General features: G+C 43.2%; 2 long non-coding RNA genes across 2 annotated transcripts; both read right to left on the bottom strand.

Moving 5' to 3' along the window:
• Positions 1-462,637: 462,637 nt before the first annotated feature.
• Positions 462,638-765,510, bottom strand: LOC144785395 (uncharacterized). The gene is made up of 3 exons (XR_013601854.1): positions 765,339-765,510; positions 526,222-526,390; positions 462,638-462,876 (listed from the first exon to the last, which is right to left on the bottom strand). It is a non-coding gene; the product is annotated as an uncharacterized LOC144785395 (long non-coding RNA).
• Positions 765,511-783,290: 17,780 nt separating this feature from the next.
• Positions 783,291-1,031,344, bottom strand: LOC144785394 (uncharacterized). Its single transcript, XR_013601853.1, has 3 exons — positions 1,031,173-1,031,344; positions 854,392-854,572; positions 783,291-783,558 (listed from the first exon to the last, which is right to left on the bottom strand). It is a non-coding gene; the product is annotated as an uncharacterized LOC144785394 (long non-coding RNA).
• Positions 1,031,345-1,153,433: the final 122,089 nt, after the last annotated feature.

The following is a 1,153,433-nucleotide window of genomic DNA, read 5'->3' as shown; positions in this document are numbered from 1 at the left end:
ACTACACAAATGACACGGAGTCAAATAGAATATCAGAACAGCCTCCTCACCTGCATTGAGCACTATTTTCAACGCTACCTATGTATATTTATGTCTATGAATGCAATTAGACTTCTGTATTTGTTCTCCACAGAACTTAACTGCACATGAAGTTTTTCTAGTGGGTTGAAAGCACAATCCACACACTTGCTGCATGTCTTAGTGTGCATGCATGCTTCTATTGATCCTGAAGAAAGCCATTTGACCCTACCAGGCACTTCAGAACATGGCTGAAACATGTAGACCAATCACAGGATATGAAGGATCCAAGTAATATCCTTCCATATCCGCCACCCATTTAATATTGAGCAATACTCTCAATAATAAAATTGAGTTTATAAAAACGAGAGTATTGAGCCAATTTTGAATCGCAACATACTTAAGCACATCTCACACACAATCACAATCTCACCCGAAAAAACAACCAGCTATGCTGTAATCAGGCGTCGTAGCAACCCTGGAAACATTCAGTGACCAGGGTGGGAACCCAATTATGAAGCATGTCACCTCCTAGGTAGGTAAGTAAGGGTTCTTTTTCAAAACCTGATGGTTTTCTAGGCAATACACACTCCAGGTACATCTTCCTAAATTCTATGTATAAGTGTGTGCCTTTTGGGCAATCCGGTCTTATTGTTTAGACATAATTACCCTAGACATTCTGCATTACTTTGTCCCTCAAATATGAATTTATCTTGAAGCAACAAAAGGCCTTTGTTAAAACAGGAACAGTAGGTTTATTTAAAAGCTGCGGCAGGGAGTACAGTTACAGAGCGGGTCTAAGGACTGATTTAAAGTACAATTGATGTGAACAAGGTTTGATACATTTCTTTGGGCATCATAAACAGTTTCTGTTGATCTTATTTTTTTATAAAGAATGCAGTTCTTGTCTTTGGAGTCACAAAGTAGGCCCCTTATAACAAATGCAGGTGGGTCTCGACCTTGCATGACATATTATGGGCCAGTAGGTAACGTGTACAGATATCCGGCATGAGGGATGCGTGATCACTGTGTGTACTGTGTGTGTTGTGTTCTGATTGGCTGGGTGTTCCTAACTTCAAGTGGCATTTGACTTATGATGTCCACCCCTTTGACAATGTGTGCCTTATTGGGGCACATCTCCCTAGACCTTTGGGGTGTTGCTGTGCCTATCTGTGGGATTGATCTGAGTTTTTTGTTTACACATTTTTTTGCCAGCTACGTGCCACTCCACCTGTGACCTATCAATCAATAACCTCAGGCCTAGGCCTTACAGCCTGCCTGACCACATATTTTTGAATCAGTGATTGCGGAAAATTCATGACGTGCAAATTTAAAAAAAATGATGCAATCTCTGTCTTATACATACATGTATCATTGAGTACATTGACTTTCCCGGGGAAAGGAAATTTCAAAGGATTTCTAATACATGTTGTTTTAAGCCTTGTAGTAATCAGGGTAAGGAGTACTATACAAATAATTGCACTTCTGATATGTTTTATGTTGTTTTAGTCTTATGGTATGTATAACATAGAAAACTATTTTTATATAATCCAGTGTGGAGTCTCTTTTGTGGTGTATTCACTGTGTTGCTGCGTGAGTGTGTTGTACAAACTCTTTACACATTGCCTCTAATGATAAGCCTGCCTGCTCTGTATAAAGCTAACAGAAGGTTAGCACAGGTTATCTTTGCTGTATACCTGACTTACCCTGACTAAAGTGGTGGGTTTTGCCTGGCTTAGGTGCATTCCCTTGTCATGAGGCACAAATCATTTGACATTTTGTATCATTTTTTCAACAGTTGAAAAAATCAATGTTTTGATGAAAAACGATGACCCTGGACCTGTTATACTGTCATATAGATACGCTTTGCCTATATGCTGTGTTAAGTTAGCATGAGCTTATTCGAAGTTTAAACGCCATTTTACCTTTCTGCTGCTTCTGCACACGACACATAACTGTTGTTTTTAGCTTTGAGCCTAGTAGAGTGTTTTGATTCACACGAGAATAATACGTTATTACTCTGATATCAGCTTTGCTTAGTGAGCTGTGTCTGTACAGTGAGTGCTGAAGCCTTCAAGGATAACTCGACACAGTGGTTGTTGTGAGGTCTGATCTTCGCACCTTCCTAGACATAACATACATGCATTGTCAGTCAAATTCTGGCTTTAGGCACGTTTTATATTACTTCACACAGAGCATACTTACACACTTTAAGGTGCTTCGCATGCAGAGAGCTGGTGAAAGATGATGTGATCCCATACCACTAGGATCTTGAGGTATGGGGCCGCCCTGCTAAAACCCAATGAGACCTTCTTAGTTATAATATAATATACTAGCTAGGGAGGATGAGAATTAGGTGTTGTTTAACCCTATTCATTTTAGCATTTTAGCATGCTGTCACCTTTTGTATTCTATGGACTAGGAACAATGCTGATTACTTTGCTTCTTATAATATGTTTGCTTGTACTAGCGAAGATACTGCGTTTGAGAACACTGCATTAGTAAATAAACATTTCAAATATGCGCGCGTCCTCATTTACTCCTTGTTCTGGATCGAAATGATTGTATAACGAATGAGTGTTCATGTGTTCCACGTTACCTGAGGTGTACTAAGTCCATGTTCTGGTTTGTCTAAGCATTGGGAGTTTGTGATGACCAATGAGACACTGTAACTAGTCTGGTAAGGGATTTTGGGTACTAAGGTGAGTTTTGGACAACCTAATTCACTGAGGTTCCAAGTTCTCTATGCACAGTTCTGTAGGAGAACGGAATCCCTGTGACATGGCGCCCAACCGTTGGTGGTCTTATTACATGCCACTTGAGTAGTACAGCATTCAGTCCTTAAAACCTTCACTATTGTTTCCGGTTAACGGTGGTGTCGGACAAACCTACCTATATTTACATAGGTCTTTTCAAGCTTGGATCTTTCTAAACGGTTTCCTTGAATTAGTACCCAGTTGTGCTACAATGTTTACTTTGTACCTCTTTTCTTTCTGTGTTGCTTAGGCCGCGGTGTACATTCCGCAACATAGTCGCATTGCGGTGCGCAATCATTTGCAGACTTATAATGTTCCCGTGGATGGCATGGCCGTGATAATGGTGGTGAGTACTGAGGTGGCTTACCCTTACGAAATTATGTAATCGTTGGTGAACTTCCCAGCTGTGAACGCAAATTCTAATGTGTTCGAGACGTACACTCCCACGGCTGTGCCACTGGAATATACTCCATATAGGGCACAGGAAATTCCTATAGATACTTGGCAGCACCGCGTTTGGTTTGATGGCGCCCTACCCTACTCTTTGACAGCTCCGAGGTTAGGTCCTTTGTCCATTCCGGGCGCGAATTGGCCTGTTTTGGCAGGATTTACAACTCATCCTCAACACGGGGCATGTACTGTAGTTGAGTTAAGATGACTACATGTGGTCGCAATTAACGTGATTAGGTCGTTAGTGCAATACATAACCCGTAATCTCCCGGGCGGGGCCCCGGGTGGTGCGGCACTTCCTGCCGGACAGGGAGGAATGAAGCTCAGTCCCGTTATGGTCAACGCTGTGATGGTCAAGCGTCCCCAGGATAAGGATGATTTTCCTTTCTGGCTTGCCGAGAAGTTTGACCAGCTTGAAGCAGTATTTCCTAACATGACTCCTGGTGAAAAACACAGGATTCTGACAATAAGCTTACCGAAAGACTTGACTCCTGAAATTGGTGACTGTGAGACCTGGGGTAGAACATTTGCAGCAGTCAATGCGAGGTGTTACAGCCTCCGTCTATGACTGTCCTGCCAACGGTCCTTAAGCGTGTTCAGGATGAGCACGGATCTGAGGCTGCGGTTGAATTGGGTATGCCCCTATGTGGCACCTTTGATGTGGTTTGCGATCTCATTCTTGCTAATGTCAAGGGGGATGCAGTGAACTTTCAGGTAGTCAATGCTTTGCAGGCGCTTCCCGATGCCGAGAAACCCCAACAGCTGGCGAGGATTATTGTGGCGGCTTATAAAACTGTGGGCCGCAATAGTAGGGGTCTCAAGCCTTTTTCTACTAAGGAGAAAAACCAACCCCTAGGGCAGAAGTCAGAGACTGACGTCCAGCCCAAGACCAAAAAACAAAATTGGCCTAAAAACAAAAGCAGGGAAAGCAACAACAACAGAAACAGGAGTCTCGTCCTGAGTCTCCATTGCCTGCCCCCCCAGAACGTGTTTATGACTTGCGCGATCGCGCGAAGATAACATCACCTGATCGATTTCAGGTTTCTGATCAACGCTCTCCTTGTTCTTTTCAGGATTCATCGGCCTCAGTGACCGGTGGTGGAGGAGGCGGCAGGGGTCGGGGTGGCCAGCAAGTATGCGACCAGCCCCGCCCGAAAGACAGTACAGGCAAGCAGAAAGGATCTACACCGAAGAGACCCCAGTTTCAAAAGAAGAAGGTCGCTGCTTTGACAGCGAGATATGCCACAGATAGTGAGAACGTGGCTTCGGAATCTGACATAGGCTCTGACCTTGGTGGACAGCGCGGCAGAGATTACCATTGTACGGGAGGCCCTGCGTCCACTACTGAAGGTGACAGCGACTGACCGTTATGTTGTGGTAAAAACAGCTGACACTAGAGTTGCTCCCCCTGACAGACTTTATGAAATAGTCCTGTTATTAGAAGGTGACATACAGCGTACCATTAAAGGGATATTTTGGGAAAATCATACGACTAGTTATGACATTTTGTTAGCGGAGGCTGACTGGCCCCCACCTTTTGTTCTCGCAGCTCCGAGAGGGGAGGAGGTAATACTCCCTAGTTTCGCGCACACAGTCTCTAAGGAGCATGCGCTGAATTTTGCAGAAGAGTGGGCTAAGACTCTAGCGCCGGCTCTGTACCGTACTCACTGTGGGAGGGATACATTTTCCCCACACCACGAAATACCTTTGCGGTCTCAGCCACAGCCTCAACCTCAATATCCCATAAGACGTGAAGCTAAGGCTTCCGTTGCGGAAATCCTTGAACAATTGGAATATCAAGGAGTCGTTGAAACATGTGTGTCACCGATGAATAACCCTCTTTTTACTGTGACCAAGCCTGACGGTTCATATCGTTTGGTGTTGGATTACCTGCATTTAAACTCGCATTGCCGTACCTGTGCAGTACAGAATACTCACGGCTCTGCCTTAGTGGATTGTCTTATGCGTAAGCGGTTTAAGACCACGCTTGACATTTCCAACGGTTTTTATGCCCACCATTTGGATGGTCTAAGTTCCCAATGGACCTCCTTTACTGGCGGCGATGTGCAAAAACAATTTCGACATTTACCTCTGGGCTATAAAATAGTCCTGGGGTATTTGCTGCCCGCATAGTCTCTCTCTTGGAGAGAATCGACCCTGATACATGCTCGTATGTGGATGACATTTATCTCACAGACGACGAACGTTGGGAGCATCTGTGTCGAGTTGACCGCTTAATTTGTAGCTTTGCGGACTTGGGTTACAAATTCAACTTTTCAAAGTCGCGCATTGCAGAGTATACAGTGTTGTTCCTGGGCTACGAGCTCAACAATGAAGGTCGAGGGTTAGCCCCTCACTCCTACAACTACAATTACAGTCTTTGCTGGGTTTTTTAAATTTCGGAAGGACATACATCCCGGAATATGCCCAGCGTATCAAGCCTTCGTATGCTTTGATACAACCTACTTTTACCAAATCATGCTGGCTTCCTGAGCACTCGGCTATTCTGCAATCTTTGCAGGCTGATCTGCTCGCTTCTAAATACTTGCTGACTCGTGACAACCACACCAACCTGGTGATAAGAATCATCCCTGGGACGGTGGGTTTCACTTACCTAACTTTTAACGAAGGAGACACAGTACCTATTGCTTACAAGTCACACTTGTACACTTCGGCTGAAATGCGATTTTCCACTGTGGAGAAAGTTTTGACGGCTGTACAGATGGCAATTCTTAAGGAACGTGCTCTGTCACAGGGAAAGCGCATGTTGGTTGTTACCCGTGTCCTGCTTTGGAGGCAGTTACGAAAGCCAGTGTACCTAATTCAAAAGCTTTGCACCCTCTGTGGATTCAATGGGCTGCTTCATTGACGTCCTCGAATGTCACGTTTATTTTTTATGCCTTCTTACGGTCGCAGGAGTTTTTGCAATATGAATTTGTTCATCCTGCTCCTTTGGCTATGCGGCCTTTGGAGGATTTCCATTGCATCATATACACTGATGGCTCGGCGCAGGTTGCGCATGGCTCTAAACACGCCTACATTTCCGCATGCGCCATTGTGGTCGGTGCCATGATGAGCGATGAGTTCAAGTCCAGAGTCGTGCACACGCAGACTCTTGGGGACTGCACCGCACAATTAGCAGAGCTTCGTGCTCTGATGCTTGCAGTGGAGTACGCTGATCCTAGTGTGACGACACTTATTGTGAGTGATTCTTACTACTGTGTTCAGTCTTACAATGAGAACTTGTTCTTTTGGATTCAGAATGACTTTCGTGATTCCAAAGGTAGCACAATAAAACATAAAATGATCTGGGTCAGAGTGGCTGAGCTTAAAGAGAAGTTGCCACTTGTGTTTGTAATTCATACTCTCGGTCATCAGCTTGTTGGAGTTCACTGCGGTCCATTTTCTCCTGATACTGCATATAAGTACATCTTAGTCGCAGTTGATTCATGCACACGCTTTGTTTGGGTCTGGCCCCACCGCAGCGCTGATTCACGGACTGTCATAAGAGATTTGCGTGTCTTTGTAGGGATTTTTGCCTGTGGTACCTTCCATTCGGATGAGGGTCCGGCTTTTGCCTCTAAGGCGTATAAGGATGCCATGTTTTCGATGGGGGTCCAAGTCAAGTTTTCGTCTCCATACAGACCTGAGGGTAATAGTGTAGTGGAACAAATGAACCGTGACTTAAAGCAATCACTGACAGCTCGAGTTATAGGCACTGGCAGGAACTGGCTGGCCCATCTCAATGGCGTGCAGCGTGCTCTTAATAATCTCCCTAGAAGGTATCTGGGTGAGCGGACCCCATACGAAATGCTCTTTGGTATCAAGATGTATGTACCGGACCTTGACGGTCTAGACTCGGTGGCTGGCGCTACCTCCTTTGACGCAGATGAACATTGCACTGTTTTACAGAATCTACAAAAGACAAGAGACAGTCTTGCAAAGGAACATTTGCCCTCCACTTCGGATGATGCGTTGCAGATCCCGGTAGTTGGCTGGCTACCCCAAGTTAGACAACTGGTTCGGGAGAAGATCAAGAACAAGAATGCCTGATTTGCAAACTCGTTTGGCCACAGAATCCAGATTTTCATTTGACACTGTTTCACATACCTCAGGAAAGCCCTCACGTTTTGCAGTTTATCCAAGTTTATTTAAAAAACATTATTTTGATTCCCCCTTGGACATATATTTGGTTGGTACTTTTTTCAATTTACCTTTTTATGTCAATTGGTTTTGTGTTTTATTTTTTCCGATTCGTCAATGGAGACTATGTCGAAGAGAGAACATGCATTCGACATCTGAATGGAACATTGGCTCCCCTTTCCTCCTCGCATTCAGCACACAGATTGAAGAGAGACTTGGCTTTTGTTAACATCACTGCTTGGCCTGTCCTGGATGGGATTGTATGGGATGCTGTTAAATTTCAAATCCATGGCCCGACTGAAGTTATTAATGTCCATAATGTACTCAGAGTAAACATGGGGGATGTAGTGAAACAAAACATACGTTCTGATGATTGGGATGTTCAGGCCCTAGAGGCATTGTTTTCTGATTTTAAATATTATGCTGCCTTTGATGCTGAAGATTTGTACCTAGAATCAGCTAATTATGGGGATTTATTTTGCTTCCAACATTTTGGCAACCACTACTTACATAAAACTAATTCCAGAAGGAGTACTGTAAAATATACACAATGGGAGCATTGCCCAGCTCCTTACAAGGCAGTTTGAGTACGTTTTTGAAAAAGTACACTTATTTTACAGACTTCAATCAGTCCAATCCCGCTTCATTTTATTTTAAAATGACAGAAAAGTCCATGTCCAAGGTTAAACTTACCGATACTAAGTTATTGTACTCAAAGTCCTTTCTAGACCAGCTAGCTGTTGGAGGCTACGAGTTATGGAAGGAAACAGTTGACCTTAAATCAGTTTGCGGTTCTAAAAGTTGGCAGGTACAAGGCACTGAGGCTTTGCACCGTGCATGTCTCATCCCGAATCATATGTTGTTTACCATTTCACAGACAACTTGCTTTGGATTGGCTACTTCTAAAAAATTAAATACTCCTTCCTTCCCTGATTTGGAAGAATATTCAGGTTGGAGTAATACTACAAAATTTTCGATTAGAGAGTTGCAAACTCTGTTGCAAAATTCGTCCTTTAAGATATCCAGTTTGGATCACAATGGTTGGCTGATGTGGCACAGAGGTGCTGATTCGTGCCAACATCGTTTTCTGGGTTTGACTTATGGGTTAACACAAGTCAGAGTAGATCCCCATTTTGATAATGAACATTCAGTCACCACTTATTCTGTGGGCAAATGATGTCAGAATTGGCTCAAACATTACATCTTGGCATCTGTTAAACGGTTTCTATCTAGGCTGACTGACGATGTTGATTTAAATGATTTCATACAAGGCCCGGCTAGTGGTAGATCAAAAAGATGGATATATGCTATTTATAATGAAATATGGAAAACATCACAGATTGAGGCGGCTACCCGCCTTAAAACTATTGATCAGGCTAATTTAGAGAAAGTGCTTGCAGTCGTGGATAATAGCATTAACGCACTTTCTTCCCGCATTTACAGGTTGGATAATATTGTGACATCTGTTGTTGATATTGTGCAATATGAAGTGTCTGTGTTATACCATGGTCAAAATCAATTGCGTTCTATTATGCAGTTTGCGTGGACCCTGCAGACGCTTAAGGGTGGAAAAGAGCCTTGGACTTACATGAATGTCTCTTCTCTCTTTGCCCCGTTTAATTTGACTGACAAGCAGCGGTTGCTTTCAATGAGGGATGCTTCTTTTTCCATGCTACACATTGAGCGGTTAGAGTCTTTGCCATTCTCTGTGGCTGAGGCCACTGCTGCAACGTGGCTTATACACGGGTTAATTACTTTACCATTTGCTTTATTCAAATTTACAAATTGTATGAAATATTTTGCCATTGGTAGATACGAGCCTCTTGGTAGCTCCTATCTCCATGAAGCCTGGTTGCTTCCCTTCACATACAGATGCCTTAGGGAAGGAAAAGAAGTTTATCTTAAAGGTGAAGAGTGCACCGAAACACCAGATCACTCATTAATGTGTAGACACATTCAATTGCACAGCTCTTTCAACCAAGAACAGCCTAATTTAGCCTGTATTTTGAAAGGTACTCCAGTTCCCGCAATCGTCCCCACATTCACATTACTGGCAAACGGCAGTTATTTACTTTTAAATAATGAAGATTGTTGTGGGTTAATAAAAGGCATCGCTTATGTGGTTACAGTCAGTGAATGTGTGGTTTGCTGTAAAAATGTTTTGTATCCACCCCTGCATGGGAACTCGGATGTTTCCATCTGGCCGAGAATTCTAACCTTGAAGGCAGAGTTCAATGGAATGAGTAGAATAAGAGCCCTATTGTCACAAAAAGAAGTTGCCCTGACTTCGGCTCGTGAAACATTTGTCCTTCACGTCACCAACACCCGCACAGAGGTGAAAGCCTTATTAAATACTGACCTACCATTGCATTTCAGTGAACTGATTCACACAATCTTCAACCCGTCCTCCACTTCGGGGCTGGCGCATTTTTTTAAAGTAGTTAGCAGCGGTCTTGTGACTTCATTTGAAAAGATATTTGGAGGTATTCCTGCTTTCTTCCATTCAATCTTTTCCAGCCTGTTTGGTGGATTTCCCGTCTTACTGGCGCTAGCTGCAGGCGTTCTGGTGATATTTTGTTTTGTTAAAAATGGATGCCCGTTCTGTGTTACAAGACGCGCAGTCCCGACTGGCACTGTTTTGCAACAGGATGCTTGAATACTATGGCACGCTGCCGCTCGCCAGTTTAAGTGCAGCGTATGGATTATCGTTTCGATTTTCCTATTTCACATGTGTCCAGCCTGTCTTTCATTGCCTGAGCTGCGATTACGACTGGGCCCTGGATTTGTGTCTCTGCAATAGGGTATCTCCTGACGTGGATTTTAATCAACTGATGAGTCCCTTAGTTGCTCATGAGTTGTTTTGTTCTGACAAAAGGATTATGGCCTTCGCAGCGATGCTTGGAGTACTGGGTCATTGGAATATATTCGCAGCGGAGCAAGATTTCTTGGCACACAGCTTCATTGAGAACGCACCGAGTTGTCCTCTGATGGTGCTAGAGGCTCCGGTGCTTGAGGAGCATGTATGTTCTTTCCCGCTATTAAATTGGATGGCTGAATTGTTTTCGGATGATAACAGTGACTTCCTCTTGGAAGCTGTTGCAGCTTATTTTGCATATTCAGTCCTGGCCTGAGGACATTCAAGGCCTTTGATGACATCACATTTTTGTTATTTTTTTTGGAAATTATGAAAAACATTTTAAGTCCCAGACCTATTGACTTGGATTGGAGTGAACACTAAATTGTCATGTTGATGACATTTTCGGTTTTTGGGTGAGGAAAACATTTTTTTCTTTCCCCTCACTATCTCAAATTTGTACTGGCTAATCATTCTTGAACTCTGCTTTCATAGTTGAGCCCCTTGTGTTATCTTATCTTATCTTATCCGTGCTCGGATCATGGGGGGATGTCATATAGATACGCTTTGCCTATGTGCTGTGTTAAGTTAGCATGAGCTTATTAGAAGTTTAAACGCCATTTTACCTTTCTGCTGCTTCTGCACACAACACATAACTGTTGTTTTTAGCTTTGAGCCTAGTAGAGTGTTTTGATTCACAAGAGAATAATATGTTATTACTCTGATATCAACTTTGCTTAGTGAGCTGTGTCTGTACAGTAAGTGCGGAAGCCTTCAAGGATAACTCGACACAGTGGTTGTTGTGAGGTCTGATCTTCGCACCTTCCTAGACATAACATACATGCAGCGGCAGCCAAATTCTGGCTTTAGGCACATTTTATATTGCTTCACACAGAGCATATTTACACACTTCATGGTGCTTCGCATGCAGAGAGCTGGTGGAAGATGATGTGATCCCTTACCACTAGGATCTTGAGGAATGGGGCCGCCCTGCTAAAACCCAATGAGATCTTCTTAGATATAATATAATATACTAGCTAGGGAGGGTGAGAATTAGGTGTTGTTTAACCCTATTCATTTTAGCATTTTAGCATGCTTTCACCTTTTGTATTCTATGGACTAGTAACAATGCTGATTACTTTGCTTCTTATAATATGTTTGCTTGTACTAGCGAAGATACCGCGTTTGAGAACACTGTATTAGTAAATAAACATTTCAAATATGCACGCGTCCTCATTTACTCCTTGTTCTAGATCGAAATTATTGTATAACGAAAGAGTGTTCATGTGTTCCACATTACCTGAGGTGTACTAAGTCCATGTTCTGGTTTGTCTAAGCATTTGGAGTTTGTGATGACCAATGAGACACTGTAGCTAGTCTGGTAGGGGGTTTTGGGTACTAAGGTGAGTTTTGGTACACCCTAATTCACTGAGGTTCCAAGTCTCTATGCACAGTTCTGTAGGAGAACGGAATCCCTGCGACAATACTTTCTCCAGATGGTCAGAAATTGTCATTTTTTTATGTTTTCACTTTAGACTGTAAATGACTATTAAATGTGAATTATCACTTTTGCGCTAAAATAAGGGTGTTTAGAGTCAAATTTCAGCCAAAAAGTGGTCAAAATAGAAGTTTCTGAGTAGGACTTAAAGTCTTTAAAAATTGCAATTTTAGTAACTGTGGGGCTTTAAAAAGTGGTTATTCAACATGAGGCACAATCTAATTGACATTTTTAGTCATTTTTTCTACAGTTGAAAGAATCAATTTTTTGTTGAAAAACGATGATCCCGGACCTATCGAATTTTCTTCAGAAGGTCAGAAATGGTCATTTTTTAATGTTTTCTCTTTAGACTGTAAATGACTAATACATGTGAATTATCACTTTTGGAACTAAAATAGGTGTGTTTAGAGTAATTTTTGTGCCAGAAATTGGATAAAATAGAATCTTCTGAGTAGGAGGAAAAGACTGTAAAAATTGCAATTTTGGACACTGTGAGGGTTTAAAAAGTGGTTATTCAACATGAGGCACAATCCAATTGACATTTTGAATCATTCTTTCTACAGTTGAGAAAATCAATTTTTTCGATTTCAAAAGTCTTTACTGGTTGTTTCAAAACATAGCATAAGAGAAGTAATACAAATACATAAATACAGTATACAAAATCATTTAATAAATTATGGTAACAATATTAATGGCAATATGCCTGCAAAGTAAGGAAACAAAGACAGTAGGTGCATTTGTGGGGAAAGACAGCAGAAGATCAATATGAGAGCAATGGATAAGCAGAACCGACCAGTATAACGTATAGGCATCATCCCCCAAGTACAGTGATCTGTAGGTAAACACATAATACAGCTGCATACATTGTGTATGTAAGGTCATATGAGTACAGCGGCCTGATGAATAAACATGTGCATAGGAGCTGTTGGGCTCGGGGGTCTAGCACCAGAAGAGAGGAATGGGGCGTGATGAGTTAAGGTGAGTAGGGGTTCAAGGGGGCATGACAGCTAGAAGCGGTGTAATGGGTGTAGAATTCAAGGAGGTTTGTGAACACTGAAGTAGTTGTCGAGAGTGGCCCACATTTGTCTGTGGGGGGCGCCAAGGTGTGTTTTGAAGGGAAATATTATCAGCACCTCTCAAGTTGGTAATCCAATTCACCTAGCATTTATTTCCACGTCCTCTAATATCGAAAGGAAGAGTGAACAATTTTATGTCATCTTAGCGACATACTATCACAAGAAAGTCTCAAAAAAATACCTACAACTTAAGAGGAAATGAAGAGTCAAAATACATAAATGACTATAACCCAGTCATTTTGTCCATGTGGAATGCTAATATGGATATTCAATATGTTGCGGACAATTCCATTGCTGTTGCTCGATATGTAACATCGTACATAACAAAATCAGAAAAGACGGAATTGAAGGAAATGTGGGAATAGATTTCACGCGAGAAGAGTCTAAGTAAGAAATGATATACTTACAGCTTGAAGATGTTATCTGATTGAGAAATCGGAGCGTATGAATGCTCGGATCGCTTTTCATCTGCAAGTCTATACTCCAAATCTAGAAGAATCATTTGGGTGAGTCTAGGTCTTGCTGCAACACGAAACCGAGTACCTAAATCAGTACAAGAAATTGAATATTTAGCTGAAAAAGAGCCAGAAAGTACAGATATTGTGAAAACAAATATGTTGGATACATATTATCCAAATAGAAGTCCTCCTCTTTTGAACATTTGTCTCTATGAAGTGCTCCTTTACTATATTTTTAAACGTAATATTATAAAAAACATCAATAATGGTATATATGCCGTGATTGGTTCTGAAGGATGTCTGGTGAAACAAAGAAAAGGACATTTGATTAATCATTGTAAACTGAGTTGCGAAACACCTGACAAAAGGGAATTTTACTATTTAGCTCTTTTGCAACTTTTCAAGCCATGGCGTTCAGAATCGGAAACAAATATATGAGCAAGTGAGAAAACAGATCAACCATGGATTACTACATTAAAAGAAAGAGTGCTCTTGCTCATCGTTTTAACCTATCCGATTGTACGTGAGTAGGCAAGCTGAAACAGGAAAACGTTTTTTAATTAAAGTAATTTTAACTTATCTACAGAACACAACTCAGTCGCATTTGTCTTGTGTTGTCACTGCTCCAACTGGGTTGGCGGCTCACAATATTAAAGGAATTACTTTACATTGTTTATTAATGCTACCAGTAGAGCATGAAAACAAATTCGAATACCACAACCTATCTGGAGAAGCTTGTTGTGAAGTTTCAAGAGTCTTGAAGGAAATGAAACTTCTCATTATTGATGAGGTAAGGATGGTATCAAACTTAATGCTTGTCTTTGTGCATTTAAGAATGCAGCAAATTCTTAAAACAGAGTATGACGTATTATTTGGAGGAAAACATGTCATAGTTTTTGAAGATCTACTACAACTTACTCCTGTAAAAGGACAACCAGTGTTTAAAACACGGGCACATGAAGATACCAGAAATTCTTTGGGGAGTATTGGAAATGTTAACATTTGGTCATTTTTTTAATTTAAGGAACTTATTACAAATATGCGTCAGGCAAATGATGCAGATTATGGAAATATTCTTCAAGATATAAGAATTGGAAAAGTGACAGAACATGGCAAACAAGCTTTACAGAGACGATTACTTTCCAATTTGCTTCCAAATGAAAATATTGTTCCTGAGAAAATATATATGAGAATTGCAGAAAACAAATCTGTAATCTGCTTAATGCCAACACTGCGTGAATGTTCTATATTCAATGAAGAAATGTTAAAGTTGGAAAATGAAGACATTATAAAATTGGAAGCTATTGATGAAATAGAACATGAAGGAATCACAATTTTTTTGACTAAAAAGTTGAAGAGGAAATTGGATTCTTTAGAGAAATCGATAAGTAAAACTGCTGGTCTAGAAAAGAATTTGTATGCGTATGTAAACTGTAGGGTAATTTTACGACGTAATTTGAATGTTATGTTATGTTATGTTATATTATGTTATGTTATGCATTTTTTATTAGGCGCACAGCTGCTCCAGCGAAGGAGCGTCCTGGCGCCGCGACAGGGTAGCAGCACAACACAACAAGATAAAAACAACAGTGGGGGTGGACTAAGGAAACAGGAAAGTTTTCACCGCTCGGCGGAATGAAAGCAAGTCCCTAAGGGCGCAAATCGCCAGGGGGAGGGAATTCCACAGCATAGCCGCGCGGACTTGAAAAGAACGTCCGCCGGCTCTGCTGCGCTTGACACGAGGGACAGCCGCTAGTTCCAGATCAGCAGATCTTAATGCTCGCGCAGGGGTGTAGTGGGCCAGAAGTTTGGACAAGATCATGGCTGGGGATCCCTTAAGTATTTTGTAGGCGACACAGAGGACCTTAAACTGAATCCGCTGGGCCACCGGTAGCCAATGCAGCGATCGCAGAGTGCTTGAGGTCGGACAAGATCTCGGTAGTCCAACCACCGCTCTCACAGCGGCATTCTGAATCCGCTGCAGGCGACCAATTTCTGCTTGGTTTAAGCCAGCAAATAAAGAGTTCGCGTAATCCAGCCTGGAGATGACAGTTGCTTGGATCACGAGTTGCCGGGTAGCGGCATCAAAAAACTTAAGCACCGGACGTAGCCCCCGTAGAATGCCAAAACAGCAGGCCGCCGTACGTTTAGTATGACATACGAACGTAAGGGTGGGGTCCAACCAGACTCCGAGGTTTTTAAGCTCGGAGACTGGAAGAGGTGTAGGACCCAAATCCCCCGGCCACCATCTGCCTCCCCAGAGTTCCGGTTGCTTCCCAAAAATCATGACCTCGGTCTTACTAGCGTTCAGCTGGAGACAGTTGGACGTCATCCAGCCAGCGACCGCCCTCAGTCCATGTTGGAATCTGGGTGCATCCACATCGGCATCCCCGCTGATCGTGACCGCTAGCTGGGTGTCATCGGCGTATGACACCATTGTCATACCCCATTGACGAACAACCTCAGCCAGCGGCCTTACGTATAGATTAAACAACGTAGGACTCAGCGAGGAGCCTTGGGGGACCCCCAGATCCAGCAGATGGGGTTTGGACTGGTAAGGAGGGACTGTCACGCTAAAGGTCCGATTGGCTAGGAAAGACCGGAACCATTGGAGAGCGATGCCAGTGACACCAGCCTCCTCTAATCGACGCAGAAGGATGGGGTGAGATACGGTGTCGAAGGCGGCGCTCAGATCTAATAGCACCAGCGCCGCCGTTTGACCCGCATCGAGCACGGAGCGCAAATGCTCTACCATATACAGCAGAGCCGTCTCCGTGCTGTGGCCCGCTCGAAACCCATTCTGCGTCGCGTCGAGGATATCGGCTTGGTGAAGATGTTCCGAGAGGACCGCGTTGACATGCGCCTCAGTCACCTTGGCAGGCCACGGCAGAAGTGAAATTGGCCGTGGAATTGTGGAAAAAGGTTTAGTAAATGGAGCAATGGGTAAAATTGTTGATATTGTTAATTATATAAATAGAGATGGTATTGAATTTTTGAAAATCAAATTTGGTGAAATTGCTGAAGTACAACAATTTAGTCGTTGTTCAGCTCGGATTTTGCTTGTAAAAGATTTATATGTACGCAGAAAACAGTTTCCTATTTCTTAGGCATATGCGGTGACCATTCATAAATCCCAAGGTTTAAGTGTAGATAGTGCTTTAGTGAATATTGGAAGTACCGTGTTTGATTTTGATGAGACAAAGGTTAGTGCAGATGCAAATTTTGTGAAAGAGTATGATAGGTTAAGAAGAGAATATGCACCCAATTTAGGTCAATATCCAGTATTTGAAAAGCGTGTGGTAGGTAGAAAAATAAGATTTGAGAATATCTGTAGTGAAACAGAAGAGAAAGAAAAAAAACAAGATGAAGTTGCGCTTGCAAGCAGAAAGAAAAAGGACAGTGTTCAAGAGAATGTTGGTTATCGGTTTGAAAATAGTTGTGGTTTCAACTGCCATGCTAATGTAGTTGTTAATGTTGTTTTTTTCTAGAAAGTTTGCAAAATCAAATTGTTGAAAATCGGGACAAAAGATTCTGTTCATTGTTGTATTCTGTTTATGAGAAATGTAGTAGTGATAACAGTAAAATACAAAGTGTTTCTGATATTCGAAGTGTTTTGGATATATGTTCTGGTTCTACTCAATTTATGAAGAATATTCAGCAAGATTGTCAGGAATTTTTAATGTTTATGCTTGGTGTACTGGAAGATGAAAGTATAGATAGTGAAAACCATTTTGGCCTTTCTTATAAATGGCAACATGACTGTGAAAATTGTTTGTTTACATGTAGCACTAACATAGACACTGAAAGATTCATATATTTGACTTTACCAGACTGTGAATCAGTGTCTTTTAAAAATCTAGTTAGAGGAGCAAGTCAAAACATGGAGTGTAGCCAATGTAAATCAATCAATCATAACATTTGTATAGCGCACTACTCACCCGTGAGGGTCTCAAGTCGCGGGGGGGGGGTGCTGCTACTGCTCGAACAGCCAGGTCTTGAGTTGTCTCCTGAAGGCGAGATGGTCCTGGGTCAGCCGAAGTTGGATGGGGAGGGAGTTCCATGTCTTGGCCGCCAGGTAGGAGAAGGATCTTCCTCCGGCGGTGGTTCTTCGGATGCGTGGTACTGCGGCGAGGGCAAGGTTTGTAGAACGTAGCTGGCGGGTGGGCGTGTAGAAGGTCAGGCGGTCGTTGAGGTACTTGGGGCCTAGGTCGTGGAGAGACTTGTGTGCATGGGTGAGGAGCCTGAACGTGATCCTCTTGCTGACGGGGAGCCAGTGCAGGTCCCTCAGGTGGCCGGAGATGTGGCTGCGTCAGGGGATGTCCAGGATGAGTCGGGTGGAGGCGTTCTGGATGCGTTGGAGTGTTTTCTGTAGCTTGGCTGTGGTTCCGGCGTAGAGGGTGTTTCCGTAGTCTAGTCGGCTGGTGACGAGTGCCTGGGTGACCGTCTTCCTGGTTTTGGTCGGGATCCATCAGAAGATCTTGCGGAGCATGCAAAGGGTGTTGAAGCATGATGAGGAGACGGCGTTGACTTGCCTGGTCATCGAGAGGGAGGAGTCCAGGATGAAGCCCAGGTTGCGTGTGTGGTCTGTTGGCTTGGGAGTGGCGCCCAGGGTGGGGGGCCACCAGGAGTCGTCCCAGGCGGAGGGCGATGGTCCCAGGATGAGGACTTCCGTCTTGTCTGAGTTCAGTTTCAGGCGGCTGTTCTTCATCCACTCGGCGACGTCTTTCATCCCTTCGTGTAGGCTAGTTCTGGTGGTGGCGTGGTCTCTGGTGAGGGAGAGGATCAGTTGGGTGTCGTCGGCGTAGGAGATGATGTTTAGGTTGTGTTGACGTGCGATGGCTGCAAGAGGTCTCATGTAGATGTTGAAGAGGGTGGGGCTGAGTGATGATCCTTGCGGTACGCCGCAGATGACTTTGGTGGCCTCGGAGTGAAACTGGGGGAGGCGGACTCTCTGTGTTCTTCCGGTGAGGAACGAGATGATCCACTCCAGTGCCTTCTCTTGGATACCGATGCTGCTGAGGCGTTGAACTAGGGTGCGGTGGCATACAGTGTCGAACGCTGCAGAGAGGTCCAGGAGGATGAGGGCCGCTGTTTCCCTGTTGTCGAGCAGGGTTCTGATGTCGTCGGTGGCTGCGATGAGGGCGGTCTCGGTGCTGTGGTTGGCTCGGAAACTGGACTGCCAGGGGTCGAGGGATCCGTTCGTCTCAAGGAAGGCGGCAAGCTGTCTGTTGACGGTCTTCTCGATGACTTTGGCAGGAAAAGGGAGGAGCGAGATGGGGCGGAGGTTCTTGAGGTCGGTGGGTTCCGCTGTTGGTTTCTTCAGTAGGGCGCTGAGCTTGGCATGCTTCCAGCTCTCCAGGAAGGTGGCAGTGTTGAAGGAGGTGTTGATGATTTTCCGGAGTTGGGGTGCGATGGTGGAGTCGGCCTTGTTGAAGACGTGGTAGGGGCAGGGGTCAGTTGGAGATCCGGAGTGGATGGTGTTCATCGTGCAGGCTGTGTCTACGGTGGTCACCGTGGTCCAGGTGCGAAGGGTGGCGGTGGGGGGGCGTTGGTTTGACGGTTGGGTGCGTGGATGCTGCGCCGAAGCTGTTGTGGATGTCGGCAATCTTGCGGTGGTAGAACGAGGCGAGAGAGTCGCAGAGATCTTGTGAAGGAGTGATGTCGTTGTTGCCGGTGCTGGGGTTGGAGAACTCCTTGACGATGCTGAAGAGTTCCTTGCTGTCGTGGGCGTTGTTGTCCAGTCGTTCCTTCAGTGATTTCTTCTTGGTGGTGCGGATAAGCTGGTGGTGCTTGCGGGTGGCTTGTTTGAGGGCGGTCATGTTGTCTGTGGTCTGGTCGAGGAGCCAGGCTTTCTCGAGGGTGCGGCATTTCTTCTTGGAGTCCTTGAGTTCGTCGGTGAACCAGGAGGCTTTCTTGCTTCTTGGTCTGCTGGGGGGGTTCTTCAGTGGCGTGAGGTCATCGGCGCAGGTGGTCAGCCACTGCGTGAAGTTGCGGGCTGCTTCGTTGGTGTCCGTTGTGCTGGCGGGTTGGTTCTGGCTGAGGGAGGTGGTGAGCTGTTCGGCGGTGATCTTGATCCAGCTCCTGTGAGGAACCTGTTGCGGGTGGTGGTGGGTCGTGGTTCTTCTGAAGCTGAAGTGGACGCAGCTGTGGTCGGTCCAGTGAAGTCCGGTGGAGTTGCTGAAGGTGATGTGCTTGCTGGATGAGAAGACGGGATCAAGCATGTGGCCGGTGTAGTGAGTGAGGGTGTTGACCAGTTGATTGAGTCCGAGGTTGGCGAGGTTGTCCAGCAGGGCGGCGGTGTTGCGGTCCTTGTTGTTCTCCAGGTGGAAGTTGAGGTGTCCTAGGAGGATGTAGTCGGCAGAGGGGAGGGCGTGCGGGCTGATGAAGTCCATGATGTCTTTGCTGAAGTGTGTGCGTGGTCCCGGGGGTCTGTAGATGAGGGTGCCTCTGTGGGTCGTCTTTGAATCGGTGTGTATCTGGAAGTGGAGGTGCTCGGCGGCGGAGAAGGTGTCATTGGAGTCAGTCGTGATGCGGATGGTGTTCTTGTGTACGATGGCGATGCCTCCTCCAGTCTGGTTGACGCGGTCCCTCCGGGTGATCTTGTATTCGTCTGGGATGGCGATGTCGGGTGCAGAGGAGGCGTTCATCCAGGTTTCTGTGAGGAAGGCGACGTCTGGTGAAGTTGTGTCGAGCAGGTTCCAAAGTTCGATGGCGTGTCTGTGGATGGAGCGGGTGTTGAGCAGGATGCACTTGAGGTGGCTGTTGTTGGTACTCGGCTTGGTGTGTGTGGTGCAGGTCCGGAGGCAGGTGAACTTGCAGGCTTGACAGGTGAAGGGTCCGTGGGTGCGTCTCGGGGTGGCTCGGTAGCAGGTGGTGTTTCGGTCGGGTTTGAGTGCGATGAGGGTGGCGGCGTCGTAGGTCCATCGTGTGGGCTGGCATCATTGGGGGCCAGGGGTCCTGGCGCTGGGCGCGGTCCAGGCGCGGACGGGCGCAGACGGGCTTACCTTTGGCGCGCCTTCGGCGCACAATCAGCGTGCCCGCTGCGCGCGTCCGCCGTGCGGCCTCCATATGAGGGGCTGAGGGAGGGAGGAGCAGCTGGGAGCCGGGAGCGGGGTGGCGAATGGGAACAGCGGGGGGGCGGGCCGCAGGGTGCAGCGGCGGGAAGCGAGAGGGCAAGGCGGGAAGCGAGAGGGCGAGGCAGGAAGCGGGGGGGCACAGAAGGCAAGAGGGAGCGAGGGGCAGAATAACAAATAAGTTACAAAGGGTAATGACGAAATTACAGGCACAAGCACAAGGATACAATGGGGAGAAAAACGAAAAAATTACAAAATGCTAGAGGGTAATGACAAAAATACAGGCACAAGCACAAGGATACAGTGGGGAGAAAAACGAAGATTTACAAAAAGTAAAAGGGTAATGACGAGATTAGAGGCACAAGCACAAGGATACAGTGGGGAGCAAAACGAAGATTTACAAAAAGTAAAAGGGTAATGACGAAATTACAGGCACAAGCACAAGGATACAATGGGGAGAAAAACGAAAAAATTACAAAATGCTAGAGAGTAATGACGAAAATACAGGCACAAGCACAAGGATACAGTGGGGAGAAAAACGAAGATTTACAAAAAGTAAAAGGGTAATGACGAGATTAGAGGCACAAGCACAAGGATACAGTGGGGAGCAAAACGAAGATTTACAAAAAGTAAAAGGGTAATGACGAGATTAGAGGCACAGCACAAGGATACAGTGGGGAGCAAAATGAAGAATTACAAAAAGTAAAAGGGTAATGACGAGATTAGAGGCACAAGCACAAGGATACAGTGGGGAGAAAAACGAAGAATTACAAAAAGTAAAAGGTGATGATGAGATTGCAGGCACAAGATCCGATGGAGAAATGAAGGAAGTACAGCATCACAGGTCACGGGTGCAGGCCGGTTAGGGCACAGCAGGGCAGCACGGGGAGGACCACGCGTGGCTGGGGGGGCGACCTACCTGGTGACAGGGTCAAGGGTCGCTCCAGTGGGAACCCTGGCTATAGTATGCAGTCTCAGAAAGCAAGTTCCCGGGGGGAATCAGAAATGTCCTCAACATTATTTATACAAAGATATGGACAGTATGTAATTTTAACGCTGCAACGTTGTAGAGATGATGGAAGAAAATTTGAAACTTTAATTAAAAATGTTGTAGCTACTCAACTATCAATATCAGGAAGAACGTTTGTAGCTGTTGCAATTATTTTTTATGATGGACCTTCTACAACATCTGGACATTACACTGTTTAATTAAAATGTCTGAAAGGTTGGATACATTGTAATGATAGTCAATTGGTTTTTAAGCAACGTTTGCCTAAAGGGTTACCAAATTCTTACCTAATATTTTTAAAGTCAAAATTTTAAGAACAAAATTTGGTGTTTCAGGATTACTGCTGTTAAGGTAGATTAGTGTGGTGTTGTAGAGTATTTTGTAAGTGAGGGTGAGGAGCTTGAAGGTGATCTTTTTGTTGATGTTGAGGCAGTGTAGGTGTATCAGGTCGTGGGTGATGTGGCTGCAGCAGGGAACATTAAAGATCAGTCAGGTGGAGGTGTTTTTGATTTGTTGTAGTTGTTGTAGGTGTTTGGCAGGAATTCCTGTGTAGAGTGTGTTGCCACAGTGTAGTCTGCTGCTGATGAGGGCCTGTGTTACTGTTGTTCTTTTTTTGGTTAAGATCCACATGTACATGTTGCGGAGCATGTGGAGGGTGTTATAGCTTTATGAGGAGATGCTGTAGACTTGATTACACATGGAGAGGGAGAAGTTGAGGATGAATCGTAGGTTGTGTACATGGTTAGTAGGTGTTGGTACTGTTCACAGTGTAGATGGCCTGTGGGAATCATCTGAGGCTCAGTGGGTGTATCTGAAGATGAATACCTCCATGTTGTGTGAGTTGGGTATGCTCAGACGTGAGTTCCATGCTCTCCACACCACTGGAATCAAGCTATCCAGGCTGATGAAGGCTGATAGCCAGAAACCGGTCCTTGGATGCTTGATTCCGGTCCAAGAAAGAAATGGCTTTGCAGTTCGGGCTGGGCTGTTCCCATGAGGCACAGGGTCAAGGCTGATTTGCATATGACCATGTCTGACCTGGGGTGGTGTGGAGTGCAAAAAAATGATGGATTTAGGCCCAGATATCTGTACTTGGGTGAATGTATGACATTGTTCTGCATTCTGTCCATCAATTGTTGTTTTTGCATTTGTCACCCCCAGTGGGATGGGTATGCTCAGACGTGAGTCCCATGCATGCTCTCCACACCACTGGAGTCAAGCTATCCAGGCTGATGAAGGCTGATAGCCAGAAACCGGTACTTGGATGCTTGATTCCGGTCCAGGAAAGACATGGCTTGGCAGTTCGGGCTGGACTGTTCCCATGAGGCACGAGGTCATGGCTGATTTGCATATGACCAGGCATGGGCGGATTTCACGGATCCACGATCTGCGGATTTTGCGGATTTGCGTATTGTTGATCCGCAAAATCCGCGGATTTTTTTTTTCCCGCTTGCGCTCGTGAAAGTCAAGGATGCAAAGGCCTCTATCCAGCATCACAGCTGATTTTCGACCGTAGATTTGGGAAGGAAGCACACCTGCCCAGCCTCGACAATGCTCACGATTGTTTTTGGGCAGATGAATGCGTCACTGAATTGGAGCTTCAAGTGTCCATCATAGTGGGTAAATGGCGGGAAGATGGTGCACACAGCGAGTGTGTGGGCGGGGCCAAACGGGCGGGGCTTCCATGCCAGTTCACATGCCTCTTGTGTGTATAAAACGTCAGAGACCGATCAGAGCAGCAGATGAAGAGAAAGAAGCTTGTGAAAGTCAAGGATGCAAAGGCCTCTATCCAGCATCACAGCTGATTTTCGACCTTAGATTTGGGAAGAAAGCACACCTGCCCAGCCTCGACAATGCTCACGATTGTTTTTGGGCAGATGAATGTGTCACTGAATTGGAGCTTCAAGTGTCCATCATAGTGGGTAAATGGCGGGAAGATGGTGCACACCGTGAGTGTGTGGGCGGGGCCAAACGGGCGGGGCTTCCATGCCAGTTCACATGCCTCTTGTGTGTATAAACCGTCAGAGACCGATCAGAGCAGCAGATGAATAGAAAGAAGCTTGTGAAAGTCAAGGATGCAAAGGCCTCTATCCAGCATCACAGCTGATTTTCGACCTTAGATTTGGGAAGAAAGCACACCTGCCCAGCCTCGACAACGCTCACGATTGTTCTTGGGCTCCTTTAACTATTTTAGGATGGCGCCGGCAAGCTGCCAGCGCCATCCTGAAATAGTTACTAAGTTAGCTTTAACAGGAAGCACTAATAGATAAAATAAAGCAGGTGCTCGAGCACCTGCTTTATTTTATCTATTAGAGCTTCCTGTTGAAGCTAACTTAGTAACTATTTCAGGATGGCGCCGGCAGCTTGCCGGCGCCATCGTAAAATAGTTACAACAACAGGCTTCAACTTTTGCCCCCGGATCAGCTGCTCGCGGATTTGCAAATTCTCGGTAAATTCGCGGGAGTTCGCGGATTGCGAATTTAACAAAAATTCGCAAAATCCGCAAGCGGAACGGATTTTGCGCTCACCCTTAATGACCATGTCTGACCTGGGGTGGTGTAGAGTGCAAAAAAACGATGGATTTAGGCCCTAATCTCTGTACTGGGGTGAATTTATGACATTGTTTTGCATTCTGTCCATCAATTGTTGTTTTTGCATTTGTCACCCCGATTGGGATGGGTACGCTCAGACGTGAGTCCCATGCTCTCCACACCACTGGAGTCAAGCTATCCAGGCTGATGAAGGCTGATAGCCAGAAACCGGTCCTTGGATGCTTGATTCCAGTCCAGGAAAGACATAGCTTGGCAGTTCGGACTGGACTGTTCCCATGAGGCACAGGGTCAAGGCTGATTTGCATATGACCATGTCTGACCTGGGGTGGTGTGGAGTGCAAAAAAAGATGGATTTCGGCCCAGATCTCTGTACTGGGGTGAATGTATGACATTGTTCTGCATTCTGTCCATCAATTGTTGTTTTTGCATTTGTCACCCCGAGTGGGATAAGTATGCTCAGATGTGAGTCCCATACTCTCCACATCACTGGAGTCAAGCTATCCAGGCTGATGAAGGCTGATAGCCAGAAACCGTTCCTTGGATGCTTGATTCCGGTCCAAGAAAGACATGGCTTGGCAGTTCGGGCTGGGCTGTTCCCATGAGGCACAGGGTCAAGGTTGATTTGCATATGACCATGTCTGACCTGGGGTGGTGTGGAGTGCAAAAAAACGATGGATTTAGGCCCAGATTTCTGTACTGGGGTGAATGTATGACATTGTTCTGCATTCTGTCCATCAATTGTTGTTTTTGCATTTGTCACCCCGAGTGGGATGAGTATGCTCAGACCTGAGTCCCATGCTCTCCACACCACTGGAGTAAAGCTATCCAGGTTGATGAAGGCTGATAGCCAGAAACCGGTAATTGGATGCTTGATTCCGGTCCAGGAAAGACATGGCTTGGCAGTTCGGGCTGGACTGTTCCCATGAGGCACACGGTCAAGGCTGATTTGCATATGACCATGTCTGACCTGGGGTGGTGTGGAGTGCAAAGAAACGATGGATTTAGCCCCAGATCTCTGTACTGGGGTGAATGTATGACATTGTTCTGCATTCTGTCCATCAATTGTTGTTTTTGCAGTTCAGGTTTAGATAGCTGCTCCTTATGCAGTTGGTGAGATCTTTAATTGCGTCATGGACGTTTGTTTTTGTGATGTGTGTCTCGTTGGTGAGGAAGAAGATGAGTTGGGTGTCGTTGGCGTAGGAGATGATGTAGAGGTTGTGATGGTGGGCTACTTGTGTAAGGATGACCATGGAGATGTTGAATAGCGTTGGGCTGAGGGATGAGCACTGGGAGACGGTGCAAATGATGTCAGTGGTTTTGGATCAGAAGGCTGGAAGGCAGATGCTCAGAATTACTATTGAACAACTTTCAAAGTAAGAATTTCACACATTGGCCATGTGGAAAAGTATATGAAACCATTAAGCACTTTTTGTTGTATATTTTGTCAGCATACATTTATAAATAACTTTATTTGCAGTGTATGAAAACTGATGATAGTGTTTTGTTATTTCAAGATTGTTTGACATATCTCATAGTTACCTAGGAAATTGGTGTTAGAAAAAAACATTTAACATATGTTTTATTTCTAATATTTCGATTGTTATTGAGAATGTTGAATGGTTTTTTTTAAGATTATCTTCTTGATTGTCTTTTTTTGTCCCGCTGTTATGTGATGAGTACTATTGAACTTAATGTTTCTAATGAAATTCAATATATTCTGAGAACAGCAAACAAGGCAAATTAAATGCTTTACAAATTATTTTGTTTTGTAAAAGATATATTGTAACTGTATTTTTTTTTCTTCTACAGATACTAATTTTATAATATTTTTTTTAAATGTATTATTTTTAAGGTAAGTATAAGTAACTGTAAAAAATGATCGATGGGATGTACTTTAACAGACCTGAAGTTAAAGGATGTTGCTGGTATACATAAGTGTGTAAAGATGGTGTGTATCTTTTAAACACATTTGAAGAAATTAAAATATGTAAACTGAGTGTACCTGTATTCTTTGCATTTTACTACAACATATCTACTACTTTGGAACTGGTAAGGTGAATAGAGATTTTTTTTTTTTTAGTGCTGCATTTTTTTGTAATAGCTTTAGTTTTTTTGTATAGTGATAAGGAGTGACTGGTTTGAAAATGTAAGAACATTTTTATAATTAATGTTATTTATTTAATCTTATAAAGTAGTTGAGAATGGTATATGTATAATATTTTTTAAAGGGCAAAATTGTTGGTAAAACTAGTTTTGTATTATGTAATAGGAAAATATATAAAACAAAGTGTTTATGTTTTTGTACAAGGATCTGCAAGAAATTCAATATGGAAGAAGAACACAACATTATTGAAGACGGTTTCGAAATTATAATACTCTCAAAGAAGAGTTAAATATACCTTTAATGGGCAGTGAGAATGAAGAAGAAAATATTAGTGCTGCAGATATTAGCTGTGATTTTTTAGATGAAACCTTGGATGCTGATTTGTGCAAGCAGTAGAAGACATTGAATTTCATCATATGACTTCAGAAATTGCTGATGAAGAAAATGAAATACCTGATGAAGTTATTTTAGAAGCTCTATTAAATTATGAAATGTTACAAGAATACATTTGTTATTATATAATAATAATGGTTTGAGAGACTCTTTTTTCAGAATTGTAATCATTCAGGTAGTACCCAAGTACTCATGGTGCAAAGTGAGACTTAGGGCATGGACTGCTTCAAACCCCTATAGATTTGGTATGCACTCTTCTGTGCACCAGGAAACTTGTCTTTTATAGATTTTATTTCTAATCTATATCCTTTCAATTCCAGTAAAGTTTCTGTGATTGCTGATTCTGTATTGTACTGAGCTATTCAGCAGAATGTCCTAATCTATGCAGTGTGCTAAAAAGGAACCTATTTTAAATTCAGTCAGACACTCTCCTTGCAGAACTGTAATCATCCAGTGAGTACCCAAGTAATCATAGAAAGTTGGCCTTCGGCCATAGACTGCTTTAAACCCGTATAGACTATGCATGCAGTTTTCTATGTACCTACAAACTTGTTTTTCATACATTTAATTACCCATTCTGTATCATTAGACTTTCAGAAATCACTCTCACTCTACTGTTTCAATATTGTAGTGAGCCATTCAGCTGTTTTTCCTTATGTATGTACTATGATAAAACTGAAACTGTTATAAATTGAGGAAGGGATTTTCTTTCAAGAACTGTAATTATCAACTCAGTGTCTAAGTAGTCATACATTAAAATAGGGTTTAGGTCATAGACTGCTTCAAACTCCTGTAGACTTTACATGCTGTGTTATATGCACTGGTAATCTTGTCTTTTATACCTTCAATTTCCCAGTCTGTATCCTTACACTTCCAGCAAACACTATCACACTACTGTTTCAGTATTATATTGAGCCATACAGCACTGTGTGCTTATCTATAAACTATTCTGAAAGTGAAACTGGTATACATTCAACTAGACAGTTTCCTTGCAGAATTATAATCATTCAGACAGTATTTAAGTACTCATGAGGTAAAGTGGGCCTTAGGGCATGGAGTGTTTGAAACCCCTTTTGACTATGGATGCACTGTTCTATGTACCAGTAAACTTGTGTTTTATACCTTCAATTTCCCAGTCTCTATCCTTACAGTTGCAGCAAACACTCTGTCATTGCTGAATCAGTATTTTACAGAGTTATTCATTGGAATGTCCTTATGTTTGCACTGTGTTAAAAATGAAGCTCCTATGAATTCAGTCATTTAGTCTGTTTGTAGAAGTGTAATAATACAGCCAGTACTCAAGTAATTATAGAGCAAAGTAGGCCTTAGGCCATGGAGAACTTTAAAACTCCTATAGACTATGCATGCAGTCTTCTATGCACCTGCACACTTGTTTTTTATACCTTCAATTTTCCACTCTATATCATTATACTTATATCACACTACTGTTTCAGTATTATATTGAGCCATACAACACTATGTGCTTGTCTATACACTGTACACAAAGGGAAGCAGTTATACATTCAGCTCTACACTCTTCTTGTAGAAGTGTATTTATTCTGCCACTACCCAAGTAGTCATGCAGCAAAGTAGGCCTAAGGGTATGGACTGCTTCAAACACCTATATATAGTAAATACACTTCTCTAAACATCTGCAAACTTGGCTTATAAACTTTGAATTGCCTAGTTTGTATCCTGACACTTCCTGCAAACATTCTGCTACTGCTATTTTAGTATTGTAGTGAGTCTTACAGCAGTATGTTATTAAGTATGCACTGTTCTAAAAGTGATGGTGCTATATATTCAGCTAGACAATTTGTTTGTAGAAGTGTAAGCATTCAGTCGGTTCCCAAGTAGTCATGCACCAAAGTAGGCCTTAGGGCATGGACTGCTTCAAATCTCTATAGACTATGCACCCACTGTTCTATACACCGGCTAACTTGCCTTTTATACCTTCAATTTCCCAGTCGGTATCGTTAGACTATCACCAAACAGTCTCACACTACTGTTTCAGTATTATAGTAAACTATACAGTACTATGTGCTTATCTATACACTGTTCTAAAAGTTAAGCTGCTATACATTCAGCTAGACACTCTCCTTGCAGAATTGTAATCATTCAGGGCCTCATTTTAGACGCTCCTTGCGCTATTGGAATGTCACTTTTTGTGATGTTCTGTTGCGCAGCTATCTGCATGATATTTATCAGGCAGCCCTAAGGCACTTTTTTTGGCGTACTGCTGCCTGATAAATATCAGCCCCTTTAACGCAGTGTTCTGCGTTAAAGGGGTGTGCAATGGGTGTTGCTGGGGGTGTTCCCAGCAACACCCATGACCTTTTCACACTGCCCCACATTTATGAGAAATCGTAAATCTGAGGCAGTGCCAAAAGCTTACGCCTCCCCAGGGGAGGCGTAAGGAAGGTGCAACAGGGAAAAATAGTTTAATTTCTCCTAGTTTTTCCTTTTTCTATGTGTGCTGCATTCTGCAGCACACATAAAAAAAGGAAAAGTCTGTGTTAATTATTTTTGTACAGAAAGGTTTCTCTACCTGTGCAAAAATAATCATCCTCGCAACACAGTCACCCTTGCACCATTGTGCAAAGGTGCCTGCGTTGGTGCAGGCATACCATTGTGCGGCGGTGTAGGAGACAAGGCTAAGAATGGGCCGTATCCATTAGATATGGCACCTTCCTGTCTTTTTCTCTTGCCATAGGGAAGCGCAGCAGGAAGACCTGCTTCACTTCCTTACGGCAAAGTATCATAAATGAGGCCTATGTCAGTAGCCAAGTACTCATGGTGCAAAGTGGGCCTTAGGGCATGGAGTGCTTCAAACCCCTATTGACTATGCATACACTATTATATGCACCTGCAAATTTGCCTTTTATATGAAGAATTCTGCAGTCTCTATCTTTACACTTCCACCAAACACTCTGTTACTCTGCGTCCCCAAAGTGATGTAACGGCTGTGTAAAAGAAGCCAAGGGGGTTTTAAATCCGCCCCTAACACATAGAAATTCATCCAGGCAGTTTCACCCGTAGTGCAAATTGAAGCATAGACTATTAACATATTTATGTGCATATGTTACATTCAAGTGCTTCGGAGGTACTACAGTATACTATAGGTAAACACCTTATAGATTTAAGCTGTAGCACTTCCTTATAGTTCTGCACTTTCACAATCACCATACACTACTAATGCATTCATTCATTCATTTATGAACTACGCATTCATTCTGACAAACTTTTATACACTAACATAGAAATATAGTTATTTTTTTGACCAGTGAACGTAGGTCTTTTTAGTTTTGTATTTTTTTGTATGTTTTCAACAAGTTTTGTTGGTGTTTTTTTTTGTTTTTTAAACCAAAAAAATGAAACTTTTTAAACAAAAAAACTGTAGAACAGGAACAAAAAAGTAAAAATATATATATATTTTTTAGGGCAACGGTGCTTTTCTTGCCTCTTTACAATGAGTTGAACAGATTGCTCTCCATAACAAAGCAAGTCTTTGCAGTATTTGCAATGAAAACTAAGTTCTGAAAACTGTGGAACAATTATGGGATGCGGACTGCTTGCAGGAGGTGGTTTTGCAGTTGAGGTGCTAGCCACTGCAGGTGGAGGATTGTCTTGCAAGCTTCGAGTTGCCTCCCTTGCATAGTTGTTAGGATGCAAGTTTTTTACATGGCGATCCATGCTCGCAGTACCGAATTAATACTTTTTAGACGGGTCACCTCTTGATAAAGTAACATCACATATTTTGCACGTTACTTTTGGTGCATTCACTTTCTTCTGCCCCTCATGAAAAGTAAAAAATTTCCATTAAAAAACTTCTTTCTTCTTTTTTTGTGGCGGTTCAAATCACAAAATCTTCATCAGAGGAATGGTCAGATGGTGTTTGAGGAAGACCAGCCATTTTAAAGATTTTGCTTCTAAAGGACTATAGCTCCCCAGAACAGATGCTACTCCTGAGGAAGTCAAAGTAGAATGATCAAAATGGGAGGGGTCTTTCAACAGTTGGAGTAGGAAGTGTTATGAACCAATGAAATCTCTTCTTTTTAAGTCACATGGCTGTGCGTACTCTTACGGTGCGCTTACGGAGCTATTACGCTGCGTTTACGATGCTCTTACAGTGCGAGTACGTACGACGTACAGCTGCGATTTGCGTAATTGCTTTTAAAAGTAATATACGCTTATTTAAAGTTTAAAAAAACTTGTTTCATGATTATCCCAGATAATGTCTTCCCTTAATATGTACATTAAATACATAAATATCCGTGACTTCATGAGTGATGTCACTGACCATGTCATGAGTGATGTAATATGTGACGTCATCAGCAGTGGATTGTAGGAGCGCGAGTTATAGTTAGCTGAACTAACTATAACGGGGGAATTTCAATGGATTTGTAGGAATGAAATGTCCAGCTAACTATAACTTTTGTGAAACCTATGGTTTTTTCAGTGAATATATATTACCTACTGGAGGTCACCAGTAGGTAGTTATAGTTAGGACCTAGTTTCCATAGGAAATTCACAATATTCTATTGGTAATAACTTTGGCGCCGGTTGATGAATTTTCGTGAATTTCTCAAACAAGATGGCCCGCTCTGCTGCGCTCCTTCCATGAAAGTTTTGGGGGGATTTGTCAAGTGGGGGCTGAGAAAAAAGGGGGGTCCCAAAACATGTTTTCCCCATGTTATTTTCCATAGGACGATTAGACACGGCTACAGCCCGAACTGCTGAACGGAATTACAAGAAATTTGGCAAAATGGTGGAGTCTGATTCGCAAATCACGCTGTTGCTTAAATGGTGTAAAGCCCTCCAGTAGAAAATCAAAAGAAAAAAAAATATATATATATATATATCTAGGAGCGCACACCGTACGCGTACCCGTGCGTGTACTGTGCGTGAATCGGGTGTGCACGAGCGGAATTCTGATTTGCTGTTAGACATCTGTCAACATTCCAATCGGTCAAAACCAGGAAGTGTTGGCCGCCATTTTGTGTCTCCGAGGAAGAAGATAGTCAAAAACAAAAGTGGAGAACGTGAAAAGGGGGCAGGGTAGAGACCCCCTGACCCCCTAGGCCTTCTCAAGGGGTCCCTGAAGGACCCCAAAGGCCCAAAAAAACATTTTTATTTTTTTTAAATCACTGGGAGCACGCACGGTGCACGCACCGGTACGCGCACGGTGTGTGCACGTCGGCAAGCAAAAGAAAAAAAAAATGCTGTTAAATATCAAGTTTGAGTGTTTAGATGTTGGTTGGCTCAAAAAAGAGCCGTTGTGTACATTGAGTGTTTTTTGTACCTACAAGTAAGTACCGAAGCAGAGTCTAAAGTTGAAGAGGAAGACTCTGTTCCCCTCATCTGTGAAATGTACACCGTATCCTCTATAAATGCCTTGCATGTTGTAACGCAAGTATTTATATATATAGAACCCATACCATAGTCTCTGAGGAAAGCAGAAACAAACTTATTCACATGTTTCCTTGCTTTCTTAATCTGCGGACAATATTGGTTGGACCAGTTCCATTTTTGCCTTTGGCATATATTAGAATATACAAAGGCAGTTTGGGGAAAAAGTGACATCAATTGCCCAACGGTATCCTTTAAAAGCATTTCCATACCTACCCCAGTCAAAGTGCTTAGGTCATTGCCACCACAGTGCACAATTATGAGGTCAGGGAAAGGGAGATGCAAAAAGGATTTTACCAAAGGCATCAATTGATGACATCTCAATCCTCTCTGGCCAATCCACATAATATCCACATTTGGTAAATCAAGGTTGAGAAAGCATCTATTTGCTGCATACCTTTCACTCCAGAAAATATAGCTGTGCCCCACAATCCACACTCTAAGCATCTTGATGGGAGATCTGGTTGTACTCAGATGGGTTCTGGAAATGAAATGGCAGTTTGTAAAGTAGGAGTTTAGAAACAAATGTGGATGAGATTCAGTGCACTTGAAAAAAAAGAAATGATTGGTGGTTTCTCAAAATTCAACGTGGAAAACTAGGGAGCATGCTAGTGTTTTTTGAAAGGAGTAATGCTAATGGTTGAGAAAAAGTCATTGAAAGTAACATTGCACAGGATAAGCTGGTATATTGAGAAGTCAAACACCCATGCTGGGTTCATTTGCAACATTCTGTGATGAACTTTTCACCTGTGTGTTCAGTTAGGTGTTCTATGGATTGTTACCATGGTAACAGGCAGGGAGAGCAGTGGGGGAAGGTTGAACATTATGTGAGTTTGAAAGTGTTGAAATGTAGAACCAATTAAAATGTTAGTTTGGTATTGAATTCTTGTGGGAAGAAATTCCATTGGTTATCTACATGAATATGTGTGGAAAATGGGAGGGAAGCAATGCCATTCTAAGGTTGCAGTCACTGGTGCACAATTCAGAGATTCTGCTTAAGAAAATCTGGTGTGTGATTGACACTATTCTAAATCTACAAAAGCATTTTTAAAGGTGATTTATTAATTTGCAAGGGATCTATGTTGTGCACTTTAAGTTAATAAGAAAAGTGTGTTGTAATGTGGAAGCAGGAGTTTATTTGTTTAGAGTCTGATTCTGAATCTGTTTGCTTTGGGAAAAACATTGTGAAAGGAGCATTTGGTATGTTAATGTGTTTGAGGAGATATTTTTTTGCAGTACAGTGCTGTTGTTAAAAATGTAGAGTGTGTACATGAAGTGGTCTAACCACTTACATACTTGTATATCAGGGTTAGAATTCTCAGATAGTCTCCTTGAAGTCTAGTAAACATTCTGGGTGTGATGCACAAATGCCATAGAAAATCTTTCAGTAGCAGATAGTAATCATTTCAGTGAAACGCAATGGATATTTTTATTTGTCTAGAATCACAGTGTGAGTCAGTGTGTTTTTGGGAATATTGTGACAGAATCACTTGCTCGGTGCATGTGTTTGCAAACATGGGAATACATGTACTCATGGAGTGAGTCAGGCTTTAGGACATGTAGTGCTAGAAAGTCCTATGCAGTATGTGTGTCAGGCCTCTTAATTCCCAAATAGTCTCCATGTTGTGTAGTAAAGATCATGGGAGTGCTGTAGAAATGCCATAGCAACTCTCTCTGTAGCATGTAGTAATCATTTCAGTGAATTGCAAGGGAAATTTTAATTTGTCTAGAATCAAAATGTGAGTCAGTGTGTTTTGGGGAATATTGTGACAGAATCACTTGCACAGTGCACGTGTTTGCAGACATGGGAATAAATGTACTTATGGAGTGAGTTAAGTTTGAGGACACGCAGTGCTTAATATTCCTAACCCCTGCATGGTACCATGCACTGCCCAAACATAACTGCACTGTTCTAAACTCAGAAATACCAGTCCCACCATGACCCTTTACACTGCCCTAACACCACTGCACTGTCCTAAACCCTGAATCACCATCCCTAGCAAATCCTGCTAAACTTTTTCAACACTACTGCACTGCTCTAAACCTTGAAACATCATCCTCAGCAACTGCGCCTATAATGTTAAAACACCACCGCACTGCCCTAAACCCTGAAACAGCACTCCCTGCATGATCTCCAACACTGCCCGAACACTGCTGCTGTGCCTTAAACTCTGAAAAAACACCCCCTGATATACCACCCAACATAGTATTGTAGTTTTCTAAAGCCTGCAACAGCAATTCCAGCAAGACCCTCTTTCATTGTAGTAATCATTTTTCTGAATTGCAAGGGATACTGTCATTTGTCTAAAATCACAGTGTGTGTCGGTATTCATTTCAGAAATTTGTGGCAGAATAATTTGTTTAGTTGATGTGTTTAAAAATATTTTGTTTGTAATACTTTATTCGATATAAATAATATCATAAACGTACATACATTTTGACAGAGGAAAGGAGAATTAAAAAGAGGAAAATCGATTGACATTGCATATGTTAAAAGACAGTAAAAAGCAGTAAAAATACATATGTACAATTTAAAACAGGTTTTTTTAGTAGTCTATCATACAGTAACAGTGGTGATCATACAGGGATTCTGCTCCTACAGGCTCTATACATTGTTGCAGTTTAGCAGCTTAGAACGGGTGAGCCAGGCACTTGATAGGTACTTAGCGACTCCGCATACAACAACCAAAGATGTTGTATCAGTTGAAAGGATGCGAGGGCTGCCCTAAAATCTCTGACCCCTAACTCCCTGCATACTGGTTTCAGCCATCGTGCTCTCGCCTTCTTGTATGCTTTGCATCCAAACAGAAAATGCCGTAGGGATTCGATCTGACATGGGCAGCTTGGACAGGTGCCATGTGGGGCCCGCCTTCCGTTCCAGCCCTCCACGAATTTGTTAAGTGGAAGTGTCCCATACCTAATTTTTAAGAAAATAGCTCTAAAAACGGTTCAAACCTCCCAATGGGCTTATGCTCTAAAAATTGAGAGGTTAGCGCTCCCCATTTTGGGCTCCTAAGTTCCTCAGTCTGGATCCACTCCTAGTAAATTTTCTTGATAACTTGCTTTGGGGGATGGGACTGCGTGGTCCACGCTTCAACCAACCCCAGTTTTATGACCAACTGCTTCAGTTTGTTTACCCACTGTATCTTATTTGCACAATTCAAGGCAATAAGTTTGTCCAGCACCAGTGCGTAGCTTGCTAGTTCTGGGGTCCTCCTTAGGCGCACCCAGAACAGCAAAGGGCGGAGACGAACTATATCTGATATCGAGCGTTTGCCCATATCGTGGAATAGGGGCTCTAGTGGGGTTGAGATGGGGAGAGCAACTAAGTCCCTTATAAACTTGTTCTCAGCTCTAACCAGGTCTGTTACATTTTCACTGCCCCATAGTTCAGACCCATAGACTGCGGAAGTCAGCGCCTTCCCTTCGTATACTGCAAGCGCGGGGGCTATAGGCCTGCTAGCAGACATACGCTGACTCCTCAAGATAGCGCCTGATACTCTCTTCAAATTTATCAGCATCTTAGCGATGTGGGAATCCCATTTCATTCTATTATTTAATTTAATTCCCAGATAATCAAAGTTCTCTACCACTTCCAGGGGTGTGCCCTGAAGAGTGATATTAATTTTCTTTGTCTTTTTTGAGGGGGGCAGGACCATTAACTTAGTTTTAGATGTATTGATGGTCAGCCCACGTTCATCACAGAACAAGCTGAATCTGTTCAGCAATTTCTGGAGTCCAGAGGGGGTTTTGGACAACAAAAGCGTGTCATCTGCAAAGAGGAGTGTGGGTGTTTTTTCCCCCACCAGGACCGGGGCATCAGCATTGTCCGCCCTCAAATAGTCTACCACCCCATTAACAAAGAGGGAGAACAATGTCGGGGCCATCACACAGCCCTGGCGTACTCCTCTATTCACAGTCCCCTTACCTGTTAACTGACCCTGCCTGCCCCATCTGATCCTGGTGAAATTGTCCTGATGGAGTTTAACTATAAACTCAAGTAGGTACCACGGGAACCCCATATCCAGCAGCACCCTCCAGAGTTTATCGCAGGGCACCAGGTCGAAGGCGCTTTTAAGATCAATAAAGGCCAGGTAGAGGTTCCCCCTCTTGATGGTTACCATCTTCCAGTACGTGGCCCAAAACCTGAAGACCTGGTCCATTGTACCTACATTCTTTGGGAATCCTTCCTGGAAATGGGACAGAATGTTCCCTCCCTTTAGCCACGTGTCTATTCTGGTTACAATGACCCTGCCGACTATTTTTGGGACGGCATCGATTAAACTAATTGGCCTATAGTTTGCAGGGTCCTCCCTGTCGCCTTTTTTATGGATTGTCACGACTTCAGCCCCCTCCATGAATCAGGAACAGGGTGGCCATGGAGGATTAGGTTCATTAACGGGGCAATGAAATTAGACCACAGTTTATAATCGTGCAAGTATAGGTCGCCCGGTAACCCATCAGGTCCAGCAGCTTTAGAGGGGATAATGGTCCTGATTGCATCAGAGACTTCTCATGCTAAAAAGGGCTCTACAGATGCTAGCTCCTCTATGGAGAGGTCATACGTTTGTTCCCTTCCGGGTTGGCATCTATCATCTTCAACACAGTACAAACTAGAGAAATGGGAATGCCATTGGTACTCGGTTATGTGATTGGAGAGAGGCTCTGCTCCTTTCCTGTCATATTTATTTATCAAGGACCAGAACAGGATAGGATTCTTTAGATTGGCAGCATCCTTAAGCTGCTGCCAATATACTTCCTCCCATTCCTTCTTAGCATTTATAATGCAGACTTTATAATCCCTTCTAGCCGCCCGCACGGCGGTGGTGTCCTTCTTCCTAATTGCATCGCCTATGGCCCTTCTCTTTTTCCTGAATTCTCCAGTATACCATGGTGTGCCTATTTTTGGTGTATTCTTCTTATTGCCTGCTCTAGTGTCTCCTATGATAAAGAACGATCCAATTTTCTCTATTAGACTCTTATAGGAGACCATAAAATTAGCACTCTGTTAAGTGGTGTGCACCAGGTTACAGGATGCGTGTTCCATGGTTCCCGCTTCTACTAAGTCTTCAATGCAGGTTAGGCTCTCTTCTTGGCACACCACCCTATTCCATTTTAATCTACGCTTGCAATTAGACACATCTACATCTTTTGTGGTCATTAGTGTACTGGTTGTCACTGCCCTTTTATTACCCCATCTAAAATCCATGCACAGTGGATTATGATCACTATCATGTGTCTCCCTAACTTCCATATCGACTAGCCTGCTCCATGATCCAGTGTCGAGCAGGATATAGTCGATGCGGGATGGGCAACTAAGTCTATTATATGTCATCGCGCCGTTGGGATCTGAGATGGTTCTACCATTCAGGGCGCGTAAGTTGTGTTGGCATTTAATTGGACCGCTCTAGGCGTCCATCTTCTAATTGGCGGTAATGTTAGGGACAGGATAGACTGTCTAGAGTCCTCTTCATTGAATCCTGGGAGGCCTTCCTCACTAAGGGGTTCATATGTACAGTTAAAATCTCCCGCTACAATGACTCCAGACATTGGAGGAATGGCTGCTAGTTCCACATCCAATACGGCTATAGTGGGTGAGGTCTGGCCTCCCGGAGACCCTCTAGCATACACATCAAATAGCTCCAGTGAGCTCCCGCATTTGGGAGTCTTAGCAGAGATATGAAGTATGTCCTGAGATGGTAAAGTGTGCACAGACACTGTCCAGTTCAGGGCCACACTAATCCATACAAGCTATCCTCCTGATGGGCGACCCCTCCCTGCGCTAGAAGCGGGAATGAAGTAAGTAGATTATCCACATTTATACAAAGGGGATATGCTCCAAGTTTCCTGGAACATGCAGATGTCGAACTTATCTATGAAAACGTTCCATTCAGGGTTTGCCATATTTTTTTGGAGCCCCGCTATGTTCCAGGAAAATAATTTAATTATATTTGTTTTTGTGTTTGCAACCCCGTCCGTATTAGCTGATGCTGATGCTACTCTTTCTACTACTATTGAATGGTAATTTACAGCTTTGGCCACTTCAATGGTCTTTTCTCCCCCAGATAAGGCAACCTCGTCATTTGGCTTTGTGGCTGCCATATCTAAAGGGTTTATAATAGAGTTGGTCTGGTGATGTGTTTGCAGAAGATTATCCCTATGATTATCCTCTGCCAGTCAATCTATGTTATTAAGTCCTGACTCTTCATCGGGCCTGGGTTTGGACCATAATGGTGTATGTCTAATTTGAATGTTAGAGTGCCTTGGGGGGCATGTCCTATACTCCAAGACTGCTAGGTTTTCTGCAATTTTTTTGTTAGCAAACTGTAACTCGATGCAGTCAGCTGTCGAATTGGATAAGGAGAGTCTTTTAACATTAATCATATCCTCCCTAATCACTGACCTGCACCCTCTTACATTGTGAAGCCAATGGATGGCCTTATTACATAAGGACTCGCTGTTCTCATTAGAGTTGGTCGGACCAAGCTTTGGGACCCCGGTCATATAAACAATACCACGAGAGAGTCTGTGTAATGTGTTTGGATGATTGTTATTCCAATTGGTTCTTCCAACCATTTCATTGTTCCCCTGCACGTCCCTGCACTGTGATATTGGCCTAGTCCCTTTTGCTATATCAGCATATGAACCCAAACTTTTTTGCCTGACGGACACTTTGGCTGAGCGTGTCTGGCCATGGTTATAGGTCGTGACTCCCCCACAGCTTTTATGACTCCCGGTGGGGCTAGCTGAGTGTTGTGTTTGGGCAGAGCCTCACCTCCTAGGTGTTTTGATGCGACTATTCGTATAGGGGGAGCTTTTGCCTGAATGGGCACTGGCGCTACATGTAAAGGCTTTATTTTGTTTAATTCCTCTAGTTTTATAAAATCTAATGCAGTTTTCTTTATAAAAGCTATATCCCTTTCCAAACTTTCTAGTTTCTTCATAAGTAAAACATTAACATTCGAGCATCTGGAACAATCATCTGAACTGGTCTTCCTAGCCTCTGTATCCTCCCCCAGCTCTTGCGATAGGACCTCAGCTAATTCTCTTGTTTCCCCTTCCAGCACTGAAAAGCGATTAAAGCAAGTGATGCCTACTTCGCATGCGGTCGACTTAGGAAGCCCATCAGCATCCCCCATTGGCAATACCGACAATTCATCAGTGATACTCGTGGTTACCCCCTTTTGTACCTCTATAACATTTACCTCAATAGGGTTTATGGGGATGACAGAGTTATAAAGTGTTTCAACTACTGTGCATTTAGATTTTCCTTTCTTAGAAAAAATAGCTGGGATCACTTTATCTTTGTTCCTCAGTACCCCTTCACCTACGGGAACAGGGTTCTCCATATCTCTTGGGTGGGTGCCATCAATAAAATATTTTCACACTCATCAACAATATTTTCAATATTGGTCATCACACAGTTAGCAGCGGGATGCAATGTCTTTTTCGAGCTTTTCCTCTTTTTAGTTGTGATGACAGGGGCACCCCCACCTTCCATTGCCTTCCTCTTGCCCATTGTTATCTTAGAGGTTACTTGCTAAATGGAATATATCCAACATTCCTAAGGGATCCCCGCTATTTTGTGAACCAAGGGGCGGTCAACCTATCTAAAAGCACAGTACCTTTTCAAATGGATAGACAGTATTCACATGCGTTGGAGGGGGGGCCCAGCCCAACCACGACCGACCGCAGATGGCCCCGCCCTTGTCCCGGGCTTCTCCCGGGCTCGCCTGCGCGTGGCCCGTGACGCGAAGGAAGGTCCGGTGTTTTAAGGGCCTCGGGCGCACAATGGTGACGGTGGTCGGCGGCGTCCTGCCGCAAAGGCTCTTGGGAGCCGTTGTTCGCTCTCTCCCGGCGGCGGCACTGCGATGGTGAGGCAGTGGCTGGCGGTGGCAGGGGGGAAGCTGCAGGCTACGGCGTCCAGCTGGGTCACGGTCTGTTGGCAAAAGGAGCTCCCCGCTCCACCAAGGAAGGTCCGGTGTTTTAGGCGCCTCTGGGCACACAATGGTGACGGTGGTCGGCGGCGTCCTGCCGCAAAGGCTCTTGAGAGCCATAGTTCGCTCTCTCCCGGCGGCCGCACTGCGATGGTCAGGCAGTGGCTGGCCGCGGCAGGGGGGAAAGCTGCAGGCTACGGCGTCCAGCTGGGTCACAGTCTGTTGGCAAAAAAAATATGCGAATACATGTACTCATGAAGTGAGTCAGGCTTTAGGACATGTAGTGCTAGAAAGTCCTATGCAGTATGTATGTCAGGCCTCTTAATTCCCAAATAGTCTCCATGCTGTGTAATAAACATTCTGAGTGTGCTGTAGAAATGCCATAGCAACTCTCTCTGTAGCATGTAGAAATCATTTGAGTGAATTGCAAGATATATATTTATTTGTAAAGAATCACAATGTGAGTCACTGTGTTTTGGGGAATATTGTGGCAGAATCACATGCACGATGCATGTGTTTGCAGACATGGGAATTCATGTACTCATGGAGTGAGTTAGGCTTTAGGACATGCAGTGCTTTATACTCTTAGCCCTTGCATGACACCATACACTGCCCAAACATAACTGCATTGCTCTAAACTCAGAAATATCAATCCCACCATGATCCCCTACACTGCCTGAACACCACTGCACTGCCCTAAACCCTGAAACAGCACTCCCTGCATGATCTCCTACACTGCCTGAACACTGCTGCTGTGCCTTAAACTTACTTATGGCGTGAACTAGACTTTACAACATGTAGTGTTTCTAATTGCTATACCTTTGTTGGACTTGAACTGTCCCAGAGCACCTTAAATCACAGGTGTAACTATCCATAAGACAGCATAAACCAGTGATTGCTCTACAGAAATTCTGCCAGAGCCTGAGTCAGGTGAGCCATATTTCCATCCTCATTGTGCAAATCAGAGTTCTATACATAACTCTTCGCAGATATCATATTATTTAAATACATCCATAACAGACCAAGAATTAAATTCACTGCTACTATAACAAAGGCTGCCTATTGACCATTAGCCCCAATAGCAGGCCAAACATCTAAGGAAGTCTCTGTTTCCAATAGTTTTTTTATAAATTACTGGGAAGACCATCTTCCACTATTTAGACAAAAGACAGGAGAGTATGCCATTCAAGTACCTTATCCTCTGTATCTACAGACCCGATATTTTAATATTTCTTATATTTTTTCTATCCTGAACTCTTGGTATTCTTCATATTTGTTTAATTTCCCTCTTTCTTTTTACGCTTACTTCTAACCTGTAATCATAGCTTTTTGCAGGTACACAGAAACGGTTTTGATGTATCTTTTAAAACAATGTTAATGTTGTTCCCAGACAGAAATATTTGCTGAAATGTTAAAAAAGTAATTTGGAATATGTATCTTATAATGTCTATCTTCTTTGTAGATTGTTTTAAAAGCTTCTAGATGATAATTTCCTGACGAAGACACTTGTTGTCGAAACGCGTAGAGAAGAATTCGTCATTACCTCATTTGTATTATTTTTTATTGTTTCCTATATAAAATTGTTGTCAATGCAATGTATTTTTATTATGTATAAATTTTCGAATGTAAAACTTTTATTCATATGTACATGATAATTATTAAAATCCTACAAAATTGTTTTTAACAATAAGATAGCATCTTGCAGTTTTAAGTTATTTCAGTAGTCTGGGTCTCAACACATTGTATATCTAGGTTGCGTGCCTGGGTGTGTTATTTTTAATGGACCATACATTGCCCAAACATAACTGCATTGCTCTAAACTCAGAAATATCAATCCCACCATGATCCCCTACACTGCTTGAACACCACTGCACTGCCCTAAACCCTGAAACAGCACTCCCTGCATGATCTCCTACACTGCCTGAACACTGCTGCTGTGCCATAAACTTACTTATGGAGTGAACTAGACTTTACCACATGTAGTGTTTCTAATTGCTATGTAGTATGGTAGTAGTGGTCTATAATTGTAAAAAAAAATTACATGTTTTTTTTTCTTCACAACAGATTTTAATTGTCTACAGAAAGAAAAACCATCATGCCTTCAAAGAGTGAGAAAAGAAAAACATATAAACAGGCTTACATTTCCAAGAAAAAACAAGTACAAGATTTATCTAAATAACAATTTGAGGAGAAAAAGAGGAAAGCTCCTGCTAAGATAACAAAGGATTTTATAAGAAAGATAACACAAACTAAAAAAAGTGTGAAGAATCTTGAAAAAATTATATCTGTAACTACAAAGAGAAACCAGACAAAAAAGATAAATGATGGAAAAGTATGTGGTAAAGGAATTGTGTATAGTAAAAGAAGTAAAAATCAGTTTGTTGAAATTCGCAAGCAAATCTTTTATAACAGATTTGTTTTAAATTTATTAAAAAATATAAAGAATTGTAAAAGAAAAACAGCTGTTTCTAATAAAAATAAAAATATTGAAACTATTGTTGAGAAGGCTTTTGAATTAAAAAATAAATTGTTTATTTTAGTAATCAATAGAATTTGATCACTAGATTAGCCAATGAAAGTTATGAAGGCCAAAAGTAAGTGGAAAAGACTAATTAATAGAACTCATTTTTGTAATGTTTTTTCTGGAGAATGGAAACATAGTTCAAGTAGTGAGCCGTTTTTTAATGAAGAGAGTTACCTTCAGAGAAATGGTTTGTTGCATGCAGTTGACACCAGTGGTCGTGCTTATGAGGTTAAGAATGGTGGTCCGATTGAAAAAGTGAAAATTGTCCCTAGAAATGCAAAAGACGTGTTAGCTGATGAAATTTTAGGGATACTTCCTAAGGCTCCAGTGTACACTTGGAATTGTAGTAGTATTTGTAGTGTACGACAGGATTCAATAGATTTTTTTTCGCAATTTCTTACGTAAGTATACTAAGAAAAGTGTTAAACAAAAGATTCAGATGTTGCAAGAATTAGACCCTTGCAGAGTGAGAGAAAAAACGGGTTTGCAAGGTCATTCTCTGGCTTGCCTTTCTAAAAAAGTATGTCAGAGTGTTTTTCACCATTTCAGGATGTTAGCAGTACATCATACTGAAATGAGGAAATTAGTGAGAAGGTTGTATTATGCAAAAAGTCCAGCACTAATGTTAAAAAAGTTAAACAGTGCTCTTTTGCATAAATCTGTATTAGATGTAATCAACATTTGTGAAGAAATTGAGGTTAGTTACTTTGGTCCTGAAGAAGACAGTGCAGAAACTGATACATTAATAGAAGGAAATGTGGAAGAAAATGTACAGAATTTTAGTACAGAAAATTTTGAGCAAGAAATTACCAGGTTTAAGGTCATTTCAGGTGAAAGGCCTACCTTTTCTTGTATTTTTTGTAGACAAATTCATTATAAAAATCAGACCAGGTTAGTTGATCTATATTTAAAAAGTGAAAAGGAGAATAATAATCAGTGGAAAAAATTTGCAACTTATTTGTTGGTAGAGAATTGTTTTGATTTGGGTTCTGATCAACGTATTTGTAAATATTGTTATAATAAATTAAATGAAAACAAAATGCCTGCTAGAGCTGTACATAATAATGTTGAGTTGGTAAATATTCCTTTGGAACTGATGGATTTAAATACTTGAGTCTATTCTTATTCAATGTGTGCATCCATTTCAGGCTATTGTTCGTATGGAGTCTAAGATAGGGAAATGGCCTCCTACAGATTTGCACAGAGGATTAAAGGGAAGAGTTGTATGTTTGCCTCTAGATTTAAAGAAAAATGTTGAAACAATTGGTGTAGAAAATGTGGAAGAGGAACCTCAAGTTATTATAGTTAATGGCGCCCCTACGAAGAGTAAGAACATCTGGCAAGAATTAGTGGATGTTAGGAAAGTAAAAAAGGCAACGTTGTATTTGGTAAAAAATAATCAATACTATAAAAATGTATATGTAGGAGAAGAGGAAACAATTGTAGAAGAGGACAAATTGAAAAAGTGGATGTGTCCAGAACTGAAGAAATTTATGAACATTATAGTGTGCATCCACTTCACTCTAAAGAAGTGATGGGGAATACTATTGAGTTATTCCAAATGAAAGAAGCGAAAGGAAGTCCCATTAGTGTATGGGAAGAAACCTTAGAAGCTCGTTGTTTCCCTCAGTTGTTTCCAACAGGCAAAGGTGGACAATATGATGAACGTCCTGTGCAGATTCCTGCATCTGAATACCGGACAACAAGATTGTATGCAGAAGATCCAAGATTTCGTCAATGTATTCCATATTTGTTTCATCTTCTGTTTGAGAGTGACGTTTCTGGACTTTCTTATGCAGTGAACCATATACTAAAAAGTGGAGTACATCTGCAAAATGTTTCGGCAAAGGGCTTTATGGATATAGTCCAACAGAAAGATACTGTTTTGGGGTCTTGAGCAAGATGGCGGTCTGGCTGTAGGACCGCACAGCAGCGTCCTGTCTGAGCTCCGTGAAAGTTACATGGAGTAGAGAGTTATCATCAGCGAGAGACTAGCCGAGGCTTAGTTGAAAAGATTCATTTCAGTGGCGTAAAGAAATCGCTAGCCTGGAGGCTCTACACTGCAGCGGGAGTGGCGATGGCGGCGATGGCGGCAAAAGTAAGAGGATGCTACAGATCCTTCTAGCGGGCTAAATTACATATAGATTAGCCCATTGGAGACGGTTGACGAGTGAGAGAAATTGGGAAGGCGGGAAAACGGTAACGGCAACCGGAGCGAAAGTCGGCTACCAAAATAATATGAGCTCACTTGCTACCGTTACGCAGCCTTCTCCCTATGAAAGCGGCTTACCGGAGATCGGCTCATCAGCCTGTAGAGAACTGGTTGTTTTGCTTTGGTGGGCTGTCTCTAGGGCTACGCCGACAGTTTCTCAGCAGCAGTACCTGCAGTACCTGCGGGAGCAGAAGCAGGAGCATTGGCGTAGTGACTTCGTGGAGCTCAGGGCGGGGCTCAGAGCGGAGCAGAGTGTGGAAACATCGACGGTGTATGGCAAGTCACAGGAGCTGAATTCGGAGGACCTTGATCATTTTAGCGGGGAGTTTGATTTCAACAGCCTGTGTCTACGATTGGGGAGAGCAGTTTTGGAAATTTTGAACTTAGTGGAACTATCACCGTTTGAAGACTCAGCCAATTTAAGACTAGCTCTGGAAATGACGGCTAAGTCAGCTTCGTCAGCAGCTGCAAGAGCAAGACTTGCGAAAGCAGCTAGAGCACTCCGCGAGGCAGAACTGGAGGAGCAACAGCTACAACAAGCTGGAGAAGGCAGTCAAAGCGCTGGTGTGTTCACTGCTCCTATAATTGGCGCCAAAACGAGGAAACAAGTCCAGAAGACACCAACCACTTGTTTACAACGCCAAGAGGTCTTAGCCACCAAGCGGAAAATGAATAGCACTTTAGAGGTAGCAAGTCCCGGTAAAACAGTTATGGATCTACTCAGAAGAAAGCAAGGGGGCCAAGGGGGCCCGGGGTACGTAGGAAATACAGAGGATACCCTAATACATTCGCCTAGCATGCCTATCACGGGGGCACTCCTCGAGGTTCTACTATCCCCGCAGCAACTAGAAAAAAGTGGTCCTGCCCCTGCCCCTACACAAGCTACACCGGCGGTGAGTCCGGAGGAAAATCTAACTGTGAGTACTTTAAATGTTACTAATGGTGTTGCTGGCATTAACATTAACCGCCATTTAGATCCTAATACTGCTCCAACCGCCTCACCAAGAGCTATTAACATATCTCCTAACACTCAAAGTGATTCAACCTCTAAATTTTCAATGTCATTTTCTGGGACTGGTGAGAACATAATGGGGGTAGTGGATGATAATCAACCCCTAGATAATCAAGCAGCTCAAAACTCTTCACTACCTATGAAGGACTTAGCAAGTGGCCCTTCTTTAATGACGGCGATGGAAGAAGGCCATGCAAATCTTGACCCTCAATCATTATTGATAGACAGTAATGATGAGAATAGGGGAGCACCTGCAACCCAGGGATCTTCCCTTCCCGAAGCTGAAAAAGAAGGGAATATATTCTACTCTTTTTCTGATGAGACAGGAGTAGAAACGGGAGTAGAGGTGGAGACTGAGGACGGAGAGTCAGATAAAGTTAACTCTAGTATAGAGTATGATGAAGATGACCTGGAATATGAAGAAGATGGCAAATCCCTTCTTTTTACTTCTTCTGCAGAAGAGAGTATAGAGGAGGAGGCGCAAATAAATACAGTCAAATCTAAACCTAAACCCTTGTCCAAGATTAGACAACGAGCCCCCTGCAGCACAGATCTGTCTAACCAACATGTACTTCCCTCTAATGCAGTAGAAACCATCCTGCAGACCATCGCGGGCCATAGGGAACAGACGGAGGAGGACAGTAAACGATCAAGAATAGCTTTACGCAAGATCCAGGGGGTGGTTAAAAAATTGACCAAAACCTGTAAATCAATTGGTGAAAGGGTTACGGAAGTTGAGGCAAGAGTAATGACTACGGAAAATGAAACTCAAGCAAACGTAGAGAAGATCAAACTCCAAGAAGCTGAGCTAATGGATATGAAATGGAAGCTCGAGGATTTTGAGAATCGTCAGCGCCTCAATAATCTACGCTTATTGGGAATTCCGGAAAAAATGGAGGGGGAGAATGTACGCGCATTTGTTATTAAACTATTCAAAGAGTCTATGCCCAATTTAACTAATTGGAACTGGGAACTTGAGATTCAACGTGCTCACAGGATGCCATTTAACCCTGCTAAACCTGGCCCCTATCCACGTGCTATCCTAATTTACTTTGGGAATTTCTTATTGAGACAATCAGTGGCCGAGAAGGCTAGGCCCGATCATACACTTACATGTAATGAGGTTTCTTTTTTTACTAGACCTGACTTCTGCCATGCTACAGTGGAGAGGCGGTGGCGGCTGCGATCTTTAATTAAACCCTTTCAGGAAAAGGGGGCCCAGGCTTATTTAAATAACCCCGCCAAACTAAAGGTTGTATGGGCAGGGCAGGCTAAATTTTTCGTTTCAGAAATTAAAGCAAAGGCTTTCCTCGATGAGATTAATAGATAGGGGCTAGTAATGTTGTAAAATAGAATATATAGTTTCTCGCTAAGCTATTACCATCGATTGATTATTGCTTGATTATTATTATTATTATTTTTTTTTTTGGTCTATTGTTTAGTATGTAACTCTCTATCCCTATCAGCTTAACATGTGCTATATTATTAAAATTGATACGGCAGCTCAGACGCTGCACTGCTAGCATCACCAGGACTCTGGTAGAGTCCGATTGCTCATTAATTGTAGGGGGGGGTCCCTAGAGGGGGAGGGACCTGCAGGGGGGAAGGGGGGTGGGCGGGGTTTGCGGGGGAGTTTGCAAAAAAGAAAAGAACCTGATCCAGAGGGTGAAATCTTGTTTTGTGTAGATTCTAAGAATTGTATGAATAAAGTAAATAAAGTAAGCAACTGCATGATGAAGAAATCAAAGATCCTTGATAACTACAATGAAAGAAATGGAGAGTTTTCTATACATACCGATTCATTGACTAATGGCTAGATTGAAAATCCAAACCTGGAATATTGGGGGTCTATTGAACAGGGAAAAACAACGCCGATTGTGTGAATTAATAAAGCTTAATCCTGTAGACATTCTATGTCTACAAGAGACGCATGTTTCATGGGACAAAAGATCACAATTGAGGCTAAGAGGGTATAATCTGTTAGCCGTCTCTACCCAAACATCAAATATAAGAGGGGTGGCGATTCTCGCCAAAACTTATCTTGGTCAACCAATACGTGCTGCCTCTGATTCACATGGTAGATGGGCAATAGTGAAATTACCAAACGGTTTGGTTATCTGCACGATCTATGGTTCTAATCAGGACGATCCGACAGTATTTTCACTACTCGAAGTTGAGCTTGCAACCTGGCAAGGCTCACTAGTGATCTGTGGATACTTTAATATTTCATTAAAAACACATTTGTTTAACGACCACAGCAACCATAACCATAATCTGCAGAGCTATATGGGACGCAAACCCAAAGTATATAAGGCTATCAGGAGACTCGCAAATAGTTTGGGACTAATAGATATATGGGGCGTTAAGAATCAGCAGGACTCAGGATGTACATACTTTTCCCACCCACATCAAAAACATGTCCGTATAGATTATTTTTTTTCTACTAGGGATTTAGTGGCTCAGGCGGTAATTACAAAACATCCTAAGATTTTATCTGATCATAATGCTCTGGTTCTCACACTGACAGTTGGCAATCAAAGGCAGCTGAGACTGTGGTCGTTTGATCGAAAACTGTTGGTCGATAATGAATACATTAAACACATTAAAAAATGGACGGAGGAATTCTTTGATATCAACCGCTTCAGTGCCTCCAGAAACACAGTATGGGATTCCTTTAAATCTGCTCTTAGGGGCGAGACCATTAGCTACCAAGCTAGAGCGAGAGAACTAAATAAGAATGATTTTAATGCTAAAGTAATAGCCTTGGCTAAGGCAGAGGAAGAGCATACCACAGCTATTTCCCATGGGGCAGATGCTACACAATCAATGTATTTAGTTACTCTATTAAAAAATGAGCTAAACAATAGTCTTAGTTAGAAAGCAGCACAGATCTACAGTGCTCATAGGAGAGATATTTATGAAAATGGGGAAAAAGTGGGGAGGCAGTTGGCGTTACACACCCGTCAAAGGAATGTTTCTAATCAGATCAAATTGATAACTGACAATGGTAAATCATATACGCAGGCAGATTAGATCATTTCGTTATTCCAGCAGTATTATCAGAATCTACCGTTTTATCAAATACAGAATATGAATTTTTGAATAACTTTGTCAACAACACCGAGGGTATAAAAGAATTAGACGATACTACACGTCAGGACTTGGAAAGAGAAATCACCCTAGATGAGGTATTACTATCTCTAAACTCACTTACATCGGGCAAAGCAGCAGGTCCTGATAAACTACCTATAGACCTATATAAAATTCTGAGCCCTCAGCTGGGACCAATACTTCATGATCTGTTTTTAGGTATTCAGTGGAATGGGCTAACCCCGGATTCCTGGAATAACACAAATATAATTGTTTTCCCCAAAAAAGAGAAATCACCTCAGCAATTAACATCATACCGTCCCATATCATTAATCAACGCGGATTCAAAAATATACGCCAAGGTGTTAGCCACGAGACTTAGCAATGTTATTGAGCAAATCGTCTCCCCGTGGCAACATGGCTTTGTTCCTGGCAAAGGAACAACGGACCATACATCTAGAGTAATTGCCTTGTTTGATGCCATGACGGTCACGGGGGGCCGAATGTCAATGATACTATTAGATGCCGAGAAGGCATTTGACCGCGTCTCGTGGAAATTCCTGTGGGCAATTATGCAACTAAATAATTTTGGCCCCAAATTTATTAAGGCGATAAGATCAATGTACCTGTCTCCCAAAGCTAAAATACAACTGATGGGATTGGAATCTGATGATATCAGTATAACTAGAGGTACAAGGCAAGGTTGTCCCTGCTCCCCCTTATTATTTGCTTTATATATTAACCCTTTGATTTTAAAACTTATTGAGAGCCCTAGTATTAACCCAATTGTTCTTGGCCCGTTTTCTACTAAAGTATTAGCATATTCTGATGATATCGCGATCTTAACATCAAATGCGACTGAGGCTATGGAGGAAATTGAGGCTATAACTACAGAATATGGCATCTATTCTGGATACTCTTTAAATAAAAGTAAGACAATTGTATTATGTACTGACAACATCAACTTTAATGATCAAAGGAGAGCTGCAAATGCTACCTATTTAGGAATTGTTATTGCTCCTAATGTTAAAACCTTAATTGACCATAACTTCATCCCATTGATTCAAAAAATTACAAAAGATCTGGATAGAGTAAATGGGCTCAACTTGTCTATTATAGGGCGGGCTCATTTCCTTAAAATGAATATACTTCCTAAATGCCTTTACTTGTTTCGAGCAATTCCACTCGCTATAGATCCTAAGATCTTAAAAACTCTTGAATCCCTTATGATTAAGTTTGTTTGGCAACATGGAAAAATCCGAAGGTCTCATAAGTTAATGTCTCTACCTAGTGAAAGAGGTAGGTTGGCAATACCTAATATTAGTATGTATCACTGGGCCGCACTTCTTAAACAAATGACCCCACTGATTAGCTCCAATGTAAGGGTACTAACCCCTGATAATAATATTCCACCATCAATATATGAGCTATTATTAGGGGATAAGGCCAATGGATTGTTTTTACAACAGATTGAGGCACGAGATTACAACATTGATCGGAAATATGAAATCATAAATGGGGCATTAAAGGTTTGGGGCAAAGTTACCAAACACTTGCACATTACTAAATGGAATAGGTATACCTCTTTGTGGTATACGAAGGCTACCCTGCCATTTTCAAATGATATTATAGCAAGGAAATGGCAGAGACTTGGAATTCTGCGTGTTAAAGATTTTCTTGTACATGAGTTACAAACTACTTTCTTAGATGTTAAGGATAAATATCATCTCTCTAATGGGGACTATATTAAATATGTGCAAATATATACAATCCTCAAGGCTAAGAGACCCACCCTCGAGCTACAGAAAATAGATCTTTTTGAGGCTATCAATAGATCCTATACAAGAATTGGTGTTATATATAATCTTCTCCTTGTTAATATACAAGATGATCTGGAAAAAACAGAATCTAGCTGGGCAGCCAAACTTAGCAATCCCAATGTTGATATATATAAAAGTTTAGAGTTGAGCCAAAGACTTTTTAGGGCTAGCAACCTTAAAGCTCAAACATATAAAACCATTTTTGGTCTCTATTATACACCCGCTAAACTGTATTCCTGGGGTAGAAGGGAAAATGATTTATGCCCAAGATGTACACAAGGACCAGCTAATCTAATACATATGCTTAGCAGTTGCCCCAAACTTGTTCAAATCAAACATATGATTGAGGATTACTGGGAGGTGCTGTTTGGCCATAAACTTCCAGAAACAGATTCATTGTTTATTTTAGGACATGATTCATCGATCGCTCTATCAAAGAATGAGCAAAATGTATTATTTATAGGTACGGCGGTACTTAGAATTATTTTATCGGCCCGCTGGAAAGAAACTGAACCACCAAGCTTCCAGATGTGGCTGGCTCGTTTTTTAGCTGTTTTCAGCTTTGAGAGAGCAATATATTCTACAAGAGGGCTTAAATGGAAAAGAATGGGAGAATCAATTTGGTCTCCAGTGTTGAGCTGGAAAGCAGGATTAAATACATTTATCTAGATTTACTTTGATGGGACGGAAGGTAACATATAAACTACAAAATATGTAATAGGTTATTATCTAAAAAACAATTGTTATTCGATATAATTTATTTTGTGAATTATTGGTATAAATCTCTGATATATCAAGGTCTTGTATTACCTATTGTATCAAATGTTGTTCTATCTTATTATTTTATTGTTCCTTCTTTCTTATCAATGAGAAACCTTTGAATATGAATATGAATATCATTATGATTATGTTTATAATTATGATGGTTTATGTTTTACTTTGTATTCTTTTTAATATGCTTTCTTCTTTTTCTTTTCATTGCTCTGTTATGTACCTGTCTTAATTGAGTTCAATAAAAAAAAAAAAAAAAAAGAAAGATACTGTTTTGGAATCTCAGCTAATTAATCTCATGGCATGTCAGCGTGGTACTAATGAGTATTTTTACCGTCGTATTGGGGAATTGAAATGTATGCTAAGAAACTTAGGAACTCCTACATGGTTCCTTACTCTAAGCTGTGCTGAGTATGCTTGGGAAGATTTACTTCAATTTCTTCGAGAGGCAAATGCAAACATATAACATATAGAATACAAGACACCTGGAGAACTGTGCTCTTTTGATCCAGTTAATATATGCAGGTATTTCAATCATAGATTTGAAGCTATGATGTCTTTTATCACCAACAAAAAAAATCCTCCTCTTAGATAGGTTTTGAATTTCTTTTGGAGGAAGGAGTATCAAGCAAGAGGTGCTCCTCACATACATATGCTGCTATTGATCAAAGATGCCCCCAAATTTGGAACAGATTCAGATGATACAGTGATGAGTTTTATTGAACAACATTCTACATGTGCTGTACCAAAAAGTACAGAACAAAAGAATTTAAGACATCAAGTGTAATGGTTTCAAACCCATCGTTGTGGAAAATACTGTCGTCGAAAGTACAAGTCTAAGGATAAGTTCTACACAAAATGTCGTTTTGGATTTCCACGTCCAGTAATATCAAAAGGTAGAGTGAACTATTTTATGTAATCTTTGCAACATACTGGCACAAGAAAATCACCGAAAAATACCTACAACTTAAGAAGAAATGAAAAGTCAAAACATATAAATGACTATAACCCAGTCCTTTTGTCCATGTGGAATGCTAACATGGATATTCAATATGTTGCAGACAACTCCATTGCTGTGGCTCAATATGTAACGTCTTACATTACTAAATCTGAAAAGACGGAACTAAAGGAAATGTGGGAAGAAATTTCTCATGAAAAGAGCCTAAGTAAGAAATTGTACAGCTACAGTTTGAAGATGTTGTCTCATCGAGAAATCGGAGCATATGAATATTCAGATCGCTTATCATCTGCAAGTCTATACTCTAAATCTAGAACAATCATTTGGGTGAGTTTAGGTCTTGCAAGAACACGAAACCGAGTTTTGAAATCTGTACAATAAATGTAGTATTTAGCAGAGAGAGAACCAGACAGTACAGATATTTTGAAGACAAATATGTTGGATACATACTATCCAAATAGAAGTAATCATCTTGAGAATGTTTGTCTCTATGAAGCACTGCAAAGCTATACTTTTAAGAGGAATATTACAGAAGATATCAATAAAGGAGTATATGCTGTGATTGGATCTGAAGGATGTTTAGTGAAACAAAGAAAAGGACATTTGATTAATCACCGAAAACTGAGTTGCGAAACTCCTGACAAAAGGGAATTTTACTATTTAGCTCTTTTGCAACTCTTTAAGCCATGGCGTACAGAACTGGAACTACTTGGAGATTTTAACAGTTAGGAGGATTCATTCAACACAACTAAAAATAGTATAGAATGTCCTGTTTTTACTAATTATCTGAAAATGTTGAATGATGAAATACAGCAAGAAGCTACAATTGCAGCAGAGATTGCTAGAGACCGTTCTCAAGACAGTCAAAGTTCTGCTTCGTTGAGTCAGGATCCACTAGGAGAACCAATTATCCAAAATGAAGCACCAGCTGCCATGGATGAGGTGGAAAGAGGATGTTATAAACTTAGAAGGATTGGAAAAACAACTAAATGTTGAGCAAAAACAAATATATGATCAAGTGACAGAGCAGATTGAGCATGGTTTATATCATGAGAAAAAAGAGTGCTCATTTACGTCATTTAAACCTGTCCGACTGTACATGAGTGGAGAAGCAGGAACTGGAAAAAGATTTCTAATTAAAGGAATTGTAACTTATCTACAGAAAAGAACTGAGTCGTCACTCTCTTGTGTTGTTACTGCTCCAACTGGGTTGGCAGCACATAACATTAAAGGGATTACTTTACATCGTTTATTGATGCTGCCAGTAGAGCATGAAAATAAATTATAATACCACAAGCTATCTGGAGAAGCTTGTTGTGAAGTTTCTAGAGTCTTTAAAAAAATGAAACTTCTCATTATTGATGAGGTAAGCATGGTATCAAATGTAATGCTTGCCTTTGTGCATTTAAGAATGCAACAAATCCTTAAAACAGAGTATGATGTGTTATTTGGAGGCAAACACGTCATAGTTTTTGGAGATCTACTACAACTAACTCCTATGAAAGGACAACCAGTATTTAAAACAGTTACATATGAAGACACCAGAAAATGCCTGGGAAGCATTGGAAATATTAATATTTGGTCATATTTCGAATATACAGAACTCATTACAAATATACGACAGGCAAAGGATGCTGATTATAAAAGTATTCTTGAAGATATAAGAATTGGAAAATTGAGTGAACATGGCAAAGAAGCTTTACAGTCATGATTACTTTCAAATTTGTTTCCAAACAAAAATATTGTTCTAGAGAATATATATATACAAATTGCAGAAAAGAAATCAGTGATATGCTTGATACCAACTCTGCAAGAATGTTCAATATTCAATGAAAAAAAGTTAAAGTTAGAAAATCAAGAAATTATAAAATTGCAAGCTATTGATAGAATAGAGCATGAAGGAGCTACTATTATTTTGTCAGAAAAGTTGAAGTCAAAATTGAAATTGGATTCTTTAGAGAAATCAATATCTAAAACTGCTGGTTTAGAAAAGAATCTATATGCATGTATAAATTGCTGGATCATTTTACGACGTAATTTACATGCTGAAAGAGATTTAGTAAATGGAGCAATGGGTAATGTTGTTGATTTTGTTAATTACCCAAATAGAGATGACTTGAATTTTTGAGAATCAAATTTGATGAAATTGAAGAAGTACAACATATGAGTCGTTGTTCAGCTCGATTTTTGCTTGTAAAAGATTTATATGTCAGCCGAAAACAGTTTCCTGTTTGTTTGGAATATGCGGTGACTATTCATAAATCTCAAGGTTTAAGTGTAGATAGTGCTTTGGTTAATATTGGAAGTACTGTGTTTAAAAAGGGTATGGCATATGTTGCTTTGTCTCGAGTCAGAATTTTATCTGGATTATACTTGATTGATTTTGATGAGACAAAGATTAGTGCAGATCTAAATTGTGTAAAAGAGTATAATAGTTTAAGAAGAGAACATGCTCCAAATTTACCTCAATATCCTTTATTTGAAAAGCAGTGGTAGGTCGAAAAAGAAGATATGAGAACAATTGTAGCGAGGTTGTAGAGAAAAGAAAAAAACTAGAGGAACCAGTGATAGTAAGCAAAAATAAAAAGGATTCTATTGAAGAGGTTGTTGGTTTTCAGTTTGAAAACAGTTCTGGTGTCAACTGTATGCTAATGTAGTGGTTAATGGTTTTTTTTCTTGAAACTTAACAACAACAAATTGTTGAAAATCGGTCAAAAGATTTTGTTGTTTGTTGAATTCTGTGTTTGAGAAATGTAGTAGTGATAAAACTAAAATAGAAAGTGTTTCTGAAATTCGAAATGTTTTAGACATATGTTCTCGTTTAAATCAATTTTCACAGAATATTCAGCAAGATTGTCAGGAATTTCTAATGTATATGCTTGTTGTATTGCAAGATGAAGGAATAGATATTGAAAATCGTTTTGGCCTTTCTTATAAATGGCAACATGACTGTGACAATTGTTCGTTTTCAAGTAGTACTGAAATAGACACTGAAAGATGTATATATTTGACTTTACCAGACTGCAAATCAGTGTCTTTTAATAATCTAGTTAGAGAAGCCAATCAAAACATGGTCTGTACCCAATGTAACTCACAAATGTTATCAACATTATTTATACAAAGATATGGACAGTATGTTATTTTGATGCTGCAACGATGCAGACCTGATGGAAGAAAGCTGACAACTTTAATAAAAAAAGTTGTTGCTTCTCAACTATCAATATCAGGAAGAACTTTTGTAACTGTTGCAATTATTTTCCATGATGGTCCTTCTACAACATCAGGACATTACACAGCTTATTTAAAATGTACAAAAGGCTGTACACATTGTAATGATATTCAATTGATTTTTAAACAACGTTTGCCTTATGACTTCTTACCTAGTGTTTTTACAACCCAAATTTTAGGTAAAATAATTGGCCTGGGAAAATTACTGCTATTAAGAAAGGGTAGTCTGGTGTTGAAAAGTACTTTATGAGTGACGGTGATAAAGTTAAAAAAAATTCTTGTAGTTGACGTAGAGGTAGTGTAAGTGTATCAGTTAGTGGGTGATGTGGCTATCACAGGAGATGTTGATCATCAGTGAAACTAAGCTGTTTTAGATTTGTTGTTGTAGATGTTGCTGACATTTTTTTTATTCCCTTGTAGAGGTTTCTTTTCATGGTATACAGTTCCTTGCTAAGATAAAGGATGAGCAGAGTGTCATTGGCATACCAGATGATGTTGAGATTCTGATAGCATGCTAGTTGTTTAAGGTTCTATATACATGATAAATAGCATCGGGTGGAGGTATAACCATTGTTAGATGGTACAAAAGATGTTGGTGCTTTTGCTTCAGAAGGTTGGGAAACGGACGCTTAAGAGTACTATTAAGTAACTTCCACAGTAAGGATTTCACAGATACTATTTGGCCATGATGAAAAGTATCTGAAATAAAAAATGACTATTTCAGGTAAATGTTTGTACATAACTTTATTTAGAGTGTATAAAAAAGAAGTAAGAAAGTTTTGTTACTTTGTGATTGTTGGAGATGTCCCATATTTACGTAAGAAATTGCTGTTTGAAAAAAACATTTAAGATATGTTTTATTCTAATTTTTATATTATTAATGAAAATGTTGAATGGGTTTTTTAAAGACAATCTTATTGATTGTCTTTTTTTTGCCCGCTGTTATATGATGAGTACTATTGAACTCTCTGTTTTCAGTGAAATTCAATATATTCTGAGAACAGCAAAATAAGATACATAACATATTGCACAAATTATCTTGTATTGTGAAATATATATTATAACTCAATTTCTTCTTCTCTTCCACAGATTAAGCATGGGCGGATCTAGCGGATCTCGCGTACGCGAATTTGCGTATTTACGGATTCGCAATCCGCAAAAATACGCGAACTCTCGCGGATTTGCGGATTTTTACGTTTTTTGTGTTGGCGCGCGTTCGCGAGGATTTGTGGACCATTTCGCAATTGCGAACTTACTTTTCGGCTCGCAACGGCCGCGACTATGTTGTTTCTACGTCTGGTTTATCATCACAGGTTCACAGCACCCTCTGTTTCACCACTGCCACCCTCTGGTACACCCATGCCACCCTCTGGTACATCCTCACTGCCACCCATTAGGTTTGTTTATCACTGTATATTATGGGGGTGAAAAAAAGCAACCACACCTGCCCTGCTTCAACTGCCATGAATTATTTTGGTGTTGATTAATGTGTCAGTAATTTTGAAACTTCCAGTCTGGCTGGCACCTGCTTCCTTCCTTATCTGTAATTTGCTTTCTGTTGCAGTGAAAGCAAGCACACCTGCCCTTCTTCAACTGCCATGAATTAATTTGGGGGTGATTAATGTGTCAGTAATTTTGAAACTTTCAGTCTGGCTGGCACCTGCTTCCTTCCTTATCTGTAATTTGCTTTCTGTTGCAGTGCTATTTTTTTTCACAGGACCTTTATGGTCTACTTGTAGCTATTCTATGAGCCTGCTGTTTGGATCATAGCAGGGTCATAGAATAGTTGCAAATAGGCAACTGAACTCTGGAGGGGCCCCTCAGGAAGCACTAGAGTGAATGGTTACTAATGTTAAGTTTGAACTTTTGCACCTGGTGATTGCTTTCAGTTTAGCAAAAATCGTTTTTCTGCAATTTCGCGCTATTCGCGGGGCGCGAATCCGTGCGAGATCGATTTCGGAAGCCGCGAATGCGTGCGAATACATTAATTTTTTGTTTGCGGCGTGTATGTTCGCGTGATTTTTTGCATGTTCGCAAGGCGCTTGTAGTGATACGTTTGCGAACTTACCCACGCGGTCGTACACGGGCGCGGCCAGCTTGTTTGCGTGACGTAATTCCGTTTCCGGCCGCTATGTGTAATCTCGCAAAGTGTGCTGCTCGCTAGTACAATTTCGCACGTGATCGCGAGGAAAATCTCACGCGAACTTACCCACGCGGTCGTGAATGGGCGCGGCCATCTTGTTTCTCATTCATTGCTATGGTTCTGGGCATGCTTTCTGTATCCTCTCTGAATCTCTGCCATCCTTTGCTTGTTTGAAGTTTATTTGATCTATTTTACTTATTATCTATCCCTCTATTATTCTAGCTCTATATTTTTGTGTTTTCTGCTACTTTTAGTTAATTTTAAACTACTTTTTTAAACTCTTTTCTTTTCTTCTTCACTATTCTATTTCTTCTTTATCATTTAACTTTATTTCTGCCCAGACCATGGTAAAGGGAGCCGGGAAGCACCCTGAGAAGGGGAAGGGTCCCGCACCCCGTGCCCGGCTCCCGTGCGGGCGTTTGAGGGGGGAGCAAGTGGTGCCACGGGAGATCTTTAGCGCGGAGGAGGTGGCCGCACTAATCTTCTACGTCCAGCGCCGCCTCCCCAAGACCATCCTGGGAGGCGGCAAGATCTCAACCGGCTATGGCATCCGGGAGCGCCGGAAGCGGTGGGAGAAGGTGTGCCGGGCCATGTTTAAGCTCTCTGGGGTCCGGCGCACCTATAACCAGGCCACCCACCGCTGGACGGATGTCATGGACCGGGAACGGGACTTGCTGGACGCCCTCGGCGTAGAGGTCCCCGGGCTTGGTGAGTAGTAGTAGCTATTCATCACTACTCTGTTTTATCCGGCTCTGTTATTTGCAAATCTTTGTTCTTTACCAAGAGCAATAATGCTGCCGATTACATTAGGTAAATTATATTTCAAAATCTTCTATGCATTTCAGGTGCACTGCTCTCCTTCTCAGTAGCCTTGCTTGCTACTATGCCTATTTGTTTTGTATTTTGTGTTCATTTCATTGGCCTGAGAAATTATGTATGAGTGTAGTGTAAAGAACTGCGTAATGAGACACTAAGGGTCATATTTTCAATTACCGGCGCATCCCTGCAAAGTAGCAGGGATGCGGCAGTAATTGTGCGCCATGCCACCACCACCCATTGGCCCAAAACGTCACAGAAGCCTTACGCATCTGTGGTGTAAAGGCGGCGCATTGCTGGAGTTGCGTGCCAACGATGGCGCAGCTCCAGCAATGCTCTGGGGTGCCCTATCTCCCCAATGCTGCATCAAGCCGTACGTCGGCTTCAAGCAGGCGCAGGGTTTGAGTCACGCATCATTGTCCTAAAAGTGACTGATTGACATCTTGTAGATTTCCCTCAGCTACTTTTAGGATTCGTTCCTGCGCAGGAACGCCCTCCCTTGCGCCGGAACGCCCCCTGATGGTGCAGGGCTTTACAACGTGATGCATCTCCCATATGCGTTTTTTTATAATATATACGTCGCACCATGGCGACTCTTTTGTTCTGCCGCTGCGTCACAAAAGTCACGCAACAATGGAGGAAAATGAGCCGCAAGGGACTTCTAAATCAGCCCCAACAGACTGAAGTCCAGTCCTTCCTTTAGACACATGGCTATAAGAAGAAATAGTGGTGGTGGTCGGTGGATTGATAGTTTGAGTATTCACTGATCTGCAAGCAGGGTTGACTTTGTCTGCCTGCCAGGCCTAGGCAAACCTTTTTAGTAGTCTGTTTATTGAGTTACATAGGAACTTTGAAAGTCAACGGTCCGCAAATCAGGCAATACGAATAACGTAGTATACCATATGAGATAGGTCAATATATCCCGTGGAATAGTTGTCTATCTATTTGCTATTTCTCCAAAATATTTTGTTATAGTTCTTTTGAAATGTTTGATTTGGTTGACAAATCTCATCCATGTTTTCTGGTCTTTCTTTCTTTCATGTTGTACATCAGCTCCCCCCAAGGGCAAGAGGACACAGGAGGAGGGTGCTGTTCAGGAGGATGCAGGCCAGGATCGGGCAGGCGAGGGCTCCTTTGCTGGCCCCAGTAAGGTTTAATTTTAATAAAGAGTACCTATTTTTTGCTAGCGTTCCTCATTCGATTTTTTCTAAATCGCCTTTGATCTTCTTGTAGACTGGATCTAAATTCTTATCCTGCCTCGACTATGACTCCCTGTGGTATTACTAGATTATTCTTATTAGTCTGTGAACACTAAATAGTGCATTGTTTATCAATTATAATAGGCGCAGGTAGACTTTCTTTCCACATACCTCAGTGATATCAGACTTTGAAGAACCCCCAATCTCCTTACTGACTAGATAGTGTGGCAGAGTCATTTAGCTCCCTAAGTCACCGATGATTGATCCCCAATGATCATTAGATTATCCTACGCAGGGCAAGAGTACGGAGTCACAGTCAAGAAGTGTCAGAGGCACTCATGCTTGCAAAAATTCCAAAACCTTTAGCTCATCCACTCTAGTCTGGAGGACCAAAAACCACAGAGTCTATTTAAGTTTAAAAGCTTTATTAAAACTAAACACATTTATTAAAATCAACTTTGTCATAAAAGTAAACGTTTAACTGAAAATGGAAAAGTGCTTAGTGCTAACGATTAATTGGACACATTTCTTGTGGTCGAGCTGAGCTCTCACCTGGTTTGAACTTGAGCTTGACCCTGATCGTGTTCTTAGAAGTCAAGCTTCTGTTAGGAGAAAAAGTGTTGTGTGTTAAAAATAAAAAGCAAGCATTCATCAGTTGTGCCAAAAAGTGCAGCAAGACAACAGCCTTCCCTGGAAAAAGGGACATTTTTACTGTAGAGTATACAGTTACAAATTATTACATTGTATTTAGTTTTTTTTAACTTTCTTTATTCCTCCTAGACCAAATATTATACAGTAGTGAGTGGTGTATTCTAACATTCTAAAAATGTACTTTGTAGGTGGAACATCTGGTGGCGGGGCCAGTGCGGAGGTGGTGGATGAGGAGGACAACTCTTCTGGGGAGGAGGCGGTGCGAGTGGCGGATGACACCAATGTGCCTGTGAGGGTTGACACGGTGGTGGCGGGCACAGGTAAGCTATATATTCGAAAAGCGAAAGAAGGGTGTAAGAAAGTTTGGAAGGACGAGAAATTTTATGATGGCTGGCAAAGAAGAATGATATGTGTTTGCTTGGCCCCCGAGGTGGCTGGGAAGGAAAGAATATGGTATGGTGCATGGCTGGGTCAATGATGAAGCAAGGATGGGTGGAAGGACAACAGCCTGGGTGGGTGAAACATAAACTGTATGTGTGCATATACTTTGAATGGATGGATGCCTGGAGCATGGTATTATCTGACTCTTAGATAGCACATGTGTATCTAGAGAGAGTAGATGGTCACTGGATGAACTAAGTGTTACCTTGAAGAGCATGTAACACCGCACCCGCACGTCCGTTCCAGTGTAGGGAAGGCAAGGAAAAGAAATTGTAAATTTGTCCAATACTACCATGAATAGTAGCAATAGTTTGTATTGCAACAGCAAGCACAGCATATATCCGGTTATTACAGTGGACACTCCGTACCTCTCTTAATAACTTTAGTTTAGTAGTAGTACGTCATTCATGTGTGGGTGTATCACTGTTCACTCAATAATAAGCAAAGCACCTAAAGTCATCCCATATGTCATCAAATACATCCCATGTGAAGTGATAGATAATCTAATTATTTTGCTTCTTCATTTTCCTTTTCTAGTACTTATTTGCACTGTAGGGTGAAAGGTAAATTAATTAAGCAGTAGCCCTTGTAACAGAGTATTCTCAGTGCCACCCGTAATAGAAAAGTAATACCTTCACCACCTGCATGTACTGGACCGGTACAGTAACGCAAGTCTGTCTCACTCATCATGGTGTGCGTCTGTTTTTCTCGGGTGCAAGTTCACTGCGCTGGCATTCTGCCGGCTTGCATAAGATAACGTACCAATTTTCCGAAACAAGAGAGAAGAAGAAGAATAAGACTGGTGTACTGTCATAGTCGACTGTAATGGAAGTCCATAGTGGTCGTAGAATTTGTTCATTAAACTACCACTAATGTTAGAGCAAGGATGCAGAAGTGGGAGGTTAGATAGATACTGTCCTCAATAGTTATGTACTGTGCTTTCAATTTGCTACTTGTACTGTGACACAACTTTCGGCTCAATCACTTTGTGTTATTAATGTTAAGGAGCATTGGTTACAGACTATGTCTTTCTTTCTTCATATAGTTGCTCCTTCCAAATCGACATCCCGGAGGGAGCAGGCTCGAATGGCCCGGCAACGGAGGCTGGATGCCACTGTCGCGGAATATCAGCGGCTGGTGGCTCTGGAGGAGTCGGAGGACACGCAGTCGACGGTGCAACCACAACATCCTCGACTGGGAGAGCTGCATCCTCCTCCGTGACCCCACGGGCTGCCAGCCAGCGCAGTGCTCCAGCGGTACGGAGCCGGGCTAACAAAGCCAACCGCCACCGCCAAGCAGCAAAAAGACCAGCTGCCCCCCACAGGAGCTGCAAGGCACGCCAGCGCCGCCTAGGAGTGAGAATGTCCTACCTGGAGCAGGAGGTCCATAGGTACAAGAACTTGGTGGAGGGCCTCCGCTTCGAGCATGCCACCCTCCGCAAGGAGTATGATGCCCTGGCCGCAAAATTCACCAGCACCCTCCAGTAGTGGAGTGTCCCTTGCCCTTTTTTTAGAGACTTTTGGGGGGTGGGATTTGGGAGTTGGGTGCTTTTTGGGACTTTTCAAAGACAATCGTTGGGGTTAGGGAGGGTCTTGAGGGAGATTATTTTGTTAGGGCTACATAAATATACTTTTTTAAACTTTATCTGACCATACCTGTTTTTTACTGCTTTTCAGTCTGGTGGGTGGGGGTGTAACAGTAAGTTTGTTTTCCTGAAGAGTCCTAGGACTTTAGTAGTACTACCGTCAATCTCTCGTCTAGTCCTAATACTCCATTATACTACCTCCCACCAAACGCTTATCTTACCTGTAATTTGTGTTAGAAATTAGGGCTAGGCCCAGGGCTGGCTCCACATGAAATGGGGAATAAGGTTGGCGGATGAAATTTCCTCATTGCGGTGGTACTAGTGGTGTGACACAGTGGCAGTTGCATGCCTATGGAAAAAAAGAAAACGAAACCTGGTTTGTCCTTACTGTAGCATTACAACGGTTACGGTACGCTCGAGAATATAGCAGGTGACAGTACACTAGAACAGTGCCACAATGTAGCCTAACAAATGGTAAAGTATTGCAAGTATAACTAGTACTTGCGTTGAATTTATTTGACATTGGCTCCTACTACTACAAGAAATAGTACTAAAGCTGAGTAAGTCTAGAATATATCCTCGTATTCCTTCACCAGCCTGTTGCTATGACCTTATCCTCCCCAGCAAGTGTGTGGAATTATTGATGTCATTTAGTCAGACATCAAGCAAAACCACACAGCCCGGGGGAAGAGGGTTAGGGTTTGGAAAATGGATGGGAATGGGGGTTTCTTTTTGGGTAGGTTTTGTTGAGAGAAGAAAAAAAAAGCACAGCATGGACAAACAATAATTGAAGATAAAGAAATCTTTGGGTACAAACTAAAGCTAACCAAATGCAGTCACACTCATAGAAGAAAACAATGGATACTGTATCTGTATTCTGTATGTTGTTGGAGTTGTCCTGTTGAATTTGGTAAGTAAGTTGCATGCAGCAAACAATTCCTCTTATTAGCGGCACTCCTCCATTCCAGCTGACGCTTCGTCCATCAATGTTGGTCACCACTGACAGAAGACACCCTGTCCACTGCCTGCCTGGCGGATGTTGACTCAAACCCGGCCTGTAAATATTGAACGGAAAACAGGAAGTACTATTACAATACCACTGATAAATAAATATAAGGTATGTACGCTGTGTGGTGCAAAAAGTCACACTTTGATTTCCCTAATAGACAGTACAATATTTTTTAAATTGCGTACTCTGTCAGAGTCACCTTTTTAAGGATAAATAAGTATGGCCAAAATATTATAGCGGATCTTTCCCCTCAAGGTAGGTGTACTGTAAACTGTGTTTTAGAACAAAATTTGACCTTCCCAGCAATGCTCCCACCAAGACCCTTACTAAAGCCAGTCGCAAATGTAGAAGACCCCCAATCAGATCTCAAAAAACGAGGCCTAGCAGAAAAATGGTGACAAAACGTACTTTAAAAGTAAAAGAAGGCCCAAATACACCCTTACCCACCGTGGATTGTATTCAAACCACTTGCAAGCAAGCAAAAGTATCCATAGCCAGCATCGCTCCAAGAGGGCTCTAAAACCCCGGAACTGAGTTGCAATAGAACACCCCGAAACACATGCAATCCTGCTGCTAGGGCTAACCCTAACGAACCCTAAGTGCCAAAAGGTTTTGCCTTATGGATTTTGTCATCATAACTCCAGTTTTCCACCACGGATTTCCTGAAAAGGAAATACAATCAAGATTAGACTGTCGCAGCAGTGCTACGACAGAGACCCCGCAACCCACCCACAAACACCAGGAAGCCCCCCAAAACGCTACATTGAGCAAGTTGTCAGAAGAAATAGCAAAAAAAAGGCTTTTCCTTATGGATTTTGTCCAAACCACTTCTATCCGGTATTAGACCTTCACAGGAATGCCCCAAGAGACCCGCCAACCCACCCGCAAAAAAGCACGCGACAACACCCCCAAACAGCCAAAAAGCAAAATCTCATACTTACAATATCTCTCGGCCTTCGGTCCAAACGCGCTGTGCAGCTAGGTCATCATCATCATAACTCCAGTTTTCCACCACGGATTTCCTGAAAAGGAAATGCAATCAAGATTAGACTGTTGCAGCAGTGCTTCGACAGAGACCCCGCAACCCACCCACAAACACCAGGAAGCCCCCCAAAACGCTACATTGAGCAAGATGTCGGAAGAAATAGCAAAAAAAAGGCTTTTCATTATGGATTTTGTCTAAACCACTTCTATCCGGTATTAGACCTTCACAGGAATGCCCCAAGAGACCCGCCAACCCACCCGCAAAAAAGCACGCGACAACACTCCCAAACAGCCAAAAAGCAAAATCTCATACTTACAATATCTCTCGGCCTTCGGTCCAAACGCGCTGTGCAGCTAGGTCATCATCATCATAACTCCAGTTTTCCACCACGGATTTCCTGAAAAGGAAATGCATTCAAGATTAGACTGTCGCAGCAGTGCTCCCAGACCCCAAAACTCACCCACAACCACCCGGAACCCCGCCAAAGAGCACCTCAAAGGCAAGCAAGTCAGCAAAAACGGCAAGAAATTTCAGCCTCATATTTGGTCCTAAACACTTTTATCCGTTATTAGAGCTTCACAGCAATGGGCCCAGAGCCGTCAACTCACCCGCAAAGAAGTAGAACACCCCCACAAGTGCTGAGTCTTTCTTCATTGGGCGTAATCCAGCCCTATGCTTTGAGGGAAATAGGAGGAGGAGGATAGAGGAGCATGTTCTTCTGAACTTGTGAACCTGAGGAATGTAGACTGCGGCACCTTCAAATCAATAAGCAAACAAGTGAAGACAGTTCTGCTGATGGGCTTGTTTTTGGGATTAGGTGATTAAAGTTTGAATTAAATTAACTTAACTGTGCAAAACAAAGAAAGACAGACACACAGGAATAAAAGTGAATAAGGACGAAAAAGAAAGTTATTGATTCATTGTCTCATTTTCACGGCTCGGTGTCAGGGAATAAGAAGAAGATTTCGCCATCATACTCTGCGAATTCAGGCAGGATGAGGTCAGTCTCACCGAACAGAGGACAAATCCCCTCATCTACGTTGCCGTCCTCCTCGTCTTCATGCGGCGTGCTTTCTCGTACTTTGTAATCTGGTGGTATGAGGTGCTGATTCATCTTGATCATTGTCAGCCGCTCCACATTTTTGGGCGAGAGGCGGCTCCGTTTGGGAGTTACAATGCCACCAGCAGCACTGAAAACACGTTCAGAAGACACACTTGCGAGTGGGCAAGACAAATAGTTTATAGCCAGGTTGGAGAGCTGTGGCCACAATTGTTTTTTTCCATGCCAATACTGCAATGGCTCATCAGTAAGAAAGACCTCTGTTGAGTCATTCAGATAGTCCTGCACCATCGACTCAAGGTCCCCAACGGTTCCTCCACTTTGCTTACTTCTTGCTGTGCCTGTGACATTTTTTCGAGAACCATACCCAAGCAAAGTTAGCCAATCCTCTACAGCAGCCACTGTTACTGTTGTTTGTGGTGCAGATGATCCGGTTGCCGGTGTCTTTAACGGCTGAGAGGTCACTTGTGCCACAGCCACAGGTGCAGAAGTGGATTCTTTTGACTGGGGATGGCCTGCTGATGCTGATGCTGATGTACTGCCTTCTCCTTCAATATCCTGCCGTTCTTTTTCAAACCTCTTGGCTGACCAGCCTAGCCAACGTTTGTACTTTTTTACATCTTCATCAGCAAAAGGAAAGAATGCTTGGCCTGCCAGCGCCTTTTTGTAGCGTGGATCCAGAATAGTAGCACAAATGTAATGCTGTTCTGAGTTGATCTTTTTAAGACGTTCATCACCACGTAGGCGCTCTAATAATTTCTCCGACAAAAGAAAAGGGTCTTTGTTTTTTTCATCTTTTTCTAACTCAGAAGACACCGCCTTCAGTTGGTGCTCCAGCATGCACAACAATGGGATAGCTTGTCCCAAATTACAGTCCTCCTGGCTGACTGCACGCGTGAAGAACTCAAAAGGACGAAGCATGTCTGTCAGGCTTTTAACTATGTCCCATTGCGCCGCACCCATCCGCAGGTCCTTCTGAGCTGTACCCTCTGTTAAGAAATAGTGATTGAGTACCGTATACTGCTCATACAGACGCTCAAGCATGTAGAAGGTTGAGTTCCAACGTGTTGCCACCTCCTGGATGAGTGCTTTCACTGGCATTCGACGTTCAAGTAGCAGCCTCCTCAGATGCTTCCGGGCCTTAAAAGAATGGCTGAAATGGTTGCACATTTTGTGGCAGGTGGCCATTACCTCGAACGCTGTACTGTCTCTATCACTCAAGAATTTTTGAACTCCCAGGTTGATACAGTGCGCCAAACACGGCACTCTGAAATATGCACCCATCGCCATGGCCTTAACTACATTGGCGCCATTATCCGTGGAAACATAACCAATCTGGTGTTTTTTTGGGGACAGCCAGTGAAAGACCTTTTTGTTAAACTCATCCAAAATGTTTTCTGCTGTGTGACTTTTCTCCAAGCCAAACATGGCTAGTGTTGCATGTTTCCGAGCAGCTTTAAAAACTTGGTCCGGGTCAACACCTGCGTTTAGCTTTGCTTTAACACCTGAAAAAGAGAATCAGTGTGCAGTGATGCACATGTAATCAGCGCCTGCGCCACTGGTCCACATGTCCGTTGTCAGATGTATAGTGTCAACAGCACTCTTCTGCAAAGCTGCCCCAATCGCCTCCAGCACATCTTCATGTAGTGCTGGAACCGCAACTCTGGCCAAATAGAACCGGCTAGGAACCTTCCATTTAGGGCAGAGCGTTGCCACTAATTCTAGAAAATCTACCGCTTCTACAAAAGAAAAAGGGAGAAGGTCCACAGCTAGCATTTTAGCCAGCTTAGTGTTATACAGACGCGTCAGTGGGTGGTTGCGTTCATATGGCGCGTCTGAAGAAAACATGGTTCTAATGTTGCCCTGGACCAAGCATTTATGGGATGATAATGACTTCGTTGACCCAATTATGCTCGCTGGTGAACTTTTGCGCGTTGGTGTCTCACTCGCTCCAACACTCTTAGTGTACCTCACACGGGGTGTGCTGCTGACAGGGGTACTGGGTGTAAGTGAAGTGTTTGACACGTCTTCTTCCTCCTCGTCATCATCAGATGCAACATCAACGTTTTCTTGACTTCCAATTCGGGCTTCCTTGATCGCATCTAGGTGCGCAAACCATTGGACAGTGTGCTGTCTCTCAAGATGACCTCTCTGGCCTCCGGTACCATAGTTGGTACCTGACTTACCACGACTAACTGCAAGCTTACAAAGGGTACAAATGGCGAACTTTTCCCTTTTTGGGCAAACAGTAAAGAAGTCCCAAACTGGGGACTTGAAGTGTCTGTGGGGCCTGGAGGAGGCGGCGATACTGGTGGTGGTGGTCATGCTGCTAATGCCAGATGAAGTGGAGGATCTGGATTGCCCAACTTTTGTACGTTGTGCACTTTCACCGCCACTAATTAAGGTCGAGGTGGATGGAGGTCCCTTCTTGTGAGAAAGAAATATGGAAGCGGTACGAGTTGGTGTACTTAACTTCAATGATTGTGGTGTTTCCACTGCCTCCTCGTCGACAACATCATCATCATCACGCTCAGCAGCTTTTCGGGCAAGGGTCAAAATGTCTGTTTGCTGCATGCCCGCTGGGGCTGCAGTGACCTTTATGATGACTGGGTCGTCGTTGTCAGAGTCTTCATCAGCAGCAGTATCCGCCACTTCTTGTTGAGCCTCATCATCACACTCCATAACTCTGAGACTTTGGACGAGCTTCCTTTTACGCTTAACTACCTTTGTCAGATCATGTGCCTCACTCTCAGACGGCAGTGGTGCTGGTTCCCAATTTTGATCCGTATCATCAGAAGGAGGTGTGCTTGAAGAAGATGTAGACACCACCCTTGATCTCTTCCTTGCTAGGGGTGTGGAAGACAATGAATGATCATCAGGAGGAGTGTCTTCCTCAAATGAACCAGGAGCGCGACAACCAGAGGGAGACGAGTTTGATCGTGAACCTATCAAAAAGAACCCTCTCTACTACAGAGAAGAGTGTCCTGGAAAAAGGCCATGGATTTGTCCCCACCCCGATCCCTGACTCCTTTCAGGAAATGATTGAGCTAAAGCAGTTCTTCAGAAAGATACGTCTCCGAGCCTTTTTTGATAATCGGCCAGAAATCCCCAGTGAGGACACAGGCCTAAGGAAACCTTCGGCCTTCACCCCGTCTGACGGGATGGTACCACCAGAGGTCCTGACTTTTGAAAGAGCAGTCCTGAGAACCATGCAGAAGAAACCTTCAATCAAACCCTTTAACAATCTGTCCAATGCTGAAAGACAGGCAGCCACCTCCCTTGGCAGGGACACCTCAATCGTCATCAAGCAAGCTGACAAAGGGGGAGCTACGGTCATACAAAATTATGACGACTATGATCGGGAGTGCAGACGCCAATTAGCCAACACAACCCACTACAGACTACTGACTGAGGATCCCACCAATCGACTGACTACTACCGTGATGTCTCTTGTCATTGAAGCAGAGACTAATGAATGGATCAGCAAAAAAGAGGCAGAATTCCTGGTAACAACGGACCCGGTCACACCGTATTTTTACACTCTGCCCAAAATACACAAGGGCACCACCCCAGTCCCAGGAAGACCGATCGTGTCCGGAATCGGTTCTATTTTAGAACCCTTGTCCCAATTTTGCGATGCATTTCTCCAGCCTCTGGTCAAATCGATCCCGTCTTATCTTCAAGATACCAGAGATGTGCTACGTCTCATTGACGACATGGATGGCAGAGAAGACATCGATCTCCTCCTTACCCTCGACGTGGAAGCGTTGTACACAAACATTCCTCAACAGGCCACGCTGGAAGCAGTGGACTCCCTTCTACGACAAGAGGAGTGGCTGTCTCCCACCCCGATATCTTTCATAATGGAGTTGGCACACATTGCACTTACTGAGAACTTTTTCAAATATGAATCCAACTTATACCACCAAGTCCGTGGAACATCGATGGGCTCGACCTTTGCGCCGAGCCTGGCATGTATCTATATGGCATCATTTGAGAAGAAGTGCATCTACCCCCCTGAACACAATCCATACCGTGAAAACCTCACGTGTTGGCGTCGGTACATCGACGACATCCTGGTGTTCTGGAAGGGTGACCGTATGACATGTGAGGCCTTCTGTACGTGGATAAACCAACAAGACCAATTTCTAAAGTTCACGGGCACGATCTCCAATCTATCCATACCTTTTTTGGACCTTACTATATCACTGGACCCAACCACTATCAGTACCACTCTATACAAAAAGGACACTGACAGGAACAGTCTATTGCCTTATACCAGCCACCACACTAGATCCCTAAGGGACAATTTACCTTTCGGCCAATTCCTCCGCCTACGGAGAAATTGCAGTTCAATCACTGATTTCAAACAGCAAGCGCAGTCCTTACAAACCAAGCTTCTGGACCGGGGCTACCCCACTCGTCTTTTGAAAACCTCCACCAAAAGAGCCCTTAACAACAATAGAGAGGCTCTGCTCGAAGTACATCCCAAGGAGCAAGACGACACGATTACCTGCGTGACCTCGTTCACGAAACACTCTTCATTCTTCAAAAAAACAATCAATTCACACTGGGGCATTCTCAACTCTGCTGGGATGGAGATACCGCGCCCCCGCTTTGCCTTTAAAAGGACGGCAAATCTTAAGGACACTCTGATTCACACCCGTCCTAAGAAAACTAACACCCAAGTTGTCAATACCCTCTGGGACCTTCCTCCAGTTACTGGGCACTATCGCTGTGGGTCCTGCGTTGTATGCCCCCAGACCATCCAGGGCAAGACCATTGTACTCCAAAGCAACTACACTTGGACAATGAACAAACATACCAACTGTAACAGTTCTAGATGTATTTATGTGTTGATTTGCCCGTGCGAGTTGTTGTACATTGGGATGACCATGCGCCCAGTTAAACATCGAATAATGGAGCACAACAGCAACATTCGGTGTCACAAATCACACACCAAGCTGTATGAACACTGCAAAGAAAACCATCATCTCCCAGAAAACATTAGGTGGACTGTCCTTGAATGTTTACCAAACTTCAACCAACAAGCCCTCTTCAGACTCGAACAAAGATGGGTACATCGACTACAGTGCGACGAACTGGGATTGAACGATGGGGTGCCCTGGACAACACTCGCCAGATAGTTATCATTCTGGACTTCTTTTGTCCATCCCTATACGATTACCAATATGACAGACCAGATCACTCTGCCCGTTCCAAGATGGCCCCCGCATTGCAGTGTGCTGGCCTCGCTGTTTTGAGCTAACCCCTCTTTGCTCTCCATTCCCGCGTGCCGGTGCCTAGCAACCGGAGGGACACGCCCCCTTGGTGCGCGCTCAACTCTCCCTTATCTGCACCGGACATTGCCTAACTACCCTGCTGGCTGTCCTGACTTCGGTTCACCGTGGGAGGGGTAGGTGCTGAGATGCCTGCCATCAGCGACCTTTGAGGTAAGGTGTTGAGCAAATCCTTGAAACCCCGCGTGCTCCCTGCCAGACGCGCGGAAAGTCACTACTTAGCTGGGCTCCTTCACGCGGGGTTCCGCGTGAAGGCTCGTATTTTTCTAACGATCCCGCGGGATGCCTTACTCTCCCTGTAGGAACTCCTCACTCGCTGCTGGCCCCACCTGGACAGCTCGTGAGGCCTTCAGGAGAAATTACAACGGGTAAGCGTATCCTTGATTCTGACATTGTCCTCGCTCACGCGCACTTGTCGAGCAGGGCACTTTGTTTGTTTTTAATACTCGCTGGTGATCACGACCTCCACGCCAGCACCGACCCCACCTAGAGACAGAGTGTCAAACTATACACGATCGGTTTTATCTTTGCGGTTTTTTGTTTGTATGGCTAAACTCCTTAGTCTACATATATATTCTTAAACATAGGCTCCTCACGCCACCTGACTGTGTTAGGGTGTAACATTATCACTGGCTTTGAATTTTGGTTGCACACCCTACTCAGCACGTTGTACAGCCGTGAGCCCAGCCTCTTCACTAAGATGCATGCTATAACGAAACAGCATGACAGCCCAACACAGAACGTGTCCTTCACGCGCTCTGGATTTTTTAACCACTTTTCTCTCACAGTACCACTAAACTCTGTCATGAAACAGGCAGTTTTTACTCACTGGGCACGCATTAGAAGTCACTTTGAATACAGGCACTATATGATGTATTCTGTACACAACGCGCTTTAACATCATTAATGTCTGCTTATTTCTCTCTAGTTCCCAGGAGGTCCTCCGCATGGAACCATTTCTGGACGACACTACACAGGTCGTATACCGGGGTACTCTTAGTTAAGAGGATTCCAGCAATCATATGAGCACTAAGGTCCTGACGAATTGCCCTTATGGCAAGAAACATGTCGACCGCATTCACATCAAGGGTTGAATAAGGATTGGTCCCATTGCCCATCACTCCTTAATACCCCTTATTTTTAATAAAGCAGCGAGCCTGACCATTAAAATAATGCCCAATGGACTCGACTGACTTTTTTTAGAAACACACACCCCCATGCTCACTATTGCACTTTATAGGCCCCTCACACACACACACCCATTGGCTCGGAATAAAAGATCTCCACTAAAGTGCAGCTCCCCTTGCTGCCCGACGGGCATTGCACCGCCAGCCTGCCGTAGGAGCAGGATACCGATGATGACGCTGGACGGCCATCGGCTGGGACAACAGTTGTTGTCCTGTCGGTAACCTGTGTGAGGTATCCTTATATTCTGAAAAGGGTCTACACCATGCACTTATCCCTTCATAACTACTGAGAGAAAAGACTAACTGAGCTAAACCACTAGCTCCCACTGGGGAACTCTGTACAATACTCTTTGTTTGCTCTTCCTCAAATGATACCTCGCCTTGATTGTCGATTTCCTGATGTGTCCCTACTTCGGGAGGAACAACTATTGTGGGCACTTGTGACCCTCCATGCACCTCTGCTTGCGCATCTCCTTGCGCTGCCTCTCCTTCCACATGTACTTGGGCTTGTACTTGCACATGTGGTTTTTGTTGCGGCTGTGGTTGTTCAACACTCGTCAGATGAGTTACAACAACCTGTGTTGATTGAGGGACATTGCTGCTACTTTCTTGCGATGAGCCAACATCACTGGTCGATGGTGATTGAACAACTAGACTAAGTGCCTCTGCAGCACTGAAGGGCTTGGACTTAAGTTGGCGTGGTGGTGGTGGTGGCACTGAGCCCAATGGAGCGGGGGTGCTGCTCCCAGCTTGGTCCCCAGCAGATTCCGCTGCTGCTGCAGGCATACTTTTTTTTTTACTCCCAAAAAAAGGGGCGGCCGGCACACCAGTCTCCTTGGTAACTTGCTTCTTCTGCTCCTTACTGGCAACTTTCTTGCTAGAGGAGCTACGGGTAACTTTTTTTGGGGCCATCTTCTTCAGAACAGCAGGCAGCAGTTGCACGAGTTGCAGAGTTGTCTGTGTCCAGACGTGACGTCGCGTGACGTTATGCTGCACACACACCCCAAGCCAGTCCACATCAACAGTACACCCCAAAAAAACAGAAAAACACCCACAAATCACCACAATCCAATGCCATCCAGGATGTTTACATTAAAGAGAGTGAGACCACACTACAGGCACACTCAGTCCAAGCACCACTACCCCTGGGCAAAAGGCCACACCAGCAGCCCCCCAAAAAAGACAAAAACCACAATAAACAGCACAATCCCAGCCCATCCATGGCCTCAATGGTGTTTAAATTCAAGAGGACACCCCACAGAAAGACTAGGCCCATGCAACGCTCACCACCCCTGAGCAAAGGGCCCCACCAGCAGCCCCAAAAAAACGACAAAAAACAATAAAATCAGCACAATCCCAGCCCATCCATGGCCTCAATGGTGTTTAAATTCAAGAAGACACCCCACAGAAAGACTAGGCCCATGCAACACTCACTACCCCTGGGCATAATGGATGAAAAGTAGGCAAAATAAGTGCAGGCCTCAGACACTGCCTCTCTTCAAAATGGCCCCCACTTACACCCCAAGCCAGTCCACATCAACAGTACACCCCAAAAAAACAGAAAAACACCCACAAATCACCACAATCCAATGCCATCCAGGATGTTTACATTATAGAGAGTGAGACCACACTACAGGCACACTCAGTCCATGCACCACTACCCCTGGCAAAAGGCCACACCAGCAGCCCCCAAAAAATGACAAAAACCACAATAAACAGCACAATCCCAGCCCATCCATGGCCTCAATGGTGTTTAAATTCAAGAGGACACCCCACAGAAGACTAGGCCCATGCAACACTCACCACCCCTGGGCAAAGGGCCCCACCAGCAGCCCCAAAAAAACGACAAAAAACAATAAAATCAGCACAATCCCAGCCCATCCATGGCCTCAATGGTGTTTAAATTCAAGAAGACACCCCTCAGAAAGACTAGGCCCATGCAACACTCACTCCCCTCAGAAAGACTAGGCCCATGCAACACTCACTACCCCTGGGCATAATGGATGAAAAGTAGGCAAAATAAGTGCAGGCCTCAGACACTGCCTCTCTTCAAAATGGCCCCTTGCACCCCAAGCACATGTTGCCTGTACCAGCCAGCACTCAAGATGGCCACCACCACCACCCACATGGCCTGTCCACATCAACAGTACACCCCCAAAAAACAGAAAAACAGCCAAAAATCACCACAATCCAATGCCATCCATGATGTTTACATTAAAGAGAGTGAGACCACACCACAGGCACACTCAGTCCATGCACCACCACCCCTGGGCAAAAGGCCCCACCAGCAGCCCCAAAAAAACGACAAAAACAACAAAAATAAGCACAATCCCAGCCCATCCATGGCCTCAATGGTGTTTAAATTCAACAAAACAGTTGTATCATGCACCCATAACCAACCCTGGTCCTACTGGATACTGTGGCTACCCACAATATAATTTATTTAATGTTCTGAAAAAGTTCCAAAATTGTAGTTGCAGCAACTGTAATGCCCCAAACAAACTTACTTGTGAAAGTTGATTTCTAATCCAAAAGTGATCCAAAGAAAGTCAAAAAGGCCTCAAATCCAAATATCCAGCAGCACCCACAAAAAGTAATCCTTCCAGCTCCAGATCTAAATGAAAGTGACCAGGAGATGGACAAAGCACTGGGAGGAGCCTGCTGGACAAGAACAGGAAGTTGGAGACTGTGGGGCACTTCCTTCCCTCTCCCCCCCCAAAAAATGGACTCCTTGCAAAAAAAAAGGCCATGCAAATGTCAACCTGAGGAGTGATTCTGATAAAAATCATCATTTTCTGAAGGTTTATCCTGTTTGCTGGTGGATTTCTTGTGCAGAATTGCAAAATCTCTATTTCGCGAGTGCGAGATTGTTGCTTTCCGCCGCAACTACGTGTTCGCAATTGCGAACTCTCGCGAGGTGTGCTGTGCAAGGTGGCAAGCCGCGATTACGTATTCGCGGGCGCCAAACTCCCGCGGGATCACGCAGCAAGATCCAAAATGGCGCAGCACTCGCAAAATATGATCGAGAAAAACAACTCGGCAAACGCTTAATGACGGAAAGTGAACGCCGTGCACCACGCCGCGCGCCGCAACCAAGCAAAAAATCCGCCGCGAGCGGATTCACGGATTTTCGACAAATTCGCGAGAGTTCGCGGATTGCGAATTTGCCGAAAATCCGAAAAATCCGCGAGCGGAGCGGATTTTACGCCCATGCTTACCACAGATACTATATTTATAAAAAATGTATTATTAACTTGTCATTACTTATAAGGTAAGTATGACAAACAAAAAATACTTTTTCATCGCTCTCTTACTTCTCTTTGCCTCTTTCCCTTTCTTCACTCTCTCCCCTACTCCCCTTCCTTTACTCATGTTACTCCCCTTCCCTCACTCTCCTTACTCCCCTTCATTCACCCTCATACTCCTTCTCTCACCATCAGTACCCTTTTCTTACCCTCACTCACCTTATCCTGCTCCTTCTTTCTTCTCTCTGTCCCTCATTTCTCTTTCCTTTCTTCCTCCATCACTACCCTTGTCTTGCTCAATCCTTCACTCTCTTCTCACTCCCCCTCACTCTTTTTCCTTCACACATCCCTCACTCTCCTTCACTCACTCCCCTTCTCTCACTCCATCACTCCCTTTTGCTCACTCCCCTTGTTTTATTTCCTTCCTTCATCCGTCTCTAAGTCATTTCTTCTGTCTCAGTCACTATAACTAGCGTGGGGACACGCCGTTGTGCGTCACCAAGCGCTCTATAAAACCCCCTATTATTATTATTATTATTATAACTGCCTCACTCCCTCACAGTCCCTCACTCTCCCTCTCTATCTATCTCTCACTGTCTCACTCTCTCTCTACCACTCTTCCTTTTCTTTCCTCTCTCTTTCCATAAATCCTTCTCTCTCACTCACTCCTTTTTCCTCTCTCTTAATATGCTTCTTTTTCCTTCTCTCCCCTTCCCTCACCCTCATATCCCTTCACTCACTGTCACTGCCATTCACTCAATCTCACTCCTCTTCCCCCACTTCATGTTCTCCTCTCTGTGCCTTACTCCCATTCTCTTTCTCCTGGTCCCATTCACCCACTTCCCCTCACTCTCTTTCGCTCACTCCATCCGTCAGTCTCCTTCCCTTACTCCCCTTTCCTCACTCCCTTTTGCTTACTCCCCTTCCTTTACTCCCTCACTCCCCTTCACTCCATTTCTCTCTCCCTGTCTTCCTCTGTCTCACTCAGTCTACCCGCGTCACTCCCTCTCAGTCACTCCGTCTTCCTCTCTTACTCTCTCACTCTCTCCCCCTCTCCCTCACCCTTCCTCTCTTTCCCTTTCTGTTTCCTTCACTCCTACTTTATCCCTCAGTCCTCTTTCCTCTCTCTTAATGTCCTTCCTTCTCTCTCATTCCCCGTTCGTCACCCTCATACCCCTTCTCTCACTGTTACTGCCTTCACTCCTCTTTCCTCACTCCCTCACTCCATCTCACTTACTCCCCTTCGTTCACTCCCTCCCTCACTTTTTCCCCCCATGTTTCTCTCCCTGTCTCCATCTGTCTCACTCACTCTAACTGCCTCACTCCCTCTCAGCCCCTTGCCCTCCTTCTCTCTCCCTCTCTCTCCCTTAACCTTAATCTCATTTCCTCTCTCTTTCTACCACTCCTCCTGTCTTCCTCACTCACTTTCCCTCTCTCTTAATTTTCATCCTTCTCCCTCATTCCCTTTCCCTCACCCTCATACCCCTTCCGTAACTGCCACTGCCCTTCACTCACCGTCACTCCACTTCCTTCTGTCTGTATCTCATACCCCTTCCCTTTCCCGCTCGCTTTCCCTCACTCTCCCTCACTCTCCTTCCCTCACTCCCTCCATCCCCTCACTCCCCTTCTCTCTCACTCACTCCCATTCTCTCACTTTCCCTTACCCCCCTTTTCTCATCCTCATACCCCTTCCCTCACCACTTCCCTTACATTCACTCCCCTTACCCTGCTCTACCTCCCCCTCTACATCCCTTACTCCCCTTCCCTGTCTCCCTCCCCCGCTCCCCTTCTCTCACTCCCCCTTCCTCACTTTATTTATTTTACTGCCCTTCCCTTACTCTTTCACTCCCCTTACCTCATTTCCCTACTCATAGTCCCCTTCTTTCACTCATTCCTTGACTCCCCTTCTCTCACTCACCATACTCCCCTTTCCTCACTCCTTCACTTAGTCCTTTCTTCCACATTCACTCACTCATTTCAGTCATTCATTTATACACTACATATTCATTCAAATAAAGTACGACACAGTATATAAGAAATATAGCTCTTCTTGGAAAAGTGAAGTTAATTCTTACAAGAACGTTTTTTTTGTCTTTTTTGTTTTAAATTTCTTTTTTTTTTTTTAACAATTTTATATTTTTGGGGGATTTTTTGAAGATTAAAAAATAAACAGGTAGCCAAAAACTGCTCAACAGGAACAAACAAAATAAAAGAAAAAAATTACTGATGGGAGCATCTGTGTTGCCTCTCCTTTTGAACAATTAAATCAATGCTCTGTTCACCTTAACACAATAGTTCATTGCAAAATTTGCAATGGATTTTTAGGTTTGCAAATTCTGGCCGGATGTCTAGGCCAGCAGATGCTGGAGATGTACCCGGTACTGCAGAAGAGTTGCTGGGGACAGCAGCTGCAGGATTGTCCCTCATGTGTTGAGTCGATGCCTGAGCATAATTATTGGGGTGCAATTTCTGAAGGTGGCGAGTCATGCTCACAATCCCAAAAGAGTAGTGTTTTGTGGGACCTCCTCTTGATAGAGTGGTGTCACAAATCCTCCAGGTGACCTTCGAAGCGTTGACTTTCTTCTGGCCTGCAGGATAAGTAAAGAATTTCCACACAAAAGATTCCTTAACTTTCTTCTGTGGTGGCTCCTCTGCAAAAAACTCCACCTCAGAATTAGATGAGGACTGTTGTTGTTGTTCTGCCATTTTAGCAATGGTTTTCAGCACGATGTCTCTTAAGTGTCTCCCAGGAAAGTGAAAAAGATAGTGAGGGAAATGGGTGGGTGTTTGATGATTTGGAAAACAAACTACTATGAACCAATCAAAACTGTTGTTTTAAAGTCACATGACTTTAGGTGCGCGCAGGGTGCTCGCACGCAGCGCGACCCGGGGCGAGCATGAGTCTCGTATCGATGACGTTTTACCCGATTTCCGTAAATGTGTTTAAAGCTAATATACGGTTTTTAAAAGTGAAAAATACTATTTTTATAGTTATGTCACAGAATGTCTTGGGTTATTATGTACATTACATGTACAAAAATGACTTTTTGGAATGAACAAATTTTCGCGGAGTGCGTGCAGCGTGCGCGCATACGTGTGAACACCGTTGGCGCACCTTTAAAAACTACTACTACTACAAAAAAAGGCCAGAATAATTAAAAATAATAATTTGTAAATAATAATACATAAATGAAAATTAAAATGTAAATATTGTAAAAAATATAGAACATTTGAATAATAACAAATAAATATAATAATTGATACATTTTAAAATTAGCATTTAAAAAACCTTTGAAATTCACTTAAAAAAACCACAGGTTTCACACACGTTATAGTTAGGAATTAGCATTTAAAAAACCTTTGAAATTCGCTGAAAAAAACATAGGTTTCACACCAGTTATAGTTAGCTGGACATTTTACTCATAAAAAACCATTGAAATTCCCCCATTATAGTTAGTTGTACTCACTATAACTCACACGCCCCCAATCCACTGCTGATGATGTGACATATTACATCATTCATGACATGGTCAGTGACATCACTGATAACATCACTGATGACATCTCAGATGACATCACTGATGACATCATCCAGTGGATGTGGTTTGCTTTGATTTTTAAATATGTTTTATAAATACACTACTTTGCATTGAAGAATGAGTGGATATATAAATATAAATGTCTGGATGGTGGATTTAGTAACAGTGTCATTGATTGTTTCATTGACTAATTTGTAGAGTCTCACTATATATAATGTGTAGTTACTAAACTGTGTGAAAGTCTTTATTGCTTTGTCTTAATTGCTATGTTAAAGACTATATTTGTCATTGGTTTCTTTTTTTTTTTTTTGTCCTCATTTGCCATTACCTCCATTTGGGAAGATACCAACCACCTAGCGAGTCCTTCCCTTAGCGTCCTCTCAGAAGTCCCCTCGAACCATTGCCTGGACTCGAGCATGTAATGGGTGGGAGATAAGACCCAAAGAAATACGAGGCAATCAAACTGACTCCATCTAGGTGCGTTACCACTAGTAGGACCATTGTCGGAACGAGGCTATATCCAGTCCAGGGAGTATTTTTGGCATAATCATAGGACCCGGGGAAAAAAAAACCACAAAAAAAAACCCGGATTCTATCTCCAATCGATAAGCAATTCCCAGAATGTCAAATTTCGCCTACTGCCTGATCTATTAAGGTCTGATTTAGATGTTACATATAATGATGTAAGCCATGCAGAGTGCAAGGGGGCTGCTTTCTCCAACCATTGTATACATATTTGCCTTCTAGCCAGCAAGATAGCATAGTAAAGGAATGACCTTGCTTTCCCTGTGATGTTGATGTCCAAACCAAAAATGATAAGTGGTAGTGTGATTGTGAGTAATGTATTCATAATGGAATTTAGAGTTGCCTCTACTTCTGACCAAAACCGCCTTATGTCAGGGCATTCGAAAAACATATGTACATCTGATGCTCCTGTGACATTGCACTTATTGCATTTTTTATCCGGAAGAAATTTGGAAAGCTTAAGTGGCGTAATATATGCACGATGTACAGTAAAAAGGTGGTTTCTTCTTAACCACGAGGGTTTTACAATCTTATACAAAAGTGCGAAAGAGGTTTGCCATGTCTCCTCATTATGAAAGCCCATTACTGCCCCCCACAGTTGGTCTGGGAGAGAGAATTCTCCGTCAAATTCTTCAAGCAGTTGCCAGTACCAGAATGCTACCTCTCTTTTCCCGATTGGTTTCTCCGCTAGTTGTTGTTCTAAGGGGCTTACATTCCCCAGATTTTTGTCTTTTTTGCTCTGGGCCCTTGTCCAGCTATCCAGCTGCATATATTTAAATCTAGACAGTCTGGGGCCTACTTGATCTTTTAACTCATCCCATGTGATTAGAAGTCCTTCGTTTACTAGCTGTCCCCATCTTATAATCCCTGCTTGTTCAAGTACAGCTGACAGACTATCTCTCATGTATAATGGGAGCCCGGGTGAATCCCAAATTGGGTCAAAGTTAGAGTAGTATGATAGCCCGAGTTTCTTCCTTATACTGAGCCATGTCTTACACCAAGATTGTAGTATTTTAAGTTTGATTTTTTTGAAAAATTTCTGACTGGCAAATTTGGACATAAATCCGTCTGATGGTAAATTTGCTCCAATTAACATGGCTTTGTACATTGATCCATTCAAAAGATTTGTTGGGGTTTTTAAAAGCATCCTCGAATGTGTCATTTGAAATGCCCATGCATAGTACATTAGGTCAGGCAGACCCAGACCTCCTTTCTCCCTTTTCCTCCTGAGCTTCTTCCAAGCAATTCTTGTTGACTTATAGTTCCAAAGAAAGGAGTTGATTTCTTGCTGACTTTTTTCTATTGCCTTGGGATCGAAAGCCAAAGGGATAGTGCTAAATATAAAAGTGTATTTGGGGAGGATGCACATTTTGACTAAATTTACTCGACCTAATATCGAGAGTGGCAAGTGTGTCCAAGTTTTCAGCAGCTTTTTAGTCTCTTTATAGATTCTATCGAGATTGGTTTGACAAATATTGCCCACATCCTGGGTAACTCGGATTCCTAGGTACCTCATAGATGGTGAAACATTAATACCCAGATCTTGTTCTGGAATGTTCCAGGTCATGATTTCCGTCTTGCTCGAGTTGATGTCATACCCGGAGATAAGCCCAAATTCTTTCGCTCGCTGAATAACTATGGGTAATGCGTTTTTTGGGTCAGATGTTAAGATCAGGATGTCGTCGGCATATAGTGCAACCCGTCTCTCCCACTCCCCAAAACGAAATGATGGAATATTCGCTTCTGCTCGCAAAACCTGAGCAAATGGCTCGATATATAAATTAAAAAGGAGTGGGGAGAGCGGGCAGCCCTGTCTGGTGCCTCTGGTGATTTGAAATGCCTCAGTCAAGATGCCGTTAACCAAGAGCTTGGCTGAAGGAGCACTATATAGCTGAAATATTGCTTTACAAAATCTACTTCCAAAGTTAAATTTTGTAAGGACGTCTTCTAAATAGGGCCAGTTAACCCGATCAAACGCCTTGGTTGCGTCTAGTGTGAGCGTGGCCAGGGGTAGGGAGAAGGCGGATGCGATGTCTATGGCTCCTATCAGATCGTGTGTTAATTCTGAAAGTTGTCTCCCTTTAATGAAGCCCTTTTGATCTTGGTGTATTAGGCTAGGTATTACGCCGCTCAGTCTAGTTGTTAGTATAGTGGTAAAAATTTTATAGTCGTTGTTGAGGAGGGATATGGGTCGATAAGATCCACAGTCCCTAGGCGATTTGCCTGGTTTTGGGATAAGGACAATTGTCGCCTCCCCCCATGATTTCGGTATTGGGTGTCCCTCTATTAAGATGTCATTAAATAAACCACACAGGACCGGAGTTATAGCTTCTTCCAGAGCTCTATATACCTCACCTGGGAGACCGTCTGGGCCTGCCGCCTTTCCTTTTTTGCAACGCCGTATTGCAGTCCTCACCTCTTCCTCTGTAATCTCAATCTCTAGAGCTTTACTCTGTGACATTGAAAGGGCAGATAACAGAATTTCTTTGAACCAATTTTCCCTCGCCCCCCGGATTGTTAGGGAGATCTTCTTTGTAGATTAGTTCAAAGAAGTCATGAAAGGCATTACCAATATCTGAATTAGATGTTCTTACTGTTATTTCTCCCTCTACCTGAATCTCTTTGATATAATTGAGGGCTTTGTCTGATTTTATTTTCCACGCCAGGACTTTGCCGGCTATCTCACCGAATTCGAAGTGTGATATCTTACTTGCTTCCCATCTTTTATTAAGCCTATCTTGTAAGATCCCCTCTAATTGTGTCTTCTTTTCAGCTAAGCTCGTCTGTTCTTGTGGACTTGCCAAGCGCTTATCGGTGTTTAGCTCTATTAATCTCATTTCCTGCTCCAAATTACCTATTTTCGCTCTGTATATTTTTCGCCTGTACGAGGCCCTGTTAGTAATCTGACCTCTCAAGTAGGCTTTAAACGTTTCCCAGAGCATCGCAAGGTTGGAGGAGCCTAGGTTTAGGTCAAAGAAGGTTAAAGACTCTTGTACTAAGAGCTTGACCTCCTCTTCCTCAAGCAAAAGTGTGCGATCAAAAGACCACGTTGTGAATGCGGTTTTATTATCTGACTTCATAGAAAAATATAATGCGGAATGGTCTGAGAGGTGTGAAGGGAGGTAGTCTATTGTTAGCAGAGTGCCTTTTAGTGAGTAACTAAAAAAAGCATAGTCAATTCTTGACTTATGTTTATACAGACCATTTCAAAAGGACACCCCCATTTTATTACCCATTTTTCCTCTCCACAGGTCTGCCAAGCCAAGATGTTTCATTATTGTGATCAGAGTTTGCCTTGATTTGGGTGAACTAGGAATTTTAGATCTTGTGGATTTATCTAGTTTGGTGTTGAGTACGATGTTAAAGTCACCCATCCAGATCACTGGGTCCTGCATTACTGTCAAATAATTCCTGACTGCATCTAGGTGCGACGGATCGTCTACATTAGGACCGTAATAGCCCACCAGAGTTCGAATTTCGCCTTCTAGCGAGACTCTGACTATCAGCCATCTCCCTGAGTGGTCTTCTTTGTATTCTAGTATTCGGGCTTTAACTGATTTCTTAAAAATGATAATTATCCCCCTGGTATTTGCGTTGTGGTCTGTAGAGCAGAATTTGTCAATCCATTTATGTTTCTTTAGTATCTGTTCGGCTTCTGACTTAACTAGGTGTGACTCCTGAAGGACAATTATCTGTGCCTGGGAGTCCCTTAAATATTGAAAGATGCGCTCCCTTCTGCCCTTCACCCTTCACCCGTTAACGTTCCAAGATAAATATTGGTACAATGTCATCTTGTTATTTCTCTGTCACCCTCACATTCCTTCATAGTAGTTTTTTTTTTTTCTTTTGGTTCCAGTGAATGCTAGACTTAAGGTTATGGAGGTCAAATTTAAGTCAAAAGGAGACGCTAGAGTACAGTTTTGTTTTGGCTTATGAGGACTTTTTATGTTATCACCCCCTCTGTCCCCCCCCCCTCCACCCCCCTGGGAAACCCCCCCCTACTTACTGTGGCCTGATGACTAGCCACCTTTACGCCCATTGCAGGTTGCTCTTATTTCCTCCGCTGCAGCTGCCTTAATAAATCTGGGGCTGTTATCTACCCGTGTAAAGATTAGCTATTCCATGGTTTAACCTTTTTTTATTTTTTTTTCCCATGAGAAAATCTTTCTAAAATATTTTTAAATCTTAATCTTCATCTGGGAAATATATATATATTTTTTTGTTTTTGTTTTTGTTTTTGTTTTTGTTTTTGTTTTTGTTTTTTGATTTCAATATTTTTCCATATTTTGTATATTTACCTTTCCCCTGCTTTAAATCTCTTTTTTTTTTTTTTGTTTGTTCTGTTTTCTTTTGTCGTGTTATATATTTAAATTTTTTTTTCCTTATTCTATAGTATTTTGTTCATCGTGATGATTATATATTTGTATGTATGTATTTATATGCTTTACTATATTTGGTCAATAAGGGTTTTTTTTTTTCCTTTCCTTTTTAATTCAATTTTCCTCCCTACTTTTTTTTTTTTTTTTTTTTTTTAGTGGTCTACTGTCTGGACTGTTTTCCATTGTTATCCTTCTTATACTAGGTTATTTTGCTTTCTGAGCCTGCACGTGATCTTGTATATTTTGCAACAGATCATCTGCGTCCTGTATAGAGCGAATGTTGTGCATTTGGTTGTTGTACATGATTTTTAAGAATGCGGGGAATCTCATCTGGACGTTAGCGCCCAATGATCTAAACTTTTCCATGCGCTGTCCTAACTCCCACTGTCTGTCAAGAGTAGTTTTGGAAAGATCTGAGCGGATCTCGAAGGGGAAGTCAGGACCCTGTGTGGTTTTGGCCTTTAGCGCAAGGTTTAGAACCCTTTCTTTTAGCGCATATGTCAGAAAATTAACTAGTATTTTCCGGGGTTTACTTCTGGCAGGGTTCAGGCGAAATGGGTCTCGATGTATCCGCTGTATATCTTTTTCGAGGGACTCTGCGGACTCTTCCAGGTTAAGAGATTCCCTCAATAATTTAACTATGAAACTCTTAAGGTCACTCCCCTCTTTCCCCTCCGGAATCTTCAAAATTCGGATATTGTTTAGTCTGGAATAATTTTTCAACACCTCAATTCGATCCCGCATACTCTCTCCGTCCTTCTGGAGAGTGTTAATTTTGGCTCTTGCTGATTCAAGGTTGGAGGCCATTGCTCCCACGGAGCATTCTAGTGTCTCTGTTCTTTCATACAGACCGTCCACTTTTTTCTCTAGGATATCGCAGGATGCTCTTATATCTGCTTGATTGGCTTTAGAGACTGTGAAATTGTGTCTAATTTCTTGTCTCATCGCTGTAATCGATCCCACCAATGCCTCGAGGGTGCTGCTCACTCCAGGTTCTCCCTGCCAATTACCCAATTCTAGCTTTTCACGGAGGGTGGATGATTCTCTAACAAAGCCTGTTCTCAGGAGGGGCTCCACTGCGTCCTCTACAGCTAACGTTGATTCAGGGGCTTGTGTAATAGTTTCTAACAAATCTGGAGATAGTATCTCAGAAACACTCTGAGTAAGGTCTCCTCCTGCCCCCATGGTGACTTTTAACTTTTCTTGTAGATTAACTTGCTCTCCGGACGTAGCCATGTCTTGTGAGATTTGCAAAATCTGGGGTATGGGCTTGAAAAAAGACCGTAACGAAGGAGTTATGACTTTAGGGTCTGTTACGGGTTTGTTTTTACGTTGCCTTGTCTGCTTAGTATTTTTTGCACATTTGCTTAATGCAGGTCTTCTTAGTTCCACCACTCCTGCTTTATGTCTTAAATCCAGCTCCTTTGCTATGCCCTCCCCCACATTGCACTCTGGGACTTGTAGTTTGTGTGCTTTCCCTGCTTTGGCCCCTCTGTAACCAGCCCTCGCTTTGCTTCTTGTGATGCGAGGTTGTGACTGTACCCCTCTAGCTGTCTCCCATACTCCCTCAGAGCTTAATGTATTGCTTTCCAGGTTAGAGTTTGATATTTCCAGATGAGAGCTTCTTACCGCTTCCTTGCAGCTCGCCTCGACGTTTACTGCTAGTGACTCTGAAGACAGGTGTCCCGCAGACAGCGAGCGTCGGAGCCCTCTCTCACCGCCACCGCCTGTAGAGAATCCTCTCATGCCCCCTCTAACTGCGGCCGTCCGGCCGCGTCGAAGCTCCACGGCTGCCCGCCTCCAGGTCGGGTGAGGGGCGGGTGCCGGGGAGACAGCAGTGTTCGGCAGACACATTTGCCGATAGCCGGACCTTCAGTGAACAATAGCGCCGCTTTTCCGATCACTTTACCAGCCTCATGCAGATCAGGTCAGATAAAGAAAAACAGCCTAATTCGGGAAAAAAACGTTAGGCTTTCTCTCTGCAGCGAGGATCTAAGAGCGCTGCCTGGTGCGTGCGGTCCGCTCTAGCCGGCGGCCGCCATGTTTTCCCTGCCTGGTGCGTGCAGTCCGCTCTAGCCAGCGGCCGCCATGTTATTGGTTTCTTAACTGAGTATTTGTATGGGTAAATGAATGTCTATGTGGTTTGGTGGGGGGGTGTGATTGCCCAAATATTTTTGATTAGTTCATTCAGTAGGTATAAAAGGTTAGGACTACATGTTATAACAGTTTTTTCAGTGACTGTATATGTTTATGGGTGTGGTGGTGATAAAATATTTTTCTCAAAGGTACATCTCCATTAAACTTGAAAAAAAGGGATTGTCTGTGACAGTTATATCTAATTAAGTGTGCCTAAGGCTTAGTGATTGTATGAGTCACTATATGGATAACTGTATACTTGTAACAGTGATTTTATAACACACTATGTGTGAGTTACTATCTATATAAATAGATGAAGTGTTGTTTGTATAAGTGTGTAGATGAGGAAATGTAAGTATAATCAATTGTTTGCATAAGTCAGAAGGATGTCTTTATAAGTGAATACAATGTGTGCTGGTGTGTAATGTTGAAATAGGCGTATAAGTATATTTGACAGTGTTCTTTTAATTATTCACTGCATATAACTCTGAATCTATAGGTAAGTGAAAAAATGTGTTTATAGATCAATGAATCACTGAGTGGGTGTTTAGAAATTACTATAGGTGTGTCAATGGTTTCAAGTATGGCACTTTCTTTTTTACAATGAGTAATGAAATATTATACTAGTGTGTGATGAGGTGTATTTCATTGTCACATGGATGATGTCATCAGTGATGTCATTTGAGATGTCATTAGTTATGTCATCAGTGATGTCACTGACCATGTCATGAATGATGTAATATGTCACATCATCAGCAGTGGATTGCGGGCGCATGAGTTATAGTGAGTACAACTAACTCTAACGGGGGAATTTCAATGGTTTTGTATGAGTAAAATTAAAATGTCAGGCTAACTATAACTGGTATGAAACCTATGTTTTTTTCAGTGAATATATATATATATACATATATATATATATATATATATATATACATATACATATATATATATATATATATATATATATATATATATATATATATATATATATATTACCTACTGGCGGTCGCCAGTAGGTATATATAGTTAGGATTTTTTCTCTATGGGTTTTTTGAAAATTCTATGTCTAATAACTTTGGCGTTTGTGGACGGAATCGGCTGAAATTTTCAGGAAAATGGCACATTTTGTTTCTGAGCAGCCCTTGAAAATTTGGGGGGGGTTCGTCCAGTGGGGGCCGAGAAAAAAGGGGGGTCCCAAAACGTGTTTTTAACATTGAGTTTTCCATAGGGCGGTTGGCCTCACTTTTAGCCCGAACGGCTGAATGGATTTGCACGAAACTTGGCAAAATTGTAGGGACTGGTAGCCCGATGTGCCTTTTGTAGGTCTCAATATATGTGCTCCAGTGGATTTTGAGAAATTAACGTTTAAAAAAAGATATATATCTGTAACAGCGGACCGGTTAGCGCTCTGGTTCGCGGACTTTTCGCGCAACGGAGCTTTGTGAAGCGAAGCTGATTGGTTCTCCGGCGTCTGTCAACATTCCAAACAGTCCGTAGCGGCCGCCATCTTGTCTCTCGGTAGGATCGAGAGACAAGAGGAGGTCAAAACAAAGGGGGAAATAACTATAAGGGGGCATAGTAGATCCTCGCTGACCCCCTAGGTTTGATGTGGAGGTTTTAAAAGGGCCCCGCGGGGCAAAAAAAAAACAAAATAATAATAATCGAACGGCTGAATGGATTTGCACGAAACTTGGCAAAATATTAGGGACTGGTAGCCCGATGTGCCTTTGCTAGGTCTCAATATATGTGCTCCAGTGGATTTTGAGAAATTAACGTTGAAAAAAAGATATATATCTGTAACAGCGCTCCGCTTCGCGTACTTTTCGCGTTACGGAGCTTTGCGAAGCTGATTGGTTCTCCGGCGTCTGTCAACATTCCAAACAGTCCGTAGCGGCCACCATCTTGTCCCTCGGTAGGATTGAGAGACAAGAGGAGGCCAAAGCGAAGGGGGAAATGACCATAAGGGGGCATAGTAGATCCTTCCTGACCTCTTAGGTTTGATGTACCATTTTGCCAAGTTTGGTGTAATTCCGTTCAGCCATTCAGGCTGTAGACGTATGTAAATGTCCTATGGAAAATTGCATGGGGAAAACACATTTGAAAGTGTTGAAATTTAGAACCAATTAAAATGTTACTTTGGTTTTGTATTTGTGTGTGATGAAAGTTAATTGGTTATGTATATATGTCAAATGAGAGGAAACCACAGCCATTTTGTGATACTACTGTCTGAGGTACATTTGTGAGGAATTTTTGGTGGTGAATTTCTGGTGTTTGATTTACACAGTACTAACACTTCTGCTACTTTTAAAAAGGTGAGTTGTTAATTTGTATGGGGAACTATGTTGTACACTTGAAGATAATTTGAAAAATGTTTTCTGTTATTTATTTGCAGTCCTTCTGTTATACTAAATACTTGATAAAGTTAGTTTTATATTATGTATTACTAAAGACGATAAATGAAAGTGATTATTTTTTTCTGCAATTTACAGCAAGCAATTTCAAAATAAAATGGCTCACAATGAAGAGACCGTGGCAATTTCTTTTGAATTGTCCAACACATTGATTGAAATTGAGAGCACCAATAATGAAATATTGTCACAAGGAGGACATGACTTGTATGATTCCATTAGATTGATTGAAATGGACAGCACCAAGAATGAAATATTGTCACAAGGAGATGACTTGAATGATTCCACTACATTGATTGAAATTGAGAGCACCAATAATGAAATATTGTCACAAGGAGGAGATGGCTTGTATGATTCCATTAGATTGATTGAAATGGACAGCACCAATAATGAAATATTGTCACAAGGAGGAGATGACTTGAATGATTCCACTACATTGATTGAAATTGAGAGCACCAATAATGAAATATTGTCACGAGGAGATGACTTGAATGATTCCACTACATTGATTGAAATTGACAGCACCAATAATGAAATATTGTCAGAAGGAGGAGATGACTTGAATGATTTTTTTGATCAATCTCTTGATGGCGAATTTATCGAGTGTTTGGAGACCATAGAGTTACAAGAATCATCATTGGAGACTTTTAATGAGGACATTGCTGATGAGGACATGTTACTAGTTCTTTCAAATTTAGAAAATTCTGAAGAATAAATTTATATTTAGAAATCAAAAATTGTTTGAGACATTATTCATTTTTATTTTTAATTTATGAGGTTGTAGCGAAGTGATTGTAGTATAAAATGAGACTTATAGTATAGAGTGCAACATTTTTATGTTACATGGTAAGTTTACTCATATTTACTTCCCTTCTGCCACTATATTATCTCCAATGTGTATTTGACATGTCTTCTTCATCTCCGGCCTCCTTTCTCTCACTGTGTGTCTCCGATGCATCTTATCGCTGCTATTTTGTGTAATTACAGAAGAGAGTAAAATAAAATAGTTCGGAACGTGAAAAGGGGGCAAAGTAGAGTACTCCTCACCCCCTAGGCCTTTTTAGGCGGTCCCAAAAGGATCAGTTTCTGCTTTCCTGAGAGATTATGGTATGAGTTCCATATACCACAATAACTTGCATTACAACATGCAAGATATCTATCTCCTATTACCAACTTTTGGAGATATTCGCGCTAAGCGCGAATATCTCCAAAAAGTAACACCTGCCCTGAGCAGTTCTTAGCCATGTTATCCAATGGGAGGTGGATAACATGGCTAAGAGTATTAGCTCGGTAATGCATGAATATCGCTGAGTTTTTAGCGATATTCATGCATTGCGGCCGTTTATTATCGCATTTGCGATAAACCTTGATAATAGTAAGGTTTATCTTCGATAATTTCTGACGATGCTTAGTGGTAAAAAATTGGTTGGTAAGCATCGTTAGCGATAAATATCGCTTAACTTTGGTAATATGCCCCAACGTCTGTTAACGTTCGATTCGAAGGAAATGAGGAAGTGTTGAAAAACATTGTCTGCGCCATCTTGCCTTTTTTGAAATGCCACACTTTTGTCGTGTACGGCAGCCATTTTAGATGTCTTGACCAGACCCACTCTCTGCACGCTGTCGATTCGTAGCATGGCTCCTCACCCTCGTAAGCATCTCCCCCAGGCACTGGTCACCACCGCTCTCTGTCTTATGCATGGGCAATAAACCTTCCCCCATCTGCGCTGCTCTTCCCTGAGAATCACACTCTGTGCCCGCCCGACACCTCCCTTTCGCCCTATTCACTACCGCACCCTCTGACACTCCTCTTCCTCTGTGTCCGATTGTCCAGGCTATCAGCTAGCCCTGCAGATGTAGTTTATGGCTCCAGCTGTAAAGATTCACCCCTCTTCAAAGGAGTTATAGTAGATCAAGGCCCACACCCGATGAGATCCGTCACACCACACGTGTTCCTACTATCTGAAAACCATCCTGTATTGTGATTGGTGAGGGGACCGAGCCTGAAGCGGAAGATTCTAGGAATGACTCTTTGTACATCAAAGTTTTTACAATTATGTGTCACATTAAAAATATATAGCACTCCAACAAAGTAGTAGGAATATAAAACTTTAATAACATATAAATATATACAACAAAACAAAAACAGTAAAAACATTTAAACAACGAAGAGACCGTGGCAATTTCTTTTGAATTCCTGATGAGGACATGTTACTAGTTCTTTCAAATTATGAAAATTCAGAAGATGTTGCCTGGGGGTGGGTCGTCAGTAGCAGTCTGTTGTGCGAATAGTTCCAAGGCAGCAGAACGCGCTGAAATCTAGATGGCACGAAAGTGATGTCTAGTAAGTTGCCGCCCAGCAAATAACGGCGTGGGGCGCCGCGGGGGTGAGTGAGTCCAGTAGGCACCACAGCTATTCTTACCGGCATTGCAGAATTACTGCTGGGGACAATGCCTGTGCTGTAGCAGGGTCACAGCAGAAACAAAAAGGATTCTGTTGAAGATGTTGTTGGTTTTCAATTTGAAAACAGTTCTGGTGTCAACTGCTATGCTAATGTAGTGGTTAATGTTTTGTTTTCTCTAGAAAATGTAAAAGAGGGGGAGGCAGTCCAAAGTTCCGTTAAAAGGGCAAAGGAAAGGATCGGTGGTTTGAACTATCAGTCAAAAAGGGGAGGGGGTGCAATAATTTTTCCTACCGGGTCACACTGTGCTTTCACCGGAAGTGAGGTCTGCAGGATTGTAGTAATTCAAAGTGAGGCTGGCGCCAGCATGGGAGCGCCGACGTCCCGCGGATACAGTTTCGTCACTCCACGGGCGATCATGGCAGTCATTCCCCATCGGGGGTCGGAGACTCCCGCGGCTCCTCTAGAATCTTCAAGGTCGTGGAGGACTACGGTGGTGGAGTCAACCAGTGACCGGGCCATTTCTTTATGTTGGGCCCGCTCTTGCCAGGTCGACCGCCATTTTGAGAGTTCGGCAGCTACCGGCGATCGCGGGGTCACATGAGCGGACGGGCTCCACCCTGCCGGGCGAGACGTTGCAGCATGGCCACAGTGGAAGAACCGTTATCTAGGTCGTTCCGAAACTGTGCAGCACTGTAGTTGTTAGGATGCCACCGCCTGGAGCGCTGAGGGTGCAGCTGGGAAGCCTCCACCTGGGGAGGCGGGAGAGGCCTGTTCGCACCGTCTCTCCCTCCCAGTGCACCCCACGGCGTCTCGCTTGAGATTTGTTATGGCCGGACCAGGCGATGAGGACGAGGGGGGGGTCGGAGGCATGTGCAAGACATCCCCCTCCAGTGTTGTCGCAGCCATTATAAAAGAAAGAAGTGTCCCGTCCGTCTTCGGGCCGGGCTTCCGGTGGATGTCGGCCGGACGCCCCTGGCTCTGGCCCCATGAACGGGTTTCTTGGTTTATCGGCTGCAGCCGGATCCCGTCGGCCTCGGCCCCCCGACCGTTGGTGGTCGGACCGGAAGAGCATGTGGCGGGACTACCTGCAACTCTCAAGGGCCACCGCGGCCGGACTGGGAGAGAGAGGGGAGGGTCGAGGAGACATTCCCCCCCCCTGCAACTGTTCAGCGTTGTAAAGGCAATCCCCTGGCCGGGTCCCGCTGGTCTCGGCCTCTCCTCCGGCTACACCCTACGTTAGGATCTCCTGGCCGAGGCGTGGCAGCAGGACCTGCCTTATATGGGCTGCTCCCGGCTGGGCGTAGCCGGAACCCTGCCCCACCTTGGAAGTTTCCAGAGTGGGGGTGGATGTTCTACTGACTTGCATTTTCCCTAGTCTATCGATTTTTTTGGCGTGGCAGGCGGTGGGACAGCGAGGGGTGATTTGGTTTCTCTTACTGTTTTTCTGGTCTCTCACCACTGGCATATTTTAACGTTTTCTTGTTTCTAGGACATTAATAGGTTTTATCATTACGTTATGTTATCGTTTCTTTGTTCGTTGTTTAATAAAAGTTCATGTTCATCAGTGGCCTACTGATTTTCGTTTTCCTATTTTTTTCTTTCCAGGTTGTTTCATGGTAAAGTTTCTGTTAACAGGATACAGTGATCACTTCGTTATTATTGCATATGTCCTTTTCACTAGGGGTGCTCTCTGGTCGGGCCAGATGACGTATCTCTAGTAAATGGTCCGGGTGAAAAAGGTGCATCAATCAGTGGGGAGTAGATAGGCATGACAGATTACAACGGGGGAGAAAGGTCCGCATTACATACCCTTTCACTACTTGCAAAGATTTTCCTACGTTTATTTGCAAACAGGGAATACCTCCAAAAAGAACTAATTCCCAAACAGTCAATGTTCGGACAATCAATCAATCAATGAGGAATGAAATAGGTACGACGTGTTAAAGGCTTGCGTTACCTACCCTTCACTATCTGCAAAGGGAGATAGAATATTCCTATTCTTCCTCGTTTGCAGGTAGAGAAGATCGTTAAGAGAATTAACTTCGAACAATTCAATGCTCGATTGAAACAATCAACAAGGGGTACTGTGAACACAAATGAACGCCGCTTATATACATACGCATTGCTATTTTCAACAGGTTGTTCCTAATGTTTCTATTTTAGCGAGGTCAAAAGAGATCCCATTAGTGGCCTACTGATTTTGCTCGATTCCTTTTGTTTTTTTACACGATTTTTCGCTATCTGCAAAGAGTAAACAGAGTATTGCGACTCTGTGCTTGTTTGTAAATAGAGAATGAACCAAAGAGAACAATCAATCAAATGGAGAGAGAAGCAGGCACGACGGATTACAAAGGGGGAAAGGGCTGCGTTAACTACCCTTCACTATCTGCAAAGAGAGAGTACTCCTAATAGAAATGAGGGGTGGGGGGCAGCAATCAAAGCAGATCAGTGTGCATAAACACGAAAAAACAAATTCTTACCACGTACTTGACATTCGACAGCTTATGATATTTGCTATTAAAAAACCATTGAAATTCACTGAAAAAACCATAGGTTATAGACCATATATAGTTAGGAATTAGCATTTACAAAACCTTGAAAATTCACTGAAAAAACCATAGGTTATAGACCATATATAGTTAGGAATTAGCATTTAAAAAACCTTATTTTACTCACACAAAACCATTGAAATTCCATATATAGTTAGTTGCACTAACTATATATTGCGCACCCGCAATCCACTGCTGATGATGTCACATATTACATCATTCATGACATGGTCAGTGACATCACTGATGACATCACTGATGACATCTCAAATGACATCACTGATGACATCACTGATGACATCTCATTTGACATCAATGACCACATCACTGATGATATCATTCATGTGACAATACAATGCATCTCCTCACATTTTAATATAACCTCTGTTTCACCCAGTGTTAAAAACAGAGTATAATTTTTGAAACCATTGACACACCAATACTAGTTACTACATACGTACTCACTGATTCCTACGTCTACACACACATTCACTCATTCACCCATACAATCATTCATACATACAATCACTCATGTTTACAACACAATCATATGCACTCATACACCTATACAGACACTCACACTCTGCCACTCATCCATGGAGTTACTCACACACCTAGTCAGTCCTGTAAAGAATCAATCACACTTCCATTTTCTACTCTATACAGTTAAACATAGAGCACCTTACGTTTTCAACCATATACTAACACATACTTACTCTCTTATACAATCATTGATACAAGTACACATTGATCTGTACAGAGTCACACACCTCCCAGCCAGCCACACACACACTCAGTCTCCCATGCAAATACTTGGGCAATCAATCAATAACCCATATAGTTACTCATATAGCTACTGATCAACACATGCAGCAGTTTACAGAACAACAGACATAATGATGCACAAATTAAGACAGTTTAGTCACTAACCCATGCACTCAGTGAGACACATTTAATCACTCACTCATACATTCAGTCATGCACCTACTAAATCCTTCGTCAAGACACTTATACATCCACTCATTCTTCAATATGTAAGACATATTTTAACTTTACAGAAACATAGTCACTGGATGTTGTCATCAGTGATGTCATCAGTGATGTCATTTGAGATGTCATCAGTGATGTCATCAGTGATGTCACTGACCATGTCATGAATGATGTAATATGTGACATCATCAGCAGTGGATTGCGGGTGCGCAATATATAGTTAGTGCAACTAACTATATATGGAATTTCAATGGTTTTGTGTGAGTAAAATAAGGTTTTTTAAATGCTAATTCCTAACTATATATGGTCTATAACCTATGGTTTTTTCAGTGAATTTTCAAGGTTTTGTAAATGCTAATTCCTAACTATATATGGTCTATAACCTATGGTTTTTTCAGTGAATATATATATATATATAAATATTCAAAATAGGATATCTGTCAGGAAATCCTATGTTGCGCCTGCATTGCTGAACACTCTAGGTGCAAGCGCGATGTAAAAACTACATTACCCAGACTCCCCGGAAAAAGGGGAGTGTTTGTACCACCCCAACACGCTTCCTGTTGCGTGTAATTCGTTTTGGTTCCAGGTTCCGGGAACCATTGTGAGACGCCGTGCAGCCGGCTTTTCGGGTGTCTTGGACTGAGCTTCGCTGGAGTCCTCGTGACTTTGATACAGGTAGGATCGGAACAGCAGGGCTGGCCTGATGAGAATACCGGCGGGTTTTCCTATTCGCCGTGTTCTGTTTGTTTTCTGAGTTGAGCGGAGCGCTGCGGTTAACTGCCGCGCGTTGCCGTTCTAGCCTCGTTGGGAGTGAAGTTAACTTCCAGGAGAACTTAAAGGGTCCTACCCTTTGTTTTGGACTTAGCTGGCTTGCAGCTATCAGTCCGCGGAGCGCAGTTGTGGTCGCATCTACACGCTACCGTGCACTGTCTGTTTCCTGACTGTCACCTTTTTATTTATATTCAACAAGAGCTGGGAGGTTGCTGTATATGTTTATGTCCTGATTACATGTAGAGCGGAGTGTAGTGGTTCTTGCTTCCCACGCACTGCCGTATCTATGAAAAAGGTACCCGTGCTTTTATGTAATGTATGTATACTTGTAAAGCGCACTGTTACCTCGTTACGTGGTGTCCTGGCGCTGTATACCGCTGGGGAACGCGTCCTGGCTTTCCCTGTGAGAGGGCACCCCAAGGTGAAGCCAGGCATCCCCGGCGTTGCTGGGGCCGTTGTGGAGATTAAGCAAGCTATTGCCCAGAGTTGCAGAGTGGGACCCATGATTAGCGTAGGCACCTAAGCGAGAATTATCGAGTCCGGGACATTGACCCAAGACCCTGCCGCGTCGGGAATTGAACCCTGGTCCCAGGCCGACCTCTGCTTCAGGGTCTGCCGCTTCTAACCAGTGAGCCACACTTCTCCACAAGATTTCATTAATGTGGAACTTTATCATTTGTGCTAACCCAGCTAGGAGCTGTGTGCATCTTAGAACCCAGTTTTTCACCTCTCTTGCTTTCTGCCATGGTATGCTAATGCAGGGGTGTGATATATGTGGTCTGAGTGTTCGAGAGAGTGTGCTTTTTCCCTGACCTATGTTTGTGTTCCAATAGGATTCATAGAGTGGCAGAAAGTGATTGAGGAGTTGTCGCCAAGGATGTTTACTTCCATACCAAAAGGTACTGAGGCCTGTTTAGTGAGACCATATGAGAGACTGTTTTCACTAAGAGCAATTCTAAGTATAAGTTTTGTCGTTTCAGGTAAATCCCTTCCCAGCTGACCCTTCCCTTTCCCTTCCCTGTTCTTTTTATCCCTCGCCTGATGGTTCAAAACCTCTGTGTTATATTTTAAGAGAGTTTGGACATTGGGAGGTGGACACTTATGAGCATCAATCGGATTCCGTGGAGCAGATCCGGACAATATCCATTCCATTCCATTACACAAGGAAATCATCCGGCACTCGAGCAAGGGTATCGTTAGTTCAGGCTTATTTATTTATTTAAAGTTACATCCATCAACGCATTTCGGGAGTCAAGCTCCCTCGATCACGATGTTTGAGCCGCCATTACAGACTGGTAAAAATACAAAAAGGGTAGCAAACAGTGTAAAAGGACATTCAGATCCTGGTCAAGCCGTCTCCTAATGCGGTGGCCATTTTAGCACTTGCAAATAAAGAAAATTTTGTTCAGCAATAACAGAGACAATTCATGTTTAGGACAAACACCAATAACAAAATATAAACATTCCTTTATCAATTTTTTTTCGTTTTCAGAACAAATACATAAAAGGATATTCTTGATACCACGCAAGTGCATTTAGTCATCAATTTCATTAGTTCAAACGAGAAAGATTCCACCTGTATTTGGGCAAGTGCCCGTAAACCACTAGAACCTTTGGAAAAGTATTCATAGGATTTTTAACATTTTTTTATCGCGTGCTGAACAACTAATGTTTTCAATTGATCACTATCATTAGACCATGGGCAGCTGACTCAACAATTGTATTAAATTATATCACGTGGCTTAGTCTGTGTCACTATCTGTTCTAATCAGAATGGAAAAACATTTCCTAGTAATGCAGTTTTACTCAAAAGTCCTTATTATTTTTATAAAGTGCAAGTGCCTATTTGTAAACAATAATACTCTCTTACTGTAAACATCTCCTCTATATACTGCTGTGACGGGGTCCCTCCTCCAGACACTGAACTGAACCGCAATTGGTGGGAAGACACCCCCCTTTCACCCACTGCCTTTCGTTCCCAACAGCTGCCTGTCCCGACATGGAGGGAAGAGCTAGAAACAGGTTGGCTGGAGGAGACGGAGGTCGGCGGTCCCTTTAATGCCTCGGCATGGACGGACGAGGTCCCGCCCATCAACAAGCCGGAAACAGGAAAAAGGAGCCCGGCCCCGGAGAAGACGGACGGCGTATCCCTGGAGGAGTTAGGCGGATCGAGAGCGGAGAGCAGAGGAGAATCCTGTGAATACCCCCCGAGACGAGAACAGCGGAGCGGAGAAGCGGAGAACAAGCCCGGAGGCCAACGTACCCTCGAGTCGCCCCGCCACGCACCCAAGGGAGGGGCGTGGCTGCAACAGGTACGGGGCTGGGTAGCGGGTTGGGTGTCTCAGCACGTACCTCCGCCTGTATAGTTGTACAGCCCCCTGTATTATAGCCCCTCCAAGACCCTTCCCTACACGAGCACTCCCACGCGGCGTGTAGAATCTGAGCACTAGCACTGGTTGTTTTGCCTCCTCACCCCCGGCCCTATGAACTGCAAGACAGCGTGTGGCTGCCTGACACCCGTTTCTCTTTTGTTTTTGGGCTCCCCGGGAGTGCTGGAAGAAGACGTGGCGAAGAGAGCCCTGTGGACCCGGTGAAGCAAACTGGAGCCTCCGCGAAAGCCACCCTTTGACACTGCAGCCTTTGCCCGGGAGAGAATAACAAGTAGACAGAGACGTTGCTATATAAAAATAAAACCATCTTTAAGAGCTCTAATCAAAGACTCTGGCTCTATCGTTCATTCTACCTCCCAGGGTAGTCCCACAGGATCCGAAGTAGACCTAGAGAGTTCCCCTGAACTGGGACAACTGCACATAGTCCCAAATAAATAATAAAGTGCTAGTGCTTGGATATGCTACAATTCTACTGTAAACTATTCACTCCTCTTTTACGTCAAAATTGAATATCCCATAGATAAAGTGCTAATGCTTAAACGGAAACAGTAGTACTATATACTATTTATGTAAACAATCCACTGCCTTGCTTGCCGTGAGGGGAACGGCTGTCTGCTACATCGGGTCCCGCACTCCAGCGCCAGCATCCACGCCGTGAGCGGAACGGCTACCTGCCATACCGGGTCCCGCACTCCAGCGACAGCACCACCGTCTCCGCGAGGGCTGGGACTTCAATCCCCAGGTGCCCCGGCGGCTGTGGCGCGCGAGTGACGACACCAGAGCGCCCTGAGGCGCGTAAAGGGAGAGGAACGCCTCTCGCCCCACGAGTCGTACGCGGGAGCACCCGGGAGAAGCCCGGGACAAGGGCGGGGCAGTCTGTGCTTTCCGGGCAAACCGAGGCAGGGCAGGGCCGCCCTCCCTGGTCGTGACTATACCTGAGAAGTAAGCATCTGGACATATAGTCATTACTGTTCTTTCATGTTTTTAATAGTATCATTTGTTTTATACCATAGATAGGAAGTACTTTGTAAGGTTATAGTTATCATTTCGTCTGCCTATCCCCAACTAGCCGTGATTCCAACGGTACAAATGCTCTTGGGGTTTAGATTCAGTTATTACTAATGGCTAAGAACAAATCAACCATGGACAACTATTTAGTTAAAAGGGGGGCGCTAGAGGGTGCACACGCGGAATGGCTGCTTAACGCTGCAGCTCCCGCACCTTGGCCACTGATCCTCCACTATCCTTCACCTCAGACGACCGGCATCGCCCCTGACCCAGCCACTCAAAGCGTAGTACTGTCCCCCGCACTCGTCCCGGAGCCTGACCCGTTACCAGCATCAGAGGCGGAGATCTGGCCAGGTGAAATCGAGCCGGCGGTAACCCTGGTGACTGCCGGACGAAGAGGCCGGCTACGAGGCCCCACGCAAGGTCGGTGCTCGCCATGCGGCGTTAGGCCTGGTCTGCCCCGGAGTTTGCGGTTTCTGTGCGCACCCGCCCGGACTTTGGTTCACTGTGCAGCATTGAAGTCCGCTGCTTGACCACTAGCCTCCTACTGCGGGCGGGTGCCGGGAGTGCCCACATAGAGAAGTCTGACTGCTGAGCCCGCCGAGGAGTTGCAGGGCCGGGCGGTGCGGAAACCTACTGCTGGCGGCTGCCGGAGGCTGCTGCTGCGACCTCGAGCGCGGTGAGTGGCGCTCTCCCCTCGGCAAATTGCCTCCCGAGATTGCCCTTCGCATACCCGCTACTGCAGCTGGTGTGGAACGCGGGGCCCGCGCCACTACTGAGCCGGTCTGCGTGGGCCCTGGTGCCTGCCTGCCCACCTGATTGCCTTTGGGCGCTTGCGGGGACCCCTGGACGCTTGTAGCCGCACCGCTACACAGAGCCTGCCGCTGCTGCCTGATACTCTGGCTTGGCCTGCCTGGTACTTACGCTACGGCAGCCTGCATCCCTGCTGCGGTCCTGCGGGCTGCGCATTCTACCCTGCACGCTGAACCGGCGCTGGGCCTACCACCCTGGGGGGCCCCCACGCCATGGCGGTCCTGCCTGCGCCCACTGGTGCTTCTGCTCCTTCGGATCTGTGTGGCTACTTACTGGGACTGCCAGCCTGAACCCTCCTGCTAGGTACCATCGTGGGTACGAGTGCTGCACTGCCTTCCTGTACTGCGGCTGGACACCTCTGTGCAGAAGTACTTGTGGCTGGTTTCTTTAATCGCGTGCATAGTCCTGCTAGTTGACTGGACCTGGCTGGTGCCACACTGGTGAGGACTGGGCGGGCAGCGGCGCCGGTCTGGGAGGCCAGGATGGTGCGTCCAGAGAACCGCCAAACAAAAATCAGCTTCGACGGCACCAAGAAATCCACGAAGGCAGTCCCTACTGACCCTGGCCCTGGTGCTGCTTCCACCTCCACTGTTTCCTCCTCTGCCAAGGAACTCGACCTGCACCACCTGTTTCAGGAAATGCGACAGGGGTTTGCCACCGTGGTGGAAAAGGTGGATGGTGTGACCGCTAGACTAGACGCTTTGGCCCATAGGGTGGACCAGCATGAGGAACGACTCACGGCCACGGAGCAACGTATCTCCGATGCAGACGACGTCGCTTCCACTCACACCACTCAATTAGCCCGCATGGACAATCTACTCAGGGTTATAGCGGCAAAGAACGAAGATTTGGAAGCCCGTAGCCGACGCAACAACATCCGCGTCACGGGCATTCCGGAGTCCACCAACACGGGCAGGATGGAGCTCTATGTCGAGAAGATCCTCAAGGGGTCCGTAGGCAAGGATGCCTTCTCTCCACAATTCATTGTTGAGCGAGCACACCGGTCGCTAGCACCTGTCCCTAAACCCGGCTTGCCGCCCAGAGCAATCATCGCTAAACTGTTAAACTATCGCGACCGTGATGTAGCGCTGAGAGCTGCTCCCACTCAACGATCCCTTCAATATGATGGCGTCACTTTCTCCATCTATCCGGATTACACCCCAATGGTACAGGAGGAGCGGCGTAAATTTATCCCTGTGAAGAAGAAACTACGCGAAGCGCAACTAGACTATGCCCTACTCTACCCAGCGAAACTACGGATTACGCATCAGGGGAAACAACGTTTTTTCACTAACCCCCAAACAGCCGAAGACTATTTGAAATCACTCCGCAGGGCCAGAGGAGGCGATCACGCTGCTGCTGCTGACCTGGGGGATGATGATCCTTCTGCTGCGGGGAACGAACACTGACTGTGAGCGCTTACCTGAACTGAACCTTTGACTACCTAGCGCCGGTGTACTACCTGTTTGACCTGCGAACTCTGAAGTGGCTGCCTCTTCAACATGACATGGCTGTGTCTGGTCGTTTCTGTGGTAATGTATACCAAGATCCGCTTGCCTAGCCCTGGCCTCCACCGAGGGCGGTACAGTTTTGGAGGCCATTGGCGGGTAAAGTGGCTGTGTGCCCTTGATGCTGTTACCCTATCGGGTGTACCGCACGCTACCTGTTAACATGTTAGAATTGGATGTTGGGGGAGGGGGTGGGGGGGGACCGAGGGCGGGATTGGATGGCTGCAGACATGTTTGGGGTGCTGTAGTGGGTGGGGGGGTTCGTTGGGGGCGAGAGGCCTACACATCGAATGTTGCTTTGGACTATATCGTATTGTGTTGCTTTCATGGACTCAAATCATTTGAGAATGGCTGACTCATTCTGCTCAGGAAGTTATGTTCCATTACTCTACACTCAATGGCGGTCTTCAGGTCTGCAGTACAGCTACACTGTCTGTCGTGGAATGTCCGTGGGCTCAATAATGCTAGGAAGTGTCGTGATGTCCTCGCTTACCTTACCAGGCATAATGTGCATGTTGCCATGCTCCAAGAAACACACCTGTCACCACAGGTGCGGACCACATTTGCATGTAAGTGGGCTGGCACTCGCACTTTCTCATCCTATTCTACGTATGCCAGGGGGGTTGCCATCCTACTTCGGGGTACTGTCCCGTTTCACAAATGCGGGGAACTGATAGATGGGGGTGGCCGCTATGCACTACTTTGGGGGGAGAATGGGTCACGACACTATCACCTTTGTGAACTGCTATGCACCTAACATAGACACGCCTACCTTCTTCACTACTCTTTGGGGTAAAATTCTTGACGTGGGCTCCCGCCATATTATCTGGGGTGGGGACTTCAATTTAGCATTGGTACCCAGCATGGATAGAGCAGATGGGGCTAACCAATACAAACCCAAGGCAAGGGAGGCCCTTGAAGGCATTGTCGCTGAGGGGGCCCTTGTAGACATATGGCGGTCCCTACAGCCGGCCAGACAGGAAGGCACTCATTTCACTTCACAGACGGGCACATGGGCACGACTAGACTACTTCCTTGTCACCCCTGGAATCGCATCGGGAGTATCGACAGTCACACACCTACGGAGGACGTACTCTGATCACAGCCCTGTCCTGATGCATACACGAATACCTGGGTGGGATTGCCCTAGACCTCATTGGCGCCTACAACCGGCAGCCTTGTTGGATGCCTTGTTCCGTTCTGAGCTGGGGGAGGAAATCGCGGACTTCTTTCCGAGGAACAAGGGGTCGGTTGATTCAGTGGAACATATCTGGGAAGCATTCAAGGTCACTGTCAGGGGATATTGTATAGCTAAAAGTTTTGGGGTCCTTCGGGACATACAGGCCACTATCCATAGACTACATGGGGAGCTGCGAGCATTGGAGAATCGCATGGTCACAGAGGATAATCCTGCATTACATGCTGAGTTCAGGGTCACATTGACCAAATATGAAGAGGAAGCTGACAGGGAGGCGAAGTTCAAGGGAAAGCTCTGGCAGGCTCGGAGATATTGTGAGGGGGATCGCCCGGGTAAGGCTCTGGCAGTGTTGACGCGGGTTCCGCGTGATCGCAATGTCATTCTGGAGCTCACTGATGACCAGGGACACACTGTCAGGGATTCGGAGGCGCTACTTGCCACCTTCACCTCACATTACCACACTCTATCCACCAACAATGCTTCAGCGGATGTACCTTACACTGACTACCTGGATGATGTGGCACTCTGTTGGCTCAGCGATGGTGACAGAGCCTTCCTGGCGGCTCCGTTTGAACTAGACGAAATCCGTGAAGCCATTATGTCCCTTAAGAATGGCAAGGCGTCCGGGCTGGGCGGTCTACCGGCCGAATTCTATAAAACATACATAGACATTATGGCCCCGGTCCTTCGTGAAGTCTATGAGGAATCGCTCGCTGATGGCATCCTCCCAGGCTCTATGCGCGAGGTAGTTATCACCTCCCTCCTTAAACCCGGTAAAGACCCTGGCTCCTGTGGTTCCTATCGCCCTCTTTCCCTTCTGAATTGCGACGTAAAAATACTAGCCAAGGTTCTAGCTACTATGCTGTCCCTACTCATGACCAGGATTGTACTGCCTGACCAGTCGGGGTTTGTCCCTGGTCGCTCCACCTCTCATAACCTGCGCACCTTATTTTCGCTCCTCCGCACGGTTCATCCTGACCTCCCAGTCGCTGCTGTATTTTTGGATGCTACTAAAGCATTCGGTCGAATGGCCCTACTTATTTTCAGTACTGTCGAGCATGGGTTTCCCCAAACTTTTTCTCTCCTGGATACAGCTCCTCTACACGCAGCCGACGGCGAGGATCCTCATCAATGTTCGCCTCTCTCACTCGGTAGCCATCACGAGAGGTACACGTCAGGGGTGTCCTCTGTCCCCCCTCCTTTTCGCGATTGCGGTTGAGCCTCTGGCTTGTCGGCTCCGTCAGCTACATCGGGAGAGTGCCGTGCGGTGCCTACAACGCCAAATAGATGTGTCCCTATACGCGGACGACATCACCCTTTATGTCAAGTACCCTCACCTTCACCTCAACCCTTTATTGAGAGAATTTGTGGCCTTTGGAGGCATGTCGGGGATACACATAAATTGGTCCAAGTCGCAGTTCTTCCCCCTCACCGACTCCGTGGTCGGCTTTCCCCTTGACTATCCACTCGAATGGTGCCGTTCGGACCTCCGTTACCTAGGCATACAAATCTCACAGGATCGGGAGGAGACAATTCGCTCCAACTACAGAGTAGCAATCACAACAGCCACGGTCGACCGCTGGATCGCACTACCGCTCTCCATGGGTGGTAGGGCTTCCCTCATCAAGATGGTAGTGTTGCCCCGCTTCCTCTACCTCTTTCTGAACATCCCGTATTACCCGGGTGCTTTCTTCTTCAAGACCCTAAAGTCGGAGCTCTGTCGCCTGTTCTGGGGGGCAAGGCCCCACGGCTGAAATGGGCTACACTCATATTACCTAACGAGGCTGGAGGCTATGATGTCCCCGACCTTGAAGCCTACTACCTTTGCGCCCAGGCCCACTATGCATTTCACTGGATGGCTCCCACGCCATTTATGCCGCAGCTCGCGGTGGAGCACTGGATAGTACACCCCATACCGCTTAATGGCTTACTCCATTGTCCGGAGTCGATGATCCAGACTCCAAACACGTCTGTCTCCTGCACCTTGGATGCTTGGCGCCGCCTGGCCAGGAGGCTCTCCTGCTCTTTCCCTTACTCCCCCCTCCTCCCCCTGGCATTCCATCCCTCGCTCGCACTATTGCAGGAACGTGGCTTCCGGCTGCTTTGCGAACGGTTACATATTGGCACCTGGGGTGATCTTTTCGCAAATAAAGTTTTCAAATCCATGGAAATCTTCTTTGCCACTCACGACCATTCCCCACTCGACGTATTCTATTACCTTCGCCTCCGACAGGGGATGAAGGATATCCTTCCAGATTATCCTAATGAACCAGAACTCTTGTGCCCTTTGCATTTTCTGCTTAACTCGCAAGATGGGGCGCATTTGGTCTCTGGCCTGTACCGCCAGCTTCGGTCAAACATTGACCCTCTTGCGACGGGTGCTAGAGCGTCCTGGAGCGCGGATCTGCCTTCTGCACTCACTGACGAAAAATGGCAATACTGCTGCACCCTCACAGCCAGGACATCAGCCAGTAGCAGACTTAAGATGATCCACTATAAGTTCCTCCAACGGCTATATTACACTCCGGTCAAAAAATACAGGTTCCATCTTGCCGATACTGACAAATGCGAACGCTGTCAAGCTGATCATGCAGGCTTCTTGCACCTTGCTTGGGAGTGCCCGGCAGTTCGGGCGTACTGGCAGCAGGTGACCGATGCTCTCACAGCGATGACTACGGTCACTGTTGAAGCGGAGCCATGTATCACAATGTTGGGACACACGCCGCATATTCCGAAACCCAGCAGGAAATTCATTGATACTGCTCTGCTCCTGGCTAAACGATGTGTGGCATGTCGTTGGGGCCGTGGCAGGGCACCGAAGTTTAAGGACTGGCTCTCAGATATGACTTATTGTCAGGTCCAACATATCACTTATTCAGAACTGTTGCCGCTCCCAAGCAGGCCCAAAGACATCTGGGAACCACTGGATTCCTACCTGCTGGCTCAGGCTGACGACGACACAGCCTCGGAATGACAGCGGGAGGGTGACCGATCGGGCTATCTGCCCCGGTGACTAAGAAGCCTTGGTTCCTGGCGCACGCATGTCCTGAGTCCCCGATCTAACGCATGCTTCCTTCCTGTTACTCTGCTTACGCTGCTACGACACATAGTGCGAGTGGCTGATTTTCCACCATCCACTGCGCATCACATTCCCACATTTTCTTATAACTAACACTTCCCTTGGGACACAACACACGACCCCTACCCTATTATTGTACATGCATAACTGATGCCACGACCGCTACCACAGTGCCATGTTGCGGCCTATGAATATTATTCCATGAGCAACCGTATAGATCTGAACTCTTTTTTCTCACTCGGACATGTGTATAAGGCCTCTTTTTTCTTATTGTTTACTGTTATGGGTTGATAAGAATTGGGGGAAAGCAATGAAAAACCTGTTCTACTGCTGTAAATCCTGAAAGTGCATACTCCCCCCTCATCCTCCCTTCCCTTTTTTTTTTTTTACTCCCCTCCCGTTCCGGTCCACTCCTTTGCTCTCCCCTCCCTCGCCAGGCACCCCTTTCTAAATACGATTTGTCGTCGCCGGGCCTCGGGATGCCGGTAACAAGGCTGTGTCTATCACTGTCAGCTTTTGTTCCTTATTGCTTTGGCTCTGACGCTGCCGGCCTCCGGGATGTGGGCGTGCACAGCAGTGTAATTTCCTAATTATGCAATAAAGCAGTTTGAACACCAAAAAAAACCACAAAAAAAACAAAACTATTTAGTTAAGATGATGAGCAAGATTAATAACGATAGAAGGAAATCACTGGGTCGGGAAGATCCACCTGTGATAATTACTACACCCCCTGGTGCCAGTAGTGGTTTGATTTTGGCCTCTCCTCCTATCTCTGATGTTCATACTGATGTCCCACTAGTGGAGATTCCGACAGTATTAGTAGTAGATCAGGACGTACCAGATCAGGATTTACAAGATGACTCCATGGACGCATCACTACGGTGCTCTCCAGTTAAGAGAGCGGTAAGGAAATGCAGGAAAACACAGACTAAGCGGGGAGGAACGCACCATAAGAAAACACCTGATATAGTGCAGAGGAGCACCATTGGTCACAAGGAAACCATGACTATTATCAGTTACACCAATATGAATTCTGACCTTCTGGATCATATAGCCAAGATGCTTGAGGCTAAATTAGAAACTGTTGTTAAGCCTTTAGTGGCAAAAATAGATCTTCTGACAGCTGAAGTGTCTAGATTGGGAGGTCTTCTAACCCAGACAACTAGCGATGAGAGCTCGAAACCAAGGAAAAGGGACATTCTACCTAATAATGCTGTACAGAAGCCATTGGTGGGGAGAGTAAGCACGGCTAAAGTTGGGGAGACGGGCCGATCGGATGGTCAGACTTCACAGATTAAAGTGGTCCCAACGAATATAGTGGGGTCACCAGCTCAACCGAGGAAAGTACGCCCAATTAATCTCCCACCAGATTGTGAACCATATGTTGTCGTACTTTCCAATGTCCCACCCTTAGACACTACGCAGCCCAATTTCAGCTAGGAATCACATGATTTGCTTAAGCATAAAACTGTTTCGTGGCTGAATAAGAACTGTGGGTTCCCGATAAACTATTCAGACCAGATATTAACAACGAGACGGGTACCCTGGATTGGTAATGCCAGGAAAACTTGTAGGGGCGAATGTATTGTTATCAATTTTAGATACCCCCAACACGTTGCAACTGTGCTACTTAGAGCAGCATCCCTGAAACTGGGTGAGAATAGTGTGGGTGTGCATCCCTTGGGATACTTTTATAGCCATTTAGCCAAGTGTTCTTTGCATAATACCACAAGTAGGCATCCAAATTCTAGCATAAGCCCAAACTTTGTGATCCCAACTCATAATAGATATCATGCATTGAGTAGCTTGGATCAGAACGATTGACTCTTGTCAGTTGGTAGTCTTGGTTTGGGGACATGTCCTAATACTCAGGTTGGGAAGGTACATATAAATAATCTAGAGTTTGAGCAATTACAGATAGTGGTGCCCACCTTGACCAATAATGATAGCCCTAGACTTGGTCCTGCTTTGATGGCAGTGGTGAGCGATCAAATTCCTAAATGTGCTGGGGATAGTAATGGCAGCCCAGGAGATGTAGGACTATGCTGTACCAGTAGTACCGCACCTGAGGGTAATATCACCGGAAACATTCCAATGGAAGGAATAAGTACTGTAACTATTCCCCTAGATAGTACATCTATAAAAGATACATTGTTGAATGCAGCCCCACTCAGTCCCAAGGAAAATCTACCCGTAAGATTAATATCATGGAATATAGCAGGCTTAGCTAGAAATCTACGGGACCTGGTCTGGTGCACCTACATTGAGGATTATGATGTCATCCTCCTCCAGGAGACTTGGGCCTTAGATATCCCGCATAGGCTTGGGTATAAAACCTTGCACTGTGACGCAATTCCGTCAGTAAGAGGGAGAGCGTCGGGGGGGTTGGTGATCTGGGTAAGAGTCAATTTAGAAATAGAAGTTACTCAACTGCCCATTCCTTCCCTGGATTTATTGGCATTAAAGATGGTGACAAGAAAAAAGGAATCTGCATATCTAATAAATATATATAATAGACCACATCCACTTAATAAGGAATCAAAGGTAGTAGAGCTACTGGATTCCTTTTTAGATACGCTAGGACCAAATGCGTTAGTGGTAGTAGGGGGGGACTTCAACTGTAAATATGAACCAGTGTTGGGCCTCGATAACCTACTAGATGAACAGGATATAGCAAATGATATCCCGACTTTAGATTCCACTGGGTTAGTTAAATGCACCGTAGCAGCAACCCAAATTTTACAGTTGACCGTGGGGCATGACTTAAGGGCATGTAATGGCCATTTACAGTCTGATAGACCAGCAGCCCCAACCTTTTGTAAAGGTAATTGCAAGTCTCATATAGATTTTATATTGGTCTCTCTGAGTCTATGGTATTTAATTATTGACTTTAAAATAGATATCAGGACAGAGAGTGACCATCTTCCACTTCAACTATGGCTAAACCCTCAGCCTTTCATATCTAAATCAGCTGAAGAGGTCGCATTGAATAATTCTTTTGGGGAACTGCAGGTATCAAATAATAGACGTGCTCTGAGATGTCCTTACATCCTGGGTAAAGATTTGACAATGCTAAACATTTACAATGCTTTCTCTGACACCATTGCATCATGCCAGGAGCCCTTATTAGGTACCCAGGGTGTGTTAGACCTACACTATCAACTGGTAAATGCTCTAACTCCCTTTTTGAGTAAAATTTGTAAAAGGGATAAGAATCCAAATGAAAGTCACTTAGAGTTAGCTAATCCTTGGTACAATAAAGAATGTCGTCTAGCAAAGTCCCACTTGATTCAGGCTGTTAAATCTAAGAAATCCCAGTACATAAGAGAAAGTAGGTATGCATATAATAAAACCCTGACTCAGGCGAAAAAAGTGTGGGATTATGCAATATGTAATGATCTACTAACTGCAGCTAAATTGAGAGATCAGAGTACCTTTTGGAGTTTAATATCGAAGGGGAATAGAAAGGGTAGATCACCTAAGGATATCTATCTAGACGAAAAAACATGGTGTGACCATTTCACTAAACTCTACTCACATGACGAAGAGGGGTTGGCCACACAAGTCCAAGAGAGCAACTTAGCATTGAGTATTGTTCCTTTACGATTTAGTATAGAGGAGACTATGCAGGCATTACAGGCCATCAAAGCAGGCAAAGCCCCAGGACCTGATAAGATCCCCGGCGACTTATTAAAGCACGATGTGGAAGTATGGGGCCTTATATACATTTTTTATGTAACTCCATAGTGGCTGGAACACCGATTCCCGATATTTGGAAAGGGGCAGAAATTGTAACAATTTTTAAAAAAGGGAATCGTTATTAGCCGGGCAATTATCACCCAATTAGTTTAATTGATCTTTTACAGAAGGTTTTTGCCAGACACATTTTAAATAGACTTTTAGAATGGATAGAGGAGACCCAGATATTGACCAAATATCAAGCAGGGTTGATCAAGCACGGTGGATCAAGTATTTAGATTCACGTGCATCTGCTGGAAGTCTATTAATATAAGAAAGGGCAGCCTGTATGTGGCGTTTATAGATCTGAGGGCCGCCTTCGACCTCGTCCCACGTAATCTCCTGTGGACCACACTAAGAAATATGGGGGGTCCCCGGTGAGCTACTCCAAGAACTCATCAGACTACACACAGGGAACTATGCCAAAGTCAGATGGGGAAAGGGAGGTGAAGTATCAAAGCCCATTCCTGTGAGTCGTGGCGTGTGCCAAGGCTGTGTGCTGGCGCCTACGCTCTTCTCACTATATGTTAATGACATACCTACATATCTGAGGGACTGCAATCATGACTCCCCGAAGCTAGGAGACGAGGCAATCACGGCACTTCTTTTTGCCGATGATACAATCCTCATCTCTCAGAGTGTAGAGAAGGGGTTAGAAATAAATTAGTCTAAAACAAAATATATGTCCATAAACCCGCAAAAGTCCTTTAGGAAGAATTTGGCCTTAAATAATCAAACATTGGAGTATGTGGAGAGTTTCAATTATCTAGGTATTATGTTGGATAGTACCCTTTCATGGAAGGGGCATCTGGTAAAAAGTAGATTGTCTTTCAAACAAAATTCGATGCCCATACTAAAAGTGCATGGCGCAAGTCATTCTAAAGCTATCACGCCGGCACTTGAAGTATTTAAGGCAAAGGCCCAATCAGCGGCACTTTACGGTGCTCAAGTTTGGGGGCATTGCTGTAAAAGCAATTTTGAACGGGAAAAAAATCATTTCATACGTAGGTTGTTAAAAATACTAACTAGAACTCCCTTAGTTCCAGTGTTCCTGGATATTGATCTCAAACGGACAGACTACCAAGCAATTTTAAGGCCATTGTTGTATTGGGTAAGGCTCTGGACGACCCCGGAGCTGTGTAATTATAAAAGTGGATTGATAGAAGTTATTCAGATTGATGAGTACAAGAAAATTGCATGGTTGAAACATATTTCTTTTTGGTGTACTAGGTTAGGGTTATCCCATTATTGGGAAGAGCATCAGAATATGACACCCGCATGTAAAAAACTCCTAAAGTCCACTTTCTGGGCTTATGTCAATGGTGAGCTACTTCATAGTTCATCAATTGGCATATTGACCCAGAAATTCCTGAATGTAAAGGATATTGTTGCATTTGAACCGTTTATGGACGAGATAGGACCACCACTAGCAAAAATGTTAATTTGCAATTTAGATATGGGGTGCTCCAGACGAATGCAAATACCTGTGGGTTGGGGGGTAAAAACGATAGCGGCTTTTGTATTCTCTGCTCTCAAAAGGTAAAAGAAGATGATGTCCATCTAATGTTTTTTTGTCCGGTCTATAAGTCACCTAGAGACCGTTGAATCAGACCCCTCTGTAAAAACATGGGTGTTAGATCCTATAAAGAAGCAGAGCGTATAATTAAGTCTAATACCTCTCAACTGGTAGTGGTTTGTATAAGCAGGTTTCTATTCAACGTGTACCTGATTAGGAAACAGCTCGGACACAAGCTGTAATGTAATAATGGGGTCCGTAGTCTTCTTCATCCTGCACAAGTTACCATAGATAGCACTGATTTTATCTATTAAACATGGTATTTAAAGGTTTTAATCTGGCTTTTAAAACATGAATAATAATTCTTTTATTTAAATTATAAAATGAGATCCTGATTTTAATGTTATTTGTAAAATTATTGATATGGATTAATTGTTCGATTGCCCCGTTTCATTCATTGTAACCTGATTATGTGACTAATTGCTGGTATAGGGTACTGTATATAATTGTCTGTAAATGTTTTTCTTTGAACTTCCTGCTTTTATGGCTATATTAGCCGAAATAAAGTTCAAACAAACAAACACTCCTATTGCACATAAAAATAAAGTGTCAGTGCATAAATAGATAAAAAAGCATTATCCATTCCATTCTATATCTTCAATGCCACTTCAGTTTTACACATTATACTACCCCTCATGTATTTAAAGAAAAAAGAGATAAAAAAGTTATTTGTCAATTAAAAACATTAACAATTCATAATTTAGATATGCAGTTTTGATTTGCTCGAGGCAGTTCTATCACTTCTTTGAATACATATGTGATCAGTTCAGACTAGTATGAAGATCTTCATCTACATTTAAGCCCTGTGGCTCTTTACAATTAAATTCTAGAATAAAATAAGTCTCCAACCTCCTTAGTTCCCTCTTCCTGTCACCTCCTCTCTTTTTCTTTAGGACTTCTGCGATACAGGAATATTGTCGTGCCACAGGGTAGGATCTGTCCTGATTCACAATTGCACGTCTCTGCTGAAGGATTCGCTGGTGCACTGGTAAAATGGTGCTACCAATGTATATCATGGGGCATGGGCATTGTAGTAAATATACTACATATTCACTTTTACAGTTTATAGCACTCCTGACTGTAACTGTCTTATTAAAAGATGTTCTAAAATTGGTACGATTCATTCCATGTTGGCAAGCTTTACACTTAAAACATCTTTTAAAACCAAGTTTCGGTTTCAGCCAGTCGGTGTTGCTTTTCTTTTTTTCTGTGAACTCACGCAGGGAGCAGCGGCAGGAAACGAGGGCAAGGTGGGGGCACAGAAGGCAAGGGGGAGCGAGGGGATGCTAAAGAAACAAAACAGGGGTAAAAACGGCGAACTCACAGCGGGATAAAAATGGCGAGGGAGGACGAGAAATGCAGGAGGAAACCAGCGGGCAGAGCGCAGCATGCGGTACGAAGAGGACCATGCGGTGGCTAGGGGGGCGACCTACCTGGTGACAGGGTCAGCGGTTGGTCTCTTCTCTCCTCAGGGGTGGTTTGGTCTCTTCTCTCCCCTGGGGGGGTCGGTCTCTCCTCCCCTAGGGGGAGGGTTCGGTCTCTTCTCCTCCTTCGGCCGCAGCTGGTTTCAGCCTCGAGGCTGCTCAGGGTCACTGCAGCCTGTCTGGCTCTAAAGCAGCTCTGCTGACCTGGTTCTCTCTCTCTAGAGCAGCTCTGCTGACCTGGTTCTCTCCCTATAAAGCAGGTCTGCTGACCTGGTTTCCATGGCTCTACAGCAGCTCTGCTGACCTGGTTCTCTGGCTCTAGAGCAGCTCTGCTGACCTAGTTCGTAGGCTCTAGAGCAGCTCTGCTGACCTGGTTTTCTGGCTCTACAACAGCTCTGCTGACTTGGTTCTCTGGCTCTAAAGCAGCTCTGCTGACCCGGTTCTATGGCTCTAAAGCAGCTCTACTGACCTTGTTTCTCTGGTTCTACAGCAGCTCTGCTGACCTGGTTCTCTGGCTCTAAAGCAGCTCTGCTGACCTGGTTCTCTCCCTATAAAGAGCTCTGCAGACCTGGTTCTCTGGCTCTACAGCAGCTTTGCTGACCTGGTTCTTGGCCTCTAGAGCAGCTCTGCTGGCCTGGGTCTCTGGCTCTAGAGCAGCTCTGCTGACCTGGGTCTCTGGTTCTAGAGCAGCTCTGCTGACCTGCTTCTTAGGCTCTAGAGCAGCACTGCTGACCTGGTTCTCTAGCTCTACAACGGCTCTTCTGACCTGGTTCTCTGGCTCTAAAGCAGTTCTGCTGACCTGGTTTCTCTGGCTTTACAGCAGCTCTGCTGACCTGGTTCTATGGCTCTAAAGCAGCTCTGCTGACCTGGTTCTCTGGCTCTACAGCAGCTTTGCTGACATGGGGCTCTGGCTCTACAACAGCTTTGCTGACCTGGTTCTCTGGTTCTAAAGCAGCTCTGCTAACCTGTTCTATGGCTCTAAAGCAGCTCAGTCCACTCCTACAATCATCCTAACAGATGTATGTCCTTATCTAATCAACCTGCTGAAACATAAGTGCATATAAACGTATCTTGCTCTCAACTACTAGCACTCTAGGAACCCAGTCACTGTCTATGCACTTACAGGATGACTCAGGCATTGAGACAAGCAGTGTTACAGTCAAATGTGCACAATGTATGCGGTCCCTTAACCCCTTGCAGACTACTGAGTCAGTCCAGCAAAAGTCCAGGTAATAGTCATGCTTGTCTGGAATCACACTGTGAGTCTGTGTCCACTCCTGCAAACATCCTGACAGAAGTATGTCCTTATCTAATCACTCTGCTGAAACATAAGCGCTTTTAAACTTATCCTGCTGTCAACTACTAGCACTCTAGGAACTCAGTCACTGTCTGCACTTGCAGAATGACTCAGGCATTGAGACAAGCAGTGGTACAGTCAAATGTGCGCAATGTATGCGGTCCCTTAACCCAGACTACTGAGTCATCCTGCAAATGTCGAGGTAATAGTCATGCTTGTCTGGAATCACACTGTGAGTCTGTATCCACTCCTACAATCATCCTGATAGAAGCATGTCCTTATCTAATCACTTTGTTGAAATATAAGCGCTTATAAACTTATCCTGCTGTCAACTACTAGCACTCTAAGAAACCAGTCACTGTCTATGCACTTGAAGAATGACTCAGGCATTGAGAAGTAGTCCCTTCCTGCACAAAAACAATCTCCCCATGACACAGATATCCTTGCACCATGGTGCAAGGGTGCCTGCATCACTGCATGGCTGCAGTTTGTGTGCTAGTGCTGAGGGAGCACAGAATTGCGACATATTCATGTAAATATGTCACATCCCTGTGCTTCAGAAGTGCCGCATGCGGTGCATCTAAAGGGCTTGCAGGGTCTCGCTGCAGCATTTCCTCATAGATCTGCCCCTATAAATTCCCCATACAGTACTAATCCATTCTTTTAGTCAATCATGCTCTACACATACATTCAACCAAACTTTCAGACATTACCATGCAATTATAGGTCTTTTTTTAAACCAGATAAGGTAGTTCTGAACTTTTTTTTTCTTCTGTTTTTTGTTTTCTATTTTCTTTGTACTTTTGAAACAATGTTGTACTTTTTAGTGTTTTTTAAAAATTTAACAAAGAAAACGAACTAAGTAAACAGTTAGTTTTTGGAATTCAACATCATTCCAAAATAAAAAAAAACAACATTTTTGCATTTGTGGTTCCGTTGAACTGCACAAATAGCGTCCACTGACTGTTCACCATAACAGATGATGGTTTTGCACTTTGTGCAGTGCTGCTGCTGAAAAGCAAATTCTGGGTGAGCGTCTACTAGTGGTGCTGAAGTGGACGCTCCGGAGGTGCTAGCAATGCCTGGTGGTGGACTTATTGCTGCACGCCTCATTTCTTCTTGTGCCAGATTCTTCAGGAGAATGGTCCGCAGATGTTTATACATACTCACTGTTCCACAGTAGTATTTCTTGTCACTGCCTCGCGACAGGACCCCGTCTCACATAGCAAGCATGTGACTTCTCTTGCGTTTACCTTTTTTTCTCCGGCAGGAGAGGTGAAAAATTTCCATACCACTGATTCAGGCCTCTGCTTGGGTGGCAATTTTTTAAAAACACCCAAAAAATTCCAAAACCAGCTCTGGAAGAAGAATAGATGTCTCTCATCAACTGCTCCGAACAGAATAATTAAAATGGGTGGGGTCCTTCAATAGTTACAGTGGGAAATGTTATTAACCAATTAAATCTTTTTTTAGGTCACATGGGATCCACAGACCGTGCGCTCACGAAGCGCGCACCTGACAAGACTTTGCGAAAATATATTTAAAAATAATATGTTTATTACAAGTAGAAATATATTATTTTTATGAATATCTTAGATAATCTTTTGCCCTACTATGTACATTAAAGACACGTACATATCATTTTAGAACATAATCATTTTTGCGGGAGTCGTGCACCCAGCGCGCCCCAGCACGTATATGATGTCACGTGGGGCCCGCGACCGCGCAAGTGTTGCGTACCGTAATACGCATGTGTCACAAATGCGTGGGAGCAGGAGTCGCGGACCGGTCGCGCACACCACATGACATTGTACGCATATGACGTAACTGAAAAAAAAACATGCACTCGTCCTTCACCATACGCGGATCCCTCATGACTCTTCCAAAATGGAAGCTAGAATACGCAGACACGCTGCGGTAGGTATGCTTTGGGTGCGCGAATCCCATAAAAAGTTTGCATTTTTTTTAAAAATACTTTTTTTTGCAATTTTCAGAAAAATATATAATGCTGTTTAATAAATAAAATATTTATAAATAAACAGTTAAAAAACCGTAAAAATTCAGTACAAAAAAAAGGTATAACTACCATTGCACTTAAAAATTTGCATTAAAAAAACCTTTGAAATTCACTAAAAAAAACATAGCTTTCAGAGACGTTATAGTTTGAAATTAGCATTTAAAAAACCTTTGAAATTGACAGAAAAAACAATAAGTTTCTGAGCCATTATAGTTAGGAATTAGCATTTAAAAAACCTTTGAAATTCATAAAAAAACCATAGGTTTCATGAGTTTTATAGTTAGCTGGACATTTCACTCGTACAAAACCATAGAAATTCCTCGGTTATAGTTAGTCACTGACGGCATCATCCACGTGACAATCTGATACTCCTCATCACACACTAGTAGAACCTTTGATCACTCACTGTAAAATACAGAGTACCATATTTGAAAGCATTGGCAGACACATATCAGTTACTACATACGCACTCACTGATTCCTAAGTCTACACATACAACTGTCCATTCACCCACAGAATAACTTATACATACAGTCACTGATCAATGGTAATAATATCAAATGTACTCATATACCTAGATAGACATTGACATATCAGCAGTCATCCTAGTCGGTTATGCAGTGATGCTACTCACTCATGAAAAGAATCAATCACACTTACATTTACTCACCTACACAGTTATACACACAACACCTGAATTATACATACACATAGTAAATCATAGTTACTATGTTAAAAAATCCCTATTACAATTATACACTCCTTCATACAGTTACTCTCACAATCACTGACTCTTACGTATACTTATTTATATACACCAACTCTCATATACAATTCCTTTTATTTTTCTACTTTATTGGAGATGTACCACTGACACATATATTCACTTACCAACACACAAATACACACACTCAGACACCCAAACAACTGTTTCCATAAACACTCCTCAACCCATATGCCTAGACAATCAACCACTCACACATCTATGCAGAGAGTTACAACTCTCCCACCCAACCACAGATACACTCAGTCTCCCTTACAAATACTCAGCCAACTAATCGATAACTAATAAAGTCACTCATGTAGTTACTGACCAATGGATGCAGAATGTTTTACAACAACAGAGAAAGTGATACACACATTCACATAGTTTGGTTACTAACCCATATATTTAGTGAGACACATTTAATTACTCACTTAAACAGTCAGACAGCTAGTAAATCCCACATCCAGACAGTTATATATCCACTCAATCTTCAATACAGATTGGTATATATATATAGTAGATTTTTAAATTTCAAACAAAACCACATTCACTGGATGATGTCATCAGTGATTTCATTTGAGATGTCATCAGTGATGTCATCGTGATGTCACTGACCTTGTCATGAATAATGTAATATGTGACATCATCAGCAGCGCACTGCGGGCGCACGAGTTATAGTTAGCACAACTAACTATAACGGAGGAATTTCTATGGTATTGTACGAGTGAAATGTCCAGCTAACATCTATGGTTTTTTCTGTGAATATATATATATATATGTATATATTACCTACTGACGGTCGCCAGTAAGTAGTTATAGTTAGGACCTAGTTTCCATAGGAAATCCGCAACATTCTATTGGGAATAACTTTGGCGCCGGTTGAGGAATCTTTGCGAATTTCTCAAAGAAGATGGCCCGCTCCGCTCCTTCCTTCAAAGTTTTGGGGGGTTCGTCTAGTGGGGGCTGAGAAAAAAGGGGGTCCCAAAACGTGTTTTCCCCATGTTATTTTCTATAGGACGATTAGTCACGGCTACAGCCCGAACGGCTGAACGGAATTACAGGCAATTTGGCAAAATGGTAGGGTCTGATTCGTAGATTACGCTTTTGCTTAAATGCTGTAAATCCCTCCAGTAGTTCTTGAGAAAATCAAAAGCCACAATATATATATATCTAGGCGCGCGCACCGTGTGCGCACCGTGCGTGCACCGGGTGTGCGTGAGCGGAATTCTGATTTGCTGTTAGACAACTGTCAACATTCCAATCGGTCAAAATAAGGAAGTGTTGGCTGCCATTTTGTGTCCGAGGCAGAAGAGAGCCAAAAACAAAAGTGGAAAAAGTGAAAAGGGGGCAGGGTAGAGACCCCCTGACCCCCTAGGCCTTCTCAGGAAGCCCCTAAGGGACCCCGAAGGCACAAACATTTTTTTTTTTTTTTTTAAATCACAGGGTGCGCGCACGGCGCACGTACCCTTTAGCCACCATTTTGTGTCTCTGAGGCAGAAGAGAGCCAAAAACAAAAGTGGAGAACGTGAAAAAGGGGCTGGGTAGAGACTCCCTGACCCCCTAGGCCTTCTCAGGGGGTCCCTGAAGGACCCCGAAGGACAAAAAAAACATTTTTTTTTTTTAAATCGTGGGGTGCGCGCACGGTGTGTGCACTTCGGCAAAAAAAAGACAAAAAAAATACAGTTAAATAACAAGTTTGAGTGTTCATATGTTGGTTGGCTATAAAAAGAGCCGTTGTGTTCATTGAGTGTTTTTTGTACCTGTAAGTAAGTACCAATGCAGAGTCTAAAGTTCAAGAGGAAGACTCTGTTCCCCTCATCTGTGAAATGTACACCATCTCCTCTATAAATGCCTTGCATGTTGTAACGCAAGTTGTTGTGGTATATAGAACCCATACCATAGTCTCTGAGGAAAGCAGAAACAGACTTATTCACAAGTTTCCTTGCTTTCTCAATCTGTGGACAATATTGGGTGGACCAGTTCCATTTTTGCCTTTGGCATATATTAGAATATTCAAAGGGAGTTTGAGGAAAAAGTGACATCAATTGCCCAAAGGTGTCCTTTAAAAGCATTTCCATACCTACCCCAGTCAAAGTGCCTCGGTCATTTCCACCACAGTGCACTATTATGAGGTCAGGGTGTGGGAGATTCAAGAAGGATTTTAACAATGGCATCAATTGGTGATATCTCAATCCTCTCTGGCCAATCCACATAATATCCATATTTGGTAAATCAAGGTTGAGAAAGCATCTATTTGCTGCATACCTTTCACTCCAGATAATATAGCTGTGTCCCACAATCCACACTTTAAGCACCTTGAAGGGAGATCTGGTTGTATTCAGATGGGCTCTGGAAATGAAATGGCAGTTTGAAAAGTAGGAGTTTAGAAAAAAATGTGGATGAGATTCAGTGCACTTGAAAAAAAAGAAATGATTGGTGGTTTCTGTAAATTCTACATTGAAAACTAGGGTGCATGGTACTGTTTTTTGAAAGGAGTAATGCTAATGGTTGAGAAAAAGTCATTGAAAGGAACATTGCACAGGATAAGCTGGTATTTTGAAAAGTCAAACACCCTTGCTGGTTTGGTTTGCAACATTGGGTGATGAACTTTTCACCTGTGTGTTCATTTAGGTGTTCTATGGAGTGTTACCATGGTAACAGGCAGAGTGAGCAGTGGGGGAAGGTTGAACAATTTGTGAGTTTGAAAGTGTTGAAATGTAGAACCAATTAAAATGTTTGTTAGTTTTTTTGTTTTTTTTTTCAGGTCCTCATCTCACCTATCAAGCCTCTGAGGGTCTTACGGAGCTGCTCTTACAATCTGTGGCCCCTCTGGCTTACCGCACTCGCTTGGGTCGTCCGACCGATCCCTTTTAGTGAGGGAGTTTGGTGTAATCATTAGACCAATTATATTAATCTTAAATTTTGGCCCCAACTCACAAAAGGATACCAGATAATTAATGGCTTATCTTCTGTGCTCTCGTAGTCTAGGCGAGCCATGGCGAATGAGGCCTTGAGCCAATCCTCCCTTTTTGGTGGTAGGGAGTCTTTCCACCTCTTACAAATTTCCCTTAGGGCCAGCAATACCAAGTAGATTATTAAACCTCTGTTTTTCTGAGAGAGGGTCTGGCTGAGTCGGCCATCATCTCCGAAAAATACCAATGACATGTTGATATCTATAGTGGTGTTAAGAATATCTCGGATAGTGTCGCCCACCTCTGTCCAAAATGTTGCCAGTACTAGACACTCTAGAAAGACATGTAAGTCATTGGCTAGGAGTAGCAGACATCTTGGACATTTAGGGGGTGGCTCCGGGGCAAACTTGACGATCTTAGCGGGAGTATAGTAGAGCTTGTTGATAAACGAAAAAAAGAGTTTTTTTTCAAACAAGCAGGCTTAACATATTTATACAAAACATTTAAAGAGGGCTCATATAAGGACTCTATTGATGGCCCAAATGGGGTTTCGGTCCATGCTGCAGCTAGAGGGGGGACCTCAAGATCATCAGCTTCCAACAGGTTATTATACCACACTGAGATTTCCTTCTTAATTGGGAGGATATATTGCCACAGCCCTTCAATCTCTCCATTCCCACTAACTTCCCCCTTTTCTGCGTCATACCATGACACCAGCTGTAGATTTTTAAATCTAGAAAACCCTGGCCCAATCTTTGCTCCCAGGTATTCCCATGGGTGTATCCCCCCAGAGTCTACAAGCTCGGCCCAGATAGTGATGCCCCCCCTTCTTATATTAATGAATGAATTTGTACTTGTAAAGGGCACTGCTGCCCCAGCAACGGGGTGTCCTGGCGCTGTACTCATACCGCTGTGGAACCCTTCCTGGCATTTCCTTGTGAAATGTCCACTCCTGGGCACCCCCAAGGTGAAGCCAGGCATCCCAGCGCTGTTGGGGCCATTGTGGAGATTAAGCAAGCTATTGCCCAGAGGTGCAGAGTGGGACCCATGATTAGAATAGGCACCGAGGCGAGAATTATCAGGTCTGGGGAAATTGAGCCCAAGAACCGCCGAGGCAGGAATTGAACCCTGGTCCCGGGCCAGGCCTCTGCATCAGGGTCTGCCGCTCTAACCATTGAGCCACACTTCTCCACATTATAGGCACCGCCAAACTGTCTCTGAGGCATCCCGGTGTTCCGGGTGCATTCCAAACCGGGGCGCTGTCCGAATAGTATCCTATGCCCCAGCTGCATCTGAGCCTATACCATAGCTCCAAGGCCGCCCTCAAAACCTTCAGACGTACCCGCTTAAAAATGTTTGGCGACCCAAACATATATAGAAAAGCCTCACCATCTCCTCCTCCTTCCGCTCTCGCAATTTCTCCTAACAGCCTGCCCCAAGCTGACTCCTCTGGTTTAACAAGTAGCATCCGGAAGCTTTTAAACTGGAATGCTGCTGCATATAACCTCACATCAGGAAGGGCTAGCCCGCCTTTCTTTAATCTGCGTCTAAGTTTTTTCCACGCCAATCGGACCCCTTTTTCTCCCCACACAAAGCTCCCAATCTTGCTCTGTATCTTACTTAAGCTTTTTTTCATGACTGTTAATGGTATGGAGGAAAATAAGTAAGACAGCTTGGGAAGAATGACCATCTTTACCAAATTGGTTTTTCGATAAATGGTTAAGGGAAGGTTCCTCCATCTACTAAAGAGGCTATCTATTTCTTTAATGACCCTGTTGAGATTAATCTGAGATATTTTCTCCAAGTACTTTAAGATATAAATCCCCAGATATCTCAGCTCTGCGCTGACTCTTCCTGACCACTCCAAATTCCAGCACATCACCTCTGTCTTTGTTTTATTGACTAAATACCCAGATAAGGACCCAAATTCACCCATAAGCTCCTCTACCCTCGGGATCGCCACCTCGGGGTCACTCGTGTACAATATTAGGTCATCAGCATAAAGGGCTGTTTTAGAACTATATCGTTCAGATCTAAAGGGATGAATTAGATCGTCCAATCTCATCACCTATGCCAATGGTTACATATATATATTAAATAAAAGGGGCGAGATCGGGCAACCCTGCCTGGTCCCTCTCTGGATATTAAAGCTCGGTGTAAGTAGCCCATTTAGCAGGATTCAGGCAGAGGCACCCTGATAACAGTTCTGCAAGGTTTGTATAAAGATGGAACCAAACCCCATTACCTTCAAAACCTCCCAAAGGTACACCCAACAGACTCTGTCAACGGCCTTGGCCGCGTATAAAGCAACTACGGCCAAGGGTTCAGTCCTCTGAATGGCCATATCTATATTACCTATTAAGAGCTGCGTCTGTTCCTGAATATGTCTCCCTGCAACGAACCCTTTCTGATCCGGGTGTATTAACTTCGGATTCAATTTTGCCAATCTCCCCGCCAATATGCCCATAAAGATCTTATAATCAGCATTCAGCAGGGAGATTGGACGGTAGGAGTCTGCCTTTTTAGGGTCCTTACCTGTTTTTTAAGATTGTTGCCTCCTTCCAGGACTTGGACACCTTTCCGGTTGAACAATAGACTGAGCTAAAGGTAACCCCCATTACAGTTATCAACTCCTCTTTGAGGAGCTTATAAATGTCCGAGCCTGCAGCTTTTTTGTTCTTGGACTTTTTGATTTGATCGGTTATCTCCTCTAAGGTAAAGGGGGCATCTAATTCATTCTTACTTTCTTCCAACACGGAGGGGAGATGTTTATTCCTCAGGAATGACTGGATAACACTCAGTAGAGGTGCAAGATCCTCTTTATACAGTTCCGAAAACATGCAAAAGGAGACAGGACTGCATATCCTTAATCCTGCTTGAGGTGTCCCTGCTAGCATTGATGGTTAGTTCTTTTATATCATTTCTAGAGCGATCAGTTCTCGCTTTCCAGGTCAAAGGGGCGCCTGCCTTCTCCCCAATTTCAAAATTCTGCATCTTTCTGATGTTCCACTGCGCTCTACATTTGGCATCTAACTTCCCTCTATATTCCGATCTTGCCTCATCCAAATCCTTCAAGACTTGTGAAAGCCGCTCCGACTTCCTGTTACTTAATCCATTTCTTTCTTTCTCCAGTTTGTTTATCTTCCCCTCGACACCCTTTAGTGCCTCTGCTTCAACCTTGTTCTTAAAACAAATTATTCCATGAAGTTTCCCCCTTAGCCAGGCCTTATATGCATCCCATATAACATCCAATGTCGTGGAGCCTATATTCAATGAAAAAAATTCCAGAGAAGGGGCCTGCACTGCCTCAATGACCTCAGAATCTAAAAGCTTGGCCCTATTGAGAGTCCATCTTGACGGCTGCCACTGCACCTCTTTGCTCTGATATATAAATTGTAGAAGTGCATGGTCGGAGAGGTGACTCAGAAGAACTGATATCCCCCTAGGTTATCTGTTAATGTTCTGTCTGAAAAGACATAGTCAATCCTAGAGGAGTGACCATTCTTTTTGCTATAGAAAGTATAGCCCTGTTGGTCACCTTTTTGGGCCCTCCATAGATCAATCAGATCCATTTTGTGTATCATGTTCAGTAGTGCTCGACGTATCTTAACTGCTCCTACATAATGACTCAAATTGGATCTGTCTTTTAACGGATCCAACAGAACATTGAAGTCCCCCCGATAACATAGGGCGGAGATTCCAATATCAATGCTGACTGTAATTTATATATGTAGGTCAGATCATCCATGTTGGGGCCATAAAATGAGGCACATATTAAGTCTGTGTTCTCAAATGCCAATTGGGCTACCAACCACCTTCCCGTGGAGTCCAATTGTGTTTTTTTTATAATGTAGGGAACTCTTTGTTTAATTAAAATTGCCACCCCTCTACTTTGAGATGTCTGACGTGAAGCACTAAAGCTTTTAACCCAAGGATTCTTGGAGAAAATTACGCTACTTTACTCAAAGCTCAGGTGGGTCTCTTGCAACATACAGACTTGGGCAGTTGAAAGCTCTAGATATGTAAAGATTAGCCTCTGTCTCCAGGGGCACCTTAACCCATTGACATTCCAAGAGATAAAGATGGTCTTTCCATCCTTCAGGCCCAGGCTTCCCGTCATTCCCTTGTTCTACCTGGAAGAGTTGACACCCCTGCATGGCGTAAAAGTCCGTACCTAAGTTTGAGATGAGGTTGAATATTTATTCTTTTTTTCCCACTGCTCCCCACCCTTGTGCCCCCCTGCCCCCCACCCCTAACCCCAGTGCCCCCATGTCCCCTCTGCCCATGAGGAACCATCCCTTCCGATAGGCAAAAGCCTATTTACCCCTCACCCCCTATGAAATCATATTAAAATTTTCAAATTTAACTAAATTCCTGCTAAGTGCATATCATATGTGCAAAAAAAAAGCCCCCCTAGATCTACTTCCCCCCCGCCCGTCTCTGATCTTTGCTATGAGAGCATTCGCCTCTTCTCAAGTTTTAATTTGGAACATGTGGTTGTTCCACATGACCCGTAGCAATGCTGGGAATTTCAACTGAGCCTTGGCCCCAATACTGTTCAGCTCCGCCAACCTTCTCCCCAGCTCCCACTGTCTCGTAGCTGTTATATGTGAGATATCTGATCTTATTTGGAAAGTAAAAGGGTTAGAGCTATTGAAGAGTATGGAGCCTTCTTTCAAAGCGGAAGACAAGAGCTGCTCCTTCAAAGAGTATGTTAAGAAATTCACCAGGATCTTTCTAGGTTTCTGTTTCGCGGGATTTCTTCTAAAGGGGTCACAGTGAACCCTCTGAATAGCGTGTATAAGGTCTACTTCTGGCGAATCTTTTAGCACTGTACAATTCAGTAGAGATATTACAACTCTCTTAATGTCAGCCCCCTCCAGAGCTTCCGGAACATTCAAGAGTCTCAAGTTGTTCTGGCGCGAATGGTTTTCTAAGCGCTCAAAATCTTCTTTTAGTTCTTTGTTCTGGGAAGACAACTTGATTACCTTTGCTTCGGTGGTACACATGGATTCCTTAATTTTAGGGATTTTTGTCTCAATTGCCTCAGTTCTAAGAGTGACCTCGTCCAGTCTCTTAGCTAGCACTTCACATGATGCTTGAATTACTGCCTGATTAGCCTCAGAAGTTAAAAATCTATTTCCGCTTGGTTGGCTTCAGACATCGTGAATCTACTGGTAATTTCATCCTTCATAGCTAGAAGTATATCGGCCAATGAGCGTGAGGTTGTGTCTGATTTATCTGCAATGTCCTCCATGCCCGCATTTTCAAAGGAGGCGGAGTGATGTACTTGATCTGGTTGAGCTGTATTTGGAGCGTCAACATTTTTTATTAATTCCATGGAATCCATAGAGATATTTTCTGTTCCATCTGCCCCTAGTGCTGAATACCTATTTGACAGGCTGACTGCTGGATGCATCGTAACCTACGCCTCCACCAAGGCTGATGGTTTATCTGAGCTCCCCTCTTTAACAGGATTCGTGGGAATCTCCAACTAACCTCCCGGTGCTAGTGCCCCCTTTGCATTTACTACCACGGTAGCGTGGGTAGGCTGGGTAGGCAGGGGGGAACAGGTGGTAGTGGAAGTGGTGGACATAACTTTGTAAAAAGTTTTGAGTGAAGGGGTTACTTTTATGTTAGGGGTAGCTCCCTTTATGCTTTTACTTTTGCCCTTACTTTTTACACGTTTAACACTTAGGTACTCTTCAGAGGTGTTCCCCTTAGCTTTGCCCCTCTTTACGCGCACCCTCACTTCAGAGACTGGAGGTGAAATGCGTGTGGGTGAAACGGGCTTACCTTTGGCTGGGTCAAAGACTGCCCTGGCTCGCAATGCGTACCTATTTATTTTAATTGAATCAAAGCTATTTTCTTTGTCACCAGGGCTACCAGGGCTAACCACACTGCCTATTCCAGCACCCCCACCAAGCACTCCTTCTATATCCATACACCCAGCTGGAGCGCTGATAAACTTTGCCTCTTTTCCTTGTGGCAGATTTAGACCTCCATAATCAAAAACATGTATGCCACTATCCAACGGGTCCCTATCACATGATTGCCAGGGCTGAAATCCTTGATGACACCACGGGGCGGGAAAAGTGAAAATTGCCGACCCCCTACATTGGAGTCCGCTTCATCGCTTACTCAGTTTTCATTTTCATTTTTGCCCAAGGCTGGAGCCCCTCTCACCGGTCAATTCCACAGAGACTTCCGCTGGCTCTCCCCCCGACAACCCGGAACAGAAGCAAGGCCAAGTCGGGCCTCTTCCGTGTCCGAGCCGCCTCCTTCCAGAGCCAGCGTCGATCCCTGCAGGCGCTGTCCCGCTCACTCTCCTCACGCTTCTCCCAGCCCGCTCCAAGGATCTGCAGGGAGTCTGAAGAAACCCAACCCAACTCCGGGGGCATACTCATCAAGGACTACAAGGTATTTTTCGAGACTGTGTGGCTATAAGAAAGGCACAATTTTGTGTAAAATAACCTGCGAGGTTAGCAGGAAAATCATCGATCCATAGAGGGAGTCCGGCTGCAGCCGTTTAGCTGGCGGCCGCTATGTTCCTCCTCTTCCAATGTCTGCCGTTATGCCTCTGTGACTTTTCACCTGTGTGTTCAGTTAGCTGGTCTATGGAGTGTTACCATGGTAACAGACAGAGTGATCAGGGGGGAAGGTTGAACATTATGTGAGTTTGAAAGTGTTGAAATGTAGAACCAATAAAAATGTTAGTTTGGTTTTGAATTTGTGAGGAAGAAAATTCATTGGTTATCTACATGAATATGTGTGGAAAATGAGAGGGAAGCAATACCATTCCATGGTTCCAATGACTGGAGCACAATTCAGAGATTCTGCTTAAGAAAATCTGGTGTGTGATTGACACTGTTCTAAATCTACAAAAGCATTTTAAAGGTGAGTTGTTAATGTGCAAGGGGATCTATGTTGTGCACTTTAAGTTAATAGGAAAAATGTGTTCTAATGTGGAAGCAGGAGTTTATTTGTATAGAGTTTGACTCTGAATTTGTCTACTTTGGGAAAAACAGTGTGAGTCAGTATTCATTTCAGAAAATGCTGGCAGAATAATTTGCTCAGTTGATGTGTTTAAAAATATGGGAATACATGTAGTCATGAAGTGAGACAGGCTTTAGGGCATTTTGTGTTTGAAAGTCCTATGCAGTATGTCGGTCAGGCCTCTTAATTCCCAAATAGTCTCCATGCTGTGTAATAAAGATTCTGGGTGTGCTGTAGTAGCAACGCACTCTGTACCATGTAGTAATCTTTTGAGTGAATTGCAAGGGATATATTTTTTGGTAAATATTCACAATGTGAGTCAGTTTGTTTTTGGGAATATTGTGACAGAATCAAATGCAAGGTGCATGTGTTTGCAGACATGGGAATACATGTGCTTATGGAGTGAGTTAGGTTTGCGGGATACCATACACTGCCCAAACACAACTGTTTTGCTCTAAACACAGAAATCTCAATCCCACCATGACCCCCTACAGTGCCTGAACACCACTGCAGTGTCCTAAACCCTGAAACACCATCCCTAGCAAAACCTGCCAAACTCTTTCAACACTACTGCACTGCTCTAAATCATGAAGCACCATTCTCAGCGAATACCCTATAATGTTGAAATACCACAGCACTGTCCAAAACCATGAAACAGTACTCCCTGCATGATATCCTACACTGCCAGAACAGTGCAGCGGTGCCTTAAACTCTGAAAAAAAAAACCTGCTATACCCCCTACACTGGGTGACTGCTATTGTAGTTTTCTGAAGCCTGAAACAGCACTCCCAGCAAGACCCTCTTTCACTGTAGTACTCATTTTACTAAATTGCAAGGGATACTGTCATTTGTGTAAAATGACAGTGTGAGTCAGTATTCATTTCAGAAAATTGTGGCAGAATAATTTGCTCAGTTGATGTGATTAAAAATATGGGAATACATGTAGTCATGAAGTGAGTCAGGCTTCAGGACATGTTGTGTTTGAAAGTCCTATGCAGTATGTCTGTGAGGCCTCCTAATTCCCAAATAGTCTCCATGCTGTGTAATAAAGATCCTGTGTGTGCTGTAGAAATGCCATTGCAACTCACTCGGTAGCATGTAGTAATCATTTGAGTGAATTGCAAGGGATATATTTTTTGGTAAAGATTCCGAATGTGAGTCAGTGTGTTTTTGGGAATATTGTGACAGAATCACATGCACGGTGCATGTGTTTGCAAACATGGGAATACATGTGCTCATGGAGTGATTTAGGCTTGCATGATACCATACACTGCCCTAACACAACTGTTTTGCTCTAAACTCAGAAATATCAATCCCACCATGACCCCCAACAGTGCCTGAACACCACTGCAGTGTCCTAATCCCTGAAACACCATCCCTAGCAAAACCTTCTAAACTCTTTCAACACTACTACACTGCTCTAAACCATGAAACACCATTCTCAGCGATTGCCCCTATAATGTTGAAACACCACTGTACTGTCCTAAACCCTGAAAAAGCACTCCCTGCATGATCTCCTACACTGCCAGAACAGTGCTGCGGTGCCTTAAACTCTGAAAAAACACACCCTGCTATACCCCCTACACTGGGAGACTAGTTCTGTAGTTTTCTGAAGCCTGAAACAGCACTCCCAGCAAGACCCTCTTTCACTGTAGTAATCATTTTACTGAATTGCAAGGGATACTGTCATTTGTGCAAAATGACAGTGTGAGTCAGTATTCATTTCAGAAAATTGTGGCAGAATAATTTACCCAGTTGATGTGTTTAAAAATATGGGAATACATGTAGTCATGAAGTGAGTCAGGCTTTAGGACATGTTGTGTTTGAAAGTCCTATGCAGTATGTCTGTCAGGCCTCTTAATTCCCAAATAGTCTCCATGCTGTGTAATAAAGATCCTGGGTGTGCTGTAGAAATCCCATAGCAACTCACTCTGTAGCATGTGGTAATCTTTTGAGTGAATTGCAAGGGATATATTTTTTGGTAAAAATTCACAATGTGAGTCAGTGTGTTTTTGGGAATATTGTGACAGAATCACATGCATGGTGCATGTGTTTGCAGACATGGAAATACATGTGCTCATGGAGTGAGTTAGGCTTGCATGATACCATACACTGTCCAAACAACTGTTTTGCTCTAAACTCAGAAATATCAATCCCACCATGACCTCCTACAGTGCCTGAACACCACTGCAGTGTCCTAAACCCTGAAAGGACATCCCTAGCAAAACCTCCTAAACTCTCTCAACACTACTGCACTGCTCTAAACCCTGAAACACCATTCTCAGCGAATGCCCCTATAATGTTGAAACACCACTGCACTGTCCTAAACCCTGAAACAGCACTCCATGCATGATCTCCTACACTGCCAGAACAGTGCTGCCGTGCCTTACACTCTGAAACAACACCCCCTGCTATACCCCCTACACTGGGTGACTAGTACTGTAGTTTTCTGAAGCCTGAAACAGCGCTCCCAGCAAGACCCTTTTCCACGGTAGTAATCATTTTACTGAATTGCAAGGGATACTGTCATTTGTGTAAAATGACAGTGTGAGTCAGTATTCATTTAAAAAAATTGTGGCAGAATAATTTGCTCAGTTTATGTGTTTAAAAATATGGGAATACATGTAGTCATGAAGTGAGTCAGACTTTAGGACATGTTCTGTTTGAAAGTCCTATGCAGTATGTCTGTCATGCTTCTTAATTCCCAAATAGTCTCCAGGCTGTGTAATAAAGATCCTGGGTGTGCTGTAGAAATCCCATAGCAACTCACTCTGTAGCATGTGGTAATCTTTTGAGTGAATTGCAAGGGATATATTTTTTGGTAAAAATTCACAATGTGAGTCAGTGTGTTTTTGGGAATATTGTGACAGAATCACATGCACGGTGCATGTGTTTGCAGACATGGAAATACATGTGCTCATGGAGTGAGTTAGGCTTGCATGATACCATACACTGCCCAAACAACTGTTTTGCTCTAAACTCGGAAATATCAATCCCACCATGACCTCCTACAGTGCCTGAACACCACTGCAGTGTACTAAACCCTAAAACACCATCCCTAGCAAAACCTGCAAAACTCTCTCAACACTACTGCACTACTCTAAACCCTGAAGGACCATTCTCAGCTAATGCCCCATTAATGTTGAAACACCGCTGTACTGTCCTAAACCCTGAAAAAGCACTCCCTGCATGATCTCCTACACTGCCAGAACAGTGCTGCGGTGCCTTAAAATCTGAAAAAACACCCCCTGCTATACCCCTACACTGGGTGACTAGTACTGTAGTTTTCTGAAGCCTGAAACAGCACTCCCAGCAAGACCCTCTTTCACTGTAGTAATCTTTTTACTGGATTGCAAGGGATACTGTTATTTATGTAAAATGACAGTGTGAGTCAGTATTCATTTAAAAAAATTGCGGCAGAATAATTTGCTCAGTTTATGTGTTTAAAAATATGGGAATACATGTAGTCATGAAGTGAGTCAGACTTTAGGACATGTTGTGTTTGAAAGTCCTATGCAGTATGTCTGTCAGGCTTCTTAATTCCCAAATAGTCTCCAGGCTGTGTAATAAAGATCCTGGGTGTGCTGTAGAAATCCCATAGCAACTCACTCTGTAGCATGTGGTAATCTTTTGAGTGAATTGCAAGGGATATATTTTTTGGTAAAAATTCACAATGTGAGTCAGTGTGTTTTTGGGAATATTGTGACAGAATCACATGCATGGTGCATGTGTTTGCAGACATGGAAATACATGTGCTCATGGAGTGAGTTAGGCTTGCATGATACCATACACTGTCCAAACAACTGTTTTGCTCTAAACTCAGAAATATCAATCCCACCATGACCTCCTACAGTGCCTGAACACCACTGCAGTGTCCTAAACCCTGAAAGGACATCCCTAGCAAAACCTGCTAAACTCTCTCAACACTACTGCACTGCTCTAAACCCTGAAACACCATTCTCAGCGAATGCCCCTATAATGTTGAAACACCACTGCACTGTCCTAAACCCTGAAACAGCACTCCATGCATGATCTCCTACACTGCCAGAACAGTGCTGCCGTGCCTTACACTCTGAAACAACACCCCCTGCTATACCCCCTACACTGGGTGACTAGTACTGTAACTTTCTGAAGCCTGAAACAGCGCTCCCAGCAAGACCCTTTTCCACGGTAGTAATCATTTTACTGAATTGCAAGGGATACTGTCATTTGTGCAAAATGACAGTGTGAGTCAGTATTCATTTCAGAAAATTGTGGCAGAATAATTTGCCCAGTTGATGTGTTTAAAAATATGGGAATACATGTAGTCATGAAGTGAGTCAGACTTTAGGACATGTTGTGTTTGAAAGTCCTATGCAGTATGTCTGTCAGGCCTCTTAATTCCCAAATAGTCTCCATGCTGTGTAATAAAGATCCTGGGTGTGCTGTAGAAATCCCATAGCAACTCACTCTGTAGCATGTTGTAATCTTTTGAGTGAATTGCAAGGGATATATTTTTTGGTAAAAATTCACAATGTGAGTCAGTGTGTTTTTGGGAATATTGTGACAGAATCACATGCACGGTGCATGTGTTTGCAGACATGGAAATACATGTGCTCATGGAGTGAGTTAGGCTTGCATGATACCATACACTGTCCAAACAACTGTTTTGCTCTAAACTCAGAAATATCAATCCCACCATGACCTCCTACAGTGCCTGAACACCACTGCAGTGTCCTAAACCCTGAAAGGACATCCCTAGCAAAACCTGCTAAACTCTCTCAACACTACTGCACTGCTCTAAACCCTGAAACACCATTCTCAGCGAATGCCCCTATAATGTTGAAACACCACTGCACTGTCCTAAACCCTGAAACAGCACTCCATGCATGATCTCCTACACTGCCAGAACAGTGCTGCCGTGCCTTACACTCTGAAACAACACCCCCTGCTATACCCCCTACACTGGGTGACTAGTACTGTAGTTTTCTGAAGCCTGAAACAGCGCTCCCAGCAAGACCCTTTTCCACGGTAGTAATCATTTTACTGAATTGCAAGGGATACTGTCATTTGTGTAAAATGACAGTGTGAGTCAGTATTCATTTAAAAAAATTGTGGCAGAATAATTTGCTCAGTTTATGTGTTTAAAAATATGGGAATACATGTATTCATGAAGTGAGTCAGACTTTAGGACATGTTCTGTTTGAAAGTCCTATGCAGTATGTCTGTCATGCTTCTTAATTCCCAAATAGTCTCCAGGCTGTGTAATAATGATCCTGGGTGTGCTGTAGAAATCCCATAGCAACTCACTCTGTAGCATGTGGTAATCTTTTGAGTGAATTGCAAGGGATATATTTTTTGGTAAAAATTCACAATGTGAGTCAGTGTGTTTTTGGGAATATTGTGACAGAATCACATGCACGGTGCATGTGTTTGCAGACATGGAAATACATGTGCTCATGGAGTGAGTTAGGCTTGCATGATACCATACACTGCCCAAACAACTGTTTTGCTCTAAACTCAGAAATATCAATCCCACCATGACCTCCTACAGTGCCTGAACACCACAGCAGTGTACTAAACCCTGAAAAACCATCCCTAGCAAAACCTGCAAAACTCTCTCAACACTACTGCACTACTCTAAACCCTGAAGGACCATTCTCAGCTAATGCCCCATTAATGTTGAAACACCGCTGTACTGACCTAAACCCTGAAAAAGCACTCCCTGCATGATCTCCTACACTGCCAGAACAGTGCTGCGGTGCCTTAAACTCTGAACAAACACCCCCTGCTATACCCCCTACACTGGGAGACTAGTTCTGTAGATTTCTGAAGCCTGAAACAGCACTCCCGGCAAGACCCTCTTTCACTGTAGTAATCATTTTACTGAATTGCAAGGGATACTGTCATTTGTGCAAAATGACAGTGTGAGTCAGTATTCATTTCAGAAAATTGTGGCAGAATAATTTGCCCAGTTGATGTGTTTAAAAATATGGGAATACATGTAGTCATGAAGTGAGTCAGACTTTAGGACATGTTGTGTTTGAAAGTCCTATGCAGTATGTCTGTCAGGCCTCTTAATTCCCAAATAGTCTCCATGCTGTGTAATAAAGATCCTGGGTGTGCTGTAGAAATGCCATAGCAACTCACTCTGTAGCATGTAGTAATCATTTGAGTGAATTGCAAGCGATATATTTCTTGGTAAAGAAAAACAATGTGCGTCAGTGTGTTTTTGGGAATATTGTGACAGAATCACATTCATGGTGCATGTGTTTGCAGACATGTGAATACATGTGCTAATGGAGTGAGTTAGACTTGCATGATACCATACACTGCCCAAACACAACTGTTTTGCTCTAAACTCAGAAATATCAATCCCACCATGACCTCCTACAGTGCCTGAACACCACTGCACTGCTCTAAACCCTGAAACACCATTCTCAGCGAATGCCCCTATAATGTTGAAACACCACTGCACTGTCCTAAACCCTGAAACAGCACTCCCTGCATGATCTCCTACACTGCCAGAACAGTGCTGCGGTGCCTTAAACTCTGAAAAAACACCCCCTGCTATACCCCCTACACTGGGTGACTAGTACTGTAGTTTTCTGAAGCCTGAAACAGCACTCCCAGCAAGACCCTCTTTCACTGTAGTAATCTTTTTACTGGATTGCAAGGGATACTGTTATTTATGTAAAATGACAGTGTGAGTCAGTATTCATTTAAAAAAATTGCGGCAGAATAATTTGCTCAGTTTATGTGTTTAAAAATATGGGAATACATGTAGTCATGAAGTGAGTCAGACTTTAGGACATGTTGTGTTTGAAAGTCCTATGCAGTATGTCTGTCAGGCTTCTTAATTCCCAAATAGTCTCCAGGCTGTGTAATAAAGATCCTGGGTGTGCTGTAGAAATCCCATAGCAACTCACTCTGTAGCATGTGGTAATCTTTTGAGTGAATTGCAAGGGATATATTTTTTGGTAAAAATTCACAACGTGAGTCAGTGTGTTTTTGGGAATATTGTGACAGAATCACATGCATGGTGCATGTGTTTGCAGACATGGAAATACATGTGCTCATGGAGTGAGTTAGGCTTGCATGATACCATACACTGTCCAAACAACTGTTTTGCTCTAAACTCAGAAATATCAATCCCACCATGACCTCCTACAGTGCCCGAACACCACTGCAGTGTCCTAAACCCTGAAAGGACATCCCTAGCAAAACCTGCTAAACTCTCTCAACACTACTGCACTGCTCTAAACCCTGAAACACCATTCTCAGCGAATGCCCCTATAATGTTGAAACACCACTGCACTGTCCTAAACCCTGAAACAGCACTCCATGCATGATCTCCTACACTGCCAGAACAGTGCTGCCGTGCCTTACACTCTGAAACAACACCCCCTGCTATACCCCCTACACTGGGTGACTAGTACTGTAGTTTTCTGAAGCCTGAAACAGCGCTCCCAGCAAGACCCTTTTCCACGGTAGTAATCATTTTACTGAATTGCAAGGGATACTGTCATTTGTGTAAAATGACAGTGTGAGTCAGTATTCATTTAAAAAAATTGTGGCAGAATAATTTGCTCAGTTTATGTGTTTAAAAATATGGGAATACATGTAGTCATGAAGTGAGTCAGACTTTAGGACATGTTCTGTTTGAAAGTCCTATGCAGTATGTCTGTCATGCTTCTTAATTCCCAAATAGTCTCCAGGCTGTGTAATAAAGATCCTGGGTGTGCTGTAGAAATCCCATAGCAACTCACTCTGTAGCATGTGGTAATCTTTTGAGTGAATTGCAAGGGATATATTTTTTGGTAAAAATTCACAATGTGAGTCAGTGTGTTTTGGGGAATATTGTGACAGAATCACATGCACGGTGCATGTGTTTGCAGACATGGAAATACATGTGCTCATGGAGTGAGTTAGGCTTGCATGATACCATACACTGCCCAAACAACTGTTTTGCTCTAAACTCAGAAATATCAATCCCACCATGACCTCCTACAGTGCCTGAACACCACTGCAGTGTACTAAACCCTGAAACACCATCCCTAGCAAAACCTGCAAAACTCTCTCAACACTACTGCACTACTCTAAACCCTGAAGGACCATTCTCAGCTAATGCCCCATTAATGTTGAAACACCGCTGTACTGTCCTAAACCCTGAAAAAGCACTCCCTGCATGATCTCCTACACTGCCAGAACAGTGCTGCGGTGCCTTAAACTCTGAACAAACACCCCCTGCTATACCCCCTACACTGGGAGACTAGTTCTGTAGTTTTCTGAAGCCTGAAACAGCACTCCCGGCAAGACCCTCTTTCACTGTAGTAATCATTTTACTGAATTGCAAGGGATACTGTCATTTGTGCAAAATGACAGTGTGAGTCAGTATTCATTTCAGAAAATTGTGGCAGAATAATTTGCCCAGTTGATGTGTTTAAAAATATGGGAATACATGTAGTCATGAAGTGAGTCAGACTTTAGGACATGTTGTGTTTGAAAGTCCTATGCAGTATGTCTGTCAGGCCTCTTAATTCCCAAATAGTCTCCATGCTGTGTAATAAAGATCCTGGGTGTGCTGTAGAAATGCCATAGCAACTCACTCTGTAGCATGTAGTAATCATTTGAGTGAATTGCAAGCGATATATTTCTTGGTAAAGAAAAACAATGTGCGTCAGTGTGTTTTTGGGAATATTGTGACAGAATCACATTCATGGTGCATGTGTTTGCAGACATGTGAATACATGTGCTAATGGAGTGAGTTAGACTTGCATGATACCATACACTGCCCAAACACAACTGTTTTGCTCTAAACTCAGAAATATCAATCCCACCATGACCTCCTACAGTGCCTGAACACCACTGCACTGCTCTTAACCCTGAAACACCATTTTCAGCGAATGCCCCTATAATGTTGAAACACCACTGCACTGTCCTAAACCCTGAAACAGCACTCCCTGCATGATCTCCTACACTGCCAGAACAGTGCTGCGGTGCCTTAACTCTGAAAAAACACCCCCTGCTATACCCCCTACACTGGGTGACTAGTACTGTAGTTTTCTGAAGCCTGAAACAGCACTCCCAGCAAGACCCTCTTTCACTGTAGTAATCTTTTTACTGGATTGCAAGGGATACTGTTATTTATGTAAAATGACAGTGTGAGTCAGTATTCATTTAAAAAAATTGCGGCAGAATAATTTGCTCAGTTTATGTGTTTAAAAATATGGGAATACATGTAGTCATGAAGTGAGTCAGACTTTAGGACATGTTGTGTTTGAAAGTCCTATGCAGTATGTCTGTCAGGCTTCTTAATTCCCAAATAGTCTCCAGGCTGTGTAATAAAGATCCTGGGTGTGCTGTAGAAATCCCATAGCAACTCACTCTGTAGCATGTGGTAATCTTTTGAGTGAATTGCAAGGGATATATTTTTTGGGAAAGATTCACAATGTGAGTCAGTGTGTTTTTGGGAATATTGTGACAGAATCACATGCACGGTGCATGTGTTTGCAGACATGGAAATACATGTGCTCAAGGAGTGAGTTAGGCTTGAATGATACCATACACTGCCCAAACAACTGTTTTGCTCTAAACTCAGAAATATCAATCCCACCATGACCTCCTACAGTGCCTGAACACCACTGCAGTGTCCTAAACCCTGAAACACCATCCCTAGCAAAACCTGCTAAACTCTCTCAACACTACTGCACTGTTCTAAACCCTGAAACACCATTCTCAGCGAATGCCCCTATAATGTTGAAATGCCACTGCACTGTCCTAAACCCTGAAACAGCACTCCCTGCATGATCTCCTACACTGCCAGAACAGTGCTGCGGTGCCTTAAACTCTGAAAAAACACCCCCTGCTATACCCCCTACACTAGGTGACTAGTTCTGTAGTTTTCTGAAGCCTGAAACAATACTCCCAGCAAGACCCTCTTTCACTGTAGTAATCATTTTACTGAATTGAAAGGGATACTGTCATTTGTGCAAAATGACAGTGTGAGTCAGTATTCATTTCTGAAAATTGTGGCAGAATAATTTGCCCAGTTGATGTGTTTAAAAATATCGGAAAACATGTAGTCATGAAGTGAGTCAGACTTTAGGACATGTTGTGTTTGAAAGTCCTATGCTGTATGTCTGTCAGGCCTCTTAATTCCCAAATAGTCTCCATGCTGTGTAATAAAGATCCTGGGTGTGCTGTAGAAATGCCATAGCAACTCACTCTGTAGCATGTAGTAATCATTTGAGTGAATTGCAAGGGATATATTTTTTGGTAAAGAAACACAATGTGCGTCAGTGTGTTTTGGGGAATATTGTGACAGAATCACATTCACGGTGCCTGTGTTTGCAGACATGTGAATACATGTGCTAATGGAGTGAGTTAGGCTTGCATGATACCATACACTGCCCAAACACAACTCTTTTGCTCTAAACTCAGAAATATCAATCTCACCATGACCTCCTACAGTGCCTGAACACCACTGCAGTGTCCTAAACCCTGAAAAGACATCCCTAGCAAAACCTGCTAAACTCTTTCAACACTACTGCACTGCTCTAAACCCTGAAACACCATTCTCAGCGAATGCCCCTATAATGTTGAAACACCACTGCACTGTCCTAAACCCTGAAACAGCACTCCCTGCATGATCTCCTACACTGCCAGAACAGTGCTGCCGTGCCTTACACTCTGAAAAAACACTCCCTGCTATACCCCCTACACTGGGTGACTATTACTGTAGTTTTCTGAAGCCTGAAACAGCACTCCCAGCAAGACCCTCTTTCACGGTAGTAATCATTTTACTGAATTGCAAGGGATACTGTCATTTGTGTAAAATGACAGTGTGAGTCAGTATTCATTTAAAAAAATTGTGGCAGAATAATTTGCTCAGTTTATGTGTTTAAAAATATGGGAATACATGTAGTCATGAAGTGAGTCAGACTTTAGGGCATGTTGTGTTTGAAAGTCCTTTGCGGCATGTCTGTCAGGCTTCTTAATTCCCAAATAGTCTCCAGGCTGTGTAATAAAGATCCTGGGTGTGCTGTAGAAATGCCATAGCAACTCACTCTGTAGCATGTAGTAATCATTTGAGTGAATTGCAAGGGATATATTTTTTGGTAAAGTTTCCCAATGTGAGTCAGTGTGTTTTTGGGAATATTGTGACAGAATCACATGCACGGTGCATGTGTTTGCAGACATGGGAATACATGTGCTCATGGAGTGAGTTAGGCTTGCATGATACCATACACTGCCCTAACACAACTGTTTTGCTCTAATCTCAGAAATATCAATCCCACCATGACCCCCTACAGTGCCTGAACACCACTGCAGTGTCCTAAACCCTGAAACACCATCCCTAGCAAAACCTGCTAAACTCTTTCAACACTACTGCACTGCTCTAAACCATGAAACACCATTCTCAGCGAATGCCCCTATAATGTTGAAACACCGCTGTACTGTCCGAAAACCTGAAAAAGCTCTCCCTGCATGATCTCCTACACTGCCAGAACAGTGCTGCCGTGCCTTAAACTCTGTACAAACACCCCCTGCTATACCCCCTACACTGGGAGACTAGTTCTGTAGTTTTCTAAAGCCTGAAACAGCACTCCCAGCAAGACCCTCTTTCACTGTAGTAATCATTTTACTGAATTGCAAGGGATACTGTCATTTGTGTAGAATGACAGTGTGAGTCAGTATTCATTTAAAAAAATTGTGGCAGAATAATTTGCTCAGTTTATGTGTTTAAAAATATGGGAATACGTGTAGTCATGAAGTGAGTCAGACTTTAGGACATGTTGTGTTTGAAAGTCCTATGCAGTATGTCTGTCAGGCCTCTTAATTCCCAAATAGTCTCCATGCTGTGTAATAAAGATACTGGGTGTGCTGTAGAAATGCCATAGCAACTCACTATAGCATGTAGTAATCATTTGAGTGAATTGCAAGGGATATAATTTTTTGGTAAAGAAACACAATGTGCGTCAGTGTGTTTTTGGGAATATTGTGACAGAATCACATTCACGGTGCATGTTTTTGCAGACATGTGAATACATGTGCTAATGGAGTGAGTTAGGCTTGCACGATACCATACACTGCCCAAACACAACTGTTTTGCTCGAAACTCAGAAATATCAATCTCACCATGACCTCCTACAGTGCCTGAACACCACTGCAGTGTCCTAAACCCTGAAACAACATCCCTAGCAAAACCTGCTAAACTCTTTCAACACTACTGCACTGTTCTAAACCCTGAAACACCATTCTCAGCGAATGCCCCTATAATGTTGAAACACCACTGCACTGTCCTAAACCCTGAAACAGCACTCCCTGCATGATCTCCTACACTGCCAGAACAGTGCTGCTGTGCCTTACACTCTGAAAAAACACCCCCTGCTATACCCCCTACACCGGGTGACTAGTTCTGTAGTTTTCTGAAGCCTGAAACAGCACTCCCAGCAAGACCCTCTTTCACTGTAGTAATCATTTTACTGAATTGAAAGGGATACTGTCAGTTGTGCAAAATGACAGTGTGAGTCAGTATTCATTTCAGAAAATTGTGGCAGAATAATTTGCCCAGTTGATGTGTTTAAAAATATCGGAAAACATGTAGTCATGAAGTGAGTCAGACTTTAGGACATGTTGTGTTTGAAAGTCCTATGCTGTATGTCTGTCAGGCCTCTTAATTCCCAAATAGTCTCCATGCTGTGTAATAAAGATCCTGGGTGTGCCGTAGAAATGCCATAGCAACTCACTCTGTAGCATGTAGTAATCATTTGAGTGAATTGCAAGGGATATATTTTTTGGTAAAGAAACACAATGTGCGTCAGTGTGTTTTTGGGAATAATGTGACAGAATCTCATTCACGGTGCATGTGTTTGCAGAAATGTGAATACATGTGCTAATGGAGTGAGTTAGGCTTGCATGATACCATACACTGCCCAAACACAACTGTTTTGCTCTAAACTCAGAAATATCAATCCCACCATGACCTCCTACAGTGCCTGAACCCACTGCAGTGTCCTAAACCCTGAAAGAACATCCCTAGCAAAACCTGCTAAACTCTTTCAACACTACTGCACTGTTCTAAACCCTGAAACACCATTCTCAGCGAATGCCCTTATAATGTTGACATGCCACTGCACTGTCCTAAACCCTGAAACAGCCCTCCCTGCATGATCTCCTACACTGCCAGAACAGTGCTGCGGTGCCTTAAACTCTGAAAAAACACTCCCTGCTATACCCCCTACACTGGGTGACTAGCTCTGTAGTTTTCTGAAGCCTGAAACAGCACTCCCAGCAAGACCCTCTTTCACTGCAGTAATCATTTTACTGAATTGCAAGGGATACTGTCATTTGTGCAAAATGGCAGTGTGAGTCAGTATTCATTTCAGAAAATTGTGGCAGAATAATTTACCCAGTTGATGTGTTTAAAAATATGGGAATACATGTAGTCATGAAGTGAATCAGGCTTTAGGACATGTTGTGTTTGAAAGTCCTATGCAGTATGTCTGTCAGGCCTCTTAATTCCCAAATAGTCTCCATGCTGTGTAATAAAGATCCTGGGTGTGCTGTAGAAATGCCATAGCAACTCACTCTGTAGCATGTAGTAATCATTTGAGTGAATTGCAAGGGATATATTTCTTGGTAAAGAAACACAATGTGCGTCAGTGTATTTTTGGGAATATTGTGACAGAATCACATTCACGGTGCATGTGTTTGCAGACATGTGAATACATGTGCTAATGGAGTGAGTTAGGCTTGCATGATACCATACACTGCCCGAACACAACTGTTTTGCTCTAAACTCAGAAATATCAATCCCACCATGACCTCCTACAGTGCCTGAACACCACTGCAGTGTCCTAAACCCTGAAAGAACATCCCTAGCAAAACCTGCTAAACTCTTTCAACACTACTGCACTGCTCTAAACCCTGAAACACCATTCTCAGCGAATGCCCCTATGATGAGTTAGACTTGCATGATACCATACACTGCCCAAACACAACTGTTTTGCTCTAAACTCAGAAATATCAATCCCACCATGACCTCCTACAGTGCCTGAACACCACTGCTCTAAACCCTGAAACACCATTCTCAGCGAATGCCCCTATAATGTTGAAACACCACTGCACTGTCCTAAACCCTGAAACAGCACTCCCTGCATGATCTCCTACACTGCCAGAACAGTGCTGCGGTGCCTTACACTCTGAAAAAACACCCCCTGCTATACCCCCTACACTGGGTGACTAGTACTGTAGTTTTCTGAAGCCTGAAACAGCACTCCCAGCATGACCCTCTTTCACGGTAGTAATCATTGTACTGAATTGCAAGGGATACTGTCATTTGTGCAAAATGACAGTGTGAGTCAGTATTCATTTCAGAAAATTGTGGCAAAATAATTTGCTCAGTTGATGTGTTTAAAATATGGGAATACATGTAGTCATGAAGTGAGTCAGACTTTAGGACATGTTGTGTTTGAAAGTCCTATGCAGTTTGTCTGTCAGGCTTCTTAATTCCCAAATAGTCTCCAGGCTGTGTAATAAAGATCCTGGGTGTGCTGTAGAAATCCCATAGCAACTCACTCTGTAGCATGTGGTAATCTTTTGAGTGAATTGCAAGGGATATATTTTTTGGTAAAAATTCACAATGTGAGTCAGTGTGTTTTTGGGAATATTGTGACAGAATCACATGCACGGTGCATGTGTTTGCAGACATGGAAATACATGTGCTCATGGAGTGAGTTAGGCTTGCATGATACCATACACTGCCCAAACAACTGTTTTGCTCTAAACTCAGAAATATCAATCCCACCATGACCTCCTACAGTGCCTGAACACCACTGCAGTGTCCTAAACCCTGAAACACCATCCCTAGCAAAACCTGCTAAACTCTTTCAACACTACTGCACTGCTCTAAACCCTGAAGGACCATTCTCAGCGAATGCCCCTATAATGTTGAAACACCACTGCACTGACCTAAACCCTGAAACAGCACTCCCTGCATGATCTCCTACACTGCCAGAACAGTGCTGTGGTGCCTTAAACTCTGAAAAAACACCCCCTGCTATACCCCATACACTGGGTGACCACTACTGTAGTTTTCTGAAACATGAAACAGCACTCACAGCAAGACCCTCTTTCACTATAGTAATCATTTTACTGAATTGCTAGGGATACTGTCATTTGTGTAAAATGACAGTGTGAGTCAGTATTCATTTCAGAAAATGTTGGCGGAATAATTTGTTCAGTTGATGTGTTTAAAACTATGGGAATACATGTAGTCATCAAGTGAGTCAGGCATTAGGACATGTTGTGTTTGAAAGTCCTATGCGGCATGTCTGTCAGGCTTCTTAATTCAAAATTGTCTCCAGGCTGTGTAATAAAGATCCTGGGTGTGCTGTAGAAATGCCATAACAACTCACTCTGTATTATGTAGTAATCATGTGAGTGAATTGCAAGGGATATATTTTTTGGGAAAGATTTCCAATGTGAGTCAGTGTGTTTTTGGGAATATTGTGACAGAATCACATGCACGGTGCATGTGTTTGCAGACATGGGAATACATGTGCTCATGGAGTGAGTTAGGCTTGCATGATACCATACACTGCCCTAACACAACTGTTTTGCTCTAAACTCAGAAATATCAATCCCACCATGACCCCCTACAGTGCCTGAACACCACTGCAGTGTCCTAAACCCTGAAACACCATCCCTAGCAAAACCTGCTAAACTGTTTCAACACTACTGCACTGCTCTAAACCACGAAACACCATTCTCAGCGAATGCCCCCATAATGTTGAAACACCACTGTACTGTCCTTAACCCTGAAAAAGCACTCCCTGCATGATCTCCTACACTGCCAGGACAGTGCTGCGGTGCCTTAAACTCTGAACAAACACCCCCTGCTATACCCCCTACACTGGGAGACTAGTTCTGTAGTTTTTTGAAGCCTGAAACAACACTCCCATCAAGAGCCTCTTTCACTGTAGTAATCATTTTACTGAATTGCAAGGGATACTGTCTAAACTTTTTCAATACTGCCCGTACACTGCTACTGTGTCTTAAACTTACTTATGGAGTGAACCAGACTTTACAAAGTATAGTGCTTCTAATTGTAGTATGCTAGTAGTGGTATATAATTGTAAAAAAAAACATGTTATTTTTTCTTCTCAACATATTTTAATTATCTACAGAAAGAAAAACCATCATGCCTTCCAAGAGTGAGAAAAGAAAAACATATAAACAGGCCTACTTTTCCAAGAGAAAACAAGTACAAGATTTATCTAAACAACAATGTGTGGCGAAAAAGAAGAAAGCTCCTGGTAAGACAACAAAGGATTTTATAAGGAAATTAACACAAACTAAAAAAAGTGTGGAGAATCTGGAAATTTTTTTTATCTGTAACTACAAAAAAAAAATAGACACAAAAGAGAAATGATGGAAAATTATGTGGTAAAGAAATTGTGTATAGTAAAAGACGAAAAAAATCAGTTTGTTGAAATTCGCAAGCGAACGTTTTATAACAGAGTTGTTTTAAATGTATCGAAAAATATAAAGAATTGTAAAAGAAAAACAGCTTTTTATAAGAAAAAGAAACATATTGAAAGTATTGTTGAGAAGGTGTTTAAATTAAAAAAGAAGTTGTTCATTTTAGTAATCAATAAAATTCGGACACTAGATAAGCCAATCAATGTTATGAAGGCCAAAAGTAAGTGGAAAAGAATAATTAATAGCACTAATGTTTGTAATGTTTTTTCTGGAGAATGGAAACATAGTTCAAGTTGTGAGCCATTTTTTAATGAAGAGAGTTACCTTCAGAGTAACGATTTGTTGCATGCAGTTGACACCAGTGGTCGAGCTTATGAGGTTAAGGATGGTTGTCCGATTGAAAAAGAGAAAATTGTCCCTAGAAATGCAGAAGAGGTGTTAGCTGATGAAGTTGTACACTTGGAATTGTGGTAGTATTCGTAGTGATTGACAGGATTCAATTGATTTTCTGTGTAAATTCTTATGTAACTATACTAAGAAAAGTGTTAAACAAAAGATTAAGATGTTGCAAGAATTAGACCCTGGCAGAGTGAGAGAAAAAAACGGGTTTGCAAGGTCATTCTCTGGCTTGTCTTTCTAAAAAAAGTATGTCAGTGTATGTTCTACAATTTTAGGATGTTAGCAGTGCATCATACTCACGTGAGGAAATTAATGAGAAGGTTGTAATATGCAAAAAGTCCATCATTTAAGCTAAAACTGTTAAACAGTGCTCTTTTGCATGGATCTGTATTAGATGTAATCAACATTTGTGAAGAAATTGAGGTTAGTTACTTTGGTCCTGAAGAAGACAGTGCAGAAACTGATGCATTAATAGAAGAAAATGTGGCAGAAAATGTACAGAATTTTAGTACAGAAAATTTGTTAGGAAGAAATTACAAGGTTTAAGGTCATTTGAGGTGAAAGGCCAACCTTTTCTTGTATTTGTTGTAGACGAATTCATTATAAAAATAAGACCAGGTTAGTTGATCTATATTTAAAAAGTGAAAAGGAGAATAATAATCAGTGGAAGGAATATGCAACTTATTTGTTGGTAGAGAATTGTTTTGATTTGGGTTCTGATCAACGTATTTGTAAATATTGTTATAATAAATTAAATGAAAACAAAATGCCTGCTAGAGCTGTACGTAATAATCTTGAGATGGTAAATATTAATTCTGAACTGATGGATTTAAATACTTATGAGTCTATTCTTATTCAATGTGTGCATCCATTTCAGGCTATTGTTCATATGGAGCCTAAGACAGGAAAATTGCCTCCTTCAGATTTACGGAGAGGATTAAAGGGAAGAGTTGTATATTTGCCTCTAGATTTAAAGAAAAATATTGAAACAATTGGTGTAGAAAATGTGGAAGAGGAACCTCTAATTATTCTTGTTAACGGCGTTCCTACGAAGAGTAGGAAAATCTGGCAAGAATTGGTGGATGTTAGGAAAGTGAAAAAGGCAACATTGTATTTGGTAAAAAATAATCAATACTATAAAAATGTATATGTAGGAGAAGAGGAAACAACTGTAGAAGAGGATAGTGATTTGTCAACTGGACAAATTGAAAAAGTGGATGTGTCCAGAACTGAAGAAATTTATGAACATTAAAGTGTGCATCCACTTCACTCTAAAGAAGTGATGGGGAATACTATTGAGTTATTCCAAATGAAAGAAGCGAAAGGAAGTCCCATTAATATATGGGAAGAAAGCTTGGAAGCTCGTTGTTTCCCTCAGTTATTTCCAACAGGCAAAGGTGGATGATATGATGAACGACCTGTGCAGATTCCTGCATCTGAATACTGAACATCAAGATTATATGCAGAAGATCCAAGGTTTCGCCAATGTATTCCATATTTGTTTCATCTTCTGTTTGAGAGTGACTTGTCTGGACTTTCTTATGCAGTGAACCATATACTAAAAAGTGGAGTACATCCGCAAAATGTTTTGGCAAAGGACTTTATGGATAAAGTCCAACAGAAACATGCTGTTTTGGAATCTCAGCTAATTAATCTCATGGCATGTCTGCGTGGTACTAATGAGTATTTGTACTGTCGTCATGGGGAATTGAAATGTATGCTAAGAAACTTAGGAACTCCTACATGGTTCCTTACTCTAAGCTGTGCTGAGTATGCTTGGGAAGATTTACTTCAATTTCTTCGAGAGGCAAATGCAAACATAGAATATATAGAATACAAGACACCTGGAGAACTGTGTTCTTTGGATCCAGTTAATGTATGCAGGCATTTTCGATCATAGATTTGAAGCTATGATGTCTTTTATCACAAACAAAAAAAATCCTCCTCTTGGAGAGGTTCTGGATTTCTTTTGGAGAAAGGAGTATCAAGCAAGAGGTACTCCTCACATACATATGCTGCTATGGATCAAAGATGCCCCCAAATTTGGAACAGATTCAGATGATACAATGATGAGTTTTATTGAACAATATTCTACATGTGCTGTACCAAAAAGTACAGAACAAAAGAATTTAAGACATCAAGTCTTCCGGTTTGAAACTCATCGTTGTGGAAAATACTGTCTTCGAAAGTTCAAATCTAAGGATAAGTTTTACACAAAAGGTTGATTTGGATTTCCTCATCCAGTGATATCAAAAGGAAGAGTGAACAATTTTATGTCATCTTTCTGACATACTGTCACAAGAAAATCATCGAAAAATACCCACAACTTAAAAAGAAATGAAGAGTCAAACTACATAGATGACTATAACCCAGTCATTTTCTCCATGTGGAATGCTAACATGGATATTCAATATGTTGCAGACAACTCTATTGCTGTGGCTCGATATGTAACGTCTTACATTATTAAATCTGAAAAAACGGAACTAAAGGAAATGTGGGAAGAAATTTCTCATGAAAAGAGCCTAAGTAAGAAATTGTACAGCTACAGTTTGAAGATGTTGTCTCATCGAGAAATCAGAGCATATGGATGTTCAGATCGCTTATCATCTGCAAGTCTATACTCCAAATCTAGAACAATCATTTGGGTGAGTTTAGTTCTTGCAAGAACACGAAACCAAGTTTTGAAATCTGTACAAGAAATTGAGTATTTAGCAGAGAGAGAACCAGACAGTACAGATATTTTGGATACATACTATCCAAATAGAAGTAATCATCTTGAGAACGTTTGTCTCTATGAAGTAATGCAAAGCTATACTTTTAAGAGGAATCTTACAGAAGATATTAATAAAGGAGTATATGCTGTGATTGGATCTGAAGGATGTTTAATGAAACACAGAAAAGGACATTTGATTAATCACCGAAAACTGAGTTGCGAAACTCCTGACAAAAGAGAATTTTACTATTTAGCTCTTTTGCAACTCTTTAAGCCATTGCGTACAGAACTGGAACTTCTTGGAGATTTTGACAGTTAGGAAGATTCATTCAACGCAACTAAAAATAGTATGGAATGTCCTGTTTTTTACTAATTATCTGAAAATGTTGAATGATGAAATACAGCAAGAAGCTACAATTGCAGCAGAGATTGCTAGAGACAGTTCTCAAGACAGTCAAAGTTCTGCTTCGTTGAGTCAGGATCCACTAGAAGAACCAATTATCCAAAATGAAGCAGTAGCTGCCATGGATGAGGTGGGAAGAGCAATGCAACATGCTCAAGAGGATGTAATAAACTTAGAAGAATTGGAAAAACAACTAAATGTTGAGCAAAAACAAATATATGATCAAGTGACAGAGCAGATTGAGCATGGTTTATATCATGAGAAAAAAGAGTGCTCATTTACGTCATTTAAACCTGTCCGACTGTACATGAGTGGAGAAGCAGGAACTGCAAAAAGTTTTCTTATTAAAGGAATTGCAACTTATCTACAGAAAAGAACTGAGTCGTCACTCTCTTGTGTTGTTACTGCTCCAACTGGGTTGGCAGCACATAACATTAAAGGGATTACTTTACATCGTTTATTGATGCTGCTAGTAGAGCATGAAAATAAATTAGAATAGCACAAGCTATCTGGAGAAACTTGTTGTGAAGTTTCTAGAGTCTCGAAAAAAACTGAACTTCTCATTATTGATGAGGTAAGCATGGTATCAAATGTAATGCTTGCCTTTGTGCATTTAAGAATGCAACAAATCCTTAAAACAGAGTATGATGTGTTATTTGGAGGCAAACACATCATAGTTTTTGGAGATCTACTACAACTAACTCCGGTGAAAGGACAACCAGTATTTAAAACAGTTACACATGAAGACACCAGAAAGTGCCTGGGATGCATTGGAAATGTTAATATTTGGTTATATTTCGAATATACAGAACTCATTACAAATATGCGACAGGCAAAGGATGCTGATTATAAAAGTATTCTTGAAGATATAAGAATTGGAAAATTGAGTGAACATGGCAAAGAAGCTTTACAGGCACAATTACTTTCAAATTTGTTTCCAAACGGAAATATTGTTCTAGAGAATATGGGGCAGATTTATGATAACTGGCGCATCCCCAGGGATGCGCCAGTTATTTTGCGCCGCTGCTCTGCCACCCATGGTGCGCCGCATTTACAATGCGGCGCACCATGGGGCAAAAACGACACATATCCGTGACGCATCTGTGCCGTAAAGGTGGCGCATTGCTGGAGTTGCGTCGCACACGCGACGCAGCTCCAGCAAGGCCGGGGGTGCGCTATCTGACCAATGCTGAGTCAAGACCTACGCCTGCTTCAAGCAGGCGCAGGGTTTTGACGCAGCATCGGCCTGAAAGTGACTGAGTGAAATCTTAAAGATTTCACTCAGCCACTTTTGCGAGGCGCACCTGCCCTGGAACGCCCACTAGTGGCACAGGGCTTTACAACGTGACGCATCTGCCTAGATGCGTCACGTTGTAAATGGGTCATAGGGATGTGCCACATTTACGCCGCAGTTGCGTGACGCAAACGTGGTGCTTTACCAACATAAATCTGCCCCTATATATAGAAAAATTGCAGAAAAGAAATCAGTGATATGCTTGATGCCAACTCTGCAAGAATGTTCAGTATTCGATGAAAAAATGTTAAAGTTAGAAAATCAAGAAATTATGAAACTGGAAGCTAATGATAGAATTGAGCATGAAGGAGCTACTATTATTTTGTCAGAAAATTTGAAGTCAAAATTGGATTCTTTAGTGAAATCAATATCTAAAACTGCTGGCTTTGAAAAGAATCTATATGCATGTATAAAATGTCGGATAATTTTACGACGTCATTTACATGTGGAAAGAGGTTTAGTAAATGGAGCAATGGGTAATGTTGTTGAATTTGTTAATTACCCAAATAGGGATGACATTGAATTTTTGAAAATCAAATTTGATGAAATTGATGAAGTACAACAATTGACTCAACTCGATTTTTGCTTTATAAAAGATTTATATGTCTGCCGAAAACAGTTTCCTGTTTGTTTGGCATATGCGGTGACTATACTGTCCTGTACTGTGTTTAAAGAGGGTATGGCATATGTTACTTTATCTCGAGTCAGAACTTTATCTGGATTATACTTGATTGATTTTGATGAGACAAAGATTAGTGCAGACGTAAATTGTGTAAAAGAGTATATTAGGTTAAGAAGAGAACATGCTCCCAATTTACCTCAATATCCTTTATTTGAAAAGCGTGTGGTAGGTTGAAAAAGAAGATATGAGAGAAATTGTTGCGAGGTTGTAGAGAAAAGAAAAAAACGAGATCAACCAGTGATAGTAAGCAAAAAGAAAAAGGATACTATTGAAGAGGTCGTTGGTTTTCGGTTTGAAAACAGTTCTGGTGTCAACTGCTATGCTAATGTAGTGTTTAATGTTGTTTTTTTTCTTGAAACTTTACAAAAAAAAATTGTTGAAAATCAGGACAAAAGATTTTGTTGTTTGTTGAATTCTGTGTTTGAGAAATGTAGTAGTGATAAAACTAAAATAGAAAGTGTTTCTGATATTCAAAATGTTTTAGACATATGTTCTGGTTTAAATCAATTTTCAGAGAATATTCAGCAAGATTGTCAGGAATTTCTAATGTATATGCTTGTTGTATTGCAAGAAGACGGTATAGATATTAAAAATCTTTTTGGCCTTTCTTATAAATGGCAACATGACTGTGACAATTGTTCGTTTTCAAGTAGTACTAACATAGACACTGAATTATTTATATATTTGACTTTACCAGACTGCAAATCAGTGTCTTTTAGTAATCTAGTTGGAGAAGCAAATCAAAACAAGGTCTGTACCCAATGTAATCAACATTATTTATCCAAAGATATGGGCAGTATGTAATTTTAATGGTGCAACGATGCAGACCTGATAGAAGAAAACTGACAACTTTAATAAAAAATTGTGTGGCTTCTCAACTATCAATATCAGGAAGAACTTTTGTAACTGTAGCAATTATTTTCCATGATGGTCCTTCTACAACATCAGGACATTACACAGCTTATTTAAAATGTACAAAAGGCTGGACGCATTGTAATGATACTCAATTGATTTTTAAACAACGTTTGCCTTATGACTTACCAAATTCTTACCTAGTGTTTTTACAACCCAAATTTTAGGGAAAATAATTTGCCTGGGAAAATTACTGCTGTTTAGAAAGTGTAGTTTGGTGTGGAAAAGTACTTTGTGAGTGAGGGTGATCAGGTTAAAAAAATTCTTGTAGTTGACGTAGAGGTAGTGTAAGTGGATCAGATAGTGGGTGATGTGGCTATCACAGTAGATGTGTCATCGGCATACCAGATGATGTTAAGATTCTGATAACATGCTAGTTGTTTAAGGTTCTATGTACATGATAAATAGCATAGGATGTAGGTATAACCATTGTTACATGGTACAAAAGATGTTGGTGCTTTTGATTCAGAAGGTTGGGAAACAGATGCTTAAGAGTACTATTAAGTAACTTCCACAGTAAGGATTTTGCACATACTATTTGGCCATGAGGAAAAGTATCTGAAACAAAAAATTACTATTTCGGGTAAATGTTGTTAGCATATGTTTGTAGATAACTTAATTTAGAGCGTATAAAAAAGAAGTAATAATGTTTTGTTACTTTTTGATTGTTGGAGATGTCCCATATTTACATAAGAAATTGCTGTTCGAAAAAAACATTTAAGATATGTTTTTTTCTAATTTTTACATTATTAATGAAAATGTTGAATGGGTTTTTTAAAGACAATCTTATTGATTGTCTTTTATTTCCCTGCTGTTATATGATGAGTACTATTGAACTCACTGTTTTCAATGAAATTCAATATATTCTGAGAACAGCAAAATAAGATACATAACATATTGTACAAATGATCTTGTATTGTGAAATATATATTATAACTACATTTTTTCTTCTCTTTCACAGATATTATATTGAAAAAATATATATTATTAACTTTTCATTACTTATAAGGTACGTATGACAAACAAAAAAATACTTCCTCATCACTCTCTTACTTCTCTTTCCCTTTTTCACTTTCTTCACTCTGTCTCTTACCCCACTTCCTTTGTTCAACTTACTCCCCTTCCCTCACTCTCTTTATTCCTCTTAATTCACCTTTACACTCCTTCTCTCACCATCAATACCTTTCCCTCACCCTCACTTACCTTCTCCTGCTCAACTCACTCCATCTCACTTACTCCCCTTCGTTCACTCCCTCCCTCACTTTATTTTCTCCATGTTTCTCTCCCTGTCTCTCTCTGTCTCACTCACTCTAACTGCTTCACTCCCTCTCAGTCCCTTGCTCCCCCTCTCTCTCACTCTTTCCCTCTCTCTCCCTTACCCTTAATCTTTTCTCTGTCTTTCAAAGGTATTGTATGAGTGAAATGTCCAGCTAACTATAACATGTGTGAAACCTATGTTTTTTTAGTGAATTTGCAAGGTTTTTTAAATGTTAATTCCTAACTAAGCATGGGCGGATTTTGCGAATTAGCAATCCGCGAACTTGCGTATTTACGGATTCGCAATCCACAAAATCCGCGAACTCTCGCGAATTTGCGGATTTTTTTTTTTGTGTTCGCAATGGTTTCTGCCAGTTCGCGAGGGTTGTGTACCAGTTCGCAATTGCGAACTTACTTGTCGGCTCGCAACGGCCGCGACTATGTTGTTTCTACATCTGGTTCATCATCACAGGTTCACAGCACCCTCTGTTTCACCACTGCCACCCTCTGGTACACCCATGCCACCCTCTGGTACATCACTACCACCCTCTGGTTGGTTTATCACTGTAGATTATGGGGGTGAAAAAAAGCAAGCACACCTGCCCTGCTTCAACTGACATGAATTAATTTGGGGTTGATTAATGTGTCACTGAATTTAAACTTCCAGTCTGGCTGGCACCTGCTTCCTTATCTGTAATTTGCTTTCTGTTGCAGTGCAATTTTTTTTCACAGGACCTTTGTGGCCTACTTGTAGCTATTCTCTGACTCTGCTGTGAGGGTCAGAGCAGGGTCATAGAATAGTTGCAAGTAGGCAACTGAACTCTGAAGGGGCCCCTCAGGAAGCAATACAGGGAATGGTTACTAATGATAAGATTGAACTTTTGCACCTGCTGAGTGCTTTCAGTTTTGTCTGTAATTGCTTTCTGTTGCAGTGCAATTTTTTTAACAGGACCTTTGTTGTATACTTGTAGCTATTCTCTGAGCCTTCTGTGAGGGTCAGAGTAGGGCCATAGAATAGTTGCAAGTAGGCAAATGAACTCTGAAGGGGTCCCTCAGGAAGCACTACAGGGAAAGGTTACTAATGATAAGATTGAACTTTTGCACCTGCTGAGTGCTTTCAATTGTGCAAAAATCCAAATATCCAGCAGCATCCACAAAAAGTAACCCTTCCAGGTCAAGATCCAAATCAAAGTGACCAGCACATGAAGAAAGCACTGGGAGAAGCCTGCTGGACAGGAACAGGACGTTGAAGACTGTGGGGCACTTCCTTCCTCCCACCCCCCCCCCCAAATGGACTCCTTGCAAAGAAAAAGTGCAGGCAAATGTCAACCTGAGGAGTTATTCTGATAAAAATCATAATTTTCAAGGTTTATGCTGCCTGCTGGTAGATTTCTTGTGCGAATTTGCAAATTTTTCAATCTCGCAATTGCGAGATTGTCGCTGCCCGCCGCATCTACGTGTTCGCAAGTGTTTACTCCCGCGAAATTGTATAGTATTCTAGTTGGCAAGTGCGACCAAACAAAAAATTTTCGGCAAGTTCGCGAGAGTTCGCGGATTGCGAATTTGCCGAAAATCCGCGAGCGGAACGGATTTTACGCCCATGCTTATTCCTAACTATAGCGTGTGTGAAACCTATGTTTTTTTCAGTGAATCTATATTCATTGAAAAAACCATAGGTTATAGACCATATATAGTTAGGAATTAGCATTTACAAAACCTTGAAAATTCACTGAAAAAACCATAGGTTATACACCATATATAGTTAGGAATTAGCATTTAAAAAACCTTATTTTACTCACACAAAACCATTGAAATTCCATATATAGTTAGTTGTACTAACTATATATCGCGCACCCGCAATCCACTGCTGATCATGTCACATATTACATCATTCATGACATGGTCAGTGACATCACTGATGACATCACTGATGACATCTCAAATGACATCACTGATGACATCACTGATGACATCTCAAATGACATCACTGATGACATCACTGATGACAACATCCAGTGACTGTATTTTTCTGTAAAGTTAAAATATGTCTTACATATTGAAGAATGAGTGGATGTATAAGTGTCTTGATGAAGGATTTAGTAGGTGCATGACTGACTGTATGAGTGAGTGGTTAAATGTGTCTCATTGAGTGCATGGGTTAGTGACTAAACTGTCTTAATTTGTGCATCATTATGTCTGTTGTTCTGTAAACTGCTGCATGTGTTGCTCAGTAGCTATATGAGTAACTATATGGGTTATTGATTGGTTGCCCAAGCATTTGTATGGGAGACTGAGAGTGTGTGTGGGTGGCTGGGAGGTGTATGACTCTGTGCATAGATGTATGGGTTCAAAAGTGCATGTGGAAACAGCTGTATGGGTGGTTGACTGTGTGCATGACTGTATTGGTGAGTGAATGGATATCTCAGTGCTACATGTCAAAGTAAGTACATATGTAAAACACAGTACATGTGAGAGTTGACATATATAAATAACTGTGCATAAGAGCCAGTGAATGTGTGAGTGGCTGTATGGATCATTGTGAACTTGTATCAGGGATTGTATAAGAGAGTAAATATGTGTTAGTATATGTTTGAATAAGTAAGGTGTGTATAACTGTATAGTTGAGAAAATGGAGGTGTGATTGATTCTTTGCATGACTGACTAGGTGTGTGTGTAACTCTATGGATGAGTGACAGTCTGTGAGTGTCTGTTTACACTTACTGTATCTAAGGTTATATTAGAGTCTGAAGAGCTTCATCGTATTATCACATGAATGATGTCATCAGTGATGTGATCAGTAATGTCAAATGAGATGTCATCAGTGATGTCATCAGTGATGTCATTTGAGATGTCATCAGTGATGTCATCAGTGATGTCATTTGAGATGTCATCAGTGATGTCATCAGTGATGTCACTGACCATGTCATGAATGATGTAATATGTGACATGATCAGCAGTGGATTGCGGGTGCGCGATATATAGTTAGTACAACTAACTATATATGGAATTTCAATGGTTTTGTGTGAGTAAAATAAGGTTTTTTAAATGCTAATTCCTAACTATATATGGTGTATAACCTATGGTTTTTTCAGTGAATTTTCAAGGTTTTGTAAATGCTAATTCCTAACTATATATGGTCTATAACCTATGGTTTTTTCAATGAATTTCATTGGTTTTTTAAAAGCTAATATCTATAGCTGTAAAATTTATTCTTCTTTAAATCCAAAAATATATTTTATATGTTTATTAATAATTTTTTTTTAATATTTTTTTTGTTTCGCTCCCGGTCCGCGAACCGGGAAGCTTCCCGTTAGCTCAATTTGATTCCGCGATCCGGTCCGCGAACCGGTAAGAAATCAACATAGTGACGGTATCGCGTTGCCGCGTAATGCGTCTTATGACGTACTGCGTTAGCGCACCCGGAAGTGCCCCGGGGCGCGGACCGAGGCGCGAAACGCAACTCCCCGGAAGCGATCCGCGGCGCGAAAGCGCGACGTATCGCGTTGCCGCGAAATGCGTCTTGTGACGTATCGCGTTAGCGCACCCGAAAGTGTCCCGGGGCGCGGACCGAGGCGCGAAGCGCAGCGAACCGGAAGCTAACCGGGGAGCGTTCCGCAGCGCGTAACATGAGCGTTAGAGGTCATGTGACTTGTTAATAAAACTTTTCATTTGTTCATTTCACTTTTAGTTTCATAATTATGGAAGGCTAGGTCAGGTGACCTAAAAATAACACTTTTCATTGGTTGAGAAGTATTGTTTTTTCCAAATGATGAAAACCACTCCTTCTTTCCTCACTCTGACTTTCATTATTGTGAGAGGAAGACCTATTTTGCTTCTTGGAAGACCTATTTTGCTTGTGTGAAAATGGCTTCATTGATTGCTGCAGCTGGTGCACCCCCACCACCACCTCCACCTCCTCATGGGAAGAGAGGACCACCTCCCCAGGTGGTTACCAACACTGAGGAGGAAGATGAAGAAATGGATGAGGAGGGAGAACAACCACAATTCCTGGAAGAGTTGCCCCGGGTTTCAAGAAAGAAAGCCAGTTTCATCTGGCAGTTTTTTTCCATCCCTCCTGGCCAAAAAAAGGTCAATGCCAGGTACGCAACATGCCTCATATGCAAGGAACAATTGTCCAGAGGGACGGACAAAAAATACAGTTATGGTAATCACACCATGCATAGGCACATGACGAGGAAACATCCCCTAAATTACAGCCGGGCGGAATTAAGGGATATGATGGACAATCCTAGACCAACTCCTGTGGCGAGACCAACAACATCGGTTTCTTTAACACCAGAGGAGGCACGGGAAACTGTGCCAAATATCCAACCAAATTTTGGGCATATGATACATTTATGTATGCACTGTCGTGCATTATTAGCTTGTGGCAACATGAGCATCAATGCACTCAACCTTGCATATGAACACCATGATTGCCCTAACCGCCCCCAGTAATTTTTTTTTGCTCCTGTTGAGCCCTTTTCAACGCCTGTTTTTTGTTGTTTCCCCCCCCCCAAAAAAACCAAAAAAAATATAAAATCGTTCAAAAAATACAAAAAAAACAAAAAATGTTCAAAAAATACAAAAAAAATATAAAACAAAAATATAAAAAAAAAAGTTCTTTTCAGAACTACCTTCCCTTTCAAAAAAAATTGATACAATGTTTAGCACTCTGGCAAGCTCTATTTCTTTTGGTTCGCTCCCGGGTTAGCTTCCCGGTACGCGGACCGGAAGCTAACCAAAAAATTTTTTTTTTTTTTAAAAAAAGTGTAAGTATAAGGAAAGTAAACAGAGAGTGATGTTAAAAGAAAGACAGCTATAGGGAGTAAAGAAGAGATACTGTTTAATAGATCTATTTACCGAAGAAAAGACAGAAGAGGGTATAATTGTGAAAAACAAAATAGATAACGAAGTGAAAGAAAAACAAGCATTGGCATAGCCAATAGGTCTCGCCTTTGGGACCTTCTAAGTATTTAGTTATGCAGCATAATATCCTTGGTGCAGCAACATCAACTGTTGCATGGCTAAACACGTATAAGGTCCCAAAGGCGAGACCTATTGTCTATGCCAATGCTTGTTTCTTAAGTAGAATTGCAATACGTCTGACTCTTCCATGTGAAAAGATCTTATCTTGTGCTCTAAAGATTGCTAAAGTCTCGACAGAGAACAGGCTAGGCTGTAAGTAGGGTAAATTGCGCTTGGTGATCTGTTTGAGGGAGCGTCTGCTTTGCCTGGTGTCTTTGGAGAGCAATTTTGATTGTTATACTGGACAATATAGCCCTAATGTAAATAACATAGGGGCATATTATCAACATAGGCAATAAAAGTTTTGCAGCTTTTATCGGCAGAAATGTGTCGCTAAAGCTGCTTTTGCGGCAGAAAACTGCCGCTAAAGCCGCTTTTGCACCAGTTTTCTGCCAATAAAAAGAGCAATAATTTTATTGGCTGTATTCATAATATGCCACTTAGTGTGCTTCAACTACACAGAGAAAGCATTATGAACAAATAGTGATACAGTGATCAGTCAAAGACACTAAGAGTAATAGAGACGGAGTGAGTGAACAAGAGTGAGGAACTATGAGAAGAGAGGGACTGAGAAAAAGAGTGGAAGGAGTTGAGTAAGTAGGTAATAGAGAAAGGAATGAGGGAAGTAGCAAAGGCAGGAAACTGAGGATTAAAGAAATGAAGCTGTGGAACTAATAGTAGTTCAATGTGATAGAAATGTAACGAAAAGAGTACAAAATATTTACCTTATAATTGTCGTTAAATTACTCACTTTTTGTTTTTATACTTTCAATCTGTGAAAGAGAGAACAAACATTTGAAAAATATAAAAACATGTATTAAAAAATTACAAAAGACAAGGGCAAAGATTGAAGGACAAACAGTTTTTCAACAACTTTGACACTTACAGAAGCTACACAGTCCTAAAGATATACATTTTAAACTAACACTATCTTGATGCAGATGAAGTGAGGCCTATCTTAAAACATGGTGCATATTTTGCATTGCTGTTGTTTCAGAAAAGTGTTGCAAGACACTAAAATTTTAAATAATTGCTTCAGGATGCCAATAAGATGTCTACTATCCAGAGTTTTGTTTCAGGTGAGGCCTACTCAGGGTTGCAGATGAAATTTCGAGTTGTTGAAGAGAATAGAGGACATAATACATGTGAAGGTCTTCCAATGAAGTGAGTCATGTCCACTGCAATCTTCAACAAAGTCCAAACCTCCTATGTTTCCCTGGACAGACCTAAACTTGATCTGCACAATGTGATTCGTAATGATAGGAAACACAGGTGATGTAATTGAAATACATGCAATTTATTTTGCTCATTTCACAATCACATCACTTGTGTTTCCTTTGCTTAGGTATCTCATTGTGCAGATGTAGTCTAGCATATGAAAGAATACGCAGAAGTGCAGCACTGCATGCAACAACTTTGACACTTACAGAAGCCTCACCTTCTCCATGCCTCCTACACAGTTCTACATATACATCATAAATGCAAACAGTACAGAATTAATTATACATGTTAAATGGTTTATTTTTGCTGTTCTCAGAATGTATCAAAATTCACTAAAAACAGTGACTTGAAGGTATTCATCATGTAACAGCGGGGAAAAAAAACACAATCAAAATGATTGTGTTTAAAAAACCCATACAACATCAGAAATCAAAATTCAGAACTCCTTAAAGTTAACTTACTTTCCATGACGTCCAAGGATGTCCTATGAACAGCTTACACTCTGTTGTGCTGTTATTACTTTCAGCCCGCCACTTTCTGAAAGAAAATCTCCATCGTTTTTAAAAACATGTTACATACAATAAATGACTTCTTGCTCTCTACCACAAGATTCCACAAGGCCAAATCTTGTCAGAGCCATGTATAACTCTTGGATTTCTTGTTAGCCAATCCCGTCTTTTCGCATTTCCGCAACTTTCAGAATTAAAATGTTGAAGATCATTTTCACAATCCTGGAATAGTAATATCTTCCCCTTCTTGCTCAGTCATGTTCTACATTTCCTATGACACTGATACTGCTTACTATGAAACAGACTTACACTAACTCTATGACTACTACAATTATTTAATTCTCTACATCACTTTTAATCACAAAGCAATGTAAAACAGTAGACAGCATTGCAGACTTACATTCCCTCTACTCCATGTTTTGATTGGCTGCTTCAATTAGCTTATAAAAAGAAACAGTTTTTCTGAACTCATTCAAAGTGCACTTATTTCTCCATGATGTCCAGTCTTATGGTTAGAAGTTATGTCTCTGAACTACACTTATCCTCAAGGCCAAATTGTGTAGGAGCCATTAGAACTTCTTGAAATTCCACAGAGCACATCCCGAGATTATTTCCCTAAAATTTTGGTTTTAAAAACACCAGGTAAGAGTTTTTAAGGTCATACGGCAATTTTTTTTTGAAAATTAAAACAGAATCATTGCAGAATGACCAGCCATTTCTAGACTTTAAATAAGCTGTGTAATGTCCTGATGTTATTGAAGGGCCGTCATGATATATAATTGCTGCAGTTACAAAAGTCCTTCCTGATATTGACAACTGCGAAGCTACAAAATTTTTAATTAAAGTTGTCAATTTTGTTCCATCAGGCCTACATCGTTGGAACATTAAAATGACGTACTGGCCATATGTTCGTATAAATAATGTGGACGTCATTTCAGATTTACATTGGCTACACTCCATGTTGTGATCAGCTGCTTTTACTAGCTTATTAAAGGAGACTGATTTACTGTCTGGCAAAGTTAAATATATAAATCTTTCTGAGTCTACACTAGTAGTACTTGATACCATACAGTTCTCGCAGTCATGCTGCCATTGATAAGAAAGCCCAAACAGCTGATCTACATCTACACCTTCAGCATGTAATACATCAAGCATATACATTAAAAACTCCTGACAATCTTGCTGAATATTTTGAGAGAATTGTGTTTGGCCTGAACATCTGTCTAACAGATTTCGAATTTCAGACACACTTTCTATGTTTCTTCTATCAGTGGTACATTTCTCTAACACAGAAAACAAAACATTAATCACTACATTAGCATAGCAGTTGACACCAGAACTGTTTTCAAACTGAAAACCAACAACATCTTCAACAGAATCCTTTTTGTTTCTGCTTGTAATTTTAGGTTCATTGACTTTTTGTCTTTTTGCTACAACCTCCCCAGTATTGTTCTCATTTCTTCGTTTCCGGCCTACCACACGTTTCTCAAACAAAGGATACTGAGGCAAATGTGGCACATACTCTCTTCTTAACCTATTGTATTCCTTAACACAATCTAGATCCGCACAAATGTTTGTGACATCACACTCAATCAAGTACAATCCCGATAAAGTTCTAACTCGTGACAATGCCACATATGCCATACCCTCCTTGAACACAGAACTGCCAATATTCACCAATGCACTGTCTACACTTAAACCTTGCGATTTATGGATTGTCACTGCATATGCCAAGCAAACAGGAAACTGCTTACGGCGAACATATAAGTCTTTTACAAGCAAAAATCTAGCAGAACAACGAGCAATTAGCTGTACTTCCTCAATGCCATCAAATTTAATTTTTAAAAATTCAATTCCATCTCTATTTCTGTATTTTACAAAATCAACAACATTACCCATTGATCCATTTACCAGACCTCTTTCAACATGTAAATTCCTTCTTAAAATTATACGGCAGTTCAAGCACACATTCAGAGTCTTTTCAAAACCTGCAGTTTTAGATATACTCTTCTCTAATGAATCCAATTTTGTTTTCAGATTCTCAGACAAAATAATTGTTGATCCCATATGCTCTACTCTATCAATAGCTTCCAGTTTCACAATCTCTTGCTTTTCTAAATGCAACATTTTGTTGTTAAATTTGGCACATTCTGCAAGAGTTGGCATCAAACATATTCCAGATTTCTTCTCAGTAATTTTCTGAAAAATATTCTCAGGCACAACATCTTGTTCTGGATATAAATTTGACAGTAATCGTGCATGTAAAGCTTCTTTCCCATGCTCGGTCACTTTTCCAATTCTAACATCTTGTAGAATAGTCTTGTAAACTTCATCCTTCGCCTGACGCATATTTTCATGCAGTTCAGCATAATTGAAGTTTAACCATATATTGACGTTGCCAATGCTGCCTAGGCACTTCCTGGTATCTTCATGCGTGAGCATTTTGAACACAGGTTGCCCTTTCACTGGTGTCAGCTGCAGAAGATCTCCGAAAACAATGATGTGTTTGCCACCAAATAACACATCATACTCTGTTTTGAGAACTTCTTGCATTCTCAAATGCACAAAGGCAAGCATGACATTGGAAACCATGCTTACTTCGTCAATGATAAGAAGTTTCATTTTCCTCAAGATTCTTGAAACTTCAAAATAAGCATCTCCAGATAGCTTGTGATATTGTAATTTGTTGTCATGCTCCACTGGCAGCATCAGTAAACGATGTAAAGTAATCCCTTTAATATTATGTGCTGCCAGTCCAGTTGGAGCAGTGACAACACAAGACAGCGATGACTCTGTCCTTTCCTGCAAATAGCATGAAATTGCTTTAATGAGGAAACTTTTTCCAGTTCCCGCTTCTCCACTCACGTACAGTCGGACAGGCTTCAACGACGTACATGAGCACTCTTTCTTATCATGACTTAATCCATGATCAATTTGCATGGTAACTTCGTCATATATTTTCCTCTGCTCAACGTTGAGTTGTCTTTCCAACTCTTCTAAGTTAACCGCATCCTCTTGAGCATGTGCCATGGCTCTTTCCACTTCATTCATAGCAGTGGCAGCTTCATTTTCGATAACAGGTCCTCCTAGTGGATCCTGACTCAATGAAGCAGAACTCTGACTGTCCTGAGAACTGTCTCTGGCAATCTCGGCTGCAATCGTTGCTTCCTGCTCAATTTCCGCATTCAACATTTCTACATATTTGGGAAAAGCAGGACATTCTATGGTCTCCTTGGCGGCATTGAAAGAGTCTTCGTAACAGAGGAAATCTCCAAGCAGTTCCTCTTCTGCACGCCAAGGCTTGAAAAGTTGCAAAAGTGCTAAATAGAAAAACTCCTTTTTTTCAGGAGATTCGCCACTCAATTTTCGATGGTTTACCAAGTGGCATTTTCTTTGCTTGACCAGACATCCCTCACTTCCTATTACAGCAGACACTCCTTTCTCAGTATCTTCTTTGATGTTCCTCTTGAATATGTAATTTTGCAGAACCTCATACAGACAAACATTCTCGAGGTGACTGCTTCGATTTGGATAATATGTATCCAACATGTTTGTCTTCAAAATGTCGGTACTGTTTGGCTCCTTTTCCGCCAAATACTCAATTTCCCGCACAGGTTTGAGAACTCGATTACGCGTTGCAGCAAGACCAAGACTCGCCCAAACGATACTCCTGGACTTGGCATAGAGACTTGCTGAAGACAACCGGTCAGAACATTCGTACGCTCCGATTTCTCGATGCGACAACATCTTCAGACTGAAACTGTACAACTTCTTGCTGAGGCTCTTTTCATGGGAAATGTCCTCCCACATATCCTTCAATTCTGTCTTCTCTTTTTTGGTGATGTAAGACGTCACATACCGAGCCACAGCCATACAGTTATCAGCCACAAACTGTATATCCATGTTAGCATTCCACATGGACAAAATCACCGGGTTGTAGTCGTTGATGTACTTGGACTCTTCGTTCCTCTTCAAATTGTAAGTGTTTTTAGGTGATTTCTTCATGACATTGTGTCGCAGCGAAGACATCAAACTGTTTACTCTTCCTTTAGAAATCACCGGTCGTGGAAAGCCGAAACGACATTTAGTGTAGAACTTGTCTTTGTTTCGGAATTTACGACGGCAGTACTTTCCACATCGATGGCTTTGGAAACGCAGAACTTTTTCTCTTAGGCTTTTCTTCTCCTTTGCGTTTGGAACAGCACACGTAGAATACTGTTGGATGAAACTCATCACTGAGTCTTTTGGATCCGTTCCAAATTTAGGTGCATCCTTGATCCACAGCAACATATGTATATGAGGAGCACCTCTTGCTTGGTACTCCTTTCTCCAGAAGAAATCCAACACCTCTCCAAGAGGTGGATTCTTCTTATTCATGATGAAAGACATCATAGCTTCAAATCTATGATTGAAGTACCTACATACATTGACTGGATCCAAAGAGCACAGTTCTCCGGGTGTCTTGAATTCGATGTTATCTACGTTAGCATTTGCCTCTCGTAGAAATTCAAGTAAGTCTTCCCAGCCATACTCGGCACAGCTCAGAGTGAGGAACCATGTGGGAGTACCTAAGTTCCTCAGCATACATTTTAAATCACCATGACGACGGTACCAGTACTCATTAGTACCACGCTGACACGCCATGAGATTAATCAGGTGAGAATCCAAAATACTATCTTGGACATTGACTTTATCCATAAAGTCACTTGCCGAGATGTTTTGCATGTGTATACCACTTTTCAAGATGTGGTTCACTGCATATGACAGTCCAGACAGATCGCTTTCAAACAGGAGATGAAACAAATAAGGAATGCATTGTCGAAACCTAGCATCTCCTGCATACAATCGCAAAGTCCGGTATTCAGAAGCAGGAATTTGATGAGGTCGCTCATCATATCTTCCTCCCTGACCTGTTGGAAAAAGCTGTGGGAAACACCGAGCTTCCAAACTTTCCTCCCAAACACTAATGGGACTCCCTTTGGCTTGTTTCATTTGAAACAACTCAATAGCATTCCCCATGACTTCCTTGGAATGCAAAGGATGAACACTAAAATGTTCATATATTTCTTCACTAGTAGAGGGTTCTACTTTCTCAATTTGACCAGCACACAAATCGCTATCCTCTTCCTCACTTACTTCCTCTTCTGCAACATATACATTCTTATAGTATTTATTATTTTTTTTCAAATACAATGTTGCCTTTTTGACTTTCCTAACATCTACTAAATCTTGCCATATTTTCTTATTCTTTGTCGGAACCCCATTAACTAAGATAACCAGAGGTTCCTCTTCCACTTTTTCTACTCCAATTGTGTTAATGTTTTTCTTCAAATCTAGAGGCAAATAAACAACTCTTCCCTTTAATCCTCTCTGTAAATCTGATGGAGGCAATTTCCCTGTCTTTGGCTCCATTCTTACAATAGCCTGAAAGGGATGGATACTTTGAATCAAAATAGATTCATAAGTATTTAAATCCTTCAATTCAGAAGGAATCTCAACCAATTCCAGATTATTATGAACTGCTCTAGCAGGCATCTGGTTTTGATTTAATTTGCAACAACAATAAGTACACACACGTTGATCCAATCCCAAATCAAAACAATTTTCTACCATCAAGTATGTTGCAAAATCCTTCCATTCACTATTATTTTCCCTTTCACTTTTTGCATATAAATCCACTAACTTAGTCTGATTCTTATAATAAGTGAGTCGACAACACACACAAGTGAAATTAGGCCTCTCACTTGATTTCACCTCAAACGTCGCAATTTCCCTCTGGAAATTATCTGTACTGGAAACCTGTACACTATCTTCCACATGACCCTCTTCTTCTTGCTCAATTTCAACATTCTCCTCTTTACTTCCAAAGTAACAAAACTCAATTTCTTCACATATATTCTTCACATCTATTTCAGAACCATGCAAAAGAGCAGCGCATAATTGTTTCAGCATAATTGCTGGACTCTTAGCATAATACAACATTCTAACTAATTTCCTCACTTTGTTATGATGCACTGCTAGCATCCTGAAATGATGAAAAACACTCTGGCATACTCTCCTGGAAAGACAAGCCAGTGAATGACCATGCAAACCTGTCACTTCTCTTACTCTGCAAGGATCTAATTCTTGCAACAACATCATTTTCTGCTTCAAACTTTTTTTATTAAATGACCGTACAAAATCACAAAGCAAATTGATGGAATCCTGTCGCACACTGCAAATACTACTACACTTCCAGGTGTACACAGGACCCTTACCACGTCTTCCTAAAACCTCATTACCTAACACCTCTTCTGCCTCTGTTGTCACAAGTTTTTCTTTTTCAACTGGACAACCATCTTTCACTTCATAAGCACGACCACTGGTGTCAACTGCATGCACCAAATCATTATCCTGGAAATAACTCTCCTCATTAAAAAATGCCTCACAGCTTGAACTATGCATCCATTCTCCAGAAAAAACTTCACAAAAATTACTACGATTAACTATTCTCTTCCATCTACTATTTCTTTTGAAATCAAAAATTGCCTTGTTTAGCTTCCTAATTCTATTGATTATCAAAATAAATAACTTACGTTTAATTTCAAATGCCTGATCAATAACTTTCTCAATTTTTTTTTTCTCTTATAAAAAACTAGTTTCTGTTGACCTTTCTTAATATTTTTTAACAAATTGCCAATTATCCTGTTCCGGAACATTCGTTTACGAATCTCCCTAAACTGTTGTTTCCTTCTACTATCATGCACAGATTTATCTCTTGCTCTAGCAGTAACATTTTTCATTGTCCTTTCCTTTCCATTTGATTTCCTTCTCGTTTTATGGACTGAAACATTTTCTGTAGTAATATTTTTTTTACTACAAATATTTCTTATGAAATATTTAGAGCTCTTACCCGGTGCTTTCTTCGTGGCTTGAGAAATCTTTTTGTTAGAGGACTGCTGCGTTTTTTTTTTCACCTGCTGTCTTTGACGTTTTGCAGCCTTTATCTGTCTTTCTATTGTAGGCATGGTGAAATCTTGAAATGATCTGCAGTTGAATCTGTGGAAAAATATAATAAAAAATGTTATTAACCATTATTACCAAACAGTAAATCAGTAACAGTGATCAAAAACTTAACACACTACTTGACATTTTAATTAGAAGATTTTTTAGTCGTTGGCAAATTTACAATACAGAAATACCAGAAAAGAAATGACATTTATATTTATGTTACCTATGCTATTTTATATGTGAATCTGATCTAATTTTATGAGCATATTTTAATATTTTATTGAAGACACTACACATAACCTGTTTTTGAAGGTGTCTTTATTTTTAAATTAAACAGTTTACCTTTTTACTTTTTATTAATTATAAATTTTAAAAATAAATGTTTATATTTCCAAAGGCTCAAGCAGGTCAGCTTCCCATCCTATATCATATAGTTCGGACAAATCTGCATCCTCATCACGCTCTTCTTCATCCTCAGGATTTAAATCATCCAAAGGATCAACATCCACTGATGTTTCAATTACAAGTTCAATGATGAGGTCAAAATCAACTGATTGCAGATTGTCGCTCATGTTGAGGTTGTCTTTATCTTTAAAGAAAGATAACAACAATGAGATGTTGCAAGGTAAGAGACAAATCTCAGAGATTATAATAGTAAAATTGTTTAACAAGAGTAACATTTTGCAGCTATTATTTAGCCATGTCCAGCGATGCTGAGCAGGTGAAGCCTATGTCTAATTTTTCACTGAACAGGACTCATCTCTTCTTAACCTTGGATAAGCCTCACCGACTCTGTGTCCCCTGCACATACTTAAATGTAAAGGGGCAGATTTATGTTAAATAGCACATCCCCAAGCATGCACCAGTTAACGTGCACCACTGCTCTGCCACCCATGGTGTGCCGCATTTACAATCAGATAGGAGAAAGCTGCGTCAAAACCCTGCGCCTGCTTGAAGCTGGCATAGGTCTTGACGCAGCATTGTGGAGATGGGGCACCCCTGAGCCTTGCTGGAGCTGCATCGCACTTGCGATACAACTCCAGCAATGCGCCACCTTTACGGCACAGATGCGTCACACATCTGTGCCGTTTTTGCCCCATGCTGCGCCGCATTGTAAATGCAGCACACCATGGGTGGCGGAACAGCGGCGCAGGATGACTGGCACATCCCTGGTGATGCGCCAGTCATCATAAATCTATCCCTAAGCTTCTTATCTTGTTAGAGATGAACTGCCATATGTATCATCAAACTATTTTGCATTTCCTAAATAGCGAATTTTAAGGAATAAATAGCGATTCTTTACCATTCCTAATTTGCGATGAGCAAATTGCTAATTGCAAGTTACCCATTCATTTCCATGGGCTAGGAGGCTCATAGGAATGAAGGTTTCATTTGCGATTAGCAATTTGCTCATCACAAATTAGGAATTTTTCCAAGGGTGCAGGGGTGTCTCAAGAACACCCTGCTGCACCCCTGAAAAAAAAATTTGGGGGCATATGGCACACATACATGCCCTAAGGGCATGTGTTGGCGTCATATGGAACCTTTTGTTTTTTTGAAAAAAAGCTTTTTGAAAAGAATTCACAAATTACCACCAATTTACCACAATAGTTTCCAAATCCTTAATGTCATTTTTTACATAGTTTTTGTTTGATACATTGCATTTAAGTAGTCACAAAATTTGCAAATCCTTCAGTGCAATTGCAAAATAAGGAATAGCAAATTTTGCTACTCCTTATTTTGCATCAAACTTGTTTGATACATACCATTTGTCTAATTAACATTCGCAAAGGCCAAAATTCGTAGAATTTTGATCTTTGCGAATGCTAATTAGCTTGATACATATGGCCCCAAGTGAGGCCTGTCTTGCGACATGGTGCATCTTTTGCATCACTGCTGCATCGGTTTCATGTGGTACGTTTTTTTTACACCATGACATATCTGCCTAAATGCATCAATTTGTAATGTTGTCGCCTCATAGCAAATCTTTTTCACCGCCGCTGCATCAAAAAAGTGACGCACAATAACAGAAAAGAAGCATACACCTATCATAAATCTGTCCCTAGCATTTTAAATGATTAATCCAGGATGACAATAAGGTGTGGCCTATCCAAAGGTTTGTTTAAGGTGAGGCCTACTCAGGATTGCAGATTAAAGTTACGCTTGATGAAGAATACAGAGGAGATAATACATGTAAAGCTCTACCAATGAAGTAAGTGATGTCTACTTCATTGCGCCAGTCAGCATAAATGAATCCATAAGCTTCTTATCTTGTTAGACATCAACCGACATATGTATCATATAACTATTTTGCATTTCCAAAAAAGCGAATTTTAAGGAATAAATAGCGATTCTTTACCATTCCAAATTTGCGATGAGAAAATTGCTAATTGCAAATTACCCATTCATTTCCATGGGCTAGGAGGCTCATATAAATGAAGGTGCAATTTGCGATTAACAATTTGCTCATCACAAATTAGGAATTTTTTCCAAAGGTGCAGGGGTGTCTCAAGAACACCCTGCTGCACCCCTAAAAAAGAAATTTGGGGGCATATGGCGCACATAATTTTTAACAACATTCCTTTACCTCAAAAACGATTTTCAAATCATAACTTCAAAACACTACACATGGGAAAATTACTTAAAATGTCCTTAAGACACATAAAAGCGTTTTTTGATTGGCTTTCCTGCATGGTAGGGTCACTTTTACCATGGCTATGTAACACAAACATTCAAAAACAAAATTTTCCATGCACATGTGGGAGCATATTTACAAGCAATTTGCGCCACAGAGAAAGGTCTTACACTAAAATGAGAAAAATAACATCAGGGACAGTCAATTGCCTTATAAAGAAGCATACACCATTATGTCCTTGTCATGAATTTAAAAACAATTCCTTTTCCCCAAAAACGATTTTCAAATCATAATTTCAAAACACTGCACATGGGAAAATGACTTAAAATGTCATTAAAACACATGAAAGCGTTTTTTGATTGCCTTTCCAGCATGGTTGGGTCACTTTTAACATGGCTATGTAACACAAACATTCAAAATCAAAATTTTCCATGCACATGTGGGAGCATATTTACAAGCAATTTGCGCCACAGAGAAAGGTCTTACACTAAAATGAGAAAAATAACATCAGGGACAGTCAATTGCCTTATAAAGAAGCATACACCATTATGTCCTTGTCATGAATTTAAAAACAATTCCTTTTCCCCAAAAACGATTTTCAAATCATAATTTCAAAACACTGCACATGGGAAAATGACTTAAAATGTCATTAAAACACATGAACGCATTTTTTGATTGCCTTTCCAGCATGGTTGGGTCACTTTTAACATGGCTATGTAACACAAACATTCAAAATCTAAATTTTCCATGCACATGTGGGATCATATTTACAAGCAATTTGCGCCACATAATTCATAATTTTCTCCTTAAAGCACACTATTCTCTATCTAAATTAAAGAAATATTTTCTCACCTTAGCAAATACTTTGAGTTTGAAAACAGTCTCAGAAACACACCAATTTGTCTTCAGCAGAGCAAAAGGTATGCACTCCAGAGTCTGCAGCTATCAAAAGCACAGAAATGCTGTAATTCTTCACACATATTTCTCATGTCACCCAATCAAAACTCTTCCCTCACTTTTTTTCAAATGAAAACCCTTCCCCCCTCTGCCCTTTCTGCCTATTTTGCATAGCAACCACCTCTTGGAAGACTTCTGGTGTTTGCAAGTTCACACAACTTTGTTGCAATTGAACTCTGAACTCTCAGTGCACCTGCATATCCAGTGCATTCTTTCATTTAATGATTTTTTATTGACCATTCAAAATACATCTTTCAAAGAACACATCCGTGCACCCTAACTTTCTGTTTTCATCAATCAAAATCCACCAATCACTGTTACTGCTTCATGAACACAGAAACTCCACAGTTTTTTTTTCATTTTACACTCTCATTTTTTCAACTGCCATTTCATTGCCACACTTCATCTGACTGCAGGAGAACCTTCTCTCACCATGTTTTCTGTCTGGATTGTTGGACATAGTTATATTCACTGGGCTCAAAGGTACGTTGAAAGCAGGAATTTACCTAACCTCAATTTACAAGATGTGGAAATTAAGTGGTTTGGCCACAGAGGATTAAAATGTCACCAATTGATACCATTGGTGAAAACCTTTATGCATTTGCCAAAACCTGACCTGTTAATTGTGCACTGTGGAGGTAATGACTTGGGCACTTTGACTGGTGTAGGTCTGGAAATGCTTTTAAAGGACACCTTTGAGCAATTGATGGCACTTTTTCCTCAGACTGCCTTGGTATATTCAAATATATGCCAAAGACAGAAATGGAGGTGGTCAAACCAATTTTGTCCACAAATTGAGAAGTCGAGGAAGCATGTAAACAAATCTGTTTCAGCTTACATGAGAGACCATGGAATGGGCTCCCTGTACAACAATAACTTGCGTTACTACATGCAAGATATCTACAGAGGAGATGGAGTTCACTTCTCAGATGAGGGCAACAGAATTTTCACTCTGAATTTAAGAATGTGCATTGGTACCTACTTATAAGTACCTAAATGTACCATAAACCCAAAAGCTCTTCTCAGAGCTACCCTACATCTGATCACTCACAATTATTATTTAACTCTAACATTTTTCACTAATTTTCAACAAAGTACGCTACCGGGGCCGCTACCCGGTACGCGAACCGGGAGCTAACCTCGCGAATTTTTTTTTAAAAATGTTTTTTTTTCGCACATATAAGCCTCCTCAGCCACCCTCAGAAAACCTAGGGGGTCAAGATAACTCTACCGTGCCCCCTTCTACCCATTCTGAACATTATTTGCCCTCCATCTTGTATCTTAATTCGACCGAAACACAAACTGGTGGACTCCCGGAACGCTTAAGGTCCGCGAACCGGGGCGCTCAACGGTTCGCGTACCGGGTCGCTCCCTGGGAAGCGCACCATCAAAAAAGGTGGGAAAGTAGTTCACAGAAAAGCCACTGAAGACAATTTCACCAAATATAGATTAGCTCATACTACATACCAATCCCTACCATTTTCACAAATTTGATTGGAATTCCATTTAGCCATTTAGCCTGTAGACCTCTCTAAATACCCTGAGGTAAATTACTTCACAAAACACATCTGAAGTGTTGGAATTGACAACCAATGAAAATGTTACTTTCATTTTCTACTTTTTTTACCTGACATTTGATTGGCTATGTACCTGAATATAAATAAAGGAAGAGAGAGAAACACAGCCATTTTGACTACTACTTCCTGAACTACATTGCAAGATCATTTTCACTCACAACTTAAACTTCTTTTTAGAAGGTGAGATATTATTTTATAAATTTGAAAACATTTTCAGATAGTTATATACTATCCCTCTGTAAGAGTTAGACATTGAGAAAGGCTTCTTTATTATAATTATGGATTGATTTAGGTTTCTGTGGTATAATTATGAATTTACTTAGGCTTCTTCACAGGCACTTTTTAATAGTACTACTTCACGCCTGAAACCATACAGTGCCCATAGATTACTTCTCTGTTATAAACTCACAAGTACCTGTCTGAACTTAAACCCAACAGTGCCCTATCTCTACTGATATATTTATTTTTTATGCAAATTACAGCAATAAAATGGAAGGTGAGCAGAATGTTTCCTTCGAAATTGTTCTGGAGAACAACACAGAAAAAGATATTGAGGACAATGATGACTCAGATTTCATGGATGAATCACGGGACCATGAATTAGTTCAATGTGTAGAATCTGTGGATCATTTACTTCATTATGATGACGGTCAAATGTGGGAACTTATGTTCACTCAACAAGAGGACATATCGGACAGTCAAATGCTAGACGTTCTATTAAATTTTGAAAAACAATCCGAAAAATAAAATTGTATGTAATATTAAAAAATTGTTTGAGTCTTTAATCATTTTTATATGTAATTAATAAACTAGTTAAATGTTAGAAATGTTATTAAATTTTCAACCACAATCACAATAATAAATAATTGCTTAAAAAAGTTAAAAAAATAAAAAATAATCAACAAAACCAACAATCAATTAACATACTGCATTTGAAAAGTCTCTCATTCATTTTTCATTGCAGTACGCTGCCCAGAACGCTTCCCGGTTCGCGGACCGGGCGCTACCCACGAAAAAAAACAAAAAAAAAATTATTTTTTTTGCCCCGCGGGGCCCTTTTAAAGCCTCCACATTAAACCTAGGGGGTCACGGAGGATCTACTATGCCCCCTTATGGTTATTTCCCCCTTTGTTTTGGCCTCCTCTTGTCTCTCAATCCTACCGAGAGACAAGATGGCGGCCGCTCCGGACTGTTTAGAATGTTGACAGACACCGGAAAGCCAATCAGCTTCGCTACGCGAAGTTCTGGTACGCTCCCCGGTCCGCGAACCGGGGAGCTGCCCGGTCCGCTGTTACAGATATATATCTTTTTTTAAACGGTAATTTCTCAAAATCCACTGGAGCACATATATTGAGACCTACAAAAGGCACATCGGGCTACCAGTCCCTACAATTTTGCCAAGTTTCGTGCAAATCCATTCAGCCGTTCGGGCTAAAAATTAGGCTAACCGCCCTATGGAAAAATAAATGTTAAAAACACATTTTGGGACCCCCCTTTTTTCTCGGCCCCCCCTTGACAAACCCCCCCCCAAATTTTATGGGGCTGCTCAGAAACAAAATGTTCCATTTTCCAGAAAATTTCAGCCAATTCCGTCCACAAACGCCAAAGTTATTAGACATAGAATTTTCAAAAAGCGTTAGCGCACCCGGAAGTGTCCCGGGGCGCGGACCGAGGCGCGAAGCGCAGCGAACCGGAAGCTAACCGGGGAGCGTTCCGCAGCGCGTAACATGAGCGTTAGAGGTCATGTGACTTGTTAATAAAACTTTTCATTGGTTCATTTCACTTTTAGTTTCATAATTATGGAAGGCTAGGTCAGGTGACCTAAAAATAACACTTTTCATTGGTTGAGAAGTATTGTTTTTTCCAAATGATGAAAACCACTCCTTCTTTCCTCACTCTGACTTTCATTATTGTGAGAGGAAGACCTATTTTGCTTCTTGGAAGACCTATTTTGCTTGTGTGAAAATGGCTTCATTGATTGCTGCAGCTGGTGCACCCCCACCACCACCTCCACCTCCTCATGGGAAGAGAGGACCACCTCCCCAGGTGGTTACCAACACTGAGGAGGAAGATGAAGAAATGGATGAGGAGGGAGAACAACCACAATTCCTGGAAGAGTTGCCCCGGGTTTCAAGAAAGAAAGCCAGTTTCATCTGGCAGTTTTTTTCCATCCCTCCTGGCCAAAAAAAGGTCAATGCCAGGTACGCAACATGCCTCATATGCAAGGAACAATTGTCCAGAGGGACGGACAAAAAATACAGTTATGGTAATCACACCATGCATAGGCACATGACGAGGAAACATCCCCTAAATTACAGCCGGGCGGAATTAAGGGATATGATGGACAATCCTAGACCAACTCCTGTGGCGAGACCAACAACATCGGTTTCTTTAACACCAGAGGAGGCACGGGAAACTGTGCCAAATATCCAACCACATTTTGGGCATATGATACATTTATGTATGCACTGTCGTGCATTATTAGCTTGTGGCAACATGAGCATCAATGCACTCAACCTTGCATATGAACACCATGATTGCCCTAACCGCCCCCAGTAATTTTTTTTTGCTCCTGTTGAGCCCTTTTCAACGCCTGTTTTTTGTTGTTTCCCCCCCCCCAAAAAAACCAAAAAAAATATAAAATCGTTCAAAAAATACAAAAAAAACAAAAAATGTTCAAAAAATACAAAAAAAATATAAAACAAAAATATTAAAAAAAAAGTTCTTTTCAGAACTACCTTCCCTTTCAAAAAAAATTGATACAATGTTTAGCACTCTGGCAAGCTCTATTTCTTTTGGTTCGCTCCCGGGTTAGCTTCCCGGTACGCGGACCGGAAGCTAACCCCAAAATTTTTTTTTTTTTAAAAAAAGTGTAAGTATAAGGAAAGTAAACAGAGAGTGATGTTAAAAGAAACACAGCTATAGGGAGTAAAGAAGAGATACTGTTTAATAGATCTATTTACCGAAGAAAAGACAGAAGAGGGTATAATTGTGAAAAACAAAATAGATAACGAAGTGAAAGAAAAACAAGCATTGGCATAGCCAATAGGTCTCGCCTTTGGGACCTTCTAAGTATTTAGTTATGCAGCATAATATCCTTGGTGCAGCAACATCAACTGTTGCATGGCTAAACACGTATAAGGTCCCAAAGGCGAGACCTATTGTCTATGCCAATGCTTGTTTCTTAAGTAGAATTGCAATACGTCTGACTCTTCCATGTGAAAAGATCTTATCTTGTGCTCTAAAGATTGCTAAAGTCTCGACAGAGAACAGGCTAGGCTGTAAGTAGGGTAAATTGCGCGTGGTGATCTGTTTGAGGGAGCGTCTGCTTTGCCTGGTGTCTTTGGAGAGCAATTTTGATTGTTATACTGGACAATATAGCCCTAATGTAAATAACATAGGGGCATATTATCAACATAGGCAATAAAAGTTTTGCAGCTTTTATCGGCAGAAATGTGTCGCTAAAGCTGCTTTTGCGGCAGAAAACTGCCGCTAAAGCCGCTTTTGCACCAGTTTTCTGCCAATAAAAAGAGCAATAATTTTATTGGCTGTATTCATAATATGCCACTTAGTGTGCTTCAACTACACAGAGAAAGCATTATGAACAAATAGTGATACAGTGATCAGTCAAAGACACTAAGAGTAATAGAGACGGAGTGAGTGAACAAGAGTGAGGAACTATGAGAAGAGAGGGACTGAGAAAAAGAGTGGAAGGAGTTGAGTAAGTAGGTAATAGAGAAAGGAATGAGGGAAGTAGCAAAGGCAGGAAACTGAGGATTAAAGAAATGAAGCTGTGGAACTAATAGTAGTTCAATGTGATAGAAATGTAACGAAAAGAGTACAAAATATTTACCTTATAATTGTCTTTAAATTACTCACTTTTTGTTTTTATACTTTCAATCTGTGAAAGAGAGAACAAACATTTGAAAAATATAAAAACATGTATTAAAAAATTACAAAAGACAAGGGCAAAGATTGAAGGACAAACAGTTTTTCAACAACTTTGACACTTACAGAAGCTACACAGTCCTAAAGATATACATTTTAAACTAACACTATCTTGATGCAGATGAAGTGAGGCCTATCTTAAAACATGGTGCATATTTTGCATTGCTGTTGTTTCAGAAAAGTGTTGCAAGACACTAAAATTTTAAATAATTGCTTCAGGATGCCAATAAGATGTCTACTATCCAGAGTTTTGTTTCAGGTGAGGCCTACTCAGGGTTGCAGATGAAATTTCGAGTTGTTGAAGAGAATAGAGGACATAATACATGTGAAGGTCTTCCAATGAAGTGAGTCATGTCCACTGCAATCTTCAACAAAGTCCAAACCTCCTATGTTTCCCTGGACAGACCTAAACTTGATCTGCACAATGTGATTCGTAATGATAGGAAACACAGGTGATGTAATTGAAATACATGCAATTTATTTTGCTCATTTCACAATCACATCACTTGTGTTTCCTTTGCTTAGGTATCTCATTGTGCAGATGTAGTCTAGCATATGAAAGAATACGCAGAAGTGCAGCACTGCATGCAACAACTTTGACACTTACAGAAGCCTCACCTTCTCCATGCCTCCTACACAGTTCTACATATACATCATAAATGCAAACAGTACAGAATTAATTATACATGTTAAATGGTTTATTTTTGCTGTTCTCAGAATGTATCAAAATTCACTAAAAACAGTGACTTGAAGGTATTCATCATGTAACAGCGGGGAAAAAAAACACAATCAAAATGATTGTGTTTAAAAAACCCATACAACATCAGAAATCAAAATTCAGAACTCCTTAAAGTTAACTTACTTTCCATGACGTCCAAGGATGTCCTATGAACAGCTTACACTCTGTTGTGCTGTTATTACTTTCAGCCCGCCACTTTCTGAAAGAAAATCTCCATCGTTTTTAAAAACATGTTACATACAATAAATGACTTCTTGCTCTCTACCACAAGATTCCACAAGGCCAAATCTTGTCAGAGCCATGTATAACTCTTGGATTTCTTGTTAGCCAATCCCGTCTTTTCGCATTTCCGCAACTTTCAGAATTAAAATGTTGAAGATCATTTTCACAATCCTGGAATAGTAATATCTTCCCCTTCTTGCTCAGTCATGTTCTACATTTCCTATGACACTGATACTGCTTACTATGAAACAGACTTACACTAACTCTATGACTACTACAATTATTTAATTCTCTACATCACTTTTAATCACAAAGCAATGTAAAACAGTAGACAGCATTGCAGACTTACATTCCCTCTACTCCATGTTTTGATTGGCTGCTTCAATTAGCTTATAAAAAGAAACAGTTTTTCTGAACTCATTCAAAGTGCACTTATTTCTCCATGATGTCCAGTCTTATGGTTAGAAGTTATGTCTCTGAACTACACTTATCCTCAAGGCCAAATTGTGTAGGAGCCATTAGAACTTCTTGAAATTCCACAGAGCACATCCCGAGATTATTTCCCTAAAATTTTGGTTTTAAAAACACCAGGTAAGAGTTTTTAAGGTCATACGGCAATTTTTTTTTGAAAATTAAGACAGAATCATTGCAGAATGACCAGCCATTTCTAGACTTTAAATAAGCTGTGTAATGTCCTGATGTTATTGAAGGGCCGTCATGATATATAATTGCTGCAGTTACAAAAGTCCTTCCTGATATTGACAACTGCGAAGCTACAAAATTTTTAATTAAAGTTGTCAATTTTGTTCCATCAGGCCTACATCGTTGGAACATTAAAATGATGTACTGGCCATATGTTCGTATAAATAATGTGGACGTCATTTCAGATTTACATTGGCTACACTCCATGTTGTGATCAGCTGCTTTTACTAGCTTATTAAAGGAGACTGATTTACTGTCTGGCAAAGTTAAATATATAAATCTTTCTGAGTCTACACTAGTAGTACTTGATACCATACAGTTCTCGCAGTCATGCTGCCATTGATAAGAAAGCCCAAACAGCTGATCTACATCTACACCTTCAGCATGTAATACATCAAGCATATACATTAAAAACTCCTGACAATCTTGCTGAATATTTTGAGAGAATTGTGTTTGGCCTGAACATCTGTCTAACAGATTTCGAATTTCAGACACACTTTCTATGTTTCTTCTATCAGTGGTACATTTCTCTAACACAGAAAACAAAACATTAATCACTACATTAGCATAGCAGTTGACACCAGAACTGTTTTCAAACTGAAAACCAACAACATCTTCAACAGAATCCTTTTTGTTTCTGCTTGTAATTTTAGGTTCATTGACTTTTTGTCTTTTTGCTACAACCTCCCCAGTATTGTTCTCATTTCTTCGTTTCCGGCCTACCACACGTTTCTCAAACAAAGGATACTGAGGCAAATGTGGCACATACTCTCTTCTTAACCTATTGTATTCCTTAACACAATCTAGATCCGCACAAATGTTTGTGACATCACACTCAATCAAGTACAATCCCGATAAAGTTCTAACTCGTGACAATGCCACATATGCCATACCCTCCTTGAACACAGAACTGCCAATATTCACCAATGCACTGTCTACACTTAAACCTTGCGATTTATGGATTGTCACTGCATATGCCAAGCAAACAGGAAACTGCTTACGGCGAACATATAAGTCTTTTACAAGCAAAAATCTAGCAGAACAACGAGCAATTAGCTGTACTTCCTCAATGCCATCAAATTTAATTTTTAAAAATTCAATTCCATCTCTATTTCTGTATTTTACAAAATCAACAACATTACCCATTGATCCATTTACCAGACCTCTTTCAACATGTAAATTCCTTCTTAAAATTATACGGCAGTTCAAGCACACATTCAGAGTCTTTTCAAAACCTGCAGTTTTAGATATACTCTTCTCTAATGAATCCAATTTTGTTTTCAGATTCTCAGACAAAATAATTGTTGATCCCATATGCTCTACTCTATCAATAGCTTCCAGTTTCACAATCTCTTGCTTTTCTAAATGCAACATTTTGTTGTTAAATTTGGCACATTCTGCAAGAGTTGGCATCAAACATATTCCAGATTTCTTCTCAGTAATTTTCTGAAAAATATTCTCAGGCACAACATCTTGTTCTGGATATAAATTTGACAGTAATCGTGCATGTAAAGCTTCTTTCCCATGCTCGGTCACTTTTCCAATTCTAACATCTTGTAGAATAGTCTTGTAAACTTCATCCTTCGCCTGACGCATATTTTCATGCAGTTCAGCATAATTGAAGTTTAACCATATATTGACGTTGCCAATGCTGCCTAGGCACTTCCTGGTATCTTCATGCGTGAGCATTTTGAACACAGGTTGCCCTTTCACTGGTGTCAGCTGCAGAAGATCTCCGAAAACAATGATGTGTTTGCCACCAAATAACACATCATACTCTGTTTTGAGAACTTCTTGCATTCTCAAATGCACAAAGGCAAGCATGACATTGGAAACCATGCTTACTTCGTCAATGATAAGAAGTTTCATTTTCCTCAAGATTCTTGAAACTTCAAAATAAGCATCTCCAGATAGCTTGTGATATTGTAATTTGTTGTCATGCTCCACTGGCAGCATCAGTAAACGATGTAAAGTAATCCCTTTAATATTATGTGCTGCCAGTCCAGTTGGAGCAGTGACAACACAAGACAGCGATGACTCTATCCTTTCCTGCAAATAGCATGAAATTGCTTTAATGAGGAAACTTTTTCCAGTTCCCGCTTCTCCACTCACGTACAGTCGGACAGGCTTCAACGACGTACATGAGCACTCTTTCTTATCATGACTTAATCCATGATCAATTTGCATGGTAACTTCGTCATATATTTTCCTCTGCTCAACGTTGAGTTGTCTTTCCAACTCTTCTAAGTTAACCGCATCCTCTTGAGCATGTGCCATGGCTCTTTCCACTTCATTCATAGCAGTGGCAGCTTCATTTTCGATAACAGGTCCTCCTAGTGGATCCTGACTCAATGAAGCAGAACTCTGACTGTCCTGAGAACTGTCTCTGGCAATCTCGGCTGCAATCGTTGCTTCCTGCTCAATTTCCGCATTCAACATTTCTACATATTTGGGAAAAGCAGGACATTCTATGGTCTCCTTGGCGGCATTGAAAGAGTCTTCGTAACAGAGGAAATCTCCAAGCAGTTCCTCTTCTGCACGCCAAGGCTTGAAAAGTTGCAAAAGTGCTAAATAGAAAAACTCCTTTTTTTCAGGAGATTCGCCACTCAATTTTCGATGGTTTACCAAGTGGCATTTTCTTTGCTTGACCAGACATCCCTCACTTCCTATTACAGCATACACTCCTTTCTCAGTATCTTCTTTGATGTTCCTCTTGAATATGTAATTTTGCAGAACCTCATACAGACAAACATTCTCGAGGTGACTGCTTCGATTTGGATAATATGTATCCAACATGTTTGTCTTCAAAATGTCGGTACTGTTTGGCTCCTTTTCCGCCAAATACTCAATTTCCCGCACAGGTTTGAGAACTCGATTACGCGTTGCAGCAAGACCAAGACTCGCCCAAACGATACTCCTGGACTTGGCATAGAGACTTGCTGAAGACAACCGGTCAGAACATTCGTACGCTCCGATTTCTCGATGCGACATTTTTTTTAAAAATGTTTTTTTTTCGCACATATAAGCCTCCTCAGCCACCCTCAGAAAACCTAGCGGGTCAAGATAACTCTACCGTGCCCCCTTCTACCCATTCTGAACATTATTTGCCCTCCATCTTGTATCTTAATTCGACCGAAACACAAACTGGTGGACTCCCGGAACGCTTAAGGTCCGCGAACCGGGGCGCTCAACGGTTCGCGTACCGGGTCGCTCCCTGGGAAGCGCACCATCAAAAAAGGTGGGAAAGTAGTTCACAGAAAAGCCACTGGAGACAATTTCACCAAATATAGATTAGCTCATACTACATACCAATCCCTACCATTTTCACAAATTTGATTGGAATTCCATTTAGCCATTTAGCCTGTAGACCTCTCTAAATACCCTGAGGTAAATTACTTCACAAAACACATCTGAAGTGTTGGAATTGACAACCAATGAAAATGTTACTTTCATTTTCTACTTTTTTTACCTGACATTTGATTGGCTATGTACCTGAATATAAATAAAGGAAGAGAGAGAAACACAGCCATTTTGACTACTACTTCCTGAACTACATTGCAAGATCATTTTCACTCACAACTTAAACTTCTTTTTAGAAGGTGAGATATTATTTTATAAATTTGAAAACATTTTCAGATAGTTATATACTATCCCTCTGTAAGAGTTAGACATTGAGAAAGGCTTCTTTATTATAATTATGGATTGATTTAGGTTTCTGTGGTATAATTATGAATTTACTTAGGCTTCTTCACAGGCACTTTTTAATAGTACTACTTCACGCCTGAAACCATACAGTGCCCATAGATTACTTCTCTGTTATAAACTCACAAGTACCTGTCTGAACTTAAACCCAACAGTGCCCTATCTCTACTGATATATTTATTTTTTATGCAAATTACAGCAATAAAATGGAAGGTGAGCAGAATGTTTCCTTCGAAATTGTTCTGGAGAACAACACAGAAAAAGATATTGAGGACAATGATGACTCAGATTTCATGGATGAATCACGGGACCATGAATTAGTTCAATGTGTAGAATCTGTGGATCATTTACTTCATTATGATGACGGTCAAATGTGGGAACTTATGTTCACTCAACAAGAGGACATATCGGACAGTCAAATGCTAGACGTTCTATTAAATTTTGAAAAACAATCCGAAAAATAAAATTGTATGTAATATTAAAAAATTGTTTGAGTCTTTAATCATTTTTATATGTAATTAATAAACTAGTTAAATGTTAGAAATGTTATTAAATTTTCAACCACAATCACAATAATAAATAATTGCTTAAAAAAGTTAAAAAAATAAAAAATAATCAACAAAACCAACAATCAATTAACATACTGCATTTGAAAAGTCTCTCATTCATTTTTCATTGCAGTACGCTGCCCAGAACGCTTCCCGGTTCGCGGACCGGGCGCTACCCACGAAAAAAAACAAAAAAACAATTATTTTTTTTGCCCCGCGGGGCCCTTTTAAAGCCTCCACATTAAACCTAGGGGGTCACGGAGGATCTACTATGCCCCCTTATGGTTATTTCCCCCTTTGTTTTGGCCTCCTCTTGTCTCTTAATCCTACCGAGAGACAAGATGGCGGCCGCTCCGGACTGTTTAGAATGTTGACAGACACCGGAAAGCCAATCAGCTTCGCTACGCGAAGTTCTGGTACGCTCCCCGGTCCGCGAACCGGGGAGCTGCCCGGTCCGCTGTTACAGATATATATCTTTTTTTAAACGGTAATTTCTCAAAATCCACTGGAGCACATATATTGAGACCTACAAAAGGCACATCGGGCTACCAGTCCCTACAATTTTGCCAAGTTTCGTGCAAATCCATTCAGCCGTTCGGGCTAAAAATTAGGCTAACCGCCCTATGGAAAAATCAATGTTAAAAACACATTTTGGGACCCCCCTTTTTTCTCGGCCCCCCCTTGACAAACCCCCCGCCCAAATTTTCAGGGGCTGCTCAGAAACAAAATGTTCCATTTTCCAGAAAATTTCAGCCAATTCCGTCCACAAACGCCAAAGTTATTAGACATAGAATTTTCAAAAAGCGTTAGCGCACCCGGAAGTGTCCCGGGGCGCGGACCGAGGCGCGAAGCGCAGCGAACCGGAAGCTAACCGGGGAGCGTTCCGCAGCGCGTAACATGAGCGTTAGAGGTCATGTGACTTGTTAATAAAACTTTTCATTGGTTCATTTCACTTTTAGTTTCATAATTATGGAAGGCTAGGTCAGGTGACCTAAAAATAACACTTTTCATTGGTTGAGAAGTATTGTTTTTTCTAAATGATGAAAACCACTCCTTCTTTCCTCACTCTGACTTTCATTATTGTGAGAGGAAGACCTATTTTGCTTCTTGGAAGACCTATTTTGCTTGTGTGAAAATGGCTTCATTGATTGCTGCAGCTGGTGCACCCCCACCACCACCTCCACCTCCTCATGGGAAGAGAGGACCACCTCCCCAGGTGGTTACCAACACTGAGGAGGAAGATGAAGAAATGGATGAGGAGGGAGAACAACCACAATTCCTGGAAGAGTTGCCCCGGGTTTCAAGAAAGAAAGCCAGTTTCATCTGGCAGTTTTTTTCCATCCCTCCTGGCCAAAAAAAGGTCAATGCCAGGTACGCAACATGCCTCATATGCAAGGAACAATTGTCCAGAGGGACGGACAAAAAATACAGTTATGGTAATCACACCATGCATAGGCACATGACGAGGAAACATCCCCTAAATTACAGCCGGGCGGAATTAAGGGATATGATGGACAATCCTAGACCAACTCCTGTGGCGAGATCAACAACATCGGTTTCTTTAACACCAGAGGAGGCACGGGAAACTGTGCCAAATATCCAACCAAATTTTGGGCATATGATACATTTATGTATGCACTGTCGTGCATTATTAGCTTGTGGCAACATGAGCATCAATGCACTCAACCTTGCATATGAACACCATGATTGCCCTAACCGCCCCCAGTAATTTTTTTTTGCTCCTGTTGAGCCCTTTTCAACGCCTGTTTTTTGTTGTTTCCCCCCCCCCAAAAAAACCAAAAAAAATATAAAATCGTTCAAAAAATACAAAAAAAATATAAAACAAAAATATAAAAAAAAGTTCTTTTCAGAACTACCTTCCCTTTCAAAAAAAATTGATACAATGTTTAGCACTCTGGCAAGCTCTATTTCTTTTGGTTCGCTCCCGGGTTAGCTTCCCGGTACGCGGACCGGAAGCTAACCAAAAATTTTTTTTTTTTTTTAAAAAAAGTGTAAGTATAAGGAAAGTAAACAGAGAGTGATGTTAAAAGAAAGACAGCTATAGGGAGTAAAGAAGAGATACTGTTTAATAGATCTATTTACCGAAGAAAAGACAGAAGAGGGTATAATTGTGAAAAACAAAATAGATAACGAAGTGAAAGAAAAACAAGCATTGGCATAGCCAATAGGTCTCGCCTTTGGGACCTTCTAAGTATTTAGTTATGCAGCATAATATCCTTGGTGCAGCAATATCAACTGTTGCATGGCTAAACACGTATAAGGTCCCAAAGGCGAGACCTATTGTCTATGCCAATGCTTGTTTCTTAAGTAGAATTGCAATACGTCTGACTCTTCCATGTGAAAAGATCTTATCTTGTGCTCTAAAGATTGCTAAAGTCTCGACAGAGAACAGGCTAGGCTGTAAGTAGGGTAAACTGCGCTTGGTGATCTGTTTGAGGGAGCGTCTGCTTTGCCTGGTGTCTTTGGAGAGCAATTTTGATTGTTATACTGGACAATATAGCCCTAATGTAAATAACATAGGGGCATATTATCAACATAGGCAATAAAAGTTTTGCAGCTTTTATCGGCAGAAATGTGTCGCTAAAGCTGCTTTTGCGGCAGAAAACTGCCGCTAAAGCCGCTTTTGCACCAGTTTTCTGCCAATAAAAAGAGCAATAATTTTATTGGCTGTATTCATAATATGCCACTTAGTGTGCTTCAACTACACAGAGAAAGCATTATGAACAAATAGTGATACAGTGATCAGTCAAAGACACTAAGAGTAATAGAGACGGAGTGAGTGAACAAGAGTGAGGAACTATGAGAAGAGAGGGACTGAGAAAAAGAGTGGAAGGAGTTGAGTAAGTAGGTAATAGAGAAAGGAATGAGGGGAGTAGCAAAGGCAGGAAACTGAGGATTAAAGAAATGAAGCTGTGGAACTAATAGTAGTTCAATGTGATAGAAATGTAACGAAAAGAGTACAAAATATTTACCTTATAATTGTCGTTAAATTACTCACTTTTTGTTTTTATACTTTCAATCTGTGAAAGAGAGAACAAACATTTGAAAAATATAAAAACATGTATTAAAAAATTACAAAAGACAAGGGCAAAGATTGAAGGACAAACAGTTTTTCAACAACTTTGACACTTACAGAAGCTACACAGTCCTAAAGATATACATTCTAAACTAACACTATCTTGATGCAGATGAAGTGAGGCCTATCTTAAAACATGGTGCATATTTTGCATTGCTGTTGTTTCAGAAAAGTGTTGCAAGACACTAAAATTTTAAATAATTGCTTCAGGATGCCAATAAGATGTCTACTATCCAGAGTTTTGTTTCAGGTGAGGCCTACTCAGGGTTGCAGATGAAATTTCGAGTTGTTGAAGAGAATAGAGGACATAATACATGTGAAGGTCTACCAATGAAGTGAGTCATGTCCACTGCAATCTTCAACAAAGTCCAAACCTCCTATGTTTCCCTGGACAGACCTAAACTTGATCTGCACAATGTGATTCGTAATGATAGGAAACACAGGTGATGTAATTGAAATACATGCAATTTATTTTGCTCATTTCACAATCACATCACTTGTGTTTCCTTTGCTTAGGTATCTCATTGTGCAGATGTAGTCTAGCATATGAAAGAATACGCAGAAGTGCAGCACTGCATGCAACAACTTTGACACTTACAGAAGCCTCACCTTCTCCATGCCTCCTACACAGTTCTACATATACATCATAAATGCAAACAGTACAGAATTAATTATACATCTTAAATGGTTTATTTTTGCTGTTCTCAGAATGTATCAAAATTCACTAAAAACAGTGACTTGAAGGTATTCATCATGTAACAGCGGGGAAAAAAAAACACAATCAAAATGATTGTGTTTAAAAAACCCATACAACATCAGAAATCAAAATTCAGAACTCCTTAAAGTTAACTTACTTTCCATGACGTCCAAGGATGTCCTATGAACAGCTTACACTCTGTTGTGCTGTTATTACTTTCAGCCCGCCACTTTCTGAAAGAAAATCTCCATTGTTTTTAAAAACATGTTACATACAATAAATGACTTCTTGCTCTCTACCACAAGATTCCACAAGGCCAAATCTTGTCAGAGCCATGTATAACTCTTGGATTTCTTGTTAGCCAATCCCGTCTTTTCGCATTTCCGCAACTTTCAGAATTAAAATGTTGAAGATCATTTTCACAATCCTGGAATAGTAATATCTTCCCCTTCTTGCTCAGTCATGTTCTACATTTCCTATGACACTGATACTGCTTACTATGAAGCAGACTTACACTAACTCTATGACTACTACAATTATTTAATTCTCTACATCACTTTTAATCACAAAGCAATGTAAAACAGTAGACAGCATTGCAGACTTACATTCCCTCTACTCCATGTTTTGATTGGCTGCTTCAATTAGCTTATAAAAAGAAACAGTTTTTCTGAACTCATTCAAAGTGCACTTATTTCTCCATGATGTCCAGTCTTATGGTTAGAAGTTATGTCTCTGAACTACACTTATCCTCAAGGCCAAATTGTGTAGGAGCCATTAGAACTTCTTGAAATTCCACAGAGCACATCCCGAGATTATTTCCCTAAAATTTTGGTTTTAAAAACACCAGGTAAGAGTTTTTAAGGTCATACGGCAATTTTTTTTTGAAAATTAAAACAGAATCATTGCAGAATGACCAGCCATTTCTAGACTTTAAATAAGCTGTGTAATGTCCTGATGTTATTGAAGGGCCGTCATGATATATAATTGCTGCAGTTACAAAAGTCCTTCCTGATATTGACAACTGCGAAGCTACAAAATTTTTAATTAAAGTTGTCAATTTTGTTCCATCAGGCCTACATCGTTGGAACATTAAAATGACGTACTGGCCATATGTTCGTATAAATAATGTGGACGTCATTTCAGATTTACATTGGCTACACTCCATGTTGTGATCAGCTGCTTTTACTAGCTTATTAAAGGAGACTGATTTACTGTCTGGCAAAGTTAAATATATAAATCTTTCTGAGTCTACACTAGTAGTACTTGATACCATACAGTTCTCGCAGTCATGCTGCCATTGATAAGAAAGCCCAAACAGCTGATCTACATCTACACCTTCAGCATGTAATACATCAAGCATATACATTAAAAACTCCTGACAATCTTGCTGAATATTTTGAGAGAATTGTGTTTGGCCTGAACATCTGTCTAACAGATTTCGAATTTCAGACACACTTTCTATGTTTCTTCTATCAGTGGTACATTTCTCTAACACAGAATTTAACAAACTGCAAAATCTTTGATCAGAATTGACCACAATCTCTTCTTTTACATTTTTTAGAGAAAACAAAACATTAATCACTACATTAGCATAGCAGTTGACACCAGAACTGTTTTCAAACTGAAAACCAACAACATCTTCAACAGAATCCTTTTTGTTTCTGCTTGTAATTTTAGGTTCATTGACTTTTTGTCTTTTTGCTACAACCTCCCCAGTATTGTTCTCATTTCTTCGTTTCCGGCCTACCACACGTTTCTCAAACAAAGGATACTGAGGCAAATGTGGCACATACTCTCTTCTTAACCTATTGTATTCCTTAACACAATCTAGATCCGCACAAATGTTTGTGACATCACACTCAATCAAGTACAATCCCGATAAAGTTCTAACTCGTGACAATGCCACATATGCCATACCCTCCTTGAACACAGAACTGCCAATATTCACCAATGCACTGTCTACACTTAAACCTTGCGATTTATGGATTGTCACTGCATATGCCAAGCAAACAGGAAACTGCTTACGGCGAACATATAAGTCTTTTACAAGCAAAAATCTAGCAGAACAACGAGCAATTAGCTGTACTTCCTCAATGCCATCAAATTTAATTTTTAAAAATTCAATTCCATCTCTATTTCTGTATTTTACAAAATCAACAACATTACCCATTGATCCATTTACCAGACCTCTTTCAACATGTAAATTCCTTCTTAAAATTATACGGCAGTTCAAGCACACATTCAGAGTCTTTTCAAAACCTGCAGTTTTAGATATACTCTTCTCTAATGAATCCAATTTTGTTTTCAGATTCTCAGACAAAATAATTGTTGATCCCATATGCTCTACTCTATCAATAGCTTCCAGTTTCACAATCTCTTGCTTTTCTAAATGCAACATTTTGTTGTTAAATTTGGCACATTCTGCAAGAGTTGGCATCAAACATATTCCAGATTTCTTCTCAGTAATTTTCTGAAAAATATTCTCAGGCACAACATCTTGTTCTGGATATAAATTTGACAGTAATCGTGCATGTAAAGCTTCTTTCCCATGCTCGGTCACTTTTCCAATTCTAACATCTTGTAGAATAGTCTTGTAAACTTCATCCTTCGCCTGACGCACATTTTCATGCAGTTCAGCATAATTGAAGTTTAACCATATATTGACGTTGCCAATGCTGCCTAGGCACTTCCTGGTATCTTCATGCGTGAGCATTTTGAACACAGGTTGCCCTTTCACTGGTGTCAGCTGCAGAAGATCTCCGAAAACAATGATGTGTTTGCCACCAAATAACACATCATACTCTGTTTTGAGAACTTCTTGCATTCTCAAATGCACAAAGGCAAGCATGACATTGGAAACCATGCTTACTTCGTCAATGATAAGAAGTTTCATTTTCCTCAAGATTCTTGAAACTTCAAAACAAGCATCTCCAGATAGCTTGTGATATTGTAATTTGTTGTCATGCTCCACTGGCAGCATCAGTAAACGATGTAAAGTAATCCCTTTAATATTATGTGCTGCCAGTCCAGTTGGAGCAGTGACAACACAAGACAGCTATGACTCTGTCCTTTCCTGCAAATAGCATGAAATTGCTTTAATGAGGAAACTTTTTCCAGTTCCCGCTTCTCCAATCACGTACAGTCGGACAGGCTTCAACGACGTACATGAGCACTCTTTCTTATCATGACTTAATCCATGATCAATTTGCATGGTAACTTCGTCATATATTTTCCTCTGCTCAACGTTGAGTTGTCTTTCCAACTCTTCTAAGTTAACCGCATCCTCTTGAGCATGTGCCATGGCTCTTTCCACTTCATTCATAGCAGTGGCAGCTTCATTTTCGATAACAGGTCCTCCTAGTGGATCCTGACTCAATGAAGCAGAACTCTGACTGTCCTGAGAACTGTCTCTGGCAATCTCGGCTGCAATCGTTGCTTCCTGCTCAATTTCCGCATTCAACATTTCTACATATTTGGGAAAAGCAGGACATTCTATGGTCTCCTTGGCGGCATTGAAAGAGTCTTCGTAACAGAGGAAATCTCCAAGCAGTTCCTCTTCTGCACGCCAAGGCTTGAAAAGTTGCAAAAGTGCTAAATAGAAAAACTCCTTTTTTTCAGGAGATTCGCCACTCAATTTTCGATGGTTTACCAAGTGGCATTTTCTTTGCTTGACCAGACATCCCTCACTTCCTATTACAGCATACACTCCTTTCTCAGTATCTTCTTTGATGTTCCTCTTGAATATGTAATTTTGCAGAACCTCATACAGACAAACATTCTCGAGGTGACTGCTTCGATTTGGATAATATGTATCCAACATGTTTGTCTTCAAAATGTCGGTACTGTTTGGCTCCTTTTCCGCCAAATACTCAATTTCCCGCACAGGTTTGAGAACTCGATTACGTGTTGCAGCAAGACCAAGACTCGCCCAAACGATACTCCTGGACTTGGCATAGAGACTTGCTGAAGACAACCGGTCAGAACATTCGTACGCTCCGATTTCTCGATGCGACAACATCTTCAGACTGAAACTGTACAACTTCTTGCTGAGGCTCTTTTCATGGGAAATGTCCTCCCACATATCCTTCAATTCTGTCTTCTCTTTTTTGGTGATGTAAGACGTCACATACCGAGCCACAGCCATACAGTTATCAGCCACAAACTGTATATCCATGTTACCATTCCACATGGACAAAATCACCGGGTTGTAGTCGTTGATGTACTTGGACTCTTCGTTCCTCTTCAAATTGTAAGTGTTTTTAGGTGATTTCTTCATGACATTGTGTCGCAGCGAAGACATCAAACTGTTTACTCTTCCTTTAGAAATCACCGGTCGTGGAAAGCCGAAACGACATTTAGTGTAGAACTTGTCTTTGTTTCGGAATTTACGACGGCAGTACTTTCCACATCGATGGCTTTGGAAACGCAGAACTTTTTCTCTTAGGCTTTTCTTCTCCTTTGCGTTTGGAACAGCACACGTAGAATACTGTTGGATGAAACTCATCACTGAGTCTTCTGGATACGTTCCAAATTTAGGTGCATCCTTGATCCACAGCAACATATGTATATGAGGAGCACCTCTTGCTTGGTACTCCTTTCTCCAGAAGAAATCCAACACCTCTCCAAGAGGTGGATTCTTCTTATTCATGATGAAAGACATCATAGCTTCAAATCTATGATTGAAGTACCTACATACATTGACTGGATCCAAAGAGCACAGTTCTCCGGGTGTCTTGAATTCGATGTTATCTACGTTAGCATTTGCCTCTCGTAGAAATTCAAGTAAGTCTTCCCAGCCATACTCGGCACAGCTCAGAGTGAGGAACCATGTGGGAGTACCTAAGTTCCTCAGCATACATTTTAAATCACCATGACGATGGTACCAGTACTCATTAGTACCACGCTGACACGCCATGAGATTAATCAGGTGAGAATCCAAAATACTATCTTGGACATTGACTTTATCCATAAAGTCACTTGCCGAGATGTTTTGCATGTGTATACCACTTTTCAAGATGTGGTTCACTGCATATGACAGTCCAGACAGATCGCTTTCAAACAGGAGATGAAACAAATAAGGAATGCATTGTCGAAACCTAGCATCTCCTGCATACAATCGCAAAGTCCGGTATTCAGAAGCAGGAATTTGATGAGGTCGCTCATCATATCTTCCTCCCTGACCTGTTGGAAAAAGCTGTGGGAAACACCGAGCTTCCAAACTTTCCTCCCAAACACTAATGGGACTCCCTTTGGCTTGTTTCATTTGAAACAACTCAATAGCATTCCCCATGACTTCCTTGGAATGCAAAGGATGAACACTATAATGTTCATATATTTCTTCACTAGTAGAGGGTTCTACTTTCTCAATTTGACCAGCACACAAATCGCTATCCTCTTCCTCACTTACTTCCTCTTCTGCAACATATACATTCTTATAGTATTTATTATTTTTTTTCAAATACAATGTTGCCTTTTTGACTTTCCTAACATCTACTAAATCTTGCCATATTTTCTTATTCTTTGTCGGAACCCCATTAACTAAGATAACCAGAGGTTCCTCTTCCACTTTTTCTACTCCAATTGTGTTAATGTTTTTCTTCAAATCTAGAGGCAAATAAACAACTCTTCCCTTTAATCCTCTCTGTAAATCTGATGGAGGCAATTTCCCTGTCTTTGGCTCCATTCTTACAATAGCCTGAAAGGGATGGATACTTTGAATCAAAATAGATTCATAAGTATTTAAATCCTTCAATTCAGAAGGAATCTCAACCAATTCCAGATTATTATGAACTGCTCTAGCAGGCATCTGGTTTTGATTTAATTTGCAACAACAATAAGTACACACACGTTGATCCAATCCCAAATCAAAACAATTTTCTACCATCAAGTATGTTGCAAAATCCTTCCATTCACTATTATTTTCCCTTTCACTTTTTGCATATAAATCCACTAACTTAGTCTGATTCTTATAATAAGTGCGTCGACAACACACACAAGTGAAATTAGGCCTCTCACTTGATTTCACCTCAAACGTCGCAATTTCCCTCTGGAAATTATCTGTACTGGAAACCTGTACACTATCTTCCACATGACCCTCTTCTTCTTGCTCAATTTCAACATTCTCCTCTTTACTTCCAAAGTAACAAAACTCAATTTCTTCACATATATTCTTCACATCTATTTCAGAACCATGCAAAAGAGCAGCGCATAATTGTTTCAGCATAATTGCTGGACTCTTAGCATAATACAACATTCTAACTAATTTCCTCACTTTGTTATGATGCACTGCTAGCATCCTGAAATGATGAAAAACACTCTGGTATACTCTCCTGGAAAGACAAGCCAGTGAATGACCATGCAAACCTGTCACTTCTCTTACTCTGCAAGGATCTAATTCTTGCAACAACATCATTTTCTGCTTCAAACTTTTTTTATTAAATGACCGTACAAAATCACAAAGCAAATTGATGGAATCCTGTCGCACACTGCAAATACTACTACACTTCCAGGTGTACACAGGACCCTTACCACGTCTTCCTAAAACCTCATTACCTAACACCTCTTCTGCCTCTGTTGTCACAAGTTTTTCTTTTTCAACTGGACAACCATCTTTCACTTCATAAGCACGACCACTGGTGTCAGCTGCATGCACCAAATCATTATCCTGGAAATAACTCTCCTCATTAAAAAATGCCTCACAGCTTGAACTATGCATCCATTCTCCAGAAAAAACTTCACAAAAATTACTACGATTAACTATTCTCTTCCATCTACTATTTCTTTTGAAATCAAAAATTGCCTTGTTTAGCTTCCTAATTCTATTGATTATCAAAATAAATAACTTACGTTTAATTTCAAATGCCTGATCAATAACTTTCTCAATGTTTTTTTTTCTCTTATAAAAAACTAGTTTCTGTTGACCTTTCTTAATATTTTTTAACAAATTGCCAATTATCCTGTTCCGGAACATTCGTTTACGAATCTCCCTAAACTGTTGTTTCCTTCTACTATCATGCACAGATTTATCTCTTGCTCTAGCAGTAACATTTTTCATTGTCCTTTCCTTTCCATTTGATTTCCTTCTCGTTTTATGGACTGAAACATTTTCTGTAGTAATATTTTTTTTACTACAAATATTTCTTATGAAATATTTAGAGCTCTTACCCGGTGCTTTCTTCGTGGCTTGAGAAATCTTTTTGTTAGAGGACTGCTGCGTTTTTTTTTTCACCTGCTGTCTTTGACGTTTTGCAGCCTTTATCTGTCTTTCTATTGTAGGCATGGTGAAATCTTGAAATGATCTGCAGTTGAATCTGTGGAAAAATATAATAAAAAATGTTATTAACCATTATTACCAAACAGTAAATCAGTAACAGTGATCAAAAACTTAACACACTACTTGACATTTTAATTAGAAGATTTTTTAGTCGTTGGCAAATTTACAATACAGAAATACCAGAAAAGAAATGACATTTATATTTATGTTACCTATGCTATTTTATATGTGAATCTGATCTAATTTTATGAGCATATTTTAATATTTTATTGAAGACACTACACATAACCTGTTTTTGAAGGTGTCTTTATTTTTAAATTAAACAGTTTACCTTTTTACTTTTTATTAATTATAAATTTTAAAAATAAATGTTTATATTTCCAAAGGCTCAAGCAGGTCAGCTTCCCATCCTATATCATATAGTTCGGACAAATCTGCATCCTCATCACGCTCTTCTTCATCCTCAGGATTTAAATCATCCAAAGGATCAACATCCACTGATGTTTCAATTACAAGTTCAATGATGAGGTCAAAATCAACTGATTGCAGATTGTCGCTCATGTTGAGGTTGTCTTTATCTTTAAAGAAAGATAACAACAATGAGATGTTGCAAGGTAAGAGACAAATCTCAGAGATTATAATAGTAAAATTGTTTAACAAGAGTAACATTTTGCAGCTATTATTTAGCCATGTCCAGCGATGCTGAGCAGGTGAAGCCTATGTCTAATTTTTCACTGAACAGGACTCATCTCTTCTTAACCTTGGATAAGCCTCACCGACTCTGTGTCCCCTGCACATACTTAAATGTAAAGGGGCAGATTTATGTTAAATAGCACATCCCCAAGCATGCACCAGTTAACGTGCACCACTGCTCTGCCACCCATGGTGTGCCGCATTTACAATCAGATAGGAGAAAGCTGCGTCAAAACCCTGCGCCTGCTTGAAGCTGGCATAGGTCTTGACGCAGCATTGTGGAGATGGGGCACCCCTGAGCCTTGCTGGAGCTGCATCGCACTTGCGATACAACTCCAGCAATGCGCCAACTTTACGGCACAGATGCGTCACACATCTGTGCCGTTTTTGCCCCATGCTGCGCCGCATTGTAAATGCAAAAAACAACAAGTGATGGACTGAATGTGGATCAATGTCACACACTCCCCCAGTCAAAAGATCTGGGCCCAAATCCATCGATTTTTTGCACTCCACACCACCCTGGGTCAGATAATGGCTTTATGCAAATCAGCTCTGACCCTGTTGCCCCATGGGAACAGTCCAGTCCGAACTACAACAGCCATATCTTTCCCAGACCGGAATCAAGCATCCGAGGACCGGACCGGTTTCGAGGTAACACCTCTCTTCAGCCCGGCTAGCTTGACTCCAAGTGGTGTGGAGTGCCTGGGACCCACGTCTGGGCATCCCCAGCGCACTTAGGGCGGCAATTGCAAAAAACAACAAGTGATGGACTGAATGTGGATCAATGTCACACACTCCCCCAGTCAAAAGATCTGGGCCCAAATCCATCGTTTTTTTGCACTCCACACCACCCTGGGTCAGATAATGGCTTTATGCAAATCAGCTCTGACCCTGTTGCCCCATGGGAACAGTCCAGTCCGAACTACAACAGCCATATCTTTCCCAGACCGGAATCAAGCATCCGAGGACCGGACCGGTTTCGAGGTAACACCTCTCTTCAGCCCGGCTAGCTTGACTCCAAGTGGTGTGGAGTGCCTGGGACCCACGTCTGGGCATCCCCAGCGCACTTAGGGCGGCAATTGCAAAAAACAACAAGTGATGGACTGAATGTGGATCAATGTCACACACTCCCCCAGTCAAAAGATCTGGGCCCAAATCCATCGTTTTTTTGCACTCCACACCACCCTGGGTCAGATAATGGCTTTATGCAAATCAGCTCTGACCCTGTTGCCCCATGGGAACAGTCCAGTCCGAACTACAACAGCCATATCTTTCCCAGACCGGAATCAAGCATCCGAGGACCGGACCGGTTTCGAGGTAACACCTCTCTTCAGCCCGGCTAGCTTGACTCCAAGTGGTGTCAAGGACATGGCTTTTGTAGTTCGGACTGGACTGTTCCCATGGGGCACAGGGTCAGCGCTGATTTGCATATCGCCATTGTCTAACCCAGGGTGGTGTGGAGTGGAAAAACGATGGATTTGGGCCCAGATCTTTTGACTGGGGTGAATGTGTGACATTGATCCACATTCTGTCCATCACTGTTGTGTTTGCATTGTAAATGCAGCACACCATGGGTGGCGGAACAGCGGCGCAGGATGACTGGCACATCCCTGGTGATGCGCCAGTCATCATAAATCTATCCCTAAGCTTCTTATCTTGTTAGAGATGAACTGCCATATGTATCATCAAACTATTTTGCATTTCCTAAATAGCGAATTTTAAGGAATAAATAGCGATTCTTTACCATTCCTAATTTGCGATGAGCAAATTGCTAATTGCAAGTTACCCATTCATTTCCATGGGCTAGGAGGCTCATAGGAATGAAGGTTTCATTTGCGATTAGCAATTTGCTCATCACAAATTAGGAATTTTTCCAAGGGTGCAGGGGTGTCTCAAGAACACCCTGCTGCACCCCTGAAAAAAAAATTTGGGGGCATATGGCACACATACATGCCCTAAGGGCATGTGTTGGCGTCATATGGCACCTTTTGTTTTTTTGAAAAAAAGCTTTTTGAAAAGAATTCACAAATTACCACCAATTTACCACAATAGTTTCCAAATCCTTAATGTCATTTTTTACATAGTTTTTGTTTGATACATTGCATTTAAGTAGTCACAAAATTTGCAAATCCTTCAGTGCAATTGCAAAATAAGGAATAGCAAATTTTGCTACTCCTTATTTTGCATCAAACTTGTTAGATACATACCATTTGTCTAATTAACATTCGCAAAGGCCAAAATTCGTAGAATTTTGATCTTTGCGAATGCTAATTAGCTTGATACATATGGCCCCAAGTGAGGCCTGTCTTGCGACATGGTGCATCTTTTGCATCACTGCTGCATCGGTTTCATGTGGTACGTTTTTTTTACACCATGACATATCTGCCTAAAGGCATCAATTTGTAATGTTGTCGCCTCATAGCAAATCTTTTTCACCGCCGCTGCATCAAAAAAGTGACGCACAGTGGCAGAAAAGAGGCATACACCTATCATAAATCTGTCCCTAGCATTTTAAATGATTAATCCAGGATGACAATAAGGTGTGGCCTATCCAAAGGTTTGTTTAAGGTGAGGCCTACTCAGGATTGCAGATTAAAGTTACGCTTGATGAAGAATACAGAGGAGATAATACATGTAAAGCTCTACCAATGAAGTAAGTGATGTCTACTTCATTGCGCCAGTCAGCATAAATGAATCCATAAGCTTCTTATCTTGTTAGACATCAACCGACATATGTATCATATAACTATTTTGCATTTCCAAAAAAGCGAATTTTAAGGAATAAATAGCGATTCTTTACCATTCCAAATTTGCGATGAGAAAATTGCTAATTGCAAATTACCCATTCATTTCCATGGGCTAGGAGGCTCATATAAATGAAGGTTCAATTTGCGATTAACAATTTGCTCATCACAAATTAGGAATTTTTTCCAAAGGTGCAAGGGTGTCTCAAGAACACCCTGCTGCACCCCTAAAAAAGAAATTTGGGGGCATATGGCGCACATAATTTTTAACAACATTCCTTTACCTCAAAAACGATTTTCAAATCATAACTTCAAAACACTACACATGGGAAAATTACTTAAAATGTCCTTAAGACACATAAAAGCGTTTTTTGATTGGCTTTCCTGCATGGTAGGGTCACTTTTAACATGGCTATGTAACACAAACATTCAAAAACAAAATTTTCCATGCACATGTGGGAGCATATTTACAAGCAATTTGCGCCACAGAGAAAGGTCTTACACTAAAATGAGAAAAATAACATCAGGGACAGTCAATTGCCTTATAAAGAAGCATACACCATTATGTCCTTGTCATGAATTTAAAAACAATTCCTTTTCCCCAAAAACGATTTTCAAATCATAATTTCAAAACACTGCACATGGGAAAATGACTTAAAATGTCATTAAAACACATGAAAGCGTTTTTTGATTGCCTTTCCAGCATGGTTGGGTCACTTTTAACATGGCTATGTAACACAAACATTCAAAATCAAAATTTTCCATGCACATGTGGGAGCATATTTACAAGCAATTTGCGCCACAGAGAAAGGTCTTACACTAAAATGAGAAAAATAACATCAGGGACAGTCAATTGCCTTATAAAGAAGCATACACCATTATGTCCTTGTCATGAATTTAAAAACAATTCCTTTTCCCCAAAAACGATTTTCAAATCATAATTTCAAAACACTGCACATGGGAAAATGACTTAAAATGTCATTAAAACACATGAAAGCATTTTTTGATTGCCTTTCCAGCATGGTTGGGTCACTTTTAACATGGCTATGTAACACAAACATTCAAAATCTAAATTTTCCATGCACATGTGGGATCATATTTACAAGCAATTTGCGCCACATAATTCATAATTTTCTCCTTAAAGCACACTATTCTCTATCTAAATTAAAGAAATATTTTCTCACCTTAGCAAATACTTTGAGTTTGAAAACAGTCTCAGAAACACACCAATTTGTCTTCAGCAGAGCAAAAGGTATGCACTCCAGAGTCTGCAGCTATCAAAAGCACAGAAATGCTGTAATTCTTCACACATATTTCTCATGTCACCCAATCAAAACTCTTCCCTCACTTTTTTTCAAATGAAAACCCTTCCCCCCTCTGCCCTTTCTGCCTATTTTGCATAGCAACCACCTCTTGGAAGACTTCTGGTGTTTGCAAGTTCACACAACTTTGTTGCAATTGAACTCTGAACTCTCAGTGCACCTGCATATCCAGTGCATTCTTTCATTTAATGATTTTTTATTGACCATTCAAAATACATCTTTCAAAGAACACATCCGTGCACCCTAACTTTCTGTTTTCATCAATCAAAATCCACCAATCACTGTTACTGCTTCATGAACACAGAAACTCCACAGTTTTTTTTTCATTTTACACTCTCATTTTTTCAACTGCCATTTCATTGCCACACTTCATCTGACTGCAGGAGAACCTTCTCTCACCATGTTTTCTGTCCGGATTGTTGGACATAGTTATATTCACTGGGCTCAAAGGTACGTTGAAAGCAGGAATTTACCTAACCTCAATTTACAAGATGTGGAAATTAAGTGGTTTGGCCACAGAGGATTAAAATGTCACCAATTGATACCATTGGTGAAAACCTTTATGCATTTGCCAAAACCTGACCTGTTAATTGTGCACTGTGGAGGTAATGACTTGGGCACTTTGACTGGTGTAGGTCTGGAAATGCTTTTAAAGGACACCTTTGAGCAATTGATGGCACTTTTTCCTCAGACTGCCTTGGTATATTCAAATATATGCCAAAGACAGAAATGGAGGTGGTCAAACCAATTTTGTCCACAAATTGAGAAGTCGAGGAAGCATGTAAACAAATCTGTTTCAGCTTACATGAGAGACCATGGAATGGGCTCCCTGTACAACAATAACTTGCGTTACTACATGCAAGATATCTACAGAGGAGATGGAGTTCACTTCTCAGATGAGGGCAACAGAATTTTCACTCTGAATTTAAGAATGTGCATTGGTACCTACTTATAAGTGCGTAATCAAGAGAGAGAGGTAGGACCAGAAAGCTAGTCCATGTCCCCGGTTAATATATGATTAAATCAAAAAGAGACTAGCTCAAGTTACTTTAGGGGAGGGGGAAGACTCTGATATGTTTTGTCACGGAGTGTGAACACCCAGCAGGTGTGTTCAAAAAGCCCTCACCCACCAACCTAGTTGGTGGCATGCTTCATCATCGGGCCCACCCAGTGGCACCTAGCGTGCCCCGGGTGTGCTTCAACGCCTGACTACAGCGGAGCTGGTATTTTACTGAGTGTGCGGTGAAGATAGTTAAGGAAGTGATGTTAAAACGGCTGAACGGTGGTCCCAGTACCCGAAGGTAAAATTAGACTTTAATACCTGGGCCTCCGTCAGCGGTTAAAAATAAGGCAAGGGGATGTAAGGGGCGAGTTACGACCTCTCACATCCAATGGGTCAACATGTTTCAGCCAGTGCCTTATGACTAGACTGGCTTTCTTCAGGACCTAAAATAAGTGAGTGCAAATTACCTAGTGGGGGTGTAGAGGAGACTATGTGTCTACACGCCCTAAAGTGTATCTACGTGTGAGAGGGGGATTCCCTTCTCAAGACCACCTGTACACATAACATGGAAGGACAAAACAAAACACACAGGGAGAAGGTAGAGTCATTAGGATGTACAGTTTTACGCACATCTGATGCCGTCACTATAGCGAGTGCTGGTGGGCTATAGGCGGCTATGGTGTGATGGTATTGGTGGTACCATCACAGTGGGAATCGCACTGATAACTCGGGAGTGAGGTGATTTAAGAGACGGAGTAAAACAGGGTGCATTAGTGAAAATGCGGCGCAAGGAGGGATTCTTACGCAAGTTATTTGCTCAGTCTGACCTCAAGGTTGGGAGGTGGCAAAGGCTTGACCCTGGGGGGACAAACATTTACCATACTGATTAGGGAGACCTGTTAGGAAAGAAAATAGCGCTTACCAGGAGTCGTGATGGTGGTTTCTCATACTCACAGTACTTCTGGGTTGAGCCTGCTCTGGACCTGTAGTGCCTCCTTCGCATACCGGTGGGGAATGAGTGTTTTCCCAGGTCTTAAGTAGTCTTGTTAATTGGTCTAATTAAGTGCACCTGTGATGTGGAGGGCAATGGTGAAAAGACTCACAGGCCTGAGTCATGCTGCCTGGAGTAAGTATGGGCGCCTTAGGTGCGCGCGCGCTCTAGCGCCCTGTCGCGCTGGGAGGCATCGTTATGGGCCACTGGGGAACCACCCAGGCGCTCGCGTCTATAGTTAGCGCATGCGCGATAGGTCCAAGTGCATGCTCCTCAGGGGAACAGCCTGGAGGGTAGTGTTAGTTGTACGCGCATGCGCATTATGACCGGGCTGGTCTGCGCATGTGCGGCGTATGACGGGTGATCGCCCGCGCATGCGCGGTGTGTTGTTCACCGGGCACATTTGTTCTGGTCCATTGAGTGGACCTGGGGCATATAAATAATTTCGTTTCGTCCATTTCATGGACGTCGGGCATATAGAAACATTTAGACAAGTGTATTGTGAATAAATGGGGGACAATCTTTAGCAATTTTCAGGAGAAAGACTGCTTAGAGGACGTAGTCGTTTCAGTGATACTGCGCCCAACCATATGTAGTTTGATGATGGGGGTAGTGTGATCACTGACGGGTCAAAGAATTCCACGGGATGGCATCATTCAATCCCTGGGTGGATGTGGAAAGGCGGTAGATCCACCGTTGTTCAGCCTGCAGTAGTTTTTGGTCATTGTCCATAGCGCCTGAGGTGATCTGCTCTATCACCGTCCATGATAGGTCATTTGGTGTGTGGCCTTCGGTGATGAAATGGTTGGTCATCTTGCTTATGTTCTTTTTGCATCTGATGGTACTGCGGTGTTCGGTTATGCGGGTTTTTATTTTCCGTGTGGTCATCCCAATGTATCGGAGTCCACATCTACATGTAATTAAGTAGATGATATTGCGGGAGTTGCAGTTAGTGTGGCTACGTTGGGTCCACATCTTGTTTGGTTCCAAATCCAAGGTTTTGGTGTGGGAGGTGAGGTGGCACACGCTGCAGTCATTGCACGGATAGTGCCCGCTGACATTGGGGAGGCCCCATATGTTGCGGAGGGTGTTGGTGGCAGGTGGGGATGGTGGTCTGGGACGGGTATTGACAAGGCGGTCTTTTAGATTGGAGTTTCGCTTGTATGCGAATCTTGGAAGGTCCCATTTCCTCTGTCCTGAAGTGATGATTTTCCAATGTGACCAACAAGCTGTCACAACGGGGCTATCCAAGACCAATCATCAACAAAACACAGAAAAGAGCAAGAAACCAAAATCGGGAGGCCCTCCTCGAGACTGTCACCAAAGTCCAAGATAACCCACCCATCACCTGCGTTACGACCTATAACACAGCATCGAATGAGGTGTCGAAAATTATAAAAAAACATTGGAAAATCATCACTTCAGGACAGAGGAAATGGGACCTTCCAAGATTCGCATACAAGCGAAACTCCAATCTAAAAGACCGCCTTGTCAATACCCGTCCCAGACCACCATCCCCACCTGCCACCAACACCCTCCGCAACATATGGGGCCTCCCCAATGTCAGCGGGCACTATCCGTGCAATGACTGCAGCGTGTGCCACCTCACCTCCCACACCAAAACCTTGGATTTGGAACCAAACAAGATGTGGACCCAACGTAGCCACACTAACTGCAACTCCCGCAATATCATCTACTTAATTACATGTAGATGTGGACTCCGATACATTGGGATGACCACACGGAAAATAAAAACCCGCATAACCGAACACCGCAGTACCATCAGATGCAAAAAGAACATAAGCAAGATGACCAACCATTTCATCACCGAAGGCCACACACCAAATGACCTATCATGGACGGTGATAGAGCAGATCACCTCAGGCGCTATGGACAATGACCAAAAACTACTGCAGGCTGAACAACGGTGGATCTACCGCCTTTCCACATCCACCCAGGGATTGAATGATGCCATCCCGTGGAATTCTTTGACCCGTCAGTGATCACACTACCCCCATCATCAAACTACATATGGTTGGGCGCAGTATCACTGAAACGACTACGTCCTCTAAGCAGTCTTTCTCCTGAAAATTGCTAAAGATTGTCCCCCATTTATTCACAATACACTTGTCTAAATGTTTCTATATGCCCGACGTCCATGAAATGGACGAAACGAAATTATTTATATGCCCCAGGTCCACTCAATGGACCAGAACAAATGTGCCCGGTGAACAACACACCGCGCATGCGCGGGCGATCACCCGTCATACGCCGCACATGCGCAGACCAGCCCGGTCATAATGCGCATGCGCGTACAACTAACACTACCCTCCAGGCTGTTCCCCTGAGGAGCATGCACTTGGACCTATCGCGCATGCGCTAACTATAGACGCGAGCGCCTGGGTGGTTCCCCAGTGGCCCATAACGATGCCTCCCAGCGCGACAGGGCGCTAGAGCGCGCGCGCACCTAAGGCGCCCATACTTACTCCAGGCAGCATGACTCAGGCCTGTGAGTCTTTTCACCATTGCCCTCCACATCACAGGTGCACTTAATTAGACCAATTAACAAGACTACTTAAGACCTGGGAAAACACTCATTCCCCACCGGTATGCGAAGGAGGCACTACAGGTCCAGAGCAGGCTCAACCCAGAAGTACTGTGAGTATGAGAAACCACCATCACGACTCCTGGTAAGCGCTATTTTCTTTCCTAACAGGTCTCCCTAATCAGTATGGTAAATGTTTGTCCCCCCAGGGTCAAGCCTTTGCCACCTCCCAACCTTGAGGTCAGACTGAGCAAATAACTTGCGTAAGAATCCCTCCTTGCGCCGCATTTTCACTAATGCACCCTGTTTTACTCCGTCTCTTAAATCACCTCACTCCCGAGTTATCAGTGCGATTCCCACTGTGATGGTACCACCAATACCATCACACCATAGCCGCCTATAGCCCACCAGCACTCGCTATAGTGACGGCATCAGATGTGCGTAAAACTGTACATCCTAATGACTCTACCTTCTCCCTGTGTGTTTTGTTTTGTCCTTCCATGTTATGTGTACAGGTGGTCTTGAGAAGGGAATCCCCCTCTCACACGTAGATACACTTTAGGGCGTGTAGACACATAGTCTCCTCTACACCCCCACTAGGTAATTTGCACTCACTTATTTTAGGTCCTGAAGAAAGCCAGTCTAGTCATAAGGCACTGGCTGAAACATGTTGACCCATTGGATGTGAGAGGTCGTAACTCGCCCCTTACATCCCCTTGCCTTATTTTTAACCGCTGACGGAGGCCCAGGTATTAAAGTCTAATTTTACCTTCGGGTACTGGGACCACCGTTCAGCCGTTTTAACATCACTTCCTTAACTATCTTCACCGCACACTCAGTAAAATACCAGCTCCGCTGTAGTCAGGCGTTGAAGCACACCCGGGGCACGCTAGGTGCCACTGGGTGGGCCCGATGATGAAGCATGCCACCAACTAGGTTGGTGGGTGAGGGCTTTTTGAACACACCTGCTGGGTGTTCACACTCCGTGACAAAACATATCAGAGTCTTCCCCCTCCCCTAAAGTAACTTGAGCTAGTCTCTTTTTGATTTAATCACCTACTTATAAGTACCTAAATGTACCATAAACCCAAAAGCTCTTCTCAGAGCTACCCTACATCTGATCACTCACAATTATTATTTAACTCTAACATTTTTCACTAATTTTCAACAAAGTACGCTACCGGGGCCGCTACCCGGTACGCGAACCAGGAGCTAACCTCGCTAAATTTTTTTTAAAAATGTTTTTTTTTCGCACATATAAGCCTCCTCAGCCACCCTCAGAAAACCTAGGGGGTCAAGATAACTCTACCGTGCCCCCTTCTACCCATTCTGAACATTATTTGCCCTCCATCTTGTATCTTAATTTGACCGAAACACAAACTGGTGGACTCCCGGAACGCTTAAGGTCCGCGAACCGGGGCGCTCAACGGTTCGCGTACCGGGTCGCTCCCTGGGAAGCGCACCATCAAAAAAGGTGGGAAAGTAGTTCACAGAAAAGCCACTGGAGACAATTTCACCAAATATAGATTAGCTCATACTACATACCAATCCCTACCATTTTCACAAATTTGATTGGAATTCCATTTAGCCATTTAGCCTGTAGACCTCTCTAAATACCCTGAGGTAAATTACTTCACAAAACACATCTGAAGTGTTGGAATTGACAACCAATGAAAATGTTACTTTCATTTTCTACTTTTTTTACCTGACATTTGATTGGCTATGTACCTGAATATAAATAAAGGAAGAGAGAGAAACACAGCCATTTTGACTACTACTTCCTGAACTACATTGCAAGATCATTTTCACTCACAACTTAAACTTCTTTTTAGAAGGTGAGATATTATTTTATAAATTTGAAAACATTTTCAGATAGTTATATACTATCCCTCTGTAAGAGTTAGACATTGAGAAAGGCTTCTTTATTATAATTATGGATTGATTTAGGTTTCTGTGGTATAATTATGAATTTACTTAGGCTTCTTCACAGGCACTTTTTAATAGTACTACTTCACGCCTGAAACCATACAGTGCCCATAGATTACTTCTCTGTTATAAACTCACAAGTACCTGTCTGAACTTAAACCCAACAGTGCCCTATCTCTACTGATATATTTATTTTTTATGCAAATTACAGCAATAAAATGGAAGGTGAGCAGAATGTTTCCTTCGAAATTGTTCTGGAGAACAACACAGAAAAAGATATTGAGGACAATGATGACTCAGATTTCATGGATGAATCACGGGACCATGAATTAGTTCAATGTGTAGAATCTGTGGATCATTTACTTCATTATGATGACGGTCAAATGTGGGAACTTATGTTCACTCAACAAGAGGACATATCGGACAGTCAAATGCTAGACGTTCTATTAAATTTTGAAAAACAATCCGAAAAATAAAATTGTATGTAATATTAAAAAATTGTTTGAGTCTTTAATCATTTTTATATGTAATTAATAAACTAGTTAAATGTTAGAAATGTTATTAAATTTTCAACCACAATCACAATAATAAATAATTGCTTAAAAAAGTTAAAAAAATAAAAAATAATCAACAAAACCAACAATCAATTAACATACTGCATTTGAAAAGTCTCTCATTCATTTTTCATTGCAGTACGCTGCCCAGAACGCTTCCCGGTTCGCGGACCGGGCGCTACCCACGAAAAAAAACAAAAAAATAATTATTTTTTTTGCCCCGCGGGGCCCTTTTAAAGCCTCCACATTAAACCTAGGGGGTCACGGAGGATCTACTATGCCCCCTTATGGTTATTTCCCCCTTTGTTTTGGCCTCCTCTTGTCTCTCAATCCTACCGAGAGACAAGATGGCGGCCGCTCCGGACTGTTTAGAATGTTGACAGACACCGGAAAGCCAATCAGCTTCGCTACGCGAAGTTCTGGTACGCTCCCCGGTCCGCGAACCGGGGAGCTGCCCGGTCCGCTGTTACAGATATATATCTTTTTTTAAACGGTAATTTCTCAAAATCCACTGGAGCACATATATTGAGACCTACAAAAGGCACATCGGGCTACCAGTCCCTACAATTTTGCCAAGTTTCGTGCAAATCCATTCAGCCGTTCGGGCTAAAAATGAGGCTAACCGCCCTATGGAAAAATCAATGTTAAAAACACGTTTTGGGACCCCCCTTTTTTCTCGGGCCCCCCCTGGACGAACCCCCCCCCAAATTTTCAGGGGCTGCTCAGAAACAAAATGTTCCATTTTCCAGAAAATTTCAGCCAATTCCGTCCACAAACGCCAAAGTTATTAGACATAGAATTTTCAAAAATCCCATAGGGAAAAAATCCTAACTATATATACCTACTGGCGACCGCCAGTAGGTAATATTACCTACTGGCGGGATGGTGGGATGGTGCCTCCAGAGGTCCTAACTTTTGAAAGAGCAGTTCTGAAAACCATGCAGAAGATACCTACGACCAAACCCTTCAATAATTTGTCCAATGCTGAGAGACAGGCAGCTACCACCCTTGGCAGGGACCCCTCAATTGTTATTAAGCAGGCTGACAAAGGGGGAGCGACGGTCATACAGAATCATGACGACTATGATCGGGAGTGTAGACGCCAACTAGCCAATACCACCCACTATAGACTACTAACTGAGGATCCCACCAATCGACTAACTACTACCGTCTAGTTATTGAAGCAGAGACTAACGAATGGATCAGCAAGAATGAGGCAGAATTCCTGGTAACAACTGACCCGATAACACCGTATTTTTATACATTACCAAAAATACACAAGGGTACCAGTCCGGTCCCAGGGAGACCAATTGTGTCGGGCATCGGATCTCTTTTAGAACCCCTCTCCCAGTTCTGTGATGCTTTCCTGCAGCCTCTGGTTAAATTAATTCCGTCTTATCTCCAAGACACCAGAGATGTGTTACGTCTCATTGACGATATGGATGGCAGAGAAGACATCGACCTCCTCCTTACCCTCGATGTGGAAGCATTATACACAAATATTCCACAACAGGCCACGCTGGAAGCAGTGGAGTCCCTACTCCGAAGAGAAGAGTGGCAGTCTCCTACTCCAATCTCCTTCATCATGGAGCTCGCACACATTGCACTTACTGAGAACTTCTTCAAATACGGGTCGAACCTATACCATCAGATCCGTGGAACATCGATGGGTTCGACCTTTGCGCCGAGCCTGGCCTGTATCTATATGGCATTGTTTGAAGAGAAGTGCATCTACCCCCCTGAACAGAACCCGTATCGTGAAAATCTCACGTGTTGGCGCTGATATATCGACGACATCCTGGTGTTCTGGAAGGGTGACCGCTCGACTTGTGAGGCCTTTTGCTCGTGGATAAACCAACAGAACCCTTTTTTAAAATTCACGGGCACGATCTCCAATCAATCCATACCTTTCCTGGACCTCTCTATATCACTGGAACCTACGACCATCAGTACCACTCTATACAAAAAGGATACTGATAGGAACAGTCTATTATCTTACACCAGCCACCATACTAGATCCCTCAGGGACAATTTACCTTTCGGCCAATTTCTCCGCCTCCGGAGGAATTGTAGCTCGACTACTGATTACAAACAGCAAGCCCGATCCCTGCAGACCAAGCTCCAGGCTCGGGGTTACCCCACTCATCTCTTGAAAACCTCCACTAAGAGAGCCCTCAACAACAACAGGGAGGCCCTGCTGGAAATACACCCCAAGGAACAAGAGGACACGATTGTTTGTGTGACTTCCTTCACGAAACACTCCTCGTTCATCAAAAAAACGATCACCTCACATTGGGACCTTCTCAATTCTGTGGGGTTGGAACTTCCACTTCCTCGCTTTGCTTTTAAGAGGACGGCTAATTTGAAGGACACGCTGATCCACACCCGTCCTAGGAAGACCAATACCCAGACTGCCAATACTCTTTGGGACCTTCCCCCAGTAACTGGACACTATCGCTGTGGGTCCTGCGTTGTCTGCCCCCAAACTATCCAAGGCAAGACCATTGTACTCCCTGGCGACTTCACATGGACAATGAACAAGCATACTAACTGCAATAGTTCCAAGTGTATCTATGTGCTGATCTGCCCCTGCGACCTGGTATACATTGGGATGACCATGCGTCCGGTGAAACAACGTATAATGGAGCACAACAGCAACATTCGGTGCCAAAAATCACACACTAGACTGTATGAACACTGCAAAATTAATCAACATCGCCCAGAAAACATCAGGTGGGCAGTACTAGAGTGTGTACCTAACTTCAATCAACAAGCCCTCTTCCGACTTGAACAAAGATGGGTACATCGATTACAGTGCGAGGAACGGGGACTGAACGAGGGGGTGCCCTCGACTGCCCTCGCCAGATAGGCATGATTTTGGACTTCATTGTCCATTCCTTAATGAGTACTGAGATAACAAATCAGCTTTTACTATACGTTCCAAAATGGCCCCCGCATTGAAGGGCATTCTAGCTGCTGCCTCGAGCTAACCCCTTCTCACTTTTCACTCTTGCATGCCGGGGTGGAGTAACCAGAGGGACACGCCCCCGCTGGGTGCGCGCTCGATTTCGATTTCTCTTTAACTAGACTGTAGACTCCCGGGCAACCTGCCGGCTGTCCCTGCTACTTGCGACCGTGGGACGGGTAGGTGCTGAGATGCCTGCCTTCAGCGACGCTTGAGGTAAGGTGTGGAGCTACTCACCAAAGACCGCGCGCTCTTTGTTAGACGCCCGGTCAGCCTCCACCCAGCGGATCCCCTTCACGAGGGACGCTGCGTGAAGGTGTTTATTACTTCTGTTAACCCCGCGGGTTGCCTTACTTTCCCCATAGGAACCCCTCACTCGCTGTTGGCCCCACATGGACAGCCCGTGAGGCTCCCGGATCAACACTAGCGGGTAAGCGCATCGTCATTATTGTAGACATTGCTCGCACTCACGCGCACACGTCAATTAGGGCACTGTCCTTGTATTGTGTTTCTTTGACTTTGTGCCGGTGACCGCGATCACCACGCAAACACCGACCTTGAGCTAATGACAGAGTGTCAGACTGGATTTGAGCGTTCAGATTTTTATATATATGATTTGTGTTTATATCTGCGTTTTCTTCCCCCTTTTTTTCTGGACTGTTTGGCTGAACTATTCAGTCTGCATACATGTATATTCATAATTTTGTAATGGATACACGGGCCGCCCTTACCGACTTACTGGGTTGGGGCGTTACATCACCAATGGTCCGGCATATTGGGTTCATACCGGACTCGGCAAGTTGCATAGTCTTGAGTCACGCCCTTTGCACTGAGATGCATGCTTTAAGCGTTACAGCATGACTACTCACACACAGAGCGTGTTCGACCGCGCGCACTGGTTTTATCAACCACCTCTCTCTCACAGTACCATTCAAATTGCGATGACATAGCGTTTGGATTCACGGGACAAGCACGGTCAAGTCACCTTAATACACAGGCACCTGCTGATGTAAACTGTCACCATCGTACTCTAACATCATGTATGTCTGTTTATTCAATTTTTCAGTTTCCAGTAGGTTTCCCGCCTGGAACCACTCCAGTACGATACTATTCAGGTCGTATATGGGGGTCTTCTAAATCTAGTAGACACCCAGCAATTATATGAGCACTAAGGTCCTGACGAATTGCCCTTACGGCAAGAAACATGTCGACCATTTTCACATGAAGGGTTGAATAAGGATTGGTCTCATTGCCTATCACTCCTTAATACCCCTTAATTTTAACAAAGCAGCGAGCCTGATCATTAAAGTTATTCTTAATGGACTCGACTGACTTCTTTTAATTCTACACACACACCCCCTTGCTCACTATTGCACTCCCTAGGCCCCTCACACACATACACCCGCTGGCTCGGAATAAAAGATCTCCATCAAAGTGTGGCCCTTCGGGCTGCCCGACGGGCATTGCACCGCCAGCCTGCCGTAGGAGCAGGATACCAATGATGACGCTGGACGGACACCGATTGGGACAACAGGTGTTGGCCTGTCGGTGACTTGTGTGAGGTATCCTAAAATTCTGAAAAGGGTCTACACCCTGCACTTGTCCCGCCACCATAACTGAGAGAGAAAATTGACTGAGCGATATCACTAGCTCCCACTGGGGAACTCTGTACAACACTCTTTTGCTTGCTGCGAGTGAACATAAGTTCCCACATTTGACCGTCATCATAATGAAGTAAATGATCCACAGATTCTACACATTGAACTAATTCATGGTCCCGTGATTCATCCATGAAATCTGAGTCATCATTGTCCTCAATATCTTTTTCTGTGTTGTTCTCCAGAACAATTTCAAAGGAAACATTCTGCTCACCTTCCATTTTCTTGCTGTAATTTGCATAAAAAATAAATATATCAGTAGAGATAGGGCACTGTTGGGTTTAAGTTCAGACAGGTACTTGTGAGTTTATAACAGAGAAGTAATCTATGGGCACTGTATGGTTTCAGGCGTGAAGTAGTACTATTAAAAAGTGCCTGTGAAGAAGCCTAAGTAAATTCATAATTATACCACAGAAACCTAAATCAATCCATAATTATAATAAAGAAGCCTTTCTCAATGTCTAACTCTTACAGAGGGATAGTATATAACTATCTGAAAATGTTTTCAAATTTATAAAATAATATCTCACCTTCTAAAAACAAGTTTAAGTTGTGAGTGAAAATGATCTTGCAATGTAGTTCAGGAAGTAGTAGTCAAAATGGCTGTGTTTCTCTCTCTTCCTTTATATATATTCAGGTACATAACCAATCAAATGTCAGGTAAAAAAAGTAGAAAATGAAAGTAACATTTTCATTGGTTGTCAATTCCAACACTTCAGATGTGTTTTGTGAAGTAATTTACCTCAGGGTATTTAGAGAGGTCTACAGGCTAAATGACTAAATGGAATTCCAATCAAATTTGTGAAAATGGTAGGGATTGGTATGTAGTATGAGCTAATCTATATTTGGTGAAATTGTCTCCAGTGGCTTTTCTGTGAACTACTTTCCCACCTTTTTTGATGGTGCGCTTCCAAGGGAGCTACCCGGTACGCGAACCGTTGAGCGCCTCGGTTCGCGGACCTTAAGCGTTCCAGAAGTCCACCGTTTTGTGTTTCGGTCGAATTAAGATACAAGATGGAGGGCAAATAATGTTCAGAATGGGTAGAAGGGGGCACTGTAGACTTATCTTGACCCCCTAGGTTTTGTGAGGGTGGCTGAGGAGGCCCATATGTGCGAAAAAAAAAAATTTTTTTTAAAAATTTCGCGAGGTTAGCTCCCGGTTCGCGTACCGGGTAGCGCCCCAGGGAGCGTACTTTGTTGAAAATTAGTGAAAAATGTTAGAGTACATAATAATTGTGAGTGATCAGATGTAGGGTAGCTCTGAGAAGAGCTTTTGGGTTTATGGTACATTTAGGTACTTATAAGTAGGTACCAATGCACATTCTTAAATTCAGAGTGAAAATTCTGTTGCCCTCATCTGAGAAGTGAACTCCATCTCCTCTGTAGATATCTTGCATGTAGTAACGCAAGTTATTGTTGTACAGGGAGCCCATTCCATGGTCTCTCATGTAAGCTGAAACAGATTTGTTTACATGCTTCCTCGACTTCTCAATTTGTGGACAAAATTGGTTTGACCACCTCCATTTCTGTCTTTGGCATATATTTGAATATACCAAGGCAGTCTGAGGAAAAAGTGCCATTAATTGCTCAAAGGTGTCCTTTAAAAGCATTTCCAGACCTACACCAGTCAAAGTGCCCAAGTCATTACCTCCACAGTGCACAATTAACAGGTCAGGTTTGGGCAAATGCATAAAGGTTTTCACCAATGGTATCAATTGGTGACATTTTAATCCTCTGTGGCCAAACCACTTAATTTCCACATCTTGTAAATTGAGGTTAGGTAATTTCCTGTTTTCAACGTACCTTTGAGCCCAGTGAATATAACTATGTCCAACAATCCAGACAGAAAACATGGTGAGAGAAGGTTCTCCTGCAGTCAGATGAAGTGTGGCAATGAAATGGCAGTTGAAAAAATGAGAGTTTAAAATGAAAAAAACTGTGGAGTTTCTGTGTTCATGAAGCAGTAACAGTGATTGGTGGATTTTGATTGCTGAAAACAGAAAGTTAGGGTGCACGGATGAGTTATTTGAAAGATGTATTTTGAGTGGTCAATAAAAAATCATTAAATGAAAGAATGCACTGGATATGCAGGTGCACTGAGAGTTCAGAGTTCAATTGCAACAAAGTTGTGTGAACTTGCAAACACCAGAAGTCTTCCAAGAGGTGGTTGCCATGCAGAAAAGACAGAAAGGGCAGAGGGGGGAAGGGTTTTCATTTGAAAAAAAGTGAGGGAAGAGTTTTGATTGGGTGACATGAGAAATATGTGTGAAGAATTACAGCATTTCTGTGCTTTTGATAGCTGCAGACTCTGGAGTGCATACCTTTTGCTCTGCTGAAGACAAATTGGTGTGTTTCTGAGACTGTTTTCAAACTCAAAGTATTTGCTAAGGTGAGAAAATATTTCTTTAATTTAGATAGAGAATAGTGTGCTTTAAGGAGAAAATTATGAATTATGTGGCGCAAATTGCTTGTAAATATGCTCCCACATGTGCATGGAAAATTTTGATTTTGAATGTTTGTGTTACATAGCCATGTTAAAAGTGATACAAACATGCAGGAAAGGCAATGAAAAAATGCTTTTATGTGTCTTAAGGACATTTTAAGTAATTTTGCCATGTGCAGTGTTTTGAAATTATGATTTGAAAATCGTTTTTGGGGAAAAGGAATTGATTTAAATTTATGACAAGGACATAATGGTGTATGCTTCTTTATACGGCAATTGACTGTCCCTGATGTTATTTTTCCCATTTTAATGTAAGACCTTTCTCTGTGGCGCAAGTTGCTTGTAAATATGCTCCAACCTGTGCATGGGAAATTTAGATTTTAAATGTTTGTGTTACATAGCCATGTTAAAAGTGACCCAACCATGCTGGAAAGGCAATCAAAAAACGCTTTCATGTGTCTTAATGACATTTTAAGTCATTTTCCCATGTGCAGTGTTTTGAAATTATGATTTGAAAATCGTTTTGGGGGAAAAGGAATTGTTTTTAAATTCATGACAAGGACATAATGGTGTATGCTTCTTTATAAGGCAATTGACTGTCGCTGATGTTATTTTTCTCATTTTAGTGTAAGACCTTTCTCTGTGGCGCAAATTGCTTGTAAATATGCTCCCACATGTGCATGGAAAATTTAGATTTTGAATGTTTGTGTTACATAGCCATGTTAAAAGTGACCCAACCATGCAGGAAAGGCAATCAAAAAACGCTTTTATGTGTCTTAAGGACATTTTAAGTAATTTTCCCATGTGTAGTGTTTTGAAATTATGATTTGAAAATCGTTTTTGAGGTAAAGGAATGTTGTTAAAATTTATGTGCGCCATATGCCCCCAAATTTCTTTTTCAGGGGTGCAGCAGGGTGTTCTTGAGACACCCCTGCACCTTTGGAAAAAATTCCTAATTTGTGATGAGCAAATTGTTAATCGCAAATTGCACCTTCATTTATATGAGCCTCCTAGCCCATGGAAATGAATGGGTAATTTGCAATTAGCAATTTTCTCATCGCAAATTTGGAATGGTAAAGAATCGCTATTTATTCCTTAAAATTCGCTTTTTCGGAAATGCAAAATAGTTATATGATACATATGGCGGTTGATGTCTAACAAGATAAGAAGCTTAGGGATACATTTATGATGACTGGCGCAATGAAGTAGAAATCACTTACTTCATTGGTAGAGCTTTACATGTATTATCTCCTCTGTATTCTTCATCAAGCGTAACTTTAATCTGCAATCCTGAGTAGGCCTCACTTTAAACAAACCTCTGGATAGGCCACATCTTATTGTTATCCTGAATTAATCATTTAAAATGCTAGGGACAGATTTATGATAGGTGTATGCCTCTTTTGCGCCACTTAGAAAACATTGTCCATGGGGAAAGGACTTAAAATGTCCTTAAGACACATGAATGTGTTTTTGTAAAATGTTTGCAATTTTTTTGGGTCACTTTTAACATGGCTATGTGACTCAAACAGTCAAAATCTAAATTCGCCATGCACAGGTGGGAGCATATTTACAAGGAATGTGCTCCATGGGGAAAGGTCTTATAATGTAATATGGGAAAAATGACATCAGAGACACTGAAATGCCTTATAGAGAAGCATACACCATTATGTCCTTGTCATAAATTACTTTTCCCCAAAAACGATTTTCAAATCATAATTTGAAAACACTGCACATGTGGAAATGACTTAAAATGTCCTTAATTCAAAATTTGCGATTCCTTAAATGCAATGTATCAAACAAAAAATATGTAAAAAATGATATTAAGGATTTGGAAACTACCACCAACTTCTAGTTTGTGGTAAATTGCGAATTCTTTTCAAAAAGCATTTTTTTCCAAAAAACAAAAGGTCCCATATGACGCCCATACATGCCCTTAGGGCATGTAGGTGTGCCATATGCCCCCAAATGTATTTTTCAGGGGTGCAGCAGGGTGTTCTTGAGATACCCCTGCACGCTTGAAAAAATTCCTATTTTGTGATGAGCTAATTGCTAATCGCAAATTGCAACCTTCATTCCTATGAGCCTCCTAGCCCATGGAAATGAATGGGTAATTTGCAATTAGCAATTTGCTCATTGCAAATTAGGAATAGTAAAGAATTGCTATTTATTCCTTAAAATTTGCTATTTAGGAAATGCAAAATAGTTTGATGGTACATATGGTGGTTCATCTGTAACAAGATAAGAAGCTTAGGGATACATTTATGATGACTGGCGCAATAAAGTGCACATTACTTACTTCATTGGTAGGCCTTTACATGTATTATCTCCTCTGTATTCTTCATCAAGCGTAACTTTAATCTGCAATCCTGAGTAGGCCTCACCTTAAACAAACCTCTGGATAGGCCACACCTTATCGTCATCCTGGATTAATCATTTAAAATGCTAGGGACAGATTTATGATAGGTGTATGCCTCTTTTGTGCCACTGTGCGTCACTTTTATGATGCAGCGGCGGTGCAAAAGATTTGCTATGAGGCGACAACATTACAAATTGATGCATTTAGGCAGATATGTCATGGTGTAAAAAAAACGTACCACATGAAACCGATGCAGCAGTGATGCAAAAGATGCACCATGTCGTAAGACAGGCCTCACTTGGGGCCATATGTATCAAGCTAATTAGCATTCGCAAAGATCAAAATTCTACGAATTTTGGCCTTTGCGAATGTTAATTAGACAAATGGTATGTATCAAACAAGTTTGATGCAAAATAAGGAGTAGCAAAATTTGCTATTCCTTATTTTGCAATTGCACTGAAGGATTTGCAAATTTTGTGACTACTTAAATGCAATGTATCAAACAAAAAATATGTAAAAAATGACATTAAGGATTTGGAAACTATTGTGGTAAATTGGTGGTAATTTGTGAATTCTTTTCAAAAAGCTTTTTTTAAAAAAAACAAAAGGTCCCATATGACGCCAACACATGCCCTTAGGGCATGTATGTGTGCCATATGCCCCCAAATTTCTTTTTCAGGGGTGCAGCAGGGTGTTCTTGAGACACCCCTGCACCCTTGGAAAAATTCCTAATTTGTGATGAGCAAATTGCTAATCGCAAATTAAACCTTCATTCCTATGAGCCTCCTAGCCCATGGAAATGAATGGGTAACTTGCAATTAGCAATTTGCTCATCGCAAATTAGGAATGGTAAAGAATCGCTATTTATTCCTTAAAATTCGCTATTTAGGAAATGCAAAATATTTTGATGATACATATGGCAGTTCATCTCTAACAAGATAAGAAGCTTAGGGATAGATTTATGATGACTGGCGCATCACCAGGGATGTGCCAGTCATCTTGCGCCGCTGTTCCGCCACCCATGGTGTGCTGCATTTACAATGCGGCACAGCATGGGGCAAAAACGGCACAGATGCTTGACGCATCTGTGCCGTTAAGGTGGCGCATTGCTGGAGTTGTATCGCAAGTGCGATGCAGCTCCAGCAAGGCTCAGGGGTGCACCATCTCCACAATGTTGCGTCAAGACCTATGCCTGCTTCAAGCAGGCGCAGGGTTTTGACGCAGGTTTCTCCTATCTGATTGTAAATGCGGCACACCATGGGTGGCAGAGCAGTGGTGCACGTTAACTGGTGCATGCCTGGGGATGTGCCATTTAACATAAATCTGCCCCTTTACATTTAAGTATGTGCAGGGGACACAGAGTCGGTGAGGCTTATCCAAGGTTAAGAAGAGATGAGTCCTGTTCAGTGAAAGATTAGACATAGGCTTCACCTGCTCAGCATCGCTGGACATGGCTAAATAATAGCTGCAAAATGTTACTCTTGTTAAACAATTTTACTATTATAATCTGTGAGATTTGTCTCTTACTCTGCAACATCTCATTGTTGTTATCTTTCTTTAAAGATAAAGACAACCTCAACATGAGCGACAATCTGCAATCAGTTGATTTTGACCTCATCATTGAACTTGTAATTGAAACATCAGTGGATGTTGATCCCTTGGATGATTTAAATCCTGAGGATGAAGAAGAGCGTGATGAGGATGCAGATTTGTCCGAATTATATGATATAGGATGGGAAGCTGACCTGCTTGAGCCTTTGGAAATATAAACATTTATTTTTAAAATTTATAATTAATAAAAAGTAAAAAGGTAAACCGTTTAATTTAAAAATAAAGACACCTTCAAAAGCAGGTTATGTGTAGTGTCTTCAATAAAATATTAAAATATGCTCATAAAATTAGATCAGATTCACATATAAAATAGCATAGGTAACATAAATATAAATGTCATTTCTTTTCTGGTATTTCTGTATTGTAAATTTGCCAACGACTAAAAAATCTTCTAATTAAAATGTCAAGTAGTGTGTTAAGTTTTTTATCACTGTTACTGATTTACTGTTTGGTAATAATGGTTAATAACATTATTTATTATATTTTTCCACAGATTCAACTGCAGATCATTTCAAGATTTCACCATGCCTACAATAGAAAGACAGAGAAAGGCTGCAAAACGTCAAAGACAGCAGGTGAAAAAAAGATACGCAGCAGTCCTCTAACAAAAAGATTTGTCAAGTCACGAAGAAAGCACCGGGTAAGAGCACAAAACAATTTATAAGAAATATGTGTAGTAAAAAAAATATTACTACAGAAAATGTTTCAGTCCATAAAACGAGAAGGAAATCAAATGGAAAAGAAAGGCCAATGAAAAATGTTACTGCTAGAGCAAGAGATAACTCTGTGCATGATAGTAGAAGGAAACAACAGTTTAGGGAGATTCGTAAACGAATGTTCCGGAACAGGATAATTGGCAATTTGTTAAAAAATATTAAGAAAGGTCAACAGAAACTGGTTTTTTATAAGACAAAAAAAAAAGTTGAGAAAGTTATTGATCAGGCATTTGAAATTAAACGTAAGTTATTTATTTTGATAATCAATAGAATTAGGAAGCTAAACAAGGCAATTTTTGATTTCAAAAGAAATAGTAGATGGAAGAGAATAGTTAATCGTAGTAATTTTTGTGAAGTTTTTTCTGGAGAATGGATGCATAGTTCAAGCTGTGAGGCATTTTTTAATGAGGAGAGTTATTTCCAGGATAATGATTTGGTGCATGCAGTTGACACCAGTGGTCGTGCTTATAAAGTGAAAGATGGTTGTCCAGTTGAAAAAGAAAAAATTGTGACAACAGAGGCAGAAGAGGTGTTAGGTAATGAGGTTTTAGGAAGAGGTGCTAAGGGTCCTGTGTACACCTGGAAGTGTAGTAGTATTTGCAGTGTGCGACAGGATTCCATCAATTTGCTTTGTGATTTTGTACGGTCATTTAATAAGAAAAGTTTGAAGCAGAAAATGATGTTGTTGCAAGAATTAGATCCTTGCAGAGTAAGAGAAGTGACAGGTTTGCATGGACATTCACTGGCTTGTCTTTCCAGGAGAGTATGCCAGAGTGTTTTTCATCATTTCAGGATGCTAGCAGTGCATCATAACAAAGTGAGGAAATTAGTTAGAATGTTGTATTATGCTAAGAGTCCAGCAATTATGCTTAAACAATTATGCGCTGCTCTTTTGCATGGTTCTGAAATAGATGTGAAGAATATATGTGAAGAAATTGAGTTTTGTTACTTTGGAAGTAAAGAGGAGAATGTTGAAATTGAGCAAGAAGAAGAGGGTCATGTGGAAGATAGTGTACAGGTTTCCAGTACAGATAATTTCCAGAGGGAAATTGCGACGTTTGAGGTGAAATCAAGTGAGAGGCCTAATTTCACTTGTGTGTGTTGTCGACGCACTTATTATAAGAATCAGACTAAGTTAGTGGATTTATATGCAAAAAGTGAAAGGGAAAATAATAGTGAATGGAAGGATTTTGCAACATACTTGATGGTAGAAAATTGTTTTGATTTGGGATTGGATCAACGTGTGTGTACTTATTGTTGTTGCAAATTAAATCAAAACCAGATGCCTGCTAGAGCAGTTCATAATAATCTGGAATTGGTTGAGATTCCTTCTGAATTGAAGGATTTAAATACTTATGAATCTATTTTGATTCAAAGTATCCATCCCTTTCAGGCTATTGTAAGAATGGAGCCAAAGACAGGGAAATTGCCTCCATCAGATTTACAGAGAGGATTAAAGGGAAGAGTTGTTTATTTGCCTCTAGATTTGAAGAAAAACATTAACACAATTGGAGTAGAAAAAGTGGAAGAGGAACCTCTGGTTATCTTAGTTAATGGGGTTCCGACAAAGAATAAGAAAATATGGCAAGATTTAGTAGATGTTAGGAAAGTTAAAAAGGCAACATTGTATTTGAAAAAAAATAATAAATACTATAAGAATGTATATGTTGCAGAAGAGGAAGTAAGTGAGGAAGAGGATAGCGATTTGTGTGCTGGTCAAATTGAGAAAGTAGAACCCTCTACTAGTGAAGAAATATATGAACATTATAGTGTTCATCCTTTGCATTCCAAGGAAGTCATGGGGAATGCTATTGAGTTGTTTCAAATGAAACAAGCCAAAGGGAGTCCCATTAGTGTTTGGGAGGAAAGTTTGGAAGCTCGGTGTTTCCCACAGCTTTTTCCAACAGGTCAGGGAGGAAGATATGATGAGCGACCTCATCAAATTCCTGCTTCTGAATACCGGACTTTGCGATTGTATGCAGGAGATGCTAGGTTTCGACAATGCATTCCTTATTTGTTTCATCTCCTGTTTGAAAGCGATCTGTCTGGACTGTCATATGCAGTGAACCACATCTTGAAAAGTGGTATACACATGCAAAACATCTCGGCAAGTGACTTTATGGATAAAGTCAATGTCCAAGACAGTATTTTGGATTCTCACCTGATTAATCTCATGGCGTGTCAGCGTGGTACTAATGAGTACTGGTACCGTCGTCATGGTGATTTAAAATGTATGCTGAGGAACTTAGGTACTCCCACATGGTTCCTCACTCTGAGCTGTGCCGAGTATGGCTGGGAAGACTTACTTGAATTTCTACGAAAGGCAAATGCTAACGTAGATAACATCGAATTCAAGACACCTGGAGAACTGTGCTCTTTGGATCCAGTCAATGTATGTAGGTACTTCAATCATAGATTTGAAGCTATGATGTCTTTCATCATGAATAAGAAGAATCCACCTCTTGGAGAGGTGTTGGATTTCTTCTGGAGAAAGGAGTACCAAGCAAGAGGTGCTCCTCATATACATATGTTGCTGTGGATCAAGGATGCACCTAAATTTGGAACGGATCCAGAAGACTCAGTGATGAGTTTCATCCAACAGTATTCTACGTGTGCTGTTCCAAACGCAAAGGAGAAGAAAAGCCTAAGAGAAAAAGTTCTGCGTTTCCAAAGCCATCGATGTGGAAAGTACTGCCGTCGTAAATTCCGAAACAAGGACAAGTTCTACACTAAATGTCGTTTCGGCTTTCCACGACCAGTGATTTCTAAAGGAAGAGTAAACAGTTTGATGTCTTCGCTGCGACACAATGTCATGAAGAAATCACCTAAAAACACTTACAATTTGAAGAGGAACCAAGAGTCCAAGTACATCAACGACTACAACCCGGTGATTTTGTCCATGTGGAATGCTAACATGGATATACAGTTTGTGGCTGATAACTGTATGGCTGTGGCTCGGTATGTGACGTCTTACATCACCAAAAAAGAGAAGACAGAATTGAAGGATATGTGGGAGGACATTTCCCATGAAAAGAGCCTCAGCAAGAAGTTGTACAGTTTCAGTCTGAAGATGTTGTCGCATCGAGAAATCGGAGCGTACGAATGTTCTGACCGATTGTCTTCAGCAAGTCTCTATGCCAAGTCCAGGAGTATCGTTTGGGCGAGTCTTGGTCTTGCAGCAACGCGTAATCGAGTTCTCAAACCTGTGCGGGAAATTGAGTATTTGGCGGAAAAGGAGCCAAACAGTACCGACATTTTGAAGACAAACATGTTGGATACATATTATCGAAATCGAAGCAGTCACCTCGAGAATGTTTGTCTGTATGAGGTTCTGCAAAATTACATACAAACACAACAATGATGGACAGAATGTGGATCAATGTCACACATTCACCCCAGTACAAAGATCTGGGCCCAAATCCATCGTTTTTCCACTCCACACCACCCTGGGTTAGACAATGGCGATATGCAAATCAGCGCTGACCCTGTGCCCCATGGGAACAGTCCAGTCCGAACTACAAAAGCCATGTCCTTCCCAGAACGGAAACAAGCATCCGAGGACCGGCCCGGTTTTGAGGTAACACCTCTCTTCAGCCCGGCTAGCTTGATTCCAGTGGTGTGGAGTGCCTGGGACTCACGTCTGAGCATCCCCAGTACACTTAGAGCGGTAACTGCAAACACAACAATGATGGACAGAATGTGGATCAATGTCACACATTCACCCCAGTACAAAGATCTGGGCCCAAATCCATCGTTTTTCCACTCCACACCACCCTGGGTTAGACAATGGCGATATGCAAATCAGCGCTGACCCTGTGCCCCATGGGAACAGTCCAGTCCGAACTACAAAAGCCATGTCCTTCCCAGAACGGAAACAAGCATCCGAGGACCGGCCCGGTTTCGAGGTAACACCTCTCTTCAGCACGGCTAGCTTGATTCCAGTGGTGTGGAGTGCCTGGGACTCACGTCTGAGCATCCCCAGTACACTTAGAGCGGTAACTGCAAACACAACAATGATGGACAGAATGTGGATCAATGTCACACATTCACCCCAGTACAAAGATCTGGGCCCAAATCCATCGTTTTTCCACTCCACACCACCCTGGGTTAGACAATGGCGATATGCAAATCAGCGCTGACCCTGTGCCCCATGGGAACAGTCCAGTCCGAACTACAAAAGCCATGTCCTTCCCAGAACGGAAACAAGCATCCGAGGACCGGCCCGGTTTCGAGGTAACACCTCTCTTCAGCCCGGCTAGCTTGATTCCAGTGGTGTGGAGTGCCTGGGACTCACGTCTGAGCATCCCCAGTACACTTAGAGCGGTAACTGCAAACACAACAATGATGGACAGAATGTGGATCAATGTCACACATTCACCCCAGTACAAAGATCTGGGCCCAAATCCATCGTTTTTCCACTCCACACCACCCTGGGTTAGACAATGGCGATATGCAAATCAGCGCTGACCCTGTGCCCCATGGGAACAGTCCAGTCCGAACTACAAAAGCCATGTCCTTCCCAGAACGGAAACAAGCATCCGAGGGCCGGCCCGGTTTCGAGGTAACACCTCTCTTCAGCCCGGCTAGCTTGATTCCAGTGGTGTGGAGTGCCTGGGACTCACGTCTGAGCATCCCCAGTACACTTAGAGCGGTAACTGCAAACACAACAATGATGGACAGAATGTGGATCAATGTCACACATTCACCCCAGTACAAAGATCTGGGCCCAAATCCATCGTTTTTCCACTCCACACCACCCTGGGTTAGACAATGGCGATATGCAAATCAGCGCTGACCCTGTGCCCCATGGGAACAGTCCAGTCCGAACTACAAAAGCCATGTCCTTCCCAGAACGGAAACAAGCATCCGAGGACCGGCCCGGTTTCGAGGTAACACCTCTCTTCAGCCCGGCTAGCTTGATTCCAGTGGTGTGGAGTGCCTGGGACTCACGTCTGAGCATCCCCAGTACACTTAGAGCGGTAACTGCAAACACAACAATGATGGACAGAATGTGGATCAATGTCACACATTCACCCCAGTACAAAGATCTGGGCCCAAATCCATCGTTTTTCCACTCCACACCACCCTGGGTTAGACAATGGCGATATGCAAATCAGCGCTGACCCTGTGCCCCATGGGAACAGTCCAGTCCGAACTACAAAAGCCATGTCCTTCCCAGAACGGAAACAAGCATCCGAGGACCGGCCCGGTTTCGAGGTAACACCTCTCTTCAGCCCGGCTAGCTTGATTCCAGTGGTGTGGAGTGCCTGGGACTCACGTCTGAGCATCCCCAGTACACTTAGAGCGGTAACTGCAAACACAACAATGATGGACAGAATGTGGATCAATGTCACACATTCACCCCAGTACAAAGATCTGGGCCCAAATCCATCGTTTTTCCACTCCACACCACCCTGGGTTAGACAATGGCGAGATGCAAATCAGCGCTGACCCTGTGCCCCATGGGAACAGTCCAGTCCGAACTACAAAAGCCATGTCCTTCCCAGAACGGAAACAAGCATCCGAGGACCGGCCCGGTTTCGAGGTAACACCTCTCTTCAGCCCGGCTAGCTTGATTCCAGTGGTGTGGAGTGCCTGGGACTCACGTCTGAGCATCCCCAGTACACTTAGAGCGGTAACTGCAAACACAACAATGATGGACAGAATGTGGATCAATGTCACACATTCACCCCAGTACAAAGATCTGGGCCCAAATCCATCGTTTTTCCACTCCACACCACCCTGGGTTAGACAATTGCGATATGCAAATCAGCGCTGACCCTGTGCCCCATGGGAACAGTCCAGTCCGAACTACAAAAGCCATGTCCTTCCCAGAACGGAAACAAGCATCCGAGGACCGGCCCGGTTTCGAGGTAACACCTCTCTTCAGCCCGGCTAGCTTGATTCCAGTGGTGTGGAGTGCCTGGGACTCACGTCTGAGCATCCCCAGTACACTTAGAGCGGTCACTGCAAACACAACAATGATGGACAGAATGTGGATCAATGTCACACATTCACCCCAGTACAAAGATCTGGGCCCAAATCCATCGTTTTTCCACTCCACACCACCCTGGGTTAGACAATGGCGATATGCAAATCAGCGCTGACCCTGTGCCCCATGGGAACAGTCCAGTCCGAACTACAAAAGCCATGTCCTTCCCAGTACGGAAACAAGCATCCGAGGACCGGCCCGGTTTCGAGGTAACACCTCTCTTCAGCCCGGCTAGCTTGATTCCAGTGGTGTGGAGTGCCTGGGACTCACGTCTGAGCATCCCCAGTACACTTAGAGCGGTAACTGCAAACACAACAATGATGGACAGAATGTGGATCAATGTCACACATTCACCCCAGTACAAAGATCTGGGCCCAAATCCATCGTTTTTCCACTCCACACCACCCTGGGTTAGACAATGGCGATATGCAAATCAGCGCTGACCCTGTGCCCCATGGGAACAGTCCAGTCCGAACTACAAAAGCCATGTCCTTCCCAGAACGGAAACAAGCATCCGAGGACCGGCCCGGTTTCGAGGTAACACCTCTCTTCAGCCCGGCTAGCTTGATTCCAGTGGTGTGGAGTGCCTGGGACTCACGTCTGAGCATCCCCAGTACACTTAGAGCGGTAACTGCAAACACAACAATGATGGACAGAATGTGGATCAATGTCACACATTCACCCCAGTACAAAGATCTGGGCCCAAATCCATCGTTTTTCCACTCCACACCACCCTGGGTTAGACAATGGCGATATGCAAATCAGCGCTGACCCTGTGCCCCATGGGAACAGTCCAGTCCGAACTACAAAAGCCATGTCCTTCCCAGAACGGAAACAAGCATCCGAGGACCGGCCCGGTTTCGAGGTAACACCTCTCTTCAGCCCGGCTAGCTTGATTCCAGTGGTGTGGAGTGCCTGGGACTCACGTCTGAGCATCCCCAGTACACTTAGAGCGGTAACTGCAAACACAACAATGATGGACAGAATGTGGATCAATGTCACACATTCACCCCAGTACAAAGATCTGGGCCCAAATCCATCGTTTTTCCACTCCACACCACCCTGGGTTAGACAATGGCGATATGCAAATCAGCGCTGACCCTGTGCCCCATGGGAACAGTCCAGTCCGAACTACAAAAGCCATGTCCTTCCCAGAACGGAAACAAGCATCCGAGGACCGGCCCGGTTTCGAGGTAACACCTCTCTTCAGCCCGGCTAGCTTGATTCCAGTGGTGTGGAGTGCCTGGGACTCACGTCTGAGCATCCCCAGTACACTTAGAGCGGTAACTGCAAACACAACAATGATGGACAGAATGTGGATCAATGTCACACATTCACCCCAGTACAAAGATCTGGGCCCAAATCCATCGTTTTTCCACTCCACACCACCCTGGGTTAGACAATGGCGATATGCAAATCAGCGCTGACCCTGTGCCCCATGGGAACAGTCCAGTCCGAACTACAAAAGCCATGTCCTTCCCACAACGGAAACAAGCATCCGAGGACCGGCCCGGTTTCGAGGTAACACCTCTCTTCAGCCCGGCTAGCTTGATTCCAGTGGTGTGGAGTGCCTGGGACTCACGTCTGAGCATCCCCAGTACACTTTTGTAGTTCGGACTGGACTGTTCCCATGGGGCACAGGGTCAGCGCTGATTTGCATATTGCCATTGTCTAACCCAGGGTGGTGTGGAGTGGAAAAACGATGGATTTGGGCCCAGATCTTTGGACTGGGGTGAATGTGTGACATTGATCCACATTCTGTCCATCATTGTTGTGTTTGCAATTACCGCTCTAAGTGTACTGGGGATGCTCAGACGTGAGTCCCAGGCACTCCACACCACTGGAATCAAGCTAGCCGGGCTGAAGAGAGGTGTTACCTCGAAACCGGGCCGGTCCTCGGATGCTTGTTTCCGTTCTGGGAAGGACATGGCTTTTGTAGTTCGGACTGGACTGTTCCCATGGGGCACAGGGTCAGCGCTGATTTGCATATTGCCATTGTCTAACCCAGGGTGGTGTGGAGTGGAAAAACGATGGATTTGGGCCCAGATCTTTGGACTGGGGTGAATGTGTGACATTGATCCACATTCTGTCCATCATTGTTGTGTTTGCAATTACCGCTCTAAGTGTACTGGGGATGCTCAGACGTGAGTCCCAGGCACTCCACACCACTGGAATCAAGCTAGCCGGGCTGAAGAGAGGTGTTACCTCGAAACCGGGCCGGTCCTCGGATGCTTGTTTCCGTTCTGGGAAGGACATGGCTTTTGTAGTTCGGACTGGACTGTTCCCATGGGGCACAGGGTCAGCGCTGATTTGCATATTGCCATTGTCTAACCCAGGGTGGTGTGTAGTGGAAAAACGATGGATTTGGGCCCAGATCTTTGGACTGGGGTGAATGTGTGACATTGATCCACATTCTGTCCATCATTGTTGTGTTTGCAATTACCGCTCTAAGTGTACTGGGGATGCTCAGAAGTGAGTCCCAGGCACTCCACACCACTGGAATCAAGCTAGCCGGGCTGAAGAGAGGTGTTACCTCGAAACCGGGCCGGTCCTCGGATGCTTGTTTCCGTTCTGGGAAGGACATGGCTTTTGTAGTTCGGACTGGACTGTTCCCATGGGGCACAGGGTCAGCGCTGATTTGCATATTGCCATTGTCTAACCCAGGGTGGTGTGGAGTGGAAAAACGATGGATTTGGGCCCAGATCTTTGGACTGGGGTGAATGTGTGACATTGATCCACATTCTGTCCATCATTGTTGTGTTTGCAATTACTGCAAAATTACATATTCAAGAGGAACATCAAAGAAGATACTGAGAAAGGAGTGTATGCTGTAATAGGAAGTGAGGGATGTCTGGTCAAGCAAAGAAAATGCCACTTGGTAAACCATCGAAAATTGAGTGGTGAATCTCCTGAAAAAAAGGAGTTTTTCTATTTAGCACTTTTGCAACTTTTCAAGCCTTGGCGTGCAGAAGAGGAACTGCTTGGAGATTTCCTCTGTTACGAAGACTCTTTCAATGCCGCCAAGGAGACCATAGAATGTCCTGCTTTTCCCAAATATGTAGAAATGTTGAATGCGGAAATTGAGCAGGAAGCAACGATTGCAGCCGAGATTGCCAGAGACAGTTCTCAGGACAGTCAGAGTTCTGCTTCATTGAGTCAGGATCCACTAGGAGGACCTGTTATCGAAAATGAAGCTGCCACTGCTATGAATGAAGTGGAAAGAGCCATGGCACATGCTCAAGAGGATGCGGTTAACTTAGAAGAGTTGGAAAGACAACTCAACGTTGAGCAGAGGAAAATATATGACGAAGTTACCATGCAAATTGATCATGGATTAAGTCATGATAAGAAAGAGTGCTCATGTACGTCGTTGAAGCCTGTCCGACTGTACGTGAGTGGAGAAGCGGGAACTGGAAAAAGTTTCCTCATTAAAGCAATTTCATGCTATTTGCAGGAAAGGACAGAGTCATCGCTGTCTTGTGTTGTCACTGCTCCAACTGGACTGGCAGCACATAATATTAAAGGGATTACTTTACATCGTTTACTGATGCTGCCAGTGGAGCATGACAACAAATTACAATATCACAAGCTATCTGGAGATGCTTGTTTTGAAGTTTCAAGAATCTTGAGGAAAATGAAACTTCTTATCATTGACGAAGTAAGCATGGTTTCCAATGTCATGCTTGCCTTTGTGCATTTGAGGATGCAAGAAGTTCTCAAAACAGAGTATGATGTGTTATTTGGTGGCAAACACATCATTGTTTTCGGAGATCTTCTGCAGCTGACACCAGTGAAAGGGCAACCTGTGTTCAAAATGCTCACGCATGAAGATACCAGGAAGTGCCTAGGCAGCATTGGCAACGTCAATATATGGTTAAACTTCAATTATGCTGAACTGCATGAAAATATGCGTCAGGCGAAGGATGAAGTTTACAAGACTATTCTACAAGATGTTAGAATTGGAAAAGTGACCGAGCATGGGAAAGAAGCTTTACATGCACGATTACTGTCAAATTTATATCCAGAACAAGATGTTGTGCCTGAGAATATTTTTCAGAAAATTACTGAGAAGAAATCTGGAATATGTTTGATGCCAACTCTTGCAGAATGTGCCAAATTTAACAACAAAATGTTGCATTTAGAAAAGCAAGAGATTGTGAAACTGGAAGCTATTGATAGAGTAGAGCATATGGGATCAACAATTATTTTGTCTGAGAATCTGAAAACAATATTGGATTCATTAGAGAAGAGTATATCTAAAACTGCAGGTTTTGAAAAGACTCTGAATGTGTGCTTGAACTGCCGTATAATTTTAAGAAGGAATTTACATGTTGAAAGAGGTCTGGTAAATGGATCAATGGGTAATGTTGTTGATTTTGTGAAATACAGAAATAGAGATGGAATTGAATTTTTAAAAATTAAATTTGATGGCATTGAGGAAGTACAGCTAATTGCTCGTTGTTCTGCTAGATTTTTGCTTGTAAAAGACTTATATGTTCGCCGTAAGCAGTTTCCTGTTTGCTTGGCATATGCGGTGACAATTCATAAATCGCAAGGTTTAAGTGTAGACAGTGCATTGGTGAATATTGGCAGTTCTGTGTTCAAGGAGGGTATGGCATATGTGGCATTGTCACGAGTTAGAACTTTATCGGGATTGTACTTGATTGAGTGTGATGTCACAAACATTTGTGCGGATCTAGATTGTGTTAAGGAATACAATAGGTTAAGAAGAGAGTATGCGCCACATTTGCCTCAGTATCCTTTGTTTGAGAAACGTGTGGTAGGCCGGAAACGAAGAAATGAGAACAATACTGGGGAGGTTGTAGCAAAAAGACAAAAAGTCAATGAACCTAAAATTACAAGCAGAAACAAAAAGGATTCTGTTGAAGATGTTGTTGGTTTGCAGTTTGAAAACAGTTCTGGTGTCAACTGCTATGCTAATGTAGTGGTTAATGTTTTGTTTTCTCTAAAAAATGTAAAAGAAGAGATTGTGGTCAATTCTGATCAAAGATTTTGCAGTTTGTTAAATTCTGTGTTAGAGAAATGTACCACTGATAGAAGAAACATAGAAAGTGTGTCTGAAATTCGAAATCTGTTAGACAGATGTTCAGGCCAAACACAATTCTCTCAAAATATTCAGCAAGATTGTCAGGAGTTTTTAATATATATGCTTGATGTATTACATGCTGAAGGTGTAGATGTAGATCAGCTGTTTGGGCTTTCTTATCAATGGCAGCATGACTGCGAGAACTGTATGGTATCAAGTACTACTAGTGTAGACTCAGAAAGATTTATATATTTAACTTTGCCAGACAGTAAATCAGTCTCCTTTAATAAGCTAGTAAAAGCAGCTGATCACAACATGGAGTGTAGCCAATGTAAATCTGAAATGATGTCCACATTATTTATACGAACATATGGCCAGTATGTAATTTTAATGTTCCAACGATGTAGGCCTGATGGAACAAAATTGACAACTTTAATTAAAAATTTTGTAGCTTCGCAGTTGTCAATATCAGGAAGGACTTTTGTAACTGCAGCAATTATATATCATGACGGCCCTTCAATAACATCAGGACATTACACAGCTTATTTAAAGTCTAGAAATGGCTGGTCATTCTGCAATGATTCTGTTTTAATTTTCAAAAAAAAATTGCCGTATGACCTTAAAAACTCTTACCTGGTGTTTTTAAAACCAAAATTTTAGGGAAATAATCTCGGGATGTGCTCTGTGGAATTTCAAGAAGTTCTAATGGCTCCTACACAATTTGGCCTTGAGGATAAGTGTAGTTCAGAGACATAACTTCTAACCATAGGACTGGACATTATGGAGAAATACGTGCACTTTGAATGAGTTCAGAAAAACTGTTTCTTTTTATAAACTAATTGAAGCAGCCAATCAAAACATGGAGTAGAGGGAATGTAAGTCTGCAATGCTGTCTACTGTTTTACATTGCTTTGTGATTAAAAGTGATGTAGAGAATTAAATAATTGTAGTAGTCATAGAGGTAGTGTAAGTCTGCTTGTATCAGTGTCATAGGAAAAGTAGAACATGACTGAGCAAGAAGGGGAAGATATTACTATTCCAGGATTGTGAAAATGATCTTCAACATTTTAATTCTGAAAGTTGCGGAAATGCCAAATGACGGGATTGGCTTACAAGAAATCCAAGAGTTATAAATGGCTCTGACCAGATTTGGGCTTGTGGAAAATTGTGGTAGAGAGCAAGAAGTCATTTATTGCATGTAACGTGTTTTTAAAAACGATGGAGATTTTCTTTCAGAAAGTGGCGGGCTGAAAGTAATAACAGCACAAAAGAGTGTAAGCTGTTCATAGGACATCCTTGGACGTCATGGAAAGTAAGTTAACTTTAAGGAGTTCTGAATTTTGATTTCTGATGTTGTATGGGTTTTGTAAACACAATCATTTTGATTGTGTTTTTTTTCCCCGCTGTTACATGATGAATACCTCCAAGTCACTGTTTTTAGTGAATTTTGATACATTCTGAGAACAGCAAAAATAAACCATTTAACATGTATAATTAATTCTGTACTGTTTGCATTTATGATGTATATGTAGAACTGTGTAGGAGGCATGGAGAAAGTGAGGCTTCTGTAAGTGTCAAAGTTGTTGCATGCAGTGCTGCACTTCTGCGTATTCTTTCATATGCTAGACTACATCTGCACAATGAGATACCTAAGCAAAGGAAACACAAGTGATGTGATTGTGAAATGAGCAAAATAAATTGCATGTATTTCAATTACATCACCTGTGTTTCCTATCATTACGAATCACATTGTGCAGATCAAGTTTAGGTCTGTCCAGGGAAACATAGGAGGTTTGGACTTTGTTGAAGAGTGCAGTGGACATGACTCACTTCATTGGTAGACCTTCACATGTATTATGTCCTCTATTCTCTTCAACAACTCGAAATTTCATCTGCAACCCTGAGTAGGCCTCACCTGAAACAAAACTCTGGATAGTAGACATCTTATTGGCATCCTGAAGCAATTATTTAAAATTTTAGTGTCTTGCGACACTTTTCTGAAACAACAGCAATGCAAAATATGCACCATGTTTTAAGATAGGCCTCACTTCATCTGCATCAAGATACTGTTAGTTTAAAATGTATATCTTTAGGACTGTGTAGGGGGCCTGGAGAAGCAGAAGCTTCTGTAAGTGTCAAAGTTGTTGAAAAACTGTTTGTCCTTCAATCTTTGCCCTTGTCTTTTGTAATTTTTAAATACATGTTTTAATATTTTTCAAATGTTTGTTCTCTCTTTCACAGATTGAAAGTATAAAAACAAAAAGTGAGTAATTTAACGACAATTATAAGGTAAATATTTTGTACTCTTTTCGTTACATTTCTATCACATTGAACTACTATTAGTTCCACTGCTTCATTTCTTTAATCCTCAGTTTCCTGCCTTTGCTACTTCCCTCATTCCTTTCTCTATTACCTACTTACTCAACTCCTTCCACTCTTTTTCGCAGTCCCTCTCTTCTCATAGTTCCTCACTCTTGTTCACTCACTCCGTCTCTATTACTCTTAGTGTCTTTGACTGATCACTGTATCACTATTTGTTCATAATGCTTTCTCTGTGTAGTTGAAGCACACTAAGGGGCATATTATGAACACAGCCAATAAAATTATTGCTGTTTTTATTGGCAGAAAACTGGTGCAAAAGTAGTTTTAGTGGCAGTTTTCTGCCGCAAAAGCAGCTTTAGCGACACATTTCTGCCAATAAAAGCTGCAAAACTTTTATTGCCTATGTTGATGATATGGCTCTATGTTACTTACATTTCTTTGCTGTTTCAATTAATCTTTTTCTGTTATTTTTTGTTTTCTGTTTTCTATTTTTTCTCTCTGTTATTCCCCATGTTTTAATCTTATTTTGAACATTCACTCACATTCTCCAAGAAACTCTTCTTTGTTAATGTTATACTCTCTTTTTTAGGTCGAGCGACCTATCTCAATGCGCATGTGCGCATTGAGAGCGGGAGCTCGATCTATTGCAGCTTAAACAGAGCTTACCGAGATCAGGCGATTCCCAGGCGATTTCTTCCAGTGCACGTGAAAGCGCGTGCACAATGCCACCAGCCGCTTGCCTCGCATTACCACATCAAAGGCAAGGCGGCCTCGTCTCAGGCCCCTGCTGCTTCACACCCTCATGCCGCTCTCCCCGCTCCGCCCCCTCCCCTGCCCGCCGTGTCGCATTTCTCCTCCGCCGGCCGTACTTTCACTTTGACGGCCGCAGGCCATCTCTCGTGTTTCTCCTTGTTATTGTTTGAGTGTTTCCCTGGCTCAGCGTGGTGCCCGATTCATGGACATTTACAGACGCTCTGGTCTCTGTTATTGTATTTCCAGGACATGGTGCCATTCTGCCGCAGCAGCATTAGGGCTGTACATAAAATGCCATGCGATAATTCACTCTAGTTTTACTTAGGCTCTCACAATGTTTTTAAGTAACGTGACAGCTGCAACATATTTAAGTGCCCAGACAGCTACAACCACATTTGTGAACAGCATTTCTTACCCCGCTCGGTAGGCGGGGTCATGACTTCACTCAAATGGTGAACAATGGCATGGGAGTCAAGAACATCGCAGAGTAGGGTTATAAGCTGGCCGGTGCTTGTTCTACATTGGCATGCAGCTCTCCCTTTGAAGACTAGATTCCTGTTTGTATTCCCCAGTCTAATATAAACAAGCATTTTTTATACTGCAATCAAAATAAAATAAAGCGGAACAGGACCGTAAATTACGTGTGACGTACATTGCATACAAACTGAGGATTCACGTGTGTTTGTCTATACACTCCAGCACCCGCTTACACATACAGTGGTACCTACACAGCAGCACACACACACTAACAAACATAGATAGATACACAGCACAGCGTGGGACACGCACACAAACACAGTGGCTCACACACGCACACTCACAGTAGGCCACATACAGTAACTCGCTGTACACACACGCGCACACACACGCAGTACATCACGCTCCACATACACAGGCACTCAAGGTTAAATGCACACGCATAAAGTGGCACAGACACAGAGTGAGTCACACACAACTGCAAGGTCAGTAATTGTCAGGTACAAACCCACTCGCAAACAGCGTGACTCACAAGCGCAGTAGTGCATACCCTCACACTGTTACATGCTTAAAGTGGCACACAGTCTAAGATGCAGTGACACATAGACTATTACTATGAAGCACACACACTTAGATAGACATACCTAGGCACGTGCACACGAGCACTCCTAATTTCAGATTTGGACGTAGCATTCGCTGCGTTTTGTAGTCTGAGAGGCATTTGAAACACACAACCACCTGCCTTTAGCTCATACACTCAGAAGGTGTCAGCACAGGGCTCCCTCCTATATCCGCCTTAATGCGCTCTTGTTCTGCCAATTAATTAGCCTCCGAGGGTGGGAGCGGTCGCTCTTGTGATCCCCCCGCCTGCCGGGAGGCTCGGGCACATTACAGACGGAATAGCAGTGGTCCCCACGCCACCAGCTGCCTAATAACTGAGCTGCCTGCAGCCCGGCAGAGCACAGCTGGGACCTGCCCCACCAGGCTCGGCACCAACAGCTCCCCTAATCAGCCGGGCCAGCCGGCCACTGCGAGCCGCTCTTTAGTGGGCAGATGGTGTGACTTTAGACACTTTTACCTGCGTTAAAGTATTGCATGCCTCCCTCGCCCCCCCCCTCACTCCCCTCAAACTATACACCCCTGCTTTCAAGTGGAGGCTGGAGGGCATCTTACTCATTCTAGAGACTAATTACAACTCTGATTTCTAGTGTTTATTTGGAAGGGGCACAGAAGTTGCAATTGTGTGTTGCATTATTTCTTATCAAGCACGTAGCAGCAAACACCTGGGTAGGTCAAATGCATGAGAGTATTTTTCTAGGGTTTATCCCAAGCTCAAGCATTTAAAAGTACTTTGAGATGTGATAAATGTCCAAGATCACACAGGGTGTGCCTGCAATGACACTGTAATTGTGCCCAGCTATCAGGTTTTACAATTTGCACTTCAGCCGCTGGATGGTAGGTAGGATTTGTAAAGTGTGCCCAGGATCACACAGTGTGGTCATGCAGCAGTTTAATTGTCTACTGGACCAATAAAACTAACATTGTCCAGTATACCAATCAAAATTGCTCTCCAAAGACACCAGGCAAAGCAGACGCTCCCTCAAACAGATCACCAAGCGCAATTTACCCTACTTACAGCCTAGCCTGTTCTCTGTCGAGACTTTAGCAATCTTTAGAGCACAAGATAAGATCTTTTCACATGGAAGAGTCAGACGTATTGCAATACTACTTAAGAAACAAGCATTGGCATAGACAATAGGTCTCGCCTTTGGGACCTTATACGTGTTTAGCCATGCAACAGTTGATGTTGCTGCACCAAGGATATTATGCTGCATAACTAAATACTTAGAAGGTCCCAAAGGCGAGACCTATTGGCTATGCCAATGCTTGTTTTTCTTTCACTTCGTTATCTATTTTGTTTTTCACAATTATACCCTCTTCTGTCTTTTCTTCGGTAAATAGATCTATCAAACAGTATCTCTTCTTTACTCCCTATAGCTGTCTTTCTTTTAACATCACTCTCTGTTTACTTTCCTTATACTTACACTTTTTTTTTTTTTTTTTTTTGTTTTTGGTTAGCTCCCGGTCCGCGTACCGGGAAGCTAACCCGGGAGCGAACCAAAAGAAATAGAGCTTGCCAGAGTGCTAAACATTGTAGCAATTTTTTTTGAAAGGGAAGGTAGTTCTGAAAAGAACTTTTTTTTAAATATTTTTGTTGTTTTATATTTTTTTTTATTTTTTGAACATTTTTTGTTTTTTTTGTATTTTTTGAACAATTTTATATTTTTTTTGGTTTTTTTGGGGGGGGGAACAACAAAAAACAGGCGTTGAAAAGGGCTCAACAGGAGCAAAAAAAAATTACTGGGGGCGGTTAGGGCAATCATGGTGTTCATATGCAAGGTTGAGTGCATTGATGCTCATGTTGCCACAAGCTAATAATGCACGACAGTGCATACATAAATGTATCATATGCCCAAAATTTTGTTGGATATTTGGCACAGTTTCCCGTGCCTCCTCTGGTGTTAAAGAAACCGGTATTGTTGGTCTGGCCACAGGAGTTGGTCTAGGATTGTCCAGCATATCCCTTAATTCCGCCCGGCTGTAATTTAGGGGATGTTTCCTCGTCATGTGCCTATGCATGGTGTGATTACCATAACTGTATTTTTTCTCCGTCCCTCTGGACAATTGTTCCTTGCATATGAGGCAGGTGACATACCTCGCGTTGACTTTTTTTTGTCCACGAGGCATCGAAAAAAACTGCCAGATGAAACTGGCTTTCTTTCTGGAAACCCGGGGCAACTCTTCCAGGAATTGTGGTTCTTCTCCCTCCTCATCCATTTCTTCATCTTCCTCCTCAGTGTTGGTAATCACCTGGGGAGGTGGTCCTCTCTTCCCATGAGGAGGTGGAGGTGGTGGTGGGGGTCCACCAGCTGAAGCAACCAATGAAGCCATTTTCACACAAGCAAAATAGGTCTTCCAACAAGCAAAATAGGTCTTCCTCTCACAATGATGAAAGTCAGAGTGAGGAAAGAAGGAGGGGTTTTCATCATTTGGAAAAAACAATACTTCTCAACCAATGAAAAGTGTTATTTTTAGGTCACCTGACCTAGCCTTCCATAATTATGAAACTAAAAGTGAAATGAACCAATGAAAAGTTTTATTAACAAGTCACATGACCTCTCACGCTCATGTTACGCGCTGCGGAACGCTCCCCGGTTAGCTTCCGGGTCGCTCCGCTTTCCGCCTCGGTCCGCGCCCCGGGACACTTCCGGGTGCGCTAACGCGATACGTCACAAGACGCATTTCGCGGCAACGCGATACGTCGCGCTTTCGCGCCGCGGATCGCTTCCGGGGAGCTGCGTTTCGCGCCTCGGTCCGCGCCCCGGGGCACTTCCGGGTGCGCTAACGCAGTATGTCATAAGACGCATTACGCGGCAACGCGATACCGTCACTATGTTGATTTCTTACCGGTTCGCGGACCGGATCGCGGAATCAAATTGAGCTAACGGGAAGCTTCCCGGTTCGCGGACCGGGAGCGAAACAAAAAAAATATTTAAAAAAAATTATTAATAAACATATAAAATATATTTTTGGATTTAAAGAAGAATACATTTTACAGCTATAGATATTAGCTTTTAAAAAAACAATGAAATTCATTGAAAAAACCATAGGTTATAGACCATATATAGTTAGGAATTAGCATTTACAAAACCTTGAAAATTCACTGAAAAAACCATAGGTTATAGACCATATATAGTTAGGAATTAGCATTTAAAAAACCTTATTTTACTCACACAAAACCAATGAAATTCCATATATAGTTAGTTGTACTAACTATATATCGCGCACCCGCAATCCACTGCTGATCATGTCACATATTACATCATTCATGACATGGTCAGTGACATCACTGATGACATCACTGATGACATCTCAAATGACATCACTGATGACATCACTGATGACATCTCAAATGACATCACTGATGACATCTCAAATGACATCACTGATGACATCACTGATGACAACATCCAGTGACTGTATTTTTCTGTAAAGTTAAAATATGTCTTACATATTGAAGAATGAGTGGATGTATAAGTGTCTGGATGAAGGATTTAGTAGGTGCATGACTGACTGTATGAGTGAGTGGTTAAATGTGTCTCATTGAGTGCATGGGTTAGTGACTAAACTGTCTTAATTTGTGCATCATTATGTCTGTTGTTCTGTAAACTGCTGCATGTGTTGATCAGTAGCTATATGAGTAACTATATGGGTTATTGATTGGTTGCCCAAGCATTTGTATGGGAAACTGAGAGTGTGTGTGGGTGGCTGGGAAGGTGTATGACTCTGTGCATAATGTATGGGTTCAAAAGTGCATGTGGAAACAGCTGTATGGGTGGTTGACTGTGTGCATGACTGTATTGGTGAGTGAATGGATATCTCAGTGCTACATGTCAAAGTAAGTACATATGTAAAACACAGTACATGTGAGAGTTGACATATATAAATAACTGTGCATAAGAGCCAGTGAATGTGTGAGTGGCTGTATGGATCATTGTGCTCTTGTATCCAGGATTGTATAAGTGAGTAAATATGTTTAGTATATGTTTGAATAAGTAAGGTGTGTTTAACTGTATAGTTAAGGAAATGGAGGTGTGATTGATTGTTTGCATGACTGACTAGGTGTGTGTGTAACTTCATGGATGAGTGACAATCTGCGAGTCTGTGTTTACACTGAGTGTATCTAAGGTTATATTAGAGTCTGAAGAGGTTCATCGTATTATCACATGAATGATGTCATCAGTGATGTGATCAGTAATGTCAAATGAGATGTCATCAGTGATGTCATTTGAGATGTCATTTGAGATGTCATCAGTGATGTCATCAGTGATGTCATTAGTGATGTCATTTGAGATGTCATCAGTGATGTCATCAGTGATGTCATTTGAGATGTCATCAGTGATGTCATCAGTGATGTCATTTGAGATGTCATCAGTGATGTCATCAGTGATGTCATTTGAGATGTCATCAGTGATGTCATCAGTGATGTCACTGACCATGTCATGAATGATGTAATATGTGACATGATCAGCAGTGGATTGCGGGTGCGCGATATATAGTTAGTACAACTAACTATATATGGAATTTCATTGGTTTTGTGTGAGTAAAATAAGGTTTTTTAAATGCTAATTCCTAACTATATATGGTCTATAACCTATGGTTTTTTCAGTGAATTTTCAAGGTTTTGTAAATGCTAATTCCTAACTATATATGGTCTATAACCTATGGTTTTTTCAATGAATATATATATATATATATATATATATATATATTACCTACTGGCGGTCGCCAGTAGGTATATATAGTTAGGATTTTTTCTCTATGGGTTTTTTGAAAATTCTATGTCTAATAACTTTGCCGTTTGTGGACGGAATTGGCTGAAATTTTCAGGAAAATGGCACATTTTGTTTCTGAGCAGCCTTTGAAAATTTGGGGGGGGTTCGTCAAGGGGGGGCCGAGAAAAAAGGGGGGTCCCAAAACGTGTTTTTAACATTGAGTTTTCCATAGGGCGGTTGGCCTCACTTTTAGCCCGAACGGCTGAATGGATTTGCACGAAACTTGGCAAAATTGTAGGGACTGGTAGCCCGATGTGCCTTTTGTAGGTCTCAATATATGTGCTCCAGTGGATTTTGAGAAATTAACGTTTAAAAAAAGATATATATCTGTAACAGCGGACCGGGCAGCGTCCCAGGACGCGTACTTTTCGCGCAACGGAGCTTTGTGAAGCGAAGCTGATTGGTTCTCTGGCGTCTGTCAACATTCCAAAAAGTCCGTAGCGGCCGCCATCTTGTCTCTCGGTAGGATCGAGAGACAAGAGGAGGCCAAAGCGAAGGGGCAAATGACCATAAGGGGGAATAGTAGATCCTCGCTGACCCCCTACGTTTGATGTGGAGGTTTTAAAAGGGCCCCGCGGGGCAAAAAAAACCCAAAATAATAATAATCGAACGGCTGAATGGATTTGCACGAAACTTGGCAAAATATTAGGGACTGGTAGCCCGATGTGCCTTTGCTAGGTCTCAATATATGTGCTCCAGTGGATTTTGAGAAATTAACGTTAAAAAAAAGATATATATCTGTAACAGCGCACCGCTTCGCGTACTTTTCGCGTTACGGAGCTTTGCGAAGCGAAGCTGATTGGCTCTCCGGTGTCTGTAAACATTCCAAACAGTACGTAGCGGCTGCCATCTTGTCTCTCGGTAGGATCGAGAGACAAGAGGAGGCCAAAGCGAAGGGGCAAATGACCATAAGGGGGCATAGTAGATCCTCGCTGACCCCCTAGGTTTGATGTGGAGGTTTTAAAAGGGCCCCGCGGGGCAAAAAAAATAATAATAATAATAATCGAACGGCTGAATGGATTTGCACGAAACTTGGTAAAATATTAGGGACTGGTAGCCCGATGTGCCTTTGCTATGTCTCAATATATGTGCTTCAGTGCATTTTGAGAAATTAATGTTCAAAAACAAGATATATATCTGTAACAGCGCTCCGCTTCGCGGAGATAAAATTATATCTGTATTACCTAGCTGTTGCTAACACCAGTTAGCGACGGCTAGTAGGAGATAGCGACCATCTTGGGTCCCACTTTGCATGTGAGTGATATTTATCACTAATGACATGCAAAGTGGGCATGCCAAGATGTTAGCGACTGGAAACAGTCGCTAACATCGCTATCTCCTATTATCAACTTTTGGAAATATTCGAGATAAGCGCGAATATCTCCAAAAAGTAACAGCTGCCCTGAGCAGTTCTTAGCCATGTTATCCAATGGGAGGTGGATAACGTGGCTAAGAGCATTAGCTCGGTAATGCATGAATATCGCTGAGTTTTCAGCGATATTAATGCATTGCGGTCGTTTTTTATCGTATTTGCGATAAACCTTGATAATAGCAAGGTTTATCTGCGATAATTTCTGACGGTAAAAAAATCTTTGCAATGCATCGTTAGGGATAAATATCGCTTAACTTTGGTAATATGCCCCAACGTCTGTTAACGTTCGATTCGAAGGAAATCAGGAAGTGTTGAAAAACATTGTCTGCGCCATCTTGTCTTTTTTCAAATGCCACACTTTTGTCGTGCACGGCAGCCATTTTAGATGCCTTGACCAGACCCACTCTGTGCACGCTGTCGATCCTTAGCATGGCTCCCCACCCTCGCAAGCATCTCACCCAGGCAGTGGTCACCCCCGCTCTCTGTCTTATGCATGGGTAATAAACCTCCCCCCATCTGCGCTGCTCTTCCCTGAGAATCACACCCTGTGCCCGCCCGACACCTCCCTTTCGCCCTATTCACTACCGCACCCTCTGACACTCCTTTTCCTCTGTGTCCGATTGTCCAGGCCGGTCCTAGGCTATCAGCTAGCCCTGCAGATGTAGTTTATGGCCACAGCTGTAAAGAATCACCCCTCTTCAAAGGAGTTATAGTAGATCAAGGCCCACACTCGATGAGATCCGTCACAGCAGAAGCGTTGCTATTATCTGAAAACCATCCTGTATTGTGATTGGGGAGGGGACCGAGCGTGAAGCGGAAGATTCCAGGGATGACTCTTTGTACATCAAAGTTTTTACAATTATGTGTCACATTAAAAATATATAGCACTCCGACAAAGTAGTAAGATTATAAAACTTTAATAATTTATAAATATATACAAGAAAACAAAAATAGTAATAACATATAAACATTTTTAGGGAAAAACAACGAAGTAGCGGTCGGCTGTGCGAATAGTCCCAACGCAGCACAACGTCCAGATTTCCGGCGGGGGGTGGGTCATCAGTAGCAAACTGTTGTGCGAATAGTTCCAAGGCAGCAGAACGCGCCGAAATCTAGATGACACGAAAGTGATGTCTAGTAAGTTGCCACCCAGCAAATAACGGCGTGGGGCGTCGCGGGGGGTGGGTCATCAGTAGCAAACTGTTGTGCGAATAGTTCCAAGGCAGCAGAACGATGGCACCAAGGTGATGTCCAGTAAGTTGCCGCACTGGTTTTGGTATCCTACAATGCTGCTCCGAATAACGGCGTGGGGCGCCCCGGGGGAGGCGGCGTGAACGGGCCTCTCCAGGTGGAGTCTCATCTGTTTTAGTGGGGCGCCCCTTTACCGTTTCAGTTGCCATTCCGTCCGCTTTTGGTCCACTGTGTCAAAATCCGCCATTCAGCTGAGTTGCGCCCACTCTTGCGGTGCAGCGATAGGCGGCTGCCACAGGACTCTCAAAATGGCGGCAGGCTCTTTCCTTTTTGGGCGTGGTCCACTGAAATGGCCCTGGGACACCTTGGAAATCGGACGCTTGTCTGCTAGGTCTTGGACCCCATTCTCGAAAGCGTCCCCTCCGCCTTGAGAATTCATCAAAAGTTTTGGGGGCCCCGACTCCTGCAGGCTTCTGGTGGGGAGCGGCTGCCATGATTGCTCGCGGAATGACCACGACGGAGCTACGAGATGGTGGTGCTCTCATGCTGACGCCAGTTTAGTCTGAAACATCCAGAAACAAGGTGGGGCTTTCATCGTTTGGGGGGAAAAAAAAGTTTTCATCCAATGAAAAGTGTTGTTTTTAGGTCATATGATCAAGTCTTCCATCATTAGGAAACCAAAAGTAAAATGAACCAATGAAAAGTTTTATAAACAAGTCACATGACCTGTTATGCGGCATAGGGTATAAAATGCGGAGAAAATACGTTGGCACGTGAGGCGGCGTCAGTAGCGGACTGATGTGCGAATAGGCCGAAGGCAATACAACGCGCCAAGATCCGGATGGCACCGAGGGGGTGTCCAGCAAGTTGCAGCACTGGTGTGGCCATCCTACAATGCTGAAAGTCGGCGTGGGGCGCCCCGTTGGCCTGTGAGTTTGCGTCAGTAGTGGACCGATGTGCGAATAGGCCGAAGGCAGCACAACGCGCCAAGATCCGGATGGCACCGAGGTGGTGTCTAGTAAGTTGTCGCACTTCTGTGGCCATCCTACAATGTTGAAAGTCGGCGTGGGGCGCCCCGTTGGCCTGTGAGATGGCGTCAGTAGCGGACCGATGTGCGAATGGGGCCAAAGGCAGCGCAACAATATTTTCTGACTGACACCACAAGGCGCTGAGATGCCAAGATCCGGATGGCACCGAGGTGATGTCTAAGTTGCGGACTGATGTGCGAATGGGGCCAAAGGCAGCGTAACAATATTTTTTGTATGGAAGATACCACTAGGCGTTGAGATGCCAAGATTCGGATGGCACTGAGGTGATGTCTAGCAAGTTGCTGTACTGGTGTGGTCATCCTACAATGCTGAAACTCGGCGTGGGTCGCCCCATTAGCCTGTGAGATGGCGTCAGTAGCGGACCGATGTGCGAATAGGCCGAAGGCAGCACAACGCGCCAAGATCCGGATGTCACCGTGGTGGTTTCATAGTTGAGAGGCACTTCATCTGCAGTGGGGCGCCGAGATCCGGATGGCACCGAGGTGATGTCTAGCAAGTTGCTGTACTGGTGTGGTCATCCTACAATGCTGAAACTCGGCGTGGGTCGCCCCATTAGCCTGTGAGATGGCGTCAGTAGCGGACTGATGTGCGAATAGGCCGAAGGCAGCACAACGCGCCAAGATCTGGATGTCACCGTGGTGGTTTCATAGTTGAGAGGCACTTCATCTGCAGTGGGGCGCCGAGATCCGGATGGCACCGAGGTGATGTCTAGCAAGTTGCTGTACTGGTGTGGTTATTCTACAATGCTGAAAGTCGGCGTGGGGCGCCCCATTAGCCTGTGAGATGGCGTCAGTAGCGGACTGATGTGCGAATGGGGCCAAAGGCAGCGCAATAATATTTTCTGAAGAGAAGACACCAAAAGGTGCTGACATTCCAAGATCCGGATGGCACCGAGGTGGTGTCTAAGTTGCGGACTGATGTGCGAATGGGGCCAAAGGCAGCGTAACAATATTTTTTGTATGGAAGATACCACTAGGCGTTGAGATGCCAAGATTCGGATGGCACTGAGGTGATGTCTAGCAAGTTGCTGTACTGGTGTGGTCATCCTACAATGCTGAAACTCGTCGTGGGTCGCCCCATTAGCCTGTGAGATGGCGTCAGTAGCGGACCGATGTGCGAATAGGCCGAAGGCAGCACAACGCGCCAAGATCCGGATGTCACCGTGGTGGTTTCATAGTTGAGAGGCACTTCATCTGCAGTGGGGCGCCGAGATCCGGATGGCACCGAGGTGATGTCTAGCAAGTTGCTGTACTGGTGTGGTCATCCTACAATGCTGAAACTCGGCGTGGGTCGCCCCATTAGCCTGTGAGATGGCGTCAGTAGCGGACCGATGTGCGAATAGGCCGAAGGCAGCACAACGCGCCAAGATCCGGATGTCACCGTGGTGGTTTCATAGTTGAGAGGCACTTCATCTGCAGTGGGGCGCCGAGATCCGGATGGCACCGAGGTGATGTCTAGCAAGTTGCTGTACTGGTGTGGTTATTCTACAATGCTGAAAGTCGGCGTGGGGCGCCCCATTAGCCTGTGAGATGGCGTCAGTAGCGGACTGATGTGCGAATGGGGCCAAAGGCAGCGCAATAATATTTTCTGAAGAGAAGACACCAAAAGGTGCTGACATTCCAAGATCCGGATGGCACCGAGGTGGTGTCTAGCAAGCTATGCAGTTGAGTTGTGTGCGCACTTGCGGCGAATAGGTCGAAGGCAGCATAACAATGTTTTCTGAATAGGAGACACCACAAGGCGTTGAGATTCGGTTACCACCGAGGTGATGTCTAGCAAGTTGCCACACTGGTGTGGCCATCCTACAATACTGCTCCGAATAACGGCGTGGGGTGCCCGAAGGGGGGGGGAGCCGGCGTGAATGGGCCTTCCTAGGTGGAGGCTCGTCTGCTGTAGTGGGGCACCCCTTTACCGTTTCAGTTGCCATTCAGCTGAGTTTCGGCTGCTCTTGATGCTACAGCGACAGGCGGCTGCAAGAGGACTCTCAAAATGGCGGCCTGTTCTTTGGATTTGGGCCTGGTCCACTAAAATGGCCCTGGGACACCTTAGAACTCGGACGCTCGATTTTTTTTTCCTTTCCTGTACATGCAAAAAAAGGTAAATGCCCGGTACGTTACACGCTTCATCTGCCACGATGAACTCTCCAGAGGAACCGAAAAAAAATATAGTTGTGGTAACTATACCATGCATCGTCATATGGAGAGGTGGCACCAATTAATTATAGTGCTGCATAAAAGAGAGATTTGGAGGAGAACCCCTGACCTGCTAGTACATTCATCAAAGAAGTGGCACTGAGAGCTTCAGAGGCAAGGGAAACGGTCCCAAATATTTAGAAGAACTTTGGAAAGATTAAAATGACATGTTTAGATTGTGGCAAATTAATTTCATGTGGACAGATGAGTGTTACTCTAATAAATACAGCATATGAACATCATCATAGTCGATGGTTGGTAGAGACATTTTGACTATATCCTGGACCTGCCCGTCCTCGCCCAAAATGGCGCCGGAATAAATGGGACTCGTAACTCCTTGTTGTGTACTGGTTGCAGAACCTTGAAATCACGAGATACGTATGCAGTTTGGAAGCACATGGCGGGCGGGGACGAGAATTGATTGAATATTTCGACATCCCTATTGATATTAAGTTCTGATGTGTTATTGATTACTGTACTGTTGAAAGTTCGAATTAACGTCACCCATGGTACTTGCCCGCAAATGTATATCTAGATAATTTTATTGTAACTGGCCCTGTCGTATTATAAAATGTACGTCCACCGATTCCGTAACTGTTAGACACCTTAGTTCTTGCAACCTAATGGCTCGCCCGTTACGTTCCTCTACAGTGTAAATGTCTATTCATCATATACGATTACAGTTTGCTCTGTGGCAGGCCCACGTGGTTATAGGCTCGTATTTGTATAATGAAATTTTCACAATAAAGGTTTTTAAAAGAAAACATGGTAGTAGTATATACATTGGTAAAGTTTTTAATAATAGTGACTGTTTTAGAATCATTAAAAGGCAAGTGAAATAAAGCAGACCAATTACATGAAGGGTAAAAGGTATAATACGAAGGAACGCAGTAAAGATAAATGGTCAAGGGCTGTTGTGTTTTCTATTCCTGCAACATAAAGTGATCGATAAGAATCTCATATTCAGGCTTATCGGCGACTAAGACAGCAGGTCGACCCTCTTTTGCTCAACGGCTCCGTCATGGGACGAAGAAACGCTCTTTTTCTCGAAAAAAGAATATATTTTACTTGCAGGACAGTTGTAAAATTTCCGGGAAAGTACATTAGCCTGGAACATTATAACATATATTTAAGAAAAAATAATGTTCGGAAGTAATGAAAAGCGTAATTTTTAGGTCATATGACCAAGCCTTTCATCATTACAATAAGAAAAGTAAAATGAACCAATGAAAAGTTTTATTAACAAGTCACATGACTTGTTATGCTTACGTTACGCGCTGCGCGCCCCGGATGACTTCCGGATGCGCTAACGCGGCGCGTCATATGACGCATTACGCGACAACGCAGGTACAGAATATAGTCAAAATGTCTCCACCAACCAGCGGTCGGAACACAACCCCTTTCAGCAGGCTAAATAGTTCTGTTAAATGACAACAGAAGGGACAGGCAACAAGAACCATCAGTCAAAGAGGGGAGGGCTAGTTCTTCTCTACCGGGTTACATTGGGGCGCTACCGGAACTGATCGAATTGGTAGTCTACAGTGTTTCTGGATGTTTCAGACTGAAGCTGGGGTTAGCATGAGAGCAGCACCATTTCGTAGCTCCGTCGTGGTCATTCCGCAACCAATCATAGCAGCCGTTCTTTATCGTTATTTTGGGCGGGGTGGGTGGCGGAGCCGAGCTGTTTTGCAGCCATCATTGTGTGGAGTTCAGTTCATCTCACTAGTTTTGTATTTGTCATGAGGGGTTGTTCCTAATGTTTCTATTTTAGCGAGGTCAAAAAGAAATCCCATTAGTGGCCTACTGATTTTACTCGATTCCTTTTCTTTTTTTTTACACGATTTTTCGTTATCTGCAAAGACTAAACAGAGTATTGCGACTCTGTGTTTGTTTGTAAATAGAGAATGAACCAAAGAGAACTAATTCTAAAACAGTAAATACTTGGATAACAATCAATCAAATGGAGAGAGAAGCAGGCACGACGGATTACAATGGGGGCAAAGGCCTGCGTTAACTACCTTTCACTATCTGCAAAGAGAGAGTACTCCTAATAGAAATGAGGGGGGGGGGGCACCATTCAAAGCAGATCAGTGTGCATAAACACGAAAATGTTTTCACTTACCACGTACTTGACATTCGACAGCTTATGATATTTGCTATTAAAAAACCATTGAAATTCACTGAAAAAACCATAGGTTATAGACCATATATAGTTAGGAATTAGCATTTACAAAACCTTGAAAATTCACTGAAAAAACCATAGGTTATAGACCATATATAGTTAGGAATTAGCATTTAAAAAACCTTATTTTACTCACACAAAACCATTGAAATTCCATATATAGTTAGTTGCACTAACTATATATCGCGCACCCGCAATCCACTGCTGATCATGTCACATATTACATCATTCATGACATGGTCAGTGACATCACTGATGACATCACTGATGACATCTCAAATGACATCACTGATGACATCACTGATGACATCTCAAATGACATCACTGATGACATCACTGATGACATCTCAAATGACATCACTGATGACATCACTGATGACATCATCCAGTGACTGTGTGTTTCTGTAAAGTTTAAATATGTTTGATATATTGAAGAATGAGTGGATGTATAAGTGTCTGGATGAAGGATTTAGTAGGTGCGTGACTGACTGTGAGTGAGTGAATAAATGTGTCGTACTAAATGCATGGGTTAGTGACTAAACAGTCTGAATGTGTGCATCAGTATGTCTGTTGTGATGTAAACTGCTGCATGTGTTGATCATTAGCTATACGAGAGGCTATATGTGTTATTGATTGGTTGCCCAAGTATTTGTATGGGAGATTGAGTTTGTGTGGGGGTGGCTGGGAGGTGTGTGACTCTGTGCATAGATGTGTCAGCAGTTGATTCACTAGGTGTATGAGTTCAAGAGTGCATGTGGAAACAGCTACATGGGCAGTTGACTGTGTGCATGAGTGTATTGATGAGTGAATGGATATCTCAATGCTACATGTCATAGTAAGTACATATGTAAAACACAGTACATGTGAGAGTTGGCATATATAATTAACTGTGCATGAGAGCCACTGAATGTGTGAGTGGCTGTATGGATCATTGTGAACTTGTATCAGGGATTGTGTAAGAGAGTAAATATGTGTTAGTATATGCTTGAATAAGTAAGGTGTGTATAACTGTATAGTTAAGGAAATGGAGGTGAGATTGTTTCTTTGCATGACTGACTAGGTGTGTGAGTAACTCCATGGATGAGTGACAGTGTGTGAGTGTCTGTATACACTGAGTGTATCTAAGGTTATATTAGAGTCTGAAGAGGTTTATCGTATTAGCACAAGAATGATGTCAAATGAGATGTCATCAGTGATGTCATCAGTGATGTCATTTGAGATGTCATCAGTGATGTCATCAGTGATGTCACTGACCATGTCATGAATGATGTAATATGTGACATGATCAGCAGTGGATTGCGGGTGCGCGATATATAGTTAGTGCAACTAACTATATATGGAATTTCAATGGTTTTGTGTGAGTAAAATAAGGTTTTTTAAATGCTAATTCCTAACTATATATGGTCTATAACCTATGGTTTTTTCAGTGAATTTTCAAGGTTTTGTAAATGCTAATTCCTAACTATATATGGTCTATAACCTATGGTTTTTTCAGTGAATATATATATATATATATATATATATTCACTGAAAAAACCATAGGTTATAGACCATATATAGTTAGGAATTAGCATTTACAAAACCTTGAAAATTCACTGAAAAAACCATAGGTTATAGACCATATATAGTTAGGAATTAGCATTTACTAAACCTTATTTTACTCACACAAAACCATTGAAATTCCATATATAGTTAGTTGCACTAACTATATATCGCGCACCCGCAATCCACTGCTGATGATGTCACATATTACATCATTCATGACATGGTCAGTGACATCACTGATGACATCACTGATGACATCTCAAATGACATCACTGATGACATCACTGATGACATCTCAAATGACATCACTGATGACATCATGACACACCAATACCAGTTACTACATACGCACTCACTGATTCCTACGTCTACACACACATTCACTCATTCACCCATACAATAACTCATACATACAGTCACTTATTATTACAACACTATCATATGCACTCATACACCTATGCAGACAGTCACACACTGCCACTCATCCATGGAGTTACTCACACACCAAGTCAGTCCTGTAAAGAATCAATCACACTTCCATTTCTTCATCTATACAGTTAAACACAGAACACCATACTTCAGTGACATCACTGATGACATCACTAATGACATCTGAAATGACATCACTGATGACATCTCAAATGACATCACTGATGACATCATGACACACCAATACCAGTTACTACATACGCACTCACTGATTCGTACGTCTACACACACATTCACTCATTCACCCATACAATTACTCATACATACAGTCAGTTATTATTAGAACACTATCATATGCACTCATACACCTAGTCAGTCCTGTGAAGAATCAATCACACTTCGATTTCCTCATCTATAGTTAAACACAGAACACCATACTTTTCACACATATACTAACACATACTTACTCTCTTATACAATCACTGATACAAGTACACATTGATATGCACAGAGTCACACACCTCCCAGCCAGCCACACACACACTCAGTCTTCCATACATCCAGTCATTCTTCAATATGTAAAACGTATTTAAACTTTACAAAAACACACAGACACTAGATGATGTCATCAGTGATGTCATTTGAGATGTCATCAGTGATGTCATCAGTGATGTCACTGACCATGTCATGAATGATGTAATATGTGACATCATCAGCAGTGGATTGCGGGTGCGCGATATATAGTTAGTGCAACTAACTATATATGGAATTTCAATGGTTTTGTGTGAGTAAAATAAGGTTTAGTAAATGCTAATTCCTAACTATATATGGTCTATAACCTATGGTTTTTTCAGTGAATTTTCAAGGTTTTGTAAATGCTAATTCCTAACTATATATGGTCTATAACCTATGGTTTTTTCAGTGAATTTCATTGGTTTTTTAACAGCTAATATCTGTAGCTGTAAAATTTATTCTTCTTTAAATCCAAAAATATATTTTATATGTTTATGAATAATTATTTTTTTAAATATTTTTTTTTCTTCGTTCCCGCTTCGCGAATCGGGAACCTTACAGTAAAAAAATGTTCAGAAAAATAAAAAAAAAAGTTCTTTTCAGAACTACCTCCCCGTTATTAAAAAATTGGTACAATATTTGGAACTGTGCCAACCTCTATTTCTCTTAGTTCGCTTCCTAGTTCGCTCGCTGGTACGCGAACTGGAAGCGAACCAAAAACAGTAAGTATAAGGGAAGGAAACACACACTTATGTTAAAAGAAAGACAGCTATAGGGGAGTAAACTAGAGATACTATTACCCATAATCCACTACTGATGATGTCACATATTACATCATTCATGACATGCTCAGTGACATCATCAGCAGAGGATTGCGGGTTTTTTGGCAACATGCCTTATCGACGGTTTAATAACGCTGCCTTTTGCTTTATATAAGTTTTCAAATTGTATGAAATATATACCAATAGGTCTTTATGAACCTTTAGGTAGTGCTTTTGTTCATGAGGTCTGGTCGCTTCCATACACATACAGATGTTTCAAAGATGATCAAGAAGTTTATCTGAATGGAGAGGAATGCACTGAGACGCCAGATCATTCACTAATGTGTAGGCACATACAGTTACACGATTCATGCAACAAACAGCGACCAAATATGGCTTGCGTGATGCAAGGCACGCCAGTTCCTGCTATCATCCCCACGTTCAAGTTGTTGGAAAATGGTAGTTATTTGATGCTCAATAATGAAGATTGTTCTGAGTTAATTAAAAGTATTCCTTTTATCGTAACAGTAAGTGAACGGGTTATTTGCTGCAGAAATGTTCTATTTCCTCCCACACATGAACATAGGGAGTTTTCAATCTGGCCACAAATACCAACCTTGGGACACGTTTCAACAGCATGACAAGAATAAGAGCTCTTTTGTCTCAGAGAGAGGTGGCCTTGAGTTCGGCCCGTGAAACTTTCGTACTTCACATAGCGAACACCCGTACACAGGTTTGCCTTTCAATTTCAGCAACATGTTTCCGACTATCTTTAACGCATCCTCCACAAAATCCCTGGCACACTTTTTTAAAGTTGTTACCAGTGGTCTCGTGACTTCATTTGAGAAAATCTTTGGAGTCATCCCTGCTCCCTTTCATTTCATTTTCTCCACTCTGGTTCGTGGATTGCATTTTTACTTGCATTACCAGCGGACGCTCTTGTACTTTTTTACATTTTTAAATATGGATGTCCCTCCTATGCAACCTCCGACCCTGCAGCTGCTGACACTGTTCCGCAATCGCATGCTAGAATATTATGGCACAATGCCGTTGGCGATATTAAGCACGGCATATGGATTATCTTTTCGGTTCTCCTACTTCACCTGTGTCCAGCCTGTATTTCACTGCCTGACCTGTGATTTCGATTGGGCCATTGATTTGTGTCTCTGCGGACCGGTTTCTCCTGACGTCGACTTTAATCAGCTGATGACTCCTATCATTACTCACGAGTTGATTTGTCCTGGCGAAAGGATTATGGCTGTGGCATTGATGCATGGACTACTTGGTCCCTGGAATTTACTGGCGGCAGCACAGTCTTTCTTGGAACACAGCTTTCTTGAAAACCCACCGAGCTGTCCTCTGATGGTGATAGAGGATCCGGTGCTGGGAGAGCACGTATGTTCTTTTCCGCTTTTAAATTGGATGGCTGAACTGTTTTCGGATGAAGACGGTGACTTCCTGTTGGAGGCTGTTGCAGCTTATTTTGCATACACAGTTATGTCATAGACCTTTTTCATGTTTCATATGCTGAGTACTAGCATTTCATTGACAATTCATTGACTTAATTGTCAAGTTTTTATTATTTACCTTGCCTATTGGCTTAAGACTCGATAAAGTACTTGGCTGTTTTATTTTTCTTTAGCATTGAATTTTCCTAGTTTTTAATGCTTTACCTTGCGGACCGTCCACATATAAACTTGCAATCTGCTCTCATGAGATGGCACTTCTATTATCTTATTCAGTTCGTTTCCGGATCATGAGGAGGTGTCATCTAGGTCCTGGATATCTTTACACCGTGTTAAGTTAGCATGGGCTCATTACCGGTTTAAACGCCATTTTTCCTTTTTTGCAACTTCTGCACACGACATTTAGTTGTTGCTTTAGCTTTCCACCTAGTAGTTCATCGTGGTTTACATGAGAATAATATGTTATTGGTCTACTATCTGCTTTACTTGTTAAACTATATCTGTACAGCGAGTGCTAAAGTTTCAAGAACAACACGGTACAGAATTGTTATGAGGTCTGATCTCCACGACTTCATACTCATAACATAAGTGCAACTTCTGCCAATTCTGGGCATGAGGCGGGTTTTATATTGCTTTGCCGAACACACATACACAACAGTTGATGCGGTTCACATGAAGAGAGAGCTGGTGTATGCTGATGTGATTCCTTCAAATCTAAGACACTAAAGTATGGGCACGCCCTAAACCAACACAAAGAGACCTTCTTAGCAAATAATATAATATGTGTATTAGGGAGGGTGAGATATAAGCAGCCGCGGGCCGTGGAGGGAGTTACGGTGAGGCAGGGAGGCGGGGAGGGGGAGAAGCAGGGTGGAGCCCTCTCTACCTTGCCCCTCCCCCTCCCCGCCTCCCTGCCCCACCGTAACTCCCTCCACGGCCCGCGGCTGCTTATAAGTGTTGCTAACTCTTATTCATTTACAGCATGTTAACATACTGTCACCATTCGCTTTTTATGTACTAGTAACTATGCTGGTAATTTTGCTACTGATAATATGTGTACTTGTATTCTCCACCCTGCTTCTCCCCCTCCCCGCCTCCATGCCTCACCGTAACTCCCTCCACGGCCCGCGGCTGCTTATAAGTGTTGCTAACTCTTATTCATTTACAGCATGTTAACATACTATCACCATTCACTTTTTATGTACTAGTAACTATGCTGGTAATTTTGCTACTGATAATATGTGTACTTTTATTATCTAAGGTACTACGCCTGAGAAGACGGCATTAGTAAATAAACATTTCAAATACACATGTGTTCTTCTTAACTCCATGTTCTGGTTTCTAAGAAATATATAACGACCGACTGTTCATGAGTTCCACGTATCCTGAGGTACTATAAGTTCATATTCTGGATTGTCTAAACATTGAGAGTTTGTTATATCCAATGTGACACTGTACCTAGCTTGCTAAATAGTTTTTGATTACTAACGTGAGTTTTGGGACACCCTAATTCGCCGAGGTTCCAATCCTCTGTCCACAGTTCTGTGTGAGAACAGAAACCCTGCGACAGGGGCACCCCCGACCCTTGCTGGAGCTTCATCACACTTGCGATACAACTCCAGCAATGCGCCACCTTTACGGCACAGATACATCACGCATCTGTGCTGTTTTTGCCCCGTGATGCGCCGCATTGTAAATGCAGCACACCATAGGTGACGGAACAGCGGCACAGAATGACTAACACATCCCTGGTGATGCGCCAGTCATCATAAATCTATCCCTATGCTTCTTATCTTGTTAGAGATGAACCGCCATATGTATCATCAAAGTTATTTGCATTTCCTAAATAGCGAACTTTAAGGAATAAATAGCGATTCTTTACCATTCCTAGTTTGCGATGAGCTATTTGCTAATTAGCCGAATGTAGCCCAATGAAGCCCAATGTAGCCCAATGTAGCCCAAAGATGGCCGCCAGACACACAAAAAAACAAATGTAGCCCAAATATCAGCCAGATGTAGCCCAACTATAGCCCAGTGACAGAATGACCAATCAGCTTCGCAAACCTCCGTTACGCGAAGCGGAGCGCTGTTACAGATATATATCTTTTTTTGAACGTTAATTTCTCAAAATCCACTGGAGCACATATATTGAGACCTAGCAAAGGCACATCGGGCTACCAGTCCCTAATATTTTGCCAAGTTTCGTGCAAATCCATTCAGCCGTTCAATTATTATTTTTATTATTTTTTTTTGCCCCGCGGGGCCCTTTTAAAACCTCCACATCAAACCTAGGGGGTCAGCGAGGATCTACTATGCCCCCTTATAGTTATTTCCCCCTTTGTTTTGACCTCCTCTTGTCTCTCGATCCTACCGAGAGACAAGATGGCGGCCGCTACGGACTGTTTGGAATGTTGACAGACGCCGGAGAACCAATCAGCTTCGCTTCACAAAGCTCCGTTGCGCGAAAAGTCCGCGAACCAGAGCGCTAACCGGTCCGCTGTTACAGATATATATCTTTTTTTAAACGTTAATTTCTCAAAATCCACTGGAGCACATATATTGAGACCTACAAAAGGCACATCGGGCTACCAGTCCCTACAATTTTGCCAAGTTTCGTGCAAATCCATTCAGCCGTTCGGGCTAAAAGTGAGGCCAACCGCCCTATGGAAAACTCAATGTTAAAAACACGTTTTGGGACCCCCCTTTTTTCTCGGCCCCCCCTTGACGAACCCCCCCCAAATTTTCAAGGGCTGCTCAGAAACAAAATGTGCCATTTTCCTGAAAATTTCAGCCAATTCCGTCCACAAACGCCAAAGTTATTAGACATAGAATTTTCAAAAAACCCATAGAGAAAAAATCCTAACTATATATACCTACTGGCGACCGCCAGTAGGTAATATGTATGTATATATATATATATTCACTGAAAAAACCATAGGTTATAGACCATATATAGTTAGGAATTAGCATTTAAAAAACCTTATTTTACTCACACAAAACCATTGAAATTCCATATATAGTTAGTTGCACTAACTATATATCGCGCACCTGCAATCCACTGCTGATGATGTCACATATTACATCATTCATGACATGGTCAGTGACATCACTGATGACATCACTGATGACATCTCAAATGACATCACTGATGACATCACTGATGACATCTCATTTGACATCAATGACCACATCACTGATGATATCATTCATGTGACAATACAATGCATCTCCTCACATTTTAATATAACCTCTGTTTCACCCAGTGTTAAATACAGAATATAATTTTTGAAACCATTGACACACCAATACTAGTTACTACATACGCACTCACTGATTCCTACGTCTACACACACCTTCACTCATTCACCCATACTATCATTCATACATACAATCACTCATCTTTACAACACTATCATATGCACTCATACACCTATACAGACACTCACAGTCTGCCACTCATCCATGGAGTTACTCACACACCTAGTCAGTCCTGTAAAGAATCAATGACACTTCCATTTTCTTGTCTATACAGTTAAACATAGAGCACCTTACATTTTCAAACATATACTAACACATACTTACCTTGTTATACAATCATTGATACAAGTACACATTGATCTGCACAGAGTCACACACCTCCCAGCCAGCCACACACACACTCAGTCTCCCATACAAATACTTGGACAATCAATCAGTAACCCATATAGTTAATCATATAGCTACTGATCAAAACATGCAGCAGTTTACAGAACAACAGACATAATGATGCACAAATTAAGACACTTTAGTCACTAACCCATGCACTCAGTGAGACACATTTAATCACTCACTCATGCATTCAGTCATGCACCTACTAAATCCTTTGTCCAGACACTTATACTTCCACTCATTCTTCAATATGTAAGACACATTTTAACTTTACAGAAACATACAGTCACTGGATGTTGTCATCAGTGATGTCATCAGTGATGTCATTTGAGATGTCATCAGTGATGTCATCAGTGATGTCACTGACCATGTCATGAATGATGTAATATGTGACATCATCAGCAGTGGATTGCAGGTGCGCGATATATAGTTAGTGCAACTAACTATATATGGAATTTCAATGGTTTTGTGTGAGTAAAATAAGGTTTTTTAAATGCTAATTCCTAACTATATATGGTCTATAACCTATGGTTTTTTCAGTGAATTTTCAAGGTTTTGTAAATGCTAATTCCTAACTATATATGGTCTATAACCTATGGTTTTTTCAGTGAATTTCAATGGTTTTTTAATAGCAAATATCATAAGCTGTCGAATGTCAAGTACGTGGTAAGTGAAAACATTTTCGTGTTTATGCACACTGATCTGCTTTGAATGGTGCCCCCCCCCCTCATTTCTATTAGGAGTACTCGCTCTTTGCAGATAGTGAAAGGTAGTTAACGCAGGTCTTTGCCCCCATTGTAATCCGTCGTGCCTGCTTCTCTCTCCATTTGATTCATTGTTATCCAAGTATTTACTGTTTTAGAATTAGTTCTCTTTGGTTCATTCTCTATTTACAAACAAACACAGAGTCGCAATACTCTGTTTAGTCTTTGCAGATAACGAAAAATCGTGTAAAAAAAAAGAAAAGGAATCGAGCAAAATCAGTAGGCCACTAATGGGATCTCTTTTTGACCTCGCTAAAATAGAAACATTAGGAACAACCCCTCATGACAAATACAAAACTAGTGAGATGAACTGAACTCCACACAATGATGGCTGCAAAACAGCTCTGCTCCGCCACCCACCCCGCCCAAAATAACGATAAAGAACGGCTGCCATGATTGGTTGCGGAATGACCACGACGGAGCTACGAAATGGTGCTGCTCTCATGCTAACCCCAGCTTCAGTCTGAAACATCCAGAAACACTGTAGACTACCAATTCGATCAGTTCCGGTAGCGCCCCAATGTAACCCGGTAGAGAAGAACTAGCCCTCCCCTCTTTGACTGATGGTTCTTGTTGCCTGTCCCTTCTGTTGTCATTTAACAGAACTATTTAGCCTGCTGAAAGGGGTTGTGTTCCGACCGCTGGTTGGTGGAGACATTTTGACTATATTCTGTACCTGCGTTGTCGCGTAATGCGTCATATGACGCGCCGCGTTAGCGCATCCGGAAGTCATCCGGGGCGCGCAGCGCGTAACGTAAGCATAACAAGTCATGTGACTTGTTAATAAAACTTTTCATTGGTTCATTTTACTTTTCTTATTGTAATGATGAAAGGCTTGGTCATATGACCTAAAAATTACGCTTTTCATTACTTCCGAACATTATTTTTTCTTAAATATATGTTATAATGTTCCAGGCTAATGTACTTTCCCGGAAATTTTACAACTGTCCTGCAAGTAAAATATATTCTTTTTTCGAGAAAAAGAGCATTTCTTCGTCCCATGACGGAGCCGTTGAGCAAAAGAGGGTCGACCTGCTGTCTTAGTCGCCGATACGCCTGAATATGAGATTCTTATCGATCACTTTATGTTGCAGGAATAGAAAACACAACAGCCCTTGACCATTTATCTTTACTGCGTTCCTTCGTATTATACCTTTTACCCTTCATGTAATTGGTCTGCTTTATTTCACTTGCCTTTTAATGATTCTAAAACAGTGACTATTATTAAAAACTTTACCAATGTATATACTACTACCATGTTTTCTTTTAAAAACCTTTATTGTGAAAATTTCATTATACAAATACGAGCCTATAACCACGTGGGCCGGCCACGGAGCAAACTGTAATCGTATATGATGAATAGACATTTACACTGTAGAGGAACGTAACGGGCGGGCCATTAGGTTGCAAGAACTAAGGTGTCTAACAGTTACGGAATCGGTGGACGTACATTTTATAATTAAAATACGACAGGGCCAGTTACAATAAAATTATCTAGATATACATTTGCGGGCAAGTACCATGGGTGACGTTAATTCGAACTTTCAACAGTACAGTAATCAATAACACATCAGAACTTAATATCAATAGGGATGTCGAAATATTCAATCAATTCTCGTCCCCGCCCGCCATGTGCTTCAAAACTGCATACGTATCTCGTGATTTCAAGGTTCTGCAACCAGTACACAACAAGGAGTTACGAGTCCCATTTATTCTGGCGCCATTTTGGGCGAGGACGGGCAGGTCCAGGATATAGTCAAAATGTCTCTACCAACCATCGACTATGATGATGTTCATATGCTGTATTTATTAGAGTAACACTCATCTGTCCACATGAAATAAATTTGCCACAATCTAAACATGTCATTTTAATCTTTCCAAAGTTCTTCTAAATATTTGGGACCGTTTCCCTTGCCTCTGAAGCTCTCAGTGCCACTTCTTTGATGAATGTACTAGCAGGTCAGGGGTTCTCCTCCAAATCTCTCTTTTATGCAGCACTATAATTAATTGGTGCCACCTCTCCATATGACGATGCATGGTATAGTTACCACAACTATATTTTTTTTCGGTTCCTCTAGAGAGTTCATCGTGGCAGATGAAGCGTGTAACGTACCGGGCATTTACCTTTTTTTGCATGTACAGGAAAGGAAAAAAAAATCGAGCGTCCGAGTTCTAAGGTGTCCCAGGGCCATTTTAGTGGACCAGGCCCAAATCCAAAGAACAGGCCGCCATTTTGAGAGTCCTGTTGCAGCCGCCTGTCGCTGTAGCATCAAGAGCAGCCGAAACTCAGCTGAATGGCAACTGAAACGGTAAAGGGGCGCCCCACTACAGCAGACGAGCCAGGCCCAAATCCAAAGAACTGCTATCTCACAGGCTAATGGGGCGACCCACGCCGAGTTTCAGCATTGTAGGATGACCACACAAGTACAGCAACTTGCTAGACATCACCTCGGTGCCATCCGGATCTCGGCGCCCCACTGCAGATGAAGTGCCTCTCAACTATGAAACCACCACGGTGACATCCGGATCTTGGCGCGTTGTGCTGCCTTCGGCCTATTCGCACATCGGTCCGCTACTGACGCCATCTCACAGGCTAATGGGGCGACCCACGCCGAGTTTCAGCATTGTAGGATGACCACACCAGTACAGCAACTTGCTAGACATCACCTCGGTGCCATCCGGATCTCGGCGCCCCACTGCAGATGAAGTGCCTCTCAACTATGAAACCACCACGGTGACATCCGGATTTTGGCGCGTTGTGCTGCCTTCGGCCTATTCGCACATCGGTCGCTACTGACGCCATCTCACAGGCTAATGGGGCGACCCACGCCGAGTTTCAGCATTGTAGGATGACCACACCAGTACAGCAACTTGCTAGACATCACCTCGGTGCCATCCGGATCTCGGCGCCCCACTGCAGATGAAGTGCCTCTCAACTATGAAACCACCACGGTGACATCCGGATCTTGGCGCGTTGTGCTGCCTTCGGCCTATTCGCACATCGGTCCGCTACTGACGCCATCTCACAGGCTAATGGGGTGACCCACGCCGAGTTTCAGCATTGTAGGATGACCACACCAACTTGCTAGACATCACCTCAGTGCCATCCGAATCTTGGCATCTCAACGCCTAGTGGTATCTTCCATACAAAAAATATTGTTACGCTGCCTTTGGTCCCATTCGCACATCAGTCCGCAACTTAGACATCACCTCGGTGCCATCCGGATCTTGGCATCTCAGCGCCTTGTGGTGTCAGTCAGAAAATATTGTTGTGCTGCCTTCGGCCTATTCGCACATCGGTCCGCTACTGACGCCATCTCACAGGCCAACGGGGCGCCCCACGCCGACTTTCAGCATTGTAGGATGGCCACACCAGTGCGGCAACTTGCTACACACCACCTCGGTGCCATCCGGATCTTGGCATCTCAGCGCCTTGTGGTCTCTTCTACACCGGAAATATAGTAGAAAATATTGTTGCGCTGCCTTTGGCCCCATTCACACATCAGTCCGCTACTGACACCATCTCACAGGCCAACGGGGCGCCCCACGCCGACTTTCAACATTGTAGGATGGCCACAGAAGTGCGACAACTTACTAGACACCACCTCGGTGCCATCCGGATCTTGGCGCGTTGTGCTGCCTTCGGCCTATTCGCACATCGGTCCGCTACTGACGCAAACTCACAGGCCAACGGGGCGCCCCACGCCGACTTTCAGCATTGTAGGATGGCCACACCAGTGCGGCAACTTCCTACACACCACCTCGGTGCCATCCGGATCTTGGCGCGTAGTGAAGCTGCAGCAGCTGCAAATAAGCTTCAGACAGTGTTACAACCGCTGCTCAGAACTCTCAACTATGACACCACCTCGATGCCATCCGGATCTTGGCGCGTTGTATTGCCTTCGGCCTATTCGCACATCGGTCCGCTACTGACGCCGCCTCACGTGCCAACGTATTTTCTCCGCATTTTATACCCTATGCCGCATAACAGGTCATGTGACTTGTTTATAAAACTTTTCATTGGTTCATTTTACTTTTGGTTTCCTAATGATGGAAGGCTTGATCATATGACCTAAAAACAACACTTTTCATTGGATGAAAACTTTTTTTTCCCCCCAAACGATGAAAGCCCCACCTTGTTTCTGGATGTTTCAGACTGAAGCTGGCGTCACCATGAGAGCACCACCATCTCGTAGCTCCGTCGTGGTCATTCCGCGAGCAATCATGGCAGCCGCTCCCCACCAGAAGCCTGCAGGAGTCGGGGCCCCCAAAACTTTTGATGAATTCTCAAGGCGGAGGGGACGCTTTCGAGAATGGGGTCCAAGACCTAGCAGACAAGCGTCCGATTTCCAAGGTGTCCCAGGGCCATTTCAGTGGACCAGGCCCAAAAAGGAAACAGCCTGCCGCCATTTTGAGAGTCCTGTGACAGCCGCCTATCGCTGCACCGCAAGAGTGGGCGCAACTCAGCTGAATGGCGGATTTTGACACAGTGGACCAAAAGCGGACGGAATGGCAACTGAAACGGTAAAGGGGCGCCCCACTACAACAGACGAGACTCCACCTGGAGAGGCCCGTTCACGCCGCCTCCCCCGGGGCGCTCCACGCCGTTATTCGGAGCAGCATTGTAGGATACCAAAACCAGTGCGGCAACTTACTGGACATCACCTTGGTGCCATCGTTCTGCTGCCTTGGAACTATTCGCACAACAGTTTGCTACTGATGACCCACCCCCCGCGACGCCCCACGCCGTTATTTGCTGGGTGGCAACTTACTAGACATCACTTTTGTGTCATCTAGATTTCGGCGCGTTCTGCTGCCTTGGAACTATTCGCACAACAGTTTGCTACTGATCACCCACCCCCCGCGACGCCCCACGCCGGAAATCTGGACGTTGTGCTGCGTTGGGACTATTCGCACAGCCGACCGCTACTTCGTTGTTTTTCTCTAAAAATGTTTATATGTTATTACTATTTTTGTTTTCTTGTATATATTTATAAATTATTAAAGTTTTATAATCTTACTACTTTGTCGGAGTGCTATATATTTTTAATGTGACACATAATTGTAAAAACTTTGATGTACAAAGAGTCATCCCTGGAATCTTCCGCTTCACGCTCGGTCCCCTCCCCAATCACAATACAGAATGGTTTTCAGATAATAGCAACGCTTCTGCTGTGACGGATCTCATCGAGTGTGGGCCTTGATCTACTATAACTCCTTTGAAGACGGGTGATTCTTTACAGCTGTGGCCATAAACTACATCTGCAGGGCTAGCTGATAGCCTAGGACCGGCCTGGACAATCGGACACAGAGGAAAAGGAGTGTCAGAGGGTGCGGTAGTGAATAGGGCGAAAGGGAGGTGTCGGGCGGGCACAGGGTGTGATTCTCAGGGAAGAACAGCGCAGATGGGGGGAGGTTTATTACCCATGCATAAAACAGAGAGCGGGGGTGACCACTGCCTGGGGGAGATGCTTGCGAGGGTGGGGAGCCATGCTAAGGATCGACAGCGTTCACAGAGTGGATCTGGTCAAGGCATCTAAAATGGCTGCCGTGCACGACAAAAGTGTGGCATTTGAAAAAAGACAAGATGGCGCACACAATGTTTTTCAACAATTCCTGATTTCCTTCGAATCGAACGTTAACAGACGTTGGGGCATATTACCAAAGTTAAGCGATATTTATCCCTAACGATGCATTGCAAAGATTTTTTTACCGTCAGAAATTATCGCAGATAAACCTTGCTATTATCAAGGTTTATCGCAAATACGATAAAAAACGAGCGCAATGCATTAATGTCGCTGAAAACTCCGCGATATTCATGCATTACCGAGCTAATGCTCTTAGCCATGTTATCCACCTCCCATTGGATAACATGGCTAAGAACTGCTCAGGGCAGCTGTTACTTTTTGGAGATATTCGCGCTTATCTCGAATATTTCCAAAAGTTGATAATAGGAGATAGCGATGTTAGCGACTGTTTCCAGTCGCTAACATCTTGGCATGCCCACTTTGCATGTCATTAGTGATAAATATCACTCACATGCAAAGTGGGACCCAAGATGGTCGCTATCTCCTACTAGCCGTCGCTAACTGGTGTTAGCAACAGCTAGGTAATACACATATAATTTTATCTCCGCGAAGCGGAGCGCTGTTACAGATATATATCTTGTTTTTGAACGTTAATTTCTCAAAATGCACTGAAGCACATATATTGAGACATAGCAAAGGCACATCGGGCTACCAGTCCCTAATATTTTACCAAGTTTCGTGCAAATCCATTCAGCCGTTCGATTATTATTATTATTATTTTTTTTTGCCCCGCGGGGCCCTTTTAAAACCTCCACATCAAACCTAGGGGGTCAGCGAGGATCTACTATGCCCCCTTATGGTCATCAGCCGTTCGATTATTATTATTATTTTTTTTTTTGCCCCGCGGGGCCCTTTTAAAACCTCCACATCAAACCTAGGGGGTCAGCGAGGATCTACTATGCCCCCTTATGGTCATTTGCCCCTTCGCTTTGGCCTCCTCTTGTCTCTCGATCCTACCGAGAGACAAGATGGCGGCCGCTACGTACTGTTTGGAATGTTTACAGACACCGGAGAGCCAATCAGCTTCGCTTCGCAAAGCTCCGTAACGCGAAAAGTACGCGAAGCGGTGCGCTGTTACAGATATATATCTTTTTTTGAACGTTAATTTCTCAAAATCCACTGAAGCACATATATTGAGACCTAGCAAAGGCACATCGGGCTACCAGTCCCTACAATTTTGCCAAGTTTCGTGCAAATCCATTCAGCCGTTCGATTATTATTATTATTATTTTTTTTTGCCCCGCGGGGCCCTTTTAAAACCTCCACATCAAACCTAGGGGGTCAGCGAGGATCTACTATGCCCCCTTATAGTTATTTCCCCCTTTGTTTTGACCTCCTCTTGTCTCTCGATCCTACCGAGAGACAAGATGGCGGCCGCTACGGACTGTTTGGAATGTTGACAGACGCCGGAGAACCAATCAGCTTCGCTTCACAAAGCTCCGTTGCGCGAAAAGTCCGCGAACCAGAGCGCTAACCGGTCCGCTGTTACAGATATATATCTTTTTTTAAACGTTAATTTCTCAAAATCCACTGGAGCACATATATTGAGACCTACAAAAGGCACATCGGGCTACCAGTCCCTACAATTTTGCCAAGTTTCGTGCAAATCCATTCAGCCGTTCGGGCTAAAAGTGAGGCCAACCGCCCTATGGAAAACTCAATGTTAAAAACACGTTTTGGGACCCCCCTTTTTTCTCGGCCCCCACTGGACGAACCCCCCCCAAATTTTCAAGGGCTGCTCAGAAACAAAATGTGCCATTTTCCTGAAAATTTCAGCCGATTCCGTCCACAAACGCCAAAGTTATTAGACATAGAATTTTCAAAAAACCCATAGAGAAAAAATCCTAACTATATATACCTACTGGCGACCGCCAGTAGGTAATATATATTACCTACTGGCGATAGCCAGTAGGTATATATAGTTAGGATTTTTTTCCTATGGGATTTTTGAAAATTCGATGTCGAATAACTTTGGCGTTTGAGGACAGAATTGGCTGAAATTTTCAGGAAAATGGAACATTTTGTTTCTGAGCAGCCCCTGAAAATTTGGGGGGGTTTCGTTAAGGGGGGGCCGAGAAAAAAGGGGGGTCCCAAAACGTGTTTTTCCCATGCAATTTTCCATAGGGCGGTTGGCCTCACTTTTAGCATGAACGGCTGAATGGATTTACACCAAACTTGGCAAAATTGTAGGGACTGGTAGCCCGATGTGCCTTTGCTATGTCTCAAGATATAGGCTCCAGTGGTTTTTACGAAAATTAACTTTGAAAAATATATATTGGGCTACATTGGGCTATATATATGTTGGAGCCCAAATGTAGCCGAATGTAGCCCAATGTAGCCCAATGTAGCCCAATGTAGCCCAAAGATGGCCACCAGAGACAAAAAAAACAAATGTAGCCCAAATATCAGCCAGATGTAGCCCAACTATAGCCCAATGACAGAATGTCCCAGAGTGTTCTAAAGAACAACTAGAGTGCTAACAGTCCTACTTATTACAAAGGTATGGCACACCTGAAGCCATCTTGATTGGAATAAAGTGGTAACTCTTAAAACATTTAATTTAAAAAGGAACAAAATGAGGGGGTTCATTTTGCCATAGAAAGCATGATTAGCGAATATATGACGAAATCCCGCATACCATCAGTCCGCAAAAAAAATCCCGCATGTACTATTAGGCCGCAAATTAAAATAACGAAAACTTTTAGAACGAATATGCCTTTAGCATACACTAAACAACTAAACTACCCTAAACCCTAATACACTACCCCCAGCATGACCCTACACTACACAAACAGTACAACACTACCCTAAACCCTAAAACACTACCCCCAGCATGACCCTACACTACACAAACACTACAACACTACCCTAAACCCTAAAACACTACCCCCAGCATGACCCTACACTACGCAAACACTACAACACTACCCAAAACCCTAAAACACTACACCCCAGCATGACCCTACACTACGCAAACACTACAACACTACCCTAAACCCTAAAACACTACCCCCAGCATGACCCTACACTACGCAAACACTACAACACTACCCTAAACCCTAAAACACTACCCCCAGCATGACCCTACACTACACAAACACTACAACACTACCCTAAACCCTAAAACACTAGCCCCAGCATGACCCTACACTACGCAAACACTACAACACAACCCTAAACCCTAAAACACTACCCCCAGCATGACCCTACACTACGCAAACACTACAACACTACCCTAAACCCTAAAACACTACCCCCAGCATGACCCTACACTACGCAAACACTACAACACTACCCTAAACCCTAAAACACTACCCCCAGCATGACCCTACACTAAACAACTACCACAACTCTACACTACACTAACACAACACTACACTACACAACACTACACTACACTACACAATCACTAACCCATGAAAAAATTAACACAAACCCACTTACCTCTCTCGTCATCGTGGTTTTCACAACGCAAATGCATTTACCATACATGCCTTTAAAACGTAATTCTTTGTAAAGGCATGCGCGATAAATGCACATGCGTTTTGAAAAAATGCGGGATAATGGTATGCGAGGTCAATGACCTTGCGGGATAATGGTATGCGGACTGAAAGTCTGCGGGATAAAAAATGCGGGAAAATGGCTGCAAACCATGATTAGCAGCAGACTTCCCTGGTGAGCACTAGCTTTACTACAGTGATCTAATGAGCAACTAGAGTGCTAACATTCAGAATGTATGGCAAATGTGTGACACATCTGAATGCCTTCTTGATAGAACCAAAGTAAACAAGCATTGAAAATGCAATAGATCTCGCCCTCGTTTAAGTTAAAGCCATTCTGTTTGTAATGAGGTGGCTTTTTAGCTTTGCTTTTATTAGTGTTTTTAAAACTTTCATGTAAATAACATGCATATGTATGCATATATGTATATGTATGCATGCATTTATATTTATATAGATATGCAGATTATATATGTTTATATATGTATATTACCTACTGGCGATAGCCAGTGGGTATATATAGTTAGGATTTTTTCTCTATGGGATTTCTGAAAATTCTATGTCTAATAACTTTGGCGTTTGTGGACGGAATTGGCTGAAATTTTCAGGAAAATGTTTTTGTTTCTGAGCAGCCCCTGAAAATTTGGGGGGGTTTCGTCAAGGGGGGGCCGAGAAAAAAGGGGGGTACCAAAACGCGTAGAGGCGCTTCCTGGTACGCGAACCGGGCAGCTAACCGGCAGCGTAACGGGAGTCCGCCATCTTGTGTTTTTGGAGCGTCCGGTTCGCGTACCGGGTAGCGTCCCGGTAAGCGTAACAAGGGGAAAACCAAGAGAAACAGTAAAAAAAAAATTAAGGGAATAGATTTCCAGCAAACTTGGCAAAATTGTAGGGACTGTTTGTTTGATGTGCCTTTGCAAGGCCTCAAGATATGTGCACGTGTGGATTTTGTCTAATTAAGGTTAAAAAAAATATATATATCTGTAAGCGTGCTCCGGCACGCTTACGTTACGGGTTTTGTTTGCGCTGCAGAGCCGATACGTCACGGTTATGCGACGCGTCATGAGGCGTCTCACGTGGCTACGTGATACGTCACGTAATAAAGAATATATTTTACAGCTATAGATATTAGCTTTTAAAAAACCAATGAAATTCACTGAAAAAACCATAGGTTATAGACCATATATAGTTAGGAATTTGCATTTACAAAACCTTGAAAATTCACTGAAAAAACCATAGGTTAGAGACCATATATAGTTAGCTGGACATTTTATTGACATAAAACCAATGAAATTCCATATATAGTTAGTTGCACTAACTATATATCGCGCACCCGCAATCCACTGCTGATGATGTCACATATTACATCATTCATGACATGGTCAGTGACATCACTGATGACATCACTGATGACATCTCAAATGACATCACTGATGACATCACTGATGACATCTCAAATGACATCACTGATGACATCATGACACACCAATACCAGTTACTACATACGCACTCACTGATTCCTACGTCTACACACACATTCACTCATTCACCCATACAATCACTCATACATACAGTCACTCATTATTACAACACTATCATATGCACTCATACACCTATGCAGACACTCACACACTGCCACTCATCCATGGAGTTACTCACACACCTAGTCAGTCCTGTAAAGAATCAATCACACTTCCATTTCCTCATCTATACAGTTAAACACAGAACGCCATACTTCAGTGACATCACTGATGACATCACTGATGACATCTCAAATGACATCACTGATGACATCTCAAATGACATCACTGATGACATCATGACACACCAATACCAGTTACTACATACGCACTCACTGATTCCTACGTCTACACACACATTCACTCATTCACCCATACAATCACTCATACATACAGTCACTCATTATTACAACACTATCATATGCACTCATACACCTAGTCAGTCCTGTGAAGAATCAATCACACTTCGATTTCCTCATCTATACAGTTAAACACAGAACGCCATACTTTTCACACATATACTAACACATACTTACTCTCTTATACAATCACTGATACAAGTACACATTGATATGCACAGTCACACACCTCCCAGCCAGCCACACACACACACTCAGTCTTCCATACATCCACTCATTCTTCAATATGTAAAACATATTTAAACTTTACAAAAACACACAGACACTAGATGATGTCATCAGTGATGTCATTTGAGATGTCATCAGTGATGTCATCAGTGATGTCATTTGAGATGTCATCAGTGATGTCATCAGTGATGTCACTGACCATGTCATGAATGATGTAATATGTGACATCATCAGCAGTGGATTGCGGGTGCGGGATATATAGTTAGTGCAACTAACTATATATGGAATTTCATTGGTTTTATGTCAATAAAATGTCCAGCTAACTATATATGGTCTCTAACCTATGGTTTTTTCAGTGAATATATATATATATATATATTCACTGAAAAAACCATAGGTTATAGACCATATATAGTTAGGAATTAGCATTTACAAAACCTTAAAAATTCACTGACAAAAACCATAGGTTATACACCATATATAGTTAGGAATTAGCATTTAAAAAACCTTATTTTACTCACACAAAACCAATGAAATTCCATATATAGTTAGTTGTACTAACTATATATCACGCACCCGCAATCCACTGCTGATGATGTCACATATTACATCATTCATGACATGGTCAGTGACATCACTGATGACATCACTGATGACATCTCAAATGACATCACTGATGACATCACTGATGACAAAATCCAGTGACTGTATGTTTCTGTAAAGTTAAAATATGTCTTACATATTTATGAATGAGTCGATGTATAAGTGTCTGGACGAAGGATTTAGTAGGTGCATGACTGAATGTATGAGTGAGTGATTAAATGTGTCTCACTGAGTGCATGGGTTAGTGACTAAACTGTCTTAATTTGTGCATCATTATGTCTGTTGTTCTGTAAACTGCTGCATGTGTTGATCAGTAGCTATATGAGTAACTATATAGGTTATTGATTGGTTGCACAAGCATTTGTATGGGAGACTGAGTGTGTGTGTGGGTGGCTGGGAAGTGTATGACTCTGTGCATAGATGTATGGATTCAAAAGTGCATGTTGGAAACAGCTGTATGGGCGGTTGACTGTGTGCATGACTGTATTGGTGAGTGAATAGATATCTCAGTGCTACATGTCAAATTAAGTACATATGTAAAATACAGTACATGTGAGAGTTGACATATATAAATAACTGTGCATAAGAGCCAGTGAATGTGTGAGTGGCTGTATGGATCATTGTGAACTTGTATCCAGGATTGTATAAGTGAGTAAATATGTTTTAGTATATGTTTGAATAAGTAAGGTGTGTTTAACTGTATAGTTAAGGAAACGGAGGTGTGATTGATTGTTTGCATGACTGTCTAGGTGTGTGTGTAACTTCATGGATGAGTGACAATCTGTGAGTCTGTGTTTACACTGAGTGTATCTAAGGTTATATTAGAGTCTGAAGAGGTTCATCGTATTATCACATGAATGATTTTATCAGTGATGTCATCAGTAATGTCATTTGAGATGTCATCAGTGATGTCATCAGTGATGTCATTTGAGATGTCATCAGTGATGTCATCAGTGATGTCACTGACCATGTCATGAATGATGTAATATGTGACATCATCAGCAGTGGATTGCGGGTGCGTGATATATAGTTAGTACAACTAACTATATATGGAATTTCATTGGTTTTGTGTGAGTAAAATAAGGTTTTTTAAATGCTAATTCCTAACTATATATGGTGTATAACCTATGGTTTTTGTCAGTGAATTTTTAAGGTTTTGTAAATGCTAATTCCTAACTATATATGGTCTATAACCTATGGTTTTTTCAGTGAATTTCATTGGTTTTTTAATAGCTAATATCAAAACCTTTACAATGTATTATTCTTTAAAAAGAAAAATATTTTTTACATGTTTTTTATACAATTTTTTTTAATTTTTTTTTGTTTCGCTCCCAGTACGCGTACCGGTTAGCTTCCCGTTAGCTCAATCCGGAGGCGCGACCCGGTACGCGAACTGGTAAACGTTCCTTTTGCGCACCTCCCGCGTTACAAAACAACATCGTGACGCTTCGCGTCAGCATGACGTTTCGCGTTCTCGCGTAATACGTCATATTACGTGCTACGTTCGCGTACCCGGAAGCGCAGCGGTACGCGAACCGGAAGCGATCCGCGGCGCGGCGCCGACCGCGTAACGTAAACATAGCAGGTCATGTGACTCGGTAATAACACTTTTCATTGGTTCATTTCACTTTTGGTTTCCTAATGATGTAATACAAGGTCATGTGATCTAAAATGGACACTTTTCATTGGTTTAGAACTTTTGTTTTTCCCAAATGATGAAAACCCCTCCTTCTTTCATCACTCTGACTTTCATCTTGGTGAGAGAAAGACCCTTTATTGAGACTTTGAGATGGCTTCATTAGTAGCTTCAGCTGGTGCTAGCCCACCACCTCCACCAAATCCAAGAAAGAGAGGACCACCTGCAGAAGTAATTTTGCAAGAAGAGGAAGAACAGGAAGAGGAGGAAGAGGAGGAAGAGCATGAGTTTTTGCCAGAGGAGCCCAGGAGGTACAATCGAAAGGATAATTATATCTGGCAATTCTACAGAATTCCTGAGGGGCAAAAGAAAGTGAATGCACGTTACGTGTTTTGCCGCATATGCGGTGATAGATTGTCAAGGGGCACTGATAAAAAATACAGTTATGGCAATCATACTATGCATCGCCATATGAGTAGGTGGCACCCAAATAATTATAGTGCTGCCCAGCTACGTGACGAACAACAAAATCCCCTCCCAATGGCAAGAAGATCGGTGGTTCCAGAGGTGTCGGGACCAGAGGCGAGGGAGATGATCGCAAACATCCAAATGTTGTTTGGGCACGTAAAGCAAGTGTGCGTGGAATGTGGCACTTTCATCTGCTACAGAGAAAGTAGCATCACTTTGATTTTGCGAGCAATTCAAAATCATATTAATGTTTGTACGAAACGCACCAAAAAATAAATTCTTTTTTTTTTTTTTGCTCCTGTTGAGCCCTTTATAATGGATCGTTTTTGTTTCCCCCCCCCCCAAAAAAAACCAAAAAAAATTTAAAAACGTTCAGAAAATACAAAAAAAGTAAAAAAATACTAAAAAAATACTAAAAAAAATATAAAACAACAAAAACATAAAAAAAAAGTTCTTTTCAGAACTAACTCCCCATTATAAAAAAATTGGTAGAATATTTGGAACTCTGCCAACCTCTATTTCTCTTAGTTCGCTCCCGGAGCGCTACCCGGTACGCGTACCGGAAGCTAACCAAAAAAAATATTTTTTAAAAAAAAGAACAGTAAGTATAAGGTAAGCAAACAGACAGTTATGTTAAAAGAAAGACAGCTCTAGGGAGTAAACTAAGGATACTGTTACCTACAATCCACTGCTGATGATGTCACATATTACATCATTCATGACATGGTCAGTAACATCAACAGCAGTGGATTGTAGGTAACAGTATCCTTAGTTTACTCCCTATAGCTGTCTTTCTTTTAACATAACTGTCTATTTCCTTCCCTTATAGTTACTGTTCTTTTTTAAAAAACATTTTTTTGATCAGTCATAAACAGTGACATTAATAGAAACAGAGAGAGTGAACAAGAGTGAAGAACTATGGTCCTCCTCAGCCACCCTCAGAAAACCAAGGGGGTCAAGATACATCTACCGTGCCCCCTTCTACCCATTCTGAACATTATTTGCCCTCCATCTTGTATCTTGATTCGACCGAAACACAAAATGGTGGACTGCCATAACGCTGCTGGTTTGCGAACCGGGCAACTTCCCGGGAAGCGGTCCAAAAAAAAAAAAGTTGGGAAAGTAATTCACAGACACTAAGTGTAATAGAGATGGAGTGAGTGAACAAGACTGAGGAACTATGAGAACAGAGGGACTGAGAAAAAGAGTGGAAGGAGTTGAGTAAATAGGTAATAGAGAAAGGAATGAGGAAAGTAGCAAAGGCAGGAAACTGAGGATTAAAGAAGTGAAGCAGTGGATCTAATAGTAGGTGAATGTGATAGAAATGTAACGAAAAGAGTACAACTATTTACCTTGTAATTGCCGTTAAATTAATCACATTTTATTTCTATACTTTCAATCTGTGAAAGAGAGAACCAACATTTGAAAAAAATTAAAATATGTATTTAAAAATTACAAAAGACAAGGGAAAATATTGAAGGACAAATAGTTTTTCAACAACTTTGACACTGACAGAAGCTTCTGCTTCTCCAGGTCCTCTACACAATCCTAAAGATATACATTTTAAACTAACAGTATCTTGATGCAGATGAAGTGAGGCCTATCTTAAAACATGGTGCATCTTTTGCATTGCTCTTGTTTCAGAAAAGTGTCGCTTCAGTATGCCAATAACATGTCTCCTATCCAGAGATTTGTTTGAGGTGAGGCCTACTCAGAGTTCAAGATGAGATTTACACTTGTTGAAGTGTACAGAGGAGATAATATCTGTGAAAGTCTACTAATGAAGTGAGTCATGTCCACTGCACTCTTCAACAAAGTAGAAACCTCCTATGTTTCCCTGGACAGACCTAAACTTGATCTGCACAATGTGATTCGTAATGATAGGAAACACAGGTGATGTAATTGAAATATGTGCAATTTATTTTGCTCATTTCACAATCACATCACTTGTGTTTCCTTTGCTTAGGTATCTCATTGTGCAGATGTAGTCCAGCATATGAAAGAATACGTAGAAGTGCAGCACTGCATACAATAAATTTAACACTTACAGAAAACTCACCTTCTCCATGCCTCCTACACAGTTCTACATATACATCATAAATGCAAACAGTACAGAATTAATTATACATGTTAAATGGTTTATTTTTGCTGTTCTCAGAATGTATCAAAATTCACTAAAAACAGTGACTTGAAGGTATTCATCATGTAACAGCGGGGAAAAAAAAACACAATCAAAATGATTGTGTTTAAAAAACCCATACAACATCAGAAATTAAAATTCAGAACTCCTTAAAGTTAACTTACTTTCCATGACGTCCAAGGATGTCCTATGAACAGCTTACACTCTTTTGTGCTGTTATTACTTTCAGCCCGCCACTTTCTGAAAGAAAACCTCCATCGTTTTTAAAAACACGTTACATGCAATAAATGACTTCTTGCTCTCTACCACTATTTTCCACAAGGCCAAATCTAGTCAGAGATATTTATAACTCTTGGATTTCTTGTAAGCCAATCCCATCATTTGGCATTTCCGCAACTTTCAGAATTAAAATGTTGAAGATCATTTTCACAATCCTGGAATAGTAATATCTTCCCCTTCTTGCTCAGTCATGTTCTACATTTCCTATGACACTGATACTGCTTAATATGAAGCAGACTTACACTACCTCTATGAGTACTACAATTATTTAATTCTCTACATCACTTTTAATCACAAAGCAATGTAAAACAGTAGACAGCATTGCAGACTTACATTCCCTCTACTCCATGTTTTGATTGGCTGCTTCAATTAGCTTATGAAAAGAAACAGTTTTTCTGAACTCATTTAAAGTGCACATACATCTCCATGATGTCCAATCCTATGATTAGAAGTTATGTCTCTGAACTACACTTATCCTCAAGGCCAAATTGTGTAGGAGCCATTAGAACTTCTTGAAATTCCACAGATCATATCCCGAGATTATTTTCCTAAAATTTTGGTTTTAAAAACACCAGGTAAGAGTTTTTAAGGTCATACGGCAATTTTTTTTTGAAAATTAAAACAGAATCATTGCAGAATGACCAGCCATTTCTAGACTTTAAATAAGCTGTGTAATGTCCTGATGATATTGAAGGGCCGTCATGATATATAATTGCTGTAGTTACAAAAGTCCTCCCTGATATTGACAACTGCGAAGCTACAAATTTTTTTATTAAAGTTGTCAATTTTGTTCCATCAGGCCTACATCGTTGGAACATTAAAATGACGTACTGGCCATATGTTCGTATAAATAATGTGGACATCATTTCAGATTTACATTGGCTACACTCCATGTTGTGATTAGCAGCTTTTACTAGCTTATTAAAGGAGACTGATTTACTGTCTGGCAAAGTTAAATATATAAATCTTTCTGAGTCTACACTAGTAGTACTTGATACCATACAGTTCTCGCAGTCATGCTGCCATTGATAAGAAAGCCCAAACAGCTGATCTACATCTACACCTTCAGCATGTAATACATCAAGCATATACATTAAAAACTCCTGACAATCTTGCTGAATATTTTGAGAGAATTGTGTTTGGCCTGAACATCTATCTAACAGATTTCTAATTTCAGACACACTTTCTATGTTTCTTCTATCAGTGGTACATTTCTCTAACACAGAATTTAACAAACTGCAAAATCTTTGATCAGAATTGACCACAATCTCTTCTTTTACATTTTTTAGAGAAAACAAAACATTAATTACTACATTAGCATAGCAGTTGACACCAGAACTGTTTTCAAACTGAAAACCAACAACATCTTCAACAGAATCCTCTTTGTTTCTGCTTGTAATTTTAGGTTCATTCACTTTTTGTCTTTTTGCTACAACCTCCCCAGTATTGTTCTCATTTCTTCGTTTCCGGCCTACCAGACGTTTCTCAAACAAAGGAAACTGAGGCAAATGTGGCGCATACTCTCTTCTTAACCTATTGTATTCCTTAACACAATCTAGATCTGCACAAATGTTTCTGACATCACACTCAATCAAGTACAATCCCGATAAAGTTCTAACTCGTGACAATGCCACATATGCCATACCCTCCTTGAACACAGAACTGCCAATATTCACCAATGCAGTGTCTACACTTAAACCTTGCGATTTATGAATTGTCACCGCATATGCCAAGCAAACAGGGAACTGCTTACGGCGAACATATAAGTCTTTTACAAGCAAAAATCTAGCAGAACAACGAGCAATTAGCTGTACTTCCTCAATGCCATCAAATTTAATTTTTAAAAATTCAATTCCATCTCTATTTCTGTATTTCACAAAATCAACAACATTACCCATTGATCCATTTACCAGACCTCTTTCAACATGTAAATTCCTTCTTAAAATTATACGGCAGTTCAAGCACACATTCAGAGTCTTTTCAAAACCTGCAGTTTTAGATATACTCTTCTCTAATGAATCCAATTTTGTTTTCAGATTCTCAGACAAAATAATTGTTGATCCCATATGCTCTACTCTATCAATAGCTTCCACTTTCACAATCTCTTGCTTTTCTAAATGCAACATTTTGTTGTTAAATTTGGCACATTCTGCAAGAGTTGGCATCAAACATATTCCAGATTTCTTATCAGTAATTTTCTGAAAAATATTTTCAGGCACAACATCTTGTTCTGGATATAAATTTGACAGTAATCGTGCATGTAAAGCTTCTTTCCCATGCTCGGTCACTTTTCCAATTCTAACATCTTGTAGAATAGTCTTGTAAACTTCATCCTTTGCCTGACGCATATTTTCATGCAGTTCAGCATAATTGAAGTTTAACCATATATTGACGTTGCCAATGCTGCCTAGGCACTTCCTGGTATCTTCATGCGTGAGCATTTTGAACACAGGTTGCCCTTTCACTGGTGTCAGCTGCAGAAGATCTCCGAAAACAATGATGTGTTTGCCACCAAATAACACATCATACTCTGTTTTGAGAACTTCTTGCATCCTCAAATGCACAAAGGCAAGCATGACATTGGAAACCATGCTTACTTCGTCAATGATAAGAAGTTTCATTTTCCTCAAGATTCTTGAAACTTCAAAACAAGCATCTCCAGATAGCTTGTGATATTCTAATTTGTTGTCATGCTCCACTGGCAGCATCAGTAAACGATGTAAAGTAATCCCTTTAATATTATGTGCTGCCAGTCCAGTTGGAGCAGTGACAACACAAGACAGCGATGACTCTGTCCTTTCCTGCAAATAGCATGAAATTGCTTTAATGAGGAAACTTTTTCCAGTTCCCGCTTCTCCACTCACGTACAGTCGGACAGGCTTCAACGACGTACATGAGCACTCTTTCTTATCATGACTTAATCCATGATCAATTTGCATGGTAACTTCGTCATATATTTTCCTCTGCTCAACGTTGAGTTGCCTTTCCAACTCTTCTAAGTTAACCGCATCCTCTTGAGCATGTGCCATGGCTCTTTCCACCTCATTCATAGCAGTGGCAGCTTCATTTTCAATAAGAGGTCCTCCTAGTGGATCCTGACTCAATGAAGCAGAACTCTGACTGTCCTGAGAACTGTCTCTGGCAATCTCGGCTGCAATCGTTGCTTCCTGCTCAATTTCCGCATTCAACATTTCTACATATTTGGGAAAAGCAGGACATTCTATGGTCTCCTTGGCGGCATTGAAAGAGTCTTCGTAACAGAGGAAATCTCCAAGCAGTTCCTCTTCTGCACGCCAAGGCTTGAAAAGTTGCAAAAGTGCTAAATAGAAAAACTCCTTTTTTTCAGGAGATTCGCCACTCAATTTTCGATGGTTTATCAAGTGGCATTTTCTTTGCTTGACCAGACATCCCTCACTTCCTATTACAGCATACACTCCTTTCTCAGTATCTTCTTTGATGTTCCTCTTGAACATGTAATTTTGCAGAACCTCATACAGACAAACATTCTCTAGGTGACTGCTTCGATTTGGATAATATGTATCCAACATGTTTGTCTTCAAAATGTCGGTACTGTTTGGCTCCTTTTCCGCCAAATACTCAATTTCCCGCACAGGTTTGAGAACTCGATTACGCGTTGCAGCAAGACCAAGACTCGCCCAAACGATACTCCTGGACTTGGCATAGAGACTTGCTGAAGACAACCGGTCAGAACATTCGTACGCTCCGATTTCTCGATGCGACAACATCTTCAGACTGAAACTGTACAACTTCTTGCTGAGGCTCTTTTCATGGGAAATGTCCTCCCACATATCCTTCAATTCTGTCTTCTCTTTTTTGGTGATGTAAGACGTCACATACCGAGCCACAGCCATACAGTTATCAGCCACAAACTGTATATCCATGTTAGCATTCCACATGGACAAAATCACCGGGTTGTAGTCGTTGATGTACTTGGACTCTTCGTTCCTCTTCAAATTGTAAGTGTTTTTAGGTGATTTCTTCATCACATTATGTCGCAGCGAAGACATCAAACTGTTTACTCTTCCTTTAGAAATCACCGGTCGTGGAAAGCCGAAACGACATTTGGTGTAGAACTTGTCTTTGTTTCGGAATTTACGACGGCAGTACTTTCCACATCGATGGCTTTGGAAACGCAGAACTTTTTCTCTTAGGCTTTTCTTCTCCTTTGCGTTTGGAACAGCACATGTAGAATACTGTTGGATGAAACTCATCACTGAGTCTTCTGGATCCGTTCCAAATTTAGGTGCATCCTTGATCCACAGCAACATATGTATATGAGGAGCACCTCTTGCTTGGTACTCCTTTCTCCAGAAGAAATCCAACACCTCTCCAAGAGGTGGATTCTTCTTATTCATGATGAAAGACATCATAGCTTCAAATCTATGATTGAAGTACCTACATACATTGACTGGATCCAAAGAGCACAGTTCTCCGGGTGTCTTGAATTCGATGTTTTCTACGTTAGCATTTGCCTCTCGTAGAAATTGAAGTAAGTCTTCCCAGCCATACTCGGCACAACTCAGAGTGAGGAACCATGTGGGAGTACCTAAGTTCCTCAGCATACATTTTAAATCACCATGACGACGGTACCAGTACTCATTAGTACCACGCTGACACGCCATGAGATTAATCAGGTGAGAATCCAAAATACTATCTTGGACATTCACTTTATCCATAAAATCACTTGCCGAGATGTTTTGCATGTGTATACCACTTTTCAAGATGTGGTTCACTGCATATGACAGTCCAGACAGATCGCTTTCAAACAGGAGATGAAACAAATAAGGAATGCATTGTCGAAACCTAGCATCTCCTGCATACAATCGCAAAGTCCGGTATTCAGAAGCAGGAATTTGATGAGGTCGCTCATCATATCTTCCTCCCTGACCTGTTGGAAAAAGCTGTGGGAAACACCGAGCTTCCAAACTTTCCTCCCAAACACTAATGGGACTCCCTTTGGCTTGTTTCATTTGAAACAACTCAATAGCATTCCCCATGACTTCCTTTGAATGCAAAGGATGAACACTATAATGTTCATATATTTCCTCACTAGTAGAGGGTTCTACTTTCTCAATTTGACCAGCACACAAATCGCTATCCTCTTCCTCACTTACTTCCTCTTCTGCAACATATACATTCTTATAGTATTTATTATTTTTTTTCAAATACAATGTTGCCTTTTTAACTTTCCTAACATCTACTAAATCTTGCCATATTTTCTTATTCTTTGTCGGAACCCCATTAACTAAGATAACCAGAGGTTCCTCTTCCACTTTTTCTACTCCAATTGTGTTAATGTTTTTCTTGAAATCTAGAGGCAAATAAACAACTCTTCCCTTTAATCCTCTCTGTAAATCTGATGGAGGCAATTTCCCTGTCTTTGGCTCCATTCTTACAATAGCCTGAAAGGGATGGATACTTTGAATCAAAATAGATTCATAAGTATTTAAGTCCTTCAATTCAGAAGGAATCTCAACCAATTCCAGATTATTATGAACTGCTCTAGCAGGCATCTGGTTTTGTTTTAATTTGTTACAACAATAAGTACACACACGTTGATCCAATCCCAAATCAAAACAATTTTCTACCATCAAGTATGTTGCAAAATCCTTCCATTCACTATTATTTTCCCTTTCACTTTTTGCATATAAATCCACTAACTTAGTCTGATTCTTATAATAAGTGCGTCTACAACACACACAAGTGAAATTAGGCCTCTCACTTGATTTCATGTCAAACGTCGCAATTTCCCTCTGGAAATTATCTGTACTGGAAACATGTACACTATCTTCCAAATGACCCTCTACTTCTTGCTCAATTTCAACATTCTCCTCTTTACTTCCAAAGTAACAAAACTCAATTTCTTCACATATATTCTTCACATCTATTTCAGAACCATGCAAAAGAGCAGCGCATAATTGTTTCAGCATAATTGCTGGACTCTTAGCATAATACAACAGTCTAACTAACTTCCTCACTTTGTTATGATGCACTGCTAGCATCCTGAAATGATGAAAAACACTCTGGCATACTCTCCTGGAAAGACAAGCCAGTGAATGACCATGCAAACCTGTCACTTCTCTCACTCTGCAAGGATCTAATTCTTGCAACAACCTTATTTTCTGCTTCAAACTTTTCTTGTTAAATGTCCGTACAAAATCACAAAGCAAATTGATGGAATCCTGTCGCACACTGCAAATACTACTACACTTCCAGGTGTACACAGGACCCTTAGCACGTCTTCCTAAAACCTCATTACCTAACAACTCTTCTGCCTCTGTTGTCACAAGTTTTTCTTTTTCAACTGGACAACCATCTTTCACTTCATAAGCACGACCACTGATGTCAACTGCATGCACCAAATCATTATCCTGGAAATAACTCTCTTCATTAAAAAATGCCTCACAGCTTGAACTATGTATCCATTCTCCAGAAAAAACTTCACAAAAATTACTACGATTAACTATTCTCTTCCATCTACTATTTCTTTTGAAATCAAAAATTGCCTTGTTTAGCTTCCTAATTCTATTGATTATCAAAATAAATAACTTACGTTTAATTTCAAAAGCCTGATCAATAACTTTCTCAACTTTTTTTTTTCTCCTATAAAAAACTAATTTCTGTTGACCTTTCTTAATATTTTTTAACAAATTGCCAATTATCCTGTTACGGAACATTCGTTTACGAATCTCCCTAAACTGTTGTTTCCTTCTACTATCATGCACAGATTTATCTCTTGCTCTAGCAGTAACATTTTCATTTGTCCTTTTCTTTCCATTTGATTTACTTCTCATGTTATGGATTGAAACATTTTCTGTACTAATATTTTTTTTACTAGAAATATTTCTTTTGAAATATTTAGAGCTCTTACCCGGTGCTTTCTTCATGGCTTGAGAAATCTTTTTGTTAGAGGACTGCTGCGTTTTTTTTTTCTCCTGCTGTCTTTGACGTTTTGCAGCCTTTATCTCTCTTATTTTTGTAGGCATATTTAAATCTTGAAATGATCTGCAGTTGAATCTGAGGAAAAATATAATAAAAAATGTTATTAAACATTATTATCAAACAGTAAATCAGTAATAGTGATCAAAAACATAACACACTACTTGACATTTTAATTTGAAGATTTTTTAGTCATTGCCATTTTTACAATACAGAAATACCAGAAAAGAAATGACATTTATATTTATGTTACCTATGCTATTTTATATGTGAATCTGATCTAATTTTATGAGCATATTTTAATATTTTATTGAAGACACTACACATAACCTGTTTTTGAAGGTGTCTTTATTTTTAAATTAAACGGTTTACCTTTTTACTTTTTATTGATTATCAATTTTAAAAATAAATGTTTATAATTCCAAAGGCTCAAGCAGGTCAGCTTCCCATCCTATATCATATAATTCGGACAAATCTGCATCCTCATCACGCTCTTCTTCATCCTCAGGATTTAAATCATCCAATGGATCAACATCCACTGATGTTTCAATTACAAGTTCAATGATGAGGTCAAAATCAACTGATTGCAGATTGTCGCTCATGTTGAGATTGTCTTTATCTTTAAAGAAAGATAACAACAATGAGATGTTGCAGAGTAAGAGACAAATCTCACAGATTATAATAGTAAAATTATTTAACAAGAGTAACATTTTGCAGCTATTATTTAGCCATGTCCAGCGATGCTGAGCAGGTGAAGCCTATGTCTAATTTTTCACTGAACAGGACTCATCTGTTCTTAACCTTGGATAAGCCTCAACGACTCTGTGTCCCCTGCACATACTCAAATGTTAAAGTGCAGATTTATATTAAATGGCACATCCCCAGGCATGCACCAGTTAATGTGCACCACTGCTTTACCACCCATGGTGTGCCGCATTTACAATCAGATAGGAGAAAGCTGCTTCAAAACCCTGCGCCTGCTTGAAGCTGGCATAGGTCTTGACGCAGCATTGTATAGATGGGGCACCCCTGAGCCTTGCTGGAGCTGCATCGCACTTACGATACAACTCCAGCAATGCGCCACCTTTACGGCACAGATGCGTCACGCATCTGTGCCGTTTTTGCCCCATGCTGCGCCGCATTGTAAATGCAGCACAACATGGGTGGCGGAACAGTGGCGCAGGATGACTGTCACATCCCTGGTGATGCGCCACTCATCATAAATCTATCCCTAAGCTTCTTATCTTGTTACAGATGAACTGCCATATGTATCATCAAAATATTTTACATACTATAAATAGCAAATTTTAAGGAATAAATAGCGATTCTTTACTATTCCTAATTTGCAATGAGCAAATTGCTAATTGCAAATTACCCATTCATTTCCATAGGCTAGGAGGCTCATAGGAATTAATGTTGCAAGTTGTGATTAGCAATTAGCTCATCACAAAATAGGATTTTTTTCAAGCGTGCAGGGGTATCTCAAGAACACCCTGCTGCACCCCTGAAAAAGAAATTTGGGAGCACATGGCACACCTACATGCCCTAATGGCATGTATGGGCGTCATATGGGACCTTTTTTTTTTTTTTTTTTTTAAAATGCTTTTTGAAAAGAATTCGCAAATTACCACAAACTAGAAGTTGGTGGTAGTTTCCAAATCCTTAATATCATTTTTTACATATTTTTTTTGATACATTGCATTTAAGGAATCACAAATTTTGAATTATTGACATTTTAAGTAATTTCCACATGTGCAGTGTTTTCAAAATATAATTTGAAAATCGTTTTTGGGGAAAAGTAATGGTTTGCAAATTTATGACAAGGACATAATGGTGTATGCTTCTCTATAAGGCATTTCAGTATCTCTAATGTCATTTTTCCCATATTACATTATAAGACCTTTCCCCATGAAGCACATTCCTTGTAAATATGCTCCCACCTGTGCATTGCAAATTTAGATTTTGACTGTTTCAGACACATAGCCATGTTGAAAGTGACCCAAAAAAATTGCAAACGTTTTAAAAAAAAACATTCATGTGTCTTAATGACATTTTAAGTCATTTCCCCATGGACAATGTTTTCTAAGTGGCACAAAAGAGGTATACACCTATCATAAATCTGTCCCTAGCATTATAAATGATTAAATCAGGATGACAATAAGATGTGGCCTATCCAGAGGTTTGTTTAAGGTGAGGCCTACTCAGGATTGCAGATTAAAGTTACGCTTGATGAAGAATACAGAGGAGATAATTTATTGTAAAGGCCTACCAATGAAGTAAGTGATTTCTACTTCATTGCACCAGTCATCATAAATGTATCCATAAGCTTCTTATCTTGTTAGACATCAACCGCCATATGTATCATATAACTATTTTGCATTTCCAAAAAAGCGAATTTTAAGGAATAAATAGTGATTCTTTACCATTCCAAATTTGTTTGAGAAAATTGCTAATTGCAAATTACCCATTCATTTCCATGGGCTAGGAGGCTCATATAAATGAAGGTGCAATTTGCGATTAACAATTTGCTCATCACAAATTAGGAATTTATTCCAAAGGTGCAGGGGTGTCTCAAGAACACCCTGCTGCAACCCTGAAAAAGAAATTTGGGGGCATATGGCGAACATAAATTTTAACAACATTCCTTTACCTCAAAAACGATTTTCAAATCATAACTTCAAAACACTACACATGGGAAAATTACTTAAATTGTCCTTAAGACACATAAAAGCGTTTTTTGATTGGTTTTCCTGCATGGTAGGGTCACTTTTAACATGGCTATGTAACATAAACATTCAAAATCAAAATTTTCCATGTACAGGTGGGAGCATATTTACAAGCAATTTGCGCCACAAAGAAAGGTCTGACATTAAAATGGGAAAAATAACATCAGGGACAGTCAATTGCCTTATAAAGAACCATACACCATTATGTCCTTCTCATGAATTTAAAAACAATTCCTTTTTCCCAAAAACGATTTTCAAATCATAATTTCAAAAAACTGCACATGAGAAAATGACTTAAAATGTCATTGAAACACATGAAAGCGTTTTTTGATTGGCTTTCCTGCATGGTTGGTTCACTTTTATCATGGCTATGTAACACAAACATTGATAATTAAAATTTTCATGCACATGTAAGAGCATATTTACAAGCAATTTGCGCCACAGAGAAAGGTCTTACACTAAAATGAGAAAAATAACATCAGGAACAGTCAATTGCCTTATAAAGAACCATACACCATTATGTCCTTGTCATGATTTTATAAACAATTCCTTTTCCCCAAAAACGATTTTAAAATCATAATTTCTAAACACTGCACATGGGAAAATGACTTAAAATGTCATTAAAACACATGAAAGCGTTTTTTGATTGCCTTCCCAGCATGGTTTGGTCACTTTTAACATGGCTATTTAACACAAACATTCAAAATCTAAATTTTCCATGCACATGTGAGAGCATATTTACAAGCAATTTGCGCCACAGAGAAAGGTCTTACACTAAAATGAGAAAAATAACATCAAGGACAGTCAATTGCCTTATAAAGAACCATACACCATTATATCCTTGTCATGAATTTAAAAACAATTCCTTTTCCACAAAAACGATTTTCAAATCATAATTTCTAAACACTGCACATCAGAAAATGACTTAAAATGTCATTAAAACACATGAAATCATTTTTTGATTGGCTTTCCAGCATGGTTGCGTCACTTTTAACATGGCTATGTAACACAAACATTCAAAATCAAAATTTTCCATGCACATGTGAGAGCATATTTACAAGCAATTTGCGCCACATAAATCATAATTTTCTCCTTAAAGCACACTATTCTCTATCTAAAGTAAAGAAATATTTTCTCACCTTAGCAAATACTTTGAGTTTGAAAACAGTCTAAGAAACACACCAATTTGTCTTCAGCAGAGCAAAAGGTATGCACTCCAGAGTCTGCAGCTATCAAAAGCACAGAAATGGTGTAATTCTTCACACATATTTCTCATGTCACCCAATCAAAACTCTTCCCTCACTTTTTTTCAAATGAAAACCCTTCCCCCTCTGCCCTTTCTGCCTATTTTCCATAGCAACCACCTCTTGGAGAAACTCTGGTGTTTGCAAATTCACACAACAATGTTGCAATTGAACTCTGAACTCTCAGTGCACCTGCATATCCAGTGCTTTCTTTCATTTAATGATTTTTTATTGACCACTCAAAATACATCTTTCAAACAACACATCTGTACACCCTAACTTTCTGTTTTCATCAATCAAAATCCACCAATCACTGTTACTACTTCATGAACACAGAAACTCCACAGTTTTTTTCATTTCAAACTCACATTTTTTCAACTGCCATTTCATTGCCACACTTCATCTGACTGCAGGAGAACCTTCTCTCACCATGTTTTCTGTCTGGATTGTTGGTCATAGTTATATTCACTGGGCTCAAAGGTACGTTGAAAGCAGGAATTTACCTAACCTCAATTTACAAGATGTGGAAATTAAGTGGTTTGGCCACAGAGGATTAAAATGTCACCAATTGATACCATTGGTGAAAACCTTTATGCATTTGCCAAAACCTGACCTGTTAATTGTGCACTGTGGAGGTAATGACTTGGGCACTTTGACTGGTGTAGGTCTGGAAATGCTTTTAAAGGACACCTTTGAGCAATTAATGGCACTTTTTCCTCAGACTGCCTTGGTATATTCAAATATATGCCAAAGACAGAAATGGAGGTGGTCAAACCAATTTTGTCCACAAATTGAGAAGTCGAGGAAGCAGGTAAACAAATCTGTTTCAGCTTACATGAGAGACCATGGAATGGGCTCCCTGTACAACAATAACTTGCGTTACTACATGCAAGATATCTACAGAGGAGATGGAGTTCACTTCTCAGATGAGGGCAACAGAGTTTTCACTCTGAATTTAAAAATGTGCATTGGTACCTACTTATAAGTACCAAAATGTACCATAAACCCAAAAGCTCTTCTCAGAGCTACCCTACATCTAATCACTCACAATTATTATTTTACTCTAACTTTTTTCACTAATTTTCAACAAAGTACACTCCCTGGGGCGCTACCCGGTACGCGTACCGGGAGCTAACCTCGCGAAATTTTTTTAAAAAATGTTTTTTTTTCGCACATATAAACCTCCTCAGCCACCCTCAGAAAACCTAGGGGGTCAAGATAAGTCTACCGTGCCCCCTTCTACCCATTCTGAACATTATTTGCCCTCCATCTTGTATCTTAATTCGACCGAAACACAAAATGGTGGACTCCCGGAACGCTTAAGGTACGCGAACCGGGGCGCTCAACGGTTCGCGTACCGGGTCGCTCCCTGGGAAAAAAAGGTGGGAAAGTAGTTCACAGAAAAGCCACTGGAGACAATTTCACCAAATATAGATTAGCTCATACTACATACCAATCCCTACCATTTTCACAAATTTGATTGGAATTCCATTTAGCCATTTAGCCTGTAGACCTCTCTAAATACCGTGAGGTAAATTACTTCACAAAACACATCTGAAATGTTGGAATTGACAACCAATTAAAATGTTACTTTCATTTTCTACTTTTTTTACCTCACATTTGATTGGTTATGTACCGGAATATATATAAAGGAAGAGAAGGAAACACAGCCATTTTGACTACTACTTCCTGGTGTACATTTCAATAGGATTTTCATTAATAACTTCAACTTCTTTTTAAAGGTAAGTTGTTATTTTTAAAACTGAAGTATATTGTGCACTTTAAGTTAATATGGCAAACTTTTTCTGTTAGTTATATACTATCCCTCTGTAGTACTTATAAATTTAGATACACTTTTTTATATTCCTACTTCCACTCTGATACTATACACTGCCCAAAGATAAATTCTCTGTTAAAAACTGCCTATCTAAAATTAATCCCAACAGTGCCCTACCTCTACTAATATATATTTTTTTTATGCAAATTTCAGGAAAAATGGAAAGTGAACAAAACATTTCATTTGAAATTGTCCTTCCAGAGTCCAACACAGAAATCATTGATCCAAATGAGATTGAATTTATGGATGAAACTTGGGACCAAGAACTACTGCAATGTGTACAAGCAGTAGATAACCTCCTTGCAAATGAGGACATTTTACAACCTCAGAGACTACAATCTATATTCCATGATTATTATGAAATTTCTGACAATGAAATGTTAGAAAGTTTAATAAATTATGAAACACAATAAAAAAAGCTTAATCAACAAAACCAACAATCAATTAACATACAGCATTTGAAAAGTCTATCATTCATTTTTCATTGTGATACGCTCCCCAGAACGCTTCCCGGTTCGCGTACCGGGCGCTAACCACGAAAAAAAACAAAAAAAAAATTTTTTTTTTTGCTTAGCGGGGCCCCTTTAAAGCCTCCACATCAAACCTAGGGGGTCAGGGAGGATCTACTATGCCCCCTTATGGTCATTTCCCCCTTTGTTTTGTCCTCCTCTTGTCACTCGATCCTACCGAGAGACAAGATGGCGGCCGCTCCGGACTGTTTAGAATGTTGACAGACACCGGAGAGCCAATCAACTTCGCTACGCGAAGTTCCGTTACGCGTCAAGTACGCGTACCGGGGCGCTGCCTGGTCCGCGCTTACAGATATATATCTTTTTTTGAACGTTATTTTCTCAAAATCCACTGCAGCACATATATTGAGACCTACAAAAGGCACATCGGGCTACCAGTCCCTACAATTTTGCCAAGTTTCGTGCAAATCCATTCAGCCGTTCGGGCTAAAAGTGAGGCTAACCGCCCTATGGAAAACTCAATGTTAAAAACACGTTTTGGGACCCCCCTTTTTTCTCGGCCCCCCCTGGACCAACTCCCCCCAAATTTCCAGTGGCTGCTCAGAAACAAAATGTTCCATTTTGCTGAAAATTTCAGCCAATTCCGTCCACAAACGCCAAAGTTATTAGACATAGAATTTTCAAAAAACCCATAGAGAAAAAATCCTAACTATATATACCTACTGGCGACCGCCAGTAGGTAATATATATATATACATATACCTCAATCCGCAAAGTACGCGTTACAGAGGGGCCCACACAGGTAAGTCTGGCATTCAGATTTAATGGAGGCTGCTCAGTGTTTGACAGGGAGATGCCACAAACATACTCGATAAGTCCTACCTGCCGACGTGTTTCGTGCTTTCCGCACTTCTTCTTGGGCTTGGCTTTGTTCGAGGAATGCAGCTGCAAAATTTCATGAAGCAGCAAAGTGTCTCCGCATAGGTTGCTGGTATTTGTAGTGCTCCATTTTTTCTCCAGTGAGTTTTGACATGCATACTTATATATTCAAACGTTAAATTAAACCACAGTGGGTTGTTGTGCCTCCTCTTGCCTCTCACCAGCACCTTAGTACCTCCATTTTATGCTCCTGTCCCACATAGCGGAACTGCCAATTGCGTCACCGCGGGTCTGCCTCCATGCAGCGGGCCGTCCTCCAGGGCCCAGGTCATCCGTTTAAATCTCAATCCGCAAAGTACCCATTATAGAGGGGCCCACACAGGTAAGTCTGGCATTCAAATTTAATGGAGGCTGCTCAGTGTGTGACAGGGCACAAACATACTCGAAGAGTCCTGCCTGCCGATGCGTTTAGTGCTTTCCGCACTTCTTCTTAGGCTTGGCTTTGTTCGAGGAATGCAGGGGCAACATTTCATGAAGCAGCAAAGTGTCTCTAAAAGCCTGCCCTTGTGGGCGGGGCGACCGCATAGGTTGCTGGTATTTGTAGTGCTCCATTTTTTCTCCAGTGAGTTTTGACGTGCATACTTCAATATTCAAATGTTGAATTAAACCACAGTGGGTTGTTGTGCCTACTCTTCCCAATCACCAGCACCTGAGTACCTCTATTTCATGCTCCTGTCCCACATAGCGGAACTGCCAATGGCGTCACCGCGGGTCTGCCTCCATGCAGCGGGCCATCCTCCATGGCTCAGGTCAGCCGATTAAACCTCAATCCACAAAGTACCCGTTACAGAGGGGCCCACACAGGTAAGTCTGGCATTCAAATTTAATGGAGGCTGCTCAGTGTGTGACAGGGTGATGGCACAAACATACTCGACGAGTCCTGCCTGCCAACGCATTTCGTGCTTTCCGCACTTCTTCTTGAGCTTGGCTTTGTTCGAGGAATGCAGCGGCAAAATTTCATGAAGCAGCAAAATGTATCTAAAAGCCTGCCCTTGTGGACGGGGCGACTGCATAGGTTGCTGGTATTTGTAGTGCTCCATTTTTTCTCCAGTGAGTTTTGACGTGCATACTTCAATATTTAAACGTTGAATTAAACCACAGTGGGTTGTTGTGCCTCCTCCTCCCACTCACCAGTACCTTAGTACCTCCATTTCATGCATATATATATATATATATTACCTACTGGTAGTTATAGTTAGGATTTATTTTCCATAGGAAATCTGCAAAATTCTATTTGCAAACACTTTGGCGCCGATTGACGAATCTTCGCAAAATTTTCAAAACTCGTGGGGTGCCCCATTCCGCTCCTATTCTGAAAGTTTCGGGGTGAATCATCAAGCGGGGGCCGAGAAAAAAGAGGGGGTCCCAAAACGCGCTTTGCCCATGTTATTTCCCATAGGAAATTTTAGATATGGCTACAGTCCGAACTGCTGAAAGGAATTACACCAAAGTTTGCAAAAAGGTAGCCCTTGATTCAGAAAGTGCCCTCTTTTTAAATGGTGTAAATCCTTTCAGTAGTTCCTGAGAAATTCAAAAGATAGTGGTGAAAAAATCATTTTCTCATAGGGAACTTTAGACACTGTTATAGAAAAAACTGCTTAACGGAAATACACCAAATTGGGCGAAAAGGTACTGCTTGGCTTAGAAAGCAATCTTGTAAAAAATGGTATAAATCCGTTTGGTAGTTTTTGAGAAATTAAGGAATAAAGCTAGTGATATCTATGGCTGCGGTGGATCCGCGCACCCTGTGCGCACCCTGTGCGCACCCTGCGCTCAACCTGCTGATCACGAGCTGTATGCTAATTGGATGTCAACACTCCAAACCAGGAAGTGTTGGAAGCCATCTTGCGCCTCGGTAGAACCGAGGCACAAGAAAGCAGAGAAAAAACACGCACAAAATGCAAAAAGTGGGCAGGGTAGAACACCCTAACCACCTAGGCCTGCTAAGGGGGTCCCACAAGGAGCTGAAGGGCCAAAGAAAATTATTGTTTTTTTAAAAAACATCAGCAAAATCCGCACAGGGTGCGCGGATCCTGCCGATAAAAAAAAACTAAACGCGGGCTTGCGCGCTTCATTAATATTCAGCCCCGTGGTGGGCCAAATCCTGGGGGCAATGTTAGATTTGGGTGGGTGGCCAAAAGGGGCCCCCCAGCCCTGGGGACCGCCACCCCGGGGCTTTATAAATAAATGTGCAGGGGGGCTCAAAGGCCCCCCAAGCCCCAGGGACTGCCATCCCCCGGGGCTTTATGTCAATATATGCAGGGGGCTCACGGCCCTCGGCAGCACTGGGGACCGCTACGCCCAGGACTTGTGTTTATTATTAAAAAAAATCTGTGTGGGGGTCTTGAGCACCCCCACATGCCCCGGGGACCACCACCTCCCCAGGGCTTTATGAAAGGTGGGAGGGGGGCTGCGCGGCCCCCCTCCTGGATCCCTATTATGGCCCTGGGGACTGCCACCCCTCAGGGTCGGCTCCTGCAGTATCCCAGGGTGCCCACCCTGGGACACTGTAGTTTGCTATGGTGGGGCGGGAGCCTCGCGGCTCCCACCCTGCCACAGCAAACTGCTTTGGTATTTGGAAGAGAGAGCAAAAAGCAGGAAACCTACTCTCTCTTCCAAATACCAAAGCAACTTGCTTTTCCACAGGGGGAGCTGCATCTTAGCAGCTCCCCGTGTGAAAAATTGGTGAAGGGAGGGGATGGGGCGTGAAGCGACTTGTGCAAACATGCCCTGTGACACGTTTTAAGTTGGGGAAATAATTCCCCTTCAATCCTGAGGGACCCTTGGGGCCAACTAGCCCACCGGGTGCTTCCGCCGCCGTTGCAGATAGGTGGTGCAGGCCGTGCCCCTTTTTACACCTCTCTGCAATGGCGCTTACTGGAGGTACCTAGTGGGTAATTTGCCGCGAGGGACCATCAGGATTCAAGGGGACTTTTTCTCCCAACTTAAAATGGCCGCAGGGTGCGTTTACATAGTGGGGAAGGGAGGGGACGGGGCCTGCGGTGACTTGTGCAAACACGCTATGTGGCGCGTTTTAAGTTGGGGAAATAATTCCTATTGAATCCTGAGGGACCCTGGGGGCTAACCCACCAGGTGATTCCAGTAAGCGCCACTGCGCTGGTTTGCAGAGAGGTAGTCCAGGCAGTGCCACTTTTTACACCTCTCTACAACGTAGCTATGTGGTGCTTACTGGAGGTACCTAGTGGGCTAGTTGGACCCTGGGGACCCTCAGGATTCAAGGGGACTTAATCTCCCAACTTAAAACGGCCACAGAGCGTGTTTGCACAGTGGTGAAGGGAGGGGATGGGGCCTGAGGTGACGTTTGCAAACACGCCGCATGGTAGTTTTTTTTTTTTTTTTTTTTTTATAGTTCAACTGCTTTTATTAATGTTGACTTCAATACACTGTTTCGCACGCCTACAACCCGGAGGCCGGCGGCTACCCTGTAATCAGCAGAGAGTAATCAATTATTCAGACACAGCCTTAAACCGGCATCCCTGAGGCCCGGTGGCGATAGGACGGAGGTGTGAGAGGAGCACTAATCAGCCTGTACCATTGAAGTTGTAGCGTATTGAAGGATGTCGTGCAGTGGAACAAAGGGAGCATCGTAACAAACCCAACTTCTGAACCCTTCCCCCCCCCCCCCACCCACTCGTAACCTAGAAACAAGAAAACCTGGTCAGTGAGTTTCATCTTCCACAGCACAGTACCAGCGCCATGAGCGCCGTGGCAATAAACACATTCATCTGATATTCCCATTTGTCAGGGATCTTAGTCTATGTCTTCCTGCCCAGCCTGTGTAGCCAGGGGGGGTTCACATATATTACCTCTAAATTCATTCCAGCAGGACCATATATCATTCCATTTGCGGGGGCAGCCTCTTGTCTCGTAGACTGTCTTTTCTTGCAGCATGCACCAGTCCATGTCGCTCTGCCACTCTCTCAGTGTCGGGGAATGAGGGGCTCCCCAGAGTCTCGCTATGTTTCTCTTTGCCACCATCTGTCCAAGTGTTACCCAGACCCTCCCTTTGGAAGACAGGTCCGTGGGTTCCCATATGTTTAGGAGGCATCGTTTGGCCTCAGGGCGAAGTGCTACCTCCATAACCTCCTGCATACAGTGGACCACTTTCCTCCAGTATCTTTGCACCTTTGGACACTCCCATAGTATGTGGAAAAAGGTGCCATTCCCGCCACAACCCCTTCTACAGAGACCATCTCCACCCCTCCCCATCGCCGCCAGCCTAGTGCAAGAAATGTAGACTCTATGGAGGATTTTTAGTTGGACTAGCCTTAGTCGGGCCGAAATCGCTACCTCCCTAGGTGAGGCTAGTGCCTGAGACCATCCCTCCTCATCTATCTCCAGCCCGTCAGTGACCCATTTGTCCCTAAGAGGAAGTAAGGAGTCAGGGGGGTTGTTAATTAATTTACGATATGTGAGGGAGATGGCGTGTTCTGGGAGGTGCCCATCAAGTAGTCTATCCTCCAGTGGAGAGGCTAGGGGCAAGGCGGTGTCTGGTGGGATATTCGCTTGTAGTGAATGTCGGACCTGTATGTATCGGAAGTACTCAGTGCGCGCCATGTCGTATGTGTCTCGTAGGTGCGCAAACGTGTGGACACCCTTTGGACCCCAGAGGTCTCTAATGTGCGAAATCCCTATCAGGTCCCAGCCGCGGAACCCTTTGGTGCGTCCCAGAGTGCCCAGCTTTTCAGAGGCCCACAGAGGCGTGGACATGGTGAGGACATTAGACCATCCCAGCTTTTTGTGAGCAGTGTGTCAAATTTGAACTGAGTGCTGGGTCGGCCCGGTAAGTCGGTACCTCCCCGGCCTTGAGTAGAGCGCAGCCTCGTAGTTCCCCCCAGGGAGCTGCCACCTGTCCATCCCGTATCCGGGGTCATCCCCACTGCAGTATGTCCCTTGGTTTATGGCTGCAAGGTGTGCTGCCCAATAGTATTTTCGGATGTCGGGAAGGGCGATCCCACCATCGTACCACCCTAGTGTGAGTTTGTGTAGTCCGATCCTGGGCGTACCCGCCCACAGGAGTTCACGTTGCGCCCCCTCCACCGCCACAAAGTACGCATTGGGCACTTTGTCCGGGTAGTTCTGTAGCGCATAGAGAAATCTAGGCAACGCCACCATTTTAAATAGGGCCGCCCGGCCCAACAATGACAGTGGAAGAGTTTGCCAGGATTTCGCCTCCCGCTGGAGCCGTCTGAGGGGAGGGAGTAGGTTGCGCTCATATAGCAAGGTCTTGTTAGTGGAGACAAAGACTCCCAGGTATGTGAAGCCGTCCGTTGCCACTTGTAAGGGGCAGGTGGCCGGTAGTCTCGGGGGGTCCCCGCGTAGCACGTATAGATTTGACTTATTCCAGTTTATTCTAAACCCTGAGTTCCGGCCGAAGCTGGTGAGGATGTCAAGCACCGCCAGGATGGATCTACGCGGTTTGGACAGGTACAGGAGGATGTCGTCGGCGTACAGGGATATCTTGTCTTCCCATTCTTCCGTCCAGGCTATACCTCTAAGGTATACGTCCTGCCTTATCCAGGCCGCGAGAGGCTCGAGTGATAGCGCGAACAGGAGGGGAGAGAGAGGGCATCCCTGTCGGGTCCCCCTCTCAAGGGTGAAGACTGCCGACGCCTTTCCGTTCACTACCACCTGGGCCAGAGGTTCGGTGTAGAGGAGACGCACCCACGAAATGAAGTTTGGACCGAATCCCAGTTTGCGCAGCACTGCTATCATGTACGGCCATTCAAGGGTGTCGAATGCCATGGTGGCATCGAGGGAGACCACCACGCGTCCTCCTGCAGTTTATGCCTCTGACCGAGCACCCCGTGCAGGCGGCGGATGTTGAGCGCCGTATTACGGCGGGGCATGAACCCTGACTGGTCCGGGTGGACCAGGGTAGCCAGGACCGGCTGGAGTCTATTTGCGAGCGCTTTGGCAAGGATTTTCGGCTCTGCGTTGATCAACGAGATCGGCCTGTAGGAGGCACACAGGTCCCCAGGTTTGCCCTCCTTAGGGATCGCCACAATAGTGGCCAGCCGCTGTTCTTTGGGCAGGATGCCATTCTCCCGACTTTCGTCGAACATGGGCTTAAGGCGCTTACTGAGGGCGTCTGGTTGCAGTTTGTAGAGCTCGATCGGGAGGCCATTCGGCCCCAGGGCCTTGCCCGGGCGTAAGTCTACGATTGCGCGCTGCAGTTCCGAGGGAGCGAGCGGGCTCTCAAGGGATTCTCTTTCCGTCTCTGACAAACAGGGCATGTGGATGTCCGCCAAGAGGGCCATAGAGTCCTCTTCCGGGCGGTCCGATACCCGGCTGTACACTTGCCTGTAGTGACGCGCGAATTCCGCCACTATCTCCCGGGGTTCTGTTACCGTCGTCCCCTCAGCCGTCAGGATTTCGGGGACCACTCTAGTGGCCTGTTGCTTTTTTTCCAGCCACGCTATCAGTTTCCCGGCCTTGTCGCCCTGGTCGTATATCCTGCCCATCGTGTGTCTGGCTGCCCTTTGAGCGTCTTGCGTGACTAGTTCTTTGTACTCAGCCGTTTTGAGCCTAAGCCTATGGTGAATAGCAGGCGCTCTAGTTGTACTCTCCTCCTTTTCTAGGGCCTCCAGGTCCGCTTCTACCGCAGTGACCTGGCGCTCTTTCTCCCTCCGCTTCCCGGCTATGTTCGACAGTGCCTCCCCCCTGATTACTGTTTTAAAGGCCTCCCAGAGGATGACCGGGGAGTCCACTGAACCCGCATTACTATCGAAGTACTGGGTAATCGCTTTTGTGAGCGCCTTCTTAGTCTCCTCCGATTTAAGGTGCCATGCGCTGATGGGCGCTATACAGCCCTCTCGCCGAGTCCCGAACGTGAAGTGGGCGAGCACAGGTGAGTGGTCAGATATGCCGCGCGGTAAGTGCGTCGCGTCGTGTACCGTCATGTCTTGGGTTAGTTGGGTGAGGATGTGGTCCAGTCTGGAGAATGTGCCATGGGGACCGGAGAAGAAGGTGTATTGTTTGTCAGTCGGGTGCCGCAGCCGCCAGGCATCGGTAAGCCCGAAGGCTTCTAGAAAGGTGGATAGCCATTGCTGCCCTTGTGGTGTGTCACTGGGAGGGTGTCTGTCTAAAGTGCCCGACGAAACAGCATTGTAGTCCCCCCCCAGCACGAGTCGACCATGAGGAAGAGAAAGCAGCAATTTGCCCAGATCAGCGTAAGATTGGGTTTGGAGGCCTGGCGGGATATAAACCGACAGTAGATTAAGGTGTTGCCCTTCCCACCTGCCGGACAGCACTGCAAAGCGGCCCTGCGGGTCTGACTCAGTGTTTGTGATATGAATGGGAAGTGACCGGCGTATCAAGATCCCCACCCCCCTGGAGCCGGACGTGAAGCCCGCATGCACTACAAGGGTGTATCCCAACCTATTGAGGGCCTGACATGTGTTTCCCAGGAGGTGAGTTTCCTGCAGCAGTACTGCGTCAGGTTGGTGCCTTCTAATGAACTGGAGGACTATGGTGCGTTTGAGTTTATCTCCAAGCCCATTTACATTCCAGCTCAGGATCTTGAGGTTTTTTTCCCAGCGTCTAGCCATAACCGTGACTATGTGAGGTAAACTGTGGCCGCCTTCCGGCGCTCGGGCCAAGTCCGACAGTAAGAACTACACATGACCATAAAACACTCCCCCTCCCCCAATTGCCCTCCCAACAGTAATATGTGAAGCAAACAGAATAATCGTGTGCGGAACATTGTTTCTCAATCCCTTTCCCGGCCCGTAGAACCCCCCCCACAGTGAACTAGCCCCCCACCCTGCCCCCTGCTCCGTAGGCTTCGAACTACCCACAACCCCAATTAGCAGAGCGCCTGTCGTCCCCATCCCACCCCGGAGAGAGTAAACCACTTCCCCCCCGAGGAACTCTGGTAGTAGGCACGTGTGCCAGTCCCAACTCCAGCCGCCATTCCTGTGTCCCCGACATGTAAGTCCCTTTAGTCTATGGAAATGCGGCGTTCAGCCCAGTATTACATCAATCATGGGCAGGTGTGCCCGCACCCCAAAGCAGTGTAGGAGTCTTACCGCTGTTGACGCCAACGCAGTCATGGCCAAGTGGCGGGTAGGTACTGTTCGCTGCCTCACCGTGCTGCATTGTCTCGAGGGGAGTCCCAGCGAGGACTGTTGGATCTGGAGCGCCACGACCTTTGGCTCTGTTCGCCCCCTGCAGCTCCCCCGTCCGCCGACCCGGGGGAGGGGGCCCCAGGCTCCCTCCAGACGTCCCGATTCTGCGTTGTCGGTGTCTCCGTCGCCTGCTCGTCGAGCCACTCCTGGACCGCCTCCGGCGAGGTGAAGAAGCGGGATTTCCCTCCAAATATGATCTTGAGCTTCGCGGGAAAGAACATCATGTATTTGATTCCTCGCTCTCTGAGTGCTGCCTTCACCCCCATGAAAGAGCGGCGTTCCTGCTGGACCTGCAAGGTGAAGTCGGGGAAAAATCTGATGGTGGTCCCCTCATACTGCAGGTCCCCATGCTGTCTGGCCGCCTGGAGGATGGCATCCCGGTCGCGGTAATTCAGTATTTTTGCGATGATCGTGCGCGGCGGGGCGCCAGGCTTGGGCTTGGGGAGCAGGGCCCGGTGGGCCCTCTCGATGGTGAAAAACTTGGAGAGCCGCTTTGGTCGCAGATGGTTCAGGATGAGGTCCTCCAAGAACAGCTCAGTACTTTGCTTCTCCGAATCCTCCGGCACACCTACGACGCGAATGTTACTGCGCCTGGCCCTCCCTTCCTGGTCTTCGAGTCTCAGAGCCATTAGCCGGTGTCGGTGGACAAGTTCATTTACCCGGCCTTCCAGTTGCTTTGAGGAGGCCTGGAGCGTCGCTATGTCAGTTTCGTTGGCCTTGGATCTTTCGGTGGTCTTGCCCAGGTCAGTACGCAGCAGATTGACTTCAATCGTAACTTTGTCCATCTTGGATTCCAGAGTGGTGCCGAGCGTCTGTATTGCGGCCATTATGGACGTCAGGGAGGGTTCAGTTGCGTCCGAGGTGCTTCCTCCCTTTGCTCCCGACTGCGCGGGCCCTGTAGCCACCGCGTATTTGTCTAGTTTGTTCGTTTGGGTCTGGACTACCGCTTTGGGCCTCATGGTGGATCAAGACCCCGTCTCCTGTGGCCAACAGTCGGCGATGGTCACCCCTGTCCCGGGCCGGCGTGTATCGGTTGTGCCGGAGACTGTCCTTCACATCAGGGGGATCCCACAGCTCCTGCCTGGTGTAGACGTCCGGCCCACGTGTGTCACTCGGCAAATGAGTTTGGCCGTCCAGGTAGGCCGTGTCACGCAGTCAGTCCAAGAGCGTGCTGGGGAATGTAGTCCTTCACTGTAGGCTGCCCGGCTGGGCCCTGCAAGAACGCCCCCGGCGAGGCCTGAGGCCGATCGGCCCCCTCTCAGATGGCGGCAAGTGTGGAAGACTGGCCGTGAGGTGGGTTGGTGGGCTCCCCTTCACAGCGGCCGGCGCTTCGGCGCCTTTCCCGAATGCCCGGCGCTCACCTCCGGAATATGGACGAGGGTCGGTGTCACTTGGCAGCAAGCAGCGCTGCAGACTCAGGCTGTCGCGGCACCTGCGTCGGGCTCTCCGCCCCCCCTCAGTGCCCGTGTGCGGGAGCCATGCTCGGCCAGGCGGCGTCCAGCTCGAGGCCACCCCCCTCTGTAGTAACGGGGATTAGGCCCGATTCCGGCCGCCGAGGTGTAGGCCGCAAGCCGGGGCCTCGATTTTTGGCAGCCCCGAGTCCGGGCTCCAGCCGCCACCACAAGCCCGCCCGCGAGACGAACGCTGCGGCGTTTCGCCTCTGCGGGGAGTGCACTCTCCGTTCAAGAAGCGGATCAGCCGCGGAACTGGTCTGGGGGCCGGTGCGCTTATCCGAGGGCGCTCCGGCCAGGATTTAAATGCGGATTTCTTCGGGGACAGCAGTCGTCCCGGCGGAGCTACGGAACTAGGCGGCCATCTTCGTTGGCGCCTGGCCACGCCCCGCTGCATGGTAGTTTTAATCCCCCTGCCCTATTATATACTAGGGGCTTACAGAGGAGGTCATGCTAATCACAGAGGGACACCAATGCATAATGTTCCCTAGTGTATGTAGGTGTTTTCACTGAATTCTAAGTGTCTTTTAACATAGCACTGGCTCTAGGACTGGTTAGTCAGACTCCGTTACCATCAGTATCCGTATGAAAAAGTTGAGGGTACAGGATGATTTTGCAACAAGGCTTCTTTCTGCTCTTCTGTTTGTTCTTTCTGCACGTTTTCCTTCTACCTGCACTTTTCTTCGTCTTTGAGGACTTCTGTTGTGTCAGGTTATACTCCGCGGAGTCCAGATGCAGCATGAATGGTCCATCTCCTGACCTCACCAACACCCTGATAATATATATATATATATATATATATATATATACAGAGTATTCAAGCGTTCAGGCGAGGGAAGGATAGGAAGGGAACAGAGGGTAAAGGAACCTGTAACAACAAGGTACAATATTAATACTAATGCACATACACAAACTACTCTCATAAATTCTCGCTAAGTATGGTATGCACCTTGAGTGATCCCTATGAGACTTCTGACCTCTAAGTTCAACAGGCATTCCCTGATCACTTCCATATCACTATAAGGTAAAACATACAAAGGTAATGTAGTACTACCTCAATCTCTAAACAACTATATAGTGTGTTTAGGAAATGCCCACATACCCCCAGGTTCCTCTAAAGCAATTTGAATTGTGAAGAGGGAATGTCCTCCCCCTGACAGTGTTACTCCAAATGCTGGAAAAAGCACAATGTCACCCAGAAAATAGCAAATGAATATGTACACAGGAATACAACTTCCTTTTCTTTATTTCCCCCTTGAATCTTGAGTATCAGTGTAACGTGAAGATGTGTTACCTCACCACCGTCTTCCGCTCTCTAGGTCACGAGTCCTGTGGCAAGTAAACAGCAATGTCCTCCAAACACGGTAAGCCGTGGTGCTACCACCACTTTCCGTTTTGGCATTTATAATCCAAAAGGTTCACCACAGAGAATTAATTAAGGGACACCTTCCCGTTCTTCGTAACGGCTATGCGTGGTGTTATACCACCGCATCCCGCTCTCTACAGCCCCAAGTTTTACCAATAAAAATAAAAAACGGTGCTTCCGAATGTACTGTGTGCTTGTGGGAAGCCTCACCGCCCACACACCACTCACCTTTGAGCCTCAAAGAAACAAACTCCTGCCACCAACAGCGGAACTGGAGATCCTACGATAGTTTGTGCACTCCAGCAAACATGACAGGACAGCCTCGTACTCTTCCTCAGCCGAGGAAGAGAAACCAACAAAATCACACACGACATCCTGCGTGCCATCACACATTAAGTATCGTGCTCCCTGCCCTTTGCCTCATGGGAGTTGTAGTTTTCTAGGGCAATGTAGGCGTAGCTACGCTAGACCCTGACATGTTGCTTCTTTCTGCATTTCTGTTTTTTCTCTTCTTTCTTCACATGTCCTATCTCTGTAGGCATAGTTAGAAATTATCATTGAAAAAATCTTTGAAATTTACTGAAAAAACCATAGGCTTCAGGCACGTTATAGTTAGGAAATAGCATTTAAAAAACCTTGGAAATTCACTGAAAAAAACATAGGTTTCAGGGGCGTTATAGTGAGCTGGACATTTCACTCAAACAAAACCATTGAAATTCCCCCCTTATATATAGTTCAGCTAACTATAACTCGCGTGCCCACAATGCACTGCTGATGACTGACCTCAACGTCCACCTGGACCTGGTAGAACCGAGGCACAAGAAAGCAGAGAAAAAACACGCACAAAATGCAAAAAGTGGGCAGGGTAGAACACCCTAACCACCTAGGCCTGCTAAGGGGGTCCCACAAGGAGCTGAAGGGCCAAAGAAAATTATTGTTTTTTTAAAAAACATCAGCAAAATCCGCACAGGGTGCGCGGATCCTGCCGATAAAAAAAAACTAAACGCGGGCTTGCGCGCTTCATTAATATTCAGCCCCGTGGTGGGCCAAATCCTGGGGGCAATGTTAGATTTGGGTGGGTGGCCAAAAGGGGCCCCCCAGCCCTGGGGACCGCCACCCCGGGGCTTTATAAATAAATGTGCAGGGGGGCTCAAAGGCCCCCCAAGCCCCAGGGACTGCCATCCCCCGGGGCTTTATGTCAATATATGCAGGGGGCTCACGGCCCTCGGCAGCACTGGGGACCGCTACGCCCAGGACTTGTGTTTATTATTAAAAAAAATCTGTGTGGGGGTCTTGAGCACCCCCACATGCCCCGGGGACCACCACCTCCCCAGGGCATTATGAAAGGTGGGAGGGGGGCTGCGCGGCCCCCCTCCTGGATCCCTATTATGGCCCTGGGGACTGCCACCCCTCAGGGTCGGCTCCTGCAGTATCCCAGGGTGCCCACCCTGGGACACTGTAGTTTGCTATGGTGGGGCGGGAGCCTCGCGGCTCCCACCCTGCCACAGCAAACTGCTTTGGTATTTGGAAGAGAGAGCAAAAAGCAGGAAACCTACTCTCTCTTCCAAATACCAAAGCAACTTGCTTTTCCACAGGGGGAGCTGCATCTTAGCAGCTCCCCGTGTGAAAAATTGGTGAAGGGAGGGGATGGGGCGTGAAGCGACTTGTGCAAACATGCCCTGTGACACGTTTTAAGTTGGGGAAATAATTCCCCTTCAATCCTGAGGGACCCTTGGGGCCAACTAGCCCACCGGGTGCTTCCGCCGCCGTTGCAGATAGGTGGTGCAGGCCGTGCCCCTTTTTACACCTCTCTGCAATGGCGCTTACTGGAGGTACCTAGTGGGTAATTTGCCGCGAGGGACCATCAGGATTCAAGGGGACTTTTTCTCCCAACTTAAAATGGCCGCAGGGTGCGTTTACATAGTGGGGAAGGGAGGGGACGGGGCCTGCGGTGACTTGTGCAAACACGCTATGTGGCGCGTTTTAAGTTGGGGAAATAATTCCTATTGAATCCTGAGGGACCCTGGGGGCTAACCCACCAGGTGATTCCAGTAAGCGCCACTGCGCTGGTTTGCAGAGAGGTAGTCCAGGCAGTGCCACTTTTTACACCTCTCTACAACGTAGCTATGTGGTGCTTACTGGAGGTACCTAGTGGGCTAGTTGGACCCTGGGGACCCTCAGGATTCAAGGGGACTTAATCTCCCAACTTAAAACGGCCACAGAGCGTGTTTGCACAGTGGTGAAGGGAGGGGATGGGGCCTGAGGTGACGTTTGCAAACACGCCGCATGGTAGTTTTTTTTATTTTTATTTTTTTTATTTTTTTTTATAGTTCAACTGCTTTTATTAATGTTGACTTCAATACACTGTTTCGCACGCCTACAACCCGGAGGCCGGCGGCTACCCTGTAATCAGCAGAGAGTAATCAATTATTCAGACACAGCCTTAAACCGGCATCCCTGAGGCCCGGTGGCGATAGGACGGAGGTGTGAGAGGAGCACTAATCAGCCTGTACCATTGAAGTTGTAGCGTATTGAAGGATGTCGTGCAGTGGAACAAAGGGAGCATCGTAACAAACCCAACTTCTGAACCCTTCCCCCCCCCCCCCCACCCACTCGTAACCTAGAAACAAGAAAACCTGGTCAGTGAGTTTCATCTTCCACAGCACAGTACCAGCGCCATGAGCGCCGTGGCAATAAACACATTCATCTGATATTCCCATTTGTCAGGGATCTTAGTCTATGTCTTCCTGCCCAGCCTGTGTAGCCAGGGGGGGTTCACATATATTACCTCTAAATTCATTCCAGCAGGACCATATATCATTCCATTTGCGGGGGCAGCCTCTTGTCTCGTAGACTGTCTTTTCTTGCAGCATGCACCAGTCCATGTCGCTCTGCCACTCTCTCAGTGTCGGGGAATGAGGGGCTCCCCAGAGTCTCGCTATGTTTCTCTTTGCCACCATCTGTCCAAGTGTTACCCAGACCCTCCCTTTGGAAGACAGGTCCGTGGGTTCCCATATGTTTAGGAGGCATCGTTTGGCCTCAGGGCGAAGTGCTACCTCCATAACCTCCTGCATACAGTGGACCACTTTCCTCCAGTATCTTTGCACCTTTGGACACTCCCATAGTATGTGGAAAAAGGTGCCATTCCCGCCACAACCCCTTCTACAGAGACCATCTCCACCCCTCCCCATCGCCGCCAGCCTAGTGCAAGAAATGTAGACTCTATGGAGGATTTTTAGTTGGACTAGCCTTAGTCGGGCCGAAATCGCTACCTCCCTAGGTGAGGCTAGTGCGTGAGACCATCCCTCCTCATCTATCTCCAGCCCGTCAGTGACCCATTTGTCCCTAAGAGGAAGTAAGGAGTCAGGGGGGTTGTTAATTAATTTACGATATGTGAGGGAGATGGCGTGTTCTGGGAGGTGCCCATCAAGTAGTCTATCCTCCAGTGGAGAGGCTAGGGGCAAGGCGGTGTCTGGTGGGATATTCGCTTGTAGTGAATGTCGGACCTGTATGTATCGGAAGTACTCAGTGCGCGCCATGTCGTATGTGTCTCGTAGGTGCGCAAACGTGTGGACACCCTTTGGACCCCAGAGGTCTCTAATGTGCGAAATCCCTATCAGGTCCCAGCCGCGGAACCCTTTGGTGCGTCCCAGAGTACCCAGCTTTTCAGAGGCCCACAGAGGCGTGGACATGGTGAGGACATTAGACCATCCCAGCTTTTTGTGAGCAGTGTGTCAAATTTGAACTGAGTGCTGGGTCGGCCCGGTAAGTCGGTACCTCCCCGGCCTTGAGTAGAGCGCAGCCTCGTAGTTCCCCCCAGGGAGCTGCCACCTGTCCATCCCGTATCCGGGGTCATCCCCACTGCAGTATGTCCCTTGGTTTATGGCTGCAAGGTGTGCTGCCCAATAGTATTTTCGGATGTCGGGAAGGGCGATACCACCATCGTACCACCCTAGTGTGAGTTTGTGTAGTCCGATCCTGGGCGTACCCGCCCACAGGAGTTCACGTTGCGCCCCCTCCACCGCCACAAAGTACGCATTGGGCACTTTGTCCGGGTAGTTCTGTAGCGCGTAGAGAAATCTAGGCAACGCCACCATTTTAAATAGGGCCGCCCGGCCCAACAATGACAGTGGAAGAGTTTGCCAGGATTTCGCCTCCCGCTGGAGCCGTCTGAGGGGAGGGAGTAGGTTGCGCTCATATAGCAAGGTCTTGTTAGTGGAGACAAAGACTCCCAGGTATGTGAAGCCGTCCGTTGCCACTTGTAAGGGGCAGGTGGCCGGTAGTCTCGGGGGTCCCCGCGTAGCACGTATAGATTTGACTTATTCCAGTTTATTCTAAACCCTGAGTTCCGGCCGAAGCTGGTGAGGATGTCAAGCACCGCCAGGATGGATCTACGCGGTTTGGACAGGTACAGGAGGATGTCGTCGGCGTACAGGGATATCTTGTCTTCCCATTCTTCCGTCCAGGCTATACCTCTAAGGTATACGTCCTGCCTTATCCAGGCCGCGAGAGGCTCGAGTGATAGCGCGAACAGGAGGGGAGAGAGAGGGCATCCCTGTCGGGTCCCCCTCTCAAGGGTGAAGACTGCCGACGCCTTTCCGTTCACTACCACCTGGGCCAGAGGTTCGGTGTAGAGGAGACGCACCCACGAAATGAAGTTTGGACCGAATCCTAGTTTGCGCAGCACTGCTATCATGTACGGCCATTCAAGGGTGTCGAATGCCATGGTGGCGTCGAGGGAGACCACCACCGCGTCCTCCTGCAGTTTATGCCTCTGACCGAGCACCCCGTGCAGGCGGCGGATGTTGAGCGCCGTATTACGGCGGGGCATGAACCCTGACTGGTCCGGGTGGACCAGGGTAGCCAGGACCGGCTGGAGTCTATTTGCGAGCGCTTTGGCAAGGATTTTCGGCTCTGCGTTGATCAACGAGATCGGCCTGTAGGAGGCACACAGGTCCCCAGGTTTGCCCTCCTTAGGGATCGCCACAATAGTGGCCAGCCGCTGTTCTTTGGGCAGGATGCCATTCTCCCGACTTTCGTCGAACATGGGCTTAAGGCGCTTACTGAGGGCGTCTGGTTGCAGTTTGTAGAGCTCGATCGGGAGGCCATTCGGCCCCAGGGCCTTGCCCGGGCGTAAGTCTACGATTGCGCGCTGCAGTTCCGAGGGAGCGAGCGGGCTCTCAAGGGATTCTCTTTCCGTCTCTGACAAACAGGGCATGTGGATGTCCGCCAAGAGGGCCATAGAGTCCTCTTCCGGGCGGTCCGATACACGGCTGTACACTTGCCTGTAGTGACGCGCGAATTCCGCCACTATCTCCCGGGGTTCTGTTACCGTCGTCCCCTCAGCCGTCAGGATTTCGGGGACCACTCTAGTGGCCTGTTGCTTTTTTTCCAGCCACGCTATCAGTTTCCCGGCCTTGTCGCCCTGGTCGTATATCCTGCCCATCGTGTGTCTGGCTGCCCTTTGAGCGTCTTGCGTGACTAGTTCTTTGTACTCAGCCGTTTTGAGCCTAAGCCTATGGTGAATAGCAGGCGCTCTAGTTGTACTCGCCTCCTTTTCTAGGGCCTCCAGGTCCGCTTCTACCGCAGTGACCTGGCGCTCTTTCTCCCTCCGCTTCCCGGCTATGTTCGACAGTGCCTCCCCCCTGATTACTGTTTTAAAGGCCTCCCAGAGGATGACCGGGGAGTCCACTGAACCCGCATTACTATCGAAGTACTGGGTAATCGCTTTTGTGAGCGCCTTCTTAGTCTCCTCCGATTTAAGGTGCCATGCGCTGATGGGCGCTATACAGCCCTCTCGCCGAGTCCCGAACGTGAAGTGGGCGAGCACAGGTGAGTGGTCAGATATGCCGCACGGTAAGTGCGTCGCGTCGTGTACCGTCATGTCTTGGGTTAGTTGGGTGAGGATGTGGTCCAGTCTGGAGAATGTGCCATGGGGACCGGAGAAGAAGGTGTATTGTTTGTCAGTCGGGTGCCGCAGCCGCCAGGCATCGGTAAGCCCGAAGGCTTCTAGAAAGGTGGATAGCCATTGCTGCCCTTGTGGTGTGTCACTGGGAGGGTGTCTGTCTAAAGTGCCCGACGAAACAGCATTGTAGTCCCCCCCCAGCACGAGTCGACCATGAGGAAGAGAAAGCAGCAATTTGCCCAGATCAGCGTAAGATTGGGTTTGGAGGCCTGGCGGGATATAAACCGACAGTAGATTAAGGTGTTGCCCTTCCCACCTGCCGGACAGCACTGCAAAGCGGCCCTGCGGGTCTGACTCAGTGTTTGTGATATGAATGGGAAGTGACCGGCGTATCAAGATCCCCACCCCCCTGGAGCCGGACGTGAAGCCCGCATGCACTACAAGGGTGTATCCCAACCTATTGAGGGCCTGACATGTGTTTCCCAGGAGGTGAGTTTCCTGCAGCAGTACTGCGTCAGGTTGGTGCCTTCTAATGAACTGGAGGACTATGGTGCGTTTGAGTTTATCTCCAAGCCCATTTACATTCCAGCTCAGGATCTTGAGGTTTTTTTCCCAGCGTCTAGCCATAACCGTGACTATGTGAGGTAAACTGTGGCCGCCTTCCGGCGCTCGGGCCAAGTCCGACAGTAAGAACTACACATGACCATAAAACACTCCCCCTCCCCCAATTGCCCTCCCAACAGTAATATGTGAAGCAAACAGAATAATCGTGTGCGGAACATTGTTTCTCAATCCCTTTCCCGGCCCGTAGAACCCCCCCCACAGTGAACTAGCCCCCCACCCTGCCCCCTGCTCCGTAGGCTTCGAACTACCCACAACCCCAATTAGCAGAGCGCCTGTCGTCCCCATCCCACCCCGGAGAGAGTAAACCACTTCCCCCCCGAGGAACTCTGGTAGTAGGCACGTGTGCCAGTCCCAACTCCAGCCGCCATTCCTGTGTCCCCGACATGTAAGTCCCTTTAGTCTATGGAAATGCGGCGTTCAGCCCAGTATTACATCAATCATGGGCAGGTGTGCCCGCACCCCAAAGCAGTGTAGGAGTCTTACCGCTGTTGACGCCAACGCAGTCATGGCCAAGTGGCGGGTAGGTACTGTTCGCTGCCTCACCGTGCTGCATTGTCTCGAGGGGAGTCCCAGCGAGGACTGTTGGATCTGGAGCGCCACGACCTTTGGCTCTGTTCGCCCCCTGCAGCTCCCCCGTCCGCCGACCCGGGGGAGGGGGCCCCAGGCTCCCTCCAGACGTCCCGATTCTGCGTTGTCGGTGTCTCCGTCGCCTGCTCGTCGAGCCACTCCTGGACCGCCTCCGGCGAGGTGAAGAAGCGGGATTTCCCTCCAAATATGATCTTGAGCTTCGCGGGAAAGAACATCATGTATTTGATTCCTCGCTCTCTGAGTGCTGCCTTCACCCCCATGAAAGAGCGGCGTTCCTGCTGGACCTGCAAGGTGAAGTCGGGGAAAAATCTGATGGTGGTCCCCTCATACTGCAGGTCCCCATGCTGTCTGGCCGCCTGGAGGATGGCATCCCGGTCGCGGTAATTCAGTATTTTTGCGATGATCGTGCGCGGCGGGGCGCCAGGCTTGGGCTTGGGGAGCAGGGCCCGGTGGGCCCTCTCGATGGTGAAAAACTTGGAGAGCCGCTTTGGTCGCAGATGGTTCAGGATGAGGTCCTCCAAGAACAGCTCAGTACTTTGCTTCTCCGAATCCTCCGGCACACCTACGACGCGAATGTTACTGCGCCTGGCCCTCCCTTCCTGGTCTTCGAGTCTCAGAGCCATTAGCCGGTGTCGGTGGACAAGTTCATTTACCCGGCCTTCCAGTTGCTTTGAGGAGGCCTGGAGCGTCGCTATGTCAGTTTCGTTGGCCTTGGATCTTTCGGTGGTCTTGCCCAGGTCAGTACGCAGCAGATTGACTTCAATCGTAACTTTGTCCATCTTGGATTCCAGAGTGGTGCCGAGCGTCTGTATTGCGGCCATTATGGACGTCAGGGAGGGTTCAGTTGCGTCCGAGGTGCTTCCTCCCTTTGCTCCCGACTGCGCGGGCCCTGTAGCCACCGCGTATTTGTCTAGTTTGTTCGTTTGGGTCTGGACTACCGCTTTGGGCCTCATGGTGGATCAAGACCCCGTCTCCTGTGGCCAACAGTCGGCGATGGTCACCCCTGTCCCGGGCCGGCGTGTATCGGTTGTGCCGGAGACTGTCCTTCACATCAGGGGGATCCCACAGCTCCTGCCTGGTGTAGACGTCCGGCCCACGTGTGTCACTCGGCAAATGAGTTTGGCCGTCCAGGTAGGCCGTGTCACGCAGTCAGTCCAAGAGCGTGCTGGGGAATGTAGTCCTTCACTGTAGGCTGCCCGGCTGGGCCCTGCAAGAACGCCCCCGGCGAGGCCTGAGGCCGATCGGCCCCCTCTCAGATGGCGGCAAGTGTGGAAGACTGGCCGTGAGGTGGGTTGGTGGGCTCCCCTTCACAGCGGCCGGCGCTTCGGCGCCTTTCCCGAATGCCCGGCGCTCACCTCCGGAATATGGACGAGGGTCGGTGTCACTTGGCAGCAAGCAGCGCTGCAGACTCAGGCTGTCGCGGCACCTGCGTCGGGCTCTCCGCCCCCCCTCAGTGCCCGTGTGCGGGAGCCATGCTCGGCCAGGCGGCGTCCAGCTCGAGGCCACCCCCCTCTGTAGTAACGGGGATTAGGCCCGATTCCGGCCGCCGAGGTGTAGGCCGCAAGCCGGGGCCTCGATTTTTGGCAGCCCCGAGTCCGGGCTCCAGCCGCCACCACAAGCCCGCCCGCGAGACGAACGCTGCGGCGTTTCGCCTCTGCGGGGAGTGCACTCTCCGTTCAAGAAGCGGATCAGCCGCGGAACTGGTCTGGGGGCCGGTGCGCTTATCCGAGGGCGCTCCGGCCAGGATTTAAATGCGGATTTCTTCGGGGACAGCAGTCGTCCCGGCGGAGCTACGGAACTAGGCGGCCATCTTCGTTGGCGCCTGGCCACGCCCCGCTGCATGGTAGTTTTAATCCCCCTGCCCTATTATATACTAGGGGCTTACAGAGGAGGTCATGCTAATCACAGAGGGACACCAATGCATAATGTTCCCTAGTGTATGTAGGTGTTTTCACTGAATTCTAAGTGTCTTTTAACATAGCACTGGCTCTAGGACTGGTTAGTCAGACTCCGTTACCATCAGTATCCGTATGAAAAAGTTGAGGGTACAGGATGATTTTGCAACAAGGCTTCTTTCTGCTCTTCTGTTTGTTCTTTCTGCACGTTTTCCTTCTACCTGCACTTTTCTTCGTCTTTGAGGACTTCTGTTGTGTCAGGTTATACTCCGCGGAGTCCAGATGCAGCATGAATGGTCCATCTCCTGACCTCACCAACACCCTGATAATATATATATATATATATATATATATATATACAGAGTATTCAAGCGTTCAGGCGAGGGAAGGATAGGAAGGGAACAGAGGGTAAAGGAACCTGTAACAACAAGGTACAATATTAATACTAATGCACATACACAAACTACTCTCATAAATTCTCGCTAAGTATGGTATGCACCTTGAGTGATCCCTATGAGACTTCTGACCTCTAAGTTCAACAGGCATTCCCTGATCACTTCCATATCACTATAAGGTAAAACATACAAAGGTAATGTAGTACTACCTCAATCTCTAAACAACTATATAGTGTGTTTAGGAAATGCCCACATACCCCCAGGTTCCTCTAAAGCAATTTGAATTGTGAAGAGGGAATGTCCTCCCCCTGACAGTGTTACTCCAAATGCTGGAAAAAGCACAATGTCACCCAGAAAATAGCAAATGAATATGTACACAGGAATACAACTTCCTTTTCTTTATTTCCCCCTTGAATCTTGAGTATCAGTGTAACGTGAAGATGTGTTACCTCACCACCGTCTTCCGCTCTCTAGGTCACGAGTCCTGTGGCAAGTAAACAGCAATGTCCTCCAAACACGGTAAGCCGTGGTGCTACCACCACTTTCCGTTTTGGCATTTATAATCCAAAAGGTTCACCACAGAGAATTAATTAAGGGACACCTTCCCGTTCTTCGTAACGGCTATGCGTGGTGTTATACCACCGCATCCCGCTCTCTACAGCCCCAAGTTTTACCAATAAAAATAAAAAACGGTGCTTCCGAATGTACTGTGTGCTTGTGGGAAGCCTCACCGCCCCACACACCACTCACCTTTGAGCCTCAAAGAAACAAACTCCTGCCACCAACAGCGGAACTGGAGATCCTACGATAGTTTGTGCACTCCAGCAAACATGACAGGACAGCCTCGTACTCTTCCTCAGCCGAGGAAGAGAAACCAACAAAATCACACACGACATCCTGCGTGCCATCACACATTAAGTATCGTGCTCCCTGCCCTTTGCCTCATGGGAGTTGTAGTTTTCTAGGGCAATGTAGGCGTAGCTACGCTAGACCCTGACATGTTGCTTCTTTCTGCATTTCTGTTTTTTCTCTTCTTTCTTCACATGTCCTATCTCTGTAGGCATAGTTAGAAATTATCATTGAAAAAATCTTTGAAATTTACTGAAAAAACCATAGGCTTCAGGCACGTTATAGTTAGGAAATAGCATTTAAAAAACCTTGGAAATTCACTGAAAAAAACATAGGTTTCAGGGGCGTTATAGTGAGCTGGACATTTCACTCAAACAAAACCATTGAAATTCCCCCCTTATATATAGTTCAGCTAACTATAACTCGCGTGCCCACAATGCACTGCTGATGACTGACCTCAACGTCCACCTGGACCTGGTAGAACCGAGGCACAAGAAAGCAGAGAAAAAACACGCACAAAATGCAAAAAGTGGGCAGGGTAGAACACCCTAACCACCTAGGCCTGCTAAGGGGGTCCCACAAGGAGCTGAAGGGCCAAAGAAAATTATTGTTTTTTTAAAAAACATCAGCAAAATCCGCACAGGGTGCGCGGATCCTGCCGATAAAAAAAAACTAAACGCGGGCTTGCGCGCTTCATTAATATTCAGCCCCGTGGTGGGCCAAATCCTGGGGGCAATGTTAGATTTGGGTGGGTGGCCAAAAGGGGCCCCCCAGCCCTGGGGACCGCCACCCCGGGGCTTTATAAATAAATGTGCAGGGGGGCTCAAAGGCCCCCCAAGCCCCAGGGACTGCCATCCCCCGGGGCTTTATGTCAATATATGCAGGGGGCTCACGGCCCTCGGCAGCACTGGGGACCGCTACGCCCAGGACTTGTGTTTATTATTAAAAAAAATCTGTGTGGGGGTCTTGAGCACCCCCACATGCCCCGGGGACCACCACCTCCCCAGGGCATTATGAAAGGTGGGAGGGGGGCTGCGCGGCCCCCCTCCTGGATCCCTATTATGGCCCTGGGGACTGCCACCCCTCAGGGTCGGCTCCTGCAGTATCCCAGGGTGCCCACCCTGGGACACTGTAGTTTGCTATGGTGGGGCGGGAGCCTCGCGGCTCCCACCCTGCCACAGCAAACTGCTTTGGTATTTGGAAGAGAGAGCAAAAAGCAGGAAACCTACTCTCTCTTCCAAATACCAAAGCAACTTGCTTTTCCACAGGGGGAGCTGCATCTTAGCAGCTCCCCGTGTGAAAAATTGGTGAAGGGAGGGGATGGGGCGTGAAGCGACTTGTGCAAACATGCCCTGTGACACGTTTTAAGTTGGGGAAATAATTCCCCTTCAATCCTGAGGGACCCTTGGGGCCAACTAGCCCACCGGGTGCTTCCGCCGCCGTTGCAGATAGGTGGTGCAGGCCGTGCCCCTTTTTACACCTCTCTGCAATGGCGCTTACTGGAGGTACCTAGTGGGTAATTTGCCGCGAGGGACCATCAGGATTCAAGGGGACTTTTTCTCCCAACTTAAAATGGCCGCAGGGTGCGTTTACATAGTGGGGAAGGGAGGGGACGGGGCCTGCGGTGACTTGTGCAAACACGCTATGTGGCGCGTTTTAAGTTGGGGAAATAATTCCTATTGAATCCTGAGGGACCCTGGGGGCTAACCCACCAGGTGATTCCAGTAAGCGCCACTGCGCTGGTTTGCAGAGAGGTAGTCCAGGCAGTGCCACTTTTTACACCTCTCTACAACGTAGCTATGTGGTGCTTACTGGAGGTACCTAGTGGGCTAGTTGGACCCTGGGGACCCTCAGGATTCAAGGGGACTTAATCTCCCAACTTAAAACGGCCACAGAGCGTGTTTGCACAGTGGTGAAGGGAGGGGATGGGGCCTGAGGTGACGTTTGCAAACACGCCGCATGGTAGTTTTTTTTATTTTTATTTTTTTTATTTTTTTTTATAGTTCAACTGCTTTTATTAATGTTGACTTCAATACACTGTTTCGCACGCCTACAACCCGGAGGCCGGCGGCTACCCTGTAATCAGCAGAGAGTAATCAATTATTCAGACACAGCCTTAAACCGGCATCCCTGAGGCCCGGTGGCGATAGGACGGAGGTGTGAGAGGAGCACTAATCAGCCTGTACCATTGAAGTTGTAGCGTATTGAAGGATGTCGTGCAGTGGAACAAAGGGAGCATCGTAACAAACCCAACTTCTGAACCCTTCCCCCCCCCCCCCCACCCACTCGTAACCTAGAAACAAGAAAACCTGGTCAGTGAGTTTCATCTTCCACAGCACAGTACCAGCGCCATGAGCGCCGTGGCAATAAACACATTCATCTGATATTCCCATTTGTCAGGGATCTTAGTCTATGTCTTCCTGCCCAGCCTGTGTAGCCAGGGGGGGTTCACATATATTACCTCTAAATTCATTCCAGCAGGACCATATATCATTCCATTTGCGGGGGCAGCCTCTTGTCTCGTAGACTGTCTTTTCTTGCAGCATGCACCAGTCCATGTCGCTCTGCCACTCTCTCAGTGTCGGGGAATGAGGGGCTCCCCAGAGTCTCGCTATGTTTCTCTTTGCCACCATCTGTCCAAGTGTTACCCAGACCCTCCCTTTGGAAGACAGGTCCGTGGGTTCCCATATGTTTAGGAGGCATCGTTTGGCCTCAGGGCGAAGTGCTACCTCCATAACCTCCTGCATACAGTGGACCACTTTCCTCCAGTATCTTTGCACCTTTGGACACTCCCATAGTATGTGGAAAAAGGTGCCATTCCCGCCACAACCCCTTCTACAGAGACCATCTCCACCCCTCCCCATCGCCGCCAGCCTAGTGCAAGAAATGTAGACTCTATGGAGGATTTTTAGTTGGACTAGCCTTAGTCGGGCCGAAATCGCTACCTCCCTAGGTGAGGCTAGTGCGTGAGACCATCCCTCCTCATCTATCTCCAGCCCGTCAGTGACCCATTTGTCCCTAAGAGGAAGTAAGGAGTCAGGGGGGTTGTTAATTAATTTACGATATGTGAGGGAGATGGCGTGTTCTGGGAGGTGCCCATCAAGTAGTCTATCCTCCAGTGGAGAGGCTAGGGGCAAGGCGGTGTCTGGTGGGATATTCGCTTGTAGTGAATGTCGGACCTGTATGTATCGGAAGTACTCAGTGCGCGCCATGTCGTATGTGTCTCGTAGGTGCGCAAACGTGTGGACACCCTTTGGACCCCAGAGGTCTCTAATGTGCGAAATCCCTATCAGGTCCCAGCCGCGGAACCCTTTGGTGCGTCCCAGAGTACCCAGCTTTTCAGAGGCCCACAGAGGCGTGGACATGGTGAGGACATTAGACCATCCCAGCTTTTTGTGAGCAGTGTGTCAAATTTGAACTGAGTGCTGGGTCGGCCCGGTAAGTCGGTACCTCCCCGGCCTTGAGTAGAGCGCAGCCTCGTAGTTCCCCCCAGGGAGCTGCCACCTGTCCATCCCGTATCCGGGGTCATCCCCACTGCAGTATGTCCCTTGGTTTATGGCTGCAAGGTGTGCTGCCCAATAGTATTTTCGGATGTCGGGAAGGGCGATACCACCATCGTACCACCCTAGTGTGAGTTTGTGTAGTCCGATCCTGGGCGTACCCGCCCACAGGAGTTCACGTTGCGCCCCCTCCACCGCCACAAAGTACGCATTGGGCACTTTGTCCGGGTAGTTCTGTAGCGCGTAGAGAAATCTAGGCAACGCCACCATTTTAAATAGGGCCGCCCGGCCCAACAATGACAGTGGAAGAGTTTGCCAGGATTTCGCCTCCCGCTGGAGCCGTCTGAGGGGAGGGAGTAGGTTGCGCTCATATAGCAAGGTCTTGTTAGTGGAGACAAAGACTCCCAGGTATGTGAAGCCGTCCGTTGCCACTTGTAAGGGGCAGGTGGCCGGTAGTCTCGGGGGTCCCCGCGTAGCACGTATAGATTTGACTTATTCCAGTTTATTCTAAACCCTGAGTTCCGGCCGAAGCTGGTGAGGATGTCAAGCACCGCCAGGATGGATCTACGCGGTTTGGACAGGTACAGGAGGATGTCGTCGGCGTACAGGGATATCTTGTCTTCCCATTCTTCCGTCCAGGCTATACCTCTAAGGTATACGTCCTGCCTTATCCAGGCCGCGAGAGGCTCGAGTGATAGCGCGAACAGGAGGGGAGAGAGAGGGCATCCCTGTCGGGTCCCCCTCTCAAGGGTGAAGACTGCCGACGCCTTTCCGTTCACTACCACCTGGGCCAGAGGTTCGGTGTAGAGGAGACGCACCCACGAAATGAAGTTTGGACCGAATCCTAGTTTGCGCAGCACTGCTATCATGTACGGCCATTCAAGGGTGTCGAATGCCATGGTGGCGTCGAGGGAGACCACCACCGCGTCCTCCTGCAGTTTATGCCTCTGACCGAGCACCCCGTGCAGGCGGCGGATGTTGAGCGCCGTATTACGGCGGGGCATGAACCCTGACTGGTCCGGGTGGACCAGGGTAGCCAGGACCGGCTGGAGTCTATTTGCGAGCGCTTTGGCAAGGATTTTCGGCTCTGCGTTGATCAACGAGATCGGCCTGTAGGAGGCATACAGGTCCCCAGGTTTGCCCTCCTTAGGGATCGCCACAATAGTGGCCAGCCGCTGTTCTTTGGGCAGGATGCCATTCTCCCGACTTTCGTCGAACATGGGCTTAAGGCGCTTACTGAGGGCGTCTGGTTGCAGTTTGTAGAGCTCGATCGGGAGGCCATTCGGCCCCAGGGCCTTGCCCGGGCGTAAGTCTACGATTGCGCGCTGCAGTTCCGAGGGAGCGAGCGGGCTCTCAAGGGATTCTCTTTCCGTCTCTGACAAACAGGGCATGTGGATGTCCGCCAAGAGGGCCATAGAGTCCTCTTCCGGGCGGTCCGATACACGGCTGTACACTTGCCTGTAGTGACGCGCGAATTCCGCCACTATCTCCCGGGGTTCTGTTACCGTCGTCCCCTCAGCCGTCAGGATTTCGGGGACCACTCTAGTGGCCTGTTGCTTTTTTTCCAGCCACGCTATCAGTTTCCCGGCCTTGTCGCCCTGGTCGTATATCCTGCCCATCGTGTGTCTGGCTGCCCTTTGAGCGTCTTGCGTGACTAGTTCTTTGTACTCAGCCGTTTTGAGCCTAAGCCTATGGTGAATAGCAGGCGCTCTAGTTGTACTCGCCTCCTTTTCTAGGGCCTCCAGGTCCGCTTCTACCGCAGTGACCTGGCGCTCTTTCTCCCTCCGCTTCCCGGCTATGTTCGACAGTGCCTCCCCCCTGATTACTGTTTTAAAGGCCTCCCAGAGGATGACCGGGGAGTCCACTGAACCCGCATTACTATCGAAGTACTGGGTAATCGCTTTTGTGAGCGCCTTCTTAGTCTCCTCCGATTTAAGGTGCCATGCGCTGATGGGCGCTATACAGCCCTCTCGCCGAGTCCCGAACGTGAAGTGGGCGAGCACAGGTGAGTGGTCAGATATGCCGCACGGTAAGTGCGTCGCGTCGTGTACCGTCATGTCTTGGGTTAGTTGGGTGAGGATGTGGTCCAGTCTGGAGAATGTGCCATGGGGACCGGAGAAGAAGGTGTATTGTTTGTCAGTCGGGTGCCGCAGCCGCCAGGCATCGGTAAGCCCGAAGGCTTCTAGAAAGGTGGATAGCCATTGCTGCCCTTGTGGTGTGTCACTGGGAGGGTGTCTGTCTAAAGTGCCCGACGAAACAGCATTGTAGTCCCCCCCCAGCACGAGTCGACCATGAGGAAGAGAAAGCAGCAATTTGCCCAGATCAGCGTAAGATTGGGTTTGGAGGCCTGGCGGGATATAAACCGACAGTAGATTAAGGTGTTGCCCTTCCCACCTGCCGGACAGCACTGCAAAGCGGCCCTGCGGGTCTGACTCAGTGTTTGTGATATGAATGGGAAGTGACCGGCGTATCAAGATCCCCACCCCCCTGGAGCCGGACGTGAAGCCCGCATGCACTACAAGGGTGTATCCCAACCTATTGAGGGCCTGACATGTGTTTCCCAGGAGGTGAGTTTCCTGCAGCAGTACTGCGTCAGGTTGGTGCCTTCTAATGAACTGGAGGACTATGGTGCGTTTGAGTTTATCTCCAAGCCCATTTACATTCCAGCTCAGGATCTTGAGGTTTTTTTCCCAGCGTCTAGCCATAACCGTGACTATGTGAGGTAAACTGTGGCCGCCTTCCGGCGCTCGGGCCAAGTCCGACAGTAAGAACTACACATGACCATAAAACACTCCCCCTCCCCCAATTGCCCTCCCAACAGTAATATGTGAAGCAAACAGAATAATCGTGTGCGGAACATTGTTTCTCAATCCCTTTCCCGGCCCGTAGAACCCCCCCCCCACAGTGAACTAGCCCCCCACCCTGCCCCCTGCTCCGTAGGCTTCGAACTACCCACAACCCCAATTAGCAGAGCGCCTGTCGTCCCCATCCCACCCCGGAGAGAGTAAACCACTTCCCCCCCGAGGAACTCTGGTAGTAGGCACGTGTGCCAGTCCCAACTCCAGCCGCCATTCCTGTGTCCCCGACATGTAAGTCCCTTTAGTCTATGGAAATGCGGCGTTCAGCCCAGTATTACATCAATCATGGGCAGGTGTGCCCGCACCCCAAAGCAGTGTAGGAGTCTTACCGCTGTTGACGCCAACGCAGTCATGGCCAAGTGGCGGGTAGGTACTGTTTGCTGCCTCACCGTGCTGCATTGTCTCGAGGGGAGTCCCAGCGAGGACTGTTGGATCTGGAGCGCCACGACCTTTGGCTCTGTTCGCCCCCTGCAGCTCCCCCGTCCGCCGACCCGGGGGAGGGGGCCCCAGGCTCCCTCCAGACGTCCCGATTCTGCGTTGTCGGTGTCTCCGTCGCCTGCTCGTCGAGCCACTCCTGGACCGCCTCCGGCGAGGTGAAGAAGCGGGATTTCCCTCCAAATATGATCTTGAGCTTCGCGGGAAAGAACATCATGTATTTGATTCCTCGCTCTCTGAGTGCTGCCTTCACCCCCATGAAAGAGCGGCGTTCCTGCTGGACCTGCAAGGTGAAGTCGGGGAAAAATCTGATGGTGGTCCCCTCATACTGCAGGTCCCCATGCTGTCTGGCCGCCTGGAGGATGGCATCCCGGTCGCGGTAATTCAGTATTTTTGCGATGATCGTGCGCGGCGGGGCGCCAGGCTTGGGCTTGGGGAGCAGGGCCCGGTGGGCCCTCTCGATGGTGAAAAACTTGGAGAGCCGCTTTGGTCGCAGATGGTTCAGGATGAGGTCCTCCAAGAACAGCTCAGTACTTTGCTTCTCCGAATCCTCCGGCACACCTACGACGCGAATGTTACTGCGCCTGGCCCTCCCTTCCTGGTCTTCGAGTCTCAGAGCCATTAGCCGGTGTCGGTGGACAAGTTCATTTACCCGGCCTTCCAGTTGCTTTGAGGAGGCCTGGAGCGTCGCTATGTCAGTTTCGTTGGCCTTGGATCTTTCGGTGGTCTTGCCCAGGTCAGTACGCAGCAGATTGACTTCAATCGTAACTTTGTCCATCTTGGATTCCAGAGTGGTGCCGAGCGTCTGTATTGCGGCCATTATGGACGTCAGGGAGGGTTCAGTTGCGTCCGAGGTGCTTCCTCCCTTTGCTCCCGACTGCGCGGGCCCTGTAGCCACCGCGTATTTGTCTAGTTTGTTCGTTTGGGTCTGGACTACCGCTTTGGGCCTCATGGTGGATCAAGACCCCGTCTCCTGTGGCCAACAGTCGGCGATGGTCACCCCTGTCCCGGGCCGGCGTGTATCGGTTGTGCCGGAGACTGTCCTTCACATCAGGGGGATCCCACAGCTCCTGCCTGGTGTAGACGTCCGGCCCACGTGTGTCACTCGGCAAATGAGTTTGGCCGTCCAGGTAGGCCGTGTCACGCAGTCAGTCCAAGAGCGTGCTGGGGAATGTAGTCCTCCACTGTAAGCTGCCCGGCTGGGCCCTGCAAGAACGCCCCCGGCGAGGCCTGAGGCCGATCGGCCCCCTCTCAGATGGCGGCAAGTGTGGAAGACTGGCCGTGAGCTGGGTTGGTGGGCTCCCCTTCACAGCGGCCGGCGCTTCGGCGCCTTTCCCGAATGCCCGGCGCTCACCTCCGGAATATGGACGAGGGTCGGTGTCACTTGGCAGCAAGCAGCGCTGCAGACTCAGGCTGTCGCGGCACCTGCGTCGGGCTCTCCGCCCCCCCTCAGTGCCCGTGTGCGGGAGCCATGCTCGGCCAGGCGGCGTCCAGCTCGAGGCCACCCCCCTCTGTAGTAACGGGGATTAGGCCCGATTCCGGCCGCCGAGGTGTAGGCCGCAAGCCGGGGCCTCGATTTTTGGCAGCCCCGAGTCCGGGCTCCAGCCGCCACCACAAGCCCGCCCGCGAGACGAACGCTGCGGCGTTTCGCCTCTGCGGGGAGTGCACTCTCCGTTCAAGAAGCGGATCAGCCGCGAAACTGGTCTGGGGGCCGGTGCGCTTATCCGAGGGCGCTCCGGCCAGGATTTAAATGCGGATTTCTTCGGGGACAGCAGTCGTCCCGGCGGAGCTACGGAACTAGGCGGCCATCTTCGTTGGCGCCTGGCCACGCCCCGCTGCATGGTAGTTTTAATCCCCCTGCCCTATTATATACTAGGGGCTTACAGAGGAGGTCATGCTAATCACAGAGGGACACCAATGCATAATGTTCCCTAGTGTATGTAGGTGTTTTCACTGAATTCTAAGTGTCTTTTAACATAGCACTGGCTCTAGGACTGGTTAGTCAGACTCCGTTACCATCAGTATCCGTATGAAAAAGTTGAGGGTACAGGATGATTTTGCAACAAGGCTTCTTTCTGCTCTTCTGTTTGTTCTTTCTGCACGTTTTCCTTCTACCTGCACTTTTCTTCGTCTTTGAGGACTTCTGTTGTGTCAGGTTATACTCCGCGGAGTCCAGATGCAGCATGAATGGTCCATCTCCTGACCTCACCAACACCCTGATAATATATATATATATATATATATATATATATACAGAGTATTCAAGCGTTCAGGCGAGGGAAGGATAGGAAGGGAACAGAGGGTAAAGGAACCTGTAACAACAAGGTACAATATTAATACTAATGCACATACACAAACTACTCTCATAAATTCTCGCTAAGTATGGTATGCACCTTGAGTGATCCCTATGAGACTTCTGACCTCTAAGTTCAACAGGCATTCCCTGATCACTTCCATATCACTATAAGGTAAAACATACAAAGGTAATGTAGTACTACCTCAATCTCTAAACAACTATATAGTGTGTTTAGGAAATGCCCAAATACCCCCAGGTTCCTCTAAAGCAATTTGAATTGTGAAGAGGGAATGTCCTCCCCCTGACAGTGTTACTCCAAATGCTGGAAAAAGCACAATGTCACCCAGAAAATAGCAAATGAATATGTACACAGGAATACAACTTCCTTTTCTTTATTTCCCCCTTGAATCTTGAGTATCAGTGTAACGTGAAGATGTGTTACCTCACCACCGTCTTCCGCTCTCTAGGTCACGAGTCCTGTGGCAAGTAAACAGCAATGTCCTCCAAACATGGTAAGCCGTGGTGCTACCACCACTTTCCGTTTTGGCATTTATAATCCAAAAGGTTCACCACAGAGAATTAATTAAGGGACACCTTCCCGTTCTTCGTAACGGCTATGCGTGGTGTTATACCACCGCATCCCGCTCTCTACAGCCCCAAGTTTTACCAATAAAAATAAAAAACGGTGCTTCCGAATGTACTGTGTGCTTGTGGGAAGCCTCACCGCCCCACACACCACTCACCTTTGAGCCTCAAAGAAACAAACTCCTGCCACCAACAGCGGAACTGGAGATCCTACGATAGTTTGTGCACTCCAGCAAACATGACAGGACAGCCTCGTACTCTTCCTCAGCCGAGGAAGAGAAACCCAGAAACCAACAAAATCACACACGACATCCTGCGTGCCATCACACATTAAGTATCGTGCTCCCTGCCCTTTGCCTCATGGGAGTTGTAGTTTTCTAGGGCAATGTAGGCGTAGCTACGCTAGACCCTGACATGTTGCTTCTTTCTGCATTTCTGTTTTTTCTCTTCTTTCTTCACATGTCCTATCTCTGTAGGCATAGTTAGAAATTATCATTGAAAAAATCTTTGAAATTTACTGAAAAAACCATAGGCTTCAGGCACGTTATAGTTAGGAAATAGCATTTAAAAAACCTTGGAAATTCACTGAAAAAAACATAGGTTTCAGGGGCGTTATAGTGAGCTGGACATTTCACTCAAACAAAACCATTGAAATTCCCCCCTTATATATAGTTCAGCTAACTATAACTCGCGTGCCCACAATGCACTGCTGATGACTGACCTCAACGTCCACCTGGAGAACATCAAGGACCGCAACACCGTCGCCCTGCTGGACAACCTCGCCAACCTCGGACTCAAGCAACTGGTCAACGCCCCCACCCACTACGCCGGCCACACGCTTGATACTCCACTGGACCGACCACAGCTGCGTCCACTTCAGCTTCAGAAAAACCACAACCCACCAATACCCGCAACAGATCCCTCACAGAAGCTGGAGCAAGATCACCGCCGACCAGCTCACCACCTTCCTCAGCCAGAACCCACCCACCAGCACAACGGACCCCAACGAAGCAGCCCGCAACTTCACGCAGTGGCTGACCGCCTGCGCAGACGACCTCGCACCACTGAAGAACCCTCCCAGCAGACCCAATGGGCAAGAAGGCCCCCTGGTTCACCGACGAACTCAAAGACTCCAAGAAGACCTGCCACACCCTCAAAAAAGCCTGGCTCCTCAACCAGACCGCCGACAACATGACCGCCCTCAAACACGCCACCCGCAAGCACCACCAGCTCATCCGCACCACCAAGAAGAAATCACTGAAGGAACGACTGGACATCAACGCCCACGACAGCAAGGAACTCTTCAGCATCGTCAAGGAGTCCTCCAACCCTAGCACCGGCAACAACGACATCACTCCCTCACAGGATCTCTGCGACTCCCTCGCTTCGTTCTTCCACCGCAAGATTGCCGAAATCCACAACAGTTTCGGCGCACCATCCACGCACCCAACCGTCGAACCAACGCACCCTACCACCATCCTCCGCACCTAGACCACGGTGACCACCGAAAACACAGCCCGCACGATGAACACCATCCACTCCGGATCTCCAACCGACCCCTGCCCCCACCACATCTTCAACAAGGCCGACTCCACCATCGCACCCCAACTCCGGGACGTCATCAACACCTCCTTCAACACCGCCACCTTCCCGGAGAACTGGAAGCATGCCGAGCTCAGCGCCCTACTGCAGAAACCAACAGCAGACCCCACCGACCTCAAAAACTTCCGCCCCATCTCGCTTCTTCCTTTTCCTGCCAAAGTCATCGAGAAGATCGTCAACAGACAGCTTGCCGCCTTCCTCAAGACGAACGGATCCCTCGACCCCTCGCAGTCCAGTTTCATAGCCAACCACAGCACCGAGACCGCCCTCATTGCCGCCACCGACGACATCCGAGCCCTGCTCGACAATGGGGAAACAGCGGCACTCATCCTCCTGGACCTCTCCGCAGCGTTCGACACTGTCTGCCACCGCACCCTAGTCCAACGCCTCAGCAACACCGGCATCCAAGAGAAGGCATTGGAGTGGACCATCTCGTTCCTCGCCAGAAGAACACAGAGAGTCCGCCTCCCCCCGTTCCGTTCCGAGGCCACCGAAGTCATCTGCGGCGTCCCGCAAGGATCATCACTCAGCCCCACCCTCTTCAACATCTACATGAGACCCCTTGCGGCCATCGCACGCCAACACAACCTCAACATCATCTCCTATGCCGACGACACCCAGCTGATCCTCTCCCTGACCAGAGACCCCCACACCGCCAGAACCAGCCTACACGAAGGGATGAAAGACGTCGCCGAGTGGATGAAGAACAGCCGCCTGAAACTGAATTCAGACAAGACGAAAGTCCTCATCCTGGGACCATCACCCTCCGCATGAAACGACTCCTGGTGGCCCCCAGCCCTGGGCACCGCCCCCAAGCCAATAGACCACACACGCAACCTGGGCTTCATCCTGGACTCCTCCCTCTCGATGACCAGACAAGTCTCCTCATCATGCTTTCACACCCTTCGCATGCTTCGCAAAATCTTCCGATGGATCCCGACAGAAACCAGGAAGACGGTCACCCAGGCCCTCGTCACCAGCTGACTGGACCACGAAAACACCCTCTACGCCGGAACCACAGCCAAGCTACAGAGAAGACTCCAACGCATCCAGAATCCCTCCGCTCGACTCATTCTGGACATCCCCCGACGCAGCCACATCTCCAGCCACCTGAGGGACCTGCACTGGCTCCCCATCAACAAGAGGATCACGTTCAGGCTCCTCACCCACGCACACAAGTCTCTCCACGACCTGGGCCCCAAGTACCTCAACGACCGCCTGTCCTTCTACACGCCCACCCGCCAGCTACGGTCTACTAGCCTCGCCCTCGCCGCCGTACCTCGCATCCGAAGAGCCACCGCCGGAGGCAGATCCTTCTCCTACCTGGCGGCCAAGACAAGGAACTCCCTGCCCATCCACCTTTGGCTGACCCAGGACCACCTCGCCTTCAGGAGACAACTCAAGACCTGGTTGTTCGAGCAGTAGCGGACCCCTTCCCCCAAGCGCCTTGAGACCCTTCCGGGTGAGTAGTGCGCTATACAAGTGGTTGATTGATTGATTGATTGATGACGTCACATATTAGATCACTTATGACATGGTCAGTGACATCACTTAGGACATCACTCATGATATTTCAAATGACATCACTGATGACATTATCCTTGTGATAGAGTGGCAGACCTCCTTTCACCCTAATCTAACCTTTGATATACACATACAAAAATAGAAACTAAAATTTTCAAAACAATGGACATACCAATACCAGTTACAACAACCTATTCATGAATTCTAAGATCTACATACACATCCACTCATTCACCAACAGCCCTATATAGTCACTCATACATGTACTAACTCATCATATGTACTCATACACGTATACATCCTGTCACACACCGCCATTCATCCATAGAGTTACTCACACACATAGTCACTAATGCTTATAAAGAATCAAACATTGATTTACTTGCATATACAGTTATACACACACCACCACACTTACTTCTACAAAAACGTACACATACTTACTCTTTCGAAATTTCACTTATAGAAACACATAATTATGCATACAGGAACTCTTCCAATCCCTCACTCTCACATATACTCATTTATATACACCAAAACTCACATATACTAGTTTAAAATATATGAAGTTACTTATAAATTCACTATTGAGACAGTCATTCACTCACTAACACATCCATACACACACTCATCCACCCGTACAGTCCTGCACAGATACTGTCTTCAAAACATACAAATAGTGACTCACTCATTCATGCTTGTATGCACTAAGTAATACCCCCACTGAACCATACAGACACTCAGACACTCATACTAAAACTCAAAAAACCAAGTAATAACCCATATAGACACTCATGTAGCTACTACCAACCCATGCACCCACTTATACACAAAGGGAGAGACTGATACAAATATTAATATATTTAAGCATTACTCACTAACCCATGTATTCACTAAGATATGCTTAATTAGTCAGTTATACAATCAATTTTTCATTTAAAAAAATCATCCATTTAGACACTTATATACCCATTTATTCTTCCATCGACCTTGAGATGTACATATATAAAACATATTTAATTTTCAGAAAAACTCACATTCACTGGATGATTTCATCAATGATGTCATTTGAGATGTCATCAGTGATGTCATCATTGATGTCACTGACCATGTCATGAGTGATGTAATATGTGACATCATCAGCAGTGCATTGCGGGCGCGCGAGTTATAATTAGCTGAACTAACTATAACAGGGGAATTTCAATGGTTTTGTGTGAGTGAAATGTTCAGCTAGCTAACGGGCCTGAAACCTACTGTTTTTTCAGTGAATTTCTTAGGTTTTTCAAATGCTAATTCCTCACTATAATGGGCCTGAAACCTATGTTTTTTTCAGTATATATATATATATAACTGTGTGGTTTTTTGACTCGAGTATGATGTGTAAATTTAAGGAGAAACAATTCCTATGTGTGGATATGTGCAGAGGGCCACCTGGCCGGCACGTTTAATTTATTTAAGTAATTTACTCAAATTAAGCTGTTTAACCAGTATATTTTCCATGTTTAAACTGCAATGTAATATTGTAGAAAAAGTAGTCATCATGCATATATTTATATATGAAATATGAATTTATTTTCCCTTCTGATCACATCAATGAGTCTTTCCTTTATATTTCTTGTAGTCCACACACGTTTTTTAGTTCTAACCTTGGGATATGGTCCTATGTCTGTGTTCACTAAATTCCTGGTGCACTTTAAAATGGTGATTGTATGTTTTGTTTGGTTGGCTATCGAAGAAGACCGTCAGGTCGAAACGCGTCGCCAATAAACGACTCCTACACGGACCCTGGAGTGCGAGTCTTTTGTGTTCTCCCCAGTTACGTGTGGTGACCTATTCTGACATTTACTTCCGGGTTTCCGACACCCGTGACTCGCACCAGTCTCAAAAGGACCGGAACGGACAATTCGGAAACTTTTCTAAACAATCCGGCGTATGCCAGGTCCTGCTCCGACCGCCGAATCCTAAGCAAAGTAAACCTAACTTGCCGCTGAGAAGATCTTGGCGGGTGCTGACAGTGGAGATGCGCTCCGTAAGTTGCGTGTTACCGCGTCGGGCGCCTGCCGATTTTGGACACACGCGGCAAGGGAAGCCGAGAGGCAGTGCTTGTAATGAGGATTTGCTGGCAGAGACACGGCGCTACCGATTGGAAGGCAAGTGCGGCAGGGACTCGTTTCCCGCGTTTTCCACAGACGTTGTGCAAACAAGGGACTGCAACGAGGGGTGACGACATGACAAGGGGTAAACAAACGGTGGCGGCCCGCAGCGTCAACACCCATAGCTACCAAAACGACGACAGTGACGGATGTCACCACAACGCAGAACCGCCGTGCATGTAGGGTGGATGAAGCGAAATCACTATTCTGTGAAGGTGAAGACGTAACAGTGAGTACCACTGAGGGGGCAACTGCATCATCGGATAAAACATTGAAGCAAATGCTGTTCCAATATGAGAAACAGTTAAAGAAAGAAATCAACTGCTGGTGGGAGGTGACCTCATTGGAGAATTATATTGAAGTGGGTAGGGTCCCCAGAGGTTTGAGAATAATGATAACACCAACCTACCAAAATCCCCACCCTAAATTAATAGCAGATTGGTCCGAGCTGATGGCAGGGACATGCAAGAACATGCTGGGCTTACTTGCAAAATACGCTGCCATGGAACTGGAACAGGTTATTAAGGAAATTGGCAAATTAAAAGAAGAACTGGATAAACACAACGCCAAAGATGAAATAACCAAAGCAATGGAACAAATGGAAAAAAGGCTTGCCAAATATGAAGAGGAAATTAAGCAGAAAAAGAAAGGCAAATTCCTAAGGGGCAAGCAGGATTATGCCAGTGGGCGGATCCTAACTTTTGGTAAGAAATATGATGGAGCTATAAGACAGTTTAAGCAGTTTGGAGCGAATGCACAGCAGCGCAATCTCACCGTTTCAGAATCAGGCTCAGAAAATTATTCGGATCTGGATGAATTGGTGGATGTAATGTAATGTAATGTAATGTAATGGACACTTATAACGCGCTGCTACCACTCCAAGGAGTATCTTGGCGCTTCACAACCCAGATGGCGGAGTTGGATAGGGAGAAGAAGTCCTAATTTCTACACGTCCACTACACTAAGGTCCTACACAGAGCGTCAGGCAATGAGAAAATCCAGGTTTTCAATGCTTTCCTGAAGGGGGCTTCCTGGGAAAAAGACCGCAGGGAGAGGGGAAGTTTGTTCCAGGCCTTGGTGCCTAGTACAAAGATGAATTTGCCACCCTTCGTAGCCAGTTTAAAGCGAGGGGTAGTAAGTAAATTCTGGCTAGCGGATCTCAAACAGCGCACTGGGTGGTATCTTTGGAACCCCTTTCGTAAGTAGATTGGGCCACGTTGGTGGAAAGCCCTGAAGGTAATCAAGAGAAGTTTAAACAAAATTCTCTTTCCTATTGGCAGCCAATGTAAGGTGTTCAGGGCTGCAGAGGCTGATGATCTACGGGGCAGACGCAGTACGAGGCGGGCAGCCGCATTTTGGACCATCTGCAATTTGTGGAGCACGATTTTATTTGCTCCAGCATAAAGTCCATTGCAGTAGTCCAGCCTAGAATTTATTAAGGCCACTGCGACTGTTTTCCTCGCCGACAGAGGAAGAAGATCAAAGAACTTCCTGAGTGCTTTGATGATTTGGAAGCACATGCCTGCCACTGCTACAGCCTGGGGTTTGAAGGATAAGCAATTGTCAAATTTTATGCCTAGACTTCGGGCAGATACAATTGTGTTGGGTGGGGCTTCAGCATCTGATGGCCAGCATGCTTTGGGAGAGAAAGGGTTATTGATCCCTATGGGTAGGATTTCCGTTTTTCCGGCGTTGCACTTTAAATGGTTGTTGTTCATCCATTTAAATGTTGCTGCAAGGCAATCTCTGAGGTCTTCTTCGGCACCTGGTCGCTCCCTGTCCAACACCAAAATCAGTTGGGTATCGTCAGCGTATGAGATAGAACTGATCCTGAATGACGCGATCAAGTTCATCAGAGGTGCCATATATAGGTTGAAAAGGACAGGGCTCAAACTAGAGCCCTGTGGCACCCCTGAGCTGGCGTTTTTGGCCTCAGATTGATATGGGCCAAGCACTGTTATTTGGCGTCTGTCAGTGAGAAAATTCCTACACCAAGCCAACACCTGTCCTCCCGCCCCTGCGGCAGCCAACCGGTCCAATAAGATGTTGTGGGACACGGTATCAAAGGCTGCCGACAGGTCAAGTAGGATAAGGACAGCCTGTTTTCCTTGGTCCATTGCTGCTCTTAAGGTTTCAGCAGTGTATAGTAAAGCTGATTCGGTAGAATGTTCTGACCGAAAACCTGACTGATTCGGGTGGAGAACGTTATTCTTCTCCAGGAAGTTAGTCAGCTGACTATTGACAAACTTTTCAGTCAGTTTGGATAGAATGGGTAGCAGGGAAATTGGGCGTAGGTTGGAAAGGGTAGTCGGATCGGCTAGGGCCTTTTTTTGGAGTGGCTTGACAGCTGCAAGTTTCCAATCATTTGGGATACTTGCTGTTTCTAGAGAGGAATTGATGATACTGTTAATCATAGGATTAACCATCTCTATTAAGTGGTGCAGCACCGGAGGGGGGCAGGGGTCAAAAGGGGAACCTGATTTGCTGGCTAATATGGCTTTAGCAGTTTCCTCCAAGGACACTGGAGCGAATTCGTCAAGACGGGGGGAGGAAGTCAGTTTCACTATCTCTTCGTCATCCATAGTTGTGGTGATTCCTAATGGAAAGGTGTTAGTAATAGTTAGGATTTTGTTGTCAAAGTAATCAGATATCGCATTGCATAGATCTTGCGATGGAGGGATCCCCTGCGATAGAGCTGAAGGATTCATAAAATCCTTAACAATCCTAAAGATAGCTTTTTGTTCTTGGCCAGCTGAAGAAATGGCCTGTAGATAGTGATTCTTTTTTGCTAATTTTAATCCTGCATGATACTTCCGTCTGGCTGCTATGTAAGTGTTACGTGCGGCGGTGTCGTATTTACGACGCCACCTCCGTTCTAACGTTTTCACTTCGCCTAATTCAGACTTAAGAGCTGGTGAAAACCATGGAGCATTTTTTTTCTTATTCCTAGGTTTCAAGTTTTCATTGCTAGGTGATATGAGCAGCGTGCCCGCTTCAGCAATCCAATCACAGAAGATCTGATAGTCTGAGGAGGTACAGTCAGTGAGGGCTGGTAACCCATCTTTGAGTTTTTCAACGATATCAGCTCTCCTGACTAATGACTTCCAGTCCGGAGTGGATTTTGTACAAGGTTTATCCTTGTGTTTTAAAGAATTTAAGGAGGAATTCCGAGTTTCTTTTATGAGAAAAGGAATTAAAAAATGATCTGTCCATACCTGAGGGCAGGGGGATTTAACTGTCAAACTGGAAAAATTGGAGCATATGCCATCTAATAGATGCCCTGCCTGATGAGTGGGTTCGTGATTCACAAGAGTGAGTCCCAACACTTCAATTGTCTCCAGGAAACAGCTGACTCCAGGATCAGTTGGGGACTCAAGGTGCAAATTGAGGTCACCCAACACTGTAAAGTTCGAGAACCTGAGAGTTAAATCACTCAGCACATCACCTACAGAGTCCAAAAATGTGGAGTGGGGGCCTGGGGGACGATAGATAAAAGCTCCAGAGAATACAAGGGAGTCATGGATTGTTAATGAAAAAGCCAATGCTTCTGCCTCTTTTAGTTCCGTCAATTCTTCTATGGAGCATTTAAAAATATTTCGATATATAATTGCAAGACCCCCTCCTCGTTGTTCCTGTCTATCCAGACGTAAGATGTGGTAGTCATGTGGTAGGGCTATAGCTAAGGCCGGATTGGACCATGGCTTCAGCCATATTTCCGTAATGAAAAGGCAATCCAGCCGAGATTCGGTAATAAGGTCGAAGACGTTCTGAGCGTTTTTTACTAAGGAGCGTGCATTAATTAGCCCGCCTCGAATCAGAATAGCATCAGTGGATATCTCGGGAAGTAGTTCGGAAATTAGAGTTTGATGACAATGCGCACAACATGCCGGGCCGTACCAGCTGTGAGGAGCTAAAGCGCAGTGACAGGAGACATAAGGGCCGTGAAGTGATAATAAATGCCAGCAGGAGGAATTTACTCTCTTTCAAACCACTAGAGGAATATGATTTTTTACAATCAGCCATGACACTAAGGGCGAGACCACCGGAGCAACCATATGGAAGAGGCAGAGGCGGAAACGCAAGAGGAAAGCCACGAGGCGGGGAGGAAAGAAACACAAGAGGTGCAATGTCGCATGGGAAGACAACACGACAGGCCAAACAACAATGATGGGTGAGCCCAATCTGACTATTATAAACATTTCTTCACACACTCTAACTTTGGCTGAGAGGTCGGTATTGGAGTTGGGCTTGACTTTCTGCCCAATGGCCAATTTCGACTAGAGCCGGACCAGAATAGACATTTTTCTGTTTGTACGTAAACTTAAACTAATGAAAATGTTTATGTTAAAGAAAAAAAGAGCACTAGAACAGAAGAGTAATGAACCAGATTGGACCACACAGGTGTCAAATGTTTTGTGTATACAGGATGTAGAAAGCCTTGCGTGTGCTATGGAACTGTGTGGCGAGGATATCAGTGGTTTAAGTGATTTTGATGTATTAGATAGAATGGGTCTGACTTTGGGAGGACGGAATGTGACCAACCATAGACCCAAATCCACCTTCAATCCCATCACTCCACACGACCACCTGGAGACATTTCATGACATTGTTGTCAGGGACCTGCTATTCCTTTGGGGTAACAGTAAAAATAAACATGCACGCAATCTTACACCAGAGCAAAGGGAAGCCCTTGGCACACTTAACAGGGATCCCTGTTGTGTGATCAAACCTTCTGACAAGCTGGTATCGTTGTCCTATGGGATGTGAACCTTTACATACAGGAGGCCAAGAAACAACTTGAACTCTCAGGCAACTATAGAAGAGCTAACAGGGAGGAATATGGCGCTAGTATCACCATTTTCCATGACAAACTTAAGGCCTGGAGGGAGAAAAATCTGATTGCAGAGTCAGAATTTAGATTCCTATGTGTCAAACAGCCAGTTTCCCCCTGTTTCTACATGCTGCCTAAGGTGCATAAGGACAAAGAAAACCCCCCTGGCAGACCTATTGTTTCTGCTAATGGCAGTCTCCTAGAGAATGCATCCATTTTCCTAGATACCTTTCTCTTTCCCTATGTCCTTAATCTCTCGTCCTATTGCAGGGACAGTACAGATTTCATTACTAAGATTGATGGTATCAGGTGGGAGGACAGTCACTGGCTAGTTACTGTTGACGTGGTATCACTGTACACCTGTATCAGATGTGCCGATGGTTTGAAGGCATGCAGACACTTCTTAAGGGACAGATCTGTCTTTTTTCTTCATCAAACAGAAATGCTACTTGAAATGTTGGAGTTCTGTCTTCTGAACAATTTCTTTCTGTTCGATGATGTGTGGTATAAACAGGAGGTGGGCACGGCTATGGGAAGTTGCTTTGCCCCAAGTTTTGCCTGCATGCTGATGGGGTGGTGGGAGGAACAAGTACTATGGTCAGATGCAAATGTCAATCTCACCCGCCACATTGCCTTCTATACGAGGCACATTGACGACATTTTTAAAATCTGGGATGGCTCTAAAATGGAACTGAACAAATTCCTTGCCTCCCTTAACAGGAATGATGTGAATCTGAAATTTACCAGCAAGACAGATCAGACAGAAATGGACTTCCTTGACATAAAAGTTAAAATTGAGGAAGGGGCCATACAGACCAGCCTTTTCAGGAAACCGACCTCAGGCAACACCATTTTCCATGCTAAAAGTCACCATCCTAACAGTCTCAAGGAGAGCATCCCCTATGGGGAATTCTTAAGGGCCAAACGGAACTGTAGTTCAGAAACCACATACAAGACAGAACAGGCATCTATGAGACTGAGATTTAGAGCCAGGGGTTATTCTGACCAGGTACTTGCAACAGCTAAAGAGAAAGCCAAAGCCAGGGACAGGAAGACTCTCTTGACCCAGAAAGGACAAAGAACTAGACAGAACCAGGAATCCAACAATGTAAGGCTGATAACATCCTACAATGTAGAGGCAGGTAATGTACGCGAGATCCTGAAAAGGCACTGGCACATTGTCAGGGGTGATCCGGTGATTGGCAAAACAATCAATAGACAACCCCAGATAACATACAGGAAGGCTCGTTCCTTGAAAGACATGCTAGTGAGGAGTTACTTTAAGACACCGAAAAGAACGAAGGATTAGCTAAAAGAGCAAAAAGGCTTTTACAAATGTGGTAAGTGCAAAGCCTGTGCCAATAGCAAGAATGTCAAAACATACTCTCTACCCACAGGCAGAAACGAACAAATTGGGAAGTTTATGAATTGTAACACTGACTTTTGTGTGTACGTGATTGTTTGCCCCTGTACAAAGTTCTATGTTGGCAGTACTATCTTTCCAATTAAGAAACGGATATTGGAGCATATGAGGGACATCAAAAATGTTGATATGAACTATGCCACTGCACGCCACTGGTTACGTTTTCATAACAGCAATGTTAACCAATTGTCTTTTTTTGGTATTGACAGAATTCCCGCGAATCCAAGAGGGGGCAACAGACTCAAGCAACTACGCATACTTGAATCCCAGTACATCATCCATCTAGATTCAAGGAACCCCTTTGGTATGAACGAGGATGAGGAGCTACATGTGCACATTGGCTGAAGACCTTATGTTAGGCCCTAATTGACTTTATTTCATCTCTGCAACTGTACCTCTCGTCACCTCCCCGTCCAGCTGTTGTGTATGCTACATCCAACGCACACTAATTCATTGGAGAGGGCTCTCTCTAATAGTAGATGCTGAGTTAGGAGCTTCACCATGCAGCATAGATTTTTGATTTCGCTAGAAGCCACATGATCATGCACGCAAGGTAGTTTGCACTTTGCAAATAACTTGTCACCATCTCACCTGCGGTATCGTCTATTTCCCTTGGAACACACAACTTATATCACACCACTTTTTAACTACACAATCACACCTACAATTATACCTTGTGGCGCTGGTCTGAGCAGGCCGCCCATAGTCAGTATAGGGCTCACACCCTGCACTATTCACAGTGCTAAAAGACCTAATTTTAGCACCATTATTGTTTTTACCTAAAGCCATATCTTGAATTGGTTTCACTCCGCTCACTCTCCCTCTTTGCCCCCACACCCCCCTTAACACAGTGCGACCTCCCAGTTTACCTATGAATTTGGAGATTTCCTCTGGTAGGGTGAGACTAAACTCTTGCAGATAGTCCCCAGAACGCCCCAGTCATCATGCATATATTTACATATGAAATATGAATTTCTTTTCCCTTCTGAAAACAATGTTATGACATGATCACATCAATGAGTCTTTCCTTTATATTTCTTGTAGTCCACACACGTTTTGTAGTTCTAACCTTGGGATGTGGTCCTATGTCTGTGTTCACTAAATTCCTGGTGCACTTTAAAATGGTGATTGTATGTTTTGTTTGGTTGGCTATCGAAGAAGACCGTAAGGTCGAAATGCATCACCAATAAACGACTCCTACACGGACCCTGGAGTTCGAGTCTTTTGTGTTCTCCCCAGTTACGTGTGGTGACCTATTCTGACATATATATATATTACCCACTGGCGGTCTCCAGTAGGTAGAAATAGTTAGGACCTAGTTTCCATAGGAAATCCGCAACATTCTATTTGGAATAACTTTGGCGCCGGTCGACGAATCTTCGCAAAATTGTACAAGAACATGGCCTGCTCTGCTCCTTCCCTGAAAGTTTGGGGTGATTCGTGAAGAGGGGGCTGAGAAAAAAGGGGGTCCTAAAACCTGTTTTCCCCATGCAATTTATCATAGGAACTTTAGCCAGGGCTACAGCCCGAACGGCTGAACGGAATTACACCAAATTTGGCAAAAAGGTAGAGTTTGGTTCGCAGATTACTCTTTTTGTTAAATGGCCTAAATCCGTTCAGTAGTTGCTGAGAAAATTAAAAGTAAAATCATGGATATATCTATAGACGAAGTACCGTACGCGTACGGTAAGCGTACTGTAAAATGTACAATTACGAGCACGAGCTGCATGCTGATTGGCTGTCAACTGTCTGTCAATACTCAAAACCAGGAAGTGTTGGCAGCCATCAAGTGCCTCGGTAGAACCGAGGCATAAGAAAGCAGTGAAACAAACGTGTAAAACATGCAAAGGGGAAAGGGTAGAAACACCCTGAACCCCTAGGCCTGCTCAGGGGGTCCCACAAGGACCCCAAGGCCAAAAAGATTATTATTTTTTTTAAAATCACGGGATACGGGTTTGGTACACGTACCCTGCCAATCCCATAAAAAAATTAAGGCACCACTCTGCAAATGCGCCCTCTTGCGCGTCTGCAGAGGGGGAAATAATTCCTCTTGAATACTGGGGTCCCTGGGGGCCAAGTAGCACACCAAGAACCTCCAGTATGCTTCAGGGGGCTGCCTTGCAGAGAGGTGTAAAGAGGCCATGCCCCTTTTTACATCTCTCTGCAACGCAGCCCCCTAGCGCATACTGGAGGTTCCTGGTGGGCTAGTTGGCCCCCAGGGACCCCCATAATTTAAGGGGAATTAGTTCCCCCTCTGCAAACACGCCAGGGGCTGCCTTGCAGAGACGTGTAAAGTGGCCGTGCCCCTTTTTACACCTCTCTGCAAGGCAGCCCCCTGGCACATACTGGAGGTTCCTGACCCCCTAGACCTGCTCTGGGGGTCCCACAAGAACCCCCAAAGCCCCAATTTTTTTGGGGAAAAAACTCCGGTATATGCGTAGGGTACGCGTACCCTGCCGATCCCCCAAAAAAACATTAAGGCACCACTCTGCAAACACGCCCCCTGGTGCGTTTGCAGAGGGGGAATTATTTCACCTTGAATATTGGTGGTCCCTGGGTGTCTAGTAGCTCACCAGTAACCTCCAGTATGCGCTAAGGGGATGCCTTGCAGAGACGTGTAAAGAGGCCATGCCCCTTTTTACACCTCTCTGCAACAAACCCCCCTGGCGGCCCCCAGGGACTCCCAGTATGCAAAGGGACTTTATCCCCCAACTTAGAATGCATTACAGGGCATGTTTGCACAGTGGTGAAGGTATGGGGCGGGGCTTGAGGTGATATGTGTGCAAACATGCCCTGTGGCACGTATAAAGTTAAGGAATTAATTCCTCTTCAATCCAGAGGTCCTCTAGGGGCCAACTAGTCCAACAGGTACCTCTAGTAAGCGCCACGGAGCTGCGTTGCAGAGTGTTGTAAAAAGGGGGCGTGCCCTCTGAACACCTCTCTGGAACGCAGCTCCCTGGCGCATACTGGAGGTACCTGGTGGGCTAGTTGGCTCACAGGTGACCTCAGGATTGAGGAGGAATTAATTCCCCAACCTAAAATGCGCCACAGGGCGTGTTTGCACACGTCACATCAGGCCCCGCCCCCTTCCTTCACTATTGAGTGAATTATTCCTCTAAAATCAGCCGAACTACGAATTCCGATTTACTCACTTGTTATGATGAGAGAAGTCTGTGCTGCATCTTTGAGCCCAGGACGGACCCTGAAACGTAAATGTAACCATAATTACAGTAACTTGAATTTCCTTCCATAGGCTAACATTGACTGGTTTCACTTGGAAATATTTCGAAGTGTGGAGTTTTGGAAATTTAAAAAATTCCTCAAAAATCAGCCGAACTACGAATTCCGATTTACTCACCTGTTATCAGGAGACCTCAGTGCTGCATCTTTCAGCCCACTACTGATCCTGAAAAGTAATTCTAATCGTAGTTACAGTAACTTGAATTGCCTTCCATAGGCTAACATTGACTGGTTTCACTTGGAAATGTTTCTAAGTGTGAAGTTTTGGAAGTTTAAAAAATTCTTCTAAAATCAGCTGAAGTACGAATTCCGATTTACTCACCTGATATCACGAGAGACGTCAGTGCTGTATCTTTGAGCCCAGGACGGACCCTGAAAAGTAAATGTAACCATACTTACAGTAACTTGAATTTCCTTCCATAGGATTTCATATCCTGCGATATAAAATATATATAAATTAAAAAATATATCTTTAAAAAAAAAAATATTACAAATTCAATATTTTTTTAAACTATTTTCTTTTCAATTTATATTAAAAAATATGTAATGTAATTTAAAAAATAAAATATCTAAAAATAGTTTAAAAAGTGTAGTCAATCAGTATAAAAAAAATAACAATTAATACATTTAAAAATTGTCATTTACAAAACCTTTGAAATTCACTAAAAAACCCATAGGTTTCAGGCCTGATATAGTTAGGAATTAGCATTTAAAAAACCTTTGATATTCACTGAAAAAAACATAGGTTTCAAGCCTGATATAGGTAGGAATTAGCATTTAAAAAACCTTTGAAATTCACTGAAAAACCATAGGTTTCAGTCCTGATATAGGGCCCGATTAGGACTCAAGTCCGTCCGCGACCCCTGAGGAGGAGGGAACGTCCGCAGGGGCTGCGGTGTTCCCTCCGAGCAGATTAGGATGTGACCGCCAGGGTGGCGGTCACATCCTCTATCTTTAACATTGTGGCGGGTGCAGCTGCAAGCTGCGCCCACCGCACGGTTAAAAATGCATGCATCGCATTTGCATGCACAAATCAGCAGGCACCGCGCAGTGCCTGCTACTTTGTGCACGCAAATGCAGGGGAGTACCATAGGTACCCCCATGTGCACCCCCACCCCCCTTCACCCAGGGGGCCCGCAACGGGCCCCCGAAGTGAAAGTCTGTATGCTTTTCCATGGCGGAAAAGCCGCAGCGGAAAAGCATGTCTTTCCCACCATCCTAATATGGCTGGCGGTGTCTGTTAGACACCGCCACCATATTAGGGCTATTCCGCCGTGGTTGTAATGCGACCGCGGCGGAATAGCGGCGGGGGGAATTCCAGACCCACCAGCCATCCTAATATGGCGGTGGGTCTTTGGAGGCTCCGCAGCGGTTTTTCCGCATCCTCCGGGCCGGCGGTGGCTTCCGCCGGCCCGGAGGATGCGGAAAAACCGTAATCATAATCGGCCCCTTAGTTAGGAATTAGCATTTAAAAAACCCTAGAAATTCACTGAAAAAACTATAGGTTTTTGGGGTGTTATAGTCAGCAGGATATTTCACTCATACAAATCCATTGAAATTCCTCCGATATAGTTAGTTGTACTAACTATATCTCACGCACCCGCAATCCACTGCTGATGATGTCACATATTACATCATTCATGCCATGGTCAGTGACATCACTGATGACATCTCAAATGATATCACTGACGACATCACTGATGACATAATCTATGTGACAATCACATACACCTCTTCATACATTAGTAAAATCTTTCATCACTCATTGTAAAATACAGATTATCATATTTGAATCCATTGACACAGCAATACAAGTATCCAAAAACCCACTCAGTGATTCCTAGATGTATACACACATCAAATCACTTACCTGTAGATTCACTCATACATGCTGTCAATGAACAATAGAACACTATCAAAAATACTTACACACCTATATCGACATTATACACCAGCGAACATCCTATTCACTTATGAAGTCATCCTACTCACTTATGCAAACAATGGATCATACTTACATTCTTACTTAGCTACACACTTATACAAACACCACTTCATCTATTCATTTAGATAGTAACTCATACTTAGTGTATTATAAAATCACTATTACAAGTATACAGTTATCCATACAGTCACTCATACAATCATTGAGTCTTATGTATACTTATTTATATACAACAACTGACACATACACTCCCTTTTATTTTTCTAGTTTGTTGGACATGTACCATTGAGAAATATATGTGCTTATCACCACACCCATAAAGACATTCACTCACCCAAACAACTGTTAGAACATGTAGTTTTAACTTCATATACCTACTGAATCAACTATTCACACATCTTTGGGCAGTCACACCCCCCCACCGAACCACACACATTCACTCTCCCATCCAAATAATCAGTTAATTAATCAATAACTAATATAGACTTTCACATAGCTAGTAACCAACTGGAGAACCAGTTTACACAACAAAGTGATACAGATATTCACACAGTTTAGTCACTATCCACTATATTTAGTGAGACACTATAAATTAGTCAAGGAAACAGTGAATTACACTGCTACTAAATCCTCCATCCAAATATTTATATTTATATATCCACACATTCTTCAATGCAAATTGCTATATATATAATACATATTTAAATAACGAAGCAAACCACATTCACTGGATGATGTCATCAGTGATGTCATTTGAGATGTCATCAGTGATGTCACTGACCATGTCATGAATGATGTAATATGTGACATCATCAGCAGTGGATTACGGGCGCACGAGTTATACTTAGTATAACTAACCATAACAGAGATATTTCAATGGTTTTGTACGAGTGAAATGTCCAGCTAACTATAACACCCCTTAAACCTATGTTTTTTTCCGTGAATTTCCAAGGTTTCTTTAAATGGTAATTCCTAACTTTAACATGTCTGAAACCTATGTTTTTTTCAGTGAATTTCAAAGTTTTTTTTAAATGGCAACTCCTAACTATAACATGTTTGAAACCTATGTATTTTTTTAGTTAATTTCAAAGGTTTTCTAAATGACAATTTTTAAATGTATTAATTGTTATATTTATTTTTTTGATACTGATTTACTAATTCTTTTTACACTATTTATTTTTAGATATTTTATTTTTTAAATAACATTATAATTACATTATACATTACATTACAAAATATACTTTCTCTCAGAATGAATGACTTTAGTTTAAATACTTTGCAAATAGGCAATAGACGTTTAAGTAGAGTAGTTACAGTTGTTTCAATGGGCAACACAATTTCAAACACGATGCAACATTGAGCTGAATGGGAATTTCTAGTGAAATGCAATTAGTTACTTTATGGATTACTTTTCTAACCACAGGACTGGATCCTAGATTCAGTCCTGGGACATCTCCTGTAAACAGTTGAGTAAACGCGCTTTGGTTACAGTAGTGATTTTTTATTAATATTATTGTATTTTAAAAGTTTACACTTAGAAACTTTTTCATATAGAATCACCAATGTTATCCTATGGGAGGAAATTCACTTAGCAAGTAAGTAGTGTTATTGTAACTTTTTCTTACTCAGTGGTGGATCCTGGATCGAGCACTGGCGCATCTCCTGTAAACATTTGAAAGAATGCGTTTAAGTCATACAGGCGATTTTTAAGGAATATTTGTAGTTTGTGAAAATAGACACAGAACCTTTTCTGGTGAAAACCAGACAATGAATTCCTATGGAAGGAAATACAAGTTACTTGTAAATATGGTTAGAATTACTTTTCAGGGTCAGTGTTGGGCTAAAAGATGCAGCACGGAGGTCTCTCCTGATAACAAGTCAGTAAACCGGAATTCGTTGTTCGGCTGATTTTAGGTGAATATTTTAAAGTTCCAAAACTCCACACACAGAAAAATTTCCAAGTGAAACCAGTCAATATTAGCCTATGGAAGGAAATTCAAGTTACTGGTAAGTATGTTTAGAATTACTTTTCAGGATCAATACCGGGCTCAAAGATGCAGCACTGATGTATCCCCTGATAACAGATGAGTAAATCGGAATTCGTAGTTCGGCGGATTTTAGAGGAATATTTGTAAGTTTCAAAAATCAACAGTTAGAAACTTTTTCAGCAAAAAGCAGGCAATGATATCCTATGGAAGGAAATACAAGTTGCTGGTAAGTACGGTTAGAATTACTTTTCAGGATAAGTACTGGGCTCAAAGATGCAGCACTGAGGTCTCTCCTGATAACAGATGAGTAAATCGGAATTAGTAGTTTGACTGATTTTACTTTGGTCCACTACATATAGAGCAAATTTCCTACACTATCCCCTCCCTTCACCACTGTCTAAATGCGCCCTGTGTCCGTTTTAATTTGGGAGATTAAGTCCCCTGAATGCTCAGGGTCCCTGGGGTCCAAGTACCCCACTAGGTACCTCCGGTAAGTGCCATAGAGTTGCGTTGCAGAGAGATTTAAAAAGGGGCACGGCCTGGGCCACCTCTCTGCAATGCAGCGCAGTGGCGCTTACTGGAGGTACCACCACCCACCGGGGCTTTTATTTTTATTACATTCCTGTGTGGGGGGGCTCGAGCCCCCCACACGCCCTGGGGACCGCCACCTCTCCAGGGCTCTAATTATTAAAATTTGGGGGTCCTCGATGAACCCCCAAGGCCGGGGACCACCACCCCCGGGCTTTGTAAATGTTGGGAGGGGGCCGAGCAGTCTCCCTCCAGGAGCCCTTGATGGCCCTGGGGACCGCCACCCCAGGACACTTCTGTTTGCTATGGCAGGGTGGGAGCCCTGCGGTTCCTGCCCTGTCATAGCAAACTGGGGTTTGGTTTTTGGAAGAAAGAGCAGGGAAACCTGCTCTCTCTTCCAAAAACCAAAGCCGATCGTTTTTCCCAATGGGGAGCTGCATGTTAGCAGCTCCCCATGTGGAAAAGCAATGCCGGCTCCTGGAGGACGCTTGGGGGCAATGGGGCTCCCCCCACAGTCCCCTTCATTGTATGGAGCCAGGTTGTTTTTACACAAATATTTGGAGCGCGACCCCGTGGTGTGAATGTGCTGGGTGCGTGACTCCCAGCACGGCCCCCTTGTGTGAACGCGCTGGATGCGCGACTCCAAAACGCGCTGGGTGTGCGACTCTGTACCTTTGTTTTTAATCATAAAAAATCATTCTTAAAATTTGGAGTTAGTGATATATTTTCAAACGAAAAAATATTTTTTACAGTTTTTTGTAATGTGTTTAAATGTTGTTTAATATACAGATTGTATATTATTATGTGTCTTTTGCAATAAGTATTGCTGATTATGACTGATTGTTTTAATTTGTGCATTTGTACATTGGTATTATAGCGCATAATTTTAGGTGTTGATATGAAATTGAAAATGTTTATGTTGAGTTAAGGTATTAGTGATGAGAGTAGTTTTTATAACTGTCTACAGAGGTATAGTTTAAATATATGACACAATGTTTGGTGTTAGGTTTCAAATTGAAGCTTGGATTGTGAATTTATGTGGTGTACATAAGGGGGCATATTATCAAGCCCCAGCGCTAATTATCGCTAAGCGCGCTTAGCGCTAGGATAATTATCGCCGGGTAGCGTGGACTTTTATCACTGAGATAGCGTGCTATCAGCAACGCTTATTCCAGAAGTGATAAAAATCCTCGCGCTAACTTTCAAATTAGAGATTATCGCTGGAAAACCAACGATAATCTCTCGAAGTTTGGCGTTAGCTTGATGATAGGGGCACACAAACTTAGCCATGATATCCACCTTCCATAGGATATCATGGCTAAGTCAGGAAAATACCAGGGGGCATATTATCAAGCCCCAGCGATAATTATCGCTAAGCGCACTTAGAACTAGGATAATTATCGCCGGGTAGCGTGGATTTTTATCACTGAGATAGCGTGCTATCAGCAACGCTTATCTCAGGAGTGATAAAAATCCTCGCGCTAACTGCCAAATGAGAGATTATCACTGGAAAACCAACGATAATCTATCGAAGTTTGGCGTTAGCTTGATGATAGGGGCTCACAAATTTAGCCATGATATCCACCTTCCATAGGATATCATGGCTAAGTCAGGAAAACACCAGGTGTAAAAAAAGCAGCGCTAACCGCGGTTAGCGCTGCTTTTTTTATCACTAACAGGGTTAGCGATATCCTTGATAACAGGAGAAATGTCGCTAAATAACATTTCTCCTATTATTTTTCTCTGGAACGCCCCCTTTGCATCTCATTAGAGATGCAAGGGGGAGCATAGAGAAAAAGGGTGCTAGCATTGAAAATTGTGTGTTTAACACCCTGTTGCTGATAGAGAGATAATTTTATCTCTGCTTTCTTGGCTTTTTTCTGCCAAAAAAGCGGAGATAAATCCCTTGATAATATGCCCCCAGGTGTAAAAAAAGCAGCGCTAACCACGGTTAGTACTGCTTTTTTTATCACTAACAAGGTTAGCGATATCCTTGATATTAGGAGAAATGTCGCTTAACAACATTTCTCCTATTATTTTTCTATGGAACGCCCCCTTTGCACCTCATTAGAGATGCAAGGGGAAGCGTAGAGAAAAAGGGTGCTAACATGCGAATTTGCATGTTAGCACCCTGTTGCTGATAGGGAGATAATTTTATCTCTGCTTTCTTGGCTTTTAAAGCCAAAAAAGCGGAGATAAATCCCTTGATAATATGCCCCAGAGTTCGTAGTTGTAGAAAGGTTATGTAGCAGTAGAGATTTATGCAGTAGTTTTATTCTATAAAGAGTTTATTTGCTGAGCAGTTATTGCCTTGTAAGTAGTGAAATGTTATGTTATGTTATTTTTGACTTATATAGCGCACGGCTACTCAAAGAGTGTCCCGGCGCTTTATTGTAAACCTGTATCACAACATAACGGACAGAGAAAAACAAAAGTGGAAAGAAAACTCTAACTAACAATATAGCAAATATCTACAGGGTGAAAAGCCAAGTTTTAAGGCCCTTCCTGAACGCCAACAAATTGGAGCTACTGCGCAGTGTCACTGGCAAAGTATTCCACAGCTGCGGGGCCAGCAATCTGAAAGAACGACCTCCAATGCGTGCTTTTTTTATGCGAGGGACCATGGCAAGAAACAGAGATCCGGACCTCAAAGACCTTGCGGGATGATAATAGGCTAGCCTTTTCTGAAGATATTTTGCTCCTGAAGCATATAGAGCTTTATGAGCCAAGGTCAGGGCCTTGAAGACTATCCGCTTCCGGATAGGGAGCCAATGGAGCGACTGCAGGAGGCCCGAAACTCTAGCCCGGCCAGATAATCCAAAAATGGCCCGTGCTGCAGAGTTCTGGACCACCTGCAGTCGTTGTAACAGATACTCTGGCAGGCCGAGATAGAGGATATTCGAGTAATCCATTCTTGAACCAAATATGGCCTGAACCGTTATTCTCCTATGTTCCTCCCGTAGTATAGAAAGAAACTTACGGAGCATCCGGAGAAGCCCGAAACATGTGCCAGTGAGCTCTAGAATCTGGGAGCGCAGAGTCAGGCCACTAGCTATCTTAATTCCCAGGTTCTTGGCTAACCGGGAGGAGCCTGCAGGAGGAAACATATTCGCAGGCCACCATTCCTGCCAGTCTGGGTCCGTTTTACAGCCAAAAAAGAGTACCTCCGATTTATCCGAGTTGCACTTGAGGCTGTTAAGCTGGAACCAATTGAAAACAGCCCCAAGGCAACCCTGGATACTCTCTCCATCAAAATCCGCTCCTTTCCGGCACGTAAAAGGAGCTGGGTATCATCGGCATAGGAAACGATCTGGGCCCCGAAAGACTCCGCCAGTGCCGCCAGAGGGGTCATAAAGATGTTAAAAAGAGTCGGGCTCAGCACGGAGCCCTGAGGGACTCCGACACCCAATGACGGCATCACAGCGGAGCTAGAGGAGGCCCAGACCGTTTGTCGACGGCCGGCCAAGAAAGATCGAAACCAGCTGAACACCGTCCCCCTCAGACCGATCTCAAAAAGTCTGGCGAGGAGACCCTCATGGGGGATGGTGTCAAAGGCAGCCGACAAATCGGGCATCACAAGCATCGCTTTGCCACCTGAATCCAGCACCTCCTTCACTGCCTCCAAAACTTCCAGAAGCGCTGTCTCGGTACTTAGGTTGGTGCGGAAGCCGGATTGAGTGGGGTGCAATAAATCATGAGATTCCAAATAATTGGAGAGCACCTTATTCGCGTGCTTCTCGAGAATCTTGGCAAAGGCGGGCAAAAGTGAAATAGGCCTGTAATTAGCCAACACTTCCGAATCCAGGCCGGGCTTTTTAAGTAGAGGGATGATCATCGCCTGCTTCCAGACCTGAGGAACCACCCCTTCACTAAGAGAGCGGTTCAAAATAGGATTCACGATGGGTTTAATGACTTCAGCCATTTTAGCCAAAAATGTGGCCGGGCATGCGTCAAGAGGTGATCCTGATTTAAGGCAGGCCATCAGTTCCAAAGATGAGGATGCAGAAAGTGGAGGAAAGTCTGCCAGAACCGGATCTGCACTAGCTGGTAAAGCAGAAGCATCCTCCGAATAGTAAGAAGCTTCAGGGCTCTTCAAAGGAAAAGAGTCCTGGATCAACTTGATCTTGGAGGTGAAAAAATTGGCAAGGGCGCTCACCCATGCCTCCGTAGGGGGTGCCTGGGTCGGAGAAGCACGGGGAGCCATAAATTCCCTTACGATGGCAAATACCTCCTTGCAGGAATTGGAGGCAGTCTCAATTCTCCTAGAAAAATAGCCTCTTTTCTCACTGAGAATGTCACGATGATATGCTTTGACAGAGGCTCTGTAGGCAAGTTTCGCCGCGGGATTATGTTGCGAGTGCCACGCTCTCTCTGCCACCTTGCACTGCCTTCGTGCGACCACCAGTGCTTCCGTAAACCAGGGTGCGGACGCCCCTTTTACAGTATCGCGAGGGGGCTTCACCGGGGCCAGATCATCCAGCCTCTCCGTGAGCCACAATTGCAAAAGCTCTGAGTCCCTTTCTAGGTCCCCAGTCAAGAGGCAAGGGTGAGCCAAACATGCCTGAGCCAGCAGTTCCGGAGTCACCCGATGGAACGCCCTCAATCCTTTGCAAAGCTGCCGAGAAGGCGCACTGGATGGTTTACTTATTTCCGACACATAGTACTTGACCAGCCTGTGATCCGACCATAGCACCTGTAACGGTGCTGACATCTCTATAGAGATCGTCGAGAAGACCAGATCCAGGATATGGCCCTTTTCATGCGTCGGTCCACAATAATATGGAGAAAGGCCGAGAGGAGCCGTCACGTCCATCATTTTGATCGTATCTCCACCCATTTCATCATCCATATGGATATTGAAATCGCCTGCCAATATACAATGCTCAGATCGAAGCACCAATGATGAAATTATCGACTGGAGCTCTTCAAAAAAGGTGCCCGTCGGCCCGGGGGGTCTATAGACAAGAAGCCCTTTGAGAGATTGATGCGGCGATAATACTATGGAAAAAGCAAGGGATTCGCATCCCTTGATAGCATCCGTAGGAACAATGGTACAAATAGCTCGTTTGTGTACCATAAGTGCTACACCCCCCCCTCGCCCTTTCAGCCTATCTTGCCTAAAAATATTGTAGTCAGAGGGGATAGCTGCCGCAATATCGGGGTTAGAAAGCTCCCCTAGCCACGTTTCATTCAACATCAGGCACAGCGGCTTTTCTGTTTCCAGAAGATCGTAGATATCCAGAGCATGCCGGCTAAGAGATCTAGTATTTAAAAGCAAGCAAAGATGCTTAACGCTATGTGCCTTCCTATCTGACAGGAGAGCGCACCTTTTCTGAGGCAACCAGCCACAGTCAGGGCACCGATTCTTTCCCTTGTAGCGGGCAGGAAATACCTTACGACAGGAGCCCCCCATCTTTTGTAAGGACCGAAGCTCCAGCGCCGAGTACTGGAGCATGATGATAGAGAAGAATAGCGAGGCCCCAGGAAAAACCTGTCCAGCCCGTCGCCCAGGTCGCCTCCGGGATGCTGACGGGCGCAGACGGGCTGGACTCTGGCGTGACTCCGGCGTGACTTCGGCGAAAACGCTGCGCAAAAACGCTGCGCGTAAGGAGGAATGCTTTATATGCAGGCCAGCGTGTCCTTGCGACAGCTGGTCTGCTTGCAGAGCCGGCGCCGCGAGGCGTCCAGAAAAACTACCCCCAATATGGCGCCCAAACCTGCAAAAGACCGGGGAAACCAGGGAAACCAGGGACCCGCGAAGAGCGGTGGCAAACCGATTATAGTGCAAGTGAGGGAGAGGCGCTCTGCCTAAAAACAAGGTACAACGAACCAAAAGTAAATCAAATATAAAACGGGATCAGTTTAAAAAACGCTGCTGCGTTATTCTTGCTAAGCGCTGCAAAGCAGTCTTGCGTCTCAGGTAGCTGTAATAGATGGTAGGAAGGAGCCCGCCTAAAATGCACCCTTATATGCAGGCCAGCGTGTCCTTGCGACAGCTGGTCTGCTAGCAGAGCTGGCGCCGCGAGGCGTCCAGAAAAACTACCCCCAATATACTCCTATATATATATCCTCCATATAAAATACTCCTCCAATCACCCACTGATCACCATATACTAATTATTTCAGTGTAGTAATGCCTATGTACTTAAAAATTCTCTCTGCCCTGTGTTTGTGTACAGTAAAATGTGCACAATGTGTGCGGTCCTCTAACCTCTTCCAGACTACTGAGTCGCTCCTGCTAAAGTCCAGGGAATACTCTTGCCTGTCTGGAATCACACTGTGAGTCTGTGTCCACTTCTACAACCATTCTGACAGAAGCATATGCTTATTTAATCTCCCTGCAGACACATAAGTGCTTATAAACTTATCCTGATGTCAACTACTACCAGTATCAGAATTCAGTCACTGTTTATGCACTTGGAGAATGAGTCAGGCATTCAGACAAGCAGTGGTATAGCTAAATGTGCACAATGTATGCGGTCCCTTAACCCCTTCCAGACTACTGAGTCTCTCCTGCTAAAGTCCAGGGAATACTCTTGCCTGTCCAGAATCACACTGTGAATCTGTGTCCACTTCTACAACCAATCTGACGGAAGCGTGTGCTTATTTAATCTCTCTGCTGACACATAAGTGCTTATAAACTTATCCTGATGTCAACTACTAGCAGTATCAGTACTCAGTCACTGTTTATGCACTGGGAGAATGAGTCAGAGATTCGGACAAGCAGTGGTATAGTCAAATGTGTAGAATGTATTCGTCCTCTAACCCCTTCCAGACTACTGAGTCTCTCCTGCTTAAGTCCAAGGAATAGTCTTGCCTGTCTGGAATCACACTGTGAGTGTGTGTGCACTCCTACAATAATGCTGACAGATGCGTGTGCTTATTTAATCTCTCTGCTGACACATAAGTACCTATAAACTTATCCTGATGTCAACTACTAGCAGTATGAGAACCCAGTCACTGTTTATGCACTTGGAGAATGAGTCAGGCATATAGACAAGCAGTGGACTATTCAAATGTGTAGAATGTATACGGTCACTTAACCACTTTCAGACTACTGAGTCCCTCCTGCTAATGTCCCGGGACTTGCCTGTTTTTGCACAGAGTGTCTGGAGTGAGGTGTTCCTGACCTGCATCGGCCCTCTCCGCCTCTTGTCATCTGCTGTTACTGTTCGCCGGATCCGCTCCGCGGGTCCCGCTTCACTAGGGAAGCTAGCGTGGGCTGCGGCAGCTCAACGGGGCTGCGAGCGTGAAGGGCAGGGACTCCATTGACCAGGAGTCCCTGCGAGGCCAATTGGAGACACCTGGCCCGCTCTCCCCGGAAGCCACGCCCCCAGCCCACCGGACCTGTGATTACCAGCCCTCCTTTGCCCAACTGGTGGGACTTGCCTGTTTTTGCACAGAGTGTCTGGAGTGAGGTGTTCCTGACCTGCATCGGCCCTCTCCGCCTCTTGTCATCTGCTGTTACTGTTCGCCGGACCCGCCCCGCGGGTCCCGCTTTACGAGGGAAGCTAGCGTGGGCTGCGGCGGCTCAACAGGGCTGCGAGCATGAAGGGCAGGGACTCCATTGACCAGGAGTCCCTGCGAGGAGCAGGAGTCCCTGCGAGGCCAATTGGAGACACCTGGCCCGCTCTCCCTGGAAGCCACGCCCCCAGCCCACCGGACCTGTGATTACCAGCCCTCCTTTGCCCAACTGGTGGGACTTGCCTGTTTTTGCACAGAGTGTCTGGAGTGAGGTGTTCCTGACCTGCATCGGCCCTCTCCGCCTCTTGTCATCTGCTGTTACTGTTCACCGGACCCGCTCCGCGGGTCCCGCTTCACGAGGGAAGCTAGCGTGGGCTGCGGCGGCTCAACGGGGCTGCGATCGTGAAGGGAAGGGACTCCATTGACCAGGAATCCCTGCGAGGCCAATTGGAGACACCTGGCCCGCTCTCCCCGGAAGCCATGCCCCCAGCCCACCGGACCTGTGATCACCAGCCCTCCTTTGCCCAACAGTCACTGTTTATGCACTTGGAGAATGAGTCAGGGATTCGGACAAGCAGTGGTACAGTCAAATGTGTAGAATGTATTCGTCTTCTAACTCCTTCCAGACTACTGAGTGTCTCCTGCTAAAGTCCAAGGAATAGTCTTGCCTGTCTGGAATCACACTGTGAGTGTGTGTGCACTCCTACAATAATGCTGACAGATGCGTGTGCTTATTTAATCTCTCTGCTGACACATAAGTACCTATAAACTTATCCTGATGTCAACTACTAGCAGTATGAGAACCCAGTCACTGTTTATGCACTTGGAGAATGAGTCAGGCATATAGACAAGCAGTGGACTATTCAAATGTGTAGAATGTATACGGTCACTTAACCACTTTCAGACTACTGAGTCTCTCCTGCTAATGTCCCGGGACTTGTCTGTTTTTGCACAGAGTGTCTGGAGTGAGGTGTTCCTGACCTGCATCGGCCCTCTCCGCCTCTTGTCATCTGCTGTTACTGTTCGCCGGAACCGCTGCGCGGGTCCCGCTTCTCGAGGGAAGCTACCGTGGGCTGCGGCGGCTCAACGGGGCTGCGAGCGTGAAGGGCAGGGACTCCATTGACCAGGAGTCCCTGCGAGGCCAATTGGAGACACCTAACCCGCTCTCCCCGGAAGCCACGCCCCCAGCCCACACGTTCATATTCTGACTCATACCCGTGCACGCGGGACGCGCTCGGGACGCGCGCGGTACGAAGCGCAGAGCGAAGCCCGGGCAAAGGGCGGGCCGTTTGTGGCCGTTAGAGGCCGAGAGAGACCGGACCGGGGCACCCCTCTTGGCTTTTAACTCTGTAATACCAATCCTTGCCCTGTTCTTATTAGCTCATCGTTGGAACCAAGGAACAATGTCCACGCGCGAAAGCAGAAGCAGGGTAGCTAAAGGGAAGCAGTTAAATGGGACCCTCGACGACTTCATAACCAGGACTAATACAGCTATAGATGTGGAGATTAAAAAAATGCAGCAGAGAGATCCTATGGAACTTGATGCAGCTAGAAGAATATCACAGGAGCTGGCTATGGCTAAGAAATCATCTTTAGGTCACATTGCTTCTGTTAAAACCCCCGAGCGTCGGAACGGCCCTGTATCACTTTTGACGCAGGCAGATGTTCATCAGACATTGGACATAACTTCCCCCTTGCCAGTCCCTAATTTGGGGTTACCCCTGCCTTCTTCCAATCTAAGTCCATCTTTGGGTGGGGCGGATTCGGCAAGGGGGGCTCCTATAGAGATAACTCCCAAGGGAAAGGGGGCGTGTGGGAGGAATCTGTTTGCTATCAAAGAGGGTGCTATCCAAAAAAGAAACTGCAACACTACATCTGCCTACTCTAGAGAGAAGGCTAAAGTAGCAAAGGCCCAGTCCTATATGGGTGGAAAGTCTACTGTAGGGGGGGTGGTATACCCCTTCATGTACCCCCAGCTACTGAGACCAACAGTCCGAATGCCGATGAATCTAGCCTGGTTGTAACAGAAGGGGAGCAAGACTTAGTAATTGAAGGTGAGAACGACGGGGTACCAGTGTGTGTGGTAGAGGGAAGAGATGTAGAATTTTTGAAGATTGTTTGGGAAACGTTAAAAAAACTCCTAATCCCTCTTGAAGTTAGACTATCGCGCATAGAAAACCAGCTGCTTGAGGCAGAAAAGAGTATTCTAACCTTAGCAACTCTTAGTATAGCTGAAAACAAATCTAATAGCACGCCTGGTGCAAATCACACTACACCAGCTCCCGCAGTTATCTCATCCACCACTCCTGTGATTAAACCCATACCTAAACCCCGGTCTACTGCTTTTGAAATCAAAGTTAACTACACAGTAGCGGAGGTATCTAAACAGCTGCCTGTACAATCTGTATCAGCTCCGAAAGATACGGCAGCCCTGAGGGTTAAAGAATCTAAGACACACCAGCATAACCTACAGGGGGTAAAATCTAGTGAGAAACAGCGTGGGGGCTTCATAGATCTTCCCCCAGATGTAAGGCCATATGTAGTGGTGCTAACAGGAGTTCTGGAAATTGCCTATCACCAACAGGAAAACTTTGGGTCATTGAGAAATAAGGTAACACATTGGCTGAATGAAAACAGGCCGTTACCCAATCAACTGAGAAGTAAAATTCTTATGGTGCGAAGGGTACCATGGATAGGTACTTCACACAAATCTATCCCAGGTGATTGCATTATTGTCTCCTTCGAAGACCCTAATACAGTACACCATATATGCTCATGGAACAACTATGGGGGGAACTCGCCTATTGAAGTTAGACCTCTTACTTACTTTTATCCACCGCGAATACGTTCTAACTACGGGGGGAATTGGGCATGGGCTAGCAACTATGCTCGGGTGGGACTGTAGACGGTTGGCAGGGCGGCCAAGGCTGGTGGAAAGGGGCACCCACCTATAATAGATTTGGCTGCCTTGAAGAAGTAGATTGACTCACCCCAAGGGAAGCTTGCACAACTTGTTTTGATGACATATTCTCTATATCCCGCCCTATCCCCATGCTAATCTCATGCATCCCTGAAAATAGCAATCTACCGGCTAGTATGGTTTTGACCACAGGGGGGGAGCATCCAATTATCTAGATACTGTCACAGTCCCCCAGCTCTCCAGTGATAAGATTGGCCTAGAAGTCCCAGTTGAACACGGCGTGAAGGGTAATCCCTTTCAAAGGGAGATGAACGAATTATGTAGGTTCCCCCATGACAGGCTGACTTTTCCGGAGCCACCTTTATCGGATGTAGCCACCCGAGGTGAAGGATCTCCTGGTAGCAGTCCCAACCCGTTGTTGCCATTGGCTATGGGGGGAGCTTGCCCGGTCCCCCGTGGAGGTTTCTGGGGGGGAAGTCCTATCCTCGACTCTGGTTGAGGCCCCTAGCTTGGATCTATGATGTTACAACGCGTTATTTTACAACGCGTTCCGTTACAACGCAGATTTTACAACGCGGGATCCATTACAACGGATGTCATATATATAGGTAAGTTGACTTTTTTTTTAAAATGTTATTTAGTTTATTGTAATTAAATTTTTTTAAATATTTTAATTAAAAGACATTTAAAAATTGTCATTAATTTAATTTAATAAAATAATATCTATTTAATAAATGTAAATATAATAAAAATTGTAATTAATTTAATTTAATTAAAAAATGTAATTAATGTAAAATAATTAATTTAATTTATTAAATATATTTCATTTAATTTAAAAATGGTAAATATAATTTAATTATCCCTAAAGCCAAACCCTGCCCTAAAACCTAAAAACACCCCTGTACCCCAAAACCCAAACCTTGTCCTAAAACCTAAAAACACCCCTGTACCCCAAAACCCAAACCCTGCCCTGAAACCTAAAAACACCCCTGTACCCCAAAACCCAAACCCTGCCCTGAAACCTAAAAACACCCCTGTACCCCAAAACCCAAACCCTACCCTGAAACCTAAAAACACCCCTGTACCCCAAAACCCAAACCCTGCCCTGAAACCTAAAAACATCCCTGTACCCCAAAACCCAAACCCTGCCCTGAAACCTAAAAACACCCCTGTACCCCAAAACCCAAACCCTGCCCTGAAACCTAAAAACACCCCTGTACCCCAAAACCCAAACCCTGCCCTGAAACCTAAAAACACCCCTGTACCCCAAAACCCAAACCCTGCCCTGAAACCTAAAAACACCCCTGTACCCCAAAACCCAAACCCTGCCCTGAAACCTAAAAACACCCCTGTACCCCAAAACCCAAACCCTGCCCTGAAACCTAAAAACACCCCTGTACCCCAAAACCCAAACCCTGCCCTGAAACCTAAAAACACCCCTGTACCCCAAAACCCAAACCCTGCCCTGAAACCTAAAAACACCCCTGTACCCCAAAACCCAAACCCTGCCCTGAAACCTAAAAACACCCCTGTATCCCAAAACCCAAACCCTACCCTGAAACCTAAAAACACCCTGTACCCCCAAACACCTATACATATACTCCTATACTCATATTTATTTAAAAAATTACTTAAAATAATAAATATTAATTTATAATACTTAAAATAATAAATATTAATTTATAATATTTAAAAACATAAATAAATATTTTTATTTATTTTTATTTATAATTAATATTAATTAAATCATTTATATAATATTAAATAAAATAAAATAAATTATATACTTACCAATACTTACGATGTAATGGTATGCGTTGTAATAGTATCTGCGATGTAATGCCATGCGTTGTAATGCCATGCGTTGTAATGGATCCTGCGTTGTAATAGCTGCGTTGTAACAGCATTACGACGTAAAAGTTGCGTTGTAAGTGATACACACCCCCTAGCTTTGTCTCTGACCCTCTTACGAGTGATTGTGTGCCGGGTCTGGAGGGAGCTGGTGGCGAAGAGCTGAAGGTGCTTAGTTGGAACATAGCAGGCCTTGCACGGAATATTAACCTACCCGAATGGAATTCATTTGTTGAATCCTTCGGGATATGCCTATTCCAGGAAACCTGGTGCTTGGAACCACGCCACAAGGTGGGCTTTACCACCTACTTTGTGCCTGCGTTACAATCACCCGGAGGGCAAAGTATTTCACTGGGTCTCTCTATCAGGCCTATTGCTACTAAATCGCCTGACCTACAGAGAATCTCAGTTAGAGGGCCATGTGGGGTTAGGAAGCTTGAAATGTTTAACATCTATGTTAGAGGAACAAGGAGCGGGTCCTCCACACTTTCTCTTACAGGCATCGAGGAGGGCCTTAGTTCTTGTGGTTCTGACTCCCTTGTCATACTAGCCGGGGACTTGAATTGCACATTTGAACCCCTGGCAAGGGAGGATATATTGGGCACCAGGGAGGATGATGCAAGGAGAGGTATCCCCTCTCTCACATTGGCCCCAATCAGAAGCTGGACACAAAATGCCATCGACCTTAATGCTCTCTGCTTGGAACATGGCCTCAGGGCGACCAACGGTAGATCGAACTCAGATCCCACAGGAGCACATACGTTCAATAGAGTGGGTCATTCTTCGCGAATCGACTTCATTCTATTAAACTACAGTCTTTGGGCCCACCTGGTAGATATGGAGGTCTTACAGTCTTCTGCTAGTGATCATAACCCTCTATTTCTGTCCTTGTCCTCCCTGTGGACGGGCGCGACCCTAGCCCAAACCCCACACGTGTGGAAATCAACGCATGAAGTAATCCCCTCTAATTGTGGCAGGCGTCTAAAATGGAATACCATTGCGGAAAACGAGGAAAAGATCCTGGGTGTCAAATCCATAATGTCTAATACTGCGTTGCGTTTAGACTCTCTTGGAGCCAGCATGCTTGAGGTTCCAATTTTGTTTGCCGAAACAACAAACGCGTTAGGCGAATTGTTTATGGCTCACTCTACAGGTTCAAGGGGCAACGCAAGAGGTAGACCCATGGGCAATGCGGGCTGGTTCTCCCCTGCCTGCCGTGTTGCCAAAAGGAAGCTAATTAAGGCAGTGAAAGCAAAGGATGGGGCCCAGATTAGCTTCGCTAGGTGCAACTACAGAAAGACTATATCGAAGACAAGGGCCGAGCACGAGAATCTGTTTTGGCCCGATTTGAAGGCGGCCAGCTCAAGGAAGGACTCCAAGGGTTTTTGGGACCTAATAAGAACTAGGGACAAACCCGCAGACTCCCTTATAACATGCAACATAACTGAGGGAGTGTGGTTTGATCATTTTTCCAAGCTTTATGCAATGGTTACGGGCCCCGAGGCTACCCCGATGGAACAATACCCCTTGGTTCGCACAGAGCCCAGTGAGGAATTCCTATTTACACCTAAGGAAGTAGAAGGGGCGATTAAGTGCCTTGTACCTAACAAGGCAGCGGGCCCTGATGGCCTTCCGGGAGACTTGCTCCGTGTCAACCCAGTCGAGTGGGGGAGACTTATTGCCTCCTTAATGAATGCTGGCTTGGCTGGTGCGGCTCTCCCGGACTCATGGAAGGGCGCAGAAGTCGTCCCGATCTTTAAGAAAGGGAGTTGGGATGACCCTGCTAATTATCGTCCTATAAGCCTCCTGGATTCCACGCAGAAGGTGGCAGGCAAAGTGGTCCTAGGAAGGGTCTTGCAGTGGGTCGAGGAGAATCATATTCTTTCAGACTTTCAGGCCGGCTTTAGAACTGGCATGGGGACGATCGAGCAAGCATTTCGGCTGATGATGCTTTTTTGGAAAGTGGTTGTACTGGGCAAAGGCAGTTTGTACCTTGCATTTATAGATCTAAGGACTGCCTTTGACCTGGTCCCACGTAACCACCTCTGGAGTGTACTCGATGCGTTAGGTATTCCCCCATATTTACTGGACATGCTGATAAGGTTCCATGCAGACAATTTTGCACAGATCAGGTGGGGTAACCAGGGAAAAAAAACATCACGAATACCTGTAAATAGAGGTGTCCGCCAGGGTTGTGTGCTATCCCCCACTCTGTTTTCTTTGTATGTCAACGGAATGGTGGAGCACCTGCTGCAACATCCTGCAGACGCACCATCCCTGGCTGGCAGGAGAATACCTACCCTCTTATTTGCAGACGATACCCTCCTGATCTCCAAGTCACCAGCAGGTCTGCAGAGCCTCCTAAGCAGCTTTAAGACCTTCTGCGACTCAAGGGGATTAGTTATAAATACAGGGAAGACTAAGTTCCTGGTTTTAAACCCCCCGAAGAAGTCAGTTAAACCACCTACCCTAGATTCAGTCACACTCGAGAGGGTCAAGGAGTTTGATTACCTTGGCATCCGTCTCTGTGACTCCATGAGTTGGAAATTCCACCACCAAAAGATGCTGCTGACCCACAAGAGGGTGGTGGGGGCCCTCCTTAAGGAACAACGTGCCTCTTCCCTCAAACCAATTGCACCGGTTCTCGATATTTACAGGGCACGAGGTGTCAGTGCAGCTCTCTATGGGGCAGAACTATGGGGTGTGCAGAACGTGGACCAGCTGAACCGCTCCGAAAGTAAATTCCATAAGGACCTAATGGGCCTCCCTCATAGCACCCCAACACTTCCTCTTCTTCTAGACATGGGCACCCGCCCCATTAGCGATCAGGCAAGGCTGCGCCCACTCCTTTTGTGGGCACGTGTTTGGAGAGTCCCTGAAATGTCCAGCTATGCAGATGGTTTAAAAGAGATCCTTCTAATGCCTGGCTGGGCGAAGATTCAGTGGCTAAGGGAAGTCAAGCGCCTTCTTACAGACCTGGGCATTGAAGATGCCTGGATTACTAGATCTGCCCCGCCCAAGTCAATTCTGAAGAAACTATTTTGGAGTTGGGTGATCGACGGCAGAAACAGTAATGCCAATCTGTGTAGGTCAACGGTGGAATTTCTTTTGGCTAAGGAGGTGCATTTCTGCGAGCCGTACCTGGATACTTTCCTAGCCACCTGGGACAGGGCTCTATATTTGAAATTTAGGGTAGGCGTACTTCCAGTGGGAAAACTGACTGCCAATTGGAAGGTCCTGGTGCAGACAACCCATTTCTGCCCTTGTTGCTCGAACAGATTAGAGTCAGTTTCGCACTTATTGTTTGAATGCCCGGCCTACGCAGTCCCTCGCCGCAGATGGCTGAAGCCACTCTGTAGAGAACTCGGGACTAGATCCCACAAGGAGGCCTTAAGAATTCTAAAAATGGACCCTCGGCCCCTGTTTGCAAGTGGACTGGCTAAATCTTTAGGCTGGGCATGGCGTATTAGATCTAACAGACTTTCGTACCTTACCTGAGATGTATTTTAGATTGCTTTTATGTAACTTCATATGTAAAAAATCATATGTTACTACTTATGCACTGGCTTTTACTGTTTTTTAATGTACATGTATTGCTTTTTATGATATGAATTATATCGAAATAAAGCTATTTACTACTACTACTACTCCTGCTAATGTCCCGGAAATACTCTTGCCTGTCTGGAATCACACTGTGAGTCTGTGTCCACTTCTACAACCATTCTGACAGAAGCATGTGCTTATTTAATCTCCCTACAGACACATAAGTGCTTATAAACTTTTCCTGATATCAACTACTAGCAAAATGAGAACCCAGTTAACGTTTATGCACTTGGAGAATGAGTCAGGCATTCATACAAGCAGTGGTACAGTCAAATGTGCACAATGTATGCGGTCCTCTAACCCCTTGCAGACTACTGACTCAGTTTTGGAAAAATTCAGGGAATGGGCATGGTTCTCTGGAAACACACTGTGAGTCTGTATGTACTCCTACAATATAATTTCTCTGCTGAAACATAAGTGCTTATAAACTTATTGGGCTGTCAACTAGTAGCATCCTGGTATCCCAGTCACTGTCTATGCTCTTGGAAAATGACTTAGGTATTCACACAAGCAATGGTACACCTTGCTGTGAACTACTAGAGCTCTAGGTACTCATTTACTGTGTATGCATTTGTAAAAAACGTATTAATTCTAATAATTATTCAATTAGTACCTGTGTACTTCAATAAATTACAAAAGGAAATGTTTAAATGTTTTTTTATATAAAATGTGTTTGTTTAGTAACAGAAAAGTATATTTTATAGATTTATTTAAATAATTTTATATATATTTATTTTCAACAGATATTGTTCATTATCACAAAAATAAGCTTATCATGACTAAAAAAACAGAAAAGAGAAAACAACAGAAAAAGGACTATTATTTGAAGAAAATTCGCAAACAACAAGTATTGGAAGACCAACAGCATGTGGGGAAAAAGAATAAGTCTTGCGGTAAGAGAACAAAAGAATGTATTAAATAACTTTCAATGCCTAGAAACAGTGTGCAGATTGTGGAAAGTACAAAGAATGCCTCAACCAGAAAAAAGAATACAAAGGAAAAAAAATTCAAAAATGGGAAATTATATTCAAAAGAAACAATGTATGGTAAAAGGAGGCAGAGTCAGTATAAAGAAATAAGAAAAAAGATGTTTTACAATAGAGTTGTCATTAATTTGTTGAAAGATGTGAAGAAATACAAAAAAGCACCATTTTATAAAAAGAAGTAAGAAATTGAAATTATTGTTGAGAAGGCTTTTGAATTAAAAAGGAAATTATTCATTTTAGTTTTAAACAGAATTCGATCACTAGATAAACCAATCCATTTTATGAAGCCTAAAAGTAAGAAGAAAAGACTAATTACCAGAACTAATGTTTGTGATTTATTTTGGTTGAAAGGAAAACCAGTTCAAGTTCAGAGCCTTTCTTTAATGAAGAGAGTTATTTCAGACCAATACTTTATTGCTATCAGTTGATACCAGTGATCGAGCTTTTGAGGTTAAAAATGGTTGTCCTATTGAGAAAAAGAAGATGATGTCTAGAAATTTAGAAGAACTAATAGCTGATGAAGTTCTAGGGAGATGTCCTAAAGCCCCAGTGTATCCTTGGGATTGCAGTAGTATTTGTAATATGCGACAGGATTCTATTGATATTTTATGCAATTGTTTACGACAATATAGTAAAAAAAAGTGTTAAACAAAAGATTAAGATGTTGCAAGGACTAGATCATTGCAGAGTGAGAAAAAACTACTGGTTTGCAAGGTCATTCTCTGGCTTGGTTTTCTAGGAAAGTATGTCAAAGTGTTTTTCATCATTTCAGAATGTTAGCAGTACATCATTCTCAAATGCGGAAGTTAGTCCGAAGATTGTATTATGCAAAAAGTCCAGCACTACTGTTAAATAAGTGTGAACAGTACTCTTTTGCGTGGGTCAGTATCAGATTTGAAGAAGGTTTGTGATGAAATTGAGTTTCGTTACTTTGGTCCTGAACAAGAGAGTGCTGAAACTGACACATTAATGAAAGAAGATGTTGAAGCGAATGTGGATACTACTACAAAAAATGTTGAAGAACAAATTACAAAGTTTATGGTGATTTCTGGTGATAGGCCAAATTATTCTTGTATTTGTTGCCGACAAACTCACTATAAAAATCAGATTAGGACTGTTGATCTATATTTAAAAAGTGAATGAGAAAATAATGATCAGTGGAAGGAATTTGCAACGTATTTGTTGGTAGAGAATTACTGCCCGCTAGAGCTGTCCATAATAATCTAGAGTTGGTAACTATTCCTCCAGAACTGATAGATTTAAATACGTATGAGTCTATTCTGATTCAATGTGTGCACCCATTTCAGGCTATTGTTCGTATGGAGCCTAAAACGGGTAAATTGTCTCCTACAGATTTACAGAGAGGATTAAAAGGAAGAGTTGTATATTTACCTCTAGATTTAAAGAAAAATATTGAAACTATTGGTGTTGAGCATGTAGAAAGTGAACCACTAGTTATTCTAGTTAATGGTGTTCCTACTAAGAGTAAGAAAATCTGGCAAGAATTAGTGGATGTTAGGAAAGTGCAAAAGGCAACATTATACCTTATAAAAAACATTGATTACTACAAAAATGTGTATGTGGAAGAAAAAGAAATACTTTTAGGCGATCATAGTGAAATGTCAAGTGGTCAAATTTAAAAAGTGGACATGCCCAAAAGTGAGGAAATCTATGAACATTATAGTGTACATCCACTTCATTCGAAAGAAGTGATGGGGAATACTATAGAATTATTCCAAATGAAGAAAGCAAAGTGGACACTCATGAGTGTAATGGAAAAAAGTTTGGAAGCTCATTGTTTTCCGTAGCTGTTCCCAACTGGAAAAGGTGGACGATATGTCGAACGATCAGTGCAGTTTCCTGCATCAGAATATCGTACAACAAGATTGTATGCGGAAGATCCTAGATTTTGACAATGTATCCCATATATATTTCATATTTTGTTTGAGAGTGACTTGTCTGAACTTTCATATGCTGTTAACCATATATTAAAAAAGGGAGTACATTTTCAAAATGTTTCTGCAAAGGAATTTATGGATAACGTACATCAGAGAGACGATCATTTAGAATCTCAGCTGATTAATTTAATGGCATGTCAGTGTGGTACTAATGAGTATTGGTACGGTCGTCATGGAGAACTCAAATGTATGCTAAGGAACTTAGGAACTCCTACGTGGTTTGTTACCTTAAGCTGTGCTGAATACTCTTGGGATGATTTACTTGAATTTCTTCGAGAAGCAAATTCAAATATAAAAAATATTGAATACAAGACAACTGGAGAATTGTGCTCTTTGGATCCTGTTAATGTATGCAGATATTTCAATCATAGGTTTATCTGCAATACAAAGAATCCTTCTCTTGGAGATGTTGTGGATTTCTTTGGAGAAAGGAGTATCAAGCTAGAGGTGCTCCTCATATACATATGCTGTTATGGATCAAGGATGCACCCAAATTTGGAACTGATTCAGATGACACTGTTTTGTCTTTTATTGAAGAATATGTCACATGTGCTATACCAAAAAGAACAGAAGAAAACTCCTTAAGGCAACAAGTCTTACGATTCCAAAGTCATCGATGTGGCAAATACTGTCGACGAAAGTACAAATCTAAGGAAAAGTTTTATACCAAATGTCGTTTTGGATTTCCACGTCCAGTATTATCCAAAGGTAGAGTAAACAGTTTCATGTCAGCTGTGAGACATACCATTACTAGAAAATCTCCTAAAAGTACATACAATTTGAGAAGAAGTGAAGAATCAAAGTATATCAATAATTATAATCCTGTTATTCTCTCAATGTGGAATGCTAATAAGGATATCCAGCATGTTACGGATAATTCCATTACTGTTGCCCGGTATGTAACATCTTATATAACTAAATCAGAAAATACGGAGTTGAAAGAAATGTGGGAAGAAATTTCTCACGAGAAGAGTCTTAGTAAGAAATTGTTCCGTTTCAGTTTGAAGATGTTATCCCATCGAGAAATTGGAGCGTATGAATGCTCATATCGGGTATCATCTGCAAGTTTATACTCAAATTCCAGAAGAATCATTTAAGTGAGTCTAGGTCTTGCTGCAATGCGAAATCGAGTACCTAAATCTGTACAAGACATTGAATATTTAGCAGAAAAAGAACTGGAAAGTACAGATATTGTCAAAAGAAACATGTTGGACACATATTATCCAAATAGAAGTCATCATCTTGAGAACATATGTCTCTTTGAAGTGCTGCAATATTACACTTTTAAAAGGAATACTATAGAAATCATAAATGAAGGAAAATATGCAGCGATTGGTTCCGAAGGAAGTTTGGTGAAACAAAGGTAAGGAAATTTGATTATTCACAGAAAACTGAGTTATGATACTCCTGATAAAAGGGAATTTTACTATTTAGCAACTATTCAGACACTGGCGTACAGAATTGGAATTGCTTGGAGAATTTCAAAGCTATGAAGATTCCTTCAATGCTTGTAAAGATAGCTTAGAATGTACAGTTTTTGCAAATTATCTGAAAATGTTGAACAATGAAATTGATCAAGAAGCTACTATTGCAGCTGAGATTGCTAGAGACAGTTCTCAAGACAGTCAAAGTTCTGCTCCACTGAGTCAAGATTTACTAGGACAACCAATTTTTGAAAATGAAGCGGCAATCGCAACGAATGAAGTGGAAACAGCAATGCATCAAGCTCAAAGAAGATATTATGGACTTAGGAAACTTGGAAGAACAACTAAATGTTGAACAGATAGAAATATATCATCAAGTGAGACAACAGATTAACCATGGATTTCTTCATGAAAAGAAAGAATGCACATGCATATCATTTCAACCTATCCGGATGTATGCTAGTGGTCAAGCTGGAACAGGAAAACGTTTCTTAAATAAAGTAATGACCAGTTATCTACAGAAAACAACTGACTCACATTTGACTTGTGTTGTAACTGCTCCAACTGGGTTGGCAGCACACACCATTAAAGGAATTACTTTACATTGTTGTGAGAAGTTAGCCTGGCATATGATGTCCTCTAGTTCTAGTGGGCACCTTACACCAGTCTAATCGACCCTTATTGATGATGATTGTAAAGTCAACCTTATAGACAATCTATCCTAGTGGTAGCATGGACCAGCAGTTTTAGGCTTAGACTTCAGAGAGCATGTTAAGCTGATTGTTTACCATAGGTAACCCCTTGAATACCAAATGAAAGGACACCACACAAGGTATATTTAAAATATATATGTATTTATCTAAAACACAACCCCTCTGAACTCTTTATGTGTTAAGACGCAAAAGTACATTTCAAGATTCTCAATTAGCATTCGATACGTTGCACGAATACAGTTTAGCCCTAGGGGCGTCTGAAACCATATACAAAAATAGTGGGATAAGAACCACAACAGAAATAGAAAGTAGGTCTAGGGCCCAGGGAATCGCTGGGGCTACACTAAACAACCCAAGTTCAGAAAGTAGGAGGCCCACGGGAGATGCGTGCAGTGCTTAAACACAGCCGCGGGTTACCATTGACTTTCTATGGGAAACGTAAATGTTACAAAGTTACAATTTAAGGACACTTCCGGATGGACTACGAGGAAACCCATTTAGACTAGGACACTTCGAGAGTCAAGACCCACGGGAGCACCAGAGTATTCGTGTTGCCTCACCCAGGGAAGCCGGGTGCATAGGTGCCTTTTGGTGTCAGGTTTCGTCGTCGTTTTCAATGGAGAGCTGCAAAGAAGTGCTGCAGGCGACCAGAGGAAAAGTGTTTGGATGGATCCAAGGGTGGATTGGAGATGTGAAGAACCTGAAAGCAGAAGTGACAGAGTCTGGGTCACTAGCCAGTGACCAGGAAGGAACCAGGCGATGTTGGGTGATTTCAGGTGAAGATGCAAAGTTTGTCTCTGCAGCCACGAGGACCAAGAGGCGTCGACAATGACCAGAAGCTGGATTCGAGCTGTCCCACAAAGGAGCTAGTTGACTGCAGTATCGGTATCCAGATTGGACCCAACAAGCCTCGGCAAACACAACCCACACAGGAAATGAAGATTGGCTTTGGTGCAGACCAGCAAGGTCTGAGGTGCCTCTCCTTTGCAGGAAAGCTGGAGCAAGCATGGAGAAATCAAGAAAGCAGTTTAGTTTTAAAAGTAAGACTTCAGACGGCTCACTAGCCAACAGATTAGGAACCAGGAAGACGCATTGACCTGAAATGCAGAAGCAGGCCCCACGTACCTCTTGTGGAGTGTGGAGGGCTAAGCTTCAGTGCAAATAGTGCTCCGGTCTGGAGCTTCCTATACCAGAATGCACAACTTCAAGATACCTCAGGAGTTGATGCAGCTAGCAAAATGCAGGATGTCCAGCAGTTCCGATCCCACGTCTCTCGTGTCTGCCACAGGCCTCAGCTTTGCTGGAGTTGTCAAGCAGCGTCCAGGATAGCTGGGAATCTGTGTCCTGAGTCGCAGAGTCTCTGGAATCCAGCAGGAGCCTCGACAATGCAGACCAGCAAGTCACTGGTGGTGCCCTTTTGCACAGGGGGGTCACTCCTTGACCACAAGGGAGATGTCTTCTGTCTTCTAGTCAGAATAGAATGTAAAAAAGGCCAAGAGTTCTGTATCAAAGTTTCGTTCCAGGATAATCTAAAGTCCCAGGGACACCGTTCCTATACTTATACTGAAATAAGGGGATGGATTACCTGCTAGGTCCCTCCAATGGGTGGACCTGGGAAGGGGGTGGTTACACCCCTTTCCCTTTGTCCAGTTTCAAGCCAGAGCGGGGCTGGAGTGCCCCAGCAACTGGTTTGAACTGGCCTATGCATGGAGCACCTTGTGTGCCCCAGGCAGTGGGGCACACAACCCCCCCCAAACGCAGGGACATTAAACTAACCTTGACCAGTTGAGTCTTCATGTTCTAAGTGGAAATATCTGGATAGTTCATCTGCATTGGCATGGTCACTCCCAGGTCTATGTTCCACTGTAAAGTCCATCCCCTGTAGGGAAATGGACCACCTGAGTAGTTTTTGACTTTCACCCTTCATCTGATTTAGCCACAAGAGGGGCTTATGGTCTGTCTGAATCTTGAAGTGAGTACCAAACAATTATGGCCTCAGCTACTTCAGTGCCCAAACCACAGCAAAGACCTCCCTCTCAATAGCTGACCAACATTTCTCTCTTGGGGTCAGCCTTCTGCCTATAAAAGCTACTGGCTGGTCTTGACCATCTTTATTCAATTGTGAAAGCTCAGCCCACACTCCCAACTCTGATGCATCTGTTTGAACAATGAACATTTTGGAGTAGTCTAGACTTTGCAGAATAGGTGCAGTACACATGGCCTGCTTCAGATCATCAAATGCCTTTTGACAGCTTACTGTCCACTGAACTTTCTTTGGCATTTTCTTTGAAGTTAAGTCATTGAGGGGTGTCGTCACTATGGAACCATGCCCCTTGACAAACTTTCTGTAGTACCCAGTCAGGCCCAAGAAAGCTCTGACCTGAGTCTGGGTGGTGGGAGCAGCCCAGTGCTTGATAGTCTGGATCTTGCTCTCCAATGGTTGAACCTGGCCTCCACCTACAAGGTGGCCCAGGTACACAACCTTACTCTGCCCTATCTGGCACTTAGTAGCCTTGATAGTTAGGCCTGCCTTTTGCAGGGCCTCCAAAACTTTCTTCAGGTGGATCAAGTGATCCTCCCAGGTGGAGCTAAAGACAGCAATATAATCAAGATAAGCTGCACAGAAGCCATCCAGGCCTGTAAGGACTTGGTTCACCAACCTTTGGAAAGTGGCAGGTGCATTTTTTAAACCAAAGGGCATCACTACAAATTGATAATGCCCACCAGGGGTTGATAATGCAGACTTTGGCTTTGCAGAATCAGCTTGTCTAATCTGCCAGTAGCCAGCTGTTAGGTCAAATGTGCTCAAGAACTTGGCAGAAGCCAATCTGTCAATGAGCTCATCTGCCCTAGGTATTGGGTGGGTCTCTGTCCTAGTGACAGCATTGAGACGACCCCTGTAATCAACACAAAACCTCATCTCTCTCTCACCATCTTGGGTGTGAGGTTTACGTACAAGGATTACGGGACTAGCCCAAGGGATCTCTGAGGGTTCAATGACTCCCAACTCCAACACCTTTTGGACCACTGTCCTGATACAGTCCCTGACATAGTCAGGTTGCCTCTAGATTTTACTCTTGATAGGAAGCCTGTCTCCAGTGTTCACTTCATGAGTGTGCCAGGTAGTCTGACTTGGAGTAAGAGAAAATATATGTTTGTATGACTGTAGAACCTGTCTGCAGTCATTCTGCTGTTGGTCAGTGAGGCTGTGCGCCAAGACTATACCATCTTTTTTGCTAATTTTAATCCTGCATGATACTTCCGTCTGGCTGCTATGTAAGTGTTACGTGCGGCGGTGTCGTATGTACGACGCCACCTCCGTTCTAACGTTTTCACTTCGCCTAATTCAGACTTAAGAGCTGGTGAAAACCATGGAGCATTTTTTTTCTTATTCCTAGGTTTCAAGTTTTCATTGCTAGGTGATATGAGCAGCGTGCCCGCTTCAGCAATCCAATCACAGAAGATCTGATAGTCTGAGGAGGTACAGTCAGTGAGGGCTGGTAACCCATCTTTGAGTTTTTCAACGATATCAGCTCTCCTGACTAATGACTTCCAGTCCGGAGTGGATTTCGTACAAGGTTTATCCTTGTGTTTTAAAGAATTTAAGGAGGAATTCCGAGTTTCTTTTATGGGAAAAGGAATTAAAAAATGATCTGTCCATACCTGAGGGCAGGGGGATTTAACTGTCAAACTGGAAAAATTGGAGCATATGCCATCTAATAGATGCCCTGCCTGATGAGTGGGTTCGTGATTCACAAGAGTGAGTCCCAACACTTCAATTGTGTCCAGGAAACAGCTGACTCCAGGATCAGTTGGGGACTCAAGGTGCAAATTGAGGTCACCCAACACTGTAAAGTTCGAGAACCTGAGAGTTAAATCACTCAGCACATCACCTACAGAGTCCAAAAATGTGGAGTGGGGGCCTGGGGGACGATAGATAAAAGCTCCAGAGAAAACAAGGGAGTCATGGATTGTTAATGAAAAAGCCAATGCTTCTGCCTCTTTTAGTTACGTCAATTCTTCTATGGAGCATTTAAAAATATTTCGATATATAATTGCAAGACCCCCTCCTCGTTGTTCCTGTCTATCCAGACGTAAGATGTGGTAGTCATGTGGTAGGGCTATAGCTAAGGCCGGATTGGACCATGGCTTCAGCCATATTTCCGTAATGAAAAGGCAATCCAGCCGAGATTCGGTAATAAGGTCGAAGACGTTCTGAGCGTTTTTTACTAAGGAGCGTGCATTAATTAGCCCGCCTCGAATCAGAATAGCATCAGTGGATATCTCGGGAAGTAGTTCGGAAATTAGAGTTTGATGACAATGCGCACAACATGCCGGGCCGTACCAGCTGTGAGGAGCTAAAGCGCAGTGACAGGAGACATAAGGGCCGCGAAGTGATAATAAATGCCAGCAGGAGGAATTTACTCTCTTTCAAACCACTAGAGGAATATGATTTTTTACAATCAGCCATGACACTAAGGGCGAGACCACCGGAGCAACCATATGGAAGAGGCAGAGGCGGAAACGCAAGAGGAAAGCCACGAGGCGGGGAGGAAAGAAACACAAGAGGTGCAATGTCGCATGGGAAGACAACACGACAGGCCAAACAACAATGATGGGTGAGCCCAATCTGACTATTATAAACATTTCTTCACACACTCTAACTTTGGCTGAGAGGTCGGTATTGGAGTTGGGCTTGACTTTCTGCCCAATGGCCAATTTCGACTAGAGCCGGACCAGAATAGACATTTTTCTGTTTGTACGTAAACTTAAACTAATGAAAATGTTTATGTTAAAGAAAAAAAGAGCACTAGAACAGAAGAGTAATGAACCAGATTGGACCACACAGGTGTCAAATGTTTTGTGTATACAGGATGTAGAAAGCCTTGCGTGTGCTATGGAACTGTGTGGCGAGGATATCAGTGGTTTAAGTGATTCTGATGTATTAGATAGAATGGGTCTGACTTTGGGAGGACGGAATGTGACCAACCATAGACCCAAATCCACCTTCAATCCCATCACTCCACACGACCACCTGGAGACATTTCATGACATTGTTGTCAGGGACCTGCTATTCCTTTGGGGTAACAGTAAAAATAAACATGCACGCAATCTTACACCAGAGCAAAGGGAAGCCCTTGGCACACTTAACAGGGATCCCTGTTGTGTGATCAAACCTTCTGACAAGCTGGTATCGTTGTCCTATGGGATGTGAACCTTTACATACAGGAGGCCAAGAAACAACTTGAACTCTCAGGCAACTATAGAAGAGCTAACAGGGAGGAATATGGCGCTAGTATCACCATTTTCCATGACAAACTTAAGGCCTGGAGGGAGAAGAATCTGATTGCAGAGTCAGAATTTAGATTCCTATGTGTCAAACAGCCAGTTTCCCCCTGTTTCTACATGCTGCCTAAGGTGCATAAGGACAAAGAAAACCCCCCTGGCAGACCTATTGTTTCTGCTAATGGCAGTCTCCTAGAGAATGCATCCATTTTCCTAGATACCTTTCTCTTTCCCTATGTCCTTAATCTCCCGTCCAATTGCAGGGACAGTACAGATTTCATTACTAAGATTGATGGTATCAGGTGGGAGGACAGTCACTGGCTAGTTACTGTTGACGTGGTATCACTGTACACCTGTATCAGATGTGCCGATGGTTTGAAGGCATGCAGACACTTCTTAAGGGACAGATCTGTCTTTTTTCTTCATCAAACAGAAATGCTACTTGAAATGTTGGAGTTCTGTCTTCTGAACAATTTCTTTCTGTTCGATGATGTGTGGTATAAACAGGAGGTGGGCACGGCTATGGGAAGTTGCTTTGCCCCAAGTTTTGCCTGCATGCTGATGGGGTGGTGGGAGGAACAAGTACTATGGTCAGATGCAAATGTCAATCTCACCCGCCACATTGCCTTCTATACGAGGCACATTGACGACATTTTTTAAATCTGGGATGGCTCTAAAATGGAACTGAACAAATTCCTTGCCTCCCTTAACAGGAATGATGTGAATCTGACATTTACCAGCAAGACAGATCAGACAGAAATGGACTTCCTTGACATAAAAGTTAAAATTGAGGAAGGGGCCATACAAACCAGCCTTTTCAGGAAACCGACCTCAGGCAACACCATTTTACATGCTAAAAGTCACCATCCTAACAGTCTCAAGGAGAGCATCCCCTATGGGGAATTCTTAAGGGCCAAACGGAACTGTAGTTCAGAAACCACATACAAGACAGAACAGGCATCTATGAGACTGAGATTTAGAGCCAGGGGTTATTCTGACCAGGTACTTGCAACAGCTAAAGAGAAAGCCAAAGCCAGGGACAGGAAGACTCTCTTGACCCAGAAAGGACAAAGAACTAGACAGAACCAGGAATCCAACAATGTAAGGCTGATAACATCCTACAATGTAGAGGCAGGTAATGTACGCGAGATCCTGAAAAGGCACTGGCACATTGTCAGGGGTGATCCGGTGATTGGCAAAACAATCAATAGACAACCCCAGATAACATACAGGAAGGCTCGTTCCTTGAAAGACATGCTAGTGAGAAGTTACTTTAAGACACCGAAAAGAACGAAGGATTAGCTAAAAGAGCAAAAAGGCTTTTACAAATGTGGTAAGTGCAAAGCCTGTGCCAATAGCAAGAATGTCAAAACATACTCTCTACCCACAGGCAGAAACGAACAAATTGGGAAGTTTATGAATTGTAACACTGACTTTTGTGTGTACGTGATTGTTTGCCCCTGTACAAAGTTCTATGTTGGCAGTACTATCTTTCCAATTAAGAAACGGATATTGGAGCATATGAGGGACATCAAAAATGTTGATATGAACTATGCCACTGCACGCCACTGGTTACGTTTTCATAACAGCAATGTTAACCAATTGTCTTTTTTTGGTATTGACAGAATTCCCGCAAATCCAAGAGGGGGCAACAGACTCAAGCAACTACGCATACTTGAATCCCAGTACATCATCCATCTAGATTCAAGGAACCCCTTTGGTATGAACGAGGATGAGGAGCTACATGTGCACATTGGCTGAAGACCTTATGTTAGGCCCTAATTGACTTTATTTCATCTCTGCAACTGTACCTCTCGTCACCTCCCCGTCCAGCTGTTGTGTATGCTACATCCAACGCACACTAATTCATTGGAGAGGGCTCTCTCTAATAGTAGATGCTGAGTTAGGAGCTTCACCATGCAGCATAGATTTTTGATTTCGCTAGAAGCCACATGATCATGCACGCAAGGTAGTTTGCACTTTGCAAATAACTTGTCACCATCTCACCTGCGGTATCGTCTATTTCCCTTGGAGCACACAACTTATATCACACCACTTTTTAACTACACAATCACACCTACAATTATACCTTGTGGCGCTGGTCTGAGCAGGCCGCCCATAGTCAGTATAGGGCTCACACCCTGCACTATTCACAGTGCTAAAAGACCTAAATTTAGCACCATTATTGTTTTTACCTAAAGCCATATCTTGAATTGGTTTCACTCCGCTCACTCTCCCTCTTTGCCCACACACCCCCCTTAACACAGTGCGACCTCCCAGTTTACCTATGAATTTGGAGATTTCCTCTGGTAGGGTGAGACTAAACTCTTGCAGATAGTCCCCAGAACGCCCCAGTCATCATGCATATATTTACATATGAAATATGAATTTCTTTTCCCTTCTGAAAACAATGTTATGACATGATCACATCAATGAGTCTTTCCTTTATATTTCTTGTAGTCCACACACGTTTTGTAGTTCTAACCTTGGGATGTGGTCCTATGTCTGTGTTCACTAAATTCCTGGTGCACTTTAAAATGGTGATTGTATGTTTTGTTTGGTTGGCTATCGAAGAAGACCGTAAGGTCGAAACGCATCACCAATAAACGACTCCTACACGGACCCTGGAGTTCGAGTCTTTTGTGTTCTCCCCAGTTACGTGTGGTGACCTATTCTGACATATATATATATATATATATATATATATATATATATTACCCACTGGCGGTCTCCAGTAGGTAGAAATAGTTAGGACCTAGTTTCCATAGGAAATCCTCAACATTCTATTTGGAATAACTTTGGCGCCGGTCGACGAATCTTCGCAAAATTGTACAAGAACATGGCCTGCTCTGCTCCTTCCCTGAAAGTTTGGGGTGATTCGTGAAGAGGGGGCTGAGAAAAAAGGGGGGTCCTAAAACCTGTTTTCCCCATGCAATTTATCATAGGAACTTTAGCCAGGGCTACAGCCCGAACGGCTGAACGGAATTACACCAAATTTGGCAAAAAGGTAGAGTTTGGTTCGCAGATTACTCTTTTTGTTAAATGGCCTAAATCCGTTCAGTAGTTGCTGAGAAAATTAAAAGTAAAATCATGGATATATCTATAGACGAAGTACCGTACGCGTACGGTAAGCGTACTGTAAAATGTACAATTACGAGCACGAGCTGCATGCTGATTGGCTGTCAACTGTCTGTCAATACTCAAAACCAGGAAGTGTTGGCAGCCATCAAGTGCCTCGGTAGAACCGAGGCATAAGAAAGCAGTGAAACAAACGTGTAAAACATGCAAAGGGGAAAGGGTAGAAACACCCTGAACCCCTAGGCCTGCTCAGGGGGTCCCACAAGGACCCCAAGGCCAAAAAGATTATTATTTTTTTTTAAATCACGGGATACGGGTTTGGTACACGTACCCTGCCAATCCCATAAAAAAATTAAGGCACCACTCTGCAAATGCGCCCTCTTGCGCGTCTGCAGAGGGGGAAATAATTCCTCTTGAATACTGGGGTCCCTGGGGGCCAAGTAGCACACCAAGAACCTCCAGTATGCTTCAGGGGGCTGCCTTGCAGAGAGGTGTAAAGAGGCCATGCCCCTTTTTACATCTCTCTGCAACGCAGCCCCCTAGCGCATACTGGAGGTTCCTGGTGGGCTAGTTGGCCCCCAGGGACCCCCATAATTTAAGGGGAATTAGTTCCCCCTCTGCAAACACGCCAGGGGCTGCCTTGCAGAGACGTGTAAAGTGGCCGTGCCCCTTTTTACACCTCTCTGCAAGGCAGCCCCCTGGCACATACTGGAGGTTCCTGACCCCCTAGACCTGCTCTGGGGGTCCCACAAGAACCCCCAAAGCCCCAATTTTTTTGGGGAAAAAACTCCGGTATATGCGTAGGGTACGCGTACCCTGCCGATCCCCCAAAAAAACATTAAGGCACCACTCTGCAAACACGCCCCCTGGTGCGTTTGCAGAGGGGGAATTATTTCACCTTGAATATTGGTGGTCCCTGGGTGCCTAGTAGCTCACCAGTAACCTCCAGTATGCGCTAGGGGGATGCCTTGCAGAGACGTGTAAAGAGGCCATGCCCCTTTTTACACCTCTCTGCAACAAACCCCCCTGGCGGCCCCCAGGGACTCCCAGTATGCAAAGGGACTTTATCCCCCAACTTAGAATGCATTACAGGGCATGTTTGCACAGTGGTGAAGGTATGGGGCGGGGCTTGAGGTGATATGTGTGCAAACATGCCCTGTGGCACGTATAAAGTTAAGGAATTAATTCCTCTTCAATCCAGAGGTCCTCTAGGGGCCAACTAGTCCAACAGGTACCTCTAGTAAGCGCCACGGAGCTGCGTTGCAGAGTGTTGTAAAAAGGGGGCGTGCCCTCTGAACACCTCTCTGGAACGCAGCTCCCTGGCGCATACTGGAGGTACCTGGTGGGCTAGTTGGCTCACAGGTGACCTCAGGATTGAGGAGGAATTAATTCCCCAACCTAAAATGCGCCACAGGGCGTGTTTGCACACGTCACATCAGGCCCCGCCCCCTTCCTTCACTATTGAGTGAATTATTCCTCTAAAATCAGCCGAACTACGAATTCCGATTTACTCACTTGTTATGATGAGAGAAGTCTGTGCTGCATCTTTGAGCCCAGGACGGACCCTGAAACGTAAATGTAACCATAATTACAGTAACTTGAATTTCCTTCCATAGGCTAACATTGACTGGTTTCACTTGGAAATATTTCGAAGTGTGGAGTTTTGGAAATTTAAAAAATTCCTCAAAAATCAGCCGAACTACGAATTCCGATTTACTCACCTGTTATCAGGAGACCTCAGTGCTGCATCTTTCAGCCCACTACTGATCCTGAAAAGTAATTCTAATCGTAGTTACAGTAACTTGAATTGCCTTCCATAGGCTAACATTGACTGGTTTCACTTGGAAATGTTTCTAAGTGTGAAGTTTTGGAAGTTTAAAAAATTCTTCTAAAATCAGCTGAAGTACGAATTCCGATTTACTCACCTGATATCACGAGAGACGTCAGTGCTGTATCTTTGAGCCCAGGACGGACCCTGAAAAGTAAATGTAACCATACTTACAGTAACTTGAATTTCCTTCCATAGGATTTCATATCCTGCGATATAAAATATATATAAATTAAAAAATATATCTTTTAAAAAAAATATGTTACAAATTCAATATTTTTTTAAACTATTTTCTTTTCAATTTATATTAAAAATATGTAATGTAATTTAAAAAATAAAATATCTAAAAATAGTTTAAAAAGTGTAGTCAATCAGTATAAAAAAAATAACAATTAATACATTTAAAAATTGTCATTTACAAAACCTTTGAAATTCACTAAAAAACCCATAGGTTTCAGGCCTGATATAGTTAGGAATTAGCATTTAAAAAACCTTTGATATTCACTGAAAAAAACATAGGTTTCAAGCCTGATATAGGTAGGAATTAGCATTTAAAAAACCTTTGAAATTCACTGAAAAACCATAGGTTTCAGTCCTGATATAGGGCCCGATTAGGACTCAAGTCCGTCCGCGACCCCTGAGGAGGAGGGAACGTCCGCAGGGGCTGCGGTGTTCCCTCTGAGCAGATTAGGATGTGACCGCCAGGGTGGCGGTCACATCCTCTATCTTTAACATTGTGGCGGGTGCAGCTTCAAGCTGCACCCACCGCACGGTTAAAAATGCATGCATCGCATTTGCATGCACAAATCAGCAGGCACCGCGCAGTGCCTGCTACTTTGTGCACGCAAATGCAGGGGAGTACCATAGGTACCCCCATGTGCACCCCCACCCCCCTTCACCCAGGGGGCCCGCAACGAGCCCCCGAAGTGAAAGTCTGTATGCTTTTCCATGGCGGAAAAGCCGCAGCGGAAAAGCATGTCTTTCCCACCATCCTAATATGGCTGGCGGTGTCTGTTAGACACCGCCACCATATTAGGGCTATTCCGCCGTGGTTGTAATGCGACCGCGGCGGAATAGCGGCGGGCGGAATTCCAGACCCACCAGCCATCCTAATATGGCGGTGGGTCTTTGGAGGCTCCGCAGCGGTTTTTCCGCATCCTCCGGGCCGGCGGTGGCTTCCGCCGGCCCGGAGGATGCGGAAAAACCGTAATCATAATCGGCCCCTTAGTTAGGAATTAGCATTTAAAAAACCCTAGAAATTCACTGAAAAAACTATAGGTTTTTGGGGTGTTATAGTCAGCAGGATATTTCACTCATACAAATCCATTGAAATTCCTCCGATATAGTTAGTTGTACTAACTATATCTCACGCACCCGCAATCCACTGCTGATGATGTCACATATTACATTATTCATGCCATGGTCAGTGACATCACTGATGACATCTCAAATGATATCACTGACGACATCACTGATGACATAATCTATGTGACAATCACATACACCTCTTCATACATTAGTAAAATCTTTCATCACTCATTGTAAAATACAGATTATCATATTTGAATCCATTGACACAGCAATACAAGTATCCAAAAACCCACTCAGTGATTCCTAGATGTATACACACATCAAATCACTTACCTGTAGATTCACTCATACATGCTGTCAATGAACAATAGAACACTATCAAAAATACTTACACACCTATATCGACATTATACACCAGCAAACATCCTATTCACTTATGAAGTCATCCTACTCACTTATGCAAACAATGGATCATACTTACATTCTTACTTAGCTACACACTTATACAAACACCACTTCATCTATTCATTTAGATAGTAACTCATACTTAGTGTATTATAAAATCACTATTACAAGTATACAGTTATCCATACAGTCACTCATACAATCATTGAGTCTTATGTATACTTATTTATATACAACAACTGACACATACACTCCCTTTTATTTTTCTAGTTTGTTGGACATGTACCATTGAGAAATATATGTGCTTATCACCACACATATAAAGACATTCACTCACCCAAACAACTGTTAGAACATGTAGTTTTAACTTCATATACCTACTGAATCAACTATTCACACATCTTTGGGCAGTCACACCCCCCCACCGAACCACACACATTCACTCTCCCATCCAAATAATCAGTTAATTAATCAATAACTAATATAGACTTTCACATAGCTAGTAACCAACTGGAGAACCAGTTTACACAACAAAGTGATACAGATATTCACACAGTTTAGTCACTATCCACTATATTTAGTGAGACACTATAAATTAGTCAAGGAAACAGTGAATTACACTGCTACTAAATCCTCCATCCAAATATTTATATTTATATATCCACACATTCTTCAATGCAAATTGCTATATATATAATACATATTTAAATAACGAAGCAAACCACATTCACTGGATGATGTCATCAGTGATGTCATTTGAGATGTCATCAGTGATGTCACTGACCATGTCATGAATGATGTAATATGTGACATCATCAGCAGTGGATTACGGGCGCACGAGTTATACTTAGTATAACTAACCATAACAGAGATATTTCAATGGTTTTGTACGAGTGAAATGTCCAGCTAACTATAACACCCCTTAAACCTATGTTTTTTTCCGTGAATTTCCAAGGTTTCTTTAAATGGTAATTCCTAACTTTAACATGTCTGAAACCTATGTTTTTTTCAGTGAATTTCAAAGTTTTTTTTAAATGGCAACTCCTAACTATAACATGTTTGAAACCTATGTATTTTTTTAGTTAATTTCAAAGGTTTTCTAAATGACAATTTTTAAATGTATTAATTGTTATATTTATTTTTTTGATACTGATTTACAATTTTTTTTTACACTATTTATTTTTAGATATTTTATTTTTTAAATAACATTATAATTACATTATACATTACATTACAAAATATACTTTCTCTCAGAATGAATGACTTTAGTTTAAATACTTTGCAAATAGGCAATAGACGTTTAAGTAGAGTAGTTACAGTTGTTTCAATGGGCAACACAATTTCAAACACGATGCAACATTGAGCTGAATGGGAATTTCTAGTGAAATGCAATTAGTTACTTTATGGATTACTTTTCTAACCACAGGACTGGATCCTAGATTCAGTCCTGGGACATCTCCTGTAAACAGTTGAGTAAACGCGCTTTGGTTACAGTAGTGATTTTTTATTAATATTATTGTATTTTAAAAGTTTACACTTAGAAACTTTTTCATATAGAATCACCAATGTTATCCTATGGGAGGAAATTCACTTAGCAAGTAAGTAGTGTTATTGTAACTTTTTCTTACTCAGTGGTGGATCCTGGATCGAGCACTGGCGCATCTCCTGTAAACATTTGAAAGAATGCGTTTAAGTCATACAGGCGATTTTTAAGGAATATTTGTAGTTTGTGAAAATAGACACAGAAACTTTTTTGGTGAAAACCAGACAATGAATTCCTATGGAAGGAAATACAAGTTACTTGTAAATATGGTTAGAATTACTTTTCAGGGTCAGTGTTGGGCTAAAAGATGCAGCACGGAGGTCTCTCCTGATAACAAGTCAGTAAACCGGAATTCGTTGTTCGGCTGATTTTAGGTGAATATTTTAAAGTTCCAAAACTCCACACACAGAAAAATTTCCAAGTGAAACCAGTCAATATTAGCCTATGGAAGGAAATTCAAGTTACTGGTAAGTATGTTTAGAATTACTTTTCAGGATCAATACCGGGCTCAAAGATGCAGCACTGATGTATCCCCTGATAACAGATGAGTAAATCGGAATTCGTAGTTCGGCGGATTTTAGAGGAATATTTGTACGTTTCAAAAATCAACAGTTAGAAACTTTTTCAGCAAAAAGCAGGCAATGATATCCTATGGAAGGAAATACAAGTTGCTGGTAAGTACGGTTAGAATTACTTTTCAGGATAAGTACTGGGCTCAAAGATGCAGCACTGAGGTCTCTCCTGATAACAGATGAGTAAATCGGAATTAGTAGTTTGACTGATTTTACTTTGGTCCACTACATATAGAGCAAATTTCCTACACTATCCCCTCCCTTCACCACTGTCTAAATGCGCCCTGTGTCCGTTTTAATTTGGGAGATTAAGTCCCCTGAATGCTCAGGGTCCCTGGGGTCCAAGTACCCCACTAGGTACCTCCAGTAAGTGCCATAGAGTTGCGTTGCAGAGAGATTTAAAAAGGGGCACGGCCTGGGCCACCTCTCTGCAATGCAGCGCAGTGGCGCTTACTGGAGGTACCACCACCCACTGGGGCTTTTATTTTTATTACATTCCTGTGTGGGGGGGCTCGAGCCCCCCACACGCCCTGGGGACCGCCACCTCTCCAGGGCTCTAATTATTAAAATTTGGGGGTCCTCGATGAACCCCCAAGGCCGGGGACCACCACCCCCGGGCTTTGTAAATGTTGGGAGGGGGCCGAGCAGTCTCCCTCCAGGAGCCCTTGATGGCCCTGGGGACCGCCACCCCAGGACACTTCTGTTTGCTATGGCAGGGTGGGAGCCCTGCGGTTCCTGCCCTGTCATAGCAAACTGGGGTTTGGTTTTTGGAAGAGAGAGCAGGGAAACCTGCTCTCTCTTCCAAAAACCAAAGCCGATCGTTTTTCCCAATGGGGAGCTGCATGTTAGCAGCTCCCCATGTGGAAAAGCAATGCCGGCTCCTGGAGGACGCTTGGGGGCAATGGGGCTCCCCCCACAGTCCCCTTCATTGTATGGAGCCAGGTTGTTTTTACACAAATATTTGGAGCGCGACCCCGTGGTGTGAATGCGCTGGGTGCGTGACTCCCAGCACGGCCCCCTTGTGTGAACGCGCTGGATGCGCGACTCCAAAACGCGCTGGGTGTGCGACTCTGTACCTTTGTTTTTAATCATAAAAAATCATTCTTAAAATTTGGAGTTAGTGATATATTTTCAAACGAAAAAATATTTTTTACAGTTTTTTGTAATCTGTTTAAATGTTGTTTAATATACAGATTGTATATTATTATGTGTCTTTTGCAATAAGTATTGCTGATTATGACTGATTGTTTTAATTTGTGCATTTGTACATTGGTATTATAGCGCATAATTTTAGGTGTTGATATGAAATTGAAAATGTTTATGTTGAGTTAAGGTATTAGTGATGAGAGTAGTTTTTATAACTGTCTACAGAGGTATAGTTTAAATATATGACACAATGTTTGGTGTTAGGTTTCAAATTGAAGCTTGGATTGTGAATTTATGTGGTGTACATAAGGGGGCATATTATCAAGCCCCAGCGCTAATTATCGCTAAGCGCGCTTAGCGCTAGGATAATTATCGCCGGGTAGCGTGGACTTTTATCACTGAGATAGCGTGCTATCAGCAACGCTCATTCCAGAAGTGATAAAAATCCTCGCGCTAACTTTCAAATTAGAGATTATCGCTGGAAAACCAACGATAATCTCTCGAAGTTTGGCGTTAGCTTGATGATAGGGGCACACAAACTTAGCCATGATATCCACCTTCCATAGGATATCATGGCTAAGTCAGGAAAATACCAGGGGGCATATTATCAAGCCCCAGCGATAATTATCGCTAAGCGCACTTAGCGCTAGGATAATTATCGCCGGGTAGCGTGGATTTTTATCACTGAGATAGCGTGCTATCAGCAACGCTTATCTCAGGAGTGATAAAAATCCTCGCGCTAACTGCCAAATGAGAGATTATCACTGGAAAACCAACGATAATCTATCGAAGTTTGGCGTTAGCTTGATGATAGGGGCTCACAAATTTAGCCATGATATCCACCTTCCATAGGATATCATGGCTAAGTCAGGAAAACACCAGGTGTAAAAAAAGCAGCGCTAACCGCGGTTAGCGCTGCTTTTTTTATCACTAACAGGGTTAGCGATATCCTTGATAACAGGAGAAATGTCGCTAAATAACATTTCTCCTATTATTTTTCTCTGGAACGCCCCCTTTGCATCTCATTAGAGATGCAAGGGGGAGCATAGAGAAAAAGGGTGCTAGCATTGAAAATTGTGTGTTTAACACCCTGTTGCTGATAGAGAGATAATTTTATCTCTGCTTTCTTGGCTTTTTTCTGCCAAAAAAGCGGAGATAAATCCCTTGATAATATGCCCCCAGGTGTAAAAAAAGCAGCGCTAACCACGGTTAGTACTGCTTTTTTTATCACTAACAAGGTTAGCGATATCCTTGATATTAGGAGAAATGTCGCTTAACAACATTTCTCCTATTATTTTTCTATGGAACGCCCCCTTTGCACCTCATTAGAGATGCAAGGGGAAGCGTAGAGAAAAAGGGTGCTAACATGCGAATTTGCGTGTTAGCACCCTGTTGCTGATAGGGAGATAATTTTATCTCTGCTTTCTTGGCTTTTAAAGCCAAAAAAGCGGAGATAAATCCCTTGATAATATGCCCCAGAGTTCGTAGTTGTAGAAAGGTTATGTAGCAGTAGAGATTTATGCAGTAGTTTTATTCTATAAAGAGTTTATTTGCTGAGCAGTTATTGCCTTGTAAGTAGTGAAATGTTATGTTATGTTATTTTTGACTTATATAGCGCACGGCTACTCAAAGAGTGTCCCGGCGCTTTATTGTAAACCTGTATCACAACATAACGGACAGAGAAAAACAAAAGTGGAAAGAAAACCCTAACTAACAATATAGCAAATATCTACAGGGTGAAAAGCCAAGTTTTAAGGCCCTTCCTGAACGCCAACAAATTGGAGCTACTGCGCAGTGTCACTGGCAAAGTATTCCACAGCTGCGGGGCCAGCAATCTGAAAGAACGACCTCCAATGCGTGCTTTTTTTATGCGAGGGACCATGGCAAGAAACAGAGATCCGGACCTCAAAGACCTTGCGGGATGATAATAGGCTAGCCTTTTCTGAAGATATTTTGCTCCTGAAGCATATAGAGCTTTATGAGCCAAGGTCAGGGCCTTGAAGACTATCCGCTTCCGGATAGGGAGCCAATGGAGCGACTGCAGGAGGCCCGAAACTCTAGCCCGGCCAGATAATCCAAAAATGGCCCGTGCTGCAGAGTTCTGGACCACCTGCAGTCGTTGTAACAGATACTCTGGCAGGCCGAGATAGAGGATATTCGAGTAATCCATTCTTGAACCAATTATGGCCTGAACCGTTATTCTCCTATGTTCCTCCCGTAGTATAGAAAGAAACTTACGGAGCATCCGGAGAAGCCCGAAACATGTGCCAGTGAGCTCTAGAATCTGGGAGCGCAGAGTCAGGCCACTAGCTATCTTAATTCCCAGGTTCTTGGCTAACCGGGAGGAGCCTACAGGAGGAAACATATTCGCAGGCCACCATTCCTGCCAGTCTGGGTCCGTTTTACAGCCAAAAAAGAGTACCTCCGATTTATCCGAGTTGCACTTGAGGCTGTTAAGCTGGAACCAATTGAAAACAGCCCCAAGGCAACCCTGGATACTCTCTCCATCAAAATCCGCTCCTTTCCGGGACGTAAAAGGAGCTGGGTATCATCGGCATAGGAAACGATCTGGGCCCCGAAAGACTCCGCCAGTGCCGCCAGAGGGGTCATAAAGATGTTAAAAAGAGTCGGGCTCAGCACAGAGCCCTGAGGGACTCCGACACCCAATGACGGCATCACAGCAGAGCTAGAGGAGGCCCAGACCGTTTGTCGACGGCCAGCCAAGAAAGATCGAAACCAGCTGAACACCGTCCCCCTCAGACCGATCTCAAAAAGTCTGGCGAGGAGACCCTCATGGGGGACGGTGTCAAAGGCAGCCGACAAATCGGGCATCACAAGCATCGCTTTGCCACCTGAATCCAGCACCTCCTTCACTGCCTCCAAAACTTCCAGAAGCGCTGTCTCGGTACTTAGGTTGGTGCGGAAGCCGGATTGAGTGGGGTGCAATAAATCATGAGATTCCAAATAATTGGAGAGCACCTTATTCGCGTGCTTCTCGAGAATCTTGGCAAAGGCGGGCAAAAGTGAAATAGGCCTGTAATTAGCCAACACTTCCGAATCCAGGCCGGGCTTTTTAAGTAGAGGGATGATCATCGCCTGCTTCCAGACCTGAGGAACCACCCCTCCACTAAGAGAGCGGTTCAAAATAGGATTCACGATGGGTTTAATGACTTCAGCCATTTTAGCCAAAAATTTGGCCGGGCATGCGTCAAGAGGTGATCCTGATTTAAGGCAGGCCATCAGTTCCAAAGATGAGGATGCAGAAAGTGGAGGAAAGTCTGCCAGAACCGGATCTGCACTAGCTGGTAAAGCAGAAGCATCCTCCGAATAGTAAGAAGCTTCAGGGCTCTTCAAAGGAAAAGAGTCCTGGATCAACTTGATCTTGGAGGTGAAAAAATTGGCAAGGGCACTCACCCATGCCTCCGTAGGGGGTGCCTGGGTCGGAGAAGCACGGGGAGCCATAAATTCCCTTACGATGGCAAATACCTCCTTGCAGGAATTGGAGGCAGTCTCAATTCTCCTAGAAAAATAGCCTCTTTTCTCACTGAGAATGTCACGATGATATGCTTTGACAGAGGCTCTGTAGGCAAGTTTCGCCGCGGGATTATGTTGCGAGTGCCACGCTCTCTCTGCCACCTTGCACTGCCTTCGTGCGACCACCAGTGCTTCCGTAAACCAGGGTGCGGACGCCCCTTTTACAGTATCGCGAGGGGGCTTCACCGGGGCCAGATCATCCAGCCTCTCCGTGAGCCACAATTGCAAAAGCTCTGAGTCCCTTTCTAGGTCCCCAGTCAAGAGGCAAGGGTGAGCCAAACATGTCTGAGCCAGCAGTTCCGGAGTCACCCGATGGAACGCCCTCAATCCTTTGCAAAGCTGCCGAGAAGGCGCACTGGATGGTTTACTTATTTCCGACACATAGTACTTGACCAGCCTGTGATCCGACCATAGCACCTGTAACGGTGCTGACATCTCTATAGAGATCGTCGAGAAGACCAGATCCAGGATATGGCCCTTTTCATGCGTCGGTCCACAATAATATGGAGAAAGGCCGAGAGGAGCCGTCACGTCCATCATTTTGATCGTATCTCCACCCATTTCATCATCCATATGGATATTGAAATCGCCTGCCAATATACAATGCTCAGATCGAAGCACCAATGATGAAATTATCGACTGGAGCTCTTCAAAAAAGGTGCCCGTCGGCCCGGGGGGTCTATAGACAAGAAGCCCTTTGAGAGATTGATGCGGCGATAATACTATGGAAAAAGCAAGGGATTCGCATCCCTTGATAGCATCCGTAGAAACAATGGTACAAATAGCTCGTTTGTGTACCATAAGTGCTACACCCCCCCCCCTCGCCCTTTCAGCCTATCTTGCCTAAAAATATTGTAGTCAGAGGGGATAGCTGCCGCAATATCGGGGTTAGAAAGCTCCCCTAGCCACGTTTCATTCAACATCAGGCACAGCGGCTTTTCTGTTTCCAGAAGATCGTAGATATCCAGAGCATGCCGGCTAAGAGATCTAGTATTTAAAAGCAAGCAAAGATGCTTAACGCTATGTGCCTTCCTATCTGACAGGAGAGCGCACCTTTTCTGAGGCAACCAGCCACAGTCAGGGCACCGATTCTTTCCCTTGTAGCGGGCAGGAAATACCTTACGACAGGAGCCCCCCATCTTTTGTAAGGACCGAAGCTCCAGCGCCGAGTACTGGAGCATGATGATAGAGAAGAATAGCGAGGCCCCAGGAAAAACCTGTCCAGCCCGTCGCCCAGGTCGCCTCCGGGATGCTGACGGGCGCAGACGGGCTGGACTCTGGCGTGACTCCGGCGTGACTTCGGCGAAAACGCTGCGCAAAAACGCTGCGCGTAAGGAGGAATGCTTTATATGCAGGCCAGCGTGTCCTTGCGACAGCTGGTCTGCTTGCAGAGCCGGCGCCGCGAGGCGTCCAGAAAAACTACCCCCAATATGGCGCCCAAACCTGCAAAAGACCGGGGAAACCAGGGAAACCAGGGACCCGCGAAGAGCGGTGGCAAACCGATTATAGTGCAAGTGAGGGAGAGGCGCTCTGCCTAAAAACAAGGTACAACGAACCAAAAGTAAATCAAATATAAAACGGGATCAGTTTAAAAAACGCTGCTGCGTTATTCTTGCTAAGCGCTGCAAAGCAGTCTTGCGTCTCAGGTAGCTGTAATAGATGGTAGGAAGGAGCCCGCCTAAAATGCACCCTTATATGCAGGCCAGCGTGTCCTTGCGACAGCTGGTCTGCTAGCAGAGCTGGCGCCGCGAGGCGTCCAGAAAAACTACCCCCAATATACTCCTATATATATATATCCTCCATATAAAATACTCCTCCAATCACCCACTGATCACCATATACTAATTATTTCAGTGTAGTAATGCCTATGTACTTAAAAATTTTCTCTGCCCTGTGTTTGTGTACAGTAAAATGTGCACAATGTGTGCGGTCCTCTAACCTCTTCCAGACTACTGAGTCGCTCCTGCTAAAGTCCAGGGAATACTCTTGCCTGTCTGGAATCACACTGTGAGTCTGTGTCCACTTCTACAACCATTCTGACAGAAGCATATGCTTATTTAATCTCCCTGCAGACACATAAGTGCTTATAAACTTATCCTGATGTCAACTACTACCAGTATCAGAATTCAGTCACTGTTTATGCACTTGGAGAATGAGTCAGGCATTCAGACAAGCAGTGGTATAGCTAAATGTGCACAATGTATGCGGTCCCTTAACCCCTTTCAGACTACTGAGTCTCTCCTGCTAAAGTCCAGGGAATACTCTTGCCTGTCCAGAATCACACTGTGAATCTGTGTCCACTTCTACAACCAATCTGACGGAAGCGTGTGCTTATTTAATCTCTCTGCTGACACATAAGTGCTTATAAACTTATCCTGATGTCAACTACTAGCAGTATCAGTACTCAGTCACTGTTTATGCACTTGGAGAATGAGTCAGAGATTCGGACAAGCAGTGGTATAGTCAAATGTGTAGAATGTATTCGTCCTCTAACCCCTTCCAGACTACTGAGTCTCTCCTGCTTAAGTCCAAGGAATAGTCTTGCCTGTCTGGAATCACACTGTGAGTGTGTGTGCACTCCTACAATAATGCTGACAGATGCGTGTGCTTATTTAATCTCTCTGCTGACACATAAGTACCTATAAACTTATCCTGATGTCAACTACTAGCAGTATGAGAACCCAGTCACTGTTTATGCACTTGGAGAATGAGTCAAGCATATAGACAAGCAGTGGACTATTCAAATGTGTAGAATGTATACGGTCACTTAACCACTTTCAGACTACTGAGTCCCTCCTGCTAATGTCCCGGGACTTGCCTGTTTTTGCACAGAGTTTCTGGAGTGAGGTGTTCCTGACCTGCATCGGCCCTCTCCGCCTCTTGTCATCTGCTGTTACTGTTCGCCGGATCCGCTCCGCGGGTCCCGCTTCACTAGGGAAGCTAGCGTGGGCTGCGGCAGCTCAACGGGGCTGCGAGCGTGAAGGGCAGGGACTCCATTGACCAGGAGTCCCTGCGAGGCCAATTGGAGACACCTGGCCCGCTCTCCTTGGAAGCCACGCCCCCAGCCCACCGGACCTGTGATTACCAGCCCTCCTTTGCCCAACTGGTGGGACTTGCCTGTTTTTGCACAGAGTGTCTGGAGTGAGGTGTTCCTGACCTGCATCGGCCCTCTCCGCCTCTTGTCATCTGCTGTTACTGTTCGCCGGACCCGCCCCGCGGGTCCCGCTTCACGAGGGAAGCTAGCGTGGGCTGCGGCGGCTCAACAGGGCTGCGAGCATGAAGGGCAGGGACTCCATTGACCAGGAGTCCCTGCGAGGAGCAGGAGTCCCTGCGAGGCCAATTGGAGACACCTGGCCCGCTCTCCCTGGAAGCCACGCCCCCAGCCCACCGGACCTGTGATTACCAGCCCTCCTTTGCCCAACTGGTGGGACTTGCCTGTTTTTGCACAGAGTGTCTGGAGTGAGGTGTTCCTGACCTGCATCGGCCCTCTCCGCCTCTTGTCATCTGCTGTTACTGTTCACCGGACCCGCTCCGCGGGTCCCGCTTCACGAGGGAAGCTAGCGTGGGCTGCGGCGGCTCAACGGGGCTGCGATCGTGAAGGGAAGGGACTCCATTGACCAGGAATCCCTGCGAGGCCAATTGGAGACACCTGGCCCGCTCTCCCCGGAAGCCATGCCCCCAGCCCACCGGACCTGTGATCACCAGCCCTCCTTTGCCCAACAGTCACTGTTTATGCACTTGGAGAATGAGTCAGGGATTCGGACAAGCAGTGGTACAGCCAAATGTGTAGAATGTATTCGTCTTCTAACTCCTTCCAGACTACTGAGTGTCTCCTGCTAAAGTCCAAGGAATAGTCTTGCCTGTCTGGAATCACACTGTGAGTGTGTGTGCACTCCTACAATAATGCTGACAGATGCGTGTGCTTATTTAATCTCTCTGCTGACACATAAGTACCTATAAACTTATCCTGATGTCAACTACTAGCAGTATGAGAACCCAGTCACTGTTTATGCACTTGGAGAATGAGTCAGGCATATAGACAAGCAGTGGACTATTCAAATGTGTAGAATGTATACGGTCACTTAACCACTTTCAGACTACTGAGTCTCTCCTGCTAATGTCCCGGGACTTGTCTGTTTTTGCACAGAGTGTCTGGAGTGAGGTGTTCCTGACCTGCATCGGCCCTCTCCGCCTCTTGTCATCTGCTGTTACTGTTCGCCGGAACCGCTGCGCGGGTCCCGCTTCTCGAGGGAAGCTACCGTGGGCTGCGGCGGCTCAACGGGGCTGCGAGCGTGAAGGGCAGGGACTCCATTGACCAGGAGTCCCTGCGAGGCCAATTGGAGACACCTAACCCGCTCTCCCCGGAAGCCACGCCCCCAGCCCACACGTTCATATTCTGACTCATACCCGTGCACGCGGGACGCGCGCGGTACGAAGCGCGGAGCGAAGCCCGGGCAAAGGGCGGGCCGTTTGTGGCCGTTAGAGGCCGAGAGAGACCGGACCGGGGCACCCCTCTTGGCTTTTAACTCTGTAATACCAATCCTTGCCCTGTTCTTATTAGCTCATCGTTGGAACCAAGGAACAATGTCCACGCGCGAAAGCAGAAGCAGGGTAGCTAAAGGGAAGCAGTTAAATGGGACCCTCGACGACTTCATAACCAGGACTAATACAGCTATAGATGTGGAGATTAAAAAAATGCAGCAGAGAGATCCTATGGAACTTGATGCAGCTAGAAGAATATCACAGGAGCTGGCTATGGCTAAGAAATCATCTTTAGGTCACATTGCTTCTGTTAAAACCCCCGGGCGTCTGAACGGCCCTGTATCACTTTTGACGCAGGCAGATGTTCATCAGACATTGGACATAACTTCCCCCTTGCCAGTCCCTAATTTGGGGTTACCCCTGCCTTCTTCCAATCTAAGTCCATCTTTGGGTGGGGCGGATTCGGCAAGGGGGGCTCCTATAGAGATAACTCCCAAGGGAAAGGGGGCGTGTGGGAGGAATCTGTTTGCTATCAAAGAGGGTGCTATCCAAAAAAGAAACTGCAACACTACATCTGCCTACTCTAGAGAGAAGGCTAAAGTAGCAAAGGCCCAGTCCTATATGGGTGGAAAGTCTACTGTAGGGGGGGGTGGTATACCCCTTCATGTACCCCCAGCTACTGAGACCAACAGTCCGAATGCCGATGAATCTAGCCTGGTTGTAACAGAAGGGGAGCAAGACTTAGTAATTGAAGGTGAGAACGACGGGGTACCAGTGTGTATGGTAGAGGGAAGAGATGTAGAATTTTTGAAGATTGTTTGGGAAACGTTAAAAAAACTCCTAATCCCTCTAGAAGTTAGACTATCGCGCATAGAAAACCAGCTGCTTGAGGCAGAAAAGAGTATTCTAACCTTAGCAACTCTTAGTATAGCTGAAAACAAATCTAATAGCACACCTGGTGCAAATCACACTACACCAGCTCCCGCAGTTATCTCATCCACCACTCCTGTGATTAAACCCATACCTAAACCCCGGTCTACGGCTTTTGAAATCAAAGTTAACTACACAGTAGCGGAGGTATCTAAACAGCTGCCTGTACAATCTGTATCAGCTCCGAAAGATACGGCAGCCCTGAGGGTTAAAGAATCTAAGACACACCAGCATAACCTACAGGGGGTAAAATCTAGTGAGAAACAGCGTGGGGGCTTCATAGATCATCCCCCAGATGTAAGGCCATATGTAGTGGTGCTAACAGGAGTTCTGGAAATTGCCTATCACCAACAGGAAAACTTTGGGTCATTGAGAAATAAGGTAACACATTGGCTGAATGAAAACAGGCCGTTACCCAATCAACTGAGAAGTAAAATTCTTATGGTGCGAAGGGTACCATGGATAGGTACTTCACACAAATCTATCCCAGGTGATTGCATTATTGTCTCCTTCGAAGACCCTAATACAGTACACCATATATGCTCATGGAACAACTATGGGGGGAACTCGCCTATTGAAGTTAGACCTCTTACTTACTTTTATCCACCGCGAATACGTTCTAACTACGGGGGGAATTGGGCATGGGCTAGCAACTATGCTCGGGTGGGACTGTAGACGGTTGGCAGGGCGGCCAAGGCTGGTGGAAAGGGGCACCCACCTATAATAGATTTGGCTGCCTTGAAGAAGTAGATTGACTCACCCCAAGGGAAGCTTGCACAACTTGTTTTGATGACATATTCTCTATATCCCGCCCTATCCCCATGCTAATCTCATGCATCCCTGAAAATAGCAATCTACCGGCTAGTATGGTTTTGACCACAGGGGGGGAGCATCCAATTATCTAGATACTGTCACAGTCCCCCAGCTCTCCAGCGATAAGATTGGCCTAGAAGTCCCAGTTGAACACGGCGTGAAGGGTAATCCCTTTCAAAGGGAGATGAACGAATTATGTAGGTTCCCCCATGACAGGCTGACTTTTCCGGAGCCACCTTTATCGGATGTAGCCACCCGAGGTGAAGGATCTCCTGGTAGCAGTCCCAACCCGTTGTTGCCATTGGCTATGGGGGGAGCTTGCCCGGTCCCCCGTGGAGGTTTCTGGGGGGGAAGTCCTATCCTCGACTCTGGTTGAGGCCCCTAGCTTTGTCTCTGACCCTCTTACGAGTGATTGTGTGCCGGGTCTGGAGGGAGCTGGTGGCGAAGCGCTGAAGGTGCTTAGTTGGAACATAGCAGGCCTTGCACGGAATATTAACCTACCCGAATGGAATTCATTTGTTGAATCCTTCGGGATATGCCTATTCCAGGAAACCTGGTGCTTGGAACCACGCCACAAGGTGGGCTTTACCACCTACTTTGTGCCTGCGTTACAATCACCCGGAGGGCAAAGTATTTCACTGGGTCTCTCTATCAGGCCTATTGCTACTAAATCGCCTGACCTACAGAGAATCTCAGTTAGAGGGCCATGTGGGGTTAGGAAGCTTGAAATGTTTAACATCTATGTTAGAGGAACAAGGAGCGGGTCCTCCACACTTTCTCTTACAGGCATCGAGGAGGGCCTTAGTTCTTGTGGTTCTGACTCCCTTGTCATACTAGCCGGGGACTTGAATTGCACATTTGAACCCCTGGCAAGGGAGGATATATTGGGCACCAGGGAGGATGATGCAAGGAGAGGTATCCCCTCTCTCACATTGGCCCCAATCAGAAGCTGGACACAAAATGCCATCGACCTTAATGCTCTCTGCTTGGAACATGGCCTCAGGGCGACCAACGGTAGATCGAACTCAGATCCCACAGGAGCACATACGTTCAATAGAGTGGGTCATTCTTCGCGAATCGACTTCATTCTATTAAACTACAGTCTTTGGGCCCACCTGGTAGATATGGAGATCTTACAGTCTTCTGCTAGTGATCATAACCCTCTATTTCTGTCCTTGTCCTCCCTGTGGACGGGCGCGACCCTAGCCCAAACCCCACACGTGTGGAAATCAACGCATGAAGTAATCCCCTCTAATTGTGGCAGGCGTCTAAAATGGAATACCATTGCGGAAAACGAGGAAAAGATCCCGGGTGTCAAATCCATAATGTCTAATACTGCGTTGCGTTTAGACTCTCTTGGAGCCAGCATGCTTGAGGTTCCAATTTTGTTTGTCGAAACAACAAACGCGTTAGGCGAATTGTTTATGGCTCACTCTACAGGTTCAAGGGGCAACGCAAGAGGTAGACCCATGGGCAATGCGGGCTGGTTCTCCCCTGCCTGCCGTGTTGCCAAAAGGAAGCTAATTAAGGCAGTGAAAGCAAAGGATGGGGCCCAGATTAGCTTCGCTAGGTGCAACTACAGAAAGACTATATCGAAGACAAGGGCCGAGCACGAGAATCTGTTTTGGCCCGATTTGAAGGCGGCCAGCTCAAGGAAGGACTCCAAGGGTTTTTGGGACCTAATAAGAACTAGGGACAAACCCGCAGACTCCCTTATAACATGCAACATAACTGAGGGAGTGTGGTTTGATCATTTTTCCAAGCTTTATGCAATGGTTACGGGCCCCGAGGCTACCCCGATGGAACAATACCCCCTGGTTCGCACAGAGCCCAGTGAGGAATTCCTATTTACACCTAAGGAAGTAGAAAGGGCGATTAAGTGCCTTGTACCTAACAAGGCAGCGGGCCCTGATGGCCTTCCGGGAGACTTGCTCCGTGTCAACCCAGTCGAGTGGGGGAGACTTATTGCCTCCTTAATGAATGCTGGCTTGGCTGGTGCGGCTCTCCCGGACTCATGGAAGGGCGCAGAGGTCGTCCCGATCTTTAAGAAAGGGAGTTGGGATGACCCTGCTAATTATCGTCCTATAAGCCTCCTGGATTCCACGCAGAAGGTGGCAGGCAAAGTGGTCCTAGGAAGGGTCTTGCAGTGGGTCGAGGAGAATCATATTCTTTCAGACTTTCAGGCCGGCTTTAGAACTGGCATGGGGACGATCGAGCAAGCATTTCGGCTGATGATGCTTTTTTGGAAAGTGGTTGTACTGGGCAAAGGCAGTTTGTACCTTGCATTTATAGATCTAAGGACTGCCTTTGACCTGGTCCCACGTAACCACCTCTGGAGTGTACTCGATGCGTTAGGTATTCCCCCATATTTACTGGACATGCTGATAAGGTTCCATGCAGACAATTTTGCACAGATCAGGTGGGGTAACCAGGGACAAAAAACATCACGAATACCTGTAAATAGAGGTGTCCGCCAGGGTTGTGTGCTATCCCCCACTCTGTTTTCATTGTATGTCAACGGAATGGTGGAGCACCTGCTGCAACATCCTGCAGACGCACCATCCCTGGCTGGCAGGAGAATACCTACCCTCTTATTTGCAGACGATACCCTCCTGATCTCCAAGTCACCAGCAGGTCTGCAGAGCCTCCTAAGCAGCTTTAAGACCTTCTGCGACTCAAGGGGATTAGTTATAAATACAGGGAAGACTAAGTTCCTGGTTTTAAACCCCCCGAAGAAGTCAGTTAACCCACCTACCCTAGATTCAGTCACACTCGAGAGGGTCAAGGAGTTTGATTACCTTTGCATCCGTCTCTGTGACTCCATGAGTTGGAAATTCCACCACCAAAAGATGCTGCTGACCCACAAGAGGGTGGTGGGGGCCCTCCTTAAGGAACAACGTGCCTCTTCCCTCAAACCAATTGCACCGGTTCTCGATATTTACAGGGCACGAGGTGTCAGTGCAGCTCTCTATGGGGCAGAACTATGGGGTGTGCAGAACGTGGACCAGCTGAACCGCTCCGAAAGTAAATTCCATAAGGACCTAATGGGCCTCCCTCATAGCACCCCAACACTTCCTCTTCTTCTAGACATGGGCACCCGCCCCATTAGCGATCAGGCAAGGCTGCGCCCACTCCTTTTGTGGGCACGTGTTTGGAGAGTCCCTGAAATGTCCAGCTATGCAGATGGTTTAAAAGAGATCCTTCTAATGCCTGGCTGGGCGAAGATTCAGTGGCTAAGGGAAGTCAAGCGCCTTCTTACAGACCTGGGCATTGAAGATGCCTGGATTACTAGATCTGCTCCGCCCAAGTCAATTCTGAAGAAACTATTTTGGAGTTGGGTGATCGACGGCAGAAACAGTAATGCCAATCTGTGTAGGTCAACGGTGGAATTTCTTTTGGCTAAGGAGGTGCATTTCTGCGAGCCGTACCTGGATACTATCCTAGCCACCTGGGACAGGGTTCTATATTTGAAATTTACGGTAGGCGTACTTCCAGTGGGAAAACTGACTGCCAATTGGAAGGTCCCGGTGCAGACAACCCATTTCTGCCCTTGTTGCTCGAACAGATTAGAGTCAGTTTCGCACTTATTGTTTGAATGCCCGGCCTACGCAGTCCCTCGCCGCAGATGGCTGAAGCCACTCTGTAGAGAACTCGGGACTAGATCCCACAAGGAGGCCTTAAGAATTCTAAAAATGGACCCTCGGCCCCTGTTTGCAAGTGGACTGGCTAAATTTTTAGGCTGGGCATGGCGTATTAGATCTAACAGACTTTCGTACCTTACCTGAGATGTATTTTAGATTGCTTTTATGTAACTTCATATGTAAAAAATCATATGTTACTACTTATGCACTGGCTTTTACTGTTTTTTAATGTACATGTATTGCTTTTTATGATATGAATTATATCGAAATAAAGCTATTTACTACTACTACTACTCCTGCTAATGTCCCGGAAATACTCTTGCCTGTCTGGAATCACACTGTGAGTCTGTGTCCACTTCTACAACCATTCTGACAGAAGCATGTGCTTATTTAATCTCCCTACAGACACATAAGTGCTTATAAACTTTTCCTGATATCAACTACTAGCAAAATGAGAACCCAGTTAACGTTTATGCACTTGGAGAATGAGTCAGGCATTCATACAAGCAGTGGTACAGTCAAATGTGCACAATGTATGCGGTCCTCTAACCCCTTGCAGACTACTGAATCAGTTTTGGAAAAATTCAGGGAATGGGCATGGTTCTCTGGAAACACACTGTGAGTCTGTATGTACTCCTACAATATAATTTCTCTGCTGAAACATAAGTGCTTATAAACTTATTGGGCTGTCAACTAGTAGCATCCTGGTATCCCAGTCACTGTCTATGCTCTTGGAAAATGACTTAGGTATTCACACAAGCAATGGTACACCTTGCTGTGAACTACTAGAGCTCTAGGTACTCATTTACTGTGTATGCATTTGTAAAAAACGTATTAATTCTAATAATTATTCAATTAGTACCTTTGTACTTCAATAAATTACAAAAGGAAGTGTTTAAATGTTTTTTTATATAAAATGTGTTTGTTTAGTAACAGAAAAGTATATTTTATAGATTTATTTAAATAATTTTATATATATTTATTTTTAACAGATATTGTTCATTATCACAAAAATAAGCTTATCATGACTAAAAAAACAGAAAAGAGAAAACAACAGAAAAAGGACCATTATTTGAAGAAAATTCGCAAACAACAAGTATTGGAAGACCAACAGCATGTGGGGAAAAAGAATAAGTCTTGCGGTAAGAGAACAAAAGAATGTATTAAATAACTTTCAATGCCTAGAAACAGTGTGCAGATTGTGGAAAGTACAAAGAATGCCTCAACCAGAAAAAAGAATACAAAGGAAAAAAAATTCAAAAATGGGAAATTATATTCAAAAGACACAATGTATGGTAAAAGGAGGCAGAGTCAGTATAAAGAAATAAGAAAAAAGATGTTTTACAATAGAGTTGTCATTAATTTGTTGAAAGATGTGAAGAAATACAAAAAAGCACCATTTTATAAAAAGAAGTAAGAAATTGAAATTATTGTTGAGAAGGCTTTTGAATTAAAAAGGAAATTATTCATTTTAGTTTTAAACAGAATTCGATCACTAGATAAACCAATCCATTTTATGAAGCCTAAAAGTAAGAAGAAAAGACTAATTACCAGAACTAATGTTTGTGATTTATTTTGGTTGAAAGGAAAACCAGTTCAAGTTCAGAGCCTTTCTTTAATGAAGAGAGTTATTTCAGACCAATACTTTATTGCTATTAGTTGATACCAGTGATCGAGCTTTTGAGGTTAAAAATGGTTGTCCTATTGAGAAAAAGAAGATGATGTCTAGAAATTTAGAAGAACTAATAGCTGATGAAGTTCTAGGGAGATGTCCTAAAGCCCCAGTGTATCCTTGGGATTGCAGTAGTATTTGTAATATACGACAGGATTCTATTGATATTTTATGCAATTGTTTACGACAATATAGTAAAAAAAAGTGTTAAACAAAAGATTAAGATGTTGCAAGGACTAGATCATTGCAGAGTGAGAAAAAACTACTGGTTTGCAAGGTCATTCTCTGGCTTGGTTTTCTAGGAAAGTATGTCAAAGTGTTTTTCATCATTTCAGAATGTTAGCAGTACATCATTCTCAAATGCGGAAGTTAGTCCGAAGATTGTATTATGCAAAAAGTCCAGCACTACTGTTAAATGAGTGTGAACAGTACTCTTTTGCGTGGGTCAGTATCAGATTTGAAGAAGGTTTGTGATGAAATTGAGTTTCGTTACTTTGGTCCTGAACAAGAGAGTGCTGAAACTGACACATTAATGAAAGAAGATGTTGAAGCGAATGTGGATACTACTACAAAAAATGTTGAAGAACAAATTACAAAGTTTATGGTGATTTCTGGTGATAGGCCAAATTATTCTTGTATTTGTTGCCGACAAACTCACTATAAAAATCAGATTAGGACTGTTGATCTATATTTAAAAAGTGAATGAGAAAATAATGATCAGTGGAAGGAATTTGCAACGTATTTGTTGGTAGAGAATTACTGCCCGCTAGAGCTGTCCATAATAATCTAGAGTTGGTAACTATTCCTCCAGAACTGATAGATTTAAATACGTATGAGTCTATTCTGATTCAATGTGTGCACCCATTTCAGGCTATTGTTCGTATGGAGCCTAAAACGGGTAAATTGTCTCCTACAGATTTACAGAGAGGATTAAAAGGAAGAGTTGTATATTTACCTCTAGATTTAAAGAAAAATATTGAAACTATTGGTGTTGAGCATGTAGAAAGTGAACCACTAGTTATTCTAGTTAATGGTGTTCCTACTAAGAGTAAGAAAATCTGGCAAGAATTAGTGGATGTTAGGAAAGTGCAAAAGGCAACATTATACCTTATAAAAAACATTGATTACTACAAAAATGTGTATGTGGAAGAAAAAGAAATACTTTTAGGCGATCATAGTGAAATGTCAAGTGGTCAAATTTAAAAAGTGGACATGCCCAAAAGTGAGGAAATCTGTGAACATTATAGTGTACATCCACTTCATTCGAAAGAAGTGATGGAGAATACTATAGAATTATTCCAAATGAAGAAAGCAAAGTGGACACTCATGAGTGTAATGGAAAAAAGTTTGGAAGCTCATTGTTTTCCGTAGCTGTTCCCAACTGGAAAAGGTGGACGATATGTCGAACGATCAGTGCAGTTTCCTGCATCAGAATATCGTACAACAAGATTGTATGCGGAAGATCCTAGATTTTGACAATGTATCCCATATATATTTCATATTTTGTTTGAGAGTGACTTGTCTGAACTTTCATATGCTGTTAACCATATATTAAAAAAGGGAGTACATTTTCAAAATGTTTCTGCAAAGGAATTTATGGATAACGTACATCAGAGAGACGATCATTTAGAATCTCAGCTGATTAATTTAATGGCATGTCAGTGTGGTACTAATGAGTATTGGTACGGTCGTCATGGAGAACTCAAATGTATGCTAAGGAACTTAGGAACTCCTACGTGGTTTGTTACCTTAAGCTGTGCTGAATACTCTTGGGATGATTTACTTGAATTTCTTCGAGAAGCAAATTCAAATATAAAAAATATTGAATACAAGACAACTGGAGAATTGTGCTCTTTGGATCCTGTTAATGTATGCAGATATTTCAATCATAGGTTTATCTGCAATACAAAGAATCCTTCTCTTGGAGATGTTGTGGATTTCTTTGGAGAAAGGAGTATCAAGCTAGAGGTGCTCCTCATATACATATGCTGTTATGGATCAAGGATGCACCCAAATTTGGAACTGATTCAGATGACACTGTTTTGTCTTTTATTGAAGAATATGTCACATGTGCTATACCAAAAAGAACAGAAGAAAACTCCTTAAGGCAACAAGTCTTACGATTCCAAAGTCATCGATGTGGCAAATACTGTCGACGAAAGTACAAATCTAAGGAAAAGTTTTATACCAAATGTCGTTTTGGATTTCCACGTCCAGTATTATCCAAAGGTAGAGTAAACAGTTTCATGTCAGCTGTGAGACATACCATTACTAGAAAATCTCCTAAAAGTACATACAATTTGAGAAGAAGTGAAGAATCAAAGTATATCAATAATTATAATCCTGTTATTCTCTCAATGTGGAATGCTAATAAGGATATCCAGCATGTTACGGATAATTCCATTACTGTTGCCCGGTATGTAACATCTTATATAACTAAATCAGAAAATACGGAGTTGAAAGAAATGTGGGAAGAAATTTCTCACGAGAAGAGTCTTAGTAAGAAATTGTTCCGTTTCAGTTTGAAGATGTTATCCCATCGAGAAATTGGAGCGTATGAATGCTCATATCGGGTATCATCTGCAAGTTTATACTCAAATTCCAGAAGAATCATTTAAGTGAGTCTAGGTCTTGCTGCAATGCGAAATCGAGTACCTAAATCTGTACAAGACATTGAATATTTAGCAGAAAAAGAACTGGAAAGTACAGATATTGTCAAAACAAACATGTTGGACACATATTATCCAAATAGAAGTCATCATCTTGAGAACATATGTCTCTTTGAAGTGCTGCAATATTACACTTTTAAAAGGAATACTATAGAAATCATAAATGAAGGAAAATATGCAGCGATTGGTTCCGAAGGAAGTTTGGTGAAACAAAGGTAAGGAAATTTGATTATTCACAGAAAACTGAGTTATGATACTCCTGATAAAAGGGAATTTTACTATTTAGCAACTATTCAGACACTGGCGTACAGAATTGGAATTGCTTGGAGAATTTCAAAGCTATGAAGATTCCTTCAATGCTTGTAAAGATAGCTTAGAATGTACAGTTTTTGCAAATTATCTGAAAATGTTGAACAATGAAATTGATCAAGAAGCTACTATTGCAGCTGAGATTGCTAGAGACAGTTCTCAAGACAGTCAAAGTTCTGCTCCACTGAGTCAAGATTTACTAGGACAACCAATTTTTGAAAATGAAGCGGCAATCGCAACGAATGAAGTGGAAACAGCAATGCATCAAGCTCAAAGAAGATATTATGGACTTAGGAAACTTGGAAGAACAACTAAATGTTGAACAGATAGAAATATATCATCAAGTGAGACAACAGATTAACCATGGATTTCTTCATGAAAAGAAAGAATGCACATGCATATCATTTCAACCTATCCGGATGTATGCTAGTGGTCAAGCTGGAACAGGAAAACGTTTCTTAAATAAAGTAATGACCAGTTATCTACAGAAAACAACTGACTCACATTTGACTTGTGTTGTAACTGCTCCAACTGGGTTGGCAGCACACACCATTAAAGGAATTACTTTACATTGTTGTGAGAAGTTAGCCTGGCATATGATGTCCTCTAGTTCTAGTGGGCACCTTACACCAGTCTAATCGACCCTTATTGATGATGATTGTAAAGTCAACCTTATAGACAATCTATCCTAGTGGTAGCATGGACCAGCAGTTTTAGGCTTAGACTTCAGAGAGCATGTTAAGCTGATTGTTTACCATAGGTAACCCCTTGAATACCAAATGAAAGGACACCACACAAGGTATATTTAAAATATATATGTATTTATCTAAAACACAACCCCTCTGAACTCTTTATGTGTTAAGACGCAAAAGTACATTTCAAGATTCTCAATTAGCATTCGATACGTTGCACGAATACAGTTTAGCCCTAGGGGCGTCTGAAACCATATACAAAAATAGTGGGATAAGAACCACAACAGAAATAGAAAGTAGGTCTAGGGCCCAGGGAATCGCTGGGGCTACACTAAACAACCCAAGTTCAGAAAGTAGGAGGCCCACGGGAGATGCGTGCAGTGCTTAAACACAGCCGCGGGTTACCATTGACTTTCTATGGGAAACGTAAATGTTACAAAGTTACAATTTAAGGACACTTCCGGATGGACTACGAGGAAACCCATTTAGACTAGGACACTTCGAGAGTCAAGACCCACGGGAGCACCAGAGTATTCGTGTTGCCTCACCCAGGGAAGCCGGGTGCATAGGTGCCTTTTGGTGTCAGGTTTCGTCGTCGTTTTCAATGGAGAGCTGCAAAGAAGTGCTCAATGGAGAGCTGCAAAGAAGTGCTGCAGGCGACCAGAGGAAAAGTGTTTGGATGGATCCAAGGGTGGATTGGAGATGTGAAGAACCTGAAAGCAGAAGTGACAGAGTCTGGGTCACTAGCCAGTGACCAGGAAGGAACCAGGCGATGTTGGGTGATTTCAGGTGAAGATGCAAAGTTTGTCTCTGCAGCCACGAGGACCAAGAGGCGTCGACAATGACCAGAAGCTGGATTCGAGCTGTCCCACAAAGGAGCTAGTTGACTGCAGTATCGGTATCCAGATTGGACCCAACAAGCCTCGGCAAACACAACCCACGCAGGAAATGAAGATTGGCTTTGGTGCAGACCAGCAAGGTCTGAGGTGCCTCTCCTTTGCAGGAAAGCTGGAGCAAGCATGGAGAAATCAAGAAAGCAGTTTAGTTTTAAAAGTAAGACTTCAGACGGCTCACTAGCCAACAGATTAGGAACCAGGAAGACGCATTGACCTGAAATGCAGAAGCAGGCCCCACGTACCTCTTGTGGAGTGTGGAGGGCTAAGCTTCAGTGCAAATAGTGCTCCGGTCTGGGGCTTCCTATACCAGAATGCACAACTTCAAGATACCTCAGGAGTTGATGCAGCTAGCAAAATGCAAAATGCAGGATGTCCAGCAGTTCCGGTCCCACGTCTCTCGTGCCTGCCACAGGCCTCAGCTTTGCTGGAGTTGTCAAGCAGCGTCCAGGATAGCTGGGAATCTGTGTCCTGAGTCGCAGAGTCTCTGGAATCCAGCAGGAGCCTCGACAATGCAGACCAGCAAGTCACTGGTGGTGCCCTTTTGCACAGGGGGGTCACTCCTTGACCACAAGGGAGATGTCTTCTGTCTTCTAGTCAGAATAGAATGTAAAAAAGGCCAAGAGTTCTGTATCAAAGTTTCGTTCCAGGATAATCTAAAGTCCCAGGGACACCGTTCCTATACTTATACTGAAATAAGGGGATGGATTACCTGCTAGGTCCCTCCAATGGGTGGACCTGGGAAGGGGGTGGTTACACCCCTTTCCCTTTGTCCAGTTTCAAGCCAGAGCGGGGCTGGAGTGCCCCAGCAACTGGTTTGAACTGGCCTATGCATGGAGCACCTTGTGTGCCCCAGGCAGTGGGGCACACAACCCCCCCCAAACGCAGGGACATTAAACTAACCTTGACCAGTTGAGTCTTCATGTTCTAAGTGGAAATATCTGGATAGTTCATCTGCATTGGCATGGTCACTCCCAGGTCTATGTTCCACTGTAAAGTCCATCCCTTGTAGGGAAATGGACCACCTGAGTAGTTTTTGACTTTCACCCTTCATCTGATTTAGCCACAAGAGGGGCTTATGGTCTGTCTGAATCTTGAAGTGAGTACCAAACAATTATGGCCTCAGCTACTTCAGTGCCCAAACCACAGCAAAGACCTCCCTCTCAATAGCTGACCAACATTTCTCTCTTGGGGTCAGCCTTCTGCCTATAAAAGCTACTGGCTGGTCTTGGCCATCTTTATTCAATTGTGAAAGCTCAGCCCACACTCCCAACTCTGATGCATCTGTTTGAACAATGAACATTTTGGAGTAGTCTAGACTTTGCAGAATAGGTGCAGTACACATGGCCTGCTTCAGATCATCAAATGCCTTTTGACAGCTTACTGTCCACTGAACTTTCTTTGGCATTTTCTTTGAAGTTAAGTCATTGAGGGGTGTCGTCACTATGGAACCATGCCCCTTGACAAACTTTCTGTAGTACCCAGTCAGGCCCAAGAAAGCTCTGACCTGAGTCTGGGTGGTGGGAGCAGCCCAGTGCTTGATAGTCTGGATCTTGCTCTCCAATGGTTGAACCTGGCCTCCACCTACAAGGTGGCCCAGGTACACAACCTTACTCTGCCCTATCTGGCACTTAGTAGCCTTGATAGTTAGGCCTGCCTTTTGCAGGGCCTCCAAAACTTTCTTCAGGTAGATCAAGTGATCCTCCCAGGTGGAGCTAAAGACAGCAATATAATCAAGATAAGCTGCACAGAAGTCATCCAGGCCTGTAAGGACTTGGTTCACCAACCTTTGGAAAGTGGCAGGTGCATTTTTTAAACCAAAGGGCATCACTACAAATTGATAATGCCCACCAGGGGTTGATAATGCAGACTTTGGCTTTGCAGAATCAGCTTGTCTAATCTGCCAGTAGCCAGCTGTTAGGTCAAATGTGCTCAAGAACTTGGCAGAAGCCAATCTGTCAATGAGCTCATCTGCCCTAGGTATTGGGTGGGTCTCTGTCCTAGTGACAGCATTGAGACGACCCCTGTAATCAACACAAAACCTCATCTCTCTCTCACCATCTTGGGTGTGAGGTTTACGTACAAGGATTACGGGACTAGCCCAAGGGATCTCTGAGGGTTCAATGACTCCCAACTCCAACACCTTTTGGACCACTGTCCTGATACAGTCCCTGACATAGTCAGGTTGCCTCTAGATTTTACTCTTGATAGGAAGCCTGTCTCCAGTGTTCACTTCATGAGTGTGCCAGGTAGTCTGACTTGGAGTAAGAGAAAATATATGTTTGTATGACTGTAGAACCTGTCTGCAGTCATTCTGCTGTTGGTCAGTGAGGCTGTGCCCCAAGACTATACCATCAACTGAACCATTATCAGGGTTCTGAGAGAGCAGGTCTGGGAGAGGGTCACTCTCTTCCTCCTGTCCTTCATCAGTGGCCATGAGCAAGCCCATGTCTGCCCTGTCAACATATAGTTTCAAATCTGTTGACATGAAGCACCCTGTGGGGGCTCCTGGGAGTTCCAAGATCAACCAAATAGGTTACCTCTCCCTTCTGTTCAACAATAGTGTGGGGTCCAGACCATTTGTCTTTGAGAGCTGCTGGGGCCACTGGCTCCAACACCCACACTTTCTGTCCTGGCTGGTACACAGTCAGTACAGCCTTTTGGCCATGCCAGGCATTTTGCAATTCCTGGCTAGCCTCAAGGTTTTTGGATGCCTTTTTCATGCACCCAGCCACCCTGGAGCGAAGACCAAGTACATGGTCCACAATGTCTTGCTTGGAAAGTTTGAGAGGTAACTCCCATCCTTCCTTCACAAAACAAAGGGGTCCTCTAACAGGATGCCCAAACAGAAGTTCAAAAGGGCTGTAGCCAACACCCTTCTGTGGGACCTCTCTGTAAGCAAACAAAAGACAGGGCAGTAGGATATCCCATCTCCGCCTGAGCTTTTCAGGGAGACCCTTAATCATGCCCTTTAAGGTCTTGTTGAATGTTTCAACTAGACCATGGCACTGAGGATGATAGGGTATGGTGAACTTGTAATTCACTCCACACTCCTTCCACATTGCAGTTAGGTAACTAGACATAACGTTTGCACCTCTGTCTGATACTACCTCCTTGGGAAACCCCACTCTTGAGAAAACTCCCAAAAGGGCTCTTGCCACAACAGATGCTGTTGTGGTCCTAGGTGGAATAGCTTCTGGGTATCTGGTGGCATGATACACTACCACCAGAATAAATCTGTGCCCAGATGCTGTTTGGGGATCAATTGGTCCAACAATGTCAATCCCAACTCTTTCAAAGGGAACCTCCACCACAGGTAGTGGTATAAGGGGGGCCTTTGTAGTGCCACCTGATTTGCCACTGGCTTGGCAGGTGACACAGGAGTGACTCTTTTATATCTTCTGACATATGGGGCCTGTGAAAGTGAGGGCAAGCCTGTCCCAAGTCTTGTTCTGTCCAAGATGTCCTGCAAGGGGAATATCATGGGCTAAGGTAAGAAGGAAGCTCCTGAATGCCAAAGGTATGCCCAACCTCCTGGAAGCACCAGGCTTGGGGTCTCTAGCCTCTGAATAAAGTAGCCCTTCATCCCAAATACACTTTATGGGTACCAGTAGCATTCCCTGCACCCTCAGCAACAGCTTGTTGTCTCAGGGGTTCAAGAGAAGGACAGTCCAACTGCGCCTGCCTCAGATCTGACCTGGAAGGTCCCCCTGTCCCAAGAAACTTGACCTGATCAGGCTCAAGCTCTTCTGGGACAGTTCCTTCTTCAGGCTCACAATCAGCTTCCTAGGAAGGCTGATCCACATCCTGAGGCAGGGGGAAGGCAAAGCCTTAACCCTACTGCTTCTCTTCCTGTTAGGCAACTGGTCCATTGTTCCAGGATCCAGAGTCTGTTCAGTGTTGCAATTTCTGCCCTGTGACCTAGTCACAGCAAGCACATGTGCTGAGATGCCTAACATTTCTGCATGTGTCCTATACTCCACTTCAGCCCAAGCTGAAGTCTCTATGTCATTTCCAAGCAAACATTCCACAGGGAGGTCTGAGCTAACAACAATCTTCTTTAGGCCAGTTACCCCTCCCCAGGAGAAATTAACAACTGCCATACTGTGTACGGTAGTGACATTGCTAGCATTGGTCACTAGGTTATTCTCACCTAGTATGATCTGTCCAGGGTCCTCAAAGCTGGGTGTCACCATTGTGACACTAGCACATGTGTCCCTGTAGGCCTGAGCCATCTTATCATTAATTAAAGGATTCTGTCTGTACTTGCACAAGTTACTGGGACTCACAGTAGAGGACATAGCCATGTCCACATCACAGACAAGAACAGCTTGAGTTGGTATCCTGACTAGGCCAGAATCCATCTCAGTTGCCAGGGTTAACCCTACTACACCCTTCTGTTGAGAACCACCACTATTAGCTCAACTAGGGGGAACAGTTGCCTTAGCGGCAATGGTGGATGGAGCTGTCTCATTCTTGGGGCACTCATTGGTCCAATGAGTATTCACTTTACAAGTTTTGCACCAAGGTTTTCTAGGACCTTCTTTTTTCTTAGATTTTTGGGAACCCCCACCAGTAGAAGCTTTTTGGAGACCTTGAGAAGACTTCTGGTATTTTGTTTTCTCCCCACCCTTTTGGTCTTGCTTCTTCTGATCACCACATTGGTTCTGAGCCTTCTGCTTCACCTTGGTTCTGACTCATTTGTCTTCCTTCTTACCCAATTCTTGGGGAGAGGTCAAATCAGAGTCAATCAGGTGTTGATGCAATAATTGGTTCTGACAATTATTAAGAATCTGTTTTCTCATAATAAGGTTATACAATCCTGTATAGTCACTTACTTTACTGCCCAGGAACCAGCCCTCTAGAGCCTTAGTAGCACAATCTACAAAGTCAGTCCAGTCCTGAGTCTGTGCTTTATGGGTGTCTCGGAACAGAAACCTGTACTGCTCAGTGGTTAAGCCAAACCCATCTATCAATGCACTCTTCAGGACATAGTAATTGTCAGCATCCTGTTCATTAACTGTAAGGAGCTTATCTCTGCCTTTATCTGAAAAGGAGAGCTAGAAAATTGCTGCCCATTGACTCTGGGGTACCTGCTGTACTTTGCAGGCCATCTCCAAAGCAGTAATCCACTTATGGATATCATCCCCTATCTGGTAGGAGGGGACGCTTTTGTTCAGGTTTCTATGGTCATGTGACCTTTCCCTATCTCTAGGTATGTTGCTGCCACCAGTGGTTTCCAACCCACTCAATTTTCTCTCTCTTTCTAGAGCCAGGGTCTCTTTGGCAACAGCAATTTCTTGCCTCATGATCCTAATCTTGGATTCCCTCATCCTAGCCTTATGCTCCCTTCTCCGAGGTGAAGTCATTCTCCTTAGAGCATCTGAGGCATTTGACCCTATTGATGCATCAGAATGTTCAGATCCGCCAGAATGTGACCTGTGTCTTCCGTGTACATCATTAGTCCTACTTGGGGGTCTGGATTGGATACTTCCTTCTTCAGTCTCATGGAGGACTAAATTAACCTGGTTCAGTTCCCTGACTATTACCTGGTTATCATCCTCTTCATCATCAGTGCATCCTTGATTTTCATCATTAGGGTCTTCTGCTGAGGGATGTCCCCCCTCCGGACTACCCTGGTTACCTGGATTAGATGCTCTTTCTGGATCATAAGCCACTAAGATATCCACAAGGTGGTTAAAGGTTGGACTTTGTCCTTGTCTCGGTTTCCTGACTGGGCATAAACTCCTCAGCTCTTGAAAAGTAAATGCATCAAACTTAGAAGGCACTCTTATGGTTTCTTCTGGCAGGGACCCACTAGGTCCTGCTTCCAAGGACATGCTTAGTGAGGTGTGGTGTGTGCACCTACCTACACTACTTGTTTCCTATTAGAACCTCTCTAGGAGTTGTAGTCAGGGTATGCTAGGCCCTTAACACCTACAACAACTAAGTTCAGTAGAGCTTATGTATTATAAGAACTTGATTTATATGTACCTACAGGTACCTTAATGTGATCTTTCAAATGATATTTGAGATTACTTGGCAAAACAATTGCAAGCTGTTATCCCATCCGCTGCACACCAAAGTGAGAAGTTAGCCTGTCATATGATGTCCACTAGTTCTAGTGGGCACCTTGAACCAGTCTAAATCGACCCTTATTGATGGTGGTTGTAAAGTCAACCTTATACACAAGCTATCCTAGTGGTAGCATGGACCATCAGTCTTAGGCTAAGACTTCAGAGAGCATGTTAAGCTGATTGTTTTACCATAGGTAAGCCTTGAATACCAAATGAAAGGACACCACACAAGGTATATATCAAATATATATGTATTTATCTAAAACACAACCCCTCTGAACTCTTTATGAGGTCAGAGGCAAAAGTACATTACAAGATTCTCATTTAGCATACAATAAGTTGCACAAATACAGCTTAGCCCTAAGGGCGTCTGAAACCATATACTAAAATAGTGGCATAAGAACCACAACAGAAATAGAAAATAGGCCTAGGGCCTAGGGAATCGATGGGGCTACACTAAACAACCCAAGGTTAGGAAGTAGGAGGCCCACGGGAGATGCATGCAGTGTCTAAACACAACCGCAGGTTACCATTGACTTTCTATGGGAAACGTAAAAGTCACAAAGTTACAATTTAAGGACACTTCCGGATGGACTACGAGGAAACCCCTTTAGACTAGGACTCTTTGAGAGTCAAGACCCACGGGAGCACTGGAGTACTCGTGTTACCTCACCCAGGGAAGCCGGGTGCATAGGTGCCTTTTTGTTTTGGGTTTCGTCGTTGTTTTCAATGGAGAGCTGCAAAGAAGTGCTGCAGGCGACCAGAGGAAAATTGTCCGGATGGATCCAAGGGTGGATCGGAGATGTGAAGAACCTGAAAGCAGAAGGGACAGAGTCTGGGTCACTAGCCAGTGACCAGGAAGGAACCAGGAGATGTTGGGTGGTTTCAGGTGAAGATGCAAAGTTTGTCACTGTAGCCACGAGGACCAGGAGGCGTCGACGACAACCAGGAGCTGGATTCGATCTGTCCCACAAAGGATCTAGTTGACTGCTAGTTGACTGCGGTGTCGGTTTCCGGATTGGACCCAACAAGCCTTGGCAAACGCAACCCATGCAGGAAGTGAAGATTGGCTTCGGTGCAGACCAGCAAGGTCTGAGGCACCTCTCCTTTGCAGTGAAGCTGGAGCCAACAGGGAACGAACAGGAAAACAGTTTAGTTTCAAAATTAAGTCTTTAGAGGGCTCACTAGCCAATGGACTAGGAACCAGGAAGATGCGTTGAGCTGAAATGCATGAGCAGGACCCACGTGCCACTCGCAGAGTGCGGACGGATGAACTTTGGTGCAAATGGTGCTCGGTTCTGGGGATTCTTGTACCCCAATGCACAACTTCGAGATACTTCAGGAGTGGATGCATCTAGCAAAATGCAGGACATCCAGGAGTTCTCGTTCCACGTCTCTCGTGTCCTCCACAGGCCTCAGCTTTGCTGGAGTCATTGAGCAGTGCCTGAGATGTCTGAGAATCCATGGCCTGAGTTGCAGAGTCTTTGGGATCTGGCAGGAGCCTCGACAATGCAGACCGGCAAGTCACTGGTGGTGCCTGTTTGCACAGGGTGGTCACTCCTTGACCACAAGGGAGATGTCTTCTGTCTTCTAGTCAAAATAGAATGTCGAAGGTCCAAGAGTTCTGTATCAAAGTTTTGTTCCAGGATAATCTAAAGTCCCAGGGACACAGCTCCTATACATATACTGAAATAAGGGGCTGGATTACCTGCTAGGTCCCTCCTAAGGGTGGACCTGGGAAGGGGGTGGTTACACCCCTTTCCTTTTGTCTAGTTTCACGCCAGAGCGGGGATGGAGTACCCCAGCAACTGCTTTAAACCAGGCTATGCATGGAGCACCTTATGTGCCAGAGGCAGTGTCTGGAATTGCATCTTTCAATGTAGCCCTCCCTGCCCCAATACACTAAACGTTCATTAAACACAAATTTTTCCCTTAGGGTATGAAGATTTATATCATAAGGTCCTCTCACCACACTTCGCCATGAATCTTTCAATTTCAGTCATACATCCTGATGCTCTACAGTGAAAATTTCACAAAAAGATTAGGTTATCCCAAAGAAGTTTTTTTGAAAACTATATATATATATGATTATATATATATATATATGTTATTTATTAAAAAAGGTTTAAAAACACATATTTAAATACACAGTTATCTATACAACAAATCAATACAACAAAATAATAATACGACAAAACATACAATAGTGCAGGAGAAATCACAGTAACAAGACAATAAAATCTGTCTTATGTTCACTTAATTTATAAACAGTTGGTTCAGCAAAAGGTTAGGTAACATTTCCTGATCCCCTCATGGGTGTTGACCACTCTAAATTTAACTTGCAGTAAGGCGTCGACGCGTTTCGGCGGTTTTATGAATAATTTTAACCACCTTCGTCAGGACAATTTAATGTTACTTCTCCTTTTCAATCAGCATTACCTAATGCAGAAACAAAAATATTCATTGTTCTAATAATCCTAAAACAATATACCATCATACAGTAAAAATGTATCCTATTATTTCACTATCTGCTAAAAAGGGTTGTCACATAGCCCTTTGGCATAGTCCCAATATTCCAAACAGTGCTTTATCTACAATTTTACATCATGTACGAGTTGTTGCTATATAGTCACCTTTCCTATTTCTCTTAAGTGTCACTCAATGAAAGCAGACTGTTGTCCATTTATTATTGTCATGAATAATTCGTATTTTAGCGCCAAGAGCTCTACCTTTATTTGGACTCTTAGTTATAGACATTACTACAACGCACATTTCAAAGTAGTTCCCAATTTTTTATACATTCCTCATTTTTTATATATGTACACCCATGTTTTTACGAAAGTTTCACCGAGCTCATCTTGTCCATACATACAGATTCATACCATTCTCTCAAGTTGGTTAAAACGGTAGTGTCTTGACACTCACCCGTATTTTCGCACCTATGTGTCGAGAACTGGTCATAGGTTTCCTCTTCTTTCTATATGGAGGACCCTGTCTCTATTTTAAGAAAGTGATAAAATAACATGGAACAGCAGGTATTAGCAATAGCGTTCCTCCCCCGCTTAGTTTTAATAAATTGAAATTTCACGTTTATACCTACTAAGTTTTATTCCTTTGTGGTTCCTGGGGTTGTTTTCTTATTCAACCTTCAATCCCCAATTTCTAGACAAGATGTTCCTTGATAAACACACAGCAACAAGAGCTTTTAAATTATTTAGTGTTATCTCTTGTTTTCAGATTAATACAAACAACATATGAAGCGTTTATCTGGTACCTTGTATTATTATATTTGTGGATGCTGGGCTGTTTATCTTTCCACTGGGATTCAGGGCCACTTCTTGGTTTAAGGGTCCTTCCTAATACACCCAAAGAGACATGTGTTGATCACCCCTTATAGCGACAAGTATTTTCAACATCTTATTCCCACCATTGTTAGTTATCAATAACCTAACCCCCGGATTTTTATTGTCTCACCTTTACGGTTTGATCCCTTTTCCGTTCATATGGGTTCTGGCCAATACACTAAAGCCTGTCTGGGGTGGTGCTGGTATCTCCCCTGACAGGAAACCTAGTGTCCAAGCCTCCCTGGCCGGAGATTCATCCAGCAGCAGGAGGTCAGACTCGTGTCTGTGGCAGCAGCATCCATTTTGTGATGCTGAGGCTCTGTTTAAACTTAACCGGGTGTGCTAGTATTAACATGTCTTCTCCCTCTAGAAAGGTGGATTGCTACCCCCGCCGCCAGGACTGGTGGGGGAGGTAGTATTCCAAAGTGTTTGACACCTTGCACAACATGTTTTGATGAAGCCAAACCAAAGTTAGCATTAACCGCGAGGATTATAATGCACTTAAGAGTATAAGGTATGGTTATATCATAGCACAGCTATAAGGAGATGGTTCTGAAAGCTGCCTAGGGGCTCAGCTCATGCTAGGGCACCCTCTCACATAAAACCAAGCACTCTGCCTCCAGGATTGTTAAGGCCTGCTATAGGAATGACTTATAGGTTACTATGTGTCTATATATATAGGCGGGTATAGGTACACTATATCCCAGTAAGGGGTGATTACACCACCTTACCCAGGCTGAGTGATCAGTGATCAGACCTGTGGTGTCAGTTTGGAGGCCCAACCAGGGGTGGCATAGTACATGCTGCAGCCCCTGGTAGGCCTTGGGTGCACCTATGCCCTGGGTACCTGTAGTACACTATACAGGGGCTGACAAGGGTGACCCAGTAACCAATCTGGTATGTACGTAAAGTACATGGTATCAATTTAGAGAGAGAACAGCTGGGCTGCGGGCCTGATTAGCAGGACCAAAGCCGCACCAAAGTCGAAAAACAAGAAAATCACAGCAAAAAGTGGGGGTGATCATAGGAAGCAGACCCTACTCTCCAACAATTGTTTACTTATGCTACCTGCAGAGCATGAAAATACATTGGAATATAACAAACTATCTGGAGAATCTTGCTATGAAGTTCTAAGAGTGCTAAAGAAAATTAAATTCTAACTATTGATGAGGTAAGCATGGTCTCAAACTTAATGCTTGCGTTTGTGCATTTAAGAATGCAGAAAATTCTTAAAACGATATGATGTCTTATTTGGATGAAAACATGTCATAGTTTTTGGAGATCTACTGCAACTTACTCCCGTAAAAAGACAACCTTCTACATGAAGACACCAAAAAGTCTTTGGGAAGTGTTGGAAACATTAACATTTGGTCATATTTTGAATACAAAGAACTAATTAAAATATGCGACAGGCGAATGAAGCTGATTGTGGAACTATTCTTCAAGATATAAGAATTGGAGTATTGACAGAACATAGCAAACAAGCTTTGCAAAGTCGACTACTTACAAACTTGTTTCCAAATGAAAATATAGTTCCTGAAAAAAATATATTAAAAAAATGCAGAAAATACATCTATAATCTTCTTAATGCAAACAGTGCACAAGTGTTCTATAGACAACAATAACTTTTAAATCTAGAAAATGAACAAATAATAAAAATGGAAGCCCTTGATAAAATAGAGCATGAAGGAATCACTATTATTTTGATGGAGAAATTGAAAACAAAATTGGATTCTTTAGAAAAATTTATATCTAAAACTGCTGCTTTTGAAAAGAATTTGGATGTATGTGTAAACTGTCTGGTAATTTTACGGCGTAATTTGGATGTGGAAATGATTCATATAATGTTAAAATTATGTCGTGTTGTAAAAAATATTATATTATATAATATAACTGTCCCGTTATTGCTGACTACCTAATTATATCTACTGCCTGCCAGCCAGTGATCGGTCCGAGGAGACCGCAATGCTCTGACTCACCGCTCCCGTTTTCTTGGTGTCCCTGCTGCCATCCTCGCACCAAGGGGAACCACAGCATCCAGATTTCCCTTTTGGCGCACAGCCACCCAAGTAAGCAGGAAGCGCCAGGAGGCTCTTCAAATGGCAGCCGCGGGGTCCCGCTCATCGGGTCCCGGTATTGCTGACTACTTAATTATATCTACTGCCTGCCTGCCTATGATCGGTCCGAGGAGACCGCAACGCTCTGACTCACCGCTCCCGCTCCTGTTTTCTTGGTATCCCTGCTGCCATCCTCGCACCAAGGGGAACCACAGCATCCAGAATTTGCTTTTGGCGCACGGCCACCCACGTAAGCAGGAAGCACCAGAAGGTGCTTCAAAAGGCGGCCACGGGCTCCCGCAGCGCGGGACGTGCAGAGGCGTGCCCGGGCAAAGCCACAGTATCTGGAAACTGAGGGCCCCATTATTTTTGTCCATTTCTCCGATGACGTCCCCTCCCATGTGACATCGTCACATGTTTTCACCAGGGAGGTCTATCCAACTTTGGTTCAGCATATACTGGAAATGGCCGGGAATTGCTTTACCAAATGGATGATATAAAAACCCTTCCATTAAGGTTTTTTTACAAACCACAGAGCGCACATAGGTTTAGTGGGTGGCGGAAATTGGCTAGACCACATATACATCAAGATTATACAGTGCCCAGAAGTAATTGCTTTGATATTTTTACATCCCTGGAGGAAGTCGATTAACTGGGAACAACCTGTACAACCGTTGCGGTGTCTGAACCCAAGGGAGTTACTAAGGATACTAAGGTGTGTAGTCTTACCAGTGAAGAGATGGCAGGTTTATCCTTGTCGGAAAAAGGCCATAGTGATATGGTAAATATAACTACTTAAAGAGTAGTAACATGTCCCGGTCGAATAAATAGTATCCCTAGTTATGGTTCACTAGAACAGGGTCAAATAATAGATCAAGAGGTATCCACTATTCATAATAGGATGAGTATTGAGAATCCAAAAACCCATATGATCATAACCTCATGGAATATCGCATGGCTAACATCTATAATTGCGTCCAGTGATTGGTCAACATACATTGATGGCTTTGATGTCTGGATATTCCAGGAGACTTGGTCTGTGATTAAAGTTTACCACCCTGGTTTTTTAAACTTTTCAAAGCCTGCTATAGAGACAAAGAGAGGAAGACTGATTGGAGGGCTGATATGTTGGGTTAGACAGCAGGAAGGGATAAGGGTGGAAGAGGTACCTATTAATAACACGGATATTATGGCCGTATGAGTCTGTTCAACTCATGGTCCAGACAATTTGATTATCAATGTGTATGCGAGAGGGCTGCCGGGTGGTAAGGGATCTAGTGTGGTTACTCCCCATGATGGCTATTTGGAAAATTTAGGGGGTTCCTGCAACACGATCATAGCAGGAGATTGTAATTGTTGTTTTGAGCACCTGGAGTACGAGGATGGGAACCTGACTAAAGAGGAAGATGCACAATGGAATATTCCAAAGTTATAGCTGGGCCCCATAAAAAAATGCACAGAGGCTGCATTACAACTGAAGGGCTTCTGTCTGGAAAGGTGAATGAGGGAAGAGGGCAGTAAATGGGAGGACGAAATCAGATAAGCAGGGTGCAAATATCTTTGACAATGGATTAAGAAGTAGTCTTATAGATTTTATATTTATTAAGGTAGAATATTGGTCAACCGTCCTGGACATGGAGGTCCAGAAACAGACGGAAAGTGACCACCAACCATTGGTCATAAAAGTACAGGATGTGGGATTTTGTAAACTGAATCCCAGGAAGGTTGAGTATAGCACGGAAGAGATAACATTAACTAACGACATGAGGAGAGTCAAATGCGCTAAATCACTAAAAGATCATAATGGCTAAGCTGTCGATATGTTCCATTAATGTCTGTGGGTTAAACGATAAAAGAAAAAGGGGAATAATGGCTCAGATGCTAAAAACTATGCGGATGGACGTAGTCTGTATACAGGAGACTCACATTGCTTGGTCTAATAGAGGGTGGCTAAAAGATCTTGGATTGGAAGTTGTAGGGCGCTCTCGTCAGAGCTCTACAATACGAGGAGTTGCAATTCTTAAGAGATTTGGATTGGGGGAAATTAAAAAAGTCAAAGAAGATTTATTAGGCCGATGGGTCATTGCCGAACTTAAAGTTGGAGGATTGACTATTACTATCTGCTCATTATATGCACCAGTAGTTGATGACCCCACTGCCCTTAATCATCTAAGTGTGGAGCTAGCTCAATGGTCATCCAACATTGTACTATGTGGAGATTTTAATTTACATATGGAGGAAACGTTTGACATTTATGGTAGTACCCCATATAAAGGTAGGAAGAAAAAGGTATTTAGGGCACTTAAAGAGACAATTCAAGAATATAGAATGTTAGATGTAGGGTATGAGAAAAGGGGGGGAATGTTTGGATATACTTTTTTTTCTGCCCCGCACCAAAAATCTTTTAGATTGGATTACTTTTTTGTATCTAAGTGCTTATACAATGAATTTACACAAGTGGAATATGGGGTGTTACCCAAAATTATTTCGGATCATAATCCTATTTCTTTTAAATTTGAATTAATTACTTCATGTACCCCTCGAGCATGGTCATTTGACCGCAAATTATTGTATGACCCATCCTACGTTGACCACATGAATATCTGGAGCCCCGAATTTTTTTCTAATAATAAAGGCACTGCACCTTCTGAAATAGTTTGGGATGCCTTTAAATGCGGGGTTCGGGGAGAAACATTGAGCTACTCAATAAGAAAACAAAAGGAGGTCAGAAGGCGAGAAGAACTAGAAATGAAAAATTTAAGAGTGCTAGAGATTCAGCTGATGCAGGCGTGTAACAGAGGATTAGCTACTGAAAGTATTATAAAGGAGCTAGTGATTCTTAAAGCTAAGATTCATCAGGGGTATGCGACAAAGTTTGCTCAGCAAGTTACTGCCTTTAAGACAGAGGTTTATGAAGTTGGTGAGAATTCTGGCAAACACTTGGCTAAGAGGGCTAGGCAGAAAGCGGCATTTGCCAGCATTGATAAAATAAATAATTTGACAGGGACAACAGTTAATAAAATGGAGGATATTCTTAAAGTATTTAGTGACTTTTATTTTAAACTATATACTGAGGATGCGAGGCCAGATTGTTTAGATCAGACTACTCAATTTATCGAATCAACTTTAAATATCACCTTATCTAGCGAAGAGAAGGAGAAGTTAGATTTACCTCTTACTTGGGAGGAAATTGAACTCTCTCTAATGTCTTTAGCCTCAGGAAAAGCAGCTGGTCCAGATGCTATCCCTTTAGAGTTCTTTAAACAGTTTCGGAGTGCTTTAAAAATAGAATTAGTAGATTTATGTTTGAGAGCTCAACAAGGTATTGCCCCTCAATCATGGCATGATTCAATAATAACTGTGTTTCTTAAAAAAGGGAATCCTCCGTTATTACCCTCATCTTTTCGTCCCATATCACTTATAAATGCTGATAGTAAAAAATTTTCAAAAATTTTAGCTTTAAGATTATCTAATATTATTTCCCCCTTAGTTTCCATTTATCAACACAGCTTTATCCCTGCTAGAGACACTGCTGATCATATTCGACGGGTGATTTCGTTCCTGGACTGGTCCCAAGCAACTCGGTCTAATGTTGGATTAATATTTCTAGATGCTGAAAAAGCTTTTGACCGAGTTGCCTGGGACTATCTGTGGGAAATTCTATCTAGGAAGGGATGGGGCCCAGGAATTATAAAAGCTTTAAAAACATTGTATATCGATCCTAAAGCGTGTATTCGAATTAATGGACAAATCTCCCCTCCTTTCTCAGTGACCAGGGGCACTCGACAAGGTTGTCCCTGCTCTCCCTTACTTTTTGCTTTTTATATTGATCCTTTAATTAATCGGTTTTTTTTGGAACAAAAAATTAAACCTATCTATTTAGCCAATATTAATTATCGAGTTTTAGCCTACGCTGACGATATAGTGATAACTACTACTGATGTTCAGACAGCTTTACCAGTGATAGATGATCTTGCTAAACAATTTGGTTTTTTTTCCGGCTACAAGCTCAGATAATCCATCTCCAGACATATCTACTACATTAGAGGTCACATATTTAGGAATAAAGATTTGCCTCCCCATAGAGAAGATACCAGAACGTAATATAAATCCCATAATAACTCAAATTAATGCTTTACTACAGCGCTTGGATCATCTACACTTATCATTATATGGCAGACTTAACATTTTAAAAATGATGATCTTACCAAAAGTACTGTATATCTACCGCACAATACCATTAGAGTTTCAGCCGCTTTGCTTTAGAAATTTAGAAAGAAGTACTTTTCGCTTTTTATGGGGCTATAAACGTCATAGGAGAGCATCAAAGAAAATGATATTAAGTAATGAACAAGGTGGGTGGAATGTTCCCTATTTTCTTTTTTATTATTTATCTGCTGCATTGCAATACATAAGTCGTTAATTATGGGAGATAGGGTAGAAATTCTGGAATGTCAAACTCCTTCTATTTATGAAATGATTTTGGGCGAGCAAGTTAAAGGCAGCTTCTTGAGGATGGTAGAGCCCAGTTATTACAAGAAAACAAAATATAAGATACTTAAGACAGCTTTTGGAGTCTGGCAAAAAATTTGTAAACACATAAAATTATATAAATTAAATGCTTATACTCCCCTTATATCAAATGGCCTTTTACCTGAAATTTTTTGTGACTTAACTATGTATAGATGGCAGCAGAAAGGAATACGATACCTGGGAGACTTATATAGTGAAGATCAATTTATGTCATTTCAGGATTTAATGAATATATTTTCTATTGGTAGAAACGATTTTTTTAAGTTTCTCCAAATTCGAAGCTTCCTACAGAACCAATCCTTACTTTCCCCAGTTAAAATGACGAAAATTTCATTGTTAGAAATCTTGCAAAAAAAACCCCGTATAGGTGCTATCTATTCAAGCTTAATTCAGGAATTTGGGGATGATTTGGGACAATGTCAGCGGAAATGGGCTAACAGTTTAGGTGTATCTGATGTGGATATTTTGTTATCGATCAAAATGGCTTCAGATTGCCTAATGACAGGGATGATGAAATCCCAACATTTTATGTGCATTCATAATCTATATTACACCCCAAACAAAGTTGCTAAATGGAGTACAACGATAGGTACGAATTGTAGCCGCTGTGGGCTATATGCAGCTGATGAACTGCATATGTTTTTTTCTTGCCCCAAACTTTCTATTTTGTTTCAACATGTGGAAAATTTCTTAACTATTGTTCTTAAGAGTGAGATTAAGTTAACGGCGGAATCAGTGCTGTTGGGTATTGATCATACTGTTGTTAGGTCAATACCAATCTCTTATTTTCTATTTTTATGTATGGCTGCAGTTAGATCCTGTATTACTAAGGAATGGATTAGTTCGGATCCGCCGTCTTTTTTTATGTGGCGGGAAAAATTACTGTTTATGTACAATATGGAATCTGCTATATATAAGTTAAAAGGAATTAAAAAGAGAATATTGGGGGAGAAAATTTGGGCACCAATTGCCGAATGGATTTAAACTTTTTATGTTGTTTGAATTAAATTTATGTTATAAATTGTTATGTACCTTAAGAGGATACTGACTTATTCTGGTAATCATGTACTGCTGTATTTCCTTGCAATAAAATAATAAAATTTAAAAAAAAAATGTAAAAAAAATGAGGAGAGTCAAATGGGGAAGGATCGAAAATAATGAGGATGAATTGGCACAGATGAGGGACTTGGTTATTGGTTCAACAGCCAAATTTCTCAACTGTGACACACAGGAGGATAATAATTGTATTATTTTGCAGGTCCATGAAGATATGTTTGATAATCTAAAATCATTTTTTATTAAAAGCAGCGTTTTTAAGAAGCAGCGCATTGTGAAAGGAGGCTCTTGGTATAACAGTTCCTGCAGACAGGCTTATAAAAGCCTATCGAGGACTATTATATCTAAAGCTATGGGTAGCATCAGAAAGGCTAGAGCAAGGTATAGGAAAGTGCAGTTGTTAGCAAAAAAGGAATGGGACGAGGATCGATGGCAAGATTTGTTGACGGGCCGCAAAGGAAGGAATATGACACAATTTTGGCAGCTAGTTAAATGGGGTAGTGGTGAGATGAAGCAGACACCAGCTAACCATGGAGTTCCTAAACAGTGGGCCGCATATTATGATGCACAGTTTCAGTCCACTAATTGCAATGAGGAGATCCCCCTATGGCCAATTTTTAAGGGAACCCCTGCGTTTTACTAACACGAAAGTTGAGTTTGCGTTAAAGTTAATTCCGAGAGGTAGGGCCCCCGGCCTTTACTGTATACCTGCTGACCAGTTTGTAAGGAAAAAAGAGTTTTGGGTACCGTATATTAAGCTATTGGCGAATGCCGTAGCTAGTGGTGTTTCGATTCCTGATACCTGGTCAGGTGCCAAAATCCTATCAATATATAAGAAAGGCGATCGGTTACAACCAGGAAATTATCGCCCAATCAGCCTGGTAGATTCTATTCAGAAGATTGTAGCGAGACTAGTTCTGGGTAGAATTCAGGCTTGGACTGTCGAAACAGATATTCTGACACCATTACAGGTGGTTTGGCCACATACAAGTACCCTTGATCAAGTTTTTCGGTTTGTGGTAATTTATTGGCAGGTGGTCATTATTGGAGGGAGCACAATCTGCGCGGCTTTTGATCTGAAGTCCGCATTTGACTTAGTTCCCGTGCAAAACTATGGAGCGCATTGGTGGAAATGGGGATGCCCCCGGGATTGGTGGCAATTTTGGTGAAACTACACAACTCAACATATGCCCAAGTTTGCTGAGGTAAGCCTGGGGATGTAACCGAGAGGTTTCCGGTTTACAAGGTGGTACGCCAGGGGTGCGTACAAGCCCCCCCTGTTTTCATTATTTATAAATAAGGTGGTTCAATACTACGCCGATCACCCTACTGATGCTCCATCATTGGCAGATATGAAGATACCTCTGCTCATGTTCTCGGATGACACCCTGATACCAGACAGGGTTTGCAGGCCGCCCTGTCATGGTTTGAGGTGTTCTGCCACGACCATGAGCTGAGGGTTAATGTGGAGAAAACAAAGTTCATGGTGCTTCATAAATCCAAAGCTATTACCATGAGAGTATACATGAACAATGTTCTCTTGGACCAGACAGATATATTTACCTACCTGGGCATAACCTTAAGCAGGAAGTTGAGTTGGAAACCCCAGGTTGACATGTTGCCTTTAAAACATGCGCATTTAGCGGGTGCATTGATTAAAGGGCATAGGCTCTCTTACACTAAGCCCATTGCCCCTGTTCTGCAAATTTATAATTAAAAAATTAGCCCAGCTATACTATATGGTGCTGAACTCTGGGGCTTCGAGAATCTAACACCATTGGTAATATCGCAAAATAAGTTTGTCAGGTCACTAGTCGGCCTTCCGCAATCCCCCCCCTTATGCCACTCTACTTAGATCTGGACTGTCAAAGTATTGAGGATGTGGCACGATTTAGGCTATTGGCATTCTGGATAAGACTCTGGACCACTCCCGAGCTTTCTCTGTATGCCAATGCCTTATTGGATGTAAGGAGGTCGGGACGTTTGCATGACATTTCATGGTTGAACAAAATCAAAACCACATTGTATGCTATGGGGATGAGCACCTTATGGGAAGATCCAGTTTCATCATCATTTCCCCCCAAAATGATTTTTAAGATAAGTTATTGGGAAATGGTTAAACTTAAGAGGTTTTCATCAATTAAAAGGTCGACACTGACAAGGGAATACCTAGAAGTAAAACATGGGACCAAATTAGAAGGTTTCCGGGATCTCACTTCCAGGCCCCTTGATCAGAAACTGTACCACCAATTTAGGGTGGGCTCACTCCCCATAAGAGCATTCACTAGTAGATGGTCCGCACTAGTTGAAGAAAAATGTATTTTTTGTTTTGGCCACATTGAGTCCATAGCCCATATTCTATTTGTCTGTCCAGGTTACAATCTCCCTAGGATCAAATGGCTAAAACCTGTTTGTAAGAACTTGTGTATACGATCAGCTAAGGAGGCCCTTAGGCTCCTAAGGTCAGAAACAACGGATTTCATTGTGGTTGCAATGGTGATATTTTTAAGATGGGTGTGGGCAATTCGAGCTAATACAATGTGGGTAGATTCATTATTTTATTGTAAGTGGGACCAGTACCTGGTCATGGGTTTATAGCAAATGACCACTAGATATATTGCTGTTAGACAAAGATTTTTGTTGTCAATAGAGTGGTTTTTACTTTGGTTTTAGTATATGTGCTTTGAAAATAGATGAAAGATCTATTGATTTTTAATAACCTATTTTACTGTCCATTTGGTTAACCACATGTTTTATTAATGGCTAAATATTTATTAATTGTTTTTATGATTGTGGATTGTTTGTTGGCCTTATCAAAAACAGAAATATATAATGAGCTGACTTTTTTTTTAAATATTGTAATATCTGTCTTTTATGATTGAGAAATCAAAATAAAGACTATGTTGAATTGTTATTATAACTGTATTGTTTCTTCTCTTTCACAGATCCTAATTGTAAAGTACAACATTTTCAGAAATTTAAATTGTAAAAAACAACTAAAAAATTGCTAAGCGTTTTTTGATATGTACTACTGTCAAGGTAAGATTAAGAAATGCAAAGACTATCATTGCACTACTACATTGAGCTGTGCACTATATATATAAGCTGTAACCAACTACTACGTAAAGTAGTACCTAAGCAATCTAGAAATCCTCTTGTCTATGTCATGCACTTCTCCAATCACCCATCCAGCACTATCTACATATTCTATCACTTCACCAAAACCTAAGCATTTATCATTTTAGCATACACTCTCTTTGCAGCACTAAAATTACTCCAGTTACAAGTCATATACTTAAGAAATGGCCTAGTCACTAACAAAAGTGCAAGTACAAAATGTATTACAGTTTACATGTTTAGTCTAAACTGTTACATACTATTAATACACTCTTCTTAATACTCAATTAATAATTATGCAACGTAGAAATCCTTCTATCAGTCCCATGTATTTCTCCAATTATCCATTCAGTACTATCTACATACAGTATAACTCTGCAATACATATTCACTTATAGATTCAACATGTACTTTATATGCAGCACTGAAATTATTCTTGTTACTAGTTATGTTGGTAAGGAATTGCCTACCAGTATAACTAGTACAGCTATAATAGTTTGTACACTATGCATGCAGATTTTTAAGCAGCTACATATTATTGATACATGCTTCTAAATACTCAGTTCGTACCTACGCAGTGTAAGAATCCTCCTGTCTGTCCCATGCATTTCTTCAATTACCCATCCAGCACTATCTACGTATCCTATTAGTCTGCCTAAACCTAAGCACCTATAAATTCAGCATGTATTCTCTTTACAACAGTGAAATTATTCTATCAAGTAGTCAAGTACCTAAGGACTGGCCTAATTAGAAAAACTAGTACGGCTACAATATTCTGTGCAGTATGTAAACTTCAAACCAGCTAAATAGTATTGATACACTTTTAAATACTCAGTTAGTACCTATGCAGTCTAGGAAACCATGCATTTGTCCATTCACCCATCCAGCACTATGTATGTATCCTATCACTTTGCCAATACCTAAGCATTTATAAATGTAGCTTGCATTCTCTTTGCAGTACTGAAATTAATCTAGTTATTAGTCATATACTTAAGGATTGGCATAGCGACTAACCCTGGTATAGGTGCATTTCTTTATATACTATGCATGCAGACCTGCAACAAGCTACATACTATTAATACACTCTTCTAAGTACCCAATTAATACCTATGCAATGTTGCAATCCTTCTGCCTGTGCCATGTTTTTTCACAATCCTCCATCCAGCACTATCTATGTATCATATCACTTTACCAATACCTAAGCACTTCTAAATTCAACATATACTGCCTTTGCAGCTCTGAAATTATTCTAGTTACTAGTCAAGTATCTAAGGAATAGCCTAATCTGAATAACTAGTACAGCTTTAATATTTTGTGAACTATTTATGCAGACCTGTAATCAGCTACATAGCATTGAAATAGGGCCCGATTACCGAACTAACTTAAGACAAAATCCTAAACTTACTACCATTTTGGTATTCACAGAAGGCGCTTACTCATTTTGGTATTCACAGAATGCACTTCCTAATTTTTCCTCTTGTATTGCATGCTGCATTTCACAACATACATTGAAAGAGGAAAATGCCTTTACTGATTGTTTACGTACAGGAAGGTGTCCCTTCCTGTACAAATACAATCTCCCCACGACACACACGTCCTTGCACCATGGTGCAAGGGTACCTGTGTCAGTGCATCGCTGCAGTTTTTGCAGCAGTGCAGAAGGAAGCATAGAGTTGCAACATATTTATGTACATATATCACATCTCTGTGCTTCGGAAGTGCCACAGCGCAATGCAGCTAAAGAGCTTGCACTGTGACACTGCAGTACTTCCTCTTCACCTATAAATTCACCATACACTACTAATACATTCTTTCAGTCATTCATGCTCTACACATATATTCAACCAAACTTTCACAAATGACCATACAATTATAGTTCTTTCTTTAACCAGATAAGGTAGTTCTGATAAGAACTTTTTTTTTCTTCTTTATTTCTTTTATACTTTTTTGTATTTTTCTGAACAATTGTGTATATTTTTGGGTGTTTGTTCAAAAAACAAAAACAAAAAGAAAGAAAAAACAGGAAACTTTAGGAATTATTTTTCATTCCATAAAACAAAGCAAACAAAAAATTAGCACCGATGGGTCCATTGCGCAGCACAAACTGCTTCCACTCACTGCTCTCCAAAACATCTCCGTTTCTTGCACTTCACGCAGTGCTGCTCTAGGAAGGCAAACTCAGGCCTAATGTCTGGTGCAGGTGTACCTGATGATGTACCGGAGGTACTAGCAACCGCAGTTGGAGGGTTCATTTCAGCTCACATACATTCCTCTTGAGCCAGATTGAGAGGATGTATTGTCTTCAGATGTTTGTACATCGAGGCAGCTCCACATGAGTATTTCTTCTCACTACCTCTAGACAATATTTTCTGACAAATTCGACAGGTCACCTTCGTGGCATTCACCTTTTTCTGCCCGGGTGGAAAGGTGAAGAATTTCCATGCTATTTATTCAGGCCTTTGAGGACGTGGAGCCTCCTGCAAAAATTCTTCTTCTGAAGAATGTTCCTCCTCCTGCTGCTGCTGTCCAAAAGCCATGTTCTTGTATTTTTTTTGATAAACACCAAAAAAATGATGAAATAAGCTATCTTGTAAGGACAGAGATGTCTCTCCAAAGATGCTCCAACAAGAATGATTGAAATTGGTGGGATCCTTCGATAGTTACAATGAGAAATGTTATGAACCAATAAAATCTTTTTTTTGCAGTTCACATGGGATCCGCGCACCGTGTGCTTACGAAGCACGCACCCAACGCGACTTCGCAAAAGTACTTTTAAAAGTAATGCAAGTTTATTTTTGTTTTTCAGAACAAAGAATGCAAGTTTATTTTAAGTACAAATATATTATTTTTAAAAGTATCTTAGATAATCTCTTGCCCTAATATGTATATTAAAGATATATATATATATAATTTTAGACATAAAAAAAATTCACGGGAGTCGCGCATCCAGCGCACACCAGCACATATATGACATCACGCGGGACCCGCCACCGCGCAAGTGTCGCGTACCATAATGCGCATGTGCCGTGAATGCATGGTACCAGGAGTCGCGGATCCGTCGCATACCTATCGCGCACATCACGTAATATTAAATGTATAGGCCTCTTGCGTTCTTGGCCGAACAGGCTGGTCTAACAATTTATTCCTACGCTGATGACACACAGGTCATCTACTCACTTTCCACTAACAAAAACCTCCCCTCCTCCTCTCTTCAAACTGGATTAAAGCATATATCGGACTGGATGTTGAAGCACAAACTAAAGCTCAACGGGGACAAAACAGAGCTGCTTCTGTTTGGACCCGACACCTCTCTTTGGGGCCCTCACCATTGGCCTCCGGAGATGGGTCCTCTACCTATTCCATCAGTGTCTGCGCGCAACCTCGGTGTGATCTTCGATAACCAACTCACTTTCAAACATCATGTTGTGAAAGTTGCGGCCACCTGTACTACCATCATCAGGTGGCTGAGGAAGATCACTTGGATGCTGCCTACAGACACTTTGAGGACCGTGGTCCAGGCCCTTGTCATCTCACGCCTGGACTATGGGAACATCCTGCTCTTAGGTGCTGCCAAAGAGGTTACCAGGAAATATCAAGTGGTTCAAAATATGGCAGTCCGTCTGATTTGCCAACTTCCCGCAAGATCATCGGTCACTCATCACAGGCGCAACCTGCATTGGCTGCGCATTGAAAGCAGAGTGCACTTTAAAGCACTCTGCTACATGCATAAAATCATGACTGATAGAGCCCCGTGCTATCTTGCTGCCTTAGTCCAACAATATGTTCCCCCCCGTACACTCAGGTCCTCGTCACAAAACAAATTTAAAATTCCACGCATTAACAGAGCCAAAATGGGTGGCCGCTCGTTTGCCCTGTTGGCCCCATCCTTATGGAATTCTCTCCCTCAACCCTTGCGCACGGAATCGTGCTTTCTGAAATTCCGTAAAGGAATAAAAACATGGCTTTTTAACAATTAATGTCCCTCCCTCTTTTCACCGATCAGTTTGCTTTAGCGCCGGGAAACCTCCGGGTAGCTGTGCGCTTAATAAATGTAATAATAAATAAATAAATATGACGTAACTGAAAAAACACGAAGCCGTCACTCAACGTACGCGGATCCTTCAGGACTTTTCTAAATTGGCAGCTAGAATCCGCACGCCCATCATGATGGGTACGCTTTGGGTGCGGGACTCCCAAAAAAACTTGAAAAAAACATAAAGAAAATAATTACAATATATTAAATAAAAAAATAAAACAAAAAATAAACACTATTTCAGTTTGATCTTTTTTGCAATTTTCATTAAAACAATATATAATGTTATTTAATAAATAAACTAGTTAAAAATAACCAGTTAAGTTTAGAAAATCAGTACCAAAAAATTTATATAACTAATATTAAACTTAAAAATTACCATTTAAAAAACTTTAGAATTTCCCTGAAAAAAACATAGCTTTCACAAACTTTATAGTTAGAAATTCGCATTTAAAAAACCTTTGAAATTCACTGAAAAAACTATAGTTTTCAGACACGTTATAGTTAGGAATTAGCATTTAAAAAACCTTAGAAATTCACTGAAAAAACCAAAGGTTTCAGGGGTGTTATAGTTCGTTGGACATTTCTCTTGTGCAATACCATAGAAATTCCCCCGTTATAGTTAGTTCAGCTAACTATAACTCGCACACCCGCAATGTGCTGCTGATGACGTCACATATTACATCACTCGTGACATGGTAAGTGACATCACTTATGACTTCACTGATGACACCTCAAATGACATCACTGATGACATCACTGATGACATCATCCTTGTGATAAAGTGGCAGACCTCCTCTCACCTAATATAACCTTTGATACACATACTCAAAAATAGAAACTAACATTTTCAAAACAATGGACATACCAATACCACTTACAACACACCTATTCAATAATTCCAAGATCTATACACACATCCACGCATTCACCAACAGTCCTACACAGTCAGTCATACATGAACTCACTCATCAAATGTACTCATACACCTATACATCCTGTTACACACCGATACTCCTCCATAGATTTACTCACACACATAGTCACACATGCAAAGCAGCAAACATCCATTTACTTGCATATACAATTATACACACACCGCCACACTTACTTCTACAGAAACTTACACATACTTACTCTCTTAAACCAACACTTATAAAAAAACATACTTATTTATACAGGAACTCTTCAAATCCCTCACTCTCTCATATACTCTCTTATATACACACATACAAACATATACTATTTTAAAACATATGTAGTTACTCATAAAGACACTATTGAGACAGTCATTCACTCACTAACACACTCATACACACACATCCACTCATACAGTCCTGCACACATGCTGTCTTCAACACATACCAATAGTGAGTAACTCATTCATGCATCTATGCAGTAAGTAATACCCCCACCGAACCATAGAGACACTCATACACGCATACTGATACTCAAAAAACAACTAATAACCCATATAGACACTCATGTAGCTACTCACCAACCCAAGCAGCCACTTACACATAAAGTGAGAGACTGATACAGATATGTACATATTAAAACATTACTTACAAACCCATGAATTCACTAACATACACTTAATCAGTCAGTTATACCATCAAATGTTTTTTTAAATCATCCATTTAGTCACTTACATACCCATTTATTTTGTTATTGACCTTCAGATATGAATATATATAAAACATATTTAATTTTTTAGAAAAACACACATTCACTAGGTGATGTCATCAGTGATTTAATTTGAGATGTCATCAGTGATGTCATGAGTGATGTCACTGACCATGTTATGAGTGATGGAATATGTGACGTCATCAGCAGTGCATTGTGGGTGCCCGAATTATAGTTAGCTGAACTAACTATAATGGGGGAATTTCTATAGTTTTGTAGAAGAGAAACGTCCAACTAACTGTAACACCCCTGAAACCTATGGTTTTTTTCAGTGAATTTCTAAGGCTTTTTAAATGCTAATTCCTAACTATAACATGTCTGAAACCTATGGTTTTTTTCAGTGAATATATATATTTATATAAAGTATAAATAGATGTTGTGTTAAATTAAATTATTTCAAATAGTAAGAAATATAAATAAATGTAATTTAATGGAAAAAAAACTAAAAAGAATACGGATTAATCATTTAATTATCAAATAGTTTAGTAGCTTTTTAATTTACAAACTTCAAAGGGGACTCCAGGTTCCAGACTGCCCAGATTGTTTGAGACCAGCTGGTGGAGGCCACACACCTGGGAAACGGCATCAGGCATATTTAAGCAGCCCTGCGTTGCCACAGTGCAGGACCAATACGAGGGGGACTCCAGGTCCCAGATTACACAGATTGTTTGAGACCAGATGATGGGGAATGAACACCTGGGAAACGCCATTGGGCATATTTAAGCAGCCCAACTTATCCACAGCATGGGACATGCTTTGAGGGGGACTCAAGGTCCCAGATTGCCTGGATAGTTTGAGACCTGCTGGTAGGGGCTGAACACCTGGGAATTGCCACCGGGCGCACTTAAGCAACCCTGCTTCACCGCAATGTGGGATGTGCCTGTGCAAAGCCTGGGCTAAGCGTGGGCCAGACTTCGCCCATCAGCGCCAGAAAGAGGCAGGGCCACCTCCTCCCCTAGCTCAGGAATTTGAGCCCAAAAGACTTTAGTGTTCCAGATAACTGAAGGCACTGCTGCTAATATTGTTTAAAGCCTGCACAGGTATGAAAAGAATGGGGAAATGAAAAGTCCAGTGGATAAGGCTGTGCAATCCAAACATCCAAAACTTCCCAAACAGTCAAGCTATGCCACAATGAACTGTTTAACAAATGAGATTGATACTTGGATAGAAAAAGTGGAGTCTGTTCTAGGCAACAACGCTAATACTCACGCTAAAGCTACTAAAGTTAACAGTGAGGGGGACATTCCAGATTTATTTAAATTGAAACCAAGGCCTCAGAAAAACATAATCGCTCCAGCTGGTCTGCCTGCAATTTGATGTTTGTTGTTACATTAGGCCAAGATGGGAGCCCTACCTGAACTCTGGTCGCAAGGATGATACTCAAACATGCATAAATGTAGTATGTTCTAACAGGTTTGTGGTGCTACACGAAGTATGTCGCTCTGCTTCTCCTTCGCTGATACTGTCTTAACCTGCCTAGAAAGCTTACCTCCACAGGCACCCTCAATTCTTAGTGAAGCAATTGGTTGGATATTAGCTGTAAGAGAAGAGGTTGCTAACCTGAAGTAAATTCTCCTAGATGTGGCTAGGGTCTTTAAATTTCTCATCACAGTGGAAGCATAGTGCCTGGACTCTGCAATACTAACAAGGCCAGGGCGCTATGACGAGCTTTTCTACGACTCCTATTGAATCCTTAATTCATGTCCTGAATAACTATTCAACGTCAACAGGTGATAACTATGACAGTTCAGGCTGTGGCTTGGATACAAGTCTGTTATTGTGCCCTTCAAGTGCCCACCTGCTAACCATGTATCCTATGTTCACAAGGCCTAGTGTAGCTTGTTATATTTATGGGGTGCACAATTCCAAACATATGCCTTCTTCAGTAACTCTTCCCACAGGGAGACTGCAGGGGAGCTCTGACACCCAAGAGGGATATTCCGTATTTATGGTGAGAGTACCGAAGCTGCCTTCCGGTTCCTTTGAAAATAGCGATTCCCTGAAGAATAAGTCTTTACATTGGATTAGGCATGTTAGGAAAGGTTAGTCAATTTTCTACTCAGATATTAGTTATGCAAAACACCTTGTAGAGCCTGTTGGAGTAAAAGATTCAATTGAATTAAACCTAACCTCCTTTGAGCTGTTCGAGGGCTTGATCTCATTAGACCAACAGACGCTCCCCCCAAATGGCTCAGAAATGTGTTCAAATCAAGTCCCCCAGTTTTGGATATGCTTGTGCCTACGAATGAGGGTGGATGTGTGGTTTCTACCAAGGAGAGAATGAAACCGGCAAGAAATGTGGGATTAAGTTTGATATTTCTCAAGAGAGTACATTGACAGTGGTCGATTGACTTCTGGATTTGCATGTTGTTTTGCCTGCTCCAATGACTCAATCACCTTCTTTAACAGTAAAAAAAGAGCATTTTGAACCCAGCTTGGGGGAATTGGCTCGAAATGTAGATATGAAGAAGGGCATTCATGTAGCTCACTCAATAAATAATAGTTTGCAGCCAATGTTGACTCCTACAAATATGAATTGTATGCACTAAAACAATATGTCTTCTCGGCACTTAGCTTCACGAAATATTGCTGGAATTTATTCCAAATTAGATGATGAAGATTGTGGTTCTTTTATAGATACATTTCATATATGGATTTTCCAAGAGACATGGGCCCTTATGGAAATTCATAGGCAGGGCCTTACAACTTATAGCGTTAAGGTTATTCCATCAGGAGCAGGTAGACCTTTGCAAGGTCTCATTATTTGGCAGAAAATATCTTTATATTATGCTTTTAAGAGAATCAATATTGCTTCTCCAGATTATTTAGTACTCAAGATATCACCTAAATTAGGTTCCCCATAGTTATTGAATACAATCTACAGCAGGTTGACCCCTTTTAAAAATCTTTTCAGACCATAAGAATCCTAAATACCTTCATAGAGGGCCTTTGTGCTAATCATAATGAGATCATTGAAGGTGGTTTTAATGTATATTTTGATCCCTACACGCCCTTAAGGATTTGTTTAGGGATGAAGACAAATGTTGGGGGATTCCCTCCCACACTGATCAAAGAAAATCACCTGGAATGAATCTAGCTGCACTTCAGATGGTCGGTATTGTGGTCTCACGTGCCCTGGGACTGTGTAATGGTTGATTCATATCATGATTCATATGGTACATAGATGTTAGGCCAACATTGATGAGGGCCAACTGTCATTTTGAAATTGACGAAAAAAGCCTTGGAGGATGGGGTAATTTCGAAACTTGAACATCAGTTTCTTAACAACAAGCATCCGCGAATGCCGACCATTTATACCCTCCCAAAGGTTCATAAAAACTTGGAGGCACCCCCCGGCAGACCGATTATATCGGGATGCGTGTCACTGTTGGAACCACTATGCAAGTATGTGGATGTGTTTTTAAAACCCATTGCCATCTGCACACCCACATACATAAGGGATACAATGCACACTATCCAATTGGTCGAAGGACATCCATATGACCATAATAATTGTTTTCTATCGACAATGGATATTACGTCATTGTACACGAACATCCCCCAACAAGCGGCACTAGAATGTATTGAATGTGTGTTTATTGTCGATTTACTCTCAATTGCTATGTCAAAGAATTTCTTTATGTTTCAGGGTAAATACTATATTCAAACTAAGGGGGTGGCTATGGGGGCAAGTTTTGCTCCAAACTTAGCCATTATCTTTATGAGTGAATACGAGAGCACGTATATCCTAAACCAACTTAACCCATACCGGAATAATATCTTACTATGGGCTAGGTATATTGATGACATCCTTCTCATCTGGGAGGGAGGTGATACAGGACTAACGGAATTCCATGCATGGCTCAATGGTTGCTCAAACGATATAAAATTTACGATAGACTTCGATACCTCTTCTATCAATTTCTTGGATTTACAGATTAAAAGCCAAGCAGGATTTTTGTACACTAGCTTGTACAGGAAAGGGAGTGAGAGAAACACACTGTTGAGATATACGAGCCATCACCCCCGCAATCTCACGGATGATTTGCCCTTCGGACAATTCCTGAGGTTGCGGAGGAACTGCTTTAAGAAGGAGGCCTATTTTGATGAGTCCTCTCTACTGATAGCCAGATTAGGTGAACGTGGCCACCCACTAAGACTATTGAAAAAGGCACGTAAGCGTGCCTGCATAACCATCGTGAATATCTGCTAGAAGTGAAACCAAAAACAACTGAGAATAGACTGGTATGTGTTACAACATTTAACACTCACAGCAATGCCATAAAAAAGTGCATAAATAGACATTGGCATTTAATCAGTAAAGAACTAGGGGAATTGCTCCTCCAATACATGCATTCTGCAAGGGTAGGAATATCAGGGAGCATGTGGTAAAATCACTATTACCTGTGAAGCAGTCAGCAAATCAAACAACCCTTTGGGGCCTTCCGGCTGTAGTTGGTCACACGAAGTGTGGCAATTGTAAGGCCTGCCCTATGACAATAGAAGGGACTACGTTTACCCATAATGATCATACATATAATTTGAAAGACCACAGCAATTGTAACACCTCAGGGGCAATATATGCCATCCTTTGTCCCTGTGGATATTTGTATATAGGGCAGACCATACAGAAGGTTAAGTGCCGGATACTGCAGCATATGAGTCGTATACGCTGTGGAATCGCTGGCGCACCTTTGGTGGATCATTTCACCAGGTTTGAACACTCTGAAAATAGCCTTAAATGGTGGGTTGTGGAGAAAGTTTCGGCAAACCCACGAGGTGGAGACTTCCACAATAACCTTAACAGAAGGGAATGTAAATGGATATATGCCCTTGACACAGTGAATACTGGTCTAAACGAATTGGAGGAAATTAACAGACAAGTGTCACTCCTCGGGGTTTAAAACACCTGGTTGTATGCCGGCATAATCCCTGAGTACATCATAAATCTGGTTGATAATCATGTATGCACTAATGTCTAAACTGTACTGCTCCCTTGGCAACAGGATTGATAACCATGGTTTAATTGTGTTGTTTGATTTTTCTTCCTTGGTGTAACTTGATGAGGAGACTGTAATGTGTTTACATCAATTTCTATGAATATATGAAAAATGTTTTATTGTAGATTACACATTTGATGAGGACACTGTAATGTGTTTACAATAATTCCTATGAATATATGTAAACGATTTTATTGTAGGTTGCACGAATGTTATCTATTACAAGTTACTGCTCTGAAATCAAGTTTCAAGTTTCAAGTTTATTTATTTTTATTTGCTTTGGTACTCAACTGAGGACCACAAATATTTTAAACATAAAATTCAGGTTATTTACAACAGTAAAATTTCTTGTGCTAATACAAAGTTAAAAAAGATTTTAAAAATGTATAAAAGTTATAACAGACAAATTTATTTGGCGGGAATTTACATAGAGTGATCAGTTACTTTGCTGAGTTAATCCTACATTTAATGTATATGGCTTGCAAGTACCGCTTCCTTGCCGTTACCACCTTTGGATTTAAACAGGCAAACATTAGATGCTTGACATCTTGCTCTCCTCCATTACACAGATTACATTTAGAGTTTTCCTTTAAGTGCCATTTGGCTGTTACAGTTTTGACTGGTAAAATACCGAACCGGAGCAGAACAATCGCTCTCCTGACAGAATGATTTAGGTTGAAAGCAATGTACTGTTGAATTTTCTTGTATGTTATAGTTTCAGTGAAATTCCTATATGTAGATAGTTTAGAACAATGCAAAAGGTCTAGATCAAAGCTCAGCCTTGAGGTGAAATGTTTCAAAAAGAGTTTAAGTTGGGATGGTGTCCAGGCTAGCAGCAAATCAATATTAATCTCCGCTAGCTTAAAGGCAACTGACATGTTTTTCTTAAAAACGTGTTTGGATGAGTCACAATCAATTGTTTCTGTTTTGAGCAGAGATCGAAGAGTTCCTTCCTCGGCGTGCAGGAGATTATATGCCCACCTGATGACATTAGCAATTCCTCGGGAGTAGGAGCTGGTTAATGAGAACTCGAGGCGGAGAGCTTGTACAGGACGGCCTGTGATACCTTCATTAGTCTCCGTAATATGTTTCCTTCTTTTAGATCTAGGAAGTTCCACTGGTTTATGGGAATATATTCCAAGGCGTATGATAGTACAGGCGGTATCTTAACACTATATACCTTGAGCAGAGAAGAGAAATGCCTGTATCCTGACGCTGCTTATAGTCTTGCAAGAGCTCCCGCGTGTACATCAACTTTTCTAGTCAGGTTCACAGTGTGTGGCCGATTTTGTAGAGACTTGGTGAAGATCCTACCTAGATAGGTGTATTCATTTACTTCTTCCACTTTGTCTCCACCAAGGGTCCAGTTATATTTAGAACTCTTTTTCTTTCCTGAAAAAGAAACTATTTTTGTTTTGGTAATGTTAGGGATTAAGTAATTTTCCTCCGTATATTTGTTCAGTGCCTGGAGATTGCTTTGTAGTCCAAATGGTGTTAAATCTAATATGACAATATCGTCTGCGTATAACAGTGTATGTATGTTATGGAAGGCAACTTTTGGTGGAAAATTGTGTGCTTGCTGGAGACATTGAGGCATATCACTGAGATAGAGTGAAAAGAGTAGGGGAGCAAGGAGACATCCCTGTTTGAGGCCATTGGGGGTCAGGATAGGGCTGGTTAGGCCCCTTTCTCTCCTCTTTTGTACCTGGCACCAGGTGTCTGTATACAGTGATATTAATATTCGTAGTAACTGGTCAGGGATACCCATTTTACTAAGTTTTTCCCAGAGTATTCTCCTGTCCACCCTATCGAACGCAGTCAAAAAGTCAATAAAAGCTGCGTAAACAGCCTGAGATTTGATGGACACATATTTATCTAGGATAGTTCGAAAGATGGCAATATTGTCCGTGACTGAATGCTTTGGTCTGAAGCCAGCTTGATATCGAGGGATCAGTCCAGATGAGAAGGCCCAGTTTTTAAGTTGATCCAGGACTTCCGCCGTGAAGATCTTTCCAGTGGCATCCAGCAAAGTAATTTGTCTGTAGTTACCAGGTTGTAGTCTTGATCCCTTTTTATGTATAGGTATGATGATACTCCCCTTCCACGACTTTGGGATTACCCCAGTACTAAGAATGTAGTTGAAGAGGGGGGAAAGCATCCTGCTCCACCCTTTTGGATCGATCTGGAGGACTTTGATTGGAATATGATCTGGGCCAGTTGCTCCTGTTGATCTCGCTCTTCTTATGTGTATCTCAATAGAGAGGGGAGTGGATGTTCCAGTGTTTGAAATTTCAGTTTCTGAATTACTAGAGAACTTATAAACCATTTCTGAATTATTGTTTAATTTGTATAGATTAGTGAGATAGGTTTCCCATTCGTTTGGGGGCACAGGAATACTTTGTAATGTTTTTTTCGTGCCCGTTTCTTTGGCGATTATGGTCCAGTAGGCACGTTGGTTGTTCTGTTTAGCTGCTATCTGCAGATCCACCCAATTTTGATCTTGGGTTATTCTCTCGTGTTTTTCTTTTTCTCTCCTCCGTTGATTCTTTAGTTTGTTAATCTCTGCTTGCCTAGATGGTGAAGCTTCTAAGAACTGTGCTCTTATCAGTTTATTTAGCAGCTTTATTCCAGTATCTGATTTTGGATTTTTGTTTTTAGTCTTTGTAGATCTTGGTTGCGTCAGCTTTTTCTGCAATTTGTGCGTCAGTTCTTTTATGATCAGTTCAAAATTCCTTATTGGGTTTACAGAGTGTGTTGTTTGAAGAAGCTGGTTAATGGCTATAATATTAGTTATCTTATTAAGTGTCGCTGAGTTCCAATAAATCCGCCTTTGGTTTTGATTTACCATGACTGTACTGTGCTTGTACATGATTTGAGTAGGTGAACATGGTAGTATTTTCCACTCTGTAGATAACTGTAGGATAGCGTGATCGCTTCCGTGAACAAAATTTATTTTTAGTTGTAGGGCGGATCCGAACAAGTCTAGACTGGATATCATATAATCCAAAAGTGTGTTGCTATTATTCCCCTGTCTCGTATTCGAAGCGGGTATGTCGCCTTCCACATTCCCGTTTAATATTATTCCATTAGGCGTTGGGAGCGATGCTAGTAGAATTTTTCCCCTTTGATCCGCCTTGTTCCCTTTGGGGAATAATGGTGTGGAAATATCTAACGCCTCTTCTTTATACCAGTTAGACCATTTTGATATTTCTTTGTTGGAAACTTTTCCATTTAGATCCCCCATGATGAGGAACGATGGAAAATCATGCCTTTCAATTATTTGATCTATGTCATCCAGGATCTCTGTCATCATTCCGTCCATTTTTGCTCCAGGCCGGATATATACATTAAAGATTAGTACGTTATTTTGGGAGTCTAAGAGGTTTGTCCTGCACCTAACCTTGATACATTGATAATTATAAGAATTCGTAGAGATTATTTCTTGGGCCCAGTCATACTCTTCACTTAGTAAAATTGCAATCCCACCCTTCGCATGCCCCCGCTTGACCCGCAGGGCAGGGATGTCATATATGAAGTATCCCTCAAGATTGAAATTTTGTGTACTCCAGGTTTCTTGTAGGGCCACGATAGCGGGAGAGTTTTTGACTAATTCTGCCATTTTTTCTTTAGTTTTTCCCGCCATATTCCAAGAAGAGATTACTGAGCCTGTGCTAAACTGAAGAGCTAGTGTCCTTCGTTTGTTTGTTACTGTTCAGGGTCTCAGAGATCCAGTCCCAGTCTGTGTTGTTTCCTTACTGCAAGTGCTTTTGCTCCAAATTTCCCTTTCGCCATTCTTCACTGAAACAAATAGATTTGCTGCTGATTGATCTAAGGGATAGGTTTTTTTATTTATGGTTTGGTACGTTTTTTGAGAGGATTCGAGCGGATACATCATATAGTAGACTTCATTTTTTAATACTGGAATCAAGTCATAGCCACATTTGTGGAGATTTTGCTCTCCTTAAGGATAATTCCTGGTAAGGCTGGGGACCAGAATTCTACAATTGCAATTTTTGTTTTCGCTTTATCCGGAAACATTACTAGTTTGATCTCATTTTGCGCTAAACATTTTAGCGACTGGATCTGTTGCAGTAGGTTAATGATTCGGCCGCGATTGAGTGGAGCTTCATCAATAGGGAATAACTCTGTGATTTGTAAGTAGTTGTATCTTATCTCCTCTACTTGGGATTCTTTTCTCTGTGATTCTGGATATCCTACGAGTGTTCCTCTTAAAGTTGCACTTTCCGAGCTGTGTATGAAATGAGTAGCCTTTGGATTTAATGTGGAATATTGGTAAAGATTTTTGCTGTTGGTTTTCACCTGTATCTTCTGGTGCATCATACTCGGTGTCAGGGGCAGTGTTGGTCTTCCTTCATAACCTGGTGAGGCGTTAAGTAGGGGAGTGGTAATCTGAAATTTGATTTTTGTGGCCTTCTTCTTTTTGAATCTTCTAAGCGCCTTTCTCTTTTTTATCTTTCTTTGCCGTTGTTCCTTCTTTGTTTTTTCCGAGTCTTGTACTTCTTCACTAGTTAACCCAGTGTTTGTTTCAGGATCAGGTATTACAGGATTGGTCATGTTTAATTTGGATTTGCTTTGTGCAAATATTGGATAGTACGTCAGAGATTGTTGGTGTGGTTCTAAGTTAGTTTGCTCTTTAAAGAGTTTTCTGAGGGAATATACGGTGATATCAATCTGCTTTCCCACACTTTCGCCAGATGATTTCTTCCCGGTTTGTGTTGCAATTTCTTTTTTCGAGGGAGGCGGCATAGTGTCCTTTTTTATTTTAAAGGTGTCACCAGGTATCTCTTGGCATTTGCCACAGATTCCTGTTATTTTTGTTGTTTTTGATGACCGAATTTGTTCTTTCTTCTTTTTTTCCTCAACCAGAAATTTTAGAATTCCAATTTGTACGTCAAGTGTTTGATCAGAATTTTCCAATATGTTACCTAAATGGTTGAGGACTGATTCCAGGATATCTTGTAAAACAAACATTGATTTAGAAACTGGAGTGTAATGATTGATCAGGCTGGTGGTTTTAAAGATAGAAAGATCTAGTGAATTTTCGAGATGGCCCTGCATATCTATTGGTTTTTGTGGAGTACTGATCTGTATGTTGTAGATCCTACTTTGGTGTTTCATTTGAAATATTCCATCCTTGGTGCTGGTATCTGGGGAAATGATGTTGCAGTCGAAAGACTGTTGTATTTTGGAAAGATCCGGTGTTATTGATCCGGTTGCCATTATATCTGAGGTTGAGTCCACTTGTTCCATAAAGGTATTTTTTTCCCCTGCTTCTGGGATTATTTGGGTGCCGTTTCCAACTTCTGTGACACCTACTGTTTCCGAGTTTGCCTGTTCTTTTACTATATGGTCCTGGTCATCTGAGTTTTCTTTTACGAAATACTTTCTGATTCCAGGGGTTGCTATTGTCTTTCCGTTTCTTACTGCCTTATTGGTGCTCTTCCTGATTGCGTCGTCCGTTCCCATTCTTTTCATGAAGATGGTTCTGGATCTGAGCTTCTTATAAGCCATTGCACTATTTTAAGTCAGTTAGAGGTGACACGTTGTTGTCCAGAGGTCCAGGTGGGGCGGAGACTATATATATTTTCCCCTTCTATTCCCTGCTTTTGACCCACGATAAAAGTGCCTGCTTCCAATAAACACAGTCGGGTAGTTAGACTTCGGGGCCAATGCCCGGCGCGCCGCTCGTGCAACGCCAGCACCAGCGCCCAGATCCAATTCCCCAAGTTCGTTCCTATAGGATTATGCAGTTTTTTGGGACCTGCTCTGGACTTGTCGCCACTTCCGCTTAAAGCAAGGGGACTGACTTAAAGGAATGCTTTCTGGTGAGTTATTACTATGTATAAAGAGTGGTCAGGCGAAGAGGTAATACGACTAGTTGGCTCACCTTATTTCCCTTGCTGTACTCTACTGGAGCATCCCACTCGGTGCAGTGGCACCGCAGCTCTTGTCTCCTTGCCCAGGAGAGTACTGTAATGCCGGTCTATTCGATATGGTCCTCCATGTTGCAAGCTCCAAACACCGTAACACCAGAGCACCCTGCTCGCACACCTCCTATACCGGCGCTGGTGCAGTAAGGTCGGCTGCCAGAGATGCAGAGGGAGCAGGAGTGCAAGAGGGGTCCTCCTGTCTTTAAACATGCTGGCCACTGCTGCCGCCCGCCGCCTTCTATTCACCTCTGCGGCAGCGGTAACAGCCTCTCAAAAATGCAGGGAGTACGGGCGGGGTCCTCTGTGTTGAAGTCTTGCCGGTGCCGCTGCACGCCGCCTTCTCTTCACCACGGCGGCGGCGGCGGCAACATCTGCGAGTTAATCGGTTTCGCTCGGAGATGCGGAGAGGGGGTGCGGGAGGAATCTTCTGTGCCGAATCTGATGTCTGCCTGCCGGTACTTGCCGCTCCCGCAGCACGACACCGTCTCTTCAACTCGGCGGCGGTGGCGGCGGTGGCAGCTACGGATTTTTCTGCGTTTTTTTTCAGCTTCTCGGCTCCTTTAGAGTTCGGCTCTGCTCCTCCGTACTGCTGCACCCTCCGCTCCTGCTCTCCTGCTCTGAAATCAAGTATAACATCATAAATGAATTACACTTCACCTACAAGGTAGTGTGAAACTAATGGATTAATGTTTACCACTCTTGTATAATGTTCCAATTTGCCCTATTACAAGATGGTTGTTGCCTTGAACAATTGTGTTCCCTTCAGGCACCTTCTGTAAATGTTCGAATTGTCCCTATCTAAGATGGCGCCCGCGACTTTAGCACGGCGGCCGTAAACAGGTCATGGTCTGTTTTTGGTTTTTTTGTGGGTTACTCACTGTTTTGAATTAGGGATTGTCCTTAATTGAGTACCGCTTCTAAAATTTAATAAATGAGACGTCAGACAATGAATGAATATTATTTGGACATATAGTCGTTCGTCCATGTTTACCACCTAACCATAGAGAACCCAGCTGAGGCTGAGGTATCTGGTGTCACCTTCCGACACGCGGAAGATTTCGAAAACTTTTGCGAACTTGGGAATTTGGAGTACTGGCAACATAGTCAGCAGGGTTAGACACCCCGGTCGTGTTTTTCGGATGTTGGTGGTATCATGTGAGCTGTTAGTCGGCTGACTATGTGAACCCCTTTTTTAAAGAGTCATCAATTCTCTTTTTATACAGCTTCCTGATCGGTGCGCGACAGGAGCGTTTTCACAATTGATCTATCGATTTTAAGGTAACATGCCTCATGCACTGTGACCGCTAAGTGTTTAAAATAATTACCTGTTTGGTCAACCTTAAATCACCCCCCCCCCTTTTTCTTTGAAAACAGTTTCCCAATCCATGAGTCCTGGATATGTCCGAATGAAATAATTTCAGCATAGGACACTGGATGATACCTTGATGGATGATTGAATCACCCTCTCAGAAAAAGGTAATTTAATGGACCGACCCTTGTGATGATTCGGCACATAAGGTTCAATAGTACTTGTGGTCCACATTCTGCATTGTTATGTTTTGCAGGAGTTAATTCTACTTGGCTGATTCGAAGATACACTGTTTTGGCCTTACACCCTTGGGTAAGCACACTGCCCTTTTGTGGTTTTTAATTGCTTTACTATATATCACTACAACAGGGTAATCCCCTTTCATTCTTCATAGGGTCATCTTTAACCCTTGGTTGCCCGACCTTTTGTCCTGAGGAAGACTCGCACGGTCCAGGTCTAACTTACCGGATGACCATAAGTCGAGTCGAAACGTCGACGATATCTTTCCTACCTAGGATCCACATTTGCGATATGAAAGTGCACACAACAGACATGGTTGTCTGTGTTTAATTTATACTGACATTGGTTGTTTTTGAGTATTACTTTGTGGACCAGGTTTTTTGACCTGGAAAATTGTGAGACCGTGATTACAGAATTTAAATGTGAATACTTTTGTCTATCCATTATCTTGAATTCCCTTCTTTTCCTTGCTCACTGTACACACCTTTGATCACTTCTTTTGTGCACGCTCTTTTGGGCAACTTTTTACTCTAAAAAGAAAAAAAACATTTTTGTAGATCTTCATCCACTTGTGTAGAGACAATGAATTAAATATTGTACTCTGAGAGACAATGAATTAAATATTGTACTCTGAAATGATACACTGTTGTTGTAGTGATATTCCTTGTTTATGTGAAATAACTGAGTCCATATATGTGTTGGAGCGGATTCTGTAGGAACGCCCAGGAACATTCTTACTGTATGAACATATACTGATTGAATCAGGCAAAAAAGAAATAGGTTCTGGACCATTGTTTATTCTTATGGCCAACTGTAAAAGCCACACCAATTATGTGAGAAGTTAGCCTGGCATATGATGTCCACTAGTTCTAGTGGGCACCTTGCACCAGTCTAATCGACCGTATTGATGGTGGTTGTAAAGTCAACCTTATAGAAAGCTATCCTAGTGGTAGCATGGACCAGCAGTCGCCAGGCTAAGACTGAGAGGCGAGTTAAGCAAGTTGTTTTACCACTTATAATCCCTTGAATACCAAATGAAAGCACACCACACAAGGTATATATCAAATATATATGTATTTATTCTAAACACAACCACACTAAACTCTAGATGAGGTAAAAGTACAATACAAGGTACTTAATTGGCATACGATAGGTTGCACAGTATACGTTTCCCCTAGGGGCTTCACAAACCATATACTGGTATAAGAACCATGAGAGGATTAGAAAGCAGGCCTAGGGCCTGGGGAATCGCTGGGGCTAGTCTAAACAACCAAAGGTTAGGATTCAGGAGGCCCACAGGAGACGCCTGCAGTGACTAAACACAGCCAAAGTTATAGTTTAAGGGCACAAAGGAGTGACCTACGATGGAGCCCTTGTAGACTAGGACACTAGGAGAGTCAATACTCATGGGAGCACCGGAGTACTCGAGTTACCCCAACCAGGGAAACCGGGTGCATAGGTGTCTTTTCGTGTCGGGTTTCGTCGTCGATTCCAATGGAGAGCTGGGAAGAAGTGCTGCAGGCGACCAGAGGAAAGTGTCCAGATGGATCCAAGGATGGATCGAAGATCTGAAGAACATGAAAGCAGAAGGGACAGAGTCTGGGTCACAGGCCAGTGACTAGGAAGGAACCAGGCGATGTCGGTAGTTTCCAGGTGAAGAAGTGAAGCTTGTCTCTGCAGCCATGAGGACCAGGAGGCGTCGATGACAACCAGGAGTTGGATTCGAGCTGTCCCATGAAGGATCTAGTTGATTGCAGTATCGGTATCTGGATTGGACCCAACAAGCCTTGGCAAATGCAATCCACGTAGGAGATGAAGATTGGCTTCGGTGCAGACCAGCAAGGTCTGTGGAACTTCTCCATTAGGAAGAGGTTGGAGCAACCCTGGAGCAAGTAGGAAAGCAGTTTCTTTTTAAAGAAAAGTCTTCCAGGGGCTCACTAGCCAATGGGCAAGGAACCATGAAGATGCGTCAAGCTGAAATGCAGGAGCAGGCCCCATGTGATACTCGTGGAGTGTGGGGATCTGAGCATCAGTGCAAATGTTGCTAGGGGATGGGGCTTCAAGCAGCCCAAACCATGACTTGCAAATACTTCGGGAAGTGAGTGCAGCTTGCAAAATGCAGGATGTCCAGGGGTTCCGGTCCTATGTCTCTCGTGTCTGAGTCTCAGCTTTGCTGGGAACATCGAGCAACATCAGAGATGTCTGGAAGTCCATGTCCTGTGTCACAGCGTCTTTGGGATCCAGCAGGAGCCGCAACAATGCAGACTGGCAAGATGCTTCTTGGTGCCTGTTTGAACAGGGTGGTCACTCCTTGACCACAAGGGAGATGTCTTACGTCTTACAGTCAAAATGGAACTTCAAAGGTCCAGTATATATGTTTCAAAGTTTCATCCAGGGTAATCTAAAGTCCTAGGGACACAGCTCCTATACTTATACTAAGTTTTGGGGCTGGACAACCTGAAAGGTCCCTCCTATGGGTGGACTTGGGGAGGGGGTGGTTATACCCCTTCCCCTTTGTCCAGTTTCACACCATAGCGAGGCTGGAGTGCCCCAGCAACTGGTTTGAACCGGCCTATGCATGGAGCACCTTGTGTGCCCCAGGCAGTGTCTCGAAAATGCATTCTGAATACAGCCCTCCCTGCCCCATACACTAAAACCTGTCTGGGGAGGTGACAGCACCTCCCTGGGCAGGAAACCTATTGGCCAAGCCTCCCCTGCCAGAGTTTCGTCCAGCAGCAGGAGGTCAGACTCGTGTCTGTGGCAGCAGGATCCATTTTGTGATGCTGAGGCTCTGTTTATTTTTAACCGGGTATACCAGTAACTACATGTCTTCTCCCTCCAGAAGAGTGGAATGCTACCCCCGCCACCAGGACTGGCGGGGGTAGTATTCCAAAGTGTTTGACACCTTACACAACATGTTTTGAAAGAGCCAAACCAAAGTTAGCATTAACCCCGAGGATTATAATGCACTTAAGAGTATATGGTATGGCAATATCATGGAACAGCTACAAGGAAATGGTTCCGAAAGCAGCAGAGGGGCTCAGCTCAGGCTAGGGCACCCTCTCACATAAAACCAAGCACTCTGCCTCCAGGATTGTTAAACGCCTGCTAAAGGAGTGACTTATAGGTTACTATGTGTCTATATATAAGGTAGATATAGATATACTACATCTAAGTAAGGGGTGATTACGCCACCTTACCCAGGCTGTGTGAAGAGACCTGTGGTGTCAGTTTGGAACCCAACCAGGGAGGGTACAATACATACTGCAGCCCCTGGAAGGCCTTGGATGCCCCTATGCCCTGGGTACCTATTGGTACCCTATACAGGGACTCACAAGGGTGACCCAGTAACCAATCTGGTATGTACCTAAAGTACATGGAATAAAATTAGAGAGAGAACAGCTGGGCTGTGCGCCTGATTAGCAGGACCACAGCCACACTAAAGTCAAAAAAACAGAAAATCACAGCAAAAAGTGGGGGTCACCATAGGAAGCAGACCCTACTCTCCTACACCCCCCCCGTGCAGGGACATTAAACTAACCTTGACCAGTTGAGTCTTCATGTTCTATGTGGAAATATTTGGAGAGTCCATCTGCATTGGCATGGTCACTCCCAGGTCTATGTTCCACTGTAAAGTCCATCCCCTGTAGGGAAATGGACCACCTGAGTAGTTTGGGATTGTCACCCTTCATCTGATTTAGCCACAAGAGGGGCTTATGGTCTGTCTGAATCTTGAAGTGAGTACCAAACAAGTACGGCCTGAAATTCTTCAGTGCCTAAACCACAGCAAAGGCCTCCCTATCAATAGCTGTCCAACGTTTCTCTCTAGCGGTCAGCCTTCTGCTACTGGCTGGTCTTGACCATCTTTATTCAATTGTGAAAGCACAGCCCCCACTCCCAACTCTGAAGCATCTGTTTGAACAATGAACAATTTGGAGTAGTCTGGACTTTGCAAAATTGGTGCAGTACACATGGCCTGCTTCAGGTCATCAAATGCCTTTTGACAGCTTACTTTCCACTGAACTTTCTTTGGCATTTTCTTGGAAGTTAAGTCATTAAGGGGTGTCACAATGGAACCATACCCCTTGACAAATTTCTTGTAATACCCAGTCAGGCCCAAGAATGCTCTGACCTGAGTCTGGATGGTTCGAGCAGTCCAGTCCATTATGGTCTGGATTTTGCTCTGCAATGGTTGAACCTGGCCTCCACCTACAAGGTGGCCCAGGTACAAAACCTGACTCTGCCCTATCTGGCACTTGGTAGCCTTGATAGTTAGGCCTGCCTTTTGCAGGGCTTCCAAAACATTCTTCAGGTGGATCAGGTGATCTTCCCAGGTGGAGCTAAAGACAGCAATATCATCAAGATAAGCTGCACAGTAGTCATCCAGACCTGTGAGGACTTGGTTCACCAACCTTTGGAAAGTGGCAGGTGCATTTTTCAGACCAAAGGACATTACTACAAATTGATAGTGCCCACCAGGGGTTGAAAATGCTGTCTTTGGCCTTGCAGCATCAGCTAGACTGATCTGCCAGTAGCCAGCTGTCAGGTCAAATGTGCTCAAAAACGTGGCAGATGCCAATCTGTCTATGAGCTCATCTGCCCTGGGTATTGGATGAAAATTGCAAAAAACACAGTTGATGGACAGAATGTAGAACAATGTCATACATTCACCCCAGTACAAGGATCTGGGCCTAAATCCATCGTCTTTTTGCACTCCACACCACCCTGGGTTAGACACTGGCTATCTGCAAATCAGCTCTGACCCTGTGCCTCATGGGAACAGTCCAGTCCGAACTACCAAGCCATGTCTTTCCCAGACCGGAATCAAGCATCCAAAGACCGGTTTCTGGCTATCAGCCTTCATCAGCCTGGATAGCTTGACTCCAGTGATTTGGAGAGCCTGGGACTCACGTCTGAGCATCCCCAGCACACTCGGGGTGAAAATTTCAAAAAACACAGTTGATGGACAGAATGTAGAACAATGTCATACATTCACCCCAGTACAAGGATCTGGGCCTAAATCCATCGTTTTTTTGCACTCCACACCACCCTGGGTTAGACACTGGCTATATGCAAATCATCTCTGACCCTGTGCCTCATGGGAACAGTCCAGTCCGAACTACCAAGCCATGTCTTTCCCAGACCGGAATCAAGCATCCAAGGACTGGTTTCTGGCTATCAGCCTTCATCAGCCTGGATAGCTTGACTCCAGTGGTGTGGAGAGCCTGGGACTCACGTCTGAGCATCCCCAGCACACTCGGGGTGAAAATTGCAAAAAACACAGTTGATGGACAGAAAGTAGAACAATGTCATACATTCACCCCAGTACAAGGATCTGGGCCTAAATCCATCGTTTTTTTGCACTCCACACCACCCTGGGTTAGACACTGGCTATATGCAAATCAGCTCTGACCCTGTGCCTCATGGGAACAGTCCAGTCCGAACTACCAAGCCATGTCTTTCCCAGACCGGAATCAAGCATCCAAGGACCGGTTTCTGGCTATCAGCCTTCATCAGCCTGGATAGCTTGACTCCAGTGGTGTGGAGAGCCTGGGACTCACGTCTGAGCATCCCCAGCACACTCGGGGTGAAAATTGCAAAAAACACAGTTGATGGACAGAATGTAGAACAATGTCATACATTCACCCCAGTATAAGGATCTGGGCCTAAATCCATCGTTTTTTTGCACTCCACACCACCCTGGGTTAGACACTGGCTATATGCAAATCAGCTCTGACCCTGTGCCTCATGGGAACAGTCCAGTCCGAACTACCAAGCCATGTCTTTCCCAGACCGGAATCAAGCATCCAAGGACCGGTTTCTGGCTATCAGCATTCATCAGCCTGGATAGCTTGACTCCAGTGGTGTGGAGAGCCTGGGACTCACGTCTGAGCATCCCCAGCACACTCGGGGTGAAAATTGCAAAAAACACAGTTGATGGACAGAATGTAGAACAATGTCATACATTCACCCCAGTACAAGGATCTGGGCCTAAATCCATCGTTTTTTTGCACTCCATACCACCCTGGGTTAGACACTGGCTATATGCAAATCAGCTCTGACCCTGTGCCTCATGGGAACAGTCCAGTCCGAACTACCAAGCCATGTCTTTCCCAGACCGGAATCAAGCATCCAAGGACCGGTTTCTGGCTATCAGCCTTCATCAGCCTGGATAGCTTGACTCCAGTGGTGTGGAGAGCCTGGGACTCACGTCTGAGCATCCCCAGCACACTCGGGGTGAAAATTGCAAAAAACACAGTTGATGGACAGAATGTAGAACAATGTAATACATTCACCCCAGTACAAGGATCTGGGCCTAAATCCATCGTTTTTTTGCACTCCACACCACCCTGGGTTAGACACTGGCTATATGCAAATCAGCTCTGACCCTGTGCCTCATGGGAACAGTCCAGTCCGAACTACCAAGCCATGTCTTTCCCAGACTGGGTATTGGATGGGCATTTGTCCTAGTGACAGCATTGAGACCTCTGTAATCCACACAATTCAATTCATGAAGCTTTATTCGGTACATACAAGATGACCATAAAAGCACAAAACATGTAGTAAAAACAGATAACACATTATTACACTTAAGAGTTAGAACACATGATACTTAAAATAACATACTTTTACGTGCCCTACTAGACTGGTTTAAAAAAGTAGCAGTAAAAAAACAGATATCAGCAGTTTCCAGATTAAATAACAGACTCATAGCCTGATACACTGTACATACACCATGTTTAACAAACAGGGGCTTCAAGTAGGCAATCCTAAAATTCATATACAATTTGCAGATCAATAAAAAGTGCAAGGTGCTTTGTTTGGTGATGCCGTCACACTGGCACGGCCCAGTTGGATGTTTTTTAATACTCGGCTGGGCCACTAAATGGTGTGCTACTCCAAACCTCAGTCTTGTTAGCACAAACTCATGGGAAGGTCTTGTCACCAAACTTAAATATTGTGGGAAACCTTCATTGATTTTATATTTGCTATAGAACATGACTGTGGACAGGAATGCATTTGTTAACCCCCGTTTCCCAGCCTGATGCACCATAAAAGTTGCTTTCAGCTCGGCTTTTGGGATCATAGAAGCGGCACCCGGGTCAGTCAGTACATTTAAAATAAATATTTCTAAGAAACAGTCAGCTACATATCTTAACCAAGGGATATTACGATATTTATCCAAAGATAAACAGTCCTCAATAACTGATCTATTAAACAACTTCTCATCCTGAAGCCAAATTGACCGCCAAATCATAAGTGGGCTCAGGGATAAAACATCAGCTAGGTAGTTAAAATCCAGTTCCCGGTGTATCAACTCAGTAGGAGCAGAGGTCGGTAGGCATAAAAGCTTTTTTAGGAAGGTATTTTCCTCCACCTGTAGCTTATGGTCATAAGTATGTCCCCATACTCCCGCTCCATACATAGCAATGGTGACACATCTAGCTTGATAGATATGGAGCATGTCCTTAGTACGTCTATCCCCGATTTTTGCCGCAAATCTAAAAACACCATGTGCATTTGTAGCCATTTTATTGCTAATATTCGTGAATTCGTTAGTCCACTTCCTGTCCTTTGAGAAAGTAATGCCAAGGTAACAGAATTTACCTACATCTTGTACCTTATTGCCCTCAATAAAAAAGGCCTTAGAAGCTTTATTTCTGTGTCCATAGACCATGGTATGCGTTTTCCCCTTGTTAATGGACAGTTTCCTATCCCTAATGAAGGTAGAAAAACTGTCCATCAGACACTGTAGTCCTATAGGAGTTCTAGAGAGCAGGACAGTGTCATCAGCATACAATAACACTGGGACAGAAACGCCTTTAATCGTGGGTGCATCTGCGTTTACAGTTTTTAAAATAGTATCTACTACGTTAATAAACAGTATGAAGAAGGTGGGCTAGTACACACCCCTTCCTTATCCCACGCTTAACACTGAATTGAGGAGTGCATTCACCTTTAGTGCCATAGCGCACACAGGTTTCTAACTTTCTGTATAACCTGGCAAAAAAGAAGATTATACCATCCGGCGCTACAAGCTGTAACAATGTTGGCCATAATATTGAATGGTCCACCATATCAAAGGCACTACTTAGATCGGCGAAGCAAAGATATAATGAGCCCTCCTTTGCTTCAGTATATTTACCAATCAGTAGTTCAAGGTTACTACAATGGTCAAGTGTACCCCGTCCCTTCCTAAATCCATACTGGCTGTCTGCCAGAATGCCTTCTTGCTCAACCCACTCTTCTAATCGAACCAACATGACTCGGCTCATGATCTTAGCTGATGAGTCAAGAAGAGAGATTGGGCGATAATTCTTTGCATCTGCCCGACTGCCCTTTTTAAATATTGGGATTATAATGGATTCCCCCCATGTATTTGGCGCCTCTGCACACACAGCGGTATTAAACACTTTGGTCAACACAGGGCTCCACATCTTTGGGGCGGCTTTGTATACATCAATCGGCACCCCGTCGGGTCCCTGAGCCTTGCCCCCCTTACTAGCTCCTATACCAGATTCAACCTCTTGAACAGTAATGTCCAGTGAAATAACAGGCCAGTCATAAATGCTACTAGCATCATTATTAACAGAACCAAAAATCAGAGAGAAGTGGGTATCCCAACCCTCACTAGAGACATTAGATGTTAATTCGGGTATATTATCCTCTTTGAGGAAGCCTGAGTTTACTGTTGCCCAAAACAGGTTGTTATCAGATAGCTCTGCGGCCTGGTTGAGTGAATCCCAGGCCTGCTGCTGTAGTTCTCAATTTTCTCCTTTTCAGAGCATGCTTGTAGTCTGACCTTATTTTGATGATATGGTCTGTGTCCCTAGGCTTTTTTGCAAGAGCCTGTTTTAACTTATTTATTAGGCTAGTACACGCCTGGTCAAACCATCCCCGGCCATTTCTACAATTGGCATTTTTAGGTTTAGTGAACCTAGCATTAATAGATTTATTGATAGAATTAAAAGCAGCTAAAACCCGGTCGTTGTCTGTGCCGTGATCCAATATGATGGTAAAATCCGTCAGGCTCTCAACAACAATGGAGCTTAGTAATTCACTAGCTTTCTCCCCTACCCATCTAAGCCTTACACCATTTGGTCTATTAGGCTCCACGTTAGTAAGTACAGTACCTACTTTGACTGTGCTACTCCCCCATAAGGTACAATCCAGGACTATGTAATTGTGGTCGCTTAAAGAGCTGACCTCTATCCTAGGAGAAGCACAGTGAGAGGTGATGTTAGATGAAACAATCATGTGGTCTATAACCGAACTACTCTGCCTGTTTTTAAAAGTAGGGATTGTCTGACCAGATTCTTCTTTAACAAAGTCCAAACTTTCCAGGTCATGACATCCCATGAACTTATTCAGTATTTCGCCGTAACTGTTATGTCTAAAATGTAAATCATCCACGCCATCATTATTAAGGACCCCACAAACTTTTTGGGTAGACAGTTCACACAAAGGTAGATTAAAATCGCCCACCCAGATAAAATCAAAAACAATATTAAATTCAGTAATGAAATTATCAATAGCGCTGGCCAAATTATGGACTACAGTCGACCTGGAATTATCAAACAAATTATTATAATAATTACCCAGTAGTACATTACGTCCCCGGTCCGCAATTAGCCAGAGGATCTGTACATGCGCTCCCACACACCAATACCTTTTCACTGTAATCTGTCGCCTGATAGAGACTAAAATCAGGAGACCCCCCTTGGCTCTCCCCGAGGTAGAACCTTGTGCCAACAAACTGTACGAGACATAACCATCATAATTTACTTCCTCCCTGCACCATGTTTCCTGAAAGTAGAGTATTTCATAGCTGTTAATAAAGTCGTTCCAACCCAAAACGTTCCCCTTGGACTTAAGTCCAGCAAGATTCTAACTTACAATTTTAATAACATTGGTTTGCGTTATAGTATGGACAGCACTATCCCCCGCCATTGCATTCCCCATTAATATACCCCCACATCTGTTGATCTCATATCGTTCCCCCGGCTGAATTTGCTCCAGATCTAGATGTATGTTATGTAATTCAATCTCTGGGCTTACTGAAATTACCACTGCAGATAACCCACGCCCCTCGGCAAGTCAGTCGTTAGAATCCAACGAGCTTAGGGCTTGGTATCTATTCTGCATGGGAATTTCAAAGCCAGGGTGTTGTACAGGTAAATGGGGACTATAGTGTCTTCTTCTATAATTATTGGGGGATACGTTATTAAATTGGCTATAAAAATACCCTAATGGGCGTACACAAACACTATTCTCAGCATAGGCTAGTGAAGCTGCCCTTAGCAAGACGGTAGCTACATGTTGGGGATGTTTAAAATTTACTATAACGCAATCGCCCCTACAGGTCTTTCTAGACTGACCTATCCAATTTGCCCTTCTCATAGATAGGATTTGGTCTGAAAAATTTATCGGAAAGCCACATTGCTTATTCAGCCACGAAACTGTCTTATTTTTAAGTGAATTGTGGGTTTCCTGTTGGGGCTGGGTTGAATGACTTTCCAGGGGGGGGATGTTTGTCAATACAACCACATATGGGGCACAGTCAGGTGGCAGGTTGGTGGACATTGCAAAAACAACAAGTGATGGACTGAATGTGGATCAATGTCACACACTCCCCCAGTCAAAAGATCTGGGCCCAAATCCATCATTTTTTTGCACTCCACACCACCCTGGGTTAGACAATGGCGATATGCAAATCAGCTCTGACCCTGTTGCCCCATGGGAACAGTCCAGTCCGAACTACAAAAGCCATGTCCTTCCCAGAACGGAATCAAGCATCCGAGGACCGGACCGGTTTCGAGGTAACACCTCTCTTCAGCCCGGCTAGCTTGATTCCAGTGGTGTGGAGTGCCTGGGACCCACGTCTGGGCATCCCCAGCGCACTTAGGGCGGCAATTGCAAAAACAACAAGTGATGGACTGAATGTGGATCAATGTCACACACTCCCCCAGTCAAAAGATCTGGGCCCAAATCCATCGTTTTTTTGCACTCCACACCACCCTGGGTTAGACAATGGCGATATGCAAATCAGCTCTGACCCTGTTGCCCCATGGGAACAGTCCAGTCCGAACTACAAAAGCCATGTCCTTCCCAGAACGGAATCAAGCATCCGAGGACCGGACCGGTTTCGAGGTAACACCTCTCTTCAGCCCCGCTAGCTTGATTCCAGTGGTGTGGAGTGCCTGGGACCCACGTCTGGGCATCCCCAGCGCACTTAGGGCGGCAATTGCAAAAACAACAAGTGATGGACTGAATGTGGATCAATGTCACACACTCCCCCAGTCAAAAGATCTGGGCCCAAATCCATCGTTTTTTTGCACTCCACACCACCCTGGGTTAGACAATGGCGATATGCAAATCAGCTCTGACCCTGTTGCCCCATGGGAACAGTCCAGTCCGAACTACAAAAGCCATGTCCTTCCCAGAACGGAATCAAGCATCCGAGGACCGGACCGGTTTCGAGGTAACACCTCTCTTCAGCCCGGCTAGCTTGATTCCAGTGGTGTAGAGTGCCTGGGACCCACGTCTGGGCATCCCCAGCGCACTTAGGGCGGCAATTGCAAAAACAACAAGTGATGGACTGAATGTGGATCAATGTCACACACTCCCCCAGTCAAAAGATCTGGGCCCAAATCCATCGTTTTTTTGCACTCCACACCACCCTGGGTTAGACAATGGCGATATGCAAATCAGCTCTGACCCTGTTGCCCCATGGGAACAGTCCAGTCCGAACTACAAAAGCCATGTCCTTCCCAGAACGGAATCAAGCATCCGAGGACCGGACCGGTTTCGAGGTAACACCTCTCTTCAGCCCGGCTAGCTTGATTCCAGTGGTGTGGAGTGCCTGGGACCCACGTCTGGGCATCCCCAGCGCACTTAGGGCGGCAATTGCAAAAACAACAAGTGATGGACTGAATGTGGATCAATGTCACACACTCCCCCAGTCAAAAGATCTGGGCCCAAATCCATCGTTTTTTTGCACTCCACACCACCCTGGGTTAGACAATGGCGATATGCAAATCAGCTCTGACCCTGTTGCCCCATGGGAACAGTCCAGTCCGAACTACAAAAGCCATGTCCTTCCCAGAACGGAATCAAGCATCCGAGGACCGGACCGGTTTCGAGGTAACACCTCTCTTCAGCCCGGCTAGCTTGATTCCAGTGGTGTGGAGTGCCTGGGACCCACGTCTGGGCATCCCCAGCGCACTTAGGGCGGCAATTGCAAAAACAACAAGTGATGGACTGAATGTGGATCAATGTCACACACTCCCCCAGTCAAAAGATCTGGGCCCAAATCCATCGTTTTTTTGCACTCCACACCACCCTGGGTTAGACAATGGCGATATGCAAATCAGCTCTGACCCTGTTGCCCCATGGGAACAGTCCAGTCCGAACTACAAAAGCCATGTCCTTCCCAGAACGGAATCAAGCATCCGAGGACCGGACCGGTTTCGAGGTAACACCTCTCTTCAGCCCGGCTAGCTTGATTCCAGTGGTGTGGAGTGCCTGGGACCCACGTCTGGGCATCCCCAGCGCACTTAGGGCGGCAATTGCAAAAACAACAAGTGATGGACTGAATGTGGATCAATGTCACACACTCCCCCAGTCAAAAGATCTGGGCCCAAATCCATCGTTTTTTTGCACTCCACACCACCCTGGGTTAGACAATGGCGATATGCAAATCAGCTCTGACCCTGTTGCCCCATGGGAACAGTCCAGTCCGAACTACAAAAGCCATGTCCTTCCCAGAACGGAATCAAGCATCCGAGGACCGGACCGGTTTCGAGGTAACACCTCTCTTCAGCCCGGCTAGCTTGATTCCAGTGGTGTGGAGTGCCTGGGACCCACGTCTGGGCATCCCCAGCGCACTTAGGGCGGCAATTGCAAAAACAACAAGTGATGGACTGAATGTGGATCAATGTCACACACTCCCCCAGTCAAAAGATCTGGGCCTAAATCCATCGTTTTTTTGCACTCCACACCACCCTGGGTTAGACAATGGCGATATGCAAATCAGCTCTGACCCTGTTGCCCCATGGGAACAGTCCAGTCCGAACTACAAAAGCCATGTCCTTCCCAGAACGGAATCAAGCATCCGAGGACCGGACCGGTTTCGAGGTAACACCTCTCTTCAGCCCGGCTAGCTTGATTCCAGTGGTGTGGAGTGCCTGGGACCCACGTCTGGGCATCCCCAGCGCACTTAGGGCGGCAATTGCAAAAACAACAAGTGATGGACTGAATGTGGATCAATGTCACACACTCCCCCAGTCAAAAGATCTGGGCCCAAATCCATCGTTTTTTTGCACTCCACACCACCCTGGGTTAGACAATGGCGATATGCAAATCAGCTCTGACCCTGTTGCCCCATGGGAACAGTCCAGTCCGAACTACAAAAGCCATGTCCTTCCCAGAACGGAATCAAGCATCCGAGGACCGGACCGGTTTCGAGGTAACACCTCTCTTCAGCCCGGCTAGCTTGATTCCAGTGGTGTGGAGTGCCTGGGACCCACGTCTGGGCATCCCCAGCGCACTTAGGGCGGCAATTGCAAAAACAACAAGTGATGGACTGAATGTGGATCAATGTCACACACTCCCCCAGTCAAAAGATCTGGGCCCAAATCCATCGTTTTTTTGCACTCCACACCACCCTGGGTTAGACAATGGCGATATGCAAATCAGCTCTGACCCTGTTGCCCCATGGGAACAGTCCAGTCCGAACTACAAAAGCCATATCCTTCCCAGAACGGAATCAAGCATCCGAGGACCGGACCGGTTTCGAGGTAACACCTCTCTTCAGCCCGGCTAGCTTGATTCCAGTGGTGTGGAGTGCCTGGGACCCACGTCTGGGCATCCCCAGCGCACTTAGGGCGGCAATTGCAAAAACAACAAGTGATGGACTGAATGTGGATCAATGTCACACACTCCCCCAGTCAAAAGATCTGGGCCCAAATCCATCGTTTTTTTGCACTCCACACCACCCTGGGTTAGACAATGGCGATATGCAAATCAGCTCTGACCCTGTTGCCCCATGGGAACAGTCCAGTCCGAACTACAAAAGCCATGTCCTTCCCAGAACGGAATCAAGCATCCGAGGACCGGACCGGACCGGTTTCGAGGTAACACCTCTCTTCAGCCCGGCTAGCTTGATTCCAGTGGTGTGGAGTGCCTGGGACCCACGTCTGGGCATCCCCAGCGCACTTAGGGCGGCAATTGCAAAAACAACAAGTGATGGACTGAATGTGGATCAATGTCACACACTCCCCCAGTCAAAAGATCTGGGCCCAAATCCATCGTTTTTTTGCACTCCACACCACCCTGGGTTAGACAATGGCGATATGCAAATCAGCTCTGACCCTGTTGCCCCATGGGAACAGTCCAGTCCTAACTACAAAAGCCATGTCCTTCCCAGAACGGAATCAAGCATCCGAGGACCGGACCGGTTTCGAGGTAACACCTCTCTTCAGCCCGGCTAGCTTGATTCCAGTGGTGTGGAGTGCCTGGGACCCACGTCTGGGCATCCCCAGCGCACTTAGGGCGGCAATTGCAAAAACAAAAAGTGATGGACTGAATGTGGATCAATGTCACACACTCCCCCAGTAAAAAGATCTGGGCCCAAATCCATCGTTTTTTTGCACTCCACACCACCCTGGGTTAGACAATGGCGATATGCAAATCAGCTCTGACCCTGTTGCCCCATGGGAACAGTCCAGTCCGAACTACAAAAGCCATGTCCTTCCCAGAACGGAATCAAGCATCCGAGGACCGGACCGGTTTCGAGGTAACACCTCTCTTCAGCCCGGCTAGCTTGATTCCAGTGGTGTGGAGTGCCTGGGACCCACGTCTGGGCATCCCCAGCGCACTTAGGGCGGCAATTGCAAAAACAACAAGTGATGGTCTGAATGTGGATCAATGTCACACACTCCCCCAGTCAAAAGATCTGGGCCCAAATCCATCGTTTTTTTGCACTCCACACCACCCTGGGTTAGACAATGGCGATATGCAAATCAGCTCTGACCCTGTTGCCCCATGGGAACAGTCCAGTCTGAACTACAAAAGCCATGTCCTTCCCAGAACGGAATCAAGCATCCGAGGACCGGACCGGTTTCGAGGTAACACCTCTCTTCAGCCCGGCTAGCTTGATTCCAGTGGTGTGGAGTGCCTGGGACCCACGTCTGGGCATCCCCAGCGCACTTAGGGCGGCAATTGCAAAAACAACAAGTGATGGACTGAATGTGGATCAATGTCACACACTCCCCCAGTCAAAAGATCTGGGCCCAAATCCATCGTTTTTTTGCACTCCACACCACCCTGGATTAGACAATGGCGATATGCAAATCAGCTCTGACCCTGTTGCCCCATGGGAACAGTCCAGTCCGAACTACAAAAGCCATGTCCTTCCCAGAACGGAATCAAGCATCCGAGGACCGGACCGGTTTCGAGGTAACACCTCTCTTCAGCCCGGCTAGCTTGATTCCAGTGGTGTGGAGTGCCTGGGACCCACGTCTGGGCATCCCCAGCGCACTTAGGGCGGCAATTGCAAAAACAACAAGTGATGGACTGAATGTGGATCCGGTCCTCGGATGCTTGATTCCGGTCTGGGAAAGATATGGCTGTTGTAGTTCGGACTGGACTGTTCCCATGGGGCAACAGGGTCAGAGCTGATTTGCATAAAGCCATTATCTGACCCAGGGTGGTGTGGAGTGCAAAAAAACGATGGATTTGGGCCCAGATCTTTTGACTGGGGGAGTGTGTGACATTGATCCACATTCAGTCCATCACTTGTTGTTTTTTGCAATTGCCGCCCTAAGTGCGCTGGGGATGCCCAGACGTGGGTCCCAGGCACTCCACACCACTTGGAGTCAAGCTAGCCGGGCTGAAGAGAGGTGTTACCTCGAAACCGGTCCGGTCCTCGGATGCTTGATTCCGGTCTGGGAAAGATATGGCTGTTGTAGTTCGGACTGGACTGTTCCCATGGGGCAACAGGGTCAGAGCTGATTTGCATAAAGCCATTATCTGACCCAGGGTGGTGTGGAGTGCAAAAAAACGATGGATTTGGGCCCAGATCTTTTGACTGGGGGAGTGTGTGACATTGATCCACATTCAGTCCATCACTTGTTGTTTTTTGCAATTGCCGCCCTAAGTGCGCTGGGGATACCCAGACGTGGGTCCCAGGCACTCCACACACCTTGGAGTCAAGCTAGCCGGGCTGAAGAGAGGTGTTACCTCGAAACCGGTCCGGTCCTCGGATGCTTGATTCCGGTCTGGGAAAGATATGGCTGTTGTAGTTCGGACTGGACTGTTCCCATGGGGCAACAGGGTCAGAGCTGATTTGCATAAAGCCATTATCTGACCCAGGGTGGTGTGGAGTGCAAAAAAACGATGGATTTGGGCCCAGATCTTTTGACTGGGGGAGTGTGTGACATTGATCCACATTCAGTCCATCACTTGTTGTTTTTTGCAATTGCCGCCCTAAGTGCGCTGGGGATGCCCAGACGTGGGTCCCAGGCACTCCACACCACTTGGAGTCAAGCTAGCCGGGCTGAAGAGAGGTGTTACCTCGAAACCGGTCCGGTCCTCGGATGCTTGATTCCGGTCTAGGAAAGATATGGCTGTTGTAGTTCGGACTGGACTGTTCCCATGGGGCAACAGGGTCAGAGCTGATTTGCATAAAGCCATTATCTGACCCAGGGTGGTGTGGAGTGCAAAAAAACGATGGATTTGGGCCCAGATCTTTTGACTGGGGGAGTGTGTGACATTGATCCACATTCAGTCCATCACTTGTTGTTTTTTGGCAGGTTGGTGGAGTCATTATTCCTTCTTTCTCTTACGGTAGGAATACTCTCTCGAGCTACAGTACTCTGCTTATTTGGACAGATTAATGGAATCGGGTCTGGCATAACACGTTCAGTTTCAGTTAGTGTATTACTAGGTGGCTTGGATACATCTTTAGGAATGCCCTTATTTATTTCCACTATACCCTTAGCACCACATTTAGGTATTTCAGTCCGTGTCAGATGTGTCTCCATAAGGTCTCCTAGTCTTTTAACTTCAGCAGAAATGGTATCAAGTTTGGACACTAGGGGTTTAATGAGCTCTTCTAGCTTTGCATCAATGATACTGGCTAGAAGGTTTAATTGATCAACATTAATGTTACATGAGCCTTTACTCACTACCGGCTCAGATTCCCCCTGTGGGCGTTTCGGTGGTGTCTCTAGTCTTTTTCTACTACGGTTTCCTCCTCGTTTGGCTTGGGTCTTCCTACATGCCCTTACAGCCCTGGATGTTCTAGGGGGGGATAAACACTGGTCCTTTATGCCGTTGTTTGAGGTATCGTGAATATCATTATTTGATATGGCTGAGATGTCCTGAACATTTTCCGCATGAACCAGAACGTCCACAGATACCACCGCCTGGTTCCCCGTGCCACAGTTATCTGATAGTGTTGGTGCGTCCGCTAGGATGGGTGAAATTGGGGTAGTACCAGGGGAACTCCCCCGCCCTAATGACGCTCTCCTATCACTATTAATTTTATTAACCATTTTCACCAAATAGCTATCTAATGTGGCTACAGCAGTGGGAGTCTTATCAGCTTTATGTTTAGACATGGTTGATATTTATGATTAAAACCACAAAGTTATTTATCTAAAATAGAATAAAGGCAATCATGAATTACCAGAGACTTATAAACTATACTCTGCTTACTCTCCTGTAGGCACAGTATTTTACATATCTTACGAAAAAATCAAGGTCCAACAAATGAATTAATATAATAAAAGTCTCACTTCCAGGGGATCAGTGTCAACAACGAGGACCAAGATCTGTTGCCCAGCCCGGCCTCGTTCGGCCCCGGACGGCCCGCCCTTTGCCCGGGCTTCGCCCGGCGCCGCCCGTGCGCGTCCCGCGATGCGAGGTCCCCCGCTGGTTATGAGTGCCTCCGGGCGCGGACAGGGCGTCGGCGGCTGCCTGCCGCTAATGCTGCTGGGACCTGTAGTCCCCCCCACACAGCGGCCGCGCCAGGTGTCAGGAGGCTTGCGGCGCCGGGGGGAGACCGGCCCGAGTGCAGGGAACTGGATGCACGGAGCTCAACACGTGGCTAAGCAGTCCTCCACAGTCCGCCAACAAAAAAGAAGGATTCAGGAGCACCAGCCCCGCAGGTAATGGCAGCATCAGATAGTGTAATCCACACAAAACCTCATTTCTCTCTTACCATCTTGGGTGTGAGGTTTAGGCACAAGGACTACTGGACTGGTCCAAGGGCTCTCTGAGCCTTCAATGACTCCCAATTCCAACATCTTTTGAACCTCTTTCCTGATACAGTCCCTGACATGATCAGGTTGCCTGTAAATTTTACTTTTAACAGGCAGACTGTCCCCATTGTCCACTTCATGAGTGCACCAGGTCGTCTGACTTGGAGTCAGTGAAAACATATATCTGTATGACTGCAAAACTTGCCTACAGTCATTCTGCTGTTGGTCAGCGAGGCTGTCTGCCAAGACTACACCATCAACTGAACCATCATCAGGGTTCTGAGAGAGCAAGTCTGGGAGAGGGTCACTCTCTTCCTCCTGTCCTTCATCAGTGGCCATAAGCAAGCCCATGTCCGCCCTGTCAACATATGAGTTCAATCTGTTGACATGAAGCACCTTGTGGGGGCTCCTGGGAGTTCCAAGATGAACCAAGTAGGTGACTTCTCCCTTCTGTTCAACAATAGTGTGGGGTCCAGACCATTTGTCTTGGAGTGCTGCAGAAACCACTGGCTCCAACACCCACACTTTCTGTCCTGGCTGGTAAGCAGTCAGTACAGCCTTTGGTCATGCCAGGCTTTTTCTAATTCCTGGCTTGCCCCAAGGTTTTGGGATGCCTTTTTCATACACTCAGAAAAGAAAAACCAAAGGTGATGATGGACGGAGCGTTGACAATACAAACACTCACCTTCAGTCAACTGATCTGGGTTTAATCCATCACCGTTCTTTAGCTCACTCCGCCACCCCAGTTCAGACATGGCCATATGCAAATCAGTCTGACCCTGTGCCTCATGGGAATAGTCCAGCCCGAACTGCCAGGCCATGTCTTCCCTGGACCGGAATCAAGCTTCCCAGGACCGGTTTCTGGCATTACAGCCGTCTTCAGCCGTGCTTGCTTGACTCCAGTGGCAAAGTGAGCAAGGGACTCACGTCTGAGCATACCCTGCCAACTTAGGGCGAACAAAGAAAAACCAAAGGTGATAATGGACGGAGCGTTGACAATACAAACACTCACCCCCAGTCAACTGATCTGGGTTTAATCCATCACCTTGCTCACTTTGCCACTGCATTCAAGCAAGCCGGGCTGAAGAAGGTTGAAATGCCAGAAACCGGTTCTCGGGAAGGCATGGCTTGGCAGTTCAAGCTGGACTGTTCCCATGAGGCACAGGGTCAGACTGATTTGCATATGGCCATGTCTGAACTGGGTTGGCAGAGTGGGCTAAAGAACGGTGATGGATTAAACCCAGATCAGGTGACTGGGGGTGAGTCCTTGTATTGTCAACGCTCCGTCCATCATTTCCTTTGGTTTTTCCTTTTTCATATACTCAGCCATCCTGGAGCGGAGACCAAGTACATAGTCCACAATGTCTTGTTTGGGAAGTTTGAGAGGTAACTCCCATCTTTCCTTCACCAGACAAAGGGGTCCTCTTACAGGATGTCCAAATAAAAGTTCAAAAGGGCTGTAGCCAACCCCCTTCTGTGGGACGTCTCTATAAGCAAACAAAAGGCAGGGCAGTAGGATATCCCATCTCCGCCTTAACTTTTCAGGAAGACCCTTAATCATGCCCTTTTTAGATCTTGTTAAATCTCTCAACTAAACCATTGCATTGTGGATGATAGGGTGTGGTGAACTTATAGTTCACTTGAAAAGATTCGGCCAGGGAGATCCTTGTACCGAAGAATGTATGCACTATTTATTTGGAACTATTCTCGTTCCTTCATATACTTGTACCGATTTTTTCTTCCAAATAAATCCAAATTCAAAGATGTGATTTTGAGGTTTTTATTCCATTATTATGTATGCTTCTCAATTTGCAATTTTTGCGATCATTCAAATTCCGTTTTTTTTAACAAATAATCAATTCATCTATGACAAAACCCAATGCATTTCGAGTCCTTTCGATGAACTCTTCCTCAGGGGTCTAGAAAAATAAACGGAAAAACAAGACTAATCAGTCTTATACTGTGAAAGACAGTTCTGCATAATCATGTCAATTTTTGCTCAATAAAGTTTAAAAAAACATGCATTGATTTGCTATGATAGTAGGTTACATAATCTCATTTAACATAATTCAAATTCATAATGCCCCAAAATTCGGTGGAGTAATAGTTCACTCCACACTCCTTCCACATTGCAGTTAGGTAACTAGACATGAAGTTTGCACCTCTGTCTGATACAACATCCTTAGGGAAGCCCACTCTTGAGAAATCTCCCAGGAGGGCTCTTGCCACAATAGGAGCTGTTGTGGTCCTAAGTGGAATAGCTTCTGGGTATCTGGTTGCATGATCCACTACCACCAGAATAAACCTGTGCCCAGATGCTGTTTGGGGATCCATTGGTCCAACAATGTCAATCCCTACTCTTTCAAAGGGAATCCCCACCACGGGTAGTGGTATAAGGGGGGGCTTTGTAGTGCCATCTCATTTGCCACTGGCCTGGCAGGTGAAATAGGAATGACAACACTCCTTGGTGTCTTCTGACATGTGAGGCCAGTGAAAGTGTGGGACAAGCCTGTCCCAAGTCTTGTTCTGGCCAAGATGTCCTGCTAAGGGAATATCATGGGATAGTGTTTATAAGGTAGCCCCCGAATGACAAAGGTTTGACCAAACTCCTGGAAGCACTAGGCTTGGGGTCTCTACCCTCTGAATACAGGAGCCCTTCATCCCAATAAACTTTATGGGTACCACTAGCATTCCCAGCAGCCTCAGCAGCAGCTTGCTGTCTGAGGGGGTTCAAGAGAAGGGCAGTCCAACTGCGCCTGCCTCAGATCTGACCTGGAAGGTCCCCCTGTCCTAAGAAACTCAACCTGATCAGGCTCAAGTTCTTCTAGGACAGTTCATTCTTCAGGCTCACAATCAGCTTCCTCAGAAGGCTGATCCTCATGATCCTCATTCTGAGGCAGGGGGGAAGGCAAAGCATTTACCCTACTGCCCCTTGTCCTGGTAGGCAACTGGTCCATTATTCCAGAATCCAATGACTGTTCAGTGTTGCAATTTTTGACCTAGTCACAACAAGCAATTGTGCTGAGATGCCTAACATTTCTGCATGTGTCCTATACTCCTAGCCCAAGCGGAAGTCTCCAGGTCATTGCCAAGCACACATTCTACAGGGAGGTCTGAGCTAACAACAACTTTCTTTAGGCCAGTTATGCCTCCCCAGGAGAAATTAACAACTGCCATACTGTGAGTGGTAGTGACATTGCTAGCATTGGTCACTAGGTAATTATCACCTAGTATGATCTGTCAAGGGTCCACAAAGCTGGGTGTCACCATTGTGACACTAGCACAAGTGTCCCTGTAGGCCTGAGCCACTTTATCATTAATCAAAGGAGTTTGTCTGTACTTGCCCAAGTTATTGGAACTCACAGTAGAGGACATGGTTATGTCCCCATCACAGATCAAAACAGCTTGAGTTGGTATTCTGACTAGGCCAGAATCCATCTCAGTTCCCAGGGTTAACCCCACTACACCCTTCTGTTTAGAACCACCACTTGGAGCTGAACAAGGGGGGACAGTTGCCTTAGGGGCAATGGTGGCTGGAGCTGTCTCCTTCTTGGTGCACTCACTGGTCCAGTGGGAATTTACTTTACACACTTTGCACCATGGTTTCTTAGGACCTTCTTTCTTTTTGGATTGTTGTGTACCCCCACCATTAGAAGCTTTTTGGGGACCTTGAGAAGACTTCTGGTCTTTTGCTTTCTCCCCACCCTTTTGGTCTTGCTTCTTCTGATCACCACCTTGGTTCTGTACCTTCTGCTTCACCCTGGTTCTGACCCATTTATTTGCCCTCTTACCCAATTCTTGTGGAGAGGTCAAATCAGAGTCAACCAAGTGCTGATGCAATAACTGGTTCTGACAATTATTAAGAATCTGTTCTCTCATTATAAGGTTATTCAATCATGTATAGTCACTTACTTTACTGCCCAGTAACCAGCCTTCCAGAGCCTTAGTAGCACATTCTACAAAGTCAGTCCAGTCCTGCGTCTGTGTCTCCTGGGTCTCTCTGAACAGCAACCTGTACTGGTCAGTGGTTAAGCCAAACCCATCTATCAGAGCACTCTTCATGACATAGTAGTTGTCAGCATCCTCTTCTCTTACAGTGAGGAGCTTATCTCTGCCTTTGTCTGCAAAGGAGAGCCACAAAATTGCTGCCCACTGACTCTGGGGTACCTGCTGTACTTTGCAAGCCCTCTCCAAAGCAGTTATCCATTTGTAGATGTCATGCCCAACCTAATAGGGAGTACACATTTTGTTCAGGTTTCTATGGTCATGAGACCTTTCCCTACCAATAGGGACATTGCTGCCACACACAATTTCCTCTCTCTTTCAAGAGCAAGGGTCTCTTTGGCCAGGGCATCTTCTTGCCTTCCGATCCTAAGCTTGGCTTCTTCCATCCTCGCTTCATGTTCCCTCTTCTCTGTAGAAGTTCTCCTCCTCCTAGAGGAGTTTCTCCTTCTCCTATGAGCAGAGGCAGAAGACCCTATTGATGAACTGGAATGGTGAGACTCTCCTGATGAGGACCTCCTCCTTCCAGGTCCACCAGTAGGCCTAACTGAGTGAATAGAGGAAGGCCCATTATGGCCCTCTCCACCACCAGATAGTCCTGTGTTCCCCAGGTGATGTCCAGTGACACTCTCCTGGTCTACATCCTTATCATCAGCCTCCTGTTGCGGCAACCCAGTAGGGTCTTCTACTGATGAAGGATGGCCCCCCTTCCTGCGACCTTGATTTCCTGGGTCTGATGCTTTTGCTCAGTCATCTGCCACTAAAATCTCTATCAGGTGGCTAGTGGTTAGACTCTGTCCTTGCCTTAACTTTCTGGCCACACACAAGCTTCCCAGATCCTGAAAAGTGAATGTGTCATACTTTGTTGTCTGCAAATTGCTGACATCTGGCATTGAGCCACTAGCTCCAGCTCTTAAAGCCATGACTAGTGAGGTGTGGAGTGTGCACCTACCTACACTACTTGGTGTCCTACTAGAACCTTACTAGGAGTTGTAGTCAGGGTGTGCTATGCCCTTACCACCTACAACTGCTACGTTCAGTAGAACGTATGTATTATAAGTCTTTTTTTTTTGTATCCTCATCCACATTCATGGTTTCTAGCTGCCATGCTCCAAAAGCAGGTAGTGAGGTACATAGAGTACAGTCGTGCTGACTCAGTCGAAACTGTTATCAAAAAACAATGGTCCTAAACCTATAAATTATAAACCTTATATATTTCAATAACTTTGCTCATTTACTTCTTAGGAGCACCTACAAACAGTATGCTCTGATTGTACTGAAAACTTAGTACCACAAGATTAACATAAAACCACGGTTAGGAGAAAACATATTTAATTTCGTTTTCCATTTTCTACAGAAAGCATTTTTTAGAAAGCATTTTTTATATACAACATCATTATTGAATCAATAAAAACAAGGTGATCGCCCAAACAAAGAGGAAAGAGTGCAAGAGGAACCGTGCTCAAGAGTGTAAAGTGAATAATCCGAAATGCGAAATCATAGAGGTGCTCAAAAAGTAATAATATTCAATAAAACAATATCCAGCATATATATTGTAATATTAGAAACCTGGCCAAAGAATAAGGTCAAAAAACAATGTTATTGCATCTAGGCATATCAGTCCTAGGATTATTTAGCACTATATACAATGTCAATTGGTCCAAGGTTAAATACAAATGGCGTCGACGTTTCGACTCGTCTTATGCCCATATGGAGATTTGAACCTGGGGAATGCGAGTCTTCATCAGGACGAAGAGATACAAGGGCAACCAAGGGATAATGATAACCCCTACTGGTTGGGAGGTACGGATAGGTGCTGGTGTCAATTCCAAATGTATGGCTAATACAATCCTCACTGGTGATTGATAGCGAATTATCACATAGATGATACCCTACTGATTGAGTAATGTCAATTGCCAGCTGATATAATTCTCACTGGTGATTAATATCCGAAGTAATACATACATGGTACCTGGTCGCAAAAGGGGGTTATCGTGTTAGTGGGGAGGCTCACATCGTTCGCTCCACTTCACTTGTACAAATACACTCCCACGTTGTTGTGGAAACCTAGTTGATAGCGCCAGGCACTAACAACTCTCAAAAACGGTAGGTAAGGCTCCTCAATATTGAAACCCGGTAGCCCTACACGACTTTTTAGCTCATCCAACCGCAACCTGATTCCGCAGTCAAAACAGTGGCCACTTAATCTTGTGGTACTAAGTTTTCAGTACAATCAGAGCATACTGTTTGTAGGTGCTCCTAAGAAGTAAATGAGCAAATTTATTGAAATATATAAGGTTTATAATTTATAGGTTTAGGACCATTGCTTTTTGATAACATTGTACACCCAGGTCCATGCCTTAGGGTTACCCCATTTTTCTTAAGGGTGACTCAGTCGAAACTGGCTGGGACGATAATCGGGTGGTGGTGACATATCCCTTCAGCAACATCTGTCTCATTCCCAACAAACCAACCTTTGTTACACAAGTAGCAGATGACACCAATAAGCCAGATGCTATTATGGCTAATACCAACAGTTAGTTGGGTATAAGCAAAATGATTAAACCATGGCGGTGTAATCATCGGACCTGGGGGAAAAAAAAAACCCAGGTTCAATTTGACCAGCCCAACAAATGCCAAAAGGCTCTTTTCTCTTTCTTCCCCGCTCTAGCCAGGTCTAGTTTCGAGATCTGTACAATAGAGTTACACCAATCGCTAAACATAGGGGGGGGGGGGCATCTTTCAATCAATCAATCAATCAAGGCATTTATAGAGCGCACTACTCACCCAGAGGGTCTCAAGGCGCTGGGGGGGGTGGGGGGGGGTGCCGCTACTGCTCGAACAGCCAGGTCTTGAGCTTCTTCCTGAAGGAGAAGTGGTCTTGGGTCAGGCGGAGGTCGGTAGGGAGGGTGTTCCAGGTCTTGGCGGTCAGGTAGGAGAAGGACCTTCCTCCTGTTGTTGCTCTTCGGATGCGGGGGACGGCGGCGAGGGCGTGGTTGGTCGATCGGAGGTGGCGTTTGGGAGCGTAGAAGTTGAGGCGGTTGTTGAGGTAGCTCAGGCCTTGGTCGTGTAGGGCTTTGTGTGCGTGGGTGAGGAGACGGAAGGTGATTCTCTTGTTGACGGGGAGCCAGTGCAAGTCTCTCAGATGTCCGGAGATGTGGCTGCGTCGGGGGATGTCGAGGATGAGTCTGGCTGAGGCGTTCTGGATCCGTTGGAGTCTCTTCTGGAGCTTGGCGGTGGTTCCGGCGTAGAGGGCGTTGCCGTAGTCTAGTCGGCTGGTGACGAGGGCCTGGATGACCGTCTTCCTGGTCTCGGTGGGGATCCACCGGAAGATCTTCCGTAGCATGCGCAGGATGTTGAAACAGGACGCGGAGACGGCGTTGACTTGTCTGGTCATGGAGAGGGAGGAATCCAGGATGAAGCCCAGGTTGCGTGCGTGGTCTGTCGGTTTGGGTGAGGTGCCCAGGGCGGGGGGCCACCAGGAGTCGTCCCAGGCAGAGGGCGAGGAGCCCAGGATGAGGACTTCCGTCTTGTCTGAGTTCAGTTTCAGGCGGCTGGTCGTCATCCACTCGGCTACGTCTTTCATCCCTTCGTGGAGGTTGGTTCTGGCGGCGGCGGGGTCGTTGGTCAGGGAGAGGATCAGCTGGGTGTCGTCGGGGTAGGAGACGATGTTGAGGTTGTGCTGGCGTGCGATGGCCGCAAGGGGGCTCATGTAGACGTTGAAGAGGGTGGGGCTGAGCGAGGAGCCCTGAGGAACGCCGCAGATGACTTCCGTGGCTGCAGATCTGAACGGTGGTAGGCGGACTCTCTGTGTCCTTCCAGCGAGGAAGGAGATGATCCACTCCAGTGCCTTCTCCTGGATTCCGATGTTGCTGAGGCGCTGTACTAGAGTGCGGTGGCAGACAGTGTCGAACGCCGCGGAGAGGTCTAGGAGGATGAGGGCCGCTGTTTAACCGTTGTCCAGCAGGGCTCGGATGTCGTCGGTGGCAGCGATGAGGGCGGTCTCGGTGCTGTGGTTGGCTCGGAAGCCAGACTGTGAGGGGTCGAGGGATCCATTCGTCTCGAGGAAGGCGGACAGCTGCTTGTTGACGGTCTTCTCGATTACTTTGGCTGGGAACGGGAGGAGCGAGATGGGGCGGTAATTCTTGAGTTTGTTGGGGTCCGCTGTTGGTTTCTTTAGTAGAGCGCTGAGTTCGGCGTGCTTCCAGCTCTCCGGGAAGGTGGCGGTGTCGAAGGAGGTGTTGATGATGTCCCGCAGGTGGGGTGCGATGACAGCGTCGGCCTTGTTGAAGACGTGGTGGGGGCAGGGGTCGGTCGGAGATCCGGAGTGGATCGAGTTCATCGTGCAGATGGTGTCTTCTGTGTTGATCTGGGTCCAGGCGCTGAGGGTGGTGGTGGGGGGCGTTGGAGCGGTCGTGGGGAGCGTTGTTTGTGGGCTGAAGCTGTTGTGTATGTCAACGATCTTGTTGTGGAAGAAGGAGGCGAGGGAGTTGCAGAGGTCTTGCGACGGGGTGATGTCGTTGCTTCCGGCGTTGGGGTTGGAGAGCTCTTTCACGATGTTGAAGAGTTCCTTGCAGTTGTGTGCGTTGTTGTCCAGCCGGTCCTTGAATGCTGTTTTCTTGGTGGCGTGGATCAGTTGATGGTGCTGCCGGGTGGCGAGCTTGAGGGTGGTCATGTTGTCCGGTGTAGGCTCCCTTCTCCAGGCTTTCTCGAGGGCTCGGCAGTTTTTCTTGGAGCTCTTGAGTTCGTCGGTGAACCATGGGGCCGTCTTGCTGCCGGGTCTGCTCGGCGGGGTCCTCAGTGGGGCGAGGTCGTCTGCGCAGTTGCTGATCCACTTCGTGAGGTTGTCGGCGGCCTGGTTGGGGTTCGCTGAGCTGGCGGGAGGGTGCTGGCTCAGGGAAGCGGCGAGCCGGTCTGCTGTGATCTTGTTCCAGTTTCTTCGAGCAACCTGTTGCTGGTGGTGGTAGGTCGTGGATCTTCTGAAGGTGAAGTGGACGCAGCTGTGGTCCGTCCAGTGGAGTCCGGTGGCGTGGCTGAAGGCGATGTCCTTGCTGGATGAGAAGACAGCGTCGAGTGTGTGTCCGGCGAGGTGGGTGGGGGTGGTCACCAGTTGCTTGAGTCCGAGGTTGGCGAGGTTGTCAAGCAGGGTGGTGGTGTTGCGGTCGTTGTTGTTCTCCAGGTGGAAGTTGATGTCCCCCAGGAGGATGTAGTCAGCGGAGGGGAGGGCGTGCAGGCAGATGAAGTCGGCGATATCTTCGCTGAATTGTGTGCATGGTCCCGGGGGTCGGTAGATGAGGGTGCCTCTGAGGGTGGTTTTGGGGTCCGTGTGGATCTGGAAGTGCAGGTGTTAGGCGGTTTTCAGGGTGTCGTTGGTGTTGGTCGTGATGCGGATGGTGTCCCTGTGGATGATGGCGATGCCTCCTCCAGTCTGGTTGCCGCGGTCTCTTCGGGTGATCTTGTAGCCCTCTGGGATGGCGATGGCGATGTCGGGCGCTGAGGAGTCGTTCATCCAGGTTTCCGTGAGGAAGGCGACGTCAGGAGCCGTGGTGTCGAGGAGGTTCCAGAGTTCGATGGTGTGTCTGTGGACGGAGCGGGTGTTGAGTAGGATGCACTTGAGGTGGTTGCTGCTGGTGTTCAGCTTGGCGGGCGCTGGTGCGGGGCAGGTCCGGTTGCAGGAGAACTTGCAGGCGTGGCAGCTGAAGGGTCCGTGGGTTCGTCTCGGGGTGGCTTGGTGGCATCCCGGGATTCGGCCGGTGTTGAGTGCGTTGAGGGTGGCGGCGTCGTACATCCGGCGAGTGGGCTTGCATCTTCGGGGGCCAGGGGTTCTGGCACTGGGCGCGGTCCAAGCGCGGACGGGCGCAGACGGGCTTACCTTTGGCGCGCCTTCGGCGCGCCTGCTGCGCGTTACCGCTGCGCGTGCGCACGGTCGCCATTTATGGCGAAGTGCAGGGAGGGAGGGGCAGCTGGGAGGCGGGAGCGGGGAGGAAGGGGGCATGGCTACACTCCCCGGCGGCGGGAAACGGCAGCGGGGAGCGGGTGCCGGGGTCGGCTGGTGCTGGGGGGGAAACCAGGGGCAGCACGGGGAAAAAGTATCAGGCCACAGTAAAACAAAACACTACAGCAGGAACAGGCAGGCAGAGGAGAGGCAGAGGAGCACAACGCGGAGAGAGCAGCAGGCGGGGGGCGGGGCCTGAGGGCGGATCCGAGGGCGGGAAGGCTCTGTGAGGCAGGCTGATTCGGCAGGCGGGGGCACACGCAGCAGCTGGTGGCCGTGCGGCGCGGGGGTGTCCTTTCCAATGTTTACAGATTTCTCTTCGGGCTGCCGGGATGGAATAAAATAATAAGTTATTTGCCGGACTGCGAGTCTGATCCACAACACCAAAAATGACCATACAGAGATTAATCCCTACATTGCAGCCCAGGGAAGATGAAAGTTTGCTACTTATTGAGTCCCAAAAGATCGTCAACTGGGGGCAATCGCAGAACATATGGGTATCCGGGGCCTCTTTAAATCCACACCTTGGACAGGCCACAGGGCCTCCAAGAGAAAACTTTGACAGCCTCTGTGGGGAGTAGAATGCCCTATGTAGGGTAAAAAGATGGTTTCTACGCAGCCAAGCTGGTTTAACTAAATCCCAAAATGGGATAGTTTACTGCTCTCCCATCTTTGGAGGATACGCTGATTCAAGACCGTGGCCAATTTCTCTTTCAGAATGCGCAAGTTGTTCTGTAGGTGTGTAGAATCCTGACTAGAGGCGCTATGCATAGCTTCTATTTCTGCTTGCACTCTACCAAGATCAGATTCAATAGATGCGATTTCTTGGGTGTACTGCTTTTTACGAAACACCACCTTATTTTTAATTACACCTCAAAGGAAAGCTTTGTATGCATCCCAAACTGTAGAGTGGTCCGCTGAACCAATGTTTAGATGCATAAACTCTCGGGTGTCAGTCTTTATAGATAAGATATCATCCGATGATGTGAGGAGTGAGCGATCAAAAGACCAAGTTCTTGAAGGCAAAGAAAATAATCTGTGTAAGGTCAATAATACTAAGGAGTGGTCAGACAAATGCAAGGGCAGATACCTTACATTTTTTACCGAATCAATCAAGTTACGACTAACTAAGAAATAGTCGATTCTGGATTGATGCCTATATTTGACATTTCTAAAAGAGAATCCAGTTTCCAATCCTGCTCTCACCCTCCATATGTCTGCGAGACCATATTGACTCATGCAGTTCAGAAGTAAGGCTCTAGTTTTTGGAGAAGTTAACTGCCTACTACTTGGGGATCAAGCGAGGGATCCAATACGATGTTGAAGTCCCCAGCTATAATAATAGGCTCTGGAAAATTTAGAAGATGAAAAAAATAGTGCTTCAAGAGCTGAGGAATCATCCCGGTTTGGCCCGTAATAACCTGCAAGTGTCAAACGAGACCCCCCTTGTGTCTATTGAGGCAATGGCCCATCTCCCTCCAGAATCAACCTCCTGCGAGATAATTCTTGCATTTAGTTTTTTTTTTATAAGAATGGTCACCCCCCTTGTGTTCGAAGTTTGGGAGGAGGATATTGAGGTATCAATCCACCTATTGTTTTTAACCACTTCAAGCATCTAAGCCTCGATTAAATGTGTCCCCTGGAGTATAATGACCTGCGCATCTATATCACGCAGGTATTGCATAATCCTATTTGCTCTTGGCTTAGTGCGCAGGCCATAAACATTCCAGGAGAGGATCCTGAGATTACTCATAACTCAAAGACCCTATTATAAGCGTATCTTCTAGATTTGGTGCCACGAGAGTCAGTTCTTACTCCTGCTGTTTTTAGAATTACTAGAATCACTACCCACATATTAGAGTAAAAAAGAAATAGCCAGAAATCTAAACGTAGATGAGGAAATTTTGTGTTTAAAAGCCACCCCCTAGCACCCCCAGTGCTCCAACCTACCCCCCCCCTCCCCATAGGAACCCTTGTGCTATCTAACCGGAGCAAGTCCGGCTGATGGCACTCCCTCCTCTCCCCAAGCCGCCTGCAGAGTGATGCTGTGATTTTTTTTTTTGTTATTTGGGATTTTGTGTTTATTTGTTATATCCCTTATTTTATATATTTTTTCCATTACAGTGACCCCCCCAGGAGTTGTTTTTTTTCCTTTACTCTTTATTATTTTTTTTCAATTTTGTACATTTCTGTCCTTAAACTTTTACTATAATTAGTTAGCTTCATTTCCACTGCTATATATATAGAGACTCTACAATCATTTTATTCCGACTGAAGCACTGCACTAAGATAGGAAAATAGATAGGAAAATGGGAGGAGTACAGCCAGGAGGAACGACTGGTATTGCAAGACCAGATGTTATTCTACCAGAGAAAGCTTACTCTTGAGTTAGCCAGTGGCCCCCTTTTTCCCCCCAATAGACAGCAACAGCTCGTCTGCCGCCTGAACTGAGCGAACGTTAAACATCTTGTTGTTGAACATGATCTTTAAAGCTGCTGGAAAGCCCATTTGTACTGTAGCACCCAGATCACGAAATGCCTCCGTCCTCCTCCCCAGTTCCCATTGTTTCTCAAGGGTGATCCTGCTTAGATCTGATCGTATTTGAAAGGTGAATCCTTTACAGGTTAAAGATTTTTCCTTTAGCGCTAGGTTGAGGATCTGTTCTTTTAGTGTATATGTATGAAAGTTCACTAAAATCTTTCTGGGCTTTGTTCTTTGGGGGTTTCGCCTAAAAGGATCTCTGTGAATCCTTTGAATATCCTTATGGAGCTCTTCTTCCGATATTTCGAAATTGAGGGACTGTTTTAAAAGTGGAATAATAAAGCCTTTGATATCCGACCCCTCACTTCCCTCTGGCACATTCAAAATTCTGATGTTGCATCGGCTTGCATTGTTCTCCAATGTCTCCATCCTCTCTGCTAATGACAAATCTTCTCTCTTGAGTTTTGATATTTCAACCTTAGTGTCTTCTAGATGTAAAGATAACCCGCCCACTGTTTCTTCTAGAGCCTCTGTTCTTGCTGTGAGTCCATCGATCTTAGTGTCAAGAGACTCACAATAGTCTCTGATCTCTCTCTGTATTGATGCAGACTCTTCAAAGCCTCTCTTTATGTCAGCTGACAGAGATGAAAACATAAGCTGTAGAGAAGCCATTGTAATGCTGGAGGAAGGGTCAATAGTTGGGGCGGTATAACTGCTGGCTATTAGCGTGTCTTTTGCAGTCAGAAGCATATCCAAAGTTATTTGTGGTGAGGGGTCTGGGTCATCTGAATTAGGATGCTCAGTTGAAGTCCCACCCTTATGACCTGCATGGTCTCCCTCTATATCGCTGCTAATAGGTGGGGTTAAAGGGGAATCTCCCGTTAAAGGCTGAGAAGAGCCCTGTTTACTGCTAGTAAGGAGGGTGCAATTGAGCTCCTCAATTTCTCCGTTTTGCGCCGTCAATACTGCAGAGGCCATAGTATGGTTATCTGGTTCACTATGGTCTGGTACAGCAATCCTCTGCACGGGCTGGGGAGATTGCGAGGCGCCCTCCATATTTAGAAAAGAAGCTGGTTCAAAAACAAAAGGGTCCACAGGTTGTAGAGCAGATACAGAAGCCAGCGGAGATTCGACACCAAGATTTTCTAGAAGATGTGACTGTTTCGAGGTTTCAAAAGGGCCGGAGGGAGAAAAGACGCACTCAGATGGATAGTTATCCTGGACTAAGTCCAATACCTGGGGGACTACTTTAAAGAAGGAGCGTAACGAGGGTGTTATCTTAAAGCTAGGAATGGGTGCTGTTTTAATGGGTACTGCTTTGATTGCCCTGCTTCCCCTGTAAGTGCGCTTGGCCTTAACCTCAGTTACTAAATATGAGGATGGTTTACTGGGTACTAGACCCCCAGATGTTGTGGAAGCAGGTTGCGAGAAATCCCTCTGGTCCTGTTCCTGCTCGCAGAAGGGCTTTATGGATTGAGTTATTGAATGAACTTTCACCCCCTTCTTTTTGTGATTATTTTTTGATCTGCTAACTCCCCTACTCTGCGGTCCTTTAGCTGCGAAGGTTACTACAGCAGGGGGGGTCGGAACTGCTTCTTGGGCTTCTTGGGCTCGGACAAAATCCCCCCCCTCCTCAGTCCCCTTCACCTCACTCTCCAGGGTTTCATCTGCTGTGTCTGCTTCTTCCGCGCCTGTTTTCTCCACGGCAGCCTCTGCCAACAGCACAATACTGCTACTGCGAGTGGTAGATTCCCCAGGGCGAAAGTCTCTTCGGAAGCTCCGCAGACGCCGTCCATGCGGAGCTCCAGGGCGGCTCGAAGCCACAGCCACACGCCACCAGGCGCCTCTCTCTGCGAGGGTATTGAGAGTATTGAGACTATTGGGACTCTGGTGCTGGTGCAGGAAGCCGCCGAACCTGCCCGTGGATAGGTCTGCACCACGCCCCCAGGCACGCAGCACATCAGCGTGAGCGTTCCGCAGGAAAGGCCGGAGAAAGAGATAGAAAAAAAATGCGGTGAGGCGGAGGTGGACTCGGCGTGATAAGAGTGAGAGTGAGAGTTTTTACCGTGATTGCGGGAAAGTCCAGAAATCGGGTTATGGGAAGCTCATTACCGCGACGGTTACCGCGGTGGTTAAATCATCCCGCCGAACTCTCTCTGCTGGGGGGCTCGGGACACGGAGCTTCGGAGTGCCGCGGCCGCTAACCTGCCGCCATGTTCCTCGTAACCACGCCCCTCGCTCTTCCTCGTAACCACCGGGATCGAGGCGGCAATCCTATGTATTATAAGTCTTGATTTATATGTACCTTCAGGTACCTTAATGTGATTTTTCAAATGATAGCTCAAGATTACTTGGTAAAACAATGCAAGCTCAAATCCCACACGCTGCTCACCAATGTGAGCAGTTAGCCTGGCATATGATGTCCACTAGTTCTAGTGGGCACCTTTCACCAGTCTAATCGACCCTTATTGATGGTGGTTGTAAAGTCAACCTTATAGAAAGCTATCCTAGTGGTAGCATGTCCCAGCAGTCGTCAGGCTAAGACTTAGAGGCGAATTAAGCAAGTTGCTTTACCATTTATAATCCCTTGAATACCAAATGAAAGCACACCACACAAGGTATATATCAAATATATATGTATTTATTATAAACACAACCCCTCTGGACTCTTTATGAGGTCAAAGGTAAAAGTACAATACAAGGAACTTAATTGGCATACGATAAGTTGCACAGTATACGTTTTGCCCTAGTGGCCTCACAAACCATACACTAAAACAGTGGTATAAGAACCACGGGATAATTAGAAAGCAGGCCTAGGGCCTGGGGAATTGCTGGGTCTACTCTAAACAACCACAGGTTAGGATGCAGGAGGCCCACGGGAGACGCGTGCAGTGACTAAACACAGCCGCGGGTTACCATTGACTTTCTATGGGAAACGTAGAAGTTACAAAGTTATAGTTTAAGGGCACAAAGGAGTGAACTACGATGGAGCCCTTTTAGACTAGGACACTAGGAGAGTCAATACCCATGGGAGCACCGGAGTACTCGAGTTACCTCACCCAGGGAAACCGGGTGCATAGGTGTCTTTTCGTGTTGGGTTTCGTTGTCAATTACAATGGAGAGCTGCAAAGAAGTGCTGCAGGCGACCGGAGCAAAAGTGTCCGCATGGATCCAAGGGTGGGTCGAAGATCTGAAGAACCTGAAAGCAGAAGGGAGAGAGCCTGGGTCACAGGCCAGTGACCAGGAAGGAACCAGGAAGGAACCAGGCGATGTCGGGAGTTTCCAGGTGAAGAAGTGAAGCTTGTCTCTGCAGCCACGAAGACCAGAAGGATTTGACAATAACCAGAAGCTGGATTCAAGCTGTCCCATGAGAGATCTAGTTGACTGCAGTGTCGGTATCGGATTGGACCCAACAAGCCTTGGCAAAGGCAATCCACGCAGGAGATGAAGATTGGCTTTGGTGCAGACCAGCAAGGTCTGGGGAACTTTTCCTTTGGGGAGAAGTTGAAGCAAGCCTGAGCAACCAGGAAAACAGTTTAGTTTCAAAGAAAAGCCTTATAGGGGCTCACTAGCCAACAGGCAAAGAACCAGGAAGATGCGTCAAGCTGAAATGCAGGAGCTGGCCCCACGGGACACTCGTGGAGTGTGGGGACCTGAGCGTCAGAGCAAATGTTGCTCAGGGGTGGGGCTTCAAGCACCCCAAAGCACGACCTCCAAATACTTTGGGAAGTGAGTGAAGCTTGCAAAATGCAGGATGTCCAGGAGTTCCGGTCCCATGTCTCTCGTGTCTACCACAGGTCTCAGCTTTGCTGGGAACGTTGAGCAGTGTCAGAGATGTCTGGAACTCCATGTCCTGTGTCACAGAGTGTTCAGGATCTGGCAGGAGCCTCAACAATGCAGACTGGCAAGATGCTTCGCGGTGCCTGTTTGAACAGGGTGGTCAGTCCTTGACCACAAGGGAGATGTCTTCCATCTTCCAGTCGAAATGGAACATCAAAGTTCCAGGATTTATGTTTCAATGTTTTGTCCAAGGTAATCTAAAGTCCTAGGGACACAGCTCCTATACATATACTAAGTTTGGGGGCTGGACTACCTTAAAGGTCCCTCCTATGTGTAGACCTGGGGAGGGGGTGATTACACCCCTTCCCCTTTGTCCAGTTTCACGCCAGAGCGGGGCTGGAGTGCCCCAGCAACTGGTTTGAACCGGGCTATGCATGAAGCACCTTGTGTGCACCAGGCAGTGTCTGGAAAATGATTTCTGAATGCAGCCCTCCCTGCCCCAATACACTAAAGCCTGTCTGGGCAGGAAACCTATTGTCCAAGCTTCCCCTGCTGGAGTTTCGTCCAGCAGCAGGAGGTCAGACTCGTGTCCGTGGCAGCAGCATCCATTTTGTGATGCTGAAGCTCTGTTTAACTTTAACCGGGTATACCAGTAACTACATGTCTTCTCCCTCTAGAAGGGTGGAATGCTACTCCCGCCGCCAAGACTGGCGGGGGGTAGTATTCCAAAGTGTTTGACACCTTACACGACATGTTTTGATAAAGCCAAACCAAAGTTAGCATTAACCTCGAGGATTATAATGCACTTAAGAGTATATGGTATGGCAATATCATAGAACAGCTTTAAGGAGATGGTTCTGAAAGCTGCAGAGGGGCTCAGCTCATGCTAGGGCACCCTTTCACATAAAACCAAGCACTCTGCCTCCAGGATTGTTAAGGCCTGCTATAGGAGTGACTTATAGGTTACTATGCGTCTATATATAGGGTAGATATAGATATACTATATCTAAGTAAGGGGTGATTACACCACCTTACCCAGGCTGTGTGAACAGACCTGTGGTGTCAGTTTGGAAGCCCAACCAGGGGTGGTACAATACACGCTGCAGCCACTGGTAGGCCTTGGATGCCCCTATGCCCTGGGTACCTATGGTACACTATACAGGGACTCACAACGGTGACCCAGTAACCAATCTGCTATGTGCCTAAAGTACATGGTATCAATTTAGAGAGGGAGCAGCTGGGCTGTGGGCCTGATTAGCAGGACCACAGCCACACTTAAGTCAAAAAACCTGAAAATCACAGCAAAAAGTGGGGTTGACCATAGGAAGCAGACCCTACTCTCCTACAAATTATATTCTCATGCATATGCAGATGTGGCATGAAAACAGACAATGAAGTTATTGGCCATCACAAGAGCAACCACCTCCTGATCACACTATACTGGGAATGGGTAGGATACAGAACATGGAGTGCTAAGACCCAATTTAGTTGTCTTGCCCCATTGTTTTGACCAATAACAAGCGGAATGATGGTTGGGAGGTCGTCTCTAAATCTGAGATAGCCATATTTGAGCTTTATAGCATTGTCTTTAGTGAATTGAAAGTTTTTGAGCATCAGACCTTGAATCCCTTACAGATTATGATTGTTCATAAAAGCCTTTTTTAACAATCTAGGGGGATCTATTTATGAAAGACTGTAAACACAGCAGGGACTCATGTAAAATTGCTAAGAATGATTTGTTAATTGCTCTGAGGAGTAACTAAAGAACAGAGATTGTAGCATGGAGATTGAATATGGTAAAAATCTCAAAACCAGTAAAGTCTAGTGGGAAGCCAGCATCTGGGATGAATTGTTGGTTGCTGTTATATAAAGGCATAACAAGCGCTTTTGGCACCTGGTTGCACATAATGGGTGCAGAGTTTTCACTCACACCTACTGTCATATTGTTCCGGAGGAGAGGGTTATACCCTTTACAGCCTTTTATGCAGACAGACGTTTAGTTGAAGATATAACAGACATTCCTTATGTTGCTCCTAATGATACATTTGATGATGAGAAAATGCCTTTTACAATAGACGAAAGTAATGCTGAAAACCAACCACAGAAACCAGGAAAGGCACTGGCTGATTTTCTTTGCTCTGAGCCCAAGATTTGGGGACCGTATGTGAACTCCCTGTCAAATGCTGTATTAGCAGGGGCCCCTGTCCTGAGCTCTGGGAAAGGAGCTGTAATCATCCCCATATTCAAAAAGGAAGATGGGCTGTTCCCGGGAAATTACAGGCCTATAAGCCAAATTGCTAATATACAAGAAGTCTGTTGTAGGCAGATTTTGATACGGCTATAGGAGTGGATGTCCTCGAGTCAAGTGTTGTCCCATCTTCAGGAAGGATTTTGGCAAAATATTAGTTCAATAGACCATATAATGCGTTTTTATCCATTAAATGGGAAAATGTAGACATTAATCAGGATATAAATCAACAAAAGAGTGACTAGAAGATAGTGATTCAGTGAGTTAAAAGAAGTGTGGACTACTCCCCAGAAAAAAATATTTTATTTAGGGGGTAGCTCTAACTTCATTAAAATCTAAGTGTAAACTCGGACGGATTGGTGATTATGTTAGTTTGAACCACTCAGTCCTAAACATAGAAAAAATTGGTCGACATTTTTCTGCTGTAAAGAGCCAGGATCAGCTCAGCATTCATCAGGACCATCACAAATATGTCACATGGGTGAAGCACACTAAGGCATCACTGCCATCTGAGGTAGGAAAAATATAATTAAAAGGAATACGACCTTATGTGTATCCAGCGCACTGGAACTTTCTAGTGCTTCTCCTCCTATATGTGAGGAATTTCGTATGTGCGTCTATTGAGCAATACAACATGGGCTCACGGCAGGGGAAAATTCTTCAGCCTGGAACTCAGACTACCGGCGGCTCTCCGCCTGTAAACCTGCTTTTAGCCACGTCTGCGGCCCACAGATTTTTTCTTTGTTCTCATGCAACTTCACTCCTTCAACTGGAACTTTTGAGATTTTTATTCGAAATTCTACAGGAAGCAAAACAAAGGTCCAGCCCCCACCAACTCAGCTCCCTGAATTTAGAAAAGATATTTTTCCTTGAATACCCTCCAATGGTCCCCATAACCAGTCATTTTGTGAATTATACTATACACTCTCTAATGATGATCCCAATATTTGTCCAGTGCAGAAATGTGCTGATTATTTGCCAGCGAACAGATAATTCCTCTGTCTCTCCAATTCAATCTTTATTTTCACCACAGCCTTAGCTGTGGTATTTCAAAGTTCCAACCTGAATGACAACCATTCTTACAGACAATTAACCAAATTTGATTTTTTATTAGGAGCAATGATTTCTGCTGCAAACAAATTATATATGCAAGAATAATTTACTTTTTATAGATGGATAGACACACCATAATTGTCATTTCTTTAGATTATGCATGCTTTTAAAATGAACTTCATTGACAATTTATTCTGTTGCCTTGATCAGGGTATCACTTTAAAATTTCAGATATGTCTCCACGTTTTGTTTCATTTGAGGGCTGAGGCTCTTCTCATCCATGGCCTTCAACAATACATCTTCATAGTACTTGAAAAGAAAAAGGCAAGAAAGAGTTCAACACCAATTACACTACCATAGTCTAGTTAAATTAAAATGTTCTTTGCTTAACAATATTCCTTTGGATTTACATCCGCGATTGAGCATTTTTATCCTCACACAACCAATCTCTTCAGATTGTCTGAATTTGTTTATATGAAAATATGCAAATTAATATACAGGAGCCTCACAATCCAATGATTGCGCTGGTGCTTAGACTCACTGAAGTACATCAGCAGGTTTAAAATACTGTAGTTGGATACCAAAAATAGGCTTCGCCTGCACTGCGCTTGTGATGTGCTTGTGAAATCTCTTATATTTAATATATCTTCAAAGGGGCTCTTATCTGTTCTCCAAAATCGAATTAATGTGTTCATTCGCTTTTGTGTGGAACTTTTTTTTTTTTAACTGCCTCTGTCTGCACACATTTACGATACTTCTACTAAATGTGTTCACACTGTTTAAGCCAAATTCACTGTCAAGATAAGATCCTTTCCCATGGAAAAGGTAGACAGCTTCTAACAGTACTCTGGAATGCTTGATTTGTATTACTTAGTTGTGTAAAGCAAATGCTGTAGGCTTAGAACGTTTGTGGCATTTCCTATTTATGCCTCAGTACCTTTCTTTGCACTTTGTACGCATTATCAGATTGATTTTTTCAACCTAACAGATTTGGTCATTATGATCAAATCCTAAATGTCTTAATAAACATTGCAAGTCAAAAATAAAGTTAATATACAAGAGCTATGTTATGTTTTACTACTAAACAAGCAGCCACAAGTGCAGTTACCTTGCCGAGAACAGGGTCATGATTTGAATGGTGCAGCAGGTGCAGGTGCACCAGCCCTAAACGTTGTCAGAACTCCTCTGAACACATAATACTGCCACATGTGACTACTAACAGGCAGTCACAATTGCAGTCATCTTGCAGTTAAAAGGGGCTTGATTTGAATGGTGCAGCAGGTCAGAGGCACCTGGGCCAAAAACTCCAGGGACCCCATTAAACCCAGATTATTACTAACATTTCAAACTGAACAGGCAGTCACAAGTGCAGTTACCCTGCAGACAACAAGGTCATGAATTCAATGATGCAGCAGGTGCAGTGACACCAGAACCAAAAGCTCTAGGCACCCCATTAAACATCTAAAATTGCTAAGTTATACTATTAAACAGACAGGCACAAGTGCAGTTACTTTGCAAACAACAGGGTCATGATTTGAATGGTTCAGCAGGAGCAGTAGCACCGGGCCCAAAAGTTGTCATAACTCCTCTAAACCCCTAATATTGCAACATTTTATTACTATATAGGCAGCCACAATTGCAGTTACATTGCAGTTAAAAGGGGCTTGATTTAAATGGAATGGTGCAGCAAGTGCACTGGCACGGGCCAAAAGATGTTATAACCGCACTAAACACCTAATATTTCAATATTTTATTACTATATAGGCAGTAACAAGTGTGGTTATCATGCAGGCAATTGGTCCCTTAATTGAATTGTGCAGCAGGTGCAGTGGCAACGGGCCAAAGAGCTCCAGGCACCCCATTAAACACTGATTATTGCTATATTTTACAACTATACAAGCAGTTACAGTTAGGCACTAGGGTCATGATATGAATGGTGCAGCAGGTGCAGTGGCACCGGACCAATAAGTTGTCCGAACTCCTCTAAACACCTAATATTGATATATTTGACCAGTAAACAGGTAGTCACAAATATAGTTACCTTGCAGTTAAAAGGGGCTTGCTTTAAATGATGCAGCAGGTGCAGTGGGACCGGGACCAAAAGTTGTCATAACTCCACTAAACACCAAATATTGCTATATTTTACTATTAAATAGGCAGTCAGAAGTGCAGTTAACTTGCAGACAACAGGGTCATGATTTTAATGGCGCAGGAGGAGCGCTGGCACTGGGCCAAAAAGTTGTCAGAACTCCTCTAAACACCTAATATTGCAACATTGTATTACTATATGGGCAGTTACATTGCAGTTAGAAGGGGCTTGATTTGAATGGGGCAGCAGGTGCAGTGGCACCGATCCAACATTTCTCATAATTCCACTAAACACCAAATATTGCTATATTTTACTACTCAACAGGCAGTCACAAGTGCAGTTATCTTGCAGGCAATAGGTGATTATTTGAATTGAGCAGCCGGTGCAGTGGCATTGGGCCTAAGAGCTCCAGGCACCCCATTAAACACTGATTATTGCTATATATTACATCTATACAGGCAGTTACAAGTGCATTTACCTTTAAGGCACTAGGGTCATGATTTGAATGGTGCAGCAGGTGCAGTGGCACTGGGTCCAAGAGTTGTCAGACTCCTCTAAACACCTAATATTGCAATAATTGACTACTAAATAGGCAGTCACAAATGCTGTTACCCTGCAGTTAAAAGGGGCTTGATTTAAATGATGCAGCAGGTGCAGTTGCACCGGGACCAACAGTTGCATTAACTCCACTAAACACCAAGTATTGCTATATTTTACTATTAAATAGGCAGTCAGAAGTGCAGTTATCTTGCAGGCACTAGGGTCATGAATAGTGCAGCAGGTGCAGTGGCACCGGGCCCAAAAGCTCCAGGTAGTCCCACTAAACACCAAATATTGCTATATGTTATTCCTAAACAGGCAATCACAAGTGCCGTTACATTGCAGACAGCAGTGTCAAGATTTGTATGGTGTAGCAGGTGCAGTAGCATTGAGCCTAAAGTTGTCAGACTCCTCTAAACACCTAATATTGCTATAGTTGACTACTAAACAGGCAGTCACAATTGCAGTTACCTTGCAGTTAAAGGGGACTTGATTTTAATGGTGCAGCAGATGCAGTGGCACTGGGGTCAAAAACTCTAGAGACTCCACTAAACCGGATTATTTCTATTTCTAAATGTTCCTACTAAACGAGACATTCACAGTACATTTGTCCAGCATGCAATAGGGTCATGATTTGAATAGCAGGTGCAGTAGCAACAGGACCAAAAGCTTTAGGCACCCCACAAAACACTTAATATTGCTATATGTTGCTACTAAACAGGCAGTCACAAGTGCAGTTACATTGCAGACAATAGGGTCATGATTTATATGGTGCAGCAGGTGCAGTGGCACTGGGCCCAAAGGTTGTCAGACCTCCTCTAAACGCCTGATATTGCTATATTTTACTACTATACAGGCAGACAAAATTGCAGTTATCCTGCAGGCACCAAGGGCATGATTTGATTGGTGCAGCAGGTGCAGTGATGCCGGGCCCAAAAGTTATCAGAACTCCTCTAAACACATAGCATTGCTATTACGTCAATTAATTCTATTATTTCCCTTTTTCATTTCATGTTTTGAAATATTGCTATTGCTTACCCACACTATACCACTAGTAACAGCACAATATATTGCCTTTTTGCATATAAACAAGTCACGTGACTTTAGCAAGCTTTCTGCAACTTATATTGAACAACTACTCAGCAAGCTACAACTTACAACAAAAAACAGCTTCTTAGGAATCACATGGGCGAAACCAACTGCATTTAGCAATGCTTGTTTTAAAAATGCATTTCAAAACCTAATAGGGATGGCACATCACTCTCTGCCCCTGGAGGCGTTTGAACAATAATTAATGTGCCATGAGAGGAGAGCCTTACCTGTGAAGATGGTGGCCAATAATCATAACAATTCATTTTTCTGGCTGTCTTACAAGGTCATAACTTAAGAGTTATCGTGACAGACTGAATACATCACACACCCACTATAGTAAATAGTAGTATCAAATTGCAAGGTAACTACCTGATACCTAGTAGGTTCACTCAATTTTAAAAAAAAGTTTTAGGGACATGGCTGCACAGATAAGAGAGGGAGTTTAAAATGTTTTGTTATCCTAGACATTATTTTCTAAATGTTTACAATATAATGCATCTGCAATGATATTTTGGATACTGAGCAGGGCCACATGCAATTGCATGTCTTCTGCTTTGCAGTGGTATGGTTTGTTGTAAATGTGTTCCCTTGGACAGACATCCATATTTCCAATTCAGGGTCATCACCCTCCCTCTAAAATCTTTAACCAGGAAATCGACCCCAAATGGTGACCTACAGTCCCATAACTGTAAGAACTTTAAAGAAACCATTGGGCATATGCTCTTTGCTTGCCCAGGATATAGTGCACCTGGCCAGAAATGGCTCCTACCCCTTTGTAGACTTTTAGGGATCAGTAGCAGCTGGTCTCCACTGATAATACTAAGGGCAGACCCAAACTCAACTTACACCTGTGCAAATGGGATGTTACTGGGATGGATCTGACTGATTAGAGTAAGATCTAAATGAATACATTTGTTTAGCTTTATTTTGCATCATATAATACTGGTTTTAAATTGTGATTAGCAATGAACTGTGTTTTAATTAAGGCCTCTTATTGGTCAACCTTCCCCAAATTAAGTTGTCCTGACATTCCTATTTTCCATTTTTCCCTGTTGAGCTCTTTCCCACTCCCGCCTATTTCAATTGTCTTATTTCCCTTACGTGGATCATGATTTATTGTTTCCTATTCTTTATGTCAACTTGTTGTGGTGCATAGAATACCATACAAGTTGTTCATTTGCACATTCATATTTTACTGTGGCTATAAATATATGTATTGTGTTTACCTTTTATGTGCTGATATGACTAATTTGTCAAATAAAGCTTGCCAAACTGAAATTGTAACTTTGTATGCATTGCAAAGTGACATGATTGCAAAGTAAAAAAAAAAAAAAGATGAGGTAGGCTGAACAATTTCCTGCAGATAAATGTCTTTTCTATTCCAGTGACATAATTTCCTCATACTTCCAGAGGTAGGGGAAGAGATATCATATAGTCTTTCGCCTTTGACCTTAAAGACATTACAGGAAGTGGCATCATATGAAGTTTGACCCAGATTATTTCCAGGAAGGTATGTCAAAAGACCTGAACTCTACAATTAGCATTGCTGAAGTTTCCTAATAACTGCATGTAACAACACACCACAGAAAAATGTCTAATTTAGCCCACGACCTATATTATGGTGCTGACTTGATCTTTTAAAGATCTAGGGCGTAATACTTGCCATGAATTTTAAAAGAAGATTGCAGCTAGTATCTATTATTTTTCAAATTGTGCTATGTGTGCCCCAATGTATTATTTATTAACCCATTATTGTGTTATAGGTGTCTGTCATGCTAAGAACTGTCTCAAGTATGCCAGCACCAGTTTTTGCTCTCGGTGTTGCCATAAAATAATAATTACCTTCAGTAAGTACCTTCAATATGAGTCAAACCACTGTGAACCTATACAGCTGCCTTGCGCATTCCAACAAATGGATGACCTCTAATTGCCTGAAATTACACATTGACAAAAGGTAATTGTGGTCAGTAATACCCCCATCCCTCTGGGACTATTTAATTTGACGGTCATTCCCAGGAGACTGTCCATCTCCTTCACCAAAAATCATGAGCTTGCGAGTTCTTTTGGATAAAGATCTCCCCATGCCCTCCCAGGTGAAGAAAGTTGCAGGGACTTGTTTTGGCCTTTTCAGAGCTTTGACGAAGATACTTAAATGGTTACCTGGTGAAACCTGAAGAACAGTTTTCCAAGGTCTCTTACTCTTACAGTTGTACTACAGTAATTTGCTTTACCGAGGCAGCACCGCCTGTGTCCTAAAGAGGTTGCAGACTATTCAAAATGCTGCAGTTTGTTTTTTGTTGTGCCTTCCAAAATGTCAGTCTGAACGCCTGACCTTGGCCAGCCTTCACTGGCTGCCAGCAAATAAAACAATTGACTTTAAATTACTCTGCATTGCACACAATATAAAGCATGCTCAGGGGCCTCATATCCTGTATCCTCTAATTGTTTATTATAGCAATGCACAAGATCTGAGATCAAATAACTGTTTTCTTTTGACGGTCTCCAGGATACTCCTGGACACCAATACGTATATTCTGTAAAGCTGCATTTGCGGGACACAGCTTTGTTGATCCTTTTTCCCATTGCAGAAGAGGGAACTTTAGTGCCCTATTCTCTTCACCCACATGTACAATGGTGATAGGTTGCTGGAAATCAGGAAGTTTTGTGCTTTTGTGGAAACTATAACCAAATATTTCCTGACGTATGTGGTCATTTTTGCCAAATTTCATAAAGTATGACCTTGTTTTCACAAATACTTATATCTTCATAGCATCAACATCACACCCTGTGCAGTTTGTGGAGGGAGAAATTCTTATGTCTGATTTGTATGGATCTTACATCCCCTCAACCGACTTAGGGAAAATACTTGAAGATTTCCCGCCCTAGAGAACATAAGGTAATAAAGTATGTGCTAGATCCTTTATTGAAAATACACAATTTAAATTGATATACTATAACAGTCCATACAAGACTTATTTGCTGACCCTGCATATGTAGAAAGTAAACCTGGTTACTAGTGAAAACTTCCATAATTGTGGTAACACTATGGCAGTAAAGCTGTGAGCATGTGAACAGAAATTACATATAAGCTGTCAGAACTGACATATTTTGCATTGACATCCACCTCAAATTCTATTTATTAGGAATAGTCCTGGTCAAGAAGCTTGGCAAAATGAGAACTACATTGATATTGCTGAATATTATACTTGTTCAGGAGTGTATCGCTATGAATGGTAAGCCTGTACTGGGCCATCAAAATACCAGTATTATCTGGAACTGCGTAGGTGAGTACATCCAAAGTGTAACTTTAGATTACAAGGTCTTTGTTGAGAAATGGGAGGAGGACATTAAAGTGTCTGCGAAGAGCAACAAGGACCTTACTGGATAGCTGATCTGACAACCACCTGCCATAAATAGTGGATGGAATACATCATATTTCATTGCTGTATATTGTCAATCCTGGAAGCTATAGAGAGAATACTTCTTTTGATTTTGAACGTATGTCTCTCGTTTGTAGCAATTCCAGTGTCTGTGTTACCTGCTGTGTGGAACATGTGCCATATTATTGTGAAAACTGGAATGTGAACTGCTTTTACATCAGATGTGTTACACTCCTTTGAGGAGCCTTAATACTGAATATAATGAAGTTGAAAAAGATGAACAGTATATTGCACAACTACTTGGTACCTAATTTAGAGCAAAACTAAATACAAAAAATGGTTTGTTTATGCCATGCACTGCCGGTTTGAGTAATTTTCAGGTTTGATGGTTTGTGCCCCTGTGAGAAACTGCGTTGTTGATAGAGTTGGGTGAAACCCTACTCAAGCTACAACCACAGCCCTCCTCAGGATGAACCACAAAGAGACACCAAATTAACATATGCTTACCCTCTGGTAGCTTGGCACAAAAGCAGTCAGACTTAACTTAGAGGCAATGTGGAAAGCGTTTATGCAGCACTTAAACAAGGATAAAGTGCAAACACAAGACAAAAAAATCCCACACAAAGTTAGAAAAATAGAGTTACATTTTATGTATTATCTGACACCAAAATGAAATCAATCAGTAAAACCAGAGATATGCAATTTTAAAGATTTCAGGTGTGTATAGCACCTAAATGCACAAAGTGCCACTCATGCTTATCTTGTAGTGTGAGACTAGATAAAAAAACATGTTCAGGCCACCGTGATGGAGCGCAGGTCAGATACAGGGACCAAGTATGTCCCACTGGAAAAGTTACCTGGGAAAGTCCAGAGTGAAGATTTCCATTCATGGGGAAGGAGGCTACGAGGATCAGGGAGAGAGTTCCAGGTGGGTGTCACTGTAACACAAAGTACAGATCTCGTGTTGCTGATCACTGCTGGAGGTCTCTGTAACACAAAGAATGAGATTTACCGGAGCTTCTCGTTGGTGGATATTGGTGGGAACTGGCCTATATGTGTTCTTGAAGAGCCGAAAACGTCAAGATTTCTCCATTTCTTCATGGTGGAACTCAACTCACCCTGGGTCCAGGACCAGTGAGACACCTCTTGGGGATCAGGAAATAACTCCATCAGGAGCCTGCAGGGCTCAGGCAGGTCCAGTTGCATATCCAGGTGAGACCAGTTGCAGCAGGTCAGCTGGGCAGTCTGCATAGAGGCCTCTTGAGCTTTTGGTATCGCTGTAGCTCAGAACCGGGAGTCATTAAGCTGACCCTTAGAGTCAGTTCTGCCTGAGATGAAAAGTACAGTCCCAGTTTTCCATCGCAGCAAACAGTACAGCCTCAAGAAGCAAGGCAACAAAGCGTCAATCTGTAGTCCACAGATCCAAGAGTTTACTGAAGAGTGGATCTGTGAGTCCCCTTGTTACAGCGGGTGCCCATTTTGAAGTGGGAGAAGATTCTGGAGTTTCTCCCTACAGAGGTGTCTGGACTTTCCTGCCTCCCTGCCCTGGCCCCAGTCTGTCTGGGGAGCACAATAGGCTAGTGTGAAGTCTGCTGATGCGCCCCGAGCCAGTGCTTTTGATGTTCAATTGTGGTAAGTGAAAGATTAAATTCCCTCTCATCCTTCCAGAGAGAGCCCATCCTACCAACACCCTGACCTTCTATTGTGATGCTGTCTTGGAGGAATACACAAAGACCAACTGCCAGCTACACCTTGAGATTTGACCCAGAAACAGGCTTAGGACAAGAAAATAGCAACTTTCTACAAGTAGCATACACAAAATGGGCAAACCAATAGACCCTTGGAAGCTTGGGTAATGTACAAGTTCAGGTAAAGATGCCCTCAAGGGATTATTTTTGAGGATTTTTATTTTTTCATAATTTCAAAAAAATAATTATCTAGAGCCCTGAATAGTGGCTTCTTAACAACAAATGTCAAAGTAAATTGACAATTATCCAGCAACATAGAACTACATTTTTTTAGGAAATTCAACTGAGATACAATTCAATTTGGGTGCCACAAAGATCCATAACATAATTTTGTTAGTCAAAAGTTGGAAGAACAAATGAATCACCATAGATGAAGCTAGTGTTAGTAATGTCGGTAAGCATGAAAAAGTACATTTGCTTTCATAAGGTATATTGCGGAACCTTGTAGTTTTTTGACAATATAGCTTGAATTAGATATTGCTACAGAGGGGTAAAATAGTTATCACATTTCAAGCGTTTTATGGGATGTTCTTAATAAACAGACTATTCCTCTAACTGAAAAAAATATCAATCAAACATCAGAAATATATATATATATATATATATATATATATATATAATAACTCTTGCTCAAAGTTAATAGGGGTAGCAATATCTCTTCCGCGGTTCCCATTGATATGGGAGCTTTGCTGGCCCTTATTTATGAGTCATCTAAAATGCTAAGTGGACTAAAAATAACTGTACATAGTATCGAGGAAATACATTTGTTCAAATGAAGTTCCTCATTAAGATCTTTGGAAGAGATGCCTCCCATGGATAATATATAGATTATAGTTAAATACATCCAAACCTGAGGTATTACATTATAGATATCAATGTGTGCCACTCTACAGCTGTATTGAGACCTTTGTTTACATTGTCTGTACTGCAGATCCAATGATTTTCCTTGATTGTCAATACATGTTCAACATTAGGTTTTCTAATACAGGGTTTTGCTACTTCGATAACCCACCGTAGCATATCTTTTTCACCATGTTTGTACTTAATGTAATGTTCAACTAGGGGGGCCTTCTCGACGTTGCAATGTATTCTGAGCTGATGTTGCAGAATATGTTTTTTTACTTGTTGGGTAGTCTTTCCTATGGAGTGTAGCCCACAAGGACACGTAATACAATGAATTACATTGTTTGTATTGCAGTTGGAAAATTGTTTCAGTATAACCTGCTGGCCATTAATCTGCGATGTCTTAACAGTTTACATAGTGTTGCATTTATAATGCCCTACTATGGGTAGTCCTGAAAACAAGTTGTTCACAATGGCTGGTAACAGCGCACCAAAGGCATGCACTAAATGATCTCGAAGGTTTGAACCTCCTTAGAATGCAAATAATGGTTGTTGTTTAAATTCAGGTAATCTGTTGAGCAATGTCTAATGTTTTTTGAGTATTTTCTTGATTTTGTTGGAATGAGTTCCAAAAGTGGAAACACATACCAATTGTGGTACTTTAGTTCATTTCCTGATCTCAAGGAGGCCATTTTGATTGTTATACCATGCTCTTTCAAGGGATTATTTTAATAATCTTGCTGGATAGCCACGGACTTTGAGTTTATCTTTAAGTTTTTTTGCTTCCAAAAAATAGTCCTCCTTTTTGGTACAGTTCCTGCGTAACTGACAAGGTTGTGTCATGGATCTTTGTGGCAGCCTTAACTTGACTTTCCATCTCGTTTTGCTGGATTTATCTATCTTGATTCACAATCTGAAGCCATTTCACTTCTTTCTTTTCGAATAAGTTGAAATGGCCACAGTTGTCCTTATGTGTTAACCCATGAATTCTTAACCCTACATATTTCGGTGAGTCCTTTTTTGTTTTTTTGACTCAGTTAAGATGGACGCCATCATCTCCATTTTCCAACATAATGGCATACCTTTTATATACTGACGTTCTGTGGTCTGTTTTTAACTTTAATTTGTATTGACATTAAAAATATGCATGCGTAACTTCCAGATTCATTTTTAACTTTCTCACTATTCCTTCCGTTTGTATGATTTTGACCAGACCAATATGGCGGATAGTGTTCAACAAAGATATCAGGCTCCTACACTTCCCATTTAGAATGGCCCAGAAGTATTTATACTTTTCCGCCAGGTGATCTTTCCCTTTAATTTGATCCTACAAAGTGCAGACAATGAAGATGCCGGCAACCTATGACTAAGTATGTGTTAATGTGGGTGTTCAATTCATCAAAATAGCCATAAGAGCGGTAGCGTTACTGTTCTTTTTTCTTTATATTTACTTTTCAGTGCAAGAGTTGCCCTCTGTGATGCAGATAGAACAGGGTTTGGGGCAAGACAAAATTGCACCTATCTTTAGTGATTTTTTTTATCTAAACAGGCAAGGTGCCTCGGACCGGAGATCCAAATCCCCTAAATCTCCTAAGGCACGGACTGTCTCAATTTACCATAGACAACACACAATGGTCCAGCACTCTAATTTTAGTTGAGGTTCACAACAAGTAATTCGTTTTATATACAAATTTGTAAATCACATTTTGTCAAAGGAATGGCAGTTCAGCTGAGTTGTTTTCATCAAATTCTTTATTCATAGCTTCTTTTTCAGCAAGATAAAAAGACCGTAGCCAATGCGTTTCGTCCCCTCGGACTTCTTGTCATGGCTAGGCGGAGATAGGTACATGGGGCACATACACAGGACCCTGTATGAATGAATGGGTACAGAACTACAGCTTCCAAACTCTCAGGGAAGGCTGGCTGTCACACCTGAATGCTGGTACATAAGCCCCGCCTTTGTTTTGCTCGGGGCTTGTCACTCGAGTATTTCCGGTGTAGGAGAAATTGCGTGAAGCAGCAGTGTCAGACAAGCTGCTGAACTTTGGATTTTGGTGTACCTGTGGCATCCGCCTTCTGGATGGCTGCCTTTTTTATTGATTCGAGACATTTTCCCCAGAGAAGCATTGCCGTACTGGCAGTCAGGCGCCCTGGTGCTGTTAAACCCCCCGGAGCAGTGAAATGCCTTACTAAGTGCTTGGTAGGCGTGTCTGTGACGCGCTTGATAGGATCAAGCACAACGGAAGGAACTGCAAAGGATACCGGGCATCTTCCGCTCGATAACCAAACACTGGAGAAACGCTGCAAACTCTGAGCAGCCTTATTGAAGCGGGGATCCCCTTCGCTTCCTGGAAGCCTCCCGAGTGAGGTTAATTCAGTGCTGGTGAAATGTTTCTGTTTACCCTGCCTCAGCTATGCCAGGTTCACACAGGAGAGAGAGAGAGCGGGGAATACTCCTCGCCTCATGGAATCCTCCGGAGTGAGGCTATTGAAGCGCTGGTGAAGCGCTTTAGTTTTCCTTACCTTAGCCTTGCCAGATCCGCTCAGGAGAGCAAGAGAGAGCGGGGGACAAGTCTACTTGAAGTTTCCAGAACTATTTCAAGGCTCTGAGCAGCCATATGGAAAGATTATAATTATTTATGATTCTGAACACAGCCAGAAGCATTCAGGAGCTGATGCAAACAGGATTCCTTGGAACGTCAAAGAACATTTTCCATTTCCAGAGGATTATCTGCAGTAAGATAAGTACCTCACACCTTGACTGTATAATTAAGGGATGCTTCCTTGTTACATGTACACACCAGGCAACTCCCACGTGGAACAGAAATGTATATTTTTTATTCTTTATTTTTCCCTTTTGTGCCTTTTCTGCTGGGAGATGTGCAGCTGCAATATGAGTAAGTACGTGACACATAGAGGAATATTGTGGTTAAACATATAGGGGGGAACTTCATATGTGTGTATTGTGTCTCACTTACAGGGTAGACTGGGTGGATCGTAGGAGAGAGGTCTGCATATCCCGAAGACATCCCTATTCTGTGTTAAGCAGCTGCAACGGTATTGTTTCTTTTGTCCCTTTTTTCCCTTTACCCTATGGTGGAATTATCTGTGGAGCATGACATATATATATTCACAGGTATCTCCATATAGGGGAACAGATTAATTAGCCTCAACCATCATTCTTGCTGTTTCCGACTGTAAAGGTTAGTGTTTAACCTTCCTCTGTATGACAGTGATAAGCCCACAGTAATCTACGGCTTGAACAATCAACACTGTTCTTACATCAGTGTTGGAAACATTGACCACCCTAAAGATGGAGGTAGATGCTTTCAGGGGTGAGAATTTAGAATTACAAAATGAAATGGGCACCATGAGTTGTGAAGTTGCAGGTTTGTCTCGCTCTAGCCCTACGGGTACACGGGGGGCCCAGTACATTAGGAATTGGACACTACCTCCGCCAGCGTCTCAAGATGTGGATGCAGGGCTATTGACTCATACCTTGGGAGGGGGCACAGGTCCTTCCACCATACCGGTGATACAGCTCGCACAATTACCCTTAGCTCCCCCTGAAATATTCTTTGGGGATCCAAAGAAGTTTGGTATTTTTCTGGGGCAGTGTAAACTACTCTTTATGTGCAAGCCAGAAGTGTTTCTTACTGACTAGGCTAAAACGGCTTTTGTGATGTCTTATCTTGGGGGTAATGCAGCTCGTTGGTCTTTTCCCCTCATAGAGAGAGACAACCCTGTCTTGCGTAACTTCGACACCTTCTGTGAGGAAATGCGCAAACTGTTTGATAGGAAGGCACTATTGTAAAGAGTGGTGCGTGATAGCACTATCACGACCCTACCTCGCGCACAGCTGAGTCACACCAGCTCTCGTTAGGCACGGAATTGATTACGTTAAAACTAGGTACTCAAGACTTATTAACATACATAACCACCTTCAATAGGCTTATGGCTGAAATGGACTGGCCTATGGAGAAAAGGACATCTTTGTATTATAAAGGATTGAGAAGTGAACTAAAAGACGTCTTGGCTCAGGTGGTGCCACCCGTGATGAACTCATTAACCTCACCGTTCAATTGGACCATAGACCAAGAAAGAAAAGGAGATAGACAGCGTACTGAATCTAGATATATACCACCCCGCCCAAGAGCTATAACAGAAGGACATCCACCAGCTTCTGATGGGACAGAACCCATGCAGATAAGTGGCATACGAGGTCCACTAAGTCAAGATGAAAGAGAGCGAAGGCAGAGACAACAGCTATGTATGTACTGTTGAAACCCTGGGCAATTTATCAAAGACTGCAAGGCAAAAACCAAAACAACCTACAAAGAGTTCAAAGGGAACCGGAACGTGCCAGTGGTGGAATACCTTCTTGAGAACTCGGTACACTAAAGTGCCCAAACAAGTTACAGATCCCTTGTTTGAGGTCAACAGATGAAGAGGTCTGCCCAGCTGTGGTCAACACAGTCCAAAACACAGTGGCCCATATGAACGTATGTGTTTCATTGGATATACCTGGGGTAGGACTTGTGCTAGTACATGCCCTGTTAGACTCAGGGGCTACGGGTAACTTCATCAACCAAAGTTATGCACAAGAAATCTGTATACCCTGCGTAAAGAAGAAGGTCCCAGAACTAGCAAAGGCTGTAGATGGTACAGAACTGACGTCCGGCCCTGTACGATACCACACCCAGCAGATTCAAATGCAGGTGGGCATGAACCATTATAAGTACATCCAATTTGATTTAATAGATGCCCCTCATTTCACTCTTATATTGGGCACGCCCTGGCTTACACTGCATGATCCCTTCGTGCAATGGGCAGCTCGGACAGTCACGCTGAATTCTTCATATTCTATGTATTCCTCATATTGTATTGTATTGCTGTTTTTAAAAAGTGCCAGAGCCCTAACTTCTCTTCAACTACGATGGTCATTGTTTTTTGCGGACTTTGACTTTGTGATCAAATACAGACCAGGACCACAAAACGAGAAAGCTGGTGCACTTTCTTGACCATTGCCTAATCCTGCAGTCAGTGCCGATCTTGTGGAAGAACCGCCCATCATACTACAGAAGGCTTCCTTTCCAACAGAGACAATAGCCTTAATCACCACTGATGACTTCTTGAAAGAGGTAATGAAACAAATCACTGGCCTCGATAAAGATGCATGGGTCATAGAAGAACCACAACATCATTCTGTCAGGGATCAATCAATCAATCAATGACACTTATAGAGCGCGCTACATACCCGTAGGGTCTCAAGGCGCTTGGGGGAGGGGGGGGTGCCGCTACTGCTCGAACAGCCAGGTCTTCAGCTTCTTCCTGAAGGAGAGGTGGTCTTGGGTCAGGCGCAGGTCGGTCGGGAGGGAGTTCCAGGTCTTGGCGGCCAGGTAGGAGAAGGACCTTCCTCCTGTAGTTGCTCTTCGGATGCGGGGGACGGCGGCGAGGGCGTGGTTGGCTGAACGGAGGTGGCGTTTGGGAGCGTAGAAGTTGCTCCGGCTGTTGAGGTAGCTCGGGCCTTGGTCGTGTAGGGCTTTGTGTGCGTGGGTGAGGAGGCGGAAGGTGATTCTTTTGTTGACGGGGAGCCAGTGAAGGTCTCTCAGATGTCCGGAGATGTGGCTGTGTCGTGGGATGTCGAGGATGAGTCTGGCTGAGGCGTTCTGGATCCGCTGGAGTCTCTTCTGGAGCTTGGCGGTGGTACCGGCGTAGAGGGCGTTGCCGTAGTCCAGTCGGCTAGTGACGAGGGCCTGGGTGACGGTCTTCCTGGTCTCGGTGGGGATCCACCAGAAGATCTTCCGTAGCATGCGTAGGATGTTGAAGCACGCCGAGGAGACGTTGTTGACTTGCCTGGTCATGGAGAGGGAGGAGTCCAGGATGAAGCCCAGGTTGCGTGCATGGTCTGTCGGTTTGGGTGCGGTGCCCAGGGCGGGAGGCCACCAGGAGTCGTCCCAGGCGGAGGGTGAAGAGCCCAGGATGAGGACCTCCGTCTTGTCCGAGTTCAGTTTCAGGCGGCTGGTCGTCATCCACTCGGCTACCTCTTTCATCCCTTCGTGTAGGTTGGTTCTGGCGGTGGCGGGGTCGTTGGTCAGGGAGAGGATCAGCTGGGTGTCGTCGGCGTAGGAGATTATGCTGAGGTTGTGTTGGCGTGCGATGGCCGCGAGGGGGCTCATGTAGACGTTGAAGAGGGTGGGGCTCAGAGAGGATCCTTGAGGGACGCCGCAGATGACTTCGGAGGCCTCTGACTTGTACGGTGGTAGGCGGACTCTCTGTGTTCTTCCGTCGAGGAAGGAGATGATCCATTCCAGCGCCTTGTCCTGGATTCCGACGTTGCTGAGGCGCTGTACTAGGGTGCGGTGGCAGACAGTGCCGAATGCCGCGGAGAGGTCTAGGAGGATGAGGGCCGCTGTTTCTGCGTTGTCCATCAGGGCTCGGATGTCATCGGTGGCAGCGATGAGGGCGGTCTCGGTGCTGTGATTGGCTCGGAAGCCGGACTGTGAGGGGTCGAGGGATCCATTCGTCTCGAGGAAGGCGGCCATCTGCTTGTTGACGGTCTTCTCGATGACTTTGGCTGGAAACGGGAGGAGCGAGATGGGGCGGTAGTTCTTGAGTTCGGTGGGGTCCGCTGTTGGTTTCTTGAGTAGAGCGCTGAGTTCGGCGTGCTTCCAGCTCTCAGGGAAGGTGGCGGTGTCGAAGGATGTGTTGATGATGTCTCGCAGGTGGGGTGCGATGACAGCGTCGGCCTTGTTGAAGACGTGGTGAGGGCAGGGGTCGGTCGGTGATCCGGAGTGGATGGAGTTCATCGTGCGGATGGTGTCTTCGGTGCTGATCGGGGTCCAGGCGTGGAGGGTGGTGGTGGGGGGTGGTTGTTCGGTCATGGTGTGCGTTGGTTGTTTGTTGAAGCTGTTGTGTATGTCCGCGATCTTGTTGTGGAAGTAAGAAGCGAGGGAGTCGCAGAGGTCTTGCGATGGGGTGATGTCGTTGTTTCCTGCGCTGGGGTTGGATAGCTCTTTCACGATGTTGAAGAGTTCCTTGCTGTTGTGTGCGTTGTTGTCCAGCCGGTCCTTGAATGCAGTTTTCTTGGCGGCGCGGATCAGCTGGTGGTGCTTCCGAGTGGCCAGTTTGAGGGTGGTCCTGTTGTCCGGTGTAGGTTCCCTTCTCCAGACTTTCTCGAGGGCTCGGCAGTTCTTCTTGGAGCTCTTGAGTTCGTCGGAGAACCACGGGGCTTTCTTGCTGCCGGGTCTGCTGGGCGGGGTCCTCAGCGGGGTGAGCTCGTCCGCGCAGGTGCTGATCCACTTCGTGAGGTTGTCGGCGGCCTGGCTGGGGTTCGCTGAGCTGGCAGGAGGGTGCTGGCTCAGGGAGGTGGCGAGCTGGTCTGCTGTGATCTTGTTCCAGCTTCTGCGGGCGGCCTGTTGCTGGTGGTGGTGGGTCGTCGTTCTCTTGAAGGTGAAGTGGACGCAGCTGTGGTCCGTCCAGTGGGGTTCTGTGGCGTGGCTGAAGGCGACGTCTTTGCTGGATGAGAAGACGGCGATGAGTGTGTGTCCGGCGAGGTGGGTGGGGGTGGACACCAGCTGCTTGAGTCCAAGATTGGCGAGGTTGTCGAGCAGGGTGCTGGTGTTGCGGTCGTTGTTGTTCTCCAGATGGAAGTTGAGGTCCCCCAGGAGGATGTAGTCAGCGGAGGGGAGGGCATGCGGGCTGACGAAGTCGGCGATGTCCTCGCTGAATTGTGTGCGTGGTCCCGGGGGTCGGTAGATCAGGGTGCCTCTAAGGGTGGTGTTCGGGTTGGTGTGGATCTGGAAATGCAGGTGTTCGGCGCTGGTCAGGGTGTTGTTGGTGCTGGTCGTGAGACGGATGGTGTTCCTGTGGATGATGGCGATGCCCCCTCCCATCTGGTTGGCGTTGCGGTCCCTCCGGACGATCTTGTAGCCCTCTGGGATGGCGATGGCGATGTCGGGGGCTGAAGAGGCGTTCATCCAGGTCTCCGTGAGGAAGGCAACGTCAGGGGCTGTGGCGTCTAGGAGGTTCCAGAGTTCGATGGCGTGTCTGTGGACGGAGCGGGTGTTGAGCAGTATGCACTTGAGGTGGATGCTGCTGGTGTTCGACTTGGCGGGTGCTGGTACGAGGCAGGTCCGGATGCAGGTGAACTTGCAGGCGTGGCAGCTGAAAGGTCCGTGGGTGCGTCGTGGGGTGGCTTGGTGGCATTCCGGGAGTCGGCTGGTGTTGAGTGCGATGAGGGTGGCGGCGGAGTACGTCAGGCGGGTCGGTCGGGGTCTTCGTGGGCCAGGGGTCCTGGCGCTGGTCGCGATCCGGTCGCGGACGGGCGCAGACGGGCTTACCTTTGGCGCGCCTTCGGCGCACAATCGGCGCGCCCGCTGCGCGTGAACGCTGCGCGTGAACGCTGCGCGTTCGCACGGTCGCCATATAAGGCCAAGTGCGCGGGTGGGCGGAGCAGCTGGGAGGCGGGAGCGGGGAGGGAACACAAGGAAAAAAGGGGCGGGGTCTGCGGTGGTGGCGGGAAGCGGGGGGGAAGACGGAGGGCAGCGAGGTAGGCGGGCAAACAGGAAGGAGAAACGCTGACACGGCAACAAAATAATAATAACAATACAAAAGGGGTTTAAGACGCTAACACGGGCACAAAAGAACAAGAAAAACAGGCACAAATGAAGGTCAAAACAAGGCCAAAACAACCAACCAACAGCGGAGTCAGCCGTCAGCCGGCAGCGAGGCAGGCAGCGGGGCAGAGGGCAAGGCAATGGGCACACGCAGCAGCTGGTGGCCGTGCAGCGCGGGGGTGTCCCACAAGTGGGTCACACTCACCTGCGTCGCACGGTCGCCATATAAGGCCAAGTGCGCGGGTGGGCGGAGCAGCTGGGAGGCGGGAGCGGGGAGGGAACACAAGGAAAAAAGGGGCGGGGTCTGCGGTGGTGGCGGGAAGCGGGGGGGGAAGACGGAGGGCGGCGAGGTAGGCGGGCAAACAGGAAGGAGAAACGCTGACACGGCAACAAAATAATAATAACAATACAAAAGGGGTTTAAGACGCTAACACAGGCACAAAAGAACAAGAAAAACAGGCACAAATGAAGGTCAAAACAAGGCCAAAACAACCAACCAACAGCGGAGTCAGCCGTCAGCCGGCAGCGAGGCAGGCAGCGGGGCAGAGGGCAAGGCAATGGGCACACGCAGCAGCTGGTGGCCGTGCGGCGCGGGGGTGTCCCACAAGTGGGTCACACTCACCTGCGTCGCACGGTCGCCATATAAGGCCAAGTGCGCGGGTGGGCGGAGCAGCTGGGAGGCGGGAGCGGGGAGGGAACACAAGGAAAAAAGGGGCGGGGTCTGCGGTGGTGGCGGGAAGCGGGGGGGAAGACGGAGGGCGGCGAGGTAGGCGGGCAAACAGGAAGGAGAAACGCTGACACGGCAACAAAATAATAATAACAATACAAAAGGGGTTTAAGACGCTAACACGGGCACAAAAGAACAAGAAAAACAGGCACAAATGAAGGTCAAAACAAGGCCAAAACAACCAACCAACAGCGGAGTCAGCCGTCAGCCGGCAGCGAGGCAGGCAGCGGGGCAGAGGGCAAGGCAATGGGCACACGCAGCAGCTGGTGGCCGTGCGGCGCGGGGGTGTCCCACAAGTGGGTCACACAAGGGATGAGTTGTTGTTTCATGATGAAAGACTGTACGTTCCTGAAGGATCACTCCAGCAACAGGCCTTACAATGGATCTACGATATGACCTTGGGCGGACACATGGGAATGCAGAAAACGCTACAAACCATGCCTCGTTACTTTTGGTGGGTGTCACTTTGGAGAGACACTACAAGAAACGTTTCTGAATGTTCTATTTGCACACAAGCCAAAGCACAGCATCAACCACCCAGCGGTTTACTTAGACCTATACCCACACCACCAGCTCCTTGGCACACGATGTCCATGGACTTCATTTTGGAGATGTCTCTTAGCTCTGGCCACGACACCATAGTGGTTATTGATCATCTGACCAAGATGGGCTATTTTGTTGCTCTAACGAAATTGCCAACCTCGGCAGAACTGTCTTCTTACAAAACATAGTTCAACTACACGGAATCCCTTCAGTCATCATCACAGACAGAGGGACCCAGTTCACCTCCAAATTCTGGAAAGCGCTATGTAGGGTCATGAAGATTGATGCCCGTGTGTCTACGAGTTATCATCCACAAACAGACGGCAAAACAGAATGATTGAAACAGACATTATAACAATACTTGAGGTGTTTTACATTGTTACAAGAAGACGACTGAAGCACACTCTTGTGGACAGCAGAGTTTGCCTACAACAATGCAGATCATTCTTCTTTAGGAGGTTCTCCCTTCTTCTGTCTCAATGGTTTTCATCCCAATATGTTACCCTTTGAACGTCCTGTGGCCTCTAATCTTCCTTCTATTCAAGAACACCATGCAGAGCTTAAGCTAGTATTAGCCAAGGCCAAAACACACCTAGAAGGGGCATGAAGGCGGGATAAACAACAGGCAAATAAAAAGAGAACACCAGAACCCTCCTATAAGGTAGGAGATAGGGTGTGTCTTAACTCTAAACACCTGAAACTCAAAAGGAACAACAGGTTGCAGCCAAAGTTTGTAGGTCCCTATCCTATCCACAGAATAGTAAACCCTGTCACCATGAGACTAACACTTCCCCCTGCTTGGCGAATTCACCCAGTGTTCCACGTTTCCCCTTCTTAAACCCTGTCTCCAGGGTACCCGCTTACCAGTGAGACCACAATCTGTGGAAATAGATGGGGAAGAGGAGTATGAGGTGCAGAGCATTTTGGATTCCAAATACATTCGGGGACACGTGCATTATCTCATTGACTGGAAAGGTTATGGCCCTGAAGATCGCTCATGGGAACCAGTGGCTAATCTACATTGCCCTGGTCTTCTGAGGCGCTACCATTCATGATTTCCCACCAAACCTGGCAGATCGCCGAGACGTCCGTCAATGAGAGGGGGTACAGTCATGGCTAGGCGGGGTAGGTACATGGGGCACATACACAGGACACTGTATAAATGAATGGACACAGAACTACAGCTTCCATAACTCTCAGGGAAGGCTAGCTGTCGCACCTGACTGCTGGTACATAAGCCCCGCCTTTGTTTTGCTTGGGGCTTGCCACTCGAGTATTTCCGGTGTAGGAGAAACTGCATGAAACAGCAGCGTCAGACAAGCTGCTGAACTTTGGATTTTGGTGTACCTGTGGCATCCGCCTTCTGGACGGCTGCCTTTTTTATTGATTCAAGACATTTTCCCCAGAGAAGCATTGCCGTACTGCGCCTAAAGCGCCCTGGTGCTGTTAAATCCCCCGGAGCAGTGAAACGCCTTACTAAGTGCTTGGTAGACGTATCCGTGACGCGCTCGAAAGGATCGAGCACAACGGAAGGAACTGCAAAGGATACCGGGCGTCTTACGCTCGGTAACCAAACACAGGAGAACCGCTGTAAACTCTGAGCAGCCTTATTGTAGAGGGGATCCCCTTTGCTTCCAGGAGAGAGGTCTACATCTCCCAAAGACATCCCTATTCTGGGTTAAGCAGTGGCAACGTTAATGTTTCTTTTGTGCCTTTTTTCCCTTTCTCCTATGGTGGTATTATCTGTGGAGTGTGACATAACTATACTCACAGGCATCTCCATACAGGGGAATGGATTAATTAGCCTCAACCATCGTTCCTGCTGTATCCGGCAGTAAAGGTTATTAGTGTTTAACCTTCCTCTGTATGACTCTTCTTCAGGGCAAAAAACACATTTTCTTGCGGTCTGTGCTGAATTCGTTCATCGGTGTGGTTTCTCCTTTTAAAATCTGATAAAATCTGATTGTATCCGAGATTTCAAATGCAGTATATGACGTTTATTTTATATTTGATTGCTAAATTATCATGGTAAGCATCAGTCAGTATCACCCTTCCTCCATTTTATTTCCTGATTTTAGACGATCGGTTGTCCGGCACGGTAGCGTGGCTTAGTCCAACGTTTTCTCTACTTTGAAATTACTGGAGTGGGAATAGCAAATTTTACCCTTCTACAGTCAGAGACTTTCCTGACTGTTGCACCGACTGGAGTGGGAATAGTACATTTTACCCCTCCTGAACGCAACGCTTTCCCTACTGTTGCAATGACTGGAGAGGGAATAGTAAATGATACTCTTCCTGAGTCCCATGCTTTCCCTACTGTTGCAATGATGTGAGTGGGAATAGTACACTTGACCCTCCTGAGTCCAACATTTTCCCTGCTGTTGCATAGACTGGAGTGGGAATAGGAAATGCTACCCCTCCTGTGCCCAATGCTTTCCTTAATATTACACAGACTGGCAGACTGGCATGGGAATGGCCATTTTTACCACTCCTGAGTCCAACTCTTTCCCTAATATTGCACCGGCTGGACTGGGAATGGTATATTTATTATTTCTAAAATGTAATAGTTTGGTTAGTATTGTTAAAATGTATATTATTATGTTTTCGTTTCATTAATTTCATATTTTTGGATTAGCAAATGTGCTATTTGTAAGATATTTTTAGTAAAACATATTTTTTTGTTTGTTTACTGTTTATATATAATTACATTGGCAATGTTTTTAAATTTGTTCCAGGTTAGTTTTTATTTTTATATATATGTATGTGTGTGTGTGTGTGTATTACCTACTGGCGGTCGCCAGTAGGTAGTTATAGTTAGGACCTAGTTTCCATAGAAATTCTGCAACATTCTATTTGGAAAAACTTTGGAGCCGGTTGACGAATCTTCGTGAATTTGGCCAAGAATATGGCCTGCTCCACTCCGCTCCTTCCCTGAAAGTTTGGGAGTGATTCGTGAAGCAGGGGCTGAGAAAAAAGGGGGGTCCAAAAACATGTTTTCCCCATGCAATTTTCCATAGGACCTTTCGCCAGGGCTACAGCTCGAATGGCCTAACGGAATTACACCAAATTTGGCAGAGAGGTAGAGTTCGGTTTGCAGATCACCCTTTTTGTTAAATGGTGTAAATCCATTCTGTAGTTCCTGAGAAAATCATAGATATATATCCGAAGTTGTACCGTACGCGTACCATCAGAGGACAGTACGCGTACCATTACGCGCACAAGCTGCATGGTCATTGGCTGTCAACTGTCTGTCAACACTCCAAACCATGAAGTGTTGGCAGGTATCTTGTGCCTAGGTAGAACTGAGGCACAAGAGAGCTGTGAAACAAACGTGTAAAACACGCAAAGGGGGCAGGGTAGAAACACCCTGACCCCCTAGGCCTGCTCAGGGGGTCCAACAAGGACCCCCAAGGCCCAAATGTTTTTTTTTTAAATCGCGGGGTACGCGTATGGTATGCGTACGTGGTGTAAAAGAAAAAAAAAACAAAGTTTGGTTTATTCTTAATTAGCCCCCGGGGGGCAAAATCCCGATTTTTTTTTTATATAATCGGCCCCCATGCCCTGGGGCTTTTTTGAAAAGTATGCGGAGCGGCTCATGGCCCCCTCGCAGCCCCGGGGACCGCCACCCCCCAGGGCCTCTATTTGTTAAAAAAAAATGCTGTGTGTGGGGCTTAAGCCCTCCCTCTTGCCCCGGAGACTGCCACCTCCCTGGGGCTCTAATATTAAATATAGGGGTACGTGATGGTCCCCCCAGCTCCGGGGACCACCAACCTCCGGGGCTTTTCAATGTTGGGAGGGGGGCCGCGTGGCCCCCCTCCTTGAGACTTTGATGGCCCTGGGGACCGCCACCTCCCCAGAGCCGGCTCCTGCAGTGTCCCGGGTACCTACCCCGGGATACCAGTTTGCTATGGTAGGGTGGGAGCCTCATGGCTCCCACCCTACCATAGCAAACTGCTTTCCTATTTGAGAGAGAGCAGGAAATCTGCTCTCTCTTTCAAATAGGAAAGCAGATTGCTTTTCGTCAGAGAGAGCAGCATGTTAGCTGCTCTCTCTGATGAAAAGCAATGCCGACCCCCGAAGGACGCTGGGAGCCGGCTGGGATCGTGGGTTCTTTGGGGCTCCCCCCACGGTCCCAACTTTATATTTTAGCCCCGGGGGATGGGGTCCCCGGGGATTATAAAAAAATTGTAATAGAGGCTATTTTTTTTTACGGGAGATTTAGCGTACGCGTACCATGCACGTACGTACGACGTACAGTGCAAAGTCTGTAAGTCGTCCCGTAAGCGTACCTAAGCAAGAAAAATAAAAATATTTTTAGATATTTATGAAGTGTATGTGTTTACATGTTTTTTTTTTTTTTTCTTCCTCATTTGCCACCTCGCCACCCATACTTCTATCTTAATCCACCACTGGGCTTTTTTATCTCATAGGCTGGTTTAGAGCAGTGGGGCGTAGACATCACCTATTTTTGAATCCGGCCATTCTCCAAAGTGCCCATCTTGGCCACCTGACTCAACAAGTGTGTCCTCCTCCAACTCTATTATTCGTCCTGAGAAACCATATACCAGCGAGATAGGCACGGGCTTAATCATCGGAAATCCAAAACAAAATTATTCAACCACAACATAACAGAAAGGGTATCCAAAATCCCCGATTTCTCTTGGAGTGGTCTAGAATATCAAGCTTAGCCATATACCTCATGGCTATAATCCAATCCATTAAATTAGGACTAAGTGGTGAGACCCATAGCTTGCATATCTCCCTGCGCGCTAGCAACATAGCATAAAAAATAAGTCTAACATTGTTATTCATATTTTTGTTTTCTAAATCGTATCTACCTGTAATAATTAATTCTGGGCTTACCTCAATATGTAGATGCAAAGATTTGGAGAGAGAATTACTTACATCTATCCAGAATTGCATTATTTTTGGGCAGGAAACAAACATATGCAAGTCATCCACATTTGGAGCCTTACACTTTGGACACCCAACAACTCCACCGGCTTTAAATTTGGATAGTCTATATGGAGACCAATATGCCCTGTGGATAGTAAATAAAATGTTTTGCCTTAAGTTTGCGGGTTTAACAATACTGTATAACATAGACATAGTTACTTGCCATTGATTTTCTGTCGCGATCCTTGGCAAGCTATCCATCCACAGGGACTCTGGCAAAACGAATGGTCCATCTTCCATTTCTAGTATCGCCCAATACCAGAAGGCAACTTCTTTCTTAAAGATCCCTGTCTCCAGCTTCAACTCAAAATCATTTTCAATTCCAATCTCTGCTTCCAAACCATTAGCCCAGCTTTGGATCTGTAAATATTTGTATTTCGAAAAAACCCGTCCGCACCTATGTTGGCAAAGGTCCCATGATATAAGTTTACCATCCTGGAACAGATATTTCCATCTTTGCAGAGCAGGTTCCTTTTTCAAATAGAGTGCTAGCGCGTCTTTTGTCCAGGATGGAGCCCCAGGAGACTCCCATATTGGCGCCATATAACTACAATAAGGCAATTTTAATAACTTTCTGATTTTGTACCATGTCTCAGCCAAGTCCCGCAAAATCTTAAGTCTCACCTTTTTAAAAAATTTAGGGTCTGCAAACTTATATAAAAAACCAAAATCATGATATCCAGACCTTTTCAACAACATACCAAAAGTTTCTCCAATCGTGGATTTAAGTAGGGTACCCAACAACATCCTACAGTTTTTTAAGCAGAAGGCCCATGCATAGATTTGAATATCTGGGGGCGCCAACCCTCCTTTATTCATTCTCCTCCTTAGTCTCTTCCATGAAATCCGAGAGCCCTTTGACGCCCAGATAAAAGATGTTATCTCACTCTGTAATTTGGCCAGCCATTCCTTTTTGAAGCCAAGTGGAATAGTCTCAAACAAAAATGTGATTTTTGGTACTATCACCATTTTTACAAGATTAGTTCGTCCATATATCGAGAGAGGTAGATTCATCCATCCTTTTAATGTAGCAACGACTTCTTTTTTGATCTTATCAAGATTAGTTTTAGCTAATTCTTCAATCTTTTGTGTAACCCTAACCCCGAGATATCTCATTTCTGATGTAGTTTTTGCCCCCCCCGTATCAAGATTCCAGGCCATTATTTCGGTCTTATCCTGATTCATCTGGTAGCCAGAAATCTTTCCAAATTCCTTCTATTTGAGAGAGAGCAGGAAATCTGCTCTCTCTTTCAAATAGGAAAGCAGATTGCTTTTTGTCAGAGAGAGCAGCATGTTAGCTGCTCTCTCTGATGAAAAGCAATGCCGGCTCCCGAAGGACGCTGGGAGCCGGCTGGGATCGTGGGTTCTTTGGGGCTCCCCCCACGGTCCCAACTTTATATTTTAGCCCCGGGGGATGGGGTCCCCGGGGATTATAAAAAAATTGTAATAGAGGCTATTTTTTTTTTACGGGAGATTTAGCGTACGCGTACCATGCACGTACGTACGACGTACAGTGCAAAGTCTGTAAGTCGTCCCGTAAGCGTACCTAAGCAAGAAAAATAAAAATATTTTTAGATATTTATGAAGTGTATGTGTTTACATGTTGGGTGGCTCTAAAAAGAACCCTTGTGTTTATTGCGATATTTTAGTACCTACAAGTAAGTACCGATGCAGAGTCTAAAGGTCAAGAGGAAGCCTCTGTTCCTTTCATTTGTAAAATGTACACCTTCTCTCCTACAGATGCCATGGATATTGAAGCGCATATTGTTATGGTAAATGGACCCTATTCTATAGTCTTGGAGAAACGCAGAAACAGATTTTTTCACATGCTTCCTAGCTTTCTCAATTTCTGGACAAAATTGATTGGACCAGTACATTTTTTGCCTTTGACATATATTAGAATAGACAAAGGTAGTTTGGGGGAAAAGTGACATCAGTTCTGTAAAGGTGTCTTTCATTAACTTTTCCAGACCTACCCCAGTCAAAGTGCCTAGGTCATTGCCACCACATTGCACAATTATGAGGTCAGGGTGTTGGAGATGCATAAAGGATTTCACCAATGGCATCAATTGGTGGCACTTTAACCCTCTCTGTCCAATCCATTTAATGTCTACATTTGGTAACCCTAGGTCTTTGTGAATTCCTTTCTGTTCTGCGTACCTTTCACTCCAGAAAATATAGCTGTGTCCCACGATCCACACTCTAAGCATCTTGAAGAGAGGTCTGGATCTGCATGCACTCAGATGGTTTCTGTAAATGAAAGGGCAGTTTGAAGATTTGTTTCTAAAATGGTGGATAAGTGGACTTTTGAAAAAAGCAAAGAAGTGATAGGTTGTTTGAAAAGTTATTAGCTACAAAACTAGGGTGCAATTTTCTGTTTTTTAAAAGCCTGTTATTTATTGGTTACGAAAAAGTGCTAGAAAAGAACATTACTTAAGATAAGCTGTTATATTGACAAGTCAAGCAAACTTGCTGTTTTGATTTGCAACAATGTATGATGAACTTTTCACCTGTGTTTTCAATTAGGTGTTCCCTGAAGTGTTTCTATGGTAACTGGCAGAATGTGGAATGGGGGAATGGTTGACAGTTTTGTCAGTTGGAAAGGGTTCAAGAGTTCAAGCAATAGAAAGTGTTTCATTTTTATTTAATGTGGGAATAAATGTGATTTGTTATTTATTTGTATTTATGTGTAGATTGAGTGTGTCGAATGTTTGCTGTTTGCTACAGGAGTTCCTTACCCCCTTGGGTTGCTTAGGGTGTTTTATAATGATCCCCAAGGTCAAAATCCTTTTTTTCTTGCTTAGGTACGCTTACGGGACGACTTACGAACATCGCACTGTACGTCGTACGTACGCGCATGGTACGTGAACGGTAAATCTACCGTAAAAAAAAAACCTCTATCACTAATTTTTTATAATTCCCGGGGGCCCCATCCCCCAGGGCTTCTTTAAAAATAAAAACTATTATAAAAATACCTGTGTGGGGGGGCTTAATTACCCCCCCTACACACCCCGGGGACTGCCACCTCCCTGGTGCTCTAATATGGAAAATAGGGGGGTCCGTGATGGTACCCCCAGCCCTGGGGAGCACCACCCCCTTGGCTTTTGAATGTTGGGAGGGGGGCCGCGCCGCCCCCCTCCTGGAGCCTTTGATGGCCCTGGGGACCGCCACCCTCCTGGGCCGGCCCCTGCAGTGTCCCGGGGTACCTACCCCTGGAACACAGCTGTTTGCTATGGTAGGGTGGGAGCTTCGCAGCTCCCGCCCTACCATAGGAAACTGCTTTCCTATTTGAAAGCGAGATCAGGAAACCTGCGCTCTCTTTCAAGTAGGAAAGCATATTGCTATTCGTCAGAGACAGCAGCATGTTAGCTGCTCTCTCTGACGAAAATCAATGCCGGCTCCCAAAGGACTCGGGGAGACGGCTGGGACCGTGGGGGCTTTGGGGCTCCCCCCATGGTCCCCAACATGATATTTTAGCCCCGGGGAATGGGGTCCCAGGGGATTATGAAAAATGTGTAATACCTGCTATTTTTTTTACAGTAGATTTACTGTACGCGTACCAAGCGCGGACGTACGACGTATGGTGCGAAGTCTGTAAGTCGTCCCGTAAGCATACCCAAGCAAGAACAAAATCAATTCAAAAAATATATTTTACAGATATCTATTAAATGTATGTGTTTATGTGTTGGTTGGTTCTAATGAGACCTTTTATCTTTATTGGTACTTAAAAGTTAGTACTTATGCATAGTTTAAACTTGTTGAGGAGCAGTGTTTTATAGAGTGGTGAACTTTTGACCTCTGTTGACAGTTCACTTTTGCATGATCTGTTGGGGTTGGGTGGAAAGCTATGTCAGTTGGAAAGGTTTGACATGTTGAACCAATAGAAATATGTGTTTGGTTTTGAATTATTGTGTGAAGGAATTTGATTTGTTATTAATGTGTATATATGTGTAAATTGAGAGGGAAAATTTGCCATTTCTTGGTTCTGCTGCAAGCACTGAAGCAGAGAGATTCTGTATAAGAGTATCTGCTGTGTGAGTTGCTTTCTTCTTAAGCTACCAATCATTTTGAGAGGTGAGTTGATAATTTGTAAGGGACTGTATGTGGTGCATTTTATTTTTAGTAAGAGTAATGTGTTTATCCTTGTTAAGTTTGTAGAATCATATTCAGAGTTTGTCTGCATTTGGATACATATTGTGATAAAATCATTTGGTAGGGTAATGTGTTTAGTGAGTCACCTTTGTGCAATAATGCGCAGTACTAAAAAATGTAGAATGTGTGCAGTCACTTTGTTAGTTATAGAGTAGTTAATAGTGTTGGTTTTTTTTAATTAGGCTTGTGTTCTAAATGTACAATTTTGTAGTCAGTATACATAGACTGCTGCATACACTCTTAGGCAGATTTACAAGCCCTTTGGGCCTCTTTCTTATTGTATTGTGTCACATTTTTGGATGTAATGTTGGCAAAAAATAATTCAGCAAATTGGTAATGTATTTGCAAAATGAGTCAGGGCTGTCCACTGAAATGTAGTACTTATATATGTAGAATGTGTTCAGTCAGTTGGACGTTTTAGTGTACTATATGTGTTTTGGAAAAATGTATGGTTTTAAATATTTTGTCTAGAATCACACTGAGTGTCTGTGTACATTAAGGAATTATAGTTGCCCCATTTTCAATGATCTCTCCTGTCTTTCCTCACAGTCTACCTCTCTCTGTTTATAGAGTCTCCTCTCTGCTGATGTTTCCTTATTCTCACTTGTTTTTCCTCATAGTGCTGCTTGTTCTCAAAGTCCCTCCAGTCCTCATAGTGCCCCTCTGTGCTCATTGTCTCCTCTGTCTCCTAATGCTACCCCTTCTTTTTATGCTCACTCCTCAGACCTCTTAATCCTCCCTCTCTCTTCATACCTCCCTTTTAACAATTCCCCAGTCAGTGTACATAGACTGCTGCATACACTCTTGGACAGATTTACAAGCCCTTTAGGCCTCTTTCCTGTTCTATTGTGTCACATTTTTGGATGTAATGTGGGCAAAAAATAATGCAGCACATTGGTAATGTATTTGCAAAATGAGTCAGGGCTGTCCACTGAAATGTAGTACTTATATATGTGGAATAGGTTCAGGCAGTTAAACGTTTTAGTGTACTAAATGTGTTTTGGAAAAATGTATGGTTTTAAATATTTTGTCTAGAATCACACTGAGTGTCTGTGTACATTAAGGAATTATAGTTGCCCATTACTCTATATTCTCTCCTGTCTCTCTCCACAGTCTACTTCCCTCTGCTTATGGTGTCCCCTCTCTTCTGATATTTTCACTCTTTCCTTTTTCTCACTTGTCTTTCCTCATAGTGCTGCTTATTCTCATAGTCCCTCCTGTCCTCTTAGCACCCCTCTGTCCTCATTGTCTGCTCTGTCTCCCAATGCTCCCCCTTCTTTTTATGCTCCCTCCTCTGACTTCTTAATCCTCCCTCTCTCCTCATACCTCCATCTTAACAATTCCCCAGTCAGTATACATAGACTGCTGCATACTCTCTTGGGCAGATTTACAAGCCCTTTGGGCCTCTTTCTTATTGTATTGTGTCACATTTTTGGATGTAATGTTGGAAAGAAATAATTCAGCAAATTGGTAATGTATTTGCAAAATGAGTTAGGGCTGTCCACTGAAATATAGTAGTTATATTTGTGGAATGTGTTCAGTTACTTAATCGTTTTAGTGTAGTATATGTGTTTTGGAAAAATGTATGGTTTCAAATATTTTGTCTAGAATCACAATGAGTGTCTGTGTACATTAAGGAATTATAGTTGCCCCTTTTTGAATAATCTCTCCTGTCTGTCCTCACAGTCTACCTCTCTCTGTTTATAGTGTCTCCTCTCTTCTGATGTTTCCCCTCTTTCCTTATTCTCACTTGTCTTTCCTCATAGTGCTGCTTGTTCTCATAGTCCCTCTAGTCCTCATAGTACCCCTCTGTCCTCATTGTCTCCTCTGTCTCCTAATGCTCCTCTTTCTTTTTATGCTCCCTCCCCTGACCTTTTAATCCCCCCTCTCTCTTCATTCCTCCCTTTTAACAATGCCCAAGTCAGTGTACATAGACTGCTGCATACACTCTTGGGCAGATTTACTAGCCCTTTCGGCCTCTTTCTAGCTCTATTGTGTCACATTTTTGGATGTAATGTTGGCAAAAAATAATGTATCAAATTGGTAATGTATTTGCAAAATGAATCAGGGCTGTCTACTGAAATGTAGTACTCATATATGTGGAATGTGTTCAGTCAGTTAAACGTTTTAGTGTACTAAATGTGTTTTTTGAAAAATGTATGGTTTTAAATATTTTGTCTAGAATCACACTGTGTACATTAAGGAATTATAGTTGCCCCTTTCTCTATAATCTCTCCTGTCTCTCCTCACAGTCTACTTCTCTCTGCTTATATTGTCCCCTCTCTTCTGATATTTCCCCTCTTTCCTTATTCTCACTTGTCTTTCCTTATAGTGCTGCTTGTTCTCATAGTCCCTCCTATCCTCTTACTCCCTCTCTGTCCTCATTGTCTCCTCTGTCTCCTAATGGTCCCCCTTCTTTTTATACTCCCTTCTCTGTTTTCTTAATACTTCTTAGGATGTAGTAGTAAATAGTAATATGCATGGTGTCATATTTTTTTGTCTAATATTACACTGTCTCTCTGTGTACATTAAGGAATTATATTTGCCCTTTTTTTATATTTTGTACACTCTCTTATTATACTCCCTCTTCTATCCCCTTTCTCCTTCCTCTCTGATTATACTACCTCCTTTTTCTTATATTTTTCTCTCTCCTTATACTTCTCTTTTCTCTTCTTATTTGCCTTTCTTTTTGCATAGTTCCCCATCTCTTCATAATCTCTCCTGTCTTCATTTTCATCTCTGTTATCATAGTTTTTACTGTATCCTCATAGTATCCTCTCTGTCCTTATACACTCAGTCTTCTCTTATATTTGTTTTTTCTCCACATTTTTATTTCTGTCTCTCTTTATATTCCTTCTTCTTTTTTCATATATACTCTTTTTCCTTATATTCTCCCTTTCTTCTTATTCTCGCTCTTCTTTGCACATACTTTACAGTCTTTTCTCTTATTTTTGTTTTTCTTCTTATACTCTCCTCTCTCTGCTCACACTTTTTGTCTCTTTTCTAATACTTCCGACTCTGTCCTGATATTCTTCTCTTTTCTTATTGTCATATTTCTCTCATCTATATACTATCTGTTTATACTCCATATTTTGTCCTCATATTATTTCCTCTGTTTTTGTACACCCTTTTTATTCTTATGCACCTCTTTTTCTCACATTATCCCTGCTCTCCTTTGGTACTCTACTGTCCCTTGTTGTATTCACTCTTCTTTCCTTATCTATTTTTTTCTCCTTATACTAGTGCCAGTTTTCACATGTTTCTTGTTTTCTGTATATAGTCCTTGTCTGTCTTATTATACTGCTCTCCTGTGTCCTCACAGTCTGTTTCTTTCTTCTTATACTGTCCGTTCTCTCATCATACTGCCACCTTTGTCCTCATACTCCTTCTTATCTCTTCATACTTTCCAGTCTTTTTATAGTCTCTTTATGCCTTTATACTGCAGTGTCTGTTAATATTCTTTTTTCTATTTAAATTTCTCATTGACTCATAGTCCTCTTTCTCTTGTTATAACTCTTTCTATTTTCATGCTCACGTTTGTTGTGATAATTTCCCTTCTCTTCATATACGTAATATAATAGTGTATTTCATATATTTATTTTTCTAAAGTGATATATATTTTTTATAATAGATTCTTTTGATCAACACTGTAAAAAAGTCATCATACCTACAAAAATTGAAAAGAGGAAGAACGAAAGATAGCAGTTTATTTAAAGAGAAGTCATCTACAAGATTTACCTGAACAAGAATGTGTTAAGAAAAAGAAAAAAAGTCCTGGTAAAAAAAGTAAGACTTTTCTGCGAAAATTGTTAAACACTAAGTGTAGTGTGCAGAAAGACAAAAATAGTATTACTGTATCTGCATCTAAGAGGAAAGAGAAGAACCATGGAAAATCATCTGTTGAAAAAATCGTGTATAGCAAAAGGAGGAAAAACCAATAGAAGGAAATAAGGAAGAAGATGTTCTATAATAGAGTATTGACTAATTTGACTAAAGTCGTAAAGAATTGTAAAAAAAAACTGTATTTTATAAGAAAAAGAAATGTATTGAAAAAGTTGTTGAGAAAGCTTTTGAGTTGAAAAAAAAACTTTTTTGTTTTAGTCATCAATAGAATTTGATCACTAGATAGGCCAATCCATTTAGTGAAGGCCAAAAGTAAGTGGAGAAGAGTAATTAACAGAAGTAATTTTTGGGGTGAATGGAAACATAGAGGCACATTACGATGAAGGATTTTCCGCATCCTCCGGGCCGGCGGAAGCCACTGCCGGCCTGGAGGATGCGGAAAATCCTATGCCGACCCACTAAAGACCCACCGCCACATTAGGATGGCTGGTGGATCCTGGTTTCTGTCCGCCACTTTTCCGCCGCAGTTGGCTCACAACCGCGGTGGAAAAGGCCTCATATGGTGGCGGTGTCTCTCAGACACCGCCAAACATATTAGGATGGCTGTGCAAACATGCTTTTCAGCGGCAGATTCTCTGCCGAGGAAAAGCATGTGGATCTTCACCTCGGGGGCCCGTAGCGGGCCCCCTGGTTGAAGGGGGGTGTGGGGAGTGCACATAGGGAGGTACCATAGCCTTTGCGTGCACGAAGCGGCAGGCACCGCGCGGTGCCTGCTGCTTTGTGCATGCAAATGCACTGCTTTAATTTTTTACATTGCGGCGGGTGCTGCTTCAAGCAGCACCCGCTGCAATGTAAAAAATACAGGATGTGACCGCCAGGGTGGCGGTCACATCCTGATTGCCATAGAGGGACCGCCGATGCCCATGCGGACGGGGTGGCCTCTTACGCAGGGGTGGCGGACGGACGCAAGTCCGTCCGCCATCATAATAGGGCCCCAAGTTCAAGTTCTGAGCCTTTTTTTAATGAAGAGAGTTATTTTCAGAGTAATGATTTGTTGCATGCAGTTGACACTACTGGTCATGCTTATGACGTTAAAAATGGTTGTCCTATTGAGAAAGAGAAAATTGTTCCAAGAAATGTAGAAGAGGTGTTAGCTGATGAAATTTTAGGGAGACGTCCTAAAGGTCCAGCAATTTCTTACGTAACTATACATAGAAAAGTTTTAAACAAAAGATTAAGATGTTGCAAGGACTAGACCCTTGCAAAGTGAGAGAAAATACTGGTTTGCATGGTCATTCTCTGGCTTGTCTGTCTAAAAAAATATGTTGAAGTATTTTTCACCATTTCAGGATGTTAGCAGTACATCATACTGAAATGAGGAAATTAGTGCGAACGTTGAATTAATCGCCCTTTGCGCTCGGCCAATCTGTGCCAAATGACTGTCCCCAAATTTAAATATTGCAGACTTGGTGGCCAATCAATCTCAGTGAGAGCAGCGAAATCCTGGAATACTTTACCTCTTCATTTAAAAACTGCACCGACTCTTGGTTCTTTTAAGAAGGGCCTTAAAACCCATCTTTTTAATATTATAGTCTAAACCTCCCTACTTTCTGTATTCCTAGTTATTTACGCTCCCCCAGTCTGCTCTGCCTTCAACGCGCCAGGATACTATTTTTTTAGTAATAGAGCGCGATATAAAAGCCTTTAATAATAATAATAATAATAATAATAATGAAAAAGTCCAGCACTAATGTTAAAAAAGTTGAACAGTGCCCTTTTGCGTGGATCTGTATCAGATGTAACGAACGTGTGTGATGAAATTCAGGTTAGTTACTTTGGTCCTGAAGAACAGAGTGCAGAAATAGATACGTTAATAGAAGGAAATGTGGAAGAAAATGTACAACATTGTAGTACAGAAAAATTTGAGCAAGAAATTTCAAAGTTCAAGGTGATTTCCGGTGAAACACCAAATTATTCTTGTATTTGTTGTCGAGGTACTCATTATAAAAATAAGACCAGGACTGTTGATTTGTATTTAAAATGTGAAAAGGAAAATAATAAGGAGTGGATAGAATTTGCAACGTATTTGTTGGTAGAGAATTGTTTTGATTTGGGTTCTTAACAGAGTATTTGTAAATATTGTTATAACAAGTTAGACAAGAATAACATGCCTGCTAGAGCTTTGCATAATAATTTTGAGTTGGTGAATATTCCTTCTGAACTGATGGATTTAAATACTTATGAGTCTATTCTTATTCAATGTGTGTATCCTTTTCACGCTATTGTTCGTATGGAGCCTAAGACAGGGAAATTGCCTCCTTCAGATTTGCAAAGAGGATTAAAGGGAAGAGTGTTATATTTGGCACTAGATTTAAAGAAAAATATTAAAACAATTGGTGTAGAAAATGTAGAAGAGGAACCTTTAGTTATTCTTGTTAATGGCGTTCCTACTAAGAGTAAGAAAATCTGGCAGGAATTAGAAGATGTTAGGAAAGTGAAAAAGGCAACGTTGTATCTGGTAAAAAATAATCAGAACTATAAAAATGTGTATTTGGGAGAAGAAGAAATAAGTTTAGAAGAAGATATTGGCTCGTGTACTGGACAAATTGTAAAAGTGGATGTGTCCAGAACTGAAGAAATCTACGAACATTACAGTGTTCATCGACTGCATTCTAAGGAAGTGATGGAGAATACTATAGAGTTATTCCAAATGAAAGAAACAAAGGGAGGTACCATTAGTGTATGGGAAAAAAGCTTGGAAGCTCGTTGTTTCCCTCAGTTGTTTCCCACAGGAAAAGGAGGGCGATATGATGATTGACCTGTACAGATTCCTGCATCTGAATACCGGACATTAAAATTGTATGCAGAAGATCCAAGATTTCGACAATGTGTTCCATATTTGTTTCATCTTTTGTTTCAGAGTGATTTGTCTGGACTTTCTCATGCAGTAAATTATATATTGAAAACAGGTGTACATCTGCAAAATGTTTCGGCAAAGGAATTTATGGATTAAGTATATCAGAATGATAATGTTTTGGAATCTCAGCTAATTAATCTCATGGCATGTCAGCGTGGTACTAATGAGTACTGGTACCGTCGTCATGGAGAACTTAAATGTATGCTAAAGAACTTAGGAACTCCTACATGGTTCCTTACTCTAAGCTGTGCTGAATATGCTTGGGATGATTTACTACAATTTATTCGAGAAGCAAATCCAAATATACTCAATATTGAATACAAGACACCTGGAAAATTGTGCACTTTGGATCCAGTTAATGTATGCAGACATTTCAATCATAGATTTGAAGCTATGATGTCTTTTATCAACAATAAAAAAACTCCTCCTCTTGAACAGGTTCTGTACTTCTTTTGGAGAAAGGAATATCAAGCAAGAGGTGCTCCTCACATACATATGCTGATATGGAGCAAAGATGCTCCGAAATTTGGAACAGACTCAGATGATACTGTGTTGTCTTTTATTGAAGAATATGCTACATGTGATGTACCCAAAAGTATACAAGATAAGGACATGAGATAACAAATCTTCAATTCCAAAGCCATCGTTGTGGGAAATACTGTCGTCGAAAGTACAAATCTAAGGACAAATTCTACACCAAATGCCGTTTTGCATTTCCACGACCTGCAATATCGAAAGGAAGAGTGAACAGCTTTATGTCGTCTTTGCGACATACTATCACAAGAAAGTCTCCAAAAAATACCTACAACTTAAGAAGAAATGAAGAATCAAAATATATACATGACTATAACTCAGTCATTTTATCCATGTGGAATGCTAATATGGATATTCAATATGTTGTGGACAATTCCATTGCTGTTGCTCGATATGTAACATCGTACATAACAAAATCAGAAAAGATGGAATTGAAGGAAATGTGGGAAGAGATTTCTCATGAGAAGAGTTTAAGTAAGAAATGATATACTTACAGTTTGAAGATGTTATCTCATCGAGAAATCGGAGCGTATGAATGCTCAGATCATTTATCATCTGCAAGCCTATACTCCAAACCTAGAAGAATCTTTTGGGTGAGTCTAGGTCTTGCCGCAACTCGAAACCAAGGACTTAAATCTGTACAAGAAATTGAATATTTAGCTGAAAAAGAGCCAGAAAGTACAGATATTGTGAAAAAAAATATGATGGATACATATTATCCAAATAGAAGTCATCATCTTGAGCACGTTTGTCTCTATGAAGTTCTGCAAAACTATATTTTTAACCGAAATATTACAGAAAACATCAATAATGGTATATATGCTGTGATTGGTTCTGAAGGTTGTTTGGTGAAACAAAGAAAAGGACATTTGATTATTCACCGTAAACTGAGTTGCGAATCACCTGAAAAAAAGGGAATTTTACTACTTAGCTCTTTTGCAACTTTTGTAGCCATGGCGTTCAGAATTGGAATTACTTGGAGATTTCGAGAGCTATGAAGATTCCTTCAACGCATGGAAAGATACTATAGAATGTCCTGTTTTTGCTAAATATGTGAAAATGTTAAACAACGAAATTGAACAAGAAGCTATATTTGCAGCTGAGATTGCTAGAGACAGTTCTCAAGACAGTCAAACTTCTGCTCTGTTGAGTCAGGATCCATTAGGAGAACCAATTGTTCAAAATGAAGCAGCAACTGCTATGGAAGAGGTGGAAACAGCAATGTATCAAGCTCAAGGAGATGTAACAAACTTAGGAAACATGGAAGAACAACTAAATGTTGAGCAGAAACAAATATATGAGCAAGTGAGAGAAGATTCACCATGGATTACTTCATGAGAAAAAAGAGTGCTCTTGGTCATTATTTGAACCTATCCAAATGTACGTGAGTGGACAAGCTGGAACAGGGAAAAGTTTTTTAATGAAAGTAATTTCAACTTTTCGACACAAAACAACTGAGTCACACTTGTCTTGTGTTGTCACTGCTCCAACTGGGTTGATGGCACACAATATTAAAGGAACTACTTTACATCGTTTATTAATGCTACCAGTAGAGCATGAAAACAAATTGGAATACTACAAGGTAACTGGAGAAGCTTGCTGTGAAGTTTCAAGAGTGTTGAATAAAATGAAACTTCTCATTATTGATGAGATAAGCATGGTATCAAACGTAATGCTTGCCTTTGTGCATTTAAGAATGCAGCAAATTCTTAAAACAGAGTATAATGTATTATTTGGAGGAAAACAAGTCATAGTTTTTGGAGATCTACTACAGCTTATTCCTGTAAAAGGACAACCAGTGTTTAAAACATTGGTGCATGAAGATACCAGAAAGTCTTTGAGAAGCATTGGAAATGTAAACATTTGGTCATATTTTGAGTATAAGGAGCTTATTAAAAATATGCGACAGGCAAATGATGCTGATTATGGAACTATTCTCAAGATATAAGAATTGGAAAAGTGACAGAACATGGCAAAGAAGCTTTACAGAGACGATTACTTCCCAATTTGTTTCCAAATGAATATATTGTTCCTGAGAAAATATATATGAGAATTGCAGAAAACAAATTTGTATTCTGCTTAATGCCAACAGTGTGTGAATGTTCTGTATTCAATGAAGAAATGTTAACGTTGGAAATTGAAGAAATTATAAAATTGGAAGCTATTGATAAAATAGAACATGAAGGAATCACTATTATTTTGAATGAAAAGTTGAAGAGGAAATTGAATTCTTTAGAGAAATCAATAAGTAAAACTGCTGGTTTAGAAAAGAATTTGTATGCATGTGTAAACTGTAGGGTAATTTTACGTCGTAATTTGCATGTGGAAAAAGGTTTAGTAAATGGAGCAATGGGTAAAATTGTTGAATGTGTTAATTATGTAAATAGAGATGTGATTGAATTTTTGAAAATCAAATTTGATGAAATTGCTGAAGTACAAGAATTTAGTCGTTGTTCAGCTCGGTTTTTGCTTGTAAAAGATTTGTATGTACGCAGGAAACAGTTTCATATTTCTTTGGCATATGCGGTGACTATTCATAAATCTCGAGGTTTAAGGGTAGACAATGCTTTAGTGAATATTGGAAGTGCTGCGTTTAAAGAGGTTATGGCATATGTTGCTTTGTCTCGAGTGAGAACTTTATCTGGATTGTACTTGATTGACTTTGATGAGACAAAGGTTACTGCAGATGCAAATTGTGTGAAAGAGTATAATAGGGTAAGAAAAAAATATGCACCCTATTTATGTCAATATCCAGTATTTGAAAAGCGTATGGTAGGTAGAAATAGAAGATTTGAGAATATCTGTAGTGAAACTTTAGAGAAAGGAAAAAAACAAGATGAAGTTGTGACTGCAAGGAAAAAGAAAAAGGACAGTGTGGAAGAGAATATTGGTTATCGGTTTGAAAATAGTTGTGGTTTCAACTGCTATGCTAATGTAGTTGCTAATGTTGTTTTTTTTCTTGAAAGTTTGCAACAGCAAATTATTGAAAACTGGGAGGAGAGATTCTGTTCATCGTTGTATTCTGTTTATGAGAAATCTAGTAGTGACAGAAGTAAAATACAACGTTTTTCTGATATTCAAAATGTTTTGGACATATGTTCTGGTTCTACTCAATTTACGCAGAATATTCAGCAAGATTGTCAGGAATGTTTAATGCTTATGCTTGGTGTATTAGAATATGAAGGTATAGATATTGAAAACCTTTTTGGCCTTTCATATGAATGGCAACATAACTGTGAAAATTGTTTGTTTACATGTACCACTAACATAGACACTGAAAGTATCATATATTTGACTTTACCAGACTGTGAATTAGTGTCTTTCAACAATCTAGTTAGAGGAGCAAGTCGAAACATGGAGTGTAGACAATGTAAATCAGAAATGTCATCAACATTAATAGAAAGATATGGACAGTATGTAATTGTAATGCTGCAACGTTGTAGAGCTGATGGAAGAAAAGTGGAAACTTTAATTAAAAATGTTGTAGCTACTCAAGTATCAATATCAGGAATAACTTTTTTAGCTGTTGCAAATAGTTTTCATGATGGACCTTCTACAACATCTGGACATTACACTGTTTATTTAAAATGTGTGAAAGGTTGGATACATTGTAATGATAGTAAATTAATTTTTAAGCAACGTTTGCCTAAAGAGTTACCAAATTCTTACCTAATATTTTTAAAGCCAAAATTTTAAGAACAAAATTTGGCATTTCAGGATTACTGCTGTTAAGGTAGATTAATCTGGTGTTGTAGAGTATTTTGTATGTGAGGGTGACGCACTTGAAGGTGATCCTCTTGTTGATGTTGAGGCAGTGTAGGTGTATCAGGTCGTGGGTGATGTGGCTGCAATAGAGGACATTTTAGATCAGTCAGGTGGAGGTGCTTTGGAGTTTTTGTAGTCGTTGTAGGTGTTTGGCTGGAATTCTTGTGTAGAGTGTGTTGCCACAGTGTAGTCTGCTGCTAATGAGGGCCTGTGTTACTGTTCTTCTTCTTTGGTTAGTATCTACTTCTGAATGTTGTGTAGCATGTGGATGGTGTTATAGCAGTATGAGGAAATGCTGTAGACTTGTTTACACATGTAGAGGGAGGAGTTGAGGATGAATCGTAGGTTGTGTACATGGTCAGTAGGTGTTGGTACTGTTCACAGTGTAGTTGGCCAGCAGCAGTCATCTGAAGCTGAGGGGGTGGGTCTGAGGATGAGTACCTTCATGTTGTGCGAGATCAGGTTATACAACCTTTACAACGAAACTTTCACAACGACCTACCATTACAACGCAACTTTTACAACGCAAACTATTACAACGCATTGCGCTGGGGGGCGCTCTAGGATAGGGAATAGGTTAATTTACTATCCAATAACCTTCCCTACTATCCACGGGGACTGGAGTTGGAATAGTAAATTAAACTATTCACTAACCAGCACCCCAAAGCGCTATGCGTTTTAATGGTATGCGTGGTAAATACCGCGTTGTAAAGGTAGGCGTTGTAAAAGTATGCGTTGTAACGTCATACATCCGGTTTAAAGAGCCGCTCCTTTTCCAGTTGGTGATGTCCTTTATTGCGTCATGGAGGAAGAGGATGAGCTGGGTGTCATCGGCGTAGGAGATGAGATTGAGGTTGGTATGGAGGGCCACTTATGTGAGGGTGGCCATGGAGATGTTGAATAGCATCGGGCTGAGGGATGAGCACTGGGGGACAGTGCAAATGATGTCAGTGGTGCTCAGGGTTACTTTTGAACAACTTTCAAACTAAGAATTTCACACATACTATTTGGCCATGAGGGAAAGTATCTGAAACCATTAAGGACTTTTTGTTGTATATTTTGTCAGCATATATTTGTAAGTAACATTCTTTATAATGGAAGAAAATTAATTATAGTGTTTTGTTATTTTAAGATTGTTTGACATACCTCATAGTTACGTAAGAAATTGGTCTTAGAAAAAACATTTAACATATGTTTTATTTCTATTTTTTAGATTGTTATTGAGCTTGTTGTTTGGTTTTTTTTAAGATAATCTTCTTGATTGTCTTTTTTTTGCCCGCTGTTATGTGATGAATACTATTGAACTCACTGTTTCTAGTGACATTCAATATATTCTGAGAACAGCAAAAAAGGCAAATAAAATGCTTTACAAATTATTTTGTGTTGTAAAAGATGAATTGTAACTATTTTTTGGTCTTCTACAGATGCTAATTTTATAATAATTTTTTATTTTGTTTTTATTTTGAAGGTAAGTATAAGTAACTGTTAAACATGATCGATGGGATGTACTTCTACAGAGCTGAAGTAAGATAACATGGATGGAGAACACAAATATGTAAAGATGGTTTGTATCTTTTAAACACATTTGAAGCAGTTAAAAAATATATATTCTCAGTGTACCTATATTATTTGCATTTTACTACAACACATCTACTACTTTGGAACTGGTAAGGTGAATAGATATATTGTACCTTTTTTTTTAGTACTGAATTTTATTATAATAGCCTTAGTTTTTTCCTATAGTAAGAAGGAGTGAGTTGTTTGAAAATGTAAGAAAATGTTATAACTAAAAATTCATATAAGCAATTTTATAGATATAATCTTATAAAATAGTTAAGAATGCTATTTGCATAATATTTTTTAAAGGTCAAAATAGTTGATAAAGCTAGTTTTGTATTCTGTAGTAGGAAAAACGATAAAATGGAGTGTTTATGTTTTTGTACAAGGAACAACAACATAAAAAAATTCATTATGGAAGAAGAACAGAACAATATAGAAGACAGTTTCGAAATTTCTAACACTCTCATAGAGGAGCTAAATAAACCTTTCATGGGTAGCGAGAATGAAGATGAAAATATTGATGCAGATATCAGCTGCGATTTTTTAGATGAAACATTGGATGATGATTTTATGCAAGCATTAGAGGACATCGAGTTTCATGATATGACTTTTGAAATTGATAATCAAGAAAGTGAAATATCAGATGAAATCATGTTAGAAGCTCTATTAAATTATAAAATGTTACAAGACTAAATTTATGATTAAAAATAAAAAATGGTTTGAGAGACTCTTCTTGCAGAACTGTAATCATTCAGCTAGTATTCAAGTACGAATGGTGCAAAGTGGGCCTTAGGGCATGGACTACTTCAAATCTCTATAGATTATGTATGCACTCTTCTATGCATCAGCAAACTTATCTTTTATAGCTTTTATTTCCAGGTCTATATCCTTTCACTTCCAGCAAAGTCTTTGTGATTGCTGATTCCATATTTTACTGAGCTATTCTGCAGAGTGTACTTATCTATGCACTGTGGTAAAAAATTAACCTATTTTAAATTCAGTCAGGCATTCTCCTTGCAGAACTGTAATTATCAGTCAGTACCCAAATAATCATGGGGGAAAGTAGGCCTTAGGCCATAGACTGCTTTAAACCTGTATGGACTATGCATGCAGTCTTCTATGTACTTTCAAACTAGTCCTTTATAGATTGAATTCCAGAGTCTTTATCCTTACACTTCCAGCAAACACTATCACAGAACTGTTTCACTATTGTACTGAGCCATATAGCAATATATGCTTGTATGTATACTGTAGAAAAAGTGAAGCAGTTAGACATTCAGCTACACACTCTCCTTGCAGAATTGTAATCATTCAGGGCCTCATTTATGAGGCTCCTTGCGCCATTGGAACGTCACTTTTTGTGATGTTCTGTGGCACAGCTGTCTGCGTGATATTTATCAGGCAGCACTAAGGCACTTTTTTTGCTGTACTGCTGCCTGATGAATATCAGCCCCTTTAACACAGTGTTCTGCATTAATGGGGCGTGCAATGGGTGTTGCTGGGGGCGTTCCCAGAAACACCCATGGCCTTTTTACACTGCCCCACATTTCTAAGACAACGTATATCTGAGGCAGTGCCAAAAGCTTATGCCTCCCCAGGGAGGCGTAAGGAAGGCACAATGGGGAAAAATAGTTTTATTTCTCCTCGTTTTTTCTTTTTCTATGTGTGCTGCATTCTGCAGCACACAGAGAAAAAGGATAAGTCTCTTGTGATTATTTTTGTAGAGAAAGGTTTCCCTACCTGTACAAAAATAATCATCCTTGCAACGCAGGCACCCTTGCGCCATTGTGTAAAGGTGTCTGTATTGGTGCAGGCAGACCACTGTGCGCCAGCGCAAGGGAAAAGGACAGAAATGTGCCGTATCTTATAGATATGGTGCATTCCTGCCTTTTTCTTTTGCCATAGGGAAACGCAGCAGGAAGGCCTGCTGCACTTTCCTACGGCAAAATCTCATAAATGAAGCCTATGTCAGTAGCCAAGTACTCATGGTACAAAGTAGGCCTTAGGGCATAGAAACCCCTATAGACTGTGCACACACTGTCCTATGCACCTGCAAATTTGCCTTTTATATGTTGAATTCCTCAGTCTCTATCTTTACACTTCCACCAAACACTCTGTTACTCTTGGTATAGTTTTCTAGTGACTCATTGATCAGTGTGTAGTAAGGCATTCACTACATTAAAACGGTAATTAGTAGATGTACAATAAGTGGTACATCTCCAGAGATATACCAGTTATTGTGCACTGTGACATCACCACCACGGATGCACTGTATGTACAATGTGGTGCACTATGAGGCAAAAATGGCACAGATATGTGATGTATCTGTGCTGTGAAGATTGCGCATTGCTTGACTTGCGTTGGAAGCGCAATGCAGCTCCAGCAATGCTTTTTGGATCCTATGCTCATAATGCTGTGTCAATCCTTACACCTGCTTCAAACAGGTGCAGGGTTTTGACACAGTATAAGTATAAGCCCAAAAGTAACCGAATGAAATCTTATAGATTTCACTTAGTCACTTTTAGGAAGCGTTTCTGCGCCAGAATACCCCCCACCTGCGCAGGAAAGCCTCCTTCTGGCGTAGGGCTTTACATTGTGATGTACCATCCAAATGCGTCACATTGTAAATACCACACACCATGGCACATCTTTTGCACCACTGCTGCATCACAAAAGTGATGCAACGGCTGTGTAAAAGAGGTATAAGGGGGTTGTAAATCCGCCCCTAACACATACAAATTCATCCAGGCAGTTTCAACATTGGGGCAAATTGAAGCATAGACGTGTAACATATTTAGATGCATATGTTACATTCAAGTGTTTCGGAGGTACTACATTATACTATAGGTAAACACCTTATAGATTTAAGCTGTAGCACTTCCTTATAGTTCTGCACTTTCACATTCACCATACACTACTAATGTATTCATTCATTCATTTATGAACTACACATTCATTCTGACAAACTTTTACACACTAACATAGAAATATAGTTCTTTCTTTGACCAGTGAAGGTAGTTCTGAAAAGAACTATTTTTTTTGTCTTTTTAGTTTTGTATTTTTTTTTCTATTTTTCAACAAGTTTTTTTATTTATTTTTTTTAAACCAGAAAAATGTAACTTTTTAAACCATAAAACTGTGGACCAGGAACAAAAAAAGAAAATAATTAGCGAGTACAGTTGTGGTTCCTCTTCTTGCGAAGAATCAGTTCTATGGATTGTTCTCCATAGGCTATAAGTTTGTTGCAAAAGTTACAACGAATTGTGAGGTCTCTAAATTCAGGTTGGATATTTGGAATCATAGTGCTTGGTGGTGGTGCACTTGATGTACTTGGAACAGCAGAGCCCTGCTCCTCCTCCAATCTTCAGGTTACTGCTCTAGCCCAATTATTGGGATGTAAATTATTTACATGGCGCACCATGCTCGCAGTGATAAATGAATATTTCTTTCAGGGGTCGCCCCTGGACAAAGTAGTTTCACATATCTTACATGTGACCTTAGGGGCATTCACTTTTTTTTCACCTTTAGGGAAGGTGAAACATTTTCATATAACTGCCTCTTTTCTTTTTGGTTGAGGCTGCTCAGGAACAAATCCTTCCTCAGAAAAGTGCTCAGAAGATGATTCCAAGAATTGAGACATGGTGCAGGTTCTTTCGGACTGTATCTCCACAGAAGATATCCTTCTCCTGAGAAAGTCAAAGAAGAATGATTAAAATGGGAGGGGTCTTTCAACAGTTAGAATAGGAAGTATTATGAACCAATCAAATGTCTTCTTTTAAAGTCACATGGCTTTGCGTACTCTTACGTTGCGCTTACGGTGCTCTTACGGTGCAAGTACGTACTACGTACTGCGCAATTTGCGTAATTGTTTTTAAAAGTAATATACGCCTATTAACAGTAAAAAAAAACTTGTTTCATGATTATCCCAGATAATGTCTTCCCTTAATATGTACATTAAATACATAAATATATGTTTTTGAACAATTAGAAACTTCGCGAGGTGCGCTTACGGGTCGACGTACATGACGTCACACGGAAGCGTTAATGCGACGGCAACGTCAAAGCGTATCTGTAAAGAGTGCGCGGGTATGCGCAGAGGACAATTTACCATACAAAGTATGGTGCGATGACCGTACGCGTACGGTGTGATACCCCCCAAAAATAAATAATTATTTAGCATTTAATTTTAATATATTGAAAAAAAAATTAAATACTTTTAAAAAAAGAATTTCGTTTTGTTATTATTTTACATAAAAAATATGAAATATAATTTATAAAATAAAATAAATATAAATATTTATAATAAAAATTTAAGAAATTAGTATAAAAAGAAAGAAATATAATAATTAATACATTTAAAAATTATCATTTAAAAAACCTTTGAAATTCACTGAAAAAAACACAGGTTTCACACACGTTATAGTTAGGAATTAGCATTTAAAAAACCTTGCAAAGTCATTGAAAAAACCATAGGTTTCACACATGTTATAGTTAGCTGGACATTTCACTCATAAAAAACCATCGAAATTCCCACGTTATAGTCAGTTCAGCTAACTATAACTCACGCGCCCGCAATGCATTGCTGATGACGTCACATATTACATCACTCATGACATGGTCAGAGACATCACTCATGACATCACTGATGACATCTCAAATGACATCAATGATGTCTTGAAGGTTTCAAGGTGATCAAACACACGGGGGCTGAGAAAAATGAGGGTCCCAAAACGTGTTTTCCCCATGTAATTTTCAATAGGAAACTTTAGACCCAGCTTCAGCCCAAACTGCTGAACGGAATTACACCAAATTTAGCAAAACGGTAGGTCTTGTTTCAGAAAAAGCCCTTTGTGTTTAATAGTGTAAATCCATTTAGTAGTTCCTGATAAATTTGAAAAAGAAAAAGTTTTAATACCTCCCGAGCACAAGCTTCACTGTGATTGGCTGCCTACACTCTATGCCAGGAAGTGTTGGCAGCCATCTTGTGACTCAGTAGAACCGAGTCACAAGAAAACAGTAAAAGAAAGTTGAAAAACAAGAAAAGGGGGCAGGGTAGAAACACCCTGACCCCCTAGGCCTGCTCAGGGGGTTCCAAAAAGCTATTTTTTTTTTATTTCTGCAAAATTCGCGCTGGGGTTGAGAATCCCGCCGAAATTTAGAAAACAAAAATGAAGTGCGGACTCCTGCAATTCATTTAATTGAGGCCCCCGCGTGTGCCAGGTCCCGAGGTCATTGCAAAACAATATTAGCGGGCCCATGGGGGCCCCCGCAGCCCCAGGGACCGCCACCTCTCCGGTCCTATGTTTATAATATGCACAAGTGCACGCAGCCATCCCAGTCCTGGGAACTGCCACCCCCTGGGGCTTGTTTAATTCGTGGGGGCCTCCAAGGCCCCACCATGCCCCGGGGACTGCCACCCCCGGGGCTTTTCGTAAATATTCATGGGGCACACAGCCCCCCGCAGCCCCTGGGAGTGCCACCCCCTGGGGCTTTTTTTTAAAATAAAATATGTGGGTGGCACACAGCCCTCCTGCAGCCCCAGGGACTGCCACCCCCGGTACTTGTTTAATTTGTGGGGGGCCTCCACAGCCCCCCCAGGCCCTGGGGACCGCTACCCGGGGGCTTTTCGCAAATATTCGTGTGGTGCGGGTAAAGCTGAAATATGTTTTATATATATTCCAAGGTATATTGAAGAATGAGTGGGTGTATAAGTGTCTGGATGGAGGATTTAGTTGGTGCGTGACTGACTGTATAAGTGAATGATTAAATGTGTCTTACTAAATGCATGTGTTTCTGTCTCAGTCTGTCTATTGATGTGCAAGCTGCTGCATGGGTTGGTCAGTAGCTACATGAGTATCTATATAGGTTATTGATTGGCTGTCTGAGTATTTTGGGGGGAGATTGAGTGTGTGTGTGGGTGGGTGGGAGGTGTGTGACTCTGTGCATAGATGTGTGAGTGGTTGATTCACTGGGTGTATGGGTTCAAGAGTGAATGTGGAAACAGCTGTATGGGCGCATGAGTGTGTGTATGGATGTGTTGGTGAGTGAATGGATTTCTCAGTGGTACATGTCTAAGTAACTATATATGTAAAAGGCAGTGTATGTGAGAGTTGAAGTATATAAATGACTCTACATGATAGTCAGTGATTGTGAGACTGGCTGTATGGATGAGTGTGTACTTGTATCACTGATTATATAAGAGAGTAAGTATGCATTAGTATCTGTATGAAGAAGTAAAGTGGTGTGTGTATAATTGTATAGGTGAGTGAATGGGAGTGTGATTGATTATTAGCATTACTGACTAGGTGTGTGAGTAACTGAATGGAAGAGTGGCGGTGTGTGAGTGTCTGTATAGGTGTATGAGTGCATATGATAGTGTTGTATTGATGAGTGACTGCATGTATGAGTGATTGTATGGATGAATGAGTAGATGTATGTGTAGACCTAGGAATCAGTGAGTGCATATGTAGTAACTGGTATTGGTGTGTCAATGATTTAGAAAATGATAGTCTGTATTTTTACAGTGGGTGTATCAAAGGTTATATTAGAGTGTGAGGAGGTGCATCAGATTTACACGTGGATGATGTCATCAGTGATGTCATCAGTGATGTCATTTAAGATGTCATCAGTGATGTCAATAGTGATGTCACTGACCATGCCATGAATGATGTAATATGTGACATCATGAGCAGTGCATTGTGGGTGCACGAGTTATAGTTAGCCGAACTAACTATAACGGTGGAATTTCTATGGTTTTGTGAGAGTGAAATGTCCAGCTAACTATAATGTCCCTGATATATATTTATAATTAAATACTATTTAAACATATTTAATTAACATTATATTGATGTTAAAACTAAGAAAGTTTAACTATTTTTAACTATATATATATATTTTCAATATAAGTGTGAAACAAGGTTTTTTTCTCAATATTTTTGGCCCTACCATACATGTATACAAAAACAATCTTTTTGACACAATATGTATATCACAATATTCAGGGATTAGATATTATGTTAGTGAACCATTCTACACAGCTCTACTCTACAGCACTACAGTTAATGTCACTCCACTCTACTGTACGCTATTTCAGTGTATGGTACTAAAGTGGACGTTATTCCAATGTGTGATAATCCACTCAACGCCACTCCCTACACACACCTCCTCTTTACCATATTCCAGTGTATGTCAACCCAATTCACCCCATTCCACTCTACGCCACTCTACTCTACATCACTCCACTTTGTGCTATACCTCTGTGTGCCACTGCACTCTATGCCACTGCAATAGCAGTGTATGCCACTCCAGTGTATAACACTGTAATCTATGCGATTATAACACACTTAACTGCATGCGATTTCACTCTGTGAGACTCCACTCTATGCGATTCCACTGTATGCTACTCCAATCAATAGCCCTCTACTCTACTCAAATTCACGCCTTACCACTCTATGATGCTCTGATCAGCACAAAACTCCACTCAACATCAGTCAACGCATCTCCACTGTACCGTGCTATACTTCACTGCATGGCACTAATCTGTACAAGGGTTTATTTCGCTCAATGCATCTGTACAACACCCTACGTTACACTGTAGCACTTTATAACACTCTCTTCCACATTACGACACTCTACCCAACTCCCTTTGCGTCGCTCCATCCCAGTTAATATACTTTTCTCTAGCAGACACTAATCTACTGTTCTCTATTACTGCACTCTATAATACTCAACTGTATGCTACTCTATGCCATTCAGTTGTATGACAATCTGTTCCATTCCACTCTACCATACTGAACCACACTCTAATGTACTTTACCTCATTCCACTGTTTTATTTGCTCTATGCCACACTATTCTACTCCACTCTATGATACAATCTGACACTACAACACAGAAGCCCAGACCCCACACCACACCACTCTACAACACATTATTCTATTATACCCTATGCCACTCCACTCTAATCGATTCCACACCACTGTATTCTAGAACATGCCACTCCACTCAATGGTATGCCATTCCACTGAACTACATTACACTCTACTTCAATGCATGACACTTTACCCCACTCTACGGCACTGTACAACACTCCACTCTACACCACCTCACTGTACCACACTGTACTTCACTCTTTGCCACTTCACTCTGCAAGAATTGGCTATGTTGTGTGCCACCATACCAATAAATGAGGAGGGAGCTACCCTTTTGTCAGGAAAAGGATTGGGTCAACAATCATAAACAACAAAAAAACCTCCTTATCCTGATTTTGACATCAAGACTTATAATGCTATCCTACCTTAGGCAGAGATTGCACAAGTCGGGAATACAGCCTAAGCGGGGGTTACCAAATTTACAACTTAATTAATTGCGGATAAGTTTTGACATGAACAAATATTGCAAACACAAAATAAAAAATCTCATTCATTTATTAAAAAAAAAATTGTTAAAAATACAAATACATTGTTTCATATGTATTATGCAAACAATTCTATGCACATTAGTATAAAATGTTTTTCAACTCTATTTAAAAACCGATTCCTAAATACTCAATATACATCATATTTCTCAAACATACAGAACAAACTGTCTCATTCCATCAATGTACAACTTGTTTATTACGCATAAAGAACAAACTGTCGACGTGGCGTTTCGGTGCCTCACACAATCTTGCACCTTCTTCAGGAATTGTTCATTAACATTGTATCCAGGTTTATACTTCCTTCCTGGCACTCCCTTGTCACTTTTCGGAGTGGGTTGTTTTCAGCTATTATGCTATCAAACAGTATTTAGGATGTGTCATCTTGTTTATTCTTAAAAGTAGCTATGCTTAGTCCACATCCAGGTTGATTAAAAGAGAGGGACCAACTTCAATCCGGTCCTATTTCTTGATGTCTTGTTATGTTAGGAAGACGCCTCGGGAGCTTACTGGTCACTGCTCTTCTCACACAATTTAATCTTTGGTTAGTGCAAGAACCTGCTTTTAAACTTGATCTCCACCTTCTTATTTCTTTTAGGTATGGAAATAAGGGCCACTATGTTGCAGTCTTCTCAGAAGACACGTAAAGCAGGAAGACGCCGCGCAGTTCAGCTACTTCAAACAATTGGTAGGCAATCCACAAAAAACTGAAACATAGTGGCCCTTATTTCCATAACTAGAAGAAATAAGAAGGTGGAGATCAAGTTTAATATTATTATTTTCCAAGTTGTGTATAAATACATCAATATAAATAGCAAATAGGAGGGGCGAGCAGGGGAAGCCCTGTCTTGTACCCCGCGTGATGGCAAAGCTTTCTGATAGAGCCCCATTGATTAATACGTGGGCGCTGGGGTTTACATAAAGTTGTTGGACTGCTGTTAGATAATTTCCGCCTATCCCACAGTTTGATAGGGCCGCCCATAGGAATTTCCAGGAGACCCTATCAAACGCTTTCTCTGTGTCGAGCAATATAAAGGTCATAGGGTCTCCTGTCACCCCCCGTATAATCAAAGAGAGAAATAACCCTTTGTATATGATCAATCGTAGACCTTCCGGGAACAAAGCCATGTTGTCGTTCTGAGTCAATATTATGAATTACGGGAGCCAGTCGATCTGCCAGTATTTTTGTAATATATTTTAGAATCCCCGTTAATCAATGTGATCGGTCGATATGAGCCCAATTCTTTCTCATCTTTGTTTTTTTAGGGAAATACTATCATCTTGGCAATGGACCATGACCTAGGCGGGTTCCCTCCGGAGAAGATAGTTTGAAAAAGGAGGGTTATGATACTCTCGAGTTGAGAGGCAAATTTAAGGTAGAATTCAGTAGGAATCCCGTCCATGCCCGCAGCGTTTCCATTAGCCAGGCCCTTAATTGCTAGAAGTATTTCATCAAAGCTAATTGTACTATCTAATATCTCCTGATCAGCAATTTCCAAGTGTGATGGGGTAAATGATTCCAAATAAATATTGGGATCACCGCATTCTGCATTATCCTCGTGATAGAGGTGTTTATAAAATCTCTGAAAGGATGTTCTTATTTCAGATGGATCTGACCTTAGACCCAAATCCGGGTCCCTAATTTCTTTAATTAGAGCAGAAGATATCTCTTCGCGGGTTCTAACAGCTAATTGGTGGCCCATTTTTTCCCCAAGCTCATATATTTTAGCTTTGTTGACGTTAGCCTTACTAGCTGCTCTATCAGTTAATATTGCCAAGATGTTATTTTTTGCGATAGCCACTTTGCGCTCTGCATTAGCAATTGGGTTACCTTCCTGTATTGTTTTAATAAGTCCTTCTTCTGCTTTACTCAAATCTTCTTCCAGTAAAGCCATTTTTAGTTTTTCTGTTTTGTTGTGGTGAAATGAGAATTTCATCGTTTTGCCCCTAATCCCTGCTTTCAAAGTGTCCCAGACTATGTCGATGGAGATAGACCCGATATTATCTGATAGAAAAGCTGGAATCCATGTTTTCATATGGGAATTATATGCGTTATTGTATAGCAAAGCTCTTTCGAATGTCCATATATTTATATTAGATTTTTCGGGACCCTTCATTAGATTAAGCTTAAGCGGGTTGTGATCTGACAGAATTCTAGGTAGTTTGCTGATTTGACATGTAGAGCGTAAGCTATTCGAAACAAGCATATCATCTAATCTTACATGTTTTGAATGTGGAAATGAGTAATAAGTGTAACCAGGATCACCCGGGTGACTCATGGCCCAGCCGTCTAATAGGCCGTGTTGAAAACATAAGTCTTTAAGAGCGACATAGACCTTCGGTTTCCTGCCTTGATAAATAAACCCAGGATCTGTGGACCAATTATAGGGTAAATGAATATTAAGATCTCCACAGAGAATCAATGGGAGAGGCCAGTGAATTAACTCGTTGGACACCTTAATCAATACCTCCGGATCGTCAATAATATCCCCATATATTGTACATAGTGTGAATTTACCTTCACCATTATTAAGATGGCATTCTGTAATTGCAAATCTACCTAAAGTATCCGCTTTGGACCGTGAAAATTGTAGCCCCCCACCCTTTGCTAAAATTGCGACCCCCCTGGTGCGTGTCCCCTGTGATGTAGCTGCTATAAGTCGATATCCTAGGGATTTCAACAGATATTGCTGCGAACCTTCAATATGTGTCTCTTGGAGACACACGATATTCGGCCCAGATGTTCTTAGACCCTCTTCGACTTTCTGTCTTTTCTTTATATCATTGAGGCTGCATATGTTTATTGACAATATGCTAATCTTAGCCATTGGAGTTTTTCTCATGTACTCTGAAAAAAAATCCTTTGCTGTTTTATTTCTTTCTATTTTGCTAAGGTTAGTATGATCTGTATCTCCAGTGTAAGTATTTTCTAACCTGTTCTGCCCCCCTACCTAGCTGTCCCTGCTTGTATGACCCCCCCTTTCCATCCGTTGAGGCACCCAAGGTGCCATGGTACACGGGTGTGGGTGTCCATGTGATCCTCCCGCATTAGCACCCTCCCTATTCTAAGCCTGTGTATCTTAAATGTGATAGTTAAACTTTAGGTGGTTATGTATTGAATAGATTCAACAATTCTTATATTTATCAGCCCCCCCTGCACAAATTTCCCCTCAAAATATATTTTTGTTAGAGGCACCAGTTCACAATGCTAGTTGTGCATTATCAGTCTATATTTGTACTCTTGCTGATTTTTCCAGACTTCCTAGCCCCAGGCTCTGTTACTTCTCTCAGGTAATCTTGGGCTTGAATCTCGCTAGTGAAGCTTCTCGTTGTTCCTTGATATAAGATTTTCAGTCTCGCTGGGTTCTGAAGATAGACAGTGGCTCCAAGTTTTTCAAAGGGCTTGAACAGTTGGCGCATTTTCCATCTTCTTTCCACAGTCGGATGTGCAAAATCCGGTCTAACAAAAAATTTAAACCCTTTGTATTCCCGCTGACTAGTTGGTCTTGCAAAATCATATATGGCTTCTCTCAGAAGATAGTTTCCAAAATTGATTAGCATAGCTCTCGGATATTGTGGTGGCTTCTGAGAGTATTTGGGTAGCGTTAAGGGAATTCGATGGGCCCGTTGTACCTCCTTGTCCATATCCCAAGCCTCAAGTTCTGGAAATGCAATTTTTAGGAGGCCAATCATAGATCCTCTTGCATCATTTGCCTCAACACCTTCCGGAATTCCGAGAAATCTCAGGTTATTCCTTCTGGATCTATTTTCCTGGTCCTCAACTTTTAGCATGAGATCCCTTATGATTCCGTCATGTTCTTTTTCTTTCTTTAGAAGTTCGGTAACATCTGTTTCCAGATATTCGGTACGCGATTCTACCGAAGCCATTCTTTCTGAGATTTCTATACATGTGTTGCCAACCTTCTTAATTGTGCCCTGTAGTTTTTATATGGCCACATGGTTTCTCTGTCTGTCTTTTTTCACATCAGCGTGAAAGTTCTTGATAGAATTTAAGACTTCGCCCAACGATGGTTCTGGTAAGATACAAGGGATTCCCTTCGGCTTCCGATTTCTTTCCTCTATTTCCTTCATATTGTGAGGTTCTTCTATCGATTTTCCCGTATTTCTCTCGGATGGATTTTTCCGTGAGTGTTCTGTTCTTGTTTTTTTAGTATGATCGGTATTAATACCTGGGTCGGTAGTATCTTCCGCTGAATAATTTCCTTGACGTTTGATCCTCCTTTTTGCCAGATATTTCTTTGAATTTGTGCTAAGTCTGGTTTTACCGGATTTACGAGAATCGTAGGAATCTTGCCCATCATGTGTTTCTTCGTCTGGTAAATCTTCATTGCTCTCCGAGCTCTCCGTCAATTCACTTGGTTCACTAGAAACGGACATCCCAGTCTCATAGATGTCTGAGTCCGATTCCTTCTCAATCGCTAAATTATTTAGCGGTGACTGGCGATTCTCTGACAATAATGCATGATCTTGTACTTCTGGTATTTCTGGTGTCACAATAGTCTCTATGTTGTGCGCTACCCCTGGTGATGATGATTTGACCTCACCGGGTAGCTCATTTGTTATGTTTTTTTTACCATTATTGCTGACACGGTATCTTCCTTTCTAAAATTGGACTCCGAAGTAGAATTATTCGCTTCTTCACCTTCAACAAAATCTGAATTGATGTCTTTGCTTAGTTTTTTTGTATAACTTATGTCACGTTTATCATATGTCTTTATATTCGTTGTTGATTTCAGAAATACTAGGCTGAGAGATTGATGGCACGCCAGTGGTTTTTGATGAAGCTTTCAAATTTTTTATAGCCTGTAGACGTTGCGCTTTTTTGACTAGCAAGTCTATTTCTGTAGTATCCGCAGAATCTCTGCTCTTATCTACTGTGCTTTCTTTCTGTTTGGTTCTGCCTTTATCCTTTTCTTTTTGTGAGTTTTTTTTTAGCTCGCTCTGGGCCTTCAAGCATTTCCTGCCCTGAGTTTCTTTCAATGTTACACTCAACGGTGTTTTCTTTAGCTTTGGCTCCTCTGGTTTCCGGTCCAGGCCCGGGCCCCTGTCCAATGTGTCGATTCCTGTTTCTCTTTTTTGGAGAGGCAGGTGCGATCTGAATATGCGAGTCTCCTTGGTTGCCTGTGGTGCCTTGGGAGCTTTTGACTTTAATTTTTGGGTTTTCCCCATTCGCTGGATGGTCGAGCCTTAGAGTACTGGGCACAGATGTACCTATAAGTCCGTCTTCATTCCCTTTCTCAATTCCTAGGGTGCATGTTCCAGGGGGTTCATCCTTCGTTAACCCCATTTGTTCTTCTGCTCCAGGGTTTCCAGGACTCCCATCACTACCGGCCATGCTCTGAAATTGGGATTGTACAATTGGTTTTGTGTGTTCAATATGCCCAGTTGGGTCTCCCAACGTTGGCTCTGACTCTGATAGTCGATCAAAGATCTGATTGATTCTTTTTTTGTTTTCGTTTTATCTATAGCCACTTTTTTGTGGCCGCTGCTGTAATTACTGCTGTATTTGAGGTTGGTTTTATGTTACCAACTGCTACTGCTCGAGCACCCTTTATTTTCTGAATGTTTTGCAGGCAAAGAGTCCAGTCTGTCTTGGCTTTAGAATTTTTTGCCTCATAGATAGCGCCAAAAATTAGGATAGCTTGATTCCAGTGGCATGGAGAGCACAGGACTCACGTCTGAGCATACCTGTCCCACTTGGGTTGACAAATGCAAAAACAACAGTTGATTGACAGAATGCAGAACAATGTCCCCCAAGGCTCATCCCTAAGTCCGACACTATTTAATATATATGTGTCGGACCTTGCTAGTGTCATCAAAGCACATGGGATGGGCCTAACCTCATACGCCGACGACACTCAGTTGGTGCTGGCTATAAAGGACGATGGACAGAGGGTGGCAGAGAGATTCCAAAGTGGGATGATTGCTATCGGCGAGTGGATGGCAAAGAATTGCCTAAAGCTTAACTCCGATAAAACGGAGGTGGTCATCTTCGGTAATCTCTCCCCAGCGTGGTCGGCAACCTGGTGGCCATCGGCCTTGGGCACACCCCCCAGCCCCACGGTCAAAGTCAGAAACCTAGGGGTTACTTTCGATGACCAGCTTAACTTTATGGCGCATGCAAACAAGGTGGCAGCTAACGCCCATTTCAAGCTTAGAATGGTAAGAAAAATCACACCTTATCTACCAGACCCAGCAGCAAAAACCTTAGTCACCTCCCTAGTGCTTACATCGCTAGACTACTGCAACGGTCTGCTGCTCAATGCTCAGAGCAGAGTTACCAAAAAACTACAGACCGTGCAGAATGCTGCCGCTCGCGTTCTGTCAAAAAAAAACAAGTTTGCACCTATTTCGGACACGCTTAAAAGCTACCACTGGCTGTCCATCCACAATAGGGTAAAATTTAAATCTTTGTGCACAGTATATAAATCCCTACAGGATCAAGGACCTCGATTCCTCAAAAATCAACTGATTCCCTACAACCCATCCAGAACTCTCAGATCCACTTCTCTTAACCAACTAGTGGTTCAACGAAGCCGAACAGTTTCCTGGGGCGATCGCCGCTTCTCAATCGCGGCCCCTAGACTTTGGAACACTCTACCTAACCATATAAAAGCAAGTCCCACACTTCTCCAGTTCAGAAAAAAACTGAAAACATGGTTATTCAATCAGTGATCCACATCTCCGTACTTCCTGATCAAGGTGAGACATCAATGCACTTTTTAGCGCCGAGACGCCCAAGGGTAATTGTACGCGCTCTACAAATGGCATTAATAAATAAATAAATAAATACATTCACCGGGGTACAGAGCTCTGGGCCTTAATCCATCGTTTTTTTGCTCGCCATTCCAGTTTGAACCCAGCCATATGCAAATTAGTCTTGACCATGTGCCCCATGGGAACAGTCCAGCCCGAACTGCCAAGCCAGGTCCTCCCTGGACTGGAAACAAGCATCATAGGACCAGTTTCAGACTTTCAGCCCTCATCAGCCAGGATAGCTTGATTCCAGTGGCATGGAGAAAACAGGACTCACGTATGAGCATACCCGTTCCACTCGGGGTGACAAATGCAAAAACATCAGTTGATGGACAGAATGCAGAACAATGTCATACTTTCACCCCAGTACAGAGATCTGGGCCTAAATCCATCGTTTTTATGCACAACATACCATTCCAGTTTGAACCCAGCCATGTGTAAATCAGTCTTGACCCTGTGCCCCATGGGAACAGTCCAGCCCGAACTGCCAAGCCAGGTCCTCCCTGGACAGGAAACAAGCATCCTAGGACCAGTTTAGGGCTTTCAGCCCTCATCAGCCAGGATAGCTTGACTCCAGAGGCATGGAGAGCACGGGACTCCACGTCTGAGCTTACTCGTCCCACTCGGGGTGACAAATGCAAAAACAACAGTTGATGGACAGAATGCAGAATAATGTCATACATTCACCCCAGTACAGAGATCTGGGCCTAAATACATACTATTTTTGCTCACCATGCCATTCCAGTTTAAACCCAGCCATATGCAAATCAGTATTGACCCTGTGCCCATGGGAACAGCCCAGCCCGAACTGCTAAGCCAGGTCCTCCCTGGACTGGAAACAAGCATCCTAGGACCGGTTTTGGGCTTTCAGCCCCCATCAGCCAGGATAGCTTGACTCCAGTGGCATGGAGAGCACGGGACTCACGTCTGAGCATACCTGTCCCACTCGGGTGACAAATGCAAAAACAACAGTTGATGGATAGAATGCAGAACAATGTCATACATTCACCCCAGTACAGAGATCTGGGCCTAAATCCATAGCTTTTTTGCTCACCATGCCATTCCAGTTATACTTTACATGATTTTGTGCCATGTATTAATTACTTACATATATCAAAGACTGTACTGGATTGTAGAGTAAATTGATCAGCAGTATAGAGGATGATGTAATCAGTGAAGTCATTAATAATGTCACGTGAGTCGTGATCAGTGATGTAATCAATTATATCATTGAAGATGCCATGAGTGATGTGATATGTGCAGTCATAAGCAGTGCATGGTGGGGGCACATGTTATGGTTAGCTATGTAAAATGTAACTGGTGAATGTCAGGGTTTTGCTTGTTAACATTTTTATTTTGACTGATATTTTCACCCAACTATATTATCACTTTATTCTTTGTTTATTTCAGTGTATTATTGCGTTTTTAACATAAAATTAGATCATAAAATTAAACCTATATATAATCCAACTGTAACCTTTTTTTACTTGAATTTCTGAGGTTTTGTAGCATAAAGTAAAATCGTATAACACTACCTAACTATGACATCACTTTACTCTTTGTTTTCCTGAGTGAATTGTTAGTTGTCAATGCAAATTATGATCTTACCAGCATACCTAACTATAACATCACTGGCATGTGGTTGACAGGCCCCATGCCTAGCCCCACCTGGGCGGCCAACCCACTTTGCAAGGCAAGCCAATTGGTCCACTCATCCCAAAATAAAGGGATTTCATTATAAAGTGGGTCTTATGACTTTCTCAAGGGTTCACCACATCAACATATGAAAGGCAGGCTGATTGGCTTTGTCAAGAGGTGACCACATCAACATACAAGGCAAGCCTATTGGTTTTGACAAAGGTAGACAACATCAATATACAAGGCAAGTATATTGGCTTTGTCAAGGAGTCACCACATCAATCTATGTAGGCAAACCTATTAGCATTGTCAGGGGATATCTACATCAATGTATAGGGACCATCTAATGGCTATGACACTTTGTCACTACATCATTATATGAAGATAAGCCAATGGGCTTTGTCAAATGGTGCCCACATTATTACATAGCACAAGTCTATCAGCTTTGCCAAAGAATCACCACATTAACATATGCAAAGCAAACTTACTAGCTTTGTCAACCACATGAAACAAGTGCCAGAAAACTCCTCAGGTCAAATAATGGAATCATAATGCCATTAAAATGGGGGGGGGTCATAATCACCTGAACAGCAAAAGCTCGGTCAGGTAGTTTACACCCCAGGAAACATAGTATTACTTAAAACAATTATTTCTGTGGGACTGCTGCATTTGCCTTGGCCCCAACAACATTTTTAACACACGTGTGGTGACCCTTCCAAGACTAGGGCACCTCAAAGGAGGAACACATATGTAAATTAGCTTGTGAAAGACATTATGGGGCACTCCTCGCCAGAAGCAATGAATAATAAATAAGCATCTTGGCCACTCATTTATTATTTAATTTTAATGACTTCTGTCTGCATTTTTTTTGTTTGGGTGTCTAGTCCCACCGGGACACCCACATCTGTTAATACTTTTTAGGGGTGTGAGGGGAGCCCTGTGGCCACTCCAGCCCCACCAGTTACCTGACCAGCACCCATCCTGGGTGCATGAGAGCTGGCAAGCCGGCCATTTGTTTTGGTCAGTTCCCTGGCCCATTCTGGGATGCCCATAACAATCCCATCCTATGGGGGAAGCAGGTGGAGGCCCATGACTCTGCAGCCCTGACAGCTCCCCTGCAACACCCATCAGGGGAGTGTATCACATTGAACAGGTTCAATGAGACTGAGTTTCATGAGGTTGTCGAGTTCTTGTTCAACCTGTTTGATAAGTCTCTATGACCACAGCACTCCCAATTCAGTTTTTTTTTTTTAGATTGTTCATTTTATAAGGGCGACAAATCAGATGACCTTCAATGACCTTAAAGATCCTAGGTGTGTAACGTTCTCCTTTAGCTGGTGATGAGTACAAGATGTGCATTTCAATCACTCTTTCACAGCTGCTCTGTCACCAGAGATTGGAGTCACTTGTGAATTAACGCATTTTCCTTCTTACTTCAACATAAGGATTGACAGCGAGACTTCTTGACACAATTTTGTCACTTATCTGGAACAAGTGTGTTTGCCATCATCTTTCAAGGGAGCATGTATCTACAACCTCAGATTCACAGGCAGTAATGATTTGTGATCTTAGTGCCTCCTCGTTGTTGTGATTATGGAAATTGCAGTGCAACACTCGATCTTTTATTCTTATCATTATTCTTTTAGCCGCATGGAGTGGAAAAGATTTCTTTCATAATCAAGGTTTTGTTATGAAAGAAATTTCCCCATCAGCAACCGGTTCAGACAATCATGTGAAAAATGTCCATAGTTATCAGATTGATATATGCGTGTGAGGCCCCACACAGTACACAAGTAAGCATATCAATCTCTTCTTGTTCTCAATGTCTGTAGCCCTGGTGAGCACATCACTGTCTTCGATCCATCAGCATCATCTTGGGCTTAAGTTGTTCATGTCAGCCAAACTGAAGGGCACAGGAACGCTCAATGTTAATTGCTCAGATAATTACTCATTTTTCTGTGTTTTATTAGACTCATCTGTACACTATTCGCTAGCGTCTTTCACCCTATGTTACTGTCAAGGAAAGCTATGTGGTTTCATTAAAATGAAATACATGTAAAAAGTGAATTTGCAAATTTACTATACCAGCACAGACAACCACTAAACATAATTAAGGAAATATATTTTCCTGCATCTGTATGTTTTACGGAATATTTTCACTCAGCAACTTCCATTTAGAAACTATGGGCCACATGCATCAAACTAAAAATCGGTCGCAAACGGGCAGATTCTCAGAATTTGCCCCTTTGTGACCGGTATTTTTGCATTTGGAATGCATTATCCCAAATGCAAAAATCGCATATTGCGATTGCATTTAAGGAATCGCAAATTGCGATTCCTTTAATGCAATACTAGTAGCAATTTAAAATAGCGATTTCACCGAAGAGGTCACAAATTACCGAAAAATGATATAGGTAGGTAATTTGCAAAAACTTCTAAAAATTACATGTTACTTGGGGCATGTGTGTGTGCAACATGGGTGCACATTACAATTTCAGGGGTGCAACAGGGTGTCCTTTTGGCACCCTTGAAATTGCATGCACAATTTGCAAGTACCTAATGGGTACTCGCAAATTGCGCTTGCAATTCCCATTTATTCCTAAATGCTTGTAGGCCCATAGGAATGAATGGAAAGCCATTCCTTTATTGCGACTCACAATTTGTGAGTCGCAATTAAGGAATTTGTAAGAATCGCAATTTTTTTTAGCGATTCTTGCATGCATAGGCTTTTGCAATTCTTTATTAGTGAATCCTTATTTTCCCTAATAAGGAATCTCAAATGACATTTTTGATGCATGTGCCAGTATACTATTTGATCCCTGTCAAGATATGGAATAAACAACTGGTAATATTGGATTACAAACCTATCAATATGACAATCAGATCTGTCATTTGATTGCAAAGCCATTTCATTTATAGATGTAAGCAAGAACCAGACAAAGAAGCTGGTGCACAGACACAATATTGAGTCTACAATATCGAAGTGCCAGAATATTGAGTTGGAAATATCGGAGTGGCAGAACATTGACTTCAAGAATATCGGTGACGAAAATATTGACTTTTTAGGTAAGAAATATCGTTTTCTGTAATATCAAAGTTAGTAATATCGTTTGTCAAAGTATCGCTGTTAATAATATTGATATTTATAATAGTGTTCTGTATTTTAGTATGTTTGTTAAAAGTATGTGATCTAATATTTTTTGTATAAGTATAGCTGTTTTTTCAATGTATGTGTGAAATTTTTGGAAGTGATTAATTTAATGGTAATTACATTTTGCGTATTTTAGTTCTGTAGCTGGTTGTGGGTTTATAGGGGAATAGGGTGGAAGTAATTTAATTATAATAAAGTAATGAATAATTTGAATTTGTTAGTATTTATAAATATTTTTTATTAATTACTTATTAATTGGTTATCACATTTTATTAATTCATTAATTTATAGTTATGTACATTGTGTTATTTGTTTTAGGAGTAGGTTGTGGGTTTATAGGGGAATAGGGTGGGAAGTAATTTATTTTGAATAAAGTAGTTTTCTATTAGTATTTATTTTATATTTTGATTTTATAGTGTGTGTGGTAATTTATTTATTTTTAATTAATTACTAATTGTTTGTTAATTATAATGAATTAATTGTTAAATATATTTATTGTGTCAATTATGTAGGAGTTGTTTGTACATTTATGGGGGAACATGGTGAGAAGTAATTTCCTTTGAAATCATTAATAATTGTTGGGGGGATTGTAATTAATTTATATTAAATATAGTTATTTGTTTGTAAAATGTTTTTTTAAACTACTAAAAATTAAGGTTTGTAGTTAATGTTTAGTACTTTTTAACATTTAAATAGTTTTCTGTTTTTTTTATTTATTATATTCGTATATGTTTTTTATTTTTGTGTTATTTACAATGTTTGTATAGTTGTTGGTATTTTGTTTCTTTTTTATTTACATTTTTGGGAAATATTAATTTTAATCCTCTGCTATCCAATACTTTCCCTACTATTGCACTCACTCGAGTGGGAATAGTATTTTTTATTCCTCCACTCCTCCGCTATTCATCACTTTCCCTACTGTTGCACTCACTGGAGTGGGAGTAATACATTTTACACTTTGCTATTCAACACTTTTCTTACTCTTGCACTCACTGGAGTGGGAATAGAAATGTTTTCCCCTTCGCTATCCAACACTTTCTCTACTGTTGCACTCACTGGAGTGGGAATAGTAATGTTTACCACTCAGCTATTCAAAGCTTTCCCTACTGTTGCACTCTCTGTAGTGGGAATAGTAAATTTTACCCTTTGCTATCCAACACTTCCCCTACTGTTGCACTCACTGGAGTGGGAATAGTAATTTTTACACCTACACTATCCAACACTTTCCCTACTGTTGCAGTGTATGGAGTCGGAATAGTAATTTTTACCCTTCCGCTATCCAATATTTTCCCTACTGTTGCACTCACTGGAGTGGGAATAGTAATGTTTTACCCCTTCGCTATCCAACACTTTCCCTACTGTTGCACTCACTGGAGTGGGAATAGTCATTTTTACTCCTTTGCTATCCAACACTTTCCCTACTGTTGCACTTTCTGGAGTGGGAATAGTACATGTTACCCTTTGCTATCCAACACTTTCCCTACTGTTGCACTCTCTGGAGGGGGAATAGTAATTTTTACACCTACGCAATCCAACACTTTCTCATCTGTTGCAGTCTCTGGAGTGGGAATAGTAATGTTTTCCACTCCCCTATCCAACAGTTTCCCTACTGTTGCACTCAGTGGAGTGGAAATAGTAATGTTTTTCCCTTCGCTATCCAACACTTTCCCTACTGTGGCACTCACTGGAGTGGGAATAGTAATTTTTACCCCTACGCTATCCAACACTTTCCCTACTGTTGCAGTAATTGCAATGGGAATAGTACATTCTTACCCCTACGCTATTCAGCAATTTTAAAAATGTATAAATATTTTAGTATTTTATGTTATAATATAATGTTTTTATTATTATATTTTATGTTTTAGGGGTATGTATATATATATATATGTTTTAGTTAAAATATATGTTTAATATTTTAAAATTAATTAAAGGTATTAGATTATTTTTTTAAATATACATTTTTATATTTAATTATGTATATCATTGTTTAAGTTTTGGTACACAAAATGTGTTTATTATGTTTTTTTAATGTTTATTATATCTAATTAAATATATTTTTTACTTTTTACTTAATTTAATAATATAAGTGTTTTAACATTATTATTTTTTATATATAAAAAAACGATATTTTGGACTTCGATATTTTTGACATCTATATTTCTTTTTCGATATTTTTGTCATTTACATTTTAAATATAGGATGTCGATATTTTAACTATCAATAATTTTACATCAATATTTTTGACATCTATATTTTTGTCAATGATATTATGTCAGTGACTCAAGAGGCTAGTGCATGGTCAAGATAAACATTTTAGGGTACCTTTAAGTTTGCAGCTTTTTTTTAAACCTTTAGAAAATTCCCACCTTTTTCTGGAATTAATCTCTTTCTTCTCTGGATTTCTTTTCTTCAACAGATTCCCATACCATTTTCAAAGGTTCAAAAGCAGCCCTCCTGGCAGCCCTCTTGGCAACTATAGTATCCTCATCGTCTGCCCAAACAGATCTCGTGTCCCACGGTGAGTTTGCCGCCCTTCTAGCAAGGCAAAAAACAAAATATAACAGGAGAAAGTTCTACTAATATCGGTGATGTATCAAACCTTTATATTAACATGGTGAAGGGTGTCTCCTGCAGCTAAACAATCATTTACCATAATACAAACTGGATAGCACAAGCCAATGAAGCCATCCACTCTAGAGCCAGTGATTAAATACAGCTGGTGCTTGCCAGGGCTGAGCCCTGGAAATGATTTCATGACACAGTGGAACTAAACTGAGTGGCTTGAATCTATCATTTCAATGATTTGGAAACTTGCAATGATTTTCAAACTCCTTTGATAGAGAATGTGATGGTGTCGCACTGCGAATGCTTAACAGTGGAATTACAAGCCTTTTATCTGCATGCCATGCAGTTTCTGTCATCAGTAGTTGTCCTCCCTTTTTTCACAAGAGCAGGTCAAACATTAATGGAAAATATCCTAGTTTACTAATGTTGCCACATAATTGTGGCTCTGCCATATTTACCACATAATACATCATCTGCTGTATAATCTGATGATTTTAACAAAAAAAATTGTTTGTAGCTCAAAATGATCAAAAGTTACAAAAAATGTGACTTGTGTTGCTGCAAAGTGGAGAGCCCTTTGCAAAGGTTGACTGATCACCTTTCACACTGCTGCATTTGTATGCCACACTAGTTCTGAGGCAAAATCTTTGCAGTGACTGTTAGTGTCTGTAAAAATGTAAAAATAATAAAGTATCAGAAAATGTACTACATATGCCGCAGCCTTTTTTTCCTGAATAATTTAGTCAGAACTTTGACAAAAATGTTGTCCTCCGTTGCTCTAAAATTCCAGTGGCCATAAAGCAGTCAACACATGTTAAAAGTGCTTGGCAATGAAGCCGAGAGACCGTGAAATTTGTGAACTTAGGGGTCGATTAGGATGGCGGTTAGAAAAGCATTCCGACCGCCTTGGGAGTGGAAATTAAGTGTCCGCATGTACCCCAGGAATTCTAGTGGACAGATACTGCAGGAATTCTGGCAGACAGATAAGGATGAACTGCCTGAAAAATCTGACCGCAGTGGACGGATTTTATGAAACTCCAACGGGACAATCCGGAACAGCTGAAAATCTGTCTGCGGCGGTCGGATTTGCTGTGGAAAAAAACAAAACCGCCATTCAATTAGCGGAATGACTACACATGAAATTACGATATGATGGTAGCGCCAGTGGAACGATCAGTTGTTTCTGACTGCTGCGATTGCAACAAATGATGAATGGGAGAGCAGGCAGAAAGACTGTTGCATTCCCATCACCGCGGTCGAAAGCAAACACACAACAAAGCTACCAGGTGTGGCTTTAAATCTCGCTCAGCCTCAATAAACACCTAACACACCCCAATGACACATCCCCATCGCGAGTAAAAAATACAAATCCCAGGTCAACCTACCCAACACACCTGACATGGATACTCCATTTTGACCCACCCACATAGTTGAGTATGAAACCAAGCAGTTCCCTGCCCAGAATCCTTTGCACAACTCCAAACTAAAGGGCCCAACCCCACAGCACAAAGGAGAGGCAAATCAGCACACATCACATCCACACACACACACCACACACATCAACACCACCACCTTCACACTTGCAATTTTCACCCATTTGCATATCACACACCATGTCACAGAAGAAGATGCCCAAATTCACTGACAATGAGTTGTGAGTGATGGTAGATGAGGTAATCAGAGTAAAAACAAATTAGTTAGGAAGCATGGTCCAACAGATACCAGTAGCCACAAAAAATCAACTGTGGGCAAGGAAAGTCAACAAAGTCAATGCAGTAGGGACCACCCCACGCACCCTGAAGGACATCAGGAGAAGGTGGCATGACCTCAAGACCAGGGTGAAAGAGCATGCTAACAAGAACCATGAGCTGGCTCAGAGGACTGGCGGTGGCCCTCCCATTACACCACTAACATTCACCGAATGGGAGGAGAAGGTTCTTGCCACACTGTATCCAGAGAGTCTCACAGGAATACCCGGGGCAGGGGTGGCTGGTAAGCACCAACAAATGTCTACCATTACACTGCTATGTACTGTCTTGTTCAACTAGAAAGCTACACTTCCTAGACACAAATGCTCTTGCGTACAACACACTCTTCCCAACACATGTTTACATATCTAACATTTCCTTACTCTGAACCACCCCAAAGGTAGCTAGCAATATTTTCATGGGGGCATTTGTACAGGCAGCCAGCACTACAACTCTTACCAGGCACCCTTGTCCCACAGCTGAGCTGGATGGAACACTCCCCACACCCACAATAATGTGTCAGCCATTGCACTGCTCTCCCCAAACTTACGGGTAGGTCACAATCTTAACAGGGAGGGGTGTTTGTGAGTGGGAAGCGAGCATTACAACTCCCACCAGGCACCCTTGTCCCACAGCTGAGCAATATGGAGCACTCCCCCACCCGCAACCATGTGGCAGCCATTCCATTCTTCACCTTCACCTAACAGGTAGGTAGCTATCGTAACAGGGAGGGGGGTGTGTGGGTGGGAAGCCAGCACTACAACTCCCACTGGGCACCTTTGTCCCACAGCTGAGCAAGAAAGCGCACTACCCCCACGCACAGCCATGTGGCAGCCATTCCATTGCTCACCTTCACCTAACAGGTAGAAAACCATCTTAACAGGGAGGGGTGTTTCTGGGTGGGAAGCCAGCACTAAAACTCCCACCAGGCACCTTTGTCCCACAGCTGAGTAAGAAGGCGAACTCCCCCCACCAACAACCACGTGGCAGCCATTCCATTGCTCACCTTCACCTAACAGGTAGGTAGCCATCTTAACAGGGAGGGGTGTTTGTGGGGGGGAAGCCAGCACTACAACTCCCACCAGGCACCCTTGTCCCACAGCTGAGCAGGATGGAACACTCCCCCCACCCACAACCATGTGTCAGCCATTCCATGGCTCTGTCCAAACTAACAGGTAGGTAGCTATCTTAACAAGGAAGGGTGTTTTGGGTGGGACGCCAGCACTACAACTCCCACCAGGCACCCTTGTCCCACAGCTGAGCAGGATGGAACACTCCCCATACCCACAACCATGTGGCAGCTATTTCCCTCCACTGTGTTACCGAACAGGTAGGGAAACAGTGCATACACCTTGCCACCCTTCTCAAGATGCATAGAGCCATATGACTACACCAGCCCTCACATGTCATCCAACTTGGGATAGATTGAAAAGCCACATCCAGTGTGCAGACACCTAAGCGTTCATAATTTTCACAGAAATTAAACTTTGAACCACCAAGTGACATGTTGAACAAATTCAGGGCCCAGTCATGCACCTCACAGAATACAATGTGTTAGTGCCACGGTGTCAGACATGAAGGCCCATATGAACACAAAACATTCATGGTCAATCAGACAAACTAACTAAAGTACATGATATGAAAAAGGGTATGTATGACATCACAATGGCTAGTCCTTGCTTAGCTAAAAGTGATTACATGCAGAGCAAACCAAAAAGACACATCACATAAAGTTGATGTGCCGCAAGTCGTTAGATGACAACATGTCCTTGTATTCACACAATCTGCACGTAGCACATGGTTTCTATTTACATGTCACACTGTGGACAAGTAATGTAAGTACCTCAACATCATGTCATGATGTTCAGTATCTTACAGCCATACCAAGTGATTGCAATGTAAAGTGTGTGGTGTATCGCATGTAACACCCAAAAGTTGAACACCAAGTTTGTGGAGTGCACTTCAATGACCATTTCACCTCTGTGTAAGAGGAGATCCACAAGCAACTGCTGCAGCAGACAACACCAACCTGCAGAGCCAGTCTCCCCCGACCATGAACTCTCGGATGCAGACTCCTTACATTTCTCGGTTGAGGAGCAACAATCTGGTGTAGTAGTGAGTAAGTGATATTTTTTTTATTTAATTATTTAGAGTTTAGAAGTCTATGCATGTCATTTCATTCTACTGTATGTCATTACCATCAAATGCTTATCCGTTGTGACATTATTACTAAGAGACCTGATTCATGACTAGATGAATGCCGTTTTCATCCAATAAAGGATACTGAATTCAACATCAAGTTGGCGTATTTAATGAAGAATACTACACCTGGCCCGTCCGGACTGCCAGGGCGCACCACATCTCAGGCCCTCATTTTCCCATCGCCGCCTCTAACTCAGCCACAACCACAGTGGTGATCCCTGCTGCAATGACCTGTGCAGCCTCAACCATCACCACCACCACTGCTGCCTCAACACTCTTGTGTGGGTGCGCTGAGTGCCAATGCAACAGGTCCGGGTCAGTAGCGCAGGTGGGAGGGCAACTGGGGGAAAAATACAGGAGGATACTGGGACCAAAGCCCTGGCCAACATCGAAAGAGTCCTTGGGGCATATGAGCAGACCAAGGGACACATGGGCCAGGTTGTAGAAGATGTGCATGAGCTCTGTCTGCTGCTGAGGTCCATGGACACATGTATGGGCCAACTTATCCATGTGCATGCTTGTGGTACACTATGACTCCATGTTCACTTGATGACTGCTGTGGTGTCTATGTCTGTGTTAGCTGATTTGTCCCATTGATTCTAGTTGGTGTTCATGATTGGCATTTGTTGATGCAATTCTTGGTTGTGTTGGGGTATGGTGTCTGTGCATTGGTCCAGAGTGACAATGTTGTGTATTCCTGTTCTGTCTAGGGTCACATTGCCTTACCACTGTTTGACTGCACATGGCTGGGCTTGCTGGACTTCTGTGGATGTTGTTTGTGAGATTTGTGTTTGACTATTGTTTTTAGGTCTGCATTGACATCCCTGAGTGTGAGTCTGACATTTGTAGATGCACACCAGGGTGTGTGATTGGTTGTCAGTAAACTCACAGGACCTTATTTGCACCTTTAGGTGTGTTTCTCACAGGTGTTAAGTGTTGCAGGTGTGAAATGGGTAGACGAGGGGTATGTGTGAAGGTCCTACATGAGTTTGTCAGTCAGGGAGGTTGACAATGAGCCATGTGTGTTGTGCTGGCGGCATACACATGTCAAGTAAGTTGACACAGATGTGCGGCTGGTCACTGTATGGCTTCTGACACTTCCTATCATTCCTGTGCCTATCCATAGCTTGATTTGATGTATCCCAGAGATGTTCCACAGAGGTCACTTTGGTTTAACTGCAATCACAGTGCCACCCATGTCTGATTTGAGGGCCTGAGGGTAGTGTGATATGTTCTTCCTCTTGCATGTGATGTACACATGCTATGAGGCTTGCTCCATGGTTTTCCAGGACTGTGCACTTCACTTTGGGCTAGCCAATTTCTTCTCCTACATTGCTGCTGACCTATGGTATGTGTATGTGGCAGAGTGTCAGTGTGGGATCTTTCTGAATGACTTGACAAGCAGTGTGAACGGTTCAGTGGTTGTTCATATGCAGTGTGAGTCTTCATTTCTTAATTATACTCAGTTTTATTCACATAAGTGGAAGGTAGGTATGAGGAGGAGGGTTGTCCAGCACCATAACTTCTGTGCATGGTGTTCATCTTCACCTTCCCAGTCAATATACCATGCCCTTTGATGTGTGAGCTGCCAGGTCTAGCCAATCCTGGCTGATGAATTGTGCATGGAGGGGGGCACAGGAGGGGCACACCGCATGTGCAGAAATGGGTGTGGGACGCGTACTGTGGATAGGGTGAAGGTGGAGTCCTGGGAAGCTGCCCAGAATGCCCATCCCTGGCTACTACTTTGTGCACAGGTTTTCCCATGTCTTCACCACTGCAGTTACTTACCTGCGACATTGCAGTGAGTTTCGCTCTCCGCAGTCTTGCTTCCACCATCTACGAGGGGCTGATTTCTCCACTGCATTCTAATAGGCTGTTTGAGGCATTGCGATTTCTCCTGCGGTCTTGAAGTCATTCTGCACAGCGGTCTTTCTCTATTGCTCCCTCCGCCACCATTGCAGAAGGAAATTTCTGGCGGATCCCAAAACTCCACAGCGGACGGAAAATGGGCTATCTTTGCCCATTGTTATATGGCGGGCGCTAGGACCTCCGATGGTGTGCAGATAATACATTTTCCACTAGCACATTGGATGTGCCCACGACCTCCATCCTAATGAGCCCCTTAGTTTGGTGTGCATGAAAATCCTACATTGCCGATCCCTGGTGAGTTGCACTACTATTGCTGAAACAAGGCAAATGGAGGTCTCAATGGGTGAGGCGGACCGGCCTCATGGGTCATGTGACCTCAGTTACAGAGTCAACGCCGCTCTAGGGTGTTCTGCTTCATAGGCCTGCCCGCAAGCCTGGAGGTGAACTTCACTATGGATTGTGGTGGCCAGAACTTCATGGTTAACCCACACTTGCCACCACTAGGATCCACCTGCTGATGCTAAGACACAATGGCTTCTAAGGTCTAGCGGGGCCTTTTAAGGTCTAGCATAGAAATGTGCTCCCTCAAAACAGTGGTCTGGTGGACTGGTCATGAAGGCTGAACTTGGTTCCCCAGCTCTGAATTCGGCAGCTCTGGCCATATTGCCACATCATCTCCCTCACTGAAAACCATACTGCCACGCTGAGAGAAAATGGCAATGCATTCAACTACAACACAATTGTTCCCCCGCTATTAACACTTGGATGTGACTCATTTCAAAATATGCACTAAACTAGAGTAATATGCTGCCTGAAAAAAGAGTAACAACATCCTGTAAAAAGTAAAAACTCATAAGGAATACAGGATTAGGTAAAGCATGTGAAATGTAAGCAGGAACAACATGGTTACCGTAATGCTTTTATACTTATAATTCAGAAATCAATTACTGTTTTTGCCTGAAAAGTTAAGGACATGACTACAGGGCCTGGAAGGGATCCATTGAAATGTCCATTGCTTATATCCTTACAAAATGTATCTCTAAACACAGAGCTGCGGTACACATATTATAAACTGAAATAAGGAAAACAGCTGATAAGGATCACATATAACGTTTTCCACTTGAGGCATCAACCAGGTGTTTCAGTACCTCCAGGAATGGTGCACTTTTCCACCTGGGGAAAACAATGTTGTTCAAAGAAAGACGAGAAAATGAAAGTAGGGCTTCACTGGAAAACTCTTTAAAGTGGTGCTAATATGTTTGTGAATAAAACTAATGTAGACATTTTGCAACCACTATTTCTTGCTTTAGTAAAGTTTCATATTTTTAACCTTTTTTTCTCTTCTTTACGAGGATGCACGTTGGAATAGAAAATGCCAGAAAAAGGCGACATTTCCAGCAAAAGTGTTTCTTTATTTTTTGGATCAAATTCAAAGGGGGACAAATGAAGGAAACAAGAGGAACAAGAGGGTGAGAGCTGGTTCTTGAAGTGACGTTTTTCAGCAAGTGAGGAGGATCAAGGCACAGACAGAAAGAGAGGGAATAAGAGGGTGAGAGCTGGTTCTTGAAGTCACGTTTTTCAGCAAGTGAGGAGGAGCAAGGCATAGACAGAAAGAGAGGGAATAAGAGGAAGAAAGAGAGAGAGGGATGGAGGGCTGCTGACAGCAGCAGAGGAGGAGAAGTGGGCACTGTGCTTGTCTTCTCTGGGAGACAGAGTCCTTTCCTTCTCTGTCCACCCGGTCCCCGAACAACAAAGAGCAGCTGAGTGTTATCTATAGGTATTAGCTATTTCTGCCATACTGGGACATATTTTCAAAATAAAATAAGTAGGGTAAAAGATTCTATTAAATTAAAAAAGTAGGGGCTCGCCGTACTCTGCTGATTCCATCTACTTCCACCACTGGGGGTCAGCAAGAATCTGCTTCACAGAACGACCCCCAGAACTGCCTCATCTGGTGAAGCTGGGGTGCAGCGGCCTTGACTGTACGGAGAGGGGCTGAGACTTGGAGGTCCAATGGTGCATGCTTCTCGGACTGGCCTGGGAGACATGTGCATTGCTTGATTTGGGTTGTTTGGGCCACAACAATGCGCTGCTCACTAGCTGAAGGAAGCCAGTGTTCTGACTGCTATTTGGCCCAGGAGACTACTGCTGCAGAGCTCCAGCATAGTGGGGTGCTCTGAGGGTGCCTCAAACACCAAGAGGCCTGTACCAGGGACAACTTTAAGAAAAGTGGGCACCCCTATATTACATAAGGAGGCCAGTGAGGAGTCTCAGGTGAGGGCAGTGTGAGGGGCTTAGTACCAGCTGTTCTGTGAGTGCAAAGGAGAGCGTGCTAACCAAAGAATCTCTCCTGGGCCTCAGATTACTAAAAATATTTGTGCTTCACGAAGTGGGTCAACCCCGTTCCTGTGCAGAACTCTGTTACAGTCTATGCCATTCCAAATACTTTGTGAGAGAAGGCCGATCATGGTGGTAACGACAGTTCCGGCGTGGACATTGGTCTGGACACTGAATGGTCAACTCATGACAACCCCATGGGCAGTCTGGCTGCCTGTGAACCATTAAGGACTCATCGCTCAAGCAATCAAATTGCCGAAGACAGGGCAAATAGTTGCAGGTGTAATGGCTTGGCAGCATTGGCTACCAGAGCTCAAAGGAGTGGTATTGTAAAGCATGCTAAAGCCTCAGGGATGCCACCAGGCCAGGAGTAGATACCTACTGTGAGTACGATGAAAGCCAGGCATGAAGAAGCTGAGGGAGAGAGCTAGAGTATTGGCAAGTAGCAGGCACCTGGGGGCTCCTCACAAGAGCGTTATGAGATTCAAGAAGCTCTTGAGGCTTAGTTGCACTTTCAGTGGCCTGTAGCCAATCAGAGGCAGAGGAGGAGAATATGGAGTAGATTGATGGTGTTCAAGGCTCACAGACCAAGGGACCACCTTTGTCAGATAATACTACTATTCAACTTGAAATGGCACTCCAGAAAGATAGGCCTGGTCATGCTGCTGGTCCCAGTGCACCCAGGGCTGCTACTACATTATCAACTGGAAAGGTAAAGAAGTTGCAGTCGCAGGTTTTTGAAGGTGGCTCCTTAGACCTAGTCTGGTTTGGTGAAGAGGAAGAGCTACTATGGGACCTCAAAGGAGTTGAGCTTACCTCAAAAAGTGAACAATACCAGCAGCCTGAGAAACACTGATAAAAACATCAAAAGCAGGGGTGAAGTGTGGGGCATGGCTGCAAAGCGAATCATGGCGGCTGCTTGAGCGAGGTGCTCCACAGCGGCCTAACATTAATCCTGACAAAACAGCCGCTGCCAATACCAAGACGATATTACCACACATCACCGAGGGCCGACAAAGCTGAAGAGCAAGTGGATATATGGTAAAGCGGAGGAAAACAGTGTGCTGCCAGATGCCGCGAGTGGCCTGAAAGCCGCGGGCCACAGTGTACACACGCCCAGACGAATGCAGTTGGGGGTGCGCTGCTCCTCAGCATAAACTGAACCCACACTGGTCTAGGAAGAAACAGAAACTCCGCCCTGGGGACACAATCCGGCTGGACCAAGTGAGTCGGGACACCCTGGCGGGGGGACTGAGAGGACAGATCTCGGCGGCCGAAATGGGACAAGTGAGAGTCGGACCAAGGAGCGCCAGTGGCCCATGAGATAGGCCCAGCACCGGGAGTTCTTTGAAGCATTGGACAGTACCTCTAGGAGCAGGGGACACTGGGAACGGCCTCCCCCCATGGCTCAGAGGATATCCAGCGGGCCATGCACCAGTGACATCCTCGGCCCTGTGAGGCAGGATTCGGGGAGGACGTACGGTGCAAGAGTGATCAAAATTGCACTGGGCCCCTGGGGGAATACCTACATTGTTCAGAGACTGAGGATTAAGAGGTCAGAGCAATCCGTGGAGACCCTGGAGAAATGCCCTGTGGCCAGAAGCGAGCATGGGAGATGACATTAACTGTTGCAGACCATGGGAGGCACGCTTGGCTCCTGGTACACCCCTCTCTCGCCCTTCCGGGTGATGGGATCAATCAGGGCAGGTGCCACTGGGACCCAATGTGGATACTGGGGGGCAGAAATGAGAGAATGACATACCCAAGTATGGGGCAATTTTGTCTCATTATACAACCGAACACTCCTTGTTGACAGTCTCCCACAGGGCAAAAAAGAGGGAAAGCCCAATCGGACCACTGCATGCTGGTTACGTTGCATGAGTGGAGGCGGATTACTTCTAAGGTGGGAAGGGGTAGTGTACCGGCAAAACTGTGCCACAACATGAAGGAGGAGCTGAGGGCTCCCAGAGAAGGAGCTTGCAGGCTCATCAAGCCCCAGGGAGATACCCACCTAGAACTTAAACACTCCCTCGCCACAGGCAAAGCGCAGCAAAAGCAGGGTGCGTGCCTGCAAAGGAAGGAGAAGTTGTCATGGTAACTGAGGACTTGGGACAATCATATCAAGCCCTCCACAACCGCCTCAATAAAATATTAGCGGCTATAGCAGACACAAAAGCAGCCCTGCAGCAAGATATAGGGGCTGTGTCTGTTAGCCTCAGATCACTTCAAGTGGAACACCACAAACTGGTGGACAGGATGAAAAAAGTGAAACAATCAATTGAAACAATGCTACCACATTGCACGAACCACATATAACAAACTGTAGAGTCTGGCAGCAAGAGTTTCTACTCTGTAAAAACAGGTAGAAGATGCTGAGGGATGTAACAGACGCAATAATATACGCATTGTAGGATTACCTGACAATAAAGAAAGCACAGATATGGTGACTTTTTTAGAAGAATAGTTGAAGTCCACTGTGACCCCGAGTTGACTCACACCCTTCTTTTCTCTAAAGAGAGTGCACAGAGTCCCCTTGTGCCCACCGGCAGCAGGGAGGCTCTCCGGCCGGTGGAGGTACTCCTCTTGCATAACAAAGACCGCAGCATTTTAATACGACAGGCCTATAATAATGGACCTTTTGCCATGGACAACAAGATGGTGTCTATTTTTCCAGAATTTACAGCCAAAGTGCAGGCCCAGTACACCTCCTTTTTAGAGGCCAAGAAGGCATGGAAAGGGAATCCTTAATGTTCCCAGCAAAATTAAGAATCACTCTAGACGGAGCTACGTATTTCTGCCACTCACAGGAGGATGTGTGCACCTTGTTGGAGACTTTCAGAAAATGTGGTCCAATGGCTCAGGAAACACGGCTCTAAGCTGCCCAAACCACAGCAAAAAAGACTATCACGCTCATCCAGGAGAACCCCGCTACAGAAACCCTCTGCTTCGCTGACGGTACAGGAGAGCAAAGCTGCCCTGCAAGCTGTGGCTGAGGTCCTAACACAACAAACGGAGAAGAGTAGCTTTGAGAAAACTTCAGAACACAGTGCGGAGTATTCTGAATCAGAGGCCTCAGCCAGAAGCGAGATGTCTATACCAGTTGTAACTCCACAAACTGCTGATAATATCATCTGTACTGGTCACAGCGACCTGGTGAAGAAGCACACGAGTACAAGATTGATAAGATGTATGGGTTCCCGACGGCAGGAGGGAAACGTTTCCCAGCCAGGAGATATAGAGGCCTATGTCGATAAGACATTCAGTGACTAAAGCCTTTGCACCCCCAACATGATAGTCCTGGCTGGATGGGAAACAGGGACAATCTTGCAATAATTGTTTTCTGTTTTTACAGGTTTGGGAGGCCAGCAGATGCAACGCTGCCCGGGGGAAAGGGAGTTAATTGTTGGGGTAATGTGGTGCTATCTGAAGGGTTGTTGTTGTTGCATGCCAAGATGTCCACCAGAGGTTGGAAGACCTGGGGGGAAAAAAGGGAGATATAATCCAAGACAATCCCTGTCATGTCGCTAGTACACAAAGATGTTAAGATGCTCTCCTGGAATGTAAGAGGCATGGGGTCAATGGCCAAACAACACAAAATTCATAGCTACCTCACACGCCGAGGCATACATGTGGAGATGCCAGGGGAAACATACCTTTCTCTGGAAGAGAGTGCCCGACTGAGACCCAGATGGCGCGGTCAATTGTACGGTACGGTCACTTGTATGGTCACTTGTACGCCAGCACATACTCTGCATTCTCAAGGGGCACCTTAATATGGATCAGAGCAGGCAGCCCCATTGAGGTGAGCAAAGTTCTCACAGACCCAGAGGGCAGATATGTCCTGATACAGGAAAAGATCCTAGGTAAGGAACTCAACCTTGGAAACATTTATGCACCAAACCATGATCAAATCTAGTTCCTATACCACTTGTCAAAACAGTTCTCTATACTCGACACTTCCCACATGTTGCTCGAGGGGATTTCAATATCGTAGCTGACATAGAAATGGCTAGGTTGACTTCCCGTTGAATGACATCCCGGTAATTAAGGTGACTAAGGAGTTTTTAGAGTGTCTGGATGGATGGGATATGGGGGATATTTGGAGACTACAGCATGGACATAATCAATCAATCAATCATGCCATTTGTATAGCGCACTACTCACCCGGGAGGGTCTCAAGGCGCTTGGGGAGAGGGGTATGGTACTCCTCGAACAGCCAGGTCTTGAGTTGTTTCCTGAAGGCGAGATGGTCCTGGGTCAGCCGAAGGTGGATGGGGAGGGAGTTCCAAGTCTTGGCAGCCAGGTAAGAGAAGGATCTTCCTCCGGCGGTGGCTCTTCGGATGCGTGGTACGGCTGCGAGGTACGGCTGCGAGGGCGATGCTGGTGGACCGTAGCTGGCGGGTGGGCGTGTAGAAGGTCAGGCGGTCGTTGAGGTACTTGGGGCCCAGGTCGTGGAGAGACTTGTGTGCGTGGGTGAGGAGCCGGAACGTGATCCTCTTGTCGACAGGGAGCCAGTGCAGGTTCCTCAGGTGGCTGGAGATGTGGCTGCGTCGGGGGACATCCAGGATGAGTCGGGCGGAGGCGTTCTGGATGCGCTGGAGTCTTTTCTGTAGCTTGGCTGTGGTTCCGGCGCAGAGGGCGTTTCCGTAGTCCAGTCGGCTGGTGACGAGTGCCTGGGTGACAGTCTTCCTGGTCTCGGTCGGGATCCAGCGGAAGATATTATTCATAATACTCCCATTTGTATAAATTGCACACCAGGCTAGACATGTGTACCTGCTCAAATACTCTGGGACAGTCGATTACCCTCACGGAATACCTGGGGTGCACTATATCGGATCACAGCTCTTTGTTGTTGTGTATTCACCCCTTATCAGAGCCCACGTTAACCCCCCACATAGACCCTGGACCCTGCTCTCCTGGAAGTTGGCTTGTTTTGTATGTCATTACAAAAGGTCATCACAGAACACTTCATGTTTAACCAGGACTCTGCCTCTTCCAGGGCGACAGAGTGGGAAGCCTTTAACGTGGTTGTACAAGGACAATGGTTGGGCCACAAAGTAGGAATGAGGAGGGAAATCCTGGTGGAACTCAACCCAACTACATGAGAGGGAAGCCCACTTAGCCACATATGGGGATGCTCAGGAAGAATCAAGTGACTTAAGACAAAAATACGATGAAATGTTAGAACGATTGAAATGCTGACACCCGAGAATATTAGTGGCGGGTGCACATGGAGGAAGGTAGAGTGGGCAAATTGCTTGCCTGCCAAATCTGCCCTGAACACAAGGGAGAACCCCTAGTCCCCAGATACAACTGACAGGGGTGGAGATTAGCGAAGTAAATTGTACATTTCGGTTCTATTATGTCAAATTGTACTGTGAACCTCAATCGCAACTGAGACCATAGCAAACTACTTGGCACCCCTTCCCCTAATGGTTATACTGACCAACGCAAGACTTTAGGGGGTTGGTAACCAAAATGGAAATCAGGGCAACATTGAAAGAGATGGCTAGAGGGAAAACACTTGGCCCTGATGGTTTGCCAGTGGAGTTCTATACCACCTACACTCAAACCCTGGCACCGAAATTAGAGGAGCTGTATGTAGAGACCTGGGAAAAGGGGAAAATGCCCTTCTTGACCAGGGATACGCTAGTCGTGCCTCTCCACAAGACTAAAAAGCCACACCCACAGGTATCAGACTTTCGCCCACTATCGATGTTCAACACAGATTTAAAAATTCTGAGAAAATTCTTAGCCACACATCTTGTGCCAAATATGACCAGTTTAATACATACAGATCAAAATGGGTTTGTGCCGACCAGATCCACCTCATGGAACATGCGGTCATGTTTTCTGTGCTGCACCATTCAGACCAAGACCATTACCTGGAGGCACTTATAATATCCATAGACTTAGAGAAGGCATTTGATTCAGTGAGGTTGAGCTTTCTTGAAAGCACAATGGAACGAATGGGACTAGGGGAAGAATTGATTAGATGGATGAATATACTATATATGCACCCATCTGCTTGAGTTAGGACAAACGGAGTGATCTTGGAACCCTATAATATACATAGAGGCACTAGAAAGGAGTGTCCGATGTCCTGGTTTTTGTTTGCTATTGCAACAGAGCCTTTAGAGACAATCTTTCGGCAACAGGCACACCTTATTGGTATTCAGCTGTGACATATGCCTCACATGATTTCTCTCTATGCAGATGATCTGTTGCTATATTTAAGAGAGGGAGTGGGAGCACAGCGGGCTTTGGACATGCTGGATGAGTATGCAAACCAAGCAGGGCTCAGAATTAATAAATCTAAGACCTGTGCTTTCCCCTTAAGGGGAGACCAAGTGCAGCCAGGGACTCTCCCGACGGGTCTGGTGTGGGCCTCCCATTTGTTCAAATACCTGGGAGTCCAGATCTTCCATAGGTTAGAAGACTTGCAAGAGGGCAGCCTTAACCTAATTATTAGATCACTGAGGACATCCATACAGTTTTGACCCTCCCTCAGGCTGTCACTGATGGCCCGAGTAGCACTCTAAAAAAAGATCATGTTACCCAGATTGTTGTACCACTTTGTGAATCTTCCGGTGGTGATAACCCTAAGCTGGTTCTCGAACCGGAATCAATATCTCCGGTATTTGATTTGGGATGGGAATGAAATAAGGTAGCCTTGGAAATAGTAAAAATGGCAGCTGAAAATAGAGGACTAGGATCCTCAGTCTGTACTGACAATCTATGGTTAGGATCATATTTACCGCCAACTAATCTAACCAGTTTTAACTCTGTTTGGAGATCATACACTGACAGCAGTGCGTGCATAAAGTGAATGTATTTGGCGCACTTATTCCCCATCCTATTTTGGCAACTACAGCACCTCTCCCCTGCTCTGAATGAGTGTAAATAAGTTGGACGAGATGCCATCGACCATCTCATTATTGAGAACAACACAATAACTATGTTTTCAGGTCTGTCTATGTATCGTCTGTGTGTTTTCGATCTTCTCTTAAATGAGCTGACGCCACCCTGTACATTACAGAAGTGGGACCACTCTTCCACTTCTAAAACAGGGTTCTTTATGAAATGCTTGTTTGTTTGAATTTCATATTTTAACACTAACCTTTTTGGTCCTGATGAATCGCCAAGGATCTTTATGACCATCGTGGGGCGCAAAACATGTCAACCTAATGTTTACTAGAATACATTTTTACGAAATCAGTAACACATAACCTACAGGTTTTTTAACCTGAGAGGGGAACCAACATTTAAGGAAATCTTTATGGCATCCCCTAGCCAGTTTTTATCATTCACTCACTCACCTTCCTCTCACAACCCCTCTTAACTGAAAATCTCATACCCTCACTCATCATACGGCGTACTTAAAAGACCTCCGCCAAAGTGACCATTCAGGGGACCCATAGGTATAAGGTATACATTTTAATTTGCATAGTTAATTAAAACTTTTGCAAAAAGCCAACATATTCAAAAAGCCAAATAAATACATATATTACACATTCCTTCATGGATGTTATGTTAAAAAGTTTCAAATTATTATTATTTTTTCTGGTTAAACAGCTTTACAGTTAAGAAGTCTGTTTTCCGTCTGCGTGCTGCAGGCAGCATCCCAGGCCATCAGCAGATTTCCCTCTCCCTGTTTTACCTTGGCAGTTAACCCCTAAGTTAAAGTACCATCAGCTCCATGTGGCGTGTTCTCAACTGCTGTGGAGTCTGACTACCTTGTCCAATCCGAAATGAAGTTCTTTTCAATGGGGAGAATTTCTTCGCTGTGCCTTAAGGTGCCGCTCATATATTTGCCACCTGGTTTCCTTAGATCAGCATTTCCGGCATTTTACTTCCACACAGTCTCAGGTACTTCACTAAGCAGCAGTTGAGTTGTGGATCATCGGATGCGAAACATGCCAGCAGAGCTCGCCTCCTGGTACGAATCCCCAACTGGTCAAAATGTCGCTTCAGCAGTTGTTTCCGTTCCTTGGGGAGTTTTTTACAGGAACACAGCAGATGCAGCACATTTTCATGAGCTGATCTGCATAACCGGCACAAAGGACCCGCTTTCTCTCGCACTGTTTTGGCCTCTTTTGGGGCATAGCCCGTCCTCAGTTTCAGAGCTACCCTTTCCCACTTGCTCTGTAGTTCCTGCTTGCGTATGTTGGACCCTATCTGTTCCATTTTCCTTGTTTCCTTGCAGTTTTGTTCCTGGACGGATATGGTTGGGCTCCTGAAGTGACCCAATGTTGGTGTCATGTATTTGGAGGTTGGCTGACCTGTTGTTCAGAAGCTGCCTGTCTATTGCCTTTGCATCTTCCCTATTGTTGAAGTGACTGTGAATGGGGTTGATTGAGTTCCCCAGAGTAGTGTTCCTCACTTCAGACATGGGTACAAGTGGAGGCCCCAGATTTCCATTGCCTGAGGTCCTGCTTTGTCTCAATTGATTGGGTTCTAGTTGTTGTTTTTTCTTCATTTCTATTTTTGGGTCGGTTTACGGAAATAATTCCAATGGACTTTCCATTTAAATGTGACTGGGGAGAGGCATCACCCTCTGCCTCACAGCTAATCTCAGACCCAGTGCCTTCTTGCTTCCCAATTGGAGAATTTTGGATCGTGCTAGACATCTTGGCAATGCACTTTGTGTTCGTTGCTACTTATAGTGAGTTATTTTGACCTGATGTCTCTTTTGGCAATGCCGTTGGCCCGAAAAGTCATTTAAAACTATCTATTCATATTGAGGGTTTGTTTCTGATTCCTGCTCTTTCGTTTTTGTGCCTTTCTTTGTTTTGCGTTCAATTTCATTTCCCCCTTATCTGCCTCAGCAGGTTCCCACCTGTGACTTTGGCTAAGTGTCATGGTTGATGGTTGCACGCTTTTCTCATTTTGGGCTTAGATTTGTAAATTCTGGTTCATTTGTGCAGAGTGATCCATTGGTGCAAGCGCACCCCAGTGGGTAACTATATCATCACCAGTCCCCTTCGGTGTGTGCCCTCCTCTAGACTGTGTTTGGACTTGATTAGATGCTTTCTTCAGTTGTGATCAGAGGTTGGTCAGCATCGAAGGCAGGGTTGCTAATTTGTCCACAATTGGACAGCATCCGCAGGCATGATGCTCAACTGATGGGTGCTCCTGGAGGTTTTTTAGGGTAGTGTTTAGCGTTTCCAATTTGCCATTGATAGCTACCACCAAAACTGCCAAGGTGTTTAGAAGTGTTAGTTGCATTTCCATTTTGTCGGTTTGGTATTGCAAAGCCTCTACTAGAAGCTGCACGTTTTTTTGCAGGCTTGCCCAGTCATCTTCACGGTCTAATTTTTGCTTGTTGTCTTTGAGGTTGCCCAGGTGATGACTGTCGGCTGTTTTTTCTATATCAGTTTGATGGGTTCCAATTTTGTGCATTTAACATTTAGATGAGCCATTAAGATGTTTGTGTGGCCCTTCAGCTGCCTGGGGGACCTTGATTCTTAAGTTTTCTGGGGATTTACACCTGCATGACTCCTCCTGGTAGGTTGCCAAGAGTGCCTCCCGCTCTTGCTTTTCTAAAGATGAGTACTGCTCTGACTCTTCCCGATCTTCCATCATGCAGGTTTGGGTCGTCAGTCCATTCATTTGACAAGGGACAGTCCATATTCTGAGCTCTGATTTTCCTTGATGTTTTCCGGTGTGCCCCTGTGGTCTTCAGTTCCTCCGAGCTGGCCGTTATTGCCAGTATGTTTCCTGTATGATTTCCAAACTCGTGTATAGCTAATGGGTCAGTTGAAACGCAATTGCCCCCATCATATTTGTATTGGTTCGCAGGTTTAGGCTTTAAGGCCTTTGTGGCCATCGGGGCTGTCTTGCACTGATCCCTTTGTGTTGCTGTGAACGTTTCCCATATTTCCAATAGTTCTTGCTTTAATTCCCAGTCTTGGTATGTTTCTTGAGTGGCCCCAAAGTGTCGTTTCTGGGGCTTTTTCTCCGCCGTCTCCGGTGACTGTAGGACTCGGTTAGCAGGGGCACATTGGCCATGTGGAGCTAGGCTTGGGGCTGTCAAATCCAGCCTTTTCGTCCATGACTCCAATGCCTTCATCTTCTGTCCCTTCAGTCGCCACAGCGGTCGCTGTCTTGTCACTGTCCTCTTGGCATATAAGCGGGAGTGGGGTTGGAAGACCTGCGGCCGTGGTAGGGCACGAGAGCAAGGTGTCACCTGCATGCTTTAGAAAACAGAATTTTGTCAAAATGTTGGGCTGAAATAGGTGATGCTTGACCGTTAATCCCCTCTGCATTGTGTTTCTTGGTTCTGGTGTTAATGCAACTACAGTGTCCACTTCCTGTGCCACAGGTCTACTTTTTGCCTGAGGCTCGCCCTCAAGCTCAGCAGGTGTTTTTGGCTTCCTTTTTCGCTTGCTCACACTGCTTACGCTGTTTGTTCCTCTGGCAGTTTTGGTTGCCCCGCATACCCACCCTGACCTCATGGTTTATTGTACTAGTAGGTCCTGAGTTGTCCTTGGAGGTCTTTATTTGAGGTCTTCATTTGGGGCGCTGGGAAAAATACTAGTGTTATGAAAGAGATTGAACTAGAATGAATTGCCAATCTGTGTGGCGGAAATGAAGTGAAGTCAAGTGAAGTGAAGGTATTGTTTGGCCCCCGCAGTGAGCCCGATAGACCAATGGACTGGTTGTCCAAGTCGATTATCAGGGGCTATTTTCAGACTTAAAACAGTTTGCCCTGGTTGATTGGTTAATTGATTAGACAGCTTGCTGCCTTCTTGTTCCTCGCACGTTGTAACCTCCACGGCTCGCCGGACCCGCTGCGCGGGTCCCGCAGCGCCATCTCATCAGCGGGAGTCGCTGGGGGTATTGTGTGACTTCAAGGTAATTCCTGGGCTGAATTGGCGTGGAGCAGGGCTGCGAGTGTGAGACAGGGACTCCGTATCCCAGGAGTCCCTGTGCGCCCAACAGTCTACACCTGGGCCGCTCTCCCTGCAGGACACGCCCCCTGTTCATCTCTACTCCTATTAAAGGCTGACATTACCCCCGCTGCGCGGGAGCGACCGGGAGAAGCCCGTGACAAGGGCGGGCCCTCTGTGGCCCTCCGAGGCATGAGGAGACTGGACTGGGCATAACCCCTTGACCGATTTTTATCCTTGTGCAAGCTTTAAGTAAGTCCACCCTGTTCTAACATTTATAGCCGGCTGACTTTTACAAATGTCATTGCCACCTTTAAGTAAAGACATAGCCATGTCGGACAAGTCAGGGGGTACGCTTAATGGAACCCTGGACAATTATTTTACAAAGACTGCGGGTGATGTCCCCAAGGAAATTGCTTTAGCAGAACGACGAGCGGAACGCCGTCGTTCTGTAGAAAGTATGAAGAATAGGTCAGTGTCACAGTCACCTTTACCTGTTGCCTCTATTGATGAAGGGAGCCAAAATGACAATGAAAGTTTACTACTATTGGATAGCTTGCCTCTAGTATTTAGAGATTGCCCGTCGACATCCAGTACTTGCCTTAAGTTAAATACAAATGGTCTTTCGCCCACTAATCATAATAGTTCTTCTAGCATAACTAAGGCACTGACCACTCCTGCACCTACGTTATGCAAAAATACACGGAACAGGGCAAAAAAAATTATGCCGCCTCCTAGAAATTATGGCCCACCCCCTACCAAAAAAAGGCGGAAAAGGGGGGAACTCCACCAACAAAAGTTGAGCCACTCTGACTTTGCAAAAAGGCAAAGATTGCCACTAGGAGTGATAAGGCCCTAACAGCTGCACCTGAGGTTACAAATTCAATGTCCCTACCGTTAGCTACCATGCACATAGATAGGGAGGCCAGTACTGATACCCGCCCAGTTGCCATTGTGCCCCAAGCAGCCCAAAACCCTGTCACATTGGATAGCATCAAAAGCTTAATTAGGAGCTATTCCCTAGCAATCATAGAGAGACTGAACAAGGTGAAAGAAAGACTAGGGAAAATTGAGCAGGAACTGGGGAAAAAGGAAGTCTCTACTAGGACAGCTGCAAATAATGCTACGCAAATTATTACACTGTCTACCCAACCCACTACATCTGTCCCGATTCCAGCTTCAAATACGAATCCAATTAACTTGAAACCCCTCGACAATAAAAATTATAGACAACATAATCCATCTCTTAATTTGCCAAAAAGCAAACCCGACCAGACTCCGGCTGCTTTAGTCAGTAAACCATCTAAGGGCCTAGGTAATACATCACAGGGGAAACCAATAAGGGAAGGGGAAAGTACTAGGCATATCTGGGGGAGATCAAATCGGGCCCCACTTCCAGAACTTCCACCGGAAGCAGTACCTTTCGGTGTAGTCCTTACAGGGGTCCCTGTGTTGGAAGAAAATAAGCGGGAAGGTTTTGCTCAACTGAAGAACAAGATCATTCATTGGCTTAGGTTAAATAGGCCAATCGCAAGCAACATCAATGGCGACATTGCACATGTTTGCCGCATTCAGTGGTTGGGGGGCAGACCTAAGGATATCGAGGGTGATGTGGTGGTAGTGAACTTCAGGGATCCTAATGCTGTTCACTTTATATTAAATTGGCCCTCAGGTAATGCCAATAATCGCATTATTCCCCGACCACTGACGTACTTCTATCCAAGATCAGTGGTTTTTCCATCCCAGCACCAACCCCCTCAATATATGCAGATACAAGCTCATCCTAATACCTATCCTTCAACTACACAAAATGTCAGGAACTCTCTATATGCGCCCTATCCCTTGCTGGTCCCTGATCACTATGGGTGGAACCTTGTACCAACCAGGTCCAATACCACCTCCAACAGGAGAATGGACCACTTAAAACCATTCACGCCATTGGAGACCATAAATAGGTTCGACATTTTTAATGGCCTAGATGACTGTGATTGACGTTTTGTGAGCTTGGGGGATGATGCAAGTGGAATTCATTCCCTCAGTATGGATGGCATTAATATTGGAGCTGAAGGGATGGGGACTCCTGGGGTCAACTTCTCAACTACTGCAATAATCTCAAGTAGTCCGATTGTAAGTACAGAAACGGTAGCTCCGAGACTGATTGACAATATCCAGAGGCCCACGGGGTGCGATGAGCACCCAGGTCCCATAAGCATATATGGGGAAGGTTGCTTACAACATAACTTGGCCCTAATGGTACCCCCCAATGAGTCTGAAGACCGGAGATCCTTGGGTTATTGTCAAGATCAAGCTACAGGAGTTATCCCAGGGTGTCTAACTGTAGCAAATTCACCAATGGCCAATATGGCACTGAGGGACGAAAGTGCAAGGGGGGAGAGTGGAAGAGGTCCTAATGCATTAGGAGCAGCAGAAGAAATGTTGACACGAATGTCAACAATTGAGGAGACAACATTGGTGGCTCAATCTGAGACCCTGGCCGATGTGATGGAGCCTCTAAAGTTAGTCTCCTGGAATATAGCTGGAGTTTCAAAGAACCTAAGGGACCCCGAATGGGGAAGATTCATTGATACCAATGATTTGTGTCTGTTACAGGAGACCTGGGCGGTGGTAACGCCCCATAGACTAGGGTTTAAGTCTTTTGGAATAGGCGCCACCCCATCCAAAAGTGGAAGGCCCTCGGGGGGCCTATTAATTTGGGTGAAAGTTAACTTGAGGTTACAGATTGAGGTGGTAGACGTAAATTCTCCTGACATATTAGCGCTAAAAATCATCATATGCGAAGGGAAAAAATTCCTCCTAATAAATGTCTATAATAGACCAATATCTCTATCAAAAGAATCACCCACACTAGCCAAATTAGACTTTTTTCAAAGTAGATTAGATGGCAAAGAGGATCACGTCATTTTGGCTGGTGATCTAAATTGCAATTACGAACCAGTCCTGGGGCTCAGTGACATTTTTGAAGATGAGGACCCAGCTAACAAAATCCCAGCACTGGAGAATGTCAAACCGGTTAAATTTTCGGTTTTGGCAGTCCAAATAACAAAATTATGTGCGGAGTATTGTCTCAGGGCCTGCAATGGACGGCTTCCGTCTGATAATCTGAAAAGACCAACCTTCAGTAGAAATAATTACAAGAGCAACTTAGATTTTGTGATTGTCTCTTTTCCTATTTGGTCGAGTATCCTGGACCTCGAGGTAAAGGACAGGTTAGAAAGTGATCACTTTCCCCTGAGCCTTTTAATAGAAGCTTCCTTGTTTCAGGGAGTAGCGGGCACATGATCAGCAGATGTAAATAATGGAGATAACACTGAGATACATATCAGTAATAATAGACGAGTACTCAAATGGCCTTTTATATTGGACCATGGTGAGATCCTAGCTGATATATATACACTTTTTGCAGGGACCTTTGGTTCATACATAGGTTCTAAAGTAGACGAGGAAAATTCTGCTTATTTTATGTCACTGCACAAACATTTTTTTTAATGATTTAAAAATGTTAGTTACTAAAATGCCCAAGAAAAACCAACAAAAGATACAGAATCGGTCCCACAGTAAACCATGGTATGATAGAATCTGTAGGGAATCTAAAAGGGCGCTTATATCAGCTATTAAATCTAAGACATTATCTGATATAAAAATGGCAAGGAAGACAGTACAAAAGGCCACCAAAAAAGCCTGGGAGGAAGAAAAATGGGCTGCCATGCTGCTAGCTGTTAAAACTAATGATAGCATAGGTTTTTGGAGGTTAGTAGCCAATGGGAACCATGTAGGGAGAGTGGTCAAGGATGTCCACTTGGACGAGCTAACATGGGTCAACCATTTCACTAACCTCTACAAAAAGTATGATGATGCCCAATCCGATGTGGATGCTCTATACCTTGAATACCCCACTGACTGCCTGGACTTCACACTAGTCGAAACAGAGATGGCAATTAACCTAGTAAAAACTGGCAAAGCTCCAGGCCTGGATAAGATCCCCGGGGATTTATACAAACATGATCTAAAAGTTTGGGCACCATATATAAACTACTTGTGTAATATGTTATCCCTTAGCTTAGATTTCCCCGAAAGTTGGAGGGGAGCAGAAATTGTTTTAATTTTTAAAAAAGGGGATCGGATGGACCCCTCTAATTACCGGCCAAATAGCCTGATGGATATTCTCCAGAAAATCTACTCACGACATATATTAACTCGTGTCAGTGACTGGATGGAGGAGAATGCAATCTTAACCAAATTTCAAGCTGGTTTCCGATGTAAAGTAAGCACAATAGATCAGATATTTAGATTCTGCTGCCTCTATTGGAAATATGTACATATTAAAAAGGGACATCTATACGTTGCTTTCGTTGATCTGAGAGCAGCGTTCGATTTAGTGCCACGCAATCTTTTATGGAAAACATTGAATGATGTAGGGTTGCCAAATAGCCTATTGGTCCAGATAAAAGAGCTGCACAAAGGGAATTTTGCAAAAATCCGATGGGGCCCAAGTGGGGAACTGACCCAAAAAATTCCTATCGAGCGTGGCGTTCGCCAAGGTTGCGTAATGGCCCCCACACTTTTTTCCCTTTTCGTGAACAACATCCCTACACATCTAGAGGGGTGTATAAACGATTCACCAAAATTGAATGGAGAAAGGGTAACATCACTATTGTTTGCAGACAACATTATCCTGATTTCCCAAACTAAAAAAGGTCTCCAGGCCCTACTTAATTCCTTTAGTGATTATTGTAGCAAGAAAGGCCTGGAAATAAATGGGAAAAAGACAAAATGTATGACCCTTAATCCACCAAAAACTAACAAAGGCTGTTTAACACTGAATGGCGTTAAATTAGAATCTGTCTCACATTTCTCTTATTTAGGGGTTACCTTAGACTCTAAATTCTCTTGGAGAGCCCAAATGGAAAAAAGCAAGCTGGCATTCACTCAGAATGTAAAGCCAATTCTTAGGAAACAAAGTCTGAGTACTAGTAAAGCAGTGTCCCCGGTAGTTGAGCTTTTTTAAATTCAAGGTTCAACCAGCAGCGTTGTACGGTGCAGAAATCTGGGGGTCAGGGTCAAAAGATACTTTTCGTGTTTTGGACAATAATTTTATGAGAAGTCTGGTAAGGGTCCCAAGAGGCACTCCTTTAGTGCCCCTTGAATTGGATCTAAATGTCAAAAGAACTGACCATTACACCATAATTCGCCCACTGATGTTATGGGTTAGATTGTGGCGGGTGCCTGAATTGCAGGACTACAGGGATGGTTTAAAAGAAATCATGGGGTTTGATAATTCAATAACTATCCCATGGCTAAAACATGTTAAAATTTGGCTTACCAAAATAGGTTTAAAATATTTCTGGGAGAATCCAGAACATCTACCGTCCAACCCAAAACTAATACTAAAAAGGGACTTTTGGAGTTTTATGGTTAACACGGCAACAAATGTTTCGGCTGCTGGAACCTTAGTAACAAATTTTCTCAGCTTCAAGGATGAGCCACTATTTGAGACTTTTCTTGATGAGATAGAGCCCCACCACTTGCTAAAACTTTATTTTTAAAATTAAGATATGGTAATCTTTTGACCAAAACAACCTTAGCACGCTGGTCGAGGAGGTCTAATGCTTCATCCCTAGAGGCTGATGAAATTTGTGCTATGTGTGACTGTAGCCAGATTGAAAACGAGACTCACATCTTTTTTTTCTGCCCCGCCTATGTATTAGCTAGAATAAGATGGATCAAACCACTATGCCTATTGTTAGGCCTGAGATCATGCAACCAGGCCCTGAGAATACTTAAAACTAATACAAATCAAACAATAATATTTAGTGTTAGTCGGTTTTTACACTCAATCTTTTTCCTAAGAAAAAAAAAGGGGCAACAGCTATAAATGAAGTATATCCTTAAAAACAGAACTAGAATGTGCCCTAGTAACTATAGGGGGATCTTTGGTACATACAAATGGTTGTGCTTAGATTTATTTGTATTAAGAAATGTACTTTTACTGATGTTTTAAAACCTTTTGACAAAAATGTTTATATTATGTAATGAATTGTGCTGTGACTCTTTTATGGCATTCATGCCGAAATAAAGAATTTTGAATTTGAATTTGAATTAGACAGGCGGACAGGCAGACAGCTGAGCAATTTTAGGCAAGCAACGCTCTGAACGCGCAGCTCCGACCCTTGTGAAACCAGGAGCAGATCCTCAATGATGGTGGGCTGTGCAGATGCCCAAGCAGGAGAGACTATAGCAAGCACTGTTTACCTTCCTGGTGTTACATTAATTTAGTTGAGTTTATACACCGCTTACTTTTCAAGGAGTTGAAGCGCTTTACGACTCTGCAGGAGCAAGCAGTTAGGTGGTAACTGCGTGACAGCCCGCAGACCCCGCAGACCCCGCAAGATCCCCACAGACCTCGCAGACCTGTGAGCCCGGAAGGCACAAGGGCTATAGCTTGAGCCTTAACCCCTTGCGAGCTAGCGGTTTTCCCGCTGTGCGCTGGATTTTTCAAAAACCCGCGTTACATGACGAGCTCAGCTCGTCATCAGCACACGAGCGCCGTAGCTGATGACGAGCTGAGCTCGTCATCAGCATCGAATGGGTTAAGCGGGAATGGGAGCTGGAGCACGAGCTGCAGGGGCTCTACCGCTTTATCGCTCTACCACACCTCATCTGTTCTGGTCTCTGCCTCCTCCTTTCGCCGGCACAATGGAGCGGAGTGGCTTCACTCTGATGCTGTGCAACTGTCAAAACCCAGACCGGTGGCAGGCACTCAGAAGCCCGAAGTCAAGAGGTCAGATGACCGCACCTGCGGACTTCGTTCGGGAAAGCGGCTCCAGCCACGTTATGAAATGACTCGCGGCTCCTGCCGCGTTATGAAATGACTCGCGGCTTCTGCTGCGTTAGGCAAATGTTTTTCGCCTCCTGCCGCATTGGAAAGCAACTCAAAGCTTTCTGCCATGTTTGGCAAATGTTTAGCGTCTCCTGCCGCGTTGGAAAGCAACTCACAGCTTTCTGCCTCGTTCGGCAAATGATGTGCGGCTCCTGCCCCGTTTGAAAGTAACTCACGGCTTCTGCCGCATTAGGCAAATGTTTTGCGGCTCCTGCCACATTGGAAAGCAACTGACGGCTTTCGGCCGCGTTCGGCAAACATTTTGCGGCTCCTGCCGCGTTGAAAGGTTATCGTGGCTCCTGCCGCTCAATGGAGAAACACTCGCAGCTCTGCACAGGAGTGATCCTCAGCGCCTGTCGGAAAAGAAGAGAAAAACACTACTACCTGGTCCAACATTCTAAGGCCTTGTTTAACCCAGCGACAGTATTCAGTGGGCATTGCAGTGCCAGCCTGATGAGGAGCAACACCCAATGATGAAGTATGACATCCCTTGGAATGTGTGAGGGCGACAAGAGACAACATCTGTGATTGTCTCTATCTTTGAGAACAGAACCTAGACTCCTCTGTACCCCCTTTTCCTTTTCTGTGCGGACATTAATTGTGTCCCTATAGGAACAGTGACTCAGCAATTAACTATCCCTTACGTGAGTCTTCAGAAAGAGGTTTGGGATACAGTTTAATGGAGATGGCGCACAAAACAGGTCTCTGTTTTAAAAACAGTGAAGAGATGAGACGGATTCTCTCTTTTCAGATTAGAGATAGACAATCAAAGAATGTAATTCCTAGCATTCGGTATTTGTCAGGGCAGGTGCATTGTGGCTCCGCCACTATTCTATCTGTCTTTCGGAAGTTCTATGCAGTCCTTTATCATGAAGAAAGCCCCCCTTCTTTATTAGATATAACGGAGTATCTGGAAGGGATAAACTTACCATACTTAATGCTCATTCAAACCCAGATGTTAGAAGCCTCCGTTACGCATATATGGATAAATATCCATTGGCTCTGAGGTGAATTTTAAACCATGTTTAACTGAGGTTATTCGGTGGATGCAATCTAACCACCTGAAGAGTAATACCGACAAGATGTAGTTAATGCTTTTAGGCAAGGACAGCAAAATGAAGCCTCTATTATGGTGGCCTAGTCCCCCCCCAACACCGTTGGCATAGTAAATTTCCTGGACGAGAAATTTGACTCCTCCATATGATTCCGTCCGCAAGCAGTGGCAGGAATGTGATTTAACTTAATAAAATCACAAAAAAATGATTTGACTACCTTCCCCTTTTCAGCAAGAAAATCAGTGGCATTTGAACTGATTACGTCCAGATTGGACTATTGTAATAGTATATGTGCAGGTACCACTGAAAGGAAACATCCATTACAATGCAGTCATTACAACACACTACCTTTAAAATGTGGCTGTTACAACGCAATTGCCTTTACATCGCATGCCATTACAACGCAGCCATTACAATGCATGTCACTAAAACACATGCCATTACAACGCATTATAAGGTAAGTACTGGGGATTTTTTAAGTTTAAGGGTGTGTATGGGTTATGGTGTACATGATGATAGTTATTTCTACCCCTACACTATCCAACACTTTCCCTACTGTTGCACTCACTGGAGTGGGAATAGTAATTTTTGCCCCTACACTATCCATCACTTACGCTATTGTTGCACTCACTGGAGTGGGAATAGTAATTTTTACCTCTACACTATCCAACACTTATCCTACAGTTGCACTCACTGGTGTGGGAAGAGTAATTTTTAGCCCTACACTATCCAACAGTTACCCTACTTTTGCGTTCACTGGAGTGGGAATAGTAATTTTTACCCCTACACTATCTATCACTTGTCCTACTGTTGCACTCACTGCCGTGGGAATAGTAATTTTTACCCCTACACTATCCAACATTTACCCTATTGTTGCCCTAAAAGTATTATGTGTTGTAATGGTATGCGTTGTAAATGTAGTTTCCAAAAATACATTGTGATGGCATGCATTGTAAAATCATGCGTAGTATTGATATTCAGGCACAGTTGAGACCGCGCAGCAGACGCGCGCAGCGGGCGCGCTAAAAGGTAAGTCCGTCTGCGCCCGTCCGCTCTGGACCGTCGCCAGTTGGCAGGACCCCTGCGCATTTTGCAGCGGATTCTATCAGGTATTCGCGTGAGGAGCTCCTGACGTTGGAAACCAATTGTCCTTCTTTACCTTGGGCCCCGCAGGATAGCTCCTTTAATTGTAAATTTTGTGCATTTAAATTGCCGCTAGAGGAGTCAGTCTTATGCCCATCAGACTATAGGGAGTACAAGTTCCTCTGTTTGAACTGTCGTTCACTTGAACAACATCATGCTGAGGTGTTTGATCTTTTAGCCGATGAGTCTCCAGATGCTCAATTCCTAACGGAGACTTGGCTTACTCAAGACTCGGTGGCAGAGCCCTGACTGGCTCTTCCTCAAGGCTATGTGCTGAAGACTGTAAACAGAGGGGGTGGTAGAGGGGGCGGTATTGCAGTAATTGTTAAGGATGTCTATACCTGTAGCTTGAGTAAGGAGAACATAGTGGACTGCGAAAGTGCACTATTTAAAATCATATTGAACCACAATTTTACTGTGTCCGGCCTCCTCATCTACCGGCCTCCAGGTCCCTCGAGCATGTTCAGGGAAGATCTTCTGAATCAATTCGTACTACTCGCAAGTAGGGCTGCGAATTTTACTATCTTAGGGGATCTCAATCTCCATCTTGAGAATTGTGGGAAGGCTGAGATCTCCAGCTTTTTGGCCGATCTAGAGGTCTATCAGTTGGCGCAGCGTGTTCTCAAGTGCACGCATGTGGCAGGCCATCTATTGGACCCCATATTCACTAATCTTAGTCCTCTAAAAGTCTTCCCGCCGCTCCCGCAAGCTTGGACTGACCATTTCTGGTCTCGTTCTCACTGTTGCAGGAAAAAGCTGACTTGATGAGTCCCGCCCCAGTTTTCAAACACCCGTGGCATAAGTTGGATTTGGTTATTTTTTCTGCCTGGGGGGGACGAGTCGAGGGCCATCCAATCCTTCGTTCAACAACTCGCTAACCTTAGCTAAAAAGGTGTGAGCAGCTCGAGCGTGCCTGGAGACGCTCGTATGATGCGGCAGCAAATATTGAATATCGGGTGGCCGTTAAGCAGTACCATATGCTTATTCGGAGAGCACAAGCGGAGTACGTGGCCAATAAAATCTTGGCTAGTACTAACCCTGCTTAGACGATCTTCTCCCTGCTTAAGGGTATGAAGAGTGCTGGTGCTACTGGGGTTTCCCCTATCTCCTCCAATCATCAGTGTGGTGAGCTGGTGCAGTATTTTGTGAATAAAGTAGAGAAGATATACCTGGGCCCGCCTTCGGTGGTCCTGCCTACTGAGGGGGAGGTACCGTGGGCCATTGGCCCTACGGTGGGACACAGTCTGTCATCTTTTCCTCCTCTGTCTCCCATGGAATTCGAGTCACTTTGTTCAAAAATCAAATCGGGCTCGCCGGCCGACCCATTGACACCTGCCCATTTTCGCCAGTTTCACTCCCTTATCTCTCCCTTGAACATAGACCTGGTCAACCTGTCTTTGTCGTCAGCTTCTGTACCGGGGGTGTGGAAACACGCCAAAGTCATTCCACTGCTAAAAAAACTTCCTTGGATCCTGTTGAGCCAGGCAATTATCGTCCTATTTCCCAGCTGCCGTTTCTGGCAAAGCTGGTGGAATCGCACGTGAATTCCTTTCTGTCCAAGTTCATCAAGCAGAATGCTATCCTGGACCCGTCACAGCACGGTTTTCGAGCGCGTCATAGCACAGAGTTCACGTTGTTGGTAGTGACGGAAGCTATCCTGGGTAGCTTGGATGTCGGTGACTCAGCGGCCTTGGTCCTGTTAAACTTAAGCGCCGCGTTTGATACAGTTTCCCAAGCGATTCTTTTAATACGCCTTCAGGTAATTGATATCAGGGACGCGGCCTTGGACTGGATTCGGTCTTTTTTGGAGGGGAGGGCTTTCCAAGTCTCTGTGCCACCTTTTCATTCACAGGGGTTCGCTCTGCATCAGGGAGTGCCGCAGGGCTCAGTACTGAGCCCTTTATTGTTCAACATCTATGTTAGACCCCTGGCTCTGGTGGCAAAGGGGAGGGGGTTGTCGCTGGTGTCGTATGCCAGCGACACCCAATTGGTGATCGCTTTCTCTAAGAAATGCGGTACCAACTTGGACAAATTTGAAGAGGACCTTCTAGCAGTCTCTGACTGGATGGCAGCAAACTGCTTACAGTTGAACGCTAGCAATTCAGAGATCCTATTGTTTGGGAAGGAACGGGATCTATGGTCCGAGCTATGTTGGCCGGGTCGTCTTAAACCTGCTCCCCGGCCCAAGGAGGTTGTGAAGAATCTGGGTGTGTGGGTCGACAATGGCCTGACTTTTGATACTCAATTGAAAGCTGTGGCAGGGGTCTGTTTTGGGCTTTTGCGTGGTTGGAAACCGCTGCTGGTTTTTTTCCTCCTAAGGTGCGACAAACGATTGTCCAGGCATCAATTTTGTCCAGACTGAACTATGGAAATTCCCTCTACCTGGGCGCAAACAAGGCCAGCATCAAGCGCTTGCAGAGGGTTCAGAATGCGGCTGCTCATATTCTGGTTGCTCTTTTGAGATCCAGCTCAGTTGCGCATGTGCTCCCTAAACGTCATTGGTTGCCTGTCGAAAAGCGCATTCAGTTTAAGGCTCTGTGCGTATCCCGTAAGACCTTGACTCGCCAGGCACCTTTGGGGTTATCCAACTTGTTAGAGTTCTATGTGCCAAGGCACCCTCTGAGATCCGCTGACCTAGCGTTGGTCCGTACTCCTCAAGTCTTGAAAGCCAGAGCTGGCGGGCGGTCATTTCGCAGTCTGGCGTTGAATTTTTTGAACTCGTTCCCTGCGCCCATTAGAGCAATCCAGAATCACTTGGCTTTTCGAAAAGCCATAAAGACTTGGCTCTTCCCTGTTCTTTCTGTTTAACACCGATGTTCCACTCCTTGGGCTCACGTCTTCGGTCTTTGGTGGCGCTGGTACGCTCCGTCGCTGGGGCAGCCATGCGCAATACAAATTCGACATAAATAAATAAAAATAAAATAACGGATGCTGCGATGTAAAAACCGCATAGTGAAAGCACATATTGTAAATTTTTGCTTTGTAATGTCATACATTCACCACTGAACAAACTCTGCACAAACTTCACGTAGCACAACACGCAGCTCCAAGGTTAATGCTAAAATTGCCATGCCGTTCATCTGCCTCAGCAGCCCTTAAAACGATTCATTGGCTGCCAATCCACAAGAGTCCTCTTTAAAACCATTCCACTTACCACAAAGCCTACAGAGCAGTAGGACCTAGGTACCTTGCTGCCAAATCCACTCATTAAACTACCTCTCAGTTTTTAGATCTTCATCTGCTAAGCGTAAACCTCCTACTTTTAGGCTCAAGACTATAGGAGGCAGATCTTTCGTGTTTTTAGGGTTAAGGCCTGGAATCGACTTTCCATGCAGTTGAGACACCTTGATTCGGAATCCCTTTTAGGAAACTATTGAAGATGTGGCTTTTTATGGCCTCAGTCTCCATGTGTCCTTCGTTAATTTGATGAATCCACTGTAGGTGTATCTCGCTGATACTGAGTTCCAGTTTCTTTTAATTAACTGTTATGTACTTTTTGATTGTTCTTTACCGCCTATTGCCAGGATGTTCTCTTTGGAGTGGCAGTAGCGCTCTATAAATGCTAGATTCATTCATTACAAAAGCCCTGGGTGAGTTAGCCTCTATTCCTCTTGAGTTTTACAAAACAGTTGCTGACATTTTGGTGCCTAGATTTGAAGAGTTGGTCAATTCTCAAGCTTTTGTGCAGTCAGTGCCTATGTCCCAAAGAAGCATATAGCTCGATTTAAAAAAAAAAAGTTAAAGATCCGCTTAATTGCAGGGCCGTATCATCCAATTTCTTTAATGAATACGGACACTAAAATGTAAACTAATGTCCTGGCAAATCGCCTTTCTGCAGTTGTTACAAACCTAGGAGACAATCAGCAGCATGATTTAAATCTGGGACAGGATACCGCAGCCCTTGTTAATACAGCCATCTGTGTTTTGGATGTAGCTGAAATAAGAGGCAAGCCTGTGGGCCTGATCCTACTCGACCCTGAAAATGCCCTCTATAAGGTGGCTTAGGGCTTTTTCTATGAGGTTTTCCCAAAAATTGGGTTTGAACAAAAGATATAAGGTTGATTAAAACACTCTCTACTTCTCGATCTACTAGTATTTTCAGTTTGGTGCAAATATTGAACAGCCTGTCACTTCGTCGGTGTACTTGGCAGGTCAGACACCTGTCCCCACTATTGTTTGCATTATATTTGGAGTTCTTTATCCAGAGACTTAAGCTTCTGGATACTATTACTCCATTGCACCTGAATCCGCTTATCATCAAGGTAATGGACTATGTGGGTGACATTGCCATTTTTCGTCATCCCTGAATTTGGCACAGTCTCTGGTTATAAATTGAATATTGGCAAAACCAAATTATGACTAGATCAACTGTAGTCTCTAGTGAACACTGCAATGTTAATGAGGCACTTTCCTAGGGGTCTGCAATTCTCCACGCACAGAGCAGGTGATTTAGCGTATTTACTTGGGACTATACTGTGAATCTGTGACACTCTTTCTTAAATGGTATAAAAACATCGGTTAGGGCTGATAGGCCGCTGCAACCTCATCAACATGGTTATTCTGCCTCGGTTCTAATACCTTTCTTCAGAATATACTGTTACTCTTCCCAGGAAATCCTTCAAAACGGTAGAGATTAGTTGACAGGGATTCATATGGGGTTATAAGAAAATGTGTTGCGCTATATGCAGTTTCCTCAAAATATGGGTAGCCTGGCTCTTCCCTCTTTGCGGCTGAATTTCCTTTCTTCATTTGGGCTTCGATTTAGGACAGTCATGAGGAGGACAGAATAGCAGCTATCCTATATATTTCTAGAGAACCGGGTTTTAAATAAGCAGCACCATTAACATTGGTTTTGATTGGTACAGTCCATTTAAGACGCATAAGGTTAAAGACACTGGTATTTTATTATAGGGTTGTTCTGCAATTAAGATATACAACCCCAACTTACCTGTGCCCTTGGAAGGTTATTCACAATTTTGCATCAGATCAACATTAAGCAACTTCGCCAACAGTTCAGAGGAAATACTACGTCTGTATGGGGCACATCAACAGAACTTTTTTAAATACCTAAAACTTAGGGAGTTTGTACCAACTTCCCAGTTAAAGGTCTCTCTATGTGCCCTAATCTATTTTCGCTTTGTTCGCCCTAAGTGTGGCAGGGTATGCTCAGACATGAGTCCCTTGCTCACTTGGCCACTGGATTCAAGATAGCCTGGCTGATGAGGATTATGAATCCGAAACCGGTCCAAGGAGGCTTGTTTCCGGTCCATGGAAGACATGGTTTGGCAGTTCGGGCTGGACTGTTCCCATGAGGCACAGGGTCAGACTGATTTGCATATAGCCATGTCTGAAATGGGGTGGCTGAGTGGGCTAAAGAATGGTGATGGATTAAACCCAGATCAGTTGACTGGGGGTAAGTGTTTGATTTGCTCAAACGCTCCGTCCATCATCCCCTTTTGTAGCGCTAATCTATTTCTGGAGCAGCACTGCTGCCTCCCCAAATCTCAGTCCATTTGCACTTTGTATATTACTTTTCACTCAGCCCTGATCAAAAAATCTTTACTTGGCACAAACTGTCCAAGCCATAAAAGCACAAGATATTAGAATACATTATTACAGTGTTGTTAAAAACAGTGATCTCCTAAAACCAGAATTCAAACAGTGTCAAAGCAGTTAAAATATAACATAAATGTGAATAAAATGGAATTATGTACAAACGTCATTCGTAAATACAGCATATCAAATAGTAACCACAAGGTTACAATTAAGTTCTACTGACACTGTTTACATTTAATCATGAAGCCCTAATGCAATCACCAATAAAGCAAAGCACGTTGCTAAAATTAGCACATTAACCCGTATCAACTTTTCCTGTATCATCTAAGAGAGCCCTAATATGGATTACTCTGGGAAACAGGGCAACTCTATAGCATACTCTGGAGCCCCTAATTCATACAAAAATGTAAAAGCCGCCTGATGTTAAACAATTCTCGCTTGCAAAAATAATGGTGCTTGGTGGACTGTTCCGATCTATTATCACGGGAACATTTTCTGGTAATTGTGCCCTAGCTCTAATTTTTTGGGATGAAAAATTAGAAGGTGGAAGCAAGTTAAAAGATACCAGTGCAGTGTATTGGTAACTATAGTAAATTACAGTTTACACCCTGGCTGCTCATCCCATCCTATGTACTGCCCCACTGTAATGTTAGGAAAGCCTACTTGTTCCCTCTTCTCACAAAAGGCTTCCAGAACATGCTCTCTAATTTCTTTTTTTTAATACCTTAAGATATCCTCTGGATAAGACCGCGAATGTCTCTACGCCTGTTCCAGGCCCAACAGGGCCTGTTTTATATGCTGTAATCACAGGATTTATTTTAGCCTGAAGGTATCGGAGCGCTTTACAACATTGTATCAGAATATCATCAGACACAAGAAGTGACAATAAGAACATATTAATTTGTGACGAGTACAGTTCAAACATAAAGAGTGACAAATAAACACATTGAGTTTGTGACGAATCACGTTCGGGGAGGGGGGAATTAAGGAATGAGGCAAGGGGTAGGTGCAGTATAGGTCCTCTTAATAAAGTGATTGTGTGCTGCCCTGGGCGAGGTTCAATGTAGAGCGTCAGCTATCCATTCGGGAGAGATCGGTTGAGAAAAAGGTCTTTGAGCTGGCTTTTGAATTTAGGAAAGGAGGGGTTAGTCCTGATATGGACTGGGATGGAGTTCCAAAGATTGGGCGCATTTCCAGAGAAGGCACGTGATAGGGCTTTTTGGTTGCGAGTTTTTGACAGAATGAGAAGTAGAGAGTTAGTACTCCTGCGGTTCCTAGTCTGACCAGCTTTGTTATGTTTAGAGACCAGGTATGCGGGTGTACCGGTATGCAGGCTTTGTGCATGAGACAGGCTGTTCTGAAGCTGGCGCGCATGTCTGTTGGGTTCCATTTTAGCTCTCTGAGAGCAGGAGAGCTGATATCGTATTTTTTTATTCAAGTGACCAACCTGGCTGCTGCATTTAGAGTTGTTCTGAGGGGATCTAAGTGGGATTTAGCTGTGCGTGTGAGGGTTGCGTTCCCGTAATCCAATCTGGACAGTACCAGGGATTGAGTAGCTTGTTTGAGGTGACTGGGAGGGATGAATGGTTTTATTTTGTTGAGCAGTTTTAGGTTAATAAAAGAGCTCTTAGCGGTGTTCTTGATGTGTTTGACCATGTCTAAGTTTGAATCCAGAGTGATTCCCAGTGATTTTATGGAGTCTGCCGGGGTGAGACTGCAATTGAGAGCGTCCGTGGGTTTTAACGATTCTGTGACTTAGGGGGTCTTATCTTTGTTGGCAATCATGAGGATTTCCGTCTTGTCCTAGTTGAGTTTCACTTGGTTGAGGGATAACCAATGTTGGATTTCTTTTAGGGTGATGTTTAGTCTCTGTATGTCATCAATGGAGGAAGTTTCTAGGTAGATCTTGGTATCGTCTGCATATAGGTGGAAAGGGATGTTAGCTTTTTAGAGTATCTTGGAGAGGGGCTCCATGTAGATGTTGAATAGTGATGGGCAGAGAAATGAACCTTGTGGAACACCCCTGTTTACGGGGCGTAGGTCTGACGTGCAGTTTTTATTTTTTTTTCTTTGGGTGTGGTTCTTCAGGAAAGAGGAAAACCACTGTAGGACCACCTCATCTCCTCCGACCCTTTCCCGCAATACATTGATGAGCAGTTTGTGGTCAACCGTGTCGAAGGCTGATGATAAATCCAAGTGAATGAGTAGACAGCATTGATCAGTGTCTAGTGATTTAAGAACATCATCAATGACATTCAAGATCACTGTCTCAGTGCTGCAATCTTTTCTGAAGCCTGTTTGATAAGGGTCTAGGATGTTGTTCTCGATGTGTTGGGTTGGTTGCAGGAGGACACATCTTTTCAAGATTTTTGCTAAAAATGGGAGATTGGAGACAGGCCTGAAGTTGTTAAGATCGTTGGGGTCAGAACCCATTTTTTTTAGTAGTGGCGTAACTTGATCAATTTTGAGACAGTCTGGCATTACTCCGGTTCTTAGGGAGCTATTTATAATCTTGGTCCAGAGCGGGGCTAGTTTGAGTTTGAGCTGCTTAACCAGTCGCGCAGGGATAGGGTCCAAGAAGTGTGATGAGGGTTTGGAACTGGTAATCAATTTCATGATAGCTGCTTCTTAGATGGGAGCGAAAGATTTCCAGTTGATGGGGGGTGCCTGGGTGGGTTTTGGTCTTTTCTACTGGTGGGCAGGCTTATGTTGGGCATTCTGCGGTTGTCATCCAAGGAGAGCTCGATCTTGGTGATCTTCTCATTAAAGAAATTGGCAAAGTTGTTACATAGTTCTTTGGAGGCCTTCAATGAGAAAGAGAGGGGCTTGGAAGTTTGTTGTCTAATGATATTAAAGAGTTATTTGGATTGATTTTTGGCATTGTTTAGAGCATCACAGAAGACTGAGTTTTTTTCATTCTTGATGTGTTTTTTATATTCCCTATGTTTGGATTTCAGTGGGTTGAGGTGGATAATGGTCTGGCTGTTTCTCCAGGATCTTTCTGCAGCTCTTAGTTTTCTTCTTTCCGAGTTTAGGTCATTGTTGAACCAAGATCTCAAAGAGATAGTTCTGGCTTTTTGTTGTTTCCAGGGGGCAATCTGGTTGAGAATGGAAGTCATTGTTGCATTGTAGTGCGAGGTGAGTTCAGCTGTCGAAAGGTCGCATGCGGTGGTGGGAAGGAGTCAGGTTACCCTTTCTTCCAGGTCGGCAAGGGGGATCTGTCTTAGATTTCTCACCCAATGGGGAGATTACTGTGTACAGGGTAGGTGGTGGCATGTCTGATTGATGTGGAATAGAATGATATGGTGGCCTGACCATACAACAGGAAGGATATGGTCAAAGTGATTGTGTCTTCGTGAGCTATGATGGCATCTAGAAGTGCACCTATGTTGTGGGTTTGTTCGGTGCAGTGCTGGGTAAGATTGAGGTTGCGAAAAAGTTTGTTACGGGATTGGATCAGAGAGTTGTTTTCATCTTTCCAGTGTAGGAAGAGGTCACCCAGTATTATGTTGTTGGAGTCTAGGAGAGAGCAGTGGGTTATCAGGCCTGAAGGTGTTCCCCGAATGGAGGGGTGTTGCCTGGAGGATGGTAGAGGAGATGGCAGTTTAGGGTTTTGTTGTTACTCGTCTTAATCGTGGCGGTTGGATATTCAAATGAGTTATATTTGAAGGAGTCTGATTCCATGAAGGAGATGTTGCTTGTGTGGATGATTGCAATGCCCCCACCTCAGTTGTTCATTCTGTCTTTATTGATGATTGAGAACTCCAGGGGGACAAGCATGTCCATGATTGAGGAGGAGGACTCATGTAGCCAAGTTTCTGTAATGAAGGTGATGTCTATGTTGTTGGTGAGGATGGGTTCTGCCAGTTCAGTGGCATGCTTTGTGGCGGATCTACAATTAATGAGCATGCATTTGGTCCACCCCTGGTTGTTGAGTTTTTTCGTTGGGGGGATCAAGGGGATATTAGAGAGGACATCTGGAGGCCTTGGAGTCTGGGTGGAGAGTGTTCTCTTCCAAATCCTGTGATCACCTGGATTTTGGAGCCGGAGTTGACGGCTGAGGAAGCGTCATAGGAGTTGGCAAGATCAATCGGCATACTCATGGACATTGCTGCAGTTGTTCTTTTGGGTCTTCCAGGGTTGTTCAGGAGCCCAGCTGTGCCTTGAGCCTTGGGGGGGGGGAGTCTTATGAGTTTAGTGTGGGTAACTGTGGGTGAGAGGTGAATGTGTTAGGAAGGCTCCAGAGGCGATGAGAGGTACAATAGGGTATTGTTGTTGTCCTGTATTATAGTCTCTAGTTGGTTTTTTAGTGTTGTCAGTCTCTGAGTCACGATCAAAGGTGAGGGGGTAGTGGAGTCTATTCATCATATCTAGGTACATACAGTCCTTAAGAATTAACATAGTGAATAGAGTTTCTTGTTTGAACCAAACAGATTGCCACAATAATAGGGGTTTAGTTTCAAGGATAACTCGAAGGAAATCAACACCCAATGCATAATAGATGCCAGGGTAGAGCAGGGTACTGAGAACATTCTCCTTCAAAAGGTATTTTCTGTTATCTGTAGGACACTCTTCTCCCCTAAAACTCACATCCCTGTGCCATAAAATTCAGTTGAAATTGTTTTAGCATTATATAGGGTAGGCATCTGGGCAATAGGTCTGTTGCCCAACCTAGAGGTAAACCTCTTCAGCCATTAATTAGTCCTGATCATGTTGGAGACACAAATCTCCCTTTTGCCGTGCCAGTCCAGTTCTGTCAAACCCCTCTAATTATACCAAAAGGTTCTGTTAGTTAGCCCTGTCTTCCAAATTTAACTTTTGCCTCTAGATGTTTGTACAAATGGGCAAAAAATGAAATAATCTCCTTAGGGACCCCTTTTTGACTATACGTTCCCAGAGTTTCCTGTGATTAACTAAATCAAAGGCACTACTAAGATCAATGAAACAAATATATAGTGATCCATCCATGGCTGGGTATACTTCCCCATTAATAGGGTGATGTTGAGCGATTGCTCAACTGTCCCCAAACCTTTCCAAACCCCATACGGGGCACTGGAGAGAATTTGGTTCTCAGCAGCCCATAGTTCTAAACTGTCTATCAAGACTCTCCCCAACAATTTGGTGGTGGAGTCTAGCAGTGAGATGGGCCGGTAACATTTTGGATAATTTCTGGAACCCTTCTTAAAAATGGATATAATTAGAAGATTGACCAGGTAGGGTGTACAAACCTGGTTCCTGCTGCATGGAGAGCCTTGCTTAGAAAAGGGGCCCATAAATTGTGATCAGATCTTAACACATCCATTGGGACCCCATCTGGTCCTACGTCCTTACCCTTCAGGCTGTTGTTAATAGCACTCACTACCTTCTTGAAAGTAAATGTTATACATATGGGTTGCTCAGCTTCCCAAATGCAGAGGTCACCCTCATCTGGGTCAGACCTAGAAAATATCAAACAAAAATGGTCCGCCCTAGCGGGCCGGAGTAATTGCAGATTCCATATTGGGGTTTATTCCCTTGGTAACCAGGAAGGTGTTAACGGTTCTCAAGAACAGATTACTATCTTTAGATTTGGCGGCCTGTACCAGGTTCACCCAAGCCTCCCCTGTAGAAATTTCTTCCCGGTCTTTAAAGCATTGTTGTAATTTACTTTAACTGCCCTGGCTGCCTTAATGCCCCTGGGTTATTGGTTTAGGATTTTAATCATCCTGTTTCTAGCCTTTGTGCATTCTCCATTAAACCACCAATTCTTTTCTTTCCCAACGAGATTTAACCCTTGTTGTCAATGATTGATTAATGGAGTTAGATATTGTTATGTGGGCATCCCATGTCTCCCTATTATTGGTTTCAGGCTCCAGCCCAATAAGCAATTGGTCCATGCTCTTTGCCAACAGGTTCTTTATAAAATCAGCTGGGTTAACACCTGCCCATTTAATCCTAACACTATTCTGACCTACAGGGGCAATATTACATGTTTTTCCTTGAATCCAGGATCTTTGAAAGGTTGAGATTCAATATAAGGATCACAGGTTTGTAGTCACTAATATAGTTGGACCCTACCCATAGAACTAGGATTGATCCCTTTTTGGATTCTGTAATGAGAATGTGGTCAATATTACTATCATAGCCTCCCCCCATGAATGTAGGTAAGTGGTGGTGGTCGCCAGTATCACCATGTTTGGCTACTTTCATGTTTAATTTTAACATCAATTTATTGAGTGCTAAAGCACATAGACTGTGTAAAAAGTGTACTAAGGTGTTCCCCTCAAGATCATGTTACCTACATACTGGATTGGATGTAATTTCATGTTCTGAGATGTTAAAGTCTCCTGCCCAAATATTAAAGAATTCTGGTCAATAAAGGTTTCCAAATATGTTTAACGTGCATTACGCATCTCCAGCCTTGATGAATTTTCACTCTTTTGGAACCAAAATACAACACATACAACTGCTGGCACATAAGTGGACTAAAAATCTACGCTCACTGGTGGCCGAAAAGGATATCGGTTTTAGTGATCAGTTGGCTCAAGTAATACTTAATGTGTTTTGATTGGATGCTTATTTTTTCAGGTGCTATTTCATATATACCACACAACTCATTGATTGTTTAAAATGGGCCTCTGGCCATGCCCTGACTGCTTGAGGTGCTTGATGCCAGGAGCAGATGCCACCCATATCTTTCCACTTGCCCCTCTCTGAGTTTATTTTGATGCCTTGGCATTTGATAGATCCAATAATGTGCTATGAGGCTTAGTGTGCTTGGCCATTGGACCTCTATTTCATACAATCTCACTCTGACTTATTTTTATGTGATGACAGTGGCCCGATAGTGTATTGCTAGAGCATAGCTGCAACGTGAATCTCCTTACCCTAGGGATTGCTGGTATGAGTTTATCTTTCCGTCCTGACCCGAGCAGAAGCGGTCGCTCCCCTCACTCCTCCTGGGTATCGTAGCGCTATTCTAACGCTGCCTGTGCTCTGTGCTTGCATCTTACATAATTTAATAGCGCCGCATTGTGCTTTTTGTGATCTAGTCATAGCGCTGCTTTGCAAGTTTTCATTGTACTTATAATCGCAGCGCTGCATTGTGCTTTGTTGGTGATCGGATCATAGCGCTGCTCTGTTATCCTCCATAGCGTTTAAGTTTAATCACTGCTGCTGGGAACTTAATTGTTAGTTATAGCGCCCCACTGCTCGCCCCAACCTCACCCTGCTCACTTTTGTTTTCTGTTGCTGCCATTTTGTGGTTTCCCAGCCAGTCCCTACAACACGCTCCCACCTCCCAGCTGACCCTCCCACCCACTGATAGTATAGCCCGACCCCACCCCCTCAGAGAGCTGTGACTGTCCTGACCCGAGCAGAAGCGGTCGCTCCCCTCACTCCTCCTGGGTATCGTAGCGCTATTCAAACGCTGCCTGTGCTCTGTGCTTGCATCTTACATAATTTAATAGCGCCGCATTGTGCTTTTCGTGATCTAGTCATAGCGCTGCTTTGCAAGTTTTCATTGTACTTATAATCGCAGCGCTGCATTGTGCTTTGTTGGTGATTGGATCATAGCGCTGCTCTGTTATCCTCCATAGCGTTTAAGTTTCATCACTGCTGCTGGGAACTTAATTGTTAGTTATAGCGCCCCACTGCTCGCCCCAACCTCACCCTGCTCACTTTTGTTTTCTGTTGCTGCCATTTTGTGGTTTCCCAGCCCGTCCCTACAACACGCTCCCGCCTCCCAGCTGACCCTCCCACGCTCCGCCCCCTCGACTATCCATTTAATGACAGATGTCCCAACGTGCAGCGTCCACGCGCAGCGGTCGCGCCGAAGGTGCGCCAAAGGTAAGCCCGTCTACGCCCGTCCGCGCCTGGACCGCGCCCAGCGCCAGACCCCCTGGTCCCCGCCGTACCCAGCCCACTAGAATCACATATGATGCCGCAACTCTCCTCGCCCTCAACCCCGGACACGCACCGCAATGCTGCGACGCCACCCCAGGACGTACCCACGGCCCATTCGCCTGCCTCTCCTGCAAGTTCAACCGCTTCAGGACCCTCATCAAATCCACTTCCTCCACACACAGCTCCGACTCTAACCGCCTGAAGTGCATCCTGCTCAACACCCGCTCGGTCCACAGACACGCCATTGAACTCTGGAACCTACTCGACACTGCGTCACCGGACATCGCCTTCCTTACAGAAACATGGATGAACACATCATCAGCACCCGCCATAGCCATACCGGACGCTTACAAGATTACCCGTAAAGACCGCACCAATCAAACAGGAGGAGGCATTGCCATCATCCATAAGAACACCATCAAAATCACGACCAGCTCCTAGGATAATCTTGCAACCGCCGAACATCTCCACTTTCAGATCCACACCGACCCTAGGACCACACTTAGAGGCACCCTCATCTACAGGCGTCCAGGTACCCGCAGTCAATTCAGCGATGACATCACCGACTTCATCAGCCCACATGCCCTCACCTCCGAGAACTACATTCTCTTAGGAGACTTCAACTACCACCTTGAAAACAAACACGACAGCAACACCACCACCCTTCTGGACAACCTGGCCAATCTCGGACTCAAACAACTTGTTGACACACCCACCCATGTAGAAGGACACACGCTCGACCCTATCTTCACCTCCTGCAATCACATCTCCTTCGATCGCACCACAGCTCTCCACTGGACGGACCACAGCTGTGTTCACTTCAGCTACAAAACCACCCTGATCCACAACCGCCCACAACCTATTCCTCGGAGAAACTGGAACAAAATCACCTCCGACCAACTCCTCACATCACTCAACCAAAACCCTCCCACCCTCTCATTGGACCCAAACCAAGCGGCCACCAATCTCAAGCAATGGATCACCCACAGTGCTGACGAATTAGCACCCCTGAAAAAACACCAGATCAAATCAGCCAGCAAAAAGGCTCCCTGGTTCAATGATGACCTTAAAAAATACAAGAAGCTATGCCGTACCCTGGAGAAAACATGGAGAAAAAACCCAACCACCGACAACATGTCCACCCTCAAGGCAGCCACCCGCAAACACCACCAACTGATTCGATCCGCCAAGAAATCAGCATTCAAGGATCATCTCGACAACAACACTCACAACAGCAAGGAACTTTTCAACATCGCCAAAGAATTCACCAACCCCACCGCAGCATCTAACGACATCACTCCCTCCCAAGACCTCTGCGATGCGTTATCCTCCTTCTTCTACAACAAAATTGCCGACATCCACAACAGCTTCGAGAATACTCCCGGCGCTCAACCCTCCCCACCCCCCTCAGATCCTACTCCGCCAACTAACAACCTCACCGCCTGGAACCCAATCACCACTGAAGACACCATCCGCCTAATGAACTCCATCCACTCTGACTCGCCAACTGACCCCTGCCCCCACCACATCTTCAACAACGCGGACTCCATCATCGCACCCCATCTCCGTGATGTCATCAACTGCTCGTTCAACTCTGCCACCTTTCCAGAAAGCTGGAAACACGCCGAACTCAGCGTCCTTCTGAAGAAACCCACAGCAGACCCCTCCGAACTTAAAAACTACCGACCCATATCCCTCCTCCCATTCCCGGCCAAAGTCATCGAGAAAGCCGTCAACAACCAGCTCGCCGCCTTCCTTGAGTCCAACAACTCCCTCGATCCATCTCAATCCGGGTTCCGAGCCAAACACAGCACCGAAACCGCCCTCATTGCAGCGACTGACGACATCCGAACACTACTGGACAACGGTGAAACAGTGGCCCTCATTCTACTCGACCTCTCCGCCGCTTTCGACACAGTCTGCCACAGCATCCTTATACAACGCCTCAGCAACATCGGAATACAAGGTAAAGCCTTGGACTGGATCACCTCATTCCTCGCTGGAAGAACTCAAAGAGTCCGACTTCCCCCATTCAACTCTGAGGCCACTCAAGTCATCTGTGGCGTTCCACAAGGATCGTCACTCAGTCCCACCCTCTTCAACGTCTACATGAGTCCACTCGCCTCCATCGCACGTCAACACAACCTTAACATCATCTCTTACGCCGACGACACCCAGCTAATCCTTTCCCTCACCAAAGACCCTAACACCGCCAAAACCAATCTTCACGAAGGCATGAAAGAAGTAGCCGAATAGATGAAACATAGCCGCCTAAAACTCAACTCAGACAAAACGGAGGTGCTCATCCTAGGATCTTCCCCCACTGCCTGGGACAACTCTTGGTGGCCTTCCGATCTGGGCACAGCACCCACACCCACAGACCACGCACGTAACCTTGGCTTCATACTAGACTCCTCTCTCTCGATGTCCAAACAAGTCAACGCAGTCTCATCCTCCTGCTTCAATGTACTTCGCATTCTCAAAAAGATCTTCCGTTGGATCCCCCTCGAGACAAGAAAGACTGTCACCCACGCACTGGTCACGAGTCGACTGGATTATGGTAACACACTATACGCCGGAATCACAGCAAAATTACAAAAAAAACTCCAACGCATCCAAAACGCATCAGCGAGAATCATATTAGACATCCCTCGCCAAGATCACATCTCCGGACACCTAAAAGACCTCCATTGGCTTCCCGTCAACAAAAGAATTACATTCCGCCTTCTCACCCACGCACACAAGGCCCTCTACAATCTAGGACCCGAATGCCTCAACACCCGACTGTCCTTCTACAATCCCACCCGCCAACTAAGATCGTCCAACCAAGCCCTCGCCGCTGTCCCGCGCACCCGAAAATCCACCATTGGTGGCAGATCCTTCTCCTTCCTTGCTGCCGAGACCTGGAACTCACTCCTCACTCACCTCCGCCTTACTCAAAACCACATCTCCTTCAGAAAAGAACTTAAAACCTGGCTATTCGACAAATAATGAACCCCTTACCCAAGCGCCTTGAGACCCTCTGGGTGAGCAGTGCGCTATACAAATACCTGAACTTGAACTTGAACTTTCCCTGTGATTTTGAATTCACAATTATTCACTCCAACACTAAAAGACATAAACTGGGAAAATTGTGGGCTCCAGTTAGGGAAAGCTTTGTTCTTGGCATGCCAGAAAACCTTTCGGAGATCTTATATAACTTAGAAACTTTATACATTTTACTTGCTATGTATGTATGACACTCCACTTTATCATTATTTATGGATTTGAGACATATTTGAATGTAGTATTATTGTCTTTGCACTAAATGTATTTTACCTTTTTGATACTTAAAAAAGCAATGATTTAGAAGAGGCCAGGTAGCTGTGCATTTTTCATAAATAAAGGGTTACCATTCAGCAAGATAAATGATTGAGTGACATATATGTTTTATTTCAGAAATACCACTGCTACCACAGCCTACAAAGAACGTAAGCAGGAAAAGACACTGTTTTATGTTGTTATGTTGCGTTGCATTGGCTTATCTAGGGCAGAGTGCACTAGGCCAAGGCAATATTTATATGACACCTTGCACTGAACATCAGCTCACTTACCAGTGAACCAGGCTACACAAGCCCACCACTTTAATGTTAGGCTGTTAGGCAATGCGGGCAATGCTCACTGCTATTCTGTGTATATATTTTCAATTTAAACCCCAGGCAAAACAAATATGAACTTTCAGGTTGAGCAATATAGGCAAGTCCTTCTAGTTTATTTTCCTTCATAATGTACAACAAATAACAGAACAGAGACAAAAAAACTGCCATGTGTTATATACTCACAGCAGGTTCGAAACAATACAGGGGGAATAATTGTTTGCATTATTGTGGAAAGCTGATTCTTTCAAATACATTTCAAAATTAATTGTATGAGATGGTATATATATATTGTTGCACAAATCTAAATGGATGTCGATGCTGCACATGTCAATATGGCTGACATATCTACCATGCCAGAGAAAGAGACAATATAGTAAGGGATGACTCTAGTGGTAGCAAAAGGCAAACATCTTTAAGAAAGCCTTTTGTCCCTAGCACTTGCATTTGTTTTTGTTAATTAAGCAGTGGTTAAAGCTTCTCCCCTGTATGTTTTATCTGTCCTGAACTGCTCTTCTTCTGTGCCCAGTATCATTGCTTTTGGTATTTCAAAGCATAATGGAAATCACTTATTGTGAAGCCCTGGAGTGACATCAGTAACTATTGCATTGTTTTCTAACCTAAAGGACAATCTACCCCTTTGCAATGTGCACCTCCTTCCACTTTTCTCCAATCAGGAAGCAACAAAAGGGGTCAAAGCAGGTTGGTATAGGTATCAAAGGGAACAATATTGTAGTTTTGTGTGGACTCACTGTGTGGACAACCAATAAAGACTAACCAACTTTCTGAAGCATGCTGAAAAAGATTACCAAATGCTTAGTTATATTCATGTCTATGTAGCACTCAGATCTTCCAAGTTCTACAGCTTGGTTCTGTTGTCTGGAACTAAAGCCATGCATTACACCGAGCATTATCACTGCTTGTCTTGCCTTGGAGTAAGACAAGCACCAAACACGGCGGCTCACAGGGACTGCAACAAATGCCCCTAGAAAATATTGGCAGCAGGGGCTTAAAATAAAACCAATAGGGAATAATGTAAAATACATTAAAATGTTTTTACTTTCAAAGTATTTATATTCATTTTATTTAATGTTAAAATATTATACATTATCATTAAATGACTTTTATTATTTTGTAATTTAACAATAAACTTAATTAAAAAACATAATGAAATTAAACTGTTTGTAGGATATGTGCTTCAGCATTTTGAATGACTTGAAGTATTGTTATGATGGACTTAGGACTGCTAAGGTACAAAGAATTCCAAAAATCAAGTCGGGAAATTACCAAACCTTGGGGTATATTATCAACAACTAGCGATAATTTTTGTCTCTAACTTGTTTAGAGACAAAAATTATCGCCGCACATCGGCGATTTTTATCGCAGATAAACCTTGCTATTAGCAAGGTTTATCGCAAATGCGATAAAAAACGCCCGCAATGCATGAATATCGCTGAAAAGTCCGCGATATTCATGCATTATCGAGCAAATGCTCTTAGCCATGTTATCCACCTCCCATTGGATAACATGGCTAAGAACTGCTCAGGGCAGGTGTTAGCTTTTGGAGATATTCGCCCTTAGCGCAAATATCTCCAAAAGTTGGTAATAGGAGATAGCGATGTTAGCGACTGTTTCCAGTCGCTAACATCTTGGCACGCCCACTTTGCATATCATTAGTGATAAATATCACTGACATGCAAAGTGGGGCCCATGATGGTCGCTATCTCCTATTAGCTGTCGCTAACTGGTGTTAGCGACAGCTTGGTAATAGGGAGATAATTTTATCTCCGCTTTCTTGGCTTTTAAAGCCAAAAAAGCGGAGATAAAACCCCTTGATAATATACCCCCTTGTTCTTCTATGCGACGCAATGCCTCTGGTAACCATCTGAGTAGATTTCTTAAGGTTCCTAGGCCCAGATGTATCAAACGTTTTACCGTTTGTGAATGGTAAAAAGCTTTTTGGGATGTATCATCCCAAATGGCATTAGCAAAATATGGAATCGCAATTTTTGCTTTTACCTATTTTGCTAATGAATGTAGGGAATCGCAATTTGTGATTCCTTAAATGCAATGCAGGAAGCAAGAAACAATTGTGACCTTGCTTTAAGGAATCGCAAATTGCCACCGACTTCAAGTTGGTATGCAATTTGCAAATTCCTTGAAAAATTCAAATTTTTGCATTTTTCCCAAGTGCTATGTGGCACACACATATGCCCTTAGGGCATGAATGTGTGCCACTTACCTTTTTTAGGGGTGAGTCAGGGTGGCATTTTGGCCCCATATCACCCTTCAAATTGCATTCGCAATTTGCGATTACCAATTTGGTGATCGCACATTGCAAATGTCTTCCCATTCATTCCTATGGGACTCTAGGCCCATAGGAATGAATGGGAAGGCATTCCTTAATAGCGAATCAAGGATTATGTAGGAATCACAATTTTATTTGCGAAACCTACATACATTGCATTTTGCGAGTCCATAATAGCCAATCGGCAACATTTGCTATTAAGGACTTGCAAAATACTATGTTGATACATCTGGCCCTTAATGTCCCGAAGCCGGTTGCTGTCAGTGTCATTTTTTCATCAAGCCAAAAACCAAGGCTTTTGACTTCTGGAATAGGATGCTTGCCAAGGGGTTCAGGTCAATTCAGTTCCATCCATCTCGGGGGGTGGGGGGTTTCTTCCACCAACACCTGTTTTTTCTCTGTTAAGTTTAATGCTACTTGCTGTCATCCACTGCACAACATGTTTAAGACAGACGTTTAGGGGGGTCATGGTTTTATCTGTTTGGTGGGAAGGATATAGCAATGTGAGTGTCATCAGCATATGATATTGAGGCTGTTTATGATTTCTGCCAATGCTATAACATGCAGATTGAACAGTGTTAGGCTCAGTGAGGACCCTTGAGATGCCCCACAGCTAAAAGAATAGTTGTTTGACAAAGTAGTCTCCCACAGACTTGAAAAGATCTATTACGCAGGAACAAAGTTAGCCATATAAGTCCGGATCCAGACCAATCGTCAAAAGACTAATAATTTCCAGATTCAATTATCTCCCTGAGTTTTTGCCAATTTTAATGGCTAAGTTTATTTTCTTCTGTCATAAGAGATTGACGAGATGTAGCTTCAAACTTTCCTATGACTTCTTATCTGGAAGGTCACCACTACACTTCCAGTGCCTCTCAGCTAGCTTCACATTTAAATGCAAAACAGAACAATCTTTGTCAAACCAGACCTTATGTACCAAATGCCCTGTTGTTGCCCATTGGTAGTGTAGCAGCATCATTTTGGCTCCATCCTCAATATTATTAATTTGGCCACATATATGTTTATTTAGTGCCTTAGACATTCATGTGGTATGATGTGACTAATGAAGTGAAGTGCACTCAAAGTCATATAGAAAGTGCAATTACCATGTAACCTCAACATTTGTATACGAATTGCCATTCTCATCACGTGTGTGTTTTAATAACATTGATTAATTTTCATGTGTTCATGTATTTCTTTAAAGTATACTGCATTTACTGTATAACGGAACATGTACCTATTAGAATTGCATTTTACACTTAGAATGTGATCATTTATGTATCTTTATTCAGGCAGTTACAACCTGCATTCAAATCTTAGCTTTGCTAACTTGACCAAAGATCCTAAGTATTTGGGTTTTGCAATGTTTAACCTTCAATGTGAGTGTTTTATTTGGTTGCAGTATTTTTCTATCCACTGCAGGTGCCTGGTGCATGATATCATGAATGGAGAAAGGCACATTGTGTGAATAAGATAGGGAAGCATGAAGGGAGTTGAGGGTGATAACAATTAACAAACAGGGAGGACTACTGTCTGTGTAGAACGAGGAGAAGGACGCTTCCAATATGTCGATCAAGGAAAAAGAATTCGGAGTGTGTCAGCCAAAGAGTATCATTTGAAGGTGGTCATTAATTGAGCCTTTGATACTGCTGTTAAAAGGGTCTTGGGTTATGGGTATTACTTGGGAATACTATTTAGCTTTGTTCAGTTTCCTTTCAGGCTAGGAAATTACAGACCTATTTGCGCTATTCTCTTTATGTTATGCGATAATTGTGCTTTAGAGAAATTCTACAGAACTTATTTTATTCTGACACTGTTCTATTTTAAATGATCTAATCAAGGTTTCATTTAGCTCTCTTTAGTCTGGGTTAGTTGGAGATATTAGTATCTGTCATGCATTATAGGCAGGATGAGCAAAACTTTCAATCTCACCACCAGATTGTTTTTCCTTGTAATGCTATACTATGTTTCTGAGAGTGCTTTATAATACTTTGTCTTTGAAGTTGCAATAAATCCATACTTATTCATACCTATTGACTCTGAGCTACACTTGTGCCACTAAATGGCTTGCACAGTAATTGCGATTTGAAATTGAGCATAACACTCTTATTCCTCAAGTACTCTAAAAAGTTCCATCGCAGGGGGTAAGAAAAGGGGCCCAACTCCTCTATGTTAGCAGTAGCTATGTCAATAGCAATGTGTTCCGAAAAGTGATGCATGTAATCATACTCGAAATTAAGCTGGAATGCGATTCACATATTTCCTCGGTTGATTGATAAAGCAAAAATGTAGAACTTTTGATCTATAAAATATATATAGATTAATGAGAACCACTAGGAGTTAATTGCTAGTCCCTGTAGGGATCCTCTAGGGAATGCCACCAAGAGAAATGTTCTATTGACAAGCACATCTCTGTCAATAAAAAAACTACCCTCATGGGTTTTATCTTCAAAATTGGCAAAAAACTAGATGAATATAACTATTAAGTCAATAGGAGCCAATGAGACACCACTGCGAAAAATTATTTGAGCAGGGGAGTGATTGTAGATGCGACCATTTAGACATACTAAACATACACTAGACAACATGTTCCCAGTTACGTTCACAGGGCTAAACCCCTCGCTCTCACTAGACAAAATAGGCAAGATCGTAAAGAATAAGCTGACAATATCAGTCTGCACTATCTTCATACTCAGAACAAAAATGTTGCCTGTTGTAATCATCAACTACCACCAAGAGCGCCTGAGGATAAGATAAAACAAGATTTACTCAATCAGATTCTAGGAAATTCAGGTGTAGCTAGCCAGAATTTATTCCATTCAGATATATATGCCCTAGCGTAACTATAACTCAGGCCCTCGCCATGCATTACTTGTACCCTCACATTTACCTCAAACATGACATCTTAATTTAATGCATTGATAACACCCCTAATGATATCTGGAGGAAAATGATTGATAACAACACTGAATATGTCGAGAGAATGAGTTGTAGTTACTTCAGTGCACAGGTTATGGTTATTTGAGATAACCTTAACTGGTGGAATTCAGTGAATTACTTCTTCATTAATTTAAAAAGGTATTTTCACTTAAGTGTAACGTCGATTTAACCATTGTTTTTTAGTATATTACCTACTGGCGGTCGCCAGTAGGTATATATAGTTAGGATTTTTTCTCTATGGGTTTTTTGAAAATTCTATGTCTAATAACTTTGGCGTTTGTGGACGGAATTGGCTGAAATTTTCAGGAAAATGGCACATTTTGTTTCTGAGCAGCCCTTGAAAATTTGGGGGGGGTTCGTCCAGTGGGGGCCGAGAAAAAAGGGGGGTCCCAAAACGTGTTTTTAACATTGAGTTTTCCATAGGGCGGTTGGCCTCACTTTTAGCCCGAACGGCTGAATGGATTTGCACGAAACTTGGCAAAATTGTAGGGACTGGTAGCCCGATGTGCCTTTTGTAGGTCTCAATATATGTGCTCCAGTGGATTTTGAGAAATTAACGTTTAAAAAAAGATATATATCTGTAACAGCGGACCGGGCAGCGTCCCAGGACGCGTACTTTTCGCGCAACGGAGCTTTGTGAAGCGAAGCTGATTGGTTCTCCGGCGTCTGTCAACATTCCAAACAGTCCGTAGCGGCCGCCATCTTGTCTCTCGGTAGGATCGAGAGACAAGAGGAGGCGAAAGCGAAGGGGCAAATGACCATAAGGGGGAATAGTAGATCCTCGCTGACCCCCTAGGTTTGATGTGGAGGTTTTAAAAGGGCCCCGCGGGGCAAAAAAAAATAATAATAATAATAATCGAACGGCTGAATGGATTTGCACGAAACTTGGTAAAATATTAGGGACTGGTAGCCCGATGTGCCTTTGCTAGGTCTCAATATATGTGCTCCAGTGGATTTTGAGAAATTAACGTTCAAAAAAAGATATATATCTGTAACAGCGCTCCGCTTCGCGTACTTTTCGCGTTACGGAGCTTTGCGAAGCTGATTGGTTCTCCGGCGTCTGTCAACATTCCAAACAGTCCGTAGCGGCCGCCATCTTGTCTCTCGGTAGGATTGAGAGACAAGAGGAGGCCAAAGCGAAGGGGGAAATGACCATAAGGGGGCATAGTAGATCCTTCCTGACCTCTTAGGTTTGATGTACCATTTTGCCAAGTTTGGTGTAATTCCGTTCAGCCATTCAGGCTGTAGACGTATGTAAATGTCCTATGGAAAATTGCATGGGGAAAACACATTTGAAAGTGTTGAAATTTAGAACCAATTAAAATGTTACTTTGGTTTTGTATTTGTGTGTGATGAAAGTTAATTGGTTATGTATATATGTCAAATGAGAGGAAACCACAGCCATTTTGTGATACTACTGTCTGAGGTACATTTGTGAGGAATTTTTGGTGGTGAATTTCTGGTGTTTGATTTACACAGTACTAACACTTCTGCTACTTTTAAAAAGGTGAGTTGTTAATTTGTAAGGGGAACTATGTTGTACACTTGAAGATAATTTGAAAAATGTTTTCTGTTATTTATTTGCAGTCCTTCTGTTATACTAAATACTTGATGAAGTTAGTTTTATATTATGTATTACTAAAAACGATAAATGAAAGTGATTATTTTTTTCTGCAATTTACAGCAAGCAATTTCAAAATAAAATGGCTCACAATGAAGAGACCGTGGCAATTTCTTTTGAATTGTCCACTACATTGATTGAAATTGAGAGCACCAATAATGAAATATTGTCACAAGGAGGACATGACTTGTATGATTCCATTAGATTGATTGAAATGGACAGCACCAAGAATGAAATATTGTCACAAGGAGATGACTTGAATGATTCCACTACATTGATTGAAATTGAGAGCACCAATAATGAAATATTGTCACAAGGAGGAGATGGCTTGTATGATTCCATTAGATTGATTGAAATGGACAGCACCAATAATGAAATATTGTCACAAGGAGGAGATGACTTGAATGATTCCACTACATTGATTGAAATTGAGAGCACCAATAATGAAATATTGTCACGAGGAGATGACTTGAATGATTCCACTACATTGATTGAAATGGACAGCACCAATAATGAAATATTGTCAGAAGGAGGAGATGACTTGAATGATTTTTTTGATCAATCTCTTGATGGCGAATTTATCGAGTGTTTGGAGACCATAGAGTTACAAGAATCATCATTGCAGACTTTTAATGAGGAGATTCCAGATGAGATGATTGAAGAGGAAATTACTGATGAGGACATGTTACTAGTTGTTTCAAATTTAGAAAATTCTGAAGAATAAATTTATATTTAGAAATCAAAAATTGTTTGAGACATTATTTATTTTTATTTTTAATTTATGAGGTTGTAGCGAAGTGATTGTAGTATAAAATGAGACTTATAGTATAGAGTGCAACATTTTTATGTTACATGGTAAGTTTACTCATATTTACTTCCCTTCTGCCACTATATTATCTCCAATGTGTATTTGACATGTCTTCTTCATCTCCGGCCTCCTTTCTCTCACTGTGTGTCTCCGATGCATCTTATCGCTGGTATTTTGTGTAATTACAGAAGAGAGTAAAATAAAATAGTTCGGAACGTGAAAAGGGGGCAAAGTAGAGTACTCCTCACCCCCTAGGCCTTTTTAGGCGGTCCCAAAAGGATCAGTTTCTGCTTTCCTGAGAGATTATGGTATGAGTTCCATATACCACAATAACTTGCATTACAACATGCAAGATATCTATCTCCTATTACCAACTTTTGGAGATATTCGCGCTAAGCGCGAATATCTCCAAAAAGTAACACCTGCCCTGAGCAGTTCTTAGCCATGTTATCCAATGGGAGGTGGATAACATGGCTAAGAGTATTAGCTCGGTAATGCATGAATATCGCTGAGTTTTTAGCGATATTCATGCATTGCGGCCGTTTATTATCGCATTTGCGATAAACCTTGATAATAGTAAGGTTTATCTTCGATAATTTCTGACGATGCTTAGTGGTAAAAAATTGGTTGGTAAGCATCGTTAGCGATAAATATCGCTTAACTTTGGTAATATGCCCCAACGTCTGTTAACGTTCGATTCGAAGGAAATGAGGAAGTGTTGAAAAACATTGTCTGCGCCATCTTGCCTTTTTTGAAATGCCACACTTTTGTCGTGCACGGCAGCCATTTTAGATGTCTTGACCAGACCCACTCTCTGCACGCTGTCGATTCGTAGCATGGCTCCTCACCCTCGCAAGCATCTTCCCCAGGCACTGGTCACCCCCGCTCTCTGTCTTATGCATGGGCAATAAACCTCCCCCCATCTGCGCTGCTCTTCCCTGAGAATCACACTGTGCCCGCCCGACACCTCCCTTTCGCCCTATTCACTACCGCACCCTGTGACACTCCTCTTCCTCTGTGTCCGATTGTCCAGGCTATCAGCTAGCCCTGCAGATGTAGTTTATGGCCCCAGCTGTAAAGAATCACCCCTCTTCAAAGGAGTTATAGTAGATCAAGGCCCACACCCGATGAGATCCGTCACACCACACGTGTTCCTACTATCTGAAAACTATCCTGTATTGTGATTGGGGAGGGGACCGAGCCTGAAGCGGAAGATTCCAGGAATGACTCTTTGTACATCAAAGTTTTTACAATTATGTGTCACATAAAAAATATATAGCACTCCAACAAAGTAGTAGGAATATAAAACTTTAATAACATATAAATATATACAACAAAACAAAAACAGTAAAAACATTTAAACAACGAAGAGACCGTGGCAATTTCTTTTGAATTATCCAATAGATTTATTGAAATTGACAGCACCAATAATGAAATATTCTTGTCAGTAGCGGTCTGTTGTGCGAATAGTTCCAAGGCAGCAGAACGCGCTGAAATCTGGATGTCACGAAGGTGATGTCTAGCAAGTTGCCGCCCAGCAAATAACGGCGTGGGGCGCCGCGGGGGTGAGTGAGTCCAGTAGGCACCACAGCTATTCTTACCGGCATTGCAGAATTACTGCTGGGGACAATGCCTGTGCTGGAGCAGGGTCACAGCAGAAACAAAAAGGATTCTGTTGAAGATGTTGTTGGTTTTCAATTTGAAAACAGTTCTGGTGTCAACTGCTATGCTAATGTAGTGGTTAATGTTTTGTTTTCTCTAGAAAATGTAAAAGAGGGGGAGGCAGTCCAAAGTTCCGTTAAAAGGGCAAAGGAAAGGATCGGTGGTTTGAACTATCAGTCAAAAAGGGGAGGGGGTGCAACAATTTTTCCTACCGGGTCACACTGTGCTTTCACCGGAAGTGAGGTCTGCAGGATTCTAGTAATTCAAAGTGAGGCTGGCGCCGACGTCCCGCGGATACAGTTTCGTCACTCCACGGGTGATCATGGCAGTCATTCCCCATCGGGGGTCGGAGACTCCCGCGGCTCCTCTAGAATCTTCAAGGTCGTGGAGGACTACGGTGGTGGAGTCAACCAGTGACCGGGCCATTTCTTTATGCTGGGCCCGCTCTTGCCAGGTCGACCGCCATTTTGAGAGTTCGGTAGCTACTGGCGATCGCGGGGTCAAATGAGCGGACGGGCTCCACCCTGCCGGGCGAGACGTTGCAGCATGGCCACAGTGGAAGAACTCTTTTCCGGGCGCCTGGACCGCTGAGGGTGCAGCTGGGAAGCCTCCACTGGGGAGGCGGGAGAGGCCTGTTCGCACCGTCTCTCCCTCCCAGTGCACCCCACGGCGTCTCGCTTGAGATTTGTTATGGCCGGACCAGGCGATGAGGACGAGGGGGGGGGGTCGGAGGCATGTGCAAGACATCCCCCCCCAGGGTTGTTGCAGCAATTATACAAGAAAGAAGAAGTGTCCCGTCCGTCTTCGGGCCGGGCTTCCGGTAGATGTCGGCCGGACGCCCCTGGCTCTGGCCCCATGAACGGGTTTCTTGGTTTATCGGCTGCAGCCGGATTCCGTCGGCCTCGGCCCCCCGACCGTTGGTGGCCGGACCGGAAGAGCATGTGGCGGGACTACCTGCAACTCTCAAGGGCCACCGCGGCCGGACTGGGAGAGAGAGGGGAGGGTCGAGGAGACATTCCCCCCCCCTGCAACTGTTCAGCGTTGTAAAGGCAATCCCCTGGCCGGGTCCCGTTGGTCTCGGCCTCTCCTCCGGCTACACCCTACGTTAGGATCTCCTGGCCGAGGCGTGGCAGCAGGACCTGCCTTATATGGGCTGCTCCCGGCTGGGCGTAGCCGGAACCCTGCCCCACCTTGGAAGTTTCCAGAGTGGGGGCGGATGTTCTACTGACTTGCATTTTCCCTAGTCTATCGATTTTTTTGGCGTGGCAGGCGGTGGGACAGCGAGGGGTGATTTGGTTTCTCTTACTGTTTTTCTGGTCTCTCACCACTGGCATATTTTAACGTTTTCTTGTTTCTAGGACATTAATAGTTTTTATCATTACGTTATGTTATCGTTTCTTTGTTCGTTGTTTAATAAAAGTTCATGTTCATCAGTGGCCTACTGATTTTCGTTTTCCTATTCTTTTCTTTCCAGGTTGTTTCATGCTAAAGTTTCTGTTAACAGGATACAGTGATCACTTCGTTATTATTGCATATGTCCTTTTCACTAGGGGTGCTCTCTGGTCGGGCCAGATGACGTATGTCTAGTAAATGGTCCGGGTGAAACAGGTGCATCAATCAGTGGGGAGTAGATAGGCATGACAGATTACAACGGGGGAGAAAGGTCCGCATTACGTACCCTTTCACTACTTGCAAAGATTTTCCTACGTTTATTTGCAAACAGGGAATACCTCCAAAAAGAACTAATTCCCAAACAGTCAATGTTCGGACAATCAATCAATCAATGAGGAATGAAATAGGTACGACGTGTTAAAGGCTTGCGTTACCTACCCTTCACTATCTGCAAAGGGAGAGAGAATATTCCTATTCTTCCTCGTTTGCAGGTAGAGAAGATCCTTAAGAGAATTAACATCGAACAATTCAATGCTCGATTGAAACAATCAACAAGGGGTACTGTGAACACAAATGAACGCCGCTTATGTACATACGCATTGCTATTTTCAACAGGTTGTTCCTAATGTTTCTATTTTAGCGAGGTCAAAAAGAGATCCCATTAGTGGCCTACTGATTTTGCTCGATTCCTTTTGTTTTTTTACACGATTTTTCGCTATCTGCAAAGACTAAACAGAGTATTGCGACTCTGTGCTTGTTTGTAAATAGAGAATGAACCAAAGAGAACAATCAATCAAATGGAGAGAGAAGCAGGCACGACGGATTACAAAGGGGGCAAAGGGCTGCGTTAACTACCCTTCACTATCTGCAAAGAGAGAGTACTCCTAATAGAAATGAGGGGTGGGGGGCAGCATTCAAAGCAGATCAGTGTGCATAAACACGAAAATGTTTTTACTTACCACGTACTTGACATTCGACAGCTTATGATATTTGCTATTAAAAAACCATTGAAATTCACTGAAAAAACCATAGGTTATAGACCATATATAGTTAGGAATTAGCATTTACAAAACCTTGAAAATTCACTGAAAAAACCATAGGTTATAGACCATATATAGTTAGGAATTAGCATTTAAAAAACCTTATTTTACTCACACAAAACCATTGAAATTCCATATATAGTTAGTTGCACTAACTATATATGGCGCACCCGCAATCCACTGCTGATCATGTCACATATTACATCATTCATGACATGGTCAGTGACATCACTGATGACATCACTGATGACATCTCAAATGACATCACTGATGACATCACTGATGACATCTCATTTGACATCATTCTTGTGCTAATACGATAAACCTCTTCAGACTCTAATATAACCTTAGATACACTCAGTGTATACAGACACTCACACACTGCCACTCATCCATGGAGTTACTCACACACCCAGTCAGTCATGCAAAGAAACAATCTCACCTCCATTTCTTCAACTATACAGTTAAACACACCTTACTTATTGAAACATATACTAACACATATTTACTCTCTTATACAATCCCTGATACAAGTTCACAATGATCGATACAACCACTCACTCATTCAGTGGCTCTCATGCACAGTTATTTATATATGCCAACTCTCACATGTACTGTGTTTTACATATGTACTTACTATGACATGTAGCATTGAGATATCCATTCACTCATCAATACACTCATGCACACAGTCAACTGCCCATGTAGCTGTTTCCACATGCACTCTTGAACTCATACACCTAGTGAATAAACTGCTCACACATCTATGCATAGAGTCTCACACCTTCCAGCCACCCCCACACAAACTCAATCTCCCATAGAAATACTTGGGCAACCAATTAATAACACATATAGCCTCTCGTATAGCTAATGATCAACACATGCAGCAGTTTACAGAACAACAGACATAATGATGCACAAATTAAGACAGTTTAGTCACTAACCCATGCATTCAGTGAGACACATTTAATCACTCACTCATACAGTCAGTCATGCACCTACTAAATCCTTCATCCAGACACTTATACATCCACTCAAGACATATTTTAACTTTACAGAAAAATACAGTCACTGGATGTTGTCATCAGTGATGTCATCAGTGATGTCATTTGAGATGTCATCAGTGATGTCATCAGTGATGTCACTGACCATGTCATGAATGATGTAATATGTGACATGATCAGCAGTGGATTGCGGGTGCGCCATATATAGTTAGTGCAACTAACTATATATGGAATTTCAATGGTTTTGTGTGAGTAAAATAAGGTTTTTTAAATGCTAATTCCTAACTATATATGGTCTATAACCTATGGTTTTTTCAGTGAATAAATATATATATATGTATCCAAGTCACATCCTCCAACGAGGAGAGTGAAGAGGCCACATCAGGGGAGTAAGAGGAAACAACTTTATTCCTTTACAGCAGGTAAGGAATGTCCACATCATCCGTTATTAGGCGAATGCATTTCAGCTTCTGTATGGCCTTCCTCAGCGCCACGGGTGTGTGTAAATTAGGTGGCGGCAATTCTCACAGATGTAATATCACGCCCCACCTAATTGGATTAAGCTCTGCTCCGCCCCTACAGGTTAATACCAATAGCAGATGTCCTTGGCTAGTCCCTTGATGCACGGCGACTACCAGTTCCAGGATGCAATGTTTTCAGTCTTGCCTGGTGGATACTGCACGGGGTGGAATAGAGCTGTACTGCTAGGGAACCCCCAAAACCTGATGCCATAGGAATGCGCCGTCTCCTCCAGTCCCCAGACCGTTTCAACCTCCATAGTCCTGGTGTCATCTAGGCGGGGACAAGGATGAGACTCATACCTCGCCCAGCGTGAAATCATGTGACCCCAACACTGCTGCAATTTCGTCCAGGATAGAAGGTGGGCTCTGGCAATTCCAGTAACCCGGATCCAAGAAAAGTACCACCGAAGTAGCAACCAGCGAACCAGAGCCAGCTTGACGAAACGGGGGCCTCTTATTCGCGGCACTGGAATCCGCGTTGCAATATGTATCCACGTCACCTCCTCCAACGACGAGAGTGAAGAGGCCACATCAGGGGACTAAGAGGAAACAACTTTATTCCTTTACAGCAGGTAAGGAAAGTCGACATCATCCGTTATTAGGCGAATGCATTTCAACTTCTGTATAGCCTTAATCAGAGCCACGGGTGTGTGTAAATTAGGTGTCGGCAATTCTCTCAGATGTAATATCACGGCCCACCTAATTGGATTAAGCTCTGCTCCGCCCCTGCAGGTTAATACCAATAGCAGATGTCCTTAGCTAGTCTCTTGATGCACGGCGACTACCAGTTCCAGGAAGCAAAGTTTTCAGTCTTGCCTGGTGGATACTGCGCGGGGTGGAATAGAGCTGTACTGCTAGGGAACCCCCAAAACCTGATGCCATAGGAATGCGCCGTCTCCTCCAGTCCCCAGACCATTTCAACCTCCATAGTCCTGGTGTCATCTAGGCGGGGCAAGGTTGAGACTCATACCTCGCCCAACGTGAAATCATGTGACCCCAACACCGCCGCAATTTCGTCCAGGATAGAAGGTGGGCTCTGGCAATTCCGGTAACCCGGATCCAAGAAAAGTACCACCGAAGTAGCAACCAGCGAACCAGAGCCAGCTTGAAGAAACGGGGGCCTCTTATACGCAGCACTGGAATCCGCGTTGCAATATGTATCCAAGTCACCTCCTCCAACGACGAGAGTGAAGAGGCCACATCAGGGGAGTAAGAGGAAACAACTTTATTCCTTTACAGCAGGTAAGGAATGTCCACATCATCCGTTATTAGGCGAATACATTTCAGCTTCTGTATAGCCTTCCTCAGCGCCACGGGTGTGTGTAAATTAGGTGGCGGCAATTATATATATATATACACACATATTTGTATTGTTACTTACTGGCAGTCGCCAGTAGATTGCTATAGTTAGGACCTATTTTCTCTAGGGAAAGCATTTTTTTATTTGCCAGTAACTTTGGCACAGTGATGAATCTTTGCAAAATATTCAAGACCAATGGGATGATTAGGTCAGCTGCTGTGTTGAAAGTTTTGAGTGCTTCGTGAAGCGGAGGCTGAGAAAAAGGGGGTCCCAAAACGCTTTTTCTCCATGCTAATTTCCGTAGGAAACTTTAGACACGGCTATAGCCCAAACTGCTGAACGGAATTACACCATATTTTGGCAAACAGGTAGCTTTTGGTTCGGAAAGTACTCTTTTTGTTTAATGGTGTAAATCCAGTCAGTAGTTGCTGAGAAATGTAAAGAAATTACAAATAGTATATCTAGGGATGCAAAGGATACGCAAACCCTCCTGATCTCGTGCCTGAAATCTGAATGGGGGCAACACTTGAAACCAGTAAGTGTTGACAGCCATCTTGTGACTCAGTTGAACCGAGTCCCAAGAAAAAAGGTAAAAAAAACATTAAAAAACAAGAAAAGGAGGCACAGTAGAAACAACCTGACCCACAAGCCCTGCTCGGGGTGTCCCACAGGGACCACCAGGGCCAAACAAATTATTATTTTTTAAAATTTTCAGCAGGATGTGCGCTGGGTATGAAAATCCAGTTGAAAATTAATAAAATGTAAGCCCTTGGGTGGGCTAGGTCCCAGGGGCAATGATGTAAATGGGTGCGGGGGTCTGTGCAGGCCCCGCAGCCCCAGGGCCTGCCACCTCCCTGGGGCTTTCATCATTAAGGGTGAGGGGGCCACTTGGACCCCCCACAGCCCCAAGGACCGCCACCTCCCCAGGGCTTTATCCATGGGGAATGTTGAAAAAATTTAGTGTGTGGGTGCTTGAGCCCCCCACAATGCCCCGGGGACCACCATCTACCGGGGCACACTTTAATTAAATGTGGGGTACCTCATCACCCCACCAACAGTGTGCCAAGGGTGTGTTTGCTGAGTAGTGGAAAAAGGGGCATGGCATCCTACCACCTCTCAGCAATCCCACTGTGTAGGGCTTACTGGAGGTAACAAGTAGGCTAGTTGACCCCTAAGGACGCCCAGCCCCCCAACCAAGAGCATACCAGGAGGCACATTTGCAGAGTGATGGACATAGGGGGCATGGCCTGGTATCACAACTCAGCAATCCTATTGTGTGGGACTTACTTGAGGTAATAGGATGGGTAGTTGGCTGCCAAGGGCGTCCTTGTAAGTCCCACACAGTGGTATTGCTAAGAGCTTTTCGGAGGCCATGCTCCCTTTCTCCACTACTCTGCAAACATGCCTTGTGGCCCACTACTGGATAGGGGATGACGTTCTGTTTACTCCTGAGGGACCTTGGCGGCCAAGAAGCCCTCCTGGTACCGCCTGTAAGTCATACGCCTTAGAATTCCTGAGCCCTGGTTCCAGTGACTTGTGAGTGTTTTCTTTCCTAAAGTTTATGAGTGTTAAATATATATTCAAAAAACAAACAGTGTGGAGGGTCAAGGGGATAGTTTACCGACCTGTCTACTCACTCCCCAGAATGCGAATATATAACAACACAAGAGTAGACCAAGTCTAGAAGGTGGTGTGGATAACTGAGCAAGTGAACATGCAACCATAGAATATGCATGCAGGTGGTGCCGAATACTGTTAACTACCCGAGGTTTTGAATAAAACCCATCAGACCGCCCCTTTGGCGGAGATTCATCATTTTAGGGCTTGGTACATATTCAAAACCTCTACCTGGCCATTTTAGTGCCAGGGTAGCATAGAACCTATGTGTACAATGTTCCTCACTGTAATGATGTTGGTAAAGTGCAGTGCTCAAATAATAATGGTGAGTAAAATTAACTACTGAACCTTAAGAACATTTCAAAAAGGTCAGAGTGTCAAAGGTTTAAAAACACGCCCTGTAGTTGAAGATGGATACTACTCTGTGGCGCTGAGCAAGGTGGTCAACATGTTTCAGCCTACAGGGGAACTACCCCGGCTTTCTTCAGGACCTTTTCACGTCAACTTGCTACTGCAACAAACAATAATATGTGATTGTGAGGAATAATAAGAAGTAGTGCTTGTAAAAAGTCACATAGCTACCAGGAACTTTACATTCCAACGTTCACTGGAGGATGAAAGACAGGACTTCTTCCTATCGTGAGACAAAAGTTCACACAATCAAAACAGGATTAGGTCACCTCCATGCACCCGCATGATCACAAATACACCACCCAGATTAGCACACACACATGAAGACAATTATATTCCGATTAACTAGAACAAATTATATCCCGTTTTACTAAGACAAACAAGCATATTAGCCACATCACTCAGAGGCATTTCCCCTAGTGATACTCACCCAGCTTTGTGTGGGTGACGACCCCACCTCACCCGGCAACCGCTCGGGAGAATGAGGCCCCGCTCTACAGTGTAGACAAAGGACACAGTAAGTGAACAGCATCTTCTGTGTCCAGCCAAATAGCGCTACACAAAAACCCAACAGACGTGCAACAAGAACCCAAATATCAGCCCACTGAGTTGCTTGCTCTAAGTAAAGTCATGAGATCGCAAGGGACCACAGACACCAGAGGATTAGCTTCAGAATACTCCTATAGGCACTGCTGAACAGCTATAGGTGATCACATTGTCAATCACAAAGGAGGCATTGATAGATAACCCCAGGTATAGAGTATAGATGTGCACAATAGATTTAGACCATCATTCTATACACCATGTCATTGATACAATGCGTAAGTACTGTGGAGCTCTATTAGTCAAAATTACCAAGCCCTTGTAGTATATAACGAGTGACTCACATTAGAATATGAGGGCATTTTTTGCTGGAAAAACGAGTAGTAGCTAACAAGTATGAGCTCAATCAGTGCAGCGACCTACTTCGTACCTGTCCGTCGGTACCCCTGATGTTAAACGAGCGGAAGTGGAGGTATGTCTCCTACCGCCCGCCTTCTTTTTATAGAGGAACTGAATATTTGTTAATTAGTCACACGGGGACTAATTGCTCACCACGGCAAGCTCGTGATGGCCAAATCTAGTTGTATAAAGAGTTCTAAGAAGAGCGCCTCTGCGCCGAGTGGGAGACCATTGCCTTACTCGGCGAGCACGACTGCACATGCGCAAGGCAAAAGTCACTGCTCGACCGAGTTTGCGCACTGGACGCGGGGCAACCGGTAATCAAAACAGAAGCTCAGCGCGAAGGACACGCCAACAGATCTCATTGGTTTACACGGCGGGCAAAAATGTCCAAACCGAAATACACTGTTGCCAAATGAACTGAGTACCAGAACCCAAAAATATATACGGGCTGAAGGTGCCACAATCAATTAATTGGAAACCGATCGGAGCAAGTCATTTTGTGTACATATAACAAACCATAATAGGTGATTGGGATGGACTGGTTGTAGATCGCAATAGCTGTGAAAATAATCCTCAATGTGGTGCAAAATTGTCTGAAGGCCAGGGAAGGTTAAACTGGACTGTGTCGGGTATTGTCGCATTTAAGTTAGGTGAGCTACATATGTATGCGAGGGTGCGCATACATCAAACCAATGACCCGCAGCCATACAAGCTGCACTAGAAACTCAAAAAACAAACAGTGTGGAGGGTCAAGGGGATAGTTTACCGACCTGTCTACTCACTCCCCAGAATGCGAATATATAACAACACAAGAGTAGACCAAGTCTAGAAGGTGGTGTGGATAACTGAGCAAGTGAACATGCAACCATAGAATATGCATGCAGGTGGTGCCGAATACTGTTAACTACCCGAGGTTTTGAATAAAACCCATCAGACCGCCCCTTTGGCGGAGATTCATCATTTTAGGGCTTGGTACATATTCAAAACCTCTACCTGGCCATTTTAGTGCCAGGGTAGCATAGAACCTATGTGTACAATGTTCCTCACTGTAATGATGTTGGTAAAGTGCAGTGCTCAAATAATAATGGTGAGTAAAATTAACTACTGAACCTTAAGAACATTTCAAAAAGGTCAGAGTGTCAAAGGTTTAAAAACACGCCCTGTAGTTGAAGATGGATACTACTCTGTGGCGCTGAGCAAGGTGGTCAACATGTTTCAGCCTACAGGGGAACTACCCCGGCTTTCTTCAGGACCTTTTCACGTCAACTTGCTACTGCAACAAACAATAATATGTGATTGTGAGGAATAATAAGAAGTAGTGCTTGTAAAAAGTCACATAGCTACCAGGAACTTTACATTCCAACGTTCACTGGAGGATGAAAGACAGGACTTCTTCCTATCGTGAGACAAAAGTTCACACAATCAAAACAGGATTAGGTCACCTCCATGCACCCGCATGATCACAAATACACCACCCAGATTAGCACACACACATGAAGACAATTATATTCCGATTAACTAGAACAAATTATATCCCGTTTTACTAAGACAAACAAGCATATTAGCCACATCACTCAGAGGCATTTCCCCTAGTGATACTCACCCAGCTTTGTGTGGGTGACGACCCCACCTCACCCGGCAACCGCTCGGGAGAATGAGGCCCCGCTCTACAATGTAGACAAAGGACACAGTAAGTGAACAGCATCTTCTGTGTCCAGCCAAATAGCGCTACACAAAAACCCAACAGACGTGCAACAAGAACCCAAATATCAGCCCACTGAGTTGCTTGCTCTAAGTAAAGTCATGAGATCGCAAGGGACCACAGACACCAGAGGATTAGCTTCAGAATACTCCTATAGGCACTGCTGAACAGCTATAGGTGATCACATTGTCAATCACAAAGGAGGCATTGATAGATAACCCCAGGTATAGAGTATAGATGTGCACAATAGATTTAGACCATCATTCTATACACCATGTCATTGATTCAATGCGTAAGTACTGTGGAGCTCTATTAGTCAAAATTACCAAGCCCTTGTAGTATATAACGAGTGACTCACATTAGAATATGAGGGCATTTTTTGCTGGAAAAACGAGTAGTAGCTAACAAGTATGAGCTCAATCAGTGCAGCGACCTACTTCTTACCTGTCCGTCGGTACCCCTGATGTTAAACGAGCGGAAGTGGAGGTATGTCTCCTACCGCCCGCCTTCTTTTTATAGAGGAACTGAATATTTGTTAATTAGTCACACGGGGACTAATTGCTCACCACGGCAAGCTCGTGATGGCCAAATCTAGTTGTATAAAGAGTTCTAAGAAGAGCGCCTCTGCGCCGAGTGGGAGACCATTGCCTTACTCGGCGAGCACGACTGCACATGCGCAAGGCAAAAGTCACTGCTCGACCGAGTTTGCGCACTGGACGCGGGGCAACTGGTAATCAAAACAGAAGCTCAGCGCGAAGGACACGCCAACAGATCTCATTGGTTTACACGGCGGGCAAAAATGTCCAAACCGAAATACACTGTTGCCAAATGAACTGAGTACCAGAACCCAAAAATATATACGGGCTGAAGGTGCCACAATCAATTAATTGGAAACCGATCGGAGCAAGTCATTTTGTGTACATATAACAAACCATAATAGGTGATTGGGATGGACTGGTTGTAGATCGCAATAGCTGTGAAAATAATCCTCAATGTGGTGCAAAATTGTCTGAAGGCCAGGGAAGGTTAAACTGGACTGTGTCGGGTATTGTCGCATTTAAGTTAGGTGAGCTACATATGTATGCGAGGGTGCGCATACATCAAACCAATGACCCGCAGCCATACAAGCTGCACTAGAAACTCAAAAAACAAACAGTGTGGAGGGTCAAGGGGATAGTTTACCGACCTGTCTACTCACTCCCCAGAATGCGAATATATAACAACACAAGAGTAGACCAAGTCTAGAAGGTGGTGTGGATAACTGAGCAAGTGAACATGCAACCATAGAATATGCATGCAGGTGGTGCCGAATACTGTTAACTACCCGAGGTTTTGAATAAAACCCATCAGACCGCCCCTTTGGCGGAGATTCATCATTTTAGGGCTTGGTACATATTCAAAACCTCTACCTGGCCATTTTAGTGCCAGGGTAGCATAGAACCTATGTGTACAATGTTCCTCACTGTAATGATGTTGGTAAAGTGCAGTGCTCAAATAATAATGGTGAGTAAAATTAACTACTGAACCTTAAGAACATTTCAAAAAGGTCAGAGTGTCAAAGGTTTAAAAACACGCCCTGTAGTTGAAGATGGATACTACTCTGTGGCGCTGAGCAAGGTGGTCAACATGTTTCAGCCTACAGGGGAACTACCCCGGCTTTCTTCAGGACCTTTTCACGTCAACTTGCTACTGCAACAAACAATAATATGTGATTGTGAGGTAAGAAGTAGGTCGCTGCACTGATTGAGCTCATACTTGTTAGCTACTACTCGTTTTTCCAGCAAAAAATGCCCTCATATTCTAATGTGAGTCACTCGTTATATACTACAAGGGCTTGGTAATTTTGACTAATAGAGCTCCACAGTACTTACGCATTGTATCAATGACATGGTGTATAGAATGATGGTCTAAATCTATTGTGCACATCTATACTCTATACCTGGGGTTATCTATCAATGCCTCCTTTGTGATTGACAATGTGATCACCTATAGCTGTTCAGCAGTGCCTATAGGAGTATTCTGAAGCTAATCCTCTGGTGTCTGTGGTCCCTTGCGATCTCATGACTTTACTTAGAGCAAGCAACTCAGTGGGCTGATATTTGGGTTCTTGTTGCACGTCTGTTGGGTTTTTGTGTAGCGCTATTTGGCTGGACACAGAAGATGCTGTTCACTTACTGTGTCCTTTGTCTACACTGTAGAGCGGGGCCTCATTCTCCCGAGCGGTTGCCGGGTGAGGTGGGGTCGTCACCCACACAAAGCTGGGTGAGTATCACTAGGGGAAATGCCTCTGAGTGATGTGGCTAATATGCTTGTTTGTCTTAGTAAAACGGGATATAATTTGTTCTAGTTAATCGGAATATAATTGTCTTCATGTGTGTGTGCTAATCTGGGTGGTGTATTTGTGATCATGCGGGTGCATGGAGGTGACCTAATCCTGTTTTGATTGTGTGAACTTTTGTCTCACGATAGGAAGAAGTCCTGTCTTTCATCCTCCAGTGAACGTTGGAATGTAAAGTTCCTGGTAGCTATGTGACTTTTTACAAGCACTACTTCTTATTATTCCTCACAATCACATATTATTGTTTGTTGCAGTAGCAAGTTGACGTGAAAAGGTCCTGAAGAAAGCCGGGGTAGTTCCCCTGTAGGCTGAAACATGTTGACCACCTTGCTCAGCGCCACAGAGTAGTATCCATCTTCAACTACAGGGCGTGTTTTTAAACCTTTGACACTCTGACCTTTTTGAAATGTTCTTAAGGTTCAGTAGTTAATTTTACTCACCATTATTATTTGAGCACTGCACTTTACCAACATCATTACAGTGAGGAACATTGTACACATAGGTTCTATGCTACCCTGGCACTAAAATGGCCAGGTAGAGGTTTTGAATATGTACCAAGCCCTAAAATTATGAATCTCCGCCAAAGGGGCGGTCTGATGGGTTTTATTCAAAACCTCGGGTAGTTAACAGTATTCGGCACCACCTGCATGCATATTCTATGGTTGCATGTTCACTTGCTCAGTTATCCACACCACCTTCTAGACTTGGTCTACTCTTGTGTTGTTATATGTTAAATATATATACCAGGATGTATTGGTGAATCAGTGGGTTTAGAAGTGACTGTATGGATGACTCAGTGTGCGCATGACTTACTGTATAAGTGAATGATTAGGTATCAGTGAATGTATGGGTGAAGGACTGGTTGTATGAGTGTGTGTATCTGTCTGTCAGTTAATGTCTAAGTAAGTGTATGAGTGTGTTAGTGGGTACATGCAATGGCTATATGGGTGATTGATTGGTTGTCTGACTACATCTATGGTTGTCTGGGTATCTGTGTATGTGGGTGGGGAGGTGTGTGACTGCCTGTATGGATCAGTGAGGGAGTGAGTCAGTAGCTGTATGGGGTACTGTTGAGTGTGTGAAAAGTTGTATGAGTGAGTAAGTGTCTGTATGGCTGTGTCAGTGATTGAGTGCATGTGTCAGTATGGGTGAGTAACTGTGTATATGAAAGGCAGTATACGTTATTGACGGGGTAAATGAGTAACTGTATGTGTGACTGAGTGAATGTGAGAGTGGCTATATAGATGAGTGCATGCTTCTGCCAGCGACTGTGTAGCTGAGTGAGTATGTGTTCCTATTTCTATGAGTAAGTACGTGGATGGGTCTATAACTGTTTGGGTGAGTAAGTGGCTATATGATTTACTGTATGGGAGAGTGTCTAGGTGTGTGAGTAGTGTAATGGGTGACTCACACAGTGTGTCAGTGCCTGTATGCCTCTTTGAGTGGATATGTAAATGGCTGTATTAGTAAGTGAGTGGGTCTATGATTGGCAGTTGGGGTAAGCGAATGAATGTATATATAGATCAATGAATCAGTGAGTGGGTGTGTAAGTAATGGTATGCCTTTGTGAATGGGTTTGTGAATGGTTTTGTGGGAGCGGCAGTGGGTGTATAAATGAGTTTACAGTGATGTGAGTGGGTGCGTCTTCAGAGACAGTGTGAGACTTACAACAGTGACATGGGAAGGGATGTTGTTTTATATTTGGCTAGGCACAACATTCTGAACAGCCGGTGAAAATTTAAGCTGCAAGAAAAAGTGAGGTTTAATACATGTTGACAGAGGGATTAGGGATTAGGCTACTTTGCATGAGTCTCTGAAAATACCCAAGCACTTATGCAATGACCCAGGCACTACCTTTGTACCTCTCTTGCTTCTTTCTGCACCTCTCTTGCCTCTTTCTGCAACTCTCTTGCCTCTTTTTGTGATTCTCTTGCTTCTTTCTGCATCTTTCTTCCTCGTTCTGCACCTCTCATGCTTCTTTCTGCAATGCTCTTGCTTCTTTTCAGCACCACTCTTGCTTCTTTCATCACTTCTCTTGCCTCTTTTTACACCTCTCTTACCTCTTTCTACACCGCTCTTGCTTTTCCTGTACGTCTCTTGCCTCTTTCTATACCACACTATCTTCTTTTGCACTTCTCCTGCTTCTGTCTGCACCTATTTTGCTTTTTTCTGCAGCTCTCTTGCCTCTTCCTGCACTTCTGTTGCCTCTTTCTGCACTTGGCTTGCTTCCTTCTATACTTCTCTTGCTTCTTTCTGCACTTCTCTTGCTTCTTTTTGCACCCCTATGCCCTCTTCCTGCATCTCTCTTGCCTTATTCCACACTTCTCTTGCCTCTTTCTGCACCTCCCTTGCCTCTTTCTGCACATTTATTCCTCTTTCTTCACCTCCCTTGCTTCTTTCTGTACTTCTCTTACTTCTTTCTGAACCACTCTTGCCTCTTTCTGTAATTCTCTTGCCTCTTTCTACACCTATCTTACCTCTTTCTGCATATTTCTTCCCCTTTCTGTACCTCTCTTGCTTCTTTCTGTACTTCTCTTGTGTATTTATGGACCTCTCTTGCCTATTACTGCACCTCTCTTGCCTCTTTCTGTACCTTTCTTGCCTCTTCTTTTTACACTTCTCTTGAATTTTTATGCACCTCTCTTGCTCATTTCTGCACCTCTCTTGCCTCGTTCTGCACTTCTCTTGCCACTTTCTGTATCTTTCTTCTTCTTTCTGCACCTCTCTTGCTTCTTTCTGCACCTCTCTTGCTTATTTCTGAATCCCACTTGCATATTTCTGCAACCCTCTTGCCTCTTCCTGTATCTCTCTTGCTTCTTTCTGCATATCTATTATCGCTTTCTACACCTCTCTTGCCTCTTTCCGCACCTCTCTTGCTTTTTTCCGCACCTCTTTTTCTTCCTTCTGCACCTCTATTGCCTCTTTCATCACTTCTTTTGTTTCTTTCTGCACTTTACTTGCTTCTTTATTCACCTCTTTTGCTTCTTTCTGTACCTCGCATGCTTTTTTCTATACTTCTCTAGCCGATTTCTGTACCCCTCTTTCTGCACTTCTCTTGCTGCTTTCTGCACCTCTCTTGCTTCTGCAACCCTCTTGCCTCTTTCTAAGTTTCTCTAGCCACTTTCTGTATCTCTCTTGCTTCTTTCTGCACCTCTCTTGCTTCTTTCTACACTTCTCCTGCCTCTTTATGTACTTCACTTACCTCTTTTAGAACTTCTCTTGCTTCTTTATGCATATTTATTCCTCTTTCTGCAACTCTCTTGCTTGTTTCATCACTTCTCTTGCCTCTTTTTGCACCTCTCTTGCCTCTTTCTATACCTCTTTTGCTTCTTTCTGAACCTCTCTTGCTTCTTTCTGTACCTCTCTTGCTTCTTTCATCAGTTCTCTTGCTAATTTTTGCATCTCACTTTTTTTGTTATGCATCTCTCTTGTTTTTTCTTGCTCTTCGCTTGCTTCTCTCTGCAACTCTCTTGCTTCTTTCTGTACCCTCTTACTTCTTTCTGCACTTTTCTTGCCTATTTCTGTACCTCACTCTCTTCTTTCTGCACCTCTCTTGTTACCTTCTGCAGCTCTTTTCCTTCTCCCTCCACTTCTCTTGCTTCTATCTGCACCATTCTTCCTCTTTCTGCACTTTCTTTATCTCTCTGCACTTTTATTCCTCTTTCTGCACTTCTCTTGCCTCTTTCTGCACTTCTCTTGCCTCGTTCTGCACCTCCCGTGACTCTTTTTGCATATTTCTTCCTCTTTCTGCAACACTTATGCTTCTTTCTGCACTTCTCTTTCTTTTCTTTGCACCTCTCTCACTTCTTCCTGCACACCTCCTACCTCTTTCTGCAGCACTCTTCCCTCTTTCTGCACCTGTCTTGCTTTTTTCTGTACCTGGCTTGCCTCTTTCTGCACTTGTCTTGCCTTTTCTGTACCTCTGTTGGTTCTTTCTGTACTTCTCTTGCCTTTTCTGCACCTCTCTTGCCTCTTTCATCCTTTCTCTTGCTTCTTTATGCACATTTCTCCCTCTTTCTGAAACTCTCTTGCTTCTTTCACCACGGCTCTTGCCATTTTGCACCCCTCTTGCCTCTTTCTATACCTCTCTTGCTTCTTTCTGCACCTATCTTGCTACCTACTGAAGCTCTTTTGCTTCTTTCTCCACTTCTCTTGCGTCTGTCTGGACCATTCTTCCTCTTTCTTACCTTTCTTCATCTTCCTGTACTTTTATTCCTTTTTCTGCAGTTCTCTTGCTTCTTTCTGTATTTCTCCTGCCTCTTTCTGTACCTCTCTTGCTTCTTTCTGCACTTCTCTTGCCTCTTTCTGTACCTCACTCTCCTCTTTCTGTGCCTCTCTTGCTACCTTATGCAGCTCTCTTGCTTCTTTCTCCACTTCTTTTGCTTCTATCTGCACCATTCTTCCCCTTTCTGCACCTTTCTTCTTCTTTATGTACTTGTATTGCTCTTTCTGCAGTTTTCTTGCTTCTTTCTGCAGTTCAATTGCCTCTTTCAGTGCTCTCCTGCTTCTTTCTGTGCTTCTCTTGTCTCTTTTTGCACCTCTCTTGCCTCTTTCTGCACTTATCTCTCCTCTTTCTGTACATTTCTCTTCTCTTTCCGCATATCTCTTGCCTTTTTCTACACCTCTCTTGACTCTTTCTGCATATTTCTTCCTCTTTCTGTAACTCTTTTGCTTCTTTCTGTACATCTCTTGCTTTTTTTGCACCTCACTTGCTTCTTTCAGCACTTCTCTTGCCTTTTTCTGCACATCTCTTGCCTCTTTCATCACTTCTCTTGCTTCTTTCTGCATCTCACTTTCTTCCTTCTACATCTCTCTTGCTTCTTTCTGCTCTTCTCTTGCTTCTTTCTGTACCTCTCTTGCTTCTTACTGTACCCTCTTACTTCTTTCTGTTTTTCCCTTGCCTCTTTCTGCACCACACTTCCTTCATTATGTACCTTTCTTGCTTCCTTCTGCACCTCTCCTGCTTCTTTCTGCTCCCCTCTTGCTTCTATCTGCACCTTTCTTCTTTTTCTACATCTTTATTCCTCTTTCTGTACTTTTCTTCCTCTTCCTGCAGTTCTCTTGCTCCTTTCTGTACTTCTCTTGCCTCTTTCTGCACTTCTCTTGCCTCTTTCCGCACCTCTGTTGCCTCTTTCATCACTTCTCTTGCTTCTTTCTGCACCTCACTTTCTTCCTTCTGCATCTCTTCTGCTTCCTTCTGCTCCTCTCTTGCTTCTTTCTGAACCTTTCTTTCTCTTTCTGTACTTATATTTCTCTTTTGCACTTCTCTTGATTCTTTCTGCACTTTCCTCTTTCAGTACCTCTCTTGCTTATTCCTGAACTTCTCTTGCCTCTTTCTGCACCTCTCTAGCCGCTTTCTGCACTTCTCTTGCCTCTTTCTGCACCTCTCTTGCCTCTCTCTGTATTTCTCTTGCCCAGTTCTACACATTGTTCACCCTCTTTCTGTACCCCCTGCTTCTTTTTGCACTTTTCTGGCTTCTTTCTGCACCTCTCTTGCTTGTTCCTGCACCCATCTAGCCTCTTTGGTACCTCTCTTGCCTTGTTCTGCGCCTCTCTTGACTCTTTCTGCACTTCGCTTGACTCTTTCTTCACCTATGTTGCTTCTTTCTCTTACTTCTTTCTGGACCTCTCTTTCTTTTACTGTACACTTGTGCTTCTTACTGCACCTCTTGAACTGCTTTCTGTACCTCCCTTGCTTCTTTCTGCACTTCTATTGTCTCTTTGCTCAACTCTCTTGCTTCTTTCTGCACTTTTCTTATCTCTATTTATACATCTCCTGCCTCTTTATGCTCATTTCTTCCTCTTTCTGCACCTTGGTTGCCTCTTTCTGCACTTATGTTGCTTCTTTCTGTACATCTCTTGCCTCTTTCTGCATCACTCTATCCTCTTTCATCACTGCTCTTGCTTCTTTCTGCACCTCACTTTCTTCCTCCTGTATCTCTCTTGCTTCTTTCTGATCATTTATTGCTTCTTTCTGTACCTCTCTTGCTTCTTTCTGTACCTTCTTCATTCTATCTGCACCTCTCTTGCCTCTTTCTGCACCTCTCTTGACTCTTTCTGCACTTCGCTTGACTCTTTCTGCACCCATGTTGCTTCTTTCTCCATTTCTCTTTCTTATTTCTTGACCTCTCTTGCAACTTTCTTTAATTCTCTTGCCTCTTTCTATACCTCTCTTTCTTTTACTGTACACCCATGCTTCTTTCTGCACCTCATGAGCTCCTTTCTGTACCTCTCTTGCTTCTTTCTGCACTTCTATTGTTTCTTTGTTCAATTCTATTGCTTCTTTCTGTACTTTTCCTATCTCTTTTTGACCTCTCTTGCCTCTTCATGCTAATTTCTTCCTGTTTCTGCACCTTGCTTGCCTCTTTCTGCACTTATGTTGCTTCTTTCTGTACATCTCTTGCCTCTTTCTGCATCACTCTATCCTCTTTCATCACTGCTCTTGCTTCTTTCCGCACCTCACTTTCTTCCTTCTGTATCTCTCTTGCTTCTTTCTGCTCATTTCTTGCTTCTTTCTGTACCTCTCTTGCGTCTTCTGTACCTTCTTCATTCTATCTACACCTCTCTTGCCTCTTTCTGCACATCTCTTGCTTCTATCTATATCTTTCTTCCTCTTTCTGCACCTTTCTTCCTCTTTCTTCACTTTTATTCCTCTTTCTGCAGTTATCTTGCTTCTTTCTGCACTTCTCTTGCTTTTTTCTGCACCTCTCTTGCTTCTTTCTACACACCTCTTACCTCTTTCTGCAGCACGCTTCCCTCTTTCTGTACATCTCTTGCTTTTTTGCACCTCGCTTGCTTCTTACTGTACCCTCTTACTTCTTTCTGTTTTTCCCTTGCCTCTTTCTGCACCACACTTCCTTCATTCTGTACCTTTCTTGCTTCCTTCTGCACCTCTCCTGCTTCTTTCTGCTCCTCTCTTGCTTCTATCTGCACCTTTCTTCTTTTTCTACATCTTTATTCCTCTTTCTGTACTTTTCTTCCTCTTCCTGCAGTTCTCTTGCTCCTTTCTGTACTTCTCTTGCCTCTTTCTGCACTTCTCTTGCCTCTTTCCGCACCTCTGTTGCCTCTTTCATCACTTCTCTTGCTTCTTTCTGCACCTCACTTTCTTCCTTCTGCATCTCTTCTGCTTCCTTCTGCTCCTCTCTTGCTTCTTTCTGAACCTTTCTTTCTCTTTCTGTACTTATATTTCTCTTTTCCACTTCTCTTGATTCTTTCTGCACTTTCCTCTTTCAGTACCTCTCTTGCTTATTCCTGAACTTCTCTTGCCTCTTTCTGCACCTCTCTTTACTGTACACCCATGCTTCTTTCTGCACCTCATGAGCTCCTTTCTGTACCTCTCTTGCTTCTTTCTGCACTTCTATTGTCTCTTTGTTCAATTCTCTTGCTTCTTTCTGTACTTTTCCTATCTCTTTTTGACCTCTCTTGCCTCTTCATGCTAATTTCTTCCTCTTTCTGCACCTTGCTTGCCTCTTTCTGCACTTATGTTGCTTCTTTCTGTACATCTCTTGCCTCTTTCTGCATCACTCTATCCTCTTTCATCACTGCTCTTGCTTCTTTCCGCACCTCACTTTCTTCCTTCTGTATCTCTCTTGCTTCTTTCTGCTCATTTCTTGCTTCTTTCTGTACCTCTCTTGCGTCTTCTGTACCTTCTTCATTCTATCTACACCTCTCTTGCCTCTTTCTGCACATCTCTTGCTTCTATCTATATCTTTCTTCCTCTTTCTGCACCTTTCTTCCTCTTTCTTCACTTTTATTCCTCTTTCTGCAGTTATCTTGCTTCTTTCTGCACTTCTCTTGCTTTTTTCTGCACCTCTCTTGCTTCTTTCTACACACCTCTTACCTCTTTCTGCAGCACGCTTCCCTCTTTCTGTACATCTCTTGCTTTTTTGCACCTCGCTTGCTTCTTACTGTACCCTCTTACTTCTTTCTGTTTTTCCCTTGCCTCTTTCTGCACCACACTTCCTTCATTCTGTACCTTTCTTGCTTCCTTCTGCACCTCTCCTGCTTCTTTCTGCTCCTCTCTTGCTTCTATCTGCACCTTTCTTCTTTTTCTACATCTTTATTCCTCTTTCTGTACTTTTCTTCCTCTTCCTGCAGTTCTCTTGCTCCTTTCTGTACTTCTCTTGTCTCTTTTTTGTGGAGAAGCGTGGCTCACTGGTTAGAGGAGGCAGACCTGGAAGCAGAGGTCAGCCCGGGACCAGGGTTCAATTCCCGGCTCGGCGGGGTCTTGAGTCCTAAAAAATGTCCATGGACTCGACAATTCTCGCTCCGGTGCCTACTCGATTCACGGGCTCACACTCTGCGACTCTGGGCAATAGCTTGCTTAATCTCCACAACGGCCCCTCGCGGCGGGATGCCTGGCTTTCACCTTGCGGATACCCTGCCGGGGTTATCTCATAGGGGAATACCAGGACGGGTTCCCTAAGCAAGCGCTTAGAAACCGCTCGGTGATTTGCGCTATATAAATTCCTGTACATTTACATTTACATTTACATTTACATTTACATTTCTGCACTTCTCTTGCCTCTTTCCGCACCTCTGTTGCCTCTTTCATCACTTCTCTTGCTTCTTTCTGCACCTCACTTTCTTCCTTCTGCATCTCTTCTGCTTCCTTCTGCTCCTCTCTTGCTTCTTTCTGAACCTTTCTTTCTCTTTCTGTACTTATATTTCTCTTTTCCACTTCTCTTGATTCTTTCTGCACTTTCCTCTTTCAGTACCTCTCTTGCTTATTCCTGAACTTCTCTTGCCTCTTTCTGCACCTCTCTAGCCGCTTTCTGCACTTCTCTTGCCTCTTTCTGCACCTCTCTTGCCTCTCTCTGTATTTCTCTTGCCCAGTTCTACACATTGTTCACCCTCTTTCTGTACCCCCCTGCTTCTTTTTGCACTTTTCTGGCTTCTTTCTGCACCTCTCTTGCTTGTTCCTGCACCCATCTAGCCTCTTTGGTACCTCTCTTGCCTTGTTCTGCACCTCTCTTGACTCTTTCTGCACTTCGCTTGACTCTTTCTGCACCTATGTTGCTTCTTTCTCCGTTTCTCTTTCTTCTTTTTGGACCTCTCTTCCAACTTTCTTTAATTCACTTGCCTCTTTCTATACCTCTCTTTCTTTTACTGTACACACGTGCTTCTTCCTGCACCTCTCTTGCCTCATTATGCCAATTTCTTCCTCTTCTTGCACCTTGATGCCTCTTTCTGCACTTATGTTGCTTCTTTCAGTACATCTCTTGCCTCTTTCTGCATCACTCTATCCTCTTTCATCACTGCTCTTGCTTCCTTCTGCACCTCACTTTCTTCCTTCTGTATCTCTCTTCCTTCTTTCCGCTCATTTATTGCTTCTTTCTGTACCGCTATTGCTTCTTTCTGTACCTTCTTCATTCTATCTGCACCTCTCTTGCCTCTTTCTACACCTCTCTTGCTTCTTTCTGCACATCTCTTGCTTCTATCTGTATCTTTCTTCCTCTTTCTGCACCTTTCTTCCTCTTTCTTCACTTTTATTTCTCTTTCTGCAGTTTTCTTGCTTCTTTCTGCACTTCTCTTTCCTCTTTCAGTACCTTTCTTGCTTCTTTCTTCACTTCTTATGCCTCTTTCCGCTCCTATCTTGCCTCTCTCTTAATTTCTCTTGCCTCTTTCCGTAACTCTCTTGCCTCTTTCCGTACCTCTCTTGCCTTGTTCTGCACCACTTTTGCCCTCTCTCTGCACCCCTCTTGCTTCTTTCTGCATGTCTCTTGCTTCTTTATGTATTTCTCTTGCTTCTTTCTGTACCTCTTTTTTCTCTTTCTGTACCCCTCTTGCCTCTTTCTGCACCTCGCTTTCCTCATTCTGTACTTTGTTTGCCTCATTCTATACCTCATGCTTTTTCTGAACCTCACTTGCTTCCTTCTGCATCTTTCTTGCTTTTTTGAGCACCCCTCTTCCCTCTTTCTGTATCTCCCATGCCTCTTTCTGCCCCTCACTCTCTTCTTTCTGCACCTCTTTTGCTTCCTTATATCCCTCTCATGCTTATTTATGTACTTCTCTTGCTTCTATCTGCACCTTACTTCCTCTTTCTGCACCTTTCTCCCTCTTTCAGTACTTTTATCTCTCTTTCTGTATTTCTCTTGATTTTTTTCTGCACTTTTATTTCCTCTTTCTGTACCCCTCTTGCCTCTTTCTGCACTTCTCTTGCAACTTTATGCACCTCTCTTGCCTCTCTCTGTACTTCTCTTGCCCGTGCTACACTTCGTTCACCCTCTTTCTGTACCCCCTTGCTTCTTTCTGCACTTCTCTTGCTTCAATCTGAACCTCTCTTGCTTCTTTCTGTACCCGTCTTGCCTCTTTCTGTGCCACTCTTGCCTCTTTCTGCCCCTCTCTTGCCTCTATCTGCACTTTGCTTGCCTCTTTCTGCACCTATGTTGCTTATTTCTGCACTTCTCTTGCCTCCCTCTGGATGTCTCTTACAACTTTCTTCACTTCTCCTGTCTCTTTCTACACTGCTCTTCCTTTTTCTGTATACTTGTGCTTCTTTCAGCACCTCTTGTGCTGCTTTCTGTACCTCTCTTTCTTCTTTCTGTACTTCTATTGTCTCTTTCTTCAATTCTCTGCTTCTTTCTGCACTTCTCTTACCTCTTTTTGTACCTCTCCTGCCTCTTTCTGCCCATTTCTTTCTCTTTCTGCTCCTCCCTTGCCTGTTTCTGCACTTGTTTTGCCTCTTTCTGCACCACTGTTGCTTCTTTCTGTACTTCTCTTGTTTCTTTCTGCACCACTCTTGCCTCTTTCATGACTTCTCTTGCTTCTTTCTGCACCTCACTTTCTTCCTTCTGCATCTCTCTTGCTTCTTTCTGCTCCTTTCTTGTTTCTTTCTGTACCTCTCTTGCTTCTTTCTGTAGCCTCTTGTTTCTTTCTGCACCTCTCTCGCTTCTTTCTGTATGTCTCTTGCTTCCTTCTGCAACTCTCGTGCTTCCTTCTGTACTTTTCTTGCTACTATCTGTACCTTTCTTCCTCATCCTGCACTTATCTTTCCTCTTTCTGTACCTCTTTTGCTTCTTTCTGCACTTCTCTTGCCTCTTTCCACACCTATCTTGCCTCTTTCTAAGCTTCTCTTCCCTCTTTCTGCACCTCTCTTGCCTCTTTCTGCATTTCTCTTGCCTTGTTCTGCACTCTTTCGCCCTCTCTCTGCACCCCTCTTGATTCTGTTTGCACTTCTCTTGGCTCTTTCTGCCTATCTCTTGCCTCTTTTAGACTTCTCTTTCCTCTTTTTTTACCTCTCTTACACATATCTGCACTTCTCTTTCCTCTTTTTTACCTCTCTTACACATATGTGCACTTCTCTTGCCTCTTTCTATACCTCTCCTCCTCTTTCTGCAAACTCTTGCTTCTTTATGCACCTCTCTTGCTGCTTTCTGCACCTCTCTTGCTTTGTTTTGCACTTCTTTTGCCTCTTTCTGTAACCCTCTTGCCTCTTTCTGCACTTCTCTTGCATCTTTATGCACCTCTCTTGCCTCTCTCTGTACTTCTCTTGCCCATTCTACACTTCGTTCACCCTCTTTCTGTACCCCCTTGCTTCTTTCTGCACTTCTCTTGCTTCAATCTGAACCTCTCTTGCTTCTTTCTGTACCTATGTTGCTTATTTCTGCACTTCTCTTGCCTCTTTCTGGATGTTTCTTACAACTTTCTTCACTTCTCCTGCCTCTTTCTACACTGCTCTTCCTTTTTCTGTATATTTGTGCTTCTTTCAGCACCTCTTGTGCGGCTTTCTGTACCTCTCTTTCTTCTTTCTGTACTTCTATTGTCTCTTTCTTCAATTCTCTGGTTCTTTCTGCACTTCTCTTACCTCTTTTTGTACCTCTCCTGCCTCTTTCTGCCCATTTCTTCCTCTTTCTGCTCCTCCCTTGCCTGTTTCTGCACTTGTTTTGCCTCTGTCTGCACCTCTGTTGCTTCTTTCTGTACTTCTCTTGTTTCTTTCTGCCCCACTCTTGCCTCTTTCATGACTTCTCTTGCTTCTTTCTGCACCTCACTTTCTTCCTTCTGCATCTCTCTTGCTTCTTTCTGCTCCTTTCTTGTTTCTTTCTGTACCTCTCTTGCTTCTTTTTGTACCCTCTTGTTTCTTTCTGCACCTCTCTTGCTTCTTTCTGTATGTCTCTTGCTTCCTTCTTCAACTCTCGTGCTTCGTTCTGTACTTTTCTTGCTACTATCTGTACCTTTCTTCCTCTTCCTGCACTTCTCTTTCCTCTTTCTGTACCTTTTTTCTTCTTTCTGCACTTCTCTTGCCTCTTTACGCACCTATCTTGCCTCTTTCTGAGCTTCTCTTCCCTCTTTCTGCACCTCTCTTGCCTCTTTCTGCATTTCTCTTGCCTTGTTCTGCACTCTTTCACCTTCTCTCTGCACCCCTCTTGATTCTTTTTGCACTTCTCTTGGCTCTTTCTGCACATCTCTTGCCTCTTTCTAGACTTCTCTTTCCTCTTTTTTACCTCTCTTATACATATCTGCACTTCTCTTTCCTCTTTTTTTACCTCTCTTACACATATCTGCACTTCCCTTGCCTCTTTCTATACCTCTCCTCCTCTTTCTGCAAACTCTTGCTTCTTTATGCACCTCTCTTGCTGCTTTCTGCACCTCTCTTGCTTTGTTTTGCACTTCTTTTGTCTCTTTCTGCAATTCTCTTGCCTCTTTCTATTCTTCTCCTACCTCTTTCTACACCTCTCTTGCCTCTTTCTGCACATTTCTTCCTCTGTTTGTACTTCTCTTGCTTGCTCCTGCACTTCTTTTGCTTCTTTCTGCACCTCTCTTTCTCTTTTCTGTACCCCTCTTGCCTCTTTCTGTACCTCCCTTGCATCTTTCTGCACTACTTTTGCCTCGGTCTTCAATTTGCTTGCTTATTTCTTCACTTCTCTTACCTCTTTTTGTACCTCTTTTGCCTCTCTGCCTCTTTCTGTAATTCTCTTGCCTCTTTCTACACCTATCTTATCTCTTTCTGCATATGTCTTCCCCTTTCTTCACCTCTCTTGCTTCTTTCTGTACCCGCTTGCCTCTTTCTGTGCCACTCTTGCCTCTTTCTGCCCCTCTCTTGCCTCTATCTGCACTTCGCTTGCCTCTTTCTGCACCTCTGTTGCTTATTTCTGCACTTCTCTTGCCTCTTTCTGGATGTTTCTTACAACTTTCTTCACTTCTCCTGCCTCTTTCTACACTGCTCTTCCTTTTTCTGTATACTTGTGCTTCTTTTAGCACCTCTTGTGCTGCTTTCTGTACCTCTCTTTCTTCTTTCTGTACTTCTATTGTCTCTTTCTTCAATTCTCTGCTTCTTTCTGCACTTCTCTTACCTCTTTTTGTACCTCTCCTGCCTCTTTCTGCCCATTTCTTTCTCTTTCTGCTCCTCCCTTGCCTGTTTCTGCACTTGTTTTGCCTCTTTCTGCACCACTGTTGCTTCTTTCTGTACTTCTCTTGTTTCTTTCTGCACCACTCTTGCCTCTTTCATGACTTCTCTTGCTTCTTTCTGCACCTCACTTTCTTCCTTCTGCATCTCTCTTGCTTCTTTCTGCTCCTTTCTTGTTTCTTTCTGTACCTCTCTTGCTTCTTTCTGTACCCTCTTGTTTCTTTTTGCACCTCTCTTGCTTCTTTCTGTATGTCTCTTGCTTCCTTCTGCAACTCTCGTGCTTCCTTCTGTACTTTTCTTGCTACTATCTGTACCTTTCTTCCTCTTCCTGCACTTCTCTTTCCTCTTTCTGTACCTCTTTTTCTTCTTTATGCACTTCTCTTGCCTCTTTACGCACCTATCTTGCCTCTTTCTAAGCTTCTCTTCCCTCTTTCTGCACCTCTCTTACCTCTTTCTGCATTTCTCTTGCCTTGTTCTGCACTCTTTCACCTTCTCTCTGCACCCCTCTTGATTCTTTTTGCACTTCTCTTGGTTCTTTCTGCACATCTCTTGCCTCTTTCTAGACTTCTCTTTCCTCTTTGTTTACCTCTCTTACACATATCTGCACTTCTCTTTCCTCTTTTTTTACCTCTCTTACACATATCTGCACTTCTCTTGCCTCTTTCTATACCTCTCCTCCTCTTTCTGCAAACTCTTGCTTCTTTATGCACCTCTCTTGCTGCTTTCTGCACCTCTCTTGCTTTGTTTTGCACTTCTTTTGCCTCTTTCTGCAATTCTCTTGCCTCTTTCTATGCTTCTCCTACCTCTTTCTACACCTCTCTTGCCTCTTTCTGCAAAATGATTCCTCTGTTTGTACTTCTCTTGCTTGCTCCTGCACTTCTTTTGCTTCTTTCTGCACCTCTCTTTCTCTTTTCTGTACCCCTCCCGCCTCTTTCTGTACCTCCCTTGCATCATTCTGCACTACTTTTGCCTTGGTCTTCAATTTGCTTGCTTATTTCTTCACTTCTCTTACCTCGTTTTGTACCTCTTTTGCCTCTCTGTCTCTTTCTGTAATTCTCTTGCCTCTTTCTACACCTATCTTACCTCTTTCTGCATATGTCTTCCCCTTTCTTCACCTCTCTTGCTTCTTTCTGTACTTCTCTTGTGTCTTTATGGACCTCTCTTGCCTATTACTGCATCCCTCTTGCCTCTTTCTGTACCTTTCTTGCCTCTTTCTACACTTCTCTTGAATTTTTATGCCCCTCTCTTGCTCATTTCGGCAACCCTCTTGCCAATTTCTACACTTCTCTTGCTTCTTCCTGTACCTCTCTTGCCTCTTTCTGCACCTCTCTAGCCTCTTTCTGCAACTCTCTTGCCTCATTCTGCACTTCTCTTGCCACTTTCTGTATCTTTCTTCTTCTTTCTGCAACTCTCTTGCTTCTTTCTGTACCTCTCTTGCTTTCTGATTCCTACTTGCATATTTCTGCAACCCTCTTGCCTCTTCCTGTACCTCTCTTGCTTATTTCTACATATCTATTGTCGCTTTCTACACCTCTCTTGCCTCTTTCTGCACCTCTGTTGCTTCTTTCTGGATTTCTTTTTCCTCTATCTAAACATCTCTTGCCTTTTTCTGTATTTCTCCTGCCTTTATGCGCACCTCTCTTGCTTTTTTCTGCACCTCTATTTCTTCCTTCTGCACCTCTATTGCCTGTTTCATCACTTCTTTTGCACTTTACTTGCTTCTTTATGCACCTCTTTTGCTTCTTCCTGTACCTCGCATACTTTTTTCTATACTTCTTTAGCCGATTTCTGCACCCCTCTTTCTGCACTTCTCTTGCCTGCTTCTGCAACTCTCTTGCCTCTTTCTAAGTTTCTCTAGCCACTTTCTGTACCTCTCTTGCTTCTTTTTCCACCTCTCTTGCTTCTTTCTACACTTCTCCTGCCTCTTTATGTACGTCACTTACCTCTTTTAGAACTTCTCTTGCTTCTTTATGCACATTTCTTCCTCTTTCTGCAACTCTCTTGCTTGTTTCATCACTTCTCTTGCCTCTTTTTGCACCCCTCTTGCCTCTTTCTACACCTCTTTTGCTTCTTTCTGAACCTCTCTTGCTTCTTTCTGTACCTCTCTTGCTTCTTTCATCAGTTCTCTTGCTAATTTTTGCATCTCACTTTCTTTGTTATGCATCTCTCTTGTTTTTTCGTGCTCTGCTCTTGCTTCTTCCTGCAACTCTCTTGCTTCTTTCTGTTACCTCTTGCTTCTTTCTGCACTTTTCGTGCCTCTTTCTGCACCTCACTCTCTTCTTTCTGCACCTCTCTTGTTACCTTCTGCAGCTCTTTTCCTTCTTCCTCCAATTCTCTTGCTTATATCTGCACCATTCTTCCTCTTTTTACACCTATCTTACTTCTTATCCTCTTATCCTCTTATGCGGTTATCCAGCGAAACGCTGGATAACCGCATCTTACAAGCGCTCGATCACACAGCCCCCTGGACCAATAATAGACCATGGAGGCAATCTAAATCGGCACCTTGGTTTGGGCCCGAGCTTGTTAAGGAAAAGGCGGCCTGTAAACACCTTGAGAGACGCTGGAGGAAAGGTTATTCAGCGGCAGACAGGATGACCTACAAAACTAGGCTCAAGGGCTATCATGCTCTGATTAGGAAGTATCGGACGGCCCACTATAAGGACAGGATAGAGGAGGCAGATAACTCAGCTAAAGAACTGTTTGCTATGTTTAAGGAAGTTGGCTCCCTCTCCAGCATTGCCGCTCCTCTGCAATGCTCGGTGGAATCCTGCGACCGGGTGGCCCAATTCTTCGCTGACAAAGTGGGGAAAATGTATTCCTCATTTCCGGTGGAGGCTAGAACTAAGGGCATGAGAGAAGATGCTACTCTAAATTCCGAAGGAACTGAGTTACTAGTATCCTTCAGTGCTCCCCAAGAGGACATCTTAATCGACATAGCATCCAAAATTAAAACAGGCTCCCCCAATGATCCGGCGCCCACAAAAATACTTAGCGAAAGTATAAATATATTGGAACCTCACATACGCCATCTGCTGGATCTATCTTTTGGTTCAGGGAGTGTCCCGTCAGCATGGAAAGAGGCAGTAGTACTCCCGCTGAAGAAAAAATCCAATATCAGTGCGAAGCAACTAGATAACCTACGACCAATCTCCTTCCTCCCCTATTTCTCAAAAATGGCAGAGAAAGTTGTCAATAAGCAATTGACGGAGAACATCAAAACCTGTAAACTTCTACACCCAACCCAATCAGGTTTCCGGGCGTCATATTCGACCGAATCTGCCTTACTCCTGTCAACAGAAACCATACGCAAGCTGGTGGATGAAGGCCATACCCCAGCACTGATCCTTTTGGATCTGAGCGCAGCTTTCGACACTGTAGCACATCACATCTTGCTGCAGTGTCTGAAAAAAGGAGGAGTTAGCGGCAGAGCTCTGGAGTGGCTAGAATCGTTCCTTCGGGATCGGAGTTTTCGAGTTGCCCAGGGCCCACATCGGTCGAAACGTGTTAGACTAAATCAGGTAGTGCCCCAATGGTCTAGCTTGAGCCCCACCCTTTTTAATCTCTATGTAACACCTATAGCAGAGATTACTGAAAGGTTTGGGGTTCAAGTAGTAACCTATGCAGACGACACCCAACTTGTGATTTCCCTTGCACAGTCAGACGGGGCAGCAGCGAGCAACTACTCGATGTGCCTTCAAGCTATAGCAGCCTGGATGGCCAATAATTGCTTGAAATTAAATTGCAGTAAGACAGAGGAGTTGGTGGTGGGACATGCACCATCTGTGTGGACATCGGCATGGTGGCCGCAGGTGCAGGGGCCTTTACCCTCACCCAGCGAACAAGTGAGGAATGTAGGTATTTGGCTGGACAGCAAAATTTCCTTTGAGCAACATACTACTCGGGTGGCTGGTCAATGCTTTGGTATTTTGAGAAATATGCGGAAAACATTGGATTTACTCCCCACGACGACCAGGAAGACCCTGGTTCATGCTCTTGTTACCTCGAGATTGGATTATGGGAACGTCTTGTACTTAGGAGCCAATCTCAGATGCATCACCAGGCTCCAGCGGATACAGAAAAAGGGGGCCCGCATGATTTTGAAGCTACCTAAAAGAGCATCATCTAAGAAAGCCCTGGAATCCCTCCACTGGCTCCTGATAAAAGAACGGGTGCTCTATAAAACCTTGCTGATTAGCCATCGCATCATGCAGGGGAAGGGGCCATACTACCTTCTGGAACTACTGAGCCCATATGTCCCTGGCCGTGAATTGAGATCTTCCGGGAAAGGGCTGGTGAAGGTTCCTAGGTTTAGAAGAGCTCAGATGGGTGGGCGCTCCTTCCGAGTCCAAGCTGCTCAACATTGGAATAGACTCCCACTTGAAATGCGTCCAGAGATTCCGGAACGCACTTCCTGGAAACAACTGAACACCTACCTCTGTCCTCCGGTTAGAGAGTGAGGGGGTTAGTAGGAGAATCAGGTGGGGATGAATTGTCTGATTGACTGGTGCTAGCGACACTTAGCGCGGGGACACACTGTCCTCAGTGTAACCAGGCGCTCTATAAAACTTATTAATATTATTATTATTATTATTATTATTATTATTATTATTATTATTATTATTTTCTGCACATTTCTTTATCTTTTTGCACTTTAATTCCTCTTTCTGCAGTTCTCTTGCTTCTTTCTGCAATTCTCTTGCCTCTTTCTGTACCTCTCTTACTTATTTCTGCACTTCTCTTGCCTCTTTCTGCACTTCTCTTGCCTCGTTCTGCACCTCCCTTGACTCGTTTTGCATATTTCTTCCTCTTTCTGCAACACTTGTGCTTCTTTCTGCACTTCTCTTTTTTTCTTTGCACCACTCTTGCTTCTTTTTGCACAGCTCCTACTTCTTTCTGCAGCACTCTTCCCTCTTTTTGCACCTGTCGTACCTCTTTCTGCACCTCGCTTGCCTCTTTCTGCACTTGTCTTGCCTTTTCCGTACCTCTGTTGTTTCTTTCTGTACTTCTCTTGCCTTTTCTGCACCTCTCTTGCCTCTTTCATCCATGCTCTTGCTTCTTTATGCATATTTCTACCTCTTTCTGCAACTCTCTTGCCTCTTTCTACACTTCACTCCCTTCTTTCTGCACCTATCTTGCTACCTACTGCAGCTCTTTTGATTCTTTCTCCACTTCTCTTGCGTCTGTCTGCACCATTCTTCCTCTTTCTGTACCTTTCTTCATCTTCCTGCACTTTTATTCCTTTTTCTGCAGTTCTCTTGCTTCTTTCTGTATTTCTCCTGCCTCTTTCTGTACCTCTCTTGCTTCTTTCTGTACTTCTCTTACCTCTTTCTGCACCCCACTCTCCTCTTTCTGTGCCTCTCTTGCTACCTTCTGCAGCTCTCCTGCTTCTTCCTCCACTTCTTTTGCTTCTATCTGCACCATTCTTCCCCTTTCTGCACCTTTCTTCTTCTTTATGCACTTGTATTGCTCTTTCTGCAGTTCTGTTGCTTCTTTCTTCAGTTCAGTTCTCTTGCCTCTTTCTATACCGCTCCTCCTCTTTCTACAAACTCTTGCTTCTTTATGCACCTCTCTTGCTGCTTTCTGCACCTCTCTTGCTTCTTTTTGCACTTCTTTTGCCTCTTTCTGCAATTCTCCTGCCTCTTTCTGTACTTCTCCTTCCTCTTTCTACACCTCTCTTTCCTCTTTCTGCACATTTCTTCCTCTGTTTGTACTTCTCTTGCTTGCTCCTGCACTTCTTTTGCTTCTTTCTGCACCTCTCTTTCTCTTTTCTGCACCCCTCTTGCCTCTTTCTGTACCTCCCTTGCATCTTTCTTCACTTCTCTGGCCTCGGTCTTCAATTTGCTTGCTTATTTCTTCACTTCTCTTACCTCTTTTTATACCTCTTTTGCGTCTCTGCACATTTCTTCTTCTTTCTGTACCTCTCTTGCCTCTCTGCACATTTCGTCCTCTATCTGCACCTCTCTTGCTGTTTCTGCACTTCTCTTCCTTCTTTCTGCACGTTGCTTGCCTCTTTCTGCACTTGATTTGCCTCTTTCTGCACCTCTGTTGCTTCTTTTAGCACTTTTCTTGCCTCTTTCTGCACCTCTCTTACCTCCTTCATCACTTCTCTTGCTTCTTTCTGTAACTCACTTTCTTCCTTCTGCATCTCTCTAGCTTCTTTCTGCTCCTCTCTTGCCTCTTTCTGCACCTCTATTGCCTCTTTATGTACCTAACTATCTTCTTTCTGCACCTCTCTTGCTTCCTACTGCACCTTGTGAACTTCTTTCAGTGCTTCTCATGCTTCTATCTGTACCTTTCTTCCTCTTTTTCCACATTTCTTCCGCTTTCTGCACTTGTATTCTTCTTTCTGCAGTTCTCTTGCTTCTTTATGTACTTCTCTTTCCTCTCTCTGTACCTCTCTTGCCTCTTTCTGCACTTCTCTTGCATCTTTCTATACCTCTTTTGCCCTCTCTCTGCACCTCTTTTGCTTTTGTCTGCACCTCTCTTGCAGCTTTCTGCATTTATCTTGCCTTTTTGTGTATCTCTCTTGCTTCTTTTTGCACCCCTCTTGCCGCTTTCTGCACCTCTATTACTTCTTTCTGTATTTCTCTTGCTTTTTCTGCACCTCTCTTTCTTCTTTCTTCTCCCCTCTTGCTGCTCCTATCTTGCCTCTATCTGCGCCTCTCTTGCCTCTTTCTGTACTTCTCTTGACTTTTTCTGCATTTCTCTTACCACTTTCTTTACCTCCCTTGCCTATTTCTATATATTCATTCCTCTTTCAGTTTCTCTCTTGCCTCTTTCTGCACCTCTCTTGCCTCTTTATGTACCTAACTATCTTCTTTCCGCACCTCTCTTGCTTCCTACTGCACCTTGTGAACTTCTTTCAGTACTTCTCATGCTTCTATCTGTACCTTTCTTCCTCTTTTTCCACATTTCTTCCTCTTTCTGCACTTGTATTCTCCTTTCTGCAGTTCTCTTGCTTCTTTCTGTACTTCTCTTTCCTCTCTCTGGACCTCTCTTGCCTCTTTCTGCACTTCTCTTGCATCTTTCTATACCTCTTTTGCCCTCTCTCTGCACCTCTTTTGCTTTTTTATGCACCTCTCTTTCAGCTTTCTGCATTTATCTTGCCTTTTTGTGTATCTCTCTTGCTTCTTTTTGCACCCCTCTTGCCGCTTTCTGCACCTCTATTACTTCTTTCTGTATTTCTCTTGCTTTTTCTGCACCTCTCTTTCTTCTTTCTTCTCCCCTCTTGCTGCTCCTATCTTGCCTCTATCTGCGCCTCTCTTGCCTCTTTCTGAACTTCTCTTGACTTTTTCTGCATTTCTCTTACCACTTTCTTTACCTCCCTTGCCTATTTCTATATATTCATTCCTCTTTCAGTTTCTCTCTTGCTTCTTTCTGCACTTCTCTTGCTTCTTTCTGTACCTCGTTCAGCTCTTTCTGTACCTCTTTTGCCTTTTTCTGTACCTGCTTGCCTCTTTCTGCATATTTCTTCTTCTTTCTGCACCTCTGTTACCTCTTTCTTCACTTCTCTTGCTTCTTTCTGCACCTCTCTTGGCACCCCACTTACCTATTTCTGTAAGCCTCTTGCCTCTTTCTGCACCTCTCTTTTCTCTTTCTGCACTTCTCTTTCTCCTTTCTGTCCCTTTCTTACTTGAATAGGACAAGTTAAAATGCATGCGATACATTGCAAGCCATTACACTGTGGTCATTGCAACGACCATGCTGTTGCATTGCATACCATTACAATGCAAGTTGTTACAATGACTTGCTGTAGGTGGCACTGGATATTGGAATAGTATAATTTACTATTCCAACTCTAGTCCGTGCAACAGTAGGGAAAGTGTTGGATTTTAAATCCAATTCCTTCTGTCCCTTTCAGCATGTCTTTGAAACGACTTGCGTTGTAATGGTTTGCAATGTGGACCAGTCATTGCCGGGGCAAGATGGCCGCCGTAGCATTGTAGAGAGAGGTCGCATCTCAACCCCTCTCTGACCCAAAGCCCAGATCAAAGCCCAGTCCCAAGATACAGATGACCCTCAAAAAATAGTATGCAGCTTATCCTCCGCTGGATAAAGGACCAACAAGGTGAAAGCAGCAGGACATTTTTACAGAGGAAGATCAGAGTGTTTTACAGAGCTGCATGCATATGGGGAAGGGCAAAGTCATTAACTATATCCCTGGGTGAAGCACTCCGCAGCAACGTATTGGTGAAGGGGATGGCACAACGAGGAAGGGAGAAGTACCAGCCGATGCCTAGCAGCCTGAGTATGGAGGCGAGTCAGAGAGACACGGGGAAATCTGGCGCCATTCCTAAGACTAAAATGCCTCCGCCGGCTAAGCGCTCCACACCAGCTGTCTCAGCGGCGACCAAAGCCCAGCAGCGCAAATTGGATAAAGCAATCGAGAAGGAGAAGGAGACCAAGCAAGACAGGGATGTGGCTGCTCGAAGCAATGGGACCCAAGAAAAGCCGGCGTGGGATTTAACAGCGAAGAAAAAGGCTGAAAAAGAGTGTACCTTTAGACAGCCATCAGTGTCAGAAGTGTTCGGGCCGAAAACGGCTGTAGGAGCAACAGGAACATCCACGGCAAGCCAGCCGACCAGGGGAGCAAGCGGCAACGTCCTTGAGGACGCAAGCGGCAGCGCTGCTAGGCAACCAGAGCACGCAGACCTCACGCTTCCCACGGCAATCTCGGCAGTATTGACTGACGGCCCTGAGAAGGAGCAGGGGCAGGAGAGCCGAGGAGAGTTGGAAAACACCGATCTGAGGGTGAGCGAGGCTGCTGCTGGAGCAGAATGCCATAACACTGCACAAATGTTAGACGCACTAAAAGAGGTGGAGGCAGAGAGGCTGGGAGAACAGGCTCAGATGAGGGGGGCCAAGGAAGCAAAATGGGGAAGTCTGGTGAGTCTTGGCTCTCAGAAGGGGCAGTCAAAGGCGGAACACACTGAGGGGCCCGAGGGAGATAGATTCTTCTCGGTTCCAGAAGAATCTGAATCCACTATTGCCAGTAGTGATGAGGAGAAAGATACTTCAGACTTAAGCTTGAGCTCCGAGGATAGTGGAGGCTCCAGGGGGAGATGTACTCAAAAAAGGCGCAAGGCTGTAACAAGACGAACAGGCTCTCCCCTGAGCACCCATAAGAAATTATTATGGGACTATTCAGCCACATCCAGTATGTATAGAGAGGAAGGTCAAGACGGGCATGGTGAAGGGGGGAAATTGGACATTATGTTTGCCACTCTAAAGCAGATACAAGTAGAAGCTAGAGCAGAAAGCCGGAGAGCAAGGCACGACACAAAAAAAATCCAAGCCTCAATCAGGAAAGTAAATAAAAAATATGAAGAGGTTGAGGGGAGAGTGGTAGAAGTTGAAGAGAGAGCTGGTAGGCCGGAAGATGAAGTCACGGACTGGCAGACATTCAGAGGGGAACAGACAAAGGTCGTGGAGGACTTACAACGGAAGGTTGAGGATTTGGAAACTCGTCAGCGGCGAAATAACGTCAGACTCCTTGGGCTGGAGGAAGGAGTGGAGGGGCAAGACCCAAGAGGTTTTGTCATTAAGCTCCTAAAGGGGACCTTTCCAGAGGCACCATGGCAATGGGAGCTCGAAGTCCAGAGAGCACACAGGTTTCCACTGTCACTGAAGAAAAGGCGGGACGGGGGCGCAGATACGCTCCCAAGGGCCATGTTGGTCTTTTTTGGGAACTTTCTAGCAAGACAAGAGTTGATGGAGAAAGCCAGGCCAGACTCCAAGAAATCTTTTGAAGGTGTAACATTTTTTGCTAGACCTGCCTTTTGCCACGTGACAGTGGAAAGGCGATGGCGACTTAGACAACTAATTGCTGCATTTCAGAGACAAGGGGCAGAGGCTTATCTAATGTTCCCGGCAAAGTTAAAAGTTATCTCTGCAGGACGCACAAGAATGTTTTTTTGCGAGATAAAGGCGGGTGAATTTCTCACAGAGTTAACAGAACAAGGGGGAACTAGGAAAAAGTAAAAGGGAATATATGGAAAAGAGGAAGAATGATAGGGGGGATGTGGCTGGGCCTTGTAATCTGGGTCTGGGAAGAAAATGGTGGATAGAACAGAGGTGAGGGAAGGAGAGGGGGGGCGACACTACAATGCTCAATGGTCACGCATAGGTCTGTGGTGACCTATTTGCCTGTGACAGGGGGGTGGGTCAGCAGAGGGGAGGGGGGTGGGGGTGGAGGGGGGGCAAAGGGGGGGTGATGGTGTAGGGGTTGGTATAGGAGTTGGGGGTTAGAGATTTACAGTACAGATTTCTAAAGCTTATAAAGGAGTGAGGCAGTGGTTGGTCAATCTCATAGTAGTTACTGGAAAGTTGGCAAAACTAAGCATGAATAAATGTCAGTTAGGTTAATTACGATCAATATTTGCGGGCTAAACAATGGAGAAAAAAGGCAAAAGCTAGCTGCGCTGCTTCGATTTTGGAGAATCGATATAGTCTGTCTACAGGAGATGCATGTGGCTAGCAAAGATAAATTCATGCTGGATCAAATGGGGTTTGAGTTGCTTGCGTACACAGGACAAGATGCTAGAAATAAGGGGGTGGCGATATTAGCCAGGAAAGGTGTTGTAAAGATCAGAAACAAAAAGGAGGATCAAGAGGGGAGATGGGTTATACTGGATGTGGAAACCATGGCTGGGTGATTTACACTTATCTCACTGTATGGGTCAACTGAAGATGAACCTGAGATGATTGAATTTTTGGATGGGGAACTAGCATTATGGACAGAGCCCATAGTATGCTGTGGGGATTTTAATATTAGTGGTCTGGATGGCCTAATTGACAGAGGTGGGGGTAGATATCGGGGGAGGTAGAGAAAGACACACAAAGCAGTACAGAATTTGGTACGGCATAATGCGCTGGTGGATATGTGGATGGAGAAAAACCCAATAGGCACAGGCAGTACCTACTACTCAGCTCCACATAAAATGGTTGCGAGGTTGGACTACTTTTTCATTTCGAGTTCACTGGTGTCCGGGGCCGCAATAGAACGACTTCCCAGGATAGTCTCGGATCACAATCCATTGGTTTTAAGCATGACTTTGTCAACAAATAGGGACAGGACGACTAATGCATGGACATTTGAACGGGGGTTGCTGAAGGAGAAGGAGTACGTTAGAAGGATGCAGGATTGGATAGCACAATTTTGGGACATGAACAGGTATTCGGCTTCAGCAGATATGGTATGGGACGCATTTAAAGCCAGAGTGAGGGGAGAGACACTAAGCTATACTATATTAAGAAGCAAGAAGGAGAAGGAGAGGATAGAAAAGAGGATTAGAAGGCTGGCGTGTTTAGAGGAGGGTCTAGTAGATGCAACAAGTAGGCAAGAACCTATTGAACAGATCCTGTTGGACCTGGAGATACAGAAGGCAGAGGCAGGTGTCAGTCTGGCGCAAAAGGCAGCAGGGAACTTCCTAGCAAAGAAAGAAAAATGTTATGAATTTAATGAGAGGGTGGGTCATTTGTTGGCAATAAGGACTAGGCAGACACTAGCAGCAGGCGAAATAAAAGAAATCAAGGATAGTACAGGGACCATAGTCAACAAGGTGGAGGAGGTACAGGAAGTGTTCAGGAGGTTTTACGAAAAATTATATGAGCAGGACTCAAATAATGTAGAGACAGGGATTACAGAATACTTGGCACAGGTACCACAGGTAGGGCTATGTGCGGAAGAGAGGGAAAAGCTAGATCTGCAGCTAACCATTCAGGAGGTAAGGGAGGCGACATTCAGTCTCCCCTCTGGCAAGGCGACAGGACAAGATCAAATTCCGGCAGAGTTCTATAGGACTTTTTGGGATGTGTTAGGAACGGACATGTGGGCAATTTGCTGCTTGGCACAGGGGGGTAGGATAGTCCCACAGTCCTAGGCCAGGGCGGATATAATTGTGATATTAAAAAAGGACAAACCTCCAACAGAGCCAGGGTCCTACAGGCCAATAACACTGCTGAACGCAGATGCAAAAATATTTTCTAAAGCCTTGGCAAAAAGGCTGAGTAAGGTTATTGAGGGGTTGGTATCCCCGGCACAGCATGGCTTTATTCCAGGTAAAGGGACTACCCATCATATAAGACAGATGATTACCATCCTAGATGGAGCTGAGGTTGCAGGAGACCCTGTCGCGGCTATTTTTTTAGATGCCGAGAAGGCCTTCGACAGGGTCTCCTGGGACTACTTGTGGAAAGCCATGGAATGGGCGGGTATAGGCATTGGCTATATAAAAGCAATCCAGGCATTATATAAACATCCGTCGGCCAGAATAAGAATTAATAAATCCTATACGAAGGCAGTACAGATTAGGTGGGGGACTAGGCAGGGATGCCCAGCTTCGCCTCTACTGTTCGCTATATATCTGGACCCATTGTTAAGAAGGCTCACCTACAACTATAGGATTCCCCCAGTTAGGCTGCATGAGAAGGAATACAAATTATTCACTTATGCGGACGACATAGCCATTACAACACCAGAACTGGGGGGGGCATTGAGCGAAATAGATGAAGAGGCAAGGAATTTCGGGGTGATTTCAGGATACCTTATAAACAGAGGAAAGACACAGATAGTGCAGAATAGGTTCACAAGATTTCAGGACACGAGGGTAGTTACAGAAGCAATGTATTTGGGGATTAGGGTGTCAGCGGATCTGGACAGATTAGTAGAGATTAATATGGAGCCTCTTTTGGGGAAGGTTAAAAGAAATTTGGAGAGAATCAACAACTTACATTTGACATTAATGGGGCGTATTAATATGATTAAAATGGTTACTTTTCCAAAATTTTTATATATGTTCAGAGCGATTCCCCTATACTTTGATGGCACTTGGTTTAATAGATTAGAAGCAACATTGAACAGGCTAATATGGGCACAGGGGAAGACACGTAGAGCATATCGATTCTTGACACTACCGAGGGAGAAGGGGTGATGGGGGGCACCTGATTTTAGGTTGTATTATTGGGCAGTAGCTCTCCAATTCTCTCAAGGGTTATTAGGAGGCAGTAGCCAGTACGGTGAGAGATTGGGCAGCAGGAACGTTTATGAAGCGGTTATGGGCAAGGAGGCAGAGAATGCCTTACTAAATACAGTGGATTATGCCTACTTTAAACACACTAGGTGCAAGACACTAAGTGCGATATATAAAATCTGGAAGCCCGTCGGGAAAAAATTAGGTATTGGGAGGTATAATAGATATCTGAGGCTTTATACAAACAATGATTTTCCTGCAGAGATTTTTAGGGATGCAGTTATGAAAGATTGGGCTGGCAACGGGATCAAGAAATTAGGGGATCTGCTGGATGTAAAAGGGGTGTTCCTACTGTTTCAGGATATCCAAAACAAATTCAAGATACCAGGGAGCAATTTTTTTAAATATCTACAAGTAAAGAGCTATTTTTATAAGAAACAGGGTGGGCCAGCAGGGATGGCTCACTGTAGGATAATGGACTATTTGGGGCGTAGCACTTGTGGTACGATTAGGCAACTGTACCCAGAATTCTATGCACTAAAAACAGATGATAGAGAGAAATTTGCTAACAAGTGGGTGGAACAAGTAGGGGCGCACCCCGAGGGATTACAAGCCTCACTAGATCTAGGCCGGTCGGTGTTATGCTCGGCAACGTTACAGACTCAACACTATAAGACAGTTTACTCCCTGTATGATACACCTGCTAGAATTGCCCAGTGGGGGGGGTAATACTGGAATAACCTGTCCACGCTGTAACTCAAGTAGTGCCAATATTACACATATGTTTGCACATTGCCCACAACTCTATACACTTAAACTGGCAATTGAAAAATTCCTGGAGGGATCTCTAGGGTTGAAGATCAAATTAACAGATGAGTTGATAATGTTAGGGGTGAATATAGGAGATAATAGTGAATATCCAGAATTTATGTTTATGGTTACGGCAGTTTTTAGGATTATTATCGCAAGGGCCTGGCTTGATAAGTCGGCACCAACATTTCAGTCATGGATAGCAAGGCTTCTTGCTACATACAACTTGGAGAAAGCCATCTATGAGAGGAAAGGTAGAAGGGCAAGGGTACTGGGGGGTAGGATATGGTTTCCCATTGAGCAATGGAAGAATAGGGGAAAATAGGGGTAAAAAACTGTGTTTTCAGGTTATATTTTGTATTTTTATTTTTTCTTGTTTTTTTTTTGAATGTCTAACTTTTGGCGTATGTAATATCTGTACTGTAAAAATGCATTGGATTTCTTGGAAAAATTGGGGGGGGGGAAACTCAATAAAAATATATTTAAAAAAGTAATGGTTTGCAATGTATCAATGCGGTTGTTGTAAATGCCGCATTGTAATGGCATGTGATGGTTTGCATGCAATGTAAACAATGTTTCCACTCTTGCTTATTTCTGCACCCCACTTGCCTCTTTCTGTACCTCTCTTGCTTCTTTCTATACTTCTCTTGCTTTTTTCTACACCTCTCTAGCTTCTTTCAGTACCCCCTCTTGCCTCTTGCCTCTTTCTGTACCTCTCTTTCCTCTTTCTGTACCTGTCTTGCCTTTTTCTGTACTTCTCTCGCCTCTTTCTACACCTCTCTTGCCTCTTTCTGCACATTTCTTCCTCTCTCTGCACCTTTCTTGTTTTTTTCTGTGCTTCTCTTGCCTCTTTCTGTACATCACTTAGTTCTTTTTTGCACCTTACTCTCTTCTTTCTGCACCTCTCGTGCTTCTTTCTGCAATTCTCTTGTTTCTTTATGCACCTTGCTTCCTCTTTCTGCACCGTTCTTGTTTATTTCTGTATCCCCATGTCCTCTTTCTGCATATCTCTTGCCTCTTTCTGCACCTCTCTTGCCTCTTTCTGCACCTTGCTTGCCTCTTTCTGCATATTTCTTCCTCTTTCTGTACCTCTCTTTTTTCTTTCGGCAACTCTCATGCTTCTTTCTGTACCACTTTTGCCTCTATCTGTACCTCTCTTGCCTTTTCTGCAACTCTCTTGCCTCTTTCTCCACTTCTCTTTACACTTTCTGTATCTTTCTTCCTCTTTCGGCACCTCTCTTGCTTCTTTCTGCACCCCCTTGCCTATTTCTGCACCCCTCTTGACTCTTTCACTACCTCCCTTGTTTCTTTTTACATCCCCTTACCGCTTTCTGCACCTCTATTGCTTCTTTCTGTACTTCTCTTGCTTTTTCTGCACCTCTCTTTCTACTTTCTTCTCCAATCTTGCCTCTTGCTGCACCTATCTTACATCTTTCTGCACCTCTCTTGCCTCTTTCTGCACCTCTCTTGACTTTTTCTTGATTTCTCTCATCTCTTTCTGTACCTTCCTTGCCTCTTTCTACATATTTATTCCTCTTTCTGTATCTCTCATGCTTCTTTCTGCATTTCTCTTGCTTCATTCTGCACCTCGCTTGTTCCTTTCAGTACTTCTCTTGCCACTTTCTACACTTCTCTTGCTTCGTTCAGCACTTTCCTTGCTTCTTTCTATTCCTCTCTTGCTTCTTTCTGCACTTCACTTGCCTTTTTCTGCAATGTCTCTTTCCTCTTTCTGTACCCTGTTTCCTCTTTCTTCCTCTTTATGCAACTCTCTTGCTTCTTTCTGCAACTCATGTGCTTCTTTCTGTACCCATGTTGCCTCTTTCTGTACATCTCTTGCCTCTTTATGCAACTCTCTTGCCTCTTTCTGTGCTTCTCTTTCCACTTTATGTACCTATCTTCCTTTCTCTGGACCTCTCTTGCTTCTTTCTGCACTTCTCTGCTTCTTTATGCACCCCCTTGTCTATTTCTGTACCTCTCTTGCCTCTTTATGCATATTTCTTCTGCTTGTTACTCCTCTGTTACCTCTTTCTTTACTTCTCTTGCTTTTTTCTGCACTTATCTGGCTTCTTTCTGCACCCCTCTTACCTATTTCTGTACCCCTCTGCCTCTTTCTGAACCGTTCTCACCTCTTTCTGTACCTCACCTGCCTATTTCTGCACTTCTGTTACCTCTTTCTGTACCTTTGTTGCATCTTTCTGCACTTCTCTTGCCTCTTTCTGCAGCTCCCTTGCCTCTTTCTGTAAATGTGTTCCTTTTTCTGCACCTCTCTTGTTTCTGTCTGTGGTTTTCTTGCCTCTTTCTGTACATCACTCTCTTCTTTCTTCACCTCGCTTGCTTTTTTCTGGACCTGACTTGCTTCTTTGTTTGCACCTTACTCTCTTCTTTCTGCACCTCTCTATCTTCTTTCTGCAATTCTCTTGTTTCTTTCTACAACTTTCTTCCTCTTTCTGCACCATTCTTGCTTCTTTCTTCACCCCTGTGAACTCTTTCTACATCTCTCTTGCCTCTTTCTGCACCTCTCTTTTTCTTTCTGCATATTTCTTCTTCTTTCTGTACGTCTCTTTCCTCATTCTGCACATCTCTTGCTTCTTTCTGCAAACCTCATGCTTCTTTCTGCACTTTCCTTGCCTCTTTTATCACTTCTCTAGCTTAGTTCTGTACATTACTTGCTTCTTTTAGCACCTCACCTGCTTCTGTATGCACCCCTCTTGCCTCTTTTTACACCTCTCTTGCCTCTTTCTGTAAATTCCATCCACTTTCTGTACCTCTCTTGCCTCTGTCTGCAGTTCACTTGCCTTTTCCTGTACCTCTGTTGCTCCTTTCTGCACTTCTATTTCCTATGTCTGCACCTCTCTTGCCTCTTTCTGTACTTCTCTTGCCTTTTCTGCAATGTTTCTTTCCTATTTCTGTACCCCTCTTTTGCCTCTTTCTGTATATTTCTTCCTCTTTCTGCACCTCTCTTGCCTCTTTCTGCACCTCTCCTGCCTCTTTCTGTGCTTCTCTTTCCACTTGCTGTACCTTTCTTCCTCTTTCTGCATCTCTCTTGCTTCTTTCTGTACCTCTCTTGCTTCTTTCTGCACCTCTCTTGCTTCTTTTTGTACCCCCTTGCCTATTCCTGCACCTCATTTCTGTTGCCTTTTTCTATACTTCTTCTTTATACTGTACCTCCCTTGCCTCTTTGTGCACATTTCTTCCTCTTTTTGCATCTCTCATGCTTGCTCCTGTACTTCTCTTGCTTCTTTCTGCACTTCTCTTGCTTCTTTCTGTACCTCTCTTGCATCTTTCTGTACCTTTCTTGCCTCTTTTGTACTACTTTTGCCTCTTGCTGCACCTCTGTTGTTTCCTTTTGCACTTTCCTTGCATCTTTCTGCACCCCTCTGGTCGTATTCTACAATTCTCTTGCCTCTTTCTGTACCTCCCTTACCTCTTTCTGCACATTTGTTCCTCTTTCTACACATCTCTTGCTTGCGCCTGCACTTCTCTTGCTTGTTTCTGCACCTCTCTTGCTTTTTCCTGCACCCCTCTTGCCTCTTTCTGCACCTCTCTTGCATCTTTCTGCACTAATCCTGCCTCTTTATGCATCTCTCTTGCCTTTATCTGCATTTGTCTTTCCTCTTACTGTACCTCTGTTGTTTCCTTCTGCCCCCTTCAGCAAGTCATTGTAACGACTTGCGTTGTAAAGGTTTACGATGTATCAACGCAGTAGTTGTAACGGCCGCGTTGTAATGGCATGCAATGTATTGCATGCGATACAAACAATGTTTCCCTCTGTTGCTTCTTTCTGCATCCCTCTTGCCTCTTTCAGTACCTCTCTTGCTTCTTTCTACACCTCTCTAGCTTCTTTCAGCACCCCCTCTTACCTCTTTCTGCACCTCTCTTGTCTCTTTCTGCACCTCTCTTCCTCTTTCTGCAAAGTCTTGCTTCTTTCTGCACCTCTCATGCCACTTTCTACACCTCTCTTGCTTCTTTTTGCAATTCTCTTGCCTCTTTCTGTACTTCTCTTACCTCATTCTACACCTCTTTTCCTATTTCTTCAAACTCTTGCTTCTTTCTGTACCTCTCTTGCTGCTTTTTTCACCTCTCTTGCTTCTTTCTGCAATACTCTTTCTGTACTTCTCTTACCCATTTCTATACCACTCTTGCCTCTTTCTGCACATTTCTTCCTCTTTCTGCACCTCTCTTGCTTTTGTATTCATCCCTCTTCTCTCTTTCTGCATATTTCTTGCATCTTTCTGCACCACTCTGCCTCTTTCTGTACCTCTCTTGCATCTTTCCGCATTTCCCTTGCCTCTTCCTGTACCTCTATTGCTTCTTTCTGCACCCCTCTTGCCTCTTTCTGCACCACTATTGCTTTTTCTGTACTTCTCTTGCTTTTTCTACACCTCTCTTTCTTCTCCACTCTTGCTTCTTACTGCACCTATATTGCCTCTATATGTACCTCTCTTGCCTCTTTCTGCACCTCTCTTGACTTTTTCTGCATTTCTTTTTATCTCTTTCTGTACATCCCTTGCCTCTTTCTACATATGTATTCCTCTTTCTGTATCTCTCTTGCTTCTTTATGCACTTCTCTTCCTTCTTTCTGTACTTCGCTTGCCTCTTTCTGTACTTCTCTTGCCTCTTTCTATACCTCTCTTGCCTCTATCTGCATATTTCTTCCTCTTTCTGCACCTCTGTTATCTCTTTTTTAACTTCTCTTGCATCTTTCTGAACCTCTCTTGCATCTTTCTGCACCTCTCTTACCGTTTTCTGTACTTCTGTTACCTCTTTCTGTACCTTTGTTGCATCTTTCTGTACTTCTCTTGCCTCTTTCTGCACTTCCTTTGCCTCTTTCTGTAAATTTCTTCCACGTTCTGCACCACTCTTGTTTCTTTCTGTGATTCTCTTACCTCTTTCTGTACCTCTCTTTCCTCGTTCTGCACATCTCTTGCTTCTTTCTGCAAACCTCTTGCTTCTGTCTGTACTTTTCTTGCCTCTTTCATCACTTCTCTTGTTTCACTCTGTACATTACTTGCTTCTTTTAGTACCTCACTTGCTTCTTTATTCAACCCTATTGCCTCTTTCTGTACTTCTCTTGCCTCGTTCTGCACCTCTATTCCTCTTTCTGTAAACTCATGCTTCTTTCTGCACGTCTCTTGCTTCTTTCTGCACTTCTCCTGCCTCTTTCTGCAAGATCTCTTTCCTCTTTCTGTACCCCTCTTTTGTCTCTTTCTGTACATCACTTCCTCTTTCTGCAACTCTCTTGCTTCTTTTTTCACTTCTCTTGCTTCTTTCTGCATCCCTTTTGCCTCTTTCTGCACCTCTCTAGCCTCTTTCTGTAAATCTTTTGCCTCTTTCTGCACTTCTCTTTCCACTTGCTGTACTTTTCTTCCTATTTCTGAATCTCTCTTGCTTTTTTCTGCACATCTCTTGCTTCTTTCTACACCCCTTGCCTATTTCTGTACCTCTCTTGCCTCTTTCAGTATCTCTATTGCCTCATTCTGTACCTTTCTTGCCTTTTTTTCTACTTCTCTTGCTTCTTTCTGTGCCTCCCTTGCCGCTTTCTGCACATTTCTTCCTCTTTCTGCAACTCTCTTGCTTGCTCCTGTACTTCTCTTGCTTCTTTCTGTACCTCTCTTGCCTCTTTCTGCACCTTTCTTACCTCTTTCTGTGCGTCTTTAGCCTCTTGCTTTACCTCTATTTTTTCTTTTTGCACTTCTCTTGCTTCTTTCTGCACTTCTCTTGCTTTTTTCTGCACCCCTCTTGCTTCTTTCTGTGCCTCTTTTGCATCTTTCTGCAATAATCTTACCTCGTTCTGCACATCTCTTGCTTCTTTTTGCAAACCTCTTTTTTCTGTCTGTACTTCTCTTGCCTCTTTCATCACTTCTCTTGCTTCATTCTGTACATTACTTGCTTCTTTTAGCACCTCACTTGCTTCTTTATGAACAGCGTCAATGGGTAACGTCTTGGTTAAAAACAGTCCAGAAGATCAAGAAACATGCACATGGCTAACAGCTAGGAAGGGATTTTACAGATGCTCCAGCTGTAAGGCCTGCCAGTTTGGAATAAACAAGACGTCCTACAAAACAGCTTTTAGTGACCATACCCATTAGATAAATCAATATCTGTCCTGCAAAACAGAATTTGCGGTAAATGCATTAGTTTGTAGCTGCAACCTGTATCATATAGGCCGCACAAAACTGGCAGTACACAAAAGGATACTGCAACATACACGTGTCATCTTAAACAACAATCCAAGCTACCCAGTTGCCAGACATTTTAAAGATAAGCATAATAGCAGTCTTAAACATTTTAATTATTTTGTTTTAGATGCAGTGCCACCCAATAGAAGAGGGACAACAGGGAGGCTAAATTAAGGTGCTTAGAAACAAGGTATATCATTGAAATTGATACAAAGCACCCTGGAGGACTCAACACTAGTGAGGATATTTACACATATCCTTAGATATCCGCATGGAGATAGCAATACAGTAATTATAACTCAATATCCGAATCACCAACCTGTATATATCATGAAATTGTATATCGACATTTCTTACATATACACCTGCAATTTTACACTTGTATATATATATATATATATATATATATTACCTACTGGCGGTCGCCAGTAGGTAGTTATAGTTAGGATTGATTTCCATAGGGAAATCGCAACATTCTATTTGGAATAACTTTGGCGCCGGCTGAGGAATCGGCCTGAATTTTTAAGCAACTTTGCCTCGTGGCGCTCCGCTCCTTCTCTGAAAGTTTGGGGGGGATTCATCAAGTGGGGGCTGAGATAAAAGGGGGGTCCCAAAACGTGTTTTCCCCATGTTAATTTCCATAGGGCGATCAGTCGCACTTTTAGCTCGAACGGCTGAATGGATTTTCACCAAACTTGGCAAAATTGTAGGGACTGGTAGCCCGATGTGCCTTTGCTATGTCTCAAGATATGTGCTCCAGAGGATTGTGAGTAATTTAGGTTAAAAAAAATGTATATATCTATGGCAGCGCCCCGGTACGCGCACCGGGGAGCGCTCCGGGCGCGCCACGCGACTTGCGCACAGGAAGCTGATTGGCTCTCGGGTGTCTGTAAACATTCGAAACAGTCTGGAGCGGCCGCCATCTTGTGTCTCGGTAGGACCGAGACACAAGAGGTGGCTAAAAACAAAAGGGGAAAATGACCAAAAGGGGGCAGGGTACACCCCCCTGACCCCCTAGGTTTGATGTGGGGGTCATAAAAGGGTCCCACGGGACAACCTTTTTTAAAAAAAATTTTTCGATTTTTAGGGGGGGAGCGCCCGGTACGCGCACCGGGGAACGTACCGGGGAGCGTACTTTGGTGAAAAATAGTGAAAATAATAGTGTAAAATAATCATTTTGAGTGATTACAGGTAGGGTAGCTCTGAAAAGAGCTTTTGGGTTCTGTGGCTGTTTTAGGTACCTACAAGTATGTCCCACACACACCCACATGCACACAACCCCACACCCCCACACCCACACAATCCCCACACACACGTCACACACGCACACCTCCACCCACACCGAAACACCCCACACCCCCACACCGACACCTTACACATCCGCACCCACACCCACATCCCACACACCCACACTCACACACACACCTCACCCCCCCAACATACACACACACGCACACAGAGATACCTCACAGACACACCCCACACATCCCACACACACACCTACCCCCCCAACACACACACACACCTCACAGACACATCCACACATCCCACACATACATACACATTCTACACACATACCCCCCACACCCACACACACCCCACACACACCTCACATACCCACACTCCCACCTATACCCACACACCCCACACACCCCACACCCACACACACACCTTACACACCCACATCCCCAGCCACACCCACATACCCCATACACCTATACACATCATCCCCCCAGACACACACACACACACACATACACACCTCACAGACACACCCCGCACACCCCCCACACACACCTCCCCCCCACACATGGGGAGCGTACTACGGGGAAAACAGAGTGAAACAAGAAAATAATAATTCAAAGTGATTAGAGGTAGGGTAGCTCTGCATAGAGTTGTTGTGTTGTTTGGGTGTTTTAAGAACCAACATGTAGGTACCAATGTTGAGTCTTAAATTTAATGTACACTGTCTCCTCTGTAGATAATTTGCATGTTGTTATAGAAGTTATTGTGGTATATGGAATCCATACCATAGTCTGTCAGGAAAGAAGAAAGAACATGGAGGCAGGAGATGAAAAAGAGATGTCAAATACACATTGGAGATAATATAGTGGGAGAAAGGAAGTATCTATGAGCAAAATTACTATGTAACACAAAAAAGTTGCACAGTATACTATAAGTCTGACTTTACATTATAATCAATTTGGTACTAGATTAAGAATTACTTATAAAAATGAATAATGTCTCAAACAATTTTCAAATTATTAAATATAAATTTATTTTTGAGATTCATTTTCCAAATTAAATATAACGTCTAACATTTGTCCGAAATGTCCTCATTTTGAAGGAGGAAATCCACAGATTCTACACATTGTAGAAGTTCATGGTCTCGTGATTCGTCCATGAATTCAATGTCATTTGGTTCAATGTTTTCTTCATTGTTCTTTTCAAGGACAATTTCAAATGAAACTTTTTGTTCTCCTTCCATTTTGGCTGAAATTTGCATAAAAAATATATATATCAGTAGAGATAGGGCACTGTTGGGTTTAAGTTTAGATAGGTAGTTTTTAACAGTGAATTTATCTTTGGGCAGTGTATGGTATCAGACTGGAAGTAGAAATATAAAAAAGTGTATGTGATGAAACCTAAGTAAATTCATAATTATACAAGACAAGCCTAAATCCATCCATAACTATAACAGAGAAGTCTATATAAATCTATAACTATTACAGAGGGATAGTATATAACTATCAGAAAAAGTTTTCCATATTAACTTAAAGTGCACAATATACTTCCGTTTTCAAAATAACAACTTACCTTTAAAAAGAAGTTGAAGTTATTAGTGAAAATCCTTTTGAAATGTACACCAGGAAGTAGTAGTCAAAATGGCTGTGTTTCCCTCTCTTTCTTTATATATATTCATGTACATAACCAATCAAATGTCAGGTAAAAGAAGTAGAAAATGAAAGTAACATTTTAATTGATTGTCAATTCTAACACTTCAGATGTGTTTTTGTGAAGTAATTTACCTCAGGGTATTTAGAGAGGTCTACAGGCTAAATGGCTCAATGGAATTCCATCGAATTTGGGAAAATGGTAGGGATTGGTATGTAGTATGAGCTATTCTATATTTAGTGAAAGTGTCTCCAGTGGTTTTTATGTAAATTAACTTTTAACATTTTTTAAGAGCGCTTCCCGGTGCGCGCCCCGGTACGCGTACCGGCAGCGCTACGGCAGTCCTCCATTTTGTTTTCGGTAGATTTAAGACAGAAAATGGAGGACAAACAACGTTGGGAATGGGTATAAGGGGGCATCGTAGGCACTCCCTGACCCTCTAGGTTTTCTGAGGGGGTCTTAGGAGGCCCAAATAGGCAAAATAATATATATATTTTTCGCGGGGGGAGCGCCCGGTACGCGCACCGGGAAGCGTACCGGGGAGCGTACTATGGTGAAAAATAGTGAAAAAAGTTAGAAAAAGATAATCATTTGGAGTGATCAGAGATAGGGTAGCCCTGAAAAGGGCTTTTGGGTTATGTGGCTGATTTAGGTACCTACAAGTAGGTACGAATGCACAGTCTTAAATTCAGGAGGAATATTCTATTCCCCTCATCTGAAAAGTGCACACCATCTCCTCTGTAGATATCTTGCATGTTGTAACGCAAGTTATTATTGTATATTGAACCCATTCCATAATCTCTCATGTAAGCAGAAACAGATTTATTCACATATTCCGTGCTTTCTCAAATTGTGGACAGAATTGATTGGACCACTTCCATTTCTGTCTTTGGCATATATTGGAATATACCAAGGCAGTTTGAGGAAAAAGTACCATCAATTGATCAAAGGTGTCCTTTAAAAGCATTTCCAGACCTACCCCAGTCAAAGTGCCCAAGTCATTTCCTCCACAGTGCACAATTAAAAGGTCAGGGTGTGGAAAATGCTAAAAGGTTTTCACCAATGGTATCAATTGGTGACATCTCAATCCTCTCTGGCCAATCCATTTAATCTTCACATTTGGTAAGTCAAGGTTGTGAAAATGTCTGGTAGCTGCATACCTTTGAGCCCAGTGGATATAGCTATGCCCAATAATCCAGACAGAATACATGGTGAGAGGAGGTTCTGGTGCAGTCAGATGAAGTGTAGAAATGAAATGGCAGTTGGAACAGTAGGAGTTTGCAAAAAAAAACTGTGGAGTTTTAGTGCTCTTGAATCACAAGCAATGATTGGTAGATTGAGATAGTTGAAAACTGAAAGTTAGGGTGCATGGTTGTGTTCTGTGTAAGAAGTAATTTGAATGGTTAAAAAAAAGTTATTTAAAGAAACATTGCACCAGATAAGCTGGTGTATTGAGTGGTCAAACACCCTTGCTCATTTGATTTGCAACATTGTAGAATAAACTTTTAACCCTGGGAGCTCAGTGAGGAGGGAGTTGCTAGGGTAACAGGTAGAAAGCGCTGAGGGGGGGGAAGGGTGTTGATTTGAAAATAGAGAGGGAAGAGTTTTGATTGGTTACCATGAGGAATATGTGTGTACAATTAGAGGTTTTCTGTGCCATTAATGGTTCCAGTGCCTGGAGAACATACCTTTTGCTCTGCTAAAGAAATATTGGTGTGTGTATCTGACACTGTTGTGAATCTCCTAGAGCATTTGTAAAGGTGAGTTATGATTCATTTAATAAACATAGAGACTTGTATACTCTATGGAGAAGATTTGGAAGCAAATTGTGGTTTTTTTATGTTGCTTTGTGTCATGCTTTTTGATAATGCTTGGTAAAAAGTTTTTACTGCATAGAGGAATTGTATTTTGTAAAATTGTGAAGTTTTAGTAGTGACATGGAATGCTTGTACATAAGACCTGTGCTGTGTTTCTTAAATGTGATGTCAAAAACGATTTTGGGAAAATTGAATGGCTTTTACATTTTTTAAAAGGAATAAAGAATGTGTGCATGTTTAAATAAATAAATTTGACTCTTTACAATGATGTTACCTGTGTTAACTCAGTGTAGGAAGCATATTGAGTTTGTTTGCATAGAGGAATTGTATTTTGTAAAATAGTGAGGTTTCAGTAATGACATGGAATGCTTGTACATAGGACCTGTGCTGTGTTTCCTAAATGTGATGTCATACACGATTTTGAGGAAAATGAATGGCTTTTACATTTTTGAGTATAATGTGGTGCAGAGGTTTAAAAATTGACGCATCTACCTACATGCGTCACTTTTTAAATATGGCAGAAAAAGGTACATGTTTGGGCTTTCCTGGGGAGCATAGGTGGTGAGGCTTGTGTCTAAGAGTGCAGTGGACTACGCTTCAGCCTATCCCCGACTGCACTCTTAGACACAGGCGTCAATTTGACTCTTTACTATGATGTTATCTGTGTTAACTCAGTGTAGGAAGCATATTGAGTTTGTTTGCATAGAGGAATTGTATTTTGAAAAATAGTGAGGTTTCAGTAATGACATGGAATGCTTGTACATAGGACCTGTGCTGTGTTTCCTAAATGTGATGTCAAAAACGATTTTTGGGAAAATGAATGGCTTTTACATTTTTGAGTATAATGTGGCGGGCGAGGTTTAAAAAGTGACGCATCTACCTACATGCGTCATTTTTTAAATATGGCGCAAAAAGGTACATGTTTTATGCCGCCGATGCGTCACAAAAAGTGACGCATCAGGAGTGCAAAACTGACGCAGGGCCTCATAAATGAGATTCTTTTTTTTTTCCACACTACTCCAGTTTAGTCCTGTCCACTGCACTCTTGGACACAAGCCTCACCTTTTGTGCTCCCCTGGACAGTCTTCATCTCATCTGCACTCCTTCTTAGGTGTCAGAATCCTATCACATGGGGAAAGCTCCATGTGAAAGCGTTTGCCTCAGTCTTATCCCTGCTGTGAGGCAGATGCTTGTACATAGGACCTGTGCTGTGCTGTGCATCTGAATAGGGATTATATGCTGAAGATCCAAGGTTTCGTCATATACTGAAAAGTGGAGCACATCTGCAAAATGTTTCGGCGAGGGACTTTATGGAGAAAGTGAATCTGCAAGATAATATTTTAGAATCTCATCTAATCAATCTCATGGCATGTCAGCGTGGTACAAATGAGTATTGGTACCGTCGTCATGGGGAATTGAAATGTATGCTAAGAAACTTAGGAACTCCTACATGGTTCCTCACTCTTAGCTGTGCCGAGTATGCATGGGACGACTTACTTCAATTTCTACGAGAGGCAAATGCAAATATACAAAATATAGAATTCAAAACACCTGGAGAACTGTGTTCTTTGGATCCAGTGAATGTATGCAGATATTTCAATCATAGATTTGAAGCTATGATGTCTTTTATTACCAACAAAAAAAATCCTCCCCTTGGAGAGGTTTTGGATTTCTTTTGGAGAAAGGAGTATCAAGCGAGAGGTGCTCCTCACATACATATGTTGTTATGGATTAAAGATGCACCCAAATTTGGAACAGATTCAGATGAGACAGTGATGAGCTTCATTGAAAAGTATTCAACATGTGCTGTTCCGAAAACTACAGAGGAAAACAGTTTAAGGCAACAAGTTTTACGCTTTCAATCCCATCGTTGTGGAAAGTACTGTCGTCGAAAATTCAGAAACAAGGACAAGTTCTACACAAAATGTTGTTTCGGCTTTCCACGACAAGTGATTTCTAAAGGAAGAGTAAATAATTTGATGTCTTCTCTGCGACATACTGTGACGAGGAAATCACCAAAAAATACATACAATTTAAAAAGAAACGAAGAGTCCAAGTACATCAACGACTACAACCCAGTGATTTTGTCCATGTGGAATGCTAACATGGATATTCAGTTCGTTGCTGACAACTCTATTTCTGTGGCTCGATATGTGACGTCTTACATCACAAAAAAAGAAAAGACAGAACTGAAGGAAATGTGGGAGGACATTTCACATGAAAAGAGTCTAAGCAAGAAATTATACAGTTACAGTCTGAAGATGTTGTCGCATCGAGAAATTGGAGCATATGAATGTTCTGATCAATTGTCGTCAGCAAGTCTCTATGCCAAATCTAGAACCATCATTTGGGTGAGTCTAGGTCTTGCTGGCGGAGAAAGAACCAGAAAGTACAGATATTTTGAAGACAAACATGTTGGATAAATACTATCCAAATAGAAGTCCTCATCTTGAGAACGTTTGTCTCTATGAAGTTCTTCAAAGCTATATTTATAAGAGGAACATCAGAGAAGATATCAATAATGGAATATATGCTGTCATTGGATGTGAAGGATGTCTAGTGAAACAGAGAAAAGGTCATTTGATTAATCATCGAAAATTAAGTTGTGAAAATCCAGACAAAAGAGAATTTTACTATTTGGCTCTTTTGCAACTCTTTAAACCATGGCGAGAAGAAGAGGAACAACTTGGAGATTTTCTCTGTTATGAAGACTCTTTTAATGCTACTAAGGATACCATAGAATGTCCTGTTTTTCCAAATTATCTGCAAATGTTGAATGAAGAAATAGAGCAAGAAGCAAAAATTGCTGCAGAGATTGCGAGAGACAGTTCTCAAGGCAGTCAGAGTTCTGCTTCATTGAGTCAGGATCCACTAGGAGGACCAATTATCCAAAATGAAGCTGCCACTGCCATGGATGAGGTGGAAAGAGCTATGGAGCAAGCTCAAGAGGATGTAATTAATTTAGAAGATTTGGTAAAACAATTAAACGTTGAGCAGAAACTGATATATTACGAAGTCACAGAACAGGTTGAACATGGATTGAGTCATGAGAAGAAAGAGTGCTCATGTACATCATTTAAGCCTGTCCGACTGGACGTGAGTGGAGAAGCGGGAACTGGAAAAAGTTTTCTGATTAAAGCAATTGCATCTTATCTGCAGAAAAGGACTGAATCACCGCTGTCTTGTGTTGTTACCGCTCCAACTGGGCTGGCAGCACATAATATTAAAGGGATTACTTTACATCGTTTACTGATGCTGCCAGTGGAGCATGATAACAAATTGCAATATCACAAGCTATCGGGAGATGCGTGTTCCGAAGTTTCGAGAGTCCTGAAGAAAATGAAACTTCTTATCATTGATGAAGTAAGCATGGTGTCAAATATAATGCTTGCTTTTTGTGCATTTGTGAATGCAAGAAATTCTTAGAACAGACTATGATGTTTTATTTGGAGGAAAACATATTGTTTTTGGAGATCTTCTGCAGTTGACTCCAGTGAAAGGACAACCTGTGTTCAAAATGCTCATGCATGAAGATACCAGGAAGTGCCTAGGAAGCATTGGAAACGTTAATATATGGTTAAACTTCAAATATGCAGAACTGCTTCAAAATATGCGGCAGGCAAAGGATGAAGATTATAAAAATATTTTACAAGACGTAAGAGTAGGAAATATAAGTCAGCAAGGGAAAGAAGCTTTACATGGATGGTTAATTTCAAATTTGTACCCAAATGAAAACATTCTTCCAGAGAATATTTTTAAGAAAATTAACGAGAGGAAATCTGCCATATGTTTGATCCCAACTCTGAAAGAATGTTCCATGTTCAACAACAAAATGTTAAATTTAGAAAATTAAGAGATAGTGAAATTGGAAGCTACAGATAAAATAGAGCATATGGGAGCAACAATTGTTTTGTCTGAAAATTTGATTCATTAGAGAAGAGTATATCTAAAACTGCTGGTTTTGAAAAGACTCTGAATGTGTGTTAGAATTGTCGTGTCATTTTGCGAAGGAATTTAAATGTTGAAAGAGGTCTGGTAAATGGAGCAATGGGTCATGTTGTTGGTTTTGTGAATTACAAAAATAGAGATGGAATTGAAATTATAAAAATTAAATTTGATGGCATTGATGAAATAGAACAAATTTGTCGTTGTTCAGATAGATTTTTGCTCGTGAAAGACTTATATGTTCGCCGAAAACAGTTTCCTATTTGTTTGGCATATGCAGTGACAATTCATAAATCTCAAGGTTTAAGTATAGATAGTGCTTTGGTGAACATTGGAAGTTCTGTGTTTAAAGAGGGCATGGCATATGTGGCTATATCACGAGTCAGAACTTTATCAGGATTGTACTTGATTGAGTGTGATGAAACAAAGATTTGTGCTGATCTAGATTGTGTTAAAGAATACAATAGGTTAAGAAGAGAGTATGCTCCACATTTGCCTCAATATCCTCTGATTGAAAAACGTGTGGTAGGCCGAAAAAGAAGAAATGAGAGTAATTGCAGTGAGGTAGTAGCAAAAAGACAAAAAGTAGATGAAACTGTAATTGTAAGCAGAAGGAAAAAGGATTCTGTTGACGATGTTGTTGGATTTCAGTTTGAAAACAGTTCTGGTGTCAACTGCTATGCTAATGTAGTAGTTAATGTTTTTTTTCTTCAAAATTTACAAAAACAGATTGTCGAAAATCGGGAACAAACATTGTGCTATTTATTGAATTCTGTGTTAGAGAAATGTAGTAGTGATAGAGGAAAAATAGAAAGTGTTTCAGAAATTAGGAATCTTGTAGACATATGTTCAGGTCATAATCAATTTTCACAGATAATTCAGCAGGATTGTCAGGAATTGTTAATGTATATGTTTGATGTATTGGAAGATGAAGGAGTAGATATAAAAAATCTTTTTAACCTTTCTTATCAATGGCAACATGACTGTGATAACTGTGCTTCATCAAGTAGTACTAGAATAGACTCTGAAAGATTTATATATTTGACTTTACCAGACTGCAAATCAGTGCCTTTTAATAATCTAGTTAAAGCAGCGGATCACAATATGGTGTGTACCCAATGTAAGTCTACAATGCTGTCCACATTATTTCTACAAAATTATGGTCACTATGTCATTTTAATGTTCCAACGATGTAGACCTGATGGAACTAAATTGACAACTTCTATTAAAAATGTTGTGGCTTCTCAGTTATCGATATCAGGAAGAACCTTTGCAACTGCAGCTATTATTTTTCATGATGGTCCTTCTACAACATCAGGGCATTACACATGCTATTTAAAAACTTCTAAAGGTTGGACCCAATGTAACGACACTCATTTGACTTTCAAACAACGTTTGCCTTTTGGCTTTATAAATTCATACCTAGTGTTTTTACAGCCAAAATTTAGGTAAAAGTAATTGGCTAATGAAGACGGGAGCAGTTAATAAAGGTTATTTTGCTGTTTAAAAATATATTCTGAGTAAAAGTGATCCAGGCGTTATAAAAAATTGACTTGTCATATAGGTACTGTAAGTGGATGTCATAGTAAGTGATGTTAGTATTATACAAAATGATGAACATGAGTGAGTCAGAGATGGTTTTACAAATACTTAAATATTGTGAAAATGTTGTAGAGCCTTTCTTTCAGAACGTCGGGAAAAAGGTCATTTCAGAGTGCCTTAGAATTAATTTGAACATATACTCATACATCTGACACTATTTGGCCAAATGGAAAGGTGCAGGAATGAGTAAAGAGTCATGACTGAAAAAAAGGAGTATATGAAAATATTGAAAATATTTCAGATGTTCTTGGAGCTTTTCTTATAGAAAGTCGATGAAATGGATTTTTAAGTGAACAGCAAAGTACTTTCCAATGAGAAAAGGACCACCCTGATACAGTATTTGGCCTCAAGGAAAAGTAAGTCAATCTAACTTTAGCCTACATTTGTCATTTGTCAGTATTTAAGTTTTTTTTTAAAACACAATCTTTTAGATTGTGTTTTTTTTTCCGCTGTCATATGATGAGTAATTTGAACTCACTGTTTTAAGTGAAATTCAATATATTCTGAGAACAGCAAAAATAAACTATGTAACATGTTGTACAAGTTATTTTATACTTTGGATTGTGTAAATTAAATTGTATTCCCATTCTGTGACACTTACTTTCCTTTTTCCATCCTCTTTCAGCTATTTTTACTCATTTATAATGTCTTTCTCTCACTCTCTGTAACCCCGTTCCCTTACTCCCCTTCTTTGATAACCCCTCATTCTCATTTCAACTGTGTGTATCCCGTCTCTCCCTTGCATAACTTTTCAGCTTTCAGTCTCTCTGCTTTACTTCTCTTTTCCGTATTTTCCTCCTTTGCTCTTTTAGTAATTCCTGTTTACTCACTCAGCAGTTTTATTGCACTCTATCACTATAAATCACCCACTCTCCCTAGCTTATCTTTGTTTGCTCCTTACTTTTGACCTCTTCTCTCTATTTTTCTTTCACTACTTCTATGTCCTCAGTGCCTCACTCTACTTGTGTTATTTTCACTTGTGTTTATCTACCTTCTATCACTTCTTTTACAACAACTTCACTGCTCCTCTCTCATCGTTCTTCATCCCATTTCTTTTACTCTGGTTCCATTACTATCCCTCATTTCCTTTCTTTCAATGTCCTTCGCTTTACTTTCATCACCAAATTATTTTCTCTCAGTACCACTGTTTTAGTCGGCTTCTCCTCTCTTTCCTTCTTTTTGCTCACTTACTCATTTTCTTTTCGCACTCATTGTACTCCACCTCACTCAGTTTTTGTCTTAGTGTGTCTACCTTATAACTTCCTCAGTCCATTTCCCTCAATTGTTGTATATTATCCTGTCTCCCTTCATCCTTTCACTCTATGACTGTTCTTCACTTACTCTCAGTTATCTTCTATTCCTCATTCTTCTAAATGCATCCTTAATTAGACTGTTTTCTGTCTCAGTCATTATCTTTTTACTTACTTCTGTTTCCTGATTTAGTTTTGCTAACTCACATTGTTTTAGTATCTTTCTTACCTTCAGTTAATTTCTCTGTTCTTCTCTCTCTTTTTGTCAGTGAATCTATATGCCTTACTCTTTATAATTTCCTCTTCTTCTATTTCTTTTTCTCTCTTTTTGTCCTTCTACCTTAGTTTATTTCCCTTTCTGTGTTCTTCACTCTAACTTTATTTCTAAATAGAGCGTTATGATTTTTAACCTCTTCATTTGTATCTTTTAATTTAAAATACATATTTTACTAATTATAACTTATTTTTTCTTCTATCTTTCACAGATACAAAGTGTAGTTAAAATTTTTTATTAAAGTTATATTTATTATATGGTAAGTATGACTAAAAAAATTTAGTTTGTCATCACCCTTTGCTTTAAGTTCACTAACATTTTCTCAATCTACCATACTCCTGTCTCTTTTCTCTACTTCCCTCACTTATTCTTATTGTACATGTTTACTCCCCTTTTGCGATTTCCCATCTCATATTCAACTTCTTTCAATCCCTTTTCTTTACTTCACTTACCCTCTGTTCCCTTCCTTTGCTTCTTCACTCATTCTCTTTTTCTTAATTATTTACTTTACTCCTACACATACACCTCATCCCCCTTCCAACACATACACACACCTGTAACATACACCCCACACACACCACACACACACCTCATACACATAAAAAATCCTCCCACACACACTCTTCAAACACACACACACACATTCCATACACACACATACATCTCACACATATACACCCCATACTCATACACTCCTCACACATATTTCACACACTCTCACCTCCACCCACACCAAAATACCCCACACAGCCACACCCACAGACACACCTTACACACCCACACCGTGACCTACACCCACTGACTCCCTATAAGTCACACACACTGCATTACTTATTTTTTTTTGCTGTTTTACTCAAGCCCATTCAGGTACTGTTTCCTTTACTCTCTTTGTCACTCCCAATGTGTTATCCTAATTCGATTTTTCTCCCTCTTTCACTCCTCTTTACTTATACTACCTGGTCTTTTCTCACTTTCCCTCATCGTTCTTCATTTATTGTGGTTCAGCCACTACCCTTCATTCTCCATTTTTTACTGTCCTTTCTTTTTCTTTTAACAGCCAATCACAGTCTCACACTATCTCTACTTTAGTGTTCTTCCTCTCTCTTCCTTTCTTTCGCTCCTTTAGTCATTTTACTTTTCTCACTTTCATCCAATTACACCTTCTCTATTTTTTACTATGTAATAAACAATCCCTCTGTGGTCATCTTGTAGCTCTTTTTTTCTTAACATAACTCTGTTTGTGTCCTTCCGTCATGCTAACTGCTTCATTAAATTGTTTTTTTTCTTTTTGGGGGGGCGCGCCCCGGTACGCGTACCCTAAGGACAGAAAATTGACAGAGATCCTTTAAAAATATAGGTTTAATTTTATAAATGTGAGGTAGTTCTGAAAAGAACTTTTTTTAAATTGTTTTTGTTGTTTTATATTTTTTTTATTATTTTACTGAACATTTTTTATTTTTTTATTTTTGAACAATTTTTTTTGTGTGTTTTTTAAGGGAACAAACAAAAAACAGGGAAGTGGAAATGGCTCAACTGGAGCAAAAAAAAGAAAAGAATTAGTGCTTCCTTTTCTTGTTGCATTGGTGGTTGTCCACAGCATTATTTATTAAGGTGACACTAAGTTCACCATACATAACGTTTTGCCACAGAAAATGCAAACATGTTTTATGGTGCCAAATTTTTGTTGTATATTTGGCACCATTTGGCGTGCTTCAGGACCAGAAAGTGAGTCTTCAGTAGAGGAGGTGCTGGCCACAGGGGGTGGGTTGTTCTGAAGTTCCTGTACTTCAGCGTGGGCTAAGTTATTGGGATGAAACCTCTCCATGTGGCGGATCATGGTAAAATTACCAAATGAATATTTCTTTAGGGGATTGCCCCTGGAGAGGACTGAGCCACAAATTAGACAGGTGACTTTGGGGGCGTTCACCTTTTTTGGGCCTTCAGGGATGGAAAAGAATTGGCAAATATAGTGCACTTTAACGTGCCTTTGCCTTGGTTCTTCAGGCAGGAAGCGCCTTGATTGTTCCTTCTCCTCCTCTTCTTCTTCTTCTTCTTCTTCTTCTCCTCCAAGGAACTGTGGTGGTGGACCTTCTTTTCTTGGTGGTGGTGGTGGTGGTGGGGGTGCACCAGCTGCAGCTACAAGTGATGCCATTGCAGTGATCAAAAATAGCTCTTGCTCTCTCAATGAAGAAAGTTAGAATGAGGAAAAAAGGAGGGGGCTTTCATCATTTGGAGAAAAAAAATGATGACAACCAATGAAAAGTGTTATTTTCAGGTCACATGACCCGACACATGACCCGGTGCACTTACGTTACGCGCTCCGGCGCGCTTACGCTATGCGCACCGGGCCGCGCCGCGGAGCGCTTCCGGGTGCATTTACGAAGCGCGTCATAAGACACATCGCGCGGCAACGCGATACGTCGCGCTTACGCGACGCGCCATAAGACGCATCACGTGGCTACGCGATACGTCACGCTTACGCGACGCGTCACGATGTGGTTTTTTCAATCGCGGCAATAGCGCTAACGGGACGCTCCCCGGTACGCACCCCAGGGCGCGCCGTAACATTGCGCTTACCCGTGCGTTCACCGGTACGCGCCCCGGGAGCGCCCCAGGGCAAAAAATAAAAAAAATGAAAACAATTTCATAATTATTACCTACTGGCGGTCGCCAGTAGGTAGCTATAGTTAGGACCTAGTTTCCATAGGAAATCCGCAATATTCTATTTGGATTAACTTTAGCCCCGGTGGACGAATCTTTGCGAATTTCTCAAAGAAGATGGCTCGGTCCGCTGCGCTCCTTCTGTGAAAGTTTTGGGGGGATTGGTGAAGTGGGGGCTGAGATAAAAGGGGGGTCCCAAAACGTGTTTTTCCCATGTTATTTTCCATAGGACGTTTAGACACGGCTACAGCTCGAACGGCTGAATGGATTTATAAGAAATTTGGTAGAAAGGTAGAGTGTGGGTCGCAGATCACGCTTTTGTTTAAATGGTGTAAATCCGTTCAGTAGTTGCTGAGAAAATTAAAGTTGAAATCAGTTATATATCTGTAAGCGAGCACGGGTGCGCGCACCTATGCGGGTGTGCGCGAGCGGCATTGTGATTTGCTGTTTAACGTCTGTGAACATTCGATTTGGAGGAAATCAGGAAGGGTTGTCCTCCATTTTGTTAGTGCGAGTGAATATATAATACAGAACAAAGTGTTAGTACATGGAAAGGGGAGAAGGTAGAGATTGTCTGGCCGGGTAGGTTTTCTAAGGGGGTGCAGTATGGACCCTGAACGCGAAAAGACCATTTTTTTGGGGAGAAAAAATTTGCGGAGTGCACGCATTCGGTCGCGCACCCCTATTTACAAGACTGTGAAAATCTATAGTGGTGAGAATGGAAAGGGAGCAGGGTGGAGAGTGTTTGATTTGGTAAGTTTCTTGAGGGGTTTATTAAGGATGACGAAAGTCTAAAAGTAGCTTTTTTTCTCAAATAAGTTACGTGGTGCGCGCACTCAGTCGCGCACGGCGATCAAAAAACATAAAGAAAGATGGAGATAAATTACAAGTTTGAGTGTTTAGATCTAAGGTGGCTCTTAAAAGAGCCCTTGTGTTAATTGAGTTTTTTCTGCACTTATAAGTAAGTTCTGATGCAGAGTCTCATGTTACAGAGGAAAACTCTATTTTCCTCATCCGTGAAATGAACACCATCTGTCCGATAGATGCCTTCCATGTTGAAACGCAGGTTGTTGTTGTATATAGAACCCATGTTATATTCTCTGAGGAAAGCAGAAACAGATTTATTTACATGTTTCCTTGCTTTCTCAATCTGTGGACAACGTTGATTGGACCAATTCCATTTTTGTCTTTGGCATATATTTGAATACACCAAGACAGTTCGAGGAAAAAGTGACATCAATTGACGAAAGGTGTCTTTTAGAAGCATTTCCAGACCTACCCCTGTTAATGTGCCTAGATCATTCCCACCACAGTGCACAATTATCAGGTTAGGTTCAGGGAGATGCATAAAAGTTTTCACCAATGGTATCAATTGGTGACATCTTAATCCTCTTTGGCCAATCCACGTAATTTGCACATTTGGTAAGTCAAGGTTAGAAATTCGTCTGTTTGCAGCATATTTTTCACTCCAGTGAATATAACTGTGTCCTACAAGCCAAACCTTCATTTTCAAGGCAGATGCAGTAGTACTCCGATGGGTTCTAGAAGTGGAATGGCAAGTAGATGGTGAAAGTCACGATAAAAAAGTGTGTGAGGTTTGGTGTTGATGAAAAATTGAACATGATTGGTTGATTGTTATACCTCAAGATTCAAGACTACGTTGTATGTTACTGTTTTATTAAAACCAAATCTTCTATTGGTCGTGGAAAAAAAAGAAATGTAAAAAAACAGTGGATAGGCAGGTGTGTTTGCAGGGAATTGCGCCCTTTTGCTTTGATTTAGAACGTTGAGATATGAACTTTTGACCTGTGCCTTCAGCAAGGTGCAGAATGAGCTGTTACCATGGTAACAGCCAGAGAAGGCAGAGGGTGAAGGGTGACCTTTATGTGACTTTGAAAATATTGAAAGGATAACCAACTGAAATGTTAATTTGATTATGAAATTGTGCGGGAACAAATATGATTGGTTGGAGAGACATATATGAGTCTGTATTGACAGGAAATCTATGCCATTATTCTTTGGTTGCAGTGATAGAAGTATTATTGAGAGCTCCGTCAAACGGCTATCGTTTTGCTACTATTATTGTTCTACATTTGATAAAGCATTGGTAAAGGTGAGTGTATAACTGTTTGTTTATGATGTACAGTAAAATGTGGTTTGATCACTATATTTGATTATTTGACTTACTGTGTCTAAGGAACCACATTTTTGACTTTGATACGGTTTTATATGTTTTCAACTACTGTTCCATTTTATTACATCAATGTTTTTAAACATTGTTTCTTTGTAATTATTAGTTTAAAATTATGATTAATTAATTTGATTAAGGTTAGTGGACTTCAGTCATGTTTTTATGCTATCAGCTACTGTTAGGTCTATGAATTAAATGTCAGTTAGAGACGGGTCTGCAACAAAATTTGGGGGGGGAAGAAAAAAAATTATTTTTTGTAGGGGGACATGAACGTGTAATCAGTAGGTAGAGTAAAGGTGGAGGGGCTGTTAGAATAGGTAAAACAAGTGCGAGGCCTAATTAATATTGAAATGGTTCTTTATAGAGATGTGAAACGTTCAGGTGCGGCTCTGTGTGTATCTGGGATGTATGTTATCTTGGGCTTCCACAGCAGACGTGAGAGGGGGGAGGGGCTGAAGTTCTGTTAAGTTAATGGGGGTTGTGCGCCGTTTCTTCACTTTCTTTCAAGTCTGAATTATAGTTTTGAATGTATTTGTGGTAAACTGAATAAACAGAATATAAAATGTAATAAAATAGACAGAAATTAATTGAGATTTGGGAGTGTTTGTATATAATTTGTAAAGTTGGTTACAGATCAAAAAAAAGGAATTTGCAGAGACACAGATAATGCAGGTAGAGAGAAAAATAGTTGATTATATGTGATATTGTCGACAAAAAGTGGGAATGCTTTAGGTCTTTTGGGGCAGATTTATGAAGGCCCTGCGCCGCCGGTGCGTCACTTTTTCCCATGTTAAAAGTGACGCACCGGCGGCGCAAGGCCTTCATAAATCTGCCCCTTTAAACTTTAAGTTTGAGGAAAAAATTACAGTGTGGTTTGTGGCCGAGGGATGCAGTGGTTGCGGTGGGGTGAGAAGGAGAGGTGTCCCAGTACAATCAAATGAAAAATTGTGACCATGAGGTTGTACACAGGTTCGTGGAGTATATGCCTTCATAAATTGATGTAGAAGACCGAATATATATAGAGGTTTCTGTGTTCCGCTGTGTGACTCCATTTTCATCTCACTCCTGTTTTCCATATCAGTTGCTTTGTGTTATCTTAGTGTGTGTATGTGTGTGTGTGTGCGTTCAGTCTGGGCTGAGGAAGTTTGTTCTGCAGGCAGACACAGATAGTCACATCAAAGTACTTGGCAGGTTTCGAAAATATTATTTATATAATTGAGATGGTTTTTGGAAGCGTTAGTCAGTGTATGTCGAGTTTCAGAATTACCGGTCGGTGGGCTCCACAGAACTGAGGGTTTGTTGTGTTTCTGTCTTAGTCAGTTTGGTTTTTCACTTTGTTGTCTGATGGCTGGCAAAGAAGTGTTTGTTATAGTGGAGATGAAAGGGTGATAAGTACTGAAATACGAGATAGCGTGTGCTCTGTGGAAGCGGGGGAGCAGTGATTAACAGTCTGAGTGAACCACAACTGCGGCGGTGCTTCGTTACAGTGATAAATTATTTTTTTCCAGAGGTACGATTGATGCTATGGTTCACAAGACGCAAAGAAAGGCTTGACTGACCGTCGCAGGCCAGCGGGTTGAACTATGAAAAATTCCAGTTGGGAAAAGAAAACATGAACTGAGTACAGCTGAGATTACGTCAAACACATGAATACAGTTTTAGTATACATTATTTCAGTTGTGAATATGGGTTAAAAGAGGGAACGTATATATTTCAAATTTTTATTCAATGATCCAGTGCTTTGAAGGGAAGTTTTTTATCTAATACAAGTAAACATAATATAAAGAAAGTAGTGGGTATAGTTACTAGTCCATACAAAACAAATGATGGAAATGTAGTATGAAGCAAAATGAATAACGTTTAAAAAACATATTGTACAGCCCCGCAATCAAATATATTTAATTATATTGCATGCAAGAAGGTGTCTTTTGATTTTAAGTTCAGTAATCATATATGAAAATGCTAATGGTTAAACATCACCTCATTAACAGTTAGTTTTCAGAATACGAAGCAGTAACAATTGTATGGTATTGTGAAAGGAAATGAAAAACGCGCCAAAAGCGAGAATTTGGCTGGAGGTGCATGTATGTTATCTGCAGGGACGTTCGAAAATCAGTACTCTGAACAACTATTGTATTGAGATAATTTTTTGCAAGGTTTCAGTACTCGATGTGACATACAGGTTGATAAGCAAGGATAATATCAGGGTAATCATATACTTTTCAGTTATGAATCAAAAATCTTTCAATAGGCATAAAACAAAAGCAGCACATGTGTGTGAGGCGGAAATAAAGAGCAGAAAGGGAGAATGGTGATAAACGATATAAAAAGTCATTGTAACTATACACATTTATCAGGGCACATTTAGCCATATTTTACTCAGCCTCGCTTCGAGAATATTTCAAATGAGATAAGATCACATAAGGTAGTGATTTGTTGAAATTAGAGCATCATGAAATGTTTTGAACAAAATCGAGTAGGTGTGGAAAAACAAATTAACTCCACATAAATTAAAAAATTGTCAGCAGCAGGAAATTGCAATGTCCAATGTTATTAAAGCCAATAGGTCAGTTTATATAAAATATAAAAATAAAAAAATAATAAGAAAAATTAGGAAGGGAAAAAATAGTCAAGATATCAATGGTTTGCAGAACAGTTATCCTTCCATTGAATAGGCAAAGTAAGTGGCAACTGCTTCTAAAAGAAAGCCATTGTTATCATCCGAAAACAAGTCAGCCATCCAATTGAAAAGAGGAAATGAACATACATGGTCATTAATTACCGGAGCCTCTAGTAGCATCAGAGGAGAACTCGGTGAATTTTCAATGTAGCTGTGTGCCAAGAAATCTTGCTCCGCTGCGAAAATATTCCAATGACCCAGAACTCCATGTATCGCTGCAAAGGCCATAATCACTCCGTAGGAACAAAGCTGTTCATGATCAAGTAACGGATTCATGAGATGATTGTAATTCACTTCAGGAGGTACTGAGTTGCAGAGACATAAGTCCAGGGCCCACATGAAATCACAGCTCAGGCAATGAAATACAGGTTGCACACAGGTGAAATAGGAAAATCGAAACGATAATCCATATGATGCACTCAAAGTCGTGAGTGGCAGAATGCCATACTGGTCAAGCATCCTGTGGCGAAATAGTTCTAAGTGCTCCAGCTCGTTTGCGAAGGCAGGACGGACATCCATTTTGTAATAACGAAAATAGGAATACAAAAGTTGCAGCTGCTGGTAGTAGATGAGGAAGTTCAGAAACAGAGATCTGAAAGTATCGAGTGAGAGTAGCAGAATGCCTTTAAATGATTTGGTGCAAAAAAAAACACCAAACCATTGGTTAGTAGCTGCAAAAAAAATAGTGCAGCTGGGAAGTGGAGGAGCGTTAAAGATTATGAGAGTCACCTTAGAAAATTGTAAAGGAAGGTCACTATTTAATAAGGTATGCAGTTTTCTGCGAGTGTTAGCTAAGTGAATGAGATATGTTTGTGAACAGATGCTCGGGTTGCTTGATTTTGGGACAATAAGGCTGTTGTTCAAGTCTAGGGATGGAAGTTTGAGTTCAAGGCCGTATTTCGCGGCCAGATGCAAACAACAAGGTTCCCATGTGTCGGTGGATGAAGTTCATTTTTACAGAGAGGCATATGCAGAGTGACTATTACAGACTAAAGTTTGTCGTTTAAAAAGTCATAGTAATTGACATTGCTTGAAAATAAATAATTACTGCTGAGTGTTAAGGTAAAATTCGGCATTATAGGAGATACCGGTGTACCTTTGAAAACACATGCAACATTACAGCGTTTCATGTAAAATAAGTCATGCAATTGGTAGTGCCTGGATGTGAACGATTATGTGCGGCATTGATATTTTTGACACTGTGTGCTTATGAATAGTGGAGAAGTGACGCAATGAAATGATGTTAGGTGAGTGTAGTGTAGTTACGGAACGGAAAACGTTTACAGAGAGTTACATTTAGTATGGAATACTTTTTATTTTTTTCACAAACTTAGGTATGAGAATATTTTTACAGTGTTAGCGGGACTGTAAGTTGAAGTTTTATAAACATTAGTGAGATAAGTAAATTAAGGTTTATTTAACATGTGCAGCTAATAATCTGTGAGAAAAGGTAATAGTCCACTGTCTTGTAAATAGGGGTGCGCGCCCCAATGCGCGCACCACATAACTTTTTTACGGAGAAAAAAAAAATTCTTTCACGTTCAGGGTCTATACTGGACCCCCTGAGAAAACCTACTCGGTTAGATAATCTGTACCTTCTCTTCTTTCCATGTTCTAACCCTTTGTTCAGTACAATATATTCACTCGCAGTTACAAAATGGCGGCCAACACTTTCTGATTTCCACGGATTCTAATGTTGACAGACGTTAAACAGCAAATCAGAATTCCGTAAAGTGTATATTTTTGCAATTTTAAACAATAGGCAAAATAAGTAAACTTAAAGTCCTGAAACAATCTTCAAGTGTCGTGTGCCTTTGCACCATTAAATTTTATTTATAAAGCATGTGAATCACAGTCTTGGAAATAGGGTTGCACGACCGAGTGCGCGCACCCCGTAACTTTTTCAGAAAAAAAAAGTTGTTTTGGCGTTCAGGGTCTATACTGAACCCCCTGAGAAAACGTACTCGCTTAGATAATCTGTACCTTTTTCTCTTTCCATGTTCTCACCGTTTGTTCGGTAGATTATATGCACTCGCACTAACAAAATGGCGGCAACACTTCCTCATTTCCTCCGAATGGAATGTTGACAGACGTTGAGCAGCAAATTATAATTCCGCAAACTGTAAATTTTTGCATTTTTGAAAAACAGTCAAAATTAAAAAACTTTAAGACTTATAACTATCTTCATGTCTCCTCTCCTTTTGCACCATTAAATTTTTATTACAAACCACGTTTCCGTTTCATTACACAGGATTGTTTGTCGGTTTTGTACATTCAATACATAGACACTTGTTCTTGTGTGTGAATGGCATTGTGATTTGTTGTTTAACGTCAGTAAAGGGGGCATATTATCAAGCAATAGTGATAATTATCGCTATTGCTTGGTTAGAGACAAAATTTTACTGGTGAGCTGCGGGGATTTTTATTGCAGATAAACCTTGGTATGACCAAGGTTTATCGCAAATGCGATAAAAAACGGCCGCAATGCATGCATATTGTAGAAAAGTCAGCGATATTCATGCAATACCGAGCTAATGCTCTTAGCCATGTTATCCACCTCCCATTGGTTAACATGGCTAAAAACTGCTCAGGGCAGGTGTTAGCTTTTGGAGATATTCACGCTTAGCGCTAATATCTCCAAAAGTTGGTAATAGGAGATAGTGATGTTAGCGACTGTTTCCAGTCGCTAACTTCTTGCCACGCCCACTTTAGGATATCATTAGTGATAATTATTACTGACATGCAAAGTGGCACCCAAGATGGTTGCTATCTCCTACTAGCTGTCGCTAACTGGTGTTAGCGACAGCTAGGTAATAGGGAGATAATTTTATCTTCGCTTTTTTGGCTTTTAAAGCCAAAAAAGCGGAGATAAATTCCCTTGATAATATGCCCAATTCGGGGGAATTCAGAAAGTGTTGACCGCCATTTTGTTAAAAAACACCCTGCACATAATCTATATATATTTAGGTAATAAATATAGAAAGTAAGCTTGTGTAGCAGTGCATATCAAAAATATTGCATGTAGTATCCTGGTAATGTATGGTAGATTATATTGTAAATAATGATTGATTTAAAAAATATGTCGGGGGAAAAATCTGGTAAATAAATGTGGTTCACAAAGAAATCTTAAACTTAGGCTTTACGATATATATTGGATAGAAAATTAGGGAATGTATCTGTTAGGCATGATATTTGGTAGAATGGGTGTATGTTGTCTAATACATATGTCTGTATTATGTTAACTAAAATCATGTTGTGTACTTTTTTTTTAAATAGTGTTTGGTGCTGAAAAGCAACAACCTGAACTGAGCGTGAGAGTATACAAACAGAAAATCCTTTTTAACAGGTGAGTTGATAATTTTTAAATGATAATTTATTTTTGAGAAGATTACCATAATATGCATGTTATTTAAGAAAAATTACACTGCTTCTCTTTTACATGAGGATTTTAATTTCTATTTTAAACATGTCTGAACATGCTTGTAGTACATATGTATTTTGAAATACGGTTCTATTGTTTATTGGTACAACCTTTTTATGGGCCGGGTCCATGTGTTATTTTCTATGCAGTTTGGGCTCATCTATTTTTTGACTGTAAGAGTTTGCTGTTTACGTTGGTTAATTTTTGCTAAGTCATCATTATCTCTCTAACTTATGCTGTATCATTTGTGTACAGGAATTTTTTAGAAATTATAGAGGTGTATTATGATATGGCTGTTGGCGTGATGGCCATTTCGGATGCATTTTTGTGGCTGTTGTATCTATTTGCACTCTATTATATGCATTTGCACAGGTGTATTATGATGAGGTCAGTCGGATGCCATGGAGGGAGTAACGGTAGGGCAGGGAGGGACGGAGGGGGAGGTGTAGGGTGGAGAGATCTAAAATGTGGTGTATAGATAAATGCAGGAAAGTATATAATTTAATTAATAAAATAATTTTTTTAGTGTACACAGCATCGCATTTTGGAATGCAGTGCACACTGCAAAATTCATTTAAATAATTAAATTACGTATTTACTACAAATTATCTGTATCCTGGTTTTTAGGTCCCTCCAGCAAAGATCTTCCCCTCCTCGTCTTCCTGCCCTACCATAATTCCCTCCACGAGTCGCGGCTGATTGTGGTTTCATATGATTATGATGACATGTTTTACATTAGATGAAATTTATATGATGAGTATGCTATTAAAGGTAAAAGCAACTGTCTCTGTGGGAAGTAGCAATCGGTTTAGTGAATGTTTAATTGGTATATTGTGAGTCATTCCTTCAGTTTGCATACAGTTTGAATCACAGTTTGTAGTGGTGAAGTTAGAAATTAGATCTCTACAATAAAATTAGAAAGTGTATAAATAGTTCTACAGCACGAAATGCAGAAAGCAAATGTCTCAGTGAAATGTGTTTTTACAGCACAATTTCAATTTAAGAAATTAAATAGGAAACTGTTAATGTCTAGGATGAAAGTATCTGTTTTTTTATAAAATAAAGAGGAAGGTCTTATATTAATCACTGTAGTTAATGTCTTTAAAAGTATGAAAATGTATGTAGTTGAAAGATTACTCAAGGTAATCATTGGTTAACTAATCATAAACAATATATAATTTAGTCTTTATATTTTTTTAAAAGGACACAGAAGATAGAAAAAGAAAAAAAATATGGAAGATTACTGTGAAAATAAGAATGTCCATTTTGAAATGGCAAAAGAAGTCCTTGAAGAATTAATGGAAGGACTATTTGAGGATGAAAATTCAACCAAAAATGAGGACTTTTTGGACTGCAGTTTTGATACTGCATACTTAGAGATGGTGGAAGAAGAGAATTTGCAAGATCAAAATAATAATGAAGTATCAGATGAAATTATGCTAAATGTGCTTCTGGAATATGAATTATTAAATCAATAAAATTATTTTTGTTTAAAAAAAAAAAATTAAAATATTATTGTTGTACTGTTAATCAGTATTCTCTTTTTTAAGAATGACAGTAAAAGTTGTGATGAGGTGCATAAAAAAAATAAAAAGCATTAGGAACACCGACAATGCTTGAAAGTTAGAATAGTACTTATATGTCTGAAAAATTACATTCATAGAATACATGTGTAAGGATAACATAGATATGGAGTGTCACAAATTTAGAAACAATAATCAGTGTAGGATTTCCTACTCTGACCAGAAACTGTTTCTTTGTCTTTAATCAAGTTATAAAATCAAGCATTGGTTATAATATGTATGTTATATGGTAGTAGGGGTCTATAATATTTTTTAACTTTTTTCCAAACAGATTTTCATTTGTATCAGAAACATCAATCACTATGCCGACGAGAAATGAAAAAAGAAAGCTGTATAAAAAGACATACCATTTGAAGAGAAAAGAGGCACACGATTTACCGAATCAACAAAGGACGGAGAAAAATAAGACTGCTTCTGGTAAGAGCAGCAAGGAATTTTTAAAAAAATTGTGTCAGAGGAAAAGTCAATTGGATAATGTTGAAAAGGAAAAACAGTTTTCAGGATCTTCAAGGAGAAATGGACAAAAAAAAATGTGTCTGAAAAGAGTGGTGAGGAAAATATGTACAGTAAAAGACGTACAAATCAGTTTGCGGAAATAAGGAAACGTATGTTTCATAAGAGAGTTGTTATGAATTTATTCCAAAAGGAAAAAGTTTCTAAAAGGAAATCTGCTTTTTATAAGAAAAAAATATATATAGAGGAAGTTGTGGATGATGCATTCGAGACGAAAAAAAAATTGTTTATTTTAGTGCTTAAAAGAATAAATACACTAAATAAGGCAATCAGAGTTTTAAAAGCTAAGAGTAAATGGAAGAGACACATAAATAGAACTAATTTTTGTAAAATCTTTTCTGGTAAATGGATGCATACTTCAAATTCTGAGCCATTTTTTAATGAAGAGAGTTACTTTCAAAGTAACAATTTGTTGCATGCAGTTGACACCAGTGGTCGAGCGTATGAAGTGAAGGATGGCTGTCCTATTGAGAAAGAGAACATTGAGGTTAGAAATACAGAAGGGGAAATAGGTGGAGAGGTTTTACAGGGACGTGTTCATGCTCCTGTTTATAGTTGGAATTGTAGCAGTATTTGCAGTGTACGACAGGATTCAATTGATTTCTTTCGCAATTTCTTACGTAAGTACACTAAGGAAAGTTTTTAAAAAAAAATTGTAATGTTGCAAGAATTAGATCGTTGCAGAGTGAGAGAAAAAATAGGTTTGCAAGGCCATTCTTTGGCTTGTCTTTCAAAAAAAATATGCCAGAGTGTTTTTCATCACTTTAGGATGTTAGCAGTGCATCATACCAAAATGAGAAAATTAGTTAGAAATATGTATTATGCAAAAAGTCCAGCACTTAAACTTAAAGAGTTAAATAGTGCTCTTTTGCATGGATGTGTATTAGATGTGAAGAATATTTGTGCAGAAATTGAGGTAAGTTATTTTGGTCGAGATGAAGAGAATGTAGAAACTGATATAGTTATAGAAGGAAATGTGTTAGAAAATGTTGGACATTTTAATACTGAAGAATTTGAACAGGAAATAACAAAATTTAAGGTCATTGCAGGTGAAAAACCAAATTTAACTTGTTTGTGTTGTTGACGCATTCATTACAAAAGTCAAAGTAGGTTAGTTGATTTATATTTATAAAGTGAAGATGAAGATAATACTCAGTGGAGAGAGTTTGCAACTTATTTGCTGGTAGAAAATTGATTTTGATTTGGGTTTTGAGCAACGTATTTGTAAATATTGTTATAATAAATTAAATGAAAATAAAATGCCTGCTAGAGCTGTTCATAATAATCTTGAGTTGATAAATATTCCATCGGAACTGAAGGATTTAAATACTTATGAGACTATTTTGATTCAATGTGTACATCCTTTTCAGGCTATTGTTCGTATGGAGGCTAAGACTGGGAAATTAAATCCTACAGATTTACAAAGAGGATTAAAGGGTAGAGTTGTATATTTGCCACTTGATTTAAAAAAAAATATGGAGACAATTGGTATTGAAAATGTAGAAGAGGAACCTCTTGTTTTTCTAGTTAATTGTGTACCTACAAAGAGTAAGAAAATCTGGCAAGATTTAGTGGATGTTAGGAAAGTGAAAAAGGCAACGTTGTATTTAGTCAAAAATAATAAATACTATAAAAATGTGTATGTAGAACAAGAAGATGTAAGTGATGAAGAGAATAATGATTTCTCTATTGGACAAATTGAAAAAGTCGACATGTCTAGAAGTGAATAAATTTATGAACATTACAGTGTTCATCCACTGCATTCCAAAGAAGCAATGGGGAATGCAATTGAGTTATTTCAGATGAAAAAAGCAGAAGGAGGTCCTATTAGTGTTTGGAAAAAAAGTTTGGAAGGTCGTTGTTTCCCACACTTATTCCCAACAGGTGAAGGTGCGCGATATGATGATCGACCTATGCAGATTCCTGCATCTGAGTACCGGACAACAAGATTATATGCAGAAGATCCCAGATTTCGTCAATGTATCCCATATTTGTTTCATCTTCTGTTTGAGAGTGACTTATCTGGTCTTTCTTATGCAGTAAACCATGTCTTAAAAAGTGGAGTGCATCTGCAAAATGTTTCAGCAAAGGATTTTATGGATAAAGTGCAACAGAAAGATAGTGTTTTGGATTCTCATCTAATTAATTTAATGGCATGTCAGCGTGGTACTAATGAATATTGGTACCGTCGTCATGGAGATTTAAAATGCATGCTACGAAACCTGGGAGCACCAACATGGTTTGTAACTCTAAGCTGTGCAGAGTACGCCTGGGAAGATTTATTGGAATATCTTCGAGAGGCAAATGTAAATATTGAAAATATAAACTACAAGACACCAGGAGAATTGTGTTCGTTGGATCCGGTTAATGTTTGCAGATATTTTAATCATCGATTTGAAGCAATGATGTTGTTTCTTACAAACAAGAAGAATCCACCGCTTGGTGAAGTTTTGGATTTTTTCTGGAGAAAAGAGTATCAAGCTAGAGGTGCTCCACATATTCATATGTTCCTATGGATCAAGGATGCTCCTAAATTTGGAAAAGACTCCGATGACACTGTACTGTCTTTCATTGAGGAATATGCCACTTGTGACATACCTAACAGTACAACTGATAAAGACTTAAGAGGAAAAGTGTTACGGTTTCAAAGACATCGTTGTGGAAAATATTGTCTGCGAAAATTCAAATCAAAGGATAAGTTCTATACAAAATGTCGTTTTGGATTTGCACGACCAGTGCTTTCAAGAGGAAGAGTGAACAATTTGATGTCATCTTTGCGACATAATATCACAAGAAGATCACCCAAAAATACATACAATTTAAGAAGAGGAGAAGAGTCCAAATATATAAATGACTACAACCCTGTCATTTTGTCCATGTGGAATGCTAACATGGATATACAATATGTTACAGACAACTCTATTGCTGTGGCTCGATATGTAACGTCTTACATCACGAAATCTGAAAAGACGGAACTGAAGGAGATGTGGGAAGATATTTCTCATGAAAAGAGCCTAAGCAAGAAATTGTATACATACAGTTTGAAGATGTTATCACATCGAGAAATTGGAGCATATGAATGCTGTGATCGATTATCATCAGCAAGTCTTTATGCAAAATCTCGAAGTATCCTGTGGGTGAGTTTAGGTCTAGCAGGAACACGAAGCCGTGTTTTGAAAACTGTGCAAGAAATTGAATATTTAGCACAGAAAGAACCAAACAGTACAGATATTCTGAAAACAAATATGTTGGATACATACTATCCAAATAGAAGTTCTCTGCTTGAAAATATTTGTCTGCATGAAGTCCTTGAAAAATACACTTTTAAAAGGAATATTAGAGAGAATGTTGAAAAAGGTATGTATGCTGTAATTGGACAGGAAGGATGTCTGGTGAAACAAACAAAAGGACATTTGATTAATCACCGAAAACTGAGTTGCGAAAATCCAGACAAAAGAGAATTTTACTATTTAGCTCTTTTGCAACTCTTTAAACCATGGCGTACTGAAGAGGAACTACTTGGAGACTTTGTAAGTTATGAAGATTCTTTTAACGCATCTAAAAGTAGTATAGAATGTCCTGCTTTTAGTAATTATCTCAAAATGTTGAACGACGAAATAGAGCAAGAAGCAACAATTGCAGCAGAGATTGCTAGAGAAAGTTCACAAGACACTCAAAGTTCAGCATCGTTGAGTCAGGATCCACTGGGAGAACCAATTATCCGAAATGAAGCAGCCACTGCCATGGATGAGGTGGAAAGAGCAATGCAGCAAGCTCAAGAGGATATAATAAACTTAGAAGAATTGGAGAAGGAATTTAATCTTGAGCAAAGACAGATATATGATGAAGTGACAGAGCACATTGAGCATGGTTTTCGTCATGAGAAAAAAGAATGCTCATGTATGTCATTTCAACCTATTCGACTAAATGTAAGTGGAGAAGCTGGGACAGGGAAAAGTTTTCTTATAAAAGGAATTACTACATATCTACAGCAAAAAACTCAGTCACCATTGTCTTGTGTTGTGACAGCTCCAACTGGATTGGCAGCACATAATATTAAAGGTATTACTTTACATCGTTTACTGATGCTGCCAGTTGAACATGAAAACAAATTACAATATCACAAGCTATCTGGAGACGCTTGTTATGAAGTTTCAAGAGTTTTTAAAGAAATGAAACTTCTTATTATTGATGAGGTAAGCATGGTATCCAATTTAATGCTTGCTTTTGTACATTTAAGAATGCAGCAGATACTTAAAACTGACTATGATGTTTTATTTGGAGGGAAACATGTCATAGTTTTTGGAGATCTACTGCAACTAACTCCTGTAAAAGGACAATCTGTATTTGAAACTGTTGCACATGAAGACACCAGAAAGTGCCTTGGCAGTATTGGAAATGTTAATATATGGTCACATTTCAAATATACTGAACTGATTCAAAATATGAGACAGGCAAAGGATACTAAATATGGAAATATTCTTCAAGATATAAGGATTGGAAGATTAACTGAAGATGCAAAAGAAACTCTACAAACTTGATTACTTTGTAAGTTGTTTCCCAATGAAGATAATGTACCTGAGAAAATATATAGTAAAGAGGTAAAAGATAAGTCAGTTATATGCTTGATGCCAACTCTAAAAGAATGCTCAGTTTTCAATGAGAAAATGTTGAAGTTGGAAAATCAAGAAATTAAGAAACTGGAAGCAAAAGATAAAATAGAGCATGAAGGAAGTACTATTGTTTTGTCTGATAAATTAAAGTTAAAATTGGATAGGCTACAGACATCTATATCTAAAACTGCTGGTTTAGAGAAGAATCTGTATGTATGTTTAAATTGTCAGATTATTTTACGGAGAAATTTACTTGTAGAAAGAGGTCTGGTGAACGGAGCAATGGGTAATGTTGTTAGTTTTGTAAATTACCCAAATAGAGATGAGATTGAATTTTTACGAATAAAATTTGATGGAATTGAGGAAGTTCAACAAATCATTCGCTGCTCAAGTCGTTTTTTACTTGTAAAAGACTTGTATGTCCGTCGGAAACAATTTCCAATTTGTTTGGCATATGCAGTGACTATTCACAAATCGCAAGGTTTAAGTGTAGATTGTGCTTTGGTAAATATTGGAAATAGTGTATTCAAAGAGGGTATGGGATATGTTGCTTTATCACGAGTTAGAACTTTATCTGGGCTTTATCTAATTGATTTTGATGAGACAAAGATCAGTGCAGATTTAAAATGTGTAAAGGAGTATAATAGGTTAAGAAGAAAATATGCTCCAAGTTTACCTCAATATCCTTTAATTAAAAAGAGTATAGTTGGTCAGAAAAGGAGAAATGAGGAACAATGTACTGAAGTAGTAGAGAAACGAAGAAAAAAAGATGAGACTGTCATTGATAAGAGTAAGAAAAAGGTTAGTGCTACAGAGATTGTTGGATTTAAATTTGAAAATAGGTCTGGTGTCAACTGCTATGCAAATGTAGTGGTTAATGTGTTTTTTTTAAAAAAAAGTTTACACCAACAGATTAGAGAAAATCAAGAGCAAACATTTTGTTCTTCTTTAAATTCTGTGTTTGAAAAATGTGCCAGTGGTAATAGTGAAGTAGCAAGTGTTTCAGAAGTAAGGAATGTTTTAGACATATGTGCAGAACTAAATCAATTTTCTCAGAATATTCAGCAAGATTGTCAGGAATTTATTATGTATATGCTTACCGTTTTGGAAGAAGAAGGTGTAGGTATTGATAGTCTTTTTGGCCTTTCTTATAAATGGGAACATATTTGCCATAATTGCTCATTTACAAGTAGTACTGACATACATACAGAAAGATTTATATATTTAACATTACCAGATCGTAAAACAGTGTCCTTTAATAAACTAGTTAAAGATGCGTATCAGAACATGGTCTGTTCTCAATGTAATTCAGAAATGTTATCTACCTTATTCATCCATAGATATGGACAGTATGTTATTTTAATGCTTCAACGATGCAGAGCTGATGGAAGTAAATTGTCAACTTTAATTAAAAATTATGTGGCTTCTCAAATATCTATTTCTAGAAGAACATTTGTCACTGTAGCAATTATTTTTCATGAAGGGTCATCTATATCATCAGGACATTACATAGCTTATTTGATGAGTCCAACTGGTTGGACGCTGTGCAATGATAGTCAATTAAGTTTTAAGAAACGTTTGCCTTGTGAGTTAAGAAATTCTTATCTGATATTTTTGCAACCAAAATTTCAGTGAAATTACTTGGTGGAGTCAGAGTAATACTGTAAAGATATGAAAATGTGTTCTTTAGGAATATGATGTGATTAAGGGTGTTCAAATATAGAAATGAAACTTTTATGTGCCAAAGTGATAGCATCAGGTAAGGTTTCCTTAATGTTTCTGCTACAGGACATGTTGGAATTAACTTATACTATTTGGCCACGCGGAAAACAATGAGATATGAAAATGTTGACTTAAGATAAATGTTTTTAGAGTATACTTACTTGGAAGTTTGTTGAGAGGTACTCAAAAAAAACAAATTAACTCATACCATTTGGCCTTGCGGAAATGTATGAGATATCTAAATGTGGACTTGAGATAAATGTTTCTAGAACATACTTACTCGCGAGTTTGTTGAGAGGTACTCAAAAAATAACGACTTATCTCATAGTATTTGGCCATGCGGAAAAAAATGAGATATCAAAATGTTGACTTGAGATAAATGTTTTAAGAACATAGTTGCACGGTTATTTGTGGAGCGGTATTTAAAAGTAACTGGTATACTTTAGTTAGTTTATAATTGTGGAATATGTGCTGTGCTTACTCAAGAAATTGCGAATTAGAGAAAAACATTTAAGACATGTTTTTTTCTAGGTATTTATAGTATGTATAGAGATCTTGTACGGGTTTTTTAAATACAATCATTTTGATTGTGGTTTTTTTTCCCCGCTGTCACATGATGATTACTATTGAAATCACTGTTTATAGTGAAAATCAATTTATCTGAGGACGGCAAAAATAAACCAGTAAATATGTTGTTTAAGTTATTTTGTTACATTGGATTTAGAAGTATGTATTATAACAGATTTCTTTATTGTCTTCCACAGATATTACATTTTTAAGGTAAGAACAATTAATCATATCTGAGTGTTTCGTGTATCTGTCTCTTATCCTTATTTTTTTCATCCTCTTCCTTTGTTAATGGTGTTTAGATATGGTTATTCTCTTTAACTCATGCTTTTACTTTTACATCTTTTTTGTTAGTATTCTATTCAGTCTTTCTTACTCTTCAGTTTCTTACTTACGTTGCTTTATAGAGAGTCACCTTTATTGATCCATTATCACCTTTGTTTCCTGAATCTTAACTTCTTTGTCTTACTGTACCTTACAATTTGTTCCTTTACTTTGTTTCCTTTATTTATGTTCAATTTCCAATCTAAAATCTATAGTTTAGTTTTCTCACCCTACTTCATTTCTGTCTATCTGTCTCTCTTATACTCCATGTCTGTTTGTATTCCATTCATGTTCTGTTACTCTACCTTTTTGACTCTTTTTCTCTTAGTATTCTTTCTACATTTTATCTAGTTCTCTAGGACATTTAGGTACTCTTAGTCTGTTTATTTGATAGACTGTTTGTTTCGTGTATTATCACTGATCATACTGTCATTTTGTCTGTCACTTCACTTTCCTTTAGACAGTCATTCTTTGAGTGCTTTTATTTCTTTCAAAATATTCTGTCTCGGTCTCTTTCTGTTCCTCAGTCTTCTTTTCTTTCACTTTCTGCTTCAATCACTTCTACTTTGTTTTGTTTTACTATAACCATATTTTTATTTTTCTTTCACAGATAGCATGTTTTTCAAATATTTAAAGTTTTTCTTTATTACTATTTGTTAGGTAAGTATAAATAATAAAAACACTTTTTCAACCCTGTGTTATTTCTTTGAGTATCCTGGTCATACTAGTGTTGTGTTTTATGTGAGCATTTCCATGGAGGATTGGCTGCACGGTCACAAGGAGCCTCTTAAAAATTAATATAAGAAATCAGCAACATTTCAGTCTGTCAGTTCACTAATGTGGATGTGTGAAAATATTGCAGGTAAATGATATGTGTTACAGAACTTTTGAGCATATTATCAAGGGAGTTTTATTCTGCATTTTTTATTTTAAAAGGCATTATAGTGCAGATAAAATTGTCTCTCTAGTATGTAGCAGACGCTAACACCAGTTAGTGATAACTAATAACAGATAATAACTATATTGGGATTTGCTTTGTTTGTCTGTGAAATTTAATATAATTGACATACAAAGTTAACATTGCATGATGTTAGTGATTGGAAACAGTTTCTAACATTGCTATCTGTTTTTACCCACTTTGGAATATATTTGTGCCATATTCGAAAATGTACAAAATCGAATAGCTGCCCCTGAGTAGTTCTTAGGTATATCATTTAATGGTCGGTTTATAACTTGACTAAGACAAACAGCTTTGTAATGGATGAATATTTTTGACTTCACAATAATATTCATTTATTTGGACAGATTTTTTTTCACTTAGGATAGTGGTTCGCATAAAATGTTCACCTGTGGGTTTCTTGACCTACTCAGCAGTTTACAGTGGTTACACACCATTTTATCTAACGGTTGGTAGGTGGTATGTACGTCCTGTTACCTTTCTTAAATTAATTGGGACACTTTCTATCACTCATTCAATCATTTGTTCACTGATCCAGTCATCCGTTCTCTTAACTATCCACCCTTTTACTTTACTGATGTATTTATGGTTTTGTCCATATACCCCCTGTCGTTTACTAATTAATCTTTGTAATCTCCCTTTCAGTTAACCATTCTTTCACCTTTTCACATATCAATTTATCTATCCACGCATTTATTTGACCATCATCTACACTTTCAATTATTTATCTATGTATCCTTTCAAACATCCATTCACTAAATTACTGATGCATCACGTGCTCTTTTACTCATGCATCCATCCTTTAACATATCCATCCATCCTTCTAGCCATTCAAGCAGCCTTTCAGGCATACATACATCAATTTATCTTTTCTGACATCTTTACTTGCTCTCATTCATTAATTCATCCATGTTTTCTGTGATTATATAACTATTCTCTTTTCATTCATCCTTTCACTAATCGATCTAGTCATTTAGACATTCCAAACTTATTTGCTCACCCACCATTGTAATTTATGACCTGACTCTTTCTCTGTAGAGTTGTAGGAAGAAGAGGCTTGTAAAGAACAACCTACAGCAAAGGGTGGGGTGCGGTGGGTGAGAGTTTACAATATCTCCTTACATAGGCAGACTGAAAACGTAGAAGTTATCAGTTATACATGATGTTCAGTAACAGCATGTGAGGTTACCTTTAAATGTTGTTCTTTCCATGGTTTTAAGCAGGGTTGGATTGGGATCACAATTCGGCCCGGGCACTGACGAAAAAAGTGGCCCACATTCAAGAGGCGTGGCCCATATTTAATGGGTGTGGCTCACATTCAAGGGGCGTGCCCTTTCATAAAACACCATTTGCACATACAAGGAATGAAAGTGGGAAGATACTGTTCTTGCACAGGACACAGGGCCAAGGTGCCAATGGCGTACATGCTGAGCAACTAAAAAAAATAGCAAGGCCCCTTTCTGTCACAAAATTATTCCAGCCCTCCAGCACAGGAGCACCTGAAAAGCAGCAAAGCTGCTGCTATTAGTAACCTTAGTCCTTCACAGGCCTTCAGCTCAGGAGCACTTGAACAGAGGTAAGGCCCCTGCAATTAGTAAATTAATCAGCCCTCCAGGCCTCGGGAAAATGTCCTGGCAGGGGAGCACAAAACACAGCCAGGTAGCCAGGGGGAGGTTGATGTGAAGCTGGTGCATGGGAAGTGCACTCCCAGTGTGTTCTGGCAGTTTGAGTGTTTACCATTTACTGTAGTATTATTGTTGTACCTGTGTATGCTACTCTTTTGTAACTTGCACACGTCACTTTTCTGTGGTATCACACTGTATGCTATCTCTCACTTTTGTTTGCTTTAGATACTTGCTGCATGGGCTGCATGGGGCCCAGGCGGGCCGAGGTGAAAATGGCTCAAAGGCCTGAGAAACACCTGGCCCCCAGGGAGGCCGATTCTTGCAAACAATCACCCCTCCCCAGCCCAGCCTTAGCTTCATTGCTTGGCAGGCCAGGGGTGTCCGGCCGCACAGCGAGGCTGCTTTCATTTTCTCTGTCTGTCTCTGTGCACTCTGTGGGCCGGTTTTTTTTTCTCCCCTTTCCAAGTCCACTCTCTGTGGTTTGGGACAGGGGAGAAAAAAACGGCCCACAGAGGGCACTGAGGCACCGGCCCTTCGGCCCATGCCCGAATGTCCGCCTTGCCAATCCGCCTCTGACTTTAAGCACTGTTTAAAAAAAGGGAGGAGTCTTTTCAAAGGAGGTGTTGGATGTTATTCTGTGGGCAGATTAAAGCACCTAAACTACAAATATGTGTGTAGTATAGTGTGGTGCTCGACTGGAGGTATGTTGTATGTCTGATTGCATGCAGATATGTAGATCAGCAAATACCTTCACACAAACAACAAGCAAAGACTATTGGCTTTGAAAATAGGTGCTACTTCCTTTAAGTACAAAAGCAGTAACCATGGTATTGTTGAATATGTTAATGAAAATACTGCTGTTTAAAATTCATGAGACAATGAAAGAACGTTAATCTGATTTCTTAATTTTCTTTCATAGCCTTTTTTAAAGAAACTGTTTCATAATATGCCATGCTGGTGGTTTTACTTTTTTTATGTAAGACAATGTCTTCTGTTCATTGAGGCAGGAAGCTCCTTTGAGAATTCCAATGGGCGGGTTGGGTGCTCCTGCTGCAGTACAATTCAAGGCCGTTTCAGCAGGGTCTGTCAGCGTTATCACAGGGGAGGAGCGCGCAGCTCTCTGAGATGGATACAGTTACACATAACAGAGTAGTGACGTCTGTGGAATTTACGGACGATTAGGCAACCTAGTGTGCTCCGTGCCCTTGGTACCTCATTACGGCGGACTGGGGAGCCGCGGTGTACAGTTTGGGAATCACTAGTTTTAGAATTAAACTTTGATAATTCTATCACTCCTAAGCGTTAAAATTGGCCGCTGGTCTACGAAAAAATATTGGAAGTAAGCCAACATAGTGATAATTTTTGCTAGTTGTTTACGGTTACTAGATTTCTAAACATAAAAAACGGGACATTAAATGAAAATAGAAGAAGGATTATGATTTCACTTCTAGTGATGAGAGTGCATGTTAGCAGAGAATTACAAAAGAGGCAGTCTGAACATAATTTGAATACATATGTGATAGTACCCCTGTGACAGCCTGCGGCAGTTGACATTACCGCGTGAAAACACACGTTGTTTTTATGCACTAATGTGTGCTTTGTAAGTAAGATAGGGGGTTGATTTAGTTTTATTTTCCACACCTCCACGTTAACGCTGCCAAATGCTTCATCAAAGCTGCTCGTGGCACTCGTACGATAAACAAGTTTATTTAAACTGTTTTTCTAACAGCCGCCGTGTACGAGATAGTATTTTCGCCTTTAAACAGATTTTGCTTGTAGTTTAACATATGCCTACTATGCATGTCATTAACTGTGTGTGCAGCACACATGCAAATTGCTTTTAGCGCAGACGGTGTTATGACGTTCTCACAAAGATGTTCAAGAACATTTACAAAGATTCAAAAAATTTTATCGCCGCTTTCAACGGCAGGAAGTTGACGATATAGCGGCGAAAACGGCGTCCATAATATGCTTTATAAATTGCAGTCGAACGTAATGTTAGATATAAAGGCATATAACATACGTTACAATTTGAATTTTGAAAAACAAAGCGGCATATTATAAAGGACGTTCGATATATTTTCGCCGCTTTCATCGACAGGAAATTGGCAATAAAGCGGCGATAATGGGTTTCATAATATGCCCTATGGAAATCCTATCAAAGCCCATGTGAGATGCGAAAACATGTAGTATGGGCTACGATAGGAATTTCATACAGCATATCATCAAGTCCATTATCGCCGCTTTATCGGCAGTTTCCTGCCGATAGAAACGGCGATATTGTATCGTCCATCCATGATAATATGGCTCATATTATGAAGGCGATTATCGGCGCTTTTGTTACTGCGTTATGCCAATAAAAGCGACGTGAAATTATCACGTCTTCTTCATAATATGCCCTAAGTATTGCCGCATTCTATTATTATTGTTCTGAAAATGCGGCGATACTTTAGCTTATTAATAGAGCTCTTTTTGGAACAATGAGGTAGTTCTGGAAAGAACTGTTTTTTTGTGAAGTTTAAAAAAAAAAAAAAGTTTTTTATTCTTTATAATTTGTAAAACTGGAACCAAATTTTTGAACTTTAAAACATGAACATTTGAAGTTGTTAAAAAATTAGATGCATTCGAATCTTTTATGGTCATGAAATCTTTTTTCAATAAGAATGAGGCTCTGCTCCCCGTATACAATCAATCATTTGCACTTGTTGCATTTTATATGCACTTTTGACATAAATGGTTTCAACTCCATATGTTCAGTCGATGGAGATGTAGGTCGTCTGGTCGATGAAGTACTGGCCTCAGATGGTGGCAGTTCTGTGGCCAGAGCTCTTGTCGCTGCCTGTGCATATTGCACAGGGTGGACTTGGCTCATATGCCTCTTCATAGTATGAATTGAAAAGGAATATTTTTTGGTTGGATTTCCTCTTGAAAGTACGGAGCCACAAATTGTGCACGTTACTTTCGGAGCATTTACTTTTTTTTGCCCCTCAGGAAAGGTAAAAAATTGCCAAATAAAAGATTCCTTTTTTTTTTTTAAAGGAAGATGAACATTTTCTTCGGATTCCGAAGAAGAATTGCGTGCGGCCGCCATTTCACCAAAGTCTCTGGAAAGATGAAAAAGGTTGTTCTCTCTTCAGCGCCTAATAGATAGTGAGGGAAGTTGGTGGTTTCTGGAAAATTGCAGAATAGAAACTACTATGAACCAATAGGAAGTGTTCTTTTCAAGTCATATGATTTTATATGCGCGTATTAGGACGTATACGCGGTGACGGAATCCGGACACGTACGTGAATTAGAAGTATCGGTCTAATGTAATGAAGTTTTAAAATGTGAAAAGGAGGAAAGGTATACATTCTCAAATGTTAAATACCTTCATATGGGGTCACAAGAACAATGCCGATAAAGTATCAAACCTTTTTTATTGTTTCAAAATACCAGGGTGCGCACACTCGGTCGCGCACCACAGTACGTTTTTCAACATTTAGTGACAAGTCTGAAAATGGTAAAATGAAGGTAAGGTAAACAGTTTGTAAAGCTTTTGAGACTTACAAGGAGTCCCTAAGCAATTCTAACAGTGAAGAAAAGTTTGTAATACTATGAAAAAATTTCTCGAAAATCTAAATTAAAACTATAGAATACATTAAAAAAATATTTTTTATTTCGCAATTAATAAAAACAATGAAATATAATGAAAAAATATAATTTATAAACAGCTTATAGTTAGAAAATTGCCTTTAAAAAACCTATGAAATTCACTGAAAAAACCATAGGTTTTACACACGTTATAGTTAGGAAGTAGCATTTAAAAACCTATGAAATTCACTGAAACAACCATAGGTTTTACACACGTTATAGTTAGGAAGTAGCATTTAAAAAACCTATGAAATTCACTGAAAAAACCATAGGTTTCACACCAGTTATAGTTAGGAATTAGCATTTAAAAAACCTATTAAATTCACTGAAAAAACCATAGGTTTCATACCAGTTATAGTTAGCTGCAAAATTTTACTCGCATAAAACCATTGAAATTCCCACGTTATAGTTAGTTCGACTCACTATAACTTGCGCGTGCAATGCACTGCTGATGACGTCACATATTACATCACTCATGACATGGTCAGTGACATCACTCATGGCATCACTGATGACAGCATCCTTGTGACATAGTGACAGACCTCCTTTCACTGTAATGTAACTCTTGAAACACATATTCAAAAATAGAAACTAACATTTTCAAAAAAATGGAGATACCCATATCAGTTACAACAACCAATTAAATAATTCCACCATCTATATACACATCCACTCATTCACAAACAGTTTTATATAGTCACTCATACATATACTCACTCATCATATGTAGTGATACACCTATACATCCTGTTACACACCGACAGTCATCCAAAAGTTACTCACACACATACTCACACATGCAAATAAACTATTGAACATCCATTTATTTGCATATACAGATATACACACACTACCACCTTACGTCTAAGGAAACTTACACATACACATATACATCAATATTCACATATATTAGATTAAAACATATGTAGTTACTGATAAAGACACTAGTGAGACAGTCATTCAGTCACTAACACACACATATATACACTCATCCACCCATACAGTCCTGCACATATGCTGTCTTCAAAACACATACAAACAGAGAGTCAGTCACTCATGCATCTATGTGCTAAGTAATACCCCCACCAAACCATACAAACATTCATACTGATACTAAGAAAAACATCTAATAACCCATATACCTACACATGTAGCTACTCACCAACCCATGCAGCCACTTATACACAAAGTGAAACACTAATCCATATATTTAAATATTTAAACATTACTCACTAATATATGTATTCACTAACATACACATAATAAGCGAGTTAACCAATCAATTTTTTTTTAAAAAAACATCCATGTAAATACTTATTTAAACATTTATTCTTCCATCAACTTTTACATATACATATATAACACATAATTATTTCTTAAAAATACACACATTCACTGGATGGTGTCATCAGTGATGTCATGAGTGATGTCACTGACCATGTCATGAGTGATGTAATATGTGACGTCATCAGCAGTGCATTGCACGCGCAAGTTATAGTGAGTCCAACTAACTATAACGTGGGAATTTCAATGGTTTTATGCGAGTACAATTTTGCAGCTAACTATAACTGGTGTGAAACCTATGGTTTTTTCAGTGAATTTAATAGGTTTTTTAAATGCTAATTCCTAACTATAACTGGTGTGAAACCTATGTTTTTTTTCAGTGAATTTCATAGGTTTTTTAAATGCTACTTCCTAACTATAACGTGTGTAAAACCTATGGTTTTTTCAGTGAATACAATATAAAATTCGTTATAAAAAATATTACTTTTCATACCTTTAGAGATTTGCTATTAAAAAACCCATTGAAATTCACTGAAAAAACCATTGGTTTCACACCAGTTATAGTTAGGAATAAGCATTTAAAAAACATATTAAATTCACTGAAAAAACCATAGGTTTTACACCAGTTATAGTTAGCTGGAAATTTTACTCGCATAAAACCATTGAAATTCCCACGTTATAGTTAGTTGGACTCACTATAACTTACGCATGCAATGCACTGCTGATGACGTCACATATTACATCACTCATGACATGGTCAGTGACATCACTCATGACATCACTGAGGACACCATCCAGTGAATGTGTGTTTTTTTGAAAAATAAATATTAGTGAGTAATGTTAAAATATTTAAATATATTAATTAGTGTTTCACTTTGTGTATAAGTGGCTGCATGGGTTGGTGAGTAGGTACATGTGTATGTATATAGGTTATTAGATGTTTTTCTTAGTATCAGTATGAGTGTTTGTATGGTTTGGTGGAGGTATTACTTAGCACATAGATGCATGAATGACTGACTCTCTCTTTGTATGTGTTTTGAAGACAGCATATGTGCAGGACTGTATGGGTGGATGACTGTGTATATGTGTGTGTTACTGAGTGAATGAGTGTCTCACTAGTTTCTTTATCAGTAACTACATATGTTTTAATCTAGTGTATGTGAATATTGATGTATATAAGTGAGTATATCTAAGAGTAAGAGATTGTAAGAGTTCCTATTTAAATTAGTATGTGTTTCTATAAGTGATTGTTTAAGAGAGTAAGTATGTGTAGGTTTTCTTTGAAGTAAAGTGGTAGTGTGTGTATAGCTGTATATGCAAATAAATGGATGTCCAATAGTATATTTGCATGTGTGAGTATGTGTGTGAGTAACTTTTGGATGAGTGTCGGTGTGTAACAGGATGTATAGGTGTATCACTACATATGATGAGTGAGTATATGTATGAGTGACTATATAGAACTGTTGGTGAATCAGTGCATGTGTATATAGATGGTGGAATTATTCATTTGGTTGTAGTAACTGGTATGGGTATCTCCATTTTTTTGAAAATGTTATTTTTTATTTCTGAATATGTGTTTCAAGGGTTACATTTCAGTGAAAGGAGGTCTGTCACAAGGATGGTGTCATCAGTGATGTCATGAGTGATGTCACTGACCATGTCATGAGTGATGTAATATGTGACGTCATCAGCAGTGCATTGCACGCGCAAGTTATAGTGAGTCCAACTAACTATAACGTGGGAATTTCAATGGTTTTATGCGAGTAAAATTTCCAGCTAACTATAACTGGTGTAAAACCTATAGTTTTTTCAGTGAATATATATCTATCTATATATATATATAAGCGGCTGCCATTGAGGAAGGGACTCTATGTACCCGAAACGCGTCTGGCTTTGGCTTTTGTACTATGGATGCCTGTGCTTTTTCAAGCTGCTTGGGTGCAAGATGCTGCCATTAAAGATTGGAATTGAACTTTGTTTCTGCCGGTTGACGTCCTTCCATTGTGGGCAAACCTGTGTGAGAATGTGGAGCGGCTGTGTCCGGCCGCGGATGGAGGCACGCCACTGGTTAGTGGTCCCGTGTTGGAACCTAAAGTGTATCAACATTTGCGGGCGGCGGAACTCCAAAGACAGCATCTGCAAAGCGTAACAAGCAACAGTGAATAAATCTGGCATCAACCCACATGGGTAAAATATTGCTTTTAATTGTTTCGACATAACAAACTCACTGAAGGAAAACTAACACGAGACTTCAAGAACCAGTAGGCAATGCGAATTGCCACGCCCATTGGGGCGGGACTTTTGAACATTTAAAGTGAATCGTGTAACTTGTCATGTTGATAACTAAGCGGCTGCCATTGAGGAAGGGACTCTATGTACCCGAAACGCGTCTGGCTTTGGCTTTTGTACTATGGATGCCTGTGCTTTTTCAAGCTGCTTGGGTGCAAGATGCTGCCATTAAAGATTGGAATTGAACTTTGTTTCTGCCGGTTGACGTCCTTCCATTGTGGGCAAACCTGTGTGAGAATGTGGAGCGGCTGTGTCCGGCCGCGGAAGGAGGCACGCCACTGGTTAGTGGTCCCGTGTTGGAACCTAAAGTGTATCAACATTTGCGGGCGGCGGAACTCCAAAGACAGCATCTGCAAAGCGTAACAAGCAACAGTGAATAAATCTGGCATCAACCCACATGGGTAAAATATTGCTTTTAATTGTTTCGACATAACAAACTCACTGAAGGAAAACTAACACGAGACTTCAAGAACCAGTAGGCAATGCGAATTGCCACGCCCATTGGGGCGGGACTTTTGAACATTTAAAGTGAATCGTGTAACTTGTCATGTTGATAACTAAGCGGCTGCCATTGAGGAAGGGACTCTATGTACCCGAAACGCGTCTGGCTTTGGCTTTTGTACTATGGATGCCTGTGCTTTTTCAAGCTGCTTGGGTGCAAGATGCTGCCATTAAAGATTGGAATTGAACTTTGTTTCTGCCGGTTGACGTCCTTCCATTGTGGGCAAACCTGTGTGAGAATGTGGAGCGGCTGTGTCCGGCCGCGGAAGGAGGCACGCCACTGGTTAGTGGTCCCGTGTTGGAACCTAAAGTGTATCAACATTTGCGGGCGGCGGAACTCCAAAGACAGCATCTGCAAAGCGTAACAAGCAACAGTGAATAAATCTGGCATCAACCCACATGGGTAAAATATTGCTTTTAATTGTTTCGACATAACAAACTCACTGAAGGAAAACTAACACGAGACTTCAAGAACCAGTAGGCAATGCGAATTGCCACGCCCATTGGGGCGGGACTTTTGAACATTTAAAGTGAATCGTGTAACTTGTCATGTTGATAACTAAGCGGCTGCCATTGAGGAAGGGACTCTATGTACCCGAAACGCGTCTGGCTTTGGCTTTTGTACTATGGATGCCTGTGCTTTTTCAAGCTGCTTGGGTGCAAGATGCTGCCATTAAAGATTGGAATTGAACTTTGTTTCTGCCGGTTGACGTCCTTCCATTGTGGGCAAACCTGTGTGAGAATGTGGAGCGGCTGTGTCCGGCCGCGGAAGGAGGCACGCCACTGGTTAGTGGTCCCGTGTTGGAACCTAAAGTGTATCAACATTTGCGGGCGGCGGAACTCCAAAGACAGCATCTGCAAAGCGTAACAAGCAACAGTGAATAAATCTGGCATCAACCCACATGGGTAAAATATTGCTTTTAATTGTTTCGACATAACAAACTCACTGAAGGAAAACTAACACGAGACTTCAAGAACCAGTAGGCAATGCGAATTGCCACGCCCATTGGGGCGGGACTTTTGAACATTTAAAGTGAATCGTGTAACTTGTCATGTTGATAACTAAGCGGCTGCCATTGAGGAAGGGACTCTATGTACCCGAAACGCGTCTGGCTTTGGCTTTTGTACTATGGATGCCTGTGCTTTTTCAAGCTGCTTGGGTGCAAGATGCTGCCATTAAAGATTGGAATTGAACTTTGTTTCTGCCGGTTGACGTCCTTCCATTGTGGGCAAACCTGTGTGAGAATATATATATATATATATATATATATATATATATATATATATATATATATATATATATATATATATATATATTTAACTTTGAATCCTTCTGCCTCCTCTCCTTCCAGCAAGAAAGTCACGGCACCTCAGCAGATAAGTTTAATAATTTTTTTATTTTACAACACCATGTGCAAAAAAGTGAGAATTACAGGACGGCCTACGTGTTTCGGCTACACCTACTGGACCATAGAGTCCGTAGGCGTCTAGAGTGGTTTTAAAGTGCTTACGTGCAAGTACCCTTTTCTATTTCTTAAAAAACACTAGACAGGTAACTTCTCTCTCACACTATGGACTGGTTTTGCCACCATTTTTCCGTCGTTATTTTCTGTTTGCATCTTTATTCTCGTTTTTATTTTGCATGAAAGGTAAAGTTCTATTTCAATTCCCAAAATGTTCCTATCACCATTCCATTTCCGTTTTTACATGTAAAGTACAATAAGTAAAAAACGATATAGTGAATCAAAATTATTTCAAAATTTCTGTACATGAAAGTATATGAAGATACATAGGAACATAAATATAAAGTCAAGCGATCATCCTATTAAAGTCAATCTTTTTAGAAAATGCATATTTCATTGGATGGTAGTTAATCATGTATTCACTCATGTATATCCTCCAACAGTCCTACTGCTTATCTTGAGTGTAAAGTACATATTCAAGGGTTACTGAATAATTACTCCAAAATTTGCTAAGACTGTCGGGTTTACTTTCCAGAATTCATGTAATCATCTCGATTGTTCCCTCAAATTCTAGACCCACATGTGTGACAATCAGACAATCATCTGATATCTACGATCCAAGGTTGTCCACATTATCGGGACTAATGCCCAACTACGATTTATCTCATTTACACACAAGGGCTCTGAGTTCAAGGGTCTATAACATAAAAATACAAGAAAAACCGGGAAGGAAACTTTTCAGCTCATGATTGTTCAAAATTATACATTTCTATTTTCTAAATGTATATATGCTAGTGTTGACTGTGCAGGGGAAAGGATCAATTCATATTTACACCCTATTTACAACTATTTATACATCGCAAGGAGGAAACTTCTAGATATTTGCAAATATTATATGGATGTGAGCTTTGTACAAAATGTTTACGAATGTACATACAGTTCTGCATCCAGATTGTGTCCATGTGGGTGCTCTGTTCCCATTGCCATGATTATTCTTGATTCCATTTTGTGCAACTTCAATGTCCGATCGCCACCTCTCTCTGCAGGTTTTATGATTTTAATACCAGAGTATCGTCGCTTGTTGCAATCGTCCTGATGACATTTACTGAAGTGCTTGGCCATTGGGTAATTTGGGTCAATGTTTTTGATCGCACAGAGATGTTGAAGAAATCTCAATTTTAATTTATTGATCGTGCTCCCTATATAATGCTTCCCACATGGGCATGTCAGTCTGTAGATTACACATTGGGATTCACAAGTTATGTGGTCTATGATTTTTTCAGATCTCCCATTCAGCAGTGTGTATTCAGAAATGTTCACACCCTTGTCACAAGCTTTACATTTCCTGCATTTCCAAAACCCAGGGGTATTTAACCAAGATATTGCTTTAGATTGTTTTATCTCAAGATGGCTTTGAGTTAAGATATCTTGTAAGGAGGCTGTTCTCCTATAGGTGATACAAGGATGGGATGTTAGGTTTTCTTTTAAGGTTTCGTCTAATAAAAGAACTTTCCAATTCCTACTTATTATTCTTTTCAGATCTTGGCTTTAGTTGTTATAGTCCATGATTAGGCGTGTTGTGTCCTCTGTCTTTTCTCTGTCAACAGGTATCAAGAGATCTTTCCGTTGTCTCAGATTCATTCTCGATTTGGCTGTTATTAATACATCTACGGGGTACCCCCTTTCCAGAAAACGACTACTCATCAGGTCTATTTCCAATTCCAAGTCGTCCATTTCAGAACAGTTCCTTTTCGCTCTGAGCATTTGACCATAAGGTACACTCCATTTGAGCTTTGTCGGATGTCCACTATTTGCTTGAAGGATACTGTTAGAGGATGTCGGCTTTCAATATATTTTAGTGCACAACTTATTGTTCTTTATGAAGACTTCGACATCCAAAAAGATGATATTGATATTACTTATATTTGATGTGAAATGGAGATTATATTTATTGTCTTCCAAAGAATTGATGAAGGTCCGTAGGCTTTCTGGACTTTCGTCCCAAATCACAAACAAATCATCGATGAATCGATACCATGTTATGATTCTTGAATCCTGCCTTTTTTCTTCCGCTACGATTTCCATCTCCTATAGTGCCATCAAAAGGTTGGCATACATGGGGGCAAAAGATGTCCCCATTGCCATACCTTGTTTTTGTAAATAGAAGCGGCCCAAGAACAGGAAGACATTGTGTTTCAGACAGTATGTCAACATGTCTATTAACATGGCAGAATGTTCCAAATAGCTGATGGATCTTCCCTCTAGGAATGTCCTCACAGCTCCTATGCCATCTTCATGGCGTATAGACGTGTATCGTGACAACACGTCTATAGTTGTCATCTGGTATCCGGGTTTCCATTCAATTTGGCTGATTTTATTTAAAAAATCAATTGTATCCCCTAGGTAGGATGGTAGTTTGGTCACATAATTCATCAAAAAGATGTCGATGAACCTTGAAGTGTTCTCTAATAATGACCCAATGGAGCTCACTATTGGTCTGCCCGGTGGATTTTTGGTGGATTTATGGATTTTTTGGCAGAAAATATATAGTGGCTGTGATTGGGTTGTCTCTTTTGAGATAAGAGTATTCATCGAAGTCAATTAGGCCTTTTTCTTTCCAATTTAAGAGGAGGGAATGATATTCCTTTGTCCACTCCTCAGTTGAATTATTCTTCAATGGCTCATAATGATCTTCGTTACCCAGTTGTCGTTTTGCTTCACTGATATAGTCTGTAACATTCTAGACCACAATGTTACCTCCCTTATCCGAAGATTTTAGTATATATATAGTTAGGACCTAGTTATAGGAAATCCACAACATTCTATTGGGAATAACTTTGGCGCCGGTTGATGAATCTACTCGAATTTCGCAAAGAAGATGGCCCACTCTTCATCAAGTGGGGGCCGTGAAAAAAGGGGGGGTCCCAAAACGTGTTTTCCCCATGTTATTTTCCATAGGAGGATTAGACACGGCTACAGTCCGAACCGCTGAACGGAATTACACCAAATTAGGCAAAATTGTAGAGTCTGGTACGCAGATCACGCTTTTGGTTAAATCCCTCCAGTAGTTCCTTAGAAAATCAAAAGAAAAAAAAATTCTATATCTAGGAGCGCGCACCGTGCGGGCTCCCGTGCGCGTACGATGTGCATATCGGGTGTGCGCGAGCGGAATTCTGGTTTACTGTTAGACGTCTGTCAACATTCCAATCGGTCGAAACCAGGAAGTGTTGGCCGCCATTTTGTGTCTCCGAGGCAGAAGAGAGCCAAAAACAAAAGTGGAGAACGTGAAATGGGGGCAAGGTAGAGACTCCCTGACCCCCTAGGCCTTTTCAGGGGTCCTGGAAGGACCCCAAAGGTAAAAAAAAAATTCAAATCGCAGGGTACGCGCACAGTGCGCGCACCTGTACGCGCACGGTGTGCGTACGTTGGCAAAAAAAAGACAAAAAATACAGTTAAATAACAAGTTTGAGTGTTTAGATGTTGGTTGGCTCTAAAAAGAGCCATGGTGTTCATTGAGTGTTTTTTGTACCTACAAGTAAGTTTCAATGCAGAGTCTAAAGTTCAAGAGGAAAACTCTGTTCCCCTCATCTGTGAAATGTACACCGTCTCCTCTATAAATGCCTTGCACCTTGTAACGCAAGTTGTTGTGGTACATAGAACCCATACCATAGTCTCTGATGAAAGCAAAAACAGACTTATTCACATTCCTTGCTTTCTCAATCTGCGGACAATATTGGTTGGACAAGTTACCTTTTTGCCTTTGGCATATATTATAATATACAAAGGCAGTTTTTGGACAAAGTGACATCAGTTGCCCAAATGTGTCCTTTAAAGCATTTCCAGACCTACCCCAGTCAAAGTGCCTAGGTCATTGCCACCACAGTGCACAAGTATGAGGCCAGGGTGTGGGAGATGCAAAAAGGATTTTACCAATGGCATCAATTGGTGACATCTCAACCCTCTCTGGCCAATCCACATAATATCCACATTTGGTAAATCAAGGTTGAGAAAGCATCTATTTGCTGCATACCTTTCACTCCAGAAAATATAGCTGTGTCCCACAATCCACACTCTAAGCATCTTGAAAGGAGGTCTGGTTGTACTCAGATGGGCTCAGGAAATGAAATGGCAGTTTGAAAAGTAGGAGTTTTAGAAAAAAATGTGGATGAGATTCAGTGCACTTGAAAAAAAAGAAATGATTGGTGGTTTCTGAAAATTCAACATTGAAAAACTAGGGTGCAAGCTACTGTTTTTTTAAAGGAGTAATGCTAATGGTTGAGAAAAAGTAATTGAAAGGAACATTGCACAGGATAAGCTGGTATTTTGAGAAGTCAAACACCCTTGCTCGGTTCATTTGCAACATCGGTGATGAACTTTTCACCTGTGTGTTCAGTTAGGTGTTCTATGGAGTGTTACCATGGTAACAGGCAGAGAGAGCAGTGGGGGAAGGTTGAACATTATGTGAGTTTGAAAGTGTTGAAATGTAGAACCAATTAAAATGTTAGTTTGGTATTGAATTTGTGTGGGAAGAAATTTCATTGGTTATCTACATAAATATGTGTGGAAAATGAGAGGGAAGCAATGTCATTCTATGGTTCCAGTGACTGGTGCACAATTCAGAGATTCTGCTTAAGAAAATCTGGTGTGTGATTGGCACTGTTCTAAATCTATAAAAGCATTTTTAAATGTGAGTTGTTAATTTGTAAGGGGAATCAATGTTGTGCATTTTAAGTTAATAAGAAAAGTGTGTTCTAATGTGGAAGCAGGAGTTTATTTGTATAGAGTCAGATTCAGAATTTGTCTGCTTTGGGAAAAACATTGTGATAGGAGCATTTGGTATGTTAATGTGTTTGAGGAGATATTTTGTTGCAGTACAGTGCTGTTGTTAAAAGTGTAGAGTGTGTACATGAAGTGGTCTAACCACTTACACACTTGTATATCAGGGTTAGAATTCTCAGATAGTCTCCTTGCAGTCTAGTAAACATTCTGGGTATGCTGCACAAATGCCATAGAAAATCTTTCAGTAGCAGATAGTAATCATTTTACTGAATTGCAAGGGATACTGTCATTTGTCTAAAATCACAGTGTGAGTCAGTTTTCATTTCAGAAAATTGTGGCAGAAAAATTTGCTTGGTTAATGTGTTTAAAAATATGGGAATACATGTACTCATGAAGTGAGTCAGGCTTTAGGACATGTAGTGCTAGAAAGTCCTATGCAGTATATGTGTCAGGCCTCTTAATTCCCAAATAGTCTCCATGCTGTGTAATAAAGATCCTGGGTGTGCTGTAGAAATGCCAGAGCAACTCACTCTGTAGCATGTAGTAATCATTTCACTGAATTGCAAGCGATATTTTTATTTGTCTAGTATCACAATGCGAGTCAGTGTGTATTTAGGAATATTGTGACAGAATCACTTGCTCTGTGCATGTCTTTGCAGACATGGAAATACATGTACTCATGGAGTGAGTTAGGCTTGAGGACATGCAGTGCTTTATATTCCTAGCCCCTGCATGATACCATACACTGCCCAAACATAACTGCACTGCTCTAAATTCAGAAATACCAGTCCCACCATGACCCCCTACACTGCCCTAACACCGCTGCACTGTCCTAAACCCTGAAACACAATCCCTAGCAAATCCTGCTAAATTCCTTGAACATTACTGTACTGCTCTAAACCCTGAAACACCATCCTCAGCAACTGCGCCTATAATGTTGAAACACCACTGCACTGCCCTATACCCTGAAACAGCACTCCCTGCATGATCTCCTACACTGCCCGAACACTGCTGCTGTGCCTTAAACCCTGAAAAAACACCCCCTGCTATACCCCCTACACTGGGTGAATACTACTGTAGTTTTCCAAACCCTGAAATAGCACTCCCAGCAAGAGCCTATTTTACTGTTGTAATAATTTTACTGAATTGCAAGGGATACTGTCATTTGTCTAAAATCACAGTGTGAGTCAGTTTTCATTTCAGAAAATTGTGGCAGAATAATTTGCTTGGTTTATGTGTTTAAAAATATGGGAATACATGTACTCATGGAGTGAGTCCGGCTTTAGGACATGTAGTGCTAGAAAGTCCTATGCAGTATGTGTATCAGGCCTCTTAATTCCCAAATAGTCTCCATGCTGTGTAATAAAGATCCTAGGTGTGCTGTAGAAATGCCATAGCAACTCTCTCTGTAGCATGTAATAATCATTTCACTGAATTGCAAGGGATATTTTTATTTGTCTAGAATCACAATGTGAGTCAGTGTGTTTTTTGGAATATTGTGACTTTTGGACTTGGCCCTTTTCCCCCAAACATTTTCGCTTTTTGCCCCCCCTAATTTGAAATGTCTCCCGCATGGTAATAAACCTGTATAGGCCATGTGTGGTGTGAGACACCTTGTTAATATGTAATGCCAGGCAATGGTGTCAGCACTCATCAATTACCCCCTTGTAAAATGTACCCTGGTGAAGTGCTGTGTTTTTAAAATGGATGCCCAGGCTATGTGTGTGCCATAGGTCAGCGGTCTAGATATTATTACCCAGCCACCCCTAGCTTTTGGAGGGAAGCCTGGCACCCAGGGTGCTCAACCCCTCCCCTTGAGCCAGTTTAGGCCAGTTTTGCCAACATTCTAGAAGGTTCTGCCACTGCCTGGGAGGAGGGTATAAGTAAGGGGAATGTGCCACCATGCAGACACACAGAGCTGGGACGGGAATGTGAGGGGACCTGCTGCGAGGTGTTACCGCCACATGGGCCTGTGAGCTGGGCCCTGCACCCCTAAAATCCCCCTCTGCTGTCCCCCGGGCCCCTGACGAAGGAGGCCCCCCCTAGGTCCCTGACAGTGTGGGGGACCGTCAACCACGCCAGCGCTGCGCGAAAGAGGCGCCCAGGAGGTGAGGAGTGTGCCCCTGAGGCTGATGGTTGGGACTGTCTGTACCCCTTTAGCGCTATAATCCTAAAGCGCCGTGCTGATCCCAGTGTTGCTGACCTGCCTCAGATATTTTGCCCCTGGACTGCCTACCAAGCGCTGTGGGAAGAGAAGTGCTGGGGCTGTGTGGCCTGAAGGATCTGTGAGGGTAATAGTGCCACGGGAGCCTACCCCTCGTTTTGACGCGCTTTCGGCGATTAATAATTACTGCCGCTGAAAATCACCGTCGCAGCCCGGGCACTGTAGAGACTGTGGCGCTGTCAAGGAGACCCCCACTGTTATGGGCATCGGTGCAGCAGCCCCCGATGCCAGGAGAGTGCCACCAGAGTTAGGTGAGGGCCACGCTAGGCCCTGAAGGCGGAAAAACCAGCATCATGTGGCTGGGGCGCCGGTGATGTCACAAGCTGTGCCCCCAGCCACACCGCGCACCGATTGGTGGTGGACGCCGTGCCTCCTGTCTAACCGCGCAGCCATTGGTGGAGGCTGCCGCGGCATCGAGGAGGGAACCCGGAGCCCGTCGGCTCCAGATCGAAGTCCCGGGTCCCCGTGAGGCAAAGGAAACCCGGGTGAAGCTGTCAGAGGTGTTGCGGGGCTCCCGTGCAGAGGAGGGAGCCCCGGGAAAAGCGGCCAGAGCGGGAGCCGACCCCGCCGGTCTGCGCCCCGAGGTCAGGGGCTGGCGGAAGGGGTGGGGCCGGGGCACACTATCGGTGCCAGCCCCGCCGCTACAGGAGAAGCGCCACTGCCGGACCTGGGGAGCCCCGCGAGTCCAGAGCTGCGCGGCGGGGGCCTCGAGGCACATTGCCGATGCCTGCCCCCACCGCCCAGGAGACCCCAGAGGAGCCGGAGCCCCCTCTTTCGCCACAGGACTACCGGTGAGTGGGGCATCCATCAGACAGTGTGGGGGGGTGGAGAAGGCAGCGGGTCACAGGGTCAGTGCTCGCCCCCCCAACTGACCGGAACTCAGTGGGCCCTTAATTCTTGAAAGTAGAGTCCCAGGATACAGGGACTCCGAAGGTGGAACTGCGATGGTGGGGCATTAAGGGTGCCTGTTAGGTACTGTGGATCTTGCCCTTCATGCCAGTGTGGAGTGCCCTAGGGTGTCCATTAGAGGCCTGTATGTACTTCTAGTGCAGGGTGTGGATGCCTATGCCCCCCCTGGTTTTGCACCTAATGTAGGGGCCGGATGGTGCCCATGGAAAATGTGATACAGGCTTGGTATATTTTAGGAGTGAGTCAGGCGTTAGGACATGTAGTGCTAGAAAGTCCTATGCAGTATGTGTGTCAGGCATCTTAATTCCCGAAAAGTCTCCATGCTGTGTAATAAAGATCCTGGGTGTGCTGTAGAAATGCACTAGCAACCCTCTCTGTAGCATGTAGTAATCATTTCAGTGAATTGCAAGGGATATTTTTATTTGTCTAGAGTCACAATGTGAGTCAGTGCGTTTTTGGGAATATTGTGACAAAATCACTTGCTCGGTGCATGTGTTTGCAGACATGGGAATACATGTACTCATTGAGTGAGTTAGGCTTGAGGCCATGCAGTGCTTTGTATTCCTAGCCCCTGCATGATACCATACACTGCCCAAACATAACTGCACTGCTCCAAACTCAGAAATACCAGTCCCACCATGACCCCTACACTGTCCTAACACCACTGCACTGTCCTAAACCCTGAAACACCATCCCTAGCAAATCCTGCTAAATTCCTTGAACAATACTGCACTGCTCTAAACCCTGGAACACCATCCTCAGCAACTGCACCTGTTATGTTGAAACACCACTGCACTGCCCTAAACCCTGAAACAGCACTCCCGGCATGATCTCCTACACTGCCCGAACATTGCTGCTGTGCCTTAAACTCTGAAAAAAACATCCCCTGCTATACCCCCTACACTGGGTGAATACTACTGTAGTTTTCCAACCCCGAAACAGCACTCCCAGCAAGACCCTCTTTCACTGTAGTAATCATTTTACTGAATTGCAAGGGATACTGTCCTTTGTCTAAAATCACAGTGTGAGTCAGTTTTCATTTCAGAAAATTGTTGCAGAATAATTTGCTTGGTTGATGTGTTTAAAAATATAGGGAATACATGTACTCATGAAGTGAGTCAGGCTTTAGGACATGTAGTGCTAGAAAGCCCTATGCAGTATGTGTGTCAGGCCTCTTAAATAACAAATAGTCTCCATGCTCTGTAATAAAGATCCTGGGTGTGCTGTAGAAATGCCATAGCAACTCTCTCTGTAGCATGTAGTAATCATTTCAGTGAATTGCAAGGGATATTTTTATTTGTCTAGAATCGCAATTTGAGTCAGTGTGTTTTTGGGAATATTGTGACAAAATCACTTGCTCCGTGCATGTGTTTGCAGACATGGAAATACATGTACTCATTGAGTGAGTTAGGCTTTAGGACATGCAGTGCTAGAAAGTTCTATGCAGTATGTGTGTCAGGCCTCTTAATTCCCAAATAGTCTCCATGCTGTCTAATAAAGATCTTGGGTGTGCTGTAGAAATGCCATAGCAACTCTCTCTGTAGCATGTAGTCATCATTTCAGTGAATTGCAAGGGATATTTTTATTTGTCTAGAATTGTGAGTCAGTGTGTTTTTGGGAATATTGTGACAGAATCACTTGCTCGGTGCATGTGTTTGCAGACATGTGAATACATGTACTCATGGAGTAAGTTAGGCATTAGGACATGCAGTGCTTTATATTCCTAGCCCCTGCATGATACCATACAATGCCCAAACAAAACGGCACTGCTCTAAACTCAGAAATAACAGTCCCACCATGAGCCCCTACACTGCCCTAACACCACTGCACTGTCCTAAACCCTGAAACACCATCCGTAGCAAATCCTGCTAAATTCCTTGAACGCTAGTGTACTGCTCTAAACCCTGAAACACCATCCTCAGCAACTGCACCTATAATGTTGAAACACCACTGCACTGCCCTAAACCCTAAAACTGTGCATTAAGAAACAATGTCCTGACAGGTAATAGTGTACAGTCAATTACTTATGCATGCAATTAGCATTGCTGACAGGGAAAGAAGGAGAGTACTCATTGAATTGAATAAAGATAGTTAATCATCTTGTATTAACATAAGTTCATGGTCGGATATATACAGTTACAGGCAGCACTGCATAAAATGAATTGGTGACAACCATAATATACTTAGTACTTAAAAAAAGTGTTGGTGGTGAAAGTGGCGACGCAAGTGAAGAAGTGGGCAGCATGGACGGCGCACTGTGAACAAAGTGCAATTAATTTACAGTGAATGGCTCAATTCATGTGACAACGTGATATCACAGGTAACAAAGTTCATTCAATTTGATGTTGAGCCACATTAGAAAGGTACGCCTGTTAATGAGCTGTTAGGTCGACGGCGTTTCGATCTGTTTGAGTTAGGATCGTCATCAGGACATGGTTGTCTGAAGTGAGAGCGTGCTGAAGTAATATCCGATATGCAGAGCGAGGTTCGTCTGCGGGTAATGCTGCATCCATCGTTGTGGAAAATACTGTCGTCAAAAGTACACATCTAAGGATAAGTTCTACACAAAATGTCGTTTTGGATTTCCACGTCCAGTAATATCAAAAGGAAGAGTGAACACTTTTATGTCATCTTTGCGACATACTGTCACAAGAAAATCCCCGAAAAATACCTACAACTTAAGAAGAAATGAAGAGTCAAAATACATAAATGACTATAACCCAGTCATTTTGTCCATGTGGAATGCTAACATGGATATTCAATATGTTGCAGACAACTCGATTGCTGTGGCTCGATATGTAACGTCTTACATTACTAAATCTGAAAAGACGGAACTAAAGGAAATGTGGGAAGAAATTTCTCATAAAAAGAGCTTAAGTAAGAAATTGTACAGCTACAGTTTGAAGATGTTGTCTCATCCAGAACTCGGAGCATATGAATGTTCAGATCGCTTATCATCTGCAAGTCTATACTCCAAATTTAGAACAATCATTTGGGTGAGATTAGGTCTTGCAAGAACACGAAACCGAGTTTTGAAATCTGTACAAGAAATTGAGTATTTAGCAGAGAGAGAACCAGACAGTACAGATATTTTGAAAACAAATATGTTGGATATATACTATCCAAATAAAAGTAATCATCTTGAGAACGTTTGTCTCTATGAAGTACTGCAAAGGTATACTTTTAAGAGGAATATTACAGAAGATATCAATGAAGGAGTATATGCTGTGATTGGATCTGGAGGATGTTTGGTGAAACAAAGAAAAGGACATTTGATTAATCACCGAAAACTGAGTTGCGAAACTCCTGACAAAAGGGAATTTTACTATTTAGCTCTTTTGTAACTCTTTAAGCCATGACGTACAGAACTGGAACTACTATGAAGATTCATTCAACGCAACTAAAAATACTATAGAATATCCTGTTTTGACTAATTATCTGAAAATGTTGAACGACGAAATACAGCAAGAAGCTACAATTGCAGCAGAGATTGCTAGGGACAGTTCTCAAGACAGTCAAAGTTCTGCTTCGTTGAGTCAGGATCCACTAGGAGAACCAATTATACAAAATGAAGCAGCAACGGCAATGGATGAGGTGGAAAGAACAATGCAACAAGCTCAAGAGGATGTAATAAACTTAGAAGAATTGGAAAAACAACTAAATGTTGAGCAAAAACAAATATATGATCAAGTGACAGAACAGATTGAGCATGGTTTATATCATGAGAAAAAAGAGTGCTCATGTACGTTATTTAAACATGTCCAACTGTACGTGAGTGGACGAGCAGGAACTGGAAAAAGTTTTCTAATTGAAGGAAATGCAACATATCTACAGAAAATAAACTGAGTCGTCACTCTCTTGTGTTGTTACTGCTCCAACTGGGTTGGCAGCACAACATATTAAAAGGATTACTTTACATTATTGATTCTGCCAGTAGAGCTTGAAAATAAATTAGAATACCACAAGCTATCTAGAGAAGCTTGTTGTGAAGTTTCTAGAGTCTTGAAAAAAAATGAAACTTCCTATTATTGATGAGGTAAGCATGGTATCAAATTTAATGCTTTCCTGTGTGCATTTAAGAATGCAACAAATCCTTAAGACAGAGTATGATGTGTTATTTGGAGGCAAACACGTCATAGTTTTTGGAGATCTACTACAACTAACTCCTGTGAAAGGACAACCAGTATTTAAAACAGTTACACATGAAGACACCAGAAAGTGCCTGGGAAGCATTGGAAATGTTAATATTTGGTCATATTTCGAATATACAGAACTCATTACAAATATGCGACAGGCAATGGATGCTGATTATAAAAGTATTCTTGAAGATATAAGAATTGGAAAAGTGAGTGAACATGGCAAAGAAGCTTTACAGGCACGATTACTTTCAAATTTGTTTCCAAACGAAAATAATGTTCCAGAGAATATATATAGAAAAACTGCAGAAAAGAAATCAGTGATATGCTTGTTGTCAACTCTGCAAGAATGTTCAATATTCAATGAAAAAATGTTAAAGTTAGAAAATCAAGAAATTATAACTGGAAGCTATTGATAGAATAGAGCATGAAGGAGCTACTATTATTTTGTCAGAAAAGTTGGAAGTCAAATTGGATTCTTTAGAGAAATCAATATCTAAAACTGCTGATTTAGAAAAGAATCTATATGCATGTATAAATTGTCGGATAGTTTTACGACGTAATTTACATGTGGAAAGAGGTTTAGTAAATGGAGCAATGGCTAATGTTGTTGATTTTGTTAATTACTGGAATAGAGATGACATTGAATTTTTGAAAATCAAATTTGATGAAATTGAAGAAGTACAACAATTGACTCGTTGTTCATCGCGATTTTTGCTTGTAAATGATTTATATGTCAGCCGAAAACAGTTTCTTGTTTGTTTGGCATGTGCGGTGACTATTCATAAATCTCAAGGTTTAAGTGTAGATAGTGCCTTGGTGAATATTGGAAGTACTGTGTTTAAAGAGGGTATGGCATGTGTTGCTTTATCCCGAGTCAGAACATTATCTGGATTATACTTGACTGATTTTGATGAGACAAAGATTAGTGCAGATGTAAATTGTGTAAAAGAGTATAATAGGTTAAGAAGAGAACATGCTCCCAATTTACCTCAATATCCTTTATTTGAAAAGCATTTGGTAGGTCAAAAAAGAAGATATGAGAAAAATTGTAGCAAGGTTGTAGAGAAAAGAAAAAAACTAGATGAATCAGTGATAGTAAGCAAAAAGAAAAAGGATACTATTGAAGAGGTTGTTGGTTTTCAGTTTGAAAACAGTTCTGGTATCAACTGCTATGCTAATGTAGTGGTTAATGTTTGTTTTTTTCTAGAAACTTTACAACAACAAATTGTTGAAAATCAGGACAAAAAATGTGGTTGTTTGTTGAATTCTGTGTTGAGAAATGTAGTAGTGATAAAACTAAAATAGAAAGTGTTTATGATATTCGAAATGTTTTAGACATTTGTTCTGGTTTAAATCAATTTTCAGAGAATATTCACCAAGATTGTCAGGAATGTCTAATGTATATGCTTGTTGTATTGCAAGATGAAGGTATAGATATTGAAAATCTTTTTGGCCTTTCCTATAAATGACAACATGACTGTGAGAATTGTTTGTTTTCAAGTAGTACTACACTAGACACTGAAAGATTTATATATTTGACTTTACCAGACTGCAAATCAGTGTCTTTTCATAATCTAGTTAGAGAAGCAAATCAAAACATGGTCTGTATCCAATGCAACTCACAAATGTTATCAACATTATTAATACAAAGATATGGACAGTATGTAATTTTAATGCTGCAATGATGCAGACCTGATGGAAGAAAACTGACAACTTTAATATGGCTTCTCAACTATCAATATCAGGTAGAACTTTTGTAACTGTAGCAATTATTTTTCATGATGGTCCTTCTACAACATCAGGACATTACACAGCTTATTTAAAATGTAGAAAAGGCTGGACACATTGTAATAATACTCAACTGATTTTTAAATAACGTTTGCCTTATGACCAAATTCTTACCTAGGGGTCAATTCCGATTCGGGAAAAAAACCGTCCGTACGATTTGTATCCGGAGCCCTCTCCATACGAATTGTACCCGTCCGTCCGACTCGCGAAGTACGATCCGTATTCCGTGAATCCATCTGAATCGTCGCGATCCGTACGTATTGCAAGGCTGAAACCGTGAACCGTACGACTAGTACACATACCGTACGACTCGTACACATGCCGTACAACCCGACGAGTAAGATCCGGACCGGGTTATGAGGACGCGATTCGTACAGTCCACGTCAGGTAAGGGCGAGTCGTACGGAAAAGCACACAAGCACATACACACCGTACGGTCCGTACCCCCCATAATCGCAGGGGTACGCACCGTATCCCTGCGATCATGGGGTGTACGAGCCATACCCCCATTGTACGATCGGTGTACGAGCTGTACACCCATTGTACGATCGGTGTACGAGCCGTACCCCATGTACGATCAGAGCCGTACCCCATGTACGATCGGTGTACGAGCTGTACACCCATTGTACGATCGGTGTACGAGCCGTACCCCCATTGTACGATCGGTGTACGAGCCGTACCCCATGTACGATCGGTGTATGAGCCGTACCCCCATTGTACGATCGGCGAACGAGCCGTACCCCATGTACGATCGGTTTACGAGCTGCACACCCATCGTACAATGGGGGTACGGCTCGTAAACCGATCGTACAATGAGGGTACGGCTTGTACACCGATCGTACAATGGGGGTACAGCTCGTACACCGATCGTACATGGGGTATGGCTTACAATGGGGGTACGGCTCGTAAACCGATTGTACAATGAGGGTACGGCTCGTACACCGATCGTACAATGGGGGTATGGCTCGTACACCGATCGTACATGGGGTACGGCTTACAATGGGGGTACGGCTCGTACACCGATCATACATGGGGTACGGCTCGTACACCGATCGTACAATGGGGGTACGGCTCATACATCGATCGTACAATGGGGGTACAGCTCGTACACCGATCGTACAACAGGGTACGGCTCGTACACCGATCGTACATGGGGTACGGCTCGTACACCGATTGTACAATGGGGGTACGGCTCGTACACCGATCGTACAATGGGGGTACGGCTCATACATCAATCGTACAATGGGGGTACAGCTTGTACACCGATCGTACAATGGGGGTACGGCTCGTACACCGATCGTACATGGGGTATGGCTCGTACACCTATCGTACAATGGGGGTACAGCTCGTAAACCGATCGTACAAAGGGGTTACGGCTCATACACCGCTCGTACATGGGGTACCGCTCATACACCGATCGTACAATGGGGGTACGGCTCGTACACCGATTGTACAATGGGGGTACGCTGGTACACCGATCGTACATGGGGTAAGGCTCGTACACCGATCGTACAATGGGGGTACGGCTCGTACACCGATCGTACAATGGGGGTACGGCTCGTACACCGATCGTACAATGGGGGTATGGCTCGTACACCGATCGTACATGGAGTACGGCTCATACACCGATCGTACAATGGGGGTACGGCTCATACACCGATCGTACAATGGGGGTACGGCTCATACACCGATCGGACAATGGGGGTATGGCTCGTACACCGATCGTACATGGATTACGGCTTGTACACCGATCGTACAATGGGGGTACGGCTCGTACACCGATCGTACAAGGGGGGTACGGCTCTTACCGGGGGGCCGTTCCATACCTGTTTCGGCGCGAACTCTGCTTTTACGGCTGTTTTCAGCTCCCGTAGAAAAAGGGTCATACGGTCCGTACCCGACACGTATCGTACTTGCTGGGTCGTAAAACCCAGCCACGAACCGTACAGATGTCACGTACAGCGGGTTCCGAGGGAGAATCGTACAGAGATTAGAGTCGTACGGTGTCTTGTACGACTCGTACGGAGTACGGCTCCTGGTACGAATCGTACTTCGTCGTACGTATGGGACGTTTACAGGTACGATTCGTACGGGGAAAAAACGCTCCGTACGACGATTCGGAGCGCTTTTTACCGGATCGGAATCGCCCCCCTAGTGTTTGACCAACCCAAATTTTAGGGAAAATAATTGGCCTGGGTAAATTACTGCTGTTAAGAAAGGGTAGTCTGGTATTGAAAAGTACTTTGTGAGTGAGGGTGATCAGTTAAAAAAAATTCTTGTAGTTGACGTAGCGGTAGTGTAAGTGTATCAGATAGTGGGTGATGTGGCTATCACAGGAGATATTGATCATCAGTGAGGCAGAGGTGTTTTAGATTTGTTGTAGTTGTTGTAGATGTTGGTGACATTTTTTATTCCCTTGTAGAGGTTTTTTTAATGGTATACAGCTCCTTGCTAAGATAAAGTATGAGCAGAGTGTCATCGGCATACCAGATGATGTTAAGATTCTGATAGCATGCTAGTTGTTTAAGGTTCTATGTACATGATATATAGCATCGGGTGGAGGTATAACCATTTTTAGATGGTACAAAAGATGGTGATGCTTTTGATTCAGAAGGTTGGGAAACAGATGCTTAAGAGGACTATTAAGTAACTTCCAAACTAAGGATTTCACACATACTATTTGGTCATGAGGAAAAGTATCTGAAGCAAAAAATGACTATTTCGGGTAAATGTTGTTCACATATGTTTGCACATAACTTTATTTAGAGTCAATAAAGAGAAGTAATAATGTTTTGTTACTTTGTGATTGTTGGAGATGTCCCATATTTACGTAAGAAATTGCTGTTTGAAAAAAACATTTAAGATATGTTTTTTCTTCATTTTTACATTATTAATGAAAATGTTGAATGGGTTTTTTAAAGACAATCTTATTGATTGTCTTTTTTTTTGCCAGCTTTTATATGATGAGTACTATTGAACTCACTGTTTTGAGTGAAATTCAATATATTCCGAGAACAGCAAAATAAAATACATAACATATTGTACAAATTATTTTGTATTGTGAAATATATATTATAACTCAATTTTTTCTTCTCTTCCACAGATACTATATTTATAAAAAATGTATTATTAACTTGTCATTACTTATAAGGTAAGTATAACAAACAAAAAATACTTTTTCATTACTCTCCTAGTTCTCTTTCCCTCTTTCCCTTTCTTTACTCTCTCCCTTACTCCCTTTCCTTTAATCCTCTTACTCCCCTTCATTCACCTTTACACTCCTTCTCTCACCATCAGTACCTTTCCCTCACCTTCTCCTGCTCCCTCTTTCCCCTCTTTGTCCCTCACTTCTCTTTCCTTTCTTCCTCCATCACTACCCTTGTCTTGCTCTATCCCTCACTCTCTTCTCACTCCCCCCTCACTCTCTTTCCTTCACACCATCCCTCACTCACCTTCACTCACTCTCCTTCTCTCACTCCCTCACTCCCTTTTGCACACTCCCCTTCGTTCACTCACTCACTCACTTTCTTTCCTCCATGTTTCTTTCCCTGGCTCCCTCTGTCTCACTCACTCTAACTGCCTCACTCCCTCTCAGTCCCTTGCTCTCCCTCTCTCTCACTCTCTCCCTCTCTCTCCCTTACCTTTAATCTCCTTCCCTCTCTCTTTCTACCACTCCTCCTCTCTCCCTTACTTACCTTCACTCTCTCTTAATTTTCCTCCTTCTCCCTCATTCCCCTTCCCTTACCCTCTTACCCCTTCCCTAACTGTCACTGCCCTTCACTCACCGTCACTCCCTTCCCCCACTCCACTTCCTCCTGTCTGTGTCTTACACCCCTTCCCTATCCTGCTCCCTTTCCCTCACTCACTCTTGCTCTCCTTCCCTTACTCCATTTCCCTCACTCCCCTTCCCTAACTCCCTCCACCCTCTCACTCCCCTTCTCTCTCCCTCACTCCCATTCTTTCACTTTCCCTTACCCCCCTTTTCTCATCCTCATACCCCTTCCCTCACCGGCACTCCACTTCCCTTACCTTCACTCCCCTTACCCTGCTCTACTTCCCCCTCTCCGTCCCTTACTCCCCTTCCCTGTCTCCTTCCCCCACTCCCCTTCTCTCACTCCCCCTCCCTCACTCTATTTTCTTTACTGCCCTTCCCTTACTCTTTCACTCCCCTTACCTCACTCCCCAACCCATAGTCCCCTTCTTTCACTCATTCTTTGACTCCCCTTCTCTCACTCACCATACTCCCCTTTCCTCACTCCTTCACTCAGTCCTTTCCGCCACCTTCACTGACTCATTTCAGTTATTCATTTATACACTACACATTCATTCAAATAAAGTATGACACAGTATATAAGAAATATATCTCTTCTTGGAAAAGTGAAGTTAATTCTTTTTTTTTTGGAACAATTTTATATTTTTGGGGGATTTTTTGAAGAAAAAAATAAACAGGTAGCCAAAAACTGCTCAACAGGAACAAACAAAATAAAAGAAAAAAATTACAGATGGGAGCATCTGTGTTGCCTCTCCTTTTGAACAATTAAATCAATGCTCTGTTTACCGTAACACAATAGTTCATTGCAAAATTTGCAATGGATTTTTAGGTTTGCAAATTCTGGCCGGATGTCTAGGCCAGCAGATGCTGGAGATGTGCCCGGTACTGCAGAAGAGGTGCTGGGGACAGCAGCTGCAGGATTGTCCCTCATGTGTTGAGTCGATGCCCGAGCATAATTATTGGGGTGCAATTTCTGAAGGTGGCGAGTCATGCTCACAATCCCAAAAGAGTAGTGGGTTGTGGGACCTCCTCTTGATAGAGTGGTGTCACAAATCCTCCAGGTGACCTTCGAAGCGTTGACTTTCTTCTGGCCTGCAGGATAAGTAAAGAATTTCCACACAAAAGATTCCTTAACTTTCTTCTATGGTGGCTCCTCTGCAACAAACTCCACCTCAGAATCAGATGAGGACTGTTGTTGTTGTTCTGCCATTTTAGCAATGGTTTACCCACATATCCTTGGCCGCAAGGGCATTTCAAGAGATAAATGATGTTGGAACTGTCGCATGTTGCCGTTACTCTCAATTTTATGTTGAATCCTTTACTTGGATGTGTCATGGTGTTTCCTTTTATTATGCACTATTAAAACTGAAAGGAAAATGAAGGTTCGCCTAAATGAACATAAGTCTAATATTCGTAACAAATCTACTAAATCCACAGTAGCCACACATTTTCAAGAAGCTTCACATAACATCAGCCAATTGAGGTTTCTAATTTTGGAGTCAGTCTCAAAACAAGAGGGAGTTGACAATAACAAACTCGTCTTGAAACGTGAAAACTTTTGGATTTACAAACTTGATACTCTTAAGTCCAATGGGATGAACGATAGGGTTGAATTTAGCTGCACCTATAGAACCACCATATTGATATTGCACTTGCCATGTATGCCATCGATTGATCTGAATAAGATTGTTTTCTGCCAATCAACTTTGAGATTATGTTTTTTCACGCTTATTCTAACATGAATCTATTTTCAAATGTTGTATTTATTTTTTATTATTAATTCGATCATTGTGTTGACCTGTTATTTTTATTATAATCGTTAGTACACTGTGATGGTTTTCTGTTTACTGTTCCAATATGGCACCCACTTTTCCCTATGGAACCATAGTCCTTTGTTTATCTTCATTAATGATAGCTTAACCGGCACCACTGCCCGCGGTCTCTAGACGCAAGTGACTTGTCGAGTGCAAACTCTGAGTTGTAATATTTCGCTCTCAAGTAAGTTTACTAACAGAAATGTATAACTAGGATGACAGGAACATTCGGTTCCTCTTTTTCAAATGAGTTTATTATGGTTTACCACGGATTCTCCGTTGGCTTTTGAAATGTAGTACAACAATGAAAATGGCGCGCAACTATTTTGTTTAAGCTTCAAATGTTTGCAACGTCTGAGAAGGGGTTACACTAGATTATAATTTGATCATCTCTTTAGTACAGGCGTTATTAAATGTAGATATGAGGGCTTAGCTTCTAACTTTATGACACACGTAGGGTAATTACCTACGATCGCTTACAGTTTAAGATTGTGTGAACACGTTTTTCTCGCATTCACGGGTAATTTAGTTTGATTTAGTTTCACGATCCATTGTTTTATTTAGTTTCACGATCTATTCTGAACATCTTAATCTTGTGGCGTTGGCCTTCTCACCATTTCACCTACTTCATTGAATAAGTCACATCAGCTTCTGTTTTCTCATGTATCATTGTGGTGTATTTACTATGGGTACTGTATCGATCCCCCTATTTCTGACCCTTGTCTGGTTAATAATTAACTAGCAGCCATTCAACTGCACAGAAACCCGTTATCTGATTAGCCACACAACGGCACAGAAGCCCGTTATCTGATTAGGTCATAGCGCATGCCATCTCATTAGGCAAGCACTATTCCTCCAGCCCCCTAATAGGCATACGGTGTTCTCAAAACAAATCAAACCTACCATGACCTGGGAAATTCCCACAGCCATTGTTTTGATTTAGCCGAGAACTTCAGTAAAGAATGTGCGAACCACCAGTTCGTATGACATCCTTATTGACGTATTTATGTCCATCCTTACGTCAATCCCGGCACCTTTCAGGTATAAATAATACCGACATTGCCTTAAGCAAACACACGAGGTGGTGACAAGATTGGAGCAGCGAGACTTGCCGAGGAGCCCAGCTGACAGCGAAGCCCACAGACGCTGCCCCTCCTTTCTGACGCGCTGAGAGAGAGAGACGCTGCCTTTTCTCCTGCCGAGAAATCCAGCTCCGGCGCTTCCAAGCAGCCCTCGCAGGCAGCTGGAATATCAAGACCTGAGATAGAGATACCAGCCCTCCAGCCTTCTAAACTCCCAGGTACTGAACTGAATCATCCTTTGTAGAGAATTCTTGAAGCAGACCCTTGGCAAAACAAACTTAACTTAAACTGCTACTTATCTACTCCCGCCCACGTATTAGGCTTAGGTCAGGTACATTGGGGTAGGCGTAGTTAGAAGCACCAGTTGAGTACGATTAGTCAATGTATATATGTATGTATCTATTTTATCCATTTTAAGTATCATATGGCTAAGAAACCATATCAATGCTTTTACAGTATTATTTTATAATTCTGTTATTACTGTATGCACTTTACTTATCAATAAGTATTGCAATAATAGCGATTCATTTCTCTTGTATGAGAAAAGAGACTGATCAATAAATAACATCTTTTTATTGAACACGCCCGTCTCTTACTTTTCTCTACAATCTGGTTAAACTAAGAATGCACTGAACTGACTGAGTAAAATAAGTTGTCTTTTGTTTTCACACAACTCTAGAGATACACTCTTGATTAGGAGAGAGCAAAGTTGTCATGTTCTATGGTTGTCAGAAACTAAATCCCATCTTGTCTATCCAGGGAAGTTAAACTCCTCCTTGTCTATTCGAGAAAGTTTCTAGTGAACTCTGAGCTAGCTGGCACACACAAACCTTTAAGTCTAATATCGTCAGTAGAAGACCTAGTTAACCTCTGTCCTACGTCTATACTATTGAAGATATTATTCCAATGCGCAGAGCCTATTGGGATGATAGGAACTACACTACATGGCGCCCAACGTGTTTGGATGGGCAATAAATCTAACGTAAGACATTAGAGTAACTCAGTCATGCTTTTTCACACAGACCCCTTTTCCCCATAATACTCCAAAGACGTCTGGAGTGGGTGAAAGGTTAAATCCACCAAACTTAGTAGGAGGAGACTCCTATGTATGGTTCTTGGTTTATTCAACGTTGAAGGATACACTGTTCCAAAATATTGTGCATCTAATCTTTGTTTCCATAGAAAACTGATCTGCAAATAAATAAAATAACCTTCTTGACATTAGAATGTCACTAGAAAAAGAAGAAAGGGAGACAGAATAGCAGCTGAACTCCTAGCAGCTGACAATACTCTGCTACAGCAAGACCCGGATGCAATACTCATCCCGGTCAACATAAGAAAATCTATAACTTTAAAACTTATAGAAAATGGGCTGACACCGAGAGGTGGTACAGTCATATTCGTAATTGAGGCACACGAATATCGGCAGACAGAGGTATTCTACTCATGGATAAACTTTCCAGCAGCAAACGCTGTAACAAAGGACTTCCACTATTACAAAATAGAGGAACCTCCAAATGAGTACACTCCTTTCGAGGAGGTGGAAATACCACTCAAATACCAAGAGCACCTGCTCTGGTTTAATGGTGCCCTAAAACATAATAATCACATCACCAGGCTCGGTCCACTAGGTAGACCAGGAGCAACGTGGCCGGTCCTATCCGGATACACACCACATCCAGACATTGAAGAAATGTCTGCACCAGATCTTTTAGCACAGCTAAAACAACTAATTAAAATACACAGACAATTAGTCCAATATGTAATGCGGACTTCAACAGTCCTACCAGCTATTAAAATTCCACAGCTGATCCCTCACCAGGGAACACAAATAAAATTACACCACAGAACATACAGTCCTGTCTAGGTAAAGTACCCGCAAAACGGGAACAAATTCCATTCTGGTAAGCACAAAAAATCACTCAAATAGAGGCAATATTTCCAGATACCACCCCGGTTGAGAAACACAGGATTCTGACTATCTGTCTTCCAATGGGAATCGCACCACATGTGGAGGACTGTGACACTTGGGGTACAGTCTTTGCTTCCATTTACACAAAAACACATGGGGTTCCATCCATGTCAGTAATACCAGATGTGCTAAAACAAATTCAAGATGAATACGGTCCAGAACCTGCTTTAACTCTTGGTATGAAATTACTAAAAGACTTCAAGCAGGTCTCGGCAATATTACTAGCCAATATAAAGGGAGAAGCAGCAAATGTGGCAATCCGCCAGAGGTTAAAAGAGACAGATATAGCAGACCAACCATTTGAAATTGCCAGAATTGTAGAAAAATCCTATGAAGAACTAGGAAGAGATAGTTTGGGTGGAAAACCGGTGAAACCCCAACTAATTAAAAAACCTGAAAAAATATTTATTAAAAATAATCTAAACACTCACACAAAGAACTGGGATGGAAATAAACAATCCACTCCTAAAGAAAAAAGATTCCAGTCCAGAGGAAGGTCTACTCGGCGGAGAGAAAGATCTCCGGACCAAGGACACAAGTCTCCCCAGAGAGAGCCCTCTGAGAAAAAATACAACCTTAGAAATAGGGATAATCTGAAGAAACCTGATAGATATCAAGATATTGATACACGTCCCTCTCAATCTTTTCAGACTTCCTCGGAGAAATCGGAAAGGAGAGGACGGTCAGAACACAGGGAAGAGCACGTCAAGTCCAAAGACAAGGAACCTGCTCATCAAAATAAAAAATTACAGTTTCCAAAAAAGAAGGTAGCCAGTATTAAAGTAATCAACCATGCCGAGAATACTGAGGACACAGCTGAAAAACAGAGAATGGGCTCAGACAATGCTAGACAGCGCAGCAGAAGTGAGCATAGCTCGCAAGATCCTTATGAATCATCTGGAGACAGTGGACACGAATGAATACATTCAGGTGGAAACTGCAGATACCAGAGTTAGCAAACCTCATAAAATATATGAAATAACATTGCGTATAGAGGGGGATAAGACTAGGAAAATAAGGGGTCTCTTTTGGGATAATCTCTCCAAGGGCTATGATATCCTTCTAGCTGAAAGAGACTGGCCACCAGAGTTTGTCAGAGAGTGCCCTCATGGCAAAGAAATAATTATGCCTGCCTTCTCAAATCATATTCCAATTCATAAAAAATATACACTTGCAAGAAAATGGGCAGTAGCCCAAGATCCTGCATTATATAAAAATCATGTGGGATGGGATGAGGACTCTACTCCTCACAAAATCCAGTTAAAATCACAACCTACTGCTCAGACAATTCATATCGTCTTGTTTTGGACTACAGACACCTTAACTCATGTTGCAAAACTTTTGCAGTACAAAACTCGCATAGTGCTGCACTAATGAATAACATAGTGCGCAAAAAATACAAAACAACATTAGACATCTCTAATGGATTCTTCTGTCAAAATATAGCACCAGAGAGCAGATATTTGACCGCGTTCTCAATAAATGGCGCGCAAAAAAAATTCTGTCGTTTGCCCCAGGGGTTTAAGAACAGCCCAGGATTATTCTCAGCAAGAGTAACAGAGTTACTACAAATATATGATGATGAGGCATTATCTTATGTCGATGACATCTATCTAACAGATGATGACTTGGATACTCACTTGAAGAGAGTGAACACCATAATACTTGGGTTCGCAGCAGAGGGTTACAAATTCAACTTTAAAAAGTCAAGAATTGCCCATCTAACTGTCCTGTTTTTAGGATATGAACTATCAAGTGAAGGCAAAAGCCTGGCTGACAATTTCCTAGAGAAATGTGCTGTAATCCAAGCACCTAGAACACTAAAAAACTTACAATCAATTCTAGGTTTCCTAAATTTCGGAAGAACTTACATTATCAATTATGCAGAGAGAGTTAAACCTCTCTATGATCTTATAAAACCAGATTTTAAAAGAATCAATTGGACTCAAAAACACACAGAAATTTTGAGATCTTTACAAACAGATATTTTAGTTAAAACAAAATTACAAACACGTGACAACACACGCAACCTTGTGATTCGAGTCATCCCAGGAAGATGCGAATTCACATACCTGACCTCTAATGAGGGAGAGAAGGTACCAATTGCATACAAATCACATTTGTACACAGAAGCTGAAAAAAGGTTCAGCATTAAGGAAAACATTGTTCAGGCGGTTCAAACAGCTGTAGCAAAAGAAAAATACCAAGCCGACGGTAGACAGGTTACAGTCAGAACAGCAGAATCAGCTTTTGAGGCATTAACAACACCATGTAATTTACCAACAACGGCACTGAATCCAGAATGGATACAATGGGTAAATTCTGTTGCTACAGACAAAGTAAAATAATATTTTGACCCGGAAATGAAAGAATTAAAATATCTAGAATATGAGAGAGAATACCCTCTGCCAATCGACATTCTGCCTTTACGACAATACGCCTGTATAATATATACAGACGGTCATGCTCAACCCTCAGTTTGGGGAGAGCTGGCTTACAACGCCACATGCGAAATTGTAAAAGAAGTGTGGCGCGGAGGTAAATTAAGACCTCTACTTACAAAAACACACTCAGTGGAAAATAATTCAGAACAACAAACTGAAATAATAGCGGTAAAAATGGCGCTAGATAATGCCGATCGTGAATTCCCGACACTTATTGTGTGCGATTCGTATTACTGCGTCAAATCATACAATAACGATTTACAGAAATGGATTCAAAACGGTTACAAAGATGACACAGGTGCAACAATAAAGCAAAAAGTACTTTGGGAACAAGTAGTTCTTTTACAGAAAGAACTACCAAAAACTCACGTGATACACTCACTGAGTCATCAGCGTGATGGCGTTCACGTTGCAGGGAATTCATTGGCTGAGACAGCCACAGCGGTAGCAACTAAATCGGCTTCCGTAGCTACAAAAAAGCGTGCAGTAAAATACATTGACGGTGAAACTGTGCTGGCGGTAAAAACGTCATCAAAAGGCGACTGCTCTGCACTACCGATAAATTATCCACTCAATTATACATACATAATCGATGCAAACTCCGTTCCTTTTGCTCGAATCCCTGGAGTGGGGGATAGAGTAATTCCAAACATGGACAGGAGAGGCTTGTTAATAGCAGACGCACATATGGGTGAGGGTCTCAGACACCTTAAGCTAAAAGATTCTCTGGAAGAATTACAATCAGTGTACAGGTGGCCAGGCATGAGCCTGCATCACCACATTTTTGTAAAAAACTGCCCAGACTGCAATAGAGATCGCAGTGGCGAGAGAAACGGTTTAATATCATGGCGTTTCACTCCAGAATGTATCAAATCATCAAAAAAATAAAACCCAGTATGAATAATGCGTCACATTTAACATGTAAAGACTATTTTCACTTATAATGTAGGCCCCAACTTTCGGCTGACGTCGGAACTGTTATACAAAGATTTGCGAGTCTAGAATGGCATATACGCTAGAAGCATGTTATTTTCTGACCAAAATCTTTCCTTTAGCTCTAAAAACAGCTTATGGGGGGTGCCTGGCCAGAATTAACATTGCATTGCGGGACTCTTCTCACTTCCTTCCTGAGGGAAACGGGATGGTGTAAAGAAAAAACCAAGGCATAAAGCAATCTATAACAGCAAAGGTATTAGGTTCGGGAGCTGGGTGGGTCAAACATCTAATAAGTGTCCAACGTAGTCTAAATAACCTGCCAAGAAATTCTCTGAAAGGACTCAGTCCGTACGAACTATTGTTTGGGACTAGAATGTTAATCCAGGACTTAGATAGTCAGACTTCAGTGGTTAAAGAAAAATGCTTTGATATCAAAGATCGCTTGGCTATTTTACAGGACTTAAATGAAACAAGAAAAGACCTGAGCAACATAAAGTTGAAACAGCAGCCAACAACCACTGAAGAAAAACCACCTGTCCCAGCAAGGCCTGTCTGGATTCCAAAAGTCGGGGATCTGGTCAGAGAAAAGATCGCGGTAAAGAAGGAATTTGGGCCTTCTTACAGAAAAGCAGTTCCTGTCTTGTCTATCAACGGGACAAGATCAGTAGTACTACCGCCCCTTGCTGGTAAAAAGGAGAACCGAGTCATATCCATCGACCTGGTTAAACCACAATCATGTGGCCGATAACAAATAGTAGGCCAAGTGGACTCCCAAGAAGTAGCAGAACACCAAAGTTTGCTACATCCACAGAGGTTCAATCTGAAAGACTGATCACATTTGGAAAATCTACAGTGAAACAACAAGGACTATGCAAGAAAGCAATGGAAATTGAACCTCTTAAAACCCAAATAAAAGCTTTTCATCAAGAAACAACAACCTACGATGATGTAACTACAGAGTTTTCTAATGAAACAAAGCAAAAGCCAAAAGCAAAAAGTAATCCAGAAGCAATTGGAACAATTGACAGAACGGCGTCCGGCTACTTCATCAACTTTGATGATTCTTCAGAAGAACAAAACGAACCAGAAGTACAGCCACCAACAAAAACTTTTAAAGACAAAGCAAAGGAACTTTTTCAGCAACTAAAGAGAACCTATCTGACTTTTCCATGGATTGAAATTTGGGTGACATTAGGTGCATTTGTCCTCATACTTTGGCTCATCATGGTACTATGCTTGGGACATTTCATTGAGGGAAAATATGCTAAAATGGACACAGCAAGCCAGAAAATCAACTTGGTCCTTAAACCACACACATGTTCACACGTCAAGAAAAGAGAACTTTCTTCAGTGAACTTCACAGCCAATCCTATACCAGGCGGTGTAGCATGGGACAATACTGATTATAAAATCTATGGCCCGGTTGAAATCCTGAAGTATCCACACCAATTTAAGATCTCGTTAAGTGACTTTGTAAAACCAAGCACATTTGCTGATGATTGGGACTTTGAAAGTATTAATGATATGATGTCTGACCTAGTAATGTCTGCTAAATTTACAGAACATGATTATTTGCAGGGTTCGTCTAATTATGATCAAATGTTCTGCTATAACCACTATGGTAACCATTATCTCCATAACTCTGCACAACCTAGAAATGTTTTAAATTATAACCAATGGGAACATTGTGCTACTCCACCAAAGGGTAGTTCCAAAACATTTTTTGATAAATATTCATACTTTTCTGGGTTTAATACAAGTAATGCAGAAACATTTTATTTCAAATTGTCAAATAAGACAGGTATGAAGACCATGCTTACAAACACAAAATTGATATATTCAGATTCGTTTTTTGAGCAAATGAATACATTTGGTTTTGATTTCTGGAACAGTAACATTGAAACAAAAACTGTTTGGGGTACAAAAGATTGGCAAGTACAGGGTATAGAATCATTGTTCAGAGCCTGCATGATCCCAGAACAAATTATATTTTTGAATGACACTATTCAACAAACTACCTGTCTTGGCTTAGCCAAAATCAAAGATTTAAACAAACCGTCTATTCCAAAGCCAACAACGAATAGTAATAACTCTATAGATGTTGAGATAGACGTAAACCATATTTTAAACCAAAACAGAACACATCCTGATTGGAAACAATGGTTGATCTGGCCCACAGACACAAATAACTGTCAAGACAGATTCCTGAACAAAATACAGGGGTTAAAATTGACCAGGCCAGACCCTAGATATTCCCAAAGACAACATCCAGGGATAGTAACTACTTACAGTGTGGGCAAGCTCTGCCTTCAATGGCTACAAACATCCACACTGGCAGAAATTAAGCAACACCTAACTTTACTTCAAGAAGGTGCTGACTTGCGTGATTTCATTATGGGACCACGCAAACAGCGTCAAAAACGTTTCATAGCGGCCTCTATATATGCAGCTTACAATGAAGTTTGGAAAGTAACTCAAATTGAGACAGCAGAGAAAATACGGGAAATTGACCGTATTAATTTGGAAAAATCACTTTCTGTTGTGGACAATGGGTTAATGACTCTGTCCTCCAGAATATATTCACTGGACAGTATTGTGTCTTCAGCATTCGATATAATAGAGCAAGACTTACTGATGTTACAACACGGTCAGTCCCAATTGCGTTCTATTGTACAACTTGGCTGGACGTTACAAAATCTGCGTTCAGGCTATGTGCCTTGGCGTTTAATCAACACAACGTCACTATTTAATATCTTTAACCTTACTGATAAACAAATCAGTTTGGAACAGAAGGGTGCTGACTATACAATTCTGAGCATTGAAAAACTTGAGAGATTACCATTGACAATGTCAGAACGACCTGTCATTGAATAGATAATACATGGGATAATAAATATTCCGATAACAACTTTCCAGTTTCAATACTGCCAAAAATATATACAGGCAGGCCAGTATGAAAGGTTGGGTAAAGGATACATTAAGTCAACATGGAACTTGCCCTATACACACGCATGTGTTAGTAATAAAGGACAAAGTGTGTTCCTTAGTGGCAATAATTGTGAAAGGTCACTAAGCAGTACACTTCTGTGTCAGGGTATTAGTTTGCATGGAGCATGTGAAGGGAACTCAAATAACCTTTCATGTCACCAGCTAGGCACACCTGCAACACAAATAGAACCATTCTTTAGGAGACTCTCGAACGGGAGTTACATTCTAATTGTAGATCGCAGATGTTGCAGTCTGCTGCCCGGAAAACCTTATCTCATAACCGTGACTACGAAGGTCATGTGCTGTGAACGAGTATTGTACCCGAACGATGCCCGAGACAGGGAGGCAAGGTTGTGGCCCAGTTTGAAGATTTCTTCTATTCGAATTGATACTTTAAGCAGAATGAAGACAGTGCTCCTACAGACGCCAACCATGTTATCGTCATCAAAAGAAACATATGATCTCCAAGTTGCAAGGACAACGGCTGAGATTCATTCACTGTTATCAACCAATTCCCCCATACATTTTGCAGAAATACTGAGCGAAATCTTAAATATTTCTGATACAAGCAGAATCGCAAGTGTATTTAAGACAGTGTTTTCAGGAGCTTTGACCCCATTCAAAGCCATCCTGTGTATTTTTCCTAATTTTGTCCATTCCATCTTTGGCGGACTTCCTCTCCTTTTGGGACTAGTGGCAGGCATCCTATTTTTGATCCTGTTACTTCGCTATGGCAAACCACGTCACAGACCAGACACCAGCGATAATGGAAGAAACAATCCGAGCTATTGGCTACCGGGACCGCATAACTAAAGTCCTTGGACTAGCACGGCTACGAGATTTGAACATGACTTGGTTTCTTTCATTCAGACCGATGTGGCAAAGTTGTGTAATGCCTGTATTAAGGTGCTTGCTATGCGGCGAAGAATGCGTGTTGGACACCTGTCTGACACTACAATCGGATGTGCCAATGGACGCAGAGACTTTGTTGGGTCCGGTAACGGCTCATGCATTGTGCTGTCCCCAGCGGCTACCAATCCTGATGACGGCATTCGTGGAGACTTCACCACTACGATTGAAGAGTTGTGAAGTACAAGATGAAAGCAGCATCGATCAGGTACAACCTTCTGTCAGCTATGCTGAACAAAACATCTATGAAGGCAATCATGCTCATGAATGCATGTTACAAAATTTATCCGAGTTAGTGGAACTTTCACAAGAAGCAGTTGACAGTTTTTTCGAAAGTCTCAACAATATGATGTTTTCACCAGAGCAGAAAGAATGACTTTGAACAAACTAGCACACGGCGTTCCCTACACCCTGTATTTGGCCTTCAACTTTGAAAATGCAGCAAAAGAAATTTTCTCATCAGTTTTTACAGAGAGCAAGACATTTTTTTCCCCTTCCATTCCAAAATATTTACGATTTTTTTGGGACACTTATCTTCTGCTTAAAGTAAAACTATTCTTAGAGAACAAATTTCTATCTTTAGCTACTCAAGACACATTAGCTACCCTCTAGCATGTTCACGAGTATTATGATTTTTGTGATGAGATGGTCTCGACCTTTTTCTTCTGTATTAAGAGCCATTTCATGTGTAAATTCCGCATTTCGTTCATGCTGATTTCAAGATATGCGTATTAGATTTAGCATTATTATGCTGCTTGAAGTGCATATAGTAACTATATTCATCTTTTCGTGTATTTCGCATTTCCAGATTTCAATATGCAAATGATTGTATTTTGGGGTGGTTCGGTATACACATGCACTACTAGTATGTTTACTATGCCTAGACTTGTAAATATGGACATAGATTACGTGGAGTGGGTGTGGTGTATTTACTATGGGTACTGTATCGATCCCCCTATTTCTGACCCTTGTCTGGTTAATAATTAACTAGCAGCCATTCAACTGCACAGAAACCCGTTATCTGATTAGCCACACAACGGCACAGAAGCCCGTTATCTGATTAGGTCATAGCGCATGCCATCTCATTAGGCAAGCACTATTCCTCCAGCCCCCTAATAGGCATACGGTGTTCTCAAAACAAATCAAACCTACCACGACCTGGGAAATTCCCACAGCCATTGTTTTGATTTAGCCGAGAACTTCAGTAAAGAATGTGCGAACGACCAGTTCGTATGACATCCTTATTGACGTATTTATGTCCATCCTTACGTCAATCCCGGCACCTTTCAGGTATAAATAATACCGACATTGCCTTAAGCAAACACACGAGGTGGTGACAAGATTGGAGCAGCGAGACTTGCAGAGGAGCCCAGCTGACAGCGAAGCCCACAGACGCTGCCCCTCCTTTCTGACGCGCTGAGAGAGAGAGACGCTGCCTTTTCTCCTGCCGAGAAATCCAGCTCCGGCGCTTCCAAGCAGCCCTCGCAGGCAGCTGGAATATCAAGACCTGAGATAGAGATACCAGCCCTCCAGCCTTCTAAACTCCCAGGTACTGAACTGAATCATCCTTTGTAGAGAATTCTTGAAGCAGACCCTTGGCAAAACAAACTTAACTTAAACTGCTACTTATCTACTCCCGCCCACGTATTAGGCTTAGGTCAGGTACATTGGGGTAGGCGTAGTTAGAAGCACCAGTTGAGTACGATTAGTCAATGTATATATGTATGTATCTATTTTATCCATTTTAAGTATCATATGGCTAAGAAACCATATCAATGCTTTTACAGTATTATTTTATAATTCTGTTATTACTGTATGCACTTTACTTATCAATAAGTATTGCAATAATAGCGATTCATTTCTCTTGTATGAGAAAAGAGACTGATCAATAAATAACATCTTTTTATTGAACACGCCCGTCTCTTCCTTTTCTCTACAATCTGGTGAAACTAAGAATGCACTGAACTGACTGAGTAAAATAAGTTGTCTTTTGTTTTCACACGACTCTAGAGATACACTCTTGATTAGGAGAGAGCAAAGTTGTCATGTTCTATGGTTGTCAGAAACTAAATCCCTTCTTGTCTATCCAGGGTAGTTAAACTCCTCCTTGTCTATTTGAGAAAGTTTCTAGTGAACTCTGAGCTAGCTGGCACACACAAAACTTTAAGTCTAATATCGTCAGTAGAAGACCTAGTAAACCTCTGTCCTACGTCTATACTATTGAAGATATTATTCCAATGCGCAGAGCCTATTGGGATGATAGGAACTACACTACATCATGTTCTTTTGATTATAGACCTATATCCCTGACGAAGGCTTTTTGCTAGCCGAAATGCATTGGATGATGGATTTGTTTGAAGAATGAGATTTAATACTTTCTATTTGGATTTATAAACATAAAGAATGAAGGAACTCTTGAAAACAATGAAAAATTAAAATCAATGTGAACTTTACAACGTTGTAACTCATTACTAATTGGATTACCCTTTTGGGATGGATGAGCTGTGACTAGGGGATGTCTCCCAGACGGGACACGCTGTTGGTTTATATTTGACGCACCCAATTACGGAGGGTGCACCCTAGAGCACGCCTGAATTGACAAAATAAGAGGATACAGTGTGTGTGCAAGTGGGATATATACTTGACAATGAAATACATCTCATCACACACTAGTATAATATTTCATCACTCACTGTAAAATAGAAAGTGCCATATTTGAAACCATTGACACACCAATAGAAATTTCTCAACACCCACTCAGTTATTCATAGAACTATACACACATCTAATCACTTACCTATAGATTCAGTGTTATATGCAGTGAATAATCAACAGAACACTATCAAATATACGTATACGCCTATTTCAACATTACACACCAGCACACATTGTATTCACTTATAAAGACATCCTTCTGACTTCGGCAAACAATTGATTATACTTACATTTACTTATCTACACACTTATAGAAACACCACTTTATCTAATTATATAGATAGTAACTCACACTTAGTGTGTTATAAAATCACTATTACAAGTAGAATAATAAATGCTTTATTTGTTGAATAATTAAAATCATTACAAAAATAAAAATACAGAACAAGCACAAAGTCTGATTGAACAAATATGAATACAATGCCAAAATATAACATGCCCGACATCGGATAACCGTTTTCCAGATTTGGAGGTTAAGTGCATAGGTACATGTAATACCAGCTTATAATTACCAGTTAAAATATAACATGCCCGACATCAGATTGACCGTTTTTCAGTTTAGGAGGTAAAGTGCATTAGTTCATGTGATAGCAGCTTATAATTTCCAGTTAAAGTACAATGAGCTCACATAATAAAATTTAAAATTAAATTGCTAAATACAAGCAACAAATATGACTAGATTTCTAAAATGACTATAACTATAGGCAACAACGATACAATAGTATCCCAACATCAATACTAAGGTGGCCTGTGCTTTCAGCAGCGACTAAAGAATACAATAGATTTTCCACTGATGAAACTAAAGTGCTGCATGCTGACAATAACATAGTTACTAAAACATTTTAAAACTGATCTGTACATGATAGCACCATACTCAAATCTTTAAAGTCATTGGGTCGATCATAGCTACAAAATTTATCAAACAACATTAAAATATCGCAAGATTTTAGAATAATTTAAAAGTACCTAAAAATTGCCCACATACTCCCTAAAAACAATAAAATCATTACTTCGCTCCCAGCAGATTTATCCATTACTTTAGGAATCAGCCTTACATAATTTCTTTTCAGCTTTAAAGATAAATTGTACAAATTGCTGTGTATTATAGACATTGACGCCACTTAAGCAGGATATTAATGCGGATCTACAAGTTTTAACTCCTAAATCTTTAAAGATAGGTTTTAAAATTAGCTTCCTTTCCTGACACATTTTTTAACATAGTGTAACATAGTGCAGCAACGTTTCCTCAAAGAGCCCGCACAGCCTACAGACATTTGATGACCATTTATACTCTCACTTCTTTGGTTTGATAAATGCCGAACCTTAAGAGCATAAATTTCTTTTTAAACAAGGGTTTTAAATAAAAAAGTAAATATGGTTGAACATACAATTTCTCAAAAGAATTTGCTATAGTCCAGAAGTGGGTTCTTTTTCTTAACTCATCTTTATCCATAATTTCTGACAGAAGAGCCACAGTTGTATTCAACATCTTTTTATATACCATGGTGCTCCTCACTTCATTGACCAGATTTGAGCATTCGAAACGTATAAGGCACTGAGATAGGTAATCCTGCCAGCTTCTCGAACATTGGCCTTTCGAGATCTAGCACCAGCACAGACTTGCTAACGTGCCCTCCTCCGCTCGAGATAATACCAGTAAAGTTTTTAAAAATGCTGCTTGGCGGACCAAAATCTGGTTCCTTAAGCCTTATTCCAATCTTACATTGGCACGCGGGATCTGTCTGGGTATCCTAAAAACTGCTTTGTAAGACCTTATAACTATGTCCTCTAACATTTTTGCATCCTTACCCTTAAAAATTATTGATCCATAGTCTAGGGAGGGAATGAGCTTTGCTTTCATAACTTTAAGTAAATGGTCATAATTAGGACATAATAACTTATCTCGCAGTTTTCGAAAGGCAAAGGCAAGAGAAGTTCCTTTAGCCTCCAAATTATTAAAATGCTGTCTAAATGACAGTCCACCGTCAAATGTAATTCCAAAATATTTGTAGGATTTTACACAGTCTATTGTTAGACCATTAATATTCAAATCCTTTACCCCTAATTTACCCTTTCCTATTAACATTATTTTTGCTTTTTTCGTTAATTGTTAAGCCATTTTAGGTAACATATATGTTAAATGAATTTATTAGTCTTTTCAAGCCTATTATAGTATGACTGAGTAAAATAGTATCATCTGCATACTGTAAATATTTAATTTCTTTACCCATCACAGTGGGCGAGTGCGAAATTAGATTATTAAAATGGGCTGGGAGGTCGGCCATAAATAAATTAAAAAGGCAAGGGGCGAGCACACACCCCTGTTTCAAGCCGACATTTGTATCAAGTTGACGGGTAGTGTGACTGCCATCTCCAATTTTAATCTGGACCCATGTGTTGGAGTACAATAAATTAATCATTTTTAGAAGAGTTTTTGATATACCCCAATTAAGAAGCTTCTTCCACAGAATATTCCTGGGAACGGAATCGAAGGCGGCTTTTAGGTCGATAAAACATATGTACAATTTTTGTTTTCTAAATTTTGCTCTTTCGCCTAACAATGTTAATAACATTTAATTTGTCAGGGTTGATTCACCGTTCCTAAATCCTGTTTGAAAAATGGGAATCAATTCTTCTCTTAGCGCCCAGGATTCCAACTCATCTAACAGACAACTTGCAAACATTTTCGCCTCAACATCTGTGAGGGTTATTAGTCGGTAATTTGCCGGGTTGTCCTGAGGGCCGTTTTTATAAATCGGCTGTATAATGCTTCCCCTCCATGAGTCCGGGATATGACTAGTTTTAAGAACCTCGTTAAAAAGGAGCGTTAATAACTCTGGCCAATTTATAAGTCTAGCTTTAAAAATACAATTCGGCAGGCCATTGGGGCCAGGAGCTCCATTAGACCTAATCTTAAGTAAGACTTTTTTAACTGTGTCCACTGACCAGGGCTCAAAATCATTCAAAATTAAAGGGTCACTGACACCTGGGTGGTCACACCCACCTACTGGCTCCGAAGAGACAGCATTGTCGGAAAGTGCTTCGTCCACAAATGATAGTCCAGTTTTTGATTTCTTAAAAAAACGTATCCAACTTGATTCATCTATATTGGCACTATTACTTCTAGAATGTCCATTTTCTAAATTGTTAATAATACCCCAAAACAGTCGTAAATCCCTAGATTTGCAAGCAAAATGAAGTTTAGCCCAAGTTTCTTCATAATATGAGCGTTTAGCTCTCCAGATTTCCTTCTTATACCCCCTCTTTAGGTCTCTGATTTTAAGTGACAGTAAGAAGTAGGTGGTCCCTTTTGCTTTTCTGTACAAAGATCTTATTGTTTTATTAAGGGATTTTTTCAAATACATTAAACGATGAGAAAACCAGCCCGGGTTCTTTGGGTTCAACATAACATCCCCTGTGCGTTCCCGCCTAGAAAATTTATCCACGAGGGAATCACACAGGGAGGGCCAAATGGCAACAATCGAGTTTCCTTTATGGGCTGAAACCAAGGCTTCTGGAATTAAAAGAGAAAGAAACTCAATAATATCCTTCTCGGTTTTATCACTCCATATTAGCCTTTTGAGATTATAAGCGACGGGGACAGATCTTAATATTCTCGCTTCTGGCAAATTCTCAAAGGCAAAACTAAAAGTAATAATTTGGGGATTATGGTCACTCTCGATCCTTGGGATCACCTCATAGTTTTAAACTAAATTAGAAAGTTTATCTGACAATATAGTGTAATCAATATTCGATGAACTATCAGTTCTATTAAATGTTGGATTATGATCTCTATCAAACAGGATCTTTAAATTATATTTAATAAACTCACAATTAGACCATTTAGTAAGAAGATCTGATTCAATATTTTGCTTTTTAAAACATACAAGATGAGTATTAAAATCCCAAGTAATAATTGAGTGTGAGTCCACATGTTCATAATAAAGCACCTTTACCATTTCCCATAACTGGATAAATTGTAGTGATCGAACCTTTTTTTTCGAACTTAAATACACGTTTAAAAGAATTAACGAATGTCTAGCAATCAATTTAACGCACTGTATCCATTTAACTTGAAGGTCAATCTCATAGTGTTTAACATCAAGGCTTAAGGAAATATATATAGAGAGACCACTACTTGGTCGACCAAAAGCAGCATCCCTAGATGCCGCATTCAAGTATTCCTGATAGCCGATCAGTGGCGTACTACACATATTCCATGTTTCCTGCAAAATTAACACATTAAATGATTTTAAAAAACCTATAACATTTACGTCCTCTTTAAATGAGTTAAAACCATTCGTATTCCAGGAGCACAGTTTGAAGAAAGGAACATTAGTTAAAGTGCCCCGACTGCAGTCTGTCTTTACTGTATTTTTTCTTGAGAGTGTGGATGGCAGCCAACTCTAACCGTCCACCGTCTCGATGACCCTCTTTAACTCCTCACACACACGGGATCCAGGCTGATTACTTTTAAATTTAATGCCACATAACTTGTTTAAATCTGAAGTTGGCCCTGAGGCGCCTTTCAATACTCTAAACTGGTCAACCTCAATTGGTTTTAGAGCAACCTTCTTCATTACTGGACCGCACAATGCTTTAGTTGGAATTAATGGGGTGGGGTATTGGAGACCTTGAGGTTTCATTACCTTAATCCCCCAACTTTCGAAGTTTTTAGCATTGTCTAATATTTTCGTCACAATATCATTATTTAGCCAAGTCGTGATGGTTGATTCCCTATTACCACCATCAATTTTGAACTCAACAGAGTCTAGGTCACCAGATACTACATCCTTTAAATCTGGGATTATTTTTAATAATTTCAGTATGTTACCCCTATTCAAAATATCATGAGTACCTCGCGTAGTGTAGAGCGGACAAAAAACCACTTTCCTCCCTTTGGCCAATACTACGGGGTGATCTATGTCTCCCCTTACCGAGGAATCGCCTGGTACCATCAATCTATCATTCATTGGCAGGTTCAAAGCCTGCAAGTTTATATATTCGCCCTGCTTTATCGGTGGTTGGACCTGGATTCTATGCCACTCCACCTGTTCATTCATATCAGGTTTAGTGATTTTCCATTAGGTGGGTTTTGATCTTGGCTACCAGGCTGTTCACTGATTATTATGTAGACAGATGGAATTAGCACTTTTCACAATGACCATATGACGGTCTCCCTGGGGGTTTGTCCATCGTCACTTGGTCGGACTGGCTCAATTTCCCCTGCATTTTTTTGCTTATTATTTTTGGGACCTACTAATCTTGAATGGTACCAGTCAGATTCAGCTTAGAAGAATGTTGCTTACTATACTGGGGGTCCGATTCATCGGTTCGCTGACCTAGCCCACCTACTGTCCCTAAGAATGCTTGGGCCTGGTTTTTGAGACCCTCAATTGGCTCAGACTCTTCATTTGTCAAACTACTGCCAGTTTTAGAAGATTGATTTTCCTTTTTATTAAGTCCAGAGATTTTTGTTGATCTAAAAATAGGAAAGAGTGCCACAGGTTTAGGAATGGTGGTTAAAAGAGGACTCATAATTACTTTCACACTATGTTTTTTTTTATCTTTACTGCTTTATTATGAGTCTTCCTTAACCTTTTTCTCGCCCTTTTTGATAAAACCACAGGCTCTACTTTAGGTTCTATAGTCCTACTTTCCTGAATGCAGCTTTTATTTGCCTCCACTATTTCTATCAAATTAGAGGATTGATCAGACTCAGCAGGTACACAAATATTACCAATTACCATCGGCTGAACTGTATTTTTATCACTATTAATCGATGCATGGGTAATTTTCCGGACTTGGGTATTATTAACTTTATTTCCCGGAATCACTGTTTCATCGCTCCCCTCAGATTTTCTGCCTGACAACAGTTTTACTTCGTGGACCATAGAGCCCACAATTGAGGGCAGGTCAGAAATGTTATCGATTAATTGCGCACATGTGCAGGATATTAGCTGATTCTCTTTATCCGCTTGAACATTAGATATCAGTTTAGTTAGCTGAAATAACTTTTCATCATTCCCTACAACATGTGATGCTAAATTATTTAAAATGTCCACCTGCATGTCTAGTTTGTCTGAATGAAAATTAAGTGAGTTTGTTATAGCGTCCATAGTGTTTAGCATACAGTCCCATACACCACGCTCTGGCTTGTTGGAATTGTTTTCAACAACACTAGATCTTATTTGAAAATTTTCATCAAATTTTGTTAACAAAGATAAGTCAGCTGCATAAGGGGATTGACATTGCTCATTTGTATTTGCCTTAGGGTTGTTATGCCTGCTAGTCCTACCAGGAATCAGAAAAGACTTATTTAAAGTAAAACCATTCTCCAAAATTATGCTGGACTGGTCGAAGTTAAAAGGACAGGCATCACCAGTTGGCAAAGTTTGTTCAATAGGACTTGACACTAAATCAACCCCACCATCTTTAATATTTGGACTGTCAGCATTAAGGTCCAGCACCACTGCTATATCACTCACACTTTTTTGGATTAGGCCAGACGGGATATCTATTACTGAGTCATCAACAATTGTACTCTCTGTACTTTTTTTGCAAATCTCTGATTTGTTAGTCTGTGGGTCCGCCACCGGGTTTAACCCTGTAGTGTCTTCCACAGACTTTTGGCAGTGGATTTGGGCTTGCGTCAGCATCTGCAGCCTACAAGGCTGCCTCAAAAAACATTCAAGCGGAAGGGGTACTAAATCCTGTTCCGCATTGTCTGATTTTAGCCCCCTCTCCATAGAGCCCCTTACTTCATGATGCTTACATAAACCAGGGGTATCTTTATTTTCTTTATTATAATCCTTTACTAAACTGAGTTGATCAGACTTTAAGCTCCTTTCTGGGTAAATAGCTCCTTCACATGACTTAACACATTCCATGCCAGTTTTACACTTAGTTGATACACGTGACGGACCCTTTTTTAGACATTGAGCCAAAGATGATGAGTCAGATCTTCCACATTCTGTAACAGAGTCAATGTTCTTAGTTATTTTTATCTTTTGTTTTTGAGTCTGACTATTATGATACTTAAAAAAGAAACTCTTAATCGACGGTTGAGCATCGGTCTTGGAGATTTTTTTAATCTTCCCGGGGGTATGGGAGATATAGGGGATAAAGGTGTGGAACACGACTCTGCTGACTCACTCAGGAGTTCCTTTGATGAAACGCAGTCACTACTTGTACATATTGACCCTCTAAACCCCTCATTTTCAGCTTGCTTTTCATGAGACCCCTCATTAATGGATACCACTGGCTTTAGGCTTTGTTTTAGTTCAGGCAAAGCCCTGCGCTGACGACCAGATCTCATCATCATCAACCAACTCCCCAAAATAGGTACAGTGTTACCTTGTCTGATCACAGTAGCCTAAGGCTACCACACCCTACCGTCGGCGGTCTATGGGTGCACCGCTCACACGCTCACACGCTGCTTGCTGCTTATACCTTAGAGCACAAAACCACCCAGGCCTCCCAAGCCTGTCTGCTCCCTCTGTGTCCGGAGTACGCCTACTATCCACCACCACCGACGGCCTAAATCTATGATGTAATACAAGGCGGTACAGGGTGGGGCGGAGTGAGCAAGATTACAACAAACAAGGGCTGGAGCAGCTGCCGTCAGGGAGGGGCAGCTTTACAGCGCAGCGGCGATGCGGCAGTGTGACAGCCCGCCCGGCCCGGTATTCAACAGCAGCAGCGCTATCGGCCACAGACAGTTTAAAATATAATAATTGGGGTTACAGTTGGTACAGTTGGTAAAGTTGGTAGAATTAATATAGTCAATACGTTGCTAATGTTGCTAAAGTTATTTAAAGGTCTTATCCTTTCGTAGGAGTGACTCACGGCAGCAATAAAAAAAAAATGTGCTAAACCAGCACCCTCAAGATTCACACTTCTGAAGTAATTTCCAAAGAGGTTCCCAAATGGCTACCAAACAGCTCACACCTGGCTCACCGCAGCAGCGACTGTAGTCTGTAGTCCGTAGGCTGTAGGCTGTAGGCTGTAGGCTGTAGTCTGTAGTCAGAACCGCCACTCCTTCACTGCTTCAATCCACTCGTGGACGGCTCTATCTCCCTAAGTAAAATCTCCCTTTTGTGAACCTGGGAGCCTGCCGCTCTCTGCTCTCTGGTTTCTCTGGTTTCTCACTTTAGCTCCAATCTGGTCCCGAGGCGAGAGCAGGGTAGTTTAGGAGGGGTGGGACTCAAGTTGGTTAAAATTGGTTCGCCAAAAATTTAGGGAGCCCGGTCCGGCCGGAGTGAGAGACAACAAGGAGGGGCGTGGAGCCGATGCCTGTCCTGTGGGGCCGCCGCGGGAGCCGTCCGCTATTGGCAACCAACCTGCCTCTCTCCTTCTGACCCTTCTTGGCCCTCTTGGCAGCAGCGGGCTGTGGTTGTAGCAATTGCTTTGGCCGCGGCACATAGCACTCGGCACCCGGCACCTGGCATTCAGCAACCGGCTCCCGGTCTCGGACGTCGGACGACTAACGATAATCTCTCCCGCTACGGTTCGCGGTCTTGTCTCGGCTTGGCTCGCTCGCTTGCTCGCTGTCAGCTCCGCCTCCACCACACTATTACAAGTATACAGTTATCCATATAGTGACTCATACAATCACTAAGTCGTAGGCACACTTAATTAGATATAACTGTCACATACACTGCCTTTTTTTCAAGTTTAATGGAGATATACCATTGAGAGAAGTATTTAATCACCACCACACCCATAAACATATACACTCACTGAAGAAACTGTTATAACATGTAGTCTTAACCTCATATATCTACTGAATGAACTATTCACACATTTTTGGGCAATCCCACACCCCCCATCAAACCACATAGACATTAATTTACCCATACAAATACTCAGTTAAGAAACCAATAACAAATATAGTCTTTAACATAGCAATTAAGACAAAGCAATAAAGACTTTCACACAGTTTAGTAACTACACATTATATATAGTGAGACTACAAATTAGTCAAGGAAACAATCAATGGCAATGTTACTAAATCCACCATCCACACATTTATATTTATATATCCACTCATTCTTCAATGCAAAGTAGTGTATTTATAATACATATTTAAATATCAAAGCAAACCACATTCACTGAATGATGTCGTCAGTGATTTCACCAGTGATGTCATTTGAGATGTCATCAGTGATGTCACTGACCATGTCATGAATGATGTAATATGTGACATCATCAGCAAAGGATTGTGGGCGCGTGAGTTATAGTGAGTACAACTAACTATAACGGGGGAATTTCAATGGTTTTGTATGAGTAAAATGTCCAGCTAACTATAACTGGTGTGAAACCTATGGTTGTTTTCAGTCCTGCGGCAGCGCCAAGCTACGAGGCCGCTGATGGAGCAGGAGCTATTGTTGGAGGCATAACGGTGCTGTACGATGTCTTGAAGTTGCACCGTGACCCACTGGGGAATAATTTGTAAATATTCATGTTGAGATGGCACGGCGACCCACTTGGGAAATACTCAATAACCACAATGACCACAATGCCCTGCGAAGGGCTACGCCCTTTTTGGGCGGTGACTTTGAATTGTAATGTGGGGTTTGAAAAGAGACTGTGGGCTTTCACCATTGCAAACCAGCAGCCCATGAGAAAGTGCTCATGCATGAAACGCGTCGGGCTGGTTGTTAATTTCCGAGGCAGCAGCTTGTTCATCTGTCACGGCAACCTCCAATAAAGATGGTTTCGCGAATACTCACCTGCTGTAGGCCCTTCTTCAACAGGCAACTTTTGCGTTTGATTGTATAGCGGCTGGCCTAAGTCGCAGAAGGAGTCCGGCTGTTCTCAGTCCTGCGGCAGCATCAAGCTACGAGGGCGCTGATGGATCAGGAGCTATTGTTGGAGGCATAACGGTGTTGTACGACGTCTTGAAGTTGCACCGCTACCCACTGGGGAATAATTTGTAAATATTCATGTTGAGATGGCACGGTGACCGACTTGGGAAATACTCAATAACCACAATGACCACAATGCCCTGCGAAGGGCTACGCCCTTTTTGGGCGGTGACTTTGAATTGTAATGTGGGGTTTGAAAAGAGACTCTGGCCTTTCACCATTGCAAACCAGCAGCCCATGAGGAAGTGCTCACGCACGAAACGCGTCGGGCTGGTTGTAAATTTGCGAGGCAGCAGCTTGTTCATCTGTCACGGCAACCTCCAATAAAGATGGTTTAGCGAATACTCACCTGCTGTGGGCCCTTCTTCAACAGGCAACTTTTGCGTTTGAATATATATATATATATATATACATACATATATATTACCTACTGGCGGTCGCCAGTAGGTATATATAGTTAGGATTTTTTCTCTATGGGTTTTTTGAAAATTCTATGTCTAATAACTTTGGCGTTTGTGGACGGAATTGGCTGAAATTTTCAGGAAAATGGCACATTTTGTTTCTGAGCAGCCCTTGGAAATTTGGGGGGGGTTCGTCAAGGGGGGGCCGAGAAAAAAGGGGGGTCCCAAAACGTGTTTTTAACATTGAGTTTTCCATAGGGCGGTTGGCCTCACTTTTAGCCCGAACGGCTGAATGGATTTGCACGAAACTTGGCAAAATTGTAGGGACTGGTAGCCCGATGTGCCTTTTGTAGGTCTCAATATATGTGCTCCAGTGGATTTTGAGAAATTAACGTTTAAAAAAAGATATATATCTGTAACAGCGGACCGGGCAGCGCACTGGTTCGCGGACTTTTCGCGCAACGGAGCTTTGTGAAGCGAAGCTGATTGGTTCTCCGGCGTCTGTCAACATTCCAAACAGTCCGTAGCGGCCGCCATCTTGTCTCTCGGTAGGATCGAGAGACAAGAGGAGGCCGAAGCGAAGGGGCAAATGACCATAAGGGGGCATAGTACATTGTCGCTCACCCCCTAGGTTTGATGTGGAGGTTTTAAAAGGGCCCCGCGGGGCAAAAAAAAATAAAAATAATAATAATCGAACAGGTGAATGGATTTGCACGAAACTTGGCAAAATTGTAGGGACTGGTAGCCCGATGTGCCTTTGCTAGATCTCAATATATGTGCTCCAGTGGATTTTGAGAAATTAACGTTCAAAAAAAGGTATATATCTGTAACAGCGCACCGCTTCGCGTACTTTTCGCGTTACGGAGCTTTGCGAAGCGAAGCTGATTGGCTCTCCGGTGTCTGTAAACATTCCAAACAGTCCGTAGCGGCCGCCATCTTGTCTCTCGGTAGGATCGAACAGCTGAATGGATTTGCACGAAACTTGGCAAAATTGTAGGGACTGGTAGCCCGATGTGCCTTTGCTAGGTCTCAATATATGTGCTTCAGTGCATTTTGAGAAATTAACGTTCAGAAACAAGATATATATCTGTAACAGCGCTCCGCTTCGCGGAGATAAAATTATATGTGTATTACCTAGCTGTTGCTAACACCAGTTAGCGACGGCTAGTAGAAGATAGCGACCATCTTGGGCCCCACTTTGCATGTGAGTGATATTTATCACTAATGACATGCAAAGTGGGCATGCCAAGATGTTAGCGACTGGAAACAGTCGCTAACATCGCTATCTCCTATTATCAACTTTTGGAAATATTCGAGATAAGGGCGAATATCTCTAAAAGCTACCACCTGCCCTGAGCAGTTCTTAGCCATGTTATCCAATGGGAGGTGGATAACATGGCTAAGAGCATTAGCTCGGTAATGCATGAATATCGCTGAGTTTTCAGCGATATTAATGCATTGCGGTCGTTTTTTATCGTATTTCCGATAAACCTTGATAATAGCAAGGTTTATCTGCGATAATTTCTGACGGTAAAAAAATCGTTGCTAAGCATCGTTAGGGATAAATATCGCTTAACTTTGGTAATATGCCCCAACGTCTGTTAACGTTCGATTCGAAGGAAATCAGGAAGTGTTGAAAAACATTGTCTGCGCCATCTTGTCTTTTTTCAAATGCCACACTTTTGTCGTGCACGGCAGCCATTTTAGATGCCTTGACCAGACCCACTCTGTGCACGCTGTCGATCCTTAGCATGGCTCCCCACCCTCGCAAACATCTCCCCCAGGCAGTGGTCACCCCCGCTCTCTGTCTTATGCATGGGTAATAAACCTCCCCCATCTGCGCTGCTGTTCCCTGAGAATCACACCCTGTGCCCGCCCGACACCTCCCTTTCGCCCTATTCACTACCGCACCCTCTGACACTCCTTTTCCTCTGTGTCCGATTGTCCAGGCTGGTCCTAGGGTATCAGCTAGCCCTGCAGATGTAGTTTATGGCCACAGCTGTAAAGAATCACCCCTCTTCAAAGGAGTTATAGTAGATCAAGGCCCACACTCGATGAGATTCGTCACAGCAGAAGCGTTGCTATTATCTGAAAACCATCCTGTATTGTGATTGGGGAGGGGACTGAGCCTGAAGCGGAAGATTCCAGGGATGACTGTTTGTACATCAAAGTTTTTACAATTATGTGTCACATTAAAAATATATAGCACTCCGACAAAGTAGTAAGATTATAAAACTTTAATAATTTATAAATATATACAAGAAAACAAAAATAGTAATAACATATAAACATTTTTAGGGAAAAACAACGAAGTAGCGGTCGGCTGTGCGAATAGTCCCAACGCAGCACAACGTCCAGATTTCCGGCGTGGGGCGTCGCGGGGGGTGGGTCATCAGTAGCAAACTGTTGTGCGAATAGTTCCAAGGCAGCAGAACGCGTTGAAATCTAGATGACACGAAAGTGATGTCTAGTAAGTTGCCACCCAGCAAATAACGGCATGGGGCGTCGCGGGGGGTGGGTCATCAGTAGCAAACTGTTGCGCGAATAGTTCCAAGGCAGCAGAACGATGGCACCAAGGTGATGTCCAGTAAGTTGCCGCACTGGTTTTGGTATCCTACAATGCTGCTCCGAATAACGGCGTGTGGCGCCCCGGGGGAGGCGGCGTGAACGGGCCTCTCCAGGTGGAGTGTCATCTGTTGTAGTGGGGCGCCCCTTTACCGTTTCAGTTGCCATTCCGTCCGTTTTTGGTCCACTGTGTCAAAAGCCGCAATTCAGCTGAGTTGCGCCCACTCTTGCGGTGCAGCGATAGGCGGCTGTCACAGGACTCTCAAAATGGCGGCAGGCTGTTTCCTTTTTGGGCCTGGTCCACTGAAATGGCCCTGGGACACCTTGGAAATCGGACGCTTGTCTGCTAGGTCTTGGACCTCATTCTCGAAAGCGTCCCCTCCGCCTTGAGAATTCATCAAAAGTTTTGGGGGCTCCGACTCCTGCAGGCTTCTGGTGGGGAGCGGCTGCCATGATTGCTCGCGGAATGACCACGACTGAGCTACGAGATGGTGGTGCTTTCATGCTGACGCCAGCTTCAGTCTGAAACATCCAGAAACAAGGTGGGGCTTTCATCGTTTGGGGAAAAAAAAAAGTTTTCATCCTATGAAAAGTGTTGTTTTTAGGTCACATGATCAAGCCTTCCATCATTAGGAAACCAAAAGTAAAATGAACCAATGAAAAGTTTTATAAACAAGTCACATGACCTGTTATGCGGCATAGGGTGTAAAATTAGGAGAAAATACGTTGGCACGTGAGGCGGCGTCAGTAGCGGACCGATGTGCAAATAGGCCGAAGGCAACACAACGCGCCAAGATCTGGATGGCACCGAGGTGGTGTCCAGCAAGTTGCAGCACTGGTGTGGCCATCCTACAATGCTGAAAGTCGGCGTGGGGCGCCCCGTTGGCCTGTGAGTTTGCGTCAGTAGCGGACCGATGTGCGAATAGGCCGAAGGCAGCACAACGCGCCAAGATCCGGATGGCACCGAGGTGGTGTCTAGTAAGTTGTCGCACTGGTGTGGCCATCCAACAATGCTGAAAGTCGGCGTGGGGCGCCCCGTTGGCCTGTGAGTTTGCGTCAGTAGCGGACCGATGTGCGAATAGGCCGAAGGCAGCACAACGCGCCAAGATCCGGATGGCACCGAGGTGGTGTCTAGTAAGTTGCCGCACTGGTGTGGCCATCCTACAATGCTGAAAGTCGGCGTGGGGCGCCCCGTTGGCCTGTGAGATGGTGTCAGTAGCGGACTGATGTGTGAATGGGGCCAAAGGAAGCGCAACAATATTTTCTACTATATTTTCAGAGTAGAAGACACCACAAGGCGCTGAGATGCCAAGATCCGGATGGCACCGAGGTGATGTGTAAGTTGCGGACGGATGTGCGAATGGGGCCAAAGGCAGCTCAACAATATTTTCTGAAGAGAATACACCACAAGGCGCTGAGATGCCAAGATCCGGATGGCACCGAGGTGATGTCTAAGTTGCGGACCGATGTGCGAATGGGGCCAAAGGTAGCGTAACAAGATTTTCTGTATGGAAGATACCACTAGGCGTTGAGATGCCAAGATTCGGATGGCACCGAGGTGATGTCTAGGAAGTTGTGCCACTGGTGTGGCCATCGTACAATGGTAAAAGTCGGCGTGGGGCGCCCTCTTGGCCTGTGAGATGGTGTCAGTAGCGGACTGATGTGCGAATGGGGCCAAAGGCAGCACAACGCGCCAAGATCCGGATGGCACCGAGGTGGTGTCTAGTAAGTTGTCGCACTGGTGTGGCCATCCAACAATGCTGAAAGTCGGCGTGGGGCGCCCCGTTGGCCTGTGAGTTTGCGTCAGTAGCGGACCGATGTGCGAATAGGCCGAAGGCAGCACAACGCGCCAAGATCCGGATGGCACCGAGGTGGTGTCTAGTAAGTTGCCGCACTGGTGTGGCCATCCTACAATGCTGAAAGTCGGCGTGGGGCGCCCCGTTGGCCTGTGAGATGGTGTCAGTAGCGGACTGATGTGTGAATGGGGCCAAAGGAAGCGCAACAATATTTTCTACTATATTTTCAGAGTAGAAGACACCACAAGGCGCTGAGATGCCAAGATCCGGATGGCACCGAGGTGATGTGTAAGTTGCGGACGGATGTGCGAATGGGGCCAAAGGCAGCTCAACAATATTTTCTGAAGAGAATACACCACAAGGCGCTGAGATGCCAAGATCCGGATGGCACCGAGGTGATGTCTAAGTTGCGGACCGATGTGCGAATGGGGCCAAAGGTAGCGTAACAAGATTTTCTGTATGGAAGATACCACTAGGCGTTGAGATGCCAAGATTCGGATGGCACCGAGGTGATGTCTAGGAAGTTGTGCCACTGGTGTGGCCATCGTACAATGGTAAAAGTCGGCGTGGGGCGCCCTCTTGGCCTGTGAGATGGTGTCAGTAGCGGACTGATGTGCGAATGGGGCCAAAGGCAGCGCAACAATATTTTCTGACTGACACCACAAGGCGCTGAGATGCCAAGATCCGGATGGCATCGAGGTGATGTCTAAGTTGCGGACTGATGTGCGAATGGGGCCAAAGGCAGAGTAACAATATTTTCTGTATGGAAGATACCACTAGGCGTTGAGATGCCAAGATTCGGATGGCACCGAGGTGATGTCTAGCAAGTTGTTGTGGTCATCCTACAATGCTGAAACTCGGCGTGGGTCACCCCATTAGCCTGTAAGATGGCGTCAGTAGCGGACCGATGTGCGAATAGGCCGAAGGCAGCACAACGCGCCAAGATCCGGATGTCACCGTGGTGGTTTCATAGTTGAGAGGCACTTCATCTGCAGTGGGGCGCCGAGATCCGGATGGCACCGAGGTGATGTCTAGCAAGTTGCTGTACTTGTGTGGTCATCCTACAATGCTGAAACTCGGCGTGGGTCGCCCCATTAGCCTGTGAGATAGCTGTTCTTTGGATTTGGGCCTGGTCCACTAAAATGGCCCTGGGACACCTAAGAACTCGAACGCTCGATTTTTTTTCCCTTTCCTGTACATGCAAAAAAAGGTAAATGCCCGGTATGTTACACGCTTCATCTGCCACGATGAACTCTCCAGAGGAACCGAAAAAATATATAGTTGTGGTAACTATACCATGCATCGTCATATGGAGAGGTGGCACCAATTAATTATAGTGCTGCATAAAAGAGAGATTTGGAGGAGAACCCCTGACCTGCTAGTACATTCATCAAAGAAGTGGCACTGAGAGCTTCAGAGGCAAGGGAAACGGTCCCAAATATTTAGAAGAACTTTGGAAAGATTAAAATGACATGTTTAGATTGTGGTAAATTAATTTCATGTGGGCAGATGAGTGTTACTCTAATAAATACAGCATATGAACATCATCATAGTCGATGGTTGGTAGAGACATTTTGACTATATCCTGGACCTGCCCGTCCTCGCCCAAAATGGCGCCGGAATAAATGGGACTCGTAACTCCTTGTTGTGTACTGGTTGCAGAACCTTGAAATCACGAGATACGTATGCAGTTTTGAAGCACATGGCGGGCGGGGACGAGAATTGATTGAATATTTCGACATCCCTATTGATATTAAGTTCTGATGTGTTATTGATTACTGTACTGTTGAAAATTCGAATTAACGTCACCCATGGTACTTGCCCGCAAATGTATATCTAGATAATTTTATTGTAACTGGCCCTGTCGTATTTTAATTATAAAATGTACGTCCACCGATTCCGTAACTGTTAGACACCTTAGTTTTTGCAACCTAATGGCCCGCCCGTTACGTTCCTCAACAGTGTAAATGTCTATTCATCATATACGATTACAGTTTGCTCTGTGGCAGGCCCACGTGGTTATAGGCTCGTATTTGTATAATGAAATTTTCACAATAAAGGTTTTTAAAAGAAAACATGGTAGTAGTGTATACATTGGTAAAGTTTTTAATAATAGTCACTGTTTTAGAATCATTAAAAGGCAAGTGAAATAAAGCAGACCAATTACATGAAGGGTAAAAGGTATAATACGAAGGAACGCAGTAAAGATAAATGGTCAAGGGCTGTTGTGTTTTCTATTCCTGCAACATAAAGTGATCGATAAGAATCTCATATTCAGGCGTATCGGCGACTAAGACAGCAGGTCGACCCTGTTTTGCTCAACGGCTCCGTCATAGAACGAAGAAACGCTCTTTTTCTCGAAAAAAGAATATATTTTACTTGCAGGACAGTTGTAAAATTTCCGGGAAAGTACATTAGCCTGGAACATTATAACATATATTTAAGAGAAAATAATGTTCGGAAGTAATTAAAAGCGTAATTTTTAGGTGATATGACCAAGGCTTTCATCATTAGAATAAGAAAAGTAAAATGAACCAATGAAAAGTTTTATTAACAAGTCACATGACTTGTTATGCTTACGTTACACGCTGCGCGCCCCGGATGACTTCCGGATGCGCTAACGCGGCGCGTCATATGACGCATTACGCGACAACGCAGGTCCAGAATATAGTCAAAATGTCTCCACCAACCAGCGGTCGAAACACAACCCCTTTCAGCAGGCTAAATAGTTCTGTTAAATGACAACAGAAAGGACAGGCAACAAGAACCATCAGTCAAAGAGGGGAGGGCTAGTTCTTCTCTACCGGGTTACATTGGGGCGCTACCGGAACTGATCGAATTGGTAGTCTACAGTGTTTCTGGATGTTTCAGACCGAAGCTGGGGTTAGCATGAGAGCAGCACCATTTCGTAGCTCCGTTGTGGCCATTCCGCAACCAATCATGGCAGCCGCTCTTTATCGTTATTTTGGGCAGGGTGGGTGGCGGAGCCGAGCTGTTTTGCAGCCATCATTGTGTGGAGTTCAGTTCATCTCACTAGTTTTGTATTTGTCATGAGGGGTTGTTCCTAATGTTTCTATTTTAGCGAGGTCAAAAAGAGATCCCATTAGTGGCCTACTGATTTTGCTCGATTCCTTTTCTTTTTTTTACACGATTTTTCGTTATCTGCAAAGACTAAACAGAGTATTGCGACTCTGTGTTTGTTTGTAAATAGAGAATGAACCAAAGAGAACTAATTCTAAAACAGTAAATACTTGGATAACAATCAATCAAATGGAGAGAGAAGCAGGCACGACGGATTACAACGGGGGCAAAGGCCTGCGTTAACTACCTTTCACTATCTGCAAAGAGAGAGTACTCCTAATAGAAATGAGGGGGGGGGGCACCATTCAAAGCAGGTCAGTGTGCATAAACACGAAAATGTTTTCACTTACCACGTACTTGACATTCGACAGCTTATGATATTTGCTATTAAAAAAACATTGAAATTCACTGAAAAAACCATAGGTTATAGACCATATATAGTTAGGAATTAGCATTTACAAAACCTTGAAAATTCACTGAAAAAACCATAGGTTATACACCATATATAGTTAGGAATTAGCATTTAAAAAACCTTATTTTACTCACACAAAACCATTGAAATTCCATATATAGTTAGTTGCACTAACTATATATCGCGCACCCGCAATCCACTGCTGATCATGTCACATATTACATCATTCATGACATGGTCAGTGACATCACTGATGACATCACTGATGACATCTCAAATGACATCACTGATGAGATCACTGATGACATCTCATTTGACATCAATGACCACATCACTGATGATATCATTCATGTGACAATACAATGCATCTCCTCACGTTTTAATATAACCTCTGTTTCACCCAGTGTTAAATACAGAGTATAATTTTTGAAACCATTGACACACCAATACTAGTTACTACATACGTACTCACTGATTCCTACGTCTACACACACATTCACTCATTCACCCATACAATCGTTCATACATACAATCACTCATCTTTGCAACACTATCATATGCACTCATACACCTATACAGACACTTACACTCTGCCACTCATCCATGGAGTTACTCACACACCTAGTCAGTCCTGTAAAGAATCAATCACACTTCCATTTTCTTGTCTATACAGTTAAACATAGAGCACCTTACATTTTCAAACATATACTAACACATACTTACTTTCTTATACAATCATTGATACAAGTACACATTGATCTGCACAGAGTCACACACCTCCCAGCCAGCCACACACACACTCAGTCTCCTATACAAATACTTGGACAATCAATCAATAACCCATATAGTTAATCATATAGCTACTGATCAACACATGCAGCAGTTTACAGAACAACAGACATAATGATGCACAAATTAAGACAGTTTACTCACTAACCCATGCACTCAGTGAGACACATTTAATCACTCACTCATACATTCAGTCATGCACCTACTAAATCCTTCGTCCAGACACTTATACATCTACTCATTCTTCAATATGTAAAACATATTTAAACTTTACAGAAACACACAGTCACTGGATGATGTCATCAGTGATCTCATCAGTGATGTCATTTGAGATGTCATCAGTGATGTCATCAGTGATGTCACTGACCATGTCATGAATGATGTAATATGTGACATGATCAGCAGTGGATTGCGGGTGCGCGATATATAGTTAGTGCAACTAACTATATATGGAATTTCAATGGTTTTGTGTGAGTAAAATAAGGTTTTTTAAATGCTAATTCCTAACTATATATGGTGTATAACCTATGGTTTTTTCAGTGAATTTTCAAGGTTTTGTAAATGCTAATTCCTAACTATATATGGTCTATAACCTATGGTTTTTTCAGTGAATATATATATATATATATATATATATATATATTCACTGAAAAAAACATAGGTTATAGACCATATATAGTTAGGAATTAGCATTTACAAAACCTTGAAAATTCACTGAAAAAACCATAGGTTATAGACCATATATAGTTAGGAATTAGCATTTACTAAACCTTATTTTACTCACACAAAACCATTGAAATTCCATATATAGTTAGTTGCACTAACTATATATCGCGCACCCGCAATCCACTGCTGATGATGTCACATATTACATCATTCATGACATGGTCAGTGACATCACTGATGACATCACTGATGACATCTCAAATGACATCACTGATGACATCACTGATGACATCTCAAATGACATCACTGATGACATCATGACACACCAATACCAGTTACTACATACGCACTCACTGATTCCTACGTCTACACACACATTCACTCATTCACCCATACAATAACTCATACATACAGTCACTTATTATTACAACACTATCATATGCACTCATACACCTATGCAGACAGTCACACACTGCCACTCATCCATGGAGTTACTCACACACCAAGTCAGTCCTGTAAAGAATCAATCACACTTCCATTTCTTCATCTATACAGTTAAACACAGAACACCATACTTCAGTGACATCACTGATGACATCACTAATGACATCTGAAATGACATCACTGATGACATCTCAAATGACATCACTGATGACATCATGACACACCAATACCAGTTACTACATACGCACTCACTGATTCGTACGTCTACACACACATTCACTCATTCACCCATACAATTACTCATACATACAGTCAGTTATTATTAGAACACTATCATATGCACTCATACACCTAGTCAGTCCTGTGAAGAATCAATCACACTTCGATTTCCTCATCTATAGTTAAACACAGAACACCATACTTTTCACACATATACTAACACATACTTACTCTCTTATACAATCACTGATACAAGTACACATTGATATGCACAGAGTCACACACCTCCCAGCCAGCCACACACACACTCAGTCTTCCATACATCCAGTCATTCTTCAATATGTAAAACGTATTTAAACTTTACAAAAACACACAGACACTAGATGATGTCATCAGTGATGTCATTTGAGATGTCATCAGTGATGTCATCAGTGATGTCACTGACCATGTCATGAATGATGTAATATGTGACATCATCAGCAGTGGATTGCGGGTGCGCGATATATAGTTAGTGCAACTAACTATATATGGAATTTCAATGGTTTTGTGTGAGTAAAATAAGGTTTAGTAAATGCTAATTCCTAACTATATATGGTCTATAACCTATGGTTTTTTCAGTGAATTTTCAAGGTTTTGTAAATGCTAATTCCTAACTATATATGGTCTATAACCTATGGTTTTTTCAGTGAATTTCATTGGTTTTTTAACAGCTAATATCTGTAGCTGTAAAATTTATTCTTCTTTAAATCCAAAAATATATTTTATATGTTTATGAATAATTATTTTTTTAAATATTTTTTTTTCTTCGTTCCCGCTTCGCGAATCGGGAACCTTACAGTAAAAAAATGTTCAGAAAAATAAAAAAAAAAGTTCTTTTCAGAACTACCTCCCCGTTATTAAAAAATTGGTACAATATTTGGAACTGTGCCAACCTCTATTTCTCTTAGTTCGCTTCCTAGTTCGCTCGCTGGTACGCGAACTGGAAGCGAACCAAAAACAGTAAGTATAAGGGAAGGAAACACACACTTATGTTAAAAGAAAGACAGCTATAGGGGAGTAAACTAGAGATACTATTACCCATAATCCACTACTGATGATGTCACATATTACATCATTCATGACATGCTCAGTGACATCATCAGCAGAGGATTGCGGGTTTTTTGGCAACATGCCTTATCGACGGTTTAATAACGCTGCCTTTTGCTTTATATAAGTTTTCAAATTGTATGAAATATATACCAATAGGTCTTTATGAACCTTTAGGTAGTGCTTTTGTTCATGAGGTCTGGTCGCTTCCATACACATACAGATGTTTCAAAGATGATCAAGAAGTTTATCTGAATGGAGAGGAATGCACTGAGACGCCAGATCATTCACTAATGTGTAGGCACATACAGTTACACGATTCATGCAACAAACAGCGACCAAATATGGCTTGCGTGATGCAAGGCACGCCAGTTCCTGCTATCATCCCCACGTTCAAGTTGTTGGAAAATGGTAGTTATTTGATGCTCAATAATGAAGATTGTTCTGAGTTAATTAAAAGTATTCCTTTTATCGTAACAGTAAGTGAACGGGTTATTTGCTGCAGAAATGTTCTATTTCCTCCCACACATGAACATAGGGAGTTTTCAATCTGGCCACAAATACCAACCTTGGGACACGTTTCAACAGCATGACAAGAATAAGAGCTCTTTTGTCTCAGAGAGAGGTGGCCTTGAGTTCGGCCCGTGAAACTTTCGTACTTCACATAGCGAACACCCGTACACAGGTTAGCCTTTCAATTTCAGCAACATGTTTCCGACTATCTTTAACGCATCCTCCACAAAATCCCTGGCACACTTTTTTAAAGTTGTTACCAGTGGTCTCGTGACTTCATTTGAGAAAATCTTTGGAGTCATCCCTGCTCCCTTTCATTCCATTTTCTCCACTGTGGTTCGTGGATTGCATTTTTACTTGCATTACCAGCGGACGCTCTTGTACTTTTTTACATTTTTAAATATGGATGTCCCTCCTATGCAACCTCCGACCCTGCAGCTGCTGACACTGTTCCGCAATCGCATGCTAGAATATTATGGCACAATGCCGTTGGCGATATTAAGCACGGCATATGGATTATCTTTTCGGTTCTCCTACTTCACCTGTGTCCAGCCTGTATTTCACTGCCTGACCTGTGATTTCGATTGGGCCATTGATTTGTGTCTCTGCGGACCGGTTTCTCCTGACGTCGACTTTAATCAGCTGATGACTCCTATCATTACTCACGAGTTGATTTGTCCTGGCGAAAGGATTATGGCTGTGGCATTGATGCATGGACTACTTGGTCCCTGGAATTTACTGGCGGCAGCACAGTCTTTCTTGGAACACAGCTTTCTTGAAAACCCACCGAGCTGTCCTCTGATGGTGATAGAGGATCCGTTGCTGGGAGAGCACGTATGTTCTTTTCCGCTTTTAAATTGGATGGCTGAACTGTTTTCGGATGAAGACGGTGACTTCCTGTTGGAGGCTGTTGCAGCTTATTTTGCATACACAGTTATGTCATAGACCTTTTTCATGTTTCATATGCTGAGTACTAGCATTTCATTGACAATTCATTGACTTAATTGTCAAGTTTTTATTATTTACCTTGCCTATTGGCTTAAGACTCGATAAAGTACTTGGCTGTTTTATTTTTCTTTAGCATTGAATTTTCCTAGTTTTTAATGCTTTACCTTGCGGACCGTCCACATATAAACTTGCAATCTGCTCTCATGAGATGGCACTTCTATTATCTTATTCAGTTCGTTTCCGGATCATGAGGAGGTGTCATCTAGGTCCTGGATATCTTTACACCGTGTTAAGTTAGCATGGGCTCATTACCGGTTTAAACGCCATTTTTCCTTTTTTGCAACTTCTGCACACGACATTTAGTTGTTGCTTTAGCTTTCCACCTAGTAGTTCATCGTGGTTTACATGAGAATAATATGTTATTGGTCTACTATCTGCTTTACTTGTTAAACTATATCTGTACAGCGAGTGCTAAAGTTTCAAGAACAACACGGTACAGAATTGTTATGAGGTCTGATCTCCACGACTTCATACTCATAACATAAGTGCAACTTCTGCCAATTCTGGGCATGAGGCGGGTTTTATATTGCTTTGCCGAACACACATACACAACAGTTGATGCGGTTCACATGAAGAGAGAGCTGGTGTATGCTGATGTGATTCCTTCAAATCTAAGACACTAAAGTATGGGCACGCCCTAAACCAACACAAAGAGACCTTCTTAGCAAATAATATAATATGTGTATTAGGGAGGGTGAGATATAAGCAGCCGCGGGCCGTGGAGGGAGTTACGGTGAGGCAGGGAGGCGGGGAGGGGGAGAAGCAGGGTGGAGCCCTCTCTACCTTGCCCCTCCCCCTCCCCGCCTCCCTGCCCCACCGTAACTCCCTCCACGGCCCGCGGCTGCTTATAAGTGTTGCTAACTCTTATTCATTTACAGCATGTTAACATACTGTCACCATTCGCTTTTTATGTACTAGTAACTATGCTGGTAATTTTGCTACTGATAATATGTGTACTTGTATTCTCCACCCTGCTTCTCCCCCTCCCCGCCTCCATGCCTCACCGTAACTCCCTCCACGGCCCGCGGCTGCTTATAAGTGTTGCTAACTCTTATTCATTTACAGCATGTTAACATACTATCACCATTCACTTTTTATGTACTAGTAACTATGCTGGTAATTTTGCTACTGATAATATGTGTACTTTTATTATCTAAGGTACTACGCCTGAGAAGACGGCATTAGTAAATAAACATTTCAAATACACATGTGTTCTTCTTAACTCCATGTTCTGGTTTCTAAGAAATATATAACGACCGACTGTTCATGAGTTCCACGTATCCTGAGGTACTATAAGTTCATATTCTGGATTGTCTAAACATTGAGAGTTTGTTATATCCAATGTGACACTGTACCTAGCTTGCTAAATAGTTTTTGATTACTAACGTGAGTTTTGGGACACCCTAATTCGCCGAGGTTCCAATCCTCTGTCCACAGTTCTGTGTGAGAACAGAAACCCTGCGACAGGGGCACCCCCGACCCTTGCTGGAGCTTCATCACACTTGCGATACAACTCCAGCAATGCGCCACCTTTACGGCACAGATACATCACGCATCTGTGCTGTTTTTGCCCCGTGATGCGCCGCATTGTAAATGCAGCACACCATAGGTGACGGAACAGCGGCACAGAATGACTAACACATCCCTGGTGATGCGCCAGTCATCATAAATCTATCCCTATGCTTCTTATCTTGTTAGAGATGAACCGCCATATGTATCATCAAAGTTATTTGCATTTCCTAAATAGCGAACTTTAAGGAATAAATAGCGATTCTTTACCATTCCTAGTTTGCGATGAGCTATTTGCTAATTAGCCGAATGTAGCCCAATGAAGCCCAATGTAGCCCAATGTAGCCCAAAGATGGCCGCCAGACACACAAAAAAACAAATGTAGCCCAAATATCAGCCAGATGTAGCCCAACTATAGCCCAGTGACAGAATGACCAATCAGCTTCGCAAACCTCCGTTACGCGAAGCGGAGCGCTGTTACAGATATATATCTTTTTTTGAACGTTAATTTCTCAAAATCCACTGGAGCACATATATTGAGACCTAGCAAAGGCACATCGGGCTACCAGTCCCTAATATTTTGCCAAGTTTCGTGCAAATCCATTCAGCCGTTCAATTATTATTTTTATTATTTTTTTTTGCCCCGCGGGGCCCTTTTAAAACCTCCACATCAAACCTAGGGGGTCAGCGAGGATCTACTATGCCCCCTTATAGTTATTTCCCCCTTTGTTTTGACCTCCTCTTGTCTCTCGATCCTACCGAGAGACAAGATGGCGGCCGCTACGGACTGTTTGGAATGTTGACAGACGCCGGAGAACCAATCAGCTTCGCTTCACAAAGCTCCGTTGCGCGAAAAGTCCGCGAACCAGAGCGCTAACCGGTCCGCTGTTACAGATATATATCTTTTTTTAAACGTTAATTTCTCAAAATCCACTGGAGCACATATATTGAGACCTACAAAAGGCACATCGGGCTACCAGTCCCTACAATTTTGCCAAGTTTCGTGCAAATCCATTCAGCCGTTCGGGCTAAAAGTGAGGCCAACCGCCCTATGGAAAACTCAATGTTAAAAACACGTTTTGGGACCCCCCTTTTTTCTCGGCCCCCCCTTGACGAACCCCCCCCAAATTTTCAAGGGCTGCTCAGAAACAAAATGTGCCATTTTCCTGAAAATTTCAGCCAATTCCGTCCACAAACGCCAAAGTTATTAGACATAGAATTTTCAAAAAACCCATAGAGAAAAAATCCTAACTATATATACCTACTGGCGACCGCCAGTAGGTAATATATATATATATATATATATATGTTATCCAAACCTTCGTCACTACAACGAAAAAGACGCTGACTCCGTGGGGTTCAACAAAGAGGAATTTATTCACCTCAACGACGACGATATGTATATGTATATGTATATATATATATATATATATATACATATATATATATATATATATATATATATATATATATATATAATATATATATATATATTCACTGAAAAAAGCATAGGTTTCACACCTATGGCTCTTTATTGACAAAATCAAGCCGCAGTGGGCGTGTCCGCATGACTCGTGGGCGTAAACATCAAGGCATTCTGGAATATTCAGTTTTTAATAATGCCCCCAGTGGGTGTCGCAGCGTGTCTCACCTCAAAAATGAAAACCCCAGTGGGTGAAGTGAGCAAAATTGAATGCACTGTCCAGTAATGTCTCTCGTAATGAGGCCAACATCCAGTCCTGTGTAATGTGCCTGAAAGTTTTCAGACACTTCAGGGCCACACACCGGCGGCGGTTCCTCCCCGCGACCCAGGCAAGGCCGACTAAAACATCACACATAAGTTTGCCCGATATGGGGAGGCCCTCACTGGATTCTCATGGCCTCTTGAAACGGAGTTTGCAGCCGCTTCATGATTGCTCCTTTTTTGCTGCTTGGACCCCTTTGGCCCTACATGTTTCGGAAATCAATCCTTGTTCACAGGTCGTGCAATAGATGGGACACACAGCGTCTGGTAAGTATTCTGCTCTTTATTGACAAAATCAAGCCGCAGTGGGCATGTCCACATGCCTCGTGGGAGTAAACATCAAGGCATTCTGGAATATGCCGTTTTTAATAATGCCCCCAGTGGGTGTCGCAGCGTGTCTCACCTCAAAAATGAAAACCCCAGTGGGTGAAGTGAGCAAAATCGAATGCGCTGTCCAGTAATGTCTCTCGTAATGAGGCCAACATCCAGTCCTGTGTAACGTGCCTGAAAGTTTTCAGACACTTCAGGGCCACACACCGGCGGCGGTTCCTCCCCGCGACCCAGGCATGGCCGACCAAAACATCACACATAAGTTTGCCCGATATGGGGAGGCCCTCACTGGATGCTCATGGCCTCTTGAAACGGAGATTGCAGCCGCTTCATGATTGCTCCTTTCTTGCTGCTTGGACCCCTTTGGCCCTACGCATTTCGGAAATCAATCCTTGTTCACGGGCCGTGCGATAGATGGGACACACAGCGTCTGGTAAGTATTCTGCTCTTTATTGACAAAATTAAGCCACAGTGGGCGTGTCCGCATGCCTCGTGGGCGTAAACATCAAGGCATTCTGGAATATGCAGTTTTTAATAATGCCCCCAGTGGGTGTCGCAGCGTCTCACCTCAAAAATTAAAACCCCAGTGGGTGAAGTGAGCAAAATCGAATGCGCTGTCCAGTAATGTCTCTCGTAATGAGGCCAACATCCAGTCCTGTGTAACGTGCCCGAACGTTTTCAGACACTTCAGGGCCACACACCGGCGACGGTTCCTCCCTGCGACCCAGGCATGCCCGCCCAAAACATCACACATAAGTTTGACCGATAAGGGAGGCCCTCACTGGATGCTCTTGGCCTCTTGAAACGGAGATTGTAGCCGCTTCATGATTGCTCCTTTCTTACTGCTTTGACCCCTTTGGCCCTACGCGTTTCGGAAATCAATCCTTGTTCACAGGCCGTGCAATAAATGGGACACACAGCGTCTGGTAAGTATTCTGCTCTTTAATGACAAAATCAAGCCGCAGTGGGCATGTCCGTATGACTCGTGGGCATAAACATCAAGGCATTCTGGAATATGCAGTTTTTAATAATGCCCCCAGTGGGTGTCGCAGTGTGACTCACTTTAAAAATGAAAACTCCAGTGGGCGAAGTGAGCAAAATCGAATGCGCTGTCCAGTAATGTCTCTCGTAATGAGGCCAACATCCAGTCCTGTGTAACGTGCCTGAAAGTTTTCAGACACTTCAGGGCCACACCCCGGCGGCGGTTCCTCCCCGTGACCCAGGCATGGCCGCCCAAAGCATCACACATAAGTTTGCCCGATATGGGGAGGCCCTCAATGGATGCTCTTGGCCTCTAGAAGCGGAGATTGCAGCCGCTTCATGATTGCTCCTTTCTTGCTGCTTGGACTCCTTTGGCCCTACACGTTTTGGAAATCAATCCTTGTTCACAGGTCGTGCAATAGATGGGACACACAGGGTCTGGTAAGTATTCTGCTCTTTATTGTCAAAATCAAGCCGCAGTGGGCGTGTCCGCATGCCTCGTGGGCGTAAACATCAAGGCATTCTGGAATATGCAGTTTTTAATAATGCCCCCAGTGGGTTTCGCAGCGTGTCTCACCTCAAAAATGAAAACCCCAGTGGGGAAGTGAGCAAAATCGAATGCGCTGTCCAGTAATGTCTCTCGTAATGAGGCCAACATCCAGTCCTGTGTAACGTGCCCGAACGTTTTCAGACACTTCAGGGCCACACACCGGCGGCTGTTCCTCCCCGCGACCCAGGCATAGCCGCCCAAAACATCACACATATGTTTGCCCGATATGGGCAGGCCCTCACTGGATGCTCATGGCCACTTGAAACGGAGATTGCAGCCGCTTCATGATTGCTCCTTTCTTGCTGCTTGGACCCCTTTGAACCTACGCATTTCAGAAATCAATCCTTGTTCACAGACCTTACAATAGATGGGACACACACCGTCTGGTAAGTATTCTGCTCTTTAGTGACAATTCAAGCCGCAGTGGGCGTGTCCGCATGCCTCGTGGGCGTAAACATCAAGGCATTCTGGAATATACAGTTTTTAATAATGCCCCAGTGGATGTCGCAGCGGGTCTCACCTCAAAAAAGAAAACCCCAGTGAATGAAGTGAGCAAAATCGAATGTGCTGTCCAGTAATGTCTCTCATAATGAGGCCAACATCCAGTCCGGTGTAAAGTGCCCGAACGTTTTAAGACACTTCAGGGCCACACAACGGCGGCGGTTCCTCCCCGCGACCCAGGCATGGCCGCCCAAAACATCACACATAAGTTTGCCCAATATGGGGAGGCCCTCACTGAATGCTCATGGCCTCTTGAAACGGAGATTGAAGCCGCTCCATGATTGCTCCTTTCTTGCTGCTTGGACCCCTTTGGCCCTGCGCATTTTTTTAATTGCAAAATGGACTGCATTTAAAAAAAAGTCTTTATTTAAAAAGCAGACCCCAGACGGTCACCATCCCTGGTAGTGCTAGCCATTCCCAATGGGGTCGCAAATTGTGCTTGCATTATGGATATTAATGAGGCCGGCAATTTGCGACCCCATTGGGAATCACTAACAGTGTCTGTGATACTGTTGTACATTGCATTTTGAGAGTCGCAAAGCGACGCAATGTGTGAGTCGCAAAATGTAAGGGTCGTCCATCTGGCCCTAGGTCTTGTCTGTAAAAAAGTATAGATTTCTTAGTCCTCTTTCACAACTGTGTCTTCCACAAACTGCAGTTAGATACAGCAAAAATAGAAACTATTGAGCACTGTTTAGAAAGTTGCTAAAGTCATGATGAAAAATTGTTTTCTTTTGTATTTCTGCCTGTTTCTGAAAGAAGATGAAAGAGTAATCTAACCACAGCAAACCTTTTTGTATTGAAATTAAATTAAAAATAAGCACACACATCTTGCCCTTTGATCATTTTTTAGAAAAATATGTTAAGGACTTGAGGGTAATCAAAAACAAGCATTTGCAAAGCAATAGGTCTTTCATTTATGCAAGTTAGAGCTATTGGTATAGTAAATGACAATGCCTTTCATTTATATTTTGGTTTTTAAAATATAAATAAAAGGCATTGCCATTTACAATGCTAATAGCTAAAGCTCTCGGGAATGCGAGACACATTGCATTCCAAATGCTTTTTTTGTGAAAGAACCCCATGAAAGCAAGCATGGCGCGCTAAATGTTGCAGGAAAGCATGTAGTGCCTGCAATAGGAGAAACCATTAAAGAAAATAATGCTTGTAGAGTAAATAAGACGTACCGTGTAACAACCAAAGTAAAAGGCCCAGTCATAATGGTAGGTTACAAATAAAGACAAGGTGGTACTAAGGAGGGACTAACAAGCCTATTAACGAATGAGAAACCAGCATTTAGGAAGGACAATGACACAAACCAATGATAAATATGGGCAGAGAGTGGGCGGGGCTTCACGTTCATACTCCAATACAGCATGGCTTGCGGTGCAGCAAATGCTCGCTGACTCAGGCTCAACCTAAAAAAGCTCTATGTTCTATGATATAGACAAGTAACCTTCCAGATACAAGACGGCTAAAAAGCAAAAACTGAAGAATTTCTAGCGATCCTGCTTAGTAACCATCTAAAGCATCTTTAACTAGGTCTTCCTTCGCAGTTACCTTTCCTTGCCTCCATATAGTTCTTTTTTGCTTTCGGAATTACATTCTTGACCTACAACCATGTAAACATGGCATCTCGTAGCGAACAATATCTCTGCCACGAAAGTGCCACAAAGCAGTCGACCTGATACCGTGTTCTAATATTCGGCCATCTGTAGGAAATCAGTTAAGATGCTTAACCCCATAGCCGTGTGGCTCATTCCCCCACAGCGCGGGTGGAGGGGGGCCGCGCGCGGCACCGCGTTGCTGATGACGAGCTCGGCTCGTCATGCAGCACGGTGGCCGTCATGGCCACGCCCACTCAATGGAACGCCCAGCACAGCGGGGGAATTATCCATGCATGGGCATTCCGCGGAGACTATGACGAGCTCAGCTCATCACCAGCACAAGGCCACCGTGCTTCCTGACGAGCTCAGTTCGTCATCAGCATGCAAGGAGTTAAAGCTTAGTGGTGTAGCTTCAAAACATTATAACTCCTGTTCTCGTGAGCAAAAAAAGAAGACAGTGGGACATGTAATTCTGTGCGTAGAAACCAGTGAAAGGCACAGCACACGGATATAAGTGGCTGGTACAGTGGACGGACTGCATTGGGTGTATGTGCCTATGTCACGAAGGAGAGAGAGCCAAGAGAAACTGGAGGGAAAGAGACAGAGAGAGGCTGAAGAAGGTGCAAGTTAAAGGGATGTGTGGGCAGTAAAGGGGTTAGAGGGGGAAACAGAGGAGGAGAAAGACAGCGATAGAAGATAAATAATAGGTGGGAAGACAGCGGAAAGACAGAGGGATACATATGCAACGTGGCAAAAAGCTAGAGAGGGGAGAAATAAAGTAGGGAGAGAAACAAGGTATGGATGTAAAGAATGGAAGAATGCAGACACAGATGTGAACTGAGAGAGAGAGAGCAGAGAGAGTGAATGAATACATTAATCTGAAATGGAGATGAAGAGAAAGAGAAAGAGAAAGTGAAGGACAGAGACGGAGCGGAGAGGGCTGACTATCAGAGACAGATAAAGGTGCAACGCCAGGGAACACAATAAACACACAAACATAAGCGTCACAGAGATAAAGAGTGACATAGCCAGATACACAGACAGAGGTAGGGACCGACACGAAGGGCAGAGAGACAGAGGAGATTTGAAGAGACAGGGAGAGGGAAAGTGAGGCTTGAAGAATGAGATAGGATAGCGAGAGGGTGCCAGTGAGAGATTATTAAAAGAGACAGAAGATCAAATAAAGTAAAACACATACAATGAAGTGGAAGGGTGCTAGGTTGACGAAGCATAGCAAGCGTTTCGCCACTCTGATCGGAAGGCGAGGCACACCCAAGATTACAAAATAGCCCAGTGTCTTTAGGCTCACTGGGTCCATTCATGTGTCTTCCTTTCACAAATCATTGTTTTCCGGAGTGTAGGTCCAATTGGTTCTGCTGAATTGAAACAAGATACTAGCTCCCAGAATGCATTACATTGTCAAAGAAAAACCTAGAACATGACATCAAGAATGTCCCTTATGACACAATGTTACCCTGTAACTTTATGAGGACTCCGAGCAGTTGTCTAAAGGCGCTGTCACGTTGTGTATTGTTTCACTTACAACACCCCAGACGGTGTGAATTGTTGCCTAAAAGAGCCCACAAAGCCACGAAGTAAGGGCTTTTAAATTCACCGGTCAGAAAACAGGTAGGCCGCATCGTGTCACAGCGACATAGAGTGACAGGGTTCATGTGACGTCGTGTAACAGAGTTCATGTATTCTCACCAGCTGACATGCATTTTTTGTTGTGTCAAAGCACATACGCCGGTGTCATGTCTTAACAAGAAATGTTGGGATGTACCATTCTCATATAACTGACATTCTACACACAGTCCTCAATATCCCCCAGGTGCATCAAGGGAGGGCCTTCACCTTCAGCCATTCTTAAGGGGCTTCTCACAAAGTAGGTTAAACACTGTACTTCCAGGGGTTTTTGAGGTAAAGATCATGCAAGGGCTTAAATGTAAATGTACTGATAGCAATGCAGTGGTTCATGCTAGTATTTAGCCCATGTCTACGGACACCTAATGTTGACAGGTATGGGGACCTAGGCAAAGGGAGAAAAGGTAATGTTCCCAGGATCACGCAAATGTGAGACTTGAAAAAAGATCATATTAGAACTCTCATTGGTAGTATCAAATGCAGTCCCAGGGACCTAAGCTCATCTCACTTATGAGATCAAAAAACGCCAGAACACCACCTGGTTTTGCTCATGTCCCTGGGCAGAGAGGGCTAATGCCTTAGAAGTTAGGACCAGATTATTTTGGAGCAGCACCAAGACAGAATTAAATGCAGCTGGTCCTGTCCGTAATGGCCCAACTAGCTATAAAAAGATAGAATGGAATTCAATCATAATGATGATTAGAGGTGCAAACTGGATAAAGCATTTCCACTCTTCATGTGTGCACCGTCTAGTGAGTCACCCCACTACAATCTATGTCCTTCTGCTATGCCTCATTTACAACTGTGCACACTGAAGTATCTCAGTGGCGTTTTAATACAAAAAAAGTCGCGGTGTGCTATAACGTTTTGGTGAGTGCTTGGCATCTGAGGCACTTTATGCTCATCGTGAGATTCTCTCAAGGATTTTTTACTTGACATGGGTTTGTTCACAGAATAAGTCAAGAGTATCCAATGTAGCCCCAGGACTGGGCGCATGCCAGATTGCCAGGATAATGTAGAGCAGTTCCTGTGAAACCTACTGTATGTAAAATGCTAATTTACGTGGATATCATGGAAGGCTGGCATGGCAATGGCTCCCTTGAAACTACCTTGAACTAAAGGAGCAGTTCTTGGCACAGAGAAATACAGAGAGTGAAATTGTAGACTAGAGAAACCCCACCTAATTTCCGGACTGTATTCTATGGAGGCAGACTAAGGACAGGCCAGCCAGCCCTGGCACGTGTGTTCACGGCTTAAGCCGGGGTCAGGTGGTAAAGTCAGCACACAGCTAGTGTCAGAAATGTGCCCTGTGATATGATGAGCCTCAGTTGCTTGTGTTCCAGTTCAGAGAGGACCCAGCCCTACAGTTCGGGCTTGACTGTCCCCATGAAGCACAGGGTCAAGGCTGATTTGCATTATGGCTGGGCCAAAACCAAGGTGGCATGGTGAGCAAAAGAACATTGGACCTGGATGCAGCCTGCGTAATTACTACTGACTGAGGTTAATTCAAGCATTCCACCCATCACTTTTTCATATACTTCAGTTATGCGACAGTTCAGCATTTGGAGATCATGTGCGTGTGTTCTAAATTGTAAACATTAAAGTGACCATATAAAGATTGTGGTGAATAAAACAGCACATTGTTGGATCTGTACAGATGTGCAATTGCAGGGGTGTTACTGGGGAGGGGGCAGCACGAATGGGACACTTTGTGTTACCTACCGGGGATGCTGTTATAGAAGTATGTGAGCGGACTGTGCAGAGGTACAGCACACATTGAAATTACAATCTGTTCTAGACAATTGCAATGTTGGGGGTGGGAGGAGAGATCAGTCCTGCAACCAAGCACAAGGCTTCACCTCATTACACAGAACCATAATACATGCCTCAAAGGATGGGCAGGAAAGGGGGCTAAAGTGAAATAGAAAGTATGAATTGAGCCTACGAAGCCCACAGAGCCTAAGTTGGAGGCCGCTTGCACCCCTCACAACCACGTTGTCATAAGCACAGCCCGCCCGTGGCTCATGACGGCGTGGTTCCATCACAAGCATGGCGCCGCCACGCGGCCCCTCCTCCCCCAAGGGAATTTCCACCGCGGCCAAGAGGTTAAGTTAATGCATTAAAAAAAACACTTTGATAGCTAAAGTAGTTTTGGTGTTTTTATTACACCTTTTCTTTGTTCATTTATTTTTAGAACATGTGCGGTCAACATTTAACTCATGTCATGGTGAAGATCAGTAAATATAACAGTTTTAAAAAAACAATATTCCTAACAATACATTTGACATTTGACGAATACAAAAACAATAAGGTGACAAAACATGACAAAACGCAATTGACCAGTGCTTGACTTGTAAAAGAAACAATGGCGGTACAGACTGTTTATGATTTACAAAATCTGCCACCTGCCATACCCAGCTAGACAGCACAACAATAACAACAGGATAATTGCCCTGTTTGTATCCTCTATCACTCAGTGAATTGATGGTTGTTACAGCTAGCTAGTTGAATGCATTAACTTAAAATGCATGTCCAAACAATCTCCTGTTCATATCACTGTAATGCATAGCAGGTATTTCAGTGCACCTTGTTGCACTAGAATAACCAACCTACCATAGGCAGGGCTAGACACACACGCCTGCTCAGTGCCACGATACCATCGCGGGCGATTTTGCCCTTTGCTGATACACATAACACTACAGTTCATTCTAACGTGCGTTGTTCCATGCATTGGGCTCTCTTCAATTGCACTGTATTTTTGAAGTGCACAGCATTTGTAGCACAGCATGCTGCCCTGTGTTGTTGTGTGGTACAGCATCGTATATATGCGTCCATTGCATCACGCTGCAGAATCACCACTCTGCCGGAGAACCTCTTGATGGCCCACTTCACCTTGCCATAGATGCCTTTGCCCAGCATCTCCTGCAGCTCGTACTGGTGCTTCAGGTTGTGATTGTGATGGTGCCTCTTCACCCCGTGCTGCTTTTGTGCTCCGGTGAGACTGTTGTCCCCTCCGGAGAGGGAGAAGCTGAGGGGTCCCCTATCAACCCCTCTGTTCCCTGCACTTCGCTCGCCGGTAGCTCATCCCCGGTAGCTCACCTCCACGAGGGAATGAAGGCCGTCACCGACTGGATGACGAGCAGCCGTCTAAAGCTGAACTCGGACAAGACAGAGGTCCTCATCCTCGGATCCACCCCCTTAGCCTTTGATGACTCCTGGTGGCCGACCACACTGGGAACAGCACCAACACTCACTTACCATGCATGCAACCTAGGATTCATCCTCGACTCCTCCCTCTCCATGTCTAAGCAGGTCAACGCCGTCTCCTCCTCCTGCTACAACACCCTCTGCATGCTCCGCAGGCTCTACAAGTGGATCCCGACCGAAAGAAGAAGAACGGTGACACAAGTCCGCGTCAGCACAAGACTGGACTACGGCAACGCACTCTACACAGGAATCCCAGCCAAACACCTACGATGACTAAAACGCATCCAAAACGTCTCCGCCCGACTGATTGTCAATGTCCCCTGCCGCAGCCACATCACCCTCCACCTGAGAGACATACACTGGCTCACCGCTGACAAGAGGATCCCCTTCAAGCTCCTCACCCATGAACACAAAGCACTCCACAATGCCGGACCAGCCTACCTGAACAGCAGACTCAGCTTCTACACCCCCACCCGCCAGCTCCGCTCCACCAGCCTCGCCCTCGCCGCTGTCCCCCGCATCCAACGAACGACCTCCGGCAGCAGATCCTTCTCCTACCTCGCCGCCAAGACCTGAAACACCCTCCCTACCCACATACGGCAGACCCAACACCTACTCGCCTTCAGAAAACTCCTCAAGACCTGGCTCTTCGAGCAGTAGCAGCACCTCCCCTCCCCTTAGCGCCGTGAGACCCTCACGGGTAAGTAGATCGCTTTACAAGTACTATGATTGATTGATTGATTGATCTGGTGCCTGGCCATCCCCAGCCCCTCCTGTGTCTGTATCCATGCTTGGAAGAGGAGTGCAGGGGGTGGAGGTGGGCCAGCAGCTGCCTGTCTGGTACCTGAGCCCTGCCTTCAGGCCAGGGACGGTGAGGCCCCCACGCTGCCCCGGTCCACAGAGGAGCTACGCATCTGGCACCTCAGGTTTATCGCGCGCTGACAGAACAGGGAGTGCAGGGAAATGAACACACGCCACAGGTCAAGAATGAACAGGGGGGACAGCAGCTGCTGGAGAGCACCCAGTGGCTTGTCAGCCACAGCAAGATGAGCAGGTGGCCGGGTCACCCCTGAACATGACGAGACTCTCTGCTTGAAAGCTATATTTAGTAGGCCTGGCACTGCCGAGAGCCTGTTGCAGCAGGTCTGGGTCTCTCCAAGGTACAGCATGGAGTGTCCCCACCGGGAGAGGAGAGACGCATCCCCTTCTGCGCTGCATGCTACTGCCCCTCTGCTCCAGCCATTTGAGGTGTGTGGTGTACTGTTACAAGAGCAGATTCCGCCTCCCAGTCCCATGGTCCTTTCATTTCCTTCCTACACTTTCTTTCGGAGGAGAGGAAAAGGGAGTGTTGGAAGTTTGTGGCAAGTGGATTGCATGGAGGGCTCCTCCTGTGGGAGGGACACAACGCTGACCCTCCCCTTTTCACAATTGTGTTCGTTTCAGGGGACGGGCATACATCCGGCAGGACAGCCACCAGACATGCCCATAGGTTTTGTCAGGAAAAGAGTTGGGCGGCAGCCACCCGCCCACAGCGAGACAAGCATGCAAAGAAAAAGAAATGATTGCAGCCACATAACATGGCAAATGGCACAAAGAGGCTTAGACCACAAGTCACTGGGGAAAAAACATTCTCAACATTAGCTCAAGGAAAGTAAAAAAATATTTGCAATGCTATTGGTCTAGCATTTAAATGCGAGACCTATGGCATTGCAAGCAAACAGTCCCCATTATCCTGGCTGTTTCGAAAGTGAAAGTGGGCGTCATGCCTAATGGAGAAACTCAATATATAAAATAGTACATACACTGTGTATCGACCAAGTAAAGGGACAAGTAGCCATGGGAGGTAACTAATGATGACATGACCGTACTAAGGAGGGACTAACAAGCCTATTTAGGAATCAAAAGCCAGCGTTTCCAAAGGACAAAGACACAAGCCAATGACAAATATGAGTGGGTAGTGGGTGGGGCTTCTCTCCCATACTGAACTACAACAGATCTTCACCAGAGCAGCGATTGCGCACTGGCTCAGGCTTGACCTAAAAACTGTAGGCACCTTGGTGACCCCCAACATGTCAGGAAAAAAAAGGAAACAAATATGACCTGGATGTCGTTTGTGGGAAAATGTTATGCTAGATTAAGCATGAACTGCCCCAAAAGTGAAAAACAGCTCACAATGGGGAGCTTCCTCAATGATGAAAACACACCAGGAAATGTCAAGAAGGTGTTTAGTTATTGCAATGTGCTTTGCCTTAAATTGATTGATTAATGGTTATTCATAATCATACTGAAACACTAATCTTGAGAACTGAACCAATCTTGGTGGACGGAATAAAGTACAGAGCGGGCATAGATTAAATTGTTGTGTCAATTATTCAAACAGTTTTAATGGTGGTAAATGGTGGCAAGAAATGTATTCTTGATGTTTCACCACAACTTTTGTGAAAATCAAGAGGAAATGCTGCTTATGGCTTACAACGTTTTGAGGTTAGGCAGTTTAAAATAGTTTTTTGTTTTTTATTTAAATTATTAGTTTAGTGAGTGACAATGAATGTGGTGTGCTTTTTCAAGAACATTTTTGTACAATAAAGCAAAGAGTTAAGGGTCTGATTACGATGTCGAACGGAAAGCATCCGCCCGACAGTTGTAATCTTCCCGACCGCGTCAGAGCCCTTCCAACCAACTCAGTCGGTTTACAGTCCGACCGCTTGCTTGCAATGTTGGCGGTCCGGCCAGTCATTCCGGACGGATCCGACCCGCTCGTGGAGTATTCCTGTCAGTCAGAACCACACCGTAACCCCCTATTAATGGCTTTTCCGCTGTCAGGATTATGATGTTGGTTTCCAATAGCCTTTCATCGTCGGCCTTTCCGACACAGAAGGCCTGACAGAAAGTGACTTTGGGGGCCTCTGGCAGGGCCCCCAAGCCCTCGTGGACTATGGTTGATGGCCAGGGGTGTACCTAAGGTAACCCCTGTAAAACCCTGCACTTATGGCAGGCACCATGGGGTGCCTGCGCTAGGGTGCATGGTTTTACACACACACACACACACCCCATTGCCCCATTGGAGCCTGTGTTACAACTGGTTCTCAGGCGTAACACAAGCTCCCATAGGAAACAATGGAAATCCCACTGAACAGTGTTCGGTCTCATCGTAATCTGGTGGTCAAAACGAACAACTGCAAGTCAGTCGGTTCCGAATCCGAGACTGTGTGGGGCGGAGACTTTCAACCCGACATCGAAATAAACTCCAAAATCTTTTAAACTGAACATCGTAATTCTGAATCTTTGACCAGTGTGACAACCTTTTATGCATTGTAAATACACTTTGTTAAACAAATGTACAGTTCTTTGCCGCACCCACTACTTTTGCCAGTACAGCAGAGTATTCAAGATTATCCTTCACCAGTTCATATATTATCAGATGTTCTTTTGGAAAGTGCAAATTTCTTTATTGAAGGCAAGCAAGCCTATGCAATATGTATTCAGGGACCTTGTAATGAACTGTCAGTTACTTTTTCTACCTTTTAGGAGTACTTTATCAAGAAGCATATGCAACTCAGTTTAAAACTGATTGACATTTTGTAAAGTAATTATTTTCTTTGATCAATTAAAGACTGTTCGTAGAGTATTATGTGATTATTATTTTATGAATTTTGAAACAACTTTCTTTTAATTAATGCATGATTTTGCTTTTTATATTAATCTTTTATTTTGAAAACCAATTGTCAAATGTTTTAGTAAATGCAATCAATATACATTTGTACAAAGACCGAAAACGTTCATGTGCATAGAAGTTAACAAAGCATCTACAATTAAATCTGTTTCTGTAAAACTGTCATGAAAGATGATTACTCAAGCATCTCAAGCTTTTAGGAAGTACTGAAAGTGCCTTTAACAATGCATGTTTGTTCAGGGACAATACTCATTCATTTTGGCATCCTTCCTACTAGACAAAATTAGCAGAACTTATATTTGAATTGAGCAATTCTTACCTGTTCTGCAACAGTAAGGGCCTGAAGTACAAAGGTGTTTTGTGGTCACAACACATGTGAATATCAAATCCTCATGGTTTGTGACTACAAAAAATCTTTGGGCAATGTAAAAATGTCATTTTATGAGCCAACAAAAGTTTTTACAACTCAGAAAACGGCTTTTGTGACCAATGCAGAATCACAAATAGGAGTAAGTGTAAAAGAGGTGCTGTTCTTGTATTTCTGTTACAGTTCTGTGCTCCAATGGCTTATGATCCCAATTACAGTTACAAACAATTGATAAATGACTGTCACTTGAGATCGGGGGTGGGTAACTGAGTTGCAAAGAGGAAGCCATCCCTATTGGAATTGCATTGCCAGTCTCAGGTGAAAAGATAGTGGTTTAGAGGACTACTGTATTCTCGCCCTAATTTCATTCAATGTACTCTTTTTTTAAGAGCATCCCATGTCCCTCTCAGAGACTTGGCACCTCAAAAAAGTTTACATTGAAGGGATGGAAATCAGGAAAGGAAATCTGCATTCTCAGACATTTGTAGGGTGGTACAAAATTCCTGCTGCCTCATTAATATTAATGACGCAGAAGTTCTTGCAACCACCAGCAAAAGTATATTTTGATATATGTCTGAGTGGTATAGGAGATTGGTAGCATCTCAAAATGCTGAGCGAGTCAATGTGCAAAAACAATAACTGGTTTGCATCCATTCCGATCATACATCAGGGCCTTTGAATCTTAAGGCCCAGTGTATAGTTTAGAAGAGAGGGTACTCCGTCTCAACCGAGATGCAATACCCTCTCTGCCAAACTGAAGGTCCATCAGCCTCAATTACAGTCAGGTGGACCTTCAGTATGTCTGCGGCAGAGACTAATCTGTTTCCACCACTGACACACCTCACCTCAGATAGCCTAAAAAAGTAGTGGACACTGACTTTTTTCCAAATGTCTGCTTTCCCTATGTAGAGAGGATGGAAGAATGGCAAGTTTTCACTGTCTGTCACCACCAGGTAAAACCTGGCAACAAGGGGCGGTGGAGACTGCAAAATGACCCCAACACCATGGGGAAAACTCCCATGGCATGGGGGTCATTGTTTTTATGTATTTTCCATAATAAATTGCCTTTGGGATATTTATTTTGAAAATAAATTAAAAAAAATGAAAGTTTGATGCATGTGACACCAGTTCCTGGAAAATGGAAGGGATAGCTGTTGGGCAGACGGACACCTCTAAATTTGGCGGGGAGGAACACCTTTGGCATGGTGGGAGTAATGTACCACACAATGCCAAACTCTACCTCTGTGGGGCATATGTACAAGCCCCTATCGCCAAGGGAAGTTTACTTTTTGTGACGTTCACCTGGCAATAGGTTCCCTGCCTTATGTACAAGGCAGCGTTAAGCCACTTTTAGCTACGTTTAGCGTGAAAGTGGCATGCAGTGGGTGTTGTGGTGGGCGTTCCACCGCAACACCCATTGCATTTGACGCTGCCCCCTATGTACAAGGGTGGTGTACATAGGAGACAGCGCCAAAATTAAGACCTGGAAAACCCTGATCTTAATGTGGCAAAATGAAGAGAAATGCATTATTTCTCCTCGGTATTGCTTTTTCCACGTGTGCTTTAAAAATGCCATTTTGGGGGGGGGGCGTGGCTTGGACGCCGGGAAGAATGGCGGCGTGACTCTTCGCTCCTCCGCAGCATTCTGAATAAGATGGAGCTGAGAGCTACAAAAAACGGGTTTTATTTAACCTGAGCGAAGTTTCTGGCGTCGGAGGGGTCCCTTCGCCCACAGTGAAAGCCTGACCTAATTTCGGTCACGGGAAAGGGTGAAAAATCTCATCCGCTTCTCCCGCGCCTTGGAGCAGTGCAGCGCCGGGTACGAGCGGCGGCGGCCCGGACGAGATGGCTGCCTGAAGCGGCGCATGTCGCAATCAACACCGGCGACCGTCGGGGACGAGTGACCATCTGCAAGGGGGTCCGGCAAGACCAACAAGAACAGTGAGTGCGCTGTAAGAGCAAAACCGTAGCAAAAAATACCCCTTAACTCGGCCATATACACGAGGACATAATTTTCAAAATGGCGGCATAACGTTTTTTTCAGATTGTTATCCTGCGTGTTCTGGTGTGATTCATAAGGCTTGTGAGACGTTAAATAATGCCGGTGAGACGCTGAACTCAGAGAAAGATCAAGGGAAGGAGCGAATGGTGTCTGAAATGCAATCTCAACTTTAACAATGAATTTGGTGACTGTGCTGCTGCTGAGACGCTAAATAATGCCGGAGAGATGTTGAATGCAGAAAAAGTTCAAGGGAAGGAGCGAGTGGTGTCTGAAATGCAATCTCAACTTTTACAATGAATTTTGTGACTGTGCTGGTGCTGAGCTGTTAAAGGCTAATGAGCAACAAATCTAACAGAGCTTCCGCCACAGCACAAACCTGTCTTTAGAACAAACGATTTCACCAAAATACACTGGCGCCTAACGTAATCTCTGGGCTAGACACACATAAACCTTCCCGACCTTTTCGCCGTTTGCTGACGCAATTCGCAAGTAGAAGCTGCTCGGGGCACACAAAATGGCCAGCGCAAAATCGCTTCTGTAAGCAAAACTGTATTTCCACTAAATAACGATCTATAAAGGTCAACAGGGGCACTAAACAGTAGGCTGCAGTGAGTACAATGCATCGTAAATTACTGGGTGTCAGTAAAAGTCTTTCTTACTAACGGACATAAGGATTATAAGCTCTCGATAGCCTGAACTCACATGTCAAGCACCCAAATGTTCTTAAGCGTGCCTGATCAGGTTCTGGTCTAAAAATGCGCAAAAACGTGTCGCTGTTGCTCAGAATTAGATGCGGACCGCTCAAGTGGCTCAGTCGTAGAATCTGGTCCTCACACGCATCTGCATACTGTGAGAACTGTCTGATGCGCTGATGGTGCATGTAACTCAATAAAAATTGTGTGACCCTACGACGAAAAGAGGATTATTGTAATACAAGCGGTGTTTGTGGCACCAAACGTGGTTAGTTGAATCAGGCTCTAAACCAATAGAGATCCGCGACAGACTGACTCCTGGGCTGTGGTGGGGCGAATCAACCTGTTCAAAAACTCTGTGGTGTTTGGACTGAGTGTCTATACAACTGTTCATCATCTGAGGCTAGATTGACCTGGTGACCTAAGCAGATGAGGATCATGAGTGACAAAGAAAATAATAAAGGCCTCAAACGCCCTAAGGCTGAGCCACCAAACCCGTTGTCACCATTCAAGGGCAAAAAAGACTTTGGTGAAGCCATAGATACCATCTTGAATAGACTGGAGGAAGTACGTGATTTGGCTAGGTCCACAAAAGAAGATGTAGTGGCCATCAGGCAAGATATTAAAGATATCAACTCTAAAATCACGGAAGATGAATCAAGGATCAGTAAGCTCGAGGACACAGAGGTCAAGACATGTGGAACTCTTAAACATCTCACTATAGCCTCCGAACAAGTCACGAGGAGACTCTCGGAATTAGAGAACAGAAATCGGAGGGGTAACCTTAGAATTTTTGGCATTTCAGAAAATTCAGAGGAGCCCTATGGCTCTTGTATTGCCTTCTTGGAGACTTGGTTCACACAAGCAACCAACCTTAGTTTTGCCCAGCCGCTGGAATTTGATAGGGCGCATAGAGTCCCAGGCAGGAATACAAAAAGTCAAAGAGGTCCAAGAGCTATCATTTGCAAACCACTGAGGTACCAACACGTAGAACAAATTCTTGCATTTGTGTGTAAAAGCAACCATGTTCTGTGGAAGGGAAACAAGATCTACATTTCACAAGACTACAGTAAAGAGACGGTGGACTTAAGGAAAGCTTTCCTTGCACTACGGCCACAACTGCGATCATTGGGTCACCAGTATGGTTTTGTTGGTCCGGCCAAATTCAAAGTGACTATCCAAGGAGTATCCCACATTTTTACGGATCCAACTAAGCTCAAACGTGTGCTGAATAATGCCGAATAAGCGTGCATGGATGTATCAGCAACAGAGGCGGCTGGTGCATCTGGTATTGGCTAAAAGTGACTAGAAGTGACCAGAAGTGTCTAGAGATTGACACGCATTTTTCTTTCCAGGTTGCCTCTCTTCCCCAAATGTTTATGCACTAAGGTCTACTTTGCTGTTGGCAACACTTGACGAACTTGCAGATTAACCCTTACTGTTTAGGGTTCGAGATTGCTAACTTACTTTGTGAGGGTGTGGTAAGCTACCACACAGTATTACAGTGAAATGGTGGCAACAGACCTGGTTGTATTGGTAGCGCAATTTAACAGATATTGATGTATCATGATGTGATTTCCTCCTAATACATGTCAGCAAACAGGTTATCATATAATGTCTCAACTAGGCTTACATGGGATGTTGTCTCTTAGGAGTAATGCAAATGCTACCTTACCTTACCTTACTTACATTATACATAGTACCGTTGGATTTTCTCAGACACTCAGAAACTCAGAGACACTCAGGGATACTCTAGAATACCAAAGCTTGACAGACTGTATAAGTTGTGCACTATATGTCCTAAATATAGATGCAATGGGCTGCCCGAGCCACTTAGGATTCCAGTTAAAATTGTTTGAGAACTAGAAATCTAATGTAGCTCTCATTATATGTCAATTTAAAAGTTGCTATGGAGTTGCTATGGAGGTGAAGTTCGCTGTTGTTGTTCCTGAATCGCCATGTCCTATTTCTATAATTGGGGTGGGAAGGGTGGGTTGAGGGAGAGGGTGGGGGGAGTCGGGAGGGGAGGAGGGAAGGGGTTGGGTATGAGATATTTTTTTCTGTTTCTTTTTGTCTCAACTATTACTTTAAATCGTACTGGTACTTACGCTCACAAGTTAATTTGGATGCAAAATAGCCCCGGAGTTTCTCACCGAGCCTTACCGGATAGGCGGACCATAGCGGAGAAGTCACAGTGGAGGTTGACCGAGGGATTGTATAAGGAGTCTGTCAAAAACCAGGATAGTAGCAACCAAAGGTCTGATATACTCAGACACACATGTCCAATCACTGACCATATATGTTCTGACACACAATTAAGATGACACAAGTAATTGTTACACCCGTAATATCTACAACACTCAGTAACTTGAAAATAGTATCACTTAATGTGAAGGGTTTAAACCAACCTGTTAAACGTCAGAAAATTCTGGAATACCTTCGTAGGCAGAAAAGTGACATCGCCTTGCTCCAGGAATCGAAGTTAGAGGCCAAACTACTTCACACACTAAGGAACACATTTTTCACAGAGGTAGTGGGATCCGAAGCCATTAAAAAGAAGAATGGGGTAGTGACATTGATCGCTAAGAAGGCTAATGTAGAAGTCATTTCATCAACAACTGACACTAAAGGCAGATGGGTCACGACCAAATTACTTAAAGATGACACTGAGTTCTATATCACGAACGTCTATGCCCCAAACACATGCGATCTATCATTCTGGTCAGAGCTCACAAAGCAGATGGACTCTGTCCCTGACACAGCGGTACACATTCTAGCGGGGGATTTTAATTTACCGGTTGACTCCACCCTAGACAGGGACTCTAAATGCCCGTTTCGCAGCAGTAGGGCACATAAGGCCTTCACCAAACTCTGTAGCAGATTCAATATGGTAGACTCATGGCGTATACAAAATCCAGATGGCTGGGACTACACATTCTACTCCCCTCCACATGATTCATTCTCACGAATCGACTACTTATTCATTACTAAAAATGCCTTAGCTAGAATTGAAGACACAAGTATAGAAGCGAGGGTCATATCAGATCATTCATGCATTTCGCTCACGGTGTCTAATATAAAGCCGACTCTTCGCCAATCCTTATGGCGGCTAAATGATGAAATTCTAGGAGATGAGAAACACATCAAATCAATTTAAGATGCAATAAAGGATTATCTAACGGACAACAAAAGAGGGGAAACTACTGATTACACCCGTTGGGAGGCCCTGAAGAGTACTATACGTGGCGTAATCATTAAACTCAAATCCGCCATAAATAAAAACTACAACGCAGCCTTGGAGACATTAGAGGTGGACATTGCTGCATTAGAGGCCAGCTATATACAGAACAGGTCTTAAGTGACTCTTAATAAACTAACTAACCAAAAATACGTATACAATAAAATTATAAGTGAAAGGGCTGGGGTATGGTTGGACAGAAGGAAACGCTACAAGGTCTGCGAATCTAACAAGGCGGGGAAGGGTTTAGCGGCGTACCTGAAATTTAAGCTGCAGAAGAACACAATCAACTCATTATTGGATGACAAGGGAACGTCCTGCTCCGACCCACTTAAAATTGCTGACATATTCAAGGATTTTTACGAACGTCTATACGCGAAAAACAAGAATATAGATAAAGATAAGGTTAAACGCTACTTAGATAAATGTGATCTGCCCACCCTCCCTCCAGACTGTGGTATATAAATAAATAATACCGGATCTAGGTTTTACTGGACATAGTAATAACAGATAGCTCAATAAATAAGAGTCAAGATTCGAGGTAGTAGGAGTTTGCAGGTTTAATACAGCATAAAGGACAGGAACAGGACAACCTGCACAGGAATGGGATGGCAGCGCTGCCGGGGGCTGGATCAGGATCGGCGTAACATTTAATAACAGTACACAAGTATATATATTAAAACAGTTGCATTACAATGAATACAGTAGGCGGGGCAGTGGGTGTGGTCAATAGCAGTCGCGAAAGATAAGGGTGAAAGTAGGTGTAACAAGAGGCATGTACATAGACATGTGATGTAAACGTAACAGAATATGTCATAAATGGGGCGGAAACATGGAGGGGGCTACCTAAGGAGCCGGGACCTCTGACCTAATGGTGCGCGCAAACTGACAATGACGTGTTACTAGGAGAAGCTGGGGGCTATGAACTCTGTGCTAGGAGTAGAGACTGAAGTCTGGAGAGTCAGGGCGACATGTACCTAAACCCTATCTAGTATCTGATGTTTAGAGGACATGTTGATATAAACTAAGAGTCAGGAGGGGAGAGGCTAACGGACTCTAAGACTGGAGCATGCATTATTCTACATGTAGTGCGTGATGAAGAATATGAAATGACCATTAAATGCAGTATTTCTCTTACATGGAGACGTAAAGGCTAGACAATGACGGAAACTATTGATGCGATTCAGTAGCTTAGGAATGCAGAGAAGGAGGGCTGGACTGATAACTAGAATCATAACATACTCTTGGCAGACTAACAGGCAGAGCCAGGCCGAGCCGGGCACTGTGAGGCAGGAAATAAGTGAAGGGTCGAGGATACAGGTGGGGGCTGTATCGCTCCTCAGCGAGGGTACAGGAGACAGGAGCTGAATCTGGTGTCCAGGCCCTTTTGAGGCCTAGAAACGGGGACTTTACAATGAAATAACGTGCACACTGAGAAACGTGGCAACGTAACTTTACATAGGCCTAATACTCGTAGCTTTCACGAGAACTGGAAACTGGCATACTAGAGATGGACACAACTATAATTGCGTCTTTAATCGAACATGGGGAATACATATGCATATTAATCATGCACACATAACATAAGATGGAGGACACGTAGGGACACAGAACATGGCAAAATTTACTTTTCCACATTCCCTCCTTGTCACTACGTTTCCATCAGGAAACATCAATATTCATGATACCATCTATCATTTCATACAGTATCATTTGCTCGTCTCGAATTTTCTTGGAACGGGATTTAGAACGGGACTTAGGACTAGGAATACAAGAGGTAGCACAAATGCCGCAAATCGCAGGGCCACATTGTATACAGAGGCAGCAACTGAATATGATCGCTACTGCAATACCCAGAAATGACAATACTTTCCATCCCCAAGCGGAAATTATATTCCAGAACCAACCGGACCATGTCCAGGTGTCTGGATCTTGGTGTAACATATGGGCAATTTTATGGAGTCTGGTTATAGCTGAATAAACAGACGGCGCGTTATTAGGAATGAAAATGCAGCAACTAGATCCGATGACTCTACAGGCCCCGCCCCTATCGGCCAGTATGACGTCAAGGACGAGACGATTCTGGAGCACGACAATTCTCATAAAGGATTGCTCTTCGGTTAAATTACCTAGAGCAGAAGTAGTCTCAATCACTACTGCTTCGAGTGTTCTGGTTAATCTACGTATCAGTTTACTATTTACAACAGTACCTAAATAAGGGAAGACACCTTTATTGATATCTATGTATTGTTCTAGAGCAGTTTCAGTATAATCGACAATCGGGAGGTTTCTCTTGTGTCTAGTATGTACTAGGTGGGAATTCCTATGATAGTCAGGTGGGGCTAGAAAAACTGGTGGCAGTAGGAAGGCAATGTAACAGGTTCCCTCCCAATCGAGGGGCAGACGAACATATGCGGTCTGACCACAAACAAAATAAGAATGACGTGAAGCTTTGAAAATAGATTTCCCACTGTCACTATACTTGACAATAGTAGTACAATCACTATGGCCTATATGTACGGAACCATTCTTTCGGACACATAATTCGCCTTTAACTGGTAGTACTGACATAGCAGGTAAGTCTGGAGTAGTATCAGACTGAACATTCAGGACCATGAAATTCGAAGAATAATTACCTAAATTATAAACTTCATTTTCTAGATCTAACCCTGTTCTGTGGGGAAGACCTTGCTTGTCTGGAAAACATGTACTGTTAAGAAAAGACATATCTGTTGAGGATGACGTTAACGTGGACCATGCTCCACACGAACCATTATGTGAAAATGGATAAGGAAAGAGTGGCAGAACTCCCTTCGGTGTCTGGAATGGGGGGAGTCGACCACACACCCAACAATTAGTGACATTGCTGGTCTGGTGTGAATAATGTAACATGCGGATAAAAGAATTATTTCGCATAGCGAGACGATAAGAGAGTTCATGAGGAGGCAGATCACTAAACATGTGCTCTACTGTAGCATTAGCAGACTTATTTACATGAGAAACTGGAAAATACAAATAAAATGCATAACTGGTGCAGGAAATCATAATGCTAAAATATAGCAGAAAACATAAAATAATAGTGCAACTTCTAGAGTTCTCACTAACTCTCTCTCTATGGGGGTCTATTATATACATGTCAGAAACCGGTCTAACCGTTTCACCTAGGGGAGGACTTAGACAATCAAACTGGCTGACTTATTTTACTAGACCTTAGTTTAAGCTTATACTCCTGCTGCGGAGTTTTCTCTAACAGGGAAGGGTTCGTAGCAATGTCTTTTGCGGGACAGTCCTTAAGAATAGTACTTTGGCAGTCCTTAAGATCCTCGGAAATGTTCTTTGAAACAGGCTTCAATCCAAAAAATCTTTTCACATGTGACAGGTGGACCCAGCCCTTCCTGCCTTCCAGCTTGACGGCAGTACGGGTGGCCAGGAGGACCTGTCGGGGTTCCTTCCAGCGAGGCTCCAGCGGACTTGAACGATCAAAATTCCGGACAAGAACCATGGATCCGGGAACGATTTCATGCGGTGCCACCTCGGTATTGTCTGGAAAGGCGGCAGCAACCTGTGAACGACAAGAGTTGAGGGCAGACATCAAGGAAGCTAGGTAATCTGTCAGCATATTACTTGAAACATCGGTAATACTTCGAGGTCTAGGTGTACCCCACATGTTAGGGGGGCGGCCGAATACGACTTCATACGGGGACAGACCTGATCTGGAGTGTGCGACCATGCGCATATAAAATAAAGCGACTGGCAGAGCTACTAGCCAGTCCACACCTTTCTCTTTACATACTTTGGCGATGCGGATTTTCAGGGTCTGATTATGTCTCTCTACTAGACCAGCTGCTTCAGGATGGCGTACACAATGGAACTTCCACTGGTACCCTAACAACAGGGAAATGTGTTTCATAAGCTCGGATGAGAATGGCTGGCCGTTATCAGAATATACGACTCTAGGGAGTCCATAACGGGGGAAGAACTCACGAACCAGCTGCTTGGCAGTGGTCGCGGCTGTGTAATCTGGGACTGGATATGCCTCTGTCCACCTGGACAAAGCGCATACAACTACAAGGACATACTTGAAACCTCGACATCGCTCCATCTGAATATAATCCATCTGGAGGACTTCAAAAGGGTGGTCAGGGGGCTGGAAACCACCTTGTTCCACCGGGACACTTTTACCGGGATTAAACTGGCAACATATCATACAGGTACGGACTTTCTGCTTGGCTGCAGCTCGTAAATGCTTGTTGAACCAAATGTTCTGGATACTGTCTAACATAGCTTTTTCTCCTAAATGTGCTGGACTATGTGCGGTATTGATAATGACTTGAACCATGGAGTCGGGGAGAAACCATGTGGCTTTACCCTTCGTTACCCATCCCTGATCTGTCTGGACCCCTCCTTGTTCGGACCATTTCTTGATTTCATCGGGAGTAGCATGTAACTGAATATCTATGACATCTTGAGTAGGGTCCTTAACTGTCATACAGGTAGTCGGATCTGGAGTATGTGTCTGTGTCTTGTTAACTGGAATGTCTGGAGTCTGTGCTGTAAGCTTGGCTGTGCGATCTGCTAGATCATTACCTTGAGAAATAAAGTCAGTAACTTTCGTATGTGCTTTGCATTTCATGATAGCAATAGATGTCGGTAAGTGTATGGCATCTAACAGAGCCTGAATAAGGAGGCCATGCTGAATCTTGGTTCCATGAGAAGTCATGAAACCTCTCTCCTGCCAGAGCACTCCGAAGTCGTGTACAACTCCAAATGCGTAGCGTGAATCTGTGTAAACATTAACTTTCAGGTTCTTAGCGTGTATGCAGGCTTGTGTCAGAGCAACTAGCTCTGCTGCTTGAGCAGACAGGGTGTCAATACGGTGTGTTTCTATAACTTCAGTGTCAGTAGTCACTGCATACGCGGCTACTAGTTCTCCTGTACTTGTTCTCATACATGAACCATCCACATAAAGTGTCAGGTCGGGATCTGGTAATGGAATATCTGTCAGATCTTGTCTTGGCTTAGTCATAATGTTAACTACTTCCACACAGTCGTGTGTGGCAGGATTTGAATTAACTGACGGTAACAGTGTAGCAGGATTTAGAACGTTGCAGCGTCTGATTTCTATGTGTGGCTGGAACAGTGTCAATTCATAACCTGTTAAACGTGCAATTGTCAAGTGCTGAGTCTGGGTTCGGTTTAAAAGAACTTCCACGGAGTGTGGAACTTGTACTGTCAAGGAATGTCCTAGTACTATGGAATCACTTTGTCTGATAGCTAGTGCTGTGGCTGCAACTGACTTGAGGCACGCAGGCAGAGCCTGGGCTACAGGATCTAATGTGCTCGAAAAATAAGCACAGGGCTTGTATTGTCCTGCTTGATCTTGTCTGAGAACAGATAATGCTGTACCTTCGCGTTCAGTGACGAAAAGTGTAAAAGGCTTACTGTAGTTCGGTGTAGCTAGAACTGGAGCTTGGCATAAAGCTTTCTTTAACTCATTGAAACTAAGTGTATGTTCAGATGTCCAAGGAAGGACAGTCGATAGGGCTGCCTCCTGTGTCGTTAACTGTATCAGTGGTTTAGCTAGAAATGCATACTGAGGAATCCATTGTCTGCAGTAAGAAGTGAGGCCGATAAAAGCACGTACCTCCTTCTGGGTCTTGGGCTGAGGAAGACTCGCTATTAGCTGGATACGGTCAGGTGTCAACTGCCTACCCCTCTTGGACAGTAAGTGGCCTAAGTAGATCACTTGCTGGACACAGAATTGAAGCTTCGAAGGGGACACCTTGTGCCCCATCTCTGCTAAGAAGTACAAGACTGTAAGAGATGCTCGCTCGCAAGCACGTTCAGAACGGGCTGTGATCAGTAGATCATCGACATACTGGAGCAGGGCAGTGTCAGTTGGCATGTGAATGTTGTCTAGTTGTCTCTTAAGTGCTTGACTGTAAATACTAGGACTTTCTGTGAAACCTTGAGGAGCTCGTGTGAACATATAGCTCCTTCCATTTAAACAAAATCCGAAAAGAAACTGGCTGTCTGGATGAATGGGGACACTGAAAAACGCGTTCTTGAGGTCTATGACTGTGAAAAATGAGGCTTCGGAATCAATGGCTGTCAATAGGGAAGAGATATCTGGGACAACTGGGTACTGGGGAATAATACATTTATTAAGTTCTCGTAGGTCAATCACTAATCGATATACTGGGGGTGCATTTGGATCAGTACGTTTCATGACTGGAATGATCGGAGAATTACATACATTGGAGTCAGTTTCTACAACTACTCCTTGAGCGATGAGCTCGTCAATAATTTTGGATAAGGCTGCTACAGCCTCAGGTGGCAATCTGTACTGTCTGATTCGTGGTAACACTACACCTGGCTTGAGAGTCACACGATGGGGTGTGATTTGCATATAACCAACATCAGTTGGACCTTGCGCCCATAGATGCTGCGGAACATTGGACAATCTCGGATCAAAATCTCGTAATACATAGTGACCCTTGAAGTCACGTAGGAACAGTCGTATTCCCTCTGGGGAACAGCAAATAACTGCACCTAATTCTTTCAGTGTTTTAATGCCTAACAGATTTTCTGGACACGACTTAGTAAGTAACAGATCAGTAGTGCGGGACAATGGACCTACTTCTAGAGTAACTGGCTTAGATATCTCGTTTACAATAGGCTTTCCTGAAAATCCAAGGGAAACATTTCTAGAGCCTGAGAGCGGAGCCCCTGGAACTTCGGCGTGACTAATGGTGGTCCTACTTGCCCCTGTATCAATCAGGAACTTTCTGTCTTTCCCTAGTACTTGACTATGAACATAGGGACCCTCTTGATCTACAGGTATCTCGATGAGAGGCAAGCCTACCTCCCTCTCTAGGCTGTTTCATGAATATGGCTGATACTCTGGATACTCAGACTGTGCATACTGGTACATCTGCTGTGTAACATGTTGTGTTGCAGCAATAGGCTGCGGTGCTGGAACTGTCTGTTGTGCATTCTGTGACTGAGAAGTCTGTGAAACTTGTTCTTGTCTAGGCGGACGTGGTCTTTCTTTAGTCTTACCAGTAGCTATATTGTGTTTTAGAACTGCACACTCGTTTATAAAATGACCTGGCTGTTTACAATAATTGCAGGTCCCTTTGACGGGAACTGCAGGATGACTGGCTTGATTCATACTCCTCTTTTGACTGTCTTGAGGAACAGATTGTGCAACTAGTACTTTCATTTTCGTGTCTTTCATACGTTTTCTTTCATGATCTTGCTCTTCTCTGATTCTATTCTGGTGGTACTGGAGCATCTGTAACATCTGGGACGGGGTATTAGCTTGCCAGGTACTTTCGACTTTCAGAACTCGATTCTTAACTTGTGGACTCGAATTCTCGACTAATTTAGTAACAAAAAGATGAGGGTATGACTCGCTACTCGTCTTGAGGCCACTGTTTATGATAAAACATTTTTCAAATCTAGAATAAAAATCACTAGTGTCTTCATCTTGTTTCTGTTTACAGGCTGAGATTGCATCCCAGTCTTCCTTTTTAGTGGCTAATAATCTTGGCAAAACTTGTATCAATAATTCAGGTAATTCTTTACATTTCTCTCCTAGACCGGTACCTGGTACTCGTATCTTATCTTCAGCTTCTAGAACTGCCCAATCGATCTTTTTCTCTCCCACCTCCCAATCTTTTTCCTTGAGTTTCTCATATACCCCTGCGGGCAACAGGACTTTTAGCATTTTAATAATATCTGGATATGTGTATTCTCCCATACGGAGCATGTCTTTTAATTCTCGGTGGAACCCTGCTGGATCTTTGTCATGACAGGGAATTAATTTCTTCATCTCTAAGAGTTCCATCTTGGTAATCGGAGTGTAAACAAACACTCGTTGCATTTCACCATCTGTTGTCCTGACTGGGTGTACTTCTCGTAACGGATTCTGTCTATCTATGTAAAAGGGTTTACTTTCTGGGGGTGAGACATGAACAAAATGCGGGTTCAGAAACGTTCTATATTTGTGGCGCTGTTCTAGAATGATCCTAATTAAATCGGTACCTAAACCTTTCCATTTATACTGGAGTAACTCGTTCAGGACATCATGTAACGGACCTGGATCTGAATGTTGACCCTCATACAGAGTAATGAGGTGTTGGATCATATACATACCCACCAGTCGTTGCTCGGCTGGGGGCAATTTCAGAAACATTTGTGCCACTATTTCGTCTGGAAAAGTGGTAGAATCAGTAATCCATCGGACTGCTGATCGGACTAGTTCTTGTTCATGCATAGTACTTAACTCACTATAACCGATTCGTGATTTCAGAATGTGATCGGTAGCTTGAAATACTTGTTCTAGAGAACCTTGTTCTGGTGTTGGATGAGGAACAGTTTTCTTGTAGTCTAGACGTGAATGTCGGTCTGGAAATCTAGATTTTCCTACATACGCTATTCTGACGGGATTCTCGTCCTCTACCTCTTCAGTAGAAGAGTCATTCTCTTTCTTGCTTACTTGTGCTGCTTTACGTTGTTCATGTAACTTTATTATTTCTTTACGAATTCTCTTGTACATACTCTCTATACTACTGATAGTCTTGTGCTTACCCTCGGCTATATTATCACTCCACCTTGTCAGGATTCTCATTTCGGCCGGATCTTTAGTCGGATAATCTTGTTCTCTTATTAGACAATTAATCAGAAACTTTAATATCATGAGCTGGATCTCAGCTTTCCTTTGGGACATGGCTTCACCAATACTTTCTGGATCATCCCCTGTACGGATGAAACGATATATTCTGTCTAGATCTCCTTTCATATCTGGTAGGGTGTCTAAATACCCGGTCACCCGTCTTACACGGATGGAATATATTACTGTACTATCATCACCTGCAACCGGATCATAGCGGCATTCAGTAAGAGCTCGTCGGATATCTGCAACGGACTTAAATTTGGGCGTACGTTGTAACGCACATTCATGTAACTCGGCCAACGTTCTACGTTGGTGTGGTGGCGGGGTACCAGGAGGACCTCCTCCTGCGGCCCCTATGCTGGAATCGTCGACTGATACTCTTCGTGCTGGCAGAGTGGGAAATTGTAATGTGGGCTGAACCGGGGGTACCGTGGCAGGTACTCCGGTGTCTGGAGGAGCAGGATTTACATTATTTACAGGGACTGGCGGAACAGGATTTGCATATTCTGGAACTGTGTCGTCCAAGTAGGACGAGATGAAAATATCAGCTGCGGTCGGTTTGTGACGTAGCTTAGTCGGAACTAATGGTGGCGGAAAATTACTGGATGCCTCCGGGGTCGCTTTTGGCAAGCCCTCGGCAAGAAGAGGATACATACCCTTAATGAGGGCATGCCTCTGTCTATCTGACTGTTCAGTTTTGACTCGTTCACCTATCTCGATTAGTTCCTTTTCTTGGGCTCGTTCTAAAGATTCTCTACTTAATTCTGACTTTCTGATTTCTTTTTCGGTTCTTTTATGAGATTCTTTGCGCCATAACTCGATGGCATCTTTCTGTGACTGTCTGGCTTTCTTTTTCCATAATGCTTCTTCTACTCGCATGATGCACTCGGCATCCCATGTACCCGATACGGGCCATCTATACTTTTCTTCTAACTGTTTGGTATACTCTACCCATAAATCTAGATATAATATGGCACTTATGCCATGCTTCTGATACATAAAATGACCTGGACTGTCCCTAGGCGGGACAGGAACTGCTTCTTCTAACAGACCTTTTCTAGTTCTTTACTGACGTAGTCTGGAAAATAACGGCATGACTGAACTGTTAATCTAGACACAATACAATACACAATGAACACGATAATTACTCCACATTCATACCACGACATTAAAATACATGAAGAACATTTAAAATATCAGTTCGAACAGAATACTACCTGGAATACTGAAAACAGAATACATGAATTTTCTCGAGAACAGAACTGACTAGAACAGAAACTAGATGTACTGCTGAAACAGTACGAAACTTACCGGTCTCATAAAGAGACACGTCAGGACCCGCATCCACCGAAGTGGACACTTTGTTTTGGGTCTGTGTACCACCAACCCACGGACCAGAGTCAATTAGACTGACCCTGTCTAGATACTACCCCAGCAATGGTACTCACCGGGCAGCAAGAACGGAAGGCCTCAGACTGGACTGGACTGCTTTGACGCCGGACGGACGAACTTCGGACTTCTGTTACGGGTGGGCCTCCGGATACCTCGGACCTTGGACTCTCGGCTTGGGCTCTGGTCGGGACTCGCCGCATTCCTCCACCGCCTCGTCTGGATGCTGGACCGCCACCTCCGTCTCCTCCGTGGGCCTGAGGGATACTTGAAGCAGAAATATCTGCACGTGCACGGTATGGTTCCGTCACGGCTGCAGAGGGTCAGGGGGCCGGCGTGGCTTCACCGGCGCGTGGGGAAAGGGCAAGTCCCTGTTCGGGCACCATTATGTGGTATATAAATAAATAATACCGGATCTAGGTTTTACTGGACATAGTAATAACAGATAGCTCAATAAATAAGAGTCAAGATTCGAGGTAGTAGGAGTTTGCAGGTTTAATACAGCATAAAGGACAGGAACAGGACAACCTGCACAGGAATGGGATGGCAGCGCTGCCGGGGGCTGGATCAGGATCGGCGTAACATTTAATAACAGTACACAAGTATATATATTAAAACAGTTGCATTACAATGAATACAGTAGGCGGGGCAGTGGGTGTGGTCAATAGCAGTCGCGAAAGATAAGGGTGAAAGTAGGTGTAACAAGAGGCGTGTACATAGACATGTGATGTAAACGTAACAGAATATGTCATAAATGGGGCGGAAACATGGAGGGGGCTACCTAAGGAGCCGGGACCTCTGACCTAATGGTGCGCGCAAACTGACAATGACGTGTTACTAGGAGAAGCTGGGGGCTATGAACTCTGTGCTAGGAGTAGGGACTGAAGTCTGGAGAGTCAGGGCGACATGTACCTAAACCCTATCTAGTATCTGATGTTTAGAGGACATGTTGATATAAACTAAGAGTCAGGAGGGGAGAGGCTAACGGACTCTAAGACTGGAGCATGCATTATTCTACATGTAGTGCGTGATGAAGAATATGAAATGACCATTAAATGCAGTATTTCTCTTACATGGAGACGTAAAGGCTAGACAATGACGGAAACTATTGATGCGATTCAGTAGCTTAGGAATGCAGAGAAGGAGGGCTGGACTGATAACTAGAATCATAACATACTCTTGGCAGACTAACAGGCAGAGCCAGGCCGAGCCGGGCACTGTGAGGCAGGAAATAAGTGAAGGGTCGAGGATACAGGTGGGGGCTGTATCGCTCCTCAGCGAGGGTACAGGAGACAGGAGCAGAATCTGGTGTCCAGGCCCTTTTGAGGCCTAGAAACGGGGACTTTACAATGAAATAACGTGCACACTGAGAAACGTGGCAACGTAACTTTACATAGGCCTAATACTCGTAGCTTTCACGAGAACTGGAAACTGGCATACTAGAGATGGACACAACTATAATTGCGTCTTTAATCGAACATGGGGAATACATATGCATATTAATCATGCACACATAACATAAGATGGAGGACACGTAGGGACACAGAACATGGCAAAATTTACTTTTCCACATTACGACCAGGAGGTGTCAGAGGCTATAAAATCACTCAGATGCGGTAAAGCCCCAGGACCTGATGGGTTCACGGCTAAATTTTACAAATGCTTCTCCTCTACGTTGACACTGCCCTTGCTTCATATGTTCCATGAAATTAGCGAAACGGGAGAGGTTAAAGGTACACTGGCGGAGGCTGTCATAGCGGTCCTGCCAAAGGAGGGCAAAGATCCGAAGTTCCCAAAAAACTACAGACCCATCTCGCTCATCAATTTAGACTGTAAGCTTCTAGCCTCAATCCTAGCAAACCGAATCCAGAAAATCTTACCGAAAATTATCCATCCCTCACAAGCTGGCTTTCTGAAAAACAGACTCTCCAGCGACAATACTAGAATATTAGCACACGTCCTTGAAAAGTCAAAACTCCTCTACACTCCCACTGTAGCGATAACATTTGACGCAGAAAAAGCCTTTGACAAGGTAGACTGGACGTTCTTGGAGGCAGTAATAAATAAATTTAGCTTAGGTCCAACATTCATAAAACTGGTCATGTCCCTCTACTCCTGTCCCTCGGCCAGAGTTCGAGCGGGTGGTGCCTTCTCCTCGCCTTTCAAATTAAAACAGGGCACAAGACAGGGTTGCCCCTTGTCCCCTTCGCTTTTCCTATTGGCCATAGAACCCTTCCTGTACCAGATACGTAAAAACAGTACAATCCCCGGAATCTCACCGAGCCTTACCGGATAGGCGGACCATAGCGGAGAAGTCACAGTGGAGGTTGACCGAGGGATTGTATAAGGAGTCTGTCAAAAACCAGGATAGTAGCAACCAAAGGTCTGATATAATCAGACACACATGTCCAATCGCTGACCATATATGTTCTGACACACAATTAAGATGACACAAGTAATTGTTACACCCGTAAGATCTACAACACTCAGTAACTTGAAAATAGTATCACTTAATGTGAAGGGTTTAAAGCAACCTGTTAAACGTCAGAAAATTCTGGAATACCTTCATAGGCAGAAAAGTGACATCGCCTTGCTCCAGGAATCAAAGTTAGAGGCCAAACTACTTCACACACTAAGGAACACATTTTTCACAGAGGTAGTGGGATCCGAAGCCATTAAAAAGAAGAATGGGGTAGTGACATTGATCGCTAGGGAGGCTAATGTAGAAGTCATTTCATCAACAACTGACACTAAAGGCAGATGGGTCACGACCAAATTACTTAAAGATGACACCGAGTTCTATATCACAAACGTCTATGCCCCAAACACATGCGATCTATCATTCTGGTCAGAGCTCACAAAGCAGATGGACTCTGTCCCTGACACAGCGGTACAAATTCTAGCGGGGGATTTTAATTTACCGGTTGGGATTTTAATTTACCGGTTGACTCCACCCTAGACAGGGACTCTAAATGCCTGTTTCGCAGCAGTAGGGCACATAAGGCCTTCACCAAACTCTGTAGCAGATTCAATATGGTAGACTCATGGCGTATACAAAATCCGGATGGCTGGGAATACACATTCTACTCCCCTTCACATGATTCATTCTCACGAATCGACTACTTATTCATTACTAAAAATGCCTTAGCTAGAATTGAAGACACAAGTATAGAAGTGAGGGTCATATCAGATCATTCATGCATTTCGCTCACGGTGTCTAATATAAAGCCGACTCTTCGCCAATCCTTATCGCGGCTAAATGATGAAATTCTAGGAAATGAGAAACACATAAAATCAATTGAAAATGCAACAAAGGATTATCTAGCGACAACAAAAGAGGGGAAACTACTGATTACACCCGTTGGGAGGCCCTGAAGAGTACTATACGTGGCGTAATCATTAAACTCAAATCCGCCATAAATAAAAACTACAACGCAGCCTTGGAGACATTAGAGGTGGACATTGCTGCATTAGAGGCCAGCTATATACAGAACAGGTCTGAAGTGACTCTTAATAAACTAACTAACCAAAAATACGCATACAATACAATTATAAGTGAAAGGGCTGGGGTATGGTTGGACAGAAGGAAACGCTACAAGGTCTGCGAATCTAACAAGGCGGGGAAGGGTTTAGCGGCGTACCTGAAATTTAAGCTGCAGAAGAAAGCGCCGGGAAACCTCCGGGTAGCTGCGCGCTTAATAAATGTAATAATAATAATAATAAGAACCCAATCAACTCATTATTGGATGACAAGGGAACGTCCTGCTCCGACCCACTTAAAATTGCTGACATATTCAAGGATTTTTACGAACGTCTATACGCGAAAAACAAGAATATAGATAAAGATAAGGTTAAACGCTACTTAGATAAATGTGATCTGCCCACCCTCCCTCCAGACGACCAGGAGGTGTCAGAGGCTATAAAATCACTCAGATGCGGTAAAGCCCCAGGACCTGATGGGTTCACGGCTAAATTTTACAAATGCTTCTCCTCTACGTTGGCACTGCCCTTGCTTCATATGTTCCATGAAATTAGCAAAACGGGAGAGGTTAAAGGTACACTGGCGGAGGTTGTCATAGCGGTCCTGCCAAAGGAGGGCAAAGATCCGAAGTTCCCAAAAAACTACAGACCCATCTCGCTCATCAATTTAGACTGTAAGCTTCTAGCCTCAATCCTAGCAAACCGAATCCAGAAAATCTTGCCGAAAATTATCCATCCCTCACAAGCTGGCTTTCTGAAAAACAGACTCTCCAGCGACAATACTAGAATATTAGCACACGTCCTTGAAAAGTCAAAACTCCTCTACACTCCCACTGTAGCGATAACACTTGACGCAGAAAAAGCCTTTGACAAGGTAGACTGGACGTTCTTGGAGGCAGTATTAAATAAATTTAGCTTAGGTCCAACATTCATAAAACTGGTCATGTCCCTCTACTCCTGTCCCTCGGCCAGAGTTCGAGCGGGTGGTGCCTCCTCCTCGCCTTTCAAATTAAAACAGGGCACAAGACAGGGTTGCCCCTTGTCCCCTTCGCTTTTCTTATTGGCCATAGAACCCTTCCTGTACCAGATACGTAATAACAGTACAATCCCCGGAATCCCCTTTAACGACTGCGTCATCAAACTTACAGCATACGCTGATGACGTTCTGGTCATGTCTGAGAAAGCGGATGAGGAAATACCTGCCCTGATGAAAATCATTGAGGAATTCTCGGAGGCTTCTGGATACTCCTTGAATAAGGACAAAACTGAGGTTAAACTTTTGAATAGTGTAGGAAGTAAGGAGATACTGGGGAACTCTGGTTTAACGTGGCAGCCGGACTGCTTTAAATATCTGGGATTAGATTTTGACAAAGACCTAATTACGACATTACGAGTCAACGAGGATCGCCTCCTAAACAAAATAACAAAATTACTAGATGGTTGGTCCCCTAAGTTTTTATCGTGGTGGGGAGAGCTAAAACGCTGAAGATGATGGTAACACCCTTGATAAATTATCTGGCGAGCATGCTCCCCATGACGTTCACGGATGACCTCCTGCTCAAAATAGATAAACTGTTTGGAACATTTCTGTGTTAGGGGAAGAAGCCCAGGGTATCTATGAAAAAGCTGCAGCTTACTAAGGAAAAAGGCGGCCTGGGGCTTCCCAACTTTAGAAACTACCAGACAGCATTCTTGTGCAAGCAGGGAGCAGCCTGGTTCGTCGAGGGGCCATGCTATACCCCATTGTGGATAGATATAGAGAAAGCTATAATAGGCAAGGCACCGCTCAAAGCACTACTTACCATGGATCTAGCGCATCTCCCTCACTCTAAATATATCTTATTGAACACTAGAAGAGCTCTTCTAAGGCTAGATCAAGCTCAATCGTCCGGCCCAAGAATAAAAAACACTACCTCCATTGCCTTATGGCATAACCCAGCCATTAGAATTAATGGGGAATCACTCCACTGGGATCATTGGTCGTTAAAAGGCATAAACATGGTCTCTGACCTATATGATGGACGCACACCACTTCCATACTCGGAGATTCAGGCAACTCACTGCCTTACACCAATGGACTTCTACGCTTTCCTAAAGCTGAAGACGGTCCTTGCCCCACGTCCACTTAAACCCCTTGAGCCATGGCTTAATTCACAACTAACGTGTCTCCTAGCTGCAGGTCATTTCGTATCGAAGGTCTATAAACTACTTATCCCAAAAGCCGGGAAAGCACAAAAACCTAATGAAGTAAAATGGGAGGAGGAACCCAATGACACAGGTATTCAATTTGACTTGGATAGAATCAATGCTACAGCTCTTGTGAACAAAGTATCCCCAATCCTATCGCAAACAAAATTCATGTTGATCAACCGGGTGTTCTGGACACCCCAAAAACTATTTAAACTCAAACTGAGAGATTCCCCAAAATGCTGGAACTGCAATCAGGCCGACGGTGATTTGTCCCACATGTTTTTCCATTGCCCCTCCCTAAAACACTATTGGAATAACATTTTCAACTGCATTGAACATATTTCTAAAATCAAGCCACGGAGAGAATTTATCTATGTCATCCTAGGTGCTTTGGATCAAACGGTCACTAACGAGTATGATAGACAACTGCTAGACCTACTCCTCACCCTAGCATGCAAGGTCGTACTGTGTAAATGGAAGGCTGCTGGGGAAGTATCCTTCAAGATGTGGCGTGAGTGGGTCTCTTGCATCAAAGGAGTAGACAATAATGCCCTTCAATCTTCTCCTTGGCGTGCATCAACAAAAAAACTCTGGAAATCTCGTGATGCCTCCTCCTTCTCGTTTGATCCTCCCTAGAGAGATACTGGTCCCTCTTGCTTCTATGTATGTGTATATGCTCATGTAAGTACTAGCTTACTTTCTTCCTCACTTACTGCTGCGAATCCGTTGGAAACCCAGCATGGGCTATATTCGAATTCTTAAGTAATGTACCAATGTTTATACCAGCTGAACATTCCTCGTAGTACCTGCGTATTTGTACCATGCATTATGCATTTTATATTATATATTTTATTTATCCATCTACTTATTTATTTCATTTATCCACTCACTTGATATATGTTTGGTTCAGAATATATACAATCCACTTGGCTGTACGCTACAAGTATCACGTCATAGTTGTACATCTTCGCCAGATTCTTTAGTACATCATCTGTGTAGTTAAGCAGGAGCCAAATGTATCCACATGTCCTGTATGTAAATTTTGTACTATGCTTTTCGTTCTTTTTCTTTGTATGCTTCTTATTTTCTTTTTTCAATAAAAAAGATTTGAACTCAACAAAAAAAAAGAAAAAATGCCATTTTGTAACTTTCATATGTGCTGTATGAAGCACCACACATGAAAGTTACAGATTTGCATTTTAGGATGGTTTATGTGCAGGAAGGGACACCTTCCTGCACATAACCAATTCTCCCCTGCACACAGACACCCTTGCACTAAGTTTGTGAAATTTAGCGCCATCGTAGGGGGAAACACAAAGCTGCACCACATTCTTGTAAATATGATGCAGCTTTGCGTTTTCGAAGTGGCGGAGCATGTAGTTAAGCTCAGGAGGCTAACATCACGCTCCGCCACTTTATCGTACATATGGCCCTGAATCTATTAGGTTTCGGTATAGAAAGACATACATAGTGCTCAAGTGACCACAAACCCCTGTTCACAGTGTATGTTAAAAAAAGGAACAGCGCAAATTTTGTAGCTGGAGAACTGTATATTTCAGGCTAGATACACAACTGTCTTTCAGAAAACAAACACGTTTTCAATGCAAGTCAATTTGCAGTTGGAGCTTAAATGTGCCCTTAACTAATATTTAATACAAAATACAGCTTCGCCAAGGTGTGAAGTCACAAGACAGAAGAACTGACATGATACTTTGTTGAGGCGAGTCATAATGTATTTGTATGTCATAATTTCGAGTTTTTTTTATAATTGTTGCCCAATTTATTTAATCAATATTCAATGTAACATTTGCTTGAAATAATGAAAATACAATAAGGTTTTCTTTCCACATCAATGCACTTTGCTTACTTTTCTGGAATGTCGAGGAACTCCTCTGTTGGCTTTGCCTCCTTTAACCCGCTATTGACTGTTGTAGGCTGATAAAACAAAACAAAACAAAACAAAAACACAAACTGCATCATTACGGCGATATCTTCTGCAAGAGGAGAACAAGATATTCTGCAACAGGCGATAGATTCTGGAGGCTGGAGGCTGATCTTTCTTTCAGAGGTTTACATATCTTATGGTAGCCACGCCCACTCGCCTTCCTTCTCTCTAATGGCTTAAAGCACACGACAAGCATCGCCTTCCTTTCCAGCACAGCTACAGCTAAACATGAGCACAGCAAGAGTTAAACACGAAAGAACACAATTGACTGGCATGACTTTAGGCATCCTAGATCACATTCCTTTCACGTAGGCAATGGCAGGCGCTTCAGATTTTTATAACCCAGCTGAATTAAGGTTTGTGACAAGAATAAAGTAAGTGCAACCCACTCACATACTCATTTCATTTTGAAGAATATTCTTTCTGTACCCACCCTTCTTTTCGCTTCAGTTGTGCATGGGAGAAAGGTCCGACTGGGGCAGAAAAAGACCCTGGCAGCAAATTAAAACAGACCCATAAACAGCCAAAAATACAGTCCACACACTGACCCTTGAGACCAGCTCCTTGGGCACTCCCTGATTGAACTATAGGCCACTCCAACCCTGTGTGGGGGCGGTGAACAGTGCATAATCTGTAGAAGTGTGGAAGATTTTGTTTGTTTGAGGAGTCCCCTGCTGGCACTGCTGAGTGCTGGGGCTGGTGAATCCTCAGGCTACCTAGTTTCTGACTTCGAATCTAACCTCTTTCTTGCAGTATCCTGCACTTCCGTCTCTTCTTAATCTTGCAAGTTATTTTCTATCACTGTTCTTTCCCTTTGCCGCTGTGTTCCTGTCTTTCTTTTCTTCTGCTTTTCTCTCTTTTGCTCTGGGTCACTGGAGGCTCGCCCAAGGCAGCACAGGCAGCACATGTTGCCCCTATCCTGCCTGCTCCTTCTGTCTCTGAGAGACCCATCTAGACTTGTAAATCACTCAAGAATGATCGTTTCCAGATGCGACCATAGTCAGCTTTACAGCTGTTTGTGTCGGAGCTGTTTTCCGGTTAGTACCAGGATGTGAAGTCACAAGACAGAAGAACTAGAGCATTTCACAATATTATTTATTTTCATTGTCTTAATAAAATACTTTCAAAATAAATATGAGGAAAATATATTTGACGATATATGTAGAGTAATGAAGGTGAGCAGTTATGTTCGATACTCTTTAAGCTATGCAGGAAAAGAGTGTCCCTACATGTTTGCATACAGTGGTATCATTGATGTGCTTAATGGATACAGGACACTCTGGTGTATATTCAAAAGAACGTGTGATGACTACCGTAAGAGTAGCGTAATGCAACTTTCAACATCGCAGCCCATCCCGGTGAAAGAACCCAGTGTCAACGTGGAATTCACAACACAGCGGTAGCATACAATAGTGTGCCAAAACCGCAGAGAATGTCCGTGATACAACCACCTCGATGGAGACAAAAACACAAACCACAACACCAAAAAACATGCAATGGGCCCTAGCGCAATGAGGAAACCAGAGATAAGAAGCCCCAGGCCTGCAACACACACCTGGGAGGTGGGAAAAATCCCCATAAAAGTAGAAGAAAAACACAAACACAAACTGACCAACACCTAAGCACCATGGAGGCAGCCGGAGCAGACACAGAGGACGAGCGCAACCCCAAAAGCACTCTGGACAACCAGCCCGGGACCTCGGGGACAGGAAAGGGAAAGGACATGGAGAAGAGGAAGACGAAGTTCAGTCCGCAGGCGAACAGGATCATAGTCACGGAGGTGATGGAATACCATCACCAACTGTTCGTCACCTCCAACGTGTCATTGGGCACCAATAACGGAATATGGTGGGACATCGTGGACAAGGTGAATGTCATCAGGGAGCACCAGAGGGCAATGGACGCGGTCAAGAGGCGATGGAATGACATCAAGCAGCGGACCAGGGAGAAACTCTCCGCCAACTGGAAGGCAGCAATGCAGACTGGAGGTGGGGGCCCAGCGCCACAGCTCGAGCTGGATGACCTGGAGGAACTGGTATCGACAGCCATCAGTGTGGAGACAGTAGCCGGAGTCGGGGGATCGAACACTGCTCGACAGGACACAACACAACCACAATAGGGTGAGTGACCACGAGGCACTGGGGGATGGAAGGAGATGGGCATAATGGCACACATGCACAATCAAGCAGAGCACAGTGCACACCCATAATGACTCTGGGTATTCGGCCAGATCTACAGACTGTCACAAGGCACAATGCCATGCTGTCTGAATGTCAACGTGTACCATGCGGCTACTCACATGTGGACACATCGTAATACACCATCTCCCCTTCACATCACATGGGCCCCCACACCACCTCCTGCAGAGCAGTTCCAGTCACTCTTCACTGATGACGAGGAGGACAACACCAGCATCGATGCCCAAGCCATCCAAGACATCATGGACCTCATCCACAGATCACCTCCAGGATCAGGGTAGGCCAGCTGCATCGAGGAGACCCCACCCACTCCCCAAAGCACCCAGCAGGAGGCACCCACAGCCCCGGCACCCCCCACTACCCCCATGAACACCACATAGCCTTCCAACTCAGTGTGCTGCAGTGCCAGAGGGAGACCTCAGAGCAGGTCTGCTTGGACTTCGGCAACATGGCAACCAAACTTGATGCCATCCTTGGGTGTGTAGCCCCGCTACATGATCTCCAACGAGCCCTGACTGATATCGCTGGAGTCATGACTGATGGCGCAGGACTACCTTAGGACTTATACCTGTACCATGACTTACTAAATCCTTGTCACATATGCTTGAAGTCCTAATTCTAATGGATCAAAAAAAGGAGTTAGAATAATAGGAAGAGAATAACATTTACCTTTATGAAAATAACCACAGACTCTGGAAAGTATTAAACACTTTATCTATGCAATATTTTGTGAGTCAGATGCCATAACAATGAGATTAGGGACTTTGCAAGTAAGACAATAATTATTAAAGCATAAATCTTGTGAGACTTTAAGCAAATACCTTTAGACATTGCTACATTGGAAGGGTGAGAAAGAGAAACAGTACAAGGACATACCACACAGATTATATTTACCTAGAATGGTGCGAGGACCAACCCTGGCCATGGGCTGGGGCAAGAAAGGGCTCCCAACTAATCAGGTGCCAACGGGACAGGACAGGTGCAGGACAGGATAAGTAAACTCCGCTAAGTGCAACACCAGCATCACACCCCTCTCTGCTGCTACTCTTGTTCCCCTTCTGGGTGACAGAGTCTTCTCCCTCAGCAATTTCCTGATTCTTCTTTCAGAGTGCTCAACCAGCCCTCTGAGGTCTGCGGCCTCCACGACTCTTCTCCAGCATACGTTGGGTCAGTGACAGGTCTGTGACAAGTCGGACAAGCTAACTAACTAAACCTACCTTACTTATATCATTTTCCAGGCTATGTACCACACCCCAATGTTGCGAATATGTGTATTCCCTTCATTTGATTGGTCAGAAAGGCGAGGAGAGGTCATCACACCATACCAGTATGAGAAAATTTCTATTTGATGTAATTGATCAATGTTCCCGCCCATAATTTACTTTCCCATGATTTTTATTCCACCCAGCAATATTAGCTGCAATTCATATACAATGTTTTAAATACAGTCAGTATTTCTTCCTCTATTAAGGTCACACGGTCAGGTTCCCAGGAACATTGCGGGCAAGACAGGACTTTGGCAGCAGTTCAATGACACTGCTTCAAGGTTTTCTGTGTTCATGTGCGCAGACACAGCCTTTTCAAAATGGAGTTTGCAACACCCTTGAGGCCCAAATACAAGCTAATAATAAAGTCAAAGAGAGACATGTTAGAATACGAAAGTAAATTAATGCATGTTATACCACTTATTTCTACTCTAACCCCATTACTTTATTTTAACTATAGCATTAGTAGTCAAGCAGGACATACAAAGTTTAGTTTTAGCAGGAGCATGTGCATTAGTATGTGAAGCATGAAGCGGCCATCTTTGGCACTAGTGCGCAGCTGCAAAGAATTCCCACCAAAAGTATAGATACATCACACTACGTTCATGTAGCAGACGCATGCGCAGAAAGGTTCCAGTGTTTTCGGCGGCCATATTAGGACACTCGAGTGACTGTTAATAAAAGAACATAGTCAAACTTCCCCTTGATACTAAAATGTCATGAACTGCAATTATTTGTAATCACAAAACATATTGATTAATAGGTTACATGTTATTTCGAGAGGAGTGCATACAAGCAAGTTTCTTTACATATGAAACCTTGCTCCATCATGACGCAGAGAGAAGGACACCTGTCCGCTCAGAGTGGCTCCAGCGATACCAGCCGTGAGCTGCCACAGAGGACATGGTGCAGATGGAGGCAGAACGGATGGCAGCCACTGCTGAACATCAGTGGAATCTAGCTGGTATCTACCATGCCCTGCAGATCCTCATAATGGCATTGCTGCCACAAGGCGTGGCGATGTTGAATGATGCTGCCCCCACACCATCCACATCTCTACCCCCAGGTAAGGCCATGCCTCCCTGTGCGGCAGGCCTAACCACTCCGGCACCTGAGGTGTTAGGGCATCCATGTTAGAGGCCTTACAACTCCGCCACCTGAGGTGTCAGTGCCTCCCTGTGTGGCAGACAGACCACCTCTGGCACCTGAGGTGTCAGTGCCACACAGTGCAGCAGCCGATATAGCAACACCCTCAGGTGGGGCAGGGCACATATCCGGGGACGAGGACGTGGATGGGCCTGTGAGCATAAGGGCTGAGTAGCATTCATTTTCGGATCCTGGCCTGTTCCTGGTTGGTCCTGCACATGGCCTCATTACCTTTCACTGAACCCCGATTCACTCAGATGCACTCACCTTGGACAGTGACATGGACCGCCACATCCTGTTTGATGGCCAATGACGAATGCGACCAGACTGCGGATTGCACCCCTCCTGTTCTGCCATCCTTGTCTTCCATGGATGGACTCTAGCTGGCCCTCCATAGGCCCATATAGTGTGGTGTATTCAGCTGTACCCTGTACCGCTCCAGCTGCGGAAAAGCACTGGATGTGCAATAAACATCCAGTAATGAACTGCTGTGTCATGTCTTTCCACATTCATGTAAGTATGTGTGTGTGAATGTAGGGACAGTGATTTCCCTTGCATCAATGATGCACATCCTGAGGGTTGGCAGTCAGAGGGTGCAGCATAGCAATTTGTGTAAAGGGTCCCGTGGACAGTACAACAGGGAAAAAAGCAGCAGCCACTTTCTTGTCCGGACATGGACTGAACTACGCCCAGTGCCCACGAGTCATATATTGCAAGCCCTGCCCTGTTTTGGCATGGAGCAGCCCAGGTCACTCCGCTCATGCTCCCAGGGAGGGCCTCATTGCTACCCGTCGCAGGTGTACTCGCTGGTGGTGTGCAGGTCACTGGTCTAGTTGTCAGCATGTCACAGCCACTCCCTGAGGGCAGATTTGCACGCACACCACACCACGTGGCACAGGCGTCACAGCTCATGTGACCCCGCAAATATAAGGGGCCGACGACGTCACATACTCCTCTGCCAGTGGTGACTGGATTACGGACCCAAGGCCTTGAGGCATAGGCCTACCACCACGTGGCGTGAACCGGGGTTGGACAGGGTTTGTGGCAGTGGCTGCGTTGCGGCCTGCACAGGTAACCTGCCACGGGATGCTGACTGGGGTTGGACAGGGTTTGTGGCAGACACTGCATTGCAGCTGGCACAGGCACCCCGTCACAGGACTGTGACTTAGGGTGCACTGAGTCATTGTCACCTTGAGCTGCTGAGCGGGTGTGCAGCCTGCGATGATGGCTCATCCTGGTGGTCTGGACTGCTCAGGATTTGTGTGCCTTGCTGGACCGCAGTGTATGCCGCACCAGCATCCGGCACGGGCCTACAGCCACGTGGCCCCGCTTCTGTGGTCACAGAGTTAGTGGCACCCATTGGGCTGAGCGGCTGTGCAGGCTACGATTTTGCCGGGTGCCCTAGTTTTTAACATTGCAAAAACAACAGTTGATGGACCGAATGTAGAACAATGTCATACATTCACCCCAGTACAGAGATCTGGGCCTAAATCCATAGTTCTTTTGCTTACCATGCCATTCCAGTTTGAACCTAGCCATATGCAAATCAGTCTTGACCATGTGCCCCATGGGAACAGTCCAGCCTGAACTGCCAAGCCAGTTCCTCCCTGGACTGGAAATAGGCACCCTAGGACCGGTTTTGGGATTTCAGCCCACATCAGCCAGGATAGGTTGATTCCAGTGGCATGGAGAGCACGGGACTCACGTCTGAGCATACCCGTTCCACTCAGGGTGACAAATGCAAAAACAAGTTGATGGACAGAATGCAGAACAATGTCATACATTCAGCTCAGTACAGAGATCTGGGCCTAACTCCATTTTTTTTTGCTCACCGTGCCATTCCAGTTGGAACCTAGCCATAATCAAATCAGTCTTGACCCTGTGCCTCATGAAAACAGTCCAGCCCGAACTGCCAAGTGAGGTCCTCCCTGAACTGGAAACAAGCATCCTAGGACCGGTTTTGGGCTTTCAGCCCACATCAGCCAGGAGAGCTTGATTCCAGTGGCATAGAAAGCACAGGACTCACGTCTGAGCATAACCGTCCCACTCGTGGTGACAAATGCAAAAACAACAGTTGATGGACAGAATGCAGAACATTGTCATACATTCACCCCAGTACAGGGAGCTGGGCCTAAATCCATCGTTTTTTTGCTCACCATGCCATTCCAGTTTGAACCTAGCCGAATGCAAATCAGTCTTGACCCTGTGCCGTATGGGAACAGTCTAGCCCCAACTACCAAGCCAGGTCCTTTCTGGACTGGAAACAAGCATCCTATTACCCGTTTCAGGTTTTCAGCCCTCATGAGCCAGGATACCTTGATACCATGCCATGGTGTAATATAGTCCCAGCACCAGACGTGTTACCTGGTGGCCAGCGCAGCGTGGATGCATGGTGTGGAGGGTGCCATATCTGCGGTCCACAGGCTTGTTCCTTGCAGCGGCACATGGTGGGACCTGCAGTCTACACGCCGGTGGCAGAAGGTGAGCAGTGTGGCCCGGGTATGTGTGAGAAGATAGCCTGGCATATGATGTCACTAGTTCAACCTCCTGGAAGCACCAGGCTTCATCCCAATAAACTTTATGGGTACCACTATCATTCCCAGCAGCCTCAGCAGCAGCTTGCTGTCTGAGGGGGTTCAAGGGAAGGGCAGTCCAACTGCGCCTGCCTCAGATCTGACCTGGAAGGTCCCCCTGTCCTAAGAAATTCAACCTGATCAGGCTCAAGTTCCTCTAGGACAGTTCCTTCTTCAGGCTCACAATCAGCTTCCTCGGAAGGCTGATACTCATGATCCTTATTCTGAGGCAGGGGGAAGGCAAAGCCTTTACCCTACTGCTCCTTGTCCTGGTAGGCAACTGGACCATTATTCCAGAATCCAGTGCCTGTTCAGTGTTGCAATTCTTGACCTGTGACCTAGTCACAACAAGCACATGTGCTGAGATGCCTAACATTTCTGCATGTGTCCTATAGTCTACTTCAGCCCAAGCGGAAGTCTCCAAGTCATTGCCAAGCACACATTCTACAGGTATGTCTGAGCTAACAACAACCTTCTTTAGGCCAGTTACCCCTCCCCAGAAGAAATTAACAACTGCCATACTGTGTGTGGTAGTGACATTGCTAGCATTGGTCACTAGGTAATTCTCACCTAGTATGATCTGTCCAGGGTCCACAAAGCTGGGTGTCACCATTGTGACACTAGCATAAGTGTCCCTGTAGGCCTGAGCCACTTTATCATTAATCAAAGGAGTTCGTCTGTACTTGCCCAAGTTATGGGTACTCACAGTAGACGACATGGCTATGTCCCCATCACAGATCAAAACAGCTTGAGTTGGTGTTCTGACTAGGCCAGAATCCATCTCAGTTCCCAGGCTTAACCCTACTACACCCTTCTGTTTAGAACCACCACTTGGAGCTGAACAAGGGGGAACAGTTGCCTTAGGGGCAATGGTGGCTGAGGCTGTCTCCTTCTTGGTGCACTCACTGGTCTAGTGAGAATTTACTTTACAAACTTTGCACCATGGTTTCTTAGGACTTTCTTTCTTTTTGGATTGTTGTGTACGCCCACCATTAGAAGCTTTTTGGGGACCTTGAGAAGACTTCTGGTCTTTTGCTTTCTCCCCACCCTTTTGGTCTTGCTTCTTCTGATCACCACCTTGGTTCTGTACCTTCTGCTTCACCCTGGTTCTCACCCATTTATCTGCCCTCTTACCCAATTCTTGTGGAGAGGTCAAATCAGAGTCAACCAAGTGCTGATGCAATAACTGGTTCTGACAATTATTAAGAATTTTTTCTCTCATTATAAGGTTATTCAATCCTGTATAGTCACTTACTTTACTTCCCAGTAACCAGCCTTCCAGAGCCTTAGTAGCACAATCTACAAAGTCAGCCCAGTCCTGAGTCTGTGTCTCCTGGGTCTCTCTGAACAGCAACCTGTACTGGTCAGTGGTTAAGCCAAACCCATCTATCAGAGCACTCTTCAGGACATAGTAGTTGTCAGCATCCTCTTATCTTACAGTGAGGAGCTTATCTATGCCTTTGTCTGCAAAGGAGAGCCACAAAATTGCTGCCCACTGACTCTGAGGTACCTGCTGTACTTTGCAAGCCCTCTCCAAAGCAGTTATCCATTTGTAGATGTCATCCCCAACCTAATAGGGAAGGACAATTTTGTTCAGGTTTCTATGGTCATGAGACCTATCCCTACCAATAGGGACATTGCTGCCACCATTGGGCTCTAACCCACACAATTTCCTCTCTCTTTCAAGACCTAGGGTCTCTTTGGCCATGGCAACTTCTTGCCTTCTGATCCTAAGCTTGGCTTCTTCCATCCTCGCTTCATGTTCCCTCTTCTCTGCAGAAGTTCTCCTCCTCCTAGAGGAGTTTCTCCTTCTCCTATGAGCAGAGGGCAGAAGACCATATTGATTAACTGGAATGGTGAGACTCTCCTGATGAGGATCTCCCCCTTCCAGGTCCACCAGCAGGCCTAACTGAGTGAATAGAGGAAGGCCCATTATGGCCCTCTACACCACCAGATAGGCCTGTGTTCCCCAGGTGATGTCCAGTGACACTCTCCGGGTCTACATCCTCATTATCAGCCTCCTGTTGAGGCAACCCGGGGGGTCTTCTTCTGATGAAGGATGGCCCCCCTTCCTGCTACCTTGATTTCCTGGGTCTGATGCTTTTGCTAAGTCATCTGCCACTAAAATCTCTATGAGGTGGCTGGTGGTTTGACTCTGTCCTTGCCTTAACTTTCTGGCCACACACAAGCTTCTCAGATCCTGAAAAGTGAATGTGTCATACTTAGTTGTCTGCAAATTGCTGACATCTGGCATTGAGCCACTAGCTCCAGCTTTTAAGGTCATGACTAGTGATGTGTGATGTGTGCACCTACCTACACTACTTGGTTTCCTACTAGAACCTTACTAGGAGTTGTAGTCAGGGTGTGCTATGCCCTTACCACCTACAACTGCTAAGTCCAGTAGAACTTATGTATTATAAGTCTTGATTTATATGTACCTACAGGTACCCTAATGTGATTTTTCAAATGATATCTCAAGATTATTTGGTAAAACAAGGCAAGCTCAAATCCCACACGCTGCTCACCAATGTGAGAAGTTAGCCTGGCATATGATGTCCACTAGTTCTAGTGGCCACCTTGCACCAGTCTAAATAGACCCTTATTGGTGGTGGTTGTAAAGTCAACCTTATAGACAAGCTATCCTAGCGGTAGCATGGAACAGCAGTCTTAGGCTTAAATCCAAAGATCATGTGAAGCTGTTTGTTTTACCAATTATAATCCCTTGAATACCAAATGAAAGGACACCACACAAGGTATATATCAAATATATATGTTTTTATTTCTAACACAACCCCTCTGAACTCTTTATGAGGTCAGAGGCAAAAGTACATTACAAGTTACTAAATTAGCATACTATAAGGTGCACAAATACAGTTTTGCCCTAGAGGCCTCACAAACCATATACTAAAATAGTAGTATAAGAGCCACTACAGGAATAGTGAATAGGCCTAGGGTTACCATTGACTTTGAATGAGAATCGAAGAAGTTACAAAAGTACAATTTAAGGACACTTCTGGATGGACTTTGATGGAACCCTTTTAAACTAGGACACTTCGAGAGTCAAGACGCACGGGAGCACTGGAGTACTCGAGTTACCTCACCCAGGAAAGCCGGGTGCATGGGTGCTTTTTCGTGTCGGGTTTCGTCGTCGTTTTCAATGGAGATCTGCAAAGAAGTGCTACAGGCGACCAGAGGAAAAGTGTCTGGGTGGATCCAAGGGTGGGTTGAAGATCTGAAGAACCTGAAAGCAGAGGGGACAGAGTCTGGGTCACTAGCCAGTGACCAAGAAGGAACCAGGCGATGTCAGAAGTTTTCAGGTGAAGAAGTGAAGCTTGTCTCTGCAGCCACGAAGACTAGAAGGCTTCGACGATAACCAGGAGCTGGATTCGAGCTGTACCATGAAGGATCTAGTTGATTGCAGTGTCGGTATCCAGATTGGACCCAACAAGCCTTGGCAAACGCAATCCACGCAGGAGATGAAGATTGACTTTGGTGCAGACCAGCAAGGTCTGGGGAACTTTTCCTTTGGGGAGAAGTTGAAGCAAGCCTGGAGCAACCAGAAAAACGTTTAGTTTCAAAGAAAAGTCTTCCAGGGGCTCACTAGCCAACAGGCAAGGAACCGGGAAGACGCATCAAGCTGAAATGCAGGAGCTGGCCGCATGGGACACTCGTGGAGTGTGGGGACCTGAGCATCAGAGCAAATGTTGCTCAGGGCTGGGGCTTGAAGCACCCCAAAGCACGACTTCCAAATACTTCGGGAAGTGAGTGCAGCTTGCAAAATGCAGGACGTCCAGGTGTTCTGGTCCCACGTCTCTCATGTCTACCACAGGTCTCAGCTTTGCTGGGAATGTTAAGCAGTGTCAGAGATGTCTGGAAGTCCATGTCCTGTGTCACAGAGTGTTCAGGATCTGGCAGGAGCCTCAACAATGCAGACTAGCAAGATGCTTTGCGGTGCCTGTTTGAACAGGTTGGTCACTCCTTGACCACAAGGGAGATGTCTTACAGCTTCCAGTCGAAATGGAACATCAAAGGTACAGCATTTATGTTTCAAAGTTTTGTCCAGGGTAATCTAAAGTTCCAGGGACACAGCTCCTATACTTATACTAAGTTTGGGGGCTTGACTACCTGAAAGGTCCCTCCTATGGGTAGACCTAGGGAGGGGGTGGTTACACCCCTTCCCCTTTGTCCAGTTTCATGCCAGAGCGGGGCTGGAGTGCCCCAGCAACTGGTTTGAACCGGGCTATCCATGGAGCACCTTGTGAAAATGCATTTTGAATGCAGCCCTCCCTGCCCGAATACGCCTGTCTGAGTAGGTGCCAGCACCTCCCTGGGCAGGAATATGTTATATTCTACTTATGGTATATTTCTATGCATGCCTTTATCCACTTCATGCTTTTTAGTAGAATACCTCTGGAATGTCTCTGCACTGTGATTCATCATGGAATGTTGGGTGGAGGTTGAAAGAAAGACACAGTTATGATGGGGCTGAGCTACCTGCTGACTGCTCCTGGTGGGGTTTGATCTAGGCTTATTCCAGGATACTTAATATCTTACAATAAATCTACTTAAAATACTTCAACTAGTCTGGAATCAATTACTACATTTTGATGACGACGAGGATGGGATTCGAACCCACGCGTGCATAGCACAATGGATTAGCATTCCATGATGAATCACAGTGCAGAGATATTCCAGAGGTATTCTACTAGAAAGCATGATGTTGCTTCAATGTACATCAACGGGATTTATACTGTACTTTAGTACTTTCTTCTGAGTTTTTCTAATATCCAAATATTACAATCCAATTGGTGCAACATTATTCTATTTCTATGTATGCTGATTGCCTACAAGGATTGCAAGATTTACTTTTAGAGAGTTGTGTGCATAGTTTCAAGTTCACTTTTATCTGTGTTTGTGTATACGAACATGCGTTTTTTTTATGTACATCAAATCTGCATCCAGTCCAGTTGTGTTCCCTTCTTGGAATTACATAATAGTACTTTTCGACGTACTCACATTTTTCAAATAGTCACGTTCAAAGAATTTTCTAATGTTTTCAATGTGTGACTTTTAAGGTTGTCAATTTCTATTGTTGCCTTTCAATATTTAGATGTTTGACCTTCATAGGAGTCACGTTCAAGGGATTTTAGAATGTTTTTAATGTGTGACTTTTAAAGTTGTCAATTTCTATTGCTGCCTTTCAATATTTCAATGTTTGACCTTCAGAGGTTATCGACATGGAGGATTCTCCATCTCAGTGTTTTTGAGGATGTAATTTCTATTGCCACCTTTCAATGTTTTAAAGATATTCATTAATAATTTCTACAAGTTGTTTATATGAGGTTCTTTTCCAAATCTTTCAATATCTATTCAACTTCTTTATTAATGTTGATGAACAGGGTAGTATGAAAGATCTTTATATATTCTTTCCTCTGCTTCTGTTTGGTATTTCCATCATATACTCAATGTTTCACCTTTTCATACTCTTTAGCTGTGGGTGTGTCTGGAGAAATTGTTGGGTTATTCTTTTTATTCTCTTTCTCATTATTTTTTGTAGACGAAAATGAAAGCTCTTATTTTTCTTGTGTTCCAATCTTACTATATGTCTGTTATACTTTTATGTTTTCATTGGGAACAAAGGGCAGACTAGTTCCTATTTATGTCCTTCTGCTTTTCTATATCATTCCTCTAATCTCGGTGTTCTTTCGCATTTTGCTTTGTCTTGTGTTTACAGTGGGAATGTGTCTGATCTATTTTCGTTCATTTCTTCTCTGTAATTTCTATGCTTCTTACTATCCATTCCTTCCTGTCGCATCTGTCTGGCCAGTGGGTGTATCAGCTCGTAATGATTAGTACGCCTTTTCTTTCTGGCCAGTGGGTGTGTCAGCTCGTAATGATTAGTATGCCTTTTCTTTCTTTCATATTCTATGTTCTCTAATTTATTGTAGAAGAAAAGGAGGTATGTTATATTCTACTTATGGTATATTTCTATGCATGTGTTTATCCACTTCATGCTTTCTAGTAGAATACCTCTGGAATGTCTCTGCACTGTGATTCATCATGGAATGTTGGGTGGAGGTTGAAAGAAAGACACAGTTATGATGGGGCTGAGCTACCTGCTGACTGCTCCTGGTGGGGTTTGATCTAGGCTTATTCCAGGATACTTAATATCTTACAATAAATATACTTAAAATACTTCAACTAGTCTGGAATCAATTACTACATAAACCTATTGTCCAAGCCTCCCCTGCTGGAGTTTCGTCCAGCAGCAGGAGGTCAGACTTGTGTGTGTGGTAGCAGCATCCATTTTTTCATGCTGAGGCTCTGTTTAACTTCAACCGGGTATTCCAGTAACTACATGTCTTCTCCCTCTAGAAGGGTGGAATGCTACTCCCACTGCCAGGACTGGCGGGGGGGGGGGGTAGTATTCCAAAGTGTTTGACACCTTACACGACATGTTTTGATAAAGCCAAACCAAAGTTAGCATTAACCTCGAGGATTATAATGCACTTAAGAGTATATGGTATGGCAATATCATAGAACAACTATAAGGAGATGGTTCTGAAAGCTGCAGAGGGGCTCAGCTCATGCTAGGGCACCCTCTCACATAAAACCAAGCACTCTGCCTCTAGGATTGTTAAGGCCTTCTATAGGAGTGACTTATGGGTACCAATGGCACACTAAACAGGGACTAACAAGGGTGACCCAGTAACTAATCTGCTATGTACCTAAAGTACATGGTATCAATTTAGAGAGGGAACAGCTGGGCTGTGGGCCTGATTAGCAGGACCACAGCCACACTACAGTTGAAAAACCAGAAAATCACAGCAAAAAGTGGGGTTGACCATAGGAAGCAGACCCTACTCTCCTACAAATTATATTCTCATGCATATGCAGATGTGGCATGAAAACAGACAATTAAGTTATTGGCCATCACAAGAGCAACCATCTCCCGATCACAGTACACTGGGAATGGGTAGGATACAGAACATGGAGTGCTTAGACCCAATTCAGTTATCTTGCCCCATTGTTTTGACCAATAACAAGCGGAATGATGGTTGGGAGGTTGTCTCTAAATCTGAGATAGCCATTTTGGGCTTTATAGCATTGTCTCTAGTGAATTGAACGTTTTTGAGCATCAGACCTTGAATCACTTACAGATTATGATTGTTCATAAAAGCCTTTTTAACAATGTAGGGGGATCTATTTATGAAAGACTGTAAACACAGCAGGGACTCATGTAAAATTGATAAGAATGATTTGTTAATTGCTCTGAGGAGTAACTAAAGAACAGAGATTGTAGCATGGAGATTGAATATGGTAAAAATCTCAAAACCAGTAAAGTCTAGTGGGAAGCCAGCATCTGGGATGAATTGTTGGTTGCTGTAATATAAAGGCATAACAGCGCTTTTGGCACCTGGTTGCACATAATGGGTGCAGAGTTTTCACTCACACCTACTGTCATATTGTTCCGGAGTAGAGGTTTATACCCTTTACAGCCTTTTATGCAGACAGACGTTTAGTTGAAGATATAACAGACATTCCTTATGTTGCTCCTAATGATACATTTGATGATGAGAAAATGCCTTTTACAATAGACGAAAGTAATGCTGAAAACCAAGCACAGAAACCAGGAAAGGCACCCGGCGTGGACAGAGTTCCGGCTGATTTTCTTTGCTCTGAGCCCAAGATTTGGGGACCGTATGTGAACTCCCTGTCAAATGCTGTATTAGCAGGGGGCCCTGTCCTGAGCTCTTGGAAAGGAGCTGTAATCATCCCCAATTTCAAAAAGGAAGATGGGCTATTCCCGGGAAATTACAGGCCTATAAGCCAAATTGCTAATACAAGAAGTCTATTGTAGGTAGATTTTGATACGGCTCTAGGAATGGATGTCCTCGAGTCAAGTGTTGACCCATCTTCAGGAAAGATTTTGGCAAAATATTAGTTCAATCGACCATATAATGCGTTTTTATCCATTAAATGGAAGAATGTAGACATTAATCAGGAGTCATAATTTGTTGCCTTTGTTTACCTCCTTGCTGCATTTGATTTTGTCATGAAGGGAAAGCTTTGGGAGGTCTTGCAAAGCATAAGAGTTCCCTTGGGTCTACTCTCTCTTACACAAGCCCTGTACACAGAGAATTTGCAAGACGTAGTTGAGGACTGGCAATGGAATGCCAGTGGATATTCCCATTCGAAGAGGTGTCAGACATGGGTGCATTTTGGCCCCTACCCTCTTTCTTCTAAATATAAATGGATCTTTTTGACTGCAAAAATGATTCACCCAAAATGGGGACACACAAAATATCGGGCCTTCTTCTCAGTGATGATACCTTGCTTCTTTCCAAAACTGCAAAAAGGGAATATCTATTCTCCATGGAAATCGTAACCTGTTTGTGAGGAGCAGGGTCTTAAGATTAATAGTAACAAAACCAAATATATGGTGTTTACAGGACTAACTTGGATGACTTTGACTCCATCCCTGGTGCACCTCCTTTCTCCACAGAATCTGTTTTTCCTGGATCCCAGTAGAGCCTAGCTGCGGCAGGTTCGGGAAGTGAATGCACAGGACACTTACTACTTATAGACAGGAATTGATGTGCTGAACCCTAGGTCAGCCGCTGTTGGGAGTGTTTCTTTGGTTTCAGGATCTAGAGATTAATAGTAACAAAACCAAATATATGGTGTTTAGTGCACTCAGAAAAAACAAGCAAAAGGTAGAGCTTGAGGGTGAGACATTGGGCAGGGTTAATGAATTTGACTATCTGGGTTCTAAAATAAGTGATTCTCATAGATGACAGCTTCAGATATAGAGAATCGTATACTGCCCTTAAAGCAAAGGAAAGGGTCCATCTTAATGTTTGCGGGAAGGGTACCCACTTTTGCTGTTTCACCTCCTATTGAGATATATGCGTCAAACCTGTGGAGCAGCCCTGTATGGGGTGGATCTGTGAGGCCATTGTAATCTTATTTTTCTTGAAAAAGATGTATATGCTTTTGAAAAGTCCCTATTGAGACTTCCCACCAGAGCCCGTATGCTCTCAATAAGATTTGATATGAATCTTCCGTCTATCTCAGATATAGTTGACTTGAGACCAATTTTATATTGGATCAGGCTGTGGACAAATGAGAAGCTGGGTCCAATAGGGATTGTGTCAGGGAATTACTCGAGGGCCAATCAGCAAGCAATATCCCTTCGCTACTATATATAAAAACATGGCTTATGAAGATGGATTTGAATGATTATTGGTCACATCCCACTGCATTGACTTGCGGTGCCCGCAAAAAGTGGAAATGAGTTATTGGAATATTGTGTCAGAAGCAAACTCATCCACTGTTAATTCGGGCAGTCTGGTAAATTCCTATATGATGTTTAAATTTGTACCTGAATTTGAGTAATTTATGAATGTTATAAGTAACCCTATTGTCCGAGCATTTTACATAAAATTCAGACTTGGGCTGCTACCCTTGGCTTTGCTTTACTTGTTTTTGGAATAAAACTGAAATTATATTCAACACATGTCCCATGAGTTGTACACCAATCGAGCATGATGAACACGTCTTATTTTTCTGTAAAGCCTTTGTGAGGCAATGTTCACAGTGGAATATTCTACTTTAGCGATTGTTGTCTTCTTTAATCGCCATACAGCTCTAAGAGTATGAAAAACAAATACACATGACTGTATTGTTCAATCAATTTCAAACTATTTGTCCTCAATATAGTACATCAAGATGAAAGCAATGAAATAAGCGGGTTTTATAGAAGCATACTTGTATATGTGAGGAGCATTTTTAGATATTAGTATTGTTCTTAATGAGAGTTTGTATGGTTTCATGTGCAAGTATTGATTTGTTTATCTAGCCTTATTAGTATGCTATCTGACAAGGGACTGAGCATTCATTAGCACAAAAACCTTTCATACACTATACCTTTCTGACAACTATGGGTACAAAAGAATTTTATTTATGGAACAAATTGTATTTTACAGTACATATAATGTGATTTTTGAATGACTGTATCTTGTTTTATATTATTGTTTTATTTGTACCTTTTATGATACAATCAGGGCAAAAAATAAAGAAATCATTCATTTTAAATTATTGGGACATTATTTTTACTAAAATATAATTAGATTACTTTTAATTAATTCTATACATCACTGATTATTGATGCTGAATAAAACAAAATATTATTTTTACCTTGGGTGGGAATTTATTTTTTCTTTTACCTACATGATAGCCTTATGTCCCCAGTCAATCTTTGATGCCCCCAGTCACAACCTTTCCAGTAAATAGAGGGTATTACTGTTGGTAGTAAATTACTGTAGGTTTAACTCACCTGTTCTCATGCAACTTCACTCCTTCAACTGGAACTTTTGAGATTTTTATTCGAAGTTCTACAGGAAGCAAAACAAAGGTCCAGCCCCCACCAACTCAGATCTCTGAATTTAGAAAATATATTTTTCCTTGGATAACCTCCAATGGTCCCCATAACCTTGCAAGTCATTTTGTGAATTATACACTCTCTAATGATGATCCCAATATTTGTTCAGTGCAGAAATGTGCTGAATATTTGCCAGCGAACAGATAATTCCTCTGTCTCTCCAACTCAATCTTTATTTTCACCACAGCCTTAGCTGTGGTATTTCAAAGTTCCAGCCTGAATGACAAGCATTCTTACAGACAATTAACCACATTTGATTGTTTATTAGGAGCAATGATTTCTGCTGCAAGCAAATCATATATGCAAGAATAATTTACTTATTATAGATGGATAGACACACCATCATTGCCATTTCTTTAGATTATGCATGCTTTTAAAATAAACTTTATTGACAATTTATTCTGCTGCCTTGATCAGGGTATCACTTTAAAATTTCAGATATGTCTCCACGTTTTGTTTCATTTGAGGGCTGAGGCTCTTCTCATCCATGGCCTTCAACAATACATCTTCATAGTACTTGAAAAGAAAAAGGCAAGAAAGAGTTCAACACCAATTACACTACCATAGTCTAGTTACATTACAATGTTCTTTGCTTAATAATATTCCTTTGGATATACATCCGCCATTGAGCATTTTATCCTCACATAACCAATCTCTTCAGATTGTCTGAATTTGTTTATATAAAAATATGCAAATTAATATACAGGAGCCTACCAATCCACTGATTGCGCTGGTGCTTAGACTCACTGAAGTACATCAGCAGGTTTAAAATACTGTAGTTGGATACCAAAAATAGGCTTCGCCTGCACCGTGCTTGTGATGTGCTTGTGAAATCTCTTATATTTAATATATCTTCAAAGGGGCTATTATCTGTTCTCCAAAATCGAATTACCGTGTTCAATCGCTTTTGTGTGGAACTTTTTTTTGTTAACTGCCTCTGTCTGCACACATTTACGATACTTCTACTAAATGTGTTCACACTGTTTAAGCCAAATTCACTGTCAGTATAAGATTCTTTCCCATGGAAAAGGTAGACAGCTTCTAACAGTACTCTGGAATGCTTGATTTGTATTACTTAGTTGTGTAAAGCAAATGCTTTAGGCTTAGAACGTTTGTGGCATTTCCTATTCATGCCTCAGTACCTTTCTTTGCACTTGGTAGGCATTATCAGATAGATTTTTTCAACCTAACAGATTTGGTCATTATGATCAAATCATAAATGTCTTAATAAACTTGCAAGCCAAAAATAAAGTTAATATACAAGAGCTATGTTATGTTTTACTACTAAACAAGCAGCCACAAGTGCAGTTACCTTGCAGAGAACAGGGTCGTGATTTGAATGGTGCAGCAGGTGCAGGTGCACCAGCCCTAAAAGTTGTCAGATCTCCTCTAAACACATAATACTGCTATATGTGATTACTAACAGGCAGTCACAATTGCAGTCATCTTGCAGTTAAAAGGGACTTGATTTGAATGGTGCAGCAGGTCAGAGGCACCTGGGCCAAAAACTCCAGGGACCCCATTAAACCCCAGATTATTACTAACATTTCAAACTGAACAGGCAGTCACAAGTGCAGTTACCCTGCAGACAACAAGGCCATGAATTCAATGATGCAGCAGGTGCAGTGACACCAGAACCAAAAGCTCTAGGCACCCCATTAAACATCTAAAATTGCTAAGTTATACTACTAAACAGACAGGCACAAGAGCAGTTACCTTGCAAACAACAGGGTCATGATTTCAATGGTTCAGCAGGAGCAGTAGCACCGGGCCCAAAAGTTGTCAGAACTCCTCTAAACCCCTTATATTGCAACATTTTATTACTATATAGGCAGCCACAATTGCAGTTACATTGCAGTTAAAAGGGGCTTGATTTAAATGGTGCAGCAGGTGCACTGGCACCGGGCCAAAATATGTCATAACCGCACTAGACACCTAATATTTCAATATTTTTTTACTATATAGGCAGTAACAAGTGTGGTTATCTTGCAGGCAATAGGGTCCTTATTTGAATTGTGCAGCAGGTGCAGTGGCATCGGGCCAAAGAGCTCCAGGCACCCATTAAACCCTGATTATTGCTGGGGGCGTGGCTTGCGCGCCGCGGTGATATGGCGGTCTGCGCTTGAGCTCCGCGATGAACAGGGTTCGTCGGAGCATTTTCAGCTGATTACAGAAACCCCATATCCCGAGAGAGACGTCTATGCCTGCAGGAACACGTCGTGTGTCTCTTACGATCTTTCTCCGTCCTTGACAGCTGGTGGAATGCTGTTTTTTTCCGGCTGTTTACACTGCTCGGCACTTCTGACGGATGGCCACCATCTTGCATTCCTGTGACGGGATCGGAATTTCTCCTCAGCTGACAGCGCGCTTGTCATACATCTGACAGAAATACGTCGGAACAGACTCTGGTTGGTTATTCATGACTCCTTTCGTGACTTTTACGATGTTTCTCATCTGGTCAGTGATTTTTTACCTTTTCAATAGTGCATTTTGACAGCGCTTTATTTTTATTACGCAGTGGCTTATTTTGGAGGAGTTCTGCTATATCCTGCTTTTTCCAGCATATATTTGGCATTATATTTTGCTCTGCCCTGTTGGTTGTGGAGGCGCTTTATTATTGTTTTTGGCTGAGAATGTATTCGAGTGACGTGGGCTCCCTCCCACTCACCTTAATCTTTTGCTGGTCTTGGATTCCTGCAGTGTTTGTTACTTTGTCGCTTTTTGAGTCTTTATCTTTATGGCTGAGAATATGGGCTTGCCCGCAAATGTCAAAGACACTAAAGCCTCTTTAAAGAGATTGAAACAACCATCTCCCACGCCTGAGTCTTCTCAGAAGGACACTGCGTCCACGCTAGAGACTATTTTGACGCGCTTGAATGATGTTCATGACATTGCTCAGTCCACCAAAACAAACACGGATATGCTGCAAGTTGAGGTGTCTGCCATTAGGAATGAATTTAAGGCTCTCTCCCTTCGGGTCTCCGCCACAGAGACACGTATTAGTGGTGCAGAAGATGTTGTGCAGAAACAATCTAGATCTCTGGGCCAAATGGAGCGTTCAATGGCGGCATTGAGGAGAGACCTCACTGAGCAAGAGGATCGCAATCGTAGATCCTATCTACGCATTTTTGGCCTTCCTGAGGAAGTTGAGAAAGAGGCTCTCTCTATGATTGATTTTTTAACCAATTGGCTTCCTGCTACATTGCAAATTTCTTTCCAAAGAGATTTTGAGATAGAGAGGGCACATCGTGTCCCCACCTTCCGATCCAAATCGGCCTCACAACCGAGGGCTATAATTTTTAAGCCACTGCGTCATCAGCATACGGAGCAAATTTTGGCGCACATGAGGAAGGTTAGGAATATTTCCTGGAATGGCCATCGTATTTCCATTTCTCAAGACTTTGCCAGAGATACAGTGATAAGAAGGAAGGGCTTTCTAAACCTACGGAAGCGATTATCTGAGATGAATATCCCCTTTTCCTTCTCTGGTCCTTCGAAGTTTCGAATTACCTTCAAAGGCGGTTCTAGAATTTTTGATGAGCCTGCTGACCTGGCCTCTTTCTTGGACAATCAGATGGAGCTTCCGATGGAGCTTCAAATGGACGCTTCGCGTACTTCTAGTACTTCCGGCACTTGAGATGGATGTCTGTGCCGGATATGCGTTTGTTCTCTCTCAGATCTCTTAAGTTTGTCTTTTTTGCTCTGGGTGGTGGCATGATAGTCCACCGTTCTTACTGTTTCTCTGTGCTCTGATGTGTTTTGTTGTTTTCTGTTGACGTTGGCACTTAAATGTGCGTTATGTTCTCCTCCTTCACTCTTTCTACTCTTCTTCCTTTTCTTCTGTTTTATTCGTTATACGTTTGAGATATTTCCTCAATTTTCTCTCTACTTTTCTGAGGGTTACTTGCTTTCTATATTGTTTCTATTGCGGTTGTTAATTTTGTACTTCCTTTCTCTTCTTGCAGTTGCATCTGTAACTGAGGCTTCGTTTACATCTGATGCTCTTGTACCTGAGACAGAGCATGCCCACTTAATGTGTTTGTTCTTTTTAAGTGCTTTTTGGTTTGTCTCTTTCCTTGGAGTAGTGATGTTAGCGTACACAAATATTGTTCTTTTTGTTTAGTCACTGAGTTTTTATACGATATTTTACTTTAATACGGTGGTGTGGTTCTTCTTCTTTTTCTTTGTTTTTTCTTTCCTGTTCCCCTTCCTCTTTATTCTATAGGTTGTCAGTGTCTTGCTGTACTCTCTTTATGCCTTTCTGATTCTTTTTGTGTCCTGATTATGCTTATTTCTTTCCTTATTGTATAATTTTACTAGATTTAATGATTATGTCAATAGGGCAGTTTACAGTTCTCTAATATTTTACTGAATATTCAGCTCTGTTTGCCATACTCTTCCATGAATTTCTACTTTACACATCATATGCTTTCCATATTTTACGTCACTTGATTGATTCATTGTTTTCTCTCGCTTTTTGCATGTTGCTTATAGGCTATATATCCATCTATGTATTGTTCCCTGATAGGTATATTGTTTCTTCTGGATATGCTATATTTGCTCTTAACATGCCTTTATAGCTATTCATTATATTGATACTTGCATGTTATACGCAGGCTGTTCTCATAGTTTTTCATATTGATATGTTTTATAATCCTCTAATTAACTTTATTCCATACTCATGTTTTCTCTCTTTCATATTATTTATACTTCGTCCTGATACACAGTGGGGTTGTAGATTGCTGATATCTATTTTATTTGCTCCTTATGACAGCTCCCCTGCTTGTCGTCCCACGTTCCCCCTAGTATGAATTTGGTCTTTTTCAGACCCCCTCTGCTGGCTCTTCTCTTTCTTCTTTCTTTTTCTTCCTTTTCTCTTTTCTCTTTTCGGATTTCCCCAATGGTTTTTCCTTTTTGGACATTGTTGTTGGATGCTTGGCTGTTTGTCTTCATGTGGGTTGCTTTCTGTCTATTATTTCAAGCTTATGTTATTGATTTTTATACTAGTCGATGCCTGGTTTGAATGTGTTGTCCCTTAATGTTAAGGGCTTAAATCATCCTGTGAAACGCTCCAAGATCTTGGAATATTGCAAATCTCTCTCTTCAGATTTAGTCCTATTTCAGGAAACAAAAGTATCTACCAAAGAAGCATTATTCTTGAAGAAAGATTGGGTTTCAGATGTTTCTTGTTCTGACGCGTGTGGCAAACGGAATGGAGTTATCACTTTGGTTTCCAAGAATTCAGGATTGTCTATAGTTTCTTCTGTGCACGATTCTGAAGGTCGTTGGTTATTAACTAAATTGGCTGATGGTTCTTCTGATCTTTATGTAATGAACATCTACGCCCCTAATAAGGATGATCCGGCCTTTTGGAAATCAGTGGCCCAAAAATTAAATGACACGCCTCACTTTGGTAACCTTGTTGTTGGGGGAGATTTTAATTTGGTGATGGATCCCATTCTTGATAGGAATTCAGCTTTTCAATTTCGTCCTCCCAAATCCCATAAACAAATGCTTAATATGGGTTCCCTTTCTCATCTGCAAGACGTATGGCGCCTTCATAATCCTACTGGTAGTGATTTTTCCTTCTTTTCTTCACCTCACTCTACCTTTTCTCGTATTGATTACTTACTAGTTCATTCTTCCCTTGTTCCTGCTTCCTCCTCTCCGATTATTCATCCTATTCTGATTTCTGATCATGCCGCGGTTACTTTTACTCTCTTGTCCTTTGCTCCTAAATCGAAAGCTAGGTCTTGGAGGTTAAACACAGAACTTTTATATTACACTACCCAGGTCGATGAATTTTCTAGCGCGATTGACACTTTTTTTTCTGGAGAATGAAGGATCAGTTTCCTCCCCGATTGTTCTCTGGGACTCGTTCAAATGTACTTTCCGAGGCCAGGCTATTAAATGTATGTCTAAAAGGAATGCTGATATTAAAAAAGAACTTGCAGATCTCGCTACCGACATTAAAAATCTTGAATCTTCCTTTCGTCACTCTAAAGATACATCTTGCCTACAGTCAATTAAGCTCCTAAAATACAAATACAACACTATAGTTACCAAGAGAGCCTATATTGGGGTTCAAGCTCAGAAATCCAAAAGGTTATTGTTAAAAAATAGAGCTGGAAAAATGCTCGCAGCTACGTTGAAATTCCAAGATTCTTCCTTTAAGTCTTCCCCAATCTCTTCTATTACTGATCATCTTGGTGTTAAAAAATTTCAGACCGGGGAAATTCTTGAGGTTTTTTGTGATTTTTACAATAACCTGTACTCACCTTCTGATCAGGCCTCATTTGAACAATGTCAAGAGTTCTTAAAATCTGTTCCTATGAAATCGGTTTCTCGGGAAGATACTATTCTTTTGGGGGGCCCTATTACTACGGATGAAATTACCTCCGCAATTAAGGCTATTCGTTCGGGGAAAGCTCCAGGGCCTGATGGTTACCCTATTCTATTTTATAAAACCTTTCTTCCTGTGATTGTTCCCAAGCTTCAGTCTGTGTTTGATGCTTTTATTCAGAATGGATCTGTCTCTGGTACTGCGGCGGATGCTACGATTGTGGTGATCCCCAAAGAGGGAAAAGACCATTCAGATCCCAAAAATTTTCGCCCCATTTCCCTTTTAAATATGGAAGCTAAGATCTTTGCTAAAATTCTGGCCAAACGATTAGAATCCTTCATTCCTACATTGGTACACTCCTCTCAAACCGGTTTTGTGAAAGGCCGTCTTGCACGTGACAATACTCGCACATTCTGTCACATTCTTGGAGCTGCCAAACGTTCTACTCTCCCAGCTGCGGCCTTGGCGCTTGATGCTGAAAAGGCCTTTGATAAGGTTTCTTGGCCATTTCTGCGGGCTGTCTTATATGCACATAATCTTGGTGACTCCTTTATTAATATGGTCATGTCCTTATACGCCCAGCCCAGAGCTAATATCCGAGTTAATGGTGCTACGTCTTCTTTTTTTAATCTTCGCCAGGGCACCAGACAGGGTTGTCCCTTATCCCCTCTTTTATTTTTGTTATCCATTGACCCTCTCCTTAAGTTGATTGAGCTGGATCTGGATATTAAAGGTTTTTCGTTTGGTCCTCACTGCATTAAAACTGCGGCATACGCAGATGACGTCCTTATTTTTTCAGACGATATTGCCGTGGCTATACCTGCTATCTCGGATACGATTGCTCTTTTCTCAAAGGTTTCTGGGTACACCTTAAACAAAGAGAAAACGGAGTTGTTTCCCTTGAATGCCTATTGCTTCCCCACACATATGGGTTCTGCTGGCTTCAAATGGCAGTCTAAACACTTAAAATACTTGGGTATTGACTTCTGTTCTACTTTATATGACACAATTGCCTATAATGAAAACCAGACTCTTCTTAAAATTCGCCGCCTTTTAGATACTTGGTCACCGAAACACATTTCTTGGTGGGGTCGTCTTCAGACTCTTAAAATGATGATTACACCCATTGTTAACTTTGTATCCTCTATGCTTCCGGTGAAACTTTCAGATTCCTTTTTTCATGAAGTTGACGTTTTGACTTCTAAATTTTTATGGAATGATAAACGAGCGAGAATTGCTTATAAATTTTTACGGAAGCCTTATGATATGGGAGGGGTTAATTTGCCTGACTGGGATAAATACCAAACGGCCTTTTTGGCTTCCCAAGGTGCTCTTTGGTTTTCTTGTCCCGTGAGCCATGTGCCTTCCTGGTTGTTCATAGAGCAGGAGTTGGCTTCTCCATTACCGACTGCATCTTTTTGCACTGCGTCTACCCTATCTATTCCTTTTTCCCGCTCTATTATTTTAGACACTCTGTCTGCGGTTCGAAAGGTGGACAAGTTGGTGGCGCTTCCACTTCATAAATCTAGATGGTCGTCTATTTGGCGAAACGCTAAAATTAAAATTAATATTGATCCTTCCTTGATTTCCTATTGGGCGGCTAAAGGGATATCGTTGGTTAAACATCTTTATGGTCCTAATGATGAACCTCTCCCTTTTTCATCTTTAGCTCAACAATTCTCCTTAACTAATTTAGATTGTTATACTTTTCTTAAAATTAAGGTGGCACTTGCTAAAGTTCGTCTTCATCCTAATTCTTCTACGATTACTCTTTTTCAAATTTGGTTGAAATCTGGTCATGTAGCATCAAAAATTTATAAATTTTTATCTACGGCCTCATCTTCCACTCATACGGTTGCTCAACATAAATGGTTACGGCATTTTGAACATAAGGTCATCGACCATATTTCTTCAGATACATGGCAGATGATTGGTAAACTTTCTCTTCGCAACAAAATTGCCACATCGTTAATGCAATCTAAATTTTTCTCTATTAATCTTCTTCATTGGACGCCTGTGCGCTTACATTCGCTCAATCTCAAAGAAAATAATTTATGCTGGAGTTGTGGCTTATCGCCAGGAGATTTTTCACATATGTTTTTTGAATGCTCTCTACTCCAACCCTTTTGGGACCTCATTCATAAACATATTATGCTCATTTTTGATATTACATTTCAGCTTTCTCTCCCATTAATCTTATTGGGCCCTCTTGCGGCTCCTTTTCCTCTCCCCTTGGAGCCTATGGAGCTACAACTATTAGATCTTCTATTGACCGTTGCTGTGAAAGTAATTCTTATGGATTGGAAATCCTTCTCCTCTGTTTCGTATCATACTTGGTGGGCTTGGGTTTCCTTCCTTCGTAGTGCTCATACTTCGGTCGATCAAGCTCATCTCTCTCCGTCGATTGCTAGTGGGGTTTGGACCGCTCTAGACAATTACATGGATTTGTCATCACAGGGGTTGGTTGACCAATATCCCTTTCGTGTGTCTGGTTGATTGGCGTCTTGTTTGTTCGGTTTTACTCATTACTTTTAAGGTTTATTCATTGGAAAATCCTTCTTTCCTTTTTCCCTCTCTCTTCTCTGTATCCTCTTTTTTCCATCTGTTCCCTCTTATTTTCGCCTTTCTTCTTTCTTTTTCTGCTTCTTTCTTCTTCTAATTATGTCAGCTGATAGTGATACATTTGTAGATGGCTTGCATATAAGCTAAATCGATTGGTCTTCATGAGTGCATATTTTTTATTTCCGGCAGATTACTTCTATTTATTATATATGGATGCATTTCATATGACTTATTTTTGGAGTTCATCTTCTGATGGTCTGTTTATTTGCTCTCAAATGTATCACTTTATTTATATTCTGTTTCTTCATTTGTGTATTTATAACAATAAAATCTTTTGAAATTAAAAAGAATGTTACAAAGAAAAAAAAAAAAACTGATTATTGCTATATTTTACAACTATACAGGCAGTTACATTTAGGTACTAGGGTGATGATTTGAATGGTGCAGCAGGTGCAGTGGCACCGGACCAATAAGTTGTCAGAACTCCTCTAAACACCTAATATTGATATATTTGACTAGTAAACAGGCAGTCACAAATACAGTTATCTTGCAGTTAAAAGGGGCTTGCTTTAAATGATGCAGCAGGTGCAGTGGGACCGGGACCAAAAGTTGTCATAACTCCACTAAACACCAAATATTGCTATATTTTACTATTAAATAGGCAGTCAGAAGTGCAGATATCTTGCAGACAACAGGGTCATGATTTTTATGGCGCGGGAAGAGCGCAGGCACCGGGCCAAAAAGTTGTCAGAAATCCTCTAAACACCTAATATTGCAACATTGTATTACTATATAGGCAGTTACATTGCAGTTAGAAGGGGCTTGATTTGAATGGGGCAGCAGGTGCAGTGGCACCGAGCCAACATTTCTCATAATTCCACTAAACACCAAATATTTCTATATTTTACTACTCAACAGGCAGTCACAAGTGCAGTTATCTTGCAGGCAATAGGTGATTATTTGAATTGAGCAGCCGGCGCAGTGGCATTGGGCCCAAGAGCTCCAGGCACCCCATTAAACACTGATTATTGCTATATTTTACAACTATACAGGCAGTTACAAGTGCATTTACCTTTAAGGCACTAGGGTCATGATTTGAATGGTGCAGCAGGTGCAGTGGTACTGGGTCCAAGAGTCGTCAGACTACTCTAAACACCTAATATTGCTATAATTGATTACTAAATAGGCAGCCACAAATGCAGTTACCCTGCAGTTAAAAGGGGCTTGATTTAAATGATGCAGCAGGTGCAGTTGCACCGGGACCAACAATTGCATTAACTCCACTAAAAAACAAGTATTGCTATATTTTACTATTAATAGGCAGTCAGAAGTGCATTTATCTTGCAGGCACAAGGGTCATGAATAGTGCAGCAGGTGCAGTGGCACCGGGCCCAAAAGCTCCAGGTACCCCACTAAACACCAAATATTGCTATATTTTATTCCTAAACAGGCAACTACAAAAGCCGTTAACTTGCAGACAGCAGTGTCAAGATTTGTATGGTGTAGCAGGTGCAGTAGCATTAAGCCTAAAGTTGTCAGAACTCCTCTAAACACATATTATTGCTATAATTGACTACCTACAGGCAGTCACAATTGCAGTTACATTGCAGTTAAAGGGGACTTGATTTTAATGGTGCAGCAGATGCAGTGGCACTGGGGTCAAAAACTCTAGGGACTCCACTAAACCTGGATTATTTCTATTTCTAAATGTTTGTACTAAACAAGACATTCACAGTACATTTGTCCAGCATGCAATAGGGTCATGATTTGAATGCTGCAGCAGGTGCAGTAGCAACAGCACCAAAAGCTTTAGGCACCGCACAAAACACTTAATATTGCTATATTTTACTACTAAACAGGCATTCACAAGTGCAGTTACATTGCAGACAATAGGGTCATGATTTATATGGTGCAGCAGGTGCAGTGGCACTGGGCCCAAAGGTTGTCAGACCTCCTTTAAACGCCTAATATTGCTATATTTTACTACTATACAGGCAGACAAAATTGCAGTTATCTTGCAGGCACCAAGGGCATGATTTGGTTGGTGCAGCAGGTGCAGTGATGCCGGGCCCAAAATGTATCAGAACTCCTCTAAACACATAGCATTGCTATTACGTCAATTAATTCTATTATTTCCCTTTTTCATTTCATTTTTTGAAATATTGCTGTTACTTACCCACACTATACCACTAGTAACAGTACAATATATTGCCTCTTTGCATATAAACAAGTCATGTGACTTTAGCAAACTTTCTGCAACTTATATTGAACAACTACTCAGCAAGCTACAACTTACAACAAAAAACAGCTTCTAATAGGGATGGCACACCACTCTCTGCCCCTGGAGGCGGATGAACAATAATTAATTTGCCATGAGAGGAGAGCTTTACCTGTGAAGATGGTGGCCAATAATCATAACAATTCATTTTTCTGGCTGTCTTACAAGGTCATAACTTAAGAGTTATCGTGACAGACTGAGTACATCACACACCCACTATATTAAATAGTAGTATCAAACTGCAAGGTAACTACCTGATACCTAGTGGGTTCACTCAGTTTTAAACAATAGTTTTAGGGACATGGCTGCACAGATAAGAGAGGGAGTTTAAAATGTTTTGTTATCCTAGACATTATTTTCTAAATGTTTACAATAATGCATCTGCAATGATATATTGGATACTGAGCAGGGCCACATACAATTGAATGTCTTCTGCTTTGCAGTGGTATGGATTGTTGTAGCTTTGTTCCCTTGGACAGACATCCATATTTCCAATTCAGGGTCATTACCCTCCCTCTAAAAACTTTAACCTGGAAATCGACCCCAAATGGTGACCTACAGTCCCATAACTGTAAGAACTTTAAAGAAACCATTGGCCATATGCTCTTTGCTTGCCCAGGATATATTGCACCTGGCCAGAAATGGCTCATACCCCTTTGTAGGCTTTTAAGGATCAGTAGCAGCTGGTCTCCTCTGAGAATACTAAGGGCAGACCCAAACTCAACTTACTGCTGTGCAAATGGGACGTTACTGGGATGGATGTGAGTGACTAGAGCAAGATCTAAATGAATACATTTGTTTAGCTTTATTTTGCATCATATAACACTGGTTTTAAATTGTGATTAGCAATGAACTGTGTTTTAATTGAGGCCTCTTCTTGGTCGACCTTCACCAAATTAAGTTGTCCTCCCATTCTTATTTTCCATTTTTCCCTGTTGAGCTCTTTCCCACTCCCACCTATTTCAATTGTCTTATTTCCCTTAGGTGGATCATGATTTACTGTATCCTATTCTTCATGTCAACTTGTTGTGGTGCATAGAATACCATACAAGTTGTTTATTTGGACATTAATATTTTACTGTGGCTATAAGTATTTGTATTGAGTTTACCTTTTATGTGCTGATATGACTAATTTGTCAAATAAAGCTTGCCAAACTGAAACTGTAACTTTGTATGCATTGCAAAGTGACATGATTGCAAAGCTTAAAAAAAAGATGAGGTAGGCTGAACAATTTCCTGCAGATAAATGTATTTTCCTTTCCAGTGACATCATTTCCTCAAACTTTCAGAGGTAGGGGATGAGATATCTTATAGTCTTTCGCCTTTGACCTTAAAGACATTACAGGAAGTGGCATCATATGAAGTTTGACCCAGATTATTTCCAGGAAGGTACGTCACATTACCTGAACTCTACAATTAGCATTGCTGAAGTTTCCTAATAACTGCATGTAACAACACACCACAGAAAAATGTCTAATTTAGCTAAGGACTATATTATGGTGCTGACTTGATCTTTTAAAGATCTGGGGCATAATTCTTGCCATGAATTTTAAAAGAAGATTGCAGCTAGTATCTTTTTTTTCAAATTGTGCTATGTGTGCCCCAATGTATTATTTATTAACCCATTATTGTGTTATAGGTGTCTGTCATGCTAAGAACTGTCTCAGGTATGCCAGCACCATTTGTTTGCTCTCGCTGTCGCCATAAAATAATAATTACCTTCAGTAAGTACCTTAAATATGAGTCAAACCACTGTGAACCTATCCAGCTGCCTTGCGCATTCCAACAAATGGATGACCTCTAATTGCCTGAAATTACACATTGACAAAAGGTAATTGTGGTCAGTAATATCCCATCCCTCTGGGACTATTTAATTTGACGGTCATTCCCAGGAGACTGTCCATCTCCTTCACCAAAAATCATGAGCTTGTGAGTTCTTTTTGATAAAGATCTCCCCATGCCCTCCCAGGTGAAGAAAGTTGCAGGGACTTGTTTTGGCCTTTTCAGAGCTTTAACGACGATGCTTAAAGGGTTACCTGGTGAAACCTGAATAACAGTTTCCCAAGGTCTCTTACTCTCACATTTGTACTACAGTAATTTGCTTTACCGAGGCAGCACCGCCTGTGTCCTAAAGAGGTTCTGTGAGTCCCCTTGTTACAGTGGGTACCCATTTTGAAGTGGGAGAAGATTCTGGAGTTTCTCCCTACAGAAGTGTCTGGACTTTCCTCCCTCCCTGCCCTGGCCCCAGTCTGTCTGGGGAGCACAATAGGCTAGTGTGAAGTCTGCTGATGTGCCCTGAGCCAGTCCTTTTGATGTTCAATTGTGGTAGGTGAAAGATTAAATTCCCACTCATCCTACCAGAGAGAGCCCATCCTACCAACAACCTGACACCCTGACCCTCTATTGTGATGCTGTCTTGGAGGAATACACAAATACCAACTGCCAGCTACACCTTCAGATGTGACCCAGAAACAGGCTTAGGACAAGAAAATGGCAACTTTCTACGAGTAGCATTCACAAAATGGGCAAACCAATGGACCCTTGGAAGCTTGGGTAATGTACAAGTTCAGGTAAAGATGCCCTCAAGGGATTATTTTTGAGGATTTTTATTTTTTCATAATTTCAAAAAAATAATTATCTAGAGCCCTGAATAGTGGCTTCTTAACAACAAATGTCAAAGTAAATTGACAATTATCCAGCAACATAGAACTAAAAATGTTTTAGAAAATTCAACTGAGATACAATTCAATATGGGTGCCACAAAGATCCATAACATAATTTTGTTAGTCAAAAGTTGGAAGAACAAATGAATCACCATAGATGAAGCTAGTGTTAGTAATGTCGGTAAGCATGAAAAAGTACATTTGCTTTCATAAGGTATATTTCGGAACCTTGTAGTTTTTGACAATATAGCTTGAATTAGATATTGCTACAGAGGTGTACAATAGTCATCACATTTCAAGCATTTTGTGGGATGTTCTTAATAAACAGACTATTCCTGTAACTGAAAAAATATCAATCAAACATCAGAAATATATATATATATATATAATAACTCTTGCTCAAAGTTAATAGGGGTAGCAATATCTCTTCCGCGGTTCCCATTGATATGGGAGCATTGCTGGCCCTTATTTATGAGTCATCTGAAATGCTAAGTGGACTAAAAATAACTGTACATAGTATCGAGGAAATAGATTTGTTCAAATGAAGTTCCTCATTAAGATCTTTGCAAGAGATGGCTCCCATGGATAATATATAGATTAGAGTTAAATACATCCAAACCTGAGGTATTATATTATAGATGTCAATGTGTGCCACTATACAGCTGTATTGAGACCTTTGTTTACATTGTCTGTACTGCAGATCCAATGATTTTCCTTGATTGTCAATACATGTTCAACACTAGGTTTTCTAATACAGGGTTTCACTACTTCGATAACCCACCGTAGCATATCTTTTTCACCATGTTTGTACTTAATGTAATGTTCAACTAGGGGAGCCTTCTCGACTTTGCAACGTATTCTGAACTGATGTTGCAGAATACGTTTTTTTACTTGTTGGGTAGTCTTTCCTATGGAGTGTAGCCCACAAGGACACGTAATACAATAAATTACATTTTTGTATTGCAGTTGGAAAATTGTTTCAGTATAACCTTCTGGCCATTAATCTGAGATGTCTTAACAGTTTACATAGTGTTGCATACTGCACATGTGTTGCATTTATAATGCCCCACTATGGGTAGTCCTGAAAACAAGTTGTTCACAATGGATGGTAACAGCGCACCAAAGGCATGCACTAAATGATCTCGAAGGTTTGAACCTCCTTTGAACCCAAATAATGGTTGTTGTTTAAATTCAGGTAATCTGATGAGCAATGTCCAATGTTTTTTGAGTATTTTCTTGATTTTGTTGGAATGAGTTCCAAAAGTGGAAACACATACCAATTGTGGTACGTTAGTTCATTATCTGATCTCAAGGAGGCCACTTTGATTGTTATACCATGCTCTTTCAAGGGATAATTTTAATAATCTTGCTGGATAGCCACGGACTTTGAGTTTATCTTTAAGTTTTTTTGCTTCCAAAAAATAGTCCTCCTTTTTGGTACATTTCCTGCGTAACTGACAAGGTTTTATCATGGATCTTTGTGGCAGCCTTAACTTGACTTTCCATCTCGTTTTGCTGGATTTATCTATCTTGATTCACAATCTGAAGCCATTTCACTTCTTCCTTTTTGACTAAGTTGAAATGGCCACTGTTGTCCTTATGTGTTACCCCGTGAATTCTTAACCCTACATATTTCGGTGAGTCCTTTTTCGTTTTTTTGACTCAGTTAAGATGGCATACCTTTTATATACTGATGTTCTGCGGTCTGTTTTTAACTTTAATTTGAATTGACATTAAAAATATGCATGAGTAACTTCCAGATTCATTTTTAACTTTCTCACTATTCCTTCCGTTTGTATGATTTTGACCAGACCAATATGGCGGATAGTGTTCAACAAAGATATCAGGCTCCTACACTTCCAATTTAGAATGGCCCAGAAGTATTTATACTTTTCCGCCAGGTGATCTTTCCCTTTAATTTGATCCTACAAAGTACAGACAATGAAGATGCCGGCAACCTATGACTAAGTATGTGTTAATGTGGGTGTTCAATTAATCAAAATAGCCGTAAGGGCGGTAGCGTTACTGTTCTTTTTTCTTTATATTTACTTTTCAGTGCAAGAGTTGCCCTCTGTGATGCAGAGAGAACAGGGTTTGGGGCAAGACAAAATTGCACCTATCCTTAGGGATTTTTTTTATCTAAACAGGCAAGGTGCTACGGACAGGAGATCCAAAACCCCTAAATCTCCTATGGCACGGACTGTCTCAATTTACCATAAACAACACACAATGGTCCAGCACTCTAATTTTAGTTGAGGTTCACAACAAGTAATTAGTTTTATATACAAATTTGTAAATCACATTTTGTCAAAGGAATGGCAGTTCAGCTGAGTTGTTTTCATCAAATTCTTTATTCATAGTTTCTTTTTCAGCAAGATAAAAAGACCGTAGCCAATGCGTTTCGTCACCTCGGACTTCTTGTCATGGCTAGGCGGAGATAGGTACATGGGGCACATACACAGGACACTGTATGAATGAATGGGTACAGAACTACAGCTCCCAAACTCTCAGGGAAGGCTGGCTGTCACACCTGAATGCTGGTACATAAGCTCCGCCTTTGTTTTGCTCGGGGCTTGTCACTCGAGTATTTCCGGTGTAGGAGAAATTGCGTGAAGCAGCAGCGTCAGACAAGCTGCTGAACTTTGGATTTTGGTGTACCTGTGGCATCCGCCTTCTGGACGGCTGCCTTTTTTATTGATTTGGGACATTTTCCCCAGCGAAGCATTGCCGTACTGCGCCTCAAGCGCCCTGGTGCTGTTAAACTCCCGGAGCAGTGAAATGCCTTACTAAGTGCTTGGTAGGCGTGTCTGTGACGCGCTCGATAGGATCAAGCACAACGGAAGGAACTGCAAAGGATACCGGGCATTTTAGGCCCGATAACCAAACACAGGAGAAATGCTGCAAACTCTGAGCAGCCTTATTGTAGCAGGGCTCCCCTTCGCTTCCTGGAAGCCTCCCGAGTGAGGTTAATTCAGTGCTGGTGAAACGTTTCTGTTTTCCCTGCCTCAGCTATGCCAGGTTCGCACAGGAGAGAGAGAGAGCGGGGAATACTCCTCGCGTCATGGAAGCCTCCTGAGTGAGGCTAATGAAGCGCTGGTGAAGCACTTTAGTTTTCCTTACCTTAGCCTTGCCAGGTCCGCTCAGGAGAGCGAGAGAGAGCGGGGAACAAGTCCACTTGAAGTTTCCAGAACTATTTCAAGGCTCTGAGCAGCCATATGGAAAGATTATAATTATTTATGATTCTGAACGCAGCCAGAAACATTCAGGAGCTGATGCAAACAGGAAGAGGATTCCTTGGAATGTCAAAGAACATTTTCCATTTCCAGGGGATTATCTGCAGTAAGATAAGTACCTCACACCTTGACTGTATAATTAAGGGGTGCTTCCTTGTTACAAGTACACACCAGGCAACTCCCACGTGGAACAGAAATGTATATTTTATATTCTTTATTTTTCCCTTTTGTGCCTTTTCTGTTGGGAGATGTGCAGCTCCAATATGAGTAAGTACATGACACATAGAGGAATATTGTGGTTAAACATATAGGGGGAACTTCATATGTGTGTATTGTGTCTCACTTACAGGGCAGACCGGGTGGATCGTAGGAGAGAGGTCTGCATATCCCGAAGACATCCCTATTCTGTGTTAAGCAGCTGCAACGTTATTGTTTCTTTTGTCCCTTTTTTCCCTTTACCCTATGGTGGAATTATCTGTGGAGCATGACATATATATATTCACCGGTATCTCCATATAGGGGAACAGATTATTTAGCCTCAACCATCATTCTTGCTGTTTCCGGCTGTAAAGGTTAGTGTTTAACCTTCTTCTGTATGGCAGTGATATGCCCACAGTAATCTACGGCTCGAACAACCAACACTGTTCTTACATCAGTGTTGGAAACATTGACCGCCCTAAGGATGGAGGTAGACGCTTTCAGGGGTGAGAATTTAGAATTACAAAATGAAATGGGCAACATGAGACGTGAAGTTGCAGGTTTGTCTCGCTCTAGCCCTACGGGTACACGGGGGGCCCAGTACATTAGGAATTGGACACTACCTCCTCCAGCGTCTCAAGATGCGGATGCAGGGCTTTCGACTCATACCTTGGGAGGGGGCGCAGGTCCTTTCACCATACAGGTGATACAGCTCGCACACTTACCCTTAGCACCTCCTGAAATATTCTATGGGGATCCAAAGATGTTTGGTATTTTTCTGGGGCAGTGTAAACTACACTTTATGTGCAAGCCAGCAGTGTTTCTCACTGACCAGGCTAAAACAGCCTTTGTGATGTCTTATCTTGGGGGTAATGCAGCTCGTTGGTCTTTTCCCCTCATAGAGAGAGACAACCCTGTCTTGCGTAACTTCGACACCTTCTGTGAGGAAATGCGCAAACTGTTTGATAGGAAGGCACACCAGCTCTCGTTAGACAGGGAATTGATTACGTTAAAACTAGGTACTCAAGACTTATTAACATACATCACCACCTTCAATAGGCTTATGGCTGAAACGGACTGGCCTATGGAGAAAAAGACATCTTTGTATTATCAAGGATTGAGAAGTGAACTAAAAGATGTCTTGGCTCAGGTGGTGCACATGCCAGCCACCCGCGATGAACTCATTGACCTCACCGTTCAATTGGACCATAGACTCCAAGAGAGAAAAGGAGATAGACAGCGTACTGAATCTAGATATATACCACCCCGCCCAAGAGCTATAACAGAAGGACATCCACCAGCTTCTGATAGGACAGAACCCATGCAGATAAGTGGCATATGTGGTCCACTAAGTCAAGATGAAAGAGAGCGAAGGCGGAGACAACAGCTATGAATGTACTGTGGAAACCCTGGGCACTTTATCAAAGACTGCAAGGCAAAAACCAAAACAACCTACAAAGAGTTCAAAGGGAACCGGAACGTGCCAGTGGTGGAATACCTTCTTGAGAACTCGGAAAACTAAAGTGCCCAAACAAGTTACAGATCCCTTGTTTGAGGCCAACAGATGAAGAGGTCTGCCCAGCTGTGGTCAACACAGTCCAAAACACAGTGGCCCATATGAACCTATGTGTTTCTTTGGCTATACCTGGGGCAGGACTTGTGCTAGTACATGCCCTGTTAGACTCAGGGGCTACGGGTAACTTCATCGACCAAAGTTATGCACAAGAAATCTGTATACCCTGCGTAAAGAAGAAGGTCCCAGAACTAGTAAAGGCTGTAGACGGTACAGAGCTGCCGTCCGGCCCTGTACGATACTACACCCAGCAGATTCAAATGCAGGTGGGCATGAACCATTATAAGTACATCAAATTTGATTTAATAGATTCCCCTCATTTCACTCTTATATTGGGCATGCCCTGGCTTACACTGCATGATCCCTTCGTGCAATGGGCAGCTCGGACAGTCACGCTGAATTCTTCATATTGTATGTATTCCTCATATTGTATTGTAGTGCTGTTTTTTAAAAGTGCCAGAGCCCTAACTTCTCTTCAACTATGATAGTCATTGTTCTTTGCGGACTTTGACTTTGTGATCAAATACAGACAAGGACCACAAAACGGGAAAGATGGTGCGCTTTCTAGACCCTTGCCTAATCCTGCAGTCAGTGCCAATCCAGTGGAAGAACCGCCCATCATACTACAGAAGGCTTCCTTTCCAACAGAGACAATAGCCTTAATCACCACTGATGACTTCTTGAAAGAGGTAATGAAACAAATGACTGGCCTCGATAAAGATGAATGGGTCATAGAAGAATCACAACATCATTCTGTCAGCGATGAGTGTTGTTTCATGATGAAAGACTGTACGTTCCTGAAGGACCACTTCAGCAACAGGCCTTACAATGGATCCACAATATGACATTGGGTGGACACATGGGAATGCAGAAAACGCTACAAACCATGTCTCGTTACTTTTGGTGGGTGTCACTTTGGAGAGACACTGCAAGATACGTTTCTGAATGTTCTGAATGCATCAACGACCCAGCGGTTTACTTAGACCTATACCCACACCACCAGCTTCTTGGCACACGGTGTCCATGGACTTCATTGTGGAGATGTCTCTTAGCTCTGGCCACGACACCATACTAGTGGTTATTGATCATCTGACCAAGATGGGCCATTTTGTTGCTCTAACGAAATTGCCTACCTCGGCAGAACTGTCTTCTTACAAAACATAGTTCAACTACACGGAATCCCTTCAGTCATCATCACAGACAGAGGGGCCCAGTTCACCTCCAAATTCTGGAAAGCGCTATGTAGGGTCATGAAGATCGATGCCCGTGTGTCTACGAGTTATCATCCACAAACAGACGGCAAAACAGAACGATTGAAACAGACATTAGAACAATACTTGAGGTGTTTCACATTGTTACAAGAAGACGACTGAAGCACACTCTTGTGTACAGCAGAGTTCGCCTACAACAATGCAGATCATTCTTCTTTAGGATGTTCTCCCTTCTTCTGTCTCAATGGTTTTCATCCCAACATGTTACCCTTTGAACGTCCTGTGCCCTCTAATCTTCCTTCTATTCAAGAACACCATGCAGACCGTAAGCTAGTATTAGCCAAGGCCAAAACACACCTAGAAGGGGTATGAAGGCGGGATAAACAACAGGAAAATAAAAAGAGAACACCAGAACCTTCCTAGAAGGTAGGAGATAGGGTGTGGCTTAACACTAAACACCTGAAGATCGCTCATAGGAACCAGCGGCTAATCTACATTGCCCTGGTCTTGTGAGGCGCTACCATTCACAATTTCCCACCAAACCTGGCGGATCGCCGAGACGTCCGTCAATGAGAGGGGATACAGTCATGGCTAGGCGGGAGTGGTACATGGGGCACATACACAGGACACTGTATGAATGAATGGGCACAGAACTACAGCTCCCATAACTCTCAGGGAAGGCTAGATGTTGCACCTGACTGCTGGTACATAAGCCCCGCCTTTGTTTTGCTTGGGGCTTGTCACTCGAGTATTTCCGGTGTAGGAGAAACTGCATGAAACAGCAGCATCAGACAAGCTGCTGAACTTTGGATTTTGGTGTACCTGTGACATCCGCCTTCTGGACGGCTGCCTTTTTTATTGATTCAAGACATTTTCCCCAGAGAAGCATTGTCGTACTGCGCCTCAAGCGCCCTGGTGCTGTTAAACCCCCCCGGAGCAGTGAAACGCCTTACTAAGTGCTTGGTGGACGTGTCCGTGACGCGCTCGATAGGATCGAGCACAACGGAAGGAACTGCAAAGGATACCGGGCGTCTTATGCTCTGTAACCAAACACAGGAGAACCGCTGCAAACTCTGAGCAGCCTTATTGTAGCGGGGATCCCCTTTGCTTCCAGGAGAGAGGTCAACATCTCCCAAAGACATCCCTATTCTGGGTTAAGCAGTGGCAATGTTAATGTTTCTTTTGTCCCTTTTTCTCTTTCCCCTATGGTGGTATTATCTGTGGAGTGTGACATATCTATACTCACAGGTATCTCCATACAGGGGAATGGATTTATTAGCCTCAACCATTGTTCCTGCAGTATACGGCAGTAAAGGTTATTAGTGTTTAACCTTCCTCTGTATGACACTTCCTCAGGGCAAAAAACACATTTACTTGCGGTCTGTGCTGAATTCGTTCATCGGTGCGGTTTCTCCTTTTAAAATCTGATAAAATCTGATTGTATCCGAGATTTCAAATGCAGTATATGACGTTTATTTTATATTTGATTGCTAAATTCTCATGGTAAGCATCAGTCAGTAGCACCCTTCTGCCATTTTATTTCCTGATTTTAGACGATCGGTCGGCCGGCACGGTAGCGTGGCTTAGTCCAACGTTTTCTCTACTGTGCAATTACTGGAGTGGGAATAGCAAATTTTACCCTTCTACAGTCCAAGACTTTCCTGACTGTTGCACTGACTGAAGTGGGAATAGTACATTTTACCCCTCCTGAGTGCAACGCTTTCCCTACTGTTGCAATGACTGTAGAGGGAATAGTAAATGATACTCCTCCTGAGTCCCATGCATTCCCTACTGTTGCAATGATGTGAGTGGGAATAGTACACTTGACCCTCCTGAGTCCAACATTTTCTCTACTGTTGCATAGACTGGAGTGGGAATAGGAAATGCTACCCCTCCTGTGCCCAATGCTTTCCTTAATATTAAACAGACTGGCATGGGAATGGCCATTTTTACCACTCCTGAGTCCAAGACTTTCCCTAATATTGCACCGGCTGGAGTGGGAAGGGGTATATTTATTATTTCTAAAATGTAATAGTTTGGTTAGTATTGTTAAAATGTATATTATTATTTTTTCGTGTAATTAATTTCATATTTTTGGATAAGCAAATGTGCTATTTGTAAGATATTTTTAGTAAAACATATTTTTTTGATTGTTTACTGTTTATATATTGGCAATGTTTTTAAATTTGTACCAGGTTAATTTTTATGGTTTTATTTTTATATATATGTATATGTGTGTGTGTGTGTGTGTGTATTACCTACTGGCGGTCACCAGTCGGTAGTTATAGTTAGGACCTAGTTTCCATAGAAAATCTGCAACATTCTATTTGGAATAACTTTGGTGACGGTTGACGAATCTTCGTGAATTTCTCCAAGAATATGGCCTGCTCCGCTCCGCTCCTTCCCTGAAAGTTTGGGGGTGATTCGTGAAGCAGGGGCTGAGAAAAAAGGGGGGTCCAAAATGTGTTTTCCCCATGCAATTTTCCATAGGACCTTTCGCCAGGGCTACTGCCCGAATGGTCTAACGGAATTACACACCAAATTTGGCAGAGAGGTAGAGTTCGGTTCACAGATCACCCTTTTTGTTAAATGGTGTAAATCAATTCAGTAGTTCCTGAGAAAATCAAAAGTAAAATGATAGATATATATCCGAAGTTGTACCGTACGCGTACCGTCAGAGGACAGTACGCATACCATTACGCGCACAAGCTGCATGGTCATTGTCTGTCAACTGTCTGTCAACACTCCAAACCAAGAAGTGTTGGCAGGTATCTTGTGCCTCGGTAGAACTGAGGCACAAGAGAGTTGTGAAACAAACGTGTAAAACACGCAAAGGGGGCAGGGTAGAAACACCCTGACCCCCTAGGCATGCTCAGGGGGTCCCACAAGGACCCCCAAGGCCCAAATGTTTATTTTAAATCGCGGGGTACGCGTATGGTACGCGTACGCGGTATAAAAGAAAAAAAAAAAGTTCGCTTTATTCTTAATTAGCCCCCGGGGGGGCGAAATCCAGGGAATTGTTTTTATGTAATGGGCCCCCCTGCCCTGGGGCTTTTTTGAAAAGTATGCGGAGGGGCTCACAGCCCCCCTTGCAGCCCCAGGGACCGCCACCCCCCAAGGATTCAATTTGTTTAAAAAAAAAAATGCTGTGTGAGGGGCTTAAGCCCTCCCACTTGCCCCGGGGACCGCCACCTCCCTGGGGCTCTAATATTAAATATAGGGGGTCCGTGACGGACCCCCCAGCTCTGGGGACCACCAACCCCGGGGGCTTTTCAATGTTGGGAGGGGGGCCGCGTGGCCCCCCTCCTGGAGCCTTTGATGGCCCTGGGGACCACCACCTCCCCAGGGCCGGCTCCTGCAGTGTCCCGGGGTACCTACCTCCTGGACACCAGTTTGCTATGGTAGGGTGGGAGCCTCGCGGCTCCCACCCTACCATAGCAAACTACTTTCCTATTTGAGAGAGAGCAGGAAATCTGCTTTCTCTTTCAAATAGGAAAGCAGATTGCTTTTCGTCAGAGAGAGCAGCATGTTAGCTGCTCTCTCTGGGGAAAAGCAATGCCGGCTCCTAAAGGAAGCTGGGAGCCGGCTGGAATCGTGGGGGCTCTGGGGCTCCCCCCACGGTCCCCAACGATATATTTTAGCCCCGGGGGATGGGGTCCCCGGGGATTATAAAAAATTAGTAATAGAGGCTATTTTTTTTTTACTGGAGATTTACCGTACGCGTACCATGCATGTACGTATGACGTATGGTGCAAAAGTCTGTAAGTCGCCCGAAAGCGTACCTAAGCAAGAAAAATAAAAATATTTTTAGATATTTACGAAGTGTATGTGTTTACATGTTGGGTGGCTCTAAAAAGAACCATTGTGTTTATTGCGATATTTTAGTACCTACAAGTAAGTACCGATGCAGAGTCTAAAGTTCAAGAGGAAGCCTCTGTTCCCTTCATTTGTAAAATATACACCATCTCTCCTACAGATGCCATGGATATTGAAGCGCAGATTGTTATGGTAAATGGACCCCATTCTATAGTCTCGGAGAAATGCAGAAACAGATTTTTTCACATGCTTCCTAGCTTTCTCAATTTGTGGACAAAATTGATTGGACCAGTTCCATTTTTGCCTTTGACATATATTAGAATAGACAAAGGTAGTTTGGGGGAAAAGTGACATCAGTTCTGTAAAGGTGTCCTTCATAAACATTTCCAGACCTACCCCAGTCAAAGTGCCTAGGTCATTGCCACCACAGTGCACAATTATGAGGTCAGGGTGTTGGCGATGCATAAAGGATTTCACCAAAAGCATCAATTGGTGGCACTTTAACCCTCTCTGTCCAATCCATTTAATGTCTACATTTGGTAACCCTAGGTCTTTGTGAAGTCCTTTCTGTTCTGCATACCTTTCTGTCCAGAAAATATAGCTGTGTCCCATGATCCACACTCTAAGCATCTTGAAGAGAGGTCCGGATGCACTCAGATGGTTTCTGTAAATGAAAGGGCAGATTGAAGATTTATTTTTCTAAAACGGTGGATGAGTGGACTTTTGAAAAAAGCAAAGAAGTGACAAGTTGTTTGAAAAGTTATTAGCTACAAAACTAGGGTGCAATTTTCTGTTTTTTAAAAGCCTGTTATTTATTGGTTACGAAAAAGTGCTAGAAAAGAACATTACTTAAGATAAGATGGTATATACACAAGTCAAGCAAACTTGCTGTTTTGATTTGCAACAATGTATGATGAACTTTTCACCGGTGTTCTCAGTTAGGTGTTCCCTGAAGTGTTTCTATGGTAACTGGCAGAATGTGGAATGGGGGAATGGTTGAAAGCTTTGTCAGTTGGAAAGGGTTCAAGAGTTCAAGCAATAGAAAAGTGTTTCATTTTTATTTAGTGTGGGAATAAATGTGATTTGTTATTTATTTGTATATGTGTGTAGATTGAGTGTGTCGATTGATAGGAAATGTTTGCTGTTTGCTATAGGAGTTCCTGACCCCCTTGGGTTGCTTAGGGTGTTTTACAATGATCCCCAAGGTCAAAATCCTTTTTTTTCTTGCTTAGGTACGCTTACGAGACGACTTACGAACATCGCACTGGTACGCGTACGGTAAATCTACCGTAAAAAAAAACACCTCTCTCACAAATTTTTTATAATTCCCGGAGACCCCATTCCCCGGGGCTTCTTTAAAAAAAAACTATTATAAAAATACCTGTGTGGGGGGCTTAATTCCCCCCCCCACGCCCCGGGGACTGCCACCTCCCTGGGGCTCTAATATAGAAAATGAGGGGGGCTCCGTGACGGAACCCCCAGCCCCGGGGAGCACCACCCCCCTTAGCTTTTGAATGTTGGGATAGGGGCCGCGCAACCCCCTCCTGGAGCCTTTGATGGCCCAGGGGACAGCCACCCCCCAGTTCCGGCTCCTGCAGTGTCCCGGGGTGCCTACCCCTGGGACACTGCTGTTTGCTATGGTAGAGTGGGAGCTTCTCAGCTCCCGCCCTACCATAGGAAACTGCTTTCCTATTTGAAAGCGAGATCAGGAAACCTGCGCTCTTTTTCAAGTAGGAAAGCATATTGCTTTTCGTCAGAGACAGCAGCATGTTAGCTGCTCTCTCTGACGAAAAGCAATGGCGACTCCCAAAGGAATCCGGGAGCCGGCTAGGACCGCGGGGGCTTTGGGGCTCCCCCCACGGTCCCCAACGTTATATTTTAGCCCTGGGGATGGGGTCCCCGGGGAGTATGAAAAATGTGTAATACCTGCTATTTTTTTTTACAGTAGATTTACCGTACGCGTACCAAGCGCGGACGTACGACGTACGGTGCGAAGTCTGTAAGTCGTCCCGTAAGCGTACCGAAGCAAGAACGAAATCAATTCAAAAATTATATTTTACAGATATCTATCAAATGTATGTGTTTATGTGTTGGTTGGTTCGAATGAGCCATTTTACCTTTATTGGTACTTATAAGTTAGTACTTATGCATAGTTTAAACTTGTTGAGGAGTAGTGTTTTATAGAGTGGTGAACTTTTGACCTCTGTTGACAGTTCACTTTTGCATGATTTGTTGGGGGTAGGGTGGAAAGTTATGTCAGTTGGAAAGGTTTGACATGTTGAACCAATAGTCAAGTCAAGTCAAAAACCACTTTATTCGATTTAGTTAAAAATCATAAAAGCATTCTACATTCACAGAGAAGGGGCGATACAAATTCATGAGAAGTTACAAAGTCAATATGACAATAATATTTACATATTCACAATATTAAAAATGATGCAAAGCATCAATATAATCAATATAATATAATATATTTACAATTTAAAAATACAGCTAAAAAGGAGGAACTATTTCGCTAAAAATTTACAAATACACAAAACATTTTCCATTTTCACCTTCCATACAAAAGTCCCATATATTACATTTTAAGTCTTCTTCTCCTGATCCTAACTGCAGCAACAAGATAATTGGCCACGCTAAACATAGCCAAAGCAGAATCCAATAATTGGAGATACAGGAGGGCAGGTTTTGACTGAGTGAAGGCTTTATCCTTCAGTAGTGGAACCAGGTATTTCTGTCTGGGCACAGTAAAAAAAAATTACAGAACAACATAAGGTGCATATTATCTTGTATTGAAAAGTTGTCGCAATTGCAAACAGGGGCGTCCTCCTCCTTATACCAGCCTTGACTATCACAGAGAACCGTGTAAATCTGATTAAACCGAAGTTTAACCAGAAGCCACCTATGAAAGGGAATGTTAACAATAGTAAGGTATGGTTGTATAGTGAGGCAGGTAATGGTCAAATAATGAGCTCTGACCGTAGTTTTAGTCAGTTGTCGTTCCTCTCTCTCCACATTTTTAATTTTAACAAAATTTAGCTTAACCCAATCTAAATCAGATTTCTTTAAATTTTGAGGGACCGCAAAAATATCGGGACGTCCCAGCTCCAAAGAGCACTTCTGAATGTATGATAGCCAAGCTATTTTTTGGGAATTATCCAATTTTAGACAGTCAACCAGTATTTTATGGTTAAGGCCTAGATTGTTATTAGTCCAGGTCCTTATCCATAGCAAAATGGGGGCCATTAAAAGAATGTCTGAAATGTACCCTAAACCAAGTTCCTGGTGGACTGAAAACGTGGCTGTAGATTGGGGAAGTCCTAATATAGATCGAAGGAACTTATTTTCTTCCCTTTGGACCATATCGCCATTCACATAACCCCACAAACCTGAACCATACCTGGCTATTGCCACAGATTTCGCCCTATACAAGTTTAGTAAAGCTCCAGTTGGCTTCCCTCCCAGTCTCCTGGCGAAACTTAAAATAGCATTAGCCGAACTCCTGACTGCTTTAGTTTTAGCTGTAATTTGGGGAGCCCAGCTCCCCTTGGTGTCAAAGATCACACCTAAATAAGTAAAAATATTGACATTAGTGATCACATTGCCATTGCAGTAGAACTGTTTGGATTTAGTTTTAACAGCCCCAAAAGCCATGACGTGAGATTTAGAGTTATTTATCACTAAGTCCAATGAAGACATAAAATCATTAAAACCATTTAAAAGTCTTTGCTAACCTATGGGGGTACGAGCTATCAAAGCAGCGTCATCCGCGTACAGGAGAACAGGGATACGAGTATCCCCTGCACGCGGAATGTCCAAGGTAGCAGTTAAAAGGGTCTTCTCAAGTGAATTTATATAAAGGGTAAACAGCATGGGAGCAAGAATGCAGCCCTGCCGCACGCCCCTACTAGATTTGAACCAAGCTGTACGATTACCTTCTTGGTCCATCCTAATGGAAGCTTTTAGATCCTTGTGTAGTTCTGCCAAGAAATATACAAGTGGCGGATCAAGTCCCAATTTTAACAACATGGTCCACAGCCGGGCTCTATTAACTAAATCGAAGGCCGTGGACAGGTCCATAAAAGCAACAAAGATTGACCCTTTTTTAGCAGTAGTGTATTTTGAAATTAACAAATGAAGATTTAAGCATTGGTCCTCTGTCCCTCTGCCTGCACGAAACCCGTACTGGGCATCTGCTAGAATGTCATTTTCTAGGGACCAAGTGTTAATTCTAGCTAACAGAACCTTGCCCAAAATCTTCATAGAAGAGTCCAATAAAGAAATAGGACGAAAACACTTGGGGTCACTTCTTTGGCCCTTTTTAAAAATTGGTACTATAATTGAGCAGGCCCAAGTTTTTGGCAAACCCCCCTCATGTACACAATTGAAGACGTTAGCTAAGATCTCAGCCCACAACCCAGGGTTAAGTTTGTAGAGGTCCAGAGGAACCCCATCTGGGCCCGGGGCTTTATTGGCAGCAGAGCCTAAAATTGCCAGCTCTACTTCTGATTTACTAAAAATTAACTTAGTTGGGTAGGATAGGGAGTAGGGTATTGCGAAAGCCTCAACTGTTTCATTTGAGCCATATATGTTGGAAAAATGATTAATCCAGTCTGCTTCAGGGATATTGATATCAAGATCCATGTTATTAGTATTAGCAAACAAAGGATTATTGATTATGGCCCAGAATTTGGAGCTTTGTTTGAGAGTTGTGGAATCCATTAAAGAGACCCATGCTTCATCCTTAATGTCCTTTTTCCGTAGTTTAACCGCCATTGCATAATCTCTTCTCAACTGTGCCACCAGACACCTATCTCTGGGCGATTGTTTGAGGGCTTTCAACAAAGCCGAGTGTGCCTTCGAACAGGTGCGATCGAACCACCTGAACACTGGAGCAGAACCCCTCCTCGGCTTTGCTGTAAGCTCCTTCTCTATTCTTGCACAAATAGCTTCGAAGGCAATAACAACCCCCCCCCTCCTCTCTCCATCCCTACATTTCTCAAATTCAACTGCCATGTGTTGCTCAATTAGACCATGAAAGTCCTCTGGGCAAACTTTACACCATTTAAGGCATCTTCCCTGGTCTCTACTCCTTACATCCCTAGTGGCAGTAGCCCTTTGTTCCCCTTTGCACAACCCAGAAAGAGAGTCCAGAACCAACAACACCGGATTGTGGTCACTGAACCCACTCACAAAGGCATTATAAAACAATACATAACGTAAGAGCCCCGGGGACATAAAGAAGTAATCAATAATCGATTCGCTCCCTCTTGCATTGTACGTGACCACACGACTTGTTGGGTCAGCGAACCCTGGCTCATATAAATCATTAGATGATAACAGGTTTTCCATTGCCACACCCTTAGGGCTATGTTCAAAGTGAGGCAACGATGTGTGGTCTGGACCGGTATCATCTATAATCTGGCAGTGAGACTCACACAAATGAACATTAAAATCACCCATCATTATGAGCTGAACAAAAGTGGTTTGTTTTGACATATAATTGATTAAAAAGGCCGATAAGCCTTCTAAAACAAAATTAGGGGGCCCCCCTTGCATGGAGTTATAGCAATTTATAAACAAGAACTTGTTCTTATCTGCCAAACAAATTTCCACCAGCTGGAAAAATTGAGAAGAACTAGGTATTTCTCTAACATTCCCAGCTAATTTGACTGAAACAAGAAATAACAAGCCCCCTCTATCCCTACCCGCCGTGGAACTCTGGGCATCAACAAAAAAAGAAATGTAGCCATCTACCCAGAAGCCCTTATCTTTTGTCCAAGTTTCTTGCAGGGCAACTATATCGTAATCCTTCAGTTGTTGTAACCAAATCGGGTCATCCTGTTTTGCCCGTAGGCCCGCAATATTCCATGATAATATCCTGATATGCCCTTTACCCAATTGTAATCGGTCATCTGTAACAGATTTGACTGTGGCCTCAGATGTAGTGGCCTCTACAATATCTAAACATGGGGCAATCGGATTTTCATAATCGGGCTCTAGTCATTCAATGTCTATTCCATCCGCTAGGGCCACAAATCTATTTGACAAAACTAAATCATTTGGAGGAATATACCTTGCAACATTAATTGAACCATTCCCCTTGATTGGTTTAGTAACCCAATCATTAGTAACCACAGATGAAATAAGATTATCCTCCGCCCAAGCATTTTCAGCAGGTTGTGGCATGTTATTCACTACGCCCCCCATTCCATATACTCGGGGATTAAAAAAGCCAAGAGGCATCGCCCGAACACCTTTACTTACAGTGTCCAAAGGGGAGTTGTCCCAAAAAAGTCGACTGGCGACATATCTAGATTTAAAATTTACAATGGCACAATCTCCAGCTACCTCTTTCGTGCTTGTGCCCACCCAACTGACCCTTCTGCTTGTTACAATGTTATCCGCAATATTGCTTTCTCCCGTGCAGTTAGCATTACACCATTTTTTAACTTGCCTAAGAAGAGTATCATGATGTTCCGCCTCCCTGTCCTCAAGTTTAGGCACGTTAACTAAGATAGCAACAAAAGGTGTTGCATCCGGTGGTAAATTAATTGGGGGTACCCTTCTTACCACAGCCCCCTGCTGACCTCTAGGTTTTATCGAGGTGATTTCCCTGGGAGCAGCCTCCGTTGTGGGGATATATATCCCATTATCCACTTTCCCTTTTTTTAGAGCAGGGTTATCAACGGTCACTATAGGGGAACCAGCCAACCTAATTGTGGGTGGACCCCCACCCTTGGGAGCAGACATATGCGCAACTGTAGGGCATGGCGCTATAGACATAGGGGTGGGGCCCCGAGTAATGAGGGCATCATTAATGCGGTCACATTTAGCCATAAGGGTCTTAACACAATCCTTCAAAGTCTCAGTAATGTCAGAGGCAATCTGGATCAATGCAGTTTCAAGTCTTTCAGTGAACAGTTTTTCCAGTAGGGCTGAAATACCTTCCTCTGTTACATAAGTGGACTGCAGAGGACCAGGCTGGCTTAATACAGTCCTTTCTGCAACCCCCGGGGTCATAGGAAGTGATGGTATCACAGTTTCGGACGAAGCCGGGAAAGGAAGAACTGTGGCGGGTTGTGGTAGATTGGGTCTACATGATTCAATAATGACCCGTGGCTCCAAAGGGATACAGTTTATAGCAGAGGCAACAGATGTATTAACAGCCCCAGGGCTAGAGGCAAGACCCAGCTCACGCTCAGACTCAGCGATCTGCATTGATAGTTCACCCACTTTAGTTGTTAAATAAGTAATAATACTGGTTGTGTACTTGGGCACCTTCGCTTTAGCCTCGCCTGCCTCCGATGTAGCCAGTTTGCGCTTACCCATGCTGAAAGGGACGTGGCCCGTCCCGTCCCTGGTCGTCCTCGGACGGCCTCAGACGGCCCGCCCTCTGCCCGGGCTCAGCCCGGCGCTACCCGCGCGCGTCCCGCGACGCGGGAGGAAGGGCTCGTTCTTATGCGCCTCCCGGCGGAAGCCCCAGCTGGCAGTCGGCGTCCCCGCGAAGCAGGGGACGCTGGGAGCTGTAGTTCTCCTTGCTCCTTGCTCGCCCCTCTCGGCGGCCGCGTGTGTCCTGCGGCGGCGGAGGCAAGCAGGGATGTCAGGTAAGGCGGCGTGCTGCTAGTATGCCCCCTGGCGCGGTAATTCAGTCCCCGCTCCACCGGAGGAAGGGCTCGTTCTTATGCGCCTCCCGGCGGAAGCCCCAGCTGGCAGTCGGCGTTCCCGCGAAGCAGGGGACGCTGGGAGCTGTAGTTCTCCTGGCTCCTTGCTCGCCCCTCTCGGCGGCCGCGTGTGTCCTGCGGCGGCGGAGGCAAGCAGGGATGTCAGGTAAGGCGGCGTGCTGCTAGTATGCCCCCTGGCGCGGTAATTCAGTCCCCGCTCCACCGGAGGAAGGGCTCGTTCTTATGCGCCTCCCGGCGGAAGCCCCAGCTGGCAGTCGGCGTCCCCGCGAAGCAGGGGACGCTGGGAGCTGTAGTTCTCCTTGCTCCTTGCTCGCCCCTCTCGGCGGCCGCGTGTGTCCTGCGGCGGCGGAGGCAAGCAGGGATGTCAGGTAAGGCGGCGTGCTGCTAGTATGCCCCCTGGCGCGGTAATTCAGTTCCCAATAGAAATATGTGTTTGGTTTTGAATTATTGTGTGAAGGAATTAGATTTTTTATTAATGTGTATATATGTGTAAATTGAGAGGGAAAATTTGCCTTTTCTTGGTTCTGCTGCAAGCACTGAAGCAGAGAGATTCTGTATAAGAGTATCTGCTGTGTGAGTGGCTTTCTTCTTAAGCTACCAATCATTTTGAGAGGTGAGTTGATAATTTGTAAGGGACTGTATGTGGTGCATTTTATTTTTAGTCAGAGTAATATGTTTATCCTTGTTAAGTTTATAGAATCATATTCAGAGTTTGTCTGCATTTGGATAAATATTGTGATAAAATCATTTGGTAAGGTAATGTGTTTAGTGAGTCACCTTTGTGCAATAATGTGCATTACTAAAAAATGTAGAATGTGTGCAGTCACTTTATTAGTTATAGAGTAGTTAAAAGTGTTTTTTTTTTAATTAGACTTGTGTTCTAAATGTACAATGTTGTGGTCAGTATACATAGGCTGCTGCATACAGTCTTAGGCAGATTTACAAGCCCTTTGGGCCTCTTTCTTATTGTATTGTGTCACATTTTTGGATGTAATGTTGGCAAAAAATAATGCAGCAAATTGGTAATGTATTTGCAAAATGAGTCAGGGCTGTCCACTGAAATGTAGTACTTATATATATAGAATGTGTGCAGTCAGTTAAACATTTTAGTGTACTAAATGTGTTTTGGAAAAATGTATGGTTTTAAATATTTTGTCTAGAATCACACTGAGTGTCTGTGTACATTAAGGAATTATAGTTGCCCCTTTTTCAATAATCTCTCCTGTCTCTCCTCACAGTCTACCTCTCTCTGTTTATAGAGTCTCCTCTCTGCTGATGTTTCCTTATTCTCACTTGTCTTTCCTCATAGTGCTGCTTGTTCTCATAGTTCCTCCAGTCCTCATAGTACCACTCTGTTCTCATTGTCTCCTCTGTCTCCTAATGCTACCCCTTCTTTTTATGCTCACTCCTCTGACCTCTTAATCCTCCCTCTCTCTTCATACCTCCCTTTTAACAATTCCACAGTCAGTGTACATAGACTGCTGCATACACTCTTGGACAGATTTACAAGCCCTTTAGGCCTCTTTCTTGTTCTATTATGTCATATTTTTGGATGTACTGTTGGCAAAAAATAATGCAGCACATTGGTAATGTATTTGCAAAATGAGTCAGGGCTGTCCATTGAAATGTAGTACTTATATATGTGGAATTTGTTAAGGCAATTAAACGTTTTAGTATACTAAATGTGTTTTGGAAAAATGTATGTTTTTTAACATTTTGTCTAGAATCACACTGAGTGTCTGTGTACATTAAGGAATTATAGTTGCCCATTACTCTATATTCTCTTCTGTCTCTCTCCACAGTATACTTCCCTCTGCTTATAGTGTCCCCTCTATTCTGATATTTCCACTCTTTCCTTATTCTCACTTGTCTTTCCTCATAGTGCTGCTTATTCTCATAGTCCCTCCTGTCCTCTTAGCACCCCTCTGTCCTCATTGTCTGCTCTGTCTCCCAATGCTCCCCCTTCTTTTTATGCTCCCTCCTCTGACTTCTTAATCCTCCCTCTCTCCTCATACCTCCCTCTTAACAATTCCCCAGTCCCCAGTCAGTATACATAGACTGCTGCATACACTCTTGGGCAGATTTACAAGGCCTTTGGGCCTCTTTCTTATTGTATTGTGTCACATTTGTGGATGTAATGTTGGAAAGAAATAATTCAGAAAATTGGTAATGTATTTGCAAAATGAGTCAGGGTTGTCCACTGAAATGTAGTAGTTATATTTATGGAATGTGTTCAGTCTACCTCTCTCTGTTTATAGAGTCTCCTCTTTGCTGATGTTTCCGTATTCTCACTTGTCTTTCCTCATAGTGCTGCTTATTCTCATAGTCCCTCCTGTCCTCTTAGCACCCCTCTGTGCTCATTGTCTCCTCTCTCTCCTAATGCTCCCCTTTCTTTTTATGCTCCCGCCTCTGACCTCTTAATCCCCCCTCTCTCTTCATTCCTCCCTTTTAACAATGCCCAAGTGAGTGTACATAGACTGCTGCATACACTCTTGGGCAGAATTACTAGCCCTTTGGGCCTCTTTCTTGTTCTATTGTGTCACATTTTTGGATGTAATGTTGGCAAAAAATAATGTATCAAATTGGTAATGTATTTGCAAAATGAGTCAGGGCTGTCCACTGAAATGTAGTACTTATATATGTAGAATGTGTTCAGTCAGTTAAACGTTTTTGTGTACTAAATGTGTTTTGGAAAAATTTATGGTTTTAAAAATTTTGTCTAGAATCACACTGAGTGTCTGTGTACATTAAGGAATTATAGCTGCCCCTTTCTCTATAATCTCTCCTGTCTCTCCTCACAGTCTACTTCTCTCTCCTTATATTGTCCCCTCTCTTCTGATATGTCCCCTCTTTCCTTATTCTCACTTGTCTTTCCTTAAAGTGCTGCTTGTTCTCATAGTCCCTCCTATCCTCTTACTCCCTCTCTGTCCTCATTGTCTCCTCTGTCTCCTAATGGTCCCCATTCTTTTTATACTCCCTTCTCTGTTTTCTTAATACTTCTTAGGATATAGTAGTAAATAGTAATATGCATGCTGTCATATTTGTTTGTCTAATATCGCACTGTCTCTCTGTGCACATTAAGGAATTAGAGTTGCCCTTTTTTATATTTTGTACACTCTCTTATTATACTCCCTCTTCTATCCTCTTACGCCTTCCTCTCTGATTATACTACCTCTTTTTCCTTATATTTTTCTCTCTCCTTATACTTCTCTTTTCTCTTCTTATTTGACTTTCTTTTTGCATAGTTCCCCTACTCTTCATAATCTCTCCTGTCTTCATTTTCATCTCTGTCATCATAGTTTTTATTGTATCCTCATAGTATCCTCTCTGTCCTTATACACTCAGGGGCATATTACCGAGATGTGCGTTGCAAAACGCACAACGCACATCTCTGTATCGCCGGCTATCGCCGGATTTCATCGCCTAATTAGCGCGCAATTATCAATCCGCATCAGGCAGGCGATCAGAAATCCGGCGATAGTCGGTGATATGGCACATTAGCGCATGAAAACTAACGTTGTTTTCATGCGCTAATGTGGGCCTTGATAATATGGGGGTAGATTCAGCTTTATGATCCACACCCCCATGTTAACAATGCCTAACGCCTGGTCGGAGCAGGCGTTGGGAGACCTGCGATAAATGAGTTTATTGCAGGTTTTTGTCTCCCAACGCCTGCCTTGGTAATAGGGTGTTCCCACCTCCAACCACATTTTACATGTGGTTGGACATGGGAACGCCCACTTTGCATGTCATTAGCGATGTTTATCGCCGACATGCAAAGTGGGCTCGGGCCAGACTTTAAAGTGCCCTTGGTAATAGTGCTCAAGCTGTATCGTCGCTTTCTCGGCACAATTCGCCGATACAAGCCCTTGGTAATATGCCCCCTAGTCTTCTCTCATATTCATTTTTTCTCCACATTTTTGTCTCTGTCTCTCTTTATATTCATTCTTCTTTTTTCATATATACTCTTTTTCCTTATATTCTCCCTTTCTTCTTATTCTCGCTCTTCTTTGCACATACTTTACAGTCTTTTCTCTTATTTTTGTTTTTCTTCTTATACTCTCCCCTCTCTGCTCACAATTTTTGTCTCTCTTCTTATACTTCCGACTCTGTCCTGATATTCTTCTCTTTTCTTATTGTCATATTTCTCTCATCTATATATTATCTGTTTATACTCCTTCTTTTGTCCTCATATTATTTCCTCTGTTTTTGTACACCCTTTTTCTTCTTATGCACCACTTTTTCTCACATTATTCCTGCTCTTCTTTGGTACTCTACTGTCCCTTATGTATTCACTCTTCTTTCCTTATCTATTTTTTTGTCCTTATACTAGTGCCAGTTTTCACATGTTTCTTGTTTTCTGTATATAGTCCTTGTCTGTCTTATTATACTGCTCTCCTGTCTCTTCACAGTCTGTTTCTTTCTTCTTATACTGTCCGTTCTCTCATCATACTGCCACCTTTGTCCTCCTACTCCTTCTTATCTCTTCATACTTTCCAGTCTTTTCATAGTCTCTTTATGCCTTTATACTGCAGTGTCTGTTAATATTCTTGTTTCTTTTTAAATTTCTCGTTGACTCATAGTCCTCTTTCTCTTGTTGTAACTCTTTCTATTTTCATACTCACATTTGTTGTGATAATTTCCCTGCTCTTCTTATAAGTAATATAGGGCCAGATGTAGGTCGGTCGGTAACGGCCGAAAATCGGTATTTTCGGCCGTTACCGACCGGTATTTGAGAAATGGTATGTAGGGCCTTTATTTTACAGAATCAGTAAATTTACCGATCGGTAAATTTACTGATTCTGTAAAATTCCGAATCTGTATTTTTACCGATTCGGTAAAATTGATATGTAGGTGGGACTCTTCTGAGTCCCACAAGCCTTACTGAATCGGTATTTTACCATCAAATCCAATTTGATGGTAAAATACCGATTCCAGTGTGCATGCACATGTGTGTCCTGGTAAATAAAGTAAGACTTTTCTGCGAAAATTGTTAAACACTTAGGGCCAGATGTAGGTAGGCTTTTACCGGGTGGTAACGGCCGAATTCGGCCGTTACCACCCGGTAAAAGCAATTTGACATGTAGGTCCCTGTAATTTACAGACTCGGTAAATTTACCGATAGGTAAATTTACCGAGTATGTAAAATACCGAGTCGGTATCATTACTGATTCCGGAAAATTGGTATGTAGGTGGGACTCTTCTGAGTCCCACAAGCAGTACAACATCGGTATTTTACCATCAAATACTACTTGATGGTAAAATACCGTTTCTGGTGTGCATGCACATGTGTGCATGCACACCTATGCCATATGACAGGCAGACCTGCCCTTAGGGCAGGTATGCCTGCCACATGGCACCCGAGCCTCTTTTGGGGGTGCCAGAGGGTGTCAAAGTGACACCCCCTGCACCCTTGTGACAGTCGGTATTTTCCGATGTGGTAAATACCGACCGGTAAATGCCCAATCAATCCTATGGGCTTCAAAGCCCGTAGGAATGCATGGGCATTAACTGGTCGGTATTTACCACATCGGAAATTACCGACTGTTTCCGATTCGGTAATTGCACATCTGCAATTACCTACATCTCGGTATTTTTATTTTCCGACCTCTTAAATACCGAGTCGGTATGACTCGGTATTTAAGAGGTCGGTAAATAAAATTTACCTACATCTGGCCCTAAGTGTAGTGTGCAGAAAGACAAAAATAGTATTACTCTATTTGCATCTAAGAGGAAAGAGAAGAACCATGGAAAATCATCTGTTGAAAAAACCGTGTATAGCAAAAGGAGGAAAAACCAATATAAGGAAATGAGGAAGAAGATGTTCTATAATAGACTATTGAATAATTTGACTAAAGTCGTAAAGAATTGTAAAAAAAAACAGTATTTTATAAGAAAAAGAAATGTATTGAAAAAGTTGTTGAGAAAGCTTTTGAGTTGGAAAAAAACGTTTTTGTTTTAGTCATCAATAGATTTCGATCACTAGATAGGCCAATCCATTTAATGAAGGCCAAAAGTAAGTGGAGAAGAGTAATTAACAGAAGTAATTTTTCTGAGGTTTTTTTGGGTGAATGGAAACATAGTTCAAGTTCTGAGCCTTTTTTTAATGAAGACAGTTATTTTCAGAGTAATGATTTGTTGCATGCAGTTGACACTACTGGTCGTGCTTATGAGGTTAAAAATGGTTGTCCTATTGAGAAAGAGAAAATTGTTCCAAGAAATGTAGAAGAGGTGTTAGCTGATGAAATTTTAGGGAGACGTCCTAAAGGTCCAGCGTACACTTGGAATTGCAGTAGTATTTGTAGTGTACAGCAGGAATCTATTGATTTTTTACGCAATTTCTTTTTTTTTTTTTGTTTTTTTTGTTTTTTTATTCATCATCATCAAGATTACAGTTATGTATTTCACCAGGATAAAAAAATAAAATAACATTCATTATTGAATTAATTCCTTAACAAGTTCATTAATTCGTACTTACATTTAATACATTCTATCCATAATAGTTCTTACAAATTCAGTTTAATACCTAAGACAGATTATTAATTATCTTACTGTTACTTATAACTCCCCCAGCTTTTGCTTCCATGCTATTATTGGAGCCCATATTCGCCTCGCAACTTCTCTTCTTACCCTTCCCTTTTTTTCATATAGAGCCTGTTCCAAGGTAAAGATTGCCAGCAACCTAGAAACCCATTGATGTACTGTCGGTGGACTAGGATCTTTCCATAGCAATGCTATACATAATCTACTTAATACCATGGCTATATACAAAAACTCATAATGAGGAACTACCACGCCATCCTTAGCTACTCCTAAAATCATAACTTCGTCTGACAGTGAAATATTCATTCCCAGTGATTTATGATTTTTTTTTCCATATCCTGTTTATAACTATCTAAACTGGGACATGAAGCAAACATGTGAATCGTATCAGCTTGGGTAGAGTGACATCTTGGACAGATTATCCCGCTTGTTCCACCCCACTGTGCCACCCTGTGAGGGGTATGATACAGTTCATACAATGTTTTATATTGCTGTGTTTGCAAATTTGTTGTTCTCAACACGGTATTTAACATTGTTAACGACTTCTCAGCCTCATTCCCTATCAACCCTAGTTTAGTTCCCCATTTTTCAAACATTTTTTCAGAGTCATCCTTCTTAAATTTACATATTTCGACATACAGCTGCGATATGGAGCAACCTGACTCCTTTCTTAAGTCTTCCATCAAATCTACCTTTTGCATATCAACCTCCCCGCCCCTCTTTCTCGATAGGACTGACCTAATTTGTAAATATTTATAAAAAATCTCTGTGCCTTAAATTATAAAGCCTTTGCGCGTTTTCATAGGTGATAATTACCCCTGTAGGCCCTACAAGATCTCCTATAGTTTTTACCCCTTGCCTGTCCCAATCTTTCATTGTGGAATCATGGAATATTCCTGGAAGCGATGGGTTCCCATATAGTGGTGTATAACAGTTCATTCTACCCAATTTTAGCTTCTTTTTAAGGATAGACCATATAGTAATGGCAGCCCCCAGGGTCTTAAATCGTACCTTCTTGTAATAGCTTTTCTCATCATATTTGAGCAGCCAGCTATCCGAATCCTTGACCAAAAGCTCGTATACATCCGGAATCATATCCCTCCCTCTCCATTTGTCCGTTATATCTCCCCCCAGCATCCCTCTTAGAAATTGTAAAACTGATGCCCAATAATAAGTTTTGAAGTCAGGGAGTGTCAGCCCCCCACGTTCTCGGGGCAACGACAAAAATTTTTGGCTGCGTCGCGTTCTTCCTCCTGCCCATATAAACCTGTTTGTTACCCCTTCTAACTCTCTGAACCATTTATTGTCGAATAGTAGGGGAATGGACCTAAAAAGATAGAGCACTTTAGGCAGAAAGGACATTTTTATCAAGTTGCATCGGCCGATTGTAGTCAAATGTAGGTTGTTTAATCGGTTAAAATCAGTTTTAGCCTTACGTATTATAGGTTCTAAATTCTTCTCTACTATAGTTGTGCAATCGGAGGAAATTGAAACCCCTAAATATATCGCAGTCTCAGTGACTCTTTGATCTGCCAACGTTATTTTATTATTTATTACAACTTGTGTTTTATCTACATTTAGATTATATCCAGATAATCTTCCATATATAGCTGTTTCTGCTTCTATTGCCCGTAATGCGGTTTCAGGATCGCAAGAGGTAACCGCCAGATCGTCCGCATACCCCAAAATTTTTGTTTCATGTCCGTTCAAGACTATTGGCCGTATATCTATATTCTGTTCTATTTTCCTAATAAATGCATCTATATATAGGGCGAAGAGTAGCGGAGAGCAAGGACATCCCTGTCTAGTTCCCCGCCCAATCATTATCTCTTTACTCAATTCGCCCATAATTTTAAGTTTAATTCTTGGATTGACATATAAAGCCCTGACAGCCTTTATGAAACCACTCCCTAGATTTACCTTCTCTAATACTGCCCAGAGGAATCCCCACGAGACCCTATCAAATGCTTTCTCTGCATCTAATAATATTAATGACATAGGGTCTCGTGAGGCTGCCGTTCCATCAAACAGGGTTACAACTCTCCTGATATGTTCTGTGGTGCCTCTCCCAGGAATGAACCCATGCTGTCTAGGGGATACTATCTTGCCTATTACTTTCCCTAATCTATTTGCCATAATTTTCGAATATACCTTCGCATCACTATTCATTAAACTTATTGGTCTGTATGACCCAGGATTAGTTGGTGGTTTATTTTTTTTTATGAACACTATCATAGTTGCTTCACTCCATGACTCAGGGGGAGGGATATCTTTTTTAATATTAATTATTAAATTATAAAAATCCTCTTCTATTTCAGGAAAAAAGATTTTATAAAATTCTAGTGGTATAGAATCAGGACCAACAGCTTTCCCTGCTGGAAGATCCAAAATTGCTTTGTGCATTTTCCCTCGACTAACCATCGATTCCAGAGCTCTTTTGTCAGCAGCTCCCAGTTGTTCTAAATTAGCTCCTTCCAAAAATTCCTCTATCTCATACTTCCCACCCCCCTGATCAGGATTATATAATAATTGATAGAATTCTAGAAATCTGACGCATATATCCCTTGGTGCTATAACCATGCTGCCATCCTGAAGCATTACCTCGGCAATGTCGCCCTTTGTAGCCTCCTGCCTTGTTCGCAAGGCCAGTATGCGGCCGATCTGTTCGCTGTATTCATACTGTTCCTTTCTCCAGGCCAGATACTTCCCTGCTGCTTTAGATGCAAATATCTCCCCCACAGCTGCTTTAGCCAATGCTAGTCTCTGTGAAATTACAACTATGTCTTGTGAAGACCTTATAGCTCCGACCAGTTCTTCCTCAATATTTGCCACTGTTCTTATTCTTCCTGCCATCTCCTCCTTTTCTACCTTATTTCACCTAATTGAGTAACTGAGTGTCTCCCCCCCTTATGCCTGCTTTCATGGTATCCCATACTATAGCTGGGGAGGCTGTTCCTGTATTAACCTCAAAGAATTCTTTCAGCCAGCCTCTCATGGATTCAATATATTTGACATCTTGTAATAGTGCCCTCTCAAATGTCCAGTTTAAGCTTAGATTATTTTGTGATGCAATTACAATGTCCAAAATCAGTGGATTATGATCCGACATTACACGGGGAAGCTTACTTACTTTGCCCATAGTTGCTATTGTAGGAGATACCAAAAAGTAGTCCAATCTTGCTAATGTATTATGGGGTGCGGAGAAATACGTGCTGCCCCCCCGACCTTGTGCTGTTGTTCCCAAATATCTATTAAGCCATTATCTTCCATTAGCCTTATCAAAGCCATATGGCTTCTCTTTTTCCTCCCCCCAAATTTTTTCGGATCGTGTTTCCATAGGCCATTCAGACCATTAATGTTAAGATCTCCACATACCACCAGGGGTTGTGGCCAGTTAGCCAATTGTGTGTTCATTAGGTTAAACATTTCAGGATCATCGACTGTCGGGGCGTACACTGTGCATAAAGTAAAATTGAATCCCTTCACCTGACATTCCAACAACACCCATCGCCCATATGCATCAACTTTTTGCCTTTTAACATTCACCATACCTTGCCGTGCTAAAACCGCCACCCCTCTTGTTCTCGTCCCTTGTGTCCCTTGTGTTGTATAAGCAAGCAATTGAAGGCCTATCTGCCCCAATAATCCCTTTTGGGTCACCTCTATATGGGTCTCCTGTAGACAAAGCAAATCAACCTGGATTGTTTTTAAATATTCCCTCAACTCTCTTCGCTTCCTTCCATCATTTAATCCGCATATATTCAATGTGCCTATCCGCATTGATAGTTTTGTTTTATCCTCAATTCAGCATACAGTTTTTCTGCAATTCTTTCATCATTTAGAAGATAATCATCCCCCTGTTCTATCTTGTCTTGATGTGATGTTTTTTTTGTTTTTCTCCCCCCCTTCCCCCTTCCCCCTCCCCCTCTCCCCCCTCCCCCCCACCTGTTAGAGCAAGCAGGCCGCTGGCCTCTGTGATGGAGTCTGGCTGTAGACTCCCCTTTGCCGACCTTTATACTTAAATTAAATTAAACCATCTGGATTAGTTACTTCACTTAGATTTCTTCTTTTAGGACCTCTTTAACCATATCCCCCCGTGAAAAAATAGCATTTCATTCCAATTTGTCCAATTTGTCCATATTTCCCCGAGAAAAAAAAAAAAATAAAAACACCTATATATATACTTTTCCTTTTTTTTTTTTTCCTTTTCTTCCCCTTTATATATACTTTTTTCTTTTTCTTTTCTTTTTTCCTCTCTCCTTTCTTTCCCCTTCCCCCTCTTTCTCTTCCCCTTTCTTTTCCCTTCCCCTTCCTTCCCCCTTCTTTCCACCCATCTTGTTTTCTCTTACTCAGGTACTATCTCTTGTATACATTTATCAAAGCTGAGCCCTTCATAAACCAGCTTTTCTCTTGCCTAGCCAGCATGTAAGTCAATATAAACATTCCTGCTACAATCTTTAAAGTTTGTCTCTAGCTTCACTCGTAGTCTCACCGCTGGCTCTGATCATATCCATATATTCTTTTGCTTGAATTTCGGAGAAAAAGATCTTGGTAGAGTTCTTGTGGATTATCTTTAGTTTGGCCGGGTTCATTAAATAAGCCTGCAGGCCCATCCTATGACACGGATCCATTAGCTCTCTCAGTCTCCATCTTCTTTCAACTGTGCTGTGACAGTAGTCTGGGGTTGAAAAGAAGGATTGATTCTCAAATGAGCGTTTAGCGTTGGGGCGAGCTTTTGCATATACTTCTTCCCTCAGCAAGAAGTTGCCAAAATATATTAAAATGGCTCTTGGTCTTGATGTCCCCTCAGTGGTGTATGTGGTGGATGTGGTGGAGGGACCTTTCTTTTTAAGAGTTAACGGAAACCTATGCACTCTTTGCACTTCCTTGTCCCAATCCCAATGACTCAGTTCCGGGAAGGCTCCTTTGAACATTCTCAGGACATATGCCCTGATATCCCCGCCTTCCACCCCTTCCTCTATACCCAGGATTCTAAGGTTATTTCGTCTTTGACGATTCTCTAAGTCCTCCAGCTTCCACTGGGCATCCACCATCTGTTTTTCATATCCCTTCAATCTGGTTGAGTCTTTGGCTTGCTGATCCTCCATCATCCCCGTTCGTTCTTCTAGATATGTCATCCTCGTGTTTGTGGCTGTACATATCTTCGCAACCTTCTTTATTGCTCCTTGCAGATTTTTAGTTGCTAAGCGTTTTTTTTTTTCCTCAACTTTAGTAGCATCCTGCAGTTGTTTAATTGAGTTGAGTATTAGCTGTAAAGTTGGTTCCACTGCCTGTGCCTGTGCCTGTGCCTGTCCATGCGCCCCCCCAGCTTTGGGATCTTCTTTCTCAATCTCGACGTCGTTGTAAATCTGCTGTGTATCTGAGTAGTCCCAATTTAAAGCTGCTTCCGTCTCAGTACTAGCCATGCTTATCCGTCTGCGGCTGCTGCCTGATTTCTCTTGCGATTGCGTACTTTTTTGACGTCGAGACAGCCTTTCCTTCCTTGGCTCTTGACTTTTTCCTTTTGGTGAGGATCCGCTTCCCCCTTCCAAACTTAAAGACAGGCTTGAGTCTGTATTAACCCCACCATTTTCCTCCAAGCCTGAGCATGTCTCCTCGGATACGTCCGACCCATCTGTCACTGAAAAGAATTTATCCACTGGATCGGTGTTATCTTCTAGCCCACTCTGGCCACTGTTAGCCGTTATTTTCTGTATCAGCATTTCAGTTTGTTGTGCAATTTCTTACGTAACTATACATAGAAAAGTTTTAAACAAAAGATTAAGATGTTGCAAGGACTAGACCCTTGCAAAGTGAGAGAAAATACTGGTTTGCATGGTCATTCTCTAGCTTATCTTTCTAAAAAAATATGTCAAAGTATTTTTCACCATTTCAGGATGTTAGCAGTACATCATACTGAAATGAGGAAATTAGTGCGAACGTTGTATTAATGAAAATGTCCAGCACTAATGTTAAAAAAGTTGAACAGTGCTCTTTTGCCTGGATCTGTATCAGATGTAACGAACGTGTGTGATGAAATTCAGGTTAGTTACTTTGGTCCTGAGGAACACAGTGCAGAAATAGATACGTTAATAGAAGGAAATGTGGTAGAGAATGTACAACATTGTAGTACAGAAAAATTTGAGCAAGAAATTTCAAAGTTCAAGGTGATTTCCGGTGAAACACCAAATTATTCTTGTATTGTTGTCGACGTACTCATTATAAAAATAAGACTAGGACTGTTGATTTGTATTTAAAATGTGAAAAGGAAAATAATAAGGAGTGGATAGAATTTGCAACTTATTTATTGGTAGAGAATTGTTTTGATTTGGGTTCTTAACAGAGTATTTGTAAATATTGTTATAACAAGTTAGACAAGAATAAAATGCCTGCTAGAGCTGTGCATAATCATTTTGAGTTGGTGAATATTCCTTCTGAACTGATGGATTTAAATACTTATGAGTCTATTCTTATTCAATGTGTGCATCCTTTTCAGACTATTGTTCATGTGGAGCATAAGACAGGGAAATTGTCTCCTTCAGATTTGCAAAGAGGATTAAAGGGAAGAGTTGTATATTTGCCACTAGATTTAAAAACAAATATTGAAAAAATTGGTGTAGAAAATGTAGAAGAGGAACCTTTAGTTATTCTTGTTAATGGCGTTCCTACTAAAAGTAAGAAAATCTGGCAGGAATTAGAAGATGTTAGGAAAGTGAAAAAGGCAATGTTGTATCTGGTAAAAAATAATCAGTACTATAAAAATGTGTATTTGGGAGAAGAAGAAATAAGTTTAGAAGTAGATACTGGCTCGTGCACTGGACAAATTGTAAAAGTGGATGTGTCCAGAACTGAAGAAATCTACGAACATTACAGTGTTCATCGACTGCTTCTAAAGAAGTGATGGAGAATACTATAGAGTTATTCCAAGTGAAAGAAGCAAAGGTAGGTCCCATTAGTGTATGGGAAAAAAGCTTGGAAGCTCGTTGTTTCCCTCAGTTGTTTCCCACAGGAAAAGGAGGGTGATATGTTGATTGACCTGTACAGATTCCTGCATCTGAATACCGGACATTAAGATTGTATGCAGAAGATCCAAGATTTCGACAATGTATTCCGTATTTGTTTCATCTTTTGTTTAAAAGTGATTTGCCTGGACTTTCTCATGCAGTAAATCATATATTGAAAACAGGTGTACATCTGCAAAATGTTTCGGCAAAGGAATTTATGGATAAAGTATATCAGAATGATAATGTTTTGGAATCTCAGCTAATTAATCTCATGGCATGTCAGAGTGGTACTAATGAGTAGTGGTACCGTCGTCATGGAGAACTTAAAAGTATGCTAAGGAACTTAGGAACTCCTACATGGTTCCTTACTCTAAGCTGTGCTGAATATGCTTGGGATGATTTACTTCAATTTCTTCGAGAAGCAAATCCAAATATACTAAATATTGAATACAAGACACCTGGAAAATTGTGCTCTTTGGATCCAGTTAATGTATGCAGACATTTCAATCATAGATTTGAAGCTATGATGTCTTTTATCACCAATAAAAAAAATTCTCCTCTTGAAGTGGTTCTGGACTTCTTTTGGAGAAAGGAGTATCAAGCAAGAGGTGCTCCTCACATACATATGCTGATATGGATCAAAGATGCTCCGAAATTTGGAACAGACTCAGATGATACTGTGTTGTCTTTTATTGAAGAATATGCTACATGTGATGTACCCAAAAGTACACAAGATAAGGACTTGAGATAACAAATCTTACAATTCCAAAGCCATCGTTGTGGGAAATACTGTTGCCGAAAGTACAAATCTAAGGACAAATTCTACACCAAATGCCGTTTTGCATTTCAACGACCTGTAATATCTAAAGGAAGAGTGAACAGCTTTATGTCATCTTTGCGACATACTATCACAAGAAAGTCTCAAAAAAATACCTACAACTTAAGAAGAAATGAAGAATCAAAATATATAAATGACTATAACTCAGTCATTTTATCCATGTGGAATGCTAATATGTATATTCAATATGTTGTGGACAATTCCATTGCTGTTGCTCGATATGTAACATCGTACATAACAAAATCAGAAAAGACTGAATTAAAGGAAATGTGGAAAGAGATTTCTCATGAGAAGAGTTTAAGTAAGAAATTATATACTTACAGTTTGAAGATGTTATCTCATTGAGAAATCGGAGCGTATGAATGCTCAGATCGTTTATCATCTGCAAGCCTATACTCCAAACTAGAATAATCATTTGGGTGCAGGACCAGCATGTATCAGATGTGGTAGGGAATTGTTTGTGGAGGGTAGATGGGGTAAGGAGTAATCGATTGTATATGAAAAATAGAGACTGAGTAAGGGAAGCTGATCTAGAGGTTTTACGAACCTTTGTCCAAATCTTGTCCCACAGGGAGACCGGCCAAGATGTAGAAAGGTCATTTTCCTGATGTTCCTCCGCCATGGATTTGGGTCTAGGGAGTGTATGAGCATGGAGGTGTTTATAAATAGCAGAAGCTTTAGGAAGGGTATGCAAAATAGAGTGAAGTTGGATGGAGTGAAATTGAGGAGTGCGATCCGGTGTGGTAAAGGAGGAGGGGGTCAACAAGAGTTTCGTGTAGGCTGCCGTGACTGCTGCTTTAAGGAGGAGGTATTTGGGGGCAAAGGAGGATGGTAACTTAAAGGTGGAACGCAAAATGTGAAATGGCAAGCAGGTAGATTGTGAAAAGAGCTGCGAAATCCAAATCAATCCCTTAGACCTCCAAGAACTCCAATAGATGGGTTTGCCTCGGATTAAAAGGTATTTATTATGCCAGATAGTAGATAGGAAATCGGCAATATTCGCAGGGGGGGGCTTGGCAGATAATAACGCTACTCTCTTTCATATGTTATTCCTTTGCAGGGATGTTCACGCCTTTTGGTTGCAGGTTTGGGCACAAATCAATGTTATTTTCAATACTTGCATCCCTTTTTCCCATACTAATGTCTTTCCCCTTGCTGGGATGACACTGATCTCTATGTTCGTGTTGTTGATTTACTACTGGCTGTTGCTTTCCAGCAAATAACTATTAATTGGAAGTCCTCTTCTAATATTACTTTCAAAGCATGGTGGTACAATGTTTGTCATAACCATAGACTTGATACTGCTTTTGTTTTTCCTGCCCAGTTGGCAGCTAAGCGTACAGAGTTATGGCTTCCTGTTACGATGTATTTAGATAACTGTACAACTCATTCTTACCGCCCACGACCTGCCCAGCAGGAAGTTGCTAAACCCCCTTGATACCCTTGTGTTTCTTTCCTCCTTCTTTGTTAACATGAATACTTGCACAATCTTATTTACATTTGCTTTTATTTTATATTTGATGTACCCTTTCTTTCATTTTTATTGCCCATGATAAATTTATTGTTCTTATTTTCATATTTCCAATGTATTTTATTCCCCCTCTAGACTCTCCTTCTCCTCCCTCCTGCTTTCCCCCGTACTTTTCTTGCTGTATTATTCTGTATTCATACCTGTTATTATGACCAATAAACTTTTGTTGAACTTAAAAAAATAATCATTTGGGTGAGTCTGGGTCTTGCCGCAGCTCGAAACCAAGTACTTAAATCTGTACAAGAAATCGAATATTTAGCTGAAAAAGAGCCAGAAAGTACAGATATTGTGAAAACAAATATTTGGATACATATTATCCAAATAGAAGTCATCATCTTGAGAACGTTTGTCTCTATGAAGTTCTGCAAAACCATATTTTTAAACGAAATATTACAAAAAACATCAATAATGGTATATATGCTGTGATTGGTTCTGAAGGTTGTTTGGTGAAACAAAGAAAAGGACATTTGATTAATCACCGTAAACTGAGTTGCGAAACACCTGAAAAAAGGGAATTTAACTATTTAGCTCTTTTGCAACTTTTTAAGCCATGGCGTTCAGAATTGGAATTACTTGGAGATTGCAAGAGCTATGAAGATTCCTTCAACGCATGCAAAGATACCATAGAATGTCCTGTTTTTGCTAAATATGTGAAAATGTTAAACGACGAAATTGAACAAGAAGCTATATTTGCAGTTGAGATTACTAGAGACAGTTCTCAAGACAGTCAAACTTCTGCTCTGTTGAGTCAGGATCCATTAGGAGAACCAATTGTTCAAAATGAAGCAGCAACTGCTATGGAAGAGGTGGAAACAGCAATGTATCAAGCTCAAGGAGATGTAACAAACTTAGGAAACATGGAAGAACAACTAAATGTTGAGCAGAAACAAATATATGAGCAAGTGAGAGAAGATTCACCATGGATTACCTCATGAGAAAAAAGAGTGCTCTTGCTCATCATTTGAACCTATCCAAATGTAACTGAGTGGACAAGCTGGAACAGGGAAAAGTTTTTTAATGAAAGTAATTTCAACTTTACGACACAAAACAACTGAGTCACACTTGTCTTGTGTTGTCACTGCTCCAACTGGGTTGATGGCACACAATGTTAAAGGAATTACTTTACATCGTTTATTAATGCTACCAGTAGAGCATGAAAACAAATTGGAATACTACAAGCTAACTGGAGAAGCTTGCTGTGAAGTTTCAAAAGTGTTGAAGAAAATGAAACTTCTCATTATTGATGAGATAAGCATGGTATCAAACGTAATGCTTGCCTTTGTGCATTTAAGAATGCAGCAAATTCTTAAAACAGAGTATGATGTATTATTTGGAGGAAAACACGTCATAGTTTTTGGAGATCTACTACAGCTTACTCCTGTAAAAGGACAACCAGTGTTTAAAACATTGGTGCATGAAGATACCAGAAAGTCTTTGGGAAGCATTGGAAATGTAAACATTTGGTCATTTTTTGAGTATAAGGAACTTATTAAAAATATGCGACAGGCAGATGATGCTGATTATGGAACTATTCTTCAAGATATAAGAATTGGAAAAGTGACAGAACATGGCAAAGAAGCTTTATAGAGACGATTACTTCCCAATTTGTTTCCAAATGAAAAATATTGTTCCTGAGAAAATATATATGAGAATTGCAGAAAACAAATCTGTAATCTGCTTAATGCCAACAGTGTGTGAATGTTCTATATTCAATGAAGAAATGTTAAAGTTGGATATTGAAGAAATTATAAAATGGGAAGTTATTGATAAAATAGAACATGAAGGAATCACTATTATTTTGAATGAAAAGTTGAAGAGGAAATTGAATTCTTTAGAGAAATCAATAAGTAAAACTGCTGGTTTAGAAAAGAATTTGTATGCATGTGTAAACTGTAGGGTAATATTATGTCGTAATTTGCATGTGGAAAAAGGTTTAGTAATTGGAGCAATGGGTAAAATTGTTGAATTTGTTAATTATGTAAATAGAGATGTGATTGAATTTTTGAAAATCAAATTTGATGAAATTGCTGAAGTACAAGAATTTAATCGTTGTTCAGCTCGGTTTTTTCTTGTAAAAGATTTGTATGTACGCAGGAAACAGTTTCCTATTTCTTTGGCATATGCGGTGACTGTTCATAAATCTCGAGGTTTAAGTGTAGATAATGCTTTAGTGAATATTGGAAGTACAGCGTTTAAAGAGGTTATGGCATATGTTGCTTTGTCTCGAGTGAGAACTTTATCTGGATTGTACTTGATGGACTTTGATGAGACAAAGGTTACTGCAGATGCAAATTGTGTGAAAGAGTATAATAGGTTAAGAAAAAAATATGCACCCTATTTAGGTCAATATCCAGTATTTGAAAAGCGTATGGTAGGTAGAAATAGAAGATTTGAGAATATCTGTAGTGAAACTTTAGAGAAAGGAAAAAAACAAGATGCGGTTGTGACTGCAAGGAAAAAGAAAAAAAACAGTGTTGAAGAGGATATTGGTTATCGGTTTGAAAATAGTTGTGGTTTCAACTGCTATGCTAATGTAGTTGTTAATGTTGTTTGTTTTCTTGAAAGTTTGCAACTGCAAATTATTGAAAACCTAGAGGAGAGATTCTGTTCATTGTTGTATTCTGTTTATGAGAAATCTAGTAGTGACAGAACTAAGATACAAAGTTTTTCAGATATTCAAAATGTTTTGGGCATATGTTCTGGTTCTACTCAATTTACGCAGAATATTCATCAAGATTGTCAGGAATTTTTAATGCTTATGCTTGGTATATTAGAATATGAAGGTATAGATATTGAAAACCTTTTTGGCCTTTCTTATAATTGGCAACATAACTGTGAATTGTTTGTTTACATGTACCACTAACATAGACACTGAAAGTATCATATGTTTGACTTTACCAGACTGTGAATCATTGTCTTTTAACAATCTAGTTAGAGGAGCAAGTCAAAACATGGAGTGTAGACAATGTAAATCAGAAATGTCATCAACATTATTAATAGAAAGATATGGACAGTATGTAATTGTAATGCTGCAACGTTCTAGAGCTGATGGAAGAAAAGTGGAAACTTTAATAAAAAATGTTGTACCTACTCAAGTATCAATATCAGTAAGAACTTTTGGAGCTGTTGCAATTAGTTTTCATGATGGACCTTCTACAACATCTGGACATTACACTGTTTATTTAAAATGCGTGAAAGGTTGGATACATTGTAATGAAAGTCAATTAATTTTTAAGCAACGTTTGCCTAAAGAGTTACCAAATTCTTACCTAATATTTTTAAAGCAAAAATTTTAAGAACAAAATTTGGCATTTCAGGATTACTGCTGTTAAGGTAGATTAATCTGGTGTTGTAGAGTATTTTGTAAGTGATGGTGACGCACTTGAAGGTGATCCTCTTGTTGATGTTGAGGCAGCGTAGGTGTATCAGGTCGTGGGTGATGTGGCTCCAGCAGAGGACATTTTAGATCAGTCACGTGGAGGTGCTTTGGATTTTTTTGTAGTCGTTGTAGGTGTTTGGCTGGAATTCTTGTATAGAGTGTGTTGCCACAGTGTAGTCTGCTGCTAATGAGGGCCTGTGTTACTGTTCTTCTTCTTTTGGTTAGTATCTATTTCTAAATGTTGCGGAGCATGTGGAGGGTGTTATAGCAGTATGAGGAAATGCTGTAGGCTTGTTTACACATGTAGAGGGAGGAGTTGAGGATGAATCGTAGGTTGTGTACATGGTCAGTAGGTGTTGGTACTGTTCACAGTGTAGTTGGCCAGCAGCAGTCATCTGAAGCTGAGGGGGTGGGTCTGAGGATGAGTACCTTCATGTTGTGCGAGATCAGGTTTAAAGAGCTGCTCCTTATCCAGTTGGTGACGTCCTTAATTGCGTTGTGGAGGTTGTTTTTTGTATGTGGCTCCTTGGTGAGGAAGAGGATGAGCTGGGTGTCGTCGGCGTAGGAGATGATGTTGAGGTTGTTATGGAGGGCCACTTATGTGAGGGTGGCCATGGAGATGTTGAATAGCGTCGGGCTGAGGGATGAGCACTGGGGGACGGTGCAAATTATGTCAGTGGTGCTCAGGGTTACTTTTGAACAACTTTCAAACTAAGAATTTCACACATACTATTTGGCCATGAGGGAAAGTATCTGAAACCATTAAAGACTTTTTGTTGTATATTTTGTCAGCATATATTTGTAAGTGACATTCTTTATAATGGAAGAAAATTAATTATAGTGTTTTGTTATTTTAAGATTGTTTGACATACCTCATAGTTACGTAAGAAATTGGTCTTAGAAAAAACCATTTAACATATGTTTTATTTCTATTTTTTAGATTGTTATTGAGATTGTTGTTTGTTTTTTTTTAAGATAATCTTCTTGATTGTCTTTTTTTTGCCCGCTGTTATGTGATGAGTACTATTGAACTCACTGTTTCTAGTGACATTGAATATTCTGAGAACAGCAAAAAAGGCAAATAAAATGCTTTACAAAATATTTTGTGTTGTAAAAGATGAATTGTAACTATTTTTTTGTCTTCTACAATGCTAATTTTATAATAATTCTTTTTTTATTTTTTTTATTTTGAAGGTAAGTATAAGTAACTGTTAAAAATGATCGATGGGAAGTACTTCTACAGAGCTGAAGTAAGATAACATGGATGGAGAACATAAATATGTAAAGATGGTTTGTATCTTTTAAACACATTTGAAGCAATTAAAAAATATATATTCTCAGTGTACCTATATTATTTGCATTTTACTACAACACATCTGCTACTTTGGAACTGGTAAGGTGAATAGATATATTGTACTTTTTTTTTAGTACTGCATTTTATTATAATAGCCTTAGTTTTTTCCTATAGTGAGAAGGAGTGAGTGGTTTGAAAATGTAAGAAAATGTTATAACTAAAAATTCATATAAGCAATTTTATAGATATAATCTTATAAAATAGGTGAGAATGCTATTTGCATAATATTTTTTAAAGGTCAAAATAGTTGATAAAGCTAGTTTTGTATTATGTAGTAGGAAAAACGATAAAATGAAGTGTTTATGTTTTTCTACAAGGAACAACAACATAAAAAAATTCATTATGGAAGAAGAACAGAACAATATAGAAGACCGTTTCGAAATTTCTAACACTCTCATAGAGGAGCTAAATAAACCTTTCATGGGTAGCGAGAATGAAGATGAAAATATTGATGCAGATATCAGCTGCGAGTTTCTTAGATGAAACATTGGATGATGATTTTGTGCAAGCATTAGAGGACATCGAGTTTCATGATATGACTTTCAAAATTGATAATCAAGAAAGTGAAATATCAGATGAAATCATGTTAGAAGCTCTATTAAATTATGAAATGTTAAAAGAATAAATTTATGATTAAAAATAAAAAATGGTTTGAGAGACTCTTCTTGCAGAACTGTAATCATTCAGCTAGTATTCAAGTACTCATGGTGCAAAGTGGGCCTTAGGGCATGGACTGCTTAAAATCTCAATAGATTATGTATGCACTCTTCTAAGCATCAGCAAACCTATCTTTAATAGCTTTTATTTCCAGGTCTATATCCTTTCACTTCCAGCAAAGTCTTTGTGATTGCTGATTCCATATTTTACTGAGCTATTCTGCAGAGTGTACTTATCTATGCACTGTGGTAAAAATTAACCTATTTTAAATTCAGTCAGGTATTCTCCTTGCAGAACTGTAATTATCCAGTCAGTACCCAAATAATCATGGAGGAAAGTAGGCCTTAGGCCATGGACTGCTTTAAACCTGTATAGACTATGCATGCAGTCTTCTATGTACTTTCAAACTAGTCCTTTATAGATTGAATTCCACAGTCTTTATCCTTACACTTCCAGCAAACACTATCACATTACTGTTTCACTATTGTACTGAGCCATATAGCAATATATGCTTGTATATATACTGTAGAAAAAGTGAAGCAGTTAGACATTCAGCTACACACTCTCCTTGCAGAATTGTAATCATTCAGGGTCTCATTTATGAGTCTCCTTGCGCCATTGGAACGTCACTTTTTGTGATGTTCTGTGGCACAGCTGTCTGCGTGATATTTATCAGGCAGCAGTAAGGCACTTTTTTTGGTGTACTGCTGCCTGATAAACATCAGCCCCTTTAACACAGTGTTCTGCGTTAATGGGGCGTGCAATGGGTGTTGCTGGGGGCGTTCCCAGCAACATCCATGGCCTTTTGACACTGCCCCACATTTCCAAGAAAACCTAAATCTGAGGCAGTGCCAAAAGCTTATGCCTCCCCAGGGGAGGCGTAAGGAAGGTGCAAAGCGGAAAAATAGTTTTATTTCTCCTCGTTTTTTCTTTTTCTATGTGTGCTGCATTCTGCAGCACATGGAGAAAAAGGAAAAGTCTCTTGTGATTATTTTTGTAGAGAAAGGTTTCCCTACCTGTACAAAAATAATCATCCTTGCAACACAGGCACCCTTGCACCATTGTGTAAAGGTGTCTGTATTGGTGCAGGCAGACCATTGTGTGCCAGCGCAAGGGAAAAGGACAGGAATGTGCCGTATCTTATAGATATGGCGCATTCCTGCCTTTTTCTTTTGCCATAGGGAAACGCAGCAGGAAGGCCTGCTGCACTTTCCTACGGCAAAATCTCATAAATGAAGCCTATGTCAGTAGCCAAGTACTCATGGTACAAAGTCGGTCTTAAGGGCATAGAGTGATTCAAACCCCTATAGACTGTGCATACACTGTCCTATGCACCTCCAAATTTGCCTTTTATATGTTGAATTCCTCAGTCTCTATCTTTACACTTCCACCAAACACTCTGTTACTCTTGGTATAGTTTTCTAGTGATTCATTGATCAGTGTGTAGTAAGGCATAAACTACATTAAAACAGTAATTAATAGATGTACAATAAGTGGTACATCCCGAGAGATATACCAGTTATTGTGCACTGTGACATCACCACCACGGATGCACCATATTTACAATGTGGTGCACTATGAGGCAAAAATGGCACAGATATGTGATGTATCTGTGCTGTGAAGATTGCGCATTGCTTGACTTGCGTTGGAAGCACAATGCAGCTCCAGCAATGCTTTTTGGACCCTATGCTCATAATGCTGTGTCAATCCTTACAACTGCTTCAAGCAGGTGCAGGGTTTTGACACAGTATAAGCCCAAAAGTGACTGAATGAAATCTTATAGATTTCACTTAGTCACTTTTAGGAAGCGTTTCTGTGCCAGAATATCCCCCACCTGCGCAGGAAAGCCTCCTCCTGGCGTAGGGCTTTACAATGTGATGCACCATCTAAATGCGTCACATTGTAAATACCACACACCATGGCACATCTTTTGCACCACTGCTGCATCACAAAAGTGATGCAACGGCTGTGTAAAAGAGGTATAAGGGGGTTGTCAATCCGCCCCTAACACATACAAATTCATCCAGGCAGTTTCACCAGTAGGGCAAATTGAAGCATAGACGTGTAACATATTTAGATGTATGTGTTACATTCAAGTGTTTCGGAGGTACTTCAGTATACTATAGGTAAACACCTTATAGATATCTGCTGTAGCACTTCCTTATAGTTCTGCACTTTCACATTCACCATACACTACTAATGTATTCATTCATTCATTCATGAACTACACATTCATTCTGACAAACTTTTACACACTAACATAGAAATATAGTTCTTTCTTTGACTAGTTCTGAAAATAACATTTTTTTTTGTCTTTTTAGTTTTGTATTTTTTTTCTATTTTTCATCAAGTTTTTATTTTAATTTTTTTTTAAACCAGAAAAATTGAACTTTTTAAACCAAAAAACTGTGGACCAGGAACAAAAAAAGAAAATAATTAGCGAGTACAGTTGTGGTACCTCTTTTTGTGAAGAATCAGTTCTATGGATTGTTCTCCATAGGCTAAAAGTTTGTTGCAAAAGTTACAACGAATTGTAAGTTCTCTAAATTTAGGTTGGATATTTGGAATCATAGTGCTTGGTGGTGGTGGTGATCTTGACGTACTTGGAACAGCAGAGCCCTGCTCCTCCTCCAATCTTCGGGTTACTGCTCTAGCCCAATTATTGGGATGTAAATTATTTACATGGCGCACCATGCTCGCAGTGCCAAATGAATATTTCTTTCTGGGGTCGCCCCTGGACAAAGTAGTTTCCCATATCTTACATGTGACCTTAGGGGCATTCACTTTTTTTCACCTTCAGGGAAGGTGAAACATTTCCATATAACTGCCTCTTTTCTTTTTGGTTGAGGCTGCTCAGGAACAAATCCTTCCTCAGAAAAGTGCTCAGAAGATGATTCCAAGAATTGAGACATGGTGCAGGTTCTTTCTGACTGTAGCTCCACAGAAGATATCCTTCTCCTGAGAGAGTCAGAGAAAAATGATTAAAATGGGAGGGGTCTATCAACAGTTAGAATAGGAAGTATTATGAACCAATCAAATGTCTTCTTTTAAAGTCACATGGCTTTGCGTACTCTTACGTTGCGCTTACGTTGCGCTTACGGTGCTCTTACGGTGCAAGTACGTACGACGTACCGCGCGATTTGCGTAATTGGTTTTAAAAGTAATATACGCCTATTATTAGTAAAAAAAAACTTGTTTCATGATTATCCCAGAAAATGTCTTTCCTTAATATGTACATTAAATACATAAATATATGTTTTTGAACAATTAGAAAGTTCGCGAGGTGCGCTTACGGGTCGACGTACATGACGTCACGCGGAAGCGCTAATGCGACGCGCAACGTCAAAGCGTATCTGTAGCGAGTGCGCGGGTATGCGCAGAGGACGATTTACCATACAAAGGGGCCGATTATGATGGCGGATTTCCCGCATCCACCGGGCCGGCGGAAGCCACCGCCGGCCCGGAGGATGCGGGAAATCCGCCGGGGAGCCCTGCAAGACCCACCGCCATATTAGGATGGCTGGTGGGTCTTCCTATCCGTCCGCCGCCTTTCCGCCGCGGGCGGATTGCGCCCGCGGCGGAAAAGCATTAACATGGCTGGCGGTGTCTATCAGACACCGCCAGCCATATTAGGATGACAGCGGAAAGATGCCTTTACACGGCGGCACATCCGCCGTGTAAAGGCATACGGATTTGTGTTTGGGGGCCCGTTGCGGTCCCCCAGGGGTGAAGGGGGGTGGGGGGTGCACATGGGGGGTACCTATGGTACCCCCCTACATTTGCCTGCACAAAGCGGCAGGCACCGCGAGGTGCCTGCCGCTTTGTGCATGCAAATGCACAACTTACTTTTTTAACATTGCGGCGGGTGCTGCTTCAAGCAGCACCCGTCGCAATGATAAAAATACAGGATGTGACCGCCAGGGTGGCGGTCACATCCTAATTAGCACGGAGGGACCGCCGCTGCCCCTGCGGACGGTCCCTCCTCCTCTAGGGTGGCGGACGGACACAAGTCCATCCGCCATCCTAATGAGCCCCTCAGTATGGTGCGATTACCGTACGCGTACGGTGCGATTACCCCCCAAAAATAAATAATTATTTAGCATTTAATTTTAATATATTGAAAAAAAAAGTTAATAATTAAAAAAAAGAATTTAGTTTTGTTATTATTTTACATTAAAAATATGAAATATAATTTGTAAAATAAAATAAATATACATATTTATAATAAAAATGTGAGAAATTAGTATAAAAAGAAAGAAATATAATAATTAATACATTTAAAAATTATCATTTAAAAAACCTTTGAAATTCACTGAAAAAACCATAGGTTTCACACACATTATAGTTAGGAATTAGTATTTAAAAAACCTTGCAAAGTCATTGAAAAAACCATAGGTTTCACTCATGTTATAGTTAGCTGGACATTTCACTCATAGAAAACCATTGAAATTCCCACGTTATAGTTAGTTCAGCAATGCATTGCTGATGACATCACATATTACATCACTCATGACATGGTCAGTGACATCACTCATGACATCACTGATGACATCTCAAATGACATCAATGATGTCTTGAAGGTTTCGGGCTGATTCGACATACGGGGGCTGAGAACAATGGGGGTCCCAAAACGTGTTTTCCCCATGTAATTTTCAATACGAAACTTTAGACACAGCTTCAGCCCAAACTGCTGAACGGAATTACACCAAATTTAGCAAAACGGTAGGTCTTGTTTTCAGAAAAAGCCCTTTTTGTTTAATAGTGTAAATCCATGTAGTAGTTCCTGATAAATTTGAAAAAGAAAAAGTTTTGATATCTAGGGAAGCGTTGGAGTCGTGACCCCTCCCGAGCACGAGCTTCACTGTGATTGGCTGCCAACACTCCATGCCAGGAAGTGTTGGCAGCCATCTTGTGACTCAGTAGAACCGAGTCACAAGAAAACAGTAAAACAAAGTTGAATAACAAGAAAAGGGGGCAGCATAGAAACACCCCGACCCCCTAGGACTGCTCAGGGGGTTCCAAAAAAGCATTTTTTTTTTTATGTCTGCGAAATTCGCGCTGGGGTTGAGAATCCCGCCGAAATTTGGAAAACAAAAATGAAGCGCGGACTCCTGCAATTCATTTAATGAGGACCCCGGGTGGGCCAGGTCCCGAGGTCATTGAAAAAAAATATTAGCGGGCCCAAGGGGGCCCCCACAGCCCCGGGGACTGCCACCTCCCCGGTCCTATGTTTATAATATGCAGGAGTGCACGCAGTCATCTCAGCCCTGGGAACTGCCACACCCCAGGGCTTGTTTAATTCGTGGGGGCATCCAAGGCCCCCCCACGCCCCGGGGACTGCCACCCCTGGGGCTTTTCGTAAATATTCATGGGGCACACAGCCCCCCGCAGCCCCAGGGAGTGCCACCCCCTGGGGCTTCGTTTATTAATAAAGTATGTGGGAGGGCACACAGCCCTCCTGCAGCCCCAGGGACTGCAACCCCCGGGCCTGTTTAATTTGTGGGGGGCCTCCACAGCCCCCCAGGCCCTGGGGACCGCCACCCCGGGGCTTTTTGAAAATATTCGTGTGGTGCGGGTAAAGCTGAAATATGTTTTATATATATTCCAAGGTGTATTGAAGAATGAATGGGTGTATAAGTGTCTGGATGGAGGATTTAGTAGGTGCATGAATGACTGTATAAGTGAATGATTAAATGTGTCTTACTAAATGCATGGGTTTCTGTCTCAGTCTGTCTGTTGTTGTGCAAGCTGCTGCATGGGTTGGTCAGTAGCTACATGAGTGTCTATATAGGTTATTAATTGGCTGTCTGAGTATTTTTGGGGGAGATTGAGTGCATGTGTGGGTGGGTGGGAGGTGTGTGACTCTGTGCATAGATGTGTGAGTGGTTGATTCACTGGGTGTATGGGTTCAAAAGTGCATGTGGAAACAGCTGTATGCGTGCATGAGTGTGTGTATGGATGTGTTGGTGAGTGAATGGATGTCTCAGTGGTACATGTCCAAGTAACTACATATGTAAAAGGCAGTGTATGTGAGAGTTGAAGTATATAAATGACTCTATATGATAGTCAGTGATTGTGAGACTGGCTGTATGGATGAGTGTGTACTTGTATCACTGATTATATACGAGAGTAAGTATGCATTAGTATCTGTATGAATAAGTGAAGTGGTGTGTGTATAATTGTATAGGTGAGTAAATGGGAGTGTGATTGAATATTAGCAGGATTGACTAGATGTGTGAGTAACTGAATGAAAAAGTGGCAGTGTGTGAGTGTCTCTATAGGTATATGAGTGCATATGATAGTGCTGTATTGATGAGTGACTGCATGTATGAGTGATTGTATGGATGAATGAGTAGATGTGTGTGTAGACCTAGGAATCAGTGAGTGCATATGTAGTAACTGGTATTGGTGTGTCAATGATTTAGAAAATGGTAGTCTGTATTTTTACAGTGGGTGTATCAAAGGTTATATTAGAGTGTGAGGAGGTGCATCAGATTTTCACATCGATGATGTCATCAGTGATGTCATCAGTGATGTCATATGAGATGTCATGAGTGATGTAAATAGTGATGTCACTGACCATGCCATGAATGATGTAATATGTGACTTCATGAGCAGTGCATTGTGGGTGCACGAGTTATAGTTAGCCAAACTAACTATCACGGTGGAATTTCTATGGTTTTGTGAGAGTGAAATGTCCAGCTAACTATAATGTCCCTGATATATATTTATAATTAAATACTATTTAAACATATTTAATTAACATTATATTGATGTTAAAACTTAGAAAGTTTTACTATTTTTAACTATATATATATTTTTTCAATATAAGTGTGAAACAAGGGTTTTTTTTCAATATTTTTGGCCTTACCATACATGTATACAAAAACAATCTTTTTGACACAATATGTATATCACAATATTCAGGGCTTAGATATAATGTTAGTGAACCACTCTACACAGCTCTACTCTACAGCACTACAGTTAATGCCACTCCACTCTACTGTACGCTATTTCAGTGTATGCTACTAAAGTGGACGTTATTCCAATGTGTGATAATCCACTCAACACCACTCCCTACACACACCTCCTATTTATCATATTCCAGTGTATGCCAACCAAATTCACCCCATTCCACTCTACGCCACTCCACTCTACATGACTCCACTTTGTGCTATTCCTCTGTGTGCCACTGCACTCTATGCCACTGCAATAGCAGTGTATGCCACTCCAGTGTATAACACTGTACTCTATGTGATTATAACACACTTTACTGCATGCGATTTCACTCTATGAGACTCCACTCTATGCCATTCCACTGTATGCTACTCCAGGCTATAGCACTCTACTCTACTCAAATTCATGCCTTACCACTCTATGATGCTCTGATCAGCACAAAACTCCACTCAACATCAGTCAACGCATCTCCACTGTACCGTGCTATACTTCACTGCATGGCACTAATCTGTACAAGGGTTTATTTCGCTCAATGCATCTGTACAACACCCTACTTTACAATGTAGCACTTTATAACACTCTCTTCCACTTTACGACACTCTACCCAACTCCCTTTGTGTTGCTCCACCCCAGTTAATATACTTTTCTCTAGCAGACACTAATCTACTGTTCTCTATTACTGCACTCTATAATACTCAACTGTATGCTACTCTATGCCATTCAGTTGTATGACAATCTGTTCCATTCCACTCCACTCTACCATACTGAACCGCACTCTAATGTACTTTACCTCATTCCACTGTTTTATTTGCTCTATGCCACACTACTCTACTCCACTCTATGATACATTCTGACACTACAACACAGAAGCCCAGGCCCCACACCACACCACTCTACAACACATTATTCTATTATACCCTATGCCACTCCACTCTAATCGATTCCACACCACTGTATTCTAGAACATGCCACTCCACTCAATGTTATGCCATTCCACAGAACTACATTAAACTCTACTTCAATGCATGACACATTATCCCACTCTACGGCATTGTACAACACTCCACTCTACACAACCTCACTGTACCACACTGTACTTCACTCTATGCCACTCCACTCTGCAAGACTTGGCTATGTTCTGTGCCACCATACAATATTGTACTCCACTTTATGTCCTTACACTACATTGTACAACCCTCTACTCCACTCTATACCCCTACACCCCAGTGTGCAACACTCTACTCAACTCTATGACACTTTACAACATTCTACCATACACATTACACTGTCCTATACCACTCCAATTTATAACAATTTACTCCAGCGTACGTTAGGCCTCTCAACTATGTTCAACTCCACTGTATTTTACTCTATAATACTACACTGTACTCTAAACCGCTCTAGCCCACTCTACTGTAACTATACTGTAACTATACTCCACAGTACCCTATCCCACTGTATGCCACTCCACTGTACCACATTCCAATCTGCTCCACGCTACAATACTATGGTCTATGACAGAACACTTTACTCCACTCTTAATAACACTCCAGTCAAGGAAAGTAAACACTACTATTTCAAACATGTTTTATAAAAAATTAAAAGACTATAAGAAAGGTTAAACCTTTCTTATAGTTGTGAAAACATTATTTATTCTTACTGTTCAAACCAAACTTAAAATACAAATACATTAGAAATTCTTAAGTTACGCACCACTTCTAAATGTAATATCGCTGTTTTCATTCTATAGCTACAAACAAAAGAGAAAGTGCACAAAAATTTCCATTTTTAAACGTATACGTTTGATTTATGCAACACTTCCCAATTATTATAATGTGTGCGCTTCCATACACCACACGCTATGCCACTTGGTAGTTACAGTTAGGACTAAGTTTCTAAAGGAAAAAACTTTTTTTGTTTTTCCAGTAACTTTGGCAATGTTTGATGAATCTACACCAAACTTTCACCCAAAATGTTCTTCCACCTCAGCTCCATCCTGAAAAGTTTTGGGGTGATCCAGCACACGGGAGCTCAATAAAAAAGGTGAGATCTAAAACACTTTTTCCCCATTCATTTTTTCATAGTGACTTTAGACACAGCTAAAGCCCAAACCTCTGAAAAGATTTACACCACATTTGGCAACAAAACAAGATGTTGGGCCAGAAAGAGTGCTTTTTGTCAGTTGGTGTGAATCTCATCACATTTGGTGTGAATCCATTCAGAAGTTTTCTAGCAATTAATGCTAAAAAACATTGAACATATCATGCTGTAGAGGACCGGCGAACTCCTAATAGGGCTTTGGGGTGTGGACTCACCATGTAGAGTTCTATACAGGACTAAGGCTGTATATAGCAGGTGTTTCACCACCTAACACGGGTTGTGAGTCTCTAGGTAGTAGACTGTCCATGCAATGTTGTACAAAGGTTGATTGATGTGTGTAGTACGAATATGCCAACCTAATGTGGTGTGGCTATCTCCAGGGAGTGCCCAATCAATTAAGAGTTGTGCACAAGGTTGAAACTGTGCATAGTAGGTGCTTGTCCACCTAATGCGATATCCATGTTTCAACTGAATGAGCTCTCTGTGAAAACAATGCACAGGGCTAAAGGTGTGTATAGTAGGGTCTTATCCAGATAATAGCACTTGGACATCTAGGGGAGTCAGCTCTCCAAAAAGAGTTTGCACAGGGTGAAGGTTGTGTGTAGTGTAGGCTTGGTCACTTAATGTGGCTTTGATATCCGGAGGTCATGGACTTTCCATGAAAATGTGTTGCTCAGAATGTGGGTAGCAGGATCAAGGCTAGCCAAGGGGCCTTGTGTGTCTAAAGGCATTGGGATACATTCTCATTATTTTATATAAGCATGTATGTTTATGGAAGTTAAAACAAAAGTTGATGGACAGAATGCAGAACAATGTAATTCATTCACCCAGGTACAGAGCTCTGGGCCTAAATCCATCGTTTTTTCTCCCACCACGCCATTCCAGTTTGAACCCAGCCATATGCAAATCAGTGTTGACCCTGTGCCCCATGGGAACAGTCCGGCCCAAACTGCCAAGCCAGGTCCTCCCTGGACTGGAACAAGCATCCTAGGACCAGTTTCAGACTTTCAGCCCTCATCAGCCAGGATTGCTTGATTCCAGTGGCAAGGAGAGCACAGGACTCACGTGTATGTAAAATAACATACCCAGGCAAACAATAAAAAGGCTGGCACAATTCAATTAGCAAACAGAACCAAATTAATAATAAAACACTGAATTTAGCATAAAAAGTAAATTTTAATAAATTTCATAAAAAGTGTCATGAATTGGATCATTGACATATTAATAAAACATGATAAAACAAATTCTATTAATGAATATAATGTTTATCTTCCCCAATGCATCAAACTGGTATTCATTGGACCTTCCCTCGTGAATTAATTGAGTACGTGGCATTCCCGCATCTGCCTGCTAATTGTAGCCACTTGTAACTACGTTGCCCCTGTGGGGTATTTGACAGCGTACCTCAGGTAGACGTAGTTGACAATACTTACTACCATTGTGCGAACTCGTTTTAAACAAAATATAAACTTTTTGGGCATACACCTTTAAAAGGAGGCTATGCAAGTGACAACTGCCAATGGCAGGGCTCAGTATATAAACCAATCGGGGCAACTGAGTCAAACCCCCCTTTTTTTGAGACGTTAGACCGCGCTACACGGCATGCCACTACTTCGGCTAATGCAGGTAAAAAGCCAAATAGAAACTCTCGCTATTGATAACACGTAATCCGTCACGCTTTTTGCAATACTCATTTCTTTATACCGCCATTTTTTATCTCTAGTTAATCAGTAACCGGTAGCCGTGTAAGCCTTTATCAGCTGTACAATCACGTGATACCGGCATGCCCGCATCATACTAAACACAGGTAAGAAACAAAAAAGGTAGTTTTGCTGTTTGCAATAACCATTCCGTCACGTACTCTAAAACGCTTACCATTGTATACGCTGTCGCTTATACCTTAGATAGCCGGTAATTTGACCCCGATAAAAACCAGATCTATCAGAGCAACCACACAACTTCGGTACGCCACGATTTAGTGGAATAAAGGTAAGAAACTACAAGACCTTGGACCCCTTATTAACTATTCCGTAAAGGCCTCGTGTAATGCTGACTTTTATATACGGCTATTTTCGTCTTCAGACAGCCGTCAATTTGAGCCTGAACACATCCCACCCGATTGTAAAGACAAACGGCCTATCGGGGGCTCGCCTTCTACTCTTTAGCATTACTTACTCAACATATTCTCTAAATACAGGTAAGAACCGTGAGAACAAATAATCACCTGTGTTTCCGTGAACAACTAAGACAATGTATTGATATACAGCTAGCATTTACCATAAACTTATTATTCTTTAAGGCAGTGGATATCCTGTATCTGCATAGATCGTGTCCGTACAGAATAACTCTATCGTCCTGATATATCACTGATCCTGAAATAAAGGTAATTAGCGACAAAGATACTAGAGTACCTAAGATACTTTTGTGACAAGCAAAACAATTAATCGACATCTTGCCCCACACTTATGGCCACTTGTATTTTCTTTAACAGCTGGTTTTACGTATTCAGGCACAGTCGCTGTATCTGAAACGCCACAACAGGGGCCCTGACTATAAGTAACCACGCTGCCCCAGTTTAATATAAAGAACTTAAAACAAGTAATCAAACGTGCAGACACTATGTCACATTATAAATAACTTGATAAACAGTTTTCAAAGTACTTCTTTACATAGTGAATAAAAACTTATGAATCCACCAAGTGAAGGACTTCTCCCTCCCCCTACAATACCAGTAAACATGTTAAAGACAATCCTTTATTAGTTTAATACTTGCAAGGAACAAATAAACACCAGTCATTTTCACTCTTTTTTCTACTCGTGATTTGTGCATTTTCTTTTTTATATACCTCTCCCCTGAAAAGTGTAATGTGACGTAATATAAAATGTCAATAATTCTGTTCTAATTACACCACTGTGACTGTAACCATGTTTTTGTTAGTATCTTTCTGTATGTTAAATGTATTACGTTATTTTACATACATTATTTGCCCTGACCCAGGAACTTTATCCTAATCAGGGGGTCCTTGTTACTCTACACATCGAGCACAGGACTCACATCTGAGCATACCCGATCCACTCGGGGTGACAAATGCAAAAACAACAGTTGATGGACAGAATGCAGAACAATGTCATACATTCAACCAGGTGCAGAGCTCTGGGCCTTAATCCATCGGTTTTTTGCTCGCCATTCCAGTTTGAACCCAGCCATATGCAAATCAGTCTTGACCATGTGCCCCATGGGAACAGTCCAGCCCGAATTGCCAAGCCAGGTCCTCCCTGGACTAGAAACAAGCATCCTAGGACCGGTTTCAGACTTTCAGCCCTCATCAGCCAGGATAGCTTGATTCCAGTGGCATGGAGAGAACAGGACTCACGTCTGAGCATACCCGTTCCACTCGGGGTGACAAATGCAAAAACAACAGTTGATGGACAGAATGCAGAACATTGTCATACATTCACCCCAGTACAGAGATCTGGGCCTAAATCCATCGTTTTTAAGCTCACCATACCATTCCAGTTTGAACCCAGCCATGTGCAAATCAGTCTTGACCCTGAGCCCCATGGGAACAGTCCAGCCCGAACAGCTAAGCCTAGGATAGCTTGATTCCAGAGGCATGGAGAGCACGGGACTCCACGTCTGAGCTCACTCGTCCCACTCGGGGTGACAAATGCAAAAACTACAGTTGATGGACAGAATGCAGAATAATGTCATACATTCACCCCAGTACAGAGATCTGGGCCTAAATACATAATATTTTTGCTCACCATGCCATTCCAGTTTAAATCCAACCATATGCAAATCAGTATTGACCCTGTGCCCATGGGAACAGCCCAGCCCGAACTGCTAAGCCAGGTCCTCCCTGGACTGGAAACAAGCATCCTAGGACCGGTTTCGGGCTTTCAGCCCTCATCAGCCAGGATAGCTTGATTGCAGTGGCATGGAGAGTACTGGACTCACGTCTGAGCATATCTGTCCCACTTGGGTGACAAATGCAAACACAACAGTTGATGGACAGAATGCAGAACAATGTCATACATTCACCCCAGTGCAGAGATCTGGGCCTAAATCCATTTTTTTTGCTCACCATGCCATTCCAGTGTGAACCCAGCCATATGCAAATCAGTCTTGACACTGTGCCCCATGGGAACAGTCCAGCCCGTTCTGCCACGCCAGGTCCTCCCTGGACTGGAAACAAGCATCCTAGGACTGTTTCTGGGCTTTCAGCCCTCATCATCCAGGATAGCTTGATGCCAGTGGCATGGAGAGCACGGGACTCACGTCTGAGCATACCCGCCCCACATGGGGTGACAAATACAAAAACAACAGTTGATGGATAGAATGCAGAACAATGTCATACATTCACCCCAGTACAGAGATCTGGGCCTAAATCCATAGTTTTTTTGCTCACCATGCCATTCCAGTTATACTTTGCATGATTTTGTGCCATGTATTAATTACTTACATATATCAAAGACTGTACTGGGTTGTAGAGTACATTGATCAGCAGTATAGAGTATGATGTAATCAGTGAAGTCATTAATAATGTCACGTGAGTCGTGATCAGTGATGTAATCAATTATATCATTGAAGATGCCATGAGTGATGTGATATGTGAAGTCATAAGCAGTGCATGGTGGGGGCACATGTTATAGTTAGCTATGTAAAATGTAGCTGGTGAATGTCAGGATTTTGCTTGTTAACATTTTTATTTTGACTGATATTTTCACCCAACTATAACATCACTTTATTCTTTGTTTATTTTAGTGCATTTTTGCGTTTTTAACATAAAATTAGATAATAATATTAAACCTATATATAATCCAATTGTAACCTTTTTTAATTGAATTTCTGAGGTTTTATAGCATAAAGTAAAATTGTATAACCCTACCTAACTATGACATCACTTTACTCTGTGTTTTCCTGAGTGAATTGTTAGTTGTCAATGCAAATTATGATCTTACCAACATACCTAACTATAACATCACTGGCCTGTGGTTGACTGGCCCCATGCCTAGCCCCACCTGGGCGGCAAACCCACTTTGCAAGGCAAGCCAATGGGTCCACTCATCCCAAAATAAAGGGATTTCATTATAAAGTGGGTCTTATGACTTTCTCAAGGGTTCACCACATCAACATATGAAAGGCAGGCTTATTGGCTTTGTCAAGAGGTGACCACATCAACATACAAGGCAAGCCTAGTGGTTTTGACAACGGTAGACAACATCAATATACAAGGCAAGTATATTGGCTTTGTCAAGGAGTCACCACATCAATCTATGTAGGCAAACCTATTAGCATTGTCAGGGGATATCTACATCAATGTATAGGGACCATCTAATGGCTATGATACTGTGTCACTACATCATTATATGAAGATAAGCCAATGGGCTTTGTCAAATGGTGCCCACATTATTACATAGCACAAGTCTATCAGCTTTGCCAAAGAATCACCACATTAACATATGCAAAGCAAACTTACTAGCTTTGTCAACCACATGAAACAAGTGCCAGAAAACTCCTCAGGTCAAATAATGGAATCATAATGCCATTACAAGGTGGGGGGTCATTATCACCTGAACAGCAAAAACTCGGTCAGGTAGTTTACACCCCAGGAAACATAGCATTACTTAAAACAATTATTTCTGTAGGACTGCTGCATTTGCCTTGGCCCCAACAACATTTTAACACACTTGTGGTGACCCTGCCAAGACGTGGGCACCTCAAAGGAAGAACAAATATGTAAATTAGCCCGTGAAAGGCATTATGGGGCACTCCTCGCCAGAAGCAGTGAATAATAAAGAAGCATCTTGGCCACTCATTTATTATTTAATTTTATTGACTTGTGTCTGCATTTTTTTTGTTTGGGTGTCTAGTCCCACCGGACACCCAACATCTGTTAATAATTTTAGGGGTGTGAGGGGAGCCCTGTGGCCACTGCAGCCCCACCAGTTACCTGACCAGCACCCATCCTGGGTGCATGAGAGCTGGCAAGCCGGCCATTTGTTTTGGTCAGTGCCCTGGCCCATTCTGGGATGCCCATAACAATTCCATCCTATGGGGGATAGAGGTGGAGGCCCATGACTCTGCAGCCCTGACAGCTCCCCTGCAACACCCATCAGGGGAGTGTATCACATTGAACAGGTTCAATGAGACTGAGTTTCATGAGGTTGTCGAGTTCTTGTTCAACCTGTTTGATAAGTCTCTATGACCACAGCACTCCCAATTCAGTTTTTTTTTTAGATTGTTCATTTTATAAGGGCGACAAATCAGATGACCTTCAATGACCTTAAAGATCCTAGGTGTGTAACGTTCTCCTTTAGCTGGTGATGAGTACAAGATGTGCATTTCAATCACTCTTTCACAGCTGCTCTGTCACCAGAGATTGGAGTCACTTGTGAATTAGCGCATTTTCCTTCTTACTTCAGGGTCCTCATTTATGAAAAGTGACGCATCGCTGCGTGAAAACAGCGATGCGTCACTTTTCACTGCTCTCTCCCTGCGACATGATTGATGCGTCATATTTATAATATGACGCATCATGTCGCAAGGAGTTACAGATACGTCAGTATTTCTGACGTATCTGTAGGCGCAAAAGTGACGCATTGCTGGAGTGTGTCACAAAAGTGACGCAACTCCAGCAATGCTTCCTTTCACATGGGGAAATAATTTTCCCTAATAAGGAATCTCAAATGACATTTTTGATGCATGTGCCAGTATACTATTTGATCCCTGTCAAGATATGGAATAAACAACTGGTAATATTAGATTACAAACCTATCAATATGACAATCAGATCTGTCATTTGATTGCAAAGCCATTTCATTTATAGATGTAAGCAAGAACCAGACAAAGAAGCTGGTGCACAGACAGAATATTGAGTCTGGAATATCGAAGTGCCAGAATATTAAGTTGGAAATATCGGAGTGGCAGAACATTGACTTCAAGAATATCGGTGACCAAAATATTGACTTTAAGGTAAGAAATATCGTTTTCTGTAATATCAAAGTTAGTAATATCGTTTGTCAAAGTATCGCTGTTAATAATATTGATATTTATATTAGTGTTCTGTATTTTAGAATGTTTGTTAAAAGTATGTGATCTAATATTTTTTGTATAAGTATAGCTGTTTTTTAATGTATGTGTGACATTTTTGGAAGTAATTAATTTAATGGTAATTACATTTTGCGTATTTTAGTTCTGTAGCTGGTTGTGGGTTTATAGGGGAATAGGGTGGGAAGTAATTTAATTATAATAAGGAAATTGATCATTTTTATTTGTTAGTATTTATAGTAAAACAAGTATAAACTAATGATTAATTGGTGATTCTTTTTTATTCTTAAATTAATTGATAATTATGTAAATTGTGTTATTTTTTTAGGAGTGGGTTGTGGGTTTACAGGGGAATAGGGTGGGAAGTAATTTAATTATAATAAAGTAATTAATAATTTGAATTTGTTAGTATTTATAATTATTTTTTATTAATTACTTATTAATTGGTTATCACATTTTATTAATTCATTAATTTATAGTTATGTAAATTGTGTTATTTGTTTTAGGAGTTGGTTGTGGGTTTATAGGGGAATAGGGTGGGAAGTTATTTATTTTGAATAAAGTAATTTTTTATTAGTATTTATTTTATATTTTGATTTTATAGTGGGTGTGGTAATTTTTTTTTTTAATTAACTACTAATTGTTTGTTAATTATAATAAATTATTTGTTAAATATATTAATTGTGTCAATTATGTAGGAGGTGTTTGTACATTTATGGGGGAACATGGTGAGAAGTAATTTTCTTTGAAATCATTAATAATTGTTGGGGGATTGTAATTAATTTATATTAAATATAGTTATTTGTTTGTAAAATGTTTTTTTAAACTACTAAAAATTAAGGTTTGTAGTTAATGTTTAGTACTTTTTAACATTTAAATAGTTTTCTGTTTTTTATTTATTATATTTGTATATGTTTTTTATTTTTGTGTTATTTACAATGTTTGTATAGTTGTTGGTATTTTGTTTCTTTTTTATTTACATTTTTGGGAAATATTAGTTTTAACCCTCTGCTATGGAGTGGGAATAGTAATGTTTACCACTCGGCTATTCAAAGCTTTCCCTACTGTTGCACTCTCTGTAGTGGGAATAGTAAATTTTACCCTTTGCTATCCAATACTTTCCCTACTGTTGCACTCACTGAAGTGGGAATAGTAATTTTTACACCTACGCTATCCAACACTTTCCCTACTGTTGCAGTGTATGGAGTCGGAATAGTAATTTTTACCCTTCCACTATCCAATATTTTCCCTACTGTTGCACTCACTGGAGTGGGAATAGTAATGTTTTACCCCTTCGCTATCCAACACTTTCCCTACTGTTGCACTCACTGGAGTGGGAATAGTCATTTTTACTCCTTTGCTATCCAACACTTTCCCTACTGTTGCACTCTCTGGAGTGGAAATAGTACATTTTACCCTTTGCTATCCAACACTTTCCCTACTGTTGCACTCTCTGGAGGGGGAATAGTAATTTTTACACCTACGCTATCCAATACTTTCTCATCTGTTGCAGTCTCTGGAGTGGGAATAGTAATGTGTTCCATTCCCCTATCCAACACTTTCCCTACTGTTGCACTCACTGGAGTGGGAATAGTCATTTTTACTCCTTTGCTATCCAACAGTTTCCCTACTGTTGCACTCAGTGGAGTGGAAATAGTAATGTTTTCCCCTTCGCTATCCAACACTTTCCCTACTGTGGCACTCACTGGAGTGGGAATAGTCATTTTTACCCCTACACTATCCAACACTTTCCCTACTGTTGCAGTAATTGCAATGGGAATAGTAAATTCTTACCCCTACGCTATTCAACAATTTTAAAAATGTATAAATATTTTAGTATTTTATGTTATAATATAATGTTTTTATTATTATATTTTATGTTTTAGGGGTATGTATATATATATATGTTTTAGTTAATTTTTATATATGTATAATATTTAAAAAAAATATTTTTTAAATATACATTTTTATATTTAATTCTGTATATCCATGTTTAAGTTTTGGTACATAAAATGTGTTTATTATGTTTTTTTAATGTTTATTATATCTAATTAAATATTTTTTTACTTTGTACTTAATTTTATAATATAAGTGTTTTAACATTATTATTTTTTATATATAAGAAAACGATATTTTGGACTTTGATATTTTTGACATCTATGTTTCTTTTTCGATATTTTTGTCATTTACATTTTAAATATAGGATGACAATATTTTGACTATCAATATTTTTACATCAATATTTTTGACATCTATATTTTTGTCAACGATATTATGTCAGTGACTCAAGAGGCTAGTGCATGGTCAAGATAAACATTTTAGGGTACCTTTAAGTTTGCAGCTTTTTTTTTTAAACCTTTAGAAAATTCCCACCTTTTTCCGGAATTAATCTCTTTCTTCTCTGGATTTCTTTTCTTCAACAGATTCCCATATCATTTTCAAAGGTTCAAAAGCAGCCCTCCTGGCAGCCCTCCTGGCAGCCCTCCTGCCAACTATAGTATCCTCATCGTCTGCCCGAACAGATCTTGTGTCCCACGGTGAGTTTGCCGCCCTTCTAGCAAGGCAAAAAACAAAATATAAACAGGATAAAGTTCTAATAATATCGGTGATGTATCAAACCTTTATATTAACATGATGAAGGGTGTCTCCTGCAGCTAAACAATCATTTACCATAATACAAACTGGATAGCACAAGCCATCCACTCTAGAGCCAGTGATTAAATACAGCTGGTGCTTGCCAGGGCTCAGCCCTGGAAATGATTTCATGACACAGTGGAACTAAACTGAGTGGCTTGAATCTATCATTTCAATGATTTGGAAACTTGCAATGATTTTCAAACTCATTTGATAGAGCATGTGATGGTGTCGCACTGCGAATGCTTAACAGTGGAATTACAAGCCTTTTATCTCCGTGCCATGCAGTTTCTGTCATCAGCAGTTGTCCTCCTTTTTTTCACAAGAGCAGGTAAAACATTAATGGAAAATATCCTAGTTTACTAATGTTGCCACATAATTGTGGCTCTGCCATATTTACCACATAATATATCATCTGCTGTATATTCTGATGATTTTAACAAAAACATTTTGTAGCTCAAAATGATCAAAAGTTACAAAAGAATGTGACTTGTGTTGCTGCAAAGTGGAGAGTCCTTTGCAAAGGTTGACTGATCACCTTTCACGCTGCTGCATTTGTATGCCACACTAGTTCTGAGGCATAATCTTTGCAGTGACTGTTAGTGTCTGTAAAAATGTAAAAATAATAAAGTATCAGAAAATGTATTACATATGCCGCAGCCTTTTTTTCCTGAATAATTTAGTCAGCACTTTGACAAAATGTTGTCCTCCATTGCTGCAAAATTCCAGTGGCCCTAAAGCAGTCAACACATGTTAAAAGTGCTTGGCAATGAAGCCGAGAGACCGTGAAGTTTGTGAACTTAGGGGTCGATTAGGATGGCGGTTGGAAAAGCATTCCGACCGACTTGGTAGCGGAAATTAAGTGTCCGCATGTACCGCAGGAATTCTAGTGCACAGATACTGCAGGACTTCTGGCAGACAGATAAGGATGAACTGCCTGAAAAATCTGACCGCAGTGGACGGATTTCATGAAACTCCAACGGGACCATCCGGAACAGCTGAAAATCTGTCTGCGGCGGTCGGATTTGCTGTGGAAAAAAACAAAACCGCCATTCAATTAGCGGAATGACTGCACGTGAAATTACGATATGATGGTAGCGCCAGTGGAACGATCAGTTGTTTCTGACTGCTGCGATCGCATCAAATGATGAATGGGAGAGCAGGCAGAAAGACTGTTGCATTGCCACCACCGCGGTCGAAAGCAAACACACAACTTAGCTACCAGGTGTGGCTTTAAATCTCGCTCAGCCTCAATAAACACCTAACACACCCCAATGACACATCCCGATCGCGAGAAAAAAATACAAATCCCAGGTCAACCCACCCAACACACCTGACATGGATACTCCATTTTGACCCACCCCCATAGTTGAGTATCAAAACTAAGCCGTTCCCTGCCCAGAATCCTTTGCACAACTCCAAAACTAAAGGGCCCAACCCCACAGCACAAAGGAGAGGCAAATCAGCACACATCACATCCACACACACACACCACACACATCAACACCACCACCTTCACACTTGCAATTTTCACCCACTAGCACATCACACACCATGTCACAGAAGAAGATGCCCACATTCACTGACAATGAGTTGTCAGTTGATGGTAGATGAGGTAATCAGAGTAAAACCAAATTAGTTAGGAAGCATGGTCCAACAGATACCAGTAGCCACAAAAAATCAACTGTGGGCAAGGAAAGTCAACAAAGTCAATCCAGTATGGACCACCCCACGCACCCTGAAGGACATCAGGAGAAGGTGGCATGACCTCAAGAGCAGGGTGAAAGAGCATGCTAACAAGAACCATGAGCTGGCTCAGAGGACTGGCCGTGGCTGTCAAGGCGTCCGAATCCGGTTCCTCAAGGTTGTGTGATGCTCTATGGGGGCCCACCTCTGAATCGACCCAAGTCCGGTTTGCAATAAGCACAGACTTTTGGGCACGATTGAGCGGGGGGGGGGAAGAAGGGAGGGGACTGTGGGGGATGGAGACCTGCAAGGGCGACAAAAGCAGACAACAAAGATCATAACCTGCACACTCCTGCCCTGACTATTCCCACTCTTTAGTATGTCTAGGCTAGGCTCATACCTAAAAAGGAAATAGTATACTGAGCAGCAAAGGGAAAAGAGAGAGACTGCAACGTCTGATGTGTTCTGGTCTCTTTACTTCTCCTAACTCAAAAGGAGATTAACAACGGATAATAGTGACTGTTCCAGGAATAATGGTAGCTGTCTTTCCTAGTTAGTTTAGTCTCACTACTTTAGACAGGAGAACCACAAGACCTGATTGCATAAGTTCCGTCAATCTTGAATAACTTGAAAACAAATGTTTCTCTCCCCAGCAGAAGCAACTCCAAAGCAAGTACGTTATGCCTAATGCGCTCTTAGGAATACATGCAAACAACACAAATAGTCTCGAAGAAGCTGTAGAAACGAGGGGACCGCTTTTCGCGGGTGTATACACCGCCCTGCAAGAGACCAGCCGGTCTCAGCCAACAGAGAGATAGCACTACCCAAACGCCACTATGTGCGCACTCCTCCTCTGCACGAGTACGCAGGAAAGTAGCGCCTCTGCCAACAGAGGAGAATAAAGCCGCCCCTCACGATACCTGATATCCAGGAGCCCGGAAGGTAGAGGGTCCGAGAGAATCCGAAGTCCCGGCGACCCCTGGCCAGAAGTCTCAGCAGAGTAATCCACAAGGAAGTCTTTGTGCAAGAAAACGGAGGTCCGAAACCAGGAGTCTTCGTAACCGCGTCCTGCGAGTTACTTAAGAATTATCGGCAGCGTTTCGACTGGCTTGCCGTCTTTTGTTCTTCCGTGTACGTCAGAACGACGCATCACGTGGTACGCCGCCTACGCCCTACGCTTGGAACCCGAGGAACATGGAAAATGTAGTCTTTCCCATGTTTCCCGGCTGATTCTCACGCAGCTAGCGTGGTAACCGGCGCATTGCTAGCGCGGTTCGTGACAGTGGCCCTCCCATTATACCACTAACATTCACCAAATGGGAGGAAAAGGTACTTGCCACACTGTATCCAGAGAGTCTCACAGGAATACCCGGGGCAGGGGAGGCTGGTAAGCACTAACAAATGTCTACCATTACGTTAGACAGACTCCAAAGAGTTCAATCAGCTGCTGCCAAACTGGCCCTGGGATGGCCTAGGAGATCCTCGGCCACTGCGGCAATGGCTGAGCTTCACTGGCTCCCTATGAAACAGCGAGTTGCTTTTAAATCTCTTTGCCTTGTTTTTAAAGCTCTGCACGGAGTTGGGCCCGCTCCTTTGCAATCTCTGTTTGAATGGTACATTCCAACCAGAGCCCTCAGATCCACAACAGCCTGTCTGGTTAAAGTTCCAAGATTTAAAAAAGTTAGGACAGGAGAAAGATCATTCAGGGTCACTGCATCAAAATTCTGGAACAGCCTGCCTCTGGATGTCCGTCAAATAACAGAACTTCTCTCTTTTAGGAAACGGATCAAAACCTGGCTGTATCCAAAATGTTAAACGCCTATTACTCAACTGTTGTCTCCCACTACATCCCTCTCAAGGAGTTGTTCTCAGCACCAGGATACCTGCAAGGTGACAGCTGAGCTCTATAAATGTTTTAAATAAAATAAATTACACTGCTATGTACTGTCTTGTACAACTAGAAAGCTACACTTCCTAGACACAAATGCTCTTGCGTAGAACACACTCTTTCCAACACATGTTTACATATCTAACATTTCCTTACTCTGAACCACCCCAAAGGTAGCTAGCAATATTTTCATGGGGCATATGTACAGATAGCCAGCACTACAACTCTTACCAGGCACCCCTTTCCCACAGCTGAGCTGGATTGAACACTCCCAACACCCACAATAATGTGTCAGCCATTGCACTGCTCTCCCCAAACTTACAGGTAGGTCGCAATCTTAACAGGGAGGAGTGTTTGTGGGTGGGAAGCCAGCATTACAACTCCCACCAGGCACCCTTGTCCCACAGCTGAGCAAGATGGAGCTCTCCCCCACCCGCAACCATGTGGCAGCCATTCCATTCTTCACCTTCACCTAACAGGTAGGTAGCTATCGTAACAGGGAGGGGTGTTTTTGGGTGGGAAGCCAGCACTACAACTCCCACTGGGCACCTTTGTCCCACAGCTGAGCAAGAAAGCGCACTACCCCCACCCACAACCATGTGGCAGCCATTCCATTGCTCACCTTCACCTAACAGGTAGAAAACCATCTTAACAGGGAGGGGTGTTTGTGGGTGGGAAGCCAGCACTACAACTCCCACCAGGCACCTTTGTCCCACAGCTGAGTAAGAAGGCGAACTCCCCCCACCAACAACCATGTGGCAGCCATTCCATTGTTCACCTTCACCTAACAGGTAGGTAGCCATCTTAACAGGGAGGGGTGTTTGTGGGGGGAAGCCAGCACTACAACTCCCACCAGGCACCCTTGTCCCTCAGCTGAGCAGGATGGAACACTCCCCCCACCCACAACCATGTGTCAGCCCTTCCATGGCTCTGCCCAAACTAACAGGTAGGTAGCTATCTTAACAAGGAAAGGTGGGACGCAAGCTCTACAACTCCCACCAGGCACCCTTGTCCCACAGCTGAGCAGGATGGAACACTCCCCATACCCACAACCATGTGGCAGCTATTTCCCTCCACTGTGTTACCGAACAGGTAGGTAGACAGTGCATACACCTTGCCATCCTTCTCAAGATGCATAGAGCCATATGACTACACCAGCCCTCACATGTCATCCAACTTGGGATAGATTGAAAAGCCACATCCAGTGTGCAGACACCTAAGCGTTCATAACTTTCATAGAAATTAAACTTTGAACCACCAAGTGACATGTTGAACAAATTCAGGGCCCAGTCATGCACCTCACAGAAGACAATGTGTTAGTGCCACGGTGTCAGACATGAAGGCCCATATGAACACAAAACATTCATGGTCAATCAGACAAACTAACTTAAGTACATGATATGAAAAAGGTATGTATGACATCACAATGGCTAGTCCTTCCTTAGCTGAAAGTGATTCCATGCAGAGCAAACCAAAAAGACACATCACATAAAGTTGATGTGCCGCAAGTCGTTAGATGACAACATGTCCTTGTATTCACACAATCTGTACGTAGCACATGGTTTCTATTTACATGTCACACCGTGGACAAGTAATGTAAGTACCTCAACATCATGTCATGATGTTCAGTATCTTGCAGCCATACCAAGTGATTGCAATGTAAAGTGTGTGGTGTATCGCATGTAACATCCAAAAGTTGAACACCAAGCTTGTGGAGTGCACTTCAATGACCATTTCACCTCTGTTTAAGAGGAGATCCACAAGCAACTGCTGCAGAAGACAACACCAACCTGCAGAGCCAGTCTCCCCCGACCATGAACTCTCGGATGCAGTCTCCCTACATTTCTCGGTTGAGGAGCAACAATCTGGTGTAGTAGCGAGTAAGTGATATTTATTTATTTAATTATTTAGAGTTTAGAAGTCTATGCATGTCATTTCATTCTACTGTATGTCATTACATTCAAATGGTTATCCGTTGTGACATTATTACTAAGAGACCTGATTCATGACTAGATGCATGCCGTTTTCATCCAATAAAGGCTACTGAATTCAACATCAAGTTTGCGTATTTAATGAAGAATACTACACCTGGCCCATCCGGACTGCCAGGGCGCACCACATCTCAGGCCCTCATTTTCCCATCACTGCCTCTACCTCAGCCACAACCACAGTGGTGATCCCTGCTGCAATGACCTGTGCAGCCTCAACCACCACCACCACCACTACTGCCTGCAACACTCTTGTGCGGGTGCGATGAGTGCCAATGCCACAGGTCCGGGTCAGTAAGGCAGGTGGGAGGGCAACTAGGGGACAAATACAGGAGGATACTGGGACCAAAGCCCTGGCCAACATCGAAAGAGTCCTTGGGGCATATGAGCAGACCCAGGGACACAGGGGCCAGGTTGTAGAAGATGTGCATGAGCTCTGTCTGCTGTGAGGCCCATGGACACATGTATGGACCAACTTATCCATGTGCATGCTTGTCGAACACTATGACTCCATGTTCACTTGATGACTGCTGTGGTGTCTATGTCTGTGTTAGCTGATTTGTCCCATTGATTCCAGTTGGTGTTCATGATTGGCATTTGATGATGCAATTCTTGTTTGTGTTGGGGTATGGTGTCTGTGCATTGTCCAGAGTGACAATGTTGTGTATTCCTGTTCTGTCTAGGGTCACATTGCCTTACCACTGTTTGACTGCACGTGGCTGGGCTTGTTGGACTTCCGTGGATGTTGTTTGTGAGATTTTTGTTTGACTATTGTTTTTAGTTATGCATTGACATCCCTGAGTGTGAGTCTGGCATTTGTAGTTGCACACCAGGGTGTGTGATTGGTTGTCAGTAAACTCACAGGACCTTATTTGTTCCTTTATGTGTGTTTCTCACAGGTGTTAAGTGTTGCAGGTGTGAGATGGGTAGACGAGGGGTATGTGTGAAGGTCCTACATGAGTTTGTCAGTCAGGGAGGTTGACAATGAGCCATGTGTGTTGTGCTGGCGGCATACACATGTCAAGTAAGTTGACACAGATGTGCGGCTGGTCACTGTATGGCTTCTGACACTTCCTATCATTCCTGTGCCTATGCATAGCTTGATTTGAGGTATCCCAGAGATGTTCCACAGAGGTCACTTTGGTTTAACTGCAATCACAGTGCCACCCATGTCTGATTTGAGGGCCTAAGGGTAGTGTGATATGTTCCTCCTCTTGCATGTGATGTACACATGCTATGTGGCTTGCTCCATGGTTTTCCAGCACTGTGCACTTCACTTTGGGCTAGCCCATTTCTTGTCCTACATTGCTGCTGACCTATGGTATGTGTATGTGGCAGAGTGTCAGTGTGGGATCTTTCTGAAGGACTTGACAAGCAGTGTGAACAGGTCAGTGGTTGTTCATATGCAGTGTGAGTCTTCATTTCTTAATTATACTCAGTTTTATTCACATAAGTGGAAGGTAGGTATGAGGAGGAGGGTTGTCCAGCCCCATAACTTCTGTGCAGGGTGTTCATCTTCACCTTCCCAGTCAATATACCTTGCCCTTTGCTGTGTGAGCTGCCAGGTCTAGCCACTCCTGGCTGATGAATTGTGCATGGAGGGGGGCACAGGAGGGGCACACCGCATGTGCAGAAATGGGTGTGGGACGCGTACTGTGGGTAGGGTGAAGGTGGAGTCCTGGGAAGCTGCCCAGAATGCCCATGCCTGCACCGGCCCTGGCTACTACTTTGTGCACAGGTTTTCCCATGTCTTCACCACTGCAGTGACTTACCCGCGACATTGCAGTGAGTTTCGCTCTCCGCAGTCTTGCTTCCACCATCTACGAGGGGCTGATTTCTCCGCTGCATTCTAATAGGCTGTTTGAGGCATTGCGATTTCTCTTGCGGTCGGGACGTCATTCAGCACAGCGGTCTTTCTCTATTGGCTCCCTCCGCCACCATTGCAGAAGGAAATTTCTGGCGGATCCCAAAACTCCACAGCGGACGGATAATGGGCTATCTTTGCCCATTTTTATAATGGGGGACGCTAGGACCTCCGATGGTGTGCAGAAAATACATTTTCCACCAGCACATTGGATGTGCCCACGACCTCCATCCTAATGAGCCCCTTAGTTTGGTGTGCATGAAAATCCTGCATTGCCGATCCCTGGTGAGTAGCACTACTATTGCTGAAACAAGGCAAATGAAAGTCTCAATGGGTGAGGCGGACTGGCCTCATGGGTCCTGTGACCTCAGTTACAGAGTCACCACCGCTCTAGGGTGTTCTGCTTCATAGGCCTGCCCGCAAGTCTGGAGGTGAACTTCACTATGGATTGTGGTGGCCAGAACTTCATGGTTAACCCACACTTGCCACCACTAGGATCCACCTGCTGATTCTAAGACACAAGGGCTTCTAAGGCCTAGGGGGGCCTTTTAAGGTCTAGCATAGAAATGTGCTCCCTCAAAACAGTGGTCTGGTGGACTGGTCATGAAGGCTGAACTTAGTTCCCCTGCTCTGAATTCGGCAGCTCTGGCCATAGTGCCACATCATCTCCCTCACTGAAAACCATACGGCCACGCTGAGAGAAAATGGCACTGCCTTCAACTACAACACAATTGTTCCCCCGCTATTAACACTTGGATGTGACTCATTTCAAAATATGCACTAAACTAGAGTAAAATACTGCCTGAAAAAAGAGTAACAACATCCTGTAAAAAGTAAAAACTCATAAGGAATACAGGATTAGGTAAAGCATGTGAAATGTAAGCAGGAACAACATGGTTACGTAATGCATTTATACTTCTAATTCAGAAATCAATTACTGTTTTTGCCTGAAAAGTTAAGGACATGACTACAGGGCCTTGAAGGGATCCATTGAAATGTCCATTGCTTATATCCTTACAACACGTATCTCTAAACACGGAGCTGCGGTACACATATTATAAACTGAAATAAGGAAAACAGCTGATAAGGATCACATATAACGTTTTCCACTTGAGGCATCAACCAGGTGTTTCAGTACCTCCAGGAATGGTGCACTTTTCCACCTGGGGAAAACAATGTTGTTCAAAGAAAGACGAGAAAATGAAAGTAGGGCTTCACTGGAAAACTCTTTAAAGTGGTGCTAATATGTTTGTGAATAAAACTAATTTAGACATTTTGCAACCACTATTTCTTGCTTTAGTAAAGTTTAATATTTTTAACCTTTTTTTCTCTTCTTTACGAGGATGCACATTGGAATAGAAAATGCCAGAAAAAGGCGACATTTCCAGCAAAAGTGTTTCTTTATTTTTTGGATCAAATTCAAAGGGGAACAAACGAAGGAAACAAGAGGAAAGAGAGGGTGAGAGCTGGTTCTTGAAGTCACGTTTTTCAGCAAGTGAGGAGGAGCAAGGCATAGACAGAAAGAGAGGAAATAAGAGGAAGAAAGAGAGAGAGGGATGGAGGGCTGCTAACAGCAGCAGAGCAGGAGAAGTGGGCACTGTCCTTGTCTTCTCTGGGAGACAGAGTCCTTTCCTTCTTTGTCCACCCGGTCCCTGAACAACAAAGAGCAGCCGAGTGTTATCTATAGGTATTAGTTATTTCTGCCATACTGGGACATATTTTCAAAATAAAATAAGTAGGGTAAAAGATTCTATTAAATTAAAAAGTAGGGTCTCGCCGTACTCTGCTGATTCCATCCACTTTAACCACTGGGGGTCTGCAAGAATCTGCTTCACAGAACGACCCCCAGAACTGCCTCATCTGGTGAAGCTGGGGTGCAGCGGCCTTGACTGTACGGAGAGGGGCTGAGACTTGGAGGTCCAATGGTGCATGCTTCTCGGACTGGCCTGGGAGACATTTGCATTGCTTGGTTTGGGTTGTTTGGGCCACAACAATGCGCTGCTCACTAGCTGAAGGAAGCCAGTGTTCTGACTGCTATTTGGCCCTGTGCAGAAATCTGTTACAGTCTATGCCATTCCAAATACTTTGTGAGAGGAGGCCGATCATGATGGTAAGGACAGTTCCGGCTTGGACATTGGTCTGGACACTGAATGGTCAACTCATGACAACCCCATGGGCAGTCTGGCTGCCTTTGAACCATTAAGGAATCATCGCTCAAGCAATTAAACTGCTGAAGACAGGGCAAATAGTTGCAGGTGTAATGGCTTGGCAGCATTGGATACCAGAGCTCAAAGGAGTGGTATTGTAAAGCATACTAAAGCCTCAGGGTTGCCACCATGCCAGGAGTAGATACCTACTGTGAGTAAGCCAGGCATGATGAAGCTGAGGGAGAGAGCTAGAGTATTGGCAAGTAGCAGGCACCTAGGGGCTCCTCACAAGAGCTTTATGAGATTCAAGAAGCTCTTGTGGCTTAGTTGCACTTTCAGTGGCCTGTAGCCAATCAGAGGCAGAGGAGGAGAATATGGACCAGATTGATGGTGTTCAAGTCTCACAGACCAAGGGACCACCTTTGTCAGATAATACTACTATTCAACTTGAAATGGCATTCCAGAAAGATAGGCCTGGTCATGCTGCTGGTCCCAGTGCACCCAGGGCTGCTGCTACATTATCAACTGGACAGGTAGAGAAGTTGCAGTCGCAGGTTTTTGAAGGTGGCTCCTTAGACCCAGTCTGGTTTAGTGAAGAGGAAGAGCTACTATGGGACCTCAAAGGAGTTGAGCTTACCTCGACAAGTGAACAATACCAGCAGCCTGAGAAACACTGATAAAAACATCAAAATCAGGGGTGAAGTGTGGGGCATGGCTGCAAAGCGAATCATTGCGGCTGCTTGAGCGAGGTGCTCCACAGCGGCCTAACATTAATCCTGACAAAACAGCCGCTGCCAATACCAAGACGATATTACCACACATCACCGAGGGCCGGCAAAGCTGAAGAGCAAGTGGATATATGGTAAAGCGGAGGAAAACAGTGTGCTGCCAGATGCCGCGAGTGGCCTGAAAACCGCGGGCCACAGTGCACACACACCCAGGCGAATGCAGTTGGGGGTGCGCTGCTCCTCAGCATAAACTGAGCCCACACTGGGCTAGGAAGAAACAGAGACTCCGCCCTGGGGACACAATCCGGCTGGACCAAGTGAGTCGCGACACCCAGGCTGAGGGACTGAGAGGACAGATCTCGGCGGCTGAAATGGGACAAGTGAGAGTCGGACCGAGGAGCGCCAGCGGCCCATGAGATAGGCCCAGCATCGGGAGTTCTTTGAAGCATTGGATGGTACCCCTAGGAGCAGGGGACACAGGGAGCAGCCTCCCCCCCGTGGCTCACAGGATATCCAGCGAGCCATGCACCAGTGACATCCTCGGCCCTGTGAGGCAGGATTCGGGGAGGACGTACGGTGCAAAAGTGATCAAAATTGCACTGGGCCCCTGGGGGAATACCTGTTCAGAGACTGAGGATTAAGAGGTCAGAGCAATCTGTGGCGACCCTGGAGAAATGTCCTGTGGCCAGAAGCGAGCATGGGAGATGACATTAACTGTTGGAGACCATGGGAGGCACGCTTAGCTCCTGGTACACCCCTCTCTCACCCTTCCGGGTGATGCGATCAATCAGGGCAGGTGCCACTGGGACCCAATATGGATACTGGGGGGGCAGAAATGAGAGAATGACATACCCAAGTATGGGGCAATTAGGTCCCATTATACAACCAAACAATCCTTGTTGACAGTCTCCCACAGGGCAAAAAAGAGGGGAAAGTCCAAGCGGACCACTGCATGCTGGTGACGTTGCATGAGTGGAGGCGGATTGCTTCTAAGGGGGGAAGGGGTAGTGTACCGGCAAAACTGTGCCACAACATGGAGGAGGAGCTGAGGGCTCCCAGAGAAGGAGCTTGCGGGCTCATCAAGCCCCAGGGAGATACCCTCCTAGAACTTGAACACTCCCTCGCCACAGGCAAAGCGCAGCAAAAGCAGGGTGCGTGCCAGCAAAGGAAGGAGAAGTTGTCATGGTAACTTAGGACTTGGGACAATCATATCAAGCCCTCCACAACCACCTCAATAAAATATTAGCGGCTATAGCAGACACAAAAGCAGCCCTGCAGCAAGATATAGGGGCTCTGTCCGTTAGCCTCAGATTACTTCAAGTGGAACACCACAAACTGGTGGACAGGATGAGAAAAGTCAAACAATCAATTGAAACAATGCTACCAGATTGCAAGAACCACATCTAACAAACTGTAGAGTCTGGCAGCAAGAGTTTCTACTCTGGAAAAACAGGTAGAAGATGCTGAGGGATGTAACAATATACGCATCGTAGGATTACCTGACAATAAAGAAAGAACAGATATGGTGACTTTTTTAGAAGACTAGCTGAAGTCCACTGTGACCCCGAGTTGACTCACACCCTTATTTTCTCTAAAGAGAGTGCACAGAGTCCCCTTGTGCCCACCGGCAGCAGGGAGGCTCTCCGGCCGGTGGTGGTACTCCTCTTGCATAACAAAGACCGCAGCATTTTAATACGACAGGCCTATACTAATGGACCTTTTGCCATGGACAACAACATGGCGTCTATTTTTCCAGAATTTACAGCCAAACTGCAGGCCCAGTACACCTCCTTTTTAGAGGCCAAGAAGGCATTGCAAGGAGAGGGAATCCTTAATGTTCCCAGCAAAATTACGAATCACTCTAGACGGAGCTACGCATTTCTGCCACTCACAGGAGGATGTGTGCACCTTGTTGGAGACTTTCAGAAAAGGTGGTCCAATGGCTCAGGAAACATGGCTCTAAGCTGCCCAAACCACAGCAAAAAAGACTATCACGCTCATCCAGGATAACCCCGCTACAGAAACCCTCTGCATCGCAGACGGTACAGCAGAAAAAAGCAGCCCTGCAAGCTGTGGCTGAGGTCCTAACACAACAAACGGAGAAGGGTAGCTCTGAGAAAACTTCAGAACACAGTGTGGGGTATTCTGAATCAGAGGCCTCAGCCAGAAGCAAGATGCCTATACCAGTTGTAACTCCACAAACTGCTGATAATATCATCTGAACTGGTCACAGCGACCTGGTAAAGAAGCACAGGAGTACAAGATTGATAAGATGTATGGGTTCCCGACGGCAGGAGGGAAACGTTTCCCTGCCAGGAGATATAGAGGCCTATGTCGATAAGACATTCAGTGACTAAAGCCTTTGCACCCCCAACAAGATAGTCCTGGCTGGATGGGAAACAGGGACAATCTTGCAATAATTGCTTTCTGTTTTTACAGGTTTGGGAGGGCAGCAGTTGCAACGCTGCCGGGGGAAAGGGAGATACTTGTTGGGGTAATATGGTGCTCTCTGAAGGGTTGTTGTTGTTGCATGCCAAGATGTCCACCAGAGGTTGGAAGACCTGGGGGGAAAAAGGGAGATATATTCCAAGACGATCCCTGTCATGTCGCTAGTACACAAAGATGTTAAGATGCTCTCCTGGAATGTAAGAGGCATGGGGTCAATGGCCAAATGACACAAAATTCATAGCTACCTCACACGCCGAGGCATACATGTGGAGATGCTACGAGAAACACACCTTTCTCTGGAAGAGAGTGCCCGACTGAGACGCAGATGGCGCGGTCAATTGTACGGTACGGTCACTTGTACGCCAGCACATACTCTGAATTCTCAAGTGGCAACTTAATATGGATCAGAGCAGGCAGCCCCATTGAGGGGAGCAAAGTTCTCACAGACCCAGAGGGCAGATATGTCCTGATACAGGAAAAGATCCTAGGTAAGGAACTTATACTTGGAAGCATTTATGCACCAAACCATGATCAAATCTAGTTCCCATACCACTTGTCAAAACAGTTCTCTATACTCGACACTTCCCACATGTTGCTCGGGAGGATTTTAATTGCGTAGCTGACATAGAAATGGCTAGGTTGACTTCCCGTTGAATGACATCCCGGTAATTAAGGTGACTAAGGAGTTTTGAGAGTGTCTGGAAGGATGGGATATGGGGGATATTTGGAGACTACAGTATGGACATACAAGATATTATTCATAATACTCCCATTTGTATAAATTGCACACCAGGCTAGACATGTGTACCTGCTCCAATACTCTGGGACAGTCGATTACCCTCACGGAATACCTGCGGTGCAGTATATTGGATCACAACTCTTTGTTGTTGTGTATTCACCCCTTATCAGAGCCCACGTTAATCCCCCACATAGACACTGGACCCTGCTCTCTTGGAAGTTGGCTTGTTTTGTATGTCATTACAAAAGGTCATCACGTAATACTTCATGTTTAACCAGGACTCTGCCTCTTACCAGGGCGACAGAGTGGGAAGCCTTTAACGTGGTTGTACAAGGACAATGGTTGGGCCACAAAGTAGGAATGAGGAGGGAAATCCTGGTGGAACTCACCAACCTGGAAACCCAACTACATGAGAGGGAAGCCCGCTTAGCCACAGATGGGGATGCTCAGGAAGAATCAAGTGACTTAAGACAAAAATACGATGAAATGTTAGAACGATTGAAATGCTGACACCCGAGAATATTATGGGCGGGTGCACATGGAGGAAGGTAGAGTGGGCAAATTGCTTGCCTACCTAATCTGCCCTGAACACAAGGGAGAACCCCTAGTCCCCAGATACAACTGACAGAGGCGGAGATTAGCGAAATAAATGATACATTTAGGTTCTGTTATGTCAAATTGTACTGTGAACCTCAATCGCAACTGAGACCATAGCAAACTACTTGGCACCCCTTCCCCTAATGGTTATACTGACCAACGCAAGACTTTAGGGGGTTGGTAACCAAAATGGAAATTAGGGCAACATTGAAAGAGATGGCTAGAGGGAAAACACTTGGCCCTGATGGTTTGCCAGTGGAGTTCTTTACCACCTACACTCAAACCCTGGCACCGAAATTAGAGGAGCTGTATGTAGAGACCTGGGAAAAGGGGAAATTGCCCTTCTTCACCAGGGATACCCTAGTCGTGCCTCTCCACAAGACTAAAAAGCCAAACCCACAGGTATCAGACTTTCGCCCACTAACGCAGATTTAAAAATTCTGAGAAAATTCTTAGCCACACATCTTGTGCCATATATGACCAGTTTAATACATACAGATCAAAATGGGTTTGTGCCGACCAGATCCACCTCAGGGAACATGCGGTCATGTTTTCTGTGCTGCACCATCCAGACCAAGACCATTACCTGGACGCACTTATAATATCCATAGACTTAGAGAAGGCATTTGATTCAGTGAGGTTGAGCTTTCTTGAAAGCACAATGGAACGAATGGGACTAGGGGAAGAATGGATTAGATGGATGAATATACTATATATGCACCCATCTGCTTGAGTTAGGACAAACTGAGTGATCTTGGAACCCTGTAATATACATAGAGGCACTAGAAAGGGGTGTCCGATGTCCTGGTTTTTGTTTGCTATTGCAACAGAGCCTTTAGAGACAATCTTTCGGCAACAGGCACACCTTATTGGTATTCAGCTGTGACATATGCCTCACATGATTTCTCTCTATGCAGATGATCTTTTGCTATATTTAAGAGAGGGAGTGGGAGCACAGCGGGCTTTGGACATGCTGGATGAGTATGCAAACCTAGCAGGGCTCAGAATTAATAAATCTAAGACCTGTGCTGTCCCCTTAAGGGGAGACCAAGTGCAGCCAGGGACTCTCCCGACGGGTCTGGTGTGGGCCCCCCATTTGTTCAAATACCTGGGAGTCCAGATCTTCCATAGGTTAGAATACTTGCAAGAGGGCAGCCTTAACCTAATTATTAGATCACTGAGGACATCCATACAGTTTTGGCCCTCCCTCAAGCTGTCACTGATGGCCCGAGTAGCACTCTAAAAAAAGATCATGTTACCCAGATTGTTTTACCACTTTGTGAATCTTCCGGTGGTGATAACCCTAAGCTGGTTCTCGAACCTGAATCAATATCTCCGGTAATTGATTTGGGATGGGGATGAAATAAGGTAGCCTTGGAAATAGTACAAATGGCAGTTGAAAGTGGAGGACTAGGATCCCCAGTCTGTACTGACAATCTATGGTTAGGATCATATTTACCGCCAACTAATCTAACCAGTTTTAACTCTGTTTGGAGATCATACACTGACAACAGTGCGTGCATAAAGTGAATGTATTTGGCACACTTATTCCACATTCTATTTTGGCACCTACAGCACCTCTCCCCTGCTCTGAATGAGTGTAAATAAGTTGGATGAAATGCCATCTACCATCTCATCATTGAGAACTACACAATAACTATGTTTTCAGGTCTGTCTATGTATCTTCTGTGTGTTTTCGATCTTCTCTTAAATGAGCTGACGCCACCCTGTACATTACAGAAGTGGGACCACTCTTTCACTTCTAAAACAGGGTTCTTTATGAAATACTTGTTTGTTCGAATTTCGTAGTTTAACATTAACCTTTTTGGTCCTGATGAATCGCCAAGGATCTTTATGACCATCGTAGGGCGCAAAACATGTCAACCTAATGTTTACTAGAATACATTTTTACGAAATTAGTAACACATAACCTACAGGTTTTTTAACCTGAGAGGGGAACCAACATTTAAGGAAATCTTTATGGCATCCCCTAGCCAGTTTTGATCATTCACTCACTCACCTTCCTCTCACAACCCCTCTTAAATGAAAATCTCATACCCTCACTCATCATACGGCGTACTTAAAAGACCTACGCCAAAGTGACCATTCAGGGGACCCATAGGTATAAGGTATACATTTTTATTTGCATAGTTAATTAAAACGTTTGCAAAAAGCCAACATATTCAAAAAGCCAAATAAATACATATATTACACATTCCTTCATGGATGTTATGTTAAAAAGTTTCAAATTATTATTATTTTTTCTGGTTAAACAGCTTTACAGTTAAGAAGTCTGTTTTCCGTCTGCGTGCTGCAGGCAGCATCCCAGGCCATCAGCAGATTTCCCTCTCCCTGTTTGACCTTGGCAGTTAACCCCTAAGTTAAAGTACCATCGGCGCCATGTGGCGTGTTCTCAACTGCTGTGGAGGCTGACTACCTTGTCCAATCCGAAATGAAGTTCTTTTCAATGGGGAGAATTTCTTCGCTGCGCCTTAGGGTGCCGCTCATATATATGCCACCTGGTTTCCTTAGATCAGCGTTTCCGGAATTTTACTTCCACACAGTCTCAGGTACTTCACTAAGCAGCAATTGAGTTGTGGATCATCGGATGCGAAACATGCCAGCAGAGCTCGCCTCCTGGTACGAATCCCCCACTGGTCAAAATGTCGCTTCAGCAGTTGTTTCCGTTCCTTGAGGAGTTTTTTATAGGAACACAGCAGATGCAGCAAATTTTCATGAGCTGATCTGCATAACCGGCACAAAGGACCCGCCTTCTCTCGCATTGTTTTGGCCTCTTTTGGGACATAGACCGTCCTCAGTTTCAGAGCTACCCTTTCCCACTTGCTCTGTAGTTACTGCTTGCGTATGTTGGACCCTATCTGTTCCATTTTCCTTGTTTCCTTGCAGTTTTGTTCCTGGACGAATATGGTTGGGCTCCTGAAGTGACCCAATGTTGGTGTAATGTCTTTGGAGGTTGGCTGACCTGTTGTTCAGTAGCTGCCTGTCTAGTGCCTTTGCATCTTCCCTATTGTTGAAGTGACTGTGAATGGGGTTGATTGAGTTCCCCAGAGTAGTGTTCCTCACTTCAGACATGGGAACAAGTGGGGGCCCCAGATTTCCATTGCCTGAGGTCCTGCTTTGTTTCAATTGATTGGGTGCTCGTTGTTGTTTTTTCTTCATTTCTTTTTTTGGGTCGGTTTACGGAAATAATTCCAATGGACTTTCCATTTAAATGTGACTGGGGAGAGGCATCACCCTCTGCCTCACAGCCAATCTCAGACCTAGTGCCTTCTTGCTTCCCAATTGGAGAATTTTGGATTGTGCTAGACATCTTGGCAATGCATTTTGTGTTCGTTGCTACTTATAGTGAGTTATTTTGACCTGATGTCTCTTTTGGCAATGCCGTTGGCCCGAAAAGTCATTTAAAACTATTCATATTGAGGGTTTGTTTCTGATTCCTGCTCTTTCGTTTTTTTGCCTTTCTTTGTTTTGCGTTCAATTTCATTTCCCCCTTATCTGCCTCAGCAGGTTCCCACCTGTGAGTTTGGCTAAGTGTCATGGTTGATGGTTGCACGATTTTCTCATTTTTGGCTTAGATTTGTAAATTCTGGTTCATTTGAGCAGAGTGATCCATTGGTGCAGGCGCACCCCAGTGGGTCACTATATCATCACCAGTCCCCTTCATTGTGTGCCCTCCTCTAGACTGTGTTTGGACTTGATTAGATGCTTTCTTCAGTTGTGAGCAGAGGTTGGACAGCATCGAAGGCAGGGTTGCTAATTTGTCCACAATTGGACAGCATCCGCAGGCGTGATGCTCAACTGATGGGTGCTCCTGGAGGTTTTGTAGGGTAGTGTTTAGCGTTTCCAATTTGATAGCTACCACCAAAACTGCCATGGTGTTTAGAAGTGTTAGTTGCATTTCCATTTTGTCGGTTTGGTATTGCAAAGCCTCTATTGGAAGCTGTACGGTTTTGAGCAGGCTTGCCCAGGCATCTTCACGGTCTAATTTGTGCTTGTTGTCTTTGAGGTTGCCCAGGTTATTACTGTCTGCTGTTTTTTCTATATCAGTTTGATGGGTTCTAATTTTGTGCATTTAACATTTAGATGAGCATTTAAGATGTTTGTGTGGCCCTTCATCTGCCTGGGGGACCTTGATTCTTAAGTTTTCTGGGGATTTACACCTGCATGACTCCTCCTGGTAGGTTGCCAAGAGGGCCTCCCACTCTTGCTTTTCTAAAGATGAGTACTGCTCTGACTCTTCCCGATCTTCCATCATGCAGGTTTGGGTCGTCAGTCCATTCATTAGACAAGGGACAGTACGGACTTCATATTCTGAGCTCTGATTTTCCTTGACGTTTTGTGGTGTGCTCCTGTGGTCTTCAGTTCCTCCGAGCTGGCTGTTATTGCCAGTGTGTTTCCTGTATGATTTCCAAACTCGTGTATAGCTAATGGGTCAGTTGAAACGCAATTGCCCCCATCATATTTGTATTGGTTTGCAGGTTTAGGCTTTAAGGCCTTTGTGGCCATCGGGGCTGACTTGCACTGATCCCTTGGTGTTGCTGTGAAGGTTTCCCATATTTCCAATAGTTCTTGCTTTAATTCCCAGTCCTGGTATGTCTCTTGAGTGGCCCCAAAGTGTCGTTCCTAGGGCTTTTTCTCCGCGGTCTCCGGTGACTGTAGGACTCGGTTAGCAGGGGCACATTGGCCATGTGGAGCTAGGCTTGGGGCTGTCAAATCCAGCCTTTTTGTCCATGCCTCCAATGCCTTCATCTTCTGTCCCTTCAGTCGCCACAGTGGTCGCTGTCTTGTCACTGTCCTCTTGGCATATAGGCGGGAGTGGGGTTGGAAGACCTGCGGCCGTGGTAGGGCACGAGAGCAAGGTGTCACCTGCATGCTTTAGAAAACAGAATTTTGTAAAAATGTTGGGCTGAAATAGGTGATGCTTGACCGTTAATCCCCTCTGTATTGTGTTCCTTGGTTCTGGTGTTAATGCAACTACAGTGTCCACTTCCTGTGCAACAGGTCTACTTTTTGCCTGAGGCTCGCCCTCAAGCTCGGCAGGTGCTTTTGGCTTCCTTTTTCGCTTGCTCACACTGCTTACGCTGTTTGTTCCTCTGGCAGTTTTGGTTGCCCGCATACCCACCCCGACCTCATGGTTTATTGTACTAGTAGGTCCTGAGTTGTCCTTGGAGGTCTTTAGTTGAGGTCTTCATTTGGCGCACTGGGAAAAATACTAGCGTTATGAAAGAGATTGAACTAGAATGAATTGCCAATCTGTGTGGCGGAAATGAAGTGAAGTCAAGTGAAGTGAAGGTATTGTTTGGCCCCCGCAGTGAGCCCGATAGACCAATGGACTGGTTGTCCAAGTCGATTATCAGGGGCGATTTTCAGGCTTAAAACAGTTTGCCCTGGTTGATTGGTTAATTGATTAGACAGGCAGACAGGCAGATAGGTGAGCAATTTTAGGCAAGCAACGCTCTGAGCGCACAGCTCCGGCTCCGGCCCTTGCGAAACCAGGAGCGGATCCTCAATGATGGTGGACTGTGCAGACGTCCAAGCAGGAGAGACTATAGCAAGCCCTGTTTACCTTCCTGGTGTTATATTAATTTAGTTGAGTTTATACACCGATTACTTTTCAAGGAGTTGAAGCGCTTTACGACTCTGCAGGAGCACGCAGTTAGGTGGTAACTGCGTGACAGCCCGCAGACCCCGCAGACCCCGCAGACCCCGCAAGATCCCCACAGACCCCAGAGACCTTTGAGCCCGGAAGGCACAATGCGGCCCCCGGGGAAAGCAGGTCGACAGACCAGTCTTTTCCCCGGGGTGTTCGCGCGAGAGGACGGCAGGCAGAGGGTTAGGTCAGGGGGTGGGTTTATAGGGGGTGGGGGTTAGGAGGTTACTTAAGGGGACAGGAGGGGAAGGACTTCCTTTTCCTGTCACCAGTGCCTCAGGGAATAGGTGTAGTTTTTTGTGAGGGAATAGTTTATAATAGCGGTTTGGTAGGTTAGTTAGTGAGGCAGAGTATAATTCTAGTGATCGAGTGTTGCCACTGGTGCCCCGGTGTGCAATCAGGCAGAGTGTCTCGGCGAGGGTATTTTGTGGGACGGATGAGCGCAGAGCCCCGGGCTGAGAATGAACACGCCTGACGCGGAGGCGGTGCGGGCGGCGTTGCTGGTGCTCGGCCGGGCTGGGAGGGCCGATCTCCTCCAGCCCGGCGTTCTGGACCAGGCATGGGTCGGGATGACCCGCACACCTCGGTCCGCTTCTGTGGGAGTTGCCGCGGCCGTCACCGCGTGCATGGACGAGCCCCTGGGGGCTCGGGGAGGTATGTCGGGGCGGGGGAGTGGAAAAAAGCAGCAGGAGGCTTCCAAGCATGGAGGGAGGCGACAGAGCCTCCCTGCAGGTGCGGAAGGGGGGGTGATGTGCCGGGTGGGTTGGGAGTCCCGGGAAAGGGGCTGGGCCCCCGCTGCAACCTAGCGTGGCCCCCGGGCGGGGCCTGGTTACTTCAGCTCCACCTGTTGGTGGGCTGGGTACCGAGGAGCCATTGGTGGCCTATGGGGACAGCGGCGATAGTGATGGTAGCTGGGGGGAGGACCTGGGTGACTGGGAGATGGCGGCTGGGGATGAATTTGCCCTCACGCTGTCCGGGGGGGAGTCTGGGGGGGAGGAGTGGGCCCCCCCTAACGAGCAGCCTATAGACCTTTCAGGGTGCAGGAAGGGTGTGGTCAGGGCACAAGGGTCCAAGGGCAAGGGCCCCCTGAAAGTGCAGCAGCAGGCAGGTATGGGGCCGGTGGCGGGGGGCCCCCTGGCACCCCCGCCCAGGAAGGTGACACTGGGGGACCTGGAGGGCAGGAGCTCGTGGTATGCCATTATTGAGGAGACGGAGGGGGAGTGGCTGCGCCTTTGCACGGCCAAGGAGGGGAAGGCGGGTGGGGTGCCCAGGGCCAAAGGGGTCCCGGCACCTGCGCGTGGCAGGGGGGCAGTTGGCGGACGAGGTAGAGGCGTGAGTGGGGCCCATAGTGAGTGGGATTGGACGGAGGGGTCAGGGACTGCCTTGGCGGTGCAGAGACCTGGTGGCACTGGGGCCTCCCCGGGTGCATACGGCTCGGGGGGGTGGGTACAGGCCAGCAGGGACAGCTGGTAGAGGCCGGGGAGGGGCCAGCGGGGCACAAACCGGCCTCCAAACACCGGGACGAAGCAGCAGGGGAGTCCGCGGCGGCCTGCCCTCCACCGAGGGAGCGGGCACCAGCGATGATGGAGTGCGAATTTGTGCCTAGAGTGAAAGGGAAAGGTGCCAAGAGGGTGGTGACTGAGGTGCGTGATTGGGTGGCACCGGAGGTGGACGATGAGGTATTGGATTATGAGGATGAGGAATATTAGTTGGAAGAGGGTGAAGTGCGTGAGGTTGAGAGTTGGAAGGGCAGAGCGGCAACGAGCAAGATTGGTGTTTTCCAGGAAACACGGGATGGCGCCGGTCGGGCCATCAGAGGAGGGGTGAAGCCGGCGGAGACACGGCGGATGGAGCGGGACGCCCCGGAAACTTTATCAGGTGAGGGCGCATGGTGGGATGCATGGGGGGAAGGGACTAAAGGAGGGAGGAAGAAGGCCTTCCGGTCGGTGGGTGTGGGGGACAGATCAGTGAAGGAAACAGGGCCCCTAGGTGGGGCAGGGCCTGTTCCGCTGGATGGTAAGAAACAAATGGCGACAGTGGGTGTGCAGACTGATAAGGCTGAGGATCAAGGGGGTAAAGAGGAGAGTGTGGAGAAATTACGGAAGAAGTGGCCGTATATGGGCTTGGCGATGCCTCTCGGGTCGCATTTGTCTGAGAAGACGAGGGCAAAGATTTGTCGGCATGAGTACGTTGATGTGTTTAAACTCCTGCACAGGGAGATTCAGGCAAAGGAGGGATCGAAGGAAGAGGAGTGGGGAGTTGACCAGGTGGCCGAGAGTGCCGGTGACAATGGAGAACTGGACGTCGGCTTTTCTGATCTATGCGAGTATCTATTGTGAGAAGCACGCGGATCGGGCGATTGCGCTGTTTAAATATATGGATGTGATCAGGAAGGTGCAGTTGCATTTTGGGGGTTTTGCCTTGTTGAGTTATGATGAGGAGTTCAGGGCAAGGATCAGTGTTAACCCCGACAAGCCGTGGGGGGATGTGGACCAGGAACTCTGGGTCCAATGGATGTCGTCAACGCAGGCGGCGGCGTCTACGCATACGGCGAGTGGTCTTCCGATTGCCTATCGGTCTTTTCAGTCGCGTCCCGCCCAGTCTGGGGCGGGTGGGCAAGGGGTTGCCGGTGGGCATAGAACTCAGGCGGTCTGGACAGGGGCATCGTGACAGAAGTACAAACCGGGATCCACTGGGGCCTGCTGGGGTTTCAACAAGGGATTCTGCAATCGGCCTTCCTGTAAATTTAAGCATGAGTGCTCTATGTGTGGGAGACGTCACGCTGTCACGCAATGCCTCACACTGGATACGCCCTCGGAGCAGTGAAAGATTGCAAGTGGCAGGGGACAGCCTGGGCCAAAGGGCCCATACTCCGGTTAAGGTGGAGGCCATGGGTCCATGGCTCTCCCGGTACCCTGATAGTGAGGCGGCGTCGGGATTGTACTAAGGTTTTGTGGAAGGTTTTCGGATTGGCTATCAGGGGCCGAGGTTGAGGCGTTGGGCCGAGAACCTGCGGTCTGCGAAAGAATTGCCGGAGGTGGTGGTGCGAAAATTGGAAAAGGAGTTCTTGGAAGGCAGAGTCTCCTCTGGGGGTGGTGCCCAAGAAGGAGCCGGGCGAGTTCAGGCTGATTCATCATCTGTCTTGGCCGGAAGGAGGTTCAGTGAACGACTTCTTCGCGGTGGAGGACACCAGGGTCTTGTATGCGTCGGTGGTTGATGCCGTGGGTTTGGTGGTTTGCGGAAGAGGGGCGGAGTTGGCCAAGTGCGATATCAAGTCGGCCTTTCGCCTCCTTCCCATTCAGCCGGCGGATTTTTCCGTATTGGGCATGCAGTTTGGCGGGGCCATTTTTGTTGACCGGGTGTTGCTGATGGGTTGTGCGATTTCCTGCGCGCTCTTCGAGACTTTCAGTTCCTTTTTGCAGTGGGCCTTTGTGGACCGCAGTGGGCACCGGCTGGTGTCTCACTATTTGGATGACTTTCTGTTTGTTGGCGTGGGTCAGACGGGAGAATGTGGTGCGGCCTTGGGCCAGTTTCAGCTGTTGGCAAAGGAGTTTGGGATGCCGTTGGCACCGGAGAAGACGCAAGGGCCTAGTTGTTGTCTGACCTTCTTGGGAAACGAATTGGATTCGTGGACTGGCAAGCGCGTTTACCAGTTCAGAAGGTGGCGGAGATGCAGGAGGTTTTGAGATAGGTGCTTGGGGTCCGCAAGATTGAGTTGAGGTCCGTGCAACGCTTGCTGGGTTTGTTGAACTTTGCTTGCAGGGTGGTGAGGGCCGGGAGGACATTTTGTAGGCGCCTCGGCATGGCCATGTCGGGGGCGGTTCTCCCTCACCACAGGGTCAGGGTCACGCTGGGAGTGTGGGCTGGCTTGCGGGTCTGGCTGGTGTTTCCGGAAGACTTCAATGGTGTCTCATTGGAGTTTGCGCGGGACAGGATGGTGTGGCAGGTACAACTCTACTCTGATACGGCGGGAGCGGCAGGTTTCGGGATCTTCTGGGACGGCCGTTGGTGTGCGGAGCAGTGGCCGGCTCATTGGCTGTGCCAGGGCAAGAGCATTGCGTTTCTGGAATTCTTTCCCCTGTTGGTGTCACTGTTGGTGTGGGGCCCGGAATTCCGGGACAGGTCGGTGTTATTTCATGTTGACAACAGGACAGTGGTGGACCTGGTGAACAATCAGAAGGCTAAGGACCTGCGTGTGCTGCGCTTGCTGCGAAGTTTCATGCTGCTGTGTCTGCGTTTTAATGTGCTGTTCCGCGCGCAACATGTGCCTGGCGCGAGTAATGAAATTGCGGATGCGTTATCTCGTTTGCAGTGGCAGCGTTTCAGGAAGCTGGCGCCGGAAGCGGAGGCTTGCAAGACCAAAGTGCCGGAGGGTATCTGGGCCTGGGGGGAGTGAGAGTGAGAGTGGTTGGTCTGGTGGAGAAGTCAATAGCTGAGTCCACTTGGCGGGCGTACAGGTTGGCGTGGTCTGAGCTTGGAGCCTTTTTGAGATGGAAGAAGGGGGCGTGGTGGATGCCGAGGGGCGTCTGTGAGCAGGGGGTGGTGCGCTTTGTGCTGGACTGCATGGACAGAGGATTGTCTCAGATGACGATTGCTGGCAAGTTGGCAGGTGTTTCATTTTACAGCATGGTCTACTTGGGTTTTGATCCAGCTAGGGCGGATCTGCTGAGCCGTATGTTGAAAGGTTGGGGTAGGGTGAGGGCGGAGGTGGGAGGGGGGAGGGGGGGAGTTGGCTCGTGAGGCGATTACTTTTGAATTACTGGAAAGGGTGCTGGGGGAGTTACCTTTTTGCTGTTACGATGGGGACAAGGTCGCATTGTTTCGTTTATGCATGGTATGGATGTTTTTTGGGGGTTTCGAGTGTCAGAGTTGTTGGGGGCGCGTGGGGCGCCGGGGCAGATGTTTGCAGATGTACGGTTGGACGGGACCAGACTGGGCATATGGTTGGGACGTTCCAAGACGGACCAGGTCAGTCGTGGTAAGTGGGTGTGGCTGTCTGACAGTGGTTGTGCGAATGTGTGCCCGGTGCGTGAGTGGACGGGGTTCAGTGGACGAGTGCGGAGGTCGGTTGGTGAGATCTTTGTGCATGCTTCCTTGAAGCGTTTGACGCCCTTTCAGTTGCTGGCAGTGTTACGGTTGGCTTTGCGGAGGGTGGGCAGGGATCCAGCACGTTTTGGCACGCACTCGTTTACGATTGGGGCGGCTACGGCCGCGGCGGGGTTAGGTTGGTCCTGGGAGGAGATTCAGCGGATTGGTCGTTGGCGGTCTTGCTGCTGTGAACGCTATGTGCGCAAGTGAAAGGGGGGTGTGCGGGCTAGCCTTGGCAGCTGCGGTGGTTGTTGCACTCTTGTTTGGCCATGGCACTAATCTTTTTTCTCTTTGTAGGTTGTGTTCGGTGGCCAGGGGCCAAGACAGTCACCTGGATTGTGGGACACTCTTTTGTGCACTGGGCCTCACGAAGAAGGTGTCGCAGCTGGGCTGCCCGGACATGCTTATAATCCATTTGGGGGAGAATGACTTGGTGAAACAATCGGGGGTGTCATTGTTACACGTGATGCAGAGGGACTTGGAGGCAATGAGGAGCAATCTGGCTGGTGCCTGTATTGTTTGGACTGAGTTCATACCACGACGGATCTGGAGGGGGGCTCTTAAGCCCGCGGCCATTGAAAGAGCCCGCAGGAAGTTAAACAGGGCAATGAGACTCTTTTGTGCTGATCATGGAGTTAAAGTGCTGGCTCATGGCGGGCTCAGGCTGGAGGAGCCACTTCTCTTTCGAGATGATGGCGTGCACCTTTCGCACATGGGGAATGCGTACTACCTTATGGAACTGAGGGATGTGATCAGTTTTTTGTCGAACGAATCGATATGGTGTAGGCGTGATTGAGTGCAAAAGGTGCACGATTGGTGGGGCAGGTAACCGCCCTCCGGGGGTTCCCTGGGTGGCGGGACCTGGGAGGGGTGGGGAGTCCATGACGGGCAGAATCACCCTTCCGGGGAGGGGGTTACAGGTGCAGGATGGGGGTGTGGTAGATGGGAGTGCAATGGAAGGAGATGCTGGAGGAGTTTTGAAGTCAAAGGGGATGTGAATGATATACGTGGAGAGGTCGTGGTGTGAATTGGGAGTGCCCAGTGGAATACGTGAGTGGATGATGGTTGAAAGGCAGAATGTTTGGGGGATTGTTAACTGTTAAAGATGTTATGTTTGATTATGGTCTGTCATGCCTGTCCTAATAAATGGCCTTTTACGCTAAACTGATGCGTGGAGTGGTTATTGCGTGATGCGGCCCCCAGGGAAAGCAGGTCGACAGACCAGTCTTTTCCCCGGGGTGTTCGCGCGAGAGGACGACAGGCAGAGGGTTAGGTCAGGGGGTGAGTTTTTAGAGGGTGGGGGTTAGGAGGTTACTTAAGGGGACAGGAGGGGAAGGACTTCCTCTTCCTGTCCCCAGTGCCTCAGGGAATAGGTGTCATTTTTTGTCCGCCCACCCACCCGACAAATGGTTCAGGAGTGAGGCGAGGGAGTTTCGTTGGACAAGTTGTTCGGAGTGCCAGTTTAGGACAGGTTGACGCGGGGGGTGTCTGCGGGACCAGGGAGGGGTGGGGAGTCCATGACGGGCAGAATCACCCTTCTGGGGAGGGGGTTACAGGTGCAGGATGGGGGTGTGGTAGATGGGAGTGCGATGGATGGAGATGCTGGAGGAGTTTTGAAGTCAAAGGGGATGTGAATGGTATACGTGGAGAGGTTGTGGTGTGAATTGGGAGTGCCCCGTGGAATACGTGAGTGGATGATGGTTGAAAGGCAGGATGTGGGGGGATTGTTAACTGTTAAAGATGTTATGTTTGATTATGGTCTGTCATGCCTGTCCTAATAAATGGCCTTTTACGCTAAACTGATGCGTGGAGTGGTTATTGCGCGAGGGCTGTAGCTTGAGGCTTAAGCGGGAATGGGAGCTGGAGCAGGAGCTGTAGGGGCTCTACCGCTTTACCGCTCTACCACACCTCCTCTGTTCTGGTCTCTGCCTCCTCCTTTCACCGGCACAATGGAGCGGAGTGGCCTCACTCTGATGCTGTGCAACTGCCAAAACCCGGACCGGCTTGGCAGTCACTCAGAAGTCCGAAGTCAAGAGGTCAGATGACCGCACCTGCTGACGGCGTTCGGGAAAGCGGCTCCTGCCGCGTTATGAAATGACTCGCGGCTCCTGCCACGTTGGAAAGCAACTCTCAGCTTTCTGCCTCGTTCGGCAAATGATGTGCGGCTCCTGCCGCGTTCGAAAGTAACTCACGGTTTCTGCCACATTAGGCAAATGTTTTGCGGCTCCTGCCGCATTGGAAAGCAACTGACGGCTTTCGGCCGCGTTCGGCAAAAATTTTGCAGCTCCTGCCGCATTGGAAGGTTATCGTGGCTCCTGCCGCTCAATGGAGAAACACTCGCAGCTCTGCACACCAGTGATCCACAGCGTCTGTCGGAAAAGAAGAGAAAAACACTACTACCTGGTCCAACATTCTAAGTCCTTGTTTAACCCGACGACAGTATTCAGTGGGCATTGCAGTGCCAGCCCGAGGAGGAGCAACTCCCAATGATGAAGTATGACATCCCTTGGAATGTGTGAGGGCAACAATAGACAACATCTGTGATTGTCTCTATCTTTGAGAACAGAACCTAGACTCCTCTGTACCCCCTTTTCCTTTTCTGTGCGGACATTAATTGTGTCCCTATAGGAACAGTGACTCAGCAATTAACTATCCCTTACATGAGTCTTCAGAAAGAGGTTTGGGATACAGTTTAATGGAGATGGCACACAAAACAGGTCTCTGTTTTAAAAACAGTGAAGAGATGAGACGGATTCTCTCTTTTCAGATTAGAGATAGACAATCAAAGAATGTAATTCCTAGCATTCGGTATTTGTCAGGGCGGGTGCATTGTGGCTCCGCCACTATTCTATCTGTCTTTCGGGAGTTCTATGCAGTCCTTTATCATGAAGAAAGCCCCCCTTCTTTATTAGCTATAACAGAGTATCTGGAAGGGATAAACTTACCATACTTAATGCTCATTCAAACCCAGATGTTAGAAGCCTCCGTTACGCATATATGGATAAATATCCATTGACTCTGAGGTGAATTTTAAACAATGTTTAACTGAGGTTATTCGGTGGATGCAATCTAACCACCTGTAGAGTAATACCGACAAGATGGAGTTAATGCTTTTAGGCAAGGACAGCAAATTTGAGCCTATATTATGGTGGCCTATTCCCCCCCCCCCCCAACACCGTTGGTGTAGTAAATTTCCTGGACGAGAAATTTGACTCCTCCATATGATTCCGTCCGCAAGCAGTGGCAGGAATGTGATTTAACTTAATAAAATCCCAAAAAAATGATTTGGCTACCTTCCCCTTTTCAGCAAGAAAAACAGTGGCATTTGAACTGATTACATCCAGATTGGACTATTGTAATAGTATATGTGCAGGTACCACTGAAAGGAAACATCCATTAAAATTCAGTCATTACAACACACTACCTTTAAAATGTGGCTGTTACAACGCAATTGCCTTTACATCGCATGCCATTACAACGCAGCCATTACAATGCATGTCACTAAAACGCATGCCATTACAACGCATTATAAGGTAAGTACTGGGGATTTTTTCAGTTTAAGGGTGTGTATGGGTTATGGTGTAGATGATGATAGTTATTTTTACCCCTACTCTATCCAACACTTTCCCTACTGTTGCACTCACTGGAGTGGGAATAGTAATTTTTACTCCTACACTATCCATCACTTACGCTATTGTTGCACTCACTGGAGTGGAATAGTAATTTTTACCCCTACACTATCCAACACTTATCCTACAGTTGCACTCACTGGTGTGGGAAGAGTAATTTTTACCCCTACACTATCCAACAGTTACCCTACTTTTGCGTTCACTGGAGTGGGATAGTAATTTTTACCCCTACACTATCTATCACTTGTCCTACTGTTGCACGCAATGCCGTGGGAATAGTAATTTTTACCCCTACACTATCCAACATTTACCCTATTGTTGCCCTAAAAGTATTATGTGTTGTAATGGTATGCGTTGTAATGGTATGCGTTGTAAATGTAGTTTCCAAAAATACATTGTGATGGCATGCATTGTAAAATCATGCGTAGTAATGATATTCAGGCACAGTTGCGACCGCACAGCAGACGCATGCAGTGGGCTCGCAGAGGGCACGCCAAAGGCAAGTCCGTCTGCGCCCGTCCACGCCGGACCGTCGCCATTTTGCAGTGGATTCTATCAGGTATTCGCGTGAGGAGCTCCTGACATTGGAAACCAATTGTCCTTCTTAACCTTGGGCCCCACAGGATAGCTCCTTTAATTGTAAATTTTGTGCATTTAAATTGCCGCTAGAGGAGTCAGTTTTGTGCCCATCAGACTATAGGGAGTACAAGTTCCTCCGTTTGAACTGTTGTTCACTTGTACAACATCATGCTGATGTGTTTGATCTTTTAGCCGTTGAGTCTCCGGATGCTCTATTCCTAACGGAGACTTGGCTTACTCAAGACTCGGTGGTAGAGCCCTGACTGGCTCTTCCTCAAGGCTATGTGCTGAAGACCGTAAACAGAGGGGGTGGTAGAGGGGGCGGTATTGCAGTGATTGTTAAGGATGTCTATATCTGTAGCTTGAGTAAGGAGAACATAGTGGACTGCGAAAGTGCACTATTTAAAATCATATTGAACCACAATTTTACTGTGTCCGGCCTCCTCATCTACCGTCCTCCAGGTCCCTCGAGCATGTTCAGGGAAGATCTTCTGAACAAAGTCATACTACTCGCAAGTAGGGCTGAGAATTTTACTATCTTAGGGGATCTCAATCTCCATCTTGAGAATTGTGGGAAGGCCGAGATCTCCAGCTTTTTGGCCGATCTAGAGGCCTATCAGTTGGCGCAGCGTGTTCTCGAGTGCACGCATGTGGCAGGCCATCTATTGGACCCCATATTCACTAATCTTAGTCCTCTAAAAGTCGTCCCGCCGCTCCCGCAGGCTTGTACTGACCATTTCTTGGTCTCGTTCTCACTGTTGCAGGAAAAAGCTGACTTGATGTGTCCCGCCCCAGTTTTGAAACGCCCTTGGCATAAGTTGGATTTGGGTCTTTGGAATTTGAGTCCCTTTGTTCAAAAATCAAATCGGGCTCGCCGGCCAACCCGTTGACACCTGCCCATTTTCGCCAGTTTCACTCCCTTATCTCTCCCTTGAACATAGACCTGGTCAACCTGTCTTTGTCGTCAGCATCTGTACCGGGGATGTGGAAAGACGCCAAAGTCATTTCACTGCTAAAAAAAACTTCCTTGGATCCTGTTGAGCCAGGCAATTATCGTCCTATTTCCCAGCTGCCGTTTCTGACAAAGCTGGTGGAATCGCACGTGAATTCCTTTCTGTCCAAGTTCATCGAGCAGAATGCTATCCTGGACCCATCACAGCACGGTTTTCGAGCGCGTCATAGCACCGAGTCCACGCTGCTGGTAGTGACGGAAGCTATCCTGGGTAGCTTGGATGTCGGTGACTCAGCGGCCTTGGTCCGGTTGGATTTAAGCGCCGCGTTTGATACAGTTTCCCTAGCGATTCTTTTAATACGCCTTCAGGAAATTGGTATCAGGGACGCGGCCTTGGACTGGATTCGGTCTTTTTTGGAGGGGAGGTCTTTCCAAGTCTCTGTGCCACTTTTTCATTCACAGGGGTTCGCTCTGCATCAGGGAGTGCCGCAGGGCTCTGTACTGAGCCCTTTATTGTTCAACATCTATGTTAGACCCCTGGCTGAGGTGGCAAAGGGGAGGGGGTTGTCGCTGGTGTCGTATGCCAGCGACACCCAATTGTTGATCGCTTTCTCTAAGAAATGCGGTACCAACTTTGACAAATTTGAAGAGGACCTTCTAGCAGTCTCTGACTGGATGGCAGCAAACTGCTTACAGTTGAACGCTAGCAAGTCAGAGATCCTATTGTTTGGGAAGGATCGGGAGCTATCGTTCGAGCAGTGTTGGCCTGGTCGTCTTAAACCTGCTCCCCGGCCCAAGGAGGTTGTGAAGAACCTTAGTGTGTGGGTCGACAATGGCCTAACTTTTGACACTCAATCGAAAGCTGTGGCAGGGGTCTGTTTTGGGCTTTTGCGTGGTTTTTTGTCCAGACTGGACTATGGAAATTCCCTCTACCTGGGCGCAAACAAGGCCAGCATCAAGCGCTTGCAGAGGGTTCAGAATGCGGCTGCTCATATTCTGGTTGCTCTTTTGAGATCCTGCTCAGTTGCGCATATGCTCCCTAAACGTCATTGGTTGCCTTTCGAAAAGCACATTCAGTTTAAGGCTCTCTGCGTATCGCGTAAGACCTTGACTCGACAGGCACCTTTGGAGTTATCCAACTTGTTAGAGTTCTATGTGCCAGGGCACCCTCTGAGATCCGCTGACCTAGCGTTGGTCCGTACTCCTCAAGTCTTGAAAGCCAGAGCTGGGGGGCAGTCATTTCGCAGTCTGGCTTTGAAACTTTTGAACTCGTTCCCTGCGCCCATTAGAGCAATCCAGAATCACTTGGCTTTTCGAAAAGCCATAAAGACTTGGCTCTTCCCTGTTCTTTCTGTTTAACACCGATGTTCCACTTCTTGGGCTCACGTCTTCGGTCTTTGGTGGCGCTCCGACGCTCCGTCGCTGGGGCAGCCATGCGCAATACAAATTCGACATCAATAAATAAAAATAAAATAATGGATACTGCGATGTAAAAACCGGGTAGGGAAAGCAAACATTGTAAATGTTTGCTTTGTAATGTCATACATTCACCACTAAACAAACTCTTCACAAACTTCAGGTAGCACAACACGCAGCTCCAAGGTTAATGCTAAAATTGCCATGTCGTTCATCTGCCTCAGCAGCCCTTAAAACGATCCATTGGCTGCCAATCCACAAGAGTCCTCTTTAAAATCATTCCACTTACTGCAAAGCCTACAGAGCAGTAGGACCAAAGTACCTTGCTGACAGATTCACTCATTAAACTACCTCTCGGTTTTGTAGATCTTCATCTGCTAAGCGTAAACCTCCTACTTTTAGGCTCAAGACTATAGGAGGCAGATCTTTCGTGTTTTTAGGGTTAAGGCCTGGAATTGACTTTCCATGCAGTTGAGACACCTTGATTCGGAATCCCTTTTAGGAAACTATTGAAGATGTGGCTTTTTATGGCCTCAGTCTCCATGTGTCCTTCGTTAATTTGATGAATCCACTGTAGGTCTATCTCGCCGATACTGAGTTCCAGTTTCTTTTAATTAACTATTATGTACTTTTTGATTGTTCTTTACCGCCTATCGCTAGGATGTTCTCTTTGGAGTGACAGTAGCGCTCTATAAATGCTAGATTCATTCATTACAAAAGCCCTGGCTGAGTTAGCCTCTATTCCTCTTGACTTTTACAAAACATTTGCTGACATTTTGGTGCCTAGATTGGAAGAGTTGGTCAATTCTCAAGCTTTTGTGCAATCAGTGCCTATGTCCCAAAGAAGCATATAGCTCGATTTAAAAAAAAAAGGTTAAAGATCTGCTTAATTGCAGGGCCGTATCATCCAATTTCTTTAATGAATACGGACACTAAAATGCAAACTAATGTCCTGGCAAATCGCCTTTCTGCAGTTGTTACAAACCGAGCAGACAATCAGCAGCATGATTTAATTCTGGGACAGGATCCCGCAGCCCTTGTTAATACAGCCCTCTGAGTTTTGGATGTTGCTGAAACAAGAGGCAAGCCTGTGGGCCTGATCCTACTCGACCCTGAAAATGCCCTCTATAAGGTGGCTTAGGGCTTTTTCTATGAGGTTTCCCAAAAATTGGGTTTGGACAAAAGATATAAGGTTGATTAAAACACTCTCTACTTCTCGATCTACTAGTATTGTCAGTTTGGTGCAAATATTGAACAGCCTGTCACTTCGTCGGTGTACTTGGCAGGTCAGCCACCTGTCCCCTCTATTGTTTGCGTTATATTTGGAGTCCTTTATCCAGAAACGTAAGCTTCTGGATACTATAATTCCATTGCACCTGAATCCGCTTATCATCAAGGTAATGGACTATGTGGGTGACATTGCCATTTTTCGTCATCCCTGAATTTGGCACAGTCTCTGGTTATAAATTGAATATTGGCAAAACCAAATTATAACTAGATCAACTGTAGTCTCTAGTGAACACTGCAATGTTAATGAGGCACTTTCCTAGGGGTCTGCAATTCTCCACGCACAGAGCAGGTGATTTAGCGTAATTACTTGGGACTATACTATGAATCTGTGACACTCTTCTTAAATGGTATAAAAACGTCAGTTAGGGCTGATAGGCCGCTGCAACCTCATCAAAATGGTTATTCTGCCTCGGTTCTAATACCTTTCTTCAGAATATACTGTTACTCTTCCCAGGAAATCCTTCAAAACGGTAGAGATTAGTTTAAAGGCATTCATATGGGGTTATAAGAAAAAGTGTTGCGCTATATGATATCTGCAGTTTCCTCAAAATATGGGTAGCCTGGCTCTTCCCTCTTTGCGGCTGAATTTACTTTCTTCATTTGGGCTTCGACTCAGGACAGTCATGGGGAGGACGGAACCGCAGCTATCCTATCTATTTCCAGAGTACCGGGTTTTAACTAAGCAGCACCATTAACATTGGTTTTGATTGGTACAGTCCATTTCAGACGCATAAGGTTAAAGACACTGATATTTTATTATAGGGTTGTTCTGCAATTAAGATATACAACCCCAACTTACCTGTGCCCTTGCAAGAAGGTTATTCACAATTTTGCATCAGATCAACATTAAGCAACTTCGCTAACAGTTCAGAGGAAATAATACGTCTGTATGGGGCACATCAACAGAACTTTTTTAAATACCTACAACTTAGGGAGTTTGCACCCACTTCCCAGTTAAAGGTCTCTCTATGTGCCTTATTTTCTTTCTGGAGCAGCTCTGCCGCCTCCCCAAATCTCAGTCTATTTGCACTTTGTATATTACTTTTCACTCATCCCTGATCAAAAAATCTTTATTTGGAACAAACTGTCCGAGCCATAAAAGCACAAGATATTAGAATACATTATTACAGTGTTGTTAAAAACAGTGATCTCCTAAAACCAGAATTCACACAGTGTCAAAGCAGTTAAAATAAAACATAAATGTGAATAAAATGGAATTATATACAAACGTCATTCGTAAATACAGCATATCAAATAGTAACCACAAGGTTACAATTAAGTTCTACTGACACTGTTTACATTTAATCATGAAGCCCTAATGCAATCACCAATAAAGCAAAGCACGTTGCTAAAATTAGCACATTAACCTGTATTAACTTTTCCTGTATCATCTAAGAGAGCCCTAATATGGATTACTCTGGGAAACAGGGCAACTCTATAGCATACTCTGGAGCCCCTAATTCATACAAAAATGTAAAAGCCGCCTGATGTTAAACAATTCTCGCTTGCAAAAATAATGATGCTTGGTGGACTGTTCCGATCTATTATCACTGGAACATTTTCTGGTAATTGTGCCCTAGCTCTCATTTTTTGAGACTGCAGTAAAATAATGAAAAATTAGAAGGTGGAAGCAAGTTAAAAGATACCAGTGCAATGTATTGGTAACTATAGTAAATTACAGTTTACACCCTGGCTGCTCATCCCATACTATGTACTGCCCCACTGCAATCTTAGGAAAGCCTACTTGTTCCCTCTTCACACAACAGGCTTCAAGAATATGCTCTCTAATTTCTTTTTTTTAATATCTTAAGCTATCCTCTGGATAAGACCGCAAATGTCTCTACGCCTGTTCCAGGCCCCTCAGGGCCTGTTTTATATGCTGTAACCACAGGATTTATTTTATTTATTTTTAGAGTTTTATATAGCGCTAGCCAGACCTGAAGGTATCGGAGCGCTTTACAACATTGTATCAGAATATCATCAGACACAAGAAGTGACAATAAGAACATATTGATTTGTGACGAGTACAGTCCAAACATAAAGAGTGACAAATAAACACATTGAGTTTGTGATGAAACACGTTCGGGGAGGGGGGAATTAAGATATGAGGCAAGGGGTAGGTGCAGTATAGGTCCTCTTAATAAAGTGACTGTGTGCTGCCCTGGGGGAGGTTCAATGTAGAGCGTCAGCTATCCATTCGGGAGAGATCGGTTGAGAAAAAGGTCTTTGAGCTGGCTTTTGAATTTAGGAAAGGAGGGGTTAGTCCTGATATGGACTGGGATGGAGTTCAAAAGTTTGGGCGCATTTCCAGAGAAGGCACGTGATAGAGCTTTTTGGTTGCGAGTGTTTGATAGAATGAGAAGTAGAGAGTTAGTACTCCTGCGGTTCCTAGTCTGACCAGCTTTGTTATGTTTAGAGACCAGGTATGCAGGTGTACCGGTATGCATGGCTTTGTGCGTGAGACAGGCTGTTCTGAAGGTGACGCGCATTTCTGTTGGGTTCCATTTTAGCTCTCTGAGAACAGGAGAGCTGAGATTGTATTTTTCATTCCAGTGACCAACCTGGCTGCTGCATTTAGAGTTGTTCTGAGGGGATCTAAGTGGGATTTAGCTGTGCGTGTGAGGGTTGCAATCCCGTAGTCCAATCTGGACAGTACCAGGGATTGAGTAGCGTGTTTGAGGTCACTGGGAGGGGTGAATGGTTTTATTTTGTTGAGCAGTTTTAGGTTAATAAAAGAGCTCTTAGCAGTGTTCTTGATGTGTTTGACCATGTCTAAGTTTGGGTCCAGAGTGATTCCCAGTGATTTTATGGAGTCTGCCGGGGTGAGACTTCAATTGAGAGCGTCCATGGTTTTTAACGATTTTGTGACTTAGGGGGTCTTATCTTTGTTGGCAATCATGAGGATCAGGTGGTTGAGGGATAACCAGTGTTGGATTTCTTTTAAGGTGATGTTTAGTCCCTGTATGTCATCAATGGAGGAAGTTTCTAGCTAGATCTTGGTATCGTCTGCATATAGGTGGAAAGGGATGTTAGCTTTTTAGAGTATCTTGGAGAGGGGCTCCATGTAGATGTTGAATAGTGATGGGCATAGAAATAAACCTTGTGGAACACCCCTGTTTACGGGGCGTAGGTCTGACGTGCAGTTTTTAATTTTTTTTCTTTGGGTGCGGTTCTTCAGGAAAGAGGAAATCCACTGTAGGACCACCTCATCTCCTCCGACCCTTTCCCACAATACATTGATGAGCAGTTTGTGGTCAACGTGTCGAAGGCTGATGATAAATCCAAGTGAATGAGTAGACAGCATTGATCAGTGTCTAGTGATTTATGAACATCATCAATGACATTCAAGATCACTGTCTCAGTGCTGCAATCTTTTCTGAAGCCTGTTTGATAAGGGTCTAGGATGTTGTTCTCGATGTGTTGGGTTAGTTGCAGGAGGACACATATTTTCAAGATTTTTGCTAAAAATGGGAGATTGGAGACAGGCCTGAAGTTGTTAAGATCGTTGGGGTCAGAACCCATTTTTTTTAGTAGTGGCATAACTTGATCAATTTTGAGACAGTCTGGCATGACTCCGGTTCTTAGGGAGCTATTTATAATCTTGGTCCAGAGCGGGGCTAGGGTGAGTTTGAGCTGCTTAACCAGTCGCGCAGGGATAGGGTCCAAGAAGTGTGATGAGGGTTTGGAACTGGTAATCAATTTCATGATCGCTGCTTCTTAGTTGGGAGCGAAAGATTTCCAGTTGATGGGGGGTGCCTGGGTGGGTTTTGGTCTTTTTTACTGGTGGGCAGGCTTATGTTGGGCATTCTGCGGTTGTCATCCAAGGAGAGCTCGATCTTGGTGATCTTCTCATTAAAGAAATTGGCAAAGCGACCACTGCGCCCTCGGCCTGGTCGCCCCCACGCTCCGCACCTCTCCTGCTTCCTGAGCCCTCCTGAGCCTCCTGCTGCCTGTGACCAACGCCGCACTGCGCCGACGCCGATTTCAGTGCCCCAGCCGCCGCAGGGCCGCCCGCCTAGCCTGCCTGCACCCGCTTTCCCGCCGCTGCCTGCCTGCGGCCCTGCCCCCACGCCAGCCGATTGGACATCAAGCTCCCGCCTCCCAGCGGACCCTCCCTCCCGGCTCCCTTCTTATGACGCCCCCAGAGCGACCGCGCAGCGGACGCGCGCAGCGGGAGCACCGAATGAGCTCCGAAGGTGCGCCAAAGGTAAGCCCGTCTGCGCCCGTCCGCGCCTGGAACGCGCCCAGTGCCAGGACCCCTGGCTCCCGCAGTCACCAGCCCTCCCGCCGGACCTACACCGCCACCGATCTCTACGCACTCAACGCCGGCAGACTCCCGGGCTGCTATCGAGCCACCCACGGACCCTTCTGCTGCCACTCCTGCAAGTTCACCTGCATCCGAACCTGCACCTCTCCAGCACCGACCAAGACCAAGACGAGCAACAGCAGCAGCCACCTGAAATGCATCCTGCTCAACACCCGCTCCGTCCACAGACACGCCGTCGAGCTCTGGAACCTGCTCGACACCACAGCCCCAGACATCGCCTTCCTCACGGAAACCTGGATGAACGCCTCTTCAGCGCCCGACATCGCCATCGCCATCCCAGACGGCTACAAGATCATCCGTAGGGACCGTATCAACCAGACCGGAGGAGGCATCGCCATCATCCACAAGAACACGATCCGCATCACGACCAACACCGACGACTCCCTCGCACCCGCCGAACACCTGCACTTCCAGGTCCACATCAACCCCAAGACCACCCTCAGAGGCACCCTCATCTACAGACCCCCGGGACCATGCACACAATTCAGCGAGGACCTCGCCGACTTCATCAGCCCACACGCCCTCCTCTCCGCTGACTACATCCTTCTCGGGGACCTCAACTTCCACCTGGAGAACAACAACGACTGCAACACCACCACCCTGCTGGACAACCTCGCTAACCTCGGACTCAAGCAACTGGTGACCACCCCCACCCACTACGCCGGACACACACTCGACCCCGTCTTCTCATCCAGCAAGGACATCACCTTCAGCCACGCCACCGGGCTACACTGGACGGACCACAGCTGCGTCCACTTCAAAAGGACCACGATCCACCACCAACAACAACAGGCCCCACGCAGCAGCTGGAACAAGATCACAACCGACCAGCTCACGACTTCCCTGAGCAAGAACCCACCCACCAGCGCAACGAACCCCAGCCAAGCGGCCACCAACCTCACCAAGTGGATCAGCGACTGCGCAGACAACCTCGCCCCCCTGAGGACCCCGTCCAGCAGACCCGGCAGCAAGAAAGCCCCATGGTTCACCGACGAACTCAAGAGCTGCAAGAAGAACTGCTGAGACCTCGAGAGAACCTGGCGCAGAGACCCAACACCGGACAACATGACTGCCCTCAAGCTCGCCACCCGAAAACACCACCAACTCATCCGTGCCACCAAGAAAACTGCTTTCAAGGAACGACTGGACTACAACGCACACAACAGCAAGGAACTCTACAACATCGTTAAAGAGCTCTCCAACCCCAACGCCGGAAACAACGACATCACCCCTTCGCAAGACCTCTGCAACTCCCTCGCCACCTACTTCCACAACAAGATCGCGGACATACACAACAGCTTCAGCACTCAACCAACGCACGCCATGACCGAACCACCGCCCCCCACCACCACCCTCCGCACCTGGACCCCGATCGGCACCAAAGACACCGTCCGCACGATGAACTCCATCCACTCCGGATATCCGACCGACCCCTGCCCCCACCACGTCTTCAACAAGGCCGACGCTGTCATCGCACCCCACCTGCGGGACATCATCAACACCTCCTTCGACACCGCTACCTTCCCGGAGAGCTGGAAGCACGCCGAACTCAGCGCTCTTCTCAAGAAGCCATCAGCCGACCCCACCGACCTCAAGAACTACCGCCCCATCTCGCTGCTCCCGTTCCCTGCAAAAGTCATCAAGAAGACCGTCAACAAGCAGCTGGCCGCCTTCCTCAAGACGAACGGATCCCTCGACCTCTCGCAGTCTGGCTTCCGGGCCAACCACAGCACCGAGACCGCCCTGATCGCAGCCACCGATGACATCCGAGCACTGCTCGACAACGGAGAAACAGCAGCCCTCATCCTCCTAGACCTCTCCGCGGCCTTCGACACTGTCTGCCACTGTACACTAGTACAGCGTCTCAGCAACGTCGGAATCCAGGAGAAGGCACTGGAGTGGATCACCTCCTTCCTCGCCGGAAGGACACAGAGAGTCCGCCTCCCACCGTTCAGATCTGAAGCCACCGAAGTCATCTGCGGCGTTCCCCAAGGCTCCTCGCTCAGCCCTACCCTCTTCAACGTCTACATGAGCCCCCTCGCAGCCATCGCACACCAGCACAACCTCAACATCATCTCCTACGCCGATGACACCCAGCTGATCCTCTCCCTCACCAACGACCCCGCCACCGCCAGAGCCAACCTTCACGAAGGGATGAAAGAGGTAGCCGAATGGATGAAGAACAGCCGCCTGAAACTGAACTCAGACAAGACGGAAGTCCTCATCCTGGGATCCTCACCCTCCGCCTGGGATGACTCCTGGTGGCCCCCTGCCCTGGGCAGCGCACCCAAACCAACAGACCACGCACGCAACCTGGGATTCATCCTGGACTCCTCCCTCTCCATGACCAGACAAGTCAACGCCGTCTCCTCGTCGTGCTTCAACATCCTGCGCATGCTACGTAAGATCTTCCGGTGGATCCCCACCGAGACCAGGAAGACGGTCACCCAGACCCTCGTCACCAGCCTCCTGGACTATGGCAACTCCCTCTACGCCGGAATCACCGCCAAACTCCAGAAGAGACTCCAGCGGATCCAGAACGCCTCAGCACGACTCATCCTGGACATCCCCTGTCTCAGCCACATCTCCGGACACCTGAGAGACCTGCACTGGCTCCCGGTCATCAAGAGAATCACCTTCCGTCTCCTCACCCACGCACACAAAGCCCTACACAACCAAGGCCCAGGGTACCTCAACAGTCGCCTCAACTTCTACGCTCCCAAACGCCAGCTCCGATCGACCGGCCATGCCCTCGCTGCCGTCCCCCGCATTCGAAGAGCCACCACAGGGGGACGGTCCTTCTCCTAGCCGCCAAGACATGGAACTCCCTCCCGACCCACCTCCGCCTGACCCAGGACCACCTCGCCTTCACCTCGCCCTCGCCTTCAGGAAGCAACTCAAGACCTGGCTGTTCGGGCAGTAGCGGACCCCCCTCCCCTAGCGCCTTGAGACCCTCTGGGTGAGTAGTGCGCTATATAAATGCTTTGATTGATTGATTGATTGAAAGTTGTTACATAGTTCTTTGGAGGCCTTCAATTAGAAAGAGAGGGGCTTGGAAGTTTGTTGTCTAATGATATTAAAGAGTTATTTGGGTTGATTTTTGGCATTGTTTAGTGCATCACAGAAGACTGAGGTTTTTTTCATTCTTGATGTGTTTTTTATATTCCCTACGTTTGGATTTGAGTAGGTTGAGGTGGATAATGGTCTGGCTATTTCTCCAGAGTCTTTCTGCAGCTCTTAGTTTTCTTCTTTCAGAGTTTAGGTCATTGTTGAACCAAGATCTCAAAGAGATAGTCCTGGCTTTTTGTTGTTTCCAGGGGGCAATCTGGTTGAGAATGGAAGTCATTGAGGAAGAGGTGTGGCGCCGCGGCCAGGGCGACTGACTCCGGAATCTGGGGATCACGGTTCAATCCCCGGCACCGGCGGCAGATTAGCCCAGCACCATGTGACTCTGGGCAATAGCTTGCTTAATCTTCCCGACGGCCCCCAGCGCCTAGAGACCCTAACGGGTGATTGTGCGCTTTACAAATGTGGAAATATATTCGTTGTATTAAAAAAATATATATTGTTGCATTGTAGTGCGAGGTGAGTTCAGTTGTTGAAAGGTCGCATGCGGTGGTGAGAAAGAGTCAGGTTACCCTTTCTTCCAGGTCGGCAAGGGGGATCTGTCTTAGCTTTCTCACCCAATGGGGAGATTACTGTGTACAGGGTAGGTGGTGGCATGTCTGATTGATGTGGAATAGAATGATATGGTGGCCTGACCATTCAACAGGAAGCATATGGTCAATAGTGATTATGTCTTCGTGAGCTATGATGACATCTAGAAGTGCACCCATGTTGTGGGTTTGTTCGGTGCAGTGCTGGGTAAGATTGAGGTTACGAAGAAGTTCGTTAAGGGATTGGATCAGAGAGTTGTTTTCATCTTTCCAGTGTAGGAAGAGGTCACCCAGTATTATGTTGTTGGAGTCTAGGAGAGAGCAGTGGGTTATCAGGCTTGAAGCTGTTCCCCGAATGGAGGGGTGTTGCCTGGAGGATGGTAGAGGAGATGGCAGTTTAGGGTTTTGTTGTTACTTGTCTTAATCGTGGCAGTTGGATATTCAAATGAGTTATATTTGAAGTAGTCTGATTCCATGAAGGAGATGTTGCTTTTGTGGATGATTGCAATGCCCCCACCTCGGTTGTTCATTCTGTATTTATTGATGATTGAGAACCCCAGGGGGACAAGCATGTCCATGATTGAGGAGGAGGACTCATGTAGCCAGGTTTCTGTAATGAATGTGATGTCTATGTTGTTGGTGAGGATGGGTTCTGCCTGTTCAGTGGCATGCTTTGTGGCCGATCTACAATTAATGAGCATGCATTTGGTCCACCCCTGGTTGTTGAGTTTTTTCGTTGGGGGGATCAAGGGGATATTAGAGAGGACATCTGGAGGCCTTGGAGTCTGGGTGGGGAGTGTTCTCTTCCAAATCCCGTGATCACCTGGATTTTGGAGCCGGAGTTGACCGCTGAGGAAGCGTCATAGGAGTTGGCAAGATCAATCGCCTTACTCATGGACATTGCTGCAGTTGTTCTTTTGGGTCTTCCAGGGTTGTTCAGGAGCCCAGCTGTGCCCTGAGCCTTGGGGGGGGGGGGGTCTTATGAGTTTAGTGTGGGTAACTGTGGGTGAGAGGTGAATGCGTTAGGAAGGCTCCAGAGGTGATGAGAGGTACAATAGGGTATTGTTGATGTCCTGTATTATAGTCTCTAGTTGGTTTTCTAGTGTTGTCAGTCTCTGAGTCACGATCGAAGGTGAGGGGGTAGTGGGGTCTATTCATCATATCTAGGTACATACAGTCCTTAAGAATTAACTTAGTGAATAGAGTTTCTTGTTTGAACCAAACAGATTGCCACAATATTAGGGGTTTAGTTTCAAGGATAACTCGAAGGAAATCAACACCCAATGCATAATAGATGCCAGGGTAGAGCAGGGTACTGAGAGCATTCTCCTTCAAAAGGTATTTTCTGTTATCTGTAGGGCACTCTTCTCCCCTAAAACTCACATCCCTGTGCCATAAAATTCAGTTGAAATTGTTTTAGCATTATATAGGGTAAGCATCTGGGCAATGGGTCTGTTGCCCAACCTAGAGGCAAACCTCTTCAGCCATTAATTAGTCCTTATCATGTTTGAGACACAAATCTCCCTTTTGCCCTGCCAGTCCAGTTCTGTCAAACCCCTCTAATTATACCAAAAGGTTCTGTTAGTTAGCCCTGTCTTCCAAATTTAACTTTTGCCTCTAGATGTTTGTATAAATGGGCAAAAAATGAAATAATCTCCTTAGGGACCCCTTTTTGACTATACGTTCCCAGAGTTTCCTGTGATTAACTAAATCAAAGGCACTACTAAGATCAATGAAACAAATATATAGTGATCCATCCATGGCTGGGTATACTTCCCCATTAATAGGGTAATGTTGAGCGATTGCTCAACTGTCCCCAAACCTTTCCAAACCCCATACGGGGCACTGGAGAGAATTTGGTTCTCAGCAGCCCATAATTCTAAACTGTGTATCAAGACTCTCCCCAAAAATTTGGTGCTGGAGTCTAGCAGTGAGATGGGCCGGTAACATTTTGTGTAATTTCTGGAACCCTTCTTAAAAATGGGTATAATTAGAAGATTGACCAGGTAGGGTGTACAAACCTGGTTCCTGCTGCATGGAGAGCCTTCGTTAGAAAAGGGGCCCATAAATTGTGATCAGATCTTAACACATCCATTGGGACTCCATCTGGTCCTACGTCCTTACCCTTCAGGCTGTTGTTAATAGCACTCACTACCTTCTTGAAAGTAAATGTGATACATATGGGTTGCTCAGCTTTCCAAATGCAGAGGTCACCCTCATCTGGGTCAGACCTAGAGAATATCAAACAAAAATGGTCCACCTAGCGGGCCGGAGTAATTGCAGATTCCATATTGGGGTTTATTCCCTTGGTAACCAGGAAGGTGTTAACGGTTCTCAAGAACAGATTACTATCTTTAGTTTTGGCGGCCTGTACCAGGTTCACCCAAGCCTCCCCTGTAGAATTTTTTTCCCGGTCTTTAAAGCATTGTTGTAATTTACTTTAGCTGCCCTGACTGCCTTGATGTCCCTGGGGTATTGGTTTAGGATTTTAATCATCCTGTTTCTAGCCTTTGTGCATTCTCCATCAAACCACCCATTCCTTTCTTTCCCAACGAGATTTAACCCTTGTTGTCAATGATTGATTAAGGGAGTTAGATATTGTTATGTGGGCATCCCATGTCTCCCTATTATTTGTTTCAGGCTCCAGCCCAATAAGCAATTGGTCCATGCTCTTTGCCAACAGGTTCTTTATAAAATCAGCTGGGTTAACACCTGCCCATTTAATCCTAACACTATTGTGACCTACAGATCAATATTACATGTTTTTCCTTGAATCCAGGATCTTTGAAAGGTTGAGATTCAATATAAGGATCACAGGTTTGTAGTCACTAATATAGTTGGACCCTACCCATAGAACTAGGATTGATCCCTTTTTGGATTCTGTAATGAGAATGTGGTCAATATTACTATCATAGCCTCCCCCAATGAATGTAGGTAAGTGGTGGTGGCCGCCAGTTTCACCATGTTTGGCTACTTTCATGTTCAATTTTAACATCAATTTATTGAGTGCTAAAGCATATAGACTGTGTAAAAAGTGTACTAAGGTGTTCCCCTCAGGATCATGTTACCTACATACTGGATGTAATTTGACGTTCTGAGATGTTAAAGTCTCCTGCCCAAATATTAAAGAATTCTGGTCAATAAAGGTTTCCAGATATGTTTAAAGTGCATTACGCATCTCCAGCCTTGATGAATTTTCACTCTTTTGGAACCAAAATACAACACATACAACTGCTGGCACATAAGTGGACTAAGAATCTACGCTCACTGGTGTCCAAAAAGGATATCGGTTTTAGTGATCAGTTTGCTCAAGTAATACTTAATGTGTTTTGATTGGAGGCTTATTTTTTCAGGTGCTACACTACTACACAACTCATTGATTGTTTAAAATGGGCCTCCGGCCATGCCCTGACAGCTTGAGGTGCTTGATGCCAGGAGCAGATGCCACCCATATCTTTCCACTTGCCCCTCTCTGAGTTTATTTTGATGCCTTGGCATTTGATAGATCCAATAATGTGCTATGAGGTTTAGTGTGCTTGGCCATTGGACCTCTGTTTCATACAACCTCACTCTGACTTATTTTTATGTGATGACAGTGGCCAGATAGTGTATTGCTAGAGCATAGCTGCAACGTGAATCTCCTTACCCTAGGGATTGCTGGTATGAGTTTATCTTTCCCTGTGATTTTGAATTCACAATTATTCACTCCAACACTAAAAGACACAAGCTGGGAAAATTGTGGGCTCCAGTTAGGGAAAGCTTTGTTCTTGGCATGCCCGAAAACCTTGCGGACATCTTATATAACTTAGAAGCTCTATACATTGTACTTGCTATGTATGTATGACACTCCACTTTATCATTATTTATGGATTTGAGACACATTTGAATGTTGTATTATTGTCTTTGCACTAAATGTATTTTACCTTTTTGATACTTAAAAAACAATGATTTAGAAGAGGCCAGGTAGCTGTGCATTTTTCATAAATAAAGGGTTACCATTGAGCAAGATAAATGATTGAGTGACATTTGTTTTTTATTTCAGAAATACCACTGCTACCACGGCCTACAAAGAACGCAATCAGGATAAGACACTGGTTTATGTTGTTATGTTGCGTTGCATTGACTTACCTAGGGCAGAGTGCACTAGGCAAAGGCAATATTTATATCACACCTTGCACTGAACATCAGCTCACCAACCAGTGAACCAGGCTACACAAGCCCACCACTTTAATGTTAGGGCACCCCATGTTGGGCTGTTAGGCAATGCGGGCAATCCTCACTGCTATTCTGTGTCTATATTTTCAATTTAAACCCCAGGCAAAACAAATATGAACTTTCAGGTTGACCAATGATAGGCAAGTCCTTTTAGTTTATTTTCCTTCATAATGTACAACAAATAACAGAACAGAGCCAAAAAAACTGCCATGTGTTATATACTCACAGCAGGTTCGAAACAATACAGGGGGAATAATTGTTTGCATTATTGTGGAAAGCTGATTATTTCAAATACATTTCAAAATTAAATGTATGAGATAGTATTCATATATTCTTGCACAAATCTAAACGGATGTCGATGCTGCACGTGTCAATATGGCTGACATATGTACCATGCCAGAGAAAGAGACAATATAGTAAGGGATGACTCTAGTGGTAGCAGAAGGCAAACATCTTTAAGAAAGCCTTTGGTCCCTAGCACTTGCATTTGTTTTTGTTAATTAAGCAGTGGTTAAAGCTTCTCCCCTGTATGTTTTATCTGTCCTGAACTGCTCTTCTTCTGTGCCCAGTATCATTGCTTTTGGTATTTCAAAGCATAATGGAAATCACTTATTGTGAAGCCCTGGAGTGACATCAGTAACTATTGCATTGTTTTCTAACCTAAAGGACAATCTACCCCTTTGCAATGTGCACCTCCTTCCACTTTTCTCCAATCAGGAAGCAACAAAAGGGTCAAAGCAGGTTGGTATAGGTATCAAAGGGAACAATATTGTAGTTTTGTGTGGACTCACTGTGTGGACAACCAATAAAGACTAACCAACTTTCTGAAGCATGCTGAAAAAGATTACCAAATGCTTAGTTATATTCATGTCTATGTAGCACTCAGATCTTCCAAGTTCTACAGCTTGGTTCTGTTGTCTGGAACTAAAGCCATGCATTACACCGAGCATTATCACTGCTTGTCTTGCCTTGGAGTAAGACAAGCACCAAACACGGCGGCTCACAGGGACTGCAACAAATGCCCCTAGAAAATATTGGCAGCAGGGGCTTAAAATAAAACCAATAGGGAATAATGTAAAATACATTAAAATGTTTTTACTTTCAAAGTATTTATATTCATTTTATTTAATGTTAAAATATTATACATTATCATTAAATGACTTTTATTATTTTGTAATTTAACAATAAACTTAATTAAAAAACATAATGAAATTAAACTGTTTGTAGGATATGTGCTTCAGCATTTTGAATGACTTGAAGTATTGTTATGATGGACTTTGGGCTGCTAAGGTACAAGGAATTCCAAAAATCAAGTCTGGAAATTACCAAACCTTGTACTTCTATGCAACGCAATGCCTCTGGTAACCATCTGAGCAGATTTCTTACGGTTCCTAGGCCCAGATGTATCAAACGTTTTACCGTTTGCGAACGGTAAAAAGCTTTTTGGGGTGTATCATCCCAAATGGCATTAGCAAAATATGGAATCGCAATTTTTGCTTTTACCTATTTTGCTAATGAATGTAGGGAATCGCAATTTGTGATTCCTTAAATGCAAAGCAGGAAGCAAGAAACAATTGTGACCTTGCTTTAAGGAATCGCAAATTATCACCGACTTCAAGTTGGTATGCAATTTGCAAATTCCTTGAAAAATTCAAATTTTTGCATTTTTCCTAAGTGCTATGTGGCACACACATATGCCCTTAGGGCATGTATGTGTGCCACATGTGCACACTTACCTTTTTTGGGGGTGAATCAGGGTGGCCTTTTGGCCCCATATCACCCTTCAAATTGCATTCGCAATTTGCGATTACCAATTTGGTGATCGCAAATTGTAAATGTCTTCCCATTCATTCCTATGGGACTCTGGGCCCATAGGAATGAATGGGAAGGCATTCCTTAATAGAGAATCAAGGAATATGTAGGAATCACAATTTTATTTGCGAAACCTACATACATTGCATTTTGCGAGTCCATAATAGCCAATCGGCAACATTTGCTATTAAGGACTTGCAAAATACTATGTTGATACATACCGAAGCCGGTTGCTGTCAGTTTATTGGCTTGTGTTGCCAGTGTCATTTTTTCATCAAGCCAAAAACCAAGGCTTTTGACTTCTGGAATGGGATGCTTGCCAAGGGTTTCAGGTCAATTCAGTTCCATCCATCTCGGGGGTTTGGGGGGGTTTCTTCCACCAACACCTGTTTTTTCTCTGTTAAGTTTAATGCTACTTGCTGTCATCCACTGCACAACATGTTTAAGACATGCGTTTAGGGGGGTCATGGTTTTATCTGTTTGGTGGGAAGGATATAACAATGTGAGTGTCATCAGCATATGATATTGAGGCTGTTTATGATTTCTGCCAATGCTATAACATACAGATTGAACAGTGTTAGGCTCAGTGAGGACCCTTGAGATGCCCCACAGCTAAAAGAATAGTTGTTTGACAAAGTAGTCTCCCACAGACTTGAAAAGATCTATTACGCAGGAACGAAGTTAGCCACATAAGTGCGGATCCAGACCAATCGTCAAAAGACTAATAATTGCCAGATTCAATTATCTCCCTGAGTTTTTGCCAATTTTAATGGCTAAGTTTATTTTCTTCTGTCATAAGAGATTGCCGAGATGTAGCTTCAAACTTTCCCATGACTTCTTATCTGGAAGGTCACCACTACACTTCCAGTGCCTCTCAGCTAGCTTCACATTTCAATGCAAAACAGAACAATTTTTGTCAAACCAGACCGTATGTACCAAATGCCCTATTGTTGCCCATTGGTAGTGTAGCAGCATCATTTTGGCTCCATCCTCAATATTATTAATTTGGCCACATATATGTTTATTTAGTGCCTTAGACATTCATGTGGTATGATGTGACTAATGAAGTGAAGTGCACTCAAAGCCATATAGAAAGTGCAATTACCATGTAACCTCAACATATATATACGAATTGCCATTCTCATCACGTGTGTGTTTTATTAACATTGATTAATTTTCATGTGTTCATGTATTCCTTTAAAGTATACTGCATTTACTGTATAACGGAACATGTACCTATTAGAATTGAATCTTACACTTAGAATGTGATCATTTATGTATCTTTATTCAGGCAGTTACAACCTGCATTCAAATCTTAGCTTTGCTAACTTGACCAAAGATTTTAAGTATTTGGGTTTTGCAATGTTTAACCTTCAATGTGAGTGTTTTATTTGGTTGCAGTATTTTTCTATCCACTGCAGGGGCCTGGTGCATGATATCATGAATGGAGAAAGGCACATTGTGTGAATAAGATAGGGAAGCATGAAGGGAGTTGAGGGTGATAACAATTAACAAACAGGGAGGACTACTGTCTGTGTAGAACGAGGAGAAGGATGCTTCCAATATGTCGATCAAGGAAGAAGAATTCAGAGTGTGTCTGCCAAAGAGTATCATTTGAAGGTGGTCATTAATTGGGCCTTTGATACTGCTGTTAAAAGGGTCTTGGGTCTTGGACTATGGGTATTACTAGGAAATACTCTTTAGCTTTGTTCAGTTTCCTTTCAGGCAAGGAAATTACAGACCTATTTGCGCTATTCTCTTTGTGTGGCTTATTGTTATGCGATAATTGTGCTTTAGAGAAATTCTACAGAAGTTATTTTATTCTGACACTGTTCTATTTTAAATGATCTAATCAAGGTTTCATTTAGCTCTCTTTAGTCTGGGTTAGTAGGAGATATTAGTATCTGTCATGCATTATAGGCAGGATGAGCAAAACTTTCAATCTCACCACCAGATTGTTTTTCCTTGTAATGCTATACTATGTTTCTGAGAGTGCTTTATAATACTTTGTCTTTGAAGTTGCAATAAATCCATACTTATTCATACCTATTGACTCTGAGCTACACTTGTGCCACTAAATGGGTTGCACAGTAATTGCGATTTGAAATTGAGCATAACACTCTTATTTCTCAATCAATCAATCAGGAGTTTGTTAAAGCGCGACTACTCACCCGTAAGGGTCTCAAGGCGCTAGGGGTGGGGGGGGAGTTGGGTGGGTGCAGGTTCCATTCCATCAAGGAGGGGGTCTGTCGAAGAGCCAGGTTTTGAGGTTTCTTGCGAAGATGGGGAGCGATGTTGTCTGTTTGAGGTGGAGCGGAAGGGCGTTCCATGCCTTGGCCGCGAGGAAGGAGAAGGAGCGGCCTCCCGATCTGGTCTTTCTGGTGCGGGGGACCACAGCGTAGGAAAGCTGGGCTGATCGTAGGGTCCTTTGGGGTGCGTGGAATTTGAGTCGGCTGTTCAGGTATGCTGGTCCGGTGCCGTGGAGGGCCTTGTGTGCGTGGGTGAGCATCTTAAAGGTGATTCTCGCCTCGACGGGGAGCCAATGGAGTGTGCGCAGGTGCTGGGAGATGTGGCAGTGTTTTGGCAGGTTGAGGACCAGTCTTGCGGCGGCGTTCCGGATGTTCTGTAGCTTGCGGATGAGGTTTTTGTTTATTCCGGCGTAGAGTGCGTTGCCGTACTCGAGTCTGCTGGTGACCAGGGCGTGAGAGACTGTCTTTCGGTGTTCGAGGGGGATCCATTTGAAGGTCTTACGAAGGAGGCGGAGGGTGTGGAAGCAGGAAGATGAGACAGAGTTGATCTGGCGGTCCATTTTGAGCTCGGAGTCCAGGATGATTCCCAGGTTGCGTGCGTGGTCTGTGGGGGTTGGCGGGTTTCCGAGGGCGGTGGGCCACCAGGTGTCACTCCAGGCGTCGGGGTTTGGGCCCATGATGAGTACTTCTGTTTTGTTGGTGTTTAGTTGTAGGCAGCTGTTTTTCATCCATTTGGCGACGGCTTCCATGCCTTCTCGAAAGTTGCGTCTGGCGGTGTTGGGCTCGTTGGATAGGGAGAGGATGAGCTGAGTGTCGTCTGCATATGACACGATGTTGAGTCCGTAGGTTCTGACGATGGGGGCAAGTGGAGCCATGTAGACGTTGCAGAGCGTCGGGCTGAGGGAGGAGCCCTGGGGGACTCCGCAGGTGATAGGTGTGGGGTCCGAGAGGAAAGGGGGGAGTCTGACCCGCTGCGTCCTGCTGGAGAGGAAGGAGCAGATCCAGTCGAGGGCCTTGTCCTGGATTCCTGCATCGTAGAGTCTGCGTATTAGGGTGCGGTGGGAGACTGTGTCGAACGCCGCTGATAGGTCGAGGAGGATGAGGGCTACTGTTTCTCCTTTGTCCAGTAAGGTGCGGATGTCGTCTGTTGCGGCGAGGAGGGCGGTTTCCATACTGTGGTTTTTTCTGAAGCCGGATTGGGAGGAGTCGAGGATGTTGTGTTCTTCCTCAAGTACTCTAAAAAGTTCCATCGCATGGGGTAAGAATAGGGGCCCAACTCCTCTATATTACCAGTAGCTATGTCAATAGCAATGTGTTCCGAAAAGTGATGCATGTAATCATACTCGAAATTAAGCTGGAATGTGATTCACATATTTCCTCGGTTGATTGATAAAGCAAAAATGTAGAACTTTTGATCTATAAAAGATATATAGATTAATGACAACGACTAGGAGTTAATTGCTAGTCCCTGTAGGGATCCTCTAGTGAACTGCCACCAAGAGAAATGTTCTATTGACAAGCACATCTCTGTCAACGAAAACTACCCTCATGGGTTTTATCTTCAAAATTGGCAAAAAACTAGATGAATATAACTATTAAGTCAATAGGAGCCAATGAGACACCACTGCGAAAAATTATTTGAGCAGGGGAGTGATTGTAGATGCGACCATTTAGACATACTAAACATACACTAGACAACATGTTCCCAGTTACGTTCACAGGGCTAAACCCCTCGCTCTCACTAGGCAAAATAGGCAAGATCGTAAAGAATAAGCTGACAATATCAGTCTGCACTATCTTCATAGTCAGAACAAAAATGTTGCCTGTTGTAATCATCAACTACCACCAAGAGCGCCTGAGGATAAGATAAAACTAGATTTACTCAATCAGATTCTAGGAAATTCAGGTGTAGCTAGCCAGAACTTATTCCATTCAGATATATATGCCCTAGAGTAACTATAACTCAGGTCCTTGCCATGCATTACTTGTACCCTCACATTTACCTCACCCATGACATCTTAATTTAATGCATTGATAACACCCCTAATGATATCTGGAGGAAAATGATTGATAACAACACTGAATATGTCGAGAGAATGAGTTGTAGATACTTCAATGCACAGGTTATGGTTATTTGAGATAACCTTAACTGGTGGAATTCAGTGACTTACTTCTTCATTCATTTAAAAAGGTATTTTCACTTAAGTATAACGTCGATTTAACCATTGTTTTTTAGTATATAAATATATATATATGTATCCAAGTCACCTCCTCCAACGACGAGAGTGAAGAGGCCACATCAGGGGAGTAAGAGGAAACAACTTTATTCCTTTACAGCAGGTAAGGAAAGTCCACATCATCCGTTATTAGGCGAATGCATTTCAGCTTCTGTATGGCCTTCCTCAGCGCCACGGGTGTGTGTAAATTAGGTGGCGGCAATTCTCACAGATGTAATATCACGCCCCACCTAATTGGATTAAGCTCTGCTCCGCCCCTACAGGTTAATACCAATAGCAGATGTCCTTGGCTAGTCGCTTGATGCACGGCGACTACCAGTTCCAGGATGCAATGTTTTCAGTCTTGCCTGGTGGATACTGCGTGGGGTGGAATAGAGCTGTACTGCTAGTGAACCCCCAAAACCTGATGCCATAGGAATGCGCCGTCTACTCCAGTCCCCAGACCGTTTCAACCTCCATAGTCCTGGTGTCATCTAGGCGGGGACAAGGATGAGACTCATACCTCGCCCAGCGTGAAATCATGTGACCCCAACACCGCTGCAATTTCGTCCAGGATAGAAGGTGGGCTCTGGCAATTCCAGTAACCCGGATCCAAGAAAAGTACCACCGAAGTAGCAACCAGCGAACCAGAGCCAGCTTGAAGAAACGGGGGCCTCTTATTCGCGGCACTGGAATCCGCGTTGCAATATGTATCCACGTCACCTCCTCCAACGACGAGAGTGAAGAGGCCACATCAGGGGAGTAAGAGTTAACAACTTTATTCCTTTTCAGCAGGTAAGGAATGTCCACATCATCCGTTATTAGGCGAATGCATTTCAGCTTCTGTATAGCCTTCCTCATACACACATATTTGTATTGTTACTTACTGGCAGTCGCCAGTAGATAGCTATAGTTAGGACCTATTTTCTCTAGGGAAAGCATTTTTTTATTTGCCAGTAACTTTGGCACAGTGATGAATCTTTGCAAAATATTCAAGACCAATGGGATGATTAGGTCAGCTGCTGTGTTGAAAGTTTTGAGTGCTTCGTCAAGCGGAGGCTGAGAAAAAGGGGGGTCCCAAAACGCTTTTTCTCCATGCTAATTTCCGTAGGAAACTTTAGACACGGCTATAGCCCAAACTGCTGAACGGAATTACACCATATTTTGACAAAAAGGTAGCTTTTGGTTCGGAAAGTACTCTTTTTGTTTAATGGTGTAAATCCAGTCAGTAGTTGCTGAGAAATGTAAAGAAATTACAAATAGTATATCTAGGGATGCAAAGGATACACAAACCCTCCTGATCTCGTGCCTGAAATCTGAATGGGGGCAACACTTGAAACCAGTAAGTGTTGACAGCCATCTTGTGACTCAGTTGAACCGAGTCCCAAGAAAAAAGGTAAAAAAACATTAAAAAACAAGAAAAGGAGGCACAGTAGAAACAACCTGACCCACAAGCCCTGCTCGGGGTGTCCCACAGGGACCACCAGGGCCAAACAAATTATTTTTTTTTTAAATTTTCAGCAGGATGTGCGTTGGGTATGAAAATCCAGTTGAAAATTAATAAAATGTAAGCCCTTGGGTGGGCTAGGTCCCAGGGGCAATGATGTAAATGGGTGCGGGGGTCTGTGTTTCATCATTAAGGGTGAGGGGGCCACTTGGACCCCCCACAGCCCCAAGGACCGCCACCTCCCCAGGGCTTTATCCATGGGGAATGTTGAAAAAATGTAGTGTGTGGGTGCTTGAGCCCCCCACAATGCCCCGGGGTCCACCATCTACCGGGGCACACTTTAATTAAATGCGGGGTACCTCATCACCCCACCAACAGTGTGCCAAGGGTGTGTTTGCTGAGTAGTGGAAAAAGGGGCATGGCATCCTACCACCTCTCAGCAATCCCACTGTGTAGGGCTTACTGGAGGTAACAAGTAGGCTAGTTGACCCCTAAGGACACCCAGCCCCCCAACCAAGAGCATACCAGGAGGCACATTTGCAGAGTGATGGACATAGGGGGCATGGCCTGGTATCACAACTCAGCAATCCTATTGTGTGGGACTTACTGGAGGTAATAGGAGGGGTAGTTGGCTGCCAAGGGCGTCCTTGGGGGGAAAACTACCTCTCCTGTTATCTCCAGTAAGTCCCACAGTGGGATTGCTAAGAGCTTTTCGGAGGCCATGCTCCCTTTCTCCACTACTCTGCAAACATGCCTTGTGGCCCACTACTGGATAGGGGATGAAGTTCTGTTTACTCCTGAGGGACCTTGGCGGCCAAGAAGCCCTCCTGGTTCCGCCTGTAAGTCATACGCCTTAGAATTCCTGAGCCCTGGTTCCAGTGACTTGTGAGTGTTTTTTTTTCTAAAGTTTATGAGTGTTAAATATATATACCAGGGTGTATTGGTGAATCAGTGGGTTTAGAAGTGACTGTATGGATGACTCAGTGTGCGCATGACTTACTGTATAAGTGAATGATTAGGTATCAGTGAATGTATGGGTGAGGGACTGGTTGTATGAGTGTGTGTATCTGTCTGTCAGTTAATGTCTAAGTAGGTGTATGAGTGTGTTAGTGGGTACATGCAATGGCTATATGGGTGATTGATTGGTTGTCTGACTACATCTATGGTTGTCTGGGTGTCTGTGTATGTGGGTGGGGAGGTGTGTGACTGCCTGTATGGATCAGTGAGGGAGGGAGTCAGTAGCTGTATGGGGAACTGTTGAGTATGTGAAAAGTTGTATGAGTGAGTAAGTGTCTGTATGGCTGTGTCAGTGATTGAGTGCATGTGTCAGTATGGGTGAGTAACTGTGTATATGAAAGGCAGTATACGTTAGTGACGGGGTAAATGAGTAACTGTATGTGTGACTGAGTGAATGTAAGAGTGGCTATATAGATGAGTGCATGCTTCTGCCAGCAACTGTGTAGCTGAGTGAGTATGTGTTCCTATTTCTATGAGTAAGTAAGTGGATGGGTCTATAACTGTTTGGGTGAGTAAATGGCTATATGATTTACTGTATGGGGGAGTGTCTAGGTGTGTGAGTAGTGTAATGGGTGACTCACACAGTGTGTCAGTGCCTGTATGCCTCTTTGAGTGGATATGTAAATGGCTGTATTAGTAAGTGAGTGGGTCTATGATTGGCAGTTGGGGTAAGCGAATGAATGTATATATAGATCAATGAATCAGTGAGTGGGTGTGTAAGTAATGGTATGCCTTTGTGAATGGGTTTGTGAATGGTTTTGTGGGAGCGGCAGTGGGTGTATAAATGAGTTTACAGTGATGTGAGTGGGTGCGTCTTCAGAGACAGTGTGAGACTTACAACAGTGACATGGGAAGGGTTGTTGTTTTATATTTGGCTAGGCACAACATTCTGAACAGCCGGTGAAAATTTAAGCTGCAAGAAAAAGTGAGGTTTAATACATGTTGGCAGAGGGATTAGGGATTAGGCTACTTTGCATGAGTCTCTGAAAATACCCATGCACTTATGCAATGACACAGGCACTACCTTTGTACCTCTCTTGCTTCTTTCTGCACCTCTCTTGCCTCTTTCTGCAACTCTCTTGCCTCTTTTTGTGCTTCTCTTGCTTCTTTCTGCATCTTTCTTCCTTGTTCTGAACCTCTCATGCTTCTTTCTGCAATGCTCTTGCTTCTTTTCAGCACCACTCTTGCTTCTTTCATCACTTCTCTTGCCTCTTTTTACACCTGTCTTACCTCTTTCTACACCGCTCTTGCTTTTCCTGTACGTCTCTTGCCTCTTTCTATACAACACTATCTTCTTTTGCACTTCTCCTGCTTCTGTCTGCACCTATTTTGCTTTTTTCTGCAGCTCTCTTGCCTCTTCCTGCACTTCGCTTGCCTCTTTCTGCACTTGTCTTGCTTCCTTATATACTTCTCTTGCTTCTTTCGGCACTTCTCTTGCTTCTTTTTGCACCCCTATGCCCTCTTCCTGCATCTCTCTTGCCTTATTCCACACCTCTCTTGCCTCTTTCTGCACATCTCTTGACTTTTTCTGCACTTCTCTTGCCTCTTTCTGCACCTCCCTTGCCTCTTTCTGCACATTTATTCCTCTTTCTTCACCTCCCTTGCTTCTTTCTGTACTTCTCTTACTTCTTTCTGAACCCCTCTTGCCTATTTCTGTAATTCTCTTGCCTCTTTCTACATCTATCTTACCTCTTTCTGCATATTTCTTCCCCTTTCTGCATCTCTCTTGCTTCTTTCTGTACTTCTCTTGCGTATTTATGGACCTCTCTTGCCTATTACTGCACCTCTCTTGCCTCTTTCTGTACCTTTCTTGCCTCTTTTTACACTTCTCTTGAATTTTTATGCACCTCTCTTGCTCATTTCTGCACCTCTCTTGCCTCGTTCTGCACTTCTCTTGCCACTTTCTGTATCTTTCTTCTTCTTTCTGCACCTCTCTTGCTTCTTTCTGCACCTCTCTTGTTTATTTCTGAATCCCACTTGCATATTTCTGCAACCCTCTTGCCTCTTCCTGTATCTCTCTTGCTTCTTTCTGCATATCTATTGTCGCTTTCCACACCTCTCTTGCCTCTTTCCGCACCTCTCTTGCTTTTTCTGGCCTCTTTCCGCACCTCGCTTTCTTTTTCTACCTCTTTTTCTTCCTTCTGCACCTCTATTGCCTCTTTCATCACTTCTTTTGTTTCTTTCTGCACTTTACTTGCTTCTTTATTCACCTCTTTTGCTTCTTTCTGTACCTCGCGTACTTCTCTAGCCGATTTCTGCACCCCTCTTTCTGCACTTCTCTTGCTGCTTTCTGCACCTCTCTTGCCTGCTTCTGCAACCCTCTTGCCTCTTTCTAAGTTTCTCTAGCCACTTTCTGTACCTCTCTTGCTTCTTTCTGCACCTCTCTTGCTTCTTTCTACACTTCTCCTGCCTCTTTATGTACTTCACTTACCTCTTTTAGAACTTTTCTTGCTTCTTTATGCATATTTACTCCTCTTTCTGCAACTCTCTTGCTTGTTTCATCACTTCTCTTGCCTCTTTTTGCACCTCTCTTGCCTCTTTCTACACCTCTTTTGCTTCTTTCTGAACCTCTCTTGCTTCTTTCTGTACCTCTCTTGCTTCTTTCATCAGTTCTCTTGCTAATTTTTGCATCTCACTTTCTTTGTTATGCATCTCTCTTGTTTTTTCTTGCTCTTCGCTTGCTTCTCTCTGCAACTCTCTTGCTTCTTTCTGTACCCTCTTACTTCTTTCTGCACTTTTCTTGCCTATTTCTGTACCTCGCTCTCTTCTTTCTGCACCTCTCTTGTTACCTTCTACCTCCACTTCTCTTGCTTCTATCTGCACCATTCTTCCTCTTTCTGCACATTTCTTTATCTCTCTGCACTTTTATTCCTCTTTCTGCACTTCTCTTGCCTCTTTCTGCACTTCTCTTGCCTCGTTCTGCACCTCCCGTGACTCTTTTTGCATATTTCTTCCTCTTTCTGCAACACTTATGCTTCTTTCTGCACTTCTCTTTCTTTTCTTTGCACCTCTCTGCACTTCTCTTTCTTTTCTTTGCACCTCTCTTGCTTCTTCCTGCACACCTCCTACCTCTTTCTGCAGCACTCTTCCCTCTTTCTGCACCTGTCTTGCCTCTTTCTGTACCTGGCTTGCCTCTTTCTGCACTTGTCTTGCCTTTTCTGTACCTCTGTTGTTTCTTTCTGTACTTCTCTTGCCTTTTCTGCACCTCTATTGCCTCTTTCATCCTTTCTCTTGCTTCTTTATGCACATTTCTCCCTCTTTCTGAAACTCTCTTGCTTCTTTCACCACTTCTCTTGCCATTTTGCACCCCTCTTGCCTCTTTCTATACCTCTCTTGCTTCTTTCTGCACCTATCTTGCTACCTACTGCAGCTCTTTTGCTTCTTTCTCCACTTCTCTTGCGTCTGTCTGGACCATTCTTCCTCTTTCTGTACCTTTCTCCATCTTCCTGTACTTTTATTCCTTTTTCTGTCGTTCTCGTGCTTTTTTCTGTTTTTCTCCTGCCTCTTTCTGTACCTCTCCTGCTTCTTTCTACACTTATCTTGCCTCTTTCTGCACCTCACTCTCCTCTTTCTGTGCCTCTCTTGCTACCTTATGCAGCTCTCTTGCTTCTTCCTCCACTTCTTTTGCTTCTATCTGCACCATTCTTCCCCTTTCTGCACCTTTCTTCTTCTTTATGCACTTGTATTGCTCTTTCTGCAGTTCTCTTGCTTCTTTCTGCAGTTCAGTTGCCCCTTTCAGTGCTCTCCTGCTTCTTTCTGTGCTTCTCTTGTCTCTTTTTGCACCTCTCTTGCCTCTTTCTGCACTTATCTTGCCTCTTTCTGTACATTTATCGTCTCTTTCGGCACATCTCTTGCCTTTTTCTACACCTCTCTTGACTCTTTCTGCATATTTCTTCCTCTTTCTGCAACTCTTTTGCTTCTTTCTGTAAATCTCTTGCTTTCTTTGCACCTCACTTGCTTCTTTCAGCACTTCTCTTGCCTTTTTCTGCACATCTCTTGCCTCTTTAATCACTTCTCTTGCTTCTTTCTGCATCTCACTTTCTTCCTTCTACATCTCTCTTGCTTCTTTCTGCTCTTCTCTTGCTTCTTTCTGTACCTCTTTTGCTTCTTACTGTACCCTCTTACCTCTTTCTGTATTTCCCTTGCCTCTTTCTGCACCACTCTTCCTTCTTTCTGTACCTTTCTTGCTTCCTTCTGCATCTCTCCTGCTTCTTTCTGCTCCTCTCTTGCTTCTATCTGCACCTTTTTTCTTTTTCTACATCTTTCTTCTTCTTTCTGTACTTTTCTTCCTCTTCCTGCAGTTCTATTGCTCCTTTCTGTACTTCTCCTGCCTCTTTCTGCACTTCTCTTGCCTCTTTACGCACCTCTATTGCTTCTTTCATCACTTCTCATGCTTCTTTCTGCACCTCACTTTCTTCCTTCTGCATCTCTCCTGCTACCTTCTGCTCCTCTCTTGCTTCTTTCTGCAACTTTCTTCCTCTTTCTGTTCTTTTATTTCTCTTTTGCACTTCTCTTGATTCTTTCTGCACTTTCCTCTTTCAGTACCTCTCTTTTTTATTCCTGCACTTCTCTTGCCTCTTTCTGCACCTCTCTTGCCTCTCTCTGTATTTCTCTTGCACAGTTCTACGCATTGTTCGCACTCTTTCTGTACCCCCTGCTTATTTCTGCACTTTTCTGGCTTCTTTCTGCACCTCTCTTGCTTGTTTCTGTACCCATCTTGCCTCTTTGGTACCTCTCTTGCCTCTTTCTGCACCTCTCTTGACTCTTTCTGCACTTCGCTTGACGCTTTCTTCACCTATGTTGCTTCTTTATCCATTTCTCTTACTTCTTTCTGGACCTCTCTTGCAACTTTCTTTAATTCTCTTGCTTCTTTCTATACCTCTCTTTCTTTTACTGTACACTTGTGCTTCTTACTGCACCACTTGAACTGCTTTCTGTACCTCTCTTGCTTCTTTCTGCACTTCTATTGTCTCTTTGTTCAATTCTCTTGCTTCTTTCAGCACTTTTCTTATCTCTATTTGTACATCTCCTGCCTCTTTATGCTCATTTCTTCCTATTTCTGCACCTTGCTTGCCTCTTTCTCCACTTATGTTGCTTCTTTCTGTACATCTCTTGCCTCTTTCTGCATCACTCTATCCTCTTTCATCACTGCTCTTGCTTCTTTCTGCACCTCCCTTTCTTCCTCCTGTATCTCTCTTGCTTCTTTCCACTCATTTATTGCTTCTTTCTGTACCTCTCTTGCTTCTTTCTGTACCTTCTTCATTCTATCTGCACCTCTCTTTCCTCTTTCTGCACCTCTCTTGACTCTCTCTACACTTCGCTTGACTCTTTCTGCACCTATGTTGCTTCTTTCTCCATTTCTCTTTCTTATTTCTGGACCTCTCTTGCAACTTTCTTTAATTCTCTTGCCTCTTTCTATACCTCTGTTTCTTTTACTGTACACCCGTGCTTCTTTCTGCACCTCTTGAGCTCCTTTCTGTACCTCTCTTGCTTCTTTCTGCACTTCTATTGTCTCTTTGTTCAATTCTCTTGCTTCTTTCTGCACTTTTCCTATCTCTTTTTGACCTCTTTTGCCTCTTTATGCTAATTTCTTCCTCTTTCTTCACCTTGCTTGCCTCTTTCTGCACTTATGTTGCTTCTTTCTGTACATCTCTTGCCTCTTTCTGCATCACTCTATCCTCTTTCATCACTGCTCTTGCTACTTTCCGCACCTCACTTTCTTCCTTCTGTATCTCTCTTGCTTCTTTCTGCTCATTTCTTGCTTCTTTCTGTACCTCTCTTGCTTCTTCTGTACCTTCTTCATTCTAGCTACACCTCTCTTGCCTCTCTCTGCACATCTCTTGCTTCTATCTGTATCTTTCTTCCTCTTTCTGCACCTTTCTTCCTCTTTCTTCACTTTTATTCCTCTCTCTGCAGTTCTCTTGCTTCTTTCTGCACTTCTCTTGCTTTTTTCTGCACCTCTCTTGTTTCTTTCTACACACCTCTTACCTCTTTCTGCAGCACGCTTCCCTCTTTCTGTACATCTCTTGCTTTTTTTGCACCTCGCTTGCTTCTTTCAGCACTTCTCTTGCCTTTTTCTGCACATCTCTTCCCTCTTTCATCACTTCTCTTGCTTCTTTCTGCATCTCACTTTCTTCCTTCTACATCTCTCTTGCTTCTTTCTGCTCTTCTCTTGCTTTTTTCTGTACCTCTCTTGCTTCTTACTGTACCCTCTTACTTCTTTCTGTTTTTCCCTTGCCTCTTTCTGCACCACACTTCCTTCATTCTGTACCTTTCTTGCTTCCTTCTGCACCTCTCCTGCTTCTTTCTGCTCCTCTCTTGCTTCTATCTGCACCTTTCTTCTTTTTCTACATCTTTCTTCCTCTTTCTGTACTTTTCTTCCTCTTCCTGCAGTTCTCTTGCTCCTTTCTGTACTTCTCTTGCCTCTTTCTGCACTTCTCTTGCCTCTTTCCGCACCTCTATTGCCTCTTTCATCACTTCTCTTGCTTCTTTCTGCACCTCACTTTCTTCCTTCTGCATCTCTCCTGCTTCCTTCTGCTCCTCTCTTGCTTCTTTCTGCACCTTTCTTTCTCTTTCTGTACTTATATTTCCCTTTGCACTTCTCTTGATTCTTTCTGCACTTTCCTCTTTGAGTACCTCTCGTGCTTATTCCTGAACTTCTCTTGCCTCTTTCCGCACCTCTCTAGCCTCTTTCTGCACTTCTCTTGCCTCTTTCTGCACCTCTCTTGCCTCTCTCTGTATTTCTCTTGCCCAGTTCTACACATTGTTCGCCCTCTTTCTGTACCCCTCTGCTTCTTTTTGCACTTTTCTGGCTTCTTTCTGCACCTCTCTTGCTTGTTCCTGTACCCATCTTGCCTCTTTGGTACCTCTCTTGCCTTGTTCTGCACCTCTCTTGACTCTTTCTGCACTTCGCTTGACTCTTTCTGCACCTATGTTGCTTCTTTCTCCGTTTCTCTTTCTTCTTTTTGGACCTCTCTTGCAAGTTTCTTTAATTCTCTTGCCTCTTTCTATACCTCTCTTTCTTTTACTGTACACATGTGCTTCTTCCTGCACCTCTTGAGCTGCTTTCTGTACCTCTCTTGCTTCTTTCTGCACTTCTATTGTCTCTTTGTTCAATACTCTTGCTTCTTTCTGCACTTTTCCTATCTCTTTTTGTACATCTTTTGCCTCTTTATGCTCATTTCTTCCTCTTTCTGCACCTTGCTTGCCTCTTTCTGTACTTATGTTGCCTCTTTCTGTACATCTCTTGCCTCTTTCTGCATCACTCTATGCTCTTTGATCACTGCTCTTGCTTCTTTCTGCACCTCACTTTCTTCCTTCTGTATCTCTCTTGCTTCTTTCCACTCATTTATTGCTTCTTTCTATACTTCTCTTGCTTCTTTCTGTACCTTCTTCATTCTATCTGCACCTCTCTTGCCTCTTTCTGCACCTCTCTTGACTCTTTCTGCACTTTGCTTGACTCTTTCTGCACCTATTTTGCTTCTTTCTCCATTTCTCTTTCTTATTTCTGGACCTCTCTTGCAACTTTCTTTAATTCTCTTGCCTCTTTCTATACCTCTCTTTCTTTTACTGTACACCTGTGCTTCTTTCTGCACCTCTTGAGCTCCTTTCTGTACCTCTCTTGCTTCTTTCTGCACTTCTATTGTCTCTTTGTTCAATTCTCTTGCTTCTTTCTGCACTTTTCCTATCTCTTTTTGACCTCTCTTGCCTCTTTATGCTAATTTCTTCCTCTTTCTGCACCTTGCTTGCCTCTTTCTGCACTTGTTGCTTCTTTCCGTACATCTCTTGCCTCTTTCTGCATCACTCTATTCTCTTTCATCACTGCTCTTGCTTCTTTCCGCACCTCACTTTCTTCCTTCTGTATCTCTCTTGCATCTTTCTGCTCATTTCTTGCTTTTTTCTGTACCTCTCTTGCTTCTTCTGTACCTTCTTCATTCTATCTACACCTCTCTTGCCTCTTTCTGCACATCTCTTGCTTCTATCTGTATCTTTTGTCCTCTTTCTGCACCTTTCTTCCTCTTTCTTCACTTTTATTCCTCTTTCTGCAGTTCTCTTGCTTCTTTCTGCACATCTCTTGCTTTTTTCTGTACCTCTCTTGCTTCTTCTGTACCTTCTTCATTCTATCTACACCTCTCTTGCCTCTTTCTGTACATCTCTTGCTTTTTTTGTACCTGCTTTCTTCTTTCAGCACTTCTCATGCCTTTTTCTGCACATCTCTTGCCTCTTTCATCACTACTCTTGCTTCTTTCTGCATCTCACTTTCTTCCTTCTACATCTCTCTTGCTTCTTTCTGCTCTTCTCTTGCTTCTTTCTGTACCTCTCTTGCTTCTTATTGTACCCTCTTACCTCTTTCTGTTTTTCCCTTGCCTCATTCTGCACCACACTTCCTTCATTCTGTACCTCTCTTGCTTCTTTCTGCACTTCTATTGTCTCTTTGTTCAATTCTCTTGCTTCTTTCTGCACTTTTCCTATCTCTTTTTGACCTCTTTTGTCTCTTTATGCTAATTTCTTCCTCTTTCTGCACCTTGCTTGCCTCTTTCTGCACTTATGTTGCTTCTTTCTGTACATCTCTTGCCTCTTTCTGCATCACTCTATCCTCTTTCATCACTGCTCTTGCTAATTTCCGCACCTCACTTTCTTCCTTCTGTATCTCTCTTGCTTCTTTCTGCTCATTTCTTGCTTCTTTCTGTACCTCTCTTGCCTCTTTCTGCATTTCTCTTGCCTTGTTCTGCACTCTTTCGCCCTCTCTCTGCACCCCTCTTGATTCTTTTTGCACTTCTCTTGGCTCTTTCTGCATATCTCTTGCCGCTTTTAGACTTCTCTTTCCTCTTTTTTACCTCTCTTACACATATCTGCACTTCTCTTTCCTCTTTTTTTACCTCTCTTACACATATGTGTACTTCTCTTGCCTCTTTCTATACCTCTCCTCCTCTTTCTGCAAACTCTTGCTTCTTTATGCACCTCTCTTGCTGCTTTCTGCACCTCTCTTGCTTTGTTTTGCACTTCTTTTGCCTCTTTCTGTACCCCTCTTTACCTCTCTTGCTTATTCCTGCACTTTTATTTCCTCTTTCTGTACCCCTCTTGCCTCTTTCTGCACTTCTCTTGCATCTTTATGCACCTCTCTTGCCTCTCTCTGTACTTCTCTTGCCCGTTCTACACTTCGTTCACCCTCTTTCTGTACCCCTTTGCTTCTTTCTGCACTTCTCTTGCTTCAATCTGAACCTCTCTTGCTTCTTTCTGTACCCGTCTTGCCTCTTTCTGTGCCACTCTTGCCTCTTTCTGCCCCTCTCTTGCCTCTATCTGCACTTCGCTTGCCTCTTTCTGCACCTATGTTGCTTATTTCTGAACTTCTCTTGCCTCTTTCTGGATGTTTCTTACAACTTTCTTCACTTCTCCTGCCTCTTTCTACACTGCTCTTCCTTTTTCTGTATACTTGTGCTTTTTTCAGCACCTCTTGTGCTGCTTTCTGTACTTCTCTTTCTTCTTTCTGTACTTCTAATGTCTTTTTCTTCAATTCTCTGCTTCTTTCTGCACTTCTCTTACCTCTTTTTGTACCTCTCCTGCCTCTTTCTGCCCATTTTGTCCTCTTTCTGCTCCCCCCTTGCCTGTTTCTGCACTTGTTTTGCCTCTTTCTGCACCTCTGTTGCTTCTTTCTGTACATCTCTTATTTCTTTCTGCACCACTCTTGCCTCTTTCATGACTTCTCTTGCTTCTTTCTGCACCTCACTTTCTTCCTTCTGCATTTCTCTTGCTTCTTTCTGCTCCTTTCTTGTTTCTTTCTGTACCTCTCTTGCTTCTTTCTGTACCCTCTTGTTTCTTTCTGCACATCTCTTGCTTCTTTCTGTATGTCTCTTGCTTCCTTCTGCAACTCTCGTGCTTCCTTCTGTACTTTTCTTGCTACTATCTGTACCTTTCTTCCTCTTCCTGCGCTTCTCTTTCCTCTTTATGTACCTCTTTTTCTTCTTTCTGCACGCCTCTTGCCTCTTTACGCACCTATCTTGCCTCTTTCTAAGCTTCTCTTCCCTCTTTCTGCACCTCTCTTGCCTCTTTCTGCATTTCTCTTGCCTTGTTCTGCACTCTTTCACCTTCTCTCTGCACCCCTTTTGATTCTTTTTGCACTTCTCTTGGCTCTTTCTGCACATCTCTTGCCTCTTTCTAGACTTCTCTTTCCTCTTTTTTTACCTCTCTTACACATATCTGCACTTCTCTTTCCTCTTTTTTTACCTCTCTTACACATATCTGCACTTCTCTTGCCTCTTTCTATACCTCTCCTCCTCTTTCTGCAAACTCTTGCTTCTTTATGCACCTTTCTTGCTCCTTTCTGCACCTCTCTTGCTTTGTTTTGCACTTCTTTTGCCTCTTTCTGCAATTCTCTTGCCTCTTTCTATTCTTCTCCTACCTCTTTCTACACCTCTCTTGCCTCTTTCTGCACATTTCTTCCTCTGTTTGTACTTCTCTTGCTTGCTCCTGCACTTCTTTTCCTTCTTTCTGCACCTCTATTTCTCTTTTCTGTACCTCTCTTGCCTCTTTCTGTACCTCCCTTGCATCTTTCGGCACTACTTTTGCCTCGGTCTTCAATTTGCTTGCTTATTTCTTCACTTCTCTTACCTCTTTTTGTACCTCTTTTGCCTCTCTGCCTCTTTCTGTAATTCTCTTGCCTCTTTCTACACCTATCTTATCTCTTTCTGCATATGTCTTCCCCTTTCTTCACCTCTCTTGCTTCTTTCTATACCCGTCTTGCCTCTTTCTGTGCCACTCTTGCCTCTTTCTGCCCCTCTCTTGCCTCTATCTGCACTTCGCTTGCCTCTTTCTTCACCTATGTTGCTTATTTCTGCACTTCTCTTGCCTCTTTCTGGATGTTTCTTACAACTTTCTTCACTTCTCTTGCCTCTTTCTATACCTCTCCTCCTCTTTCTGCAAACTCTTGCTTCTTTATGCACCTCTCTTGCTCCTTTCTGCACCTCTCTTGCTTTGTTTTGCACTTCTTTTGCCTCTCTCTGCAATTCTCTTGCCTCTTTCTATTCTTCTCCTACCTCTTTCTACACCTCTCTTGCCTCTTTCTGCACATTTCTTCCTCTGTTTGTACTTCTCTTGCTTGCTCCTGCACTTCTTTTCCTTCTTTCTGCACCTCTATTTCTCTTTTCTGTACCTCTCTTGCCTCTTTCTGTACCTCCCTTGCATCTTTCTGCACTACTTTTGCCTCGGTCTTCAATTTGCTTGCTTATTTCTTCACTTCTCTTACCTCTTTTTGTACCTCTTTTGCCTCTCTGCCTCTTTCTGTAATTCTCTTGCCTCTTTCTACACCTATCTTATCTCTTTCTGCATATGTCTTCCCCTTTCTTCACCTCTCTTGCTTCTTTCTATACCCGTCTTGCCTCTTTCTGTGCCACTCTTGCCTCTTTCTGCCCCTCTCTTGCCTCTATCTGCACTTCGCTTGCCTCTTTCTTCACCTATGTTGCTTATTTCTGCACTTCTCTTGCCTCTTTCTGGATGTTTCTTACAACTTTCTTCACTTCTCCTGCCTCTTTCTACACTGCTCTTCCTTTTTCTGTATACTTGTGCTTCTTTCAGCACCTCTTGTGCTGCTTTCTGTACCTCTCTTTCTTCTTTCTGTACTTCTATTGTCTCTTTCTGCAATTCTCTGCTTCTTTCTGCACTTCTCTTACCTCTTTTTGTACCTCTCCTGCCTCTTTCTGCCTATTTCTTCCTCTTTCTGCTCCTCCCTTGGCTGTTTCTGCACTTGTTTTGCCTCTTTCTGCACCTCTGTTGCTTCTTCCTGTACTTCTCTTGTTTCTTTCTTCACCACTCTTGCCTCTTTCATGACTTCTCTTGCTTATTTCTGCACCTCACTTTCTTTCTTCTGCATCTCTCTTGCTTCTTTCCGCTCCTTTCTTGTTTCTTTCTGTACCTCTCTTGCTTCTTTCTGTACCCTCTTGTTTCTTTCTGCACCTCTCTTGCGTCTTTCTGTATGTCTCTTGCTTCCTTCTGCAACTCTCGTGCTTCCTTCTGTACTTTTCTTCCTACTATCTGTACCTTTCTTCCTCTTCCTGCACTTCTCTTTCCTCTTTCTGTACCTCTTTTTCTTCTTTCTGCACTTCTCTTGCCTCTTTACGCACCTATCTTGCCTCTTTCTAAGCTTCTCTTCCCTCTTTCTGCACCTCTCTTGCCTCTTTCTGCATTTCTCTTGCCTTGTTCTGCACTCTTTCACCTTCTCTCTGCACCCCTCTTGATTCTTTTTGCACTTCTCTTGGCTCTTTCTGCACATCTCTTGCCTCTTTCTAGACTTCTCTTTCCTCTTTTTTTTACCTCTCTTACACATATCTGCACTTCTCTTTCCTCTTTTTTACCTCTCTTACACATATCTGCACTTCTCTTGCCTCTTTCTATACCTCTCCTCCTCTTTCTGCAAACTCTTGCTTCTTTATGCACCTCACTTGCTGCTTTCTGCACCTCTCTTGCTTTGTTTTGCACTTCTTTTGCCTCTTTCTGCAATTCTCTTGCCTCTTTCTATTCTTCTCCTACCTCTTTCTACACCTCTCTTGCCTCTTTCTGTACATTTCTTCCTCTGTTTGTACTTCTCTTGCTTGCTCCTGCACTTCTTTTGCTTCTTTCTGCACCTTTCTTTCTCTTCTCTGTACCCCTCTTGCCTCTATCTGTACCTCCCTTGCATCTTTCTGCACTACTTTTGCCTCGGTCTTCAATTTGCTTGCCTATTTCTTCACTTCTCTTACCTCTTTTTGTACCTCTTTTGCCTCTCTGCCTCTTTCTGTAATTCTCTTGCCTCTTTCTACACCTATCTTACCTCTTTCTGCATATGTCTTCCCCTTTCTTCACCTCTCATGCTTCTTTCTGTACTTCTCTTGCATCTTTATGGACCTCTCTTGCCTATTACTGCATCCCTCTTGCCTCTTTCTGTACCTTTCTTGCCTCTTTCTACACTTCTCTTGAATTTTTATGCCCCTCTCTTGCTCATATCGGCAACCCTCTTGCCAATTTCGATACTTCTCTTGCTTCTTTCTGTACCTCTCTTGCCTCTTTCTGCACCTCTCTAGCCTCTTTCTGCAACTCTCTTGCCTCATTCTGCACTTCTCTTGCCACTTTCTGTATCTTTCTTCTTCTTTCTGCAACTCTCTTGCTTCTTTCTGTACCTCTCTTGCTTTCTGATTCCTACTTGCATATTTCTGCAACCCTCTTGCCTCTTCCTGTACCTCTCTTGCTTCTTTCGGCATATTTATTGTCGCTTTCTACACCTCTCTTGCCTCTTTCTGCACCTCTGTTGCTTCTTTCTGCATTTCTTTTTCCCCTTTCTAAACATCTCTTGCCTTTATGTGCACCTCTCTTGCTTTTTTCTGCACCTCTCTTGCTTTTTTCTGCACCTCTATTTCTTCCTTCTGCACCTCTATTGCCTGTTTCATCACTTCTTTTGCACTTTACTTGCTTCTTTATGCACCTCTTTTGCTTCTTCCTGTACCTTGCATGCTTTTTTCTATACTTCTCTAGCCGATTTCTGCACCCCTCTTTCTGCACTTCTCTTGCCTGCTTCTGCAACTCTCTTGCCTCTTTCTAAGTTTCTCTAGCCACTTTCTGTACCTCTCTTGCTTCTTTTTCCACCTCTCTTGCTTCTTTCTACACTTCTCCTGCCTCTTTATGTACTTCACTTACCTCTTTTAGAACTTCTCTTGCTTCTTTATGCACATTTCTTCCTCTTTCTGCAACTCTCTTGCTTGTTTCATCACTTCTCTTGACTCTTTTTGCACCCCTCTTGCCTCTTTCTATACCTCTTTTGCTTCTTTCTGAACCTCTCTTGCTTCTTTCTGTACCTCTCTTGCTTCTTTCATCTGTTCTCTTGCTAATTTTTGCATCTCACTTTCTTTGTTATGCATCTCTCTTGTTTTTTCGTACTCTGCTCTTGCTTCTTTCTGCAACTCTCTTGCTTCTTTCTGTAGCCTCTTGCTTCTTTCTGCACTTTTCGTGCCTCTTTCTGCACCTCACTCTCTTCTTTCTGCACCTCTCTTGTTACCTTCTGCAGCTCTTTTCCTTCTTCCTCCACTTCTCTTGCTTATATCTGCACCATTCTTCCTCTTTTTACACCTATCTTACCTCTTATCCTCTTATCCTCTTATGCGGTTATCCAGCAAAACGCTGGATAACCGCATCTTACAAGCTCTCGATCACACAGCCCCCTGGACCAATAATAGACCATGGAGGCAATCTAAATCGGCACCTTGGTTTGGGCCCGAGCTTGTTAAGGAAAAGGCGGCCTGTAAACACCTTGAGAGACGCTGGAGGAAAGGTTATTCAGCGGCAGACAGGATGACCTACAAAACTAAGCTCAAGGGCTATCATGCTCTGATTAGGAAGTATCGGACGGCCCACTATAAGGACAGGATAGAGGAGGCAGATAACTCAGCTAAAGAACTGTTTGCTGTGTTTAAAGAAGTTGGCTCCCTCTCCAGCATTGCCGCTCCTCTGGAATGCTCGGTGGAATCCTGCGACCGGGTGGTCCAATTCTTCGCTGACAAAGTGGGAAAAATGTATTCCTCATTTCCGGTGGAGGCTAGAACTAAGGGTATGACAGAAGATGCTACTCTAAATTCCAAAGGAACTGAGTTACTAGTATCCTGCAGTACTCCCCAAGAGGACATCTTAATCGACATAGCATCCAAAATTAAAACAGGCTCCCCCAATGATCCGGCGCCCGCAAAAATACTTAGGGAAAGTATAAATATATTGGAACCTCACATACGCCATCTGCTGGATCTATCTTTTGGTTCAGGGAGTATCCCGTCAGCATGGAAAGAGGCAGTAGTACTCCCGCTGAAGAAAAAATCCAATATCAGTGCGAAGCAACTAGATAACCTATGACCAATCTCCTTCCTCCCCTATTTCTCAAAAATGACAGAGAAAGTTGTCAATAAGCAATTGACAGAGAACATGAAAACCTGTAAACTTCTACACCCAACCCAATCAGGTTTCCGGGTGTCAAATTCGACCGATTCTGCCTTACTCCTGTCAACAGAAACCATACGCAAGCTGGTGGATGAAGGCCATACCACAGCACTGATCCTTTTGGATCTGAGCGCAACTTTCGACACTGTAGCATATCACATCTTGCTGCAGTGTCTGAAAAAAGGAGGAATTAGCGGCAGAGCTCTGGAGTGGCTAGAATCGTTCCTTCGGGATCGGAGTTTTCGAGTTGCCCAGGGCCCACATCGGTCAAAATGTGTTAGGCTAAATCAGGGAGTGCCCCAATGGTCTAGCTTGAGCCCCACCCTTTTTAATCTCTATGTAACACCTATAGCAGAGATTACTGAAAGATTGGGGTTCAAGTAGTAACCTATGCAGACAACACCCAACTGGTGGTGTCCCTTGCACAGTCAGACGGGGCAGCAGCGAGCAACTACTCTATGTGCCTTCAAGCTATAGCAGCCTGGATGGCCTATAATTGCTTGAAATTAAATGGCAGCAAGACAGAGGTGTTGGTGGTGGGACATGCACCATCTGTGTGGACATCGGCATGGTGGCCACAGGTGCTGGGGCCTTTACCCTTACCCAGCGAACAAGTGAGGAATGTAGGTATTTGGCTGGACAGCAAAATTTCCTTTGAGCAACATACTACTCGGGTGGCTGGTCAATGCTTTGGTATTTTGAGAAATATGCGGAAAATATTGGATTTACTCCCCACGACGGCCAGGAAGACCCTGGTTCATGCTCTTGTTACCTCGAGATTGGATTATGGAACGTCTTGTACTTAGGAGCCAATATCAGATGCATCACCAGGCTCCAGCGGATACAGAATAAGACGGCCCGCATGATTTTGAAGCTACCTAAAAGAGCATCATCTAAGAAAGCCCTGGAATCCCTCCACTGGCTCCCGATAAAAGAACGGGTGCTCTATAAAACCTTGCTGATTAGCCATCGCATCATGCAGGGGAAGGGGTCATACTACCTTCTGGAACTACTGAGCCCATATGTCCCTGGCCGTGAATTGAGATCTTCCGGGAAAGGGCTGGTGAAGGTTCCTAGGTTTAGAAGAGCTCAGACAGGTGGGCGCTCCTTCCGAGTACAAGCTGCTCAACATTGGAATAGACTCCCACTTGAAATGTGTTCAGAGATTCCGGAACGCACTTTCCGGAAACAACTGAAAACCTACCTCTGTCCTCCGGTTAGAGAGTGAGGGGGTTAGTAGGAGAATCAGGTGGGGGTGAATTGTCTGATTGACTGATGCTAGCCACACTTAGTGCGGGGACACACTGTCCTCAGTGTAACCAGGCGCTCTATAAAACTTATTATTATTATTATTATTATTATTATTATTATTATTATTATTATTTTCTGCACATTTCTTTATCTTTTTGCACTTTTATTCCTCTTTCTGCAGTTCTCTTGCTTCTTTCTGCAATTCTCCTGCCTCTTTCTGTACCTCTCTTACTTATTTCTGCACTTCTCTTGCCTCTTTCTGCACTTCTCTTGCCTCGTTCTGCACCTCCCTTGACTCGTTTTGCATATTTCTTCCTCTTTCTGCAACACTTGTGCTTCTTTCTGCACTTCTCTTTCTTTTCTTTGCACCACTCTTGCTTCTTTCTGCACAGCTCCTACCTCTTTCTGCATCACATTCCCTCTTTCTGCACCTGTCTTGCCTCTTTCTGCACCTCGCTTGCCTCTTTCTGAACTTGTCTTGCCTTTTCCGTACCTCTGTTGTTTCTTTCTGTACTTCTCTTGCCTTTTCTGCACCTCTCTTGCCTCTTTCATCCATGCTCTTGCTTCTTTATGCACATTTCTACCTCTTTCTGCAACTCTCTTGCCTCTTTCTACACTTCACTCCCTTCTTTCTGCACCTATCTTGCTACCTACTGCAGCTCTTTTGATTCTTTCTCCACTTCTCTTGCGTCTGTCTGCACCATTCTTCCTCTTTCTGTACCTTTCTTCATCTTCCTGCACTTTTATTCCTTTTTCTGCAGTTCTCTGGCTTCTTTCTGTATTTTTCCTGCCTCAAGTTTTCAAGTTTAAGTTTATTATGTTTTGGCTCTCAAAAGAGGGCCACATAAAACAATCACATAGTTATACACCACTACATACGTACAATAATAATCACAAAAAAAAAAAAACGAATAAAGGATCACATCTCTAACACTGGCCGGACAATCATCAAACAACATCTCTAGGTATCATTAATAAATATCTAAAAAACCCTTAAAAAAGTTAAAATTTTTAAAACAAAACATTTCATTAGGTGGACAATAAAGGGCATGGAAGAAAGTATTTACATTAAGGATTCCTAATTGTAGACAAATGGATTTTAACCATTTAGAGCGCAATGGATGTAATGCAGGACAAATAAACAAAACTTGATTTCGGTCCTGCACTGCCTTATTACAAAGGTTACGTACTGGAGATGTCCCATACCACTTTGCTAAGAGTGAATTTAGAGGAAGCAAATCATGTCTTAAAAGGTACCATAACCTACGGACTCCATGCGGGATATTCCATGAAACATACTGCTGGGCCTGCTTTACGGAGTACGTGCTTAAGAGTAACTCACCCCCCTTCTTTTCATGCAGAGCTGTCCTATCCAATTTAAAACAGAGTTCCCAAGATGCGTATTTCAGCTGAGACTTTAGCTGAGAAGGAGAAAGTAGGAACAAAGTACTTGCATCCAGCTCTAACATTGTTACCACTTTTCTAAATTTTTTTACTAGTAATGAAAACTTGTTTAGATTGCCCAGTAGTTCGTTTTTAATATATGCTCGTAGGGAACCCGATTTACCTCTGGCCAAACAGGCCACCCACCTTACCAGGGCAATCAACCCCTGTACCCAACAGCTCCGGAGGCCAAATTCCAGCCTGCATGCAGACACGGAGCAAGCTGTATTAAGAGAAGAAATTCTTCTTAATACCTTTCCTTCCATTAGTTGCAAAAAAAACCAATGCCTTAACTCCACCAATTCGATTCCATATAGCAGAGTTGCAGGGATTTTTGCTCTATATACTTCCAAAAAGCGAGCAAAGTGTCTTTTTCCTGTAGCAGAATACAAGGAACATAACCCTATACCATGAGCCAATGCTTTACGCGAATTATGTTCAATGTGGGGTTTCTCACTTAAATTTACCGAGATTATTTTACCTAAAAAGGTGTAAGTTTTAACTACCTCTAGTGTCTGGCCTCCTATAGCCCATCCGAAGTTTTAAGATCTACATTTTTTCCTTCCAAAAATGCACATGATTTTGCTTTTAGAAGCATTGATCTTCATAAAATGTGCTTCTGCAAATAAATGTAATGCTTGCAGGCGGTTAGACAAGCCCTTCGGAGTTAGGTCTAAAATGAGGATATCATCCGCAAACATTAAAACCGAAATGGATGAACCTCCAACTACCGGGGCTAACCCACCACATACAGCAATGGAAGCAGGTAGGTCCACTGTATATAATGAAAACAACATGGGGGCCAATATACACCCCTGTTTTAATCCGTTCAAGGATAAAATAGTCTGTGAAAGACCCCTTTCTACGCCTTGTAGCACCTTACACCAGGTATTCGAGTGAAGGGATTTTACTAGTTCCAGTAGCTGTGGTGGCATACCCAGTATAGCAAGCTTTCTCCACAGCGTCGGACGGTCCACCTTGTCAAACGCTGTGGAGAAGTCTATGAATGCCGCATATACTCCACCTCCTCGCACTCTTACATACTTATCCACAATCACATGAAGAGCTGTTAAATTGTCAAGTGTACTATGCTCTTTACGGAAACCAGTTTGTTCCACAGGTAGAATTCCATTTGCTTCCACCCAATCAGTGATTAATATTAAAAGACACTTAGCAAAAACTTTGCCGATAGAATCCAATAAAGCTATTAAACGGTAGTTCATGGGTTTATCCCGCTCTCCCTTCTTAAATATGGGAATTAATATACTTCCCCTCCAAGATGTAGGAACTGATCTCATTAAGAAGCAGACTTTAAACAAAGGAAAAAGAATCCTACTCCATAAGGTGACATCCTGCTTCAATACTGAAATGGGCAACTCGTCCGGGCCCATTGCTCCGGAGGAGCGCATACTCTTAATCACTGAAGCAATGAATTTCTCAGAAGGAGGCTCCATATTATACACCCTGTCCAAAACAGGGTCACAATCCTCACCCTCTACGTCATTAGACGCATACAAATTCGATATAAATGAAATCCAGACATCTTCAGGAATAGAGATAGGAATAGGGGAAATTCTAGCACCACAGCCCTTACCAATTATGGACCAGAATTCTCTAGATTTACCATAGACGGAAGCCTCCCTTAAACTAATCCAGAGTGAGTCTTCTTTTTCTTTTTTTAGTTTTGTTCTCAGTCTGGTCCTCCTTCTTTTTAGCAAGGATAACTTATTAGCATTTTCCCTAGTTCTAAAAAGAAACTGTTGCCTCACTAGTTTATTTATTTCTTTATTTAAGGGTACTAATAAACTAGGAACAAAATTCTCTTTCATAGGATTCTTGGCTTCTTTGCAGTCGCAGTAAGCTTCTTCATAAAGTTTTCGAAATGAAAAAATTCCATACCCTGCCATTCTTTTAATTCAAGTAAGGTTTGTGCAAGAATATTTTGCACATCCTTCATAGTGGTAGGGTTCCAGAAGCATCTGCCGGACTTACTATGAAAAGAGACTCCTCTATTACTTAAAGACCAGGGATCAGTGACCGGAGGTTGTAATGAAACAGTTATACTGATTACGTTATGGTCACTCATAGGAGTTTGAGAGATGATTATATCCTGAATAAAGGAGAAGGTATCATAGTCCGTAATGACATAGTCAAGGATGGATTCACCCTTAGGGGACCTATGAGTAAATTTAGCGGGTATATCAGATGGCATTCTACCATTTACAATTAACCCCTCTAGATAGCTAAGTTCCTCTAACAACATCTTTCCTCTTTTGCTAGCTTTTATTTTCTTTGGAAAGATGGATTGGGGTATATTATATGCCTCTTCTTTAAACTTATTTCTAAACAAGTTTAAGCTTAAGTTAGAAACTTTGCTATTCAAATCACCCATGAGTAGAATATAAGGGGGCTGATCAAGCTCTAATAGTTGTTTAATATAAAAAAACATTCGCTTCAACACAGTACTAAAAACATCTTCAGGCGGAATATATGCATTGATAATTACCAGGGAGTACTGGCTACCTACACTAGCTAGATTATTAATGCTTATTGCTTGAAAAAGGTTACTTGTGTCAACATAATGGGAGAATTGCCATTGTAATGAATTAGACAGGAGGCAGGCAATTCCCCCTTTTGCGTGACCTTTTTTCGATGGCGTAGCTGCAGCCTCAAGCACAAAATAATCTTCCCCCCCATATAGGATATTTTTACACCAGGTTTCTTGGATGCATATCACATCTGGATTCAGAGAAAATAATAAATCAAGTTTCTCCGGTCTATTATGTAACCCTGCTGCATTCCAGGATATAACATTTAAGTGACTGTTAAAGATGTTGAAACAGTCTTGGATTATCCGATATATTATTAGATAAGACTCCTGGAAGCCAATTCCACCGATGATTATCCTCAGTTGTAGGAGCAGTCAGGTTCAAGGGGATAGGTAGTACCTGGGAAACCAAACGTTTACCTCTAGAGACCCAGATTTTTAAATCTTTATTGTATGTAGATGGATCTTCCTGCCTACAGCTCAACTTTGTAGCCCCTTCTCTATGGTAAATATCCTTTCCATTATGGAAAAAAGGTAATACATCGATCCCTCTACATTGAAACGATTCCGCCTGTTGTAGTACAAGGTTAGCTATTATTTTAGAACAGAATTTTACCCGTACACATGGCCCATTTTCAAACCCTACTGAAGAAACCAAGTCAATGTCACTCGACTGAATAAGTTTCAAACTTTCAATATCCTTAAAACAGTTAAGCAACCATGACCTGTTTAGGTATACGTCAGAGTCAAATAAGGGCAAAAAGTCCAGAGTCAAAGTATCCACATAAGAATTAGGGGCTTTAAAATGTACAGGAGGCGAATTCATGGCAACAGCAACCGGCAGATGAAAAATAGACGCTGATGGATTAAGTGTCCCTGATGCAACAGGAATAGTTCTTGTCACCTCTTCTATTGAAACTATGGGCACTAATCCATTATCCTCTTGACAAGAGGCTCCCCCAACATTGGCATACACATCAAGATGACCTTCGACTGCAGAGGCAGTGGTACAAACAGCAGCCTGATTAGGGGAAGTGTCCAATAGAGAGTTTTCTTCAATATCTATATCATCAAGCACTTCTGTATTTATATGTTTTTGGAAAATAATTTGCCTCTGTCTTTTCTTCTTGTACTTACGAGCAGGTTTCCTATTTGTCCCTTTATTCTTTCTGCTATTTTCTTTTACTTTTCCATTTACATCGAGATTCGCTTCAGGCTCTTTTTTATCTAGGTTGAAAATTGGAAATAATTCATTTCCAGCGTTTAAGTTCACATCCGCTAAACTTGCATCCTTCAAGGAAGGACCTAATTCCTTCATACAGTTTGAAATGGATGGGATAGGCATCCGTGAGGGCTCATGTTTGTCAACCACTACTGGCGTACCCGCAGGGGCATTTTTTACCAGTAAATTTCTGCTATCCAAGACATTATGCAAAACAATCTCCGGGGTAGAGTGGTACCATTTTCTGTGTTTTTTGCCGGTAATACTTTCAATATCTGTGTTACTGAGTCCATGATGCAATCAGAGCTCCCAACAAATTTGCCCAATAGAGACAATATGGAAGCCAGTAAATGTTCTAGTGCTATCAGGGACTCAGAGATAGGTTTATCGTCTTTAGGGAACCCAGAAGCAGTAAGGGGGCAGATACCAGATAGATTAAGTGGTAGAGACCTCGAATCATTCTGCAATGAAGGAATGTCATTAGAAGTTATAGAGGGTGTACTACTATATAGTAATAATCCTGACGGCGTGGCCCCATTTGGTATCTTACTAGGATCAGGGCATTTCAAAATTCTATCGTCCATATAGCAACCACACAGTTCAAGATCAATGCTGGACAGAAAAGACTCTCCTTTTATAGCCACGTCCGGGCTTTCTACAACTTTAAGAATGGTAGGCCGAGAGGCTTTCGTATCTGCTATCATATTATCAGGATGTTCTCCCCTTAAAGTACCTACTGGGAGATTAGCATCTGTAGTAATTGATAGGGAAGGCAAGTTTTTTACAATGGCTGGCTCAGGTTTGGGATCTTTCTCCACATCGGGCGGTGCATCCACCAAAAGCATCATCTCAGAACCAGCAACTATCAGGACTGCCACAGTCTTATCAAGCGGTTTTTCCCATAGTTTCAATAACTGCATCTGTCCCTTCAATAACACACTGTTATCATGTTTATTCCTCAGGGGGTTAGATCTGGTTTTTAGACATGACCTCCCCCCTAGGACTCTCCCAGAGCGTAATTTCTTTGCTGTCATGCTAAACGGAAAAGTAACCAGCGAAGCAGCAGGCTATTGCACAGGAAATTTATATATTTACATAACAATAATTAGTCCATAAAAAAGAATCCTCAGAGAAGCTGTCAATAAATATTCGGCCAGTATTCAGATATATCCCCTTCAAAGTGACACACCTCCAGTCACTGGTATTCCTAACAAAAATGGAAATGACGAGGCCCATCCCAGCCTACCTCGGCCACCGAGGGCCACAGAGGGCCTGCCCTTTGCCCGGGCTTCTCCCGGGACGCTCCCACGTCGCGGGGTTAGGTAGTTGGTTATATATCGCCTGAGGCAAGGGCGTGTCAGGTCTCCAGCACAGGTGTGCGCAGCAAAGCGTCCTGGGACTTACAGTCCCTCCTGTCTCCCAGTGCAAGGCTCCAAGTAGGAGCAGCGAGCAGCGCCTCACGAGGTCAGGGCACAACAGATTTCAGCAGTCTCGCACGTGTTTGTTCCCCGACGGGAGAAAGCCAGGCAAGTAAAGCAGTATTCGCACACTGTCACCTCGTACGCTGCGGCACCCGCGATAGCGGGTGCGGCGAGGTCTTTTGAAATGCGCCTGAGGCAAGGGTGTGTCAGGTTTCCAGCACAGGTGTGCGCAGCAAAGCTTCCTGGGACTTGCAGTCCCTCCTGTCTCCCAGTGCAAGGCTCCAAGTAGGAGCAGCGAGCAGCGCCTCACGAGGTCAGGGCACAGCAGATTTCAGCAGTCTCCCACGTGTTTGTTCCCCAACGGGAGAAAGCCAGGCAAGTAAAGCAGTATTCGCACACTGTCACCTCGTACGCTGCGACACCCGCGATAGCGGGTGCGGCGAGGTCTTTTGAAATGCGCCTGAGGCAAGGGCGTGTCAGGTCTCCAGCACAGGTGTGCGCAGCAAAGCGTCCTGGGACTTGCAGTCCCTCCTGTCTCCCAGTGCAAGGCTCCAAGTAGGAGCAGCGAGCAGCGCCTCAGAAGGTCAGGGCACAGCAGATTTCAGCAGTCTCCCACGTGTTTGTTCCCCGACGGGAGAAAGCCAGGCAAGTAAAGCAGTATTCGCACACTGTCACCTCGTACGCTGCCTCTTTCTGTACCTCTCTTGCTTCTTTCTGTACTTCTCTTACCTCTTTCTGCACCCCACTCTCCTCTTTCTGTGCCTCTCTTGCTACCTTCTGCAGCTCTCCTGCTTCTTCCTCCACTTCTTTTGCTTCTATCTGCACCATTCTTCCCCTTTCTGCACATTTCTTCTTCTTTATGCACTTGTATTGCTCTTTCTGCAGTTCTCTTGCTTCTTTCTGCAGTTCAGTTCTCTTGCCTCTTTCTATACCGCTCCTCCTCTTTCTGCAAACTCTTGTTTCTTTATGCACCTCTCTTGCTGCTTTCTGCACCTCTCTTGCTTCTTTTTGCACTTCTTTTGCCTCTTTCTGCAATTCTCTTGCCTCTTTCTGTACTTCTCCTACCTCTTTCTACACCTCTCTTTCCTCTTTCTGCACATTTTTTCCTCTGTTTGTACTTGTCTTGCTTGCTCCTGCACTTCTTTTGCTTCTTTCTGCACCTCTCTTTCTCTTTACTGTACCCCTCTTGCCTCTTTCTGTACCTCCCTTGCATCTTTCTGCACTGCTCTTGCCTCGGTCTTCAATTTGCTTGCTTATTTCTTCACTTCTCTTACCTCTTTTTATACCTCTTTTGCCTCTCTGCACATTTCTTCTTCTTTCTGTACCTCTCTTGCCTCTCTGCACATTTTGTCCTCTATCTGCACCTCTCTTGCTGTTTCTGCACTTCTCTTCCTTCTTTCTGCACGTTTCTTGCCTCTTTCTGCACTTGATTTGCCTCTTTCTGCACCTCTGTTGCTTCTTTTAGCACTTTTATTGCCTCTTTCTGCACCTCTCTTACCTCCTTCATCACTTCTCTTGCTTCTTTCTGTAACTCACTTTCTTCCTTCTGCATCTCTCTAGCTCCTTTCTGCCCCTCTCTTGCCTCTTTCTGCACCTCTCTTGCCTCTTTATGTACCTAACTATCTTCTCTCCGCACCTCTCTTGCTTCCTACTGCACCTTGTGAACTTTTTTCAGTGCTTCTCATGCTTCTATCTGTACCTTTCTTCCTCTTTTTCCACATTTCTTCCTCTTTCTGCACTTGTATTCTTCTTTCTGCAGTTCTCTTGCTTCTTTCTGTACTTCTCTTTCCTCTCTCTGTACCTCTCTTGCCTCTTTCTGCACTTCTCTTGCATCTTTCTATACCTCTTTTGCCCTCTCTCTGCACCTCTTTTGCCTGCACCTCTCTTGCAGCTTTCTGCATTTATCTTGCCTTTTTGTGTATCTCTCTTGCTTCTTTTTGCACCCCTCTTGCTGCTTTCTGCACCTCTATTACTTCCTTCTGTATTTCTCTTGCTTTTTCTGCACCTCTCTTTCTTCTTTCTTCTCCCCTCTTGCTGCTCCTATCTTGCCTCTATCTGCGCCTCTCTTGCCTCTTTCTGTACTTCTCTTGACTTTTTCTGCATTTCTCTTACCACTTTCTTTACCTCCCTTGCCTATTTCTATATATTCATTCCTCTTTCAATTTCTCTCTTGCCTCTTTCTGCACCTCTCTTGCCTCTTTATGTACCTAACTATCTTCTTTCCGCACCTCTCTTGCTTCCTACTGCACCTTGGGAACTTCTTTCAGTAGTTCTCATGCTTCTATCTGTACCTTTCTTCCTCTTTTTCCACATTTCTTCCTCTTTCTGCACTTGTATTCTTCTTTCTGCAGTTCTCTTGCTTCTTTCTGTGGAAAAGTAAATTTTGCCATGTTCTGTGTCCCTACGCCTCATCCATCATATGTTATGTGTGCATGACCAATATGCATATGTTATTCCCCATGTCCGATTGATGACGCAATTACAGTTGTGTCCACCTCTGGTATGTCATTTTCCAGTCCTCGTGAATACTACGAATATCAGGCCTATGTAAAGTAATGTTGCCACGTTTCTCAGTGTGCACGTTATTCCATTATAAAGTCCCCGTTTCCAGGCCTCAAAAGGGCCCGGACATCAGATTCAGCTCCTGTCTCCTGAAAGCCTCGCTGAGGAGCGATACAGCCCCCACCTGTATCCTCGACCCTTCACTTACTTCCTGCCTCGCAGTGCCCGGTGCAGCCCGGCTCTGCCTCTGAGTCTGCCAAAAGTATGTTATAGTTCCAGCTATCAGTTCAGTCCTCCTTCTCTGCATTCCTAAGCTACTGAACTGCATCAATAGTTTCCGTCATTGTCTAGCCTATTCGGCTCCACGTTAGAGAAATACTGTATTAATGGTCATTTAATATTCTTCATCACGCACTACATGTAGAATAATGCATGGTCTAGTCTTAGAATCAAGTTAGCTTTTCCCCTCATGACTTCTAGTTTATATCAACATGTTCCCTAAACACCAGATACCAGATAGGGTTTAGGTACATGTCGCTCCGACCCTCCAGACTCTAGTCTCTGCTCCTAGCACAGAGTTCATAGCCCCCAGCTTCTCCTAGTGATACGTCATTGCCAGTTTACGCGCACCATTAGGTTAGAGGTCCCGGCTCCTTAGGTAGCCCCCTCCTATGTTTCCGCCCATTCATGACATATTCTGTTACGTTTGCATCACATGTCTATGTATACTCCCAGTTACACCTACTTTTACTGTTATCTCTCGCGACTGCTACGCGTCACGCCTTCTGCTCCACCCACTGCTACGCCTACTGCAATGTAATGCTATGTGTTTGCGCTATGTATATAAGTCCATGTATTGTTATTAAAAGTTAGCGCGCTCATCCCAGATCAAGCCCCGGCAGCTGCTGGGCCCCAGTTGTCCTGCTGGGCCCTGTCACCTCTGTTCCTATGCAGGTTGTCCTGATCCTGTCCTTATGCTGTAATAAACCTGCAGAAACTCCTACTACCTCGAATCTTGACTCTTATTTTATTGAGCTATCTGTTATTCATTCATTCATTCAAAAATAGATCCGGTATTATTTATTTATATACCACATAATGGCGCCCGAATAGGGACTTGCCCTTTCCCCACGCGTCGGTGAAGCCACGCCGACCCCCTGACCCTCTGCAGTCGTGACGGAACCATAACGTGCACTGGCAGATATTTCTGCTCCAAGTATCCCTCAGGCCCACGGAGGAGACGGAGGAGGCGGTCCAGCATCCAAACGAGACGGTGGAGGAACGCGGCGAGTCCCGACCAGAGCCCAAGCCAAGAGTCCAAGGTCCGAGGTATCCGGAGGCCCACCCGTAACTGAAGTCCGAAGTCCGTCGTCGTAGCAGTCCAGTCCCGTCCGAGGCCTTCCGTTCCGTGCTGCCCGGTGAGTACCGTTGCTGGGGTAGTATCTAGACAGGGTCACTTTAATTGACTCTGGTCTGTGGGTTGGTGGTACACAGTCCCACAAACGAAGTGTCCACTTCGGTGGATGCGGGTTCTGACGTGTCTCTTTATGAGACCGGTAAATGTCGTACTGTTACAGCAGTGCATCCAGTAATTCTAGTCTGTTCCGTTCTCGAGAAATTCTGTTCTGTTTCTGTTTTCAGTATTCCAGGTAATATTCTGTCCGAACTGTTATTTACAATGTTCTTCATGTATTTTAATGTTGTGGTATGAGTGCGACGTGATTTCGTGTTTTCATTGTGTATTGTATTGTGTCCAGATTACAGTTCAGTCATGCCGCTCTTTTCCAAGTTACGTCAGTTAAAAACTAGAAAGGGTTTATTAGAAGAAGCAGTTCCTGTCCCGCCTAGGGACAGTCCAGGTCACTTTATGTATCAGAAACATGGCATAAGCGCCATAATGTATCTAGATTTATGGGTAGAGTATACCAAACAGTTAGAAGAAAAGTATAGATGGCCCGTATCGGGTACATGGGATGCCGAATGTATCATGCGAGTAGAAGAAGCATTATGGAAAAAGAAAGCCAGACAGTCACAGAAAGATGCCATCGAGTTATGGCGTAAGGAAGCTCATAGAAGGACCGAGAAAGAAGTCAGAAAGTCAGAGTTAAGTAGAGAATCCCAGGAACGAGCCCAAGAAAGAGAATTAATCGAGATAGGTGAACGAGTCAAAACCGAACAGTCAGACAGACAGAGGCATGCCTTTATTAAGGGTATGTATCCTCTCCTTGCCGAAGGTTTGCCAAAAGCGACCCCAGAGGCATCCAGTAATTTCCCGCCACCATTAGTTCCGACCAAGCTACGTCATAAACCGACCGCAGCTGATATTTTTATTTCGTCCTACTTGGACGACACAGTCCCAGAATATGCAAATCCTGTTCGCGCTCCGCCAGTCCCTGTAAATCAGGCACTTCCCGCTCCTCCAGACACCGGGGTGCCCTTAACAGCTCCCCCGGTCCAGTCCGCCATACAAGTCCAGCCCACGTTACAACTACCGACTCTGTCAGCACGAAGAATGTCAATCGACGATTCCAGTTTAGGGGCCGCAGGAGGAGGTCTTCCTCAAACCCCGCCGCCACACAAGCGTTTAACATTACTCGAATTACATGCTCAAGCGTTACAGCGCACGCCCAAACATCAGTCTGTTACAGAAATCAGACAAACCCTTAACGAATGTGTCTATGATCCAGTTCCAGGCGAATATAATATGGTTTTATATTCCTTACGTGTAAGGAGAGTGACCGAGTATCTAGTCACCTTACCGAATATGAAAGAAGATCTAGACAGAATATATCGTTTCATCCGTACAGGGGATGATCCAGAAAGTATTGGCGAGATTATGTCTCAAAGGAAAGCCGAGATCCAGCTCATGATATTAAAGTTCCTGATCAATTGTCTAATAAGAGAACAAGATTACCCGTCTAAAGATCCCGCCGAAATGAGAATCCTGACAAGGTGGAGTGATAATATAGCCGAGGGTAAGCACAAGACCGTCGGTGCCATGGAGAGTATGTACAAGAAAATCCGTAAAGAAATAATAAAGATACACGAACAGCGTAAAGCAGCACAAGTAAGCGAGAAAGAAAGTATCTCTGATCCTGAAGAGGAAGAGAACGAGAATTCCGCCAGAATAGCGTATGTAGGAAAATCTAGATTTCCGGATCGCCATTTACGCCTAGAACCCAAGTCTATTTTTCATCATCCAGCACCAGAACAAGGTTCTCTAGAACAAGTATTTCAAGCTACCGATCACATTCTGAAATCACGAATCGGTTATAGTGAGTTAAGTACCATGCATGAACAAGAACTAGCCCGATCAGCAGTCCGATGGATTACTGATTCTACCACTTTTCCAGACGAAATAGTGGCACAAATGTTTCTGAAACTGCCCCCAGCCGAGCAACGACTGGTGGGTATGTATATGATCCAGCACCTCATTACTCTGTATGAGGATCAACATTCTGATCCAGGTCCGTTACACGATATCCTGAACGAGTTACTCCAGTATAGATGGAGAGGTCTAGGTACCGATTTAATTAGTGTCATTCTAGAACAGCGCCACAAATATAGAACGTTCCTGAACCCGCATTTTGTTCATGTCTCACCCCCAGAAAGTAAATCATTCTACATAGACAGACAGAATCCGTTACGAGAAGTCCACCCAGTCCAAGGGGCGGGTGGCGTAATGCAACGAGTGTTTGTATACACTCCGATTTCCAAGATGGAACTCCTTGAAATGAAGAAATTAATTCCTTGTCATGACAAAGATCCAGCAGGGTTCCATAGAGAATTAAAAGACATGCTCCGTATGGGAGAATACACTTACCCAGATATCATTAAAATGTTAAAAGTCCTGTTACCCGCAGGGGTGTATGAAAAGTTAAAGGAAAAAGAATGGGAGGTGGGAGAGAAAAAGATCGATTGGGCAGCTCTAGAAGCTGAAGACAAGGCACGAGTACCAGGTACCGGTCTTGGAGATAAATGTAAAGAATTACCAGAATTATTGATTCAAGTTTTACCCAGATTATTGACAACGAGAAAAGAAGACTGGGATGCAATCTCAGCCTGTAAACAGAAACAAGATGAAGATATTAGTGATTTTTATTCTAGATTTGAAAAATGTTTCAGTATCAACAGTGGTCTCAAGACAAGTAGTGAGTCATACCCTCATCTTTTTGTTACTAAATTAGTCGAGAATTCAAGTCCACAAATTAAAAACCGAGTTTTGAAAGTCGAAAGCACCTGGCAAGCAAATACTCCGTCCCAAATGCTCCAGATGCTCCAGTATCACCAGAATAGAATCAGAGAAGAGCAAGAACACGAAAGAAAACGTATGAAAGACACGAAAATGAAAGTGCTAGTTGCACAATCTGTTCCTCAAGACAGTCAGAAGAGGGGTCCGAATCAAGCCAGTCATCCTGCAGCACCCGCTAAAGGGAACTGCAATTATTGTAAACAACCAGGTCATTTTATAAACGAGTGTGCAGTTCTGAAACATAACATAGCTACTGGTAAGACTAAAGAAAGACCACGTCCGCCTAGACAAGAACAAGTTTCACAGATTCCTCAGTCACAGAATGCACAACAGACAGTTACAGTACCGCAGCCCATTGCTGCAACACAGCACGTTACATCGCAGATGTACCAGTATGCGCAGTCTGAGTATCCAGAGTACCAGCCATATTCATGAAACAGCCTAGAGAGGGAGGTAGGCTTGCCTCTCATCGAGATACCTGTAGATCAAGAAGGTCCCTATGTTCACAGTCAAGTATTAGGGAAAGACAGAAAGTTTTTGATCGATACAGGGGCAAGTAGGACCACAATTAGTCATGCCGAAGTTCCAGGGGCTCCGCTCCCAGGCTCAAGAAATGTTTCCCTTGGATTTTCAGGAAAGCCAATAGTTAATGAGATTTCCAAGCCAGTCACTCTAGAAGTAGGTCCATTGTCCCGTACTACTGATCTGTTACTTACTAAGTCATGTCCAGAAAATCTGTTAGGCATTAAGACACTGAAAGAGTTAGGTGCAGTTATTTGCTGTTCCCCAGAGGGAATACGTCTGTTCCTACGTGACTTTAAGGGTCACTATGTATTACGAGATTTTGATTCAAGATTGTCTAATGTTCCACAGCACTTATGGGCGCAAGGTCCAACTGATGTAGGTTACATGCAAATCACACCCCATCGTGTGACTCTCAAACCAGGTGTAGTGTTACCCCGAATCAGACAGTACAGATTGCCACCTGAGGCTGTAGCAGCCTTATCCAAAATTATTGACGAGCTCATGGCTCAAGGAGTAGTTGTAGAAACTGACTCCAATGTATGCAATTCTCCGATCATTCCAGTCATGAAACGTACTGATCCAAATGCACCCCCAGTATATCGATTAGTGATTGATTTACGAGAGCTTAATAAATGTATTATTCCTCAGTACCCAGTTGTTCCAGATATTTCTTCCCTGTTAACAGCCATTGATTCCGAAGCCATGTTCTTCACTGTCATAGACCTTAAGAATGCATTTTTTAGTGTTCCAATTCATCCAGACAGCCAGTTTCTTTTCGGATTCTGTTTAAATGGAAGGAGCTATATGTTTACACGCGCTCCTCAAGGTTTCACAGAAAGTCCTAGTATTTACAGTCAAGCACTCAAGAGACAACTAGACAACATTCACATGCCAACTGACACTGCCCTGCTCCAGTATGTCGATGATCTCCTGATCACAGCCCGTTCTGAACGTGACTGCGAGCGAGCGTCACTGACAGTTTTGTATTTCCTTGCCGAGATGGGGCACAAGGTGTCACCTTCGAAGCTTCAATTCTGTGTCCAGCAAGTGGTATACTTAGGGCACTTGCTGTCCAAGAGGGGTAGGCAGTTGACACCAGACCGTATCCAGTTAATAGCGAGTCTTCCCCAGCCCAGAACCCAGAAGGAGGTACGTGCCTTTATCGGCCTTACTTCTTATTGTAGACAATGGATTCCCCAGTATGCATTTCTAGCCAAGCCACTGATACAGTTAACGACACAGGAGGCAGCCGTATCGACTGTCCTCCCTTGGACATCTGAACATACACTTAGTTTCAACGAGTTAAAGAAAGCCCTATGTCAAGCTCCAGTTCTAGCTACACCGAACTACAGTAAGCCTTTTACACTTTTCGTTACTGAACGTGAAGGTACAGCATTATCTGTTCTCACACAAGATCAAGCAGGACAATACAAGCCCTGTGCTTATTTTTCGAGCACATTAGATCCAGTCGCCCAGGCGTTGCCTGCGTGCCTCAAGTCAGTTGCAGCCACAGCACTAGCAATCAGACAAAGTGATTCCATAGTTTTAGGGCATTCCCTGACAGTACAAGTCCCACATTCAGTAGAAGTTCTTTTAAACCGAACACAAACACAGCACTTGACAATTGCACGTTTAACAGGTTATGAATTGACACTGTTCCAGCCACACATAGAAATTAGACGCTGCAACGTTCTGAATCCTGCTACACTGTTACCATCAGTTAAGTCAAATCCAGACCCACATGATTGTGTGGAAGTAGTCAACATTACGACAAAGCCAAGACAAGACCTGACAGATATTCCGTTACCAGATCCCGACCTGACACTTTATGTGGATGGTTCATGTATGAGAACTAGTACAGGAGAACTAGTCGCCGCGTATGCAGTGACTACTGACACTGAAGTTATCGAGACACACCGTATTGATACTCTGTCCGCTCAAGCAGCAGAGCTAGTCGCTCTGACACAAGCCTGTATACACGCCAAGAACCTGAAAGTTAATGTTTACACAGATTCACGTTACGCATTCGGAGTTGTACACGACTTCGGAGTGCTCTGGCAGGAGAGAGGTTTCATGACTTCTCATGGAACCAAGATTCAGCATGGTCTCCTTATTCAAGCCCTGTTAGATGCCATACATTTACCGACATCCGTTGCTATCATGAAATGCAAAGCACATACGAAAGTTACTGACATTATTTCCCAGGGTAATGATCTAGCAGACCGCACAGCCAAGCTTACAGCACAGACTCCAGACACTCTAGTTAACCTGACACATACTCCAGATCCGACTACATGCATGACAGTTAAGGACCCTACTCAAGATGTCATAGATATCCAGTTACATGCTACTTCCGAAGAAATCAAGAAATGGTCTGAACAAGGAGGGGTCCAGACAGATCAAGGATGGTTAACGAAGGGTAGAGCCACATGGTTTCTCCCCGACTCTATGGTTCAAGTCATTATTAATACCGCACATAGTCCAGCACATTTAGGAGAAAAAGCTATGTTAGACAGTATCCAGAACATTTGGTTCAACAAGCATTTACGAGCTGCAGCCAAGCAGAAAGTCCGTACCTGTATGATATGTTGTCAGTTTAACCCAGGTAAAAGTGTTCCGGTGGAACAAGGTGGTTTCCAGCCCCCTGACCACCCTTTTGAGGTCCTCCAGATGGATTATATTCAGATGGAGCGATGTCGAGGTTTCAAGTATGTCCTTGTAGTTGTATGCGCTTTGTCCAGGTGGACAGAAGCATATCCAGTCCCAGATTACACAGCCGCGACCACTGCCAAGCAGTTGGTTCGTGAATTTTTCCCTAGATATGGACTCCCTAGAGTCGTATATTCTGATAACGGTCAGCCATTCTCCTCAGAGTTAATGAAGCACGTTTCCCTTTTGTTAGGGTACCAGTGGAAGTTCCATTGTGTACGCCATCCTGAAGCAGCCGGTCTAGTCGAGAGACATAATCAGACTCTGAAAATCCGCATAGCCAAAGTATGTAAAGAAAAAGGTGTGGACTGGCTAGTAGCTCTGCCAGTTGCTTTGTTTTATATGCGCATGGTTGCACATTCCAGATCAGGTCTGTCCCCGTACGAGGTCGTATTCGGACGCCCCCCTAATATGTGGGGTACTCCTAGACCCCGAAGTATTACCGATGTTTCATGTAATATGCTGACAGATTACCTAGCTTCCTTGATGTCTGCCCTCAACTCATGTCGTTCACAGGTTGCTGCCGCATTTCCAGACAATACCGAGGTGGCACCGCATGAAATCGTTCCAGGTTCCCTAGTGATGGTCCGGAATTTCGACAGATCAAGTCCGCTGGAACCACGTTGGAAGGAGCCCCGTCAGGTCCTCTTGACCACCCGTACTGCCGTCAAGTTGGAAGGCAGAAAAGGATGGGTCCATCTTTCTCATATTAAACTTTTCAATGGATTGAAACCCGTTTCTAAAAACATTTCCCAGGATTCCCAGGATTTTAAAAACTGTCAAAACATTGTTTTAAAGGACTGTCCCGCAAAAGACATTATTACAACCCCTCCCTGGTTAGAGAAAACTCCGCAGCAGGAGTATAAGTTAAAGCTCAGGTCTAGTAAAATAAGTCAGTCAGTTTGATTGTATAAGTCCTCCCCTAGGTGAAACGGTTAGACTGTTTCTGACATGTATAAAATAGACCCCCATAGTGAGAGAGTCAGTCGAAGTTCAATTCAATGTATCGTTTTTCTGAGTTTCGTATTATTCATCAGCATTTTGATTTCCTGCACCAGCTATGCGTTCTATCTGTATTTTCCAGTTCCTCATGTAAATATGTCTGCTAATGCTACAGTAGAGCACACGTTTAGTGATCTGCCTCCTCACGAATATTCATACCGCCTCGCTATGCGCAACAACTCATTTATCCGTATGTTACATTACTCACACCAGACCAGCAATGCCACTAATTGTTGGGTGTGTGGTCGACTCCCCCCTTTCCAGACACCGAAGGGAGTTCTGCCACTCTTTCCTTATCCATTCTCACACAATGGTTCGTGTGGAGCATGGTCCACGTTAACGTCATCCTCAACAGATATGTCTTTTCTTAACAGTACATGTTTTCCAGACAAGAAAGGTCTCCCCCACAGAACAGGTTTAGATCTAGAAAATGAAGTATATAATTTAGGTAATTATTCGTCGAATTTCATGGTCCTGAATGTTCAGTCTGATACTACTCCAGACTTACCTGCTATTTCAGTACTACCTGTAAAAGGCGAATTATGTGTCCGTAGTTATGGTTCCATACATGTAGGTCATAGTGAATGTACTACTGTTATCCAGTATAGTGACAGTGGGAAATCTGTTTTCAAAGCTTCACGTCATTCTTATTTTATTTGTGGTCAAACCGCATATGTTCGTCTGCCCCTCGATTGGGAGGGAACCTGTTACATTGCCTTCCTACTGCCACCTGTTTTCCTAGCCCCATCTGATTATCACAGAAACACACATCTAGTACACATTAGACATAGAAGGGAGTCCCCGATTGTCGATTATACTGAAACCGCCGCAGAACAATTCATTGATATAGATAAAGGTGTTTTCCCTTATCTAGGTACAGTTGTAAATAGTAAGCTAATCCGTAGGTTAACAAGAACCCTCGAAGCAGTAGTAGACGAGACTGCCTCCGCTCTAGGTAACTTAACTGAAGAGCAATCCTTTATGAGAATTGTCGTTTTACAGAATCGTCTCGTCCTTGACGTCATACTGGCCGATAGGGGCGGGGCCTGTAGAGTCATCGGATCTAGTTGCTGTATTTTTATTCCAAATAACGCGCCGTCTGTTTATTCAGCTATAACCAGACTCCATAAAATTGCCCATCTGTTACACCAAGATCCAGGCACCTGGACATGGTCCGGTTGGTTCTGGAATATAATTTCCGCATGGGGATGGAAAGTCCTGTCCTTTCTAGGTATTGCAGTAGCGATCATATTTAGCTGCTGCCTCTGTATACAATGTGGCCCTGCGATTTGCGGCATTTGTGCTACCTCTTGTATTCCTAGTCCCAAGCCCCGTTCTAAATCCCGTTCCAAGACAATTCGAGACGAGCAAATGGTACTGTATGAAATGATAGATGGTATCATGAAAATTGATGTTTCCTGATGGAAACGTAGTGACAAGGAGGGAATGTGGAAAAGTAAATTTTGCCATGTTCTGTGTCCCTACGCCTCATCCATCATATGTTATGTGTGCATGACCAATATGCATATGTTATTCCCCATGTCCGATTGATGACGCAATTACAGTTGTGTCCACCTCTGGTATGTCATTTTCCAGTCCTCGTGAATACTACGAATATCAGGCCTATGTAAAGTAATGTTGCCACGTTTCTCAGTGTGCACGTTATTCCATTATAAAGTCCCCGTTTCCAGGCCTCAAAAGGGCCCGGACATCAGATTCAGCTCCTGTCTCCTGAAAGCCTCGCTGAGGAGCGATACAGCCCCCACCTGTATCCTCGACCCTTCACTTACTTCCTGCCTCGCAGTGCCCGGTGCAGCCCGGCTCTGCCTCTGAGTCTGCCAAAAGTATGTTATAGTTCCAGCTATCAGTTCAGTCCTCCTTCTCTGCATTCCTAAGCTACTGAACTGCATCAATAGTTTCCGTCATTGTCTAGCCTATTCGGCTCCACGTTAGAGAAATACTGTATTAATGGTCATTTAATATTCTTCATCACGCACTACATGTAGAATAATGCATGGTCTAGTCTTAGAATCAAGTTAGCTTTTCCCCTCATGACTTCTAGTTTATATCAACATGTTCCCTAAACACCAGATACCAGATAGGGTTTAGGTACATGTCGCTCCGACCCTCCAGACTCTAGTCTCTGCTCCTAGCACAGAGTTCATAGCCCCCAGCTTCTCCTAGTGATACGTCATTGCCAGTTTACGCGCACCATTAGGTTAGAGGTCCTGGCTCCTTAGGTAGCCCCCTCCTATGTTTCCGCCCATTCATGACATATTCTGTTACGTTTGCATCACATGTCTATGTATACTCCCAGTTACACCTACTTTTACTGTTATCTCTCGCGACTGCTACGCGTCACGCCTTCTGCTCCACCCACTGCTACGCCTACTGCAATGTAATGCTATGTGTTTGCGCTATGTATATAAGTCCATGTATTGTTATTAAAAGTTAGCGCGCTCATCCCAGATCAAGCCCCGGCAGCTGCTGGGCCCCAGTTGTCCTGCTGGGCCCTGTCACCTCTGTTCCTATGCAGGTTGTCCTGATCCTGTCCTTATGCTGTAATAAACCTGCAGAAACTCCTACTACCTCGAATCTTGACTCTTATTTTATTGAGCTATCTGTTATTCATTCATTCATTCAAAAATAGATCCGGTATTATTTATTTATATACCACATTTCTGTACTTCTCTTTCCTCTCTCTGTACCTCTCTTGCCCTTTTCTGCACTTCTCTTGCATCTTTCTATACCTCTTTTGCCCTCTCTCTGCACCTCTTTTGCTTTTGTCTGCACCTCTCTTGCAGCTTTCTGCATTTATCTTGCCTTTTTGTGTATCTCTCTTGCTTCTTTTTGCACCCCTCTTGCCGCTTTCTGCACCTCTATTACTTCTTTCTGTATTTCTCTTGCTTTTTCTGCACCTCTCTTTCTTCTTTCTTCTCCCCTCTTGCTGCTCCTATCTTGCCTCTATCTGCGCCTCTCTTGCCTCTTTCTGTACTTCTCTTGACTTTTTCTGCATTTCTCTTACCACTTTCTTTACCTCCCTTGTCTATTTCTATATATTCATTCCTCTTTCAGTTTCTCTCTTGCCTCTTTCTGCACCTCTCTTGCCTCTTTATGTACCTAACTATCTTCTTTCCGCACCTCTCTTGCTTCCTACTGCACCGTGTGAACTTCTTTCAGTACTTCTCATGCTTTTATCTGTACCTTTCTTCCTCTTTTTCCACATTTCTTCCTCTTTCTGCACTTGTATTCTCCTTTCTGCAGTTCTCTTGCTTCTTTCTGTACATCTCTTTCCTCTCTCTGGACCTCTCTTGCCTCTTTCTGCACTTCTCTTGCCTCTTTCTGCACTTCTCTTGCCTCTTTCTGTACCTCTTTTGCCCTCTCTCTGCACCTCTTTTGCTTTTTTCTGCACCTCTCTTGCAGCTTTCTGCATTTATCTTGCCTTTTTGTGTATCTCTCTTGCTTCTTTTTGCACCCCTCTTGCCGCTTTCTGAACCTCTATTACTTCTTTCTGTATTTCTCTTGCTTTTTCTGCACCTCTCTTTCTTCTTTCTTCTCCCCTCTTGCTGCTCCTATCTTGCCTCTATATGCGCCTCTCTTGCCTCTTGCTGAACTTCTCTTGACTTTTTCCGCATTTCTCTTACCACTTTCTTTACCTCCCTTGCCTATTTCTATATATTCATTCCTCTTTCAGTTTCTCTCTTGCTTCTTTCTGCACTTCTCTTGCTTCTTTCTGCACCTCGCTCAGCTCTTTCTGTACCTCTTTTGCCTTTTTCTGTACCCTCTTGCCTCTTTCTGCATATTTCTTCTTCTTTCTGCACCTCTGTTACCTCTTTCTTCACTTCTCTTGCTTCTTTCTGCACCTCTCTTGCTTATTTCTGCACCCCACTTACCTATTTCTGTAAGCCTCTTGCCTCTTTCTGCACCTCTCTTTTCTCTTTCTGCACTTCTCTTTCTCCTTTCTGTCCCTTTCTTACTTGAATATGACAAGTTAAAATGCATGCGATACATTGCAAGCCATTACACTGTGGTCATTGCAACGACCATGCTGTTGCATCGCATACCATTACAAAGCAAGTTGATACAACGACTTGCTGTAGGTGGCAGGGGATATTGGAATAGTATAATTTACTATTCCAACTCTAGTCCGTGCAACAGTAGGGAAAGTGTTGGATTTTAAATCCAATTCCTTCTGTCCCTTTCTGTAAGTCTTTGAAACGACTTGCGTTGTAATGGTTTGCAATGTATCAATGCGGTTGTTGTAAATGCTGCATTGTAATGGCATGTGATGGTTTGCATGCAATGTAAACAATGTTTCCCCTCTTGCTTATTTCTGCACCCCACTTGCCTCTTTCTGTACCTCTCTTGCTTCTTTCTATACTTCTCTTGCTTTTTTCTACACCTCTCTAGCTTCTTTCAGTACCCCCTCTTGCCTCTTTCTGTACCTCTCTTTCCTCTTTCTGTACCTATCTTGCCTTTTTCTGTACTTCTCTCGCCTCTTTCTACACCTCTCTTGCCTCTTTCTGCACATTTCTTCCTCTTTCTACACCTCTCTTGTTTTTTTCTGTGCTTCTCTTGCCTCTTTCTGTACATCACTTAGTTCTTCTTTGCACCTTACTCTCTTCTTTCTGCACCTCTTGTGCTTCTTTCTGCAATTCTCTTGTTTCTTTATGCACCTTTCTTCCTCTTTCTGCACCTTTCTTGTTTATTTCTGTATCCCCATGTCCTCTTTCTGCATATCTCCTGCCTCTTTCTGCACTTCTCTTGCCTTTTTCTGCACCTTGCTTGCCTCTTTCTGCATATTTCTTCCTCTTTCTGTACCTCTCTTTTTTCTTTCGGCAACTCTCATGCTTCTTTTTGTACCCCTTTTGCCTCTATCTGTACCTCTCTTGCCTTTTCTGCAACTCTCTTGCCTCTTTCTCCACTTCTCTTTACACTTTCTATATCTTTCTTCCTCTTTCGGCATCTCTCTTGCTTCTTTCTGACCCCTTGCCTATTTCTGCACCCCTCTTGACTCTTTCACTACCTCTCTTGTTTCTTTTTACATCCCCCTTACTGCTTTCTGCACCTCTATTGCTTCTTTCTGTACTTCTCTTGCTTTTTCTGCACCTCACTTTCTACTTTCTTCTCCAATCTTGCCTCTTGCTGCACCTATCTTGCATCTTTCTGCACCTCTCTTGCCTCTTTCTGCACCTCTTTTGCTTTTGTCTGCACCTCTCTTGCAACTTTCTGCATTTATCTTGCCTTTTTGTGTATCTCTCTTGCTTCTTTTTGCACCCCTCTTGCCGCTTTCTGCACCTCTATTACTTCTTTCTGTATTTCTCTTGCTTTTTCTGCACCTCTCTTTCTTCTTTCTTCTCCCCTCTTGCTGCTCCTATCTTGCCTCTATCTGCGCCTCTCTTGCCTCTTTCTGTACTTCTCTTGACTTTTTCTGCATTTCTCTTACCACTTTCTTTACCTCCCTTGCCTATTTCTATATATTCATTCCTCTTTCAGTTTCTCTCTTGCCTCTTTCTGCACCTCTCTTGCCTCTTTATGTACCTAACTATCTTCTTTCCGCACCTCTCTTGCTTCCTACTGCACCTTGTGAACTTCTTTCAGTACTTCTCATGCTTCTATCTGTACCTTTCTTCCTCTTTTTCCACATTTCTTCCTCTTTCTGCACTTGTATTCTTCTTTCTGCAGTTCTCTTGCTTCTTTCTGTACTTCTCTTTCCTCTCTCTGGACCTCTCTTGCCTCTTTCTGCACTTCTCTTGCCTCTTTCTGTACCTCTTTTGCCCTCTCTCTGCACCTCTTTTGCTTTTTTCTGCACCTCTCTTGCAGCTTTCTGCATTTATCTTGCCTTTTTGTGTATCTCTCTTGCTTCTTTTTGCACCCCTCTTGCCGCTTTCTGCACCTCTATTACTTCTTTCTGTATTTCTCTTGCTTTTTCTGCACCTCTCTTTCTTCTTTCTTCTCCCCTCTTGCTGCTCCTATCTTGCCTCTATATGCGCCTCTCTTGCCTCTTGCTGAACTTCTCTTGACTTTTTACGCATTTCTCTTACCACTTTCTTTACCTCCCTTTCCTATTTCTATATATTCATTCCTCTTTCAGTTTCTCTCTTGCTTCTTTCTGCACTTCTCTTGCTTCTTTCTGCACCTCGCTCAGCTCTTTCTGTACCTCTTTTGCCTTTTTCTGTACCCTCTTGCCTCTTTCTGCATATTTCTTCTTCTTTCTGCACCTCTGATACCTCTTTCTTCACTTCTCTTGCTTCTTTCTGCACCTCTCTTGCTTATTTCTGCACCCCACTTACCTATTTCTGTAAGCCTCTTGCCTCTTTCTGCACCTCTCTTTTCTCTTTCTGCACTTCTCTTTCTCCTTTCTGTCCCTTTCTTACTTGAATATGACAAGTTAAAATGCATGCAATACATTGCAAGCCATTACACTGTGGTTATTGCAACGACCATGCTGTTGCATCGCATATCATTACAAAGCAAGTTGATACAATGACTTGCTGTAGGTGGCACGGGATATTGGAATAGTATAATTTACTATTCCAACTCTAGTCCGTGCAACAGTAGGGAAAGTGTTGGATTTTAAATCCAATTCCTTCTGTCCCTTTCAGCAAGTCTTCGAAACGACTTGCGTTGTAATGGTTTGCAATGTATCAATGCGGTTGTTGTAAATGCCGCATTGTAATGGCATGTGATGGTTTGCATGCAATGTAAACAATGTTTCCCCTCTTGCTTATTTCTGCACCCCACTTGCCTCTTTCTGTACCTCTCTTGCTTCTTTCTATACTTCTCTAGCTTTTTTCTACACCTCTCTAGATTCTTTCAGTACCCCCTCTTGCCTCTTGCCTCTTTCTGTACCTCTCTTTCCTCTTTCTGTACCTATCTTGCCTTTTTCTGTACTCTCTCGCCTCTTTCTACACCTCTCTTGACTCTTTCTGCACATTTCTTCCTCTTTCTACACCTCTCTAGTTTTTTTCTGTGCTTCTCTTGCCTCTTTCTGTACATCACTTAGTTCTTCTTTGCACCTTACTCTCTTCTTTCTGCACCTCTCGTGCTTCTTTCTGCAATTCTCTTGTTTCTTTATGCACCTTTCTTCCTCTTTCTGCACCTTTCTTGTTTATTTCTGTTTCCCCATGTCCTCTTTCTGCATATCTCTTGCCTCTTTCTGCACCTCTCTTGCCTCTTTCTGCACCTTGCTTGCCTCTTTCTGCATATTTCTTCCTCTTTCTGTACCTCTCTTTTTTCTTTCGGCAACTCTCATGCTTCTTTTTGTATCCCTTTTGCCTCTATCTGTACCTCTCTTGCCTTTTCTGCAACTCTCTTGCCTCTTTCTCCACTTCTCTTTGCACTTTCTATATCTTTCTTCCTCTTTCGGCACCTCTCTTGCTTCTTTCTGCACCCCCTTGCCTATTTCTGCACCCCTCTTGACTCTTCCACTACCTCTCTTGTTTCTTTTTACATCCCCCTTACTGCTTTCTGCACCTCTATTGCTTCTTTCTGTACTTCTCTTGCTTTTTCTGCACCTCACTTTCTACTTTCTTCTCCAATCTTGCCTCTTGCTGCACCTATCTTGCATCTTTCTGCGCCTCTCTTGCCTCTTTCTGCACCTCTCTTGACTTTTTCTTGATTTCTCTCACCTCTTTCTGTACCTTCCTTGCCTCTTTCTACATATTTATTCCTCTTTCTGTATCTCTCGTGCTTCTTTCTGCATTTCTCTTGCTTCTTTCTGTACTTCTCTTTCCTCTCTCGGTACCTCTCTTGCCTTTTTCTGCACTTCTCTTGCATCTTTCTATACCTCTTTTGCCCTCTCTCTGCACCTCTTTTGCTTTTGTCTGCACCTCTCTTGCAGCTTTCTGCATTTATCTTGCCTTTTTGTGTATCTCTCTTGCTTCTTTTTGCACCCCTCTTGCCGCTTTCTGCACCTCTATTACTTCTTTCTGTATTTCTCTTGCTTTTTCTGCACCTCTCTTTCTTCTTTCTTCTCCCCTCTTGCTGCTCCTATCTTGCCTCTATCTGCGCCTCTCTTGCCTCTTTCTGTACTTCTCTTGACTTTTTCTGCATTTCTCTTACCACTTTCTTTACCTCCCTTGCCTATTTCTATATATTCATTCCTCTTTCAGTTTCTCTCTTGCTTCTTTCTGCACTTCTCTTGCTTCTTTCTGCACCTCGCTCGGCTCTTTCTGTACCTCTTTTGCCTTTTTCTGTACCCTCTTGCCTCTTTCTGCATATTTCTTCTTCTTTCTGCACCTCTGTTACCTCTTTCTTCACTTCTCTTGCTTCTTTCTGCACCTCTCTTGCTTATTTCTGCACCCCACTTACCTATTTCTGTAAGCCTCTTGCCTCTTTCTGCACCTCTCTTTTCTCTTTCTGCACTTCTCTTTCTCCTTTCTGTCCCTTTCTTACTTGAATATGACAAGTTAAAATGCATGCGATACATTGCAAGCCATTACACTGTGGTCATTGCAACGACCATGCTGTTGCATCGCATACCATTACAAAGCAAGTTGATACAATGACTTGCTGTAGGTGGCACGGGATATTGGAATAGTATAATTTACTATTCCAACTCTAGTCCGTGCAACAGTAGGGAAAGTGTTGGATTTTAAATCCAATTCTTTCTGTCCCTTTCAGCAAGTCTTTGAAACGACTTGCGTTGTAATGGTTTGCAATGTATCAATGCGGTTGTTGTAAATGCCGCATTGTAATGGCATGTGATGGTTTGCATGCAATGTAAACAATGTTTCCCCTCTTGCTTATTTCTGCACCCCACTTGCCTCTTTCTGTACCTCTCTTGCTTCTTTCTATACTTCTCTTGCTTTTTTCTACACCTCTCTAGCTTCTTTCAGTACCCCCTCTTGCCTCTTGCCTCTTTCTGTACCTCTCTTTCCTCTTTCTGTACCTATCTTGCCTTTTTCTCTACTTCTCTCGCCTCTTTCTACACCTCTCTTGCTTTTTTCTGCACATTTCTTCCTCTTTCTACACCTCTCTTGTTTTTTTCTGTGCTTCTCTTGCCTCTTTCTGTACATCACTTAGTTCTTCTTTGCACCTTACTCTCTTCTTTCTGCACCTCTTGTGCTTCTTTCTGCAATTCTCTTGTTTCTTTATGCACCTTTCTTCCTCTTTTTGCACCTTTCTTGTTTATTTCTGTATCCCCATGTCCTCTTTCTGCATATCTCTTGCCTCTTTCTGCACCTCTCTTGCCTCTTTCTGCACCTTGCTTGCCTCTTTCTGCATATTTCTTCCTCTTTCTGTACCTCTCTTTTTTCTTTCGGCAACTCTCATGCTTCTTTTTGTACCCCTTTTGCCTCTATCTGTACCTCTCTTGCCTTTTCTGCAACTCTCTTGCCTCTTTCTCCACTTCTCTTTACACTTTCTATATCTTTCTTCCTCTTTCGGCACCTCTCTTACTTCTTTCTGCACCCCCTTGCCTATTTCTGCACCCCTCTTGACTCTTTCACTACCTCTCTTGTTTCTTTTTACATCCCCCTTACTGCTTTCTGCACCTCTATTGCTTCTTTCTGTACTTCTCTTGCTTTTTCTGCACCTCACTTTCTACTTTCTTCTCCAATCTTGCCTCTTGCTGCACCTATCTTGCATCTTTCTGCACCTCTCTTGCCTCTTTCTGCACCTCTCTTGACTTTTTTTGATTTCTCCCACCTCTTTCTGTACCTTCCTTGCCTCTTTCTACATATTTATTCCTCTTTCTGTATCTCTCATGCTTCTTTCTGCATTTCTCTTGCTTCATTCTGCACCTCGCTTGTTCCTTTCAGTACGTCTCTTGCCTCTTTCTACACTTCTCTTACTTCGTTCAGCACTTTCCTTGCTTCTTTCTGTTCCTCTCTTGCTTCTTTCTGCACTTCACTTGCCTTTTTCTGCAATGTCTCTTTCCTTTTTCTGTACCCTGTTTCCTCTTTCTTCCTCTTTATACAACTCTCTTGCTTCTTTCTGCAACTCATGTGCTTCTTTCTGCACCCATGTTGCCTCTTTCTGTACATCTCTTGCCTCTTTATGCAACTCTCTTGCCTCTTTCTGTGCTTCTCTTTCCACTTTATGTACCTATCTTCCTTTCCCTGGACCTCTCTTGCTTCTTTCTGCACTTCTCTGCTTCTTTATGCACCCCCTTGCCTATTACTGTATCTCTCTTGCCTCTTTCTGCATATTTCTTCTGCTTTTTACTCCTCTGTTACCTCTTTCTTTACTTCTCTTGCTTTTTTCTGTACTTATATGGCTTCTTTCTGCACCCCTCTTACCTATTTCTGTACCCCTCTGCCTCTTTCTACACCGTTCTCACCTCTTTCTGTACCTCACCTGCCTATTTCTGCACTTCTGTTACCTCTTTCTGTACCTTTGTTGCATCTTTCTGCACTTCTCTTGCCTCTTTCTGCAGCTCCTTTGCCTCTTTCTGTAAATGTGTTCCTTTTTCTGCACCTCTCTTGTTTCTTTCTGTGGTTTTCTTGCCTCTTTCTGTACATCACTCTCTTCTTTCTTCACCTCGCTTGCTTTTTTCTGGACCTGACTTGCTTCTTTGTTTGCACCTTACTCTCTTCTTTCTGCACCTCTCTATCTTCTTTCTGCAATTCTCTTGTTTCTTTCTTCAACTTTCTTCTTCTTTCTGCACCATTCTTGCTTCTTTCTTCACCCCTGTGAACTCTTTCTACATCTCTCTTGCCTCTTTCTGCACCTCTCTTTTTCTTTCTGCATATTTCTTCTTCTTTCTGTACCTCTCTTTCCTCATTCTGCACATCTCTTGCTTCTTTCTGCAAACCTCATGCTTCTTCCTGCACTTTCCTTGCCTCTTTTATCACTTCTCTAGCTTAGTTCTGTACATTACTTGCTTCTTTTAGCACCTCACCTGCTTCTGTATGCACCCCCCTTGCCTCTTTTCACACCTCTCTTGCCTCTTTCTGTACATTCCGTCCACTTTCTGTACCTCTCTTGCCTCTGTCTGCAGTTCACTTGCCTTTTCCTGTACCTCTGTTGCTCCTTTCTGCACTTCTATTTCCTATGTCTGCACCTCTCTTGCCTCTTTCTGTACTTCTCTTGCCTCTTTCTACACTTCTCTTGCTTCTTTCAGCACTTTCCTAGCTTCTTTCTGCACCCCTCTTGCTTCTTTCTGCACTTCTCCTGCCTTTTCTGCAATGTCTCTTTCCTCTTTCTGTACCCCTCTTTTGCCTCTTTCTGTATATTTCTTCCTCTTTCTGCACCTCTCTTGCCTCTTTCTGCACCTCTCCTGCCTCTTTCTGTGCTTCTCTTTCCACTTGCTGTACCTTTCTTCCTCTTTCTGCATCTCTCTTGCTTCTTTCTGTACCTCTCTTGCTTCTTTCTGCACCTCTTTGCTTCTTTTTGTACCCCCTTGCCTATTCCTGCACCTCATTTCTGTTGCCTTTTTCTATACTTCTGCTTTTTACTGTACCTCCCTTGCCTCTTTGTGCACATTTCTTCCTCTTTTTGCATCACTCTTGCTTGCTCCTGTACTTCTCTTGCTTCTTTCTGCACTTTTCTTGCTTCTTTCTGTACCTCTCTTGCATCTTTCTGTACCTTTCTTGCCTCTTTCTGTACTACTTTTGCCTCTTGCTGCACCTCTGTTGTTTCCTTTTGCACTTTCCTTGCATCTTTCTGCACCCCTCTTGCTGTATTCTACAATTCTCTTGCCTCTTTCTGTACCTCCCTTGCCTCTTTCTGCACATTTGTTCCTCTTTCTACACATCTCTTGCTTGCGCCTGCACTTCTCTTGCTTGTTTCTGCACCTCTCTTGCTTTTTCCTGCACCCCTGTTGCCTCTTTCTGCACCTCTCTTGCATCTTGCTGCACTAATCCTGCCTCTTTATGCACCTTTCTTGCCTTTATCTGCATTTGTCTTTCCTCTTACTGTACCTCTGTTGTTTGAATATGACACTTTACAATGCATGTGATACATCGCATGTCATTACAACGTGGTCACTGCAACGACCGCGTTGTTACATCGCATAACATTACAATGGAAGTCTTTACAACGACTTGCTGTACGTGGCGCTTGATATAGGAATAGTATAATTTACTATTTAAACTCCAGTCTGTGCAACAGTAGGGAAGGTATTGGATTGTAAATCCAATTCCTTCTGCCCCCTTCAGCAAGTCGTTGTAATGACTTGCGTTGTAAAGGTTTACGATGTATCAACGCATTTGTTGTAACGGCCGCGTTGTAATGGCATGCAATGTATTGCATGCGATGCAAACAATGTTTCCCTCTGTTGCTTCTTTCTGCATCCCTCTTGCCTCTTTCAGTACCTCTCTTGCTTCTTTCTATATTTCTCCTGCTTCTTTCTACACCTCTCTAGCTTCTTTCAGCACCCCCTCTTACCTCTTTCTGCAGCTCTCTTGTCTCTTTCTGCACCTCTCTTCCTCTTTCTGCAAAGTCTTGCTTCTTTATGCACCTCTCATGCCACTTTCTACACCTCTCTTGCTTCTTTTTGCAATTCTCTTGCCTCTTTCTGTACTTCTCTTACCTCATTCTACACCTCTTTTCCTATTTCTTCAAACTCTTGCTTCTTTCTGTACCTCTCTTGCTGCTTTCTTCACCTCTCTTGCTTCTTTCTGCAATACTCTTTCTGTACTTCTCTTACCCATTTCTATACCACTCTTGCCTCTTTCTGCACATTTCTTCCTCTTTCTGCACCTCTCTTGCTTTTGTATTCATCGCTCGTCTCTCTTTCTGCATATTTCTTGCATCTTTCTGCACCACTCTGCCTCTTTCTGCACCTCTCTTGCATCTTTCCGCATTTCCCTTGCCTCTTCCTGTACCTCTATTGCTTCTTTCTGCACCCCTCTTGCCTCTTTCTGCACCACTATTGCTTTTTCTGTACTTCTCTTGCTTTTTCTACACCTCTCTTTCTTCTCCACTCTTGCTTCTTACTGCACCTATATTGCCTCTATCTGTACCTCTCTTGCCTCTTTCTGCACCTCTCTTGACTTTTTCTGCATTTCTTTTTATCTCTTTCTGTACATCCCTTGCCTCTTTCTACATATTTATTCCTCGTTCTGTATCTCTCTTGCTTTTTTCTGCACTTCTTTTCCTTCTTTCTGCACTTCGCTTGCCTCTTTCTGTACTTCTCTTGCCTCTTTCTATACCTCTCTTGCCTCTATATGCATATTTCTTCTTACCTCTCTTTCCTCATTCTGCACATCTCTTGCTTCTTTCTGCAAACCTCTTGGTTCTGTCTGTACTTCTCTTGCCTCTTTCATCACTTCTCTTGTTTCACTCTGTACATTATTTGCTTCTTTTAGAACCTCACTTGCTTCTTTATTTAACCCTATTGCCTCTTTCTGTACTTCTCTTGCCTCGTTCTGCACCTCTATTCCTCTTTCTGCAAACTCATGCTTCTTTCTGCACGTCTCTTGCTTCTTTCTGCACTTCTCCTGCCTCTTTCTGCAAGGTCTCTTTCCTCTTTCTGTACCCCTCTTTTGCCTCTTTCTTTACATCACTTCCTCTTTCTGCAACTCTCTTGCTTCTTTTTTCACTTCTCTTGCTTCTTTCTGCATCCCTTTTGCCTCTTTCTGCACCTCTCTAGCCTCTTTCTGTAAATCTTTTGCCTCTTTCTGCACTTCTCTTTCCACTTGCTGTACTTTTCTTCCTATTTCTGAATCTCTCTTGCTTCTTTCTGCACCTCTCTTGCTTCTTTCTACACCCCTTGCCTATTTCTGTACCTCTCTTGCCTCTTTCAGTATCTCTATTGCCTCATTCTGTACCTTTCTTGCCCTTTTTTCTACTTCTCTTGCTTCTTTCTGTGCCTCCCTTGCCGCTTTCTGCACATTTCTTCCTCTTTCTGCAACTCTCTTGCTTGCTCCTGTACTTCTCGTGCTTCTTTCTGCACTTCTCTTGCTTCTTTCTGTACCTCTCTTGCCTCTTTCTGCACCTTTCTTGCCTCTTTCTGTGCGTCTTTAGCCTCTTGCTTTATCTCTATTGTTTCTTTTAGCACCTCACTTGCTTCTTTATGAACAGCGTCAATGGGTAACATCTTGGTTAAAAACAGTCCAGAAGATCAAGAAACATGCACATGGCTAACAGCTAGGAAGGGATTTTACAGATGCTCCAGCTGTAAGGCCTGCCAGTTTGGAATAAACAAGACGTCCTACAAAACAGCTTTTAGTGACCATACCCATTAGATAAATCAATATCTGTCCTGCAAAACAGAATTTGCGGTAAATGCATTAGTTTGTAGCTGCAACCTGTATTATATAGGCAGCACAAAACTGGCAGTACACAAAAGGATACTGCAACATACACGTGTCATCTTAAACAACAATCCAAGCTACCCAGTTGCCAGACATTTTAAAGATAAGCATAATAGCAGTCTTAAACATTCTAATTATTTTGTTTTAGATGCAGTGCCACCCAATAGAAGAGGGGCAACAGGGAGGCTAAATTAAGGTGCTTAGAAACAAGGTATATCCTTGAAATTGATACAAAGCACCCTGGAGGAAACAACACTAGTGAGGATATTTACACATATCCTTAGATATCCGCATGGAGATAGCAATACAGTAATTATAACTGAATATCCGAATCACCACACTGTATATATCATGAAATTACATGTCGACATTTCTTACAAATGTAATTTTACACCTGCAATTTTACACTTGTATATATATATATATATATTACCTACTGGCGGTCGCCAGTAGGTATATATAGTTAGGATTTTTTCTCTATGGGATTTTTGAAAATTCTATGTCTAATAACTTTGCCGTTTGTGGACGGAATTGGCTGAAATTTTCAGGAAAATGGCACATTTTGTTTCTGAGCAGCCTTTGAAAATTTGGGGGGGTTCGTCAAGGGGGGGCCGAGAAAAAAGGGGGGTCCCAAAACGCGTTTTTCCCATGTTAATTTCCATAGGGTGGTTGGCCTCACTTTTAGCCCGAACGGCTGAATGGATTTGCACGAAACTTGGCAAAATTGTAGGGACTGGTAGCCCGATGTGCCTTTTGTAGGTCTCAATATATGTGCTCCAGTGGATTTTGAGAAATTAACGTTTAAAAAAAGATATATATCTGTAACAGCGGACCGGGCAGCGGCCCAGGACGCGTACTTTTCGCGCAACGGAGCTTTGTGAAGCGAAGCTGATTGGTTCTCTGGCGTCTGTCAACATTCCAAACAGTCCGTAGCGGCCGCCATCTTGTCTCTCGGTAGGATCGAGAGACAAGAGGAGGCCAAAGCGAAGGGGCAAATGACCATAAGGGGGCATAGTAGATCCTCGCTGACCCCCTAGGTTTGATGTGGAGGTTTTAAAAGGGCCCCGCCGGGCAAAAAAAATAAATAATAATAATAATCGAACGGCTGAATGGATTTGCACGAAACTTGGCAAAATTGTAGGGACTGGTAGCCCGATGTGCCTTTGCTAGGTCTCAATATATGTGCTTCAGTGGATTTTGAGAAATTAACGTTCAAAAAAAGATATATATCTGTAACAGCGCACCGCTTCGCGTACTTTTCGCGTTACGGAGCTTTGCGAATCGAAGCTGATTGGCTCTCCGGTGTCTGTAAACATTCCAAACAGTACGTAGCGGCCGCCATCTTGTCTCTCGGTAGGATCGAGAGACAAGAGGAGGCCAAAGCGAAGGGGCAAATGACCATAAGGGGGCATAGTAGATCCTCGCTGACCCCCTAGGTTTGATGTGGAGGTTTTAAAAGGGCCCCGCGGGGCAAAAAAAAAAAATAATAATAATAATCGAACGGCTGAATGGATTTGCACGAAACTTGGTAAAATATTAGGGACTGGTAGCCCGATGTGCCTTTGCTATGTCTCAATATATGTGCTTCAGTGCATTTTGAGAAATTAACGTTCAAAAACAAGATATATATCTGTAACAGCGCTCCGCTTCGCGGAGATAAAATTATATCTGTATTACCTAGGTGTTGCTAACACCAGTTAGCGACGGCTAGTAGGAGATAGCGACCATCTTGGGTCCCACTTTGCATGTGAGTGATATTTATCACTAATGACATGCAAAGTGGGCATGCCAAGATGTTAGCGACTGGAAACAGTCGCTAACATCGCTATCTCCTATTATCAACTTTTGGAAATATTCGAGATAAGCGCGAATATCTCCAAAAAGTAACAGCTGCCCTGAGCAGTTCTTAGCCATGTTATCCAATGGGAGGTGGATAACATGGCTAAGAGCATTAGCTCGGTAATGCATGAATATCGCGGAGTTTTCAGCGATATTAATGCATTGCGCTCGTTTTTTATCGTATTTGCGATAAACCTTGATAATAGCAAGGTTTATCTGCGATAATTTCTGACGGTAAAAAAATCTTTGCAATGCATCGTTAGGGATAAATATCGCTTAACTTTGGTAATATGCCCCAACGTCTGTTAACGTTCGATTCGAAGGAAATCAGGAATTGTTGAAAAACATTGTGTGCGCCATCTTGTCTTTTTTCAAATGCCACACTTTTGTCGTGCACGGCAGCCATTTTAGATGCCTTGACCAGACCCACTCTGTGCACGCTGTCGATCCTTAGCATGGCTCCCCACCCTCGCAAGCATCTCACCCAGGCAGTGGTCACCCCCGCTCTCTGTCTTATGCATGGGTAATAAACCTCCCCCCATCTGCGCTGCTCTTCCCTGAGAATCACACCCTGTGCCCGCCCGACACCTCCCTTTCGCCCTATTCACTACCGCACCCTCTGACACTCCTTTTCCTCTGTGTCCGATTGTCCAGGCCGGTCCTAGGCTATCAGCTAGCCCTGCAGATGTAGTTTATGGCCACAGCTGTAAAGAATCACCCCTCTTCAAAGGAGTTATAGTAGATCAAGGCCCACACTCGATGAGATCCGTCACAGCAGAAGCGTTGCTATTATCTGAAAACCATCCTGTATTGTGATTGGGGAGGGGACCGCGCGTGAAGCGGAAGATTCCAGGGATGACTCTTTGTACATCAAAGTTTTTACAATTATGTGTCACATTAAAAATATATAGCACTCCGACAAAGTAGTAAGATTATAAAACTTTAATAATTTATAAATATATACAAGAAAACAAAAATAGTAATAACATATAAACATTTTTAGAGAAAAACAATGAAGTAGCGGTCGGCTGTGCGAATAGTCCCAACGCAGCACAACGTCCAGATTTCCGGCGTGGGGCGTCGCGGGGGGTGGGTGATCAGTAGCAAACTGTTGTGCGAATAGTTCCAAGGCAGCAGAACGCGCCGAAATCTAGATGACACGAAAGTGATGTCTAGTAAGTTGCCACCCAGCAAATAACGGCGTGGGGCGTCGCGGGGGGTGGGTCATCAGTAGCAAACTGTTGTGCGAATAGTTCCAAGGCAGCAGAACGATGGCACCAAGGTGATGTCCAGTAAGTTGCCGCACTGGTTTTGGTATCCTACAATGCTGCTCCGAATAACGGCGTGGAGCGCCCCGGGGGAGGCGGCGTGAACAGGCCTCTCCAGGTGGAGTCTCATCTGTTTTAGTGGGGCGCCCCTTTACCGTTTCAGTTGCCATTCCGTCCGCTTTTGGTCCACTGTGTCAAAATCCGCCATTCAGCTGAGTTGCGCCCACTCTTGCGGTGCAGCGATAGGCGGCTGCCACAGGACTCTCAAAATGGCGGCAGGCTCTTTCCTTTTTGGGCGTGGTCCACTGAAATGGCCCTGGGACACCTTGGAAATCGGACGCTTGTCTGCTAGGTCTTGGACCCCATTCTCGAAAGCGTCCCCTCCTCCTTGAGAATTCATCAAAAGTTTTGGGGGCCCGACTCCTGCAGGCTTCTGGTGGGGAGCGGCTGCCATGATTGCTCGCGGAATGACCACGACGGAGCTACGAGATGGTGGTGCTCTCATGGTGACGCCAGTTTAGTCTGAAACATCCAGAAACAAGGTGGGGCTTTCATCGTTTGGGGGAAAAAAAAAGTTTTCATCCAATGAAAAGTGTTGTTTTTAGGTCATATGATCAAGCCTTCCATCATTAGGAAACCAAAAGTAAAATGAACCAATGAAAAGTTTTATAAACAAGTCACATGACCTGTTATGCGGCATAGGGTATAAAATGCGGAGAAAATACGTTGGCACGTGAGGCGGCGTCAGTAGCGGACCGATGTGCGAATAGGCCGAAGGCAATACAACGCGCCAAGATCCGGATGGCACCGAGGTGGTGTCATAGTTGAGAGTTCTGAGCAGCGGTTGTAACACTGTCTGAAGCTTATTTGCAGCTGCTGCAGCTTCACTACGCGCCAAGATCCGGATGGCACCGAGGTGGTGTGTAGCAAGTTGCCGCACTGGTGTGGCCATCCTACAATGCTGAAAGTCGGCGTTGGGCGCCCCGTTGGCCTGTGAGTTTGCGTCAGTAGCGGACCGATGTGCGAATAGGCCGAAGGCAGCACAACGCGCCAAGATCCGGATGGCACCGAGGTGGTGTCTAGTAAGTTGTCGCACTTCTGTGGCCATCCTACAATGTTGAAAGTCGGCGTGGGGCGCCCCGTTGGCCTGTGAGATGGTGTCAGTAGCGGACTGATGTGTGAATGGGGCCAAAGGCAGCGCAACAATATTTTCTACTATATTTCCGGAGTAGAAGACACCACAAGGCGCTGAGATGCCAAGATCCGGATGGCACCGAGGTGGTGTGTAGCAAGTTGCCGCACTGGTGTGGCCATCCTACAATGCTGAAAGTCGGCGTGGGGCGCCCCGTTGGCCTGTGAGATGGCGTCAGTAGCGGACCGATGTGCGAATAGGCCGAAGGCAGCACAACAATATTTTCTGACTGACACCACAAGGCGCTGAGATGCCAAGATCCGGATGGCACCGAGGTGATGTCTAAGTTGCGGACTGATGTGCGAATGGGGCCAAAGGCAGCGTAACAATATTTTTTGTATGGAAGATACCACTAGGCGTTGAGATGCCAAGATTCGGATGGCACTGAGGTGATGTCTAGCAAGTTGGTGTGGTCATCCTACAATGCTGAAACTCGGCGTGGGTCGCCCCATTAGCCTGTGAGATGGCGTCAGTAGCGGACCGATGTGCGAATAGGCCGAAGGCAGCACAACGCGCCAAGATCCGGATGTCACCGTGGTGGTTTCATAGTTGAGAGGCACTTCATCTGCAGTGGGGCGCCGAGATCCGGATGGCACCGAGGTGATGTCTAGCAAGTTGCTGTACTGGTGTGGTTATTCTACAATGCTGAAAGTCGGCGTGGGGCGCCCCATTAGCCTGTGAGATGGCGTCAGTAGCGGACTGATGTGCGAATGGGGCCAAAGGCAGCGCAACAATATTTTCTGACGAGAAGACACCAAAAGGTGCTGACATTCCAAGATCCGGATGGCACCGAGGTGGTGTCTAAGTTGCGGACTGATGTGCGAATGGGGCCAAAGGCAGCGTAACAATATTTTTTGTATGGAAGATACCACTAGGCGTTGAGATGCCAAGATTCGGATGGCACTGAGGTGATGTCTAGCAAGTTGCTGTACTGGTGTGGTCATCCTACAATGCTGAAACTCGGCGTGGGTCGCCCCATTAGCCTGTGAGATGGCGTCAGTAGCGGACCGATGTGCGAATAGGCCGAAGGCAGCACAACGCGCCAAGATCCGGATGTCACCGTGGTGGTTTCATAGTTGAGAGGCACTTCATCTGCAGTGGGGCGCCGAGATCCGGATGGCACCGAGGTGATGTCTAGCAAGTTGCTGTACTGGTGTGGTCATCCTACAATGCTGAAACTCGGCGTGGGTCGCCCCATTAGCCTGTGAGATGGCGTCAGTAGCGGACCGATGTGCGAATAGGCCGAAGGCAGCACAACGCGCCAAGATCCGGATGTCACCGTGGTGGTTTCATAGTTGAGAGGCACTTCATCTGCAGTGGGGCGCCGAGATCCGGATGGCACCGAGGTGATGTCTAGCAAGTTGCTGTACTTGTGTGGTCATACTACAATGCTGAAACTCGGCGTGGGTCGCCCCATTAGCCTGTGAGATGGCTGTTCTTTGGATTTGGGCCTGGTCCACCAAAATGGCCCTGGGACACCTTAGAACTCGGACGCTCGATTTTTTTTCCCTTTCCTGTACATGCAAAAAATGGTAAATGCCCGGTACGTTACACGCTTCATCTGCCACGATGAACTCTCCAGAGGAACCGAAAAAAAATATAGTTGTGGTAACTATACCATGCATCGTCATATGGAGAGGTGGCACCAATTAATTATAGTGCTGCATAAAAGAGAGATTTGGAGGAGAACCCCTGACCTGCTAGTACATTCATCAAAGAAGTGGCACTGAGAGCTTCAGAGGCAAGGGAAACGGTCCCAAATTTTTAGAAGAACTTTGGAAAGATTAAAATGACATGTTTAGATTGTGGCAAATTAATTTCATGTGGACAGATGAGTGTTACTCTAATAAATACAGCATATGAACATCATCATAGTCGATGGTTGGTAGAGACATTTTGACTATATCCTGGACCTGCCCGTCCTCGCCCAAAATGGCGCCGGAATAAATGGGACTCGTAACTCCTTGTTGTGTACTGGTTGCAGAACCTTGAAATCACGAGATACGTATGCAGTTTTGAAGCACATGGCGGGCGGGGACGAGAATTGATTGAATATTTCGACATCCCTATTGATATTAAGTTCTGATGTGTTATTGATTACTGTACTATTGAAAGTTCGAATTAACGTCACCCATGGTACTTGCCCGCAAATGTATATCTAGATAATTTTATTGTAACTGGCCCTGTCGTATTTTAATTATAAAATGTACGTCCACCGATTCCGTAACTGTTAGACACCTTAGTTCTTGCAACCTAATGGCCCGCCCGTTACGTTCCTCTACAGTGTAAATGTCTACTCATCACATACGATTACAGTTTGCTCCGTGGCCGGCCCACGTGGTTATAGGCTCGTATTTGTATAATGAAATTTTCACAATAAAGGTTTTTAAAAGAAAACATGGTAGTAGTATATACATTGGTAAAGTTTGTAATAATAGTCACTGTTTTAGAATCATTAAAAGGCAAGTGAAATAAAGCAGACCAATTACATGAAGGGTAAAAGGTATAATACGAAGGAACGCAGTAAAGATAAATGGTCAAGGGCTGTTGTGTTTTCTATTCCTGCAACATAAAGTGATCGATAAGAATCTCATATTCAGGCGTATCGGCGACTAAGACAGCAGGTCGACCCTCTTTTGCTCAACGGCTCCATCATGGGACGAAGAAACGCTCTTTTTCTCGAAAAAAGAATATATTTTACTTGCAGGACAGTTGTAAAATTTCCGGGAAAGTACATTAGTCTGGAACATTATAACATATATTTAAGAAAAAATAATGTTCGGAAGTAATGAAAAGCGTAATTTTTAGGTCATATGACCAAGCCTTTCATCATTACAATAAGAAAAGTAAAATGAACCAATGAAAAGTTTTATTAACAAGTCACATGACTTGTTATGCTTACGTTACGCGCTGCGCGCCCCGGATGACTTCCGGATGCGCTAACGCGGCGCGTCATATGACGCATTACGCGACAACGCAGGTCCAGAATATAGTCAAAATGTCTCCACCAACCAGCGGTCGGAACACAACCCCTTTCAGCAGGCTAAATAGTTCTGTTAAATGACAACAGAAGGGACAGGCAACAAGAACCATCAGTCAAAGAGGGGAGGGCTAGTTCTTCTCTACCGGGTTACATTGGGGCGCTACCGGAACTGATCGAATTGGTAGTCTACAGTGTTTCTGGATGTTTCAGACTGAAGCTGGGGTTAGCATGAGAGCAGCATCATTTCGTAGCTCCGTCGTGGCCATTCCGCAACCAATCATGGCAGCCGCTCTTTATCGTTATTTTGGGCGGGGTGGGTGGCGGAGCCGAGCTGTTTTGCAGCCATCATTGTGTGGAGTTCAGTTCATCTCACTAGTTTTGTATTTGTCATGAGGGGTTGTTCCTAATGTTTCTATTTTAGCGAGGTCAAAAAGAGATCCCATTAGTGGCCTACTGATTTTGCTCGATTCCTTTTCTTTTTTTTACACGATTTTTCGTTATCTGCAAAGACTAAACAGAGTATTGCGACTCTGTGTTTGTTTGTAAATAGAGAATGAACCAAAGAGAACTAATTCTAAAACAGTAAATACTTGGATAACAATCAATCAAATGGAGAGAGAAGCAGGCACGACGGATTACAACGGGGGCAAAGGCCTGCGTTAACTACCTTTCACTATCTGCAAAGAGAGAGTACTCCTAATAGAAATGAGGGGGGGGGGCACCATTCAAAGCAGATCAGTGTGCATAAACACGAAAATGTTTTCACTTACCACGTACTTGACATTCGACAGCTTATGATATTTGCTATTAAAAAAACATTGAAATTCACTGAAAAAACCATAGGTTATAGACCATATATAGTTAGGAATTAGCATTTACAAAACCTTGAAAATTCACTGAAAAAACCATAGGTTATAGACCATATATAGTTAGGAATTAGCATTTAAAAAACCTTATTTTACTCACACAAAACCATTGAAATTCCATATATAGTTAGTTGCACTAACTATATATTGCGCACCCGCAATCCACTGCTGATCATGTCACATATTACATCATTCATGACATGGTCAGTGACATCACTGATGACATCACTGATGACATCTCAAATGACATCACTGATGACATCACTGATGACATCTCATTTGACATCAATGACCACATCACTGATGATATTATTCATGTGACAATACAATGCATCTCTTCACATTTTAATATAACCTCTGTTTCACCCAGTGTTAAAAACAGAGTATAATTTTTGAAACCATTGACACACCAATACTAGTTACTACATACGTACTCACTGATTCCTACGTCTACACACACATTCACTCATTCACCCATACAATCATTCATACATACAATCACTCATGTTTACAACACAATCATATGCACTCATACACCTATACAGACACTCACACTCTGCCACTCATCCATGGAGTTACTCACACACCTAGTCAGTCCTGTAAAGAATCAATCACACTTCCATTTTCTACTCTATACAGTTAAACATAGAGCACCTTACGTTTTCAACCATATACTAACACATACTTACTCTCTTATACAATCATTGATACAAGTACACATTGATCTGTACAGAGTCACACACCTCCCATCCAGCCACACACACACTCAGTCTCCCATGCAAATACTTGGGCAATCAATCAATAACCCATATAGTTACTCATATAGCTACTGATCAACACATGCAGCAGTTTACAGAACAACAGACATAATGATGCACAAATTAAGACAGTTTAGTCACTAACCCATGCACTCAGTGAGACACATTTAATCACTCACTCATACATTCAGTCATGCACCTACTAAATCCTTCGTCCAGACACTTATACATCCACTCATTCTTCAATATGTAAGACATATTTTAACTTTACAGAAACATAGTCACTGGATGTTGTCATCAGTGATGTCATCAGTGATGTCATTTGAGATGTCATCAGTGATGTCATCAGTGATGTCACTGACCATGTCATGAATGATGTAATATGTGACATGATCAGCAGTGGATTGCGGGTGCGCAATATATAGTTAGTGCAACTAACTATATATGGAATTTCAATGGTTTTGTGTGAGTAAAATAAGGTTTTTTAAATGCTAATTCCTAACTATATATGGTCTATAACCTATGGTTTTTTCAGTGAATTTTCAAGGTTTTGTAAATGCTAATTCCTAACTATATATGGTCTATAACCTATGGTTTTTTCAGTGAATATATATATATATATATATATATATATATATATATATATATATATATATATATTTAACTTTGAATCCTTCTGCCTCCTCTCCTTCCAGCAAGAAAGTCACGGCACCTCAGCAGATAAGTTTAATTAATTTTTTATTTTACAACACCATGTGCAAAAAAGTGAAAATTACAGGACGGCCTACGTGTTTCGGCTACACCTAGCCTTGAACTGGACCATAGAGTCCCTAGGCGTCTAGAGTGGTTTTAAAGTGCTTACGTGCAAGTACCCTTTTCTATTTCTTAAAAAACACTAGACAGGTAACCTCTCTCTCACACTATGGACTGGTTTTGCCACCATTTTTCCGTCGTTATTTTCTGTTTGCATCTTTATTCTCATTTTTATTTTGCATGAAAGGTAAAGTACTATTTCAATTCCCAAAATTTTGCTATCACCATTCCATTTCCGTTTTTACATGTAAAGTACAATAACTAAAAAACGATTTAGTGAATCAAAATTATTTCAAAATTTCTGCACATGAAAGTATATAAAGATACATAGGAACATAAATATAAAGTCAAGCGATCATCCTAATAAAGTCAATCTTTTTAGAAAATGCATATTTCATTGGATGGTAGTTAATCATGTATTCACTCATGTATATCCTCCAACAGTCCTACTGCTTATCTTGAGTGTAAAGTACATATTCAAGGGTTACTGAATAATTACTCCAAAATTTGCTAAGACTGTCGGGTTTACTTTCTAGAATTCATGTAATCATCTCGATTGTTCCCTCTAATTCTAGACCCACATGTGTGACAATCAGACAATCATCTGATATCTAAGATCCAAGGATGTCCACATTATCGGGACTAATCCCCAACTACGATTTATCTCATTTACACACAAGGGCTCTGAGTTCAAGGGTCTATAACATAAAAATACAAGAAAAACCGGGAAGGAAACTTTTCAGCTCATGATTGTTCAAAATTATACATTTCTATTTTCTAAATGTATATATGCTAGTGTTGACTGTGCAGGGGAAAGGATCAATTCATATTTACACCCTATTTACAACTATTTATACATCGCAAGGAGGAAACTTCTAGATATTTGCAAATATTATATGGATGTGAGCTTTGTACAAAATGTTTACGAATGTACATACAGTTCTGCATCCAGATTGTGTCCATGTGGGTGCTCTGTTCCCATTGCCATGATCATTCTTGATTGCATTTTGCGCAACTTTAATGTCCGATCGCCACCTCTCTCTGCAGGTTTTATGATTTTAATACCAGAGTATCGTAGCTTGTTGCAATCGTCCTGATGACATTCACTGAAGTGCTTGGCCATTGGGTAATTTGGGTCAATGTTTTTGATCGCACGGAGATGTTGAAGAATTCTCAATTTTAATTTATTGATCGTGCTCCCTATATAATGCTTCCCACATGGGCATGTCAGTCTGTAGATTACACATTGGGATTAACAAGTTATGTGGTCTATGATTTTTTCACATCTCCCATTCAGCAGTGTGTATTCAGAAATGTTCACACCCTTGTCACAAGCTTTACATTTCCTGCATTTCCAAAACCCAGGGGTATTTAACCAAGATATTGCTTTAGATTGTTTTTATCTCAAGATGGCTTTGAGTTAAGATATCTTGTAAGGAGGCTGTTCTCCTATAGGTGATACAAGGATGGGATGTTAGGTTTTCTTTTAAGGTTTCGTCTAATAAAAGAACTTTCCAATTCCTACTTATTATTCTTTTCAGATCTTGGCTTTAGTTGTTATAGTCCATGATTAGGCGTGTTGTGTCCTCTGTCTTTTCTCTGTCAACAGGTATCAAGAGATCTTTCCGTTGTCTCAGATTCATTCTCTATTTGGCTGTTGTTAATACATCTAGGGGGTACCCCCTTTCCAGAAAACGACTACTCATCAGGTCTATTTCCAATTCCAAGTCGTCCATTTCAGAACAGTTTCTTTTCGCTCTGAGCATTTGACCATAAGGTATACTCCTTTTGAGCTTTGTCGGATGTCCACTATTTGCTTGAAGGATACTGTTACAGGATGTCGGCTTTCAATATATTTTAGTACACAACTTGTTGTTCTTTATAAAGACTTCGACATCCAAAAAGATGATATTGATATTACTTATATTTGATGTGAAATGGAGATTATATTTATTGTCTTCCAAAGAATTGATGAAGGTCCGTAGGCTTTCTGGAGTTTCGTCCCAAATCACAAACAAATCGTCGATGAATCGAGACCATGTTATGATTCTTGAATCCTGCCTTTTTTCTTCCTCTACGATTTCCATCTCCTATAGTGCCATCAAAAGGTTGGCATACGTGGGGGCAAAAGATGTCCCCATTGCCATACCTTGTTTTTGTAAATAGAAGCGGCCCAAGAACAGGAAGACATTGTGTTTCAGACAGTATGTCAACATGTCTATTAACATGGCAGAATGTTCCAAATAGCTGATGGATCTTCCCTCTAGGAATGTCCTCACAGCTCCTATGCCATCTTCATGGCGTATAGACGTGTATCGTGACGACACGTCTATAGTTGTCATCTGGTATCCGGGTTTCCATTCAATTTGGCTGATTTTATTTAAAAAATCCATTGTATCCCTTAGGTAGGATTCTAGTTTGGTCGCATAATTCATCAAAAAAGATGTCGATGAACCCTGAAGTACTCTCTAATAATGACCCAACGGAGCTCACTATTGGTCTGCCCGGTGGATTTTTGGTGGATTTACGGATTTTTTGGCAGAAAATATATAGTGGCTGTGATTGGGTTGTCTGTTTTCAGATAAGAGTATTCATCGAAGTCAATTAGGCCTTTTTCTTTCCAATTTAAGAGGAGGGAATGATATTCCTTTGTCCACTCCTCAGTTGGATTATTCTTCAATGGCTCATAATGATCTTCGTTACCCAGTTGTCGTTTTGCTTCACTGATATAGTCTGTAACATTCTGGACCACAATGTTACCTCCCTTATCCGAAGATTTTAGTATATATATAGTTAGGACCTAGTTTCCATAGGAAATCCACAACATTCTATTGGGAATAACTTTGGCGCCGGTTGATGAATCTACTCGAATTTCGCAAAGAAGATGGCCAACTCTTCGTCAAGTGGGGGCCGTGAAAAAAGGGGGGGTCCCAAAACGTGTTTTCCCCATGTTATTTTCCATAGGACGATTAGACACGGCTACAGTCCGAACCGCTGAATGGAATTACACCAAATTAGGCAAAATTGTAGAGTCTGGTACGCAGATCACGCTTTTGGTTAAATGGTGTAAATCCCTCCAGTAGTTCCTTAGAAAATCAAAAGAAAAAAATGTATATATCTAGGAGCGCGCACCGTGCGGGCTCCCGTGCGCGTACGATGCGCATATCGGGTGTGCGCGAGCGGAATTCTGATTTACTGTTAGACGTCTGTCAACATTCCAATCGGTCGAAACCAGGAAGTGTTGGCTGCCATTTTGTGTCTCCGAGGCAGAAGAGAGCCAAAAACAAAAGCGGAGAACGTGAAATGGGGGCAAGGTAGAGACTCCCTGACCCCCTAGGCCTTCTCAGGGGTCCCGGAAGGACCCCGAAGGTAAAAAAAATGTTTTCAAATCGCAGGGTACGCGCACAGTGCACGCACCTGTACGCGCACGGTGCATGTACGTCGGCAAAAAAAGACAAAAAATACAGTTAAATAACAAGTTTGAGTGTTTAGATGTTGGTTGGCTCTAAAAAGAGCCATGGTGTTCATTGAGTGTTTTTTGTACCTACAAGTAAGTATCAATGCAGAGTCTAAAGTTCAAGAGGAAGACTCTGTTCCCCTCATCTGTGAAATGTACACCGTCTCCTCTATAAATGCCTTGCACCTTGTAACGCAAGTTGTTGTGGTACATAGAACCCATACCATAGTCTCTGAGGAAAGCAGAAACAGACTTATTCACATGTTTCCTTGCTTTCTCAATCTGCGGACAATATTGGTTGGACAAGTTACATTTTTGCCTTTGGCATATATTATAATATACAGAGGCAGTTTGTGAACAAAGTGACATCAGTTGCCCAAAGGTGTCCTTTAAAGCATTTCCAGACCTACCCCAGTCAAAGTGCCTAGGTCATTGCCACCACAGTGCACAATTATGAGGCCAGGGTGTGGGAGATGCAAAAAGGATTTTACCAATGGCATCAATTGGTGACATCTCAATCCTCTCTGGCCAATCCACATAATATCCACATTTGGTAAATCAAGGTTGAGAAAGCATCTATTTGCTGCATACCTTCACTCCAGAAAATATAGCTGTGTCCCACAATCCACACTCTAAGCATCTTGAAAGTAGATCTGGTTGTACTCAGATGGGCTCAGGAAATGAAATGGCAGTTTGAAAAGTAGGAGTTTAGAAACAAATGTGGATGAGATTCTGTGCACTTGAAAAAAAAGAAATGATTGGTGGTTTCTGAAAATTCAACATTGAAAACTAGAGTGCATGCTACTGTTTTTTGAAAGGAGTAATGCTAATGGTTGAGAAAAAGTAATTGAAAGGAACATTGCACAGGATAAGCTGGTATTTTGAGAAGTCAAACACCCTTGCTCGGTTCATTTGCAACATCGGTGATGAACTTTTCACCTGTGTGTTCAGTTAGGTGTTCTATGGAGTGTTACCATGGTAACAGGCAGAGAGAGCAGTGGGGGAAGGTTGAACATTATCTGAGTTTGAAAGTGTTGAAATGTAGAACCAATTAAAATGTTAGTTTGGTATTGAATTCGTGTGGGAAGAAATTTCATTGGTTATCTACATGAATATGTGTGGAAAATGAGAGGGAAGCAATGTCATTCTATGGTTCCAGTGACTGGTGCACAATTCAGAGATTCTGCTTAAGAAAATCTGGTGTGTGATTGACACTGTTCTAAATCTATAAAAGCATTTTTAAAGGTGAGTTGTTAATTTGTAAGGGGATCAATGTTGTGCACTTTAAGTTAATAAGAAAAGTGTGTTCTAATGTGGAAGCAGGAGTTTATTTGTAAAGAGTCTGATTCTGAATTTGTCTGCTTTGGGAAAAACATTGTGATAGGAGCATTTGGTATGTTAATGTGTTTGAGGAGATATTTTGTTGCAGTACAGTGCTGTTGTTAAAAATGTAGAGTGTGTACATGAAGTGGTCTAACCACTTACACACTTGTATATCAGGGTTAGAATTCTCAGATAGTCTCCTTGCAGTCTAGTAAACATTCTGGGTATGCTGCACAAATGCCATAGAAAATCTTTCAGTAGCAGATAGTAATCATTTTTCTGAATTGCAAGGGATACTGTCATTTGTCTAAAATCACAGTGTGAGTCAGTTTTCATTTAAGAAAATTGTGGCAGAAAAATTTGCTTGGTTAATGTGTTTAAAATATGGGAATACATGTACTCATGAAGTGAGTCAGGCTTTAGGACATGTAGTGCTAGAAAGTCCTATGCAGTATATGTGTCAGGCCTCTTAATTCCCAAATAGTCTCCATGCTGTGTAATAAAGATCCTGGGTGTGCTGTAGAAATGCCATAGCAACTCACTCTGTAGCATGTAGTAATCATTTCACTGAATTGCAAGCGATATTTTTATTTGTCTAGTATCACAATGTGAGTCAGTGTGTATTTGGGAATATTGTGACAGAATCACTTGCTCTGTGCATGTCTTTGCAGACATGGAAATGCATGTATTCATGGAGTGAGTTAGGCTTGAGGACATGCTGTGCTTTATATTCCTAGCCCCTGCATGATACCATACACTGCCCAAACATAACTGCACTGCTCTAAACTCAGAAATACCAGTCCCACCATGACCCCATACACTGCCCTAACACCACTGCACTGTCCTAAACCCTGAAACACAATCCCTAGCAAATCCTGCTAAATTCCTTGAACATTACTGTACTGCTCTAAACCCTGAAACACCATCCTCAGCAACTGCGCCTATAATGTTGAAACACCACTGCACTGCCCTATACCCTGAAACAGCACTCCCTGCATGATCTCCTACACTGCCCGAACACTGCTGCTGTGCCTTAAACCCTGCAAAAACACCCCCTGCTATACCCCCTACACTGGGTGAATACTACTGTAGTTTTCCAAACCCTGAAATAGCGCTCCCAGCAAGAGCCTATTTTACTGTTGTAATAATTTTACTGAATTGCAAGGGATACTGTCATTTGTCTAAAATCACAGTGTGAGTCAGTTTTCATTTCAGAAAATTGTGGCAGAATAATTTGCTTGGTTTATGTGTTTAAAAATATGGGAATACATGTACTCATGGAGTGAGTCAGGCTTTAGGACATGTAGTGCTAGAAAGTCCTATGCAGTATGTGTATCAGGCTTCTTAATTCCCAAATAGTCTCCATGCTGTGTAATAAAGATCCTAGGTGTGCTGTAGAAATGCCATAGCAACTCTCTCTGTAGCATGTAATAATCATTTCACTGAATTGCAAGGGATATTTTTATTTGTCTAGAATCACAATGTGAATCAGTGTGTTTTTTGGAATATTGTGACTTTTGGACTTGGCCCTTTTCTCCCAAACATTTTCGCTTTTTGCCCCCCTAATTTGAAATGTCTCCCACATGGTAATAAACCTGTATAGGCCATGTGTGGTGTGAGACACCTTGTTAATATGTAATGCCAGGCAATGGTGTCAGCACTCATCAATTACCCCCTTGTAAAATGTACCCTGGTGAAGTGCTGTGTTTTTAAAATGGATGCCCAGGCTATGTATGTGCCATAGGTCAGCGGTCTAGATATTATTACCCAGCCACCCCTAGCTTTTGGAGGGAAGCCTGGCACCCAGGGTGCTCAACCCCTCCCCTTGAGCCAGTTTAGGCCAGTTTTGCCATCATTCTAGAAGGTTCTGCCACTGCCTGGGAGGAGGGTAAAAGTAAGGGGAATGTGCCACCATGCAGACACACAGAGCTGGGACGGGAACGTGAGGGGACCTGCTGCGAGGTGTTACCGCCACATGGGCCTGTGAGCTGGGCCCTGCACCCCTAAACCCCCCCTCTGCTGTCCCCCGGGCCCCTGACGAAGGAGGGCCCCCCTAGGTCCCTGACAGTGTGGGGGACCGTCAACCACGAAAGCGCTGCGCGAAAGAGGCGCCCAGGAGGTGAGGAGTGTGCCCCTGAGGCTGATTGTTGGGACTGTCTGTACCCCTAAGCGCTATAATCCTAAAGCGCCGTGCTGATCCCAGTGTTGCTGACCTGCCTCAGATATTTTGCCCCTGGACTGCCTACCAAGCGCTGTGGGAAGAGAAGCGCTGGGGCTGTGTGGCCTGAAGGATCTGTGAGGGGAATAGTGCCACAGGAGCCTACCCCTCGTTTTGGCGCGCTTTCGGCGATTAATAATTAAATAAAAGGGAGCATACCCCTTACTGCCGCCGAAAATCACCGTCGCAGCCCGGGCACTGTAGAGACTGTGGCGCTGTCGAGGAGACCCCCGCTGTTATGGGCATCAGTGCGGCAGCCCCCGGTGCCAGGAGAGGGCCACCGGAGTGAGGTGAGGGCCGCGCTAGGCCCTGAAGCCGGAAAAACCAGCATCATGTGGCTGGGGCGCCGGTGACATCACCAGCCGCGCCCCCAGCCACACCGCGCACTGATTGGTGGTGGACGCCGTGCCTCCTGTCTAACCGCGCAGCCATTGGTGGAGGCTGCCGCGGCATCGAGGAGGGAACCCGGAGCCCATCGGCTTCAGATGGAAGTCCCGGGTCCCCGTGAGGCAAAGGGAACCCGGGTGAAGCCGTCAGAGGTGTTGTGGGGTTCCCGTGCAGAGGAGGGAGCCCCGGGAAAAGCGACCAAAGTGGGAGCCGACCCCGCCGGTCTGCGCCCCGAGGTCAGGGGCTGGCGGAAGGGGTGGGGCCGGGGCACACTATCGGTGCCAGCCCCGCCACTACAGGAGAAGCGCCATTGCCGGACCTGGGGAGCCCCGCGAGATCAAAGCTGCACGGCGGGGGCCTCAAGGCACATTGTCGGTGCCTGCCCCCACCGCCCAGGAGACCCCAGAGGAGCCGGAGCCCCCTCTTTCGCCACAGGACTACCGGTAAGTGGGGCATCCATCAGACTGTGTGGGGGGGTGGAGAAGGCAGCGGGTCACAGGGTCGGTGCTCACCCCCCTAACTGATCGGAACTCAGTGGGCCTTTAATTCTTGAAAGTAGATTCCCAGGATACAGGGACTCCGAAGGTGGAACTGCGATGGTGGGGCATTAAGGGCGCCTGTTAGGTACTGTGGATCTTGCCCTTCATGCCAGTGTGGAGTGCCCTAGGGTGTCCATTTAGAGGCCTGTATGTACTCCCAGTGCAGGGTGTGGATGCCTATGCTCCCCCCTGGTTTTGCACCTAATGTAGGGGCCGGATGGTGCCCATGGAAAATGTGATACAGGCCTGGTATATTTTAGGAGTGAGTCAGGCTTTAGGACATGTAGTGCTAGAAAGTCCTATACAGTATGTGTGTCAGGCCTCTTAATTCCCGAAAAGTCTCCATGCTGTGTAATAAAGATCCTGGGTGTGCTGTAGAAATGCACTAGCAACCCTCTCTGTAGCATGTAGTGATCATTTCAGTGAATTGCAAGGGATATTTTTATTTGTCTAGAGTCACAATGTGAGTCAGTGTGTTTTTGGGAATATTGTGACAAAATCACTTGCTCGGTGCATGTTTTTGCAGACATGGGAATACATGTACTCATTGAGTGAGTTAGGCTTGAGGCCATGCAGTGCTTTATATTCCTAGCCTCTGCATGATACCATACACTGCCCAAACATAACTACACTGCTCTAAACTCAGAAATACCAGTCCCACCATGACCCCCTACACTGTCCTAACACCACTGCACTGTCCTAAACCCTGAAACACCATCCCTAGCAAATCCTGATAAATTCCTTGAACACTACTGCACTGCTCTAAACCCTGAAACACCATCCTCAGCAACTGCACCTATTATGTTGAAACACCACTGCACTGCCCTAAACCCTGAAACAGCACTCCCGGCATGATCTCCTACACTGCCCGAACACTGCTGCTGTGCCTTAAACTCTGAAAAAAACATCCCCTGCTATACCCCCTACACTGGGTGAATACTACTGTAGTTTTCCAACCCCGAAACAGCACTCCCAGCAAGACCCTCTTTCACTATAGTAATCATTTTACTGAATTGCAAGGGATACTGTCATTTGTCTAAAATCACAGTGTGAGCCAGTTTTCATTTCAGAAAATTGTTGCAGAATAATTTGCTTGGTTGATGTGTTTGAAAATATGGGAATACATGTACTCATGAAGTGAGTCAGGCTTTAGGACATGAAGTGCTAGAAATCCCTATGCAGTATGTGTGTCAGGCCTCTTAAATAACAAATAGTCTCCATGCTCTGTAATAAAGATCCTGGGTGTGCTGTAGAAATGCCATAGCAACTCACTCTGTAGCATGTAGTAATCATTTCAGTGAATTGCAAGGGATATTTTTATTTGTCTAGAATTGTGAGTCAGTGTGTTTTTGGGAATATTGTGACAGAATCACTTGCTCGGTGCATGTGTTTGCAGACATGTGAATACATGTACTCATGGAGTAAGTTAGGCATTAGGACATGCAGTGCTTTATATTCCTAGCCCCTGCATGATACCATACACTGCCCAAACAAAACGGCACTGCTCTAAACTCAGAAATAACAGCCCCACCGTGAGCCCCTACACTGCCCTAACACCACTGCACTGTCCTAAACCCTGAAACACCATCCCTAGCAAATCCTGCTAAATTCCTTGAACACTACCGCACTGCTCTAAACCCTGAAACACCATACTCAGCAACTGCACCTATAATGTTGAAACACCACTGCACTGCCCTAAACCCTGAAACTGTGCATTAAGAAACAATGTCCTGACAGGTAATAGTGTACAGTCAATTAATTATGCATGCAATTAGCATTGCTGACAGGGAAAGAAGGAGAGTACTCATTGAATTGAATAAAGATAGTTAATCATCTTGTATTAACATAAGTTCATGGTCGGATATATACAGTTACAGGTAGCACTGCATAAAATGAATTGGTGACAACCATAATATACTTGGTACTTAAAAAAGTGTTGGTGGTAAAAGTGGCGACGCAAGTGAAGAAGTGGACAGCATGGACGGCGCACTGTGAACAAAGTGCAATTAATTTACAGTGAATGGCTCAATTCATGTGACAACGTGATATCACAGGTAACAAAGTTCATTCAATTTGATGTTGAGCCACATTAGAAAGGTACGCCTGTTAATGAGCTGTTAGGTCAACGGCGTTTCGATCCGTTTGAGTTAGGATCGTCATCAGGACATGGTTCTCTGAAGTGAGAGCGTGCTGAAGTAAAATCCATTATGCAGAGCGAGGTTCGTCTGCGGGTAATGCTGCATCCATCGTTGTGGAAAATACTGTCGTCAAAAGTACACATCTAAGGATAAGTTCTACACAAAATGTCGTTTTGGATTTCCACGTCCAGTAATATCAAAAGGAAGAGTGAACACTTTTATGTCATCTTTGCGACATACTGTCACAAGAAAATCACCGAAAAATACCTACAACTTAAGAAGAAATGAAGAGTCAAAATACATAAATGACTATAACCCAGTCGTTTTGTCCATGTGGAATGCTAACATGGATATTCAATATGTTGCAGACAACTCCATTGCTGTGGCTCGATATGTAACGTCTTACATTACTAAATCTGAAAAGACGGAACTAAAGGAAATGTGGGAAGAAATTTCTCATGAAAAGAGCTTAAGTAAGAAATTGTACAGCTACAGTTTGAAGATGTTGTCTCATCGAGAAATCGGAGCATATGAATGTTCAGATCGCTTATCATCTGCAAGTCTATACTCCAAATTTAGAACAATCATTTGGGTGAGATTAGGTCTTGCAAGAACACGAAACCGAGTTTTGAAATCTGTACAAGAAATTGAGTATTTAGCAGAGAGAGAACCAGACAGTACAGATATTTTGAAGACAAATATGTTGGATACATACTATCCAAATAAAAGTAATCATCTTGAGAACGTTTGTCTCTATGAAGTACTGCAAAGCTATACTTTTAAGAGGAATATTACAGAAGATATCAATGAAGGAGTATATGCTGTGATTGGATCTGGAGGATGTTTGGTGAAACAAAGAAAAGGACATTTGATTAATCACCGAAAACTGAGTTGCGAAACTCCTGACAAAAGGGAATTTTACTATTTAGCTCTTTTGTAACTCTTTAAGCCATGACGTACAGAACTGGAACTACTTGGAGATTTTCACAGTTATGAAGATTCATTCAACGCAACTAAAAATACTATAGAATGTCCTGTTTTGAATAATTATCTGAAAATGTTGAACGACGAAATACAGCAAGAAGCTACAATTGCAGCAGAGATTGCTAGAGACAGTTCTCAAGACAGTCAAAGTTCTGCTTCGTTGAGTCAGGATCCACTAGGAGAACCAATCATGCAAAATGAAGCAGCAACGGCAATGGATGAGGTGGAAAGAGCAATGCAACAAGCTCAAGAGGATGTAATAAACTTAGAAGAATTGGAAAAACAAATAAATGTTGACCAAAAACAAATATATGATCAAGTGACAGAACAGATTGAGCATGGTTTATATCATGAGAAAAAAAATGCTCATGTACGTTATTTAAACAAGTCCAACTGTACGTGAGTGGACGAGCAGGAACTGGAAAAAGTTTTCTACTTAAAGGAAATGCAACTTATCTACAGAAAATAAACTGAGTCGTCACTCTCTTGTGTTGTTACTGCTCCAACTGGGTTGGCAGCACAAAATATTAAAAGGATTACTTTACATTATTGATTCTGCCAGTAGAGCTTGAAAATAAATTAGAATACCACAAGCTATTCTAGAGAAGCTTGTTGTGAAGTTTCTAGAGTCTTGAAAAAAAATTAAACTTCTTATTATTGATGAGGTAAGCATGGTATCAAATTTAATGCTTGCCTTTGTGCATTTAAGAATGCAACAAATCCTTAAGACAGAGTATGATGTGTTATTTGGAGGCAAACACGTCATAGTTTTTGGAGATCTACTACAACTAACTCCTGTGAAAGGACAACCAGTATTTAAAACAGTTACACATGAAGACACCAGAAAGTGCCTGGGAAGCATTGGAAATGTTAATATTTGGTCATATTTCGAATATACAGAACTCATTACAAATATGCGACAGGCAATTGATGCTGATTATAAGTATTCTTGAAGATATAAGAATTGGAAAAGTGAGTAAACATGGCAAAGAAGCTTTACAGGCACGATTACTTTCAAATTTGTTTCCAAACGGAAATAATGTTCCAGAGAATATATATAGAAAAACTGCAGAAAAGAAATCAGTGATATGCTTGTTGTCAACTCTGCAAGAATGTTCAATATTCAATGAAAAAATTTTAAAGTTAGAAAATCAAGAAATTATAACTGGAAGCTATTGATAGAATAGAGCATGAAGGAGCTACTATTATTTTGTCAGAAAAGTTGAAAGTCAAATTGGATTCTTTAGAGAAATCAATATCTAAAACTGCTGATTTAGAAAAGAATCTATATGCATGTATAAATTGTCGGATAGTTTTACGACGTAATTTACATGTGGAAAGAGGTTTAGTAAATGGAGCAATGGGTAATGTTGTTGATTTTGTTAATTACCCGAATAGAGACGACATTGAATTTTTGAAAATCAAATTTGATGAAATTGAAGAAGTACAACAATTGACTCGTTGTTCCTCGCGATTTTTGCTTGTAAATGATTTATATGTCAGCCGAAAACAGTTTCTTGTTTGTTTGGCATGTGCGGTGACTATTCATAAATCTCAAGGTTTAAGTGTAGATAGTGCCTTGGTGAATATTGGAAGTACTGTGTTTAAAGAGGGTATGGCATGGGTTGCTTTATCTCGAGTCAGAACTTTATCTGGATTATACTTGATTGATTTTGATGACACAAAGATTAGTGCAGATGTAAATTGTGTAAAAGAGTATAATAGGTTAAGAAGAGAACATGCTCCCAATTTACCTCAATATCCTTTATTTGAAAAGCATGTGGTAGGTCGAAAAAGAAGATATGAGAAAAATTGTAGCAAGGTTGTAGAGAAAAGAAAAAAACTAGATGAATCAGTGATAGTAAGCAAAAAGAAAAAGGATACTATTGAAGAGGTTGTTGGTTTTCAGTTTGAAAACAGTTCTGGTGTCAACTGCTATGCTAATGTAGTGGTTAATGTTTTTTTTTCTTGAAACTTTACAACAACAAATTGTTGAAAATCAGGACAAAAAATGTGGTTGTTTGTTGAATTCTGTGTTTGAGAAATGTAGTAGTGATAAAACTAAAATAGAAAGTGTTTCTGATATTCGAAATGTTTTAGACATTTGTTCTGGTTTAAATCAATTTTCAGAGAATATTCACCAAGATTGTCAGGAATGTCTAATGTATATGCTTGTTGTATTGCAAGATGAAGGTATAGATATTGAAAATCTTTTTGGCCTTTCCTATAAATGACAACATGACTGTGAGAATTGTTTGTTTTCAAGTAGTACTACACTAGACACTGAAAGATTTATATATTTGACTTTACCAGACTGCAAATCAGTGTCTTTTCATAATCTAGTTAGAGAAGCAAATCAAAACATGGTCTGTATCCAATGCAACTCACAAATGTTATCAACATTATTTATACAAAGATATGGACAGTATGTAATTTTAATGCTGCAACGATGCAGACCTGATGGAAGAAAACTGACAACTTTAATTAAAAAAAATTGTGGCTTCTCAACTATCAATATCAGGTAGAACTTTTGTAACTGTAGCAATCATTTTTCATGATGGTCCTTCTACAACATCAGGACATTACACAGCTTATTTAAAATGTAGAAAAGGCTGGACACATTGTAATGATACTCAATTGATTTTTAAACAACGTTTGCCTTATGACCAAATTCTTACCTAGGGGTCGATTCCGATTCGGGAAAAATACCGTCCGTACGATTTGTATCCGGAGCCCTCTCCATACGAATTGTACCCGCCCGTCCGACTCGCGAAGTACGATCCGTATTCCGTGAATCCATCTGCATCGTCGCGAACCGTACGTATTGCAAGGCTGAAACCGTGAACCGTACGACTCGTACACATACCGTACGACTCGTACACATGCCGTACAACCCGACGAGTACGATCCGGACCGGGTTATGAGGATGCGATTCGTACGGTCCACGTCAGGTAAGGGCGAGTCGTACAGAAAAGCACACAAGCACATACACACCGTACGGTCCGTACCCCCCCATAATCGCAGGGGTACACACCGTACCCCTGCGATCATGGGGTGTATGAGCCGTACCCCCATTGTACGATCGGTGTACAAGCTGTCACCCATTGTACGATCGGTGTACGAGCCGTACCCCATGTACGATCGGAGCCGTACCCCATGTACGATCGGTGTACGAGCCGTACACCCATTGTACGATCGGTGTACGAGCCGTACCCCCATTGTATAATCAGTGTACGAGCCGTACCCCATGTACGATTGGTATATGAGCCGTACCCCCATTGTACGATCGGTGAACGAGCCGTACCCCATGTACGATCGGTGTACGAGCCGTACACCCATCGTACAATGGGGGTACGGCTCGTAAACCGATCGTACAATGAGAGTACGGCTCGTACACCGATCGTACAATGGGGGTATGGCTCGTACACCGATCGTACATGGGGTACGGCTTACAATGGGGGTACGGCTCGTAAACCGATTGTACAATGAGGGTACGACTCGTCACCGATCGTACAATGGGGGTACGGCTCATACATCAATCGTACAATGGGGGTACAGCTCGTACACCGATCGTACAATGGGGGTACAGCTCGTACACCGATCATACATGGGGTACGGCTCGTACACCGATCGTACAATGGGGGTACGACTCGTACACCGATCGTACAATGGGGGTACGGCTCGTACACCGATCGTACAATGGGGGTATGGCTCGTACACCGATCGTACATGGAGTACGGCTCGTACACCGATCGTACAATGGGGGGACGGCTCGCACACCGATCGTACAATTGGGGTACGGCTCGTACACCGATCGTACTATGGGGGTATGGCTCGTACACCGATCGTACATGGAGTACGGCTCGTACACCGATCGTACAATGGGGGTACGGCTCGTACACCAATCGTACAATGGGGGTACGGCTTTTACCGGGGGGCCGTTCCATACCTGTTTCGGCGTGAATTCTGCTTTTACGGCTGTTTTCAGCTCCCATAGAAAAAGAGTCGTACGGTGCGTACCCGACACGTATCGTACTTGCTGGGTCGTAAAACCCAGCCACGAACCGTACAGATGTCACGTACTGCGGGTTCCGAGGGACAATCGTACAGAGATTAGAGTCGTACGGTGTCTTGTACGACTCGTACGGAGTATGGCTCCTGGTACGAATTGTACTTCGTCGTACGTATGGGACGTTTACAGGTACGATTCGTACGGGGAAAAAATGCTCCGTACGACGATTCGGAGCGCTTTTTACCGGATCAGAATCGACCCCCTAGTGGTTGACCAACCCAAATTTTAGGGAAAATAATTGGCCTGGGTAAATTACTGCTGTTAAGAAAGGGTAGTCTGGTATTGAAAAGTACTTTGTGAGTGAGGGTGATCAGGTTAAAAAAATTCTTGTAGTTGACGTAGCGGTAGTGTAATTGTATCAGATAGTGGGTGATGTGGCTATCACAGGAGATGTTGATCATCAGTGAGGCAGAGGTGTTTTAGATTTGTTGTAGTTGTTGTAGATGTTGGTGACATTTTTTATTCCCTTGTAGAGGTTTCTTTTATTGGTATACAGCTCCTTGCTAAGATAAAGTATGAGCAGAGTGTCATCGGCATACCAGATGATGTTAAGATTCTGATAGCATGCTAGTTGTTTAAGGTTCTATGTACATGATAAATAGCATCGGGTGGAGGTATAACCATTTTTAGATGGTACAAAAGATGGTGATACTTTTGATTCAGAAGGTTGGGAAACAGATGCTTAAGAGGACTATTAAGTAACTTCCAAACTAAGGATTTCACACATACTATTTGGTCATGAGGAAAAGTATCTGAAGTAAAAAATGACTATTTCGGGTAAATGTTGTTCACATATGTTTGAACATAACTTTATTTAGAGTCAATAAAGAGAAGTAATAATGTTTTGTTACTTTGTGATTGTTGGAGATGTCCCATATTTACGTAAGAAATTGCTGTTTGAAAAAAACATTTAAGATATGTTTTGTCTTAATTTTTACATTATTAATGAAAATGTTGAATGGGTTTTTTAAAGACAATCTTATTGATTGTCTTTTTTTTTGCCCGCTGTTATATGATGAGTACTATTGAACTCACTGTTTTGAGTGAAATTCAATATATTCTGAGAACAGCAAAATAAAATACATAACATATTGTACAAATTATTTTGTATTGTGAAATATATATTATAACTCAATTTTTTCTTCTCTTCCACAAATACTATATTTATAAAAAATGTATTATTAACTTGTCATTACTTATAAGGTAAGTATGACAAACAAAAAATACTTTTTCATTACTCTCTTAGTTCTCTTTCCCTCTTTCCCTTTCTTCACTCTCTCCCTTACTCCCTTTCCTTTAATCATCTTACTCCCCTTCATTCACCTTTACACTCCTTCTCTCACCATCAGTACCTTTCTCTCACCTTCTCCTGCTCCCTCTTTCCCCTCTTTGTCCCTCACTTTTCTTTCCTTTCTTCCTCCATCACTACCCTTGCTCTATCCCTCACTCTCTTCTCACTCCCCCTCACTCTCTTTCCTTCACACCATCCCTCACTCACCTTCACTCACTCCCCTTCTCTTACTCCCTCACTCCCTTTTGCTCACTCCCCTTCGTTCACTCACTCACTCACTTTCTTTCCTCCATGTTTCTTTCCCTAGCTCCCTCTGTCTCACTCACTCTAACTGCCTCACTCCCTCTCAGTCCCTTGCTCTCCCTCTCTCTCACTCTCTCCCTCTCTCTCCCTTACCTTTAATCTCCTTCCCTCTCTCTTTCTACCACTCCTCCTCTCTCCCTCACTTACTTTCACTCTCTCTTAATTTTCCTCCTTCTTCCTCATTCCCCTTCCCTCACCCTCATACCCCTTCCCTAACTCTCACTGCCCTTCACTCACCGTCACTCCCTTCCCCCACTCCACTTCCTCCTGTCTGTGTCTCACACCCCTTCCCTTTCCTGCTCCCTGTCCCTCACTCCCGCTTGCTCTCCTTCCCTCACTCCATTCCTTACTCCATTTCCCTCACTCCCCTTCCCTAACTCCCTCCATCCTCTCACTCCCCTTCTCTCGCCCTCTCGCCCTCACTCCCATTCTCTCACTTTCCCTTACCCCCCTTTTCTCATCCTCATACCCCTTCCCTCACCGGCACTCTACTTCCCTTACCTTCACTCCCCTTACCCTGCTCTACTTCTCCCTCTCCGTCCCTTACTCCCTTCCCTGTCTCCTTCCCCCACTCCCCTTCTCTCACTCCCCCTCCCTCACTCTTTTTCTTTACTGCCCTTCCCTTACTCTTTCACTCCCCTTACCTCACTCCCCAACCCATAGTCCCCTTCTTTCACTCATTCTTTGACTCCCCTTCTCTCACTCACCATACTCCCCTTTCCTCACTCCTTCACTCAGTCCTTTCCTCCACCTTCACTGACTCATTTCAGTCATTCATTTATACACTACACATTCATTCAAATAAAGTATGACACAGTATATAAGAAATATATCTCTTTTTGGAAAAGTGAAGTTAATTCTTACAAGAACGTTTTTTTTGTCTTTTTTTGTTATAAATTTCTTTTTTTTTGGAACAATTTTATATTTTTGGGGGATTTTTTGAAGAAAAAAAATAAACAGGTAGCCAAAAACTGCTCAACAGGAACAAACAAAATAAAAGAAAAAAATTACAGATGGGAGCATCTGTGTTCCCTCTCCTTTTGAACAATTAAATCAATGCTCTGTTTACCGTAACACAATAGTTCATTGCAAAATTTGCAATGGATTTTTAGGTTTGCAAATTCTGGCCGGATGTCTAGGCCAGCAGATGCTGGAGATGTGCCCGGTACTGCAGAAGAGGTGCTGGGGACAGCAGCTGCAGGATTGTCCCTCATGTGTTGAGTCGATGCCCGAGCATAATTATTGGGGTGCAATTTCTGAAGGTGGCGAGTCATGCTCGCAATACCAAAAGAGTAGTGTTTTTTGGGACCTCCTCTTGATAGAGTGGTATCACAAATCCTCCAGGTGACCTTCGAAGCATTGACTTTCTTCTGGCCTGCAGGATAAGTAAAGAATTTCCACACAAAAGATTCCTTAACTTTCTTCTGTGGTGGCTCCTCTGCAACAAACTCCACCTCAGAATCAGATGAGGACTGTTGTTGTTCTGCCATTTTAGCAATGGTTTTCAGCACGATGTCTCTTAAGTGTCTCCCAGGAAAGTGAAAAAGATAGTGAGGGAAATGGGTGGGGTGTTTGATGATTTGGAAAACAAACTACTATGAACCAATCAAAACTGTTGTTTTAAAGTCACATGACTTTAGGAGCGCGCAGGGTGCTCGCACGTAGCGCGACCCGGGGCGAGCACGAGTCGCATATCAATGACGTTTTACCCGATTTCCGTAAATGCGTTTAAAGCTAATATACGGTTTTTAAAAGTGAAAAATACTATTTTTATAGTTATGTCACAGAATGTCTTGGGTTATTATGTACATTACATGTACAAAAATGACTTTTTGGAATGAACAAATTTTCGCGGAGTGCGTGCAGCGTGCGAACACCGTGCGCGCATGCGTGCGAACACCGTGTGCACATGCGTGCAAACACTGTGCGCCCATGCGTGCGAACACTGTGTGCGCGTGCCTGTGAACACCGTGCGTGCATACGTGAGAACACCATGCGCGCATCTTTAAAAACTACAAAAAAAAGGCCAGAATAATTTAAAAAATCAAAAATTAGTAAATAATAATACTTAAATGAAAATTTAAATTTAAATATTGTAAAAAATATAGAACATTTGTATAATAACAAATAAATATAATAATTGATACATTTTAAAATTAGCATTTAAAAAACCTTTGAAATTCACTTAAAAAACCATAGGTTTCACACCAGTTATAGTTAGTTGGACATTTTACTCATACAAAACCATTGAAATTCCCCCGTTACAGTTAGTTGTACTCACTATAACTCACACGCCCCCAATCCACTGCTGATGATGTGACATATTACATCATTCATGACATGGTCAGTGACATCACTGATAACATCACTGATGACATCATCCAGTGGATGTGGTTTGCTTTGATTTTTAAATATGTTTTATAAATACACTACTTTGCATTGAAGAATGAGTGGATATATAAATATAAATGTCTGGATGGTGGATTTAGTAACAGTGTCATTGATCGTTTCGTTGACTAATTTGTAGAGTTAGTTCTTAGAAGAACTGTTTTTTTTGTCTTTTTTTGTCTTACATTTTTTTTGTATTTTTTGAACAATTTTATATTTTTGGGAGATTTTCTGTAACAAAAAAGTAAACAGGTAACCAAAAACTGCTCAACAGGAACAGGAACAAAAATAATAAAAGAAAAAAATTAACGGCGAGAGCCTCTGTGCTGCCTCTTCTTTGCCACGATTAAATCAATGCTTTGATCTCCATAGCATAAAACTTTGTTGCAATAGTTGCAACGTATGTGTAAGTCCGCACAATCCGGCCGGATATCTGGAGCAGTTAAAGATGAAGATGCGCCCGAAGAAGAGGTGATGGGGACAGCAGTTGGAGTATTGCCCCTAAGGTGTTGTGTAGATGCCCAAGCATAGTTGTTGGGATGTAGATTTTTGAGATGACGAATCATACTCGCAATGCTGAACGAATAATGTTTGGAGGCATCACCTCTTGAAAGGATTGTGCCACAGATTTTACAAGTGACCTAGGACGCATTTGCCTTCTTTTGGCCTTCTGGGTAAGTAAAAAACTTCCATACAAAAGACTCTTTTGTTTTCTTTTGTTTAGGCTGTTCAGGCAAAAACTCCACATCAGAGTCTGAAGATTGCTGTTCTGTCATTTTCCAAGCACGAAGAAAACACTGTAGATGTTTCTCCCAGGAAAGTGAAACAGATTGTGAGGGAAGTGGGTGGGGTTTTTGAAGATTCATTTTCCTTTCAGTTTTACCCACATATCCTTGGCCGTAAGGGCATTTCATGAGATAAATGATGTTGGAACTGTCGCATGTTGCCGTTACTCTCAATTTTATGTTGAATCCTTTACTTGGATGAGTCATGGTGTTTCCTTTTATTATGCACTATTAAAACTGAAAGGAAAATGGAGGTTCGCCTAAATGAACATAAGTCTAATATTCGTAACAAATCTACTAAATCCACAGTAGCCACACTTTTTCAAGAAGCTTCACATAACATCAGCCAATTGAGGTTTCTAATTTTGGAGTCAGTCTCAAAACAAGAGGGAGTTGACAATAACAAACTCCTCTTGAAACGTGAAAACTTTTGGATTTACAAACTTGATACCCTTAAGCCCAATGGGATAAATGATAAGGTTGAATTTAGCTGTTACCTATAGAACCACCATATTGATATTGCACTTGCCATGTATGCCATCGATTGATCTGAATAAGATTGTTTTCCGCCAATCAACTTTGAGATTATGTTTTTTCACGCTTATTCTAACATGAATCTATTTTCACATTTTTTATTTATTTTTTATTATTAATTCGATCATTGTGTTGACTTGTTATTTTTATTATATTCGTTAGTACACTGTGATGGTTTTCTGTTTACTGTTCCAATATGGCACCCACTTTTCTCTATGGAACCATAGTCCTTTGTTTATCTTCATTAATGATAGCTTAACCGGCACCACTGCCCGCGGTCTCTAGACGCAAGTGACTTGTCGAGTGCAAACTCGGAGTTGTATTATTTCGCTCTCAAGTAAGTTTACTAACAGAAATGTATAAGTAGGATGACAGGAACATTCGGTTCCTCTTTTTCAAATGAGTTTATTATGGTTTACCACGGATTCTCCGTTGGCTTTTGAAATGTATCACGGCAATGAAAATGGCGCGCAACTATTTTGTTTAAGCTTCAAATGTTTGCAACGTCTGAGAAGGGGTTACACTGGATTATAATTTGATCATCTCTTCAGTACAGGCGTTATTAAATGTAGATATGAGGGCTTAACTTCTAACTTTATGACACACGTAGGGTAATTACCTACGATCGCTTACAGCTTAAGATTGTGTGAACACGTTTTTCTCGCATTCACGGGTGATTTTGTTTGATTTAGTTTCACGATCCATTGTTTTATTTAGTTTCACGATCTATTCTGAACATCTTAATCTTGTGGCGTTGGCCTTCTCACCATTTCACCTACTTCATTGAATAAGTCACATCAGCTTCTGTTTTCTCATGTATCATGTTCTTTTGATTATAGACCTATATCGCTGACGAAGGCTTTTTGCTAGCCGAAATGCATTAGATGATGGATTTGTTTTAAGAATGAGATTTAATACTTTCTATTTGGATTTATAAACATAAAGAATGAAGGAATTCTTGAAAACAATAAAATATTAAAATCAATGTGAACTTTACAACGTTGTAACTCATTACTAATTGGATTACCCTTTTGGGATGGATGAGCTGTGACTAGGGGACGTCTCCCAGACGGGACACGCTGTTGGTTTATATTTGACACACCCAAGCACGGAGGGTGCACCCTAGAGCACGCCTGAATTGACAAAATAAGAGGATACAGTGCGTGTGCAAGTGGGATATATACTTGACAATGAAATACATCTCATCACACACTAGTATAATATTTCATCACTCACTGTAAAATAGAAAGTGCCATATTTGAAACCATTGACACACCAATAGTAATTTCTAAACACCCACTCAGTTATTCATAGAACTATAGACACATCTAATCACTTACCTATAGATTCAGTGTTATATGCAGTGAATAATAAACAGAACACTATCAAATATACGTATACGCCTATTTCAACATTACACACCAGCACACATTGTATTCACTTATAAAGACATCCTTCTGACTTATGCAAACAATCGAATATAATTACATTTACTTATCTACACACTTATACAAACACCACTTCATCTATTTATATAGATAGTAACTCACACTTAGTGTGTTATAAAATCACTATTACAAGTAGAATAATAAATGCTTTATTTGTTGATTAATTAAAATCATTACAAAAACAAAAATACAGAACAAGCACAAAGTCTGATTGAACAAATATGAATACAATGCCAAAATATAACATGCCCGACATCGGATAACCGTTTTCCAGATTTGGACGTTAAGTGCATAGGTACATGTGATAGCAGCTTATAATTACCAGTTAAAATATAACATGCCCGACATCAGATTGACCGTTTTTCAGTTTAGGAGGTAAAGTGCATAAGTACATGTGATAGCAGCTTATAATTTCCAGTTAAAGTACAATGAGCTCACATAATAAAAATAAAAATTAAATTGCTAAATACAAGCAACAAATATGACTAGATTTCTAAAATGACTATAACTATAGGCAACAACGATACAATAGTATCCCAACATCAATACTAAGGTGGCCTGTGCTTTCAGCAGCGACTAAAGAATACAATACATTTTCCACTGATGAAACTAAAGTGCTGCGTGCTGACAATAACATAGTTACTAATACATTTTAAAACTGATCTGTACATGATAGCACCATACTCAAATCTTTAAAATCATTGGGTCGATCATAGCTACAAAAGTTATCAAACAACATTAAAAGATCGCAAGATTTTAGAATAATTTAAAAGTACCTTAAAATTGCCCACATACTCCCTAAAAACAATAAAATCATTACTTCACTCCCAGCAGATTTATCCATTACTTTAGGAATCAGCCTTACATAATTTCTTTTCAGCTTTAAAGATAAGTTGTACAAATTGCTGTGTATTATAGACATTGACGCCACTTAAGCAGGATATTAATGCGGATCTACAAGTTCTAATTCCTAAATCTTTAAAGATAGGTTTTAAAATTAGCTTCCTTTCCTGACACATTTTTGAACATAGTGTAACATAGTACAGCAACGTTTCCTCAAAGAGCCCGCACAGCCTACAGACATTTGATGACCATTTATACTCTCACTTCTTTGGTTGGATAAATGCCGAACCTTAAGAGCATAAATTTCTTTTTAAACAGGGGTTTTAAATGAAAAAGTAAATATGGTTGAACATTCAATTTCTCAAAAGAATTTGCTATAGTCCAGAAGGGGGTTCTTTTTCTTAACTCATCTTTATCCATAATTTCTGACAGAAGAGCCACAGTTGTATTCAACATCTTTTAATATACCATGTTGCTCCTCACTTCATCGACCAGATTTGAGCATTCGAAATGTATAAGGCACTCAGATAGGTAATCCTGCCAGCTTCTCGAACATTGGCCTTTCGAGATCGTGCACCAGCACAGACTTGCAAACGTGCCCTCCTCCGCTCAAGATAATACCAGTAAAGTTTTTAAAAATGCTGCTTGGCGGACCAAAATCTGGTTCCTTAAGCCATATTCCAATCTTACATTGGCACGCGGGATCTGTCTGGGTATCCTAAAAACTGATTTGTAAGACCTTATAACTATGTCCTCTAACATTTTTGCATCCTTACCCTTAAAAATTATTGATCCATAGTCTAGGGAGGGAATGAGCTTTGCTTTCATAACTTTAAGTAAATGGTCATAATTAGGACATAATAACTTATCTCGCAGTTTTCGAAAGGCAAAGGCAAGAGAAGTTCCTTTAGCCTCCAAATTATTAAAATGCTGTCTAAATGACAGTCCATCGTCAAATGTAATTCCCAAACATTTGTAGGATTTTACACAGTCTATTGTTAGACCATTAATATTCAAATCCTTTACCCCTAATTTACCCTTTCCTATTAACATTATTATTATTTTTTTTTGTTAATTGTTAAGCCATTTTGGGTAACATATATGTTAAATGAATTTATTAGTCTTTTCAAGCCTATTATAGTATGACTGAGTAAAATAGTATCATCTGCATACTGTAAATATTTAATTTCTTTACCCATCACAGTGGGCGAGTGCGAAACTAGATTATTAAAATGGGCTGGGAGGTCGGCCATAAATAAGTTAAAAAGGCAAGGGGCGAGCACACACCCCTGTTTCAAGCCGACATTTGTATCAAGTTGACGGGTAGTGTGACTGCCATCGCCAATTTTAATCTGGACCCAATGTGTTGGAGTACAATAAATTAATCATTTTTAGAAGAGTTTTTGATATACCCCAATTAAGAAGCTTCTTCCACAGAATATTCCTGGGAACGGAATCGAAGGCGGCTTTTAGGTCGATAAAACATATGTACAATTTTTGTTTTCTACATTTTGCTCTTTCGCCTAACAATGTTAATAAAATTAAATTTGTCAGAGTCGATTCACCGTTCCTAAATCCTGTTTGAAAAATGGGAATCAATTCTTCTCTTAGCGCCCAGTATTCCAACTCATCTAACAGACAACTTGCAAACATTTTCGCCTCAACATCTGTGAGGGTTATTAGTCGGTAATTTGCCAGGTTGTCCTGAGGGCCATTTTTATAAATCGGCTGTATAATGCTTCCCCTCCATGAGTCCGGGATATGACTAGTTTTAAGAACCTCGTTGAAAAGGAGCGTTAATAACTCTGGCCAATTTATAGGTCTAGCTTTAAAAATACAATTTGGCAGGCCATTGGGGCCAGGAGCTCCATTAGACCTAATCTTAAGTAAGACTTTTTTAACTGTGTCCACTGACCAGGGCTCAAAATCATTCAAAATTAAAGGGTCACTGACACCTGGGGGGTCACACCCACCTACTGGCTCCAAAGAGACAGCATTGTCGGAAAGTGCTTTGTCCACAAATGCTAGTCCAGTTTTTGATTCCTTAAAAAAACTTCTCCAACTTGATTCATCTATATTGGCACTATTACTTCTAGAATGTCCATTTTCTAAATAGTTAATAATACCCCAAAACAGCCGTAAATCCCTATATTTGCAAGCAAAATGAAGTTTAGCCCAAGTTTCTTTATAATATGATTGTTTAGCTCTTCAGATTTCCTTCTTATACCCCCTCTTTAGGTCTCTGATTTTAAGTGACAGTAAGAAGTAGGTGGTCCCTTTTGCTTTTCTGTACAAAGATCTTATTGTTTTATTAAGGGATTTTTTAAAATACATTAAACGATGAGAAAACCAGCCCGGGTTCTTTGGGTTCAACATAACATCCCCTGTGCGTTCCCGCCTAGAAAATTTATCCACGAGGGAATCACACAGGGAGGGCCAAATGGCAACAATCGAGTTTCCTTTATGGGCTGAAACCAAGGCTTCTGGAATTAAAAGAAAAAGAAACTCAATAATATCCTTCTCGGTTTTATCACTCCATATTAGCCTTTTGAGATTATAAGCGACGGGGACAGATCTTAATATTCTCGCTTCTGGCAAATTCTCAAAGGCAAAACTAAAAGTAATAATTTGGGGATTATGGTCACTCTCGATCCTTGGGATCACCTCATTGTTTTGAACTAAATTAGAAAGTTTATCTGACAATATAGTGTAATCAATAATCGATGAACTATCAGTTCTATTAAATGTTGGATTATGATCTCTATCAAACAGGATCTTTAAATTATATTTAATAAACTCACAATTAGACCATTTAGTAAGAAGATCTGATTCAATATTTCGCTTTTTAAAACATACAAGATGAGTATTAAAATCCCAAGAAATAATTAAGTGTGAGTCCATATGTTCATAATAAAGCACCTTTACCATTTCCCATAACTGGATAAATTGTAGTGATCGAACCTTTTTTTTCGAACTTAAATACACGTTTAAAAGAATTAACGAATGTCTAGCAATCAATTTAACGCACTGTATCCATCTAACTTGAAGGTCAATCTCATAGTGTTTAACATCAAGGCTTAAGGAAATATATATAGAGAGACACCACTTGGTCGACCAAAAGCAGCATCCCTAGATGCCGCATTCAAGTATTCCTGATAGCCGATCAGTGGCGTACTACACATATTCCATGTTTCCTGCAAAATTAACACATCAAATGATTTTAAAAAACCTATAACATTTACGTCCTCTATAAATGAGTTAAAACCATTTGTATTCCAGGAGCACAGTTTGAAGAAAGGAACATTAGTTAAAGTGCCCCGACTGCAATCTGTCTTTACTGTATTTTTTCTTGAGAGTGTGGATGGGAGCCAACTCTAATGGTCCACCGTATCGATGACCCTCTTTAACTCCTCACACATACGTGATCCAGGCTGATTATTTTTAATTTTAATGCCACATAACTTGTTTAAATCTGAAGTTGGCCCTGAGGCGCCTTTCAATACTCTAAACTGGTCAACCTCAATTGGTTTTAGAGCAACCTTCTTCATTACTGGACCGCACAATGCTTTAGTTGGAATTAATGGGGTGGGGTATTGGAGACCTTGAGGTTTCATTACCTTAATTCCCAACTTTCGAAGTTTTTAGCATTGTCTAATATTTTCGTCACAATATCATTATTTAGCCAAGTCGTGATGGTTGATTCCCTATTACCACCATAAATTTTGAACTCAACAGAGTCTAGGTCACCAGATACTACATCCTTTAAATCTGGGATTATTTTTAATAATTTCGTATGTTACCCCTATTCAAATTATCATGAGTACCTCGCGTAGTGTAGAGCGGACAAAAAAACACTTTCCTCCCTTCGGCCAATACTACGGGGTGATCTATGTCTCCCCTTACCGAGGAATCGCCTGGTACCATCAATCTATCATTCATTGGCAGGTTCAAAGCCTGCAAGTTTATATATTCCCCTGCTTTATCGGTGGTTGGACCTGGATTCTATGCCAATCCACCTGTTCATTCATATCAGGTTTTAGTGATTTTCCATTAGGTGGGTTTTGATCTTGGCTTCCAGGCTGTTCACTGATTATTATGTAGACAGATGGAATTAGCACTTTTCACAATGACCATATGACGGTCTCCCTGGGGGTTATTCCATCGTCACTTGGTCGGACTGGCTCAATTTCCCCTGCATTTTTTTGCGTATTATTTTTGGGACCTACTAATCTTGAATGGTATCAGTCAGATTCAGCTTAGAAGAATGTTGCTTACTATACTGGGGGTCCGATTCATCGGTTCGCTGACCTAGCCCACCTACTGTCCCTAAGAATGCTTGGGCCTGGTTTTTGAGACCCTCAATTGGCTCAGACTCTTCATTTGTCAAACTACTGCCAGTTTTAGAAGATTTATTTTCCTTTTTATTAAGTCCAGAGATTTTTGTTGATCTAAAAATAGGAAAGAGTGCCACAGGTTTAGGAATGGTGGTTAAAAGAGGACTCATAATTACTTTCACACTATGGTTTTTTTAATCTTTACTGCTTTATTATGAGTCTTCCTTAACCTTTTTCTCGCCCTTTTTGATAAAACCACAGGCTCTACTTTAGGTTCTATAGTCCTACTTTCCTTAATGCAACTTTTATTTGCCTCCACTATTTCTATCAAACTAGAGGATTGATCAGACTCAGCAGGTACACAAATATTACCAATTACCATCGGCTGAACTGTATTTTTATCACTATTAATCGATGCATGGGTAATTTTCCGGACTTGGGTATCATTAACTTTATTTCCCGGAATCACTGTTTTATCGCTCCCCTCAGATTTTCTGCCTGACAACAGTTTTACTTCGTGGACCATTGAGCCCACAATTGAGGGCAGGTCAGAAATGTTATCGATTAATTGCGCACATGTGCAGGATATTAGCTGATTCTCTTTATCCGCTTGAACATTAGATATCAGTTTAGTTAGCTGAAATAACTTTTCATCATTCCCTACAACATGTGATGCTAAATTATTTACAATGTCCACCTGCATGTCTAGTTTGTCAGAATAAAAATTAAGTGAGTTTGTTATAGCGTCCATAGTGTTTAGCATACAGTCCCATACACCACGCCTTGGCTTGTTGGAATTGTTTTCAACAACACTAGATCTTATTTGAAAATTTTCATCAAATTCTGTTAACAAAGATAAGTCAGCTGCATAAGGGGATTGACATTACTCATTTGTATTTGCCTTAGGGTTGTTACGCCTGCTAGTCCTACCAGGAATCAGAATAGACTTATTTAAAGGGAAACCATTCTCCAAAATTATGCTGGACTGGTCGAAGTTAAAAGGACAAGCATCACCAGTTGGCAAAGGTTGTTCAATAGGACTTGACACTAAATCAACCCCACCATCTTTATTATTTGGACTGTCAGCATTAAGGTCCAGCACCACTGCTATATCACTCACACTTTTTTGGATTAGGCCAGACGGGATAGCTATTACTGAATCATCAACAATTGTACTCTCTGTACTTTTTTTGCAAATCTCTGATTTGTTAGTCTGTGGGTCCGCCACCGGGTTTAACCCTGCAGCGTCTTCCACAGACTTTTGGCAGTGGATTTGGGCTTGCGTCAGCATCTGCGGCCTACAAGGCTGCCTCAAAAAACATTCAAGCGGAAGGGGTACTAAATCCTGTTTCGCATTGTCTGATTTTAGCCCCCTCTCATAGGGCCCCTTACTTCATGCTGCTTACATAAACAAGGGGTATCTTTATTTTCTTTATCATAATCCTTTACTAAACTGAGTTGATCAAACTTTAAGCTCCTTTCTGGGTAAATAGCTCCTTCACATGACTTAACACATTCCATGCCAGTTTTACACTTAGTTGATACACGTGACGGACCCTTTTTTAGACATTGAGCCAAAGATGATGAGTCAGATCTTCCACATTCTGTAACAGAGTCAATGTTCTTAGTTATGTTTATCTTTTGTTTTTGAGTCTGACTATTATGATACTTAAAAAAGAAACTCTTAATCGACGGTTGAGCATCGGTCTTGGAGATTTTTTTAATCTTCCCAAGGGGTATGGGAGATATAGGGGATAAAGGTGTTGAACACGACTCTGCTGACTCACTCAGGAGTTCCTTTGATGAAACGCAGTCACTACTTGTACATATTGACCCTCTAAACCCCTCATTTTCAGCTTGCTTTTCATGAAACCCCTCATTAATGGATACCACTGGCTTTAGGCTTTGTTTTAGTTCAGGCAAAGTCCTGCGCTGATGACCAGATCTCATCATCATGAACCAACTCCCCAAAATAGGTACAGTGTTACCTTGTCTGATCACAGTAGCCTAAGGCTGATACACCCTACCGTCGGCGGTCTATGGGTGCACCGCTCACACGCTCACACGCTGCTTGCTGCTCATACCTTAGAGCACAAAACCACCCAGGCCTCCCAAGCCTGTCTGCTCCCTCTGTGTCCGGAGTACGCCTACTATCCACCACCACCGACGGCCTAAATCTATGATGTAATACAAGGCGGTACAGGGTGGGGCGGAGTGAGCAAGATTACAACAAACAAGGGCTGGAGCAGCTGCCGTCAGGGAGGGGCAGCTTTACAGCGCAGAGGCGATGCGGCAGTGTGACAGCCCGCCCGACCCGGTATTCAACAGCAGCAGCGCTATCGGCCACAGACAGTTTAAAATATAATAATAGGGGTTACAGTTGGTACAGTTGGTAAAGTTGGTAGAATTAATATAGTCAATACGTTGCTAATGTTGCTAAAGTTATTTAAAGGTCTTATCCTTTCGTAGGAGTGACTCACGGCAGCAATAAAAAAAAAATGTGCTAAACATCACCCTCAAGATTCACACTTCCGAAGTAATTTCCAAAGAGGTTCCCAAACGGCTACCAAACAGCTCACACCTGGCTCACCGCAGCAGCGACTGTAGTCTGTAGTCCGTAGGCTGTAGGCTGTAGTCTGTAGTCAGAACCGCCACTCCTTCACTGCTTCAATCCACTCGTGGACGGCTCTATCTCCCACAGTAAAATCTCCCTTTTGTGAACCGGGGAGCCTGCCGCTCTCTGCTCTCTGGTTTCTCTGGTTTCTCACTTTAGCTCCAATCTGGTCCCGAGGCGAGAGCAGGGTAGTTTAGGAGGGGTGGGACTCAAGTTGGTTAAAATTGGTTCGCCAAAAATTTAGGGAGCCCGGTCCGGCCGGAGTGAGAGACAACAAGGAGAGGCGTGGAGCCGATGCCTGTCCTGTGGGCGCCGCAGCGGGAGCCGTCCGCTATCGGCAACCAACCTGCCTCTCTCCTTCTGACCCTTCTTGGCCCTCTTGGCAGCAGCGGGCTGTGGTTGTAGCAATTGCTTTGGCCGCGGCACCTAGCACTCGGCACCCGGCACCTGGCATTCAGCAACCGGCTCCCGGTCTTGGACGTCGGACGACTAACGATAATCTCTCCCACTGCGGTTCGCGGTCTTGTCTCGGCTTGGCTCGCTCGCTTGCTCGCTGTCAGCTCCGCCTCCACCACACTATTACAAGTATACAGTTATCCATATAGTGACTCATTCAATCACTAAGACTTAGGCACACTTAATTAGATATAACTGTCACATACACTGCCTTCTTTTCAAGTTTAATGGAGATATACCATTGAGAGAAGTATTTCATCACCACCACACCCATAAACATATACACTCACTGAAGAAACTGTTATAACACATAGTCTTAACCTCATATATCTACTGAATGAACTATTCACACATTTTTGGGCAATCCCACACCCCCCATCAAACCACCTAGACATTCATTTACCCATACAAATACTCAGTTAAGAAACCAATAACAAATATAGTCTTTAACATAGCAATTAAGAGAAAGCAATAAAGACTTTCACACAGTTTAGTAACTACACATTATATATAGTGAGACTACAAATTAGTCAAGGAAACAATCAATGGCAATGTTACTAAATCCACCATCCACACATTTATATTTATATATCCACTCATTCTTCAATGCAAAGTCGTGTATTTATAATACATATTTAAAGATCAAAGCAAACCACATTCACTGAATGATGTCGTCAGTGATTTCATCAGTGATGTCATTTGAGATGTCATCAGTGATGTCACTGACCATGTCATGAATGATGTAATATGTGACATCATCAGCAGTGGATTGCGGGCGCGTGAGTTATAGTGAGTACAACTAACTATAACGGGGTAATTTCAATGGTTTTGTATGAGTAAAATGTCCAGCTGACTATAACTGGTGTGAAACCTATGGTTGTTTTCAGTCCTGCGGCAGCGTCAAGCTACGAGGCCGCTGATGGAGCAGGAGCTATTGTTGGAGGCATAACGGTGCTGTACGATGTCTTGAAGTTGCACCGTGACCCACTGGGGAATAATTTGTAAATATTCACGTTGAGATGGCACAGCGACCCACTTGGGAAATACTCAATAACCACAATGACCACAATGCCCTGTGAAGGGCTACGCTCTTTTTGGGCGGTGACTTTGAATTGTAATGTGGGGTCTGAAAAGAGACTGTGGGCTTTCACCATTGCAAACCAGCAGCCCATGAGGAAGTGCTCATGCACGAAACGCGTCGGGCTGGTTGTTAATTTCCGAGGCAGCAGCTTGTTCATCTGTCACGGCAACCTCCCATAAAGATGGTTTAGCGAATACTCACCTGCTGTGGGCCCTTCCTCAACAGGCAACTTTTGCGTTTGATTGTATAGCGGCTGGCCTGAGTCGCAGAAGGAGTCCGGCTGTTCTCAGTCCTGCGGCAGCATCAAGCTACGAGGTCGCTGATGGATCAGGAGCTATTGTTGGAGGCATAACGGTGTTGTACGACGTCTTGAAGTTGCACCGCTACCCACTGGGGAATAATTTGTAAATATTCATGTTGAGATGGCACGGTGACCCACTTGGGAAATACTCAATAACCACAATGACCACAATGCCCTGATGGTTTACCGAATACTCAGCTGCTGTGGGCCCTTCTTTAACAGGCAACTTTTGCGTTTGAATATATATATATATATATATATATATATATATATATATATATATATATATATATATATATATATATATATATATATATATATATATATATATATATATATATATATATATACATACATATATATACATTTTGGCAGTGGTGTATTTGGTGGCGAATAAATCTACCTGAAAGCAACTCCAGCATGTGTCAGACCCGTTTTGTATAAAGACGGGATTGGTGGAGAGATAGTGGCGGTGGGTCGGCCCCGCCTAACTGGCACGCCTCTTGATTTGGTGCTCCGCAATTGCCGACGAACTGTGTGGTTTGCGTGCATAGTTTGCACATATGCGGCGCCCCCCCAGCCTGGACTTTCATGTGGGCATTTGGGGAAAGAGTGACAGCTGTTCTGTCGAGGAGTTGCTTTCGGAGGATGTAATTCACCATGCTCCACACAGTATTAGAAAAGGAACCGGACTTGCTGAGAGCTGACTGTGTCAGGGCACAACTGTGTGTCTGTGTGAGGGGGTCACTGTACCTGGCTCACCAATCGGACGTCTGCGGTTCCTTTAAGTGTGTGGGAGGCACACTGCGAGATATCTTGGGCCTGGGAGGAAAAAAACACTCTAAATCCTCCCCCAGTGATGTCATCTTCTGGTCCAATGAAAAGACTCACCTGGCGGATTTAACCTGCCCACGAACGTCTTTGTGAATTCTATGTGTTTCAGCATATCCGGCATTGAGGAAGGCACAACGCCGAAACCGGTCTGCATGGGGCTGAAAGGAAAGGCAGCGTGAACATTTTGGCAGTGGTGTATTTGGTGGCGAATAAATCTACCTGAAAGCAACTCCAGCATGTGTCAGACCCATTTTGTATAAAGACGGGATTGGTGGAGAGATAGTGGCGGTGGGTCGGCCCCGCCTAACTGGCACGCCTCTTGATTTGGTGCTCCGCAATTGCCGACGAACTGTGTGGTTTGCGTGCATAGTTTGCACATATGCGGCGCCCCCCCAGCCTGGACTTCCGTGTGGGCATTTGGGGAAAGAGTGACAGCTGGTCTGTCGAGGAGTTGCTTTCGGAGGATGTAATTCACCATGCTCCACACAGTATTAGAAAAGGAACGGGACTTGCTGAGAGCTGACTGTGTCAGGGCACAACTGTGTGTCTGTATGAGGGGGTCACTGTACCTAGCTCACCAATCGGACGTCTGCAGTTCCTTTAAGTGTGTGGGAGGCACACTGCGAGATATCTTGGGCCTGGGAGGAAAAAAACACTCTAAATCCTCCCCCAGTGATGTCATCTTCTGGTCCAATGAAAAGACTCACCTGGCGGATTTAACCTGCCCACGAACGTCTTTGTGAATTCTATCTGTTTCAGCATATCCAGCATTGAGGAAGGCACAACGCCGAAACCGGTCTGCATGGGGCTGAAAGGAAAGGCAGCGTGAACATTTTGGCAGTGGTGTATTTGGTGGCGAATAAATCTACCTGAAAGCAACTCCAGCAAGTGTCAGACCCGTTTTGTATAAAGACGGGATTGGTGGAGATATATATATATATATATTTATATATACATATATATATATATATATATATATATATATATATATATATATATATATATGTTATCCAAACCTTCGTCACTACAACGAAAAAGACGCTGACTCCGTGGGATTCAACAAAGAGGAATATATTCACCTCAACGACGACGATATGTATATGTATATATATATATATTACCTACTGGCGGTCGCCAGTAGGTAGTTATAGTTAGGACCTAGTTTCCATAGGAAATCCTCAACATTCTATTTGGATTAACTTTGGCCCTGGTGGATGAATCTTTGCGAATTTCTCAAAGAAGATGGCTCGGTCCGCTGCGCTTCTTCCCAGAAAGTTTGGGGGGGATTGGTGAAGCGGGGGCTGAGATAAAAGGGGGGTCCCAAAACGTGTTTTCTCCATGTTATTTTCCATAGGACGTTTAGACACGGCTACAGGTCGAACGGCTGGATGGGTTTATAAGAAATTTGGCAAAACTGTAGAGTCCGGCTCGCAGATTACGCTTTTTTTGGAATGGTGTAAATCCGTTCAGTAGTTGCTGAGAAAATTAAAGTTAAAGTCAATTATATATCTGTAAGCGCGCACGGGTGCGCGCACTCAAGCGGAATTTTTTTTGTTGCTGCGTGACATGTGTTAACGTTCGATTCGAAGGAAATCAGGAAGTGTTGACCGCCATTTTGTCACTGCGAGTAAATATATTGTTCATTTGAAAGCGTTGGAACATGGAAAGGGGAGAAGGTAGAGATTGTTTTGCTGCGTAGGTTTTCTCAGGGTGTGCAGTAAGGTCCTTAAAGGCGAAAATATATATATATTTTTTTTAAAGTTGCGGGGTGCGCGCACTCGGGCGCGCACACTTATTTAGAAGAGTGTGAAAATGGAGATAAATCAGAAGTTTGAGTGCTTTGATATAAGGTGGCTCTGAAAAGAGCCCTTGTGTTAATTGAGTTTGTTCTGCATTTATAAGTAAGTAGCGATGCAGAGCCGGATGTTGCAGAGGAAGATTCTGTTTCTGTCTACCTTCTTACTTAGTTATGGTTTTTTCACTCTCACTGCAGGCTTTTAGTCTGTGGATGGAAATCCATGAACCTAGACTCACCTATGAAAATCATACTATTGATGCTTGACTGAGGCCAAGGAGATCAGAGTGCATGTGTGTGTAAGGTGATGTACCTCTGGGGAGATGATGTTACGTTTAAACGTAGCCCCTGAGTGCTTAGTTCGGTTCTGTTCTCTCACTGTTGTTGATTTAGAGCCCCAAATACAAAGGCTTGTTGTTGCTTGTGAATCCCCAAGTGTATATTTGCTCATACTGATCCATAACGCCCCGGCGTATCCATGTCGTAGGCTGCACGAGTGGGCAAAACTCAGCTGGCCGAGCAAGACTTGGGGAGGGGGCAGGAGCCAAGAGGAAACAAGGAAGGGTTTTCATCATTTGGGACAAAAAATATTTCTAAACCAATGAAAAGTTTTATTAACAAGTCACATGACCTGTTATGCTTACGTTACGCGCTCCGCGCCGCGCCCCGGATTGCTTCCGGGAAGCTGCGCTTCGCGCCTCGCGCACCAGAGCACTTCCGGGTGCGCTAACGCAGCGTGTCATATGACGCATTATGCAACAACGCGATACGTCGTTGGGGCTCCACCGGAACTGATTGAATTGGTAGTCTACAGTGTTTCTGGAAGTTTCAGACTGAAGCTGGCGTCAGCATGAGAGCACCCCGTGGCTACTTCGTGGCCATTCTGCGAGCAATCATGGCAGAAGCTCCCCACCGGAATTCTGCGGGAGTCGGGGGCCCCGGTGACTCTTGTAGAATCTTCAAGGCTGATGGGACGCTTTTGGGAATGGGGCCCATGCCGTAGCAGTCAAGCGTCCGAGTTCCAGGGTTGTCCAGAGCCATCCTTGCAGGCCAGGCCCAAGTCTGTGGAGCCGACCGCCATTTCCTGAGCTCCGTGGCAGCCGCCTGTCGCTGTACCGCAAGAGTGGGTGTAATTCAGCCGGATGGCGGGTGAGACGCTGTATAGCAAGAGCAGACGTAATTCAGCTGGCCGAGCGAGGCACTGTGCCGCAGGAGCGGGCGCAACTCAGCTTGTCGAGTGAAGCGCTGGGGTGCAGCTGAGAAACCTCCACCTGGGGAGGTGGGGGAGGCTCGTTCGCGCCGCCTCTCCCTTCCAGTGCACCCCACGCTGTCTCCTGGCGCAGGTATATGTGATGGTTGGACCAGGGCACCGCAGGACGTGTCTTCAGGTCAAACGGATTGTGGGACAAGGTCCAGAATGGAAGAGTCACCAAAAGGCTAAAAGTTCCGCCGGACCCCGGGAGCCGGCCGCCTATGTCGAGTGAAGTGCTGGGGTGCAGCTGAGAAACCTCCACCTGGGGAGGTGGGGGAGGCTCGTTCGCGCCGCCTCTCCCTTCCTTACCTAGTTATGGTTTTTTCACTGCCACTCCAGGCTTTTAGTCTGTGGATGGCAAACTATGAACCTACACTCACCTATGAAAATCTTACTATTGATGCTTGACTGAGGACAAGGAGATCAGTGAAGCGCTGGGGTGTAGCTGAGAAACCTCCACCTGGGGAGTTGGGGGAGGCTCGTTCGCGCCGCCTCTCCCTTCCAGTGCACCCCACGCCGTCTCCTGGCGCAGGTATATGTGATGGTTGGACCAGGGCACCGCAGGACGTGTCTTTAGGGGTGTAGCTGAGAAACCTCCACCTGGGGAGGTGGAGGAGGCTCGTTCGCGCCGCCTCTCCCTTCCAGTGTACCCCACGCCGTCTCCTGGCGCAGGTATATGTGATGGTTGGACCAGGGCACCGCAGGACGTGTCTTTAGGTCAAACCCTCAACTATGGCACCCAACATCCAGGACTTATGACATTTGTGGAAGGCTGTGACATCGAAGCATCTCAGGGACCAAGCATATGCAGAGTCCTTCCTACAGCCTCTGCGTTCCTTCTTACCTAGTTATGGTTTTTTCACTGCCACTCCAGGCTTTTAGTCTGTGGATGGCAAACTATGAACCTACACTCACCTATGAAAATCCTACTATTGATGCTTGACTGAGGACAAGGAGATCAGTGAAGCGCTGGGGTGTAGCTGAGAAACCTCCACCTGGGGAGGTGGGGGAGGCTCGTTCGCGCCGCCTCTCCCTTCCAGTGCACCCCACGCCGTCTCCTGGCGGAGATGTTGCAGCAGGCTGCCATGTAAATAGTTATTTAATTAAATGTTTTACCCTGTTAGTTTGTTGGTGTGTTGTATATATTTATAATATTTGCATAGGGTTTCTCGTTATTTTGGGCGGGGTGGGCGGCGGAGGAATTTCACTGAAAAAACCATGCATTTGGATTGATGTTGCAGCAGGCTGCCATGTAAATAGGTATTTAATTAAACGTTTTACCCTGTTACTTTGTTGGTGTGTTGTATATATTTATAATATTTGCATAGGGTTTCTCGTTATTTTTGGCGGGGTGGGCGGCGGAGCAAATTCACTGAAAAAGCAATAGGTTATAGACCATATATAGTTAAATATCTCAAGTCCATCTCTGCACTCGATGGAGATACAGGTCATCGATCAAAAAATGTGCTGGCCACCTCTAATGGTAATAGCGTGGCCAGGGCTTTTGTCGATGCCTCTGCAAATTGCACAGGGTGCACTTGTTTGACATGCCGCACCATGGTATGTATGGAAAAGGAATATTTTTTTGTTGAATTTCCTCTTGAGAGAAACGAGTCACATATCGTGCAGGTTACTTTTGGTGCATTTACTTTCTTTTGATGTTCAGGATAAGTGAAAAATTGCCAGATGAAAGATTCTTTTTTTCTTCTTAAAGGTAGTCGATCATTTTGTTCAGATTCGGAAGATGAATGAGATACGGTAGCCATTTCACCAAAGTCTTCCGAAAAATGTAGGACGTTGTTCTCTCTTGAGAGTAGAAAAGATAGTGAGAGAAGTGGGTGGAGTGCTGAGTGTAAACTCCAGAATAGAAACTAGTAAGAACCAATTGGAAGTGTTGTTTTCATGTTGCAGCAGGCTGCCATGTACATAGTTATTTAATAAAACGTTTTACCCTGTTACTTTGCTGGTGTGTTGTATTTATTTATAATATTTGTATAGGGTTTGTCGTTATTTTGGGCGGGGTGGGCGGCGGAGCCGAGCTATCTTGCAGCCATCATGGCGTCGAGCTCGGTTTCTCTCACTAGTTTCGTATTTCTCATGAGGGGTTGTTCCTAATGTTTCTATTTTAGCGAGGTGAAAAAGAGATCCTATCAGTGGCCTACTGATTTTGCTCGATTCCTTTTGTTTTTTCTAACGATTTTTAAGTTAAAGTTTGCTAGCACGATACAGCGGCTAGTCCGCATTTTATATATATGTCTTTTTTATTAGGGGTCTCCTCCGGTGGAGTCGGACGATCTACCTCTAATAACCGGTAAGTGTTCCTCTGAAGGAATGCGTCTTGAAAGTGGCTGACTGTAATGTATGATATTTCACTCAGTGACTTTCAGGCCCATGCTGTTTCAAAACTGTGCATGTGCTTGAAGCAGGCGTAGGTATTGACGCAGCATTGTGAATATAGTGCATTGGTGAGCCTTGCTGGAGCTGCTTCACAGTTGCGATGCAACTCTAGCAATGTATTAGTTTTTGAGCACAGATGTGTTACGCATGTATGGTGTTTTTGTACCATGGTGCGCCACATTTCAAATGTGGCACACCATGGGTAACGGAGCACTACCATACTGTGGTGCACATTAACTGGTGCATATCTGGGTATGAAGTAGTCAACATAAATCTGCCCCATAGGTTACAAATCCGCGTTTAGTAGACTGTTTGGCCTTTGTAGTGTTATGTTTTTTCTGTTATTCTATGTAGGTATGTAATATTGCAAGATTTTTGTCACGAAAAAGAAGCCATGAGTATTGGGTTTGTGAAAGATTGCAAGATTTTTAAAATTAAAAAGGAAAAATCATGGCATTGTTTAATATAGTATTGTAAATACTTATCTTTAACAATGATGAGAGAGTAAAAAAAGGTTAACCTGATGTTCGAAAGTTATTCACAGGCTTCTTTAGAGGAAGTATTCTATATGATTGTAGCGTGGGTGTTTCACTTTTTTATAGGTAATAGAATGTATTCTGCAAGCATGTAGTACTCCTCCTGCTACAGCATAAATATTCTTCAGTGCTTATTTTCATTTCGTAAGTGGTATTGAGACCGACACAGAACTTCAATGGATCGGAGGGGCTGTTCCTGTGCATCTGGAGGACTGCTAAGCCGTTGCAGCAGTGGGAGTGAGGCCTCTTACAGGGGCGTAGCGCAGCTCCTTTTGATGTTCACAATTGCAGATAACAGGGTAGAGATGTGAGAGAAGTGGGTGGAGTGCTTCGTGTAAATTGCAGAATAGAAACTACTAAGAACCAATTGGAAGTGTTGTTTTGAAGTCACATGACTTCACATGCGCGTCTCAGGACGTGTACGCGGTGATAGTATCTGGTCACGTACGCCATTTGGAAGTAGCGGTCTAATTCAGCGAAGTTTCAAAACGTGAAAAGGAGTAAATCCAAATATATCCGGATTTAATATATCTTCTGAGCTCGAATCAAGCATACAATTGTTAAAGTGTAAAACCTTTTATATTTTTTTTTAAAATACCAAGGTGTGTACATTCGGTCACACACGAAAGTTTAAAAAGACATTTGGCTCCATTTAATGAAAATGTTCATAATAATAAAAAAGAAGCCTAGGTTTACTGTCTTTGACGTAGTATAAGTTCTTTGATGGGTCTATGAAGAAATTTAATAAGTTGCAATCGCGAAGTTTTCCCGAAATATATAGGCGGGTGCGCGCACACGGTCGCGCACGAACGAAAGCCAAAAAAGGGGAGATAAACCCCCTTTATAATATGCTCCTGGAGCTGTTTTTGGTACAATGAGTTAGTTCTGAAAAGAACTTTTTTTTTTTTTTAAAACAAGTGTTATGTTGTTTTTGATTTTGGACCAGGACACCGCAGGACGTGTCTTTAGGTCAAACCCTCAAGTATGGCACCGAACATCCAGGACTTATGCCATTTGTGGAAGGCAGTGACATCGAAGAATCTCAGGGACCAAGCATATCCAGAATCCTCCCCGGGGTATTTGCACAACGGTCCTCCACCCCTAGGCCGCCAGCTATGCTACCTTGACAGGAACAGTGTCATGCAGTTTTTGATTTTTTTAACTTGCAACAACATTTTCATGTGTGACACAGGATCAAAATGAAATGAAGAAATGTATCTTTTCTCGGGGCATTTATGACTCTCAATTTTTAGTTTAGTAAGAATGAGGCTCTGCTCTCCGTACAGAAGAATTTCTCCACACTCGTTGCATTTCATGTGCACCTTTGCAAGATATGGTCTCAAGTCCATCACAGCACTCGATGGAGATACAGGTCGTCCACCAGAAGATGTGCTGGCCACCTCTGATGGTAATAGCGTGGCCAGGGCTCTTGTCGATGCCTGTGCAAATTCCACAGGGTGCACTTGTTTGACATGCCGCACCATGGTATGTATGGAAAAGGAATATTTTTTTCTTGGATTTCCTCTTGAGAGAACCGAATTGCATATCGTGCAGGTATCTTTTGGCGCATTCACTTTCTTTTGTTCTTCAGGATAAGTGAAAAATTGTCAAATAAAAGATTCCTTTTTTCTTTTTAAAGGTAGTCGCTCATTTCCTTCAGATTCGGAATGTGAATGCGGGGCGGCAGCCATTTCAGCAAAGTCTTCCGAAGGGTGTTGAACGTTGTTCTCTTTTGAGAGTAGAAAAGATTAGTGAGAGAAGTGGGTGGAGTGCTCCGTGTAAATTGCAGAATAGAAACTACTAAGAACCAATTGGAAGTGTTGTTTTCAAGTCACATGACTTCACATGCGCGTCTCAGGACGTGTACGCGGTGATAGTATCTGGTCACGTACGCCATTTGGAAGTAGCGGTCTAATTCAGCGAAGTTTCAAAACGTGAAAAGGAGTAAATCCAAACATATCCGGATTTAATATATCTTCTGAGCTCGATTCAAGCATACAATTGTTAAAGTATAAAACCTTTTATACTTTTTTTTAAATACCAAGGTGTGTACATTCAGTCACACACGAAAGTTTAAAAAGACATTCGGCTCCATTTAATGAAAATTTTCATAATATTAAAAAAGAAGCCTAGGTTTAGTCTCTTTGACGTATTATAAGTTCTTTGATGGGTCTATGAAGAAATTCAATAAGTTCAGATTGCAAAGTTTTCACGAAATATATAGGCGGGTGCGCGCAGTCGGTCGCACACGAAAGCCTGGAAATGCGCTATCCATTTTATTGAGAACTGTTGCCGAGAGTGCGCACACCGGGTCGTGCACGAAAGTTTAGAAAGGCTATTTTTATTTACAGGCAAATTTTAATGCGTTGAAAAAAAGGCAAGGTACAGACTTTCTAATTCTGTATCGCTTTACAAGGAGTCTCTATGCAACTTGAACAGTGAAGAAAACGGCTTGTTTCTGAAAAAAATATTGCCAGAACTTTATTGACAAAAGTATAGGTTGTAAAAAACAATGAAATTCACTGAAAAAACCATAGGTTTTACACACGTTATAGTTAGGAAGTAGCATTTACAAAACCTATGAAATTCACTGAAAAAACCATAGGTTTGACACCAGTTATAGTTAGCTGGAAATTGTACTGATATAAAACCAGTGAAATTCCACGTTATAGTTAGTTGGACTCACTATAACTTGCGCGTGTAATGCACTGCTGATGACGTCACATATTACATCACTCATGACATCACTGATGACACCATCCAGTGAATGTGTGTCTTTCTGAAAAATAAATATGTGTTATATATGTATATATTATTGAATATCTTAGTGAATACATATATTAGTGAGTAATGCTTAAATATTTAAATATATGTATTAGTGTTTCACTTTGTGTATAAGTGGCTGCATGGGTTGATGAGTAGGTACATGTGTATGTATATAGGTTATTAGATGTTTTTCTTAGTATCAGTATGAGTGTTTGCATGCTTTGGTGGGAGTATTACTTAGTACATAGATGCAAGAATGACTGAGTCTCTGTTTGTATGTGTTTTGAAGACAGCATATGTGCAGGACTGTATGGGTGGATGAGTGTGTATATGTCTGTGTTAGTGAGTGGATGACTGTCTTATTAGTGTCTTTATCAGTAACTACATATGTTTTAATCGAGTATATGTGAATATTGATGTATATAAGTGAGTATATGTGAGAGTGAGGGATTGTAAGAGTTTCTGTTTAAATTAGTATGTGTTTCTATAAGTGATTTTTTAAGAGAGTAAGTATGTGTAAGTTTCCTTAAAAGTAAAGTGGTAGTGTGTGTATAGCTGTTTATGCAAATAAATGGATGTTCAATAGTTTATTTGCATGTGTGAGTATGTGTGTGAATAACTTTTGGATGACTGTCGGTGTGTAACAGGATGTGTAGGTGTATCACTACATATGATTAGTGAATATATGTATGAGTGACTATATAGAACTGTTGGTGAATTAGTGCATGTGTATATAGATGGTGGAATTATTGAATTGGTTGTTGTAACTGGTATGGGTATCTCCATTTTTTTGAAAATTTTAGTTTCTATTTTTGAATAAGTGTTTCAAGGGTTAGATTACAGTGAAAGGAGGCCTGTCACTGTGTCACAAGGATGGTGTCATCAGTGATGTCTTGAGTGATGTAATATGTGACATCATCAGCAGTGCATTACACGCGCAAGTTATAGTGAGTCCAACTAACTATAACGTGGAATTTCATTGGTTTTATATCAGTAAAATTTCCAGCTAACTATAACTGGTGTCAAACCTATGGTTTTTTCAGTGAATATATATATATATATATATATATATATATATATATATATATATATATATATATATATATATATATTCACTGAAAAAAAATAGGTTTCACACCTATGGCTCTTTATTGACAAAATCAAGCTGCAGTGGGCGTGTCCGCATGACTCGTGGGCGTAAGCATCAAGGCTTTCTGGAATATGCAGTTTTTAATAATGCCCCCAGTGGGTGTCTCACCTCAGAAATGAAAACCCCAGTGGGTGAAGTGAGCAAAATCGAATGCGCTGTCCAGTAATGTCTCTCGTAATGAGGCCAACATCCAGTCCTGTGTAACGTGCCTGAAAGTTTTCAGTCACTTCAGGGCCACACACCGGCGGCGGTTCCTCCCCGCGACCCAGGCATGGCCAACCAAAACATCACACATATGTTTGCCTGATATGGGGAGGCCCTCACTGGATTCTCATGGCCTCTTGAAACGGAGATTGCAGCCGCTTCATGGTTGCTCCTTTTTTGCTGCTTGGACCCCTTTGGCCCTACTTGTTTCGGAAATCAATCCTTGTTCACAGGTCGTGCAATAGATGGGACACACAGCATCTGGTAAGTATTCTGCTCTTTATTGACAAAATCAAGCCGCAGTGGGCATGTCCACATGCCTCATGGGCGTAAACATCAAGGCATTCTGGAATATGCAGTTTTTAATAATGCCCCCAGTGGGTGTCGCAGCGTGTCTCACCTCAAAAATGAAAACCCCAGTGGGTGAAGTGAGCAAAATCGAATGCGCTGTCCAGTAATGTCTCTCGTAATGAGGCCAACATCCAGTCCTGTGTAACGTGCCTGAAAGTTTTCAGACACTTCAGGGCCACACACCGGCGGCGGTTCCTCCCCGCGACCCAGGCATGGCCGACCAAAACATCACACATACGTTTGCCAGATATGGGGAGGCCCTCACTGGATGCTCATGGCCTCTTGAAACGGAGATTGCAGCCGCTTCATGATTGCTCCTTTCTTGCTGCTTGGACCCTTTTGGCCCTACGCATTTCGGAAATCAATCCTTGTTCACGGGCCGTGCGATAGATGGGACACACAGCGTCTGGTAAGTATTCTGCTCTTTATTGACAAAATCAAGCCGCAGTGGGCGTGTCCGCATGCCTCGTGGGCGTAAACATCAAGGCATTCTGGAATATGCAGTTTTTAATAATGCCCCCAGTGGGTGTTGCAGCGTGTCTCACCTCAAAAATTAAATCCCCAGTGGGTGAAGTGAGCAAAATCGAATGCGCTGTCCAGTAATGTCTCTCGTAATGAGGCCAACATCCAGTCCTGTGTAACATGCCCAAACGTTTTCAGACACTTCAGGGCCACACACCCGCGGCGGATCCTCCCCGCGACCCAGGCATGCCCGCCCAAAACATCACACATAAGTTTGACCGATATGGGAGGCCCTCACTGGATGCTCATGGCCTCTTGAAACGGAGATTACAGCCGCTTCATGATTGCTCCTTTCTTACTGCTTTGACCCCTTTGGCCCTACGCGTTTCGGAAATCAATCCTTGTTCACAGGCCGTGCAATAGATGGGACACACAGCGTCTGGTAAGTATTCTGCTCTTTAGTGACAAAATCAAGCCGCAGTGGGCGTGTCCGTTTGACTCGTGGGCATAAACATCAAGGCATTCTGGAATATGCAGTTTTTAATAATGCCCCCAGTGGGTGTCGCAGCGTGTCTCACTTTAAAAATGAAAACCCCAGTGGGTGAAGTGAGCAAAATCGAATGCGCTGTCCAGTAATGTCTCTCGTAATGAGGCCAACTTCCAGTCCTGTGTAACGTGCCTGAAAGTTTTCAGACACTTCAAGGCCACACACCGGCAGTGGTTCCTCCCCGTGACCCAGGCATGGCCGCCCAAAACATCACACATAAGTTGGCCCGATATGGGGAGGCCCTCACTGGATGGTCATGGCCTCTTGAAACGGAGATTGCAGCCACTTCATGATTGCTCCTTTCTTGCTGCTTGGACCCCTTTGGCCCTACACGATTCGGAAATCAATCCTTGTTCACAGGTCGTGCAATAGATGGGACACACAGCGTCTGGTAAGTATTCTGCTCTTTATTGACAATTCAAGCCGCAGTGGGCGTGTCCACATGCCTCGTGGGCGTAAACATCAAGGCATTCTGGAATATGCAGTTTTTAATAATGCCCCCAGTGGGTTTCGCAGCGTGTCTCACCTAAAAAATTAAAACCCCAGTGGGGAAGTGAGCAAAATCGAATGCGCTGTCCAGTAATGTCTCTCGTAATGAGGCCAACATCCAGTCCTGTGTAACGTGCCCGAATGTTTTCAGACACTTCAGGGCCACACACCGGCGGTGGTTCCTCCCCGCGACCCAGGCATAGCCGCCCAAAACATCACACATAAGTTTGCCCAATATGGGGAGGCCCTCACTGGATGCTCATGGCCTCTTGAAACGGAGATTGCAGCTGCGCATTTTTTGAATTGCAAAATGGACTGCATTTAAAAAAAACGTCTTTATTTAAAAAGCAGTCCCAGACATGGTGGTCTGCTGACCCCAGCCGGCCACCATCCCTGGTACTGCTAGCCATTCCCAATGGGGTCGCAAATTGCGCTTGCATTATGGATATTAATGAGGCCGGCAATTTGCGACCCCATTGGGAATCACTAACAGTGTCTGTGATACTGTTGTACATTGCATTTTGAGAGTCGCAAAGCGACGCAATTTGTGAGTCGCAAAATGTAAGGGTCGTCCATCTGGCCCTAGGTCTTGTCTGTAACAAAGTATAGATTTCTTAGTCCTCTTTCACAACTGTGTCTTCCACAAACTGCAGTTAGATACAGCAAAAATAGAAACTATTGAGCACTGTTTAGAAAGTTGCTAAAGTCATGATGAAAAATTGTTTTCTTTTCTATTTCTGCCTGTTTCTGAAAGAATTTGAAAGAGTAATCTAACCACAGCAAACCTTTTTGTATTGAAATTAAATTAAAAATAAGCACACACATTTTGCCCCATAGATCATTTTTTAGAAAAATATGTTAAGGACTTGAGGGTAATCAAAAACAAGCATTTGCAAAGCAATAGGTCTTGCATGTATGCAAGTTAGAGCTATTGGTATAGTAAATGACAATGCCTTTCATTTATATTTTGGTTTTTAAAATATAAATAAAAGGCATTGCCATTTACAATGCTAATAGCTAAAGCTCTCGGGAATGCAAGACACATTGCATTCCAAATGCTTTTTTTGTGAAAGAACCCCATGAAAGCAAGCATGGCGCGCTAAATGTTGCAGGAAAGCATGTAGTGCCTGCAATAGGAGAAACAATGAAAGAAAATAATGCTTGTAGAGTAAATAAGACGTACCGTGTAACAACCATAGTAAAAGGCCCAGTCATAATGATAGGTTACAAATAAAGACAAGATGGTACTAAGGAGGGACTAACAAGCCTATTAACGAATGAGAAACCAGCATTTAGGAAGGACAATGACACAAACCAATGATAAATATGGGCAGAGAGTGGGCGGGGCTTCACGTTCATACTCCAATACAGCATGGCTTGCGGTGCAGCACATGCTCGCTGACTCAGGCTCAACCTAAAAAAGCTCTATGTTCTATGATATAGACAAGTAACCTTCCAGATACAAGACGGCTAAAAAGCAAAAACTGAAGAATTTCTAGCTATCCTGCTTAGTAACCATCTAAAGCATCTTTAACTAGGTCTTCCTTCGCAGTTACCTTTCCTTGCCTCCATATAGTTCTTGTTTGCTTTCAGAATTACATTCTTGACCTACAACCATGTAAACATGGCATCTCGTAGCGAACAATATCTCTGCCACGAAAGTGCCACAAAGCAGTCGACCTGATACCGTGTTCTAATATTTGGCCATCTGTAGGAAATCAGTTAAGATGCTTAACCCCATCGCCGCGTGGCTCATTCCCCCACAGCGCGGGGAGGGGGGCCGCGCGCGGCGCTGCATTGCTGATGACGAGCTCGGCTCGTCATGCAGCACGGTGGCCGTCATGGCCACGCCCACTCAATGGAACGCCCAGCACAGCGGGGGAATTATCCATGCATGGGCGTTCCGCGGAGACTATGACGAGCTCAGCTCGTCACCAGCACAAGGCCACCATTCTTCCTGACGAGCTCAGTTCGTCATCAGCATGCAAGGAGTTAAAGCTTAGTGGTGTAGCTTCAAAACATTATAACTCCTGTTCTCGTGAGCAAAAAAAGAAGACAGTGGGACATGTAATTTTGTGCGTAGAAACCAGTGAAAGGCACAGCACACGGATATAAGAGGCTGGTACAGTGGACGGACTGCATTGGGTGTATGTGCCTATGTCACAAAGGAGAGAGAGCCAAGAGAAACTGGAGGGAAAGAGACAGAGAGAGGCTGAAGAAGGTGCAAGTTAAAGGGATGTGTGGGCAGTAAAGGGGTTAGAGGGAGAAACAGAGGAGGAGAAAGACAGCGATAGAAGAGAAATAATAGGTGGGAAGACAGCGGAAAGACAGAGGGATACATATGCAACAAGCAAAAAGCTAGAGAGGGGAGAAATAAAGTAGGGAGAGAAACAAGGTATGGATGTAAAGAATGGAAGAATGCAGACACAGATGTGAACTGAGAGAGAGAGCAGAGAGAGTGAATGAATAAATTAAACTGAAATGGAGATGAAGAGAAAGAGAAAGAGAAAGAGAAAGTGAAGGACAGAGACGGAGCGGAGAGGGCTGACTATCAGAGACAGATAAAGGTGCAAAGCCAGGGAACACAATAAACACACAAACATAAGCGTCAGAGAGATAAAGAGTGACATAGCCAGATACACAGAAGAGGTAGGGACCGACACGAAGGGCAGAGAGACAGAGGAGATTTGAAGAGACAGGGAGAGGGAAAGTGAGGCTTGAAGAATGAGATAGGATAGCGAGAGGGTGACAGTGAGAGATTATTAAAAGAGACAGAAGATCAAATAAAGTAAAACACATACAATGAAGTGGAAGGGTGCTAGGTTGACGAAGCATAGCAAGCGTTTTGCTACTCTGATCGGAAGGCGAGGCACACCGATATTACAAGATAGCCCAGTGTCTTTAGGGTCACTGGGTCGATTCATGTGTCTTCCTTTCACAAATCATTGTTTTCCGGAGTGTAGGTCCAATTGGTTCTGCTGAATTGAAACAAGATACTAGCTCCCAGAATGCATTACATTGTCAAAGAAAAACCTAGAACATGACATCAAGAATGTCCCTTATGACACAATGTTACCCTGTAACTTTATGAGGACTCCGAGCAGTTGTCTAAAGGCGCTGTCACGTTGTGTATTGTTTCACTTACAACACCCCAGACGGTGTAAATTGTTGCCTAAAAGAGCCCATAAAGCCACGAAGTAAGGGCTTTTAAATTCACCGATCAGAAAACAGGTAGGCCGCATCGTGTCACAGCGACATAGAGTGATAGGGTTCATGTGACGTCGTGTAACAGAGTTCATGTATTCTCACCAGCTGACATGCATGTTTTGTTGTGTCAAAGCACATACGCCGGTGTCATGTCCTAACAAGAAATGTTGGGATGTACCATTCTCACATAACTGACATTCTACACACAGTCCTCAATATCCCCCAGGTGCATCTAGGGAGGGCCTTCACCTTCAGCCATTCTTAAGGGGCTTCTCACAAAGTAGGTTAAACACTGTACTTCCAGGGGTTTTTGAGGTAAAGATCATGCAAGGGCTTAAATGTAAATATACTGATAGCAATGCAGTGGTTCATGCTAGTATTTAGCCCATGTCTACGGACACCTAATGTTGACAGGTATGGGGACCTAGGCAAAGGGAGAAAAGGTAATGTGCCCAGGATCACACAAATGTGAGACTTGAAAAAAGATCATTTTAGAACTCTCATTGGTAGTATCAAATGCAGTCCCAGGGACCTAAGCTCATCTCACTTATGAGATCAAAAAATGCCAAAACACCACCTGGTTTTGCTCATGTCCCTGGGCAGAGAGGGCTAATGCCTTAGAAGTTAGGACCAGATTAGTTTGGAGCAGCACCAAGACAGAATTAAATGCAGCTGGTCCTGTCCGTAATGGCCCAACTAGCTATAAAAAGATAGAATCGAATTCGATCATAATGATGATTAGAGGTGCAAACTGGACAAAGCATTTCCACTCTTCATGCGTGCACCGTCTAGTGAGTCACCCCACTACAATCTATGTCCTTCTGCTATGCCTCATTTACAACTGTGCATACTGAAGCATCTCAGTGGCGTTTTAATACAAAAAAAGTCTTGGTGTGCTATAACGTTTGGGTGAGTGCTTGGCATCTGAGGCACTTTATGCTCATCGTGAGATTCTCTCAAGGATTTTTTACTTGACATGGGTTTGTTCACAGAATAAGTCAAGAGTATCCAATGTAGCCCCAGGACTGGGCGCATGCCAGATTGCCAGGATAATGTAGAGCAGTTCCTGTGAAACCTACTGTATGTAAAATGCTAATTTACGTGGATATCATGGAAGTCTGGCATGGGTATGTCTCCCTTGAAACTACCTTGAACTAAAGGAGCAGTTCTTGGCACAGAGAAATACAGAGTGAAATTGTAGACTAGAGAAACCCCACCTGATTTCCGGACTGTATTCTATGGAGGCAGACTAAGGACAGGCCAGCCAGCCCTGGCACGTGTGTTCACGGCTTAAGCCGGGGTCAGGTGGTAAAGTCAGCACACGCCTAGTGTCAGAAATGTGCCTTGTGATATGATGAGCCTCAGTTGCTTGTGTTCCAGTTCAGAGAGTACCCAGCCCTACAGTTCGGGCTTGACTGTCCCCATGAAGCACAGGGTCAAGGCTGGTTTGCATTATGGCTGGGCCAAAACCAAGGTGGCACGGTGAGCAAAAGAACATTGGACCTGGATGAAGCCTGCGTAATTACTACTGACTGAGGTTAATTCAAGCATTCCACCCATCACTTTTTCATATACTTCAGTTATGCGACAGTTCAGCATTTGGAGATCATGTGCGTGTGTTCTAAATTATGAACATTAAAGTGACCATATAAAGAGTGTGGTGAATAAAACAGCAGGCACATCTCTCACATTGTTGGATCTGTACAGATGTACAATTGCAGGGGTGTTACTGGGGAGGGGGCAGCACGAATGGGACACTTTGTGTTACCTACCGGGGATGCTGTTATAGAAGTATGTGAGCGGACTGTGCAGAGGCACAGCACACATTGAAATTACAATCTGTTCTAGACAATTACAATGTCGGGGGTGGGAGGAGAGATCAGTCCTTCAACCAAGCACAAGGCTTCACCTCATTACACAGAACCATAATACATGCCTCAAAGGATGGGCAGGAAAGGGGGCTAAAGTGAAATAGAAAGTATGAATTGAGCCTACGAAGCCCACTGAGCCTAAGTTGGAGGCCGCTTGCACCCCTCACAACCACGTTGTCATAAGCACAGCCCGCCCGTGGCTCATGACGGCGTGGTTCCATCACAAGCATGGCGGCGCCACGCGGCCCCTCCTCCCCCAAGGGAATTTCCACCGCAGCCAAGGGGTTAAGTTAATGCATTAAAAAAAAACACTTTGATAGCTAAAGTAGTTTTGGTGTTTTTATTACACCTTTTCTTTGTTCATTTATTTTTAGAACATGTGCGGTAAACATTTAACTCATGTCATGGTGAAGAACAGTAAATATAACAGTTTAAAAAAAACAATATTCCTAACAATACATTTGACATTTGACGAATACAAAACCAATAAGGTGACAAAACATGACAAAACGCAATTGACCAGTGCTTGACTTGTAAAAGAAACAATGGCGGTACAGACTGTTTATGATTTACAAAATCTGCCACCTGCCATACCCAGCTAGACAGCACGACAATAAAACAGGCTAATTTCTCTGTTTGTATCCTCTATCACTCAGTGAATTGATGGTTGTTACAGCTAGCTAGTTGAATGCATTAACTTAAAATGCATGTCCAAACAATCTCCTGTTCATAGCACTATAATGCATAGCAGGTATTTCAGTGCACCTTGTTGCACTAGAATAACCAACTTACCATAGGCAGGCTAGACACACACGCCTGCTCAGTGCCACGATACCATCGAGGGCGATTTTGCCCTTTGCAGATACACATAACACTACAGTTCATTCTAACGTGCTTTGTTCCATGCATTGGGCTCTCTTCAATTGCACTGTATTTTTGAAGTGCACAGCATTGTAGCACAGCGTGCTGCCCTGTGTTGTTGTGTGGTACAGCATCGTATATATGCGTCCATTGCATCACGCTGCAGAATCACCACTCTGCCGGAGAACCTCTTGATGGCCCACTTCACCTTGCCATAGATGCCTTTGCCCAGCATCTCCTGCAGCTCGTACTGGTGCTTCAGGTTGTGCTTGTGATGGTGCCTCTTCACCCCGTGCTGCTTTTGTGCTCCGGTGAGGCTGTTGTTCCCTCCGGGGAGGGAGAAGCTGAGGGGTCCCCTATCAACCCCTCTGTTCCCTGCACTTCGCTCCCCGGTAGCTCATCCCCAGTAGCTCACCTCCACGAGGGAATGAAGGCCGTCACCGACTGGATGACGAGCAGCCGTCTGAAGCTGAACTCGGACAAGACGGAGGTCCTCATCCTCGCATCCACCCCCTTAGCCTTTGATGACTCCTGGTGGCCGACCACACTGGGAACAGCACCAACACTCACTGACCATGCATGCAACCTAGGATTCATCCTCGACTCCTCCCTCTCCATGTCTAAGCAGGTCAACGCCGTCTCCTCCTCCTGCTACAACACCCTCCGCATGCTCCGCAGGCTCTACAAGTGGATCCCGACCGAAACAAGAAGAACGGTGACACAAGCCCTCGTCAGCACAAGACTGGACTACAGCAACGCAATCTACACAGGAATCCCAGCCAAACACCTACGATGACTAAAACGCATCCAAAACGTCTCCGCCCGACTGATTGTCAATGTCCCCTGCCGCAGCCACATCACCCTCCACCTGAGAGACATACACTGGCTCACCGCTGACAAGAGGATCACCTTCAAGCTCCTCACCCACGAACACAAAGCACTCCACAACGCCGGACCAGCCTACCTGAACAGCAGACTCAGCTTCTACACCCGTACCCGCCAGCTCCGCTCCGCCAGCCTCACCCTCGCCGCTGTCCCCCGCATCCAACGAACGACCTCCGGCAGCAGATCCTTCTCCTACCTCGCCACCAAGACCTGAAACACCCTCCCTACCCACATACTGCAGACCCAACACCTACTCGCCTTCAGAAAACTCCTCAAGACCTGGCTCTTCGAGCAGTAGCAGCACCTCCCCTCCCCTTAGCGCCATGAGACCCTCACGGGTAAGTAGATCGCTTTACAAGTACTATGATTGATTGATTGATTGATCTGGTGCCTGGCCATCCCCAGCCCCTCCTGTGTCTGTATCCATGCTTGGAAGAGGAGTGCAGGGGGTGGAGGTGGGCCAGCAGCTGCCTGTCTGGTGCCTGAGCCCTGCCTTCAGGCCAGGGACGGTGAGGCCCCCACACTGCCCGGGTCCACAGAGCAGCTACGCATCTGGCACCGCAGGTTTATCGCGCGCTGACAGAACAGGGAGTGCAGGGAAATGAACACACGCCACAGGTCAAGAATGAACAGGGGGGACAGCAGCTGCTGGAGAGCACCCAGTGGCTTGTCAGTCACAGCAAGAGGAGCAGGTGGCCGGATCACCCCTGAACATGATGAGTCTCTCTGCTTGAAAGCTATATTTAGTAGGCCTGGCACTGCCGAGAGCCTGTTGCAGCAGGTCCAGGTCTCTCCAAGGTACAGCACGGAGTGTCCCCACTGGGAGAGGAGAGACACATCCCCTTCTGCGCTGCATGCTACTGCCCCTCTGCTCCAGCCATTTGAGGTGTGTGGTGTACTGTTACAAGAGCAGATTCCGCCTCCCAGTCCCATGGTCCTTTCATTTCCTTCCTACGCTTTCTTTCGGAGGAGGGGAAAAGGGAGTGTTGGAAGTTTGTGGCTAGTGGATTGCATGGAGGGCTCCTCCTGTGGGAGGGACACAACGCTGACCATCCCCTTTTCACGATTGTGTGCATTCCAGGGGATGGGCATACATCTGTCAGGACAGCCCTCAGACACGCCCATAGGTTTTGTCAGGAAAAGAGTTGGGTGGCAGCCACCCGCCCACAGCGAGACAAGCATGCACAGAAAAAGAAATGATTGCAGCCAAATAACATGACAAATGGCACAAAGAGGCTTAGACCACAGGTCACTGGAGAGAAAACATTCTCAACATTAGCTCAAGGAAAGTAAAAAAATATTTGCAATGCTATAGGTCTAGCATTTAAATGCGAGACCTATGGCATTGCAAGCAAACAGTCCCCATTAAAGTGAAAGTGGGCGTCATGCCTAATGGAGAAACTCAATATATAAAATAGTACAAACACTGTGTATCGACCAAGTAAAGGGACAAGTAGCCATGGGAGGTAACTAATGATGACATGACCGTACTAAGGAGGGACTAACAAGCCTATTTAGGAATCAAAAGCCAGCGTTTCCAAAGGACAAAGACACAAGCCAATGACAAATATGAGTGGGTAGTGGGTGGGGCTTCTCTCCCATACTGAACTACAACAGATCTTCACCAGAGCAGCGCTTGCGCACTGGCTCAGGCTTGACCTAAAAACTGTAGGCATCTTTGTGATCCCCAACATGTCAGGAAAAAAAAGGAAACAAATATGACCTGGATGTCGTTTGTGGGAAAATGGTATGCTAGATTAAGCATGAACTGCCCCAAAAGTGAAAAACAGCTCACAATGGGGAGCTTCCTCAATGATGAAAACACACCAGGAAATGTCAAGAAGGTGTTTAGTTATTGCAATGTGCTTTGCCTTAAATTGATTGATTAATGGTTATTCATAATCATACTGAAACACTAATCTTGAGAACTGAACCAATCTTGGTGGACGGAATAAAGTACAGAGCGGGCATAAATTAAATTGTTATGTCAATTATTCAAACAGTTTTAATGGTGGTAAATGGTGGCGAGAAATGTATTCTTGATGTTTCACCAAAACTTTTGTGAAAATCAAGAGGAAATGCTGCTTATGGCTTACAACATTTTGTGGTTAGGCAGTTTAAAATAGTTTTTTGTTTTTTATTTAAATTATTAGTTTAGTGAGTGACAATGAAATTGGTGTGCTTTTTCAAGAACATTTTTGTACAATAAAGCAAAGAGTTAAGGGGCTGATTACGATGTCGGACGGAAAGCCTCCGCCCGCCAGTCGTAATCTTCCCGACCGCGTCAGAGCCCTTTCAACCAACTCAGTCGGTTTACAGTCCGACCGCTTGCTTACAATGATTGCGGTCCGGCCAGTCATTCCGGACGGATCCGACCCGCTCGTGGAGTATTCCTGTCAGTCAGAACCACACCGTAACCCCCTATTAATGGCTTTTCCGCTGTCAGGATTACGATGTTGGTTTCCAATAGCCTTTCATCGTCTGCCTTTCCGACACAGAAGGCCTGTCAGAAAGTGACTTTGGGGCCTCTGGCAGGGCCCCCAAGCCCTCGTGGACTATGGTTGATGGCCAGGGGTGTACCTAAGGTAACCTCTGTAAAACAATGTACTTATGGCAGGCACCATGGGGTGCCTGCGTTAGGGTGCATGGTTTTACACACACACACACACACCCCATTGCCCTATTGGAGCCTGTGTTACAACTGGTTCTCAGGCGTAACACAAGCTCCCATAGGAAACAATGGAAATCCCACTGAACAGTGTTCGGTCTCATCGTAATCTGGTGGTCAGAACCAACAATTGCAAGTCAGTCAGTTCCGAATCCGAGACTGTGTGGGGCGGAGACTTTCAACCCGACATCGAAATAAACTCCAAAATCTTTTAAACTGAACATCGTAATTCTGAATCTTTGACCAGTGTGACAACCTTTTATGCATTGTAAATACACTTTGTTAAACAAATGTACAGTTCTTTGCCGCACCCACTACTTTTGCCAGCACAGCAAAGTATTCAAGATTATCCTTCACCAGTTCATATATTATCAGATGTTCTTTTGGAAAGTGCAAATTTCTTTATTGAAGGCAAGCAAGCCTATGCAATATGTATTCAGGGACCTTGTAATGAACTGTCAGTTACTTTTTGTACCTTTTAGGAGTACTTTATCAAGAAGCATATGCAACTCAGTTTAAAACTGATTGACATTTTGTAAAGTAATTATTTTCTTTGATCAATTAAAGACTGTTCGTAGAGTATTATGTGATTATTATTTTATGAATTTTGAAACGACTTTCTTTTAAATAATGCATGATTTTGCTTTTTATATTAATCTTTTATTTTGAAAACCAATTGTCAAATGTTTTAGTAAATGCAATCAATATACATTTGTACAAAGACCGAAAACTTTCATGTGCATAGAAGTTAACAAAGCATCTACAATTAAATCTGTTTCTGTAAAACTGTCATGAAAGATGATTGCTCAAGCATCTCAAGCTTTTAGGCAGTACTGAAAGTGCCTTTAACAATGCATGTTTGTTCAGGGACAATACTCATTCATTTTGGCATCCTTCCTACTAGACAAAATTAGCAGAACTTATATTTGAATTGAGCAATTCTTACCTGTTCTGCAACAGTAAGAGCCTGAAGTACAAAGGTGTTTTGTGGTCACAACACATGTGAATATCAAATCCTCATGGTTTGTGACCACAAAATATCTTTGGGCAATGTAAAAATGTCATTTTATGAGCCAACAAAAGTTTTTACAACTCAGAAAACGGCTTTTGTGACCAATGCAGAATCACAAAAAGGAGTGAGTGTAAAAGAGGTGCTGTTCTTGTATTTCTGTTACAGTGCTGTGCTCCAATGGATTATGATCCCAATTACAGTTACAAACAATTGATAAATTACTGTCACTTGATATCGGGGGGTGGGTAACTGAGTTGCAAAGAGGAAGCCATCCCTATTGGAATTCCGTTGCCAGTCTCAGGTAAAAAGATAGTGGTTTAGAGGACTACTGTATTCTCGCCCTAATTTCATTCAATGTACTCTTTTTTTAAGAGCATCCCATGTCCCTCTCAGAGACTTGGCACCTCAAAAAAGTTTACATTGAAGGGATGGAAATCAGGAAGGGAAATCTGCATTCTCAGACATTTGTAGGGTGGTACAAAATTCCTGCTGCCTCATTAATATTAATGACGCAGAAGTTCTTGCAACCACCAGCAAAAGTATATTTTGATATATGTCTGAGTGGTATAGGAGATTGGTAGCATCTCAAAATGCTGAGCGAGTCAATATGCAAAAACAATAACTTGTTTGCATCCATTCCGATCAAACATCAGGGCCTTTGAATCTTAAGGCCCAATGTATAGTTTAGAAGAGAGGGTACTCCGTCTCAACCGAGATGCAATACCCTCACTGCCAAACTGAAGGTCCATCAGCCTCAATTACAGTCAGGTGGACCTTCAGTATGTCTGCGGTAGAGACTAATCTGTTTCCACCACTAACACACCTCACCTCAGATAGCCTAAAGAAGTAGTGGCCACTGACTGTTTTTCCAAATGTCTGCTTTCCCTATGTAGAGAGGATGGAGGAATGGCAAGTTTTCACTGTCTGTCACCACCAGGTAAAACCTGGCAACAAGGGGCGGTGGAGACTGCAAAATGACCCCAACACCATGGGGAAAACTCCCATGGCATGGGGGTCATTGTTGTTGTGTATTTTCCATAATAAATTGCCTTTGGGATATTTATTTTGAAAATACATTTTAAAAAAATGAAAGTTTGATGCATGTGACACCAGTTCCTGGAAAATGGAAGGGATAGCTGTTGGGCAGACGGACACCTCTAAATTTGGCGGGGAGGAACACCTTTGGCATGGTGGGAGTAATGTACCACACAATGGTGACAAAATTCCTCTGCCAAACTCTACATCTGTGGGGCATATGTACAAGCCCCTATCGCCAAGGGAACATCACTTTTTGTGACGTGGACCTGGCGATAGGAGCCCTGCCTTATGTACAAGGCAGCGTTAAGCCACTTTTAGCTACGTTTAGCGTGAAAGTGGCATGCAGTGGGTGTTGTGGTGGGCGTTCCACCGCAACACCCATTGCATTTGACGCTGCCCCCTATGTACAAGGGTGGTGTACATAGGAGACAGCGCCAAAATTAAGACCTGGAAAACCCTGATCTTAATGTGGCAAAATGAAGAGAAATGCATTATTTCTCCTCCCTTTTGCTTTTTCCACGTGTGCTTTAAAAATGCCATTTGGGGGGGCGTGGCTTGGACGCCGGGAAGAATGGCGGCGTGACTCTTTGCTCCTCCGCAGCATTCTGAATAGGATGGAGCTGAGAGCTACAAAAACCGGGTTTTATTTAACCTGAGCGAAGTTTCTGGCGTCGGAAGGCTCCCTTCGCCCACAGTGAAAGCCTGACCTAATTTCGGTCACGGGAAAGGGTGAAAAATCTCATCCGCTTCTCCCGCGCCTTGGAGCAGTGCAGCGCCGGGTACGAGCGGCGGCGGCCCGGACAAGATGGCTGCCTGAAGCGGCGCATGTCGCAATCAACACCGGCGACCGCCGGGGACGAGTGACCATCTGCAAGGGGGTCCGGCAAGACCAACAAGAACAGTGAGTGTGTAACTCGGCCATATACACGAGGACATAATTTTCAAAATGGCGGCATAACGTTTTTTCAGATTGTTATCCTGCGTGTTCTGGTGTGATTCATAAGGCTTGTGAGACGCTAAATAATGCCGGTGAGACGCTGAACTCAGAGAAAGATCAAGGGAAGGAGCGAATGGTGTCTGAAATGCAATCTCAACTTTAACAATGAATTTGGTGACTGTGCTGCTGCTGAGACGCTAAATAATGCCGGAGAGACGTTGAATGCAGAAAAAGTTCAAGGGAAGGAGCGAGTGGTGTCTGAAATGCAATCTCAACTTTTACAATGAATTTTGTGACTGTGCTGGTGCTGAGCTGGTAAAGGCTAATGAGCAACAAATGTAAATGTAAATGTGAATGTATTTCGATTTATATAGCGCACTAATCACCCAGGGGTCTCAAGGCGCTTGCTTAGGGAACCCGTCCTGGTATTCCCCTGTGAGATACCCCGGCAGGGTATTCACAAGGTGAAAGCCAGGCATCCCGCCGCGAGGGGCCGTAGTGGAGATTAAGCAAGCTATTGCCCAGAGTCGCAGAGTGTGATCCCGTGAGTCGAGTAGGCACCGGAGCGAGAATTGTCGAGTCCGTGGAATTTTTGAGCCCGAGACCCGCCGAGGCGGGGAATCGAACCCTGGTCCACGGCTGATCTCAGCTTCCGGGTCTGCCACCTCTAACCACTGAGCCACGCTTCTCCAAATCTAACAGAGCTACCGCCACAGCACAAACCTCGGTCTTTAGAACAAACGATTTCACCAAAAAACACTGGCGCCTAACGTAATCTCTGGGCTAGACACACATAAACCTTCCCGACCTTTTCGCCGTTTGCTGACGCAATTTCCAAGTAGAAGCTGCTCGGGGCACACAAAATGGCCGGCGCAAAATCGCTTTTGTAAACAAAACTGTATTTCCACTAAATAACGATCTATAAAGGTCAACAGGGGCACGAAACAGTAGGCTGCAGTGAGTACAATGCATCGTAAATGACTGGGTGTCAGTAAAAGTCTTTCTTACTAACGGACATAAGGATAATAAGCTCTCGATAGCCTGAACTCACATGTCAAGCACCCAAATGTTCTTAAGCGTGCCTGATCAGGTTCTGGTCTAAAAATGCGCAAAAAACGTGTAGCTGTTGCTCAGAATTAGAATTAGATGCGGACCCCTCCAGTGGCTCAGTCGTAGAATCTGGTCCTCACACGCATCTGCATACTGTGAGAACTGTCTGATGCGCTGATGGTGCATGTAACTCAATGAAAATTGTGTAACCCTACGACAAAAAAAGGATTATTGTAATACAAGCGGTGTTTGTGGCACCAAACGTGGTTCGTTGAATCAGGCTCTAAACCAATAGAGATCCGCGACAGACTGACTCCTGGGCTGTGGTGGGGCGAATCAACCTGTTCAAACACACACTGTGGTGCTTGGACTGAGTGCCTATACAACTGTTCATCGTCTGAGGCTAGATTGACCTGGTGACCTAAGCAGACGAGGATCATGGGTGACAAAGAAAATAATAAAGGCCTCAAACGCCCTAAGGCTGAGCCACCAAACCCGTTGTCACCATTCAAGGGCAAGAAAGACATTGGTGAAGCCATAGATACCATCTTGAATAGACTGGAGGAAGTACGTGATTTGGCTAGGTCCACAAAAGAAGATGTAGTGGCCATCAGGCAAGATATTAAAGATATCAACTCAAAAATCACGGAAGCTGAATCAAGGATCAGTAAGCTCGAGGACACAGAGGTCAAGACATGTGGAGCTCTTAAACATCTCACTATAGCCTCTGAACAAGTCACAAGGAGACTCTCGGAATTAGAGGACAGAAATCGGAGGGGTAACCTTAGAATTTTTGCCATTCCAGAAAATTCAGAGGAGCCCCATGGCTCTTGTATTGCCTTCTTGGAGACTTGGTTCACACAAGCAACCAACCTTAGTTTTGCCCAGCCGCTGGAATTTGATAGGGCGCATAGAGTCCCAGGCAGGATTACAAAAAGTCAAAGAGGTCCAAGAGCTATCATTTGCAAACCACTGAGGTACCAACACGTAGAACAAATTCTTGCATTTGTGTGTAAAAGCAACCATGTTCTGTGAAAGGGAAACAAGATCTACATTTCACAAGACTACAGTAAAGAGACGGTGGACTTAAGGAAAGCTTTCCTTGCACTACGGTCACAACTGCGATCATTGGGTCACCAGTATGGTTTTGTTGGTCCGGCCAAATTCAAAGTGACTATCCAAGGAGTATCCCACATTTTTACGGATCCAACTAAGCTCAAACGCGTGCTGAATAATGCAGAAGAAGCGCGCATGGATGTACCAGCAACAGAGGCGGCTGGTGCATCTGGTACTGGCTAAAAGTGACTAGAAGTGACTAGAAGTGTCTAGAGATTGACACGCATTTTTCTTTCCAGGTTGCCTCTCTTCCCCAAATGTTTATTCACTAAGGTCTACTTTGCTGTTGGCAACACTTGACGAACTTGCAGATTAACCCTTACTGTTTAGGGTTCGAGATTGCTAACTTACTTTGTGAGGGTGAGGTAAGTCACCACACAGTATTACAGTGAAATGGTGGCAACAGACCTGGTTGTATTGGTAGCGCAATTTAACAGATATTGATGTATCATGATGTGATTTCCTCCTAATACATGTCAGCAAACAGGTTATCATATAATGTCTCAACTAGGCTTACATGGGATGTTGTCTCTTAGGAGTAATGCCAATGCTACCTTACCTTACCTTACTTACATTATACATAGTACCGTTGGATTTTCTCAGACACTCAGATACTCAGAGACACTTAGGGATACTCTAGAATACCAAAGCTTGACAGACTGTATAAGTTGTGCACTATATGTCCTAAATATAGACGCAATGGGCTGCCCGAGCCACTTAGGATTCCAGTTAAAATTGTTTGAGAACTAGAAATCTAATGTAGCTCTCATTATATGTCAATTTAAAAGTTGCTATGGAGTTGCTATGGAGGTGAAGTTCGCTGTTGTTGTTCCTGAATCGCCATGTCCTATTTCTATAATTGGGGTGGGAAGGGTGGGTTGAGGGAGAGGGTGGGGGAGTCGGGAGGGGAGGAGGGAAGGGGTTGGGTATGAGATGTTTTTTTCTGTTTCTTTTTGTCTCAACTATTACTTTAATTCGTACTGGTACTTACGCTCACAAGTTAATTTGGATGCAAAATAGCCCCGGAGTTTCTTACCGAGCCCTACCGGAGAGGCGGACCATAGCGGGGAAGTCACAGTGGAGGTTGACCGAGGGATTGTATAAGGAGTCTGTCAAAAACCAGGATAGTAGCAACCAAAGGTCTGATATACTCAGACACACATGTCCAATCGCTGACCATATATGTTCTGACACACAATTAAGATGACACAAGTAATTGATACACCCGTAAGATCTACAACACTCAGTAACTTGAAAATAGTATCACTTAATGTGAAGGGTTTAAACCAACCTGTTAAACGTCAGAAAATTCTGGAATACCTTCGTAGGCAGAAAAGTGACATCGCCTTGCTCCAGGAATCGAAGTTAGAGGCCAAACTACTTCACACACTAAGGAAAACATTTTTCACAGAGGTAGTGGGATCCGAAGCCATTAAAAAGAAGAATGGGGTAGTGACATTGATCGCTAGGAAGGCTAATGTAGAAGTCATTTCATCAACAACTGACACTAAAGGCAGATGGGTCACGACCAAATTACTTTAAGATGACACCGAGTTCTATATCACGAACGTCTATGCCCCAAACACATGCGATCTATCATTCTGGTCAGAGCTCACAAAGTAGATGGACTCTGTCCCTGACACAGCGGTACACATTCTAGAAGGGGATTTTAATTTACCGGTTGACTCCACCCTAGACAGGGACTCTAAATGCCCGTTTGGCAGCAGTAGGGCACATAAGGCCTTCACCAAACTCTGTAGCAGATTCAATATGGTAGACTCATGGTGTATACAAAATCCGGATGGCTGGGACTACACATTCTACTCACTTCCACATGATTCATTCTCACGAATCGACTACTTATTCATTACTAAAAATGCCTTAGCTAGAATTGAAGACACAAGTATAGAAGCGAGGGTCATATCAGATCATTCATGCATTTCGCTCACGGTGTCTAATATAAAGCCGACTCTTCGCCAATCCTTATGGCGGCTAAATGATGAAATTCTAGGAGATGAGAAACACATAAAATCAATTGAAGATGCAATAAAGGATTATCTAACGGACAACAAAAGAGGGGAAACTACTGATTACACCGTTGGGAGGCCCTGAAGAGTACTATACGTGGCGTAATCATTAAACTCAAATCCGCCATAAATAAAAACTACAACGCAGCCTTGGAGACATTAGAGGTGGACATTGCTGCATTAGAGGCCAGCTATATACAGAACAGGTCTGAAGTGACTCTTAATAAACTAACTAACCAAAAATATGCATACAATAAAATTAATGGTGAAAGGGCTGGGGTATGGTTGGACAGAAGGAAACGCTACAAGGTCTGCAAATCTAACAAGGCGGGGAAGGGTTTAGCGGCGTACCTGAAATTTAAGCTGCAGAAGAACACAATCAACTCATTATTGGATGACAAGGGAACGTCCTGCTCCGACCCACTTAAAATTGCTGACATATTCAAGGATTTTTACAAACGTCTATACGCGAAAAACAAGAATATAGATAAAGATAAGGTTAAACGCTACTTAGATAAATGTGATCTGCCCACCCTCCCTCCAGACGACCAGGAGGTGTCAGAGGTTATAAAATCACTCAGATGCGGTAAAGCCCCAGGACCTGATGGATTCACGGCAAAATTTTACAAATGCTTCTCCTCTACGTTGGCACTGCCCTTGCTTCATATGTTCCATGAAATTAGCGAAACGGGAAAGGTTAAAGGTACACTGGCGGAGGCTGTCATAGCGGTCCTGCCAAAGGAGGGCAAAGATCCGAAGTTCCCAAAAAACTACAGACCCATCTCGCTCATCAATTTAGACTGTAAGCTTCTAGCCTCAATCCTAGCAAACCGAATCCAGAAAATCTTACCGAAAATTATCCATCCCTCACAAGCTGGCTTTCTGAAAAACAGACTCTCCAGCGACAATACTAGAATATTAGCACATGTCCTTGAAAAGTCAAAACTCCTCTCCACTCCCACTGTAGCGATAACACTTGACGCAGAAAAAGCCTTTGACAAGGTAGACTGGACTTTCTTGGAGGCAGTATTAAATAAATTTAGCTTAGGTCCAACATTCATAAAACTGGTCATGTCCCTCTACTCCTGTCCCTCGGCCAGAGTTCGAGCGGGTGGTGCCTTCTCCTCGCCTTTCAAATTAAAACAGGGCACAAGACAGGGTTGCCCCTTGTCCCCTTCGCTTTTCTTATTTGCCATAGAACCCTTCCTGTACCAGATACGTAATAACAGTACAATCCGCGGAAACCCCTTTAACGACTGCGTCATCAAACTTACAGCATACGCTGATGACGTTCTGGTCATGTCTGAGAAAGCGGATGAGGCAATACCTGCCCTGATGAAAACCATTGAGGAATTCTCGAAGGCTTCTGGATACTCCTTGAATAAGGACAAAACTGAGGTTAAACTTTTGAATAGTGTAGGAAGTAAGGAGATACTGGGGAACTCTGGTTTAACGTGGCAGCCGGACTGCTTTAAATATCTGGGATTAGATTTTGACAAAGACCTAATTACGACATTACGAGTCAACGAGGATCGCCTCCTAAACAAAATAACAAAATTACTAGATGGTTGGTCCCCTAAGTTTTTATCGTGGTGGGGGAGAGCTGAAACGCTGAAGATGATGGTAACAACCTTGATAAATTATCTGGCGAGCATGCTCCCCATGACGTTCACGGATGACTTCCTGCGCAAAATAGATAAACTGTTTGGAACATTTCTGTGGCAGGGGAAGAAGCCCAGGGTATCTATGAAAAAGCTGCAGCTTACTAAGGAAAAAGGCGGCCTGGGGCTTCCCAACTTTAGAAACTACCAGACAGCATTCTTGTGCAAGCAGGGAGCAGCCTGGTTCGTCGAGGGGCCATGCTATACCCCATTGTGGATAGATATAGAGAAAGCTATAATAGGCAAAGCACCGCTCAAAGCACTACTTACCATGGATCTAGCGCATCTCCCCCACTCTAAATATATCTTATTGAACACTAGAAGAGCTCTTCTAAGGCTAGATCAAGCTCAATCGTCCGGCCCAAGAATAAAAAACACTACCTCCATTGCCTTATGGCATAACTCAGCCATTAGAATTAATGGGGAATCACTCCACTGGGATCATTGGTCGTTAAAAGGCATAAACATGGTCTCTGACCTATATGATGGACGCACACCACTTCCATACTCGGAGATTCAGGCAACTCACTGCCTTACACCAATGGACTTCTACGCTTTCCTAAAGCTAAAGACGGTCCTTGCCCCACGTCCACTTAAACCCCTTGAGCCATGGCTTAATTCACAACTAACGCGTCTCCTAGCTGCAGGTCATTTCGTATCGAAGGTCTATAAACTACTTATCCCAAAAGCCGGGAAAGCACAAAAACCTAATGAAGTAAAATGGAAGGAGGAACCCAATAACACAGGTATTCAATTTGCCTGGGATAGAATCAATGCTACAGCTCTTGTGAACAAAGTCTCCCCAATCCTATCGCAAACAAAATTCATGTTGATCAACCGGGTGTTCTGGACACCCCAAAAACTATTTAAACTCAAACTGAGAGATTCCCCAAAATGCTGGAACTGCAATCAGGCCGACGGTGATTTGTCCCACATGTTTTTCCATTGCCCCTCCCTAAAACACTATTGGAATAACATGTTCAACTGCATAGAACATATTTTTAAAATCAAGCCACAGAGAGAATTTATCTATGTCATCCTAGGTGCTTTGGATCAAACGGTCACTAACGAGTATGATAGACAACTGCTAGACCTACTCCTCACCCTAGCATGCAAGGTCGTGTAAATGGAAGGCTGCTGGGGAAGTATCCTTCAAGATGTGGCGTGAGTGGGTCTCTTGCATCAAAGGAGTAGACAATAATGCCCTTCAATCTTCTCCTTGGCGTGCATCAACAAAAAAACTCTGGAAATCTCTTGATGCCTCCTCCTTTGATCCTCCCTAGAGAGATACTGGTCCCTCTTGCTTCTATGTATGTGTATATGCTCAGGGTGATGTAATTACTAGCTTACTTTCTTCCTCACTTACTGCTGCGAATCCGTTGGAAACCCAGCATGGGCTATATTCGAATTCTTAAGTAATGTACCAATGTTTATACCAACTGAACATTCCTCGTAGTACCTGCGTATTTGTACCATGCATTATGTATTTTATATTATATATTTTATTTATCCATCTACTTATTTATTTCATTTATCCACTCACTTGATATATGTTTGGTTCAGAGTATATACAATCTACTTGGCTGTACGCTACAAGTATCACGTCATAGTTGTACATCTTCGCAAGATTCTTTAGTACATCATCTGTGTAGTTAAGCAGGAGCCAAACGTATCCACATGTCCTGTATGTAAATGTTGTACTATGCCTTTCGTTCTTTTTCTTTGTATGCTTCTTATGTTCTTTTTTCAATAAAAAAGATTTGAACTCAAAAAAAAAAATGCCATTTTGTAACTTTCATATGTGCTGTATGAAGCACCACACATGAAAGTTACAGATTTGCATTTTAGGATGGTTTATGTGCAGGAAGGGACACCTTCCTACACATAACCAATTCTCCCCTGCACATAGACACCCTTGCACTAAGTTTGTGAAATTTAGCGCCATCGTAGGGGAAAACACAAAGCTGCACCACATTCTTGTAAATATGATGCAGCTTTGCGTTTTCGAAGTGGCGGAGCATGTAGTTAAGCTCAGGAGGCTAACATCATGCTCCGCCACTTTGTCGTACATATGGCCCTGAATCTATTAGGTTTCGGTATAGAAAGACATACATAGTGCTCAAGTGACCACAAACACCTGTTCACAGTGTATATTAAAAAAAGGAACAGCGCAAATTTTGTAGCTGGAGAACTGTATATTTCAGGCTAGATACACAACTGTCTTTCAGAAAACAAACACGTTTTCAATGCGAGTCAATTTGCAGTTGGAGCTTAAATGTGCCCTTAACTAATATTTAATACAAAACACAGCTTCGCCAAGGTGTGAAGTCACAAGACAGAAGAACTGACATGATACTTTGTTGAGGCGAGTCATAATGTATTTGTATGTCATAATTTTGAGTTTTTTTTATAATTGTTGCCCAATTTATTTAATCAATATTCAATGTAACATTTGATTGAAATAATGAAAATACAATAAGGTTTTCTTTACACATCAATGCACTTTGCTTACTTTTCTGGAATGTCGAGGAACTCCTCTGTTGGCTTTGCCTCCTTTAACCCGCTATTGACTGTTGTAGGCTGATAAAACAAAACAAAACAAAACAAAAACACAAACTGCATCATTACGGCGATATCTTCTGCAAGAGGAGAACAAGATATTCTGCAACAGGCGATAGATTCTGGAGGCTGGAGGCTGATCTTTCTTTCAGAGGTTTACATATCTGATGGTAGCCACGCCCACTCGCCTTCCTTCTCTCTATTGGCTTAAAGCACACGACAAGCATCGCCTTCCTTTCCAGCACAGCTACAGCTAAACATGAGCACAGCAAGAGTTAAACATGAAAGAACACAATTGACTGGCATGACTTTAGGCATCCTAGATCACATTCCTTTCACGTAGGCAATGGCAAGCGCTTCAGATTTATATAACCCAGCTGAATTAAGGTTTGTGACAAGAATAAAGTAAGTGCAACCAACTCACATACACATTTCATTTTGAAGAATATTCTTTCTGTACCCACCCTTCTTTTCGCTTCAGTTGTGCATGGGAGAAAGGTCCGACTGGGTTAGAAAAAGACCCTGGCAGCAAATTAAAACAGACCCATAAACAGCCAAAAATACAGTCCACACACTGACCCTTGAGACCAGCTCCTTGGGCACTCCCTGATTGAACTATAGGCCACTCCAACCCTGTGTGGGGGCGGTGAACAGTGCATAATCTGTAGAAGTGTGGAAGATTTTGTTTGTTTGAGGAGTCCCCTGCTGGCACTGCTGAGTGCTGGGGCTGGTGAATCCTCAGGCTACCTAGTTTCTGACTTCGAATCTAACCTCTTCCTTGCAGTATCCTGCACTTCCGTCTCTTCTTAATCTTGCAAGTTATTTCCTATCCCTGTTCTTTCCCTTTGCCGCTGTGTTCCTGTCTTTCTTTTCTTCTGCTTTTCTCTCTTTTGCTCTGGGTCACTGGAGGCTCGCCCAAGGCAGCACAGGCAGCATATGTTGCCCCTATCCTGCCTTCTCCTTCTGTCTCTGAGAGACCCATCTAGACTTGTAAATCACTCAAGAATGATCGTTTCCAGATGCGACCATAGTCAGCTCTACAGCTGTTTGTGTCGGAGCTGTTTTCTGGTTAGTACCAAGATGTGAAGTCACAAGACAGAAGAACTAGAGCATTTCACAATATTATTTATTTTCATTGTCTTAATAAAATACTTTCAAATTAAATATGAGAAAAATATATTTGACGATACATGTAGAGTAATGAAGGCGAGCAGTTATGTTCGATACTCTTTAAGATATGCAGGAAAAGAGTGTCCCTACATGTTTGCATATAGTGGTATAATTGATGTGCTTAATGGATACAGGTCACTCTGGTGTATATTCACAAGAACGTGTGATAACTACCGCAAGAGTAGCGTAACGCAACTTTCAAAATCGCAGCCCATCCCGGTGAAATAACCCAGTGTCAACGTGGAATTCACAACACAGCAGTAGCATGCAATAGTGTGCCAAAACCACGGAGAATGTCAGTGATACAACCACCTCGATGGAGACAAAAACACAAACCAAAACACCAAAAAAGATGCATTGGGCCTAAGCGCAATGAAGAAACCAGAGATAAGAAGCCCCAGGTCTGCAACACACACCTGTTAGGTGGGAAAAATCACCATAAAAGTAGAAAAACAAGCAAACACAAACTGACCAACACCTAAGCACCATGGAGGCAGCCGGAGCAGGTGCAGAGGACGAGCGCAACCCCACAAGCACACCGGACAACCAGTCCGGGACCTCGGGGACTGGAAAGGGCAAGGACAGAGAGAAGAGGAAGACGAAGTTCAGTCCACAGGCGAACAGGATCATCGTCACGGAGGTGATGGAACACCATCACCAACTGTTCGTCACCTCCAACATGTCATTGGGCACCAATACCGGAATATGGTGGGACATCTTGGACAAGGTGAATGTCAGGAGGGAGCACAGGAGGACAATGGACGAGGTCAAGAGGCGATGGAATGACATCAAGCGGCCGACCAGGGAGAAACTCACCACCAACTGGAAGGCAGCAATGCAGACTGGAGGTGGGGGCCCAGCACCACAGCTCGAGCTGGATGACCTGGAGGAACTGATATCGACAGTCATCAGTGTGGAGACAGAGGCCGGAGTCGGGGGATCAGACACTGCTCGACAGGGCACAACACAACTACAATAGGGTGAGTGACCACGAGATACTGGGGGATGGAAGGAGATGGGCATAATGGCACACATGCACAATCAAGCAGATGACTCAGGGTATTCGCCCAGATCTACAGACTATCACAATGCACAATGCCATGCTGTCTGAATGTCAACGTGTAACATGCGGCTACTCACATGTGGAAACATCGTAATACACCATCTCCCCTTCACATCACAGGGGCCCCCTCACCACCTCCTGCAGAGCAGTTCCAGTCACTCTTCACTGATGACAAGGAGGACAACACCAGCATCGAGGCCCAAGCCATCCAAGACATCATGGACCTCATCCACAGATCACCTCCAGGATCAGGGCAGGCCAGCTGCATCGAGGAGACCCCACCCACCACCCAAAGCACCCAGCAGGAGGCACCCACAGCCCCGGCACCCCCCACTACCCTCAGGAACAACACATAGCCTTCAAACTCAGTGTGCTGCAGTGCCAGAGGGAGACCTCAGAGCAGGTCCGCTTGGGCTTCGGCAACATGGCAACTAAACTTGACGCCATCCTTGGCTGTGTAGCCCCGTTACATGGTCTCTAACGAGCCCTGACTGATATCGCTGAAGCCATGACTGATGGTGCAGGACTACTGGCTCAGTTTACCATTCTCACCTGGGCCCATAAACATTCACAATTTGAACTGGTAATCCAATTTTTCTTCCTGCCTATCAGAGATTTATTCACCTTAGGTCTTATACCTGTACCATGACTTACTAAATCCTTGTCACTTATGCTTGAAGTCCTAATTCTAATGGATCAAAAAAAGGAGTTAGAATAATAGGTAGAGAATAACATTTACGTTTATGAAAATAACCACAGACTCGGGAAAGTTTTAAACACTTTATCTATGCAATATTAGTCAGATGCCATAACAATGAGATTAGGGACTTTGCAAGTAAGAAAATAATTATTAAAGCATAAATCTTGTGAGACTTTAAGCAAATACCTTTAGACATTGGTAGATTGGAAGGGTGAGAAAGAGAATTGGTACAAGGACATACCACACAGATTATATTTACCTAGAATGGTTCGCGGACCAACCCTGGCCATGGGCTAGGGCAAGAAAGGGCTCCCGACTAATCAGGTGCCAACTGGACAGGACAGGTGCAGGACAGGATAAGTAAACTCCGCTAAGTGCAATGCCAGCATCACACCCCTCTCTGCTGCTACTCTCGTTCCACTTCTGGGTGACAGAGTCTTCTCCCTCAGCAATTTCCCGATTCTTCTTTCAGAGTGCTCGACCAGCCCTCTGAGGTCTGCGGCATCCACGACTCTTCTCCAGCATACGTTGGGTCAGTGACAGGTCTGTGACAAGTCGGACAAGCTAACTAACTAAACCTACCTTACTTATATCATTTTCCAGGGTATGTACCACCCCCCAATGTTGCAAATATGTGTATTCCCTTCATTTGATTGGTCAGAAAGGCGAGGAGAGGTCATCACACCATACCAGTATGAGATAATTTCTATTTGATGTAATTGATCAATGTTCCCGCCATAATTTACTTTCCCATGATTTTTATTGCACCCAGCAATATTAGCTGCAATTCATATACAATGTTTTAAATACAGTCAGTATTTCTTCCTCTATTAGGGTCACACAGTCAGGTTCCCAGGAACGGTACACAGTCAAAATATCGAGTTTTAAATTTCGACCTACCAAAATATCGTGTCTGAAATTTCGAAGGCACAGAATTTCGATGTTAAGAATATCGTAGGACAGAATATCGACCCTAAGGTAAGTAAAATCGAAGTTAGTAATATCGATAATATATATATCGATGTAACAAATTTCGATGTCACTAATATCGATATTTGTATTATTTTTATGTTTTTTATTATGTATGTGTTATATGTTTCTGTTAAATATTATAATTAATTTATATTATATGTGTAATATTTTTATATATTAATTCATTTATTTTTAAGTAAATTATATGTTTTAGTACCGGAGCGGGTTGTGGGTTTATAGGGGAATAGGGTGGGAAGTAATTTAATTGTAAATAATTAATGATTATTTTTATGTATAATTAATTTGTTATTTAATTAATATTTGGCAATTAATTATTTTGATTGATAAATTAATTATTTAATTGGTAATTAATGTTAAATTTTATTAAATGTTATGTTTTAGTACTGGAGCGTGTTGTGGGTTTATAGGGGAATAGGGTGGGAAGTAATGTAATTGTAATTAATTCATTTTTTATGTATAATTTCTTTTGTAATTACTTATTAATTGTCAATTAATTATTTCATTGATTAATTAATTAATTAATTGGCAATTAATGTTAATTTAAATTAAATGTTATGTTTTAGTACCGGAGCGTGTTGTGGGTTTATAGGGGTATTGGGTGGGAAGTAATTTAATTGTAAATATGGATAATTAGTGTATTAATTAATTATTAATTGGCAATTAAATATTTTATTACATAATTAATTTATTTAATTGGCAATTAATATTTGTAATTTGTAAATATTTTTTATTCAGTACAAAAATTCATAAATTAATTGGTAAACAATGTTTTTAAAAATTTTGTATTTTGTATATTGTTTCTTTATTGTTTTTTAATTGTGATTTAAATTTAAAAAATATATATTATTTTTATGATAAATAGTTTATTTTTTATATTTATTATTTGATAAGTAATATTTAATAATTAATATTTATTGGTGTTTGTTGTTAATTTATTGTCAATTAATTATTCAAATGTAATTGGTTTTATTAACTATTAATAGTTTTTTATTGGTGTTGATGTATTAAAAAATGTATTATACATTATTTCAAATCTAAACATTATTTATAAGTAGTTTAAAATAAAATTCTATGCTATTAAACGCTTTCCCTACTGTTGCACCCTTTGGAGTTGGAATAGTAATTTTTCCCCCTACGCTATCCAGAGGTTTCCCTACCGTTGCACCCTCTGGAGTTGGAATATTTATTTTTCCCCTACGCTATCCAACACTTTCCCTACTGTTGCACCCTTTGGAGTTGGAATAGTAATTTTTACCCCTACACTATCCAACGCTTTCCCTACTGTTGCACTCTCTGGAGTGGGAATAGTAATTTCCCCCCCTACGCTATCCAACGTTTTCCCTACTGTTGCACCCTCTGGAGTTCGAATAGTAATTTTTCCACCTACGCTATCCAACGCTTTCCCTACTGTTGCACTCACTAGAGTGGGAATAGTAATTTTTACCCCTACACTATCCAATGCTTTCCCTACTGTTGAATCCTTTGGATTTGAAATTGTAATTTTTACTCTTACGCTATCCAACGCTTTCCCTAATGTTGCACACTCTGGAGTTTGAATATAAATTTTTACCCTTACGCTATCCAATATTATTTATATTTATTTATGTATTTAATATGTTACATAATGTTGTATTTAATTAATTTTTAAAATATTGAAAGTATTTTTAATTGTTTTTATGTATTAAATATAATTATGTATTATTATTTATGTTATTATTTTATGAGTGTTGATGTATTTGTAATTTATAGTATTTGTTAATATTGTTTAATTAATTTAAAAATATATATATTATTATTAATTAAGTATATAATATATATTGTATGTTTATTTTTAATTAAATGTTTAATATTAAATATGTATTATTTATTCATTTTAAACATTATAACATATTTTTAAATAAGTTTAAATTATATATAAGTATTATGTATTTAATTTAACATTTTAAATGTTACAAAAAAACGATATTTTTTATTACGATATTTTTAACATCGATAATTTAGTTTAGATATTTTTGTACTTACCATGGTGTCGATATATTTGCCTTCGATATTCCAGAGTCGATATTTTGTCTGTTGATATTCTGACCCTCGATATTCTGTCATAGATTCCCCAGGAACATTTCGGGTAAGACAGGACTTTGGCAGCAGTTCAATGACACTGCTTCAAGGTTTTCTGTGTTCATGTGCGCAGACGCAGCCTTTTCAAAATGGAGTTTGCGACAGCCTTGAGGCCCAAATACGAGCTAATAATAAAGTCAAAGAGAGACATGTTAGAATACGAAAGTAAATGAATGTATAGTATACCACTTATTTCTACTCTAACCCCATTACTTTATTTTAACTGTAGCATTAGTAGTCAAGCAGGACATACAAAGTTTAGTTTGAGCAGGAGCATGTGCATTAGTATGTGAAGCATGAAGCGGCCATCTTTGGCACTAGTGCGCAGCTGCAAAGAATTTCCACCAAAAGTATAGATACATCACACTACGTAGCTGTAGCAGACGCATGCGCAGAAAGGTTCCAGTGTTTTCGGCGGCCATATAAGGACACTCGAGTTACTGTTAATAAAAGCACATAGTCAAACTTCCCCTTGATACTAAAATGTCATGAACTGCAATTATTTGTAATCACAAAACATGTTGATTAATAGGTTACATGTTATTTCAAGAGGATTGAATACAAGCAAGTTTCTTTACATTTGAAACCTTGCTCCAACATGACGCAGAGAGAAGAACACCTGTCCGCTCGGAGTGGCTCCAGCGATACCAGCCGTGAGCTGCCACAGATGCGGAGGCTCATGGAGGACATGGTGCGGATGGAGGCAGAAAGGATGGCAGCCACTGCTGAACATCAGTGGAATGTAGCTGGTATATACCATGCCCTGCAGATCCTTATAATGGCATTGTTGCCACAAGGCATCTACATCTCCACCGCCTGTTGTGGCCATGCCTCCCTGTGTGGCAGGCCTAACCACTCTGGCACCTGAGGTGTTAGGGCATCCATGTGTGGCAGGCCTAACCACTCCGCCACCTGAGGTGTCAGTGCCTCCATGTGCGGCAGACAGATAACCTCTGGCACCTGAAGGGGCAGTGCCACACAGTGCGGCAGACAGACCACCTCTGGGTCCTGAGGTGTCAGTGCCACACAGTGCCGCAGCCGATATAGCAACACCCCCAGGTGGGGAAGGGCACATATCCGGGGATGAGGACGTGGATGGGCCTGTGATCAGAAGGGCTTAGTAGCATTCATTTTCGGAACCTGGCCTGTTCCTGGTTGGACCTGCACATGGCCTCATTACCTTTACACTGAACCCCGATTCACTCAGATGCACTCACCTTGGGCAGCGACATGGACCGCCAAATCCTGTTTGATGACCAATGACGAATGGGACCAGACTGCGAACGGCACCCCTCCTCTTCCGCCATACTTTTCTTCCATGGATGGACTCTAGCTGGCCCTCCATGGGCCCATATAGTGTGGTGTATCCAGCAGTGCCCTGTACCGCTCCAGCTGCAGAAAAGCACTGGATGTGCAATAAACATCCAGTGATGAACTGCTGTGTCATGTCTTTCCTCATTCATGTAAGTATGTGTGTGTGAATGTAGGGACAGTGATTTCCCTTGCATCAATGATGCACATCCTGTGGGTTGGCAGGTAGAGGGTGCAGCATAACAATTTGTGTAAAGGGTCCCGTGGACACCACAACAGGGAAAAATGCAGCAGCCATTTTCTTGTCCGGACATGGACTGACCTACACCCAGTGCCCACGAGTCAAATATTGCAAGCCCTGCCCTGTTTCGGCATGGAGCAGCCCTGGCCACTCCGCTCATGCTCCCAGGGAGAGCCTCATTGCTACCTGTCGCAGGTGTACTCGCTGGTGGTGTGCAGGTCACTGGTCTAGTTATCAGCATGTCACAGCCACACCCTGAGGGCAGATTTGCACACACACCACACCACGTGGCACAGGCATCACAAGTCATGTGACCCTGCAAATATAAGGGGCCAACGACGTCACATACCCCTCTGCCAGTGGTGACGGGATGACGGACCCAAGGCCTTGAGGCACAGGCCCCACCACCACGTGGCGTGAACTAGGGTTGGACAGGGTTTGTGGCAGTGACTGCGTTGCGGCCTGCACAGGTAACCTGCCACAGGACACTGACTGGGGTTGGACAGGGTTTGTGGCAGACCCTGCATTGTAGCTGGCACAGGCACCCCATCACAGGACGGTGACTTAGGGTGCACTGAGTCATTGTAACCTTGAGCTGCTGAGCGGGTGTGCAGCCTGGATGATGGCCCATCCTGGTGGTCTGGGCTGCTCAGGATTTGTGTGCATTGCTGGACAGCAGTGTAGGCCACACCAGCATCCTGCACGGGCCTACAGCCAAGTGGCCCCGCTTCTGTGGTCACAGAGTTAGTGGCAGCCATTGGGCTGAGCGGCTGTGCAGGCTGCGATGTTGCCGGGTGCCCTATTTTATATCATTGCAAAAACAACAGTTGATGGACAGAATGTAGAACAATGTCATACATTCACCCCAGTACAGAGATCTGGGTCTAAATCCATAGTTCTTTTGCTTACCATGCCATTCCAGTTTGAACCTAGTCATATGCAAATCAGTCTTGACCATGTGCCCCATGGGAACAGTCCAGCCCAAACTGCCGAGTCAGATCCTTCCTTGTCTGGAAACAGGCATCTTAGGACCGGTTTTGGGCTTTCAGCCCACATTAGCCAGGATAGCTTGATTCCAGTGGCATGGAGAGCACGGGACTCACGTCTGAGCATAACCGTCCCACTCGTGGTGACAAATGCAAAAACAACAGTTGATGGACAGAATGCAGAACATTGTCATACATTCACCCCAGTACAGAGATCTGGGCCTAAATCCATCGTTTTTTTGCTCACCATGCCATTCCACTTTGAACCTAGCCATATGCAAATCAGTCTTGACCCTGTGCCGTATGGGGACAGTCCAGCCCGAACTACCAAGCCAGGTCCTTTCTGGACTGGAAACAAGCATCCTAGGACCGGTTTCGGTCTTTCAGCCCTCATGAGCCAGGATAGCTTGATACCATGCCATGGTGTAATATGGTCCCAGCACCAGACGTGTTACCTGGTGGCCAGCGCAGCGTGGATGCATGGTGTGGAGGGTGCCATGTCTGCGGTCCCCGTGCTTGTTCCTTGCAGCGATACATGGTGGGACCTGCAGTCTACACGCCGGTGGCGGAAGGTGAGCAGTGTTGCCCGGGTATGTGTGAGAAGATAGCCTGGCATATTGTGTCACTAGTTCTAGTGGCACCTTGCACCAGTCTAAATCGACCCTTATTGATGGTGGTTGTAAAGTCAACCTTATAGACAAGCTATCCTAGTGGTAGCATGGACCAGCAGTCTTAGGCTTAAATCCAAAGAGCAATTGATTGTTTTACCAATTATAATCCCTTGAATACCAAATGAAAGGACACCACACAAGGTATATATCAAATATATGTGTTTTTATTTCTAACACAACCCCTTTGAACTCTTTATGAGGTCAGAGGCAAAATTACATTACAAGTTACTAAATTAGCATAATATAAGTTGCACAAATACCGTTTTGCCCTCGGGGCCTCACAAACCATATACTAAAATAGTGGTATAAGAGTCACTACAAGAATAGTGAATAGGCCTAGGGAATCGCTGGGGCTACACTAAACAACCAGAGGTAAGGAAGTAGGAGGCCCACGGGAGACGCCGGCAGTGTCTAAACACAGCCGCGGGTTACCAATGACTTTGAATGGGAATCGAAGAAGTTACAAAAGTACAATTTAAGGACACTTCTGAATGGACTTGGATGGAACCCTTTTAAACTAGGACACTTCAAGAGTCAAGACCCACAGGAGCACCGGAGTACTCGAGTTACCTCACCCAGGGAAGCTGGGTGCATAGGTGTCTTTTCGTGTCGGGTTTCGTTGTCGTTTTCAATGGAGATCTGCAAAGAAGTGCTGCAGGCGACCAGAGGAAAAGTGTCCGGTGGATCCAAGGGTGGATTGAAGATCTGAAGAACCTGAAAGCAGAGGGGACAGAGTCTGGGTCACTAGCCAGTGAACAGGAAGGAACCAGGCAATATCGCATCGAATCAGGTGAAGAAGGTGAAGCTTGTCTCTTCAGCCACGAGGACCAGGAGGAGTCGATGATAACCAGGAGCTGAATTTTACTTGTCCCACAAAGGATCGAGTTGGCTGCGGTATCGGTATCCGGATTAACCAAAACAACCTTGGCAAACGCAACCCACGCAGGAAGTGAAGATTGGTTTTGAGTCAGACCAGCAAGGTATGGGACGCTTCTCCTTTGCAGGTAAGCAGGAGCAAGCCTGGAGCAGCCAGGCCAGCGATGTAAATTCAAAATGGAGTCTTCAGGGGGCTCACTAGCCAACAGACTAGGAACTGGGAAGACACGTCAAGCTGAAATGCAAAGGCAGGCCCCACGTGGCACTCATGGAGTGTGGAGGGCTGTGCTTCGGTGCAGTTGGTGCTCGGGTCTGGGACATTTTGTACCCCAATGCATAACTTCGAGTTACCTCAGGAGTCGATGCATTTAGCAAAATGCAGATGTCCAGGGTGTCCAGTCCCACGTCTCTCGTGTCCGCCACAGGTCTCAGCTTTGCTGTGGATGTGGATCGGTGTCAGAAATGTCTGGAAGTCCAGTCCTGAGTTGCTGAGTCTTCGGGTTCTGGCAGGAACATCGACAAAGCAAACTAGCAAGTTACTAGTGGTGCCTGTTTGCACAGGGTGGTCACTCCTTGACCACAAGGGAGATGTCTACAGCCTTCTAGTCGATATAGAGCATCAAAGGTCTAAAAGTTTTGTTTCAGAGTTTCAGTCCAGGATAATCTAAAGTCCTGGGGACACAGCTCCTTTACTTATACTAAGAAAGGGCGCTGGATTACCTGCTAGGTCCCTCCTATGGGTGGACCTGGGAAGGGGGTGGTTATACCCCTTTCCCTTTGTCCAATTTCATGCCAGAGCAGGGCTGGAGTGCCCCAGCAACTGGTTTGAACCGGGCTATGCATGGAGCACCTTGTGTGCCCCAGGCAGTGTCTGGAAAAGCATCGGCTGATGCAGCCCTCCCTGCCCCAATACACAAAACTCTTTCTGGACAGGAAACCCATTGTCCAGGCCTCCACTGCCAAAGTTTCGTCCAGCAGCAGGAGGTCAGACTCGTGTCTGTGGCAGCAGCATCCATTTTGTGATGCTGAGGCTCTGTTTAACTTTAACCGGGTAAAGCAGTACATATGTCTTCTCCATCTAGAAGGGTGGAATGCTACCCCCACCACCGGAATTGGTTGGGGGGTAGTATTCCAAAGTGTTTGACACCTTACACGACATGTTTCGATAAAGCAAAACCAAAGTTAGCATTAACCGCGAGGATTATAATGCACTTAAGAGTTTGTGGTATGGCTATATCATAGAACAGCTATAAGAGATGGTTCCGAAAGATGCAGAGGGGCTCAGCTCATGCTAGGGCACCCTCTCACACAAAGCCAAGCACTCTGCCTCCAGGATTGTTAAGGACTGCCATAGGAGTGACTTATGGGTTACTATGTGTCTATATATAAGGTAGATACATGTATACTATATCTAAGTTAGGTGTGATTACACCACCTTACCCAAGCTGAGTGATCAGCATGTGGTGTCAGTTTAGATGTCCAGCCAGGGGTGGCATAATACATACTGCATACCCAGGGCATTGGATGCACCTATGCCCTGGGTACCTAGGGTACACTATGCAGGGGCTCACAAAGGGGACCCAGTAATCAATCTGGTATGTACCTAAAGTACATGGTATCAATTTAGAGACAGAACAGCTGGGCAGTGGGTCTGATTAGCAGGCCCACAGCCACACTAAATTTGAAAATCAAGAAAATCATAGCAAAACATGGGGGTGACCATAGGAAGCAGATCCTACTCCCCTACACTCTTAGCTTGGTCGAGTAGTAAGGCAGTATCAGAGGACAGTGTTAAGCATTTGATGTACACACTCAGTCAGCAAATAAATTCACACACTCACAAACTGATTTCTAGGCAAATTGTTTTTGTATAAAAATATACTTTTGTTTATTTGCAGAAGCAAGCAAACCTGGCACAGGTAAGCATTAAATAATTTTCAATAATAGGTTACTGGATATAAAGCAGTTTGAAAATGCAATAGAAATTGTACTTTGTTTGATTTACAGGGGATCAGTAGTATGCAACACTTAGCAAATACAGTACATTGAAATGAATAGAGAACTGGTGGCGAGGTTGTGAGGAAGTTGGCAAGGTCTTTGTAAAAGGGGACTATGTTTATTTCTCCTTGCTGTAAATTATTTGCTTTTTAAAAGCCTCAAGACTTTCTTTTCCAAGGGACAGATTTTGTAAATTTTCAGCAGCTAGTGATCGGAACCAGCCATTGATCGTATTACTGGTAGCAGGTATCGTCCGGGAATTTTTTTCTCACAGTTTGGAGGTTCGTATTGCAACAGTAGAATGTGCCTAATATGGAACTAGCCTGAAATTGCATCTCTTCTACATTACCTGGCTTATGTCCCTGGCAGGGGGCTAACTTCTCTATCGGCTAGTTGTTTCCTTGGGTTTCGTGGTCTCCCTCCCGCCGCCGCAGCTGGACATCTCACGGCGTCAGAGCGGAGGAAGACTACACTCCCCAGCCTGCCCTGCTTCCAGCCGGAAGACGCCACTGCTGTTTCCGTGCCCATAGGTGCTTGAAATTCCCGAAAGCCCCCGCGTCTCGGACTCGCGCGCGGATCGTGCCGGGCAAAGCCCGGGCCAAGGGCGGGCCAGTTTGATGCCTTAGAGGCTGGGCTGGGCCACCCCCTTACACCTGGGATGAGCAACCAGCGACGTGAGTTTATTTTCATTCTTTTTAAAATCTTTAACAAATGCCTAGTGTCCTTAAAACTTTGTCTATCATGGCGGAATCTTTCACAAGACTAAATGTACAGGGAGGCGCTGTCATTGGTCTTTTGGATAATTTTTTCACAAGAGCTGTTACAGTGCTAGCTCGCGAAATTGAATTCACTGAACTGAGACTTTCTACACACCCTTCTTTTAGTAAAAGATCCTCATTGGGAAAAATTGCATCAGCAGCTACTCCTGAAAGACATGTAGCTATAAATACATCTCGTGACTCTGTCGTATTGGATCTGATCAGTGAAATAACGGAGGACTTGTCCAGTATTAATACTAAAGAACCCACATGGACACAAACATCAAATATTCAAGGTGCTGTCACCATCGTCTCCGAAGGAGTGTCTACTAGAGCGCAATTACTTGCTGAGAAAGGCCGTTTGACTAACCCAGACTCCACGAGACTTGGAGCAATCCAAAAGCAGAAACAGGAGAAATTAGTGACAACAAAAAAGGGCAGACAATTAAAATCTTCACTGGTGGAGAGTAGTGACTGTACATCAGTCAGTAAAACTACTCCCAATTTATATCCAGTTCGATCTGACTCAAACCCTGTTTCACTTCCTGCAGTTACAACCTCATGTTCTTTTGCACCCAGCTTCTGGGTAAAACTCAGTGAGATTCTCTCATTTTCGATAAGACCGATTGACGATAGACTGAAGCTCATGGAGAAGCGCTTAAAAAAAACTTGAACAACTAACGTTAAGCAACCTGGAGCATAATAAAAAAACTACCCGACCTCATCAGACTTTGGCTAAGGATAGTCTTGTTAATCCTAAAGACTCATGTAAACCACAAGATTTAATAACAACTACTACTAATCTGCCACGTTGCGACTTAACAGTGAGTCGGTCGCAACCGAGGTCGGCAGTAGCTCGGGGGACACTGACTATTAAAAACACACCTGTCTCTAAAAATCCCAAGAACTTGAAGGGAGGGGGGAACCCAAAAGGAGCTTGTAAGCAGATTTTCAAGAATAGTACAGCGACTGTAGAACAAAGCACATTACCAACCATTCATTTGCCACCAGAATCTATGCCTTATGTCGTAGTTTTGACCGGAGTTCCGGAACTGGAGAAGGGGAAGATAGAGTCCTTTTCTGAGCTAAAAAACAAAACAATGTACTGGCTAAATATAAATAGGCCATTACCAATACAAAGCAGAAGCCAGATCTTGTTTGTGAGGAGGGTAAACTGGGTGGGGGGTAGTAGGAAAAACATGGCGGCGGACTGCATTATTATAAATTTTGGAGACAGGCAAGCACCTAGACACATATGCGATGAATGGCATCATATGCCGGATACAAGGATCCATACACACAATTTAACTTACTTCTATAGCCGAGAAATAAGTCCCCAGTATTTAAATGCTCATACCTATAATTAGGCAGGAAACCCTGATATCAGACGCCCTACAACTGGAAACACCAGTAATGAGCAAGTGCAGTTTATGGGCTTTCCAGTTACCAACAGATTCAGTACACTTGAAATGGTGGACTGACTGCCCATAGACTCTGTTTCCCCCAGCAAGCAAGGTCCAATAGGCATATATTTAAAAAATAAGCTCTCGGCGGGGCAACCCCATGAGAATAGTTCTGAATATATTAGAACAGGTGTGGGGGCGGGAAAGACATATGAGAATTTACCGATAGCTGACATGGGAACAGAAAGAAGCCCTGTTGGGACTGCAATTTGTAGTATAGCTCTGCCATTAAATACAAAAGCTGAAAAAACTAAGAGCTTCGGTCTCATGTCATGGAACATAGCGGGGCTTTTAGGTAAGGTTGATAATATGGATTGCACAAATCTTTTCCAAGAACATTCTATTATTTGCCTGCAGGAAACCTGGGCACTTGACCCAATTCATATAAATGGTTTCCGCACATTTCATACACCAGCTTCCCACTCGATTAGAGGCAGAAATAAGAGGGATTTGTGCATCTATATAGCAAACCTTTTAGACGGTTTGAGAGTACATTTTGAACCAACACAGAGTATTTTCAAATTGTATTATTAACAGATGCTAAAAAACAGCAAACTGTCCTGGTAAACTTTTTTAATAATATTCCTAAGTCAGATATAACAACGACTCAAGAGAATCTCTCCCGGGCTCTTTTTAGTATTCTTGAATCAGATCTTTCAAGTGACATTTGTGTCATATTGGTTGGTGATTTCAATTCCCCTTTATGTCCATATAGCCACCTGAATATCTGTGGTATAGGTTCTAAGAGAGAGGACGGCAGCAAACACTTTTCCCATACCTTGTTGGGTAACTTTTTTAATAATCTAATCTTTGAATTAGATCTGGGGTTCATAAATGAGTTATGCCCCATCCCAGTCCCTTTTGAGCCAACCTTTATTGGTAGGGCCATTCAAACTATTATAGACTTTGTCTTAATATCCAAGCGGCATTCGAGCCGTATTCAAGATTACAGCCTAAGTGAGGTAGCTTTGAGCGATCGTTACCAATGTACAATTTCCCTACACCTCGTGGAGGATAGGGACAAATTAAATACACTGTTTGAAAACCTATATAACTACAAATTGATTTTGGCAAAGAAAAATGGCTACACCCTCAAGTGGAATAAAATAGAACCAACTGCCATTTTCGTACGCCTTATTAATAATAGGTACAGTGAGTTTGCCACCTGTCTCCCAGATGACAAGGAAGACTCTGAGCTATGTGAGGCCTTCCTTAAAATAACTGAAGAAATCCAAAATCTTCTTAAAGGGCCACAAAGATCAGATAAAGTCGTGGTGAAAAGATGGTTTAATAGTGAGTGCAGCAAAACTCATGCGCACTTAATTGGATCCTTAAAAGGTTCCCCACGAAATCAAACAGCCATAAGATCTGCCAGAACAGCATACCATCAGGTAGTAAAAAATCGAAAGAAAGAGTTAAAATAAGAAGCATGGCAGGCCTTAGACAAAGCAAGTGTGTTAAAGGATAACACAGGATTCTGGAAGGCTGTGAACGCACCATTCTTCACAGATGAAACATCAAATACTGTAGAAATAGCTATCACAGAGAGTGCATGGGTTACTTACTTCACTGAGCTGTATAAGAAAGACACCTCAAATGTACATGAGTATAGCAAAGAGATAGTTGGAACGCAGGATGATGCTCAAAAAACTTTTCTACTAAACGTCAAGTTTTCTCTAGCTGAGGTGCGAGAGGCCATTACAAAAAGTGCAGCTGGGAAAGCCCCGGGATCAGATGGGGTACCAATAGATGTATATAAAGTAAATCTAGAATTATGGGCCCCTCTTTTAACAAATGTCTTAAACAGCACCAATAGAAACTGCTTTTTTAACACCTGGCAGGAGGCCATTGTTATTCCTATTTTTAAAAAAGGTGACCGTAGTGATCCTAAATGCACCAGACCTATATCACTGTTGGATTCACTAATGAAGGTCGCGGGGAGAGTACTACTTAATAGACTGCAATCATGGGTGGAAGAAAATGGTATGCTTGCACGTTTCCAATATGGGTTCAGGGCCGTACTAGGTACCACAGAACAAGGTTTGAATCTGGCACTAAATGTTTCTAAATACACCATGGTCAAAAAGGAAAACTTGTTCTTATGCTTCGTGGACTTAAGTTCGGCCTTTGACTGCCTGAACCATGAGAAACTATGGACCACACTAGCACAACTAGGTATAGAATCTGACATTATAATCTTTATAAAAGAATTATATAAGGGTGCTGGGGCTAGAGTGAAGCATGGAACAAAGGGCGAATGTACTGCCAAGTTCGACATTCAAAAGGGAGTCAGACAGGGATGTATATTAGCGCCCTTTCTTTTTAATTTTTATATTAACAGTGTTGCATCTCACCTCACGGAAGAGCAGTTTGACTATCCTAGAATTAAAAAATCCCCAGTACCGATCCTCCTTTATGCAGATGATAATGCAGTCATTATGGCGAGAACCCAAATTGGTCTACAAAGAGCAGTGAATAGATTTTCTGACTACATGTGTGAGAGAGGTCCTAAAATAAATATAAGTAAAACTTTCACCATGTCTTGTGCCACTAGGAAGTCACCGAAATGTAACATCTTCCTTTCAGGCAAAATATTTTTACTCGGGCCCAGTTCGCTGGGTGCAGAGTGGGCTGGATTCGGGGTCTCCGGCTGGCACCAGAAGCTGCAGTTTGAACAAGTCCAGTGTTTACGGGAGATTTCAGTCTTTGAAGTGAAAGCCGGCAGGTCCTCTGGGGTTGTTGAGGTTGCTGGCCACAGGACACACTAGGGTTTTTGCAGGAGTAGGTTCTAGGGGAGACAGACCGGTAGGGCTGGTGCCAAGTCAGCAGGTGTCGTCCTCTTGTTTGCTCTGCAATGCTCTTCGGTATTTCTTCTAATCTTCTTTGCTTGTCAGGCTCGATCTGCCTTCTTGGTTCAGTGCTGCCCCCTAAATAATGCATTTAGGATGCATTTTAGGGGTCTTGAGGTCAGTAGCCAATGGGCTACTGACCTTAGGGTGACTACACCCTTGGCGTGCTCACCCCACGTGGGGGAGTGAGCACAATTACTAGTCCGGATTAGGTAGTGCCTGCCATCTGCAAGATGGCGAGCACTGGAGAGTGGCTTCTCCTCGTCTCACCACCTGAGGTGTGGAGTTGGCAGAGGTGGACACACCTCCTGGGCTGGCTAGTTGTTCCCACCTGTCTTCCTGTTGAAAGGGAGGGGAGACAGGAAGGGGGCCTTTTCCTGATCGCAGAAGAGGCTGGGGAGTCGCACTACAAAGGCTGCCAGGCCTTTGAAACTCCTGTGTCACAGATGGCTCTTCCTGGTGTGGGGGAGTTGTGAACATCTCCGCCCAGGAAAGGCTTTGTTTCTGGGCTCAGGGAGCTTAGGCTCCCAACCTAGGGTCTAGAAACATGTCTCATGGTGGAAGGCTGGTGTGTACCAGTCAGGGAATCTACCAGAGGCTGGTCCTTTTGCAGGGAGAATCTCAAAGATGCCCTCTGTGTGCATTTCTCATTAAATCCCACATTAGCATCAGTGTGGGTTTAGTGTCCGGTGCGGCGCGGACTGCCGGCAGATATCCCGGCGAGCAGTAAGCCAAGTCGCCGAGCAGCCCCCCGTCCCCTCGAGTATCTGTGCCCCATTCCTCAGAGCCGCCCAGGGGAACCAGTAAGACGACAGAGGCCCCCGAGACAGAGACAGAGGCAGAGGTAGAGGCTACGCAAGGCTGCCTGAGGATATCAAAGGGTCCACACTCAGCGAGGCATTATTCCAACAGCCTGTTGATCCTGCCCCAGCCAGAGGCCACTGCCTAAGGCACCAGAGGAAGTCCGAGGAGCCAGTCGATCCAGAAGCTGGAAACGTACACCGTATATTGGGACCTTCTGCAGCAGGACGGTGAGAGTGGCACTGGGGGTCACGGGGGAGGGGACAGGAGAGAACTAGAGTGACTGTGACCCCCTCACGAATAATCTCCCAGAACCCCTCCCCCTAGTGTATTACCCCCGCTAACTGACCACCACTACTGACTCCGCGGCGCAGTGATTGTGATTGCGATTCGAAATCTGAGCGCCAATAGCCAAAATCTCTAAGGTGCTACGAGTATATAATTAAGGTATGGTACAACTCGAGGTGGGTCGGCCCGAGTGCGACTATTAAGGACCAAACAAATCAAAGAAGGAGCATAGTGGTAGTAAGTGGGGTGCAGGTGTTTGCGCAGAGTCTAGCATTGCAAGAATAACATCGCTGCAATACCACAAAACACACGGCCGCAACTGAAAACCATCGCAACAGGCAGTGGCGGGGGCTACCCTAATGTGGCAGGCACCAACCAGAATCTAGTGAGCAGAGACCAGAGGAAGGAAGACAAACAAATCCTCTGTTCGGTGTAAAACCCAAGTATTACCCGACCATCGGAAAATATACTGCTAATAGTTCTGGTGCTGGGAAATGGCCTTCAAGAAACTGAGATCACAAACAATCTTTATGAAAAGAATGGGAACAGAAGAGGCAATCAGAAAGACCTCTAATAAAGCGGTGAAAATTGGACGGATAACAGGAACCCCTGAAATAAGAAAGTATTTTACAACATTAACCATGGATGGACAAATAGCAAAAAATCAGTCAAACTCAGTTATAGTAGCGGTTATAAAGGAGGATGGGGAAGATAAAGTGGGAACTATACAAGACCACCCCAAAGAACACACACAAACTCCCGAGGCTGATCAAAAAACCACTCTAACGGAGCTGGTGGACTCACCTTTGAAAATAGAATCAACTGGCCAAATAGCATTGGGATTATCAAATATTCAACACAGCCCAGACTATAACCCCACACGGCCAGAAACCATCACCAAGGATGGAGATATAGATCTCGGGCCACAAATAGAGCCTGATGACATATACAATAGCACGCTACTAAAATCCTCGGATCGAAAAGGCCTCCTGGAATATTCACCAGATCCCTTTTTGTTTAAGACTGTCAGCTCAACGAACAATTATACTCCAGTGTCTAAATCGCTTATCACATTGCAAAAAATCCTGGACTCGGTCCTCGCCCATTTAGGCAACATTTTGGAGAATTCGGATCAAACACTTGATGTGCAAATAGGAATTTTAAAGTTCCTAGTAGAAGAAAAGAGGAAAAAAGAACAAACTGAGTCAATAAAAACAAAAGGAACATCTACAATCTAGAAGCAACAAGTGATATTAAAACCACCAGTATCCACCTAGTTCTGGGTAAAAGAGAATTTGGAACACAAACCGGGAATAAATCATGCAAGGGAACTATTAGTAACCAGTGTGATACTATCGTGTATTCCCTAAGGAAACTCTTTAAAGAAGAAAATAACAGAGAGCCTAATCAATATCCTATATTTAGGAATATCAAAAACAAACATATTATGACCAGTCTTGCCGGGGATCAAGAAATAAAGGATAACATTGACTTAAATAGTGAGGACGCGCAGGATTTACAAAATATAAAAAATATAAAAAAGAAACAAGTGGAGGTAAAGAAAAAAAGGGAAAAGCCGATACGAAGATTCAAAAAGAAGAAAGCACAAAAACTCAAATTCCAGAGGTCAACTGCTTCCCTTGATATCCAGTTTGACAATGAAGAAAGTACAAAATTGCCTATGCCATCAAAGATAAAAAATCAAAACTCGACGGTAAAATCTGAAAATAAAAACCCACAACAAAGCTCCGCATTAAACCCAAGGACAAAATACTTCCTTTACGACCCGGCAAGCCCAGCATTAAAAGTCTACTTCAAAGGACCCGAAGATCAACAAAATAAATACTCACCGCAGGAGGAGAGAATATCAACACACCTACTAATAACGGAGCTCTTTCCCACAGATGATGCCCCTCTCAATCGAGGCCGAATCATTAATCTCCTGCAACGCATTTTGCCGCTACAAACCTTAACACGAAAAGAAATTAACTTAGTAACCTTTCCGGATAAAGAAAACATGAAAACCGCCATGGTAGAATTTTGGTCACCTGTGCTGCCTGGAATTATCTTGAAGAAACAAGAGACTCTCCACAAATGTGGCTACGATTTGACCTCAGTACAGAAAACTACAGACTGTAACTCGAGAAATCAGCACAAGGGAGCATTACGAAAAATTCCCCATCAGTCAAATAATATGACCAATTACATAGAAGATTCAGCAGAAAATCTATTTATTTCCGTAAAGAACGCAGAAAGGGAAATTTGGAGCCAAAGTACCCAAAAAAAGGATGCAGCAAGAGTAGATCAGTCATGGTTATGGATCGCAGAGACTCTGAACAACAAAAAACAAGTCCTGAACAAGAATCACTTTGTTTAACAATGGTCTATCGATATCATCCTGGAATATAGCAGGGAAAACAGAAGACAAAATGATTGAAATCGCAAAAAATCAACCCGCTATAATTGCGCTACAAGAAACCTGGTCAACAAAGAGTTTTCATCAGGATGGGTATTTCACCTATGATATTCCTGCGCAGGAAGTTGACCGAGGTCATGCGAAGGGAGGGATAGCTATCCTACTTAGCGAAGAGTATAATTGGGCCCAAGAAATCATCACTACAAAATCTAAACATTTTCAATGTATTAAGATCAGACTGGAGACAGACCCCATAGATCAGCAAAAAAACCTTTTACTTTTTAACGTATATATTCCACCTGGACAAAAAAATGATGGGCTATTGGTGGAAATCCTGGACGGTATCCAGCAAATAATAGAAGCTCTAGCCTATTTGCCATATATGATTATGGGTGACCTTAATGGAAAATTATCAAACCGTGAAATATCAAAATGGGAAAGCTGGTACAAAGAACAAGCTCTGGAAATTTCAGTCCCTTTGTTCCCGAGTAGAAACAAGGTCGATAAAAGGGGGAAAATATTATTAGCATCACTCCCACTATTAAACGGAACTATTCTAAACGGGAACGTGGAAGGCGACATTCCTGCCTCTTACACGAGACAGGGAACTAATACTTTATCAATTCTAGACTATATGATCTGCAGCTTGGATATATTTGGGTCTGCCACACATCTTTGAATCCACGCTGTCCAGGGAAGCGACCATGGTATGTTGTCATTACTTACGCAATGGAAAACAACCACATGTCCAACTAGCCATATCATGTTTAAGCACAGTACAGTTATGGTAAAGACAAATCAAAGGCGAATCTATTGGAATTCATCTACGCTCAATAAAATAATCACTTTAATAAACACTAATCAACTTCTTCTGATAGAGCACTCCCTCAATCCAATAACAAACTTTGAGTTAATTCTTGAGATACTAAAAAAAATGCTTCAAAACAAACTGCAACAAACAGGACCAGCAAAGCACGGAAATAAAACCATTAAGTCATCCACAACTGCAAAAATGCTAAACAAACCTGTAAGAGCACAATTCCTGGAACTTTCAATGTCACGACAGGCAGAAATGAACAAATTGAAGAATCAACTCAAGAGGGAGAAACAACGAATAAAAAATACAGAAGAAGATAAAAACTGGGTCGACCTGCGGATAGCGGCAAAGCAGTACAACCAACGCACTTACTGGTCCTTAATTGCAAAAGAGACAGGCACAAAAAAGGCCCTGCAAGCTATCCCAGTCCCCCCTAAAGAATGGGAGTTATATATAACCAATCTGTATAAATTAAATACAACCTATGAAATGTCTAGTAACCCTACAAGCAATTGCGAAGGAAACCCCTCGCCCATTGGAAATGCTTCCCCCTTCTCTACGGAAATGCATATAAGGAAGGCAAGATCAACAGGAGCCACCGGCCCAGATCAAATTCCAATCATGGTCCTTCAGGCTGACCCTAAGGGATGGAGTACGGTGCTTTCTCCCCTCTTTAATTTTATTCTAAAGACAGGGGAAATGCCAAAATCTTGGAAGGGGAGCATCGTAGTTCCAATACACAAAAGGGGACCGATACACCAACCTGGCAATTATAGACAAATAGCGCTATTGGACGCCACGGGAAAGATCTTTGCCGCTGAGGTCCTGGACCAACTTAAAAAGTGGGCATTCTCACTGGGACTGATTCCGCTCTACCAAGCAGGCTTCAGGCCAAAGCACTCAGTCATAGACAATATCGCGATGCTACAAACTATCCTTGATAAATATGTGGTATTTAAATTCCAGCCTGTGTATGCAGCATTTATTGATTTTACAACAGCGTTTGACCGACAGAGCGTTGCTATGGAATAAATTGAGGAAATTAGGAATCCCAGACCAGCTTTTACGAATTATAATTGCCCTGTACACAGACACTTGGTGTCAAGTTCAAATGGGGAGGGAACAGGGCCTGACCAACCCGATCCCGACGCCAAATGGACTCAAGCAAGGATGTCTCCTTGCCCCCTTGTTGTTTTCATTATATCTCAGTGATCTCCCGCAGCGACTACAACAAGTGCGAAGCTTCCCACCAAAGGTAGCAGCTCAAAATATACATGCCCTACTATATGCAGACGATATTATAGCACTGGACCTAACCCCCTTTGGTCTGCAAAGCGATCTGGATGCCCTGTATAAGTATACCCAGGAAAACATTTTAATTCCTAATTTAACCAAAACAAAAATAGTCTCTTTCTCAGGGAGGAAAAAAAGTAGCAAATACTGTTGGAGACTGGGCGAGGAAAAAGTCGAAGAGGTTGAGGAGTATACCTACCTGGGCAGGATTTTTACTAAATCTCTAAAAAAACAATCAACAGCTTCTAAACTTGTCCAGGACATCCGAGGTACATGCAGGAGCTCTGCAAAGGTTATACGCGGCCTCTGGAAATAGACACTTCTCCTCCCTGCTAAAAGTCTACAGAGTGAAGATACCTTCAGTTCTATCATACGCCTTGGAATATATTCTAATCAAACAGTGGTCATTCCTGGACTTAAAAGAAGGAAAAATACTAAGGAGAATGTTAAAGGTATCGCAATCTATCCCAGTACAAGCTCTCCGCCTTGAACTTTCACTCACGAGCTCTTACTCTAAAGGTATCGCCAACGTGATTAGGTGGGCATACAATCTGCTGTAGTATGTTTATCTATGGACCTGTATCGATACTCCTATTTCTGACCCTTGTCCGGTTATTATTCACTAATGTCCATACAACGGCACAGAAACCCGTTTTCAGATTAAGTCATAGCGCATGCTGTCACATTGAGCAAGCACTATTCCTCCAGCCCCCTAGAAAGCACACCGAGTTCTCTAAACAAACCAAGCCTCCAGCAAACCTGGGAAATCCCCGCTGCTATTGTTTTGATTTCGTTCGAGAACTCCTGTAAAGAATGTAAGAACGACCAGTTCTTAATGACATCTTTTATTGACGTCTTATGTCCATCCTTACGTCAAACCCGGCACCTTTTAGGTATAAATATACCGACGCTGCCCTAAGCAATGACACGGTGGTGATGAACCTGGAGCAGTGACTACTTGCCGGAGAGCCCAGCTGATGCAGGAAGCCCACAGACGCTGCCCCTCCCTCTTGACGCGCTGAGAGAGACGCTGCCTTTTCTCCTGCCGAGAAATCCAGCTTCCAGCGTTTCCAACTTGCCCTTACGGGTGACTGGGATACCGAGTCCTGAGACAGAGATACCAGCCCTCCTGCCTTCTAAATCCCAGGTACCGAACTGACTAACCCCTTACAGAGAATTCTTGAGTCAGATTCTTGGCAAAGCAAACTTAACTTAAACTGCTACTTACTTACTCCCTCCCACGTATTAGGCTTAGGTCAGGTACACCGGGGTAGGCGTAGTTAGAAGCACCAGTTGAGTACGATTAGTCAATGTATATATGTATGTATATCTTTTATCCATTTTAAAGTATCATATGGCTAAGAAACCATATCAATGCTTTTACAGTATTATTTTATAATCCTGCTTTTACTGTATGCACTTTACTTAACCTTAAGTATTGCAACTGTAGCGATTCATTTCTCTTGTATGAGAAAAAGAGACTGATCAATAAATAACACCTTTTATTGAACACGCCCATCTCCTCTTTCTCTACAATCTGGTGGAACTAAGTATGCACGTACTGACTGAGTAAAATAGTTGTCTTTTGTTTTCACACGACTCTGGAGATATACTCTTGATTAAGGGGGAGCAAAGTTGTCATGTTCTATGGTTGTCAGAAACTAAATCCCTTCTTGTCTATCCAGGGAGGTTAAACTCCTCCTCGCCTATTCGAGAAAGTTTCTAGTGTACTCTGAGCTAGCTGGCACACAAAACTTTAGTCTAATATCGACAGTAGAAGACCTAGTTAACCTCTGTCCTACGTCTATACTATTGAAGATATTATTCCAATGCGCAGAGCCTATTGGGATAATAGGAACTACCCTACACTGCTACATGCGAAGGATGGGACCCTTCGCTCCCTGCTCAAAGCAGAGACCTTTGACTGTGATTCATCAAAACATATATTCTTCATAAACATGTCTATTGCTTTTAAACTGGCGGATATTAATGTCAATCTGCTGCTAACTTGGACACCATCTCAATTGAAACTTTTTCTGAAATGCTATACCCCAAGACTTAGGTTTGAACTTGACTCCTCGCATTGCGCCAAATTAACTTTATACAAAAGTATTACTGAAACAGTGTGATAAAAGCTCAGAAATCAGATGAATTGTAGAAAGAGCTTTAATGTACAACCATCAACAGGTAGAAGTTACAGCAAACTGATTCTTCAACAATTGGAATGTAATCATTCCATTAATGATGTAATCTAGTATGACACTCTTAAAGATACAGCAACATAACACATCCCCTATACGTAATAAAAGAATAAATTTAATTCTTTGCTAAAGATAAAATTAACAACAATAAAAGAGGATGATCTAATAACAGAAAAATTCTAATGCATCACATAATCATTGAATTTCTTGGGAAGTTGTAAGGACCTCCTAGGAGTATCTCTCTGGTAACTGGTAGAGGGAGATATATCAGAGTTGCTGGAGAGTCTGGAATCATCATTGAAATGATTCTTGACATCATTGTATTTGGTTAGTTTAGACATGCTCCAAGTGCAACCATTGTCTAAGGTGACAACATTCTTCCTAATGGAAACAATGGTGAAAGGACCAATGAAGTTTGAAACACCCTTGTGACCAAATTTAGGTTTTTTCACAAGAACGCTGTCACCTGTGTTCCATTTCTTATGTTTGACAACCATTCTAGTATCATAACGTTGTTTATACTTCTTCTGATAATTTGTCAATGCTTCTCTCCTCTTTATTTCTCCTTCAATGCTGTCATCACTAACCTTCTCCGGAAGCCAAGTAGGATTGAGTTTAGAACATGCCAATCTGCCTCTTAAGGCTTCAAATGGGGATTTCTGCATGACAGCATTGGGAGTCGTGCGGTGTGCCCACCACGTTTCCCTTAAAACACTGCTAAATGAAGTCTTGGACTCTAAAGCCCTTTGCGCGCACTTTTCACAACTCTATTCATCCTCTCCGTGAGTCCATTTGCTTGAGGAGAATAGAGAGCTGTTTTCTGATGAATAATACCCAGGTTTTTTAAGAAGCTATCCATCTCACAAGAAGTGAATTGTACCCCATTGTCGGTGAGTAAAAATTTTGGAACACCTTCTGACCCAAATACATCTTTTAAGAATTCAATCACGGTTCTGGAGTTGACTATACTCATGCATTTGGACACTACCCATTTGGAAGTGTAATCAACTAATAATACAACATATCTCTCATGTGAGGGCATTAGCTCAAATGGACCTGCAATGTCTAAGCCTAATTTTGTCCAAACAGTAGTAGGGACTTCAACAGGTGACAAAGGAGATTGACTGGTGGTATGTGATTTGTCATTGACTGCACATAAATGACAATCTTTGACTACAGTTTCCACCATGCGATCCATTCCAGGCCACCAGTATCTTTCCCTGACGCGAGCTTTTGTAAGATTTCTACCTAAATGCCCTTCATGAGCGAGATTGACAACTTTCTCTCTCAAATCACCTGGAGGCACGACTCTGTCACCCCTCATTAAATTGTCTTGGAAGAAGGTTATGTCATCTCTCACAGACCAAAAAGGTTTCAACACACTCTCAAGAGTATCATAATCTGGCCAACCGTTCCTGATGACGTTCCTCAGTAGTTGAAAAACAACGTCATCATCAACTTCCTGTGACCATTTTTCCTTGGGAATGCTAGATTCCAAAACCCAATTTATACAGGTAGTAACATCTGTAACGTAATCTCTATCAATAGGAAGACGTGATAAGCAATCAGCAGGTTTATTATTCAACCCTGGGATATACTGTACTACAAAGTTGAATTCTTGCAAACCTTCACTCCATCTTTTTAACCTTGGTGTCATATGATCATTTTGATGACATGAAAAAATGTGAACAAGGGGACGATGATCAGATTTAACTACAAAAGGGATTCCCCATAGGTAAAATTTGAAGTGATAGATAGACCAAAATATTGCCAGTGCTTCTCTTTCAATACAAGAATAATTATGTTCAGCTTCTTTTAAGGCTCTTGAAGCGAAGGCAACAACAACTTCTTCACCATTAACAACTTGGGAAAGCACAGCACCTAACCCTTTAAGGCTGGCATCAGTTGTCAAAATGGTTTTGAGTCTGGAGTCAAAATGACCTAGAGTTGGCATCTCACCTATTTCTTTCCTAACTAATTCAAAGGCTTTCTCGCAATCACTAGACCAGGAAAATTTTACCCCTTTTTTTAAAAGAGATCTAATGGGTTCAACAAGAGTGGCAAAACCCTTAACAAACTTGGAATAAAATTCCGCCATTTCTAAAAATGACTTGACTTGATCTTTGTCAACTGGAGTAGGTGCCTTAACAATGCTCTCAGCTAATTCTAATTTGGGTTGGATTCCATTCCCAGATATGACATGTCCTAGATATGTGACAGAATCTAAACCAATACGACACTTTTCTTTCTTCACTGTAAGTCCACTCTCATTTAACTTATCTAAAACAGATCTTAACACTTTATCATGCTCATACATGTCCACACTATAAATCAATATGTCGTCCTGAAAGAACATTACATTGGAGAGATTGCCTAAAATTATTTTCATCACTCTTTGGAAACATGCAGCTGCCGAGGTTAAACCAAAAGGCATTCTTAAAAAACAATAGGCACCCAAGGGTGTAACAAACGATGTTAAATGCCTACAATCTTTATGTAGAACAATTTGGTGGTAAGCCGAAGAGAGATCAAGAACACTGAATATCTTTGCACCTTTCAACATACTAATACTCTCAGCTATGTTGGGCAATGGTTGTCGATCTACCCAGATCCATTAATTCAGTCCGCGTAGGTCTACACACATCCTAATTGACTTTCCACTATCCTTGGGTGCAAGAACCACAGGACTCAACCACTCAGATGATTCAATCTCTTCGATTACTCCCAATTTTATACAGTTTTTCAATTTCATGTTTAAGTGGTTCTAACATCATGTTAGGTACTTTCCTGACTTTGTGCACACATGGTCTGGCAGATTTTGTAAGGATGATTTTGTGTTCAAATCCTTTTAAACACCCTAAATTGTCAGAAAAGACATTAGGATAATCATCAAAATATTTGTCTGACCAACTCATAAAATTTACTTGAGAGGGATGAATACTAGAGAGAAAATCTTCCATCAGCATGACTTGATTTCTTGGATCTTCTGCTCCCGGATTAGGAATAATTCCTAGATCATGCTGATGTCACCATCCAAGAAGATTGTCACCTCTGACGGCTACATAAACTTTACCAGATATACTTTTACCATTAAAGGAAATGTTGGCTATAGTGTACCCCAAAATTTCAATTTTTGACTTATTATAACTTAGAGGTGAGATATCAGGAGGTAACAGTTGAACGTTTTCTAAACCAACCACCTCATCCCAAATCTTATTTCCAATTAAAGTAAAAGGAGACCCAGAGTCTGCCATAAGTTTAAATACAAATTTGTCAATTCTTATTTCACAGAATGGCATAACAATATGTTCTGTGTCAACCATTGTACCATTAACATTAGAAACAATAAGTGTACATACAATGTCAAAGGTAGGTTAGTTGATTTCCCTCTTTTTACCAGACCTACATACACGTGCATAGTGTCCTTTGATACCACAGTTATTGCAAATACTGTCTTTTGCGAAACAATGAGGAAAATTTAAAGTATGAGAGAAGCTTCCACATCTGAAACAATGCATTTTTTGGTTACCTAAAGGACGTTGTTGGCGAGAATCACGTTCTTTAGAGAAACTAGACTCTTTGGAAGAAGAGCGGTTTTCAAGAATGTTTTTCTGGGAAAACGTCTTTTGGATAGGTTTGCCCTTAGAACCTACATTGACTCTAGCAACTTCTTCATGACACTCATTAAACAGCTCATCCTCCTTTAACATATGAACAGAGTCAGGGATTTTCTTTTTGTTATCATTGACAGTGTGACTATCATCTTCCTTATTTTTCCGAATCTCTTTGACCCATGTAGAGGTGTTCTCCATTCCTTCTACAATATCTAAAGCTTCTTTCAAAGAAGGATTTTTGGATAGTAACTTCTCTTGAACCCTAGAACTGTTCGTGCATCGAACAAGTTGATCTCTAACAAGAGATTCAGATAAATCCCCAAAATCACAAGTACGTGAAAGAGTTTTCAGAGCAGCAACATATGTCCTGACACGTTCATGAGAACCTTGGACACGAGTAAAGAATCTATGTCGTTCTAAAACAACATTAATTCTTGGACCAAAATATTGTTCTAACATAGTCATAGACATCTCACAAACATCTGCAGGTTCACCATCAGCCCCACCCACTGGTATACTGTCCATACTATCATAAGTGTGTCTTCCTTCAACTCCTAAATTGTGTAACAGGATGGCTTGTTTTCTAAAAGCTGAAAAATGTTCTCCACCAATAGCAACTAAGTATGAGTTGAACAAGTTTCTCCATCTTTTCCAAGGAAGGATGGGTTCACCTTCCTCCGAAAGGAATGGTGGTGGTTGTGCCATTCTAGGTGTAGTAGCCATAATGAAGAGTAATGCACTATACTATTACTGTTGCTAATGAACACAGAATGAATAATCTCAGATATAAATGCCTTAAATATAAATAGGCTGTGGTAATTTCTATAAAATATTTTGGTCTCCAAAGAACAATTATGAGTGAATTGTAATATAGTAAATAAATAATGTATGAAGGTGTGTATCTATGTAGTCCAAACCTTAAAATAAAAGTGTAAACGTGCAGTTAATAACAGAGTAGATAATAAAATGAATGCACATTAAAGTAGTGGTCCAAAAATACACAGCTGTGTGTATCAGCGTTGTTAATCCATCTGCAATACGTTGCTGCACCTTAACGTTGTGATAATTACCAGGGATACGCTGCCGAGTGTATCAGCGTGGTGAAATCAAGTAAAATGCGCTGCCGTGCGCATCGGCGTAGCTATGGTAACGAAATGTTATTAAAGATGGCCGCTGTTTGCGTGGTGACCCTGCGTGAAGGCGTTGCGTGATGACGCTGTACGCGAGGTCAAGGTTTCACAATGCGCGAGTAGGAGAGCGAGCACACAGGCGTAGCTATACACGCGCGATGGCACCTGCAGGACACGCGATGCTTCACCATGGAGCTTCAAGGAAAAACAAAGTGTAACGGTAAGCGCCGAGCGGCTGAGCGCTAATACCTGTTTTCCTTCTTTTGTTTGTTCATCAAAATTTGAGTACGATGTCCAAATGAGGCTCAATGTTCTCCAATGTAAAATAAAGATGTACCACAATTTCCGATGTCATCCAAGATAAAGAGCAACTGTCAGCTCAAATTTGCAAGTTCGGTTTAGTTAAATCCTGGAAGGTGCAGATGACAAAAATTTTAGAGAGAGTGAAACCATGAAATGTCTGCAAAAATTATCAATCCAAATCGACCAAGACCAAAACAAATCCAGTGTCCAAAGTGTAGTCCGTCACTCAAAATGAAATTTGAGCAGATCCAAAGTCCAAAACGAAATTCAAAAGATAGGGGAATTGATGGTTGTAAGTGCCTGTCCCCAATCAAGCCTTGGTCCTCGTCGCCAGTGATAAAAGCTCAGAAATCAGATGAATTGTAGAAAGAGCTTTAATGTACAACCATCAACAGGTAGAAGTTACAGCAAACTGATTCTTTAACAATTGGAATGTAATCATTCCATTAATGATGTAATCTAGTATGACACTCTTAAAGATACAGCAACATAACACAGTGGTACTCAAGAAAACGCAGAAATATATAGATTTTAATCTCACGCATGGCGCTAGGAGATCAATCATCCTGCTCCGGCTGGGCATTTTACCAGTCCAAACTATAACAGCGAAATGGCATCCAAACGAAACCACAGTATGCAGCCTATGTAATGGCGGGGAGCAAGACTTAGAGCATCTACTGTTCACATGCCCCAATCCAAAAGTAGTAGCGGCAAGGGCAAAACATCTGTACCCCATATATGTCAGATGCCGTATTACCACCGTAAAAGAACTGATAATCGTATGCAAATCCCCCCAAATGAACTAGTATGTTATACATTTGATACATTTTTAAAGCTTTTTTTAACTTTGTACTAATATGAGAAGTTTTAAATGTTGTAGTAACTGAATCTTATCTGTATAATATTTGTGGTCCTCAGTGGAGTACCAAAGCAAATAAAAAATAAAACTTGAAAACTTGAAAACTAGTGTCCTGAGAAGTTTGATACCAATTATCTCAGTTTTCATTGTAGCCATTATGGTGCTGTGGAGTTTGTAATGACAAGCTCCCAGCACCATGTACTCCTAATGGCAGCACTGCAATTACAATGCCAAAGAATGGACTTAGACACTGTAGGGGTACAGGACTCATGCACCTGTACCCTCACCACTGGCATAGGGCACCCTTCTAGAGGGGTGACTGATCTATGCCAGGGCAGTGGGTTGTACGCATGGCACACAGTGATATGTGTCATGTCGACTCTTTACTTTGTTCTGCACAAATACACGCAGCCTGCAAAGGCAGTGTGTATGTGTGTAAAATTAAAGGGCCTCTAAGAGTGGCATTTACCAGTGGCTGACCTGTGGCCAGAGATGCCAATTGGGTTAGTTTTGGGGAAAGAACACATGCCCTGGGAACCTTATTGGCAGGGACCCAGGACACACCAAGAAAAGGTACATCAGTAGTATGGCAAAAAGTGGGGGGGTTACTGCAACAGAATCCCACTTCCCTACACAAGCCCCCTCCCCCGTAAAGTTCAAGGCACCATTGTTCCATTAGTTCAACTAAATTAGTAAAGAATTATAATAAATCATGTCCTGAAAAAGATCTGCTGAGCCCGTGCACTATTGTATTGAATTGCCTGCCAGTGATCAAGGGTTTTTGCACTCGAAACGCGTTTGGCTTTACAAGTGGAAGCGCGGCAGGAGCGCTGTGTTGCAACCGCCTGTGGCAGCTGTGTGGTTACCCCCCTCGTGTGTTACTGCTTCAGTGGGGCAACTCCTTTGTTTTTTATATATATATATATATATATATATATGATTCCCGTTTTGAAATGTGCCCGTATATTCTCTAAAATCCAAAATATATTGTTCCACTAATGCAGAGATCGAGACCACAGTATTTGACTGCAATTGTTTTACATTGTGTTATATATTGTATAAATGTCGATACTAACGTGTACAATATCTCTGCTGAGCCATTTTAACTCTAGTATTTTGTCCATGTTTATTGTCAGCCCTGACACGTGACGCTGTTACAACTATTTACTGGCACTTTAAAGGAGCGTTTTTTGCATTTGAATGTTGTCATGTGAGCAAGGCTCTTCGGAGTCGAAACATCATGCGGCTTAATTTGCACAAATAAATCATCAGCGCTTATCTGGTTCGTGTCTGCACTTTCTCTGTCTCAGTAAAGCTGTCGGTGTTGGGTGGAGATGCGGTTTTCCGGATATATCGGCTGGTTTGTTTCCGAACCAGCCAACACATGAGACCCTCTTCGACAATTGGACAACGCCTGACTCGGGACGTTATCGTGGAGTTTCCAGGATTTACGGACTCTGGAAGGAGTGAGGCGTTTGACCCCCCGCTAACCAGATTCGCCGCAGCAGCTGAGACTCAGTCATTGAACTTTGGTGTACGAGCCCACGTGGTGGCGGACCGGGAGATTAGGGAACCGGCAGTTATCATCTCGTATGCAAGTAAGACCTAAGAGCGGCTTAGCGGGTGAAGAGTATAGTGCATAGGCGCACTGCTTGCCAATTATTACATTGGGGTAGATCAGACGCCTTTTATCAACAGTTAAACACTGCAAATATGTCGGCTGACAACGTTCTAGATCGGGAGGCATTAGCAGTTATGATGTTTTCCGATAGCTCTCCTCTCCCAGTAAACATCCGGGGGAGAAACAATGATGGCGCCAGCAACAGCAGCAGCACAGCGCTTAAAGATCTCTTCAAAATTATGGAAAAGAAATCCAGGATTGAACAATCCAAGTGGTGGGAATCAAAATCTTTGCAAAGATATATTGAAGTAAATCGGATTCCCCGAGGTCTACGTATATTGACTGCCCCCACCTACGAGGACTCTAACCCTGAACTAATGAGGGAGTGGGCGGAGTATAACCTGGAGGCATCGCGCCACCAAGTCCAGATACTTATCAAGTATGCGGATATAGATCAAGCTAACTGCTTACTGAGATAGCAGCCATTCAGGAGCAATTGGAAACGATGGGGGAGGACGAGGAGAAGGCTAAACTAACGAAGGCAATGAATGAACGTTTGAAGAAGGAGGAAGCCAAAATTATAGAGAGAAAAACATACAAATTCCAGCGTGATCGTAGCGATTACGAGTTGGGCCAAATCTTCACGTTCTCCAAGGAATACGATGCTATTCAAATTGGTGTGGCCAAACCTCAATTCAAACCCAAGCCAAATAGACAAAATCAAGGACAGATTGACTCATGCAATTCTACCCTCAGCTCTGATGTGGAAACTGAGTCTGACACAGAACGCCGGAAACAAGCTCAAGCAGGTGTTATCCCGAAACCATCATTGGGATAAGAAATACGTTTTTTGTGCCAGGAGAGACTACTAACATTAAGTCCCCGAACGCGACAAAACTACGCAAACAGCGGGCAAACTTTAGGCGGCGCAAAAGGTACAGGGCGTCCAAAAGGTGGTTATCAGAGAAGAAAGAGGGGCGGTGGGCAGGGATCTGCCAGCCAGCAGGAATAAGCGGCGTCAAAAATCAAACGATAATAAACTTAACCTCTGTTATCTTAACATCAAAGGAAGAATCTCAAGGCACGGAGGTTATCACGGAGCTTTAGGAAACTGAAGGGGCTGGTTATGAGCATACTACACCAGCCACAGATGAGATGGGGCAAATAGATGAAGTAGGAAATAGGATTTTACCAAAAACCCTGTTCAGACCCCCCTCAACATTCACCCCGGTATTACCAAGAGATGCCATCGACATCTTTCACGAGAATGTTGTTATACAACTAAAAGATTTACATAGGAATGTATCTACCACTAAAAGAAAACATGATGCTCTATCACAGAGATATACAGCCCTTACAACCCGCTTAACCAAAGAAAAAGACATCATAATTCGAGGAAGCGATAAGGGCAGAAATATAGTCCTGATGACAAGAGCAGACTATGATTAAGAGGCGTACTCGCAGTTGAACGACAGAATTTGCTACGAGCGCATCAACGTCCAGGCCCTGAGTTCAATCAAAAAGGAATATCATCAACAACTGGTAAGATGGAAATCCATCAAGTTGATCAGCGAGTCGGAGTACAAGTATCTTAGAAACGACAACCCAGTCACACCCATAATGTACTTTATCCCCAAAGTGCACAAGAACTTAACACATCCCCCAGGCAGACCTATCATCTCTGCGAGGAACACCCTGCTGGAACACACGTCTGATTATATAGACTACTTTCTGCAAGGGAATGTGCAAAAACTTGAGTCCTATGTACAGGACACCGGGGATTTTTTACAAAAGAACAAACAAATTGAATGGGTGGAAGGGGATTGGCTGATTGCGCTGGACGTTACAACCCTTTATACCAGCATTGCACACAGTGATGGGTTGGCAGCGGTAAGGCATTATTTATCGAGACGTGCCCCCCTTTTTAATGAACACAGTGCTATGCTAATGTACATGTTAGAATTCTGTTTGGCTAACAACATTTTTATGTATAACAAGCTATTGTACCGCCAACTACAAGGAGTGGCGATGGGGGCCAGCTTCTCCCCAAGCTTCGCATGTTTGCACATGGGAGCTTGGGAGGAGCTGGTCCTCAAAACCACATACGAGCAGACGTTCTTGAATAATGTGGTAGGATGGTATCGTTTTATCGATGATTTGCTTGTAATGTGGAGGGGCAGTGAGGAGGATGCCACAAGATTCATCCAAGACATCAATCAAAATTAGCTTAACTTGAAATTCACTGCCATACTCAGTCAGAGTTCAGTAACATTTTTGGATACTGAACTATATATATGTAATGGACGATTGGAAACCAGAATGTACCGCAAAACCACAGCGGGTAACAGTATTTTACATGCGGCCAGTGCACACCCGCACACCTCATCTCCAGTATCCCCTATGGGGAGATGCTGCGCATGAGACGTGTGTGCAGCAATCCCATTGACCTAGAGAGGGCTCAACTTGAACATAAAGCTCGTTTCCTTGAAAGGGGTTACACAGAACAGTCAAATGAGAGGGCCAGAATTAAATCTTTGACCAGAACTAGAGAGGATCTCCTTACAAAAATCAGCAACACAGATCAGCTTGCTGTTGAGCCAGTTGTAAGTATACGACAAACTGAGAAAGCGAAAACCTTTAGAATAATCACTGGCTACAGTAAACAACACAGAGAGATCTACAAAATTGTAAATAGAAATTGGCCTATTGTAACAAGTGATCAAATCATTGGGATCACTTTACCTAAAAGGGTGTCATTAGCATACAGCAGGGCACCCTCCCTTAGAGATCAGTTGGTTGACACTAATCCTGAGCCAATTGAGAGAACCACGTGGTGGCAGAACAATAAGGGATTTTTCAGGTGTAAAACCTGTAAGGCGTGCAACCATGGCATCAATGTCAAAACATATACAGACGGGTTCAGCGACCTACAACATCCAATAACTCAGGTTTTAACATGCAAAACCGAGTTTGCAATACCGTATTGCAATGCCCCTGCTCACTAAAATATGTGGGAAGTACAAAGCTACCGGTACATAAACGCATTCTCCAGCATTTGAGGGCCATCACTATTGGAGATAACACGTATCCGGTAGCGAGGCACTTCCGTGACTGTCATCAAAGTGTAAACACCTCATTAAAATATTTTGTCATTGATGCGGTCAAGGCCACTAGACGTGGCGGAGATAGAGAGGCCAAATTGTGAAGGATGGAAACCCGCTACATACTCCTAATCGACACCAACGCCCCAGGAGGGCTAAATGTCACTGAAGATATGTACACATGCCTCCCATAACTAGCCCCACTTCATACTAGGCCATTGTATTGTTCTGCTCTGACCCCTAATCAGGTATGAGTATTATGAGCTCCGCCCCTATTGAGTTTACCCGGCTGGGAAAACCATAGTATAAGATACAGTTTGGGGATATAGCATTATAATGAACAACTATATGCTATTTATATTTTGAGATTTTAAGAAGTAGGTCTTTTAGTGCTCTAGCTGCTGCTGTTTATGTGAATTATGTCTACTGAAAGAAGGGCTTATATCCTCTTTTAGACCATAAGGGTCCTTATTCCCTATTAGTCGCAGTATTAAGATGATGGATTTTAAGGTTTATTCACACTAAATAATCTTTCACTTGATGGACAATCTAAGTGGGTTATCTGTAAAGACACATTGTTGGACTTTATAAATATGGGCTTTTTTTACTAAGAACTGTGATATAAAAAATATGGGATGTATAAATATTTTATGATGTTTTATAGATATTTAGACAAAACATAGTGGCTGTTTTAACGTTCTTTTATCCACTTGAGATGTTGCTTGTACACAACTAGCAATCAGTGAAATTTGCATATTTTGCACAGACTTAATATTATATGCACTTTAACTGTTCCTATGAACAGGACATACTATTTGCACAGCTGCGTATTTTGCACATAAATCCAAGGAGATTTATTATCTGAGGATGAGGAATTTGCACTATTGCATAATTTGCGCTTAGTCTGAGATGTAGCACTTTAATTTCACTAAACTACCAACTAGATGGATATAACTTTATTTGAATTGAACGTTTGCCACGCTGCTCAAATCAAATTGATTGATATAGATACTATCGGGTATTTGACCGTGATTTCCGTTTTGAAATTTGACCATATATTCTCTTAAATCCACAATATATTGTTCCACTAATGCAGAGATCGAGACCACAGTATTTGACTGCAATTGTTTTACATTGTGTTATATATTGTATAAATGTCGGTACTAACGTGTACAATATCTCTGCTGAGCCATTTTAACTCTAGTATTTTGTCCATGTTTATTGTCAGCCCTGACACGTGACGCTGTTACAACTAATTACTGGCACTTTAAATGAGCGTTTTTTGCATTTGAATGTTGTCATGTGAGCAAGGCTCTTCGTAGCCGAAACGTCATGCGGCTGAATTTGCTCAAATAAATCATCAGCACTTATCTGGTCCGTGTCCGCACTTTCTCTGTCTCGGTAAAGCTGTCGGTGCTGGGTGGAGATGCGGTTTTCCGGATATATATATATATATATATATATATATATATCTATATATGCATACATATATATATATAATATTACCTACTAGTAGTTATAGTTAGGACCTAGTTTCCATGGGAAAAGTGTTTTTTATTTTCCCAATAACTTTGGCGCCGGTTCACGAATCTTTGCGAAATTTTCCAAACTAGTGATCAGCTTCGGTCAGCTCCTGTCTTGTAAGTTTTGGGGTGATTCACCAAGGGGTGTGGCCTCGGACCACCTCTCTGCAACCCAGCTCTGTGGTACTTACTTGAGGTACGTGGTGGGCTAGTTGGTCCCCAGGGACCCTCAGGATTCAAGGGTACTTATTACCAGTACTTAAAACACACCAGAGGGTGTATTTGCACACATGTCACATCAGGCCCCATCCCCTCCCTTCACCACTGCGCAAACTGGCCCTCTGGTGCATTGTAAGTTGGGGGATTGAGTCCCCTTGAATGCTAAGGGTCCCTGGGGGCAAACTAGCCCACCAGGTAACTCCAGTAAGTGCCACAGACCTGCATTGCAGAGAGGTGTAAAAAGGGGCGTGGCCTTGGACCACCTCTCTGCAAAGCAGCTCTGTGTCTCGCATACTGGAGTTACCTGGTGGGCTAGTTGGCCCCCAGCGATCCTCAGGATTCGAAGGGACTTAATTCCCCAACTAACACCATGCTAGGGGGCACGTTTGCACAGTGGTGCAGGGAGGGGGCGGGCCTGATCTAAGAAGTTAGCAATCCTGCTCTGTGGGACTTACTGGTGGTAATAAAAGGGATAGTATGTCTCCATGGTTGACGATGGGGTCTTACTACTCCTCCTGTTACCTCCGGTAAATCCCACACAGTGGGATTGCTAAGAGGTGTTTCAAAGGCCACACCCACCTTTCTCCACCACTCTGGAAAAGTGACTGGTATTTTATAGTAAGAAATTAGCATTTAAAAAACCTTTGAAAATCACTGAAAAAAACATAGGTTTCAGGGACGTTATAGTTAGAAATTAGCATTTAAAAAAACATTGCAATTCACTGAAACAAATAGGTTTCAGGCACGCTATAGTTAGAAATTAGCATTTAAAAAACATTTTAAATTCACTGAAAAAACCATTTCAGGGACGTTATAGTTAGTTGGACATTTCACTCGTACAAAACCAGAGAAATTCAGCTGTTTTAGTTAGTTCAGCTAACTATAACTCGCGCCCCTGCAATGCACTGCTGATGACGTCACATATTACATCATTCATGACATGGTCAGTGATACCACTGATGATATCACTGATGACATTTCAAATGAAATCACTTATGATTATAGTCCTAATCCCGAATTTTTATTATACATTATATGTAACCCGAAGATCTGATTGGAAAGGCAAGAGACCAAAGGCTTGACGGAGTAGGAGTTTGTAAGCTTTTCTATACCTGTGTGTTTTAAGAACTAAAATACCCATAAAGGTCAATAAAAAGGATGTGTAGCAAACCAAGGTGGAGTGCATTGACCTTGTTAAAGGGACTCAGCCTTCAGCTTGGTTTGTCTGTAACTTGCAGTACCCTTCTGATTTATGGGAGAGGGCACAGTATACAAAATATAATAACGTGTGGCTGTTAAGTTTCTTTAGACTTGTACGAGGTATGAGCTCTAATGGTGTGTCCTATGAAGAGGCCAGGTACATCACAGACATGTAAATTGCAACTCAACATTGCTAAACTTTCTCCAGAACATGGTCTGCAGGCCTTTTGGGGTCTTTTGACTGTGTGCTGTCCAGAGGTGTCCTTCTCAAGGGTGTTACAATGGACTGTCACTGAGGGAACAAATCGAGTTCCTATCTCTGGTTCACCACTGCTCGGGTGCACTAAACCTCTCTCAAACAGCACTTGTGAGGACTGCGATGTCTGTCCAGCATAAAGAGCCTCTATGTCTATGCAGTCAGACAGCAGCGGCCCCACCCATGCCATTGCAGCTCCCTCAAATTATGCTGGTTACAGCCCACTTTAAAAAGCACCCTGCATGGCTGACCAGGGTGTTTGCTGGTACCAGGTCACACTGAGGCTGCAGTTTGTAAAACATGGCTCTCTTCCTCATCTAACACTTTCAGGATCAGTCTTCTGACTGTATATTCTTAACTCTGCATCCCATCTTATTGTATATCCAGCGCTCCATGATCCGTGAACAAAGATTTGCACATTATAAATACTTGTAAATAATAGTTCCAATGTCAATCTTACTAGCAATAATATTTATTCAAACTATTCAATTGTTTGAAAACACTAAGCCGGCATCATATTGTATATTGTGTTTTATATAATGTATATAGATAGTACTCTTTGGGGGATCTGAAAGTGTGCATTTTAGTAGTCAAGGTCACCCTGTCTCACTGTTGGCGCAGTGTGCATCTATATTTGAGCAGTAGGCAACAGAAACATAACACCCGTGACATTATCTGCAGCCCAGCACACCAGTCCAGAATACACGTCGTCCCGTCCTTCTCCAACCGACCCCCAACCCGACAGTAGATTGTCTGATCCTAGACAAATCACGTCGGCCCCGGCTTACCCCATCACTAGCACAGATAGTGAAGCCTTGATTATTGTAAAGTGCTCTGATACCCTCAAGAGTCATATTCCTGCTATATAAAACTTTATAAATATTTTTTTTAAATAAGATAGGCTCCCTAACTGCGGTGATATTTCCAAGAGTTAATGACATGCTGTTAGCATGTAACTAAGGAGAGACCTGCGCCCCTTATACCGTGCCCACTTCTGCTCTGAGGCTGTATGAGGAACTGTTCAGCTGCCTGGGGGTCCCTCTTCTGTAAACCATACATATTGTATGCATGTAGCCACTTGTTGGTGCAGTAAAGTGTGCCTTAATAATTTTCTCAACTCATTTCACAGGGCATAGAATGTTCAACGGCACGTTGCCCTTCAGAAGTTCCCCTCAATCCTGTGTTGTTAAACTAGACTTCGACAGAGAAGAGAGTTTAGGCACTAAAAGATACCTTATTTGCCCAGGATCACACACCCTTACCAAGCAGGAGAGCTGGAACTGTAGCTCAGGTCGCTCAGTTCCACGGTTGGTGGACAACTCCTTTCAACAGCACCGCAGCACTTCCCAGAGTATGTTCTAGTGTGTGTGTCGGCACTGCACCCCTTGGAGGACTGAGGCATGCCCCTGCCAGCAGTTCAGTGGATAAAGTGGCTCACAGTGGCACCCCACAGTCCCGTACTCTTTGCACGGATGATCGGTGCCTAACCCAAGCTAGAGATTACAGTCTTCGAATTTTCTCCTTGACCATCCCAACAATCGCCAACCGAGCAGAACAAACTCCAGAGCCATGAATCCGAAACCACACCTCGTAACGGTAAAACATAGCACTGTTCCCTGGCCATGGGAGTACCGCAGAAGCAAACTGACATGGCCCAGGTGGCATCTTTCTACATGTTTCAAATGATGCCAACTCGAGGCCTCCTACTACCCGAGAGCAGAAATTGCTGCTTTTTGGAACAAAAGACAATGGAAATGGTGGGCCTTGCTGGGTCGTGGACTATGGAGGGACGTGAATGAATGGACTGTGATGGAGTAATTGGACTTCATGGGGCATCGCTCAACCTGCACCAACTACACACTGCAGCTTTGCCTGGGTCTGCACGTGAGCAGTTTATATTGTCACTCAAGGGCTGGTGTGCACGGCACAAATACTGACACCACCCGTACATACTGCTCAAAAGGCCTGAGAACCCTGTTACGTGTCCCACACACAGCCCCCTTCTCCAGTAGTAGGGTGTGTCCTGTGCCAGCCTCACTCTAATTGGTAAAAGTGGTGTTTGTTACTGGACTATTAGGATGGCTCGGGGTTCGAATCACCTGTATGAAACACGTACGAGTCATCCTTTAGAGTGTGATAGGGTGACTGACGTCCCTTCTAAAAGTACAAAGGCCTCTAGGCCACAGCACAGGCCCGTCCCACCCATGGTGCCCACCAAGCTGTGTACTCACCTGTCTTGCAAAGCAGTTTTACAACTAAAAACGTCTCTTGGCACTATAGTGTCGGAAGATGATGGAAGCAACAAGTAAATAGCCCCAGTGAAGTGGCAGTCCCCAGGGCTGCGGGGGCCCTGTGGGGCCCCACTACATACATTTGGATTGCCCCTGGGACCTGGCCCTATCCGGGGGCTTAAGAAAAATGAAGCATGGGAGACCGCGCTTTGTTTTTTATTTTTTTGGGGTGGGATTCGCGCACGTAGCGTGAATTCTGCTGATTTTTTTTAATGCTTTTGATGGGGCCTGTGGGACCCCCTGAGCAGGCCTAGTGGGTCAGAGTGTTTCTACCCCGCCCCCTTTTTTTGTTTTTATCTTTTTTTTACCTTTTTCTTGTGACTCGGTACTGATTCACAAGATGGCTGCCAACACATTCTGGTTTGGAGTGTTGGCAGCCAATGAGAATTAAGCTCATGCTCAGGAGGGTTTGCGAATCCACCTTGGTACACAGATATGCACATTTTTATTTTTGGAATTTCCCAGCAACTACTGAATGGATTTACACAATTCAAAAGAAGGTCACTTTCTGAACTTAAGGCACCTTTTTCCCAAATTTGGTGTAATTCCGTTCAGCAGTTTGGGCTGTAGCCGTGTCGAAAGTTTCCATGGAAATTAAAATGGGGAATACGCATTTTGGGACTCCCCTTTTTCCTCGGGCCCCGCTTGACGAATCTCCCTGAAACTTTCAAAACAGGAGCTGACCTGAGTGCATCAATAGTTTTGAAATTTCTGAGATGATTTCTCAAACGGTGCCAAAGATGTTGGTAAAAGAATAAAAAAATAAAAAAAGAATAAACACTTTTTGAATAGAAATGAGGTCCTTACTATAACTACCTACTGGCGACCGTCAGTAGGTAATATATATATTTAACCAGTAATGTATACTGTGGCCATATGAATTGACTAGATATGCCACAGCTCTGTATTTTATTGGCCGCCATCCCTCCACCAGGTGGTCAGAGTAGAATATTAGAAATAGTGTGCCTACCAGGATTGGATGACCCACCCGGTGTCTATTCGCGCAGTATATTTTTGGGTTTAGTACTACTTGAAGATCACCCCACCAGATAATAATAAAATTGCCACGCCTGCAGTAATGTTGAGCTATGCTTTCAAAGAATTCAGGGGAGTAAAAGTCAGGAGCATAGGAGCTGATGAGCATGATAGGGAAATGATGTAGGCCACAAATGTATATTTATTGTCATATAAGGTCTTAATAGGAGTCCCTGACTAAGAAACATAGGGGTTTATTTATAGGACCCTTGCTACACCTGTGCCTCACTTTTAAAATAGGAAAATGTAACGTAACAGTGGCACAAAGGGCTTGCAAATAAGCCCCATAGTGTTTTCCATATCAGTGATGCAATTCAAGATGGACAGTGGCTGTAGAAAACAAAGTCATTTTTTGTATCCCCATCTATGTGCAAACAAATTAATCCTACACTGGTCTATATAAATTTCTTGTAAGAAAGTAATCTCAATCCCATACCTCGATAGGTAGGTTAGGATCTATTCGGTGTTTTTGGGATTACAAAGGGTCCTGGTATTGCAGGTAATTATTTTAACCAGCCGGGCCAGTCAAGATTTGGTGAAATCTAGATATAATTTAGGCATGAATGAAGCACTGTGCAATTGTAAGCCCTGTCTTTAAATTATTCATCCCCTTCAGTCAAAGAAATTCCTTAACACAAACAAAACAATTCTGTTACAACCTTCACCCACACAGAAAACCCCAACATTCAGTGGAGAAACCCACCTCTCACCAAATAAACATTAGGTGTGCGTAGAGCTAAGGGGTCACGCACCATCTACGCCCAACCGCTAGTCAGTGGTTTCGCTCATGATAACCAACCACCTGAACAGCTAATCATAGCTCTGTCCATTTATACTGGTGCAGGGATTTTTCACAGGAAAAAAATGTTAGGACTGAGTCGTCATACCACATCAGTATCTTTGGGCCTGAGTTTGACTAGCTAATAGTGCCTCACTTGCCCTCTTAATCTTTCCAGAGAGGCAAGTGATTTGCGGGGGCGGCTCCTCCGTTAGCTCCCACCTAACCCCTCCCTGAAGCCCAGAGATAAAAAGGAAATGGTAATTTATGATCATTTTATTGTTCATGCTCCGCCCGAACAGAGAGTTATGATGGGGGCGGCCACAGCTGAGTGACAGCAGCATGTCACTCAGCAGGGAGGAGGGTGTGCTGGCAAAGCACTGTTTAAAGTGTGTATGTCTTTAAGCCGGCCAGCCACACATGTGCACTTTAAACAGCTGTAAATTAGTTGACTTAAATGGGTATCTAGTCCTGATGAAGACCTGCTTTTGAGGCTTAGATTGGCCCCACCACCCTATATGCTGCCAGGTCGAAACATCGACATTTCCTACAGCTTGGATTGCCACTTGTTTTTACAAAGGGGTGTAGTGTAGTTCCTATATTCCCAATAGGCTCTGCGCATTGGAATAATATAAACAGCAGTGTAGATGTAGGACTGAGGTCGACTAGGTCTCTACTGACTATGTTAGACTTAATTAGTTTTGCCAGCTAGCTCCGAGGTCACTAGAAACTTTCTTGAGTAAACAAGGAGGAGTTTAACTTCCCTGGATAGACAAGAAGGGATTAGCTTCTGACAACCATATAACATGACAACTTTGGTCCCTCAGAATAAGAGTGTATCTCTAGAGTCGTGTGAAAACAATAGACGGCTATTTCACTCAGTCAATTGTGCCTACTTAGTTTCACCAGAGTGCAGAGAAATAGAGAGACAGGCTTTTCAATAAAAGGTGTTATTTATTGAGCAGTCTTCTTTCTCATGCAAGAGAAATGAATTGCCACAATTGCAATACTTATAGTAAAGTAAAGTGCGTACAGTAAAAGGAGTGTTATAAAATATTACTGTAAAAGCATTGATATGGTTTCTTAGCCACATGATACTTTAAAATGGATAAAATATATACATACATAAAAACATTAACTAACATACTCAACTGGTGCTTCTAAATACGCCTACCCCGGTGTACCTGATCTAAGCCTAATACGTGGGAAGGAGTAAGTAAGTAGCTATTTAAGTTAAGTTGGTTTTGCCAAGGAATCTGAATCAAGAATTCTCTTAAGGGTTTAGTCAGCTCCGTACCTTGGTAATAGAATGTGGGAGGTCTTGTATCTCTCTCTTCAGGACTCGATCTCCCAGCAACCCGCAATGGTAGCTGGAAACACCGGAGCTGGATTTTCTCGGCTGGAGAAAAATACAGCGTCTTTCTCAGTGCGTCAAAAGGGAGGGGCGGCTTCCGTGGGCTCTCGCATCAGCTGGGCTCTCGGGCAAGTAGATAGCCGCTGTGCTCCAAACCACCGTGTGTTTGCTTAAGGCAGCGTTGGTATATTTATACCTGAAAGGTGCCGGGTTTGACGTAAGTTTGGACATAAGACGTCAATAAAAGATGTCAATAAGAACTGGCCGTTCTTTCAGTGCTCGCAGGAGTTCTAGGACATATCAAAACAGAAGCATGGGGAATTCCCAGGTTGCTGGAGGTTTGGTTTGTTTAAAGAACGCGTTGTACTTTCTAGGAGTCTAGGGAAGTAGCCTTGCCTAATTTGGACTGCATGGGCTATGACTAAATATGGATATGATTCTTATGCCTTTATAAGGATATTATTTATTATAGCCATATAAGGGCATAAATTGGGAATATCGAATTAGGGTCCTAGATAGAAATACAACAGGGACAATTATGAATCATGCAATGACCTCTATTTAGATGAGACTGTACTTATTCTGTATAATAAATATTAGCAAACAGGCTATTGTGTAAATAAGACAATATATGCAATAGGTCAAATTCCTGTCTCCTTTTCCATCTAAAAAACTTGAGCACCTCTTTCCTGAGCACCCCTTCACATATTTCTTTTTAGGAACTATCTATGTATATAATGTTCCTACATTTGATGTTTTTCAAAATACAGAAACATTTATACATTCAAATGTGTTTTCTTTGCCTGGGATGTTACAATTTACAACAATATAGCAAACTCTCCCTTATTGTTAGAAATAGTACCAACCCCCATCTTTCAGTTATATGGGTTGGGGCAATATAGAAATAATTAGGATAAGTTCATTCATTTAAACCTTAACCGTATAGTGGATCTTTCTGATTGAACCATTGTTGTTACAAATCATAATTTTTAATAGCAACATTCAAGATAGATAGGAAAACTACAAATCCCATGCGTCTTAGGAAATAGAACAAATGGGATAAAGAAAGTAGTACACGTAAACAGCCAATGGCAACCTAGCAACACCTGTAATACCTAGCTTGACTGCAAACATCTCTCTTTTCTTTCTGTTTGGAATACTTTATCTCATTATTAGGTGCATTGTTGGTATGATTTAATGCTTACTGTGGTAGCCATTGTGGTTTGCTAATTGTTAATCTTGTCTGTTTATTGTTCTTTGCCCAGATGGCATGTTGCCACATTGTCACAAGTGTTATCCTTCCTGAAGCAACAACTTAGCTAGGATGCAGTTCGAGAAGCAAATGCTTGTTTCATGCTGTGTATTTCCTTCACTCTGGCTATTGTTTTTGTTCCCTTTTTACTCTAGTGGAGCTACGGGCTACTCTGGTGCTGTTTCCCCCTTGAAGAGAATCGGGCTTCTCATTTTCCCCAGGGGCGCGGCCTATTTTACTGCCTTAGTCCTACCCTAAGCGCTCTTTCTGCCTTTTGGGGTATACACATAGAATTGCCTGGGCATTTCATCACTACCTCCCCTTTCCTCCCTTCTTTTCCTTAACCCCTTGTTTTCCCTCATTTATTTTCTCCATAATTTTGTCATTTTTGATTCTATTATGGAGATAATTCAGTGCTTAACTTGATGGCAAAAGGATTTTGTCCCACTCAGCGCAGGAAAGTAGAACGCGAAAGACAATGGAGTTTCTCCCGGTGGCTAGTATTAAAGCCGAAATGATTAATAATGGCGTACTATTGACTGGCGAGGTTTCCTCATAAGCAACAGAGCATACAGTTCCTCTCAGGCATCCTTCTACGAAGGGCAATAAACAGAATAAAAATAATGCTACTTTACAATAGTCTGCTTCCAAATGTAAAGCAAAGTGTAAGCACATTTTGTCTCCTATTGGTATTTCCAATATCCCCGATAATGATGATGATAGGGGTGACTTGGATTCAGATCAGTATACAGTTGGGGATGTGGACCGTTTCCCCTATACTACTGCTAAGACACAAAAGACGGTGTCTCTTTCTCATGATCCCTTCAAGGCCAAGCTGGTCATGGACTCAGAGGGTGTCCCTATCATGGACTCTAACCTTATCCATCACCCTAAATCCACAAAGTGTTTTCCCGCTGACCATGTGGCGGAGTATGTGGCTTCTAGGCTGTGCTCACTGCTGGAAAAGCAATCAAGAGCCAAACTTAAGTCTGAATGTCCCCACCCTTCTCTTCCTTCTAAGATTACTGCCACCTCCTACAATAGACCCACTACACTAACTTTCCTTTCAAAGTTTGGAAAGGACCCTCGTAAAGGGGTAGACTAAGCCTGGCCCAACTGCCAGTATAAATTATTAGATATTGTTGCTCCCCTGGCCTTGATTTTTGATTCAGAAGAATCTGCAAGGCTAGATAATTCTCCCATTGATCCTGATGACCTCCCTCTTTGGGTACAACAAGCACTTTGATTGGTTGGCAATACAAACTTTACTTTGACCCGTGAACAGAGGAAGGGACTGTTGTTAACATTGAATACTAAACTGGTCAACCTTTCATCTTTGGATCCTGGCATAAAAACGGAGGCTCTCTTGTTCGGAGATTCTTTCATTACAGAACTTAGAAAATGAGTGTCAACATTTGCCTGGCTTGTTAAGGCTCAGCAGTTTCTAAGAAAACTTTTTTCTCTGCGTGTTTTTACCAGGGACTGTAGAAGCAGGACCTGCTTTACTGGCCGCAACTTCAACAACCAATGTTCCAGAGATCCTTCAATTCACTTAACCAGGACTACAAGGCTCAATTCTACCCCCAGAGGCGTTGAGGCTTCCGTGGTCGTGGAACCAAAGGTTCCAGATACATTAGCCAATCAGGTTAATCTCTCTTCTGGCCCTCCATCCGTAGGGGGCCATCTTTGTTCTTTCTTCCAAAGTGGCATTCCATAACATCAGAACCATGGATGTTAAGCACCATCCAAGTTTATGTTATAGAGATCTACTATGAGGGGGAGGGGTGTGGGCAACCGGCCAAGATGGTGGACGCAGTAGCCTAAAGCTCTGCAACGATTCCCTATTATCCGCCATAATCCTTGTATAATTGGCCTGCTGGGTGACCATCCAGTGTCAGAGTGTTTCCTGTGCCCTCTAGTGTGGTGCAGGTGGATGTGGGCTGTGCTGTGTGCTGGCAGCTATTGATCAGTACAGCGACCTACCTACAGTACCAGTGCGGCTCTACATTGTGCTGTCACAGAGTGGGGGGTGCACCGGCTCAACAGAGGGGCTACCGCGGGCCTAGGTTGTGTGCCAGGGAAGGAATCAAAGTGGGGGTGAGCCCAGCCTGGAGCAGGGACTTCCCGGTTGTGAAGGCCCAGCGGTCGGCTAGGACACAGGCTGCTGGCTGAGCTCTCTTGTCTCAGAGCATTCAAAATCATAAGACTCAGAGTGTGAGGTACTCAACCTTGACCGGGCAGCTACCCCTTTGTGACATCCTGGTTTCCAGTGTGTGCCCCCAGCACTGAACTGTGAACCAATTTCTGGCCATTGGTGAGAACATTGTACTTCTGTAATGGACCAGGCAACGAATATTAACTCTGGCTTGCACACAGCGTGATGCACTGGGAACAGGTCTGCTCCTGTGGTCATTCAGCACTGAGCGCCCCCTATTTAGCTGCCCGGCGCTGGACCGGGATGGTGGGGGCACCCTGTGCTAGTTCGTAAAGGATTGGTGGGGTGGGAGTTGCTGTTGTCACAAAAGTGGACTGTAAGTCAATAAGCTAACTGTTTTACCCCAATCCCCTCCGCCCAACCTGAGCCCAACTCTCTATGAGAAAGTTCAACAATTCATTTTGCACAAAAAGTTCTTCAAAATGTAAATTGGATTGTGCCTCATGTTGGCCAACCACTTTTTAAAGCCTCACAGTTAACAAAATGTCTATTTTTACAGACATTTCCTCCTACTCAGAAGCTTCAATTTTGAGCAATTTCGGGCAGGAAAAAGACTCTAAAAACACTAATTTGAGTTCCAAAAGTGATAATTCACATGCAAAAGTAATTTACATTCATAGATTAAACATGAAAAAATCACCATTACCAACAGGTCCGGGGGTCATCATTTTTCATCAGGAAATTGATTTTTGGGACCCTGTAAAAAATTATTCTAAATGTCAATTGGATCGTGCCTAATGATGAATAACCACGTTTTAAAGCATCATAGTGACCAATATTGCCATGTTCACAGACTTTTCCTCCTACTCATAAGCTTCTATTTTGACAGATTTCGGGTAGGAAAATGAATCTAAACACACTTATCTGAGTTCCAAAACTGATAATTCACATGCAATCGTCGTTTACAGTCAAAAGATTAAACTTTAAAAAATAACCATTACGGAGCATCTGGAGAAAGTTCAACAGGTTCGGGGTCAGATTTTTTCATCAGATTTTTTTTGGGGGGACTGTGCAAAAAATTATTCAAAATGTCATTAGTATCCTGCCTCATGTTGAATAACCAGTTTTTAAAGCCTCACTGTGACCAAAATTGCCATTTTTACAGTCTTGTTCTCCTACTCAAAAGTTTTATTTTGACCTATTTCGGGCAGGAAAATTACTCTAAACACACATATTTAAGTTCCAAAAGTAATAGTTCACATGTAATAGTGATTTACAGTCAAAAGATTAAACATTAAAAAATTCACCATTACTGACCATCTGGAGAAAGTTAGATAGGTCTGGGGTCATCGTTTTTCATCAGAAAATTGATTTTTTGGACTGTACAAAAAAGGTATTCAAAATGTCAATTGAATTGTTCCTCATGTTGGTCAACCATTTTTTAAAGCATCACAGTTACCAAACCTGCCATTTTTACACACCTTTCCTCCTACTCAGAAGCTACTAATTTGACTATTTTTGGGCAGGAAAGTGCGTCTAAACCCACAATTTTTAGTTCCAAAATTGATAGTTCACGTGCAATAGTCATTTACAGTCAAAAGATTAAACATAAAAAAATAACCATTACTGACCATCTGGAGAAATTTCAAAAGGTCCGGCGTCATTTATCCATCAGAAATTCTTTAGGGGACTGTACAAAAAATGATTTAAAATGTCAATTGGGTCATGCTTTGTGTTAAATATCAACTTTTTAAAGCCTCACAGTTATCAAAATTGCCATTTTGACAGTCTTGTCCTCTTACTCGGGAGGTTTCATTTTGACCAATTTCAGGCAGGAAAATGACTCTAAACAAAGTTACTTTAGTTCCAAAAGTGACAATTCACATGCAATAGTCATTTACCGTCAAAATATTCAACATTAAAAAATCATCATTACTGACCTTCTGGAGAAAGTTGGACAGGTCCGGAGTCATCGTTTTTCATCAGAAAATAGATTTTTTTGGACTGCACAAAAAATCATTCAAAATGTCAATTTGATTGTGCCTCATATTGAATAAGCACTTTTTAAAGCCTCAGAATGACCAAAATTGCCATTTTCACCGACTTTTGATCCTAATTAGAACATTTCATTTTGACCAATTTCAGGCAGGAAAATGACTCTAAACACAGTTATTTTATTTCCAAAAGTGATTATTCATATGCAATAGTCATTTACCGTCAAAATATTCAACATTAAAAAATCATCATTACTGACCTTCTGGAGAAAGTTGCACAGGTCCAGAGTCATCGTTTTTAATCAGGAAATAGATTTTTGAACTGTAGAAAAAATGATTCAAAATGTCAATTAGATTGTGCCTCACAGTGACCAAAATTGAAATTTTTACAGCCGTGTCCTCCTATTCAGAAGCTTCTATTTTGACTGATTTCGGACAGGAAAATGTCTCTGAACACACTAATTTCAGTTCCAAAAGTGATAGTTCACATGCAATAGACATTTACAGGCAAAATATTCACCATTAAAAAATAACCATTACTGACACTCTAGAGAAAGTTGACAGGTCTGTGTCATCGTTTTTCATCAGAAAATTGATTTTTTGGACTGTACAAATAATTATTCAAAATGTCAATTGAATTGTTCCTCATGTTGGTCAATCACTTTTTAAAGCCTCACAGTTACCAAAACTGCCATTTTTACAGACCTTCCCTCCTACTCAGAAGCTACTATTTTGACCATTTTTGGGCAGAAAAATGACTCTAAACACACAAATTTTAGTTCCAAAATTGATAGTTCACATGCAATAGTCAGTTGCAGTCAAAAGATTCAACATTAAAAAATAACCATTACTGACCATCTGGAGAAAGTTCAAAAGGTCCGGGGTCATATATATTCATTAGAAATTCTTTAGGGGACTGTACAAAAAATGATTCAAAATGTCAATTGGATCATGCCTTGTGTTGAATAACACATTTTTAAAGCCTCACAGTTATCAAAATTGTCATTTATACAGTCTTGTCCTCCTATTCGAGAGGTTTCATTTTGACCAATTTCGGGCAGGAAAATGGCTCTAACAAACTTATTTTAGTTCCAAAAGTGAAAGTTCACATGCAATAGTCATTTACAATCAAAAGATAAACATTAAAAATCATCATTACTGACCTTCTGGAGAAAGTTGACAGGTCTGTGTCATCACTTTTCATCAGAAAATTTATTTTTTTGGACTGTACAAAAAAATACTTCAAAATGTCAATAGGATCGGGCCTCATGTTGAATAACACCTTTTTAAAGCCTCACAGTGACCATTAATGAATTTTTACAGACTATTCCTGCTACTCACAATGTTATATTTTGATCAATTTAGGGGAGGAAAATGACACCAAAAACACACTTATTTTAGTTCCAAAAGTTATAATTCACATGCAATAAGCATTTACATTCAAAAGATTCACCATTAAAAAAATCACCATTACTGACACTCTAGAGAAAGTCGACAGGTCTGTGTCATCGTTTTTCATCAGAAAATTGATTTTTTTTTGGACTGTACAATAAATGATTCAAAATGTCAATTGAATAGTGCCCCGTGTTGAATAACCACTTTTTTAAGCCGCAGAGTGACCAAAACTTCAATTTTGTATAGAAATTTCCTCCTACTCAGAAGCTTCTATTTTTACCAAATTTGGGCAGGAAAATGGCTCTAAACACATTTATTTTAGTTCAAAAAGTGATAATTCACGTGCAATATTCATTTACAGTGAAAAGAATAAACATTAAAAAAAAAATATTAGTGGTAACCATGTGGAGAAAGTTTGACAGGTCCAAGGTTATAAGTACCTCCCCTCCCTCAAGCGCCTTGAGACCCTCTGGGTGAGTAGTGCGCTATACAAATTCTAAACTTGAACTTGAACTTTTATAGTTTTTCATCAGAAAATTGATTTTATGGACTGTATAAAAAATGATTCAAAATGACAATTGGACCATGCCTCATGTTGAATAACATCTTTTTAAAGCCTCACAGTGACCAAAATTGCCATTTTTACAGTCTTGTTCTCCTACTCAAAAGTTTTATTTTGACCTATTTCGGGCAGGAAAATTACTCTAAACACACTTATTTAAGTTCCAAAAGTAATAGTTCACATGTAAAAGTCATTTACAGTCAAAAGATTAAACATTACAAAATAACCATTACTGACTATCTGGAGGAAGTTCAATAGGTCTGGTTTCATATTTTTCGTCAGAAATCTTTTTGGGGGGGGCTATAAAAAAATGTATTCAGAATGTCAATAGGATCCTGCCTCATGTTGAATAACCACCATTAAGGCCTCACTGTGACCAAAATTGCCATTTTTACAGACTTTTACTCCTACTCAGAAGCTTTTATTTTGAGATATTTCGGGCAGGAAAATTATTCTAAACACACTTATTTTAGTTCCAAAAGTGATAGTTCACATGCAATCGTCATTTACAGTCAAAAGATAAACATTAAACAATCACCATTACTGACCATCTGGAGAAAGTTTAATAGGTCAGAGTTGATATTTTTTCTTTAGAAAATAGATTTTTGGGAGTTTACAAAAAAATTATTCAAAATGTCAAATGGATTGAGCCTCATGTTGAACAACCACTATTTAAAGCTTCACAGTGACCAAAATTGCCATTTTTACAGACTTTTCCTCCTACTCAGAAGCTTCTATTTCGACTAATTTCGTGGAGGAAAATTAATCTAAACAAACTTACTTTAGTTCCAAAAGTGATAATTCACATGCAATATTCAATTATAGTCAAAAGATCAAACATTAAAAAAAATCAATATTACTGACCATCTGAAGAAAGTTTGACAGGTCCTGGGTCATCGATTTTCATCAGAAAATTGATTTGTTGGACTGTGTACAAAAATGTATTGAAATGTCAATTGAATTGTGTCGCCTGTTGAATAACCACTTTTTTAAAGCCTCACTGTGACCAAAATTGCTATGTTTACAGACTTTCCTGCTACTCAGATACTTCAATTTTGACCAATTTCAGGCAGGAAAATGACTCTAAACACATTTATTTTTGTTCCAAAAGAGATAATTCACATGCAGTAGTCATTTACAGTCAAAAGATTAAACATTAAAAAATCACCATTAGTAACCATCTGGAGAAAGATCGACAGGTCCGGGGACATCGTTTATCATCAGAAAATCAATTCTTTAGACTGTTTAAAAAAATGATTCAAAATGTCAATTGGATCATGTATCATGTTGAATGAAAACTTTTTAAAGCCTCACAGTGACCAAAATTGCCATTTTTACAGTCTTGTCCTCCTATTCAGAAACTTCTATTTAGACTGATTTCGGGCAGGAAAATGACTCTAAATACACTAATATTACTTCCGAAATTGATAGTTCACATGCAATAGTCATTTACAGTCAAAAGATTACAACATTAAAAATAACCATTACTGACCATCTGGAGAAAGTTCAACAGGTCCAGGGTCATATTTTTACATCAGAAATTTGTTGGGGGGACTGTACAAAAAAATATATTCAAAATGTCTATAGGATCCTGCCTCATGTTGAATGACCACTTTTCAGACCTCACTGTGACCAAAATTGCAATTTTTACAGACTTTTCCTTCTACTCAGAAGCTTTTATTTTGGCCTATTTCAGTCAGGAAAATTACTCTAAACACACTTATTTTAGTTCCAAAAGTGATAGTTCACATGCAATACACATTTACAGTCAAATGAATAAACATTAAAAAAATGACCATTACTGAACATCTAGAGACAGTTCGAAAGGTCCGGGGTCAACATTTATCATCAGAAAATAGATTTTTGGACTGTACAAAAAATTATTCAAAAAGTCAATTGGATCGTAGCTCATGTTGAATTTTGTAAAGCCTTTGTTCCAGAAGTGACAGTTCACATGCAATAGACATTTACAGGCAAAAGATTAAACATTAAATAATCACCATTACTGACCATCTTGAGAAAGTTCGACAGGTCATCGTTTTCCATCAGAAAATTGATTTTTTGGATTGGAGAAATGATGATTCAAAATGTAAATTGGATCGTGCCTCATGTTGAATAACCACTTTTTAAAGCGTCACAGTGACCAAAATTGCCATTTTTACAGACTTCTCCTCCTATTCAGAAGCTTCTATTTTGACAAATTTTGGGAAGGAAAATGAGTATAAACACACTTATTTTAGTTCCAGAAGTGATTTCTCACATGCAATTGTTATTTACAGTCAAAAGATCAAAAATTAAAAAAATCACTGTTACTGATCATCTGTTGAAAGTTTGACAGGTCTGGGGTCATTGATTTTCATTAGAAATTGATTTGTTGGCCTGTAAAAAAAATTATTCAAAACATCAATTTGATTGTGCCTCCTGTTGAATAACCACTTTTTAAAGCCTCACAGTGACCAAAATTGCCATGTTATAGACTTTTCCCCCTACTAAGAAGCTACTATTTTCACAGATTTCGGGCAGGAAAAGGACTCCAAACACACTTATTTTAGTTCCAAAATTGATAGTTCACATGCAATCGTCATATACAGTCAAAAGATAAACATTAAAAAATCACCATTACTGACCATCTGGAGAAAGTTTGACAGGTGTTTCATCAGACAATTTATTTTTTGGACTGCATAAAAAATGATTCAAAATGTCAATTGGATCATGCCTCATATTCAATAACCACTTTTTAAGCCTCACAGTGACTTTTGCTTCTTCTCAGAAGCTTTTATTTTGACCAATTTCAGGCAGGAAAATGACTCTCAGCATTTTTGTTTTAGTTCCAAAAGTGACAGTCATTTATAGTCAGTCAGTCAGTCAAAACACTTTATTCGATAACTTAAAATCATAAAAGCATATATAAACAGTACATAGTTCCAAATCCATACAATCATCAGTGCAAATTATCCTACAATATACACAATTAATAAAATTCATACAATCATCAGTGCAAATTATACTACAATATACACAATTAATAACATTTCATATTAAAAGGTTATATACTATATTAAAAAGGAATAGCATCAGACAGGGTGGGTACGAACAGCGGTTCTTTTATAATTGTTACATACAGCAGCCACCAAAAAACTAGCAACGCCAAATATTACACGAGTAATACTTTACAGTTGCAAATAGCTAAGTGCGGCTCTAACTTGTAAAAACCCTGTCTCTCTTAATAGCGGTACTAAAAACTTGTTCCTAATATTGGCGTAATGCTCACAGAACATAATAAAGTGCATCGTGTCTTGGTTCGAAAGATTGTCACAGCTACAGGGGATTTAAGTTTCAGGTTTGCTCCAAACTGGAAAATAACCCAGAGACATATGAATTATGTTGAACCTGAATCTAATTAAGAGGTGGCGATGATAAGGGATTGTAACAATTTTTAAATATGGCTCAAGTGACAATGAGGTTAATAAAACATAATTAGATCTGACATGGTTTCTTCAGCTCCCGTTCATCACGATCCAGAGATAGCATACTAAAAAAAAAGTCCTTGTCCACGATAAATCCTCCTTTTTAATAAGTTCAGGTGACAAATACATTTCTGGGTGTCCAAGTTTTAAAAACATTTCTTTAATATAAACTAACCAGGGCACCCTATCAACCTTCTCCAAAGAGATACAATCTCTTAAAATAAGGTGATTCAGTATAATCTCATGGTTCAACCAGGTCTTTATCCAGCATATCAATGGGGCAATTTTCAGTTGATCTATAACGTATCCCAACCCCAATTCGGAGTGTAAAGAAAATATGGGGGTTGATTGGGGAACTGCCAAGAGGGATCTTAAAAATTAATTTTCTGCAACCTGTATCTTTTCTTGGGGTAAAAAGCCCCATATTGAGGCACCATACGAGGCTATGGCCAGACATTTAGATTTGTAAACATTTGAAATTGCCTCGATAGGTCTAGCCCCCAGCCGCTTCGCAAAGCCCATTAGCGCCACCGTTGACCTGGCTACGGTGTTACATTTAATCTTCTGTTGAGGTCCCCAAGTACCTTTTTAATCAAAAAGGACCCCAAGATATGTAAAGACAGGTACCTTTGATACTTCTGCGCCGTTGCATGTGAAGCGTTTTAATTTTAGGCCCCTACGTCCTCTATCCGCCACCATAAAATGAGACTTTCTGTTATTTATCTGCAGATCTAAAGATCCCATGAAGTCCCCAAAGGAATCCAACATCCTCTGGAGACCCAAGCCAGTTCGAGCCAATAACACTGCGTCATACGCATATAGGAGAACCGAGATTGCGGAATCTCCTATATGCGGAACATCCAATGAGGCCCCCTCTAGCGACTTGTCAAGGGCGTTGATGTATAATGTAAAAAGGAGGGGCGCCAGGATGCACTCCTGCCTAACACCCCGCTTGGAGCTAAAGTGACTTGTGCAACCCCCCTCCCTCGTAACCCTAACTGATGCTAAAAGCCCCTGGTGAAGAGTAGCTACAAAATTTACTAAAGATTGGTCTATCCCTATGCTCAGTAAAATCGACGCTTTGCCCGGTTAACCAGGTCAAAGGCAGAGGAAAGGTCCATAAATCCCATATAAAGCAACCCTTCCTTGGCCTGAGTATATTTACTTATTAAAAGGTGCAAATTTAGGCATTGATCTAGAGTGCTTCTCTGCACCCTGAACCCGTATTGAAGATTGGAGAGGACCCCTCTCTCCTCCAGCCAATCCCTAAGTTTATGCAGGATGATTCTGCCCAAGATTTTAACAGCAGAGTCGATCAACGAGATAGGTCTGTAGCAGGAGGTTTCGTCCCTCAGGCTCTTTTTAAAAACTGGGATTATTATAGAAGTAGCCCAAGATGCCGGGAACCCATTAATGCTAGACGCATTAAAAACGTTAGTTAAAATCTTTGCCCAGAATTAAGGTAAGGTACCATATAGGTCTGCTGGCACGCCGTCCGGTCCTGGGGCTTTATATTTGGACATCTCCACTATCGCTCTGTAAACATCGTCCTCACTAAATGTAAGAGGTGGAGCTGGGAGCATAGATATGTGATCAATCTCTTGGCAGGCAGTGCCCTCATTGCCATAGATCTCACTAAAATGTGCGAACCATTTATCGTCTGGAATTACACAGTCTAAGATTGTGTTCTCTTGACCTGAAAAGAAGGGATGGTTAATGGTTGCCCAAAACGTGCTACTATCTCTTAAAATATCCACTGATAAAAGATTGTTCCAGGCCTCAGTTTTAATATCCTTTTTACGGTTAGCAATAGCCAATTTACATATCCCCCTTAAATTGGCAACTTTCCCCCTATCTCTAGGTTTTTGTTTTAATGCTTGCAAAAGAGCACCATGAGCTTTGGAGCAATTATCATCAAACCATCTATACAGTTTATTTGGTTTCCCTTTATTTTTCACCTTCGGATCCTTTCCGATCTGGGTGCAGATTGAAACATAGGCACCAATAATGTCCTGACTTGGGGCATCACTATCTAGACATACAGACGGGTTATCATCAGCCTTTATTAATAAATCCTCCATAAACGCTTCTGGGATCACCCTAGCCCAGTTAAGCCTCCTACCTTGATCTTTTGATGTCAAATGGTTAACCCCAGTAGATAACCCATTCCAAATATCAGTAACCTCCCCCAGATCCAATTCCAGGGTCACCGGGTTATGGTCACTATACACAGAGACAACTACATTATATAGAGTTGCCCTGGCTAATACAACAGGCGATACAAAGATGTAGTCAATGACAGTGTCAGATTCTTTGCCCTTAAATGTGGCGGCCCTCTCCTTTCCCAGATCACATGCTACCTCAAAGAGGTTCATGTTAGCTAGGAGGTCCTCCAGGGCCTCTCCCTGTCTAGCATGTTCGAAATGCGGGACCACAGAGCCTGGCGGACCTAGATGGCTCTCTAGAACACAATCCCAACTACAGGGATGGATGTTAAAATCACCCATTAAAATAATTTCGAATAAAGTGGCATGTGTTAATTTATAATTCATCAAGAAATCAGCCAGGGAACCTAGATGTTGGTTCAACAGATCCTTCTCACTGGCATTATAAAAATTAATTAATAAAATAGTCGGGAGATCTGGGTAGGCCCACTCAATAATTAATATATTATTGGACCCCAAATCCAGCATTTTTAGGAAACCACTTAAATTTAGTGACATAAGCAAAATAAGACCTCCTTTTGGTCAACCCCCTAATCCAGGAATTGCTCCAACAGCAAAGCTGGAATACCCGTCCAGGCTAAAACTTTTAGACATATCCCATGTTTCTTGCAGGGCAATAATATCGAACTGTTTACCAAAGTCAACCCAAATGTCGTCATTTCGTTTTTGTCTAACTCCAGCCACGTTCCAACTAAGAATTTTACAGGTAGGCGCGCTGCCCAACACCCTGGAGGATACCGCTAGATGTAAGTTTGTGTCCTGTAGTCAATCATTATCCTCCATACTGGCTAATGGGGAAAAATGATTTGCTAGAGCTATATCTGTGTCCCAATCAGTTAGCGGATTGCCGGGAAGACAAGGGGGAGTCAGTACTAATGGTTCCTCTCTCTGCATAGGCCCTCTTGCTTCATTAATTTGGGAGACATGGAACGGCTGATTCAACCTAGGGGCTGGGTTATTCTTTGCAGGCAATAAGGGTTGTGTGTCGGGTACCGGTGGATAAAAGTAACCTAGTGGAAGTGGCCTGATGCCTGGCTCTCCAATATCCGAGGCATCCCAGAACAATCTATTTGCAACATTGGGTCTGTTAAAATTGACCACCACACAATCCCCAGATATAAATTTATTACGCCGCCCAACCCACCCAACCCGTCTCGCCATGATAATATAAGGCGAAATGTCTGAGCCACCACTGCTAAGCTGGATACACCAAATTTTAGACTTCCTCATAAGATCTTGAGTAGACTCTACCATATTGCTAGTTAAGGAGAGCACCCCGGTTAAAACAGCCACCAGGGGAGCGGCATCTGGTGGAAGATCCAGAGTATTTCCCTTAAATGGAATGGGCATGTTACTGCTAAGGCGTATCCTTGAGTGTCTCACCGCCCCAGCATCCCTAGATATAGTTTCAACCATATTATTACTTGGGAGCAAGCTACCCTTTGTTATAATAGTACCCCCCATGCTCACAGGGTTAGCTCCACTAACGGGGACCACTACCGGTAGCGTAATTTCCGTGGAGGCTTGATGCCTCCTTTTAACCCCATTACGGTTAGGCTCCTCACCTACTTGTTTGTCCCTAGAGAAATGATCCCTATACTCATTTATGAATTTATCAATATAATCACATTTTTTCAATAGGCTAGCAACACAAGTGTTAAGTGTGTCCACAATGTTCTTGGCTATGCCTGTAAGAACAGGCCCCAGCCGTGATTCAAACATTTCTTCCACGAGAGCCGCCAGTTGTTTAGGGAGAATAGGGTTAATAGATTGTGTAGCAGCTCCTTCTTTTAGTCTTTTAGTGGTCTTCTTAGGTCTCCTTCGTTTCCCTTCAATGCCTACCAGACCCTTACCTACTTGGCCCGTGGGATTTCCCCCTTTATCGCTGATCTAGTCTTCAGTTGCGTCTATACCAGTATTGGACACATCTGGTGGATTCTTAATCAATACTACAGGATCCAAAGGGATGTTAGATATCGGAACGGGTACAGTCATACTTAATTGGTCCTCAGGTATATTAGCAGGATTAACCAGTCCAAGTTCCGTTTCTGCATTGGCTATTTCGACACTTAAAACCCCCACCGCCGATGTCAGATACGAGATAATAGATTGATTTTCTCGGGACCTTGGCCTTTTTCCCATCCCCTTCCCCATTGGTGTCATGTATTTGCTTACCCATCACTAAAGCCAAGGGGGGTGGCCCGGTCCATCCTCTTCTGGCCCCTGATGGCCACAGATTGCCCGCCCTTTGCCCGGGATTAGCCCGGCGACGCCCGCACGCCTCCTGTGGGGTGGGAGGGGTTCCGCTGTTTAATAGCGCCTCCTGGTGCAGGCTGTGGAGTCACTGGTGTGCCGGTGGTCCCTGGGGCACCTGGGGGATGTAGTCTATTGCCTTTGCCCTCACGGCGATTGGAATTGGCAGTACTGACCCGCTGCCGTTTACCTCACGGCCGGAGCTTCTGTGACACAAAAATCAACGTCCCTGGCCCCCCAGCGCGCTTGGCGCTCTGCTGTTTAGTAGCGCCTCGGGGGCAGGCTGTGGCATCACCGGTGTGCCGGTGGTCCCTGGGGCACCTGGGGGATGTAGTCTATTGCCGTTGCCCTCACGGCGCTTGGAATTGGCAGTGCTGCCCCGCCACTGTTTCCCTCACGGCCGGAGCTTCTGTGACACAAAAATCAGCGTCCTTGGCCCCCCCAGAGCGCTCGGCAATCCGCTGTTTAGTAGCGCCTCGGGTGCAGGCTGTGGCGTCACCGGTGCGCCGGTGGTCCCTGGGGCACCTGGGGGATGTAGTCTATTGCCGTTGCCCTCACAGCGCTTGGAATTGGCATTGCTGCCCCGCTGCCGTTTCCCCCATGGCCGGAGCTTCTGTGACTCAAAAATCAGCGTCCTTAGTCAAAAGATTAACCCTGGGCAAAGCACTACGCTACGCTCGCGTACTTTGGAAGTTTCTGCTACTTCGCACTACGCAAATTGCACGTATCACCATGCAAACACACGTAGCGTAGCATAGTGCAGTGGTCACTTTTTGCTTGCTCACGGTCCTCAACATCAAGTTGGTGACCGCGAGCAAGCAAAAAGACATCCCGGCGAGACTTTTTCCTTGTTCGCGATCAGCAACATTAAGCTGCCGATCGCGAGCGTGGAAAATAAATCTCCGGGCGAGATTCTCAACGCGGGAAGGTCAGGTTTCTCATTGTGAGTGGTCGCGTATGCTCGCGACCACTCACGATGAGAAACTACCAGTCCGCTTTGAGAAAGCTGAAGCTCGAGTAAAATCTACTCGAGTGGCAGAAAACTATAGCTCACACTGTGCGAGATGCTGTTTTTAATGATTGTACAGTGCCAGTTGCTTGTCTGCACAGTGCTATCATTGAAAATGGCATCTTGCACAGAGCGAACAAGGTACAATGCAGTTTGCATAGTGCTACGCATAGCTCCCGTAGTGCGAAGTGCACTTTGTGTAACTACGCGTAGCGCTACTTCGCGAACTATGCCCAGGGTTTCAAAAGATTAAACATTAAAAAATCACCAATACTGACCATCTTTATAAAGTTTGACAGGTCATCATTTTTCATCCGAAAATTGATTTTTGGGATTTTACAAAAAATTATTCAACTGTCGATCGGATCGTGCCTCATGTTGAATAACCACTTTTTAAAGCCTCACAGTGATCAAAATTGCCATTTTTACAGACTTTTCCTCCTTCTCTGGAGCTTTCATTTTAACTGATTTCGAAGAGGAAAATTTACATGCAATAGTCATTTACAGTCAAAAGATTAAACATTAAAAATTCACCATTACTGACCATCTGGAGAAAGTTCGACAGGTCATCGTTTTCCATCAGAAAATTAATTTTTTGGACTGTACAAATAATGATTCAAAATGTAAATTGTATCATGCCTCATATTGAATAAGCACTTTTTAAAGCCTCACAGTGAACAAAATTGCCTTTTTTACAGACTTTTCGTCCTACTCAGAAGCTTTTTTTGGACTGACTTCGGGCAGGAAAATGACTCCAAACACACTAATTTTAGTTTCAACGGTGATAGTTCGCATGCAATACTTATGTACAGTCAAAAGATTAAACATTAAAAAAATACCTTATTAGTGACCATCTTGAAAATGTTCAACAGGTCATCATTTTTCATCAGAAAATGTATTCTTACACTGTACAACAAATGATTCAAAATGTCAATTTGATTGTGCCTCATGTTGAATAACCAAGTTTTAGTACCCAAAATTGCCAATTTTACATACTATTCCTCCTACTCAGAAGCTTCTATTTAAACCATTTTCGGGCAGGAAAATGACTCTAAACACACCAATTTTAGTTCCAAAAGTGATAGTTTATATGCAATTGTCATTTAAAGTCAAAAGATTAAACATTAAAAATTACCATTACTGACCATCTGGAGAAAGTTCGACAGATGGTCATCATTTTTCATCAGGAAACTGATTTTTTGGACTGTTCAGAAAATGATTCAAAATGTCAATGGGATCCTGCTTCATGTTGAATAACAACTTTTTTAAAGCCTTCCAGTGGCCAAAATTACCATTTTTACAGACTTTTCCTGCTACTCAGAAGCTTCAATTTTGAACAATTTAGGGCAAAAAAATGACTCTAAACACACTAATCTTAGTTCCAAAAGTGATAATTGACATGCAAAAGTAATTTACAGTCGAAACACTAAACATAAAAAAATCACCATTACTGACCATCTAGAGAAAGTTCAACACATCATCGTTTTTCATCAGAAAATGTATTTTTGGACTATACAAAGAATGACTCAAAATGTCAATTTGATCATGCCTCATGTTGAATAAACACTTTTTAAAGCCTCACAGTGACCAAAATTGCCATGTTTACAGAGTTTTCCTCCTACTCAGAAGCTTCTATTTTGACAGATTTCGGGCAGGAAAATGACTCTAAACACACTAAGGGGCCCATTAGGATGATGGGTGGAGGCACCACCGCACGCCAGCAGCTGTCCTCACGGCTGTCATATTAGTATGGCCAAACATAGCCCATTTCCCGTCCGCCGCGGTGCGACGTGAACTGCCATAAAAATTCACCACCTACTGCGGCGGTGGGGGCCAGTAGAGACCCACCGCCGTGCGGAATGACATCCCGACCGTTGTACAAATCAGGATGCCCCAAACAGCCAGTCACACCGCAGCGGAGAAACCACCCAACCAGAGATGGTGGAAGCATGACAGCGGAGCGCGAAACCAACCTGCTGGTCCCGACCGCAATGGATCCAGCTCTACACGTCTTCCCAGTGCTGTACCTGATACACAACCAGCAAGTTATGCACCGTCAGGGACATTGCTGCAGGTACGCAATCATACAACTCCGCACACAAACAAAACACACAACTCCAGGCCTGATATACGGTTCCTATACACACCAGACACCCTGGTTGGGACAGGAACACATCCACAAGTGTACCCACTCATGTCCTACCTGTCACTAAATCACCCCTCCGCATCCAGGTCACCCATCAACCGCGATATCCATGCAATGTCCCGTTCACGTCACTGCAGCGTTGAAGACCCAGGAAAACATGTACAGAATGTAGAAGGCAGGGCCAGCACCAGGCATGGGCAGTCCACAAAGATCATAGGGCCACACCTCTACCCTCTACACACTAGACCCCCCACAACCATTAAGGGGCATGCAATGTGCTCCTCCTGTGCTCCCCATGCACAATAACCAGCCAGGTGAACCCACACCCTGCACACACACCAAACAACCAGGGAGACAGTCTCAGCAGGTGGGGCTGCAGAGGAACACTCAGCACATAAGCTCAAGGCCAGGGCAACCCTCACACCACACCCACATTACACTCAGGTCAAGCATATCACAAAATGAGCACTCACAATAAATATGAACAATCATTCAACTAGACACACCTCACACTGACACACAGCCACATACACAGACCGGATGTCAGCAGCAATGGAGGACAAGAAAGGGACAAAGCTAAAGTGAGGTGGACACTAATAGAAATTAGTCAGAAAGAACCCCCTTAGGGTAAATTTCACATGTTCTAATTCACACTTACAACATGAACTCTAAGTCACTAATATAAAGACCATAAACAAAGAGATAAAAGAATCAAGTAACAAATACAATTGTATAAACAGTAAAAAACTGTGTTTTTAATTAATACATGTATACGTGTAACAAAATACAATGCTTACTCTAAATAAAATACGCATTGGAATTTTTCATAAAATCTATTAGAAAAACCATACGGAGACCAATATTGTTGATACAATTAAACAGCATACATAATTAATAATGACTCATAGCAGCAACAAAAATGGGAGAACAAGCAGAAAAATCATTCCTAGTCACAGAAAGAACTACTAAATCTCACATAGATCAATTTCTCTATTGTCAAAGAAATTATTATCTTAACAGTTGTCCATACAGATTTTCAGTAGGCTTTCCTTTATCAGTGCATCGAAGCGTTTCGGTGGGCACAATATTTTGCCCGTCACCTTCTTCAGGATTTAACAATAGCTCCCAATTGTTTAAAATCAATTCTGTAACACACACAAAAATACCAGAATATGATTTTCGAATCGCTTGATGTTTTACCCCCCTGCTTAAGCTTATCCTCAAAACACTGGAGACATTAAAGGTTTCCACACTCAGTCAAACACACCCATAATATTTGCATTCATATATCCAGAGTGCTCTAAAAGCACTATGAGGCAGAAAAAGTAACCTTATTCAAATTCAAAAGTAGGGCTAAATAGGCCTCAGTTGAAATTAGAGTAGAAAAGAAAGAATCCTCTTTTTCTCGCTCCTATATGTATCTGTAATACAGTATCCAAATATATTAATTAGAATTATGGATACAAAATTATTCAATTTTTATGCTAATGGTGGAATCAACAATGATATCTTGCAACGATTACCTTAATTGCAGTGAGGCGCACCTTGCTGCAGAATTCCACAACTAAGAAGATACGGTCCAAATTGATTTATGTTTGTGTGGCCAGTACCTAATCAAGAAGGAGACTATTATCACTCTACATATAAACGTGCCTGTAACTTTCATTAACACAGCACACCCTAGTATGAGATTTACCTTTAAGAATGTGGCCTGTATTCAGGCAGAAATGTCTTGTATCTTCTCTAAAAGTCCTGTGTTCCTATAAATAGAAGTTCATCATTTTACTTTTCCAACAAGGACCAACCGGCTACTTACCAAAAAAAATCCTATTTATATTGTTTACCTAGAAGGACAACATGACTCTTCTTTTCCTTGTACATCCACTTAAAAAATCCTGAATGTTGATTGGGTATCGCCCTCCAGTCTCGATTTCTACGAGAAATGCCAAACGGGAAAAATTAGATATCCTGACACAAAACTACTCATTAAAAGTTAGGGAAAGTCAATTTTACCTAGTAATGCCGTTATAAACCATGCATTGCATGAAGTAAAACCACATGCAGAGAGGACCTTCTATGGCCTATAACCGTAGTATACTGTTGTAAAAAAGGATCCCGCAACGGGCACCTTTCTTAATGTATCAGAAAAATTCCTCCCCCCATCAGATTAGGCTATTCTCGCCAAAAGAAATATAATAAAGGTGAACCCTGCGTTTTACCTGAATAATATTGAGAGGCATATCGGTTATAAGCCTCTGTCGGTGGATAAGATGCAACTACCTAAAAATGCCATTTATAAACCCTCCTACTCGGACCAAAACAGTCTTAGCTGGATACACCATGTGATCTGCGTGATCTACGTCTCAAAGAACTGGCGCCATCTTGTAATGCATATTGCTACCGGACAGACCAATATAGTCTTGGCTATGTCTACAACAACAGGCGCCATCTTCAAGTGGATATTAAAACCGGGCAGCTTAATATTACTACCCATATTCATCTCAGATGGTTGTCACTTACCTAACTAGAAATCGCCAAAACATGTGTATATCAATTGATATAAACATGTTTTTTCAATTGAAATACCAAAAGGTAACACCTTCCCGAAAAGATACATGAAAAATCCTCAAAGATATTTTATGAAATACCTCCATCTAGTGGCTCAATCTAGTAATAGCAGGTAAGTATATACCAGTGCTTACGATATATCCACAAATATTAATCGAAGATAATCATATAGGCGATAACGTCATGTATTTTTAAATATGGGAATTCTGTTACTCACTAGTAGTATCTTGCACAGTCAACACTCTCAGCTGGTTCAAACAACATCTAACATTATAAAATAGTCCCTTCTGTCCCTAAACTACAAATATAGGCCAAGTACAGTATTGGTTCACTCTTTAGGTAGCCCCTATTAGCCGATCCCACTCTTCCCTTGAATTCAAGCCGTCTCGTACAGTGTTAAGGTATATTGGTCTACATCTGTTTTTTTTATGGAATTTAAGAAGAAGTTCCAATATGTATTTTATTTACAGTACACATTGTATTTTGTTACACGTATAAATGTATTAATTAAAACACACATTTTTTCCTGCTTATGCAATTGTATTTGTTACTTGATTCTTTTATCTCTTTGTTCGTGGTCTTTATATTGGTGACATAGGGTTCATGTTGTGAGTGTGAATTTGATGTAAAGAATGCTAGGGATACTTCAAAAAAAGAGAGAGATACTTAGGTCATGATTAAAGAGAAAATGCTATAGTGACACACAATTAAATATTTCATGCTTTGATAGGAATAACTTCCTTCTTATATGTGTCTGTTTAAGAAATACTAAACAATGAAACAATATCATTATATAAATAAATACATTTTGTACTCTTATAAATCAAGTCTGCCCTTGTCTGTCACCATAGCATTTTCTCTTTAATCATGACCTAAGTATCTCTCTCTCTTTTTTTGAAGTAGCCCTAGCATTCTTTACATTATTGTATTTTCCCTGTCTAGGTGTACTTCGTACCATTTTCAGGGGTCCCCTTTCTTAGCATTAGTGACTGTGAATTTGAACATGTGAAATTTACTGAAAGGGGTTCTTTCGGACTAAGGTCTATTCTGGTGCCCTTCTCCTTTGGTGTTTGGATCCCTCTCTCTTTTCTTGAGGGACACTAATGGGACGCCAAGGAGCTAGCCACAAAGCATGTGTACATCACATGCAAGAGAAGGATCATATAACAACACCCTTAGCCCATCAAGTCACACATGGCTGGCACAGTGAGTGAAATGAAACCTCAGTCACCTCTGTGCAACAACTCAGGGAGACAGCAAGGTAGCCCATACATATGCACTGGGATGATAGGAAGTGTCTGAAGTCAAACAGTGATCAGCCACACATCTGCATCCAACATCTTGACATGTGTATGCCATCAGCACAACACATAGGGCCCATTGTCACACTCCATGACTGTCAAACACAAGTTGGGTCCTTTACACATACCCCTCCCCCAACCACCTTACACTTGCAACACTGAACACCAGTGTCAAACACACAGAATGGTGCCAATAATGTCCTGTGAATACACAGACAAACAATCACACTCCCTGGGGGGCATCCACAAACATCACACACATACACACTCAGGAATGCCTGAACCAATGGTGGCACATAAACAGCAGCCAAACACAAAACTCATTAACAACATGCACAGAAGTACAGTAAGCCCAGACCTGTGCAGTAAAACAGTGGGAAGGAAATAGGAGCCCAGACGGAACAGGAGTACACAACATCATCACTCAGGAACAAGGAACAGACACCATACCCCAACACAGACAAGAAGTGCATCATCTAAAAACAATCATAGAAACAAACTGGGAGCAATGGGCCAATAAGAAAAGACAGACAGACATACCACACCACCCGTCAAGTCAACATGGTACCACATGCTTGCACATGCACAATCCTGATAAGAGGAGAAAACAACAAGGTGCACTCAAAACAAGCACAGGAACAAGAATAGCCCTAGGTGCATGTTACAGACAGACAAGCAATGCACACTACACTTGCAAAACACATCTGAATGTATGACAATACACAAATAAATTACACACAATGACATGCAAATAGAACATCACACACCGAGCATCTGCCAGCTGTAAGAGACAACACAGGTCAAACACTGCACACATCCACATCAAACACACAACAGATGAGGTTCTGAAAATCTGGTTTCGTATAATTAGTCTGGACTCGAGAATTAAAACTTCGTCGAAACATGACGAATTTGGTATCAAAAGACCGAGAATGACGAGTACATCATGTACATATATTTTCAGCATATTCGAGTGACGATTTCACCTCGAAATCGTCATTTACATTCTGAACCCTTGGCTCCCATTTATATGTTGCCCTTTACATAGGCCTTAATCCAGTTGAATTCAACTCCACAAGGACAAATACTCCTTAATCGACTTTTCCATTACCTGTACAAGTTGGAACCATTGCCCCAGGCCGAACTCGTTAGGTCAGTTCCCCTCCCAGTGGCCGAGCAAGATAGCATCTAGGCTCAACAAACCATAAAACCATTTCAGCGCGCACTCCTGCCATATCTCGCTCACATCTATCTCCAATCCCTTGCTTCAGTTACTTTATGGTGGGGAGGTGCCCGTTTTTATTAGGGGTCCAGTGATATCTGATGAAATGTTGGGCCTTGCCAAATGATTTGTTGGAGGCAACACGAAGTGAAATATGGACATGTCATCATGACTCTGCTTTTTCTTTGTACTACAAGTATGTTAACGATTTACTTTACAACCAAGAATGTTTTGCCTAGAGCCTAAAATTGTGTATAAGAAGAGAAGCCTGACTTTGTAAAGGCGTGCAGTCTCCTGAGAATATACCCGTATCGTACTTCTAGGACACTTGTTACCTTGGTTGCAGCCAATAAACTAATCTTTGACTTCACCTAGAAGACTCCGAGTTTCTGTAGGTCTGGATCAGGAAGAACCCGAGGTCTCTGGGTGTTGATTCCCTGGCACCGCTGGGTTACCGGTTCTGTGCCGGTTCTTAAAAACCCAGTACCTCAGTTGGCGCCCAACGATTGGGGCGATTCCAGTGGTACCAGTCAGCCAGAAGATCGTGAGGAGCTTCGTGTGGAAATTCCGGAGGACGGCCAACCACCTCATCGACCCCTGCATGTCGACGTGGTCCGAAGGTCTTTGCTGCGAGGTTCCCCGCTTCCCGAAAGCTACAAGGACTGCTGCCCTGGCTATCGCCCTGATTTGGACCCTTGAAGTTTGGTAGAGCGAAACACTGAGACGAGTCTTCTGGTGACGTCATCGATATTTCAGTTAAGTATAAGTGGAGCGTCTCCCAGTCCTTAGTTGGACTTACTTTTGGGTATCTTTGGATACAAAGTTTTGTATTGGTACTTGCAAGCACCAAAACCGAAGGACTCGTGTATTCACAAGAAATATCGTAATCGATAATCCTTTGAAGTTTGGAACTAGACTAGAGAGCGAAGATGCCTAGTCTTAGACTTGGGAATTTGTTTTGTCTTGGTGGTAATAATAGGGACTCCCGATTGGAGGACTCATGTCCGGTTCCTCCAGTTGGAACTCCGACTTACGAGCTATATGTAAAACATGGGGTAGGCCCCATCACCTACAACAAAGTATGGATTAAATACACCAGGAAAGATGGTGTTCTAAAATGGCCCCAATATGGTAGCTTTGATTCTGAAATCTTAGACAACCTTGAAGTTAAACTCTTTAAAAAGAAAGCCCGGCCGGCGATGTTTGACTCCTTTCGCTTATGGCGTAAATAAGACAAACAAAAAGAAATTAAATTAGCTAAGAAAAATAAGAAAGAAGGGGGACTTTCAGTAATGCAAGCTGCTGTGCAGTTTAAAGATAATGAAGAAGAGCAGATGAATGAGCAGTTGTACAGGCAACGTAAAATGGCAATAGATAAGTGTTATCCAGTTTTGCCGTCTCTTCAGCAAGAGGCAGCAAAACAGCGTGAAAAAGACCCATTAATGTCGCATTTACTAAATTCACCACCCCCTATGCGCAGAATGCCACAGCACCCCCGCAACCTTTAGTTGCGCAAACTACGCCTCCTGCTCCTCCACAGCACCCACCAGCTGTTCTTCAGCTGGCTCCTACTTCTTTGGTGCAGCCTCCTCCGGGCCCATCGACCACTTCTGTTTCACCTGTGTTTTCTACGATTTTGCCTACTGTCCTTTTTACGCCTCCTAATGCTCCCTCTACGATTTTGCCTAGTGCCCCCTCTATTTTCCCTGATACCCCTTCAGCTATCTCTACCCCTGCCTTATCTCACCCCGTTTCTCCATCTGTTTGTCCTTCAGTTTCACCTTCCATTCAGCAGAAAATGGCCAGCACTGTTACTAACCTTCTTTTACCTCTTTTCGGGTCGCCTACTACGACCCCTAACATGGGAAGAAGACAGTTGCGAAGTCAACTACCTGATTATCAAGAGAGAGATTCACTGAATAGTTTAGCACGGAAATGGGTCATGGACACTGCAAAATATGATGTACAGTCTGTCATGGAAGTCTTCCATCAATGGGAAGCAGCGACACAGAGATATGTTTTCGAACAGATGTGTGTTTTCCTCTGCGAGGATTTAGAAGACAATGATCAGGAATGCATCCCACGAGAGATGTGTCGTGTACGGTTTAGGTTCGGAGAGGGTATGATTGTAGGTCCAGATGTGGAGAAAGCAGTTGAAATGTTGTTATCATATCGGAGTAAGGGAAGCAGTTCTGGGTCACCATCCGAATGTAATACATCCAGTAGGAAAAAGGCGCAACAATACCCTATGAGAGAAGTTCCCCCACAATGGAGGGAGGGTGACACGACTGCTGTCCCAACTATTCTGCCACACTTTCAGCGTGTATGGGTACATGTCCCATGGAAGCGAGCTGAAGTTTTAGCACTCAAACAAACATTACCAGATCCGCGTAAAAATCCTGCAGGGTACTATAAAGAGTTGTCACAAACTGCTGGGTCATGTATAATGAATTTAGCCGATATCGATATGTTATTTGGGAATGTTGTTCCACAGCCTTTATGGGGTAAAATTCGTCATATAGATCATGACCAGGAATTAGGTGACACATGGGCTAATATTACTGCTGCAGATGCCCGACAAGTTGGTGGTGCCAAGCCTGAGCCTTTGATAGCAGAACTCCCTGGTAAAATAGTTGATTACATGAAAACGATAATGCCTGCAATACGCGTAAATTGGGATAAGTTGTCTGCATGCAAGCAAAAGAAAGAAGAAACTGTTTCAGATTTCTTCACCAGATTTGAAGAAACATTCATTGACCACAGCGGTCAAGATATGACCACAGAAGGTGGTCAGAGATTGTTTGTCGATAAATTCGTGCACAATCTGCTTCCAGAATTGTGTAAAAAAACTAAAGATTCAGAAAGTTCTTGGGCAGTCTCATCCTCAGCGCAGATATTAGCTACTGCGCAATATTACGAAAATAGAGACAAAGATGAGAAAGATAAAGTAGAAAAGAAAACTAGAGAACTAAAAACGAAGGTTTTGCTACAACAAGCCTATCCGCCACATGGTGGTGGTAATCAAAATAATAATGGTCAAAATCATTACCAAAATACTTTTCAGCAGCCTCCACAGTATCAGAGAAACTCGCAAAGATTCAAGTATACTCAACCCCGTGTATCTGTAGGCCCCAACCAGTGTTTATATTGCAAACAAGAGCTTCATTACAAGTATAATTGTCCTATTCTTTTACAACGTGCGAATGGAGTTTCTGGTGTTAGAGGTCGTGGCAGTCAGCAAGCACCTAGAGGTAGAGGGCGTGGAAACGCCCCTCAGGACACACGTCCCCTTCCACCACAAAACTCTATGAACAGGTTTGATCAGCAAAATAACGCATCTGATAGGACAGCTCAATACTACGTTGATGATTATTACACAGAAAATGAGCAGTGGGAGAATGATGATTGCTAGGACAGCCATAGACAAAGAGAGGGAGTTGTTTCAGTTCCAGTAGATTAGAGTGGACCTTACGTTGAGGTGATTACATCAGGTGTGTCAGAACCTTTTCTGTTGGATACTGGTGCTACAAAGAGTTCTATTATGCACTCCAAACTCCCTGGCGCACCTTTGTCTGGCGAAATGAACGTTTCTGTAGGTTTTTCTGGCGCCCCAGTTAGAAATCCGATTTCTGACCCTTTATCTCTTTCTGTTGGTCCTTGTGAATTCGAAGCACCCCTTATTCTGACAACAGGTTGTGGTGAAAATTTGCTAGGATTGGATTTGTTAAAAAGATTGTATGCGACTTTGTACTGTTCTCCTTCAGGAGTACAACTTACTTTAGGTAAGAAAGTGGTTTCTTCCATGTATTTGTCGAGAGATGCACTTCCAGCAGAATTGTCATTTCTCCCGGATATTCTTTGGGCTACTGGTCCTAATGATGTAGGTCTTTTAGAAATTCCACCATATGTTGTAACATTGAAGTCCAATGTCAAAATGCCACGAATTCCCCAATACAAAATATCTAATGAGGGTGAAAAAGCTTTGCTAGCGATTGTTTACGAATTGATTGAAAAGGATGTGATTGAGGAAACGCGAGGCAACGTTTGCAATAGTCCTGTTCTGCCTGTTTTAAAACGAACTGACCCTTCTCAGCCACCTGTGTACAGATTCGTGATTGATCTTCGAGAAGTAAATAAGATAGTTGTGCCACAATTTCCAGTTGTCCCCGACATTACCACATTATTGACTATGATTCCAGCTTCTGCTTCATGGTTTTCGGTGATTGACCTAAAGAATGCTTTCTTCAGCATCCCAATTGCTGAGGAGAGCAGGGATATCTTTTCCTTCAGTTTAGGAGGTCGAAGCTTCCGCTTTAAACGCGCTCCTCAAGGCTACTATGAAAGTCCCTCAATATACAGTCAAGCTCTGAAAACACAGCTTGACACGATTATTTTGCCCAAAGGTGCCACTCTTGTACAGTATGTGGACGATTTGCTCATTGCTGCAGATACTGAGAAAATTTGTAAAAAGGCCACATTGACATTATTGCGTCATCTGTGTGATCTGCATCACAAGGTGTCACTTTCCAAGCTTCAATATTGCCGACAAGAAGTGACCTACTTAGGTCACCTCTTATCGAAGGAGGGAAGGAAACTGACCCCAGAAAGAATTCAGGCAATAGCGAAATTGAGTGTGCCAAGAACACAGAGAGAAGTGCGTGCTTTCTTGGGCATTACATCGTACTGTAGACAGTGGATTCCAAATTTTTCGTTATTGGCCAAACCCTTGGTGGCATTAACGTGTAAAAATACACCCAATCCCATTCCTTGGTCTGAAGAGTGTCAGAAGAGTTTTCTCGAACTACGCACAGCATTATGTTTGGCTCCTGTGTTAGGTACCCCCAACTACAGTAAGCCTTTCACATTGTATGTCCACGAGAAGGAGGGCTGTGCATTGTCTGTGCTGACTCAGTTATTCGGAGATAGACAGCAGCCATGCGCCTACTTTTCTTCAACTTTGGATCCGGTAGCACAAGCATTGCCAAGTTGTTTAAGGGCCACAGCAGCAGCAGCTGTTTCTATTCGACAGTCTGCTGGTCTAGTAATGAATAATACACTAATCGTGATGGTCCCGCATGCAGTAGACTCATTGTTAAATAGGACCAAGACACAGCACTTAACTAGTGCTCGACTGTCCAGTTACGAATTAACGCTGCTAGCGAGCCATGTGCACATAAAACGATGCAGTACCTTGAATCTAGCCACGTTGTTACCAATTGCAGAGGAATCAGATGCTTTAGAACAGCACGATTGTTTCCTCACAACAGAGGAAGAGACAAAAGGGAGAGTGGATTTATTTGACACTCCTCTTGCTGAATGTGATGGTACATTATGGGTAGATGGTTCATGCTTTAAACTCCCAAATGGTAACGTGACTGCAGCATATGCTGTCACAACTTTGCACACAGTCGTTGAAACTGCACGAATATCACATGGTTCAGCTCAAGCCGCAGAATTAGTCGCACTGACGAGAGCATGTGTATTGTCTAAAGGATTGAGAGTGACTGTCTACACTGATAGTCAGTATGCGTTTGGAGTGGCTCACAGTTTTGGACGATTGTGGAGAGAACGTGGATTCCTGACTTCGCATGGAGCTAAGATTCAGCATGGTCAGTTGGTGAATGAGCTTCTTGAATCACTGACCTTGCCTCTGCAAATGGCGATTGTGAAATGTAGTGCTCAGAAGAAGGTGACTGATGATGTGGGTCATGGAAATGCATTTGCTGATGAGACCGCTAAAGAAACTGCAAAGAATGTGATGAGCCGAATGTATGTTGCAGGCCTGAAAGATGGACTGGTGAGGTTGGAATATGTGAGGACACGATAGAGAGTGTGAAGTCCATCCAAGCTGAGGCCACAGAGAAAGAGTTGAGCACGTGGAGAGAGAGTACAGGAAGAATGGATGCAAATGGTTGTTGGGTCGAATTGACAGAACATCAGAGATGGTTGTTACCCGATGCATATGTGCTTGCAGTGGTTACAATGGCTCATGGAATGGCTCATATCAGCGTGAAAGGGATTTGCGAGTTGTTGGCCCCAGTATGGAAGAATTCAGGGATTCCCAAGTGTGCAGAGAATGTTGTCAAGAATTGCATGGTATGTCTGAAGCACAATGCTGGTAGGGGAACCCCAACTCCAGCTGGTCATTTTGCACCTCCTACGTATCCGTTCGAGGTTTTGCAGCTAGATTTCATACACATGGAGAGGTGCAACAATTTAAAATATGTGCTCGTTGTTGTTTGTGCTTTCTCAAGATGGGTAGAAGCCTATCCCCTAAAAGACAATACTGCCTTGTCCACAGCGAAAGCCCTTGTGAAAGAGTACTTCCCCAAGTTTGGAATGCCTAGAATGGTCTGGTCTGACAACGGAAGTGAATTTGTGGGTCGTGTGATGAAAAGAGTGTGTGAAGGGCTAGGCATTAGGCAGAAGTTCCACGCTGCAAATCACCCCCAATCAGCTGGATTAGTAGAATGTTACAATGGCACTTTAAAACTTAAATTGGCCAAAATCCAAGCGAGCACAGGTCTTAAATGGCCTGACGCTCTACCCTTAGCACTCCTATCCACCAGAATGACTGTGCATTCGCGAGTGAAACTCAGCCCTTACGAAATTGTCTTTGGCCGGCCAGCCAACATATGGGGAGTGCCTAGGCCCACGAAGTTCAGCGAGCTGCAACACCCTATTTTGCTTGATTACTTGTATGAATTGACGGCTAAATTGCGTGTTTTGCATCAACAGGTCCACAACCCCCTGCCTCCGGTCTCTGAGACTCCAGGTCACTCCATTGTCCCTGGATCCTGGATTCTCGTGCGAAACTTTCAAAGGACAAAGAACGACCAGCCCGGTGGACCGGGCCGCACCTCGTCCTTCTTTCCACGAGGTCAGCAGTTCGAGTGGAGGGGAAGGCCAACTGGATCCACGGGGTCCATTGCAAAAGAATCCCTTCACCTCCGCCACATGACCAGTGAGTCCAGAAAGGTGTCACTGACCAATAGCTTACAACTGTGCCACGTGTCATACCTGTCAGCGATGACCGTGTAAAAGGAACTAACCCTGATTGTGAAAGCGAGAACATTTTTCAAGATACTGTGCCACCACCAGAACAATTGAACTCTTTGGAGCCTGAACTGCTGTTTCAGGACCAGACAATACCAGGAAAAAGACGCTACAATTTGCGACCTAGAAGAACGAACGAACAAAAGTGATTCCTTTTTATGATCTGAGACCAAGACCTATGGACTAATAAACGTATCTTTTCCCCAAATCCTATTTTTGAAAGTGCAGATCTCCCATCTAGGTAACTTGCTTATTTTTTGTTTTTCGAACCGCCATCCGGGTTCCCCTGCTAGGGCCGCGGTTGATTAAAGTCTTTTGGGTGCAGCTGACGACGTTAGGTCGGTAGTTCTGGTTGGTCCAAGGGAGTTGCCCTAGACTGACGGAAGCATCCTTTAGCAGAGGCAACCTACCACCACGGGCAGCAACTTAGAGAGGATGGAGTTTCCTGATGTGGAGAGACCTGCCAAACCAATGAACTTTAAGCAGAGACTGTGTAACACGATGACAAAGAAAAGTTTTATAATATTGTGTATTTTTATGCTATCCAACGTAATGATCTTTTTGATAAGTTATGTTTTATTCTCTTTCAATGTAACATTAGCGCCCACTGCATCACCCATACCTCCTCCTACTGTTTCCTCTCATTCTTTCCACCCTCTGCCTGACCACGAATCGAATAGGAGATTAGAGTTCATTAATAACTCCTTTGTTCAGTTATTACACCAACACCAACTTGTAATGAACACAACTAACTGTTGGGTGTGCGGTCTCATGCCTCACACAACGGATAGAGGTATCCCCTATTTGGTCCTGCCATTTAGTCACAATGGTTCAGTATGGGCATATAGGACAATGTTCATATATGCACGAGAAATCCAACCCCTACGTTCTGTAAAAGACAACCTCAAGACTAGCGCCCTAGTCAAAGGTATAGTTGACATGATCAAGGAAGTAACTTCTTATGAAGATACTCCGGATGATGAGATACTTGCATATGTAGGTTGGAACGTGACCGGATATGGCACTACTTTAAGTGAGAAACAACAAGCCAAAAGATCGCCCCCTATCTGGATCGTACCCCATCAAGGTCACCTGTGTCTGCAAGGTGTTGGCAAGAATCCCAGAGCTCAGCTAGGGAAGAGTATCTGTACAGAAACGTATGTTTTTGGATCTCAGACTTCCCCTGCGTTTTTAGCCGCTAAGGGTACTTATTTCATCTGCCATGATAGAGCCTACACATGGTTGCCCCTTGACTTCTCAGGCTCATGTTTTGTTTCATTCCTGTTGCCTCCCACCTACACAGCAGCAGCGGATTACCACCGGACAAGGGTAGTTAGAGGTGTTTTGAGTAAAGAAGACACTGCAGGTCAAGAATTTGGGGACTTTGCAAAGGGTTTTCTGCCGTTCTGGGGATCCATGGCTAACAGTAGAAACATAAGGCAATTAACAAGGGTAGTTGAGTCCACCGTGACTGAAACTGCTGGTGCCCTTAGTAACTTGACTGCTGAGCTCCAGTCGGATCGACTTATGACCCTTCAGAACCGGGTCGCTTTGGATGTTATACTTGCAGACCGAGGTGGAGTATGCAAATTGATCCAATCTAGTTGTTGCATTTTCATCCCAGATAATGCTCCAACCGTGTACAGGGCCATCTCCAAACTACATAAGATTTCTGAATCTATCCATGTGGATAAAGGAGATTGGTCGTTAATGGGATGGTTCTGGGAACTGATATCTGCCTGGGGATGGAAAATTCTGATGGTCATTGGGATGGTCTTAGCCATTCTTTTCCTGTTCTGTCTGTGCATACAGTGTGCTCCTGCAATATGTGGCCTCTGTGTTACATCATGTGTAAGGAAGCCTGTGTCAAAAGATGAACTAAGTACTAGAATGATGTTACAGCAACATCTCAATGACTTTAGGAATATAGACCTGGACTCAGACTAACATGAGGATAGATTAATTGCCTATGTAAGGGCAAAAGGAGGGATTGAGGTTCTGAAAATCTGGATTCGTATAATTAGTCTGGACTCGAGAATTAAAACTTCGTCGAAACATGACGAATTTGGTATCAAAAGACCGAGAATGACGAGTACATCATGTACATATATTTTCAGCATATTCGAGTGACGATTTCACCTCGAAATCGTCATTTACATTCTGAACCCTTGGCTCCCATTTATATGTTGCCCTTTACATAGGCCTTAATCCAGTTGAATTCAGCTCCACAAGGACACATACTCCTTAATCGACTTTTCCATGACCTGTACAAGTTGGAACCATTGCCCCAGGCCGAACTCGTTAGGTCAGTTCCCCTCCCAGTGGCCGAGCAAGATAGCATCTAGGCTCAACAAACCATAAAACCATTTCAGCGCGCACACCTGCCATATCTCGCTCACATCTATCTCCACTCCTTTGCTTCACTTACTTTATGGTGGGGAGGTGCCCGTTTTTATTAGGGGTCCAGTGATATCTGATGAAATGTTGAGCCTTGCCAAATGATTTGTTGGAGGCAACACGAAGTGAAATATGGACATGTCATCATGACTCTGTTTTTTCTTTGTACTACAAGTATGTTAACAATTTACTTTACAACCAAGAATGTTTTGCCTGGAGCCTAAAATTGTGTATAAGAAGAGAAGCCTGACTTTGTAAAGGCGTGCAGTCTCCTGAGAATATACCTGTATCGTACTTCTAGGACACTTGTTACCTTGGTTGCAGCCAATAAACTAATCTTTGACTTCACCTAGAAGACTCCGAGTTTCTGTAGGTCTGGATCAGGAAGAACCCGAGGTCTCTGGGTGTTGATTCCCTGGCACCGCTGGGTTACCGGTTCTGTGCCGGTTCTTAAAAACCCAGTACCTCACAGATGCACATGCCAATCCATCACATTGCAGACACAGCTGTACATCAGGGGATTCACACCAGGCAATTACAAGGCAACTTACAGTCACAGTACCGCATCCACAACAAGCAGTGTGTGCAAACCAAACATACCAGTTCCACACAGATTTGAGTGCCACACCATAAACCCCCACAACAAAAATCACCATAGCACACAGACAACATCACACTCAGGAAGGGAAGAAGTACCTCAGCAAACACACATACAGCTCACCCATCACTCACAGATGCACAAGTCTGGGACACCCAAACATGACCAGAGAACTGTGCAGCAGAAACAGTTGAACTGCATATGTAATATAAATGTAATGGTATGTAAACGTCCATTTATAGAGCACAAACTGTCACTCCAAAGGAGCATCGTGGTGCTAAACGGAATCCAGGGAGGGGAACATCTGAACCTGGTGGACTGCTAATAGTCAGAGTTTTGCAGAGAGAATCAGATGCGCTGAAAATCCCGGTTTTTAAGGCTTTCCTGAAATTAAGCTCATATGTAATCTGATAATGCTGTGGAGGAAGTTTACTCCATGCCTTTGAACCCAACACTATGAGTGATTTTCCTCCCTTCGTTGCTAATCTGAAAGCTGGCATTTTACGTATATTGGCTTTAGTTGATCTTAAACTTCGGGAAGTAGTTTATCGCTTAAAGCTTGTGTGAAGATATTGAGGGCCCAAGGAGTGAAAAGCCCTAAAAGTAAAGAAGAGGACCTTAAAAAGAACGTGTTTGTAAATTGGCAGCCAGTGAAGTGTGTTTAGGGCCGCCAATGCAGATGACGTCCTGAGCCACCTCACTACTAGTCGTGCTGAAGCATACTGGACCCTTCATAGCCTATGTAGGACTGACTTATTTCTCCCTGCATAGAGGCTATTAAAGTAATCTAGCCTCAAAGTAATAAGGGCTATGGCCACTGTTTGCCTTTCTGAAAAGGAAATCAGGTCAACAAATGTCTTTAGAGTTTTTATAATATGGAAGCAAGTTCCAGCAACTGCCAGCAATTGCTCTTTGAATGACAGAGTGGTGTCAAATTTAATTCCCAAATTCCTAACCACATTTACTGTGTTTGCAGGAGGGGTGGTATTTGCTGGCCACCAAAATTTGGGTGAAAACAATTTCCTTGGCCTAGGGGTAAAATTTCAGTTTTTTCGGAATTACACTTTAGGTGGTTTGTATTCATCCAACTGAAAGTTGCAGTCAGGCAGTTGCAGAGATTTTCTTCTGCCTATGTGGTGTTATTCTCCAGCACCAAGATTAGCTGGGTATCATCCGCATATGAGATAGTATCAATATTAAAGGACAATATCAGCTTAATAAGTGGAGCCATATAGACATTAAAGAGAGTTGGACTGAGACTCGATCCCTTTGGTACCCCTGAGAGAAGTGCCTTCTCTGGTGACTTATATTGGCCAAGTGTAATCACTTCTTGTGATCCTGCAGGAAGTTCTTTATCCAGGACAGGACCCGAGAGGTCAAAGGAGGTGAGACGGTCTAAAAGGATGGCATGTGAGACCATGTCGAAGGCCGCAGACAGGTCTAGTAATACCAATACTGCTCTTTTTCCTTGATCCACGACAGCTTTGAGGATTTCAGCCGTTTACAATTGTGCAGATTCTGTGGAGTGTTTGGCTCTAAAGCCAGATTGATTAGAGTGAAGCAGATTTGTTTCCACCAGATATGTTGTGAGTTACTTATTTACAAATGTTTCCGTCAACTTACACAGACTTGGTAGGAGAGAGATGAGGCTTAAATTAGACAGGGTCGCAGGATCCGGAGTATGTTTCTTTTGAAGAGGCTTTACAGCTGCGAGTTTCCAATCTGCTGGAATCTTGGCAGTGGAAAGGGAGGAATTTATTATATTGATTATAATAGGGTACACAATATCAATAAGAGTGGATAATACTAATGGGGAGCAGGGATCACAATGGGAGGAAGGTTTTGTCCCGATCTGCGGGCAAATCATTATTAGTGGAGGAAGGGCTAGGCAGGGGGAAATCCTTTTGTAGTATGCAAACTTTCTCTTCAAGGAATTCTGCAATGTCATTACAGAGACTCTGAGAAGGGGGAATCTCTTGTTGTAAGCTTTTGGGTTTGTAAATTGACTATTTTAAAAATCACTTTCTGGTTTGCCTTGGTAGTATTAATTGCCTCTATGTAGTAGGCTTTTTTGGTAGTTTTTATCAAGGCATGGTATTTCCTAAGGGCTACTTTAAAATGGTTTAGCTCTGTATCCTCATAGTTTTGGAGCCATCTGCGTTCCAATGACCTGACCTGGCCTTGTAGTTATTTTAGGGCTTGAGAATACCATGGGGAAGATGGCTTCTTGTTCAGTCTGCTGTGATGTGGAACAGATGGTGCCAACCGGTCTTTTAGGTCGTGCATGAACTGTCCAAAAAAGCTAGGTATCGGGGATAGGGTCACCTTGCAAGTTAGGTCTACACATCCATGCTACTGAGAGCAAATCTGGGTGAGCTGTTAATTCCTTCCATCTGGATTTTACCTGTTGGGTGGCTTTGGTATTATTTTCCCAAAAGAGAGGTCCATTCTTTGACAAAATCTCGAAAGGGATAAATTTATGATCAGTCCACATTTGCTCAACTGGGGGCTTCACCGTAAGAGTTTCCAAGTTAGAACAGATACAGTCCAACGTATGGCCTGCACTATGTGTGGCATCTAGGGAGCATTTTTCTAGACCAAGAATATCCAATATCGCCTTAAAGCATGTTGCCCCTGAGTCATTTTGTGAGTCCAAATGAAAATTGACATCTCCTAACACCATAAGATTGGAAAATCTAAGAGCTAATGTACTGACTACTTCTCCAATATTATCAAGAAAGTCTTTATAGGGTCCCGGTGGACGGTAAAGAAGTACTCCCGCAAATGAGAAGGAGTCATGTAACTGAATACAGAAACTACTGATGCCCTCTGCTCCTTTTAAATCAAGTAGTTGAGTTATAGAACACCTAAGGGTGCCAAGATGGACAAATGCCAGGCCTCCCCCATGTTGTTCTAGTCTGTCTAATCTCTGAATGAGATATCCTTATTTGCAATATCAGGGTTGCACCAGGCCAGCCATGTTTCGGTTACAAAAAGACAATCAAGATATTCATTATTTATTAAATATATGAGCAACCATGACAGCAAAACAGTACAAGAAAATCACATATAACCAATTGGAAAACTGTCCTGAGTGGCACATTGGTCCTGCACACAGATTCTTTAACCCTGTCCGCCAGTTTGGAGTGGTCCGCCCTTAGGAGCCCCTGCCCCGTTGCCACTTGTTTTATGTCCTGGTGCAGGGATTCCTTCGTTGCCGCTATAGCTTCCAGGATTTTATCGAGGCGCTCAGTCAGCCTCCTTTCAGAGAGCGTGCCCTCCATGTCCTCACCGCCATCTCGGACACCGTCCTGCTCCGCAGAATCCTCTGTTTTGTTTTTAGGTTTCATCTTGACTGATAAGGTGGACCATTATTCCACAGTATCAGCGACACCGCTGCCAACGTCGTCGTGGGTCACCGTGGGAGCAGGGGGCAACCCTTCGGGATCATATAGCACCTGCCCATGCCCTTCAGAGGGCCACTACACTCCAGAAGACGTATTCACAGCCTAGAGCACCTGCTAGATGCCCCCTACCAACCACAGGCATGAGCAAGATTTCGCCCAGCGTGTGGGATCCTCATCGCACCACGCGCTGCTTTCCAGGGCCCCAGCTACCTCTCCGCCTGCTGTCACCACTTCAGCTGTTAGTCCGTGGTCGGCGCTATCCCCCTAGTAGCCCTTCTCGCAAAGCCTGAGTGCCGGTCAGAGATCCAGCAAAAGTCACATGGCCCAGTGGGACCCATGGCATCCAAAGCAGCCGCCGGCCGAATTCCCCAAGGTGGATATGGCGTCTCGTGCACTCCTCACCCCTCCCGCTGTGGTCAGGTAGGTACTTCCCCAACCTCGCCTCAATTCTCTGGTGGGCCGTGCTATTGAGGCTTCCACCATGCAGCTTCGCCGTCCGTGTGCTCCAGGACCCCGGCTGGGAAGCGCTACGGGCCTGCCCCCGCCCCCACCTCTGCAGCACCGGTCCCAGGCCCAAGCCGCTCCACTCACCAGGGGCTTCAGAGCAATCCAGTCACCAGCCGCAGACCCTCAGGTCCGACTCCCAGGGAACCCGTCGTTCTCTCCGTCGTGCCCCATAGGCCAGGTTGCAGGGTCTCCCAGCCGGCTCAACAGCGATCGCAGGCCGCCCGCCCACTCACCGCGGCTCCACAGAGGATGTACAGCACGTGAACCGCCACACTTGTGACGCAGGTAAAGCTCGCCGGACGGCACCGCACCATCAGTCCTCCTGGGAACCGACGCCACACAATACCACTAATGCGGGGCCCTCCGATCATTCCGCCCACCGGGCGCCATGTTGGATGTCCCGGGTGATGCACCCAATCCCGCCTCCAGGTCTGACGATCGCACCAGCAGATATTGGCGGCACCCTCGCAGCATAAGGCGTAGATCATGCGCTGCTCGCCGTCAGCGGTCGTGCTCCAGAGGTGTAGGCACCCAAAGCGATCAGGGTATCGCGTCCCGGCCTCAGCTGCCGATCACTGCCACAATTTTGCTGCACCTTCCCTGGGTCTATCGGCCAAATCATCCGCAGCTGGAGCACCTCGGGACCTGCAAAGATCACTGCAGCTGGACGGTATTTTTCCTTGGCCGTTCCGACACTCATTTCCGTGATTTCAGCCGCACCACAGGCAGATTTTCAGGATAAATGGCGAGATCAGGCCCGGAGCTAGCTGCTCACGCCGCCTTCACCATCGGCGCCCAAGCCACGCCCCTCCTGATTTACCAAGAATAAGTCAGTCGGCAATGGAGAAGGTTCAATCGTTTATTTTGCAAAAGGGACCTATATAGGGGAGCCTCACTCTCGACACAACCCTCAAAGGCGCGCAGAGGAGACTGCTGGATTACATACAAGACAGTGCATATATACTTTCAGCATACCTCATGAAAACCCCGTACATGGAAAAGTACCATTTCTCGTGAAGCCATCAGGAAAACCCATATAAGGCACAACTGATTGATTCGAAACTCAGCTCAAGTAATTCCGGGGGTAGGTCAGTAGAGGTGCCTCCCTTTCATTCTGGGGCACGGGAGTACAGGCATGGCGCCTATAAGAATGTGCTCATCAGACAAGAAAGGCAGATGCGACTTTGAGTTTCCTAAGTTAGAATCAATGGTCTGTTCATAGCCCAGGCCGACCTTCCAGGCTCGCCACACAGTAGCATATTACTTGTTTTCTTCACAAACGAAAGAGACCCAAGGAAATGAAACCAAAATGGTGTCTGTTCATTCTAGGCCCGATTCCTAATGTATGCATGGTATGAGTGTATTTACAAGGGGTTTACCTAAGGCAGCGTGTTAATATATTGGATACATTAGGCCAACATTATGTGACATTGATTTTATATTCCTTCAATCTTTTAATCTTATAGTTGTATGGCAGGGCCTAGATTCAGAAACATTTCTATCTACATGTTGTTATGACATCCCTTTAATGATGTATTATTTGCTTTAATAACCTTCTTGCTTCTCAAATTTTCTTGAAAATTCACCATTTACTTATTCTTATTTCACAATTTTCTCGGGGGGAAACCCCCCTCGAACCCTCCTTAAGATGTTAGGGCTTGCTCGCTGCGCTCGCTCACCACGGGACACTCCCACAAATAGTTTACACCTCACCACTTTAACATCTCACCAGCCGCCACTGGCTGCAAGGGAAGTGTCTGGGGAGTTGTTTGTCGCTAGGTAGTTGGTAATGCATTTGTGTATTTGTTGAGTCACTCCCGTCTCACGTAGTAAGTTTTCCCTAAGTTGCCATGTCACGTTCTGTCTGCGGGTTGGGGGCATGTTGAGGGTCACTGCGTAGTGATCTGATAGTGCTACTGGTGTGATGTTCACTATGTCTACAAGTTAGTTCAGTTCCAAGGAGCCTACGGGGTGGTCTAATCCGGCGTAGGTATGATGTGAGTGAGAGTAGAAGGAAAATTGTGAGTATTGGGGATGAGCTACCCGCCACATATGTACCAGCCCCCTCTCTCTCTAACACTCCTTCCCGGTTTTGGACAGTGCTCCCGTTTGGCCGTAGTGTTGACCAGACCTATCTTTCTATGTATCCATGACCAAGTTGAGATCCTGCAACCAATATTCATCTCTCCTGCAAATTTAGGACTTCCGATAGGGATGTAGTGAGGAATTTCTCCTGTCTGGAGTTTGGGGCGTAGAGGGAACCCACTATTAGGGGAGAACCCCCTACCCACAGTCTGTAGGCCAAGAGACAGCCCTTTACTTCTGCTACCTTGTCGCCCATTGACCCCTGGAATTTCTTGGCGAGTAGTATTGCCACCCCCGCTTTCTTATCAGATGTGGAGGAATAGAATTGCTGAGGAAAAGACTGGGATTTCATCTGGTGCCAATCCCTGGGGAGGTGATGGGTCTCCTGTATAAGACACACCTCCACCCCCAGGTTCTCCAGATAAGATAGGATGGCTCTTTGTTTTATGGGGTTGTTGAGCCCTTTCACATTGAGAGGGAATATCTGGGGGGTGGATCGTGACATGAGGCAACCCTGGGCCTAACCTGCTGTGTCTGCATGGTCCCAATCCCTAACATTGTGTGCGTGTCCTCTGCCACCTTTACTTCTTGTACGTCTGCTCTTGATCCTTGCTCCGTCCCATCCCATGGTAGCACACCAGTTCCCCCCTAACCCCAACTGAGAAACCCCAAACCCCAAAAATTGTCCAGTGCCCATCACCTGTGAGCACAGGCATTTGGAAAATGGATCATACAGGAGCATATGTGGAACAAGTTACCCAGGCCCCCCGCCCCCAGCCACCCTCCCGGGCTGAGATTGTTACAAAGCATGGGTATCCCTGATAAAAGTCACAGGCTATCTGAGGATGCTGTGTCCTTTAGGATGGATTCTAGGGCTGCCTGTCGCTCCTAAACCATCGTTTTAGGGTCCGGTCCCGGCCCTAGAGCGGGTGATCGCCTCTACCCAAATGTATGCCATTTCGCACCTGCGGGTTTTCGCTCTTGAGTGCTTGCCTCCTCTGGGTCCCGAAGTTCGAGGCCGAGGATCCTGCATTTTTCCTGGAGGGAGCAGAGCTGGCACAGCTTGTTGTTCCATTTGAAGATCAGTAAAAAGGGATGGCCCATGAGTAGGCCGCTCCTTGCTCTCTCTCTGAACTCCCTTATTTTCTGCAGAGTTATGGTGGCCATATCTTGAAAGAGGGTGATGGAGTGGCTCTGATATGTGATCGTTTTTTTTTGCCCTAGCCTCTCGCAAGATGGGCTCCTTGAGGGTGTAGTCGGGAACAAAGGCTAAGATATCCGGCGGGGGCAGGGGCCCACCGCCTCAGACCCACTCGGAGAGCCAGATCAAGGCCAATTTCATAGTTTTGCGGCACTCCCAAGATGTCCCGGAAAAGCTCTTGCAGATACTTGGTTATGTCAGCCCCCTCCATGTCTGAAGGCACCCCATCACACGAATGATATTCCGCCTCAAGCAGTTTTTGAGGTCTTCAGTATATGCCTGTAGATGGGTTTGTTGCTCCTACAGGCGATTCACCTCTTGTTGGAGCTGATCCACTTCCTGGTCTCTGGCCTGGTCGTGGTCCTCTATGGCTCCTACTCTTTCACCGATTGCATCCACATCGCAGCGTGTCTCGTTTACTTCTCCAGGCACTTCGCTTTTGAGTGTTTGGAAGTCGTCTCTTAGGGTATTGAAAAGTGACTCCAGAAAAGAGCGAGTGATTGGAATGGCCTTTTCTTCCATCATCATCATCAAAACACTTTATTCGATTAATTAAAATCATAAAAGACAGACAATATCATACATTTCATATATATACAATCATGATGCGAGCGGTCCAGAATTAAAAATCAGAAATAAAAACACCCTTTAAAATCAATGAGAATTACATATAATCGGTACTTTCTTATTTTTAGTCCGCATTGCAGCCACCAAAAAACTAGCCACTCAAAAAATAATACGGGTATTACTTAACATCTGTAAATAAATAAGAGCTGGTCTAATTTGTAAAAAGCCAGCTTCTCTTAAACTCAGTAACAGGTATTTTTTCCTACTATCTGAGTAGAGCCCACAAAACATGGTAAAGTGCAACGTTTCTTGGGTTGAGGTATTATCACAGTTACAGGGCATACAACAGTCTTGGTTACCCCAACATAAAACAGATCCCAAAGAGAATTGGATTATGTTAAATCTAAATCTAATCAATAAATATCTATGGTAGGGTTTTGAGACGATTCTCAGGTACGGCTCCAAGGAGGGGGAAGTTAATAACACATAGGTTGCTCTAACTACTGTTTTTTTAAATTCCCGCTCCTCATGTTCCATCCTTGCCATGTCTGAGAAGTGGGACTTAATCCACATCACATCTGCCTTTAGCATACCTCCTGGTGAGGTGTAAAGCTCTGGGCGACCTAGGCGTAAAAACGTTGATCTTAAATATTCCAACCAGGGTACTTTCTTGGCATTGTCCAGAGCTATTATATCCCTCAGGATCAGGTGATTCAGTGTGATTTCCTGATTTAGCCAGGTTTTAGCCCAGCAAATCAGTGGGGCTACTTCAGTTTGTCTGGTATATATCCCAGCCCTACCTCCGAATGGATTGAAAAAGTAGGAGTGGACTGGCGCACTGTCAGTAAGTATCTCAGAAATTTGTTTTCAACTACTTGAATCCTATACTGCGATACATAACCACACAAGGAGGAATCGTACATAGCAATGGCCAGACATTTTGATTTGTATACCTTTAAAACACCCTCCATTGGTCGGGCCCCCAAGCGCTTCGTAAAGCCCATGAGAGCTGAGGTGGACCTTGTGAATGAATTGTTTTTAAGTTTAATTTGGGGGCCCAAGACCCTTTATCATCGAAAAATACCCCCAGATAGTAAAAAACATTCACCCTCGACACCTCCTCCCCCTTGCAAAAATAGGATTTAGATTTAGATCTAATGCGTTGTTTGCCCATCACCATTACATGTGATTTCTTGATGTTAACTCTCAGATCCAAAGAATCCATGAAGGTTCCAAAGGAATCCAACAATCTTTGAAGCCCTACCCCAGTACGGGTCATTAAAACGGCGTCGCCGTGTATTGGAGGGCGGGGATCGCTGTCTCTCCTACACGTGGAACGCCTGCATTAGGCCCTCCAAGCGATTTCTCCAGGCCATTGATGTATATAGTAAAGAGGAGGGGAGCAAGGATACACCCTTGCCTAACCCCCCTCTCTGACTTAAAATGACTCGTACACCTACCTTCCTGTGTGACCCTCACTGATGCTGACAGATCGTGGTGCTGGGCTACTAAAAAACCTACAAGAGGGGGATCTATACCAATCTCTAGTAAGATCGACCACAGCTTTGCCCGATTTACTAGGTCAAAGGCCGAGGAAAGGTCCATAAAGGCCATAAAAAGAGACCATTCCTTTGCCACTGTATATTTACTAATTAACAGCTGTAGGTTTAAGCACTGATCTAATGTGCTTCTTTTCGCTCTAAACCCATATTGTAGGTTGGATAGTACCCCTCAGTTGTCTAGAATCTCCCTGAGTTTACAGAGTAGCACCCTGCCCAGAATTTTAACCGACTAATCAATCAGAGAAATGGGTCTATAACAAGAGGGGTCCCCACGCTGTCCCTTTTTAAAAACCGGTATAATAGTGGAGGTGGCCCAGGAGGCAGGGAACCTATTAGTACTAGATGCGTTGAAAACGTTTGTTAAAATCTTAGCCCACATTTTTAGAGATTTACTATAAAGATCTGCTGGCGCCCCAGCAGGGCCCGGGGCCTTGTTTTTTGAGGTCTCCATGATTGCTCTTTCTACCTCGTCAAAGTTAAAAGTTAACAGGGGCGTAGTCTGAGGCACAAAAACAGGGGATAGCTCCACACGCAGGCCATCAGTGCCATACATCTCACTAAAATGACGAAGCCAGTGCTCGTCAGGGATAACACAATCAAGGGTTGTATTTTCCATATCCGAGAAAAAAGGGTGATTAATGATTGTCCAGAACTTCCCACTGTCACGCAGGACATCAATTGAGAGGAGATTATCCCAGGCCTCCAACTTAATTTCATTTTTCCATTTAGTGATGGCTTGTTTATATAACCTCCTCATTTCTGAGACTACCCCCTTGTTTCTTGGCTTTATTTTTAGTGAGTCAAGCAAGGCCCCATGGGCCCTTGAACAGTTACTATCAAACCATCTAACTTGAGGATTCCATCTGGAGGTAGATGTAATGGTCAAGTCCTTCGAGATCTGTGTGCAGATAACTTCAAAGGCGTTGATAGTCTTAGTGCTAAAGGAGTTACTATCAAGGCAGGTTGCAAAATGCCCATCAACTTCTCGCCTTAAGTTCTCTAAAAAGGTTACAGGGCATACCTTGGTCCATTTAAGCCTCCGACCCTGATCTTTCGTGACTAAGGAGAGACCCCCGGGAAAGGCGCAGTTACCATTCAGCGTTAAATCTCCGAGGTCAAGTAAAATATACACTGGGTTGTGGTCGCTAAATACAGAAGATACAACCTTGTATGCCCCTACCCTGTGTAAAACCCCTGTAGACAAAGAATATAATCTATCACTGTTCCAGGATTGGAGCCCTTGAATGTTACAGCCCTGTTCTCCATCTCTATTAGGCTAGATTCATAACTGTTTATATTTGCCAAAATTTCTTCAAGTGCCTCCCCTTGTCTTGTGTCCATCTGCGGGTGCAATGCCGGGAGCAATTGGCCCCCCTTTTCCACTGACAGGGGGCCATTAGAGAGCATGTCTTTAAATGTCCACTCCTTCCTCCCCTTCGCTGCAGTGTTGGTCCGGTTGATCAGCAGTGAGGAACCAAGGCTGTCCTCTACCAACGCCGTTGTCTGCGCTTAGAGTTGGCCTGGGTGTCGGCACCTCAAGGGGGCTCCCAGTGCACGTCTACCAGATGATGTCTCTGGCCGATTCTCGAGGGGCACTGTCAGGTGGGTGCCTACTGTGTTTGCCGCTGTTCCCCTGTGGGGCTCATTCTCATGTTGTCAGGCTCATATTTCAGGCTGGGCCTCACCACTAACTGCTCCCGGCTCTATATGTTCATCTGGGCCGTGTTCCGGGCAGGTCAGTCGCTAATTGCGATTGGGGCCCAGTTCAGCCGATTGTAGGCCGCCACCCATTGCTGCAGCATTGTATCTCCATGCTTGCCCGATATTGCGCCTCTCCTCTAGTCAGGGCCCTACTTGAGTACTCCGCGAGTCTGCTCGTGGTGTCTGCTGCAGGTCCCATCCCCAGGAGCCAGGAAAGTCCACGGGCTCTGGGCGCAGGTCCCCTCCATCAATAGCTTGTCTTGGGGTATGCAAGGATGCGCAGGAGCGCTGTCCCCTAACCCACTCACAACATTCGCATATGCACCTGGCGTGCTTAGGCCACCCCATACCTCTGCCAGGCAATCTCCCTGGCCGAGTGTCTGCTGCCGAGGCTCATCATTTAGGCCCTTTATGGAGATGCTATTGTGTCCAGGACTATAGTCCCCCATAGCTCCCTGGCCCCGGGGACCGCAGGTATGCCCAGCTCATAATAATAGCATTGCGGGCCTCCAAAACGGGCAGTCACCTTCACGTTGCACCCACCTGGGTTCTCACGTTGTGTGTTCTGAAGCGGGTGACAGGAACTGGAGCCTAGTAGCCCGTCCATGGGTTGCTGCTACTTGACACTTCAGGCCCTGCCAGTCGATCGTCCTAGCGGAACTCTCGCCACGTCTCGGGAAGCAGCATCACTCCCGGGACCTCACCTGTCGCAGGGACCCCGAAGGCGTAGTCCCCCTTGCTGTGCTCGTCGGCGGAAGGGTGACTCCAAACTTCCAGACATACCCGGTCTCCGCTGCTCCACTGCTGCCTGGTGTGGATATTCTGCGCGGGGCAGGGCTCCCTCGGAAATGGATGCAGCTAGGTGGCTCAATGGGCCTCAGCATTTTGTCCCTCCACTGCGTGGCCACTCTGAGCTGTCTATCATCTTTAATCCAGCCCCCTGGTGTGTGGTACATACCTCTAGGGCTGCCTCACGGAGGTTGATCACTGCTCCCCATGTAAGGGTCGTGTTTACAGGGGTAGAAGCGCTATTTTGCCCAGGCGAAGTGTCAGGGAGCGGGATGTCGCCGGGAATTGCGACTCACCAATCTGACATCTTGGCCATGCCCCCACTCTTGCTCTTTTTGTTCTTCAAACTATATCTTCTTCAGTATCACTTTGTTCAGATATTTCAATTATTGTATTTGGAACACTCTCATTCAAAGTATAATTCAGCCTTTTCACTCCGTTTGGCCGTATATCTCCTTTTCTTTTGAATTTCTTAAAATGTTGATTCAGGATTTGTCTCACTTTCTTTTAGTTGATTCCTTGTTCTCCTCTTCACTGTTTCTTTCTGGAATCAATTTCTTCACTGTGTTGACATTACCAGTCTCACAAGACCCAGTAGCTGGTGCTCACGTTACTCGATTCTCAGTCAGTTCATGTTCTTTTCAATAACTTTCTTTTCTTCTTTCTTGATCACCTTCAACTGATTCTTTACTTTAAAATGGATTTGGGACTCTTCGAGTGTGACTAGCATGAATCCATCGGCAAGCCAACACACTTCACTGCTGTCCTCATCACCAGTATCACTTGACATGGCCTATGTCAACGAGGTAAACAAGACTTTCTCACATGCTTCTTGACAAGAACCCACCCTCCAGGGCTCAAGTCATGTGGCAGTTCTTGCTGTGTTGTGGTTGCGACTTCTCCAACCTGATGAAACACAAAATGCACCACATCTGCCAGTCCTTCGCAATAATCAGGCACTAAATCATCTGTTAGATTCATTAGTTGATTCACTGGAAATACTGGCTGTCTCATTGCTCTGCCCACGAACATTTCATGTGGTGTCAATCCAGTTTTTCTATCAGGAATACTTCTTAGACTCATCAAGACTAATGGCAATGCATCTGTCCATTTTCATGTAGTGGAGGCACACGTTTGCAAGTGTTGACTTAATTGTGCCATTCACCTGCTCAAGCACACCCGATGCTTCTGGTCGATAGGCACAGTGTCATTTTTGTTCAATTTGCAATGCTGCTTAAATCATTTAAATTATATCATTCTTAAAATGTGTCCCTCTATCAGATTCTAAAGTGACTGGAAATCCACATTTTGGGATAATCTCTTTAAGTAGCAATTTAGCAATGGTTAGACTATTATTGCATCTTGCAGGGTAGGCCTCCACACAATGAGAAAACAAACAGACAATCACCAGCACATATTTCAGTCCATTATATGGTGGTAGTTCTATGAAATCAGCCTGCAATTGTGTAAAAGAACCAGCTGCTTTTCTAATTCATCCCAACAAACAACTGTCATTCTGCCTGCATTTTGCTGTGGACAAGTGAAACACATCTGGCAAAGACTTTCTGCAATGACTCTAAATTTAGGGTTAAACCATGACTGTTTAAACACCCTAATCATAGCGTCTCTACCTAAGGGTGTATGACCATGATAAAACCTCACCATCTGGGACAACAAACTATCTGGCATGATTGGTCTAACATCAGTGTAAATTCATACTTTGGCTTCTTAGCTACAAGAAAAACCTGCCTTGACTCAATTTTCCTTTTCTTCAACACTTGCTTCTTCTTGTAACTGCCTAATTTCTTCCCAAGTTTCAACAAATGAGAACATGAGATTGCTCACTTGTTCATCAGATTTCTGTGACTTTTTATTGATTGAAATTGAATTTAGTGCACAATAATGCACAACTTTGTCTGCATACCTATTTCTGAATGCGAGAGAATCACTGCCAGACTTGTGTGCCAAACATTTCACAACCCCAATTTCTTTGGGCGATTGTAGTGCCAAAAATGGGTCTCTTAAATGTTCTCCATTTTGTATTGGTGAGCCTGATGCGGTCAAAAAACCACGTTGAGACCACAATTGTCCAAAATCATGGACCACACCAAAACCATACTGACTATCAGTAAATATGGTTATTCTTAAGTTCTATCCAAAGCAACACTGCCTTTTAAAGCCACTAATTCTGATATTGGTGCAGATTTTATTCCCTTCAAGCATGAAGCTTCAATGACATTAGCCACTGTAAATACTGCATAGGATGCTCGCAAGGTACCCTTTTCATTTCTCAAGCAAGATCCATCCACAAACATCACATAATCTGATTCAGGAATTGGAGTATCCTTTCTATCAGGTCTGGGCTTTGTACACAACTCAGTCACATTCAAGCAATCATGATCTGCTTCATCCATCACCACTTCACAGTTCGGATTGGGCAACAATGTAGCTGCATTCAAATTTGTGTATCTTGTCACAGTCACATTTTCAGCTCCCAGTATCACTCGTTCATATTTTGTTAACCTACTACTTGTAAGATGGTGTGTTTGAGTTTGTGTCAACAAAATCTCAACACTATGTGGTACATACACCCTCAATGGATGTCCCATCACAATCGCTTCACTCTGTTCCAAACTCACACAAGTAGCAGCAACTGCTTTCAAACAACATGGTAAAGCTGCAGCTACGCAATAAAGTGTGGCAGAAAAAATTGCCACAGGACGACGTGCTGTTCCATGCATTTGCGTTAGAACTGAAAGTGCACATCCATCTCTTTCGCAATAGAACACTGCAAAGTTCTTGTTGAAATGTGGTATTCCCAATGCTGGTGCATGACAAAGGCTGTGCTGCAACTCAATGAATGCCTTCAACCTTTCCTCATTCAATTGAATTGGGTCTGATACATCTTTGTGAGTCAATCTTTGTAATGGCTTGACTGTCAATGTGAACTCCATGATCCACTGTCTACAGTATCAACCATACACAGAAACATTGGAATCTCTTTCTGCGCCTTCAGTGATTTCATTTACAAAATCGAATTTTTTCTATCCTGTGACACTTTCCTGATTCATTTTTCAATTTGGTGCCCGAAATACAGAAGTTCGTTCTGACAAAATTGCAATTCTGCTGGTGACATTTTATGCCCATCTACTTCAAAATGATTTGATAGAACAATAGTATCTGACACACAAGCTTCTCTCATCTTTGATGCAACAAGCAAATTGTTGATATATTATATCAAAACTGAGTCATTGGGCAGTATCAGTGACTCTAAGCACCTCTTTAAAATTTGATTGAAGATGGAGGGTCTCTCTGTATACCTTCGAGAAACTCGGCACCATGCCAAAACATGGTCTCCGAACCGGAACGTAAACAAATATTGACTATCTGGATGCAAACGTATCGAGCAAAATGCTTGACACAAATCAATCACTGTGAACCACTCCGCATAGCATGGGATTTGATAAAGAAGTACTGCCGGATTTGGCACTATTGGACAACAAGGTATCACTATTTGATGTACTTTTCTCAACTCCTGAACAATCTTATATTTTCCACTTGGTTTCCTAATTACCATTATAGGCGAATTACAAGACTGCCTAATATTTCTTTTAAAATACCTTATTTAATCATCATTTCAATCACAGGTGTTACTCCTGCAAATGTATCAGGATGCTTTTTATAGGGTGGAATTTTTGGAAATTCTAACCTTGTTTAATTAAAATTTGAATAGGATCGACTCCTTTCATTAATCCAATGTCTTTCCCTGAAAAATCCCATACATCAGTCAACACAGTTTCTCTCAATTCAACAGGCAAACCCTTTGCTGTAAATAAAGTAAACAAATCATTCACCTCTGTCCCTTGCCTTGCCAACTTAAGCACCGCGTCTTTGTCCTTTGTATGAAATGCTATTCCATCTGGCATACAATAGATGGTGCAGTTCATTTTGCACAAAAAGTCTCTACCAAAAAGGTTAACTGGACTTGTGTCATACACCACTAAACGATGTAAATCTCGGAAATCTCAAAACTGTACTTTCATTGGTTTTGTTTCTGGAGTTTTGATCAATGGATTTTATATTGCCTACAACGTGAATAGTATCTCCCGAGAGGGATAGGTTAGGAATTTCCACAGTTCTGACAGTGGAACAGGTAGCACCAGTGTCTACAAGGAATGTAAACACATTACCTTCTACTTCACTGTCCACAAAAGGACCACACTGATCTACCTCTAGTGATGTGCCAAGCACGCACTCTTCCTCCCTCCTCAGGCACCATCATTGAGATGTATCTGAATCACTTTCTTGGCACTGCATTCAATATTGTGAAGCCACTTGTACATTTGGATTTACTGATTCATCTGTGTGAAAACCCACATTCGTACGTTATCTCTGTATTTGGCCACTCATATTCTGATATGGCATAAAAGCTTGAGGTATTTGTAAACCTTGTCCTCTCCCATCTGGTACTTGAGAACTCTGATTTTGCAACTGATTTGTATCATTAACACCTGTACCACATGTATTAGTCAACAGACTCCTACACTCACGTCTCCAATGTCCCACTTTACTGCAAGCATGACATGGAAATTTCTTCTTCTAATCCTCTTTGTTATTCCTACCTTTTCCACCACCTTTTGTAGTAGTAGTATTCTGAGCATCTTGAGCAATCTGATCCTTTCCCTGAAGCCTGTCTGAGGAAAATCTACAAATCCACCTTTCTGTGCTGCTTTCATCTGAGCCCACGTTAATTTCTGTTTCAAATTTTTGTCTCTTGTTTGAATGTTATCACTACAATACTTCGCATAACGCAATCAGTCGTCTTACTCTGCCAACATATTAAATGCTGTTGAATCATCATACTAATTACTGGTCTTAGACCAAACATAAACCTATATACAAAATTACCCATATCTTTGTCTTTGGTATTCTCAATGCCACTATACTGTGTATACACTTGAAGAAGCCTTTCATAATATGACTGAACTCTTTCTTTTGTTTCTTGAGTAGTTCTATCTATTTTGACCCAATCTGTCTCTTTTGGCAAAATCTTCCCATTCAGATAAGTAATTACCTGATTATATTTTTTCATCACTTCATCAGATGGTGGTCCAGCGTTTGTATCTCTTGGATGTTCTTCTTTCTGCCAAGCTACAGACATTTTACACTCAAACCACAAATCACCTGGAACTATAATATCAAACCAACCATCTAAGTCTTTCCACAAGACCTTTGAAACTTCCACAAACCTCTCCACTTGTTAGTACCATTCCACTGGTTTTTCTCTCAATCTGGAAAAAATACAATATATCCGGTCTCGACCATGGGATGTGAACATACACACCTCCTGGTACTTCTCTCAAGGGATATATCTTTTCATTCATTTCTACATCTGTCCTCTCACTGGAAACATTGATAAAGCCCCTGTATTACCAACCATTTCTTCCTTCTTTTTATCCCATCTGCCTTTCCAACTATCCAACTCACTTCATCGTCTTAAGGTACTAATTAACTCCTTCATTTGCAATCGCTTCCCTGAAGAATTCAAACTCTCCAGTTGCTGGTCACTGAAATCCGTATGTTTTTTTTAAAGCTTTCAACTTTTCTATATCCACTCCATATGTCTGTGCAACTTCTGCAAACTCCTCATGAAGATTTCTCACTCTCATTGTAATATTCTTACACAAGAATGACACGTCTTCTTCCTGATACCTATTCAATCTCTCTGGACTAATTGTACCTAATATAATTTTCTCTAAATACCTTTTTAATATACCAATATCCATGTTCTTATCAACATTATTAGATCTCATTCCTCTAATCACTACTCATCCAATTTCTCTGGTGAATGCCCTGATGACCCCCTGATGCAGGGTTCACTTCCATCGTATTCTGCAACAATCTCATTGGATCTATTTGTACACCATGTTTTGAAGTTTCCACTGTCTTTTCGGAAATATCAATTATTGATTCTGATTCACTTGCACCATTACTAGTCTTGTCATTCCCTACGGGGATAAAAGTTGTATCTAGAACTGCAGGAATTGTTAGAGCATGTGCCTGTGAAACACTTAGTCCATCATTGTATAATGGAACTATAGGACCAATAGTCAAGGGAACTGATTAATTCTTTTTGTTAAATCTCCTTATGCCTGACTCACTGCACTTGTATTTTTCCCTTGAGGAACTTCCATCTGAATCAATGGAGCACTTAGTGTAGATCTTTCTTGTTCTTCCTGATACAGCAGAGGTCTATTCAATAATACATCATCCAACAATTCTTCATCTACATCATTTGGATCTGATTCTGGTTCTGAAATATTCTTCTTTTCTTCTTTACACTTTCCTCCCTCATGATTCTCCAATAGTACAACTGGATACATTCCTTCACCCATTGCCACTAAATCTCTCCTCCATTTTGTTTATCTGTGCATCCCATTTTGCCTCTGAGTATCTACTCACAGTATTTCTGTATCTATTCTCAGTCCTGTCTCTATCTCTTTTGTATGTCTCATGTTTCCACTCTTCAAGTGCTTTATACTGCATAGGTCTAGGACTTGATTTCAACTCATTCATCTGATATCTCAAATTCTCTAAAATCCTGGTATTACAAGTACCAAACGCTGGAACTGCTAAATTATTATCTCTCTCTGTACACTTCAACCAATTTTCCAACCATGTGCATGCATTTTAACCCCTTTCTAATGACATAAAAGAAGAAGGCATACCCTCAGGAGCTACAGGGATTCCCTCTCTAATGGGTATGGGCTTATCCTTTCTAAACAGAGTTTTCAACAATTTTAATAAATTCATTTTGTCTTGATCTTTAACCCCTTCGACGCTCATGATGAGCTCAGCTCGTCAAGAGGCACAGTGGAGCTGTGCTCATGATGAGCTGAGCTCGTCATAACAGCCGCGGAACGCCCATGTGAGGCTAATTGCCCTCCTGTGCGGGGCGTTCCATTGAGAGGGTGGAGTAGTGACGTGCTCAGCCCATCATGATCACAGCTCCACTGTGCAGCATGATGAGCTGAGCTCGTCACAAGCACCGCACGCGGACCCCCTTACCCACGCACCGCGGGGGAATTAGCCCCACATGGAAGGGGTTAAAACCCAATTCAAGACCTCCTTCCGTACTTCTAGCAAATCTGATTTGTTCACACTGACCAATACCAGCGTGACCCATACCAACCAACCAATTGTAGCACAAAACTCTTGTGACAATTCACACTAACTAGCCAATAGCAGAGCGACTCTTGGTGACGATTCACACTAGCTAACTAGTACACCTCTTTGTGGTGTCTGTATAACTCCTGTGACTGACCCACCCTTTACAAAATTATCGGCATCAATTTACAAAAACCTTTTAGACAAACAAGATTAGAGCACATAAGACAATTCAGCTTGTCTTCTCCACTAAAAGAAAGGTAGATACAAACGCTCTAAGAATTCTTCCGCTACTAAAATCTCGACCAGTGTGATTCTACTCTCAATCAAGTGAAAACTTTCAGGACTTCTCCAGATGCGCTTTTTAAAGGTACCCAAATAAATCTCCACTATACTAACTTCAAAGTTCCCTGTGCAATACCGACAATAGGACCATTACTCAGCACTGCATCAATAGCAGACAACCCAATTCTACTTAGTTTATGCCACACTAAGACGCTCCCTTTGGCTTATCCTGGGATCCTAGGTCTACTTTGGACCTGCTAACTCAATTCCCTTAAGGTCAACCGTTCTGACCACAACATGTAACAAAAAGTACATAAAATATTAATAATAAATAATGATTTCTATCTTCATCATTTTCTAATATGATCAATCTAAACTGACCATCCTTGCTCTGCTCTAAAAAACTGATGCAGCCGAAACATGGGGTAAACATATTCCCCACACGTAACCAGTTTAATAACCACCAGACGTTTATCCTTACAAAACTTAGGGGCATATTACCAAGCAATAGCGATAATTATCGCTATTGCTTGGTTAGAGACAAAAATTTACCGCTAAGCTGCGGCGATTTTTATCGCAGATAAACCTTGGTATTACCAAGGTTTATCGCAAATGCGATAAAAAACGGTCGCAATGCATGAATATCGCTGAAAAGTCAGTGATATTCATGCATTACCGAGCTCATGCTCTTAGCCGTGTTATCCACCTACCATTGGATAACATGGCTAAGAACTGCTATGGGGCAGGTGTTAGCTTTTGGAGATATTCGCGCTTAGAGCAAATATCTCCAAAAGTTGGTAATAGGAGATAGCGATGTTAGCGACTGTTTCCAGTCGCTAACATCTTGACACGCCCACTTTGCATGTCATTAGTGATAAATATCACTGACATGCAAAGTGGGGCCCAAGATGGTCGCTATCTCCTACTAGCTGTCGCTAACTGGTGTTAGCGACAGCTAGGTAATAGGGAGATCATTTTATCTCCACTTTCTTGGCTTTTAAAGCCAAAAAAGCGGAGATAAACCCCCTTGATAATATGCCCCCATATTTTGGCCCATACTTATAACTGGTGCTCCGATGAACCTTTTGAGAGTTGACACAGATTGACAACCATTAAAACGGATAATAGCCCCCTTATGAGGACCTATAACAAAGGGAATAGTCTACAAACCAAACTATACATAACAACATTTACATCTCATTAATCATAATTTCAGTATGACAGACACTGTTTTTTCTATTCACTTATCTTTATCTTATTCTTTGAAAGCATATGAAATGGTCAAACAAAGGTACAACATCAAATCCTAGTTCATCACTCAATAGGATCAAGGTAATTCACAATATCATCTCATTTAACGAGCACAAGTGAGTAGATAGGAAGAGAGACAAAAGAGCATTGCAACAAGATTAATGCAATTACAGAGTATCATACAAACCTAAGGAAACTATGGCACAGTGTGCTAATAGTCTGAAGAGCTAACCCTCCGGCCAGAAAGGAAAGCTGGGGGCGACCTCACAAAGGTATGAGGGGCAAACTTAAAGAGTCAGGGGCAATTAGGTGCAGCCAAAGAGGAACTCAAGGGAAACAGCTCACACAAAGATGCTCACCCTCACCATGCCTGTCTAGCATAACATCTCAGCATCACCTCTCCTCAGCACCATATTCTAACACTAATAGTTATACCCTAAATGTTAAATTCCATCTCTAATTTACTAACAAATTCCAAGCAATTCACAATTTCCATTTGTTCAGGAGCATAGATTGTTCAGTCACACCACTTCCGTCGCTCTTTACTCTCAAAAGTTCTTTGTTTAGAGCCATGCAGTCATCATCATCCTTCGGTAGAGGAAATCACAATATTCCTCTTCTTAAACCCACGCACATCTTTGTATTAATTGTAACATTTTACCAGAGCAGTTATCCACAAAACTAATAATTTCCTCTGAAAGTAGGAAGTTCCGCTGATACTCCAAACACGTAGCCGTCGACAAGGACAAAATACATTTTTCTGCAGCCTACTTCTAAAAAAACAAATGAACCCTAACAGTGGCTTGAGGCCTGCTCTGTAAAGCATGCCGTTTTCGTTAGGAGAAATTAACAGACTCAGTTATTTGTTCACAATAAAAGTTCCATTTCATTATTCATTTTGATTTTCTAGTTTGAATATAAACGCCAACATTATCAACAATTATTCTATGTAATTAAAATGGCTCAAGTAGAACTCTTTTGTTAATTAATTTTCATTCATGTTACTCATGAAAACTCAAACCCCTTAACATTATTTCTCTGCTGTCTTTCGTACAGAAATCTTTAGTGGCCTACAGCAACAATTTGTCATTTTTCTGCACATTTCCAGATTCTCTTGCCAAACACCCTATGTTAATATTTTCTTTGTTAATTTCACAACTTTTTAAATCATTTTCACACAGTAGGAGGTTTAATCCGAGCAGGTTTATTTTTGAAAATACTGCTCCATCAACTCCATCTCGCAGCCCAGAACTAGGCCCCACCCCCTCACCTTCCAATAATGCCAGAAACCTGGGCATCATCCTTGACACCAACCTCTGCATGAGACATAAAATCAATGCCATCACATCAGCCTGCTTTCACATACTTTGCTTGCACTGAAAAATCACCAAATGCCACTCACCTGACACCAGAAAGTCCATCACCCTGGCCCTCATCACAAGAAGACTGGACTACTACAATGCCCTCTACTATGACATCTCCGCTGCACAAGCTGCAAGCCATCCAAAACGCTGCTGCCAGGCTAATCTCCAACCTTCCTCGCTGTAGACACATCACCTCTGAATACTACCCTGGCTCCCCATTGAGTAACGCTGCCAGTTTAAGATGCTCACTCACCTTACAAGGCTCTCCACAACCCGGGTCCGATCTACCTCAATCACTGTCTACACTTCCACCAACCAACCTGGAACATCCACTCTGCATCACTCGCTCTTGCTCAAATCCCTATATCTATAGAAACATGACATGAGGTATGGCCTTCTCTTAGCTGGCAGCCAAATACTGGAACAACCTCCCCCAGCATATCTGGACAGCTGCGCCACTTATGAAGAAACTGAAAACCTTGCTTTTCAACTGATCCTACTTACTTATCCCGCACATTCTCAGAGCCTGGATACCCTCTTGGGTGACATGTTACACGCTCTACAAATCTATGCTACATTACATTACAACACCATTATTGTTTTTTTCTTGTCCAGGACTATTTTGGTCTCACCGTGTAGGTCCACTGTGACTTGACACCTTTCATTACAGTGGGAGAATGTTTTTATGCCTCACATGCTCTCCCTGCCCTTCCACCAACCAGTAAAAGAAACGTTATGTTAAGATTGACTCCCTATTATCTTTACATATTTCATAAGCAAGTCTATGTAGCTAAATGTGAGCATGCTGAGTAATAACGGGCCTAATTTCGATCACTTTATAGTTAGTATTATGTGATTTGAACATTGCAGTTTTAAATACATTTTTCACTCTAATACCTTTATGATCGAGTTTTCCGATGAGCACAGAGGTTAGACTGGATTCAGAAATTTCTAATATAGCTTTCCCACGCTGGAAGGGTGTGCCGGCTGCATGTAGTCACTCGAACTATATTGTGCCCACCCTAGCTCCCTGACATCTGTTTAGTTTTTTCCACACCTTTCGATGAAAGTCTGTTGATTTTCTCAGCCTGAGGTGCTTCTTTGCTCGCCAAAAAGTTCTACTTATCGATATGTGTCGTTCTATTCGGATCATGCAACCTATGCCTGACAATGAAGGCAATTAAGAAGAGGGAGGCCAAATCCTTTATAGTCCAGGCAAAAGAAGATTGTCTTTGTGGCTGCTGATTGAGGGCTCGGTAAAGATCGAGGTCTGCTTTATTCACCATTTTCGAAGTCCTCCAAGAAGAAGAGGGAAATAGTGAGAAAAAAGCACTACATATGTTCTAGGAGATTGTTGAGGTTAAGATATAAGTCCTCACTTTGATCTTCCCATCTGGTTCCTTCTTCTCCAGAGCCAGAGCTGGTAGAAATGTACTGTTCAGAGGATGCCACACAATCACCAGGAATGGCTCCAGAGCAACTTCTAATACCAGTGCTATTAACATTACAGGCACCAGGCTACTGTCATCTACCAGAGTCAGGCGTTGACCCAGCCCTATTTCTCAATTTTACGGAGAAGTTAAGGGGGGCATTGGCCTCCTCTACAGTGCTTCTGGGTTCTATTTGACCTTATGGGTCTTGTCTTGGAGTTTCACCTTTGTGTTTCTGCTAACCCTCCATTGGAATAACTTACAGTGCCTAATGTTGTCTTTCTGATGCCAGGGCATTTGTCAGTTCTTCTTTCGCTGACACCAATACTGGTGCTGGTTCCTGTGTCACAGAGCCCTGCCTCAGGCATATCTCAATCTCCTCCACCAATCCCTCATTAACATTCCATTGGCCCCAATAAAACTGTGCAGGCTCAGCATTGACTTAAGAAGGAAAAGTATAAAGAGGAGTGTACTGCTGCCTGCTAAAGATATAGGAACATCATGCAAGAGATATTTGGCACAGATTTGGATTCCTGCTAGGATTCTGAGGCCCAACTTGATACAGAGAACAATGAGCCCTTTCAATCCCTCCACACATGAAAGACACCTGATCTTCTAGCCTTATGAAATGCAGGTAAGCTGGATCCATCTCCTGATATAGACATGCATCCACTTTTGAGCCCTTCCCTATGAAGTTAGCATCATTTAATGCAATGCCCAAAAAGGCAGCAGAGGTACTTTAATTGCATTTCCCCATTTCCATACTATTACTATGTCAGCTGAGTGTCTTCTCCCAGTTAATGAGGCCAATCTAAAGTTCTTGAAGAAGACCTCTGCCAGTCATCCGCACAGTAGCAAGGTGGTACAGGCCTGCAACAGGAGACCCAGCTTCCCTTTTGGTGTACATTTCCCCTGAGAGTCTGGTGACTCAGACTTCTTCTATCATTGAACGTATTCTTGGCTCCTTCCCCACCCAACCACCTGATACAAAGTTAGAAGGAATGGGTAAGAAAGTATTTTCTAGTGGCTGTCTAGGGTTGTGCTCCCTCAATGTCGCATTTCCACCCAGATGCTATACACATGCCCTGTGGAACATGGTTAAAATGGAGATGCATACGTCAGCTGAATACTTCAAGACACCTTTAAGAAGGCAAGATGGTCAGGAAGAGCCCAGAAATATAATTATAGCGGGTCTGGACACAGCAGATTCAGTGGCCATGGCCATGTCATGCCTAGTATATTCAACAAATGTTTTAAGGAGTGTCCTAACCTTACTTATAACATCCCATTTGAAGGTAAACATCTCTTTGCAGGCAAGGTAGATGTAGTGTGGGAATGGTTTAAAGTGAGAAGGGTGGTGGCCTGCAACTTAGGACTTCAGTTCCAAGTGAAGGATTTTAGTCTATTTTGTAAATGCAAAAGAGTTTTCAGTCCTTGTAACCCCACCCAAACCATGCAACAACACAAAGACCAATTTGTGTTGTAATGTAAGGGAAAAGGGAAAAGGGCGAAAGAAGAGGAGAGGCTGACAGGAACAGATGTCCTTGTCCTCATCTCCAGCACCACCAGAAAACTTCTATATTTTGCTCCTGAAGCAACCTATAAGACTGGAAGGCAGATGGTATATATTTTCACCAGGCTTGTGGTGCAAGAACATTGGCAAATGAGTACTTTAAATTGTAGGAAGAGATTATGCCCTGCGTGTCTAGCAGTAACTCCCCCTTTGCCCATCTGAAAGCCCCTTCAGTTGGAAGATCAGAGAACCACCTACAGACACTGAAGCAGGAGGTGGCAGTCCTGATATAGAAAGGAGTGATGGAGTTGGTGCCTGAACAGGAATTTGAGCAATTTCTATTCTCAGTACTTTCTCGTTCCCAAAAAGAACTGTAATCTTTGTCCGATCTTAGACCTTAGGATACTAAACATTTATTTGCACAAAAAAAAAGTCAAGATGCTGTCTCTGGCTCAGGTCGTTCTGGCCTCGAAAGCAAAAGACTGGATGGAGTCCCTTGACTTTCAGGATGTGTATTTTCATATACCAATCCTACAGTCACACAGGAGGTACCTAGGTTTTATTGTTGGGTTCCCAGATTACTGTTTGCATTCCTTCTGTCTAGGGGAACATTGTCACCATGAGCTTTCACAAAGGTGATAGCAGTGGTCATGTCCCATTATAGGTGGTTGAGGATCTCGATATTCCCCTACTTTTATGATTGGATGATCAAAGTCAGTTCACTGTAGATGGTGCAACATCAACTGCAGGTAACAGTATCCCTACTGTGCAACTTAGGCTTTTCCATCAAGTGCCCAAATCTCACCTAGAATCGCCTCAGCCCCTCCTTTTCATAGAGGCAGCAATTAAAACATCACTCTGAATCTTTCCTCCTCCACAGAAGTTTCAAAACATTTGGGATATGTCCTCGTAGGCTGCTTCACCGGAGTCAAATCAGTTGAGCCCAAAAGCTGAAATGTTGATAATCAGGCCACGGATGTCTTCAGAGCAGTAGTCAGACAACATCAACGGAATACTAAGGTTGCAGGTCCATTGACCAAAGTCATCACCTCTGATTTTAATAAGGAGAGATGCCCTAAGTCACTTTTCTGCTCCATCTAACATGGGTATTACTTAAACGGACAAGGGTGACTCCGATGTTGGGAGTAAAGATGAACATTGGTATTGTGATGCACCTAGCATGGGTTGGCTGGCAGGTAGGTCCTTGTCTTCAGTCCATACACCAGATAGTTTTTGTTGAGAAATCCCTGCTTTTAGGGTTAGGCAGAAGCAGTTCTACAAACACAACTTCCAAGAGTCCAGGACCTGGAAAACACCACTCTGGGGTTAGGATCCACTCCAGAAGTTTACAGCAGCAGGGTTCAAAAACTTAGCAACTTCTTAAGTACCTGTAACTCACACAGGAGCCCAGCCAACTCTGCTATGGAGTCACTCAGATGGTCCGGGCTTCAAGTAGCTGATATAATTCTCCTTCAAATAGCAAGGCAGTCCTTCAAGCAGCAAGGCAGTCCTATGGAAGTCTTCCACAGGTCCAGGAGTGTATTGAAGGATTATTCTAAGGGTTCAATATGTACAGTGGCAGTCTTTGTATGTAGTGGCACACTCTATCCTACCCCTTCATCTGGTGCTGGGAGGTTCTTACCATCCGTTGTCAAAGCTCCAAGCTGTTTGGTTGCCAAAAGGGTTGTATCAGGCTTCTTGTACGTGCTGGAAGCAACCCCTTTGAAGTTTAAGTAGGGTAGGGTTCAGCTCTACCTCAGTCCTCCTGGCAGAATGAGCCATTATGCCCACACCTAGTCACATTTGTGTCACTGTCTAAGAGGAATACACAATCCCCAGAAGCAGGGTCATTTACAGTCATGTGATTCAGGACACTGGCAGAAGGCAAAATAGGTTAGGACAAGAAAATGGCAACTTTCTAAAAGTGAAATTTTCAGAATTGTGATTTAAAATCCTATTGCAATATAGGTTGAGCATTTACCATTAAAAATTAAATTGAATCACAAGTAATTTGAGTCTAAACATGACATGTCAATATGCTCCCAATTCAAAGTTGCCACTTAATAAAACTCTTACAGCAGTGGCTTTTCACTACCAAGACATTTATAACTTAAACCCGCAGGTCTTACTTTTTAAATACCATGCACCCAGCCCTGTGGCCTTTTAAGGTTTACCTTAGGAGTGACTTAAAAGTATTTCAAAGGAATGTTTCAAGCCTGTCAAAAGGTTTCTTTTGCCAGATCAAAATTACAGTTTAAAACTGCACTACAGGCTACAAAGGCAGGCCCAATACATGTTTTAAAGTGCTACTTTAGTGGAGGCACAACGAGTGCTGCAGGCCTGCTAATAGCATATCATTTATTGGCCACGGGTACATTTAGTACCATATACTAGGAACTTATGAGTAAATTAAATGTACCAACGAGTTGTAGGCCAATTTTATCATGTTTTGAGGAGAGAGCACAAACACTTTATCCCTGCTTAGCAGTGGTAAAGTGAAAAAAGTTCTAGAAATAATAAAAGCGAATTAACAAAAACGGAGGGGTGAAAGCGAAATGTTTGTGGCGACCCTACTGAAAGGGCTAGGTCCCACACTTTCCAATAGAGAAGAACAATGTGTTGTATGCTATTTCCTGACGTGTTTCAAAAAGAGATGTTTTAGCAATTGTTCTTGGAAGAAGAACATTTCAATAACGGTATAAGTAAGGGAGTAATGTGAACAGGGGGGCGCTAGAGGATGCTAAAAAAGATGGCCTCAATGTAGAAACTTACTATCCGTTACTGGAATGTAAAGAACAGAACGCCTAGGAGTGAAAAGATCCTGTGGAGGTGGTTTTTGCAGCTGGGCGGCCCCAGGAGCGTGCACAACATACTGGAGGAGGAGGGCAGGCTGCAGCCTAATCAGCAATGCATGTGCCTTAGTTAGAGAGCGACGTGAATATGGCGGCATAGAAGCTGCCCACAACAGAGCTTGGGGCGCTACGAGTGAGTCGGTTGCGATAGCCAGAGAATATGAAACTCCCATAGAGAGAGGGACTAACACCTGCAGTGTCCTATGACTGCACGGGCAAGTAGAGATTGCCGGAGTGACCTGCGCCAGAGGACGTAGCACAGGATCAGTTGCTGACTATAAGGGTTCAAGGATTTGCACCATTGGGACAAATTACTGCAAACCGAGTTTGGAGCCGCTAAATGTCACTGTGTAGCAAGAACTAGGCCCTGAGAGTCCCTTTCAACATACAGGCAGAGCAGCTGATCCAATCACAGCAGGTAGTGTGTGCGACTAAGGTGGGCCTACAGAGTAGGACACAGAGTAGGTAACACTTTGATGCATACAAGCCTACTTAAGTTAAGTGAAATGCTGTTGATTGCTGCATGGGGCCTTCCACTCTACCTGAGAGTGAATCCATTGATTGATGAGTCTGAGCCATAAAATCACTGGTGCTGAGACCTAGCATCTGCCAGATTCTTCTTACATTGATCCAATATCCCCTCTAACACCAACAATGGGGAAACCCAAAGGCAAACAGCTCAAACTAACAAAACCTTGATATGACCAAAAAGGTGACAAGATCACAAGACTGTAAGAATGACCAAGGCATCTCGCTTGAGCAACAGAGTCTTGGAGGCAAATCTGGTTGTTTGGTCCTTCCTAATGGACATGAAAGGTAGCTTGGTAACAATTGAGGCTAAAACAGACTTGCTCAAGTGGCAACTTGATTACATGAAGGAGAGCCTTGATAATCAGCACACCAGCCTAGATATGGTGGAGCTCTGAATCTCTAACATTGAAGACGACTCTGTGGTACAGGGGAAGATAAGACGAAAGTGCAGGTGAAACTGGGAAAATCAAACCCAAGAATGAAGATTTAGAGCTTGCTCCTGTAGAAGCAATGTACACGCTCTGATAGTACCTGACTGTACCAACATGCAAAGCATTGAGGACTATATGGAAAAAATGTTGCTCAGCATCTTTGGGTGTAAACATCTCTCAGCCATATTTGTGACTGAAAGGACGCATCACATGCTGGTGATTAGGGTGGCCTCCAGTGCTCTAGCTTGGTCTGTGATCATGAAGCTGCTCAATTGTGGAGATAGCATCACTATTTTTTGCCTGATGAATAAAGAGGGGGACATTGTTAATAAGGGCTCCACCTTATCTTTTCTTCCTGACGTCACTCAACCAGTACATGGCACAGGACGTGTAACTCCTCCAAAAGAATCCTGCATGGCCTGGGCTTTTCATATGCCACGCTTATCCTGGTAGATAGAGGTTATTGCATAAAGGCAAATCACAGGTGTTGTGTTACCAGAAAATCTGTTAAATAAAAGTCACCATTTGCCCTGACAAAACAATGGGTGAGCCTGGTTGATACTACCAAATGAGGTTCCGCCTCTGTGCCAGATTCACATTATGATGGCAATTATCCTGTACATTTGCTTAATACCCTTACTGTTGAATACTTGCTGCTGTTGCTGTCCCAGAATCTAACCTATAGACTTTGCCTGCACTGTGGGCTAGAAGACCGACACTATATAGCTGGATCTTCCCTGTGGCCCTTGTTGCTATTTGTTATACAATGTTCTTACTAACTGCACATTTATTGTTCCTTTAATTCTCATATGCTTAAACTCAATTGTTTAAGCATTGTTCCTCTGGCCACTCCTGATTGGAGGGTAATAGTTGACTCTGTCTCAAATGCATAATTTTTCTGAGCTTATAATTATGTGCTTCAGGCCAGGGAACTCCACTCCAAAGGGCATATTTTTTGAGATGTTGAGACTCAATCTGGGACCGTGTTAGGGGAAGGGGTTTTACATGAGTTTCGAATGAGAGAGGCCACACCTTGGGCATCAACTACACCATACATACGGATATTTACGATATGCCAGAATATATCTGGGATGGGAACGAACTACCATATCCTCCTAGGCAGTGATGAACTCAAAAGATATGTAAGATAAAGTTATTATCAAGTAACGGGAGGTATGATTATCGTTTAACCCAACCTCTGTTGTTGTAACTCACCAGACATGGTCAAAATATTGCACTAATTCAAGAAACCCACATTGCAAAGTCAGGTATGATTGGGTTTTTTGAAAAACAGAGCTCATCCCATTACTTCTCAACATTTTATTCCTACTCTAAAGATTTTGCAGTTCTAGCTAGACAAGGAGTACACTTTAATCCCAGAGAGACTGCCTTGGATGCTCAGGGTACTTTTCAATTGGTGCATGGGATGTTGAGTGCAAAGCACGTCACCTTCATAAATGTATATGGCGCAAACCGAGATGACCCTGAATTTTTCTAATATGGCTGGGGCCACAAAAGCAGAACCTAATCTACGGGGAAACATCCTTTACCACATAGTTTTAACAATGGCCTGCATTTACAACTAAGTCACTGCCCAGAATGCAACATTAGTACGTGTTACTTTAACCCACAAGTCATTACAATGACTTGCTACAGGGGGGAGTTGTTGGAATAGTGTTGGATTTTTAAGTACAACACCTTCCCCACTGTTGCTAGACTGGAGTTGGAATACTGATTTATATTATTCCAAAGTCCAGCACCCCATAAAGCAAGTTTTTGTAACTACTTGTGTGGTAAAGTAACAAGTTGTAATGTCGCAGTTGGGGTAGTGACATCATTTTAAAGGCTTGTGGGGTTTTGTCATAAAACCCAATCCAGGTACTATAATATGAGGAGGAGATTTAAACACCACGCTCTGGGTTGAACTGGACAGCATGGGCTCTAGGACAAGCAGACATGCATTAAATAAGGTCATGGAGTTATTTAGCTTACCGGACTATATTGCTCAACTGACCCGACAGCCACAGACCATTTATTTCACTCAGTGGTGCATGGGACCAACTCCTAGATTGAGTACTGACTGGGGTCCAGAGATGTGATTTTTTGGACTGACTCCATTATCACCACACTACTAGAGCCCAGTAACCCACCATATAGAAGTGACTCTTGCCACCTGTTGTTACTAGTCAATCTCAATGGCAAAATCTAAAATCATAGCAAATAGACTACTGCCACTATTACCTGGTCTAGTCTACCTGGAGCATTCCATATTCATTTGCAGCTGGTCTACAGTGGATAATCTCTTTTCATTTACTAACCAATTTAAAATGGCATATGAGGTGGTGGCTGCTTTTGTAGAGGCCACTAAATCTTTTGGCTAAAGAATGCCATTCCTGCTATCAGTTATCAAAAGAAGGGCATAGGAAAAGCACTGTTGCAATGAATCACTTGTGCCCATTCTCTCCACATGTCCTGGACCTGTACTCTATTCCTTTTACAAGCAAACCATTTGTAAACTGCAGCAGATCACTGCTACATTGCTGGAGATTATTCCACTAGTGGCCCTGCTGGGGTATGTAAAAGAATTTCCCAAACCCTCCAGGAATCTTCCTACTATTGTGTTACGACAGACCTGATTTACAAAACCCTCATGCAATGCTGCATATTGTCCAAATTTGCTGTGCCACTTTGCATGAGAGTGAGAGAGAAGGAGAGGGCGATATATATATATAGATGTTACTCTCCTCCTGTCTCCCAAACACTGGTACAGAATTATGCCGCTGAATGCCATGCATACACCTTTGCGCCATAATGCAAATGTTTGTCAGTGAGTCTAGCAATTTTTTGTTCTGGCAGATTGCCCTTGAAATACAAAATACTATGCTTAGTCTGACTTTACTACTTTTCCTAAGTTCTATGTGTGCTGTACAGTGCAGCACACATGAACAGTCAGAAAAGAAAGGAGAAGTTAAAGCTTTTCTCCGTTTACTGCCTAATTTCAATTGGAATTACATTTCGGCACAAAACTCTGTCGCATATTATTAGTATATAGGGATTTGAGTAAAAAAACATTCATGGGATCATGTGAATGCCCTTTACCACCCATGGAACGCCCCTTGACGCAGTGTATTGTGACTTACCTACTGTTCCCAGTTCTGATTCATGATCAAATTGCTGCGATATATCATATTTAATCCTCATGTAAATTCAGTTTCTATTGTATACATGTAAAAGGTTAGATGCTAAATATAAATGTTGGACAGATAGATGCACTCAATTCAGTTTGATATGCAATTCATTTCAAAACAATAGTTGTATATGTGTGCTGCCTTGGTGTGTTAGTTGTCCGGATGAGCCCAAGTTTTCATCTAAGATTGCTGATAGCATTGTTGCTAGTCAGTCTCAAGGCACACATCTTCAAAGAGGCCTGTATGGGCTATCAAATTGTAAAGGAATGAATTGGCTTAAAACCTAAGTCTCTAGCAACAGATAACTCCAATGTGAGTTATCACAACGTCATGACAGGAGAAATCCCAAAGTATGGTGCCGATCGCGAAGTGCGCGGCGTCGTACCTGGAGTCAAACAGATCCCCAAAGAACAGTACCTTGGAAAAGCGATGAAAAACAAATGAGGTGCGGCTTCGTTGGCACTGTGCAGCGTCGGTTCCTTACGACTCCAGGGAAGGTGTAGACTGCATCGGGAAAGTGACATCACGATGGCGCTGAAACCGTGGTTCCTTACAATATTGTGCTGTCGATGAATTCTCGGTCACCCATGTCGAGGATCGGCTCCGCGATGTCGATGTCGGTTTTGGAGTCAATGCAGCGCTCACGACTTTGGGCAGCTTATGGCATCACTCGCTGGCGTCGCTGTGGCACGGCGGCTGGCGGCGGGTCTAGGGTGCAAGTCGGAGCAGCACTCACAGCTTCGGTGTAGAAGATGGCGTAGCTCGCCAGCGTCGGTGTTGCAAGTTCCTTCTGCAGCAGCCAAAACTGCAGTACTAGATGCAGGCAAGCAGTAGAGGTGAAGTCTTGATTCCCTGAGACTTCAGGCAGGAGGCAAGCTCAAGTTCAAGCCCTTGGAGATCTTCCTCAAGATGATGAAAGCACACTCAGTCCTTTTTCTCCTTTCTTTGGCAATGAAGCAACCACTGCAGGCCAAACCCAACATCAGTTCTTCTCCTCAGCAAAGGTTTGTCTTGATTCCCAGAAGTGATGTAAAGTTCTGGGGTCTGAGTCCCTTCTTTTATACACCAAAATCCTTTGTTTCTGAAGGCAGAGAGTGTCTGTACCTAGTCCAAACCAGTTCTGGTCATTCCTGGAGCACTTTGTTTACAGGACTCCTTCTTTCCTTTGACAGTGTGGGCCAGGGTCATCAGACGCACCACAGGAGGTAGAGCCAGCATTGTAGAACATAGGCACAGCCCTATTCAGGTCCCAGGTGCTCCCCCTCCCACCACTCTACATGCAGATGGGTCTATTCAGCCCTGTGCTGACTCACCCTGTCTCCTAAAATCCCCCAGCCCCTGTCACTCAAACGCCAGACAAGGAATACACAACCTAGCAGAGGCAGGCTTGGACAGTTAGGCAAGAAAATAACTACTTTCTAAAAGTGGTATTTTAAAACACAGAATTTTAAAACCAACTTCACTAAAAGATGTATTTTATCATTCTGAGTTCAGGCATACTAAACTCGAATTTCTACCTAGTTCCCTGAGTCAGTTAGGATTATTAAATGTTATAATCAAACTGCCCATTCTGCACTATGGGGAACAGGTAGCCTTGCAATAGTCAAAAACGAAAATGGCTGTAATTCACTATTAGGACATGCCACACATACCAGGGCATGTCCTACCTTATAATTACAATGCACCCTGCCCCTGGGCCTACCATAGGGGAGTCTGATATGAAGAAAAGGGAAGGTTTAGGACTGGAAAGTTGTTGCACTTGCTCAGTCAACATGGCAGTGCCAGACTGCACACAGGCCCTGCAATGGCAGGCCTGAGACACACTTTTCAAGCTGCTTTGGTGGGTGGCACAAGCAGTGCTGTAAGCCCACCAGCAGCATTTGATTTACAAGCCCTTGGTCCACCCATTGCACTGTACTAGGGTCTGACAAGTAAACCACATAAGCCAATCATGGAGTCACTAATCCATACATCAATTTACCATAGAGAGCATATGCACTTTAGCACTGATCAGCAGTGAAGAAGTGCACAGAGTCATAAAACAGCAAATAACATGTCAGAAAAAATATAGGAGGAAGGCAAAAAGTTCAGGGATGACCCTGAAAAAAGGGACAAGTCCAACAGTCAAATGTAGTACTTAGAACATATCCGCATGAGACCGCATCACACTCCCATCCACATCCTACATACTAAGTATGGGCGAAATTTGCGAATTCGCGGTACGCGAATTTGTGCGAAAGCAAATTCGTGTTCCGCATAATCTGCGAATTTGGGCAAAGTTTTTTTATTGCGTGTTCGCGGGACTCTTTCAGCGCAACGACCACGAAGTTACCTATGCGGTCGTACATGGGCGCGCCCATCTTGTTTGCGTTGCGTATTTCCGTTTCCGGGCGCTAGGTGCATTCTCGCGTTTTGCGCAGGCGCGTTTAAGTGGTGGTATGCGTTTTTGCGTGCTCGCGGGGGCAATATCGCGCAAACTTACCCACGTGGTACTAAGTGGGCACGGCCATCTTGTTTTTCATTCATTGCTGTGGTTCTAGGCATGCTTTTTCAATCCTCCCCTAATTATTGCAATCCTTTGTTTCTTTGAACTTTTTTTTAATCTTTTTTACTCATCTATCCCTCTATTTTTCTACATCTATATGTTGTGTTTTTTCAACTTTTCGTTACTTTAAAAAATACTTTTTTAACCTCTTTTATTTTATTTTCATTTCCTTATTCTTTCCTATTTTTTATTTAACTTTCCTGTCCAGGACCATGGCAAAGGGAGCTGGGAAGAGCAAGGGGAAGGATCCCGCACCCCTTACCCGGCTCCAATGCGGGCGTTTAAGGGGGGAGGCAGTAACAGCCTGGGAGATTTTCAATGCGGTGGAGGTGGCCGCACTCGTTTTCTAGGTCCAGCGCCACCTCCCCAAGACCGTGGCATCAGGCGGCAGGCCCAGTTCCGGGTACGGGCTCTGGGAGCATCGCAAGCTATGGGAGAAGGTTGCCGGGCCATGTATCGGGAGTCTGGGGTCCGGCGCACCTACAACCAAGCGGCGCACCGGTGGTCCGACATCCTGAACCGGGAGCAAAACCTGCTCGACCTGCTTGGAGTCGAGATCCCGGGCCTTGGTGAGTAGTAGTAGCTAGTATATAATCACTACTTTGTTTTCTCCTGCTCTGTGTTATGATATTGCAATTTGTTTTTTCCAAAGAGCAGTATGCTGCCAATTACATTGCAGGTAAATTATGTTTCAAAATCTTCTGCGATTGCAGGTGCTCGCCTGCTCAGTGGCGGTGCTACTATGCTTACTTGTTTTCAATTTTGTGCTCATTTGGCCTGAGTGATTATGTATGAGTGTACTTTACAGAACTGCGAATGCTAGACACTAGAGCGTGCTGCGGAGTCCTTTTTGTAGTTGGTTTAATGAGTTACATAACTTTCCAAGTAGAGGGTCCGCGAATCCAGCAATGCTAATATCCTAGTAGACCACATCAGATAGGTCAATACATTTAGTGCAATTGCTGTCTATTTCCACGTGTTTTTTTAAATGTTTGATTTGGTTGACAACAATCATCCATGTTTGTGTCTTTCTTCCATGTTGTACATCAGCTTCCCCGAGGGGCAAGAGGACACAGGAGGAGGTAGAGGCGCCGGTGGAGCAAGAACAACACCAGAAAGGCCATGATAGGTCCGCCGAAGGCTCCTCTGCTGGCCCCAGTACGTTTTTCTGTTAATATTAATCATTATACTTCCCTATCTTTTAAAGCATCTACTTTTTCCAAACGTTCCTCATTCTATTTTTTCCTAAATCGTGTTTGATCTTCTTGTAGACTGTTTCTAAATTCTTATCCTGCCTCTACTATGACTCCCTGTGGTACTACTGGATTATTATTAGTCTGTCTGTGTAGCTACCTAAGCTTGCACAGTTGGCAAAAGGTGTTAAACAAAACTCCTATTCTATTCAGCAATAGCTCTATGCACTGAGTGCAGTTCTCTGGGTTGTCCATAATGTCTATTGAAGTCTTCTAAATGTTTATGCTTTGACAATTCCCAACAATAAAATGTCAATGGCCACCAAGAATAAGATACTAGTTTACTTTTTGATTGGATAGGAGGACAATCCAAACTACTACTGTTGCAGGGACTATTCTGCACAAACAGAACTATGAACAAGAAATAGGGCATTGGTTATAAATTATAATAGGTGCAGTTAGACTTTCCACATACCTCAGTCATAACAGAAGTTGAACCCCCAATCTCCTTACTGACTAGCTAGTGTGTCAGAGTCATTATTTAGCTCCGGAATGCAGTGATTATCCCCAATGATAATACAACCCAGAACATAAGACTACAGAGTCAGAGTCCCAACCTCTCAGAGCCACGGACTCATGCTTGCAAATTGCAAACTCTTTCGCTCACTCACTCGTGACCAAAAACCAGAGTCTACGTAAGTTTTAAAGCTTTATTAAAAGTAAAAACATTTATTAAAATCAACTTCAGTTCATATAAGATAAACGGTGAAATATTCAAAACTGAAAAGTGGCTGATTTCACACATTAATTGTGGGAGAGCCCTCACCTGGTTGGAACTTAAATTCTTGGTGGGGATGAATCGTTGACGACTCCGTCCAACATGATATGATGATGATCTTGCTCTTGTTCTTAGAAGGGAAGCTTGGCTGTTATGAGAAAAATGGTGCGTGTTAAAAAGCAAGCATTCATCAGTTGTGAGAAACAGTGTAGCATCACATGTTATGGCTAAGCATAAATAAAAAACACCCTTCCCTGAAGAAAGGGAAATTTGTAGTTTAGACTAGAGTCACAAATTATTAAAATGGTTTATGTAGTACTAGTAACATTTTTTCATTCCAAGACAAAATAGGGAGTGGTGTATATGGCATCTAAAAATATGAAATGTATTTTCTAGGCGGAACATCGGCACAGCCAAGCACCAGTGCGGAGGTAGGCACTCCAGGGTCGGATGTGGTGCAACAGCCATCAGGAACTTCTGTGGGGGATACCACGGGAGTGGCGGGCAGTGGTAAGCTATTATATTCTGGTACTTATTGAGATTGCAGACTGCAGAGTGGGCTCTCTGCAGGGGTGTATATATTGTACAGTACAAGTACACTGTACTGTTAAGAAGACTTACAAATTTAGAACTAAGTTTTTGTCAATCAGGTAGAAGACATTTGCCCTTGACTTCTCATTAGCAATAGCATTAGCGTCGGGAGTTGACGAGTAACCAATGGCCTCCTCTAAATTTGACTTCAACTCATCTGTGAAAGTTGTATCGAGAAGCCAAGTCAGATCAGAGATGAACTTGATGGATGGAATGAACGAAAAGGGAAAGAAGGGTGTAAGGAAGGACGAGCGAGTTAAAAGTAATGACTGGCAAAGAATGATGCGTGTTTTTTAATGCTGCCCGAGGTGGCTGGGAATATGATGCATGGCCGGTTGAAGGCTGAAGCAAGGATGGGAGGAAGGAGAAAGGAAAGAGGACTGCCTGGGTGGGTGAAACAGAAACTGTATGTGCGCGCAATATATCCTTTGGTTCAAATTCAAATGCAAGTCAAGCAAGGATGCATGGCTGGCGGTTTCCAAAATAAAATTAAAAGGTTGTTTTTCCGTGAGAAAAAGTAAGATTTGTCCAGTTGAGACATTTAGAAGAATGATTGACATTTACTTTGAATGGAAGGATGCCTGGATCATGGTACTCGGGTGCAAGTTGACTGCGCTGGCATTTTGCCGGCTTCCACAAGTTTACGTACCAATTTCGCTAAACAAGAGAGAAGAAGAAGAAGACTGGTGTACAGTCTGAGTCTAATGTAGTGAGTCTATATAGTGGTAGTAGAATTCCTGAAACTCCCACTATTATTAGAACAGAGGCCGACGAAGTGGGAGGTTAGTTCGATAGATACAGGCCACAAATGTTATGTACTGTGCTTGCAAGTTGCTAATGCTACTGTGACACAACTTTCTGCTGAATTATTTTGTGTTAATCTTAAAGAGCATTGGTTACAGGGGGGGCGTGGCTAACCGAGCAGCGAGATGGCCGCTCTGTGAGCGAGCTCCGCCGGCTGCACGCTAATAAATCCTATTTAATCCTTCACAGCGTTACCGAGGGGACCGGTTTTGCTGACGGAAGAGCTGTGCTTGGCCTGGGGAAAGATCGACTGGATCCTCGACAGTAAAGGACACCTGGGAGGCTAGATCTGGTGGTGGTGTTTCGCGCCGGCCCGGGCGCCCGCGCCTGCCCTCGGCTGTGGAGCCTGCGGCGGCGGTGCCTACCCACTAGACCCCGGGGATTACTGGACCTTCGCTGATCGGCTGCGCAGTGATTGCATCGGCGCCCTCTTCCTCTGGCCGAGCGCCGCAGCCATTCGCTATTCCGAAGACTTCGGTACCCACGATCGGGAGCGGTGCAAAACTGGATCCGAGGTACCGACCCTGGAGAAGGAGGGGGCTGGGAATAAGCGCGAGGCCGCCATTTTGTTGCAGTCGCTATATTGAGCGCTGCTATCCCGGGGCATGTTACGAACATCCATGAGTCCCACCCTTGCTTAGTGATCCCCTGTGGCCCCGGGGCCAGCCGTCCCAGCAGCTAGAAGAGGTTATTTCCCGAGGGCGGGCGATCCGAGCCCGGGCACCGGAGCAGGCCGGTGCCCTCAACTTGCTTCCTTCGGGGTCGAGCCCCCGATCTGCCCAATCGCCGGACGCTGCTAGTTGGGCCTGAAGTAAGCACTGAGTGGCGCTAGTCAGTTTGGCCGCGCTTGAGAACTGTCGGACCCCCGGATCTGCTGCGTAACACCCGGAGCTGATCCTGCTCGGCCCGTGAGGCTGAATCCAAGGGGAGCTGGTAAGAGCGCCACAGCGTGATCTGCGCGGCTACTTCTTCGAGTATACATGATGGGGGGCACGAAGGATGCGAGACAGCCCAGGCTAACATTTGACCAAAAGCAGAAGAACAAACAGCATTCAACGGACACGGAGGCCGCGACGCCCCATCCAAAAAGCTCTGCTGCTGACATTGATTTTGGCGCTTTAATGCTGGAGGTCAGATCAAGCCTAAAAAGCATCGATACTAAGCTGGATACGCTGTCCTCACAGCTGGAGGCAGTTAAGTCAAAGGTGGACACGCATGAGACGAGGCTGGACAGCCTGGAAAACAGAAACACGGAATGCTGCGAGTTCCAACAGCAGACTAAACAGCACATTACTAACATTGAACGTGAACTAGAACTCATGCGTGCCAAGGCGGACGACTTGGAAGCCAGGTCCAGGAGATCCAACATTAGAATTACTGGCATTCCGGAGACGGATAACACCGGGAAGATGGAGGTGTTTGTTACGGATCTCCTGCACGAGCTCTTCGACCCAGACCTGTCCCAGGTATTCACTGTTGAAAGGGCGCACAGGGCACTGGGCAAGAAGCCACTGACGGGAGCCGCTCCTCGCCCTATACTGGCCAAACTTCTCAACTTTCAGGACAGAGACCGCATCTTGCAGCTGGCCCGGGAGAAAGGCAAGATCACTCATAAGGGAAACCATATCTCGTTTTATCCTGATTTCACTCCCCTTGTCCAGGCGGCCAGGAAGGAGTTCATACCAGCGAAGAAACTTCTGATGCAAGCCGGTGTCAAGTACTCCTTGTTATACCCGGCCAAACTGAAAATACTTCATGATCATGATGCGCACTTTTTCACAGACGCCAAATCGGCCTTGAAATTTGCCAAACACATCTGTGGCCCTGGCGCTAGACGTAGGTCTCCGAGGCTAGAAGAGGACGCTGCCCAGATGAGCGAAAACGATTGAGAGCATTGAAACCAGGTGGACCGTGTTACCCCTTTTCTGCTGCTTGTCATTGATGGTCTGGTTGATTCTCGTAGGTCACGAGCCGGCAGAAACTGCTTACAGCGGCCTGACCTGCCTGCCTTTACTGGGGACGACCCTGACTGTAAGCTGCGTCCCAGGTCTGTGAAAATTTTCTCTAGCTGCAATTCCATTGGTGTCTGTTTAGCGATGCCGGGCACCTCTCGGGGGTTGCTACTATCCTTGAGTGTGCAGCCACCCTGTGCATTCAGGGGTGTCAGCTAGGAGCACCTCGCCCCCATGGGGTATCTCCCGTTATTTCTGTTCCTAGTTAACTTTGGTGCTGTACGGAGCACGAATGGGGTTTTATCGCAACCTAATTGGGGGGTTGGCGTGGGTGGGGGGCGGTGGGGGTTGTTGAAAGTTTGGTTACCTGTTCTGGTGCGGTGCAAAGTGATCTGTCTTATCTCTTCTATACTACGCAGGAGGTCAATGTGTGTGCGGTATGAGGGCCTTCCTGGGGCGCTGGGGGTAGGAAGGGTGGGAGCCCGGTTGCTCCGATTAAACTACTGGTATGGGGGGGGTTAAATTGTGGACTTGGAACATTCGGGGCCTTGGGGACTATAAGAAAGCTAAATTGATGCATGCTGCACTGGCCAGACACAATGTAGACATATGTTTTTTGCAGGAAACTCACATTAACATGACCCCCTCGCCCAGACTAAAGCACCCCAGGTGGTCGCATATTTATTCCGCAATTTACTCTAATTATGCCAGGGGGGTGGCTGTCCTTGTGCGGAGAGGGTTGGATTGGCGGGAGCACACTTGTGTACTGGATAAAGATGGCCGATATGTCATTGTGCATGGTTCATTACAGGGAAGACCGCTGATACTTGCTGCTATATATGGCCCGAATATGGATGATCCAGATTTCTTTCGAAATGTCTGGGCACAAATTGCATTGCTGGATTGCCACTTGATTGTAGTGGGAGGGGATTTCAATGTTGTGCTGGATGATGCCTTGGACCGTAGAGGTGTTAGTAGACCAACGCATGCTAAAGCGAGACAAGCGGTGCTTGATGTGATGGAAGAGGGAATGCTGACTGATGTGTGGAGAATTCGTCATCCTGGGGAGAGAACAGGGACCTATATCACATGTCATCATGCTGCCTGGTCCCGCCTAGACTTCTGGCTGGTATCACCTGAGGTTGCGACATGGGTGGGGGAGGTGGACATCCAGGCTAGATCACTTTCGGATCACGCCCCCTGCATGCTAGAACTGAGAGTTCCCAATGTAACATCTAAAGCTTTTTCCTGGCGACTGCCACCTCACGCACTTGCTGATCAGGTATTCACTGAAGAAATTAGAGAAGATATTATCAAATATTTTCTGGACAACGAGGGTTCAGCCTCCTCAGAGGCCATAGTGTGGGACGCCTTTAAGGCGGTGATCAGGGGCCAATGTATAGCTAGGCAAGCAGGGGTATTACATACCATACGACGGACACTAGCCCAGTTGGAACGTGAGCTAAGAGATCTGGACTTGGCCTTCTGTCGGGACCCGACGCTGGAACTAGCTGGCTGTCTTAAGATCAAACTGCTAGACTTCAATGAGGAGGCGCAGAGGGAGGTGAAGTTCCTGGGGAGACAAGCCGAGGCCCGTAGATATGGGGAGGGGGACAGACCAAGCAGGACGTTAGCCAGATTGATTGCCCCTCAGGCGCAAACACACTATATACACACAATTCACAATATTGAGGGGTCCCTGGTTATGGGCCAGGAGGCGGTGCTGACAGCCTTCACTGACTTTTACGCATCCCTTTACACATCTAGACAGACAGCTACTCCTGCTTCCCTGGACAGTTTTCTTGACTCTATCGCCCTCGTCTGGTTCAACGACAACCATAGGCAGTACATGGACCTCCCGGTCACGGTCCAGGATATAGCTCAAGTCATCAAGAGCATGCCAGCTAACAAAGCTCCTGGTCCTGATGGCCTGACAACGTCATTTTATAAGACGTATGCTGAGGAACTGGCCCCGAAACTACACTCGGTGTTCGTTGAGGCGCTAGAACTCAATACCCTCCCGGACTCGATGCATGAAGCATTGATTATCACCCTGTTGAAGCCCGACAAGGACGACCTGTTCCTTGACTCCTACCGTCCCCTCTCCCTCATAAATGTGGATGCGAAGATCTTTGCCAAGGTCATTGCAGACAAACTACAGCCGCTGTTACCAATCATCGCTCTCCCTGACCAGTCGGGGTTTGTTCCTGGACGCGCCACCTCACACAACCTCAGAACTCTTTTCTCTGTCCTGCATTATCTCCACCCCTCCGTCCAAGCTGCGGTTGTGTTCTTGGACGCAACCAAAGCATTTGATTCTTTGGAGTGGCCTTACCTATTTCGGATTCTTGGCAGGATGGGATTCAGTCAAAACTTCATCACTCTTATCAAACTGCTATATGACAAGCCCAGAGCTCGGGTAAGAGTAAATGGTCTAGTGTCCGAGCCCTTTGCCGTCTCCAGAGGGGTGCCCACTGTCGCCTCTCCTTTTTGCTATTGCAATGGAGCCGCTGGCGGCTAGGGTTCGACAGCACCACACGGCGAGAGGGATAGGCTTCAGCTCTCGCAGTCTGCTGATATCCCTATATGCAGACGATGTCACCCTATACGTCATCAACCCTACTGACAATATGAGCCCACTGCTCCGGGAATTCGTGCGCTTCGAGGGACTGGCGGGCGTGTCTATAAATTGGTCCAAGTCAGTTGCATTCCCTCTAACTGACGCGACCGTTCAGCCTCCCTCGGACTACCCTCTGCGTTGGGAAACTGACGCGGTCAAGTACCTGGGAATATGGGTCAGTAGGGATACACAGGAATTGTGGTCCCTCAACTTTGGCAGGGCGGTTGACTGGCTGGAGCGAAAGGTGGAGGTCTGGAACAAACTTCCTCTGTCACTAGTTGCGAGAATAGCATTGGCGAAAATGGTGGTTCTCCCCAAATTTTTATATCTGTTCGTCAATATTCCGCTGCCCATGACTGCAAGCTTCCATGCGCGTGTCCGCTCCTTGCTTCTGAATCTGGTGTGGGCTGGAGGGCAGGCGAGGACCTCTTGGGCCCTGCTCACACTCCCGTTACGGCAGGGTGGCCTCGGGGCGCCTGACCTAAAGCTCTACTCGCTATGTGCGCAAGCTCAATTCTTGCACTTTTGGGGTTTTCCCACCCCTTACCAGCCGCATGTGGCGGTGGAGTTGGCTGCTGTTGCACCGTTACCGCTTCAGGTGGCGCTGTATGGCAAAGTTACACGCCCCTCGAGGGATGTGGACACCGTAGAAATGATCCGCTGGTCCTGGCGTGAACTACGACGTAGGGCGGGACTCCCCCTACTTTATGCGCCGGCTATCCCATTGCGGAGCGACCCGATGCTGCCCTGCCTGTGCGCTAGGGGAGACGCCATCATGCTTCGGGGGAGACGTGTGCACACTTTCGCGGACATCTATCCCGATGGGACATTTGGTGCATTGGGGGTCAGCGGGGACGGCCAACCCGTCTCGTTCTCGGACACGCTTCTGTACCACTCTCTCCGGGAGTCATGTAAACGGATGTGGCCCCAGTTCCCCGAGGAGCCGCCGCAACTCGATGCCCTCCAGAATCTACTATCGCGACCCTCCCCAGCGAAACTGGTCTCTAGACTGTACAATTGCATGCAGGAACAGGCCCCGATTACTGTGCCTACAGCCAAAAATGCTTGGACGGCTGACCTGGACGGATCCCTGACGGATGGCATGTGGGAATATTGCTGTAAACAACTCACGGCACTGTCCCCGAATTATAGGCTACGGCTTGTCCATTTTAAGTTTCTACACCGGTACTATCGCACACCAATACTGCTGCATCGCATGGGCATCCGCGCTGATGCGTCATGCTGGAAATGCGGTGGAGCTGATGCGTCTTTTCTCCATGCGGCGTGGGGATGCCCTAAGCTGAATGAATACTGGTAAAACGTTTTTGCGGCCATCAACCAAATTCTACACAGAACTGATGAACCCACCCCACTTTTGGGCCTACTGGGCTACGTTAAGGACACCGCACCCTGTGATAGAAAACTGCACGCTCTGCTGCTCCTTTACGCCAAACGCCAGGTAGCGATACACTGGGGTCGCAGCGCCTTGCCTACATTTGCCGCATGGGTTAAAGACGTTACATATGGTCAGTCACAACTCACACATTACTGGGAAACGATGCCAACCGCTTCTAGACCCAACGACATCTGGGAGCCCTTCCTTCAGTGGACTAGAGAGCGAGCGGGATCTGACGCCTCTGTGAACTCCCCTGACGTGGGCGTTTCAGATGACATGGGGTGAGGACTTTGGCCCCAATATGCATTTCCTTGCCAGGATGGATCATGATTGTTGGAGTTGCTTGGTGGCCGCGAGGCGTTCTAAAACTACCTAGCTAGGCGCTTGATGTGTGTTTGGCCGACTTGGCGAAATGTCCCCCTCTCTGGCCAGGTGACCCGCTGTCTTGACTTGCCCCTCCCCCCCCCCCTCTCTGCCCACGCCCCGTGGGTGATGCATTGCAAACATTCCGCCGCTGCCCCTGCCCCTGCCGTCGATTGACATCCTTCCATTGCTGCCTGGTCATTGAACACACGACCATGCGTATGTGAGATGTGATGTATGATTG

The sequence above is a fragment of the Lissotriton helveticus genome, chromosome 10 (assembly GCF_964261635.1).
Source record: "Lissotriton helveticus chromosome 10, aLisHel1.1, whole genome shotgun sequence".
Lineage (NCBI taxonomy): Eukaryota > Metazoa > Chordata > Amphibia > Caudata > Salamandridae > Lissotriton > Lissotriton helveticus.
The sequence above is the reverse complement of the archived record's forward strand: the minus strand, read 5'-3'. Positions and strand labels throughout refer to the sequence as shown.